This window comes from Bactrocera neohumeralis, chromosome 2 (assembly GCF_024586455.1).
Source record: "Bactrocera neohumeralis isolate Rockhampton chromosome 2, APGP_CSIRO_Bneo_wtdbg2-racon-allhic-juicebox.fasta_v2, whole genome shotgun sequence".
Taxonomy (NCBI): Eukaryota; Metazoa; Arthropoda; class Insecta; order Diptera; family Tephritidae; genus Bactrocera; species Bactrocera neohumeralis.
Window position 1 is genome coordinate 63,721,994 of NC_065919.1, and position 1,070,847 is coordinate 64,792,840.

At 35.8% G+C, this 1,070,847-nt stretch overlaps 47 protein-coding genes, 1 long non-coding RNA gene and 1 pseudogene across 80 annotated transcripts; 27 read left to right on the plus strand and 22 right to left on the minus strand.

Annotated features, from left to right (window-relative positions):
- Positions 1-234,512: 234,512 nt before the first annotated feature.
- On the minus strand, positions 234,513-437,887 carry LOC126760495 (exosome complex component RRP46). 3 transcript variants are annotated; one of them, XM_050476163.1, is made up of 4 exons: positions 437,643-437,887; positions 437,348-437,583; positions 436,875-437,295; positions 234,513-234,667 (listed from the first exon to the last, which is right to left on the minus strand). In XM_050476163.1, the coding sequence occupies exons 1-3, from the start codon at positions 437,776-437,778 to the stop codon at positions 436,900-436,902; spliced, it is 768 nt and encodes a 255-aa protein (XP_050332120.1). In that variant the 5' UTR covers positions 437,779-437,887; the 3' UTR covers positions 234,513-234,667; positions 436,875-436,899. The 3 variants fall into 3 exon arrangements, with proteins under 3 accessions (XP_050332120.1, XP_050332129.1, XP_050332110.1); XM_050476172.1 differs by lacking the exon at positions 234,513-234,667 and adding an exon at positions 312,797-313,355; XM_050476153.1 differs by lacking the exon at positions 234,513-234,667 and having other exon boundaries at positions 436,859-437,295.
- LOC126760446 (probable cytochrome P450 12e1, mitochondrial) lies at positions 288,965-291,793 on the plus strand. The gene is made up of 6 exons (XM_050476085.1): positions 288,965-289,176; positions 289,261-289,360; positions 289,876-290,122; positions 290,194-290,310; positions 290,383-290,833; positions 290,899-291,793. Exons 1-6 carry the CDS (start codon positions 289,081-289,083, stop codon positions 291,484-291,486), a joined length of 1,599 nt encoding a protein of 532 aa, XP_050332042.1. The 5' UTR covers positions 288,965-289,080; the 3' UTR covers positions 291,487-291,793.
- On the plus strand, positions 293,875-296,324 carry LOC126760382 (probable cytochrome P450 12e1, mitochondrial). 2 transcript variants are annotated; one of them, XM_050475985.1, is made up of 7 exons: positions 293,875-293,957; positions 294,024-294,135; positions 294,251-294,356; positions 294,491-294,737; positions 294,804-294,920; positions 294,981-295,431; positions 295,500-296,324. In XM_050475985.1, the coding sequence occupies exons 2-7, from the start codon at positions 294,037-294,039 to the stop codon at positions 296,079-296,081; spliced, it is 1,602 nt and encodes a 533-aa protein (XP_050331942.1). In that variant the 5' UTR covers positions 293,875-293,957; positions 294,024-294,036; the 3' UTR covers positions 296,082-296,324. The 2 variants fall into 2 exon arrangements, with proteins under 2 accessions (XP_050331942.1, XP_050331934.1); XM_050475977.1 differs by having other exon boundaries at positions 293,891-294,135.
- Positions 298,768-301,234, plus strand: LOC126760406 (probable cytochrome P450 12e1, mitochondrial). Its single transcript, XM_050476008.1, has 6 exons — positions 298,768-299,000; positions 299,169-299,274; positions 299,466-299,712; positions 299,774-299,890; positions 299,957-300,407; positions 300,476-301,234. Exons 1-6 carry the CDS (start codon positions 298,902-298,904, stop codon positions 301,055-301,057), a joined length of 1,602 nt encoding a protein of 533 aa, XP_050331965.1. The 5' UTR covers positions 298,768-298,901; the 3' UTR covers positions 301,058-301,234.
- Positions 303,866-318,984, plus strand: LOC126760412 (probable cytochrome P450 12e1, mitochondrial). Of its 7 annotated transcripts, none has more exons than XM_050476048.1 (7): positions 303,878-304,229; positions 304,311-304,410; positions 307,955-308,201; positions 311,150-311,266; positions 311,338-311,788; positions 311,855-312,095; positions 318,460-318,984. In XM_050476048.1, exons 1-7 carry the CDS (start codon positions 304,134-304,136, stop codon positions 318,804-318,806), a joined length of 1,599 nt encoding a protein of 532 aa, XP_050332005.1. In that variant the 5' UTR covers positions 303,878-304,133; the 3' UTR covers positions 318,807-318,984. The 7 variants fall into 7 exon arrangements, with proteins under 7 accessions (XP_050332022.1, XP_050332032.1, XP_050332013.1 ...); XM_050476041.1 differs by having other exon boundaries at positions 303,879-304,229; positions 311,855-312,127; positions 318,492-318,984; XM_050476030.1 differs by lacking the exons at positions 303,878-304,229; positions 307,955-308,201; positions 311,150-311,266; positions 311,338-311,788; positions 311,855-312,095 and adding exons at positions 314,434-314,806; positions 314,888-314,987; positions 317,197-317,443; positions 317,515-317,631; positions 317,702-318,152 and having other exon boundaries at positions 304,313-304,410; positions 318,219-318,984.
- LOC126760311 (cytochrome P450 CYP12A2-like) lies at positions 323,339-326,636 on the plus strand. 3 transcript variants are annotated; one of them, XM_050475868.1, is made up of 7 exons: positions 323,339-323,575; positions 324,498-324,603; positions 324,667-324,738; positions 324,801-325,047; positions 325,109-325,225; positions 325,288-325,738; positions 325,795-326,636. In XM_050475868.1, the coding sequence occupies exons 1-7, from the start codon at positions 323,477-323,479 to the stop codon at positions 326,374-326,376; spliced, it is 1,674 nt and encodes a 557-aa protein (XP_050331825.1). In that variant the 5' UTR covers positions 323,339-323,476; the 3' UTR covers positions 326,377-326,636. The 3 variants fall into 3 exon arrangements, with proteins under 3 accessions (XP_050331825.1, XP_050331833.1, XP_050331841.1); XM_050475876.1 differs by lacking the exon at positions 324,667-324,738 and having other exon boundaries at positions 323,340-323,575; XM_050475884.1 differs by lacking the exons at positions 324,498-324,603; positions 324,667-324,738 and having other exon boundaries at positions 323,481-323,575.
- LOC126760397 (probable cytochrome P450 12e1, mitochondrial) lies at positions 329,180-334,438 on the plus strand. The gene is made up of 6 exons (XM_050475997.1): positions 329,180-329,430; positions 331,002-331,107; positions 332,733-332,979; positions 333,044-333,160; positions 333,234-333,684; positions 333,746-334,438. The coding sequence occupies exons 1-6, from the start codon at positions 329,332-329,334 to the stop codon at positions 334,325-334,327; spliced, it is 1,602 nt and encodes a 533-aa protein (XP_050331954.1). The 5' UTR covers positions 329,180-329,331; the 3' UTR covers positions 334,328-334,438.
- Positions 392,833-394,660, plus strand: LOC126760552 (metallothionein-4-like). The gene is made up of 2 exons (XM_050476263.1): positions 392,833-392,904; positions 394,456-394,660. Exons 1-2 carry the CDS (start codon positions 392,880-392,882, stop codon positions 394,557-394,559), a joined length of 129 nt encoding a protein of 42 aa, XP_050332220.1. The 5' UTR covers positions 392,833-392,879; the 3' UTR covers positions 394,560-394,660.
- On the plus strand, positions 434,981-436,869 carry LOC126760307 (CDK5RAP1-like protein). The gene has a single exon (XM_050475854.1). The coding sequence runs from the start codon at positions 435,073-435,075 to the stop codon at positions 436,831-436,833; it is 1,761 nt and encodes a 586-aa protein (XP_050331811.1). The 5' UTR covers positions 434,981-435,072; the 3' UTR covers positions 436,834-436,869.
- Positions 437,888-438,306: 419 nt separating the features above from the next.
- LOC126760507 (coiled-coil domain-containing protein 32) lies at positions 438,307-439,221 on the plus strand. The gene is made up of 2 exons (XM_050476185.1): positions 438,307-438,724; positions 438,821-439,221. Exons 1-2 carry the CDS (start codon positions 438,463-438,465, stop codon positions 439,120-439,122), a joined length of 564 nt encoding a protein of 187 aa, XP_050332142.1. The 5' UTR covers positions 438,307-438,462; the 3' UTR covers positions 439,123-439,221.
- On the plus strand, positions 439,143-439,617 carry LOC126760537 (uncharacterized). The gene is made up of 2 exons (XM_050476246.1): positions 439,143-439,286; positions 439,344-439,617. The coding sequence occupies exons 1-2, from the start codon at positions 439,143-439,145 to the stop codon at positions 439,542-439,544; spliced, it is 345 nt and encodes a 114-aa protein (XP_050332203.1). The 3' UTR covers positions 439,545-439,617.
- Positions 439,618-439,773: 156 nt separating this feature from the next.
- LOC126760474 (translation initiation factor eIF-2B subunit alpha) lies at positions 439,774-441,054 on the minus strand. Its single transcript, XM_050476121.1, has 5 exons — positions 440,931-441,054; positions 440,772-440,876; positions 440,346-440,709; positions 440,020-440,290; positions 439,774-439,964 (listed from the first exon to the last, which is right to left on the minus strand). The coding sequence occupies exons 1-5, from the start codon at positions 440,965-440,967 to the stop codon at positions 439,818-439,820; spliced, it is 924 nt and encodes a 307-aa protein (XP_050332078.1). The 5' UTR covers positions 440,968-441,054; the 3' UTR covers positions 439,774-439,817.
- Positions 441,055-441,661: 607 nt separating this feature from the next.
- Positions 441,662-443,179, plus strand: LOC126760463 (BTB/POZ domain-containing protein KCTD9). The gene is made up of 3 exons (XM_050476110.1): positions 441,662-441,718; positions 441,785-442,384; positions 442,467-443,179. Exons 1-3 carry the CDS (start codon positions 441,704-441,706, stop codon positions 442,911-442,913), a joined length of 1,062 nt encoding a protein of 353 aa, XP_050332067.1. The 5' UTR covers positions 441,662-441,703; the 3' UTR covers positions 442,914-443,179.
- Positions 443,180-443,617: 438 nt separating this feature from the next.
- LOC126760327 (methenyltetrahydrofolate synthase domain-containing protein) lies at positions 443,618-450,762 on the plus strand. The gene is made up of 8 exons (XM_050475897.1): positions 443,618-444,284; positions 446,097-446,270; positions 446,348-446,548; positions 446,665-446,840; positions 447,071-447,412; positions 447,473-447,553; positions 448,225-448,450; positions 449,561-450,762. The coding sequence occupies exons 1-8, from the start codon at positions 444,197-444,199 to the stop codon at positions 449,887-449,889; spliced, it is 1,617 nt and encodes a 538-aa protein (XP_050331854.1). The 5' UTR covers positions 443,618-444,196; the 3' UTR covers positions 449,890-450,762.
- Positions 450,763-465,628: 14,866 nt separating this feature from the next.
- On the minus strand, positions 465,629-691,351 carry LOC126760336 (serine/threonine-protein kinase 32A). 9 transcript variants are annotated; one of them, XR_007667194.1, is made up of 14 exons: positions 690,482-691,351; positions 666,005-666,046; positions 617,968-618,009; positions 550,748-550,800; positions 480,622-481,294; positions 479,492-479,547; positions 477,050-477,215; positions 474,783-474,853; positions 474,271-474,359; positions 474,144-474,181; positions 468,402-468,527; positions 468,161-468,342; positions 467,203-468,097; positions 465,629-467,140 (listed from the first exon to the last, which is right to left on the minus strand). XR_007667194.1 is itself a non-coding variant. In XM_050475919.1 (14 exons), exons 6-14 carry the CDS (start codon positions 480,674-480,676, stop codon positions 467,267-467,269), a joined length of 1,614 nt encoding a protein of 537 aa, XP_050331876.1. In that variant the 5' UTR covers positions 480,677-481,294; positions 500,448-500,500; positions 550,748-550,800; positions 617,968-618,009; positions 666,005-666,046; positions 690,482-691,351; the 3' UTR covers positions 465,629-467,266. The 9 variants fall into 9 exon arrangements, 7 of the variants coding, with proteins under 7 accessions (XP_050331876.1, XP_050331885.1, XP_050331866.1 ...); XR_007667193.1 differs by having other exon boundaries at positions 465,629-466,805; positions 466,868-468,097; XM_050475919.1 differs by adding an exon at positions 500,448-500,500 and having other exon boundaries at positions 465,629-468,097.
- On the plus strand, positions 487,465-488,191 carry LOC126760531 (sarcocystatin-A-like). The gene is made up of 3 exons (XM_050476233.1): positions 487,465-487,572; positions 487,663-487,775; positions 487,928-488,191. Exons 1-3 carry the CDS (start codon positions 487,504-487,506, stop codon positions 488,118-488,120), a joined length of 375 nt encoding a protein of 124 aa, XP_050332190.1. The 5' UTR covers positions 487,465-487,503; the 3' UTR covers positions 488,121-488,191.
- On the plus strand, positions 644,315-645,341 carry LOC126762387 (zinc finger BED domain-containing protein 6-like; annotated as a pseudogene).
- Positions 691,352-695,730: 4,379 nt separating the features above from the next.
- Positions 695,731-703,809, minus strand: LOC126760293 (uncharacterized). The gene is made up of 8 exons (XM_050475829.1): positions 703,349-703,809; positions 701,445-701,558; positions 701,222-701,384; positions 700,281-701,147; positions 698,441-700,220; positions 697,753-697,879; positions 697,528-697,673; positions 695,731-697,463 (listed from the first exon to the last, which is right to left on the minus strand). Exons 2-8 carry the CDS (start codon positions 701,534-701,536, stop codon positions 697,309-697,311), a joined length of 3,330 nt encoding a protein of 1,109 aa, XP_050331786.1. The 5' UTR covers positions 701,537-701,558; positions 703,349-703,809; the 3' UTR covers positions 695,731-697,308.
- A 722-nt stretch (positions 703,810-704,531) lies between these two features.
- LOC126760482 (deoxynucleoside kinase) lies at positions 704,532-706,377 on the plus strand. Of its 2 annotated transcripts, none has more exons than XM_050476135.1 (6): positions 704,532-704,655; positions 705,182-705,396; positions 705,454-705,587; positions 705,649-705,767; positions 705,835-705,986; positions 706,054-706,377. In XM_050476135.1, the coding sequence occupies exons 1-6, from the start codon at positions 704,637-704,639 to the stop codon at positions 706,195-706,197; spliced, it is 783 nt and encodes a 260-aa protein (XP_050332092.1). In that variant the 5' UTR covers positions 704,532-704,636; the 3' UTR covers positions 706,198-706,377. The 2 variants fall into 2 exon arrangements, with proteins under 2 accessions (XP_050332092.1, XP_050332101.1); XM_050476144.1 differs by lacking the exon at positions 704,532-704,655 and adding an exon at positions 704,682-704,837 and having other exon boundaries at positions 704,921-705,396.
- A 352-nt stretch (positions 706,378-706,729) lies between these two features.
- On the minus strand, positions 706,730-707,434 carry LOC126760523 (U1 small nuclear ribonucleoprotein C). The gene has a single exon (XM_050476221.1). The coding sequence runs from the start codon at positions 707,275-707,277 to the stop codon at positions 706,843-706,845; it is 435 nt and encodes a 144-aa protein (XP_050332178.1). The 5' UTR covers positions 707,278-707,434; the 3' UTR covers positions 706,730-706,842.
- Positions 707,435-707,869: 435 nt separating this feature from the next.
- On the plus strand, positions 707,870-708,743 carry LOC126760549 (cytochrome c oxidase subunit 7A, mitochondrial). Its single transcript, XM_050476255.1, has 3 exons — positions 707,870-708,015; positions 708,198-708,561; positions 708,618-708,743. Exons 1-2 carry the CDS (start codon positions 707,983-707,985, stop codon positions 708,444-708,446), a joined length of 282 nt encoding a protein of 93 aa, XP_050332212.1. The 5' UTR covers positions 707,870-707,982; the 3' UTR covers positions 708,447-708,561; positions 708,618-708,743.
- An 800-nt stretch (positions 708,744-709,543) lies between these two features.
- On the minus strand, positions 709,544-712,930 carry LOC126760302 (probable Dol-P-Man:Man(7)GlcNAc(2)-PP-Dol alpha-1,6-mannosyltransferase). Its single transcript, XM_050475839.1, has 8 exons — positions 712,350-712,930; positions 712,157-712,289; positions 711,920-712,093; positions 711,686-711,839; positions 711,454-711,598; positions 711,110-711,336; positions 710,793-711,038; positions 709,544-710,720 (listed from the first exon to the last, which is right to left on the minus strand). The coding sequence occupies exons 1-8, from the start codon at positions 712,473-712,475 to the stop codon at positions 709,694-709,696; spliced, it is 2,232 nt and encodes a 743-aa protein (XP_050331796.1). The 5' UTR covers positions 712,476-712,930; the 3' UTR covers positions 709,544-709,693.
- A 20,698-nt stretch (positions 712,931-733,628) lies between these two features.
- On the plus strand, positions 733,629-777,100 carry LOC126760453 (paired box pox-meso protein). Its single transcript, XM_050476098.1, has 2 exons — positions 733,629-734,772; positions 775,399-777,100. The coding sequence occupies exons 1-2, from the start codon at positions 734,763-734,765 to the stop codon at positions 776,487-776,489; spliced, it is 1,101 nt and encodes a 366-aa protein (XP_050332055.1). The 5' UTR covers positions 733,629-734,762; the 3' UTR covers positions 776,490-777,100.
- Positions 768,596-770,748, minus strand: LOC126760512 (uncharacterized). 2 transcript variants are annotated; one of them, XM_050476209.1, is made up of 4 exons: positions 770,215-770,748; positions 770,052-770,142; positions 769,856-769,990; positions 768,596-768,858 (listed from the first exon to the last, which is right to left on the minus strand). In XM_050476209.1, the coding sequence occupies exons 1-4, from the start codon at positions 770,368-770,370 to the stop codon at positions 768,779-768,781; spliced, it is 462 nt and encodes a 153-aa protein (XP_050332166.1). In that variant the 5' UTR covers positions 770,371-770,748; the 3' UTR covers positions 768,596-768,778. The 2 variants fall into 2 exon arrangements, with proteins under 2 accessions (XP_050332166.1, XP_050332157.1); XM_050476200.1 differs by having other exon boundaries at positions 768,596-768,873; positions 770,215-770,747.
- A 2,356-nt stretch (positions 777,101-779,456) lies between the features above and the next one.
- LOC126761792 (high affinity copper uptake protein 1) lies at positions 779,457-791,176 on the minus strand. 2 transcript variants are annotated; one of them, XM_050478199.1, is made up of 2 exons: positions 790,844-791,175; positions 779,457-781,462 (listed from the first exon to the last, which is right to left on the minus strand). In XM_050478199.1, the coding sequence occupies exons 1-2, from the start codon at positions 790,910-790,912 to the stop codon at positions 780,998-781,000; spliced, it is 534 nt and encodes a 177-aa protein (XP_050334156.1). In that variant the 5' UTR covers positions 790,913-791,175; the 3' UTR covers positions 779,457-780,997. The 2 variants fall into 2 exon arrangements, with proteins under 2 accessions (XP_050334156.1, XP_050334146.1); XM_050478189.1 differs by lacking the exon at positions 779,457-781,462 and adding an exon at positions 786,596-787,228 and having other exon boundaries at positions 790,844-791,176.
- A 3,655-nt stretch (positions 791,177-794,831) lies between these two features.
- Positions 794,832-796,929, plus strand: LOC126751244 (4-hydroxybenzoate polyprenyltransferase, mitochondrial). Of its 2 annotated transcripts, XM_050461352.1 has the most exons (5): positions 794,832-794,979; positions 795,035-795,205; positions 795,272-795,725; positions 795,791-796,488; positions 796,551-796,929. In XM_050461352.1, the coding sequence occupies exons 3-5, from the start codon at positions 795,299-795,301 to the stop codon at positions 796,773-796,775; spliced, it is 1,350 nt and encodes a 449-aa protein (XP_050317309.1). In that variant the 5' UTR covers positions 794,832-794,979; positions 795,035-795,205; positions 795,272-795,298; the 3' UTR covers positions 796,776-796,929. The 2 variants fall into 2 exon arrangements, with proteins under 2 accessions (XP_050317309.1, XP_050317298.1); XM_050461341.1 differs by having other exon boundaries at positions 794,832-795,205.
- Positions 796,930-797,049: 120 nt separating this feature from the next.
- On the minus strand, positions 797,050-798,720 carry LOC126751249 (eukaryotic initiation factor 4A-III). Its single transcript, XM_050461364.1, has 3 exons — positions 798,446-798,720; positions 797,817-798,375; positions 797,050-797,745 (listed from the first exon to the last, which is right to left on the minus strand). The coding sequence occupies exons 1-3, from the start codon at positions 798,585-798,587 to the stop codon at positions 797,238-797,240; spliced, it is 1,209 nt and encodes a 402-aa protein (XP_050317321.1). The 5' UTR covers positions 798,588-798,720; the 3' UTR covers positions 797,050-797,237.
- A 552-nt stretch (positions 798,721-799,272) lies between these two features.
- On the minus strand, positions 799,273-803,384 carry LOC126751257 (protein HEXIM1). Its single transcript, XM_050461376.1, has 3 exons — positions 803,159-803,384; positions 801,092-801,772; positions 799,273-801,029 (listed from the first exon to the last, which is right to left on the minus strand). Exons 1-3 carry the CDS (start codon positions 803,178-803,180, stop codon positions 800,461-800,463), a joined length of 1,272 nt encoding a protein of 423 aa, XP_050317333.1. The 5' UTR covers positions 803,181-803,384; the 3' UTR covers positions 799,273-800,460.
- Positions 803,385-804,452: 1,068 nt separating this feature from the next.
- On the minus strand, positions 804,453-811,212 carry LOC126755154 (cyclin-G-associated kinase). Its single transcript, XM_050467533.1, has 12 exons — positions 810,827-811,212; positions 810,157-810,393; positions 809,965-810,095; positions 809,777-809,902; positions 809,485-809,710; positions 808,319-809,426; positions 807,875-808,257; positions 807,489-807,812; positions 807,182-807,432; positions 806,562-807,122; positions 806,330-806,491; positions 804,453-806,248 (listed from the first exon to the last, which is right to left on the minus strand). Exons 1-12 carry the CDS (start codon positions 811,014-811,016, stop codon positions 806,138-806,140), a joined length of 3,810 nt encoding a protein of 1,269 aa, XP_050323490.1. The 5' UTR covers positions 811,017-811,212; the 3' UTR covers positions 804,453-806,137.
- A 293-nt stretch (positions 811,213-811,505) lies between these two features.
- On the plus strand, positions 811,506-813,333 carry LOC126759869 (twinfilin). Its single transcript, XM_050475049.1, has 4 exons — positions 811,506-811,622; positions 811,685-811,762; positions 811,832-812,607; positions 812,662-813,333. Exons 1-4 carry the CDS (start codon positions 811,598-811,600, stop codon positions 812,812-812,814), a joined length of 1,032 nt encoding a protein of 343 aa, XP_050331006.1. The 5' UTR covers positions 811,506-811,597; the 3' UTR covers positions 812,815-813,333.
- LOC126759876 (RPII140-upstream gene protein) lies at positions 813,261-814,546 on the minus strand. Its single transcript, XM_050475056.1, has 5 exons — positions 814,272-814,546; positions 814,040-814,205; positions 813,888-813,976; positions 813,556-813,826; positions 813,261-813,486 (listed from the first exon to the last, which is right to left on the minus strand). Exons 1-5 carry the CDS (start codon positions 814,451-814,453, stop codon positions 813,394-813,396), a joined length of 801 nt encoding a protein of 266 aa, XP_050331013.1. The 5' UTR covers positions 814,454-814,546; the 3' UTR covers positions 813,261-813,393.
- Positions 814,547-814,763: 217 nt separating this feature from the next.
- On the minus strand, positions 814,764-815,530 carry LOC126754018 (60S ribosome subunit biogenesis protein NIP7 homolog). Its single transcript, XM_050465861.1, has 2 exons — positions 815,367-815,530; positions 814,764-815,308 (listed from the first exon to the last, which is right to left on the minus strand). The coding sequence occupies exons 1-2, from the start codon at positions 815,420-815,422 to the stop codon at positions 814,822-814,824; spliced, it is 543 nt and encodes a 180-aa protein (XP_050321818.1). The 5' UTR covers positions 815,423-815,530; the 3' UTR covers positions 814,764-814,821.
- Positions 815,531-816,893: 1,363 nt separating this feature from the next.
- On the minus strand, positions 816,894-877,828 carry LOC126756720 (sodium-independent sulfate anion transporter). Of its 2 annotated transcripts, none has more exons than XM_050469991.1 (7): positions 877,782-877,828; positions 825,420-825,913; positions 819,835-820,082; positions 819,305-819,718; positions 818,866-819,223; positions 818,480-818,782; positions 816,894-818,412 (listed from the first exon to the last, which is right to left on the minus strand). In XM_050469991.1, the coding sequence occupies exons 2-7, from the start codon at positions 825,550-825,552 to the stop codon at positions 817,910-817,912; spliced, it is 1,959 nt and encodes a 652-aa protein (XP_050325948.1). In that variant the 5' UTR covers positions 825,553-825,913; positions 877,782-877,828; the 3' UTR covers positions 816,894-817,909. The 2 variants fall into 2 exon arrangements, with proteins under 2 accessions (XP_050325948.1, XP_050325938.1); XM_050469981.1 differs by lacking the exon at positions 877,782-877,828 and adding an exon at positions 828,839-829,254.
- A 14,411-nt stretch (positions 877,829-892,239) lies between these two features.
- Positions 892,240-892,882, minus strand: LOC126756862 (general odorant-binding protein 99a-like). Its single transcript, XM_050470303.1, has 2 exons — positions 892,766-892,882; positions 892,240-892,705 (listed from the first exon to the last, which is right to left on the minus strand). Exons 1-2 carry the CDS (start codon positions 892,802-892,804, stop codon positions 892,295-892,297), a joined length of 450 nt encoding a protein of 149 aa, XP_050326260.1. The 5' UTR covers positions 892,805-892,882; the 3' UTR covers positions 892,240-892,294.
- A 16,174-nt stretch (positions 892,883-909,056) lies between these two features.
- On the plus strand, positions 909,057-914,990 carry LOC126756801 (tetraspanin-13). 2 transcript variants are annotated; one of them, XM_050470198.1, is made up of 4 exons: positions 909,057-909,281; positions 909,440-909,607; positions 910,167-910,496; positions 912,703-914,990. In XM_050470198.1, the coding sequence occupies exons 1-4, from the start codon at positions 909,222-909,224 to the stop codon at positions 912,796-912,798; spliced, it is 654 nt and encodes a 217-aa protein (XP_050326155.1). In that variant the 5' UTR covers positions 909,057-909,221; the 3' UTR covers positions 912,799-914,990. The 2 variants fall into 2 exon arrangements, with proteins under 2 accessions (XP_050326155.1, XP_050326163.1); XM_050470206.1 differs by lacking the exon at positions 912,703-914,990 and adding an exon at positions 910,596-910,810.
- An 11,864-nt stretch (positions 914,991-926,854) lies between these two features.
- LOC126756769 (uridine phosphorylase 1-like) lies at positions 926,855-976,941 on the plus strand. 3 transcript variants are annotated; one of them, XM_050470121.1, is made up of 8 exons: positions 926,855-927,012; positions 927,302-927,475; positions 944,692-944,782; positions 969,578-969,701; positions 974,216-974,563; positions 974,631-974,769; positions 974,842-975,035; positions 976,136-976,941. In XM_050470121.1, exons 3-8 carry the CDS (start codon positions 944,730-944,732, stop codon positions 976,310-976,312), a joined length of 1,035 nt encoding a protein of 344 aa, XP_050326078.1. In that variant the 5' UTR covers positions 926,855-927,012; positions 927,302-927,475; positions 944,692-944,729; the 3' UTR covers positions 976,313-976,941. The 3 variants fall into 3 exon arrangements, with proteins under 3 accessions (XP_050326078.1, XP_050326067.1, XP_050326056.1); XM_050470110.1 differs by having other exon boundaries at positions 926,855-927,475; XM_050470099.1 differs by lacking the exons at positions 926,855-927,012; positions 927,302-927,475; positions 944,692-944,782 and adding an exon at positions 960,912-961,276.
- A 10,203-nt stretch (positions 976,942-987,144) lies between these two features.
- LOC126756743 (probable cytochrome P450 304a1) lies at positions 987,145-991,917 on the plus strand. Its single transcript, XM_050470020.1, has 5 exons — positions 987,145-987,342; positions 987,466-987,717; positions 990,423-991,291; positions 991,347-991,491; positions 991,548-991,917. Exons 1-5 carry the CDS (start codon positions 987,249-987,251, stop codon positions 991,730-991,732), a joined length of 1,545 nt encoding a protein of 514 aa, XP_050325977.1. The 5' UTR covers positions 987,145-987,248; the 3' UTR covers positions 991,733-991,917.
- A 1,238-nt stretch (positions 991,918-993,155) lies between these two features.
- LOC126756750 (probable cytochrome P450 304a1) lies at positions 993,156-1,000,997 on the plus strand. Of its 5 annotated transcripts, none has more exons than XM_050470040.1 (7): positions 993,156-993,978; positions 994,040-995,431; positions 997,359-997,870; positions 997,947-998,198; positions 999,571-1,000,439; positions 1,000,509-1,000,653; positions 1,000,721-1,000,997. In XM_050470040.1, the coding sequence occupies exons 3-7, from the start codon at positions 997,777-997,779 to the stop codon at positions 1,000,903-1,000,905; spliced, it is 1,545 nt and encodes a 514-aa protein (XP_050325997.1). In that variant the 5' UTR covers positions 993,156-993,978; positions 994,040-995,431; positions 997,359-997,776; the 3' UTR covers positions 1,000,906-1,000,997. The 5 variants fall into 5 exon arrangements, with proteins under 5 accessions (XP_050325997.1, XP_050326014.1, XP_050325988.1 ...); XM_050470057.1 differs by having other exon boundaries at positions 995,237-995,431; XM_050470031.1 differs by having other exon boundaries at positions 993,156-995,431.
- A 137-nt stretch (positions 1,000,998-1,001,134) lies between these two features.
- On the plus strand, positions 1,001,135-1,002,771 carry LOC126756768 (endonuclease III-like protein 1). The gene is made up of 4 exons (XM_050470082.1): positions 1,001,135-1,001,429; positions 1,001,495-1,001,887; positions 1,001,950-1,002,120; positions 1,002,179-1,002,771. Exons 1-4 carry the CDS (start codon positions 1,001,346-1,001,348, stop codon positions 1,002,638-1,002,640), a joined length of 1,110 nt encoding a protein of 369 aa, XP_050326039.1. The 5' UTR covers positions 1,001,135-1,001,345; the 3' UTR covers positions 1,002,641-1,002,771.
- Positions 1,002,772-1,003,049: 278 nt separating this feature from the next.
- LOC126756781 (mitotic checkpoint protein BUB3) lies at positions 1,003,050-1,004,391 on the minus strand. Its single transcript, XM_050470163.1, has 2 exons — positions 1,004,095-1,004,391; positions 1,003,050-1,004,033 (listed from the first exon to the last, which is right to left on the minus strand). Exons 1-2 carry the CDS (start codon positions 1,004,284-1,004,286, stop codon positions 1,003,245-1,003,247), a joined length of 981 nt encoding a protein of 326 aa, XP_050326120.1. The 5' UTR covers positions 1,004,287-1,004,391; the 3' UTR covers positions 1,003,050-1,003,244.
- Positions 1,004,392-1,006,479: 2,088 nt separating this feature from the next.
- Positions 1,006,480-1,021,476, minus strand: LOC126756789 (lysoplasmalogenase-like protein TMEM86A). Of its 2 annotated transcripts, none has more exons than XM_050470175.1 (5): positions 1,020,943-1,021,476; positions 1,009,579-1,009,745; positions 1,009,317-1,009,507; positions 1,008,777-1,008,994; positions 1,006,480-1,007,103 (listed from the first exon to the last, which is right to left on the minus strand). In XM_050470175.1, the coding sequence occupies exons 1-5, from the start codon at positions 1,020,988-1,020,990 to the stop codon at positions 1,006,966-1,006,968; spliced, it is 762 nt and encodes a 253-aa protein (XP_050326132.1). In that variant the 5' UTR covers positions 1,020,991-1,021,476; the 3' UTR covers positions 1,006,480-1,006,965. The 2 variants fall into 2 exon arrangements, with proteins under 2 accessions (XP_050326132.1, XP_050326141.1); XM_050470184.1 differs by having other exon boundaries at positions 1,020,970-1,021,439.
- Positions 1,021,477-1,024,309: 2,833 nt separating this feature from the next.
- LOC126756711 (head-specific guanylate cyclase) lies at positions 1,024,310-1,035,403 on the plus strand. The gene is made up of 9 exons (XM_050469968.1): positions 1,024,310-1,024,453; positions 1,026,280-1,026,617; positions 1,028,484-1,028,557; positions 1,028,633-1,028,873; positions 1,029,443-1,029,827; positions 1,029,907-1,030,091; positions 1,032,061-1,032,676; positions 1,034,683-1,034,851; positions 1,034,918-1,035,403. The coding sequence occupies exons 2-9, from the start codon at positions 1,026,453-1,026,455 to the stop codon at positions 1,035,111-1,035,113; spliced, it is 2,031 nt and encodes a 676-aa protein (XP_050325925.1). The 5' UTR covers positions 1,024,310-1,024,453; positions 1,026,280-1,026,452; the 3' UTR covers positions 1,035,114-1,035,403.
- On the minus strand, positions 1,035,402-1,040,685 carry LOC126756892 (uncharacterized). The gene is made up of 5 exons (XM_050470388.1): positions 1,040,605-1,040,685; positions 1,037,740-1,038,161; positions 1,037,450-1,037,659; positions 1,037,236-1,037,385; positions 1,035,402-1,035,684 (listed from the first exon to the last, which is right to left on the minus strand). Exons 2-5 carry the CDS (start codon positions 1,038,118-1,038,120, stop codon positions 1,035,466-1,035,468), a joined length of 960 nt encoding a protein of 319 aa, XP_050326345.1. The 5' UTR covers positions 1,038,121-1,038,161; positions 1,040,605-1,040,685; the 3' UTR covers positions 1,035,402-1,035,465.
- On the plus strand, positions 1,037,985-1,038,652 carry LOC126756908 (uncharacterized). Its single transcript, XR_007666652.1, has 2 exons — positions 1,037,985-1,038,071; positions 1,038,206-1,038,652. It is a non-coding gene; the product is annotated as an uncharacterized LOC126756908 (long non-coding RNA).
- Positions 1,040,686-1,046,157: 5,472 nt separating the features above from the next.
- On the plus strand, positions 1,046,158-1,046,802 carry LOC126756876 (general odorant-binding protein 99a-like). Its single transcript, XM_050470363.1, has 2 exons — positions 1,046,158-1,046,254; positions 1,046,327-1,046,802. Exons 1-2 carry the CDS (start codon positions 1,046,210-1,046,212, stop codon positions 1,046,711-1,046,713), a joined length of 432 nt encoding a protein of 143 aa, XP_050326320.1. The 5' UTR covers positions 1,046,158-1,046,209; the 3' UTR covers positions 1,046,714-1,046,802.
- Positions 1,046,803-1,050,810: 4,008 nt separating this feature from the next.
- LOC126756872 (general odorant-binding protein 99a-like) lies at positions 1,050,811-1,051,437 on the minus strand. The gene is made up of 2 exons (XM_050470349.1): positions 1,051,328-1,051,437; positions 1,050,811-1,051,267 (listed from the first exon to the last, which is right to left on the minus strand). The coding sequence occupies exons 1-2, from the start codon at positions 1,051,364-1,051,366 to the stop codon at positions 1,050,866-1,050,868; spliced, it is 441 nt and encodes a 146-aa protein (XP_050326306.1). The 5' UTR covers positions 1,051,367-1,051,437; the 3' UTR covers positions 1,050,811-1,050,865.
- Positions 1,051,438-1,054,966: 3,529 nt separating this feature from the next.
- LOC126756883 (general odorant-binding protein 99a-like) lies at positions 1,054,967-1,055,974 on the minus strand. The gene is made up of 2 exons (XM_050470377.1): positions 1,055,855-1,055,974; positions 1,054,967-1,055,467 (listed from the first exon to the last, which is right to left on the minus strand). The coding sequence occupies exons 1-2, from the start codon at positions 1,055,891-1,055,893 to the stop codon at positions 1,055,084-1,055,086; spliced, it is 423 nt and encodes a 140-aa protein (XP_050326334.1). The 5' UTR covers positions 1,055,894-1,055,974; the 3' UTR covers positions 1,054,967-1,055,083.
- A 2,592-nt stretch (positions 1,055,975-1,058,566) lies between these two features.
- LOC126756867 (general odorant-binding protein 99a-like) lies at positions 1,058,567-1,059,197 on the minus strand. The gene is made up of 2 exons (XM_050470319.1): positions 1,059,097-1,059,197; positions 1,058,567-1,059,032 (listed from the first exon to the last, which is right to left on the minus strand). The coding sequence occupies exons 1-2, from the start codon at positions 1,059,133-1,059,135 to the stop codon at positions 1,058,622-1,058,624; spliced, it is 450 nt and encodes a 149-aa protein (XP_050326276.1). The 5' UTR covers positions 1,059,136-1,059,197; the 3' UTR covers positions 1,058,567-1,058,621.
- A 3,710-nt stretch (positions 1,059,198-1,062,907) lies between these two features.
- On the minus strand, positions 1,062,908-1,063,706 carry LOC126756869 (general odorant-binding protein 99a-like). Its single transcript, XM_050470335.1, has 2 exons — positions 1,063,474-1,063,706; positions 1,062,908-1,063,373 (listed from the first exon to the last, which is right to left on the minus strand). Exons 1-2 carry the CDS (start codon positions 1,063,510-1,063,512, stop codon positions 1,062,963-1,062,965), a joined length of 450 nt encoding a protein of 149 aa, XP_050326292.1. The 5' UTR covers positions 1,063,513-1,063,706; the 3' UTR covers positions 1,062,908-1,062,962.
- Positions 1,063,707-1,070,847: the final 7,141 nt, after the last annotated feature.

Consider the following 1,070,847-nt stretch of genomic DNA (forward strand, 5'->3'; position numbering starts at 1 on the left):
ATGATTTATTTTCGAAACAGTTTTAACTTTTAATTTTTATTTTTATTTTTATAAGTTTGGAATAATTATTTATTTAGCGAAAAAAAATAATTAAAAATTATTTTTCAATTTGCTCTTATCTTTACAGCGCTTGAGTTCTTTAAGCGATTGTGTGTCCAAACCAAAAGCTGCAGCAGATCGTAACTAAAACTCTACACTGTAACACTAAAAGCCCAAAAATATTGAAATTCACAAAATTGCAGATAACAAAAAGCGTTTAAGTACTTAAAACAAATTGTAAATAGTAAATATTGAAAAAAATGATCGAATTTCCTATGAAAATACAACACATTTGTTTACACACAACTTACGAACAGTTTTAAGCTGCAATAATTATATAATTTTCATAACTTAAAAAAAAATGATTGAAAACAATACAAAAGCATAAGCTCAGTTTAATGATTTATTTGAGAATTGCGGCAATAGTTGTTTGATTTATACATTAAAGCCTACATTAAAGCCACTTCCCATATAAAAGCGAGTTTCTAAATTTTTTAAAGCTTTTTTAGAGCTTTTCCACAAGCTTTCACAATACAAGATACCGCATATATGTTTCTAATTTTTATTTTTCTTATAAAATAGCACTTATAATTTTTGCAGATCTTTTTAAGAGCTTTTTCATAAGCTTTCACAACAATAGTTACTGGTTATACTTTTAAACAAATTTTAAGAACTTTTTCACAAGGTTTCACAACAGTAGATTTTGCATATATTTGTCGAGCTTTTTGAGAGCTTTTTCCTAAACTTTGACAGCCAGAGTTACTGCAAATAATTTTCTAAATTTCTACTAGCACTACAATGCTTTCTTCCCAAACTCTTGCAAAAATTACCGCAACAACTCTCCACTTATACCGTTACATACACTATACATATATCGCACACACATGCAGTCAAAGTTCAAATTTGAGCGTATTACGCAGAAAGTTGTTGATCTCCTTAATAAATGCGACTTAAAAGCAAGTACACGGTGTAACAGCATACAAATATGCATACATATAAAATAAAATATATGGTAACTGAGCAAACAAAAAGCACTTGAATGCATGCAACATAAAATAAAACAATGAAAATATTTAAACAAATTGTGGCAATATCAGTTAATTTAAATAGTAAAAATATACATACATAATAAATGACTAAAAAATAAAAACAAAAAAAAATAATAATACAAATAACTACAAGCATATGTATAAATAGCTACTAATTCTAAAGTACATAGTAACATACAAACATACATACACATACACACTATTGAAACGATGATATTATTTTAAAAGCTTGAAATACGGCAAACAAATGCAAAGCGCAAAAAAGGCAAAGAAAATATGCAAAAAAAAAAAACACACGCAAAAAATATAAATACATATAAACTAAATTTAGCAGCAAATTTCAGAGCACACGAATTTGCAAAAACAAAAATGTGAAAATAAACTTTGTAAAAATTCATAAACAAATGCGTAAATTATTATGTAATTAGAAATAAACCAACTTTATATGTTTGAAAGAAACACAGCAGAGATAGCAACATGCAAAGCAAGGCATTCGCAAAACCATGCAGAAAACAAAAACAACACTTAACTGCGCATGCGTTGTAAGTTAAACACGCCCACTTTGCAGCTACAAGAAAAGGAGCGCTACACATATACACACACACGCAAACTAGAGGCGAATTTTACAAACATTGCTTTTGTTTTTGTCAGTGTAAACGCAAGTGTTACAGCCTGTGTAATTGTGCGCAAGCCAAACAACAAGCACGAAATTCAAATATTACAGCAACAAAGCATAAGCAAACTAATTAAGTCACGTTAAGTAAAAGGAAATTAAATTAATATATGAATGGATTTGTAAAAAAGCAACAACTGTATTTGTATGTAGAATAAAAAATTGTGTGAAAAGTTTAATATATACATATACATATGTATATAGATATTTATAGGCACTACTGACCTATAAAATGAGTATAAATTTAAATGAATTTTTTTGTTTGAAATATAATTAAGTTGCAAAAAGTGAGTCAGAAGCGTGAAAAACAGAACAAATTTAAAGTTAAATGCAAAAGGAAGTGAGCAAAGTAAGATATTAAAAAAAAGTATACAAATAATGCCTTGCACAGCTACACACAGAGAAGCACAAGCTGCGGAGTTAAACAAAAATGCAAAAAAAAATATTGGCAAATATGTAAAAAACAATAATAGTTTGTGAATTTCTGATTTCTTATTTAATTTTTTTTATAAAACTTAACAAATTTTTGGATTTTAAAAAATTATTTTTTATAACTGAGTTTTTTATTAAATTTTTTTTTTCAAATCTGAGTTCAAAGTAAGTTTTTTATAAAACACAAAAAAATATTGGCAACTGTGTAAAAAAACTAATAATTTTTGAATTTTTAATTTTTTTTGAAATTACTAAATTAATACCTATTTTTTTCAAAACTGGGTTTTTTACGAAAAAATTTTATCTACTATGTAAAAAAATAATAATTTCTGAATTTCTGATTTCTTATTTAATTTTTTTTATAAAATTTAACAAAATTTGTTTGACTAAAATTCAACAAAATTGATTTTTTGCAAAAATTGATTTTAAAAAACTAATTCTTTTTATTATAATAATGTTACTATGTTTATTTTCAGTTTTTTTTTAATTGAATTTAAAATTTTTTTTATTTTTTTTTTTTTCAAATTTAAAATTTTTTTCAAAATTTTTTTTGCTCAAAGTTTTTTTTTACATTTTTTTTGAAGTTGTGCTTAACAAAAATCGAATTTTTCATAAAAGATATAAAAGTTTGCAAAAAAATTGTTAAAATTTTTAATTTTAACAAAAAAGAGACATTCTAGTGTAGCTTCTTATTTGTTGATGTTTTCTTTACAATCTCACAATGCAACAAGGCAAAGCATTCTTAAGCGCAAGCGTTAAGTTAAATGAGCGAAAAATGTTATGTACTATAAAATAATATGTATTTAAAGGGAACAAAAGAAATTTTAGTTTTATCTTATATTTAGTTAATGTTAAAGCTTAATTTTAGTTATAGTTGAATTCGCTTATGATTGCTTACAACAATAACAAAAAAAGCAACAAAACAACCCTTGAATTTCAAGTATGTGAGTAAAACAAAATAACTGGTGTTTGTTTAATCATTTGAGAGAGAAGGAAAGAAAGAGAGAAAGAGTATCCACAATCTTGCTTTATAATGTTTAATATAACACTTATGTATGTAAATTAAATTAAATTTTAGCTTTTAGTTTAAGCACAATAAGTTTGTTTGCGTAATGTACCAAGCCACTACTTTATGTTAATCCTTGTCCTTGCCTCCCGACGCCTTCCACATGCAACCCTAGAAGCCCCAAATATTGGCAGCTCAAGTTGTAAGCGCAGCTCAAAACGTATGCGTTTTTCTAATGTAAAAATATGCTTCTGAAAAAATTTAATTTTATTATGTTTAGTTAAAAAAACTAATTTGCATTATATTTCTTTCAAAACACGCAAAAAAAAAACAATAACGAATTTTTCTTTAAGTGTTGAGTTGTGTTAAGGCTTAAACTCGTTTGCACTTGTAAAAAATTGTTTATATACACATACACACACATACATATACATATATATAAACTTACATGAATATGTATTTGAGTAATGTTTTTGCAATTGTTTTAATTGCTTTAATTTAATTACTATTATTACTTCGATTGTAATGATTACTGTCCCTTCTCTTTGTATGTAGTATTGTTTGTTTTACTTTATAGCAAGAAAAATATAATAATTTTAAAAAAGAATATTAAGTGAATACATGCGAAAAACCTATATACATAAATATATAATTTTAATTAATTTACTTATAATTATTTTACTATTAATTATTATTATTATTATATTATTAAAACAATTATTATAATAAAGAAATGAAGGATTTTAAAGAAAATTGAATGAAACACAAACACTTTTGGTTTTTTATTTATTTTACACGCTGGATTATTTGATTATAATGGATTTTGTTGTTGTATTTCGCTTTGCTTAAAGTTTAACAATTATAAAGTATTTTTTTTCTTAATATTTTGGTTGATTTTTGCTGTGATTTTCAACTTCGACAGTTTGTTTTTTAGAAATCGGTGGGCCTCTATGGGGTTGTTATTTAAGATTGTGTCGAAAATTTGAAATCAGTATTATGAATCAGTTCTATTTTAGCATTATGAAATTTGAAAAAATTCAGTTTCGAATTGCCATGGAATAGATAGATAGAAAGAAAATAAAAATAACTGAGGTTTTGCAGTGCAACTTATGAGCTATTGTGCCCTCTCCTTTATAGCACGTGATCACAAAGGTTCAGCACTCTGAATAATTCCACGAGGTTGTAGGGCGCGACTGAGGTGATGTGATACCTGTCTACGTAGATAGATCCTAGGGCCTTGAGCATGCTTGTACAAATTGCTGGGCAATCTAGAATCAGTTGTTCTAGAGTCTCCTGTTCCATGTCGCAAAACCGGCAGTTTGTGCAAGGCACTATGTCCATGTTGGACAAGTGTTTCATTGAGTCTGCAGTGCCCTGTATAGAGTGCTTCAAGAAAACGGAATTTGCCTCGGGGGAGATTGATCACATCTCTAAACCTTGCTAGGTTGTAATCTCCTAGTAGTAATTTAGCGCGGCTCATTCCTGTTGTCTGCTGCCAGTGCCGTTCTCTTTCCACTCTCTCCACCGCGCGGAGTAACTCAGTTTAGGTGTGAGGCCCTGCGGCAATGCCTGGTTCTGGCCCCATCATCTTGGAAGCAGCCGCGGAGCGGGCTAGTTCGTCGGCCAGCTCATTGCCGGCTATCCCTTTATGCCCCGGCAGCCAGATCTGGTGTGCGCGGTTGCAAACTGATAGGTAACCACTAGTCTTCCTATACACTGATCCAATAATAGCGATTTGACTTCAAAAAACTGAGATCGCTCTTTGTGCAGCTTGACTATCGCTGAGTATAGCGATATGCTGGTTGCAATAGTTTTTTGGAGATTGATACGACTAAGAACATAAAACGTTACTTTGTCTCCTCGCCTACAAAAACCGGTTTGGGTGGCAAAAATTGCCCTGTTATGAACATAGTATAATCAAAAACGTTCGACGCTTAAAATATGGTTGGATAACTTTAGACGCCAAACAATAGTTTTTTGTTCTCAGTTAGATTTCTCTTAAAGCATTGGCAAGCACCTTTATTTAGCTGCTGAATTCCTCCAATTCTGGGTTGTTATTATAACCCAACGATCAAGTGTGCAGGAATGAGAAATAAAATCATGACATATGCGACGGAATGCGTCGTTAAGCTTAAAATTTTATCTACAAGATTTTAACAGTAAAGGTCTAAACTGCCTCGAAAAGCAAACCGGAATACTAAATTTAACTTCAGAGGGGAGAAAAGAACTGCTAACTGTTCCCTTCAGGATTTTACTGAGAATATCACACCAAACATTTCTTTACGACTCCTAACTCCTAAGAAATAAGATAGATTTATAAGTTTTAAATGATTAGTGTATGGAGGAAGACGTAACCTAGAATTCCATCAGAAATTTCCTAATTTGAAAAGTAAAAATTGTCTTTGGACCGACGCTAACCTGTCAGTATGAATTTGGTAACTAGGGTCCCATACAACAGTATGAAATAATTTCTAAAAATTGCTTTCAAAGGAATTTCAAATTAATTAGCAAGGAAGAATACTTTTAAATTCAAGTATTGGCTGGATTCTGTTATATTCCTGGAGAAGAATACGACATTTTAATTTTTCACCCTCTTTGCCTAGATTACTTTTAATTAGTTAGTTAAGTGATTAAATTTTTATATTCTTATTTTACCTCACTCCTCTCTCTATCTTTCTCCGCTTATCAATTCTAATAAATATCAATCATGAATCACTAATTCAGTCGTTCTTTACAGTGAGTTATTTATATTTCTTATATTCACTCGTTCTCATTCTATTAAAATCTTATTAAGTGTTGTTGTACATTGTTCACTTCCTGATCTGATCAACTAGCATAGCATAGAGTATACTTAAGCCGTTATATTTATTGAACTTTTCTTTTCTACTTTAGTACTAGCGCTAGCAATTTATTGAAAGCTTTCCAAGCTGCTCGAACTGAACTTTATGTAAACTTAAAGATGGAAGTGCGTTAAAACACTGCTATTGATATTGAAACTGAATGAAAACGATATACGTAAATTGAATGAAATTATAGCTATTTAAAATATAATTAAATAAATTAGTAATTACACAGATGTGACATGTTTTTTCTAAGCTTAAATCGTGTGTACCTTTTTATATATACATACATTGCATACATTGAAAACGTACTTAGACGAAGTAGCAGATGCAAAAAAAAACGCTGTTAATAAAAATTTAAGGGCAAGCAAAGTTTATTTAATTATGCTAAACTGATATTTCGCACTTACAAGTATTTTATTATACTAAAAAATAAAAAAGTATATATACATATATCTATGCAATATATGCAGAGGAAATAGGCACAGAGCTTTCACACACCCACGCATACATATGTATGACTATAGATGTTACTTATGTACATATGTACGTATTGCTAATACTATATTGTATATTGTAAAAAAGAATTATTTATTTTTAAAATATGTGTAATTTGGCTTTTGTTTATGTGTTTTCAACATGTTAGAGCAAAATGCTTTGGAAATATTTTTGCTACACACACACGTATGTATGTATACTCCAAAGCAAATTAAACGTGAAAATTTCGAATTTTGAACTTCAGCAAGAAGTGTGATTTCTGTTGAATATACAATCTCAAACATTTTTGGCTAATGAATTATTATATATTATATATTTAAAAACAAAAAAGGCATACAATCAAGCAAATGTATACGACTTTCTATGGAAACAAAAATATTTGAAAATATTATACGATTATTCAATTTATTTATAATTAAAATAAGTACCAAGTATGTAAATTGCACGAACAAATACGCGTTAGAATCTAACATTAATGTACTTTTAATATTTCAAATTCTACACCACTCCCATACGATTTACCCAATACCATATATACATATATATGTATATATACTATATATATATATATACATATATTTAGTGTAATAATGTGGCAGCAACAGCTGCTGCATGCAAAGCAGCGGCAACTCAGTTGTAAGTGTAATTAAGTCATGCATACATACATACAGACATATTGTAAAATGTTAGCAAAACATAATTAAATGAAATTGAAATTGAAATAACAAAAAATCGCCTTAAAATTATGTATACGAAATGATGAAGGTAATGATTTATAAATACGAAATTATTGAAAACAAAATATACAGTTTTTAAAGTAAGCAGTATACGAAAGCATAGCGATTGAATTGAAGTTTCCAAAACCAAGTGAAAATTTTCATATTTTACTGTTGATTAAAATTTGTGCGAAGTTGAGTTGCTGCTCTCACTGAATTTTCATAATGCTGCGTTTACATTTAGTAACAACTTATTAGGAATAATATTGCGCGAATGCTGAAATATTTCATGTGAAGAATCGAGCGTAAAATATAAAATATAGCATATAAAGTAAAGCACGTCTGCAAATTGCTAAGGCCTTATTTTTCAGTGTTGCTGTGCTAAATGTAAACATGTACTTATTTAGTTGACGAAAAGTGTTGTGTATTTTAAAAAGCTAAATAATGGATATAATAAGGTAATTTATTATTAATTATTATTTTTGTAGACATTTTCGAAATAAATTTGTACACGGCCAGAAGTTCGAATATTCTTCATACATATGTATATTTCGGAAGATCTTATTAATTTTCCTTCCATTTTTAACTGTTTTCTACAGCGAATAATGATGAAAAATTAAAGTTAGTAAGAAAACTTTCTTGAAGCTATCGTTTTGATGTTATGTTAGACAAAATGTTTAAATTTCTTTCAATTTTAATTTATGTTAAAATTAAATTGACAGATACTGTGTAATGCATTATGTATACTATATCGCTGTAATCAGTATTGTTCTTTTGCTTTTTTAATACCAAAAATCTCCGTGAAAGTATGAACTTGACATTAAACTGTTAAACTTACTGTCACTTTTAACCCATGTAAGACTTTTTATGCTAAAATTAAATCGTTAGATACTGTGAAATATATTATATAGCATGTATATAATAAAATATACTATATAGTATGTATATAAGATATAGCTATATTTATTATTGATCTTTCGCTTTTCTTCAACCAAAAATCTCCTTTAAAAAATGAGCTTGACATTATGTCATACAAACTGTTAAACTTTCTATCAATTTTAACATTACATATGTGCGCTTCAGTTGAACTGTTAATTAACAGAAAACGTTAAAAGTGATCGATGGTTTCGTAAGACAGCATGCAATTTGCAATATTTTTCGATGGTTTTGTACGAGAGTAAGCAATTTGCAATTTCTCGCATTTAGAATAAAAAGTTTAAACAATATAAGCACAAGCACACAACTTTAAAAATATTTTTCAATTCAGTGTCGCATACAAAGTTTAAAAAACTGGTCGAAATTTAAAAGCTTTCAAGTTAATGCTATATTTATACTCTTCCAACATGTTGCTACAGAGTATAATAGCTATTTCACATAATTTTGTTTCAAAAATTTCGTTGTTTCAATATTTTACAATAAAAAAGAATGTGAAATAGAAAATAAAATGTAATAAGAAAACATAGAAAATTAAGTTAATGTAAAGCAAATGAAAAACTAAGTTCTTAGAAAAGCTAAATAGTTTAAAAAACTATTTGAAAAATATAAAATGATTAATATACATGAAAAAAGTTGAGCGGTTGAGACAAAATTTGACTGAAAGCTGGCAAAGCGATATCAACTATGTATAGCAAAATATGAGTGTGCTTGAAAAAAAAAAAACAAATAATAATGCTAAAACACATTAATTAAAATAAATTGCGAAAATTAGACAGCATAAAATGAAAGCTACCGATTAAACTTTCACAAAAAAAAACACATTAAAGCTTTCGCATACGCATCCATAACACTGCAGTTAGGTACCATTCAAGTTAAGTGTAAATAGCGGAAGGAATAGAAAATAAATGCTTAGAAGTGTCAGACGAAGAAAGCTGCAAATATTGAAATGAAAACTTGTAAAATAAATAATACATGAGAGAAAGCATAGCGAGAAAATTGCTTTACTAGCGAGTCACAACAAAGCAACAAAAAGGAGAAATGTTTATAGCTATTAACTAATAAAACAAAAAAAATTGAAGTGAAAGCTCTTTAAAGAGCTTTCGCCTGATTAATCTATTATATGTGTATTGTAAATTTGAGAAATTATTTTATAAATATACTTATTATTATATGTTTAAATGTAAGTAAAGCAACAATATAAATATAAATAAAATTATTAACTAGCAAACAGTGTAAAAGCAGAGCAACCAATGCTTCAGTGTAAAGAAAAAACTGCAAAAAATACAAAAAATGCAATGGAAAATGTATAACTCAAAAACCACTAAAGTAACGTATAAACAAAATACCGAACATTTTCAATTGTAATAAGTAATGGAATTATAATAATGAAAAGAAATTATAATTAATAACTGAAACCAAAAATAAATGCAAGAAAATTAAAGTAATGAAAATTTAAAACACTGTTTTTTTTCTTTGACAAATGCCACCAAACTGCTAACTTAATTATCAGCAGAAACTTTCCTCAACTCAGCTCGGAATGTAATGTTCGATTGGCATCGCGTTACGCTGAACCGCGCGCCATGTTCAAGTTACCCATTGTCAGGCGCTGTTATATAACCCTCCATAAGATGAAGCAACGGAAAAGCTTTTATCCTCCGTTATCCTCATGCTCACTAGAAGTTGTCTCCTTACTTCTACGCTCCTGCAACTCGTTTCCCATGCCGTTCTTTACTTTGTACGTTGAATGTTATTTCTTGGTTCGTTCGCTCCCTGTCTGTTCGTCGTTTCAATTTGTTTGACAATCATTAATCACTCGATGTGCGACAACTTCTGCACGGTTGAATGCTATCAGCAGACGACGCGTCGGTTGATGGTCTGCCATTACCGTTCACCAGCACCTCCACCCTTTGTGACCCGATTCGTTTCGTGTGCTTTGTTTATGTGGTTCTGTTATTTGGCACAAGTTTTCTCCCGCTCCAGAAACGCAGTTTTGTTTACACTGTTTTAGGTTTTTACTTATTTATGAGAACTTTGAATTCATAGCCCGAATTCGGTACGAGCATTCGTTAGAAGCTATACATATATTTGGAGATCTATTGTATATTCGTAGCGCTTATTCTATTTAGAAAATGGTTTATTTCCATTTAAGTTGGACAATTTTCAGTTAAGGGTGCATCAAATAGCAGCAATGTGCCTTGCTATTAAGAGTATGGTTATCCAGGACTAGAAATACTAACAGTATAGAAGCTCCTTTGTCAGTTGCACCCGAACTTAGCCCTTTCTTACTTTTTTATATATGTACATACAGGTTAGGTTAGGTTGGGTTAGATGGCTGATCATAGATCGCACGTGGACTAGGTGTAGTCCTTTGAGAAGCCATTGAAAATATAACTCCCGTGTTCGGATACATATGTTTAATATAAATACGAAAATGGCAGCCAACAAGTTTTCTTTTTAAATATTAACATTTACTGATTATGATATGAGAGAATCAAGTGAAGAAGAAAGACTTAATGTTTCGTAATGTTCCGAAAAGATTTAAACTGCGGCGGTTTTATCACCAATCATTGCGATAATAATATTTAATATATTTTCAGAATATCAGAATATCCCCGAAATTTGCTTCGAAATGCGCGTTTTCTTTCCTGGGACCTTTGCAATTTGAAGGCAGGAAGAGATCGCTGGGTATCTAATCCGCAGAAGAATGTATTGAGTGCGGCCCTTTAATGCCTTTTGAGAGTAGCGTATCCAGTTGAACCACGTTTTATGGTCATCCGTTATCATTTATGGATGTTTCGTCCGTAACAATCATTTTTGAAAGATCTTCAGGTTTATCTTTTCCAGCTGATACAGAATTCTGAAAACCACTTATGAATGGCTACCTACCAGAGTTCGGATAAGCTTCTAAGGGGTGTTTTTTGGAGTGATTCATTAGCCATTGATAAGATCAAAATCCTATAAAAATCACTGTTTGTGGCTTCTATGAATAGGAGGAATGACTTGTCATTATTTCTTTAAAAATAAATCGGTTTAATAAAGTGTTTGTGACCATGCCTGTTACTGATGTCGATCTTCAATAAAATAAAAAGATTATTTTTTATTACAATATAAAGGGTATATATTTGGTATGGGGTAGTTATATATATTGCATTTCTGTTTTTCAATACTTAATGAATATAATAATAAAATGAATATTAAATCCACAAATACACTACATGATAGTTATAAAAAAAGTGATCAGTCCTAAAAAGCAAATTGAAAATTGGAACTCTCTCTTCATCATATACTTAAGTTTCTCAAAATAATGTCAAAACCATTTCAACCGACTCACTGATTGAGTAAAGCACCACCCGCCTTATAAACCCAAATATATGTACATAAACATCAATGACGCCAACAGATAAAGTCGAAAAAATATAAATTTAAAACTCCAAAAAAATTTGTAAGTTTTGGAAATGAAAAAATGTCAAAAGTATCCGCGTCACATTTACAATATTTGACACCCCATATTATGGGATTTTGACGCGTTTTACGCTTATGCCGCTTTTCTCTTGAGCCGATGCGCCGCTACTCACGTGCATAGCGGATGTGGCGGGTTTTGTAATACGGGTACGGCATTGTTGCATGCTGCACGTTGCACATATGCGCCGGATTAAACTATTATAAAATTGTAATATTTATGAAAGCGCGTGGCTTTATTTCTGCCAAACCCTCCACATGGGTACCCTGCAAGCACATGCAACAAATACACGTAAAAATACAAAAGCGGTAGAAAGTGTTGCATAGTCACGACCAAAGGGTGCGAGCAAGAATACATAGGAGCAACAATAGTAGGCAGGTGTCTATGGCGACATTACATAACTACAAATATATGTATGTACATATGGGCACAATATATAAAAGGCGGCGTTGAATCGACTTTGTGACAATGTGGCGCATGTAGCAAGTGTGTGTGTGTGTGTGTCGACATGTGGGGGTGCGCTAAACTCTTGCCTGTGTTGGGCGTATGTGAAATTTCATATTCATATGTAAAATAGCGTTAACGCCTGGATGGTACCAATAATCAACAGCAACAACAACACTAACAGCGCACACGAGAGTTAGTGCACATATGAGTACAGCAGAAGAAGAAGAGCAGCATTACCGCTATGTTTAACAACAATAACGAGCGCATTATGAGCTTCAAAATGGGCAATGAAAATAAATTAAAATTTCTTTCTTCCATGTTTATGCTCGTTTATAGGCATAAAGCGGGTTCCGCGCATTTTTTGTACCCCGGTCTTTCCCCGCCACCACCGTAGTGAATTTCACGGACAAAACAATGGACCAAATGCAGACACCTAAATGCCCGTCAGGGAGGCAACGCTCTAAAATAACTTTTTTTTTCATTTTAAGCGCAACATTGAAGGTGCGCTATCAGGAGGCCGACTGGGGGTTGAAACTCTCACTTTTGCATTTTCACAAGCACACTGATTTATACATCAACAAACACATATTTATATACATGAACGTATGTACATATGTATGTAGCAAGGCAAAACCCTCAACGACGAGATGTTAATGGGGATTAGTAGCCATTGTGTGGTTTCTTACGGTTCGGCCTTTCACCCACCCCAGCGCCGTTGGCCTACGGCGTTTGTTTGTTGTGTTTTTTGAACGCTTTTGTCGAAATTTTGGAAATTTGCATAAATTGACAGCTGAAAAGTGGACTGAAATTGTGCATAATGGCTTGTAATGCGGTAAACAGATCGTAAACGTAATTGTTATTGGGTAGTAAAACTTTTCCAAGTCGAGTGGCGGAGTGAAAATATGTATATGTATGTGCATATACTCTTAAGTTGGCGAGTGAAATGTCTATTATTGTACATTAAATACATATAAGCATGTATGTGTGTGTATATCTATATACTATTTTAGTTGGACACAGTTGACATCGCAGACTTCAAGTTTTTAATTTATTTATCCTAAACAAATGTAATATTAGCAAACTAAATAAGTGAACAGTTAAATTGAATGTTTGCGCAGGATACAGTAGTATAGGACTGAGTGATAATAACAGTATTTTTTGAAAGCAATATGTTGCTCATACCAAAATTTAACCATAACTGTATTGGTTAGCATGACTATAAACCGATATATATTTATATGTATATATTTTTTAATGATGAAAAGCTTTAAATTTTAAGATCACCAGACAATTTGTATACAAAATAATTTTGATTGAAGTATTATGGAATCAAACATATAAATATTGGCAAAACTTCTTTTCCAGCGATAGCCGCCATTATATACAATATTTCTAGCCACGTCGATTTAAAAAACGGTTTCGAGATATTTCGCGGCACAAACCAGTGCAAATCTAGTTACTTACTCATACTTATATGGAATTTGAACCAGCCGAACGTTTAAAACACTTATTGGTAATAATTCAAATCTGCTCTGAGGAAACATAAAAAGGGATTAGATCCAAAAGTAAAGAGTCATGACATTTTTTATCGATAAATTTTGATTTATGAGTTAGCCCTACACAGCAAATTTGGTTGTTGTAGCTTAAATGGTTCAGGAGATATCTACATTAAACTTGTTAGAGGGCGGGGCCACGTACACTTTTTCAAAATATTTTGTTCGCAGGTGCCCCTTGCTACTGCGATCTTCTCTACTACTGCTTATACCTTAATTTAGTGTTTAGTTATGGCATTTTATGGCATGAATCTATGAACTCGAAAGGAACCTACATACCAAGTTTCATCAAGATATCCAAACTTTTACTCAAGTTACCCGGACGCACGGACGGACAGACAGCAGAACCGGATGTCAACTTTTCCCGTCATCCTGATCATTTATATCTATCTCCCTTTATTTTTGGTGATAGAAAGCAGAGCTACAAACCGAACAGATTTTTTAATCGAACCGCCTCTTTTTACCGAACCACCAACCAAACCATTTTTATTTTAAAACGTGAAAACCACTCAAAAAAATGGTTAGGCTTGTTTCAAAACGAAAATCTGCAATGAAGTGTTTAAGTTAAATAATACACGACGTGCTTAAGGGGGTATTCTACTCTAGAATTTTGAAAAATTCGATTTTTTTTCATATATTTAAAGTTTAGACCCTTAAGAACATATCCTCCAAAGAATTTTTAAAAATTAAAATTATTTTAAGAGCTACACTTACTTTAGTGACGCAGTACGTAGCCCGGTTCGGACGTATCGAATTTTTTAAACGTGTTTTTCTCGAAACTACTTTTTTCCGCACGGTACCGGCATTTTTCAAGCTCTATGCAACCGATTTACTTGAAATTTTGTGTGAACCTTCTGTAAGTAGTCCTTTATCGTGCCTATAAGCATCGTGTCAAAATTTTTGTTTTTAATATTTTAAAAAAATTCAGGAATTTAAAAAAAGCGTAAAAAATGATTTTTATTCACAGGCAGTCGCCATTTTTCAAAAAAAAAATTTTCGTGTTCTTTGAGGTAGGGACTATAACAGCATCCTTACTGATTAGTTTTTGCAGATCACCAGGAGAGTCAGGATCAATGTCACCAGATGCGCCATTATTTTTTTTACGCCTGTCTCTGCCCCCTCCCCCTTAAATTATTTTAATTTTTAATATTTTTTTTTTAATTTTTTTCCGTACTCTTAAGATCTCAATAAAAACACCATAAAAAAATGGATAGTAAAAATATTAATTGCCTATTTTTTACGACACTTTAAAAATTACCTGAAATTCATGCTTCTAGAGTAGAATACCCCCTTAAAAATATGAAAAGGTGCAACGAACTCTCTTGATTTTGTGAAGAAAATTGATAAAACTCACAGCAAAATGAAATCCGTATGAGATATACGACAGCATTAACATAGTTCAGCGAATTAAAAGATCGCGGCTATGCTGGCTAGGTCATGCCGAACGAATGGATGAAAATAACCCAGCTCTGAGAGTACTCGACACAGTACCCGTCGGGGGAAGCAGAGGAAGGGGAAGACCTATACTCTGTTGGGAAGATCAGGTGGAGAAGGACCTGGCTTCGTTTGGAATCTCCAATTGCCGCCACATTGCGAAAAGAAGAAATGACTGGGCCGCTGTTGTTATCTCAGCTATAACCATAACCGCGTAAGCGGTGTCTGCGCCAGTAAAGATGAAGAAGAAGAAGAAGCAAAATTTCGATTGAACATTCGTCAGATCGGATTGGGCAACTATATCATATCTCTCGTACATCGATTATTCAGATAATTTAAACTTCGCCTTAAAAATCGATGGCTCGAAATGGGTTTTAGACCAGCGTTCTTCGATTAATAATAATCGTAGCATTGCTATTCGAATAGTTGATCTACTGCGAGTGTTTGAATAAATGAAAATTGTTTGAAATCCAAGCAGCTTTTAATTTCTACCGGATACTAATGACAATTTGATTTCGTGATTTCTACGAGACCATCTATCAAAGAGCCAATGTATTGATTTGTGTTCCCTCGGTTGGCCTTATGCTATCCATAATGGTCCGTGAGGATGATTCTGGTTTAATTTGTATACGAATTTTATACTTAATTTAATGTGAATTTGTGTCTTTATAGTCAATACAATGATTTTTTTTCTCTCTGGTGGACTTTATACTGCATATATCAAATATTATATGAATGATGTTGAGAGAATAGAATTATGGTAGACTAATACTTTTGAAATTTTAATGTGATATTTTAACAAATTTCTTGGTAATGGGATAAGTAAGTGAAGGTCGAAAAATTCTCACTTGTTCATAAAGAGTACACCACTCAATTTATGTAATAAATAGCGAAGCTTCGCAGCAATCAAATCCCATTTAAAGGTTAAGTTCATTCCAGTGAAAATAATGGAAAGAGAACGGTTGATTAAAAAGGAAAATATGATATATCAATAAACATTAAACATTTATTCATTTTGAAATAATTATTCAAGCATTACATATAAGCATTACTTAATTTACCAATTTGCAATGCAACAGAGTGAACTCATTTTAAACTGAAAGCAAATGTATTGTTACATTTACTCTTCGCTTGCCACATGACTGCAGAACAGCTGGCGCTCAATGAGTACTCAATGAATATTAAAATTAAAATAAATTAAAGGCAGACGCGTGAAGATGACCACAAATGGAAAACATATAACGATTGCTAAAGGTCACGAAAGGATAATTGGCGTGCAGGGCAACGAGCCAAGAGTTGGCCATTGAAATGACAGGCTTGGCAGCGGATATTTTTATAATATAAGTACATATATTCAGTATAGCGTGCAAGATCGAAAATAATTATGGCAGCATAATTGAGGAATTTACGATCTGAATTTGAAAACAACATGCTAACATACAAGCCTGTACAGCGGTGTGTTAGTGTGTGAATTTATGAGCCCCTATGTTCAAAGGTGGTCAGCGCGACAGCGTGCGAATGCCGCTTCCGTTTCCGTGTGGTCAATACACACGCGTGTATATTGATACATTTTTCTTAACAGTTTTCTGTGGTGTGAATACTTGTACACGAAAACTAATTTTGAACACTTTAACAGCATTTGCTCGTGTCTCACACATATGCTATCACACCAACAGCTGTTTTACTCGAAAAGAATTCACAAGAATCGGCTAATGATGACATGCGGCATGCATGGCTTGCTGAACGCTTCACACCTATACATATCTACGAACGTAGAAAATGTAGTGTTAAACTGCAATAATAACTTCGAGACATACCCTGCACTTATTAACACTAATTAGCCAAGGTGTTGGTGCACTAATGGTTTTTTAATCATTCGCTAAGTGTTCGAGGTTTTTATAATAACTAACGACAGTACTTGTGGGGTATACACATACAAACGTATGTATATAGGTATGTGTGCTCACTGCTCATATATAATGCATTGATGTTTTATGCATTAGTGTGAGTATTCTGATTTCCACACCTGACTAACTGAGCCATAATATAAGTTGAAATATATATTATATAAAAGGAATTGAGGTTGGATCGTAGAATCATTTAGGCTAATCCTCTAAAGCAGTTCATGACAAACATACGATACAAAGTCAGATAATGTCTGGATAATCAAGATTATTATTTATAAATCTGTTGTTGCAAATTTAATAAAGACATATAAAATACCTTCGAGCCAGCGATGAGAACTCTCACTCAAATGTGAATTTGACCAAACTTGATAAAACGATCAGATTGGTGGCCCATTGAAAAAAAGTACAACTTAAATCAAAATCAACTTCATGTGTAACAAAATTGACGTATTTTTTTTGCGCAATTTTTGGTGTATGTATTACTCATGATTTTACTATGGTCAGTAGATATAATGATCCAAAGAGCGATGCTGGCGGTAGCGTAGCTACCAGTAGGGCCACCCATGCCGGTAAGGTCGATGGTGAATATCGAAGCTAAAAGCAATCCACAACGTATCAGCGAAATATTCAGATAATATCCTATCCTTTCGTTTAGCGAGGTCCAGATACTTGTAGACATAGACGTTTTTATTTGATTGAAGGTTTTTATTGATTGTGTACATCATCTTTTCGGTCTCTCGCCGCCGCATTCCTATCTTTTTGATTATTCATCCCGGTACCTGCCACAAATCTCGCGAATTGGATGCTTGCCGTTCAGCAACATTTATTTTAATGGCGGTGCTCAGCCTTTTTATGCGATTGAGGTTAGAACTTCGTTGACTTAAAACTACTTCTTTGTGGCCTTGCTGTTAAGTTCGAAATCTTCATTCTGTTGTTATATCCATATCTCTAATACTTTGCTATATACCATTTGACCCATTACGCCTTCGACCAATTTGTGAAAGAATATTTCAACTCATGGGTTTGGTGGCGCTATGCTTTACAGTGTTTGTTCTAAATCTGGGATTCCGTATTAGAGGGGTGCCAGACAAAGTTCCTAGTATCCGAATTACCAAACATATCCATTTTGTATTCGTCTGACCACCGTACGTTATGCAATTTAGCCACGAACCAGGAGACATGCTTTGGTGCCAATTGTGTAAGTAGAATCTACTCGGACTGATTCCAACAACATTTTTGATATTCGTGTGAAATTTGATCGCTATTTGTCAATTATTGTGTGCTTGACAGCTGTTTACGACGAGAAAAGTTTGTTTGGGAATTTTTACCATAAAAAAATGAACAGCAAGTTTGCTTAGAAATTTGTGTTTCGAATGAAATCGCAGACACGGAATCGTTGGAGATGTTGTAGAGGTAAATACTTTGGAGAAACCAGCTTACTCCTTGAATCGCACAAGACATTCAGCGAATGCCGTGAAGTCAACATTAATGACAATAACATCGAAAAAGTTAAAGAAACAGTGCTTGAAAGTCGGCGGGTTGGCATCATTTGTGGATTTGCTGAATACATTTTGGTGAATGTTTTAGGTATAAGCGGTTGTATGTTTGCCAATTAAGATCAATTTTGATGATGCGTATTATATAATTTCTACTTACTTTTGTAATTTTGTGAATACTATATATTTTAGTGAAAAGTCAAATTAAAGCTATCAGAGACCTCGCAATAAATTGTTCCGTTTCTTAATTCCAGTAAGGTATGTTAGCTACGCGCAACATTCTAAACATTTATGCGGATGGCTCGAAAATGGAGTTGTTGCTGCAATGTATTTCAGAGTTAAGCTTAAGGCAGCCTTTTAAGTTGCCGGACTACTGCAGTATATTTCAGCTGAGGTCTTTGTTATTGTTATAAGCAAAAAAAAAAAAAAAAAAAAAAAAAAAAAAAAAAAAACTGCTTTTTTGCCAAAATGTTACAACTAAGCGAAAAAACATCAAGATAAGGAAAAAATTTAAAAGGTCATAAAAAAACTGACACATACGAACGCCAAACCCTGATATACTGACCTAGTACCATCTCCTGACTTGGAATTTCTCACCCCCCAGACAATAATCCCAAAAATGTTCCACAGCTATATAGACCTATAGTAATCCGATTTGAACAATTTTTTGTATTGTTTGAACAATTTCTTCAACAAGAAAAAACGTTAACTTCCGGTTGCAGTTAACCGATCTGAACCGGAGATTAAAGCTAGAAAAAATAATCTTCATATATCTTGTCATTTTTCCATACAAGAACTTGATTCCGATCGTTCAGTTTGTATGGCAGCTATATGCTATAGTAATCCGATTTGAACAATTTTTTCGTAGATTACATTATTGCCTTAGAAAATAATCTGTATCAAATTCAGTGAATATATCTTGTCAAATGGGAAAGTTTTCCATACAAGAACTTGATTCCGATCCTTCAGTTTGTATGGCAGCTATATGTTATAGTGGTCCGATATCAGCAGTTCCGACCAATGAGCAGTTTCTTGAAGAGAAAATGACGTTTGCAAAATTTCAAAACGATATCTTAAAAACTGAGGGACTAGTTCCTGTATATACAGACAGACAGACGGATAGACAGACAGGCAGACGGACATGGCTAAATCGACTCAGCTCAACATACTGATCATTTATATATATACATATATACTTTATAGGGACTCTGACGCTTCCTTCTGGGTGTTACAAAAAAAAAATGTATGTACATATTTGTTCTCCTCCTGTATTGTAGACAACTGCAGTAAACCCGCATTCAAAGCGTATTAAATAAATATTTTAAATTAAAATTACAAACACACACATACACACTAAAGCCGCACATTCCAAAAATTGCTAGCACAACAATTTAAAATTACAACGGCACATATTAGTTCATACCCAAATACCATACACGAGAGTAGAAGAGAAATGTGGCAGCAATGCAGGCCGTCTGCTATGTGTCTGCTGGCATCTGGCGGCGGCGTTGACGGTTGTTAGTGTTACTTTCAATTGAACTTAATTAAATTTGTAAGTGAATCGTCGCAAAGTATGTCTCGATAGAGCAGCTTGTATTGAGTGCTGAGTCCCGGGAATCGGGAAGCGGGATTGGCACTTCCTCCAAACCGCTAATGAAAGAGGAAATTCTGTTTTACAGACACACATACAAACACATATAAGCAATATACAATAGTTGCAGCATTGAATACCGTTTGACGCCTCCGTTACTGTGTCAGTTTTCAACAAATTGTAGCTGTAAATTTAAATTGTGATTTGATTTCACTGCGTTGCACACTAAGTCATATGTTTCACGGCAACAAACACACGAGCATATGACATGTATTTGCAACAACAACATGGAATGCAAGCAATAGCTTTATAGATCCATATGCCTATATACATATACATATATTTGTTATTTTCAGTATATGTACATACATATGTGACGTGCAACACAACAACACAGCTGTGTTCATCTGTCGTGCAACTCGCCACAAATGCGCGGCCTTCGCTCGAAATTGTCGTCAGCAAACAATATTGAAAATTGTTGTAAATTTGCTTTTGTCATTGTTGGTTGCTTGCGTTGTTGTTGTTGTTAGCGACACGCCCGCGCTTTATTTTGTCGTCGTTAGTGCCACATTGCCATTGTTCTTACACACATGCGCACATACATATATTTGCATATATTTTGTTGCTTTTACTGTTGCTGCTGCTGCTGCACAACTAATCAAATTTTTGCTTTGTTTTCATCGTCCCACAACTCACTCACATATTTATTTCTGTACTTCTGCGCCGCTTGTTGTTGTTGTGTTCTTGTCTGCATTGACAATTTACATAATTTAGCGCTTTCTTTCTGCAAGCGCGAAGCGTGTCCGCTCTTTTATTTTTCTGTTGACAATTCCTTTCCAATTTCAATTGCAACTCACACTTCATTTAGCTCGCCTGCGGTTGCGCCGAGTGTTGCCACCCTGTCTGGCTGCCCACTACAGTTCATTGCTGTGTTGGTATTGCATTACAAATTCTTCCACAATTACTTAAGTATATTTACATAGCGTCCACACATAGATACATACATGCATACAAACACATTAACTATTGTGGCATTGGCTTAGCGACTTGCCGCATTTTCGTCATTGTTTGTTAATGATGCAGCCTACGCGGTTGGTGGCTGTCTTTGTGCGCCAGCAATATGATTATCGCCAATTATGCAAAATGCAATTTCGCCGTCGGGTGATTCGTCTAATTTAATGCCTTCACTTATTCGGTTTCAATTGAGTATCGCATTTCATTATCAACTGGAGTGCTAAATGTGATTTTGTGGACGGAGTTCGGAAGAGACGACTAAACTCTAGAATCGTAGTCCGAAGAAATATTATATACTTGTATTCAAACTCAGTGCCCTTCATAAATTCAAACTTTATATAATACAATAATTTTCAATAAGAGTGATATTATTCATTAAAAAAAACACACACATTAATTGTAAAGGATATACAAATGTTTGTAATTTAGTGTGAATTACAATCGATGCAATTAAGTTCAGAATTTAACATCATTTAAATGGTCTCCACGACTTATTTTGCAGCAACGAAATCGATAAGCTCAAAAAACTTTTTCCTCTAAGTCAAGTCTGGAATAGCATATTCAATATTGACTAAGCGTGTGAAGAGTCAGGTTTATTGCTAAAGACAAATGACATCAAATAACCCCACAAGAAGTAGTCTAATGGTGTTAAATTACAACTTCATAGAGGTCTTTCAATGTCTCAATTGCTTGAAATAATAGAATCTACAAACTTTTCTCGCATTAATTCAGTTGTTGCACGTGCTGTGTGGCATGTAGCGCCGTCTTGTTGGAACCAGATTTCGTCAAGATCAACTTCTTCCAATTGCGGCTACAAACAAAAAGTTGGTTGTCATCAAACTATACCACTCTCCATTGACAGTGACGGTGTCACCAGCTTCATTACGAAAGAAGTGTGGACCAATGATACAACCAGACCAAAAACTAAAAATCGACAGTTTGGTTCATTTACCGCATCACTCAGATGAAAGTGAGTGTCATCAGAGAAGATGATTAAAAAAAATTGTTGTCGTTTTTAAGTTGTTCCAAGACAAAATCAGCAAATTCACGACGTTTACGGTGGAACATTGGCTTCATTTCTTGAGTGAGAATAATTTAAAGTGTATGCAAGGCCAAATCCTTAAAAAGCTGGCCGGTTGTTGTTTGAGACGAATCCTTAAAAAGCTGGCAGGTTGTTGTTTGCGACAGTCCCATTTCGTAACAAAAAATAACAACGTAAAGATTACCTACCAGTTGTATGCCCACAAAATGACAACTAGATTTTATTAGAAGCTGTTTTGAGTTGAAATTTATCCAGAATTTTTCCATTGTCTTTGGAAGAGGTTGTTAGCTCTTGTCGAAAGCTCTGATCGACTTCAGATTCTGCGATAAATAATACTAAATATATGATAACAGAATAATCATCACTTCATCTGGGTTGGGACAACTGGTATTTACAAAATGTTCTTTCAAAGTAAGAGATATTTATGAACAAATTTCAATTATTTTGGTCAACCAGGCAGTGTTACAACTTTTCGAAGCATTTTTTGAAGTACAATTTGACTCTGCTTCATAGTCTTTATGTAACGATAGAAAAGATACGCCTCAAACCCGAAGCAATTCTAACAACAATTTCCTGAATTTTCACTAGTTTTCATTGTCTTTGTTTGTTCAAATTTGTACAAAGTAATTAGTAAACGAAAGCGACTAATAGAAGGCTTCAAGACTTAAGCATACTCTGGTAGAACTGGTAGGTTATCTCGTGACACACGACCGCAGGTTGTGGCTGACAGATCGAGAAGACTGCAGGGAACGTCTAGAGCAGGACACCAGGAAAACAATGGAACATCTCTTGTGCATTTGTTCCGCATTGGCAAGACCAAGACTACCTAGATCGCAGAGTCTGTTAGAATTCATGTCAAGCGCAAGGAACCTATCTTGTCTAATAAAAAAAAAATTCACAAACTGGAACTTGATTTCACTAGGTCAGCTTATATAGCGGCTCTAGCTTAATAGTAGTCCAACCTTATCAATGTTTTCAGAAGTTCTAGTGTTGTCAAGGGTTATATTCAATGCCAAATTTAATGAGGATATCTTTCGTTTATATGAAAAGGTTTTCAAAGGCTGTTTCAGCTATATGCTATGAAGGTCTGTATATTCTAAAGTGACCCGATATCAGCAGTTTCGACAAATAAGCAGTTTCTGAGAGACTCGTTCGCTTATATACAGACGGATATGGAAAAAAACGACTCAGCTCGTCACACGGATGATTTATAAATACATGTATGTATATATACTTAATAGAGTATTTGACGTTAACATCTGGAAGTTACAAATTTTGTGGAAAATTTAATGTAACCTGTTCAAATTACGTAGAGGTACTTTTTCAATAGCCGTTTTTTGACAGATCACGCGTGAGTCGTGTCAAGCTGTCATGTTATTTTTGTTCAGTATTGTTTGGCATTTCATCATGGAAAGACTTACGCCTGAACAACGTTTACAAATCGTTCAACTTTATTCTGAAATTTTAAGTGCTGTAGAGAATGTGTTTCGCACGCTTCGTTCAACTTATGGTCAACATAATCGACCAACTGAGCATACAACTATTTGCCTCACCATTACCCATCTTGAGATCCAGCATTTATTATTTAATAACATTCGACGAAATATATCACGTCCAACACGCAGTGAAGAAAATATAGAAATCGTAGCTGAGAGTATACACAAAGAACGTGGAGAGTCGATTCGGCGAAGTCCACAGCAATTCGGACTGACGTAAGGAACGTCTAGTTTTGAAATTGAAAGCGTACATAATACAGATTGTGCAAGAACTGAAGTAGTTCTATGGGCTCTTGAAAAGTTCCATGAAGATCCGACCTTTTTTTGGCACAATTGGTATGTAAACAAGCAAAAGCATTTTGGACGAAAGTCTACCTGAAGAGATTCAAGAGTTGGCATTTCATTCAGAAAAAACTGTTTTTGGTTTGTGAGCCAGTGGAATCATCGATTCATATTTCTTCAAAAATGATGCCGGTGAGAACGTAACCGTCAATGGTGACCGTTACCACGCCATTATAACCGACTATTTGATGCCTGAAATTAAAGCTCGTGATCTGGGCGACATTTAATTTCAACAAGTCAGCGCCACTTATCACACATCACATCATTCCATAAATTTATTGAAAGAACACTTCGGTGAGCAAATAAATTCACGTTTTATCGCATCGCTAGACTTTTTCCTGTGTGGTGTCACACGCCAGTTACCAGTCGAAATGCTCGAGCGAATCGTCGAAAATTGGACTCAACAAATGGACCATCTGAGACCATCGGAACCACGGCCAACATTTGAAAGAGATAATCTCAAAAAAATAAATCTCAGCTCCTCAAAAGCTTTTCAAAAAGAATATTTTGAAATAAAAAATATTTGAAGAGATTATATCACTTCATTACATGCCTATGCCATCCACGAGAAATGTACACACCGCAATTCACATGGAATTATCTCGCACTCGGCACTCAGACCCTCACTTAACTCTCGAAACAACAGCCGCAAATATGCATTCAACTTAGTTGGTTCGTGCGACTAGTCGCCGGCATTGACTCATTCATCAATTCCACAATTTACTCGTTCCAGCAACAACACCAGTGGCGATACTTCGAGGCCGATTGCCGCTGCCTGGTGTAAGGTCCGGCGCGCGACAATTGCTCTTGTCATTGTATGATCATTGATGTGACTGTTATTCATTTCAGTATAGTACGTTGCTGTTGTCGTTGTTTGCGCCACCACCGCCGCCATCGGCATGTTGCTACATTTATGGATTTACATAATTGAATTTGTTATATTGTCACATTTCAAATGCAGATTTCTTCACGTTAAACTTCCATAAGTTGACTGCGATTCGCAATTGCTGTTATTTTTGTTGTTGTTCCCTGAAACAATTGATAGATCCGGTCGAATGTGATATGTACGCAGTCGACTAGTCCACCGCCACCAGCATTCGATGTCTGTTTATGCCGCTCGCAGCATCCGCACACCCTCATACTCCCCTCCACCACACCGCACCACCCACATTAGAGGCAGTGGCTGTCATCGTATTTCGCTTAGTTATAATTTAGTTGTTGCACTTACACAGTTGTTCAAAAGCACTTTGTATGGTACACGAGTGCGTGGTTGCATGCCCCATGGCCTGGTGCCCCACTGTGCCGTTCACTGTCACAATCGTCGGTGGCAATTTGTCAATAAAAATGTGGAAGTGCAGTGAAGTGGAAATTTGTGTTGCGCTGATTTGATGGACACTGATTGAAGTATTATTGAAATAACTAAAATAATCAGCTTCACAAACGAGTGCGTGCATTTGGAAGTGCCCGCTTGTGGTTGCGCTTTGAGTGCAACACTTAACCAATATACATATGTATGTATGTATACGTATAAGGTTCATACTTAGGCATGACTATAAATATGACACTTGTAATTGCATAAATAAGTGAGTGATTTTATACCGTTAATTATATATATGGACTTTCAACCAAACATTCCGTCTTATCTCTGAGATCAAGAGGTTCAACTTCAGACACCACATAGTCGGTTGTCATGGCTCCACGGTCTCCGTGTACACTCTCAGCAACGATTAGGTTGACCATAGGTTGAGCGTAGCGCCCGAAACACATTATTTATAAAACGTGAGTTTTCGTAATAAAGTGGAACGATTTCTAAACGTTCTTTGATCTGGACTGGTTTAACTGAAATCCGAATCGACAACTTTTTTCTTCTAAGTTGATACAACATTTTGAAGTTTGATCTGCATATATCAATTAGTCAGCGTTTGATACTTGTTTGTTTACGACACACGAAGTTTATTTGCCGGTTTTTACGATTCATCAAAGTTGAACAACGGTTTTGCTTAAAATTTAATATTTCCAATCGAATAACGGCTGCGGAACCGTTGAAGGTGTTGCATAATTGTTTTGAAAAATCTTCTTTATAACGAACACAAATATTTGAGTGGCACAAGCACTCTGTGAAGGTCGTGAAGTTATCGAAATCTTGCTTATGATGAGTCATCCATACACTTATATTAATGGCGATAACAGAAAAAGAGTCAAAAGTCAAGCAAAGAAAGTAATCGAAGAAGCTAAAGAAATAGTCTTTGATAATACTCGTGTTGATATCTGCGAAAAAGCAGAGGTTCTCCAAATCTCTTATGAATCGACATCGAATGTCTTAAGACTGCTTATATCAATCGCAGCCAATGGCCTCCTGAAAAAGTGAAAAAGTATTCGCACTAAACTTTGATGCCACTGAGTCAATCTGGACGAAGCATGGGAACGGTTCTTGCGCTTGATCGAGTTTAAACACTCGTCCATGAGGCATATACAAAGCAAGTGGTTCGAAAATGTTTAGTCTATAGAGAGAGTAGTTGATGACTAAAGAGTTGATTAATTTCGGTAAGGGTGCGCACCGAACAATAGGCGAGAAGTGCATTAGTGAAGATCAGGCTTGCTATGAGATTATATGCACTTCTTCTTACTTCTCAGTATGATACGGCAAAAGCTGAGAAAAGAAGTTAGCTAGGTTAGCAAGGTTTGGTGTTGGAAAAGATACCCACGCATCGTAGCTTAATATTTAGTTACTCATACAATGGACGTATTTTTCCATCTTCGCGATAGAACAAAAATACACCCAGTGTCTGGTAAATATAAAAATGTGTAAATAAAATGTGTGATAGTTTGTAAATAATCATACGAATTAGTCTTAGTTAATACAAACACTTTAAAATAATATAAAGTTTGGAAATTTTTGGTATCGAATTACTAATTGGATTGGATATTGCGCGCTAATTACCCTAGATGTGTTCAACTCCGCAAAGTGGGCAAATATAATCAAAGCTCTATATGTAGTACCCAAAGCCAGTATCTCGTAAATATTATAATAAGCTGTTTTGAAAATAGGAGATTGTTATTCGTCACGACGAGGGCACACAGAGTTCCACTATCTCGAGTAAAGTACCGCAAGCCGCGGTTTTAGGCCGTCTACTATCGAACTTGATGTACGACGGGGTATTTTTATCTTGGAGTGTTAAGAATACATTAACCAAAAAACGTGAAAACAATCGCTTATGCAGATGACATCATAGTGGTAGCAATGGCTAAACAATTAGATGGCTTCCTGCTCAGTGATAGCATAAATGATCAACTCATGGTGTGCTACCATAAGTTTAGAGATGGCTGAGCAGAAAACTGAAGGAAGTCTTGCTCATAAGTCCAAGGAAGGTGGAAGAAAGGGTATCACTCACCTTAAGGGAATGAGAAATTATTTCACAGCCCTGCATAAAAGCATAAGCTAAACAAATAAAAAGTACTTTCGGAAAGATATCAAGCGACGCTGCTGAAGTTCTAGCTAGTATGCCGCCCATTGACATCCAGGGACAAGAATTGGTGCAATTAGACCAGCTACCAGAGTCGTCTGTAGGCGCAAAAGAAGAGGAAAGAACTAAAAGCATCACACTGTGGCCTTAAACAACTCACGTACTAATACCAGTAAATCTATTGGTGGATAGATAAACAACATGGAGACCTAGACTTCCATCTAACCCAAATATTGAGTGGACATGGATGGTTGTGAAGCTATCTGTTCCGATTTCATCACGACCTTAATCCGTGCTGTCCGAGATATACAGAGTGCATAGAAGACTCTGAGCACGTATTTTTTCAATCCCTCATTTTTCAAATGTAAGGGAAATGTTATAAACTTCATTTGGCAGTAGTTTTTCGGTGATAAATTTGACAGCACTCATGTGTCAGTTCTCTGGTAAATGGAAAGCTGTCAGCGAAGCGTCAGCTTTATTTATGACAAAACAAAGATATGGACAGTATATTAGGCTTCAGTCACTCCGTATGATAGATGAGACTTTGAAGTCTTTTTCTCTCCCACGAAATAATAACTAGTTAATCCGGTGGTTCCGTGGAAAATATATAATGCTTCCTCCTACTATAAAAAAATACTAGATTTGTAACTTGAGAATCAGCTCATAATTTACATATTTTTTATGCATTTAAAGATTCATAAAATTTTTTTTAATATACTATATGCATATTTTCAAACGCTCGCACTTCCGCTGGCGCAGCTTGACGCTGTGAAGGACACTTCAACGTGCAATGGACTGTCGTCGACTTGCGGCGGTACTTGTGGGTCGTTGCCAGCTGGTTGAGTGTCGCACCGAAGGCAAAAAGTAAAGCACACGCACAAAAATCAACGTAATGCAATAAGAATACATTAGCAAAATCGCATCACTGCGCTCGGCGTTGCAGTGGTGGTGTGGGCGTGGTGTGGTGAAACATTAATGCAAATAGTTGCAAAGAAATTGCGATGCAAATTCAATTAAAGAGAGTCGGAACGAAGTGCTGCAATAATATGAAAATATGTAAATTTTTCAACTCCTACACCGTAAATAATGCAATTTTGCTGCCTTCTCAAGTCGCAACGTAGACACGTCGTAGAGAAGAATTGCTGAAATTGAATTTGTGGCAAATAAGAAGTATTATTTTCAATTCGCATTTAAAAGCAGCGCCGCAATACACAAATCAGCAATTAAAATATTGCATTGTTGAATGGAGTCGATGCCAGATATTGCGAATATCATTTGCAGACAGTTATATTCTGCCAAAAATCCTTAAACACGCATGACAAACGCAAGCGGCAAGCAGCGGGCTCGAGTGCGGGTGCGGACGTGGTGGTTGAGTGAAATAAAGGAGTTGAGATATTGACAGCATGAAGCACTGAACAACTGCAGTGCAATTACGGTTTGTTGCGCTCGGCGGGTGGTGGTTGGTGGCAATCGACAGGTTTTTGTTGCCGACAATTGTATAGCATCATTTTATTTTCAAAATTTATGAGCTATAAATTTCAATGCTTTTTACTGCATTAAAATTTCAATAGTTTTGTTCAAGAAATTGCCAGTCTGTAGTATTGCCAACAGATATACAAACACAAGAAATCAAAAACAAAAATATATAAACTTAACAAAACCGAATTTTATTCGCATACTCACATGACAATTAGACGAGCTAGCATGCTGGATATGCTCAAGAAATGTGGCATATCCTTGTGCGAGCAACCTTTTATACATACATGAATATATTATACATATGTATATGAATGTGCACATATATATAAATATATGTATGTCTGTATATACCCAAATTGTTAAGTAAATGGTATTCGCATTCGTGTTTAAGTTAGAAATACTGAAGTCCGTGCGAAGATTGTCATGCTTTTCACAAAGAAAACACTTCGAAACATTTGAAATATCCACACATTCACCTATTTATACATATGTGCGTATATATTTACAAGTAAAACACAAAGAAATATGCGAGATACACAAGACACCATTTGAGGTAGATCTAAGTTCTGTTATACACTCAAAATATCTATTTAATACTAAGCTGTGCTTCATATTTTAAATTTGGTAAAGTTGAGAATTTCATTCGAAATGCCTTTTTGAATTCAATAAATTGCAATTTTATATTTAATTCAACAAAAAATAGTAAGATTAGTTAATTCAGCTTTACGACTAAAATTATAAATTACAAATATAACTTTTTAACTTTTTGAAATATTTCCAATTTCCCCAATAACTAAGAAGAGGTATCTATAAGAGTCTGATATAACTTAAGAACTGTAATCACTAGGATCTGCTTTGTAATTTAGGATGTATGTAAAGTTTTCTTAAACCCTTCATGGCTCCTTCGAGAATCGATTATTCGTTCATTGATCTAAAAAGGATATTAATATTTACGGAGGCACTTTTCACCAATAAGACCCTTCACATATACGAAAGATTTCTTACAAGCACTTTATTTCGATCGTATAGTTTGTATGACAGCTATATGCTATAGTGGTCGGACCATTGTCGGTTCCGACAAATGTGCAGCTGAATGATTCAATTGACTTAGATCAACTTGCTGACTATTTATGTATACATATTTTAGGGTATTCGACGTTTCCTTCTGGGTGTTGATAAATTTACCTGTAACCCTGTACAGGGCATAATGATTTGGCATACGTGTCACCCGCGGCTGCTTCTAATAATTATAGCCGTGGGAGCACTTTTTGTCGTAATTGGAGCCGTATATCAGCAATAATACTCCGAACATTCTCTTTCAAGGCATCAATCGTCTCTCTATTATCTTCGTAGACAACATTCGTTGTGTTTTTACATGAGTTCCTGCCGACGACCTTACCACACTTTGCTTAAATGTTCATAGATCAAAACAATGCGTTGATCAGCGCCCCAAATAAACAAGAATTTTGCAAGATCCAATTGGTCAGGTGGAAGGAGCACATTTCCTACCTTGGTCGGATTTGAGTTCGAACTAAAACCTTTTCTGTGCTGTGCGTTCGGCACCCGGCCTCAGTTCGATACCACACTGAACTGAATTTAAATCTACCTGCCTTTAGGTTAAAACCACATCCATCAAGAATCTCCCCAAAAGGCCGAACCCACTGAGCAGATTGGAGCAAACTCCAAAGCTAACTGCTCCCTGTGGTAGCAGTTTTAAGTCTCCGGTAATATCTTGTACTTTTCGATACTCTATTACCAGTTGAGCACCGATCAAACTAAATGACGGGTGACATTTGTTGCTTGAACTTCAAATGTCTTTTCTTTAGAAAGAATTTCATTCAAAGTCTATAATATTAGTTCAAGCTGCAAATTCTATCTCCTGCCCGCTGGGGGAAATCTGCGCAGACAACTGACTCCACAAAAAAATGGCCAGCGTTGTTAAATCACACGATCTTGGAGTCCACTCCACAAACCCACGATGCGAGATAATGCGCTGACTAAAAGTTCCTCCAACAAATTGATTATTCGGTTCTTATTGGAATCAAAAGTCGACCACATCAACATCCTCCAATTCTAGCGCGAAGAGGTCATTAATTATAGTTATAGTTGGCGTATTCCGTTGACAGTAACATTATGGCTGGTTTGATGTTAAAAAAATATGGACCAATGTTTTCCCTCTGCCCATAGAGCACACCATATCATAACTTTTTGAAGATGTAGCGGAGTAAAGTGGATGGCCATAGCTCTAATTGCACAGCAGTTACGTCTTCGGGGCGCACTGTACGTCGTCTCCATTGCGATTTATTGCGTAAGTGGAAAAATCGAATCAAGTCAATTTTGATACTCTTTTCTGATATGGTTTCACTGAAGGCGTTCTGCATTGACCGGAGCAAATGGTAGTCAAAAGTGACAAGGTTTGGGCTATAAGTTTGATGAGGCAAAACTTCCCCGCTACGATTTTTCAAATACCGGTCTTGCATCATGAGGCTGAGCATTGTGATGATGGACAATTATTGCCTCGTGTCTAGTCGCAATTTCTGGCATTTTTCGGCAATTACTTCCTTCAGTTTGATGAGATGTTGTTAGTAACGTTTCCCCCTTAGGGTTTCCCCGGTTTGAGAGGCTTCTGATGCCACCTAATAGAGTGATTTTTTTGTTTTTGGTGTATTCAGCTTGGCCGTTAATTTGGTTGGACCAGGTTCCGCATATGATTTAGGTTTTAGGGTTGCCATTTTCATCACCAGTCACAATCCGTAGTTTTGTGACTCCCAAAGCAGAGCTTCTTGAAGCGTTCTTGTTTTTCAAGCATCATCATTGGAGGATATTTTCCGTAGGATCATGTAAGTATTTCGTATTCAGAAAAACACTGAAAAAAATAATATTAATTGAAAACTTTTTAATATACGTTTCAAGAGGTGAAATTTTATTTTCGAGATTTTTATGTACATATCATGCATTCTATTCTCGTGCTTACTTTACAACATTTTCCAAATAAAATAACAATATCGCCTTAATATAACCAGTCGACAGTCGGGTCTACATAACCAGAAAGGAGCGGGACAGTCAACTTGACAGAATTCGGAAAATAAAATAACATAGATTTAATAAGCAGCCTTAAGCATCCTAACGAACTTAGTCCCCCATTTTCATAGTTTTTATTTAGCTTCATTAAATTATCAAACGAATCGACCCATCTTAGTATATGATTGTTTGGTCTGAGAGTATCATACTCACACAATTGTATGATCTGAAAGTACACTTCTGTTTTTGCTTTTACAACATGCCTTAAGATTTTCTCACTATATGCATTTGTAGACGACATTGGTTACTAATGTTATTTCTTTATTGCGCTTGTTCCCTCGAGTTGCATTTTACCATTCTCGTTGTGTGTATATAAATAGGTATATACGACTTGTATGTGTCGTCTTTCAATTGTCTCTGCTGGCAACCAGCAATGCTAAACAATTTCTACTGTAATGGTTTCTTACTTAACTTTGCCCTAATGAAATTGCGAAACAGGGATCGTTCGATAAGACTTAGTCGCTTTGCTAGCAAATATGAACGGCCTTAAGCATTTCCTTGTTTCGATTACCTAGTTGTTAAAGTCACAAAGACCGCCAGTCAAGCTTTAGCGATATGGTTTTTAAAAGTTTACACGTATGAATAGTTTTTCCATGACCCATCGAACTTTTCTTTTTCTTTTGTTATTTTTGCAGTTGATATTTGTTTCGTATTACCATTGTCGATGACATCATCAAAGTCAATAGCAGCAACAACATAGTTCATACACAATATAGATAAAACATATTATACATACAAGCTTCCCATATCATTCTTTTAAGTAATAAAGTGAACTATACTTTCAGGATTTCAGCGCCCGAACTCGCAAAGTTGCTTCCATCTGAGAAAAAATGTGCTAGCAAAAGAAGCATAAATGACATATAGTACTTGTGTTATCATTATTGAACTGAAGTGCATTTATACTGAGCTTTCTTTGAAATTACCTTCGTTGCAATCTTTGAATATGTGCTTATATAACAATGGGCAAATATAGTAAATTATTACGATTTCGAAATAGCGGTAAACCCATATGAGGATAAAATATAAGTAGTTTAAGAATGGCTTGAGTTGAGAATATTTAGACGTGTGTTGGAAAACTATTGCCCATATGAATACAGGATATGGTTTTGGAAGACTGTCGATTGACTGAGAGAGATTTAGTAGAGGCTCTACACATCTCATTAGGCAGAGTGCGCTATACAAGTATTTTAAGTGAAAATTTGGGTTTTAGAGAGCTGTGTGCACAATGGAACAAAAACACATTCGAATGCGACTTTCTCAGCAATATTTGGAGCGTTTTAAATAGGATAAATTGGATTTTGTGCGTCGATACATCACTATGGATGAGACTTGGGTCTATCACCATGATCCTGAATCAAAACAAGAGGCTAAAGAGGGGTGTGAACCTGGTTGTTTGGCTTCGAAACGAGTTCGTTTCCAGAAATCGGCATCAGTTTATTGGGATGCGAGAGAAATTTTTTACTTGCAAACTGGTAAAACAATCACAATTAATTCTGAATACTATTGCAACTTTTCGGACCAGTTGAAGGAAAAAAATCGTGAAAAAAGACACGTTTTGCAAAATAAAAAAAATCCTTTTTCATCATCATCAATGTGCCGTGTCACAAGAGCATTTTGACAATGGCTAAAATCTATGAATTAAAGTTCGAATTGTTGGAGCATCCACCGTATTCACCAGATTTGACCCCCAGCGACTTCCATTTGTTTCCAGAACTCAAAACATGACATGAGGTCATAACGTTTGTTGAAACGTATTTTGCAGACCTTCCGGATTCTCACTTCAGGGATGGGATCCACAGATTGGAGGATCGTTGGAGCAAGTGTATTAATGTTTAGGGAGATTATACTGAATAATAAAGTGTATTTTGAATCATAAAATTTTGTATTCTTATCAAACGACAAGACTTATTGAACAACATGGCAATTGACAACTTGGTTGAGCCGGTGGTACGAAAAAAGTTTGAGAAAAGACACGAAAGTGACTACTATCAAACATCACAATTCAAAAAATTGTCAATTGAAGAATAGATTGTGCAGCGCGTATCCTCAGCGATATTTAGAAATTTTGGGACTAAATTTAAATCGAGTAACGGTTAAATTACCTCAGATTACACTGCCCCTCCCCTTCCGCTTCCCGATTTCAGATCGCCTTTAAAGTATTCTTTCTTTGATTTTTATACTCTCGCAACAAAGTTGCTAAGGAGAGTGTTATAGTTTAGTTCACATAACGGTTGTTTGTAAGTCCTAAAACTAAAAGAGTCAGATATAGGGTTATATATATCAAAGTGATCAGGGTGACGAGTAGAGTTGAAATACGGATGTCTGTCTGTCCGTCCGTCTGTCCGTCCGTCCGTGCAAGCTGTAACTTGAGTAAAAATTTAGATATCATGATGAAACTTGGTACACGTATTCCTTGGCTCCATAAGAAGGTTGAGTTCGAAGATGGGCGAAATCGGCCCACTGCCACGCCCACAAAATGGCGAAAACCGAAAACCTATAACTGTCATAACTAAGCCATAAATAAAGATATTAAAGTGAAATTGGCACAAAGGATCGCATTAGGGAGGGGAATATTTAGACGTAATTTTTTTGGAAAAGTAAGCGTGGCCCCGTCCCTACTAAGTTTTTGTACATATCGGAAACTACTATATGTATTCGTTTTCTTTGAGCATTTCATATACAGTTCAAAAATGGAAGAAATCGGATAATAACCACGCCCACCTCCTTTACAAAGGTTATGTTGAAAATCACTAAAAGTGCGTTAACCGACCAACAAAAAACGTCAGAAACACTAAATTTTACGGAAGAAATGGCAGAAGGAAGCTGCATCCAGGCTTTTTTCAAAAATTGAAAAGGGGTGTGGCGTCGCCTACTTATGGACCAAAAACCATATCTCAGGAACTACCCTACCGATTTCAATGAAATTCGGTATATAATATTTTCTTAACACCCTGATGACATGTACGAAATATGGGTGAAATCGGTTTACAACCACGCCTTCTTCCAATATAACGCTATTTTGAATTCCATCTGATGCCTTCGCTGTATAATGTATACATTAGGAACCAATGATGATAGCGGAATAAAACTTTACACAAATACGGTATCTGAAAAATATGTAAATGACAGATAATGAAATCTCGATTATCACTTTATCATGCGAGAGTATAAAATGTTCGGTGACACCCGAACTTAGCCCTTTCTTACTTGTTGATATTTGTCTTTAGCATCATCTTTCTATTATTTTTTTTTGCTCTCAAAAATTATCTACCCCGGTCTGTTATACCACAAATATCGGTCCAAATACAAGCTATATTAGCAAAATTATGTTTATTTCATATATAGCTCTGCAAAAATCAAAAGAAAATTTTAGTTACGTAACTTGCTTCACATTCAAATTATATTAGCGTTTGTCAGACACAAGCAAAAAAAATCAAAAAGACGCCATACAACATAATTCTCGCTTATAACGACCCAACAGCAGTTTAATTTATAAACTCATCAACATTTACATGCACACAAACACATATACATACATACCGTACATAAAAATTTCAAACATCAAAGAAATATGTCTGCATGCATAAATGTGCATAAGTGAGAGATCATAAAAACGACAAAACGTTGGAAATGGGTCAGGTGGAATTGGAACTTGCGATTGCGGTGATGTGTTCTTTATAAATTTATATGTGGCACACGCACACACACTCACACATCAATCGATGTTGTGTGCGCTGGTGTGACAATCTAATTGCGGAATGCAGTCGATACGAAAGTGCAAAATCATGTCAACAGCAATTTTCCATTGGCAGTCACACATCCAAACATGCGTGTATGTATGCGCATGTGTGCTCGCTGCATTAACACAATGCAATGAAATATGGTAAAATATATGTATTTATGCGCATATATGCAGTTTGCTGCAATGTCATGCACCCACTTAGCCACAAATGGGTACTCACCTCAGTTCGGTCATTTTTCTGGACTAAAATGTTTTCGTTATTTGGAGTGTGACATAAAAGGTCGTGACAATCATGAAAAATCTGATATTGTCAGCGAGTTAAGTTGAACAGTGTTCGTTTTTATGCTACTTTATTTATTAACATTTGTTTATGTTTTATTCTTGCATTAGAAGCATGAGCTAATAATCAGTAGAAAATTACAAATTGGCTTTATGTTGTGTTAGGTTATTAAAACCTTATCCATGTGATAATAACCTGAAAGAGAAAGTGTTATTCTCTCCATCTTTAAAGATCAGGGGTTCCGGTGCTTTGCAATAACTTTTTGGGGAATTTTTTTCCAGATTAGCATCAATGTTTCCCTTGGAAGCATTATCAGAATATTATTAAGTTACCATATACTCGAACACATCTAAGAATTTAAAAGGTCGATCCTAACCAGAATCTCACTTGAACAGCTTAGAACAGCGATCCCTTGGGGTAAATCTAGCACATGCAACATCAACAAAAAGTGTGGTAGTACATAAGGTAAAATGAAACTAATTTTTCTCAAAAATTAATAAAATGTTATATCAATAAATTAATGAACTAGAATGCCCGCATCCTATATTCGCCACAGGTTCCGGTTTTCTCTACACGGCCCTGGCCATTAATATTCTTTAGAGCCTAAATTTCCATAATACCGATGCAAGCTCATAAAGTGTATTGAAATGACAGAAGTAACTCATCCGTTTACTATGAAATCGAAATTTCATCAAATAAATTACAGAAAAGCTAATATGTAATGTTTTTTATTAAGAACCTAAAAAATATTAACTGAAACAATATTTTGAATGGCATCCGATTACCTGACTTAACAAAAAGTAAATATGATTGATGTACGTTTCTTACAGCCAAAGCCAAATTAACAAGTACTACACTATAACTAGTAAGAAGCACAAGCCCAACTAAGCACCCAAATTCCTCGATTCAAAACCACAAACAAATTTTGTTTCAAAGTGGATACTGTTTATAACGGTTCAAAATATCGGTAATACAAGAAAACAAGTAAGGAAGACCTTAGCTCGGGTGTAACCGAACATTTCATACTCTTGCAATTTTCCAGCATGAAAGCTAGGGGAATACCTTTAGGTACATATGGCTTGTAAGTTATATGGGGTTTAGGGCAAGTTTTCACCCGATTTTATATATTTTAGGCACAAAGGTGCCTATTCATAGAGATAACTGCCATGTTGGTCGATATATGCGGTATAAAGTCAACTGGAAGTTAAAAAATCTTTCTGTTAGATATATGGGTACTAAAGATATTATGTATCGATTCAACCCATTTTTATAGTACAGATGTGCTATTATTAGAAAAGATATTATCTCCAAATTTCTATAAAATATCTCACAGGTTATCCGATTTTTTCCATAAATAGTGCACAATGAGACCTTTAATCCACATATCAGCTTTTGGGGACTTGAATAGTTATGTTCCGATTTGGATACTTTTTGGTCATAAGGTGGCCTGCTTTAAACGCACTATTTATCCAGATACATTCTTGCATACCGGAAAGTGAAGGAATCAACAGGAATTTAAAACTGTGTTATATGAAAAGTAGGCGTGGTTGTAGTCCGACTTTGTCAAGGTAACATTATACACCAAATTTGGTGGATATCGGTCGAGTAGGTTCAGTGATATGACTTTTCACTGAGAACATTGAAAACTTTTTACAGAAAATACCGTTAAATCTGTTAGATATATCATTGAAATTCAGTGAAAATGCAAAAAATAGGGTTCATACTTTCTCTAGCACCCACCAACCCATTATTAAGTTTTTTTAACTTCCGATTTCACTATGAAGTTCACACAATATTGTGTTGTTTTGGTCATTCAGACCGAACCTGTTAATCTGGTAAGTCGTTAGTTGATGCTTCGTTAAAACACTTAGTTATGAATATACTTTTTGCTCTACTTCATTAGTGGATGTATACTTTGTTCCAAAACAGCTGATTAATTTTTTTTCAAATACTTACTTTTGAAAAATTTGTCGAAACTATTTTGTAGTAGACAGCAAATGCATTTTTTCGCAATGAATCAAGTTAACTGTCGAGGTAGCAACGCATACCAAACAGCTGAGTGATATCGCTAAATACAAATTAACAAAGCCCTATAGCAATTTTCGTTTTTTTAGCAGGCTTTAAGCCGCATACATATGTCGGCCAGGCGTGCATTATCTTCCTAAAATTGTGTTGCCACATGTTTCGACTATACTTGACCAGACCTTACCCTAGCAAAAATACACCCGATATAATGATTTCCAAATTTCTAGCTGACTGCTAACCGTTTCTGTTGGTCAATATATATCACAATATACATATGTACTATATCTTAATGTTTTCTTAAAATATGTGGCTTAGCATTGAATAAGAAAAAACTGGTCTAGGCCATGGTTTAAGCTTCATAACATAATACATTTAGTAATTTGCGTTTCAGTGGTCTATTTTTTCTAACATACCCTAATGTAATGTCCCTTTGGTTTAATCTATTTCTCATATATCTCATGTTCGTTAACTAGGTTGATTTTGATATAACATTCTGGATATGAAGCAAACAATAATAATGAGTAAGTCTATGATCTATAATTCCATTTGATTTCATACCAAAGATGATTGGAATCCTTTCGCCCTTTCGCTGAATAATGAATATTGAATTCTTTCTCAACATTCCTTGCAAGTTACAACAGTATAAAAGTTGCTGCTTCTCTGCAGAGTTATTATTTAAATATACCACGCAAGTTCCGGTTTAATCAGATATAAATTGAAGGTATTTGAGTATTTTTCAATATTTATATTAAGTTAATTTTACTTACTTTAAGGTGTTTTCAGTTTTAAATAATTTATGTTTTGAAACACAGTTATATTCTAGTAGAAATGAAGCACATTCTGAAAATGTTAAAAAAAAATGTTTGCATATTAACCAAATATAATAATGACGAACTTAAATCAAAACAAGCTTCGCGAGAGCTGTCAGCCGCAGCTAAGTCTGCATTTGATGAGCGCATTGTGCGAACACCGCCCGCCAACGTTGGACGAAACAATTGACAATGCGAGAGCGCAACAGGACATTTAGCGAGCACGCTTATGATAAGCTGAGGGCAGAATGCTGCACTGGTGTAGTAGAGTCTTTAATAAACAACGTAAATACTTAAAAAAAGAAAAAAAAAATATATATATATATGTAGGTATATAAATATGTTTACATGGAACAGCATGAAATAAGCGCAGAGAACGTGGGTTGGGAACAGATCCAGCACAGCGTTGAAGGAAGGCGAATTTTAACCCACAGAAATCACAAAGCCACAGAAAATGGAAGCTGGAGATGTATCATAATTGTCAAAACGAAAATGTTTATATATTAATACATACATATACATACATATATATATATAAGTAAATAACGATAATTGAAGCAGCTTTAAAGCACGTGGTAATGTTGTTGTGAGTGTAACTCCACAGGCGGAGGCGCTCAAGTAGCGCAAAATAAATTGCTATTGGAAGGTGCTTGAACAACGTCATCGAAGGAAATGAAATAGACGAAATTTCTAATTATAATTATAATATTTATAAATACAAGGATGAATGTAAGTATGTGTGTGTGTGAGCACTGTCGAGCGAGCGCAGGATATGCACACATGCTTGTATGTGTCCTTGGGGCGTCATTTAATTGCTTCCATCAGCAATTGGCTCATTTCAAAAACCTATTAAACCATTTTTGTTCGACAATTTTTCGCTCAGACACAGACACACACACACACTCAGGCACGCACGCACGAGCATTTAAAATACAATACAAGCATAAAATGAATACTTAAGTGCGATGGGAAATGAATGTTCGTATTGATATCGTTGCAAGTAGCAGAAAGTGAAAGCACAAACAATTATTACGGTACATATACGCGTATGTGTGTGAGTATACTTGTATGTTGCCTGTGGCACAGACATTGTGGCACTACGGACAATGCTAATTGTTGTGCGTGCAAATGACGCACTTCAATTAATTGAAATTCGTTTACTTCATTTGAGCCAAACCAATATCCGCCTACTCTTTCCTCCAAATCACACATCCACCAAGGGTCTGGAAGAGCAAGGAACACACACACACGCACACACTCAGAACATGGCAGACGCTCCGACTAACATGCATTTTTAATTGAGTTCTACCAACAAAGTTGCTTAATAGTGTTTCTAGGAGAGTAACAGTAACAACGGCAATAAAAAGAGAATCATTTGCCTGCTTCAACTTCATTTCACTTTGGTCGAAAACTCCTTGCAGTCGTCATTTATGCAACAGTTTAACAGTTTTTACGATCGAGGCCGGAAATGCGCAGCTGCAGCCCCCAAAGACACAGCTGTAGATGAAAGATGAAGTTGCATGCCGGAGTGTTTAAGTTTCAAGTTGCAGCTTCAAAGTAAAAAATAATTACAATTTGAAACTTCAGAACTCACACCTATTAAATCTTCCAGGCTGCGCGTTTAAATCTTAATAAATCTCGGCACAGTCTCCACCGCCAGCAAAGACGTCCCAAAGCAAATGCGTGGCAGAAGCTTTGTGGCTACTCGCTTACTTTGGTTATCTTTAGATATTTAACGATTTACTGTGTGTGTTAAAAGTATGAAGTTGTTGATGCGAGATTTTATAGATTTTTCAGTTTGCTGTTTAGAAATTAAAAATATTTTGTAATTTTTAGGCAATCTCGCTGCAGTTTTGCGAAATATGAAAGAAATTTTAAATATCTTCAGGGTCGAGAATAGTCCGTTAAGTATTTGGTTCAAAATCCAAGAAACGAAATATTTTAACAAATGACCATTTCTTTTCAAGGTAGTCTCCTTTTAGCTCCATACATATGACACCACGGTCTTTAGCTCGTCTGGAATATTGGAGTTATGGAGATCAGCAAAGTATTGGAGGCTAACATTTTTATTCGAAAAATTTTCTGCATTATTTTGCATATGACTTTTCCGGTTTGTACAAAAAAAAAAAGATTACCAAAATGTTCCAAATTTAAGGAGCAATAGTTCGTAGCCTGCTTATAAAAATGTGGCTGTGGAGACATCCGAAGTGTGATATGATGCGTTTTTATGGGCGAAGGGCATTTATTATTTATATTATTATTATTATTTAGTAGATCCTTGTGAATGTTATGCCTTTTTGCAGGTAATCGATGTAGAACATACCTTGTGCATTTCAAAAGACAGTGGCCATCCCCTTCCGGGGCATTAGGGTAGCTTTCGCTTCCAACGGTTTGCTGGGTGATGTCCACTGTTTTGAATGTTCCTTGGTATTTTGCCCTCTAACACCTATGAGATCTTTTAAAATATGTACTATCACTGATATACGGCGCTCCTTCTATTGGTCGCCTTAATTTTTATCTGATAATAATTTTTTATATCTTTGGTTAAGCAGTATAACCATTACAAATGATATAACGACTATAAAGAGCTTTATTATTGATATAACGTTACAATTTTTCAGGATCTAGAGATACCGAGTGATAACCCTACTATTTTTTCCATAAGAATTTGAACCAGAATGCCCTTAAATCGTAATCCTTAGTACTTTTGCAGTGATCGTCACCAAAGGAGGGACTTTCATCCAATGCTGCTGTGTTCTTGACATTTCCTGATTAGCGTGACCTTCTACACATGACTCCATCCTCCAACAACTGACCAGATATTCACCATGCGAAACTATTAAAAAGGACCGGTGAAAAGAGAATCGATACACATCAACTCTTCGTCGATTTGAAAGCTGCTTTTGACAGCACGAAAAAGAGTATCCCCACAAAATTAATACGGCTGTGTAAGCTAAAAAATCGTCAATATCGGGAAGGACCTCTCCGAGCCGTTCGGTACCAAATGAGGTTTCGGACAAGGCGACTACTTTAATGTCCTGCTGGAAAAAATAATTCAAGATTTCCTCAGGTTGCACAAAGAAGCGAAGCAATTGAGAAGTAAAGTCCTCTCTCAACGAACAAGGACCAAACTGTACAAGTCACTTATTATTCCCGTTCTGTTATATGGTGCAGAGGGATGGATGGTGAGTAACAACATCTGATGAGTCGACGTTACGAGTTTTCGAGAGAAAGGTTTTGCGGAAGATTTATTGGACACAGTACCCGCCGTGGAAAGCATAGAACAATAAAGAAAAGAAACATTTGAAACCAAATACATATACTTTTAATCTCAGATAAATGGAAATGGTAAAAAACTTATTCACAGTGCGCAACCCATTTTGTATTGACCTACAACTTAAAAGACTCGACACTTCACGTAAAGTTTCGAGACGGTTACACTAAATATGTATGTATGTCCAACAAGTTTGCACACTTTGAAAGATATTCGACCAAAAATAGTACAATAATTTACCGTTTGAAACACTCAGAACATTAATTTGGTCGCTCTGTTAATATCAGGTGTACGGTCTTAAGGCTATCGTCAAAGAAACCCCAGACCTCTGGGGTCTTAATCTTATTGATTAGCACTTCTATAAAAATATATTTAATCTTTTTAAACCACATTGTCTGTTTTTTATTTAAGCACACTGTAAATATATAGTAAGTCAGTGTAAAACAGTTGTGACTATTAAAAAGTTTACAATAAAGAATGCAAATACTACAGAGCCAATGGAAGGCTTTTTAGCTTTTGCCGCCTGAAAAGCAATTGTAGTCCTAAACGAAGTCACTGCTTCTCAACAGTGCCGTCTCAGCTTTTGCGCCGATGTTAGGTTTATTTGGCTTCCACCAGTTTCCAACCATCAATTGCATTCATTGTGTGCCGCTTTTGTTTGTGGGGGACGTGCCCAAGTTAATTGAGTGCCTGAGTCTTTGCGCCAAATGGCATCGTCTGCCTTTTACAATTTGTCTGTCCATTTTTGCGACGCGAGTCACATGTGTATTCCAAGCTGTTGTTGTTGTTGCATAACATTCAACACCTTTGGCGCACAATCGCCAACTGCAGGCGAAGTGATGTACGTTAGCGGTGCTGGCCATAGATGAAATGCACAAATTTTATGGTGGATTTTATGACCAATGGACAGTGGCTATTTGGACAAAGGAGGCCCTTTTTTATTTCAGAGTGGAGCTGGGTATATACTACATTAAAAGTTGTTATTGCGGCACAAAAAGATGAAGGCTCTAAAAATAATTCCAACAGGAAAATAGTAGTATTTTAGGTCAGTTTGGATTCCATGATATACTTATAACTGAGTGTACCTGTGTGTGCACGTTATATCGGTTACCGGTTATATACAAGTATAGGCACATTTCGACAATGTATTCAGGACAAACGAATTTTACAGAAATTAAAAGCTTAGTTTAATTTTATCAAAATATTTGTAATAAGTCTTGGAAATATTTTTGATCTAGTATGGCTTTCAAAAGCAAAATCTTCCAAAATTTTAGACTTATGCAATTTAATTAGTGGTTAGTATTTTGAAGCTAGGTGGAACTAGAAAAATTTAATATATACTTTTCGTTTTAAAGCTAAAACCATCCAGTAAAGATTCGGATATCTCAAAAACTGACGAAGAATTTATTTAATGTACATATCTCCTAACGCACTTAGGCTACAATAGTCAAATTCGATCAGGTCATTCTTACCGACACTGTAAAAATATATCAATAACTAAATATGACAGAAAATTTTTCACCAGAGATGGTATGAGATGGCTTAATAGGTGCCGGTGTAAGAACTGGACGATGAGCGTGGCACCGCCCACTTGTAGGTGAAATCACACAATTTTAATTAACATAACAGTATAAGGCTTTGCACGAATATTGCTTTTGAAGTATAACCAAAAATTATCCGAATTCAACTAAAACTGTTCAAGACGCTAATCGCCGAATAGGTGGACCCCAGTATCTATAGTCGACTTTAACCCGAAAATATCGGTCAATGTATGGGATATATATGTACAATTTAAATTCGGAGAGAATCCTTTCCTGATAGTAGTATATCTATGTATCAAAAAGGGGCTGAATCTGATGAATACCGCCCTGAGTCCCTATATACCAGAGGCGGATCCAGAAATAGTTTTTTTTTTCTAGAGGAAATAAACATTTGCTTAAAACAGTAAGATTATTATATTAAATATAGTAGCTTTTATAGAGTTCAATATCATTTTGGACAAATTTAAAATCGACCTTCTATTTTTCAAATCTTACTAAATTGAAAAAAAAAACACATTGTAATTCAGAGACGTGCGGTTGGCATACTTTACTGCAATATTGTACATTGCACTGTAGTCAGTTCGGGTATTGAATAAAAAAATTTCACACAACAAAACGATATGAGCCAAGTTTTGAGAATCTTTCGAGAGCTTCATCTGCAGTGACTTCAATGTCATTATGCGTGTGTAGCAATGTCAGACCGTTCAATCTATCTTGAAGCATGTTCGTCATCGGCCAGGTTTTCATGCGGCGAATTGTCGAAAACGAGCGTTCAGAGCTCGCAGTTTTTCAACGTTTCCAATGCAGTAGTTGGTAACTTGTTGTCTTTTCTTTTTTGCTTCTGCCCCCAATGGCACTGCCAGTGATCAAGTTCACCTTTGAGCTTCACGACGAGCACGACGTTATCTTTATCCAAAAGGCCTTTGAGTCTATCTATCAAGCAGTCAATAAGAGTTTCCATTTATTTGGTTTTCAAAGAACATATGCATGTACTTTTCCTGGAAGCAGCAAACTAAGTTGAAATCCATCCATTACTTGTTTAGAAAAGCGCGTCTTCTAGTTTCCGCTAATTGTTTCCAACAGCGGAATATACTCTGAGATCCTATAGTATTGTTGGCAAGTTCTCACGCAGAAATTTTCGCGTTTTATTTGTCGGCCTCAGATTCTCGGTTTTTCTTCCTCAAATTTCAGTTCTGCCGCCATTTTTTTCGTGTCTGAATAAATGGAACGAAAATATTCTTCGCTTTTTCTTTTCGATTTCGGAAGCAGCGCATCTTCCATATTTGATGCCTTTGCCAGAGCGATCAATTCATTCTGAAGAATCACGCTGAGTGAATGAGTTAGTGATATAAAAGCACATAGGCAAAAAATCCTAATTGTAAGTCAAATTTGCCGTAAAAGTCAGCAAAATAGCAAATTTTTCAATTTTCAATTACAAATTAAGTGCTTTAGCGCTGAATTAGGAAGGAATTGGTCTATGCTTGGTCTAAACCTCATATGATTTCATAATATTAAGAACTTCGATCTTCTGGATGACGTTTTCCACATTAACTCAATATGTTAAATTTAGCCCCTTCGGTCAAGTTAATATCACATACATTTGAAGAGCGTTTTAATATAATTTTAGCTGACGCCAACTAGGATTTGGGCTTATTACGCTTGAACATCTGCTTCGAATCATCAACGCGTCGTTTTTTCTGGTCAGTTAATGTCTTTGGAGTCCTGCTATCTCGAGTAATTTCACTTTTCTTTCAAAATTATATTGTGGACTTTTTTTAAGGGTCTGTCGGTAACTAGCATAGCAATCATTGATGGTAAATTTTCTGGGGCAGCGGCGAGAAACTCGTCATCAAACCAAATATATATTTAAATATTCTCTCAAAAAATTGCTAAAATTAAAATAAAACTAACGAGTATGCCATCCTCATACTTGTATATATACATATGCATAATGAAAGCTGTAAGTAAGTGAGAATTTGAATCGTGCAAAATTCCTGTGTATGTATGCATAAATGTACTTTATACATTTGTAGATTGTAAATACGTAGGAACTTTTTTCACTTTCCCGGTAGCTTAATGAATTTCTCTCGACTGAGGTTGACTTGCAATTAATTGTGACCACAGACGAGTTATTAATTAACACAACTGCATGTCAAGTTAGGTAAAAGCCAAAGCAGAAATATGCCGAGCGAAAATACGAAATTATAGCGAGGAGAAAGAAACAATTGAACAAAAGAGTGGTGTGCATTTTGTTGTTATTCATTAAATTTTAATTTTTTTTATAGTGGAACATTTTAATGAATGATTTTTATACCCGGTGGTAATATTTAGCTTTGGTATTACAACTTCTTTCGCTTGATGTTTTATCAAAAATGCATTGGTTTGCTGGGGTTAACAAAACTTCTTGAGTATAATAAGGTATCTTTAGCAAATGAATTTCAATCAAAGGCGATAAAAATTGAACAAGTCAGCGAACTGAAAAATATTTTGGAATAACCATGAAGATAGTCTTATGCTTTCTTCTTCTAGTCTTTTATTTTTATAATAATTGAGTTAATTCTCCAAACTAAAGAACCTAACGGTGTAATATCACATGTTATTGGTGTGACCATCGACCGGCCCAAGACGTGAAATTATCTGCTCGCCGAAGTGTGCTATCAACAAATCAATTGGTTGATGCGATATGTAGAAAGTGGCGCCATCTTGTTGAAGCCAAATGTCGCCGAGATCATGAGCTTCAATTTCGGGCATCAAATAGTTGGTTATGATGGCGCAATGAAGTTGGCCATTGACGATTACGTTGTCCTCGGCATAATTTTTGAAGAAATATGGACCGGCGATTCTACCACGATTAAGTTTGTCACGAAATTTGTAACATCCAGAAGGAAGAGACGGAGACCCTATAAAGTATACGAGTATATATAAATGATCAGTATGTTGAGCTGAGTCGATTTAGCCATGTCCGTCTGTCTATCTCTCTGTCTGTCCATCTGTCTGTATATATACGAATTAGTCCCTCAGTTTTTAAGATATCGTTTTAAAATTATGCAAATGTCATTTTCTCTTCAAGAAGCTGCCGATATCAGACCACTATAACATATAGCCGCCATATAAGCTGAACGATCGGAATCAAGTTCTTGTAAGGACAACTTTCACATTTGACAATGTATCTTCACGAAATTTGGTATAGATTATTTTCTAAGGCAAAAATGTAATCTCCGAATAAATTGTTTAGATCGGTTAACTATAGCGTATAGCTGTCATACAAACGAACGATCGGAATCAAGGGCTTGTATGGAAAACTTTGCTTCATTGCATGCTGCAGGGATATACTCAGTCGAATATTATCCAATAATCACATAAGTCACGCGTGATCTGTCAAAACTTCTATCTGGATCAGTCGTTTGCTTCCTTAACTCTTCCTTAAACTTATTGTTTTTTACAAACAGAATTGGCCACCAGTAAATATTCTGCCATTGGAGATATGAGTACCTTTAGAGAACGAAAGAAAATTATTTCACGGTTTGGATGTCTCCTCAAGAAATCCAGTACTGAACGATTTAAAATTATAATAAAACCACACATTCAAACATTTTGTGAAAGTCTATTTTCCATACTGTTCCATTTCACACCCGTTTTTTTCTCGACGCCGTGCGAATTCAGCAGTCACCTTATATTTTTTACGCTGCCGCACTTGTATGTCTGTATGTAGTTGTTTCTAGTGCTATTATTCGCTTGTCAGGAAATTTTCGCATCATTCCGCCGCCAGTGTTGCGCGACGGTATTGTTGTTATTCACTTCATGTGTGTGTAAGGATTGTTGCCACCATGTCGCAATGTCGCATGCGATTGTGGCTAATTGCGCATTTTGCCAAAACCATTTGCCATTCAGTTATTAATAGAATTTCGCAAACAATTAACACAGCAAGTCGGTGCCGCTCACGGTGGAGGAATGAAGAAATCAGCATAAGAAATAAATGTTCCTGTGCGAGACATGAAAAAATGAAAAATTATAACACGCGCCATAAGTGCATACATATACATACATATGTACATATATGTTTGTGGTATGTGGTTGCATGCAATGCGAATGTGGATTTCAATGAATGGGTACACCGCTTTGCACTTTGTCTTCAAACCGTACTAAATGTTAAATACAATAATGAAATCACTTCAACAACAACAACGCAATGCGACATTATTCAACTGCCACTTGGCAACGAGGCAGAAAATATTAATATTTAAAATGTTTTAGTATGAATTTTGCTATAGATGCAGTTGTTGCCGGGAAATTGTGTTGTAATAGATAAGCCTGTTAAAGGCCAATTGCCTTTCAGTCCTGAAGGTAAGGAATAGGTACATAGATACCAACCTCTCCTCGAAACCTAGTCCACGTTTGGTCTACTTTTATGTCAATGCATACTTATCATCTGAACAAAGCGGGCGCAAGCTGGATTTTCGGCAACCATCTAAACTTTACAAGAGCTCTCTCGATTTTCCTATAATACAAGTATATTATATTTGTTTCTGCTACTCCTGAAAGCTCGTGAACGATTTACGGGGTCGGTTTTCATAATGTCGGCTTATGCGTTCTATAATTGTGTATGTTAAGATAGATGATTCATTACATCCGACGTACATCAGGACACGTAACTGCAGGTTGAAGGGTATACCGCACATGTACTTGATGGACAGAACCTCGTTAGCGATAACAGGTATCATAAAGCCTTTGCAGACAGTGGATGAGGTAGTCATTTGTAAAGGAGAACATATATGTTCACTTCACAACCCACTTTGATCTCCAACAATAACTTTCATTTAAAACATGCAGCTAAATCAGGCAAATAAGGTGGTTTGGAACGATATTGGTTGAGAATTTGGCGAAAAATCACGAAGAAGTGCGAAAACCAACAGTATACCTATAATTCCGGCCTCATTTTACGAATAGCTTCAGCCAAATGAGACATAATACTCAAATAGTATTTCTTGTTGACAGTTGGAAGGAATTCGGAGTGCACGACACCTCGATATTTGAAGAAAACTATCAACAAAACCTTGGTTTGATCTGATTTGACGTGTTTTTTTCGACTTCGGTTTTTTTTGTCACGCTTCATGAGATCCTGGTATATGGAAAGCATTATTTCACAGTTAAAGTGACCCTGCTTTTCGAAAAAATTTAGTGATTTTGGTAGCAATCATGCTTTCTTTTTTTTAGGCCCAAATGATTTTTCAAAATGGTTCTCACAGATCCTTCCGATATTCCAACGATGCTAGTAAGATCTCTGATTATTAATTGTCGATTGTCAAATACCAATTCCTTTATTTTATTGACGTCTTAATCATCAGTTGATGTTGATTTTTGTCCTGGACATGGTTCGTCGTCAACACGTTCTCTCTTTGAATAACTTGTACCAATTAAAAACATTTGCTCGTGACCAACAATTATCAGCGAAGGCCTTTTCCAACGTTCTGAACGTTTCGGCACCTGACGAAACGGTTTTCACCCGAAATTTAGACAAAAACGTTTTACTATTTTTTCGAGCGGCTTCAGTTCTTGCACAAGCTGTATTACGAAACGGTTTTCACCCGAAATTTAAACAAAAACGTTTTACTATTTTTTCGAGCGGCTTCAGTTCTTGCACAAGTTGTGTTTTGTACGCTTCCATTTTAAGATCAAGACGTAAACTGCGTTAAGTCGTTCCATATGCCAGTTCGAGTTGCTGCGAATGATGCCGAATCGACTGTACACGGTCTTCGTGTACCCTCTCAGCTACGGCTATTTTCATCATTGCTTATTGGAAGTGGTCTATTCGGTGTTCTGTCGAATATTATTCAATAATGAATGCTGGTTCTGAAGATAGGTGATGATGTCACGACTAGTACGCTCGATTATGTTGATGATAAGTTGAGCGAAGTGCGTGAAACAAAATCTTTACACAGCGCGAAGATTCGTAATAAAGTTGAATGGTTTTAAACATTTTTCAGAGGTAAGTCTTTCGTTGATGAAATGCTAAACAATAATGAACAAAAATAGCATGACAGCTTGACAAGACTCACTCGTAATCTATCAAAAAACAGGTTATTGAAAAAAGTACCTCTACTTGTATCACCCGTTACAATGGGTACGTTAAAAGAGGATGCATACAGATTATGCTGAACTCGGGATATGGTATTGAAGCCTTGGAATTCTGTTAGTGAATATTTTAATATTGGACGTAGCGTGCTATGCGTTACGAGAACCGAACCATTATTTTAGTAATAAAATTGTACAATTTGCGAACGTTGTTCTGGATTAAGGATGGAGTCATGTGTAGAAGTTCACGCAAGTGAGGAAAGTTCTCTGATCGCCATTCACTTGGGAGTGGCCAGAAACGATTCTTTTACACATGGCTCAAGCAGCTCACTACTTCCGGTCTTTGACCAAGTATCCTCTAGGTAGCCTAAGAACATCCGTTCGAAGGCGAGCTAATGTGAGAAGGCGAAACATCCCCTACATAGAGTTGTGCGCTGGATTTGGGACCCGCCCCAATGAAAGGAAGCAACAAGCCTCGGATGAGAGACCCCCTTTTGCTGTTGTTAACTCGGCTATAATCGCGTAAGCGGTGTCTACGCCAATTAAGAAGAAGAAGAAGTTCTGGATTAAGTCTGTTTCATGTTTATGAAATGACAAAGCAAGCGTTTATGCATCGCTGAATCAGAAAACAGTTTTTAAAAAGACCAACTCTAGAAAAGTATTGCTTCTTTGAAAATCACAAATCTCAAATAATATCCTTTATATTCACTAAAGTTCTGCTTCACATGTAGCATGAGATGACGAAGAATTCCGCTTGGGCAGCTTAAACGCCAGTCTTTGTAGTGCCTTTGTACCGCCAATAATCGAAAAAGCACATTAAGACTATGACAGTTGAAGAGAAAGTGCCCTTACACGTTGCTTTCTCTCTGTTTAGAATCCTTAATGTACCCGAGCTCCCTGGGTCTAATAGCAATCTAATGTTCTGTGAGCAAACGAAGTAGGAACAAAATTTATTTCAGTGTTTTATTCAATACAATCAGAAACAAGCATTGGACACAAGTTTTTCTCGACTGATAATCATCAAGACTATAAAAGTTTGATCTACATTAATGAAGCAGCGTAGCTATAAAGTGAACTCTGGTTTCGAATTTGCTTACCTACTAACGTAAGCTATATAATTGATTAACATATCTACACATTCCCATAAAATTTATATGAAGGATTAAGGCCACCACGAAAACAAGTGAGCTCAAAAGTTGTCAGGACATATGCAGAAAAGTATTTCAAATGTATAGTATATTTATGAAACCAAATGTATATTTACTTAAGACAAAAGATGAATTGTGTTGCCGATAAGATATCAATAAGAGAATTCACAAATTATCTTTGCCTTTTTATGCCAATAAATTACGAAGCCTACTACGAACACACACACATACACCCATGCAGGCAACGAATTAATGCAGTTGAGCCGCTGGAATCACGACTTATGGGATCTCTGGCGGATTCAATGCGCGCGAATACTTCATCTTTCAGCAATACGGATAAAAATTGAAATATTTGCATAAGTAAAATTTATTGTCAGCGATTTTGTGTGCGTTCAATTAGATTAGAGCGGATAATACGACCACAGAGTGGTGTGTCCGCCCGCCGCAAATATCCATTTGAAATGGCGAACGTGACAATTGCGAAAATTACAATTCCGCTGACACGAATATTCCCATTTGCCCTTTTTTGATTGGGGAAATGTGCGGGAAGTTTTGGGTGGCGGGGGGCAAGTTGGGTGCCGAGCGTTGGAGGTGGCTTCAAATTAAGGCAATGAGATGATACATTTTAAATTGTATTGCGAACGAAAAAGTCATTTTGTGTACATGTGTTGTGTGTGTGTTTGTATGTTTGTGGGTGCGAAAATGCTTCGAAGAATGTCGAAAAAGACGCTTGCTAAGGCGCCACGCTTTTATTTATTAAAATTAAACAGTTACACTAACAATGCGCAGCAAAAAATGTTGCTTATAAACCAATATTTGCGTTCGCCACCCCACTTCGTCATGCCATCGCCATTGTCTGCTGATGTGTCTACAGTTTATAAAATCCATTAAAATTTCGTTTTTCTCAACGCACAAATTCTTCGTCGCTTTCCTTATTTGCAACGCAGCCAACACGCTTCTTGCGCTCCTTACATTCTTGTTTGTCGTCCTCTGTATACACACACACAGATACGCAAACAACCAACAACAAAAACAACAACATGCTCATATAAGTAGAACGCTAAATAATAAGGAAAAGCGACGAAATCCAGAACAATAGCTGACGCTGTAGCTGCTGGAGCAACAACATGCGCGCATACGCGTATGAATAACAAACACAACAACGATATTGAAAATAAAATCGCAAATTCGCATCTTCTCGCTGAAATAGAATAGAAGAATAAAGTATAAAAATTGTATAAATTGAAGTCCTTTCGGACCATATATCACTTTGCTTGACAGAGCAATTCCCTTATCGTTGTTGAGAAATCCTTTCGACCGTAGTTATCCTTCCCCCCACCCTTTTGCCAAAAGCCAAAAAAAAAACTGAGAAAATGAAGCAGAAAAGCAACAGCAATGCGGGAAAGTTGCTTTCACCGTTGATGTGGCTAAAGAGGCGGAGTTCTAAGCCCCAAACCGGCATTTGGATAAGTAATGAAATGAAACGAATGAACGAAGTAACAAAACTTAAATTGTGGTTATAAAGGACGAACGGTGCGGCAGCAACGGCTGCAGAAGGTGGTAATGGAAGTTGCAAGGATAATAAGCAACAAACTTCGCCACATTTTACTTCGAGTTATTTCAACAACATATTTGCATCCTTTATTTATAAAGCATTTAGTTCACCAAGGAAAATGCTTAGGTTGCAAAAAAAGTTTTGCAAAATATGTTATTTATAAATTAGTTTTTTATACCCTTAACAGTTGAGTTTGCTACGAAGTTCAAACTCCCAGAAGGACTCGTTGGAGATCCTATAAAGTATTACTTACGTACATATATAAGTGACCAGTGCGACGAGCTGAGTTGATTTAGCCAAGACGGTCTGCCGGTCTCTATATATACGCGAAAAAGTGTCTCAATTTTTGAAGATTATCTTTTACAAATGTTGGCCGTGGCTACGTCTCAGATGATCCATCTTTTTGAGCCGGAGTTTTGATGACTCGTTCAAGCATTTCGACTGGTAACTGGCAAATGACACGCGTGATGTTTCACTTTTGAATTTACATAGAAAAAGGAAAAAGTCTAACGGTGAAAAGTCAAGTGAAACTTAAAGCAATTTCCTCCTATGAGATCAAATCGCTAATGGTGCAGGAGTGTAGAGAACGGCTGAATAGCAAAGCGTAACATAACCAAATGCACCTAATCTGGGTGCCCTGTCACAGAGGTAGAGCCGGGAATGAACTGGCTGATGTGCTCGACCGCTTCGCAGCATCCACTAACATGGTAGGACCTGGACCACAAAGGAGCTGCTCCGCAAAGAAGACGGAGTATGCAGAGAGTGGTATTGGCAACAACATCAGGGTATGCGCCATGCCAAGTTGCTAATGGGGGGTTACAACGTCTGCAGGTTTGAACATAAAATCAACCTTCCTTTTGACAAATTCAGATTTCTTGTCGCACTCTACACTGGCCTGTGCCAGCTGAAGAAACACTTATAGAACATGGGCTCAGCTTCTTGCGCAAATTGTCGGTTCTGCGACTGGGAATCTGAAATACCAGAATACCTGCTAATTGACTGCATAATCACTCTGTAGACGCATGTTGAATGCCCTTGGATCCAAGTTGCCAAATAGGGATCGCATCTTCGATAGCACCCAGCAGTTAATTGGACTTTATTAATATGCTGGGGATAGGTGAGTCTTTGTGATATAGGAAAGAACACAGTAGACCTAAGGTCTCGGTGCATTCCTCGTCTATCTATCTAATCTAATCTAATAGCACATAGCAACCCTCCAAAATTACCGATCAAAATCCGTTGCATGTAAAACGTTGCTCGGTTACTTTCTCCGATTTAGTGCTACATAGAGTTGCCATATAAAGTACGCAGGTAAATAATAATCATAGCCTTGAAGTAATGTTTCTTTTATAATTTCCCTAACTTTTTATAATTGAGTATTTTAAAATATTAAAAATGCCGCTTCTTTCTTTTATCACCTACTAGTTATGATCCCATGGACAGATCCTCTAATGAATTTTTCTATGTCAACCCGATGCATAGTATTCCGTAATGATACAACAATTTTTTCCAGAGTTAAGTTTTCACAAATTTCTGTAAGAGAATGCGGTATTATTTCGTGAACCAAAGATTTTCGGAAATATCTTGATAAAGCAAAGATAAATAACTGAACGTTCCAAAAGGTTTATGATTTGGTTGAGAACATTTTTTTATATTAGAAGTACATTCGGTTGTTTAACATTTTCTACGGATTAATTACCGTATCGTAGATAACGTAGGATTCAATTATGCCGCCATTTCAATTAATCTTCACCGTTGACAAAGTACAGGGTGGGCCAAAAGAAACCAAGGGGTGTAAAAGTTTAATAACTTTTTCGTTTATTAATTTTTTTTATTGAAATTAAATGGAGAGCGGTATCGGTTTATGATAGAAAATTTTTTACGCGCTGCTCTTGAAAACAGACCTGGTATGTGGTTTCAGCAGGACGGAGCTACTGCCCATACAGCCCGAGACAAAATGGCACTTTTAAGTCAAATTTTTGGAGGGCGAATAATTTCCAGAAATTCGGAAACTATTTGGCCAGCGCGATCGCCAGATTTGACAGCACCCTACTATTTTCTTTGGGGTTATTTGAAGGAGTGAGTGTATGTGAACAAGCCAGAGACAATCCTTGAACTCAAGGCAAACATTGGTGCAGAAATTCGAACGCTACAGCCACAAGTTTTGAAAGATGTTATGGACAATGCTCTAAAAAGAGACATCATTTTTCATACTTAGTGTAAAAAAATTTCCCTTTTGTATATTATATAATCTGAAAGAAAAAATAAAAAAAATTAATAAACGAAAAAGTTATTAAACTTTTACACCCCTTGGTTTCTTTTGGCCCACCCTGTAAAACCACTACTACGACCATATTTTGTATGAAATTTGCATACAGGTGGCCGCAATCACTATTTTTGAAATATAGTTCAATAATGAACACACGTTGTCTTATCGTATAATGATCCATATATACTAAACTTGAACTGTCAGCTGTCAATTTGTTGTTATTTTTAAGGTTGTCAATACTTTAATACATAAATGGTGGCAAATTTAAATCTTACGTTATTTTTACATAGTACAGGGTGTATTTAATTCCAATCTTACATTAATTTTCAGACACTTTTTCAGTTTTCACTGATTTCAATCTGAATGCACTTTATATATATTACGTAAGTAAACACCAAAAAGATGTTTTTGGGTTACCGTAAATTTAATTTGACACTCTATATTGACGCCCTACAGATATAACGGGTTATTCAAGTAGAGATACTTTTTTCAATAGCCTTTTTTTGACGGATCACTCGTGAATCGTGCCACGCTGTCAAGTTATTTGTGTTCATTATTGTTTGGCATTTCAATACGGAAAGACGTACGCCTGAACAACATTTAAACGGTAGAGAGTCGATTCTTCCCTTTTTATACAAAAATTTCAAAATATGGCGAATTTTTTCATTATTTTCACTCATTTTTGAACAGCTGTAACTTTTTTCCAACTTCCGCGAATTTAATTTTTTTTTTTCGGTTAAATGAAGCTCACCGTTCCAACACTATATGGTATGACACAATGTCATTGGTAGCACTGGAGATATACGACTTGTCTATTGATAAAATATGAAAATACTTTTTCGACTGTCAATATTTTCGAAATAATTGTTTAGTTACCCGCGCTGAAAACATTAAGATCCTTAACCAAGAAGAGTAAACACAGCTTTATTCCATAAAAAGCTCCTTACTTATTTGTTCTGTATAAATGAGCTCGACAAGTAGTCCCACTTAACACAGAAGAAAAGTGGAATAAATGAATAATTTCATTTCGAATTCACACACTTCTTCAATTCCACCAAATCATATTCTAACTTATCTGCACCCATTGAATTATGCAAATTTCCATTTTCCATTGGCAATTCATGTTTTTGCGCATATTTACATACATAAAATTGATAATCGAATTTAACGGGAAAAAGGAAGAAATGGTCTGAGGGGGGGACGAAAACGAGAAAATCTGTTATTCACTTGTTAAACAATAAACGAGCTTGTTAGACAAATCAAATCAATAAGACGCCAACAATTCGATTTTCAGCACCTTTCTTGGCAAAAACAAAAACACAAAAAGAAAACGGAAAGACACCGAGGATAAGCGAGGTGGAGCGACAAGTCAATGTCTCAAAGTGAATGAAAAAGCACCTTTTGACAAGCACTGCATCGATACCCGCCTTCTCGCTTGAGCTAAGACATGCTCGGATTCTGGCCATGAGAACGCTTCATATGTATGTGTAAGTGTGTGTGTGTGTAGTTGTGTGAGTGCGGTTAAAACCTTAACGACCATAAAGTGGCGGTGGTTTTCACCTTTGCGTGGGCGTAAAGCAACGCTTGTAAGTGGGTGCGCCTGGCAGCTTGTCAAAGCCAAGCAAGAAAGCATTTCCATTTGCTTGCTTTTTGTCTTATTTTAATAATGGAGGCGTTGTTTCTTGCTTGGCACTTTCTTCACAGCAAATGGAATAGTAAAAAAAAAAATGGTGAAACAAATGTCGAAAAAGAAAAACACTTTTAATGGCATAATTTTAAAAGCAAATTCAGTAATATTTTTTTCATCCCAAATCGAAGCCATTCTATTTTGCCTTTATAATGTAATCCCTTTGCTTGTTTTTAATTTCGAAAATCTCATCAACATGAAATTCATATTACCTACGCCTTATCCATCGCGTCGTCGTCAAAAGCGCATTATCCCTGCCCCGGCGTCTGCCACGAGACGCATAATGCTGGTATCATTCATATCGCCAGCGATTTGGTAATATCTTGGCAGCCAGCCGCAGCAAGTGCGCGCTTTCTTCTTGCACCTTAATGGCATATTGCCTGCTATCTGCGGCCAAGAACGGATATTTTTTTAATGGGAAAAGTGCTTGGAATGTTGCAAATGTCACCATTGGGAGTAGTTAGCATTTGACTTGCAAAGATTTTTTTCCACTTCGTACCCCTTTCGGCGCATTTGTGGTATTATGCGGCTTTGCTGCCAGACTATAACCGACAGTAATTCCATTTCTCCCATTGTTATTTGGATTGAGTTGGAGTCCGCATTGGACGCACATACACGGAGTTGGGGAAGTTTATTAAAAATCCACAAAAGTTGAAGAAATGCTCTTTTGAAAGGGTTGATTTCTTTTGCGACAATAAGGAATGGAGATTGGCCGCTGGTTTGATTTTACTTCTCAAATTACTGTTGTAGCTGTTATTTAACTTTATGTCCTCAAAAGTTCATATGGCATAAAATATTTGCTTATTTATTCACCTGTGACTTAAAATCATCAAAATTTAGTATTAAGGGGTGAAATCTTCTTGTAAGCAAGGTTGAAAATAATGCATCAAAAAATAATTACATTAACATTTTAATTAAATAAATTTTATTATTTTATAACCCCAAATTCGGGATTAAGAAATAGAAAAGAGATATTTTAATCGCCATCAATCGAAAATTAGTAAAACAACATAGTAAGCTCCTCCAAATTCCTATTGGCATTCGATAGAAGAGACTATGGGAACAAGATCAGAATACTAATTGGTTTTGTAGAGACACCCGCCTACAGAACGGGGCTGTCAGATCGAGAAGAGTGCAGGAAATGGCTAGAGCAAGGGGCCAGGAAAAAAATGGATAATCTCTTGTACACTTGGGGCCCCCGCGGTATGATACACTGTAGGAGGTATCGATAGTGAGGCCGAAGAGTATGTTAAAATTAAAAGCGTAGGCATCAAAGGATGACTACTCCTAGCAACTGAACTCCATCTGGTATCGGAAAGGACCAAAACTGGACTATGCGTGGCTTATTGGCCTACCAGATTAACCTACCCTAACCTAACCTAAACTCCACAATAAGATACAAGGCTGCTATTTAGTATAACGAACTGCTTTCGGAAGGAATATCTATATTTGAAAATTTGTTTAAAAGTGGGTGTATTCGAAGCATACCTTTCAGACTCTTCTTCTTAATTGGCTTAGACACCGCTTACCGAGTTAACAACAGCGCGCCAGTCGTTTCTTCTTTTCGCTATGTGGCGCCAATTTGATATTCCAAGCGTAGCCAGGTCCTTCTCCACCTGGTCCTTCCAACGGAGTGGAGGTTTTCCTCTTCCTCTGCTTCTCCCGGCGGGTACTGCGTCGAATACTTTCAAATCTGTAGTGTTTTCGTCTATCCATCGTTTATGCTGGTTCCCAAATATACGAAACTATCTACAACTTCAAAGTTATGACTAACAAAACTGCCGTGGGAGCTAATACGCGAGTGCGACGACTGTTTGTTTGATGACAGGAGATATTTCGTCTTGCCCTCGTTCACTACCAGACCCATTTGCTTTGCTTCCTTTCAGACTCACCATGTGAAAATGTCCGATTATTAACAAGGAGTTCGCTTGAAGTTATGAATTTCCTACGAAACCTACGGATTCGTTGAAAATGCTGCAGAAGTGTTTTGAAGAATCTACTTTATTGCAAACACAAGTATTTGAGTGGCACAAAGCATTCAGTGAACTTCGGGAAGTCATCGAAAATCATGTAGGGACGATGCAGGGAGCTCTGTTAATTCAGTTAATTATGATACCATTGAAAAAGTTCAAGAAACAGTGCTTCAAAATAGTTGTATTACCATCAGAGAAATTGCAGTGGACCGCATTATTTCTTGGCCATCTCGACTCAACACATTTTGTTTAATGCTTTGGGTATGAAGCGTGTCAATGCTAGACTTGTACCAAAAGATCTGCATCTTTTCTAAAAACGAATTCGACTAGATGTTGCAAAAGGGATGCTTGATAACGGAGCTGAGGATCCTACATTCAGATTTTTTTTCGATTTTGCATTAATAGACAAAGTATATAAACACACAGTTTAGCTAAGTCGCATCCGCACAGCTGTTATCGGAAATAAGTTTGAAAGAGAAACTTTTCAGAACAGATTGTAAATATAAGCCTGAACATCTAAATGTTGAGAGAGGCTAAATTGTTGATGCTAGATACGAACTATCTAATAAAGCGAACTTACATTTAATATTAATTGCTTCAAGCAGTGGCAATTAATTTTCTTGTTAAGTATTACAAGTGTTGTTGTTTTTCTTATATTACAGAAAAAGAAGAAGTACATCAGATTGCGGCAGCAATAAATTAATTTATAATGTGTCCAACCTTTGGTACTGATGTTGCCACTTCTTTCCCCACTTTAGGACTCTTAAAGATGCAATGACTTAATATTCTTTCGCCATTTCGTTCGCTTTTATTTCTGCATAATCACATTTTTAGTGTCATTATTCGCATTTCACGTTGCACACGAGTGTTTATTAAAATATTTCACTTGACATAATTGGAATTTATTATTCGCGTGCAAAAGCTGTCTGCCAACATGGCGATATCACTTTAACATGGGCTAACGTGGGGTAAGTTGTTGCTGCTAATTAAAGTCATTTCAGACGTCAAATTATGTAGTTGGCCACTTATTTCTGTTGCCTATATTAAATGCTTTATAACTGTATTGTAGCTTTGGTGCGAGAACAATGAAGTTTCTAAGTATACAAGTAGATTGGACTTTGTCTCTTTTAGAAAGTTAAAGATTTGTCTGTTCGGTTTACTTAATAAATCAAATTTATTTTCAGAGCTTTCTGAAGACCAACTCAAATACTTTCAAAGAACAGCTGTGGAAATTTGAGAAATACCTAACTACCTACCTCAACCAATTGAGTATTTCATATTATATTAGCACTTCGTGACCAAACTCAAGCTCTGAGGACCCTATTTGAAAGTAAATTGCTCATTGTTTTAAAATGTTCTTCGGAGATTTTAATGATATGATTAGTTCTGCCATAAGTTTCGTTACAAGTTTAGGTTGTGATAAAAATAAGACCATATTAAATTTTTTAGAAAAATTTCCTTTATCTATTGTTGTAAGTATTGAATGAAAAGTGAAAAAAATTTTATTGGAAATGGTAAAATTTTTACACTAGACCCCAACCCACGCACACTTTCTATTGGTTTTGACGACTCTGCTGGAATCAAAGTGTATTGAGACTCTCCAAATTTTTGTGACGTATTCGACAGGCCATGATCACTAACTATTATTACAAACTGTGCTCCATTGGTTTCCAATCAGACAGGTCATGAATCACGTTTCAACTAAATTATTACAAACTGTGTTACCCAAATCTCCGTCATTGGTTTCCAATCAGAACGAGACGAAATATCTGATGTCATCGTTACGAATTTTCGTGAGGAAAGTTCTGCGGAAGATTTATGGTACTTTGCGCATTGACAACTGCGAATGTCGCATTCGAAGGAACGATGAGCTGTATGAGTTATAGGAGGACATTAATATAGTTCAGCGAATTAAGAGACAGCTGCTACGATGGCTAGGTCATGTCGTCCGAATGGATGAAAACACTCCACCTCTAGTACTCGACGCAGTACCCACCGGAGAAGCGGAGGAAGATGAAAACCTTCACTCTGTTAGAAATTCCAGGTGGAGAAGGACCTGGTTACACATGGAATCTGCATTTGGCGGCTAACAACGAGGCTGGAAATTTTTTCATCTATTAAAAGGATAATTTCATGATTGCTGACCACCTACCATCGAAGAAGTCGCTTGCATCTCTTGAGCACAATTTGCATCAAGCATGTTGTCAGAAGATTACCAGATGTTATGAAGATCATTTGATATGTTGATATGTTCCTTGACATATTTTTCTGGTTTGTAAGGGGATTTCTCCGAATGCGTTCGCGAACGTTTTTCAAAGACTGATTTGGTTCGATCCACTAGAAAACAAACACCTCTCCTTCTAAAACGACCAATAAAGCGGTAAAAACATTCTCGATGTATGAAGTTTTTGGAAATATCATAAATTTCAGTTGCGTTTTTTCCACGATTATGTAAAGCAATCACCCAAATGGTTTCTCTTAATCTTAAGTTTTCAATTGCTCATACGTTCCTACCAAGCTGTAAAGTGAAGTTATGATCCCACACAAGCAATGCCTAGAAGTTATATAGTCATCCCTTGGTCATTTGCTTTCTTGAACTACATAAGTTAAGACAAATTGTTAGAATTGTGAAACGGAGTGATTCATTCCGAAATATAATTTATTTTAAATAATCTTCCGATATGACTTGAATGTTAGATCAAAACTCGAATATTTAAGACAGATAATGACGATGGTCTTTATTTTTCAGAATCGGACCAAGTTGCCAACATTTTAAAGCAGTATTAGACATATGAAAACTATTTGAAAATAGGCAGTTACACGCGTAGGCATACCTCATCTGCGCTACCTCGATTAGTTCGCACGAATATTATTATGACGTTCGGATCACACATTCAAAACGGGGACTTGCCACACACTCACCCACCAGCGCAACACGCAGTGAACCGTCAATAAGGACATGTTATCCTGCAAGCTAAATTAAACCTAAGCCCTGCTAAATGGCGGCAAGCTTTCGACAACAGCTGGGCTGTGCGGAGCTCGTGGCGCGATCCGAGTGTCTGCTCACAGCGACGGTTGCACTGCATCTTATCAGCAGTCAAAGATCTTTTAATGTGTCGTTGTTTTGAGCGACGCCTGCGGGCCTCCGGAGATGGAGATGGAAAAATGTAAAGGCGAAATTTCACTGGTGATGAGCACACCGAGCGGCAGGGTGATTACAGGGCACCGGTGTGCCGAGCTAGAATGTGTTGTGACTACTAGTTGCGACAATTTAATCCCTCAAACTGCTTACTTACTTGCCGTCAGTTACAACGATGCCGCTATATATGCATATGAGTGTGTGTATTCGTCGGAAAGTGCGCCCGCCCAACCGCCTGTGAATTGCATAATTTTACAATTTTCCATTTGATGCTCGTTTTGTGCCCTCTTTGATGGCTTTGTTGCTATTGTCATTGCTGATTTTCATTTTGTTCGCTGTTGTTGTTGTTGTACTTTTATAATGTGGCACTTGTGTGCTGTTGTTGTTGCTGCCGCCACCGCCGCCGCTTTGTGTCTATTGTGTGACTGCCGCTCGCCGGCGAGATTCTTGTCTAATCAACTGTCATTTGCTTGACGTACCCCAGAGAGTTGCAGTGTTGCCACTTTTGTTAATGTTGTATGCATACGAGAAAGTGTTTGTTTTGCTACTCGTTTCTGCTAGTGCAGCTTGCTTTCGTTGTTGCCACCACAGAGTGTAGGCTGCAAGGCGGTTCTGCTGCTTTCGGTGGGTGGGCGCTAAGTTCGCCGAGTATTTTTTCCATTACTTGGTCTGCCTAAGTGGGTGGAGTGCCGGCTTTTTATGCGCTCGGGGATAAAAGTTAAACAACAGAAGTACCCATAACGAAACAACAACGATAACAATAACAACAACAAACAGGTTACGTGTGTAAAAATGCCTTAACTGAAATGTTGTTTTCAGTGAATTTGATGACTTTTATGTGTGTTTTGATGTGCCATAGACGAGATCAACATTTAAGATGACAGCTTAAATGACAGCCAGCAATGGTACTTCGGCTATTGTTATTTTTGTTTGTTAACCGCTTTATGTGCGCTTTGTTGTTCCTGCCATTGCGTGCGTTCTGTGCACTTAAGTGTCAATTGTGTGCGGACGCAGTTTATTCAACTGTGGAATTGTTTCTAATTAGGGTCATCAAATTTGCTGCTGGAAATTGTTATGATATTTTCTAAATCCGCAGATAAGGCGCGCTTACGTTTTTTATGCTGTCCTTGCAGAAGCAATGATTCAGGTTGAGCCAATTGTATGGAGTTTCTATAATTTTGCATATGTAAAGTCAAGAAATTTAAGGATAGACATTGAAACAACTTTGTTTTAGTGTAAAATTCAATTATGGAAAAGAATCAAATGTTTTTAGTGAATTATTAAATGTTACAGCAAAAAAAAAAAAAAACACTTAAGTAAGGCCACTTCCGGAGTACTTTAGGGTCCTAAAAAGTGTTATAATATTGAAAAAATTTGTTTTCCTACATGATTTTCTGCACTGCTGAAGCATTTGAGACAGATAGCTTGATCACGGAAATGTTTATACGCGTTCTTCTCGAAGCTGCATTTTTCAAATCGGAAGATGAGGGTACTTGGATAATGGCAAGCACTCGAAGTTTTAACTTTTACAATTTTATACGAGATCGCAAAAAACAAATAATAAAAACAACAGTAAAGTTAAAAGCAGTCGTTCCAAGAAAATAGGTTGTCAATTAAGGACTTATATTCATTTATTTCAGGAGTTGCTAGAACTACCGTCGCTCATCTCAAAAGTTAATTTTAAAACTTTCTTAAATGTCCCTATATTTTCCAAAAATTTAAATATTGAAACTTTTTATGGGAAAGGGCTAATTTCGGATGACAACGAATATTTCATACCCTCTGCGGGAAGTAAGGAAGTGCTAAATACGGGTGTAACCATACTACTATTACTATTATTAGGAAAGCATTTTTTACAAATTTTAATTATAACGGTTGATCTAAGTAAAGGTTCTACTTTAAATAAGTTTTTTTGACAGATCAGGCGTGAGTCGTGTCAAGCTGTCATGTTATTTTTATTTAGCATTGTTTGGCAATTCATCATGGAACGCCTTCATCATACGCCTGAGCAACATTTACAAATCGTTCAACTTTATTACGAAAATTCACCTAAAAATGTGTTTCGCGCGTAAGAGAGAGTGGATCCGAAGACAGTGGAGAGTCGATTCGGCACCGTTCTCAGCAACTCCGACAGACGTATGGAACGACTTGGCGCATTTTACATGGAGATCTTAAACTGAAATCATAAAAAATACTGCTTGAGCAAGAACTGAAGCTGCTCGACTTCCGCAGCGATATTACCTCGCTCTATGGACTCTTGCAAAGTTCCAAGATGATCCGACGATTTCGAGCCAAAATTTGTTCAACGATGAGACCCATTTCTGGCTCAATGGGTACGAAAAGAAGCAAAATTGCTGCATTTAGGAGGGAGAGCAATCTGATGAGATTAAGGGGCTACCATTTCAAACAGACCAATGTTTTGGTGGGGTTTGTAGGCCGATGGAATCATTGGTCCATATTTCTTCAAAAATGATGCGGGTGAGAACGTAGCCGTCAATGGCGACCGGTATCGCATCATGATAACCGATTATTTGATGCCTGAAATCTTGCGAGATTTCGGCTGCATGCGGTTTTAATAAGATTTATTTAAACACTTCGATGAGCAGATAACTTCTCGTTTTGAGCCGGCCGATTGGCAACCAAGATCGTATAGTATCACACCTTTAGACTTTCTTCTGAGGGGTAAATAAAGTCTAAAGTTTTTATGTTTTTTTTTTTCTTTAAAAAAATAGAGAACCTCGAAATGGATCCCCCTTTAGTTTTCGACGGGTTCGGGTTGGTCAAGTGATCTTGAGCGAATTGCTGAGCGAATTGAATATTTTACATTAAGCGGCTTCGGAGATACATATGTACATTAAAGGACTTAGAGGGCGGTGCCAAGAACATTTTATAAAATGTTTTAGCCCGCAAGTGTCACTGCTACTGTGATGCCCTGTGAGCTCTATATATTAATTTAGTGCTAAGGTACTTTCTAAGAGTTTTGTTTTAAGGCGGTTTGTGGGCGTGACAATAGTCCGATTACGTCCATCTACGAACTGGTCCACACTTTGTTGCTGAGCAGCACATATACAACTTCATTACGATATCTAAATTTTTACTCAAGTTATCGCTTGCACAGACGGACAAACGGACAGACAGACATTCCCTCGAATTTTATCACCTTAATCAATTATTTATGTAACTCGATTATTTTAGGTTATAAGGTATAAGTACAAACAATCGTTAGATGAACAAAGCTATTACAATCTGTAGCAACATTTTGGAAAAGTTTTAAATTTAAATCCGCTTGTCGAATAATTTAAGAGAAATAAATAAGAAGCGAACTACAATAGTTTTCGAAGAAATTGAGTAAAATTAATATTTTACCAGGAACTGACCCTACCAAATGAAGGAAGGTGCTCAAATGCCAACGCGAATAAATTCAAAATCAAGTCAAAATGATAGATATTCCACATATTCCCTACCTCACTGGATTTTTGATATGAAATTCCACATCGGACAGTTTCACTTGCATTAAAACTCATGAACTCTTTGCATACAACAACTCGACAACTTAATTCGGTATCACATTCACCCGAATGATTTACGAGCGCGCGATGTTAATAATAGAAAACGACACCTTTGCAGCGTCTGCAGACGAAACAGAAGAACAAGTACCTCACATGCACAACTGTCGGCTAGACAGTGGATTAACGCGTCCTTTGGCACCGCGAAGAACAATATGCGACTGAAAGATGTCGTCGACAAGGCACAAAAATGCGACGCGTGGGCGTAACGCTGAGCAAACTAATGCCGTGCAAGGTGACAGTGGGCGGCTGTCTAAGTTGCCGGAAAACCGAAATACAATCAAAATGCCAAAAAAAAAAATGTTTAAGAAGAAAAGCTGAAAGCACTTTTTAATATAATGGGACAACTAACAAGTTGGTGGCAATCAGAAAGTGTGGAAGCATGCGAACACCAGCGACACCGCCACCGCCGCTGCTGACATGACAGTCTCGCGTTTATGTTAATCACCTGCGTGAAAGCAAGAGATGAGAAATGTTGACAATGACAAATATACAAGCGCACGTAAATTCAGCCGAAAATGCCAAGTTGCAAGTCGGCTAAGTGTGGCCAGCGGCGAATGGGCAGATAGACGTTTAGGCGGCCAGCTCAGGCGCAGGCAATCGAGCTACTTTGTAGGTGCATTATAAGCGCAATAAACAGTAAAAGTAACAACAAGCAACAACAACGACATTTGCAAATCGAGTGCCAGTTTGTTGTGGTTGCTTTTTCGGAGTTATTCGCTGGTAATGGCGTTGGCGAGTTCAATGAAAATGCACCGAATGCGAAAGGCCTAAATTTAGAAACGCACATTGCACTGCCGACCGCCACTAAGGCCAACACGCAAAGGAAAGTCGCTGTCGCTGCCGCTGCCCTGTGAGCACTTGTGTACTGGAGCACATGCGCCCCGTTAATGCCACTATCGCGGGCAGGCATGGAAAACTCATTACCGCTCGCTTGCAATTGATGATAAATTTCCATTTCTTATGCGACGCCAGCAAATTTTCGCATTCGTGCCGAGAGTGTTGCACACATTAATCTTAGCGCATGCAACCAACCAGAGCCATTGCCGTTGCACGGTAGAGGAGGGTGGTGGGTGTGCGCGTGGTGGTGCACGCATAAAGCAAGATTATTAAAAGTGCGAAAAGTTAAAAGTGTCCCTCGGTATTTACAACACACTCACGCACACATGCGCACATATATGCAAACGAGTGTATTTGGCTTTGGGCTGTAGGCTTGTTTGTTGGTGGCATGCAGCATGTAAGGGCGCTTTGCAGAAATGCATCGCGTTAATTACAGACGACGAAATGTTGTTAGTAAGAGGCCAAAAAGGCGCATTCCCAACAACATATATAAGTGTGTTTACTTACTTTGCAACATGCATATATGTATGTGTGTTTGTGTGTGTGCTTATGTGTAGCCGCACATTCATTATCGCACGCACACTCATACGCCATGCGGACCCGGCGGGGAGTAGGTATCGTTTATCGAGTGCCGGGCGCTGCATGGAATTTTCGCATTTAGTGCATTTCATTAAGGAGCTAAAGCGAAGTGCATGCGGAGCTGGGGAAGCGGTGGTATGCAATTTCGCTATGTAAATGAGAGAGTGATAAAATACTGAAACACTCGTAGGAGGATAATGCACGACTTGGCACAGTGGGTGCTGAAGTAAACGACAAGAGTAATTGTATTAGAATATGATTTTAACTCAAATAAAAAAAATACTTTCCCAAGTGCATTTTTTATAGCATTAAAAAGTACATACAGATCTTTTCCCTGATTTCGATCGATTAGTTTGTATGACAGCAAGATGCTATTGTGATCCGATCCGAACAATTTCTTCGGAGACTGTACCGTTGTCTTTATCAACAATCTGTGCCAAATTGTGTCCTGAAAATAGCTTGTCAATCTGAAAAACTTTCCATACAAGCACTTGGTTCCTATCTCACAGCTTGTATGGCAGCTATATGCTACAGTTAAGGCTGGAATCGGCGTTTCCAACAGAAGAGCAGCTTTCTTGAGAAAATGATGTATCACAGCGATGGCTCAAAATCTGAGTGACTCGAATAATGCCCTGTAACCGTTGTCTTTCTTCTAACACTCGAAGTAGATCACCCCTTGTAAATATCAGAAATTTTTGGCCTTCACCTTTCCATCAAACCAGTTCTTTGTCTGGTCGACGGTCAAACTTTTTCAGATTGCGCTTAAGCAAAGTCAAACACTTAAACGTCACTCAACCCATAGGCAGCGTTCAAATACCCACTAGTTTTCGATGGCACCATAAATCGGCGTTACTAATGAGAGATTTTTCACTTTTATTGCGTTTTCATCCGAAATTCTCTGAAATCGACGTACGACCACGTTGAACTCTATCATCGGGCGATGAGGACAAACACTTACCGGACCAGACTCGTATTATATAAAGCGCCCCAAAGAATATTTTACTTTTATGGACAGCAGAAAGTCACTTCAATCATATCCAGTCCAGACTATAAAGGAGGAGGAACTTAAGTTTACCGCATTCAAAATTTCTTGGGGCCCTCTAGTCGACTTTATTCGATAAAAAGTGTCTGTGGGACCAAATTCCATTAGGGGAGTTGAAAAACTCTTGAAACTTCCAAGAAAATCCGAAGTTTTCGATATTTTGTTTAGCGATGAGGCCCATTTCTGGCTCAATGGGCATGTAAATTGCAGTATTTGGGACGAAATAACAACGATTTAGTGTGGTTTTTGGGCCGGTGGGATCGTCGATTCATATTTCTTCAAAAATCTTGACGGAAGAACTTAACTGTCAATGGGGACCATTATCGTGCCATGATAACCGACTATTTGATGCCTGAAATTGAAGCTCGAGATATTGGTGTCATTTCAGTTCTCAGTTCTCGAAAATTGCACTTAACCAATGGACCATCTGGGAAGTAGTGGCGTTCAACATTTTAAAGAGATAATCTAAAAAAAAAAATGTATGACAAAAAATGTTATTTGAATGACAATAAACATTTTAAATTTGGAAATTTTGTTGTTTTTTTTTTTCTTAAAAAAAAGATAGGGAACCACAAAATGGATCACCCTTTACAAATTTGATATCAATATTTAAATGCGCGCCTTTTATCTTGTTCTTATTTGTGTATTTTTGCTTTTCTGAACGATTTGCAAGTTTTAGCTCCAACAGCCAACGGCAGCCAACAATCGGTTCCACAAAAGTGTGCTTCGTTGCATGTTGCATTTGTTTGTGCTTCTTTTTAGTTGATGAAAGATGCCTGCCGCCGCTATTTGGCCGTTAGCACCGTACATGGCCGTCTCGTAGCCGGTTGGTCGAAGAGCCCGCTCGCCGTCGTTGCGCCTGAACGCATGAATTTGTGTTGGCACTCATGCAACACACCCCGTAATTAGACGAAATGTCATTTTGGCGCACACGCACCGCAATGAAACGAGCGGCCATGGCGCTATGCATCGCGACATGCATTGTGGCATGCAGCAAAAAAGCCAAACAAAAAGCACACACACAGCATAATGGGAGCAGCGCACGAACAAGAAAGGCATATACCATACAATCCTATAGTGGAGGCATTCAAATTTGAATGTAACGTTGGCAAGAAGTTGTTACTGAAAATGCTCCACACAACGCATTGAAGGAAAGTAAGGGGCGTATAAATGAAGAGTGTTGCGCAGTCGCTGATACGGAGCGTACGTGAAGCAACGATAGTGTGGATAATCGCGGTAAATCGGTATATATATTTGGAGGCTTTAAACTGTCTACAAGAGGATTTTATATATTTTGTACTTCAGTTCTGTGTATCTGTGTACTTCACACGCCATTTTCGTTGCTATTTCGAACCAAAACGAATGAGGCAACATGTACGTCTATCGTGCGTTTGAAATTCCAAAATATATTCGTACTTTCGTCTCTTAGAATTCTGCAAATTACAAAAGATTTTTTTCTAAAATCTCACCATCGTATACCGGTATATTTGTAAGTACCCAGTGTTCACTGATTATTTGACCACTAAAAATTTTTGTAATACTAGAAAATAATATGTAGCTCTGAAGATGCCTACCTAGTAAGCTCATCAGTTAAGAAGTGTCTACTACGTAAAATTTTTTGCAAAAACCAACACTTCTATTGAAATCGGTAACCAGTCTCTCACAAATTTGATTTCGTTAATTTCAATCCGGTAATTTCGATGTGAAAAATGCACTGTACTTTGGAGAGCAAATAGTCAAAAATTCCACAAAAATAATATAACCCGAAAAGTTATACCATAACCTGCTGTACTGTCATTAATTGAACCATACAAAGAACACAATCAATTTGAGGCGGACAGCTTTGGATAGTAAGAGAGAAATTGTGTTCCATTAGGACAACGTCAGCCTACTCTTATCGATAGTGGTTCACTGGATAGCACCAAGTGTTCCTGAAATTTAGACCGCCCGATTAAATTTCAGAGTTTGAGATTGAGATAATCTAAATTTCATAAAGAAATCGATGGATTTTTTTGAAGAATCATTCAATGATATTTAATAGATTTGAGGTAACATTTTCTAATATAAAGTCAATACCAAATTTGGCCTGAAAAGGTACATATAAACTGTGTGCGCTAACCGAATTTATAATTTTTTTTTCCAAGATTGATAGGTCTTTTTTAGTGTTCATGAAGTTTGATTTTCATATGTCAGTTGGCGTATCTTTGTCAGTTGCTTGTTTACGATGCGAACAGTTTGCCCGATTACTTTTACTATGGAAAAAATTTAACAATTTGTTCCTCCAAAGATGTTACGGCTACGAAATCATTGAAAGTGTTACAGAAGTGTTCCAGTGAGTCTACTATATCAGGACCCCTAGTATACATATTTGAGTAACACAAAGCATTACATGATTTTCGTGAAGTTAGTGAAGTTTTCGAAAGATTGCCATTCCATCTGTTAATTGTGATGTCATTGGAAAAGAAACAATGATTAATAATCGTACCATTGTCACCAAAGAAAAAGCAAATGATCTCAGCATCCCTTATGGATCGATGCAACACATTTTGGTTAATATTTGGGCACTCAGAGTAGGCGTCGCAAAAAAAAAAATATTTTACAAAGTAGCGTCCCCATTCATCAAACACATTATTTCTGGAGCAAAACGTGAATTTATGAATATGAGGCCGAAACAATCCAACAAAAATACGAATGGCTCTCCAAAAATGAGCTAACACCAAAAAACGCTGAAGGCACTGAAGTCCATCCAAGTCGAGGCTTATTACAAATGGATGGAAAATTAAAAAGCATTGGTATGATTGTGTAGGCTCAGGAATTTATTTTCAAGGCAATAGAGATTAATATTTATAATATGATTTCAATAACAATTGAGCATATAATATATAAATGCTTATATTTTCCAATAGTGTCTAAGTGAACTTATGGATACAGTATCAGTATATTTTGGAAAATTTAAATTCTTTTAAAGAAGAAACGGAACTAATTGGAATAAACTAGTAAAAGATTTTGAGTCCCGCGACTAACTTCAGTATACAACTCTGAGCAAAAAACACTAAGACTCCTTAATTTAAATTTTGTGAGAAAACCCATTCGTCAAAGTATATTTTCTCGACAAATGGCACATCAAGATAACCGTTAATGTTTATCGCTTGTCTTTGAGAAGTACATAAAGTGCATTCGGCTGAGTCTTGGATCTATGCTTACGACCCGGCAACAGACGATCGATCGGCCAAAGGTGAGCCGAAGCCGAAAAATCTACGTCAAAGTAAGTCTAGTCTAGTAATCAAGGTTCTGTTGACAGTTTTTTTCAATTATGGATTTTCTTTCCGACCGAGAAAAATGTCAAGTAGGAATATTACGAGTATTATGCGTCAATTGTGTAAAGCTATTTGTAGACAGAAGCCGGAATTATGGGCCGACAAGTCTTGGTGTTTGAACCGCGATAATGCACCGTCACATAGTGCATTGATTCTTCGTGAGTTTTTTGCCAAATTTTCAACCAATACCATGCCGCAACCACCGCATTCGGCTGATTTAGCTCTGTGTGACTTCTGGCTATTTCGGACTCAAACGACTGCTCCAGAGAAACAGTTTTGAGTCATTTGAAGTTATTAAAGGTGAATCTCTACGCGCAGTGAAGGCTATTCCGGAAATTTACTTTAACAACTGTTTCGAGAATTGAAAACAATTGTTGGCACAAGTGTATTGAGGCTGAGGGGGACTACTTTGAGCGGTGTGACACATATTTCGGAGAATAAATTAATCATTTAAAAATTATGAATAAAGTCTCACTGCTCATTGTAGTCACATTTTTGTGGTATACCTACTATAAAAATCGACATTTGCTTTCTTGGCTTTGGCAAACTTTTTTTTGCAACTGGGCCATACAGATATATTGAATATTCTAAGCGAGCCCCATATCATTTATCCACAACCAAAGTAATTCGAAACGCACTTTTGCTCATACATACTTTATATACTTTTCAACGTATAGAATTGAACTCGGATGTCCTTTGACACTTCCGGTTTTCTTATTCACTGATTTTTATTTGCTGTTTGAGGATACGCAAATGACCCATTTGAGGGTTGTTATTACACACTACCGCAGCGAATACGCGCTCCACAAACATACATATATGTATTTTAATAAACATATGTACATATACGGATGCATACATATTTATTTGCTGCTTTGGGAACCGTTGCTTTGTTCATTGGCACATGTCAAATGGCCACATAAAAGGGATAAAGAAATTATTTTCGCATTGCAAGCGCAGTAAATACAAGTGAGCAAACCTGAAGCGTATGGAAAAAATACAATAACACTAACAAAACCTAGGCAGCGCAACGCAACTCAAGGACAACGCATGATAAGGATTTTTATGATATCACTAACTTAAATCCTTTCACCCGTTTCGATAACTTGCACACGAACACAGTCATAGCTATATTTGGTGGAATGTTTGTATGTGTGAGTTTGGTTTAAGCGTTATCCTGCAGCCATGCCTATGGCCTTTGTTTTCTGGCATCACATTTAAATGGGCGTGTGGGGAATTACACTTTTTTCTGCTTTGGTTTCAAGCGTGTAAACTCTGATGTTGTTGCTGGTTTGCTGTGCTTTGCTTTGCTTTGCCCTACTGCGGTTCGGTGTCAGCCGCAAAACGCCTTTGGCTGCTTGCACAGTTATTATTGCTCGTTTTGTTGAGTTTGAATGAATTTGAATCACAGTTGGATGCGCCATAAAGATCTGAATTAAATTGTGCTACAAGGATAATGAATTTCAGTTGGGAGAAAACAACAACAACATAATTGGAAAATTATGCACATAATTGTATTGTCAAAATTAATGATTTGTGCCGGAGCACAAGATGGAGGTAATGAAAGGGTTATACCCTTTTCGTCTTAAATACTTCTAAGAAAGTATCCCAATTTGGGTGCAGAATATATTTGGTGTCATGCCCGTGTACAGCACGTATTTTGAAATCTAAGTATGGAAAGTAGTCGCTGGAGCGGTAAAGCTAAGTCCGGTTTTATAAGTGGGATGAGTTACTAGAAGACATTTATTCGCAAACCGTTTGAGAGTAGCAGATCGATGTTGTTGTTGTTTGACAGAAAATATTAAATAAATAATTTCGAGGACTACATCATCTGTTTAAACATATTCATAACAATTTGCAACCATATGTAACCTCTCTCTCACCTTATGTTACTAATTCCAATTAATAAATTTTCGTCTGAAAAAATTTGACCCATACTGGACTCATTCAAAGAACTGCAATTGCACGAACTTTAATACAAACCTTTACGATGGCAGGAAAGGCAATTTTGACACCAATGGAAGCTATCTTTTTCGCTAGCTCTAGTGATTTTCATCAATATTCTTCGGAGCAACATAGCTGTGCGAACTTTACATCATATTCCTCTTTATAACCTCAGTTTATGGCATTTACTGCAATGAATTTACACGGTTTTCTTTCGAATAAATTTCACATTTTCCACGGATTTAATACAAACCTTTATTACCGCCTTCAAGGTAGACTACTTTGATAACTTATCCAATTTTCTATACACTTGTGTTAGGTTAATCTTTGGTGAGCCATTCGGTAGATTGTTTCGACGTGAAATTCATAAACCCACTTCTCATCACCCGAAATGATACGTTGCCAATAATTTTCTTTGTGAACTATAATCGCCGTCGTTTTTCAAAAAATCAGACTTTCCTTTGACACGCTTCATAGCCACAAAATTAACCAGAATATGTTGAATCCATCTACAAGAGATGTTCTACTATCTCTCTGATGCCATTCCGATGATTCTCAGGCACTATTTTTCAACTATTATTGACAGAAATGGACGAACGATGCAACGATCACTTGATGCAAGTTTCCGATGACTTCACCACCTTTACTCAATGCTTTGTGCTTCTCGAATACTTGTGTTCGTGATAAAATAGACTTCTGAATCTTTCTTAACGATTTCGAAGCCGTATTTCCATAGCAAGCATACATTTTCAAGCAAACTTGTTATTAATTTTATTTATGGTAAAACTCTCCAATCAAACCTTTAACGTCGTAAGCGATACGGTAAAGATATACTTAAAACGTAACAAGTTTTGATCTGGTCGCTCTATGAAATCAGACGCTATGTGTTCAAGATTTAACGTCTATTTCACCGATCTTTTTCGTTTCTTCTCTGCAAGGAACCTAGCGGTATACGCTACGAAATCCATAGCGACCATATTCACGAACCGGACAAGAGAGTACAGACTGGATCTTAATATTGCAACCGATAGTATTACAAATCCGACTGTTATCAACCCTAAAATTGTGTGTGTTACATTCCACAGAGTTTTCTTTTTCGCTCCACAAAGGACCTCGATTCTTGTCAAACTATTGAGCCACAACAAACTCTTCAAGTCGCTAGCCGGTTAGTGAAAGACAAATGATGAAGCTTCACACGAGTCAGAACACTGTTCTTCGGACAATAACAAGATGCTTTTTTAAGTCGCCCGAACACCTACACAGTAAGACTCGCAGTCTTCCAGGAAAAGGACACAATGCATTACTACCTCAGCAATTTCTACAAAGATGCTTTGTTAGTAATCATTCTTCTGGTCATCTGTTTGATATGAAGCCGCCTACGAAGAGTATCAAGAGATCATTACTTGATTAAGTCAACGATTTACCGACCAGACCACGGACGCAACTGACCTCTGAACGCCACTCACAGATGATATATTAAAAATTTCATGGACTCCTACCCATTGAATGGATCCAAACCACCATCCACTGCACACACGATTTGCATGCAGTATATCTCCGCATCGTAACTATAACCACCTCTTTGCCAGCTCTATGAAACCTACTCATCTAACACCCCTCTCTCTATGATTCGACCACACGAAAGATAACTTGCACCTTGCCGTACAAACAACGTCTGAATAACTGCTACCACAACATCAAGGTAAAAATAAGAGGTTAGAAAAATCCATATCAAACTTTGGATAAAGGGTTGGTAAGATTTCGGTTTAATCGTGAATTGGTGGTTACGATAGTCTGTAACCTGAGTATGAAGAAATATGTCTCGTTAAAATTATGGCAGGATTTAGAAATTTTAAAGATAGACGAAGAATAAATAAAACCAAAAAAAACTGCCACGATGTTTTAGGTTAGAACCCTTGGAGGCACTACTCAGAGGAACTTCGTAGAGCTTTTGTCCAATAAAACTACCCTTTGGTGTATATTGGAGATCTCGAAAATCAGACCCTTATACTGAACTCATCTTCTACCATCGCTTCACCTTGAGGAAATCACTATGCGCTACATACCACTCTTGTTGCTGAGCACAGGTGTCTTTTAAACTTTCCTCACTTGCCACAAACTTTTCACAAACTTTCTCACGCATTTCTTATTTTCAGTACAAAAAGAGCACGTGTTTGGCTGAAGGCCGCTCTAGAATTACACGACAACCGTTAATTTACTCAGTTGTTGTCGACTAAATATAGCAATTATCACACATATACTTCAAACATGCCCACCCCACACTTCCCCAACACTCCGCACCAATTATCATTTTGACATTCAAATAGTACACACCCACCCGCAACACGCGCTTCCCGTTCAAAACATGCTCACAGAGTGGTACCGCTCTTACAGCTTCATAATGATTCCACAAAATATTTTCATTGAATTCAGAGAAGAAAGGTGAAATCACACGCGCCAATAATTAAGGTCCTTCAATCAATTGCAGCAGCAAACTGAAGAAATCCGACAACGTAGTTCCATTGTTGTGGTTCCAAATCAACACTAAGGTTTTGAGCTGACCCTCGACTGATTCTTTTTGGCAACCCTTTATGAGTAAGATTGCTTCGAGTGCACGCAGATGAATTGCATACAAACCGCTCTTTGTTCCAGCTGTACCCCTTCGATAAAGACGTCATTTGAACTTCCTTGCTTGCCTTGAAGCTTCAAGCGCCGCGTGCGCGACAGCCTACAATCGCAAGCCGAAATGCTCGTGCAAGCGTGAGCATGTGTGCGTATTCGTGTGGCATTGTGCGAATACTGCGCAGCATTACCCTTTCGCAAGGATCAAATTGCATTCCTGCTTTCTGCACTTGGTGTCCTTTTGTTCGACATCCTTTGTTGTTGCTGCTGGTGGCTGGTGAGACTGCTGCTGTTGCTGCTGCCGTTGAGGCTGCTTTGTTGCCATTGCCACAGTTTGCTGTTGGTGTTGTTGCTTCTGTGGGTATTCATACTTTCGCCTTGTGGCGTTTTCCTTTGTTTATTGTTATTGTACATATGTCATTGTTGTGGTTGTTGCTGTTAGTTGCAGCATAGCTATTGTTAAGTTTATACGCCATTGTTGTTGCTCTTGTTGTTTATGTGGTTTTCATTGTGTTCACTTTTGTTGCTGACGCTCATAATGTTGGTGTTGTTGTTGGTTGTGATGCCTCTATTATTGCATTTGTGTTGCGTGGGTGTTTATGCTGTGTTGCTGCAACAGCTTGCTCACACACACACATGCAAACTTGGCTTCATGGCCCAATTAACAATCGGACAAACAACGAAATTTACACCAAAGGATGCGTAGGATACGCACCACAAACAAAGGCTTCAAGGATGCTGCAACGTATTCACTTGGTTAATTTAGATCTTATGGCGCACAAGATTCCTTCTTCACTACTTGAGGTGCCTTCAAGCATTCTACTTTTGCTATAACAACAAAACGTATAATACTGAAAAACGTGCATATACAAACTTGAATATATGCAGGGTATTACATTCAACAAACTTAAAAAAAAAAATTATAAACTCTTCCATCTTCTACAAATTTCATAAAAAATGTATGCATGCGCTGATGGTTCACTCCAAAAGTCGTATTGAATCTAACGTAAGCCTCGAAATCCAACGCAGAGTAACTCCTGCCAACAGGTTCTATGTACTTCGGACTGAGTAGGCAACTGAGAAGTAAAGTCCTCTCTCGACGAATTTAGACAAAACTCTACAAGTCACTCATCATCCCCATCCTGCTATATGGTGAAGAGGCATGGACGATGACAACATCTGATGAGTCGACGCTACGAGTTCGAGAGGAAGGTTCTTCGGAAAATTTATGATCCTTTGCGCATTAGCAATGGCGAATACCGCAGTCGAAGGAACGATGCGCAGTACGAAATATTCGAGGACATTGATATAGCTTAACGAATTAAGAAACAGCGGCTACGCTGGCTAGGTGATGTCGTCCGAATGGATGAACTCCAGCTCTGAGGGTATTCGACGCAGTAACCGCCAGAGGAGGCAAAGAAAGACCTCCACTTCGTTTGAAAGACCAGGAGGAATAGGACCTGGCTACAATTGGAATATCCAATTAGCGCCAAACCCCAAAAATTAAGAACGACTGGATCGATGTTCTAAGCTCGGCTTAGCACAGGAGATCGCAGTGGCTACGGGCACCTGTGGGCTGAAAATTGGGGAAAAATGGGCATGACTCCGCCCTCTAATGGGTTTACTGTACATATCTCCTAACCGCTAAAGAACTAGATTCGATCAGAACAAATCTATTAAGCACTCCTACCGATAATGAAAAATGGCTGAAATCGGAGAATAACCCCGTCCATTACCCATGTACCGGTACTGTTCAAAACTACTTAAAGTACGATAAATCAGTAACTAAAGACGACATAAGCATAAAACTTATGTTCGAGATGGAATGAGAGAGCTTTATGGGAGTCGGGTAAAAAGTGAACGACGGGCGTGGCCTACCTTTAGGTAAAATTACATATCGCTTATTTATATTTTTATACTCTCGCAACAATGTTGCTAAGGAGAGTATTATAGTTTTGTTCACATAACGGTTGTTTGTAAGTCCTAAAACTAAAAGATGTCCGTCCGTCCGTCCGTCTGTCCGTCCGTCCGTGCAAGCTGTAACTTGAGTAAAAATTGAGATATCGTCATGAAACTTGGTACACGTATTCCTTGGCTCCATAAGAAGTTTAAGTTCGAAGATGGGCAAAATCGGCCAACTGCCACGCAAACTTAGCCTTTCCTTACTTGTTTTTATTAGTTCGGTAAAGTCTTAAATTTTTTTTGGATTCAATTGCAAATCATTTCAACACACCAAGCAACCAATTTGTTTAAGGGGGAGATACCTTTAGAAATTTCAAAAAATTAAAAAACTTTTTTCGCTCTAATCAATTGAAAAACTATTCAAAAATTTAGTCCCGAAGTTTCATTGGTTTACTCCGAATATTTTCGAAGAAATAGGCTCTAGAACCATTGCACTTCATGCTGCGGTCTATACAACCGGAGAACTTTGAGGCTCGTTTCCTCGAAACTAACTTTTTTCATCCGGCCGTCAAAATTGCGAGCGAATTATTTAACCGATTTACTTAAACTAAAGCGTATTTTATAGACAATTTTATACTCAAGTGCGTGATATAGCACTTTTCCGAGAAAAATCTCATTTTGACAGTTGTTTAAGTATTTTAATCTCGAAAAACACAGGCAAAAATGGCACTTTTTACAAAATCATGTCCTACATCCCCGATTTTTCAAAATTCTCAAAACCCCTCTACAATGCACTTGATAAAAGCTTCCAGATTAAAAAAAAAATTACTTTTTTCGTTTCGGATAAGAAGCCTAGCCAGGAATTTTACTGTTGCAAAAATAAAATAAAATAATTTTTCTTTTGTAGGTCATTAATACCTCTTAATATATATGTAAAAAATCGGATGTGATCTGTTTTTATTCTTCCATAATAAAATTGGAAAAATACCTTTTTTAGCGGTGCTAAAGTATCCCCTTAAGTTTGTTTCAACAGACACATTTCATCAGTTGAGATATATGATTTAAAATCTATACGTGGTCGATATACTACGGATATATGCAATGCAATTTTCGAGGACTTTATTACAGAAGAGTTGTCGTTAAAACACCGGAAGAAATATGAATTGAGAGAGTATCATTAAATATTACCAGAAGCTACTCATTGAAGAAATCTCGGCTGAAAGCTAAAAATATCAAGTTCATGTACTATACTTTAGTATTTGAACTGTACACACTCGACTGTGCCTGGCTGCAGAAAGACAGAGAATCCGGGAAAACTGATTTGATCAGAAGCTATGCTTTCTTTGGACTACATGTGTACATACGTAAAGTTAAATTAATTTTTAAAACTTCACAAAAATAATAACTAAATGTCAAGCTTTTAAGTTTTAACTCTGAATTTATAAAATATTTAATTTAAATTGCTTACTTTTCTTTATCTTTATCACTTCGGCATCTTATTGAAATTGTCTCGAATGCGTAAATAAAAATGCAAGAAAGCTCTACAGCTCGTCACACAATTAAATTCGAAAGCGATAACAGTTAATACCATTTCATGGATTAGTATGTAAACAACCCAAGCGGCAAGCATAGCCAAGCGCAAATTTAATGCATCCCATACCGCACAAGCTGGAGTCAACCGCAAGCGTAGAGCACATAAATCACGACAACTGCCAAAGTCAACCCAACCTACTGACACACCTCTTTTTCAACCCCACAACCCTAAATGCGGGAAAAAATACAACTAAAATGCTCGTCTTGCCTTTCGTGTGTGTTTGCTCGTTCGGCGCGTGGAATATATCCATACTAAAATCCCTTTTTGCATGCTTATCAATTGCAAATAGAAATTCTCCCAACGCTTTGGTGTGTTTTTTCTGTTGTTTGTCCGCGTTCAAATCCTTTTAATGTATGCTGTAACATATCCTGTACACAAATTGTGCTCACGCACCCCACTGTGCGACAATGTGGAGCTAACACTACCGACATTTTACCTACAAACATTTGCCGAATGCCCTTGGCAGACTCTTGCCCACTTAAAGGGCAAGCTGTTTGCTTGGTCCAGTCAATCATAGTCAGGTCGATTGTAGGCTTCAGCGATATGGTTGCGAAAAGGGCATCACATTATAATTCAAATTACATGCGCGAAGAAGCGAGCAATCCTTTCTTACTACTATTTCTGTTTTACATATCCTGTACTACCCGACTCCACCTTATTTAGTTTAGTTGTGCACATCGCAAATAGTTGGCAGAATGGTGAAACTCAGCTTGCATTTCGATACCATTATCCTCGTGTGCTTTCAACTAGACATATATGGATATAATGATACATCTGATGTTTTTTATTGCACCGAAAATATATTATATTTAGTTGATTTTTCATAGTTTCATATAAATGATATGGGAATGAGTTTAAAGTAGTAGAAACTTTTTAAAATTTTTAATGACGGGTGATCGGGTAGAGTTCTTTTCTCATTGCCCTGTTTTGACAGATCATGCGTGAATCGTGTCAAGCTGTTTATCCATCTTGAGACCCAGGATTCATTATTGGAAAATATGCAACCGAATAAACCACGTCCGGTATGCAGTGAAGAAAATATAGCAGACGGAGCTGAGAGTGTACAAGAAGACCCTGTAAAGTCGTTTCGGTGCCGTTAGCAGCAACTCGGACTGAGGTATGGAACGACTTGAAGCATTTAACGTCGAGATCGTCGAGATTTTAAATTGAAAACGTATAAAACACAGCTTGTGCAAGAACTGAAGCCGATCGACCATCCCAAACGACATGACTTTTTGAAAAGTTCCAAAAGGATCCGACGTTTTCGATGCAAATTTTGTTCAGCGATGAGACCCATTTCTGGCTCAATAGGCATGTAAACAAGCAAAATTGCCGCATTTGGGACGAAGAGCAGCCTGAAGAGATTCAAGAACTGTCATTTCATCCAGAAAAAACAACGGTTTGGTGTGGTTTGTAAGCCAGTGCAATCGTCGATCCATATTCCTTCAAAATTGAGCAAACTTACACCGGAACAACGTTTGCAAATCGGCCAAATTTATTGCCAAAATAATGGTTCTGAATGCTACGTCCCATATTCGGACAACATAATCGCCTAGTAAAGTCAGTCATTCGATAAACTATTTATCAGTTTCACACTGTCTTGTAGTGTGTACCGAATATGCTATTGCTGCTGTGGAACAGAGTAACAAAGAGACCAGAATGAGTCCATTCGCCATCGCGCGCAGTAATTGGATATGTCCACAAAAAATTTTTGAAAATTTTGCGGAAGGATCTTAGTTGCAGGCTTATGCAATCTAACTCTGCAAGAATTGAAGCAAACAACGATCAAGCGCGTCGCACATTCGGTCCATCTTGGGATCCATATTTTCATAAGAAAAGTTTGTTGAGCAATGATGCTCCCTTCGCTTTAAAAAAGACGCATTCGGAGTGATGATGATCCACCAGCCATTATGGAGACATCCTCAAAAAGTCATTGCTTGGTGAGCTCTGTGGGCAGAAGGAATCATGGGTCCATATTTCTTCAAAATTGGGCCGGCCATAATGTTATAGTCAAAGAAAAATTATTAAGAACCTTAATTAATGACTTTTTCGTGTAAAAATGATGTTGTTGTGAGCGACCTTTGATTTCAACAAGACGCTAGGTTATGCCATACAATCAACAAAACAATAAATTTATTTATTGTATATATTTAGCCACCAAGTTCGTACGATTTAACACCGCTGGACTATTTTTGCGAGGATATGTAAAGTAGCTAAGTACATATATACACAGATAAGCCGAGATGATTGACGCCTTGGAAGAAAATATATGGTACGATATTGCTGACATTGGGCTCCAATTGCTGCAAATTTATTCGAACGAACCGGAGCGGTCACTTGCCCGAATAATTTTTTATACATAATGGCAATCCTTAAAAAATATGAGTTTTCGTTTTTCTTGAAATCCACATGTCTAAAAAAGTCACACCCTTTATATTCGCTTCTTCTTGTTATTTTCAAAACTAAACTTTTTTAATAATATAACGGATTTTTCACGCTACAAAAGTTTTTTTTTTTAATAAATCAAAAACAGTTTGTGATATCAATGAAATTCTTTATTCCTGTGAAAGTACATTCGATGCCATTATGTTTGGAACTCGATTTCTTTTGCATGGTCACCACGGGTACGCTTGCAGAAGTCCAGACGCTGAACCCAATTTTCGACGGTTTTCAAGCATAAATCGACCGATATTGCTACAGTTTCACGTTCGTTATTCGCACGAAGTTCATCAATCGTCGCTGGCTTGTTGGCATAGACCATACACTTGACGTAGTCTCACAGGAAATAGTCTAATGGCGTCAAATCGCACGATCGAGGAGGCGTATTAACTGGGCCATTGCGTAAGATAGCACGTTCACTAAACTTGGTTTTCAATAAATCGATTGTGACATTCACTGTGTAGCTTGTGGCGCCGTTCTCTTGGAACCACATATTGTCCAAGTCCATATCATGCAATTCGGGCCAAAAATATTCGGTTATCATTGAGCGGTAGCGATTCTCATTTACAATCGTGCCACTCCTGATCACCACGGAAGAAGTACCGCCCAATGACGCCACCGGCCCATAAACCGCGCCAAACTGTATTTTTTTCGGGATGCAATGGTGACTCATGGAGTACGTGTGGATTGCTGCCTAACCAATAACGCATATTTTGCTTATTGACGAAGTTATTCAGCCAGAAATGAGCCTCATCGTTGAAGATGATTTTTCGATGAAAATCCGGATCATTTTCAAGCCCAATTCGCGAACATTCTGTTGGTCAGGCGGCTTCAGTTTTTGTGTCAATTCGATGTTATAAAGATGTTGGTTGATATCTTTTCGCAAGATTCGCCACAATGATGTCACACAGATGGCAAACGCTTGAGAACGACGAGTGAGAGACTGATTTGGGCCTTCCTCAATCGATGCCGCTATAGGCAGCAATGCTTTCGACACTACGGACACTTCTTTATCTCACTAGCAAGGGAACATTTTGTGTTTTGCCTGTGGATTCGAATTTTTCCACTGAACGTTTAATTGTTGATAAGACGACTATGATGACCGTTAATTGGACGTGGCGCTCTTTAAGTTGAGCCCACCGACTCCGAATTTCGGTTGTAAATTTTAATAATTTCGACTTGTTGTTGGATCGTATATCTTTGCATGATGAAATGGCAAATCTTATTGAAGCGACATGTCGAAAGAGCGGATAAAAATATAGCGTAGTTTGCTCTACCTTTGTAGAGTCCCAGCTAGTTAAAATAATTTGTTCATAATAATAACAAATTTTGTATACTTTTGCAGTAAATACCTAAATATTATTTGCCAAATTTACCAATTTTTCATCATTTCATCACGAACATATTTTATAAAAAACACAAATTTATTTAATCCATTTTGTGAGTAATTTCATACTTTACGTAAACTGTTTCAACAAAATGAAATCTTGTTTAGATTTGTAAAAACAGCAAAATATCTCATTTTCACAACAAAAATTTCCCCACACGCACACATGCAAACAACTAAAACGTCCTGAAAGCAAATTTCTAGAATTCCAGCTGCGGCGAAAGCCAGTTGATTTGGCAAGTACTCGCTACACTTTGGCAGCCAAGCACTTCAGCTGCCGCCAATATGGAGATCCATCTTTTCATGTATTCATATAGCCAAGGGTTTGCGCTCACTTTCAAATTGAACTTACTTTTGTTGTAGTTTTCCGGATGGAATAAAATAATAATAGCGCATGCAGCGCCGGTGGCAGTGGTTTACAGTTATAATACATATTTTTTTAAGTTTTTTCGCACTACTCGCCTTTTGCACGGCGTAGCTGCCCTTTTGGTCCTTACGCGCCCGCACTGCTAGGCGTTTGGCATTTTTTGGCTAACACGGCAAACATTTCTGCCAACTTTGCCAAATATCGACACTTGAAGAAAATTTATGGCCTTTCACCCTTTTCTTGCAAGCGTACAATTTTCATTTGCTTTATGGCAACTTTTTTTGTAAATATTTCCCTTTTTGTGTTTTTTATGCTTTCTGGTTATTCTTTTTTGTGTTCCACTCGAGCGTTGCGAATGCTAAAATCCGCAAATCGCCAAAGACATCAAGTTTGCAGCCATACCATGACCCGAAACCGCAACTCGTTACTTTCGCAAACCGAAACTATTAAAAAACTTTTTACTCCGCACTTCCGATTCGTTTCGCATTTCAATTTAAAGGAGTTCCGGCGTGTTTGTGCGCAATTTTAAAGTTACACTTCCGTTCGGTTTGAGTTGTGAATCTTAGGGAAAACTGAAACTTTTTTGGCGCGAGCGAAAAAGAAAACTTTAAACGAACCACCAACAACTTATAATTTTGGTTAATAATTATGAGATGCTATTGACTTTAATATAATTGTGACTCATCTCCGTTAGTTTTAACTTAATTTCGCCTCCTTTATGCTGTTTTCGTCTGCCTTTACAGCGTCCCTACCAAAAAGCATTTCCACCATCAACGCTAATGTCTTCATCATTATCAACACATTTTATGCCAAAGGTCAGCGCTTTAATCACCAACTCTACGCCAACTGTCACACACATCCCCCGCACATCTTCGCATCTATCCACACGCCTACGATGTGGAGCTAATCAAAAACTCATCAACAGCCGTCGGCACTGCCATAGAGCGACAAATGTCAGCGTTCGAACACGTTTCAATACAGTCTTCTTACTCATTTGAAAGGAATCAGGCGGTTGACCCGTGAACTTGGGTGTGGTAATCAACGTGAAAACTATGTAGCTAACTACTCTTCTATACCTGTATTTGTCTGTCGCTTAGTGCCCTATAGTTCACCGTCTACTCACTAAATCGACAATCGATGAAAGTACTTAAGTAGTCGCGGCACCCGAAAGGTGATCTCAATCGGCGTCGACACGTCGGTATGTTGTAATTGTAATTAAATGACAGTCGGAACTTGCAAAGAGGTGAATTTCTGATTTGCATATTTTTCACATTTCATTTGCAAAATTTCCAAAGCGTTGATGGAGACCAGCTACATATGCATATATGTACATATGTTTGTACTCCGTGTAAAGTAGTTAAAGCTGGTATTTAAGATTTCTATCCGCGTCTCGTGATAAATTTTGAATAGAAACGAGAAAGTACGAGTTCCAGGATTCTCTTATTACCACTCTACTAAAAATCTATATAGTATATAGATTGCGAAAATATTTTGAAATTTAGACTGTAGTAATAAACCTTTATAAAAAAGAAGAACGAACTAATGAAAAATTTCGAGTAAATTTGTCGAATACCAAATCTCAAAAAAAACTGTATACAACAGTTTACCACCTTCTTGAAGAACGATATGCCTTTTGCTACTAATAATTAATAATCGTTACGGTAAAAATATCAATACAGATTGTTAAATAATCGACTACAATAAAAATCGATAGAACAATAATTCCGTTTTCTGCTAATACTTATTAATCGTTACGGAAAAATATCGATAAAATTTATCGATTAGGAAATAATCGACTGCAAAAAAAATCGATAAGACATCAAGGGAAAATATTGAGAAAATGTATCAACTAGAAAATAGCATCGAGCACGATAAAAATTATCTGCAAAGTACCCACTCTATAGCTTGGTTCGAGGTCTATATCTTCGATTACCAAAGAAACTAAAACTGTGATGATATGTTGCGATAATGAATGTTGTATAGTACATACTACACATATGTTTAGCGATTGTTATTCTAATTAAGTTTATATTAATAACAAGTAAAGGAAGTGCTGAGTTCGGGTATAACCGATCATTTCATACTCTTGCAAATTCCAAAGATCAAAAGCACAGGCGTACACAACGTCTTCAGCGAATCCTTTCACCCTGGGTAGGGAATCCCTTTCAACAACATTATCTTTCAGAAACCATAAATAACAAGTAAGGCAAGACTAAGTTCGAGAGCAACCGAAAATTTAATGCTCTTGTAATTTGCAAGAATCAAAGTCCGAGAAATTTCTTCAGGAAAATATGGGAGATGAGGGTAGTTTTAACCCGATTTCATTTATTACCTATTAACAAGCCACATAATAAAAAAATGTTCACTGAGTTTCATTAGGGAACATCACGTACAGTCTCCAATCATATTAAGATATTAGTTACATAGGTGGGAGATCAAGTTCTCGCCCAAGTTAATCTATTTTAAGCACAAAGTTACACTGTTATGAATTAAGCACGCTCTCTTATTTCCACTGAGAAGATCTCATATTGACTGATATATGCGGTATAATGTCACCCGGAAGTTCGAAAATCGTTCTATGTTTGATACACAGAGATATAATTTTATATGCGGTATAATGTCACCCGAAAGTTCGAAAATCGTTCTATGTTTGATACACAGAGATATAATTTTCAAGAAAAGAATGCATCTGAATTGACCATATATTCACCGATTAAATTTGGGTGGTGTCACGTATATCGTCAAGTTTTGACATCTATTTATTGTGAACCCGTGCATCTTTATTTGGTATTTAGTTATACACTAATAAGTTTTGATTTAATGACGTTTTTGGGTGTGGCAGTAGTACTTTTATTGCCAAGGAATACGTGTGCCAATTATTTAGGATATCTCAACTTCTACTCAAGTTAAGTCAATTTATAGTCTTGAATTTTATTAAATAAAAGCCCCGATTTAATGGCTGTACACTTATCTCTATTTCTAATTCCAACAACTTAATGGCTTATTATTCAGCTAAGCTTAGCTTACAACTTCTCGCTTTCACCTCAATTGTTCTTTACACGACTATCTAGAACTGTGGCACTCGAACATTCTGGCTACTACGAATTTCGCTGTTTAGTTAAATCTTGGAATTTATCGCCAATTTTTCGATTAGTTTTAGGTGATACTAAGGTGAATAAAATTATTATACCCTGTAGAAACATGTTGCAATAATATAAAAATGCATACTAATGTATTCTCGAGCATACTTTATTTTAATGAAATCAGTCCAAATCGCTCACTATCTAACCAATATAGGGAACTTCCACTTACCGCTTGACTTTATAGTACTGTGTATGAGATCAATATGTTTAATTTAGGACATATCTTCTTGTTAACAATATAGTTTACCATAATATATATGAGCAAAATTGGGATAGATCTTGGTATAGCCATTCTTTCTCTATGGTAACGATGTTCGCCCTTTGGGTTGAGTTTTTTTTGGTTTATAACCTTTTAACAATAGTACCACAAGAAATCACAATAAAACTTTGCGAGAATATTTCGATTATGATTATGTGATTCGTTTATAAAGTAGTTGGATTATTTAGTAAAAATATCAAATTTTTAAAAGTAGTTTTTAAAAATTATTTTTGACTCAGATAATAAATATTCCCAAAGGTATTTCCATATGAAACCGGCAGTAAAATATCTTTTTTAATTTACTCAACATTAATATTATGAATGACCTTCACAAAGCTATTATACCTACGCTGAAACAGGGCTTTTGTTTGCCAGAATTATTCCATTGTCTGCGCACGGTAACTACAAGTAGGTAGACACACCTACGTCATTTTCGGTGACCTTTTCCAAGAAACTGGTACAAGGCCAAGGAAGCGATTAAACTAAAGAAAATTCATACCTGGGCGCTCTTCAATCACAGGAAATTTGTATAAATACTGCAACAACGAGCAAATCTGCAACAGAACAGTTTTGAATTGACGGTGTTTTAAAGTAAAATAAAATTAATCTCGAAGTGTAAATATGGATGAGGAATTTGTGGAAAAGTTACAAATCATGGGTGAGAAGCAAAAACGATCGATAGCCTTCCTTGAACATTTGATATCTAAAATAAATGCAAAAAGAGTTTGTCTGGAAGTAATGACGGAAACTGCCAAGAAACCACAAGAGCAAGAGCCAGTTATATCCAGCAGTACACCGAAGAGAAAATATCCGGATGCCGACGAAAGCGACGAATTTCCGAATTCAACGATAAGCATATTCGAAAGTTCAGAGGGAGTAAGCAGTAGCAGTGGCCACAGTCTGCTAAATGAGTCTTGGCAAAACTCTCTATCTCCCATTGAGTATATATAGCTGAAAGCTTAATTTATGGAATGATATGTGAAACGAATTTAATTTGAAGAATAAAAATATTTGAAATAAAATGCTAAATTTGTATTTTTGTGCACTGCAAATATTAATGTGTGATCTTAAATTCAGCCTGAGATTTCAAAGATTTATACACAAGAAATGAAAAACCAAAAAGGACACATAAAAATATAAACAATCATAAGCAGTTTGTTGTCTATAAGATGAAAATTGTTTAGTTAGGTAAATTATGGAGGTAGGTGACTCGATTTTTTGGAAGGGAATCGCTTAGTGAATTAAAGAGCGTCTGAATGGTACGGTGACTTTTCTCCTTCGATCGTGACAGAAATGGTTACCACGGCGAATAGCGTTGCACCCTGAAACAGTTGAGACAGTACAAAAACATATCCAGGGTCATACCACGCATGCAATATCGGACATGAGAATGCTGTGTAAGCGAAGTATGTTTCGTTTATTCACCAGACAACAAGAGCAACCGGGTGACCATCACTAAACCTTTTCTCTTAGTCCACCGAAATAAAATTTGAGCTTTGAATTATTAAACTATTAATGAGTAAATTTAAAGAACACTGTTCCACATACAAAAGTCTCACCTGTCTATCGGATAGTAATTTTAATTTCTACCCACAAAATACAATAATATCATAATACCGTTATGCCAACTAGTAGAATCTCATTTAATAATATTTATATGCAAGCATATCTGAGAACAAGTTCATATCAGATCACAAGTATGCTCGTTGGGACCACTGATTACAATCATACTCGTTTGCTACGCTTGGATGTCCGTACAAATATTCGAATAGTGGACCAACGATGTGGGGGAGATGCAGCGCGGTGCCGAGCGGCCAGTATACGGGCAATGTAATTACATTAAATTACTGCTACAACTTTTCCGCACCTGTCTTCATAATGTAATAAAAATAATAATAAGCAACACACCTAGTCCCAACACAAGAGCATTGTAGATCCGTAGCGCTGAGCAGATGTACCGGAATATGCATATGCACAACTAAATATACACATATACTCGTATTTGTTTATAGTTGTTTGTATGTATTTGTTGCTACAACGTCGACGCAGTGTCATCAACTACAATTAAGAGCCTATGGGAAAGTTTCTAATTAAATGATTGTCATCTCTTCCACCTGACCAGTTGGTCTATGCGGCCGAATGGTCGAATGGTCAAGCTATGACCAACACTGCTCGGTAATCAGCCAACATAACCAGGCCAAGTCAGCAACAGTAAATACGATTATGCCAACGTTTTTGCAGTGTTTTGCTTTTTCTCTTGTTCTGTGTTTGTTTGCTTTGATAGCAAAGTCCAACTTTAAAAATGAGAAACTTTTGTCATTATGCTAAAACAAAAAGTTTATATGCATGTGTACAAGTACAAACGTCAGCAGTGAGGGAGAACTGCGCTGCTGGAAGCATTTCTAGGATGGAGCTACTTAGTTCACTCATTCTTTTGTGGCAGGCGTGTAAGAGTAGTTGCAGTGTGAGCGCTCTTGAGGTAATCAACAGTTGTGTGGTGCGGCAACGGAGGGTAATATCTGAAATAAGCTTGTTATAAATTTGTTCACTCATATGTCGTGCTTATTATTATTATTGTTGTAAATAAATATAGGTAACATGCAATAATAGCCAGAAATGTCACATACTTGTGACAATGAATAAAATTTTGCAAAAATAGTTGCGGGCAGTTTGCTGCCAACAATACTTGAATCAGTGTAATAACTTCTGAAAAAAATTGAACAAAAAATTGTTTTCAATTAGTTATGCTAATGCAGGCATTACTCGTATATGTTTAAAAGGTGAGTAAGAGACAGTTGCAAACATAAAAAAACTATAAGATAACAATGGCGTTTTTGGTCGTTTTATATATTAACCTCACTTGAGAATTTATTTCACACGTGCCGAACACTAGGCTATGGGAGGCAGAATTCACTTTAATTAAAAAATATATTGGGTAGTCGAAAAAAATTTTCGCATTTTGTTAATAGATGGCGTTGCAGTCGTTTATCTTCAGCGCTAACAATCGCATTGTGTCATACCATGTTTTGGAAAGATGAGATTTTAAGCTTCCTTAAAAAAATTTAATTCGGGAAAGTTGAAAAAATTTACAGATGTTCAAAATTGAGTGAAAATAATGAAGAAATTCGCCATATTTTGAAATTTTTGTATAAAAATGGGAAGAATGCCACGCAACCCACCAATGAAATTTGTGAACGCAAACCACAAAGTTCTGAAATTTCGAAAATTTACACTGATGGAATAATGTCTCTAGTAGAAAAATGGCAAAAAGTGGTCAACCAAAATTACACATATTCGTTAGTATAAGTATAAATATAAAAAAACTACCAATATTTTTGTAGCTAACGGTACCAACGATTCATACAATCAGAATAAGAAAACCACTACTCTGAAATTCCTGGAACTTAATATTTCGTAAGCAGCAGTAGACAACTGCAACCAAACAACAATAATGTATTGTAAAAGCGCCCATATATGGTTTATTTTTGCATCCAAATTTATTTACATGGTTCCGAAAGATTTTTTGTGCAATTTTAAGCTCTTGAGCAATCAAGAGTGTTTATACGATGCTTGGAACCCACGCTTTCCATTATTTCATCGACATTTTCTCTATTTGGCCTTCCACAATGTGATGCATCTTCGACATCAAAATTAACGGAACGTAATTGACAAAACCAAAATTCTGCTTGATTGACTGTTACAGTATAGATTTCGAAGTATGATATTACTAAAATAATCTATTAAAAATAATAAATTTTATTAAAAATTATTAAAAACAGTAGTATTGAAAAATTTTTTAATTTAGACTTTAAGATGTCTTCGAGCCAATTTTTCATATCGGAGTTCAGGGAATGCGTCTCCAAGTCTAAATCAAGCATTTTTAGCTTCGTTTATGAAGCTTTAATAATGTTCAAATTATACCGTGTTTTCAGAATTTCGCTCACCACTGATCGATTGTCCCTTGCCAAGATAGTTGAATTACAAAATATAGGCATGAAAATTTTGGCAGCTGTCTTTTACAGCTTACTTTTGATTGGACTTTGGAGGGAAATTACAGGTATAAAGGCAAGTTTCACGAATTGGTACTTAGTCTTGCAGAATAGCAACAAATGCTGCTTAATTTGTTGTTGTTTTAGATTGCTAATGGTTTCTCCGCGTACATAGGTTTATTCCAAGGATGCAGAACATAAAAAAGTCACCTTACATTCGATCGATCAAATAAATTTTACTACTATATAAAAAATTAAAAATCATCAATTTTTATTGCTGATCACATAGACATACCAACATTCCTTACAACACAGTTCACATGTATTCAACCAGTACTACCGGTGCTTAGTCACCCGTTTCAGCCCATAGTCATACACGTTGAAAGGGCCCCACCCATCACAGAGTAGCTCTTTAAAAACAAATGACATGATTTGACAAAATACAACAATAAATTTTACGCAGGTAAGCAGGAATCACCAACATCAACAACAATCAAGCGATCACCGCGACTAAGTACGACAATAGCAATGGCAATGGCACCACCTTAAAATTCCATTTGTTTGCTGATTTTCTGCGTTGCTGATGTGACGCAAATATCGGGAAAACCACACAACAACAACAGCGGACAAATGCATACGCAATGGCGATGCAACGGCGAAGATAAACTCGAGTGGCGCGCAAATTTAGATGTAACCCATGAACCTACCACAGACCAGTGATCAACGGCGGATGGAAAGCGCCTGCGATGCAAGCACAAAATGTGGCGAGTGGGTGGTGAGCTGAGCCATACGTGTATGCAACAACTGCTGATGATCACATGCCATAAATCGTACAAACGACATTTTACGTCACGGTGGTAATGCGGTAGGGTGTTGCCATGAGGCACAAACAAATGCGTGCGCAGCAGCTGTGGAGCCCACAGCGCTTCGGTGAGTTGAAATTGTGCGCTTATGAGCCACAACGTGATCACTAGTAACAGCAACTGCTAAATCTTTGTTTTTGCTAGTGTTGCATGAGTGCATGACCGCTTGCAGTGTTTCCTTTTTATACTCTTGCAACATGTTGTTACAGAGTATAATAGTTTTGTTCAACTAACGTTTCTATGTATCATCGAAAAATAAACCAGATAGATATATAAATGTAAGTGTTGAAATCCCTGTGAATGTCTGCCTGTCCGTCCGTCCGTGCAAGCCGTAATTTTAGTAAAAATTGAGATATCTTGAAAAAACTTGGTATGCGCATTCCTTGGCAGAAATAGGGATTCGTAGATGATAATCGGTATCCATAACTAAGTTTACCAGAAATATATAATTATATCCCCGAAATGGTATAGGGTTTTGATGGAGCCGGGGTCAAAATTGGACGGTGAGCGATCTCGAAAAATGGACGAAATCAGACTACAACCACGCCTACTTCCCATGTCTGATTCTTTCCTTTCGAGTGTACAAATCAAGAAGCAATATATATAACGGGACCTAACTTTTCACGAATAATGCTTTTAGAGTCTTCAACCTTATAACTAAAAATTGATTAAATTCAGCAAGAAATATTCAAGTCCCTAGGTACCGAATATTTGGACCCCGATACCTATAGCTGAGTTTTTACCGAAAATATTGTGGTGTCAAATTTATAATTGTAATTCGGAGAAAATTCTTTCCTGATAGTAGTATGTCTGTGTGCTACAAATGGGTTAAAGCGGGTTAATACTTCCTTTAGCCCCCATATACCGAATATAAAGATTTTCGAACTTCCGTGTGACTTTGTACCTAAATAGAATTGAGAGAGCGTGTTTTTCTTATAACGGTGCATGTTTGTGCCTAAAATGAATAAAAATTTGGGAAAACTTACCCTAGACCCGGTATAACTAACAAGCCTTATGTCTCTTAATACCATGTTCAGACCGAAAATTTAAAAGATTAGATTACATTTAAGCATTTCATAACCCAACAGTGTTCTCACTGCCGTTAGAAAGATCAAAAAACAGCTGTTATTGTCATTCAAGAATTCACATCGCTTAATATTTATCAAAAGGAAAGATTGTCATATAGTATTTTCAAATAAAAGCCGTCTTTTTTTAATATTTTCCATATAATAGAAATAATGGATGCATTTTTTCATTTGTTAAGTCGATTTTCAGGTGAAATTCGATTCATTACTTTAAAAAAATTTTTTTGTTTACATTTTTCCCCCTTCGTAGTGTCTAAATCAGCTGTGATAATGTAACAGATTTCCAGTGCTGACAAGTAGATTGCGCAAAATCAGAGTCGCACAGAGAGATTTAGCGTGGATCAGTTTGAAATCATTTCAATGAAGTGATTTGGAACTGTCATTTTTGTATGGCGAAATCTTGATAAATTTTTAAGATTAGTGGGATAATCCATTCACCAGCCGAAATCGTGTGATTAAGTGTTGGTCTGAACATGGTATAAGGTACATCCCTGGCTTTAATCCTTGCAAGTTGCGAGAGTATTAAATGTTAGGTTACACCCGAACTTAGCTCTTCCTTACTGGTTTTGTATAGTTTTGTGGCCCACTTCAGTGACTCTGCAAACGGTAGCTGATTAAATCACGATCATCAGTCAAATGAAAAGCGTCACCGGTCGCAGACCTAGACAAATGAGACGCCAAACAGCCAGTTAGCCAGCCAGATACTCCAAATGCGAATCGGCATTGGCTTGGCTTGGGGAACGCAGCGATTGTCGCCATAGATAATGCCACTGCCATGACAATTCAAGCAAAAATGACAGCGTAACATACGGCAATGCCACGAACGCACACATACACTCAAACTCACATGTATGAATGTGCTCATAAGCGGCAATCTCAGCTATCTGCTGAGCTGGTATCCACGTATGCATTGTAGGCCAGCGATCGCGTCAGCCATCGAGACATCGTCGACCCAACATTCCGCGATCGCCAGCCAGCCAGCCAGCCAGCGCGCCACGAGTAGGCATGTGCTTTGTTGGTTTTTGTGCTGGACAAGCATTTCGGTTGCACGTGCGTTTGCCACTGTGGTTCGCAATTTGCAAATCGCGCGCCCGTCTGCCGCGGCACAGTCTGCTGCCAGGTACGTGGTAGTGGCAAAAACTGTCGATATTTAATTGTTTCTCCGCTAATCGTTTGACTTAATCAGAATTTCAATTTTTCCAACGCAATTATCTGGCTGCGACTGCCAATTGTCTACTTGGTCTCTTTTCTGGCTGAAGGGTGCGTGCGCGAAATTTTGCTAATAGCTATCATTTATTTGAATAACAATCGTCGCAAGTAGTTTAAGTGATTAACCGAACCAATATAGGTGTATGGGGAAATGAAGATTTTTCGATAGGCTCAAGGCTGGTTGTCCATACATGAGTTTCTGCTCTATCTTTATAAAACTATGGTAACGCAAATTGGCGGCTCTTACTTCCAAAGAGACCGTGATGATTAAAATATATTAAAATAGAAAAGAGAATGTAACGTAGCAGGTGGAGGCCATTTTTGTTTATGAATTTGTGTCAAATTCTATCTGTGGGTTGAGTTAGGTTGCCATTTCAACATGTCACGTTTCACTTTGGTACAGCGCTTGCAAGTTGTCCAAGATTATTGCGCAAATACAAGTTTTCCGGTAGGCACTGTAATCCAAAAAGCATCTTCTTAGATGAGGCCCATTTCTGGCTTATGGCTTACTCAATAAAAAAATTGTCGCTATTGGGGTGAGCCTAGTCCCCTTGTGATTCAAGAAACGCAATTCAATCCCCAAAAACAGACCGTTTGGTGTGAATAGTGGTATGGCGACATCTTGGGTTTTTTTCCTTCAAAATGACATTACCATCAATAGAGAGCGTTACAACACGATTTTAAACGTTTTTTCCCGAAATTTAATGAAATCCATGCAGACGATCTCTACTTCCAATAAGACGGTGTGCCGCCTCATGCTAAGCAAGAACACATTGCGTGCAAAGTTTGATGAATCATTAATTTCGAGAAACTAGACTATCTTCTCTGGGGTATACTAAATCAAATGTTTACGCCAATCAATCAGCAACTCTCCAGGAATTCTAAGGCAACTTTCAGCGTATAATAGCCAAATTGTTGCAACGAGCCATCGAAAACTGGCGTTAATGGGTGGGTATATGCAAACAGAGCCGTAGTGACCATACGGCCGACATTTTATTCAAATCATAAATGGCATAAAATTATCTGCATTACAAAAAAAAATCCATCAATTTTTACCGAATTCGAATGTTTTATTTCATTTTCGTTGGGATCTATAACACATGCATATATTATATATAACTGATCAGTATGACGAGCTGAATCGATCATGGCCGACTGTCTGATTCAGTTTTATCAAAAACACAAGAATACGAGTGGTACAAAGTCTTCAAAGACGGTCGAGAAAAGGTGCTTGAAAATCGTCAGGGGAGTGTTAGAGAGATCTTAGGAGAGCTCAGAATCTCTCGCGAGCCAATTCGAATGTTTTTGGTGGATATCTTGCGTATGAAACGCGTTCTTACTCAACTCGTACCGATAAAGCTGATTTCAGGCGTTTGCGTAAGAACATCCTTCGAAACGGCCGGAATTGTGGAAGAACAATTCATGGCTTTTATACCATGATAATGCACCGTCATATCGGGCCACGAATGTGACTGAATTTTAAGCCAAAAAAAGGAGTGAGTATCATCGATTAACCACCGTATTGACCATATTTGCCTCCATGTGATTTTTTTGCTTACCAAACTGAAATGACTACTTTGTGGAACCCGCTTTTACTCGATCGAAGAATTAAAACACAATTTGGTGAAGGCCATCCCAAAAAGTGCTTCTGAAAAGGTTTTCGAGAATTGGAAAACTCGCTGGCACAAATGTATTACATCAGGTGGGGATTACTACATTAAAGGCGATAAAACAAATATTGATGAATAATTAAATGTTTTGCGTTTTATTTACAATTTCCGGGTACTTTTTTGTCACCACGTATACTATATCTGTCATACAAAATGAACGTTCGGAATCAAGTTCTTGTATGGAAAACTTTTTCATTTGAAGAGACGTCTTCAAGAAATTTGGCAACGTCTTCAATGAAATAGTTCAGATCGGATCATTATAGCATATAGCGGTCATGCCAACTGACAAGTCAAAACCAAGTTCTTTAATTTTTTTTATTTGTAAAGGGCTTGCTAAGGTTTTTGCTTTGCAGATTATAACTTTTGGAATTTTACAGAATAGAAATTATACTTAGGTTTTAAAAGTTAGGAATTTTTTCATATCAGTACTACTTACATAATGAGGATTGATACCATGCCGAAAATATACTTCAAAATTATTTACAAGCAGTAAGCCTTGCCACACACACCACGCTCCAGGAACCAAAGGACGGAAAAACCCCTTCATGGAGATGTCAAACTCATTCGCACAAGTTGATGCTTCACAATTATTGCGCTGATTTATTTACTACGCATTTGTCAGCTCATCTGTGACAAACCAACTCAAGGCAGCGGCGACGCCAAATGGGTTTCGCACCACCAATCTTAATATCAGCCAGAGCAATGCGCATAAAAGCAAGCACCATAATAACAACAACATAAGGCGTTTGTAGCTAAGCGAAGGTAACACCCGCTCGACAACAATGTACACACAAGAACTGTGGCAATAAACGCCGATGCCACACATGGCCATTGTGACATTAAAAACTTCATTCGGCAGAGCGACACAAATTACGCGCAACATATGGTGCCAATGATGTTGGCCTTTTCGTTGCCTGGGCACAATGAGGCAGTCAAAGCCTTGCGCCAACACCGTTGCCCGTCGGCACACCGCTTCACCCACTCAGCTCGGCGCTTGGCAAGCGCTAACCGGGTAACAATAAACAGCGCAAACACACACACACACTTTCGCTGTGAAGCAACCCGTTATCCTTTCACATATGAGAGCGAAATATATGCGTGCCCGTGTATGAGTGATAACGGCAACGAGTTAAGTATGTGAGCATGTGTGCCCAGAATCCTTTGCAGCAGTTGGTTCACATTTTAAAGCATTTGGTTTGGCTTTTCTCCGTCGCTTTTCCAGCTTGCAACGTTGTTATTGTTCACCACCAAATGGGTTGATGAAGGTGCAAAGGGATTTTCTGCATACAAACGAAAATACAAATATTTATGTGCGTTATGTGCTTTTGTATAATTTACCTTTCGCCGGATTGAAGTGGAACGAAAAGTTGCCGAGAAAATTGCTTGTATGAGCTTCGCTTTTTAATCTCAGGTGACGCCGCCTGGGAGTCGTAAATCAAGTTTTTGTGTGTCTTTAAGCGTTTATGCCTTTTTCGGAAACCCATAAAGCACACACACATACTCATATGTATTATATGAAATTATATGAAGGCGTCTAGAGCTTGTGCCTTTCATTCTTGTAGACTCTACAATGTGGAGTAATCACGGATATTGGAAATTGATAAGCTGATTGAGATGATAATCAAGTAGTCACTTCAACACCACGTTGTAGCACCTGTAAGGAAATTGGAATTTGATATTTGCTTTACAAATGTGAAGTGAAATATGTATATTTCATTTAAATTTTAATATTAATATAAATAATTCTAATTCGGCATAAAAATAAAATTGGAATTTAAGAGTAAAGGAAAAGTAATATTTCTCGAAAACTTATAATTTTTTCACAAACATCTGCTTCAAAACACGTGTAGTGCTCGAAGTTCTTGTATCAAAAACCAGGTCAAAAACATTTCGGGTGTAACCGAAAATTTTATACTCTCGCAATTTTCAAAGGTCAAAGATGGGCCATGCTGCCATGACAAAAATATTTTCACCGAATTTTATTACTAGACCCCACAAATGACCCACTATGTTCGGAAAAAATTAGCCATATGCACAGGATCCAAATATTTGGTTTCTAGGTCCTTGAAAAGTCCAATTTTTAGGCGTAAGATTGAATACATTGAGATATGTAGTGCTATTCGGTGCCGACATTCCTAAGAACATATGTAGCAAGTTTCTTCAAGATATATTAATATTTACACAAGTTATTGCTTACACGGACAGATTGACGGACGGAGTCACCTGAATTTCAACACGTCTTGTGGTTCTGATCATTCGGGTGATACAAACAACCGTTAGGTGAACAAATTTACATCATAAGAGAGTATAAAAGTATTTGCATTTCCATTTCATTTTCCATAAAAGTAATAATACTCAGAAGACAATATTGAACCAAAAGGTTCACCCTTCAAATTTTAGGCGACCTCGAACCTTTACAGCATGGTATACTTTATTTTATCAAGGATAAGCATAGCAGTTGGCGGACTTCGTACCCGGATTTTTAACCAGACTACGACCGTCAACTCAGCAGCTAAACATTTTCTTTTTTTACCTCTAGGTTTGTTTAGTTTAGATGGCTCAGCAATAACGGATTGGATCAGACTTACACTGTTGTGTTCAGTTCTTTGTAAAGAAAAACGAAAAACTCCTGAAGTTGGAGATTGGTTATCGGCAAAATGCCCTGGACCTAATACAAATCTGCTAAGGTATCTGTTTTTTGTCTATGTTTGCTATTTCAGCTGGATGGCTAAATGTATGAAAACCGTGTTGTTTTTGCTTGTTCCAGCATTGATTCGAGGAGGAAGTATTGAGATGTTTCTATACCGCCTTTTTTCAAAAAGCTGATGCAGCTGGCATTAGATAAGATGTCCAATCTTGCTACATGAATTCTGATCAGACAGTGTCCAGGTAGAACCCTGTAACCTTTAAAATATAAATCTTGCCGAGAGTGAAGAGCTCCCTAGACCTGTATAAGCACTAGTCACTAGACTTGATCGCACAGTCAACGAACTCATGGCTAATATCGGTGCGCTACTATCGGAGTGGATAGTCGCCGTTCTGAAAGTGACTGCCATCGCCTTCCACTTGGAAAACAATGCAGAGGTCAGGGCTCCTAAACCTGAATTTGTTGAAAAGTTCCCGACAATGTGCTCCTCAACCAAACCCTCCAAGCTTTGATCCAACCGTAAAAAGATCATCCCCCCTCTCCTCCAGCGAGTTCTCCCTTCCCATGCCTACCTCGGAGGTTTGTGAGCAGAAAAACGAGAGCCATGATCAAGTATCTTGGAATGAAATCAAAATATGGATTTCATGGTGGCCAGGCTCGCAGTCATCCAAGTACCCTGATTCTCTAAGTCTTAGGACAGCTCTTGCAGCTACAAGTATATCCACTGATACTACACACAGCCAGACGTTCAATGCGATTATAAGAGTGATTCGTAGTGCATTACAAATAATGATGAGAGCCCCCCGTTGAACACTCAGCAATTTTATAGTATTTTCCATCGTATTCCACCATACAAAAATACCTTAGAACATTAACTATTGTTTCATAGAGCAAAAGAACTACCTTTGGCAAGAGTCCACACCTTTTGCCAATGGGTTTCCACCTCTACAACAACCAAGACAACGAATTAATTTTATATGAACCAATAAGTATCGAAAATTAATTGAATCTCTGTGTGAACTGACCAGCCATCTAATTGATGGCTAACGGTCAGAACCTTCATGCATCGATTGATATCGCTTTATATCGACTGTTTCTTTTTACAGATTCAGAAATAACTGCAAACAATAACTGAACGTCCATAAATATTTCGAAGAACATCGCCCAAAAGTAGCAATATATATCAGAAAACCTAACTTAACCTTAAAGTTTTCAGATATAGGAATTTCTCGAGTCATCGCAAAATCATTAGATGGACAATTAAATATTGCTCAAGTATATTTCGTAAACATCTGTTTGTTTAAAGTTCTGATCGGAATTTTTTCGAATTGTATACAGCATGATACAGTGGCTATCCCTTGTTATTAATTTCTAACGGCAATACAAGTATAATATATATGCTGAGCAAAATTTATATAATTTTAGATATGTCGTTTATAAATAGATGACAGCTCGACGCTCAAAGCCGAATAAAAAGCGCTAATCCCACTGGAACGTCGCTTTCTTTCTCTAGTGTATTCGATGATATGGAAACGAAACGTGTGGAAACTGGCGGCTTCGAAGAGACCAAAGACCTGACACCGAATTGAGTTGGCACTGCCAGAGGCGACGACGGCCGCCGTTGTGACTTTGGATGGCATACAAATCAGTACCTATTACTGAAACCACTGTTGTTGTTGTACGTACTGCACTTGTTGTTGCCTTTATAATTATTCATATGTCTTTCTTGGTGTCTCAGGTGCGGCGTCGCAATGCGCCTTGAAAAACGAGCGCGTCCTTCACGGCGCTTAGGCCGAGATTGCGCTAAGTGGTCGAAGCCAATAAGTGTTGCAGTCATTGCTAGTTTGCTTGTTAGCCTGGTCTTTACGTGTTGTGATTGTTGTTGTCACAGTTTCTCTCCGCTGTCTACATGCAATGACAACAAGTGTGTGAACAACGAATAACCAAGCCGCGGCTACCACATGAAGACGGCAAGTTCCAATGAACGCGCTTCAAATGATTAAAATTACACGCAGTTGTTGCGGTCACATACACCGCAAGCGCAATGGCAGACGCATCGACGAAGTGGCGTTGCGATTTGCAGGCGACGATCATTAAGCGAGCGTTTTGTATAAATTATGCTAATGATCATTCAATTGATTTGTAATAAAAATCTGCAAAACGCAAAAGAAGATAAATATCCGCGAAGCACGCACATTGCGGATCTACGAAAAAAACAACAAAAAACAAATCAAAAGCAAACAACCAAAACAACCTGTCGCACAGTTGCCAAAACGCTACGGCGGCGGATCGCTGCGCGCGCTCAACGCTTTGGCGTTCCATTTAGCCAAGCGCTAACCAATTGATGGCAGTGACTTGTCGCCGACCGTTGATTACACTGCTAATGCCGCTGCAGACATGTTCGTGTTGTCCATTGTATGTGGTCAAGGCGTTCGTGTAGCTGTTTGCCGTTTTCGAACATATTGACGCCGTCGCATTTGCACGCCTTGCTCATCGTTTGCGCTTTGCATTTTTTATATCGATTATTTTCGTGTTTTTTGTGGCTTGTTGCAAGTCGCCTTCTGCGCCGCCACATATATGAGGCATTGGAGTGTTGCGGCTTCCATGGTTGCCTGGCGGCGCTCTTGCGCAGCGTTCAATGTATTTACAAGCGCGATATTGCATGCTTATTCAAATTAACCAGCAGCCAAACCAGTGTCACCAAACATGATGAAAATCAAGTAGGAAGAAGTAGCCATCGCCAATGTTGCTCAAGCCGCAGGCTGTTTTGCGTTCTGCCGTCGCGCTGATTGCCACATTTGCATAGCCGCGGTGATGGCGATAATGAAAGGCAATTGTCCCTGGCATATGTATGTGTCGTGCATTTGCTTGTAGTCGCCAGCGCGCAAAGGATGCACGCAGCCACGCATTGGAATGCGAGATATGTAAGCGTACGCACTTTGAAGATGTGCAAATTCGCCAAAGTAAAAATAAAAATGTTTCCAAAAACCAATCTGCTCTTGCTCCAAAACACGCTAATTAAAAGCTGTGGCTCTTTAATGTACATACTATAACATCAAGTTCACAGCGGCACTTTGGCTTTTGCTAGAACCACCTCGTAACTTAGTTTTATAATAAATGAAAGCTAGTAATATTTACCTGCCTTACTAAATATGTATACTTTGTTGTTCTGATTTCTTAGCAACCCTGGTTCCTATCGGCAAAAAACTTGGACAATCGATTTTCATGTGCTTCCCTTGAGACGAATCAACAAAAATAAACAGAAACAAGTATCGTAGTAATCACTTGGCGCACGATGCGAAATATAAGGTGGGCGCATGAGAACTTCGCAACCAAGTACCCGAGGTCTCTGGTTAGTAACTATCGATGTATGTGGCCTGATGTTGTCCTGATGGAACTCAATTCCCTTCCTAGCGAGCGATCGCTTTCTTCTCATTGTCGAATTCTTAACAGTACAGGTCCAAATTAATAGTGCAATTAATAGAAGCAGCTGATTATAAGTGACCCTTAATCCTGGCTTGGACATCGTTTGCGCCGGCTCAGTGCAATTTGATCGTTGTTGCAATACGTTCTCGTAAGTGACCGCCTTATCATAACCAGTCCGCTTCAGAAATGAATCCCTTTGGTTGCGATTTTGCGGCGGTTCGCAAAAGGAAATTGGGAGCATGAGGTTTTCTCCTGTGGAAGCTCTACATTCATTTTATTTTTATGTTCAGACTTATTTAAATTGTTCCAAAGCTTCTTTGTGCAATATTTAACTCCCGAAAGACCGAATCAATGCCTATTTGGGAGCCACTCTGGATATCGATATTTTCGATAATTGATCTTCCAGAGCGTGGTACAACTTTAACAACAAAACTACTGGAATGGAGTCAACGAAACCGACAATATCAGGACCAGGAATACAATTTCATCCGATGGCTACGTTTACGCCTTTATCCAAGAAAAACTCTAAAATGGTTTGAGAAGTCTATTTAGTACGAAATCTTGTCTCTCTAAAGTTATACCTGCAGCACTTCAACATCGAGAGAAACATACAACTTAAGAGACATATTTTTATTGGACCTCTTACTTAGAATGTTAAACGGATTATAGTAATCTTTTAATCTTCGGATACCATTTTTATACTCTTGAAACAAGAAGTAACGGGTGATCCAAGTAGAGGTGGAGAGAGTAGTGCCAAGCTAGCATGTTCTATTTGTTCAGTATTGTTTGGCATTTCATCATGGAAAGACTTACGGTTAACAACGTGTACAAATCGGTCAGCTTTCTGTAAAGAATGTGGCTTGTGCGCTTTTCTCAATTTAGGGTCAATATAATCGGCTTACTGAGCGTACTATTCGCAACACCATCACCCATCTTGAGACCCAGCATTCATTATTGGATAATATTCGACCGAATAGACCACGTCCAGCATGCAGTCAAGAAAAAAAGCCGTAGCTGAAAGAGTACACGAAGGCCGTGCACAAAAGCCGTGCAGAATCGATTCGTTTGCAGCAGCTCGGACTGATATATGGAACGACTCTTGAAAAGTTCCAAGAGGATCCGACAATTTCGAGCTAAATTTTGTTTAGCGATGATGTTCATTTTTGGCTCAATTCAAAGCTGCCATTTAATCCAGAAAAAATAACGGTGGGAACGTAACCTTCAATGTTGACCGTTATTGCATCATGATTACCGACTATTGGATGCGTGAAATTGAAGCTCGTGATGTCGGCGACATTTGGTTTCAACAAGACGGCGCCACTTCCCACACATCACATCAATCAATGGATTTATTGAGACAACATTTCGATGAACATGTAATTTCACGTTTTGAGCCGGTTGATTGGCCACCAAGATTGTGTGATATCACACCATTAAAATTTTTCCGGTAAGGATATGGTAAGTCGAAAGTCTATGCAGACTATCCCGATTCGATTTCAGCCTTGAAGCAAAATATCACGCGTGTGATTCGCCAGATATCAGTCGAAATGCTTGTACGACTCATTGAAAATTGGACTCACCGGATGGAACATCTGAGACGTAGCCGCAGCCAACATTTGAAAGAGATAATCTTCAAAAAATAAATGAGAAAGAATGTTCTTTCGAATGATAATAAACATTCTTCATTAAATTTGAAGTTTCGGTGTGTTGATGTACATATACTCGTACAGGGACTCGATTTTTTATTATTTATTCACAAACAATTAACAAATATATGGACTAAAGTCAGCCGTGTATTCCAAAATCCTAATATTAGTTACATACTCTAAGTAGGCTCTGATGGTCATCACGAGGATTTTTCCAAGTGCTATGATGACAGGAAAGTTCGTTGGCATAAGTGTGTTGCAGCGAAAGGGAATTTCTCTGAAGGAAATGAAATGGACAACATCACATTGATCTGACCACTTGTAGCACATCAGGAAAATAATTAGTACGAATTTCAATTATATATCTCACATATTGACCGTCATTTTCGGTAAAAAGTCAACTGGAAGCATTGTCTTCACATATTGAGTAATAAAGGGGCTTGAGGAGTTTCGGTTCGATTTACGCAATTTGAGTATATTTTAGTAGTTTATTTAACTTTCTTCGCCTTTCAGCTTTTGGTCCAATAACGTGTTGTTACTACTTAAGCAATCGTACAAAAAAACTAAATTTTTTTAGTCATGCCCGTCTGTCTCTATATAAGCGAGTTAGTCTCTTAGGTTTTGATATATCGACCTGAAATTTCGCACGCGTTCTTTTCTCTTCACTTTGTCAGAACCTCCAATATCGGACAATACAATTGGTATACAAACTAATCGATCGAATTCAAGTCATTGTATGGACAACTTTTTTATTTGACAAGGTATCTTCATGAAATGTAACCCAGATTATAATCTGAGGCAGCGGTAAAATTTTTGAAGAAATAGTTCAAATCGGAGCACTATAGCATATAGCTGTCATACAAACTAGATCACAATCAAGAAAAGGATATTTTTATACACTCTAATGCTTTAAAAAAATATATCTTTGAAGGGTATTATAGCTTCGGTGCAGCTGAAGTTAACTGTTTTCCTGCTTTTGCCAAGACTTAGCGATTTCCAGATGAATTTCAGGTAAAAGTTTGCCTCAGCGTACTTAACTGCACTGGAGAATTTCTTAGTATTGATTCAAAAGTTTTCATTCAAAAACGTAACGGTGTATTTTGGCGACTTAATTAAACCCGTTATACGCCCACACGACATGAATGTGTCTGCAATATGCAACATATGCGAAGGTGTGTCGTTGATTGAGTCCACATGTTCAAACCACACACATACACATATACATATAATTGACAAGGTTGATTCATGTGTGAGTGAGTGCGTGTGGGTTGGTGTGCATATGCAAAAATGAAAACATGCCTAATTTGGCGTAATTGCAATTTGATTTATTACAATCTAAGAAATTTGACTGTTGGTGTGCAGGCTGTGCCACATATGCCGCTGCTACTACGACTGAGGCCGCAACAAATCTCCCACACTGCCCCCAAAGCACGCCATGCCACCATCTTGGCACAACTTTATCACCCTTTCACCAAACCGATTTCCAACAATGCAACACAGTAGCAACACACTGCTCGAGATCGGGTTGTTGTTGTTGTTGCATGTGTATTCACAATTGTTGTTGTTGTTGCCAAAAGCAGCCAGCTACAACTTCGTAGGTAAAGTTGCAGCTGCTAGAGTCAGGAGTATGAGCGCCAGTTCACGGTTAAATGGGAAGGGGGAGGGATGCGGAAGGGTAAAGCGCAAATGGCGTAAATTAGAGAAAGCGAATATTGAGTTGCGGCTACGGCTGCGGCTGCGGCGATTGTGGCTATGGCTGCCTTTGCAACGCAACGTCACAGGGTGGGGCATGTAGCGCATAATATTACTTGCAATTTGCTTGCGACAACGTGTGGGTGTACTTGAGCGCATTTCTCACGTGTGTGTGTGAGTGTGTGGCAACAAGAAGGAACTAACTAATATGCAACATATGGTGTGAGGCGGGTGTTTGACAGAAAGGAAATTGCAACACATACAACAACGAGCACCAAATAATCCAAAGCAACAATAACAACAAATGCAAGTGTAGCAGCAGCAGCAGCTCTGGTAACCAAAACAGCTGGTTGGCTGCAAATGTCTTAATGAGTAATTTGTCAGTTGCACGCGGTTTCACTTACAACGGTGCATACGTAGGAGCAACACAGCAACACATTCACATGAAGAATGCAGCACCGACATGTAGAGACGCTCACATTCCAGCCGTTCACTATTTTTGGTTTATGAATTTGCAGTTCTCTGCAACGGCAAATCATTTGGGGGCATGTTGCAAACTCCTACACACCTACAAACACAGCCAGCAAACTTAGCTGTGACACACGGGGTGCCATTTACAAAGGCGAGAATTTCCTCGAAAGTGTCTCTTTTTTCCACTCTTCTCTTATCTGAGTATGTTTTGGCGTCTGTTGCTGCTGTCTCTGTACAAGACAGTGTTGACAATTTTGACATTAACAGATTGATGATACTCGGGTTCCCTGATACTCAAATGACTCGCTTATTTTTGTTGTTAATTCTGCATCTAGCTGCTTACTTATGTGGCGTATGCACTTACATGCGATAATGTGATCTGTACGAATGGGTGTGTGCTTGCTTCTTGTTGCTGAGTGGCAATAAATTAGTGGATACCAAGTGAAGTTAACGAAACACTCGGCGCAACTTCGCATTTTGTCGTTGTCACACCAGGTTGATAATTATGGCAGCACGATGTGAGCACCGCTAAATTTTTATTTCAAAGTGGAAGTAGTGAGATTCCTCAAGCATTAGGGGGAGTTAATAGGATAAGTCTCTTTACGATCGTTAATAAAAAAGTATTATACCGCTTGCTGGTTTCTTTAAATTTTTTTATCTGCGAAGCTTTAAAGAAGCTGGACAGTAATTTCGTTTTTGCTGCAACCAATTTTCTTTTCAGTTTGAAAATATTGACAGCTCATGCACTTCAAAGATCTACAATCTTGTATATCTTTCCATCTTACCGCACTGCGAGATCCTAAAGTATTTTTGAGCAGAACTCATTATAGGAAAGATAGAAACAAAGAATGACTTACGACTTACCGTGAGCAAAAATAGTATGACTTTGTTCATAATTTTAAAATTCTTAATTTATTCTTCAATTTCTATGTCGTGTCCCTCAAAGTAATCGCCCTAGACGCTAATACACTTGTGCTAAGGTTTTTTTTCACTACTCGAAACAGCTACTTAAATCTATTTCCAGAATAGCCTTCAATGCGCGTAGCGATTCGCGTTCAATGTCTTCAGTTGACATTGACTTTCACAGCTTTCACGGAGTGGTCGTTTGAGTTGGGTGAATACGGTGTTTGCGGCATAATATTGGTAGAAAATTTGGCGAAAAGCTGATGAAGAATCAATGCAGTATGCGACGGTGCATTATCGTGATTCAAAAACCAAAAGTTGTAGGCCCATAAGTCCCTCCTCCTCCTCCTGCCTGTAGAGTTCCTTGTTGACCGTTTGACAGGTCGGAAGGAATTCGGAGTGCACCACACCTCGATAATCGAAGAAAACTGCCAACATAACCTTCATATTTGACCTGCTTTGACGTGGTTTTTTCGGCTTCGGTTCACCTCTGCCACGATATTCGACCGATTAATCGTCTGTTTCCAGGTCGTAAGCCCCTTCTTCACGACTTACCGCCAGTAATAATATGTTTCATGGCATACAAGCGTGTGCTAAACACGTAGAAACAAAAATAGAAATATTAGTACTATATAAAGTAACCGTAATATAATACAGAAATTTTCCATTTTCTTACAAACATTAGTAACTGGAACAATAAGGAAACAGCGGGAAAAGCAATGCAGCCGTGTACAAATTTGAACATATAATTGGGATTTTTTAACTATGTGATAACCAATCTTTAATTCATTCACTCAGCGTGATTCTTCAGAAAGAATTTATTGATCCGGCGAAGGGATCAAATATGATAGATACGCTGATTGTAACGTTCCGAAATCGAAAACAAAAGGCGAGGAATATTTTCGTTCCATTTATTCAGACACGAAAAAATGGCGGCAGAACTGAAAGTTGACGAAGAAAAACCAAGAATCTGCGGCCGACAAATAAAACGCGAAAATTTCTGCGTGAGAACTTGCCAAGAACACTATAGGATCTCAGTGTATATTTCTCTGTAGGATACAATTAGCAAAAATTTGAAGACTCATTTTTCTAAAGAAGTATTGGATGGATTTCAACTGCGTTTGCTGCTTCCAGAAAAAGTATATGCTTTGAAAACCAAAGAAATGGAAAATTTTATTGACTGCTTGATAGAAAGATTCAACGGCCTTTTGGTTTATGACAACGTCGTGCGACGTTTGAAGCTCAACGGTGAACTTGATCACTAGCAGTGCCATTGAGGGCAGAAGCAAAAAAACAAAATACAACAAGTTACCGACTACTACATTGGATACGTTGAAGAACTGCGATTTTCTGTACACTTCCTTTCTGAGAGCTGTATGGATAAAATTAAGTGTATTATGCTTATTAACAAAATTTTTTTATATGCAAAACTTCTAAAAACAACGTGTTTTCTGACTCTACTTTACTTTTTACAAATCCCCAGAAAATTGAATGGTAGACTCTATTCCGTATTCTCTAACATAGCCATTCGTTACTTTTATGATTTTATTTAGATTTTTTATATAAATTTTGTATATTAACCAAATAAACTTGACAGAAAATATTTAACAGGTCATGTTGTTTATTTGAATACAAAAAAATCATATTTTTCACCACCGAAACAAAAGAAGCAGTAGTTTAGAAACCTATTTCAGTTCGTAAGACATCTGTCAAAAATCACATCATTATAAAGAAATCTGCACAATATGATTTATGTACTATATATGCGCACACATCCCAAGGGATCGATATAATTGGCACAGCGGAGCAGCAAAAATGAGGAATTTCACAAACATTGCCCTATTAGCTTCGTTGAGTTTGAATATGGTGGGGATGAAGACGTTCGAAAATGCGCAAAATGGCAATTAAAGGCACACAAACACATATAGACAACAAAAAAATCGCAATTACAAGCGAAAATTATCATATTTACCCCTCTAGAGGGCCCAACGACTAGCCACTCTAAAGGATTTGTAATTGCGAACTGAAAGGGTCAAGATCTGCCACTAGGATGGGTTTATGAGGAGTGAACCGCGGGAAATTCGATGAAAGCCAAGGTCCAAACTGAGGTTAGTTCTGCGAAGGAGATAGATGACCGTACGGATTTGCCATAATTATTGGCAAAAGTCAAAGCCAACGATAATGGAAACTCAGCAACATAAAATACACAACAACAATAATTTCATGCTAAAAGCCATAAAGGGTTGTTTGTTGTTCTAAATGAGTTGTAAGCGCTGCTGGCGGCGGTGGTGATTTGGTTGGCTGCTTGCCGCATGAGAGGGGGGTGCAAAGCGGCAAGTGTGACTGTTACAACTGTTTATGTTGTTTCAGCTTCCGTTTGACTGCCAACACTTGCTGTTTCGCGTTTTGTGCTCGTTGTTATTGTTGCAAAATGCCGTTAGCACCCCTGGTGTGTATGCCACGGAAGAATCTTCCGCTATTGTGTATTAACATAATACTAAAGAATTATGAATTTTCTTTATTGTCAAATTACAATTTTGTTGAAAGACAGACAACAATAAGGGGTAACAAAATGCCTGCCTTTCTCTTTCCATCCGCTCTGGTATTGAAATTGTTATGGCATTAGCTGGAACATCCGCTTCGCTGCATGAGCGCGCGCCTATCGTTTCTTCGGCCGACTCGAGTCTTCTAACGGGGGTTGGGCTATCATTGTTTACCACTTTTCGGAAGAGCGACACTAATCAGCTCAAAATTAAAATTACATGTAAGTGCTTTTATTAAGCAACATTAACAACAATAACAGTAGTTCCGCTTGCGTTTTGAAATACACTTGCCGCTATTTCAGCACAGGAGGTTTTCACATTTTGTTGAGAAGTAATCGCTGTATATTCGTCCTGAGCAGGAATTTGGTTATTGAAATATACCAGACCGAATTACACTATCGTTAAAGTCGTGGTTCAGTGAAAAAAGTTACCTGTAGGAAAAATTCTGAAAAGGCTGCTATTGTTTGAAAAATACCATATGACATCGTTTGAAAAACTTTGTTCTTTCGTTAAAAACTAAAACATTTTTTCGAGAGGAATATTTATAAGAAAATGTTATCGATAAAACACATTATGTATTGTTTATTGAAAACTACATACGGAACGGGTACGTTATCTCTTAATGGTTCTAAAACTGATATTAAAAACACGGGACTGGAGAATTTTCCTAGGATGATAATACGTTCTACGGTCATCTATTATAAGGACCCACGACAATATTTTCTATACAATTTTTCTTTCACCCTTAATATCCCACCAATGATGAAAAATGAGACAAACTTTCTTACCAAAAGATTTACACGGAGGTTTGCCTTTACCTTCTAAAAACCCAACATTCTAAAAAAAAAACATTTTTAATGTTAGACAGAATCGAAAAAATGTATTAAAATCGTCTTGAATGCTGTTTAAGGAGTGTCAGTTTCTGAAAGAAATCTGAAAATACTTTGGAAGTAGACATAGAAAATATGCAAATAAATTCAGAACAATGGAAATTTTTACAGATCCGTTATAGACATAATTCATCAAATCTCCTCCATATATTTTTTTGGACAATTGATTCAGTTCAAATCGATTTTAGTAGATTGGCGTAGACAACGCTTACGCGATTATAGTCGAGTTTACAACACCGCGCCAGTCGTTCTTCCTTTTCGCTAGTCGGCGCCAATTGGAAGTTCCTAGTGTAGCTGGTCCTACTCCAACAGGTCTTTCCAACGAAGTGGATGTCTTTCTCTTCCTCTGCTTTCCTCAGCGGGTACTGCGTCGAATATTTTGAGCTGGAGCGTTTTCATCCATTCGGACGACATGACCTAGCCAGCGTAGCCGCTATCTCTTACTTCGTTAAACTATGTAAATGTCGTCGTATATCTCGTACAGCTCATCGTTCCATCGACTGTGAAATTCGCCTTTGCTAATGTGCGTCTTTTCCTCGTTATTTTATTTATCATCAAAAATTCGCGTATATGCGTTGCGGAACAAAACGTCAAAAAAACCAATAATCATATTTTTCGTCTTTTCCTCGTTATTTTATCGATCATACTTAAGCTTTGGAAATTCTAAAAAAAAACAAAGTGGAAAAATTTAATATCTATGCCCGCAGGAATGTTTAATTATATTTCATTATTTTTTGAATTTCTTTATTTATTATTTATAATATTACAAAGCGAAAGATCGGAATCAAGTTCTTCTAAGGAGCTTTTTGCATATGTGAAAGATATTATAAGGTATCTGTAGAACCGAAGTTTACCCCTTTTCTTTTTTTTTAATTTCTTTAACCTTAAAGGAAAAATTAAAATTCAGACCTTTTTCTATGTAATTAAAAATTTTCATGTAATAAAAATTTTATGAAAATTCCATTCGGCCCTTAAAAAGCCGAATATCTGAAAGTATTAATGATAGCGATTGGACCTTTTTGGCAGTAAATAAAATTTCCTCGAAGTTTGTCAGTTACATTTTTTCAATAGCTCTGGTCGTTTACGAGATATGTATATAAAGAAAAATGCGAATTTCGTGGAAAAATCAGGTTTATAGCCTCGTACTACCTCGCCTATGTGAGTTTGGACATTGTCGCAATGAGCACTTTTGTAGAGTGTTCAATTCTGAGAAATATGTGTCCAAAGTCAAAGCGATGCCATAAAATGCCTCTGAGCTATAGAAATTTAAAGATAAAAAATCACGATTGTCGTGTACATATTTTCAATGGAAAATTTTTACATGCCTTGGTCCAGTCCTTAATGTTAATATTAAGGGCTCAAATTTTCAGAAAAATTTTTACCTCTAATATCAGTTCTGTTTTGACATGTGTGTAGTAAACACATGCGAAATACACGTAAATAAAAATGGTATGCTACACTGCGTGTAAACAACCGATATGCTGAAATGCATTTCGCAAGGCGCCTAATCTCCCTGTTTTTGCGATTTGTCCTGACCAGCAAGATCGCCTGATTTGACCGCTCCAGACTTCTTTTTGTGGGGCTTTTTGAAGTCGCGGGCTTATGTCAACAAGCCTCAGACTCTTCCAGCTCTTAAAGACAATATCCGTCAAGAATGTGAGGACCTATCGCCGAAAGTTCTGACCAAAGTTATGGAAAATGCCATAAAAAGGGCTCAAATGACAATCACCGGTGGCGGCGGCCATTTACATGATATCATATTCTCGACTTGATGTTAAAAAATTTAAAAGACCAAGTAAAAATAATCCACAAGCTGAATCAAAGTTTCTCATGTTTTAAAAAAGTTTTTTTTTCATTTTCCTGTTATATAAAAAAACATCAACATATATACATATATAAATGACTTTGTTCACGTTTGTGACTGAGAAAAGTTAGGGAATATCATATATAAATGACAGGGTGGTTGAAACGGTTGACTGTCTGTCCGTCCGTGCAGTAGCCAGAGGCATCTTTGGGAAAAACAATTTTGAAAAAGTAGGCGTGGCCCCGCCCTCTAATAAGTTTAATGTATATATCACGAATATAATAAGAACTCCTACCAATTCTGTGAAAATGGACGAAATCCGATGAAAACCCCGCTCACTCCCCATATAATGGTACTGTTAAAACCTACTAAAAGTGCGATCAATCACTTAATACGCTAAAGACATTAAATTTTACCAACGTGTTGATATGAGAGAGCTTTATGAGAGCCGGTGTGAAAATTGGACGATGGGCCGCCTTGTATGTACATATCTCAAACAGGTGTTGAATCGGACCAATACTTCCCTTAGCCTCCATATACTTAAAATAATGATTTTCGAACTTCCGGGTGACTTTGTACCGCATACATCGGCCAATATGTGAGTTATCTCAATGAAAATAAGAGAGCGTGTTTTGCACATAACAGTGTATCTTGCCCCCATATAACTAATATCATGATTTTCGAACATCGGGCCATCTTTACTCCATATGATTGGTTTTACACCTAAGAGTATTTCCCCGGCTTTGATTTTTTTCAAGTTGCAAGAGTATGAAATGTTCGGTTGCACCCGAACATAGCTCTTCCTTACTTGTTTTTTTATAATTTTGCTCATTTTAATTTGCAATCAGTTTTTTACTCTCAAATTCCAACAGGGAACATCTGCTTTTGCTTAATTTCAGCTATGTAATGCAGATAAAATTGTGTTTTAATTTTAAAGAAAACTTTTAATTAAAACTTAAGATTTCTTGAGATGAGCGGTACATACCACAACAACACCAAATGGGTGCAGGCACAACCCAACAACAACTATAAGAAACAATCACACAAATGTCCCTTTCAAGGCAATACCAAAAGCTGCGCGGCATTAGTGTGCTGGTAATTTTATGTTAGTATAAATTGTTTTCTTCGAACCCTTTCTGCTGGTACATCAACAAAAAAACGGTGGTTGTAAAACTGCGTCAACGCACGGCGGTAACGGTAAGAAAAGGGCCAACGCTTACGACGGTGAGTGCGGCTAATTTTTAATCAGTTCAAAATGCATAATTTTATGTGAAGTTATGGCAAATAAAATGGCTTACTTTAATGGATAAGGCGGTGAAAATGGCCGAAAATGTAATTTAGCAAATTGGTTAAATTATAATGCAGCTGTGGGGGGTGGAGCAAAGGCTCGAGTGCGCAACAAAAGCGAGTAAACAATTGCTGCCGCAAGCCACATAATATAAAATAGCACACACACCAACACACAAAACACGCATACAAGCGCGCAGTCACTGCCAGACCACGGCCGTAGCGTGCAGGGAATAAGCACTAGCAGCGGTTTGGAATGTAAAAGTTTCATTAAATAAACGTTAATTGACATGTGGAAAATGGCAAACAGGCCAACTGTAATATTTAAAAGCAAATAAAACTGACAAACGAAATTTTCAATTGCATCACTTGCTCGCTACCAAAGCGCACACATGTCAATTCGCTGGCATTAAAACAATTACAAAATACCGTTGCCAACCGGCGGGCATCATGCATATTGCATTCCCAGCAGTATTCACTGGGCCGCCATGGCGTATGCGCAACCCCAGCGCAGACCCAAACACCATATACCCTTACAATTCCTACACTGGCGTGTGTATGTGTGGGATGGTGAGTGTGTAGTAGAAGTTAAAAATGTCCGCTTATCAAATTATAAATTTAAAACTCGCTGCTAATTAGGCAGCAAACAAATTCCATACATTATTGCTGTCGGTTTTGTGCGCCGCGAAGAGTGACGCGCTGCGCTGTTATTGCGAGCGCATGGAGCGGGCGGCCGGCGCGCGGACGGTTTGCGCGGCAAAAGTGGTTGTTAATGTGACGGCTTTTTATTATTCACCGCAATGCGCGCACAACTATTGCACTTTAGTTTTGTATTAATTTTATTGTTGTTCGCCATGCAAGCGCTATGAAATTATTTCACTGCTGTCGCTTTCGTATTTCTGTATTTGTGTGAGTGTGTGTGTGTTATATTTATTTTTATTTTTCTTAGTTTTCCACAGCAGCAGCGGTGGTTCTCGTTCGAATGTCAATTTGGCAGGCATGACAATTTCGTTGAATTATGCATTTAGTGCAATGCTTTTGGCATCATTACCGACACCAGCGCCGTGATCGCAGGCTCCTAGCCCTCACAGTGTGATTAACTTTATATTATATAATATATACAAAGTGTGTGTATTTAGGAACGTCAGTCGGTTTATAGAGTTGAGTTGGTGTATGATGCACGCATTAATTAAATATTTTCGCTTATTTTTTGGTTTACTTAGCTAGTATTTTATGGCATTGCAACACAAAAGTCACATCAACAAAATGATATATTCTATAAACAATAATTTTTAAATAACCGATAACTCCATCACTTATCTCGCTCTTTACTGTTAATTCGCTGAACAATGTCAATGTCGTCGTTTATCTCATACAGCTCATCGTTCCATCGAATGCGGTATTCGCCGTTGCTAATGCGCAAAGTACCATAAATCTTGCGCAGAACCTTTATCTCGAAAACTCCTGACGTCGACTCATCACATATTGTCACCGTCCATGCCTCTGCATCACATAGCAGAACGGGAATATTGAGTGACTTATAGAGTTTGGTTGGTGGCTACTCAGTCCGAAGTAACACCTGTTGGCAAGAGATATTGTGCGTTGGATTTCAAGGCTGATGTTGCGTGACGTTGTTTATTCCAAGATAGACGAAATTTTCTACGACTTCGACATTGTGACTGTCAACTGTGACGTGGGATTCTAATCGCGAATGCGACGACTGTTTGTTTGATGACAGGAGACATATCGTCTTGCCCTCGTTCACTACCAGACCCATCTGCTTCGCGCATGGTGAATATCTGGTCAGTTACATGCTACAGTAAACTAATGAAACGCTTCTTGAAGAGAAGCACGTGTACCAGATTTTGGATCGATATCTCAAAAACTATATACAGACAGACGAATATAGGGATATGGCTAAATCGACACGGCTCATCAGGCTGACCATTTGCAGTATAATAAATGTGATATGAGAAATGTTGTCATATGTTTTCGTTTGCGAAAGCTGTGTGCAAAGAGGGTGAGGAGAGTGCTTCAAATCTGTGCTGGAGAAAATTAAAGTCTCTCCTTGACAGTAACTACCAAATTTGGCCATTTGAACTGCGTGCTCAAACTGAGTCGATAAACATTTCTTTCCTGAATTGTTTCAATTTTATATGCTCGTGTGAAGTGTGATCTCTATTTGTCAATGTCTGACAATTTTTTCATAATAAAGAAATTTAGGAACAAGATATTTTGAAATTTTGTGTTTATTATGACATCATGAAAACAGTATTTTCAAGACGTGTTGGCATCAGAGATATAGCAGAGATTTAAAAGTCGATTTTGGTTAATGTTAAGAAGCTGTAAGCTGAGAACTCTACTTTCAAGAGTATAGCAAATTGGATCAAACGTTGGCATGTTTGTATTGATTCATACGCTTATTTTGAAAGCGATTTTTATAAAAATGCGTGAAAATTAATTTATTTTGTCAGCCCGAGCCAAATTTGATCAGATGGTATGTTTAAGGGGTTATAAACAGTTAGGTGGCCGATAAAAGGGGAATTTTCCAGAATTTTTACTGAGAAAACTTTTGAAATTCTTAATCCAAAAATTTGTACACATATTATGGTATATTTTAACTGTATTTAAAGGCTTAGTATTGGTGTGAATATTTATTTGGTAAGGAACTACATCTAAACTTCGGGGACTCTTCTCAAAAAAGACGTTTTGCGTTGACTAGAATTTCACTGAGCTGAAAAATCTGAAATTAAAGAAACCTAACAGATTTCGTTAAATTAATATCAAATCTACTAACTAATCGGTGGAGTAAGCAAAATATTTTTTTTTTACAAAATGGCGGTTTCTAAGAAAAAAATCTATTTTGACCGATATTTCGGCCTTAAATTATTTAAAAAAGTACTTAATATAAGTATTACTAAAAAATATATTTAAGAAGCTTATATTGGTCACTGACTTTGAAAACACCATTTTGAGAAAAACCCGATTAAAGTTTGGCCTTGTACTTCCAAGTACTCTGACACGCTTTTACAAATTTGCGTGTAACTTCGAAAATATTTACAGGAACGATACAAAGCTTTCTGTGTGTATTCTTAAATATTTTTATATTAAAAATATAAAATTTAAAATATCGATTTTTTGAAAATTTTAACTGTATATAGTATAACCCCTTAAAGGGTTACGTGGGTTTTGACGGCCGAAAAATTACCACCCTCATTAGTTGTTTCTTTTTCTCTTTTAATAAATGAATTCATTAATTTCCATATTTGAGCATATCATAGAAAAAAATTTTTATAATATTTTCGAATCCGTCCAAAAACGTCTCCTCTCGGTGGTCAGCATAATAAACGAAGGATTAAATTAAAATCAAAAAATCTAATTTTATCGGTTAGTAGATGAGTATAAATCGTGATTAATCGAAGAATTTGGATAAAAATTAGTTTTGACAAAGTTGCAATCAAAACAGTATGATTTTAGGTATATTTCTTAGCCTTCAAAAAGTTAGTTGTAATCGAAAAAAACCTTTGATTAATCATGAGGTCATGCTATTTAAAAGAACTGTGAAAAATTTCAATAAAATAGCTTCACTAGTTTCTGAGAAATCATGATCAGCGACTTTGAGAACGATGTTTCTAGAAAACACGAACAATGATTGAAGTAGATGACTGGTATATCCTCTTACACTTTCACTACTAGAAATATTATAGTATCAAACAAATATTATTTTGTAATTTCAAAACCCACGAACTGCTCTATATTCGTTTAAAACGATATAAACTTTTCAGCCATATCAGATTGGCTGCAAATTGCAAATAATTTGCAACATTGAGCGAAATTTTGTTAACTTCAATCACAATTCTTTACTGAGAGCCAAACGTAAGGGATCTTTATTTTTGGAATATTCTTAAAATACATTTACTTCGGAACCTTCTTGCTCTGTGCCAAAAGCGAAAGTCCATGCGCCAAAGATAAGTTGTCAAATAACATTCAATAATATTCAACGATTAATTAATAATGAAATTCATTACCGGAAAATCCTCTGCATAAATTCTGCAATTGCAGGGGTTAGCATTGATAATGATGTACCGTTAGTTGACAAAGTGACAAGTGAATTCACTCGATAATTTGTATTAACTCACATAACGTTTTATAAGCCTGTAACTGTACAATATAAAATGCATTCGGCACATGCCGTTATTCCGCTTCCGTCTCTATGCCAGCAAAAATAAATATTTTATTTAATTTAATTCCCCAACTTTGGTATATTGTGACGCCATTATGTGACATCAAAACTCTACCAATACACGCTACGGCGAAGTGGCGCGGTGGAGTGGCGAGTGTGCGCCACCATTGACTGGCGGACATGAGCTTCCATTTAAATGGCTTCGTTTCCGTTTGTCATAATTTGCTGCTGTCGGCGTATTTTTTCCCCTCGGAAAATGTCGCTCCCCATATGCACATTTGTTGTTGCTGTTGTGCTGTTGCTGCTGACTGTCATAATTTGCGCTGATGCATTATTATTTTATTTTAATACGCGACTATATTGTATTTTGTATTTTCCGTTATTCTTTAGTTTTTGCTGTTAATACGAATATTTGCTGACTGCCGCGGGCTTTTGTTGTTTTTGTCACTGTCTGCATTTATTATTATTTATTTAATAATTGTTGTGTGTAAAAATGCATTTTCAGCCAAATTAGTCGTCAAATATGGTAGTCAGTGGAGTTGCGGTCGCAGGGATCACGCTATGGCTGGCTGTGCCCTTGGGCATTTTCGAATTGGAAATAAATAAAATATGTATGCATATGATATTGTAATATTGGTTTTCATTACAATAATTGTATTAAATTAATTGGTTGGTGGTCATACATGTTTGATGGATTTCCGTTGAAGCCGAAAGGAGGTTGTTAAGCTTTGGAGCTTTTGAATTATTAATACCCTTACTTTTTCATGAATACTATAGATCATAACATTAAAAAACTGATTACATTTCTTTGCCAAACTTTAAACAAATGTCACGTGATTTTTGAAATTGTAATGTGGCTATAATAGGCTTAAGTTCTACAATTATATCACAAATTTATATTTGTGTAAATTTCTTATATACTTAGAGGTTTCGACATCTTTGAAAGTAATTTAGAAAATTGCGTAGTCTTGTTTTATACGAAAATGGAGTTATGTCATAGATCGTTTGAATAATATATACAGTGAATCCTAAAGTTTGACGTCAACTATTAAAAGTTGCACGTTTGCTTTTAAGGAGCGCCTGTGGGCCGATATAGAACCCTTTGAGAAAAATTAAGTGGTCTTAAGGTCGCAAGAGCAAATAGCCTGCCAGTTGAGTATTTTCTCGCCAAATTTTTCTATTTCAATTGTTTACACGGTCTGTTCGACAGTACCATCTTTTGGGTTCGTATAGAATTGGGAACCTGGTAATATTCTTGAATCCGTTTTTACATATGTTTCATCGTCCATTATAATGCACTCAACAGAATATTTTTGCAAACGATTGTACAATTTCCGTACCCTTGTTTTCCCTATTTTTAGTCGTCGTTTACTTTTTCTGAGAATATTTTGTTTTTTATAAGTTTTTAATTATGTCTTTGTTTCTTTGCTAGTTTTAGCTAATTTCGCCAAATCGCGCACAGACATTGGTTTGTTTTGGTTTTTTAAGGCCAACACCTTTGCTTCAAGATTTGAATCACTAGAGTCTTTTTTTCGTCCACTTTTTGATAAATCTTGAAGAGAACAGGTTTCCTTAAACTTTAATATAATATTTTTCACACCATTTGCGCTGACTTTGAACCGTTTTTCTGGCTTTCAAATGATCAAATGGCCACTTTATGAGAAATATTGAAATGAAAGCGTGCAGTTTCTTTTCGATACAGTCCTTATTAGTAAGAGAAATCTGTCGGCGTAAGTCGGTCAGTATTTAACGATGGATAGGTATAATCCAAAAGTGTCTCTGTGCTGGATCCACTGGTATACTTTATAGACCAAGGAATAGTCAAAACAGGCGACTGCACCCAACTTACTTCGACAAAGACGAAGACTGTCTTATTGGCCAGAAAGGTGCTGAACAGCATTTCCTAATATGCACAAAGTATAACTGTCAATGTGTTTTACGTGGGTATCTGCCTGCGAAGGCACAAATCCACGGTGCTATCTATTGCTAGTAGCACATAGATCAAATTAATGCGTTGATCAGCGCCCCAAAGTGTAAGTGCATGCACGACACTACACTCTCGAAGACACCACGGTATGAGTGCCGCCCCACACACATACACTTTGGTTCCAATTTTTGAAAACCAAAGAAGACACCTAGTCGTTTACTTCTTCTGAGAATATTTTGTTTTTACAAGCCCTTTTTTAGGTTTAAACCACAGCCACCACTTTGGCCAAGACCCAATGAGCAGACTGAAGCGAACTTCAGGGGCGGCTGCTCAAATCGTGGTACAGACATTGGTTTGTTTTGGTTTTTTGCCAACACCTTTGCTTCAAGATTTGAATCACTAGGGCCTTTTTTTCGTATACTTTTTGATAAATCTTGTTGAAAACAGGTTTCCTTAAACTTTATTATAATATTTTTCACACAATTTACCCTTGATTTAAACTGTTTTTGTTATATAATGATCAAATGGCCACTTCAATGAATTGATAGTATTTCAATATAGTCCTTATTAGTAAGAGAAATCTGTCGGCGTAATCGTCGATCAGTGTTTATCGATGGATAAGTACAATCCAAAAGAGTATCTCTGCTGGATCCACTGGTATACTCCATAGACCAAGGAATAGTCGAAAAAGGCGACTGCATCCGTGAACTTACTTCGACAAAGACTAAGACTGTCTTATTGGCCAGAAAGGTGCTGAACAGCATTTTCTAATATGCACAAAGTATGGTCTGCTTTAACTTTCTGGAAAATGGAAAAATACGTACTCGTTTGGTGAAGAAGAAGAGCTTTTCTTCTACCGGCTCAGTCATCCGCCGTCGGCACTGCTAAACTGATCGAATTAAAATACGAACTGCTGCTCGATCCACGGTATTTTGCAAAATCGGTCTCCAAATAGATTATATTGTTTGTATGAGCTAACGAAGATAGTTAGTTTTTTCCTAAACTTAAAATTTTATTTTATGGACTAAGTACTTACTAAATCCTTTCAAATGGCGAAGCTTGATTATAGTGTTTGAGTGATGTATTCACTGTATTTCTTCGAAATATAAGATGTCATGACATGGTTCGATGGATAGATTTAGCCCTAGCATTTTTGTCCGTATTATGATAAAGTTGCGAAATCTCAAGCGTAGTGTCTAGATTCTGTAGTCTGAAGAAAAAACATTAACTTCGGCTGCACAAAAAATATAATTTGCCTAGGTGCATTTCTTATAGCATAAAAAGGTATAAAAAGATTTTTATCTGAATTGCGACAGTCCTGTTTATATGGCAGTTACATATATACTATAATGATCTGATCTGAAATATTTATTGGAGATTATTGCGTGTTCTTGGACAAAAATCCATGCCAAATTTCTTGAAAATATTTTGTTGTACATAAAAACGTTTTCCTTACAGGGATTTGATTTTAAACGGTTAGTATATTATATGTGGAATGTATAAGCTATAGTCGTCCGATATCGGTGGTTCTGACAAATGAAGTTCTGGAAGGGGAAAGCATGCATGCAAAATAACAGATTGATATCTCAAGAACGAGAGCCTAGTTTGGGTATATACACATCGATGAATAGACGGATGGATGGCCCTATACTATATACCCTGTTCAGAATAAACTGATAAAATTAATACCATCTAATACCATCTTACTAACATTCACTAAGCCATAAACGAATACGTAGGTATTTAAGAAAGTCCTGGATAATTTTGGGAAGCTCGTTGGGTTGTCAAGTGGTTTCAGGCCTTAACGGATATTGTACTTCAATTATTATTGCCGTACTGAGAATGATGTTTTAAATCGTGCTTTCAACTGTTGCAGCAAATAATAATATCAATCTTCAAACTCTATGCATATCACAAGAAAGTCTCTGGTGATCCAAGTAGACCAAAAGCCAACTACTCAACCGATCTTCCTGAAATTCTTAAAGACTTGGACGAAGGACGATTACAACTGTTTGAAAAAAAATTAGCTATAAAAGTGTCTGCCAAAAATCGAATCTTCATGTGTTTCCAAAAGGCTGAATTTCAATGCACATAAAAATTATAAAATAAATGTAGTGTGCATGCAACTTTAATATGCAAGATGCTGGCGAAAAATATATATTTAAAAGTAATTTCAAACGGTATTGCGGTTCACCAACTCCGTAAAAAAATTATTTTCCATTTGACAAGTTTCACGTTGCATGAATTCTTACATCGGATTAAATTTTGTGTACAAAGCTTAGCTCAACAAATGCCAGCATTAAGCAATAAGCAATTTCCTGATTATCTAAATGTAATACATTTGTATCTATGCGGAATATACTATGTATATGCTCTGCTCGCTCAACATCTGCAGCCCAAGTTGGTGTTGCACAAGCGAAGCGTTGATAAGCAAACGTAACAAATGCCGCAAACCCCTTTTTTGCTATTTGATTCATTTTTGCTTTTATTCGAACACATAGAAATACTTTAATGCAATTCAAACAATTTCCATTTGTCCAGAAGTCATTAATCATTCGCACGCCGCTACACAAGAGTGCAGAGCATAAGAGCATGCACAAAAGTATAAAGGACACCACACGCACACAAACGCACTTATACTCCACACATACATACATATGTATATGTAGCGATGTCAAAGTGTCAATGTGGCAAGGGAGGCAGGCCGGCAGGCCGGCATGGAAGGGATGGCGCAGAAAAGTCTTGGCAAATATTGTTAATGAAATGAAGTAGAAGCAAGGGGTAGCAAGTGGCAAACTATGTCATTTACTCATTTCGAATGCTATCTCAACCAAATGCTCTAAGGACTTTTTTCAGTGTGAAAAGAAAAATGAAATGTTTAAAATACACTTCGGTTAATGAAGTTATTACATTGAAGTGCTGAATAGAAAGTTATCGACCGAAATGTTGCCAGAGTGCCCAATGTTGAATACAAATGAAGGTAACTTGTTAAGGAAAATCTTACTTATTAAGATTATTTGTTATTGAAATTTCACAATGAACATTAGAAACACGTGAAGTTGCGCTAAATTTAATTTCAATAATTTTTATACAATCAAAAAAAGACTATAAAATAAAGAAGACTAAAAATCACACTGGAAACCAGTTCATCAAACCATTCACACAATTTACTGTTCAAAAACTGATTAAGAAGCTGTCATACCTAACTAAAACCCACGACTTTCACAGTTATGCAGAGCATGGGTTAAATATGCCGCAGCAGAATTTTGTCACTCGCATTAGAACTATCCGAGCGTACAAAGGAAATTGGTTCACCTTGTCGCTTGACTGCTTCCAAATGGCCACGAACTGTACATCGCTCTATCAGTCGCGTTGTGAGGTGAGTTGGCGGCGCACACGAAGGGTGTTGCATTAAATGTTGTCGAAACTAATTCCAAGCGGAAATGAACAAAAACAATGATCCATGGGAGTCGGCGTTAAAGGATCAAATGGTCTGTTTGTAAGAAGTTTTTGTTTTTGTGGTTGCCATTTTCACGCTTACTTTTTGATGATACCATATTTGATTGCATTCGCTGATAGCTGATTAACAAATGATGTACACCCAAATGCTCACACTTCGGTGAATGTATTGAATTTTTTGTTAATTTATTCAAAATATACTGTTATTGAAAAACAGTGTGGAGTTTTCATGAGTAGAACATTGTGTAAGTAAATAAAAGAAGTACATACAATATTTAAACCTTCTTTTTCTTTTTTATCTTTTTCATATTATTTTATATATTATAAGATACGAAACCAATTTTTAGCCACACTCCATATCGAAAAACATGTATTACTCATTGCGCTAGCAAAGTTTATTGTGTACTTTCTTACACATTTTCAGTGGTATCCACATACAAAATATAAAACAAAAATGGTAAGAAACAAGTTAGATAGGGCTTAGGTCGGGTGCAACCGAACATTTTATAATCTTGCAACTAGCAAGAATCAAAATCAGCAAAATACTTTAAGATGTAAAACCAATCATATGGAGTAAAGTTGGCCGGATGTTCGAAAATCATGATATTAGTTATATGGGGGCTAAGCCAAGTTTTTGCTCAAATTTAACTATTTTTGGCACATAGATACACTGTTATGAGTAAAACACGCTCTCTTATTTTCATTGGGATAACTCAAATATTGGCCGATATATGCGGTACAAATTCACCCCGAAATTCAAAACTTTTTATAGTAAATAAAGGGAGGCTTGGGGAAGTATCAGTCTGTTTCAACCCATTTTTGACATACAGACATACCATTATAAAAGAAGGATTTATCCCTAAATTTCAGTTATATATATCACACATTGACCGACATTTTCGATCAAAAGTCAACTATAGGTAGCGGGGTTTAAATATTCGATACCTATGGCCTTGAACAGTTTTTATTGGATTTCAACAATTTTTGGTCATAAAGTGGCATACACTAAAGACATTAACCCGTTATATTAATTGCTTCTTGACTTGTATACTGGTAACTGGTGGAATCAAGTGGAATTTAAAATTGTAGAATGCCACAGAATGTCGGGTCCCGAGATATGGGATTTCACCAAAAAGTGGGCGGTGCCACGCCCATCGTCCAATTTTCACATCGACTCCCATAACGCTTTCTCATACCATCTCGGTGATAAAATTTAATATCTCCGGTGTATTTAGTTGTTGCTTTATTACGCTTTTTGTAGTTTTTAACAGTACCGTTATATAGGGAGTACGCAGAGTTATCCTCGGATTTCATCCATTTTCACACTGTCGGTAGTTTAAGTGATACTATGTGTACATTAAACTTGTTAGAGGGTGGGGCCACGCCCACTTTTTGAAAAAAAGTTGCCTACAGGTACCCCTTGGTACTGCAATTCTCTGTACCACGGCTTTATATCTTAATTTATTGCTTAGTTATGACACTTTATATGTTTTCGTTTAATGGCGATTTGTGGGCGTGGCAGTGATCCGATTACGCCCATCTACGAGCTCGAAATTTTTTTTACTAAGAAACCCACATCCCAAGTTTCATCGAGATATCTCAAATTTACTCAAGTTACAGTTTGCACGGACGGACGGACGGACAGACAGGCGGCCATCCGGATTTTAACTTTTCTCGTCATCCTGATCATTTATATACATATAAATGAAACCCTATATGTATCTCGATTACTTTTAGGTGATACGCACAAGCGTTACGTGAACAAAACTAACTAAAAAAACTCTGGATCAACTGGTTGCAAGAGTATAAATATGGTGGGCTTCCAAATGATAAAACATAGAATAGAATAGGGAGAGATCACGCGAAAACCAACATAACCCAGTTCAGGCTTAGGTTTGAGCAGCTGTGCTGGTTCCTAAAGACAATATCCCTCCCCAGTCTAAAGAATTACCTACTCATATATAACTTTGGCAGATCTAATCTTATGGAATTCACATCCGGGGCGGCTCTGCTGATGCAAATGTTAACGTTATTCAAGTCTTTCAATATAAAGTTCTTCACACCATAGTGGGAACATCTTTTTAAATCGTTTCGACGTTATACTCTAGATAACTAAGTCGATCTTGTAACCACTTTGGAATCATCACTCTTGGCGACAAGTGGGACTTTAGCCGGAGCATACAAGTGAGATCAGTTTATAAAAGTTGACGGTTGCTTTTATCATTGTTTGGTTGCTTGTCTTAATTTTGTGGTTCATTGTGTACAATTTGATTCCAGGAAGTTCAAGAAAAAATATCTCAGAAGGATATTTTTCTGGTAGTGGCGAACGGTGGTAAGGTGGTTTATGGATGAATTATATTGATGAACAATCTCTACCCAATTTTGAAAAGACAGACAATGTATGTATGTATGTTCTATTGTATAGATTTCTTCCCTCAGCGGGCAAGGTTAGAGTTTGCCCGCGGTAAGGTATGCCTGTTGTAAGAGGCGACTAAAATCTATATTCACTATGTCTGAATTTTGGGCTTGCCTTGAAATTTCAGCATAGTCTAGGTATGTCAGATGATATTTCAGAGACGTTTGAAGTTCAAGCGACAAATGTCACCAGTCATTGGGCGGTTGGGTGCTCAACTGGTAGTAGGTTTGGCCCTTTTTGGAGACTCACGGTGGCGTCGATTTAAACCTACAGGCACGTAGGGTTGAAAAATTGAATCCAGTGTGGAGTCGGGTGCCGGACCCACAGCACGGCATAGATTTTAGATCGGCCTCGAACCCGACCAAGTTGGAAAAGGTGCCCCTTCCAGCTACACCAATTGAAACCAAAATTACGTGCAAAAAGCATTTAGTAATTGGGGCGCTGATCAACGCATTGTATTGATCTATGTGCTTTTTAAAGCACCGACTCCGGCAGGTACTCACTTAAACCCAAACGATTGTTGTATAGATTTCTATAAAATCTTTGTCGTTTTTCTCTCTAAAATAATACTTTCAGAATCCAATTATGATGAATACTATCATAATGCACACTCTTTTTGTTATATACAAGTAGAGTTTTGAGGAAGTTGACTTATGTTTGGCTAAGTAGATTGATTGCTATATAATGAAGTTGTTGAAACTCAGAGCTGAACTCTGCCTAAAATGATATCGGTGACCACTTTAACCTCTGAACCATCGCAGTTGGCGGAGAGGAATATGGGTTTGTTACATAACCAATTTTAAACTTTTCATTGATCTCTCTACTAACTCTATATGAGACGTTATTTGTACAAATATTGAAATATTTAAATCAGAATATAATAAAAAAAGTAAGTATCCAGTATGCTCAACATGCACTTTCTTCTTGAACAATGAAATGGATATAAATTAGTTTGGTTGTAAATAAAACAATTAAACCCAAATGGCTTTTAAATATATTTATGCATTATCCAAACTCAAAAGCCTTACGCTCATGCATATCTATTGGAATTCATTTAAGTGACTACTCCTGTAAGTGACACCCTTAATCAACGATTGGCTGAGCAAAAACAAAACTAATTCGAAAACGAAAACAAGCAAGTGGCAATCGATGGAGTGTGGCATTCGGCAGCCACTGAGGCATTCCAAACGAAATCAGTGAGGCATTCAAGTGCGAACGGAAGTTGTACGCAAATTGTGGAACAAAGAAAACTTTCCACCACACACACCAACCCACGCACATACATATAATACATACACACACGCGCAATTAGATACGAGGTACTTTTTGGTCATTTGGCTGCTTCCCATCAACTCGAGCAAATATTTAGAAGAATTCTTCTGCTGAAACTTCTTCAGCAAGTAACAACGTAAGAAAATCGTTAAACAAAAAGCAAGTGGCAAGAAGCGGGAGAGGGTAATGAGAAGATGAAGTGTGATATGCGGGAAAAGTTCGCTGAATCTGAACCGAAGCCGCCGGAGCCGTCACACCAGGAAAACAGACAAGTGACAGGAAATCAGCGATTAAGGATAAGAATTTTGCTACTCGTCTTTGGCAGCGCATTTGTGCGCGTGAATGAGCGCACAAACTATCCGAATGTTTGCTAATAATTCGAGTGTAGCTTTCCGTTTAGTTTATGGGCGCTCCATCTTGTGGGGCGGACAGTCGGGCGACTGGCTGCGGACACGCGGATGATAGTGTAATTTGAGAATTAATTGCTTTTCAAAGCGAAAAGCGTGCACCAAAAAAGCAATTGCTTTTACAGCAATTGTTGTTTTTATAATTTTTCTTATTTACTTCTTGTGTTTGTTGTTGTTTTACGGTCTGCCTTCAACTGCATTAACACAATGATTAAAGTTTGTATGGTTTGGTAACCGTAAATTGCTGTAATTCACATGAAGGATTTTTTATTTATTTATTTGCTTTGCTTTTTCGTCGTGTTGCTGCAACATTTTACCAATATGCTGCTGTTCATGGCAGTAATTGCCATTTTGCGAAGCGATCGAAATAATATGATTGCGTAGAAAATAAATAAAATCACATATTGGAGTAGGCGCCCATCGTACAGCTTACATCGCCAGCAGGAAAGTAGCTTCATTGTTGTTGTTGTTGTTTTCTTTTTACTTGCATTTCCTGCAGCAATTATGTTCAACAACATTTTTATTTTCATGCTTCTTAATCCGCCATAGTCGCTGATCGCAGTCAAATTACATTTTCTCGTTCTCGCACAGTGGGCATTTCCGGCAAGTTTATGTTTTATATTACATATACATACGCTAAACTTAACGATATACTTACTTATATAGTGTATTGTATACGAGCACCAAGCGCAGATAAGGAAATCTCTTTTGATGTTGGGTTATCAGTTTATTTTATACCAGTATGTGTATATTATATTATGCAATCGATAACTTGAGTAAAAATTGAGATTATTAATGCTACAAACGCCACTAAAGGAAAACCTATTAACCGCTAAAGCCACATAAACCACACTTACTGACAAGAAGTCCCTCTAGCACTTTTTCAATGGGTAAAATCAGATAATAACCACGCCCCCTTCCATATAACGGTTTTGTTGAAAACTACTAAACTTCACAATCAAGATGGAGTGGAAGGATTTATTGGTTTGAGTGTTAAAATTGGACATTGTGCATAGAATCCTTATGTGAAAACCTATACCTCAAGAACTACTTGACCAATTTTAACCAAATTTGGTGAGTGAGGTTGTCCAAAGATTTATATTATATAGTGAGAAAATGACAAATGAGCATCGGATGACAACCATACATACTTCCTATATAACAAAATGTGAGTTCCGGAATTAAAATTCGGGGGAATATTTTTGGGATGGCAACAAGCCCTTGTACCAAACAGTGGAAAATCGGTTCAAAACTTTTCTTAGCCCCCTATACCTAATAGAAATATTTTCGAAATCCATCGATTGATAGACATTTTCTCCACCAAAGCATTCGCTTACCACTCTTACCACGAGTAATCGTTCAATGAAGAGTTGAAAATTTCCCAGATCGCAAGAAAAATCATAACTTTCATAAAGTTAATTGAAAGAAAAATAAATAAAAACATCCAACAGTTTAGAAAATGATGTATATACTATGGAAGATGTAAAAGAATAATATAAATGATATAATATATCTCAAGTTCGATTATCAGCCATTTTATCATCGTTAAGCGGTTTTGTTATATATATGGTAATTAATTCTAATGACAGCAGTCTTTTCCAGTAGAAACTATCAGCTGATTTTCAAAATGATTACGCTTAGTCTTTTCAAGCTTTCCTAAGTTAGAACAGTTTAGAAAATGATGTGACGAATTACTAGAAGATCTTCTAAGACAGCTCTCAGACCAATATTAATATTAGCATTTTCCTTATTAATATACTAAAGCCCATGCAGTGGCTTATTTCAAGTATATACTATATATTGTCATATAATTTCATAATGATTCTAAACTGTAATTCATCAATTTTCTATTTTTCGGATGTGAAGGCCCACGTGATTTAACCTATATTAAGCAGATAACGGCATCTAACAAACTATCTTCTTTCGCTTTTTTTGTTTGGGTAAGTAAAGACCGAGTTCTAAAAAATCTGTTTCTCAAAAAATATCATTCAAAATTAGAAATTTTCATCGAAAGAATAAATATAAGCAATTAGTCATTAAAACTCAATTGTTCGCTATAACTTGATCAGAGAAACTTTCTTAGAGTAATAAGAGATGTGAGATTAACATACAAGTAGATATAAAATAAAGACTACGCTCATTATAGGCAGTTGAGGGTATAAGATAATCTCTTTAAAAATTCGCAGAGGTGGAATTTATTTTTCTCACTTTGAAAAGGAGTCTCCAACTGTTTTGCGAATTCTGGAAGCCTGTATTTACTGGTATTTAATATTTTATAAGCCATTCTACTCTAATAATCTTTTTGAGATCCGTTCATATGAGATCTTATTCATTTATCTTCAAAGTTTGGACTTATACTTTTTCTGCATTGATTTGAAATTGTTTCCACATCTTTTTTTCCCAAGAAGCTTATCATTTCTTGGAAGTGCTGATATCTAACTGTCATACAAACTGAGTGATCTGAATCAAGACTTTTTTTAAAAATTTTTTTCATTTGATGAGGTATTTTCAAAATATTTGGCATGGCTTTTTATTGTATGGAATCATTTTCGGTTTTTTGTGAAGGGTATTATAACTTCGATGCAAACAAACTGAAAATTTATTCTTATTTTAGAGTAATAAAATAAATGAGATTCACATAAAAGCCTCTCGAACAAGCGATATACTATATTCCTTCAAAAATTTCCATTGGAGATGATATTTGCTTACATCGCCTTCAAAAAAGTCGATGGAACCCACATTTATTTTAAAAATATCTCTTAACAATTGTATGATAATTTTATTTTATTTTATAATAATTAATTTTATTATATAATAAATGAAAATAACTATAAAATCTTCTTATTGTTCCACCGTACCAAAAAAAGCTTGCCTCCACGCGCTAAACTGCAACAAAAATATTATAAACGAGAAAAGCAAAACTCGAGCAGCAATACTACTTTAATAACAACGAAAACAACAACAACACATAATTGCAAGGAAATGCGCCAACGGCAGCCCCCAACGAAAGTTGCAACAAGCCTAACAAAAATAATAACAAGTTGCACTACACAAATCGGTTTAGCTGCGCTCAATGCCTCAGTTGTGCCAAGCACCAATTGCCATTTGGCAGCCAGCACACAACTGCGCATGCGTTGCATCCTCCTGTGCTGGCGAGCACAGCCATTGCACGCTGCCAGCCACCATCATTGCATCATTCGTGCAACTGCCAATTTCGTTGCGTCCACATCAAATGTATTTAATATCAGCATTGCTGTTATTTTCTTTTACGCTGTTGTTGTTGCTATTGGTATGTTGCTGGCGTAGCGATGATCCTGCCGCCCGTTGAACTCAATTCTTGCGCCGCCGCATGGCCGGCCAAGAAATCTGCAACCTATGATCAACTCATCGCTCTGCTCCGTTTCAGCTGCATCGTATGCACCAATTGCCGTAATGTGGTTGTTATATTATTATTGTTGTTGTTGTTTTGATATTACCACTTATGTGCGGCATGCACAGCGTGCGCATGCGCATGGGTGTGTGTGCGCGCAAATTGTTATGGCCGCAAAACATTGATTGTAGTGTTGCGCGTTGATGTTGATGATGATTTCTTGCCACGCCTCAAATGATTCGAAACTCATTTTTTCACATGAATTGCATTTTAAATTGAAAATATTTGCCGTTTCCATTACATTCACGTTTCTCATATTTTGCCATTTTGACCTTACATACCAGTAAGCTTACCTATATACATGTACGTGTATATGTACGTGTATGTGTGAGTGTGTGGCTTTGTAGCGGTGTAAGTTACTAAATTGACCGAAATTACACATTCATGTTGGCAGATTATCTGCTGGGCTTATAAAAGATACGTTAACATTACCGTTTTATCTCCAATGAGGTTCGAAATTTATGATCCAATGAAATGAAAGGTTGAAAAAGCCTTAGGTTTATATGGTATATACATGCAATATAATATATATAATCAAGTAGCTATATTAATTACATAAGCCTCCGAAATATAAGAACTGCGCGCCTGGATAGACACCTTTTTGTTAAACCTTGTACGCTCCAACTGTCATCACGAACTACAAGAGTTGTCTCAGTAAAGTAGTGTTTTCTTTCTGACAACAGCTCTCTTTCAAGCAACGAAATAAAGCATACAAGGTGCGTCCCAAAGTAAACAGCGCCCTCTGGTGGCGCCATCTATGTCTCGACTGATGCGTTAGAATCTGCTATCTCAATCAATTGTCCAATGCGAATTTCATGACATTTCATTGATTGCAAGTGAAGTTATTGCGTTTTAAGTGTCAGCATATTTGTGTTCTCAGTGCGGAAATGAGCTTCGAACAAAGAACCAAGATTAAATTTTGTTTTAAAATTGGTAAAACTTTTACTAAAACATTTCAATTGATTAAATAAGTTTATGGCGATGATTGGTGTGGTTTCAACGTTTTCAAAGGTCGTGAGGACATAAATGACGATCAACATATGGGCCAATCAAAATCCGTGATCACCGAAAATTCCATCGAAACAGTTCCTCAATTCATCAAAAATTAGCCGGAATCATCATTGGAATCATGGAAATGGGATTGAGCATCTCCAAAACATCGATTTATCGTATTTTGACCGAGCATTTGGGCTTACGAAAAGTGTGTGCACGGTTTGTTCCGCACAAATTGACTGACGACCAAAAACTGCTCAGAACCCAACATTCGAAGCAAGATTATTTGACCAAAAATCACATTTTAACCATTAACCACTCCCCGTATTCACCCGATATGGCACCGTGCGTTTTCTTCATTTTCGGGAAAATGCATTTGCCCATGAAAGGAAAGCGTCATGCAGACGTAGTGGCCATTCAAAAGACTTGCACAGGCATACTGGCGACCATACCGGTCAACGACTAAACAAAAGCTGTATTGAAGCAGAAGGAGATTATTTTGAATAAAATAAATTGATTTTGCCGAAAAAACATTTTTTCTGTTTTTTTTAAGTCCTTTTTACTTTGGAAATCACCTTGTATATTAAATTATGCCCTTTTGGTAGTGTTAATATTCAAACTGACCGATTGATACCCGATTTCTAAAGGTCTTCAATTATAGAGACTGTAAATACTTACCTGCATCTCCTGGAAAACAATCATACATTAAACATACAACGCATCATATGACAGTAGAAGGGTATGGAAGAGAACACGTAATCTCGTCCCAACAAACGCAGGCTTTAAGTGATGAGTCACCATTGACTTTTCTCCTGAGGAACAACATTACCAAAATCGTAAACTTCGAAACCAAAAACGTAAGCTTCACAATGAAGTATAAAGTTATCCGCGGCAGTAAGGGCAAAGGTAAAGCTAAGGCTAAGGTGCAGTACCACCTAACAAATTTCCATACCTATGAAACGTTTGCCGAGTATTTACCAAAACGAAGTTAAGTCGTTATCTAGCGACAAATATCCAACTCAACGATTGAAATGAAAGTTCATGTTTAACATGGCTGTAGCTTTTTGTACAAGCTGACGATATTTCAACATGGAGCCGAAAACTCCCAAGCATCTAATTCTAAACTTCACAGCAGCCTGTAAACGTGAGATCAGGGCCCTTTGATCTGTATATCAGAAAAAGACTCACATCTCCTCAGCAGCACCTAGCAGGAGACTGGAATTTTTCAATGTACTGGGCCTATGCGATTCGTTGTGACAAAAGCCTCTGCGAGCCGCAACTTTTTTCTATCCTTCGATACTATACGGTTCAAATTTATCTCCAATTTTATTAAGACATGTATCAATTCTTATACTATTCTAAAATTAAGTTGTTTTTCAGGTATTATGACTTATTTAACTTTTGAGTTGTTTGTTGTTTTTGTTTAAAAAATAAAAGTTTTCAAAGTGCTAACAGCGTTTGGCCAACTCTTAAAATTAAAATAAAAACTTGGACGGATGTGATAAGGAAGAAAAGATAGATTAGCACAAAGTCTTACTTCATAAATTAGATCTTACATGGCCTTAACTAGATGTTCATTCGTCCTTGTAACCTAATTTTGTAAGTTCCTTAATAAAAGTGAAAGCATTTAAGGTGTCTACTAGTTGTAAGCCTGTAAACAAGACATATTTATGACCAACATGAGGTAACATCTCACACACATATATTTCAAATACCAAAAGTGGACATGTGTGCGCTTCGTGCGTGTGTGATGAGCGTTAGAGTGCGCGCGTGTGAAACCGCCTAAATATAGGCAATCAGTCGGCATTTTTAGCAAAACTCCTCTTCTACCTTTCCTCTACCCTTTGCATATCATATTGTTTGCATATCAAAAATAATTCGCACGCAGGCAAATTGTAAATTGCTTATGCGTGTTTTATCATTAAAAGGATTTGCCACCATCACTCAATTTTAGCACTTTCCCATTATTTTGCCCACCACCTCCTCATTGTCGGTGTGCCATAATTCCCAAACCCTTCTTTTTCCGCCACATATGCGTGTATGTTGCTTGATTTTTGCCATTTCTATGCAAAATAGCAACTAGACTCGCAATTCTCCTGGGAGCACACACGATAAAAAGGCACTTTTTCCACTCACACCAAAATCCTTTTTTCCTACGCTTAGTTATTTTTCGTTTTTTCTTCGCTTGTGAAAATTTATGAAAAGCTAGAGATTTCCATTTCTGCTCATCCAGAGTTGTTGATTTAATTTTTTTTGTCGCGTCTTTTGCTATTTGTTTATCTTACTTCATCATATTTATTGCTTTACTCCTTCGTACGCACACTGAAACTTGAAACCAAAAATAATCAAAATTTTTGGAAGATTTTGCAGACACTGAGAGAAATTCGAAAGCATGAAAAATTATCATTTTTTTTGTATAATGGTTTTTAGGTTTGTTCTTCAGCCATACCAGATGGAGTTCACTTTCAAGGTCCATGAGGAGTAATCATCCTTTAGGATGCCTGCACTTGACGCAAATTTTAACAGACTCATTGGTTCACTATCGATACTTCTTCAAGTGTATCATGCCGTAGAAACTGGATATGCTTACAACGTAGTTTTGCTAACGTGGGACAAATGCAAAAGAGAAGCTTCATTGTTTCCCTGATGCCCGGCTGCCCCATTCTGCGGGCATGTGTTCCCACCACCATGTTTCTACAGTGCCTTTTAACGAGTGCGAATAGCATTTGTCATGTGTGACTATTGCAGTTTTGCATCCAGGTAGCTCATTCCATCGTGTTTTGATTTTCTTTATCATGCCTGCCTAGATCGTCGTGTAGACAATGCATGTGTTTCAAAATTTTGATTCGTTTTCGGGTGTTTGCTGTACACCATTCTTGGCAATCTCGTCCACTATTTCATTGCCCTCGATGTCTTTGAGACCTGGCACTCAGTAGAAGAGAATTTGCTTGCTTCCGGCAACACCTTCTGGCGGCTTTCGCAATAGCATAAATCTCAGCTTGAAATATACTGCTGTAATGCGGATTCTTAAAAGACTGCCTTATGCTTAACTCTGGACAGTATATCCCCTCATCAATTCCATCCTCCGTTTTCGAATCATCCATATAAATGTTTAGAGTGTTGCGAGCAGCTAACATACCTTTACGCCAACCATCTCTTTCTATGTTTACTTTGAACCTTTTTTCCCAGTTGAAAAGTGGGATCGTGTAGTCGGTGCTTGCCAAACCGCCACTACCCACCGAGCTATGCCCGAAGGTTCTTTATGTAAATTTTCCTGCAGCCAGTAATCGACCCGCCGATTTTGCCTCGGCGTTTTCAGCAAAGAGGTCTATAGGTGGCAGGTTTGGTAGGTCAAGCCCCCGTTAAAGCTATTCTTAAAGCTCCCGTTATGCACAGCGCAGCGAGCCTCTGAAGCCTTAATTTCCGTACGCATGTCAACCATACTACTGCATCGTAGAGTGCTTGAGAGAGGGAAAGAATGAGTTAAAATTTTCACAGCGATATTCAATGTGTTATCAGTTTCATAGTGATAAGAAAACGCTGTGGTCGATTTTCTTGAGGCTAAGATGCCGAGCCAATGCCTCAAAGCCTTGAACTTCTAATTTTTAATAACAAATATATTTGATTTTTCTCAGTGTAAAATTTTCTTAGCAAATATTTTTTATTCACACTATACTTATATTCCTTTGCATCTCTTAAAACGCAACTTGCACTCAACACGCAAAATTCACACACTTATCATTTTTATGCGCTCGCATACTCACGCAAATTCTTAAGCCATTTTCATTTCCATTTCATTACATTTGCCACTATATCATTTCAACATAGAATTTTGTTAAATAAATATGGCGATAGCGATATACAACTGCATAAATATTAAGAACGCAACATATCCCTGGAGATATATATAAGTCATAACGCGAAAAAATCGCGAAATGTACAAAAAGTTTTGGTGAAATTCGCATGGAGGCATATTAATCGCATGTGTGCGTGAATCTCTCCAACGCCGTACGAGTGAGTGCTACTAAAAAAAGACAAACTCACAGACAAATTTCGCGAACACATGTTCTTTATTATTCATAAACGAATCAGGTTTCTAAGCTTTGGAAGGCTTGTGGGAAAATAGAACAAATGTGGTCTGAGGGAATTCCTTAAAGTCTTAAAATACATTAAAATGTTTTGAGACGGAGGTGAGGGAAATCAACTACACTTTAGTGGCGAAAAACCGCTTCTGTAACCAATTTCATCCAAATCGCGATCTGATTTTTGTCTTTACTCCGTGTAGAAGCGGCGGAAGTTTCAGCGAATTAAAAAAAAGTTTTGAGTTTTAAAAGGGAAATCATGTGTTGAAATCAAAGCTGTTGAACCACATGCAAGTGGTTCCGTCCCAAAAGGGTTATCATGGAGGATAACGTGATAAAAGTGCATCTCAAAAGACCGTGTGATCACATTCAGAAGGAAATATTGGTGTTGAAAAAGCTGTCATGCGTATGCTCCCGCCTTTGCTTTCTCTGGATGACAAGCGCAGACATAAGCGAAGCAATCCAACTTACGACGGTCGATGATATACATATGTGGGTACATTATACAACTGATGCACACCACAGACCAAGGAAGCAGTGGACTAGCTTTTTCTGAAATTTACAAGGTGAGATCCACATTATAATCTGAAGAAGCATAATAGGGTCTCAGAGCTCCACTATATCAAAGATTATTACGACTTGCAGAAAAACAATCTCCTTTTAAGAACAATAATATTTAATATTGTGTTGGTTCACACCTCCAAATGCGAAGCGGTCGTTTGAGCTTTCTGAGCAGCCAGAAGTCATACGGAGCTAAATCAGGGGAATACGGTGGCTTCGGTACGATATTGGTTGAAAATTTGGCGAAAAACCCACAGAAAGAGTGCGACAGTGCTTTATCGTGGTGCAAAAACCAAAATATTCGGCCCATAATTCCGGCCTCTTTTTACGAATAGCTTCGCGCAAATGACTCTACACTCAAATAGTATTTAGTATTTGAGAGTTTGGCTGGTCGAAAGGAATTTTAAGTGCACCACATCTCGATAATCGAAGAAAACAGTCAACATCACCTTAATGTTTGACTTGCTTTGACGTGTTTTTTTCGGCTGCGGCTCACTTTCCCAAAATATTAGGCTGATTGATCGTCTTTTTCCGGATCGTAAGCATAGATCCAATACTTATCGCCAGTAATAATACGTTTCATGACATTCTGGTAATCGGAAAGCATTATTTCACAGACGCTAACGCGACGCTGTGTTTCGAAAAATTGAATAATTTTGGAACCAATCGTGCTTATACTTGCCCTTAGGCCCAAATAATCATTCAAGAGAGTTTTCACTGATCCTTCCGATATTCCAACGATGTCAGTTTAATCGTCGATTCTCAATCACTAATTTCTATATTTTATTCTCATGTTGATAATAATCATTTTTAGAAAATACCGTTATATTACTAATAGACGTGAGCACCATTTTTATAATTTTCATATACCTTTAAATGAATTGTCGTGTTTATCATCTACGATCAACTAACAAACCATTGCGACAACAAACAACAAACAACCGCGTGGATATACATATGTGAAGCTACAACGCCAACTGTCAGATAGACCAAAAGATATGTCAAATAATTTTAAAATAGTACGAATCTAAACCCATTTCATGTTTATTTCGAGGCTGGAGAAAATGGCAAAGCAAGAGCACAATCAAGTATATGTGCGTATTTAACCAAAGAGTGCTATGTATATATACATAGTACATATATACATAGTTATATATAATACAAAACACAATTGAAATGACTGAAGTGTTACAATTTCAGTTGCACTAACCAGGTCCATACTATAGCACCATCGCTGAGGATAGTGGCAACATTTGCATTTTCGTCCATACATGCCACAAATATGTGCGGCAAGTAAGTACAACGGCGACGGTGCTGAACTTAGCGCATGTTTCGTGGTACGCAACAAGGCGTTAACGGACATACACTCAAGCAAATCTGCATGCTAACATTTGTTGGAGCCGTGTATGGTATGTTTCTCGAATGCCTCATTGTGACAATGTTGCATGTTCGTTCGTTGACAAATGAAGGCGCAGACTTCCATATTTTGGCGCTTGCTTTCGTCATGCAGCGCCACCTCCATCCTGGTATACGAGTACGTCGCATATTCTACGATATCGCCTTCCGTCTTTGTTTGACGCGTTGCTGCGTCTCTGTCACTTCTTCCACTACAACCAATGCCCATATCGGCGGTAAAGCTCTTGTTTGGGCTGTCCGTATATGCAGTTGAGCGTTATCGTGCCTGCAATGCATTTGTGAGCACTTGTAGCGAGCGTACATGGTGGACTTTCGTGTCATTTGGAGTAACCAAAATGTGTTATATTTGTTGCATGCATTTTCTCCGGCGATCCCTGCCATCAACATCCGCTCATTCACTTGAATTTCATGTCACTGTCCATTGCATCAAAATGCCATCGGGTCACTCATAAACTATAATTATCACAGTGTTCATCTCCGGTGGGTAAAGCGTGTACCTTTCGGTTCCAATATATTTCCTCACATTTACATGCAATAGAAAATTGTTTTATTCGCAATGATACTGTTATTTTGCAAAATATTATTGTAAAAGGGGGTTAGAATACAAATATTTTATTATATAATATATATTCATTTAATCAGATATACTTGTATGTAAATATTAGTCAAATTGTGCTTAATAGTTTAGGATGATCTAACCCATCTGATCCAAAGATCGGATCCTTTATAAAGTCATAAAAATAGAATTACTGTATTTAATCTTATAAGTCAGTAAACCATTGTGGTTAAAACTAATTTTGTTTAATTTCTATTCGCAATAGTTCAGCTCCAGATCCCAGTGTTGAGATTTATCCAGCTCGTTTTCATCCATACAGCTTCTACAGCCTGCGTCCGGTAAGATTTTCACTCTTGCAGCATGAACGACAATTGGGATATGGCCTTGTAGAACCACCAAACCTAGGAAGGGTAAAAAGTTCAATGGAACTCTAACGATCCAGCTTAGGCCAAAAGAAGCTTGCGACATGGTATGAGCCAATGGTAGCCCAGCGCTGGCCAAGTTCCCACGAAGCCCAGCTTTCCTGTAGTAGAACACACTTTAGGTTCCCTTTCTACTGAGAGCGGAGTTAAAGTATCTTCCCTTGTCAGCTCACCAGCTTTACATTTGCGTGGCATTCCGCTGCAGCCTACCCCCTATAGGTTAGGAATTATTTAACCAGCCCTGAACGCATGGTTAGTGAGCTCAAGGCTAGTATCGAATGGATAGTGACGTCTCTGAAGACTCCATTACTCAGCAGTATATTTACCGCTACCTTCATTCCTGCAAACTCGGTCTGATAAATACTGCAATAGCTAGGAAATCTGAAGTGAAGTTGATTGAGGATTCCTCCTACAACGGCTTCCACCCACAACTCCCGCGCAGGTTTGTGGGCAGAGAAAAAGCAGCCAGAGTTTGGTTTGGCGACTCCATGATCCAAAGGATCTGATATAAAGTCCTCGTGTAAACCTAGTCCAAGTCGATAAAGCCACAAGATGTCTGACCGTAAGAGTTGCGAAATATTTAAGTCTTCATCACAAAAAGGCTGAACAATCAAAAAGGAAGCGGTATAAAGTGCTTTGTTTTTTCCACATTACCCTCCTCCATACAACTTTGACAACTTGAGTCTGAACCCCTACGATTGTGGAAAGATGAATTTTGCTAAAAGTAACTAATCCAGTAGATCTCTTGCGTTCTACTGTAGGTCAAAAGAATCCTGCAGTCCGTTTCAACGACTATGTAACCGGAACGGACCCGAATTTTTTATCCGGTCAAGTACTGTCAGCTCGGCAGAACTCTGCCGATATAATAACAACAACAACATGATCTGGCAGTTGCATGAGAGCGGATCGTCGATCAGCACCTACGAAGCGCATGCGAGGACCAATGAGGTCCATTGTTAAAACGTATAATGCCAATGTGGATCCATCTCGATTCCAAACCAATGAGAACGGGCCAAGAATACCTCCTCTGTCTAGCTCATCGGCTTTGCAGTTCTGCCTGTAAAAAACTACAGTAATTCGATAGCCAAAAGCTAAGATTGACGAAGAGTTCCTAACAGAAAGTTTTCCCTTCAACCTTTCCTCCTAGCTTCGGCCTAGCAGTGAAAAAGCTTGCTGCGCCTCTTCTCCAGGATTCACCACATCCACATATGCCTTGTCGGTATGCGAGCAGTGAAGAAGCCATGCTCACCTTTTCGAATGTTGTAAATATTTGGTAGATGGTCGGCTGGTTTTAGTCTCCACCTTCCACTCTGTGTTAAAAGTAATATTTTTCTGACTTACTTCTCCAGTTTTAGTTTAGGATACAGTCCATCTGTTTGGGTCCTAAGCTTTGCGTTAGAAAATTACACGATTTATGTACCGTTCAGGGAGTCTAGAATAACTATGTTAAAAGGTAGTTTGACGACTGTATTTTCCCACTTGACCTGGTACTCATATCTTTGCTATATTCATTTACATTCCACAACCTTTCCTCTTTCTTGACATCGAGTAGAAGGAAGTTGCAGTTCTACATATTCGTAACGCAGAAGAAATCAAATTAGTGACTATTCTCGGTGTCGCATAAGCAATTACGCGTATATTTTATTAATATGATAATATTTGTACAAAGCACCGTTAGCCTCTGTTATATTTAATACAATGCAATATATATTATTTTGAGTTATGTCTTTCTTATAACTCATACTTCCTCAGTAAAGCAACCCCTTACATTATGTTCACATTATACCGATACCGTTATACGTATAGCATTCCATATTTGTATGTAAAAATACTTAGATATGCGTGCTCAGCGCTGCGGCTCAAAAGTCACTAAAGACCTCTTTTGTCTAAGTGTCTAAGTCGCCTACGCAACAGCCAACATGGAATGCCAAACTTCGCTCGCGTCTCATTGTAATAGTCTACGCTACACATGAGGGTTAACAGTCCATGTTTTGGCCAGTCCCTTTGCAGGCTTTTAATTTTCGCAATGCAAACATGAAAGGGCGATAAGCGACAAAGGCCACACAGGCGCTGAACATGAAGACCTCGCAAGGAGCACACACACAAAGTGCTGGTCACCCAAATTGGACATATTGAAATGAGTGCAAATGTCGGGATGACCAAGCCAAAGTAGTGGACGGAACGAATGTGGACGACGACGACGAAGAAGAAGAAGACTAAGCAGTAGTGAAAAAGCGGCTTTGTTTTTAGCGCTGCAGTTGCTGAGGGTCAACAACGAAAATGGCTGCGCACAGTGCATGTTGTGGCAACTAAACATGGCAACCGCTGACGCCTCAAGTTGTAATAACTTTGCCCCCATTTGGCTTGTGTTGTGCTGTGGCACTTTTTTCGGCTGTGGCATTCTTCTGCGCTTACGCTAATGCACGCTGAGCGTGTGTGCAATGAATTCGGATGTGTGTGTGTGTGTCTTTCGTTGTGCGTGTTTCGGCATTTGGCTGATTGCATTTGCATTTGCATGCGATAAGTTCGATGCTTCCTGTTGGCACAATTGTCCGCTTGTAGTGCTCAGCTGCGTTCTCCGACAAACAGCCACGTACATACGCCATACATAGCGGTGGTTGTGTGCGCATGTGCAGCAATTACAGCAATAATACGCATGTGTGCACTTAAGATTAGGCTGCTATGTTTCGTGTGGCACCAAATTCAAATCAAAAACTTTGACGTCACCAACGTCATTGCAGCCACAGACCTCGTTGTTGTTGTTGTTGTTGTTAAACTTGTAAGCATTTAGCGGTTTTTCTTCAACTGCTCGGTTGCAACAACAATTAAGCTCTATTCCGTTGTGTTCCATTTCCAACAAAGGAAACACTCCCCAGTGTGGCCGACGCCATCAAAGGAGCCATGCAAATGTCCGTTATACGAAAGAGTGCGAACGCAGCGAACTTCTGCTTGCCCCGTAAGTGTAAGTGAAATGCCGCAAGTTGTTGTTGTAGTGGCCAAAAATATGGCCGCATGCGAGCAGGCTGCCACAATTCGCAATTCTCAATTGTTGCGTGCCACATAGTCATCACAAAGTTCATCCTCAGCTCTGTCTTTGTTGTTGTTGTTTTGTGCAGTTATTTGCTGTTGTTGTCACAATCGCCAAATCGTATTTGTTTGCCAGCGACATCATTGCACAGGCCACACATGACCATAAGCGTTTTCTTTTACTTATTGGATTTCTTGTTGTTGTTTTTGTTCTGATGTGTAGCTGTTATTCGGCTAAGTTGGCGCGTTCATGTCATGGCGGCGCATAAATGGCGATTTGGTGCTGATGCTTTTCCTTTGCTTACCTTCTATGTGTCGGCCCTTTGTTTCTAACGGTTTACGTGATTTCGCAAACATTTCGAGTTACAGAGTTATCGTTTAATGTTATTTGGTCTGCGCTTTGTTGAGCTTACGCTAAATTTGAGCTCATAGGCAATATCTTATGCTATTCTAATAATAACACAGTAAGAGGAAGTCTCAAGAAGCTGTAGTTCCTTTATCTAGCCTTTCTATGTAGGAGCTTAAAATAAGGAACAGACCACGCCTGCTTTCACTTGAGTAACAATATTTCACAAACCACATATCCAATTAGAAATTTGTTTGCTACATACTCGGAGGTGTTCTTCTTCTCAGAACTTGTTAGTACCTACACTCGGCATACAATCAATTCTAACTTATATACTAACAAAAAGATTTTAATGGGTTTTTACAAATCATATGTCCAACATGAGATAAAAGGCCATAAAATTGGTTTATAATAAAGATAAGGATATGTACCAGGTGTACTGGTATGAAATGAGCGTTTTTTTGTGAAAATGAAATACTAATTCTGGAAATATAAAATAAAATGTATTCAAAGTATTGATTATTGCTTTTTATACATTTTGTCCATCATTCTGGCGAATTGGGGGTATTCAGACACCCTAGTTTCGACTTCTGCATCGAAAGGAATCGTAGTGCATCTCAGCCAATGTGTATCACAGCAATGAAAAAATGGTAAACTGAAGGTGCCAAATCTGATGAATACAGCGAGTCGGATGACAGCTCCCAGCCAAGTACTTTGATTGTATCCTGAATTTACATATTTGCCTGAATTCACTTCTTTCTCTTTAGCGATTAGTATTAACAGTTTCAACAGGTTTTAGAATTTCATGAAATACCACTCTCTTCTGTTCTCACCAGTATTGCCTTCTTACCGAATCGATCTGTTTTCGTAGTTGATGTTGACGGCTGTTCAGGAATAACCCATAATTTTTTTCTAAATCCTAATTTTAAAATAAATCCAGTTTTCATCGCAAGTGACAATTCGATGCAAAACTGATTTTCTTTCAAATTTCACAAATGTTTTTTCAGTTTTCCATTTGTCTTTTATTCAATTCAAGTGACACCAATTTTATACACTTTTGGATCTTTTCCATAGCTTACAAACGAACCGAAATTGTTTGCTGCATATGCTTTTGACTCAAAGTATCATCTTCACCCAATATTGCTTGTATTCATTTTTCAGACTTCACTTCATTTCTGAGATCAAAAATATTATCTCTGAATTAGAAACCATATTTTGTTTGTTCTGTAGCTGGAGTTAGTACTTTTCTTCAAATAGCAAAAATATGGTTGCAAATCATCAGTAGTCGGCACAAAACGACATTTTCAGTACTGGATAGTCGCTTCCTTATCCAGTCTTGAAAACTGAAACCAATCGGTTTTAAGACCAATGATATCAATATTATCGGCGTGCGCCAACAACTGTACACTCTAATAGAAGATTGCACCTTTTCCACAAGTACTTGTATTTAGATTTTGGAGTTATTTTCTCCAAATACAGTTGAACAGCCGTATTAGAAATCTCTTTGATCGAACGGCTTGGGAGGCCAATTTAGACGGAGATTTTAGTATTTCCCAACACCAGTTTCCTTTTCGTGCTGCCGAAGGCGGTCTTAAAATCGACGAAGAGGGGTGTCTGTAGATATTTCCTTCCTGGGTCTCTTCCAAGATTTGGCGCACAGTGAAAATGTGATCGATAGTAGCTTTTTCAGGTCTAAAGCCACACTAATAAGGTCCAATCAGTTTGTTGACAGTGGGTTTTAATATTTCACACAATACGCTCGATAGAACCTTATATGCGATATTAAGCAGGCTTATCCCATGGTAATCGACGCAGTTTATGGTGTCACCCTAAACATAGAGAACACCTCCAATCGTCGTGCATGCTTTCGTCCAACAATATCTTGCAGAAAAGCTGATGCACGCATCTTGTCAATTCGTCGTCGCCGTATTTGAATAGCTCGGCCGGCAATCCATTTAATTAAAGGATTGTGTCAAGTCTTAAATAGCATCAATGCAATATTTAATCCACCGGTACCAATTTCGTCTGAGTGCCAAGAATCACATGTACCAAGCACTATAACATTCTCAATTTAACTGTTGACTGGACAGACGGATGGCTGGATAAACCGAGTAAAACGCTTGGATTGTTCAACAGCAATTTGAAACCAGAAAGCTTTTAGTGAACTGCTGTATTTAAGTACCTGATTTCCGTTATGAATTTTTGTCCGAAATTTTATCCATTTATTCTAAATTGCAAGTAAATATTTCCTTGATATAAATATCTAGTATTGAAGCTGATGTTCACTCCTTGCAAGTCTCAAAGTGATCACTTTTTCAGTTAACCTTTTCAATTCCGACAAAGCCATTCATAATTTTTGATTCATTTTAATAAAATCCTAGTTTTGTAACACATGAGAAAGCTTTTTTTTCGAAGGTGAAAAAACTTTATCTTCTATTTGGTTTTTTATGGGAAAAAAGAAATTACATAAAAACTTAAACATCTTTTTTAAATAAAAAAACTAAATTTTTTTTTGAATATTTTATGTATGTAGGTGGTTTTATTTTTAATTTCGTTTTGGACAATCATTCCGAAAATCGAACTTTAGTTTACGGAATTTTATTTCTTAAGTCTGGAAAATTTATTTTTCAAAAGTATAAAGCAAACCGTTATTTTTACACACATACACTTGCACTCAAATACTTACAACACACCGTATGTCACTTAGTAGATGCAAAATACTGTTTACGAGTATATGCTTGATTTTGTGATTGTTTGTGCGAATTTTCCAAAAAATTATGACAGCTGCAAGCGTTTCCACATAATCTCTCTTTTGCCACAAAGAATGCTTGCTTTGCATGGCGATAGCTACCGCTGGTTATTCGTCGTCGCTTCGTTTAGATGCTGTTTGTCAACGTTTTGTGCTTGAGAGGATATCACGACCACGAGAGCACGTCATGCCAAGTTGTAGATAAAAGCCACAGCTTAACCCGCTTCCATTCTCCAGCCTGCACACAGCTGAAAGATGCAAACCGAAAACAAGCAACAAAGCCTCCCATCCCAACCCGCATCCTACAAACCGAAGGACAGCAAGCAATAGAGAAGTGGCGCTGGCATTTTTGCTGCATTGTTTTATGCTGGTGTTTGCTGAGTAGCTTTGCACTTCCGCTTCCGGCTGCCATTGCACTAACGCACATGCACAAATACAAGGAAATGCAGAAAATTTCGAATGAAACTGAATATTGTTGGTAAACACGAGCAGCAACAGCAACAGCCACAGCAGCAGGCTGCATGCATTTTCTGCTTTACTTTCCCAAATGTGCAGCTGTTTACTCCTTGCGTTGTAGTTGTTGTTGCCACTGTACGGTGTGGCACTCACAAATGTCACATCTCCCGCCAGCAGCCAACAGTCAACGATCGGCAATGTGTGTTTGTGCGTGTGTGTGCGTTTGTGTGGCAAAAGAAATCCGTAGACAGTGCGGTCGTAAGCTCATCCTTGTTCTGTAACCGCAAAAGTATAATAGCAACGACAACAAGCTTGCTAATACCCATATATGCGCAGTGTATGGCTGCTGTGTAGTGGTAAGGAAATGTGCAAAAGGATGTGCCAACCACGGGTTTTTCTAAAATGTCGTTTAGTTAACTGTGTGATTGTTGTTGTTTCTATTAATGCTTCTGAATTTGCTGTTGTACTGTGGCTTAGAACAGCAGCGCCAGTGCCGACAGCAGCAACATAGAGGCAGCAGCTGTATTTGATTGCTGAGGATTTTCGCAAAATTATTTTTGCAACCACAAATAAAATGTTGAAAGAATCGTTTCAGACTTTCTCATTCTGTAAATGATTGTTCTTTCAATTTTTGGTTTTGTGCTTTTTAATAGTTCAATTGTGGAAATCACCTAGAACTTTAATATAATAAAACTAAAAGCTTAAATGCCGGTTCCGCATTCAAACTAATGCTGAAGCCTTTGAAAGTGGTAAAAAAGAAGCAAATTTATAGAATTTCATCTTACTATGATCTTTTTTTGTTTTCAAAAATTATCTACCCGAGTCTAGTTGCAGAAGCAGTTGAAAGAACTGGAGACATAATTGATGTGCTTACTCGAGTACTCAGCTATCTTAAGAAAAAAAGAAGGAAACTAATGGAGCGCGGCTTAACTTTATCCAGCTTGGACAAGGAGACAATTATTAATCGAAATTATTTTTTTCAGTATAATATATACTTATACTTTACTTTGATTTATATTACTGATTAGACAAAGAATTATTATTGTAGTAGTTGTCTCCTATATTGAATTCAACTGAGTACACCAGAAGAGTAAGACAGAAGAAAAGGCCAAACACAATGAACAGAGAAGTGGCAAATTAATGAGGACTTAAATCTTTTCTTCCACATATATAAATATAAGAAAAGTATGGAAATAAAGAGAGGGCAGATAACTATATTGAATAATAAAATCACAAATATAAAAAAATGTTAGCTTACGAACTCTTCAGCCCAGGTGTAAACACATGTATTCTTTTTAAACTCTTGCAACATGACTGTCTGTCCGTCCGTCTGCCTATGCAAGCAATAACTTTAGTAAAACTAAAAATATCTGGATGAATTGGTAAACGTTTTGCTTGTAACCATAAAAAGCTGGCTATTTTGGTTGTAGATGCGAGCAGTCGGACCACTACTACTCCAACAAGATGCATTCAATCGAAAACTTATAAATTGCCACAACTAAGCTGCAAATTAATAAACAAAACTGTTGTTTGATACAACGAGTTGCACTTAGGAGGGGAACTTGTAGTTTTAAAATTGTAAAAATGTTAACGTGGCTCCACTCCATAGAAATTTAAGGTTTAATATATATATTTCTCGAACCATTCAAGCTATTTCATCCAAATTTGCACAGGTTTAATCCTTTTGAAGTTTCTTACGACAGTATGAAAATGAATGAAATCGGATAATAACCCCACGCACTCCTCATATAACAATTTTTTCAAAACTAATACAAAACGATACATGAGTAATCAGGATGGTACAAGAGGACCATATAGGAGCCCTTGTTAAAATTCACAATGGACCGCCCATCTTTAGTTGAATTCACTTATTTCAAAACTTACCCGAAGAATTTAAACCAAATTCGGCACAGAAAAAATATCTGGCATTCCCACATCAAGTTGTTAAAATGGTTGAATTCAAAATAAACCAAAACTACTTCTCATATAAAAAAAGAATTAGTTTCATCTGATTCTCGAAATATACAAATAAAGCACGAGGTACATATCTTTAAGGTAAGCTGTTTCGAGGCTTGAAATAGTCAAAACTGGATCAAAACTATTCAAGCCCCCGATACGAAATGTGGGGACCACAGTGCCTATTGGCTTTCAATTTGTAAGATATGTTATTAAAGTTCATCGAGATATATGTATAAGGTGCATTCCAAAGTAAAATTTTTGATTCTAGCGCCCCCTGATTCAGCTATTTTTATCGGTTGTCCAGTGAGAATTTCATTACATTTCGTATATGGGAAGTGAAGTTATTGCGTTTTAAGTGTCAGTATGTTTGTGTTATCGGTGCGAAAATGAGCTTCGAACAAAGAGCCAACATTAAATTTTGTTTTAAAATTGGTAAAACATTCCTATTGATGAAACAAATTTATGGCATTTTCAAAGTGGTCGTGAGGACATAAATGACGATCAACATGTGGGCCAATCAAAATCCGTCATCACCGGAAATTCCATCGAAACTGTGCGTGAATTCATCAAAAATCAGCCGAAAACAACATTGAAATTCATGGAAACAAAAGGTCATGGATTTAATTTGGAATTTAAACATTTCCAAATTGACTGACATCAAAATTTACCCAACATTCGAAGGACGATTTTTGACCAAAAATCACATTTTAACCATTAAGCGTATTGACCTGAAAAGTGTGTGCGTTTACCCATGAAAGGAAAGCGTTATGCAGACGTAGAGGCCATTCAAAAGGCGTGCACCGGCATACTGGCGGCCAACGAGCTAAAACACTCGTTCGACATGCTTTTGGACCGTTCAAAAAGCTGTATTGAAGCAGAAGGAGACTATTTTGAATAAAATAAATTGATTTTGCCGAAAAAACCATTTGTTCTGTTTTTTTAAGTCCTGTTTACTTTGGAACATACCTTGTAGTATTACCTGATGTCAAAAATGGGTTGAATCTGATAAATATTCGCTTAGACCCCATACACCTTATAACGACTTTTGAATTTCGGACGATAAGCCGAGATGTCTTAATAAAATTGAAAGAGCGTATTTTTCTAACAACAATGTATCTCCCCTTCTAAAATGGATAAAATCGGGTGAAAACTTTCCTTAGACCAAATATAACTAACATCAGAATTTTCAAATATTCGGTTGGCTTTATTCCTTACATATTGATGTTGGCATGTGAAGTACCGCAACGTAACTGAAAAAGCATTTTTTTCTGTTAGTGAGTAAGTTGCCTTTTATATTTCGAGATTTGGCAACCCCAGTGTTGCAATCTCACAACTCACAACTTTATTTCAAACTTCAAGATTTTGGATGTTTTGACATCCGAGCGCTATATGTGTTGCACACGGTAACTTAAAATATTCATCTCGGCCAAAAATGGAATTAAATCGCGAACATTTTCGTGCGATTATTTCGATGAACTAAACTAAATTTTTGCTGATGAAGCTCCATCCAGACCCAGTATTTATCAATGCAATCGAGGTCGTACATCACCCCAGACGGACTTCGTAAAGGTCGTCCAATATCAGTTGTTGTTCCGCAAGCTGTGCGCAAACTGATATTGTAATGTTCAGTAACAAGCGCTTGTCAATAGGTAGAGTGAAATGTTAAAAATACGAGATTCAAAACACGGCTATAACTTAGAGATAGGGTATTAATCGTCGACGCTTATGCCATAAGCCCGAAAGTATACAGCAGTCGACTGATGAGCCGAATCCAACAAAAGTTGTTCACGCACTAAGCACTCCAAGCGAAGGGTTGCCTGTTTTTTTTTTTTTTTGGAAAACTGGATATGTCACAACCAAATCACTACAGAACCATTTTTTGTCAGTCGTCTTTGAAGAAATCAGGAAATTCTACCGCTGAAGACAGATCACTCTTCCCCACGACAAGTCGACTGAAACAACTGCAATTTTGAGCAGTCAAAATATCGATTTTATGAATCATCCACAGTATGGTTCTGACTTTAAACTGAACGACCCACACGTAAAAGATTAACTAATAGATCAACATTTTTAGACACCTGAAGAGGCGGTTCATGGGACAGACAGCATGTTTTGAAGAAACCTGAATCAGAGTAGCAAAAATGCTTTGATAATATAAACGCAGGCAAAGGTGTGTAATATAGATCTTAAATGGAAATATTTTTAAAAACAATAATGTGATTTTCGATGATTTGAAATTATTTTTGTTTTCTAATGCCGAAATATGAATGCCAGCCCTCGTAATTTTAGTAATGTCAAAAATAGATCAAATCGGATCAATATTTTCTCTAGCTTCCATATACCTACTAAAAGGTTTTGAAACTTTGGGTCGGCTTTATTATATGAGCTAAAATATATGTACTATATATACAATATATAGGTCTATAAGTAAGATATCTTAGTAAATGTTTGATGACACTCAAATTTCGTTTGTTTCTATAAATATTTTTCTATTTACTTTAATTAATTAATCAAATTTTTTTTTTATCCAAGCCATCTCGTGAGTAATAAAGTAATAAAACTCCCAAAATGGTAACAGTTTTTTACCAACAAATATCAGAGGCACAAAAATATAAAAGCTGCAAAACACCAACAAATATACGGATACGACATGATAACTTCAAGACATATAGTAATGAAAATAAAACTCAAAATCTTTAACGCGACTTATAAATGCCTGCAATAAAAGCAACAACTGTTGAAAGGAAAACAAAAACAAAGAACCCGAAAGCAGGTTTTTGGCGAGTAAACTGGACGATTTGGATTTTAGGCAGAGTATGCGCATTCATTTCGTTTTTATTGCTGCAACTAAAGAACAGTACAAGTACACATGGCGCAGACGATGCCAAATAATCAACAAAATACACTGAGCTCGCGAATTTAGTTGCTTTCTTCATAATATTACCTTTTTTACCAATTGAAGCAGCGAAAGCAAGTGGCAACTGACCGCTGCAATCAGTTGAGTTGTTGGTTGGTCAATGGTGGCTGGTTGGCGCGTAGGCACCATCATTTTGGAAAATCTACCTTGAAGCTAATTATAGTAATTACTTCACGAATCGCAATGTGCAAGTGGAAGGTGGAAGAAGGACGTTGCTGTTGTTTTTGGCTGTATGTGGAATTGCGTAAAGCGTAGACGAGAGAAGAAATGATAGTGTGAACAGCAATATTTGTGGAAGCAAGGAAAAATAAATAAAATTTTTAGTTCAAGAACAGCCACCACTTGTTGGCAGGCTGGCTGTCGATGTTGACGTGCGACCGCCTAAATAATCAACAGTTGAAGATACTACAATAGTAAGGGAGAAGTGTGGAAAAAAATAAACAGCGAAAGTAAGAGCAGCACCGACGATTGGTACTGCTATTGAAATGTTTTCAACTAAGTCATACTTATTAGCTGCAAATTTGAAGTGGAGCACAAAGTAACAACGCACAACATTGTCGAATGTGGCAAGCGCGGGGTGTGCGCACACTCGGCGGCAGCTGTCGGTAGTCAAGCGTGGCCGCTATGCGCGCACATCCCGCAGGCGGTTGGTGCAACAAGCGCATGCAAGAACAACGGTTAGCCCTTTGTGCCGCTCCTCGGGTTCGTTGCCTAAGTCTTTTATTTTGCCAGACGCGCTCATTTCTGCCAACGCTTATCGCTTAATGCGAGCATAAACGAGCACATGGCCGCCGATTTGTTGTTGTAGAACCTAATTTTTATTTTTATTTTCGGTGGAATTTCGCTCTTAGCCCTTTTCGCGATTGGATTTTGCTTAGCGCTTGATTAGTTTCCGACATACTTGTAAAGCAAGCGCACTGTGCCCATGCGGTTGGCTGTGTGTGAGTGTTGGTGTATGTTACGGCGCTGGTAGAATTTCCGCATCGTCTGCATTAAATGCCCAACTGCCGCAACGACACTGTGCTTGTGCCACTCGCTATCTTTGTTATTATTTTGCATTTTTGCCTTATTTTTTGAACATTTTTCGCTTTTGTTTTTATTTTTGTCCGCATTGAAACTAATTTTCTTGCACACGAAACAATTTAGATCGCGAGCCCTGCGACCCGCGTTCACTTGCTAACCACTTGGTGGTGCCTACACTGTTTCGTCTTATCCTATAGCCTACTATTTGGCTGTTGTGCGAATACTCTTACTATACTTGCACTTACTCCGGCCTCGTAGGCCGGCGCATTGTCGGGCTAGACGCGACGCCCTTGTTGGCCCACGTCGTTTCTGTGCCGTATTTTCTCAAACACTTTTCTTGTTTTCATTGCAGTCACTGGGGGCGCTTGCTGGCGATTTGTTTGCATGCTAGTACCGTGGTTATGCTGCTTGAGTTGAGTTGTTGTTGTTGCTATGTTGTTATTTTGAAAATTGTGTGTGCATGTGGAAAATTGCTGGCGAACTTTGTACATTTCAAATTTGCAGTTTAACATCACGATGTAATTTTTGTGATTACTGCTGTTCGTAGTGTTTATTTCTTTGTGTATCATGGTGTGCGTTGTATTGCTGAACTTAGAACGTTTTCTATATTTAAATGTAGTGTTTCGGTGTTAACTTGCGCTCTAAACATTTTTGCATATATTTACTTCCAAATCGCTTTTTCGGAAATTCCATTTCTGCAAATGTTCTTCAAAATTAAAATATGCTTTGAAAAAAATATTTATTCTACAATTGTAAAATTTAACTGAATTACTTAAAAACATTAAACAAAAAGTTTGAATTTAAAAAGTATGCCCTGGTAAAAGGAAACCGGAATAATCTTTGATCAAATAAGGAGACAAATTGCAATACGCAAACTACAGGCCAATTACACTGCTAAATATAGGATAAACACTATCATTTAATATGAATGTGAACCAAATTTTAAGTGACTAACAGCAGGATCACCAACTGGAGAAGGCACCACCGATCTGATTGTTATAATTAGACAAATTTTTGAAAAAAATCAAGAAAATAATATCATGGCATATTATAGTGCCGGGTTATCCAATAACGACGATATGATTTTTAAGTGTCGTTTCACCCATTTGTAATATGTCATGAGCTGTAATTTGTTTTGTATTCGGTAAATCCATCATGTAAAGATATACGCAAGAACGTTTAAAGTTACTCAATTTTACTATCAAAATAATCGTTCTTCAATTGCAATTGTTCGTGCGCTTTTTCCCATTAATAGTCGTAATAATCATCCACCTGTGCTAGGTATTCGTCGAATTACTGTACATTTCGACCGTACACATTCTTTACATAATGTACACATGCCAAAGAGACAAAGAACCTCCCGAAGTAATGAAAATATTGCTGTCGTTCAGGCATGTGTTGCTGAAGACCGCAATTTGTCGATTCCAATACGATCTCAAGAATTGGGACTATCTCACCAGAACCTGGAGAATTTTGAGAAAGGATTTGGTCTTGCATTCATATAAAGTTGATCTTCCTCAAGAATTGAAGCTACCATCGTATATTTGCTGATTTTGCTGTGAAACAACTATAAAATGATAATGATTTATTTGTGAAAATCATCTTCTTCGAAGAGGTTCGCTTTCATCTGAGTGGTGCGGTAAATAAACGAAACTGTTGATCCTGGTACGAAGAAAATTCATTGTCGGTCCTTACTTCTTTCGAATTGAGGCTTGTGACACCATTACGGTCAGTGGAGAGCGGTATAGATCGGTGATAACCAACTTTTTGTGGCCGCAATTGGAAGCAGTTGATCCTGACAACATGTGGTTCCAACGCAGCTTCTGCAACAACCGAATTATTTCGAGAAACGTTGAGAAATTCGTTTATAAAAATAAATTTATTATTTTTCTATTAGACGGCTATAGCAATCTATACATATATCGCCTTGAGTAACTCTATATGCTGCTACAAAAATAAGCTTTCGTACTAAAAAGGCTATTCAATATTGTTTCAGTGCCTTTCAAAAAGAAACACCAGCAATAAGAAAATATGCTTTATTTTACAGTTTTTCTTCGATAAAGGCTAATATTGTGAATAGTGATTCTGATATTGTTCCATTAATTTTTGTTCCCATAATTTTTTTGTCAAATGTGAAATCGAAAATATCAATAAAACCAATAAGGAAGTACTGAGTTCGAATGCAACCGAACATTTTATACTCTTGCAACTTATCAGAATGAAAGGCAGGGAAATACTTTATGGTGTAAAACGTCAATCTGTGGATCAAAATCCAAGCAATTTTATATATAAACATACTATATATAACTCCTTTACCAACATACACACAAAGTTGGTCAGAAAAACGAAAGCGAGAACGGTACAAGAACGGAAATGGTCGCGTCTGATCATCATCGATCGTGATCGAATCACTGTGAGCCAGTGCAAACGGTGGCCAAGCCAGAGTTGTTGGTCAGAAACGTTTTCTATGTGTTTGGTGCGATTAACAGGGAATCTGTTAAACAAGTATTGAAAAGACAACAATTCGTAGTCCGTTGAGTTAGTTAGCACCAAAGGCGAAGAGCCCAGGATCGTAAAAGAGCTGTTCCGGTCGGAAAGACAAAACTATGAAATAAAATGACTTTGAATGACCAATGTTCTTGTATCTTTGAATAGAACAGTGAACTATATGTGTAAAGAGGTTGATCACAATGGACCGATTCACTGGGTTACACAGGAAAAATAATAAAATTACATATATGCATTGGGCTTCGAATTGTTCCGGATCTGGTCCCAGTGGCTCGTTTCTAGCTAAAGAAAATAAAAAAAATAAATTTAACGTCCAATTTTGAAGCGTATACGTTTTTTATAAAAAAATTGGTGTAAAAATGTTGTTAGTTCATCATATCGAATCATCTTCGGTGAGACCCACTAAATGACGAATATTAAAGCCGAGTTTTTTAAAAAAGCATTTTAGTCCGGCCTTACTTCTATATATCACTATTTTAAAACTTTTTATCAGACAGATCTTAAACCAATAACAATACATCTGATGATATAATTTTACAGGATGAGAAATAAGGTAAGGCGAAAAGTATACATATATTGGAATACAGAAAAAAATTTCCGTGAAGCTGAACACTAAAAGGTCTTTATAATTAACTGGTATTAACTAACATTTTTGCACTAGTTGAAGATGGGAGATGGTTGAAAATGAGATGGTCAAAAGCTGCATCCACAAAAGAGAATAACAATATATTTAGGACCGCTTCTATGTACCCTTGTATTGGTTGCAAATCAGTCTATACACTCAGGACGAAGCATTCCGATCGAGTTTGAAATAAGTATGATTTTCATTCACTCTTGCCACTCAGTTTAAAAGATCATGGCAGCTGCAGTACAATGTCGACTTCATACTTCCTACATTGCAACTCCTGAAATTCGAAACGCGCTTAAATTGTCTCATTTCAGATGCTAATATGCTGGCGAACAGGCGAGCCACGTCAAGTCAAGCTGACACAGCCGCCTCCTAGATGGACACATGAGTACAGCAAGTGGAGCTGCCACCAAAGTATATGGTATTATGCTGATACAACTACATTTTCACGCACACACACCCACAATGACACCCACACACACTCACTCACCGGCTCATTCGCTGCATACAGCCGTCGTTACGCTTGTCACTGCTGCCAGCTGCCATCGGCGAACTGCCGCGCTGCAAGCTGATGATGCGCGGCAGAATATTTTTTTCCTAGCTTGCCACAAATAAAATAAATATTGAAAGCGACAAACTTACTGTAACTGTACTCAAATGAACCAAAGTTTGGTGAAGTGTGTGCCACAGAAAAAAAGAGACGCGTGAAAATAATTCGTAAGCTCGGATGCTGGAAAGTGCAAACACAAAATTCAAATTTTGCCACAGACACTTGCTCACTCACACATGTATATGTATGTATGTCTGTAGGTGTAGGTGTGTAGCGGAGACTATTATTTCGACGCCATAAATTACATTCGTAGGCGTTGGCAGGTGTCGCCAGTGCTGTCTAAAATCGCGATAAATCTTCATACGAAATAAATTCGCATAGAAATTGCTTCACTGAATTTCACCAAAACCGGAAGGAAGGAAGACAAAACGATGAGTGTGCCGCTGCAGCGGCTGCTGGTTGCCGGAGCAAACTCAAATTGACTGCGTGGCGTGGCACATGTGTCTGCTCGGCTAATGTGGAGAGTACTTACTTATGAATTGCGCCTGGAGTTTATGCATATTTAATTATATTTACACACACATACGTAGGTATATGCAGTCGTAGAAAATAAAAGTATTAATGTTTCATGGATTTTGTGCTTAATTGAGTGATGTTCCATATGTTGGTTGCGATTTCACTGCACCCACTGGCATATACATACATATGTAATTATGCAGCCAGTCACGGACCCCTGGTGGTATAAAGATTAAATAAATACCTTCTTGCATAAACATTATCGTTTAAGTGTATCGTGTAAAAATGTACGCCTCTTGACTAATTGGGCAGCATGTTAAAGACACGCATCTAATTATGAGTAACATTGGGGGGTGTGGAACTCCATTACAGTTATTAGCGTACATCTTCCTAGGGCGAAATGTATATAGTGAGGAATGGTGTGCAACTTAGCGAGACTTCTTTTAAAGTCAAAGAAAAATATTGGAATATTTCTTAAAAAAAAACCAAAATTACAAAAATAGGGTATTTCCTTCTTGAAGCAGAATCTGAATTTTATATTTTCATATTCCATTCAATCATATAGAATTACATCCAATAAACTTTAATGATTCTGTATAGTATCAGCCGCCTTTAACTGTGAAAACCATAACACCAATTACCTCGAAGGATGAAGCCTTCTATGGAAGTTCACACAATTGAGGAAAGTTCATTGATTGTCATTCACTTGAGAGTGTCCAGAAAAAATTCTTTTACATAAGGCTCAAGCAGTTTACGACTTCTGGTCCTAGACCAAGTATCCTCTGGGTAACCAAAGAATATCCGTTTGAAGGCGAGCTATAGTGAGAAGGCGAAACATCCCCTACACAGGATTGTGCGCTGGGTTTGGAGCCCGCCACGTAAAAAACGCCATCAATGAAAAGGAAAACAGACGATCAGTCGGCCGAATATCGTGACAAAGGTAAGCCGAAGCCGAAAAATCCTCATCAAAGCAAATCAAAAATCGATTATCGAGGTGTGGTGCATTGCGAATTCTTTCCGACCAGCCAAACTGTCAACAGGAACTACTAAAAAAAAAAACCCGAATTATGGGCCGAGAACTCTTGGTTCTTAAACCGTTGCGTTCTGCATTGATTCTTCGTGAGTTTTTCGCCAAATTTTCAACCAATATCGTGCGGCTCCGTGTGAATTCTGTCTATTCATCAAACTCAAACGGCCTTTCGGAGAAACCGTTTTGAGTGAATTGAAGACATCAAACGTGAACCGCTACGTGCATTAAGGGGGAAGGATTTTTTTGGGAAGGAAAGAAATAAGTGATTAAAGCAAAATTTCTTGGACTTATAGTTATGTATTTAAACATGATACACAAATTTTTTGGATACGAAATCTTAGATATTCTGCCTTTGGGAAGCATTTGCCCGATGCATCTCGCATGTGTATTTTTCGGACGGCGGGCAGGATGCAGGTCGCAATTTCTAACGGAAACAAAAATTGTGTATTTTTTTTTTATCTTCGTTAAACTAAAAAGCAAAAAAAAAGTGTAATATTTTAGAAATTTTTAAAAATTAAAAAAATGGTTTTGACCAAAAAAATTTTAATGTTGTTTAAAAATCTGCTTGACTTTTCTTAGTTTTTTTATTTGGATTGCCAAGATGAAAACTTTTAGTTTTGGTGGCAATTAAGAAAAGTCTTAAAAATAAGTTTTGGGCAATTAACGAGACTATTTTTTCCTTTACTTCGAAAATATTTGAGGGGACGAGAGTGACTTTAAAATGCCGAGGATTAGTTGAGCAAAGTCTTTGAGGCTACGAGTATTTTTTTAGCAAAGTCTTACTATTTTTTGCTTATAGTAGTACTATATCCTATCCAGGTGCGTTTATATTCGAAGCTTGTCGGTGTGGGAAGACTCAGAATTCAGTACAACTCATTATGTTAGTTTGAGGTATTTTCATTAGGATTGTTTTAAGCGATAACCAAACAGTATTTCTCCTTAGGACAATAAATTGTCAGTGGTCGTCAAGGCTCTATTCACTTCAGAGAACTACATGTATTGCGTCTTCATTTGCTAAGTTTCTTCTATTGTATTCTTTCAATTTAAGTTAGACAGAACAAAGTGAAAAAACCCAATTCGATATTAATTCACTGCATTGTTCTGAATAATTATAATCCGATATTTTTATTTAATAATTCGAAGGCAGGCGCTTACATATGTACAAGTATTTTCAATTATTTCATTATTACAGTTAAGAGAGAAAATGTATTAAGCGGACTTAAGCTAAACGGCACTTAAAGAGAATATAATATTTGTAAATGTACATTTAGACTTGCGAATATACTTTTTGCTCAAAAATCCAGTAGTAGCAACTAATGAAAGAGCAACAAAGAACAAATGACAATTCACCGATGAATGGTTTGAAAATGGAAATTAAATTGAAACTGCATTTAAGAATTCAAAAATGGTTAAGAGCTGTCGCTGGACTGGTTGGCTGCTTTGTTGGTTATAACAACAAAGTACGGTAACACAGTTGCAGGCAACAAATATGCCGTCGCTACCAAAGTGCCAATTATAAATGCCGGCCCGGCTAACTCCCAGCCGCTGGGCAAACGCTTAGTAAGCCGCTGCTTCTGGTTGCACCGTTTCGTTAATGTTGGCAACACACAGCAAGGCGCCCAACACATGCCTTCGATACGCAATTGCAATGTTGCTCGCTCTTGATTAGTCTTTTATTCATACTATAAGGCTATTGTTGGTGTTATTCTTCCAACGTAATTATCGTGTCGATTCTCTATAGGTGCAACTTTGCTAGCTAGTCTTTTGCAAGTATTTTGCAAAAGCAAGTTTTCACTACTCACTACCTAATATAAAAATTGTATATAATTCACACTTACTTTTAATACCCGGTTGCCATGCAAAGGCTGTGCTTGTATTACAAGAATGATCATTTTATTATATTTTTTCTTTAATTATTTCTTGCGCATATTTTTTCCACTCGTCGACCACAATCAGATCGCAACTGTGAATCTAACGCAATTTTACTATTTATTTATACATTTTCTAATTTATAATATAATAAACATTTATATACTTGTATATCTGTACTTCTGCATAAATTAAACAATTATAAATGCGCTTATTTGCCGATATTTATGTGCGTTAGTAACGCAGATCACTCTGGCTAATTATTAGATCTAATGTTTGTGTTACAGCACCTCGGTCTAACTTCCCGTTACACATGTTAAAGTGGGAAAAGAAATGAGAATACTAGTAGGCCAGGCTTAGATTACAAGTGGTTACCGTAATTTTGCGATATATATTCCATTACGTGTGCGTAATGCCGATTACAGCTAATTACCTAACAAGCGCTATGAAAATAAAATAAAATAAATACATAAGTAGTTGGTTTATATAGCATTGTGCTTTGTGCTATATAATGCCACGCTGAATTACGCATAATTGCTACCCAAGACTTAAGTATCCAGAAGGAGTTTATAATTAATTAAATTTAATTTTATATGAGAGATAATCACAGTGGGTGGAGCTGGCATAAATATATTAGCAACAGTATTGCTACATTTTTCCACACTACTCATAGTTTAATTGATTCTAATATAATCACAGTGGGTGGAGCTGGCATAAATATATTAGCAACAGTATTGCTACATTTTTCCACACTACTCATAGTTTAATTGATTCTCTCTAGATATTATCTGTTATTTAAACCAAACCTGCTTATAGCGAACAAATATTTGTATTAAGCTTTCCGCTTTAATAACTCCATTATCGCCCCTGCTTCTTTGCGAGGTTTCCTTTAAGGTCGGGTAAAAAAACACATAAAGAAGATAAGAAAGTTCTCTTATTCTAGAGAAAATAATTCGAGCTTTAGAAGTTAATCGAGCAAGTACAATCTTCTATAAGAGTGTACAGCTGGTGGCGTATGCCGATGATATGATCTTTAGAAATTGTTTTTACTGATCCTTCTAATATTGCTACGATGCCATCGTGAATTCTCAACCACCAATTTCTTTATTTTATTGACGTGTTGATCATCGGTTGATGTTGATGGCTGTCCTGGACCTGGTTCGTCGTCAACGTGTTCTCGACCCTCTTTGAATGATTTGTACCAATAAAAAACAATTTCTCGCGATAAACAATTATCACGGAAGGCCTTTGCTAATGTTTTGAACGTTTCGGTAACAAAAATTTAATGGAATTTCTTTGTTGAATAATTTCACTCATTGTAAAATTCGCCGAATGCACTTTATGTACTTTAGAAAGATAAGCATATACTAAACACTAATGACTATTTTGATGTCACATTTGGCACAGGTGTCACTGACAGTCATACCAACATAGAAAAGTAATATTTCGACGAATGGAAATTTAAATTAAAGAGTTTTATTATTTTTACCCACTGTAGTATTGGAATGTCATAACGTTTGTAATACCCAGAGGGAAACATCGGAGTACCTCAGTTTTCGAAAATTTGTCGAAACCTCTGATATCGGACAACTACATAATATACAATGACACACAAACTGATCGAATGGAATCAATTTGTTGTATAGAAAACTTTTTTGTTTGACAAGATATCTTTTTCATAGAGCTGCCATATAAAATGTCTGATCAAAATCATGTTCTTATATGGAAACATTTTAATGTGTATTAGGTATTATAGCTTCGGTGCAGTCGAAGTTAATGGTTTTTCTTCTTTCTGCTATATCTTTCTTTCGGTGCACATTCAAACCTGTGGTGAGAAGCGCTCCTCTCGGATTTACTTCCCAGAGCAGGACACCTTTCCATTAATATGTGCATTTAGGTACATTCCCTGACGTTAGATAGGCTACTGCAATATTATCACTATTTCATGCACTTCTTACGTCATAATATTCGAGATATTTTAATCGCAGTAAGTAAACATGCTAACCAAAAATTAAAGACTGTGATACCCGACCCTTCGGTTGCTTTTATAACCTATATATCAGTTAGTAAGAAAAGTTGTCAATTATATTTTATAACATTATTTCACGACATACTCATTCTTCAGTAACAAATTTTAAAATATTTGTCGGGGACTATAGTACTATAATTAACCGACTATATTTTGAAAAACTCTTAAAGTTAGATCTTTTTTTGGAGAAGAAATTTCATTTTAATGAAATTTAGAGTTCTATAATAAAAATCTTTTCCATCATAACTACATATTGAATGTAATTCTAACGCTCGTACAAAATAGTAAAGTTCAATCAGTGTAGTAATCTCGTGATCTTGTGCAAAATAACCGTCGCACGCGATCAAAAGCAACAGAAAGTATCAACCTGCTTTATTACCAAAGAATTTATTGAGACAAATGAAACATTTAATGATCAGAGCAAAGCGAAGCGCCGTCAGCAAATGAGAGCGCAGAGCAGAAAAACAAACGGAATCAAATTGTCGTAAGAAAAAATGTCACAAAGCGATCAAGAAAGGCACAAAGAGTCAACATGCAGCCGAGCCGGAGCAGTCGTGGCTTTGTTTTGAAATTAAAAAACGAGTGAACAGGCGGACTGGAGTGGCAGCAGCGGTTGGGCTACAAGGCCAGAGCCCGGCGGCAAGCAGGAAGTTCTAAATGAGCTTAAGCACCTACAAGCGTATCAAATGAAGTAGGGAAGTTGACGTATTCCAAGTATTATATCAATTTTTATTGCCAGCATATATTTCATCTTATTGAGTCGTTTAATAAATTACATTAAAACAAGTTAAAATGTTGCCGACGATCGTAAGCAATTACCGTGTTCTTGATATTCTCGTTTATTTTTTCTGTCTCTTTTCCGTTTATAGACGCATTCGAGTAAAGGTTTTGCGCTCGCTTCTCGTAATTGACGAACAAGTGTATTTACTTACAATTGTTATTGTTGTTATTTTTTCACCAAACCACATGCTTGGGAACAGTTTGCGTTGATAAGCTCTAAAACCTTCGCGATTTCGTATGAGCATAGGTGAATACATCTGTAAGTATGTAATTCCGTTCGTACGCGTATTAGAGATCAAAGGTATTGAACCGCTATGTGGCGACAGTAAGCTGCGACATTTGACGGATTTGTTTGGAAGTTATTATGTTGCTGTTGTCATTGCATTGTCAACTTTTTTCGAAGATCTCAATGTTGGCAATATTTAGAAATGTTGAGGCAATGTCTTTAGACGTGATTTCGTTATATTCTGAAGGCACATATTTTTCCATCAGATTAGAGCAGAGTCCAAGTTTATATTTTTTTACAAGTCAGGAATGTTTACAAGTACTTCTAAAATATTATGATCTGGACTCATAATTCAATAAATACATATTGTGACAAAAAAGTACCCGGTAATTGTAAATAAAATGCCAAATATTTAATTATTCATCAATATTTATTATTTCGCCTTCAAAGTAATCCCCACCAGTTGTAATGTACTTATTCCAACGATTCTTCCAGTCCTTTTTGGGATGGCCTTCAACTTCTTCCTCGAATTTGGTTTTATCTCTTCATTCGACTGAAAAAGGGTTCCACGGAGCGGCAATTTCTGTTTGGGAAACAAGAAAAAATCACACGGAGCCAAATCTGGCGAATACGGTGGTTAATTGATGGTGTTCATTGCGAATGGACTTGGTTTTGTAAGTTTTTCAGAGTGCTTTGCAAAAAGCTTTATGTTAACACATTGAAAACACGAGTGAAAGCTCTAAGAAACAGTGAAAGAGTGAAAGTTCTAATGATTTAGAGTCGGTTTGTTTGGGCAAGTTTTTCGGAGTACTTTGCCATAAGCTTTACACTAACACAATAAAAAAATTAGTGAAAGCTAGAAACAGTGAAAGCTCAAAGCAATATTATTATTATTATTACTGCTAAGCTATTATTAAATCTTGACATGTTGCTACCCTCAACTCAACTATGAAGCACTACCTTTCCCACACCAGCATTTACAACTAATATTGTAAAGTGGGCAAATTTAAATTTAACTAATTCCGTAGTGCGAAACCTCAGAAAATTAAGGATCATCATTTCTGCTCATGGATAATTGCATTTAATTTGCTAACCATGCCCTGCGGTCAGAACGTGCAAATGACTAAAACAATGTACATATGTAAGAATGTTTAGCGCTTTTTGTTATTGTTGCAATTGCAGTAATCATTTCGGTTTTGGTAATTTGCTAGTGGGGAACAGAGCCATCGTCATGGCTCATCTAGCGATTCCGTCGACGCTTGCGCGCAACAAATTTCGTCGTTGCATTTTTATACGGTGGCTGGCTCCGAGCGAGGCGAGGCGAACCTTCAAATGTGTTGCATTACACGATCAGCGACATTCTGCAGCAATTTCAGCTCAACAACATCAACAACAACAGCAGCAGCAACAGCGAAGACTACTACTTAACAACAAAGCGTGAATAACATTTTGATATTAGCTCAGCTCCTTTGCAACAACACTTTTCCATCTTTTTGTTTTGCTCCTGATTGCAAAAATGCTCTGCGGCTCTTTAAGGCGTGTTCGTTTTTATTTTTTTCCTACCTCGACTGCTGCTGCTGCTGTGGTTACCTTGTGCTACTATGTGTACGTCGTGCCTTTGACGCCTGGGCCCTCCGCCCAACCACAATCGCTGCAAATATCAAAACCATTACCTCCACTACCTCGAGAGCCCAAGCGCGGGCACTTCTTGTTGCCATAACGCTCCTGCACCTTAAGCAGCACCTCTGCACTGCGGCGTTTCGGTCAGAATGGTGGCATTGGCGTGGTGCAGTGGTTGTGGCGTTTCAGTAATTGAACTGACATCGCTAATGGGTGCACAGGGCATCGTCAGACAACAACGACATTTACGGCCTTTGAAGCCTTTGAGCTCCTTTTGCCTCCTAACTCCGCTGTATGGTGTTCCCTCTGCTGGTTGTTTTACTTTTTCCTTGCACTTTGCTTACTATTTGTATTTTGTTACATTGCCGTTGCTTGTTTTTGTTGCACTTAGGTTTGTTGCCAGTTGTTGTACTGGCATCAGTTAAGCGTTTTTACTAATTTGAGTTGAAATGGCAATTGACATGGTCGTGACAGTGATGTGAACGGTTATCGACAAATGTCGATGGAAATATTAGTAATTTTATTGTAATTAAATTGAAGTATTGCACAAAGCGTATTTGGCAGGTAAATTGCTGTGCGATTATGCGCTCTGCTTGCTTAGAGTGAAAAATGATTTGAAAAATAATAACCGTAATGCTATTAAAGTCTTCAAATTGAAAGCGCATAAATAATAACCAAAAATCTTGGCTCACTTGAATGTGGCACAATAGAAGCGTCTGAGAGTAGAGCTATGTGGAAGGCAGCTATGTGCTGAGTGGTCCGATCTGAACAATATGTTTGGAGAATGTAGCGATACTTTGACAATAAAAAATAAAATAATAAAAAAGTTATTCTTACAAAAACTTGGGTTTAATCGTTCGGTTTGGAAGATCTCTCTTCGGAAATTGAAGCGATGCTTATAATCGATAATAATAATATGTACCAAATTTTGGGGGCAAGCCATGTCAAATTAAAAAAAAACCGATACAAGGACTTGAGTTTGATAGGGCAGGGTGCCAGGGTTTTATAATTTTCTGATAATACATTTTTGGAAAAGTTCTCCTTCACTGTCCAACTTTCGCTAGATTAAGGTTGAAGCACCTCGATAGTCGCACTCTCTGCGATCCCGGCGATTCGGCAGGAATAGATATCAGCCAGCTCAATCAATTTAGGCGCTTTTTAGATATACGACGGTCCTTTTGATCTATGCTTAGTAGTTCGGCGCATTGCAACAGACAAGCAATGGAAATGGAATTGTTCGTGTTCGTGTTTACCTAACCTGGCCTAAGCTACCGGTATCATTATTTGGCGTCGTCTTGTTTCAGATCAGATCAGAAACAATATTATACATTTTTGACTGAAAATAACTTAGTCATAGAAAACTCTCTGTGTGGGCATGGTGATAGTTAGAACAACGAATGTGCTCGTTAGCTCGGCTCCAAATGGTTTCTTCGATTCGAGATTCATGAATGGACAACGGAAGCAAGGTCACCCCCACAGCCAATGGACTTAGTGCATATGAACTTGTCTGCACTTAGGATGTATAAGTGGCGTGACCACCTATACAAGGTTCTTCCGGAAAGTAATAGGACTGAAACGATTTAAAAGAAGTTATTAAACCAATAGCCTCCTTCTGCGCTCCCAAGCTTTAAAGGCGCAACGGAAGACATTCTCCGGAATAGCCTTGAGAGTCGCTGTGCATACTGCTTGGATCCCCTTTTAGAAGTATTTTCAGGCAAGGAAACAAAAAACAGCACGGGGGCCACATCTGGGCTGTAGGCCGACTGCGGAAGCGTTGGGACTCCGACCTTGATTAGGTAGCTGTTCACAAGAAAGGCGGTGTGAGCCGAGGCGTTGTCGTGGTGAAACTTCCAATCGGCTGCGATGTCTTGACGGAGCTGATTGACCCTTCCTTTGAGTCTATTGAGGATTTCCACATAAAACTTGGCGTTGCCGGTTTGTCTAAATTCATGGTGGACGATGCCTTTGATATCAAAAAAGACAATGAGCAATTTTCACTTTGGATTTACTCATTTGATCTCCCAGCACGGTCTTCATCAGCGACCTCTTCCCGGCCTTCCAAAAAGGCCTGGTGCCACCGAAACACACCAGATCAAACCACGGTTTCAGTGCCAAAGAAGAAGATGTCTTTTTCACCTTGGCAGTCAGTTCGCATTTTCCTATTTATTTGTAGTTTAACTGATCGTTGTCTAATTGCCGTCCAAGCGATTAGCTAAAAAATCTTACATACAAGATGCAAAATGTTGAAGTTGTTTGCAGGAATATTCTCTTGAATGCTCTACCTTTGCGACATCGATATCGAAAACTCTAAACTTTCACCTCCAGCTATCCTTGTGAACTATAGCACATTAAATTTCCAGTTCAAGGCACTTTATCGATTATTTTATCCATCCAAGAAATTTCTTTAGTTGCCTTCAACAATTTGAGTGTGACTTGGTGTCAGTCATACAATATAACATATCATAACTTAACCTACATATCGAACTGGAGCAGTAATTTCTCAAACAAATCAATTTATTTGCATTGTCGCTTATAGCTACGGCACCTGCCTAGCAGAAGCTTAGCGCATACAAAGCACTAAAAGTCTTAATTTCAAAAGAAACAATGTTTATGCAAATTGATAATAACTGATCGACTCATAAATTCAAACATGAACTCGAAAATTCCAATCGCAAGCGAAACCAGCATACATACTAGTAACTAATCAATACTAACTCTAAATGCAGAATTTTCTTCTAAACAGTACCGATCAGTTCCAGCCAGCACACACGCAATGCCAAGCCCAAAGAAATGCCTCTTTCGCCGTCGTACGCCGCTACTTCACTCAATCATTTGGTTGCACTGTTAGTCAGTGATTCCAAACCGCTGATTGTCCGTCTGTGCCACAAACGCACATTTGTATTGCGTATGCGCCTTTATGTTGTGCTATGTTGTGCTATGTTGTTTCCGTTTAATGGCACTCGTAAATCATCTAATTCCGAAACAGAAGTGATCCAATTGCAGCCTAAACATCTGTACGCATATTATTGCTACATGATCATATGCAGTCGCAGCCGCAGCCACAGCCACAGCTACAGCCGTTGCTTGCAGCCAACCAGTCAGACCGCCGATCTACTGATCGCGCCGCTCCAACTTGTTGTTGTAAATTTTTTCTGCACTCCTTAACCGCCCCAGCAGTTGTATGCTCGGCAGTAACATTTGTTCCTGTTACCAATATGCCGCTCTACCTCCTCCCCACCATTCTACTTGTCGATACGTGTGCTTTTTGTGTGGAGGCAATGTCGCATTGCGGCGAGTGATCATTTTTATGATCGATCAGTCTATTAAATTACAAGACTCTTTCAGGAAAAAATAGCGTGCGACAAGAAAATGAACAACGAATGGAAAAACAATTACACAGCATACAGAAATAGGAGCAACAACTAGTACATGCGCGAAACAACGACAATAACAACAATAGCAAGGCATTTCCTTTATGTGCTCTAGGCGCGATCTGTTTATAAGAATCCTAACTGCGAACGCCGGCAATGCGTTGGCCATGTTGTTGGTGGTTGGTTGCATGTCGTTGTGCCTGGTCGGACTCATTCGTTTTGCTGCAGATTCCAATGTGATTTGTAATGACATTTATTTGGTCTATGCGGCATTGAAAAGGCGTGCTCTGTGCAGTCAGCGCCGGTGGCTGCGTCACTTTTGTGGCATTGATTGTTTCTGCGCTCAAACAGTAGCCGCTGGGGCTAACTCGCAATCGTTGCGTGTCGACTATGTCTAAATCGAAAATATGAATAGTTTTTGCTTGTTCTAATTGCTGATCGTAAAAGTTATTATTGAACCAGTTATTACAGATTAGTGGCAAATAACTGACGAAGGTGTGGATCATCGTAAGACTATTGAGCTTCAAACATGCAATATTTTGCAAAAGTGGACCTATACTATAAGCTTTAATTTTCTTCCTTTATCTGTTTGCTTTGGAAAATGGTTCAAAATTTTATATCTTAGCTAGCTAGCAGGACTGAAGGTTTATATTATGATTGTTGCATAGCTTCTTGTGTAGAGTATTCCAAGATGTCGACTTTATTTAAATTAATTTTGGTATTAACACTTTTTGTATTTGTGATATCTTTCTTTTTATGTGCCGATAACGTCCTCACCAAGTTTATAGTTTGTAAGATCTCTTTTAGGTGCATTTTTCTGAGAGATACTATCTGTTTCAAGATCCTTTTATATCTTCTTAGATGGAAGATAGTGAAATAAGGAAAGTGACTCGTTCTGGAGATCATATTATTAAAACGATGTAAGTGCCGAGTATCAAAATCATACCTTTTTGGATTCGAATGCCTAATTGAAGTTTGTGTAGTTAATTTATTGATCCTTTTGGCAGGAAGAATCTTAAAAATATATACCTATACTAATACCAAAGGTTAAGTAACTGAGCTATTCAAGCGTGGTGGTGAGATGTATGGTTGAAAAAGTATACCATTCAATTAAAATTTATAAAACCCTAGGAAATCGACTAAACCAGATTAGATTAGATAATACTGGCCAGGGGGCACGCCATACACAGAACCACTGATCCTTGAGAATGCAAGATGGAGGCTCAGTTAAATTTGAGATGAAATATTCATCATAAAGAACATAAGATGTCAGTAGGTTGTAATCTGTCATTAGGCCAAATAAAGACCTTTCGAGACCGTGTGAGTAAAAAGAACATCTGCTTTACTTCGAGGTTTTTGCACATGATCTTAGCGATTCGGCATATCCTTAAGTCAATGCATCTCACACTAATCCTGCTTTTAGCTCTTTGGAAAACTTTATTATGCATCGTTTTTGAAACATACGTATTTGTACTTATCTTTCTGTACTGATTCGGAAGCCAGGCGGATGGCACTTTTAGCAATCTTAACAGCCTTTTCGTTTTCCAGAGTTCTTTTGTGGCCTGTATATATGCAGCTACTTTCCAGCAGCCACTATTTCTGCAGCTTCCCTATTTCTAAGGACAATCTCTGATATAATACGATGTGAAATTATTGCCTTAATTGCCGCCAGGTCGGAAGTGTATTTTGAGCTTCTTTATGTTGTTACTCGCGGTGTTAGCTATCTCAGACGCTTTCATGACCGCAAATACTTCAACCATGAAGATATTGTAATATTTCGGAAGCTCGAAGAATCGCTTCTGATTCAGCTCTGAGAAATAGATCCCGGTGGCCAAAACATTAACTATTTTTGATACGCATGTGTATTTATGATATTGTAAGTTCTGTCAGCAAGTCCCATGCTCCAATGCCATCCACCCTCTTTTAGTCTGACTTTTCTCTCCCAAATAAATCGGGAAGGGTTTGTTGTCTATTTTATCCAATAATCATCTACTTATCGTGCTAAGCCTGAAAATCCTTAAGAAGAATTCACCTAACGCCGCCAATTTTGCAGTTGATTTTGCTTCTAAGCTTTCCATTGAAATGTCGATTGGTTGGTTCGAGTTCAGCCGTTGGAATGGTTCTTGGAGCGCCATTTGTGCAGAGAACAGCGAGTCGCTGTGTCCGCTGTTTCCACCACACCAAGGCATCGTAAAGCGACATAAACCATACGTAAACTTTCGAAGGAAATTCTGCGTAAAATATACCAACTCTTACGCATCAGTAACGAAAATCGAAACGATAAGGTTTGCGAACTACATATATAACGATATAAAAATAGTTCCAGGAACCAAAACACATTTTTACACTCGCTAGGAATCTTGTTCGAATAGTTACGAATCCTTTAATAGTGAAATTATTTAATTCTAAAGTAGGCTTCCAAACCAAAGCTGAAATCTTAATCTTAATGTTAATGCATTATTGGCCGACTATTAAGCCAAATGGAAATAAACTTTCACTTTTCAAAAACGAGTGTTATTGTAACCTACTCGAAAATGGAAGCCCAATCCAAAGGAGAAAAAATGTCTCCGAACTTTCGGCTAACAAAACCAAGCTTTCGAAAGTTTTCTAATGTGATTGGTTTCGGTTTACATTTCCTGAGTAACACAAATATTCAAGCAAGTTAAAAGTTTTAATAAATAAATATCTATAGTGTTGATTTTTCAAGAGATTTTTGCTGTCAACAATGTCATAGAAGATTTCTACACTCTCGAGCAGTCGCACTTAATTCACTCAAAATGAAAAATTGTGTTAGCAAAATGCGAGCGTGTGTTCGGAAATTTATGCAAATACGAGCATATGCGCATTTTACTTTGTACATAGTCACACATACACATATACACGCATGCACGCACATACATACATATATACGCATATAAGCCGAGAAATATAGGGATTTGTGGAGATGAGAAGTAAGTAGGTTTAAAAATTGCTGTCACTTAAGTGCTGATATGAGTTTATTCTATAGTTACATGAGTACAACTATGCATAGCGGTAATGTGTGTGTATGTGTGTAGCGGAAAATATTCATAGTGTGTGCATCGGCAACTGCTAGAGTGCCTTGCCACCTACACAAAACTTATTTTTACCACATTTACTTGCAGTTAACTTACAAAATTCACAAATAGCAGAATGGAGAGCACGTTTAAGCACTGCGAAAAATGGTTTAGTGAAATTTGTTTTTATTTAATTTAATTTTTTTACTATTTTTTATTTATTTATTTATTTTTATTTTTTTTGTTTTATTTTATGTTGTTTTATTTATCTTTTAAGCAAAATTTGCGTACTATGAATATGTAATAAGCTAATGAGTACTATGAAATATATGCTTTTGTTTTAAATTTTCAAAAATATTAAAATAAATTTTTGAAATTGATAATTACGTTTTTTTCCATTTTTCCACATTTTTTTCAAAAACGTTTACTAAATTTTTTAATTTATTTTATTTTAATAATTTTTTTTTTTTTATTTAATGATTTAAGTTTGAAATTAATATTTTGGTTTATTTTTTCATTTTTCAAAACTATATTTTTAATTTTTTTATATATTTGTAAAAATCTATATAAATTTTAAAGAAATATATTTAATTGACATTTTAATTTATTTTTATATTTATTTATAATCCGTTTAAGAAATAAGGACATTATATATTTATTTTAATTTTTTTTTAACATATTATAAATGTATATTTTAATATATTATATTTTTTTTAATTTTAAGCTAAATAAGTTTCCCAAAAATAAATATTATTTTTAATTATTTGTCACTTTCATTAATTTTGTTATATTATCAATAATAAAAAAATAATTTCATTTTCTTATAAATTATTTCTCACAGTGCATTTAATAACGCTTTCCACCAGCTCCCCCATCCACCCACATGCACTTGCAGACGACTTTTGCTTGCATACGATAAAAATGTTGATTACGTTGACATTCTGGCTAAAAGAGACATTTATTTGACTTTACTTTTTGGACGCGTCTGCGGCTTTAGCAGATGAAGTGGAGGATGAAGTCATGTTAAAAATGCACATATTTTGAGTGCAGTTAGGTGACGCGTACTTAGGAATACGGAAGAAGCCAACACGAGTGTACATACATATATGCTAGTTGAGTAAATAATGCATTTGCCAGTGATAAAGTGTGGCATAAAAGTGGCAAAGTTTTAATATGTTTCTAGAAACTTATTCCTCATAGCAAAATTACAATTTTTATGCAACGTACACAACTATTTTTAACTAACAATAAATACTTTTTACACAAAATTTTATTTTATCTGATGAGTGACTATATTTTGAAGGATTTTTAAATCTGATTAGCATATAATATTTTAAATTTCATGGGAAATCAGCCATCTGAGGCAACTATTTTCTTAATTGATTGCTGTTTGTGATGCCTTTAGAGACAACTTTAAAAAAAAAACACGATCTACCAAAGTAAAGTGAAAAATGGAAACTACAAAATGAGGCATTGCACATATCTGAAGTTTTAATTCAGCCTAAATATAGAAACTTTTATGTCTGTCCACCATCAACACTATCTCAAGCTACCTTCATACATTTTTATACCCTGTATTGCTAAAGCTTATTCTTCAAAACCTGAGATGTCCTTCTAAGGTCCATTGCTTTAAACAACACTGGAAGTAGCTGAATGCTCTATGCAGCTTGGGAAAATTGTATTACTGGCTGTCCTCGAGGGTGACAACTAGTCTGGCCTTACATTTCTTTATATTCCTACTTCTATGAGCACAAAATAGTAAGAAATAATTTTAAAATTTTTAATTTATACGAGGGGTTATTAATGTAAATTTCCGGAATAGCCCTCAATGCGCCCAGCGATTCACGGTTAATGTCGTCAATTGTCTCAAAACAGTTTTCACGGATTAGTCGTTTGAGTTTGATCAATAGCCAGAAGTAACATAAACCTAAATCAGGCGAATACGGTTGTTGCGGCACGATATTGCTTGCACATTTGGCGGAAAACTCACGAAGAATCAATGCAATATGCAACGGTAATTTTGGCCGGTCGGAAGTAATTCGGACTGCACCACACCTCGATAATCGAAGACAACTGCCAACATAACTTTGATTTTTGACATGCTTTGACGTGGTTTTTCGGCTTCAGCTCACCTTTGCCACGTTATTCGGCCGAGTGTTGGTCTGTTTCCGGGTCGTCAGCATAGATGCAATATTTATCTTCAGTAATAATACGTTTCATGACATCCTGGTAGTCGGAAAGCATTGTTTCTCAGACGTTATCGCGACGCTGTTTTTTGACAAAATTTAGTAATTTTGGAACCAATCTTTCACTTTTCTTAGGCACAACAGATCATTCAAAATGATTTTCACTGATTCTTCCGATTCTTAAGCAGCAATTCCTTTATTTTATTGACGTGTTGATCGTGAATAAAATTTTAATAAAAAAGTCTTACTGTTTTTTTCCCACCTCTTAGTGGGTATTCAAATGAGTCTAGTAAGACTAAGTTTTTGAAAAGAAGACTCATTTAAAGCAGTAATTCATTACTTTTAAGTTATACTCGTATGGGTAATTTTGGCAATTTAAGTAAATGTAGCGCTTTAAGTAATACTTTTATATGAAATAATGCAGTTATTTTTCAACACATCCCCACTGTATGAGTTCATACTGCTTTCTTCTCCACATATAATCGCCAATTAAATTTCTCAATTTATTCATTTTTTCATCGAGTAGCAGTGCTTTCAGCGACTGGCAAGTGCATTTCGGCATTGTCGTGGTTCCAGTTGCTGCCAGTGATAAATGTTCACTTAAGTAGTATTTAGTGTAATTTCAGCTTGCAACTTGCTCGCCAGCTACTCCTTACTGCTCATATAGGTATGAATGTAAACATATATATACACGTATTTAAGTATACATACATTTATCAGTATATACACACATATTTTATACGAAAACACTTTATTTTTTCCTTACTCTTGTTGCATTCGAAACACACACACCAACAGTTAAAGGAACTACTGTATTATTGCTCCGGATCTGTAGTAATTCTGCTTACCTGATTGGCCGAATTGCAATCGACTTAGCGACCAATTATTTATGACATCCAATTACAATTTAATTTCGTTAAATCTCTCATTTATAATGGAAGGAGTTCATAGCTTAAGTAGAAGGCAGTGGAGACCGCTGTTGCAATGTTGTTAGTCGGGTTGACTCGTATCCTATGGGACGCAGGTTCGAAATTTCTGTTCTTCGAATTCTAAATTTATAGAAAATATAGGCTAAGAAAATCGAAATTTTCAAATACAAATTTATTAAGACTACAGAATTGAATTTTAACAAAATATCTTGAATTTGAAAGACGCCATTAAAGATAATCTCTGAAATGTTTGTTGTGAGAGCAAAGGCAACCCCTAGGTTCAGAAAATATTTACACATGAAAGATTATTTCTAAACAGATTGTCGCGCATTATACACTGGGTCATCGACAGCTTTTCGTCGCCCTTCAGCATTTTTTAAGCCAGCTAAAAGGGCGTTGAGTAAAACCAGCAAGTAAGAGTATGGTACCATAACTGCTGCCTTGCGGTTATGTTCTGGTATAAGACGGCACTGCCGACATTTATAACTAGAGATGTGCTCATGGGTTGAATAAAATCGTTCCACAAAAAAATCTATCCATTTGATAGAATGTTAATGTTGAATTGCAAAACTTATCATTCAATTATTTTCAAGTTATTGGACTCGAAGGTGTGTAAAGGCTTAATAATCATTGACGCAAGTTTGCCTTTATATATTCAAAAGTCAAGTGCTGGTTTGCCAATTTCATTATACATACTTATACCAGCATATACAATATACCTAGCTCAGAAGCGATCGAAAATGCAGTAATGCCAGTAAGCATAGCGAAAAATTGATCTCCCCAAACGATGTCGATGGAGCGGATGAGATCCATTGCCCGACCATGTAGAAGTTCGAATAGCAATTACTCGTCTGAAGAACAAAAGCGACGGGGCCAATGGATTGCCGGCCGAGCTATTCAAAGACAGCGGCGAAAAACTGAGCAGGATGCATTAGCTTCTTTGTAATATGTCGGACGAAAGCATTGGAATATAATTGTGCTCTGTGAAAACCGTGGGATAAGCCTTCTCAACATCGCATAAAAGGTTCTATAAAGCGTATTGTGTGAAATACCGAAATGCACCGTCAACAAACTGATTGGGCTTTATCGGTGTGGCTTTAGGACTGAAAAAGCAACAGGTATTCACCAAGCATGATTTCAAAGTTTATTTTGCAGCACGCAGAAGAGCTGCCTTTGTGCCGCTATGCCTGGGAAGGACTTCTTCGAGCCGTTTGATACCAACCGAGGTTCCATACAGGGGAACGGGAAGATCTCCACTTCGTTGGAAAGACTAGGTGAAAGTGATCATTGAAAATAAGGAAAAATATCAAATAAATTAAATTCAAAACAAGAAATAATTTGGTTGCAACGGAAGCTATAATACTCTTCACAAATAAAAAAGGTTCCATAGGAGAACTCGATATTGTGATTCGAAAAATTTTTTGTAGTCAATTTTGTGTATCAACTAACTATGTGTTGTTTAGTGATTCGAAAATTTTTGTGTACAAAATTGCATATCGGTATCTCAAAAACTGAGGGACTTGTACGGGTATATACTGACATGTCTAAATCGAATTAACTCATCACGCTGATCGTATAGACATATTTATAGGGTTTGCGATGTTTACTAAGTTCTGTTTGTAACACTAAAAATCAAATAGAAGCGAACTTAGTATATCTGTTCTGGATGTAAAAATAAGTTCTGGGCCACTTTATGACAAAGCATGAAGCATGGTTACGTTGTTGCCCACCTGAGTTCAAATGGCGGTTCAATGAATGAGTGTAGTCCTATAAAAGTCGTTCAAGCGACATTTAGCCTTTATCTTAAGGAATTCATATAGAGTTATTTTCAACGATTGCTTTGAACATTTCAGAAGAACCAATAAAAGATATTATTGGATCGCTTCATTCTATGAGCTCTTGAAAAGCTCCAAGAAGATCGTAAGTATTCGAAACAAACTTTGTTCAGTGCTGTGGCCAATTTCTGGCTCAATAGGTATGTAAACGAACAAAATTGCCGCATTTGAAACGAAAAGCAACCTGAAGAGACTCAAGAGCTGCCATTTCATCCTGAAAAAACGATTTGGTGCGGTTGTGGGCCGGTGGAATAATCTGTCCACATTTCTTCAATGTGATTGATGCCGATGAGAACGTAACCGTCAAAGGCGACCAATATTGCGCCATGAAAACCGTCTATTTAATGCCTGAAATTGAAGTCCGATCTCGGCGAAATTTCAACAAGTCAGCGCCACTTATCACACATCACATCAATCAATGGACTTATTGAGAGAACACTTCGCTGAGCAGTTTCACGTTTTTGGCCGGTCGATTGGCCACCAAGATCGTGTAACATCACACAGTTACACTTTTTCCTATAGAGATATGTAAGTCGAAAGTCTATGCGGACAAACCCACTTCGATTCTGGCTTTGGAATAAAACATCACGTGTCATTCCCAGTTACCAGTCGAAATGCTCGAACGAATTATTGAAAATAGAACTCAACGGATGGACCATCGAGACGTAGCCGTGGTCAACATTTGAAAGAGATAATCTTCAAAAAATAAATATCAAAAAATGTGTTTTGGAATGTAATTCAACACTCACCATTAAATTTGAAATTTCTGTGTTTTTTTCTTTAAAAAGTAGGGTGCCACGAAATTAATCACCAATAATATATGAAATTAAATATATTTAATACATATTTTCAAACTTAATGTACGATAAATACAAATTTAAATTCATTTGTGAAAAAATGTTCTGCTCTTCTAAAATACTTTTATTTATAAAAAATTTACTAGTTTATCTGGCTCGTCATCACACGCAACGGCGCCATAAATTCCTTAGCCGCTTATCCCTTTATACAAATCGTCGGCGGGTTGCTTTGAACAATTCCCCAACCGTTGATTGTTATAACCTATGGCTAAAAAATAGTAATTAAGCCAACAACCAGTCTCAAGGCAAATATCTACCATTTTCCTATCGGCAACTGACGGCGCAGCGAAAACCCACGCGGAAAAAGCGCGGCTTGGCAACTAGTGGAACCCGGCAGCCTACGGAACCGAGTGCATGTACGAACACTACTTCTCGTGATCGCAATCGATATACAACAACTAATGATCTAATAAAATCGCTTACAACAGCGGCGAACAGAACTTGCAACGCACACAGAAATACCGAAAAGAAATCATATGTGCGCTTGTAAATAAAGAAAATGAGCGCATAACGAGAGAAATAAGAAAAAAACATTTGGTGAAGGAAGCGGTGCAGCTATGCGAGCAACATCCTTTTTGCGCTTGCAACAAGTTCAAAGTCACAATCGGAAAATCTCGCACTACGCTGCCACAAGTGGCATAAATGTGCGAGTGAGCGCAAGCAAATACATAGAGAAGCTACACAATAAATATGGCAAACTACAAATAATAAAAAATGCAATCTAGTTGTTTTTTTCGTTTTTTGTTGTAGCTGTCGTTGCAATTGTTGGTTAGTTCGGTATATAGACGATTTATCAGCGATCTCATATCATGTACTTTCGACATTACAATTGCGGTAAATGCTTCTAGTTTTTAGTTTCAACGCGTTCGCCGCGCAGCTGCTACTGCCACCGCCGCAGCGGGAGCGGCAGTGCAACATGCAACAGTGGCAGCAGCAGCAGCCGCCACAATTGAACTGCGGTGGTGTGTAGCAAGAGTAGCAGTGCAGCACGTCTGACTCTTAAAGCTTTATCAATAGGCAGTGATCGTTGTCGGAGAAATCACAATAACAATAATAACAACAACCACAACAACAGTAAGCGTACCGGCAGCAGCATTGTCGCAGCACAACAACAGCGGTGGCATAAGCAGTAGCAGCCGCAAACAACTTGCAACCGTTTCGCGATCGCGCCGTAGACGCGTCTGCTGGTCTGCGTCGCAAGCTGCCGTGGAAGCTGCGCCACAATCACAATCGCGCTTTCGTTTCATACAATAACAACAACAACAATTGTAGTGGCAAGCAACAATGACAGCGGCGCAAATGTCGAAAATGTTGCTACTCTTCCTGTTTGTTTGTGCAGTGGCATTGGCGTTGTTGTTGTTGCTGTTGCAGCAATTGCCGTTGATCTGCATATTGGCAATATTTACCGTGATTTCACCATATCGCGCGTTTCGTGTTTGCTCACTTCTTGGCCGCTACTCTTTGTGCATATTTTCGCTGCCTTTGGAAGCCAGCAATTTGACTGCACAGATTTGTATGTAACGATTGCGGTGCAGCAAATTTGTTATTGTTGTGTCGCAATACAACAAAGTTGCATTGAATGCACCGAATACGCATTTGCGATCGTTCATTTTGATTTCATTCATTGCGTTTCCCATTGCTGTTGGGGCTTGGTGGCCATCTTTCCGCCAGCATCTCGCATTTTCTTCATTATTATTAATGCAACACTGGCAACAAGTGCCATTTGTAATGCGGCAATTTGCGTATTGTAGCTCGAAATATTCACGTTGTAATGTCGCGTTGATTGGAATCCGGAATTACTCTCTCTTTGCTTGCTATAAGATCGGCGAATTTGTAAATTGTCAGCGTGTTCTCTTGTAATTTCAAATATGTGACTACAACGAATCGCCAATTTGATCCTGCTACGGCGTATCGAATGTCTTATGTAATAACTGACATTATGAGATATTAAATAATAAACTCTATATATTTTATTTTTATTTATATGAAGGCATTACGAACAGATGGTGCGCAAAAAATACGCAAGATGGTATGTTATATGAGATTGCATAGCACCACTGCCATGATTGGGTATTGGTTTCTTAGCGCTGACGTCAGTATAGCCAGTCAACACCACTCTCGGTTACAATTCACCATCCATATAGGACTTTAAAGCATGTAGCTGTCGTACAAACTGATCGACCTTAATCCAGATCTTGTAAGTAAAACTTTTCTTGTCAAAAAGATATCAAAAGGAGAAGTTGTTCCCTAGAGCGATCTGGCAACCAGTTTGTTTACAGGAACTGCTTAAGTCGGTACACCTAAGCAGTGCGTTGCGATTTTACAATGGATCGAAATATCGAACCGAGAATTTGTCTCAAATTTTGTAGTTCTAAGCAAATTTCGTGTGCGGAGTCGTTGCGAGTGCAAAAGCACAAGCCTACGTGTGTTACAGGGTCTTCAAAGGTGGTCGAGAGTTCACTGAAGATATGGCTCGTTCTGTGCGACCTTCGACCTCTAAGTGAAGTATATGGTGCTTAAAAATCGTCAGGCAAGAAAACTCGACATCTCTTGCGAGTCCGTTCGAATAATTTTGTTTGGTGTTTTGGGTATGAAACGCGTGCTTGCTCGGCTCGACCCGATAATTTTTTTTTTCAATTTTTGGATTCCACATTCCCGGAGAGCATTATAACTGCCGATGAGACAATCGTCAACAATTATCGAAATGGAACCCGTTTTCAGTCGATCGAAGAGAAAAATCAAATTCGCTAAGGAGCCGAAGGCGATCCCAAGAAGTGCTTATGTAAAGTGTTTCTAGGACCGGAAAAATCTATCTATCTATTACTTTGAAGGCGACAAAATAAATGTTAATAAATAGCTAAAAATATTGCCCTTTATTGACAATTTCCGGGTACTTTGTCACAATGTATTACATAAGATTGCTCAGAAACAAACTGTTTTCACATTCAAAAAATGTGCGCATTTTACTACTTCTCACACCATTTTTCAGCTACTCTGATGGCAATTCTTATAATGTCACTTCTTCTTCTTAATTGGCGTAGACACCGCTTACGCGATTATAGCCGAGTTAACAATAGCGCGCCAGTCGTTTCTTCTTTTCGCTACGTGACGCCAATTGGATATTCCAAGCGAAGTCAGGTCCTTCTCCACCTGGTCCTTCCAACGGAGTGGAGGTCTTCCTCTTCCTCTGCTTCCCCCGGCGGGTACTGCGTCGAATACTTTCAGAGCTGGAGTGTTTCCATCCATTCGGACAACATGACCTAGCCAGCGTAGCCGCTGTCTTTTAATTCGCTGAACTATGTCAATGTCGTCATATATCTCGTACAGCTCATCGTTCCATCGAATGCGATATTCGCCGTGGTCAACGCGCAAAGGACCATAAATCTTTCGCAGAACTTTTCTCTCGAAAACTCGCAACGTCGACTCATCAGTTGTTGACATCGTCCAAGCCTCTGCACCATATAGCAGGACGGGAATTATGAGTGACTTATAGAGTTTGGTTTTTGTTTGTCGAGAGAGGACTTTGCTTCTCAGTTGCCTACTCAGTCCGAAGTAGGACCTGTTGGCAAGAGTTATCCTGCGTTGGATTTCTAGGCTGACGTTGTTGGTGGTGTTTACGCTGGTTTCAAGATAGACGAAATTATCTACGACTTCAAAGTTATGACTGTCAACAGTGACGTGAGTTCCAAGTCGCGAGTGCGACGACTGTTTGTTTGATGACAGGAGATATTTCGTTTTGCCCTCGTTCACTGCCAGACCCATTTGTTGTTAATGTCACTTACGCATCAATATTTATTATTAACAGAAGTAAAAGTAATAAGAATTAAACAAGAAATTTGAGTTTAAAATATATTATAGTTTTTTTACTGTTTTTGTGCTGGCATTTCATATCACCTCAGGTACAAGAACTAAACTTCTTTGTAGATATTAGTTTCAGTATTATGTAGTTAAAAAATGAAAAGAAGACCGCATAACATTTCTCGTTTCTCTATCTTCATAGTTTTCAATGAACATCCCAAAATTGACGAGTATATTTTTGTTGGAACCCATGCCACTTCAGTGTACCATTAGAGCAAAATCCTGTCCCCACTATAACACCTTCACTTGATGACGCTACTTTGAATTGAATTATCATCATAGAAAACTAAAATTTTACCTTGTAGAGGAAAGCCACATGTTTTGGAGTTGAAGTTAACAGCAATCTATGAAGAGGAATCAACGGGGAATCCTTAAAGCATGGAACTATCATCAACATAATTTGAAAAATCAAAACTCAACATATTCAATTTTTTTCGAAAAAAATAACAATTTTATTGTTTCTTATATGAAATAAAATATTTTATTGAGGTATAATTTTTTTTTAATTGCGAGTTTTTCATGTCTCTGACTATACCTAGCCCCTTAATGAAATGGACTTTGCTTTGAATTGCTTAAAGTTAAAGATAATTTATCAAAACGGGCGTCTCGCTTTAGCAGGAGTAGTTAGATTTTATCGCTTGGTGGCACCAAATTTACGGCCAAATATCTTTGCTGAATTTGGGCTTTATTTAGTTCAAAAGGTTTAGGTTTTATTAAAATTCCCATATATCAATAAAACTTCTTTTAGAAATATTTGCGACAGTGAAAAGGCTTACCATGCCTTGCTGTAAGATAACCTTGATAAACTTTAGGCTTTCGAGCTTTCTAAGTGAAAAATAAAGCCTTAGATATGTAAGTAAATGAAATTATAATATATATATGATACAGCGGCGCAGATTGTTAATTTGCGAATATGAAAAGGAATTACAGTATTTCGAAAAACACCTAATAATTGCAATAACTCACCTCAGACACCTTTAGTGTCAGTCCTAAGCATAGGCAACTCCATTGCGGTTATGAAGCAGGCACCTCAGTTCGACGAATTCAACTAAAAATTCAAATTTCATCTAACATTACCTAACCGACCGTCTGGAATTGATAAATTTGATTGACAAGCTAAAGCTGCAGCCAATAGCTGCCAGCAATTACATTCACAAACAGTCGATGTGGTATTAATGCCCTTGTATATTAGCAATGAACTCACTGGGAGGCCTTAGAATTGTGATCAGGCATAAACGCTGCATGCCGTTAGATGCAAGTGGCAGTGTTAACTAATGCAATATCGAACACACCCACTGCAATATCATAAGCAAAGTGTCTTTGGGCAATGTCACAGGCACAAGAGTCGAAGCAACTTGCGGTTACTTAATGAGTGCCACAGGACATTGCACGCATCTAATGAGGTATAGTTAGTGTTCCGTTGTCAAATTGGTTGACAGGAACAAGAGGCCTACTAATATATAAGCAGTGCGTTGCGATTTTTACAATGGATCGAAATATCGAACCGAGAATTTGTCTCAAACAGATATTGTTGTAGATTAATAGAAATAATAAAATAAAGAAATTCAGTCCAGGATTTAAAAAACAAAGAAAGCTGGTAAGCAGCAAATTAAAAACCATTCATACAGAGGTCGGGTCTATGGTACATGTCTCCTGTTACCATTCGCTTCAGAAATATTCCGATTTTATTTAATTTCAGCAAAGACTCGCAGATGTTAATTCGGTCCATTAAATTTTTCACAGACAATTCATGTGGTACCCAAACATCGAGCTTCTTTTTGTAGCCAGCCTTTTTTAAATGGTTATTGATTACTATTTGATGACTTTCTCAACGATAGGTCGACCAGAGTGAGGTGCATCTTTCACATCGAAATGTCCAGAACGGAAGCAAGCGAACTATTGTTGTGCTACACGAACTGATACAGCATCGTCTCCATATACTTCATAAATTTCATTGATGACATGCATTCTCCCTTTTTTATACAAAAATTTCAAAATATAGCGAATTTCTTCATTATTTGCATCCTTTTTTGTACAGCTGTGACTTTTTTCAACTTCCCCGAGTTCTGAAACAATGGAGATATACGACTGCAACGGCATCTATTGACAAAATATGCAAAAACTTGTTCGACTTTCCAATATAAGATGGCATTAACTGGATAGTTGCCTAGACGTATACGTCCTATAACACTTTTAACTAACTAATTTTTACGGTTTATCATGCGTTTAACTATCCGTTATTTATTAATGATTAAATCCAATCGCATGGCTTCGCACTTTCCAAGTCTGCTTTAAATGTCTATAAGATTTTTATACATTTAATAATTAAAATTTGCTTTGTGTATTAATTTTGCTTGCTGAAAATGTATTCACTTGGTAGCATAATCATTTGCTTCAATTTTGTATGAGTATGTTTTTGATGGCTAAATTACACAACTAAACAATGAAAGTTCAAGTGCACGTGCCATACGCTTCGATATATGTACATTCGTCTCTGTAATTGCGAAGATTTTCTTTCCGTATGATTCGTTCGGAGCTAGGACTGTGCAGGAAAAACACCATGCAAGAAATTCGAGTTTTGCTTTAGAAAATATTAATTCGAAAGACATCTAAGTGAGAGGTTAAAGTTGAATAAGAATTGAATATGAGTTAAATAATTTAAATATGTCAGCTTTTAGCAGCCTCAAACCTCAAATAATTCGATTATCTATTTGATCAAATTTGAACCGAATGGGAGCATTAAACTAAACTATCAATTGGTGTGTGTTTCTTTACGACGCGAACTCTGCAATAGTGGTTTAGAGGCTTTATGCCGAAGACATGTAGTTATGTGGTACAAAGCATTCAGTGAAGGCCGTAAAGTCAGCAAAATCATCGGTTAATGAAGATAACATCGAAAACGTCCAAGAAACAGTGCTTGAAAATCTTATAGGTAGAATAAAAAAAGTCCAGGCCTTTTCAACCAACTCATAAGATGTCTCTGCATCATATAGCAGGACGGGGATGATGAATGACTTGTAGAATTTGGTTTTTGTTCGTCGAGGGAAGACTTTACTTCTCATTTGCCCACTCAATCCGAAGTAGCATCTGTCGGTAAGAGTTATACTACATTGGATTTCGATACCATTGTTGTTTGTATTAATACTGGTTCCAAGATAAGAAATTATCTACGACTTCGAAGTTATGATTGTCAACAGTGACGTAGAAGGCAAGACGAGAGTGCGACGACTGTTTGGTTGATGACAGGAGATATTTCGTTTTGCCCTTGTTCTCTATCTGACCCATCTGCTTCGCTTTCTTATCCATCCGGGAGAAAGCAGAACTAACGACACGGGTGTTGAGGCCAATGATATCAATATCATCAGCGTACGCCAGCAGCTCTACACTTTTATAGAAGATGGTACCTTCTCTATTTAGTTCTGCAGTATCGAACGACCCGCATGTGTCGCTCCTGATCCGGATAGAGCTTTTGGTATTGCTCATCGACGAAGAGGTGGTGCATGTCAATTCCCTTTTCACGGATCTTTTCCAAGATTTGGCGCATGGTAAATATCTGGTCAGTTGTTGATTTTCCAGGTCTAAAGCCACACTGATAAGAACCAATCAGTTTGTTGACGGTGGGCTTTAATCTTTCATACAGTACGCTCGATAGCACCTTATATGCGATGTTAAGGAGACTTATCCCACGTTAGTTGACGCAGATTGTGGGGTCTCCCTTTTTGTGCATTGGGCAGAGCACACATAACTTCCAATCGTCTTGCTTGTTGTCATCCGACCATATTCTACAAAGAAGTTGATACACGCTCCTTATCTATGCCGCCGTATATGAATAGCTCGGCCGGTAATCTCTCGGCCATTTTCCGCAATTTTATTGCTGGATAAAATGCTCAAATATTTCAATGGACTTCTTTCATAAGGCAATTATGTCAATAGTGAACTTTTATTTTAATTATTACTTAGTAGATACCAATAAAAATAAATAATGTTATAACTAGTTGGTAATAGATTTTTAAGAAGAAGTTAATTATTTTCTAAATATTTGAGCATTTTGTGCAGCGAAAATATTTCAAAAAATTTCCTACCGGCCTCTCAGTTTACAACTTTGCTTGTTTAATTACATTACTGGTTACAAAAATTGAATCAGTCTGGCATTTTGCATACTCTGCTCATCTGCTCTGTTGCAAGCGAATACTATTAATTAAATTTAATTCAAGAAAACTATACAATATTTCCAATCTGCCATATATATATGTATATGTATATATATATTTATATAAATATAGATATGTATGTATATATAAATATTTATATATTTTTGCATAAATGTAAATGCACTGAAAATTATATCGAGTAGCATAAAGACATCTGCTTTTATATTAAATTTTAAGCCTTAAGGCAACACAAGGACATAATCGTAAATACTCGCACTTATAAAGTGCTTAAAATGATACTCGTGGTTTCATGCTTACATTTCGCGCACTTAATAAAGCCAATTATTAAGTTAACTGACAGTTACATTGGCCGTTTCTTTCGCCATTTAATAAATAAATAGTCGCGGGTATATAAAAATAAAATATAACACGTAAGGAAGAGCTAAGTTTTGGTATCATGCAACATTTTATACGCTCGCAACTTGCAAGGATTAAAGCCAGGGATTAAGGCTTGTTAGTTATGTGGTGGCAAGATCAAGTTTTTGACCTATTCTATCCTTTTTAGGCACCAGTTGCACTGTTATGAGTAAAACAAACTTTTTTATTTTCATTGGTCGATATATGCGGTATAAAGTCACTTTTTGTCCAGTGCGATTTTGACAAATTATCAACTGTCTGTGCATCATTTTGTACACCTTGTTCGCCAAAGTGCCCCACTTGTATTAACAGAGAGAAAGACAGACGCTAAGCGCTCAAAAGCTGATTCTTGTACTATATTCACTTCGTTTCTGAGCACTCGCAACTTTCCACATGTCCTTGTTCTTTAACTACACTTCTTAATAAAGTTTTATTTTTCATAAACGTTAATCGTGTTGTTGTTTCGTGCCTTTTTATGCGCTTATTCGTTTCACCTTTATCGCTTTGGTTCGTTGATAACCTTATCATTAATTGACAATTGTTGTTCAACGGAAGAGAGCAGCAACATCGCTGCAACCGCCGCCGGTACAAGGCATTTACATAATTCATGATAAACAATGCCGCGCAAAACAGTAATTTTAAAATAATATCGTTAATTCAATGACAGCTTTTACCGCTTATGGCACGAGCATTGGTAGACAGTGGCCTTGAAATGTCCGCACAATGGAGCATGGCAAGTGAGAAAATTTAACAAAGTTATTTTATTATAAAAGTTTTTTAATATGAATTCATATTCCTGAATTTATATCTGCATTTTTAATGGTGACACTAAACCTAATATCAAATTCAGGACAGAGAGAGAGAGAGAGATAGAGCGGCGAAGTTTTAAGAGAAATTCTTAGGAAGTAGCGTAAACTCTCGCATTTTTCGAGATACATATGTCGAATGACTTTCGGATGTTCTTTGGATGGCTTTGCCGCAAATAGAATACCAAAACGACTAATAACTAAAATTTGCCTGAATTTCTACCTAGTACGACTTCACATGATAACTGTAAAATAGGAGAGACTTAAAATTGTATTTGTCGTATTTCAAAATACCACACAATTAATGCAACAATGAAGTATCTACTTATAATATGATTAATAAATATGTATATAGGTATAAATACCTGTTGCGGTCTTGCCACACTTGCCGCTGTGCTCGTCAACAAGGTTGCACTACCCATCCTAAGGGGTGCGATTACATGAAAACCACACACGCACCGTTATTTCTTCGAGGTTAAACGGGAAGAATGTTAATACGATAATTTAACCAGAATTTGTGGTTACAATCCGACATTGACTGGATCCGGAACCTAATTGAACAGGTGGCAATCACAATGGAGTCGCATAGGACCTACGGTATGCGTAAAACTGTACATACATATGCAGGTTATGTAGACCGCTGTAGTACCTGCTCAGCATGAACAAGCCGAGCATGCAACTGCACATCGGTAAACAGTGGGGAGCAATAAATGAATTTGCGTGCCGACGCTGAACGGATGAACGGATGATCGCCCAGTGCTGGCGGTGGTCAATGTGCAATGGTCGGTGAGAGGCAGAGAAGTGACCACGAAGCGACAGCCGTGCGACAGCCTGTTAATTTGTGAGAATCGTACAAAAGACAATTTAAAATTTATTTGGAGTTGATTGCGTTTGCTTCGTGTGGACTTTGCGGTTTTTACATCATAAGAGCTGGAAATTTAAGCCACATTCGGGTACATCCAAGTGGAAATATCCACAGCCCTGTCGGCGGTACAAAGGCAACCAATATTGAAAAGGAATATTTGAGCTCTGAAGTCGATTGAGTAAGAAATATGCTTATACGAGTATACTAATATATTCTCCCTTAGGAAGTTAATTTGGCTATGATTATGTCTATTATATTGCTCTTTCTAGACTTTGTGTACAGCTGGCATTCACTTTCCTAATTATGGTGTTTATTCGACGACATGTCGGTTAAGTTGTTTCTTTTTACTGTTGTAAGAATGTAATTACCATGATACATACACATTTTCACACATTATGTGAAATAGAAGCTAGTTTTAAAAGCGTCTAAAAGGAAAAAACAAGACATAAGCCTGCATACTACACGGAAACCCCGAGAAATCCACACTATGGATGGCTGCTTATAATCAATAACTAAATATATTGCTCTAATTTTGTAGAGAACCTTAGTAACTTTAACCAATAATATATTCATTATTGAACAATCCTGTAACTTCCTACTCCACTTTTGTTCACACAGTATCTTTTCCGATTCTTCTTCTTAATTGGCGTAGACACCGCTTACGCGATTATAGCCGAGTTAACAACAGCGCGCTAGTCGTTTCTTCTTTTCGCTATGTGGCGCCAATTGGATATTCCAAGCGAAGCCAGGTCCTTCTCCAATTGGTCCTTCCAACGGAGTGGAGGTTTTCCTCTTCCTCTGCTTCCCCGGCGGGTACTGCGTCGAATACTTTCAGAGCTGGAGTGTTTTCGTCCATCCGGACAACATGACCTAGCCAGCGTAGCCGCTGTCTTTTAATTCGCTGAACTATGTCAATGTCATCGTATATCTCGTACAGCTCATCGTTCCATCGAATGCGATATTCGCCGTGGCCAATGCGCAAAGGACCATAAATCTTTCGCAGAACCTTTCTCTCGAAAACTCGTAACGTCGACTCATCGGTTGCTGTCATCGTCTAAGCCTCTGCACCATATAGCAGGACGGGAATTATGAGCGACTTATAGAGTTTGGTTTTTGTTTGTCGAGAGAGGACTTTGCTTCTCAATTGCCTACTCAGTCCGAAGTAGCACCTGTTGGCAAGAGCAATCATGCGTTGGATTTCCAGGCTGACATTGTTGGTGGTGTTAATATTGGTTCCTAAATAGACGAAATTATCTACAACTTCAAAGTTATGACTGTCAACAGTGACGTGAGTGCCAAGTCGCGAGTGCGACGACTGTTTGTTTGATGACAGGAGATATTTCGTTTTGCCCTCGTTCACTGCCAGACCCATTTTCTGTGCTTCCTTGTCCAGCCTGGAGAAAGCAGAACTAACGGCGCGGGTGTTGAGGCCGATGATATCAATATCATCGGCATACGCCAGCAGCTGTACACTCTTATAGAAGATGGTACCTTCTCTATTTAGTTCTGCAGCTCGAACTATTTTCTCCAGAAGCAGGTTGAAAAAGTCGCACGATAGGGAGTCGCCTTGTCTGAAACCTCGTTTGGTATCGAACGGCTCGGAGAGGTCCTTCCCGATCCTGACGGAGCTTTTCGTGTTGCTCAACGTCAGTTTACACAGCCGTATTAGTTTTGCGGGGATACCAAATTCAGACATCGCGGCATAAAGGCAGTTCCTTTTTGTGCTGTTTACTCATATTAAAAATTAGAATTATCCGAATTTGGTGAAATATGCATTGTTTTGTTCGATAACTTGTTGGCATTTAAAGGTAATGCCATAGATTTCTATGAATCCTCGTCCCTATCGCAAAATACTGTGTCGGTTTCAGAAATTTCTGTTGAAGCTGATTTTTTGCCAACAAAATCATTCGTCATAGATACGGATATAAGGAGATAATAATCACTTGGTGCCAGTTGCAAGCTATAAAATGGATGCAGAAAAACATCCCAACCAAGATTCTGAAGATTCTGCCGCTTCACTATCGATAGGTGTAGGCCATCAGGTGCTGTCCTGATGGTATAAAAATTCATGTCATATTGGCGGATTCTGGGCGATTACAGAATAAACATTTTGACCATAAGGTAGCAACTTATAGAAAATGGTTCGCTGTCAACACCATTAAACACACAGCAAAACTTCCCTGACAGTGAATCCTAGCTTGGCCACCGCTTGTGCCGGCACAACCGTTTTCACTTGACGCTTTCGTAGGTTACCCACTCTTCCTCAGCATTCATTATCCGCTTCAGAAATGGATTGGCTTTGATTCGCAAATGGTAGTTCGGTTCATGAAGTTTTTTGCGTTAACATATGTGACCTCATGCATTGAGCTTCTTTTCCTATCCAGCTTTATTAAAATGGACGAAACGGTTTTTTGTGCCAGCTCTTGGAACTCCAGAGTGCGGTGCATTTAAACAGCAAAAATAGCGGAACGGATTGACGCATGATACACTACTTGATTGTAAATCGTCAAGAGTATGTGTATAATATGATAGTTCGTTAAACAATAAGGATAAAACAAGGAGGATCGGCTCAAAATTCACAAGGACCTTCCTGGATATATTTGTTAAGTAATGATCGAAGGCATATGATATTTCAAAGCCACACTAAAGTGAAAGTTTTTTAAAACAAACTTTCTTTTATGAAGCTGGCATTTTGTCAAAAATCTAAATTTAGACAAATAGTTATCTGTAATTAAATTTGTACAAGTGTATGCATTGCAATAATATTTTTAATTTCCTTTTTGTATTTCAAGCAATTTTAAGTAGAGGTCCTCTAGGAGATCGGTTACGGGATCAAAGGAATCCAAAACTTTGAAAAAATAATCAATGAACATTAATGTACATTCAATTCTGTGAATACATATTTGATGCTGTTGAAACTTGTCAAGACCAAAGCCAGGGAAATCCCTTAAGTGCAAAAGGACAATTAAATGATCGGAATCCAGGCAATATTATATATACACATACTATATATAACTCATGCACTGATACCACCATATTTGGCATACGGTATTTTAGAGTAACAAAAATAGTTATACTGTGTGGTACAATATGGGAACTGGGGTAATTCGTAAACCAATTTTACATATTTTTGATACTAAACTAGAGTATATCCAATATTATACATACTACGTTCAGTTAGTTTTCACGATAGTTTGCAGATATTATATAAGATATATAGGAGATAGTATTGACCTGATTTTATTAATTCTTTCCAATACTTCATGCAATTAAAGGGCCACAGACTACTAAAATGGTGATAAGGTTGCTCAAAGTTCCTCACATACAATCACCACTCATATGCAGTAAAGCCGGGTGTTCGAAAATTCTGAAACTAGTTATTTGGGGGCTAGGTCAAGTTTTCGCTTAATTATATACATTTTATGTACAAAGATACTCTAACACGCTCTCTTAATTTTATTGAGCTAACTAACATATTGGCTTATTGCGATCACCTGGAAATTCGAAAATCTTTATATAAGGTATATTAGGGCTAAAAGAAGTATTGATCTTATTAATCCCGCTTTCGACACACAGACATACTACTTTCAGGAAAGGATTCTCTCTGAATTTCAATTATATAGCCTATATATTGACCTATATTTTCTCTCAAAAGTCAACTATAAGTACTGTGCCGCATATTTGCTATCAAAGGGTTTGAAATGATTTGGTTTATTTGGATAATTGTTGGTCATAAGGTTACATATTTCAAGGACACTTTTCGTGCAAAGTCTTAACTCAGCAAGAATAAAAAAAGAATTTAAAATTCTGTTATATGGGAAATAGGGGTGGTTGTTGGCTGATTTCGCTCATTTTCACATTATGAACATTAAAATATATTCACCAACAGAATTCAATTGAAATCAGTCCCAAGATATGTGATTTTACCTTTTAGTAGTTTTTAATAGTAGCGTTATATGGGAAGTGAGCGCAGTTATTATCCAATTTCATTCATTTTCACACTGTAATGTTTCTAATAGGATTTATCTTGATGGAATTTGGTTATATTAGCTTGAACGATGTGAGAGGAATGTATATTAAACTTATTAGAATGCGGGGTTAAGCCCACTTTTTCAAAATGTTTAGCCGATGTGCCAGTTTCATATCTTAATTTAGTGCTTAGTTATGGCACTTTATATGGGTTCTCCTTTAATGGCGTTTTGTGGGCGTGGTAGGGGTCTACGAGCTCGTCCTTACTTTTTTGTCAAAGAACATATTTAACAAGATCCATATATATCACAATTTTTACTCAAGTTACAGCTTGCGCGGATGAACAGACGGACAGTCACTCGGATTTCAATTCATCTCATCCTACTGCTCATTTATATATACATAAATAACCTTATATCTTACTCGACTAGTTTTAGATGATAAGTACAACCATTAGGTGAACAAAACTATTATACTCTGTAGCAACATGTTGCAAGAGTATAAAAATTGTGGTTTCTCTGACTTGCAGGTGAATATCACCCTTGAAAGAAGGGAATGGAAATTCCGTACACCGTTTATGTGTTAGAATGTGTTCTACTTTTAACAGTAGACCCTTCTCGGTTATGATCCAAGAACTTGAAGGATAGCTTTGAATGAAAACTAAAAATAAAACCAGCTTCTGAGAGTAAACAGATCAACAGATCTCGTATAGATTTTTGAACCACTTCTGTCTAAGTCTTTCGGCTCTTTTATACTAAGTTCGGATTTCTATAACTCACGGTTTAAGCTTTTTAACTGCCTTTCTTTAACTGCCAGACGAGTTAAAATCAATCACTTTTTTGGAATTTATCTAAATTGAAACGCTTTTCTATAAAATTGTGTCTCGTACGATAGAAAGTATATCAAGAAAGTGTCGGGAATTTATAAATAAAACGAAAATTTTTCAATCATCATCCAAATTTATTTTATCGCCTTCAAAGTAACATCCATTTGAAGCGATCGTCAAAACATTTTTTTATAGGCACTTTCCTGGTTGTCCTTCAGCTCTCGCGTCGAATTTGTTTTGATGTCTTCAATTGAGTCGAAGCGTGTTCCCCGAAGTGGATATTTCAATGTGGATAATAAGAAGTCACAGGGGGCCATATCAGGTGAATACGGTGCTTGCTCAATGATATTTGTTGGGTGTTTGGCCAAAATTTAACATAAATACGTTAACAAATTTTGTAAAATTCGACAAACACTACTGAGATCGACTGACATAAACAGCTGCTGTAAACACTGGTTGATAGATCGCGCTAATTTTTGGCATCATAATTAAGGACAGTTGTACCAACCTAGGAAAAAAAATGTACCTGGCTTTCATATAAGCGGGTGATGAGAGGGGGAAATGAAGAATTCCCTATACTTGCTTGACAGGGGATGTATTCTTAATTATTTGTAGTATTTTTAGCTAATAGCTGTTTCTTTAATTTCTCTGTTCAACAATTCTTATTTTGTTTAAGGGATTACAAATGATCATCTAGATCCCTTAAAATCCATTCTAACCTCAAACAAAACATAATCACTTTACCTATACAACTTCAAGTAAAAATGCATAAAATAGTTATAAGAAAGAGAAATACGAACTGCCGCATCGAACAAAAAGTTTCGTGTAAGAAAAAAGACAAACTCGTGGCCGCCCTTGATTGGGGGTCACAACAATTTCAACGAATGACATTTCATATGTCAAATTTTGGCAGATGAAAGAAATACTAATGCGCCGTTACAATTTTGCTGGCATTGCGTGAATGCGTTGATGTTTTGTGGTTAACTGACATGTGGAATAAGAGCATTTGCTCTGCATTTATATTTGTAACGGTTATATTTTTATTTTCTTTCACCGCTTCTAGTTCTTCAGTTGTAATTAAATGTGTCTGCAATAACAGAAATCGACTAAACAAAATATACTAGTAGCAATTGCTGCAGCACGCACCTGACAAGCGTATTTTAAGCTGTCAGTGCCACTTGCTGCGTGTGTTGCATGCCACCCAGAAGTGGATTTTGATGTAAGATTGGATTACAAAAGCAAAAATAAAAGACATTTGCGTTTGATACCCGTAATTACTTTAGCTAATATTCATATGTGCATTGCGTTTACGAATTAAAATAGTTGCTGCCTCCGCTCCCTCCGTAACAAATAACCCCCTCATCACGCGCGCCATTTTGTTAGTGGCACAAAGTAATTGCTGCTGACTTGCACCAATCGAATGTATAATGGTTGCACAAGTGGCATTGACGCAAGTAGTATTTACAACAATTTTGTAACGAAATCACGGCACAAATTATTGCAACAATAGAAACACACTCGCAAACACACACACACACACATAATGGTGGCAGATAATTTGAATTTCAACAGCGAACGCAATGAAATGCGAACGTGTGCAATACACCGCTGATGCACGCACCACGTACAACAACAACGACAACTAAGTGTATAACAGTAACAACAACAATGTGAAAGCAACAGCCAGTAGCTGGCAGCTGTTCGCTGCTAGCTGGCAGCGGAGCGCAATTTGCCACCGCTTGCATTTGCAATTTGCGCATTGCTCTGCTTTTTTGACATGTTGACAGGTGATTTTTCTGACAATTTAACTCGTATCAATGTAAATCAGTTTCAAAATTATTGTGCCAACGCAATGCATTTGTGATTTGTGAATGCTTGTTGTGTTATTACCGCTGTTGCAGTAGTTGTTGTTGTTGTTATTATTGTTATTGTTTTATTATTGCCACAAATTGTTACCGTTCGCTGGCTCAGCTGTTGCTGTCGTTTGCTATTTGGTTGGCTGGTTGGCTCGCTGCTGCCTGCTGCTCGGTTGACCGGCTGCTGTAATGCCGAACGCTCGCAACCAATAGCTGGCTTATGGGTATAGCCGTTGTTTTTGTTTTTCTTATTGTTGTTGCAATGGCAGCGCTTACAAAGGCATTTCAGCGATGCGCAAAAGTCGCGTGCAGCAAATTGCTTGAGGAAGAAGTCAAATGAAAATTGATTTGCCGTAATTGCATTCTACCAATACACACACACGCCTACATGCATATATATATACATAGACACACACACAAATACAAACTTACATGCACAATTATGAATTGGCACAAACCGACATTTGTATGCGAAAGCAATTGAAATTGCGCTCGAGGTACTCACAGGCTTATTATCTGTACGTAAACGCGCATGTATGTGTGTGTGTGTGTGCACAAGTGCTTGTGGAAGTAAATCCAGCTGCAATTACTTTGCATAATGAACTATTTTGACGCAATTACACCAACAAACGGGCTAATTGAATTCATTAATTATATAAAAAATATTTCAACCTCCGTTTGTGATTGAAAGGAATTTTATATAAATATTTTTTAAATTGCACCACACACACGCAACTGTGTGTATATTCACGAAAAGGGAATACTAGACAACGAACACACTATTTTTTGGATTTACGAACAAACGAATTGAAACCCAAACAACATAGATATTATTAGCCACCATTAAATAAGCGGTTTTCAAGAAAAAATAAACACATGTGGATAGCCCCCATTTCGAGGTTCTTCACTTTTTAAAGAAAAAACAAAGAAACTTCACAATTAAATTCGCGGTGTCGTCCGTTGAGTCCACTTTTTGATTACTCGTTCGAGCATATCGAGTGGTAACTGGCGAATGTTGATGTGATGTTCGTTCCGAGGCCTGAATCGAAGCAGAATTGCCCGCCTAGACTTTAGATTTTACATATCCTCACAGGAAAAAGTCGAACGGTGTGATATCACATGATCTTGGTGAGCAATCGACCGGCACAAAACATGAAATTATCTGCTCACCGAATTGTTCTCTGAATAAATCCATTGATTGATGAGATGTGTAGGAAGTGGCGCCGTCTTGTTAAAACAAAATGTCGCCGAAATCACGAGCTTCAATTTCAGGCATCCCGTCTGAAGAACAACCAAGCGGCGGAGACGGATGGGTTTTCGGCCGATCTATTCAAACAGCGCGGCGAAGAATTGATAAGGATAATACATCAGGTTCTTTGTAAAATATGATTGAACGAAAGCATGCCCAAATATTGGAATTTAAGTGTACTCTGCCCAATCACAAACAGGGGGACCCCGCCCCCATCTGTGCCTACAACCGTGGGATAAGCCTCCTAAGCTTCGCGTATAAGGTTCTATCGTGCGTATTGTGTGAAAGATTAAAGCCCACCGTCAACAAACTGATTGGACCTTATCAGTGTGGCTTTAGACCTGGCAAATCAATAACTGACCAGATATTCACCATGCGCCAAATCTTGGAAAAGACCCGTGAAAGGAGAATCGACACACACCACCTCTTCGTTGATTTCAAAGTAGCTGCCTTTATGCCGCGATGTCTGAATTTGGTATCCCCGCAAAACTAATACAACGAAGTTGTAGATAATTTCGTCTATCTTGGAACCAGTATAAACACCACCAACAATGTCAGCCTGGAAATCCAATGCAGAATAACTCTTGCTAAAAGGTGCTACTTCGGACTGAGTAGGCAATTGAGAAGTAACGTCCTCCCTCGACGAGCCAATTCTATAAGTCACTCATTATTCCAATTATGCTAAATATTGTAGAGCCTTGGACGATGACAGCAACCGATGAGTCGACGTTACGAGTTTTCGAGAGAAAGGTTCTGCGAAAGATTTATGGTCCTTTGCGCATTGGCCACGGCGAATATCGCATTCGATGAAACGATGAGCTGTACGAGATATACGACGACATTGACATAGTTCAGCGAATTAAAAGACAGCGGCTACGCTGGCTGGGTGATGTTGTCCGGATGGACGAAAACACTCCAGCTCTGAAAGTATTCGACGCCGTACCCACCGGGGGAAGCAGAGGAAGACGAAGACCTCCACTCTGTTGGAAAGACCAGGTGGAGAAGGACCTGGCTTCGCTTGGAATATCCAATTGGCGCCAAGTAGCGAAAAGAAGACACGACTGGCGCGCTGTTGTTAACCCGGCTATAATCGCGTAAGCGGTTTCTATGCCAATTAAGAATACTGCAGCGTCTTTCAAGCGGAGGTGGCTGCCACAAAGGTAGCAGTAGATCTACTGCCCCGAAACGCAGCCTCCTTCAGAGTGATAAATATCCACTCCGATAGTAGTTCAGCAATATTAGCATTGCTGACTGTGCCCTCAAGGCTTGTGATGTTTAGATTTCTTGTTTCTAACATCAAATCAGCAAACATGCGTTAACTACCAACATCTAAGCAGTTGTAAGGTCATTCTAAACCATGGTAAATTAAAAGAGGTCTAGAGAAGTCCTCGCTCTCCGCAAAGTCCACTGTTCAATGGTTGTAGGAGATCTAACTGAACACTGTCCAACTGGGATTGAGTAAGATTGATTACCGGATGCCAGCTGCATTAGCTATTTGGAAGAAGGTGAGATTCCAGAAATAGGCAAAGCCACCTTGGTAAAACTATTTTTAGACATCCAAGTGAAATAGCGGAAATGGAAACATAACACCTAAGCAGATTTGTGAATGGTTCAGGGTGTTGTTGCCGATAGATGGCTGAATCCAATTACAGGAGCTATTTGTACGGCTTCATAAAGGACTGTACACAACAGTATAAGGATGATCCTCGCCGTGCTGAGGGATCAGAAATCTTATCTAAACTAATCCGACCACATGCCGATTATTTGTAAAAGAATTTATAGCGCTCTCTAATAATTTGGCGACAGTCGTCGTAATCACATGACGTTTTAATCACGGACAATACAACTATCAAATACATTAGCTAATGTTGAACTATATTTTCTTAATTTGTGGCATTTTAATGGAAATTGTCCTCTTCAGTAAAATACAAGCACACTTTTTATCCGATCAAAGTTGAAGGGCGGCTTGACCGTCGGCAATGCCAAATCAAATTTTATTAACTACTCTTCAGTAGCTTTTAACCGCCTTTGCCTCCCTGCCCCCAGCTACTAATACAGCAGCCACAAAGCAACTGAGCACGCTAAGAGACAAACTGGAAAAAAACTGAGCTTGTGACGTTGTGGCATTAGCCGCTATCGCAATGCATTTACTGCAACGCTGTTGCACGCGCGCAAATTTCTCAACTTGTAGTAAGTAGTAAACAACAAAAGAGACAGACAGCTAGTGGCATAAACAATTTAGTAGCAGCAACAACAAATTGCTGCTCAAAGGAGGCACACATCTCATGTCACCACGCTATCTCCCGCGCGCCGCAAAGCAGCTGACCGCGCGCGCGGATTAATTAATTATGCACTTTAGTAATTTATTAATATCAAAAGTTGACAAGGTGGAAATTTATGGATTTTATGTGGTTGCCTTTGAGTGGCGCGCTGGAGAGGGCAAAGAAAGCGCTCGTACGCGGCGCCATGCCACAGCGCTGCATATACGAACACATACATACTGGCATGTGTGCTTAGGCGCCGGAGGGCGCACTTATTGAGATGCTGCAACGTGGTAATTTTGCGCTAAAGCACAAGCTGACAGCGGCAGATGCGGAGGTACGTCGAAACGACAACAGCAACAACGCGCGCAAAGAAGCGCGCTAAGAAGCGCTTGCAGTGAATTGGCTAATCGGTCGACTGACAAATGCACAGCACAGTAGCGCGGCGCGGCGCAGCAAATGCATTCACACGCTCGACTTGATCGCAAAGACGATCAAAGACGCCTGAGTTGGTAGGTTAGTTGGGTACAAAATGTTCTCATTTTTTGCTCGCGCATGGAGAATGCGCTTTGATTGTGGCATGGCATATACATATATATACGTTGCACGCGTTGATAATTAAATTTGCAGTTCCAGCAGAAATGTTTAATTATCAATTGCCTTTCCCTATGCAACGAACTCTCTCACATATCTACGAGTATTTCATAAGGCATTCACACGCACACATTATATTATTTTACACACATACTCACACACATAAGTCTCCTAACAATATAATTAAAGCGTAAAGCGAAATGACCGCCTATCGCTGAGTCTGTTGCCGTCGGTCTAAAGACATTTTAATTATACAAGTGGCAGCAACAACAACGACATTTTGAGGTGATAAAATACTCAATAATTACAAAAGTGTGCAATTTGGTAGCGTCACTACCACAACACAGTTGACAGACAATGTGACATCGTAGCCGCCACTGTGCCAAAAAGCTGCTGAGTCGTGCCGCCACTTGGCTTTCGCAAGTTTATCATCATAATTTAATTGACAAGATTTATGGCAAATGCAATTAGAGTGTTGGCTTGCAACAAACGGACGACAGCAAGTGTTGAACCATGCCATGTGTAACTGTATAGGGGTTCAGAGCTAATAAGCGGTCTTGCTTGTGTGTAGTAAATAAAATGCATATTGAAAGAAAAAAATAAGAGTTTTACTTGCTGCAATTATCCTTTGTTATAATAAACGGTAGTAGGGCTTGAAGTACTAATATATATTTCAAGCGCATTCATTGCAGTATTATTCTAGCAAAAGTAGCGAGACAAAATGGGATATACATATGACAGTTTCAAATTCTAATAATCGTTGAGGTAAAACTAAGAAGTTATGAATTAGAAAAAAGAAAATTAATTAAAACAAGAAAAAACGTTAACTTCGGTTGCACCGAAGCTAAATACCCTTCACAGGTGCATTTCTGTTAGTAACTATGTGTTCAGTTTGTATGGAAGCTATATGCTATAATCAACCGATCTGAACATTTCTTCGGAGATTACATTGTTGCTTTAGAAAATAATCTGTGCCAAATTTGGTGAAGATACATTGTCAAATGTGAAAGTTTTCCATACAAGCATTTGATTCCGATCGTTCAGTTTATATGGCAGCTATATGTTATAGTGGTCCGATATCGGCCGTTCCGACAAATGAGCAGCTTCTTGAAGAGAAAATGACGTTTGCAAAATTTCAAAACGATATCTTAAAAACTGAGGGACTAGTTCGTAGATATACAGACAGACGGACGGCAGAGAGACGGACATGGCTAAATCAACTCAGCTCGACATACTGATTATTTATATATATATACTTTATAGGGTCTCCGACGATTCCTTCTGGGTGTTACAAACTTCGTGACAAACTTACCCTGTTCAGGGTATAAAAATGTAATGTAGTAGTTCATAGATTGAAAAAAAATCGAAAATAAATTCCAGAAATTATTTTAATTTGTACTATTTAATATTTGTAGTAACTGTAAAAAGTTGGCATTTAGCATCGCAGATTTCTGTATTTTAAAATCTCAGAATCTGATGAGGACGAGCAGGCGAGAGAGATATTTTCCAATAGCCTTTTTTGACAGATCACGCATGGATAACGTTAAGCTGTCCTGTAAATTTCGTTCCTTACAATAATTTTCGTTCAGTACTGTTTGGCATTTCATTATGGAAAGACTTTCGACTGAACAATGTTTACAAATTATTCACCTTTATTACGAAAATTCATGTTCTGTAAAGAATGTGTTTCGCGCGCTTCGCTCAACTAATTGTCAACATAGTTGGCCCGCTGAGCGTATTATTCGCAACAACATCACCCATCTTGAGACCCAACATTCATTGTTACATAATATTAAAACGGATAGACCACGTCCAGCACGCAGTGAAGAAAAGTCGATTCGTCGCCGTTCGCAGCAGATTGACGTATGGAAAGACTAGGCTCCTTTTACGTCGAGATCTTAAATTGAAAACGTACAAAATACAGAGCTAGAGCTGAAGCCGTTCAACCTTCCCAAGCGACATCGCTTCGCTCTATGGGCTCTTGAAAAGTTCCAAGAAGGTCTGATATTTTCGAGCCAAATTTCGTTCAGCGATGAGGCCCATTTCTGGCTCAATGGGTTTGTAAACAATCAAAATTGTCGCAGTTAGAACGAAGAGCAACTTGAAGAGATTCAAGAGCTGCCATTTCATCCAAAAAATAAATATGCCTGGTGAGGTTTATGTTCCGGTGGAATCATCGGTCTACATTTTTCAAATATGATGCCGTTGAGAACGTAACTGGCAATGGGGATCGTTATCGAGCCATGATAACCGACTATTGGATACCTGAAATTGAAGCTGTTGACTTCCGCGACATTTGGTTTCAGCAAAACGGCGCCACTTCCAGCAGATCGCATAAATCATTGGATTTATTGAGAGAACATTTCAGTGAGCAGATAATTTCACGCTTTGGACTGGTCGATTGGTCACCGTTAAACTTTTTCCTGTAGGGATATGCAAAGTCTGTTATTGTTATTTCGAATGATAATAGACTTTGCCCATGAAATTTGAAGTTTCTGTGTTTTTTCTTTAAAAAAGTGGGGAACCTCGATCTCACTTTAGATAAGTATGATACTTAATTACCACACCTAATATTTCTAAATGCCTTCTTCACTATTTCCAACCATCAAACTTGTACTAGCAACTCATGGCCCCAACAAGAATACCTGAGAATATATGGTCCACTAATTCCTTATCAACTTTTTAACGAATTCGCAGATCAAACATTTTTCCATATACGTATTACTTAATTAATTTTCAGTACACACAATTTGAGTAGTCCCAATCCATGCTCAAAAGATATAATTGGCAGTTCCGATGCACTAAAATCTATTATTTATGCAGTCATTGGCACTCCACTTGCCTTGGTACCGTTTCTCCATAGCAGAAATGCCTTGGTGGTACCGTTCCCCATGTTTGTCACTTACGGCCCTAAATTTTCGAAAAATCCAGCTGGGATTTCAGAAAGTGAATTTTAAGGGACATTTGCAACCCATTTTTTATAGGCAGTAAGTAGTTCAGTCACAAGATCTTTGTAATTGTCAGCTTTCACATTTTCAAGAAAATGTTCAACAACGCTTTTGAAGGCACTCCAGGCTCGTATTTCAGTTTCATTGAGCATTTCCTCAAATGTTTTATTTTTCATTTGCGGACCCACAATTATGCCCTCCTTAATTTTTGCTTCACTGACTCTTGGCAATTTTTGTTTCAGATACAAGAACCATCTTCCATTTCTGGGTTCTTCTTCATTAAACCTAATTTACCCATAGGTGGTTCTCGGAGTATACATGTGAATTTGCTGAGTAGTCAGAAGTTACACGAAGGTAAATCAGGCGAATGCGGTGGTTGCGGCACAATATTACTTAAAAAGGTGGAGAAACGATCACGAATAACCGATGCAGTATGAGATGGTGCATTATCACACTTCTTTGTTCAATACAGTTAAATTCAGGCATAGTAAAAATCGAAGAACTCACTTTTATAGCCTCACAAAACGACGCGTATCTCAAATACTAATGCATATTTTTAGGAAAAATTTGGCATAGATGTCACTAACAGTAAAAAGAGAAGTTACCGATTCGAAAACACGCGAAGTATAAATTAAAATTTCACCTTTTCACCTTTCAATTTGATCACAGTAGTATTCTAAAATCTAAAGCCGGAGGTTACAGAATATCTGTAGGTGATAGAAAAGTTCTGTTTTCAAATTCGACTTCAGGGTATCAAACTACATTAGAAGCACCTAAGAATTTTCATGTCACAAATTATGTATCTACCAGTGTAGTTATTTAAATATTAGACTCGTATAATGTTGTAGTGAACTAAATATTATATATTAACCAAAATCAATATTTCTTCTGCAGAAGTTGTATTTATCTTTACTACATATAGGGATTAGATAGTTATTAATACAACAGGACCCATTAAATGTTTGCTTATGTTTCAACCCATGAGTGATTCCGAAAATTTGTGTAAACAATTGACAGCTATGAAATCGGTGAAAATGTTGCAGAAGTGTTTTTGGGAGTCTACTTTATGTTACGAATACAAGCATTTGAGTGCCGCAAAGCATTCGGTGAAGGTCGAAAAGTTAGAAAACTTCGAGTTGCAACTTAAGATAACATCGAAAAAGTTAAAGAAACAGTGCTTTAAAATTGTCATGTAGGCGTTAAGGACTTAAATCTTTTATGAATCGACGAGACAATAAAAGTGGGAACTTTTTTATTAGCATATGACGTGGGTTTATTAGCATATGACGTCAAAACTGTTCAAGAATATAGCGCTTAGCGCTCCAAAAATGAGACGGAAACGAAAAAATCGATGAAGCCATGGGTAGAAGTGGACGATGGAGCTCACGACTCCCGGTCTTAAGCCAAGTTTCCGCTGTGTAGTCAAAAAATATCCGTTTAAAGGTGAGCTGAAGTGAGAAGGGGAAACTTCCTCAGGATTGTGTGCCGGGTTTGCGAGTCGCCACGTAAAAATCACCACCAATGAAAAGATGAAAACAGCCTCGGATGAAAAACCGCCCTTTTGATGACGAACACTGCAAATGTATTAAGGAATACGATTTAAGAGCATGCACCTGGAATGCCTCAAAATCCAATGCAGAATAACTGTCATGGCTTTTTTTTTTAATAAATGCTAAGCATAGTGATACCGAAAATATCAAAAGGGACAAAATAAAGATATTAACGATATATTTAAGTTATGAAAAATCTGTTTTCTGAAATGCTATAAAATTTTTCTCTCGAGTTCCATCCACTTATATCAAATATGTGCAATATCTTCGGCATACATATAAATGTATTTAATTGTTATCTATCGCAAACGGCATGAATAAACTTTAAAAATTTTCTTCTTGCCCTCGTAAATGGTAAAAATTGAAAAAGGCCAGCGATTTCAGTTGTTGATAATACGAAAGCAAACAATTAAATTCATTATGTGACACACAAAAGGCGGCAATGATAAATTGCTGAAAGTCGACGACAACAACAACAAACCGCAGGCATACATACGCAAGCGAAGTCAGACAACGCAAAGCTTGAGAATATTAAAACTATAATTTTTTTTTTAATTTTTCATTGTTGTTGCTGTTGCCTGGGTAAAAGGAAATTAAAAAGCCAAAGATAACAAGCAGCCAACAACAACACCGCCTCTAACATTTGCAGCATCTCCAATAACTTTCTTTTGCATTTTTACAATGTGGCCGCGTAGTGAAAGGAAAACCTCGAGCGGAAAACGCAGACAACGTCAACAACAGGAACAACAGCAACAACAAAGCAAAGATGCGCATAATTAAAAAGTCGCATACGCACAATCTGCAAGCGAACACTCGCCTGCGCGCTCAACGCTTGTGGAATTCTTTAAACGGCAGGCATCCTTCAACGCCAGCGCGCCGCGTGGAAAATAATTTTATGCAAAATAAAAATTTACTTAATCACAAATTACGCCAGATTCTTTCTGCGGCCATAAATCATTGTGTGTGAAGCGACGCGAGTGCGCACGCATTAAGAACGCATCAACTCGGCCGCACGCACGCACAAACGAATGTATAGCTCATATGCGAGTATGCGTGGTAGTAAGTGTGTATGGAGATGTGAGTCCGTGCGTAAGCGGTGCACTGCATCGTGAATATAATATCCTTTCAGCACATAACCCAACCCAGCAGCTAAAGTGGCAACATAACCCAGCGTAACAGTGAGAGCGTAGTGAGAACAGACTAAGGGTGATCCCATAGAATATGATGAAACAGTTAGTGCTGTGAAACCATGTTTAAAATATTTTTACTATACTCATGGATCTAACGGGTGATCCAAGTAAAGGTACTTTTTTCGAGCAAGATTTTGTTCAGCATTGAGGCCCTATTCTGGCTCAATGCGTATGTAAACAAGAAAAATTTAGGCATTTGGGAGGTAGAGCAACCTGATAAGAATCAAGAGCTGCCATTTCATCCAGAAAAAACACGTTTTGGTGTGGTTTGTGGGCCTATTGAATCTTTCGTTCGTATTTCTTCAAAAATGATGCCGGTGGGAACGTAACCGTCAATGGCGACCGTTAATGCGCTACGATACCCGACTATTTCATTTCTGAGATTAAAGGTCGTGATCTCGGCGACATTTATTACAACATGTCAGCGCCAATTCCTCATATCGCATCAATCAAAGGATTTATTGAGAGAACACTTCGGTGAGCAGACAATTTCACGTTTTTGGTCAGAAAATTGGACTCAACGGATCTGAGACGTAGCCGCGCCGAACATTTAAATGAGATAATCCTCAAAAACTAAATGTGAAAGAGTTTCAACTCATTCAAAGTCTATAATATCTTTTCAAGCTGAGTATTATAGTATTATTTCTGACAAAGACTATGCTAAAATGTCTATGCAAGCCAAAAATACAGACATGGTATATTTAGATTTTAGTCACCTCTTACGACAGGCATACCTTACCACGGGCAAATTCTACCCGCTGCCCCCTGGGGGAAGACCTTAATTAGAACAGATAGGAAATGGTTAAAAAAAGACTTTCGAAATATATAAATATATTTTGAACTCTGAGGTAAAGATACCTCAAACGCCAAGCAGTATATCTACTAAGCCTTAACCAATCGTCTTCAGACCACATATGAGACCAATTGGGCGCATGGTTGTTTACGAATTTGTGCAAAACTACAGTGCAACGCTTGGTTTTTTTTATTGCTTAAGATTATTACGCAAACTCCGATCTCCGATAGCTAGCAGTGAATCCAATACGAATCAGCCGGTTCATCGTTGTTATTGTTGTAGCGGCAGAATTCTGCCAAGTTGACCGTCCTTAATCGGATAAAAAACTCTGGTCCGTTCTAGTTACGTAGACCCGACTGTCGTGGAAACGTAGCCGGTTCAACGTCGTTGTACATTAAATGGAAATTATTAAAATAAAACCTACTCTCGAAATATTTAAATATATTTTGAACTTTGTCGGTTTATATGATCCGCAAAATTGCCGGTTCAACGTCATTCTGCACAGTTGGATCCTTCTTCGATGACAACACGGCGAATTTGTGCTTAGATTTGGCTCTGCATTTATATAAGATCGTGTTGGCACAAGAACTGAAGCCGCCAGATGATTTCCATCTAAAAATCATCTTCTCTGATGAGGCTTATTTCTAGCTTAATGGGTTCGTCAGCAAACAAAATTGAAATGAGTCAAATCCTAGTGCGGTTCAGAAAACACAATTGCATCCCCAAAAATTTACCCTTTGGTGCAGATTAAGTTATGGCGGTATCATAGAGCGAGCATTATTTCACAATGAAATCTTTTATTAGAATTTTTTATTGTTACAAACCTACGCTATTAACAAAGAAATTCTGAAATTTTGAAAAAAAAAACTAACTCGGCCATTGCGACGCCATTCCCGGTGACCCCTCGGAAAATATATGCGCCCGCGTTGGCATGATAACTCCTTACAGCATCATCTATAGTGAAAAAATATGTGTTTTAGTTATAACCTTAATTTAGAACTTGGACGAAGGAAAATAAACTGAAAAGTGGATTTTTGGCAGACATTTTTACAAAAAAAATTAAAATTTCAGTAAAAATTGTGCGATATTTTTTTTTCAAATGTTTGTGCTCGAAGAAAATGCCATCGTGTCCAAGTCTTTAAGATTTGTATCTCAAAGACTTGTGTAAAAATTCATAAAGATCGGTTTAGTAGTTCTCGATGTTTGTGTTTAAACGCGTTTTTCTCTGAGTAGAATTTTGAGAATTTTTCGTCTGCAGGTCAATGAGTAAGGGCAATATTTTCTAAGGGAAATTATTTTTAGTGTAGAGAAGGTCAGTATCACTGCAGCAGTGGAGCATATTTTTAAGGACGTTGGAGATCTAAAAATTGTATTTTTTGCAACATTATAAAAATTATTTTTCTAGGGATCCTCTCCACTTGGTGTTATGTTTTTTCACTTATCGTTAGAAAACCACGAGTTTATTACATTTGAACGCCTGCAAACACAGCTCCGAATCAACAGGTCCAAAATTATTTTGTGGACTTTTTTGATGGGTTCATCGGTAAGGAACTCTTTTGAGTGTCCACAGCGTTTACCGTCTTCTGTGCTCATTTCACCGTCTAAGCTTACCAATCCTTGATGCTTAATTTTCCTGTGGTAGTGTCCGAATACTCATCATCACGCCAAGTTTTTGCCACAACCGTATTTTTTCCTTTCAAATAGCAATATTTTATCGACATGCGAAAATCCTTTTTATCCATTTTTATCACAAAAACAAAAGTAGCATCACTCAAAATTATGTAATTCACAAACCATTGATCCGACGGTTGTCACATTTGTACACGCCCCTTTAAAGGTTAGAGTTAACTAAAAATCATATCGATTTAGTTCTAGTAACGGTATATATCTGGCCAGGGGCTTTTCAATTGACCTTTTAAAGCTACAAAGCTACATTTTCTACTGGGCAACCAATTTAATGCCAACAAATCTTGTATTGTATTTTGATAAAACAAAATTAAAAAGTAACAAAAAAATTACTAAAAGCAAATGAAAGCAGGACAAAAACGAAATGTATGCGAAAAAACTGGGTGAGCGCTACCGAATCAGGCACAAAACAACACACACACACATCCTGCCACATTCGTATAATCCTGATTTATTACCATCCTGCACTGATTGCACAAGATTACGCTACAAATAGATCCTTCACTCAAACACACAAAAGCCGCACAGCCAAGCGAACCTGAACGAAATATATATATATACATATATGTATTTGTAGATATTATATATATGGCATGCGTATGCATATAGCAGATTAGGGGCACCAGCAAAAGTGGCGAACGGCCGCAGAGCAACAACAATAGCAACAATTATGAGAAACAGCTACGAAAAACCGCCGGTGAGCGTGTAAGCGAGGAGGCGAGCTAAAAAGTCGAATTCTAATCAAATAATACCAGCAGCAGCAACAACAACAACAGCGGCTAAAGCCTGCGCGGCCTGAAGTTAGAGACGGCAACGCCAGCTCTAGCAGGGTTTGGCCGTCTTTGCATTCGTTTTGTGGCACGAAAGCGGCACATTTTGTATGTAGATTACGTCGCCCGATTAGTTTACACAGTTGCGATTTTCCGAAGCAACAAAAAATACATAAATACAAATGAATCACAAATAAAGAAAACACACAAGCAAAAAGTGCACAACAAACACAAACAAAAGGTAGCGAAATAACAAACCAAATTAAGTGTAACAAAAACAAGGTAGAGAGCAACCGAAAAGCGAGGAGATTTGAATTCGGAGATTGCTTCCGGTTTCGGCAGCGTGTCCTGAAAGCGTTCACCGAAATGCAATGCTTAGATAGCGTATAGATCGTGCGTTTGCACCGCGTGTAGTAAGCGCAAAGCAAAAACAACAAAAAAGTCTTTCTACTGGTATATGGAAGCAACAAAAAGATAATGACACAATCGCAGCCAGTGGCTGGCAGGTGGAGATGTGTGGGGTGGGGGCTTATATCATTGTGAGTGCGATAAGCGCACAGAAATCATTAATTATCCTTGTTGCTTTGCCTTTTGTGCTTTGTATTAGCAGAGACAGTGGCAACGCCTTCACTTTATAGTCGTCTGCACTTTTTGTCAACGTACCGTTTGTTTTGCTATAACTGTATATGTGTGTGTGTGTGCGTGTGCGTCTATTTTCTTATTTCCTGCGCTGATTGCTGTCTCGCAGTTCGTTAAAAAGCATAAAACACCAAAATAACAACAACAAAAACGTTTTCTTTTCCATTTTTTAAGTTTTTTTGCCTTTTATTTCGATAAGGTCACTTCGTTAGATTTCGATTACAAGAAATTAGAAACTTCCAAGTCAATGCGCACTGCACGGATCCAATGACTTGCCTGAGCGCCTTTTTACTCCGTATCCGTCTTAGCTTCAGCTTCGTTTTGGGCAGCGTGGCGTAAACTTTGATTTGTTTCAAAATTTAATGAACTTTATTCAAGCGCATAAGAGTGTCCGTCCCATTTTAATTTCCAATCCGACTCTCGTTTTCTTTTTGCTCACTTATTTGCTCGCCAGGCATTTCCTTTGACAGTTTGCCTTTCGGTTTTTTGATACCAGAGCAGCACGGCTACTATGGGTTTCTTTAGATAACGAAACTTTTGAATTCTTCTAGATAAAGAAGAGAGATACAATTTTTTCAGTTGCAGGCAATGGGAGGATGGAGTCATGCGTAAAAGTACAAGTGGGGAAAGTTCTCTGAGCGCATTCACTTGCGAGTGGCCAGAAAAGATTCTTCTACATATGACTCAAGCAGCTCACGACTTCCGGTCTTAGACCAAATATCGTCTGGGTAGCCAAAGTACATCCGTTTGAAGACGAGCTAAAGTGAGAAGGGGAACAATCCCTCCCCCACAATGAAAAGGAAACAACAATCTCGGGTCGGAGACCCCCATTTCATGACGACCACGGCTGAGCCTTGAAATCCAACGCAAAATTCCTTTTGCCAAAAGGTGCTACTTCGGACTAAGTAAGCAATTGAGAAGTAAAGTCCTTTCTCAATGAACAAATAACAAATTTCATAAGTCACTCATTATTTCCGACCCACTATATGTTGCAGAGGCTTGGACGATGACAACATCAGATGAGTCGACGTTACGAGTTTTGGAAAGTAAGGTTCTGCGAAAGATTTATGGTCCCTTGCGCGTTGACCACGACGAATATCGCATTCGATGGAATGATGAGTTGTACGTCTTTAACTACGACGACATTGACATAGTTCAGCGAATTAAAAGACAGCGGCTATGCTGGCTAGGGCATGTTGTTCGAATGGATGAAATCACTCCAGCTCTGAAAGTATTCGACGCAGTACCCGCCGGGAGAAGCAAAGGAAGAGGAAGACATCCACTCCGTTGAAAAAATGAGGTGGAGAAGGACTTGGCTGCACTTGCTATCTTAAATTGGCGCCACCTTGTGAAAAGAAGAAACGCAAAGATTGTCTTTGGAGACGCACTCACATTTTTATTTATTTTTTATTTTTATTATTTTTTGCGGATTTTGATCGGTACTATCACAAAAAACCAGATTTGATGATGAGACAAAAGAGAAGGTATAAGCCGATCCCAAATGGGATCATAATGATGAATCAAATACTAATATCAGTTAGTTTCTTTGGTCATTTTTCGAAGCTAGTTAAGTTTTAGATAATCTGACTAAGATTCAGGGCACCTTGCGTATGAAGAATTTCTAGGAACTAATCAGAACACAAAAGCATAATTGGATCCCGCCTAACCAAATCTTCTGCCATTCAATTGTTTTTATGATTTCTCTTAGAAAATCAAATTATATTACTACTGTGATCCACGTGTTGCTGATTTTAGCCAAAAAAGCGAAAAAAACGCGAATTCGAGAAATTTTCTCGAATCATTCTGAACAACTTTGCCTAAAAGACTCTAGGTTTAAAACCGGTTTCGAGTCAGCCAGTTTTAAGGCGAAGTTTTTAGGGATTACAAAATTTCCTTCGTCGGTTTTCGAGATATGCCAATAAAATTTAAAAGGTAGGTGCATTTCAATATTCTATTGAACAAATGTTGGGATCGGCCAGATCAGGCAATAAAACCGATATTCAGATTTTTCGCTTCGCATTAAAAATCGCTCGATCGATACTAGCTTATTTTTTTAGTATAAAAATCGACCCGCTCTAATGTACATACCAAATTAAAACAAGAGGTATTCGTATCCTACTGAGATTCTTGATTGAAGGTTTTTCATACAAGAGAAAAATCAAAATATTATTATATAACAGTTAGTTGTTCTTTACGATGGTCTTCAGTTGGCTTCTGTGTAGTAAATACCCCAGGTTCCGGTTCACCTGAAATAAGAGAGAACAAAAGCGAAGAGAGTCAAATGGAAGGAGAAATCAGCAAAGGTGAGAAAGATTTCGATCGCAAAAGCCCTCATTTGATTATTTTTTCAAAAATTAATTGCATTCCGCCCGTACTTGGAACAAACTGAGATACTTTGCCATTCAATTTCAGGATATTTTCACCATAAACTTTTATCCGTTACTTTACTTTTTGTTTCACAATTTTTAAATTCAATATTCCTTGCAGCTCTCACAAAGGCGTATCGGCCAGAGCAAATTTTGTAGTTATTGTTTTACGAAAATTCATATACCAATACTTATATAGATTAAGAAACTGAACGCGGTTCATTTGTGTTTTGTGTTGCGCTCTTTTTCATTTATATTTCGCTAATGCCATTAAAAGCATCTTCGGATATTTTAATTTTTTTTTTTTTGTATATTTCAATTATTTTTTTTTTTTTGTATTTATTTTGGGTCGCATGCCATCGGTCGCTCTTATCTTTGTCGCTATTTCCGTTCGGTTTCTTTTCTTTTTGCTCACTCTCTGATTACACTCGTGCCACCTAATTTAAAGTAGACATTTTTGCTTGAATGATTCTTCGGTTTAGCTACAGTATCATTTAAAATGTTTACAAGATTAATGATATTTTCGCTTTTGCATTTTTTCTGTAATATTTAGATAAGGTTAATTAGAAAATTAATGAATCTTTCAGCGCCCGAAGGAATACAAATACATTGTGAAATTGTATAAAATGCAAAAATAAAGCATTTTAAAATGGGGCATTGGTAGAAAATCTGAGAGTGAACACCGGCCGTGGAGTGTCGATTCGGCTTCGTTCGCAGCAACTCAACTGACTGACTTCGCGCATTTTACGTCGAGATCTTAAATTGAAAACGTACAAAATACAGCTTCCGTAAGAACTGAAGCCGCTCAACCTTCCCAGCGACGCCGCTTAGCTCTTAGACCCTTGAAAAGTTCCAAAAATATCCGACGTTTACAAGCCAAATTTTGTTCAACGATGAGGCCAATTTCTGGGTAAATTGGTATGTAACCAAAAGTTCCGCATTTGAGACGAAGAGCAATTTAAAGAAATTTAAGAGCTGCCATTTCATTCAGAGAAAATAACGGTTTGTGGACAGGTGGAATCATCGATTCATATTTCTTTATAAATAATGCGGTTGAGAACGTAACCGTCATATGATAGTTTCTACAAGACAGCGCCACTGCCCACGTATCGCATGAATCAATGGATTAATTGATAGAACACTTCTTGAGCAGATAATTTCACATTTTGAGTCGGTCGATTGGCCACCAAGATCGTGTGATATCACACCGTTACACTATTTCCTGTGAGGATATGTAAAGTCTAAAGTTTATGCGCACAATTCCCCTTCGACCAGTGGCGTAGCTAGAAGGGGCGAAGGGGGCCGTCGCCCCGGGCGCAACGTCTTGGGTGGGGGGGGGCGGCCAACCGATCTTCGCTGTTTTTTAATATTCAGAAAAATACTTCAACAAATTTTTTTACAAAATTTATTATAAAAGGTAAAGAGTTGTACACTCACAATGTAATTATCTGAATTACAATGAAAAATATTAATTTTTACTCGAATACTCTTCAGGCTTTGAATTTGTCTTATATCTTTTGGCTTATATCTTTCTTAAAAATAGTGATAGAACTTAAAAATGCACTTTTCTAGCTTTGTCTAGCAACGTGTCACTCTCACAGTTACCCTATGCTTTGAATGTAACAAACACTTTTATTTCTTTCTCCAAATTTTCAAAAATGGTATTTAAAAACTCCAATTCGGGCAAAAGTTCCTGCAAATTGTGTCAAAAGTGTAAAAGATATTGGGCGAAAATGGATTTTTTCTATGGCTTTTAATAAGATGTCTTCTAACTTTACTATCAATTTCCTCAAAAACCGTATTGTGAGAATTTTGTAACTTCAGAATTTGGGTGACTTCTAGTTCCTAAATTTTATATACTTAATATCGAAGATATGTTGTAAAAATTCACTTTAGTTCGAACCACCTCATGAAACTTGTAGGTAGGTAGATAAAGGGGGGCGGCAGAACATCCTTGTCCCCGGGAGCCCGGAGTTGAAGCTACGCCACTGCCTTCGACTCACTCTTTGAAGCAAACATCACGCGTGTCAATTGCTGCTTACCAGTCGAAATGCTCGAATGAGTCTTCGGAATGTGGACCATTCAATGGGAAAAATCAGTACACCGTATCGGAGTTCATTCGTTTACCATTTACTATATTTGCAATAAATAAGTCAAGTAATGTCATATCCATAGAAACAGGAAACGAAAATAGATTCTGTAATGATCTGAACTTGGAAGACATTAAAAGATATGACCGAAAATTTTCACTGACTAAACTTGATTCATATTTCCGATTTGAAACTCCAAGTATCCATAATGAAACATATTAAACTCTTGAGGCGAGAACATCCTCACTCTTATGACAAATTGCTGGTGCGTCTTACTCTATAATCAATCACTCCGTAGACTTAGCATTACTCTCTAAGGATCTTTATAAGCAATAAAGGGAGAAAACTGCAGTTGAAGCAAAAACTTGGCTTGCAGATGAGTTGCCGGAAACTGCCCCATGAAAATCAACCATCAAGGATTGATATACTAAGTTTAAACGTGTATAAACACCGAAGACAGTAAACGCGTGAATGGCTAAAAGAAGTTGTTACCGATGAATGACATCAAAGCGTGGAAAAACGCAATAGACGACTGGAAAGATTATGAGTCTATACTTTGGGATGCGTATGAAATATTTCTTATTGACTACCTTGAAAAAGGAATGACCACAAACAAAAGGACAAAATCGACAAAAAGTGGCCGCAATTGAAGAAGATGAAAGTGCTATTTCTGCGAGACAATGAACCGTGTCACAAGCTTGGAATTGCTTCCACATACCCCGTATTCTTCAGATCTGGCCTCATGCGGCTATCTACTGTTCTTAGATTTAAAAAAAATGTTCGCTGGGAGGAAATTTTTGTCGAATGAAAAGGTGTTGGCCGAAACTGAGACATATTTTGAATCAAATGATAAATCGTACTAGAAAAATGGTATCGACAAGTTGGAGGGTCGCTATAATCAGTGTATCACTCTGGAAACGAACTTTGTTGAATGAAAAAATTAATTTTGCCAATGTGTTTTATTACGGAGGGACGGGACTTTTCAATTGACCTATTAACTTATAATACCTGCTTTCCCGCAACATTATTCCTAATTTATAATTCTTTTTGAAGGAATAAAATATAAATGGGTATCCTTAAAATGCATAAGTGTTGTTCATTTAATTTTTCCACTTTTATATAACAAAAAAATATATTTCAGTCTATCCACTTCTGAAAAGTTAATACGTTGGATAATAAATAAGGCGTTTGGAATCTTTTTTTCGTCATTTATTAAATATTTATATCGAAGTTTTTCAGGAAAATTGTTAATGTTGATGCTATAGAGTATGTAGCATCACCTAAACAACAGATACATAAGAAGTAAGGAAGGGGCTCAGCTCGGGGGTAATCAAACATCCTATATTCTCGCAACTTTCAAAGATCACAGCCGGAGGCATACGAGGTTTGTCCGGAAAGTAATAGGCCTGATTTTCTTCCGCCGCGACTATACTTCGCACCGTGCGCGCACCGATTGGATTCAGTATAGGGCGTACCTAGGTAACGAACCCGCGGCTGGTCAGTTGTCTCCAACCACCTGAGAGCCAGGACATACATTTTTGCGCGACGTGTTTATGTGAGTGGAGCAAGCCGAAAATGCAGCGTTCGTTAGAGCAGAGGTACGCGATAAAATTCTGTGTGAAACTCGGTAAATCTGCAATAGAGACGTTTGATACAAGCAAGCAAGCTTACCCAGTTGTTGGCTTAGCAAGAAATAGTGTGTTTCGGTGGCACCAGGTCTTTTTGGAGGGCTGTGAAGAGGTCGCTAATGAATACCGTGCTGGGAGAGACAAGTCAAGAGACACAAACGAAGGGTCAATCGGATCTAACGGTCCCCACGGACTTTTGTTGTTTCCCTGCCTGAAAAGGCCGATAAAAGCTAAGCATTTTGAGACGAGAGAGAGGATCCAAGCAGCTTTCACCTCCACACTCAAGGCTATTCCGGAGAATGCGTTCCGTGACGCCTTCAATGCTTGGAAATCGTGCTGGCAGTACGACATCGATGCAGAAGGATCCTATTTTGAAGTTTTTAAAGAATTGTAACGATTGGTTCAATAACTTTTTTTTAAATCGACTCAGTCTTATTACTTTCCGGACAAACCCTATATCTATCTCGAATAATTTTAGCCTGAAGGCGAGTGATAGATGTTAATGAAAAAATGCTTCAGAATTCGATGTAGTTCAGATTTATAATAAAAAAAATTGGAAAGTTCGAAAATTTCTTGGGAAGTTATTAAAATCAATTCTCATAACATAACAATTATATTGGAATACATTACACTATGACGCGGTGCAGTATTATTTTATTAAATAATGGCTCTAAATTTTTCATTTAAGTATGTGGGATAACATATTTTTAAATCCGTCGAGCGTCTGGTAAACATTAAACACAACCGCAACGGAACTAACCAGGAAATGATTGCACGAATAGTAATTTCGTCTTATCTTTCATGAAGACGTGAGATGATCAGTATTCAACGGCGCTACTGCTGGAGCAACAAATCGAGAGGCTCGATTTTTTCCAGATTGAGATGCATGGATGCTGCCTCCGCCGGCGGTTTGTTGCTTGATTTGATGTGCTTGTCACGTGCATTTAGCTGTGTGTGTGTTATGGATGTATGGATATATGTATGAGGAGATGTATTCAGCGTGAAAGCTTCTAAATGCCGATGGCGTGCCAAAGCCACCCACAGTCATATGGTAAACTTTAAAGCGGCAAAAAGAACAATCATCCAGCTACCAGTGCGGTCGGGCGCCGGGGACTATAAGTACACGTTTGTTGTTTTTGTTCATCCACAGCGAGGGCGTGCAAAAACCGCAAACACTAATAATTTTACTTAACTTCTTCTCTTAACGCTGTCTATATGTAATAGCACGAGAATGTGTGTGTGTGTGTGTAGGTGGGTGCTCATGGCCACACATGTATTTATTTTAGTTGGTATTTCGTTGGTGTAGCCACGTTGATGTGCGTCGGATTTCAATTTGGCAAAACAAAATGGTTTAGCGCACAGCTCAGCTGCTCCACTAAAGCAACAACAACAACGTATAGAAACAGCGGGCCACCACAGAAAGCACCGAAAGTGCTCCGCTCTTAATGCCGTACTGGTTGCACTTCAATTTCTGCAGACCCCCCTCCGAACACTCAGCTTCCGCACAGCAGCGCTCACTTTAATCTCGTTGATTTTACAAAAACAAAAAAGAATATATTATAAAAAAAATGTAAATAGATAAACAACGCGCTGCGGCAAGTGGGGCAACAGCGCAGCTGAAGAGCAACGGCAATAACGGCACACCTACTGGCTGAGTACGTGCATTTCCGACACCTCCCCGCCAAAAACAAATGCACACATAAAGCCGCCTTTGGTTCTGCACACGCTTTATATCCTTGGCTCCTGCCAATGAGCACCACTCTGGCATTTCAAGTGGCATCTCAAGAATTGTGACGCGCTCGAGCAGCGCCAGCCAATTTTTTCACATGAATTTCCATTTGTGACTATTCCATTTTGTGCTTATTTTGTTGTTGTTATTGCACTTTGGCTTCAGGTGCGAATTCGTTGTAGTGCTTTGCTCTCGTTTGTATTTTTCGCGGCGGAACTCTTTTCGTATGCATGAAATGTACACAGCAAAATTTGTTGTTGTCATAGCATGTTGTATCGCTGAAGTTGTTTGTTGCTATTGGTTACCTGCTGCGGTGCTAAAGTTGAAAACGGAATATCATGCGTGAACATAACAGTACTCGTAGGTTTTCAATTTTTATGCTGCAAAAAAGTAGCGATTAATAGGTTTTTGGGAAAGGGGTGAGTGGCGTATATTTGTGTATGTATGTATATGTTCTACACATAGATAGCAAGCTTAACAAACTGGTCTGTCAAAAAACTAATTCAGATATTGTAAAATTTTAAGTTCTTACCAACTTGACCCTCTCCGCCGCCATTACCTTCAGTTTGAGGAGGTTTTCTGTAAGGAGTTCGCTGTAAAACTTAACTTTATGTTACCGGACAACAATATTGGTTTTCAGGGAGAGTTGGCTACTAGTAGGGTAACGGTAGAGGTACTGTTTCGAAGTGAAGCCTCTTTTAGTGACAGTACAGGGACAATACTAGCGCTGAGCTCGCTAACTCTGCGTTCAAAGCGCAGCAAGCTACTTCATCATTAGACTCGTTTAAGAACCCAGTCATAGTGGAAGTGCTAATAACTGAAAAGCTGACGAGCTAGCAAGAGCAAGCACTCTTGCCCCGCTCACATCGAAATGGGAACAAGTTGGATCTTCATTGTCGTTTTGCTTTCTAGCATTATCCCAATGGATCTCGCGCTTAGCAAGTTTTGGTCGACAACCCGCTTCTATGCAACCATGAGAACATTTTGCTCTAAAAAGGAACTGAAGAGATCTGCAGAATTTCTTACTCCGAGCAAAGTTCATCTTGCCGCAAGCGTTGGAGTTTCTACTGAACATTGTTCAATATTGTCGAAGTTTTCAAAGTTATATAAAAGATGGGGAGATGAAAACATCCAAGAACTTGTTCCTCCATTATTCAGTCTTTGAAAGACTAAGGTTGAAACATCTCGGCAGTCTTACATTGGCAAACCAAAAATATAGCCGAAACTGACATTAGCAGCCTCAATACATTAGTGATAGCTTAGTCGATTTGTGAGGATCTTATGATCAATTACTAGGGAGGTTTAAGTACCAAAACGGATCGACGTTCTAAGCTGTCCAAGTGAAGTCCCTCTAAGGTGCGATCTCTTATTGTAACTCCACTTATTCTACCAGTTTATGATATTTCGTAAACATTGGATATACTATATTGGAAAAACTTAGAATAAATAAACTTCTTAAAGTGGATCATCATATATTGACGTGATAAGATGATTCCACACCGCCTTCTTCTACTCTCAGACACTCCTTGACTACTTTTGAGCGCACAGTCGGCGAGCTTAAACCAGTATAACCACTCGGATGTCAGAGTAAATGTACACCTCTTTAAAAAAATTTCAATCTTGATGACAGAAAACTCCAATTGGGAGACGCTGCAGTGGTATGGTAGCTGGAGTTGATGGAGAGTTCTCGATAAAATACCACCTTTCTATCCGCGATCTAAACTCGATCCATCTGTGAAAAAGCTCACTGCAACTCTTCTTCAACGGATTCGCCCCGCCCACAAATCCCTAATAAGTTTGAGAGTAGAGAGGGGATCGCTTGGAGAAGGTTTCGCAGTGCTGTGATCTACAGAGTTTGTCGGGAAAGTAATAGGACTGAGTCGATTTATAATAAAAAAATTTAACCAACCGTGGTGCAACTTCCAATCGGCTGCGATGTCTTGTCGGACCCGCTTGACCCTTCGTTTGAGTCTCTCGAGAACTTCCACGTAAAACTTGGCGTTGACAGTTTGTCCAGGAGGAACAAATTCATGGTGGACGATGCCCGTAATGTCAAAAAAGACAATAAACATCGTTTTCACTTTGGATTTGTCATTCATCAGCGACCTCTTCCCGGCTCTCCAAAAAACCCGCTACCACCGAAACACACCACTTCTTGCTAAAGCAACATCTGGGTAAGCCTGCTTGATCATATCAAACGTCTCTGTCGCAAATTAACCGAGTTTCACAGAGCATTTTCGGCTTGCACCATTCACAGAAACACGCCGCTCGTTCGTTAGCTAGGAACGCCTTCTACCGAATCCAGTCGACTGCGCGCACATACAGTCGGGGCAGTTTTTAAAAGCACTCTCCAGTAGTATCACTTATAAAAATATTCTATTATATTCTACTATATTGCAATGCTTATAAGAGCCTACAAAATAACATGAATTACACATTTCTTCTGAATTAAAGAAAACCCCAATTTATGTCGACAAAATAAAGAATTTATCCAATATTTTTCTTTTAATGGTTCTTTTGTAATATTTACGTCCATGTTTGTTTCATTCTCATTGTGAGTTGTTTTTAAGGAGTTTGTTTTTAGTATTATTTCTTTGGTTTTCAAGTCTTTTTTAGCGGACTTTAATTAGCGTCTATTCGTTCTTCAATAATTTCCACTATGCCTGGAATGCTTAGTCTGACGCCGCACGTCCTCACGTCCATTTATTAATCCTGGTAATTGATTCAGCGCTGGCGCCTAGCTTTTTCTAGTTCGTTTTTTCTGGCCAAGGCAATTATCTTTTCATTGCCAACAATGACTAAATTTGGTTAACACCGCATGCCTGTAAAAGGGGTTATAACTACTTAGTGGCGCATTTAAGTAGCTAAGTACTTGCATACGGGTAGTGTGATTGATGACTGCCTAGAGTGGAGTAATTATACTTAAGATACAATATAATATATAAGTGGGGATATTTAAAAATATATACTCGACAGAGGTATACTAAAAACAGAAAAAAATATACTTGAAGGGGTACTAGCCATGTGTGTTTATACAAAGTTAAGAAATATGTATCAAAGATGGAGGGAAACGACATAAAAATCTGCAATTATGCCACCAAACAAAAAACAAATCGATGAACGGCATAAGGAACTTGTTTGTAAATCATGAAATATTAGTTACTTTGAATAAAAAATACATATGTTTTTCACTCACAATATTTAAAGGCAACTAAGAGTTTGAACAGGATCAGCTCATTTACACATTCTTATCAGAATCTGGTAAGAAATGTATCCACTGGTTCCGCACTTGTATAAAAAATGAAAGAACTGATAAGCTTCTTTCTCAATTTAACGCTGTGTTAAAGGTGTTGGCAAAACAAGTATACCAGTTCTTCTCCGTTCTAACGGATGATCCAAGTAGAGGTACTCTTTTCAATAGCTTGTTTTAGACAAATGACTCACTGTTTGGCATTTCATCATAGAAAGACTTACGAACTCACGTTCTGCATAGAATGTGTTTCGGGCCCTTCGCTCAACTTATTGTCAACATAATTGACCTACTGAACGTCCTATTCGCAGCAACATCCCCCATCTTGAGACCCACCATTCAATATAGGATAATATTCAACTGTATAGACCACGTCCAGCACGCCGTGAAGAATATACTATATAGCGGCCGTAGCTGAGAGTGTACACGAAGACCGTGGAGAGTCGATTCGGCGCCGTTCGTAGCAACTCGAACTGATGTATGGGCCAACTTAGTGCATTTTACGTCGAGATTTTAAATAGAAAAATTTTTAAAAGAAAATAGGCTCTTTAAAAGTTCCAAGATGATCAGACGTTTTCGAGCCAAACTTTGTTCAGCGATAAGGCTCGTTTCGGGCTCGACGGGTATGTAAAAAAGCAAAATTGCTGCATTTGAGACGAAAAGCAACTTGAAGGGATTCAAGAACTACGATTTCATCCAGAAAAAATAATGGTTTGGTGTAATTCGTGGGCTGGTGGAATCATCGGTCCATAATTCTTTAAAAATGATGCCGGTGATAACGTAACGTGGATTTCTTTCGGATGATAGTAAACTATAATTTTGAGATTTCTCTGTTTTTTCTTTAAAATTTTTTATAATAATCAGTTTACTCCATATCTCGGCATACTAATATAGTTATAGAAAATTTTCTAAAACGACCTATAGAGGTAACAAGGCAAATATTTTTTACTGCTTACAATTTATTATCATTAAAAAAATAGAAAAAACTCTGTATATATTATCACTAAATGTATGCAATTCCAGAGAGCTGAGCGTATATACTCACTATCATATTTTGCAAAGATTTTGCAATGTGTCAAATAATTTGGAGCCGGCGGCCATTAGCAAATGCGATAAAATAAATGAAAATGGTAATGTAAAATAGAAATAGAAATATAAATATAAACGTGAGTCATGATACTACCAAATGTGTAATCTAAACTGCCAATGTCAAAATTTGTCATGGCAGAATGCAAGCGAACAAGCAAATATAGAAAGTATCGTAGTATCTGCAAATAAATGCAGAAGCTGTCAGGAGTAGAGGAAGCGCAAGCATAAGTATAAGTGAGGGCATACAAACACATACATATGTATATATAACTGTACACAAGCAAATATCGATTCGCAAATATGACAAAATTATAATTGCTTTTAGACAAATTTTCGGTCGAATTTCTAGGGGAGACGAGCAAATAAAGGAAGGAGGGTGGCACTACGACTGAGAAATGGATGGACGGCGAAGTGGACATTACAAGTTGAGCTGGTCAGAGATAATGCTGATGGTGCAGTAATGAGGATTGGAGAACATATAGTTACTTGCTTACATACTTCTGTAAATATATCATTATTTATTTATGTGAGTAAGAATATCAGCCGCCAATCGGGCTATAAACGACGCAGGGAGGACCAATGTAACTGAATGTGTATGGGGGTGTGTGTGTAGCGTACGTATTGCTCGATAATAATATTAACAGAAAATAATTGCAATGTTGAAGTTGCATTTCAGCCAACACAACTACAAAAACAAATACACAAGTACATATGCACACATACATAGGACTCATACTCAACATACACGCTTGCCACACTCAAGTGCGCAAATCAACGAAATCGTGCGTTGGTAATTAAGCTAAAATCAGTTTCAGACATAAATGACAACAACAACAACAAATAAGCATTTTCGAATATTGGCAGCACCGTCGGCAATGCAAACATATTGGTGCACAGCAACGCAGTGTTGCATTAGAATTGCCGAATAATTGTGATTTCAAGCGCAACAACAACACCAATCGAGAGGCTGGTGCATTGAACTGCAATTCATTGCATTTTGCATGCAACACACATGTAATAAAACATTTGAAAATTCCTCTTTCGCACACAATTCACCTGCAACGGCATATTTTGCAATGGCCGTGCTCCGACAATTGGCGAATGGATTTGGAAATGAAAATGCATTTTAATGTAATAACTGACGTGATATTCCTTCGAGATAAATGTTGCAAAATTAGTTGACTTTTTAATGAGTTTGCACACAACTGTGAGTGTGTGTGTGTGTGCATGTGTGTGCTTTTGCTAATTCATAAATAGACAACTGATTTGGAAGCAAATAAAACGGTATTATGTTAGAGGAATTATTTAAGGATTATTACAACAAAAACAGTTAGTTACTGAACAATAATAGTATATAATTAAAATATATTTGCTTCCAGATTGTTTGATTTATTTTTCAAGGTCTCGACTTATTGCTTCTATTTCTAATATTAAAGAAAAAAATGCTTAGGAAAATACTTTCGTCCGATTTTTTTACGAAAGGCTGCAACTTGCCCGGAAAATTCAGCAAAAATCACTGTATTTGTACATTGGGCTGAAGAAATCTATTTCAGCTGTTTTTGGCATCAAATTACAAAATGTCTTGGATGATACTTTCATTTAACTTGGTTAAAATATCGCACTTTCCGATCCATATATAAATAAAATGACAATCGGAAGATTGAAAATCTGATTGGAATTGATTAAACAAGCCACACTATTTCTAGTTTATTCTTTGAATGCCTACTAAATCCATAAAGACGACTTACAAGTTTGACGATATTTCCGAATAAAGTCAATCATACACACAGAGTGTCTCATAAGTTGGTTGCCTTTTATATTTCGAGATTTGGCAACACTAGGTTGTAACCTGGAAACTCACGGTTTTATCGTGTAGCTAAACATTTTTGATATTACATAACATACGCCCGAGTATTTGCGTTGTTTACAGTAACTTGAAGTATTCATATCGGCAAAAAAATGAAATTAATTCGCGAACATTTTCGCGCAATTATTTTTTTGGATTTAATCATCAAGATGCAAGATGAACTTAATTTAATGTTGTAAAAAATTTCACCGCCTCTCTCTTCCAGCGTGTCTTTCTCTCTCATTCCTGCCTAAAAGGTATGTGAGCAGAGAAGCTGCTGCCAGAGCTAGGCTCGAGGACATGGTAATCCAAGTATTTTGAAATGAAATCAAAGTATGCAGGCATTTCAAAGAGAACCACACATATTGATGAAAGCCGCCCGCTGAATCTCCGACAATATTTTCGCGAATGTGGTATTTTCTAGTGCTTTACACCATACAAAAATTTCTTAGAACTTTATAAAGTTCCCACCTGTTACCAATTGCTACTCTGCAACAGTATATAGCAGTCGATGCCTTTCAGAGGCTTTTCTCGATGTTGGATTTCCTTGAGAACTTCCTGTCCGAGACACGTTCATCCCAGTTGATGACAATTGCACATCCGAGATTTTGTGATTACTAGGAATTATGAGGAGGGCATTTTCAGCAGCCCAGTTACTAACGATGCTAAGGTACCACTGACTTAGGTTATATATCATAGGCACTTGAGCTAAGTGTTTATCCGATATCCCCAGGAAAAGGGATTCATCAGTAAGTAAATAAGTACAACCATCAAGATTACTATTCACTGAACTCCAGACAAATATGTACTTTTATTTATTTCGCATATTTCTGCTTTATAGTGCTTTTTGCGCACCCACTGGACCAACAATGTCACCTTTCAATCCTCGCTACTTACATGTGTACGCCTTAGATCGATGCCGACACAACAATAATAACAATAGCTATAAGCGCGTGCAACAACAGCAACAATATGTCAAGAGACAAAGAAAAATAAAATAAAATACTTTTGTGACGAAGGCTTTTATTATCGCAATTGCAGAGTCTACGAGTTCTCGTGGCGATGGAGCGACGGCAGTGTGTCATTGAGTGAATTAAATGTGCATCAGGCAGGCCATCAGTTTGTGATGCGATATTGACAATAATGCCGCGAATAATATGACGAAATGTAGAACATTCACTTTGACAACTGCATCTGTGAATGCGATGATGTGACAAAGGACGCTCGGAGCCCCAATATGAGCGGGAGGCGAAGGCTGAATGTGGCACAGAAACAATGTGAGCGATGCGTAGCCAACAAAGGCGTTGAATTGTGTTGCAGCAAAGAATGCGGTGTGCAACGTTTGGGAATAGAAATTGAGGTAAGTGGTAGGTGAATTGGAGTTTTACAAGGCGCAGGCGTATGTCGTAAGAGTACACATAAAATACACGAAGGATAAAGTTATTTGTAGTAAAGAAGTAAAAAGTAATATGATTATCAAAATCGAGAAAAGAATTTTGAATATGACTCAGAATTGCTTTTCATAGGCTAGACACATGTATATACTTGTATGTATGTATATGCGAAGAGAATTTCAATTTCCAAAGTTTATGAAATTGATTGCTATTTTTGAAATCAAATTTTCTCTCAGTGTAATATTAATATGATGCCACTTTTTATTAGCACAACTGCTTTAGCAACGAATTAAATTAAATGACAGCAAATGCAGCAAAATATTCAATTCAATTGCTATCCATTTTTACAATAGATTTAAAACACAGTTACAAAAACCTTGAAAAAACTTTACTTGTGCCGAAGCTATAATACTCTTCACAAATACAATGCTTCTTAATAATTTCCTCTTTCATGACATAAATTCCACCTAAGCAATTTACGCCAGATTCTCAACGGCGTTTTTAGTTAGTTTCCCAATTGAAGATTGCAAGTGTAGCTTGCCCTGGCGGGTACTGCGTCGAATACTCTCAGAGTATGAATGTTCTCATATATTCGGCCGACATGACTTAGTCAGCGTAGCCGCTTCTCTTAATTCCAAAACTGTCAATGTCGTCGTATATCTTGTACAGCTCCTCGTTCCATCGACGTCAGTATTCGCCGTTGTCAATGCGCAAAGGACAAAAATCTTCGGCAGCACCTTTCTCTCGAAAACTCGTAAAGCCGACTCATCAAATGCTGTCATCGTCCATGCCTCTGCACTACATAGCAGGAAGGGGATGATGAGTGACTTGTAGATTTTGATCTTTGTTCGCCGAGAATGGACTTTACTTCTCTATTGTCTACTCAGCCCGAAGTAGTAGTACCTGTTGGCAAGAGTTATTCTGCGTTGGATTTCGAGGCAGACGTTATTGTTAATGCTGGTTCCAAGATATACGAAATTGTCTATAACTTCGATGTTATGACTGTCTACAATGATGATGTCATCTTATATAAGATGGTATCTTCTCTATTCAGCTTCTATTCATATTCAGCTCTGCTCGAATTATTTTCTCCAGGAGTAGATTGAAGAAGTCACACGATAGGGAGTCGCCTTTTCTGAAACCTTTACTTTACAAACAATATTTTCACATTTCGACAAGAAGTCGTTCACCAATTTTAAGCTCTCGGTAAAGCAGCTCGTGTTGTGTTCTACCAGCAAAATAAAAAGGTATCGCCGAAGTTTGAGAAAATGTTACTTTCTCGACTCGCGTGGTTAAAATATTAGGGATAATCAGACAGTAATGCTGACAAAACAGAAAAGATAAACGGGGTGACATGCGAGTATATAAGGTTAACCAATCTACTAAGTCTAACTTTCTTAATTTATAACATTCTATGACTTACGTGAAAAACAAAATAATATTTTTTAAACTTTAACCTTAATGTTTTGCTAACCAATTTTTAGAGCAGCTGAGATCTCGAGAAAATTTTAAATATTACATCCACGAAATCATGGAGTTGTACTTTTTACGAAACGATCCAAAATGTCAATTTTGGGTTCAACCCAGATTTTCAAAAGGTATCCAAATCCTGATTACTTTTTATCCCTTGAACTACCCGTTAAAAAAATCCAAATTCTTTCTTCAATCTGGCTACAACTATCAACAACAACAACGGTGTTCCATCATCATCTAACTACCGCAACAGAAGCGGCCGACGCTAAGACAAGTCGAGTTGGCGACTACTTAAGAAGCTGCAAAACCGAATGAAACATAAAAATTTACGACAAAAATTGTCAAGAAACACATGCTCCACATTTTTGTCGGACATTTATTGGAGTTAAGTTCTGTGCGATCCATAAATAAAACATAATCCGCTGTTGATCGTTAAACGATCGTGGCATGCCACTCATCAACAACAACAGCAATTGCGGCTACTGCAACAACAAAGCGGCAGCGAGCACCCCAAAAACGGTAGAAGCGCCAAATGAAGCATACAACGCCGAACATTTGCAGGTACTAAATGGGGCAAATGGGGCAAATGTGGAGTGTAGGAAGCAGGAACAAAAAAAAAAACGCCAAACACAAAAGCAACAACAATCAAAAGATGAAGAGCAAGCAACTGATGCAGTGGTCCGAGCTTTCAAGTGGTGCACAGATATGAGTGCAATGAGTTGCAGACGCATGCGCGCTACTGATCGAATAAGACGGATGAGCACTGACCGACCGGACCGACGACGGCATGAAGGAGAGAAATGTGTGGCGATGCGCGCTCGCTTTGCACGGTTGCACGAATTGAGTTTGTAATTTTTGCGTTGCACGATTAAACTTGTGTAAACCTGATGGATACGTGAAATTTATTTAATCTGTTGCAGTGGCAATGTGAATGCGTTGTGGTGGCGGTGCGCACAAAGCAAATGCGACTGAAGTGTGTGGAAGTGCATTTCTATGTATAAATTTATATTATATGTATATACTTATACTGAAATACATATATACAATCTTATTTATCGGTATAATAAGTGCCTGCGCCTTCGACTTGCCAGCTTGATCAGGCTGTGAGGGTCGTTAATCGGCCACTAATATATTATTGCATATCTACAGAAGTATATGAATATATACATATATATACCTATAAATGTACAAACATATACACATACTAATGAAGCATGCTCATTGTCGATTATTGCAGGTTGTTGACTTTGTTTGAAAAACAAAAGGCAAAACTGATTGACTCACTTGCTGACGGACTGCAAACAATGCAATTGGTCAATAAAAATTGCATTTCAATTGTGACATACGAAAAAAGACGCAAGTCACGACCATTGACAATTTTCATAATGGCGACGCTGCAAATGCGGAAGAAATTCGTCAATATTTGCTTAAAACTCCAATGATTTGCACGACTCTTAGTCGCCATTTGGAATATTTTTATTAGTTATCTATTTGCGAAGAAAAACGTAACAGAAACCACAATTTTAAAGCAAGATTTAAGTTTTGGTTATAAAATGGTTATATATTGGTTATGTCTGACAACGGGAACTGAAAATTTTATGCTACGTAAACTGTAATAAGATGTAGTGAATCGTTAACAATAAAAACTCAATTTCGATTTTTTCGGTTACGCGTAGATTTGCATTTTAGGTGACGATATGTAGCATAAGACCAATTAAAAATTTATTTATGAAGGTTTTTGGATCGATTCGCCACTCTATACATATATATTGTATGGTGTCAAAGTTACTCACATTTGAGTAGAACTCTTTTGAGCTACTCCTAACCTAAATATTATAAACGGATATTAGCACACTACATTCTCTACAAATCTCCAACTGCCCTGGCACATCGAAACACGAAACACCCCTGCACTTATTCTACTACAGCTAGCAGTTACTAACGACGGTCAAGTAAACATTACACATCCATCACAGGACGTAGTAATATAAAAAAATGACCTGGTCTACGAAAAGGGGGCTTAGGTGTCAAAAAAAAGGAGAACAATTAATGAGATAACGAGAAACTGACGATTATTTTTAACAGCTTTTCCCAGAAAGCTATATTTCGCACGTTAGCCCCCTTTTCGTACACCAGGTCACATATATATGAGAGCAACAATATCTTTAGTAAACCCAATCGCCGCCAAAGAATTGGTTCTATCATAATTTACGGCTACTCTATGTCATTTGAGCAGCGCTGGGCCACCACCGGTACATGCGCTGTCGCAAAAGGTTGTAGGCCCAAGATCAGTCACAAGAGATCTAGTGATCTTTTGACCTCAGTAAGGCAAATCTCTCCCTAGTTGTGGGGCTTTTGACAGCCCAGTTCTCTATTGGGGTCCATGCTGTCAGGTTGGGGATCTTACCAGACGCCATCTGCAGAAGCTGTATGGAACAAGATGAGGTGGAAACAATTCAACACTGCCTTGTTGACTATGTCGCGTTTAGGAGGTCAAGACTTAAACACTTAGGAGCGCATACCTGCAAACATCACACCGAACTGGTGAGAGTGGAAATTAAGCGCCTGTCTACTAAGCATTTTGCTAATTTATAAGTTCGGTCACACCAGTTCTTCTTTTCTATCGATTGATATGCGATATTTGATAAGCCATCTATCCTAACCTAACCTAACCTAAGTTACGGAAAATGATCGAATTTTTGGCCGTTGTCTTAATCAACTCATAGACTTAATTCTTCAGTGGCGATAACAGAAAAATGTCTCAGCGAGTTTTGTTTGTTTTTTATCATTGGAAGGCATATCCTTCAACATCTCCATTCGACTTAAAAGAAAATAGCAGGTTCCCACTTAAAAAGCTAAGCATACTGTAATTCTCAAAACTCTTAGAAATGGATCAGTAGACCCTTAAAGATCTACAAAAGACTTTGAGTCTACCAAAAATTTATTAAGGCAGCTAATAGTCATCGGCCTTTTACCAGGTTTGTTAAAGTAAAGATTGAGAAGAAATCGGCCCAGTCTCCGAAACGATATGTAACCTCACCGCATGTGAGCCCATTGTACAGTGTCGAATCAGAACTCATTAGCGACAAAATGAACTTGCTAAGAGCAATCGTTCCACATTGTGACAGGACGATCTTGACCAGCGTTTGCCAAGCTCTCGGCAGGTCCATATAGATTCAACATACAAACAAAAGCGATAAAAGAGGATGGAGTACTGCCTCATTACCAATCGGATGAAATAGGTATAAGGATGCCATTTCTGCCATGCTTTGTGGTTTCGACCGATTCTGCTGTGACTCGGCACACAAAACGAACTATGTTAAATAGCTCCAAGCCCAATATGGTTTTGCTGAGAATATTTCGCTTACGAGAAATATACCCTCATATATTTTTATTGGCCAAGCCTAATTTCCACTTAATTAATCCTTAGTTTTATTCAGCATTTTTAGTAAATTTGTATGCAGAATTTTATTTTTCATTCTCATAATAACCACGATTTAGTATAGAAAGTTATTGAGAAACCCTTACATAAATACTTAAATAAAACATTGAAAATCAAGCGACTAAATAAACACAAAAAGTAACAGAACTTTTGGTTCATATAACATTTTTCACCCTAAAACGTATCCATACTTTAAATATAAAAGCAACATCAACCAAATACGCCCTAAAATATGTGTCTAATACTCAACACTCAAACACCAAAAAATATCGAACCATATTTCCACCAGCAACTTTTGCACCCGGTTATTTACATAAGTATGCAAGACTGCTCCTTTGACGTTAAGTAAATTATTTTTAATATGTTTATGACAAAGTACTGCTGCACATATGAACTCGACACTGTAATTATGTAATTTTCGCATTTAACTGATTTAATTACTGTAATGGGATTTACTTGCTATCCCCTTTTGCAGCAGCATTGACGCAGTCGCTTAAAATTGCTGGTACATAGCTGTGTGTGTGTGTGTGTGTGTGTGCCGTAGTGGCTCGCTTTGGGAGATAATATGTAATAAAACATTTAATATGATGGATTTTATTGCCGAAAGGGTTGTTCTTTGTGCTGCACGTTGTTGTTGTTGTTCTTACTGCTTTCCCATTAATATATGTAGCTACTGTAATTAAGACATCGTCAGTTTGTCGTAAGCGTCTCGTTGGCTATCTTTAATGAACAGTAAAGATTGCTAGTGACGTTCCTTTGGAACTGCAATGGACGGATCACTTGTTTTTGTATTTAAAGTTATATTTTTTAATTACGGTAAATTTTTTTCACTATATAATTGTACAATTCGTAGATGATTCTAACAATCGCATGGAAGACGACCTTTCTGCTCTTGTGGTATAAGTATGACAGTACTATTATTAATTATATTATTATATTAATTTGCTATGATTGCATTGAAATTTGTGTCAGTTTGGCTTAGAGTTTCATCTGTTCGAATGTCCACCAAGTACATATTATTATATATTGCATTAAGAGACTCAAAAACGATGTTGCTTTTAGTGACTTAGTACGTCAAATGGTTGAGCCCCGATCAAAATTGTCTACAAAATGTAAATATGACTAATTTTTCAAAACCTAAAAGAGGTATCAAATACAATATCATTCTAATATAGCTTTATTAGTACATATAAAATTTAATGTTATGGTCAAAAATTATCTTTATTAGAAACATACGAGTTTGTCATTATATGTTAAAAATGACTCAGAACTCCTGCCGAATCTCGATCGTGATATAATAATTATAATGGCACAACAAACTGAGTATAAATCAAGTGAAAGCTGTCAAAAGGTCCAGAGTTGCCTAGGCGGGGCCTCAACACCCGCGCCGTTAGTTCTGCTTTCTCCAGACTGGACAAATGGATCTGGCAGTGAACGAGGGCAAGACGAAATATCTCCTGTCATCAAACAAAAAGTCGTCGCACTCGCGACTTGGCTCTCACGTCACTGTTGACAGTCATAACTTTGAAGTTGTAGATAATTTCGTCTATTTAGGAACCAGTATAAACACCAAGAACTATGTCAGCCTGGAAATCCAACGAGATATGATATGAGATATACGACGACATTGACATAGTTCAGTGAATTAAAAGACAGCGGCTATGCTGGCTAGGTCATGTTGTCCGAATGGACGAAAACATTCCAGCTCTGAAAGTATTCGACGCAGTACTCGCCGGGGGAAGCAGAGGAAGAGGAAGACCTCCACTCCGTTGAAGGATCAGGTGGAGAAGGACCTGGCGTCGCTTGGAATATCCAATTTGTTAACTCGGCTCGCGCTGTTGTTAACTCGGCTATAAGAAGAATTGAAAAGCACACGTTTAAAAATACACCCGTTATATTCTTCGGAAAAATTCAGCTGTAAGAACTTGACATCAGGGCATCTAAACGTTCACTCTTAGAAGTATGCTAACAATTACATAGACTGTCTTTTATATTTCGGGATTCGGAAAACCCTAGTATCGCAGTCTGTTTTGTTCTTTTCATTGGAGGTATTTTTTTACGTGACGGGTCCCAAAGCTAGCGCACAACCCAGGGAAAGGATGGTTCGCCTTCTCACTTTAGCTCGACTTCAAACTGATGTTATTTGGCTACCCAGAGGATTCTTGGTCTAAGACCGGAAGTCGAGAGTTGCTTGAGCCGTATGTAAAATAATCGTTTTTGGCCACTCCCAAGTGAATGGCACTAAGACAGCTTTCTTCACTTAAGTGAACCTCTACAAATAGCACCATTCTCCCATTCTACAAGTCACTCATCATCCCCGTCCGTGCTAAATGGTAACCAAGGACGATGACAACATCTGATGAGTCGGCAATACGAGTTTTCGAAAGAAAAGTTCTACGGAAAATTTATGGACCTTTGCACATTGGCAACGGCGAATATCGCATTCGATGGAACGATGAGCTGTACGAGATATACGATGACATTGACATAGTTCAGCGAATTAATCCCATTCAATCGTTTACATAACGAATGTAGCTCAGGATATTCAATGCTTTAAAATAATTACTTTTAAAAGATTTTTTTATAATTAAGCCTCATATGACAAATCTCCACTCCCCTTTCAACTAATAAAATTTTTTCCACTCACATTACTTTTCATAAACGATGTAATAATTAATATAATTGCAAATCTCTTACTTTAGCATGTTACAGATTATTCAGATATTTAATTGAAATTCCAAAAGCTAAAAGTATCGACATATGTTGCACTCACTAACTACTTCCTTCTAGAATTGGATCAAAGTAATTAATCAAAAATCAACCAGAACTAATGCCTAAGTCCCAGTTGTACAACAATACATCACAACAGCTAATTTATAATAATTCCTTGAAGGAAATGTTGTGCCCAGTTGTCATTTCATCAAAATACAACAAACAAATTGTGTTGCAGTCACCGCAACGAAAGCAGAAACAGCAAACCAAATAAAGAAATCACACAATTTTCATTGCCACCAACTGACAGCATTCATTTATAATACACTCATATTTGCCGCTTCTTGCGAAATCATCGAATTCGTGTTGCAACAACCAACAACAATTTCCGTAATCACTTTCCACCACCCAAACGAAGGCATAAAATAAAATCATCCAACAACTTCGAGACATATGAGTACTTGGCACCATTTCTGCAAGCTGTCGATGCCATTATAACTTAATTTCTCATAAAATCACCTTGTGACATTCGGTAGCAACAACAATTTGCCGCTCACTGTCAGCCACCAACGGTCCCGGCGTCTGCTTTATAACTCATTTATGCTGTTCTTATGGAAAAGCCAGCCCTTGCTATCGACCTTGCTGCTATTATGAATTATATTTACGCAGTTGTTGTTGTTATGTATGTATATGTGCACCACCAGCCAGAAGGTTGCAATCACTTTGACCCCACCATTATTTCAGCTGCCGGTTTGCTCGTGAGTGTGAAATGATTGGCGTGCTTGTTGCCAAATGTTGCAAATGTCGCTGCCCTTTTGATTTGCTCGAATTTTCATATTCTTTTAAGCACCGGCTGAGTGAGTTATTGGTGAGTTCGCAACCGTTTGTCTCCGCAAAGTGTATATTTGGGAAAATTGGCGCCATATTGTGCTCAACAAATCGAAATTCATGCAACGAACATTGTCTGCGGAGGGTTCATAAAAACCTAGATACCGGAAGTTATTGTGGAGATTAAGAACAGAAATTTGCAGAGAACTTATATAAATTGCAGGGTAATAATATATGTGATCTGCTCAAAAATGGAGCTAAAGCTTGGTTAAGATGTTACAAAAGTTGTTAGATAGCCTTAGAAATCATTATGTAGTTTATTTCAGTTAAATACTAATTCTCAACTCCATTTAAAAAAAAGTAAAATTCTACATTTCCCGATGTATAACCTAATTAAGTTAAGTTTGGCGCTGAAATGTATGCTACATAAACGAACGACATTGTGAATAGAATCACACTACTTTTTCTGATCATACTTTTTTTGGTGATTTAAGCAAATCTAACACCCGTTCTCAAATATTTTACTAATCACAATACGTCATGAAATAATCATAAGTAGTAAATAAAATCTTATGCTATCTCAAGAGCTTCTTACCCATTTGGTGGAAAGCATATTTGGGAATTATTTATTTATATCCTTTTATGGTTCGAGAGTTCCTACTTCTTTTTTAAGAAAAATCACATAAACTTTAAATTTAGTGGCAAATGTTTATTATCATTCGAAAGAACATTCTTTGGAATTGATTTTTTGAAGATTATCTTTTTCAAATGTCGACCGCGGCTACGTCCGTTGAGTAAAAGTTTCGCTGACACGTTTGAGCATTTCGACTGGTAACTGCTTTTGTCTGGTAACTGGTGAATGACACCCGTGATCGCCTGAATCGAAGCAGGATTGTAAGCATAGACTTTACACTTTATATATTCCCACAAGAAAAACTCTAACGGTTTAATATCACACGATCTTGGTGGCCAATCGACCGGCTCAAAACGTGAAATTACATGCTCACTGAAGTGTTCTCTCAATAAATCCATTGATTGATGCGATGTGTGGGAAGTGGCGCCGTCTTGTTAAATCCAAATATCACTGAGAATGCGAGCTTCACTTTCAGGCATCAAATAGTCGGTTATCATGGCGCGATTGTGGTAGCCATAGACGGTTACGTTCTTACCAACTTCATTTTCATTCCACCGTGTCACAAACCATACCAAACAGGCAGCTCTTTAATCTCTTCAGGTGTCCGTTCGTCCCGAATGTGGCAATTTCGCGTTTTTACATATCTATTGAGCCAGAAATAGGCCTCATCGCTGAACAAAATTTGTCTCGGAAAAGTTGGATCTTCTTGGAACTTTTCAAAAGCCCATAAAGCGAAACGATGTCGCTTGAGAAGATCGAGCGGCTTCAGTTCTTATATAAACTGTATTTTGTACGCATTCAGATTGAGATCCCGACGTAAAATACGCCAAAACGTTTCATACGTCAGTCCGAGTTGCTCCGAACGGCGCCGAATCGACTCTGCACGGTCATTGGATATTTGATGTGATCTATTCGGTCGAATCTTATCCAATAATGAATGCTGAGTCTCAAGATGGGTGATGATGTCAAATAATACGTTCAGTAAGCCGATTATGTTGATCATACATTGAGCGAACGTGAATTTTCGTAATATGTTGAACGATATGTAAACGTTGTTCGTGCGTAAGTCTTGCCATGATGAAATGCCAAACAATACTGAACAGAAGTAAGATGACAGCTTGATACGACTCACGCGTGGTTTGTAAAAAAAAGGCTACTGAATAGAGTACCCAATGAAGATAAACAGTGGACCTGAAAAATAAGAAGATTAATTTTTAAACGTACATATGTATAATTATTAGAATGCTTCAAAAAACAATTTTTGATTTTTTTTTCAACTCTTACCCCTTCAAATGTTAGTGATTGTTAAACAAAAAATCCTCCCTCAAGCCAAGCGCTGTAGCTTAACTCTAAGGGGTCGCTTTATTTTTTTTTAGGTTCCCATACATTTAACATAGGAATTTTCGTTTTTTCATTCAAACTAAAATTTCATCAACTAATTTTCGTTTCTCAGAAATAACCATCACATATTCATAAAGGTGGCTTTTCAAACTTTAAAAATTTTTGCGACAAAGTTTGTTATCTCAACGAGGCCAGTAAACCAGCGCCCGCTAAGCTTACGTGAGCCGTCAATAGTAAAATTCTTATCACTAAAGAGAGTTAAAGTATCGCCTAAACAGCTTAGAGCTCTTGGCTAGGAAGTTCATAGCCAATTTCACTGTCTTGGTAAGGGAGCGAATAATTCTATAATTGTTTCCTTTTTGAGTTAGAGGATCCCCCCTAGAAAATCGTCTTCCACCCTAGAACAACTTTTGCATTACTTCAGGGTGGCGTTCCTTTTTTTTCATTCAGATATTTATATCTGCGCACCTGTGTATTCCTATTCTTAGTAGACAACGCTTACGCGGTTATAGCCGGTATAGCCGGTGCGGTAACATCGCGCCAGTTGTTTCTTCTTTCCGCTATTTGGCGCTGATTCGAGTTACCAAGTGAAACTAGGTTCTTCACCACCTGATCTCTCCTCCTCTGCTTCCACCAGTGGATACTGAATCGAGAACCTTCAAAGCTGGAGTGTTCTCTTCCATCCAGACAACATGACCTAGCCAGCACAGATGCTGTCTTTTGATCCTCTGTCGTCGTATATCATGTACAGCTCATCGTTCCATCGATTGCAATACTCACCGTTGCCAATGCGCAAAGGAGCACAAATCTTCCGCAAACCTTTCTCTCGAACACTCCTAAGGCTGTCTCATCAGATGAAGTATTACCTTTTATTCCGCCAGTTTGTTCTGCTCTCCAGCCGGATGCTGATTAAATTGTCCGCCTTTATTGAGACAGCCATCGCCAACATTCAAAGAATGATTGTTCAGCGTCGTTATCTGTTATATATGGGCCTTAGACTTGTTCCATTCTGTAAAGGTCTTTATGAAATATACGTGACCGTATAGTTGCTGTATTATGTAGAAATTTACTTCTCCAAATTTTCGACTTGTTTATAACCTCGTTTGCGTATGCAAATTCCTCCTGCTACTGGTTTAATGAGAGAAAGTCTAGCAAACTTCTTATCGTCAGCTAGCTTCGTCAGTCTCTAGTTATAAAAACTCTGACAGTTGAAGTTGGCTGAAGGTGGACATATAGCATTATATCAGCTCTTCGATTCTAACTAAACCGCTTTTGCGAAACTGGGACTGAAAACGTTGGTGAAAATTAATAAACAAAACGAACTAAACTATTACATAATACACTAGCATAAACTTGGAAAATTAATCTTATAAAAGTAACATTATTTTCTTTTTTCAGCAACTACATATGTCTCCCTCTCTCTCCTTAATATTATAACGCGACATTCACTGCAAAACGTACCGCTTTGCTTAACGGTATAATAATTTTTATATTTACTATATAGCGGTATGGGTGTGTGCATTCATTTTCCAAATGAGTTACTAACAAAGGAGTTTTACAAAATACAAAATTGCCTTGTTGCTTTTGTCTGGTATAAACCCGAAAGTATAAGGAGTCGCAGTGCCAGCGCATCATTACGATGCTTTTATGCAATAAATGTTGTCACACACAAAATGTTATTGCGACATGTGACCTTCACATACCCTACAGCGGAAAAACTTAAAAAGCGACATGGGGCAACAACAACAATACGTTCAACGGATGGCACAACAGCGCGACAAATAGCGAGAAACAGAAACGAAGTTGTTGTTTTTTCCAACTTTTTCAACTTTTGGTATTTCATTTTATTTTTTGATATTTTTTTTATTTTTGACTTGCTGCTCGATTGTCATTGTGCTGATGTGACTTTTTCACTTCCGTTGAGCGCGCTGATGTATTTCCGTTTCCTTTGTAAGTTTGGCGTATACAATACTAAAGCGTACAATAACAGTAAAGAACGCCGAAAGACGCTAAAGAATGCACGCACTCATAAAGATTTGTGACTCTGGCGAAGCGTTTGTAGTTTTTCATTTTGCTGTTTATTTTTTTTTTTTATCCTTTCTTTTGCTGAAAACTTTCATTGCCTCAAGTCACTTGCAGATATGCGCACACACTCTCACACATACACACACACACTTTTTATGAGCGTCGGCATGTGACTGTGCGATTGTATCTGTTCCAGTTGATGACGCAAAGTGAGTGACGAAATGTAACAAGGATAATAACAATACAGCAAGAGATTTTCCGCTATGTTGATTTGCTGTCATCCTTCCTTCACGCACATATGAACAAATAGTTGCGTTTCCGTTTTTTATTTGTGTGTGCAAATTTTTCAACTCGCCGCCAGTGAGTGTATGAGAGTGTTTGGTTGTGTGGCTGTATGTTGTCTCGTCGCACTTCACGTCTCTCATTTGTTTTTGTTTGCGCTGCTGCTTTTATTATTATTACGCTCTTATATGCTTTGTTGTTGCTATTGTTGTTGTTTTCGCTGCGCATTTTCCCTTTGTAATTTTTTTCGCAAACAATTTCCTTTTTATGTTATTTTAATTTTATGTTATTGTTATGATACAATGAAATAAAATTAAATTGACACCGACGCCAGGCGTGCACAGCACTAACAGCCACACGCACCCACACACACACACACATTAGCGCATGTGTAGCACTCGCACCTTCACATAAATAGGCATTCACATAAACACTCTTATGGCAATAGAGATACACCGATACTGTGTAACAGTCTGACTGTGATACATAAAAATGATACGCACAGATAGATAAAGTAAATGGCAGTTGGTTTTGACATTTTTACTGTCGGTGTGGTATTTGATATTTGACGGCGGTGCGTCGTTAGGGTGAGTCGGCTTTGAGTGGGTGAAATGGTGCTTGGTGCCATTTTGGTTTACTATCTGGTGCTTAGCTTTAATGTGCGAGTCTTTTGAGTGAAATCTTCGGTTAAATTTAGTAACTAATTTAATGCACAGAAAATAAAGAAAGCGGGGTTAGGGGACCTTTACTGCTTCAATGGAGAGAATTGTGATGACTATTTGTACGATAATCCTCAAACGGTAATATTTATTTGTGTATTTGTGACCCCATCTTCTTGACTATGCTTGAAGGCTGCATTAAAAAGTAAAGATTTAATGCCATATCGATAAATTCAGTCATGGTAATTCATCTTTTTTTGTAAACATTTTATTTTCAGTTCAATATCAGATTTCGAAAGAAAATTGTCCAGTTTTGGAACCCACATTCTACAAATGAAGAATTATCTTTTTTACTTGTGATTCAGTTTTTCGAAAAAACTTGCTTATTCCAATAATCAACTGAGTGTTGTATCACCGTATTTTTGGAATTAATTTTTTCGTCTATAGCGAAGAAACAGAAAAAAACGTTAACTTACGTTAAGAAGAAGAAGAAAATATAGCAGCCGTAGCTGAGAGTATACACGAAGACCGTGGAGAGTCGATGCGGCGCTATTCGCTACCACTCGGACTGATGTATGGAACGACTTGGCGCATTTTACGTCGAGATCTTAAATTGAAAGCGTACAAAATACAGCTTATGCAAGTACTAAAGCCCTCGACATTCCCAAGCGACGTCGCTTCGCTCTATGGGCTCTTAAAAAGTTCCAAGAAGATGCAAAGTTTTCGAGTCAAATTTTCAAATTCCTCGTTTTGGTCCGGTCGATTGGCCGCCAAGATCGTGTGATATCACACTATTAGACTTTTTCCTGTGGAGATATACAGCTGTTGATAGCTAATTAGAAACGCTCCTTTTTTGTAAGGTGCTGATAAGTTTAATGATAAAATGTTTTGATATACCGTTATTTATATTCCTAAAAGTCTTGCATTGTTCGTGGTACTCTATTTACCACTACAGAGAGAGCGAACTCTTTTGTAGTTGTGAAGTTGAAGTTCTGTTATTTTTTTCCCAAATAGTAAATACGTTACGATATATGTATAAGGTGAATTAAGTGCGACAACAGTTGTTTAAAGAAATAAAATTCCTCAAGAGGTTAATTTTTATTAATAATATTATTGATTTCTGATAAGGGTGTGTTTCAAAGTTATGATTTAAAATATATTAAAATGTATTAATTAAGTTTTTTAATGAGGAAACGCTGCAGCTGTACACCTATCCTTCGCAGCTACATTTTTGACCTTCGCCGATCTGGAAAGATGGGAAAAGAAACTTTGAATAATGTTAAACGCTCAAAAAAATTTTGATTGTCCTTAAGCATATACAGAATTTTAAAACTATTTCCAATGTTGCACGCAAAGAAAAAACCCGAAAAACTGCAACAGAAATAAGCCGCAGAATTTACATTATCTCGCGAAGAGACCCAAAAAAATAGTTCCACTGACATTCTACATGAAATTCAAGGCGAATACAATGTCCAAATATCCAAGAGAACAAATGCTCGGCGTTTGGTCGAATCTGGACTTCACGGCAGGGCAGCACGCAAGAACCCACTTCTGACTAAAATTCGTAGAAATGACGCGTTGACTTTGCCAACTCTTATTGGTCTAAGACAACAAATCAACGGAGGTATATCGTTTGGAACGATGTAACAAAAATTAATCGCTTAGGTTCTGATGGTCGAAGGTATGTTCGCCGTCCAATAATTCAAGAATTTTATCTTCGCTATGTTCCACGCGTAGTTGAGTATGGTGGAGGATCAATCATGGTGTGAAGATGTTTTTTCTGGAATGGTGTAGGTTCACTCCATAAGATTTATGGAATTGTAAACATGGAGAAATACGCCGAGATCCTAAAAAATATCATTTTGCAATGGGCGGAGGAAAATTTGCCTGTTATAAGGAAGATAACAATTCAAAGCATACGTCTAAGTTGACACAAAAGTTTTTTAATGAAAATTCTATCAATGTTTTGGAGTCGTCCAGCACAGACGTAAACCCTATAGCACATCTCTGGGCGATGTTAAAAGAGCCATATGCACTAAAAATATCCCAAATATGGATGTTCTTTTTGATGAAATTAGAACGTGCCATCGGTGCGCTATCAGGGTCTTATACCGTAAATTCGGAATCGATGTAAAGCAATATTAAAGTAAAAGATTTAAGCAACAAAATAGTTTTTGTAATATCATTATTTTTTGTTGACAAAATATTTTCGTTTCTATAAGTAATTAGTTGTCGCACTCAAATCGTTGATTCCACATGTTTTTGTTTCAACAATTTTTTCGGAGAATGCATGCAGAACTTCGAGAAAACATTTCGTCAAATACAAAAATTTTCCTTATAACGCTTAACTTTAATCGATCAGGTTGTTGTTTATATGAGCAAGTTTTTTAGGAATAAACAAACTTCGTGGCAAACTTAATACATCTTGTTCAGAGTCTAATAATGAAAATCGTAGAATCTAGTGAGAAAACGGCAAACTTTATTCGATTTGGGTTCTGTCAGGACAACGCTAGGCCACACACATCAATGTTGACTCGCCAAAAGTTCCGAGTGCTTGGTTGTGATCTTATACAACCACCTTAAAGTTTGGAAAATATCATGTAAATCAATAAAATAACACTTAATTCGAAGTTGTGGATTTTAAATCTTAATCATTTTAGCTGTTTTTTATTAAACTTTTATGTTCATCTTGGATATTATAATTTCAATAGATCATGAAAGATATGTGATCCTTAGGACTTCTTCAAACGCTTGACGAAATTTCATCATTCTAACGTTCTGAAACATTTCTATCATTGAGGTTTGAGGTTTAAATGTTTTATTATTATTACGGTTGGCGGTCATGACGCTTCATAACATTAGTAATCTTATGAAGTGCCTATATACAACTTTGAAAATATCCTTCCTTGGCGTAAGGATTTCCAACAAAATTAACTTAAGAACCTAGTTCACAACATGGCAATAACAATAACATCAAATCTCTTCTCGAAAATAGGTATTATTTTTACAGAAATTCAAGATAACAGAATCAAATGTTAATATCAAAATCAAGGGTAAAGTTCCAGGTTGTTGATTTCCAAAGCGATCTAATCGATGCCGTATATAGCAATAATAGTCAAAACCAGCCATACCGGTACTCTTGGCCTAGAATGATCTTTTTTTAGAGCTAGGGTGAAAATATAATGAGCTAACGTAGTTGGGATTGATATACAATAAATGTCATACAATTCTCACTGGACAATCGATAAAGATAGCAGATTCTAACGCACCAGTCGACATATAGATGGCGCCACCACGAGCGAACCGAAAACAAAATAATTGATATAAAAACCTTGAAATATGAATGAAGCTATGTATGTCCGTTATTTTTTGGTACGTTACAAAATTTCGAGAATGATTCTTCCAATCTTCACAAAAATTCTCAATGCCTTTCAAGGGTTTGATTAAATTGAACAAAGGATGATCACACGGAAAATGTTTAAACAGCCAATGCAAGGACTTTAATTGGTAAAGACAGGTTTGGATAAAGGAAAGAATGGCAGTAACAACAACAATGAAAACACTCGTACACAAATCGAGTAAGCAACACAAACAATGTTCGCAGAAGTCCAATTACTCATTTTCATTTACTTTCCCCACCATTACCGATTGTTAATCGCCTTTACCCGTTTAGGATGGTGGTCCTTTAGGCGAACGGTACTTTCAGCTCAGCTTATTTAGTGTGCGTGCGTTCGCATGCGATTCGCCTGAGGACTTCTTTGCATATCAAACATCAGCAGTCGCCAGTCGCTGCATGCGGCTATCAAACGAAAAACCCAGCTTAGCCGTTCAACGCCAGCGTCAGCTACAGCGCTAAAGAGCCATTGGATAGGATAAGTTAAGGCCAACGTCCTTAAGTGTGACTTTGTTGACTGGTTGACTAGTACTCATGTAAGGATGGTCGGCGGTTATGTGCTCGCATGCCCGAAGCCCGCTTTTGCCGTGTGATTGTGAAGCGTGCTGAGAAGGCTAAACAAAATGATTAATTGCTGTGTGTTTTGATCGCATGACGCTCACTGGCTTTCGGTTGCTATGTATGCCAATGTTTATTTTTTCTCATGCTAAGTGGTAGATATGGTATGAGGTAATGCCATATCGGTGGATATGAATAGAAGTTGCACCTTTGCTTTCTGTGTATGAAGGCGATAGATAGGAGATATGTAAGCCCCATCAAAGTATTTTCTGATCTCCAATAATCCATATATTGTAGCATATAGTTGAATATTTATCATTAATCTGGCTTCATAGTAAAATGAATAAGAGCCCCAAATTTCACAATACTTCGTAAACAAAAAGCTTACAACAAATTGATCAGAACTGTATTTGGAGTAATTTAATCGAAAAAAACATGAATTTTACTTCGACGCAATATCAAGAGTCAACCAAGTGAGATCATACAATGTGACTTTTATGTAGCGTTGTTGGATCCTTTGAAAAATTAAATCGGGAAAATATGGCTCGATCGAAGACGAAAAACGTGTTGTCATCAAAACAATAGGAAAATTACTAGGTCTTGGCTTTGGCTTTCACATCCGACTATATTCTACAAAGAAGCTTATGCATGCTCCTTATCAATACTACGCCGCCGTATTTGAAGTGCTCGGCCGGCAATTGATTGGCCCCTTCCGCAACAAAATTTGCTTCAATAAAAGACTAATCATACCAAAAAAATTGCATTTCTCGATTTAATTGGTCCATTGTTGTATATAGTGAGGAAACTACATTTCTACAGAGAGAATCGCGTTTAATTAACGAGAAACCATATTTTATCAATAAAGATAGTTTCCGTAATATATATTTCCAATATAAAACGAATAATAATTCTCAATCCCGATCAATAATGTTTCCAAATCAATGGTAAAGAAAATAATGTAGAATGAAATGCATGATTTTGGAATGTAAAAATTCTATATGTACTACTGTGATCAAATTGAAAGGTGAATTTTTCGCGTGTTCACATTGAGAGATGAATTTTGTCCATTTCATCGCCTTTAAATTAATCCCCTCCTGCTTAAATGCACTACTGCCAACTAACTTTCCAGTCATCATAGCACTTGGAAAAATCCTCCGTCGTGATGGCCATCAGAACCTTCTTCGATTCAGCTTTTATATCCTCAATTGAGTGAAAACAGTGTCCAACACAAAAGTAAATGAATCGAATGTGGTGGTTGCGGCACGATATTAGTTGAAAATGTGGCGAAATTATCACGAATAACCAATGCAGTATGAGATGGTGCATTATCGCACTTCTTTGTTCAATAAATTCAGACATAGTAGAAATTGAAGAATTCACTTTTAGAGCCTCACAAAACACATATCTCCAATACTTATAAATATGTTGACTTGAAATTTAGCATAGATGTCACTAACAGTACTACCAATTTACGAAAAAAAAATTTACCGATTCGAAAATCACGCGAAATACAAACTAAAAATTTACCTTTCAATTTGATCACAATGTTTTCAACTTTACAAAGCTATTTAAACTATTTTGAATTTTCTTTTAGGTATCAAAATTAATCCTGGGTGCCAGGATTGGGCTAAACAAGAACCCAGACATATGCGATTTGCTACACCCATAGTTTGTACCAAACCAAAGGGTCGTGTAAGTGATTGTGAAATTCTTTGACTCCAACAAAAGGCATTACAACCAAATACAAACACACTACACAATATCCAAACTTGTCTTGGGCCAACAGAAGATTGAATCAATGGTGGATTCGCATTAACCTCAGAGTGACAGGAAACTTTGTAAAAGCTTTTCCTAGGGATGGCAGTGGATTCGCATATCATAAATACCGCTAAAGAATAAACGCTTTAAAGAGAAACTGAAAAATTAGGAAAAACTCGTCTGAAAATGTTTTGAGAACGTTGTACAATATAATAAATGAAATTATAATGTCATAAAAAGTTTTGGAGTGTAATGTGTCATTAAAAATACATATGGTGAACTCTTGTCTATATTTCTCTCCAGAAGCGCCATCTACAGAAATGGAGCGCAGGAATGCAGATTATTGTTGGTGATCTTAAACAGATCTTCCAGAAGCCCAATATTCATGAACATAATTGTTTTGCTATATTAAGCAATAGTTTCTCCAAATGTAGCTGTTGTTTGTACTTTTTATGAAAATAAATATTTTGATATCACAAAACAAACCTGACGTGTCAGTTTTTTTCATTGAAATATTATGGTTTAGTGGTCCCAGTATATTTAAAATTTGACATGAGTTTTCTTGTCGACAAAAAAAGGTGAAATTTTGTTAACCAGTGATATTTAATATAGCAATTATTTTAAAAAACTCTGCACCTTCATATACATATGATTACCCTTCAAGTTTGCATGTAACATATGTGAGTCTGTGTGCGTGATTCATTTAGTCATAATAGGTCTGCTTATTTTAGAGTGGACACTTTTATCCTATTAAATCCTCTAATGAGAAGGGTTAAAATTACGTCCACGCAAATGTACGCACCACCGACTGAGTAAATGGCTATAATCGTAGGCGAATCATTTCGCAAAAGGAAAATGAGAGAAAGAGTTGAAGGCCAAATTCACCGCATCGAACGAGAGACGAAAACTGAACAAAATACAGCGAAATACGAAGCTGAACAGGACATTGTGGATCATGCGATAAAAAAGGACATCAGCGCACACACACAACCAATAACAACAACCTGAGTTACTTAGTATATACTTTGTGCACACATGCATATTCATATATATGTATACTAAATATATGTATTCACTAAGCGGCAAGTCTGACTACACAGAGCGGCAGAATTTGGGTCGGATGAAACAAAGTTCCTGAAGGAGGGAGAGAGTAGCTATTGGTGGCAGATTTTTGTGAAGAATATGCTAGGTTGTGGAAATTAGTGCTTATAATTTGGAACTTTTGCCTTTTTTCGAGCATTTTCGGTTTACTTTATTTTGTTTTTTCATTTTTTTCCTGCAAAGGATTAGAGTAGTGTACACTGACCAGAAGTGATGGGATAAAAGGATAATGCGGGCAGGCTTTGGACAAACTTGAATAACGAAAACACAAAAAATGTGTTTAACATTAAAGTGAATAGTTTAAAGGAAAATAATTATTAGAGTTTGCTTAATTCATAGGTTCAGCGTTTTGCGGCCACCGCAGGTGGAGTTATTTGATCTAAAACCTATTATTATATTTGTTAAATAACAAATAACTTGTGCTTCACATTTTAACATAAAAAAGGACATAAGATGCGAATCCTTAGGGGAAGAACTGCTTCAGTCCAGCATGTAGAAGACCGAGTGCTGTGTCTATCCACTCACATGATCAAATCAGATACTGTTTTGGAAACTATATTTATAACTATAAGGTGTATTGTAATTTGGATAAACTGGCATGTCTGCAACATAACACCAAAAATCCGAAAAAATTACTTATAATCGAAGTAATAAAAAATATGTAATCATCATTTAGAGAAACAATTAGTTACCTCTACTTCCTGGATCATAGAAGGAACCCTTGCCATCTCAAACTAGGCGGATAGTCACGGCCTAAGTACCAATCCGGAATCAGAAATATGTTTTGAAAAGAAGCGCAATTTATTCGCCCCCTTTTAAGGGTTATATATATTGAACTTTTAAACTCTTATAAGTAAATATCATGGAGTTATCCAAAATAAGAAAAAACAATTGGAGCAGGGTTTCCAAAACCTTTCAAATCTGCAACTCCTACAGAATAGCCATTGTCCCAAAGTAGGATTTACGACCCCATCCGTCTCATACTAACATATGGTGTGGTGGGTGGCATTATCGAAAGAGTTAATCTCTCGGAACAGATGCAACGAGCATGCTAGCTGTGGATTACGAGCGCTATAGAAACAACATCAACAAACGCTTTGGAGCTTGTCTTCGATATCCGGCCAATACATATTCAAATAAAGTTAGATGCCGAAAAGCCTCAACTTCTACCATTATCAAAATGGAATTAGTAATATTGTAGGGTTACTCACACCGTTAAGATGGTGATTAGACGCTGGATTATTATCTTTAATGTCCAGTCTTTATCCGGATGAAATGGTATATATTATTACAGCTCTCAATGCTACAACTTAAGAAACATTGTACAGCTGGCGTTAAAAATAGGTATTTTACCACATCCAGTGAGTTGCTGGATATGACTAAATTTGGTTACCACCCAGTATCCAAAATTAATTACGTAGGTTGCTATATATATTTCTGGCATAATAATGTAAATAGGCATATTTATCAACGAAAATGGTTTTTTGTTTGTTTTTTTTTTTTTTTATTTTTTTTTTTATTTTTTTTTTTTGTCGATTGCTGTTTTGTTTCGGGCTCATACGCATAGATCCATGATTCGTCACCTGTGTCTTTTGAAGCACCGCGATCGTATTTTTTCAGCATTTCTTTACACCAATCCACACGAGCCTTTTTTTTTGAGCGATTGTCAAATTGTGCGGGATCCAACGAGAACAAACCTTTTTTACGGCCAGGTGTTCATGCAATATCGAATATATGCTGGTGGGAGAAATGCATAGGCATGCCTCTATCTGAAGGTATGTTACATGACGGTCTTGCAATATCAGTTTTCTGGCACAACGGCTGTTTTTGGACGACCTTCACGGAATTCGTCTTTGAGCGAGCGTCGGCCCCGATTGAATTCGTTGTACTAGTTTTTCACAGTGTTATAGGAAGGTGCTTCATAGCCATACAAAGATTTTAGTTCATCGATGCACTCTTGTCGTGATAATCCACGTCGAAAGTTGTGAAAAATGATCGCACGAAAATGTTCACGAGTTAATTCCATTTTTTGGCCGAGATGAATTTTTTAATTTCCTGTAAATAAAACAATTCAGGATTAAATGACAAAACGTTCTGAGTGATGTTATGCTAAAAAATGTCAAACTTTCCAATGGAAATGTCAGGTTGCAGCTGGCAACACTTAGTGTTGCCCTAGGCCAGAATATATATAGCAGCCCTCGTATATTGTGAGAAAAATACGAAATTACCGCTAATGCTATATCTTACATCAAAATTTATAACAAAGTAATTGCCTCAGATAAAACTAAGTTTTATGTTAGAAAGGTACAATCTCGATATTCCCATCATGACTAGATAACTAGATTTACAAATTCGACTTCATTGGTCCAGTAAAAAAGAGCGTTTATCCGCATTTTTTTGCTTTGCCTAGGACAGCTTTAGAATCCAGCTGCTCTTGAGCAAATTTCATGAAGGTCTCAAGTACAGGTCATTCTTGAATATAGGATTTTTCGGGTTCTTAGTAATAAATACTCAATTTAATATGCTCAACACATCACTGAAAAATATGTTTTTTCGTGGATATAATATTGGTTTACTTAGTAGTAGTACTGTAGCTGATGGATCGCAGGCCAGCCTTTTTGGTGGAAAAATAGTGATCAGACCTTAGCAAATCACATATAAAATATAGATATTTCCACAGCAGCATACACCGGTGGCAACTAAACGCTTGTGCCATACAGAAGACTCTGACATCAGTATTTCCTCAGCTGGCAATTAGCAGTGAATCTCCACCTATGCCTGCCGCATAATTCAAGAATTCTCATTTCACATAAGCTCCCAGCATACAACAACACATATGCATTTATGAAATTGTGCACAGTGGTATGAGTAACTGAATACGTATGTAGTCGTGTAAATACACTCGTGTGCCACCAGACAAATCGCAGAGAAAAATACGCAATTTAAATGCATAACACACATAGGACATGCCTAATGCCAATAATAGAAAAGGAAAATCCTATCACAAATCCTGTCAACCATGCTGGGGCATAAGCTTAGCGGCGGGGTAACGAAGCAGATACACATGCTTGCATGTATATGATGAAAAGGTGAAACGAAATGCAGGAAGCACAACGAAGCAGAGGCAAATAGCCAAGTAGAAACCCCACAGAAGGATATGGAAAATAATATACAAACTCATATGAACTTTCAGTTATTTTATATTTCCCTTTTTGGATTTTTTTCACTTGCTTTTTCGTATGATTCAATGCACCTTTCCACCGCTCCGAGCAAAGCCATGGCTCTAGCGACAACGGTATTGGCAAGTTGGAGACATTTTGTAGCAGATTAAGTTCCATTCGCACATGGATGCTGGGCTGAAATATGAGAAATGAAATCGCACACACACACGTATATACGTATATATAGATTTATATATTGGAGTGTGTGTGTTTGCACACTGACAGCGATATCAACATATACGCACACATGTTCGCATAATTGGAACATCCTGTGCGTGAACTTAATATATGAAGCGGATATGAGTTAGCACGGGGCGCGCAAAGTGACACACCCAGCTGGGAATTGTGCACCAAATATATGAAGAAATTTAGTGACAAAATCAAGTCTTTAAATTAAGTGTGGAAAGTAAGTCTAGAAATTAAGTAACTACTACAGCAAAAAACAGATATACCCTCAACAGTTCAATAAAAGTAATTCGACCTCTATAAATGGTTTATAAAATTAAAAACTCTTTTCCACGGAAATTATCTGCTTGAAAAAGTCCAAACATCGCACTGTTTGATCTTCTTTGTACAACTAGCAACTGATCTACTTAGTTTCATCGCGATATTTTGGTCAAAACTCAAGATGTCTATCTAAGAGTGAAGCAGATAAATGGAAGTATTGAAGCTTGGCAAAGATATTGCAAAAATTTATTAGTTTTCGTTAGTAAATCCTTTCAATTGGCAAAAAAAAGTTTGCCTTACAAGAACTTGATTTTGGTCGATCAGTTTGTATGACAGCTATATGCTAAAATGACCTGATCTGAAAAAGTTCGGAGTTTGCACAGTTACCTTGTGCCATAATCCCTAAAGACACCTTGTCAAACAAAAAGATTGTCTATACAAGAACTTGAATTTGCTCGTTCATATACTTGTACATATCCATATCCGCGATTTCAACAAATGAACAGCTTCTGAAAGAAAAAAAAGGAGTTTGAGAGCGATATCTCAAAAGCTACAGCGCCTCAACTGTATATGTCTGTATATATAGGCAGACGAAGAATGAAGTGCCTTTTTTCTTCAGAAGGCTCATCAAGAGATCATTTTAAGAACGTTTTTCATTAAAATTACTTAAAATCATTCAATTAGAGCTAAGGCTATAGTCACATTTTTGGTTATCATGCATAAGATGGACTTTACTTAAGGGGTTACATGGGTTTCGTCGGGTAAAAAACAGCCTTTTTCAAAACTTTTTCTCACATAAAAATTGAATTTTTTATTAGATTTTTTTATTGTTAGAAACGTACGCTATTAACACATTTTTTTGGAAATTCGACGCCAATTCCGGTGACTCCTCGAAAAAAGATGCAAAGTGGTCAGGATAACTCCTTACAAGATCATCTAAAATGAACAAAAATATGAGTTTTAGTTAAAACCTTAACTTAGGATTTGGACGAAAGAAAAACAATACTAAAAATTGTTTTTTTTGGCAGAAGGTTTTACAAAAAAATTAAAATTTCAGTGATTTTTTTTTCAAATAGTTGTAATCGAAAAAAAATCCTTCGTCCAAGTCTTTATGAATTGTATCTCAAAGGCCTTTGTAAAATTTCATGAAGATGGGTTGAGTAGTTCTCAAGAAATCTTGCCGACCAACTTCAAAAACACAGTTTCGAGAAAAAGGCGTTTAAAGACAGCGCACTTAGCTAGCGCCTAGCTAGCCTCGAGCGCACAAGTTCTCAAGGCTGTATCTCCGAAACTATTACTCGGATCAACTTGAAAATTTAGGTCAATATGCTAGGTGTTGTAGAATTTAATAAGATAACAAAAAATAATAAAGTTTTTGAAGCCCGAACACCCATGTAACCCCTTAATCCAATCGACCATTAATTTAATTGACCCGTTTCCCTGAGAGAATTATCACACTTCTTGCAGTTCTAAAACGTGCCGTTAAATGATAGTTGGGCGTTTTCTTGGCCGACTTTGTATTATTGGATACATGAGAATAGTAGTATATCGAGTTATATGTATGAGATAACATTAAAATTTTTTAAAGAGACAGAAAATAAATATTGTCATTATTTTCTATATTTTCCACTTATTTCACGGCAGATTTGATAAAATAATAATGGATACTACTACCAATAAATTAACTAAAACATAACTAGCAATTGTTAATAATACGACACTAGTTCGTCTGACTCCTCGTACCGACAGGGTAGCTGCGAGTATCGTATTTGCACGCAACGAAGCAGTCTTTTAGGGGCAAGCTTCCAGCAAATCGCTGAACGTGTAGGCGCTTATGTGCGTGTATATGTGTGTCTTACTCATGGGCAAAATTATTATATTTCCATACTTCTTTTTTATTTTCTGTCACACATAGCTTATGATTTCTGAAATATAGCATTAAGGGCAGCATTATTGGCGCGACGGAGATGCCCAACTGCGGTATGGTATGGAAGCATAAGAAAACAGCGAATGCTACACGTTTGCCTGCGAAGTAAGGGACAATATTCCAGTGATGCTGTTGTTATTAAAAATGTGTAATATGCTACTTTTTATTGTGGCACCGTGTGGGTGTATGTGTCGCTGGATATTAATAAATTCCTTTAAATGTGTGACGCTTGGATTCCGTTATATGTGTTGGTCTTCAGCTCGATTTGCTTCCTTTTTTAGTGTTATCTTGCTTCAGGTTTTGCTGTGTCTATATTTTGCTTATTATCGTGCACGTTGGTGTTTTTGTAGTTTTTTATTGTACTTAATAATCTAATTTCGCAGAAATGAGGTGAGAGGATTTCTAGTAAGATTCGTTTCATTCGTTACATTCTAATTACTATTTACAAGCTTATAATTGAGATTTAGCATTTATAGATCAGTAAATATTTTATACTACCGAATTTTCCAATAGGAATTATAAAATTTCTAAGTGTCATTTCGGCCATTTTTCATATATTTATTGAACAGGGTATATTAAGTTTGTCACGAAGTTTGTAACACACAGAAGGAATCGTCGTCTCTTCAAGAAGCTGCTCATTTGTCGAAACGGCCGATATCGGACCATTATAGCTGCCATACAAACTGAACGGTCGGAATCAAGTTCTTGTATGGACAACTTTCACATTTGACAATTTATCTTCACCAAATTTGGCACAGATTATTTTCTAAAGCAACAATGTAATCTCCGAAGAAATGGGTCAGATCGGTTAACTATAGCATATAGCTTCCATACAAACTGAACACATAGTTACTAACAGAAATGCATCTGTGAAGGGTATTTAGCTTCGGTGCAACCGAAGTTAACGTTTTTTCTTGTTTTTTATTGTATTCAGTAATGTTTACAATTTTATTATGAACAGATATACACAAGAAGAATATTTACAAATTATGCAAAATTAAAAATTATCACGATTATTTATCGTTCTGAAATTGCAATTTTTCGTGCGCTTTTGCCATTTTAAATCCAAAATATTTGTCCACCTGTGCCTGCTATTTGTCGACTTATTGCGAATTTCGACCGTACATTTTCTTTACATAATGTTCAAATGCCAATAAGACAAAGAACCTCTCTAGGTAATGAAAATATTGCTGCCGTTCAGGCAAGTATTGCTGAAGACCGCAATTTGTCGATTCCAAGACGTTCTCAAGAAATGGGACTGTCTCAAAACACAATCTGACGGACTTTGAGAAAGGATTTGGTCTTTCATCCGTATAAAATTGTTCTCACTTAGGAACTGAAGCCATTGAACTAGCGTAAACGTTGTGGATTTGCTGATTTTGCATTGGAACAACATTAAAACGATAAAAATTTTTTTTAAGAAAATCATCTTCTCCGATGAGCCCTACTTTCATTTGAGTGGTGCGGTAAATAAACAAAACTGTCGATTCTGGTGCGAAAAAATATACACATTATTCATGACCATTACATTTACCTCAAATGACAGTTTGCTGAGATTTTTGGTCTAGTGGAATCATCGATCCTTACTTCTTTCGAAATGAAGCTGGTGACAACGTAACTGTCTGTGGAGAGCAGTGTAGAGCGATGATAACCAACTTTTTATGCTCGTAATTGGAAGAAGATCTCGTCAAAATCTGGTACCAACAAAACGGGGCAATGTGCCACGCAGCACGCGCAACAACCGAGCTAATGCGAGAAAAGTTTGGAGATTCGATTATTCAAAAAAGAGTGACTTTGAGTGGCCTCCGATACTTCTCATTAAATATCGATATCGGGATGTAAAGATTCCATGTAGCTCATGTATGTGAACAGAATGTCAATAAGCTTAAAGTGAAAAAAAAATAGAAGTATATCACCAAAGAGCCAACACGATTATAACACAACCTTTGAATCCGGTCGATAGTAACATAAAGAATCAAGTAGTATTGTTCTACGTAGTACCCTAAATAAAATAGTGTAGTAGCTTCTAATTATTTCTTTACGGCTCGAAGAAACCTAGGCGTAAATAAATGAGAAGTTTCCTTCCACAATTTGTTAATCCCGTGTATGTTAAAACTAAAACCCTTCCAAGAGTTCCATCGTTTAAAACAAGCTATAGAAACTTCCTCGCAAGTAGAACAGATGCTTGAGTCCCTCTTCTTCTCTACTTTCATTGAAACCATCCGTTTACGCGTAAATTGTTTTAATAATGCGCTCAAGCACACATTCTGGATAATCACACTGTGGCTATAGATGACTTAGTTTCACTGTGGATGCCATTGCCAGAAATTCTCAGCTTATTTGTTGTATGAACGTGAGCAGAAATAAATGGTGTTAGACATGTGGTTTTGAAGAAGAAACAAAACGCATTTAATTTATTGTTAAAGCCAAGAATTTAGCTTTGTTAAAAAGAAAAAATTATTGTTTTTAAAAAATATGGTCCAGCGGTCTTAAATCCCACGATATTCAAGATCGGCCACGCGTTCGGCATCAATTCCTGAACGAGTTGGGTTTTGTAAGCCCACAAATCAAGATCATTCTGCAACTTTTTCCATAAAATAGCAGGGCACAGCTCCAATTGTTGCCCGCGGTGGCGGATGGACTCATTTGAGTCTTCTTCGATACTCCGCGCCACAGCAGCGTCTTCGGTGTGCACGACGGTACGGAGCTTCTGTGGATGCACGTTATCCACTAGAGCAAACATGGCCGAACCCGTTCTATGGTTTGCAAACGTTGTTCTGAAATAATTGTATTAATTTTGAAACGGCAAACCAAACTGAAGACAAATCTAGTAAAAGCAAATCGACGCCGAAAAAAGTATTGCCTCATTAAAAACTACACACCTAAAAAATATCCTTTAAATTAAGAAAACCAAGTATGAAACACTTTGAATCATCTTGAGACCCCGCATTCATTATTGGATAATATTCAATCGAACAGACCACAAAAATATAGCAGCCGTGGCTAAGAATGTACACGAAGACCGTTAAGATTCGGCGCCGTTTGCAGTCGTTCCATACGACTTGGCGCATTTTACGTCAAGTTATTAAATTGAAAGCCTACAATATACAGCTTGTGCAAGAACTGAAGGCGCTCGACCTGCCCAAACGACTTAGCTTCGCACTATAGGCTCTTGAAAAGTTCCAAGAAGAGCCGACGTCTTCGGGCCAAATTTCGGTCAGCGATGAGGCTGAAGAGCAAGCTGCAAAGATACAATAGTTGTCATATCATCCAGTAAAAACAACGATTTGGTGTGGTTTAAGGGACGATTGAGCGACCATATTTCTCCAAACATGATGCCGGTGAGAATGTGACCGTCCATGGCGACCATTTTCACGCCATGATAACGAACCATTTGATGCCTGAAATTAAAGCTAGTGATCTCATCGACATTTGGTTACAATAAGACGGCGGCACTTAACACACATCACATCAATCAATGATTTTATTGAGAGAACTCTTGGGTGCGCAGATAATTGCATATTTTGTGCCGGTCGATTGGTCACCGAGATCATGAGATATCACACCGTTAGACCTTTTCCTGTAGGGATTTGTAAAGTCTAAGGTCTATGCCGACAATCCCGCTTCGATTCAAAAGGTCTTGGAGCAAAAGGTCACGCGTTTCATTCGCCAGCTACCAGTCGAAATGCTCGAACGAGTCATCGAAAATTGGATTCAATATATGGACTATCTGAGACGTAACCGCGACCAACATTTGAAAGAGATAATGTTCAAAAACTTACCATAAAGTTCTTTCGAATGATAATAAACATTTCTCTGTTTCTTCTTTAAAAAAATAGTAGGGCGAAATGGAGCACACTTTATATAAACTTGAAGCATTCTTTATGCGAAGGGGCACAAGAAGGGCAACTGGAAATGCTCTATTTCTTTGAACCAAATCTGTTTAAATGGATCGTTTTCTGAGCCTATCGCTAAACGACTTCGAAAGACCAAAATGCTGAAGTCAGGTAACAAAGTTTACCATGAACGTTATTCAGTTAAGTTTAAAGCAGTTATAATTCAAGCAGGACAAAAATGTTACTTCGGTTGCACCTAAACTATTATACCCTACACAATTAAAATGTCGTCAAGGTATTCCAATAAAAAATTGTTCATAAAAGGTCTTGGTCTATAGTGGTATGATTTCGGTGTTTTGACGAGAAAATGATGTGTGTAAAATTTCAGATCGATATCTCAAAAACTGGGGGACTAATTCGCGTATATAAGTACATATAAACAGACGGTTGGGCGGACATGGCTAAATCGACTCAATTCAGCAATTTTATCATTTATTTATGTAATTTACAAGGTGTCCGACGCTACCATACGGTATGAATCGAGTATACTTATTAGGCCATAAAAATATACCAGAGTTCCAAAGTTATTCTTCTACATTTACCGAAGAGCACTTTAATTTGGCTTAATTTACCTTTGAGATAGAAGTTTTTCAATTTTAAATAGTATACACAACGCGAAACCAAAATTGGTAGGCAGGTAAATGGATACATATACACATGTACATATATATGTACAAATATATTTCTCTCATAGATTATTTGAATCACTTTATTCCAAGCACTGATCCAATGATTCATGATGTGGTAATGTTTCGAGATAAAAACAGTAAAACATTATTTCAGTAAACGCGAATCGACTATTTATGTGTGTGCATATATACAAACATATATGATGCATATATTTACATTTGTATACATAGTATACTACATTATTTTTTGAATGTGTGGCAAGCTTGTACCTACTCGCATTTTGCATAAAACACATTACATTAAACCCTTACGAATTAATGATATTCACAATTTTTTACAAAAACACAAACATTGAGAAAAATCACAAAAACAAAACAACAAATATATGCATATATGTGATTACACACATTCATAAAATGGTGATATCGGTGCATTCAAAGCATTTTATCACACAGCGCTTTCGATAAATGCCATTTGTCAAGTCGGTGTACACAAGCGGAGCCAGCAATAATCATGCCAACAACAACAGCAAAGATCATGCGAAGCATTTCGAAAAAATATGAACATCAAAGTAAATAGCGCCATGAATGGATACGCGCCACATAACGGTGACTGTAAAAAGGCTATGCTAGAACGCGCCCACTGCTGTCTGCTTTTGTTTTTGCTGAAACAGCGTGATATCCTTTACCGTTATAATGGGATTATGCGCGATTAACGCATTGACATGCAACGGTGTGCAATTGAATTTATTGTTGAGGTTCATTTGGTGTGAAAAAGTTAGCGCAAAAGCAAAACAAAGTCCAAACGTAAAAAAAGCTACAACAACAATTAAATTATTTCATATACAGCTAGAATGGCAAAACCAAATGCACGTTGCAATCAGCAACTATCACAAAAATGCAACTGTGTGGAAGCAAAAAGAAAGGTTAAAGCTAGTGGAAAGTGGAAAGCTAAACAATGGCTAATAGTGGAAGATACCCCCACGCACAGGATCAGCCATGCATATGTTGCTGAAATTTTGGACATTTTCCATAAAACCATGTAAGTGTACTTTGACAATGAAGAATCACAGTTCGCAAGCAATAAATTGAAAGAAGAAAATAACAGTATTTTAACCATCAAAATCGGGCTATCGAAAATCACATAAGAATGACATCTATCGCAGTAAAAAGTTGAACCTATGTGGTTTATTGAAAGGTGATCCATTTCGAGGCTTCCTACTTTTTTAAAGAAAACATATAGAAACTTCAAATTTAATAGGAAATGTTTATTATCATTCGAAGAACATTATTTGACATTTAGATTATTTCTAACAAATGTTGGCTGCGTCTACGTCTCAGATGGTCCATCCGTTGAGTTCAATTATTTCGACTGGGAACTGACGAATGACACGCGTGATGTTTTCCTCCAAGGCCTGAATCGAAGCGGTATTGTCCGTATAGACTTTAGACTTTACAAATCCCTACAGGGAAAAAGTCCAACAGTGTGATATCACACGATCTTGGTGGCCAAAACGTGAAATTATCTGCTCTCCGAAATCTTGTCTCAATAAATCCATTGATTGGTGTGATGTGTGGGAAGTGGCGCCGTCTTGTAGAAACCAAATGTCGCCAAGATCACGAGCTTCAATTTCAGACATCGGTCTATCGGTTCTAGTCGGTTATCATGGCGCCATAACGGCCACCATTGACGGTTACGTTCTCTTCGGCATCATTGCTTGTTTTCATACCCATAGAGCCAGAAAGGAACCACAACGCTGAACAAAATTTGTCTCGAAAACATCAGATGTTCTTAGAACTTTTCAAGAGGTCATAGAATGAAGCGATATCGCTTAGGAAAGTCGAGTGGCTTCGGTTCTTGCACAGTCTGTATTTTGTACACTTTCAATTTAAGATCTCGACGTAAAATGTGCCAAATCGGTATATATGTCAGTCCGAGTTGCTGCGAATGACGCCGAATCGACAACACTGAACAAAAATAACATGACAGCTTAATAAGACTGACACATAATCAGTTAAAAAAGGCTATTGATAAAAGTACCTCGGGTTTTATGGATCTAGAGTACATATGTAAAAGTTAGGATGTTGAGAACAGAATTTGTTCAGCTTTCGCCCACAATCGGTAACACCATCAATAAAGACAGTACATATGAAATTCTGTAACGGTTGGAGTTCAAAAAACTTTGTACCGGAGATCAGACTAGACTATAGAGAGCAAACAATTTAACTATTTTCACTGATGGTAACACACGTTTTTATGTAAACCTTTGATTACAATTGTTTGTTCCTTGGTACCAGAATAAATAAATAGTTTTAAGGGAAAGACTGAACTTTGACTCCTTTGTATCAGGCCATAATAAACACCAATCACGACATTTAGTTAGTTATTTTAGGCTAAAGGTTGAGGTTAAGAAAACTACTTATATTAGAGAAGTCAAAAGATTTGCATTAGATTCAGAATTCCATAAAAAAAACAACACAGTGTAAAAAAAATAAAGATACACATTGACTTCGACTCTTCTGTTTGAAATTGTTTCTATTGCATCATGCAACAAATCTTCATCCTTTTTAATTTTAACGTGGACTGACAACAAAAGTTTCACGTATTTTAATTCAAATCTTTATTATCGCCTTCAAAATGAACTCATTTTAACAAAATCAAGCATGCTAACGCTTTCCGGTTGTCATTAGCAAGATTTTTGTACGACATCGGCTTCATATTCATAAATCCACAGCTCATCAGCAGTAATTATGCGTATGATGAGCGTAGAGTGCTCAGGTATATTGTCAACTTAAGTCGTCTGGTAGGAGTTTTTTGGTGGGAGTCTAGTAACGTCACGATTTAAACCCAAAACGTTAACCAAAATATATGGGGTGGATCCATAAGTATTAAGGTCCTTGGTATTATTGGGCAAAAACTCAAAATAAACGATCTCTTTGAAATCCCACCAAACAATTTTAAGAAATTTTTTACAAACAAGCCTAACTATCAGCTGTTCAAACATATAACGGTAAAGCGATTGCAAACAAGTTCAATAAGATCAGCTGTTGTCATCAAACGAAATTATTTAGTGAAAGAACCGATAGCACGCTTAGTAATCTCAGCTTTGCAGTGACAATCCTCCTCCTCATTGGGGTAAGCAATGATCCACAATATAAGTATCACCAGGCGGTCACACTTTCTTTTGATATTTTTTAAAGTTTTTTTTCACCCTAGCTGCCAGACTTCTTTAGGTTGGGAGCCGTGGAAGATATTATGCTTCAACAGTTCACTTTACCACTTTTCTGATTTTGAAACCTCAACTCCCCCGTTCTCTAAACGTTTTCTCTGTTTCTTCTTCCCTTAAATCAGTCTTATTGTACGCCCAGAGTTGGTGTTGTTCCAACACCTGAAGGCTTCTCTCATATCCATTGCTTTAAGTAGCTTTTGAAGGAGTTTTTGAAGGAGTTTATGAAGAACTGATCGGTCCTTCTATATCTATATGAGCGGGCAAATTAAGCTTCTCCTAAAAATCTATTGGTAACCCATTCATATAAAAGGAGGTGTTAAAGGAGTAGTCAGATATGAAAAATCGCAAAAAAACTTTATTATCATTCGAAAGAACATTATTTGACATTTAGATTATTTCTAACAAATGTTGGCCGCGTCTATGTCTCAGATGGTTCATCCATTGAGTTCAATTATTTCGACTGGTAACTGGCGAATGACACGCGTGATGTTTTCCTCCAAGGCCTGAATCGAAGCGGTATTGTCCGTATAGACTTTAGACTTTACAAATCAAAACAAGTCCAAACAAAATGAAAAATCGCAAAAAAAAACTTTACAATTGGTGTTCGGCGGTTTCAGGTATATCTAAAAAAAGTCAAGGGTATATATGAGCATGTCTACATTTGATTAAGAATCTTATTAGTTATGAAAATGACATTGAGCATTCAGGCCTTCCACAGTTTACCAACCTGAAAAATCTATTAATAACCCAAATTCAAATATAAAAGGAGGTGTTAATCTTCAGTCTTCTTTGATGATTTTACGTTTTTTTCCAGGACGAGCCAGTTTTTTACATAATTTTTTTAAAAGATATTTTAATGGGTCAAATTTATGCTCAAATGTGATCGCCTTGATAAAATTGAACTTTATTTTATCATTCGAAGGAACATTTATTTAACATTTAGATTATTTCTAACAAATGTTAGCCGCGTCTACGTCTCAGATGGTTCATTTTCCATTGAGATTCTTTTCAAGCATTATTTCGACTAGTAACGTTTTCCTGCAAAAAGATGTTGGATCCAACAAATGAAGGCGTGATGTTCGATTTATTCATTTCCTCCAAGTAAATTGAATAAAACAAGCCTAACTATCATGGCTGTTCTAACGGGAAAGCTTGAGACGTTTATTGATTCCGTATCAGACTTAGGGAACCGATAGTATGCTCCAATAAGAAATCTTTTGGTGACAAATGGAGCAAAAATCAGAAAAAAGCAAATGAAATGTGACATAAGTATCAGCTGGTCACACTTACTTTTGGAATTTTTTAGACTACATACCTTCCAAACCTGCCAAATATGATATCACATGGGCTCTTTGCGAGTGTCCAAAAAAAGGGCCAGAAATGAAAATCATCAAAAAAACTTTACAAAATATTTTCATAGTTATAAATCTCAAGGAAGGCTCCCCGTTATTTAACTTTTTTCTACAATTTATAAAACGTAAAATAACGGTTAAAAAGTTTCTTGTCTCCAAGCTATTGACGTCAGGAAAAACCAGTATATTTCATCAAAATGTTGTTATTTGTCTTTCAAAGGCTTTCATTCGGAAGAGACTGGGGATGTCCGCTATACAGGTTTGATGCGCTGGACCAATTGTAGCAAAAAGTAAACGCCAAACGAATGGTTTGCACTATTTTCAATATGTCGATATCATCGCAAATTATGTTATCTACACTAAAAACTATTAAAATGAACAAAAAAAAACTTTAATTGAGGACAGGCCCTATGGTCCTTCTGCTAAAAGAATTCTAAAAAACATCAATCCAGCAGAAGATATCATCTCTTTGTGCAGCCTCAAGATTTCAAAACATGTTTACATTTGTATGCTTTACCAACCTCTTCATAATGTTATGAGAAATGACATTGAGCATAAGAGGACACTGACATCATAGGTCTTAAAAACAGAGCCGTCAGTGCAGCCTTTACCAACCTAAAAAAAGCGAAAAGGGTTGACTTTAATACTTAAAGGTCACACACGAAGATTCCCCACGCGGTCCGCATGAGCGAAGAGTATTGAATAAGGTGGAACCACGGACTGTATGAGCGATACGCCGACATTAATATACTGAAGCATAGACGAAAAGCTCCTTAAATTCAAGACCCACATGTGAACTACAGCACCAAGTGGACCAAGGGACTTCGCAAAGGACAGAAGCAACTGACAAAGTTTTGAGCCAAGTGCCAGAGAAGCAGATTGAGAAGATATAAAAAATATATTTCATTGAAGTGGTTAGTATTCATTTGATTTATCACGGTATAAAAATTATTCTACTCATAAATACATATTAAATAAAATAAAAAAAAAATAAAAATCTACAAGCCAATTAGCATTAAACACCTCTTTGCTTTTATTTCATACATACATACAAACACATATGTTTACATACATAAAAAGTTATCCGCTTGTACGAGTACCAGATATTTAAAGCAATGCAAATTGTCGAAAACCAAAGCACACCACCGACTTCAACTGTTTACAAACATTAACACCAGTGCAACTCAGCGGTAATGACACAACAGCAGTAGCCACCACCAAATGACTACCAGCAACACCAACAACCATTAGCACAGCTGCTGGCCGCGCTGCTGCAACAAAATCAAATGAAACCAAGTGCGGTCCGACTGGATGTGATGCTGGAGGCAATCGCCTACATTGACTTTGCCAATTGAGCGTAAGTGTAAATGTAATCAACAACAACAACAGTTATAATACCAACAACAAGTGCAAAGTAAATCAGTAAAAGAGGGTAAAATTTGTATGCCGTTCCCACCAGGGATGCGGCGACAACAGCAGCAGCACAACAGTAGCCAACGCTTAACAGACGCTTGTCGGTCGGTTGTTGATTGTTATCGCAATATAAACGCAGACACCACCGCCGATATGTTTCCTTTTTTTGTTTGCTACAACAACAGTGATGCCACCACTACAACAAGCATTTCTGTTGCTGATTAAGTCGTAATTAGATTTAAGGATATGCCACCAGCGGTGCACACCAACCAAGAGCGACGCTATGATGGATTTCTTTTGCGACGCACGGACACACGGACGCTGCGCTGCGGATCCCTTCGGTAGGGTGGGGGTAAAGCGTAGCTCTGGCGGGCAAATGCACAACGCTGCGCGCTTGCCAGCGCGTTCTACTGGGAGGGTTGTGTTCAGTTGTACTCTGATTACATAATAGTGTTTACCCCTATGGATTGCTCAATATGCTGCAGCCCCCCACCGCACGAGGCTCAAGGCCGACTTTCGCTTATCACTGCGAGCGCAAAGAAATTTAATCAGCGTAATGGCGTGTTTTCCATGCGCCAGACTTTCGACCATCCTGCAACGGTGCGGGCGTAAGACGACACCCTACGTGAGGTTTGTGGTTGTTGTTGTAGGTATTGTTGTACCACTGTTGCAATAATCAACGCTGATGTCGTCAAACATTTACCTATTAGTGCGACGAAGCCTTAACTCATACATTTGTAGAGAGACACACGCACTCACACATGTAAGTATGAGACTTCCAGCTCCTGCTTATTCTTATTTCTTTACTTCGAGCGGCTTAGGCTCGCACCGTATCGCTGGATTTATTGCAATCATTAATCTTATTTCGTTGTGCTTCCGCTGAGCGGCATTGAACTAAGCGCTACTCGCACAAGACAGTGCGAACCCCTTGTGAGTCAAAGCGTGCGCTCAGGTATACTCTGCAACGCTCTGTGTAAGCGCCTGTGGTGCGTTCTACGCGTTTGGCGCTTAGTTTCATGTTGTGCACTTATTAAATTCCTGCCATTGCATACTAATATCGCCACGATTGCACAATTCTCCTTTGATTTTATTAATTTATTAAGTTTTTGTTCTTGGTATAGTTTTTCTTACCCTTATCGCTATATGCTGACATACTTAGGTATGTACTTGGTTGTGGCACATCGCAATTTGGCAAATCTTTCCCTACCAGCAGTTAATCGTAGCGGGATTACACACTTAATACATGGAACACACACACATGTATGTTTTGCGCAAAAAATTAATTTGATTGTCTTTTTGACAGCAAACAGAGATTTTTTGCTAACACAGACTGACAATATATCCTTACATGTATGTACATATATATATAGTTTAATGGCGTCAGATCTCCCTGTTTCCCTATCGGTAATTATGGTATTTCTGGAGAATATGAATATTGTCATTTTTCCCAGCCTCTGCAATCAACTGTTAGATAGCATGTGTGTTCGCGAAGACATCATTAATCACCAGCAACCTGGAAGCTTGGTACAGCTTCGTATTTCATAAGTAAAATCAAATCCACGCCAATATTTTGCTCGTGAGAAATAGTTCATCATTCAGATTCGTGGAAGTGCAAGATATTGAGTATCTATAGCCGCTTTTTAATTTCGTAATTAATATTAACGGGTATAATGGGGTATAGTTATGCTTCTGGGTAAGCAGTTACAGTTGTAGGACTATACCCAATCCCTACTCTTGCGTCCTGGCCGCACACCCTGGAAATGTGAGCAACTCTTGTGTAAGATGCGACAGCAAACCCGTGTAGAGTCTGGAGTCATGACTAAAAGAGAGAAAGCTTCACCGGGGCCACTCCAACATATTCGGTGTAAAAGTCTCTATACTACTAGTCTAGCGAAGTTATGCGTTGGGTCCGGCCCCTAAATTGGAATGGAAGCTGGTTGATGCTCTAGTAAGTGTAAAACTGACATCACCGCCGTCCAAGAAATGATATGGATGAAGACGAGTAGGTCATTGTAACATTTAATACAGCGGCCATATAAAGGAGCGCAAATTCGGTGTGGGATTCATGGTGGGAGAAACACTCCCCAAAGATGCCTTTTGTGAGCGGCTTTTTACGAATAGCTTCGCGCAAACGACGCATAATACTCAAAATGGTATTCCTTGTTTACTTTTGCCCGATCTTAAGTAATTCGTAGTGCACTACACCTAGATAATCGAAGAAAAATTGACCTGCTTGGACATGTTTTTGGGCTTCGGCTCACCTTTGCCTGTATATTCGGCCGATTGATCATCTGTTTCTGGCTCGTAAGTATAGATCCAAGACTCATCGCCAGTAATAAGTTTCAAGACATCCTGATAGTCGGAAAGTATTATTTCACAGAAGTTAACGTGACGCTGTTTTTCGAAAAAATTGAGTGATTTTGTAACCAATCGTGCTTTCTTTTTTCTTAGGCCCAGATGATATTTCAAAATGGTTTTCACTGATCCTTCCGCTAATCTAACGGTGCCAGTAAGATCTCTTACTGTTAATCGGTGATTCTCAAGCACCAATTCCTTTATTCTTTTGACGGGCGTCCTGAACATGGTTCGTCGTCAACGCGTTCTCGACCCTCTTTAAATAATTTCTATCAAACAAAAATACATTTTCTCTCGACAAACAATTATCACCGAAGGCCATTTCCAATGTTCTGAACCTTTCGACATCAGAAATTTGATTCCTCACTCAAAATTCAATGGAACTTCTTTGTCAAATCATTTTACTCATCGTAAATCGCCGAATATACTAAACACTAATTATTTTTTGATGTAACATTTGGCGCAGATGTCACTGACAGTCATATAAACCCAGAAGAAATATATTTCGACGATGGGTTTTCGCGCGAAATTTAAATTAAAAAGTCTTACTATTTTTTGCCCGCAGTAGTATAAATAATTGAAATTTTTGTTTCTGAGTCGGCGTGTTATTAATATTAGCAAATTATAAATAATTTGGTTATTCATCATAGATCACATATAAATTCTTGTATTTTAATCGGCATTTTCACCTTTTCAACAATCACCTTGATGAGTTTCTAAACATTTTTGGTAAACAAGTAAATAACTTAATACGGTTCTAAAAAACCCGATGACTTTTGTTTTGAAAGAAACATATATTTTCGAAAAGTAAAATTGTAAGACATTACACGAGCATAACCGGTTGCATTACCGGTTGCAGAACCTGCATACACCTTTATAGAGCAATTCAAGTGATTTCATAAAGGCACGCGGTAACACATAGTCTCTTCACCTTTGAACGACCGATTAAATGGTAATTACAAAAACAAAAAGCGCCAAGCTTTAATATAAACACTGCTTTTAGTTGCGCAACTCTTGTGACCTGCTACAATTACATTAAACACGAAATCAATGTGCATAATCGCAATCCAACGTGCGGCCAAAGCTGCACGGCAGCAAAAACATTTCATTTTGATAATTTACAATTTGGAAAAATGCCAAAGTTAATGCGAAATTCATGATTACAAAAGCGTATCATGACGTGTGCACGCATGCAGTGTTGGAAACACGCGTCGCGAATACACACGCAAACCAGCGCACGCACACACACACGCACATATGCAGATTTGTATGCATGTGAGGCGCGCAAATGTGCGAATACACAGATAGATATTCAAAGGCAGGCGAGCAGTTACAAGCAGTCGAAGAGCAAAGAGAGAACGAACAAACGAATAAACAGACAGCGGGAATGAAAGACAGCAGGACAGGAGCGTAGACAAGCAGACAGCCGCATGGACGGAGAGGCCGACGGGCGCACAGATAAACAGCCAGCAAACCTACAGTGGGGTTAGGGGAAGGTAGCGGGAGCAATCCCATTTACTGGTATAAATTTGGGTGAGTGTGTATGTGTGTGTGTGTAATTACCGTTTTATATCATTTCAAGCGCATCCACCTGTCTCTGCCGTGCTCACCGCTCTCCACCATCACTGCCACACAGCTGACGTACAAATTGGCAGCGCTTTGCATTGCGTAGTTGTCGATTAAAAACATTTTATTATAAACATGACTTCACAGCGATTTTCCACAATTTACAAGACAAATACATGAAGCGCAAAACAATGCAACTATGTAAGTGCAAAATGAACAAATAACAAATGATAATTAAAAAAAATTATATTTACTTCTCGTGCATTACGAAGGGCGTTCGAAAGTATTTTGTATCATGACCAATATTTTACACAGAGATCCTGGCTAAGAAATTCTGATAGAGTCAAACATCGAGGAAAGAGTGAAGGAGGCATCGGTCGCCCTCAGTTGAAGCCAGAAGGAGTTGAGCGGCCCTTATCAGCATTTTTGGTGCACCAAGAACAACACCAACAATGACACTCAAAGCTATTGTACAACTTGCACCCGTGGACATAGCTGGTAGGTATTTTACGGCGAAGGCTGCTATTAGACTTAGGTAAGCTGGGTATAAGCAGACCCCGAGCAAAAACACAGTGAAATTTACTACAACTTCGGTTGCATTCCTGAAGCCTTCCGGCTCCATCACTATTCACACACTAGCATGGAATATATGGCTTCGAAATTAAAAGGGAGGGTAGGAGGAAGAGTCTTCTACCGGGAGCTCTCCAATTACCTTAGTTTTAGGCTACCAGACCACTTTCAAGCGGAAGAGGCTGCCACCAAGGTACTGCTCCGAAGTGGAACCTCATTCAGCGAGGCTAGTCAAGTAGTACATGACCTCATTAGCAACAGCTTCCAGCTACAAGCTTCAGTCGGTGAGCTTGCTAGGGAGGGCACCTCTACCCCAATTTCATCCGTTTGGAAGCGAGTCAGTTTTCCAATGTCTTCTTGCGTCCTAGCGCTGGACCTATGGACCTCCAGTATTGACAGGCGCTGGCAAGCAGCCAGAATTTGTGCGACTTCGGGATCCTTCTGGGTAGCACAAAGAACAACTATCTGTCCAAGTGAGATCCATCGATTTTTGATCAACTCAACACGACCTAACCAAGAATATCCATATTATCAATAACCCCATGCGGCAATTGTTCTAGGTTTTGAAACAACTAATGTTATCGATCTACCCTCCAAAATCGAAATATTAAACTTCGAAGTTAGCATAGATAAAATTAGTATGGTAGGCTAATGAGCCACGCATAAATCAGAGCTTGGCCTTAACAATGCCGAATGGAGCGCCATCACGTAGTTCATGAGAAGTAATTATCCTTCACCTTACCAGCGTTTGGCACGAATTTCAATATGTTCTGTGACCTCACTAACGACACCTCTTCGAGTGTCTCATACACCCAAATGTTTGAAACGTTGCCATGGTAAACGAGGCAAGTGTACAAGAGATGCTCCACTGTTTCTCCAATGCCTTGTTCTCGACAATTCGCAATTCGGATAAAATTCTGCAGATGTATGTCATCACCAGACTGTGATTTCAATAATGATCCTATGATTTCTTCTATCAAGAGTAAGCAAGAACTTTGTATATGATCTACCGTTTCGCACATGACACCCAGTAGAAGGTCGCTTGCTGCTGTCCAGCTTTGAAAGACGTGGTTATTGCCATGGTTGCTGCTTGGCTGTCTAAGAAGATGTTAACTCTGGAGTTGCAAGGTGCATTGGAATGTAGCTCCACGGCTTTCCCAATAGCGAAAGCCTCTACTTGAAATGTACTACAGTATTCCGGCGGCTTAAAAAGCTGACTGTCAGTATATTCCCGCACCAACTCCGTCCTCCATTTCCAATCTGTCCGTTCTCCATTTCCCATCTGTGTAAGTGCTTAATCTCTTTCGCGTAGGTGCCGTACCCACAGTTACCATACGTAAATTCTCCTACCACCAGTACCCACATACATACCACCGCTCCTTTTTCCTTTTATTTCAAGGATAATGTCAGATGATGTATGTTTTACCCTTAAATTTATATGACAGTTAATCCACATATGAGATCAAAGTCGGATCTTCGAAAAATAATAAATATCTGTTCCATTTCAAAATTACTGGCCCGACTTTGAAACCTTGTAGCTTTTGTTATATAAGCTTGACTGGAAAATGTTTCACTTTATTGCCCATATTTTTAACTAAAACGTTATTTTGAAGAAACAAATTTCGATTTAGGAGGTTAATTTCGAAAAGTGGATAAATTACATTTTTACTTATAACTCATTGATGACTCAATTTCTCGAAAAAAATTGGTTTGGTCCAATATCCAGAAGAGCGCAGTTCAGTGTAATCTAAAATTGTAAAGATGATTTCTTGTGAATAGTTTTTCTATGGCTAATGACTGGATTTGCTAATAATATATTTTTTTTTAATTGTTAGATTGGGTTAACGCCGTTTTAGGCAGGAAGGGATTTTCACGGCTTTCCTATGTGAACAGTACTTTTTGGAGGACATTCTAAATGAACTTAAAAGCGCTCGTTACCATCGATCCTTAAGCCCAGTAATATTGTCTATTTTCTTGTTCAAGGTAGTCGATGACATGGAAATCCCAAAACTGACTAAACTTTTCAGTTTAACTCAACCGTTTAGCGGACTATCAATTGAACTCACATATGTACTGATGCATGCATGTTTCATCCACGATCTCAAATCACCCCAGAAACTTTTTCTTATTGTATTAATATATAAAGTGAAGTAGTGTTGATCAAAAAGTCAATAGTTGCTAGTTTGGTGTTTCAACTCAACAGAAGTTGCAAAATGTATCAGAAACGTTACGGAAAAATTCCTATACATTGAAGGAATTAGCAGGGAAGCTAACATATACACAACTCTCAACCCTTAAGGTCTTTGGGTAATAACAAGAAGACTGATCAGACGTGCATAAAAGTATTGTTTAGAATGTCAATTAGGCCTAAATAAACTCATAGAAACTTTAATAGAAATATTTGGTAGCGCAGTTGGGTAATTAAACGTTTATTTAACCGCTAGGTGGCTTGCAGGGTACATTTCCCTCCACTGTATGAAGACATGCTTCCGAGATGGAAACCTCTTTGGTATATAAAGTATAGTGCAATCTAAAAAACCTCTTTGCAATACAAATATATAGCGCTGCCTAAAATTGCTTGCCATTTAATTTTAATCAATAACAATAAATTAGAGCAATTTTCAATAATTCCACTTAACCCAGCTGTCAACAATTCAACTTTTCTCAAGCACTTTAAAAGCGTGCTTTTCCCGCCCTTGTGTTTAGTCAATATAATAGCCATGAGTTTTATTCTCGATTTTTTTTAAATAATTTTTTGCTTGCATTATGAGTCAAATGAAATCGCTTAGAAAAGTTCATGTCAAAAGTTAATTGTGTGCAACTCAAAAACCTGCCAACAAAGCCAAATCGGTACGTGCCAAGTTAAATTCCAATTGACCTCAGCACGCACATTTGCAGCTTAATCGCCTTAAAGTAGACTTTGTGCGCCTTCAATTGAGTCGCCTAGCACTCTAGAACTATTGCATTGCAAATAACTAAATCTAATATACTCTAATATAGAATGTGTAATAATAATCCATAATTGCGCGAGCTATATTATGCACGAAGTCAGCGCAATGCGACAGTAATTTCGTATTAACGGCGCGCACAACCCTTTGCCTCGACCACAGCGCTCCGGCGAAACACTTTCGAGACATGCAAGTCGCAGCTACACCTTGTGGCATTCATAAATATTTCTATTCGTATGCACTTTTTGTTGCTTTTGTTATTTCGATATTATTATTTTTATTTCTATTTATGTATATTATCGCGTATTGCTCACTCGAAAGGTTAGAATTGTTGGAAATTGAGCAAAATTGCTTGCAGCTCACAATTTTTCCACAATTGTTGCACGCTTTGGTGCAGCCACGTTCGGAATTGGTTCGATCGCATTAGGCACGGTTGTGGCAACTAGGGTGCAGCAGCTGTCAGAATTCACATGTCACTTAAAGACAGCACGTACGTGTCTATATGCAATGGCACGCCAGCACCACAAGGTAGTGGGTTCGTTTTTGGTGCACCAGAGATAGCGCTGGAATAACTAACTTGCACCACTTTCACCTAGATATGACTACAATGCGGTAGTCATGCATGAGAAATGCATGCTCATTGCTTTTTGAAGACTGTAAGAAGACTCTGAATGATAGGTAACATACCGTTGGCTACGGTATTCTAAGGCGAAAGTCTACTAACGGGTTTTTCAGTAGGGACGCTACAAAAGTAAACCGATGGGGACAGCATATGTTTTTCTCACTCATTTGACAGTTCTCTTCAGTAAGGTTTGCCATTTCATCATGGAAAGATATACGATCCAACAACGAGTGGAAATTATTAAAATTTACAACCGAAATTCGGAGCTAGTGGCCTCAACTTTAAGAGCGCTACGTCGAATTTATGGTCCTCATAATCGTCCTGTCAGATCGACAATTGAGCGTCTAGTGGAAAAATTTTAATGCACAGAAAGTCCCCGTAGCGTCGAGAATATTGCTGCCGCTAGTGCATCAATTGAGGAAGACCCAAATCAGTCACTCACACGTCGTTCTCAAGCGTTGGGCATCTCTGTGACGTCGTTGTGGCGAATTTTGCGAAAAGATCTTGGCCTACATTCTAACTAAATCAAAATAACTCAAGAACTGCAGCCGCTTGACTACCAGAATCGTCGTATGTTCCCTGAATTGGGCTGAGCAACAACTTGAAAATGATCCAGATTTTCATCGAAAAATCATCTTCAGCGATGAGGCTCATTCCTGGCTTATTGGCTTTGTCAATAAGCAAAATAATAACGCACGGTTCACCAACAATCCACATGTATTCCATGAGTCAACACTGCATCGAAAAAAAATTACGGTTTGGTGCAGTTTATGGGCTGGCGGCGTCATTGGCCGTACTGCTTCCGTGATGACCAAGACCGGCACGTTGCTGTGTATGGGAATGGCTATCGCTCAATGATAACCAAATTGAATGATATGAACTTCGACAATATGTGGTTCTAACAGGACGACGCCACAAGCCACAAGCCGCTCAGCGAATGTCACAATCGATTTATTGAAAACCAAGTTTGGTGAATATGTTATCTCACGAAATGGCCCAGTCAATTAGCCTCCTCGGTCGTTTGATTTGATCCCGATAGACTATTTCCTGTGGGTCTACGCCAAGTCAATGGCCTCTGCCAATGAGCCAGTGACGATTGATGAAGCTCGTACAAATATCAAACGTGAAATTGCAGAAATATCGGCTGATTCACATTTTTCGCACCCGAGCACATTATTACCACATAAGGATGGACCGATATTTTTGGAATAATAGGTGACTTGTAGAGTTTGGTCTTTGCTTGTCGAGAGATGACTTTACTTTTTTTACCTGTTGGCAAGAGTAATTCTGGCTTGGATTCCCAAACTGATATTGTTGTTGGTGTTGATAGTGGTTCCAAGATAGATGAAGTTATCTACGACTTCAAAGTTATGACTGTCAACAGGGACGTGTGGGTTTAGTCGCGAATGCGACGACTGTTTGTTTGATGACGGGAGATATTTCGTCTTGCCTTCGTTCACAAACAGACCCATATGCTTCGTTTCCTTGCCCAGTATGGAGAAAGCCAAACTAAGGGCGCGGTTGTTGATATCATTGGCGTACGCCAGCAGCTGTACACTCTTATAGAAGATTGTACCGTTTCCATATAGCTCTGCAGATCGTATTATTTTCTCTAGCAATTGATTGAAGAAGTCAGACTCCTTATCTGAAACCTCGATTGGTATGAAACGGCTCGGTGAGGTCCTTCTGGACTCTGACAGAGTCTGGTGTTGCTCAACGTATTAGCTTTGCGAGGGTACAAAGTTCAGGTAAAGCGGCATAGAGGCAGTTCATTTTCGCGCTGTCGAAGAGATGGAGTATGTCGTTCTTCCACGGTAATTGGCGCAGATTGTGGACTCCCCTATTTTGTGGATTAGGCAGAAGACACTTCCAATCGTCTGACATGCTCTGATACATAGCCGACAATCCATCGGACTCCGCCACTTTGCAGTTCTTTTGACGGGTAATTGCTATTCGAACTTATTCATGGTGAGGTAATGGAATCTCTGCTCCATTGTCATCCATTGTGTAATGGGGTTCATCATCTCCAATGTTACCCTTTCACTGCCGTTCAGTAGACTGGAAAAGGGTTCATTTCATAACTTCCGTATGCTGAGAATATCACTCACTATATCTCTGTTTGGAACCTACGAGAGTTTGCTCCAATCTTGAAACCTTCCGGTAGTCGCCGTATCTCTTCGTAGAATTTTCGAGCATTATTCCTGTCGGCCAACTTATCAACCTCTTTATTTGTTTTTCTGCATATGCATCTCGCTTCCTTATTCAACTTTTGGTATCTATCTCATCTCACTCGTGTTGTGGTCGATTTCATTGAGAGGTAGTTTTTTCTCTGCATATGCGTCATCGCACCAACTGTTCTTTCTTCAACTTTTGGTATAATCTTTCTCATCCCGCACCATGCTGATTCTCTTCGACGTTGTCTGTTGTGAAATCGAGTTGAGTTTGTTTACAGGCGTGCTTTTCTGTACAGAGGCGTGCGTCCCTTCACAAATACAAAATATTTCTTACACAAAAATATTTTAAGAAAAGTGATTAAAGGTCTAACTGAGGGTTTTGAGTAATAAAATAGAAAATATCTTTCTTGAATAATCTGTATAGAGCGAAATGAGTAACGGTAAATAGTATATTGGTTTTGTTCTGAAGATTATGTGACACACATGTTTGTTAAAATTTTATGTTCACTCTCTTAAAACTGATTAACAGTTAGAAAGCACAATATTCTCACATGTCTCCTTCCAAATATGTCTTATTTTCCGTTGTAATAAATACGACCTCATTAATATGTTGACAAATTAGGTCAGTTATCATTCAGAAGGGCCATAAAAAACGTTTGACATTGCTTCTGCTTTTGTTTACATTATCGACAAATAAGGTAAACGCCCCTCAATGACTGGCCAAAGGCTGAAAATAATGTGTATCTAAGTCAACAGGAAATGGCTTGCAAAATACGACTATAGTTAGCCACAAAATCGGACCAATAAATTGGTAGAAAGGAACTCAGCTTTTTTTACTCGTTGGTATAACTGTATCTCAGTACGTGTAAGCACAATCTAATTATTGCTAGTTCTCGCCTCTTGTACGCGTATGAGCAGTTTTAGCTTTTTGCTCCAAATTTTCGCAGAGCTTTTTCGTTTTCTCTGTAATGCGTACTAGGCGGGACGGGCTGTGCCCACACATTAAGCGTTCGAGCCGCATGACCCCCATGTACAAAGTGCCGCCGATAATGACGTCAACGCAGCAGAAGCATATTTCATTATGTTCGGGTGTATATAACTATATTTAGTCCGCACGCTGTGAAAATGTTAGATGACGTCAATTATTTCACCGCCAATGCCATTGACGCCACCAGCGACACCGTTAGTTTTCTCAGCTCACTCCACCGCCACAACAACGGCATCAGAGAATTGATGATTTTGCTGTTTACAAGTTGCTGATTTCGCTCAGATACTTTATGTGCGTTTTTTCCCCCCTCAACAATTTTTTCCTAACGCGAACGCATTGTTGTAGTCGATTGTTTGGCCATTTGCTTGATTGTTGAACTGCTTTCCGCTGGCTCAGCAATATTTGCCGCGTTGCAATAGCCAACAACGGCGATGAGCGCCCGCAGCAGCATCAGCAATTTGTGGGCATCATTTGCCGAGTGACAAATTTGAAGTGAAATGAGTTAATAATTCAACACACATACCATACTGTGTACATATGTATATATTTATATGTGTGCATGTCTGCGTTGCGTGATGACTATTTCAGCCGCTCAAGCTCTCACGTTTCCGAACATTTTCAACCATTTCACAATTGTATGTAATCATATTTCCACGGTTTGAGGCTTTGTATGTCTGTATGTGTAAAATATTATATAGGTATATGTACATCCACATATTCACCTTCACATGTATGGTGCTGATCTGCGCCCTGCTAGCTACTTTCGTTTCGTCTTTTTTTCTGCGATTTTTATTTAAATTTCTCTCTTTTGATGTTCCGATATGCAAATTTTGCTCATATGAAAACTCATACGTGTGAATTATGAGCTATGTATGTGAGGAGAAAGCGTTGAAATGCTCATGAGTTTTTTCCTTTTTTATCGTGCTTTTTTTCTTCCTTCATATTGCCCGCAATTTCGCATTTCATTTCATTGCTATCAGTTTGTGAATGCATATAATTTAAATGGATACTGCAGTGGAGATGCGCTTGCGTAAGCATAAGCGGTTACTAAGACACCCTATAAGGGGTAAAGTCCAAAGATATTGCCAGAAAATGCTTCAGCTCAGTTCAGATCTTTCTTGAAAAGTGAGGTATTATACCCAAGTGCCCGCACTTTAGCCATCATTAAGCCAATACTGAGTTCCCCTTAGAGTAGGAAAGTTGATTTATCCGAGAGGCTGAGTTCATAATGAAAGAGAACTTTTTTCACCGACGTGAACAAGTCCATAGAGAGGAAAAATATTGTAAAAGAAGTTCAAACGAAAAGGCTAAAAGGCGATATATTCATAAAACTGAAAGAAAGTTGCTTTCTAGATATACAATATATACAAGTATTATTTCATTTAATTTATTTAATTAGAAATATCGAAAAAACTATTTGGAAATTGTTTTATGCTGTCCATACAGCGGGGATTATTAAAAAGTTTTTTTTGTCATACTATAGTTTATTGTGAGATATAAGTAGAAGTCATCCAAAGAAATACTTCCGACTTATGATATAGTAACGATTAACTCGTTATCAAAAGAGATACAGCTTTTAACGAAGTGTGGGTATACACTACTTATGTACGTCAAAACCGATAGCGCTTTGACCTTGTAAATATTTACAGCTTTCTTGCTACTCTATCTCTTATTCACTTTTAGGACTGTGTTTCGTGGCGATCTGTTCTTAGAAGATGGAAGAAAAATTCTTTGTCTCTAAAATTATTAAATGATACAAAAAACCGGGTATGTACCTGTAGTGCAATTACAATCATATTGAATTAATCACTGCTACTTAGGCGAACTAGATCCATCCCATATATCATTTTCCTTGAGCTTGAAGAGCATGATTTCTATCCCCCAAGACGACATTTTTTTCAAAACCGGTTCTTGGCAGGCAATCGAAATCCTTCGACCATATTTCTGCTATGAAAAACTTAATAGCGCCGAAAGCAAGAGAGAACGCTATCTCTAGAAAGTTCGATCGTAAATTTTCTCAAGATCTTTTATAAAATATATACTTTCTTAGTAACCTCATCAACCCTTATTGAATTTCGGCCTTCCAGATAATGCCTTTTAGGCGCCTCTGTTACTTGCCTGCCTTCTCTAAACTCGTACATCAAGTTTCGTCACTGCTACTTGGTTATTTCACAGAAGATACGGTCTATGGTGCCTCTCTGTCTTTTACCACCAACTCTGTCTTCATGACCAACTTTTCGCTAAAGCGTCATTTTTCATTCTCACAACATTACTCGTCGTTTGTCCGGTTATGATAGTCGTCATCATCAATTAAAGACCCAAAAATTTTACGAAGGGCTCTTCCCTCGAAATCTCTAAACGTCAGGCCATTCTTTTTGGCCAAGTCCGAAAGTATGTTATTCATTTTCTTTAAGAGGGTTCTACATCCTAAACATCAGCAATTCGCAATTGTTATCCCACGCTGAATCTTCAGGCTGACGCCATTTTGCGGTGAATAGCGGTGCCAAAATAAACGAAGTTCTTGATTGCTTCGAAAATAAAGTCTCCAGCTACTAGCTCATTCCCTTTAACATTCTTGTTGGTAACCAATACATATTTCATTTTGCTCTCATTAACAGCTTAGCCCATTGGCAGATCTCAGCATGTAGCGCACAAAGAAGTCGCATACGAACGACAAAAGCGCCTCTGCTGGCATTTTTATTTGCTGTCACATATTCTTCTGAACCTTTTTTCCAACACTCATACGCCACGTCGCTTGCCTCATGCAGCAATCTCAATTGCTCATAAGGAATGCATGCAACTGAAAAGAAACGAAAAACATGCATAAAAGACGAAAACGACAACGCGGAACGTAAATAAAAGTAGCTCTTTTGGAATTTTCACACCAATTCCTCATAACACGAAATACGGAAGTGTGGCAGGGTAAAGCAAAAAATAAAAACAAATAGTTGCAGGAAATGCTGTCACTCTGAAGGACCTTCAACGTTTCCTTACCAACTCGACGTGCCGAAATATGTGGCATAAGAAATGATGAAAAATATGCGACAAGGCTCCAAAGCGTGCGCGATGAGCTGCGAGCAAATGTAAAACTGACTGTCAAGCGCACGGATGAAAGCGTGTATATGATTACCTCCGTCGGTGTGTGCGTGTGTTGCTGGCTGCTGCTGCTGCTGGTAGCCCAATTTAAATATGCTGGCGCATATATCATTCCAGTTGACAGGACAATTCTCTTATCTCGAAAAACGCAACAGCCAAAGCCGCAACAACAACAACGACAGAAGCGATGGCGATGAGTTTTCGACCAGTGGGCCAAAGTTTCGCATGAAGCAACTACCGCAGCGAAATTTTGTTCAGATTAATTTAAAAAAAAATTAAAAGAGACTTAAATGTGGTGAAATTCCGTGGCGCTGGCTTTTTTAATCACTCTGGCAACGCGAATGCATATAGAATGAGTGCATGGATATTACAAGTAGTAAATGTACTAATATATGTGTTTTCAGACGTCTTCGCTCAAAATTCATCCGTAGATTTGACAAAAAAAGCACACACGTTCGTATGACCTCGTAGTTGCTCAATAATGAGACCTTCAATAAGATTTGTATGCATCTTAAATAAATATTTGAATAAAATTGTTGGTTATGGACAGGTAAAATTATATAATTTCGAAACAAAATGTTTCTCCTAATCGAAGCAGTATCTCTGCAGGCAATCTCAAACTCTATACTTTTGAGATCGATCAGTAGTACGGATTCACTAGCCAAATAGCACCAATTTTTATCTAAAAAATTCCATAAAAGTCAAAGAGGTCTGATCCCATCTTCCTTTATAAGTAAGATACATGTTATTTATAAAATTTGGCTTCCAAATAATGTTGACCTTTATAATTTTATCTTTAATATCTGCCTCGTGGTTCAGAACCGAAAAAGGAAATGACAATTGTCATATTTGAAAAGATATGGTTGAAAACTATATAAATAATTTGCAAACTGAGCAAAAAGTGGCAGCCAGCCAGCTGATGAGATCAGATTCAATGTTTTCAATGAGTCCGCTAAGAAAATTTTAAAATTATCGGCAATGGCCACTAGTAGCTGGGCTTCGCCTATGCCTCAAGTGTTTTCGTATAGTGATGGCAAAAAAAAGAGAAAAGTCACCTAAACGATATTTGGTATCTCTCAATATTCGTTGTTAGACTTCTTTAAAGAACCATCACCAAATGCTGCCGCCGTTCTACAACACAAATTTACATAAGTATATAAGCCATTGGATATGACAATGGACCCATTAACAGCGGCTAGTGCAGGAAAGTATTACGACTGAAAAGTGTATCTGATATCAGTTTGAGGTTTTCAAACTATTCTTTTTATAAATCAAACGATTTATGTCGAATTTATATATGAGGATATGATCCCACCTCCGAATGTATAGGCTCATAGTAATAACTCTAGGCTTAAACAAATCAAACGGGAAACAAGTAAGGAAGAGATTAAGACGAAGGAAATACTGTCAGGTGTTGGCAAACCTTTAATTTAAACTAGGGAGCTACTGTCCTAATTTCATCTATTTCTGGCTAAAAAATACACTAATATAAGAAAAAGATTTTTTATGAATTTCTTTAATATTTCTTACACATAAATACAGGTTATGGGAAGTATTGATCTGGTTCAACCTATTTTCATACAATTCCAATAATAACGGGTGATCCAAGTAGAGGTACTTTTTTCAATACCCTTTTTTTGATAGATCACGCGTGAGTCGTGTCAAGCTGTCATATTATTTTTGTTCAGCATTGTTTGGCATTTCATCATGGAAGGACTTACGCCTCAAGAACGTTCACACATCGTTCATCTTTATTACAAAAATTCATCTTCTGTAAAGACTGTATTTCACGCGCTTCGCTCAACTTGGTCAATATAGTAATCGGCCTAAGGTGCGTACTATTCGCAACACCACTATCCACCTTGAGACTCAGCATTATTTATTGGATAATATTCGACCGAATAGACTACGTCCAGCACACAGTGAAGAAAATATAGCAGCCAAAGCTAAGAGTGTACACGAAGACCGTGGAGAGTCGATTCGGCGCCGTTCGCGGAAACTCGGACTGACGTATAGAACGACTTCGTGCATTTTACGTCGAGATCTTAAATTGAAAGCGTGCAAAATACAGCTTGTGCAAGAACTAAAGTCTCTCGACCTTCCCGAGTGACATCGCTTCGATCTATGGGGTCTTGAAAAGTTCCAAGAAGATTCGACGTTTTCGAGAAAAATTTTGTTCAGCGATGAGGCCCATTTCTGGGGCTCAATGGGTACTTAAAAAGCCAAAAATGGTCGCATTTGAGACGAAAAGCAACCTGAAGAGACACAAGAGCTGCCATTTCATCCGTGAAAAAACGGTGTGGTGTGGTTTGTGGGCCGGTGGAATCATCGATCAATATTTCTTCAAAAATAATGCCGGTGAGAACCATTTAAGACTAAGCCGAGGCCAACATTTGAAAGAGATAATATTCATAAAATAAATGCCAAAAAGTATTCTTTCGAATAACAATAAATATTCTTCATTAAATTTGAAGTTTCTGCCTTTTTTCTTAAAAAAAAAGTGAAAAAGCTCGAAATGGATCAACCTTTATCGCTTACAATTTTTAACATAAGCCTTCGTTTCTGTCTCAAGTTCACTTATTCTGTCAGCGAAAATTCACGACGATTATTTTAATACTTCACACCCCTCCAATTGATTTCCATATGGACTGCATTGCTAAATGAAAATTAAATTTCTACTACAACAAATGATTTCCAATGCAAATATCTACTTCAACTACCGCATAGCATTTTACATTTCCTGCCACATCCGACGACCCCTTGCGCTCCTTACACTTTACGCTCTTCTAGGCCACTCAACACTTGTTTATGCCATTGAGTTTTAGCAATTGAATTGATTAAAACGCAATTCGATTAGCAACGCTTTGATATAATAAATTAAATTTATTTACCAGCTTCTCATCAGCCACACACACACATGCAGACGCATACATATGTATATGTATGCAGCCTATGCGCAGCTATGCTATTAACACCACATAAGCGGCTGTGGAAGTAAAAACAACATTGGCACTCTGATCGCCGGGCTGCTCAAACGACACTACCCACAAAGGCAACGCGGTGATATCCCTTTGCACCTCACACACAAACACACCCACCCGTGAGTACTGTGAGGCTGTCCTGCGGTGCGACGGCCCGCTGCCTTGACGTGGCACAAATGCGGAAGGTTACGCAATTGCAGAATTGCTGATGGGGGAATTTCTTGAAGCGTTGAAAAATGAAAAACGCGGAATCAATTTCCGCAAAATGGAAATAATATCAACGCCAGAGTGAAGCTTAGCGCTGTGCGCTGCGGTGTGATGTCATGGCTGTGTGTGAGGTGGAGGGTGCAATATTTGTACCAACAGGCCGGTGCGCGTGCAGCAAGGGCAAGAAGGCAGCCGCGATTGAGGCTGGGTCACCGCGGTGCCTTTTTACCCGCAACCTTTGTTTACATTTTTCCTATTTCGATGCCTGTTTTATTCATTGTTGTTGGTACTTTAAATATCTTTTTTCGTATACACACATACATACCTACATACATGTATGTTGTGTTTTTTGCATGCGTAATTCATTTTGTAGCGTACGCGCCTTTGCTTAAAATAACAAAATTACGCGCTGCCAGTGAAGCGCTCAAAGTCGCGGGTGTTGGGCGGCATACATACAAATGTGTGTGTTTGTTTGTGTTTGTAGCGGGAGACGAACATTCTTTCCTGCATTTTGTTTTGTTTCTTATTCCGTTTTTTTGTTGCTTCATTTTTTTTTTTAATTTTTCGTGTTTGTTTGGCAGTGACAACCATTAATCATGTCCTGTCACTGAAATGTATGCATGAGAGGGCGATGGGCGCACACACACACGTACCCACTAAGCATATACACATATACATACATACATTGATTATACGTATATTCGTTGAGCGCACCCAGTTGAGCACCCACGTCACCTCCCACTGTGGCACGGCAAGTGACACGCGCCGCGACCCAAAAAGAAAGTGTCGCGGCTGTGTCTTAAGCAATGTTTGCATGGTGAAAATGCAATTTTCCCCACTTTTTTTTAAAGAAGTAATGAATTTTTAAATGCACGCCAGTGGGTTGTGGTGTGATCTGCCAATCCAGAGGCATGTGGATCTACGCTTACAGTCAGAGAAAAGGCTACCAGAAAATTATGTTACAGTGTGGGGTTTTATGTTTGGAAAGCCGCCATAGACTATACTACAGGGTTTGTCCGGAAAGTAATAAGACTGATTTTCTTCCGCAGCGACTGTGCTTCGGAGCATGCATGCACCAACTGGATTCGATAGAGGGCGTTCCTAGCTAACGAACGAGCGGCTGGTCAATTGTCTCCGAGCACCTGAAGAGTCAGGACAAACATTTTCGCGCGACGTGTTTCTGTGAATGGTGCAAGCCGAAAGTGCAGCGTTCGTTAGAGCGCGATTAAACTCTGTGTGAAACTCAGTAAATCTGTGACAGAGACGTTTGATATGATCAAGCAGGCTTACCCAGATGTTGTTTTAGTAAGAAGTGGTGTGTTTAAGTGGCACCAGGCCTTTTTGGAAGGCCGGGAAGAGGTCGCTTATGAATGAGTAAATCCAAAGTGAAAACGACGCTCATTGTCTTTTTTGACACCAAAGGCATCGTCCACCATGAATTTGTTCCTCCTGGACAAACTATCAACGCCAAGTTTTACGTGAAAGTCCTCAAGAGACTCAAACGAATTGTCAATCGGGTCCGACAAGACATCGCAGCCGATTGAAAGTTGCACCACGACAACGCGCCGGCTCACACCGCCTTTCTTGTGAACAGCTACCTAACCAAGGCCGGCATCCAACGCTTCCGCAACCGCCCTACAGCCCTGATGTGGCTTTCCTGGACTTTTTGTTGGTTCCTTGCCTGAAAAGGAAGATGACCTCGGCTCTCATGGCAATTCCGCAGAATAACTTCCGTGACTCCTTCAATGCTTGGAAATCGTGCTAGCAGCGCTGCATCGTCATAGAAGGAGCCTATTTTGAAAGTTTTTAAAGAATTGTAACAATTGGTTGAATAAATTTTTTTAAATCGACTCAATCATATAATATAATGATTTCAATTTTTCTAAGAAACCTTATGCTGAAGTTTATGAGTCATAAATAGTAATATATATGTATACAAGTATATAAACTTGTTTGGATTCCGATTCTCTGGTTAACGTTATACACCTTAAGGCTTCCCTGTTCGGTTGCACCCGAACTTAACCTTTCCTTACTTGTTTGATATAACTTCATTTGAGTTCCATACATGCGACTGTACAACTATTGCATTCGACTAACATACATCTTAAGACCCGAACACTTTTTGTTATGGTGTGGAGAATTAACTTTAAAATCTCAGTTTCGTGATTTCATGTTACTAATTGAAATGTAGTATTCAGACTATTGTGTTTTTTCTCTGAGGAACCAATATAAATCTTACGTTCAACATAAATATTGTGTAAATCATGTGAGACTGCTATAAGGTTAGGCTAAACAAGAACCCAGACATATGCCATTTGCTATACCAATGGTTTTGACCGAACCAATGGATCACGCAAGTGATTGTTATTTTCATTTGACTCAAACAAAACGAGTTACAAGCAAGCCCAAACACACTACCCCGTATACAAACAGTCTTCGGCAAACATGAATCTGGATTCCACTCCGGAACTCGTTCTAAATCAGCACCAAGAGGCAAAAATTAAAGAGGGAATTATTTTTGGTTCACAAATACGGTAACTGATTTTTCTTTTTTTTCCAGAAATTTGGATGCTGTGGGTGACGAACAAAGCGAGAGGTTCCATCAGGACATTTCCTTAAAGGAGAAGCGCTATCAACGGAAATGACCCTAGTATATTCAAAATTTGACATGAATTTTCATTTGACAAAAAAATTAAAAATTTTGTTTCCTTATTAGGAAAGACAAGGAAGGAAGCTAGTATTATGCCGAATATGGTTATATTGGTAAATATGTAATAGGTCAAAGTCCGGAAAAATTTCAACCGTTTTTGGGTTAAATTAAATTGTGATAATGAACCGATTGAAGGACGGAAATTCCCATACTTAGTGTGAGAGTTAGGAGATAATATCATCTCACACACCTCATTTTTTAATTATGGTGTCATTATGCAGAGAGTTATTAAACTTTAAATAATGATATGGCAGAATATTCTCAAACAATATCAGATACATACCTTTTTTTAAAGCAGAGACAAGGAAGGAAGCTAACTGGTATATAGAGAAAATGGTTATTTATTCAAAAGGTAAATATAATATATTTATATTATAATTCTCGTTTTGCTTTGCGCTTCAAAGATAGAAAGCTTGAGAGATAGTTAGATGTAATACCTTGAGTACCCCGCTCACTACTTTCCATGTTGCCCTCAGGACAGTTAGGAACACACAATCGCAATCTACTTCTAAATCACCGAAATTCTTATTCGTGTCATTTCTAATATGGCAGCTTCATGACATGTACAATGGGCGTTGCAACAACAGGCCTACACGCCCACCAAAACATCTCAAGCTGTGCGGTCTTGTTGCTGCAGTCCACTAAAGTCCGATTGCCAAACTCTTTTGAAATGACATTTTGGGAAACACCTTCCTCGAGCATAGTAGCAGCAGCAAGTGACACGTGACAAGAGAAGTCATTTACGAGTACTCCTCTACATGCACATATGTGAATGTGAAGGTGAGTGCGTATGTATGTCCGTGCACATGTGCCTTGTGGGTGTAGCGGTGAGGCAACAACACTAATGACATTATGCTGATGAGCCGCTTCGACAAGCAAGTCTCATTATCCTAGCAAGACATTCACTACGAAATGGCGTACACGCCGTACCGGCCTTACGGGTCAGACCTTGTAGAGTAGGTGGCAATTGCGTTGCCCTTGCAACTTTGCATAATGCACGCACGCAACGCCAGTGACAGCCGCAATGTTCGACAATATGAGTGGTAATAGCTGTCGGCCTGTGTAGCGTTACCTAAGTTCCATGTTTCAGCTTTGGAAATTCGCTCAACTCTAGCCAGGCGAAAACACAGCACACACAGTTGAGAAGCTAATAATGCTGCCTGCCACAGACACTGGCTAACGACCGCAACTACAATTGCTTTGCTGCTAAATAAGATGTTGGCAATTTGGTAATTTCATTGAAGCCGCCTTTGATATTCGTAGCGCACTCCGTTGACACTTAATTTGGTTACGTGTTGGTGCCACCTACAAGAAACGCAACCGAATTTCGATTGTCGTTGCTACGCCGCAATTCGCCAATACAAAGCCGAACGCAATACAAAGTGCGCCCAGTGTGAGCCTTCTTTGTGACTGACATTGTGACACTGCTGACATCGGTACGAGTATAGCAATCAAGTGCACGTATCGTGGCTTATTCAGAAGTAGCTGGGAACTAATGTCATAAATATGTGGCATATGAGTGGATTTTGAGGTAAACCAATATTTGTGAGCTTATAAATTAAAAAAAAAAAAAACAAACCCATTGAAGGATATATGTTTCTAGCGTAAATAAGTCCTAAACACTCTCCTCAAACTATGAAAAAGCGCAGGACGTCCTGTTTTCTCCTCAGAATTTTGTAATTTGTGTACCCTGAATCGAGTATATTAAGTTTGCCACGAAGTTTGTAACGCCCAGAAGAAAACATCGGAGACTTTATAAAGTACACAGACAAGTAAAGATGAGCTGGTTCGATTTAGGCAAGCCTGCCTACCTGTCTGTACATACGCCAACTAATAAATTAGTCTATGATGTGTGGATCTGAAATTTTGTTTATGTTCTTTTCTTCCCAAAAAGATACTCGTTCGTTGCCAATGTCATGGACCATAAAACTGCCGCAAAACCTTTCTTTCGAATATTGCTAAGGCCGACTCATGATATGATGTAATTTTCCATGCCTCCGCACCATATAGCAGGACGGGTATAATAAGGGACTTATACAGTTCGGTCTTTGTTTGTCGAGAGAGAACTTTACTTTTCGCTTTCATACTCAGTCAAAAGTAGCACCTGTTGGCAAAAGTAATTCTGCGTTGGAATTCAAGGCTGATATTTTTGTTGGTATTGATACTGGTTCCAAGATAGGCGAAATTATCTACAATTTTAAAGTTATAAATGTCAACAGTGACGCGGGAGCCAAGTCGCGAATGCAATGACTGTTTGTTTGATGACATAAGATATTTCGTCTTGTCCTCGTTCACAACTCGATCCACACGTTTCACTTCCTTATCCAATCTACAGAAAGCAGAACTAACGGCGAAGTTGTTGAGGCCAATGATATCAATATTTTCGGCGTACGCCATCAGCTGTACACTCTTATAACGTACCTGCAGATCATATTATTTTCTCCAGCAGTAGATTGAAGAAGTCACAAGATAGGCGGTCTCCTTCTTCCCTCTGTATCGAACGACTCGGAGAGGTCCTTTCCGATCTTGAAGAAGCTTTTGGTGTTGCTCAAAGTTAGCTTTGCGGGGATACCTTGTTCAGATATAGGATACAGAAAATGTCTAAAGCCGGAAAATGGGCTCACACCATTGCTAAGAGTGCGGAGGAATGCTTATTAAAAACCATAAAGTGGTCAAATCCCAATCACCTCAATCAGACTACTTAATATAAATAGGAATTGGTCTCTATCTACTTGAACCAAAAACTTTAGCTGATCCATGATGTTCGATAGGAAGAGTAGAGTTAACCGTCTTACTTTTATTAAAGTTGAAGTACTTTAGCCTTCCGTTGGATTTATTCAATATTCGAATTAACAGCCTTAGCTGATTAGCTTATGGTCTCAGTACCTTTCGTCGATAGATAGGTCTAATTCGCTTCAAAAGCTGGTACAAGGAAATTTAATTATTCTTGGATTGGTCCTTTTAAATATTATGATTCTATGTGTTTTGCCTCCGCTTTGTCGGAGAGAGGGAAAACCGGAAAAATGTTTTGGGGTGATTCCAATTCAAAGCTTGTTAACCACTAAGCCAAAGTATAACAAGTTTGGTGGAGAAAAGGACGTTTGCAAAACTTGAAAGCGATATCTCAAAAACTGAAAAACTAAAAAGCTAAAATGACTAATTCCGCTTTTCTTGCCCCACTGATCATTTAGATATATGTACATATAATTTATATGGTCGCCGACGTTTCTTTCCGGGTGGCCCAAACTTCGTGTCAAACTGAATTTACCCTGCTCTCTTACAGTTCAAGTACAGTACACAGCAAAATAGATTTATAAAAAGTACTAATACCTTAAAGTCTCGATTTAATAAGTTTTCATAAAATTTAAATTTCAAACTTTTTCAACTGAGTGCAAGAGAATCAATTGAAATATCGGGTGATTTTTTAAGAGCTTGATAACTTTTTTTAAAAAAAAAACGCATAAAATTTGCAAAATCTCATCGGTTCTTTATTTGAAACGTTAGATTGGTTCATGACATTTACTTTTTGAAGATAATTTCATTTAAATGTTGACCGCGGCTGCGCCTTAGGTGGTCCATTCGGAAAGTCCAATTTAGGGCAACTTTTTCGAGCATTTCGGCCGGAATAGCCCGAATTTCTTCGGAAATGCTGTCTTCCAAAGCTGGAATAGTTGCTGGCTTATTTCTGTAGACTTTAGACTTGACGTAGCCCCACAAAAAATAGTCTAAAGGCGTTAAATCGCATGATCTTGGTGGCCAACTTACGGGTCCATTTCTTGAGATGAATTGTTCTCCGAAGTTTTCCCTCAAAATGGCCATAGAATCGCGAGCTGTGTGGCATGTAGCGCCATCTTGTTGAAACCACATGAGTCAACATTTAAATGAAATTATCTTCAAAAAGTAAATGTCATGAACCAATCTAACGTTTCAAATAAAGAACCGATGAGATTTTGCAAATTTTATGCGTTTTTTTTTTTTTAAAAAGTTATCAAGCTCTTAAAAAATCACCCGATATATCACTAATAATTCGGTTGGCTGCGCCGGTCACCTGTATGCCAAATGCGAACAGAGGAAAGCGGGTCGGCATCATTAGTGCAGCGCCACAGAAATTTTGATGTGAAACCGTTAGTCACAACACATCGGTATCGGTTTCGGTATCTGTGAACATTTCAAACCAAATAATGAATTCCATTTATTGTGTTTGTCTGCCGGCACGACGCTTCTTTCACAACGAATTCTAGCAATTCTATTTGCTGCACTTCCTCTAAGTTTTCTACTTGTTACTTCCTTGCCGGTTGCTATCGCATTCATTCATTTATGCAATGAATTTCCGTTGCATACAAACTGTCTTTCACCTTCAATGTGGCCCCATCTTCACATACCACCGCTAGGCCCTTCTCACCATCTCTAAGTGCTAGAGTCGTCAAAATGTCGTTTTGCTCTGTGCCAGTTCGTATCGCTACGCTCTGATTTTCTACAAATCTACTTACTGCTCGTTTGCTTATATTTAACAACAAAACTTCGTCTTCTAGTACCACTATTACTGCATCTTCCGTTCACTGTTCTCTTTGCCTCTTACCTCAGTGCGCTTCATAAAGGAGACATTTCTTGCACTTTTGTGCCAATTTAAATGGCGCAAATTGAAGCAGCGCCGAGGCGAACATACAGAGATAGATACATAGATGGAAATAGCAAGGTACTGCTCGGTAAAATTGACAATTCAGTTCAGTTCGAAGCCGTTCACGTGGAAATGGAAAAGTTTTAATAATGCAACAAGCAGCAAAATAAAATACAGGACATACCAAGAGCAGGACATGCGATAAGACAAGCAAGGCAAGGCGAGCAAACATCAAATCAGCCAAAGAAAATAAAATTAAACTGAGAAAATGCAATTGCACAAGGACATACCTGATAAATTCTAATGCAAGAAAATACATAAAATAGTTCTGCCAATAAGAGTGGAAAATGAATTATTTATAGAACGATGGACTCGTTTGCCTTTTCCAAATGATTGGCCATTTGTAAAGCATACTACAAAAATTGGTCAAATTATCAAACGTTTTAGTTTAATACAGCGCCTCAATTCCAAATACTGTCCTCAGCTTTAAGGGGCTATATACAGTTAGAAGGCCAAAAAACCGAATTTTCCAAAACTTTTCTGAGAAAACTTTTAAATGTATTGATTCAGAAATTTGTAGACTTATTATGATATCTTATGACAGTATTTTAAGACTTAGTATTAGTAAAAATATTTATTTGGAAAGGAATTACCGCTCATTGCCCGGAGCTCCTCTCAAAACCGACATTTTGCGGTGACCACGATGTATCTGGTCTGGATGCTCTGATATTAAAAACCCAAACAGATTTCGTTAAAATAATGTTAAATGTAGAAAATAATCTAACGAATAAGCAACATGAAATTTTTTGACAAAATGGCGGTTTCTCAAAAAAAATCGATTTATGACCAAAATTGCGGTCTAAAATTCTTTATAAAAAATGCTGTGCGATGAGAAAAAATCTTCCTTCAATTACTAAAAAAATATATTTAAGAAGTTCGTATTAAAATTTGAGACTAATCGGTTTAGTCGCTTTCGAGTAATGTTGGTCACCGACTTTGAAAACACTATTTTGAGAAAAACTCATTTAAAGTTTGGAATGCACTTCCAACCACTCTGAAACGCCTTTTCAAATTTGCGTGTAACTTCGAAAGCATTTACCGGTATTCTTAAATACAATATGTACATTCAGAAAATAAATTTAAAAGATCAATTTTTTGGAAATTCTAACTGAACATAATCCCTTAAAGTCATATTGTGTGTACATATGCATATGTATATATAAAACCAATTAACACTACAGCTACTACCAAACTGCTTGGTAGATCGTGCTATTGTACACGATCAGTTGAGGTGTTGCCTACTTTTAGGCATATGTGTGTTGCCCGTTCTCTGGTTGCACTGTAATGTCGTAATAATCTATTTAATGTCGTAATTGAAACAAAGAACGTATATCTGGTAATTATATTTAAAAACTTTCTTCGGTCAAGTTACCGCTGTGGCTGGCTTGAATGAATTCCAGAATAACGGCCCAAATTTCGACCACTTTTTGCAGCAATTGGGGCCGTACGTTAGCAATAATGGACCGAATATTCTCTTCTTAGGTGTGTGTTGCACCAGAGAAGGTGAAGACATGCCTCGTTCTTGACGAATTTGGACCTCTTCAATGAAAATATTAAAAAAGTGAAGGATGTGGTGCTCGAAAATCATACGGCAAGTGTTAGAGAGCTGGAAAGACAGTGCAACATCTCTCTCAAGTCCGTTCGAATTATTTTGGTGGATATTTTGGGTATGAAACGCTTTCTCGCTCACTCGTCCCCATAAAGCTGACTTATTTTCAAATATAGTAAGATTTTAAACGAATTTAAAACCAAAAACGATTTGGCTCCGTGTGATTTTTTCTTGTTTTAGAAACTGTTGTTCAGTCAATCGAAGCGATAAAACAAAATTCGATGAAGGAGAGAACGTGACCGCCATCAAAAAAGTGCTAATAAAAAGTGTTTCGAGGACTGGAAAATTCGTGAACATAAGTGTATATATTGAAGAATAATTAAATATCATACGTTTTATTTACAATTTCCGGGTACTTTTTTGTCACAATGTAAGAGAAAGATTGCAAACTTAATGTCTAAATATTGGGTTATATTAAGACTAACATTGTAATAGGTAATACCTCTCCATCACCAAAAGCTTTAACGTTCGAAACCATTGCAGTGTTACCTCGAGCACATTTGGCTATCATCATCGTAGTAGCTATACTCACTCTTGAGTAGTACAAAAGGGAAAACTAGCCCACCACCATCAGGTTTTCGTGATCCTCGTGCAATGAGGCTAAAATATTGATATTCTCAAAGTTGCCTGGAGGAAGAAAGTGAAAACTTCTCAACACTTCCTCTTTGAATGACCAACTGTCGATGGTATTAAGTTAAATGGTTATTAACTGCCTCAACAAATTTGTTGTGGGGACTTCGATGATAAGTGAGGGTCGTTTGAAACGAAGTGAAGTTATTGCGTTTTAAGTATCAGTATGTTTGTGTTATCGGTGCGAAAATAAACTTCAAACAAAAAGCCAACATTAAATTTTGTTTTAAGATTAGTAAAACTTTTACCAAAACCTCTCAATTGATGAAACAACTTTATGATTTATGACAACGATGATTGCCTATCCCGTAGCAGAGTGCACGAGTGGTTTCAACGTTTTCAAAGTGGTCGTGAAGACATAAATGACGATCAACATGTGGGCCAATCAAAATCCGTGATCACCGGAAATTCCATCGAAACTGTGCGTGAATTTATCAAAAATCGGCAGAAATCATTGAAACTCATCGAAATGGAATTGAATTTTGACCGAACATTTGGGCTTACGAAAGGTGTGTGCACGGTTTGTTCCGCTCAAATTGACTGACGACCGAAAATTGCTCAGAATCCAACATTTAAAATTTTAACCATTGACCACTCCCCGTTTTCACCTTATATGGCACCGTGCGACTTCTTCCTTTTCGAAAAAATGCATTTGCCCAAGAAAGGAAGGCGATATGCAGACGTAGAGGCCATTCAAAAGGCTTGCACCGGCATACTGGTGGCCATACCGGCCAACGAGCTAAAACACTCGTTCGACCGTGCAAACAGACGTATTGAAGCAGAAGAAGACTATTTTGAAAAAAAATAAATTGATTTTGCCGAAAAAACCATTTGTTCTGTTTTTTTTTAAGTCCTGTTTACTTTCGAACGCAACTTGTATGTATATAAAACTAAAGGACAAGAGTATTTGAGATATTAAATTTTACGCACGTTTTATTCTCCGAAATTCGGCATGTATTATTATCCAAACCAACGGCATAATGTCTGAAGACATTTCTTAGATGGAACCACTGTAACATCAAGCTTACATACAAACCGAACGTTCAAACTAAAGCTTCTGTATGGAAAGTGTTTTTATTTCAGAAGATCGGAGTACTATAAACCTACCATAGAAACTCAGCTATCAAAATCAAGTTCGTATAAGGAAAGCTTGAGTCGGTGAAGAGGACTTTACATATCTTCAGTTCACCTGAAATTTACGCTTTTCCTTGTTTTTTTTAGTTTTCAAATAAAATGCCTTTTCAAAAAATTTACGAACCCACCATTTTTTCTGATTCTTAAGTGCATAAAACCCCTTAAGTCGTCTGATTTTCTCTTGGAATCAAGAAGGCGTTTATCGAGATTTTACTTTGGCTTCATCTAAGACTAGTGAAAACTTTAAGTGACAACTCACAGCAATTTTATTAGAGTTCAAAAGGAAATTTGTTTAAAAAAGAGCCTTAAAAAGCGATTACTAGAAATCTTTAAAACAAAATTAATTTATATTATCAAAAAACCACTTGAATTTAACCTAACTTTCAACCAAGCAACTTAGCTTCTTTGATCATAAGCTTTTACGATTTCTTTGAACTATAATAACCGCATAAGTGAGAATAAAATGCACCCAATGGTCATTGCTTGGCAACAGTCGAAAGTATGTTAAAAATTTATTAACTTAATCGTTAAACTTTTGTGTGTGCAATTTTCTTTTATTTTTCTTTACTAAACACTTATGTTTGTATACAGTTTCAGAGCCAACTTCGGTATGCCGCACATTGTTTACCTTTTATGGTTGCAGCTACGCTCATTGTTAACCTCAATCCAGCGCCAAGATGGTTCATGTTGTACGTCTGTCAATGACACTTTCCGCTTTCGCACTTCAAAACCGACTGACTGACACTACAATACGCTGTGCATCATTGAAAATAAAATAATAATAGAAAATACCGGCAGCCAGTCAAGTGAGGGGCGCACAAATAAGCAAGCAACAAAGCCAAACAAAATTGACAATAACAGCAGCAAGAAAATTACTTGAGTGACACTTGAAATGAAAATTATCCCTGCAACAAGGACACGTACGAGCGAAAATCACCGAGCAGACGCATACTAAATGCCACAACATTCCTGGCTGCTGGCTAAAAGTAATGCGAACAAAAACATTAACCACAACAAACACACACAGACGAATAAGCAAAAAATCTAAGCACAAAAATAACAAACAATTTTCTTATGCACTCACGTGTGGCAGCAATTCACGAACTCACAAACAACTCGAGAGTTGTGTGCGAACACGCAGCGCACACAATGCCCGTGGAGTGCCACTTCAGCGGCCACCCTCCACGACATTCATCAACGCCCGCTTTTCGACTGGGTGGATATGTGTAGCTTTATCCCAGCCGATGCTTGTTGGTACATATGCATGTGTGTGTGTGTGTTTGGGGAAAAGCACATCCTTGTGTTTATTTTGACTGCACACAAATTTTGTTATTCGTCTGTTGACACTAAATCGCATGTTAAGTGTAATTTTTACCTCAATCAAAGCACTCGCTTTTGGTATTTCGAGTGGAATCCTTTACACTGCTATTATTTGCTACACACATACACACATATACTCATACACGTGTTATCGTGGATTAAAGCGCACATGTATTAATACTTGATGAGAAATACATACATTCTGAACATTTGGGCATATCGTTCGACTTTAATAGATGTGGTCAACAAAAAATGATACACGAGCATTAAGTATATAAAAATATCTATCTATTTCAGTGTAAGCCAAATAATACTAAGCAACGCAAAAGAGACGACTTTCTAGAACCTAGGAGCTAAATATTTTAAAGACTCTTAACCATATACGTCCATAATTTTGCGATTTTGTGAGAAGAGTCTAAGAAGAGGTTCATTAATAGCACTTGCCATTAGAAGGAGTGTTTTATATCTTTATATCTGACGTACGTATGGCTTCTTCTTCAAACAAAACTTGACATCTTAGTGGTGGTGGAATCTTTTAGCCGGACCTTTCTCGGAACTAAGAGCACAAGATAATGGAGTAGCAGTCTAGCTATAATGTCAAGTGATTAAACGAAGAATAACTCGTAGGTAGGTGGGTAATAGTGTGTTCAAATCATTTGGTGTCCTCAATGAAACTTCTTATAAATACCTGTAGACATTAAATTTGTTGATGCCTGATGGATTCCAAGAGTTCAGACAGTGCTGGACCCTCACAGAGGAAATGTAAAACCATTTCCTCGAACCCTTATAGCTTGCAACTGCGGCAAATATTGTTATAAGGCATTCATATTTTTAACAAATGTTCACGAATTGGCCAATGTCCCGTTAAGGTGGCTAAAAGTCTACATACATATATAGTACTTTACCTGTACCTATTTAATAAGTCTTTAGTTCTTGCCTCGCTTATAGATTTCCATCCGTTCTGATCTATTTGTTCAAATTGTGTATTGATATCACTCTTCGCCTCGAATTCATCTAAAGACTCTCCTAGCTTGACCAACTCTTGTGCTTCTTAGTTGCCGAAAATGTTCCTGTGGCCGGGATGCCAGATTATTGATAAATGGAGTTTACCTGCCGTGAAGCTTAAAGCCTTCCTTCGTTGAAAACGCCGACAATGCCGCCTTACTCTCTCCGTATATGGTAAATTTTTGTATCTTCCTGTAGTTATTCAGCAAAAAGGCCTACTTTAGGGCCAGTAATTCTTCCTGGAAGCTGGGTTTGGTAGACAGATAGAGAGCGAGACATCAAGATCCCCGGAGTTACCCGCGTCTCTATGTTGAACTGGTTCAAATATTCTTTGGCATGAAATTCATATGGCGTTAAGTTCATAAATCTAACACCTGTTTTTTGCTAACATTATTTCTTAATATGATATCTATGTATACTAACACTTGCTGTATATTAGACACTACAAAATCGAATTATTCTATAAAATTTTTAGGATATTTTTGGAGTATAGAGATTTATTTCTCTGTCCTACTACCTCGATGCACTTACCCCTGTGATGGTCTGACTTCATTCAGGAGGATTGCATAATGGCTCGCAAGTCAGGGTGACGAGACCTTATTGTCGTAATCGGCACCACTGCCACAACCACAAAACGCCATTAAGCGAAAACCTACAAAGTGCCATAACCAAGCACTAAATTACAAGGGAACGTAGTGTGTGCCAAAACTTTGGAAAAAATGAGAATGGCTCCGCCCGCTAATTGGTTTAATATATGTCTGTACATATCTCCTAAACCACTTAAGCTACAAAAACCAAATTCGCCCCTAAATTCCCAAAGCGACGCTCTAAAAAGTAATGAAATCGGAAAGTAACCCCGCCCACTCCCCATACAACGGTACTAACGTGGGATCTAAGTAAAGGTAATTTTTTCAACAGCTTTTTTTGACAGATCTAGCAGCAAACTCGAACTTACGTATTGAACGACTTGGTGCATTTTGCATCAAGATCTTAAATTTAATGCGTACAAAATACAGCTTGTGAAGAACTGAAGCCGCTCGAGTTTCCCAAGCTATATCGCTTCGCTCTATGGGCTCTAGAAAAGTTCCACGGAGATCCGCCTTTTTCGAGCTAAATTTTGTTTAGCGATCAGAACCATTTCTGGGTATATAAACAAGCAAAGTTGCCGCATTTAGGACGAAGGGCAACCTGAAGAGATTCAAGAGCTGTAATTTCATCCAAACAACGGTTTGGTGTGGTTTATGGGCCGGTGGCATCCTCGGTTCATATTTCTTCATGATGCCGGTGAGAACGTAACCATCAATGGCGACCCTTATCGCGACATGATAACCGACTATGCGTTGCCTGAAATTTGAGCTCATAATCTCGGCGACAATTGGCTTTAACAAGACGGCGACGGAGAGAACACTTTGGTGAGCAGATAGTTTCACGTTTTTGGGTCGATCGATTGAGATCATCTTCAAAAAATAAATGCCTAAAATATTCTTTCGAATGATAATAAACATTTCGCAATAAATTTCAATTCTCTTGTTTGTTTTTTCTTAAAAAAAAAGCAAGGAACCTCGAAATGGATCACCCTTTATAATTTTAGCTAACACGAGCTAAAATATAGTAATAAAACTAAGTTTGATTATTTCGCAACTAAGTATTTTAATATAACGTTTTTCCAGCACCTGAAGGAGTATCACGAGTTTTGATTCCTGCATGTTGCAAGAGTATAAAATGCTCGGATATACCCGAACTTAGCTCTTTCTTACTTGTTTACCCTTAGAAACTTTCCTTCCACTTCCCCACCTCAAATCGCTATAAATTATTTTCCTTTCATTTTTCATTTGACAGTTTTTTTCTAGGCTGCCTCTTATCATTCTAAAATTCCTTAGGACAGCGGTTTTTAAATGGTGCAAAAACTAAGCGTAATCTCTATTTCTATCATTGTTGATAGACAGAATACAATGTGTGGGATTTTATATGTGCGCAGACTGATCGTGAGCAACTGCCGACAGTTTATTCATTGTGCCAAAGTTTGTAGAGGGGCGCAGACGTCCACGATCACTTTCTATTTTATTGCTCATCTAAAATTCGAACTTTCACATTTTAGTTACAATTGACAAAGTAAATTAATAAATAATCAAAGGCAAAGATGTTATCGAGGCATTTAAAGCAAATTGATCACATCGGTTCGCGGCATTTGCGCGTTTCAAGGGTACGGACTTTTGCCGTGCAAGTAGAGTCTAAGGTAGGAGTTATTAAATGCATAATATTTTCACATACATATTTTAAATTTTTTAAATAATACATTGTGTTACAACTAAATTTTTAGCAAAACAATGCGAGTGATGTGGACTTAGAGAAGGCGCGGCCGTATTCAGAAGTGCCTGGGCCAGGTAAACTCGAACTAATACGGTTATTCATGCCAGGAGGTAAGCGATTATCATTACTTAATCTCCACGTTGTAAATATATATTATTTTAAAGTTTCACTTGCTTATTTGTCTAATATCAATTGACACTCAATATTATTGATTTCATTCAAATTTGAAAATCTAGCGAACTAGGTTCCATTCGGTTTACTTATTTTGTAATATCGGACAATGTATTCGTATTATCACATTCGCGGATTTTACATGGCGATAAAAAGCTAGCTGGTCTCTGTAACACGTACTCAATTCGTGACGTCTCCCTTTCAGTTAAGTTGTAAGTTCATAGGCATTTCAATAACCACAGCTTTCTGCCATCTTACGATCCAAATTGAACCAAATGTTTTATAGAATAATTCAAAATGGTCCCTTTTCTTAATATGTCTAACCACGGCAATTTTAATTTTGAGCCCCACTAGTTTATTGGACATTAGTTTTGGTTACATGAGACATTAGTTTGTAAGGATTTCGAAGCAGCATAAATTACACCTGTAATGACACTTCATCATTTGATTTCAGGTTTATTAGCCAAGAAACCATTTTTTGATGCCTTTCGTGAAATGGGCAAGACTTATGGAGAGCTTTTTCGGTTTCCCGGCATATTTGGCAAACCCGAAGTTATAATCGATTTGAATCCCTCGGATTATTCGGTTATTTTTCGTAATGAAGGACCATTGCCTTATCGACGCGTTTTCGACACCTTCGTCTATCATCGTGAAAAACATCGTCCCGAATTCTTTCAGGGCGTCGACGGTATTATATCCACGTGAGTATCGCATCGCACACATATGTATGTATATGGGGCTCTCATATATTCTTTTTAATATTTTACACCAGCTCTGGCGAAAAATGGGCGAAAATGCGTACGGCTGTGAATCCAATACTCATGCAACCGAAAAATGCCAAGCTGTACTTGAATACGCTATTGGATATTAATAACGAATTCCTAGAAAGGTAAATCGAACAAGTGTACGAAGTGAAAATTTTCAATAAGCTTAATTTTATTCATTTGTGCTCTTCTGGTAGAATACGGCACATACGCGATCCCAGTACAATGGAAGTGCCCGACGAATTCCACGACGATATCAATCGACTTTCTTTTGAGGGCATCGCAGGCATTGCGCTGAATACACGACTCGGTTTAATACAAAAAAATCGTGATACTGTCGAAGGTAAAGAGATCATGAAGAGCATACGCAATTTCTTTTTACTCTTCGAAGAGCTAGAGGTTAAACCTTCCATATGGAAGTATGTGAAAACACCAAAATTCTATGATATGATGAAGACTCTAGACTCGATGACGGACATCTGCAATAAGTACATTAACGAAGCGCTAATGCGCATTGAACACGATAGCGAGGGCAACCTTACATCGGCGCTGGGCAAAGAGAAGAGCGTGTTGGAGAAATTAGTGCGCGTGGATAAGAAATTTGCCGTAGTAATGGCGCTGGATATGATGATAGCTGGTATTGATACGGTAAGTGTGAGTCTTCAAATGTGAAAGGGTTTCCTATAACTTCGATACTTTTATTGCACCCGTAGACCGCCTCCACCTTGACAGGTATATTGTTATGCATTGCGAAGAATCCTGATAAACAACAAAAGCTATTTGTAGAACTTAAGCAAATATTGCCAGAAAAAGATTCGCAGCTGACAACTCAAAATATGCAAAATCTGCCTTACCTGCGCGCCTGCATCAAAGAGGGCATACGCCGCTATCCTCTCTTCCCGGGTACGATGCGTCGTTTGCCCAACGATGTAGTGTTAAGCGGATATCGTATACCTGCCGGTACTGACATCTGCATCGGCGCTAATATGGTGATGCATGATGAACGTTATACGTCGCAGCCGGATAAATTCATGCCGGAGCGTTGGTTGCGTAACGATCGATCTGCCCAAGCTCTGGAGGCGCAAATTACGAATCCATTTTTGTATGTACCCTTCGGCTTTGGTCCACGCAGTTGTATGGGCAAGCGTATTGTCAATTTGGAGTTGGAAGTCACTTTGGCGTGTTTGGTGCGTAATTTCCAAATTGAATTTAATTATCCAACCGAAAATGCATTCGCAATGAAGTTCATCAGCGTGCCGCAAATACCGCTCAAGTTCAAATTCATCGACAGAGGAGCGTAGTCTTGGACAGGAGAAACAATGAGAATTGAATATAGTTAACATATTTTTTCAGGCACCATATTAAGCTCACAATGTGATACGAGTACGTTTGTCAAATTTAATTTTACTTTCTTTATATACATGCCTGTGAAGTACAGCATCTATTGATTCCAAAACCTCAGAATATAACGCGCTTCCCCACAGAAAAGAAATAATCGATTTGAATAATTTTTTTCAGTGTAATACAAATATAGTTCAAAATTTGTAAAAAAATTAAGATAAAAGAATTTTTACAATAAAAGCATCACACTACAAAATCTTAGGAAAATTTTGTTTTGTAATCAATAAATTTAAAAACTGACGTGGAAACTCATTGTGGTGGAGAGGGTGAGAATGGCCAGTTGTACTCTCTACACATATAAGAAGATGCTAGGGTCAACATGGGGTCCTATCCTTAAGCATTGGTGTTACACAGCGGTAGTCAAGACAATCTTGTGTTATAGTGCTTTGGAGTGATGGACCGCTGCCAGTAAAATATGCTACAGAAAATTTTTGGAGCGAATACCACGGCTGGCTTCTCTAAATATAACGGGAGCACTAAGAAGTATTTGAAAGGTTACTCAACCTGCCACCAATTCACATTGCAGTGGAAAGCTCCACAGTGAAATCAGGGTCACGATTGGCGGCGCTAGGTGAATTTTTCACAAGAACCTTCGGAAATAGCTCGATAGGCAGGATAAAATAGACCACATATCTTCATGCTTTATCTGGAAGAGAAGTTTTCAAGTCACGCTGGTGGAGTCGGTGGATGGACGGACGGATTACTGATGTAAGAGCTTCACAGTTTACGGGACTTGATGAAGTTACAGAATTAGATATCAAGTATCTATTAAACTTCGCAAAAAGCGTGGACTTCCAAGTGAAAGTGGTTGCTTTAAGAATATTTCCGTTGGTCTACTAGCAATATAGTGATTATTGAGATTTGATTCGAAACTGTTGTTAAAGTCAATTTCCGGAATAGCCGTCAACGCGCATAGCGGTTCACGTTTTAAGTCTTCAAAACGGTGTCCTTTACGTGGTCGTTTCAGTTTTTCTGAATGACCAAAAGTTACACAAATCTAAGCTAAATCAGTCCAATATGGTGGTTGCGTCACAATATTGGTTGAAAATTGGGCGAAAAACTCACGAAGAATCAATGCAGTATGCGACGGTGCATTATCGTGGTGCTAAAACCAAGAGTTGTGGGCCCATAATTCCGTCCTCTTTTCACGAAAAACTTAGCGGAAACAACGCATAACACTAAAATACTATTCTTGCTGACAGTTTGGCCTATCGGAAGGAATTCGGAATACACCACACCTAATCGAAGAAAGCAGTCAACATAACCTTCATTTCTGAATTGTTTTTGCGTGGGTTTTTCAGCTTCAACTCACCTATGACATGATATTCGGCCGATTGATTGTCTGTTTCCGGGTCGTAAGTATAGGTCTAAGACTCATCGCCAGTAATAATACGTTTCATGACATACTGGTAATCGGAAAGCATTGTTTTACCGAAGCTAACTCGACACTGTTTTTCGAAAAAAATTTGGTGATTTTGGAACTTTGATTCTTCCAATATTCCAATGCTGCGTGTAAGAACTCGGACTGTTAACCGTCGATCCTCAATAACCGATTCCTTTATTTTATTGATGTGTTGATTATCAGTAGATGTTGATGCTCGTCCTTGTTCGTCGTCAACGCGTGCTCGACCCTCTTTGAATAATTTGTGCCAATCAAAAACACTTGCTTGCGTCGAACAGTTATCACCGAAGGCTTTTCCAGTATTTTCGGCACCGAAAATTTGATTTCGCACAAAAAATTTAATGGAACTTCTTTGTGAAATAATTTCACTCATCATAAAAATCACCGAATGCCTCTTATGTACTTCAGGAAGACAAGCGTATACTAAACATTAATCATTATTTTGATGTGATATTTGGCACAGATGTCACTGACAGTTATACCAACCTACAAAAAATATGTTTTGGGTGAAATTTATATTAAAAGTTCTTACTATGTAAATGACTTACTTATGTAAATGATTTTGACTTTTGACACAATTGAGATTTACACTGTCGTATTTTTTAAGTAGGGTCAAATTTTAGAAAATCGATTCAGTAGTTTTGAAAGTTACCCCGCACAATCAACGTGACACCTAATATTTATAGATATGCATGTAAATTTAATTATTCTCTGCAAGCGGCGCCAATAAGTTCAAGCAGTATGGTGTAGGGTATTAAAGAGTGAAATTCATCGAATTCGAATTTAATCGATTTAATAATAAGAAAAAGCTCCAAACTAAACTTTCATAATGCAAGGCACGACGCAATGCGCATATTAAACTTCTATGCTGATTAGAATATGCACACCATTGAATAGCAAATTGGCGAATCAGTAAGCTTGCAAGTGCAGTAGCGATCGGTGCTACAGCTGTCTAGGAAAACGGGTTCGGTAGTTTCTATACATTACATATCAAATTTTTTAATTATTATTTGAAGTTTGATTAATTATTAACAGCAAAACACTTAAAATGTTATCGCGTCATCTGATCAAATACAATGCAATTGTCGGGTATACGTTGAGGTCAACGGCTTTAAGGGGGTATGCAACAGCTTTGGAACATACGCAGGTACAATTCGTTATTACATTGTTTTTACAACCACACTATAATTAATATTATCAGTAGTAGTTTAAAATAGTAAACAAGTTTATTAAGTATCTAATTATTTAAAATGACTTTGCAGATAAATGAGACAGCGTCTGCTACGAACGAATGGGAAAATGCACGTCCATATTCAGAGATGCCGGGACCGAGCAAGTTTGAAATGATTCGTGAATTTTTACCAGGAGGTTAGAAAGTGGACTTTATTTTGCTGTATTGGCAAGCAGGCCGAATTATTCCGTATCATTTAACCAAACTAAAAAATTAAATCTCGAATATTGTTTTTTTCACAAAACAATGCCTTCATTTATCATATTTTCAGGCGCGTTTTATAAGAAAACATTTATTGAAGGAATGACCAATATGACAAAAAAATATGGCAATGTCTATCGATTTCCCCCCATGTTTGGCAAACCAGAAATGGTTTTGGATCTTAATCCAAACGATTATCCAATAATATTTCGAAATGAGGGCATTTGGCCAGAACGGCGTTCTTTCGAAGCCTTCATTTATCATCGTAAGGTGCACAGAGAGGATTTCTTTCAAGGCGTCAGTGGACTATTGACAACGTAAATACTCTGCAAATAATGATTAAAAAGATGACTAACTTTACTTGTATATAAATATTTTTCTAGAACTGGCGAAGAATGGGCAAAAATACGTACCGCCGTTAATCCCGTTCTAATGCAACCCAAAAATGCCAAACTCTACTTAAACACTTTACTCGAAGTCAATGACGAATTTCTCGAAAGGTTAATACAATATTTGTTATATTTTTTAACATCTTTAAGCCATAACCAAGTTTATTTTAGAATACGTCACATACGCGATCCTTTGACACTCGAAGTTCCCGATGACTTTCTTGATGATATTAATCGTCTCACCTTAGAGGGTGTGGTGGGCATCGCACTAAATACCCGTTTAGGAATGATACATAAAAATCGGGATAATCCAGATAGTAAACTATTTTTGAAAGAAATTCGAAATTTTTTTGAATTAACCGAAGAGGTAGAAATCAAGCCATCCATTTGGAAGATAATCAAAACACCGAAGTTCCGTCAACTGATGAAAACATTGGATTCGCTTACAGCGTTGTGCAATAAATATATTGATGAGGCGCTAAAGCGAATTGATTTGGATAGTGAGGGTAAATTCACCTCAGAGGAAAATAAGGAAAAGAGTGTTTTGGAGAAGCTATTGAAAATTGATCGCAGAATCGCTGTGGTTATGGCCTTAGATATGATGATGGCTGGCGTCGACACAGTAAGTTCAGCATAAATCTATCATGTGATTAAGAAAATATTTCAAATATTATACTCTCGTTATCACAGACAAGTTCCACCTTAACGGGCATATTATTTTGCATCGCCAAAAATCCGGACAAACAACAGAAACTATTCGAGGAACTCAAAAGCATTCTACCAAATAAGGACTCTCGCTTAACTATAGAGAATATGAACAATCTTCCCTATCTGCGCGCCTGCATTAAAGAGGGCATGCGCTATCATCCCATTATTGCCGGCACTATGCGTCGCCTGCCGAACGATGTTGTGCTGAGTGGATATCGCATACCGGCCGGTACTGATGTTTCGGTTAGCTCCAATTTGCTGTTGCGTAATGAGAAGTTTGTGGTAGAGCCAAATAAATATATTCCAGAGCGTTGGCTACGTAATGACACAGAGGGTAACAAATATCAACTCAATAACCCTTTTCTATTTCTTCCATTCGGCTTCGGTCCACGTAGTTGCGTGGGCAAACGAATTGTGGACCTGGAATTGGAGGTGACTTTGGCACGTTTGGTGCGCAATTTCATGATAGAATTCAATTATTCAACGGACAATGCGTTCGTACCGAAAATGGTATTCATACCAGCTATACCACTTAAATTCCGATTCGAAGAAAGAAAAGAGTGAAGAAACGGGTATTAACTGATAAAACAATTATAGGCTCACAGGTTTATAAAAGTATAAAATGTTTATAAGTGGCAACAAAGAAAATTAGGTGCTGGGAATTATTGGCCGATAAGAGTTCTCAAGATATAAATAAAATATATACCATAAATGTATAGTGCTTATATACTTGTATATTTGTGGGTTCACAAAATAGATTAAAAATATGCAAGCAAAAAAGAAAACAATGAAAACTTTATTGTTCAAGGTAGAGTTTAAGTTCTTTGGAATTGAAAAAAGAAAATGGTGGTATGTATTGGAAAATTTACGTCTGCTTCTTTAAAGAAGATGACAAGAATGGAGACCTAACCATCGTTATCGTTGGCGAACGTCAAATCCACAAGGTGATCGCAGCTGCTACCGCTCACTTTATTCCGGCTGGAAGAATCGTGGAACTCTGCCCAATTTCCCAGCCGAAATAGTTGTTTTAGCTAATGAGCGCGACACCTTACGCCATGCTGATCCCTGTGATCCCCGAATAAGGGATCTCACTTTGGAGATTCGACAAATGGTAAAGCAACATATACGGAAAAAATAGATAGAACATCTGCCTCTCCCCCGACGTGAGTAAGCTTTGGACTATTGTCCAGGATTTGTGTAATCCGAAGAGACATGATGACCGAGTTGAAATATTCTCGGACCCAAAGAAGTGCACGAGCTATTTTAGGCGGCAATTTATACTGCACCTCTCGATAGACAAAGCCAAACGATGTGTTACCCGAAGGCTGCGCAAAATGCCAAAAGACTGCTCACCACCCGTGAGAGTCCATTGGCCCAAGTGGAATTAACATGCTGATGCTAAAATCTATGCTCGACGGGAATAAGCTACTTCAAAAGGTCCTCAAGCTGTCGCTGACCACTCATCAAATACCCGATGTGTGGAAAATCGGAAGAGTGGTCCCACTACTGAAACCTGGGAAACCCGGCAACAAAGTGGAGTCCTATCCTCCAATAGCTCTCTTCTTTCCAATAGTTAAGACACTTTAGGCCTTTCCCCCTTGCCGCCCCTCATGCACCACCTGAGTCTAGCATACCACCAGCATCGTCCACCCCTCTGCACCATATAGCAGGACGTGGATGGTGAGTGAATGAGAAAATGCTCTTTGTTCGTCGAGAAAATACTTTACTTCTCAATTGCCTACCCAATCGGAAGTAACATCGGTTGGCAAGAGTTATTCAGCGTTAGATTTCGAGACTGGCGTTGTTGTTGGTGTTAATGCTGGTTCCAAGATCAACGAAATGATCTACGTCTTCGAAGGTATCACTGTCAACAGTGACGTTGGAGCCAGGTCGCTTATGCGACAACTGTTTGCTTGATGTCAGGAGATACGTAACAGTAAATTTTTCTTGAGATAGTGTGGCCATCGGACGGTATGTATATTACAATAAGGGTATTATATTAAGGAAATTCTCTTAAGAAATATTTGTATTTCCTCCAATAGCTCTCTTCTTTCCAATAGTTAAGACACTTTAGGCCTTTCCCCCTTGCCGCCCCTCATGCACCACCTGATTCTAGCATACCACCAGCATGGATACCGAAAACTGCACAGAACCAACACAGCACTTAGCGTTATAAACACCCAGATAGTTCATGGCTTCAATCAAAAATCACCCCGAGAGAAGACGATCCTCGTAGCGTTGGACTTGTCAAAAGCCTTTGACACAATCAATCATACAACGCTACTTGAAAACATCGAAAAATCAACGCTCCCTCCAGTATTGAAGAGGTGTACCATGAACTGAACTATCTGAGCGGTCGACAATCATCCTTTTTGTTTCGTAGTTTCGAATTGTTGTTATATTAGTATAAATCTAAAGAAGGTTTAAGTTTGAAAAATAAGTTTTTTTTGGATTTAACTTTCCGAAGTTGGTCTTTTTGTCAGGTTTTACTTCATTTATACCCAGTTTAGTTTGTCATTTCGTAATTAACATAGTTACTCCGAAACAAGATGGCCACCGATCCAGATTTTCGCAAGAAAATTTTTTTAATATACAAAATTGTCGTATTTGGAATGATGATAAACCACAAGCCATTGTTGAAAAGCCTTTACATCTTCAAATAGTCACTATTTAACGTGTTCTTGGAACATACGGAATCATTGATTCACATTTCTTCAAAATTAAGGACAAACTTAATGTTACATAGAGCCATGATTAATGACTTTTTCTTACCTCAATTGAAGAATGTTGATGTGGACGACCTTTCGTTCTACCAAGACGGCGCTTTATGCGATACACCTAACGAAACCATAAATTTAGTGAATGAATCTTTTGGTGAAAGTTGAATTGTCTAGCAACATTTTTATACTCTAGAAGCATCTTGCTACAGAATATAACAGTTTTGTTCATCTAACGAGTTAGATATAGGGATCAGAATGATGGGACGAAATAAAATTCGAGTGACTGTTTGTCTGTATGGCAAGTGATAACTTGAGTATAAATCGAGATAATCGTAATGAAACTTGGTACACGTGTGGCTTGACAAAACGAGTGAACGAGTTCGTAGAAGGGCGTAACTCTCAAGCCCTACAAGCTAACTACACAAATTCAAATAATGTTATTAATAACAAAAAGCTCTGATAAGAGCTTTCACAATGCATGGCGGAACGCAGTGCATGCTGATTAGAATATGCTCACTGCTAAATAGTGAATCGCCGCGACAGTAAGCTTGCAAGAGCTGTAGTGATCACTATATTTCTCTCTGCAAGCAAGTTTGGAAGTGTGTTTAATGCTGTTTGCGTATAAAACTATTTAAGTTTGATTAATAGCATCAAAGCACTTAAAATGCTTTCAAGATTGCTAAATAGATACAATGCACTAGTCAGGCGTTCATTAAAATTAACAGCGTTTAGGGGATTTGCAGCGTCTATAGAGCCAACGCAGGTAGATAATGATTATTATTTTATTAGTATTAAGTGTTTATAGAGAAAGTATTGTATTATAGAACTTTTATTTCAAATAAAATGTTGAAAAAATTATAAAATCAGCAACAATTTGACTTTGTTTGTTCGCAATTTATAGATTCTTCATTCAATACATTTTAATTTATAGGAAAATCAAGGAACTTCTACTTCGAACAATTGGGAAAATGCGCGGCCATATTCAGAATTACCAGGGCCAAGCAAATATGAAATTATTCGTGGATTTTTGCCAGGAGGTAGGAAATTATATTTATATGACAACTAATGCTTAATTTTCTAATTTTGCAAATGCCTTTCTCGATAACTTAATCCACCCAAGTATTTTTTTAGTACAAAAGTTTAACGAAATTCGATATATTTTATTTGCAAACAATGTACTATATGTAAATACATATATATTAACAGCACATTTCCCCTCTATTTTCAGGAGTGTTTCATAAAAAAACATTTATTGAAGGCATTTCAAGTCTGACACTAAAATATGGCGATGTCTATCGTTTTCCCGCCATGTTTGGCAAACCAGAATCAGTTATGAATCTTAATCCAAATGATTATCCAATAATATTTCGAAATGAGGGCATTTGGCCAGAACGACGTACTTTCGAATCCTTAGTTTATCATCGTAGAGTGCACAGAGCGGATTTCTTTCAAGGCGTGGATGGACTTTTGACCACGTATATTTATTGCAAATTTAATTTCTTGATACACGTAACCAATTTTTGAAAACAATTCTAGAACTGGCGAAGAATGGGGGAAAATACGTACCGCCGTTAATCCGGTTCTAATGCAACCTAAAAATGCCAGACTCTACTTAAACACGTTACTGGAAGTCAGCGATGAATTTCTCGAAAGGTTAAACCAATATTTAATTGTTTTTTTTTTTAAGAAAAGATTAATCTCAGTCTGAATTTGTTTTAGAATACGTCACATACGCGATCCTTTGACACTCGAAGTTCCCGATGACTTTCATGATGATATTAATCGCCTCACTTTAGAGAGCGTGGTGAGTATAGCGCTGAATACCCGTTTAGGAATGATACATAAAAATCGAGATAGTGCGGAAAGTAAAACACTTTTGAAAGAAATACGCAATTTTTTCGTATTATCGGAAGAGGTAGAAGTCAAACCATCTATTTGGAAGATTATCAAAACACCGAAGTTCCATCAACTGATGAAAACATTGGATACGCTTGTAGTTTTGTGCAACAAATATATCGATGAGGCACTAAAACAAATTAATTTGGATAGTGAGGGTAAATTCACCTCAGAGGTGGGTAAGGAAAAGAGTGTTTTAGAGAAACTATTGAAAATTGATCGCAAAATTGCTGTGGTTATGGCCTTAGATATGATGATGGGCGGCGTCGACACAGTAAGTTCCCCACAATTCAATCATGTGATTAAGAAAATATTTCAAGTATTATACTCTCGTTATCACAGACAAGTTCCACCTTAACGGGCATATTATTTTGCATCGCCAAAAATCCGGACAAACAACAGAAACTATTCGAGGAACTCAAAAGCATTCTACCAAATAAGGACTCTCGCTTAACTATAGAGAATATGCAAAATCTTCCCTATCTGCGTGCATGCATTAAGGAAGGTATGCGCTATCATCCCATTATTGTTGGTACTATGCGTCGCCTGCCGAACGATGTTGTGCTGAGTGGATATCGCATACCGGCCGGTACTGATGTTTCGGTTAGCTCCAATTTGCTGTTGCGTAATGAGAAGTTTGTGGTAGAGCCAAATAAATATATTCCAGAGCGTTGGCTGCGTAACGACACAGAGGGTAACAAATATCAACTCAATAACCCTTTTCTATTCCTTCCATTCGGCTTCGGTCCACGTAGTTGCGTGGGCAAACGAATTGTGGACCTGGAATTGGAGGTGACCGTGGCACGTTTGGTGCGCAATTTCATGATAGAATTCAATTATTCTACGGATAACGCTTTCATACAGAAGCTCGTTTTCATACCTGGGATACCACTGAAGTTCAGATTCAAAGAAAGAAAGGAGTGAAGACCGGTGAATAATTTAATCCTACATTCATAAAATGATAATATTATAAATAAATGACTCTATTAGTAGAATAGTTTTGTTAGTGCTAACAAAGTGAATTAGGTGCTTAGAGTGATAAGTGTTCCCAACTTGTAGAACATATATATATTTTAATAAAATAGTAATGGGTTCCAAATACATATATTTTGAATTTCAACAAATATTTATAGAAAAAAAGTAACTCGTGAAATATGTTCAATAGCAAGTAATATTCTCTTGACATATATGTACATATATTTACTATAAATATACTATATATATAAGAGGCTTGAAAAATTATGGCGGTCCGGAAGGCTTCGTTGTGCCTTTTAGTACCGATTTTCATATTAAATAAATTGCTTTTGATATTTATTATTTAGTGAGTTGTCGCTCTTTTAGTAGTTCTGGCTCTCAGCAATAATATATGTATATCTCTTATTGGTTATTTATATGTATATACATATAATATGAAAATCAGCACTAAAAAGCACAACTAAGCCTTCCGAACCGCCATAACTTTTCAAGCCGCTTTTGATACCGAATGTGTGAATATCAATGCCTTTTTTATACCGAAAACATCGGTCAATTTATGGAAAATATTAATATCAATCAGAGAGCCTCTTTTCCTGCTAATAATGAATTCTATGTCAGAAATGTGTAACATCAGGTCAATATGAGACTTATACCTAGTAGTAAAGAAGTCCACTTCATTTCCACTTGACTTTTAACCGTCTATATCGCTCAAAATGTGAGTGATCTTAACAAAATTCATGGAACCTCTTCCCATGGTAACCGACTGTTTTTAATTAAAGCGCATATTATTTGGTAATAGTAACTCGAGATGCCAAAAATGGATGGGATCAATACTACTCATAACTCACCATAAAGTGATTTCATCGATTTTAAGTTAAATTCAAACAGTTTGCTTAGGTCAATATGCAATATAGTCATCTTGCTGCGGGAGCGTGATCTTTTAAAATAGAATATTTGGTTACAGCCGAACTTAGTCCTTCCTTACTTGTTAAATCCTCAAAAGGGTTCCACGAAGTTTAAACACCGACAAGGAAACGATGAAGACCCTATAATAAAAACATACATATGTAAATAAATGAGACGAGTCTATTATACATGCCCGTCTATCCATCTGTTTGTATAGACGCGACCTAGTCCCTCAGTTTTTGAGAAGTCCATCTGAAAATTTGCACACGTCGTTTTCTTCCCAAGAAGCTGGTCATTTGTTGGCGCCAATATAGTATATTATATAACCGCCATACAAACTGAACGATCGGAATGAAGTTCTTGTATGGAAAACGTTTTAATTTGGCGAGATATATTCAAGATTCTGGCATGGGCTACTGTCTAATACATCGATGCAAAGTTGCCATTTAAACTGGCAAAATCTAGTCCTTGTAAGGAATCTTTTGTATTTTGGAAGGGTAACATAGCTTTGGTGCAACGGTAGTTAACTGGTTTTCTTTCACTCGCGGTCAAAACAGAACGACAACTCCGATTCGTTTTTAACAGTAGTCATCTAGTGTACGAGAATTCACTTTTTCTTCTCATTTGCAGACAGCGCTTACGCTGTATAACAGCGCAATTGGAAAATCCAAGATTGGAGGTCTTCCTCTTCCTATGCTTCCACCGGCGAGTACTACATCGAATACTCTCAATACAAGTATATAATACCCATAAATCGACTCATCAGCTGTTGTCATCGTCCACCCCTCTGCACCATATAGCAGGACGTGGATGATGAGTGAATGAGAAAATGCTCTTTGTTCGTCGAGAAAATACTTTACTTCTCAATTGCCTACCCAATCGGAAGTAACATCGGTTGGCAAGAGTTATTCAGCGTTAGATTTCGAGACTGGCGTTGTTGTTGGTGTTAATGCTGGTTCCAAGATCAACGAAATGATCTACGTCTTCGAAGTTATCACTGTCAACAGTGACGTTGGAGCCAGGTCGCTTATGCGACAACTGTTTGCTTGATGTCAGGAGATACGTAATAGTAAATTTTTCTTGAGATAGTGTGGCCATCGGACGGTATGTATATTACAATAAGGGTATTATATTAAGGAAATTCTCTTAAGAAATATTTGTACCGAACACATTTTTTTCGAAACTCATGCCGCAATTTTTTTAATAATTTTAATATAAAACAAGTAAGGAAGGGCTAAGTCCGGCTGTAGCCGAACATTATATACCCTTGTAATTTACAAGGATTAAGCCCTCAGCTGCATATGGCTTGTTAGTGATATGGGGTCTAGAGCGAGTTTTTACCCGTCATCAAGATATCTAAATTTTTCTGCAAGTTACAGCTTTCACGGATGGACGGACGAACGGACAAGCAGTCAGTCAAATGTACAAACCGTTAGGTGAATAAACCAATTATACTATGTGGCTTCATGTTGCAAGAATATAAAAAATATTCATAAATTTTGACAAGATCCATTCTCTTCGAGTTTATGCGCAACCAACCAGTTTAGAGCATAAGTGTGCCGTCTGAAAGTTAAGCCAACAACAACGAACACGTTAAGAGCAAAAAAGCTCACCAGACGCCCTTCTCTCTCAAAAGCTCGCTCATCACAATTATTTCTTTTTTCTCTTTTACGAAACATAAAGTGTTTTGTTTACAAACAAATGAGGAGATAAAAACAAAAACATTAACAACAAAGCTTAACAGTATCTGTATGTACATACATATGTATATGAATATGAAAAGCTTGTTTTGAAACTAAATGTTTCACTAATCTATTTCGCATATGCTGACATACTATATAGACTCGCGTAGGCTAGAAAGTGAACAAAAGCAGCGCAGACATTAGCAGACACATATTGGCAATGTTTATTAAATATTCCACACAGAATTTTATAAATGCGCAGACTGATCGCGAGCGACTACCAAGAGCTTATTCATTGTGCCAAAGTTTGTGGAGCGGTGAACACATCCATATTAGTTGACGACTTCTACTTGTATTCTTCTAAATTTCGAACTTTGGCATTTTCGTTGTGCGTGGCATAATAAATTAATGAATCGAAGCAGTAATCAACGGCAAACATGTTATCGAGGCATTTAAAGCAAAGTCATCACATCGGTTGGCGTCATTTGCGCGTTTCAAGGGTACGAACTTTTTCAGCGCAAGTAGAGTCTAAGGTGGGTGTGATTAAATGCATAATGTTTTCACTTTAATTTTTATTTTCAAAGATTATTTATTGTTCTATATTTTAATTTTAGCAAAACAATGCAAGTGATGTGGACTTGGAGAACGCACGACCGTACTCAGAAGTGCCTGGGCCAAGCAAATTCGAGTTGATACGTTTATTTATGCCTGGAGGTAAGTGATAACACCGGTCAACAATTTTTTAATTTAAATTTTAGTTTCTCCTATGACAAAAATAAGGAAAAAAAATTTTTCCCGTTAAAGTTTGCTTTCGTAGAAATTAGAGTAATTTTTCGATTTTTAAGCAGAAATTACTGATTTTTATATTTTTTCTACAATTTCGCTATAGATTATTATTAGAAATTTTTTTTTTTAGATACAAGAGCCGTTTTTATTCAAGATGTGTGGTAAACAATAATATATAAATGTACAATAACAAGAAGTTACTGTCTAAAAGTGAATATTTTTTGTATTTCTTTTATGCTCATATGAGCTCTCTCGTATTAAACCCCAATATCATTTTGATTACTGACTTTTAGGTTAAAATAGGCTTCATAGGCTTCGCAAAGTTTCAAATGTGTTGATAAAGCAAATTTTTTACTTCTAACTTTAATAAATTCACCGCAAATAAAACAGAATGAATCAACATCATTTTTACACTGACTTGATGCCATTTTATATCTGCAATGCCGCTGTAACTAAACTAGTATAATCAAAAAACATTTTTATTATTTTTATTAAGTTTTACTATTAAAATAACTTACAAAAAAGTAAAAAAAAAATTTAAAAGTGCACACTTTTACTTTTTCTTTTATGTTCATAGGTACATAAAGCAAACTTTATACGAAAAAAAGGTATTTTCTTATCGTTTTTGTTCATAATTAATCAGAAAACTTTAGGACAAAGAACGAATAAAATAAACTTTAGGACAAAGAACGTTAATTTTTCAATCAACTTAAATGCCAAAGGTTAATTGATATTTATTAGTATTAATTTCGGACAGAGGCTTATTTACGCCTGTGATTAAGGGGTTACATGAGTTTCCTAGGGTAAAAAACAGCCTTTTTCAACAATTTTTTCTCATATAAAAAATTAAATATTTCACCAAGATTTTTTGAAGTTATGCTTCTTATGCGAGTTCGGAAAAGGTTGCGTTTAATGTTTAACGCTTACATATTTACGCTAGCTTGTCGGCGAAGATGTTCGAGCAGGAAGAGAAGCGGTGAAAAATCGTTTGCATTTTTCAACAGCTTTTTCATACCAGCAAAAATTAAATATTTTATCAGCGCTTCGAAATTGACTCTTTTTGCCATGCGAAAGATGCGTGTATGTTATTCACATGTACATACATATATACATAAAATTATTTTCTTGTACCATGTGTACAGCGTCCATGTATCATACATGATACATATGATACATATATGTATATGATATATATATACAAATAAATTTAAAAAAAAATTACATATGTACATATATGGAAATGATAACGAATACGCATATTTCATGAAGGTCATCAATTTTCTTTGAAGAAATGAAGCTCATTTGGCACATCTTCACTTTGTAATATAGTCGAAATAAATATAAATAATATATGAAATATTAATTTATTTAAAAATTAAAGAGAAATAAAATTTAAATTATTGAAGTGAAACTTCTTAGGCGACTTCGGAAAAGGTTGCGTTAAACGTTTAACGCTTCAGTGGAGGGAGAATAGCGTTGGACCAGAGAACATAAAGCATAGAGAAGGTGCAAATTGAATTCTGTATGATGTTGTATGTGAATTTAAGAAAGTGTTGGTCACTCCACCATATTTTTATCCTTTCCCTCTCGCTAGTTTTCTTTCATACAACATGATATGCATTTCTTGGAATATCACTAAGAAGTTTAACTTCTTCCGCGCGTAGGGACTCCACGTACCAGTTTTTTATTGTTATAAGCATACATATGTACATAAGCATACAAATTCTGAAATCCTTTGGAAAAAAAAATATTTTAAACTTGGCCATTATGACGCCATTTCCGGTGACCCCTCGGAAAATAGATGCACCCGCGTTGGCAGGATAACTCCTTACAGTATCATCTAAAGTGAAAAAATAGCTAGTTAAAACCTTAAACCTTAAAACTTAGACGAAGGAAAATAAACTGATAATTGGATTTTTGGCTGACATTTTTACAAGACAATTTAAATTTCAGCTAAAATTTCGCGACAGTTTTTCTCTCAAATAGTTGTAATCGAAAAAATACATTCTTGCTCGAAGTCTTTAAGAATTGTAACTCAAAGATCTGTGTAAAATGTCACGAAGATCGGTTGAGCAGTTCTCGAAGAATCTTGTTAACCGACTTCAAAAACACAGTTTCGAGAAAAACACTTTTAAAGACGGCGCACTTAGCTTTGCTGATCTTAAGCTATGAAAAAGAATCTATTTTTTCAAACCCGCAAACCTACGTGGGTAGGTGAGAAAGGTTTTTCGATTTGAATTTTTAATATTTTTAATTTTCAATTAATGATTGTTGATAACAGAAAAGTAGATAGAAAGTTATACCGGATGATTTTTAAGACGTGTGGTGTTCGGTAAATGTGTCAATACTTTTTTGGTTGCTTAGTTGGTTTCTGGAGTTGGTCTTCTTACCAGCTATTATTTGATTTGTACTCAGTTTGGATTGCATTTTCATAATTTATCTCCAAAATTATGGTTCGGTTCGCGCAACGCATTGCGTACTGTGTTCAATAGTCGACATAAACGTCCAGTAGAGTAGGTTAATCGAGCGACTTAGATATGCCTTATAACACCGAAGACGCTATTGCTTTTGTAGAGCAGAGTATCAAAGAAGACCGAAATGACTTCATCCGCCATTACTCGCAACTACTGGATCTAAGCTGATCCATTTTTTTGGATGATTTTACAGAAAAATCTTGGTTGGGGACTTACAAAATCCAACTCGTGAAAGAATTGAAGGTGGATTGAGGTGGGCACCGACCCCGATTTTCATTAGAAAATTTTGTTCAGCGATCAAACACAATTTTATTTGAATGGGTACGTTGATATTCCAACTTTTCGTTTTCGGAATGATGATAAGCCACAAACAATTGGTAAGACGCCGTTATGTCCTCAAAAAGTCTGTATATGTAGTACTCTATTGGCAGAGGGAATCATTTGGTCCATAATTCTTCAAAAAGGAAGGCGGTCGTAATGTTGCAGTCAATGGCGAACGCAATAAAACCACGATTATTGACTTTTTTTGTACCTGAAATTGAGAATATTGATGTGGACGACTTTTAGTGAGCGCGCTTTATCATGCGTGGTGAATCTGTGGCGTGGTCTCCAAGAACATACGATTTAATACCGCTACAAAATTTATTGGTGCGGTTATGTCAAGTCTTTTATTTACACAGATAATCCCTAGACGATTGATACCTTGGAAGAGAATATTGGGCGCGTTATTGCTGACATACGGCCTCAATTTTTGTCATGGTGGTGCAAAGTTATGTACCGATTTATTCGTTGAAGCTAAATTTATATACTTTAAATTGAAAGAATCATATGGAATTAAAAATTGTGACGAGGAAGTTACCCGCTTTCACCAATTTTTACACTGTTATGTTCGTTAGTTTGACATTTGACATATTAATGATTGACTCAAGCATTAATTTTCAAAAATATCGAAACGACATATAGTACTTCTTATATGATTCTTAATCACTTCGTTTCAGGTTTATTTTCCAAAAAACCATTTTTTACTGCCATTCGGGAAATGGAAAAGACATATGGACAGATTTTTCGGTTTCCCGGCATATTTGACAAACCTGAAGTTGTAATTAATTTAAACCCCTCGGATTATTCGAATATTTTTCGTAATGAAGGATTATGGCCCGATCGCCGCATTTTCGAAACTAACCTTTATCATCGTGAAAAACATCGGCCCGAATTGTTTAAGGGAGTCGAGGGTATTGTATCCACGTGAGTATCCTAACCCGTACACATATAGATATCGTATTATGATATATTCTTCTTCTTCTTAATTGGCGTAGACACCGATTACGCGATTATAGCAGCGTTAACACCAGCGCGCCAGTCGTTTCTTCTTTTCGCTACGTGGCGCCAATTGGCTATTCCAAGCGAAGCCAGGTCCTTCTCCACTTGGGCCTTCCTACGGAGTGGAGGTCTTCCTCTTCCTCTGCTTCCCCCGGCGGGTATTGCGTCGAATACTTTCAGAGCTGGAGTGTTTTCATCCATCCGGACAACATGACCTAGCCAGCGTAGCCGCTGTCTTTTAATTCGCTGAACTATGTCAATGTCGTCGTATATCTCGTACAGCTCATCGTTCCATCGAATGCGATATTCGCCGTGGCCAATGCGCAAAGGACCATAAATCTTTCGCAGAATTTTTCTCTCGAAAACTCGTAACATCGACTCATCGGTTACTGTCATCGCCCAAGCCTCTGCACCATATAGCAGGACGGGAATTATGAGCGTCTTACAGAGTTTAGCTTTTGTTCGTCGAGAGAGGACTTTACTTTTCAATTGCCTACTCAGTCCGAAGTAGCACCTGTTGGCAAGAGCAATCCTGCGTTGGATTTCCAGGCTGACATTGTTGGTGGTGTTTACGCTGGTTCCAGATAGACGAAATTATCTACAACTTCAAAGTTATGACTGTCAACAGTTACGTGAGAGCCAAGTCGCGAGTGCGACGACTGTTTGTTTGATGACAGGAGATATTTCGTTTTGCCCTCGTTCACTGCCAGACCCATTTTCTGTGCTTCCTTGTCCAGTTTGGAGAAATCAGAACTAACGGCGATGATATAATATCATCGGCATACGCCAACAGCTGTACACTCTTGTAGAAGATGGTACCTTCTCTATTTAGTTCTGCGGCTCGAACTATTTTCTCCAGAAGCAGGTTGAAAAAGTCGCACGATAGGGAGTCGCCTTGTCTGAAACCTCCTTTGGTATCGAACGGCTCGGTGAGGTCCTTCCCGATTCTGACGGAGCTTTTGGTGTTACTCAACGTCAGTTTACACAGCCGTATTAGTTTTGCGGGGATACCAAATTCAGACATCGCGGCATAAAGGCAGGTCCTTTTCGTGCTGTCGAAAGCAGCTTTAAAATCGACAAAGAGGTGGTGTGTGTCGATTCTTCTTTCACGGGTCTTTTCCAAGATTTGGCACATGGTGAATATCTGGTCGGTTATTGATTTTCCAGCTTAAAGCCACACAGATAAGGTCCGAATAGTTTGTTGGCTTTAGTCTTTCACACAGTAGCCTCGATAGAACCTTATATGCGATGTTAAGGAGGCTTATCCCACGGTAGTTGGCGCAGATTGTGGGATCAACTTTCTTATGGATTGGGCATAGCACACTTAAATTCCAATCGTTGGGCATGCTTTCGTCCGACCATATTTTACAAAGAAGCTGATGCATGCACCTTATCAGTTCTTCGCCGCCGTGTTTGAAAAGCTCGGCCGGCAGTCCATCGGCTCCCGCCGCTTCGAACTTCTTCATGGTCGGAGAATGGAACGTCTGCTCCATCGTCATCGATTGGGTTCGCCTTCTCCTGGCGTTGTGCGTTCACTGCCATTCAGCAGGCTAGAGAAGTGTTCCCTCCATAATTTAAGTATGCTCTGGGCATCGGTCACTAGATCACCTTTGGGGGTTCTACAAGAGTATGCTCAGGTCTTGAAACCTTCTGTAAGCCGCCGCATTTTTTCGTAGAATTTTCGAGCATTACCCCTGTCGGCCAGCTTATCAAGCTCTTCGTACTCACGCATTTCGGCCTCTTTCTTCTTTTGTCTACAAATGCGTCTCGCTTCCCTCTTCAACTCTCGGTATCTATCCCATCCCGCACGTGTAGTGGTCGATCGTAACGTTGCGAGGTAGGCAGCCTGTTTTCTCTCCGCTGCGACACGGCACTCCTCGTCGTACCAGCTGTTCTTTTGCACTTTCCGAAAACCAATCGAAAACCAATGGTTTCGGTTGCAGCTGTACGTAAGGAGTTTGAAATGCCGTCCCACAGTTCCCTTATACCGAGTTGTTGACGAGTGCTCTCAGAGAGCAGGAGTGCAAGCCGAGTAGAAAATCGTTCGGCTGTCTGTTGTGATTGCAGCTTCTCGACGTCGAACCTTTTTTGACATCGTGGCGGGGGCAGCTCTCATAAGTGCGCTCCAAGCACTCATAAAAGCATCTTTGGTCACATCGTCCTTCTCTTCCGTCGGGGCATGGGCGCAAATCAGCGATATGTTGAAGAACCTCGCTTTGATGCGGATTGTGGCTAGACGTTCATTCACCGGAGTGAATGATAGTACTCGGCGACGGAGTCTCTCTCCCACCACGAATCCAACACCAAACTTGCGCTTCTTTATATGGCCACTGTAGTAAATGTCACAAGGACCTATTCGTCTCTGTCCTTGTCCCGTCCATCGCATTTCTTGGACGGCGGTGATGTCAGCCTTTGTTTTTACGAGGACATCAACCAGCTGGGCAGCGGCACCTTCCCAATTAAGGAACCGGACATTCCAGGTGCATGCCCTTAATTCGTAGTCCTTATTTTGTTTGCCATGGTCGTCATCAAAAGGGGGGTCTCTCATCCAAGGCTGGTTATAGCTATTCACTGGGGGTGTTTTTTTACGTGGCGGGTCCCAAACCCAGCGCACAACCCTATGTGGGGGATATTTCGCCTTCTCACTTTAGCTCGCCTTCGAACGGATGTTCTTAGGCTACCCAGAGGATACTTGGCCAAAGACCGGCAGTAGTGAGCTGCTTGAGCCATGTGTAAAAGAATCGTTTCTGGCCACTCCAAAGTGAATAGCGATCAGAGAACTTTCCTCACTAGCGTGAACTTCTACACATGACTCCATCCTCCTCTATGATACATTATCTCTTTGATATATTATACTTAATATTTTATAACAGATCTGGTGAAAAATGGGCGAAAATGCGTTCGGCTGTGAATCCGATACTCATGCAACCGAAAAATGCCAAGCTGTATTTGAATACGCTATTGGATATTAATGATGAGTTCCTAGAAAGGTAAGACGAACATATGAACTAATTCAAATTTCACGAAGACTATATTTTGATCACTTGCACTCTGCTGGTAGAATACGGCACATACGCGATCCCAGCACCTTGGAAGTTCCCGGTGGTTTCCTCGATGATATTAATCGCCTCGCTTTTGAGGGAATAGCAGGCATTGCGCTGAATACACGACTCGGTTTAATACACAAAAATCGTGATACGGCCGAGTGTGAAACGATCATGAAGTGCGTACGCAATTTCTTTTTACTCTTCGAAGAGCTAGAGATGAAACCTTCCATGTGGAAATATGTGAAAACACCGAAATTTTATGATATGATGAAGACTCTGGACACAATGACGGACATCTGCAATAAGTACATTAACGAAGCGCTAACGCGCATTGAGCACGACAGTGAGGGCAACCTCACATCGGAGCTGGGCAATGAAAAGAGCGTGTTGGAGAAATTAGTGCGCGTGGATAAGAAATTTGCCGTAGTAATGGCGCTGGATATGATGATAGCTGGTATTGACACGGTAAGTGAGCGCATTTAAATACGGAGGGTTTTTGAATAAAATTAATATTTCTCACTGCACACACAGACTAGCTCCACTTTGACAGGTCTACTGTTATGCATTGCCAAGAATCCTGATAAACAACAGAAGCTATTTGAGGAAATTCAGCAAATACTGCCGGAAAAGGAATCGCAGCTGACGACTCAAAATATGCAAAATCTGCCTTACCTGCGTGCCTGCATCAAAGAAGGCATACGCTGTTATCCCATATTTCCGGGTACGGTGCGTCGTTTGCCCAACGATGTAGTGCTGAGCGGCTATCGTATACCTGCCGGTATCGACATCTCCGTCAGCGCCAACCTGTTGATGCATGATGAACGCTACGTGCCACAGCCGGATAAATTCATACCGGAACGTTGGCTGCGTAACGATCAATCCGCCCAAACTTTGGAGGGGCAAATTACCAATCCATTTTTGTATGTACCCTTCGGCTTTGGTCCACGTAGTTGCGTGGGCAAGCGTATCGTCAATTTGGAGCTAGAAATCACTTTGGCACGTTTGGTGCGGAATTTCCAAATTGAGTTTAACTATCCGACCGAAAATGCATTCGCTGTGAAGTTCGTGAGCGTGCCGCAAATACCGCTCAAATTCAAGTTCATCGAGAGAGGAGCGTAGTATTGGACATGAAAATTAGTGAGAACTAGTTACAAATCGCATATATTATATGTTATTATTAAAATAAAAAAAATACTGAACAAAGAATCATAAAAATATTCTTATTTCTAATCAGATATTGAAAACAGTTAAATCTAGTAGAAATATAATTTCGTAACCATCAATATTTTTATATACATATGTAAATATAAAAATTTTAAAAATTTATGTATTATATTTCGGAATTTAAAAAGAGTTCAAAATAAAATAGACCAAATAAAGAACAATTGGTTGGAATTCAAGAAACAAGTTCGCGAATATAAAAGGCGATCAATTTCGCGGTTTCCTACTTTTTTATAGAAAAAACACAGAAACTTAAAACATAATAGGGAATGTTTATTATCATTCGAAAGAACATTCTTTTGCATTTTAAAGATTATCTCATTCAAATGTTAACTGCAGCTATGTCTCAGATGATCCATCCGTTGAGTTCAATTTTCGATGCCACGTTCGAACATTTCGACTGGTAACTTTCGAATGACACGCGTGATGTTTTGCTCCAAGTCCTATATCGAAGCATGATTGTCTGCATAGGCTTTAGACTTTACAAATTCCCACAGGAAAACATCTGACGGTGTGATATCACACCGCATGGTGACCAATCGACCGGCCCAAAACGTGAAGTTATCTGCACACTGAGGTTTTCTATCAATAAATCCATTGATTGGTGCAATGTGTGGGAAGTGGCTCCGTCTTATTGAAATCAAATGTCGCCGAAATCACGTGCTCCAATTTCAAGCATCAAATAGTCGGTTATCATGATGCGATAACGGTCGCCATTGACGGTTACGTTCTTACCGGCATCATTTGTGGTCATTTGAAAACTCGATTGTTTTGATTAGTACAAATGGGATAATCGTATGAGCCAATAAAACTGAAAAAGAAATCATAAAAGGTATGTCACTGAACAATGGTCGATTTTTTCACCAGTTGTTTGTTTTTTATTTTCTAAGTTTTTAACAATAAATATTATTTTTCGAAAAATCTGGTTTCCAAAATGTTAAAGGAAATAGTAATTAAAGCAATCTTTCAAAACTCATTACTTACGCTCTAAAAGTTTTTGTTAAAATAAAAGTATAAAAATATCACTTTGTACTCTCTATTGGCGCTTACAGAAGTGGAAGAAGTATCTCACACAGGGCAGTTCAATTCATTTCTAATTATGTTACTAATAAGAAAAAGCTCTGCTCAGAGCTTTCACAATTAATGGCATAAGACAATTTGTATTGCATTTTTGTGTCTGATTAGAATATGCTCACTATAAAATAATGAATCGTCGAAACAGTAAGCTTACAAGAGCGGTAGTTCCGGATTAAGGCAACGGAAGTACCCTCAGCTACATATGGCTTGTTAGTGACATGGGGTCTAGAGCAAGTTTTTGGCCGTCATCAAGATATCTTAATTTTTCCGCAAGTTACAGCTTTCACGTATGGACGGACGAACGGACAGACAGTCAGTCATCCGCATTTCAATTCGTCTGATCAGTTTTGTATACATAATCCCATATCTATCTCGCTTAGTTTTAGGTATATATACAGACCGTTAGGTGAATAAATCAATTATACTCTGTAGCTACATGTTGCAAGAATATAAAAAATATTCATAAATTTTGACAAGATCCATTCTCTTCGAGTTTATGCGCAACCAACCAGTTTAGTGCATAAGTGTGCCGTCTGAAAGTTAAGCCAACAACAACGAACACGTTAAGAGCAAAAAGGCTCACCAGACGCCGTTCTCTCTCAAAAGCTCGCTCATCGCAATTATTTCTTATTTCTCTTGTACGACACATAAAGTGTTTTGTTTACAAACAAATGAGGAGATAAAAACAAAAACATTAACAACAAAGATTAACAGTATCTGTATGTACATACATATGTATATGAATGGCAAAAGCTCGTTTTGCAACTAAATATTTCACTTATCTATTTCGCATATGCTGACATACTACATAGACTCGCGTAGGCTAGAAAGTGAACAAAAGCAGCGCAGACATTAGCAGACACATATTGGCAATGTTTATTAAATATTCCACACAGAATTTTATAAATGCGCAGACTGATCGCGAGCGACTACCAAGAGCTTATTCATTGTGCCAAAGTTTGTGGAGCGGTGAACACATCCATATTAGTGGACGACTTCTACTTGTATTCTTCTAAATTTCGAACTTTGGCATTTTCGTTGTGCGTGGCATAATAAATTAATGAATCGAAGCAGTAATCAACGGCAAACATGTTATCGAGGCATTTAAAGCAAATTGATCACATCGGTTGGCGTCATTTGCGCGTTTCAAGGGTACGAACTTTTGCAGCGCAAGTAGAGTCTAAGGTAGGTGTGATTAAATGCATAATGTTTTCACTTTAATTTTTATTTTCAAAGATTATTTATTGTTCTATATTTTATTTTTAGCAAAACAATGCAAGTGATGTGGACTTGGAGAACGCACGGCCGTACTCAGAAGTGCCTGGGCCAAGCAAATTCGAGTTGATACGTTTATTTATGCCTGGAGGTAAGTGATAATCATTATGCCTACAGGCATACTGTTTTTAGGTGTATTTATGTGATATCACTTGGCACTCCAGACTGTTGATTTCATTCAATTTTTAAATGCCGAAAGGTTGATTGATATATAGTATATTAGTTTTAATTTCGGACAGAGGCTTATTTACGCCTGTGATTCATTGTGAGATCCTTAAGTATACATGAGTTTCCTAAGGTAAAAAACAGCCTTTTTCAACAATTTTTTCTCACATAAAAAATTTAATATTTTATCAAAATTTTTTTATTGTTATAAGCATAATAATGTATATTAATAAAGAAATCCTGAAATCTTTGGAAAAAAAATTTTATACTCGGCCATTGCGAGACAATTTCCGGTGACCCCTCGGAAAAAAGATGCGCCCGCGTTGGCAGGATAACTCCTAATAAGATCATCTAAAGTGAAAAAATACGTGTTTTTGGTAACACCTTAAGCCTTAAAACTTGGACGAAAAAAAACTGAAAATTGGATTTTTGGCTGACAGTTTTGCAAAAAATTTAAATTTCAGCGAAAATTTCTCTCAAATAGCTGTAATCGAAAATATACATTCTTGCTCGATGTCTTTAAGAATTGTATCTCAAAGATCTATATAAAATGTCACGAAGATCGGTTGAGCAGTTCTGGAAGAATCTTGTTAACCGACTTCAAAAACACAGTTTCGAGAAAAACACTTTTAAAGATGGCGCACTTAGCCTTACTGGTCTTAAGCGCAGAAGTTCTCAATTCTGTATCTCCGAAACTATGGCTCGGATCAACTTGAAAAGTTAGGACCACATTCTAGAAGTGTTGTAGAATATAATAAGACTACAAAAAACCTATTTTTTCAAACCCGTAAACCTACGCGGGTAGGGGAGAAAGGTTTTTCGATTTGAATTTTTAATATTTTTAATTTTCAATTAATGATTGCTGATAACAGCAAAGTAGATAGAAAGTTATACCGGATGAGTTTTAAGACGTGTGATATTCGATAAATGTGACAACACTTTTTTGGTTGGTTAGTTGGTTTTTGGAGTTGGTCTTTTTACCAGCTATTATTTGATTTGTACTCAGTTTAGATTACATTTTCATAATTTATTACCAAAATAATGATTCGGTTCGTGCAACGCATTGCGTACTGTGTTAAATATTCGGTCGCCATAAACGTCCAGTAGAGTAGGTTATTCGAGCGACTATTAATCAGTTTCACACCACGTTTACCCTAGTGGTGCGCATCCTTAGATATGCCTTATAACACCGTTGTAGCGCAGAGTATCAAAGAAGACCGAAATGACTTCATCCGCCATTACTCGCAACTACTGGATCTAAGCTGATCCATTTTTTTGGAAGATTTTACAGAAAAATCGTGGTTGGGGACTTACGAAATCCAACTCGTGAAAGAATTGAAACCGAACGACCATAAACGTTCGCACGTTCGGTGGATAGACCTGAAACGAGGTGGTCACCGACCCCGATTTTCATTAGAAAATTTTGTTCAGCGATCAAACATAATTCTATTTGAATTGGTACGTTGATATTCCAACTTTTCGTTTTCGGAATGATGATAAGCCACAAACAATTGGTAAGACGCCGTTATGTCCTCAAAAAGTCTGTGTATGTAGTACTCTATTGGCAGAGGGAATCATTTGGTCCTTAATTCTTCAAAAAGGAAGGCGGTCGTAACGTTGCAGTCAATGGCAAACGCAATAAAACCACGATTATTAACTTTTTTTGTACCTGAAATAGAGAATATTGATGTGGACGACTTTTAGTGAGCGCGCTTTATTATGCGTGGTGAATCTGTGGCGTGGTCTCCAAGAACATACGATTTAATACCGCTACAAAATTTCTTGGTGCGGTTATGTCAAGTCTTTTATTTACACAGATAATCCCTAGACGATTGATACCTTGGAAGAGAATATTGGGCGCGTTATTGCTGACATACGGCCTCAATTTTTGTCATGGTGGTGCAAAGTTATATACCGATTTATTCATTGAAGCTAAATTTATATACTTTAAATTGAAAGAATCACATGGAATTAAAAATTGTGACGAGGAGGTTGCCCGCTTTCACCAATTTTTACACTGTTATGTTCGTTAGTTTGACATTTGACATATTAATGATTGACTCAAGCATTAATTTTCAAAAATATCGAAACGACATATAGTACTTCTTATATGATTCTTAATCACTTCGTTTCAGGTTTATTTTCTAAAAAACCATTTTTTACTGCCATTCGGGAAATGGAAAAGACATATGGACAGATTTTTCGGTTTCCCGGCATATTTGACAAACCCGAATTTGTAATCAACTTAAACCCCTCCGATTATTCCATTATTTTTCGTAATGAAGGATTATGGCCCGATCGCCGCGTTTTCGAAACTACAGTTTATCATCGTCAAAACCATCGGCCCGAATTGTTTCAGGGGGTCGAGGGTATTATATCCACGTGAGTATCACATCGCACACATATGTATGTATATGGGGCTTTCATATAATCTTTTTAATATTTTACACCAGCTCTGGCGAAAAATGGGCGAAAATGCGTACGGCTGTGAATCCGATACTCATGCAACCGAAAAATGCCAAGCTGTACTTGAATACGCTATTGGATATTAATGATGAGTTCCTAGAAAGGTAAGACGAACATATGAACTAATTCAAATTCACAAAGACTATATTTTGATCACTTGCACTCTGCTGGTAGAATACGGCACATACGCGATCCCAGCACCTTGGAAGTGCCCGGTGGTTTCCTCGATGATATTAATCGCCTCGCTTTTGAGGGCATAGCAGGCATTGCGCTGAATACACGACTCGGTTTAATACACAAAAATCGTGATACGGCCGAGTGTGAAACGATCATGAAGTGCGTACGCAATTTCTTTGTACTCTCCGAAGAGCTAGAGATTAAACCTTCCATATGGAAATATGTGAAAACACCGAAATTTTATGAAATGATGAAGACTCTGGACACAATGACGGACATCTGCAATAAGTACATTAACGAAGCGCTGATGCGCATTGAGCACGACAGTGAGGGCAACCTCACATCGGAGCTGGGCAAAGAGAAGAGCGTGTTGGAGAAATTAGTGCGCGTGGATAAGAAATTCGCCGTGGTAATGGCGTTGGATATGATGTTAGCTGGTATTGATACGGTAAGTGAGCGCATTTAAATACGGAGGGTTTTTGAATAAAATTAATATTTCTCACTGCACACACAGACCAGCTCCACTTTGACCGGCCTATTGCTATGCATTGCCAAGAATCCTGATAAACAACAGAAGCTATTTGAGGAAATTCAGCAAATACTGCCGGAAAAGGAATCGCAGCTGACGACTCAAAATATGCAAAATCTGCCTTACCTGCGTGCCTGCATCAAAGAAGGCATACGCTGCTATCCCATATTACCGGGTACGGTGCGTCGTTTGCCCAACGATGTAGTGCTGAGCGGCTATCGTATACCTGCGGGTACCGACATCTCCATCGGCGCCAACCTGTTGATGCATGATGAACGCTATGTGCCACAGCCGGATAAATTCATACCGGAACGTTGGCTGCGTAACGATCAATCCTCCCAAACTTTGGAGGGGCAAATTACCAATCCATTTTTGTATGTACCCTTCGGCTTTGGTCCACGTAGTTGCGTGGGCAAGCGTGTAGTCAATTTGGAGCTAGAAATCACTTTGGCACGTTTGGTGCGAAATTTCCAAATTGAATTTAATTATCCGACCGAAAATGCATTCGCTATGAAGTTCATGAGCGTGCCGCAAATACCGCTCAAATTCAAGTTCATCGAGAGAGGGACGTAGTGTTAGACATAAAATTCGTGAGATCTAGTTATAAGTTCCATATGTATATGTGTGTTATTATAACATATTAAGCCCTGATAAACATTACTTCACCTGATAAACATTACTTAACAAAGGTTCAAGTATACCTATTTGAATTCACCAAAATTTTGATATAAATATAAAATCTTAAAAAATATGTGTTCTTTCGAAATTAAACAAAGTTCTAAATACAATAGACCAAATGGATGTAACCCAACAAATAACTTCGGGTAATCCATTTCGAAGAAAAAACACAGAAACTTCAAGTTCAACGGGGAATGGCTTTTATCGTTCGAAATAACATTTTTTCACACTTATTGTTTTAAGATTATCTCTTTCAAAAGTTGGCCGCGGCTAAGTTTCAGATGGTCCTTCCGTTGAGTCCAATTTTCGATGAGTCGTTCGAGAATTTTAACTGGTAACTGGCGAATGACACGCGTGATGTTTTGCTGCAAGGCCTGAATAGAAACAGGATTGTTCACATAGACTTTATATTTTACATATCCCTACAGGAAACCGTACGGCTTAGTGTAAAATCATACGATATTGGTGGCCAATCGACCGGCTGAAAGCGTGAAATTATCTGCTCACCGAAGTGTTTTCTCAATAAATACATTGATTAATGCGATGTGTGGGAAGTGGCTCCGTGTTATTAAAATCAAATGTCGCCGAGATGACGAGCTTCAATTTCAGGCATCAAAAAGTTTGTGAACATGGCTCGATGACGGCCGCCATTGACGGTTACGTTCTCACCGGCATCATTTTTGAAGAAATATGGAGCGATGATTCTACAGGCCCACAAACCACATCAAACCGTTGTTTTTCCTGTATGAAATGACAGCGGATGTCGCTCGAATTCGATCTGTCAAAAAATCTATTGAAAAAAGTACCTCTACTTGGATCACCCTATGTTAAAGTGTCACAATAGGCATATAAACACCAGAAATGTTTTGAAAATTCCAGTGTGTTACTTTCGAGAAGTAAATAGTAAGTAAGTGACTATTTTCGGTTGGAACCAAATATAATATATCAATGATCGCTATGATTAAAAGAAAAGCCTATTTTTCTGGAGCTGCCACCTGTAAATAAGTATTTAATTATTTATAAAATATGATATAAATGAATTATTGTCATACAAGCATCAGAACAAGGCAAAATTCGTTTAAATGCACCTATTCGAATTTATTTTAGAAGCGTTGCCACCTGAAAAAAATGAAAAAAACATCATTATAAATTGCAAAACTTATAGCCTTGTGCGAAATTTTGTTCTCTACAAATATGCCGTGTCTAATTTTTTGATTAAATTAAGCGGTTGCGAGAAATTCATCGTCAAACATCAATGCTTATCAAATAAAAAACAAAAACAAAAAAGAGAACAATATGCAATTTTTGCAGAGTAGTTAATTTTCTACAAGGCTTTGAGCTTTGCAATTTGAAATTATTGGCCTTAGACAGTAAAATTTTCTAGCGTTAATATCTTTTCTTCGGCTTGACCATAAGAGCCCATTTTGCAAAGCATTCAATTTACCACAAAACTTTTGAAACGAGATATTTTTTCAAATAGTTGGAAGCGAGATATCAATTTTTCAATCTGATAAGAAAAAAATTTAAAACTTTAAGCGGAGGACCTTCCCGTTAAAATTAAGAGCTCACACTTGGGGAGGCTTAATTAGAGGAGTCTATCAACATATTTTTCAATATACGAAACAAAACAAATACATTCCGATTTTAACCCACCCTAATGGGCATTCAATGAAGAAAAACATCTCGGAAATATTTAATTAAAGTGTTTGATAAACTTAAGATGTAATTCTAGTCTAGAGGATCGAGTTTTGAGCGATTTTGGCAAGGGAAAAAAGTAATATATATGTTTACAGTTAATTTTTTAACATTTGTGGTCTTTTGCAAACTAAGAAAGTGTTCGATTGTTTTGATTAGTACAAATGGGATACTCGTATGAGCCAACAAAACTAAAACAGAAATCATAAAAGGTATGTCAGTAAAAAATGGTAGATTTTTTCAACAGTTGTTTTTTTATTTTCTAAGTTTTTAACAATAAATATTATTTTTCGAAAAATCTGGTTTCCAAAGCATTAAAAGAATTAGTAATTAAAGCAATCTTCCAAAATTCATTTATTATGCTCTAAAAGCTTTTTGTTAAAATAAAAGTATAAAAATATCACTTTGTACTCTCTATTGGCGCTTACAGAAGTGGAAGAAGTATCTCACACAGGGCAGTTCAATTCATTTCTAATTATGTTACTAATAAGAACAAGTAAGGAAGGGCTAAGTTCGGGTGTCACCGAACATTTTATACTCTCGCATGAAAAAGTGATAATCGAGATTTCATTATCCGTCATTTACATATTTTTTTATTTTGCTGTAAAATTAATTAGATTAGATCAATTTGTGTACTTTGAGTATTGAATTGTATTTTCATTTCCTAATAATAATAATAATACCCAACGATTACCCTCCTCCCGCCCAACCGACGCGAGGGGCGCAATCCGCGAACGAGCGGAATTAGCCGAGTCACAAAAGGCAAGAGAGTTTTAAGCGTTGCGATCTTAAGCTGCTCAGCTACAGAAACAAAAATTTCAACAGCCGAAATTAAGAATTAGATTAAAGTTTATAATTTTTAAATGTTACTTGTTAAGAGTAGATAAAATAATTTTTTTAATGGTAAAGAGTGAGTCTGTTAGATCAAATGTGCTGGAATGAAAATTAAAATCATGACATATACGGCGGAATGGTTCGTTTAACTCAAAATTTGTTCTAGAAAATTTTAAAAGTAAGGGTCTAAACTGCCTGGTAGGGCGAACGGGAACGTTAAAATTAATATCAGATAAGAGAGATGGGCTACAGACTGACCCATTCATGAGTTTTACAATAAATATTATATCAAGCATCTCCCTACGACTAGCGAGTGTCGGGAGATTTATAAGTTTTAAACGGTTAATGTAAGGGGGAAGATTTAAACTGGAATCCCAATGCAAATGATTTAAGGCACAAATTACAAAATGTTTTTGAACGGACTCTAACTTATCCGAATGGACTTGGTAACTAGGGTTCCAAACCACAGAAGCATACTCCAATATAGGCCTCACCAGAGATGTAAAAAGAATTTTTGTGGTAAGCGGATCTCTAAATTCTTTAGACCAACGTTTAACAAAACTAAGAGCGCCTTTAGCTTTAAAAACCGTGGAGGATACGTGAAGATTAAAATTGAGTTTGGGGTCCATAGTTACTCCCAGATCAACAAAACTGCATACTTGCTCCAACCTAAAGTTTTGTATTGCGTATGAGGTAGGGTCTACAGCTCTACGTGAAAAGCACATCGTTTTACATTTTTTAAGGTTCAATGGCATGTCATTTCTATCACACTAAGAAACTAGGTTGTTTAAGTCTGTTTGCAACTGACATCTTTCGCTGTTTGAAGTATATGTTTTAAAAAGTTTTACATCGTCAGCATATAATAAAACTTTTGAAAACGTAACAACAGATGATATGTCGTTAATAAATAACAATGTATATATTATACAGAGAAGGCATCAGATGGAATTCAAAATAGCGTTATATTGGAAGAAGGCGTGGTTGTTAACCGATTTCACCCATATACCCGTACATGTCATCAGAGTGTTAAGAAAATATTATATACCGAATTTCATTGAAATCGGTCTAGTAGTTCCTGAGATATGGTTTTTGGTCCATAAGTGGGCGACGCCACGCCCATTTTCAATTTAAAAAAAAAGCCTGGGTGCAGCTTCTTTCTGCCATAAAATTTAATGTTTCTGACGTTTTTTGTTAGTCGGTTAACGCACTTTTAGTGATTTTCAACATAACCTTTGTATGGGAGGTGGGCTTGGTTATTATCCGATTTCTTCCATTTTTAAACTGTATATGGAAATGCCTGAGGCAAACTACTGTATAGAGTTTGGTTGACATAGCTACAGTAGTTTCCGAGATATGTACAAAAAACTTAGTAGGAGGCGGGGCCGCGCCCACTTTCCAAAAAAATTACGTCCAAATATGCCCCTCCCTAATGCGATCCTTTGTGCTAAATTTCACTTTAATATCTTTATTTATAACTTAGTTATGACACTTTATAGGTTTTCGGTTTTCGCCGTTTTGTGGGCGTGGCAGTTGGCCGATTTTGCCCATCTTCGAACTTAACCTTTTTATGGAGCCAAGAAATACGCGTACCAAGTTTCATCATGATATCTCAATTTTTACTCAAGTTACAGGTTGCACGGATGGACGGACGGACAGACAGACATCCGGATTTCAACTCTACTCGTCACCCTGATCTCTTTGGTATATATAGCCCTATATCTGACTCTTTTAGTTTTAGCACTTACAAACAACCGTTGTGTGAACAAAACTATAATACTCTCTTTGGCAACTTTGTTGCGAGAGTATAAAAAGCTCTGCTCAGAGCTTTCACAATGAATGGCATAAGACAATTTGTATTGAATTTTTGTGTCTGATTAGAATATGCTCACTATAAAATAATGAATCGTCGAAACAGTAAGCTTACAAGAGCGGTAGTGATCAGTAGTATATCTCTATTGAACAAGTTTTAAAATATTCTTAATGCTGTGTGCACACTAAATGGTTTTAATTTACTTGATGTAATCAAACCACTCAAAATGTTATCGCGCTTATTAATTAAGTGGGATGCAATAGTAGAGCGTTCGTTGAGTTCAGCGGCTTTAAGGGGATATGCAACAGCTGTGCAGCAAAAGCAGGTAAAAAATAAGTATTATTTTATTGCTAATAAAGCTGCTATTAAAGGCGTCACTGGTGTTTCTGGGTTTTAGAATTTTGAATTCAACTAAAACAGGAAATTCAGAGATAATGCTAAGAAGTAAGGAAGGGTTAACTTTGGGTTAACCGAATATTTTATACTCACGCAACTTGCAAGGATCAAAGCCAGCGAAACAATTATACATACATAGGTGTTGACAAAACTTTATATTAAACTAGCTTGAACGATTTGGTAGTTCGAAAATATGTATATTCGTTATAAGAGGGCTAATTCAAGTATTTACTTATTATCAAAGAAACATTTTCCCTGAGATACAGGTATTTTCGACAAAAAGGAGCATACGCTTACAGTTCCTATATTTAGCGTCTGGGTTCATGAAAAGCTAAAGGCCGATTTATACAGTTTACGGTCGTAAGATGAAATAACTTGAACCAGAATTGCCTCTCATCGCTGTAGATAATTTGAAAGTAGGATAGAAATCATAACGCAATTACGAGTATATAAGGTTGTGTCGTGAGTATAAAAACAACAATAAGTAACATGTGTTTTTTACTCGTATTCTCAAAATCTGCTGTTGTGCTGTCTTTCTATGAATCAAAAATAGATTTTTCAAATAGTGCAGTAGTAGTTTTTGATGAATAACTGAATATGAACAGATTTAAGAAAAACACCGAATCATTAAACTGTAAACAAGAAAAGCTGAAGAAACAGAGTAATTTGGAATAACGATTAAACTATATTTTCATAAGAAGAAACGTAAGAATCTTAAGTAAGTTAATAGATAAATAAATAAGTTTATAGCACGAAATATGAATTTTGGAAAAAAATATTCAAAAATTCTTATGCCAAACCTTAAACAAGACCAAATATTTTTCATATATTTAATTGATTTTAATTTATAGGAAACCCAAGGTACTTTTACTACCAATAATTGGGAAAATGCGCGTCCATATTCTGAGTTACCAGGGCCAAGCAAATATGAAATGCTTCGTGGAATTTTACCAGGAGGTAGGAAAGATATGATATGATATGAAAAACAAAAATTTAGTTTCTAAAATTTCATATTCTCAGCCTCACAGTTGTTCAACCAAACTATTTTGGTACGATTTTTTCCAATACAAATTTTAAAACCAATACCGAAATGTATTAGGTACACTAGGTTTTTTTCTCAAATTATCGAAATATCTGTTCTCTCTCTATTTAAGGTGTGTTCCATAAGAAAACATTTATTGAAATAATTAGAACCATGACACACATATATGGCGATATCTATCGATTTCCTTCCGTGTTCGGCAGACCAGAAATGGTTATGAATTTTAATCCAAATGATTATCCAATAATATTTCGAAACGAGGGTATTTGGCCAGAACGTCGTACTTTCGGAACTTTATATTATCATCGTAAGGTGCACAGAAAGGATTTTTTTCAAGACGTTGAAGGACTATTGACCACGTAAATTTATTATTAAAAAAAATACCTGACACGTCTAAATGCTTTCCAAATATATTTGTAGAAGAGGCGAAGAATGGGGAAAAATACGTACCGCCGTTAATCCAGTGCTAATGCAACCCAAAAATGCCAGACTCTATTTAAATACGTTACTGGAAGTCAATGACGAATTTCTCGAAAGGTTATTACAATATTTATCATATCTTTTAAGAAAAGATTAATCTCACACTGAATTTCTTTTAGAATACGTCACATACGCGATCCTTTGACACTCGAAGTGCCCGATGACTTTATTGATGATATTAATCGTCTCACCTTAGAGGGCGTGGTGAGCATTGCCCTCAATACCCGTTTAGGCATGATACATAAAAATCGTGATAGTCCTGAAAGTAAAACACTTTTGAAAGAAATACGCAATTTTTTCGCCTTGTCGGAAGAGATAGAACTCAAGATATCCATTTGGAAGATAATCAAAACACCGACGTTTCATAAACTGATGAAAACATTGGATACGCTAATAGTACTGTGCAATAAATATATTGATGAGGCGCTAAAACGAATAGATTCGGATAGTGAGGGTAAATTCACCTCAGAGGTGGGCAAGGAGAAGAGTGTTTTAGAGAAACTATTGAAAATTGATCGCAAAATCGCTGTTGTTATGGCAATGGATATGATGATGGCTGGCGTCGATACGGTAAGTACATTTCAAATCGAGCTTAAAAGTAATATAATGCTGTATTATAATCACAGACAAGCTCCACTTTAACGGGCATATTATTTTGCATCGCCAAAAATCCAGAGAAACAACAGAAACTATTCGAGGAACTCAAAAGTATTTTACCAAATAAGGACTCGCGTTTGACAATTGAGAATATGACAAACCTTCCATATCTACGCGCTTGTATTAAGGAAGGCATGCGCTATCATCCCATTATTATTGGCACAAATCGTCAGCTGCCGAATGAAGTTGTGCTGAGTGGATATCGCATACCGGCCGGTATTGATATTTCGGTTGCTTCCAATTTGCTATTGCGCAATGAGAAATTTGTGGAAGAGCCAAATAAATATATACCAGAGCGTTGGCTGCGTAATGACAACGAGGGTAAAAAATATCAACTCAATAACCCATTTCTATTTCTTCCCTTCGGCTTCGGTCCACGCAGTTGTGTGGGCAAGCGCATTGTGGATCTTGAATTAGAGGTTACGTTGGCGCGATTGGTGCGCAATTTCATGATTGAATTCAATTATTCAACGGAAAATGCTTTTACCCAGAAGTTAATTTTCCTACCAGCTATACCATTGAAATTCAGATTCGCTGAAAGAAAGGAGTGAAGATACGATGATTGATTGGATCGTATAAGTAAAGAAAAGTCATTTATAAACTCGTTTTATGAAGCGTTTCACTAAGTTTCTATGAGTGGAATATGTTTGTATTAGCAAAGATAATTAGAGCTCAATATGTAAAATATATGTATATGCCAATAAAATATATTTATAAATTATAAACTATTATAACAAGAAAACACGTTAACATCGATTTCACAGAAATTATAATACATTTCACAAATAAAAAGGATTCCTTACAAGATCTATATTCCGAATATTCAGTTTGACAGCTATATGCTATAGTCATCAGATATGAACAATTTCTTATGTAATAAGCCATGCCAAATTTTGTGAAAACCTCTCCAAAATGAAATACTTCATTCCGATCGTCCACTTTTGCGAAAGCTATATGCTATAGTGGTTCAATATCGGTGGTTCCGACAAGTGAATCGCTTCTTGGATGGAAAAGGATGAAAGCAAAATTCAAAAACAGAGGAACTATTTTTTCCGAAACACAATATCGCGCTAGTCTAATATATATTTAAGACATTGTTTTCTCTTAGTTTTTTTTTAAGATTTAGGATTCTCAGTTATCTCTTAAATCAAGATATAATATTGTTGGAGGATTTTCTTTTAGTTGGTCAAAAATTTCCATTATACACAAATTTCCTCGAGCTACTTTGTCATATTTTCTTAAAAAAAAGTAAATGAATGATCAGAATGACGACGAGTTGAAATCCGGGTGACTCTGTCTGTCCGTCCGGCCGTGTTAGGTATACATAATAATTGAAATTCAAAGAGGAGGAAATAAATAAAATTGAGCTACAACTTGACCTAGCCACCATATGACTCTTATCAGGATTTTCGAATATCCGGGTGACTTTGCTCCATATGATTGATGATTGTATGTGAGGTGACTTAATGAATAAAATCGGATCGATACTACCCCAACTTTCATATACTACATATGTGACCTGGTCTACGAAAAGGGGGCTTAGGTGTCAAAAAAAAGGAGAACAATTAATGAGATAACGAGAAACTGACGATTATTTTTAACAGCTTTTCCCAGAAAACTAGTTTTCGCACGTTAGCCGCCTTTTCGTTGACCAGGTCACATATAATGATTTTCGTTTTTCTAACAAATCGTATGCCGAATATCAACATAAGTCAGTGTATAAATAATATATAGTATAAGTATCGATAAAATTGCATTGATTCCGATTCTATGGTTGACGTGTTACACCTTAAGGTATTTCCCTGCCTTTGATTCCTGTAAGTTGCAAGAGTATAAAATGTTCAGCTGCACCCGAATTTAGGACTTCCTTGCTTCTTTAACTATTTTTTCTTTCAAGATACCAAAAGCTTCTGCACTTAAAATGCTATACCTCTCAAACCAATTATAATTTGAAGGTCAGGTCTAACCACAACAAGAATACATTCAGCTTTGGTGGCTCGTTGACTAAGCTCTACATCTGTCTGGTACATACATACATACATATACATACGTATAGTATGTATTTATATAAATGCATGCGGTATACAAATGCACACATTGCACTGATAACAAATTGTACATACAAAATACAGACGTCATGGACGTTAATATCACTTCGGTGGAAGATAAGAAATTTATTAATTTAATATTTCATATTTATTTCAATTAATTGTATATTGAAAATATTAAAACTGCGGTGCTGTGTACTAACCCCCTAGAACCGTACTGTATTTGATAGAAATACTTTCGTCACCACAAGTCAGAGTTCACTTTACGTATACATTACATGCGAACTGGTTACTTATTTCCATTATGTAGCAGTGATATCTGTATACCCTAACAAAGAAAGAAACATCGCAGACTTTTTTAAATATATGCATAAATGATTAGCGCCATAAACGATGTCGATTTAACCTTGCCCGTCTGTCTGTATATACACGACTTAGTCACTCGGTTTTTGAGATATCAATCTGAAAGCTTGTAAACATTGCTTATACCCAAAGAAGCTAATCATTGGTCAGACCACCCATATTGGACCACCATAAGATACAGATGCTATACAAACTGGACGATCAGAATTAAGTGGCTTGGAAAACCTGTTTTATTTGATAAGATATATTCACGAAACTAGGCATGGATTATAGCCTAAGGCTATGGTGTAGCCTCCGAAGAAAGGGTTCAGATCAGATCACTACAGCATATAATTTAGGTTAGGTTAATCTGTTTGACCTCCCATATAAGTCACCGATATACCAGTTTTGGTTCAGATGGAGTTCAGTTGATAGCTCCAGGGAAGTAGTCATCTTTTAATATGGCTGCGCTTGACGCAAATTTTAACAGACTCTGCGCCATCACTTTCCATACTTACTCCAGGGGCGTGTATCTAGACAGAGACCAATTTTTTTGACAACGGTAAAATTATGAATGTACTAACTTATCTTAGTTAATATTGACATAAAAGTAGATATAGCGGAACTTAAGCGTAGTGTTTTATGCAACCAACTTGCCACGAGACAAATTGTATATGATAATTTAATTAGATACTTAGTAACGCAATGTATGATATTTCACGAGATCTCTCACTTAAGATTCACTTGAGACCATAATATACAATATACAGTTACTTACATCCCCTTGACGAACTGAGATGGGTTTTTTATTTGTTGTTTGCTGTGATGTTTGATAACGCTGCAATTTCTACTAATCACATTTCTCAGCGACAGAAAATTTGTTGTTGAAAAGCGCAATCGTAAATCAGAAAGTTGAGCGTTTTATTGATATTAATAAATAACAACTAACAGACGCGATCGTTTATGCGAAACACTTTAGTTAGTTTGCAAACGCGGTGATGTGCAGTTCTATTTCTCTACATGCGAATTAGTGTACATCGGAATTAAGTTTGAGTGATAAAAAACTAAAAAAAAAAATTAAATAAGAAATTACAAAACGTTCCTCTTCTTCCTAAAATGTTATCTCGTTGCTTAATACAATATAATGAAGCGTTTGGACATTCCTTGGGCGCAACGTTCATGAGGAGATACGCAACAGCATTACCACAACAGCAGGTGGTTTGAGTTCCAATTACGCATTTGAGTTTATAATTTTAAGAAGAGAACAATCATACAAACATAATATAATTTAATTTGTTTTCTAAATAATAAAAAATTCATGTATTTGGTCTGTTGTACCACATATCTAATCACAAGTGTTAAGATAGTGTAAAAATTTATGTTAACTGTGCTATGAATTCGTTTAAGGGAAAAAAGGATATCATGTACGACGGTTGCCTTTTATAATGCGGGATAAGAGAATAAAAAGAAATAGTAATCATCGAAAATCGTTTTATTGTTTTTCAAACTATTTTTCATTAAGATCTATATACTGTTGCATGCATTTGAACCAATTTTCGAAACACTCTTGCCACTCTGTTAGAGGCATCTTCAAAACATGCCTTTTGAAAGCATCAACCGCCTCTTCAGGTGTCGTAAAGCATTGACCTCTTAGTTTATTTTTTATTTTCGGGATTAAAAAGAAGTCATTCGATCTCTAGTCAAGACTTTACGGTGGCTCAAAAGTGCAGTTGTTTCAGTCGATATGGGATCGCATTGTCGTGATGAAGAGTGATCCGCCATCTGCGATTGGTTTTTCGATTTCTTAAACTTGTTATAGTTTTTCCAAAAACACAGGCAACCAGTTGCTTGGAAGTGCTTCGTGCGCGAACAACTTTTGTTGAATTCGACTGTTCTTCCAAATTAGGACCAATACGCGTAAATCCACGATTCGTAATCTTTCACGATGCCATAGACGTGTTTCGAAACACCACTAATGTATTTTTTTTAACATTTCTCTCGACCAATTGTCACGAACCATTTTTTCAGGGATTGACAAATTGTATAAGAATAAAAAAAAAATTTTGCAATTAAATGCTCATGCAATATGAAATAATTTAATGTTTTTAGTATGCTGATCCCACTAATGCCTATGGTTGTCTCAATCTCAGAATAAGTCACATGACGATCTTGCAATGTTAGCTTAAGCACAGCATCAACCGTATCCGGAACGACAACTGATTTTGGACGACCTTCACGAAATTTCACGACAAAAACGTACCATCGGTAAACACTGGTCATTGAAAATTGAGTTAAGTTCATCGATGCACGGTTGCTGAGATAATCCAGGTCGAAAATTGTAAAAAAATAATTTTGTAATTTTTGGCAGAGATGAATATTTCAAGTTACTGTAAACATACTGTAAAAATAACACTCATATGTTAAAACGTTCTGAGTACGTAGGACATCAAAAATGTCGAAATTTATGATAAAGTTGTGAGTTGCAAGACCAATCTCGAAATATAAAAGGTAACCTACATATTATGGTATCAAGACATGATATCAAGTCAATGTGATCTCTGAGATTTTCATATTCTGCATATATACGAAATATTATCACTAACAAAATATGAAAAGAGAAATTCATAAAGAATTTATAGATCTTCAAGTGGTTCATTCCTTTTCAGAAGAAGGAAGGAACAGAAATAAAATGCAAACACTTTGGTTTATGGATTCAATAGAATTTATTCATTAAACTTATACTACTAATACTAATAGTAAAGTATAAAAAAATTTTAAAATTGCAGTTCAGTGAAAGAGTATCTGCACCAGTCCACTTGGAAAATGCGCGCCCATTTAACGAGTTACCCGGACCAAGTAGATATGAAATTGTTCGTGGATTTATGTTGGGAGGTAAATACATATGATTCACGATTCGAAATAAAATGTAAAATAAGCTTAGCTTAGTAATATATTAAAAAAATAATCAAATAAGTTTCTTGAAGTACAGGAACTTGAAGTACGAATACAACAAATCTTGACGAACAAATTTTCACAATTAGACTAACTTATTCTTATATATATAATATATATATTTAAAGAGCGGACCTTGAATTAATTATCAGAGGTCACGAAAGGTTTTGAAATTAATGAGTCTAACCGTGCGATTCTGTACTGTGATACAGTCTCAAGTCTCTAAATTTGAAATTTTAAGTTAGAGACAATTTTTGAGACTTGAGACGATTTTGCTATTCTGTAAGTGAAAGTTACAAAATCTATTATATTTCATTATTCAGAGATGTTTTTATGTAAAATTGATTTATTTTTAACCTTTTCGTGTTTGAGTTGCTTACAAAATATAAAAAAACGAGAATTCGTTAATATCTATGATGATCTCTACTCGTATTCAGTATATTCAAAATGGCAGACAATAGTTCTTTTTAGTTTTGTGACCTGCTAACTATCAGGTCTCAAATTTGAGGCAATATTTTGAGACTTACGCTAGAGACAGTTTAGTGAATAGTAACCAATCACAAATTGAGACTTTATCTCAAAATGCCTCAAATAGAGACTAGAGACTGGTTACAGAATCCCGCTATAAATGCTCTATACCGAAACACCAATTCCAACTGTACTTAAGGGTAAGGTTTGACAACTTTTTTTTCCTTTTTTTTATTTTTTTCTTTCTGAACCATCAACATCTCAAGAATATTGTGTTAAAATTTTAGGTCATTCGGAGAAAAACTAAGAAGTTACAGCAGGTTGAATAAGACCTCACCTGCGCTGGGTGTACAAAATTTGAATCGATTTTCCCAAATATGTCATTTTTAAAGTCGGTGACCAGTCTACAGAAAAAACTACTGCATCGATCGTTTTGAAATTTTGTATAAATGTTCTACATATACATATAAAGCTCTCGAATGACGTCGAGTTTTTCCAAAAAAATTTGAATTTTAAGTTCAATAACAAATAGGACGTTATTTTTTCCAAAATCGTCATTTTGGCTCACGAAATTGGTTTTGGCAAAAATTGAAAAATTGAAAAATTGGCCAAAAAAAAAAACTCGACGTCAATTGAAAGATAAACTAATAAATTAAAGAAAGCATTTTGATTTTTTGATTTCAGATAATCCAGTGATGCTGTAGGCTGGTCACCGTACAACAACTTTTTTCGAAGTGCCTGCAGAGATTCGCCGATAAATCCGTTATTCCTCGAAAAATTTTGCGATAAAATTTTAAGTATCCTTCAAATGTTGTACTTTCATATAATAATAAGTAAAATAAACCTACAGCATTAATTTTTTCTCAAAAATTCACGAAAAAGTGTCTTTTTTCGACGAAACAAATCTTACCGTGATGATGTGCTTTTAAGCACGGTAAGATTATGCCGTCAACGACAACTCACGTAACACACAACGTCTGTCGTTGTACTTAAGTTTTTATTGACTGACTGGTTTATAATGATAAGCTCGGACTGTGGACAAATTGAAAATTTACTCTACTTATTCTTCTAAATATTATATAATTATCGATCCACAGGTGAATTTTACAAAAAAACATTTACGGAATCAGTAATACAACTCTCAGAAAAGTATGGCACACTTTTTCATTTTCCCGCTTTGTTTGGCAAACCCGAAATGGTACTTGCACTCAACCCAGCCGACTACCCTATAATATTTCGGAATGAGGGTGTATGGCCCGATCGACGCCCACTCGACTCTTTTGCATATCATCGGGAAGTGCATCGGCCAGATATTTTTCAAGGCATACACGGACTTATGACAACGTAATTAAAATTTCTAGAAAACTAAGAGCAAATATTAATCGTGTACTATATATATTCATTACAGAACTGGCGAAGATTGGGCGAAAATACGGACTGCGACTAATCCAGTTTTAATGCAACCTAGGAATGCGCGACTATATCTGAACACAATACTTGAGATCAATGACGAATTTCTGGAAAGGTTGTATTAAATAGTATGCAATAATTAATGAGATTTCAGGCTTACATATTACCTTTCTTGTACATATTTACAGAATCCGCCACATACGCGATCCGGTAACAAACGAGATGCCCGATGACTTTCACGATGATCTTAATCGTCTAACGCTTGAAGGTATTGTCGGTGTTGCACTAAACACCCGTTTGGGTATGATACATAAGAATCGAGACTCTCCAGAATGTAAACAACTGTTGCAATCGATACGGGACTTTTTTGACCTCTCCGAAGATTTAGAAGTGAAACCTTCAATTTGGAAAATTGTGAAAACACCGAAGTTCTACAAATTAATGAAAACTTTGGATTTGCTCGCAGATTTGTGCAACAAGTATATTGATGAGGCGCTAAAACAAATTGAAATGGATAGTGATGGAAAATTCACCTCCGAGGTGGGTAAGGAAAATAGTGTTTTGGAGAAGCTTTTGCGCATCGATCGTCGCATCGCCGTGGTTATGGCTCTAGATATGATGATGGCTGGTGTTGATACAGTAAGTTTATCTCAATTCAGTCGTGTGGTTATCAAAGTAATTTGCTACATTCCAATCACAGACAAGTTCCACCTTAACGGGCATATTATTTTGCCTCGCCAAAAATCCGGATAAACAGCAAAAATTGTTCGAGGAACTCAAGAGTATTTTGCCAAATAAGGACTCCCGTTTGACTATAGAGAATATGCAAAATCTTCCTTATCTGCGCGCCTGCATTAAGGAAGGTATACGCTATCATCCTATAATTTTAGGTACATTGCGTAGCTTGCCCACCGATGTCGTATTGAGCGGTTATCGTATTCCTGCCGGTATTGATATCATGATCAGCTCGAACTTGTTGTTGCGCAATGAAAAATTCGTGAAGGAACCAAACAAATTCATACCGGAACGTTGGCTACGCAATGACACCAAAGGCAGGAAATATCACATCGACAACCCGTTCGTGTATTTACCGTTCGGCTTTGGTCCACGTAGCTGTGTGGGTAAACGTATTGTAGACCTGGAACTAGAGATCACTTTGGCGCGTTTGATACGTAATTTTGTGACTGAATTTAATTATTCAACGGAAAATGCTTTCATACCGAAACTTATAAGCCAGCCGTGTATTCCATTGAAGTTTAAATTCGAGGAGAGAAATGAGTAAAGGTTAATATCTAGCATATTGAAATGTGACACAAATATATTTAGTTATTGTTTTAAGTTATGTACTAATATAAAAATTAAACACAAATATAGGAAGTTGTATGAATATATAGTTTATTTCTTCTAATTTGTGTTGACTTATTATCAGTAAAGAACTGAACAATCCATATATTTGGTAATTTTTGTTAAAGTAGATGAAGAAACCTGAACCCTTTAAATTGTTCAGTTCCTATCGGCTGAAGGAAAGCATAATAATCGGATCAGCATAGGGCAACACAAGCATCTTATTAGTAGCACAATTCATAACAAATCTTAATTGATTTGAAGATTATTAATATATTTATTTGCAACGATTCTTTCTTCTACTTACTTTATTATTCTTGGGGTAGACATCTTCTCGATTCAGCTCTGCGGCTCGAATTATTTTCTTCAGCAGTAGACTGGAGAAGTCGCACGATAGGGAGTCGCTTTGTCTGAAACCTCGTTTGGTATCGAACGGCTAGGAGAGCCTAAAACCTGTTGTGCGTTAAACTCACACTGATAAGGTTCAATCAGTTTGTTGACAGTTGGCTTTAATCTTTCATACAATACGCTCGATAGAGTCTGATATGCGATGTTGAGGAGGCTTAACCCATTGCAGTTGGCTCAGATTGTGGGCTCTCAATTTTTGTGGAATAGGCAGAGCACTTTAAATTCCAAACGTCGAATATGCTTTCATCGAATATGATGCATGCTCCTTATCCGTCCTTTGCCGCCGTATTTGAATAGCTCGGCCAGCAATCCATTGGTCCTCTTTTCCTTTGTTTTTCTTCAGCCATAGCTATAGGGTACCCGTAGCTTCGAAAATGAAACAGCATCGTTTCATTACTTATTATAATATTATTTTTTTTATATCAGCAAATCCTACCGGCCATAAAATAATATGTATTTTATTTATTTACGAGTAAAGCATACGTTATCGCTAATAATCGCAATACAACAGCTGCTGTCGGGCACTTCAACTCTTCACTGACCTTAAACTTCGAAAACACTTGTAGCGCCACACAAGTGCTCACTTACTACATATACTATATATACGACTGATTAAATTATTTGCGGCACTTATTATTATTAATTATTTAATTAATATTTTACGCCACAACTAATTGATAAGTTTACAAATTTATTTTAAACGTTGATTAACAGTAAATCGCAATCGCAGCGTATAGGGTTTCAGTCAGTTGTCGACTTGCAGCCAGCGGTGTTTTGAAGCATTTGCTCGGAATAAGTGATAGGAATTACAAATAAGAATATATACATACTACTTACATCAGAATAGCGATCGTTCACATCGGCAGTTCACTTTTAACAAAAGTTTCCGTGTTCTGTCTGATTGGTATATTATCAAATGTATGAATCGATCAGAAGTTTAAGCATTCATTAATCCCACCTTTCATAAACATTTTTAGTGTGTCTCTTGCATCTGGGGCCTTTATTGATGACTAAAGAACTGATGCTACTTCAAATTACAAATTAATATCGCTAATTATAGAGTTATCTTATAGCTACCCACTATTCTAAAGGCGACTTAACGATATCTAATACCGTAGTTGTGGACTTATACCCTTGTACTTGTACTGGCTCTCTCTCAATTTTATAATAAGTTAACTCGAAATTCGAAGAACTTTATACTAGGTATATGGGGACTAAGGGAAGTATTGACAGAATCAACCAGTTTTTAACAAACAGACATACTGAAAAGAATTCTCTCCAAAATTCAACTATATATCTCACACTATTGACTATTATTTTCGGTAAAAAGTTAATTGTAATCACTGTGTCCACATATTCAGTTCCTAGGGGCTTAAACAGTTGTGGATCAATTTGGACATTTTTCGGTCATATGGGAAATCGGCTTCACACTGCAACAAAATTGCGCCAAAGAAATACTATGTACCAAATTTAGTTGAAACCGGTCCAGCAGGTCCCGAGATATAAGATTTTATCTAAACCGCTCATTGTCCAATTTTCACCCCGGCTCCTTCAAAGCCTTCACAAACCACCTGAAATATTCAGCTTTTCTCTATCTCTGAGAACTTCACAGAATTATATTTCGCTGGGAAATTGAATGAATCTTATATCTTTAGCTATTGGCGATATTTCGTTAATAATCTTTGCCTCAAAAATGAGAATATTGACTCTATAAATATATTCGTGAGGTTTGCATAACAATAGAAACATTCATATGCGAAACCAAGGACAAGGAACCAAATCAACGGCAAAACATACGCTTCTAAAACCGGGTGAAACTATTTATGGTAAACGTTATTAACAACAACTCATCAAATTGAAGCCATCAATTGGCGTAAAACCTCCTGCAATTCTCGACTATGCACCAGGCAATAATTTTCCATCATAACAGCGCTAGGCTTCATCTTGTAAGACCAAATAAACTATTTGAAAAACTGTGATTATGAAATTTCGCCTCCTCCGCCTTAGAGCCTAGACCTTGCTCCCTCCGACTACCACTTGCTTCGGTCTATGCATTTCGCTCTCACTGGAATTCATTTAGATCAGATCCTGATATCAAAAATTGTCCTGCTTAGGCAAAGCCGACGAAATTCTTTTGAAATGAAATCTAGAAAAATTAGAAAACGTTATACTCGTAGCTTCAGATGGAAAATAATCTTAATAATATTATTGCAATTGTTTTTGAAAATATGCCACAAAGGACTTTTATATACAAGGCGCGTTCCAAAGTAAAGAGGACTTAAAAAAAACAGAACAAAAGGTTTTTTCGGCAAAATCAATTTATTTTATTCAAAATAGTCTCCTTCTGCTCTGTCTCAATACAGCTTTTTGCACGGTCCAAAAGCATGTCGAACGAGTGTTTTAGCTAGTTGGCCGGTATGGCCGCCAGTATGCCTTTTGAATGGCCTCTACGTCTGCATAACGCTTTCCTTTCATGGGCAAATGCATTTTTCCGAAAAAGAAGAAGTCGCACGGTGCCATATCAGGTGAATACGGGGAGTGGTTAATGGTTAAAATGTGATTTTTGGTCAAATAATCGGTCACAAGCGTCGATCGATGAGAGCAATTTTTGGTCGTCAGTCAATTTGTGCGAAACAAACCGTGCACACACCTTTCGTAAGCCAAAATGTTCGGTCAAAATGCGATAAATCGATGTTTTAGAGATGTTCAATTCCATTTCCATGAATTTCAATGATGATTTCGGCTGATTTTTGATGAATTCAAGCACAGTTTCAATGGAATTTCCGGTGATCACGGATTTTGATTGGCCCACATGTTGATCGTTAATTATGTCTTCACGACCACTTTGAAAATGTTGAAACCACTCATACACTCTGCTACGGGATAGGAAATCATCGCCATAAACCAGTCGACATATAGATGGCGCAATCAGGGGGCGCTAGATTCATAAAGTCCTGTTTTCTTTGGAAAGCACCTTGTATATCGAACTCATGTTTGCAAACCCCCTAGCTGTAGTTGTTATTACTACGCCTTTCAAAGCTTTCGAATCTTAAACAAATTCTAAAATTACGCATGAACATATTTTCCTCTTTTAGCAAAAAGTCTCCAGAAACAAGAATTCTACCACGCACATTAAATTAGACCACAAATTTACGAATTACGGTAAAATCGATTTTCAGTCATCATAAAATGTTGACCTCGACTTTCAGCTGTCATTTGCTGTAACTGACCTAAGGCAACTCAATAAAGTATTGTATGTAAACAAAGCATCAGCAACAACCACAACAACAGCAACTGCATACAAAATAAGAAACACTAACAATAAACATAAACATAAATGCTCGCATAAAAAATGTAAACGAAGGCGGCACAAAAATAAAATATCAGCATGACACTTCAACTTCCGGCTGAGTGACGTTTGAATACATGTGAGTGCGGGTGGCGGGTGTCAAGGTGGGATTGGGCGCTAAACCGAAAACGGTGAGAGTGAAAAGTTGAGCGCAAATCTGACGGCTTGGCAAATTATTCTTACACACTCCCATGTATGTGTGTATGTGTGTGTGCGTGTGAGTTAGTTATGGAGCGCTCAGCCTAAACAAATTCAATTTGACAGCTGACAGTGCTGCAACAACAGCAAACACTCCATCAATACGACCGCCAGCACACAGAGAAGCAACAGCCGACAGTAGTGACAGCAACAGCGACACAATGACGAAAAATAATAAACTTTTACGACTTTTTTACGACACGCAGACACGTGTTCGAGACGGAAGTGGCAGCCGCAATACTAACCTAGGCACTTCCACTGCCACCTACATACCATGCATACATACTTACATCCTTACTTTGAGTGAGTTTGCCAATACATGCCGGTTGCAACATGACACTGCTAAAAATCTCAAGAATGCAACCATAAATTTAATGAAGCCAAATGAAAGTCGAAAAAGCCCAAAATCCAGCAACACAGTAACCACCCTCTATTCTGGAGAAGAGAAGCATATGCGGAGATGCTACTGTCTCACTCACACTTACAGCGGCCGACAAATTGTGGGTATGCTTGAATGAAAAATGGTAATAGCAACAAAAGGGAGCTGTCAGTTGCACACAACGCGCGCGCAAAACGTGTACACCCCCAACAGTTGGAGTGGCGCAAATCAGACTTTAGTCGTGGTGATAAAAATTAAATAAAAATGAAAAGTTCAAGGACAACAATATTTTATGTTTAAGTGAATTTTGTAAATAACAGTATACTAGCATACCATTAGGGTAGATATAGTTGTGTAGAAGTCTGTCCCAATATATTTTACATAGAAAAACGAAATTTTGAATCTTATGTCATGTCCAAGAAATCCAAAGATTCATGTATTTCTATTTCTATACTATATAATAAGCCAGACATATTTACGAGTAACAGAAACGCCCTGTACTTAATTAAAAAATGTGCTCGCCTCCTTTGTAGAATTTAGCATCCTTTTAGTAAACTTTTTTCATAGCACACATCCACAAGCTACCACAAGTTTTCACCGCTATCCAATACACATCGGTCGAATCGTACTGTATGACACACCATACTAATTAATGGCGTCAACAGCAAGTTTGGCCAGATTTTTTAGTTTTTAGTCCTTAAATCTAGGCAATTTTTAGCATACGTATAGATTTTCTATGCTCAAATAATATGTAGTCAAATCACTATTAGCTCTAACTGTTGATTTCTAGCTAAATTTTAATCAGATTTTAGTGTTTAGGTAATAAATAATATTGCTAAAAATCAAGAAACACGAAATTAAGTGATCTTTCAATGTATCTCGAATAGAAGATAAACAAAGAATACACAATTAAGTCTGGAACCTGATGTCGGGATCATGCTCATTACTTCTCTAACCAAAACAATGAAGAAAACAGCGAAGGATATTCAGAGCAAAGGAATAATCTTAAATCGAAGACAATGATATTTCCGCTCTATTGCTGAACTTTTAGGACGTAAGAGCCATTCTGAAGAGAGTGTTGTAAAGTTACACTGTTACGGAACAAATTGGCTTTAAATATTAGAAGTATACAATTAACCAGAGAGAGTATCAGAAAGCACTCATTATCTATTTGTCGGTTTTATGTCACTTTTCTCATGGAAAAGATATTAACAAAAACGTATACGTTTCTGTTGGCAACCAAAAAGTAAAATTCGTTGACCATGAACACAAGTAAAAGTAAATAAATAATATTACATCGTGACCGTTCGCTTGATGTACCTTTATGAATCTATGCTGTTTTTTGGACTTTGATGACTAAATGTGATTAAACAAGCAGAATAAAGTAGTTATGATGGTTAATGCCAACGATAGATATAAATCCTAGAAAAGACCAGAATATACCTGAATATAACAGCCGATGTGGTATTTTTATACCCAGAACAGGATGTATTCAGTATGCCCTGCAGTTTCTAACAACCAGAAGAAAACGTCGACACCCAAAACTAAATATACATTGTGACAAAAAGTGCGGAAATTGTAAATAAAACGCAAAATATTTAATTATTCATCAATATTTATTTTGTCGCCTTCAAAGTAATTCTCATCAAATGTAATACACTTATGCCAACGATTTTACCAGACCTCGAAACATATATCGTAACCACTATTTAGGATGGCCTTCAGCTCATTCAGCGAATTTTATTTTATCTCTCCGATCGACTGAAAAGGGGTTCCACGGAACGGTAATTTCAGTTTGAGCAACAAGAGAATATTGCAGGGGGTTAAATCTGGGAAGCGCGGTGATTGATCCATGGTACTAATTGCACTTTTGGGCTTAAGTTCGCTCAGAATCGTGTCTCGATGCGATAATGCATTATCATCATGTAAAATCTATGCAATGTTCTTCCACAATTGCGGCCATTTTCGATGGATGTTCTCACGGTGTACGAAACCACGAATATCGAAAAAAACCAAGAGCTTGCCTGGATTTTTGAGCGGAATGGTGTGCTTTTTATGGTTTCGGCTTCTTTATTTATCTGCATTCCGATGATTATTGACTTGTTTGCAAGTAAAACTCATAAACCCATGTCTCGTCGGCGACCTGTTTACGATACCCTTTTTGAAAAAAAAATTAGCCTTATCGGAACGAGTCGAGCAAGAACACGTTTCATACCAGAAGTATCCACCAAAAGCATTCAAACGGACTCGAGAGAAATATCGAGCTCTCTTGTCATCTCTCTAACACTTGCCTGACGATTTTCAAGCACGATATTCTTCCCTTTTATAATATTTTCATCAGTTGAAGAGGTCGAAGGTCGTCCAAAACGATGCGTGTCTTCAACGATCATCTTTGAAGGATTTGTACCACTCCTAGGCAAACATGATTTAAAAAAGTTTGTCTGTAAAACATTAAAGTCAGCGAATATATATATATTATAAATACACACATCAATACAAACAAGCAATAACGGTCCAAATCACCAAATCTTACCAACTCTCTATGCATTATCTCTGTCAGGTAGCCACCCTTAATCGCTTAGCATTACGCCGCTACAAAACTACACCAATCCACATTTATCCTTTTTATGGCTTATGATTGAATGTGATATGTACATGCATACTTATATGTATAAGAAAACACCCTAAAGCACCGTTTCATTATTATACTCTCGCAATTTTTTGCTTCTGCAAACGACAAACAACAGGCAACCGTTTGAAGCCGAGCCGCATGTGCAGCAGACGCTTTGGCCTCCCAGACAAATGATGTTGTTGCTTTTATTGCATGGGCTATTTTTACTGCTGTCGCCGCCAACACTATACATACCAACACACACATGCATAGGAACGGAAATATTTCACCACCGAAACTACGTCATGACAGCGCGCATTGTCATAGCTGTCAGTGGGGAGCTGTAGCGGCAGTATCACCTGCTTTTCACACACGACTTATGAGCCGACCACCAAAGAGAAAGAGAGCGTTTTTTGTATGTGTGTGAAATAAAGCTGAACGCTGTGCTATGCTGTACTATGCCATGCTGTTGTATGTATAGGAGTGTATAGGTGTGAGCGCGTGGAAGTGGGTGTAAGGCGGTCCTGCGTGTGAGCAAATATGCGTTAGTTTAGTGTGGAGTAAAAGCAATTCATCATAGAAAATGGCGGCATAAACACTCAGCGTGACAAGAAGAGTGTATAAGTGTATATGTTTTCTGTGTGTATCTCCGCAGTGACGACGGAAGATGAAGCACAACAATTTGCTCATCACTTAAAATGGGGTTAACAGCTTTTGAAAGCGCAGCTGTATTTACATAGCTTTTAATTTGGCGCTCATTTAAATTTTTACAAATTCATATATGTATATTGGCTTCAGCTTTTGATAATTCCTACATTTGTAGTGTTTTAAAAATTAAATTGTCTACTTTACGGCGCTAAGCCTTTTCACTCCTTTCTCGATCAGAAATGCTTCCTTTATTAGGCTTTTTCCATTCAACTTTATTATCGAGGCTAGGAAGTATACCAAGATCCTTTGCTACAAACCACAAACCCTACTGTATTTCCAGATATAAAAGAAGACCTACAATTGTTGGAAATATTTAGTGATTAGCAAACTACACATGCAGCGGACAACTCAGAAATCAATAAGGTTCACTTCAGAATTCATGACAATCCCATTTACTTGATATTTTCTTTAAGCTCGAAATGTTATACCGACTTCATTATGTTGTCATCCAGAGGAAATTAGTCGTAGTGAGAGTTCTTTATCAAAAAGGGGAGACATTTAGACGCGAAGAACATAGATTTAGCAATTTTTTCAGAACCATACATATTTCGGTATCCATCTCGCAGCATCTGTTAAGCGGAGGTGCTAGATCCTGAGATGAGTTCTAATAGCCAAATTACTTTTGACTAAAACAACGACGCGTTGATGAATCGGAGCAGTGTTTGGAAATGATCAAGCGAAATAAAACCGAGCTTTTTGTGCCTAAAAACGGCCGCATTTGAAGAAAAAGAATGTACTCTTTCACCAAGTCAATTCGCCGTGTCACAAGACAGTAAAAACGATGGTGAAAATCCAGGAATAGCACTTACATATTTTCCAGATCAGGCACCCAGCGAATCAGATCGCAAAGGAATGCCCGCTGAGAAAAATTTTCGACGAATGGAGAGATGATCGCCGAAATCTACTATCGCCTATTTTAAAGTAAAACACAATTCGTACTAACAAAATGCTATCGAAAAGTTGGAGAGTCGCGATATTATCAGTGTATCACCCTTGAATGAAACTATGATGAATAAAAAAACGAATTTTGCTAAAAAAAAATTGCTTAACTATTACTATTAGCTAGTATAGAATTTCCTTTAACTATGGTTGGAGCGTAAAGTCAAATTAAAGCATTAAGTCGTTCTGAATTTATGCGAGTTTTGATCGACTATTGCACATGAGAGAGTATAAGAGTTTTTCAACCAGGATTCGCTACCGTATAAGGGTAAGAATACGAAGTTTAATGCTGGCTGAGATCGATTTAGAGGACCAGGTGGTATTTAAGTGAACAAATACACCACACGCTTTGTTTATGTGGCAATGTCTTCAGTAGAAACTTCCGTGATGATAATTTTGCTCACAAGAATTTTGTTTTGTTTTATAATGATTCGTACAGGTTCGGTGTCATTTTTGCTAGAGATCAATTCGTTCGATCGTTGTACCGACGCTAATTTATAGGCCAAGCAGGGCAGCACAGGAGAACAAAATCATTCACTTTACCAGTTCTTCGAGAAAGTTCCAAGGCACTCTGTTCTTGCTCATTAACATCTTGTTCAAATCAACTAACATAATGAGAAAAGGTAACAAAAGGCAGCCCTGCAGTACGCAAGTTTTCGGATAACTTAGATTTGTGTCGGATAAATCAAGTTCTGGTTCATAGACAAAGACAGCAACGCTACTTTCGAACCGAGGAAATCTGGACTAATCACATATTTTTCTCGAAGTACTGAGTTACTGGAAGTAATAAACATATAAAGACTCCAGTAATTTAATAAATTATTTTCCCCATATAAACCGCACAATGTTTCTCCACACGAGGCCACCACTAAAATACTTTATACCAGTTTTCAACTACTTTTCGAAATTCTCTCAGTTAATTCCAATAAAAGTATTCATGCGAAATAAACACATATACATCAGATCCACAAAGCTAATCAGTGACCTCGACAGCTCAATTGTCAAGAATACCGATGAAACGAGTATCTAAACATTTTGCAATATGCTAGAAACACAAACACACACATACTTTACACATGCCATGACAATATGCTCAAAAATACACCAACACAAAGCCGAAATTGTGACGGACACTTAGCAAGAGCCACACGCCGACGCTTATCAATTTGGCTGTCAAAAAGGACATTCACCCGAATAAGAGTGAAAAGGGTCGAACATATGCACACATATACAATACATGCACACAAGTGTACTTGAATGTCATGTTTGATAGAGTTCATGTCTGCGCTGATGAGAGGCGGAAGACTCAAGCCCATTTCGGAAATTTAGCTGTGACGCGGCATTTCATTGTTGGCTAAAATAGCGCACAAACGCACCCACACACACACACAAACTAATGAAAATGCCGCCAGCGCATAAATATTTATCAATATACTGAGTTTGCTTGTGTTACACCCCCTTCCCTTGTTTGCGTTGTATCGACTTTGGTGTGACCCATTTTCGAAGCCTCTGAGCGTTTGTTGTGAAATTGGCTTAACCGGTCGCTTGTGCAGCCTGTCAATCGATAGTTTGTTGTTGCAGTTGTAGTTGTTTTTGTGTTTTGTTTTTGATTTTAGCGACAACTTTTAAATTTGCCAGCTTTTAACGGTGCAACTATGCGGCTTTGCTTTTAAATCCTTTTATAACGCCCATCATAGCGGCTTTGTTGTAGGCACCTTTTGTGTAGCCTCTCATCGGCTTTTTGAGCTGTAAATGTATTAGCTTGTTATGTTGTTTATGCTATGTTTTCGGTATTTCCGTGGCAAGCGGAAAAAATAACGAACAAAATGTGTTGGCATCGAAGGAATTGCGAAAATTGACGTAAACAAGCGGTCAATAAATCTTATTTCGTGGTGTATGAAATGCTATTTGTTCATATCGACTTAAAAATAAATATTTTTAAACAGGGCTTTAATTTATCTTTCCTTATTTGCTAAATTAAATTTTATTTAGTTGGAATTTTTTCAAAATAGAGAAAGTGGTTATTCAATCAATACTTGAGTTAACGGCACAGATGGAAAACTGTGTGTTTGCTATATAGGGAAAGCACGTGGAAATGAATCTCACCCATTTTTTAACTTTGTTCGATAATACAGATTCAATTTTTTTACTAATTCCCACATATTTTGTAAAAATTTTAGTTTTCTAGTACTTAAAAAATTACAGGCAGAACTGAGCTTCCTTTATATGGGAGATTTGACTTTTCTTAAAATATGCCTCCGCTTTATTCTGAATACATATAACTATGTATGTATTTAAACTTCTCTATACAGCAGGGTATAAACTTAAAATGAGCCGAGAAAATATACTTAAATCTGATTATGAAATGATAGATATCCATAGCGTATGAGTAATATTTACTCGTTTATATTTTACGTGAAAATTTTTGTATAATATTCGATTGTTTATTATTTGAAAAATTACCATAATTAAGGGATCATCTCAGTGTGACCCTCCAAAAATCATGGATTTTTGCGATTTTTTTAGCAGAAAGATTTCAAAAGAAAAATCTTCCATAGCGCGATAGAGAATGACGTTTAAAATGTTCACTCCAAATTGGTACTAGATATCTTCAAAACTCTTCCTTTAAGAATGGAAACCGTGTTTAAAAACAACAATCTGAGAAAAAACGTTTATAGATTATCTCGCCTCGTTCCCCTCTGTATATCCTTTCTACAAGAAACGCTGTAGTGACCGTAATAATTAAAATTTCGATTTCAAAATATGAGAGATTGATTTTTTGAACATTTCACAATGAGACGATCCCTTAAGTTTAAATAAGGAAGTTGTGCGGAGAATTTGGGCGAAATCTTTCAAATACATATTTTTTGATATAAAGTTACTTATTGTTCTTTATTGGCGTAGACACGCGGGTACTGCCTCGAATTCTTTGGAGCTGGAGTGTTTTGATCCATTTGGACGACATGGCCTAGCCAGCGTAGTCGCTGTCTCTTAACTCGCTGAACTATGTCAATGCCGTTGTATAGCTCATACAGCTCATCGACTGCGATATTCGCCGTTGCCAATGCGAAAGGACCACAAATCTTCCACAGAACCCTTCACTCGAAAATTCGTAACGTTGACTCATCAGAAGTTATCATAGTCCATGTCTCTGCACCATATGGCAGGACGGAGATGACGAGTGACTTGCAGAATTTGCTCTGTTTTCGACGAGAGAGGACTTTACTTCTCAAGTGCTTACTCAACCCGAAGTACGGATAGCATACTTGTATATTGAGAAGAGTTATTCTGATTTGGATTGGTTTGTAGTTGGTCCTTATCTAGTCTGGAGAAAGCAGAACTAACGTCGCGGTTGCTAAAGCTAATGATATCAATATCAAATGCGTACGCTCTTGTATACTCTTGTAGAAGATTGTACCTTTTCTATTAAGCTCTGCAGTTCTAATTATTTGCTCCAGTAGATTGAAAAAGTTGCACGATAAGGAGTCGCTTTGTCTGTACCCTCGTTTGGTATCAAACGGCTCGAAAAGGTCTTTCCCGATGGAGCTTTTGGCACTTGTCGACGTCAGTTTACACAGTCGAATTAGTTTTGCGACGATAAAGGCAGCTCCTTTTCGTGCTGTCAAAAGCAACTTTAAAATCCACAAAGCGGTTGTGAGTGTCGATTCTCTTTTCACGGTTCTTTTCCAAAATTTGGTGCATGGTGAATATCTGGACAGTTTTTGATTTGATAAGGTCCATTTAGTTTGTTGATGGTCGGATTAATCTTTCACACAGTACGCTTGATTGAAAGATATATGCGATGATGAGGGGGCTTATCCCACGGTAGTTGGCGCAGATTGTGGGGTCTCTTTTTATGGCAGAGCGCACTTAAATTCAAATCGCATGCTCCTTATCACTTTTACACCGCTGTTTTCGAATAGCTCTGCCCACGACGCTTTGTTGTTCTTCAGGCGAGTAATTGCTATCGTCTGCTCCATCGTCATCGATTCACTATCTCCAGATGTTATGCTTTCACTGCTTGATCGATCTATTGATGGCTTTTCGATCCGGAGACATAGCTTGATGAATTTTCCTATGCTGAAATCTAGTATACCGATAACCATATTTCGGGCCTCGGTGAAGTCAATCAGTATTAACCTATTGTGCCAAAGATACCTTCTTTGCCCAACCTGGCGTTAATATCGCCAAGCACGATTTTGACCTGGTGATGGTGCCAGCTCTCATAAGTGCGCTCCAAGCGCTAATGGAAGACATCTTTAGTCACATCGTCCTTCTCTTACGTGGGAGCGTGGGTACAAATGAGCGATATGTTGAAGAACTTCGCTTTCATCCACTGGGGTGGATTGTGGCTCGGTGAGGGAGTCTCTCTTCCATCACGAATCCCGCACCGAATTTGCGCTCCTTTATATAGCCACTGTAGTAAATGCCACAAGGACCCTCTAGCCTCAATCCATGTGCCGTCCATCGCATTTCTTGAACGGCGGTGATGTTAGCCTTTACTCTCACGAGAACATCAACCAGCTGGGCAGCAGCACCTTCTCAATTAAGGATCGGACATTCGAGGTGCATGCCTATAATTCGTAATCCTTAATACATTTGCAGTGGTTGTCATCAAAAGGAGGTCTCTTATGCGAGGCTGTTTTGGGGTTGGTCTGCTTTTTACGTGAAGAGTTCCAAACACAGCGTCAAAGATAAATTTATTGGAAACTGTTTAGTTACTCTCTCGCTTGTCAGCTGGCAGCGGACTCTGATCTTTTTTCTAATCTGGCAACAAAACACAATCAGGGACCAGGGGGATGCCAGAAGAATATCGCTAAAACGAACTGCCAAAAATAGTGCGTTGTTGAAAAAATTATTTACAATAATATAGTCCTACTGGAAAACCGACCATACCTCAATGGTAATGTGGAAATTGCAAAATACTCAAAAGTTATTTATAAAATGGCAAATCTAATATTTTTCAGCAGTGGCATCATTGGCAAATGTTATAAAAAATTGGAGTTTTGACAGTTCTCTCTCGAATCAAAAAGTTTCATATCAATTTATCTATGACAGCGTACAACCCTGGCCACTCCCAAGTGAATGGCACTCAGAGAACTTTCCTCACTTGCGTGAACTTCCACACAAGACTTCATCCTATATAAGTTCAGGGTATAAAAACTATACAGATAGTTTGAAATTTCAAAATACGGCAGGGAAATTGTTCATTTATGCCCCAAATAGAATGGCGCTTCATTTGATGGGTTAAGAAAATAATAATAAATATTAATTTTTTTATTTAAAATTTCGTCGGCTTGAAGAGTCCAATTTCTTTTTTTATTACGTTAATTTACTTTCCACTGAAATGCGATACAATTTTCAATTGTATTCCCCGCTTGCTTTGCCTGTAGCAGCCGCTAAAGATACACGTGCTATTATGAGATTAGCGATTTTCGTCGCTTTTCGTAAATTCTTGGCGAAAAACTATATTGAAACGATGCCACAGCCTCCACATTCAGCAGTCATAGCTCCGTGCGGCTTTTTCCTGCATATTTCCGAACATATAAAGAACCTTACAGGGTCGTCGTTTTACAAGATAGATGAACATCGCTGAAAGAACTAAAGTAAATATTTGTTCTCGAAAAACGAAAAATCCTATATTTTTAGTAATCATTGAATGGTTTTTATGAGACTTTTATACAGTTGGTCTGAATTTTTGCTTGAAATCAGTTTTTCAATGTAGCATATTGAGTGCCTTATAAATATAATTGACCATATTATTAAAGTTACATGTTTTAAATTTATATTATATAAGTATATAGTAGAAATACCCATGCATAATATTATCTTCAGTGTTTAATCAAATGAAAACGAAAACGCCTTGGCAAAGCTTGAATTTACATACATAGAATATACATATATACACGCAATTTGTTTAAAAGTATCAACAACGCTCAACTAAACCTATGCAAATTCACATATGTACAAGTATAATAAGCACCGGAGAATTATATTATATAATGTATAATATGCAAACACTGTCAGGTACGGAGCCAACATCGGCATGTGCATATACATACATACATACATATGTATGTATGTACTATATTTAGTTATGTTTATGACAGCGTCATGGTGCTTGAAAGTGAAATGAGGACACGACTGTCATGCGGTCGATATGAAGACGCCATATTGACTACTACATTTTGAGTAAAAAGCCACTTTGGCCATTCACGCAGAAAAAGCAATTCAGACGCACACATACATAGACACACACACATTCATACGCAAGCATAACAAGCCAAAATAAGCCCTCAGAAAAACACCATTATGACCACACCCACTAACACGCATTTACGGTCGCAGCATCAGACAGGAAGCACAACAGAAAATGTAAACAATACCAAGCAATGTATGTGTGTGTGTGTGTATGCGTGTCTGTGCATATGTTTGCTGTTCTCCATACAAAGCAGACAAGTAGAACAAACATTTAGTTGAGCCAAGATTGAACCCGCACACTTTCAATGGCAATGCAATTTACTTTATGGACTTATCTCTTAAAAACAGCAATTTCACTAACATTTAAGCATAATTTTATTACATCACTCTTGTCATGCATGTGTGGCTGTGTGCGCGCTAAATGGACCGTTTACATGAAGGATCATTATGTTTTTGTTGGTGTACTTTATTAAGTACCTAAATCTGTATAAACGCAGATATTATTTTAGTGGTTGCTTAAGCGTATGTTAAAGTTATTCTTTTCAGCTGATAACTATCTGAAGTTCCCTTAATTTTTGTATGTGGAATCAAATTTCTAATGGCGAAACGATCAGAATGATGGAAAAGTCCATCGGTGATAACTGTTTGTCGCGAGAAAGTGTTTTTGATTGGTACGATTTATTTTAACAGGGTAGTGAACGTGTTGATGACGGACCACATCCGGGACGGCCTTCAACATCCATTGATGATCAACAGGTTAATAAAACAAAGAAATCGGTGTTTGAGAATCGACGATTAACACTCAGAGATCTTACTGACATCATTCGAATATCAGAAGGATCAGTTAAAACCATTTTGGTTCCGATTGGTTCCAAAACCCCTCTATTTTTCCGAAAAACAGCGTCAAGTTAACGTCTGTGAAACAATGCATTACGACTATCAGAATGTCATGAAACCTATTATTACTGGCGAGAGTCTTGGATCTATGCTTATGATCCGGAAACAGACGATCAACCGGCCGAATATCTTGGCAAAGGTGAGCCGAAGCTGAATAGAACCACGCAAAAGCAGTTGAAGACATTAAACGTGAACTGTTTCGAGGATTGGGAAAAACGTTGGCACAAGTGTATTGGGGTCAAGAGGAATTGCTTTGAAGGGAACGACTTGGAAGAATAAATTAAGAAATTTAAAGTTATGAACAAAGTCTTAATATTTTTTGCTCATAGTTATACATATTTGTACATATGTAAGTATGTTAAGACCATGAATAATGTTTCTTGGACAATAATGGGTATCTTAAGCCAGACAAAGCCATTTGAACGACAAGTCGAAGTATATCTCGTAAAGCCACTGATCCATTGCCTGCGGTATACCGGATTCCCCGTTGCCAATGAACATGGGACCATACATTTTCCGCAAAACATATCTCTCGAAAACTAGTCACGCAAATTCATCAGATGTTGTAATCGTCCATGTCTTCACACTATATAGCAAGAAGAAATGATGAAGGACTTGTAAAGTTTAATCTTTGTCGTCGATAGAGAACTTTACTTTTAATAGCCTACTAAGTCCAAAGTAACACCTATTGGAAAGAGTAATTCTGTGTTAGATTTCACTGACTGACATTCTTCGACTTCAAAGTTGTGACTTCAACAGTGATGTGTGAGCTATCGCGAATGTGATGACTCTTTATTGATGGCGGGAGATACTTCGTCTTGTACTCGTTCACTATCGGCTTCGCTTCTTTATCCAGTCTGGAAACCTGCAGGGATGCCTAATTCCGAAGCTGCAATCAGATTTCAGCGATCCCTTAAACCTAATATATTGAAGGTAGCCTCCTCCATTTTAGCCGTAATGACGACAAGTAACTGAAAACAAACCCATCTCTTTCCATACCACAAAACAATACGAATAACACCGGTTTAACCAAAAAACCTAAATATATTGAATGACTGCAGACTAGGCCCCATACCCTTATACATATTATGTATAGAAGCGTCATAATTCCGAAGAAATTCAGGACGCAAAATGAATAACCAACCTCGTAGAACATTCTACAATCTTGCAGAAAAATATAGAAAATCATATTATCCTTCCGTCGAGTTTCTCTACTAATAATTTCGTTTCTTAAATTTTCCGAAATTCACCAGGAGCTCTCTCCGTCCGTATTGTGTCAACGCTCTTCCAAGTATTTACGAATTGTGCACCTGCTAACCGACAAACACTTGGCTGTAATTCTATAATTTCTATACAAACTACAAAACATAATCGTTCGCCACATTCAATCTCGCCTTTGTTGCAAATTGTTACCGTTGCAAGGTATTTGTGTGGCGTTCGCAATTGCAACGTGGCCAGACGATTTTTATGGCCGCCAGAGAAACCACAAAATGGCAAGTTTCATTTTATGCAGCCAAATACATTCTTGCAAAGAAAATTGTTTCTTTATTGCGTTGTTATTGTTACTGCTGATGTTGTTGTTGTGATTATACCTTTGCTACTGCTGTGGATATCCTTTGGACATTATTTTGTTGCTTTGCCATTAAATTAAATATTCTTAGACATTCTGGTTGTTGGATGGGTTGTTCGCTTATGCAGCTGCGGTTGAAGTGTGGCAGACGGTTGCCAGATTGCGCTAAGTTTGAAGACTTAAAGAAATCTTAGAAAATGAGAGAGAGGGTAGGGATAATGGAATTTGCACTATAAGAAGTGAATTTACGTTGTTTTATTTAAAAATTTTTCTAAAAAATTACTCAATGTTTGTAAAGCGATCTAATGCATGATACATACTTGTCTAATCAATGTCAAAGTGCTGTCAAAGAGTCGTTTTGCATGCGCAATCTTTCATTGCCACAATCAATAAAGCGACAGCAGCAATAGCGGCGCTTTTCAAAATCCGAAAAGAGAAAAGTCGAAATAATATTGTAATAAAAGGGAAATATTTTACAACATCGTCAACGATGCAATAAAATCGCTCATTAAACATAACCTCAAAAGCACATGCCACACAAATCTGAAATAAAAATAACCGCAAAACAAAAGCAACACGAAATACAAATAAAAAGCGAAAATTGCAAATTGCGAAATGCGAAATGCTAACAGCGAAATACATAATGCTCCAATGGGTAAAAAGGTAAAATGTGAACTGCAGTAATATTTGTAATCACATTCAGCCGCAGAGGTCGTAATAATCAAATCGTAAAAATAAACAAATCCATTTTCGCGGTTCACTGAGCAGACAAAAACAAAATCGACATTTCGCCAATGCCAAGCCGAACGCAAACGCAGCACAGCAGAGCAGCATTCACCCAGCTGAATGGCTATATTACACACCTTTCTGCTTATTTTGTTTCTTTTTTTCGCGCATTTTGCGTGGGTGGCAGAAGCCTGGCGAAAGGATCCGCTTCCACCGAATGCAACCAGATGAAACATTGCTCGTGTGGTGGCAAAGGATCTGCGAGCAAGTGTCGGTATCATCATCAAAGGCGTCATCAACAGCAGTAATAATAGTAAAATTCAGATACCGGCAGAAAAATCACATTAAAATCAGTGTGTGAGGTAGACAAAAATTCGAATGGGTCCATAAAACAATCAGAAATTTTTATGAATGCAAACGAGCAGCATTGATTTGATGATCAGCTAAAGTGCATTCATTCCTGTTGGATTTGAAGTTGTGGCCATATAGTTTCTTGACGGCAACGACAGGATTAAGTGGCTTAGTGTATTTGAATTGTTAACGAGTTCAAATCGCAGATGAGTTGAAAATCAAAAATAAGATTATTCGCTTTAATTATTTTGACCAGGAAAATAGAACAGCCGAGTACGTTCTCATGATGGACGGGTTTACGTAAGCGGAACGGATCCAAATATTTAATCGGGCAAGGAACGAGCAGAAAACTTGATTTTCTCTACTAATTAACTTAACAACTGAATCGAACTGAAATGCTACACACATTTTTTACGAGGTGAAAACTGCTAAGTTTCAAACTTTATTGGTTCCTTTCAACCAATTTCTAGAATCTGACAAAACTTCATTATTACCTCTGAGATTTAAAATCAATAACCACATTTTTACTATTTTTATAGGAAATGGAGAGAAATTAATATTTACCAAATGTGGGTCAATAGTAAATTTATATTGAACTTTTGGAATAATCATCTGGACTAGTGTTCCATGAACACAAGCTTTGGGTGAGTGACCGCTTTTAGAACTGCAATGGAAAATGTCGACGAGAACTCGATATATAAATTTCAAAGCTCAATCTATAAATGTAGTAAATAGGTTTTTGCGTACTAAACTGAAGTGATTAATTTATATTTTATAACCAGTTTGCTACAGAGTATTAAAGTTTTGCTCACATAACCGTTGTAAGTATCATCTAAAACTAAACGAGATAGATATAGGGTTATATATATACATACATATATATATTAAATGATCAGGAAAGTTGAAATTCGGTTAACTGTCTGTCTGTCTGTTCGTTCATCCGACCGTGCACGCTGTAACTGTAAAAATTGAGATATTTCAATGAAACTTGGTGTATGGGTTCCTAGTATGAAAAAGTTCGTAGAGGGCCGTAATCGGACTTCTGCCACGCCCACAAATAGCAATTAACCGAAAACATATAAAGTGTCATAACTAACCACTAAAAACAGTTATACTGCTGTAATTTAATACAGAGGATCGCAGTGGCTAGTGGCACCTGTGGGCAGAATTTTTCGAAAAAGTGGGCGTGGGCACAAACAAGTTTAATGTACATATGTATCTCGTAAGCCACCTAAGCTACAACAACCAAATTTGCTAAGTACAAATCTTATAGGAACTTCTATCGACAGTGTGAAAATGTATGAAATCGGATGATGATCCCGCTCACTCCCAATAAAACAGTACTGTTAAGAACTACTAACAGCGCGATAAATCAACAACTGAATACTCCAGAGACATTATATTTTACAACCAAGATGGTATAAAAAAGCTCTACCGAAAACGGTTTGAAAATTGGACAATTTGTGTGGCACCGTCCACTTTTTGGTGAAATCTCATATCTCGGGACCCGACCAACCGTTTTCGAAAATTTAGTGCGTAGCATTCTTCTTACATTCTTATGTCACATTGTGAAAATGCGCAAAATCGAACAAGAACCTATTTTCCTTATAGCTTAATTTTAAATTCCACTTGATTCGTTCAGTTTCCAGTACACAAATCAAGAAGCAATTAATATGACAGGATAAAACTTTACACGAATAATACCTTTATTGTATGCCACTTTAAGATCAAAAATTGTTTGAATCCAATGAAAAACTGTTCAAGGCCCTAGATACCGAATATTTTGACAACGGTACATATACTTAGTTGGTCAATGTGTGATATATATAACTAAAATTATGTAATATTTGAGTTATTCCAATGAAAATAAAAGAACTTGTTTTATTCATACAGTGTATCTTTGTGCTTAAAATAGATTTCAGTGAACACTTGGCCCTTATATAACTAATATCAAGATTTTAGAACGTGCGGGTGACTTTACTCTATGTATATGATTGGTTTTGCAGCTTAAAATATTTCCCTGGCTTTGATTCTTGCAAGGGTTTCCCCCAGAACTTAACCCTTCCTTACTCATCTTGATCTTGTGTTTATAGTCTTAGCTGCTGCTCAACACTTTTTACTTTCTGCACTATCTATCCAGAAAAACTCAAAACATTGAAAGACGACGGTGTCTACATTACCCAACCGGAAGAAAATGTCTAAAGAACTTTTATTGCGCGTGCAGTGAACACTTTTTCAAGTTTTAAAGTCGCCAAAGATCGATTAACAGTAATGGTTGGTGCGAATGCAGCTGGAGATTGTATATTGAAACCTCTCTTCGTTTATCGCTCAGAACAACCAAAAGCCTTAAAACGTATATCCAAAGCGGGTTTGTCTGTCATTTGGAAGTCTAATGTGAAAGTGTGGATGATAGCTTCTCTTTATTATGACTGGTTTGGTCATAATTTTATTTCTGCAGTTGAACGTTACTGCCAATTAAAATAAATTCCATTTTAAGTGTTGCTACTAATTGGCAATGCACTAGGTCATCCTCCCACAACTGTAATTAATTTCGATCCACGAGTGGAAGTTGTACTTTTGTCAACGAACACTACCAGCTTGTTTCAACCAATTGAGGTGTCATTAAAACATTTAAAGCTACTACACAAGACGATCATTTGTACATCTACATGAAGTTATGAGACAAAGATTTAGAATGAGTTTTCACAAAAAACCTTTGAATGGTGTCTGAAAAGACTGTGTTCATTTTTCATTTTTTACTGAAACCCAAGAAGAATCAGTTTCAGATCCTGAACAAATCGATAGTATAATTAAAGAAATAGTCGATATCGACAAAGAAATGCGGAAGAATGAGCAAGACATTGAACAAACTGATTTTGATAGACCCAGTTGAATCGGTAAATCAAATGACAATTGCAGACTTAGCAAAAAGTCTCAATTCAACTGAAGAGTTTACAAATTTTCGAAAAAATATATTCTATACAAAATGGGGAATAAAAAAATTACTGGATGCTAAGAGTAAATTATGCGTGAGAAGAAGAAAAACTTAACTCCTTAGGCAAAATTGGTAAAATATATGAAGCCTTCGAAATTGAAATAACCTCGCTTGAGTTTAGATTACTCATTAGAGTGTAATTTTTTTTTTATCTTACACTTTATTAAACTTTTTTCTTAATTAATGGGTATATATTTATTCAGCATTAGCTCAAAACTTATAAATAATCCTAAAGCGTATAGCTAAATTTACAAAAAAAAGTATGCTACTTGCAAGAATATGCTTATACTATATATTAAATTGCCATCAATATGTGGCATTTTACTCAGCGCTTACAGCTATCTTCATGTAGTTGTCCTTATACACCAACGTGAAACAACTTTAAAGCGTGTGCCACTCGAGAGCCATAAACTTAATTGAAACGGTTAATTACATAAGCACTCAGAGGTGACTAAATATTTTGTAATCAAATCACTTAAATATGCACATTAAGTGACATCAACAACAACAATAACAACAACCACAACTGATAGACATAAATTCACAACTGGTTCGAGAGGAGTTCACACAGATGGAATGTGTTTATAATTTTATTAACACGCTCATTACCGCACTTCTTCAACGAAATGAGTGACTTGGCTGGTAACCATTACACTTTTACGACCAGTCAACACACACATATGTGTCTATGGTGTGTCTGCTTGTGTGGCCCACCGCCCACAGAATGACCTCTTAAACAACTTTCATGCGATTATATTTCGGTTCACAAGTGAGATATATCCTTTTGTCATTTGACGCATTAAATGAAAATAAACTGCAGCTTAAAATGTTTACGACTCTTGATGAGCTGCTGATGCTGTCGATGCGCATGTTGAAGCCAAACCCCACCACCACCACCGGCAACAGCAGCCCACCATCAAACAAACGGGTGACGACACGAACCGTTGCTGCGGCATAGACTTCTATAAAAATGTATTATTTTGTGAGCACTGCGCGTCCATCTGTTTTGTTTTTGCTGTTTTGTGTGTGTGTGTGTGTGTGTGGTGTGTTGTACAGTTAGTTTGTGTAAACAAAAGCCAGCAGCGCAAACACGCCAAGTCGGCAGACAGCAGACAGCAGGCGAACCAACTTTTTATAGTATTTTTATGTGTTTTTTATGTTTCATTCTAACCTCAATTTAATTGTTTATCCGGTGACAATCATTTTATTACACAAACACAACAACAACAACACACACAAACATCCACAAGCGTATGTTTGGCAAATGACGAGCGAATTTTACGATCCAAAGGAGCAAAGTCCGGTTGCTCGACTCCACAACGTCTCTGGTCATGCGGCTGACTCGAGCGCACCACTCAGTTTGAAGTGCCACTGTTAGCACTCGCCTAACTGGTGCTCTGGTTGTCAAAGTTGATGTCGATTTGGTTTGGTAAGGTTTGGTTTGGTGTGCGTGTGTCACGCGTTTTGTGTCAGCTGTCAAATTGACAGTTGTAAAAATTGACACATCCACATCCGGCGTGAGTAGCACACTACAACCGCCTTCAACACTAACAGCAACACCAACACCAACTAAACTACCGACCTACAATAACTAAGCGGCGCATCCTCCAATAACAATAATAATAAAAACACAAAACAACAACGAATTACAGTTTATAGTCCCGCTGCGTGGCATAGCCGCACTTCCCGACTTTTACAATGCCACCACCAACACCTCGGTGAACATTTCACCGAAAAGTTCGTGGGGAAGTTGTAAAAATCTGGCTAAGTGTGTGCGAAAAACTACTAAAGCTCTTCATTTGCTCTTCCGGTGCAAATTTACGAGCGTAGCGCTGTGGCAGCAGCTCAGAGCGATTGCCCTTCATTTTACGATTATGATGACGCTGATGATGCTGCTGATGGTGTCGCTGATGACGATGGCAATAGTTGTGTTGCGGCGTTAGCCCTATTATTACTAAAGCGAGTTGTCGTGGCTGTCGCTCATGTTGTTGTTGTTGTTGTGTTGTCTGTTTACGATGATGCTTGATGTTGGTTGTTTCAGGTTTTATGCCGCAGTGGATTTGCGCGCTCTTGTTGATAATGTCGACAGTGATGCGAATTTTAGTGCTGTTGCATGCTTGCGGAAAATTGATGCGCTTGGATTTCGCCTGCTCTTTTCATGGGGTTTTTAATTTATTATAATAGATTTTTTACGATTGGTTTATTGATATGCCATTCGGCGGCTGTGGTGTGCTTGAGTTGCTTGATGGCAGCATCGCGATTGAATTATGAAGTATTTACCAGAGATTTCGCTTGAGATGACGGCATTAATTTTATGGTAATGGGTGCGATTTGTAGATTTCGATAATGCAGAGGTGGTATGAAATTGTCGTTGAAGGATTTGCGCTGATGCGCTGATGTGGAAATGTAGGAAATCCTGCTTGCTGATGAAATCATAAAGACATGCTGTAATGCTTTGAAATGAATGGAATTATTTATAGCAGTATTGAACATTTAATTCATTTTAATATAAACTCAGTGATTATTCAGTTATGTGAACTGATTTAAAAAGAAATTAAATATAAGTTCATCGGTGAGAGACATCAAATAAAATATGTAATTCTTCTTTACTGGCGTAGTTACCGCTTACGCGGTTACAAAAGCGCACCAGTCGTTCTTCCTTTTTGCTGTTTGGACCTAATTAGAGATTCCAAGTGTAGCCTGGTCATTCTTCACCTGGTATTTTCAATGGAGTGGAGGTCTCCCTTTTCCTCTGCTTCCCCCGGCGGGTACTGCGTCGAATACTTTCACAGCTGGTGTGTTTTCGTCCATTCGGCCGACATGACCTAGCCAGGGTAGCCGCTGTCTCTTGATTCGCTAAACTATGTCGATGTCGTCACATAACTCATACAGCTCATCGTTCTATCGAATGCGGTATTCGCCGTGACCAATGCGCAAAGGACTATAAAGCAGAACCCTTCTCTCGAAAACGTGTCATCAGATGTTGTCATCGTCAATGCCTCTGCACCATATATCAGCATGGGAATAATGAGTGACTTATAGAATTTGGTCTTTGTTGGATTTCGAAGCTGACATTATTGCTGGTGTTGATACTGGTTCCAAGATTGACGAAATTATTTACGGCTTCGAAGTTATGATTATCACCATTGACGTGAGAGCCCAGTCGCGAGTGCGACGACTGTTTCTTTGATGAAAGAACCATGATGACCCATTCGCTTCGCAACCTTATCCATTCTGGCAAAACTGACGACGCGAATGTTAAGGCCAAAGATAACAATATCATCGGCATACGCCAGCAGCTTTACACTCTTATACAAGTTTTTACCTGCTCGATTAAGTTCTGCAGTTCGAATCATTTTCTCCAGCAGTAGATTGAAGAAGTCGCACGAAAGGGAATCGCCTTGTCTGAAACCTCGTTTGGTATCGAACGGCTCGAAGAGGTCCTTCCCGATCCTGACGGAGCTTTTAGTATTGTTCAACGTCAGTTTACACAGCCGCATTAGTTTTGCGGGGATACCAAATTCAGACATTGCGGCATAAAGGCAACTCATTTTCGTGCTGTCAAAAACCATCGACGAAGAGGTGGTGTGTGTCCATCCTCTTTTAACTAATAAGTTCTAATCAGTTTGTTAACGGTGTGCTTTAGTCTTTCATACAGTACGCTCGATAGAACCTTACATGCGATGTTGAAGAGGCTTATCCCACGGTAGTTGTCGCAGCTTGTGGGGCCTTTCTTTTCGTGGATTGATATTAGGAAATATGTATACCAATTTTATATTATACTACAAGTATATTGACCAACAATTTAGCCTGTTTATGCGATATAAACTCTATTTAATCTAACTTCGCCCCTCGAATTCTCAAGCTTTGAAAATTGTTTTTTGCATGCTAATCTTCAACAAATTCCATCAAGAAAATTCTTAGCCATACAACAACATAAAAACGGCACGAAGTTCCAAGTGGATTTCCATCAACATTAAACAGGGAAAACACACCGAAAACTATGCGGATTATGTAATATTTAAGCCTAAACGTATATCACATAGAAGAGTAAACAACAAGAAGGAGAAATCAGTACAAAAATGTTCCCTTAGTATTTGCAAAATATTTCCGAAAGCCAATATTGAATTCATGAAAATATGTGCGCATCGCCGTATGGTAAAAACAAGTTAGCACGAAACTATGGACAGAATCGTTGCCTACATTTTGGGGTCTAAGTAGTTATGATGGAAATTCCAATGCGTAGAGAATTCTGTGTCATACTTAAGCATCGAGAGAGAGCTGGAGGGAAACATAGAGGACTTAATGCCTTAATCCTAACAATAGCAGGGTATGGGAAAGCTGAAAATACCGTAAACTCAGCTCGTAACGAAATTGACGCCAATTAAGCGCCTAAATGCATGCGAGACCATTTGCGGCTGCGAAGACACGAATCTAATTTCAATACCGCAAATGATGAAACTCTGCGAAAAACGAACTTCTCCCACTAATGCCAGCCATAGGCGAAAATCACTTCACCGTTTCGTGGCATAACGTCAATTTTAATAGACCGCGAAATGAGTAGAGAACGAATGGACAGACGGAAATAAAATGCAAATTCTTACGTCACAATTACCGCTGCGAGCCAATTAAAGTTTTTGTATCTTGACAGAAGAGCATAAAATTATAAGCTAACGGTTATTAAACAGTAAAAAGTGAATGTACGAAAGGATTAACAACAAAAAATTCAAAGCCTTAAACAAAAATCTCAGCGCTGACTTGTCTTCTACTCACTTAGGAGCACTTGCTTACTCTTCCTTTGTGTCGTTTGCTTATTAACCAATCAGCTTATTACCTGTTTGTTCTGTTCGTGTCATAAAATGTTTGCAGAATATGAGATAAAATGTCCGCCGTGGGCAATTCCAATGAAAAATGAGTTAATTAAGATGAAGATCTGCCAAGTAAGTGGAGTGAAGTGCGGTTGTTTGTGTTGTTGCACAGCAAATACGAACATTACGAAGGCATTGAATGTGCACGGCGAATGGAAAGCGAAACTTTGCGCAAATACACGAAAGGATTATGCAGCCAATCGGCCCACCACCACCACCATCACCTTCACCAAACACACACACCGCATTCCAAATTTGTCTTAAAAGCGTTCACTTTCATTGCTGCGAATACGCGGCTGGGCATTATTTGCTTATGATTTTAATGCTGGTATTTAAGTTACGCGCCAAAGTTTTAACGCAAGGATTTCGATTCTGACACGCCGATAAAGTTACACGCTTACGCTACAGCACGCTTACGCAGATGCAGCGGTGTGGTGTATTGAGTAGAAAGTTGGGTATGGAGCTTAACTTTTATTAAATCAAGTTAATAACTTTTCTGGCGGTAATAAAACTGTCACAAAGATAACATTAAGAAATTCTAAGCAGCTACAAAGCTGCATATTTATGTCTGTTCGGTAACCTGGTCAATCTGGCGCTCAAGTTCTACCGCCTTTCAGTTGTTTGGCAATCAAGTAGTCCTTTTCGTCCAGCATGGTACCAGTGGTAGCGACTGCTTCTCTCATTGCGCAGAATGTAGGAACATTTGTTGGTGGGGAAAATGTAATTAAAATTTAAATTACCTTTAATGCAAGATTTGTATTTATTTGGGGCAAACAGTTAGTGAGATAAACGTTTATTTTTCTTATTCTGCTGGCAGTTAAGCTTTTCAAATGAGTTAAACAGCAAATGCGAATCGCTGAGTAAGTAGTAAAGATCAGATGGGAAAACAACTAGATTCTTAGTTTTCTATGAAACACTGTTAGTCTAACATATCTTCCGTTAAATAGTTAATTGAGTTCGTGGGTAACCGAACATTTCATACTTCTGCAAACAGCGAGTATTAAAGCCGTGGTAATACCTTCACGTACATAAGACTTCTTCGTTATAGCGAGTCTAGGGCTAGTTTTCACCCGATTTTATCTATTTTCGACACAAAGATGAACCTTTATTAGAAAAACACGATCCCTCAATTTTATTAAAATAACTCACATATTTGCCGATATATTCGGCATAGAGTAAACTGGAAGTTCGAAAATCTTCCAATAAGGTATATGTGAGCTAAAGAAAATACAGCATCATTAAAAAAGATTCTCTCCAAATTTCCATAATATACGTATATCCCATATTGACCGCTATTATCGATATCTGGAATATGAAAAAATGAAATGAAATGATTGTCGCAGATTGTGGGGCCTTCCTTTTCGTGGATTGATATTAGGAAATATGTATACCAATTTTATATTATACTACAAGTATACTGACCAACAATTTAGCCTGTTTATGCGATATAAACTCTATTTAATCTAACTTCGCCCCTCGAATTCTCAAGCTTTGAAAATTGTTTTTTGCATGCTAATCTTCAACAAATTCCATCAAGAAAATTCTTAGCCATACAACAACATAAAAACGGCACGAAATTCCAAATGGATTTCCATCAACATTAACCAGGGAAAACGCACCGAAAACTATGCGGATTATGTAATATTTAAGCCTAAACGTATATCACATAGAAGAGTAAACAACAAGAAGGAGAAATCAGTACAGAAATGTTCCCTTAGTATTTGCAAAATATTTCCGAAAGCCAACATTGAATTCATGAAATTATGTGCGCATCGCCGTATGGTAAAAACAAGTTAGCACGAAACTATGGACAGAATCGTTGCCTACATTTTGGGGTCTAAGTAGTTATGATGGAAATTCCAATGCGTAGAAAATTCTGTGTCATACTTAAGCATAGAGAGAGAGCTGGAGGGAAACATAGAGGACTCAATGTCTAAATCCTAACAATAGCAGGGTATGGGTAAGCTGAAAATACTTGTCTTGCAAACGGGGTATACCAATGTTGGGAACACGCAACTCAGCTCGAGCTGAGGATGATGGAAACACTATCCAGTAAACTGCTATATATTTTGGTAAACCCTTTCCTTCAGAAGAGATAAAAATTATTTTTTGAAATCTGAATTCTTTTTCTTAAGCCAAAAGAAATTCAAATTATATGGAAAAAGAAAATATGGTCTCAAACCGGTCGGGTATATTGTGTGCACCATCAAATCTGAAAATTGGTTAAGATCACACAAGTAATTTAGCTACAACAAAACTATAAGGACCTATAACCAAATCCAGGTTTCAAGTCTTGAAGAATATTTCTTGTTAAAAAAGAGGCTAAAATACATCCTCGGACATTCCTTCATTATACTCATATAGAGTTTCGTTTCACACAAGAGTAACACTCGTACTTTTTGCGACATTTCAACATTCAAACAATAAAACGTATGTATGCAGATACACAAATACCAAAATATTTGGCACATACATACTAGTATGTAATATACACCCACTAGCTCAGTGGCATCCATTCGTTACAGTTTTGTCGTTTCCGTTGCTTCATTACATTTCATTTCCGCACTTTCTGTTGCTTTAACCTTTCACCCTCAATATGTACCCACTTTCTTTATCTGACTTCTCCTTCTTCTTCTTCTTCCTACACTTTGTAGCGCCTATCTTCGGCAATTTTCAACTGAGTGCCGACCCCTGCGACTGCTTATGTAGCATATCAGCCTGCATCTGTCTGTCCGTCTCTCTGTCTGTCGGTAATTTTTTCGTGTTTCCTAGAAGTGTGTATGGATGTACGTATAGACCGAGGCATGTGTAAATGTTTTCAAGTCATTAATCACACGATTTCATGAATACATCAACCACCAACAACCATTCATCGACACCAACATTGCGACCAAGTGGCAAATGTAAAAGCTACAACTAGATTCGCATACAATTCGCAACGGCTCGAGATAACGCAGGAACCACATATAAGAGCAACGACAGTCGTTTCAGAAAATTACTACAAAAAAATTAAACAACAAAATGACACAAAATCTTATTTTCCGCATTTCTCTGCCCGTTTGTCGTTTTTTTCAGTCTCTTACGTAATTTTTACCCTTGCTCCGTGTTTCTTGTTCTTGTTGCTGGAAAAAAACCAAACTGTCAAATGTCAGCACCGAAGAGTACGAGACATCGCAATAATGATGCTGAAATCGACAGTTATACTCTTCATGTTGTCAGACATACGGAGGACGATAGCGCATATGAAGCTGGCAAGGAATGTAGTGAGACTTAAATAAAAAAAAACTGTGCGTTAATTCGAGTTTGCGTTGTAATTGCATAGTGTCAGCAGAATGCGAGGGAAGGAATTCAGCCAGACTCCTCGTTGGCCAAAGTCTTTTCAAAGAAAACATCCTTAAAAAACTTGGAAAGTGACATACAATACGGTTCTGCATAATTCGAATACTATAAAAAGAGGAATGCAGGAGTCTCTATTTGAAACGGCGGACCAGCACCTGAATTAAAATGTTAAGACTGAACACTCTAATAGAACAAAGCTTGCTGAGCTTAACAAAACGTATTTGAAAATTGTGTTTGGAACATCGTTTTATTATAAAATTTGGGGAACATTTTTCATATTGTTGCTGAGTAAAGGTGGAGTGAAGATAATTCATAAAAAACTGTTGGAATTGGCTGCCATGACATGTTCTGGAATTGTACTTTGACTTATTCGATTACTCGAAGAAATCGCCGATGATTCAACTAAGAAAAGCAGAACACGTGAAAGGCCTTAATCATGATATGCAAAACTAAGCTACTACTTAAATACCGTAGAGCCATTGGATTTGAAGAAAAACGCCGTTTCCGGATACGCCGAACCCAGACTTCACAGCAGGACAGAGCTTATCGAGTACATATTCTTGACTAGTCTTTTTTTTGGGATTGTTTGCGATAAAACAAGGAATTGCTTTTTACTATAGAAAAATATTTAGTCGAAAGAACTCAGGTTAGTATAACGAATTCTAAGTTGCGCTAAATTCCACTGCATCCTTTAATCAACATTGGGTGATTTTGCATTTCTTAGCCCTCCACCTCGCTTCGCCATGATAGCTTATTCTCAAACGATGTATGAGTTAACACTTTAAAAGGTGACTAATTTCGAAGTTCTCTACTTTTTAAAAGAAAAACACAGAAACTTCTAATTTAATAAGGAATCATCCAAAAGAACATTCTGTGTTTTTTATTTTTTGAAGATTAACTCTTTCAAATAATGGCCCGGGTACGACTCACATGGTCCATCCGCTGAGTCTAATTTTCAATGACTCGTTCGAGAATTTCGACTGGTAACTGGCGAATGACAAGCGTGATCTTTTGCTCCAAAGCCTGAATCAATGCGGGTTTGCCCGCATAGACTTTAGATTTTACTTATCCCCATAAGAAAAAGTTTAAAAGTGTGATATAACCAATCATGGTGGTCAATCGATCGACCCATAAACCACACCATGAAATGACAGCTCTTGAATCTCTTTAGGTTGCTCTTCGTCCCAAATACGGCAATTTTGCTTGTTTACATACCCATTGAGCCAGAAATGGGCTTCATCGCTGAACTATATTTGGCTCGTAAACGTCGGATCTTCTTGGAACTTTTCAAGAGCCCATAGAGCGAAGAGATGTCACTTGAGAAGGTCGAGCGGCTTCAGATCTTGCACAAGCTGTATTTTGTACGCTTTCAGTTTAAGATCTCGACGTAAAATGCGCCAAGTCGTTGCATACGTCAGTCCGAGTTGCTGCGAACAGCGCCGAACCGACTCTCCACGGTCTTCGTGTACACTCTTAATTATGGCCGCTATATATTATTCACTGCGTGCTGGATGTTGTCTTAACGCGTGATCTGTCAAAAAAGGCTATTGAAACCTGAACACTGTATAACTAAGTTTGTCACAAACAACCAGAAGGAAACCTCGGTGACCACACAAAATAGTCATATTAGTTATCCGGTTGACAAGCTGATTTAACCGCGTCCGCCTGTCTATCCGTCTGCATATTCGCGAGATTCGCTAGTCCTTCAGTTTCAGAGATATCGATCTGAAATTGGGCAAACATTGTTTTTTCCAAGAAGCTAGTCATTCGTTGAAACCGACGTTGTGGTAAATGATCAAAATCTAATTCTTGTATAAATAAGTTCTTCATTTGAAGACATCTTGTCACGGTAACCGGTATAGACTTTTATCCCAGGCAACGGTAAGATCTCAGAAAATTTTTTCAGATCGGACTACTACAGCATATCGCTGTTATACATACATATTAATGGATCAAAGTAAACAAAGCCTTGCAATGAAAACTTTTAATTGGTGAAGGGAATTCTAGCTTTACGTTTTTTATTATTTTAATTTTATTCTGGATGCTATCTGATAAAAACATCGATACTTTTAATGTATAACAAACTTTTTCAAATCCAGTGCGGGATAGTCAAGCAACGCATCGAACCTGGTTGCGATCTTGAATAGCTCTGTAAGCTTATAAAATAATTCGAGTTCTGTACCGAATCCATTCAAGCCTATTTAGCTGGAAGGAACCATGTGTTTTACATCGCCAAAAAATCACAGTATCGTGATTTGACTTTTACAGTAGTGTTTTCGATTACTTAGACGAAAGATAGACGCAGTTGTGACCCGGTTTCAACCCAGTGATATCCGCCTTTCATAGTTCGCAATAAAATTTGTGATTGCTACATAATACATAATTTTTTATATTCTTTTTTTTGAGATAATCTTAAGAAAACTAAAGGACAAGTAATTATACCATCGACGTTCTGATATCTCTCGGTAATTTCACCAGAAAATTCCTCAAATATTCAACACAGAAAGAGGTTGTGTTACGAATAAATTTGAGAAATTATCATGACCTTCATGTTGAAAACATTTAACATTTTATAAGCCAACCTTAAAGAATATTCACTGTTAACGTCTGACGCTACAACTGGTACGCTTCTTGTATGCTCCACCATTTACATGGATTACGAAATTTAGTCTGCCAAAAACAACGCAATAATCGCTTTGCACAACAAAAATTTCTTCGAAACAAAAGCCAAATCAAGCTCAATTTGCTATAAAGGAATCACAACTCTATCCTCACACTTGCTCACCGTATCCCACCACTTTTTCTGTTGTCATACCAGCACATGTGTCCGTCCACTCATATCTCGGAAAATAAATCGCAACTGATGCTTTCTAATTCCGTTTATTCTGCGGCATTCAACATTCTGTCAAGCGGGCACAGCCCACATTATGCGATTTTTGGTCTTTTCGACTTTTGTTTATAACCCGGCGGCTACATTGTTGCTATTGTGTTTTTGTATTTTATATTTCGTATATGTGCTGGCATACAAGAATCAAGTCTGCTGTAAATTACGCCTCATTCAACGCTATCGTTTCGCATTGTAGTTGGGCAAAACCCTTCAGTCACTTGCTTGCGAAAGACTTCATCATCTTTCACCCTCAACAAGCAACCCGGTCGCCAAATATTCCGTCTGTCATTTGTGTTGCTCGAATGAGGGATTGCTATCTGCGTGTTATTCATTTGCCACATTGCCCGAAGAGGCATAGCAAAGCACGAAATCCACGAAAAGTAGATAGTATTAGACAGACAGAAATGAGCGCGCGCACTTACACACATACGTAATACTCATATAAGTAGTGACTTGTACCCTGGGCCTTACTCTTACCACCCCGCGCCCAACACTTGCGCTGTAATGTGGTGTTTTTCTAAATTTCAATTCGTCGCCTGCATTAAACGACCGCCAGTGTTGTCGCTCTCAACAACATCAACGACATTCTTGTTTCATTAGATTGGATGTTGGTCCTTGGTGTTGCCGGCATAGTCGACTTTTAGGCGTAGCGGCGGCTAAATGAGTGGAACTCTTTAGATAAGAAGTTACATTTATGTCAGCCGGCTGTGGACTAATACGAAATAATGCTGTTGTTGTTGTTGTTCTTGTGCGACTGCTTATGATTATTCAGTTGTTGTTGTAATTGTTGTTTTTGTTGGCATGTTTGCACGCGTTATTTGACATTAGATTATTTTCATGACAAATTACTTCGAATTATTCAAACAAACAAAGTCGCACACACACAGCCACGTTTATGAATGCATGCAGTATGGTATTTACATGCAGTTGGCATATATATGTGTGTATGTATGTATATTAAAAGTCTTTCATGCGGATAGCAGCCCACTACCCGCATTAGTGCCAACTAAAAGCACACTTAGAAGCCAAAAGCTCGCAAATTTCTTAGAAAGGCAAGCCGTGCGTACCCTTATAAATACATTATATATAGAAAATTACAGTAAAGAAAGTGTTTTCTTGCGCACATCACAATTTCAAGCCAAGATTTTTGCATTTTACTGCTCATTCAATACGCTTTTGCATCATTTACATGTTTTAATGCGTTTACACACACACAGACATAAATATTTACATTTTTATGCAGTCAACGGCAGAAACTTTCGTCAGCTTTCGACTTAATTAAACATTAATTTCAACTTTTGCCACTACGGCGTGCGCTACTTACTGCCGCCAACAGCACGCTGTTTGCCACCTGCTTGAGTTCCTGAATACGAGGACCATTCGATAGGCACCTAACCTAACTATCGCTAAAGATATTTAGTAGCATATTCGTATGAGGCTTTCAGTTTCAAAAGTGAAAAATAGTAATAGCGGTCAATGATTCGATTCGCGTATTTGAAAAGAAAGAGGAAAGAAAGGCGGACATTGAAGTCAAATTTAGTTCAACGAGTTTGAATATGTGCAGCACATAGCTTTTCAATGAACCATCATCGGCTACCACAGAAAACTCCAAGACAAAGTTTCAAGATTTCGTATTAACCTCCAAGGATTCTTCTTCTGCAGTGTTTTCATCTTTACGGACGACATGAGCTAGCCAGCTTAGCCGTTGTCTTTCGGTAGAGGGCGTTCCTAGCTAACGAACGAGCGGTTGGTCAGTTGTCTCCGAGCACCTGGAGAGTCAGGACAAACATTTTCGCGCGACGTGTTTCTGTGAGTGGTGCAAACCGAAAATGCAGCGTTCGTTGGAGCAGAGGCAAGCGATTAAATTCTGTGTGAAACTCGGTAAATCTGCGACAGAGACTTTGATATGATCAAGCAGGCTTACCCAGATGTTGTTTTAGCAAGAAGTGGTGTGTTTCAGTGGCACCAGGCTTTTTGGTGGGCCGGGAAGAGGTCGCTGATGAAGACCGGAAGAATGAGCAAATTCAAAGTGAAAACACTGCTCATTGCCTTTTTTGATATCAAAGGCATCGTCCACCATTAATTTGTTCCTCCTGAACAAACCGTCAACACCAAGTTTTACGTGGAAATCCTGAAGAGACTCAAACGAATTGTCAATCGGGTCCAAGAAGACATAGCAGCCGATTGGAAGTTGCACCACGACAACGCGCCGGCTCACACCGCCTTTCTTGTGAGCAGCTACCTAACCAAGGCCGGCATCCCAACGCTTCCGCAGTTGCCCTACATCCCATACGTAGCCCCCTTATTTCCTTATCTGAAAAGACCGATGAAAGGCAAGCAAGGGGATGCAAGCAGCATGCACTTTGGCTCTCAAGGCTGTTCCGCAGAAGGAGCCTATTTTGAAAGTTTTTAAAGAATTGTAACGATTGGTTCAATACATTTCTTTAAATCGACATAGTCCTATTACTTTCCTGACAAACCCTGTATATATCGTCCAGCATATCATTCCATCGAACTCGATATTCGTCATTACCATTGCGCAAATGACCATAAATACCTCTAAGTATTACGTGGATCATATTTTGAATAAAATAGTTCACATTAAAAAGCAGTCAGGTTGACGCTTTTGCTACCGTCAGATATCAACATCAACAGTGAGACCACTTCTTAACAGTATTTGATGCTGTTTAAACGCAATCAAAGGGAACTTCTGCATACTTTCATAAATGACGATTAAACATGTATACATCAAAAATCAAAGAACCGTCGAAGCACTGCGGTTTAGACAATGAACCCGCTCCGAAAAAGTTGAAGGCTGCTATATTGACTAAAAATTGGTTGAGATTAGCAAGGTATAGTCTACGTCAATTACTTAAAGATGGGCAAATCGGTCAAAGGACTTAACTATTCAATTGAGAATTGCAGAAAAATTATTCCATTTGAAAAAAAAGGGTATTTCTATTATTACAAGGTACCGACTTCGTCATCGGCACGGCTAATTAGGTCAAATTAGGCTACGAACTACTACCACATGCACCGTGTTCTACAAATACGGCACTAGCTACGAATAGCTGCCCTTGGCATCGTATTCGATCGATTTGACTGCTTATTCCATAGAATTTTTGTTTCTAAAGTTTACATACTCACACAGTGAATAGAATTTACTCCAAAACACGTATTTTTTAACGGGTTAAAAAGGTGTTGCCGACACTGGGTCAAGTTTATTAAACTAAAAGGCGTCTATTTCACATAATAAATCGTTCTTCTTTCAGCTGTTAAGTGCTTATCAAACCACCTTTGTAGCTGCACACTTTCGATGAGCGCATTTTTCTATTTCTTAATTATGCGCGCGAAACTTGTCGGCAACTTTTGTGTTTAACCCGTAAAAGTCATATGTGAAATGAACAAAAAACATCAACAACAACCAAACTCATGTATGCTTTTATGAGTATTACTCACGGTGCTCCCGTTACTATTTTGACTGTTTTACAGCAAGTTTGTTACTCTCAGTTTTGTTGTTTTCATAAGCAAAAGTTTCGAAGATTTTATTTCTGTTTTCTTTGTTGTACTTTTTTTTAGTTCGACTAGCTGTCTACAAGTTTTGGATTTCACAATAAGAGCAGTGAAGGCAAACTCGTATTTTGGTGCAAATATATTGGATACACCGGTGTATGAATATTTATTCCCAGCACTGTTGCAGACACAGATGAGTTTCGAACTTCACGAAACCGCCAAACAAACGCGTGCTGACGTTTTTATGCTGCAATAGTTATACTATGTTATGTAAGTCATATGTATGCAACACTATGCCTTACACATATCAAAAGTAAATTGAAAAACTTTCCTTCATATTTTCACGGTTTTACAGGGTGCTGTTTAGTTATGAAGTTTCAGATATTAGTTTAAATATATTTCCACGATGCAGCTTTTAAGAGACGTGATGTATAAGATGTATTTTAGTTATTAGGAAAGATTCAAATAATATTTTAATACTCCTGCAACATGTTGCTACAGCATAGTATAGTATATATGTGTTCCGTGGCAAAAAAGGTGGGCATAACCAGCCGACACGTTATTAAACTAAAACTTATAAAGCGCCATAATTAAGCTATTAATTAAGATTAATGGTGATTCATTTCGAGGTTCCCTACCTTTTTGAAAAAAAAACACAGAAGCTTACAACTTAACGGGGACTGTTTGTTTTCATTCGTAGTCTTAGATGGTACGTTAAGTTCAATTTTCGATGACTCGTTCGAGCATTTCAACTGGTAACTAGCGGGATTGGCTGCAAGACTTTAGACTTTACATATCCCCACAGGAAAAAGTCTAACGGTCTACCACACAATCGTGATGGCCAATCGACCGGCCCAAACGTGAAAGTATCTGCCCATCGAATTGTTCTTTCAATAAATCCATTTTTTGCCGTGATGTGTGGGAATTGGTCTTGTTAAAACCAAATCAAATAGTCGGTTATTTTTGGTGTTGCAGTAGCGGCAAAATTTTGCTGAGAGGACAGTCCTTGGCCGGATAAAAATCCGTGTCAGTTCCGTTTATGTAGACCCGACTGTCGTGAGAACGATAACGGTCGCCATTGACTGTTACGTCTCTCATATTCGAAGAAATATTATAATAATAAGAACGAATCGTCGGAGACCCTAAAGTATATATGTATATAAATTATCAGTATGTTGAGCTGAGTCGATTTAGCCATGTCCGTCTATCTGTCTGTATATGTATAAACGAACTAGTATAGAACTAAGATACCGTTTTGAAATTTTGTAAACGTCATTTTCTCTTCAAGAAGCTGCTCATTTCTCGGAACTGTCGATATCGGACCACTATAACATATATGTATCTTCACGAAATTTGGTATGAGTTATTTTTCATAGAAATAATGTTATTTTGGAAGAAATTGTTCAGATCGGCTCACTATAGCATATAGCTGCCATACAAACCGAACGATCGGAATCAAGGGCTTGTATGGAAAATTTTCGTATTTGACGTGATATCTTCACGAAATTTGACATGGAATACTGCTTAAGGTAACATAATCTCCGACAAAATTGTTCAGATCGGATTACAATAGCACATAGCTTCCATACAAACTGGACACATAGTTACTAAAATAAATGCACCTGTGAGGGGTATATTAGCTTCGGTGCAGCCGAAGTTAACGTTTTTTCTTATTTTCTTGATGAAACGGCAGCCCTTGAATCTCTTCAGGTTGCTCTTCGTCCCAAATGCGGGAATTTTGCTTGTTTACATACTCATTGAGCCAGAATGGGCTTCATTGCTGAACTATATTTGGCTCGAAGTCGTCGGATCTTCTTGGAACCTTTCCAGAGCCCATTGAAAGAAACGATATCGCTTGGGAAGGTCGAACGACTTCAGATCTTGCACAAGCTGTATTCTGTATGATTTCAATTTAAGATCTCGACGTGAAATGCGCCAAGTCGCCATATGTCAGTCCGAGTTGCTGCAAACGGCGCCGAATCGACTCTCCACGGTCTTTGTGAACATTTTCAGCTAAGGTTGCTATATTTTCTTCTCTGCGTGCTGGACATGATCTATTAAAGCTGGATTTCAAGATGGGTGATGGTGTTGCGAATAGTATTGCTACGTACCGAACTTGGTTAAAATCCGTAGAGCAGATCCTGAGGCATGTGACTTTACCTAAAAGTGGGCGTTCAATTTTCTTCATGCCATCTCCGTCGTAAACCTGAATGTGTTAGGCGTATTGATTTATCGCGCTTTTAGTAGTTTTTAACAGTACCGTTATATGGAGTGTGGATGGGGTTATGATCCGATTTCATCAATTTTCACACTTTCGGTGATAGTTCTTATAAGAATTACTATTACAATTACTATTGTAGCTTTGGTGGCACAGGAGATATGCACATTAAGTATACTAGAGGGCGTGGTCACGCCCATTTTTTAATATTTTCAATACACTGCTGCCCTTTGCTACTGTGTACCAAGATTAACCAAGATATCTTAATTTTTGTTCAAATTGCTGCTTGCACGCATAGACAACTTTCAACTCCTCTCGTCATGCTGATCGTCTATATATTATATGCCCAACCACATATATATCTCGCTTAGTTTTAGGTGATACATACATCGGTTAGCTGAACAAAACTGTTATATATATGTATATATATATATATATAACGTAAAAAAGGAATGATATAGTCATTCAAATCCACAAGCAAATATGCGATATACTCCAACTGTGTTAATTCCGGACAGGTGAAGCGAGGAAATGCAAACTAAAAATGCATAATTTCAAAATTTTCGCACAAACTAGTTTCATTTCCGCGTACAACAATGAAAACTCAAGCAACAAAATAAATATACGAAATAACTGAAATATGTAAAAAAAAACAACTTTGAACATACACATTGTTGTTGTGTAGTACAATTTAATGCGGCAACTTTATGGCAAAACAAAATGTATAGAATTTTCTAAAATTTGTGCCGAAACTTTTGCCGCTGCAGGTAACTGTCAAAATTGATTTTACTTAGCACATTTACACTCGCCTCTCGGAGTGCACGCCTGTTACGGCTGATATTAATACCGAAATTGTGAATGTTGCTTTCATGTCGACTATGTTATGTTATGTATGCTATGTACTCACACAGTTAGTTAGCGCCGCTGAACTTTCTCGCGTGCGCATAAACAAGAAAAACTTTTTGGCCTACGCTGCTTTAGCCGAAAATTCACAGGTGGCAGCGCTTTCGTATGGTTTGTATTATTATACCGTTACCGCACAGGCCAACCCCCCAGAAAAGTGGCATGAACTGTACGACACCAACTAGCTTGGCTTATGCAACTTTGCCTAATTAAAAATCACAAACCGTTAGTGACAGCATTCATTGCAGACGCTCCGTACCGCCGCTGATGCGAAGGGGTGGTTAGTGGAATTGAGCCAACGTTGCGGCTAAATTTCAATTTTTATTTCAATTATAATTTTTCAGCTGCGCAGCGTAAAAAAACTTAATGGATTTCTTCTCGCTCTCTAAGAAAGGGTTATATGGACTCGAACTCGGAAGTTGGCTGGCATTGGTGCATGTTACTGTAAAATTTTGTAAGTAAGCTGCACAACTTTCTTGTAGAAGTCAATCAAATACTTTTTTTCAGCATGGCAAGTTTCAGCTACAGCGAACTTTGCCGTCATTCCTTTCGGCGCTCGTAGAACTGTCATAATTTTTGGTTCTTCAAAAATTCGTTGGATGGAAATTTCGTTCGCAGTTTGTAACAGTCATCTTATTCTCTATTTTCTTATTGTTTTTGTTTTCTTTTGTTGGATGCGCATTGAGCTGTTATGCTGCATTTGGTTTATTAAGAAGTTTTCGCCGAAAAAGCCAATTAAGTTGTCAGTCAAAGAGTTGTGAAAATTTTAATTTTTCTAATTATCGCTAGATTTTTTTTTTTAACCGAAAGCAACATGTTGCAGAGCGCGATAGCGCGATTGTGTTTATGGCAGCTTACTAGAGCATTCAAGTTATTGATATATGTACACTATATTTATAAAGAAGAAACGAGTGTCGTTTACATCCATCTCTAACGGTTCACCTATCTTCCATCATCCCACCAAAAAAATAACACCGACGTATTTATGGTTCTGAATTATTTGAGCATAACTTAACTCTATTTATCTCAATTACTTAATACTCTTGCGTTGTAATTTATTTGAAAAAAGTGAAATTTGTCTAAGAAAGTAATTTTCTTACATATACCTGTATTATATGAAACGTAAAGAGTTGAAGCTTCTTCACTAATACGAGTATACAAGTTGCGTTCCAACGTAAACTTACGACAGAACTTTTTTAATCTAGCGCCCCCTGATTGCGCCATCTATATGTCGACTGGTGCGTTAGAATCTGCTATCTTTATCGATTGTCCAGTGAGAATTTCATGAATCATGATTTCATCGATTGAAAGCAAAGTTATTGCGTTTTAAGTGTCAGTATGTTTGTATTATCGGTGCGAAAATGAGCTTCGAACAAAGAGCCAACATTAGATTTTGTTTTAAAATTGGTAAAACTTTTATCGAAACGTTTCAATTGATGAAACATGTTTATGGCGATGATTGCCCATCCCGTAGCAGAGTGGTCGTGAAGACATAAATGACGATCAACATGTGGGCCAATCAAAATCCGTGATCGCCGGAAATTCCATCGAAACTGTGCGTGAATTCATCAAAAATCACCCGAAATTATCATTGATTTTCATGGAAGTGGAGTTGAACATCTCCAAAACATCGATTTATCGCATTTTGACCGAAAATTTGGTCTTACGAAAGGTGCGTGCACGGTTTGTTCCGCACAAATTGATTGACGACCAAAAATTGCTCAGAATCCAACATTCGAAGGACATCATTAAAGAGGTCAAAAAGGACAAAACTTCCTTTACAATATTGTGACGAAACGTGGAAACGCCAGAGAATGGAAGGCACCGGACGAGCCGAAACCCAAAAAATCGCGCATGGAGAAGTCAAAAGTGAACACAATGCTGATTTGTTTCTATGATTCCAAGGATATTGTCAACAAAGAACTTGTTGCACCCGGCCAAAACGTTAATGCGGTAATCTACCATGGAGTTTTGAAGCCTTTGGTGCACCGTATTCGACGTGTTGCACAATAATGCTCCGTCTCATCGATCGACGCTTGTAACCGATTACTTTACCAAAAATCACATTTTAACCATTAACCACTCCCCGTATTTACCTGATATGCCACCGTGCGACTTCTTCCTTTTCGGAAAAATTCGGAAAAATGCATTTGTCCATGAAAGGAAAGCGTTATGCAGACGTAGAGACCATTCAAAAGGCTTGCACCGGCATACTGGCGGCCATACCGGCCAACGAGATAAAACACTCGTTCGACATGCTTTTGAACCGTGCAAAAAGCTGTATTGAAGCAGAAGGAGACTACGAGTTTTGAATAAAATAAATTGATTTTGCCAAAAAAACCATTTGTTCTGTTTTTTTAAGTCCTGTTTACTTTGGTACACGCCTCGTATCAGTTTAAAACTCAGTTTTTTTTCAATTTTTATTCTATTTTCAACCTTAAGTCATTGTAGAAACAACATCTAATTTGTTAAATTTTTCTTCTTCCAAATTTTACTATGCGTAAATATGTTTTAAAATATCCTTAAAATTTTAAAATAATAGATGAAAAAATATTTTTTTAAATTCCCAAAAATCGACGTTTTTATGCTCTTACATTAGGATAATAAAGCGTGATCCATTTCGAGGTTCCCTACTTTTACCTCACATTTAATATTTATTATCATTCGAAAAAACACCCTTTGATATCTATTTTTGAAAATTATCTCTTTCAAATGTTGGCCGCAGCTACGTCTCAGATTGTCACGATTTGGTGGCCAATTGACCGGTCCAAAATATGAAACTATCTGCTCACCGGCATTCTTTTTCACGACTGGGACCGATGATTCCACCGGCCAACAAACCACAACAAAGCACTGCGTGCAGGACGTGGTATTCTGTCGAATATTATGCAATAATGAATGCTATGTTGCGTATAGTATGCCGATTATGTTGACCATAAATTGGACGAAGCTCGCGAAACACATTCTGTAAGAACTTCAATTTTTATAATAAAGTTAAACAATGAGAAAACGTTATTCCGTCGGAAGTCTTTTCATGATGAGATTCCAAATAATACTGAACAAAAATAACATGACTGCTTGACACGACACTCTGTCAAAAAAGGCTTTGAAAAGCGTACATCTACTTTGAGCACCCGTTAAATTTTGGCACGAAAGTAGATTCAGAACAAACTAAAACTGCCAAAGCAAATTTTCGATACTTTTACATATTTATTCACAATGTGAGGTTATTTTATATTTTATTCTCAATTTTGATTTTCCAACACATTAAACGAATTTGATTTGAGCATCAAAATTACTAATTGGTAAATAAATACATTTTATCACAAACAGCCATGTTTAATTCAAACTTGCAACTTGTTCATTTCTTTCTCACAATCTGCGTTTAATTCAAGGTAAAACGTTGTAAAATTTGTGTACAATTCACCATCTTTTCATGAGAATTCTTTGAATGTGTTCTGTTTCCATTCTCATATATTGATCCAATAACAAGCTATTATACAGAGTTATATCACACAGATTTTTAATAAATAAATACAATATTCAATACATTTATTTTTAACTGAAACTAACTCTTAACACTGAAATAACTAAAAATAATTAAAACAAAAAATTTGATAACGGAACTTTTTTGAACTTAGTTTGAATGGACGTCCATCAGTTTTTGCTAGCGCAACATGTCTTTCTGGTGCTAACAGTACAGCAACGGTTGCCACTATGCGCGCAAATCTGGCAACACTTGACGCAGCTTTTGCAAATGTTGCATTTCGAAGCTGAAAAATTTTATGAATTTGTATAAAACTGTCAGATATTTTGTATTAAAAACAGTAGACTTAGTTTCAAGGCATATTTTTAGCAAGTATTTAAAAATCACTTACCGTTAATACACTGCTGGCAGACCATTTTGTACTTAAATATTTTTCTTGCGTTACTATTTTATTTTTGTATTTTTTAATCAAACTTTCTTGAATGACTGCGATGTCCGCTAATACTACAGAACTGTTTTATACAACAGGTGCGCGCACCAATTGACTTAATATTGCTAATCCAAATTGGGAATGTTGCTGGAATGTCGTGCGCAAATTAATTGCGATATTGGGTGTCATATCAATTGATTAGTACTTGAATACGCATTTTGCGCTCAGCACTGTGGTATTCCTGCAGCGATAGCAAAGCACGTTCTCTCTTATCAGCTGGGAATAAATATTTAGACATTCGCACTTTCTTTTATCTATCGTGGATCATTAAAGAAATAATCAAACATTTTTCAATGTAAACACCTCCAATAAAATCTGTAATATCTGGTATATATGTACATATGGTACATGGTATATATAATATACATACATATGTACATATGTTGTTTTCTGTTTTTGTTAAAGGGCATTAGGATTTATCGGTATATCAATCACTCCATTGATATTTATTAATTATAGAATTTTAATAAAAAAAAACTTCAAAATGGATTACAAAGGGTGATCGATTTCGAGGTTCCTACTTTTTTGATGAAAAACTACAGCAACTTCAAATTTAATGGGGAATATTTATTATCATTCGAAAGAACATTCTTTGGCATTTATTTTTGGCCGCGGCCACCTCTCAGATGGTCAATTCATCAATATAACCATTGATGGATGCGATGTGAGGGAAGTGGCTCGGTCTAGTTGAAACCAAATGTGGGCGAGATTACGAGCTTCAATTTCAGGTATCAAATTATCGGCTATCATGGCGCCATAACGGTTCGCCATTGTCGTCTATTTTCTCATCGGCATCATTTTTGAAGAAATATGGATCGAGGATTCCAATTTAAAGCGCTTTCGCGTGTTACATTCCATTACATAATGCTCTGAATATCTTCGTTTCTCTTTCTCAAAGAATAAAAATTACAAATATGTGGCAAATGTAATTGGAAAATTACAGTTGTACGAGTACAAGTAATGGACGTCATTCCTCTGCTTTACCATTCGCAGCACAATTTTTGCGTCAGCCTCAATGTTCGCCTGGTCTCTTCCTTTAAAACGACAAATACGGAGAAAAATACACAATTTATACCACCTCTTCTGCTCTGACAAACCATAGTCTGCACTCGTGGCCCCACGCAACGCGTTTTCATTCGTGTAAATCAGTAGACACTGGCGCAAGTTGTTAGACCTGCACAAGCGTACATACATGCAGTTACAAAGTTTGGAAGCAACGCTGTGCGAAAGAGAATTTAGCGAGCAGTGTCATGCCGTGCTGCCTGCCATGCCACCACCAAGAATGCAGCGCGCAGCGGCAATTTTATTTCGCATTAAGAGATTAAAATCGAAATTAAAAATTTAAATTAAACGTTTGCGCGCAAAATCATTTCAATCCTCGAAAATGTATGCTGTGTGGGGGCGCCAATGGCAGCTGCCGACTGGCTGAAGCGACGCTGGTCATGGTGTAAATTACACGACATTCCTGATATGGGAAAATGCCTTTTTATCCACTTTTTAAATGGTATATGAATAGTTTGAGCGGAAGTAATGGTTAATTAAAGTATAACGGTGGGAAATGTTTTTGTATTTACGAGAGTGTTTTTGGATGAAGAGGTTTAAAAGTCAGTAAGGAAAAGACCATGCAAGGAGGAAATAAGATTGCAACCTGATCAAACAGTAATATGTACATAAGGCGTCATGATAAAACAAATAAAACAGATAGATACGAATATATGTGATTGAGTCGAATTGTGAAGAGAGCAACGAGATTACTTTCGCTCAATACCTATTTAAGCTTCTTATGTCTAGTGAAATAAATTCACCCGATTTGACAGCTATTATGTAGTCAGTAAATAGAACACTATACAAAATAGTTGATTTATTATTATATATGATATATTATCATTGAATATCTCCAGGAAAAGCAGTATTCCGATCTTCGTATTAATATCAAAAAAATTATAGCAAAAACTTCAAAAAGTTTAATACATATCTCGTTTGTTTCCCTTGGACTACTTTCCTAAAAAGCACTCCGCAAACTTATCTAACCTAATACGTTTAGAGATCTTCCACTTTAGTAAATATTTATAAAGACAGTATTCTATAGATTTGGAAAAGTACTTAAAAAAAAACCTAATACATGTCCACAGTCAGCCCTGAGATCCAAAGGCAGAATCACTCTTGCCAATAGCTGCTACTTTGGGCTGAGTAGGCAATTAAAAAGTAAAGTTCTCTCTCGACGAACAAAAGCCAAACTCTACAAGTTCCTCGTCATTCCCGTCCTGCTATATTATGCAGAGGCATAGATAATTGGAAATGGAAATGACATCATAGGTCGGCCTTAGGAGTGTTCAAGAAAAATGTTTTGTGGAAGATTTGTGGTCATTTGCGCATTGGCAACGGCGAATATCGCAAACGGTGGAACGATTAGCTGTATGAGACATACGGTGATATTGACATAGTTCAGCGAATCAAGAGACAGCGGCTGAGCTGGCTATGTCATATCGTCCAGATGGAAGAGAACTCTTTAGCTTTGAAGGTTTTCGATTCAGTACCCGCCGGTGGAAGCCGAGAAAGACTTCTGTTTAAAGATTGTGAAGAAGGACTTGGCTGTACCAGTGTAGGTACCAATATCTTGAATTGGCGCCAAATAGCGAAAAGAAGAAACGACTGATGCGCTACTGTAAACTCGACTATAACCGCGTAAGCGCTGTCTACGCTAGTAGAGAAGAACGATGCATGTCCACTGGTTACTACCTAACTTAATCTATCTGTAACTATCGAGCAAATGCATAGATCTGTAGAAAAACTAAATGATTTCTCAATGAACATAATATTATCTTTCAAGACTCTATATTAAATTTACTAAAACTGACCTTATCTAAGAAAACTGACTTTATCAGAAAATGTAAAAGACTTAGTATATATGTATTTTGATCAGGATGGCATTTACTTTCTTCAGTGAACTCCTTTTCATGGCTTCTATGGTCTTTTTGTCCAAAGAAGACTTTTGAGTTTCGAAAAGAGCACACGTTACAGAGCTTCTCGGATGAAACCAGTATCACCACTGCACGTTGATATTTTTATTTGTGATTTCGATAAACACTTTGCAAGATTCAAGATATTGAATTCGAAGGATAAAAATTCAAAAATAAATTATTTTCGTCGACACTTTTGGGTTAATGTTTTGGATATAAAGGCGGGCAATACAAGACTTGTACCAAAATCGTTGACAAAAACGACATAGACTAATGGCTACCTCTACAATGCTTGACGATGAAGAAGAAGACTCTACATCCGTTCAACCGCATCATTATTGGTGACGGCCCCAGCCGCGGCTTTTAACAAGTGAATGGAAAACTGGATTAAGCGGTGTTTTTTTTGGACTTTTGAATGAAGAATTATTGTTAGTACGGGTCAAATTTCTTAGACATATATAACAAAGAAAAACCCGTGAGCTTCAAGTTATAGGGTTGACAGACGGCAGCGTTAATCCGGATTAACTTGCTTTGCAATGTTTATCTTCCATCCATTTTCATTGAAAATATTAAAAAATTATTTCGAAAACTATTACGAGAGTTTCAAACTCGCATAGCTGCCGTCTGTCACCGCCAAATTTGGATCTGATTAAGTGCACAGTTAATCCGGATTAACGCTGCCGTCTGTCAAGGCTATTATTCTTGAAGAAATTTAAAATTTAAAATAGAAATATAGCAGAAATCTCAACTGAGTCTTTAAATTATATATTACTAGTCAGGTTGTCTACTAAATATAATTATAATTATAGACAAAATAAAGTGTAGTTCTCGAGTAGATCAGCTAAGCAGCATTGCTAATTGGAAACTCAGATCGTTTACCCAATAATCTTTTAGAAAGAAAAAATAGTTATTTTTGCCTAATGTAACACATACTCAAATAATTGACGCACTCACAGCTATATCACCTTTTCACTTGGAAATTTGGTGCATTTTAATTATGATGACACCGCCCATTGTTGTTATTTTCGGTGTAACTAATATAAGCTCAATTCGTGTATTTTTTCTAGCGTTAGTTGTTGCGTAAAATTGTGATTTTTTTGGTATTTTTTCATTCACCAAAGATTTAACATTAATTTTACAAAAACTAAATACACCTACATACATACATATGTTCATATATAAGTATACATATATACCTTACATTGTTTTGAAATGAATTTTTTGTTTAAATTTGAATTTCAAAACGCTTCCATTGTCCTGCAGTCGAGCTTTTGTTTGGCTTTTAACAACAAAACAACACAAAATAACAGAAAACGCTAGACAAAACAATTGGCGCATGAGCAGATGCATGCGGGAGGTGTCCACTGAAGTAGCGGTAATCGTATCATACTAGTATCAGTATCAGTCCCATCCTGTTCAACACCCTGTACATGGCTATTGTGAACGGTAGCCGGAACGAATTGTGCGGACGACTAACGGATGGATGGACTGGCAGGCTACATCTGCTTATTTTTGCTCGCTTCCATATTGTTTCACGTTTTGCTCGGTTTTGTTTTGTTTTCCATTGGATAAATTTGTTGTATTTGTTATGGCGTCTATTGTTCGTTATTATCGTATACTATTTGTACTACATAAATATAATACATATACACATACTTATACTACAAATATATACAGTATGTCCATTGCTTTGTTTTGCTGTTGCTGTTTAATTAAACGCAGACTATTTTTGAAAGAGTTTTTCTCCTCTTATTTTGAAGAATTGTTTTGTTGTTATTATATCGTTCTGTTTTGAATATTCCACTTTCAAACATACGTATATATGTATTAATAGGTGTACACAATATGGTATGCACCTGAAAAAATATATTTTTCATTTATTTATTTGACTGAGATGAATGATTTAACAATTCTAGAAAAGCAAGAAAAAACGTTAACTTCTTTTGCATCAAAGCAAAAAATCCATTGGTTGATGCGATGTGTGGGAAGTGGTGCCGTCTTGTTGAAGCCAAATGTCGCAAAGATCACGAGCTTCAATTTCAGACATTAAATGGTCGGTTATCATGGCGCGATGACGAACGTTATGATTACATTATCACCGACATCATTTTTGAAGAAATATATATCGATGATTCCAACGAATCACAAACCATAACAAAACGTTGTTTTTATCTGGATGAAAGAGTAGCTATTGAATCGCTTCAGATTGCTGTTCGTTCCAAATGCTGCATTTTTGCTTGTTTACATACCCATTGAGCCAGAAATGGGCCTCAGCGCTGAACAAAATTTGGCTCAAAAATGTCGGATCTTCTTGGAACATTTCAAGGGGCCTCTTACGAAGTTCGAGCGGCTTCAGTTCTTGCACAAGCTGTATTGTGTATGCATTCAATTTAAGATCTCGACGTAATATGTATTTCTGACTATATCCTAATTCCTTAAGTCATCGCGTTATATAAGAGTGAATGGATTACGCTATCTGGCGTTAGAAAAATAAGATTTCGTGCTAAAAAATTTTCTCAGACAGTAATATAATGGAAATCTCATATAAGCGCTGTTTCAATTTCCCAGTAGATATACATTTTACTAAATACCTTTCGAACCTATTGAAATAAGACTGGATACAACAAGAAGCTCGATGTATGGGTGTCAAAGGAGTCAACACAAGCCAGGATCAACTGTCCGAAAGAGTTTGTTATGTGTTACTGTGTGCTCCTCGTTTAGAATCAAACTTTTAATTCTTAATTACTCTCAACAATTGGACCGTCTGATCTAAGCAATCATCCGGAAGTAGCTAACAGGAGCGAAATGTCTGGACAATGTCTGGTCACACACATCGACAGTGACTCGCTAGAAGCTCCAGGCACTTGGTTGGTATGTTTATATGCATCCACCTTTCTGGTGACAGCACTGTTAGGAAGTTTTTCAATATATAAAAATCTTGAATCATTTACTTTCCAACATTACAACGAATTCTCTCCGTGTATTCGTATGTCTAGGCATTTGAATTTATTTTATATTTTGATCTACAATACCCACACACAGATTAGCAGACATATAAACTAACACAAATGCAACGGTAGCGGCATGGCTCATGCATGGCTATTGTTTCGAGTTAACGCACAGATTAGGGTTTTCATTATAGGCGCTCACAACAGCTTTTGTATGCCATTTTACTCATTTTCATATAAAAGCAACACACACAAACAACATACATACAAACATTATGTAGCATTTAAAATGGGAAACCAGAGAAAATAGTTGCAAAACAGTACGGCAATATCGGCATACATACCTATATATGTACGTTATAATAAAAGTGTTGTACTCTTATTGTTTATTATTGTTGTTGTATACTGTTTGTTCGCAACAAAAATTGTTTAAGTAGCTTAAGGCGGGTAGCAAGTTAATCATAGTCATAATATACTAAGCAAGTGGACTAATGGAGCTTTAAATGGAAATAGTTTGACTGAGCCTTAAAGTTACGTATACGCAGCGGCAGCAATGAACCGAATGGGTTCGATATTAATATTGCGTATACGCCGTGGAAGTGAAGCAAGGTTTTGACGCTTAAAGTTAGCTGGCTGAAGAGCTGAGGTAACGGTAACAAATTAGTTCAGCACTAATATGGCATGAAAGATATTAAATTTATTCGAAAAATAAATAAAATACAAACATAAACGGAAAAGGCTTTATCGGGCATCATCAGTTTAAGGAATTTAATGTATTGAATACACTGAATTTAAAGTTAGCTACTTCTGAACTATATGTATTAGGTAGTTTCCAACATAATCTTTTAGGTGGTGGGTGTTATTATTATCCGTTTTCACCCATTCAGAGGTATTTCTTGCAAGCAAGTTGGGTTAATATAGCCTTAGTGGTTTTTGAGATATTTACATCGGCCTTTGTAGTGGCCGAGACCACGTCCACTTTGTTAAAATGTTTTAAACTTAAGATGCGCTTGCAACCTTAGGCTCTCTGCACTGAATTTCAGCTTAGTTATAGTCTTTTATAGCGTAACAGCTGGTCTAATCCCGCCAATCTGCAATACCAACCTCCCCTGAGTGCCAAGGTATACGAGTACCAAGTTTCATCATAATATCTCAATTGTAATTCAACTCGTCGCGCTATCCTGATCAATTATACATTCGTTCGGTTTCGTTTTTTGGTAAGCGTCATAGAGTTTTATTCGAATTAAAGATCGTGGGAGTCGCTTTCATTAAATTCCGGGAAAAGGGCCCAACGATGTCACCATACCACACTCCGCACCAAACGATTAATTTCTAGAGATGCGACTGCGTTTCCCGAACCACACGATGATTTGACTCACCCCAATAGTGACAATTTCGTTTAAACCAATATGACCGCCACAATGTTTAAGTCACGTCATCCTTATTGGTAAACACTGAATGTACCACTACATAAATATATATGTATATATAACCGGAATAGTGGTCCCACTACTGAAACCTGGGAAACCCGCCAACAAAATTATCATTCTATAACTTCCTCTCCCCTGTAATGAAGACACTTGAGGCCTTGCTACTCCCGACCTTCACGCACCACCTGAGCCTAGCAAACCACCAGCATGGCTTCCGAAAAGTGCACAGCACTTAGCGTCATAAACGCCCAGATACTCGTAGTTCATGGCTTCTCACACCCCTGTGAGAGGAGGATCCTCCTAGTGTTGGACTTGTGAAACGCCTTTGACACAGTCAACCATACAACGCTACTTGAGGACATCGAAAAATTCAAGCTCCTTCCAGGGCTGAAGAGGAGGACTATGAACTACCTGAGCGGTCGACAATCAACCGTACTGTTTCGAGGTAAAATCTCTAAATTGAGAAGAATTAAACTGGAAGTTCCGCTGAATGGTTTCCTCTGTCCGTTGCTGTTTAACTTCTACATCCATCACGAAAATCCCTCAACCACCAGAGGAAATTTCTATCGCCTCATACGCTGATGATTGCACGATAATTACATCGACTGTGACACCCGAATTATTGCCAAAGTACAGAGCCACAACAAAATCTTCAAGGCGCTGGCCAGACTACGCCGCACCAATATGGTCGCATGGATACAGTGAAACGCAGACGAGGAAGCTACAGACATGTCAGAACACTGTACTATTAGGGGATGCCTCTTGATGTCACCTAAGGAACTTCTGCGCAGTGAGATCCGCATCCTTCCAGCAACTTTCGTAGAAATCTTATTCTTCATCAGAACCGCTTTCTGGGAGCACCAAGATGTCCTTCCTCAACTACGGCGACGAAATAATACATCACACCGTCCCGTCTTCGCAACAAACTTCAGATATGCACTCAGTGCCATTCACACTGGAGTCATAAACACCTTCACCGTCTCCCTCTCAGTGAATTGCGTACTTGGAGTCAAACCACCACACATTACAGACGAAGAGCTCGAGTTGCCGCGAGAAACGAGAGTTGACCCTCGCGCAGCTTCGTTCTAGATACTGTAGCATGTTAAACTTCTAATTATCCTGAATAGAAGTAGACATATCAAACATATGTCCAGCATGCAACGAGTTCCCGAATGACTCTAACCAACTCTTTGCATGCCCAGCTAACCTGTGATTCGACTCCGCCGAAACAGCACGTTTCCTGGACCTATCGTTGGATGACCTCGATGATAACTTATCTAAATCTTACCACCCTAACGGAGTAACCCTCTATCTATCTCGATTACTTTTAAGTTATAAAAACAGCCGTTTTGAAGAGTTTGAAAAATGCTGAAGTTTTAATTTTTCTTCCAAAGACTTTTGAGCCTTCGTTTTATCAATAGACAGTCTCGTACTCAACTTAATGTTGTGATGCCTTCAAAGGAAAGGCACCGCTATAGATCTGTGCGACCAGGCACCAGGTGCTAATGCAAAGTTGGCACTTAAATAATGGATGTAATACTAGGATGATTGCTATTAAATACTAATCGGACGTGCCTTATATTTTGCTATATACAATTGTCGTTAATACTCTTATGTGCATTTGTATCCATAATAGTGAGAGAGATAATAATTCGTTCAAACTCCGTTCAATAATCCTAACGCATTTATAACTTTTTTGCTGATATTTTAAACTTGACTGCAGTTTCTAATTTCCGGCCAAATAAATGAACTTTCGTTATTGGCAACTTTCACTTTTGCACAACTTGCATGTGCAGCATGTGCACACACACACAAGCAAGCATGTTTTTGCTTTTAACTTTATAACTGTAGTGTTGTTGGTTCCAAAAAGCGCCATTTTCACTGGCAGCAGACACACAATTTCCACAGCGTTTTAGGAGCAGCGGCACACACACACACACTCATACACAAACAAAAAGGCACCCAGTGCGCACAAGTAACGGAAATTGTAATTGTGCCACCATAGAAGTGGCCGCCCACCGCAAACTACCTATTATGTTGGCATAATGTGCAGCCAAATGGCTTAGTGCCCAAATGAAAATTGGTAGTTTTGAGGCGTTCGCGTTTAGCCCATAAAAGCCGGCGGCCAACGACCAGAAAAGAAGTAAGGCAGTCAACAGTGGCTTGGTGGTAAGCAGACGAAAACATAAAATTTATGCACTGTTTATGCGTTTTTCAATGTGGAGTATGTATGTATGCGCTGCCATTTCAATGCTCCACATCGTATGTACCGTGGCAGAGAGGGAGGACCATGTCCTACGCGCCAGTATGCATAAGCATGAGCCACGAATAGCGCGGCATTCCAGGCTGGTTAGTTGAAGTGTGGTAATTTCGCTCATAAACATTTTGTTGTTGCCGCCGCTGCGATTTGCGTTACCACCAATACCATTGTTGTTATTATTATGAAGGTAGTTTGCATGCACACACACACAAGTACATACAAACACCGTTCAGTATATGTATGAATTTGCACACGCTCGCGTTAACGACACTATTGAGAGCAATTCCCGTTATAGTAGTCGTCGCCGCAAGGAAATGCGCAAAAAAGAATTGAAAAGTGCGTGTGTACAACGGCGCGTCAACAACGCATACCCACGTACACATACATACATATGCAGGAACAACGCTTTACTCCGCACGGGCAACTTTTCCTTTTGATATCCGTTCACAACTTTCAAAGTTCCGCTATATGTTGAACGGTATGTGCGTTTTACCGTTATTATGTGCGATGTTTGGGGAATTTCTTGAGCAGAAATTGAAATTGAAATTGTCGCGGAAATAAAAATTTGCATATTTTAAGTAGCATTGATTTTCGCGCGTGACTTTCCGCTCGCTCAGCGCGCCGGCGATTGGCTGTCAACAGGGGAGCTCCAACTTCGGCCCACCGACAATTTCGCGCCAACGAGCATGTAATTATTTTCCAATGTATAGCAATGCCGGGACACTCAACACGGCGGCGCTGGCATAAGGCAGCCATTTAAATTATTTTCTATGAGTTGTGAACGTTGTGGGAACACTTCGGGGAGCAGCGAAGCATTTAACAAGCAAATTATAATGCCACACGGAGGGATGTGAGTTTTTTGATATTTGTAGACTTTAATTTTGCTATTTTAGGAGTAAAAAAATGTTATCTAGAAATGTAAATTGAGGTCAGGTTGATTGAGCACTTTAGTCTCGGTCCAAGCTTAAGTTACAATGAAGAACAACGCTTGTAAAATACAAAGGCGACAGGCAAAGAAAAACCAAGCCTTTGACATGGTAAAGATTCCCAAATAATTTAGCATTTCGGAACCAGGACTAAAGCTGTATGTAGCTTTCATTTCTCGGTAAAGACACTAACTGAACCAACACCGTTAGCGGTATACATACTTTTTGAAGGATGAAGCCTAGAAATATTGTTTTCCAAAAAGTTTATCCTTCAGATACGTATGCAGTTTATATGTGTTTTCCGAATAGGACACAATGACAAAGCTTTTATAAAAACGAGTAAAGTTTTTAAAAAGTTACACCGCTCACTGTACAAGACAGTTTAAATGTGGAAATATGGAGAGTATTTTGGGAAGTTTAAGTCCACGAGATGAAGCTATTGTCGAATTTATTTTTTATTCAAATTATTAATAATATAGCTCATATTCATAGACATAAGATATATACAAAATGACGATTTTTGCAAAAGATTTTTCAATAGTAGTTTATTTCTTAAAGAAATTAATTTAAAAAAATGACGGACGACATATTGCCAAGGTTGTGGAGGTTAACTACTGGCAGGCCTCAGGTTAAGACGACTTCCAATTTCGTAGTCGCCTCTGAGCGCACTATCTAATAAGGTGGTGCATTCACACTCGCCTTGGCCTCATTACTAAGCATCCAGGGAACCATGAAAAGCAACTTCCTTTCCGGTAAGTGGATATCGGAAAATGAAATAGATAAAAATAAAAAGGACTTAGGGACAAGTAGATCGGAATCCCCTCTACGAAAAAAGACAGTGACTCGGTCGGATGGCCTTTACTTATAATGACGGAATCGCGTTCGGGTAAAGTTAATGTGAATGCCCGTGTTATCAGCGAAAGAGGAGCTGAGGTAGTGGGAGTTGGCAAGAACCTACCAACTGGTAGTGAAAGTAGGGTTACGGAGCGAAAAGTAATCACCTGCACTATTATAGGAACCTCTTCTAGAATCTGAATTGCTAAGGGTATCGAGTAAAAACGCGAACCTCAGCGTAAAAGCTCAAATCGGATCGTCGCTTAGCAACTGAAATATTGTAACGCTACGGTCGTAAGAATACTAGACAGAAATCTGAACAGCATGTCAGCACACTTAAATGGGGCAAGAGAGCGGCGAAGATGAAAACAGAACGGAATCTGGTGGAAGCGCTAAACTTGCAGGTTCCATTGAACTTATGGGTGTTGGATCGCAGCAAGGAGGATTGAACCATCTCCCGTAATGAGTGAAATGGGTAGCGACGGCTATGTCTTTCTACAGTTTTCATGAAGATGGTCAGAGGAAATCCCATGCCACCTCCCGGCCTGTATCGTTACTTCAGGAAAACTTTGTGAAAGAGGCAGTTTACTTTAAACCGTCTACGAGTATACTTCATTTATACCAAACACGCACGAGAGCCGACGCTTTTTTATGTCACTTCTTTTTTATTTAACGAGTGCAAATTGTGATTCCAGGGTTTTATAATATTAATTTGTATTTAATCATCTTTTATGTATAGGGTTTAATAAGTATTTGCTTTTTACAGTTTGGTACGAAACAAAACGGTATTTTCCGCATTTCCTCACTTTGTACCACAATGTGGTTCATGCTGATGCGCATGATTCTGACCATGATGATGTCCATGCTCTTTGTCCACTTCGCCATGCTCCTGCTTGTTGTGGCATTTGCACCCCTTGTCGCAATTGCACTTATCGCCGCACCCCTGCAGGTAACATTGGCGGTTATTGAATAAGGGTATTTGAAGATGTAAGCTTAGTTCTTTATTAGAAAAAATAATTAGCTCGATTAAGTGACTTCTAATTTAAAAAAAATACTTACCTTTCCCACAACTAGCACACAGCATGTTTTTGTACTTTCTAAATATATTTCTTACAAATTGAATAGAGCGCTTTCCAACGTTCCTTCTGATGCTGCTGAAGTTGATATTTCAACTTTGAAACATCTGCCAAGCAAAATCTCATTTATACCACATCTGTCTTCTTTGTCTCATGCGTTATCTGTTTTGTCTTTACAGTTGATCTTCTTTATTCTGATTGTGAGAGATGAGTCAACCTCTCTGGGTGAAGTGTGCAACGGATTTGTTGGTTGTTGCAAATCTTATTTAAGTTTTTATACATGAATGCTACATGTTTCGGGCAGCACATTTGAGTTTTGTATATCTTTTGAATTTATTTTTAAAAAATGCATGTCGAACAAGTGTTTCAGCTCGTTGGCCGGTATGGTCGCCAGTACGCCGATACAAGCCTTTTGAATGGCCTCTGCGTCTGCATAACGCTTTCCTTTCATGGGCAAATGCATTTTTCCGAAAAGGAAGAAGTCGCACGGTGCCATATCAGGTGAATACGGGGAGTGGTTAATGGTTAAAATGTGATTTTTGGTAAAATAATCGTCCTTCGAATGTTGGATTCTGAGCAATTTTTGGTCGTCAGTCAATTTGTGCGGAACAAACCGTGCACGCACCTTTCGTAAGACCAAATTTTCGGTCAAAATGCGATAAATCGGTGTTTTGGAGATGTTCAACTCCATTTCCATGAAGTTCAATGATGATTTCGGGTGATTTTTGATAAATTCACGCACAGTTTCGATGGAATTTCCAGTGATCACGAATCACTCTGCTACGGGATAGGCAATCATCGCCATAAACTTGTCTCATCAATTGAAGCGTTTCGGTAAAAGTTTTACCAATTTTAAAACATAATTTAATTTTGGCTCTTTGTTCGAAACTTATTTTCGCACCGATAACACAAACATACTGACACTTAAAACGCAATAACTTCACTTCCAATCAATGAAATGTAATGAAATTCTCACTGGACAATCGATAAAGATAGCAGATTCTAACGCACCAGTCAACATATAGATGGCGCCACCAGGAGGCGCTAGTTTCAAAAAATCCTGTTTACTTCGGAACGCACCTTGTACTTACATACGATACATATAAATGAAGGGGATCTTAAGAAAAGTTTAATTCCCGGCGACTATATGTACGTCACACGTTTCGTACGTTGAAACTTAGAGCACATGTTCCTTGGCATCATAATAAGTTCAGCCAAAGCATCGACCATAAAAGACCATTAAACGAAAACCTTTAAAATTCCATAACTGAGAACTAATTTGCGATACAAAGATGTAATTTAGTACAACGAATCGCATTAAGGAAAAGCACCTGTGGTATGAAAATCTTTCAAAAATGAGCATGGCCAATTCCTAATAGGTAACATATGTATATTTATATATTCCAAACCATTCAAACTAGTATAGCTTGCGAATTTTCACTGGTCACATTTCGACCGTTCTTATGAATGCTTCAAAGACATAACAGTTCACATTCGTTTTGATAAAAAAAAAGGGCTTTGTAGGAGTCGATGTTAAATTTACACGTTGGACGTGGAACCGCTCATATTTAGGTGAAACCCGTAGACTCGGAATCTACTTTAGCGATTTCAACCAAATTTGCAAATAATATTACCCTGACGGTCATAAAGCACAGTGCGGATACAGAAAGAACTTTTACTTTACCTTTATTTAGTTCTCAAACTGTAATACTTGTATTTCATTTTATTTATGAAATAAAATACAGTAATTTATGTAAATCGATGCTGACACTTCTCAAAAATATTTATTAAGTAAACCTTGTAGCAATACCATTTATCATAACATATAAATAGTATCATAAATAAAATATCATCAATGGCTGTAAAACTTCTCAAAAGGCAAGCAAGTGACATGATAAAAATTTTTAAATTTTTAATTTTTGCAATTTCCGATCATAGATGAGATCGGGCTTCCAAACAAAATTTTGTTTGTTGCATAGTGTGATGAAAATAAACTCAATCTCAGAGAGGCGCTAGTAAAAAATAATTTAGTCACATAATTTTATTTATCCCTCATAACGGTAGAATATCTACCGCTATATCATCGAAACGTCAGATGTTATCGCTCTTCAACGATATCAAGTGCTATCTTATACTAACTGTTTATTTGCCTTATCAACGTTATCAGTGAATGCAAAAGTACCAACAACCACACGGCACCACAGCAACTGTAAACAATTTTCATTTAGCATAAAATACAATTTGAGCACAACAAATTCTTATCACCGGCAATTAGCGGAGTGCAAAAATAAATAATAACAGTTAAATATACTCTAGCTTTGTTATTATAATATTGGAGTATTCGCCGAAGCGTTGTCGGTGCACACGGCGAAATGAGCCAGCTAAGCAAATAAGCGCTAAAGGGCTCGCCTGATAATCGAATTGTAAATGTAACAGTAAAGTGCAAAAAAGTATAACGCTTGTGTGGAGAATGCAAAAATATTGCGCACTGCACGCTCCCAAGTGGCGTTGCTCACATACATAAGTGCCAATACTTACATTCGTTTTTATATATTTACACACGACGCATTTTTAAATGCAACGCTTATAAAAAGACCGATCGTTTGTAATCGAAAATATATTCGTTTTTATATATTTACACACGACGCATTTTTAAATGCAACGCTTATAACAAAGACTTAATCGTTTGTAATCGGAAATATAGTTTTGATGCTAAAAAATATTTTATTTGTAAAACAATTGTACAATTTTATTGTTCAATATATATTCAATACTTTATTATCAGTATAATTGTCGGATTTTACACTTTCTTTTTAATATTATTGATTAAGTTTATTGGGCAATATTTATTCATATACTTTTTTTTTGCAATATTATTGTTCATTATTTATTGAATGTTTTATTTTCAGTATAGAATTCTAAACTTTCTTTTCAATATTATTGTTCAAGTTTATTGCGCAATATTTATTGATGTATATTTTTTTACATATATTTTTAAAGACAATTATACTGTATAAAAATGGGTTGTCCAGCGTGTTGTAAAGGTATGTGGAGCAAACAAAAGTGAATATATTTATCTTAGATCTTTAGTGTGCTTAATACCACGCAAGTACTTAATATTGACAATTCGAATTAAAAATTTGTGGATAAAATTTGAAAATTAAAATGGCACTAGTTTTACCAATGCTCAGAAATATTTTATTTGCAATACAATTGTACAATTTTATTGTTCAATATTTATTGAATGTTTTATTTTCAGTATAGTTGTAGAATTTTACACTTTCTTTTCAATATTATTGATTAAGTTTATTGGGCAATATTTATTCATATACTTTTTTTTGCAATATTATTGTACAATTTTATTGTTCAATATTTATTGAATGTTTTATTTTCAGTATAGTTGTAGAATTCTAAACTTTCTTTTCAATACTAATGTTCAAGTTTATTGCGCAATATTTATTGATACATATTTTTTGCAATTGTATTGCTTAATTTATATGGTAAACATAGAGGATAATGGAAACACTACTAGAATTCTACTCGCAAAAATATATACTTTTTTTAGAAACATGCCGAATACTCATTATCATCTAAATTAGGTACAAGATCTCTAAAGTAGTTAGAAGTATTCAGAAATCCAAAACTCGACGTTGATCAGTATTCTAAGATAAATAATAGAAATAAAATATTAAGCGAATTTAATTTCTATTATCTACCCATATTTTTACGGTACTTGAATAAACGAAAACATCACTAAGAGGAGCTGATTCGATTTGAGAGCTAAGGAGTGCCTACGTTTTAGAGATATCAGAATCAAACTTGGTACACATGAATAATTTATAGTAACTGGATCAATGAGGCACTATAACGATATGGAACAAGATTTTACGCAGAAATGAAGCAATTACCAAGTGAAGTGTAATAAGCATGAACCTTTTTACCAAAATTACCTTTAGTACCAAAATTTATCATTTCATTGATCAATATTATTGATGTTAAATTCAAGGCTGTTAAATATAAAAAATATTTTGAAAGCCTTAATTTGGTCTATCATATCATCGAAATTCTAACGGATATTTAATCATTATTCAGGTTTAACGGATTTTTATTGTGAGATTTCAACTCAACTCTGGATGTGCTTTGTTAGTCGATTTTATCAACGTGTTTTGCAAGCAGCAGCAAAATAATCAGGCTTAAGCGTGTTATAAATTCGATTTGCTTTTTTATTTTATTTATTTATTGTTCAATATTATTTGACGTCTAATAATTATATTAGATATTTAAGATTTAACTTAGCGCTATTAACTATACAAAATTTTTTGAGTTTAGAGCTACACAATTTTATATTTATTGATCAATAATATTGAAGTTTTAACTTTAAACTGTTGCTTTTCTTAAATATTTTGTATTCTAAATTTTCACTATATTGCGCAATTTCATTTTTATTGATCAATATTATTGACAATACTGTGCAATATATTGCATTTTAGGAGTTAATTTTATACGATGAGGACATTTACTTTAAGTAATTGTTTAAAAAATTAATTTATAATAGTTTTTCATAATAAAAATCTAATTTTTCTTTCTTTCACCAGATTGCAAATGCACTGCAGCTAAGTGCGGAGATGGCTGCCCCTGCGATCAGCAATGCAAATGCAATTGCAAGAGCGGTGCCAAGGACAACTGCTGCAAGAAATAAATTCGTTGGACTAGCGAACTTTGAAAATAAATGTCAGCCGCTAATGGAAAATTGAATAATTGAGCTCCAAAACGGAGATGAATAAAGCAAAAACAAAAACATTTTGGAGTTTATAGTTTTCTTAGTACACTTAAAATAAACATATGCCAATTTCAAATTATATGCACAGCTATAGCCGGTTATGTAACCCAAAAAGGAAGTAAAGAAATTTCCGCTTTTCCAAACCGAGAGCAGCGAGCATATTGAAAGAATCAGATACAGACTTCAAGTGAATATGCGCTTTTGCAAATTTATTTACAAGTGCATGCTTATGCGCTTTAACAATTTATAGACCTGTAAATTTATTTAGATTGCTTTACTGCAAACACTCCCAACGTCACTACAATGCAAAGCGCCACAAATGCAGTTGATGTGATAGACGCACTCACTATTGCAGCGCTGTGGAGATGAGCTGGTGCAATTGTACGAGAGCGTCTTTGTCGCCAGTGCTGACGACAGAATTTCTTACAAACACACACGCCTGCCTGTTAGTCACTATGGTACAGTGCCTCGCCAGCCTGCCTGAGCATAATAAAAATTGTCCATTGATTTATTTACGAGCTCAACGCCTGCGAAGTGTCCTTTGCAAGGAAGCTTTTGCAACGCTTTTATTTATTCATTTTAATATTTCCATCTTCGCTTCGTAAGCTTTGGATCGCCTGCGAACGGCAGTCCAACAGTCGGCATATGTGTCTTTAAATAGAGTCCTTGCATCCCCATACATTCGCTGCAAGCTGGCGTAGTCGTTCCTGCCTCTGTTTATGCCATTTATGTTACTATCTTTCGGTTGTTTGGCCTTTGCCGTTCTTCTATTGCCACTTGCCTCGTCACATACACTCAAGCTTGCATTTGCGTACAATCAAGCCGCATCACATAGTGCCTTCCTTTTGCATCACTCACTTACCATTAGCCTCTGTTTGCCCCTGTAACCCCACACAGCGACATCTGCTGTTTGTGCTCAATCTAAAGCATTTGGTGTCTGTCAACTTCTTTTTCCTTTCGCTTCAGAGTTTTAAATGAAAATTTCATTTGAATATTTATGAAGGCTTATAGTGGCAGGGTGCAGCAACTCTTTTCTCGAGGCAGTTCGGGCAATGCAAAGGACATCAAGTGGTTTGCAAATTGAAAAAGTGCGGTTAAAGTGTATAACACACTTAAATGACTTAAGAAAATGTGGTTTTGAAAAATTGAAAGTAACCGTTATATAGGAATACCAGTAATATTTACGGTTAAACGATATACGCTAAATCTAAAGAAACAAATCTTGGGAGCTGCACTAAAGAACTTTAAGGAACACACCTAGTTGACAGCCTAAAAAAGGTGATTTTTAGGAACTTCAAAAAAACACTGATGTATCAGTTATTTTAAAGGGCCTGCAGTCACGCCATACATAGAGTTCTTAGCCCTTAATAATGACATATGGAAGCTCTGACTGCCTTGCACTTTCCACATGTGATGCCAGTAGGTTGTGACTTGTGATGAAGTCAACAACTATCTTGCCGTCTTTTCGAGATCGGGTGAGTAGAAAGCTTACGTTTCTCCTTCTGCTTCCTTCTAAATGATCTAGGCGATCCTGCATGTCCTGAAAATACTCCAACTCGGCCTGGTCTCTCTGTCAGCCCTGTCGATAATTTCATTTTATATAATTTTTAGTTGCTTCCATCTTTCCTGTAATATTTCGGTAGACAGACGAATGGCACTTTGGGCAATCTTATCAGCTATTTTTTTTTCGGAATTTCTTTGTGGCCTACAACCCAACATTATATACATTCGCTTTCCACCAGTCTCTAGATCTTCTGCCTACCTGCTTCTAAGGACACTTTCTCACGTAATGCGATGTGAAATTAATGCCGTAATTGCTATCGACGCATATATTTATCCTCTTTATGTTGTCTCCTATCTCAGCCACTGATCGGAAGAATTTTCACCTGGAAGATACTACAGTGTTCCGTATGGTTGAGGGACGCTTGAGATCCAGTTCAGAGCGATAGATTCCTGCCTCCATTAGCTAATTTTGATTCGTTTGTATAGATGTTGTAAGTGTCGCTGGCGAGTCGATTTCTCCTGCGCTACCCACCTACTTTTATTGTGACCTGGATCCTCCATTTCCATATAAAGCGTCAGGGTATTCGGTCTATTTTAACCATCAACCTTTTGCTTATTTAGCTAAGTCCGAAAGTCCTTGTGAAGAATTAACCTAAAGCCGCCAATCTTGCAGCTGATTTTGCTGTAGAGCTTTCTACAGGTTGTGTAACCTTTCTAACGGGTAATCCAAGTTGAAGTACTTTTTCAAGAGCCTTTTTTTGGCAGATAACGCGTGAGTCGCGTCAAGTTGTCATGCTATTTTTGTTCGGTATTGTTTGGCATTTCATCATGAAGAGACTTACGCCCGAACAACGTTTACAAATCATTCAACTTTTCAACAAGACAGCGCCACTTCTCACACATCGCATCAATCAATGGTTTTAATGAGAGAACACTTCGGTGAGTAGATAATTTCACGTTTTGAGTCGGTCGATTGGCCACCAAAATCGTTAGATATTACACCGTTAGACTTTTTCTTGTGTGGATATGTAAAGTCTAAAGTCTATGCGGTCAATACCGCTTCGGTTCAGGCCTTGGAAAAATGCTCGAACGAGTCATCGAAAAAGGACTCAACGGATGAACCATCTGTAACGAAGCCGCGGCCAACATTTGAAAAAGGTAATCTGCAAGAAATAAATGCCAAAAAATGTTCTTTGGAATTATAATAAACATTCTCCATCTCTGTTTTTCTTTAAAAAAAAGTATAACCCCGAAAATCCCAAAAAATGTTCTTTGGGATTATAATAAAGTCTTAGTTCTAAATCTAGTGATGATTTATTAAAATATGTTTTATAAATATTTATATAAAGTAAAATATTTTAAAGTTTACAAATCTTTAAATTCTATCCAGCTTTTTTGTGAAGAAAGCAAAACAACAACAAGGCCTGGAAGCATCGAAATTCGTAGAACAATGGTGTGGGTACAATGCAACAGAAATGTGAACAGCGAGTAATTTTCATTGTCACGTGGCAGTAATTACCGGTGTAGATGGCACACATCCAAAGTGACTCGCCTCCGCGCACACACACCTACGCAAACATAATTCATATGTATGTAAGTGCAAAAGCGCACAAATGCAAAATGTGAAACATGGAAAAACAGAAGCACAGCGTGAGTGCGCCAAATGCGCCCCTATGTCCGCCCAGGTAGAGTTTGCACTGTCAATGAACAGCTATAGATGTTGTACATACATACTAACTATATGTAAGTACAATGGTACGTAGCTGTTCGGATCGGTTGACTATGCTGTCGGGCACAATTTCAGTTCATTGATTTTTAACGCGTCGCCATAATTCACGCAAAGTGCCACCCATAGTTATAGTGACGGTAAACGTTGTTTTGGTTTAAGAATGATAGTTTGAAAATGTTCGGGACAGCCAGGGACGATTCCTCTAAGTAGCGCACCCAGCGCTTTCAATAGTTGTGTTCAATGAAGCAATGGATCTTAGATGAACACCTTGGGTCTTGGAATATTTGCAACACAGGTTATACCACAAAATTACTTTGGGTTAGTATTGATGGAGGACAGAACAGAATGCAGAGTATGCGCAGATAATGATGAGACTCTGTAACGTTTCCTATGTGAATATCCAGCCTTCAGCCGGTTGAGATGAGATATCTTCCACTGCTCCCTATGCTTCAACTAAAGAGACATTGGGCAACTTGGATGGAAAAAACAGGTATTTTACAGAATAAGACTGTATTGTATGATAACGGTTAATTGGCTACCATTAGGGAGCACAAAGGGAAAAATTTTGGTCTAATTTCCGGAGGCGCTTTTACACGTTCCTTTTCGACCGACCAATCAACCAACCGGATGATTTGAGTATAGTACATAATTTAATTTTCAATAGAAACATTTTTCACAGCCAACTGCACACTTAAACGCTTAACCGTTTGTTTACATTTTTTTGGTGCTCTATCGAAAATGGAAGATCGCAAACACCATTTTCGGCGTATTTTCCTGTGTTACTATTAAAAGGGTAAAAATGTAGTTCAAGCAAGGAGAAAATTATGTCCTATATTCACCGGACATCAATGCCAAAATTGATTTGCATAATTGCGTGCCAGCTATTTCGACTTTTAGGATGCACCACGTCCTGAAAGGAATCCTGAAGCCGTTGTTATCAAAAACTGGTTGCCTGTTATACCACGATTAATTCTGAAGTATATTGCGATCAGCTGGACCAATTGTGGGATGTGCTGCTACCCCCAAAATATTCGCAAAACTTGGCACCTTCGGGCTATTACTTGTTCCGGTCTCTGCAAAAATTTTAAATGGAAGATCCTTCACCTAAAATCAGGACTTCAAAAACCACTTGGACCAGTTTTTGCCTGCAATGATCGAACATTTTAAGGGCGTGAAATCAGTTTTTTGTACCAAAGATGACAGAAGCTTTTAGATCAAAATTTAAGGTATATAATTTCATAAAAAAATAATTTTCAAGTTGCACTAAAAAAACGAAATTACTTAGTGAACGACCCAATATTTTTATACCCTGAACAGGGTATATTAAGTTTGTTGCGAAGTTCGTAACACCCAGAAGGAAGCGTGGGAGACCATATAATGTATATATATATAAATGATCAGTGTGTTGAGCTGAGTCGATTTAGCCATGTCCGTCCGTCTGCCTGTCTGTATATATACGAACTAGTCCCTCAGTTTTTAAGATATCGTTCTGAAATTTTGCAAACGTCATTTTCTTTTCAAGAAGCCGCTCATTTGTTGGAACTGCCGATATCCGAACTGCCGACTATAACATATAGCTCGATCGGTATCAAGTTATTGTATGGAAAACTTTCACATTTGACAACGTATTTTCACAAAAGTTGGCACAGGTTATTTTCTAAGGCAACAATATAAGCTGCCATACAAACCGAATTATCGGAATCAAAGGCTTGTATAGAAAACTTTCGCATTTGACGTAGAATCTTCACGAAATTCGGTATGAGTTATTGTTCATAGAAATAATGTAATATCGGAAGAAATTGTTCAGATCGGCTTACTATAGCATATAGCTGCCATACAAACTGAACACATAATTACTAAAAGAAATGCACCTGTGAATGGTATATTAGCTTCGGTGCAACCGAAGTTAACATTTTTTCTTGTTTTTAAATTGAATTTTTACTCACAAGTGCCCTGAATTATATGGTCGATACTGTGCAAAGCGCCTTTTATACTAGAACCAATGCACATATGCAGGCATTCAATAAGGCTTACTTCTGTGTATGTAAGGCGCGCTAATGCATAGGCGCACGAATGCGCAATGCCGCTAGTATGTGGCATGCAACAACATCAACACTTATTGACCATTACGGTTGTTGCTATTTTGGTTTTTGTTATATCATGAAAGTGTGACATAGCTGATTTGTTGTTTTACAAATGTCTGTCGGCCCATAGAGCACACAACTGCATACATATGTATATACATATGTGCGGTGTTGCATGCAACGCGCAATGAGTTTGTTTGCATGTAACGCCAGCAAGTCGAACTGTCATTATAAAATGTGCTCTGCATCCTACGACAGACGCTTAACAATCTAGTTATTGTTATTTTTGCTTTTGTTGTAATTGCTTTTGTTACCACCTTAACATTTTCAGATAATAATTGTATAGATGTTGTGCGCCTCGCGCTTACGTGCGCATAGCTACGCTGTCAACGCTGGCGGAAGCCGCAGGAAGGCGGACATCCGTTCGACAGCGGGTGGCAATGATACAATAGCAACAACAATAACTAACCAACAACAACAACAACAGCAACAATTACCAACAAAATTTTATCGCGACAATGCAATCGCACAATAACATCTCCCTCGACTCGTCCCGCTCAGCGCACCAACGCCGCCACAGTCACCAACTTCACCACAAAGCTGCCGATATTCAAATTGTGGCCTGCTAGCCGCGCACAAGCTTATGTGTGTGTTTGCATACATGCATGTATGTATGTGAATAGGTGTGTATAGCGGGTATATTGAGTTGAGGTGAAAGGACTTCACTTTCGCGCCACAATCGAATTGCGGTTACCAATGCCCGCATTTGCGCATAATACGCACAATTGCACGCGCATACAACAATACATTAAATTTTGTTGTTCTTGTCTGTGCGTTCGCGTTGGTTCACGCCGTGGCAGTACGTTAAGTGACAAAATTGTTATTTTCACTTGCGGCCAATAGCGGACATATGAATATTTACTCGCGCAAATGTCACATAAAAAAATTTGCATACACCTTTACTTGTACGAGGGCTGTCCGATAAGTACTTAGCCGGCTACTGTGAAAAATTCAGCAGAATAGGACGCATAATTTTGTTTTGACAGAGTGTGCAAGCAAGCGTGTCTGCGGGGCTTAGAAAAATGGAAAAAATGGTATGTAGATTTGTGACCGGATTTTTGTAATTTGACGGGAAATATCGCAATGAAAACAAAATACGTTTCGAGAATGAGTACAAAGTAGCCAAGTTTCCTGAAAACTGTTACCTCAGAGCACAACGTATGGAAGGTCTGCGATCTCTTATTGGCAGACCGCCGGTTGAAGGTACAAGAGGTAGCTGAGATAATAGGCATTTCAAAGAAACGGGTTATACGCTGTCCTATCGGTCAGAAAGGTGACGGCCACCGTTTTCTGGGACTCACAAGTTATAATCTGTGATACTAAACATCGACCTCCTCTAAAAGACCAATACAATCACTGGGTTCTACAGTGCAGAATTTTGGTCGGATTCAACGCCGAATGGAAGAAAAATGTATACATTCTCCCAACCAAATTGTTCGAATCGGACTACTACTGATATACCAAAATCTCAAACGTGAAAAAGTGTCTCACCGACATGAAGTTTAACTGAGATTAAAGATTATCCTGTGGCTCGACTTCTGATCCTTTGCAAATTGGTTACAGCAAATATCGATGGAACGATGTTCAGCGAATTAAAAGACAGCGGCTAGGTCATGTCGTCCGAATGGACGAAAACATTCCAGCTCTGAAAGTAAGTAAGTCGACGAAGAACTCGCCAGGGGAAGCAGAGGAATAGGAAGACCTCCATTCCATTGGAAAGACCAGGTGGCGAAAGATCTGGCTTCGCTTGACTATACGCCAATAAATAGGAAGAAGAGGTTATTGTGGTTTATTTTGCTGACCATGAGACAACGTATTTTACAGACGAGTTAAAAAACTAAGGCATCGATTATTATAGTGTATAGAGCTAGAAGTAGAAGCAAATCATTTTTTCCAATATTTTCGTTATAATTTTTTAAGCTAAGTACTTATCGGACCGTCCTAGTCCATACTCATGCATACTACCAAATATTTCGAAATGAATGAATATATGCACGTGAAAAAATATTTGATTTAATGCATTTTTGATTATACATTACCGGCAGTGGTGGGAGTAGACCACGGGCATTGCGCTCCAGACAGGAAACACATTTTTCCGAGTGGAATATTTATTTAAAATAAATAAGCGTGAAATTCAACAAATTTCAATTGCTGGAATTTACATGCGAGTCCGCAATATTTTGAACATGTAAACACAGCTTTAAAGTGTGCACTTAGTTCTTTGACATTTCTCTCTCAGCACTCACTTATCCTTTCGAGCTATGCGTCATTCTTTTGTGTCGTTCAGTTTCTTTATTTTCCCTTCATTTCGTACGTAGTGTCACTGACAAGCGGGTTTCTGCATTTGATGGATGATTGAATGGATGAATGAGTAAACTTTTTAACCTTCAATAATGTTACCGGAATAATACAAAGTCATTCGTTGGCCTTGTATCCCGCAGAGTGCTTGACGGTGTGTATTGATTATCCGTTTGCCGTGAATTAAATAAAATACATAATTTGCCAGATAGTTATGGGCAGTGTTTAAATTCACGTTGCCATAAATAATTATTAAATTCCATGTTTTTACAGCAAATAGTAAAATCTAAACTTTTGCTCAAATCTAAAATGTTAGAAAATTTATCTTTGTTAAAAAGAAAGCTTTTAATCGAAATCGTAAACTTTATACGAGAGTTGATATTTTCTCCAGCTTAACTAAGAGGAATAGAAATTAATTGAGGTTTTGCACCGCGACCTATGGTCTATTGTGCCCGCTCCTCTATCACATATGATCACAAAGGCCCAGCACTTTGAAAAGTTCTAGGAACTTTCTGGGCACAATGAAGATGATGTGATCCCCATCCACATAGATGGATCCTAGGGCTTTGAGCCTGCTTCTACAAGCTGCTGGACAATCTCGGATCAGGAATTGTGGAGTTTCCAGTTCCATGTCGCAAAACCGACAGCCTGCAAAAGAGGCCTTGTGCGTGTTGGACAGGTTTCTTGAGCCTGCAGTGCCCAATATAGAGCGCGGCAAGGAAACGAAATTTGTCTCGGAGGAGGTTGATCATTTCTTTAAACCTTGTTAGGTTGTAACCTCCTAGTCGCAGCTTATTATGGTGTATTCCTCTTGTCCGTTGCCTGTACCTTTCCGTACCCACTCTCCGCAATGCATTTTTCTGGCCCCATCATCCGTAGAACGGGCAAGTTCAATGGCCATCTCGCTGCCGGCTATCCCTTTATACCCCGGCACACAGATCAGGTGTACGCGGTTGCAAACTTTTTGCGGTCCTATATACTTCTCCACTAATAGCGACTTGACCTCATAGACTGAGCGTTGAAGATAATTTTTTGCACACTGAATTATAGCAAAGACTTCTGCTTGAAAGATGCTCGAAAAACATCCAATTGGTATGAACAGATTGGTGAGGGATCCCGCAATGCCTGCTCCAATGCCGTCCGGTGTTTTGAAGCCGTCAGTGTAACACTGGATGGTGCTGCCCTCAGTAATAGGTCGAGTGTGGAAATCCTCCACTCCGCCTTGCTACGAGAGTAACTTTAAACTTCTTTGTGAAGTTTACCCCTCTGTTTGATCACTAGATGGAGCGGTGTGAGTTCCCGCATGACTTCAAGTGCACATTGCCCTTGAAGCGCAGACGCAAGCAAGTTTAGACTATCGCTCCGAGGAAATGCTCTGCGATCTTCCGCCACGATAAAAATAAGACATCGTACACTTTACAAAGATAATTCTTTTTAAATAAATCGATTTTACTTCCCATAGAACGTCTGAATACTCAAACAGCTCCAGGGAAATTACTTAGATCTATTCACACAATTTTTAAGCGATTGGATTGGATTGATAGGATAGCCATCGGAGAGCGCATTATTCCTTGCACTAGTTTTGTGATATTTCCATAAGTCTTATCAACTACTTACCTTTCTTCTGCGAGAATATATTATAGTGTCCGAACGAATTGGGTGAACAAACTCGGTAAAAATGACCGAAAGAGTCGGAAATCAATTCTACTACTGAAAATCTCTAAATAATAATTTGAGAGAAACGAAAATGTTTGAAAAATTATAAAAAAAAAGAATAATTAATCTTAAATAACGAAAAAAGAAACAAATTCAAAACGAAAAAAAAGCATTTCCAAAGAATCGCTTATTCTTTTCTTCGCCTAAATCGTATTATGTGGTATATTAAAGCATTTGTGTTATTAATAGGTATTATTGAAAAATCATAATAGGGTAACTGGTTATTTAATTAGGAACTCGAGTGGGCCTAAATAGCCAGTTCTTCTTTGAGACAAATTTTTTAAACACTTGGACCAAGGACTTCTAATGCTTAAAACTGCTGAAATGTGGTAACACCCTCAGAAACAAGTTCAGAAATGAAAATTTCGATGTTAAAATAGATCGTTAAGTACAAAAATTACGCTGCGAGTATGGGCAAGACTAATTTTAACTGAAATTAACAAATGACATGTTCATGGTTACTTTTCTATAGATAAAAGTTGAAAAAAAACAGTCATGCTTACTTCTCACAGAACGCTCTTTTGAATTCAATCAGCACAAAATAAGGTATCAAATACCTCTGTGACAGTCTTAAGTTTTCTTACGCGGATGGGTTTCCGTTAGTTCGTCTGACTTAAAATTACGCTGTTCCTTAAAGACTTAAATTATTTTCTTAAATCGAAAGGTTTCGTATTCTGTCATTTGTACATAAAAATTATAAAAACCTCTCTAAGATGTGACAACGGGCTTTAATTGAGCTTTAAGGAGCTCGTTTAATGAAAATTTCAGCAATATTTACAATCTCCATTCACAACTTGACAGAAGTCCACTTATGGCCTATTACATTAGCAATTCGTATTACCGCAATACGCATTTTAGAAACCTAAAATAACTGCTTATTTATGAGAATTGCAATACAACACACCGCAAGGGGTCACAATGTAATGGCAGCAAAGTGTACCTAACCCGCTTCCCCGACAAAATGCCAACGCACTAAGGAGAGGTCACAATTAGAAATTAAAGGTTAAAATTACCAACTACAAGACCATAAACTTATGAAAATACACACATGAGTAAAGCGACTGCACACATGCACACAAATTTGTGAAAGGCAAAGTTGATTACCAAAGGAGATGAGCCAAGGATTGTAGGATTGTGGAGAGCGGGTGCATATGAAATAGCCATAGATGAAGCAAACTGGGAAGAGGAAATTTCTTAATGCTAGTGTTAGTGTAGGTATTCGTACATATCCTTAGTATTTGTGAATGTTCGCTTATGCGCTTACGGTGTAACACGAAAATGGCTGGTATGTGGGCGGTCGATTCGAATATGTTGCTAGTTTGCTGGACCACTTACAACATTTGCTAACGGGTATTTCGGATAAGTATGTGTTATGCATGTTGTTGCCTGTGTGATATGCAAGTGGCATACGAAATGAGCCCACAAGGTGTCGTAAAGCAATCAACAAACGAGCCAAAGATTGCTATTGCGGTTACATTTCGCATATATAATTATGGGTTAAGGCGCTCTCAAGTTGACTAGATAATGGTACCGTGCACGCCCATTTCGTGCTGGACTACAACTACACACTTGCAACACGCACACATGGTACTTATGTTTATAGGTATGTCTGAGCATCACATTAACGAATCAAAGTAGTTCGAGCTCGAGTCAATTTCGACAACTTTCGGCATCAAATAGCCGAAAAAATTGTTTGACCAAGCTAAAAGTGGAAAAGAAAGAGCGTAGCATGCGCCAAATGGTAATTAAGTGCTAAATAAACAACAACAATTAGACGAGTAAATAAAAAATTCAAGAAAAAAAAAGAATTTACGCCACAGAATGTCATTCAACGCCAAGCACACAGGGTTATCTGCTACACTTGCTCAACAACTATGGGTGTATACGTGGTTCCATCACCTCTTCTTCGCTTTTACGATACATCTAAGCTGTCTGTAGCTGCATCAGACATTGGTTCCAATGGTAAACAAGCATTTTACTCATCTTTACTACTTGCTACAGCGGTACATATGAATACATATCGTCCATATAGTCACTCCAACCACTCAACAGGACATAATGTTAGACCATGATAAATGAATTGAGGCTGCTTAATTACTCCCCAAACTGTCGTATAGGCATTTTCAATGTTATGTGCCACTGGACCGCACTCAACCGTTGCAAAGTGAATCGAAGTCTGTTGAGCTACGAACTTTTGTACACATATGTATGTATATATGTAGCAAGATGCTATTTCATATACTTACATACATATGTACATAACTACTTCTGCTTGTAATGGTCTACAACATGCCAAAAACCAGCTACTCGGGCCGGTCTCTTGTGACTTCGCATTGTCCCGTTGCACCTTAATATTGGTTGCGCATTACCGCCTTTGTAAAGACCAAAAGCTTTTCACTAGCATTTCTTGTATCGGTCAGTTGTATTTGTTTCCCATAGCATATAGTATTAAGGTAGTGACGTGGTATTTACAAGGCACTAACAATAAATACACGTACAAAACATGTTCTTATGTATAATTAACGAAATATACAAGTAAGTAAATAAGTTTTAAAATACTTAACCACATCCGCTTTAGGATGTCTTCTTTTCTACATTGTATTTCACATTTCCAAAAAAAGCAAAGTACTGAAATAATTGTAAATCATTCGCCATAGACTTCTTCTTCTCTATTAGCGTAGACACCGCTTACGCGGTCATAACCGAGTTGAAAAAGATGTTATTCCTTTTCGCTGTTTGGCGCCAATTGGAGATTCCAAGTTTAGCCAGGAGATCTTCCGCTTCCTCTGCTTCCCCTGGCGGGAACTGCGTCGAATACTCTAAGAGGCGGAGTGTTCTCTTCCATCCGAACAACATGGCCTAGCCAGCATAGCCGCTGTCTCTTTTTCGCTGAACTATGTCAATGTAGTCATATATCTGGTACAGCTCATCGTTCCCTCAACTGTGGTATTCGCCGTGGCCAATGCGCAAAGGACCATAAATCCTACGCAGAATCTTTCTCTCGAAAACTCCTAAGGCCGGCTCATCAAATGACAGAGACAATAAGTGACTTGTAGAATTTGGTATTTGTGTGAGAGAGGACTTTACTTCTCGATTGCCTACTCAGTCCGAAGCAGCCCCTGTTGGCAAGAGTTATTCTGCGTTAGATTTCGAAGCTCACGTTGTTGTTGGTGTTAATGCTGGTTCCAAGATAGACGAAGTTATTTACGACTTCGAAGTTATAGCTCTCAACTGTGACGTGGGAGCCAAATAGCAAGTGTGATGACTGTTTGTTTAATGACAAGAGATATTACGTCTTGCCCTCATTCACTACCAGACCCATTTGCTCCGCTTCCTTGTCCAGTCGGGAGAAAGCAGAACTAGCGGTACGGTTGTTGGGGCTAATGATATCAATATCATCGGCGTACGCCAGCAGTTGTACACTCTTATAGAAGATTGTATTTCTCTATTAAGACCTACAACTCGAATTATTGGAAATCGACGAAAAGGTGGTGTGTGTCGCACTACTTTTCACAGGCCATTTTTCAAGATTTGTCATACACTGATAAGGTCGAATCAGTTTGTTGACGGTGGACTTTAATCTGTCACACAGTTCGCTCGATAGAATCTTAGCTATAGACAAGAACAGATAATAATCCCTTTTTGCAAGGGCCGGTCTAGAATGTGAATTCCTAAGAACTTCCCAACCAAGGTCATTGAACTTCTGGCGAGTCACTATCGACGTACTTACTTGGCCTTGTTCTAATGCTAAATAATTCCACTCCTATTGGCCAAATTTGCATCTGATCAACTGCTTCCTTCAGATGATTCAATTGTTGATAGCACACGTCTGTAATAGTTATGTGTTTAGTGGAATTATCAGGATAGCACAATTTTCATGGGCGTCAATTCTGACTTGAAGGCGTTTCGACAACTACCTTGTAGCCTTATTTAATTGATTTCAAACGGTTTATTGTGCAATGGTTAGCTCCTGGGTAATCGAAACTGTATTTATATTATGGTCGAACACTGCAAATTTTTATTATTTTAAAGTACGGACCGATGATTCCATCAGATTAAGAACCACATGTTAAATTATGTGAGTGTAATGATTGTTCATGAATACTTTGTGGATTTCCTTCGCATCAGAATCGACAGTTTTGTTTATTTACCGTACCACTCAGATGAAAGTGAGCCTCAACGGAGTAGATAATTTTCTTAAAAAATCGTTTGCTTTTTCAAGTTGTTCCAAAGAAATATCAGCAAATTCACGACGTTTACGGTGATCCAATGGCTTCAGTACTTGAGTGAGAACCAATTCATAAGGATACAAGCCCAAATCCTTTCCCATACTCCTCCAAGTTGTGGTTTGAAGCAGTCCCAATTCATGAGTACGTCTTGGAATCGACAAACTGCGGTCTTTAGCAATACTTGCCTGCATTACTTTCATTACTTACAGCGGTTTTTTGTTTTATTGTCCCTTGACTATTATGTAAAGAAAATGTACGCTCGAAGTTTTCAACAATTCGACGAATAGCGAGCACAGATGGACAAAAATTTACGATTATTTTGATAATAATATTGAACAATTTGGAAACGTTGTTCTGGCGCATATCTTCCCATGATGAAATGTAAATAGTACTGAATACAATGAATGAAAATTATGAAAAAAGATCATGGCATGTTAAAAACTGCCGAAACGACACTTAGAAATCAGCCCTATTGGATGCCTCAAATACCCATAAACAGACCTAGCGCATCAATCGAAAATTTTTCCTTCAGACTTGTTGAGTAGTGTTATTGAACAAATCACGTAATTACTAAATATTGCCATTATGGACTCTCTTTTAAAGGAGCGGAATACAGTGATAGTCACGTTTATCTGACATATCGTAGTTTTTTATACCCTGAACTGAAAAAAATTTCAGCTACTCTATAAAATATGCATTCAAATGATAAGCAGTTACGAGCTGAGTCGCTTTAACAATGTCCTACTATCCGTCTATCTGTATACAAGCAATTCAGTCCCCCAGTTTTGAGATATTGATCTGAAATTGTGCACACGTTCTTTTCTTCTCAAGAACCTACTCATTTGTTGGAACCACCGATACAGGACCATTTTAGCATATAGCTGCCACATGCAAGTCGATAGATTCAAATACAGATCCTACAACTTCGGTGACCCCAGAACTTATCCTCGTATCTCCATATAAACAATTGGCATTGCTTAAATAAGTGGAAATTAGCCAACTACCGTAACTTTTGGCTGACAGTCATAAGAAAGATAAAATAAAGACTATTCTAATATTGAACTTTGCTTCCGCAGCCTAAACTAATTTTTACGCTTTTCCTAATTATGTGCTACGCCGATAGCAACAGATATTGAATAAGCGAACTAAACTACCAAAGCAATTCCAATAATTAGCAATTGCTACACGAAAAGATAAGCCGAGTAATTCCCAAGTAACTTTCCGATTTTCGAAAGGCCAATGCAATTTATGGCAGAACCACCTTAAGTTCCTCTCTATCAGCTATTAATACAAACTTTTGTAAAACTTTTGGCTCAGTTGTAAATAAGCTACGTTAGAGTTCCCACCAAAAAGACGATATTACAGTCGAACTCATTTTGCGTTCATTTACTTTACTTTACTTTGCCTTACATTACAAAAGCCTTTTTTGTGCAAAAACCTTTATCATGGTTCATCATAACAGCGTCAGTGATGTCGGCGACAAATGTAAACACAAAACAATTTGATTTTCATACAGAGAGAAGGAGACGTTTAGAGGAATTTATCGTCAGTGAAAGTATGCAGCGGCTCTCTAGCCAGAAGGGAACGGCAGTGTAGTAAATGCGCTGCAAGGGGCCTCAGCTGTTTTGTCACATCTTGAGCTTATTAAACTAAAATCCTCGCAGGCTGCAGTTTTAAATTGCGCTACAACAACAAAAGCAACCCAATGGAATACAAAAAATGGGTGCGCATTGTAACAGTACAAGGAGATGGTTTGGGGGAAATGCATACATACAGAGGTATGTTTATGAGTATATACATATGTTTGTGTCGCGAAGGGCGGAATTATTTTGAAGCTAGAACTGAGCTTTTATTAATACAATTTATAAGATTTATACCCTTCACGCAAGTCCGAATCACATATGTATTGTATGGAATCAATTGATATAGTGATGAGTGTTTTTGTTAAACTGGTTTCAACGGTCTTAGATTTGAAATTTCTCTACTATTTATGTTCGAACTAAAGTATCTTATCAAAAAAATTGCTTAAGAAATCAAGAACGAAGTAACGTAGCTATGCCACCTCCTTCGATTGTGCCAACATATTCGACATATGTCAATTGTTTGTTCGATTGGCCTTTCTTCACACTTCACGTTTCCAATTAACTTTTGAACTATCTAAAAATATCTAAAAAAATATGCAAGAATATTTTAATGGAAGTTTTTATTATAAAAATTGAATAGGCCTGAAGCGTTTACCTGACAAGAAAGGTTCGTGTGTGAATCATCTAAAACTAAGCTAACTGCCTTTAACGAAAAAAACCGAGATTTTAAAATCGCATTTAAAGATAAACTGATGGAGTTGATTGAGCTCAGCGACCACAATTTAGAAAGCTGCAACTCAAAAACTATTTCAGACATCGATTTAAAATTTTTGTATGCTATTTTTTTTTAAGATCTAACCTCTTCAAATCTTTGTTTCAGGTTTTGAAAAAAAAGGAAAAGTTATCCCTATGGATTTCATAAACTCTAATTGGTAATGAAATGGATGATATATAGAAAATTAATCTATATTAATATATATCGATCCTATATCTTGCATATTTATGAATAATGATCAAATTCAGATTCAGTATTATACTGCATATTGCACATTTTCTCAAAATACTGTATTTAAAAAAAATATACAAATTATTAACAGAAGAAAACAAATTTTTGATTTGTGAAAATCTTCAGCCAGTTAGGTCGTTTGATAAACCTCGTTTAATCTGTATAACAGCTGATAGATAAAAGCAATCTACTAAAGAAAAGGTCAACAGGAAAACTCAAAGAATATTGGCCTATAATGTTGAAATAACCGGTCAAGAATTTCGGATATGACTTTTAAAATCTTCTATTAATAGTTAGTAGACCAATTCAGATTCATAATATTCATAAAATTTTTGAGTCATGAAGGGTATGCTCTGCCTTATTTACACATACATACACATAGTTATTTATTTACTTTTATTTTTTATTTCTCACAATCTTTTTTGCAGCTACTGTGCCCTAAATGTATGCGCTGCTTATAAGAATGTCCTTGCCACGGTGTATACACAACTGAGGTTTTGGTCGTTCGCATAATTGAATGTCTCAGGTGTTTGTTAGACTTAGCTTAAGCCTTTCGCTGGATTTTCCAACATACCCTCACTCACACTTTACTCGTGGAGACAATTTTATTTGCACTTTTCTTCTGCTTTGTTGCTAGTAATGACTTAATGTAGGGGGGAAGAGGTTTGCATTACAGAATTCACTTCTTAGCTTTATGAGTCATTGTCTGGTTGATTGCCATGCTTCGTAATAAATACAAAAAATATATTTTCTTTGAATAGATGTACGCCTTTAAAGTGTATAAATGCATTGTAATAAACTTTGACTTCGCTTTAATTGCTGAATACAAACGGAAAAGTTATGTAACTACCACACGTGCATAAATTCAGTTTTGAGGTTAAGTTAAATCAACATTTTTTGTACACATTCAATTGCTTATTCATTCATTCACTTAGCTGCTTGCTGGTTTGTTATTTCAAGCATTTCGCTTCAAATGTGTTGTTCTACAAGCCAACACAAATAAATCTTTTCTACTTTGTTGCTTAAGCAAATTTCACATTGCCAACATCCTGCAGCAAAAGGATGCTGCTGACATGCCACTTGTTCATATTAACTGGAACGCAATAGGTTTTGCCAGCGTGAAATAAAATAGCGTCGAATAGTGGCAATAGTGGGCGGGGAAAGGGGTGGAGGGCAGAGTAATACAATTCACTGGAGCATCAAATTTTTCTCACTCCGACTAAAGAGCAAAAAAGCACGCACTAAGAAGAAGAAGAAGTAGCGCTGCAAGCATTCTTCGCAAGTCTGCAACAGGGATGACGAGCGCTCTTTGGTAGTATGTAGGTAACGGTTCACGCAACATCGTGAAGGGCACTACTGGCACAGCATACATTATCCTCGTATGTAATTTATCAAAAAGGTTTTAATTGCAAAATTCCCGCGCATGTAAAAAGAATCTTCTAATTACTACCCGAGAAATTCTCTAATTAAATTCAAGAAGCTACCAACGCTGCGGCGAAATTAACACACAAGCAAACCCTCTCGCATTTTCATGAGCGTAAACGAACGCGTGAGTGGCACAGTGGATTACAAAGCTATCGGTTATTATTAAAATTAAAAATATGAATTAAGGTTATGTCGATTGACAACAATTTTTAAGCTCGTCAACTTACAATAAAATATTATTAAAAGGCTATTTTATATCTAAAGGAAAAAAATAATTAGTTTTTAGTGGTAATTTTAGAAGAAAATATAACAGCCATAGGTGAAAGTGTACACGAAGAACGTGGAGTGTCGATTCGGTGCCGTTCGCAGCAACTCGGACTGACGTATGGAATGACTTGGCACATTTTACGTAAAGATCTTCAATTGAAAGCGTACAAAACACAGCTTGAGCAAGAATTGAAGCCGTTCGACCTACCCAAGCGTCAACGCTTCCTTCTATGAAAAATTCCAAGAAGATCCGACGTTTTCCTTCTGGCTCAATGGGTATATACTAGTAAACAAGCAAAATTGCCGCTTTTGGGACGAAGAGCAATCTGAAGAGATTCAAAAGCTGCTATTTCAACCAGAAAAATAACGGTTTGTGTGGTTTGTAGACCGGGGAAACCATCGGGTTATATTTCATCAAAAATGCCGCACCATAATAACCGACTAATTGATGCCTGAAATTGAAGTTCGTGATCTCGACGACATTTGGTTTCAACAAGATGGCATCACTTCGCACACTTCGCATCAATCAATGAATTTATTGAGATAACACTTCGGTGAGCAGAAAATCCTGAATCCTGGAATCCAACGCAGGATAACTCTTGCCAACAGGTGGTACTTCGGATTAAGTAGACAATTGAGAAGTAAAGTCCTCTCTCGACGTACAAAATCCAAACTCTATAAGTCACTTATAACTCTCGTCCTGCCATATGGTGCAGAGGCTTGGACGATTTGACGTTGCGAGTTTTTGAGAGAAAAGTTCTGCGAAAGATTTATGGTCCTTTGCGCGTTCGCCACGGCGAATATCGCATTCGATGGAACGATGAGCTGTACGAGATATATGACGACATTGACATAGTTCAGCGAATTAAAAGATAGCGGCTACGCTGGCTAGGTCATGTTGTCCGAATGAACGAAAACACTCCAGTTCTGAAAGTATTCGACGCAGTACCACCGGGAGAAGCAGAGGAAGAGGAAGACCTCCACTCCGTTGGATGGACCAGGTGGTGAGGGACCTGGCTTCGCTTGGAATATCCAATTGGCGCCACGTAGCGAAAAGAAGAAACGACTGTTGTTCACTCGACTCGACTCGGTGACTACGCCAATAAAGAAGAACAAGAAGATATAATAAACTTTTTGAACTATTTGGACTTCTCTAAGAGTCTAGCGAAACCACAGAAAATTATTCTGTTTGGTTTTTCCCTAAAAAATTTTAGTAACCTTAGTCTAATACTAAAATTTGATACTGGGAAAAGCTTTGCAACTTAGATTAACAATTTTCAGTGCCTTAGTTAAACACAGTAATACATATTTTTAGTCATCCATTCTCCAGTGGATGTATTGTTTGGAAATATTGTTGGAAATTTTTAAAGTACATTAGAACCCAAATTGAATTCTAATTTGACAAAACCTTAAATGTTTATTGAGACTTTTTTTAGCGCAAATATTTTGTAATAAATATAATTGTATTGTACCCACTGTGCTTCCCCACTCATTAAGTTACCGAAATTAAACACGGATTTGGCAACTTTGGGTCACATGGAAAATTTCGCTAGTTAGTATTGAAATAAAAGTACCGTATACATTACGAATGGCTATATGATGCAAAGCTATCTACATACTACACATATGTAACAATAAAATATATCGGTACACAGGTTTATATATATACTTACGGCAGAGTAAATATATACGAGTATTACGCATTTTTCTACACAAAGTAAGAAGGCGTTGGTTTTTCGCAAGTGAGCCTATAAATCTTAGCTGTGACTTTCAGCCACACTTCCTACAACTCTTCACTTTGCCATTTACCCAAGCAAACAAATTTGTTTTGGTATTTTGTGTCCTTTAGCGTGAAATGCACACGCATGAAATACCTAACAATTTATTGGTTAAATATCAAACGAATGCGGTAAATGCGGACAGAAGTTTCGAAGAGAGCAAGCTGGGGACTGGGTGGGGGCATCAAACCACTATTTCAACATCTTGGTTGTGTCAAGTGGCAAGAGCACTCCCGCATACTGATTATAGCTAAAGCCCTTTCAAGCGTCGGCTGGCATATGTTAAACAGCTTGGCAGCACTATATTTTTGCTGGGTGACGAAAATTTAATTAACGTTAACATTTAAATTTTGCCATAAATCGCATTAGCAGGATTTCAATTTGACTGCACTTTCTTCAGCTAGGAAGGAATGCGGCGAACCAACCAGATCCTGGCTCCAATAATCACACCTACTGCTACATAAACAATTTATACTATCTTAAGCTGAAATATATGGTATGTACATATAAGTATGTTTGTATGAAAGCACAATCGAAGAGTTATTACTTTTGTATGGTCACACTCGTTGCCACCCAATTAATCCGACATTCTGCAAGATGAACACGCTCGTTAGTCAACTGCAAAATGGCTCCTTATACGCCATTCTTTATACCACCATTTACCGATTTCCAATCGCCTTTGCCCCCATTCCACCAGCTCTCTCTCTCTCTCATTCATAAATTTGTTCTCGTGGCAATTCGTATTGACAGCATTTGTACTGGCGCTCGCACTTTATGGTTTCTGCATCTTCAAAATTGACAGCGTACGTGATTTCGTAAAGTTTTTACGTAAATTGCTAACGACTAACGAACGACAATGTGTCTCCGTTGTCTCGCTAAAATGATTACATAGGGCCAACCAATGAACAATGCTGATTTATATGCTTTTGATAGACACACTAGGATAAGACGAAGATGGGCAATTTTGCTGAGGTCAGCTACGTGTGGCTGCAATTGTTGGGTCTTGAGAATTGAATCAGAGCTCGTATACTTTAAAGTAGAAAAAGAGGTGTTATGTAAAAGTAGGCAAGAAAACGATTCTTAATTAATAGAAACTGTAAACATTTAAACGGATAGAAGACGGATGTGGCAAAATCTACTCAGCTCATCATGCTGATCATTTCTACACATAATATATGTATATTTATAGGGTCTCCGACGTTACCTTCTGGCTATTATAACTTAGGTTAATCAAACGGACAAAACTTCAAAACAAATGCACAATCAGATATTAAGTGATCCTAAAATGAACATTCAACAGCTATCAATTAATGATTCGGAAGCGAATTTTAACTTCTGAAGTTGTTTTCGAAGCAGTTGGTTCTGAAACACTAAACTTGAAGCCCAATCGTCACTCAGTCGACGATAAAATCTTTGTACACTCTAAATTACAAATTGGAAACGGAGAACATAAGGACAAGGCTTTCCTGCATTTCTTATTGGATAATTAATGTCCCGTCAATTTCCGTAGAGGTAGGTATATTAGGAATAAACGTTCACTTTGGCTGCACCGCAACTATAATACCCTTCACATGTAAATTTCTTATTCTATTAAAGGGTATAGAAAGATCTTTAACTCTATTTTGATCGGCCAGTTTGTATGGCAGCAATATGGCATAGTGGTCTTTCGACACAAAGACTGTATTTTGATCGTTCAGTTCTTACGGCAGCTTTTTGCTATTATAGTCCGATATTTTCGGTTCCGTCAAATGAGTAGCTTCTTCTGGAGAAAAGGACATGTGCAAAATTACAGATTAACATTTCAAAATCTGAGTGACTAGTTTGCGTATATCACGCTGATCATGGAACCAAAACTCGTAAATAGTAGATTATACATAAATAAATCTCCATAAAAGTTAGAATTTTGTTACAAAACCTTTAAATGCGAATACGGCAGTGCACCTTTACGGCATAGATTCTACTAAAGCTTTACAGACTGAATTCGGTATTGAATACCACACCTCTTGGACGTTTATCCATAGTTCCTCCTTATTTTGTTCTTTAAATGTCTAAAAGTCTATTTTTGGTAAATTTATTAATGATATTCGTTTTAAGCCCTTCGTCCATTCCTTTAAACAGAATTTTTTTCAATTTGCAAAATTAAATTTGTAAAATAAGTGAGAGGTGTATGAAACCTACCTTTCATTAGACCTTCGTACAGGTTGGCGCACGAATAGCGCTACAAAAACAACCGTGATAACTTTTTTTCTGTGTGAGTTCGACTTATTTTTTTTTATTTAGCAGGTTATTAAGTATTTAAATTTTTTAAAAATTAATACTTGAAATACGGAAAAGGGGGTTGGGATAGTGCAGCGGTACCATACTTTGCAGTCTGTCATTTCCGCCCGAAGGGAATTCAGACCCGAGATTTTTATGTTCGTGTTCAAGAAATAATCGCGGCTGTTTCATCGTCATTTCAGGCAAATCCAAGAGATAATTAATCATAACTTAAACCTGATTCCGTACAAAGTTCAAATAACAAGCTGGTTAAATGATCTAGATTTACCTATTCGCCTGGAATTTCGCCAAAAAATTATTGAAATGGCCGAAGGCGGCAATAACTTTTGATCTAAATGGAAATGTCAACAAGTAAAATTGGAGTATATGAAGAGAATCAAATCCAGAAATAATTTTCCAGACGAAACTTCACACAGTTGGCACTTCACTCAGTATGATTCCAGCAAGATGTAGTAACTGCACATACATATGTATAGCCAGACCGGTTACTGTGATGCTCCAACGAAAATCGAAAACAAATTTATAACAAGAAACTGCACTTTCCGGTGGCCCCCAAGGTCACCTGACCTGGCTGCACCAGACTTTCTTTCATGGGGTTATGTCAAGCAAGAAGGGTACAAAACAAAACCCAGAAATCTAACTGAACTGAAGCAGTCCATTAAATTGATAATTGAGGCAATCCCGACTTCAACACTTCAGGCTGCAATGAAGAGTTTTTTAATTAATTATATAAAATAAAATACAATTTTCTATACAATAAAAAAAATAAATGTAATGCAGTGATTGAAAAAAGGTTATTAAAAATTGTGTTTGTAAATGGTGATCCAATTCGAGGTTCCCCACTTAAAAAAAAAACAAAGAAAATTGTATGGGGAATGTTTATTGAATGTTCTTTGGAATAATAATAAACATTTGTTACTTGCAGATTATCTCTTTCAAATGTTGTCCGCCGCTACGTCTCATATAGTCCATCCATTGCGTCCAATTTTCGATGACTCAGTCGAGCATTTCGATTGGTAACTGGCGAATGACACGCGTGATGTTTTGCTACAAGGCCTGAATCGAAGAGAAATTGTCAGCTTAGACCTTAGACTTTACATATCCCCACAGTAAAGAGTCTAAAGGTGTGATATCACACGATCTTGGTGGCCAATCGATCGGCACAAAATGTGCAATTTTCTCCTCGCCGAAGTGTTCTCTCAACGAATCCATTGACTGATGCGATGTGTGGGAAGTGGCGCTATCTTGTTGAAATCAAATGTCGCCGCCGAAATCACGAGCTTCAAGTTCAGACATCAAATAGTCGGTTATCATGGCGCGACAACTATCGGCATTGACGGTTACGTTCTCACCGGCATCATTTTGGAATAAATATATACCGTTGTTTTTTTCTGTATAAAATGGCAGCTCTTGAATCTCTTCTGGTTGCTCTTCGTTCCAAATGCAGTAATTTTACTTGTTAACATACCTGTTGAGCCAGAAATGATGCCTATTGAACAAATTTGACACGAAAACGTCGGATCTTTTTGGAACTTTTTAAGAAACTGTATTTTGTATGCTTTCAATTTAAGATCTCGACGTAAAATGCGACAATTCATTTCACACGTCAGTCCGAATTGCTGTAAACGACACCGAATCAACTCTCCACGGTCACGGTCCATGTACATTCTCAGCTACGCTGTTTATTTTCTTCAATGTGTGTGCGTGGTCTATTCGGTCGAATATTATCTAATAATGAATGTTGTTTCTCAAGATGGGTGTTGCGAACGGTACGTTCAGTAGGCCGATTAGTTGAGCGAAGCGCGCGATCCACATTCTTTGCAGATCGTGAATTTTCGTAATAAAGTTGAACGATTTCTAAACGTTGTTCAAGCGTAAGTCTTTCCACGATGATATACCAAACAATACTAAACAAAAATAATATGACAGCTTGACAAGTCTCACGCGTAATCTGTCAAAAAAAGGCTATTAAAAAAGTACCTGTGCTTGGATCACCCGTTATCATGATTTGTGCGCCACTCTGTATAAAATTCTCAATAATTCAGCAAAAGTTTACACATTTGTTTAAGAATACAAAAGTTAAAACTAGGTTTAAGCCTACTTTAATATTTTATAATCATTGATTTTAAATTATTCTCAAATATTTTAATGCTTAGTTAAATGTTATTAAATTCGAAATTGCTATGCCGCATAAATTTTCATTAAAATATTTCGACGAATAGTCGCTTTTGAAGTTAAAGTTTACATTTGCCGCTTTCCAATTAAAGCGATTTTCGTACACAGCAAACCCACACCGCCGCCACTCTTGCAATCATACGCACACCTTTTGCATCTTGGCATGACCGAAAAATTCTAATTGAAACATTCATCTTAATTTTCACCTTTTTGCCTAATTAATTCACCTAAATATAAGTAAATGAATATAAACGCTCCACGAAAAATCTGTCACCAAACAATATTGACCAACACAAACAAATACCAACACCATACAATACTTGCAACGACGCACACACACACCCATACAAAGGCAAGATGCAGGTTAACGAGAATTAATGGCTCTTAGTGGCACATTTAAGACAAGAAAATTGCCTACAACGGCTACTATTGCGGCTTTGGATTTGGGTGAGGAAGATTGCTACTTGCATACATTAAGGCGCACATACTTTACAATGCTCAACTTTATTAGCACCCGAATGCTGCGGACCTTTGCACCTTGGTGACATTAAGTCACTTGCTTAGAAATAATAAAATAAATAAAATAAAACTACTTAAGGCTTAGGCCAGGGCGGCGCCATATATCTCAGAGTGTGCAGAGAAGGTGAGTTGTTAGTGTGAGAGTTAAATGACAAGTCGAAGCATAAAATTGCCACTAAGCGTAGTGACACAATACAGCAGCGAAAGAGAGTGGGGGTGGCAGCGCCAGTGTTGTCAGCACCCTTGCCGCGTCCTGAGCTCACACCCACCCGCCACGTACGCAGCCAATTTAATAGGAAAACAACGCAATTTTCGGTCGTGAAATTAATTTATGCCTGCAATTACGCCACGTCGTCAATAAAACACATTCATCTCGCCAGCGTTCACCCAGCGTCAACAGAGCGACGCGTCCGAAGGCAAAGGCCACAAGCATAGGGATTGCCTTGCCGCCTGTGCTGCGGGTTTAGAGTGTGACGCTGAGAGAAGGTTGGGGCAGGGTGTCGCGCCAGTTTGCCGAAATTGCCAGCGAGTGCCCGCTGCTTTGCCAAGTTAATTGGCTTCCTCAGTGACTGCATGTGTACGCGCGCGATTGGAAATTAAAATTTTCTTACACTTAACAGCAACGCATACCCACACACACACACGTAGAAGGTGGCCCTAGAATTTCACTTGGCAAAACGCAAATTTCCATAATTTTCCGATATCTATGCAAGCGGTGAAATTGAGCCATAATTAGCGTCGAAAAGCAAACGATGTTAGAAAACCTTTACCCAACCGCCTTGCACCTTCCTCTCCGACCTTCTCTCCCCACCCCTTAGCTTCATACCGCAGTCTGCATGGCGAGCAATTCATCGTGTTTGCGAAATGGCAAGTCGAATGTGTATTGGCAACAACACCAAAGTGTGGAATGAAGAAAGAGGAAGAGCAGGAGTTGTGGGCATATGCATACGCTGGGAGTGGGGTGAGGTAGCAGTGCGCATATGAGACGTATGCGAGTGCCCATTAAGCATCGCGCGCCATTCACGCCAACATCATCGATGCTTTTCGAGACTAATTGGCAGCGCTTTTCGGTTTACTTCCCCAGCGTATTTCCTTGCCTTTATGCATTATTTTTTTTCTTTCTGACTCCCTAGAAGCGGACTGTATACAAGGGCTGTCCGATAAGTACTTGAATGTGTATATAGTGAATGTTTTCTTTGATAGAGGATCGAGTTTCAGAGGAGTCACACAACCAATAACAGTGTTTTCATCCGGCGAACACGCTCCAAATAAGGCGAAGACAGAGCCAATCGGCCGAAGAGAAGATGACCACCGTTTTCTGGGACTCACAAGACGTGATCTACATTGACTCCCTGAGAAAGGACAAGTCGGTCACAGGACTTTACTATTGCGAATTTTTGGGCAAATCGGTCCATTGAGTTGTAAAAAAAATTGTCCCGGTGAGGAAAAAGATGCCTGTCAGTCACAAAGACGCACGAGCTAATGACTCCACCGTAGACTTGATCGAATAAGGCAAATTGGTTATCGTTTCCATGGAGGCCTATATTTCAGACGTTCAGAAACAAAATTTTTCAGACAGGTCAAAGAAATCGGCATCGCCGGTTCAAGGGTATCGAGCTAAAAGGCGACTATGCTGAGGAATAAAACGGCGTTTTCCAAAATTTTTGTTTTTCTCTTGTAAGCTAAGCACTTATCGAACTACCCTCATAGTATGTGTGTTTGTCTGCGCTTACGTGTCCTGCCACCTTTCGCATATACTATATAAAAGGCAATAAAATTTTTGCGCACCAATTAAAAACGCTCGGCAGTCGCAAAAGGCAGACACATCGTTATAACAATGAGGCTGTATGCAACTATTGTAAATATTTATACATACATACACATATGTATGTACATAAGTGTATAAGACTATCGCTACTTACCTTTAACAGCAACTCGTATGTTTTTATGGTTTATTGAGTTTCATGAGTATGCCATGCAGTCCTGCTCTGCGTCGGCAATTTACGCCACATTCTCTATTGACCACAATAATTGTCGATTCTTTCCTGTGTTCTGGTGTATCTTATATTTTTTCCAATCGTTCATTTAAAAAGAACTCCTGTAAGTGTGTTGTGTATAGACATGTTTGCTTGTAGGAGGTAACTGCGACTTTTAGTGGCAGCTCAGACTTGCTTTTACCGTTTTACCGGTTTTAACTGTTAATAACGTCCTTTGGCACCAATAAAACCAATCATAATTATGAAGGTAAGAATACAGCAGCGGAAAGCTAAAGGCATACAGTGTTTTTGGTGTGGTTCAGTTTTCGAAAGCTTTATAATTTTAAGAAAACAAATTTTAATATTTAAAATTCAATTTAAATGATAAGAACCATTAGAATCAATTTCATGTTATAATTAAGATGAGAATCCCGTGAGGCAGTATCTACCATTTACGTCATAGAGACATCAATAAAGGAATCAAAAAAGTTCAAAATGTTTCTTTAATTATTCGAAGAGACCCTTAATAAATACTTAAAGCGTGTAAATTAAGTCCTTTTAACATAATTTAAGGCGAATGAAATAGAGATTAAGGCTGGACATCGATAAAACGTGCATTAGGAGTATGAATAAATTTTTCTCGCCCTAAAATTTTTTTAGAAAATAAAGGAATGTTGTAATTATCAGTCTAATCTAAATATGACACGCGGTGTGCCGTTCATATTCCGAGATTCGAGAACAAAACAAGTATTATACTCTCGCAACAATGTTGCTAAGGAGAGTATTATAGTTTTGTTCACATAACGGTTGTTTGTAAGTCCTAAAACTAAAAGAGTCAGATATAGGGTTATATATACCAAAGTGATCAGGGTGACGAGTAGAGTCGAAATCCGGATGTCTGTCTGTCCGTCCGTCCGTCTGTCCGTCCGTCTGTCCGTCCGTCTGTCCGTCTGTCCGTGCAAGCTGTAACTTGAGTAAAAATTGAGATATCATGATGAAACTTGGTACACGTATTCCTTGGCTCCATAAGAAGGTTAAGTTCGAATATGGGCAAAATCGGCCCACTGCCACGCCCACAAAATGGCGGAAACCGAAAACCTATAAAGTGTCATAACTAAGCCATAAATAAAGATATTAAAGTGAAATTTGGCGCAAAGGATCGCATTAAGGAGGGGCATATTTGGACGTAATTTTTTTGGAAAAGTGGGCGTGGTCCCGCCACCTACTAAGTTTTTTGTACATATCTTGGAAACTACTATAGCTATGTCAACCAAAGCCTACAGAGTCGTTTTCTTCAGGCATTTCCATATACAGTTCAAAAATGGAAGAAATCGGATAATAACCACGCCCACCTCCCATACAAAGGTTATGTTCAAAATCACTAAAAGTGCGTTAACCGACTAACAAAAAACGTCTGAAACACTAAATTTTATGGAAGAAATGGCAGAAGAAAGCTGCACCCAGGCTTTTTTTAAAAATTGAAAATGGGCGTGGCCTCGCCCACTTATGGACCAAAAACCATATCTCAGGAACTACTAGACCGATTTCAATGAAATTCGGTATATAATATTTTCTTAACACCCTGATGACACGTACGAAATATGGGTGAAATCGGTTCACAACCACGCCTTCTTCCAATATAACGCTATTTCGAATTCCATCTGATGCCTTCTCTGTATAATATATACATTAGGAACCAATGATGATAGCGGAATAAAACTTTACACAAATACGGTATTTGAAAAATATATAAATGACGTATAATGAAATCTCGATTATCACTTTATCATGCGAGAGTATAAAATGTTCGGTGACACCCGAACTTAGCCCTTACTTACTTGTTTTAATCAAAATTCGCTTTAATGTTTATTCTCAATTTAGATTTATATTCTTTAACATGCGTTTGAACCAACTTTCGAAACACTTTTGCTACTCTGATTGAGGTATCTCCAAAACAAACATTCTGAAAGCATCAAATGCCTTTTCAAGTGTCGAAAAACGTTGACATCTTAATTTAATTTGTAGTCTACAAAATAAAAAGAAGTCATATGGTGCCAGGACAGGACTATACGGTGAATGACTCATCAACTCGATGTTTTGAGTGCTCAAAACTGCAATTGTTTCAGTCAATGTATGAGAGTTTGCATTGTCGTGGTGAAGAGTTATCCGTTTTCGGCAGTTGGTTTTTCTGATTTCTCGAAAGACAACTGGCAAGCAAATGGTTGTGTAGCACTCAGAATTTACTGTGCTGCATTGATCCAGTGGTATGGTTGCGACATGTTGAGTTTTTCTAAAAAACAGGGAATCATTTGCTTGGAATTGATTCGTGCGCGAACGAGTTTTGTTGGATTGGGATCATCTTGAAACACTCCTACAGCCGACTGCTGTTTACTTTCGGGCTCATATGTACATGTACATAAATCCACGTTCAGTTTCTCCACCCACAAACACGGTCGTTTACAACGAATTGACCGCTTGAACGTGTGGAACGAATTCATGATAGGGTAATGATAGAAAACGAAGAGCATCAACTTGATTTTTGACCGACTTTGACGTGGTTATAACGGTTTCGCCTCATATTTGGAGCTTATTGGACAGTTTCGACATCGAATTCATGAATATTATTTAGCTACGTAGTCTTTAGCGACCGCTGTACGAAGTAATTGTGCAAAAAATTCAGGCCTTTTGTTACGAGTCTAACATTGACACATTTTCATACCCAAAACATAAACCAAGATGTGTTGTCTCGATCTATAAGAGTTGTTGAGATTATCTGCTATCTCTCTAATGCCAACACGACGACTCTCAAGCAATGTTTGTTTAATTTTTTGTTCTTAACGTCATTAACAGAAGTGGATGATCCCATGAAGAACTTTTGGTTGACTTCACGACCTTCACTGAATGCTTTGTGCTTTTCAAATAAATGTGTGCGTAATAAACTGCATTCCACAAAACTCTTCTGCAACATTTTCAAGTATCCCATACACCATATTCAATTGGAAATACAAAAATTCTAGAAAATAAATAAATGCCAACGTTTTTTCCAATTCTCGAAACAGTTGTTAAAGTAAATTTCCGGAATAACCTCCAATACGCGTAGCGATTCACTTTTATTGTCTTCAATTGTCTAAAAATGGCTTCCCCGGAGCATCGTCTGAGTTTGCTGAATAGCCAGAAGTCACGCGCAGCTAAATTAGGCGAATACGGTGGTTGAGGTACGATATTAGTTGAAATATTGGCGAAAAACTCACGAAGAATCAATGCAGCATGCGAAGGTGTATTATCGTGGTGAAAAAAAACCAAGAGTTATCGGTCTTGTGGGCCGATATCTGGCCTCTTTTTACGAAGGGCTCGATAACCGAAGAAAACTGTCAACATAACCTTGATTTTTGATATATTTTGTGGTGTCTTTTTTTGGTTTCGGCTTATCTTTTCCACGATATTCGACCAGTTGACTGCCTGTTTCCGGATCGCAAGGATAGATCCAAGACTCAAGAACTGTAATAATACGTTTCCTGACCACCTGATAGTCAGAAAGCATTGTTTCGCAGACCTTAACTCAACTCTGCTTTTTGAAAAAAATGAGTAATGAGTAATTACTCGTCCTTTCACTTTTCTTAAAACAAATGATCTTTCAAAATGGTTTTTACTGATCCTTCCAATGTTCCAACGATGAGAGTAAGATCTGTGACTGTTAATCATCGATTCTCAAGCACAAATTGCTATATTTTGCTTACGTATTGATCATCAGTTGATGTTGATGGCCGTCCTGGATATCGTCAACGCGTTCTCGACCCTCTTTGAATAATTTGTACCTACCAAAAACACTTGCTCGCGACAAACAACTACCACCGAATGCCTCTTCCAACAATCTGAAAGTTTTGGCACCAGATATTTCTCTCTTACTATTTTTTGCCTACAGCAGTATTAGTGAAAAAACGTTTCCATGGCTAATCCTCGGTAGCGATAAAGCGTTCAAGTCAGTCAACTTTAGCGCTTAAAACTTTAAACTTGTTTTTCTCGATATTTCAATTTCCGAATCCGCAAAAAATATTGTTATTGATTCTATGTTGAAGACCTTTTGAATTTGTTGGCCGACCGAATCGTGATAAATGCATTATTCAAGCCGTTTCCTCGAAGGGGTAAATCCGATAGAACTTCATTCTTATGCCTTAACTTCATTGGGCTATAACGGAATAATAGTGATTTTGAGAGTAGTCAACTCTTGTGGTTCAGTGCATAAATTTCCCATTGATTCCTCTAACGTTTGATATCAATTCCAAATATCCTGTCGTGTTAGCTTGACGCGGCTACCGACACAAATGCGAATATGCGAATATCTTATACTATCAAAACACACTTTTTATGACACAAATACGCAAAATTTTATTCGAAACTCCAAATTATTTTTAGGGTTAAACATGCAACCTATTTCCGAAATTATATAGAAAGTGGAGTTCAAAATCATGTCCAAAATTTCAAATATTCTATTTCACTTAGTTTCTACGACAAGAATCTGAAGCGAAATTTTAGAAACACCTATATCGATACATCCCATACTTATGTATGTATCGCCTATTTGGGCTTATAAAAATAGTAATTTACATGATCCGAGTATCACAAGGGAGATTATTATCATTTTATATTTATCGTTATTGCCACAGATTATCCACGGAACTCTAATTCGTAAGCATTTGCGGCGTATCATGTACACACACCCATACAGACATATGCAGTATACATTCCACTAAATGTTGTACACGCCCTCTTTAGCAATTCTAAGTGGCATAATCTCCTGCAATTCTCTTTTTCACTGTCTTTCTCTATCAAATTTATCCCCATATATGCATAACGTGTATGTAGTGTTGGTGTGTATGTGTCCCTGGTCGACTGCATACGCTTGACCGTTGATGTCACCGTAGCAAATTATAATTGCCTTTTTATCTCTAATATGCCTGCGTATTGTCGCAACTATTTTATTTAGTATTTTATTACATTGTCCAAATGTTTATATTTTCATTTATCGTTTGCTGCCTTGCCCCAAACTCCTTGTACCTGCCTTATTACAAATGCGAATATGAAATTGCGACATTTGTGGCCGTTCGAAAGTGGACATAATCCATTTCTGTATGACCATAAGGATCTAAGAGCATCTTAAGCGTTAAATTGGATGCTTCCTGGCGGTTAGTTTGTGCCTCTTTTAATAAACATAACAAATTTAAATGAACGAGGGATTGAAAGTAACTGGAACATAAAGTATAAACTATAATACTACCGAATGTACTCATACATACACATCTGCTTAGTAATATAATTTTTTTTTCAAGGTACAATGGGAAAAAGTTGGAAAATCCACACCTAGCTTCTATATGATAGATATACTTGAACGCAAACTTTGCTCACAGTAACATTCAGCTCTTTACTGAACTATCCTTGTCACAAAGCACTGCTGAAAGTCAAAAACTCTGAAGTGCCTGCTTTTATGCTTGAATTATGAAGACAGCATTTAGATAACACTTTTAAGACTAAAGTAGCATTAATAATCGGATCAAATAGGTGAATGTATTTAAGCTTTAAATATATTCATTGTGACAAAAAATTAAATAAGTAAATAAAACGCCAAGTATATAATTATTAATCAATATTTATTTTGTCGCTTTCAAAGTAATCCCCACCAGATGTAATACATTTATGCCAACGATTTTTTCAGTCCTCGGAACCCTTTTCATAAGCACTTTTCAGATGGCTTTCAGCGAATTTTTTTTTTTATATCTTTGACCGACTGAAAACCGGTTCAATTCTGATGATTGTCGACTTGATTGCATGTCAAGCTCATTAACCCATGCCTCATCAGTTATAATGCTCTCCATGAATGTGGAATCGGAATTCGCACGATCAAGCATGTCCAAATAGACCTGTTTACGATACCCTTTTTGAAAAAATTCAGCTTTATAGGGACGAGTCGAGCAAGAACGCGTTTCATACCCAAAATATCCCACAAAATCATTCGAAAGGACTGACGAGAGATGTCAAGCTCTGTTGCCATCTCCCTAATACTAGCTTGACGACTTTCAAGAACCATATCCTTTACTTTTTTAATATTTACATCAGTTGAAGAGGTCGAATTTCGTCCCGGCCGAAGCATTTCTTCAACGATCTCTCGACCATCTTTTAAGGCTTTGTACCACTCTCAGCCTTGTATTTTTGAATCACCGTAAGCCTTCTTCAACATTCGCAATGATTCCGCACACGAAATTTGGTTAGAAATACAAAAATTTAGACAAATTCATTATTCGATACTTTTATCCATTGTATAAGTCGCAACGCACTACTGAAGTGTACCGACTTAAACAGCTGCTAAATTCTGCTACTATAACCTTAAATATAGCATTTTGATTTCTGCGTACCAAACGAAAACGAAAATAATCTTTATTGATGATCGAACGAAGAAATAGCTTTTATCTGAATTGAGGCTTTGGCAGCTATTGATGGCTTTAAAAAAGATTATTTTCACACTAATGAATTTTGATGTGAAAGACGACCTACTATAGCATCATCGTAAAATTGAGGAAAACGATGTAGACTACAAGAAGACAGACCTATAAAGGAAACATTTTTTTTTAGTTTAAAAGGTAAGCCAGCTTATGGTTTTCCAAAATCGAAATTTTATTCGCTTAAAGTATACTTTAGAACAATACAAACATTATTCAATTCATAGAATACTGGAAACAAAAAAAGTCGAAGCATTCGAAACGTAAACATTTGATTCGAGAAGCGATGGTGATCAAGAAATATCGAACGTTTTTAATTGAAAACTTAACTGCAGTTTCACAGTGACATTGTCTTAAACTACGAATGATTTATTTTGTTATTGTTGCATATTTTATACTCTAAAAAAAATATATATGAATGGAGAAAACACTCCAGCTCTGAAAGTATTCGACGCAGTACCCGCCGGGGGAAGCAGAGGAAGGGAAAGACCTCCACTCCGTTGGAAAGAGCAGGTGGAGAAGGACCTGGCTGCACTTGGAATCTCCAACCGGCGCCAAACAGCGAGAAAGAGAAACGATAGAGGCGTTGTTGTGAACTCGGCTATAACCGCGTAAGCGGTGTCTACGTCAATAAAGAGGACGAAAAATGTCCAGAATATGGCGAACTGAGTTGAATTAGCCAGAATACACGTTTTGTAATCCCTCAGTTTTTAGGATATCAATCTGACATTTGGCACGCGTCCTTTTTACGCAGAAGCTCCCCATTTGTCTGAACTACCGATATCGGACCACTATAGGATATAGCTGCCATACAAACAGATCGTTCAATATGAAGCCCTTATATGGAAAACTTTTTTGCTGGACAAAATATATACCCAAAATTGGTTTTTTGATTATTGTCCAAGACACTGCAGCATTCTTCAAATATATTGATCAAATCGGACAACTATAGGATATAACTGGCACATAAACTGTCCTATCAAAATCAAGTCCTTAAATTGAAAACTTGTTTATACTCCTACTAAAGAATGTAATAGATTTGTTCATTTATAATAATCCAGTTAGATTATTATTATTGATTATAAATATACAGTAGAGGCCCGCTAATCCGGATCAATTAAAACCGGCCCCTATCCGGAATATAAGGAAATCCGGATTACCAAAGACATATCAGAACTATGTATTATGAAAAAATATTTATAAATTTCAGTTTGTTTATTGTAACAAATAATACACATGCTCCAAAAAAACAAAAAAAAACTTAAACCAATAAAGCATAAAAGCGAATGTAGTGAATAATAAACATGTGATCCGAATTAGAGAATACGGATAGAGAAAGTCGGTCCGGATTACAAGGGACATAATAGAAATTTTGAGTTTTTTAACCCTGTCCGGATTACAGTGGAATCCGGATTAGGCCATGTCCGGATTAGCGGGCATCTACTGTATGTATATTGTACAAAAATGATGGGAATGATGAGAGGAGTTGCATTGCGAGTGACTGTCTGTTCGTCCGTCTATGCAAGTGCTAACTTAAGATATCTTAATGAAACTTGGTACACATTTTCCTTGGAAAAAAAGTGAGGACGAGTTCATAGAGAGCATAATGGAACCACTGCCACACCTACAAAGCGCCATTAATCGCAAAGATAACAGTTTTCTTGTAAAATTTTGAAAATCCTGTTTTTTTTTTTATTTTCACCGTCTTGAAAAAGGTATTTTCAAAGATTGAACCAGTAATCATCCTTTATCGAAATGCAAATACATATTGAAAATTTTTATACACTTTCACGTTCGAACAAACTTGTCGAGCTTTTTTCGGTTTTGGTGAGCAAGGACGCTTCCAATGAGATGTTTGCCCTAAATATCAACTCATATAGGTAAACTCATATTTCGTCACCTTTTATAACACGTTTCAATAATTATGCACCGTCATTGGCCTCATTTAGTGATTCCTGAGCAACATTCAACAATTTTGTAACAAATTTAAACAAGCAAAAAACGAAGAAAAGCAATCGCGTTAAAGTGAGAAATTGCTAACGTTAAAAATTGAAATAGCGTAAAAAGTCAAGTGTTTGATACCCAAAACATTAAAAAAAATCATGGAATGAGTCAATTGATATGCCAACATCTTCAAAAAAAATGACGTTTGGGCTCTCAAATACCGCCTTTCGACTCGGATTTGCCCTACTTTTTTTGTTCAGGTCTATTTGTGAGAGAATTTTGCATCACCGTCCGTAAATCTAATGTAATATATTACAATTGAATTTTTCTATGGAAAATTATGAAGTTAAATGTACGAAACATTATAGTAATAACAAAATTGTTTATTAGTGGTAACACTGCTTGCCACAAGAATACAAGTACTTGTGGAAATCTCTGACCAAATACAAATATACATATATTGTAAATACCGTATATCTGTGGTAGATAGCTCTACCTCTCCACTGTCGTTTCGACAAGGACATGTTACTGGCACAAGCTTACATTTTACATAACAACTGGAGGCTTTAAAAAAATATAATAATTATGCAGTGCTGAAGGTAGGAGATGCTCAGTCAGTAGACTACAATGCGGTTGTGATAACAAAATTGACAAGTCCATTGCACGTTGACCAGCTGCATACACTCACACTTACCGAAGTACAACTATATAACAGTTAATTGTACCATAATGTTTACAATGATTGTCCATGTTGTGGTCATATTACAGTTACGATAAAGTTCAGGTGCTGACAATTTTGTAATATAATTTTGGTCTAATAAATCTTTTTAAAACCAAAAGCTAACGATGTGACTTCCCGGACACTTATGTAAGCACGTTGCTCATTTTACAAGTCAGTAGGTCGAGAAAATGTGAGCTCAACATGTTGGCAGTAGCCTCAAACATTGCATAACTTGAGGCGTTGTGGCTAATGTTAAGCCTGTTTAATATGACAATGCAGTCGAGTTGAAAACGAGTACTTAGTTGCTAATCTACTGCAGCCAATGGATGTGTTTTTGTGGTTTGCAGCAGTGCAAGGTAAATATTTATGCTTAAGTAGATAGTGTTATTGGAATCACATCACATCAGGATATTTCTGATATTGAAAAACGCCTCGCACAAATTCATAAGTTATTCAAAGTTATAGAATGACAACATGGCACTCTTTCCTTGCCAGAAATATTGATCCGATTATAAGCATTTTTAGTAACTAGGGTCTTACCGCGTCAAAGGCCTCTGGCACGGCGAACTGTTGTGTTCTCCAAATAAAAAATAAACAAGTAGGCTCTCCTAGCTGGGCTGATGGTCCTAAGAACCAGATGAGCAGATTGCAGGAGCGAGGCGTAAGTTCAGCTTCCTGGACGCTCTTTCGCCGGATGAACTAGCACTCTTTGAGAAGCACGCGCGGGTAGATGTCCCCTCCTGTAGTGAGACTCCGAAGAAGACGTCCAGTTCTAATAGGCTAAAGGAGAGCCACAGGCGGTCGGAGTACAACGCTCCGTTTCAAACCCCCCTCCGGTGGTGTCCGGTCAGCACAAATATTCGGAGACTTTAAAAGGCAATTACCCTGCGGAGGCCTTAGGATCAAAGGAGCTTTTAGTATTATAGGATAATATCGTAGATGAGATATTAAAGGGGTGTGGATACACCGGGTCATTCCATGCTGTCATTGTCAGGTCGCTCCGAAACTGTATGGTTGGAAAAGCCCAGTGCTATGCGCGAAGAGGGGTGAAGAGATACCGCACATTGGTATTTCTTCCCAGAAGCGCAGGAAGACGCTACAAGTTGGCACTGGGTTTGATCAGGAACGAAAACGATGGCATCAGTACTCAGCTTGCAGGGTAGTCGGGAGTATCGTTGAGAACGCTGGATGGAGACTCAACATCACCTTTGATAATAAGTCCTACAAATTCATCCAATAGCAGGGACTCCGGCTGAACTACTGATACAGAGCGGTGGTTATGCGGCCCTGAAAGCTTAAAGCGTCAGAACAGCCATGAACAGCAGATTTTAATGGGCGAGGAACCTACTCATTGCGGCATCAACACAGTCGAGCAGGTTGCTGCTGCCGCTGTCGTTGAAGAAGAGATGATTGAATCTCCTGCTACCCTCCACACAGGAGCTCCTGGACGGGCTGAAGGAATTGGGTGGTGAGAATAGTGGGTATGAAGACCTGTAGCTCATAAAACCAATCCTGTACCTCCAGCGACCGCATAAAAGTTGCCCATCCAACCTCGGCTGTTATCGCGAGGAGGTTCCAATCGAATAACCTGGGTATCCTAAGTAAGGTAAGGGGTCTCAAGTCAAGGAAAAGCAAAGCAATTTGGGATCTCTCTAGCGAGAGACCTCGTTCTTAGGTAGTGATTAGAAAAGGTTTAGATTTCTTCTGCATTTCAGAGTATCTAACGCAGTATCCAGTGGCGATGCAAGTAAAGGACAAGGAAGGTTCTGACTTCGCCCTTGCATCAGCCTACCTTCCAGGGGAAACAGCCGCAGCACAGTTGTTCATAAATATTTTAATTATAATTCTAATTTTTCTGATGAGATTCAACACGATGTAACTCACAATATTATTATTTCATAAACTTTTTTAAAAAATACAAAACAATAAATATAATATTATGTTTTTATTGTTGGAAATAAAAAATATTACGAAATTGAGTCTTAAATTCTTTGCACAAGCTTTTTTATTAAAAGAAGAAGAGCAACAACAAAGACACGAATGGACCACTGACAACAGAAACCATTAAATGTGTTCCGAGTTCGAACTACATGCACCCAACTACACATATGAAAGCACATAAATATCTCTTACCACAAATCAAGCAATGTAGGTAGGGATGCTTGTGGACGCGTGTGTGTTAAATAAGCAAAAAACCATAACCAAATATATTTCCGTCTTCCTTTGTGCTTCGCTTTTTAATAACATCCTGCGCTTTGTCACTCGCTTGCAATGAAAATGTGTGCGTTCGTTACGGATTTTCCCAAATTTAACCGAAACATTCCCAAGATCCGGGCTTTTCTTTTCAAGGCTCAACGCAGAAGGACAATGATATTGAACCCTATACAGGCATTCAACCAGCAGACCAACAGCAGCATGCAGCACGCTCGGATGCCTATACAGCCCAACAAAGTTTCGTGTGACACCCAAAAAGTTGTGTAAGAAATTTGATACTTTTCCACGCACAAAGAGAAGGATCACTGGAATTACTTATGTTGTTTGGTTGTGTGGTTTATTGGATTTCCCTCAACTGATGTGCATTGAATGCTTTCGGGTGTGATAATTGCTTTCATATTTATGTGCGCCTTGAGAAAAAGGCAACATCAATCCTTTAGGATTATACACAATGTCAAACACATAACATAAGAACATGGTACGTATGTATATATTAGTTATGTTGTTTCATTTATTGTATATTCAAAAATTCATTTTCGTAGGCTAACAAAATAACCTAAATTTAATATTCGAATGCATATTTTACAAGTTTACACGGTTTTTCCAAAACCAAACTTTTTAAATTTGCTTGAGTGATTACTCGGAGACAAATGATCCGATCACTGCATTCATAAAATCATAAAATTTTCTGCATGTTCCAACGTATATTTGTGCAGCCCTTAACCTGCAAGTTTTTTGATCTGATCAAAAATTCATTTTATTAACGGGAGATCCAAGTAGAGGTACTTTTTCAATAGCCTTGTTTTGGCAGATCATGCGCGAGTCGTGTCAAGCTGTCATGTTACTGTTGTTCAGTATTGTTTGGCATTTCATCATGGAAAGCAGGGAATTTCTGATGGAAAGACTTACGCCTGAATAACATTTACAAATCGCTCAACTTTAGTACGAAAATTCACGTTCTGCAAAGAATGTGGATCGCATGTTTAGCTCAACTTATGGTCAAAATAATCGGCCTACTGAGCTTACTATTTGCAACACCATCACCCATCTTGAACTCCAGCATTCATTATTGGATGATATTCGACCGAATAGACCACGTCCAGCACGCATTAAAAAAATATAGCTACGGCTGCTATGATATTGTACGCGAAGACCGTGGAGAGATGATTCGGCAACAACTGGGACAGACATATGGACGACTTGGCGAAATTTACGTCGAAATCTTAATTTGAAAGCATACAAAATACAACTTGTGCAAGAACTGAAGCCGCTCGATCTTCCCAAGAGACATGGCTTCGCTCTAGGGGTCTTGAAATGTTCCAAGAAGATCCGACGTTTTCGATCCAAGTTTTGTTCAGCGATGGATCAATAGATATGTAAACAAGCAAAATTGCCGCATTGGGGATGAAGAGCAACCGGTGAGAACGTAACAGTGAATGGCAACCGTTATCGCGAAATGATAACCGACTATATGATGGCTGAAATTGAAGCTCGTGATATCGACGACATTTAATTTCAACAAGACGGCGAAACTTCCCACACATCGCATCAATCAATGGATTTATTGAGAGATCACTTCGGTGAGAAGACATTTTCACGTTTTGGGCCGGACGATTGGCCATCAAGATCGTGGGATATCACACCGTTAGACTTTTCCCTGTGGGGATAATCCCGTTTCGATTTCGGCCTAGAAGCAAAATATCACACATATAGCATTAAAATTCCGACTATCAACAACCATAAGATTTAAGGTGTTACACACGACGCCTGCACTCATTCGCTCCAGAGATAAGACAAAACATGTTGTTGGCAACTTACAGGACAACTGGCCGCCCAGTCATTAAGTAGGCAGCAGGCGCCTGGATGTAGTGCATATTGTAGCAGGTTAAATTCCTTCAGAATCGACATACAAAACACATGTCCTGCATACAATTAGTCCTTTCAGAACTCTATCCATCTTTTTTCATTCCCAATAAATCCCTCTCATATAACAGCCTTCTCCCTTCGGTCCGACCACTTCGAAACAACACATTTTCAAGGCCTCCCGTTAAATGATTTCGATGCCAACTAACTTGAGCTTTATCACCCCAACGAGGTCTAGATAACCGATACAATGTGTGACTGTTCCGCTGATATGTGCTTTCCTAACATAACCTCACAGTGGTTTCAACTACAATTAATAGTGACTCAAAAGTTGGGACAGTCACTGAAAAACTAACACAGTACAAATAAGTTTCAAATACAAAAAAAATTCTTCTAATAGTAAGCACCCTGTAACAGATTGAATTATGCCACAATTGTGAATGGACCATAAGAACAAAATTGTTTACATACGAAACAGCTGAGTCCCTCTCAAGTCAGCTGGGCAACTACAATATCCACCAGTACTACATAATTGGCTATGAACTCAAAAATATTAATAAGTTAAATAATAATAATGAAAGCTCAGTGGGTAAGTCGTCAAATAAAAGCATTACCAGCAATCACTCTACTACGTAACGCAAGATTGTTACAACAAAGCACGTTATTTCAAAAGCTGAGTACGGAAGCAGGTAACGCCGTTAAGCCGCTAAACACACGCAAGACATTTCTAGCAAAAGTAACAACAGGACCAGGGCTGCAGGAATTTTTCAATGTCAAGCGAGTGCCCACACATATCGAAGATGATAAAAACGAGGAATTTCATGTGCCTTACTTAATACCGGAAAACTATAGCGGTCAAGGGCGCAAAGTATTTTTTGAAGTATACGGTTGTCAAATGAACACCAATGATACCGAAGTGGTATGGGCCGTTCTACAGCAAAACGGATACAAGCGTTGCCAGGAGGCGCAACAGGCTGATGTTATTATTTTAGTGACTTGCGCTATACGTGATGGAGCGGAACAGAAAATATGGAATCGCCTAAAACACTTACATGCCATGAAGGAGCGACGTTCGCCACGTGCTGGGCCCTTGCAAATTACTGTTTTAGGATGCATGGCTGAACGTCTTAAAGAACGTTTACTTGAACGTGAGAAATGTGTTGATGTAATTGCTGGACCGGATAGCTACAAAGATCTTCCACGCCTATTGGCGGTGTCGCGACATTATCAACAGTCTGCCATTAATGTGCTGCTCTCACTGGACGAGACATATGCCGATGTGATGCCTGTACGCTTGAATGCCGAATCGCCTACTGCCTTCGTTTCGATAATGCGTGGATGTGACAATATGTGTTCTTACTGTATTGTTCCGTTCACACGTGGCCGTGAACGTTCACGCCCAATAGATTCAATAGTACAAGAAGTCCAAACTTTGCGAGATAGTGGCGTTAAAGAAGTCACATTGCTGGGTCAAAATGTAAATAGCTATCGTGATATTAGCACAACTACTGATAACAAACCGGAATTGGCAAATAAAAAAATAGCACCTGGTTTCAGTACGGTATATAAGCCTAAAATTGGAGGAATGCGCTTTGATGAATTATTGAGCCAAGTGGCTGAAGCAGCGCCTGAAATGCGAATACGTTTCACCTCGCCACATCCCAAAGACTTTTCCGAAGATGTGTTACGGGTCATACGTGACTATCCGAATGTCTGCAAAAATTTACATCTACCTGCCCAGTCGGGTAACGACGCTGTATTGGAACGTATGCGACGTGGTTACACAAGAAATGCATATCTGAAGTTAGTGGATACAATTCGCACAATCCTGCCAAATGTTGGACTCTCCAGCGATTTTATTTGTGGATTTTGCGGAGAAACTGAGGAGGAATTCAAAGATACATTAACACTTATGAAACAAGTTCGCTACAATGTAGCTTTTCTGTTCGCATATAGTATGCGTGAACGAACGACTGCACATCGACGTTACAAAGATGATGTTCCAACTGCCGTTAAAACAGAACGATTACAACGAATGGTTCAGGTGTTTCGTCAAGAAGCTACCGATTTGCACACATTTTTCGTTGGACGTGAAGAGCTGATACTTATTGAGGGGAAGAGTAAGAGATCAGACGAATGCTGGTTCGGGCGGAATGATGCTAACATCAAAGTCATAGTGCCCAGCATGATGCTCGCTGACGATAAAGGAATCAAGAGAGAAATCACCATCGGAGATTTTGTTGTAACTAAAGTTAACGATTCCAATTCTCAAGTGCTTAAGGGCACACCACTTTATATTAGCTCCATTGGACAGTTTCATTCAAAGAGTTTTTAACATAAATAAAGTTATCAAGTGTTGATATGTTTTAAATTTACCTTTTTTATTTGTGATTTAGTTTTCCTATATATCCATTTGTTCTGATTTTACTACCGACTCCGCTTCTGTATTGCGTGCCTTACTATCAGCGGTCAACAATGATTTGTTATGGAAATTCGAAATGATTCGCCGGTAAAAATTAAATATTATCTGACTTGCTGCACGACTCATGCATTCTGCATCATTAAATTGACCCATACGAAAACGTCCACGTGTGTGAACTGTTACTAAATTCCTATCCAAACTATCGAAAACAAATACAAAACTAGCTCGCTTTCCTATCGCTTCACAATGGTCAGGATCCAGTACCACCTTGTCGTCTTTGTCTACTATGCAATGTACCGCAGCGATAGTGAATTTCATCGGCACACCACCAATCAGCAACGCCAAGCAAGCACCATTAATTGCACAAGCTTCAATCTAAAATTTTATATATGTAATAATAAAATTAGTTATTGACCATTTTTCTTACACCACATCGATCATCCAATTCCTGTATTTGTATAGAAATAGTTGTCCGTGGATGAAGCATAGTTAGTAAAGCTGACTCACATGTATCACGTATAACGGTCTCCGTCAACTTATCCTCTATTGTTGGAATGCCTGCTTTTGGCCGGTAGATACACTCAACATGCGCCTTTTCTATGTTAAGGTTCTGAGATTTTACTTCAACTGGACCAAGCATCGAAGTAAGTACACAGGTTCCTCCTTTATTAAAAGTATTTTCAAGATATATTTAGTTTGTAAAGTTACGACGTTAAACAAACCTTGCGTGAACAAAGCAGAACCGTCAGAACGAGTCAAAGGATTGAGTTCGCAATTTATTTGACGCAACTTCAGATCCTGCAGCCCGACATTACTTCCTTGTGTATCCATTGTTATAGTGTCTGACGGTGTAACCATTTTTAGATTTATTTAAATATAAATTTTAATTTAAACAATGAATAGGAAAACTAGAAAATATGTAAATATTTTGTAGCGGTACTGCACGAGTCATGTGCTTCTTCTTTCTTTCTAGAACGTTCAAAATCATTGCGGAGGTATTCTGGTTTTTAAATAAAATATACTTTATTTTTTATACATTATCGATCACAACTTATAAATTATAATTTATTCATTTAATTTTCTAATCTATGAAAATGAACCGAACTGGGTGTTATATACATTTTAGGAATCACTACTCCTTAGCATTTCTCTTCTTCAGAAAGTAGTAGTTTTCTGTTGCTGCAATAGAAAATATAAATTATCTATAACTACCATAAAATTAATTTAAAGTTATTATTGCTATATGTAAATATAGAAATATATACATTTTATTAAAGTAATTAATATTCTGCAGCAGTATTTTTTAATGATATAGCGTGATAAATTCTTTGAGCACCACCTACTCACAATTACCGTGAATGGTTTTCTGAAAAGAATAAGAAATTGCGAATCAATTTGAAGTGAATTTGTAAAACAGTTTACCATTTGTTTATCATTGAATGTTTTCATTAAAAATTGAGCAAACTGAAAATGCGATCTACACAACAAATAATTTAGTTTTGTTGTAATCTTTAGTGTCAATTAAAGTGTTTTGGCAAGAAAATGACAGATCCTTGGCTAGTTCAAAACTCAGGCCAACAGAATAATTCGGTTGAGAACGGTACAAGGGAAAACGGTGTGCATCAACAGCAAGGCGAGGAAAAGCTTGAACAAGCGCCTTTGGAATTTGAGGACAATTTCGCACCTACTCCAGCAAAAAACCAGAGCGATAAACCGTCAACTTCAACAAAGATTGACGGAATCAATAGACCTGAACATTGCCTTGAACCTTTGCCCGATTCTGACAATTACTTACGTGGACTCGGTATGTTAAAACAATAAAAAAAGAAAGCGGTATTTTTAACGTAAAATTTTCAACGAATTTGGTTTTTTTAATTTGTTTTGTTTTTGTTCATTATAGAAAGAAAATTGCAAAAAATAAAAAAAGGTGCTAATTTAGTGGAAGCCCTAACTGAAAAGCGTAACGACTGTCTTCGTCACCTACTGAATAGTAGTGACGCCGATAACAACAATGAAGTGTTAGCCTTAGATCAACCTTTGAACAACATTGAATTCTATAGACATCTTCAACCAGTGCAGGCTTTATCTGTTGGTGAACTGGTCCATATTGTCAAACACGATCAGTTACAGCAGGATCCAGCCCAAAATACGTCCGACCAGAATCAAGAATTGGATGAAGAAGACAAAAAGGAAATAAAATAGTATTAGAAAGTTATTTGAAAATGAATACACAATTCGGCGAAGTTTTTCTCTTTCTAACCGATTTGGCTTGGAAAAGCAGAATAACTATACCGATGCTAGTGACAACAGTCTTTCTCATTATGGATATACGTTTGCAAATAGAAATCAACATACAAACCGGGCAGGTGGTGCACCAATTAATTGTTTGAAATATAAATAAGTATCATCAAATGTATTTTCAGGCTGCTGCAGATTTAGATGATCTTGATGATGATTATGATGACGATGATGACGACGATGATGATTCAGAAGATTATACTAGTGATGGCTCGAGTGATGAAGACGAGAATGCAAATATGTTTATGGAATTTGCACATGAGCACAATCAGCAGGATAATAATAGCACTGCTAATCGCTGGAGACGTTCCTTAGGGTTGAGTTAATTTTTGTTTTTGTAATGAATGTGTAAAATTTACTATATTTATCGATATTAAATTTCATTATATACAAAAATAATACATACCTTTAACTTTATCTTCATAAATATATTATTAAATAATATGCTTATGAAATAAAATGTCTTACAATTATGTTGCTTAAAATCCACAATTATTATAACTAATAAAATTTAAATAATCAAAATATGTTCGAAATGTAATCATACACTAATCATTATTATTTTACTCTTTATATTTCTTTAATAAAAATTGCTATAATTACATGTAAAGCTTAATTAATTCGTCACTAACAGCCGATGGAGTAAGAATACCCAAATCAGTAAACAACAATGTTATATAAGCTGGTGGTGTATAATCCACTTGAGGATGCACTTTAGATACATCCACCAAATGCTTACGGGAATACTGAAACATTAAAAAATAAAATAGTAATGTTAATATGTTATATGTATGTACATACTTTATATTCATCGGGTAAATCGCGCTGGTTTAGAGGATAGAGTCGTGTGAACTTGAAGCTTTCCGCCAAAACATAGAAAGGCTTCTTCATCTCACGCGCGCACAAGCCCATGGTAAAAGTACCGATTCGATTTACTATGCCACCACTTTCAACTACAGCTTCGGCTCCGACCATAACAAAATCCACCGATTCCATAACATATCCTGTAGCCGAATCCAAAATTAACGTGCTACTTATTCCAGCTTTTTCAAGATCGGACACCATTTGAGCACTGAAAAATGGTAATCGATATTAACTAGTATTTTTTCACAGTATAAAATACCTACCCTGAATTATCTGGACCACCTTGTGTTACATAAACATGAAATTCTTTATTTTTTGCTGCACTAATGAGCGCCTTTAACACAACACGCGAACGCGAATGGGTCAACACACGGCAGCCATCGTTGACAAATTTCTTAGCCTGTTGGGCGATAACATTACGCGAGTTTAAAAGCTTTGTTAGAAAGATTTTGCCACGGTGCAACATAATTTGTCGACATTCTTCCATATGCTTATCATCCAAACTGAGCGTAATGAAACGACAAAATAGCTCACCACCAGACACTACAGCTGCTATGGATAAATCTGTGTTGCGCATTGCTGCCACCGCATCACGCATTGTGGTGTGTAAAATGTGTATGGTATCAACTAAAATAATATATATATTCCTAGTCTTTGCGAAAAATAGCTTAGTAATTTAGTATACTTACATTGTTTTTTCTCAAGAATCATTAGCAGAGTTTTGATTGCGGCTATTCCGGAGGAAAGATCTCTATCCTGCTCCAGCAGTTTAAGAAAATAATTGCGCACGTCCGCTATAAATAAAAATGTTTCCATATGTTTTGATAAGTAATCATTTATAAACTCACCTGCATCATCGATGTTTTGATCACCAGTTGATGGCATTTTTTAATTGAATTTCAAAATAATAGACAAGAAATAAAAATGTAATTCATATGATAGGTTTCACACAATTTCATTCACAGATTTCATTGACGTTGCGATTAGATATCGTAATTTCTTAAAGTGCAATTAGTCACGTCTGTGGGACATATCGATAATTGTATACGAACACAAGAGTTTCGGTTGGAATTGTGAGTTGTGCCTTAAGAAACTCATACAAATTTTGATAGAAATCTCTGGTAGCGCTATTGGGTAATTAACTGATGATTTAACCAATTGGTGACTTACAGGTCACACCACATACAACAATATCTAACTTGCCGTTATTAATGTCTTTGATTTCTGTATATAGAAGATACATATATGTAGATTATTTTCAGTTAAGTCGTTAAGATATTATAATACATATTAAATACAGTAATATTAAACTTACGGTTGTTAAAGTATTTGATCTCAGCATGAAGAAGAGATATGTAAAGTGCTATCAGTTAATTCGTTAAGATGTTAATATTAATACAAATTGTACATATTGTGTGATATAAACTTTCAAAATGAACAAAAAAACGAGTTGAAAAGAAATTCATGCAAAATATGAAAGAAGTCAATTTTAATAAAAGTGAATTAAAAGATTTGTGGTTTTTACGTTAGAACTAATCACACCGTTTTACGTGATTACGAATATCAAAACAGAGAACGTGTATTACGTTCTCTGATCAAAACATCAAAGAAAAGAAGGCAAATGTCAAACCTGAAGGTAAATAAATTATCAAGATATATTTTTTATTTGTTCATATATTTTAGTTTATTTTTATTTTTGTAGGCGAAAATGGAGCGTACAACAATTGATAGTTATATATCTGGAAAAAGTACTCATTCTCCAGTAAAGTCCGAACAATCGAAAAATGCTAAACTAGATTCATCTGATGTATCTGTTGAAAGCAACAAAATGTTTCCTTCGTCAAAATGGGTAAAATTGAATGTTGGAGGAAAGGTGTATGTAACTACTTTGTGTACGTTAGTTAGCAAGGAGCCAGATAGTATGCTGGCACGTATGTTCTCCCAAGATGGAATGTTACCTAGTGAACAAGATGAACAAGGTGCCTATCTTATTGATCGTAGCCCTCATTACTTTGAACCAATTATCAACTACTTGCGGCATGGGCAACTTATTGTGGACGCTAACGTGAGTCTTGAGGGTATTTTGGAGGAAGCTAGATTCTTCGGCATATACTCACTTATTAGTCAGTTAGAGCCACAACTTTTACAAATTAATAGATCAATCGACGATATACCGCTTACTCGTCGGGACGTTATCAAAGCTTTGATACAAACACCCCATGCTAGTGAGCTACGTTTTCAAGGTGTTAATCTTGCTGGTGCTGACTTGCGTAAGCTTGATTTTCGCAACATAAATTTTAAGGTGAGTAACTAATTTTATTATTTTTTTTTTTTTGATAAACTTACATTTGTATAGCCAATTATACACATCTGTATACTTTCAGTATGCTTGCATGCAAAGGTGTAATTTATCGCATGCCAATTTGACATATTGCTGCCTGGAGCGCACCGACTTAGCCTATGCGAACTTGGAATGCTCGCAATTGGTATCAGTTAAGGGTTTGTGTGCCAATATGGAAGGTGCTAATTTGCGTGGATGTAATTTTGAGGATCCGACCGGTGTACGTACTAATCTAGAGGGGGTTAATTTAAAAGGTGCCTGCTTGGAGAGTAGTAATATGGCTGGAATAAATTTGCGAGTAGCTAATTTAAAAGATGCCAACATGAAGAATTGTAATTTACGGTCTGCAGTACTCGCCGGCGCAGATTTGGAACGTTGCAATTTGTCTGGCAGTGATTTGCAAGAAGCCAACTTACGAGGTGCTAACTTAAAAGACGCAGAATTGACCCTCATGGTTACACCTCTACATATGGCACAAGCCATTCGATGAGGGGTAGCTACATTGAATGTTACTATTCCCTACCTTAAATTTCCTGTGATTTGAAACGCTATCGATTTCCTGCTTGTGCTTAATTTTTGGTGTTACGAGAGAAACGTACATACACCTCTATGTATTTATTGCGGTTAAGTTAAGGGTCGTAACAGTGATAGTCTATAATAATATAGAAAATAAGACTTTCCAATTTTAATCTAGGGCGTTTTTATATATAAAAACGTATTTATATGAATAAATGAGTAGATCGGAGTTAACATAAAGTTTGTGTACATTTCTTTAGACTGACGTAAGAACAAAGGTCATAAACGTTTGTAACTAGCTCTACTTGATAGATATATATTAATATTTAACTTTCACTGTTTTTTATGATAAATATTTTTAAAATTTAAAAAATATAAAGCAATTTCAAATTAAAATGATGCCATACATCATAAAGTGATTAGAGCACCATCATTTCAACAATTCGATTTATTTACATCTGACCAACCCTGTAGTACGAAATGGTATAAATTGGCTGCACTTTGTTTACATATTAGCTCTTTCTTTCTAACACAAGCTATTAAGTATCGTATTGTATCAGCAGGTATCAGAGTTATATTGCTTTCGCATTCGCACTTGTGTTGATTTTACCACATTAATGAGGGGAGATTCTATTAAGAACTCTCCCATTTGGTATTTGGAAAAAAAATTGGTGAAAATCGTCACAGTTTCGTTCCAGCTCTGCATCGCACAGACAAGAAATTCTATTTCTGCAGCTGACGTGATATCTCTGTCAACCCCCCCCAAAAAACAAATTTTCTCTCGTTGAAAAGAAGAAAGTAAAGCAGCTAAAAAGTCGCACGACGAGATTGTGTGCTAACAATTTTCGCGTTCATAATATTTTGGCGAATTTAAATAGTCGAAAAAATTTTATTTTACCAACTCCATAGTCGGTGAAATTAGAAAAAAAATTGAAAGAAAATCCAAAGCAGCAACTAGCTTCCTCTGGAGTACAGCAGCGGAAAAGGGACGTAGGTAGAAAACTCTCGTACAGGTACAAGTACAGTGCGCCTAGTACCGCTGGTGGGAAGAGCACAACAACAAAATAGTATCGAACGGGACGAGTGCCGCTACGTACGATAGGAAAGAGGCGAAAAAACGTGGTTTTTTGGTTCGATAGCAGCCCAGCAGAAAATTGTCAAATTATAGCAAAAGAAAAATTATTGAGTGAATTACGCGCTTTATAGTGACACTAGTGAAGAAGAATAAAAGGTGCAATCTTCGCGATACCGCTAAAAATGGAAAACCAAAACAATACCGCTGTTGCAGACGCAGCTAACGCTGCGGAAAATGGTTCAAACGCTACTCCGGAAGTGTCTTCTACAAGTAAGTAGTTGAATAAAGTATATTTTTTTATTTTAAACTATATGCTAAACATATAACAATTTCGATACATGTATAATGCGTTTTATTGTGAAAATTAAAATTCACAAATATTTTTTGTTATACGGTTCATCGAATGCATTTACATCTGTCGCAACAAATATTACGCGGTAAATTTTGTTTCTTGCATTCTAGGAAGAGTTGCTTAAATCAGTTTAAGTACTCGAAGTTTAAAAGGTTCATAAAGAATAGCTTGAGCTAACAGCATTTATTGCTCTAGAAAATTATTATTTTTTCCTTCTATTACATTGAAACATATACACCAATGTATACTTTGTTAAAAAATTGTTTCACATTATGATTTCACAAAAACATGCAATTTTACCTAGAACTATTGTAGTACTTTGTGTAAATGCTTCTAGGATTTTGTACATAACTACACTTTTAAGCGCGAAATTTAAGTGTTTTTAAATACTAACATTTAAATCGCTTCTTGTTCCTAATACTTTCCAAATTTGTTCCAACACTTTCTTTCTATGTATAAAAGAGTAAACTCCTCTTTTTTCATATTCGTTTTACCACCTTTTCGTATATCATCATCGCTGTCCATATGCAATCTTTCACGCGATCGGCGAGTTTCAAAATAGGCAAAAACAAAAGCACGAAAAAATATAGCATTGCGATTTCTATCAATATACACACACCGTTCTTTATGAATCATATTTGACAGCTTTTATTTTCAAGGGGGGAAAGTGATGTTAGGAAGCTTTGTGGATTTACCATCATTTTGTTGCTCATTTCTCTACTAATTTAGTTACGGTTTCTTAACGCTACCTATGTACATACATATATACAAGAATGTACACTTGTAAATGCTTCAATTAAACAAATACCGTAATTTGGTAAAGGTCATATTTTTTTTTAAGTAATCAATGTTTTTGTAATTTTTGTGTCTATACACAAACGTTATTTAAATTCCGAAATGCTTAAGTTTTTGTTATATTAAGGGTTTTAGCCTATGTGGATAAGAACGATTAGTTAGTTCTCCGATAGAACCACTGTGCACAGTACAGGTCAGTCATAATTGGTGTAGCATTTAGTATGGATTGTTGATGATTCGTATGATTTGCTCATCGTTTATGAATGCCAACAACATTGCGCCGTTTTTTCATTTTCTTTTTCGCTAGCTGTCATTAACAATTCCAAATAGGAATGAGCACGCGCATATATACACGTATATTGTTAACGCTATGTATATGGTCTCATTTAAAAATTACATATTTATTAAATTTCCTTTTTTGATCTATTTTCGTTGATTTGTAGAATTGCAGGGAATGTTTGATGAAATACTATTTCTTGGGCGTGTATAAGCAATAACTCATCCCCATTACCACTTTTTGCATTTTGTATAGTTCATAAAAAGTGAACCCCGAAATATATTTTTTATTTTAAACGGTAACTTTTTGCTACAAGTAACTTTTATGCAAAACTGGTTTATGACATAATTTTCATTATAGGTACGATTAATAATAAGAGACATTTTTTTTTCCTACAATAAATTTGTATATAGATTTGTTACGTGTGTTTATGAAAATGAAGGTGAGGCAAAGAAGATGCGAACAGGCTGACTGCTCGCCACGTCCAACATTGCGATGACATAGTTAATTTTACAATCGTTATAAATATGTTTAGCATTGAAATTCTTTGAAATATAATTTAATATAATATATTTTTTTCATAACGCTACTATTCAAGTATATAATTACATTTATTATGTATTTGTGGACATTTATTTATTTTTATTAAACTTTTTAGCTAATGTACCCGCTGAGCCAACTAAACGATCACTACGTGTTCAAACCTGGAAGAAAATTCAGGATAACAAGTGCGGCGTCGGTTTCAATGCTATTTTCAATCGCATACCTGGTTTTGTAGACAGCGACAAAGCCGCCAAACTTCTATCAGAAACCGAAGAGTTCAAAAAAGCTCGTAAGAAAATATAATTAACTTCTCTACACTTCTATTCATATATTAACAATAAATTTATTTGTATGTTATGTGTATAGAAAACATCAAGGTTAATATCGATCGCGCTTTGCATTCGGTTAAATTGGAAACTCTGCTTGCTGGAAAAAACTTGTATTTACCAGGAACGCGTGACTCCAAAGCTATATATTTAAAAGTTGATGTGCCTGCTGACGCCACAGATGACCAGAAAAAGGAAATTCTAAATGTACAAGATGTTCAGCAACATCGCACAGAAATAAGTAAGTTCAAAAGTTCATAAAACCGTTTTTAAAGCATTTGGTTTGAATAACCTTTGTCAATGGCGTATAATTCCTATATAGTTCGTTACATTAATACTATTTGTTTTCCCTTACAGCTTTAGAAAACAAAGTTAAGTTGGATATGGTAGTCATTGGTTCGGTGGTAGTATCACGAGATGGTTACCGCATCGGACGCGGTAACGGTTTCGCCGATCAGGATATTGGCTTGCTTACCGAAATTGGTTCAATTACGCCTGACACAGTAATCGCTACAATGGTACATGACCTGCAGGTATGGCAAAAAGCAAAGAATACCATGCATGTACATATGTATATTTGTATGTATGCGTATCTCTAAATAGAACTAAGCAAATATAAATATTTAGACATTAATGACCTCAAGTTCATCGCTACAATAATAGTCGTTGCTATTTAATTGATAAGCTATGCGTGCAAATGCTCTATGAATTTGCATCAAATAATTCCAATGACTTTTAATATATTACGAACATTTCCTTATAGGTTGTTGATAGCCTGCCAAAAGAGCTATTTCAAAAATACGATACTCCTGTTGATTTGATTGTAACACCCACAGAGGTTATACATGTCAGCAAACGGTTGCCACGACCAACTGGCATATTTTGGGAATTGCTTTCGGAACGCCGTCTTAAGATTGTACCTGTTCTCCAGGTGCTTAAGGAAAGCCAAGAGAAGGACGGTAAAGTAATTGCGCTGAAAGAAGTGGATACCGACATTGAACAAAATCCAAATGCACGCAGTCGTCGCCGTGGACCGGTTCGTCGGCGTTTCGGACGTCGCAACCAACGTCGCGCTATATCTCAAACCGATACCGAACAACAAGGTGTAAGTACAAAACTAAAAGAAATATTTAACGTTTTTATATCATTTTATTTTTCGCAATAGCAAAATGCCGTCTCAAATGCTGCTGGGCGTAATCCTCGCAGAGCCCGCCGTTTCCCCAACCGAAGACGGCGTCCAACAAAGGTAAATAGTTTACATTTATAAGTTTGTAACACACAGAATTGAACTTCGTGGACCCTATAAAATATATATCGGTATAACGAGCTGAGACTTTTTAGATATGCCGGTCTGTCTGTCTGTCCGCCTGTCCATGTATATGCGAACAAGCCCCTCGGATTTTAAGATATTGATCGGAATATTTGTACATATTACTTTCTTCTCAAGAACTTACTTGTTTGTCGGAACCAAGATATCGGACCTTTATAGCGAATAGTTTTCATACAAATTGAAGGATCAAAAACCAACCCTTGTATGTTAATTTTTTTATTTGAAAAGTTATCTTCACGATGTGCGGCATGAATTATTGTCTAGATAGATAGATAGGTAGATATTGTTAGTGAGGTATTGCACCGCGACCCAGGGTCTATTGTGCCCTCTCCTATATCACATATATTCACCAAGTTCCAGCAGCCTGAAGTCTGCTGGGCGCTACTGAGGTGACGTGATCCCTGTCAATGTATATGGAACCCAGGGCCTAAAGCCTTCTTCTGCAAATTGCTGTACATTATTGCCTAAGGCAATGGGAAAAATGTTCAAATATAGCCATACAAGCTCACAGATCAAGATAAAAATTATTTATGCTATGCACATGGGATTTTTTCTTGTTTCTAATATTTTTGTTTTTATTCTTTTAGTCCGAAGGCGATCAATCAGGTGTTGAAGGCAAAAGCCAGGAACGCAAGGGAGCCGGCGGTGATCGCAAACAGCAACAGCAACAACGGCAGCAGCGTGTGCGTAAGAATCGACTTGCCCGCGATTTCTGCATTAAACTTTCGAATATTACGCGAGATGTGCGCGTAAAGGATTTGAAGTCCGAGTTACGTAAGCGCGAATGTAACCCACTCTATATCTCATGGAAAGGTAAATATAATGGCTTATATTGCTATATACAGCTGCAGTCACATAATTAGCAATGCTGCTTTTTACATCTTATTACTTGTCGACTTATGACAAGTTGACTAGAATAATTTAAACTTTTGCAGGATAATTAACCGACATTTCACTGTTTTTTAAATAATAATTGAATTTTATTCTGAACAACACTTTCCACTATTTTAAATTTAGCAAAACCTTTCAGTCACATAATTAACAACGCTTTATATAGAAATATACATATTTTCTCAGTATAGAAATATACTGGTGCTAATTCATGTGACACCCAATTTTTGTCATCCTTTCATGACATAGCACCTCATATCATATCTTTAACGAATATGTAATCCCATCGTTGCGCTTATTTAAAAATAATGACTCTCGTACTTTCATCACAGGATTTGTTTCTGCTGAAACTTACTTAAATTAGTTGTAAATGTAGATAAAAAAGTATTAGAACATTGCGTTGCCAATTACGTGACCGACTGCAATGTAAGCGTACTTTAGGAAAACACACGAGGTTTGTAAATAAAAAGATAAGATAAATAGATGAGGATTGCACCGCGACATTAGGTCCATTTTGCCCTCTCCTAAATCACAAAGACCTTCCTAGCCTCAGCATGTTGATAAATTCCATTATACTGCTAGGTGCTAGTGAGGCGATGTTATTCCAATTTGGAAACATTGATCCCAGGGCCTTTATCCTGCGTCTGTAGACTGCTCTGTAGTCAATTAGCAAGTGTTCTGGAGTTTGAGGCTCCCAATCGCAGAACCGGCAATTTGTAGAACAAGCTAGGCCCATATTATTTAAGTGCTTCTTCAGCTTGCGGTGGCCAGTGTAGAATGTGACAAGTAGCCTGAGTTTTTTTTTTTTTTTTTGTAAACAGATGTTTTTGAAAAAAATTTGACAAGTAACGGGGAAGCATTTTAAAATTTAAATTAAGTGAAAAGCGTTGCCAGGTTAAAAAATATTGGTGGTAGGATAAAAACATTTCTTTGGTGCATGTCTTTGTTAATTAGTTGACCCTAACTGTAGTTGTTTACGCACTCACGCGTACATGGTTTACGACGAAAACTAATAATAAAATCATTTAATAGGTCAATTTGGCAAGTGCTACTTGCATTTTGGCAATCGCAATGGCACACCGAGCACTGAGGACGAAATTGAAAAGGTGCTCAAGTCGTTGAATGACTTGTCATTGACAGTGACTACCGGTGGAGGTGCTGGTGCTGGTAATGCCAGTGGCGCTGAAGGAGACGCTGCGCAACCACAACAGACAAAAACCGTCGCAGTCAATGTGGAGTTGCTCAAGTTTGATGAGAAGAAAGCTGAAGGTGGTAGCGGTGCTACTGAAAATGGTGACGTTGCTGCAGGCGGTGATGCTGGCGCTGCTCGCATCGAGTCCGTCGATACCACCACCGTATAGTATGAGCTACGGGCTGTTTTGAAACGGCTGTACTTTTGGTTGGGACATTTGGAATCGTGCGTTCAACGAGAGAAAATTGTTTAACATTCATTTACTCCTCCGTCAACACCCGCCCCTACATATACATACATATATTTGCCTTCCCCGTTCAGTAATATATTATGCAACTACTACGCACGTTTCTTATTTTTTCCGAATGTCAGATTAGTTTTATTTTTAATATTTCAAAATATTCTTACTTATAACAAATAAAACAATTAAAGATTTTTGTTCTTTGCCATTGCGGGGTATTATGATAGCCAAGTTCTGAACAAAATATTTGTTTGGTATTTTTTACCATCCCCGTCGGTTTAATTTCGATTGTAATATATTAATTTTTTTAATTTCTTGTATTGCGTAGATAAAAAATACTCTTAACAATTATTAGCTTGCGCGCACTTTTTAACTTATTTGTAAACTGAATTTACGAAGATAACTAGCAAATATAAAAAAAAGAAATGAAAATAAAAATAAAAAAAAAAACAAGTAAAAATACATAAAAACGAAAAATAAGGGAAAATAATAAAAAAATATATATTTAGTTATATATAAAGAAGTAAAAGCGAAAATAACGAGAATTAATTCTCAACGCAATTTCCAAATGTCCTGTTCCAATTTGAAACGCGGTTATTTAAATTGCTCTAGCAGCATGAGCCGCCGCACACATTTTTAATGAAATGAAAAACTAAAAAAAAATTATAAAAATGTTTGCGAAACAAACAACAAACATATATTGAACTAACAATTGAAACATTTAGAAGAAACTTGTGCGTTTATTTTAATTAATTTAAAATATTTTCCCATTTTGGTGAGACTTTTATTTCTTTCGTTTTCCTCTTAACATATTATAAATCAAGAATACACATTTACTTTTCTTTTTTATACAAGAACATTAAATAAAATATTAAACTTGTGAAACAATGAATTGAAATATATAAACGAAAATGAAACGAAACAAAAATTGTTTTATTTCTTGAACTTTTACCTTTTATAGGCAAGACAGGAAAAGCCGAACCTTTAATATTATTCACAAATAAAAAAGTTTTCCAAACAAAAATGATTTTGATTGATCATTCTGTATGACAGCTGGCAGCTATACAATTCGCACGACAGCTGGTTCTATCTTACCGGTATTGACGCGGATTTAATCCGGCCATGTGCTGTTCTTTCGGAGATCCAACCCCCTTTGAATTCGTGAGTTTTAGATTAAGTTTGCCATCATTGGAGCAACTTCTTGCAGCAGGATTGCTCCGTATTCTAACTCGTGCTGACATTGAGTCCAATAGGGTACCGGAGGTATTTTTCCGCTGTGTCTAGGCTAAAAAGCTCTATCCAAACTCCAGCTCGGTTAGGTGTAATGCATGGAAGGGATGGAGCCATCTTAAGATCTGCTCAGACCTTAGGACAAACTGAGAGTGGATCACGAGTTACGTGGCCCCATGTTGTAATCGCACTACTGCAACATTAGCTTCTACGGCTGTGCAACCTGAAGTCTAGCAAACCATCAGCGTGGCTTCTGCAAAGTGCACAGCATCACACAGCAACGCTAGTTGAGGTCATCGAACCAAATTGAGAAGAATTAAACAGGGGTTCCGCAGGGTGGTGTACTCTCTCCATTGCTGTTTAATTTTACATCACCTCGTATCGTGATGATAGCACAATAATGAAGTCGGGCAATGGAATCCTTGACATGTAGTCAAAAGTAAGCGGCTATCCGACCATTCTCTCTTCTTCGTTGCAAGGAGCCTAACACTCACAGTTAAGGAGCACAATGACCTTCTCTCAAAGCAATTTGTTTTCGTAGACATCAAACCGGAACCGCCTCCTAGGAACATCAAGTAGGCTTTCCTTAACTACGTCGACGACATAAAACAATACACTGATTAGACTTCGGACGCAACAAACCTCAGACTAACCGCACTAACCGCCATTCACAGTGGAGCCATAAACACCTTAACCGACTCGCTCTCAGTGAATGGCATACCTGGAGTCAAACCACCAACCACGAAGAGCTCGAGTTGCCACAATAATCGAGATCTTTGCGCATCTTTGTTCTGGATACTGTAGCAGGTTAAACTTCCGCTTATCCAGAATCGACCACGACATACCAAATATATATATGTATGTCCAACATGTAACGAGTCCCCGCATGGCTATAACCACAACATTGCATGCCCAGCAAACCCTAAACATCTGACACCTCTCCCCCCTGACCCCGTCGAAACAGCACGTTTAATGGGCCTACCGTTGGATGACCTCGATGACAACTCATCTGAACGTTACCACCCTAACAGGGATCAGATAACCGATAGAACCACAACAACAACAGCTATATGCAATAGTGGTTCGATGTGAACAATTTGTTCGGATATTGTAGTTTTACTTCCAAATTCCGTGAAGGTACCTTGTCAATTTAAAACTTATTCATATAGGGGCTTCAATTTGATTATTCAATTTGAAAGGCAGCTTTATTTTACAGTAGTAGTAGAAAAAAGTACAAAATCAGATCAAAAATTGAGAGACTTATTCGCGTATATGGTACATAGATAGGCAAATAGATAAGGCTAATCGACTCAGCTCATCATGGTGGTCATTTATCTACTATGTATATCTACTTTATAGGGCCTCCGACGTTTCCTCTTGGATGTTACAAACTTTGTGGCGAACTTTTTAATACACCCTGTTCAAGACATACCCAGGTATTTATTATCGAACGGGTCCACACCTTTATTCGTTTGGTCTATTTCAGATTATACTTTATCCTCCCAATGTTTACTCAAGGTGCCCTAAGTGTAGTTACGTCATCTTAAATAAAGTAACGGCATCTATGAATAAAGTTAGCTTACAAATTACCGACCCAAACATGATTAGATCGGCGACTTCACGCATCTAATACCCCTTTCAATGTGATCGTTTCTTGGGTCTTTCGTTGACTTCAGCGACAAATGGAGATTATAATATATTTTTTAATAAGGCTCCTATTCAAATATACTATATGTAAGTATATTTGTGGATATATATTTATTTTTATTAAACTAAATATATTAATGACCTCAAGTTCATCGCTACAATAATAGTCGTTGCTATTTAATTGATAAGCTATGCGTGCAAATGCTCTATGCATTTGCATCAAATATTTCCAATGACTTTTAATATATTACGAACATTTGCTTATAGGTTGTTGATAGCCTGCCAAAAGAGCTATTTCAAAAATACGATACTCCTGTTGATTTGATTGTAACACCCACAGAGGTTATACATGTCAGCAGACGGTTGCAACGACCAACTGGCATATTTTGGGAATTGCTTTCGGAACGCCGTCTTAAGATTGTACCTGTTCTCCAGGTTCTTAAGGAAAGCCAAGAGAAGGACGGTAAAGTAATTGCGCTGAAAGAAGTGGATACCGACATTGAACAAAATCCAAATGCACGTAGACGTCGCCGTGGACCGGCTAGTCGACGCTACAGACGTCGCAACCAACGTCGCGCTATTTCTCAAACCGATACTGAACAACAAGGTGTAAGTACAAAACTACCAGCTACTTTGTATAAGAAATATTTTATTTTTTTACAATATTATTTTATTTTTATCAATAACAAGACCAACAACAAACGCGTAATCCTTGCAGAGTCCGCCGCTTCCTCAATCGAAGACGGCGTACAGCAAATATAAATAGTTTATATTTATATGCTGAAGAGGGTATATTAAGTTTGCCCCGAAGTTTGTGACATCCGTATATATACATACAAGTATAATCAGTTGACGAATTGAGTCGATTTAGCCATGTCTGTCTGTCTGTTTGTATATACGCGAATCAGTCCTTCAGTTTGTGAACTCTAATATTATGATTATACTCTCGCAACAATGTTGCTAAGCTTTTGTTCACATAACGGTTGTTTGTAAGTCCTAAAACTAAAAGAGTCAGATATAGGGTTATATATACCAAAGTGATCAGGGTGACGAGTAGAGTCGAAATCCGGATGTCTGTCTGTCCGTCCGTCCGTCCGTCCGTCCGTGCAAGCTGTAACTTGAGTAAAAATTGAGATATCATGATGAAACTTGGTACACGTATTCCTTGGCTCCATAAGAAGGTGGATCGAAGATGGGCAAAATCGGCCCACTGCCACGCCCACAAAATGGCGGAAACCGAAAACCTATAAAGTGTCATAACTAAGCCATAAACAAAGATATTAAAGCGAAATTTGGCACAAAGGATCGCATTAGGGAGGGTCATATTTGGACGTAATTTTTTTGTACATATCTCAGAAACTACTATAGCTATGTCAATCAAACTCTACAGAGTCATTTTCTTCAGGCATTTCCATATACAGTTCAAAATCGGAAGAATTCGGATAATAACCACGCCCACCTCCCATACAAAGGTAATGTTGAAAATCACTAAAAGTGCGTTAACCGACTAACAAAAAACGTCAGAAACACTAAATTTTACGGAAGAAATTGCAGCAGGAAGCTGCATCCAGGCTTTTTTTAAAATTTAAAATGGCGTGGCCTCGCCCACTTATGGACCAAAAACCATATCTCAGGAACTACTAGACCGATTTCAATGAAATTCGGTATATAATATTTTCTTAACACCCTGATGACATTACGAAATATAGGTGAAATCGGTTCACAACCACGCCTTCTTCCAATATAACGCTATTTTAAATTCCATCTGATGCCTTCTCTGTATAATATATACATACATTAGAAACCAATGATGAAGCGGAATAAAACTTTACAAAAATACGGTATTTGAAAAAAAATGTAAATGACGTATAATGAAATGATTAAAATGTTTGACACCCGAACTTAGCCCTTCCTTACTTGTTATTTCTTTTAGTTGGAAGGCATCAAAGTGTTGCTATTAGAAATGGCTGATGCGTAACCACAACAGACAAAAACCGTTGCATTCAATGTGGATTTGCCTACGTTTGATGAGAAGAAAGCTGAAGTTTGTAGCGGTGCTATTAGAAATGGTGATGCTGCTGAAGGTGGTGATGCTTACGCTGCTCGCATCGAGTCCGTCGATACCAGCGCCGTATACTTAATATGAGCTATGGGCTGATTTGAAATGGCTGCGCCGCCGCACACATTTTTAATGAAATGAAAAATAAAAAAAAAATTATAAAAATGTTTGTGAAACAAACAACAAACATACTATTGAATGAAGAAATGAGCATTTAGAAGAAACTTGCGCGTTTATATTAATTAATTTAGAATATTTCCGATTTTGCTTAACATATTATAAAACAAGAATACACATTTACTTTTCTTTTTTTATACAAGAACATTAATTAAATATTAAACCTGTGAAACAATGAATTGAAATATATAAACGAAAATGAAATGTTTTATTTTTCTAAAGCTGCTCTTTTTATAGGGAAAACAAGAAAAGTTCTCTCTTGTCCTGTTACACCGAAACTATGATACCCTTCTCAAAGAATAAAGTTTTCTGTAACTTGATTTCGATCGGTTATTGTATTTGTAGTGGGCTGTTTCGACAGAGTCGGATCAAAAGGGCTGAAGATTGGGATTGGTGTTAAATACGTGGCAATGGATGAAACATGGCTCCGACATTTCACTCCGAAGCCCAATTGACAGTCATCGAAGTGGACTGCACACGATGAACCCACTCCAAAGCGTGGGAAAACGCAACAGTCGTCTGGCAAGGTTATGTCGGCTGGCAAGGTTATGTCGTCTGTATTTTGGGATGCACATGAAATAGTTTTTATTGGTTACCTTGCGAAAGTAAGAATTTCGACTATTACATAGCGTTATTGGATCGTTTAAGGGACGCAGTCCTCGAAAACGGCCACGTTTGAAGAATGAGAAAGTGCTGTTTCACCAAGACAATACACCGTGTCACAAGTCAGTGAAAACGATGGCGAAAATCTAGGAATTGGGCTTCGTATTACTTCCACATCCATCGTATTTTCCATATCTTTAAAGGTTGCTCGGTAGGAAGAAATTTTCGTTGAATGAAGAGGTGATTACCGAAACTGAGGCCTATTTTGAAGCAAATGACAAATCGTTTTACAAAAATTTGGAGTGTATCACCCTTGAACGGAACTGTGTTGAATAAAGAAAAGGAATTTTCCTAAAATAAAATATAATGGGTTGGCAAAAAAGTCTTGCGGTATTTTTATTGAATTTTTTTTTTATTGAAATTGAAATGAATTTTTGATGCCTCATGACCACCTCTACACCAGAACGAAAACGTTGAAACCATCGTTGTGCGGTGGAATTGGAAACTATATCGGGTCCATAAGCTGCACAAATTTTATTGGCGGATTGAGATGCATTTTTGCCTTTATCGTAGTAGTACTGTAAAATATGCCGAATTTCTCTTTATTTTGCTCCATGTTTGCGACACAATATAACGTGTTAGCGCGTGAAATTAGCTTTCCAAAAGGGTATAGCATGACCCGATGCGACGAATACAACTAGAACTACGCGCTTTCAGCGCCAACTAGCGAAAATACCGCAAGACTTTTTGCGGTTTATTTTACCACGGTAGACTGGGGACTTTTAAATTGACCTGTTACATAGAAACAGGATACAATTTCTTTGGTTCGTGGTTCTGAATGGTAACATTTGTCTACCAGGACTGCAACAACTGCAACAAGTAGGTGTCAGCCTTGGAGCAAGACCTCAGAAGGTTGTAACGTTACTTGGTTCGAGCGGCATAAAACTACAATTCTAGTAAAAAGCTACAAAAGTATCATATAAAATTTGATATCAATCATATTTTAAATTATATTGACTACAATTTTAACGTAGGAATTGGAATAACAGGTCTTTACTGTGGCAGGTATTTTTGCTTAGGTGGTTGGTACCTTAAAGATAATGAACGCGGACATCCCCTAATTGTGATCGATTATTTTGATTATTTTGTGTTAAATAATTTTGGCTCATGAACTTTCCGAGTCTGCATTATTGCAAAATATATTAGGGCGAAAATCGTTATATATTGTTCATAGATAATACAACGAAATATCCTAAATTTAGAACCTTTATAGGTCTCTTTTTTTCTATAAATTTAATGATATATACCGATTTTTATAGGTCATTCATTCTTTGAAGTTTAAATTCTGTTTATTATCAGAAATGGTTTACAGGGTTTGTATTCAACCAATCGTTACAATTTTTTAAAAACTTTCAAAATAGACTTCTTCTGCGTCGATGCAGCGCTGCCAGCCGAGGTGCGTGCTGCTTCGATCCCCTCTGTCGTCTGCCGGGATTCCGGCCTTGGTTAGGTAGCTATTCACAAGAATGGCGGTGTGAACTGAGACGTTGTCGTGGTGCAACTGGGTTGTCTTGCTGGGATGTCTTGTCCGTCCCGATTGACCCTTTGTTTATAGGACTTTCACGTAAAACTTGGCATTGACGGTTGTACAGGAGGAACAAATTCATGGTCGGAGCAATCTTCCAGCACGGTCTTCATCTTGCGACCTCTTCCCAGCCTTCACACTGAAAACACGACTTCTTGTTAAAGCCTGGGTGTCGATCATATGCTTGAATTTAATCGCGTAACTCTCTCGAATGTTGCATTTCGGCTTGCACCACTCACAAAAACACGTCGTGCGAATATGCTTGTCCAGACTCTCCAGGTGCTCGGAGGCAACTGACCAGCCGCTCGTTCGTTAGCTAGGAACGCCCTCTATCGAATCCAGTCGATGCGCGCACACTCCGAAGTGCAGTCGGGGCGAAAGAAAATCAGTCCTTTACTTTCCGGACAAACCCTGTATAATTCAGGTTTGTTTTTAAATATCTGAAGGAAACCGATCGAGTCAAGTAGCAAGTAACTTTAGGTATGAGGAGAACCTTTTGTAAAATAAATACTTACGGCGGATTTTTGTAAAATCCAGGATATCGGTATTCCACACTGAGGGGTCATAGTCGTTTAAGCTAAATAACATATAAGTATCAGCCTTTTTCCTATATTTTAAATATGGAAACGTCCGAATGATTTTATTTATACTGATTTTTAATAAACCATTAGCATGGAATGTTATCTCTCTTGAGGTCCTTGCTCACAAAATTTTAGAAGGAAACATGCTTTGTCTGGCTAGAGAAGCGGCGGCCACTAAGCCAAGATAGTCGAAATCATTTCTTTCACTAGTGCAAGTACCATATACCATACACCGATAGCTAGGTAACACTGTTGGATCAAACTCGAAGAACGTGCAATAGAGGTCTTAAAAGATATGGCACAAGTTAAAGTCCTAGCACAAGCAGTTACGCTTGAAATTAGAGACCTAGACGAGGCAACGACAGCCGCGGAAGTATGTATGTCCATAACTGAGAAATTTCCTGATGAAGACACTATATAACGTAGTGCTATCAAATCCATGCGACGACTTAAAGACGAAACACAAATTGCCCTTATTAGTCTCCCTTTGGCAATGTCAGCAAAACCCCTCGACGCAAATAAGGTAGGAAGAGAATTGGGTTAATTGTAGCATCCGGGAACTTACAAGACCTGTGCGATGTTTCAAATAATTTGAGTTTGGCCATATATAGCACAACAGTAAAAGCAGCAGAGATTGCACGGGCTCTTGCTATCGATGTGTAGAAAAGGGGCATGTCGCAAAAGGATGCAGTAAGTAGCAATTATGTCTCTTATGACAATAAGGGACGAATCAACACCCGACTGGTAGCTTTAGCTGCCCGGATTCTAAAAAGGCTGCTGGAAAACCACTGCTCGGCAGCGCAGACAGATGTATTATTACTAAGTGAACCGTAAAAGACTCCAAAAAATTAGAATAACTGGATCGATAACAAAAACTTAAAATCTGCGATATGGACTTTTAGCTGTATTCTATTTGAAAAAACTCAACATATTAAAGAAAAAGTCTTCGTGTATGCAAAAATAAAGGGCATACATTTCTATAATTACTACGCCGCTCAAAGCTTATCTCTTACAGAATTCCAGGATATGGATCCACAAGAGGACGTCCGGAATCAGATAAAACATAATACAAAATCACTAGTAACGGTAGCCGACGCAGCGATGCCACGAAGACGGAGGAAACAAAGCTCCACTGTACTGGTGGTCTGAGAAATTCGCTCAACTGAGAACTGAATGTCTCAAGTTTTGACGTAGAGAACAACGAGCTAGACGAAGAGATGACTTCGTGGAACTCTCTATAAACATTTGGTGAAAAAGTATTTGAAACAATCATTTGTTAGCATCTAAAAAAATATTCGGAAGAAGATTTCGGCTCCTGTCACCAAAATAGCTGAAAAGGCATTTAAAGGGAATAGAAGGCGTTGGGGTGACAAACAATACTGTGTAGTCATTACCCTGGACATTAAGAACTCCTTCAACTCAGCGAACTGGACAACAACGAGCTGGGCGAAGAGGTGACTTCGAGGAAGTCCTTATAAACATTTGGTAAAAAAACATTTAAAACAATCGTTTGTAAGCGGCACGAAAAATACACGGAAGAAGATTCCGGCTGCACATTCCATTGGAAGAGAATATAAGGCGTTAGGGTGACAAACAATACTGTGTAGTCAAAACCCTGGACATTAAAAACTCCTTCAACTCAGCGAACTGGACAACAACGAGCTGGGCGAAGAGGTGACTTCGAGGAAGTCCTTATAAACATTTGGTAAAAAAACATTTAAAACAATCGTTTGTAAGCGGCACGAAAACTACACGGAAGAAGATTCCGGCTGCACATTCCATTGGAAGAGAATATAAGGCGTTAGGGTGACAAACAATACTGTGTAGTCAAAACCCTAGACATTAAAAACTCCTTCAACTCAGCGAACTGGACAACAACGAGCTGGGCGAAGAGGTGACTTCGAGGAAGTCCTTATAAACATTTGGTAAAAAAACATTTAAAACAATCGTTTGTAAGCGGCACGAAAAATACACGGAAGAAGATTCCGGCTGCACATTCCATTGGAAGGGAATAGAAGGCGTTAGGGTGACAAACAATACTGTGTAGTCAAAACCCTGGACAGTAAAAACTCCTTCAACTCAGCGAACTGGACTTTAATTATTATAGCTCTGACAGAGTTAAAGGTTCCTACTATCTAACTCGAATTGTGGCAAGCTATTTCAAAAACAGAGTACTAGCATACGACCCAGAATTTGGACCTGAGAGGTACAAAGTTACAGGCGGTGTTCCGCAAAGGTCAGTTCTCGGCCCAGTACTCTGGAACGTAATGTACAATGATATTCTGAGAGTCGCGGATGTGTTAAGGATAGGTGGATGATATTGCGAGGCGAGGAACAAGTGTAACGAAAGATTTAGTAATGTTAAAAATGGGTCGAGACTGCTGGCTTATAACTAGCTGCTCACAAATCGGAAGTGGTATTGATGAGTAATCATAAAAGAGTGGAAACAGTTGAGATTTGTGTGAATGGGTATATTGTAAAATCGAGCCCACATCTCAAATATCTGTCTGTGTCGGCAATTGCTAGAATAATGCCCAATACGAGGTCCCAGACTATTCGTGAGAATGCTGCTGACAAGTGTCAGTAGTTTGATTATTCTATACGTGGTGCCAATTTGGTTATCTGCTACTAGACATAGCTCGTACATGAGAGGAGTTTCTTCGGTACATGTACTGTCGTCATTAAGAGCCTGCTGCCCATTCAGAATAGTATCGGATGATGCAATCAATGTTATATCAGGAAGATTCCCCAACGGCTGCTGGGCTGTCCACGTAGATCCAACCTAGGGCATTTAACCTGCTTTTGCAAATTGCTGGGCAATCCAGAATCAGGTGTTCCGGAGTTTCTTGTTCCATGTCGCAGAACCGGCAGTTTGCGCAAGATTTGGACAAGTGCTTCCTGAGCCTGCTGTGCCTTGTCTAGAACGCGACAAGTGCATTATGTGATTGTTAAGTTTTTGAAAAATTTCTTTTCCAAGGTTAATTTTATGTAGTGTGTTGAATTGACAATATCGAAATTAGAATTGATTGATTTTTTCGCGTTTTCTTTGTTTGAGGTTGATTTATTGCAACTTTTAACGAAAATTTAATTCACAACGTTATTTTATTTTGCTGATTTAGAAATGTTTAGGTAAATTTTAAGTGCATTGTTTAATAGGTAAATTTTTTACAATTTTTTTCTAAGTTTAATAAGTTGGTTCAAGTGGCATCAACAGCATTTCAATTCGAGAGACAATTTCTTCGAGGGTTTTGACGACATCCCTTTCAACTGAAAATTGATCCTTTGAATAATAACTGCAATCTATTGAAGGTTGAATGCGATCAATTGAGGGATCAACGCGATAAATTGAGTCAAAATGTTGAATTTCTTCAGAAGAAGGTGCTGTTTACGAAATTGCTGATTCCTATGCTGATAACTTTCCGATAAAAGTTTCGCAGAATGCATAAACTACCGACGGCGTTTTCTTTAGTGTTAAATAGCACTGTCGGTACGTTTAGATGCCGTAAAGCATAACTTGGTTCGAGAACGCAAAATACTCTTGCCGCAAATCTTTTAGCTGAAGTTTTGCTACGCATCACATTGGTCACAGGAGGAGCCTCGGAAAAATAATACATTTAGGAAATCTATTTTATCTAGCGCTACCATATGTACCTGGTAACACTGCTGCCGCGAAGCTGTAGTATTGTACCAAGTGGACCATCAGGAGGCGGCAGATAAAATTAAATAAAATACTATACGAAAGTTAATTTCAAAAAGAAAATTTAACAAAGGTGAGATTAAAAATAAAGACATAGTTCATATTATTTGCAGATAATTACTTGTATATATTTTTCTTATTTCAGGCAGGAGGGTCGAAGGTCACTGGGTGTTGGGGATAGTGCATCGACGACCTGCGGTTGGAGGTATGTATAAATAATGTCAGGTCTGCTGAGGTGCTCACACCCCTGATAAAAAAATATGTTGCGCCAGGCACAATCACTTGTACTGGTTGCTGGAAGGCGTATAATTATTTACCGATTCAGAGGTACTCGAATGAGCATCGAAGTGTAAACCGCAGTAATCTTGATAGTCCTCTTGAAGGCCTTTAGTTTTTTTGCTTCTTTGCACCATTAAAATCACAATGAGTTATCAAAACTTCAATAAAATTCTTCTCGATCAGCTGTTTTTCTGATTATCTGTGAAAACTCAGGAGAAAGTACTCTCATTAAAATAAACTGTTAAAGTACGGTCTTATTTTTCCCTACTACGCTGATTATTCATATATGTAGTTTTCAGTCTATGACAGTTTATAAAGGATTTAAGAATACAAATAATTAATGATATCTTCTTCAAAGATTTCTTCAAGACCGAAGACAAAATTTTAATGGCAAAGTTATGACTGTGTTATAATCTCTACTTTTTCCTTACTTCATTTTTAATTTCGCCTGCCAAATCAGGCTATCGTTATAACTTCCTTGGCCTAGGGGCGCACGCTGAATCCATTTACGGCGTTTTTGTTGTTGTCCGTCGGATTATCATAATCGATGCATGCTTTACTTAATTAAGAAACTGCGTAAAGTCTCCACATATGCATAGGAGCTCGGAGTGTATATTGTTATTAGTGAAAATTTATCGTAAGTTGCTTCTATTTCGCATAAAAATGTCCCTAAAAGTAGGCTTATATTTTATATTTTCATTTTATTGTATTACTCATTTGAACTCTTATGAAATTCAATTTCGCAAATTATAATGATAAATTATAATAGAATTTGCTTTTTTGAATCCCGTTTCTTAAATCGGCACCCGTGCTGGAGGCAATAGCGCCGACGTTGCCAAGACCAGTGGAGACCTGGTCGGTGGTAGTAAGGAGCAAGGCTCTTGCCGCCTCATCTAGGGTGGTGCCAAAGAAGGTCGTTAAAGAAGTGGGACATTCTCTTAGCGTGCGTATGCACGCATTGAAGCCCATGAAAAGTGGCGGTGTGGTCAACCGTACCCCTTCAATCAAGGAGAGGGAGAAAGTGATCAATAACACAAAGTTTGGCGAAGCAGGTCTGAGTGTGACCGTTAACCGAAACATGGGGCAGAGGATCGTTGTGCAGGGTGTGCATAATGAGATTCCGCACAAGGAATTTATGGAGGAACTCTTCCAGCTCAACATTAAGGAGCGTTGTCCTGAGGCTAAAAAAGCCGACACCAAGATGGTAAGACGCCCCTGGAAGGAGGGGGGTGATGGTAGGACGAACGTAGTCCTGGAAGGAGCGGACAAATTGATGTCCCCCCTTTTAGAGGCAGGAAGGGTCTAAGTTAAGTGGTTCTCCTTCCGAGTGCGTCCGGATAGGACTTCGATCACCTGGTTGTGGATTGTCGGCCCAGGTTCGATGTCTGTCGGAGGTGAGGCCAAGAGGGTCACAAAGCTGCCGGTTGCCGCAATGCCCCGCATTGTCACAACTGCCACTTTAAGGGTAAGCTGGCTGGACAAATCGGGGGTTGTATGATTGAGGGTGGGTGCGGTGTTGCCTTACTCCAGTAGCTTTACGCCACCAATGGTGTCGTTAGGGGTCTCCCTGGCAGTTTTAGGGTCTTTACGGATCTTGGGGTTAACGTCGCAATAGTTGTGAATAATCCGAACTAGGATTGTGTAGTTTTGGACTCTTCACAGCTGGGTGTTTGCGTTTCTATAGAAGGGGAGTTCGGTAAAGTGGTTGTCGCTAGATTGTGCTGCAAATCCAGCGAACCCCTAGAGCCATGTGTTAGGGAAGCGGTATTTCTAATACCGATGGGCCGAGGGGTGCGAGTGACATAGATGTAATACCATGCATCAAGCGGCAAGCTGAGCATTTGATTTTGGGTGGGAGGTTATAGGAGGAATGTCAGGCGTTTGAGGCGAAAATTTCAACGTGCTAAACGGTCCAATTGTGATAGGTTGTCTCAGATTAGGTATGATCTTAGTATTGAGATGAAAGAATACAAAGATATGTATCCAAGGGTCAAAGAGTAACAATGGAAAAGATGTATAAGGCGAAATAAAGAAGATCCCTGGGGCCAAGTATATAAGATCTGTAGGGGTCGTAGAAGTGAGGATATAACCTATCTTTGCGTTGGTGACACGGTGTTATCAACATGGAGTGAATGTGAAAGTGTTCTATTGGGTGCGTCCTTCCCCAGGTCGGAAGCACGGGCACCTCAAACAAAAGAGGTGCGTTACACACATTACATTAGATGATGGGGAGTTAGTTAGGTCTAAACGGTCCCCAGGCATTGATGGTTTGAACGGAGAGATATGGAAAAGCTTATGGAAGTTCATTCAAGAAATCCTGGAGGCCATTTATGAAAAGTGGATGTTTGATTTGTAAGATCAAACATTCAACTCAAAAAGAATCTTTAAGTTCTAACCGCTGGTGGAAGAAAAATAAAGACCTGAGAATTATTCATTCTAATTTTTATTTTGTATTTTCATTGCTTATATACTATTTTAAGAATTTTATCTTATATGTGTATGTTGGTATGTATTGTAGCATATTGTTTATGCTACATGATAATAGGTTGTTTTCAAGTACAATTCAACCTATATGTGTGTGTGTGAGGGGTACTTTCCACGTGAGTGGAAAAATGCTAGGGTTCCAGTACAGGGAAAAGAGTTATGGTGGTACGACTTCAGGAGCTAACGCTTGGCATGTGGTCGGATAGTCAGCACGACTTCAGGAAAGGACGCAGAGTAGAGGATGCCTGGATATACATATGGCCAGAATAGTGTTAGGGAGAATATCAACAAATATATCAAGGGGACATTTGACTATCTAATCTGGGATCGGCTGATTGAATGATTGGAGGAACTTGGCTGTCCTTTCCGGACAGGAAGATCTCTATCGTTGAAATGAGTAGGAGTGCTGAGATCGGATCTGTAGTCCATATATAAGAAACCTCAAGATAGACTCTCTGCTGGGACAGCTGGAACCGCTCTGTAAATGTTTTGCATATAAGCTGGTGACCTTCTTCTTTTAGTTGAAGGTCATTTACGGAGGGAAATAGAATGGGTGGGTGGTAAGTTTTTAGAAATTGTTTACAACTGGGGCGTTGGTGTGAATGTTTACATATCAATGGATAAAACGATAACGATGCTGCTGAGAGGTAAACTGTCGCCGGTTCGTCCATCAATCGTCCGGGTGAAAGGGGTCAATATCAGGTATGTAAAGCAGATCAAATGTCTAGGGCTGACCATGAGTGAAAGAATGAGCTTCACTTCACACTTGGCAAATGTGAAGGAGTGAATACAGGCAACCGTGGGCAAAATGCGATGCATTTTGAGGAGGTCGTGCTGTTTGCACTATATATCGTGGCTTATTTGTGGCCTGTGTCACTTATGGACGTTGTTTACAGTGGCGTGGGAGGGAGTGCGATGACTGATTGTTTGATGACAGGTGATGTTTCGTTCATTCACTACAGCCTGAAGAAATGCTAGTATACCGGCACTCCCGATCGCGAGCTTCTCCAACTACAAGTATTTTCTTACCAAATTTAAACCCTCTTTGTTTTCTATTTAAGTTTTAGCTATTACACAGCTTTTCACTTGCTTTAGTTTTTAAAAGTTGCCATTTTTATCCGGATTCTCAAACAGATCTTTGCGACCAAACAAATATCTTTCTCAGTGCTGCCAGTCTGTTTGAGCAGTTGGTATAAGGTGCTCCATTGGCTACTCTGCATCGCTTGGCTAATCGAAGACTGCTTGTGTTATATTGTAGTATATACTTACTTACATACATCAATCTTACAGATCATTGACTATTTTATTCCATGTGATAACACCGCTTTAATTTTCTCATCTGTCTTCATTTTCCGTTATTATTTATTGTTATTTCTTAACTACATATCTGTTTCCATATCGAAAAAATATTTATAACTAAGTTAGTGGTGGGCTTAAAATTACATTCTTTGGTTTCTTGTCTAAAAGTTAATTGATTTTCAAGTCACTATGAAAGTTACTTAATTTAGGTATTTAAATACTATTAAATCTATTCTAAATGTCTTTTAAATCGTTAAAAATCTATTTTACGTTATGTACATCTTATATATATATAAATAAAATATATTACAGCTGCTGAGAGTTAAATTAAAAATAACTTTAGACATTTTCTTCGACTTAAATAAAAGTTAATATTCTTTTATTTATTATACTATTATCTATAATGGAATGTTAATTAAGGGTTTATTCCTCAAATGCTTATTTATGATTTTTTTAGTTATAAAAAAAGTTTTCAACATGTTTTAATTTTTTCTGGATAGTGAAATCTTTTTTATTATAAAATATTTCTCTGTTTAAAATTGAAATCTTAAAGCTGTGGTTTAATTGCTCTCCACTTGTGTGCTGAGATTTTAATAATTTTCAATTCGCTTGTAATCACGGTTGCAAATAATGCATTTAATGCACTTTAAAAATGACATTTAATTTTTTTTACTTCCTTATCCCAAAATTCTTAATCAAAAATCAATAAAGTTTATAATTAAAATTTAAAAAAGAAGTGGTTTTTGCATATTTAGTTATTGTTTTTAATTAAATTCCGCACTTATACATTTAAAGTAATTATATTTTATCAGTTCCTAATTTTGATTCCTATTTTGCAATTAAAAATTAAATTATATATTTTTAATCCCAAACATTTTTTAAAAATATTACATTTTACAATTTTAATTCCAATTAAAAAAAAAATATATTATATTTGGTTTCCTTTTATGTAATGTATATATAATTATGTTTTTAATTTTTCAATATTTCTTAGGTTCGTATTTTCATCGCAGCTATTTTTCACACCATTAAAATCATAATGCAGTATCAAAATTTCAATGATTTTATTCTCCTCAGGAAAAAGTACTCTCATTAAAATAAACTGTTAATGGGCGCGCTCAGTATCCATATAGTTTTCAGTCTATAACAGTTTATAAAGGATTTAAGAACACAAAGAATTATTGATGTTTCTTTCGAAGATTTCTTCAATACTGAAGATAAAATTTTAATGGCAAAGGTTATAAATTATGACTTCAAATTTTCACCTTTTCCTATATTCCACTAATAATTTCACCTGCCAAATCAGACTATCGCTATGACCTCCTTGGCCGAGGGTCGCACGCTGAACCCGTTTAAGGTGTTTTATTGTTGTCCGTCAGATTATCAAGATCTAGGAAGGTTTTTTAACCGAAGCAACTAGGACTGCTAGAGTTTTTTCACATTTATTGTAATTTCAACATATGCATAGGAGCTGAGAGGGTACATGGTTATTAGTGAAATTTAACAAAAGCGCCTTCCATTTCGCATAAAAATTGTGCCTAAAAGTAGACTTCCATTTTATATTTTCAAATACTTCATTCGGTGAACTTAATTATCGTACATATAATCATGTTTTTTCATTTATTTCCTGTATAACCTAGTTATGATTAGCCGCTACAGTTCGTCTACACCACATTCGCATTTGCTGTTGCGTCAGCTTTTCTTGTCATCACTGGCGTTCGTAACGTAATGGCGTTTGATGTCGACGGTGAAGGTGTACGATCGATAAATTCAATAATTTCGCCATCCTTTATGTTCGATGAAAGTTGAATTTTGGTCTGCGGCGGCGTTGTTATTCCCATTATTGGGCTGTGATGTTGGCATTTCGTACAAAGCGGTGGCAACGCTGTAGCTCCACTCAGAATGGTTGTACTCGTATTTGGTGTGGAAAGCGTGTGACTACTTAATGCATTTATTGTTGTAGTAATGGGCACGTATGAATTGGGTTTTGCGGCCAACGCGTGGCTAGCTGTAACATTTCCATTCGTCGCCGTCGTAGTCACACCAACAATCTCGTCGTTATCACCATCACCACTAAAATGCATCGTCGTTGGCTTCTCTTGGATTGGCGCTAAACTAGTCACGATTGAATTCGCCATAGCGTGTTCGAGTTCGCGCTGCCAATCGTTTTCTTTCTTTTCCATAGCCTTTCGTTTCAGTTCTTTATATCGATTGTAAACTATAAACTCCTTGATGAGAATCGTTTCGGGATCGCTGTCACGTTGTGCCGATCGCTGTTTGGCTAAACGCTTCTTTTTCTTATGCAGCGGTCGTGTTTCGACAATCATTTCTTCCAGTTCTAAACAAGGATCACAATTAAGGTGATCCTCAGGTGGCTTGAATGGTGGTTTAGTTGTTTTCTCGAGTATACTTTTGAAGTCCGTGTGTCGTAGAAGTGGTGTTTGTTGTATCTCCTGCTGAGAGCTAATACGTGCGCCGGGATGTACACAGAGCAGCTGTAAAACAACAAAATATGCGTGTGTATTATTATTAATTTTTACACAAATGTAATATCCTACCTTTGTCAGCAAATCGATGAAATTATGACTCCAATAACGTGGATAGTGCACCGGTGCTGTTAATATATTTTTTACCTCCGCCAATCCCGTATGCGAATGCACGATAAAAGGTCGCACATTGGCACGCATCTCATATGCAACTACACCGAGAGACCACCAGTCGACCGGAAAACTGTAACCCGCTGAAATTGTTTTTTTTTTAATATTACTTAAACCAATCAATGTACCGAGTGGGGCTTACCTATTTCCTCTAATGCACACATGAATACCTCTGGCGCCATATACGGTTTGGTTCCAGACATGCTGCATGCAAGTCCGTCCTTTTGCAGTCTTGTAGCTATATTAAAATCAGTCAAATGTGCGTGTCCTACAATTTAGAAATAGAAAAAAAGAGACACAGCATGATGTTATTAATATTAAGAATTAAGGCACATACATAAGTAATATTCTAAAAACAAAGTCGAAACAGATTCGAGTTAACTGAAGCTCAGTTATTAATTTTTGTTTTCCAAAAGTTGTGAAACTGCATTGATATTCATTCTATAGTGCCTCTTATGTTTAGTCATATTTTGGATTATGTAATTTCCCTTCTAACTTAATCATATAAGATTTTGTGAGACAGAATTCGAACAACTATAATTCTTGTAGTCAGGTGATAGCTATTATTATCTATATACATACATATGTATACTTTTTGGATCCCTCTTTAGAGAGTCTGATAACTCGATATAGGAAATACCTCATATATTATTTGCCTTGTTAATACTTTCGACTTTCCCAAGCTAGCATCTTCTGCATGGACTGAATTCTTGGGCTTAATTCTTAATTTGAGGGTTTGGGAACGGTTTTATTAAGTGTTTTACTCAAGATGGAGACTATGTCGGAGAATAAGGCCATTCCATCTCATCAAATTTGATTCGGACTTCTCCATTTAAACAGCACGTCGGTTGTCGTGATCTATAATTATTTCTACGACTAGTACTGGCCTCATGCGAAGCGTCCATCCACCTTTGTTAATTACGATAACATGGAAAAAGTTAAATAAACAGTGCCTGAATGTCGTTGTGTTTGTATTAGAGAGAGAGAGCAAGGGATCTCTATATCTGTGCTGTGTATGAAGCGTGCCATTTAATTTTTCAAAAAGGATGTTGGGGTGAGGTCGGAAAAGAGACAAAGTAACTATGACAAACTAACTGCCCGAGTTCGGGTAAAATTATAATATATAGTGGTTTCATTTCAAAAAATGTTCTTCCAAAGGGGTTACAGTCCATATAGTATAAGCTATCACTCCCCCTTTTGTTCTGCGTCTTTATTTCGTGCTGCAAATTGAAAGATCTCTAAGGTTTAAATCACTTTGTATAGTTAGCGGATTCTTTGAAAAGTCTTGTCATAATAAAATTTCCTCAAATGTTTGACATCTCTTGGTCGGACAAAAACTAGAGCCCGTTGTCGTTACCAAGGATATTGGACAAATCGCTATTTGGATAGAGAAACATTTAGATAAATTCTGCATTGAATTAGACAAGAGTTATGTTATCTTCTAGCTAAAGATAATAGAATCAGAAGCGCAACCTTCTCTCACATGAATCAAAGCTTCAAAATGAAGACAATCTTATAAATACTAATGATGGTAAAAATAGTTTAGTGAATAAACTGATTATTTGAAAATGTATTAGATAGACGATATTTCGTTCTGGATATTTACAAAAAATTTTCCGACTACGGTCACTTTGTAGGTGGCTTTGGGAATTAAATTAAATTAACACAGCATTTTGTTCGTACCTCAGCATGGCATGCGTGATATAAATTAAGTATTTAAAAGAAAAAAAAATTAAATGTGACATCTCACAGCGAATTGAAAACAATTAATGGAGCTGGACAGGGATCAAATTTTCAATAGCGTAAATATGCAATTCACACACATGAGTGGCAACGTAGCATTGCATTTTCACATGTGCTTTTTATTAGTGTTTTGGGAGACCAAATATTTGGGTTGCAAACGTTAAACGAGTGTATATTGTATGTGTATATGTTGGTGTGTCAATATGACCTCAGCACATGGAATGTACACAGATTGAAATGAATTTTATGTTTACCGCTGGGCACATATTGATTGGCAGTTTTCCGAGAAATTCGAGTGAAACACATACGCATCATCATTCCTATTCAAATGAAATTCGCTAGAAAGCTTTATTGTTGTTTTCAAATGTATATTTTTCTATCAGGAAGTGGCATCTAAAGGGTGATCCAAGCAGAGGTACTTCTTTTTCAGTATTGTTTGGCATTTCATCTTGGAAAGACTTACGCCTGAACAACTTTTACAAATCGTTCAACTTTATTACGAAAATTCACGTTCTGTAAAGAATGGTTTCACGCGCTTCGCTTAACTTATCGGCACCATAGTCGGCCTACTGAGCATACTATTCGTAACACCATTACCCATCTTGAGAAGCAGCATTCATTATTGGATAATATTCGATTGAATAGACCACGTTCAGCACGCAGTGAAAAAAATATAGCAGCCAAAGAGTGCACACGAAGACCTTGGAGAGTCGGTTCGGCGCCGTTCGCAGCGATTCGTCCTGACGTATGGAACCCCTTAGCGCATTTTACGTCGAGATCTTAAATTGAAAGCACACAAAATACAGCTTGTGCAAGAACTGAAGGCGCTCGACCTTCCTAAACGACATTGATGCACTTTGTAGGCTCTTGAAAAGTTCCAAGAAAATGCGACGTTTTCGAGCACATTTCTGGCTCAATGGGTATGTAAACAAGCAAAATTACCGCATTTGAGACGCAGAGCAATCTGAAGAAATTCAAGAGCTGTCATTTTATATAGAAAAAACAACGGTCTTACCGGTGGAATCATCGGTTCATATTTCTTCAAAAATGATGCCGGTGGGAACGTAACCGTCAATGGCGACCCTTATCGCGTCATGATAACCGACTATTTGATGCCTGAAATTGAAGTCGGCGACTTTTGGTTTCAACAAGACGGGACAACTTCTCGATTGGCCACAAAGATCATGTGAAATCATACCGTTAGACTTTTCCTAAAGGGAAATGTAAAGTCTAAAGTTTATGCAGACAAACCCATCTCGTTTCAGACCTTGGAGCAAACCATCACGCGTGTCAGTCGTCAGTTACCAGTCGAAAGGTTCGAAGGAGTCATAGAAAATTGGTGAGTAATGTGTCGAAGTTCACGCAATTCCTTACTTCTATGAGCGCCATTCATTTGGGAGTGGCCAGAAATATTCTTTTACTTATGGCTGAAACAGCTAACGACTTCTGGTCTTACACCAAGAATACTTTGGCTAGCCAAAAACCGATTGAAGGCAAGCTAAAGTGAGATGGTGAAACATCACTCCCAAGGATTGTGTGTTGGGTTTTTGACGTAAAAGACAAAATATACTGAAAGAAATGTTATCGAAAGGTTTTGTGATCGATGTATGAATAACTAAATCAATGTTAAATAACTAAATTTTACTTTGCTTAAAAATGTATTGTCTTCTTTGTATGTTAAAGATCAAATGAAAGGTAACAATAATTTTGCTTTTTATAGAACCAATTATGGCGTAAATAGTACTTATAATTGTATTGAACCATTCTGCTACAAGTAAATAATAAATATTTTAAATTGAACCGTCCCTCCTCTATCAGTCCCATATTTATCTACTACAAGAGTTCAAAGGCCTTTAGCTCAACAGTTAATGTAAACTTTTCTGAATGAAAGCATAGCTTTACTATTCGACATAATCTCCATCTTGACTATTGAATTTGAGGTAACAGTCCACCAATATGTTCATACCGGTTCGATAGTATGAAGCTTCGAGGTTCTTAAAAAAGTGGTTTTTTTAAAGAAATATTTTTTCAGCATGCAAATTTTTGTGTTTCGGAAAGAGGAAATAATCGCTGGGGAATAAACCTGATGAATACGTTGGGTTAGGAACTGGTTCATACCGTAATTCCGTCATTAAATGGTCGGTTGCCTTGGTGAAATATTTGTAGTATATCGGTACTTTATGATGAAATTCAGCAAATTAGTACCAGATGTCAAGACTGCTGAAAAGCCATTATCAAAAAATTTTGTAAACAAAATAGCAGAGGCTTGACTTTGAGACCAGTAACTTGAGAACGGTTGAATGAAATTTGTCATTGTTGTCAGTCTGGAAACCCATGTCAATTATTTTTGCAAGTATTAATACTACATCTAAATTTCATTTTCTAAGTTCTATCGTTAATATTTCAAAATTTTATGAAATTTCATTCAACCGCTCTCAAGTTACTCGTATCAATTAAATATTTTAAATTCAAACCGTGCCTTTACGTTGGATCCTCTTTAAGTGCAAAAACTGAAACTTCAGGGGACGTTTGTAAAAAAATCAAAAATTGGTAAATATCGGAGCCCGTTTATATATACCAGTATATACATTAAATATGTACATACATGAGAGACCCTACAATCTGCGCTAACTACCGTGGGATAAGCCACCTTAACACCGAATATAAGGTTCTATCAAACATATTGTGTGAAAAGTTTGGCTTTGCACCTGGAAAACCAACAGCTGACCAGATATTCATCATGCGCCAAATCTTGGAAAAGACCAGTGAAAAGAGAGTCGACACGCACCACCTTTTCGTCGATATCAAAAGTGCTTTTGACGGTACGAAAAGGAGCTGCCTTTATGTCGCGATGTCTGAATTTGGTATCACCGTAAAACTAATGTGGCTGTATAAACTGGCGTTTAGTCTAATCAAAACTCTCCATCTTACGACTTCTTCAATCCACTGCTGGAGAAAATAATTCGAGCTGCTTAATCGATCAGGTACAATCTTCTATAAGAGTCTACACTGTACAGCTGCTGGCGTAGGCCGATGATGTTGATATCATTGGCCTCAACACCATCTGCTTTATCCAGAATGGATAAGGAAGGAAAACAAATGGGTCTGGTAGTCAACGAGGGCAAGACGAAATATCTCCTGTCATCAAACAAACAGTTGTCGCACTCGCAACTTGGCCCTCACGTCACTGTTGACAACGTCTGATTGTGTTTAACGTGAGATCCTGCTGTCGACAGCTTAACTCAACGGTGCTCAAAAGCACAACGGATCAATACAATGCGTCAATCAGCGCCCTGAAAATTGGGTAAGCATTTTCAGTACCAATTGGCAGTCTGGCATGGACACACTAACAACCTTGGTAAGGTTCGAGGCCCATCTAAAACCTCTGCCGTACTTTGGGCCCGGCACCCGGTTGCAATGCAATTCCACATTCGACTGACAAAGTCAGTTCTTCCCGCGATTTGGGTTTTAACCACAGCCACCACGAATCTCGACAAAGGGCCAAACCCAATGAGCACACTGGAGTTACCTCCAGGGGCTACTGCTCCCCGTGGTACCAGATTAAAGTCTTTGGTATGACCTTGTAGCCGAAGCTACGTCCAGTTGAGCTTCCATACAGCTCTGGACTGGTGGCCAGGATCTTAGTCGCCTCTTACGACAGACATGCCTTACCGCGGGTATATTCGGTTTCCCCTCGAACCCGGAGGGGTCCTCCCGTAGCCGCAGGGGGACGTCACTGTTGACAGTCATAACTTTGAAGTCGTAGATAATTTCATTTATCTTGGAACCAGTGCAAACACCTCCAACAATGTCAGCCTGGAAATCCAACGCAGGATAAATCTTACCAATAGGTGCTACTTCGGACTGAGTAGGCAATTGAGAAGTAAAGTTCTCTCTCGACATACAAAAACCAAACTCTACAAGTCACTCATCATCCCTGTCCAACTATATGGTGTAGAGGCATGGACGATGACGATATCTGATGAGGCGGTGTTACGAGTTTTGGAGAGAAATGTTCTGCGAAAGATTTAAGGTCCTTTGTGCGGCACGCTGTGATAACTTAGCTATAACCTCGTAAGCGTTGTCAACGCAAGTAAAGAAGATATACACACAAATATTAAAGATAATTTGATACACTTACCAGCACCATCCAAAAGAATGTTATCTGGCTTGATATCCCTGTTGAAGATATAGAAAATACAAAGTATAGAGACTTATTAGTGCATACACATAGTGTTTTTATAATGAAATGGACTCATTTCACGCACCTATGCACCACTCTTTGCTTCTGCAAGTATTCTAAAGCACTTCCCAACTCACACACTAATAAGGCAACACTTTTTTCGCTGAATTCCACCTGAAAAAATATTAATAAATTCAAGAATATTGTGCCGTTAACATATACATATGCAAAAAAAGGATCTCTACATACATACATATATACATACTTAGAGCTTAGGCAAATATTTGTTGAGACGGTGTCGGTATGTTAATAGTGTCGGTATCCATTATAGTAATCGTATATAAAAGTGTGTGTATGTACTAGGTATCTATGAATATACACATGACTATCAAATCATAACTTCAGTGTGTTGAAGGTGCTCTTTAGCCATATATGATATAGTAAGGATATGAGTGTGTATGCACTTGAGTGTTTGCTACTTTAAAATAAATATATCATGTACAACTTATATGTATGTATCATATTCCCATACATATATATATATATATAAATATATTAATACGTGTATATGTACATATTATAAATAATTGCACTCACCCGATTCTGTAGATGATACCTTAAATCACCGCCAGTCAGCAAATCACACACCATAAATAAATCCTCCTCATCTGGGTTGACCGAAGTAGCAAATGGCAAAAGTGAAAATATTTACATACATATATGTACATTCGTAGGTATATATGATTATATGTATATTAGAAAATTATAACAGAACTGAAAGCTAACCAATATTTACGAATATATGATTCACAAGGTGTATGCGCCTTTAATCAAGGTTGAATATATTCACAGTTATGCATTGAATGAGAGAAATTATGGAAACTTTTTACATAGTAGAATAAGTGCATATGTACATACATACGAGGGTTAATCGATATGTACATAACCCAAAACTCAGCCGATAGGACAATATTCGCCTTCTTCAAAGCAGGTTTACCGAGTGAGTCCACTGTTTCTACAGCATTCTAGTGTTTAGCAGTTGATCCATATTTTGCCGAGGGATTGAAACAGCGTTCAACACTGCTGTAAAGTGGTCTCATCTGTGCATTTGCTTCCAAAAAAGAGTATCGAATCACCTTAACACGCAGTCTAAGGTAGTTAGGTAGAGTGCCTGTCTGACGACGCACCTAGGCTTTTAGAACACCCATTGCGAAACCACCGCTCACTTTATTGGCTGCTCTCTGCTTCTGATAAAGTTCTTTAGTACACAAAATTTATCTATGCGACCTCCGAAAGAAAGTCAAGAACTTATACAAAGCTTTGCACTCGTCAAAGATGTTTTATAGACTACTCTTCTTCTACTCGTACCTCCTGTCAGCTTCTGTTACTGTTAACGCTCCGACTAGATTTGTTATATCATTCCTTTTGATTTTTAATAATCGGCATGTGAGACCCATATTTCGTTCATGCCACGTTTGCTTGCTGATTGCGCAAGTTAAGAGTTCACTCCTAATATGTTTGCCGATTAAATATCTACGCATAAAAGTAGCCAAAGGCTTATAAATTCCCCATTTTCCGGAGTCTAATTGTAGAGTGGTACCTGTTCTGCCTAGTTTACCTGCTTCACAGTTACCTGTGATATAACTATGTCCTGGAGCCAATTTTAGGTTCGTAGTGAAATAGGACTTTAGTTTCAAAATAGATAAAGAAGTTATTTGACTATTTTTGATGAAATCCTAATAGATTCTAGTTATTTCAGAGCCACAGATAGCCAGTATATATAAATATAAGCCTTGTCGTGAGCACACTCCTTGTCAGAGCAGGAAGGCTTTCTTCAATTTCTGTGATTTACATTTTACTGTAGACGGAAATCGATTTTGGTATCAATTTTTGAACAGACCCTACCCTCCACTCGATTACCAAGTTTGGATCTTTCCATAAAGATACTTATCTGTGTGAACCTGTCCACCTCTTCCCTTTGTGGAAGGAAGGCACAATACACACAATATTTGTGGAACTAATTTTAGTTACATTCTATAGGATTACGAAAATCCGTGATATTGGATAAAAACTGGAACTTATTTAGTGTCTTAGAATGTCACTTATTACAGTGGATTAATAGAGAAGATTCCTTCAGTGTCAAAGCTGACTTCGCTACCGGTTGCTTACAGAACAAATTTGTTGCTAGTAAATGTAAAATAACGTTTAGTGCTTGATTTGTGCTAAGAGCTCCACTGATATACTCTATATATGTATATATCAACTGCTCTTTGTAAGCTTTTCATACGCCGCGTAATTTCTTTCCATTATTGGCCACCATACCAATATACCTTACAACATCGGTGTAGAGCCAATGAGTTACCCTAGGCATTAATACCCATTTTGATCCCTCCATGCTTTCACAGGAATAAATTTCTGTTGCTGTTTGAAAAATACTAGTTCTGCTTTGCTATCATTTACCATACGTTTGTCCGAACGATACGACCCATCGAATTTTGTCGCGGTCTAAACAAAACTACGAATACGATTTGGTTGAAATTTAGGTAGTAATTGTCTACGAGAATATTCCATCTGATAGTGGATTTTCCTTGAGATAGTAAAGCTATCGGCGCAAGTAATAAAGGAACCATCCTCGTGCTTATGCTTAGACCGAATAGAAATGGTAAAATTATGGTAATTTTTTATATGCATATACATATGTACATATGTTGGCGATGCGTGAAATGCTTGAAAATGAAGGACATACATATTTACTATATGCATGAAAAAGTTGATGACCACTTGTGAAATATACTCGCACATACTGAAAAGTTTACCTGCACTCTAGCTTTTAAACATACTCTCATTCACACGTACGAACTTACCTTGAAATGAAAACCACAGATTCACCAGAAATGGGTGTTCTAGCGAGGCAAGCAATTCCACTTCTTTGATAACACCACCCAGGGCACCACGCGACTCGCACGCCGACCGACTGACATATTTCATGGCATAGAGTATGCCACTATCACGTTTCTGTACGATGCACACCTGTGCGTTTGATTGGTTGGCCGGGAGATGCATATCAAAGCGAGTTGAAAAGTGGAATAAAAGAAAAAACAGAAACCGACATAAGTGAAAAATAATCTTTTGCGGTTGTGTGGAAAATTATGACGAAGACACCAGTTGTGTTAACATTGATAAAGCACATAAACCCACTTTGTTAGCTTGTTAACTAACGGTTCAGAGTGGGTGTCGTTTTAGTTAATCTATATAGAAACCAATTCTTTAAAGTAAAGTATAAAACTAGTTTTTGAAGAAAAGAACCTGTAGGGTAACGGTATCCTGTTTTTTTGAGTAAAATTAAAAATTTCGCGTTCTTAGCTCTTTAATACAGAGAGTTATAAAGCAATTTAATATTTGTACAATTATAGTCTGATCTAATCAGCTATAATAATTCCATGAACTATTACAACTAATAACCACTTGCGTCTCCGGTCTTGATCCCCTCAAATAGACTGACCGAAAGCACAGTGATAATACTGATTTAGAACTTGCTGACTATGTGTTCAAAACTACATTATTTGCATTCTGCTTCTTTATTGGCGTAGATACCGCTTATAGCCGAGTTTACAACAGCGCGCCAGTCGTTCCTGTGTTTTGCTGTTTGGCGCCAATTGGAGATTCCAAGTCTATCTCCACCTGGCCTTTCCAATGAAGTGAAGGTCTTCCTCTTCCTCTGCTCCCCCCGGCGGTTGCTGTGGGGAATACTTTCAGAGCTGGATTGTTTTCATACATTCGGACGACATGACCTAGCCAGCGTAGCCGCTGTCTCTTAATTGGCTGAAATAGGTCAATGTCATCATATAACCAGTAGTGCAGCTCATCGTTCCATCGAATGCGGTATTCGCCGTGGGCAATACGCAAAGGACCATACATTTTGCGCAGAACATTACGCTCGAAAACTCGTAACCTCGATTCATCGGATGTTGTCATTGTCCATGTATCTGCACCATATAGTAGGACGGAAATAATGAGTGACTTATAGAATTGGTTCGTCGAGAGAGGATTTTACTTCTCAACTGCCTACTCAGTCCGAAGTAGCACCTGTTGGCAAGAGTTATTCTGCTATGGATTTCGAGGCTGACATTGTTGTTGGCGTTAATACTAGTTCCACGATAGACAAAATTATCTACGACTTCGAAGTTGTGACTGTCAACTGTGACGTGGGAGCTAAGTCGCGAATGCGACTGATTGTTTGATCTACAGGAGATTTGTTTTTTTTTCTACCAGATCCAGTTTCTCATCCATTCGAACTAACGACGCGGATGTTGAGGCAAATTATGCTCCAGCAGCTCTTATAGATTGAAGATTATTTGCTCCAGCAGTAGATTGAAGAAGTCACAACATGGGGAGTCGCCTTGTCTGAAACCACGTTTGGTATCGAACGTCTCGGAGAGGTCATTCCCGATCCTGACGGAGCTTTTGATATTGCTCAACGTCAGTTTACACAGCACAGCAGTTTACACAGCCCGGATACCAAATTTAGACATCGCGACAAAAAGGAAACTCATTTTCCTGCTCTCGAAGGCGGTTTAAAAATCAACGAAGAGGTGGTGCGTGTTGATCCTCTTTTCACGGCTTATTTCATATCGGTACACTTGGTACAATAATTTATCTGGAAAAAGTATTTTTCGACTTTTTTGGGTAAAATTTAACTTTTTAAAACGCCGCTATTTTGTCAGTTTTCGATTATTTTCGACTGTAGGTCATTGTACGGACAATGTCTTATAGTGAAATTGTTTTTTTGATTTTACTTACGAAAAAGGCCAGAATCATTGCAACTGTGGAGAATCATATTTTTTAGTGCCCTACGATATCCGGTGTAACTCTAAAAATATTTTTTTTTTTCAAAGATTTTTCTAAATTCTAATAATATGTATAAATATATCCTTACAATTCAAAAACAATTTTTTTAATCGTTTTTGTTAGTCATACTAGGTGTGCTCTTTAAATAGTTCAATTAGTTGAGACAATTAGGAACGTATCTAATTAAGCTATTATCATTAGTATCTGATAATCTAAAAAATATTTTTGTGAAATATAAATAGTACTTAATTTTTGGGGACTTATGCCTCAATCTATCGTCAATTAAATAGTAAATGAGATAATTAGTGAGCTAATTATACAAAAACCTGAAGTTTTCCTAACATCTCAATTGTGGTCTCTTTAGAAAAAAGAAACAAAAAAAAAAAAATATAATACATTTGTATTTAAATTACTATTTTTTTACGTGACGTAATATATAATACTTGTATTTGACTTACCTTGCCAAAGCTCCCTTTACCAATCGCCCGCAATATTTGAAAATGGTCAAAATTGACTATATGTACAAGCAAATGCCGCCACCATTCATGTAAAATAAAATTGAAAAAATCATTTTTTAAAAACTGAGGTGAGAATGCTGGAAATGTGCTTAGATGTGCTTATTTAGGTAATTGAAGTAAATAGTAATACTGATTACAATGGGGCAAGTTGAACAACTCATCAAAAAGAAACGGGGAATTAAAAAGATTAGACACGAGAAAATAGTGTTCCATCATGACAACGGACGTACTCTCTAGAATACAGTTCTCATCAGAACACTTTATCGAAATCGGCTTGATACAATTCTTTTGGAATAGAATCCACAAACAGCCAGAAAAATTAATGAAATGATTACTACTATGAGCAAAAAATGGTAAGACTTTGTTCATAATTAAAAAATGTTTAATTTGTTCTTCAAAATCTATGTCGTCTCCCTTGTCCCTAATGCACTTGCGCCAACATCAATTTCCGGAATAGAGCCTTCAATGGCCGTAGCGATTCGCTTTAATTTTTTCAGTTGACTCAAAACAGTGTACTTGGAGTGGTCGTTTGACCACATGAGCATGGTTTTACTTGATTTTTCGGAACGTAGAGAGACTTTTACTTTACAGGAGAGCATTCGCTTCACTTCCTTCATTTCTACTTGTTCCTCGTATTTTGGCTGTTCATAAAAAGTAGTACTTTTTTAAACTACCTATTGGGATGTAAGAGTAGGTATGAATCTGTAGAAAAAAAGGTGTTGCCAGAAATTTTAAAATATCTCTATATATTCAGTTAATAATTATTTCTAACATGTTTAGGTTTAGAAAATTTGCTAATTGAGTTAAAGTGCTACCTGAAGTCCTCAAGCTTTATGTGTGTGATTGACTTTATATGCTAGGAATAGCCCGTGCTATTAAATTTTGTGTATATTTATTCCAATTTTTAAGTGTGCCAACGATCGTTACAATACTTAGAATGTTTTACAAATAAGATTGAAATTATAGTATAATGCCTCTCAAATTAACCATAGCATAAAGCACATAATGAGAAATTATGAACATATTCACTGAAAAATAATCAATTTCCTTCATAAACACGCCAGACTTACCATCTTCATCGCTGAGAAGACTTGCATCCGATCTGCTCGACGAATTCGCTCCCATGTTGAATATGTATATGTGTGGTATATGTTGGTGTAGTAATTTCGTGTTGATTTAAATAAGCGTCGTAAATTTTCCTGCGCTTTACGTTCAATTATTATATTTGTTATATGGAGTTGATTACAATCAATTTGTTAACTAATGCTGACGAAGCGTAATGTGCTACGAGTACATGATTAATGTGTTCGCAAAAAATATGAGTACTTATGGGTATATCCTTTTCAGAGAAAAATTCCGCCTTTCATTCTCAACGGCTGCTCACTGTCAATATGACTATAAGCGAGAACATTAAGGTGAAGTATGTACCGATTACCAACAGAGTTTCGCACTCTACGTTAAATGTTCGCTGTACCTTCAGTGTCAGAACTATGAACGCTTGTCTTGATTGATGAGTGCGATTAAGCATTGACGCTGCTTCTGGTGATTGAAATATCTTAATTTTTCCGGTGTCTCTTTTTGCTGTCTCCAGATGTATGTATGCTTTATATACGTATACACATATGTTTGTATGTTTTTAGTTGGTTTCCGTTTTGACACTTAGTTTTTTAAAACACATTAGCTTGCTATACATATTCCATGTCTCAAAACAGGATATTCCGCATCATATAGCTGAAGTCGCAACTGTAAATACATAAGAAAATAAAGATAAAGATGTAAATATAAAGCGCAGCTTAGCAGTAATGGTGATTGAAATGTCTGTGATGGCATTACTGCTTGGGAAAAGTTCTACATATGCATAAAGTTATCATTAAGTTTAGATTTATTTAAAATCAAATTTGAATCTGACTGGTGAATGTAAACCAAATATAGTTTTCCTATATTGGTACGAGCTCTTTTATGTAGATTCGATTTTTATATCCATGTGCCTATTAGTGTGTGTTTTTGGCAGGTGGTCTTTTTCAACGAGAAAATTTCCATTTGGAGCATGGCTACGGAATCATTGATAATATTGCAGAAATGTTTTGGGAGTCTACTTTATCATCAAAACAGGTATTTGAACAGCACAAAGCATTCAGTGAAGATCGTGAAGTCATCGAAAACTTGCCACTTCTATTAATGACGAGAAATTGAATTATTGCTGATATTCTTTTTTGCAGCCAACTTTTGCACTTAACTTGAAAAGCGTTTGTTTGTAAACAAAATCTTAAATTTTTTGGAATAGCTTTTCTTTGGTGCCTTATCGATGATGGAAGATCGAAAATAGCATTTTCGGCAAATTCTACCGCTTTGCTATCTTCTTCTTCTTTACTGGCGTAGACACCAGCGTAACCGCTGTCTTTTAATTCGCTGAACTATGTGAATGTAGTCGTATATATCGTACAGCTCATCGTTCCATCGAGTGCGATATTCGCCGTGGCCAACGTGCAAAGGACCATAATTCTTTCGCAGAACCTTTCTCTCGAAAACTCGCAACGTCGACTCATCAGATGTTGTTGCCTCTGTACCATATAGCAGGATGGGAATAATGAGTGATTATAGATTTTCGAAGATTGACATATGTGTTCTTAATGTTTTTACAAAACAAAATTTGCTTCGTCGTATAAACGACTGTGATTTGCTTATCAACCATCAAAAAAATGATTAATTTTTGAAGCATATTGTTACTAGCGCCGAAAAGTGCGCTGTTTTTAAGAATGAGAAGCTCAAGATCTAAAGAGGATGAACCAGATCAAATCACTTCGAAGGTCGGTAGTCACAAAAATGTTATGTTGTTTGAATTTCAGGGGATCGTTTATTTTGAGTTTTTGCCCGACAATATCACGATTAATTTTGAACTGTACTGTAATCAGCTGAACTAATTGAAAGATGCACTCAAATAGAAGAGTCTAAAATTGATTAAAAGGAAATGAGTAGTGTTCCATCGCTTAATGAGAGACCACATACAAAGTTGATGACTCGTTAAAAGCTTTTGTAGCTTGATTGGGATGTACTATCACACCCAACATATTCTCCATACCTTCGAGCTATTACTTGTTCCTGTGTCCGCAAAATTTTTTAGATGGAACGACCTTCACTATCTGGACTTCAAAAACTACTTGGACCAGTGTTTTGCTTGCAAAGTTTAAAAATTAATTAGTGTGAAATCAATATCCTACCCAAAAGATGGTAAAGGCATTAGTTCAAAATAGGGAATATATATTTTTATATATTTTTAGTAAACATTTATTTGCCCAGCATTAAGCTACCAAGTATAAAATAAACAAAATGCTAACAATCGAATAAACCTACAAGAAGAAATGCTTTAATTTTACTTATTTACACAAATACATTTAACATCTGGACCTTCAACAATTCGAAAGATTCCAACTGAGATAAGTGTTTTCATTGTCCTTTGGACGAATTAAGATAATTGAATCATTGTGGTTCCAATGGAATTGTGCAGACAAAATAAATTTGTTGAATTACAAAATCTACTTACTTGACTCTGATACTCGTATATTTTTTAGGGTATTTGAAAACTGCGAAGTGATATTTCAGAACTAAAGTGATGATGTGAAGGCTATTGCGTAGCAATGTTGAAAACTTTAATCGTTGGCAGCCAACAATTTGCGGTCAATCGGCTTTGTAGAAGCTTCAAATTACTACTATTCTCCCTTTCTTTATGGTAACGTGTGTCACTACAAGCACTTGTAATATATAAATTTATTTGGGCATCACGAAAGAAAAAAAAAAAACACCACAAAATAGCTTAAAATAATCCTGCGGGGCTTGTACTAATAAGTGAAATTACATTCACAGTTGTTTGTACTACTATGAACGAAAAATAGTAAGACTTTATACATAATCTAAAAATTGTTAATTAATTCTTCAACATCTATGTCGTCCCCCTTGGCCCCAATACACTTGTGCCAAAGTTTTTTCCAATTTCCCGAATAGTTTTCAATGCGCATAGCGACTCACGTTTAATGTCTTCAATTGACTTCAAACGGTTTCCCCGGAGCGGTCGTTTGAGTTTGCTGAATAGCCAGAAGTTACACGAAGCTAAATCAGGCTCACCGATATTGAAAATTTGACAAAAACTCACTCAAAGAGTTAATGCAGAAAGACGGTGCATCTTAGTGGTGCAAAAACCAGAGTTAACGGCTCATAATTCCGTTCTCTTTTTACGAACAGCTTTCTGCAAACGACGCATAACCCTCTAATAGTATTTTTTGTTGACAGTTTGCCGGTCGGAAGGAAATCGGAGTGCACCACACCTCGCAAATCGAGGAAAACTGTCAACATAGCCTTGATTTTTGCCCTGCTTTGACGTAGTTTTATCGGATTTGGCTCATCTTTGTCAAGATATTCGGCCGATTGATCGTCTGTTTTTGGATCGTAAGCATAGATCGAAGACTCAACGCTTCCTGGCATTGTGGTGTCGAAAGGCATTGTTTCACAGACGTTAACGCGACGATGTTTTTCGAAAAAAAATTAGTGGTTTTGGAACCAATTGCGCATTCACTTTTCTTAGGTTCGAATGATGTTTCAAAATAAGTTTCACTGCTCTTTCCGCTATTCCAACGATGCCAGTGAGATCTTTGATTGTTAATCATCGATCCTCATGCACCAATTCCTTTATTTTGTTGATGTGTTGATCATCAATTGACGTTGATGCTCGTCTTGTACGTAGTTCGTCGCCAACGCGTTTACGACCCTTTTTGAATAATTTGTACAAATCAAAAACACTCCTAATAAAGAATTATCACCGAAGGCCTTTCCAACATTCTTCTATGTACATACATAATACAGCAGTAATTCATTGCGTTATTAACAAAAATATTAATATTTTCGTTGCAGTTTCGTTTTTGTAAACTAGACGGCATTGGGCTACCAATAATAGGAAATTTTTTGTACATATTCTTATCGGCTGCAACGCCAAGATAATTACATTAGCGCTGTGTAACTATAAAAATATCTTTCCCATAATAAACAACCGTTAAATTTCTGCAATTTGTTCTTAATAAAAGTAACATTAAAGCATGCGCGTCATAACATTTGTAAACATGTAAGCCATCAATGATATAAACATTATTTACTCAAAATTCTTATAAATAAAGAAAAAAAGCAAAAGTTGAATGCCTTAAAGCGGTAAGCAGTGGTGTGTTGCTTGCCTGAAACTGGCTTTAGCAATACAAAGTTGTGAAATTTTTCATTCTGATGTTGAAGTGTACCCAAAACGCTCAAAGTTATGATATATGATAATTTGATTGTTTTCTTTAGGACAAATAATGCGCCTTTTACAAGTTTCTAAGTATGTGCCGGAAATTAAATGGTTCCTGTGCAAAATGGTCAGCTCAACAAAAAGCTTGATAGGACGGAGGGATGAAAATTCTAATATGTTGAAGTTAAGAGTTGCCAGAAACATTGCTGGAAACATTGCACAAGAAAGAGAAGTGAGAAGAATTTCATTTATATTTTTTTTAAGTTGTTTAGCATATACCAGGACAAATATTGCTCAGAAATTTCCATTTGTCCTTCGTTATTAAATATACATCAATCAACGTCAATAAAATAAGAATAACTTTTAACCTGCAGCAGATAAAAAATAAGTATTTCCCCAGGTAGCAAATAAACCAAAGTTTCATATTTTTTCTTTTCTCAAGAAAATCTAACCAAATTGAAAGCACTCTACATATACAAGTAGTATGTGTTTGAGCACGTATTAAAAAAACTTTGAAATGCCCAAAAGAATTTCCAAGTTTTGTTAGTGTACAATAAGGGACTTATGCCTATACCTAAGTAAACACAATTTATTAAGAACATATACACAAGTTGTAGTGTCAAAAGCGTCATACTTACCGTCGACAAGCCAAACAAACTTGAGCTCAGTTTTAAACAAGAATGACGTCTGAACACACTGTCAAACTGAGTTCGTGAATTCGTGACAGGCGCAAATGAAATTTTGTAAATATGTCAGCTATGCGTTCACGTTATGCATATCTACATACATAATAGTATACACACTTACATACATACATTACATTATATATGTATATCTATATACAATATATAGTTTATATATAGGGAACACTTAACCCCCAAAGGAAAAATATTTTAAAACAACCTTAGTGGAAAATTGTGAAGAGTGAAATGGCAAAGCGTTCTGCGCAACAATTAAAATTTTGAAGGAATTGGAAAAAATTTTTATCTCAACTAATATGATAAGTTTGACGCCTTCGCAAACTACTGATGTAGTAAAAAGAAAATAAGTATAACTTACAAAGACATTTTAAATGGAAAAATCAAAGAGACCTTCTTTGTAATGTCAACAATTTGTATTCTTGCTTTGGATGTAAAGACAGTAAAAAAATTATATTTATAAAAATGCGAAAAATTTATATGCTTTTGGAACCGTTAAAATAAAAAAGTAAGATCTTTTTTTGTTTTTTAAGATAAAACTGACACTTCGGTGGATGGCAGCGAAAAAATCAACAAGGGAAATAACGTATACTATATATACATACGGGTTTATAAGAAGTTTCCATCCGATCCATATTTACGTTGGACTTTTTCATCTCAGGTTTTTCCAGCCAGCCCAAAAATATCAATATTGTCTTTTGAATAACAAACGGCAGTTCTAACGGAAGCACTTTCTTCAGTTGTCATATGGCAACTAAAGCAAACCTACAAAGTAAATATACCACAAGCGTTCATAGATAGCATTTTTGCTAACAACACACCTGTGCACACAATAATTCAAAGCTGGCTTATCAGGCAACCATACATTCATATACAAGAGTATATTCATAATATCTTAAATTTACTAGAACCAAAAATAATATTATGTACAATTATATAATATACCCGCTGAAAACTTTTTCGAGGTACAAACTATTACTTCATATGTGGAAATAATAATCTTTAATGTATTAAATCGGACATTTTTTTAATTGTCTTAATTAAGGCTTCAGCAATTCGAATATCTTCCATAATTATAAAATTATAATCTGCTTTAGACCTTTAGTCCTTGTAAAGGGTGTTTTTTAGACGTGATTTGCCATTTCGTGATGAACAGGCTTACTTAGGAACAACATTCGGTGAATGGACCCGAAACGTGATGACCATCAATCCCGATTTTGACAAGAAAATTTTGGAAACAACAATCTTTACATTCTAAATGTTTTATTTTCTATTAAACATTTTCTGGAAGATTTGGGAAAACATATAAAGTGGACCTGAAGGTTTATTACCTTTAATTGCACTTATAATATGGATACAGCAGTAGCAGTTAAAGTTATTTATTTACAATTAAAGTTTTGAAGCTTTTGCTAAAACAGCGAAGAGTCAACGAGTCCTTTAGCTCTTTAATCCACTTGTCATATTTTTGAACCGAAAGTTTTTTTAGTAGGCGATATGATAATTAAAATATTTAATCATTCAAAAGGTAGAACTTAAATTACTCAAAAAAATTATATTTGAGAAATACACAAATATTATCAAACCAACATCCTTTCGAATTATTTCAAGTGGTGCCCAAGATACTGAGTACAATCCAGATCAAAGACTAACTTAAATATTTCTTATCAACTGAAAAGTTATGTCCATTCACACCTGTTTATTGTTTCTTAAGTCAAAAAATTAAATCAACACGACAGCAGTTATACTCATTTACTAGTATTCTACTATCCATATTAGGAATAACTTTTTTATCTGTAATCAAAAATTTTGAAATTTCGAGTTCTGCCACTTTTGTGTTTAAATACATACATATATCAGCTTTTAATTCCGAGCGTTATATGGTTTTAAGTACCAACTTTACTATAAAATACAACCAATGCTTCGAGTAAAACACATTTGCAATATTTTCTTCGCCTAAACACGACGTGTATTTGCGATAGTAATTAGAAATGGTGACTCTGAAGTTTGCTCTTTTAACTGTTTGTGCTGTATGCGCATTCCTTTCACTACCGAATGAGGTAAAATTGAAAAACAGTTGTTTTTGAGAGTAAAATTATACATTTATATCGTCACATTTTTTTTTATTTTTTTATTTTCAATTAATTTAGTCCTTAGCTTTTGGTGAAGCTACTACGCTCAGTGGTGACGAATTGACAGCTGCTGTAGGTACTCTTGAGCTGGCTTTAAGTAAATTGAGTACTGGAGATGGTCCCAGTTATAAGTAAGTTCCCCAAACGCTTCTAAAATAAATCAAATTTCATTGTTTTTGTTTTCAATTAAATGGTATACAAATCATTTATTATATCTCTAATTGAAAATCATTTACAAAAAAAGCTTTTCTTCTTTGTGCTTAATATTTAAACTGAAAACTAGGATTTCAAAGGTGAACTCAGCCAGCAAGCAAGTAGTGGCCGGCATTTCGTACAGGTATAATGTGGATCTCACTGATGAAGATAAGAATGTTAAGAATTGCAATGTTCAAATCTGGTCGCGACAGTGGTTGAAAAACGGCAATCAAGTTACAGTCGTTTGCAGTGGTGCAAATGCGGTTAAGTTTAATTATTAAAACTGGCAAATATACTAGAGCTTTAATAAATTACCAAATAAAACCGATATCTCACTTGAAGAAATCTCAAATATGTGTTTGTATCAAGATTCGTTTACATACTTTATAAGTTAGTGCTGTGTTACTGTCAGCAAAAACATATTATTCTGATGGAAAAACTATAAACTAAGCACTGAAACAAAATATACTTGTAGAAGTGTAATTTGGCACAGAGGATTGCAGTAGCAAGGAGCGCTTGTGGGCTGATAATCACATATCCTAGGACCTGCTCTACCGATTGCTACCGGTGCAACACATTCCTCTAAGATTCTTATTTCCCTGTGCGAAATCGGACTGCTACCTTGTCTGTGGGTAGTAGGAACACAATTTTAAATTCCACTTGATTCGTTTATTTTTCAGTATACAAATGAATAGCAATAATACAATAATCCCTTTAGAGTATTCCACTTTATGACCAAAAATTGTTAGAACCCAATAAAAACTGTTCAAGCCCCTAGGTTTGTATCCCAGTACCTATAGCTGACCGCAAATATTGGTCAATGTATGAGATATAAAACTGAAATTTAGGAGTAATCTTTTCTTAACAATGGTATGTCTGTGTGTCAGGAATGGGTTGAATCTTGTTAATTCTTCCCTTAGCTCCTATGTACCTTACTTAAGGATTTTCGAACTTGCAGGTAAACTTATTATGAAGATTTTCGAACTTCGAGGTGACTTTGTACTGCACATATCGGCCAATATGTGAGTTATCCCAATGAAAATAAGAGAGCGTGTTTTTCTCATAACAGTGTGTCTTTTTGCCTAAAATAGATAAATTTGAGCGAAAACTTGGCCTAGCCCCTCTATAACTAATATCAGGATTTTCGAACATTCGGCTGACTTTACTCTATATGATTGGTTTTACACCTGAAAGTATTTCACCGGCTTTGATTTATGCTAGTTACAAGCGTATAAAATGTTTGTTTGCACCCGAACTTAGCCCTTCCTTACTTACTGTATACGTCTGTATACTGATATATATATATAGAGGTATACCTAAAGTGAAGCTGATGAACCTTCATAATTTTATTAGCGCCTGTCACGAATTCACGAACTCAGTTTGTTGTTTATTCAGCTTGTCGACGGTAAGTATCACGCTTTTGAACCCACAATTTGTGTATATTTTCTTAATAATTTACTTACATAGATATAGGTACAAGTCAAAACTTGGAATTTTCTTTTGGGCATTTCAAAGTTTCTACAATGCAAGTTCAATCTGTGCTATATGTAGAGTGCTTAAAATTTGGTTAGCTTTTCTTGAGAAAAGAAAATATATGAAATTTTAGTTTATTTGTTACCTAGGGAAATACTTATTTTTTATCCGCTGCAGGTTATAAGTTATTCTTATTTTATTGACGTTGACTGATGCATATTTAATAAGAAAGGACTACTAAACATTTCTGCGCAACATTTTTATTCTTATACTATACTAAACAATCGCATATACATATATATTCTACACATAACTTAAAAAAAATATAAATTAAATTCTTCTCACTTCTCTTTCTTGTGCAATGTTTCCAGCAATGTTTCTGGCAACTCTTAACTTCAACAGATTAGAATTTTCATCCCTCCGTCCTATCAAACTTTTCGCTGAGCTGACCATTTTGCACAGGAACCATTTAATTTCCGGCACATACTTAGGAACTTGTAAAAGGCGCATTATTTGCCCTAAAGAAAACAATCAAATTATCATATATCATAACTTTGAGCGTTTTGGGTACACTTCAACATCAGAATGAAAAATTTCACAACTTTGTATTGCTAAAGCCAGTTTCAGGCAAGCAACACACCACTGCTTACCGCTTTAAGGCATTCAACTTTTGCCTTTTTTCTGTATTTATAAGAATTTTGAGTAAATAATGTTTATATCATTGATGGCTTACATGTTTACAAATGTTATGACGCGCATGCTTTAATGTTACTTTTATTAAGAACAATTGCAGAAATTTAACGGTTGTTTATTATGGGAAAGATATTTTTATAGTTACACAGCGCTTATGTAATTATCTTGGCGTTGCAGCCGATAAGAATATGTACAAAAAAATTTCCCATTATTGGTAGACCAATGCTGTCTAGTTTACAAAAACGAAACTGCAACGAAAATATTAATATTTTTGTTAATAACGCAATAACGCAATGAACTTCTACTGTGTGTTATTGCTTAGTCGAAAATAAATCTAAACGTAAACGGTCGACAAACATCCATAATATTATATTTGTTGGGAAAAAATAGTAAGACTTTTTAATTTAAATTTCGCGCAAAAAACCCAGTCGTCGAAATATTTTTTTTTCTAGGTTTGTGCGACTGTCAGTGACACCTATCTCATACGTATCATCAAAATAATTATTAGTCTTTAGTATATGCATGTCTTTCTGTGGTACATAAAGTGCATTCGATTTTTACAACGAGTGAAATTATTCAACAAAAAAGTTCCATTAAATTTTGTGTGCGGAATTTATGATGCCGAAACGTTTAGAATGTTGAAAAGGCCTTCGGTAATAATTTTTTGTCGCGAGCAAGTGTTTTTTGATTAGTACAAATTATTCAAAAAGGGTCGAACGCGTTGACGAAGAACTACGTCCAGGACGGCCATCAACATCAATTAGTGATCAAAACGTCAACGAAATAAAGGAAGAGGTACTTGAGAATCGATGATTAACAATCAGTCTCACTGGCATCGTTGGAATATCGGAAGGAACAGTAAAACTCATTTTGAAAGATCATTCGAGCCTAAGAAAAGTAAATGAGCGGTTGGTTCCAAAATCACTAATTTTTTTTTCGAAAAACAGCGTCGCTTTAACGTCTGTGAAACATTGCCTTCTGAATACCACGATGTCATGAAACGTTGAGTCGTGGATCTATGCTTACGATCCGGAAAAAGACAATCAATCGGCCGAATATCGTGGAGAAAGTGAGCTGAAGCCGAAAAAAACACGTCAAAGCAGGTCAAAAATGTAAATTGTATTATCGAATTGTTCACATTTTCACTGCGAATATCTATTGATGCGCGTCGTTTGCGCGTTCATTCGCAAGAGCGACCGAATTCCTTCGGACAACTTGAAGATATAAATCAATGTGGGTTTTAACCCATAAATGCAATCCACATAAACTTACAAAATTTTATACGAAATAAAATCTACATCAACGATGACAAGAGAGCCAGAGAGTTTTGAAGTAGTCGCGAAGTAAGCAAGACGCTCGACGAAAAGACGTGATCAACAATTCTATTAACTTTTCTTTAAATCTTTAATCTAAATTGTAAATCATTTTTAAATAACTTTTACTCTTAATTAAAACTTTGTAAAATCTAAAACTATTCGTTTACTTATTGATTAAACGGATTATACAAGCGTGAGTAAAAGCCCTACAATAATGCAAATTTCTGTAAGAGTAAACGATTGGATATTTTAAATTTTCCAATACTAAGTAGAGATATTGAAGCTGGCAAATAGGTTTAACAATTCCAACCTTTATTTTTAGTGATTTCGATTAAATTCCAGTGTTTTCAAAGTAAGTTGTGTATATTTTTCCAACCAAACTATCGGTTGTGTTGTTGCATTAACCATAAGCAAACAATGTTGCTGCTGGCAACAAATACACAAAACCGAATTGAAAGCACGGAATTGTAACTTTTATAGCAAAGTAAAAAGTTTTTCAATTCCATTTTCAACTCAGAACTATTTCCACTTATATGACTGCCTGCAATATAAAAGTTATGTACGTTACTGTAAAATATTTTGCTTATCTCTAAGCCTTTCACGTTTGTTGCGTGCACACAAAGTCTACAATATTGACTGTTTATGCAGAAGTTTTTCAACAACGTCGATAAAACTATTGCCAAAATATTTCACATACACTTAAATGTTGATTTTGTGTAGGCTTTTGGATGTTTACTTTACTCGTGCTCATTCACCGTAACCTCAAAACACTCATTGTGGTGAAATATATTACTGTCACTTTCGGCGTACAAATAGGCGATTTCTCAGAATGTAAAAAAGTTGTAAATAGTTACATACATGCAAACACGCATGAAATTGGGCATAAAAAGTGAATTTACACTCAACCCTATTTGGCGTGACATAGCTACGTTAAAAGGTAGGTAAATGGGGGTAAGGGAATTATTGGCTCGATTCAACCCATTTTCCACATACAAACATACCATTGCCAGAGCAGGATTATCCCTTAATTTCATTTATATATGTATCTCACTCATTGTCCAATATTTTCGATCAAAAGTCAACTATGGTATCGAGGGGCTTGATCATTTCTGAGGCTTGAATATTTCTGGTTGGATTTTTGATCATACTTGTAAGATGGCTTACACTAAAGGCATTATTCGTGCGAAGTTTTATCCTGTTATTGTAATTGATTCTTAATGTGCCTACTGGAAAGTTAAAAAGTCAAGTGGAATTTAAAATTGTGCTATATGGGCAGTAGGCGTCGCTGGCAGTGGTCCGATTACGCCCATCAACGAAATCGTAATTTATTTTGTACTAAGGAACCCACATACAAAGTTTCAACTTTTATCGTAAATCTGAACATTTAAATATATGTATTTAAGCCTTCATTATCTATCTCGATTAGTTTTAGGTGATACGTATAACCGTTAGGTGAACAAAACTATGTATTATACTCTGTAGCAACATGTTGCAAGAGTATAAAAATATGTGAATCATATGTTGGCCCTTCTGAGCAACCTATTTCCTAAGCCTAAAAGCAAAATGTATTCATGCTTACACATTGCCTACTTAAGTGCATTTACTCTTACTTTTACTGACATCGACAACATCCGCACTTAAGCCACCACTTATTGAACATGTAGGAGTAATTCCACCACAGTAACTTTTGCTGTTTCCTGCTGTCATTTTTGACTCAAATGGGTGTTGCACTTCAGCAACTTTATGTATATATATACGTATATACTATATACTACATATATATTCTCAGAAATCACATAATACTATATATAAGTGCCTACTTATTTGTGTATGTTTACTACACACACTACTACTTATAGTAACTGTACTATTATCTACTTTCATATATAAGTATATTCTTCAAAAATATCGCCTGCGTTGACTATGGCTTACGATATAATGCAATGCTTGTATATATGTACGTATAACAGTTCATATTATATATCACGTATACGTCATGGTGGCACATCTGATAAATGTTGAAAATTGCTAATTATATTCTAAGCTGCACTGATCATTAGAAATATTAATTAACTATTAATCATAATTAGATAATCACTAAGTTCTAATTACAGATTATTACATCAACTAGAATGGAACGGTTAGAATAATAAACTAATCGTTGAAACTCATATTTTGGCTACTTTTATTTAGTTTTTATTGTTTATAATGATAATCTATATAACAAAAATCTTTTTGTAAAGTGCCTGCTTTAGCAATTTTACAAAATTAATTAAATTAGTCCAACCTTCTTTTTCAATTTTGTCAATAATGAAGCAGACTTTGAAGAGACTTCGTGCGATTTATTGCATTTATCAGCAGCAAATATTCTAATTCTGCCTTGGCTTGGATATGTAATAAAAATGAAGATATGTGTTCAAATATCATTGAACATGCTTATTTCTATGCAAAGCCGAAATTCTACTAAATATAAATATCTATTTATATATTAATAAACATACATACATATGTATGTATTGACATAAACATAGCCATGCATTTACATGCAATGCGCATTCAATAAAAATAAAAATGTATGCAGACACATGACATAAATTTAGAGAAGAGATAAGTTTATCACACACACACACATATGTATCAAAAACAACCCCATGTCCAGCACCCATTTTAAATATATTTGCAATACATTAAAATAACACATACAGATATATTTAGTTATTTAAGATAGCTTTTTAAAATTTGTTATAATTCAAGAAAACTCAGCCCTTCCAAATTTTTCAGATTTGTCAAAAAACAATCTTTGAAAAGATTTGTTTTTTAATTTATTTTATTTCCCCACCAGTAAGGTAAAAGAAAATTTAAAAATAAAAATTTCAAATAAATAGTGTATAGTATCACTTATTGATGTTCAGTATGAATGATTTACATTTATTTTTTTTTATAAATTTAAATAAAAACCTTTATTAAAATATGCCACCACCCATTTTAATATATATTTACTATATTTTTTTAAGAAAAAAAAATTATTTGTGTTTGATATGTTTACTTTTATTTATATTAAGGCTTTTGTCATTATTAAAGACATAAGAAAACTCAGCCTCTGTAATTTTTTTATGCCTTTGACAATGAAAACAGTTAATAGTGCAACTTTGTTTGTCGGCAATTTGGTATAATTAGCTCAGTTCCATTTTTACTATGTCTGAATTTATTGAAGAAAGAATAAGTTATTCGTGATCATTTCGCCACATTTTCAACTAATATCGTGCCGCAACCACCGCATTCGCCTGATTTACCATCGTGTAACTTCTGGCTATTCAGCAAATTCACATGACCACTCCGAGCAGTGGCCAGTACGTCAGGCACTCACTCCGGGACAAAAAAACGTTACCAGTGAACCTCTAGTTGATCCCAAAAAGGTATTACTACCACCTTTGCATATTAAATTGAGTTTAATGAAGAATTTTGGCAGACAATGGACAGAAATGGAAGAGGGTTCTTGTATCTGATGCAAAAATTAAGGAGGGCATATTTGTGGGTCCGCAAATAAGAGAACTAATGAAAGATGAAACATTTGAGGAAATGCTCAATGAAATTGAAATACGAGCCTGGAGTGCCTTTAAAAACGTTGTTAAAAATTTTCTTGGAATGTGAAAGTTGACAATTACAAAGATCTTGTCACTGAACTATTTACTGCCTATAAAAAAATGGTTGCAACATGTCCCTAAAAATTCACTTTCTGGACTCCCGTCTGAATTTTCCCCGAAAATTAAAGTGTAATTAAGAGTAAGCGACGAACATGAGGAACGGTTCCACCAAGTCATTTCTGCTATGGAGAAACGATGCCAAGGAAAGTGGAGTGCCAGTTTGCTTGCCGATTTCTCCTGGACATTGTTAAGGGATACTTCAAAATTAAAATATCGTCGAAAAACATCGACAGTAACAATTTAAGGTACTCTTTGGTTAATAAAATAATACAACAATAATATATCTATCGCTTTTTTTTAAACAAACATGTATATAATTTAAATTTTACCATAAAATTGGAACTTTGATGTGTGTCTGATAGATGTGAGAATATTATTTTCTATTAAACCGGTATAATAATAGTATAAATGTAGTATAATATTCAATGAACACAATCTTTCTTTATTTGCAAAGAATGTATGCCATTAATTTCAGCAACGACAAGTTAAGATTCAATTTGGATTTTGATAATAAAACTGATGATTTTGGATTTTTCCTCATTATGTAAATATAACCTAACGTAGAATGAATAGAACAAGACGGTTCGTGCACGCAAGAAGATCTATAGTGGAGGAAACAGCTGTCTATAACTTAACGCGTAGCAACAACCTCCAAAAATTAGCTCTAATTAAACCTATACGGCCCCCTTATTAGACCATTAACGTTTTGTACTCATGTGTTGCCCACATTTGCGGTATGAACACATAATAATAATGTGTGTAGTATCTACCTGTTTGGCGACATCAGAACATCTTATTATATTTTAGATTATTGCGTATTCAATACAGACATCTACCTACGAATATGCGAGTACATGAATATATTTGAGTATGTATGCTATATACGAGTGTGCTGAGTTCGTCAGGGTCTCACTAGTCAAGTGTGCATGCATGTAGTGTCACACATGCACACAACCGTAATTAGTTTTGGTAGACCTTATTAAGTGCGTTGAACATCTTCAACTATCTTGTCAAGCACTTGTGTGTTGGGAAATTCTACCCTTGACTTTTTTAGCATTCTGCGCGAGTAACTTGGTTAATTAATTTGGTTATAAAGTTTCCTTAAATATAATTATAACTCTCTTGTTTAGTGTTTTTGAAGTTGAGTTATTTTATTTTAGTGTTTAAATTGAAGAATCTTTATTTGCGCCACATCATACCTATTTCTTGACTGTAAAATTTTAAATTTGATATCTGTTCAAGTCTTACAGACCATCATGTTTAATTAGTAGGGGACTCTATTTAATATTAATGGGATACAATTTTTATAGCAATCGTAACATTTTTTATTATGTGTGTATACGTTTCCGTATGTGTATGAGTATGGTGGTACGAAAAAATGGTGGGATTAAGTCAACTTAAAAGGTAAAGAGCAAAGAAATAAAATTTCATAAACATTAATGATATGTGAGTGTTATAGCAATTACGTGTTAAGCTTAGACAAAGGACATAATTAATATCATTATGTTAATTTTTTTGGGGTATAAAACGAAAAAAGTTAGACACATTCTGAGAAGAAGAAATTTCACATAATATGTAAAATAATTTTGGTATGAGAAAGGAAACCAAAACCACTTAGTTACAAGTTCGGTATGTGAATGATTTCATACCAGTAGATTTACAAGTATCAACTCCCATCTGGCTGATATTAAGTGTTTTGCTCTTTAATGGACAGGGTGTACGTATCACCTAAAACTAAGCGAGAGAGATATAGGATTAGAAATATATAAATGATCAGGATGACGAGAAAAGCTGAAATCCGATTGACTGACTGTCTGCCCGTCCGTCCGTTCTCTAGTACAAAAAAAATTACGAGTTCGTAGATGGACGTAATCGGACCACTGCCATGCCCACGCCATTAATCGAAAACCTATTAAGGGCCATAACTAAGCAGCAAATTAAGATATAAAACTCTAATTGCACAGGGGATCACGGTAGTAAAAGGCATCTGAGGAAAAAAATTTTAAAAAGTGGGTGTGGCACCTTTTATAAGTTTAATGTACATATCTCCTAAACTACTAAAATTACAACAACCAAATTCACACAGCATAATTATTATATCCTATAAACACTGCGAAAATGGATGAAATCGGATGTTAACTCCACTCACTCCCCATATAACGGTACTATTAAAAACTACGTAAAACGCGATAAGTCAATACCTGATCACGCCAGAGACGTTAAATTTTTCCTCCGAGACTGTAATAGAAGCCTTTATGGGTATCGGTGTGAAAATTAGATGATGGGCGTGGCGACGTCCACTTTTTGGTAAAATTCTCCTATCTCGGGACTCGATTGACCGATTTCGACAAATATTAGTTCATGGCACTCTTTTCATATTTCTACAACACAGTACGAAAATGGACGAAACCAGATAAGAGACATTTTACATATTGCCCAATTTTATTCTCTAACTTTTCAGTACGCAAATCAAGAAGCAATTTGTATAATGAGATAAAACTCTGCATGAATAATTCCTTCAAAGTTTGCCACCTTATGACCAAGCCTTTAGATATCGAATAAGTGGACCCCAGTATCTATAGTTGACTTTTCACCGAATATATCGGTCACTGTGTGAGATATAAAATTGAAATTTAGACGGAAACCTTTACTGGCAATAGTATTTCTGTATATAAAAAAATAGGTTGAATCGGGTCAATACTTCTTGGAGTTCCTACTTACATAATATAAGTAATTTTGAACTTCCAGGTGACAATGTCGTGGATATACATATCAATCAATCTTTGAGTTATCTCAATGAAATTTTCGGAAAGTATTTTACTTATAACAATATATTGCGGTGCCTAAAATAGATAAATTTGGGTGAAAATTTGACCTACCCCTCATATAACTATTACCAGGATTTTCGAACATCCGGCTGACTTTATGAAACCCAGAGTATGTTATTAGTATGTGGATTGAAAATAGTTAATCTTTAATTAAGGTAAAATAAAATCGGGTTGATACTAGCCCAACTCATATACTACATACGTATAATGATTTTCGATTTTCTGACAAATCGAATGCCGAATTTGTCGGTCAGTGTGTGAGTTATATAGAGTATTTATAATATTACCTAGATTCCGATCCTCTGGTTGCCGTTTTGCATCTTAAGGTATTTACCTGGCGTAGATTATTGCAACATCCTATCATCGACTCGGACCATTATCTTGTTGCAGCCAAGATTCGCACCCGCCTCTGTGCAGCAAAAAGCACACGTCAACAAACACAAGGAAGGTTCGACGTCGAGAAGCTGCAATCACAACAGAAAGCCGAACGATTTTCTACTCGGCTTGCACTCCTGCTCTCTGAGAGCACTCGTCAACAACTCGGTATAAGGGAACTGTGGGACGGCATTTCAAACTCCTTACGTACAGCTGCTTCCGAAACCATTGGTCTTCGGAAAATGTAAAAGAGCTGGTTCGACGAGGAGTGCCGTGTCGCAGCGGAGAGAAAACAGGCTGCCTACCTCGCAACGTAACGATCGACCACAACACGTGCGGGATGGGATAGATACCGAGAGTTGAAGAGGGAAGCGGGACGCATTTGCCGACAGAAAAAGAAAGAGGCCGAAATGCGTGAGTATGAAGAGCTTGATAAGCTGGCCGACAGGAGTAACGCTCGAAAATTCTACGAAAAAATGCGGCGGCTTACACAAGGTTTCAAAACCGAAGCATACTCTTGTAGAACCCCCAAAGGCGATCTAGTCACCGATTCCCAGAGCATAGTTAAATTATGGAGGGAACACTTCTCCAGCCTGCTGTATGGCAGTGAACGCACAACGCCAGGAGAAGGCGAATCCGATTCCCCAATCGATGACGATGGAGCAGACGTTCCATTGCCCGACCATGAAAAAGTTCGAATAGCTCGCCTGAAGAACAACAAAGCGGCAGGGGCCGACGGATTGCCGGCCGAGCTATTCAAACACGGCGGCGAAGAACTGATAAGGAGCATGCATCAGCTTCTTTGTAAAATATGGTCGGACGAAAGCATGCCCAACGATTGGAATTTAAGTGTGCTATGCCCAATCCATAAAAAAGGAGACCCCACAATCTGCGCCAACTACCGTGGGATTAGCCTCCTCAACATCGCATATAAGGTTCTATCAAGCGTATTGTGTGAAAGATTAAAGCCCACCGTCAACAAACTGATTGGACCTTATCAGTGTGGCTTCAGACCTCGAAAATCACCAACCGACCAGATATTCACCATGCGCCAAATCTTGGAAAAGACCCGTGAAAGGAGAATCGACACACACCACCTCTTCGTCGATTTCAAAGCTGCTTTCGACAGCAGGAAAAGGAGCTACCTTTATGCCGCAATGTCTGAATTTGGTATCCCCGCAAAACTAATACGGCTATGTAAACTGACGTTGAGCAACACCAAAAGCTCCGTCAGGATCGGGAAGAACCTCTCCGAGCCGATCGATACCAAACGAGGTTTCAGACGAGGCGACTCCCTATCGTGCGACTTCTTCAATATGCTGCTGGAGAAAATAATTGGAGCTGCAGAACTAAATCGAGCAGGTACAATCTTTTATAAGAGTATAAAGTTGCTGGCGTATGTCGATGATATAGATGTTGTCCGGATGGACGAAAACTCTCCAGCACTGAAAGTATTCGACGCATTACCCGCCGGGGGAAGCAGAGGAAGAGGAATACCTCCACTCCGTTGGAAGGACCAGGTGGAGAAGGACCTGGCTACGCTTGGAATATCCAATTGGCGCCACGTAGCGAAAAGAAGAAACGACTGGCGTGCTGTTGTTAACTCGGCTATAATCGCGTAAGCGGTGTCTACGCCAATTAAGAAGAAGAACAAGAAGATTATTGCAAATTTCATAACGGTACATATATACTTATGTATCTGCTGCAAGCGTTGAGTTTAAACCGCTTAAATATTAATGAGTTTCCAAAGGTATGAAATTCGTTGGAAAATTGAGATACTTTATGAATATTTTCCACACATGCATTTGGCTTTTTACTGTTGCGTAAGTTACCCCAATAAATATGATTATTTGTTGTTGAGTTAAAATATTATTATCATAATTATTTAAATTACTAATATAACGGAATTATGGTTTGTACATATATAAAAGTTTGCGTATATTGCGAAGTAATTTCCATACTAGAGTGTAGAGCGCTATGAATTCAATTCAATGCAAACTATTCCCATTAACCATATATAGTATATATATACTTGTATATACACATATATAATATATATAAATATTTACGTTGTATTTAACATTGATAACGGTTTTTATGTACTCATAGCTCTATATGAAATTATGAACTCAACATTACTAATTAAACTTTGTTGAAAATATTATAACAGAGAAATTACATATGTAGGTTTCATTTAAAGTCAATTATGCTTAACTCACTTTCTTCTAATTTATGCTAATATCTGACTTTATTCCGATTTTGACTCTGATATCTGTAAATAGAAAATTAGTAAGGAGGATGTTTATGCGATAAATTTGTACAAAATAATTAATTATAGTTTTATGTTAATAAATTTAAGAACTTAAATAATTAACTTTTCTCATCCAGTTAGTCCTGCCCTTAAGCCAAATGTATGTATTAAATTGATGATATTATATATTAATGAGTGTGAAGAGGTATGAAATTCTTTTTAAAATTGGATACTTCATGTGTATATTTCACACAGTATATAGTAACAACATTACATCAATATCCAGTTCTCTAATGCAGAAGATATGTACATCGGTTTCTGTCGATTATAGCTTGTTACGTGTTCATTGTGAGTTTTAGATAGCCATTGTGATGTAACACTTGTTAAAATTCTTAGCACTTACTGATTTTATATCCCATACCCGCAGAAGATTATAAAATTAGTATGCGGTAACACGATAACGAGAGCGAGCGAAGAAAATATACACAAACAATTATACAAAGACAAACTCGTCTTCATGCTTTGTATCTCTAATATGCTGTTTAGACTTCGATGACAAAAACGAAATTGACATTATATTTTTTGCCTCTGACCTTCTGCTGTTCATTCTCTACTTCTGTCTTTTTTAATTTCCGTTGTTAGCGATGCAGACTTTGATGGGACTTCGTGCGTTTTATTGAATTTAAAAGCAAAGAAAACTTGCCTCAAATGAATATTACAAGGTGCGTTTCAAAGTAAACAGGACTTAAAAAAAACAGAACAAATGGTTTTTTGGGCAAAATCAATTTATTTTATTCAAAATAGTCTCCTTCTGCTTCAATACAGCTTTTGCACGGTCCAAAAGCATGTCGAACGAGTGTTTTAGCTCGTTGGCTGGTATGGCCGCCAGTATGCCGGTGCAAGCCTTTTGAATGGCCTTTCATGGGCAAATGCATTGCGTCGATCGATAAGAGGGCGCATTATCATGCAACAAACGCCAACTTTCACCTTCGCGATAATTGGGCCGAACACGTCGAGTACGGCGCACCAAAAGCTTCAAAACTCTAGGGTAGAATACCGCATTAACGTTTTGGCCGGTGGAACAAATTCTTTGTGAACAATACCCTTGGAATCATAAAAACAAATCAGCATTGTCTTCACTTTTGACTTCTCCATGCGCGATTTTTTGGTTACGGTCCGTCCGGTGCCTTCCATTCAGCACTCTGGCATTTCGTTTCGGGATTATATTGGAAACACCACGTTTCGTCACCAGTCACAATATTGTAAAGGAAATTTTTACCCTTTTTCACCACTTTAATGATGTCCTTCGAATGTTGGATTCTGAGCAATTTTGGTCGTCACGGAACAAAGCGTGCACACACCTTTTATAAGCCCAAGTGTTCGGTCAGAATGCGATAAATCGATGTTTTGGAGACGTTCAATTACATTTCCATGAATTTCGATGATGATTTTGGTTGATTTTTGATAAATTCACGCACAGTTTCGATGGAATTTCCAGTGATCACAGATTTTGATTGGCCCATATGTTGATCGTCATTTATCACAACCACTTCGAAAACGTCGAAACCACTTCTGCAATCATATTAATAAACTTGAATCATCAATTGAAACGTTTCGGTAAAAGTTTTACCAATTTTAAAACAAAATTTAATGTTGGCTCTCTGTTCGAAGCTCATTTTCGCACCGATAACATAAACATACTGACACTTAAAACGCAATAACTTCACTTCCAATCCATGAAATATCATGAAATTCTCACTGGACAATCGATAGCAAATTATAACGCACCAGTCGACATATAGATGACGCCACCAGGGGGCGCTAGATTCAAAAAGTCCTGTTTTCTTTGGAAATCACCTTGTAGAAGGAAAAATCACTTCACGGGTATAATTTACAATTTATACAGAGAACATAGAAATTGCTAAACAAAACACAAATTATCATAATGACTTTGTAATTTGTTCGAAAAATGCGAAATTGTCAAAGATATTTTTGGTATCACTGCTAAAGTCCTTACCAAAGTCCAGCCGGCGATGGTTTATTACTTTTTTGTTCTTTATTTGCGTCTGTTTTGTTAATCTTCTTGACAAAAATATATTTCCATCCTATTACACAAACTTTAACAATAACAGAGGTTAACAGTACTATTTGTCTGTCATTTGGTTTCATTTTTCTATTCTGAGAGATTTTACAAGCGAAGCTCATAAGTGGATTTACGTTTTAACAGACTTGACATAATACACTTTTTGTACTTATTATATCTAAAATTTCGGAAAAAATTAAACATCATATTATATACTGATATGATAATGAACTTCAATCTTACTGGCATCAAATGCCTTGCCTTTTACCAGTCAAGTAAAATAACTGAGTGTTTACATAGAAGACTGTTGCAACGACCTCTTCAAATGTCGATAGTTATTTCTTCACCCCACACAATAAGCGCTCGTAAAAGGTCGTATTGTCAACACAGAAAGTTGTGAAAAACGTCCATACAGAGAATTTAAAATTTTGACTCATGTTGATAATCACTCATGTTGATAATTTGTACGGTATAATAAAGAATAAATTTATGGCATTGTAAATATCTCAATAAATTGTCTCTATATGTTCAGCGTTCATATTAATATAGTTAATGAAGAAAATAACTATAGTAAAAAAGAATATTAACTAAATAATAATTAATTATAACTGATGCTTGTAAATTTCACAGTAATTTTTACAAATTCTGTTAAATTATTGAAAGTGGCAACCGATAACCGGCTTACTATAAGTCATGCAGATGGGTAATTTTGAATTTAATAATTTATTACCAGCACAATTTAAAGCGTAACTTGTGCTAATTACTGATTGTCATTAAAGTGAAAAGACTGAAAGACACAAAATACCTGGAAATGTAGATATTATACACTAATACTATAATTTTTCTGATCTAAGGTTGAACGATACCGGAAAATAGTTTAAATAAAGTAGGAGAATAAAATTATCAATATTTTTGAATAAATAGCTGGAAATGTAATAAAGATTACTAAAGTGCGTAATACTCTATAAGTTTTATATATAATTCTTCTAATGTTTTGAGCCAATTCTTATTTTTGAAGTCAGAATGTGGAGAAAGCAAATCAACGGTCGAAAACTCTGAAACTTGATGCATTATCGGAAATTTATTATAAATTGATGACTATAAACATCGTTTGAGATAATAAAAGGTGGAAAAGTTAAATGTATAAAGAGATCTTATAAGTCTTAGTACGATCACTTTAAAATTTAAGGGAAAACCTGTCCCATCGTTTTGTCAATGGTTCTGCTTTGTGGGACATTCACAAAAGTATAAATTTATTTATTTTATTTATTTATTTATAATAATTCATACAACAAAAAGAGTTTTATTATATAAATACATAAACGCAGCACTGGCTAAGAGGCCTTCAGCCGTCTTGTAATTATAACTAGGTGAAAAATTCTAATTGCTAAGGGTTAGTAAAGATGTAAGTTGCTTAAATATATTTTAACAAATCGTTGGTTTTTAAGAATCTATATACAATCATCACGTTTTTATCTGAAGGTTCACTTAGTAGTTTTATGAGATCAATGTTGCCAGAGTTGTGGGCTGTTGGGTGAAGCATCGGACAGAGTGTGAGTAAGTGTTTGATAGAAGCGGTGTCATCGCAAAGAGGGCAAATGTATGGGCTTTTACCAGATAGTAAGTGGGCGTGTGTTATGATAGTGTGTCCAATCCTTAATCGAGTATATGTCTTCATTGCGCTAGTTGGAACTGTTGACGAGTAGATTATACGATTTCTGGCTGGGTTTATGACCGCGTAGTGATGTTTAAATGTTTTCCATTCGCTTGCGTTTTTTTGATGCCTTTTGTGCTTAATAAGGTTAAGAATGTCTTGCTTGGATGAGACGTAGTATGTTTAAGTATAAATTTAAATGAAGACTGACCTCAGAAAAATTTAGGACTCGAAGCCCTCCCCACTGTATTCACCACTAATCTCTTCACCAGAGTTGACAACAGACGTACATGTTCCTTTAATTCTGTTTAAAGTATTTTGTTTAAAGAAAGTTGAAAAGAAATAAACCAAGTCTTGTATATGAAACTCTTTCGACTGTTCTAGGCAAGGTGAACAATATACTATGTATTTGTGGAAAGTAAAAGATGCATCAATCAAACTTTTCAACAGAGCGGAATGGTCGTTACGGAACCTTTGAAGTAAAGAAGAAAACTAAGATACGTTTAAAGCATATTTTTTTTAATAAGATTTTCATTTATAGATCTTTAAAACATTTACTACACATATAACTTTTATTATTTCACATTTTTTTTTTCGGGTGAGCAGAGCCCAAATTTAGCATGCTAATTATTATAATGCAACCTACCTCTGTGTGTGCCATACGTTTTAAGAGAGGTAGCTTAACAAAAAATTCAATATCTTTGGAATGGTATGAATAAACAAATTTTTTTTTCAGATTATTAAAGATGAATATTTTGCGCGCTGTGTCACATACTTTTCAGTTTTTTTTTAGCGTGAAGAACACATTAAAAATTTCAAATTTTAATAAAATATTATGCTTAATACTACTATTTAAACAAATTGACCGTGAAAAAATATTTATAATATAGCACGGACATTTTTCTTTGGGTTCACAAAATTTCATCGATTTATCTTCAGTAGTTTATGAGAAAATAATTTTACAATTTCACCATTTTACCAATTTTTTCTAAATTTCAACCTTCAATAACTTTAACAAAAAATGAATTTTGACGAAATATTTATATCACGGGGTATGCGTCTGGTCCCCTTCCTAATGAACTGCTAATTTTCAAAATCGGAGATTTTTCGAAATTTTCATGGACCACTTGACGTGGTTTGACCCAATTAAAAATAAAGCAAGATGACAACTGCTTTTATTAAAGAAGCGAATGTTACCAAGTTCAATTTATATTGAACCCTGTGAAGCTTAAAACCGAAATATAAAAATGTTTTATTTGCTAGTCTCGAGTAATCAGTTTGTATAAATATTAACATTTTACCATACCATACCCCAACTAGTAAGGTTCAAATAAACGCTGCAATACACAACGACCATCTCTCTTCTCCCTTATTACATTACATGTACGAATGCTTACAAAAATTTATTTTATTGCATTTGCGATGTGCTCAAGTAGGCACTAAAAGAGCGTGCAGCTGTGCACAATCTCCAAACACTCTGCTTTCCTTTACCACAAAGCTACAACAACATCTACACACAATTGCACTCGAGTGCGTTTCGCAAAGGCAATAACCACAAAACTACAAAAATACGTACACAATGTTGTACGTGGAAAACTTTGTAACGGCAAGTGTTCACATAGAGCAAAACAACATTTACAAATACACCAGCTAAGAGTGTGCATATTTACTCAATATTAGCTTAAGCCTGAATTGGAAATTTAAACATAAAAACCATTTGCCTATATTATTTTATCTTTCAAGGAACCAAGGCAATGAAATTGAAAAGGCGTCTCAGAGATACACTCTGAGTGCTTTTTAAATTTTAAACCCGTGTTTCTCAAAATGGTGTCTCGAAAGTCGGTGACCAACATTACTCGAAAACGACTAAACCGATTAGTCTCAATTTTTAACATGAACTTCTTAATTATTTTTTTAGTAATTAATCGAAGACCTTTTATCTATTATCTTATTCTTTCCTTATTATGATCAAACTTCACAAGAAAAAAGCATAAAAAACACACCACATGAGGTGAAAAGCACTTTGCTGTGACCTAAATTGGCTGTTTTATAAAAAGAAATTAAATGGGCAGAGAAGAAAAATAAGTAATTTTGCAAATTTGGTGTATATATAATAATTTAATTTATTTTAAGGATTTCAAAATGTGAAATAATAGTTTAGGTGCAACTGCTGCATTACAACATACTTGTATTATTAAAACCTAAATATCTTTTTATTCGCACATGTATTAAATACATACATACATATTTACAAATAAAATCTTTTCCGCATTATTTAAACATACATATCTATATGTCTTTTTATTCATACTTAGAAGGAAGTAAAATGTACAAAGTTAACTTACATATTTTTTGTAATAGACAAATATTTATATTTATAAAAGATAACGCTTTTGGAAGAATAGTTCCTCCATTCTATTTCAATAAAATAATTGCAAACTTCTTTAAAAATATTGAAATCAACAAAACAAACACATCCGATTTTGCATTGTGAGGTTCGCTTTCAGACATCACAAAAACCTCACAATAGTGCAAATATTTTATGAATAGTCCATCAGTTCAATAGTTCTCTAACATGGATTCCAATTGTCTGGTGATAATCCATGCACTTCGCTAAATTGACCACTGCACATTCACATCTCTCGAGTGACTGTTGTTGTTAGTTTGTGATTTTTTGCCACACATTGTTTTGTGTGTTTCCTGTTAACATGCTGTGCACAGTCGCCATTTATCCCTAATCTTAGGAAATGACAATATATCATTTATCTTCTGACAGCTTTCCTTTGGTAATTTACTCATATGTTCATTCGGGTATATTTGTGTACATCATTGCTATAAAGACATTATATTTCTGTGAAATACTGGAAAAAATTTGTTCTTATTCCAAAAGCGAATGATGATATTTTAAAGCTCTATGGTATCTCTAACAATTCTATAAAAACAATTTTCTTCTAACAGTATTTCTCCTAGGTAGTAAGCGGGATGTTTTGAAAGTGGTGATTCATTGTTATAAAGACAGCCCTTCCACCAAGAAAAAAGGAAAGAAACAAATTTCTCTTTTTTCTTAATAATTTATTGTGTTTACATTATTATTAATAATTGTGTATATTCGAATTGGCATTGAGTTGGCACAATGAGAAAGCATTTCGGGGGTTAATAAAGCGCATGTACTATCTAAAATGGCTAGAATTATGGGCCGTCAACTCTTAGGGTTTGTACTACAATAATGAACGTTCGCATACTGCATTGATTCTTTAGAAGTTTTTCCTGGCTATTCAGCAAAATTAAACGACCGCTCCGGGGAAACCGTTTTGATTGACTTTAACATAGAAGGCCTTTAATTTAAATATTGCACATGTTTTTGACATTTCTCTCTTTCCCTCTCTCTCTGTTTACTTAAATGTATCCTTATTTTATCAAAAAACAACTGACAAACAAACATGTCATTTGATTTCATGATTTCTGATTTTTGTAGTGTAAAATGGAAATAAAGATTTATAAATAAACGAGAGCAAATTTTACCCTAACCATTCACAATTTCTTGAATTGTGGGCACAAATATATCCAAAATCGAAATTATATCTAGGGCAACAAAACCACTGTAACCGGTGTAATGTATTCTAAAATTAGATTAATTGAACTGAGCAAAACTTGACTAGAATATCATACTACATGAAAATTGAAAAATGGAAAATTTTCGAATATTTGGCTCGCCCTGCATGCAGTCCGACTTTTATGTTTGTGATGGATGCGGCAAAATATTTTGCTTTTGACAAAAGGAAACTACACACCCTCACCTAAATCACATATATGTAAGTACACTGGTGGCGATTCCTATAAACTCACTGAGAACTTAAATAAAAACAGCGATATTACCTTTATAGTAATTTCATTAAAAGACAATTTGGTATTCAGTTTCACAGCATCAGTATAAATGTTATTATTTTGAAAGATAAGCAAAGTACTACAGATGGATTTGAGTTTTCGACGTGTTTACATGTTGCAGTTCTTCTAAATTCAATTAGAAAAGTGGATGTTGAAATTTTTTGTCGTGAAAATACTGTAACGTGTAACCTTGATTCAAGAAATTATCTCAGCCAATATGATGATGAATATGGGGAAGATTTTTGTCAGCTGAGGAAAAGGGACAAATAAAGGGTATCGGAGGCTTGTCTTGAGTCCTGGCCTTCTACAGGAAAATTGTCGAAAAATTTTTGTCAGCTGAGGAAAGGGACAAATAAAGGGTCTCGGAGGCTTGTCTTGAGTCCTGGCGTTCTACAGGAAAATTGTCGAAAAATTGATAAACTTTGTCGAAAACCATATTCAGTGGAGCGCTTTGTGACACTTAAAGCAATCTTTGACTATAAGATTAAGTCGCTACTGGTATAGGAGTCTAGAGAACGACTGAATAGCCGAGCGGAACTTAAACAAGTGCACCTCATCTGCGTGTTCAGTCACAAAGGAATAGCCGGGATGAACTGACTGATAAGCCCGTACCTACCGCAGAGTGCACTAACATGATAGAGCCTGAACCATTCATCGCGCTGGGACACCACCATAAAGAACCATAAAGGAGCTGCTCCGCAAGGAAAAAACTAAAAGACATGCGCTATGCCTAGTTGCTAATGGGGGGGGGATTACAACCTCAGAAGGTTTAAATACGTAATCATTCTATCTTGCGAAAAATTCGGACTACTTGTCGCATTCTACACTGAGAACTGCAAGCTGAAAAAGCACTTATATAACACAGGCCTAGCTTCTTGCGTAAATTGCCGGTTCGGCGACAGGGAGCCTGAAACAACAGAACACCTGCTAATTAACTGCAGACGCAGGTTGAGAGTCCTTGGATCAATGTTTCCAAATAGGGATCACATCGCTTCGCTAGCACCCAGCAGTATATTAAAAACGGTTTAATTTTGATGAATCGGATGAATTTAAATACTATTAGCCTGATAAACGAGTTAATAAAGAAGTTTCAATGACCAAAACGGTACCAGGTGGCAAAAGACTTTTTTAGACTAAAACATTTTCCATTTTCCGCTCGTATCCCCGACTTAAATCTTATTGAAAATTTCTGAGGTATTCTATCAAGAGGATTTTGAAAGGGACAATTTAATACAAAAGTTAACCTAGTAGTCGCGATTGAAAAAGCTGGACCGCTATACTGACAAAAACTTACAAAAAGCCTAGTTGTTTCAGTACCGAAAATATTAAGTCAAGTTTTAAAACAAAAGAGAAAATAGAAATATGTATTTCTAACAAGAAGTTGGGAGTTCAGTCGCAATTTATTTCTTAAAAAAATGTTCAGTTTATGTAACTGAGTTTATGTGAATTAATAGCTCAAACACAGTAAAATTATTATAACTCACTTTTAACTACAGATTATTTGCTTTGTTCTCCTTTTTTTTAAATTCTATTAATAACAGATATTGATGAGTAATATTGATTTTGCCTTATAAAAACTAAGAAAAAATAGGTGTGTTTATAGGAATTGCCACCAGTGTATATATATATATATATATATATATATGTATATAGTATGTACTGCATGTATGTGTGTGAGGTTTGAACGGATACAGAGCAGCCACTCAAAAGCGCCACGTGCCAGGCATGAAATAATGAAAACAGCTAACTGCTTCAATGGTAAAAAGGGTGAATGGAGAGATGTCGGTGCGCTGACGGAGGCGGTGTCAGTGAAAGTTCAGAAAGTGTGGGATGAAAATCCTTTAGCTGCTATTGAGAGTTAGTTGTTTGACTGTTTGGTGAGAGGAGGTAATTTTAAAATGCGGCGTTCGGTATTCCATGTAAAACACAGCCACACAAGCTTTTAATCTGGCAGAAAAGTCAATTAAATAATGGTGTTAAGGTATCGAGTCAGAAATTAAATTTGTATTCAATATTGTACTCGAAGATATTAGAAAGAGTAATTAAATTAAAAAAAAAATTATATTCTCGTTAATAAGTGTAAAAATATATGTACTATTTTATTATTAGTATGTGTATGCTTTATTAGTAAATTTTATAAAAAAACATAGAATGAAAGGATTTATGGTACCCCGCTGAGCTAAAATTTACTAAAAAATTATTATAATTTACTAGAATGTACGTATATATGAGAGTGTCCGTTATTTCCAAAATCTTTTTTGGAAAAAATAAAAATGATATATTTGAAAATTCCTTAGTAAAAACTGCTTTCATTTTTAGTGCAAAAACTTTCATATCTACAGTCGCACATGTGCTCTCCACGTACATATATTCTACTTAAATTCGCCTTTTCTTACATGCACTGAAATCGTCACCGTCCGAACTTAATGCACTAATTGGACGTGTAACCGAGTATATCCAGTTCGGAAATTTCTTTTATTTCCAGCTGTCATTTATGCTTGAAAAGGAGCACTACGGACGATAATTTGTAGCCCAGACTCTACTTACTCACCTACTTAAGAGTGCAGAAATGGTGATACCATAAGTCTACGCCTTAACATGTTTGTGTTTATGGAATTAATAAAATGTGTTTACAGTCTACTATCTTCCTTACTACATAGGTATGTGCTTTTTATGTATGTGTGCAAGATGTTCAAAAATCTCACTTGCTTCGGCTAACTTTTGCGATGTAACACAATGCGAGTAAATAATAATTCATTATGATGTCACGTATACGTCATGGTGGCCCACATAATAAATGTTGGAAATGACAATTATGTCAGTTACTACGTTGCAACCTGGGTGGCCATTAATTATTTCATGTTAATCTCTTCCTGTGGTATTTACAGGAAGAAAATGTCAAAAGATAATATATATATATATGTATATGTATATTCGTGTCTTTATTACAAGTAAATATATATATTGTATTGGAATATATGAGTTTGCATTAAATCGTATTCAAATTAAATGAATAAATTGTTGTTTCAACGCCTGTCACTAGACATACAAGCATATAACTTTCAAAACAGGAAAACATAAATCTACAGAGATTTCACAGTTTGAAAACTCAATCTGAGGAACACTTTTAGCGCTGGTACTAAAATGTGTATTCAGAAAATCTTCAAAAGGCTTATTTGAACTTCATTAGTGCCTGTGTAGTTGACAGGCATAACTGTTTTGAGGTAAAGAAGCTTAAATATGGGTTCAATAGCATTATATTCTATTCAGTATTCTTTCTAGCAGTCGTCAGGTGAGCAATAATATCAATTACTTGAGTTGAGTTGAAAATAAGTAATGAGCAACGGCTTTAGATATTCGTCCCATCGCTTTATCAACAAAAATTATATTTCGAAAGTTTGAAAAATGTTAATTTTTATTAATTGTATAATTATTTTCACCAAAAATACAAGTTTTTATTAAAAAGTTGACTATTTTTAGGCAATGGACATAAAACAAATGTAATATACCTACATACTAGAATAGAATCAATACCAGAAATCGATCGTTGATCAAATAATATTTATTATATTTGGTTTTTAGTATTTTCTGCACACTTCTATTTCTGTGCAATCGTTTTAACTTTCAACGACAGCAGTTAATGTTGCCAACTTTCTGCCTGCCATTTGGTTTTGTTGAAGCAGAAAACGGAAGTTACGAATTTCAGTGTCAGAAACTTTTTACTTTATTGACAAGTAACTTATCATATGTATATGTACATATGTAGAAATATATTAAATTCATTCATGTTTTGAAACAACCACATAAAAACTAAATTTGTTATATCTTGACATTTCCAGTTGTATACACACATATAATTTCCGGACTCTTCTTATACTAATCTGAAAATCTAAGCAATAAAGTTGTTAGCTTTAAGGCCAAATTATCACCATAAACTACTTAAATACAAATCGCGTAAAGAAGAAACTTAAACATTTGAGTGCAGAGAAGCATAATCAAAAACAGCTCATAACTGAACGTAACTTTTTAAGTAAATATTGGCAAACAGTCCTAATGTTTATTTTTTCTTCACAATTTTCCATTTCCACTTTACATTTTGTTTAATGGTGTAATGTGAATTGTGCAAATTGAAATAATTTATCTAACTTTGTAATGTGACTTTTTTGAAAAATTCAAGAAACGACCATTTTTAGCCTAGACTTTATCATTTCATCTCTCTCACACGGCCAATTAAACAGTGTTTATTAAAAAAATACATACGATTGTTAAGTGTGTTCTTAAATTAAATTGTATCTGGTCATAAAAGCTATTTCAAAGTGAGCTATTTATTAAAAACCAGTTTCGAAAAAGGAAAATATTATAATACAAAATCTCTTGTATTATTGTAATGCTCTGAAAAGAGTTTACTCAAATTAGGAAATTACCTTGCCTTTAATCTAGTTAGAAAAATATGGGTATTTGTAATATAGTTATTAAATTATGATAAGACGAGTAGCTGTAACCGAATTCAATATTTTATTTCAAGCTTTTCGTTTCTATTGAATTTAATGAACATCTGAGGAAACGTTAGAGTACATATTGTGACAAAAAGGTACCCGGAAATAGTAAATAAACGCAAAATATTGAATTATTCATCATTATTTATTTTGTTGCCCTCAAAGTAATTCCCACCAAATGTCATACACTTCTTCCAAAAATTTCCCAGTTCTCGAAACAAGAATTAAAATAGTATATAATCTATAAAAATGGAGCGACGAAACGGCAGTACCATGTATTTACCGTCATTGAATGCCCGGTGAAATATTTGTTGGGCCGGTGCTGTGGTTGTATGGTTTTCAACAAAGGCATTCGCACGTAATAGCATCACACATACTACATATATGTATGTGTCTCTCTGTCATTATTCAGTAACATTACAATGTCTAATTCAATTCTAGACTCTTACGAACTAATGACTTGTATTACACATATCTGCTTATACGTATGTATGGTATATAAAAGTATTTAGAATTTGTCAGTGGTTCTGTGATGATACACCATGAACACATGCAACCGCAAACTATTTTAGTAGAATATCATCTCAAGTACTCTTGTATTGGAGAAGGTCGCCCTTGAATTTTTCAGCAGTCTGTGAATAACTTGATCAATTAAAGTATTTTTAAGTAATTTTAGTTATAATGCTTTCGAATATTAATTATAGAATTCTGTTCTTCATTCTGAAGACTGAGTGTTTATACTATAATATTTAGAGCTTCAAAGGAAGGAATGTTTCATTAGATTTTTTCTTAATTATAATAATTTTTAAAATGTATTGAGAGTGTTTTTCTTTCACCTTGGGAGAAAAGAAGGTATAACATCTGATTCTTATTTGAATAGTTTCTTGAACTGCGAACTTTTATAGTTACTCAATTTATCTAAAATATTTAGTAAATCCCTTGTGTGATTAAACAATTGCATTTTTTATATAAATCGCACGTCTTGTTAAAAAAAGTCTCTGTCTGAGAATATTAAAGTTTGGCGACTCACACACTTGGGGGTGGCCCAGGGTTTCTTATGACCACCTTTATGAAACCTGAGAAGATAGCCGCCGCCACTTTCTTCCACTCCACGCAGGAAATCGCACCATCCTCCCTACTGCGGTCGAACACGCCTAGCTCTATTGAGCCAGCGTTTTTGGCGATTTCGCTAAAGGTTGGCGCAGCGCCTGTTCGCGGTCTTTTTCCACGGGAGGCTTCTCCCTCATGAGACCTATGTAGCTTAATCGCTGAAACCTGCCCAGCAAAGGCCGTAAAGGCCGCATGTCATTTAGTGTTACCCAAGTTGCACCAACTTGAAGGCGACCTGCACTACCGCCCCTTGAGAAAGCATGTTGAAAACATTGGTATCCTCAACAATTTTCATGAGAAACAGTTCCACGTCTTAAGAAATGCGTTGACTGTAAAAGAACACAGTAAACAGAACATGACAAGCGCTCACAAAGCTTGAATTCAGGTGCACAAAAGTAAGTCATCAAAATATACGGAGAAGTTGAAATGTTAGCTGAAGTTGAATGTATGGATGGAATAGTAAAGGCTTTGTAAGAAAACGGATGTTTCTCTTTATTTCATATAATTGCGGATAAAGAGGATAAATGAAGAAAAATAAAACAAAATAGAACAGCAAAGGCCTTAATTTCTGCACTTTTATTAAAAAAAAAATAGCCCATGAATAAATTATCAAAGCCACCATAAACTAATAAGTCGAATCACTATTTGCTCTAGCTGGTGATCGCCTTTATGCCATATATATATACATATATTGGTGCAAGTGTAAAATGACAAACAAAATGACTGTGCTGTGATTAGACGGTAAAAGTGGAAGACTCGGTTCGGAAATGAAACATACAACAACATCAGGCGGCAATGAAGTGTTATAAAGAGTGCATATTAGCTGAACCAAGTTTAAGCTCTTCGGTTAGGAAGCTTTTCCAGACAGACGGACAGGCGTACGGATAGACAATCTACCGGATTTTAACTCGTCTTATCATCCATACCAGCAATACGGTGAAGAGTATAAAAACTTGTAAACATTAAAAGCGAAATAATACGGCTGGTAAGAGTTATTTCAACCGGTTCGATTGTGCAATGAATCCTTATTTGCATATTTATGATATATCGGGTGATTTTTAAGAGCTTGATAACTTTTTTTTTTTAAAAAAACGCATAAAATTTGCAAAATCTCATCGGTTCCTTATCAAAGGTCCACCGTCCTTTGAGAGGTCCACGCCGTCCTGAGGGAGGCTCCTGACAACTTTTAGATCAGCTGTTTTCCTCAACCTGGATGACAATGATATCATACTGATATTTCAGCAGCATCGGTTCATCTTGGGAAGGCCTTGATTCTTCCATTTTTATAAACAAAGTTTGTTAGTATCGAATGATAGTTGACTGCTATTCATCAATGCTAAAATCAATATGAATTTGGGAAAATGACAGTCCAATGATTCCACTGAAGGTACAAAGCAACCAGCTTCAAAATACTCTCTCAGAAACAGACGCAATATTCTCTGCTGTACGCACTGTACGCATTCGTGTGGTTGGTTTAATGTCCAATAAAGAAAACTGAGTGGGAAACTTGGTCAGAATCGCATTAATTGTTTGCTGACAGATACTTAGCTGGGACCATAAATCGGGTAAGAGATATACATTTCGAACCGAACACTGATTTTGGTAATAAAATTCAATGATTTGCAAGCGTTGCTCGTTAGTAAGTCTATTCATGATGAAATGTCAAAGCATACTGAGCATCTTTCTCTTTGACATTTGTCTGAAATCCCACGTGATTCTAGGAATACTAATGCATGAAAATCCTAACCTCAAAAAATCACCCGATATAACTTAGCTTTTCTTTTCTGTTTTTTTGTTTTAGATGGAAAGGTTTTCATGCCGTCTGTCTATCTGGATATCCAGTATCCACTCTGTGGGTCCACCGTCCTTTGAGTGAGGCTCTGAACGCTGCTGTTAAGCTTTTGACTCTCTCTTCTCTTTTGGTTCCTATAGACGGTTCTGACAACTTTTATATCAGCTCGTATTCGTCAACCTGGATGACAATGGACATCATACTGGCTCTGATGACTCTTTGTGACGACAGCTTGTGCATTGTGCTTATTTGTCTAGCATTTGCTTTAATGCTTGGCGCCTGGATCCATATTAAAGCTGCATCTAGTACGACCGATCTCATTACATTTGCTATTAAAAATCGCCATCTGGAACGCACGCAGCGTTTATTTGTCATCATTATTGATAAGGCATTTAGGATTTTATTTGCAGTGTATTCCAGGTGATCCTTAAATTTGAGCCTTGAGTCTATTAGTTACTTACACAGATACTTTAGTTGTGACTCCCCAATGGTAAGAGATATAATTTGCTTCACTTTTCTAGTCCTTATAAGTAAAACGTCTGTCTTTTGCTCAGCTAGTTCTAATCTCATTGACGAAAACCATTGGCGCAGACCCTTTATGCATTAATTGTATTTGCTCCGGAAAAAACAAATGTAAAAAAAAATATTTATAGAAGTAATGTCATAACTGTCACAAATATCAAGTTATTTATATTGAGTACATTGATAACAATTTCACAAAATTTCGGTACAGAAATGACATAAACAATCGTACAAGAAAGCCTCTAGCTAATTAAAATGAGTAGTATGACGGTTCAATACACTAAATTCAGCGGTCAGCCGGCAGTCATTTGCTGGCTCACTGCGCTTTACACAAATGAAAACATAATCACCAAATAAGTCTTTTATATATTTTTTATTGCTGTTCAGATTCAGTCATATCAAGTTTTATTGTAGCATAAATGCCCGGTATTTGTAATGAATGCGAATATTATGGTAGCACACGGCGTATGAGTAATTACTGACCACTGAATAGTTGCGGACGCTTTTATGCTTATTTATAAATGTTAGCAGAGTTAATATTCTGTTGTGAGTTTTATTGTAACCTAACATGTTAAATATAAAATTATTCAGGGTGAGTGTTTTTTTCTTAAGCTAATGTGCTGAAGGTCCTCTTAGGAGGGCAGAGCTCTATCCTTGTTTTACTATTTTCGTAGTAAAATTGGGTAAATCATAATTTCACATTAACAACTACGAAGTAAAAGATATCTGGGAAATAAAAAACTTCTCAATTGATGATCAAATTTCTCGAAATAAAGATACTTGCGCCATCGTATGCTTTCATCGATATTTTCCTTTAATTGGAGATGGAATCTTTTGGGTTCTACGAAATATTGCGTACGCTTTGCTGCCAGCGATTCGGTTTTTCATATTAAAATTAATGACTGAATTTCCTAATTAAACGCATGAATGGGTATATAATAATAACACAATATTAAAGGAAATTTCAGCGAAGCAAATAAAAAATAGTTTAAGTAAATTCGAGTCAAATATAAAAATAAAAAATATTCACATTTTATTCAGGTATTATTGGATAAAGCATTCATACCCTTAAATGTGCTTTGGATAAGATGAATTTATTTTTCATAGCACGGCAATGTGATTTATAAATATACTTATTCTACTTGAAAGAAAATAATCTAAGAAAAATCTCTAAAGTGAAATTAATCAATTTATACATGCCTCTTTATTTAATCAAAAATTAACTCATAATGTTGTCTTCAACAAGGATATAATTATTCAAAATCTTGTTCTGCAGTCAACACAGTCAGTCAATAAATAGATTTTTGATTATTTCCTACCTACAAAAGTATTTTTTATCTTCTTCTCTAGTTCTCTGAGAAAGAATTTGTTGTATACTAATAAATGAAGGTTAAGGTCCATAAAATAAATAAATTAATTAAGTGATAGGTATTTTTTTTAAGTACTACCAATTTCCTTAAATTTTATTTATGCCCAAATGAATTTATTTGAAATACTCATTTTTCTTATGTAAACACTAATGTCATTCACCACCATCAGTGCTGGTTGCATCTGCTCCTCCAAATCTTCAACCACAAGATTTAGATTTTCGCTGTTCTTATCTCTCCCGACTGTTAATTTGTGTGCTGTTAGCATTTCAGAAATTTTTTTCAAAATCATATTGTTTTTACTTATATACCAACTCACATATATGTATAAAATTTTTATTTAGAGATAATACATATTAAGACTTTCTTGAATGAAGGTTATCATACAAGGATTTAGAACTTCTTAAAACACATGGCCAACCTTTATTGTACAATTATTATCGAAATAATTTCTTTTACATCAAGTCATTCGATTTGTTGGAGCACAAATAAAAAACACAAAGGTATTTTATTTTTGTCTCAAAAGTAGGTCAGATTATAGAAGTAGCTGAGCTCGCGTTCAATTTAACAAGTAGTTCAGGATAGAGGATTGTCGATGTTTAAGAGGCTTGACAAATACGTTAAATCAGACAAAACTACTGAGGTCCAAATATATGGTGTTTAGGTTGAAATGTTAGTGGTCGATGTCGACAATTTATGTGCACAAGTTTAAATACTTTAAGGGGTCTACTTGCCCAAAGTAAGCTAGAAATGAAAGAGTAAAGAAATGGCATTTAAAGTTTTATAAGGAAATCAGGCATTACTGTTTTCCCATTTTGATGGTTAAAATCTCAGTTCTTTAAATATGAAAATTTTTCCGTCTTTAAAGAGAAAATCCACATTCCTATTGCCACTATAGGGATGCTTACGCAGCCATATTAAAACTTCATGTACCAACCACGAAACAATGCCAACAAGTAAGTACTAAATGCTCTCGGCCAACTAACGGAAGCCTATTAAAACTTCTTCTATTACTTTAAATTTATTAAAACTTACTTACTTTAGTAATGAGCTCAGAAATGAAATATGAAATGACCATTATACTGTTGTAACTTGAAAACGCAGCTTGTAAAAGCAAACGTATATAAATTTTTACAGTTTAAAAGGTTGAAATAGGTTTTGCACCTGCTTAACTTCACTTTTATCTTATTTTACATGCCACTTTATTTAATCAATAATCAAATATTGAATTTCTGGCGACTGTAAAGCAGAGCGAGTAAATAATAATTCATTCTGATGTTACGTATACGTCATGGAGTGTCAAAGTGAATAATAATTATGTACCGTACCTCACCATTATTTTGTGTTCTGTGCGCTGCTTACAGCGAGTATATATCAAATATAATGAAGTGTGATGACTTGAGGAAATTTAATCAAAACCAAGAAAATTTTCTGCATACAAAACTAATATGATAAATTGCTGGTGTTCAGCAACAAAGTTTGCCCTCTCTACACGTGTAATATAATACCAAACTAGAAAAAAAAGTGGATGAATATAAATAATTAAGAACTGTCAGAATAAATCATCACACATTTCCTGGAACTTTTAACTTGAGAATATATTAAACTTATAAATGCTTAATTCCTACACGTGTTTATTTCAATTTAACACGAGACATATAAAATAGAGAACGAGCACATGTTAAATAATAAAAAATGTTGAGGGCAATGTTTTGGAGTTTATTAGCTGGTATATTTCATCAACTCGGCTATAATCGCGTAAGCGGTGTCTACGCCAGTAAAGAAGAGGAAAAAGATATTTAATCAACATGACATCTTATGATGAAGAGCCTATGGTGGAGAGGTGAGTCTAACAGAACTCCCAATAGGTCTTATTCGGAATAAAATATGCACTACAAAATCGTTCAGTAGTTGGTATGTTTGGTCTTCATACTTTCGTACATGTTTCTGCCTTGTGTTGTGCTTGTTTGTCTAAACAAAGATGGATATTTAATCCCAAACACAAATAGGTTAAATACGCATGAAAAGCTGCCACATGATGTCTGGCGCCTAAAATACGAGCCCAAACGGCTGCATCGCTTATTTACTGTTATCAACACATAATATAAACTGATGATCCTGTGATGTAAAGGGTTGACTTTTAACAAAGGCATTCGCACGTAATAACAGCACGGCTATTCCTCTTTCTCTCTATGATTATACAATAATATTAGAATGTCTAATTAAATTCTGGATTACTACAAACTAATGACATGTATTATATATGTGTATTTACTTGTACATATACGAGCAGATACGTATATATGTTATATGCAAGTGAGTTGAGTTCGTCATTGTTTCTTCGTTGATATATGTGTGAATGTACCGTAACGCTCACATGCAACCGCAATCTGCTTTAGTAGACTTTATTAAGTGCTTTGAGCATCTTGAAATACCATGTCAAGTATTTGTTTGGTGGAGAAGTTTACACTTGACATTTCAGCACTCTGCTCGAGTAACTTAGTTAATTATTTTAGCCACAAAATCTATTGAAATAATTATGTTTCTAAATTCAGGCTTCTCGTGATGAATTATTGTGTTTTGCTGTTTATTTGAAGTCTAAGTGTATTTACTGTAATATTCAGGACTTCACAGTTGGAATATATAATTAGTAATATAGTTGTATTTGTATTTAATATCTATCAGATGATTATTGAAACTTTGTTGAGATGGAAAGAAGTTTAGGGAGTAAAAAAGGTATAAGACCATCATATTTGGAAAGTTCAATTAAATTGCGAAACTGTTAAATTACTAATTTTATCTGAACTATCCAGTAAGCCCGTTCAGTGATAAAACTATAAGTTTGTGCTCTATTATACTTGCATGTACATATACCTAAGGTATATACAAGTATATTATATATTCGGTAAGGAGATATGTACATTAAACTTGCTAGAGGGAGGGGCCAAGCCCACTTTTTCAAAGATTTTTGCCCACAGGTGCCTCTTTCTATTGGGATCCTCTATACCAAATTACAGCTGTATATCTTAATTTAGTGCTTAGTTATGGAACTTTATATGGTTTCGGTTAGTGGCGATTTGTGGGCGTGACGCTCATCTACGAACTCGTAATTTTTGTAAAAACATAAGCATCTATTTATTTATTAATTTTTTTTAGTAACATTTTCGTTAAGTAATACCACTTTTAAAATTCTCTCTCAGAGAACTGAAGGAGATCAAACACACAGGTATGCAAAAAACGAAAATCTATTTCCGGAGAACAAAAATTATTCTACCTGATGCGATTATATAAATGAAAGCAGTGAGAATGCATTAAAAATGTTTTTTTTTTTTCCTCACAACATGTTTTAATTCATCTCTATATATAAGCACAATTTATGCCTGAAGTTTTTCTGCCAAATGGAATTTTCTGATAAATTTTATTAAAATATAAATACCATTTCCGAAGAAAGGAGAAATCGCAGTGGTTTACTTGAAATCTGGAGATAAATATAATATATAGTAAATAAAAAAATAAAAATAAATAAACTAAATACTGAAAAGTTTAAAAATAGTGTAATAGTGTAACTAATATTGCCACTTAATCTCGAAAAGTGTGGATTTCCAAATTTTGTGGCATTTTGCATGTAAAATGATTAGCAACGAACTGACCGTAAATTTTACAAATTGACCAATACAAATTGGTTATACAAATAAATTTCGATAATTATTCACGCCTTCGACGCAAAAAGCACTTGCCGCAAGTGTCCCTGTTGATAAGCTTAATCAGTGATATTGATGCTTCGATAAAGAACCAATTTAATTCGCAAAATTTTGTAGAGCTTCTGTCACTTTCGCAATTCATTGGATTTATTTGAGTAAATTGCTGCTTAACTTTTATGAATGAAGCACCGCCAGCTGCTTTTCATCAAATATCAAGATAATCAAATTGACAAAGTGCGCCAAAAGTGACAAATATTTAGTCTTATATTTTGTGCTTATTTACTGAAACTGATAAATGACAAGTTGCGAATTCAAAAGCGAGTAATTACTTAAAATAAATTGACTGATATTTTTTATGATTCTTGCTGTGGGAAAGCAGTTGAAGGGGAGTGACTTTTGTTATAAAAACTTTAAGTTGCATTATATAATATTTAAATTGAAAAAAGGTAGACTTTAAAGTGCTTCGATAATATCACGTTCTCTAAAAAATAAAGTAATATTAGTAATAACACTAATTGAACAACGAATATGAAATCTTTCAAGTAATTAAATAAATCACATTTTTGAAAGTAATTATTAAAATTATTCTTCTTAATAAGAATTCCAATTATCAACCTCGGATGTAATCGAAAATTTTATACACATGAAACATGCAAGGATCAGACTTTACTCCACATGATTGATGATGATTGTATATGAGGTACTTTGTGAAATTCAGGAAACATTTATTATACGAGGGCTGCTATGTATATTTTTGCCTAATAACTGTTGCATATGGTATTGGCAATCTGACAAAATTTCTATTGATAAAAGTGACATTTTTCGCTTATAACATCACATAATTTCAGAACGTTTTGTCATTTTCCGTCTTTGATCTTCTGAAGTTGGAAAATTATAAAAGATTCATCTACCTTCGAACGCAAAAAGCAAATGAAATAACTTTTATTTTTCTAATTTTTAAATGCAATATTACAACCTTCGACATGGATTATCACGACAAGATTAGCAAACGATGAACTAAAATCTTTGTCATGGCTAAAAATCATTGGATTTTCGGGACCAATATCAAATAATTTTTAAACATCGTGCGATCATTTTTGACCTTCAAAAATGGATTTCAGTTTCAATCGTGGTTCCGACGCTCGCTCTACAAAAGAAAGTTTCCCAAACATGATGTTTTGATAATGTAAGACCGTCATGTAACATACCTTCCTACATACATTTTTCTACATTCGATTGAACACCTCGTAAAAAAGGTTTTATGTCAGATAGAAAAATTTATATCTGTCAAGAAAAGGCCCTTGTAGGTTGGTCACCTACTTGAAACAAAACATATCGACAAAAAAAAAAAGAAAAAAAAAACATTTTCGTTGATAATATATTTTTTTTAAATAAATATATATGTAATAACCTACGTAAAAATACAAAAAAGGTCATCTCATATAATGATTTTTTTTCAGCACCTGAAAAATCGATTCGGTCCAAGAGTATAAAAAGTTTTTACCGAAGCAATTTTAAGGTTTTTCTTTTGGTTTGATTTTTTAATTTTTAAATGCAATATTACAATCAAAGAAGACAAAGTTACTGTCGGACCAATATCACTAGATCATTTTTTAAATATATATATTTATATATATATAATATATGTATATACCGTTTCAGATCATATGAACACAACTCACAACCGCACAGCAGGCAATCAACTTCCATTCATCCATGCTAATCACTATGAAAGACAATTAATCGCGTTATGTCACGGCATTTTTTGACTCTTTAATTGGTGAAATCTAAATGAGGTTCTTGCGTACATCCATTGAGGGTTCAAGGTTTTGTAGCATTTGTGCATTTGCTTGTGAGCAAGTAAAACGAAAATTTTGCATGCGAATGAGTTTTCGAAAAAAGGCTAGCTTAGCAGAACTTGATTAAAAGCGCTGATTGGAGTAATTTAAAATGTCTCGATTGTAAAATTTCGTTTTTTACTTTTGCTTTACTTTATGCCTTTTTCATTTTTGAGTAATTTTTGGGAGATTGATTTTTTTCTAATAATTTCAAATGTAGCAATAGTAAAAGTCAGCAAAGATTTAATAAATATAAATACGTTCAAATTACATTTTTTGTTAGCTTTGTTGTAAACAGCTGTTGGATCGCAGTCCTGCGTATAACTTACATATATGTATATCTATGCAACTCTGAATTAGTATTTAACATGAATACGCGTTAACATTTGTAGTTTTTTTTCCCGGTGTTTTCCTTCCAAATAGTCCTCGAGTCATTGACAACGGGATTTTTTTAAGCCAAATTAAGCCAATGTCAAATCTTTATTTAGAAATACCTAACGCGAGTTGACGACACAATTTATGTTGTTTCCATTTATAAAAAATAATCGATTCAATTAGTTGACGGTACAATGCGTACAGCGTCAATCTTTTGAGGGTTGTTCGTACAAAGGGCACCAAAGGCGAGGTGTATATCCATAGTATTGTTACCCACGGCGTATGAGTAATTACTAAACACTGATTAGTTGCCTATGCTTTTACTTGTTCATGTGTGTTCATAGATGTACATATATATAGAACGCAAGCCATGTAATTTGTAAGAACATTGCTGGTTAATAGCATAGTTGGGACTTTTTATTTCCGTCACAAAAATACTTATGAAATTATGCATGTTTTTTATTTGGACCCTTTCATAAAAAAGTCAACGTAATGTTAAATCTCACATGTGAAACACACTCGTGGCTACGGGAAACCTTACCACTATACTTTCTTAAACTTTTTTCGGCCTTTCTCGTTCGTTTGGGATTTTTTCATTTTGGCTTTCTTATGTTTTTAGTAATTACTAACAAATATGAAGCTTCACACTTCCTAAATCAGCAGGTTAAACATAGTCAAGAGCGCCGAACTCATTTCTGTAAGAGCGTATATTTGATATGCGGCGCCGTTTGGCTGAGTGGAGTGAACTTTTGTCTTAACTTGCTTGGCGCCAAGATTTTACGACCAACATTCTAATCCGTTTGCTCATTTCTAAACGTTAGTGCTTCCGTTTTACTATTTGTTTTTGGGTGACAATTTGTTTGCCAAGTACTTTAAGCTTTTACCTACAGGTCTCATCATTATTCCGTCAATCATTAGCTCAACTTTCCTCAAATTAATGGAAACCTTGCATATTCTTTTGGGGACTTAAAAATTTTAAATTTGGGAGTTCAATAAATTCTTCATGCACGAAAAACAGGAAAATGCTATGGGCTTTAAATTATTCATGACTTTTATATACTGATTGGTGCATTTTAAATTAGAAAAGAAGTATGGGTATGAAAATACCAAATAATGGCTGAAAAAAAACAATTAAATTGTCATAAATCAAATAATTTCCATTTTTTACATCACTTCAACGTCTGAAATTTACTCAGCGTTACTATTTCTAAAGTCAATAGACTCAACACACAACTGCATATTGTTTTAAGGCATTATTATCTCTCTACTATACTTTTTAAAGACCGAGTAAATTGATTTATTTACACCGAAGGTACATATATAATATAAATTCAATCCTACGAATACAATTTCTCACTAAGAACTATTTAACTGCGATCATGTTCCCAATGAAATAGCTTTGTTTATCCTAAAGGAAATATTTTCAATTTTAGTAAAACAGTGTTAATACTTTTTCCCAAATTTATCCTAAAGGAAATATTTTAGCTCAAAATTTTGAGTAAAACAGTGTTAATACTTTTTCGAATAGATGCTTTTTGTTGTGCGTGACAGTGCAAGATATGCTGTGTATTGTTTTTTGGTATATATCCTAATACAAAAAGCTCTTATATGTTAGGTCAAAGAACATATTGTGTACGAAAATACAGCATGAGTAACTTTCGATTTGCGAGCAAATCTTTTTGTTGTGCGTGTTCGCAAAATCAATTTTGTTAAATAAACCTGCAATGTAATTTCGTATAAAATAGCTAGGCTATGGGTGATTAGTACTATGAAAAAATTATAATAAACGAAAGCATGATTTAAGCATAGCATTGTAAGAGTTTTCGATAAATACTATAAAATATGAAATATTCTCTTAACTAATGGTTGCAAATAAATATCAAGAAACCCCATCATTTATCCACGCCCACAAAACGCCATTAACCAAAAACCTATAAAGTCCCATAACAGGCAATAAATTAAGTTATAAAACTGTTATTCGGCATAAAGGATTGCAGTAGCAAGGGGACCTGCGGACTAAAAGCTTTAACCAATCGCTCAAACTACTAAAGCTACAACAATCAAGCCTAGAGCAAGTACTATGAGAACTTCTACCAATACCACTTTCCATATAACGGTGATGTTAAAAACCACTAAGAGCGCGTTAAATTAATAACAATTTTACACTTAGGATGATACAAGAGGATTTTATGATGCCGTGGTCAAAATTTAACGATATCTTTTAGGTAAAATCACATATCGGTCGACTTACTTCAATCTATCTTGGTAGATAACATTCTTCTGACAGTCAATCTGATACAATCTGAAAATTTTCGAAATTAGGCCACAACACCTACTTCCAATAAAAAATATACTTTTAAATTTCATTTGATGCCAGTATACTACAATTAAAAAGCAATGAATATAACGAGATAAAAGTTTTCAAGAATAGCGCCGATGAATTATGCCGCCTTAACTAAAAGTTTTCCAAATCGCACCAAAATTTTTCAAACTCTTAGATATCAAATATGTGAACCTCAGTGTCTGTTGATTTTTGATCGAAAATATGTGAGATATGCAATTGAAATTTGGAGAGAATATTTTCCTAATATTAGTATGATTGAGTGTCAAAAATGGCTCCAATCCGGTCAATACGTCCCTTAGCACTCATATACCATACTTAAAGATTTTCGTACTTCCGGGTGACTTTATACGGCATCTTTGTGTCTAAAATGGGTAAAATCGTGTGAAAACTTGCCCTAAATAACTTATCAACAAACCTCACTTACCTGGAGGTATTACTCCGTCTTTAACCCTTGCAAGTTGCAACAGTATGAAATATTCGCTTATACCCAAACTTGCCATTCTTTACATGTACTTGTTGAATTTTAGTTTAAAGAAATAAGTAGCATTTTTAAACTTTATTTTCATCTCACTAGTTTGCGATACTAACTGTTTTTATTAAGAAGATTAAAATTAAAAAATTAAATTTAATGAAACGAAATGCATATATACTATAATATACTTGTATATATTAGCGCGCTTAAAAAAATTTTGTAATTTTTTTTTCAACTCTTACCCCCCTCAAATGTTAGTGATTGACAAAAAAGAAATCCTCCCTTAAGCCAGGCGCTGTAGCTTAACTCTAAGGTGTCGATATCTAACTCTAATTCCAATTTGGAAAAGTGGAAAAGTATAAATGCGCGTATTTTTATCTTACCTTGTTCTACTTGTATTTACATATATAAAAGCTTTTGTCGTTTTATTCTTTTGTTCTCAAATCTCGTATTCTTTTATCATTATCAAAGTCATTGGAAAGCCCAGCCGTCGATGGTCGGTTAAATAATTGTATATACATACATATGTCTGGAATGTAGATATTCCCTACATACTCCTATTTCTTTCGTATTGTTTTAACTTTAAAAGACAGCAGTTAATACTGCAACTTTCTGTCTGGCATTTGGTTTCATAAGAGCATAAAACGAATATTAAGGGTTTCGGTGTCAGAAACTTTTTACTTTATTGGCAAGGATCTTATATATATGTGTATATGTGTAGGCATTACGAAAATAACTGAGTTTTTCAGACATGTTGTTTAAAAGAACTAAACAAACATTAAATTTGTTCTCGAGCAGTTATATGTACACACAATTCTCGTATTCTCTCTCTACTAAGCTGAAAAGTAAACAAAAAAGTTGGGTCTTATCACCAGAATAGGAAGGTAAATATTTGAGTGCCAAGAAACATAATGAAAGGTAGCTCGAAATATAAGTTTATTGTTAAAGAAAACTTCTGGCAAACGATTTAAACATTTTCCTTTGTAATTAGGGAAATTACAATAAATTTCTGCTTTGTTGAGCCGTTTTGCAGATTGGAAATTGTTTTCAATACCATTTTTATAATATGTTTGCCTTAAAATCAGCCTAAATTCTGCGATTGCCTCTTACCACTCTCTTGAGGTCAGAAAACAAGAAACAGTTGTTGAGAGCCAGATCTGGAGAATACGGAGGATGCGGAAAAAAATCCAAGCCCAATTCATAAACTTTTGACATCGTATTTATTTATATATGACACGATGAGTTGTCTGGGTGAACCTCAACAATGTATAAAATACATATATTGAACCATTTATGTATATCAATTCATCAAAATGGAAATGTTCAGTTTTTTATAGATACTAAATTAAAATATATTTACAATTTTTATGCGAACTCCGATTATATTACTTTTTTAACGCAAGAATTCTTGTAAAAAATATACATTTCAGCACAAAATATTTAGTGTGGATAGTGATACTTCAACTCGACATAATGGAAACAGGCGAGTTGTTGTTTGTTCCCTTCACGAGTATGAAATTGGAAAAAGGAAATGTGATATGAGATTCCATCTGCACACATATTCTTCAATTTTTTTATATATATACATATATATAAATGAATTGCTGTTCGTTAGTCTCGCTAAAACTCGAGAACGGCTGAGGTCTAGGGAAGGTTTAAAAAGCCGAAAAAATCCAATAACTGCCGGGAAACCCTAAAAACAGCCCTTTTCCATTTCCCATACAAACGTTTGCTAAATAAAATGTAGAGTCAATTTGAACTTCATTCAATAAAGTTCACATTAAGTTATAACCACTCACTGTCGTCTAAGCAATTTAGGTGTGTTCCTAACGTCAAAGAGTCAATTTGCAATTTATTACCGCAGCACAAAGTTCAAATTCAGTCATATCTATCAAAGAAACTGAACAAAAGTGAATCGCGAACGCGACAAAATTGCATAGTCACAAAATGTAATAAATCATTAGTAGTACTGATTTTCAATCAATTTGGTTGGCTTCGCGAAACTTAATTTTAGCTAAATGGCCATGATCTTACAGGTATGCAAATTAATTGTTTGGGATGAATGCACAATGGCCCATAAGAGGTCACTGAAGGCACTGGACAGAACTTTGAAAGGTCTTCGTGACAACCGAAATATTTTTGGTGGGCCAATGATTCTGTTGTCAGGTGATTTTCGTTAGACTCTTTCAGTTATTCCCCGAACAACTGTTGCTGATGAGCTAAATGCTTGCCTAAAATCATCGAATTTGTTTCAGTACGTAAAGATACTCCAATTAACAACTAACAGGCGAGTATTTTTGCTACATGATGAAACTGCAAATGTGTTTGCGAAGCAGTTGTTAGACATTGGAAATAATAAAGTTGCAATGGACACCTCGACCAGATTCATCACATTACCCACAGATTTCTGTCACATCACAGATTCAAAAGAGGAGCAGGCTGTATAACTGTTTTTCCAGATATAGCGCAAAAGTTCAATAACCATAATTGGCTGGGTGAACGAGCAATATTGGCAGCGAAAAATAAAGATGTCCAGGATCTCAATGCGACCATTCAGAATTTTCTTCCAGGATAGTTGGTTTCTTTCAAATCAGCCGACACCGTCAACTATCCCACGGAGTTTTTAAATTCACTGCAATTACCTGGATTACCACCTCACAATTTGCAGTTAAAAGTAGGATCAGTTGTCATCATGTTGCGTAACATTAATCAAACTCAACAATGCAATGGAACAAGACTGGCTGTGATAAAGCTGATGAATAACGTCATTGAGGCAACAATCATAAAAGGAAAATACAAAGGAGAGGATGTCTTGATCCCGCGAATACCGTTGATTCCAACGGATTTACCATTCGATTTTAACCGCTTACAATTTCCAGTACGTCTGGTCTTTGCGATGACAAAAAATAAATCGCAAGGACAGTCTTTAGAAGTTTGCGGAATCAACTTGGAGTTTCCTTGTTTCGCGCATGGACATTTATACGTCGCGTGTTCGCGAGTCGGAAAACCATTTTCTTTGTTTATTTACACCACAAAACAAAACAAAAAATATAGTTTATGAGAAAGCTTTAAATTGATTACCAAACTGTATCATAACAGTGTGTGTCTGTTAATATCAAATTTAAACCTTATAAATAGTCAGTATTTCAGGAAAACTCTGTTTTTTTAAGTAAGCAACATGATCTGTCGAAAATAACAATAAAACCTCATGCTTCATTAAAAAATGCTTTTTTATTCAATACGTTTCGTTTGTTTTAAAATTAATTTATACACAAGTTTAGGTCTTTTATTTATCGATTGAAGCAGTACGTAGTCTGCCGGGTCAGCTAGTTATTAATACATTTATCCGGAAATATTAAACCTGTACATGAAGTGTTACAAATGTTTATTTTAACTTGACATGCAACTAATGGAATCTGGAATGGACATAAGTATGTATGTTAAACAAAAAATGAATGTTGCGAGAAATGTTTTTTAGTTTATTTGCTGTGAGTCTTCAATATAAAAAAGCTGCCAGGGAGTAGTTAAACTGTGCAAAACTTTCAATTGCTGGTATTCCGAATAAAGGACGTAGCACAGTATGGTGCCCGTAGGGTATTCAAATTGGTTGACATAATAGATTTTTAAGAAGCTTACTGTAATTGTTATTATTAACAGTTTTAACGTGTGCTCACATGGCAGCGTCATTTACATACATGTTTATTGGCGTTAAACCCGTGCTGGAATATTTGATGGGCCATTGATGAGGTAGGATGATTTTCAACGAAGATATTCGCACGTAATAACACATCTTTACCTTTAAGTAACATTACAATGTTTAATTAAATTTTAGATTATAATGATCTAATTGCATTTAAGCAATGTATGTGTGTAAAGTTTAACAGCGTTTCTGTAATGATCAGTATGAATCTACACACACAAGCGTAATATCATTTAGTAGACTCTATTAAGTGTGTGGAAAAACTTAAAAAAAGAACTTGTGAATTTCTCATGGTTAGATAAGGTTGACCTTGACAATTTTAGCAGGCCATTCGAATAATTTGGTTAATTAATTCAGCTACAAAGACAATTTATGCTAAAAGTATTATTTCTTGTTTCTTTAAGAAAATGAAATAATTTAGGCAGAATAGAAGATAGAAGAGCTTGTTATATTATTTTTATAGTTGCTTCAAGTGAGTAGTTGTTCAATAATTCAATTTATCCGAACCGTTCAATATTAACTTTAAGCATTAAAACAATAAGTTAGAATGTCACTTTTTATATAAATCGAACGTCTCGCACCACTGACGAACTTTGTCATAGATAATAAAAGCTTATATGATAATAATATACTCATGTTTTGAATCAATTCGCAAGGGATTTAAAATTCCTTAAAATGCTTTTTGGGTATTTATATACAAAAAAGTACACTCACATATTCACACGAAGGAAGAGAGTTCACAAGCGTAACTTTGTTTGTTTACGACAAATGCCATACTCACACACTCATTACCTACACTTAAGAATCAAAATCGAAATTAGCTTGTAAATCGATTTTTACATTCTATTAACGCTTTAATATCACTAAATATCTGAGATGCATATAAATCCTAAAGTTTTGGTTAAAAGAAGTTTTAAAATTAATATTCTTGCATCAAATAGTCTGTGGTTAGATACGTGTATGTGTATTAGTATTGACATTGAGGTGTCAAGTTTAAGTCAGCATAAAAGGCAGCCAGCAAACAATTAAATATTCGAAAGCTGTGCATATAATTCATTTAACAACTAAGACGAAACTATTCTCGAGAGACACTATTGATATTATGACACTCATTAATTTCTCTATTTTCTTTCAAAATTTGAAAAGTTATACACATTCTGAATAATTAAGAAGTAATACGAGTAAAATTTGAATTTAAATTTAAAAATATTCTGAATAATTAAAAAGTAATAAAAATAAAGTATATTTAAAGTTAACAAGATAATCAACAACAAGTTATTAGCAAACGCATTCAAAAAGGGTACATATACTAGTAGGAACATCATGTTTGCTGATATCGATTATTTTCCTCTATGATACTTGAATGTGGACACTTGTGCATATACGAACACATGTTCATCTGAGTGCTCACACAAAAGTGTGTGAAAACGGCAACTTTAAATAACGTTAAGCCGCAAATGACAAGGTGTTGCACCCATAAAACACTGGATTGTTGAAAATATTTTCACTCTCAACCACCACCATGAAACGCAGGTGTTCATCTTGCGCAATGTGATGACTGAAAAGGGATACAGTGAAGTGCTTACAAGTGTACAAGATTACAAGTGAAACAAGAATTCAGGTGCAGGAAAGTAAGTCATGAAAAACACTCTTATGGAGAATTTAAACTTTTAACTTAAGTTGATGAAGACGAAAAATTAAAAATTTCTTTAAATTATTTTCTATAAATTATCGCTTTAGTTTACATGTGGTTGCAATTTTCTAACGTTCGAATTATTATGAATAAGCGAAATTGTAAAGAAACTCGGAATATCGGAATATCGTAAAGCTCAAACTCCCTATGACCTAAATTTATATTTTTAAAATCAAGAATTTCTTATTTCAGACGCGAAATTATAAATATTGGTCATATACTTGAATAGCTACATCAATGTCGTATTATTTAGTTATACGTTGATCGATCGGTGTGCTTCCGAAAACTTATTAAAGCGTTTAAAATTTCGTTATTTGCAAAATTGTCGACGGATGTCTTTGTTTCTGCCTTCAACGAACTGGCAACGAGATGCAATGCTGCCTTACTTACTATGGAATAGTACATATTTCTGACAACGTTTTATATTTAAAAGTTGAAACACAAAAGCAGGTGCTCGAAACGATATTGCGTTGCTTCTTCTTGTCAACTGTAAGCTGAAGAATATAAATGACGTGGAAAAGAAAAACACAGGTGAGCACATTAATCAAACCACACAACACAGCAAAAACGACGAGTATCTTCCCACATGTTTATATTACAACTAGCATATACGGATGTCTTTATTATTGTTCATATAATTACCGTAGAAAACTCATACTTATTATCATCATCAACATATTTGAACCTATTGCTGAAATGGTTTTAGGAAGAATCTCAATATTCAGTGTTCTACTTTTTCTCTGCTTGACGTTTTGCTGACCCTTTGCTTTATTTAAGATGACCATATTGCTGAGGCTATATAACTAGAAATTGTTATACACGTAAGTGAATTTAAGTGTTGAACTACTAGACCAGGTGGTATAGATGCGCACGAGTATCACAAGTGGGTCGTACCCAGATGTAATGAAGAAAGATCACCTCTATCCATTTATTCAATTATTACTATAATAAATTACTTTGCATTTGTTATGGATTCACGCAAGTATTACCATGAGAGTGCACTTGTATATTTGCGCTTCTGCCAAACACTCTTCCCTCACTACAAAAATATAACAATATCTTCGCACACTTGAACTCAGGTGCGCTGCATGAAAGTCAAAACACAAAGTTACACAAATACTTATGGATATTTTTGCTCTACATGACGTTTCTTATAACTTCTCTGATGGCAAGAGTACTACTGACGTTATTTTGTATTCACATACACCGATTTTTGTAAAAAATATTCAAAAGTAGGAAAAATAGATCAATATGAGGAGACGAGTTGATCTCCAGATGATTGTCCGTTCGTCCATTCGAGCAAGCTGTAACTTGTGTAAAACATAAGATATCGTTATAAAGTGCACATTTTCTTTGGCATCACAAAAAGCTTGGTTTCGTATTTAAACCACTGCCACGGCCACAAAGCGCCACTAATTGTAAACCAATAAGCAGCAAATAACTTTAATGTGCACATCTCCTGTATGACCCAAACTTGTACAGAACAAATCTTCTCTTTTTACGAAAGTCTGAAAATGGGTGAAATAGATTGATAACGCCGGCCACTCTCCATATAACGGTTTTGTTAAAAAGTACTGAAAGTACGATAAATCAATAACTAAATGCGTCAATGTCATTAGGTTTTACATCAAAAATGGTAAATAAGTGCTTTTCGGTACATAACATTGTTTCAACATAACTTTGCTACAGTGAGAAAATGGAAGAAATTGAGCTAATTCCCTCATAGCACAATTTTAAATTCTATATAATTTTTACACTTTCCAGTATATAGTACGAACTAAGCACCAATGAATGTATCATCACAAAGCTTTGCACAAAAAGCGTCATGTTAGGTATCTTAATGAAACCTAGAAAATATCGAATGGTTTTATATATATTTATATCCCATTATCCTGATTAGACAATAGTGCGATTGATAAATGAATTAAATTGTGAAAAGCTCAAACCACGCAATGACAACCAATCACCCATAAATACCCATATTCATACTGCTTAACTGCTATTAATTAATTCACCACCAGTTGTTTTTCATCAAATATCAAGATAATCATATAATCATACACAATTATTTTGTGGTTTTACGTGTGAATCTGGAAGATACGACACTTTTCTTATTGATGACAATATGTTTCAATTATTTCATTCTCACTAATCATCGTCAGCAGTGGATACTTGCATATAGAAATATACACACACATATACATATATATATATAAGCAATAAGCAAGCAATTTTCTAATGAAATTCGCAACTCAATCACACCCGAACAACAAAAAGTTAAGTTTCATCCTTACTAATCGCCATTGTATGTATGTGATTAACCCTGTCATGTCACACCATTTTCCGGCTGTTTGACTACCGACATCCAAATGAATTATTCAAATAGGATTACTGTTTATAAGACAGGCATTTAATGGTATTTTGTAACGGTGATTTATTCTCTGTTAGTGTGTAATACGACCATTTATACATCTTAATGAATTTTATAATTGTTTGTCTATATTAGATAGATAGATATTTAAATGTTTAAGAATAAGTTAATATATATACAAACGGAACTTATTTGCTTTGTTTAAATGCGAAAATTTTACGTATATTATTTTGTGTATATAGATATGCCAGCATATTTCTATTACTTGTGTGCAGTTTTATATTTGTTAATTGGTTCCGATCAGACAAACAAGAAAGTAAAAACACTTTTAATTATTCCACATTCATCCATATTTCTTCAAAAATTATGCCGGCGAGAACGTAACCGTCAATGGCGACCGTTATCGTGCTATCATAACCGACGGTTTCATGCCTGAAAATGAAGCTAGTGATCTCGGCAACATTGGTTTTAACAATATGACATCACTTTCTACACATCGCATAAATCAACGGCTTTGTTGAGAGAACACTTCGGAGAGCAGATAATTTCACGTTTTGGGCGAATCAACGCCACCAAGATCGTGTGATATCACACATACATACATACGTTTTTCTGTGGGTATACTCTATGTAAGGTCTAAAGTCTATGTGGAGAATCCCGCTTCGATTCAGGCCTTGGAGCAAAGCATCATGCGTGTCATTCGCTAGTCGCCAGTCGAAATGCTCGAACGAGTTATCGAAAATTGGACTTAATGGATGGACCATCTCAGACGTAGCCCCGGCCAACATTTGAAAAAAATAATCTGGAAAAATGAATACCAAAAAATGTTCTTTTGAATTTTAAAAAAGATTTCTCCTTAAATTTGAAGTTTCTCTGTTTTCTCTTTAAACAAGAAGTGGACCTCTTTATTTTAAGACAAACCAATCATTCTCATAGGTTAAATCTACATCCATATTTGCATATGTGTTAGCTTATATATTATATGTTTTTCTACTAAAAACTTCTTCATATCAAAAGCACACTTAAAGTTTAAAATTTGTCTGTTTTGAAGACCGCTGAATGTTCAAGAAAAAAAGCCTTTCAGAATGTATCACAAAATTGGATTAAACCTCAATATCAAGGTGTAAATGCAGTTAAACATATGTCATAAAAGAATATTAAATAAATATAATATATACGCGAATTTGTGGTTGCTTGATAAGTCAGATTAAATTTTTGTTAACAAAGGCTAACATAACAAAGCTACATTGATAGTTGTACACCTATCATACCGATATTGGTAAACCCTTACATTGTATTTACGACAATCTGGAGAAGAGCATGGCAAGGAAGAATAAAACGCGTTGGAATGATCTATCGGGATGCATAACTGTAAAAGTCATATGCAAAGCGGTCGATCAAAAATACACAGAGTTCACGCTCATTGTTAAAACACGCTGGAAGATGTATCGTTAATGAGGCCAAAAAGCCAACTGAAATTCACTTCTAACGCTGGCTTCCTAATTGACGACTACTTTTAATGAACTAAGTACAAGCACTCCACATTGCATCGCTAAGGACCAAAACTGGTGCATGCAAGGCTCACCGGCCTACCAGAATAACCTAACCCTACCTACTATGTATGTATGAATGTTTTGTGGTAAAATTATTTATAAGTTTGCTTAATAATAATTACAATATCGCTGCTTGTAGGACGCGTCGAAAAACTTTTGTATTAACAAAGTGAAATATTAATATGTGTCGAATAGAAACCACTTATTAACAAACACATGTACATATATTTATTTGTATGTAGAAGGTGCGCTTGAAACTTTCTCTATATCAGTAGTTTGTCTAATCAAGTCATCAAGTTTATCAAACTAATTGGAGGATTTCTTTAGTTGTGGGGTGAATGTGTTACGTCGTGTAAAGCTTTGACGATTAAAAAGTTTGACGACCATCATCTAATGCCATTTTAGTCTATTGGCAGCTTATCTGAACTAAGTTTGGTACACAAACTCAATTTGCACTAAAAGATTTGTTTCAATTCATTCTTAGCTATCAAATTATCTTATAAATAAAAGGGATGCCGCAGAATTTATCAGAATATGCTATGAGTTTTCCGAATGGCAGAAAATATCAGTTCTGCTTTACTGAAAACAAGAAACATCGCTCCACACAAATGGAGCAAAAGCGGCTAACCATATCCTAATTTCCTTTCAAAATATGTTATTACTTACTACATTAGTTTCTGTTTACTGTCGGCATTTTCTTAGTTTAAGTGAAATTTTAGGTATATCATATAACAAAATTAGTTCAAGCATACGCACTGGTATCCACTTGTTTGAAATTTTCACTATTAATGCATTAGAGAAATACAAGTAGAAATATATTAATACCCCAAATATATATATTTTTTTAATGGATAGCAATAAAATCTCTTTACAGTTGCCATCAGGGATACTCACAGACATTTTATATATGCAAGTAGATAGGTACGTTTCAAATGAAGGCGAACAAGTGAGCCTGAAGCACAGATTCACAAACTCAGTTTGGTTGTGTGTTCAGCCGTCATTCTTGTTTAGAAGTGAGTCCAAGTGTGCTTAGCTTGTCTACAGTAAGAGCCATATTTTTGAACACTTATCTTCTACATATGTTCTTGGAAAATTGTGTTGACTTATATAAATATTTATGCATTTTAATGTACACGTTTGTATGTATAACAGCAATATATGAATAAATCGTTTTTTTTTAATAAATCCTTCAGCTGCGCTTTCGGCCATTTATCCGTAAGAATAGTTGAGCACTTTTGGGTTTTTAATATGAAATAACAAACATTTTGAATTTTGTGTAGATTCTCTGAAGAAAAGAAAACAAAATCAACTTCGGTATGTTTTCTGCGCTGGCCTTTGATTACTTCTTATTTGCTTCACGTTATAAATTATTCATGTTTTGTTGATGTCGGTTGATACAAATTAAAATAGGAAGTGGCAAAGCAAACTCCTTTGCAATACCTTTTGTTGGAATATATCAAAAAAGCTACATGTACTATGGACATGTTTCTTAAAGATATGTACAGTTCAAATTCTGGGGAAAAGTTCCTTGCAAGACTTTCTAGGAAATCAGTCCGATCAAATATTTTTTTGAGCCTGTCATTCTGTACAGGAACTTTTTAATTTCCGGCAGATTGTTGTTAAACTGAAAAAGGGACATAGCTTGGTCAAGAGAAAACAATTAAACATTACAACCGTTTTGGATGCACTTGAATTTCATTATAAAAAAATCGACAACTTTGTACCCATAAAGTCAGTAAACTCAATTCACAATTGTTTATTGCTTTAAGTGATCAAAACTTTTGCCTTTTTTGTTTCCAAAAAATTGAGTTTATATAATATTTTTTACCTTTAAGTTAATACATATTCACATATGTTGTCACGCGCAAGCATGCGGCTTGCAAATTTGCTAATGGCTGGTTACAACCTCACGAGGTTTACAAGTGTAACCAACCTTCCGAGGGATATATCCGAACACCTGTTAATAGACTGCTCATCAGTCTGTAGACGCAGGATAAAGGCCCTTAGATCTGTGCATCCAAATAAGGATCACCTCGCCTCAATAATACCTAAAAGGATACTGGAGTTTATCAATGTGCTGGGTCTATGTGATTCGTTGTGACTGAATAAATTAACTCTAACTATCTAAGGTTTATTTCGAAATATCAAATGAATTATTTGAGTTTTACGAAATGATTATAAGAGATTGAGAAACAAAGGGCGACAATCAAAAGCTCCCACACATCAGCATCAAGATTTAAGGCTATTAAAAATACCTCCATATGATTCTGCTGTATCTATGTGTATGAACTTTCTACTTTATATACTTTTTTTGCAAAATCTGTTGTATTTATGAGCCAACATGAAGAGTATTAAAATCTTTTATGATTTTTCAAGCAACTGGTGGTTTTAGTTGCGACAACAAAAGCAGACTAAATTGCTGCCGGCAATAAAAACAAAAAAACGGTTGGTAAACATCCAATTGTAATTTCTCTAGCAAATAACTTGGAAGTTATGTAATAGGAAAAATAAACTATTTCCACTTTTCCTACTGCTTGCATACATTATTTATTAGTTATATACATTGCAGTAAAGTATTTTTTACTTACAGCTAAGAGTTCTATGAGTTATGCGCCCACAATGTCTACCATACAATATTTGCGGTGGAGGAAATATCATTGCAATTTGTCAACGAGGACGATAAGAATTTCACCAAAGTATTTTAAATATGTCTAGAGTTGAGTGTGTGGAATTCTTGTCTTTTCCATGCACTCATACACATTCACCCACAACTAAAATAACAAATACCACATTGTGCTGAAATATATTAAAGCCATTTTCGGTGTGCAAATAGGTGATTCATAACAATGTGGAAACTTTGAAAACACCCACACGCATGCAAACGCACATGTTGTATCAGTTGTAGTTATAAATTTGTATGTACAAGTATATGAAAATGCACAACAATGGCGATGATAAGTGAATGCAATGCAATTGGCTGTGTTTTGTTGATATTATAAAAGCCTAGAAATATTGGAATATTCAATTTGTGCATAGCTGCTTTGGAGTTCTGGTCATAAGCAAAATGAAAGGGAATGCCAGAAGTTCGTTCAGATTAGAAACATTTCAAAAGAGAAAAATAATTTTACACATTTTCTAAAGCTGTACAAAGAGCATATGAATATTGGTTAAAAAGTTCCTAAACAAACATATAAAAAGTATCTTCTTTATACTTGTGTTTGCTATACATGTAAAATTACTTATTATACAAACAATAAACATGCCTATATGTATGTATTTATCTAAGTGATATATTTAACTTTGATAACGAAAATCCTTATTCACCTACCCTCACGTATACTCCTTTTATATATTTATTTATTTATTTATAAAATGCATTTTCGTTGATATACATACATATGTTTGCTTAAAATGACTGTATATAGATTTATCTACTGAAGAAAAATGGTGAAAGAGAACATATGAGTAGTTAATACGGATGTACACAAACACGTTGGCAACATATGTATTAAAAGTAGCCATTCAAACAATTTTGCTTTCATAGCACCGGTTTTTCAATCACAGGTGTCTTTTGTGCTTATTGAAGGCTTCTATGATGTAAAATTTGATATGATTAAGGTTTATCTTCTGGTCGAGAATAATTTGCGTAGATCATGTGAAAATATATAAAGGTTGAAATACCAAGGAATGGCAAAAAATAGTAATTACATACATATATGCGGTTACCTAAATTAACCAGGTTGTTTACGGCTGCTGCTTAAATCGATACACCTCAGTAGTCGTTCCAATTTTACATTGAATAAAAATATCGATGAATTTGTCTAAAACTTTGCATATCTAACCAAGTTTCGTGTGCGGAATCGTTTGAGAATGATGGAGAAGGCTCACAGTGATTCAGTTCTATCAACAATACAAGCATACGAGTGGTATAAAACCTTCAAAGACAGACGAGATGTCGTTGAAGACAAGCCTCGTTCTAGACGACCGACGATCTTCGAACTCTTCAACTGATGAAAATATTAAAAACATAAAGGTACAAGTGTTAGAGAGATAGCAAGAGAGCCGGTCCTTTCCAGTGATTTTCATATATATTTTGGGTATGAAATGTATTCTTGCTCGACTCGTTCCGATAAAGCTGATTTTTTTTTTCAAAAAGAGTACCGTAAACAGGAAAAGAGCTCATGAAAAGTGTTTCGGAGACTGGAAAAATCGTTGGCCTAAGTGTATAACATCTGGTGGGGATTAATTTGAAGGTGACAAAATAAATATTGAAGAATAAATAAATACTTTACGTTTTATTTACAATTCCTGGGTACTCTTTTATAACAATTTATATTCGAAGGTTTGAAATCATAACCATATTTGAACTTTCAAGGCAGTTCCAATGTATTGTATCCCCTTAATATCAATTCCGCGAAATGGCATTTTCAGGAAAGTTCACATAATTTCATCATTTAGAGTATTGTTTATGGAGGCTTCGAATATCAAGTTCTCTTGAAAGTAAAATGAATGTTGAATGCAAATAAATCTAACCAACAAAAAATGAAGGCTTTGGATTTTTTATCATTTTTTTAAGAGGATAACTTTTTTAAAAAAAAAAGCATAAAATTTCACATAATTCATCATTTGTAAAATGTTCCAGAACAAGAAATGGACCCGTAAGTTGGCCACCAAGATCATGCGATTTAACGCCTTTAGACTATTTTTTTTATGGAGTCTACAGAAATAAGCCAGCAACTATTCCAGCTTTCTTCAAGGCTAATTTTATATTTTTGAAAGTAAAATTAATGAATGAATGTAAATAAATCTAACCAACAAAAAATGAAGGCTTTGGATTTTGTTATATATTTCTTTACTTACAATTATTTTTCCAGTTTTCCTTTTAGTAGAAGAAATTAAGCGATAATTTACACAAACATTTTTTTTTCCGCATTCTCTCCGCTTTCTCATAAATCTTTTATTGCACCACCCATAAGTTCAGCTAAAGTTAATATTTCAAAAGCTCGGTATGACCGTACGACCCCTTTTTATGACTTACTTTTCTCCACCTGACTTCATGTTTTACGACCTTTTGTTATCTCTCGCTGCCTTTTGTCTGTTTTCAGTCGACGCATTCTGGAGTAAGGTGGAGTAAAGGAACAACAGCATTTCATGAGAATTGTTAAGAGTGAAAATATTTTCAACAATCTATTGACTGGTAGGGACAGCCATTTGTCATGTGTGGCTTATCGGCATTTGAAGGTGTCGTTTTCACACACTTTTAGATACACATTCCGACGTAGACATATTCATGTATGTATGTATTACCATGCGTGTATTCAAGTGTCATAAAGCAAAAACTTACAGTTTTATCAATTAAGGGGCTTCCTGTATAGTTCAGATAAAATTAGTAATTTTACAGTTCCGCAATTAAACGCAACTTTCCAAATAAGATGGTCTTCTACCTTTTTTCCCCCTAAACTTTTTTGCATTATCAACAAAGTTTCAATAACCATCTGATAGATGTTAAATACAAATACAACTATATTACTAATTAAATATTCCAAATTTGAAGTCCTCTATATATAACAGTACACTTAGACTTCAATGCAAACAGCAAAACACAATAATTCATCACGAGAAGCCTGAATTTAGAAGCATTATTATTTCAATAGATTTTGTGGCTAAATTAATTAGCCAAGTTACTCGCGCAGACTGCTGAAATGTCAAGTGTAGCCTTCTACAACAAACGTGTACTTGACATGGTATTTCAAGATGCTCAAAGCACTTAATAAAGTCTACTAAAGCAGATTGCGGTTGCATGTATGCAAAATGGTACATTCATGTATATATCAGCGAAGAAACAATGACGAACACAACACACTTGCACATACCTATATACGTATCTACTCGTATATTAGTAGATATGTATAAACATACTATACATGCATATATACATACATATACATATCATTAGTTCGTAATAATCTAGAATTTATTTAGACATTCTAATGTTGCTAGATAATGACTGAGATAGAGACTGCATATGTGTGCTGTTATTACGTTCGAATGCCTTTGCTGTAAACCAACCCGTTATATGAGTGGACCATCGAATATTTCAGTGTGCTTTCCATGAAAGTAAATAAAGGAAGCAGGCATTTGTGCTCGTATTTGAGGCGCCAAACATTAGGTAGCAGCTTTTATCCACATTTGACCTATTTGTGTTTAGGATTAAATATCCATTTTTGTTGAGATAAACAAGCACAGCATAGGGCATGAATATATGGGGTATTCCATACCAACCCGACCCCTTTAGATTTTGCTGAAACTTATGCATCCTTTTCTACTCTTTGAAAAACATTTTTGAGAATTTTTTCAAAATTTTTTGTCCAAATTCAAAAGTGTTATGAATTTTTCAAAAAAATGGCGTTTTATTTTTCAAATAGTCATAACTTTTGTAGAAATTGACTTTTGGGGACCTTTTTTTTAAATTTTTGCTTTTGAATGAACTTTTCGAAAATATACACGAAAAAAATTTAACACGATCAATTATATAATATAATCGGTTTTTTAAGTAAAATCGTCATTTTTTTTTGTAAGTTCGCCATTTTGTTTTATTTTTTTTTTTCCTCGAAAAAACTTCAATTAATTTGACAACTATTCCTGCTAAAGTGGGCCAATTTTTAATTTTTTTATTTTTTTTGAAAATTTTTTAAATAAATTTTTTGGAAGTTCGTTCCATTTTTTTTCCTCAAAAAAATTTCAATTAATTTGACAACTATCTCTGCTAATTCCGGAGTGGGCCGATTTTTTTTATATTTTTTTATTGTTTTCAGTTTTGAAAATTTACAATTTTTTTCAAAAGTGGTCGATTTGGTATGGAATACCCCATATACAGATGTATAAAGACCCAACCTACCTATTACTGAACCCATTTGCAGTGCGTATTTTATTCCGAATAAGACCTATTGGGAGTTCTGTTAGACTCACTTCTCCACCATAGGCTCTTCATCATAAGATGTCTTGTTGATGAAATATATTTTTCTTCTTCTTTACTGGCGTAGACACCGCTTACGCGATTATAGCCGAGTTGATGCAATATACCAGCAAATAAACTCCAAAACATTGCTTTCAACATTTTTTATTAATATATTTAACATGTGCTCTTTCTATATTTCATATGTCTCGTGTTAAATTGAAATAAACACGTGTAGGAATTAAGCATTTATAAGTTTAATATATTCACAAGTTAAAAGTTCCAGGAAATGTGTTATGATTTATTCTGACAGTTCTTAATTACATTCATCCACTTTTTTTACCTAGTTTGGTATTACACGCGTAGAGAGAGCAAAATTTGTTGCTGAACACCAGCAATTTATCATATTATTTTTGTATACAGAAAACTTTCTTAGTTTTGATGAAATTTCCTTAAGTCATCACACTTCATTATATTTGATAAATTCACGGTGCAAGCAGCGCACAGGTATTAGCACAGAATAATTAATGGTGCTTGAAGGTATGGTACATAATTATTATTCACTTTGTACCACCATAACGTATACGTAACATCAAAATGAATTATTATTTACTCGCTCTGCTTTACGTCGCCAGAAATTCACTTTCTTTTAACAAATGAACAGGCATGTAATACTTAGTAGATAAAAGTGAAATAAAGCAGGTACAAAACCTATTGCATTCGATTCCACATCTACATTCATATGTGGTTTGTATTTATGTGTGCCTACACATATGTATACTCTTAAGTGGGCGAGTAAGTATAGAAGTTGGTAACTAAGCCGATGAAATCTGTTATGCATCTATTTTAGTCATAGATTACAGCAGGAAACAATAGAGATTTCAAAGCTGGAAATTCACATACACGCTCAATTAGTGTAGAGTTAAGTGCGGACTTCAGGCGATGTCAGTGAGTGTAGGAGTAAATACACTAAGTAGGCCATATACATAAATACATAAATGTGTGAGCGATGGACATTAAGTATGAAAGCATTAAATTTAAGTACAAAGGAAAGTGCCTCCCACATTTTACCTTTTCCGACCCGAGCAGTACATTTTGCAGAAGTTCTTTTCGATTGTTGATATATATTTTAAAGGCAAGGACAAAATGTGTAGTTAGGCAATTTCGATTGTAGAAATTACTGAAAATGAGGCAAACAATTAAAAAATTAAATAAATCATACAAATGTCTCTCGGCTAATTTTATGTTTAGTTAAACCCTTTTAAACTATCAACACTTATACACCTTAGTTTTGATAAGCTTCGTTTTCAAGTTACAACAGTATAATGGTCATTTATATTTCATTTCTGAGTTCACAATTAAAGCATTCAGTACATAGTAAATTCTAGGTGACTTCCTTCAGTAGGCCGAGAGAATTTCGCAGTTAGTTGTAGGCATAGTTTCTTGGTTGGCATATGACGTTTTAATATGGCTGCGCAACACCGGCCAAATTCAAAGACCGAACTGAAAAAATTACTTAATAAGGCGATGACACCGCATTTCTATCAAACACTTACTCACACTCGTTGTTTCAATCCAAGCAGTTATAACTCACCAACAGGTGACTCAACTACTATATTAAACCTTTTAATTAAATATTTATTAATTTATCATATCAAAAAAATAAAGAAAAAATTACTCGAAAAAAATTAGAATACGAAATGAAGATTCTTATTTAAATATAAAAGAAAAATTAGTTTCATAGTTTCCTTATAACAAATAGTAAAAAATTAAAATTATTTCCTCACAAAACTACTCATTTATTGAGTATTATATACTATTCGGGATATATATTTTTAGAAAGGTATAATAAATTACAAAAATAAAAAAACCTTTTTTGTTTCAACCGAATACCTTGAAAACCTCGTTGTTTCAATGCCTGCCCGAGTCCAAGCAGTTATAGCCACCAAAGGTGACTCAACTACATATTAAACCTTTTAATTAAATATTTATTAATTTATCATATCAAACATGTAAAAAAAATTTATCAAAACGTTTGCGATCTTATATAAAAAAATTAGCCAAAATAAAGATTCTGTTTTAAATATAAGTGAAAAATTAGTTTTGTTTCTTTATAACAAATAGTAAGAATTTACTTTTGAGATAATAATTTTATTGAGTATTATATCCTATTCGGTATATATTTTAATTTTTAGAAAGGTTTGATAAGTCAAATCGCGGTAATTGCAAAAATACTGCAAAAAAGAGGTGGTAAGGTTTGCGTGGCCATGAGTGTATTAATTAGTGAATAAATAACACCTTTTGTTTCATACATTTTATGACCTAATGACAGATAATTTTAAGCTTTCATAATACGCATAACCAAGAGCCTTGCTTTTTTACGCCAAAATGCAAGACGAGTAAATTTAAGCAAAATTGTCTTCCCTTACGGCAAATTTTGAACGAAGGTCATTCACTCATACTTACACATACATATAGTGCGTACATGTGTGTTTCATTGTGCGCACATTGTTTCAATGTACATATGCTCGCATTTCTTTCGTAGACATGTAAAATAACCACCTGGCATTTATCATAAATTACGTTATTGCTGTGGAGAAATGCTAGATCTTATCGAAATTGACGATAGAAGATAGTGGAATTCCTATTTATAGAAGCTTGGTACATCCCGAAAACAATATATATCAAAAATGATAATAATGTAAATACTTTTTATACTCTAACTAGATGTTGGTGCAGAGTATAATAGTTTTATTTATCTAACGGTTGCTTGTATCAACCAAAACTAATCTTTAAATGATCAGGATAACGAGATGAGTTGAAATCCGGTAGACTGTCGACATTTTCCCTAACGTTATGGGACAACTGCCACGCCCACAAAACTTAAATAAACGAAAACTTATACAGTATCATACTTAAACTAATATAGTGAGCTAAATATTCTTTAAGAATGGACCCATTAATACTTAACTTTACATACTTTCCAAACCGCTGAAGTTGCTCAATCAATTTTGCAGGGAAAAAGTTTTTTCCACTACTTTATGCACTACAGATGATTACCACGCCCACTATAAGGGTTATGTTGAAAAATACTAAAAGTGCGATAGCCTACATAACCATAATCATTAAATTTCACAGTCGTGATAGTAGGGAAAAGCATCATATACACCCAACTCTGTTTTTACACGGTAGATATGTACGTTCCTCAGAAATCCGTGTAAAAAAATGCGTTTCTTATAGTAAAATGGGGGATACGTTCCATGTCAACCGAAAACCGTGTAAGATGAAATAATGAACTATATTTACTTCGAAAAACAGTGTAAAACAAGTTGAAAACTGTAAAATTTCAGATATTCATACGAATTGTATGTTCATAAGGCATTTTATTGAGCATTAAAACTTAATATACATACATAATTGATACAGGTGAAAAATTGGTAGAGCATGCAAAAAACAAAAGAAATCTGTTAATCCAGAACTAAGAACAGAAAATTTAGAATAGAAATAAGGGAAAAATATTTACATAGCTACATAATTATGCGTCGCTACTTGATAACAAGCGCAGTTGTTTGCGACGAACTGGACTAAAGTCGGTATCATCGCTGGAGATATCCATTTCAGCAATGTAAATATCATGTGACAAAATGTGCAAAATAAGAGTTATCGAATAAGATTTCCCAGTTACTACTATGTATGTATATATGTTCATTTCAGCTATGGTGCTAAGTGTTGTAAAAACAAACATAATTACAAGACAGTGATTTTGAAACCGTACTAGATTAAACATTTTTTCTCAACCGTGTAACTTCAAATCCGTGTAAAAAGAAACCGTGTAAAAAAAGAGTTGGGTGTATCTCAAATTTGGTATATGAAGTTACCAAACCATTCCCACGTACACTGTGAAAATGGGCAAAATGGGACAATAGCCCATGACTTCCATATCAAACTTTAAATTCCATCTGCCCTTTCACTTCTAGTTAATTTACTTTACACAAATAGTCCCCTTAAATTTTGTGCACATAAATTGTTGCCATCGAGCTATAACTTTTGAATCAAGACATCAAATACTCAGACCTTAGTGCACTTGGCTGATTTTGTACCGAACGTATTATTCAAGTCTCTGCGGTTATGCTCGAACTTAGCCCTTCCTTACTTGTTTCATTTTAACTTAGTATGCCCGTTAAATTGATTTACCAAAATTGTGCACAAATGATAATTAACTAACCGAATACAAATGCTTCTCTTCCCGCGGTTTAAATATTTACGATCCCCTGTCATGAAATAACTGCTAAAGTGAACATAAGTTCAGCGAAATGATGGCGGAAGGCAAATATACTGTATATGTTCCAGAAAGCATTTCAATGCATCAAGTTCTACTTATATTATTTAATCTATTTTTGAGACAAATAAGTATTTTTATTGTATTTGACAAGTGATCTAACAACTGAATGAAGTAAAACAAGGAATAATCTCCAAAATGTATTGTTTTGCTGCTGTGACCTAAATTATGCGAAAAAAATCCACCATGTGTTTTTAAGAAGTCCCTGGTCTTCCTATAATAACGTTTACTCCATTAACATTCAAGAAAGTTTTATTATATAATATCATTTAATAAAAATGTATATATTATATTATTTTATTTATTTAAATATTATTTAAAAATTGGAGTTGGTATACAAGTAGAGAGATTATGAATTTGAAAACGATTCTGAAATGATAGGTTTATACAAATTTAGTAATATATTCAAAAACTCACATTTTGTAATTTTCAAGTGGCAGGTAGCGCATTAGGTTTTCGCTCAAGAAAAGTACCTGCTTCCAGGTAGATAAGCTGGTTTTAGCTGAAATGTGTATATTATTTAACCCTGCAGTAGGTATATACATATGTATATGTAAACACAAAAGAATACGAATACCCCCGAAAACATGCGACAGCCGCAGGATTTGGTATAAATTCGGCGCGTAAGTAAAAAATTTGTCAGAAAGACTTCAGCAGCGCAACGACGAGTTTCAAAATTTGTTAAACACTCCTTCCACAAAGATGCCTAGCAACAGGAAAACACTTAAGAAAAAATTAAAAATGTTAGCAGTAAAACAAAATAAATCTCTGAAGTTTATGAAATCATTACACGCAAAAATTGTTAGGAACAAATTGCAAGAAAAACAAGCAGCCAAAGATGCTTTGGAGAAAGAGGAAGCGGTCATTTCTAGCAGCACACAAATTAACAGTCATAACGGGAATGATGAAGATAACGAAAATCTTCTTCATGACGTTGAAGAGTTGGATGACCAGATGCAACCAGTAGTGGTGCTGTTGGTGGATGAAACGAGTGTTTCCATAAGAAAAACGGTTAATTCATATACCTTCATTTAGGTTTAAATAAAAATGAAATAAATGGTTATTATTTAAAATGATTACACAGCAATATGTTTATTTAGTTATTTTTTGGAACTTCCTTTTCATTAAATGATAGCAAACTTGAAATTCTCTCTCATGGAACTAGAGAAAGAAAATTACAAATAATTTTGTAGGTATGAAATAATCGAAAATCTATTTCTGGACTATGAGAGTTAATCTACCTTGAGAGAGTGTACAAATGAACAGTTTTGTTCTTTGCATCTCTAAAAACTACCTTTGAGGTCTAAAAAAAATTACACATATGGAAGACTGTTAAAACTATTTAGGTAGGTAAGAGTGAGTAAAAGGGTTGTATACAACATCCAGCTCCTTATCCCTTTCTAGCAATTTTATGATTCTAAGTTCGGGTGTAACAGAATATTTTATACTCTTGCAATTTCAAAGATCAAAACCATATACAAGTATGTGGGTACATTTTCAGGTGGCAATTTTATGTGCTTAAAAATTGTTGCGAAAGAACTTAATGAATTACAATCATATTTGGTATCACCTCACCATACTGATCTTTTGTATATACATAACTCGATACAAGCATCGAGTAGTTGTAGGTGTTAGATGAACAAAATATAATGCGCAACATGTTACGAGACTATAAAAAAATTTGATAAAACATAGACTTGGTATAATGATAAATAATAAGAGATATATGAGTCAAATCTTCGTGTGGTTCAGGAAACACAATTGCATCCCAACAATTGACCATCTTTTTTTGAAATGAGGCAATAAATGCCGTTACCATCAATAGCAAGCATTATAACATCGTGTTGATCGATTTTTTTCCAACGAAATTGGATGAAATTGACGAGGACGATCTCTTTTTCAAACAAAACGGCACTGCCTCATGTTTCACGTCTAAACAACTCGTTAATCCAGAAATGACCCAGGCAATTAGCCGGCAAGATCATGCGATTTACCGCCTCTTTCACATATTATTTTCTCTGGTGGTATGTTAAATCAAAGGTTTACGCTAATCAACCAGCAACACTCGAGGAACTCGAAGGTAAAATTCAGGGAATGCGTCATGGAAAATTAGCGTAAACGGTTAGAGATATGCAAACGGAGTCATGGAAAAAAGAAAGCTGCAGTGCTTATAAATTACTAATATTCCAATAGAAGCTCGGCTGTCTACATAGATATAGCTAGAAGTAGCAGAAATTAGTAACCCATATTTATTTGTTAAGGAATTTTTACGAAATAGAGATAATCGTATTAAAAATAAAATAGCAACATATATTTGAAATATAATTTCTTTATATATAATTAATTTTTTTATTATAGAAAACGTTGAAGTTTGGTAGCCTACAGAACTTTAATAATGATCCTAAAAGAAATATATATAAAATTATTTCAGATAGTAAAATTATATTTAATATTTAACAATTTAGCAATATTTTTTTTTACAACTAATAAATTGTGTTTATTAACGTAAAAATATTTGGAAAATAGACATAGATGGCGTCACTAGAAACAAATCCATATGATGATTAATTATCCCTAACCTTCAGAATGCGCGTGCATAAATTCGACAACTGCGGGTCATTAGATTGTGGATTATATCATTTTGAGTGAAACAACTTTTGTTATTGTGAAAAAATCGAAATCGAAAAAAATCGGAATTTTGCGTATTAACAAAATATTGCTTTTTGATAGGAATAAATATGATTGAAGCGAAAACTTGGCTTGATGACGAGTATTCGGAACACTGCCCCAGGAAAATCAAACATCAAAGATTAGAATGCCAAATTTAGAAGTGGTGAAATGAACGCCGATGACGTTGAACGCAGTGGACGTCCAAAAGATGTTGTTACCGACGAAAACACCAAAAAAGTCCAGAAAAAACGTAAAGCGAAGTTATTAGAGATAGTAGTAGCAGCTAATCTAAAAACATCAATTGCACTTGTACATCATATCATTTGCGAATATTTGGGCACAAGAAAGCTCTGTGAAAATTAAGAGCCGCGGGAGCTCACTTTTGATAAAAAATAACGAGTTGATGATTCGAAGCAGTGATTGCAGATGTTCAAGCATTATAAGCCCGACTTTTTGCGTCATTATATGACAATGGATGAAACTTGAATTTATCGCTTTACTCCGAAGTCCGATCGACCGTCATAAGAGTGGACTGCATACGACGAATCTGCCCTAAAGCAACTTTTGACAATTTAGGATAATTTTTTCGCAGAAATATTCTGTATTTTGAGAAAAAAAATAGAATATTTAACTAGCTATTTAACAAACTAATTAGAGAGTTTAATTATGCATCAGAGTTCATCGCATTATATCGGTATATTAGTAATATCTTTTGATTGTCGTTGTCTGGTGACATTCTATTTTTTTCCAACTTATGTGAACTAATTCCATATTTTTGGAAATGTCTATTCTGATACAAAATTATCTCATTTGGCAATTTCTGTTACCAATCTGATTGTTCAATAATCTTTGTGAATGGTAGAATTTTCAATTTTGAATAATTATTGGCAATAGTTCTGCTGCAAGTGTTGAACTTAAGCCGCTTAAATATTAATAATTTTCAATACGTATGCAATTCCATGGAAAGTTCTAATACGAGTACTTTATGTGTATATTCCACACAAGTCTTCGGCACTCGATTCGTGTGTGAGTTATTCCAATAAATATGAAAATATGTTCTTGAGTTAAATTATTATTATTATTTTTAATATAACGAAATCAATATTTGCATTTGCTTACTATGTTTGTGTGTGGCGAAATAATTACATTTTCATATTTGAGAGTGCACTATATTCCAATGCAATTATTATATATACTTACGTTAACAGTGGTAACTGGCAACTATTTTTGAATTTTGAATTCTGGCTCAAAAAATTGGTCATTGCCATATAAACTTTGTGACGAGTATTAGAATGGAAAAAAATTACTTAGGAACCATGCAAATTAAATCGTACAATATTCAACTCACTTTTTCCTTATTTATCCTAATATTTGCATTTATTCCAATGTTGATACTGACATCTGAAAATAGAAAATTAGTAAGCATTAAATAGGCTTGTAAAATAAATATATTCAAAATAATAAATTATTGTTTTATTTTATTACGTTAAATTACTTAAATAATTAAATTTTCAAATCCAATAAATCCTGCACTTAAGCCAAATATTTGTATAAAATTGAAGAACACAAATATATTTAAGTTTTTATCACTGTGGTATATATTGAAAATGCCAAATAGTTGTGGAAGAATAATAAATCAATTTATTAAAATAAATCTTTAGAAACAAAGTTGAAGAGATGGTAGTCAAAATATGAAAATCATTCACATACTTTCATATAAAGAAAGAAGTAAGGAAGGGCTAAGTTCGGGTGTCACCGAACATTTTATACTCTCGCACGATAAAGTGATAATCAAGATTTCATTATCCGTCATTTACATATTTTTCAAATACCGTATTTGTGTAAAGTTTTATTCCTCTATCATCATTGGTTCCTAATATACATACATATTATGCAGAGAAGTCATCAGATGGAATTCAAAATAGCGTTATATTGGAAGAAGGCGTGGTTGTGAACCGATTTCACCCATATTTCGTACATGTCATCAGGGTGTTAATAATTAAAATATTACATACATAATTTCATTGAAATCGGTTGAGTAGTATATTTAATATGGTTATATTAGGTCCAAATATTGTGGGCGACGCCATAAATCAATTTATTAAAATAAATTTTTAAACAAAAGCCTGGGTGCAACTTGAAAATTCTGCATATATTTCTTCCGTAAAATTTTGTGTTTCTGACGTTTTCTGTTAGTCCGTTAACGCACTTTTAGTGATTTTCAACATAACCTTTGTACGGTTGAGGAAAATTATCCGACATTTTTTCATTTTGAACTGTATTTTAGTGCCTGATAGAATATATTACGACTCTGTAAGTTTGGTTGACATAATCTGAATTGTTTTATTTCCGAGATACGATGTCCCTCTCTGGAATTGCTCCAAAAATGCGATTCTTTTTGCCAAATTTCACTTTAATATCTTTATTTATGGCTTAGTTATGACACTTTATAGGTTTTCGGTTTCCGGCATTTTGTGGGCGTGGCAGTTGGCCGATTTTGCCCATCTTCGAACTTAACCTTCTTATAGGTCATCCAAAAATACGTGTACCAAGTTTCATCATGATATCTACGTCCACGAAATAGATTTTAAGACCGTTTATCATAGAAATTACAGCTTGCACGGACGGACGGACGGACAGACAGACGATATGTTTGATATCGACTCTAAAAAAGGATATATTGAATGACTTTGGTATATATAACCCTATATCGGGAAAAAAAACTCTTTTGGTTTTAGGACTTACAAACAACCGTTATGTGAACGTTTATAAATCTCAAGAGTGACAATCATTGTTGCAAATGAGTATAAAAATAAACAAATTACTTAAAAATGTGGCTGGAAGGCTTTGCTCGTTATATACTATGTTTAACTCGTTGGCTGCCAGTGTATCACCGGTGGTCACGACAAAAAACTACCCCCCGGTGCCGATGTATCACCGGCCCAAAACGCAATATGTACTTTTTTGCTTGGCACCTGGGAGTAGGGAATTGTGTAAAATCATGTTTTAGACATTTAAATTAAACACACATAAGACTAGACAATTTTATAACCAATAAATTTATATATTAAGTTAACCAGTTCTTAGCGTTAAATTTAAAATTTAAGCAAGCAATATAACAAGACACTTGTTTTAGCCTATCTGCTTTAGCACCTCGTGATTCAAAGGACCTTTGGCTGCTAATGCGTGTGAGTATTTTTTATTATAGAGTATGGCTAGGCGTATACGCAACATAACCATACTCAGTTTTATAATCCACCAGATATGTACAATGCTTTGTGCTGATTAGAGTTTGTCACGTCTTAATTGCGAATTTTCGATAGCTATGATATGACATTTATTAAAATTCTTATCACTTACTGATTTTAGTTCCCATTTCGATTGCAGATTATAATATTAGTATGCGGTAACACGATAATGATAACGAGCAAGCGAAGAAAATATAAACAAACAACTATATAAAAACAAACTAGTCATTATACATTATATCCCCAATATGCTTTATAGACTTCACTGGCAAGAACGAAATTACCATTTTATTTTTTGTCATTCACTTTCTTTTGTTAATTCTCTACTTCTGTCTGTCTGTTTTTCAATTTCCGTTGTTAGCGATGCAGACTTGATGGGACTTCGTGCGTTTTATTGAATTTATAAGCCGAACCAACTTAGTACGGTCTTACCTCAAATGGGTATTAGAAGTGGAAACCTATTCTTCTTTAATTTCCAATTTGAACAGAAAAATAGAAATAACAAAACAAAACACAAATTGGCATAATGAGTTTGTAATTTGTTTGAATGTTGCGAGTTTTTCAAAGCTGTTTTTAATCAATGTCAAAGTCTTTACAAAGTCCGGCTGGCAATGGGTGTTATTTTTTTATTTGTGTCTGTTTTGTTAATCTTCCCGCCGGAAATTTATTTCTATCCTCTTGTAATAACTTTTACAATGACAGCGGTTAACAGTACTGTTTGTCTGCCATTTGATTTTATTGGAAGTAGGTTTCTTTTACTGAGCAATACCATATCAATGTGTATGTTTATATGACATCAAAAAGTAAGATTTCAGCAACCACAAAGCCTGATGATTTTTTAAGTAAATCCATTATTTTGACGTGAGTATTTTTTACTGAAAAATCATTTATTTTTGTACCGCGTTTTTCAATATGAATGACATGATTTCTAAGTGTTATTTCGGCCATTTTGAATATGTCGCGATCCGCTATTCTTTTTTATTTTATTCAGCAATATTTACAATTTCATCTGGGAAAGATACACGTAAGAACAGCATAACTTTTATATTAAAAATAATCATTCTCTAAAAAAATGTCTGGCGTATTTTTTTTATATAATGTTTAAGTGTCAGTAAGATGAAGAAACGCTTGAAGTAATGAAAATATTGCTGCCGTTCAGGCAAGTATTGCTGAAGATCGCAATTTGTCGATTCCAAGACCATAACCTTGCGGAGTTTGAGAAAGCATTTGAGCCTGCCCGCAGAAAATTGTTTTCATTCAAGAACTGAAGCCATCGGACCACCGTAAACGTTGTGAATTTGCTGACTTTTTCTTGAAAGAAAATCTACAAATTATGAACCACCATTACATTCACCTAAATTGACAGTTTGGTGTGATTTTTATTCTGGTGGAATCCTCGGTCCATACTTCTTTCGAAATGAAGCTGGTGATACTTTTACTGTCAGCGGAAAGTGGTATGGGTCGATGATAAACAACTTTTTATGGTCGCAACTGGCAGAAGTTAATCTTGACAACATCTGGTTTCAACAAGACGGAGCTAAGTTCCTGCAAAAGAATTCGTAGATGCCATTTGAATGATGTTATATTCAAGGCTTAATTGTTTCGATTGTATTTCACATCAAATAAAAAAATACGAATTTCCTTAGCAATTAGTGTATTTGTGTTTTGAAAATAAATCATATAATTCTTATTGGAAAACCCTGTACAGGATAAAGATAAAAACTCTAAAATCTTGGATACAAAATATTTGGGATTATATGATAAAATATAAAAAGTGTTGATACGAGGAATATAGATGATTTACTACAGCTTTGCCATATAACTGTTTTTACAGAAATCGTAGTTTTGAAGCAAATTTTAACACATAAAAATTCAGCGCGCTTCTCTTCTTCCTCTTGCCGATCTCAATTTGCCCATACACCATTTTTATACTCTCGCAACAATGTTGCTAACGAGAGTATTATAGTTTTGTTCACATAACGGTTGTTTGTAAGTCCTAAAACTAAAAGAGTCAGATATAGGGTTATATATACCAAAGTGATCAGGGTGACGAGTAGAGTCGAAATCCGGATGTCTGTCTGTCCGTCCGTCCGTCTGTCCGTCCGTCTGTCCGTCCGTCCGTGCAAGCTGTAACTTGAGTAAAAATTGAGATATCATGATGAAACTTGGTACACGTATTCCTTGGCTCCATAAGAAGGTTAAGTTCGAAGATGGGCAAAATCGGCCTACTGCCACGCCCACAAAATGGCGGAAACCAAAACCTATAAAGTGTCATAACTAAGCCATAAATAAAGATATTAAAGTGAAATTTGGCACAAAGGATCGCATTAGGGAGGGACATATTTGGAGTAATTTTTTTGGAAAAGTGGGCGCGGCCCCGCCCCCTACTAAGTTTTTTGTACATATCTCGGAAAGTGCTATAGCTATGTCAACCAAACTCTACAGAGTCGTTTTCTTCAGGCATTTCCATATACAGTTCATAAATGGAAGAAATCGGATAATAACCACGCCCACCTCCCATACAAAGGTTATGTTCAAAATCACTAAAAGTGCGTTAACCGACTAACAAAAAACGTCAGAAACACTAAACTTTACGGAAGAAATGACAGAAAAAGCTGCACCCAGGCTTTTTTTAAAAATTGAAAATGGGCGTGGAGTCGCCCACTTATGGACCAAGAACCATATCTCAGGAGCTACTAGACCGATTTCAATGAAATTCGGTATATAATGTTTTCTTAACACCCTGATGACATGTACGAAATATGGCTGAAATCGGTTCACAACCACGCCTTCTTCCAATATAAAGCTATTTTGAATTCCATCTGATGCCTTCTTTGTATAATACGAGTATAAACATTAGGAACCAATGATGATAGCGGAATAAAACTTTACAAAAATATGGTATTTGAAAAATATGTAAATGACGTATTATGAAATCTCGATTATCACTTTGCCATGCGAGAGTATAAAATGTTCGGTGACACCCGAACTTAGCCCTTCCTTACTTGTTTTCTTTTATGGTTGCTACTTTTGTCATTTACTATATTTCCAATGGGTTTCCTCCTATAACAACTCTTTCGCTCGAGAAATTTATCTACCCTTATCTTAATTGACTGTGCAATTTCAAAAAAACGAAATAATTTTATAATTTTTAAATTTTATTGGCGATAAAGCCATGCAATTATCTGAGGGCCACAACAACAACTTCAAATTTGTAGCTTTGTCATCATCATTTTACCAACGGTAATACAGAATATTGCTGTCTTCGTAGTAATAAGTGCAGTAGCCACAACCAACTCGAATACATAATCTACAGCTTTTCGTCTGTACTGTGCTTAAATGAGAAAAATTTAATGTGCAAATATGCATATATCAATGAAGTATTCGCTACAAACTGAAGTGACAAAAATTTTATTTATTATTGCTAAAATAAGCAATAATTGCTTGACCTTCGCTTTTATTGGATTCATAAAACAAACTTTAACATCGCGCATATATAACCACATTATTGTGAAGAATTCATAAAAATTTCCAAACAAGAAAATTTTCTATTTAAAAGATCCTAAATTAGAAAATATTTACGTGCGCTCTCAAAGTGATTATTTTAATGGAAAACCTTTTAATGCAAACCATAAAAATATTCCAGAGCTATTATAAATATTACAAGTTAACAACTCGATATCTACTGAATTGTTAGCATGTACGTTCATTACTATCGCAAAGAATATTTATGATTGAAAGCGAATAATGACAGCTGCAGTTAGTACTTGGAAAACAAAGAATAGATGTATTCGAACTAAATTACAACAATGCAATGCAAACAAATGCATACAAAAAATTTCCAAATTAGCAGTCATTGGAGCACAATTTTTCCACCAGATATTGCGCCGCTCGTAATGTTCACAGTGCGTTAAGTGAAGGGTTTGAATTGTTGAGGGTTAAGTTACCTGGCCTTTATATGCTTAATATTGGGTTTTTGAAAAAGTGTTTTCGTATTTTGTCAATAGATTTTATGGCAGTCGTATATCTTCAGTGCTACCTATCACATTCTATGATACCATATAGAGTTGGAAAGGTGAGATTTTAAGCTTCATTTAACCAAAAAATTCGCGGAAGTTGAAAAAAAAAATTACAGCTGTTCAAAAACTAGTCAAAATTATGAAGAAATTCGCTATATTTTGAAATTTTTGTATAACAAAGGGAAGAATGCCACACAAGCCACCAATGATTGAAATTGTTAAGTTAACGGAGACGATGTTGTATCAGTTCGTGTAGCACAACAATGGTTCGCTCGCTTCCGTTCTGGAAATTTCGAAATTTGGATTTACACTGATAATGGGTTGTCAAAAAAGTCTTTTTATTGATTTTTTTTTATTGAAATTGAAATGAATTTTTGATGACTCATGCCCAGCTCTTAACCGATGCTACGGCTGCTACTATGCCGGTCTCTTTCGACCAATTCAGCGATTTTATCGCAATTTTCGACGACAGGCCTTCCGGAGCGTGGCGCATCTTCGACCACCTCTACACCAGAACGAAAACGTTGAAACCATCGTTGTGCGGTGGAAATGGTCCATAAACTGCACAAATTTTATTGGCGGCTTGAGATGCATTTTTGCCTTTATCGTAGTAGTACTGTAAAATATGCCGTATTTTCTCTTTATTTTGCTCCATGTTTGCGACGCTATAACTCACGAATGACTTAAAAGAAACGACTATCAATCAAACACTTGTTAGCGCGTGAAATGAGCTTTCCAAAAAGGTATAGCATGACATGACCGATGCGACGAATAAAACTAGAACTACGCGCTTTCAGCGCCAACTAGCGAAAATTGCGCAAGACTTTTTTGGCAACCCAATATATTTGTTCATTTATTTATTATTACAAATAAAAAAATAAAATAAGTTTAAGCTTGATTAGAAATACGAAAAGACTTTTTCGACTACCCAATATTAAACATACCATATATGATAAGCCCGTAGTTTCCGAAACTTCTATATAGTAGTTAATTCTTCCTTTCGCATAATGAAGTCACTAACAAAATTGTTTTTGTACATATATAGCTCTGGAAAGGTACTTACTTCTTGGTAGATAAGTTGTTAATGGTTCTCGGAGAAATGTGTATATTATTTAACCTTGACAAAAGAATACGATTATCGCTGAAAACATTCGACAGCCGCAGGATATGGTATGATTTAAATTTGTCAGAAAGACTTCAGTAACGCACCGCTGAGTTTCAAAATTTGTTAAACGCTCCTTGCACACAAAAATGTCTAGATGTCGATCTGAACAATTTCTTCCGATATTTCGTTATTTCTATAAACAATAACTCATACAGGATACAGGAAGTATCCCATGCAAGCATTTGATTCCGATTCAGTTTGTATGGCAGCTATATGTTATAGTATAGTAGTGAGCAGCTTCTTGAAGAGAAAATGACGTTTACAAAATTTCAAAACGATATCTTAAAAACTGACGGACTAGTTCGTATATATACAGACAGACAGACGGACAGACAGAGAGACGGATATGGCTAAATCGACTCAGCTCAACATACTGATCATTTATATATGTATATACTTTATAGGGTCTCCGGCGCTTCCTTCTGGGTGTTACAAACTTCTTGACAAACTTAATATACCCTGTTCAGGGTATAGAAAGCAGCCAAAGAAACTTTGAAGAAAGAGGAAGCGGTCATTTCTAGCAGCAGATGATGAGAGTAGCGAAAATCTAAATGATGCGGTCGAAGAGTTGGATTACCAGATGCGACCAGTAGTGGTGTTGTTGGTGGACGAAACGAGTGTTTCCATAAGAAAAACGGTTATTTAATATACCTTCATATAGGTTTAAATAAAAATTAAATAAATGGTTATTATTTAAAATGATTACAGAGCAACATGAAATTCTCTCTCAGAGAACAAGAGTAGAAAATAAAAATAATTTTGCAGATAAGAAATAATCGACAATCTATTTCTGGACTACAAGAATTAATCTTATTGAAGAGAACAAGGAGTACAAAAGAACAGTTTTGTTCTTTGCATCTCTAGAAACTACCTTTGAAGTTTGAAAAAAAAATACACATTTTGACTTTCTTCTGTTAAAAGTATTAAGGTAAGAGTGAGTAAAAGGATTGTATACAACATCCACAAGCTCCTTATCCCTGTTCTGCAAAATTATAATATTCTCCACTCACATTTGCACACCATTATGTACATAAAAAGTTATTGCTAAGGCCTTCCCCTTAACAATTTCCGATGATTAAAGCCGAAGTTGTAATCAAAATTTATAAATAACGAATTCTAAGTTCGGATGTAACAGAATATTTTATACTCTTGCGATTTTCAAAGATCTAAACCATATATGTGGGTATATTTTCAGGTGTTGCAAAATTATGTACTTAAACACCGTTATTTTTGTGTCAAGTATGGGTTGAATCGGGTCAATTCTTCGCTGAGCCCTCATAAACTATAAAGTTTTTAGAATTTTCAGGTGATGGTTGACTAATAACACAATGTCTTTTTGCCTAAAATATTTAAAATTGTGATTCTACATATGTAAATATATATGTATACCTTAATAAAACCCTGGGAACACGTTTTTAGTTTGTGGTTTGCCGAATATATTGATCAATGTTTAAGTTGTAGTATATACCTATAAAATTGCTTAGAATCTGATCCTCTGGTTGACGTTTTTCATCTTAAGGAATATATTTCCTGCTTTGAGTTGAAAGAGTATAAAATGTTCAATAGAATAGCGATTTTTTTGGTTTTAACGCTTTGTAATTTTGTTTGAAGGAATTTATTTTTCCTTTCATTTTGCCTTGCAAGTTTTAAGAAATATTGTCAGTAATAGAATCAATTTCGTATACTCAATATAACAAAACATATATTTTATATATGTGTAGATGGCTGTCTTTAAGTTTGCTACCAAACACAAGCAATAACTTCGTTATATTAGTAATCTAAATAATTACGATAATAACACTTTAACTCAATAACAAATAATCATATTTATTGGGGTAACTTACGCCAAAGTGCAAAGCCAAATACATGTGTGGAAAATACGCACAAGATATCTCAATTTTCCAACGAATTTCATACTTTGGAAATTCATTTATATTTAAGCGGCTTAAACTCAACGCCTGCCGCGGAATGATTGCCAATAATTATTCATGCCAATGAGAGTACATTCAGATGTAAGTAAGTCTATATATATCAGCTCATAGCATTTAAAATGCATACATTATTTCTGTATCTGTGTTGGTAAAAATAACACAGTCTTATACAACTTTATCGTTCATACGTTGTAGAATACAGGAAGTTGTTTCGCGGCATATGAACATTATTTCAATCCAAAAGGTTTTGTACTTTTACATATGTACATACAAATATATACATGTACCGGTATGAAGTGAGAATTATTGTGAAAGAGCCACCATTTTTTTCTGTTTGGTTGGCACGACATCTGTCCAACATATTCAATAACCTTACAGTCATTGAACAAACAACGTCAAATTATACCCTGAACAGGGTATATTAAGTTTGTCACGAAGTTTGTAACACCCAGAAGGAAGCGTTGGAGACCCTATAAAGTATATATATAAATGATCAGTATGTTGAGCTGAGTCGATTTAGCCATGTCTGTCTGTCTCTCCGTCCGCCCGTCCGTCTGTCTGTCTGTATATATACGAACTAGTAACTCAGTTTTAAAGATATCGTTTTGAAATTTTGTAAACGTCATTTTCTCTTCAAGAAGCTGCTCATTTGTCGGAACGGCCGATATCGGACCACTATAACATATAGCTGTCATACAAACTGAACGATCGGAATCAAGTTCTTGTATGGAAAACTTTTGCATTTGACAAGATCTATTCACGAAATTTGGTATGCATTATTTTCTAAAGCAACAATGTAATCTCCGAAGAAATTGTTCAGATCGGCTCACTATAGCATATAGCTGCCATACAAACTGAATGATCGGAATCAAGGGCTTGTATGGAAAACTTTCGCATTTGACGTGGTATCTTCACGAAATTTGGCATGGATTACTGCTTAAAATAACAATATAATCTCCACAAAAACTGTTCAGATCGGATTACTATAGCAAATAGCTTCCCTATACCTGGACACATAGTTACTGAAAGAAATACACCTGTGAAGGGTATATTAGCTTCGGTGCAGCCGAAGTTAACGTTTTTGTTTGTTTTTTCATTGTAAATGTAAAATCTTATACCGAAGTGCTGCAGAGTCGCATAGAATGCTTGTCGAGGCATATGATGATCATGCTCTATCAGAAATAACATACAACAGACGGTTTCAACGGTTGAGCGGTTATGATTTTGTGGGAGAAATGAGGAACGTGGTACCAGAAAAGTTTGAAGTTGCCGAATATTGGATGAAGATGATCCTCTGAGTAAAAAAAAAAATGGTAGACATGTTTAATGTTGTACAACAAACAGTTTCAGGCCGTTAAAAATATATGGGAAAGATCTAAAAGTGTGGAAAATGTTGAATTGAATGAACCAAAAAAAAAATTTGGAAAATGTTGCTTCAAAGATACGAAATAAATTAGTTTTGCATCGAATTGTCCCTGGCCATGAAAGTTGATTTTTTTTTAATTTTAAACTGAAGAAATCGTGGGTTACCCCGGGACCACCATCAAAAACGACTGCAAAGCAGATCGATTCGGTAAGAAGGCAATGCTTTGTGTTTGGTAACATCAGAAGGGTGTGGTATATCATTAGCGTCTATAACCTGGTGAAACTATTAATACTAATCACTACAGACAAAAAGTGATCAATTTAATGACCAAAATGGTCAGTGCATCGGCAATGCAGTATGCGACCGTACATTATCATGGTACAAAAACGAAAAGCTGCCTATAATTCCGGCCTTGTTTTACGAATAGCTTCGCGCAAACGACGAATAGCACTCAATTAGTAGTCCTTGTTGACAGTTTGGCCGGACGAAAGGAATTCGGAGTGCACCACACTTCGATAATCGAAGACAACTGTCCAAATAACCTTGATTTTTGACTTGCTTTGACGTGGTTTTTTGGCTTCAAATCACCTCTGCCACGATATTCGCTTGTTTTCAGGTCGTAAACATAGATCCAAAACTCATCGTCTGTAATATTAAATATCACGATATCCTAGTAGTAGAAAAGTGTTGTTTGACAGAAGTTAACCCGACGCTGTTATTTGAAAAAACTTATGGATTTTCTAACCAATCGTGCTTTCATTTTTCTTAAACCTAAATGATCTTTCAAAATGGTTTTACTGATCTTTCCGATATTCCAACGACGCCAGTAGGATATATGACTGTTCAGCGTCGATTCTCAAACACTAATTCTTTTATCTAATTTTTCGTGTTGATCATCAGTTGACATTTGCTCGCGACAAACAATTTTCAACGAAGGGGTTTTCCACCTTTTCTGAACATTTCGTCAAAAATTTGATTCCGCACACAAAATTTAGTGGAACTCATCTGTTGAATATATTCACTCATCGCAGAAATCGCCGAATGCACTTTATGAACTTCACAAAGACAAACATATACTAAGTCACTTTGATGTGACTTTCGGCACAGCTGTCAGGGATGGTCGTACCAGCCTAGAAAGAAAATGGGTTTCGCGTGAAATTTTTGATTAAAAAGTCTTACTATTTTTTGTTGTGTTGTTTTTAGTAGCCTTTCCATTTAATTCATGCATTTCGGTTGTAAACTTGGGTTATAAACTTAATTTCACTTGATGTGCTTATGTACAATAATAATACCAACAATATACCCAAATATACACGATATTTTAACCAGTAACAACGCGATTTGTAGACACAATTTTTTGAGATACTATACAAACATTAACAAACAACAACAAATGTTGGGTCAGCATTTTAAATACTGCGTATGAACTTTTTTTCATAACTTACTGTTCCACACAAGAATTCAAGTTTTGCGAGCGCTCTTTATGACCTTAACTGTGTCCTCTTTTAGTCAGCGCATGCCAACAGATTTGGATTGATGAAAGAACTGTTAATGCAGCTGACTGAGGGTGAAAATTTGTTCGCCAATATATTGGTTTGTAAGGGCAACATCTTGACTTATGTGTCTTTTCCACTTTTAAAGGGGTTATTGTCACACACTTCCGTGTAAACATTCAGTTGCATACTCCTTTTTACACATGCATATACTCAAGCATTAAAGAGCAAAACACATAATATCAGTCAGATGGGAGTTGATACTTGTAAATCTACTGATATGAAATCATTCTCATACCGAACTTGTAACTAAGTGGTTTTGGTTTCCTTCCTCATACCAAGATTATTTTACATATTATGTGAAATTTTAACTTATCAGAATGTGTATATCTTTTCAAGTCTAATCCAACAAAGTAACAACAACAAGTATAATGATATCAGATGTCTTTTGTCAAAGTTTACCACTTACTTGTTACACTACTGATACACTATTAATGTTTATGAATGAATCCCACCATTTTTTTTCTTAATACTCATACACATATGGAAACGTATACACACATAAGAAAAAATGTTCAGATTGCTATAAAAATTTTATCCTATTAATATTAAATAGAATCTTCTACTAATTAAACATGGTAGTCTGTAAGACTTGAACAGGTATTAAATTTAAAATTTTACAATCAAGAAAAAGGTATGATGTGGCGCAAATTAGGATTCTTCAATTTAAACAATAAAATAAAAAGGCTCAACTTCAAAAACACTAAACAAGAGAGTTATAATTATATTTAAGGAAACTTTATAACTAAATTAATTAACCAAGTTACTCGCGCAGACTGCTGAAAAAGTCAAGGGTAGAATTTCCCAACACTCAAGTGCTTGACAAGATATTTGAAGATGTTCAACGCACTTAATAAGGTCTACCAAAACTAATTACGGTTGTGTGTATGCACACTTGACCTAACGAACTCAGCACACTCGTATATAGCATATATGTACATACATAACCTTGTACTCGCATATTCGTAGGTGGATATCTGTAATGAATACGTAATAATCTGAAATGTAATAAGATATTGTGACGCCGCCAAACAAGATAGTAACTACACACATAATTATTATGTGGTAATACCGCAATTGGGGGCCACCTCGTGAGTAGAACACGTTAATGGTCTAATAAGGACAGCCGTATAGGTTTAATGTCAGTAAATTGTTGGATGTTGTTGCTACGCGTTAAGCTATAAACAGCAGCTTTCTTCCACTATTGACCTATTTGTGTACATGAACTGTCCTGTTTATGTACCAAAAGACAACGTAAGGCTGAATGTATAGTATGTACAATGTGTATTGGAGCGCAGACTAGCTAAAGTGGAACTGAGTTTAGGCACTGACTACATAAATATAATAATGTATTTTTATATTCCTGTACTAGATTAATGTTTTGTTCTCTTTGGCTTCGTTTACGATCCATAATTTTTAAAAATAATCAATTATATAAAATAAATATTATAAAAAAATAAATGTAATTCATTCATACTCAACATCCTATTTATACATACATATACAGTGTATATTATACAAATATATACTTCTACGTGAAAAAAGAAAAAGTTTCTGACACTGACATTCATTCTCTGCTTTAATAAGACCAAACTCCCGATAAACAAAGTTGCACTCTTAACTGTCAACTGTTTCATTGTCAAAGTCATAAAAAACCCCAGAGGCTGAGTTTTCTTATGTCTTTAGTAATGACAAAAGCCTTAACATAAATAAAAGTAAACATATCAAATACAAATAATTTTTTTCTGAAAAAAATATAGTAAATATATATTAAACTGGGTGGTGGCATATCTTAATTTTTGCTACATATTTAAGCTAAGGCAAGATTCGAATATTTCCTGCTGATAAATGCAATAAATCGCATGAAGTGTCTTCAAAGTCTGCTTCATTATTGACAAAATTGAAAAAGAATGTAGTAGTGAATTAACAAAAAAATCAACAGCACGAAATAAAATTTAAAAGGCATTGGAATGTAAAAAGAATATTCAAAACGTCGAGAAAATTCAGTTGGTTGACATGCTTGCATTACATTAACACTGCTTTAGTATTAAATTTGCCATTTATTCCTGAATATACGTGCCTCTGTTTATCTCTAATCTGCTAACTTTTTTCTTAGCCGTTTTAACGTAAACATAATACGTATATATACTTTTAATAATTAACCATCGGGTTGAGGTAAAAAGAAACGGCGATATACGAAATTTAATAAGAGCTACAATGGCTATCAATTTCATGTTACGTATACGCCCCGTTGGACTAATTTTGTAAAATAGCTAAAGCAGACACTTTACAAAAAGATTTTTGTTAAATAGATTCTCCTTATAAACAATACGAACTAAATAAAAATATCCGAAATATGAATTTCAATGATTAGTTTATTATTCTAACCCATTCATATCTTTTTGATTCACTTCCTGAGTCATCAAAATTACTCTAACATTACATGAAATAAAATATTCATAATAATATTTGCCATTTCCGTCAACTGCACTGATCGCACTAATTCTTTTAATTATTCCAGCACTAGGAAATGCTCTTTACAAGAAAATTTTAAACATTTCAAATAACAAAAAAGAAAAAAGTGATTAATCTAAAGGGTTAAAATTACATAAGTTTTGAAGCTAAGAATGAAAATTCTCATCAGCAAAAGATAAAATTACGAACAATATTTTTGCCCGGTTAACATTTACTTGTATGCTCAAATCTACTTCATTGAAATTTATCTTCTGTAATTAGAACTTAGGGATTATCTAATTAATTAATATTATTAATGCTCAGTGCACCTTAGAATATAACTAGCAATTTTCAACTTTTATTAGATGTGCCATCATGCTGTATGTTCGCGATGTACATATAATTATTAACTGTTATTTATAAGCAATATATCGTAAATATTAGTGGACTAATGGTGATATTTTTGAAGTATATACCTACATAGAAAGTTGATAATAGTGCAGTTACTTGTAATCACATAAAGCTTGATCGCTGTGAATATGTTGTATTCTGAATATATGTATATATATATATATATTAGGTTGCTTCAAAAAAAATGTTTGAATTTTTTTTCAGCTCTTAGCCGCGGGTTTTAAAGTTTGAATAGCCAACTTTATGAATATGTGATGGCTATTTCTGAGAAACGAAAATTAGCTGGTGAAATTTTAGTTTGAATGAAAAAACGAAAATTCCCATGTAAAATGTATGGGAACCTAAAAAAAAAATAGCGACCCCTTAGAGTTAAGCTACAGCGCCTGGCTTGAGGGAGGATTTTTTGCTTGTCAATCACTAACATTTGAGGGGGTAAGAGCTGAAAAAAATTCGAAGAAAATTTTTTGAAGCACCCTAATATACATTTGGGAACGTCAATCCTGGCTTTGCGACCATTTGTTGAGCTTCACCACGTTGGGACCATGATCTTTTTCGCACATTACGAGCTAATAACTGTTTTAATTTTTTATAATATGGTACTTATCAAATACTTCCGTACTAACCAAACCAACTGAATACTAAAATACCGAAAGAAAAACTCAAAAGTTTTTATCGGGAAAAAATTCTATACGCTTCAAATAGCGGGGTCAATGAAAAATTATAAAAAAAAACTGTTCAATTTGCTTGACGATTTTCATCATTGATTCAAACAGTTTTTGCGTTCAAAGTAAGCTTTTTATCAATTACAAATAAATGAAAATGACAACCGTTTGCATTAAAGAAACGAATTAGGAAGCTCTCAGTGGGGACATGAATTGAACTGAACATTATCATAGATTAAACCGCGGGTTGTTTTCAGGCGCTTTAAAATAGAAATCTAAAAATATTTTATTTGCTAGTTACGAGTAATCAATTTGTCTAAATATTAACATTTTGAACTTACCATACTCCAACTAGCAAGGTTCGAATAAACGTACGACTCTACTAGCTGCAATACACAACGACCTTCTCTCTTCTCCTTTATCCCATTACATGCGCGAATGCTTACACAAATTTATTTTATTGCATTTGCGTTGTGCTCAAGTAGGCATTAAGAGAGCGTGCAGCTGTGCACAACCTCCAAACACTCTGCCTTCTTTTACCACAAAGTTACAACAACATCTACACGCGATTGCACTCGAGTGCGTTTCGCAAAGGCAATAACCACAAAATTACAAAAATACTTTTGTAAACAGCGTTCCGTGTTGAAAACTTTGTAACGACAAGTATCCATATACGTAGTAAAAATACATTTGCACATACACCGATCGGAAGTGTGTATATTTACTCAATAACAAAAAAACTAAACACATCGTATTGCTTAAAAATTTTCAACTAAGTTAATATTTTATTGAGTTAATACTAAGATTTCATAAAAATACATTAAATTTATTAAATAAATTGTTGAAAAAGGTTCCACTTAACCCTTTTCTATAACTGAGATCATAGTCATGATCAAATATGTGACTGCAGATTTTCGCTAACAAAAAAATACAACAAATATTTTCGAAGGCTGCGTTGATGTCATAAGTACTAATATTTATTATTTGATTAAGATTATAATTATATCTTATAATATTCACATGAAATAAAATATTCGAAAGATGGCGTTGAAGGCGACATACTATCTCTCAAAATCTGTTTACCATACGCTAATGCTATTCATTCACAAAAAAAATAAACGTAATGAATGCATGGGTAGAGGGACAATAATATTTATTCACTATATCTACATATATATGTATATATGTAGTTTATCTCCTTAAGCTTGTATGTAAAGAATTCATGGAATGTGAAGAAGATTTTATCTTCTAAATATCATTGGTATTCACCGTTTTATGTATACACGGAATTCAAAGATATCACCTGCTTCACGAATGTTACGCAATGCGAGTAAATAATAATTCATTAAGAAGTCACGTATACGTCATGGTGGCCAGCATAATGAATGTTGGAAACGACTATTAGTTCTTTCACTGCAGTCTGGTTGGCCATTAATTATGTTATGTTAATCTTCCTTTGATATTTACAGGATGCTAACTTCAATAGGGCGTATATATAACTAAAGACACGTAATTGCATAAACGATTATACAGCGTCTACCAATAGGGAAGACGTGACGACGTTGCGGCCATGTTTGTTTACGGACTTGTGTCAAATTTCGTTATTTGTTCAGTGGAGTTTCTGATTTCATCGTGTGACTTTAGTATAATGCTTGAAAATTGTTCAACATTGTTATGCAAATGAGTGTTCCCCGGTGGCTACTGCTTTTTTTCATTGAAAATCATTTTCTCAGTTGAGTTCCGTTTCTAGCTTAATGGCTTTGTTAACAAACAAAATTGTCGCCATTCGGGTTTGTAAAATCCTCATGTGGTTCAAGAAACACAATTGCATTGCTAAAAATTTACTGTTTGGTGTGGATTGTGGTACGGCGGAATCATGGGGACTTATTTCTTTCGAAATAATGCAGAAAAAGGCGTTACCGTCAAAGCTAGCGTTTAACACGATGTTGACCTTTCCCTCCTTGAATTTTATGAAATTGGCATGGACGATATCTATTACCAATAAAAGAGTGCGCTACCTCATATCTCACGTCTAACCATGGACGCATTGTGGGCAATGTTTGGCAACTAATTAATTTCCAGAAATGGCCGCAAAATAACGCGATATATTATTTCTGAATTATTTTCTGTGGGCGCATGTTAAGTTAAATCAAAGGCTTACGCCAATCAACCAGCAATGCTTGAGGCCTTGTTCACTCCCCGTATAACGGTACTCTTAAAAACTGCTTAAAGCGCGATAAATTAAAAACTAAATATGGCAAAATTCTTAAATTTTTCCCGGAAGATGGCATGATAGATTTTTAATGAAGGCGGTATCAAAAGTATCAATAGGCGTGGCAGTGCCCATTTTTTAGTAAAATTACATATTTTGATCTCAACCAAATCTGATATGTGACATTCCTCTGAAATGTTACCGTGTAAAATATGGAGAAATCGGGTTACAGGCACGTCTACTTTTCATACAACACAATTTATAATTCCAATTGAAAACTTCACTTCCCAGTGTAAAAATATAAAATGAAATAATATATATATAAATAATATATATATATATAATATAAATTTCGGAGGAATAGTAGTTTGAGATGTGCATCCTTATGACTAAAAGGTGCCGGAATCGAACTAAAACTGCTCAAGCTCCTAGGCACTGAATATGTGGACCCGGTGCTTGTAGTTGACCGAAAATATCGGCAAATGATGATAAGTAGATATAAAATAAAATAAACAAAAGTAACTCAAGATAAATGAAATAAATAGAAAAGGTAGCACCACTCTTATATTTATTGCTCGCTATTTGCTATTCGTTGTCTCTTCCTTTTAATCTCTTATGTAATTATTAGTTGTAATATATGTACATATTTTTTGAGCGCTATTTGCAACCAAAAATATTTTAATTTTTCGGCATTTAGCGTTTACGGTATAGGCAAAGTGGCGGACATTTAACAAGAACGACGACAAATATTACTCAAAAATATTCTAAATACCTCACAGCCATCAAATGACTGTGTTTAAAATTTTTAGCAATTTTAATTCGTCGTGCACTTTCACCCTAACGAAACAGAACGCATTGTGTTAAATTAAATTTGACGCACTTGCACTTGCAATTGTTACGATTGTGTGTGAGTAAGTGCGTATATAGACAAATCTGTTGCACCAGTAGAAGTATATGAAAATACTTACATATAATCCTTATACTTGTAAGGTATTTTTACAAAAAAAAATCAATTAATTGAACATATGGTACAATACATATCAACACAAAAATAATGAAACTTGAAATTCAATTTAATGTCCAAAGCTAGATCAAATGTTCAACGATTTTTGTATTTGACGACTAATTATATACTCACACACATACACAACATAAATCAAATTTATAATTACATTAAGAGCCTTATTGGATTTACACGTTCTATTTAAGCTTTACGATCCTTCAAAGACCTAATTTGCCATTATTTGGGACAATTAGATTTAAAACTTTGGTAAATCATCACTCAAATTAATACTCGTTAACTAAGGTGTATTTGCAGATTTTCCCATATGAAGACAGTATATTAAATAGAATTTATATGTAAAACTCAAACAGCAAACAAATGCAACAAATTTTACGACTTTAACTTAGCAAGTGATGGTTAAGCGGTGTCCAAAGGCATCATTGACCTTATGACTCATGACACTTGTTGTTATTTTTTGCCTTGTTGTAAAACAACAAACAAAGTGCAAAACACTATTAATGTAAACCAATTTCAGAATGCACAAAATAAGTGAAATCAGTAAAGTTGTAAACATTTGAATAACTCATATGAATAACTCACTTCATTTTTCCAAGCAATACATATTTTTCTCGTGTTTTCATAAAAGTGTATAACAACGCCATTTTAAAATTTCGATAAGCCGCATGTTGGCAAGGTGCTGCATCCATAAACCACCATGTCGAAAACATTTTCGTTCTTAACCACCTCAACGAACGGTAGTTATTTTTCCCTCCCTTTCTTTCTGAATGCGTTGAGAGAAAAAATTGACAGCAACCGCAACGTAAAGTACTCGTAAAATTTTAATTCATGTCCAGAATGGTAAGTTATAAAGAGAAGTGCATAAAAAGAATTTAAAATATTAGCTTCAATCAGAAAAATGCGATCAAAGTAGACAAAATCGATTTAAATTCCTTTTGATCCTATCAGCTTCCAATATACAAGCCAAGAAGAAGTTAATATAACGGTATAAAACTTTGCACGAATAATGTCTTTGAAGTATGCCACCTTACAACCAAAAATTGTATAAATGGAACCAAAACCGTGCAAGCCCCTCGGTACGAAATATGTGGACCCCAGAGCCCATAGTTAACTATATAAAGATTTTCGAACCTCCGAGTGACTTTATACCGCATATATCGGCCAATATGTGAGTTATCTCAATGAAAATGAGAGAGTATACTTTACTAATAACGGTACATTTTTGTGCTTAGAATAAATTAAATCTGTTGAAAACTCGCCCTAGACCCAATGCAAGTATAACAAACGGGCCTTATGTACCTGCCCTGGCTTTAAACCTTGAATGTTGCACGAGTATGAAATGTTCGGTTATACTCAAACTTAGCCTTTTCTTATTTATTCTTTTATATGTATAAACACACTCAGCACATTTAAACGAGAGATAGCAAAATATTAAATTTTCTTGCAAAACTTGTGTGTTTCAACTTTTAAACTTATTCCTCCAGTACTGATCCCTAAAGTAATACCGGTAATGTGTTCGTATGTGTCCCGCTGTAATGAGAAACTATCACTCCTTCCTCCTGTCATTCAATGAAATACTTTACGGTTTAAACAAATTTAATTACGTTGCATTTGTCATGGGTTCAAGTAGAGATTAAGCAAGCGAGCAGTGGAGTGCAGGCTCAAACGGCTCTACCTTTGCTTACCACAAAGTTATAATATCCTCCACTCAAAATTGTACTTGAGTGCGCTTAACGAAGGTCATAGTGTACAACTTTGTAACGGTAAGAGCACTTGTACCATTTATACATTTAAACATATTTTGACCTTTAGCAAAATCAGTGAGCTGTGCTTGCAAAGTAACAAAATAGTGTATTTGTTTTACTTTAATTTTACGTAGGTTTATTTTATATTTTGGGATTTGGCAACCCTAGTGCTGTAATCTGAAAACTTCCAACTTTATCGTTGACATATTATGTGGAATACATGCTCAGAAAGTTTTGACATTTTGACACACTTACGTTGTTTGCAGTAACTCAAAATATTCATCTGGGCCAAAAAATGGAATTCCATTCCGAACAATTTCTCGCGATTTTTATACATTCTCTTGCAAAGTATAATAGTCTTGTTCACCTAACGGTTGTTTGTATAACCAAAAACTAATCGAGATAGACATAGGTTCATAAACATTTTCACAAAAAATGCCTTTGAAACAAAACTGTTAAACTTCTATATACCGAATATGTGGCCCCAGAGCCTATAGATGAGATTTTAGCGCATATACCGGTCAAATTGTAAGACATATAATAGAAATTCACAGAGAAACCTTTCCTGATAGAAGTATGTATGTGTGTCACAAATGAGTTGAAACGGGCCAATACTTCCTTTGGCCTCCATATACTTAATACATATACAGATCTTCGAACTGCCGTGTGACTTCATACCGCATATATCGGCCAATATGTGAGTTATCTTAATCAAATTAACAGAGCGTGTTTTTCTAATAACGGTGAATATTTGTGCTTGGAATGAATAAACGATCCCTAGACCGCATATAACTAACAAGCCTTATTTACCTGAAGATACTTTCCTGGCTTTGATCCTTGCAAGTTACATGAAATGTTCAGTTATACCCGAACTTAGCCCTTTCTTACTTGTTACTCTTTCCTTTTCTGCATCAAATAGGATATTAAACGGTTAAATTTCAGATTATGTAAATCGTTTCAAAATCAACGATCTGCAAATTCAAATAACAAATTCGATGCGACATAAATGAATTTTAATAGTGTCGAGGTTACAAACAAGCGGTGGATAATAATCATCATCAGCGACAGTTATTTGCTTTCACAAATACAAACACACATATCGTATAGCTTCGCATGAATCCGAATTATGCAAATTGCGCTGGCACAGTTTGCAAGCATTTAAGTTCCATTCATCCATGCTAATCACTATGGAAAGCGATTAATCTCGCAATCGTCGCGCCATTTTCTGACTCTTTAACAAACGACATATGAAAGAAATTATTATGCTAAAGAGATTTCATATTATTATTCGGATTTAGATATATCAACCATTTTTTTCATACATAAATATCTATTATTTAAGTACCACAAATATATAACTTAGGTAGAATAAGTAGCTACTAAAAGAGTGAGTAACCGTATTGAGGTACATATTTTGTATAGCTTTAATTCCCACACCGAAAAAATATAAAAATATGAAACTAGAACACTTAATCTCTCCCTTTAAATCGAAAGAGATAGAAGGTGGCGCAAAAACTACCTTCCGATATTTTTTGGAAATTGAAAAACGTTTTTAAAAAATTATAAACTTTGATTCTGCTTGTGGATTATTTTTATTCGGTCTTTTAAATTTTTTTACATCAAGTCGAGAATATGATATTATGTAAATGGCCGCCGCCACAGTTGATTGTCATTTGAGCCCTTTTTATGGCATTTTCCATCACTTTGGCCAGAACTTCCGGCGATAGGTTCTCACATTCTTGACGGATATTGTCTTTAAGACTTGCAAGAGTCTGAGGCTTGTTGACATAAACTCGCGACTTCAAAAAGCCTCAACAAAAAGAAGTCTGAGCAGTGTAGGCGATCTTTGTTTCGCCAAAACGGGAGATTAACGCCCGGGAAATATTTCGCACATCGGTTTACTACACACCATTGTACGTGTACAGAATGTGTTTACAACACAAATTAGAGGTCAATTGCAAAATTTATAGCATCTTCTGATCATCTTCTGACATTTGCGCCACTCTGTACAAAGAAAACGAAAAATTACTGCCTTCCATCAGTTATTTCTCTTTTATAAGATTACTTGAGGTTAACTATGAAGAACGTAATGCGCTGATATCTCAGTTGTTAGAGCACCGTTGGATATCTACAACATATTTTATAAACATTTTATCATGAGTTTTGCATTTCAATGCTTTCAGTGTTTATATACATCCCATCCACTTGACCACAAATATGTAATTGTCAGCGTGTAGTGCAATAAAATCACAATGCACCACTTATTGCCTGATAGCTTTTATCACCATAACGTTGAGGCTGTTTTGAAAAGATTGGACAATTTAATGCGAGAATAAGTAAAATTAAAGCAAAAATCATAAAATGGGGGAAAAAACGGAACAACGTATTGCATGCTTAACTCTATTGCTTGCATACTTACATATGTACATATATTCACTACTTAAGTGCATTTGCTCGTACATTCACTGGTATTGTTTGCGTTCGCCCCAAGGTATGTACATAAATCTTCGCTAATTGAACGTGTAGCCGCGTATTTCCAGTTCAGAAATTTCTGTTGTTTCTTGTTATCATTCGTGATTAAGATTTGTGTACACCAGACTTCGTTGGCTTAGCTACCAGCTTCTATAATAGCTTCTATATACTTAATGAAGCAGTGGCAGCAAGGAATATTAAGTAACAGAAATATAATCCAGAAATTTTCCATTTTATTTCAGAAACAAAAAATACTGTCTCTATTGAATAAATAGAATAGAATAGAATACATAGCGCTAAGATACCACTGAAGTTACAAATTGTAGCATCGTATGCAGATTAGATTGTCAATAAATCCAATTAGATCTGTAACTGACAGTAATAAATTTGAAACGACGCGGCTTGATAGAGAACCTGAAATAGATGTTTCAATCAGATCCATCTGTGATCTACAGTACTTGTCCAATAAATTGCGAAAAAAAATAATGCAGAGTTCTAGCAGAGACAAAATATTGAATATGATACGATACAAAAATATAATAATTTAAGTTTAATATATAGCATATAAAATAAAAAATAAAATATTGACAGCGAAAACAATTTTTGTACAATAGAGAATTACACTGACATTTCTGACGGGGTTTTTACTGTGACAACTTATTTCGAAGAAACAACAAAAAGTACCTGGAAAAATAAGGAAACAGCGGAAAAGCAACGATACTCATTGCAGCCGTGTGCAAATTCGAACTTATTATAGGGATTGTTTGCCTATGTGATATTCTATCTTTAAGTCATTCACTCAGCGTGATTCTTCAGAAAGAATCGATCAATCTGACTAGGGCATCAAATATGATACATACGCTGCTTGTAGCGTTTCGAAATCGAATACAAAAAGCTGAAGAACATTTTCAATCCTTTTATTCAGACACCAAAAAAATGGCGGCAGAACTGAAAATTTTCGAAGAAAAACTAAGAATCTGTGGGCGACAAACAAAAAGGGAAATTTTCTGGGCGAGAATTTGCGAAGAATACTACAGGGTCTCAGTGTACATTCCTTTGTTGGATACAATCGGCAAGGATTTAAAGACGCGCTTTTCTAGAGAAGCATTGGATAGATTTCAACTGAGTTTACTGCTTCCAGAAAGCGTACGTGCTTTGAAAACCAAAGAAATGGAAAATCTAATTAACTGCTTGATAGTTAGATTCAACGACCTTTTAAATAATGACAACGTCGTGCGACGTTTGAAGCTCACAGGTGAATTTGATCACTGGCAGTGCCATTGGGGACAGAAGCAAAAGTCAAAAGACAACAAGTTACCGACTACTGCATTGGAAACGCTGAAGAACTGCGATGTAGACCTATACCCCATAACTCATAGTTTTCTCCGCATATTCTGCACACTTCCTGTGACGAATCCAAGCTCTGAACGTTTTTTTCGACACTTCACCGCAGAAAACGTTGTTGCTTCAAGATAGATTGATGGGCCTGGCGTTGAAGTCTCTTCCTTACTTGTTTTGCATTAAATTTAATGTTTTATTTAGCAAATTTAGATTTATTATTTTTCTCCAGCAAAATCATTTGCTATACCCAAAGAACCAGTAGAAATGATTTCATACCATATCTGGACTACAAGATAGATGTAGAAGAAACAAGCTTGTGTAGCTCTTGACTTCTACTCTATCGATGTGTGCGCCCGATTGTTTTGAAATATAGCTTATTTTCTATTTGCTGGTTTTTTGTTCTTGACACGTACTCAAACTGTAACAACAACTGAATGAAGCAATCAAAAAACTATCTGCGAAATTTTTTTCTTTGTAAGTGTTATCAGGGAAACTGGACAAAAGCCAATTTAAGCACTGCATCGAGCAATAAATATTTTGAAAATATCTTAAAGAAGACTGTCAAAACTTCTTGAATTATTGCTTAGATTAGGAGAGGGTGTCGAAACCACGCTACACTTAAACTAAGCAGGGACAGTTTAAAATGAGGTAAAGCATACATTTCGTAACTGCATTTCCCAAATGCTTGAATATGTAATTAAAGCTTTGCAAGCCTCGGCAGCAGAAGTAGTCCAACTGTTGCATTCTTAATTGATGTAACTCCGCAAAGGTATTTATTTTAAATTAGAAAGGTAATTATGAAATAATATGCACCTAGATAAAGTTATAAGCATACCAATTATATAAATATAAAGTAATAATGCTACTAAAGCGCACAGTGTACATAAATGTTCTTGGTTGCTCATAGCGTTATAATTAACTGGTTAAAAATATTAAATATTTAAATAGTAATTAACCAAATTAACTAAGCCTTCACTGATTACTTGGTATAAAATAAGTAAGCTTAGTAATAGTTATGCACTGAGTACCTGTTTTATGCTAACATACAAATATTGAAGGGCGCAAATAATTGTTGCAATACAATATGTAGTATATGTGTTTGGATTATGTTAGCTATAATAAAGTTTAGATATTAAAATTATGTAAGGGAATATGTAATTGCCTGATAGGTCAGCTTAAATTATTCTGAGCAAATTTGTGTGGTCAGATATACAAATGGACAAATGCAATATTTAAATGCATTGCATATACTATATAAATGATTGTATTAAATTTAATAATTATCTTTTGCCACGTAAATAACAATATTGTCTGTCACCTCGAAATGCTTTTATAAATATACACATGCACATATACGTATATACTTATGTAGATGGTGAGCTTGTAACATACAATCACTATATATCAGTAGTTTGACCAACCGAGTCATCAAATCTGACAGCGTAATTGGAGAATTGGCTTTGGTTGATTGTCCCTAAGCTTTAGGAAATAATAACTATAATTACCATATTCTATTGACACTTTAGTGCATTGGCATCTAATCTGAACTAATTTTGAACCAACTCGATTTTCACTAAAATATTAATTTCAATGCATTCTTTGCTATCGAATTATCTTATAAATAAACGAGAAGCCGCAAAAGTTATCAGAATATGGGCTTATTTATTGGCTACAAATATCAATTCTTCATTTAGTGAACTACATTTATAAAGTAAACAGTTCAATACACACAACATCAAACTTCACAATTTAAGCATTAGGTTTATATCGTATATATAGTATTTTATATAAGGATATATATACTTTATGAATGACACTAGAAAAATCATATAAATTAAACAGTAGCAATTAGTATACTTGGATTTCCATTATTTCTCTCGAAATTTAATTTTTTGTGGATTAATACGTTATATTTAAATCAGTGTGTGTTTACTGTCGGCGTTTTCCGAGTTTAAGTGACATAGGTCATGTAACAAATTTAGTTCACGTACACACGCTGTGAATTAAGCTCATATTTTTTACTTATTATATATTAGAGAAATACAACTACTCTGATTAAATTGAAAGGTGAATTTTTAATTTATACTTCGCATGTTTTTCGAATCGGCAAATTTTTTTTTTGCAAGTTGGTAGTACTATTAGTCTCATCTATGCTAAATTTCACGTCAATTTACGTTTATTAGTATTTGAGATAAGCATCGTTTTGTGAGGCTCTAAAAGTGAATTCTTCGATTTTTACTATGTCTGAATTTATTGAACAACAAGTAAGGAAGGGCTAAGTTCGCGTGTCACCGAACATTTTATACTCTCGCATGGTAAAGTGATAATCGAGATTTCATAATACGTCATTTACATATTTTTCAAATACCGTATTTTTGTAAAGTTTTATTCCGCTATCATCATTGGTTCCTAATGTACTATATGTATTATACAGAGAAGGCATCAGATGGAATTCAAAATAGCTTTATATTGGAAGAAGGCGTGGTTGTTAACCGATTTCACCCATATTTCGTACATGTCATCAGGGTGTTAAGAAAATACTATATACCGAATTTCATTGAAATCGGTCTAGTACCTCCTGAGATATGGTTTTTGGTCCATAAGTGGGCGACGCCAAGCCCATTTTCAATTTTTAAAAAAGGTTTGGATGCAGCTTTCTTCTGCCATTTCTCCCGTAAAATTTAGTGTTTCTGACGTTTTTGGTTAGTCTGTTACGCACTTTTAGTGATTTTGAACATAACCTTTGTATGGGAGGTGGGCGTGGTTATTATCCGATTTCTTCCATTTTTGATCTGTATGTGGAAATGCCTGAAGAAAACGACTTTGTAGACTTTGGTTGACATAGCTATAGTAGTTGCCGAGATATGTACAAAAAACTTAGTAGGTGGCGGGGCCACGCCCACTTTTCCAAAAAAATTACGTCCAGATATGCCCCTCCCTAATGCGATCCTTTGTGCCAAATTTCACTTTAATATCTTTATTTATGGCTTAGTTATGACACTTTATAGGTTTTCGGTTTCCGCCATTTTGTGGGCGTGGCAGTGGACCGATTTTGCCCATCTTCGAACTTAACCTTCTTATGGAGCCAAGGATACGTGTACCAAGTTTCATCATGATATCTCAATTTTTACTCAAGTTACAGCTTGCACGGACGGACGGACGGACAGACGGACAGACAGACATCCGGATTTCGACTCTACTCGTCACCCTGATCACTTTGGTATATATAACCCTATATCTGACTCTTTTAGTTTTAGGACTTACAAACAACCGTTATGTGAACAAAACTATAATACTCTCCTTAGCAACATTGTTGCGAGAGTATAAAAAAGTGCGATAATGCACCATCTTACTTTGTATTGGTTATTCGTGGTCATTTCGCCACATTTTCAACTAATACCGTGTCGCAACCACCGCATTCGCCTGATTTACGAGTACCTTCGCGTAACTTCTGGCTATTCAGCAAATTCACATGACCACTTCGAGAACACCGTTTGGACCCAATTGAGGATATAGCCAAATATATATCCATATATAACAAAGACTGACATTTTGTAATGTTGAAGTGGCAAGTAACGTATTAAGCTTTATATTATACCGAGTATGATTTTCTAGAAATTTCCGAAACTCTTATACTTGAAGTTAATGTCGTCTAATGAATCGGCTTTACCAAAATGTTTTTGTACCTGGCTCCAGAAAAGGACCTGCTTCCAGGTAGATAAGCTATTTATGGTTCTCTCACATTTCGTGTATGTTATTTGACCTTGTAGCGTAAGAATACGAAAATCGCTGTAAACATTCAACAGCCGTAGGTTGTTGGTATAAATTCGGCGGAAAAAGAAAAATTTCGCCAGAAACACTTTAGCAACGCACCGACGAGTTACAAAATTGGGTTTTCGCACCTTACACAAAAATGTCTAGCAACATGAAAACACTTATGAGAAAATTAAAAACTTTAGCTGAAAAACAAAATAAGTCTTTGGAATTCATGAAAGCATTGCACCAAAGAATTCTAATCCACAAAATACTCGAAAACATTGCAGCCATAGAAGCTTTGAATAAAGAAGCAGTGGTTAATTCCAGCAGCACACAAATTAATATTCAAAGCGGGAATGAACGAACTCGTTGAAAAGTTGGAGGCAAACTGTGGTGTATGACGAAGGTTTCCATAATCAGTAGCTGTATTTTATATAAATATATTTTATAATATAATTTATATTTTATATAAATACAGCTACGAATATGTAAAAAAATGGATAGATAAAATTAATCCTAAAACTGTATTGATTTATTTATGTCCTAAAGAAAATAAAATAGAGTGCGAAAGTGATAAAATACACAATACTTTCTTTCGCGGAAACACCAACTGCATATATACTGAAAGGGGAACAAAAAACAGTAAAGTCACTTAAGAGTGTGTGGCAACCCCAAATGCAACTCTGCAAAAAGCATAGATATGGCAACACAAAAACTGGATAAGCTGTCAGTTTGACGAACCGCCATTTTTCCTTCTTCTTGGCGCATCATCCCGACTGCTAGCACGCTCATCATTTTCGCTCTCCATTTCATTTTCAATCATCAACTTTGTATCAGTATTTTATATATTTTAATAAATCTAAAATTATTGTGGACATCCCATAAGTGTTTTATATATTTATATATAATATATGTAATTCCGTACTTTCTTTTTGCTGTTTGGCGCCAATTGCAGATTCCAAGTGTAGTGTAGCCAGGTCCTTCTCCATCTGAGCTCTACAACATATTTAAAAGATGATTATTGAAACAGAAACATCATTAAAATGATATCACTTCAAAAGGAAAAATAAAAATACATAAAACCAAAGTAGCTGTAATGAAGTAACGGGAACTATGTTTAATTGTTTGAATTTATATTTTGGATCTTTGATTGAAGCACAAAAGGACTAGACAATACCACAATCAAATTACTAAGTTATTGTTTGCGGTAATTACAGGGAATATGATAAACATATTCTTACAAAGTAGATCTTACAACGACACTCAAATTAGTGTGACTGGGCGTATAAGCAACCCCACAACTTTGATGCGATTTTAAAGCTCCAACAGCAAGAAAGGTGATTTCATTTTTATCTTTTTGCCATTACCTTGTTTTGTTAATGCTCCGTTCGTGTTTTTGTCAATATTCGTCATTAATAATGCAGACTTGTATGCGTTTAACAGCTAAAATAACCCAATCTGACTTAGCTTAAAAGGGCATAGATTAATGTATAAACTTTTTGCAAAGTGGAAATGTCTACGCATATTTTATATCTTTCTCTTTTACTTTTATTATACTTAATCTTTAGGCATTTTTAATATCTGGATTGACTTGAAAGTTTATTCAGATCATTTTTTTCATTATCAACGTTATAAGGAAGCACATCCGCGATGGTGCTTTAGATCTTTTAGTTTTATCTGTTTTGTAAATATTCTCGAAGCCCTTTTTTCCTATCCGATGGCCTAACTTACACAATGAAAGAAGTTACACTTACACAATTAGTTTTTTAGTTTTTTTGGAATAGCAAATATGTATATTACACAGAAATTTCAGTGTCAGAAGTTTTCTTTTATTGCTCAATAAAAGTTCCTATACTCGTATGTAAACAGACTTTAAGTTATTTTTTTATATTTATTCTGTTAAATAAATAAACAAATATGGACCACTTTGGTCTATCACTTTTTGCCATTTTTCCGTTAGAAACATTATTCCATGAGTGTAAATCGAAATTTCCAGAACGAAAGCGAGCGAACCATTGTTGTGCTACACTAACTGATACAGCATCGTGGCATTCCACCCTTTTTTATACAAAAAATTCAAAATACATATAGAGAATTTCTTCATTCGTTTCACTCATTTTTGAACTCATTTTAACTTTTTTTTTCAACTTCCCCGAATTTAATTTTTAAATGAAGCTTAAAATCGCACCTTTTCAACGCTATATGGTATGATACAAAGTGATTTGGTAGCACTGGAGATATATGACTGCAACCACATCTATTGACAAAATTCGAAAATACTTTTTCGACTATCCAATATACATAATACACATGAAAGTGCACCCAGTTCCTTCTCCACCTGATTTCTTCAACGAAATAGAGGTCTTCCTTTTCCTCTGCTTTCAACGATGGGTACTGAATTGAAAACTTTCAAAGTGTGTGGAGTGATCTCTTCTCTTCGGATGACCTCACCCTCGTAACCGCTGTCTCTCGATTTGCTGAACTATGTCAATATCGCCGTATAACTTCTACAGCGCTTCATTCCATCGACTTGCGTATTCGCCGTTACCATAAGCCTTCCGCAAAACTTTTCTCCCGAACACTCCTAAGGCCGACTCGTCAGAAATTGTCATTGTTCATGCCTCCGCACTATATAGCAGGGTCGGAATGATGAGGGACTTATAGAGTTTGGCCTTTATAGCACCTGTTGGTTGCGTTGGACTTCAAGGCTGGCAACAGTGACGTCTGAGCCTAGTCGCGAGTGCGACGGCTTTATGTTTGATGACAGGCGATATTTCGCTTTGTCCTCGTAAACAATCTGACTCATAAGCTTCGCTTCCATATCCAATCTGAAGAAAACAGAACTAACGGAGTGGTTATTCAGGCCAATTGTATTAAATCATCGGCGTACGCCAGCAGTTGTACACTCTTATAGAAGATTGTGCCTACTCTATTTAGCTCTGCAGCCTGTATATTTCCTCCAGCAATAGGCTATTTCATTTTTCAGTATATAGTTCAAACATCAATAAAGTTATTAGAGCACAACTTTGCCCAAATAGTTACACATTCAGCCACTACACTCTCAACGCTTCCAACAACAATTAACCCAGTATTTCAGACAATAAATACAGGACATTAAAATGGTAACATACGTACAAACCAAAGTGATGGCACACTTACGTACATACTTACGCACAATAGAATCTGACACCTAAAATGCAAACACCAAATCGCTATTGACCTTTTAAACCAAAACGATTTCAAAGAAATCCGAACTGAAATTAATTGAACACATCAAAGAAATCAAATTACGATTATTCTATTTGATGCCTCGCCGGTGAATTCAAAGTGATCAAATTATAATCGCAACAAGTGTAAAAGACTGAAACGAACATTTCACAAGCTCCGTTCATTGTGAAGACTTTAAAAGCTTACTACAGATCTAGGAATCAGGAATCCAAGAATCAGGACAGGAACCCAGTATAACGAGCTACACTTCATAAGTATTCTCGTATAAAAAAATAAGCTTTATTATATTTCCTTTGCAGCTCTTATAAAATAAATAACCACGATTTGCAAAAAGAAGAGAAGAAACCCCACCTGATCTTTTTATATCAAATGACAAAAGAAAATATATTTTGCAACCCAAAAGCTATTATATATGGCTTCTTTTTATCGAACATATCGGCCAGTTCTAATGTTAAAATATATTTTTGAAAACAAATTACCTTTTTGCGGAAAATACATAGGTAAAATCGGGTCAATATTTTCGAACTTTCGATTTACTATACATATACATACACCACATATTATGTAAGCAAAGTTAATCAAATTTCGAACGAATGTCTTTCTTCTATTAGTGTATATTCCTACTTGTGATTGTAAATAATGGATATACCCGAACTGATACCTTTCCTACTTGTTGGTTTTTATATCAACTTTCAACTTTTGAAAATACTCACAAATACTTGCACAATATTATATGTGCGTATGTCTGCGCGAAGATGCCACATGGAAGTAACTGAAGAGTTGCATTGCATACATGCTTAAATTAATATATTTATATTACATTTATAATGCGTTCAAGCAACAATTCAGTGAGCGTGAATTTATTCAAAACCAAATGCTTTCACAAATTTCTATAATTGCACTTGAGGGCATTTCATGAAGGTTTTCAGCCATTCAAAAAATAGAGTCAATTCAAATAGAGTTATATATATGTGTAAGTCATTAACTTTATATCGGTAAAAGTACTTTTGAATGCAGTACATATGCAAAACGTGATTATGAGTTGCAGCCTTCAACTCAAACTAAAAGTTATTCATATTACCACACTTTATATATATTTTTCTAAAGCTAATTTAAGGCGTTCAAAAGCCAGCTTCAGATCTGCGCTAAAATTCCGACAAATGAGCAGCTCCTTGGGTGGAGTTTCAGAATAATAACACAAAAACTCAATGGTCATGTAAATATAGACAGACAGACAGACGGCGATGGCTGAATCGTCTCAGCTTGTTACGTTGTGTATATATGTCTCCAACATTTCCTCATAGAGATGTGCCAAATTGTATATCCTCTTAAGGGTTTATATTATATATTTATATCTCCTACTTGTATATCAAGTATATATATATACATAGATATAAACAAGGCTAGCTGCTTCCGAAAATTCAATTCATGTCACGTAAATAAATCATCTTTAGGTTAATATATTATATTTATTATATTATTAATTGTACATTAAAATTATTTTTGTGAATGTTAAAATGTTTTAAAATGGTAACGTAAAGAATTTTCTCAGCTAATCTTTTTGGTCTTTTTTATTTATGTTTCTGGATTTTTCGGTTCCATTTCGCAAAACCGTCAGTTTGCGCAAGCGCCCATGCGCACGTTGGTCAAATGTTTCTTGAGCCTGCAGTGCCCAGTACAGAAAGCAATAAGGCGACGGAATTTGTCTCGGGGAAAATTGATCATATCTCTAAACTTTGCTAAGTTGTAATCTCCCAATAGTAACGTGGCGTGGTGCATACCTGTTGCCTGCTCCCCACTCTCTCCTCCATGCGAAGCAACTCCTTTATGGTGTGAGACCTCATCGCAATACATGGTTCTGGCCCCAGCATCCTGGAAGACGCCGCAGAGCGGACTAGTTCCTCGTCCAGCTCATTGCTCATTGAGCAGCGCCATACACCACCATTCAACACCATTCGGTTGAGAGAAGCCGAATATGCCTTGCGGCTTAAGCTCCTGCATCACCAGAAGGTGCCTGCCATTCACAGAGGAACAAAAGCACAAGAAGAAAACCAAAATTTATTTGTTTACTTAATTACCGTTCCGTCTTTCAGAAATTCAAGTGGCTCAAATTGAATTAAGTGATTTCGCTCTAAGTTAGTTGATATGTTTAAGCCATTGTGGTTTCTCGGGAATTATTTATACAATCAAATTTATGTAAGTCAAGTAAACATGCTTGACGCTTTACAGCAATATTTTGTTAGTGCGGTATCAAAATTGTAAAGTCAAACTTTGTGATTTAAATTTATTGTTGCGAACTGCGATGACTCTAGCGACAAAGCTGAAAACTTAAATCATCAGCAGCAAATTGTAAAATTGATTACCGTTTCTCCTGTTCCTTTGCATACTCCCCAGCTGCTGAAAGAAAACCATTTGGTTAGCATGATATAACTCTATTGCTCTGACATCACTGGTTACATTTGTATGATTAAGCGAAGTAAATTAGTAACTTGTATTTAGGTTAAATGGAAATTCCCTCAGCATCTCACACAACAATTGAGGTTAAATATGACCACTAGACTACGTAAGGTAAACCAAATTTAAATAAAGTACTCTTCAGAGGAAGTCCTGATAAAAGAAAACAAGTATTTATATATATATAAAAATTAACAAACCATGTTAATGTCTTGTCTTAGTGATTTGCTTTTTTTACTACCAAAATATCGTGTTTTATATTAGTCACCTGTAATTTCAACTATTCATATAGCTTCTGTAATGGTTAATAAAGAGTTGAAAACTAAAATAGCTGACAATTAAGTTCTTTAAGACTTGTTTATCGGAGAATAAAGGATTACTTTTAGATAATGAGAGTGAATAGTAGGGATATGTGCCTTAAAAAAATATTTTCTGAAAATATTATATTAAATCTAAAAAAAGGTATTAGCGGCTTAAGTCGGTACACCTCAGTACAGCGCTGCGATTTCGTAAAGCATTTAAAGACGGTCGAGAGATCGTTGAAGACTTGCCTCGTTCTCAACGATCTTCGACCTCTGCAACTAATGAAAATATTAAAAAAGTGAAAGACATGGTGCTTGATTTTCAGTCAGGCAAGTGTTAGAGAGATGCCAAGAAAACTCGATATCTCTCGCGTGTCCGTTCGGATGATTTTGGTGGATATTTTGGGTATGAAGCGCGTACCTGCTCGACCCGACAGATCGTCAATAAGGAATTCTATTTAGCAATATTAAGGTGTTTGCGTGAGAAGATCCGTTGAAAACGGCCAGAATCATGGAAGAACAATTCATGGACTTTACACAATGATTTGCCATTGAAACTCAAAAAATGTAAGGCGATGTGCTTTACTCGTAGACCTATACACCCCTTTTCTTATGTAATAAAAGATTATAACTAGAACAAATTTTCAACTTTAATAATTTGGAAGTTACTTTAAGCCTTAAGCATTAATTTTTTCAGTTTCATTATACATTGGTCTAAAGAATTTAGAAATCCGTTTGTTAGTAAAACTTTTGCAACTTTGGTTAGACCTATATTGGAATATGACCCTGCTGTATAGAACCCGAGTTACCAAATCCATTCTGACAAGTTAAGGCCGGTTCAAAACAATTCTCACTTTTCGCCATAGCGAACTTCCGATGCGATTCTAGGCTAAGTCTACCTACAAACAAAAGTCGTTTAAAACTTATAAATCTACCAGTACTTACTAGTCGTTGGGAACTGCTTGGCATTATATCCCTAGTAAAAGTCCTGAATGAAACAGCTTATAGTTATTTCTGAAGTGAAATTTAATATACCGGTTCGCTTTTCGAGGCAATTTAGACCCTTACAGTTAATAACTTGTAGGTCACAGTTTGAACTAAAAGCACCATTCCATCGAATATGTCCTGACTTTCATTCTCATTCCTGCACATTCGATTTGTCTGACTCACTTTTTGAAATTAAATTAAATATGTTATGTCATGTTGTTGGAATTTTTGTTTCTGTAGTTGAGCAGTTTTAAATCTCGAGGCTTAAAAAACTCTCTTCACTTTCATAACTTGGCTTTTTCTGCACGTAAGCGGATGCGCTCTTTACGTCGGTTGGGTAGTTGGAGGGTAATCGTTGGGTTATTATTATTATAACTACATTCATATATTTGCACTCATATATACATATATATAATTATATATCTTATAAATATTGAAAAATATACGAATATAAGACTATGTATATATGAATCTCCCAATAAGAGCATCGAATTACAATATTTTTTGTACAAGTATCTATATTTTTTATGCGGCGACAGTTGGCTGAGGGGAATGGACTTTTACTTGATTCGCTTGACTTCAAAATCTTACGGCAAACCTTTTTGAGCCACGTTAGCGGTTTCGCTAATTCTTAATGATTGTGTCACAATTTGTTTTGCATAAATTGGGTTTTCTTTTACACTAAGGTTTTGCCATTTGCCTTTCAGTTTCACTTTCGGCAAATTAACGGCGACATTTTTATACTCTTTTGAACACTTTAGAGTTTTGAATTTAGAAATCCAAATAAATTCTTCGTGCGTGAAGAGCTCCTCACTGTATAGAACAATATTGTTTTGGAAAATGTTTGCTTTTTACTTGCTACGCGTTTTAAATTACACACGTATTCATATTTTGTCGATTCTAGCTGATGCATATTAAATTAGGAAATTTAATAGAAATTTTTAAACCCTATACTTTTCTGAGAGAGTTCATTAATATTTTATGCTTATCCGTATTAAATAAAAAACATTTATTACATTATTATCATAATTTTGCATAAATTTGCTAGCAAGTTGTCAACTTCAATATGTCAACATTCGGCGTTCTCCTTAGGAAATTCTTACTTCCGTTGTTAAAAGAAATTCCCGGCCTAGCCTAGTCTTCAATTGACTCACGATATTGGTTGAAAATTCAACGAAAAACTCACGAAGATTCAATGCAATAACCCATAATTCCGGCCTCTTTATATATTTTTGCAACCTGTTCCTACAAAGTATTATAGTTTTGTTCACCTAACGTTTGAAAGTATCACCTAAAACAAAGCGAATTAGAAATAGGGTTTCCAAGACATACAGGTCTTAAAAAAACAGAACAAATGATTTTTTTTAGTCTCCTTCTGCTTCAATACAACTTTTTGTCGATATAACTCTTTGGTGGGTATGGCATTAACGTTTTGGCCGGTTGGAACAAATTCTTTGTGGACAATACCCTTGGAATTGACTTCTTCATGCGCGATTTTTCGGCTCGTCATATTGGAAACATAAGATTTCGTCACCAGTCACAATACTGTTAAAAGATTTAATTCCTTTTTTGTCTTTCGTCGAGTGAGAAATATTTCATTCTAATTTTATTGTTAATTTTTCTTTGCTTATATACAAATTTTTAAAACTATCTTATCTAATTAAATATACATATGTATGTGTATGTATGTTACAGCACACCACATGGGGTTGTTTTCAACCATACAATGCCATACATGTGTGCGTGTGTGGTCATACAATTTATGTTGTATGGTTTGGGCTGTTTTCAAGTGCACAAGTGCATTTGTAATTGGATGTTTATATAACATATCTTGAGTACATCGTATTACATTTAAAAACGCGCCTCATGTATGTATGTACATATGTATATGTGCTGCATATATATGCATGTATATTTATGGGTTTATTTATGTATGTATTAATATATAAATAGATATTTATATTTAGTATAATTTCGGCTTTGCATATAAATAAGCATGTTCAATGATATTTGAACAACTGTAAAATAAGTTTTTGTCCTTTTTGACCTCTTTAATGATTTTCGTCATTTATGTCCTCACGACCACTTTGAAAACATTTTGAAACCACTCGTGCAATCTGCTATTGGATAGGCAATCATCGCCATAAACTTGTTTCATCAATTGAAATGTTTCGGTAAAAGTTTTACCAATTTTAAAACAAAATTTAGTGTTGGCTCTTTGTTCGAAGCTTATTTTCGCACCGATAACACAAACATACTGACGCTTAAAACGCAATAACTTCACTTCCTATCGATGAAATGTCATGAAATTCTCACAGATCCTAACGCTACCAGGGGGCGCTAGATTCAAAAAGTTTACTTTGGAACGCACCTTGTATATATATAAATGATCAGGATGACGAGAAAAGTTGAAATCCGGTTGACTTTATGTCTGTCCGACAGTCCGTGGGTGCTGTAACTTGAGTAAAAATTGAGGTACATATGTCGATGAAACTTAGTATGTGGGTTCTTTAGTACAAAAAAAATTTCAAGTTCATAGATGGGCGTAATTGGACCACTGCCACGCCAACACATCACCATTAACCGAAAACTTATAAAGTGCCATAACAAAGCACTAAATTAAGATATAAAACTTTTTTTTGGCACAGGGGATCGTAGTCGCAAGCGGCACCTGTGCGCCTAAAATTCTGAAAACGTTGGCGGGATCCCTCTCTCTAATATGTTTAAAGTCTATATCTCCTAAACCACTAATGCTACAATGACCTAATTTGCTAAGCTCGAATAAAGAACTCCTAGCGATGGTTTGAAAATGGATGAAATCGGATGGAAACCCCGTTCCTTCCCGGTACTGTTCAAAACTGCTAAAAGCGCGATAAATCACTACCAAATACGCCAGAGACGTAAAAAATTACCGCCGAGATGGTATGACAGGCTAAACTTGAGCGATGGGCGCGGCACCGCCCAATTTTTGGTGAAATCCCATATCTTGGAACCTGAGTTGTGAAAATGAGCAAAGTCGGACAACAACCACGCCTTTTCATATTACACAATTTTAAATTCCACTTTCGGTTGCTTTGATCCTTTCGATATTCCAACGATGCCAGTAAGATCTCTGATCTTCGTCGAAGCTCAAACACAAATTTCTTTATTTTTTGACGTTTTGATCATCAGTAGATGTTGTTGAACGTGGTTCGTCGTCAACGCGTTCTCGACCCTTTTTGAATAATTTCTACCAATAAAAACACTTGCTCGCGACAAATGATTATCACCATTGGCGTTTTTCAGCATTCTAAATGTTTCCGTAGCAGAAATTTGATTTCACATGATATGGAGCGACAGTAAAGCACAGTCTTTAAAAAATTTGTATTTCAAAGGTAATTTAATGCATTCCTTCCGAAAGCATAAAATATAAAGTCCATTCTTTAAACACAATTTCTAACCAAGAACTCTTGTAGTAGCGTTTCTGCGCCCATTTAATCGACAGTCTTTATCTAAAAGAAATTTTTTCTGCAATTATACTAACACGGTGATAAAAGCTTTACCAAAATATGTTAAATGGGTCTGTAGGTCTATGTCTAGGTATTCTATTCAGCCATGCACATTCACCATAACCTCTAATAACCCATTGTGGTGAAACTAGATATTTGCACACAGGTATACCATATTTTGTATAAAGAAAAAAATTAGCTTACATTTCGTTGAAGTTGCCGGGCAGGTATCGAGGAAATGTATAACTGTGAATCAATTGGTCCGCAGATACACGCAATTTGATGTAAATTTACGCCATTTAAGATGTGAGCATGTGTCAATAATTGTGTGTCATATTCGAAGTCTTATAAATGTCCTTTCTTTTTACAAGTCGCTTTTCCATGGGTATAAAGGAAAAAATACGTCCAATGTTCCCGCAGGATTAAAGAATTTGCATTGTGAACGGCTTCTGGTTGCTCTTCACCCCAAATGCGTGATCGTTAAATAGCCATTCAGAAATAGCCTCATCGCTGAACAAAATTTGTCGATAAAATTTTATTTACGAAATGTTTCAAAAGGACTGCGTATATCTTTATCGGTCAACATTTGAAATTATCTTCAAAAAATTGAACCAATAACGTTTCAAATTCGGAAATGTTTTTCAAATTTTATGCGTTTTTTTTTTAAAGTTAAAGTGATTATTTCTGTTGTTTGTAGTTTACACTTGTGTGTGTGTAAGTATGAGTACATTTCGCTCATGCAAATCTTGCCGTGAGCAAAGGCAACTTCGCTTCAATTAACCTGCAAATGTAATTTAGCGTAAAATAGCTAGGCTCTGGGTGATTAGTATTTTAAAGGAACTTTTTCCGATATGGCTAGGCAAATTATTTTATTATATTAAATATAGCTTCAATTGCCGATCTACTGTCGGTACATATTAATTAATTAAAAAAATTTAATGTAAACGAATGAAATAAATTCGGTAATTAAGCAAAATATTATATGATGCCTCAAATACCTAAAATGTTTCTAATCAAATTTGAGCTCCTTGAATATGTATGTATATTAGAGTGATTCAAAAAAAAAATTTTGTTTTGTTTCGTTTGGTACTCAGAAAAATAGGTCCCTAGACACCTCTAAGAAAGCCTCTCCAAACATGAGTTTTGAATTGTAACGGGAGGTTCCTACCATAGTTTTCTATTTTTAAAGATATCTGGTTTACCCAAAAAACACCAAACTTTTAGATTTTGTAGGAAATTATCATTCAAACGTTTGATTTTTTCGTAAAAATCATGTATTAACAGTTAAATTTTTTATTTTTATGAATTTTATATTTCTGAATTTTAAAACTCAATGAAAAAAAAATATTATGAATAAGGTTTTTGGAGAGGCTTTCTTAGAGGTGTCTAGGAACCTATTTTTCCGAGTACCAAACGAAAAAAAAAATGTTTTTTTTTTAATCACTCTATTGTATGTATATGACATTTTTGTTATTTAAAAACGAATTCTTATTAAACCTTTTACTTTTAAAAGACATTTACTTTTACAATTTTTAAGAAATATAAAAATTAAAATTATAAATAATAGTCTGTAATTTTTGCATACCCTGTAAAATAATTATGAGATACTTTTTATGCAAAATTTAATTCATTTGTCAAATTTCCATGAAAATATTTAAAATTTTCAAAGGCAGACCTTAAAAATGTTATTGGCTTGATCTAAAATCGACTAGAGTCGCACACTTAGAATAGTCAGTTTTGTCATAGAGTTATTCAATTTGAACAAAGCAAAGGCAATCAAACTATTGTGTATGTAAGTAGTATAAACTTTCCCTAGTTTGTATTTATACATCTCCAGTAATCACATACCGTCCAAGTCTTCACCATTCGCTAGCGCTCATATGGCAAATAGCTAATAAGATTCTATGAAACTTTGGTTTTTGCTTATAAACTGCTCTTGGAACAGTTGCCAACACTTTGTTAATGGATTTTATGACGTGATAAAGAACCGCTATACAAATGCTACCATTCAATATATAGTATATTACAAACCCTACGTTCCCACCATTGCTCACTGCAAGTCTACCATGTAAAGTACTGATGCAACTCGTTAAACTTGATTTTAGCCATAGTGTTTATTTGGCTTCTTGATCCAGTAAGATGATCAAAATACTTAGAATAGTGCGTTTACTGGTGTGTGTAATAATATAAAGACATATGTTCCTTACATAGGTATGTATGTGTTATGGATATGAACGGATGCCGCACAGCCATTTTAAACCGCCACGTGCCAAACATGAAATAATTCCTATACCTGACTGTTAAATTAACGAGCTGCCTGACTACTGACGAAGGTCAATTTAAAGAATTTTACTATCAGTTCAGAAAATGTGCATTTAATCCCTTAGCTCTTATTGGAAATTGCTGGTGTGGTGCTTTTGTGAGAGAATGTAATTTTTAAGCGCAATGCTTGGTATTCTTATAAGTTCAACACAAGCCAGACAAGCTTTTAATCAAAAATTAAAAAGGGCTGTGTATTGAGTTATTTACTTATGAACTCAAAAATTAAATATTAAATTGATGTTGTGCTCTTAGCTTTGAAAAGCCGGCTTGTATGAGCATGTATGTAAGTATAAATGTTGACGGCTTTAAAGGCTTCAACCGTATGGATGGTTAACCTTTATATAGTATATGTTAACGAGTTATTTTATTTTTGTATTGATTGACTCGTTGTGAGTAATTTTCACACATGAATGCTTAATATAAAAACGAGTCATTTTGTACCGTTCTATATAATACATCTGTATATTTTGTCGATTGAGAACTCACCTAATAGATTAATTTGATCTTCAATAACTTCTGAAAAATAATTTGACTGTTTTGAAAATTTTACAAAATTTAATGCGAGAAAAGATAAAATTAAAGTAAAAATCGGCAGTTGGGAAAAGAAAGAGAACAGCATATTTCATCCTCAGCTGTAATGCTTGCATACTTAATTACCTTTACACACATACATGTGCATGTAATTGTATATTGCCCACTTACATAAGTGCATTTACTCGCACATTCATTAACATTGCTTGAGTCCGCACCTATGGCAAGTCTGCACTAATTTAACGTGCAGCCGAATATTTCTAGTTCGGAAATGTCTGTTGTTTTCTGCTTTCATTTGTGATTAAAATGTGTGTACAACAGATTTCGTCGGTTTAGCTACCAGCTTCTATAATAGTATACTTAATCAACCACTTAAGACTATACATGCAAGTACACATAAATACGAACTTCATACTATGCACATGTACATTAGTTTTTACGGAATCGAATGAAAATATATATATATATCCGCTTTACTTTGCTTTTATCAACTTTAATTTGCATGTCTATCGAAAAAAATTATCACTTAAATTCACTGTTGGCGGCGATGTAAAGCAGCGTGGGATATAATAACCATAATGATATTACGTATACGGCATGGTGGCCAATATAATGTATAACATGTACAAAGTGAATATCAATTATGTACCAGACAGCCCAAACCATTAATTATATCGTGTTAATCCCTCTGCGCTGCTTACAAGAGGAAATACCACAAATAATGAAGCATGATTACATAACTGAAATAGTTGAATTTTATACATGCAAATTTAATTTCCTTTAAGTTTCAAGAATTTTTAACGATCGTGCCTTCCTTAAGTGATATCACCGTGAATAGAAGTCTAACGCAAATTCACAGATTCTCAGACAAATATAATAGTAATTATATTTATGTTTTTTTTTATACATGCGGTATTATTTACATATATTTTATAACAAATATTGATACTAAAAAGTGAATTCATAAAGCAATTCAAAGACTAAAGTGTATTTAGTGGTGGTGGTTGGGAAGTTGAATAGAATAACTAGTTGAAAATAAAACGGTAACAATTATTTATCACTAACTGCCTTATTTATTGGAGTAAATGGACCACTGCCACGCCCACAAAACCCATTAACCGGAAACTTATAAAATCTCATAACTAAAGTATCAGTATCAAAGTATCACATATTTTCTTGACCCAAATTCGCGTGAAAATGGAGGAAATCTGATTATTACCCCATCCACTCGCAATGCTTCAGATACATTAAATTTCACCACCGAGATGGTATGATAGAGCTTTAATGGAGCCGGGGTCAAAATTGCACGATAGCCGTGGCACTGTCCACTTTAAGATGCAAACGCATATCTCGACACCTACTCGACCGATTTCAATGGAATTTGGTTCGTATAATTCTCACGTTACAGTGTGAAAATGGGTGAAATCGGAAAACCAACAAGCCTACTTCTGATATCACACAATTTTATTTTCCAATTCTCTGTCCAGTATGCAGATCGACTCAGTTACTTTGCACGAATGAGGCTTTTGAGGTATGCCACCTTGTGACTAAAAATTGTTCAAATTAGTTGTAACTTTCGTTTTAATAAGCTATTTTTATTTAGATTTATATTATTTGCTTGACGAAAAAAATTTTTGAGGGGCAGTCGAGTTTTTTCAATCGTTTGAATGTGGGCTGCTATTTTTCCTTAAGAGGAGAAATTCTTCTTTAACAAATTAATAAAAATTGTCAACTGGACGTAAGCCAGTTTTGAATGATGAAAAACTTATTATGATATGCAAATGAATCGCTTACGTTTCAGTTGGCTGGAAAAAACCAGGCACAAGGTAAGTTTTCCGCCCTCAAGCAATGTGCTGGAAAGTATTGACTTTATGGATTCATTAAAGATCCTGAATGCAAAGGAAAACACCAGGTTTTTGCGATAACATGTGGGGCAAAAAGAAAATACTATCATTTTAGCTAGGTTACCGTGCACAAATAATTTATTTATTTATAATAATTCATATAACAAAAAAGAGTTTTATTATATAAATACATAAACGCAGCACTGGCTACGAAGCCTTCAGCCGCCTTGTAATTATAACTAGGTGAAAAATTCTATTTCACAAATAAATTAAAAGAGATTCCTATATAAAAATACTTCCCATAAAACTAAGCGCAAAGTTAAAAAAGCGGCTTAAAACGAAGAAAACGAACCGTAAAAACCAATTTTCTTCTAATGCAAAAGAACTTCTTAACACACTCCGGCGGTGAAAATTTTTTTCCAGATCTTTCTCCAAACCAAGAAACGGAATGTCATTATTGTGGATCTAGTGAACAAAAATACAGTTAATTGCAATTATGGAGGCAATGCTGTCAATATCTTTTTGCTTACGAAAAGCGTCTACCTAAAAACTTGTCATCTTTATTTGCAGTCCTTTCTCTGAATAGATTTAAAAGCAATATTTTCCATATATTATTTATATTTATAGGTTTTTTTTAATACTTAAGCCACGAATGTTAATGTTTCATATTTATTGTGAAATTAATAAATCAATAGACTAACAAATTAGACTATTATTTTACTTCCCTAAATCTTTTCTGGTACTAAAATAGAATGGTTACCCGAATTTCAAGATCCACATCACCCGTCAGCTTTTTAATGATCAACTTTCACACATATCTGACTTTTTCTCTTCCATCAGACTAAAACGTTAAATGTAAATCTTTTTTGGAAGAAAATTAAAAGATAATTGAATTACATGTGTGATTTAAAAAAATATATTACTTGTTTCTATTAACATTAATGTGGCATAAGTAGAAGTGGGAGTAAAATGGTGACTACAATACCCCATCTTACTCTATTTATTGAAAGAATATTTAGAGATAATCTGCTATTTCGTATAGCGATAAATAATTGCATAAGCTTGCTTTGGACGTGATGATCTTTATCTTCAGTATTATATATTGACATTGAAAGCAGGAAACTGTTGAAGTGTGTTAGCCTACTGAACACTTACAACGGTCTTTAAATAAAAAATAAATGTATATAAAAGTTTTAATTTAAATATTTTTTTAAAATGATATTTAGTATTTATTATTTCAAATATATTTTTATTTCAAAACTAATTAATTCCGTTTATTAATCTAAAAATTTAAAAAATTATCAATATTATTTAGTTCATCAGTTTTTGTTCAAAGCTTAAAATTTCATATTTCGAATTTTAACTTATTCATTTACTTTCCCTGCCTGTTGAAATATTTGCATACGAAAAAGTACAATAAGCAAATAACCTAATTCTACTTCTCAAATCAAATAGAGCAAACTGAATTGAGAGATTTCATTGTATTCCAAGTGAATTGTGATAATTGAATATCAGTAGCCGTAGCAAATTTATTGAATTATAAAATAAATTGGCTCAACTGTTGCATCCATACATTTTGTTTGTGTGATGTCAAACTTGTAAAGTAAAATTCTGGGATTTAAGAATTTTAGAATTATTCAGTAACTTGACGATTATGATAAGCTAGCAAAGCTGAAAACTTTAATCGGAGCATTAACCGTTTGCGGTAAATCAAAATTGTATGAGCAGTAAATTACTGTTAATACTTAATTATTAAATCCATATCAATTCACTTTGTTATACCGAAACCAAAAATAAAGCAAGAATTTTAAATAGTTTAATTTGTCCTGAAAGTCATCGCACAGTTGTAGTTTTTTAATTTTCATTAATAGAACGCACATATGTTTATAAACTGCTGTCACTTAGTTTTATATCTCAAAATTGTGATGTGGATTATATAATAGCTAATTACCAAGCGGCAGACCAATTTTAATAAAAAACTTAACAACAAAATGATAAATGTTTTAGAAAATATTTTCCTATATAGCATTTTTCCACTGATTGCCTTAGATTGAATTACTTGGTTTCCATGACAAAATGCGTTTGCTTTGTCGCCATCAATTATGAATTTGTGATTGCACAAATTAATTAGGCATTGTAATTAAACGAGTGAACGCGCAAATTATAAGGGGAGCAAAGAAATTGAGCTAATATATAATGTATATGTTTGAAGAGGCATTCTTAACACTAGTAAATATGTATGGCTATATTTTATTGACAATATTACTTCTTTGCCTTATAAATGTACTTTAAGTAATACTGTTTAATATTGGTGGTAAGTCTACCTTGCCTTTTCTTCATACATATAATTATAATATCGGATATTTTCTATGTATAAGGTCTTATGCATCAACATATTCAGCTGCTTACGTGCGTCGGATTAGAATCGTTTATAGACGCGCGCGTGCTATACATGCAACTTATATTCTTGTAAGTGAAAGTTTGTGTTTAGGCCCATTTACATGTATAACGTCGATTGTGTATGAAGTCTAGCTAGTGCCTTATATAATCTAAATTAGTTTGGCCAAACTTAATTAAGCTTATCAAACTAATTGGAGAGTTTGTGTTTATAAGTGCGTACCATTGTATCTTTCAAATAATATTATCTTTTAATTATCAACGTCTGGTGACATTCTATTTTATTGTCAGCTTAAATGAACCAAGCTTTACTTTCCATATCTTTAGATACATTAATTCTGATAATTTAAAAAATGGGAAAGAAAATGAAATGACAGAAAATGCAATTTTGTTGTGAAATGTTTAAAGTAAGCTGAGTAAAATGTTCAGCACTAATCAGTGCAAATTTTAAATAAAAAAAGAAAAAAACAAAAACGTAATCAGTTTTTGTGTCCAAGGAATTTATGTGACACAACGGTTTTGAGCCAGAACTGTAATAACATTCATTTCTAGTTGTCTTCAATATTATTATTATTTCATATAAATAATATAATAGATCTACACAGGCCTTAAACTAGCTAATAAGCATACTTTTTACATACTGGGAACAAAACAATATTTCTTTTCATAACAAAGGTAACGCTTAAAATTGTTAGGTGTAAGGTTCTTTTACTTTGTATATAATAGTTTTTCTACCTTTTCTTGCTTTTGTTATATTCGCCACTGATATGGTTATTGTAGAAATATTTGTAAGCAACTTGGTGCACACATTTTATTGTGTGCAAAGTGTGGTTGTTCACGATACAAATTCCCTTAAAGCAGTTGTATACTTATTTCCTCATTATTTTTTAATTCCCTTTCAACAATTTAATTGTTTTGGAAAACACTTTTTTCTCTTCTCTGTTTAATGTGTGAGTATTTAATATTGAAATGGTTGAATGGTCTTGCTGTAAATAGAGGTCACGTATACGCAGTGGTAACACATACATTTTTTGACCATTTCCAAAAGACTTGTTGTACTCTTGCAACCTGTTATTTAATTGAGGAATGCACCGCGACCTTAGGTCTATTGTGCTTGCAACCTGTTGCTACAGAGTATTATAGTTTTGTTCATCTAGCGGTTGTATCTATCACCCAAAACTAATCGAGATAGATAAAGGGTTATGTATATATAAGTGATTAGGATGACGAGAAAATTTGAAATCCGGGCGACTGTCTTGTCTGTCCGTCCATCCGTGCAATCTGTAACTTGAGTAAAAACTGAGTGTTGATATAACTTGGTATGCAGGTTTCTACGTACAAAAAAAAAACAAAAAAAAATACGAGTACGAGTTTGTAGATCGGACCAATGTCACGCCCACAAACCGTCATTAACCGAAAACACATAAAGTGCCATAACTAAGCACTTAATTGAGTTATAAAACTGTATTTCAGCACAAAGGATCGAAATAGTGGGCAAAACATTTAGAAATAGTGGACATGGCCACGCCCTCTAATATGTTTAATGTACATTGCTCCGAAACCACTTCTGATACAAAAACCAAATTCGCCTGTCGCAAATATTATAAAAACTTCTACAGACAGTGTGAAAATTGATGATATTGGAAGATAAGCCCGCTCACTCTCCATATAACAGTACTGTTCAAAACTACTAATAGCGCTAAAAAACAATAAATAATTACGCCAGAGAAATTAAATTTTAAATCCGGGAAGGCGCAAGAAAATTCGGCGATGGACGTGCCACCGCCCACTTTTTGGTGAAATAACATATTTCGGGAACCGACAAATTTGGACAAAATTTTGTACATGGCATGCTTCTTATATTCCTAACTGACAGTGTGAAAATGGATGAAATCGGACACAAACCCAGGGAACATTTGTTTTAGTATGTGGCGTGATAATATCTAGTTAATAAATAAAATTGGGTCGATACTACCCCAATTCCCATATATAAAATTGCCTAATTTTCGATCCTCTGGTTGACGTTATTCATCTGTTTTATTCTGGAAAGTTGCAAAAGTAGAAAAAGTTCGGTTGCACCCGAACTTAGCCCTTTCTAACTTGTTTACATTGTATATAACCAATTTTTTCACAGCTTTTTATTCTTATTCTAAAGGGTCAAGTTTAACGAAATTTTATTACCTCATTGCAACCAAATCTAGAATATTTGACTTACAAAACAAGCTTCTTTGAAAAAGACGCAGATGCTTGAGTAACGACTAACTAGTTGTACATTAGTTACGGTAATTTTTAATCAAATAACTTTGTATAATTTGTAATAATAATAGGTAGACATTTTGTCGCCCGACCTTCATAACGATTGCCATCTGGGATATTAAGCTACATGTTTATCGCTTTTCAAATATTTAGACGTGTGACAAAATAGAAGTATAGCTCAGAAAAATTTGTAAATAAATATAATACGAACATTTTACATTTGTTTTTCAATATGCGGCGACAGTTGGCTGAGTGGAATGAACTTCTTTCTTAACTTGTTTGATGCCAAAATTTTACGTCCAATTTTTCATATTCTTTCGCCCTTTCTAAGCGTAAGTGCTTCCATTCTGTTCTGTATGAATGAGTTACAGGTATTGCTTCCTTCAACATCGTTTTCAGCACATTTTAGCAGACGCTTGAACATTTTTTGGCATTTGAAATTTTAGTACGGAGTGACCAAATAAATACTGCGTACATAAACAGTCTTCCACTTTGTGTAAATTTTGTTGATACTGGTTGTTGAATATTAAATTAGAAAATTTTACCCTCTAAATTATTGTAGCATTTCTGAGAATGGTTATGAATATATTTTGTATATTACTGAATGTTTAATGATTTCTATGCGTACATATTTAGATTTATTATTTCGCTGATATTTTTATTATATATATATTATTTTTAATGCTTACAGCCAATAACGGATTTCTAAAAAGCAAAGATTAAGAAATCTAACAATCTATCTATTAAATCTAATAAAAACAGTAGTCGCAAAAGCAAACTGTCACACTTTCTAGCCTTGCCAGCTTTAAACCTATGGTGTACCTTAAAACGAAATGTGAACAATAGAAATAATAAAATTAATGAAGTATTATTGCTACTAACTCCCAGCAATACTGCAAAGATAAACTTCTCCAAACACAAGGTATCCATCGATTAGGCTTCAATAGTAATCTTCTTATTTCATAAAAGTTACAAGCGTTGCAACAAAAATATAGTTCAAAATAAAGTTTCCGCATGAAAAGAGCTTTAACTTGTATGGACCAGATGGTTTTAAGGGATACTGGCACTGGCATCCACGTCCACGAAAAAATTAGGACTGCACTCTTGTTTTAGCCGAATGAGCAGCTATAGTTATTCTCCGAAGCGGTTTAGTTGCCTTCTTGACCTCAAGCAATAGAGAAATTGGATATTTGAACAGGACAATTTAATAATGGTAAAAAACTTATAGCCGCCATAACCAAGGAAAAAGAACAATTTGACTTTAATTTGAGAAAAAATAGTATAATTTTCTGCATTTCACTTATGTATTTTTATAAAATATTTACTATGGCTTAATCTATGGGAACTTAAGCTAAAACAAGTAAGAAAGGGCTAAGTTTTTGTGCAACCGAACATTTTATACTCTTGCAACTTATAAAAATCAAAGCCGGGGAAATACTTTAAGGTGTAAAACCATATCATACAGAGTAAAGTCAGCCGGATGTTCGAAAATACTGATATTAGTTATATAGGGGCTAGGTCAAGTTTCGCACAAAGGTACAATCTTATGAGTAAAACACGCTCTCTTATTTTCAATAGCATAATTCCCATATTGGCCTATATATGCGGTACAAAGTCACCACGTAGTTCGATAATCTTTTTATTAAGTATATGGGGGCTAAGGGAAGTATTGGTCCGACTCAACTCATTTTTGACTTACAGGAAAACCGTTATAAGAAAAGCATTATCCCTTAATCTCCGTTATATGTATATATCACACTTCGACCAACATTTTTGATCAAAAGTCAATTATAGGCACCGCTGTCTAAATATTCGGTACCTAGGGGCTTTAACAATTTTTATTGGATTTAAACTATTATTGATCAAAAGATGGCACACACTAAAGACATTATTCGTGCAAAGTTGTATTCCGTTATATTAATTGCTTCTTGATTTGTGTACTGGAAACTGAACGAAGCAAGTAGAATTTAAAATTGTGCTATATAGGAGGTAGGCGTATATTATATAACTGCCAAGTAAATGTGTGAAAATAAAAATCACCATATGACAGTAAGATCTTGGATTCAGTATTGATGAGAAAATAGGAAAAATATGAAAATAAAAATGACAATTTTAAAAGAAATAAAACCAAAATAAAAAAATAGGAAAAATATGAAAATCACTGACAACTTTTAAAAGAAATAAAACTAAAATAAAATTACTAAAAGACTAAATTGCTGCTGCTATGAAGGAATGGATTTTCCAGAACGATAACATGAATTTAATTGTTGAAAATCATATTTAGGACACATAGATTAAACAACATAAAACTAGATATTTTTATAACCTATAAATGTTCATTAAAAAGTGTAACTAGGCGTATACGCAACATTATTATAATACACTAAATATGTATGTAAATCGGTTACTGGTTAGAGTTTGTCACTTGTTCATTGCGATTTTCGATAGGCATTGTGGTGTCGCTAACTGATTTTAGACCGCATACCGCTAGCAGATTATAATATTAGTATGCGAGGAAAATATAAACAAACAACTATACAAAAACCAACCGCTGTGTATTCCCAGTATGCTTTCTAGACAGCAATGGCTAGAAAGAAATTGACATTTTATTTTTTGCTTTTGATTTTCTTTTGTTAATCTTTTCATCTTCTTTTATCAATTTCCGTCGTTAACGATGCAGACTTTGATGGGAATTCGTGCATTTTACTGCATTTATAAACAGATAGAAACTTAATCCAGGCTTACCTCAAAGGGGGAATAGAAGGGTAAGTTCGGCTTTCAATTCATATAGAAAAGTTATAAATTTATTTAACGTAATTTAAAAAACAAGTAGCAAAGAAATAACATCACGAAAACTTTTTTTGGCACTACTTTAGCAAGTAATGGATATCTTTAGTCAAAGGACACCATTAATAGTAATCATTACATTTCTTTGTTTGGTACACTTTTTAAAACTTTAGAAGCTATGCGCATTTCGAAATATTTAAACTTCGTAGGTGTAACAAAATTTTGAATTTTAGAATTTTAGACAAAATACCTGTAGCTATATGTAATGTACGCGAATATTTTCGTTCTTATGAGTACATCTACAATCAACGTCAATCTTACTGACATCAAATATTTTGCTTTACTGAACTTGAATGTAGCCATGAACATATGTCCTAATTATTGATACAAGTGTAAAATTAAGAGTTTACATTGAAGTGTCTGGGATTGATCGTTCTTAGTATCTAAACACAACAAGGTGCTGCAACCAAAACCACCAACTGGTTGGAAACATATAAATATTATATATACATATATTAAACTATATTGGTTAAATTTGCGAAAAAAGAGTAATAATAAGAGTAAAAGAGTAATAAGAGAAAATAGTAACTAAAAAAATAAATATTAAGGGGTCAGTAAGGTAATCTGGCCTGTTTTTTGACTATTTTTATACTCTCCAACAATGTTGCCGCTATTATAGTTTTGTTCACATAACGGTTGTTTGTAAGTCCTAAAACTAAAAGAGTCAGATTAGGGTTATATATACCAAAGTGATCTTCTGATTTCAGTCGAAATCCGGATGTCTGTCTGTCCGTCCGTCCGTCTGTCCGTCCGTGCAAGCTGTAACTTGAGTAAAAATTGAGATATCATGATGAAACTTGGTACACGTATTTCTTGGCTCCATAAAATGGCGGAAACCGAAAACTTATAAAGTGTCAGAACTAAGCCATAAATAAAGATATTAAAGTGAAATTTGGCACAAAGGATCGCATTAGGGAGGGGCATATTTGGAAGTAATTTTTTTGGAAAAGTGGGCGTGGCCCCGCCCCCTACTAAGTTGTTTGTACATATCTCGGAAACTGTTATAGCTATGTCAACCAAACTCTACAGAGTCGTTTTCTTCAGGTATTTCCATATACAGTTCAAAAATGGAAGAAATCGGATAATACGCCCACCTCCCATACAAAGGTTATGTTGAAACTCACTAAAGGTGCGTTAACCGACTAACAAAAAACGTCAGGAACACTAAATTTTACGGAAGAAGTGGCAGAAGGAAGCTGCACCCAGGCTTTTTTTAAAAATTGAAAATGGGCGTGGCGCCGCCCACTTATGGACCAAAACCATATCTCAGGAGCTACTAAACCGATTTCAATGAAATTCGGTATATAATATTTTCTTAACACCCTGATGACATGTACGAAATATGGGTGAAATCGGTTCACAATCACGCCTTCTTCCAATATAAAGCTATTTTGAATTCCATCTGATGCCTTCTTTGTATAATACGAGTATATACATTAGGAACCAATGATGATAGCGGAATAAAACTTTACAAAAATACGGTATTTGAAAAACATGTAAATGACGGATAATGAAATCTCGATTATCACTTTATCATGCGAGAGTATAAAATGTTCGGTGACACCCGAACTTAGCCCTTCCTTACTTGTTTTCATAGAAATTTATATTCTACATACAATAGAACTTTTTTCACTTCTCATGAGGTATATCGTGGAGTGTATAAACAATTTTTTTCGGAATTTTTTGATGACATCTGTCGGAGAAATGACTGGGTGAATGAGATGCGTTTTACGATTTCTCATGTTTGGATCATCTGAAACACAAATACCCAATTTATTCTTAAAAAGTACATGAATGGTTATCTTCCTACTAGAATCATGAAAAAATGTTGGTGTTGCGCTCCGAGCGTCGAGCGGTATTATTATTTCTGGTCCTTTTTTGAAACCTTCCAATGGTAAAGTGGGTTTCTACATTATTTCTAAGGGTTTAAAGGAACAGAAAATGCAAAAAAAAGAGTTTTTGAAAAAAGATTACCCTACTGACCCTTTAACAGAAGAATGGTTATAGAAATGTTCATGTGAAATACACGTAAATAAACAATGATACGCTACACTGCTCTAGAACGCGGGTTATTGGTGACTATTTATTTGACCAATAATCGGTCGGTGACTTTGCCACAAAGTGAGTTTCGTCGCAGATTTCCTGGCCGTTCGACGCCTACTGATGAAACACTACTGGCACAATACGAGATGCTATCAGGCGTGGCAGACCCCGGAGTAGCCGTTCTGCAGAGAATATTGCTGCTGTTGCCGAGGATGTCATGGAAGCGCCGTCGACATCGACCAGACGACGTGCCACGCAAATGGGTATTATATATGTCGACGTTGTTCACAGCGAATTTTGTTACAAGATTTGAAGATATTTCCATACAAAGTCCAGACGGTGCATCAGCTGTTAGATGCTGACCGCCAATCGCGTCAAACATGCGTCAAGCCTTTCTTAATCACCACCAAGAGGAAGATGATTTTTCATCAAAAATAATCATGAGTGATGAGACCCATTTCCTTCTTTGCAGGTACGCAAATAAGCAAAATTTGCGCTTCTGGGGCACCGCTTGTAACCAACGAAGAGCCATAACACCCGCTCAAAGTCACTGTATGGTGTGCTGTTTTCGCTGGAGGAGTCATCGGACCTTTTTTCTTCGAAGACGTCGCGAGCCAAACGGTTACTGTGAGTGGTGAGCGCTACAGAGCAATAATCAACGAGTTCTTTTTGCCGCAACTTGATGAATTGGGATTGGAAAACATGTGGTTCCAACAGGACGGTGCGATGGCACACACTGCACGTGCCACAACCGATAAGCTGAAGGATTCATTTCCTGGGCACCTAATCTCCCGTTTTAGCAATTTGCACTGGTAAGCAAGATCGCCTGATTTAATCGCTCAGACTTCTTTTGTGGGTGGGGCTTTTTGAAGTCTTGCAGCTCTTAAAGAATATCCGTCAAGAATGTTAGAACCTATCGCCGGAAGTTCTGGCCAAAGTGATGGAAAATGCCACAAATAGGGCTCAAATGACAATGAACTGTGGTGGCGGCCATTTACTTAATATCATATTCTCGACTTGATGTAAAAAAATTTAAAGGCCAAATAAAAATAATCCACAAGCAGAACCAAAGTTTTTCATTTTTTAAATAGGTTTTTCATTTACCAAAAAACCTCGGAAGGTTATTTTTGCGCCACCTTGTATAACAGGACAACAGAAAACAAACATAAGTTCGTCAGCAGAAGATTTGGGCAAACTCGAAACGAAAAGCTTCCCAATTATCGTAATTACCACTACCACATATATATGTCATGCAAATCCATTTTCTTCTCCTGACGCAGCAGTGATTTCACAAACGCAATATAATGTGACTTTAAGAAGAGGGCGAAATTTGCTGTAGCAGAAATTTTACAAAAATGCCTATACGAGTAAGGATGTATATAAAAACATAATTACAGTAGGTTGATGGAGGATGCTCCAAGCAGAGGTGCTTTTTTCAGTAGCCTTTTTTTGCCAGATCACGCGTGATTCGTGTCAAGCTGTCATGTTATTTTTGTTCATTATTGTTTGGCATTTGGATTGAAGCCGCTTGACCTTCTCAAGCGACAACCCTTCGCTCCATAAGCTCTTGTAAATTTCCAAGAAAATCCAATGGTTTGAAGCCAAATTTTGTTCAGCGATGATACACATTTCTGGCTCAATGGGTATGTAAACAAACAAAATTGCCGCATCTGAGGCGAAAAGCATTCTGAAAAGTTTCAAGAGCTGCCATTTTTTTTCAGAAAAAATAACGGTTTATTGTGACTTGAGGCCCGCTGGAGCATCGGTCCATAGTTCTTCCAAAATGATGCCGGTGAGAACGTAGCCGAAAATGGCAACCGTTATCGCGCCATGATAACCGATTATTGAATACCTTAAATTGAAGCTCGTGATCTCGGCGACATTTTTTTGTTCACGGCGCCACTTCCCACACATCGCATAATTCATTAAATGTGTTGAGAGAACACCTCGGTGAGCACAGAATTTTCCGATTTCGGCCGGTCAATTGGCCACCGAAACCGTGTGATATCACACCGTTAGACTTTTTCCTGTGGGGATGTGTAAAGTCGAATTTCGAAGCTCGAATGAGTCATCGAAAATTGGACTAACATTTGAAAGAGATAATCTTCGAAACAAATAAATACCAAAGAATGTTCTTTCGAATGATTTTGAACATTCACTAATAAATTTGAAATTTCTGCTTTTTCTTTAAAAAAAAGTAGAGAATCTCGAAATGGTATACATGAATACTTGAAGCGAGTAAATGTATTGCAACTTAAACTAAAATATTTTATTTCATAATGGTATCGTGGTCTTGTATAGCAGCATATACATTTATAAACAGAATAAATATTCCAACCTGACACATACATTGTGTTATACCTTTTTGCCTACTCGGTATATATCTATGTATGTAATACTTTTGAAAATTCGGCGTCTGATAACTTTTTTACTAAGTAATTTTGAAGATTGAATGATGCGCCAATAATTTCTTTTACTTTGTCTAATTCTATGCTTATCGATTACCTCTTTATTAGTCAAAAGAACTGAATACACACCGAAGTACCCAAAAATCGCATGAAGAAAAAGTTTAACGCAGAGAAAAAACAGAAAAAATAATTAATTTGATAGCACACAAAGGCAGAGTCAAAATAAGATTAAAAACTGGCCCATTTGCTTTAAGGTGCTTGTTAAAGCATTAATTCAAACTCTTCCTTTCGTCAGTGAAATTGAGCCTTTTAGCAATTACAAATACAGCAATATGGCAACTTTGGGATACTGTTTGAATTACAGAAACGAAACAGAAAATTTCAGTGGGAATGATGAAGGATTTCTCAGGGAATTCACACACATTTATATGGGACATATGAGGAAAAATTTAATATAGCTAAAATAAATAAGCTGACTCGTTGCTGTTGATTCTTATATTGCTCTTCTATGTGATCATCATTTTAGTAAGAAAATAATGGGATGAACAAAAATATGCTTATATGCTAAAACTTCAGACTATTACGTGACATTCACAACGTCAAATTAAATTATACAAATTTTACTAGAGTGAAATTTCTTTAACTCATATTGGCACTTAACTTTTAAAAATGTGGATTTCAAAATTTTCTGATATTTTCCACGATATAATATGATTAGCAACCAACTGCCCGAAAATCTGACAAATTGACTAATACAAATTAGTTAAGTGGATATTTGGTCATGCAAATTAGTTTCACAAACGCTTGCCGCAAGTCAACCCATACTGATGTGTCTCTGCTGATAAGCTTAATCAGTGATATTGATGCTTCGAATAACAAGCAATTATTTTGCAAAATTTTGCAGAGCTCCTGTCAGATTCGCAGTTCATTACATTTATTTGTGTAAATTGCTGCTTAACTTCTATGAATGAAGCACCATCAGCTGCTTTTCATCAAATATCAAGATAGTCAAAATGAGAAAGTGCGCCAAACGTGACATAAAGCAGGAAAACCGTGCATTCACATAAATACTTAGTGTTATATTTTGTGCTTATTTACGGAAACTGTTAAACGACAAGTTGCGAATTAAAAAGCGAGTAATGACTTAAAATAAATTGACTGACAATTTTTATGACCGTTGCCGTAGTATGGCATTAGAAGATGAGTCATGTTTTTCTCATAAAAAATTAAAGTGATATTTCACTGTATTTGAGTTTAAACAAGATAAACACTTTAAGTGTTTGGATAATATCGCGTCCTCTCAAAAATAAAGCGTTTTTATTAATAGTGGTAAAATAAATAAACTATATTTATGAAAGTAAGAGAAATTTTAATGCAATTAGTTTACGTAATAAAGCACATTCTTTCAACATAACCTTTTTAAATAAAATTTAAGAAGTAAGAAATGGCAGCGGCTACGCTGGCTAGGTCATGTTGTCCGAATGGACGAAAACACTACAGCTCTGAAAGTATTCGACGCAGTGCCCGCCGGGGGAAGCAAAGGAAGAGGAAGACCTCCACTCCGTTGGAAGAACCAAGTGGAGAAGGGCCTAGCTACGCTTGGAATATCCAATTGGGGCCACGTAGCGAAAAGAAGAAACGACTGGCGCGCTGTTGTTAACGCGGCTATAATCGCGTAAGCGGTGTCTACGCCAATTAAGAAGAAGAAGAAGAAATGGCTAAATTCAGGTATGACCAAATATATTAGACTCTTGCAACTTGCAGGTCAAAGACGGGAAAGTTCATATTAAAATATGTTGCGAGAGAATACAATACGGTATAAGGCCACCGGAAGTTTTAGATTTAGAGATACACCTTTAGGAGAAAACCACGCTCACTTAATTTAATGTCTCTTTAGTCACATTAGAGCTATTACTATCAGTACTAAGTAGAATGAACGGAAATATAATTTTGATTAATTATGAGTTGGCGGTAAATAAAATATGAAATACACACACACACAAGAAAATTTAGTTTGAATGATTTATATCTTTTTATTGCAACCGAGAATGTTCGCTAAAAAAATAAAAATAGATATGCGAATAAATGAAATAAATTCGTATAGAGTGGGAATTATTGAAGTAAATATATTGTATGGTAAGTGTCAACTCAATACCTAAAATGTATCTAATGCATGCCAAACTCCTTAAATATATATATTTTTTTCTGCGCTTTAACGCAAAATCTTTGTTCAATCGTTTGGGTTTAAGGATATTTAAAATGAAATAAGCATTCAAATTAGAAATGGTGCATTGTTTATTGATCTTTTGCTGATTATTTTTGAAATATTTCGTACTGTACTTACTGCATAGCATTAAATTAAAATTTGATTTTATTGACATTATTTTTATGTAAAACCGAGTTTATTAGTCAAATTTCCAGTTCACCAAATACAATTTTTCAGTGCCAGACCTTAGACCTAAAATCGACTAAAACCGCATATTACGTATACGCCCCCGCGTATCCATAGAACTGCGAATATTCCCATAAAGTCATTTAATTTGTGCAAACGTAAATGCAATTAAACTATTGTGTTTAGTTTATACTTTTCCTTGTGCTCATGCTTACTCCTGTTCACAAATATTTACCAAACCGTCACTTTGTTCGTACTCTTTCGCCAAAAAGCTAATAATATTTTTGGGAACTTTCTGCTTATAAACTTTGTACTTTTTGAATAGCTTACAGCACTTTGTTAAAGGATTTGATGTCGTCATGAAGAACCGCTATTCGTACACTACTGTTAATGAGTACTGATTCAACTCGTTAAATTTGACTTAAACTAAAGTGTTTATTTGGCTTCTTGACCCAGTAAAATAATCAAAATACTTGGAACAGCGCATTAATTGCTATGTGTATAAATACACATGTCCAAACGCACGTATGTATGTGCAATGAATCTGAACGCGCCACGTGCCAAACATGAAATGCCAATAACATACTCCTAAATTCGCAGAAAGCGTAAATAACGAGCTGCTTGACTACTGACGGAGGCCAATTAATAGAATTTTGTTTTCGTTTTGTACGAAGTACAGAAAATGTGCATTTAATCCCTTAGCACGTATTGAAAGTTGACTGTGTGTTGCTTTTGTGAAAGGATGTAATTTTTAAGTGCAATGCCTGGTAATAAGTTCAGCTGCACAAGCAGGTAATCAGAAATAAAATTCCAATCGAAAAATGCTCTGTATTGAGTTATTTAATTGGAAACAAAATTATTGTTGTACTCTTTGCTTTGAAAAAGTGGCTTGTGTGAGTAAATTAAATATGTGTTGACACATTTGATGCTTTTAACCGATACTTAATCTGTACATTGGGTAGTCGAAAAAGTCTTTTTGTATTTCTAATCAAACTTCTATTTATTTTTCTCCCTTGAGATTCATTAAATTATAAACGATCGTGCCTTCCGCAGTCAAATGAAATCACCGGGATTAGAAGTCCAAAACAAACGCATGAAGACGAAGAATAATTTTTTTTATATACATATATTTATTTGCAATCTATCAATTGACAATCAGCAAATTTTTTAAATACATTAATAGTGACAGGATTGATTGTTATCCATTGAGACTAATCAATATATTCTTAAATTATTTTATTTGCTTAAAAACTACTTAAAATCTTTATGTAAGATCCAAAATGTGAGTTCGTTTTAAGCGTCTAACATCCATCCTGTTGTCTAGTAAATTTATTGCCAATTAGTTTTCATGATTAGCCAATCTACCTATATACTTTCTACCTAAATGATTTCGTCTTTAACAAAAGGTATATTTAAGTCTTTGTGGATTTCGAAGTTGCTCACATACCAAGGAGCACTGACAATGCTTCTTAAAGTTTTCGATTAATATCTTTGGAGGATTTCAATGTTGGATATACTCGCCGTATCCCATAACTGCATTGCATACGTCCATACTGGCTTAAGGATTGACTTGTAAAGTCATACTTTATTTTCAAGGCTAAGTTGTGATCGCTTACCTAAAAGCCAGTACATTTTTTTAGTTTTAAATTTGAGCTGCTTTGTTTTTTCTTTAATGTGTATCTTCCAAGTGAGTCGTCTGTCCAAATAAAGACCAAGGTATTTCACAGTTTCACTTTCAGGTATTATGGAGCCATTTAATGTTACGGGGGGACATTTCTCAGTCCTTAACGTAAAAGTTATTTGAATGGATTTCAGTGTATTTACTTCTATCTTCCAATTCTTTTGCCAATTTTTGACAATATTAAGTTGTTCTTGTAAGTGAAGTGAGGCATCACTAGGATTAAAACTGGTGGCAATAAATGCCACATCATCGGCATAAGTTGCCACCTCTAAGCCATTAGCGACCGGTAGGTCAGCTGTAAATATTGTATATAACACGGGGCCCAAGACGCTCCCTTGAGGAACTCCAGCGTCAATCGAATACAGCTCAGAAAATGCATCTTTTTCCTGGAGATAGAACGTACGATTGCTTAAAAATGATTTTATAAGTAGGTAGTAAGGCGCTGGAAATTTCTTTATTTCTTTATTTTGTAAAGTAACCCTGGGTGCCATACTGCTCATTGGAGTTCCATGCCCCCTTCTAAACCCAAACTGGTGTTCAGGTAATATGTTTTGGTCCTCTGAAACATGTAACATTCTCTTTAAAAGTATATTTTCAAATATCTGAAGAAGGGCATTTCCCCGTTTTATTGGGTTTTGGAATCATTATTATTTCAGCGCATTTCATAAGCAAGTAGTCTGATACATTTTTGGAGCAGGTGTCTAAAGGTAAGACCATCAATTTTATCAAAACCAGGTGATTTTTTAAGTTTAATTTTCTTTATCTCAGTCGTTACTTCCTTGATAGAAATTCTTCGAAGAGGCAGGCTCATCTGGCAAGGCGATTCTAGGAAGTTTTGTCACTCAGTAGTGTTTTCATTATCTAGAATTACGTTTGCTCTAAAAACTGAATTGTAAATGGTAAGCAAAAGCTTCGGCTTTCTCTTGATTATCTCTGCACCTGTGACCATAACTATTTTCTATAATATTAAATTTTTTAGGGGAAGGTTAATAGATCATATGAAATAATATATGATCCATTTAATGAAAGAACAAGTAGATGTAAAAACAAAGTAATGAATTTTCATTAAAAGAATATTAAATAACATAAAAAACATTGTAGCTATAAATTTTACAGAAATGTTTACAATCGCAAATTATATTTACAATTATAAGTAAATTCATATTTTTGACATTTCGGTTAAAGAACAAGCACCAGAAAAATTATAGTCTTCCACAATAAAACAAATGATGTATTGAAATGTCTGCCTTAGACCTTTATAACATCACACAAATAATAAGTACAAGATTAATATTATGGATTTTTAGGGCATAGTCTGTCTGGGCGTATACGTAATTTGAAATCAATACCCTGTGTTGTAGTACTCGTTAAATATATACCATTTTATTAATTTCAAATATGCTTTACACTGCTATGGAAAAAAATACAATTGGATTGAATAGTTGTCATAGCTTCTATTTTCCCCTATACTTGTGTTTTTCTAATTTTCGTCAGTACGAATTCGTACTTTGATTATTATATCAGCTATAATCTATACTTTTCATTAATCTACTTCTGAAATATACTCGTTCTATAGATATTTTGGAAGACAGCAATGTAGATAAAAAAAATTTTATGGTACCTACTTCTTCTTTTAAATTCACCGATAAAGAATGGAGTTCTATAACAATTTTAATGTTGGAGACAAACAAAATTAGGTTTTTTTGATATATAGTTTAATTTGGAAAAGGCAATATCATTTCTTCTGCAGTTCTTTTGCTGTCTTGGTAGCAATAAGAGCTTTAACTATAAGCGGTTTTAATATTTATTTGAAAACTTTTAGTTTCCATTTAACTTAATTATAACTTTTTCATTGCTTTTATAGTGTTTTTAGTACTCTCTTTGAAATTCATCCACAAAAAAATTATAAATTCTGTTACATATTGATATTAATCCACAAAAAGTTACATGTCCAAAAAAAATTTACAGCAGTGTAAATTAACCCTCGCGTTTGCTCCGCTCAGTAAATAAACCTCAACAATGTGTAAATATATATTCAGCCATTTATATCAATTCATCAAAATGCAATTATTTGTAGTATAATATTTTTTATAGGTGTTGAAATAACTATGTAGTTACTACTTTTATGCGAACTCCGGTGATATTACTTTTTTGTCAGACAGTAAAAAAAAAACAATAAATTGCAACACCGATTATTTAATGGGCATTGTGCTGCTTAACATATGTTCGACATAATTGAAACAGGCAAGTTGTGGTTTGCCACTTTTACGTGTATGAAATTGAACAAAGGAAAGTGAAAGAAGGTACTTATGGTATATACCATGAAAATCTATCTGAACACATATTCTTCCATTTTAACCCTGTGAATACATAACATATTTATCCGGAAATATTAAAGCTGTACATGAACTTTTACACATGTTTATTTTAATTTGACATGCAACTAGTGAACTCTGGAATAGACACATGTTAAACAAAACATAAATGTTGAGTATAATGGTTTGGGGTTTATTTGCTGTGAATTTGAATAGAAAATCATCTGAAAAGCCATCGAGCAGGAGTGATTTTCTACAGAACTTTTAGTTGGTTGTACTCCGAATAAAAGTCCAAGTCAACGTAGGTGCCCGTTGGGTATTCAGATTTGTTGGCATAATAAGTGTTTAAGAAGCTTAATGTGATATTATAATATAAAATAATTTTTAAACTTGAAACTACTGTTATACTAGCAGAGAAAGGTAGTCACTCAATAAATGCACTAAATTCATTTGCTCGTGCCATGGGCAAGGGGGGTTTAAAACCATAAGGTGGTGCAAAAGAATGATTAGGCTATTCAGATGAATTAACATGCAAATAGATCAAGTACGGATGAAAACTGCTAATTGACATCTGGGCTTTACACACGTGCCTCTAACAACCGCTCAAATTGCAGCATATTTACTGTCGTTAAATCCACCCTGAAATATCTGATGGGCCATAGATGAGGTAGGATGATTTTAAACAAAGGCATTCGCACGCAATAACGCATTTTTCCCTTTGTTATTATTTGGTAACATTAGAACGCCTAATTAAATTCTATATTATTACCAACTTATGGAATTTATGACATGAATGTGTGTAGAAAACTCTACAACCTGTGTAATGATATCAATATGAATCCATATACGCAAGCTAAATATGATTTGAAAGTCTTTATTAAGTGGAAAATGTTGAAATGTTCGAAGTAATAAGAATCAAAGAAGGTTGATCTCGACATTTTCGGCAATCCGCGCAAGTAATTTGGTTCATGAAATCAGCTACAAATTCAAAGAATAGTGTTGTAAGAATATGACATAGTTTAAGGAGAATAGAAAATAGAAGTGCTTGTCATCGTATTCGGATAGTTGCTTCAATTGCGAAGCTGTTCAATAACTAAATTTATCTAAAACGTTCAATAATAAGTGAAAATGGCACATTTTATATAAATCGAACGTCTTGCTCCACTGAAGGACTTTCCCATAGAATACTAAAGCTTATTTCTAGAATAATGTACTGAAGTTTCCACTCAATTCGCAAGGCACTTAAAATTTCTTTAAAAGGCCATAATGAAGAGAGATCACAAGCATAACCTTTTTGTGTACGAAAAGCAGCCGGCAAACAATTCAATATTCGTAAACTTTTTAAACAATTCATTCAACAACTAAGACGAAACTGTTTTCAAGGGGCACTATTGATATTATGTCACTTAGTAACTTCTCCATTTTCTCTCAAAATTTGAGAAGTTATTCATATTCTAAATAATTGTGAAGTAATGAAAGTAAAATATATGTGAAATTTACGACGAGATAATCAAAAAATTTATAAGTTAATACATTCAAAAAGATGCATACACAAGTAGGAACTTCAATTGCTGATACCGTATATTTTCCCTATGTTATTTGAATGTGGGCATGTGCGCATTTATGACTATATGTTCATCTGAAACCTTACACAAAAGTGTGTCGAAACGAAAACTTCAAATCACCCATAAACCACTAGATTGTTGAAAACATTTTGACTCTCAGCCATCACCATCAAACGCAGGTGTTCATCTTGCGCAATGTCTTGACTGAAAAGAGACACTGCGAAACATAACAAGTGGAACAAGTATAGAACAAGTAATAAGTCAGGTGCAGAAAAATAAGTCTTCAAAAGGGATCATACGGAGAATTTAAACGTTTAACTTAAGTTGATGAAGATGAAAAATTAAAAGTTTCATTAAATTATTTTCTATAAATTATCACTTTAGTTTATATGTGGTTGAAATTTTCAAGCTTTCGAATTTCTATGAATATGCAAAATTGCAAAGAAACTCGGAATATCATAAAGTCCAAGCTCTTTATATTTAATTTTGAATTTTTTTATTTTTTATTTCAAACGCAAAATTATCAAAATTGGTCATATACTGCACAGTCAAAACACAAATGCTTTAATGTGCATTGCATTAATGTGCACTGAGTTTTTTTTTTGTATTCAAAAGTTACAATTTTATATTCAAAAGTTAAACACAAATGCAGATGCTCCAAATGAGATTATGTTGCTTGTTTTTGGTAACTGTAATGAAGTATATAAATGATGTGGAAAGCAGCCGGCAGCGGTGAGCGCATTAATCAAACTACAGAACACACCATTAGTTCCCTGAGTAAGCACTGAGTAAGCAGCCACATTGTTGAGGTTATATAACTAAAAAATGGTTATTCACGTAAGTTAATTTAAGTGTTGAACAACTTGAAATACTCTAATGAAGAAAGATGACCTCTTCCTATTGTTATTGCATTGCCTTGGTACTAAAATAAATTAATTGCATTTGTTAGGGATTCACGCAAGTATTATCATGAGAGTGCACTTGTTTACTTGCGCCACTGCCAAACATTATTTTCTCACTACAAAAATATAACAACATCCATGCACAATTGTACTCATGTGCGTTTCGTGAAGGTCAAACCACAAAGCTACAAAATACTTAATATAAATACACATATACATATGTATGTGAGTAAACACAGTTTGGCACCATTGGAACCCAACTCATGTTCATGCCAACACGATAATAATAATTTAAATTCCATCACTATACTATGCGATTAGTCGCTTCTTGTCACAACAACATTTAAATGAAATATTCAAATGAGGTTATTGTGTATATTACATATGTATGTGTATAGGCATTTGAAAGCATAAAATATTCATTTTCACATGAGCAGTTGTGCACATTAATGAGTTCTCAAGTCATTATACTCTTGCAACATGTTGTTACCGAGTAAAACAGTTTTATTCACCTAACGGTTGTGTGTATCACCTAGAAATAATCGCGAGAGATATAGAATTGTACATATAAATGAACAGGATGGCAAGACGAGTTGAAATCCGGACAAATCAGAGAGTCTGCCGTCCGCTGCTCAAGCCGTAACTGGAGTAAAAACTAAGATATCTTTATGAAACTTGATACACATGTTCCTTGGAATCATAAAATGTTTGGTACTGTAGATGGACGTAATCGGAGCACTGCCACGACCAAAAATTTCCATTAATCGAAAACTCGCCATACTCGGTAGCTGCATGTTGCAAGATTACAGAAATGTTATCATAAAAGCATGGCTTATATGCAAATCCTAAGAGATAAAGTCATTTGTCTTAATCTACCCTTGCTGTTATCGCATGCCAAGGCATAAGCAAGAGGAAAAAGATTTTCTCTTTTGACGTGTGCTACACACGCTTGCTGATTATTATACAGTCTATATCGTATACGAATATTAGCTCCATTATAAGCGCATTACATTTAACTTTTGTAACTATAATCCTTAATCCTCTGCTTACCAACACATACCCAATTGTAACTTATATATGAATATATAAATGACGTATGTATATACAGATTTTTATGTGGAAGGAGATGTGTTAAACCTGAACATACGAGCACTTAATCACATTCTTATACACATAGCACGTTAACAGCGAAAGTATTAAAGAGATTTCCTAGCAATTCAAACAGCTTTACTCACATAGCAACTTATCTTTTTTCAGAAATTTCACAGAGGTGAGTTAGTGTTTTCAGTTGAAATAATAAATGCGAGACTTTAGAAAGTAAAATGAAAGGAAGTGGCTGATAGCACTTCAGTAAAAGATATTAAAAATTCAATATGTTTAAGGTATATTTTATGATTGCTCCAAGATAATTTGCATAAAATTCGAGTATAGGAAAGAAAATAAGGCTGAAATGTGAATGCATAAAATAATGAGATTTAGGCATTAATAGTAAATCATAAATCAAAACGTGAGGCTATTTAAATATCTATGTTTCTTTGAAATCTAAAATTTCATGCTTTTTGCATTTAAAACAATGACAGTCGTCTCTATGAAGATCTCAGAGATTCCAAACTAACAATTAATTTCATGTTCCGTATTTTTTGCATTTGACAAAACAATGACATTCTCGTCTCAATGAAGATCTCTGAAACCGCTCGACCGATTTTCGTGAATCTTAGCGTGCATACTAGGGTAACAACAGTTTCACTAAATGTTAAGAGAAATTGTTCCAAAAAGTAACATTTTTCTATACAATTTTTTTTTCAATTTTTTGTTTGTTTTGTTTTTCAATATTTTTATTTGTCAAATATTTGAATCATTCAATTTTTTGGTCGCATGTGCTATATACATATATATAAGAAAGTTGTGTTATATATATGAATCGATTTAACTGAAAATTGGTGGAAGGTACTTTATAGCAGTTTAAATGTCAAAATTTAATTCAACTCATAATTCAAGATTATCTTTCAAATCAGAAAAATGCTATATCTTATTAACGAATAGTTATAATGCAACTAATAAAAATCGTATAGATGGTAGTTAGTATTATCTATGTATCCGGTCGGTCCTCTAGTATATACATATATAAAACACTTATGGCAGTTTAAATGCGCTTAATTCAAGACTTTAAGGCAAAATGTTACAGTGTTGCCGGTCGGAAGGAGTTCCGGGTGCATCACAACTCGTTAATCGAAGAAAACTGTCAACTAACATTGATTTTTTACCTGCTTTGGCGTGGTTTTTTCTACTTCGGTTTACCTTTCCCACTATTTTCGGCCGATTGATCATCTGTTTCCGGATTGTAAGCATAAATCCAAAGCTCGTCGCCAGTTATAATACGTTTCATGACAACCTGGTAATCAGAAAGCATTGTTTCATAGACGTTAAGCGACGCTGATTTTCGCAAATAATGAGTGATTTTGGAACAAATCATGCTTTCACTTAGAGCCAAATTATCTTTCGAAATTGTTTTCACTGATCTTCCAACGATAATATTCCAACGATGCCAGTAAGATCTCTGACTGTTAACCGTCGATTCTCAAGCACCAATTCACCTATTTGATTGAGGGCTGTCGTGGACGTGGTTCGTCGACAACACATTCTCGACACTCTTTAAAAAATTTGTACCAATTAAAAACACTTGCTCGTGACAAACAAGTATCACCAAAGGTCTTTTCCATCATTCTGAACGTTTCGGCAACAGAAATTTGATTTTGCACGCGAATGCACTTTATATACTTCACTAATGTTTTTTTTCGTGTGACATTTGGCACATATTTTCACGTCAAATATGGCGTTCAGTGTATGACTTCGACTCCTCTGCATGACGTTTTTCACTAAGCTAAGCTTTTATCCAGGCAAGTTGCAAAAGTATAAAATGTTCGGTTACACCCAAACTTTCTTATTTATTATAGGTTCTTATAACCAGTAGCACATATACATATGTATATGTACCTTTCTATTCTAACAAAAGTTGCCCGTACATAGACTTAAGCTTCAAAAGTACACAATACAGCAGTGAGACCATTAAAAAGAAAGCAATTGTATATAAACTTATACATATTTATAATGATCTTTAATTTTCTATTTATTTAATAATTATACTTGCGTGATAAAATATAATTTGTTAAAACAACGAGTTTACATTTATTTTAAACAATTTTTTATTACTAACATTGATTACATATAAATTATTTCATGGTAAGCTCACCTTTTTAAATATCCGTTTTTACTCCAATTTTAAGAAAAATATCTGAAAACGGAAAAGAGTAATTTAATTAATTGTTGTTTTATTTAAGCCTTGAACTTATATGTATATATATCTTGCACGAAACGAAATTTTCAACTATAATAAATAAAAGAAATGTTAAGGATTAAAAACTCAATTTTACTATTTAAATTGATATATATATATGTATATGTCATTAAGAATAAAACTACAAAAAAGCTACAAATATATACAATCAATACATGTGTATTGAGTTAGTTAGTTCTTTGATTTTACAACACATATCAAAAGGTACCCTTTATACCATTAATCTTGCGTGTGATTAATTTTTACCACACCGTGTGACTAGGCGTATAAGTAAATCCATATCCGTTTTACATGTTGTATCAGCGTTTGAAAAACTACGCTACTCTCGTAGCATTTCATTTTACTCTTGCTACCGCTCTCACTTTGTCGGGAGCCACAGCATAGCCTTCGCATAACAATGTAAAGTATGTGCTCTACTCTGCTCCGAGTTTTGTTAGGTAAAAAACTATAGCTGGAGCGGGAGCAAAAAATTAAATTCTGCGCTATGCTCTGGCGTAGCGGTAGCAAAAAATTGGGAGCGATAGCACAGCAGAGCTAATGAAAATTTTCATGTGCTACAGCTCCCGCATGTGTTTGTTGTTTTTTTTCTTTTTTTGCTATTTTCTGTCATAATATTTGAATTAATTGAATAATTCAAACAAAAAAATGTTATGCAAATCATTTTGGCACTTGTTGCGTCAAGTGACTTTATAAATCTTATAAATCTAAAATCAAATATTTTAAGAAATATATTAATAAAGTGAATTAGATAATAATTGAATAAATTATAATTTTTTTTATTATGTAAAATATTTACCATTTTTATATTACCAAAAACATCATCTATTCCAAATGTATTACAATACAGAATTACTACGAATTTTCGAAATTAATTTTAACTACATATACTTTCCCCCTTTTTATATACATTAGGGTGTTTTTTTTTTTTTTGAACTATTAATCTTTTTCAGTCCCGTCACGAAATTTCCATGGAAATCTAAACCAAAAAAAAAAATTCCTGAAAATTTTAGCAGTTCCTAAATATTAACATTAAGAACAGGACCATATTATGCCATAAAAGGCAGTAAAAATTGTCCATAGAAAATACACTACAATCCTGATTATTATCTTTAAATTCCCACAGATCAGAGGTATTTTATGGCATCGCTTTGACTTTAAGTCTGCAGTATTAATTAGTTAAAAATTGCAATAAAATATTCGTTTCACTATAATCTTAGCCATCGAATTATATTGTAAATAAACGAGAAGCCGCAAAAATGTTCAGACTTTGTATGAGTCTTTTGAATGGTGCAAAATGTCAGTTCTGCTTTAAGTGACCTGTATTTATAAAGTGAACTGATCAATATACTCAACAATAGTTAATACTTAATAAATTAAGCGTTAAATATGTGTGGTTTATAGAAAGATATAAATAATACGCATGAATGATGTAAAAAAAAATTCTGGCCACACATATTGAGCAAAACCATTAGTGTTTACTTGGCTTTTCGTTACGAGCACATAGGTATTAATATCCTTTCAATATTTAAGTTGTGGTATGTTATTACTATGTTATATCTAAATCAGTTTTTGTTTACTGTCGGCGTTTACTGAAATTTTCAATATTTATTTATTAGAGAAACAAAACTTTTATTTGGGAAATAAAAATAGCAATCTATGAAAACCCCAAACAGTTTTTTAAATGGATGGCAATATAATCTCTTCACAATTTACATTAGGGATATTTGCAAACATTTTACACATATGTATGTAGGTATGTTTAAAATGAAGGCGAAAATGTAAGCCTGGAACTGACACATCTCAAATATTTGACTTGCGCTTGTCATGAACTCAGTTTGGTTGTATGTTGGCACATCATTCTTATTTAGAACTGAGCCCAAGTGTGTTTAGCTTTTCTACGGGAAGTGCCAGGTTTTTGAACACGTATCTTATACACCAGTTGGTACAAAACTGTGCTGCCTTCAACATATACATAAATAATTTAATTTACAATTGTATCTTATAATTTCTGCGCTTCTTCGCTCTCGGAAAGTTTTTAGAACTGTTAGTCTTTTCAGCATTTTTAATATGAAATTTCAAATATTTTTAAGATGTAAATTATTTAGCGTAAAGAAGCAAGAGTAATTTCGGTATAACTGTTACATCGAAATTTGTAACTTTTAGTTCGCTAGTAGTTATATATTATTCATATTTTATTGACATTGATTGCTACTTACTAAATTAGGAAGAATACAGGAACTTACTGAGCGATATTATTCATTAGAATATTTGATACAATTCATATGCATATTACAAGTATTATACACATACCTTTTAAAAATTATACCTCGAATCATTATGCAAAGTTCCTGGTAACTTTTAAGAAAAGACTTTCCATCAACTCCCATTTCGTTGAGCCAGTCATTATGCACAAGAACTATTTGATTTCCGGCACATTGTTGTGAAGTTGGAAAAGGTAAAAGAAAACAATCCAATTATAATAGTATAACCTCAAGCATTTTGGATTCCCTTCAACAGTAAAGTGCCTAAAGCCAGGCAGCAACACACAACTGCTTATTGCTTTACGACATCAAACTATCACTTTTTGTTTTGCTTTAAGAAAATATATATTTACATATGTTATCAAGGCCAAGTTTTCGCAGTAGCAAATGCAGGAATTTAAAGCAACTGTTTATGCTGGAAAATATATGTTTACAGATGCCTAGCACTTATTTTCTGCCCGTTAGTTTTGTCATTGCATCTCTTTAGAACTTTAAATAATAATTATGCAAATGCTGAAACGACGCAATGCACTACTGGTGAATTTGTTTTTCTAGCAGCATACCAGATAAAATAGAAAAATATTGCCGTCGAATGTCAAACTTAACTAATCAGTTGACAGCCTTCCGTATATAAGTAGCGTTCCTTTTATATTTCAGTATTTGGCGACCCTAGTGTTACAATCTGGCAATTCACAACTTTATCGTAAAGGTCGACATTTTTGATGTTATAGATGCTCAGAACGTTTTAACATACGAGGACTATTTGTGTTGTCTACAGTAACTTAAAATATTCATTTAGAGCAAAAAATGGCTCGTATATGTCAATGTGACTATAAGATTTCAAAAGTAATACATACAGCCGACGTATAATTGTTCGCGTACGAAGCATTCCCAAGCAAAAGGTGGCCTATTTTTTGAAAAAAAACTGAATATATCGCAACCATACTACCAGAAGAACGTAGAACAGTTAATATTGAGTGGTACACAACCATTTGTCTTTCAAGAAATCACGAAAACCAGTCACGGACGGATCACTATTCAGCACGAAAATCTGAGTTCTCAAACATCGACAAAAAAAATTGAATTTTTGAGCACTCAAGACATCTCTGTGAGAAATTACCCACCGTATAGTCGTGGCTTGACCAAGTAACTTCTTTTTATTCCCGTATGTAAAAAATAAACTAAGAGGTCACCGTTTTACAATCAATCAAACAGAGTAGTAAAAGGACTTCGGCAATTGGTTCAAACGCATACAAAAGCATATATGTAGATCTTAATGGAAAATATTTTGAAAAACAAATGAGTTTCAAAAAGTCGTGTGAAATTTGCCATTATAATTGAGACTCTGTTGCAAACATCTAAACATATGTTACCGAGATGCAATATTCTTATTCTAACTAGAATTAATTAGTTCTAGTTTGTAGTAATCACAATGGATATAATTAAGGCTTCTGAAACAGTGGATGTTACAACAACACTCAAATTAGTGTGACTGGACGTATAGGCAACATGAAATCGATAGGCATAGTTATGTAGCAGTCATCAAAACTCTTATCTATTGTTTTATTTTTCCCTCATCCCGATGGTACATTACTAAGAGCATATATAATATCTTCGTTAACACCGTTAAAGATAAAAGCAAATATAAACAATGGCAATTTAAAAAATAGATAGTTATGTTATGACAATGGAGTTTAAGTGAAACAGTGGGATCAAATTAGTGTGACTGGACTTCATGAAATTTGTTATGTAGCGATCAAAACTTTATCTATTGTTTTATTTTTTCCTCACGATGGACAAGAGCATATATAAAACCGTTAAAGATTAATATAAACAATCATTTAAATTTTTTCACTTTTTACGATCTTTACACTCAAGTTGATTTAAATTTCATTTTTTGCAATTTACTTTTTGTTTCTGTCATTTTCAATTTTCATCACGAACGAGTTTATTTAGATCTTTAATTTTTTGTCCGTATCAAAGTTATCAGAAGGTGCATCCGCGATTGTGTTTTATAATTTTTATTTTTATCTGTTTTGTAAATTTTCTCGATGGACTTTTATGTCTATCCAATTGGTATTTTTTCAATAGCGCTATTTTGGCAGGTCACGCGTGAGTCGTGTCAAGCTGTTATGTTACTTTTGTTCTGTATTGTTTGGCACTTCAACAGGGAAAGACTTACTACTGAGCGTACTATACGCAACACCATCACCCACCTTGAGTGTACAAAAAGACGTGAAGAATCGATTTGAAAGCGTACAAAATACAGCTTGTGCAAGAACTGAAGCCACTCAAGTTAAGAGGCTCTTGAGAAGTTCCAAGAAGATCCTAAGTTTTCGAGCCAAATATTATTCAGCAATGAGATCCGTTTTTGGCTTAATGGGTATGTAAACAAACAAAATTGGCGCATTTGAGACGACAACGTGATGAGATTCAAGAGCTGTCATTTCATCCAAAATAAAAAAAAACAACGGTTTTGGTGTGGATTGTGGGCCATTGGAATAATCGGTGCATATTTTCATATTTTATTTCTTCGAAAATATTGCCGGTGAGAACGTAAACGTCAATAGCTTCCGTTATATACATATGTATATGTACAGTACTAACGGTGATGAAACCATGGAATTTGTGTGCGAAATTCATTATTTTATTTGATCCTGAAATCGTGAAAATACATACTGTCTAACATCTTTATAACCTGAAAATGAACCTTAATGTACTTCATGAATAATATATTCAGAGTTCCATTTTGTCTGCCGTGGACCGATGGTCTCGAATTAATTTTTATCTTCTGGCAAACATTTTAGCCACTTAAAAATATTTAGCAACGTGTTAAAAATATTTTTTTTTTTAATTTGCTCAGATTGGGTGCTCATCAGTTACCACCGCATTAACTTAAACAACTGACTACTAACCCAAATACCAAAAAGGCAAAGTAAATGTGCAACAAAAACGAAAAAATGTGTATAATCCCCAAGTAGACGATACAATAGAAGCTTAGAAATTTGTTTGACGGTGCTTATCACGCCGCACCAATTTAAACTTTTCATTGTATTGAATGTAAACCTTTTGGCAATTACAATTACAACAACCTGAAAACTTACGAAAATTTCTCAAATACCTTGTGACGCAAAGTACCTGGAAACTGTAAATAAAACGCAAAATATTTAATTATTCATCAATATTTATTTTGTCGCCTTTGGGATGGTCCTCAGCTCTATAGCGAACTTTCTTTTATCTCTTCGGTTCTTCATTGATTTTTGAGCGACTTTGGCATGGTTTTTTGGTTTCGGCTCGTTTCTTCCCCTCCTTTCCGTCTTATCGGCAGTGTGGTCGGAATTCACACTGTCAAGCATGTCCAAAGGGACCTGTTTACGGTACTCTCTTTGAAAAAAATTCAGCTTTATCAGGACGAGTCAAGCAAAATATCATCAATATCATTCAAACAGACTCGCGAGAGATATCGAGCTCTTTTGCAATCTCTCTAACACGACGATTTTCAAACACCATATCTTTACTTTATTAATATTTTCATCAGTTGAAAAGTTCGTAGGTCGTTCAGAACGAGACATGTTTTCGACCATCTTTGAAGGTTTTGTACCACTCGTTTGTTTGCGTTTTCGATAGAACTGAATCACCTTAAGCCCTTTCCAACATTCGCAACGATTCTGCACACGAAATTTGGTTAGAAACACAAAATTTTAATTTATACAGGATTTTTTGAATCTAGCGCCCCCTGGTAGCGCCATCTATATGTCGACTGGTGCGTTAGAATCTGCTATCTCTATCGATTGTCCAGTGAGAATTTCATGACATTTCATTGATTGGAAGTGAAGTTATTGCGTTTTAAGTGTCAGTAGGTTTGTGTTATCGGTGCGAAAATGAGCTTGGAATAAAGTTGTTTTAAAATTGGTAAAACTTTTACCGAAACGTTTCAGCTGATGAAACAAGTTTATGACGATGATTGACTATTCAGTAGCAGAGTGCACGAGTGATTTCAAAGTTTTCAAAGTTTCAAATGACGATCAACATGTGGTCCAATCAAAATCCGTGATCACCGGAAATTCCATCGAAACTGTGCGTGAATTCATCAAAAATCAGCCGAAATCATCATTGAAATTCATGGAAATGGAATTGAACATCTCAAAAACATCGATTTATCGCATTTTGACCAAACATTTGGGCTTACGAAAGGTGTGTACACGGTTTGTTCTGCACAAATTGACTGACGACCAAAAATTACTCAGAATTCAACATTCGATGGACGATTATTTGACCAAAAATCACATTTTAACCATTAACCACTCACCGTATTCACCTAAAATGGCATCGTGCGACTTCTTCCTTTTCGGAAAAATGCATTTGCTCATGAAAGGAAAGCGTTATGTAGACGTAGAGGCCATTCAAAAGGCTTGGACCGGCATACTGACGGCCATACCGGCCAACGAGCTAAAACACTCGTTCGACATGCTTTTGGACTGCCTATTTTTTTTTTGAAGTCCTGCTTACTTTGGAACGCACCTTGTAGTTTAACAGTAAATCGTATCTAAGACAAAAAAGCACCCGGAATTGGTAATCAAATTCCCAGGGTAAACTATATTTCAAAAAAGTATATTGAACAGTGCATTAGTTGATATGTGTAATAATATATATATTTAAGAATGTATAGTATGTGCGGTTGGTCTGAACAGATGTTGCATAGCCATATCAAAGCGCCACATACAAACATGAAAGAACGTCAATAAATGAATGATAAACACGTAAAGAGGGTAAACAACGAACTGCTTGCCTACTGACAGAGGCCAACTCTTAAAACAACTCTTAACAATGTCAGCCTCGAAATCCAACGCAAAATAACTCTTGCCAACAGGTGTTACTTCGGACTAAGTAGGCAACTGAGAAGGAAAGTTCTCGCTCGACGAACAAAAACCAAACTCTATGAGTCGACGTTACAAGTTTTCGCGAAGAAGGTTCTGTGGAAGATCCATGGTCCTTTGCGCGTTGGCAACGAGGAGTATCGCATTCATTGGAAAGATGAGCTGTAGTAGTAGTAGACGACATTGACGTCGTTCAGCGAATTAAGAGACAGCGGCTACTATGGCTAGGTCATGTCGTCTGAATGAACGAAAACACTCCAACTCTGAAAATATTCGACGCAGTATCCACCGGGTGAAGGAGAGGAAGAGGGAGACCTCTGTTGTATCCATACTATCTATAAATCTATAGAAACGAATTTGAAGAAATTTCAAATACACGTTGAAAATATGTTTACGGCCTGATGTGTATGTGTTCTGTGGTTATAATAATTACGTAATAGACCTAGATCTTTAAAGATTTAAATGCAAGCTTTGCGACCTTTTACTATCAGTTGTTTAATCTATCTCTCCATTTCACCAATCAACCGCGGATAGTTGCCAGCTTTTCATATTGTATTTATACTAAAACTGAATTACTTAAATTGTCGGAAAACTGTGTAAATTACAATAAACAATTCAACATGACATAAATACTTTTAATTGCAAAAAATAGACTTGGCGGAATTAAATCATCATCAGCAGCAAATAATTTGTATATTCAAACACACATATAAGTATGCAAGCAAACACAGTTTAGCCCCACAGGAACCCAACTCACGCTTAAGCTAACACGGCAATAATTTAAATTCCATTCGCGCTAACAACCCTGGTATGCGCTTAATCCCTTCTTGACACAACATTTGCAGGCTCTTTGACGAACGACAACTGAATGAAATATTCAAATGAGATTAATTGAATGGCATTTGAAAGCATAAAATATTCACGAGCAGCTTTCCATATAAGTGAAATTATTTATTGCGCTTCTGAACATTTAACTTTTTTAACTAGCTGGCTTAAATTTCTATTTTTATCAAAACGCTCTGATTAAACGAATAAAAAAATTTGACAGAACTTAATTAATAACGTTGTATTTTGAAGCATAATAGTAATATTGGTGACAGTTATTTTAACCGTTTCGATTGTAAAAATAAATTAATAAATCGCTATTTACATATTTATAAAATATATTTTTCTTTCTAAATTTTTTGTCACTTGATGTTTAAAGGGATCAGTTTTCTGATAAAACAAGCATAAACGTACAGTTTATACTCTTGCAAACTTACAAGAATCAAAGCCAAGAAAATACCTTAAGCTGCAACTTTTCTTAGTTAATGCAGGTTTAGTAGATTCAATGAATTAAATTTTTGCTTTTTATTTACCATTTCCTATTGGCATCATTTTATTGCACTCATAATTTTAGAAAACATAAAAATATTTTTTGCTCCTACTGAATTTCCACTTCTTGCTTCTTGAAATCGGTGCGGCTTCGGTTGGCATGTCCGCATGGTCCATATATCTATAAAGTACGGAGATCAGGTCTCCTACTTTTGCAAGTCATCTATTCCTTTCAGTTAGTTCAGTAGTTTTGTTAAAGCACTTTATTGTTTGGTCAAAAATAATAGTGAATAATTATATGCTAGTACGTGTATCTTTGTGAATAAAGCATTTTTTATAATAAAATAAATGTAAATAAATATTTATAGAAGTAATATCACTACTGCCACACAAATCTTATTATGATTATAAAGTATATCTCCAACTAATTTACAATCAAAATGCCGGCATAGAAGGTATATAAACAAACTTACACGAAAGCTCTAAAGTATTTCACAATCCAAAGCATTCAGTGGTCGACGTTTGAGATTTGATGACAAATTCGAAACACTATAACCAAATCAATCTTTCAGGTCTACTTTATTGCTGCTAAAGTTGAGATCTCACAAGCTTTATAAAGTTTTATTGGGCTATTATCAGTGATTTCAATATGTATAAGCGGACAGTTTGGTTGCACATATTCGATAAGAGAGGGCGTTGCTACTAGCACAACTTTTTTTTGTTTTGTTGGTACACTCTTCATATGAAAGTATGTGAAGTTTCTTTTCAAACTGTTAATTTATTCTTTGTTTACAAGCCACTTAGTGTCGCCGTGTCACAGTATTTTTTTTAATGTAAAAAATTTAATATCGTGCAGTGATAAAACTCCTATTTTAGGTAGGTCTAGCACCAAAAGAAATTCACGAACGAATATTAAAAGTATTTAATGATTATTCACCTACAATTAGAATAGTAGAAAGATGGGTCGCTAAATTTAAACGTGGTCGTACAAGCTTTGAAGACGATGTACGAGAAGGACGTCCAAAAAGCGCATGAACACCAGAAATCATAGCCAAAATACAGGATATGGTTTTAGAAGATTGTCGATTGACTGAGAAAGATTTAGTAGAGGCTTTAGTATTAGGCAGTGTGAGCCATATTTTAAGTGAAATTTTTGGTTTTATAAAGCTGTGTGCACAATGGGTGCGCTAACAATAGAACAAAACTGAATCAAAGCAAGAGGCTAAAGAGTGGTGTGAACTTGGTTGTTCGGCTTCGTAACGAGTTCGCGTCCGGAAATCGGCCAAGTAGGTTATGGCATCAGTTTCTTGGGATGCGAGAGTAATTTTGTTTGTGGATTACTTGCAAACTGGTAGAGCAATTAATTCTGAATATTATTGCAACCTTTTGGACCAGTTGAAGGAAAAAATTCGTTTAAAAAGACCCTGTTTGCAGAGAAAAAAAATCTTTTTTCATCAGGACAATGCACCGTGTCACAAGAGCATTTTGACAATGGCTTAAATCTATGAAATAAAGTTCGAATTGTTGGAGCATTCGCCAGATTCATCAGGTTTGGCCCCCAACGACTTCCATTTGTTTGCAGAACTCAAAAATGTATGCGTGGCAAGCGTTTTTCATCAAATATAGCGGTCATAACGGCTGTTGAAGCGTATTTTGCACACCTCCTGGATTCTCACTTCAGGAATGGGATTCACAGATTGGAGGATCATTAAAGCAAGTGTATTAATGTTCAGGGAGATTACACTGAATAACAAAGTGTATTTTGAATCATAAACTTGTGTTTATCTCATCAAACGACAAAACTTATTCAACAACGTGGTATGCCATGTTTTTGAAAAAAGACAGCAATGGAAAGTCTGATAAAAAAAACTTCTTGAATAAAATCAAGGATTCGCATTTATAATATAATTTTTAGAAATTTATATACATATATACATACATACATGAATAGTTTTCATAAATTTGCCGCATTTGAATTATTTCAGATGACTGGGTTAAAACTGTATTCTGCCACCTATAATATCAACATTGTCCTTTTCTATCTGAAAATACCAATATAACAACAAAGTCAGTTATTACAGTGCGTCGGAGAAAAAGCCTTTATATACAGACGCATGTGCATATGTATTAGCTTATTAGGCATATGTTGATTTGTCATTTATTGCCCGAAAAGATTATTTCAATATGTTGGTCAAACAATATTTGTTTTCAATATGTACTACTATATATCATTATTTCTGCAAATAGGGTTAGTTGTTCATTCCAATTGACATTATTGTAGTAAAATTAAAAATTAGATTATTATCGAATATGACATATGCTTCCAGTAATCTCTGTCTATATGATCAAAACAGACAATGAGATTTGATTATTTTTCGGATATTTTTAAGTTTAAACGCAAAGACAGTGTAGGTCTAAAGACACACTGGTAGGATTATATTAGATGTATTTTAACCTCTCATACATTTTCAGTAAGATTAAAAATCAAAAGTTATTGAAGCAGACTTTAGAGGCAATCTTCTCCTTAGCTTCTTTAAACCTTTTATTTATTAAAGTCTATGAACAATGAATCTTACAGACTAAAGAAAAACTAGGATGCAAATTAGAATTCTAAAATAATTAAATTACAATAACATGAGTAGATAACTTAAACTAAAAAACATAATTGAGGGTGTTAATGAAGGAAACCCTAGAGTGAGAAAAATCAAGTAGAACTTTCTCGGAAATCGAGTTAAACTCCCGCATAGCCCTCTTGAGGGGAGCATATTCAGCAAAATTAGTACTTTCCTTTTTGTAATAAAATGGCAAACTGGATCTAGAGACAACGCTGGGGAATATTGAATAGTTTTATTAGGGACAGTCAATTTTCCGTTAATTATATTGTAGACAAATGAAAGTGAGAGAACGGACCTTCGATTTTCCAGTGATTTAAGATGTAAAAGCAATAAACGCAATGTATACGATGGTGTTGGGTCAACAAACTTTAAGGAGCGGAGAGCATATTTAAGAAAGATCTTTTGAACCCGCTCGATTCTGTTAATTGACGATATGCAATATGGTTCCAAATAAGGACTGCCAAAATGGACAGCACAAAACATGTATACAGTAATTTTAACGTGTTCGGAAAAATTTGTAGAATATCGACGGACAAAGCCAAGTACAGAAAAAGATTTTGAACATAGTTGATGTGATTACTGAAAGAAAATCTGTGGTCAAAGATTACCCCAAGATCTTTGATTTCAGTAACGCATTTTCAGGAGAGATTAGAAACACTGAATAACAAAGTGATTTTGAATATAAACTGTGAGTTTATCTCATCAAAGTTTCGATTTCAGGCAACCAATTATGAAAAGTATCAATATCACATTGAAGTTTGAGTACATCTTGTGTGTTATTGATTAATGCAAAAATTTTAAGTCATCTGCATATAACAGAAAGTTGGCTTGAATAAAAGCAACAGGAGATTCATTTATAATATAGTACAAAGAAATTTATATACATATATACATTCCTTGAATGGTTTTCATAAATTTGCATTTGAATGAATCAGATGACACTCCATCGAAAGTGTATTCTGCATCGTCTATTATGCAGATATGATCTAATCCACTTCAAGAATCGAGTGAAAATACCAATGATAATTTTTAACAAATATTGTGTGATACTTTATTAAGGCTTTAGAGAAATCTTTATATACAATCTACTGAAAACCAGCAGAGAATGCAGTGCAAATCGCTAAAAACTGCTAAGTTTAGCGCCCAGGGACAAACCCATGTTGATTTGTGATTTTACTGCCGAAAATAATTATTTTTAACAGAACACTCAAAAATTTTCGAAATAGTAGAAAGTTTAGAAATAGGCCTGTAATTGGAGACATCATTCTTTCTACCATCTTTATGAATAGGGGTAATGCGTGTCAATTTCCAGTCAGAAATAAATTCCAATTGACGAGAAAATTAAAAATTGAAGATAATTATCGAATAGGACATATAAGCTTCCAGTACATTTTCTAAATGATCAAAACAGTCCAAATGAGATTTGATTACTTTTCAGAAATAGCCTTGGCAATATCGTCCTTGAAAGACACAGTGAGCCAAAATTTATGGATGGGAAGTTATCAGCTGAAAAAGTGGAACTAGTACCAGGATCATCTTGACACATAGTTCGATTTGAAAAATTCAGCGAACAAATTGGAGATTTTAACCGGAGTGCATACGACTTATCAGTAAGATTAAAAATCAAAGTTATTGAACAGCTCTTTTAGATTTTACAAAGTTCCAAAAGAACTTAGGGTTCGAATTAATTGTAGTCGAATTATATGGTATATATATATTCTACTTAGGTTTTGCTACAATGGAATTGAGCTACAGAGTTCTTGACTACACAACCATCGTTGACAAAGCTTGCCAACATTTTTATTTTTTAATGAATTCATTTTCTTACTTTTGTAGTAGTCACTACATATGCACGTAGTCTCTGTGGCAGAGTTTCTTTTTACGTTGGTGCACATATTTTATGCTGCAGAAAAACAATAACAACTTGCTTTTCCATTATAAATAAATTATGATTTAACAAAAGTATTATTGTATAGTTGTGTTTCTATTATTTCTTAATTTCTTTTACATTACGTCTTTTGTGAAAAATGTTTTGCCATTTCATTATCCGCTTTTCTTTTAACATATTATTTTTCCCAAAGTGTTTTTAATTTACATTTGTTTCCTGCTAACGTCTTTTGAATTTAAATGTTGTTGAACTAAGTAAAGCTTTGTATTAAACTGCGGTTACGTATACGCCTTGTTGTTCCATTTATTTTGAATATGAACACATACAAAAGTTGGCTGAACCTTTTAGTTGGAACGCAGTTGTACCCAATCATAACTCATTTATATATTTTCAGAGAAATCATGAAATATTCTAAATAAACACAGAAAAAGTATGAAAGCAAAACCTAAGTTAAGTATAATGCAGTGCAATTTTACTTCAATGCACATAATATTCATAAATGACACTGGAGTCTCCTTTGAGTGACAAACATTTTTCAATTACGGAAAATATTTCAGCAAGATGTAAAAGCTTCGTTGAAAAAAGACTCAAAGAAGAATTATATAATTTTGCAAACAAGCAAATCTTAGGAAATTGCAAATATCCAATACATCGTGTTGTGTAATTTAAAATATTTATTCAAAGTAAATGAAAATATATTTTGTTAAGTTATTATGTTTTTTATGTCATATCTCTATTTTTCAAATAATTTTTTATGAAATCTGCCGCGCGGTATTTGTGGACTATATTCCTATAATGATACCAAATCCTTTATGTTTAATTTTGCTACCTAATTAAAGTGAGGGAGATAATTTAAAAATTTAACTTTAACTCATGTAAATTGTGGTACTTTTTTGCGCATATATACAACTAATTGCTGTCATAAATATTATTTATAAAATAAACTATACTCCCTCTTAAAAAATTCTGCCTGAGATGCACCATTTTCCGACACAGACATGTGTTTTAGTACATTATATACATATTATATTAGGTAGTCGAAAAAGTCCTTTCGTATTTTGTCAATAGATGTCGTTGCAATCGTATATATCTAGTGCTACCAATCACATTGTAACATTGGTGCTTCATTTAACCAAAAAAAATATTAAATTCGTGGAAGTTGAAAAAAAGTTAGATACATACACCAACATTTTCATGACTTTAGAATGCATCATATACTTATAGTCTTCAAAATACCTAAAAATTAATAAAATTATAAAACTTAGTTTTATTTCTTGACCAATTTCATACTACTTTTTTTAGAAGAATTTTGAATGCCATTCTGCTCCACCACTTACCCTTACGTCGCTTAAAATTCGCCGCATTATCTTTCAAGGAGAAAAATTTTCCTTTGGCGCTAACTATTATCGGTAGTGTCGCACGCTACGCTTAACTTAAAAGACTTTGTTTGATAATGAGAAAACTCTTGTCTTAAAAACAAATAAAAGCAAATTTATTTTTTGAGAAAAAACAGACAATCCATGCCTTAAACAACATGTCAGAGAGACGAAATTTAGACATCAGCTGAGAACAAAAAATATATAAATGGATGTGTGTGAATGTGAAAAAGCCAATTTGTTAAGAAAGAGAAATTGATCTATTTTATTTATATGTACCTCTTTAAACTTTATATGATGATATGTTAATTATACACAAAAAATGATTACCTCTTCAGTGATGTTTATAATGCTCGTTAAACTGGAAAAATTATGTCCCAATAAAATGCACAATGGGAGAGTAGAGTAGATTTCAACATGTACTCACTCCAAGAAGAAAAATTTACATACACAGACTATTCATCTTTCTAAAAAATTGTCAGCCACTAGTCTAATCTTATAATGAAGCTTCATTTCCTTGTAATAATGAGAAAATGATTCTTGTTATGCCCGTTGTCTACGTTGTTCGCGTACACAGTAAGCCTTTGTTCTGCTAATTCCAAGGCACTGAATTCGCTTTCGCTGTTCTTGCATTTTGAAATCATTCCTCTCGATGAGCTTTGTACCTGCGTCTGATGTATCAAATTTAGCAGATTAAATATATATATATATATATATATATATATATATATATAATGGCGACATATACATATGTAGTATATATATACTGACAAAAAATATTGGTATTCATTTGTACTAATGAAACTTTGTTTCATCCCATGGCAAAGCATAAGTAAGCGTATAAAAATGTCTCTTTTTTGATGCCAGCTACAGACGCTTGCTGAATATTATACAATCTATCTCGTGTATACATATATGCATATTCGCTACATTGTAAGCGCATTATGTTTATCTTCTGTAACGGTAATCCTTATTCACCTCCTCACCAGCACATAATATACATATATTCTTACATATACTTATGTATATAAATATATAAATAAAATATTTACAATATACAGACTTTTTTTTTGAAAGGAGATGTGCTAAACCAAATCTATGGTACGTAAGCACCTACTAGTACACCTAGCAACATGTCTTGATTCTGAAATTTCAAAGAAGTGCGTTCCACCTTTCAATTGAAATAATAAATGTGAGACTCTAGGAAGTGAAGTGAAAAGAAGTGGGTGATAGGGTCCGACATTCGAAGTGTAACCAAATTCAGACCATTCGCGCAGCTGTCGCACTGGAACCAGCTGTTTATAAATTTGCTGAATGACAGTTCGGAGTATTGTTCACAAGTGTACAGAAGCGTTTTGCCAAAAGTGAACGCAAAAAAAGTGATCAGCGATGGAATTCAAACGTAATAGTGTGATTGCTTTATATTTAGCAGGAAAATCACAGCCAGCAATTTTTCGCGAGCTGAAACACCTTAATGTGAACAAAGTTTTTGCTTATCACACCGTCACTCGTTACAATGATACTGGTAGCATCACAAAACGCCGTGGAGGTGGTCATCAAAAGACTGCAACGTTCCGTGAGATGGTTCGGAAAGTGAAGAAGCAACTTGAGCGAAATCCACGACGATATGCTATACAATTGACTAAAGAACTCAAAATATCCGACCGCAGCATCCGACGCATATTGAAAAATGAGCTCAAGGTCAAGACTTACAAGTTCCAAAAGGCCCATGATCTCACACCGAAGCAACAACAAGTAAGACTTGAGAGAGCGAAGCAGTTGCTTCGCTTGGCCGAAAGCGGTCAAATTCCGAACATTGTGTTTTCTGACGAAAAACTTTTTCCAATTGAGAAATTCGTAAACTCTCAAACCGATAGGGTTTACTTGACCGACCCTTCATACGAAAATCTAAGTCATCGGTTGGCCACCAGGAGGCAGCACCCGCCACAAATAATGGTTTGGGCCGCTGTCACCGCAGATGGGCGCTCTCCAATTGTTTTCATCGAGCCTGGTGTCAAAGTAAATGCGACATATTATAGGGAAAGTGTTCTGGAGGCTGCTTTGAAGACGTGGACAAACAAACATTTCGGTCGCAAGCCATGGACTTTTCAACAAGACTCAACACCGTCTCACAAAGCGCGAGAGAACCAAAATGGCTGAAAAACAGTGTTCCGAACTTCATTACGACCACACAATGGCTCTCGAATTCACCAGATGCGAATCCAATGGATTATTCTCTCTGGGCCATTTTGGAGAGCAAGGTCCGAAGTAAAAAGTACACCAGTCTCGAGATGCTGAAGAAAGCCATTGTCCATGAGTGGGCCAAAATACCGGCTAAGTCACATTCGGGCAGCTTGCGATTCGTTTTTTGACCGTCTCAAGGCCATAGTTAAGGCAAGAGGTGGTCATATGGAGCAAAAGTGAATTGATTCTGAATTTATGATTATTTTTACACATTTTTTACTTTAAAATAAATAAAAATAATTTTCCAAACCGAATTTATGGCTTTTTTAATTGGTTACACTTCGAGTGCATACAAATAAGCATACTTGAGCGCAAAATTTTGCTAGTACGAAATACATTCATTCGTAATTATCATGATTACTATTTATATACCCACCAGTTATGCCTACGACTTTTCAATTGAATATCTTTGATTGGCGTATCAGCATATTAACAAACGCAATGTAATCTGACCGTCTGAAGTGTGCAAATGTTCTGACTAGACACGATTGGTACAATGTAATGAACTCCGACATGAATACGTACTTTCACATTTATTAACTGAACCATAAACCCATTGCAAAGATGAACCACTTGAACTCAATGTAATATTGAGTTCATCAACCGGACAACGTAATAACAGCTCAAAAAGGATTTTACTGTTTGTAGGCATGTGCACGATATGAATACTAAATATGTGTGAGTGCTGTAAATATGGTAGTGAAACCACTGAACTTCAGTGCCCGTGTGTTTTGGAAAATCTATACATTTTTATACTTGGCGGCGCCCTCTACTAAATTTAATGTAAAGTACATATATCCAAAACCACTAAAGCTACAACAATTAAAATTACATAGCTCAGATATTATAAGAACTCCTACAAACAGTGCAAAAATGAATGAAATCGGATGATAAGCCCGCTCACTCCCCATATAACGGTACTATTAAAAATACTAAAAGCCCAATAAATCAATAACTAAAGACATTAAATTTTACCTTCAAGTTGGTATGTATAAGAGGGCTATATGGGAGCCGGTGTGAAAATTGTACGATGGACGTGGCATCGCCTACTTTTTGGCGAAATCTCATTTCTCGGGATCTGACCACCCAGTTTCGGCAAAAATCTAATATTCCTACATCTTCTTCTTCTTAATCGGCGTAGACACCGCTTACGCGATTATAGCCGAGTTAACAACAGCGCGCCAGTCGTTTCTTCTTTTCGCTACGAGGCGCCAATTGGATATTCCAAGCGAAGCCAGGTCCTTCTCCACTTGGTCCTTCCAACGCAGTGGAGGTCTCCTCTTCCTCTGCTTCCCCCGGCGGGTGTGCGTCGAATACTTTCAGAGCTGGAGTGTTTTCATCCATTAGGACTACATAACCTAGCCAGCGTAGCCGCTGTCTTTTAATTCGCTGAACTATGTCAATGTCGTCGTATATCTCGTACAGCTCATCGTTCCATCGAATGCGATATTCGCCGTGGCCAATGCGCAAAGGACTATAAATCTTTCGCAGAATTTTTCTCTCGAAAACTCGTAACGTCGACTCATCGGTTGCTGTCATCGCCTATATCACAGTTCGAAAAAGGACGAAATCGGACACAACCACGCCTTCCTCCTATATAACATATTTTAAATTCACTACGGGATGAAACTTCGCTCATATGATATCCTTAATGTATGCCACCTTACCACCAAAAATTGTTAAAATTAACAAACACTGTGCAAGACCTTAGGTACCGAGTACTTGAACACCAGTGCCTATATGACTTTTGATCGAAAATATCGGTCAATGTATGAGATATATAATTGAAATTCAGGCATAATTCTTCTCTGACAATGGTATGTGTGAATGTCAAAAATGGGTTAAATCGGGTCAATACGTCTCTTAGCCCCCATATATCAAATATAAATATTTTCGAACTTCCGGGGTTCACATATATCGGCCAATATTTAGTTAACTCAATGAAAATGAAAAAGCGTGTTTTACTCATAACAGTGTATCTTAGTGCCGAAAATAGATAAATTTCAGCGAAAACTTGACCTAGCCCCTACATAACTAATATCAGAATTTTCGAACATCCGGCTGAATTTGGTTTTTTAGTATTTGGCATGTAAATAATATGTGGCATGATTGTTTAAATTGGGTCGATACTATCCAAACTTCCATATACCACGTTTAATAACACAAGTCTACAAATAAAAAGCGAAAAAATGCAACTGTCTTGGCTATGCGTGCATCGTTATCTTTTAAGGTTCCTAAGTTTGAATTAGAAGGTAAAAAAAAAACATCACGTACAGTTTTCCAGTTACATCAAAAAAAGTCTCTTTGAAGAAATATTTGAAAAATGCCCTGTTGACTAATATACTGATAAAATTTAAAAATAAAAAAAAGTTTTTACTTTATGTAAGACGTTTATTATATCGTGTAATAATTAAATACATATAACTATTGAACCTGTTTTGTAGATTTCCTTTTTGCAAATGGCGATTTTTTCTTGTATTCTCTATTACTTTCTCTCATTAGGAACCAACAATAATCCCCCATCATTGCAGGATCCCAGCGCCTTGATATCTCTGTTCCATTGTTAAAATATCTTGGTGGAACCTCTCTCCCTGTTCATCACTGACGGAACCCAAATTTTGTGGAAAAAACTCAAATGTGAATGTAAAAAATTAATTTCTAGTGACATTCTGCAATCCATTCTTTTTGATGAGTCTATGAATAAACACCACTCTTCTGGATTATGTTGATAGCCTAACTTCTCCATAACACTTGCAGGATCAGTACAAAAGCAAATTTTATCTCGTAATGTAAAGAAAGAGGCAAACTCTTCATTACGGTATCTAAACGCGGTGACCTTTGTACCTTTGGCCAGTAAATTCCACTGCAGTAACCTTGACGCTAAAAGTTCTGCTTGTTGTTTAGATAAGTTAAGGTCAAGCACTAAATCATTAAGTTCAGGCTGCTCGATCATCTTCGGAAATCTGATACACAGGAGACTCTTTGCTTCTTTTACGGGATATAATATTCTCTTCTATAGCATCATCAACAGCACAACGTCCAAGTTCTGTATCTAAATCCTGTGGCAATGGTGAAACGGGAATTGGTAAATTTTCGCCATGAGGAACGGGTCGTTTAGCTGAAGATATGTCGGGATATTGAATTTTGTGCTTATTTTTTTTTCCAAAAACGCAAAAGCAAAAAAATTAAAATCCACATACGTTTGTCATACAAAAATAGCAATCGGTAGCATGGTTTGTCGGCTCACACCAGATCATCGGAATAGCAAAGGGCATTGATGATCTATTTCCATTAAGCCAGTGGCTTAAGTTTGACATACAAGTCTGGCAACAAATATGAGGAGTCCAATTCCGATCTTGATTCACTATAGGAAAACCAAAATACTTGAGATATGCTAATTCAGTCACTTTAGTTATTAATCTGGCATGAGATTTAGGTGTATACAAGCCACAAACATAACAAAATGAATCAGTCGATGTATTACAACCACGTTTTCGTACTTTAGACATTTTAATCAAAAATCTCACTTTCCACGCCTATCGCAATAAATATACAACTACCTTCAAGTTTTAAATTGATAAACAAGAAAGAATACAGATAAGACATACGAGAAATGTCATAAATACTCTCGACTAACAAATAACTGAAAGTATAAATGGATTTGGCGCAAGTAGAACAAAAAATTTACTTAATACTACGTAAAAAAAATAATTTTTAAATTCTTAAAAATCTTACGTGATACGGAATTTTTAAATATGAATTGATTATTAGTACACCTAATTTAATATAAAAACGCCAATAGCCAATCAGTTGCATATTGCCTGTAGACTAGTGTAATTTTCATTTTCCTAACAAACCAATTATAAATATTTCGGTCAGTGTATTAGTTATATGGGTATATGTATACATATATCGATCCTCTGATTGCCGTTTTGCATCTAAGTTCCCTGACCTTGATTCCTGCAAGTTGCAAGAGTATAAAATGTTCGGTTGCACCCGAACTTAGCCCTTCCTTGCTTGTTAATAATTAATTGCATACACAAAGTTTTTAAATTCAATTTACATAAAATTTATGAATAAACTTTTAGCAAATAAAATAATCATGCTCTATTAAATTTACAATCATTTATAATATTTATGTTTTCTGCAGCAAATAAAATGCAACTTGCTCAAACTTCAGTTTATGTAAATCGTTGGAAAATGAACGTTCAGTCGATTCAAATGACCAATTAAGCACGAAATAATAATTCTCAATTAAAACAACACCCGATGGCGAAATTACTTTCGCACCAACTTAATAATAACAATCAGCAGCAGCTATGTATTTGCATACGAAAATATGTATGTGTGCGAGTAAATATTTTCCAGCGAAATTCACAACCCATGCTCACGCCCACACAGCAAGCAATTAAGTTCCATTCATCCATGCTAATCGCTATGAAAAGCGATTAATCTCGCCATGTCACGCCATTTTCTGTCACTTTAACTGACGACATCCAAATGAAATATTCAAATGAGATTGATGTCTACATATGTACATAAGCATTTAAAATCACTTTGTAACAGTTATTTATTTGATTGTGTTTATTTGAACAATTTGACACGAATTGTGCTGTTATTCTTCAAAATTAATTTTTTTCCAAATTGGGATGTTTGAGCGCTTAAGAATAAATTACTTTTAATTACTTTCAAAAAAGTCAAAATTGATGTTATGAAGTGAAAATACGTAGCATAATAACATCGCTTTTCGTAGTTAATTTCTATGAGAACAATGATTAAGTAAAATAGTACTACCTTTCTTTTCTTATATAACAATAATGAAAAGTTAGCGAACAGCCAATGTCTCAGATGGCCCATCCGTTGAGTGTAATTTTCGATGGCTTGTTCTAGCATTTCGACCGATAACTGGCGAATGAGACGCGTGACCTTTTGCTCCAAGGCCTGAATCAAGGCGGGATTATACGCATGGACTTTAGACTTTGCATATCCCCACAGAAAGAAGTCTAACGGTGTGATATCACATAATTTTGTTCACCAATCGTCTGGACCAAAACGTGAAATTATCTGCTTACCGAAGTGTTCTCTCCAAAATCCTCTAAATCCATTAATTGATGCGATGTGTGGGAGTGGCGCGGTCTTGTTGAAAACAAATAAAACCGATAATTCCACCGGCTCACCAACCTCACCAAGCCGTTGTTTTTCTGTACGAAATGACAGCTCTGAAATCTCTTCTAGTTGCTTTTCGTCCCAAATGTGGCTTTGTTCCAATGCCCATTGAGCCAGAAATTGGTCTCATCGCAAAACAAAATTTGGCTCGAAAACTAAAACTTCTAAAACTCTAACATAAATTATGAATTAAAGAACTCTTCAGAATTATCTTTAATTTACAGTTTTATACTCATTCTCAGAAGAGGTCTTTGTTCTACTCGAATAACTGACGCAAGAATAAATAATCAGCAAGAAAGCCACTAACTGATTAAACTGTTTCACAGTCCAACGGATTCAATTGCAAGCCGTCAGTCGTTCGAGAGTTGACTACGCATTAGACAAATTAGATATACAACGAAGCAATTACCCTTTCAAGCTTGCTCAGTTTCTGTTAAAATTGTGACTTATCAAGCTTTATTATAGCACAAGCAATGTAATGAGGACAGTGTGGTTGCACAGGGCGTATGAGTACCATAATTAGTAGCCAGTCATTATAAGTGTGTACTTGTACATATAATCAAATCAATGTAATTTCAGAATTATTTATGCTTTTTCCTTAAACAAAACATATTTGCGAAAAATCAGCTCTATGGGGATACGAGAACAGCCGAATTCTTTAAAGAGTTAAATGTATGTGAATTATTACTGGAAGAGTAAGTGTCCTCATATTTGGATATGATGATCAAGTATATTCGGGTTTAGAGAACTGTAAGTTAACAGCACTGTTTGGATTGAAATGAGATAAGTACGAGTAGGGCAAAGGCCAAATTGGACACCAAACTAAATGAACAATCCACAGCATAATAAATATTTTAATTAAAATATGGTAGTGCCAGCTAGCGCAGATTTAGCTAGTCATCACGTATGCAGATTCGAATGCGAATGACTTCAATTGACGTAGAACTCCATTGCCAAAAGTCGATTTTTCAGTTTTGAAAGTAGAAAAAGTCACAGCGGATTAATCTGATGAATGCAGTGACTGAGCGATAACTCTCGTTTCACGTTTGGCCAAAAAGTCAGTGATAATCTTGCTAGAATGTGACGGCGCATAAAGTTTTTTTTTTGGTACGAGTCTATCATTTTGCACGTTTTGACCCAAAACGTTTACCAAAATGTGTTGAGTCAACCTGTTAGAGATGACTTCAAAGTTTAGTATGCTATCTCTCTGATGCCAACATGATGATCTTTAAGAACGGTTTTCTTTAACTTTTTTGATGTTATGGTCATTAACAGAGAAGGGTGGGCGACTTAAACGTTGGCTACATTCAGGATACAAATTGACAGACAAACACCATTTTCGTTTGCAAAGAACTGCAAACAAACACACTAAGTGATATTAGGTTGTCAAATATCTCCCTTTTTGTCTTCTGAATTTCGCGGATATGTACAAAGCGCTACAGAGCTTATATCTGGCATTACTATACATCTTTGAGAGGTCTTGACATATCCCACAAAACGACGATATGCATGATTAGTTTGGATATTGCGTTCAACAGTTATAGACCTGTAAACATGGAGTTCACTAACGCTGAAATTCGCGCTATTTTAAAGTTTTCCTTCGTTAAAGGCAAAACCGCTAGAGAAACGTTTCGTGAGATTAATGGTATTTTGGGGGATGGCTCCATCACTTCGAACTGCGGAGGAATGGCTTCGACGATTCAGAGCGGGTGAAAACGACACCTTGGATAAGCCAGCCCGCGGAAGACCCGTGACGACGAATACCGCTCAAATAATGGAAAACATCGAGTTAGACCGGCATGTGGCATCTCGTGACATTGCCCAGAAGATGGGAGTTAGTCACCAAACTATTTTAAACCATCTGCAGAAGGCTGGATACACAAAACAGCTTGATGTTTGGGTGCCGCATGATTTGACGCAAAAACGCCTTCTGGACTGAATCAACGCATATCGCAGGCTGAAACGGAACGAACTCGACACATTTTTGAAGCGGATGGTGACTGGCGACGAAAAATGGATCAGTTACGGCAATATCAATCGAAAACGGTCGTGGTCGAAGCCCGACGAATCATCCCAAACAATGGCCAAACCGGCATTGACGGCCAGAAGGTTTTACTGTGTGTCTGGTGGGATTGGAAGCGAAACATCCACTATGAGCTGCTCCCATATTGCCAGACGCTTAATTCTACCTTCTACAGCGAACAACTGGATCGCTTGAAGCAGGCGATCGACCAGAAACGTCCAGAATTGGCCAACAGGAAGGGTGTAGTGTTCCACCAGGACAAAGCCAGACCACACACTTCGTTGATGATTCGTCAGAAGCTACTCGGATGGGAGGTTTTATCGCTTTCACCATATAGCCCGGACATAGCGCCAAGTGATTACCACCTGTTCCTGTCCATAGCGAACGCCCTTGTTGGTATAAAGTTTAACTCAAAAGAGGCAAAAGAGGAGGAAGGGGTTTCTTTCCTTTTTTCTTTCTATTTTTATGAAGTTGCCGTCTAGATGACCACAGATTATTGAACGAAACGGCGCATATTTAAACTAAATCCGATCACTGTAACACTTTTTATAAAGCATTGAATTAGGAGCAAGAAAGCTCATGGGAGATATTTGGCAACCTTATATATGGAATTAAAATGAAATTTCACACGAACAAAAAAAAATTATCAATTCAGATTTGAAACTTATGCTGCTCACAACACATATAAATTATAATTAGCATAAACTACGGAAACAAATTGGTTATGCAATAATATTAAAAAATTACTTGAAACCAATAACAAAATGCATATTATCTAATACTTAATCTATCTAAACGTAAATTTATTTTCCACTAAAAACATTCTCTACTTAAATGTTCTTAATTGCTCATAACTGCGCCGCATTATGATTAACTGCTTGCAAGCAAATTAAATATTAAAATAGCGTATACTTATAACCTACGTTCTCAGTAGTTAGTATATGTATTACAGTTACATACATGCTAATACAAGTGCGCTCAAATAATTGTTGAACTAAATGTGAATGTGTTTGGATATGTTAAATATACTTTAGAAATTGTAAATGAACGAGTATTTGTGAATATGTGGCTGCTAGATAAGCCAGATTATAAATATCTCAGACAAACGTGTGCAATTAGCCAAAGAGCTGCACTTATACAATATTATTGTATACATATTTAGAGGACAAGCAACAATATAGTGTAAGTTTGTAAGTCTCATAAAGCTTTTAAGAATAATAACTTTGATGACCATCATCTATTGAAATTTTTTATTAGTAACTTGTTTAAGCTAACTTTATTAAACTCGATTTGCACTTAAATATTCGTTTCAATACATTCCTAAACCATATAAACATACAAACCAAAAACATATCTCTCCACACAAATTAAGCAAAAGCATTAATATCCTTTCAAAATTTAAGTTGTGGTGTATTATTACATTTTATTTAAATCAGTTTGCGTTTACTGTCAGCTAAGCTTGTCGAAAAAATATCGATACATCAATGTGTCGATATAATTCTTTCCATGTGTCGATATTTTTGAGCGATATTTATTGTTTCGATATATCGAGGTATTACAAGTATTGAAAAGGTACAAAAATCGATATTTTTATCATCAAAAAATTCTAAATCTTTTTTTATACTAACATTTTTTAACTTTTTTTTTGTTTATAGTCGACTCGATTTCCAGCTTTTGAATTTAGTACTAAATTTGGCTTTTTATTTGGCAACTTTGTCTGTCAAGTGTAAATGTCATTTCAGTGTCAGTGTCAACTGTCGTCTGTCAGTGTCAGTCTGTTATCCGTCCCGCGTATTATAACCTCAACGCGAGCGCGAGCGTATTTCTGTTTTTTTCTTATTGTAGTTCTCAAACAATGTAACTAAGTAATTCAATCAATAATCAATTCACGTATGTAAACAAAATAGTTCGAGCATTCCAGTCATGTCTAGTGTTGTATGGACCTTTCTCAAAAAAAAAAAAATAGACGGAGAAAACGTTTCATGTAATGTGTATAGAAAAACATATAAAACCACTGGCAATACGACGAATTCATTTACATATCTAAAAAATAAGCATGACCAAGCGTTTTTGCAACTTAAAAATAAAAACGCAAGGTTAAGTGAAGCGAATATTACACAAAGAGCCAGTTCACACGTTTCGTTTACTAATTAGACTAGTACCATTACTAACAAACCTACTGAGATAGAAAATAACCTCATGGAATTGTCTGAATCTGCGATTTACGATGATGCTGGTGTAAGTATTTTATTTGTGTAAGTTTGTAGCTTTTGAATCTAAATATTTGTTCTTGTTCATAACCAATAACCAGTCAACTAATAATGTGTAATTACATTTTAGTGTTTTCACTTAACCTTAATACTATTTATGACGAAAACTGTAATGAAATATATACAAAATGTTCAATATTTTTTTCTGACTGATTCCTCCAAAGATAGCCAGAGTAAAGACTTGCGGAAACAGACTACACTCATAGATATGTTTGAAAGAAGTTCAAGCTATGAAGGTATTTTTTATTGATATCAGGTTACTGTATTGTTTACATTTAAGTTCATAAGTATGTTCTAATTTTATTATTTTTCTCAATTTAGAGGGTCATAAAACAAGCCAAATAAATCAAGCTTTGGTCTACATGATTTGCAAAGACAACATGCCTCTATCTTGTGTGGAAAAATCAGAATTGAAAAGATTGATGAGCGTCATTTGTCCACGCTATAAGGTTCCATCACGAACTACAGTAAGCGTACTATAATATAAAATAATTATCTTATCCTTTTTATTTTTAAATGTTATTTTACTATTCATTTCTCATTACAGATAACTGGCTTAATGAAACAACGATATGCCACTACCAAAGCCATTGTAAAACAAAAACTAAGTGAGATAAATAATATTGCTTCAACAAGTGATATATTAACTCTCACGAACTCGACACGAAGTTTCATCGTAGTAACAGCGCATTTTATTAACACAGCAAATAACTGCACTCCTGAATCTGGAACATGAAATGGTGACATTGACAGCACGAAGAATCTATCAGGTAAGTAAAATATAAAATAAATGCATCAAATTAAAAAAAATAATAGTAAGTTATAAAAAATTTCATAAAGTGGACTAATATTGGTCTTCTTTCCTGCAGGCACACACAGCTGATTATATAAAAGAATGCTTTGAAAATATTACCGACGAGTTTTCAATAGAAAAGGATTGCATCTTATCAATTACCACTGAAGGTGGTGCTAACATGGTTGCTGCAGTGAAGAAATTTTTGGAAGATGGTAAAAGAATTCCTTGCATGGCACATTTGTTGAATGTAATAGTGGATGGCGCAACAAGAGATAATGCACCAGTTCTTCAAATTGCCAATCGTGTCAAAGCCATTGTAACATATTTTAAGCAATCTGTGAACGCAATGGATGAGCAGAACAAGAGGGACATAAGAAAAGGAGAGAGAAGTATTAATACTTATACAATCAGTAAGCACAAGGTGGAATTCTTGTCTTGATATGTTGGAAATATTCAATACATTATTAGCTATTGTGGTTAAGATTTTGGCAACCAGGCGGAACGCACCTGATATGATAACTTCTTCAGAGTTTGGTGTCATACGAGATCTGATAATGTACTGTTGCTTACCCCATTTAAGCAAGCTACTGAAGAAATTAGCAGCGATCAGTACGTGACTTCAAGTTTGGTAATTCCCATTGCAAACTTACTTTAGAAGTATTGCTGTTCAGAAGAGTTTGCTAAACTTAGTTATTGCCAAACTAGAACCACTAAAGCGACATTTACATCTGGCCAAAGCAACAATTTTAGACCCACGCTTTAAGCGTATTCATTTTAGTTCAGCGCTAGCTGTTTCCACTGCAATAACCGCATTCAAAAGAAATACGTTTAGAACATAGACGTAGAGGACAACTTTCGCCTGAACTCAGACCCACTCCCACTACCATAATTTCAAATTCAGAAAATTCTTCGCCGTCGTTGTGGTCCGGACATAAAAAAATTATGATAGATATTGCTGCAGCTTCAGCAAACTCTTTACTTTCAACTTCAACCCGTGATGGTATGCCTAGCGAACTAAAGCAATATCTAGATCAGCCTATAATAGCCAGAAAAGAGAATCCTACATAATTCTGGTTTGATTGTTGTCGTTTGACCACAGTCCTTTCCGACATAGCTCTAAAGTATTTGATATCGCCTGCGTCCTCGGTTTCCTCAGAGAGAGTGGCATCTGCTGTGAATCTCGCAGTACCCGTAAATCGCACCCGCACGTAAATCAAAGAGTTTTTAAATATTGGTTTAATTAATGAATAATTAATATTTTAATTGTTGTTCTTGATTTATTAAAAATTATGTCTTTTGATTAGTATTTATCTAGAGATGTAAGATGATTAAAGTAGATTAGGCCAAATATATATTTTTTTTTCATATCATACCGATATATCGACATTTTTAAATAAAAATATCAATATATATATTCAAAAATTACCGATACAATATATATCGATACTTTATTCCATTTTCGACATCACTACTGTCAGCGTTTTTTGAATTTAAGTGCAATATCTAATTTAACAAAATGAGTTCACGTATACGCACTGGTGTCCATTTGTTTGAAAATTTTCAATATTCACAAAACATTTATACACGCAAGTATACACATATGTATGTAGGTATGTTTAAAATGAAGGCGAAAAAGTGATCCAGGAGCTGACGCATCTCAAATATTTGACTTGCGCTTGTCACGTACTCAGGTTGGCTGTGTGTTGAGAAACCATTCTTGTTTAGAACTGAGCCCAAGTGTGTTTAGTTTCTCTACGGTAAATGCCACGTTTTTGAACACGTATCTTTTACAGAAGTTGGTGCAAAACTGTGCTGACTTCAACGTATACACATACTATATGTATAAGAATTTTAATGTTCACGTATATAAATATGTAATATGTGAATAAGTCGTGTTTTTCACAATTTCCATTCTTCCAGCTTCGCTCTCGGCAAGCTTAAGAATTGGTGACCTTTTCAGGATTTTTAATACGAAATTACAAATATTTTTGAGATGTAAATTTTAAAAAGAAACAAAAACCAATTTGAAACAAGTTGTAATCACATCACAAGTATTATACACATACCTTTGAAAATTATACATTACTTGAAATTATTGTGCAAAGTTAATGGTAACTTTGTACATAAAATAGACTTTCCATCAACTTCGTCCTACAAGTTGAGGCAGTCATTATGCATCAAAACTATTTAATTTTCTCACATTATTGTGAAGTTGAAAAGGGTCATTACTTGGTAAAAGAAAACAATCAAAATATTATACTATATAACATAACAATACTTGTTTTGGAATCACTTCGGCATCAGTATAAAAAATTCACAACTTTAGTATGCCTGAAGCCAGTAGCAAGCAAGACAATGCTTTTCTTTGTTTACTATATCAAACTTTTCACTTTTGTTTTGTTTACAAGAACTTTGAGCAAACAGTGTTTATAGCTTTGAGCCGATACATATTTACATATGTTGCCAAAGGCAGGCTTTTAAATACTTTTCGCATGGACGAATGCAGGAAATTAAAACAGCTGTTTATGATGGAAAAAAATGTGTTTATCGGTGCATAGCACAGCTCTCTAGAATCTGCATAAATGAAACTAATCAATAATTTGATTTACACAACTACGACAGGTCGTCTGTAAAATATATCTGAAATGAAAGTACTAAAATAACACAATGCGTCACTGTCGCATTTGTTTTTGTAGCAGCATACCACATAAAATAGAAAACGTTGACTTCGAATACCAAACTTAATTAATCGTAATCGGTCCACAGCCTTCCGTACATTAAAGCAACAAGTAAGGAAGGGCTAAGTTCGGGTGTCACCGAACATTTTATACTCTCGCATGATAAAGTGATAATCGAGATTTCATTATCCGTTATTTACATATTTTTATACTCTAACAAAGTTGCTAAGGAGAGTATTATAGTTTTGTTCACATAACGGTTGTTTGTAAGTCCTAAAACTAAAAGATTCAGATAAAGGGTTATATATACCAAAGTGATCAGGGTGACGAGTAGAGTTGAAATCCGGATGTCTGTCTGTCCGTCCGTCCGTCTGTCCGTGCAAGCTGTAACTTGAGTAAAAATTGAGATATCATGATGAAACTTGGTACACGTATTCCTTGGCTCCATAAGAAGGTTAAGTTCGAAGATGGGCAAAATCGGCCCACTGCCACGCCCACAAAATGGCGGAAACCGAAAACCTATAAAGTGTCATAACTAAGCCATAAATAAAGATATATTAGTGAAATTTGGCACAAAGGATCGCATTAGGGAGTGGCATATTTGGACGTAATTTTTTTGGAAAAGTGGGAGTGGCCCCGCCCCCTACTAAGTTTTTTTGTACATATCTCGAAAACTACTATAGCTATGTCAACCAAACTCTACAGAGTCGTTTCCTTCAGGCATTTCCATATACAGTTCAAAAATGGAAGAAATCGGATAATAACCACACCCACCTCCCATACAAAGGTTATGTTGAAAATCACTAAAAGTGCGTTAACCGACTAACAAAAAACGTCAGAAACACTAAATTTTACGGAAGAAATGGCAGAAGGAAGCTGCACCCAGGTTTTTTTTAATTTGAAAATGGGCGTAGCGTCGCCCACTTATGGACCAAAAACCATATCTCAGGAACTACTAGACCGATTTCAATGAAATTCGGTATATAATATTTTCTTAACACCCTGATGACATGTACGAAATATGGGTGAAATCGGTTCACAACCACGCCTTCTTCCAATATAACGCTATTTTGAATTCCATCTGATGCCTTCTCTGTATAATATATACATTAGGAAATAAAAATACAATTCAATACTCAAAGTACACAAATTGATCTAATCTAATTAATTTTACAGCAAAATAAAAAAATATGTAAATTATTATCACTTTATCATGCGAGAGTACAAAATGTTCGGTGACACCCGAACTTAACCCTCTTACTTGTTTTCTTTTAACATTATTATTGTTTTTATCTCTTCATTTTAATGTTTATAATTGTATATTTAAAATGGTAGAATGGCGTTTCAGTCTATGAAGGTCACTTAAACGGACTGGCGCTTAATTTATAATAATTTTCTTCATCGCAAATACATTAAGAGAATTAGAATTATATAACAAAGTAAAGCGTAATTATTTTGCACATTGATTTTACATGTATATGTATAACGATCACTAATTATTTCTTTGAGAGGCAACGATCTTTCAATTATCAAAATATAAAAATATTCCAGTATGCGCTCAAGCTTCCGTGAAAGAAAAATCAAAGATATATTGCTTACGAAAAGTTTAGTAATCAATTACCTTTTTGTAAAATCCAATAGATATTCATAAATAAATACCGCTTTGATACAAGTAGACATTTTGTCGGTCATCGTTTTCACAATTTCCACCTGGGATATTAAAAACATGTAACCAACGCCTTACACCATCTAAACATACTTACCGTATGGGCGCCAAACTCATTCACGTTCTAGACAGATGGCTAAGTGGAATGAACTTTTGCCATAGCTTCCTCTTCTCCACGATTTTATCACCAAACTTCTTATCCTTTTGCTCATTTCTAAGCACTAACGCTTTCGTTTTATTATTTGTGGTTCACAATTCGTTTTAGACAAACACTGCCTCCTTTGCCCTGAGGTATTTTTATTCCCTTCTTCAACATTGTTTTCGGCAAATTGGAGTAGACACTTGAATATGTTTTTTGGGCATATTTGAATATGGAGTGACCAAATAAATTATTCGTGCATAAAGTGCTCCTCAATTCTGTGTAGATTGACGTTAGCTCGGGCAATGTTTACATTGTTCGTTATAGAATTCGGTTGATATTCGTTGATGAATGTTAAATTAGAAAAGGATAGATTATATATATATAGATAGGGAATCGAATGAAATACGTATTTTATCTGATTAACTTCACTTTTATCTGCCTTTAAGCCTTGCTCAAAAAAATAGTGAATTGTTGGCGACGTAAAGCAGAATAAATAATAATTCATTATGTTACGCATACGTCATGGTGGCCAACACACATTATAGTGAATATTAATTATGTACCATACCTCACGGACCAAGAAATTTAATTCAAATTAAGAACAGTTTCCACATGAAAAACATATTATAAGAAATTGCTGGAGCTCAGCAACAAAGTTTGCCCTCTTTCTCAAACGAAGGAAATTTGCATATAATTAAGAACTGCCAGAATCCATTATCACACATTTTTCGACATTTTTAACTTTTAAACATATTAAACTTTTACATGCTTATGTATTACGCGTGTTTATTACATTTTAACGCGCGACTTATAACACACGGTTTAAAAAACAAAAACAATATTGAAAAAAATGTTTGCAGTTAATTGCTGATATTGCTGAAGAGCATATGGTGGAGAAGTGTGTCTAAATAGATAATATTCCTAAAAACAGACGCAATGCAAATGCTTTAAGTAATTCGTAGGTTTGAATGTCATACATTTGTATTTATATACGTCCTCTAAACAAGAGTGGATAAGATCAAATGCAAACTCATGTGATGGCAGTATTACATACTTGTATATCAACTTATATACGAGAAGATTGTATATATGATATATGCAAGTGTGTTGAGTTCATCAGTGTTTCTTTGCTGATATATGGGTAAGTCACACATAAAACCACAGACTTTACGATATGTTTTTGAGATCTTGAAATATTGTTCGTACATACTCGTTGGTTGGAAAGGGTGTAGAAATTTCACCCGTCGGGTAAATTCGTTGATTAACTAACCAAAATCTCAATTTACATAATAAAACTCTTATTTGGAAAGTTGCATCCTGCCGAACCGATTTCACCTAATTCTTCTTCTTACATTCCTATGTCACATTGCCAAACTGGGTGAAATTGCACCATGCCGACTTCACATATAACAAAATTTCATATTCCATTTCTTTCCAGTACGCAAATCAAGAAACAGTTGATACAACGGGATAAAGCTTTGCACAAATAAAGTAAGTGCTGATAATAATCTCTGTGTTAGATTGCCCCCACATACCTAATAAACAGATTTTCGAACTTCCGGGTGACTTTGTATCACATATATCGACCAATATCTCAGTTCTCTCAATGAAAATGAGCTAGGGTATTTTTCTCATAACAGTGTATCTTTGTGCCTAAAATAAATAAATTTGAGCGAAAAATTTATTTACCCCCATTTTACTAATATCAAGATTTTCAAACATCCGGCTGACTTTATATAATTTGTTTTTTAGTATGTAACATGTTAATAGTATGTGGTATTGGGAAAAATAAATAAAAACTGGTCGATAGTACCCCATCTCCCATATACTACTTAAAAATTGTAAGGAGAAATTATGTGATCCAAGTATTTTAGAATTATTCGCGACCTGCTGATTTTGCTTACTGTAACGTAGCAAACCTGAAAATATTCATATAAGTTGTACTTTCACATAATAAGTGCTAGCAAAACTACAAACTTAGGTAACGTCCCAAAAGCGTATTTTTAATTGAAAGCAATGGTATATAAATGTCACTCGTTTTTGTATATCTTGCGACGGGGATTATATATAATAACAATTATTAAAAATATTTTAATAAAATTTTGGCGGCAAAAGAATATACGTTGTAGTAATTACTATCGTGTATAGTAACTGGATACTGAATGCCTTAGATTGAATTATTTTATTTCCATGGAATAATGCGTTTGTTTGGCAATAGCAATTATATTTTTATTTTCAAAGAAATTAAATTGGAGTTGTAATTAAACGATCGCGACGCGCAATTTATAACGAGATCAAAGGGAAATTAACTAATAATTAACAAACTTCGTTAAGGTATTCTCCGAAAAAATTATCATATTTCCGACTAAGATATCAAAAGACATGTTTAAAGTGTTTCAAAAGTTTGACAAATGTTCTTGTTGCAAAATAGAAAAACGAAAAACGAAGAAAGTAGAAAGTAGAAACATTTGTATACATAAGAAATGAACACTCAAGATATCGCCGAACTAATTTATGTACGAACTTGTTTAAATTTTACTAGCTATAGAAATTTGTTAATTTTGTTGGTCGCATATTAAATTGGGAAATGATGCAGGATTTTTTGAACCATCTTAATTGTTGTAGTATTTCTGAGAAAATTAATAAATATATTATACATGATCGCATGCAAATTGAAAAATATTATTAATAAACGGAAAGATTTTTTCATAAAATTTTTAGAGTTTTGCGCACTTTCTTCTTCTTCTTTACTGGCGCAGAAACCCCTTACGTGGTTATAGCCAAGTTAACAACAGCGCGCCCGTCGTTTCTTCTTTTCGCAAGGTAGCGCCAATTGGAGATTCCAAGCAAAGCCAGGTCCTTCTCCACCTGGTCCTTCCAACGGAGTGGAGGTCTTCCTCTTCCTCTGCTTCCCCTGGCGGGTACTGCGTCAAATACTTTCAGAGCTGGAGTGTTTTAGTCCATTCGGACGACATGACCTAGCCAGCGTAGCCGCTGTCTTTTAATTCGATGAACTATGCCAATGTCGTCGTATATCTCATACAGCTTATCGTTCCATCGAATGCGATATACACCGTGGCCAATGCGCAAAGGACCCTAAATCTTTCGCAGAACTTTTCTCTCGAAAACACGCAACGTCGACTCATTAGATGTTGTCATCGTCCTTGCCTCTGTACCATATAGCAGAACGGGAATAATGAGTGAGTTATAGAGTTTTGTATTCTTTATTATATTTCTAGATATTTATTCAGAAATATTAATACTTATAGTCTCCTGCTTTATTAAAACTATTTTCCAGTATCGTTCAACCTTAGAGAAGAAAAGAATCGTATATATCAGACAAATTATAGGATCGGTGCATAATATTTACATTTTCGTGTGTTCCAGTGTTTTCATACTATTTTCATTCGGTATTAAGTAAAAGTTACTCTTAAAATTGTGCTGGTAATAAATTATTAAATTCAAAAGTGCCCATCTGCATGAGTTACAGTAAGCCGGTTATCGATTATCACTTTCAATATTGTAACAGAATTTGTAAAAATTACTGTGAAATTTACCAGAATTAATTATTATTTAGTTAATATTCTTTTTACTATAGCTATTTTGTACATTAACTATTTTCATATGAACGCGAAACGTATAGAGACAATTTATTGAGATATTTAATATGCAGTAATTTTAAATATTTTTAATACAATTGACAATGTGACCTTCGACGAGCGCTTGTTGTTTTTCGTTAACCGTGTTCTTTTCCAGAAAACGCTTCACCCAAGCGGAGTAGTTAAGAAATAACTATCTTTCTTTGAAGTGATTGAGAGTAAAAATTTTGTAAACAAGCTGGTGGTTTTGAGTCTAGCAACTTATCATGTGAAGTTTTTTGACATTTGAAGAGGTCGTTGTCCCACACTTCTATGTAAACACTCAGTTGTATACATACTTATATTACTCAAAATTTAAAAAGCAAGGCATTTGATGACAGTAAGATTGAAGTTGATTGTAGATGTACTGGTATGAAAATATTCGATATTTTTCCCGAAATATTTGATATTGCAAGTAGATGTAGTGTAGTTATACCAAGTCTGCTAAAGTGTAAATCCACTTACAAATTTTGTTGGGAAAATTTTCTCCGACAAAAATAAAACCAAAAGACAGAAAAATTGTACTGTTAACCACTGCTAATGTGTAAAGTGTAATAGGATGGACAAATTACAAAGTCATTATGATAATTTCTGTTTTGTCTGTCTATTTCCACTTTTCTGTTTAAATTGGAAATTAAGCCAGTGAAGTGGATCTGTCCCTTCAATACTCATTTGAGATAAGCCTGTGTAAGTTTTCTCTGCTTATAAATGTGCATCCTTAACAACGAAAATTGAAAAAGACAGAAATAGAGAATTAGCAAAGAAAGTCACAGACAAAAAATAAAATGCCAATTTCTTTCTAGCCATTGAAGCATATTAAAGATACATGAAGTCTAGTTTGTCTTTTTATAGTTGTTTGTGTATATTTTCTTCGGTTGCCCACTCTCCTTAGCGTGTTACCTCATACTAATATTATAACCTCTACCGGTATGGGATATAAAATCAGTAAATGCTAAGAATTTTAATAAGTGTTATATAACAATTGTTATCGAAAATCGCCATCAACACGTGACAAATTGTAATCGGCGTAAACCGATATACATACATATCTGTTGGATTATAGAACTGGATATCGGTGTGATGTTGCGTATACGCCTAGGCGCACAGTATAACCAGTAGACAAAAAAGTGGTCGCGGTGCCACCCCTTAATAATTGTTATGTAGATATCGCTTAAGTGGTTTTTAAGCTACAACAACAAAATTCGTCCAGCGCAAGTATTGGGTAGTCGAAAAAGTCTTTCTTATTTTATCAATAGCAATATTTTATCGTTGCAGTTGTGCATATATCTCCAGTGCTACGAATCACATTGTGTCATACCATATAGTGTAGGAAAGGTGAGATTCTAGGCTTTATTCAACCAAAAAAAATTAAATCCGGGAAGGTTGAAAAAAAGTCACAGTTGTTCAAAAATGAGTGAGAATAATGAAGAAATTCGCTATATTTTGAAAGTTTTGTATAAAAAGGAGAAAAATGCCACGCAAGCCACCAATGAAATTTGTGGTGTTTACTGAGACGATGCTGTATTAGTGTAGCACAACAATGGCTCGCTCGCTTCCGTTCTGGAAATTTCGATTTATACTGACGAAAGTTTTACACTGATGGAATAATGGCAAAAAGTGGTCGACTAAAATGGTATATATTTGTGTATTTATTTGTTAGTATAAATATAAAAAAATAAGTTGAAGTTTGATTTGAAATACGAAAAGAGTTTTTCGACTACCCATATATATAACCTTATATCTATCTCGCTTAGTTTTGGGTGATACATACAATCGTTAGGTTGAAAGAGTATAGTAAATGCAATCCTTTGAACTCAAGGCCGCATACATAGTTCTATATGCAACCCTGGCATACGTCTTATGTACATGCATGCTTTCGTGTGTATCCATACGACCACAAATTCTACAATGTTGCCAAAATAGTTAAAATATGTCTGCAACTATAAGTGGCCATCATGTTCTATTCACAGTTGGACATTCTCCTCAGCTATACAGAAAGCTTTGCATTAAATTATATTTTAGTCAGTTTCACCTTACAAATACTATTGGATTGTTATTGCATGTGAATGTAAGAGGTGCGAGTATGTAGGTATGTATGTATCTAAGTATGAGTGAATGACATTCATTCAAAATTCACCGTAAGCAAAGGCAATTTTCGTTAAATTAGCTTGTAATGCATTTTGGCGTGAAATAGCTAGGTTGCTACTTATTATGAAAGCCTAAAATTAGCTGTATTTTAATTTTAAATCATAAAATTTATGAAATGAAGGGTGTGGTTAAAAAATGAATGTGTTTTTGTATGATAAATAGTCGGTGCTTTAATAGTAGTGGCCTTACGCATAACTTGTATTGTAGTATCTTAAACACCTTAACTTCATCGATCTCAATTCCTATTGACTGCTCGTGAGTCTTTCTACCATTATGCACTTACCCGTAGTAGCCATTTCAACTTGTTAATCTTTTAGATTTCGTCTTTATCTTTAATGTAAAATTTATTCAGTCTTTGACTATAAAATGTAGTATATCAACAATTTAAGAAGTGAGCTAATCGTATGATCTAATGCAAAAGAACTCCTGCAAAATGTATTGATCTTTACAGCAAAGGTAAAAATTTGTAAATGAGAGAAGTACTTTCTTTTATACTTATCATAAATGCTTACATACTCAAATCGTACACACATTTATGTATTCATGTATACTGTCTACTTAGTGTATTAACACTTACATTCACCAACATCGCCTTCAGTCCGCACTTAACTCTGTACTAATTGAACGTGTATGAGCGTTTTCAGCTTAGAAATCTCTATAGTTTCATGCTGTAATTTATGGCCAAAATGGATGTACATCAGATTTCATCGGCTTAGCTATCAACTTCTATAATAGAATATTTACTCGTCCACTTAAGCGTATATGTGTAGGCGCACATAAATACGAACTACATATATATGTAGATAGGGAATCGAATGAAATACGTATTTTATCTGATTAACTTCACTTTTATCTGCCTTTAAGCCTTGCTCAAAAAAATAGTGAATTGTTGGCGACGTAAAGCAGAATATATAATAATTCATTATTATGTTACGTATACGTCATGGTGGCCAATATAATTTGTAAAAGGTGAATATTAACTATGTACCACACCTCACTCACCATTAATTATTTTGTGTTAATCCTTGTGCGCTGTTTGCAAGGAGTAAATATCAAATATAATGAAGTGTGATGGCATAAAGAAATTTAATTAAAATTAAAAACATTTTCCATATGAAAAAATAATATAAGAAATTGCTGGTGTTAAGCAACAAAGTTTGTTCTCTTTACGTGTGTAATAACAAACGAGGAAAAAAGGCATGAATGTAATTAAGAACTGTCAGAATACATCATTTCACATTTCCTGACATTTTTAGCTTGTGAATATAATAAACGTATACATGCCTGATTGCTACACGTGTTTATTTCAATCTAATACGAGATATATAAAATATAGAACGAGCACATGCTAAATAACAAAAAATGTCGAGAGTATTGTTTTGGAGTTTATTTGTTGAAATATTTCATCAACATGACATGGATTTTATGATGAAAAGCCTATGGTGGAGAAGTGAGTCAAAACAGAACTCCCAATAAATAAATAAATAAATACGCACTGCAAATGCGTTCAGTAATTGGTCACACATCTGTATATGATTATGCCTTGTGTTGTGCTTGGTTATCTGAACAAAACTGGATATTTAATCCAACGCACAAATAAGTCAAATTCGGATGAAAGCTGCTACCTGATGTCTAGCATCTCAAATTCGAGCATAAAGGCCTGCTTCCTTTATTTACTGTCATGAAAAAGACACTGAAACATTTCATGGTCCACTCATTCGAAGGGCTGGTTCACAGCAAAGGCTTTCGCACGTAATAACAGCATACATATGCAAACTGTCATTGTTCAGTAACATTAGAATATCTAATTAAATTCTAGATTATTATAAGCTAATGACATGAATTACATATATCTATACATATACGAGTAGATACGTATATACTTGTATGTTATGTGCAAGTGTGTTGAGTTCTTCAGCATTTCTTTGCTTATATATACCTATGTGAATGTACCGTAACGCTCACATGCAACCGCAATCTGATTTAGTAGACTTTATTAAGTGCTTTGAGCATCTTGAAATACCATGTCAAGTACTTGTTTGTTGGAGAATGTTACACTTGACATTTCAGCAGTCTGCGCGAGTAACTTGGTTAATTAATTTAACCAAAATATAATATTAATTTGTATAATAAGGCCTCTAACTTCAGACTTTCCATGAGATACTATTTTGTTTGCAATGAAGTCTGAGTGTATTTACTGTAATATTCAGGACTTCAAAGTTAGAATATTTTATTAGTAGAGCTTTGTATTTTTGTATTTAATACCTATCATATTATTATTGAAACTTACAAGAGAATGTGGAAAAGTTTAGTGAGAAAAGAAGATAGAAGAGCTGCTCATCATATTTGAGAAGTTGCTATAAATTGCGGAACTATTAAATTACTCATTTTATCTGAACTACTCAGTAAGCCCCTTCAGTGATAAAACTGTAAGTTTTTGCTCCATGATACTTGAAAATACGCATGTATATACAAGTATGTATGAATATGTCTACAACGGAATGTGGAAGTAAATACGCGAATACGACAGCTTCAAATGTCGATAAACCACACATGACAAGCTGCTGCCTTTATAAGTTACCAGATTGTTGAAAACATTTTCACTCTCAACAATTTTCATGAAGCGCCGTTGTTCCTTTAGTCCACCTTTTTCCGGAATGCGTAAACTGAAAATGGACAACGACAGCGAAGGATAACAAAAGGTCGTAAAATTTGAAGTCAGGTGCAGAAAAGAAAGTCATCAAAACGGGTCAAACGGGTAGTACACGGAGCGTTGAAAATATTTACTTAAGTTTTGCTTATGTGTGGCACAATAAAAGTTTTATGAGAAAGCAGAAGGAAAGCGGAAAACAAAATGCTTATATAAATTATCTCTTAATTTCTTATATTAGTGAGCAAACTTGAGAAATAATAATAATAAAATATAAAATAAGTAAGGAAGGGCTAGGTTCTGGTGCAACTGAACATTTTATACTTTTGCAACTTACAAGAATCAAAGCCAAGGAAATACTTTGAGTTGTAAAACAAATCATATAGAGTAAAGTCAGCCGGATGTTCGAAAAGCCTGATATTAGTTATATGGGGTTAAGTCAGGTTTTCGCTCAAATTTATCTATTTTAGGCACAAAGATAATTGTTATGTTATGAGTAAAACACACTAGCTAATTTTCATTGAGATAGCTCACATATGTATCGGCCGATATACGCGATACAAAGTCCCTCGGAAGTTCGATCATCTTATATTAGGAATAAGGGGGCCAAGGGAAGTATTCTATTCAACCCATTTTTGACATGCAGACATACCACAGAAAAGTATTATCCGTGAATTTCAATTACATATCTCAGACATTTACCGATATTTTCGAACCAAAGGCAACCATAAGTACTGGGGTCCAAATATTCGGTTGGGGCTTGACAGTTTTTTTTTGGATTTGAACAATTTTTGGCCATAAGATGGCATACACTAAAGTCATTATTCGTGCAAAGTTTAATTCCATTATATTAATTGCTTCTTGTTTTGTGTGCTTTCATCAACTGAAGCGTTTGGTAAAAATTTTATAATTTTTACTAAACAACAAAATTTTCAATGTTGGCTCTTTCTTCGACCTTAACTCATTTTCGACCAATAACACAAACATACTGACACTTAAACGCAATAAAACCTGAAAGTCTACTGCATAATCCTTATAATGGAATGTAAATGAATCAAGTAGAATTTAAAAATGTGCTATATGGGAAGAAGGCGTAGTTATTGTCCGATTCCGCTCATTTTCTTAACGTAACATAGAAAAATGAAAAGAGTGTCACGTACCAAAATTTTGGTCAGGACAGCTTACGCGGAGGAACGGGCGGACGGACAGACAGGAAGTATATGAGCATTTTCGAACTTCCACATGACTTTAACCGCTTATACCGGCCAATATTTGAGGTATCTAAATAAAATTAATAGGGTGTGTTTTACTCATAACGGTATGCATTTGTGCTTAAAATTGATAAAATTGGGCGAAAACCTGACCTAGCCCCTATATAAATAATGCCATGATTTTCGAACACCCTGCTGACTCTACTCCATATGATTGGTTATTGTATGTGAGGAAAATTTAGGAAACCCTTGGAGCATTTTATTAGCCAGTGGCTTTTTAACTGCATGCAGAAATAGATAAAACTATCTTCTATACACCGATGTATATAAGATCTTCAAACTTTCGTCAAAATTAGCAAAACATATATAGTTTAATGCCAAAAATATGTGAAATAACATATAATTATTTTCGTTATTACTTGGATTACCGATCCTCTGGTTGACGTTTTGCACCTTAAAGTATTTCCATAACTTCGGTCCTGGCAAGTTGGAAGAGTGTGAAATGTTTGGTTACACCCTAACTTATTTCTTATTTTTTTATTTATTTTTTTGTATATAAAAACATGTCTACATACACATATGTACATATGTACTTTATAGCAATCAAAGCAAAAATAAATACTTTTTTCTTTGAGAGTGTAATTCTCCATCCACAACCCTTTTACCACCAAAATGTCTGTACAGCAATGACATAAACAATCTTATAAGAAAGCCGCCGATTAAAGTGTTTCACAGTCTAACGCATTACGCGGCCATTCGTTTGTCATATGACGGTTGACTGCGCATTAGACAAATTAGATATAAAACAACTCAATTACTCTTACATGTCTATCTGCTAGCCGTTAAATTGAGATTTATTTTGTTTTATTGTAGTATAAGCGCCCGGTTACACGCGGCGTATGAGTGACTACTGACAACTGATTAATTGCTAATGCTTGTATGCTTATTTACCAATTGTGGCAGAGTTAATATAATGTTGTAACTTTTGTTAATACGTCACATGCAAATTTAAAATCATTTATAATAAGCTTGTGTTTTTTATGAAGAAAGACACTTTACATATATTAGCATGACCATCCATATAAGAAGCTAATAAATTGGGCAATGTAATACTAGTATTTGTAAATGTAATTCAGTAATTTAAATGACATTTTTTTTTATTCGCCGCAAACTAAATGACTGAAAGGAAATTATTTGGTTTCCACAAAGGAATTCGCTTGCTTTGACAAAGCAATTATGGTTTTATATTCAAACTAATTAATTTAGCGTTGTAATTAAGCGCGTGAATACGTAACAGGATCAAAAGGAATTTAGCCAGGCTCTTAAATGTACAATAATTTATGCAAAATGGAGTTTAAGCATAAAATTAATTTTTATAATGAGCAAATAGGGAAATATTCAATTTTTATTAAATATAAGACATTCATCTCTTAAATAAGCTTTGCATACTATGAATTTATTCTTCACGTTTCATTTGTGGAAACAACGATAGTGATGATGCTGGTGTTGCTGAAGGCGAGGAGTATTGTAATGAGAGACACACCGTTATTGATGATTATTAAATAAAACCTTTTTGGATTTTGGCGCGACGTAAATACCTTGTGAACGGTCAATAATATGAAAGCTTAGAAATAAACGGAAAGATGATTGCATACCTGAATTCGAGTTTCAGATTATAAGTTTTGTGAAAGAAATTGACCCTAAGTACGTTAGAATAGATAATATGTATTCATTCTGTATATCACCAAGATATTTACCAAAAGCGTGACATGATTTCTTAAAAAAACTAATTGTTAAAGAAATTCAAATGTTCTTAATTCCATGTGAAGCACAACCAATATAATTTAGTTCTGAATATAACACCCTTAAAATGGTCGTGGGGGCCAACTAAACGATGAACCCAATTTTCGTGTCATAAATAGCACGTTCAATATTGACTTCAAAAGTGAGTCTGGTTTAAAGCTAATGACCCCACAATAAGTAGTCTAATCATGTAGTAAAAACTTCTTAAAGACTATTCAATGTCACAGTTTCTTGAAATAATCGAATCTCCAAACTTTTCTCGCAATAATTCGGTTGTTGCACGTGCTGTGTGGCACCTATCCCCATCTTGTTGTAAACAGATGTTTTCAAGATCAACTTCTTCCAATTGCGGCTATAAAAAATTGGTTATCATCGATATATACCGCTCTCCATTGACAATAAAGGTGTCACCAGCTTCATTTCGAAAGAAGTACATACCTACGACTCCACCAGACCAAAAATCACACCAAACTTCAATTTAGGTGAATATAATGGTTGTTCATGAATAATTTGTGAATATACTTGTCACCAGAATCGACAGTTTTGTTTATTTACCACACCACTCCGGTAAAAGTGGGCTTCAACGGAGAAGATTATTTTCTTAAAGCAATATTATTGTTTTCAATCCGCAAATTCACGACCTTTACGGTGGTTCAATGGCTTCAGTTCTTGAGTAAGAACAATTTTATACGAATCCTTACTGAAAATCCACCGGGTTGTGGTCTTGGAATCGGCAAATTGCGGTCTTTAGCAATACTTGCCTGAACGGTAGCAAAATTGTTATTACTACGATCGGCTCTTCGTCTTAATAACGCTTGAACATTATGTAAAAACTTTACGACGAATAGCGAGCACAGCTGGAAGATTTTTACGATCATAAAATGGCAAAAGCGCAGCAAAATTTGTAATTGAAGTACGATTATTTTTTTTAATAGATAATTCATTGTAAGTTTTTCTATATGAACATAAGTATATATACATACTAGATGAGTATATAAAATATTCTTGAAAATAATATTACCATATAAATTCTAAGAAATTTTGTAATTTTTCGTGTTGATTTGGATTTGAGTTATCGCATATCAAAGCATAAATAAGCGTATGCCTCTCCTGACGCTAACTACACACGCTTGCTGAATATTGCACAATCTATCTCATATATTGTATGTATATAGTATTACCTCCATTGTAAGAGCATTATGTTTAACTTTTGTAACGATAATCCTTATTCACCTGCTCACCAGCATACGCCTACTTATATAAATATACATAAATAAAGTGCTTACACTTATATGGATTTATCTGCCAGCGGAGATGTGTTAAGCCAAAACACACGAGTACCTAAGTACACACAGACATGTTAACGGCGAAAGTATTAAAAGGATTTGTTAGCAATTGAAATAGCTTTACTCGCCTAGCAACACACACATATCATCATTCAGAAAAATCGCAGATGTGCGTTTATGCTTTCAGCTAAGGGTAAATTTTAGAAACTCAGAGAAGTGAAGTAAGAGGAGTGAAACGTTGAAGGCAAGCAGTGGAAAGTCTTACAAATTTAATATGATTTAGTTACGTTTTATGTTAGCTACGTAAATAATTTGCATTTAAATCGAGTTTGCTGAATGAATACAAAATTTTAAATGCGAATAAATAAAATAAATACGCCAAAGAATGAAAATTGTGCAAATAAATAAATGATAAATGGTAATTCACCATGCAAAGGCTATCTAACTATAGTTATTTTTTCGTGATTTTTTAAACGACTAATACTAAATATTCCATTAATTACATATTTTTGTTGACTTAAGTCATTCTAAAACGGAACGAAGTGTACCATCAAAATATTTAAACCCGATCTGTAAAACCTGCGTATCCCGGGGAACGTAAAAGGCTCATACTAAGCAAATAATCAAATGTTTTTGCTTATAACATCGAAAAGGTATTCAATACGAAAATTCCGCCACCGCAATAATTTTTTCTTCAGAAGGATATACCATAAAGACTTTATTAGCAAAAGAGTTTTACTAAAAAATATTTTCGGCTTTAAAGTGTTCTTTTGTGCTATGGTTGCGAAAAATCTAAATCAACAATGTTTGTACAAATTGATAAAGTGCTTTCATGTCTTTAATAATATAGTATATCACCAATTATCTCTTCAATTCTAAAAGAAAATATAAGAAGATTATATGTTGGGGGAAAGCATATAGCATGTTACGTATACGCACCAGCGAACCATAGAACATTCAATATTTTATTCAATCGTTTAATATGGGCAATAACATAACCAATTACCAATGATATTGTCCAATTTTGTATCGTTCGCCTTCAAGTGTTGCACAAATGAAGATTTTATAAACAGTGTTAGTGTCACTCATGGCATACGTATACGAATATATGTACATAGATATATGCATATATATTAGTTGCGATAACTTTTATTGAAGTTTACATGAGCTAATTTCGATGCTTGAAGGCAAAATATTTGTATACAAAATAAACAGCATTTTGTCCATAAAGTTTAACAGTTTTTCCATATAGAAACTAGGGCAGGCCAGGACAGGATTGCAAATACTGCTTTAAAGAATGATGGACTTTAAAATTAGATTTTTTTTTTAAATTTGTAATCCCGGGATACCAGGCTGAAAACAAAAAAAGGGTAGTATAAATCGTATATATAATTTTTATTCCAAAATTTTTGAATTTAAAAATTCGAAAATTAGTCAGTCAATCCTAGTTCGTATTATAAGACTTTTGTTGTCGGACGGGGATATTTTGAATAAATGCTGTGATTATTTTGCGTATTACCCTTAAATATGCGGTGTTGCTGTGAGCCAAGACGAGCTCATGGAGCTTCGTCGTGAGCACCCACAATTAAAAGATTCACTTATATATACATACATATATTGCCGCCTTTAGAACATATACTCGTACTCATATAAGCATTGACACTAACAGCGTTCGCATCTAAGTCTGCGCTAATGGAACGTGAATAAGTAGTTCTCGTTAGCTGCTTTTTATCGTTTCCTGCTGCTATTTGAAAATAAAATGAGAGAATTGAGAATCCAACGGATGTCAGTTTACTGATAAGCTTCTGGTTCATTTCCTCAGCCACTTTAGCGTACAGTGAGAGCGCGTTAAATATTTTATCTACTTTGCTTTACTTTTTTCATTTGTTTGAATATATGCAATTAACTTATATATATATATATATATATATATATATACATGTATGTATATTGTTCACAAATGACGCCAGACCACATTCATGTTTGTGATTTAACAAACTTCAATAAAGCCACATAACATAGAGTATTTATAACCACTAGTATATATATTGTGATAAAAGAGTAACCGGATATTGTAAATGAAACACAAAATATTTAATTATTTATCAATATTTATTTTGTTTGTTTTATTTATACTTAAGCCAGCGATTTTTCCAGTCGTCGTAACATTTTTCATAAGCGATAGTCTTGGATGGCCTGCAGCTTCTTCAGCGAATTTTCTTTTATCTCTTTGATAGATTGAAAATGGGTTGCAAACGATGCATCGATGTTTTGAAAATCGATGTTTTTGTCAGCCATGATGAAATTAAAAAAAAGTAAGAACGCGATGAAATTCATGTTTTTATATGTTAGAGAGATTTGTCCAGTTAGCCCCTATTTTAAGTGAAGTACTGCTCACTCGCCCAGAAGCACCCTCTATGGTTAATGCCTCCGACCTGAACAAAATTAAATTAAATTGTGACCAGGGAGGTTTCGGCTGATACCGTTAGCAAGGTTATACCTTTAGTAAGCTGTTTAACTGAAGCACTGACAAAAATTTCAGCTCAAGACGCTATTGTCGGAAGCTAAAAAGTGAACTGCAAAAGAACATAAATAAGAGATTTGACAAACTTGAATTTAATTCAGTTCTGGCGTTGGCTACTGTATTGGATCCGAGATTTAAATTTCTGCATTTTAAAGATGCACTGGCTAAAAACAAAACAGTTTTGTATTTAAATAATTTCATAAAAGATACAAATAATGGCGTTAGTACGTCGGAATCTTTGGATGAGTGTGCAACAGAAAACCCGTTTGATATTTGGAGCCATCATAAACAGTTGGCCCACCAAAATATGAAATGTAAGTTTTCCAATTTATCTGCTATTACAACAACGGAAGTTGAAGTGCAAATGTATCTTGGATCAGCTGTTGCTTCAATCAAACAGAATCCTACAGAAATGTGGGATGATATGAAAAATGGATTTCCTGAATTGTATAAACAAGCTTCCAAATATTTATCCATTGTGGCCACTCAGTCCCTAGTGAACGACTGTTTTCTAAAGCTGGAGCAACGATCACACAGCAAAGAAATGCCTTGACAGGGAAAAGACTTTCCAAATTGTTATTTTTAAATTCTGTTTTAAATAAATAATTTGTTGTTTGTTCAAAAACTATTTATATCTTTTATTTATTGAGAAAAGGTTTTAATAGGTAGCTAAAATATATATATATCAATTAAAGGCGTAGCTTTTTATGCTCACTAATAAAATACGTTAGAAAAGTTCAAAATCCATCGATGTTTCGATACATCGATGATTCAATGGCCGATGTTTTCGATTTCGATGTTGTTTTAAGAAACATCGATACATCGAACCATCGATGTTTTATTTCACGATGTTTGCATCCCTAAAATTGGGTTTGGGGAACAAAAAAAATCACACGTAGCCAAATATGGTGAAAATGTTAGTTGGACATTGGTATTCAAAGTATTTAAATTCAGTCACAAATGTATTATTTTTGAAAAAAAATCAGTCGAGCAAGAAGGCGTTTCATACCCAAAATATACACCAAAATTATTCGAACGGACTAGCAAGAGATGTCGAGCTCTCTTACCATTTCGCTATCACTTGCTTGATGATTTTCAAGCGCAATATCAGTCACGTTTTTAATATTTTACCAATTAAAAAAGACGAAAGTCATCCAGAGCGAGGCGTGTCTTACACCGTCTTTGAAGGCTGTGTACCTTCAATTGTAAATTAACATAATTTTCTATTCTTGCAGCAGTTGTAATAGTGTAAAACTCAGCGTTCAAAAATTCGAGATCCCTACTTACTTGTTAAAAACAATTAAACTTGTTAGTTAACAATTAAAGAACATTTAAAATATGTCATTTCAAACTCACCTTTTCTAATATCCACTTTTATTCCAATTTTCACACAAATATCTGAAAACGGAAAACATTAATTTAATTAAATATTCAAGTGTACTTATCAAAAAAATGCAATCCTTAAGCTGAATTTATGAATTAAATTGTAGAATTGTTAATATTTTTAAACAAAATATGTATACATTTTTCTTAAAATGGTGTAGAAAAATGCTCGCATATAATTGTGATAAAATATATATAAATATATAAATAAAATAAAATAGTATAAAGAAATCACTTTCTTAAATAGAATTGTTCTGAAGAAGAAAGCAGTCAAACCAGATACACAATTTGGCAAACTACGTTCATAAAAGCAATATATTCGTGCATATACATATATATATTGAATTACTTAGTTCTTTAATTTTGCAATGTGAGTCAAATATCCCATATATGTTAATAATCATGCGTATGACACTTTGATCACACTGTGTGTCTATTCGTATACGTAACATACAGGGTGCGTTCCAAAGTACACAGGACTTTAAAAAAAAGACAGAACAAATGGGTTTTTCGACAAAGTCAATTTATTTTATGTAAAATAGTCTCCTTCTGCTTCAATACAGCTTTTTTGCTCGTTCCAAAAGCAATTCGAACGAGTTCTTTAGCTCGTTGGCCGCTATGGCCGCCAGTATGCCGGTTCAAGCCTTTTGATTAGCCTCTACGTCTGCATAACGCTTTCCTTTCATGGGCAAAACCATTTCTCCGAAAAGGAAGAAGTCGCACAGTGCCATGAATGAAATGGTTAATAGCTAAAAGGTGATTTTGGGAAAAAAAATCGGTCACAAGCTTCGATCGATGAGACGGCGCATTGTCGTGCAACAAACGCCAACTTTCATCTTCGCTATATTCGGACTGAACACATCGAATACAATGCACCAAACGCTTCAAAACTGCAAGGCAGAATACCGCATTAACGTTTTGGCCGGGTGGAACAAATTCTTTGTGGACAATCTCCTTAGAATCATAAAAACAAATCAGCATTGTCTTCTCTTTTGACTTCTCCGTGCGCGATTTTTTGGGTTTCGGCTCGTTCGGTGCCTTCCATTCAGCACTCTGGCGTTTTGTTTTGGAATCATATTGGAAACACCACGTTTCATCACCAGTCACAATATTGTAAAAGAAGTTTTTGTCATTTTTGACTTCTTTAATGATGTCCTTCGAATGTTGGATTCTGAGCAATTTTTGGTCGTCAGTTAATTTGTGCGGAACAAACCGTGCAAAAACAAAAAACACATCTTTCGTAAGCCCAAATGTTCGGTCAAAATGCTATAAATCGATGTTTTGGAGATGTTCAATTCCATTTCCATGAATTTCAATGATGATTTCGACTGATTTTTGATGAATACTTTTCTTTTGATTGGCTCACTTATTCATCGTCATTTATGTCCTCACGACCTCTTTGAAAACGTTGAAATCACTCGTGCACTCTGCTACTGGATAGGCAATCATCGCCATAAACTTGTTTCATCAATTGAAACGTTTCGGTAAAAGTTTTACCAAATTACAAAATTTAATGTTGGCTCTTTGTTCGAAGCTCATTTTCGCACAAACATATTTAACACAAACATACTGGCACTTAAAACGCAATAACTTCACTTCCAATATATGAAATGTCATAAAATTCGCACTGGACTATCGATAAAGATAGCAGATTCTAACGCATCAGTCGATTAGATTTTCGGCATAATCAAAGTCAAGTCGAAATTAAGTTTTATATTTTACACTTTGATCATGTTTATTTAAACATGTGGCTTATAACATGAGCAGTGAGTAGTTACTAAGTAAAAGAATTCTGAGTAACTTATAAATATTATGTGAGTGATTAATTTTATTTAAAAACTGCATTTATCCATTCTTCAATCAAATGAAATATATTTCTTACTATTATAATGCAAAACCATTATAGATTTCGGATATTAATCAAGACCAAGATCAATTGACGCTTGCAGTATATAACACCTTGAAATATTTCACACCCTTTCATCATCAGTGAAATACTTGCACTACAATTTTATAACGACCAAACGAATGGTTTGAATGATACCACTCAGAACTTGCTATTCATCGTTTTTCCACTGATATGGTCGCGACATATGCCAACCGTGTGCTTGGAAGTGCGAATAACTTTGTTGTATTCGGCTCATCTAGTAACATCCATAAAGTCGACTGCTGTTTACTTTCAGGCTCATACGCATAAATCCACGATCATCATATGACGATGTCATAGGCGTGTTTCAAAGCACCGCCATCATAAATGCCAATCGACATGTATATTTTGAGCGATATGGAACCAATGAAAATTCCTTTTTGTAATAGTCGGAACAACACTAATTTTGGACGCCCTGAAATTCATATTGTAGTGATCTACGATAGATGAGTCGACATTACGAGTTTTCGAGAGAATGGTTCTGCGAAAGATTTTTGGTCCTTGGTGCATTCGCAACGGCGAATATCGCATTCGATGGAATGGTGTGCTGTATGAGATATGCGACGACATTGACATAGTTCAGCGAATTAAAAGACAGCGGCTACGCTGGCTAGGTCATGTCATCCGAATGGACTAAAACACTCCTGCTCTGAAAGTATTCGACGCAGTACTCGCCAAAGGAAGCAGAGGACGAGGAAGACCTCCACTCCGTTGGAAATACTAGGGGGAGAAGGACCTTTCTTCGATTGGAATCTCCGATTAGCGCCACACTGCGAAAAGAAGAAACCACTGGCAAGCTGTTGTAAACTCGGCTATAACCGCATAAGCGATCTACATACGACCTCAATTAACATCACCATACTAGTATTTGATAGAGCTTCATGACACAAATAAAAACAAGAAAAAACGTTAACTTCAGCTGCACCGAAGCTAATATACCCTTCACTGGTGCATTTCTTTTAGTAACTATGTGTTCAGATTGTATGGAAGCTATATGCTATAGTAATCCGATCTGAACAATTATGTCAAATTTCGTGAAGATACCACGTCAAATGTGAAAGTTTTCTATACAAGCCCTTGATTCCGATCGTTCGGTTTGTATGGCAACTATATGCTATAGTGAGCCGATCTGAACAATTTTTTTTTTATATTACATTACTTCTATGAATAATAACTCATACCAAATTTCGTGAAGAAATATCGTCAAATGAGGAGGTTTCGTATGTCAAAACGTTCTGAGTATGTATAAAATCAAAAATCTCAAACTGTACGATAAAGTTGTGAGCTGCAAGATTGCAACACTACGTTTTCCAAATCCCAAAATATAAGAGGCAACCTACGTAACTGTAATATTAATCTAGCACAAGTTTTCATACGTTTTGTATACTGTCTATAGATTGGCGCCTCAAATCCGCGCCCGCCTGCCATCAGCGTGTGAAACTTTACGGCGCACTGAAACGCCTGATGTTCTATTAATATGTTTGTGTAATACTAACTTTTGCTTCTGTTAAAGATATTAACATTTAATGTAAAAATATATCTTTATTTCTCGCTCTGTAATTACTTGGCGTAATTATATTTTAACATAGATTATGACAAAGTAATGACATTCAGAGAACACAAGCTTACATTCTTTAGAGTTTTTCTGCATATGCTCGCACTTACACCTACTACATATACACCATCACATCTACCAGTAATTAATTTATTTAAGACTTTATTAAGTACGTCAAACATCTTGAAATATCACGTCAAGCACTTTGATGTTAGAGACCGTTTCACTTGACTTCTTCAGCAATCTACACAAGTAACTTGGTTAAATTGTTTTGGTCTAAAGTGTAATTACATAATAACGTTATTGTCTTAAGACTTTAGAAAACAAATTATGGCCCATTCTGATTATACAGAAGTTTGTACATATTTAATCACAATTGCATGTATTATAAAAGTGAGTTACGAGGAATATTTGTCCAGGCTATCTTGACACGCTCCCACAGCTCATCTACATTTTTTGGGGGGATAATCGTGCTGGCACGGAGTTCGCTTCACAAAAGCCCACAAATTCTCAATTGAATTGAGATGCGAACTTTGTGCTGACCATTTCAAAAAGCTAAACTGTCCATTTTCAAGCCACTGCCAAACTATTTTAATAATTTAATCTAATTTGAAATACGATTTCCTCTATTGGGTATGCGCACTTGTCAACAAACTTAAGCAAGTTTGCAAAATATTAAGATAATCTTCCTTTTTCAATATTCCGTCTATTTTATGTAATGGACCGACTTAAACCAAGTGAAACATGCCCCCACCATAACACCATCGCCGCCGTGTTTCATGGTTTCTTTAACTTTATGTTGTTGGAGCTGCTCATTAGGCTGATGCCGATACAAAACTGTAATATGACTTACCATCAGAAAGGAAACGATCGTGCAGTAATACTTTCTTTTGGACAACTCAGGTTTCTTTTGCTTAGCAGATGCGATTAATGCAAAATTTTTCAAAGTTCTTCTCTGGTTGGTCCATTCACTGATTGGCTTGTTATTGGCTTGAGTGGCCTCCTTAGAGATTAATTTGAAGATCTGGTCAGTTGTTTTCCATGAAATAGCCGTTCCATGTAATTTGGAGAGAAATATCGTTCCATAAGACACTCAATATCCTTGGTCGACCGCCAGAATTGCCTAAAGACTCCAAATTATTCTTTTTTGGCATTGAAATGACTGTTGTTTTACTAACACCGGTTAATTTTGCAATTTCTCTGGTTGTTTTCTCAGTTTCAGATAACACAATGATACTGTTTTCCAATGACTGAGAAATTTTCATAATTTTTGCTTAATACAATTTTTATACCAAATGTTACAATAAAATTGGAAATGTACGAACTGTACTATTTAGTAAGATACTAAAAATTGCCAAGTTAAGCTACTCCTAATTAAAAACTGATTGTCTTTATCGGAAGACTAACGGTAAATCAAAATTTAAGTGTACTAAGATTAGAGTGCACCACTGTTCCTAATGCTTTGTATTACACTACATTTAAAGAAATAAATAGAGTTTTAAAATTAAAAACTTCAAACAAATTGGGTTATTACAATTTTTATTTTTTTACAACATCTTATGTAAAAATTTGACAACTTTCCGACCGGTATCGCTCAACAGTATAAATGAGAACAGAAACACATAGCGAATAACCCAACTTGAAAATAAATTTAAAGCCCAAAGCCCTTAGACCAACTGTTTAACGATTTTCGTAATTGACGACAAAATACATACCCACAAAAATACATAACATGTCCTGAAGGATCAATGTCAATATGAAACAAATCTTCTTAGTGGATTTTCACGTTCTCAAAAGGCCTATGTTACCATTATTTGGGACAATAAAAACTAGAACTTTGGGAAATAATACTTTGAATCAATACTAGAGCAATGCAGTGCTTTTGCAGAGCTTCACGTGTGTATGAGTGTTAGTATTGACAACGAAGTGATAAGCTGTAATAGACTTTTTGCATGAAAGACAAACAAGTAACGGTTAACTGTTGCCAAGGACACCAACGCTACTTGTAGTTTTGTAATTTTGTTGCAGAGCTGAAGAAGCTATGAGAGAAAATATAATAGATGTGAAATAATTGTGGAATGTACAAAATATACACATTACACAATATACGAAACCACTTAAATTGTAAATATTTATAGAGGAGTACCTGAGTATATAAGTGTCAACTTAACTTTTACAAAAGTCAAATATTTTGCTGAGTGCTTTCATGGAAGCGTATGACAACGACATTATAAATGTCGATAAGCCACATGTTGGCAAAGTGCTACAACCCATAAGCCATTACCTTGTTGGAAACAAGGAAAACTCTCAGCCACTTTAGTGAAAAATAGTTGTTTCTTTACTTCCACTTTGTGGCCTGCGTTGACTGAAAATGAACACAAACAAAGAAACATTAGCATTTCCCTTAAAAACGTGGATCAAAAAAGGGATGAGTATGGAGCATACCTTTGTGATAACTTAAGTTGCACTTGTGACTCGTAAAACAAAGACTTTTCGCAATATTTGATTAAAGACTTTAATAGTAGGAGTAGCTCTTCAGTAAATTATCTTTCTGTTACTTATATTTTCGGACCATCAAAAATGAATGGAGAAGAAGAATTAAGTATAAAAAAAAAATATTTTAAAAACGAGCGATAACTCATCTTGTTATATTTACATACGATGCGCTTATTCCGCAGTTTACTTTAGAATATACATGTGACGTAGTTATGAAAGTATCAAAGACAGATATTTCCAATATAAAAAGAGATATATCTAGGCCAGATATATTAGTCAAAAAGTTGGATATATTAGTGAATGAAGTCAGTATTTTTTCCTTGAATCACTTTAGACCTTCCCCATAATCATAATATTTCTAATTTAATAATTTCCTCGGCTCTTTATATACTATATATTATGCGATGTTTCAATAAATCCTCAAATTTCATGCCCAAAAAAGGGCAAACAGATATATCTACATCCAGTAACTCGGATGTCTTCAACAAGAAGAGTTTCGATTTTGTTCTTCTGTTTGAACTATTTCGCATTCACAAAAGGTGCAAACAGTAACGTCTGTGCTGAAAGTGAAAAATAAAGAGGAAAGCAACAGTCAAGGGGTGAACACATTGATCAAACTACACAACGCACTGCGCCATAAAACAAATGTCAATAAAGCAAAGGCAGTGTCCATGTTATTCTCCATTAGAGTGCGCATTTAGTATGATCTCACATGAAGTGACCAGGTCCATATCTGGTCTTATGCCGCCAGATCTAACGGCCTCAGAGCTAAGTAGAGTCGATCAAAAATCTAAAGCTATGAATAGGCACCTAACGGATGCGGCAGAAAAAGGAAAATTATCATAAAGAACGTACCAGCCCGAATTGAGAGACAACACGGGGAGATTTTCATCTGATGCAATTCTTGACGGGCCATGAATTTTCCTCCCTCTACAGATTCGCCCACTGTGACGATACCAAATGTTCATTCTGCAGCATTGCCGATGAAGTATGTCATTTTTTCCTGCTCGAGATATATATTGGAAAGAATTACCATGGAACGAATAACAAACTAAGGGATGACGCCCGACAACATTAGAAGTCACATGCTGCAAACAAAGCTAGTATGGGCGGAAATGAAAGAGTAGGCCGCAATAGTGATCCAAGAACTCGGGATAAAAGGGCGGCGGAGAAGCTTAAGACCAGCTGAATAGTCCCGCAGGGAGTTTGTGAAGAGACACTACAAATTTCGAGTTCTGCTTGTGTGCATCAAATAGAAAGCATGGCGAAACGAAGAGGGCTAATAACCGCAATGCAGTGGGTTACCTGTATTTTAAATATATCAGATCAACTGATTTTACTCAGAAAATAACCGCGTACAATTTTTGAAAATTCGGTGCGTTCCAAAGCAGAAAAAGGACTTAAAGCAAACGGGGAGATTTTTTTCGCAACAATTTATTTTTTCGCCCAAACAGTCTCATTCTGGCCGATGAAGTATGTCATTTTTCTTGCGAGATATATATTGGAAAGCATGGAACAGTCTAGTATGCCGGTGGGCCGCATCTATGAACCGGGATCTTTTGAATAGCCTCTACGTCTGCAGACGCTTTGCTTTCATGGGCAAATGCATTTTTCCGAAAAGGAAGAAGTCGCACGGTGCCATATCAGGTGAATACGTTAAGTGGTTAATGGTTAAAATGGGTTTTTGGTCAAATAATCATCCTTCGAATGTTGGATTCTGAGCAATTTTTGGTCGTCATTCAATTTATGCGGAACAAACTGTGTACACACCTTTCGTAAGCCCAAATGTTCGGTCAAAATGCGGTAAATCGATGTTTTGGAAATGCTCAATTCCATTTCTATGAATTTCAATGATGATTTTGGCTGATTTTTGATAAATTCACGCACAGTTTCGATGGAATTTCCAGTGATCACGGATTTTGATTAGCCCACATGTTGATCGTCATTTATGTCCTCACGACCACTTTGAAAACTTTGAAACCACTCGTGCACTCTGCTATGGGATAGGCAATCATCGCCATAAACTTGTTTCATCAATTGAAACGTTTCGATAAAAGTTTTACCAATTTTAAAACAAAATTTAATGTTGGCTCTTTGTTCGAAGCTCATTTTTGCACCGATAACACAAACATACTGACACTTAAAACGCAATAACTTCACTTCCAATCAATGAAATGTCATGAAATTCTCACTGGACAATCGATAAAGATAGCAGATTCTAACGCAGCCGTCGGCATATAGATGGCGCTTCCAGGGGACGCTAGATTCAAAACTTTGAAACGCAACTTGTATATATATGTATATATATATATATATATATATATATATATAATGTATATATAGTATCTATGTGTGCTTTGCTGTTCAATAAAAAAATAAATGTAATGCATTGAAAAAAAACGATATTAAGGGTTTCTTTTGTAGCACGATTCGTGCGCCACCCTGTATATATTTTGTGTGTTCTGTGAAGTTTCCTTCTGGATGTTAAAATCTTCGTGACAAACTGATTATATCCTGTGCAGGATATAAAAATGTTTAGAGAGAACAAATTACGTTTTTACTTTGTTGTTTTAAGCAGGACGTAGGAAAATTTTCATTAACATTTTGGCATATTCAACATCATGTTAATACACACATATACTCGTATATAATTTTACGTGTCAATAAAGAAAAAGTTTCTGACACTGTCATTCGTTTTCTGCTTTAGTAAAACCAAATTGCCGACAAGAAAAGTTTCACACTTAACCGCTTTCATTGTCAAAGTCATATAACACTCCAGAGGCTGAGTTTTAATGTGTTTAAAAATGATAAAAGCCTTAGTATAAATAATAGTAAAAAGTATTAAAATAATTGCTTCTTATAATTGCTGCTATAAGTGTAATGAACGCCCGAAGTATCTTTAAAGTCTGCATCGCTTTGGAAAAAATTGAAAAAATGAAGCAGAGAACTAACAAAAAGGCAATGGCAAGAAATAAAATTTAAATGGCATTGGAATGTAGAAAACATATTCAAAATGCGAAGAACATCGATTGGTTTACTTGTTTGCAGTGTACATCATTATTAAATTTGTCATTTATTCCTGAATATACGCGCCTCTGTTTATCTCTAATCTGGGAACTTCTTTCTCTTAGCCATTTTAACGTAAATATAATACGTACATATATATACTTTCAATAATGCACCAACGGGTTGAGGTAAAAATAAAAGGCGATATACGAATTTTAATAAGAGCTACAATACAATGGCTATCGATTTCATGTTACGTATACGCCCGGTCAGACTAATTTAGTTAATTTTGTAAAATTGATAAGGCAGCAACTTTATAAAAAGATGTTTGTTATATACATAGATTGTCATTATAAAAAATTACATCTAAGTACATTTATATTGGCCATCATTTTGCGAATATTACCCGTTCCTTTCTATTTGTTTCGCTTCCTGGACACACTGGTCATCAACATTTCTCTAACTTTGCACGAAATAATATATTCATGATAATATTTGTCATTTCTGTCAACTGTACTGAGATCTTTAATTGAAAGCGTACAATATACAGTTTGTGCAATAACTAAAGCCACTCGACTTTATATGGGCTTTTGAAATGTTCTAAGAAAACGCGATATTTTCAAGCTAAATTTTGTTCAACAATGAGGCCTATTTCTGGCTCAAGGGTATGTAAACAAGAAAAATTGCCGCATTTGGGAAGAAGAGCAACCTGAAGAGATTCAAGAGCTGTCATTTCATCCTGAAAAAATAACGGTTTGGTGAGGTTTGTGGGCCGATTGAATCATCGGTCCATATATCTTCAAAAATGATGACAATGAGAAAGTAACCGTCAGTGGCGGCCGTAATCACACCATAATTACCGACTATTTAATGCCTGGAATTGAAATTGAATCGTGATCTCGGCGACGTTTGGTTTCAACAAGACGGTGCCACTTCCCACGCATCGCATCGATCAATGAATTTATTAAGAAAACTCTGCGGTGAACAGATAATTTTACATTATGGGCCAGTCAATTGGCCACCAAGATCGTGTGATACAACTACACACCATTAGATCATTGCGGGCAATCCCGCTTCGATTCAGGCCTTGGAGCAAAATATATGCCGAGATAGGTATTCTAAGCGATCGTTCTTGAGCTTGATCTTGAACACAATATTCCGATTCTGATATCGTGCTCTCATAGTACACTCAAATGAATGTATAACCATGCCTATATCTTCCTATGCTTTATGCTGTTAATTAGTGCACTAAATTTACTTGTTATCAAATGCTTAAATACCTTAGCAGCCAGCAAGTTTATTACTCACTAACTTAAGAGAACTGCATAGTATGCTTAAAATTTAATTTTAATTTCATATAATTGAGTGTTCATCGTCAATGGCCTCCATATCAGTCTAACTAGTTGACAAGAAACTCAAATCCCGAGAAAACGCAATTAATTTGTGAAAGAACAACGAAAAAAATTGAGAAGAAAAAGCTTTAGTCAATTTCAAGCAACTGAGTGATTAGAAGCCTAGAAAAAACTGGCCAACTTTCTTGTCATGGCAAATTAATTAAACATTTTTTATTACGTTCATCAAAGCAGACGTTTTAGTAATTACGTACAGAAGGAAACTTCTTAATTATATTCATAATGTTGCTGAGAAAAATCCGATTATAAGAGGGGAAAAAAGTACCCTTTGCAAATCAATTTAGCGCAAAATGCATACCCTTGCTTTCCTTCTGTACTCGAAATTCACTCGAACACAATTCTTATGTCTGTGTAAGACTAAGTATGAAGCGTTTTAACACATTCCTAATATTATATATTTCGATGTTATTGATAATTTCAACATTATCTGAAATAGAAAGTACATATAGTATATATAATACTATTTATGAATATAAATAATTTCAGTACGGTATTGATATCCATCGCATAAGGGGAAGCAAATTGAACTAGGGAATGTCTTAGCCCATTATAAATTATTACAGGGCATGCTTAAGGTTGTGAATTTTAACAGAGAAAAATTAATCTATCGCCAAGTTAAATAAAATTTGTAATTATTTTTTCCAGTGATCTTTACACGTTTGTTAGATAAAGTTGTTTCCGCAATACATGTACGTGCGCTGTACGTGAAAACCAGTCAGCCTTCCCTTCTGCTATTACATTGCATGCATTTATGCTTAAGCAAATTTATTTCTGTTGCATTTGCATTGAGTTTTAGCAAGCATTAAGAGAGCGTCCAGCTGCGTGCAACCTCACTGCCTTCCTTTACCAGAAAGTTATAATATCAAAATTGCACTCGAGTGCGTTTCGTGAAGGTCAAACCACAAACTAACAAAAACACGTATACACAACGGTGCGTGAAAAGCTTTGTAACGGTAAGTGCACTTGTAGCATTAATATATTTATCCAAAATTAAACTTTGAACAAAGTCTTCTCAGTGAGCTGCTTTAAATTATATTTGAAGCTTTAAAAATTGCAGAGAGATTAGAAATTAAGCTTACTGCTTAATAAATATTATTTTTGAAGGCTGTATTATTTTATAAAATATCTGCTTTCAAAAAGGGACAAAAATTAAATTTTCAATAAAAAAATAAATTATTTAAGTTCATTAATATTAGTACTACCGTCAACCACTGAAGAGCAAATATGTACGTGCTTGTGCAAACAGCATTTACATAAATCAACAGAAACTTTAAATTATTTTTAAAATTAAATCGTAAATTATGAATAAACAAATTTATAATGAACCATACAAAGTTACAATGAATATATTTACTTTAATTTTTATAATTACTATTACTAAGGCAAATATGTTATAACATAGCTCTCTCAAATTTTGATTATGTAAATGGGCTCTGTCGATTAGAACGACCAATTCAGCAAAAAATAATAACTGCACTGTCTAACAAAATCTTTACTTTTTTGTCACATGAAAACTCATATCAAATTTTGAACGAACCACTAAACAATAATATCTGTATGGAACATGAAATCTTTTATATATAGTACAAGTTTCAAAACCTTTATAAATTTTAATTATAAACTAGGATTAGATACCCTATTATTTAAAATGTAATTTCAATCACTGGAATGTGACATCCAAACATATATTTTCTTAAAACGTACAAACGTCAGCTACATTTACTTAAAGCAATTATTGTTTAATATAGAAATAAATATAGTTTAACATAACTAAAGAACTTGCTTTTAAAGCACTTCAAACTAAAAAGTGTATTTCTTAATGTAAAATGACAGTAACACGGACCAAAAAAGGCTTATGTGTATTAATGTGATGAAAGTAGTTTACCAAATATAGAAAAATATGGCTCAGATCATCCCAATATACACAAAAGTAGAAGTATTTTGCGATCAATATTAATGCTATTTTGTATTAAAAAATATATTTTACTTTTACGATTAAAGTGCTTTAAAAGTTTTTTTTTTAGGCTTTTAAGCCAAATAGTTATTTAGCCGCACGTGGTGTTTCACTTTCTTTAAGAGTGTATTGGAGTACACTTCTTATTTAAATGACGGATAGATAGCTGGGAAACTTTTTATTGTATCTTTTTTGCAGTGCCTATCAAGCTGTTGATTCTTTTGCCATTCATTTTCAGTGCCACTAATGAAGTTGCAAACATACAGGTGAAGCTATTAAAAGAGTTACAAAAATATTTATTATTTTGATGAATATTTAACTACTGGAAGATCTTGTTTCTGCGCTCGTAAAGCAAAAGTCCTGATAGAGCATCTCGCCTTGTTCGTCGCACACCCAAATTCGCCGGAAAGAAATCTAAATGAGGCCCTAATATATGTCAGAGCATATGTATTACACCCCAAAGGTTTATACGGCATTATAATTTTATTTATAAATTAATTTATGAAGACTTTGTAATTTTCCGATTTATATTAGGTTTCCTAAAAAGTTTCGGACAACGGTCATAAAACGTTTCCTGCCGAGTTTTTCATGATCATTCAGTTTTTCTTCAAAACCTTATCTGACAATTACCGTATTTGTGAACCTACAAATATTCCCTCTTTCATTTTTACCTCCCTGAGTTTGAGTAATTTCTCTTGCAGATATACAAATCCACTGTCATCTCTAGGCTTAACTCTTACTCTTTTTCTCTTACTTTTATTATCAATCCGAGCCTTAGGTCCAATGTGTCTATTGGCCGAAGAAAAGTTTTTATAATGGGTAGCGTGTTTGGTAGAACCAAGTCTAATGTCTTCTGTTTGATCAAATAAAAATAACAATCACTTATGTGATCCTTTGGTTGAAATCATTGGTTTAGCAAATGGCGTATATCTGGGTTCCTTTTAGCCCAACATAATGCCAGCCGCACAAACGTTACACAACATTTATGTGTTTCCTTACAGGAAATGTAAAATATTCTAAATAGGACTCTTCAGTTAATGATGAGCAATGAAATTAAAAAGTTAATTCTTCACATACTCGTTCATAATAGAAATGTCGGGATCGTTAGAACACTTTCGTGACATGTTTACGATTTAACAAACGTATATTTTATGAAGAAGAAGAATAATAGTTATACAGTCGTATAAATTATTAAAAAAAATATGTAGCAGTCACAAACAACAGGACGTGCTTGAAACAAAATTATTACATATATACTAGCTGACCCCGCAGCCATTGTCCTGCGTGAAATTATGTGTGTTTGAAATGAAAAGAAAAGTCAATTTTTTATTTCATTTTTGTTTTTTTTTCTGTTCCGGTGTACAGAAAAGATGGTTTTCCAACTCGTGAGCACGCCACGGCCGTGTGAAAAACATAGCATTTCCAAATTTATGCCTCACACTATGCGACTATCTTTAGGACCTGTTGATTGTCATCTCAAATGCAATTTTCACTGGAAACGAAATACGTTTGAACTGAAATGGGAAATCGTTAGAACTCAAAGGAATTCGTAGAATCAAGCATTCTGCCCCTTGTATTCGATAGGTGCGTCACAATCAGTCGGGTTCCATTACACAGTTTCGGCGCATGAAGATTGCGAAACATAATAACGACAGATCCAACTTTGAGACGCAAATGATGCGGTGGCATACCAAGCCTGTCCAAAGAATTTAGAAATACCACTGATTAATTCACGGAGTCGGCTTCATTTTCAAGATGATCGATCGATTTGTATGAGCGCAAGTCTAACGGAATTTGACTTTGAATCTTCCAGTTTAAGTCAACAATATCGGTATTTTTAGCAGCTAACATTGCGCGTGCACTTAAGGAATTGTAGTTACGATAATTTGGCCAATGTCCGAACATTTGTGATGAATTCATCTTTCGTGAATTGATAAAGGGGAAATGGAATTGATATCGAACAACCGGAAGTATCATCCGAAATTGTACCATTTCCAATTTTTAGCGAAGGTGATGTAAAATGTCTTCGGCAGTGTCATTTTTGTTCGTATCCCATAATTGACGCGGATTTGAAGGCTGATACATATGTATGTCGAAATGATTATCGCGAAAAGTGTGCGAAGTTCATTTTCATTCCAGTGATTAACGTGTTCCAGCAATTGTAATTGCTGGCTTACTTCTCCAAAACTTGCACACACCGTACCATTCACAGTAAGCAATGACTCAAATAAAGTTGAACCGCTTACATTAATCAATAGCAATCGAAGGTAGAAGCAATCATCGTTTTTCGGGTGGATTGTGTAAATTCGTCCTAATGCATTAGTTGAGAACACATCTGGATGTCAATCTACTGGTTAGCCTTGCTTTCTGCTATTTCCTCGATGATGCATTCCATGTATAATATCAGGGTATTTCCGAATAGAGCAATGTTCTCGCAAATGGATCACTGACGAAAGTTGTGAAAAAACTCGTCAATGTCAATTTTGTTGCTGGCGGTGTTTCCACTGGCTGTACTGTATTCTTTGGGTTGAAATACACTCGCGTCTCGCAGTTAAGTTTTGAATGTGAATTAGACAATAATGGTGAATAAGTACGATCCATCTGTTACCAACTTCGATATTAACTCTTGTAAGTTGATTGTTCTGTTATCTGGTGAGCGACGCCGATAGAGTTGATATCCATCATTGCCAGTTTGTGTTTCCGAAAGAAAAGCACGTGGATAGTGTTTCATGCATTTATTGTCAGACATACAAACCGAAAAAATGAACCATATTGCTTTCCACCACTTCGTATAATACTGGATCTTTCTCTACATCAGGAATTTCCGCAGAAATGATTTCATAAATTTGATCAGGTGTAACCACCATCAAAAGAAGAATGCGGAAAACCTCTTTTTTGCCACCCAACAAAGTACATCTAGCACCACATATACGTTGCTTCAAAATAAAGTCAATCAAACATCCTAACTGTTGTTTGAAAAGTCATGCTGTGACATCGTGACGATCGCTTGCTGATTGACCGCGATCCATAATTCCGCGCGTAAGTCATCGCATTTTGGGAGTACTTCTTGATGGCAAAAATAACGCCGACCAATATTAGAGCGACCTCTTCGTGGCTTTGTAACAAAGTTCAATCTGCAATTGACCTCTTTGTGTGAAACACACGGAAAGTTTTCACTGAATAATTTTCAATAATTTTCTTTTGAATAGCCGAAATAAAAAAAGCAAGGGACCGAAATTGAACGATTGAAATAATTTACAAATCAAAAAATTTAAAACAAAACAAACAAAAATTAAAAAAAAATTTGTACTTTTTGGAATTATCCAATTTTCCGACTTTTCTTCATGAAAAGTATATTATATGGTATTTTTATTTCCAAACCTTCCTTGATCCACAACGAACAACCTCTGTAAATTTCATCAAGATTGGGTCAGCCGTTCTCTCAGCGTTACTAACAAACAAACATTCATTCGTTTGTATGGGAAAAAGAAAAGGACTGTTTTTAGGGGTTTTCCGGCAATTATTCGAATTTTTCTCTCCGTAAAAACCATCCTTGAACCTCAACGAACATTTAAAAAAAATTATCAAATTTGGTTCAGTCGTATGAAAGTTATGAGCGTACATACAGTTTGGCGATTCATTTTTATTTATATACATAGACACAGATTGTTAATGAAGGTGCACAAACATAAACAAAAACAAGCAAGGAAGGACTAAGTTCGGGTGTCACCGAGCATTTTATACTCTCGCATGATAAAGTGATAATCGAGATTTCATTCTCCGTCATTTACATATTTTCAAATACCGTATTTTTGTAAAGTTTTATTCCGCTATCATCATTGGTTCCTAATGTACTATACATATATTATACAGAGAAGGCATCAGATGGAATTCAAAATAGTGTTATATTGGAAGAAGGCGTGGTTGTAAACCGATTTCATCTATATTTCGTACATGTCGTCAGGGTGTTAAGAAAATATTATATACCGAATTTCATTGAAATCGGTTGAGTAGTTCCTGAGATATGGTTTTTGGTCCATAGGTGGGCGAGGCCACGCCCATTTTCAATTTTTAAAAAATGCCTGGGTGCAGCTTCCTTCTGCAATTTCTTCCGTAAAATTTAGTGTTTCTGACGTTTTTTGTTAGTCCGTTAACGCACTTTTAGTGATTTTCAACATAACCTTTGTATGGGAGGTGGGCGTGGTTATTATCCGATTTCTTCCATTTTTAAACTGTATATGGAAATACCTGAAGAAAACGACTCTGTAAAGTTTGGTTAACATAGCTATAGTAGTTTCCGAGATATGTACAAAAAACTTAGTAGGGGGCGGGGCCACGCCCACTTTTCCAAAAAAATTGCGTCCAAATATGCCCCTCTTTAATGCGATCCTTTGCGCCAAATTTCACTTTAATATCTTTATTTATGGCTTAGTTATGACACTTTATAGGTTTTCGGTTTCCGCCATTTTGTGGGCGTGGCAGTGGGCCGATTTTGCCCATCTTCGAACTCAACCTTCTTATGGAGCCAAGGAATACGTGTACCAAGTTTCATCATGATATCTCAATTTTTACTCAAGTTACAGCTTGCACGGACAGACGGACGGACGGACAGACAGACATCCGGATTTCGACTCTACTCGTCACCCTGATCACTTTGGTATATATAACCCTATATCTGACTCTTTTAGTTTTAGGACTTACAAACAACCGTTATGTGAACGAAACTATAATACTCTCCTTAGCAACATTGTTGCGAGAGTATAAAAAACATCACAAACTTCGTGTGGCAGAAACTGTGTTTACCAGTTTAACCCTTAGTTACAGCAACGCGTGGGCGCGAAATTATATTAACGCCAACCGAATAATCACCGTCAGCAGCAGTTATATGCAAGTACACATACGTATGCATGTATGCAACAAACACAATTTAAGTTCCATTCATCCATGCTAATCACCGTGGCAAGCGATTACCTCCACCATGACATGCCATTTTCTGACTCTTTCACTGACGACATCCAAATGAAATATTCAAATGAGGTACTATTTGTGTACATAGACAGGCGTTTAATGGCATTTTGTAACGGTGCAACACCATCAATTATGCATGTTAATGAGTTTTAAAATTATTATTCGGAATTTAAACTTTTCTGTCTATTTTGCATACATAGATAGCAAGTAGTTAAGAGTTTAAGAATAAATTATATTTCTGTGTTCAAACTGAACTTGTTTTAGCATTGTACTTTGGTTATGAAAACAAGATTTAAATGAAATTTACATATAAAAACTGAAAAAAGCTTGGACATAAAAATGACGTTGATGGCAGCAATATTAAACAATTCAGTTGCATAACTGAATAATTATATTTTTTTTACATCTCTATAATTTATAAGATTTACTTTCTATTTTTTTTATTAACAAAAATAAGTCCCAAAAAAATTAACTGAAATTTGTATATTTAGTAAAAACTACCCTTGGTATATTTCTCAATTTTCATGAGTTATCATTTTTCGTTGAAATATTAAATAATTATTTTAAGATTCAGATTTCTTTCTTGAAATCTGTATTGAATTCTTCAAATATAAAGCATTCGTCAGTACAATTCGCGAGAAAATTAATGACGAAGACGTGGATAGTTAAGCTGTATAAAAACCCAACAAATCCATGATATTATCTATGGATTCTTAGGATTGATATGATGAATGTCTGTATATCCGTTCGTTCGACCGAGCAAGCTATAACTTGAGTAAAAAGTAAGATATCTTGTTGAAACTTTGTACACTTGTTCCATGGTAAAAAGTAAGGCGGAGTTCGTAGAACACTGCCACAACCACAGAACGCCACTAACCGAAAACCTATAAGTGCCATAACTAAGCACTAAAATATGATAGATAGCTGTAATTTGGCGCAGACGATTGCAGAAGCAAGGGTCACCTGTGGTCAAAAAGTTTGCAAAGTGGGGGTGTCCTTGCGTTAAAATTGTACTATGACCGGGGCACCGCCCACTCTCAGGTGGAATCCCATAACTAGGAACCCGCCCTACCAATTTCAAATGAACTTATTTCGTAGGAATTCTTCTCACATTCGTATATCACAATGCGAAAATGGGCGAAATCGGACTACAACCACGCCTAATTCCCATATAGCACAAATTTAAATTCCTTTTAATTATTTTACTTTCAAGTACACAAATCAAGAATCAATTAATATAAAGGAGTAAAACTTTGCGCGAATAGTACCTTTATAGTATTACACCTTATGACCAAAAATTTTCCAAAACCAACCAAAACTGTTCAAGCACCTAAGTAACCGAATATGCTACCCCAGTACCTATAGTTGACTTTTGACAGAAAATATCGGTCAATATGTGAAATACGTAATTGAAATTCAAAGGAAGTTTTTTTGTTAATAGTATGTCTTTGTATCAAAGTTAATTGAATCGAATCAATACTTCCTTTAACCTCCCCATCCTAATATAAAGATTTTCGAATTTCCGCGTGAGTTTGTACTGCACATAAAGGCCAATATTTGAGATATCTTAATAAAATTGAAAGCGTGTTTTTTACTCATAACACTGTATCTTTGTGCTGAAAATGGAAGCGAAATCTTGACCTACCCCCATTTAAACATTATCAGGATTTTCGAATACCCGGTTGACTTTACTCTATATAATTTGTGATTGAATGTGAGGAACCTTAATGAAACCTTGTCCTTCTAATTACATGTAGTACTGGTAAAAAATTGATTGGGTAAATACCTAATTTAACATTTTTACACTTTCGTCAAAATTAACTGAACGTATAATATTGGCTATACTATAGTTTGAAGCCAAAAATATGTGAAATTCCACGAATTACCCAAATACCCTCATAGTAATACATATATTTATTTTCTTTACCCTAACAAATCTTGTGCCAAATATGGCGGTCAGAGTATAAGTTGTATATGATAAAATTTCTTGGATTTCGATCCTCTGGTTGATGTTTCTTACCTTAAGGAATTTTCCTGGCAAGTTGCAAGAGTATGAAATGTTCTGTTTCACCCGAACATAGAACTTCCTTACTTGTGGGGAATAAGAAATGACATACGGAGACTTGTCTAGCGAATGTGGAAGCTAGGGTATCGTTACAGTATTGTTTTGGTCAAAGGCTGACGAACAAGCAACGAAGTAAGAGCTTTTAAAAAACGAGAATCGTTAGGCTCATAAAAAACACTTCTAACCTTAGCGGCTGCTACAAACAAAGTAAGCAATGGATACAGCTGAAAAGAGTATCGTACTTCTGAGGCATGAGCAAAAAATAGTAAGACTTTGTTCATAAATATAAAATTTATTCTTCAAAACCTATGTCGTTCCCCTCAAAGCAGTCTTCCTTGGACCCAATACACTTGTGCCAACATTTTTTCAAATCCTCGAAACAGTTGTTAAAGTCAATTTCCGGAATAGCCTTCAATGCGCTTAGCAATACACGTTTTATGTCTATAATTTACTCAAAACAGTTTGGCCGGAGCGGTCGAATCAGGCGAATACGGTAGTTGCGGCACGATATTGGTTGAAAGTTTGACGAAAAGCTCGATATTGGTTGACAGTTTGGCCGGCCGGTAGAAATCGGAATACACCATACCTCGATAATCGAAGAGAACTGTCAACATAACCTTGATTTTGACCTGCTTTGACGTGGTTTTTTGTCTACGGCTTATCTCCGCCACGATTTTCGGTCGATTGATCGTGTGTTTCCGGATCGCAAGCATATATCCAAGACTCATCGTCCGTAATAATGAGTTTCATGAAATTCTGGTAGTCGGAAAACATTGTTTCATAGACGTTAACGCGACGCTTTTTTTTTGAAAAAGTTTAATGGTTTTGGAACCAATCGTGCTTTCACTTTTCTTAGGCCCAATTAACGTTTTTCTTTTGCGCCATACCATACCATAGATACGCCAGCATGTCACTGCCTTTATGTATTTTTTATATTGCTTAAGTAAATTGAATTTATTTATTCCAATCAGACAATTTCTTCCAATCAGATAATCAGACAAAAACAATTTTAAAGCCCCACTGAGTTTATGCTGATCCCGCTTTCAATGGTTTTTTGTTCAGCATCTGTCACTGCGGGCTGAAATCCATGCTCTTCACTCAATTGACCACTGCACACTTACGCGTACAGAATGTGAGCGTGTGGCTGGTTTTTGTTGTTTTCTCTTTTGTTGTTTTCTTTCTTAATATATCACGAAGCATTGCCTGGTTGTTGTGCACAATTGCCATTCACTCCTGTTCTTTGAAAAATATTTGCGTCACTTATCGCCAGATAGTTTTCATTACCTTACTTGTATATTCATTGTTTGGATTTTTTAAGTATGTTTTAAAATATTGTTAGTCAAACATACTTTTCTAAGTTATAACTAATTAACCTAAATACATAAATTTTCTATATAAAGAACTCAGTAGAAGCTCTAAAACAGTAACTTAAAGTATGTATTTAGAAAGCTCAGCTGAGTTGTCTTTAATCCACGATATTTTTACTCATTATGTCGCCTTTTTATAATCAGCACAGGAATGACATAAACAAGCAGACAAAAAGAATGGCAAACAAAACAAACAGCACAAAAGCCACCAACTGATTAAAGTGTTTCGCGGTTCAACGCAATCTAAGGTTAACCGTTAGTCGCTTAATCATTGCCTGTGTAGTAGACAAATTAGATGTACAGCGCACCAATTACTCTTCCAGATTTGCTTTATTGCCGTTAAAATTGAGATTTATCAAGCTTTATTATAGCACAAATAGTGATAGCAGACAAGTGTGGTTACACAGGGCGTATGAGTAATTACTGACCACTGATTAGTGGCGTAATAAATTCGTATATACAAACTTATATCTGTACATTGAAACCAAGCAATTTGTTTGTAAATTGTGGCAAGATTAAAATTAAGGATTAATCACATATAAAGGGCAAATTTAAATCGCGCCTTTACCATTAGTCATTAGTAGTTTGTATGAAAGGCCTAAGTGTGAACGCAGATCCCCACAAAAAAAATTAAATTAAATAATGCAAGAAACAACGTAAAGTAAAATAAAAAGCAGTTAATAAGAAATAAAACACAAAATATATGGTTCTCTGCACATATATAAGTTAAAATATTATCAAAGTGAGCTGAGCAGCTTTTCCTTCATTTGTTCGTATACCCGTACTACTTACTTACGTACATTATTTTTCGAAGCGCACAGGTGGAGGGTGTTCGCTTTACCTAGTATTTCTAATTAGCATAAACTTGAGAACGTAAAATGCTTATGCAATCATGTTGAAACAAATCTAAAACGAGTGACACGCTAAAATACATTTAATAATGCCTGTAGGTTGAGAAAGTATATTTCCATATAAAAATCAATGTAAAAATAGGTATTTATTTTAGAAATTCCTTTTGTGTGTTTAATTTAAAAGATATAAAAAACTGTATTAGGTTTCATACATTATATACTAAAAGAATGAACATTTGCAGATTTTTACATTAGCGTCCTCGAAAATAAAATCGAAACTCCATATTCATTAGACATAATAAGAAGCTGTAAAGGAAAAGCTAAAGCTTTCTTGTCTTTTGTTGCTGGAATGTATAAAAAGTGTATATGCTTACTCTTGAGATTTTTTTTTTACTTATTCAAGAAGAACGTAATCTTATCCGCTTATTTGCTATAGCAACTGTATGTATGCGCTGGTGAAAATTCTATTTGACACCACGAATGCGGCACCAACATGCTTATCGACATTTTGTGCCCTAATTTTATTGATTGACTCTTATGAAACGATTGAACGCGATTATCTACATGCATATGTACATAAGTATGTACATATAAGCGGGTACATATTGACATTGCATATATAATGTATATAGTGGAGTTAGTAATAATTTTAAAGAAATTAAAACTGAGTCCCAAATGTAATCGAAAGAAAATGGAGATTTTGCAAGGAAATTTAATAAAGAAGCTTAACGTGCATGATAAATCTACTGAAACTAGATCATTCCAAATGAAATTTATTTATAGGTTCGCAAGACTGATAAAGATTAAGGGGTTATATACAGTTAGAATTGGGTCAAAACACGTCAAGTGGTTCATGAAAATTTCGAAAAATCTCCGATTTTGAAAATTGGCAGTTCATTGGGAAGGGGACCAGACGCGTACCCCGTGTTATAAATATTTCGTCAAAATCTTTTTTTTTTTTGTTAAAGTTATAGAAGTTTTAAATTTAAAGCATGATAAAATTTTAAAATTATTTTCTCATAAACTACTGGAGATAAATCGATGAAATTTTGTAAAGTCAAAGAAAAATGTTCGTGCTATATTACAAATATTTTTTAAGGTCCTTTTGTTTAAATAATAATATTTTACATAATTTTTTTTGTTAAACAATTGAAATTTTTGAAATTTTGTTCATTCATACCATAAAAAAAAATTTGAAATTCACAAGTATGTGAAAAGCATCGGAAAATATTCACCTTTAAAAAACTGTAAAAAAAATTTTGTTCATTCATACCATTCCAAAGATATTGAATTTATTGCCCCCCTACCGCTCTTAAAACGTATGGCACATCGAATTTTTAAGAATACACACAGAAAATTTTATTCCGGCAAATTTGAAAAGGCGTTTGAAAGTGCGTGGAAATATAAGGCCGAAGCAACAGCGGGTTTTTCTCAAAATGGTGTTTTCAAAGTCGGTGACCAACAATACTCGAAAATGGCTAAGCCGATTCGTCTCAAATCTTAACACGAACTTCTTAAGTAAAATTTTCAGTAATTAAACGAAGTTTTTTTCTCACCGATAAATATTGTAATTTTTTATAAACAATTTAAGGCCGAAATTTTGGTCAAAAATCTTTTTTTTTTTTGAGAAACCGCCATTTTAACAAAAAATTTTATTCTGCTTATGCCTTTGATTTTCTTTACTGGATTTGACATTAGTTTAACGAAATCTGTTTGGTTTTTTTATTTCAGAGTAATTAATTCAGAGATATAATGGTCACCGCAAAATCTCTTTTTTGAGAGGAGCTCCCGGATATTAGCTGTAGTTCCTTTCCACATAAATATTTTTACTAATACCAAGTCTTAAAATATAGTTAAAAGATGCCATAATATGTGTAGTAGTTTTTCGATCAATAAATTTAAAAGTTTTCCCAGAAATAGTTCTGGAAAATTCGCTTTTTTCGGCCTTTTAACTGAATATAACCCCTTAAAAAGTAAACCTTTAACCTTAGAAAAATGTTATTTTAGTATAAAATATGGCGTTCTACAAAAAAGTTGTAAGGCTTTTTTGCACAAAAATATTCGTTTAAATGTTATAGCCAGTTAAAATTATACACCCAATGTACTAGTACCGCACACCATGTCGTATGAGCAACGAATAATTTAAAAGGCACTTGTAGGAATGCTCAGCACATTTGATGTACAGCCTCAGCTACGTATAACTCTTAAATGAATTAAAATATATTTTGTATAGAGCTTTGTATTAAAATATCATAATTTAAAAATTTCGGGTTTATTTTCTTTGGAGTTAAGAAATGTAATACAAAATATGAAAAAGTTCGATGTTATTATACATATCGTCACTTAAAATGCAAAATAACTTAACGGCACTTTTTATAAGTTTACAAGTGAAGGAAAAGGGATATAATAATCAATTATATTGAAACAAATTGCATGTTTTGGTTATAAAATGGTTATATATTGGTTATATTGGTCAGCGGAAGCTGAAAAGTTTATGATACACATATGCAATATGATGTAGTGAATCGAAAGTAATAAAAAACTCAATATCGAATTTTTTGATGATACGTTATTTTGCATTTTATGTGACGATATGTACATACATGGAAAAAAGAAGAAGAAGAAAGTTTAAATTGAAAATAAGGAGCTTGTTAACGCTTGGTTCTTAAGACAAAAATTGACACTTCAGTGAGCGTTTGTAAAAAAATAACTTGTAAAATAACGCAGACCGTAATAAAGGTACATACATATATATATATAATATTTCTATATATAATAACTATACATAGTTGCCACGTAAAATATCGTGCTTATAATTGTTATTGCTATTATGTTGCAAGTATATTTACATTTTTAGTTATTTCTTTTTTATTGTTATTGCCGTCAGGCGCCAGGATGCAGTCACGCAAAGTCCAAGCTTATCTAGCATGAACAGTGTAGTAATTTATTTATGAACTACGTACATGGGTATTTGTTACGTCCATAAATACATGTGTTGCTCCAATTATCTAGATTCTAGAAACATGTAACTGCATAACTATTCAGATACATATATGTGCCTTAATAGAAGCGCATCCGACTTCATACAGTACGTTCACTACACGTAAAAACAAAGCACAACACTTTAATTCCTTTATTACAGCACTTTGCTATAGTCATAAATATGTTTGTATGTATATATTTATGCACATAGAGAAACTTGGAATGTATGTTTTCCTTTTAGACACACACGTTACTCTCAAAACGACTTTATAGATAAATGCCTATGTACTATATAATACATTACATATGTATATTTTTTAATAGAGCACAACAATAATGCGAGTACATAATTACATATCTATATATAACTCTTTATATGTATATATCATTATGATTTCACTGCTTTCAACACTTTAATACTTTATCATTTTCTTCTGTGAACTTTTATACTTTTTTATACATACACACTTTTCACACGTTTTATATCGATTTATGTATGTAATATATGTATATATGTATATATCTACAACACTTTTATCGCCATATTTACGGTATATTTAACGACCAATCACCATTCACTGCACTCCACAAGTTATACCGGCTATTTTCACAAAGCAATGTAAATAAACGCACACATACGTACATACGCGTATTGCATAGGCAATGTTACCATATGTAAGTAAATATCATACGATGAATGTTAAAACCGCGCGCCGTTCGCACACCGCACTCGTCGAATGTTTACAACGGAATGACTTCAACGCCACAGCAGGAAAGTAACGTTATCCTCTATGACACCACTCGCCAAGGATTTCCTCAAAAGAGATTATGGAGTTTACTTTGCTCTCTCAATTGGTAAATTTTGGCCATATTTACCCTTTTAACCTCTCCAGAAGATGTATTTTTTAGTTCAATTTGAATTTGTATTGTATTGTTGTACTAAAAATTTCAAGACTTCAACAGTCACTCTTTGAATCGGTTGTACTTTTTAAATTTGATGTTTCGTATTTCAATGCTTTATATACGTACATACAAACATATAAACAATAAACACATTAGTGAGGATATTTTTAAATATCCCAGAAAAACAATTAAGGCTGTTTTGTGCTTGGGCGGGACCGAACATTAAATACTGTCGAAAGCCATACGAGGTAAAATATGTAAATTATGGCGGTAGAAAAAGTTGTGTACCGAGATTCCATAAAATATATATTTTTTTATCCCACTTATTGTACGGTATATTCGGCGCTGGCTACACATGTCAGGAGTGCCATATTTGCTAACAAACAAAACAAACCAATTCAGAATATCGTACTATTTTTTTTTTAATTTAGCTAGGAATGATGACAATGTTATCGACCACCTTTATGTCAACGTTGCCTATTCGTTTCTAAAATTAATAATTTCATCTACTACTTCCTTTCAGCAAAAAACTTGACCAAATATTTTTAGGATATCATATAGAGCTGCCAGCTCTTAGCAACGTATAAATTCAGTTCCGGTAAAGCCGCATAAGCCTGACAATTGTATGAGCCGTATGTAAAGAGTCTTCGCATGATACTATTCACATCTACAGGTGGTCTAACACTCATCACTCTATGGTGCGACATCGTCGACGTCTAAGCCCCACGTTAAATTACGTTTATAACTATTACTACACTGAGTACCTTTCACCAAACGAGTGTGGTAACCATTAGAATAGACTCACTGTTATTGGATTTTACTCTTGTTTGTCACAAGTATTTGTCAAACTATTAGTTCATTCTAAACAGCTGAAGATGTAGCCCAAGCTATTTAACAAACATTTGAAATTCCCTTGTACTCCTCGCCATATGTTTTTTACACCCTGAACAAGGTTAAAATTTCCACGAAATTTTGTATCACCCAAAAAGACACTATGGAAACCCAATAAAGTGTATATATAAATGACCAAGTGTGTCAATGGCTCGACTCTGCTAATTAAACATAACAACCTATCCTACATAATGGGTTGTCAAAAAAGTCTTGCGGTATTTTTATTGAATTTATTTTTTTTTATTGAAATAGAAATGAATTTTTGATGACTCATGCCCAGCTCTTGACCGATGCTACGGCTGCTACTATGCCGGTCTCTTTCGACCAATTCAGCGATTTTATCGCAATTTTCGACGACAGGTCTTCCGGAGCGTGGCGCATCTTCGACCACCTCTACACCAGAACGAAAACGTTGAAACCATTGTTGTGCGGTAGAAATGGAAACTGTATCGGGTCCATGAACTGTACAAATTTTATTAGCGGCGTGAGATGCATTTTTGCCTTTATCGTAGTAGTACTGTAAAATATGCCGTAATTTCTCTTTATTTTGCTCCATGTTTGCGACGCTATAACTCACGAATGACTTAAAGAAACGACAATCAATCAAACCGGTGTTAGCGCGTGAAATGAGCTTTCCAAAAAGGTATAGCATGACCCGATGCGACGAATAAAACTAGAACTACGCGCTTTCAACGCCAACCAGTGAAATTACCGCAAGACTTTTTTGACAACCTAATATATTGTAATTTACCACGTTAACCTGATAATTTTTATATATGAGCACATGACAATATACTTCGATTATTTCGAAATATTACGAGCAACCATTAGGTGCCCAAAACTTTACGCAGCATTTTGCCTGTGTATAAAAAACTCAGCAACGATAACAATTATTCGATCAGCTGTTATAGTATACTAATAAAGTTTTATACAAGTTGATAATGCGCATGTAACCACTCTCGCCGCTCCAATTCCATGCACTCTCTCGCAAACCGTTGCTCTCTTTACTACACAGCAATTGTGAAAAAAAAAACAAAAACTCACGCCAAACAGTATTCATTGACTAAACGGCAGAATATTCGCATTTGGAAATTACGCACGTGTGTAAGTCTATATTTACATTAGGGTGTCCGTTATTTTCCAAATTGATTTGTTTTTTTTGTTTTTGTTTCTCAGTTTAAACCATGTCATTTACTTTTCAATGCATTTAACATGGGATTTTTTGTACTTTAAAAGTAATATCAAATGTACTAACATACAGTACACCATGCCGTATGAGCAACAAAGAATTTCTAAGGCACTTGTATGAATGTTTAGTACTTGTTACATATTGTCACCTAAAATGCGAAGAAACGCATCATTAAAGAATAAAAATTGTGTTTTTTATTGCTTACGATTCACTGCATCATATTATATATGTATGTATGTAGCATAAAATTTTCAGCTACCGCTGTCAGATATAACCAATATATAACCATTTTATACCCAAAACTCAAATATTGTTTCAATATGAGTGGTTTCTAATATACCCTTTTTCCTTCGCCTGTAAACTTTGGATATATTATTTTACAGTTTTGGTGACGTTATAACTTTTAAAGATATATTTCAATGAAAAATTAATTAGACCTGTTTTGCAGAACAAAAATTTTGTATTATAAGATATTTTTTTAGATTTACTTGCTTAAGAAAGTCATCCAATAAGATGGACTCAAAAAATCGATTTTTTATATTTTTCAAAAATTGCTTTCGTGACATGTCTATAATACGTTAGTAAAGCGATTTTTAAAATCCGAATTCGTAAAATAGTAGTAAATATAGTTAAAAAGTTCAAACTTACAGCAGTTAGGAAAAGGAGCTTTTCAGCTGTTGTTTAAACGAACTTGAAACTTTAAAAGCGTTTTTCTGAAAGCTATGTTTTTCAAACTTTCCTCCATCGTAACTCAAAAACGACTTGACCAAAATACTTGAAATTTATAGAGAATATTAAAATCATGTACTCAGCACCATGAATAATTATTAATCAAAAATTTCTGAAATTTCGTTTATTTTTTAAACAAAAAAAACGCAAAATTAACAACTTTTTTTCAAATGATTACCAAAAGTCTAATTTCAGATACTTATATTCATTTGATAATAGTCCATTCCGTGCATTTGGGCTTACACATTAAAACGCCGCCAATTTTTTCCGAAATCATGCGGAAAGTACGAGCCTATTTTTTCAGGTCAAGGGTGTTCTACACAATATTTTTAACTTAAAATTAAATTTACACTGTCGAATTATATGTTAATATATAATAATAAAAGATCTATCTATTTACTGGTCGTGGAAAAAATTCTAAGGGATCCCTAAAAGTCTGTCAGATGGTAAGACCCTCTTAAAGCAAAATAACAAAAAATTCAATATTATCTACATGGGAAAAGAAACGCGAGTTAGACTTGGTTTAAGGGGTTAGGGGTAGTCAGAGGCACGAAAAAATGAGAATTTTCAATATTTTTTTTTTGCTATTAAATCGTGTTATTTTACAAAAGTAGTAATATGGCATTATTATAGAATGTGTTGACTTGAAGTCACAAAAATTTCAAAAAAAAAAAAAAATTTAATTTCCAAAGTTATAGTTGTTTGTGTTGACAACTGTTGTTCCAAAAAAAAGGTACTTGCGGTGACAACCATAAGTCCTTGGAGATTCATCTAAAATCAATCGGACAAAAAAATTAGTTTTATAAATAGATAAGCTCGGGCCTGATCGAAGGATTTTTTTTTTTTCAAAAATTAACAAAATGGCGACCTCAGGAAGTTTTGGGAAAAAATCAACAGTTAATTGGTCTTAAAAAATCGAAATTAAAAAAAAAAAAATCCTTCGATCAGGTACGAGTTTATTATGTATTTTAAAAGCTGTATAAGTTTCATTAAAATCTACTGAGCGGTTTCCGAGTTACAGTTGTCACCAGTTCAAAAAACATAGTTTTGAGAAAACGCGTTTAAAGTTCCACACTAGCGCTTTGAAATGCCCGAGCTCTCTTTGTTATTTGTCGAATAACTCAAAAGCTAATTATCGGATCAACGTGAAATTTCAGAGAATATTTTTAAGATATTACACTTAACGAAAATGCAAAAAAAAAAAATAATTTTTTGAAAATTCTGACTACCCCTAACCCATTAAACTGTTTGTTTAAGTGGGACAATGTTTTTTAGAAAAGGTCAACTAGGGAAATAGCGAACACGCTAATATAAGGAATAAAAAACACAATTATCTAGTTTTTATTTTTTTCTCACAAGTAATTCTTTGTAGTTTATTTAGCAAAAAAATACAAAGCAAACGGATTAACTTAAAGATAAGAAATTTTAATTAAAAAAAAAAAACATAACCAATCAGTTAGTATATATGTATGTATAAGTATATGTGTGGTTGTTGATATTCAATTTAAGGCAACAAATTTGTTTCATGAAATAGCCGCTGCTTAAATTAAAGAAATATAAACTATTTATGTATGTATGTATGTATGTGTAAAACACTGTGTACAACCACTTTTGGCATACTAAGAATATATGTATGTTTGTATGTATGTAGTTAACACATCAAGTTGCAGCAGTATAACAAAATACTTATTTTCTATAGCTTCTACAAATATATACTTTCCCTAGATCAAATACAAAAAAGTATATATTTCTTTAAGCAATAACATTATTTTAAATATACATAGTTACAGTAAATCAATTGGAGGCGAACACAGCTTGCTTTTGCGCAATTCTTTTAATATTTCTTTCTAAGCTGTTTGTTGTTATTTTTGCGGGAAGTCATAATTGTTGTTGACACGTGACCGCCCGCACTAAGTATTTGTCTAATGAAATTAAAATGTATTTACTTACAATTAAATAGAATACAAACAGGTAGATAGAAATTGTTTTAAAGAAATTTAAAGAGTGCATATTTTTTGTTTACAACTAATATCAGGGTTATATATCAACAGTTTAATTTCTCTTCGTTTCATGACATACATTTGTACGTTTGTGTAAATAGTTTGAGTGTTGACTATTTTGTTGGTTATTTACTTTTGTTTTTATTTTTGTTTTGTTTTTGCATTTATTTAGTTGGTTTTATTTGTTTGTTTTTGTTCACGTTTACAAATGTACAAAATTTACAAATAAATAAGTATTCTGTAATTGTAACGGTAAAAACTCACACTTTTTTATATCTGTATATATGTCAGCTTTAACTATGGTCTTCTGCATATGCGTTAAATTCATTATGTTGTCTATTCATACATATACAATAGCTATGTAACTTATTGTTTATTACGGTTTTTTTCTCTCATTTCGTATATTTTAAGTAGTTCAACTTATTTGCAATAAATGACTGTGGCTTCTATTATCACATTGCTTATTAGCCAACAATGCACGCTGAGAAATGGCCTTTATGCCACAAACGTTTGCTGTTTATGCGCCAACATAATTTGATCTTAAGTTTAGCAATATTCAAAACTTTATACATTCAGTTCAATAATAATGTGTGCAGTGCTTGTTTACACTACTTTTCTTCACATGTCATTGCAGCTAATAGGTAATCATCAGTACTATGCTGAATTATATATTATTCAAGCACGGATATTTCCAATTATATTATTATGCATTTAGCAATTCATAAAAAAAATATACGTTATACAAACTAAACTTAATTTAAAAAAGTATATTTAATAGAAAAATAAAAAAGATAGGATCCTGTGTTGCATACTTACATATGTATAACGGTATTTAAATTTGGAATTGTTATAGCATACAACAAATTATGTATATATAAACGTAAATACGAAAACAACTACATACGCCACACAATTGCGTAAGTCAGCATTTTATACATAGCAGTTGACCACAACTGATTGCGTTTGCTTGCCATTGCCGACGTCATGCTTTGTGGGCATTCGCCCCACCACTTCCTTTATTAGCGCTCATTTTCGCTTTAACTTTCTGCAATAGCGCCTCAAAGGAATCCTCCTCTTTGGGTGGCGCTTCCACTTTCGGAAATACAATCGAATGATATGTATTAATGCCGGCGTTATCTGTTAAATTACATGAAGCGTTAAAGCAAAATTCTTAAAAAACATTGAAGTAGCAACAATTTACCTAAATCAGCGTATGAAGAGCGGCAAAAGGCGCGCCTGCCGCCGAAACTAATGTCGTACATGTTGATTGTGGAATCACGTGCACTGCTGTCTATAACGGTGAACGCGTCTTGTGAACGCTCGTATGTTACAAAACCGTATTTCATGCTGCAAAAAATTATGTGGTTAATTGAAAAGTATTTATTTCGAAGTTCGAGTTGACAATTTAGCAGCTAGAATTACTTACCCCGTGTCTTTGTAGTGTATCGAAATTTGCTTGATAGTGCCATAAGGTAAGAATTTGCGACGCAGCATCTCCTTGGTGGTTTCCTCTTCAATACGCCCCACATAAACTATGCGGCGCTCTTCAACAGCTGCAGCAATGAGAATATAACATAAATTAATTTACATATATAGAAGAAAAAGTTAAATAAAACGAGAAATAAATTTTACTTCGGCAGCACCGGAGCTACAATACCATTTACAGTTTCATTTCTTAAAGCATAACAGGTTATAAAGATATCTTAATCTTGATAGTTCAGTTGGTATTGCAACCATATGCTATAACCGTTCCATGAAACCAATATGTTCGAATGTTATAGCACTGTCTTGGTTACTGTCAAATACAAAATTTCCCATAAAAGAACTTAATTATGATCATACAGTTTTTATGGCAGCTATATGCTTTAGTGGTACGATATCGTTGGTTCCAACAAACGAGCAGTTTCTTAGTGAGAAAAGGATGTGTGACAATTTTCAGAACGATGTCTCAAAAACTGAGGGGCCAGTTCCCATATATACAGACAGACAGACGACAGACGGGCATGGCTAAATAGACTCAGCTCAGTCACACTGATTACACTCAGACACATATAGTAAGCAAACTTCTTGGCAAACTTAAAATACCCTGTTCAGGGTAAAAAAAAAATAGTTACCTGGTTGTGAGACATTATTACCGGGGAAATTCTTGTTTCCACCCGGCTTTCTAAAGCGACTGCTGGCAACTGAAATTGAACGCGAGCGTGAACGTGATCTGGAATATGAGCGCCGATAATATGGGCTGCGACTGCGGCTGCGATTTCGACTGCGATCAGACCTATCTGACGAAGATTGTGATGAGGATGCCGATGAATTGCGTGCATACTTTTTTGTACGCTTCTTGTAGCTGGTACGCGGCTGGCGTTGTGTATTGCGCGACATACGTCCCGACTCAGAATAGGAAGAACTTATGGAACTACGATGCCGACGACTACTTCGCGACGAATAACCACCGGCAATGTCAGACTGACGTGTATTGACGCTACGTTCCGTTGACGATGCAAAACTTTCCATCGAACGACTACGCGACCGATTAATTGAACTACGACTGCGATTACGATGGCGATTATACGAGCGATCGCACGAAGCATCACTATCGGTATCTTCTCCGATGGCTTTGCCACCGCTATGCTTACGATAACTTCGTTCAGCACGCGGCTTGCGCGGTATTGGCGGCAGACACGTAAAACCTGGTTGCGGATCTGTCTGTATGCCCATAGTGACCATGCGCGGTCGTATTCTATCCTTGCGCAAATGCATAATAACCTTATCTTCGCCATGTTGTTCGGCTTCTTTCTGTGTTTTCTGGGAAACCGGTGTTGTGACACCATTCGTCAAATTGGACTTTTCCGGTCCCACAACCTTTTGTACAACAACATCCTGTATGCTGGCAATCAAAGAGCTACTAGAAGGCAGCCCATTATGCATGCTATACAGCAATGCAGATGATTTCAAAAGTGAGCGCTCGCAAGTATTAATTGGTAGCATGTTCAGCGGTGGTATACTGATATCAGTGTTATTGCCAGCAGATACAATAATCACTTCCTCATAGTCGGGGTGTAGTTTTGAGCCCGTAGAAGTTTGATTATGCCGGTCTTTGCCGCCACAGTAGGTGTCCTTAACAATGTCCTTGAGTGGTGGTAATTTTGTGACACGCGGTACTTTTGCCGATATTGTGGAATCTATAATTTTCAATTGCTGTGCTCGTTTCAATTCTTGCATGCGTAATACCTTATTTTTAGCCTCGGTTATAGGATCAATAGGTTGTTTTTGATTATTCTGATTTCTAAGTGTTTTCACGACGGTGGTTACTTCCTGACTATGTTTCACTTGTATGCTCGATGCACTGGAGGCATTAGCAGCATCAGTATCAATTGACATCAAATTGCTTTCTGTCTGGCGAGATATATTTTTGTCTCCACGTCGTCGCTTATATTCTTCTAAATTCAATTTACGTTTGACTGCCAACTTGGTACGTTCTACAGCTTCTACTTTTGCACTTTCTTTGGGCATGACTTGCTTTTCTTGTACAATAGGCTTCATCACCTTTGGTTTTTCCACAATTGTTTCTGTAGTTTTATTATCTTCTGGTTTGCTATCATTTGCTGAGAAAGTTTGTGAAAGCAAAGCCAAGTTTTTGCCACCTTGCCCCACACCCACACGGCAGGTGAGTGAACCAGCCTTGGACGAATTGCCTGTTGTGGCCTCTGACCCTTTCTTAGCAGCGGACTTGCCTACGCTCTGTTTTGAAGTTGACTTATTTTTAATTGCGCCAGATTTGCCTTTAAGAATGTCACATTGACGCTTGTTTGGCACTATTGTGAAGTTGCGTGTATTTGGCGGATTATTTGAAGCTTGACTTGGAGCAATTATTGTGGTAGTTGGTCGAGCTTTTGTCTAAAAAATTGTAATTTTGATTAGTAAATATCAAAAAAAAAATATTACTGAAGCATTTACCTCTTTTGGTACATTTTCCTGTTTTTTTGTGATTTTTGGACTCCAGGACGGATCCTTCTTTACATTATCCTCATATGTGATATCATTTAAACCATTCTCTTCAGTTGCAACAGCACTTCCAGGAGTCATTTTCCACAAAGATTTATCCATATCTACATCTACAGTCTCAATATCGACAATGACATCCGATTCCGCATCGGAATCTGAGTCGATATTAGTTTTTACAGGTATTGCTGCTAAGCGTTTTGTTGGCTCAGCTGTATTAGTTTGTGTTACATTATTAATAATTTGTGTATTCACTTTTGGTACAGTTAATGTTAAATCGTCATTGGTTATAAATTCCGCTAAATCGAAATTATTAACATCTACATCGGAGCCAATAGTGTTCGTGCTCATGGTACGATTTTTATTGCCCGCTGCAATATCTTCTAAGGGCAACTGAAACCCTGAGTCTAAATCTATGCCATCAGCAGCTAATAGACCTACACTTAAGTCTGGAATTTCATCTACACCTAATAGTAGTGCGTCAGGTTTCTTGTCCTCGTTTATATCAGCAAGCTGATTATTTATCACGTCTCTCGCAACGTCTTCCTCATCTGAACTATCATCATAGTCGCTTGTATGTGATTCATAGTCACCAATCGATGAACTGTCAGTGCGCGTACGAAAGGTAGCTTCACTGTATTGACTTTGATTGTCTTCGAAATCTGCATAATTCAAAATGAGATTTTTGTCTTCATTGCTTGACAAATCATTATTGTCGTTTGAATCCTCTGAATCCGAGTCTAATGAATTTGGATCCACAGTAATGATTTCGATACCGCCGTCTGCGGGCAATTGATGCTGCGCAAAATCATCATAAATCAGCTGAAAGTTCGCACACAACAAATTTATACAATATAACTTAGTCCCTGTTTTGATTTTGTTGTCTGTGCACCTACCAATTCTTTATTTTGGAAATTCGTAGCTACATCTATTTTATTTGCTATCCGAAAATTGTCTTCTGTTGCGAGCATAGCGTTATTGTAAATGTCGGCATCGTGCTCAGCATCTGCAGGTATGGGCAAAATGCCATTCAATGTCTCCGTAAGTTGTCCCATTGTGCTGAATAAAATCAAGTTAAATTAGTTTATATATTTACAATATATATTTTTTTATACTTACTCGCTTTCACTCGACCAAAAATCTGTATTAAGTTGTGTGTAACTGCCGTCGAACGGATCATCGTGAAACACGTTCAAAAGCCGTGAATCCATTTTGTGGCAAATTGTAATTGAACTGAAACAACAATATATAATTAATATTTAAACATTCATGTATTTACATATTTTTAGATTTAATTTTATACATTGGAACGTGGGATCACAAACAGGTCGATATTTATTTTATTAAAAAATTGTTATCTTGACCTGGGAATTATTTTATTTCAAAAGATCACGAACAATAAAATAAATCTTAACATACGTATGTACATATATAGTGTGGGAAAAAATAGGTGTAAAAATTGTGCCTGTGCCTCTCGTAACTAATTTCCATACATACATACATAATTTATACGGTAACGCTTATTTCTTTCAAATTTTTTAATATTTTTCATTTTACAATACAACAAACCATCCATCTTTTTAGAAAAAAAATTGTGTTTTTCCTTCAAAGTGTTCCCTAGAAGTTAAACAATAAACAATCTCATTTAATCGCTGTAATATTTGTATCTATAAATTTATTTTAATCAATATTGTTTTTAAATATTTCTCCATCTTCTCTTCTAAATTCGCACAGCAAACATATTTCTATTTCCGCATAACTATATTAGTCATGAATAAATACATACATATGTATGTATGTGCCTAATAACAGAAAACACGTGTTTGTCAATCGTTATCGAGATAGTAAACATGAAATTAAACCTTAAACAACACATGGCAGAAATGTTTGTTGCAGTCTAAATAAAAACAAATACCTTTAATTTCATGTGGCAGAAATTACATTAGACTCTAAAATTCTTGTGTTCATGTGTTAAGCATTCATTTCATTATTTATAATATAAAATGCTGGTTTTAGTGCTCATGACGATTGCTGTAGTAAAATTTACGAAGGTGTTAAATTCTGTTACCCTACACCCTACTTTTCTTCCGACTTCTTGAAATCAAATAGTCAATGACATTATGAGTTAAGCCAGAAAAAGAAAACAAATATATGCCACAAACATACATATGCATAGTTCAATAGTATTAAATGGAATGCGAGCACATAAGTTTGTGAATGCAAGCGTGGCAATACCTACTACAGGTAATATAATCATGGGTGTTATATAGGTAGGTAGAAACATATGCGCATTTGTATGTTTATAATCGTTCATCACTGAAAGTTTGAGTTTGACTGCTTTGTTAGCATGGTACCGGTGAATGTTCGAACCAACCATGTGCTTTTGGCGGAGGCAATAAACCAGCTGTTCGTTCGCTTGAATTTGTTTGTAGTAAAAACTTAGCACATAGTTTGCGTGTTTTTATTGACATAAGCAAGTGGATATATCCCAGATAATAGTTAGTTAATTTTATATACATTTTGCATTTAATGTCTTTAAAAGATATCACACAAAGATACGTTTTAACTATAGCTCTATAGCGAGATTTTATACGTTTTTATTATAGCAATAAGCGTTGACACGTTGCATGATTTTCTATGTGATGGAGTTTCAAAATTTGTTGTAAAGTGTATGTTTGTACAAGCATATATTTGAAAAACAATTTTTGTTTTAAGAAAACAATTAAAAAATAGTAAAAATTTGTGTAGATAAAAAAATACAATTAAAATTTTCAAAATAATGCCCACTACATGTTATTTTATTATTTCAATGCATTTATTTGCTTGAAACAGAAAATATCTTTTTTAAATAACGTTTATTAATATTGAAAAATTAGAATAATTGTTTAATAACAGTATATCCACTATTTTTCTTTATTTTTTCTCGAAATAGAAATCACTTTAATGCCGTTACTCTTGCAGCCTCCCCCATCTTTAACATTGGTATCATTCCAAATGTGCTTTTGCTATTCTTTTAAACGTACCTCTATTTAAAACTCCGTTATGTTGTACTTTATTCTTAATATTTTCTTTTTTAGAACTATTAGTTTGGTTTACAAACTTTCTTATATTTAAAATATATCATGCGATAGATATCAATTCAACAACGTGCTCGTCAGTGCTTTTGCTTTAGTGCTTAGCTTCCGCGCCCGCTTTTACGATTTTAACCTCACAATGCTTTTACATACCGGCGAGATATTAAAATTTCTGTTACTGAATTCACTATTTTAGATTTTCTATTCACTTATTTGCTGCAATATATTTATTTTCAATGGTTTTATCAATTTGCTACAATCTGGATGAAATACACGGCTATTAAACGAGCAAATTCTTCACGTGGCCGCGCGACAGCAACGGTGGTTAATTCACTTGTATTTGGATCTTTCAAACAAGGCGTTTTTGACAGTTGTTTCACTTATCTTCACGCTGCACACAAACATAAATGCGCAAGGGAGACATATACGAATGTATTTACACAATTATCCGTAGAATCTCCTGTGCTAAACTGAGGGGCAATGCCTGTCCATGTGTTTGTGTATAGAAAATCGCGAAATTGCACAATTAAACGAAATGTCAAAATTGTTTGATGTAAGCACGTGGAAAAAAAGTGTTGACAAGTCAAAAAATGCGGTGTTTCATGTGCATTATACTGACTGGTGGTATGAACAGAGAGCGCAATTTTTGATATTCGTTCTCTGGGTATTACATTTCAGTACCCAGTTTGTTCATAAGTAAACAATTTTTTATAAACAAAATGTTTCTACTTAAGAGAAGTTGTCAACTTTAATTATAAAGTGTACGTGTTTAATGACATCCTAAGGAAGCTGTAAAAGTGGTTAAGTATCCAAGCAATGTTTAATAAAAATTCGAATCTGCCTACCTAATTTTGATAAAGAAATGGGTCCACAGTTACCCGGTTTTTTAAGTTTTTTCAATTAATTAAACTTTAACTCAAAGTCTTACTTTCAAAAGGAGCCAAGACAAAGTATTCATGTTCATTTAATATTTGTAAAATATGTGAACCACCAAGTGAAGGAATATATTTAAAAACTTTTTCTATAGTTTACCCAGGGAACGTATATAATGAAATCTCTCGGTACACCATGTATAAATGCTTACAAATTACACATTTCTTCCGCAAACTAAACAGCTGTTCGGTGCATTTCTATTGGTTTGTTATTATTGTAATAACAACTTATACCTTTTGCAAAATATGGATTTGTTTTAAAGAAAACAAAAATTTGTTAAATTGCGTAAATAAGAATGTAAAAAATGGAGCGTTTAATTTTAAGTAAGTTGATATTCAGCAGTGTTAAGTTGAAATTATTTAGGAATATCACTAAGTTAAAATAATGTTGGAGCAAAGGCCGACAAAAGACACTGCAAATCTACTAGTAACAAATTGGCGACAAATTCAAATTATTAATGGATCGTTGAAATCACAAGTGTATATGCGTACACAACAGCTGTTAGGTAAACATGTTCAGACATGTTATTGTAGAATTGCCAGAAAAGTTGTTAACTTTATGCTCTTTTGCATGTGTATGTGCCAATAGGTATTCAGAGAACTCTCACGTCAGCCGAAAGTGCGCCCAAATGCGTATTTGAAAGATACATTTGGCGCGTTTTTACAAGTCTTATTTGTGAAGCAGTTGTGAAGTGTGCTAGATTGGATGCAAATCGAAGTGGATTAGTTGTGAAAATTTCACCGTGACATTTAAAAAAAATTAACAAATTAAAAATCTTTATATTCCCTGTTGAAATACTGCACTGAAATAATATTTAGCATCTAGCAAAATATATTACTATTGTTGTAGAACGTTTACTAGGCACTATGACATCACTCAAGCCAATTAATGCTGCAGTTCCTAAATACGGAGTTGGCACACAGCCCTTCACCGTCCTTATCGAAGGCAATATTGGCAGTGGAAAGACTACATTCATCAAACATTTTCAAAAGTTTGAAGACAAAATATGTGCAATGACGGAGCCGGTGGAAAAGTGGCGTAATTTTAAGGGATACAATTTATTGGTTAGTAAATTCCTACTTGACTTGTGTGCGCAATGAAATATCTAAACGTTATTTTAGGAACTGATGTATATTGATCCGGACCGTTGGGCAATGCCGTTTCAATCATATGTGATGCTGACAATGTTGGAGCGACATACAAAACCTACAGACAAACCAATTAAGATCCTCGAACGCTCTTTATACAGTGCAAAGTAAGTTGACATATAAATTAATAAATTTGATTTGTGCTGAGACAATTGATATATATTAAAGGTACTGCTTCGTTGAGAATTTACACAAATGTGGCCTTATACATAATGGCATGTATGAAATATTGAAAGAATGGTATAGTTATGTCGAAGACATTACACACATACAAGCTGATTTAATAGGTAATGATTAGCTTATTATACATTTCTAAAAAAGATCTCGTTAACTCAAGCATTTGTATTTTTACAGTTTATTTGCGTACAACGCCTGAGGTGGTTTATGAACGTATACGGAAACGGGCTCGTTCCGAAGAGGCATGCGTGCCACTTGAATACATCAAGCAGTTGCACGAGCTTCACGAAGACTGGTTGATTCGAAAAAAAGTTGGATGTAATATTAAAGTAAATATAAACATTGTTTTAATGAATTTATTAGAAAAAACTTTATTTTAAATGCATTTCCTTTTAGGTTTTAGAAATTGAGGCCGATTTAGATCTCTCCGAAATCGATCGAGAGTACAAACGATCTGAAAATGTTATCACAGCGTCAATACAACAACAAAGGCCAGCAGTGACGGCATCTCCCAGTAAGCGCTCAGATTTTTTGGGTTAGTTCAATTAACAAGCATTTTAGCTAAATTTCTCAGCATCACTAGATACATTTTCTTCATACATTTTAAAGTTTCAAACACATATTATAATTTTAATCGTAAATGTATTAATACTATTATAGACATGTAAGAATGATGTGCATTTTAAGATAAAATATATATTTGACTAGTATAAATAACAAGTGCAAAAATCTTTGTTTGCCTCAACGAAAGTAATAGGGGTTTTCTTTGTGTAGAAACTTGTAGAATGTTGCTACGTTGACAGTCCATGACCGGGCAAAATCTTTGTCCGTCCTAATTTGGTGTCCTGGGGACGTTCTCATAATGATAGCCAGATCTTGGTATCCGAAACACGATTCTCTCAGAAGCATACCTCAAAAATATGTGAATAATGTTTTCGGCGACTCCAACAACTTACTACGATATCCGGAAACTACTACTCAGCTTTATATCACCTTTCACTTTGATTTGTTTGTCAAATAGACATAATTTTGTTGATATAAAGCAAATGATATCATAAAAATATTTTAATCATTACAGTTGAAATTAAATTAGATTCTTTATTTTGAAAAGTATAATGTTTAGACAAATTTTTATAAAGTTTCTTTTATATTACTCTTTTATCTTCTTTTGCTTAAAGTAGTTTGTTATTTATTTGGCGGAGGGCCATTCATCATAGGTGGTCGAACACCTAAAGCTCCCAAGGGCGGTGGCGGTCCCATCATTGGCCCCATCGGTCCCATAATTGGCGGGGGTCGCATACCCATCATTGGTGGTGGCATAGCTCCATGTGGACCCATCATCATGGGCGGCATGCCTGGTGCACCCGGCATTAGGCCTGGACGCGGAGGTGGTGCCATGTTTGGAGGCGGTAACGCAACGCCCGGATTTTGTGTAATCTTACCAGCTTTAAAAGCAGCTGTGGTAGCATCGATCAAATGTTGCGCCTGCTCTTCCATCCATTTCTGATAGTAGAATTTAACGTTGTCTCTATGCTTTCGTCCAGTGCAATGTGTTTTTCGCACAGATGGAGAATCGTGTGTTAAATATGTGTCACAATAATCGCAATAATATTTCGGCATCTTTTTTCCTTTTATTTCATAGAAATCGTAAACCCTTCCTCAATACTTCAATTTATATTTTATTTACAAAACTATACAGAAATATCGTGAAAAAACTACTGAAGAAAACAAATCTTTGCTGGCTGTCAAAATAGTCATGTTGTACGCAAATGAATTCAAAGCTGAATGACAGGGTTGCATTTTACATTGCATTGGTGTAACCTTGTTACCTGTTCACACCAAGTTGTAACGACTACTAAATATGTGCACGGTTTACTTATTTTTATGTATTTGTATATATGGTTAAGTTGGAAGTGATATTTATCTATTCGAATCTATGTATATAATTTTATTATTTATAAATATAAATTTTGTCACTCAAAAAATTAGAATTTCTTGTATTTTGTAATAAAGCAATTTATATATGATTACCATATTAGAAGTATACAAAAGATTTTGGCATTTGTTTTATAGTTTCGTAGTACGTTCTATAAATCTGCTATTCCGGTTTTTTATTTTTATATTAACTTTTAAAGAACACCCTGCGTTTGCAAAATGCAGAGCAACCCTGTGTCCAGTATTCCCTTGGCATGTCCAGTTTCCAGTCATTCCACTAATGTCAAAATTCTGTCATAATTGTGAAAATTCTTATTGCTCACAAATTATCTGTCGAAAGTATCGAAAAGTTTCTAGCTTTGAGGCTTTTTTAATTAATTAACACAAAATATGAGTTCTATCAAAATGCTTAACTTATCCAGAGTAAGTCAAATTGTTGCTATTCTTTTGTTACAATTAAAATTCTTTTGTTTAAAGTGATTGTTGCATGTGCATTTTGTCGACATTACGTAATGTTATTACATTAAATTTGTGATAGTTGTTTTGGAAATATGAAATAATTTTTAATTGGAAATATAATCATAACATTTTTTTTTTAATTTTAGACTGTGGTTCGTACTCTTACCACATCTGCTCCACGCCGTGCCGCAGCAAAGAGTGAAGTAGAGAAAGGCTACTTCGAACTGAAGAAGGTGCAGGAGCATTTCCAAAAGCATGATGGCAAACCAGTGTTCCTTAAGGGATCATTTGTCGATCAACTTTTGTACCGTTTAACCGTGGCTCTGAGTTTGGCCGGTATTGGTGGTATGGCGAAGCTGTTCTACGATTTGAGCGTTCCAAAAAGCCAAGATTAAATGCTTAACAGAAATGGCTACCTATGCATCTGTAATTAATGTTTTAAATTAAGCTTTCAAAGTATAAAAACATATGACTAACTTGGATGTATTTGTGTATGTTTCCTGTTTTGTGGTAAGTGTAATTAATTCCTATACAACAGAGCTGTTTATATAATATGTGTTTTACAGTTGCAGAGCGGTGGAGTAGTGCAATTCCTATTGTCTTAACTACCCATAAATGTTTTATGTTAAAAGCTAAACATTCACGTAAATGCATTTAAAACATGGAAATATATATAATACAAAAGATACAAACATTTTTAATTTAAATAAGAAATATGTATGGTAGGTACGGTAGGTATGGTGTTATTACAACTCATAGATCAAGATACTTATTTTTGATACCCCTTTATGCTATAAGAAATGAAGTGTACTATAAATTCGATGCAGCAGGTTTTTTTGGTTTCATCATTGCCTTTAAATCGGTGTTCAAATATATATATTAGTTTTTATTTTAAACTTTAAACTTCACCACACATCTTAGCCTATTATCCTGACAAAATTAGTTTCGGATACTTAACTACTTTTGGAAAACCACTTTGGATTGCAGCGTATACTTTTGTCAACCGTTAGGTATTAAAATTATATTGTAAGATGGGCATTGAAATTAAGGTCACATTTCTAAACATTTCAAATAAATTATTGTTTTCGTGTCGCCGTAACTTCTTTATATAAAGAATAAACCTCTGGAAAAGTATGTTCAGATTGATAAATGTAAGCAGATGTATAAAACGTATATATTTTAATATTCAATGCATTTGAATCGATTGTATGTTATTATAGCCTTCATTGTACCGTTGCAACGGCCGCAACTTATTACAGTTGGCGGCAAGATTTTCCAGTGGTCCAGGCAAAGTGACTAGTGGCTCTTCTTGTGGTCCAAGTCCGGGTCCATCCAAGAAGCCGAATCCTGGTTTAGAAAAAATTAAACAAATGCAAAAACTTTTCCAAAAGGACGATGGTAAACCGATACATCTGAAGGGTGGCAGCCGAGACCTAATGCTATATCGTGTCACATGGGGACTGGCGTTACTTGGATTGCTGTTGCAAATTCATATGTTCGCAATATATATAATTTATTGACATTTGTAATTTTTTTTTGGTAAACATTAACTTATTTTACATAAATATAAAAATGAGAAAGCGAACACTCATTATGCTAGCAAACAACTCTCCTTAATTTAAAACAAAAATGTTACACTTTTTCAATTACTGTGCGCTGACTTATCATCAGCGTCCAGTTTATCGATAACCTGCTTTAGACAGTCTTTGGTAGAAATATGATCCAGATCGCAAATGCGCGTCAGATCCATTGTCGCGATCTGTTCGATCATCTCCTTAATGCGTTCTTGCTTTATAATGGACTTAACTGTTTGGCGCGCTGCAGTGGCGGGACGTTTATCAACCTTTTCGGCGGAGCTTTCAACGTGGCGTCCCTTCGCACGATAATGCTGTTCGATTAATTGGCGTATCTTTTGTTTTGTTGCCAAAGTTTTGCGATTCACCTTGCCCAGCGCCAGATTATGCAGCTCATGGAAGTTTATATCTTTTGTTTGCTGCTCGGAAGTTTCCTCTGATTGTATGTCAGTGTCGGACTTCTGGGCCGATGTTTCTACAGCTTCGTGCACTTTGATAGGTTTTTCAGCGCTAGGAGGTTGCATTTCTGACTTTTGAATTTCAATTGGTTCTTCGAATGTTTCATCATCTACAACTTCTAATGTCCAGTCCTCTACATAACCGTCCTCCAGCGAAGCCTTTGCATCTATTTTATCGTTCAGTGTGGTTTTGTCTTCTTCTACGAATTGTTGTGGGTCTTCTATAGTTTCATCTAGGGCCTTTTCTATGCTGTGCAAGTCTTTTGGCATTTCAGTGTCTTTTATATCTTCTACAACTTCGTTAAGAATCATTTCCACGGTTTCGATTTCGTTTGACTTTTTACTTTTCTTTTTCGCTTTTTTCTCGCCTTTCGTCTTTATTTTAGTTTCGACATCAACAGCAGGTTTTATTCTCTTTAATATAGCTAAACATGGTTTGGTTTTAATACGAATTGGCACTAATGAGCTATATTGTATGCCAATATTATTGAAGCAATCGACAAACTCTACAATTTCAAATTCTTTCTGCAGTGTGGACCAAAGTTGCACATTGTTTTTATTCTTTGCTTCCACCAGGAGATGTGTGTAATAACGCGTCTGCTCAGCATCATAAGTTATCGATTCGTTTTTACAATAGCTGAAAAAGCAAAATAATTACATAGTGTGTATATTAAATATAATTTTGTATTAAGAATTTTTTTCAACTTACTGCCAGTCATCGCGGACTTGTAAAAATCTTGAGACTCCACTTTGTGCCGCTAAATTTGCTATATGCACGGATACATTAGGCGTTTGTGCTTCCAGACGATGCAGACGAGTTAATGCCACACCACCTGGATAGTTGGTACTCGATACAACCAAAAGGAATACCGTTATAAGTATATTAATTAATAAATGCGCACCAGCACCAAGTGCCAGTATTTGGTGCCACACAGATTTCCCGCTATTTAGCCAGCTATAAAAATTAAATACAAGTGTATATGAATTATTTAAACTACAAAATTGACTGTATAATAGTTTACGTACAATCGGCAACAGGCACAAGCAGCCGCCAAATTCAGCACAGGGAACACGTAAACAATAAAGCGTAACTCTTTGTGCGGCAGTATTGAGTAGATAAGCACAAATGCCAAGGCCGCAAGCACTAGTGGACGTATACGCCGTTCCAAACAAACACCTATTGGCACCAGAACAACTGAAGCGCCGAGTGCGCGTGGAAATGCTGAATAGAAATACCATAAGAACGGAGAAGTCTGCAATTCAAAGAAATAAGTCAAGGAAAAACCAAATAATAACGGAACATGGATTTTAGAAGATTATGAATGCGTTGCAAAACGAACTATCAAATAAAATTAAATTTCAAAGGATACACCCCAATCGGAGCTTTTATTCAATATAGTGTTGTACCACAGCACTTCACCCTCCGGCCACAAGAGACGGCGCCAGAAAAACGAGTCCAAAACAATTGTTGTGACCAAAATAGCTAAACCTGCGGGTAATGCTATTTTTAGTACGCTGTAAATGTATTAACACATATTTTTTAAACATAAACGTTTTGGTTGCATTGTACATAACGATTTGTAGTGTGTTTGTAGAGCTTACCTGGATATAGTAACTTTGCGAAAAATCACATCATATGCTAGCAGAAGGCCTAAGAATATTAAAAGTTCTGAACGAAATATCAATATTGCGATGCCAGAACATATAATGAAGGGTTTCGTTTGACCTTCTAACCAAAAGGCCAGAGCATACAACACTAAGAAAGAGACACAAAACGTTTTTAATTACGTATTTCTAAAATAAAGTAATGTGTAATCGAACGTAGTGACACCTTACCTACAGGCAATGCTATAACATTAGGCAATGGTCGACTCATATAGAATATGAAATGAAACTGGGTCAATGTGATGATAGTAAACCAGAGGCGCACGTCAGTGCCGAACTGTTTGCTTATCACACGACGGAAATTGTGCCACGAAGCAGTTACCACAGCGGTTAACACTAAACGAACTGCAGCAAATTAAAATTTAAATTAGACAACTTTTAATGTGCACTTATTTTATAAATATTTACCAACATACTGCGCCCAAAATTTATTCATGCTGAGTGTTTCAAACAGTATCACAAACGGTGTGGACAATATGGAGATCACAAGCGGTCCGAGAAAGGTGCGCGGTACCACACCGGGGAAATCATGATGATCATACTGTGAGAAGTCGAAATGTATTGCAAATTGCTATTACTTAATTTAAATAACACAACAAACCTGCGTAAAGTTTTGTCTCAAATAAAGTATATCATGCATAGCTTGTAAATTAAAACTCTCCTCCACTTTGGTGAATGGTGTGTAGAACAGATGCGCCGCAGCCGTCAGGAACAACAACGAATCCATGTTAGTCGGTGATGTTTCCAATTAAAGAGATATGAAGTAAAGGCTTAAAGGCAAATTTATTTGTTTAAATAGCAATACGCCAGAAGCGTGGTTAACGGTGCACGTATTGATGATCAATTAACTGAATTACATAATGGCATATTATCCACAATTCGATTCCCGAATTTTCCACAATGCTATCTTCATAGAAAATTTACAATAGCATATCTTTGCTGATACGCTCTACCGTGTGCACCTGTGCACAACTTTGACTCCAGGAAACTTTCTGAACACTTTGTTTTTTATTTCTCCTCCTATTTGTTAATCTATTGTTTCCTTGACTTTTACACTAATACGCTGGCGATTAAGAATCACGCCGATGTGGTGTTTATTGCCATTTTTCCAATATACGGCCTTTATTATTCTAAATTTAGTTTTTGTCAATTCCACGTAGCTGACGGTGTGTTGTATGTTGTGCATCATTTTGTTGTTGCCGCTATGAAACAGCTGTTTAACAGTGGGCGTAGAGTTGCCGCTCTCCAAGTATGCGAAATAACGTCGGTACGTAAAGATGAAAGTAACTTCCTGAATCGGAAACGGAAGAATAACGCAGATAAACAACGGTATATGAACCTTTTAATAGAGGAAAGGAAATACATATATATCCTCCATATAGATAAAAGTATGTACTTGGATATGTGTATTCAAATATTTATGTGTGTGTTGTCATAAATATGAATATAATCAAAACTAACTTAAAAATATACATACATACATATTAAGTAGTTATGAAAGCAAGAATAAACAATTAAAATTTTAGGAATCTTTATATTGTTTAAAAATATTCTAATAGACACATTTTTTAATGCATAACATCTCTATTATTATGAAATCTATTGGAAAAAAAGATAAAATAACAAATATAAAGAGAAAAATAGTTTACGGGGGTTTTGGAGTAGATAAGAGGAAAGGGCGGAGGTGGTTGAATTTTCAAGGATAAAAACGGTTTTTCTTGATTTCTGGCCAAACTACGAGTTCTATGGATATAAGTTATATAGTAAAGCTGTAGGTAATGAAAAATTGACGCCCGTAAATTATTCTTGCCAGCATTTTTGTTTGGGTTGGAGTACACAAAATTCGTTTTTTAAATTTTTTACTATTTTCAAATGGTTCTGCACTCGCCTTTATGTATTTTGACTGAATTTAAACGGCCTACAGCTAGATTATATAGGTATGTATATATACCTACACAATGTATGTATGTATGAACATACATATGTATGTATGTACATATGTATGTATACATATGTATAAATACATACGTATATAATACAACATATAAAGTTATTTTCTAGGTACATATGTACATACATATGTACATATACATATATGCAAATTTAATTTTACAATGACGCTGTGCAAGAATTAGTTCCGTTTTCAAAATTCGCTACTTCGGGAAAATAGGTAAAAAATTGTTGTTCAGCGAAAACGCAGCAGAATTGAGCAACAACATTTGATGGTCTTTTATGTTTTCTTACGAAAATTATACTAAACGTTTGGCCTCAGTATGTGAGAGGGTATTTCCCCTTTACTGAATATACCCTTTGGCTTTGATTTTCTAGCTGCTTTACTTTTACTGCGTGTGCATGTAAGTATGTGTGCACAGGACCGAAGTGTTAATGGCGAAGTTGTAGTGTATTTTATTGCTTAGCGCGCACATTTCGTATTTAAATGTTGCGTAACGGTGTAAGAGCGAAAATGGCTTTAAAAGAATATGTCTGCAAATATGAAAACACGAAAGGACAGATACTTATATAGAGGTACAAATACTTACAAATTTATATATCTACTCATATTTATGTATACATTTATGTATAGATATCCATATATGTATAAATCTACAAACTTTGTGCATTATTTTATATATGTATGTATGATAGGAAGAAATTGCAACCTTGACAATAATAAGAAAACGCCGAAGGTTTTTTGCCTTTGCCTAATTTTAGACCGCACACGAAATCTGAACGTAAATGATAAACTCAAACGCTTGGATTAATTCATATCAACTGCATTCTGAATTATTTTCAATATCGAGGCTTACTATGTTCAATCTAAATTTAGAACTAATTTACAATTTTTACTTCAACGCCCAGTGAAAAATCCTCTTCGTAAATCATAAAAATCATATTTTAGCCGTTATGGTTGAGTACATAGTTGGGAAATTCGACAGAAACAAAATGGCGGACTTTATTATCATATGTATCAGCGATACATTTTATTACGAGCGATGGCATGTGCTGTCATATGTATATGACTATCGACTTCGACTTATGGGAGGCGCCAGGTTGCTACTGTAAGAAAACTTAATTTATACACTGTGTACCCGGAACTTGTAAATAGAACTCAAAATATTTAATTATTCATCAATTCTTATTTTGTTGCTTTCAAGGTAGTCTCCATCAGATATAATACACTTATGCTAACGGATTTTCCGGTCCGCAAAACAATTTTCATAAGCAGCTTCCTTCAGCAAATTTGGTGTTATCTCTTTTATCGACTGAAAACCGATTCCGCAGAGCGGCAATTTCAGTTTGGGGAACAAGAGAAAATAACGCGGAGGCAAATCTGGTTAATATGGTGGTTGATCGAAGGTATTCATTGCGATTTTGGCTTTAAATTCGGCCACAATCATGGCTCGATGCGATGGTACATTATCATCGAGTAAAATCCTTGAACGGCCTTTCCACAACTCCGGCCGTTTTCGAGGGATGTTTTCACATAAACGCCTTAATACAACCAAAAAGTACTCCTTATTGACCGTTTGTCCCTTCGGAACAAATTCATGATGCACCAAACCACGAATATCGAAAAAAACAGTAGGATCGTAATTCTCACTATCAAGCATGTCCAAAGAGACCTGTTGCGGTACTATTTTTGAAAAAAAAAAAAACAAGAAAAAACGTTAACTTCGGTTGCACCGAAGCTAAATACCCTTCACAGGTGCATTTCTGTTAGTAACTATGTGTTCAGTTTGTATGGAAGCTTTATGCTATAGTTAACCGATCTAAACAATTTCTTCGGAGATTACATTGTAGCCTTAGAAAATAATCTTTACCAAATTTCGTGAATTTATCTTGTCAAATGTGAAAGTTTTCCATACAAGAACTTGATTCCGATCGTTCAGTTTGTATGGCAGCTATATGTTATAGTGGACCGATATCGGCCGTTCCGACAAATGAGCAGCTTCTTGAAGAGAAAATTTCAAAAGGATATCTTAAAAACTGAGGGACTAGTTCGTATATATACAGACAGACGGAAAGACAGACGGACATGGCTAAATCGACTCAGCTCGACATACTGATCATTTATATATGTATATACTTTATAGGGTCTCCGACGGTTCCTTCTGGGTGTTACAAACTTCGTGACAAACTTAATATACCCTGTTCAGGGTATAAAAATCAACTTTATCGGGATGAGTTTGGGTTTCTTACCCAAAATATCCACCAAAAGAATTCGACCGGCCTCTCGAGAGTTGTGGAGCTCTCTTGCCATCTCTCTTACATTTGCCTGACGATTTTCAAGCACCATATCCTTCACTTTTTTAATATTTTCATCAGTTGAAGAGGTCGAAGGTCGTCCAGAACGAGGCATATCTTGAACGATCTATCGACCGTCTTTGAAGGTTTTGTACTACTCGGCTTGTGTTTTTGATAAAACTGAATCACCGTAAGCCGTTTCCAACATTCTCAACGATTTGGTTAGAAATACAAAATTTGAGACAAACTCTTTGTTCGATATAATTAAGGACAGTCCTACCAACTTAGCAAAATATATTTTTTTGAAATATCATTTGGCCGGGGAATTTAATTACAATTTCCGGGTACTTTTATGTCACATTGTATGAACATATGTATATCATATCATCAAATTTGAAATCGGCGCGTTTTTTAGATTGGGTCAACCGAGCTTTATGTTCGTGTGAAGTTTTAAGTCCGTTGTTAAATAGGGAATTTGGTTAATGCTTGGGTATGAAGCGTGTTAATGCTATATTCGTAGCAAAAGACTGAACCTTTGATAGAAGAGATATTTATGAATATGACATCGAAACTGTCGAACAATCTTGCGAATGACTCACAAAAGTTAGCCAAAATCGAAAAAACCAAAATTCGCTGAACGCACTGAAGGCCATGCCAGCCGAGGCTTATGACAACCTATTCAGGTTATAACCTCAAAATATTATTTTTGTTTGCCGCAGTTCAAGTCGTTTAAGTAAATTGTATCTCAAAGGCCTGTGCAAAATTTCATGAAGATCGATTGAGTCGTTCTCAAAAAAACTTTGCCAACAGACTTCAAAAACACAGTTTCGAGAAAAACGCGTTTAAAAACAGCGCACTTAGCCTAGCTAGCCTCGACCGCCCAAGTTATCAAGTCTGTATTTCAGAACCTATTACTCGGATCAACTTAGGATAATATTCTATGAGTGTTTTTGAATTTAAAAAGACAATAAAAAAATTGATTTTTTGAAACCCGTAAACCCATGTAGCTCTTAATCAGTTCTTGCAACCCCTTTTAATGAAACGTTCCTCCACTGGAATCAGCAAATTATCTTTCAAGTCCTAGAATATTGCTTCAAGTCGACAAATACCTCATATTTTCTTAATTTTAAATAATGTGGCAACAATAATTTGTTATCTTCCGCAACGGAATCATAAAAGGCTTACCGCAAATATTCTTATATCTAATAGTTCCACATGACTTAGCACCGTCAAATTGTGCATTATAATTCATAAACCATAGAAGAAGGGAATAACAAAGCACGTGCCGCAAGGAGACTGGCAACATTCTAACTAAAAATAAATTTAATAACCAATCGAAATTAATTTTAAAAATTAACTTTACTAGATATACATACATACGTCCATACAAAGCAGAGACCTATCTATGTATGTATGTGACAAATTGCGTCACAAGGTAAAGGGCGGTGATTGGGTGTCTTAGAATGGCTAGTTGGTGGCAGAAAGAATTGTGTTTCATTAAATTGTATTTATAGTAAGCAATTTTATGCATCTAAAACGCGTCTATCATCGAATATCACGATGCGGAAAAAGCGTTGAACGCTCGAATCCAACAACCGCAGCCAATTTTCGGCGAGTTCAACGGGCTGACTGCCAGGCAAATGGCACGGGTTCCATGTATGGCGGTGTGTCGAATCTTCGCATCTACAGTAACTTTGAATATTACATATGTATATGTAGAAAACTTATCTGTATTTATAATCGTATGTGTGCGACGTCTGATCGGAGCAGCTTGTGCTTTCACCATAGAGTTTCCGTATCTAACGGTTATGATGCACTTAAGCTGCTATTTCTTCCTGCTTGATTCGCCTATAATTTTATTTGATTTCACCTTTTCGAACACACACACATACATTCACATATACAGCTATGTATTTGCTGCCAAAGAAAACACCGCAATGGGTAATGTGAAATATTGCCGAGCAACAGGCAATGCCGCCGTATCCCGCTTCTGTGGTCCATGCTTTCGTATGGCGGGCTTTTGTCGATCTTCATCGCGCCACACTATCGGGCCCAACATATGCAGCCACAAATCAGAATTCCGTCGAAGCGTTCATTCATTCAAGTGTATCGAGCGTGAAGCCCCGTACTGAGTGGCTTTTGGCCGCCATCCTCTAGCTGCTGCTGCTGTTGTATTACCGTTGCAACGGGCAGAGCGCTGCCACGTCACAACAGCATGCCACATTGACGCAACGCCGCGCGCCTTCACAAGCAAACACACTTTCCCCAAGGCGGATGTTATTGAAGGTGATATTGTTGGTGGCCGCTGAGCTTGCCGCCTGCAGTCGATTGTGGTGGCTGCAATATGCGCTCGCTCTCGATCTGTGCGGCTGGCGTTGCTCCGCACTTCAGCCATGGCTGCCGCCGTTTAGGACGGTTTCAGCAGTTTCATGCCCTTTCGGTGGAAATTCTTTAATTGCACATGAGATTTGCAATTGTTTTCATTAGGAATTATTTTTGTGAAATATTTTATGTGCAAAAAGTAATTAAAATGTCTGCACAACTACAACTCGCTGATTTTCTACATTCTACGCAATCTGCACAAGAATAAAAGCATTTCAAAAAAATATTTGTATCACTGTATATGTATAAGTATAATCACTATTTTTATGGTACATAACATGACATAACATGATGAGATTCGAGATGTAGCCAGGTCCTTCTCCACCTGGTCTTTCCAAGGGAGTGGAAGTCTTCCTCATCCTCTGCTTCTTCCGGCGGGTACTGCGTCGAAAATTTTCAGAGCTGTAGTGTTTTCCTCCATTCGGACGACATGACCTAGCCATTGTAGGCGCTGTCTCTTAATCCGCTGAACTTTGGCAATGTCGTCGTATATCTCCTACAGCTCGTCCTTCCATTGAATGCGATACTCGCCGTACCCAATGCGCAAAGCACTGTCCACTAATCAGATGTTGTCATCGTTATTGAGATCGGGCCACTATAGTCATATAAATGATGCCATTATAAGTAACTATTTTTTTTCGAGTTTAAACCGCACAATTTATGTAGAATATAGACATTGGAGCTATGTGTCAACCGTTTTCAATTCTCCACTTTTCGCTATGTACGTAGCCTTTCCGATGAGTGCGAAACGAAAATTTTGGAAAAAATTCGATTTACTTTTTAATATAGTCTCCTTTTAGCTCGAAACATTTGACTCAACTTTTTCAACACATCTGAAAAATTCAATTTCTGTATGTCTGCAAAGTATAGTATGTCTCCGTGACGGTGATTATCTCCTGATTTCAATCCAATTTCCAGGTGGAGAGTGACTTTTGAAACAAAAAGGATGGATTCAAATCTGTGACCATTTAGTCTTCCCGAGGTGGTCATTGTAGATAACACCTTTTGAAGCCCGATAGATTTACCGCCAAAGTACACTGCTTCGACAGTTCCTTGGTGTTTGGTGAGGATTGCCAAAAAAAAACAAATATGTACAAATTTTACAGCTGTGGAACTTGAAACTTGTGCTAGTTTAGAAAAAATCAAGAGGTGAAAAGATATTTGTTAAGTTGGAAGGAAGAAAAATGAGAATCTAGGTCGATGAAGGCAGTGTATGAGGTTCCGACAAAAACATCAACAAAGTCCCCAAAATAATTTCCAATACCCATAAACTGAAGTTGTTCGAAAGAGCTGAGATAATCCAAAGATTTCAAAGAATGTATTGCATATAATGTGAATGAATATTTGGGTATGTGAAAGCTCCGTGCAAAGTGTTTTTCGCGCAAGCTCACAATCCAACGAAAATAACAAAGAATTGTTGATCTGAGGAGTGTTCGACGTTAATTTTGACTCTTTGTTGGATCGTATATCTTTCCATGATGAAATGGCAAATTTTACTAAAGAGAAATACATTTTTTCTGTGTGCCAAAAATGGGTTGAATAAGGTCAATATGTCCTTTAGTCCCCATATACCCAAGGTAAAGTATTTCCCATGGAAAAATATTTAATAACCAGAAATGCAATCAAAGCTACGGAATCATTGGAAGTGTTTGGCAATTGTCTATCTTACTACAAAAAAATATTTGAGTAACACGCAGCATTCCATGAAAGCCGTGAAGTTATCAAAACCTTGTCTCATGAGCGTTTTTCCATCCACCTCTGTTAATAACGATAACATCGAAAAAGTTAAAGAAACAGTGCTTCGAAATCGGCCTGTTGACATTAGAGAGATAGCAGAGGCTTACAACATCTCTTATGCATCGACTCAGCACATTTTGGTTAATGTTTGTGGTTGACAACTTTGCTTAGAACTCAACATTCATCAAAAGCATCATTATTTACGACGAGACGTGGGTTTATGTTGATGTCGTTGGCATGCTTGTATTGGTTCAAGTGGCTATTTCTAAGGTACTAAAAGTATGTATTAAAATACGTTACAAAGTCGGGGTCAGTTTTGATGACCAAGGTAAAACTTTAAAAAATGCAAGAAAATTATAGTGCTTCACAAACAAAAAGTACATTTTTTTTTATTTAAATAAAATATATAGGATCTTCAATTACTATATTTAAAAAAATTAAATCTTGTTTCTGATGTACATAAATATATAGAATATGTTTTCTAGAGAAAGGTTCTGCGAAAGATTTATGGTCCTTTGCGCATTGGCAAATATACCATATAAGTCTATAGATGTGTAATTTTAAAACAAGAAGGTCAAATATCATTCTGAAAACATCCTTTTGGAAACGAGTTATGGATTTACATATACAGGTATTAAATGTATTTCTAACTCCCGCCTACTCTTTCAAAATATTTGTGAATGAGAGTGTTTCGTGAATGGTGGAGGTTAGCTCCACTTCCACCGCAGCAAATTCGACAGCCAATCGCCGATCAATGTTTATTTTATTTATTTAATAAAATTTACATATTTGTGTATGAAATATTTTTGAAGATGTTGTGCTTGGAAAACCCCCAAAAGGCTGGGTATTATACCTTCACTCGCTTTGCTGCAACCCAAAACCGGTTTAATAATACCCTGTTGCTGTTGTTGAATTGAATTCAAGTTGCGATACAAGTATTTGCTTTCTGGGTGGTCCGGCCGGTGCCATTAGTAAAAATCTGAGTTATTTGAACTTCAATTAGTTGAACAACAAAATGTGTTTACTTATTTGTTTTTAATTATTACAATCGACAGTTCAGCAGGTGTCACCGCCAAGCATGTATACACGCACGCCATACAGTAGCTGCGGTTGCTGGGTCGGTGGCGATGGCTAAAGCGCGGGCAACGGTAAGAAAAACATTGGCTAGAAATGTTTCGGCAATGCATTTACGCCTAAATGTGTTTGGTTGAAGGTTATACATGTTGTTGTAGTTGCTTACATGTGTATTGTGGTGCTTATGTTGTTGTTTTTGTTAGCATTTCAGTTTACGATGGCGGTCTTCTCTGTTTCAAGTTAGGAAAATTAACACTGCTAAGTTAATTTAACCGAATTACAAAAATATTTTTGGATTTATAGAAGCAATTTAGCGAAACACTTAGGTTGCTGAAATTTTTAGCAGCTATTTTAACGAAATGTGATGGTAAATAAATCTGAATAGAGTCTGGATGTGTGGTACATATTAATATAAAAAGTAGAAAGATTAAAATGCTAATTTACTTATCACCATTTAAAAGTATCAAAAAATTAACTCAAACATTTCATAATAAATAAATTTAAAATAATATTATTTATACGCTACCAACATATTGCAACAGAGATTGTAATAGCTTTGTTCACATAAGAGTTGTTTGGAACAACTAAAACTAGTCGAAATAGATAGATATTGAATATAGTGTTATATGTATACATATGTACGTATGTATGTGCGTATGATGAGGACGACGAAAGGTTGAAAATCGCATTACTGTCTGTCGGCTTAATAGATAACTTGACTTATTAACTTAGTACACAAGTTACTTAGCAATATTACGAGGTTGGTATTGCGAATGGACGGAACCGGACAATTGTCACACCCTCAAAATGCCTTTAATCAAAATCTATGAAGTGCTATAACTGCTACTATAAGCACAAAATAGTAGTAGATTTTGTTCATAATTTTGAAAATCTTCATTTATTCTTCAAAATCTATGTCGTCCCCCTCAAGGTATTCCCTCTTGGCCCTAATAAACTTGTGGCAAGATTTTTTTGACTCAAAACGTTTTCCCCGGAGCGTTCGTTTGAGTTTGCTGAATAGCCAGAAGTCACACGGAGCTAAATCAAACGAATATGGTTGTTGCGGCACGATGTTAGTTGAAAATGTGTCTAAAAACTCACGAAGAACAATGCAGTATGCGACGGTGCGTTATCGTCGATAATCGAAGAAAACTGTCAACGTATCCTTGATTTTTGACCTGCTTTGATGGGGTTTTTTCGGCTTCGGCTCAACTTTGCCACGATATTCGGTCGTCTGTTTTCGGGACGTAAGCATGAATCCAACACACATCGAGAGTCTAATACGTTTCATGACATCCTGGTAGTCGGGGCGTTCACGCAACGCTGTTGCTTCGAAAAAATCTAGCGATTTTGAAACCAATCGGGGTTTCACTCTTGTTAGGACCGAATGATCTTTCAAAATGGTTTTCACTGTTCATTTCGCTATTCTAACGATGCCAATAAGATCTCTGACTGTTAGTCATCGATTCTCAAGCACCAATTCCTTTATTTTATTGACGTTTTCATTCTCAGTTGATGTTCATTGCTGTCCTGGACCTGGTTCATCGTCAACGCGTTCTCGACCATCTTTGAATAATTTGTACCAATCAAAAGCACTTGCTCGCGACAAACAATTATCACCAATATACTGAACGTTTCGGCACCACAAAATTGATTCCGCAAACAAAATTTAGTCGAACTTCTTTGTTGAATAATTTCATTCATCGCAAAAACCGCCGAATGCCCTTTATTTACTTCAGAAAGACAAGCGTATACTAAACATTAAAGATTATTTTGACATAACAGTAATACTAATCTAGAAAAAGCATATTTTGACGAATGGGAGATCGGCCGAAATTTAAATTGATAAGTGCTGCTATTTTTTGCTCACAGTAGTAAGACCCAAATAAAGATACAAAACTGTAAGTTGGAATCAGTGTGGAGAAAGGCATTTGCGGTTTAAAAGTTTTTAAAAAGTTGGAGTGGTTCACTTTTTAGTGGGTTTATTGTGTATATATCTCAGAAAACTTGCTGAGAAAAAGTCTGTTTGGCTTCTCTTTATACACTGCGATAATGGGTGAAAGCTACTAGAAGTGCGATAACTCAATAAATAAATGAGTCAGAAACATTTATATTTACACTCGAGGAACTACAAGAACAATTTCTACCAAATTTCATTTCGACATTCTTATATTATATTGTAAAAAAGAATTCTTCCACTTTACAGTGTACATACATATATATTTAAAAACTGTGGTGTGATTTTGTACTTACTAATGAAATTCAAAGAGAATCTTGTCCTAATAGCAATGTGGCCTTGAGTAAAAAATGTGGAAAATCGGTTCGGTCTAACTTCCGGTTCACCGGCAAATATGTGAGATATCTCAAAGAAATTTAGAGAGTTCCGTTTTCTGGTAATAATATGTCTAGATATCAAAAATAAACTAAACCGTCAATAATACTCCTACCCTTAATATACCAAATAACAGAATTTCCAACTTTCAATTAGTTTTTATACTGGATAAATTGGTCAATGTGTAAGATATTTAGCAATAATAAGTATAAAGCCGAAAATGTGTGAAATCTTTCGACCTGGCGCCAATCCTTTTATGTTGGTCAAAAGGTGTTAATGAAAACAAATTCTTTAATTTCAATTTAAATCGTGCCTAAATCATTTTATTTATCCCATATATTTAGAAAGGGATTTTTTTATCTTTTGTATTAACATATTTGCTTTTTTTATAATTAGGTAAAAGAAATTTTAATTTCTATACTTTTCGCAACAAATAATACGATTTAATCTGCGGTTGATAATGCTTTCACAGTTCGCCACTTTTCTCTAGACGACTTTTTGTCCAAACTAAGCGATCTAACTTAGTTCAATCTGTAATAAGTTTCGTGGTTACTAACGAGTGAGTAAATTTATCTCATAACTAGAGGTACTTTCTTTCAATAGTCTTTTTTTGGACAGATTCATTAGCTGAGAATGTACACGAAGACCGTGGAGAGTCGATTTGGCGCCGTTCGCAGCAACGTATGGACGTATGGAACGACAAGGCGCATTTTATCGTTGAATGCATAGATTTCGCCGTTGGTATTAATTCTTCTTTGGCGTAGACACCACTTACTCGTTTATAGCCGGTATTACTACCAATCGCAAAACTATTGGTCCATTTTTTATTCCGCTAGTCTTAAAGTAGATATTTTGAATACTAATAGAGATACATGTATTGATGAAGCTAAGTATGCTTATGAAGTAATCAACCTATTGAAAAATCTTGATCTCGAACGATCGCCTGTTTTGTAATTTTGCACTTACAATTTTTATAAATTATGCGATACAATGTTTGCGAATTTTATCCTTATTTTCTTGTTTTAATAGAAATTTTCCAGATATAAATTTCATAATAATATTTTTTTAAATTACCTCTTTTTTATTTATAGATCTTATCAGCATATAAAGCGTAAATTAGACGATTATACCACGAATTAAAAATATAATTCGACAACTTAGTCTGCTGGAGTTAGAATTAAGCAACTCAACCAATGCTAATTATACAAATATTGATGTGTATAGCGCTATATACGGTACATTAATACCACTATATAAACTTATGTATGTATAAAAAATTCTTGACATTGAAGGATACGAATCATTTCCATGGCAGCAACTTCGTACACGTTTTGATTTTGTAGCGTCAACAGATTTTATTATTTTCAAAATAAATAAAGAAGAGTGAGAGCATAATCTCAGGCGGCACATAAAAGTCCCCAGAAACTTTACAGAGATTAAAATTTATGAACCATATCGCCCCAATTTCCTCTCCCTACACCGCCGTCGCAGATGGAATAAATTTATGAAATGCGATCGAGACACTTCCTTCTGTTGGGTTGCGCGACTTGCTCCTTAAAATAACATAACCAGCAAATAACGGAGCGTTGGTCACCAAAGTCAGTGGCAACGATAAAATCACAACCGGAGCAGATTTGCTTTCAAAAACACCGAAATGTTTTCATTACCAAAACTGATGTTGTTTTTGTAGTTTCCATCTTTTTCTCTGTTTTGTGCGTGGAATTGAAACGCACATGGCGTTGACATAAATTCTTAGCGGCATTTGTTGTTTTTGGTAATGTTCAATTGCGGGTTTGACACATTGCTATGCATACAATTATCTGCATTGCTCCCAAACGGTGCAAGCCACGAGAACTGCATACAAACGTATGTACATACATGTATGTACGCATATATCATGGGTTTATGTGACACTGTTGTGTAATATGGTTCAGGTGCGGCAGAAGAGTCACTGCATACAAAGGCGCGCCACTTACAAGTGTTAGTTTACAACTAACTATAACTCATTGTCTAACTTCCATTGACAACTTGGCCGCTCAAGTGGACACTCCACGCCTGACACACTAATCATGCAATGATCTACAACTTTATTACTGAGTCGCATGCACTTATGTATATGTTCTTGCATATGGCACATTTACAGCTTCATATTCGAGTGCCGTTATACAACTGTTAGTAAGTAGGACGTTTTCCTGCGAGCGTAGACAATTTGACGCTTCCGTACAAGTAGGCAGTGACAGGCAGCACCCCGCAGCGATCAGCCGTGACTTACATTCTATGTCTTGTTGGCACTTGAACGGTGTGAGACTACAAACTGCATATATTCATTTGGATAAAAATAGTAAAAATTTATATAACTATTAGTGTATGTATGTATACATATGTACATATATGGTATGTAGGTCATATTCATATGCAGATAAGGTGAAAAAAAGACAAATAATAAAATTGTATCTACATACATGTGTACATATGTATGTAGATATCTGCAAGTATTACATGTGTTGTTACGCAACTATGTATGTGTACGTGAGCATATTTTTGGAGGCTGTCCGCTTGACACTGGTAGTATGTGTCGATTTTCTTGCCTCAGTTCTTTTGATATTTGACTCGCGTCTTTACCGCACATCTTTTCTTTGGATAATACGATACTTACATTCATACATATGTATATGTTTATATATGTATATTAATGGACCCTTTTGAGTTTAAAATATACGGCCTTAAATACATACAAATGTATATGTACATTTATATGGCGACACATGTACAAATAGCATCCGCTGTAATTGTCTGAATTTGCATGATTTCTGTTTATTTATGTTCTGTCTCAGCACAATAAAAATTATATTAATTTGCCATGCTTGTCTTTTGTCACTCATGTGCATTTCATCGGTGACTTCAAAGCTTGAGAATTGTTAACCAATTTGTTTTCACTACTCAACTTTTTGTAAAAGGAATATATTTTCTTTTCAGCCAATTATTTTGTAACGAAACACCCTTTGTTGGGCTTATATTAAAAAATAAATAAAAGAAGAAAATATCACCAAAAGGAATATTGGGAAAGAAAAAGCTTTCGACGCGATATGTGTCTCATTTGCACACTCAGGAGCTTCTGAGACGTTTCATGACCATCAACAAGAGATGAAGACGCTTATTATAAATATTTAATTGGCTTCACGAGCGAACCTGCTCTGCAGAAGACGAATACTGCCTTATCGGAGGATGACGACCTCGGCTTTCTAGGATTCACAATTTCTGAGCTATATATGTATGTAGTTTAGAGTTGTAAGAGTGAAAACGTTTCCGTGCTCTACTATGGCGACTTAATGAGCTGATTTGCTGAAAAACAGTCGAATTTGGCGAAGAAGAAAGTGTCCGTCCTCCATGACATCGCTGACTCAGTTTGGTCGAATTACGATACAAATCCACCGTATTCCCCTTTTTCGTTTTCAAACTTAAAAAGGCACTCTACTTTACTGATATGCAAGAAAGGTATTTTTCAGATGGGTTAAAGGAATTTGAAGCATCTCTGAATCAAGTGTATCGAGTTTAGGGTACATCTATTGCAAAATATTTGAAAAGTTTTTGCATATTTCGATAGTCTATATCTTTGGAAATATAATTTTTGAAATATTTTTTGCGTTATAGGCTTCTAAAGTGTAGTTCAATCAATTTTACTTTGCATGCTCTGTTTTTTTAATCATGTTTTTACCATAGTTTATTCTATGGACATTAGGTTTCAACCACGCAGAAGGCTGGAATCATAGCAGCAGTGCGCCGTCGGAGGTCGTGTGTAAATTGAAAACTATTTAATTTTTGTCTTTAAAAATTTTGTTGCGTCCTAAAAGTTATTAGAGGACCCGTCGCGTACATATTTATCAAACTATCCTTTTTTTTATTATTTCTCGATATTTTTCAATATATCAGACAATATATCAGATTCAGTTCGAAACAGAATTTTTTTCTCGTAAATTATTTTTTTGAAAAGTTTGTAGTTATGGTCTGATTTAACTTTAACGATGGTAAGTCATGGGTGCTTGATATCGTTTTGGGTACTTTAGGAATTCCTAAACACTTCTCAACAGAATTCTGGCCAGCGAAGCTAACGACGAGAAGGTAATAAAACGAGGAAATACTCTGCTCTCTGATATATTTGTCGAAATCGCTCATTTTTTCGACGAACAAATATGAAAAGGATTCGGGTAAACTTCATTTATTACCGGAATAGTACCTATGGACAAAAATTAATCCCATCTTTATAAATACAAACCGAACAGTAAGAACTGGCGATAGCCGGAGAATCGTAAATCGAATCAGTATAGAGTATTAGTTCACTATGCTCTCTTTTTAATAGAATCGAAATCTTGACTATTCGAAATGCCTTGTAAATAAAATAGTAAGGAGTTTTCCTTTCACTCCTGAGATTTGTTAAATGGTACTACCCTTCATAATGAACTGCTCCACTTTTCATTTCTAGACGTGTGAAACGGCTAAAGATAAAAACTGAAATTTGGACAATATCCATTAGGTTTACACGTGGTGCGGCTAAAAATTTTGTCGGAAGCTCTTTGCCGAAGCTGTATGGAGGAAGGGGAAATGGTGCCAACTTTTAAATTTTTCAATTTTCTATTTCTCAGACTGCGATAGATTGAAATATCTCAGTAGACAGAGCTTCGACGAACCTAGCGAAGTGGCTGGAATTGAATTTAACAGCATTAAAAATGAATGATACGTAAGATCAAAACGTTTATCGGTGATTTATGAGGATCTGGCGATCCAATTTTAGAAGTCAGTGTGTGGCACAAAGGATGCATATTTGTTACTTCTACGCCCTAAAATATGGAATTTTAATGTGTCAATGATTTATAAATTCCATATTATTGCATTGTTAAATGAATATTAAATAAATAAATTAAAATAATAATTTAACAAATAAAAACAATTTAAAAATAGATGTTCCGCCTTATAGCTTCCACCATAACTAAGAGGTTACATGGGTTCCGTCGAGTAAAAAACGAGTAAATACTTACCTTAACTTTTTGTTATTCCAAAGATTCACATTTTACATAGATTTTGTGAAATTTTCAAACGAAAATCTTTAAAACCCGGCAATTGTGACAGTTTCTCGGAAAAAAGATGCCTCCGTTTTGAGCAGATCTTCTTAAAGCATCATTCGAAGTAAAAATAAAAAAATACGTATTTTAATTAAGACCACAAACAAGGCATTTCGCGAAGAAAAACCAAAAAAGTGAAAATTATACTTTTGGCAGACGTTTTTACAAAAAATTGCAAATTTTATTGACGTTTCGAGAAAAAAAGTTTTTAGTGAGTACAGGGTTTGTCCGGAAAGTAATAGGACTGATTTTCTTCCACCGCGACTGTACTTCGGAGCGTGCGGGCACCGGTTGGATTCGGTAGAAGGCGTTCATAGCTAACGAACGAGCGGCTTGTCTCCGAGCACCTGGAAAGCCAGGACAACCATTTTCGCGCGACGTGTTTCTGTGAGTGTTGCAGGCCGTAAATGAAGGGTCAATCGGGTCCGACAAGACATCGCAGCCGATTGGAAGTTGCACCACGACAACGCCCCGGCTTACACCGCCTTTCTTGTGAACAGCTACCTAACCAAGGCCGGCATCACACGGCTTCTACAGCCGCCCTACAGCACAGATGTGGCTACTCCGGACGTTTTTGTTTGTTGAAAAGGCCGATGAAAGGCAAGCATTTTGAGACGACAGAGGGGATCCAAGCAGAATGCACCTCGGCTCTCAAGGCTATTCCGGAAAATGCCTTCCGTAACCCCTTCAATGCTTGGAAATCGCTGGCAGCGCTGCATCGACGCAAAAGGAACCTATTTTGAAAGTTTTTAAAGAATTGTAACGATTGGTTCAATAATTTTTTTTAAATCGACTCAATCCTGCTACTTTCCGGACAAACCCTGTAATAATCAAACTCAAGCACGCAACTTTTCAAAGCGGTACCTCCAAAAGTATTACTCGAGTCAACTTATTGTAGAGATGTTATAGAATTAAACAAGAAAATAAAAAAAACGATTTTTTTAAGCCGTGAAACGCATGTAAATCCTTAAATGGGAATTTCTAGCGGCGTCATTCGGATTATTGTATTGCTTATTATTATGTGTGGAAACATATAATTTTTACATTAAAATTAATTGTACACATATAAATATTCATTGCGTACATATTTATTTATAGCTTACAAAATTATACAATCAAATCATTAAACTTTGATCGGATCAGCACGCAGAGTGACAGGATCTCAAGTACGAGGAATGTGTGTGTGTACATATGTATGTGTGTACTTTATTTCATTTTTGCATTCGTAATTAATACTAACCAACCAAGACGCAACGGCTCAACGCAATTGGAAATGCAGCAAAGCAGAGCATGTAACTGAGGAAAACTGCAGCGAAGAGACTCTAACTAGGAATAGAGCTATTTATATGCATATATAAATATGTGGTATACATATATACAAATATGTTTACATATGGGTTTAATGAATACTTTTAAATGGTTAAATTAGTTTTCGAGCTTTTAGGGCACTGACTAATAAAATTCAATTCTAATTAAATCCATTTACATACTATTTCAATATCTGAAAAAAAAATTTACACACATCAGGATATAAATATGGAATTAAAATAGTACACGTAAACATACATACATATGTACATGCATATATACATGCACATGAGCGTTTTAAAGTACAATGATATCAGCATACATACATACCTCCATATAAATCCATATATAGTATTATGTATGTACATATAGTATATTTTCATACATACCTGAATGAGTTGGATCTGCTCCGCCTACAATGTCACTCGACGCGACGCGAGCGCAATGACGCTAAAAAGTCATGACATCGCGCACTCGGCGTAACGCTGCGGATACGCTTACTTGCTTCAGATTGGCCATTCAAGCATTAACTCCGCCCGGTTGCGTATTGTTAGCCATTCAAAGCAGTCAAACAGCCGCGACGACCAGTTACACAAACACAATGCTCTTTTTAACACACACAAGCAAACACACGCACATACATATATGCCCCCACACACACAACACATGCATATCCAATGCGATCGCAAGGTGACTAACACATATAGAAAGGCTCAGCCATATACAGATACACCGTGGATACATATCTAAATGCGAGACGAGGCGATCGATGCTTAAAGGCAGAGTGAAAATAATTTTGCTTGTCTACAAAATTGTTGTAGCTTTATGCTGGTGTGTTGAGAAAAATATTGAATGGGTTTCTTTTTAAATATTCACGGCCGTTTCCACAAAGAGGCGCTTTTATAAAAATTTATTATGAATAAATGTTATTCGGAAAAATTATGAATCATATGAAGCCCAAGAAAGTGAGCGTGTTTTTAATGATTAAATGGATTTTTCTCATCATTCATGCTCCACATTTGCCTGAGGTAACACCATATGATTGTTTTTTATTTCCAAAACAGATAAATGACATAAAAGGAGCATTTTATAATGATATCCCATCCATTCATGTAGCAGTAACTGAAGAATATTCCTATTAATTTCATAAAAATATACGTATTGTATCTAAAGGAACTTATTTTCCATAAGGTTCAGGTCTTTATAGGCCACGGCCAATTGGTTTATTTTATTTTTTCACAAATTATTAAAGTTATAAGAACTGATCGAAGGGGAAAAATTTTTTTCGTATTTCATGGTACACGTTATATACATAGGTTGTCTGCATCTAAATCGGTAAAAGATGAGACAGTAGATTGATGAAATTACCAATATCAGCTTATTTCAAATCTATACTCTTTATATTATTATTCATTATTATCTGATCAAATATAACTCGGACTTACTAAAAAATAACTTATATTTTCAAGTATTTTAAGACAAATATTTTTATATTTATTATCGAAATAAACAAATACAAAAATGTCAACGCTTAATCCATTTTCCCACACACTTGTTGTAAGCCCCTGTGATGACTGTGGCTTTTCATCGTCTTTTTTGTAGGGTTATATGTTAGAGCGTTGTATAGTTTTTGACGTCCAATAATCGGTTGATGAAGGTACGACCCTTATCTACGTTGTCAAGCATTTCTCTAGCAACCTATACTCCATATCGTTTTTCAACAGATTCTGGTCTTTCGGTACAAATCTAGCTTTAATACGCTTCATATCCAAATTTTAAACAAAATGTGTTGAATCTATCCATAACAAGTAAGATAGGGCTAAGTTCGGGTATAACCGAACATTTTATATACTTGCAACTTGCCAGCAAAATATCTTAAGATATATTATAAAACGACAATTTTATATATGACCGACAAATTCGGCATTGGATTTGTTAGAAAATCGAAAATGATTACACGTAGTATATGAGAGTTGGGGTAGTATCGATCCGATTTTATTTGTTAACTATTAGATATGATGTCACACACTAAAAAATGCCCTGGTTTTCATTAAGGTACTCACATACAATCACTAATCATATGGAGCAAAGTAAGCCGGATGTTCAAGAGTCCTGATAAGAGTTATATGGTGAAGTTTTCACCCAATTTTATCTATTTTTGGCACAAAGATACAATGTTATAATCATAACTCAAATATTAGGCGATATATCCAGCATAAAATCACATGGAAGTTCGAAAATCTTTATTCAATCCGTTTCTGATACACAGAAATGGTATCGTCAGGAAAGATTTCTGTCTGAATGACTGTCTGACACATTGACTTATTTATATTTGCGGTCAAAAGTCAACTATAGATACTGGGTTCCACATAGTACCTAGGGGCTTGGACAGTTTTGTTTCAATTTGAACGATTTTTCGGTATGTTGACTCCCGAAATATGTGATTTTACCAAAAAGTGAGCGGTGCCACGCCCATCGTCCAATTTTCACACCAGCTCCCATAAAGCCTTTTCATACCATCTCGGAGGTAAAATTTAAGGTCTATGACGTAATTAATTATTGATTTGTTGCGCTTTTAGAAATTTTGCGCTTAGTGAGCTGGGTTATTTTTCGATTTCATCCATTTTCATATTGTCGGTAGAACTTTTTATAACATTTTCGCTCACAAATTGGTTCACCCGGATTTCAACTTTTCTTGTCTTTCTGATCGATTAGTTTTAGGAGATACGTAAAACCATTAGGTGAACAAAACTATAATACTCTGGAGCAACAGGTGGCAACAGTATAAAAGGTTGTAGGATCCTCTGCTACCCATTTGATACAAAGACAAAGATTTAGCCTAGTCTTCGTCTTCTTTGGTACAAGTTCGCCTGGTGATGTCCACTTTTTCGACTGGTCCTTGGTCTCTGGTGTGCACCTGGAGACCCACGATTGGTAGATCATATGAAATGACGCAGAAACTCCTCCGAATTCAATTGTACTTGTTCGAGAATTTTTATCCAACTCTTAATACTCTCTCCATTCTGTGGAAACACCGTTAAAAACTACTGAGGCTAAGTGAGGATTGCATATTTATCAGCGATTAATGGAATGAAAAAAAGTAGGTTAACCGGTTCTGTTTTTGCACTTTTGGACTGGCCGGTAAAATGGCTTTTATCGAGGAAACCAAGGCAACGCGCTTTAAAAACATTCAGAAATTAAAAACACAATTGTAAAAACAACAAAAAATAATTTTTCTTTGGATTTTCTGTTACAAAAAATTATTAGCAAAAAAAAATTCTTTCTCCTATCACCTTTGAATCCGCCCCTGTGTTTCTTATATGATGTACTTCATCTTTTTTCTATGCATTTGCGCACACACGAATGCATTGCAGCGCCATTAGCGCTCACCAACACAAAAGTCGCCCTATAGGCGCAAGATATGTACGTATCCGAGTGTGTATACCGTCGCTGTCTTCAAGAATAGATCGGCGTAAATGAATAACCAAACAGAATCAACACAAATACACAAGCAATTGAAATGCAACAACAAAATACAACAGCAAAACCAACAATAACAATATGGTATTTTTGTTTCTTCTCACTTTCATACACACGATGCCAGACATGGCCGAAACGATCACTCTTGGTGGATGCTGTTGATCGTTGCGCTAAATGTGGTATTAGTTGAAACGAGCGCGGCGGCTGACGAACAACACGTTGGGGCACACATTCGTCGTATGCGTAGTCGAGTAAGAAAAAGTGGCAGAACGTGTCGCGTCGCTTCGCATCAGATCGCATCAATTATATTGATCGTAACGTGGTACATCGCATCGCAGAGCAACGCATCGAATCGAATCGAAACAGATCAGAGCTCAACATTGTCGTACGTACTAACAATATACTTACAAACATATATACTCATACAAAGATTGAACTTCAAATATTGAGTGCTTGAAAAAGAAAATAAACACTAAAGTGCGGGAAAAATAAAAAAAATTGTGGGTGTTAAAATTTGTTTTTGCATTTCGCCACCTTTTTCGCACGATTTTCAAACATTTGAGGTGTTTGTTTATGTGTGTGTGCGTTTTTGTTCTTTTTTATGCATTTCACTTCATAGAAACTTTGTTTGAGCTTTGCTCGAACGTTATGTGATTGTGAAGGGCTTTTAACATTTGGCATACGCGCTTAAATGCCAACGGTGACAACAACACGGATAATAGACATACATATTTGAAAGAAATATTTTACGTGGACTCCGCGCCGATAGTAGAACTGTTCTTTTTTTGGCTGTATAACGATTTGAACCATAAAAAAGATAATACAACATTGTGGCATTGCTATGATAAGCGCACCTTAAGCTTATTGTCAAACATAAGCTACACCGATCTATAGTATGACCCTAGAGCCAAGCAATCAATAAGCGTGAGTTTGGCTATCAAGCTTGTTAGTACCTCTGTCTCTAACGAAAACCGAAATTAGTGCAAAATATTTGAATAAACAAAAAGTGAAGTGCAAGCTAAACTTCTTAACAGAAAAAAATACTATGGAAAAGTGCTAATAAAATTTATTACTGCCAAGCGAAGTATATTAATAGGCAGTGGCTTGGAAACTAACGCAACGAAGAAGCAGAAAGTGATTTTTTAAGTCCATATTTGTATATGTACTTAAGTGCATACATATTTACATTAAGAAATTGAACGCAACTACAACAAAAATAACAATTTACACCGGTAAAAGCTACAAAATTTTGCGCTTGGAATTCCCCGAAGCGGCTTAAAGAAAATTCCATAATTTTTTAGTGACATAGGCAAGCGCAAAACTCTTAATTGGCTCACATATGGATCCAGGTAAGATTAACAGAAAACGACCATATACATAAAATACACTGAATTAAATTATATATATGTATATATTATATATTTGAATTTATATGAAAGCATAAGACGATAGAAGTAAAAGTAAGTTTTTTTAGCATCAAAGCCATTATTAGCACTGCAAATATGAGATTTTGTAAATATAGACAATTTGATTGGTTGACTGGCTGAAAAGAAAGGTCCCACGATCACTTGACTGCAAGCTGAGTCACAGCTAAGCAACTTAGCGACTCACTGCATTTGATAAACTTTTATTTGATAATATTTTGGGAGAAAAAATTATTCTTGTAAGCCGTCGGCATTTTAAGTTCGCTTGGATGTTTCTATTTTTCTATAAAAGAATACAACCGTAATTTATTCCAATCTTATTCATATTCTTGATCAAAAAGCAGATTTATATATAAATATGTCTCAATATATACACACATATACTATATATTTATTATGTCTTCATTAGCTCACCAATTAGTATATCATAAAATTAAACAAGTTTATAAGTTATAGTGTTGTAGAGCTTCTTAGTGGTTTTAGATTGTTTTTATTGAAGTTTTGTTTACATGCCGTGTTCATATTTACACAATTTTTCCACTCTCCACTTAACGGCAAAACAGTTTAGACAAAAAGTTTAAACAAAAATTAAGCATAATGTCACACAAGCAAAACGAACTAAAAATTCTTTTTTAAAGAGTGATCCATTTCGAGGTTCCCTATTTTTTTGAAGAAAAAACACAGAAACTTCAAATTTAATGGCGAATGTTCATTATCCTTCGAAAGAACATTATTTGGCATTTATTTTTTTGAATTATCTCTTTCAAATGTTAGCCGCGGCTGCGTCTCAGATGCTCCATCAGTTTTTCGATGACTACTTCAAGCATTTCGACTGGTAACTGGCGAATGACACTCGTGATGTTTTGCTCCAAGGCCTGAATCGAAGCGGGATTGTCCGCATAGACTTTAGGCTTTATATATATCCACAGAAAAAGTCTAACGGTGTGATATCACATGATCTTGGTGCCCAATTGACCGACTTAAAAAGTGAAATTATCTGCTCCCCGAAGTGTTCATTCTATACATCCATTGATTGTTACGATGTGTGGGAAGTGGCGCCGTTTTGCTGAAACCAAATGTCGCCGAGCTCACGAGTTTTATTTCAGGCATCAAATGGTCGGTTATCATGGAGCAATCACGGTCGCCATTGACGGTCACCTTCTCACCAGCATCATTTTTGAAGAAATATCGAACGATTGTTCCACCGGCTACAAACCACACCAAATTGTTTATTTTTTCTAAATGAAATGGCAGCTGTTTAATCTTTTCCGGTTGCTTTTCGTCCCGACGGCGACAATTTTGCTTGTTTACGTACGCAAAGAGCCAGAAAAGGTCCTCATCGCTGAACAAAATTTGGCTCGAAAACGTCGGATCTTCTTGGAACTTTTCAAGAGCCCATAAAGCGAAGTGATGTCGTTTGTAAAACTAATTCAGACGAAAGTTTTTACATGATGAAATGCCAAACAATACTGAACAAAAATGACATGCCAGCTTGACAGGACTCACACGGGATCTGTCAAAAAAGACTAGAAAACTTTTGAAAAAAGTATCTCTACTTCAATCACCCGTTATAACTAAAATAATTTTAAAAACAATACAAAAGGATTCCATCTTTAAGGAGAGTTCAGCATTCTCTGATTATATGCTCCTGAGAGTTGTTGGACGTTGTTGGGATCACGGAAAAAATAAAAAAAAATCTATCGTTTATCAAAGTTCTATCTATCTATCTATCAAAGTTCCCAAGTTATTGGTGTCAATGTGATGCAACCTCTGCTATTTTTGCTACAATGGAAAAAAGAGAAATTCATATTTTGCAAAAGGTACTATTTTCTGACAAAAAAAAAAATCCATTGAAGCAAAGCTATGACTTAATAAACGTTACGGCTAATCTGCTCGGTATATACAATGGTCAAGTTCTCGAAGGGCCATATCAAACACGAGGTTTTACAAATGAAAAGGCTTAACGTGCGATTGAGTGGTTTTGAACATTGGTCAAAAAGGCAAACATTCAAACGGCAACCTCTATCTGATCACAAGCAGTAAAGACAAGTATTCTCGTCGATTTATGACAATGGATGAAGAATGAGTACATCACTAAATTTCTGAAACTAGCGTCATCAAACATTTCTTCCAAAAGCCGTTGCGTTCTGGTAGGCAATAGTATACTTGTACATCGAGCTTACTGAGATATGCCACGAAAAAGCTTTTCAATAGACCTACGTATGTAAAGTAGCTCAGAGTTGATTTATTACATCTATGTAAGTACGCTTACTCATCAGATAACATTGAGGCACACGCCTTGAATTCAATGACAGGCTGTGGCAACCTGGTATCAAAGGCGCTATATTATAGCTATTTCTATATATATGAAGAAAAGGCTGAAAGTACGGTCGGCGTACTTACTTTATTTTTTTTATAATAAAAATTTTTTATTTAAATTACTAATTCATAATTTAGAATAAATAAAATAGTCGTTAACTTATTTTGCGGTTTCTTGACATGTGCCAAATTAGCAAAACAGCAAGAAAACTACAAATTTATTAACATGAGAGCTAATATACATATTTTATTTATGTACGTGTGCACATTTACCAAAAAGTCTCTACCTATTTATAGACATAACTACTACAAGCCAAAGTATAGCGTAAAGTGCGTGGCGGTGAGTCGCTCTCAAAATCGAACACATTTGTTAAATGAAAATTAATAAGTAAATAAACATTCAACAAAAATGTTGTCAAATAAATCCGTAAATTTTAGACCACCAAATCAGTAGCCATATATACATACATACGTATGTACCTACCAAAGAGTCGGCACAACAGCCTTTACAGTAAACAAACGATGATAGAGCCAAGAGAAGAGCTAAAGTAGCAAGGCATTTTCAAAATCAATGAAACTACTCGCACCAAACACACATACATACACAAATTTACGATTCAGCAAGTCAAACAAACATCAAACATTACAACGATCATTAGTTAAATTAGGAAGTCAGTCAACGATCGGTAAGCCATCGAACGTCTGCCTCACAACTAGACCAACAACACTACTGGTACCACCAGACACCACTCTTGACCCGTACCGTGTACCGTGTGTATGTATGTGTTTACATATCGAAGTGTTGTTGTTGTTAGTGACCAACGATCACAGTCAATGGTGGCAAACAGCTACCGACTGGCGGGCGATCATGCGCAACTACAAACGACACGTTGCATCGAAAATCGTCGGCAAACATATAGTATAGCATAAGTCATATAAGAGCAGAGTACGTTTGGAAAGGTACAGCGAACATACATATGACTCCAATAAAAGATATTATGCATATATACCGTCGACTATGTTTACTTTGTACTTGGCAATCCAGCAACACGGTAGCTCTCTAGCCGTGAATGATGGAATGATCAACACCGGCGAGTGTAACCCTGTGCCTTTGCGCTTATGTTTGTGTGTGCAGGTATGGTTGGGGAGCTATTGATGTGCCCGAACACAGGTTGAAATCTCGATTTAGCAGCGGGAGGCTTTGAAGAATTGAGATTTCAGCGCTAAAGTGTTTATATTGTTTGTCGTGCGTTCCTCAAGTTGTTGGTAAAACACTTCAGTGCTAGCTCATTTTCTCTCTTTAAGTTACATACATGTGCAGACACAAAGCACTGTACCTACCGACATCTATAAAAAAAAGTATTTTATAAGTGTCGAAATCTTATAGTACAAGAGCTAATTAAAATCATGAAGTTATATGGTTAATAGCTTAGAAGGAAGTTCTAAATATTGACTTCAGATTACCTCAGCTGATGACGAGAAACATGCATACATACTTACATATTATCAGATTTCTGTAGAGAGATGATGAGTTCAATGAGTTAATCCAACGCAGGACAACTCTTGGCAACAGGTGCTGCTTCGGACTGAGTAGGCAATTGAAAAGTAAAGTCCTCTCTCAGCAAACAAAAACCAAACTCTATAAGTCGCTCATAATTACCGTCCTGCTATATGGTGCTGAGGCCTGGACGATGATAACAACCGATGAGTCGATGTTGTGAGTATTCTAGAGAAAGGTTCTGCGAAAGATTTATGGTCCTTTGCGCATTGGCCACGGCGAATATCGTATTCGATGGAACGATAAGCTGTACGAGATATACGACGACATTGACATAGTTCAGCGAATTAAAAGACAGCGGCCACGCTGGCTAGGTCATGTTGTCCGAATGGACGAAAACACTCCAGCTCTAAAAGTATTCAACGCATTACCCGCCGGGGGAAGCAGAGGAAGAGGAAGACCTCCACACCGTTGGAAGGACCAAGTGAAGAAGGACCTGGCTTCGCTTGGAAAATCCAATTGGCGCCACGTAGCGAAAAGAAGAAACGACTGGCGCGCTGTTGTTAACTCGGCTGTAATCGCGTAAGCAGTGTCTACGCCAGTAATAAAGAAGAAGAAGATGATGAGTTTAAAGCTTCCATTTGGTTCGTCCAAGCGTCAAAAGTTATGTACATACATACATATATGTATAGGGTATGTTTCGTATAGGATTTACAGCAACTAATTGTTAGGTACTCTTAAGATGTATTGACTAAATTGTCGTACCGCCATTGAAAGGAGTCAATCGTTTGAGGTATATTGATTTACAAAATAAAATTTACCACCAACCCGAATGCATAATTTCTTTATCGACGGCATTAAGTCACTTTGTATAAGATGGCTGCTAGGCCGCATTGACATCGAAAAGAAACGAGCTGTAAAAAAATAGAATTGAAACGTTTAGGAGCTCTGCTATCTATAAAGTTTCACGGGAGCTTGACCAACGCTGATCTACCATTAGTTTTTGCTCTGACGCAAGATAATTTTGGCCCAAAATGAATCGGAAAAGGGGTAGTGAATTCTTCGTCCTCAGTAGAGTTAGTTTTTATTTGGTTGTAGGGGTTATAACTGGTGGCCCTATCGGTGTTTAAGTTTAAAAATCTTACTGAACGACAGTTGTCGAAGCTTTTTGGAAGAATACGAGGTAGAAACATATTAGCACTTCCTTCTTGGTTGTTCCGCCTTTGAAAGATCAAATCTTAATCGCCTGGATGCTCATACTTTCAGACAACCCGCTGAGCTCAATTGGTTAAAAAGCGTTTTCTTGATTCCATCGGATTGTAGGAGTTTTACTTTCTGACTTCACCATATACTATAATAGTCCAAGTATGATCGCCACCTTTTGTAAAAGCCATAACCTAACGTAACGCAAGTTATAAAATGAACTAAAGATATACAATCATTTATTTTTCCTTGGCGTTCAACTACTCATACGCATTTAAGAAATCGATAGTGATAGAATGATTAACTCTTAGGTCTATCAACAAAATCACACGTGTTTTATATACATATGTACATACATACATATGTACATATGTGTGCATTTACGAAATCATATTTCCATTTGACGCCGAACCTCCGGTCGCCACTGGCAATTCGTCGTCACATTTCCGAGACGCCACCTAATTGGCTTGCTCAGACCAACTTGATACCACAACTACGACAATATTTTAAACTTCCTTTCGTGAAACATTGAGCGTCGCGACAAATATCAAGCTCAGCTTGTTATTCGACATTTATTGAATGCAATTGCATTAAATATATTTTTTGCATACACATATACATATGTATGTATAAATTGTACATATGGGTACGTAAGAACATATTATTTTCAGATTTAACTTTTGAGACCTTTGACGTCTCCGTAATCAACTCCACCGTAATACAAACTTACATACATATTCATACGTGCGCACATACATACATATGTATGTATACATGCCGGTGTCGCTATGCGTTCATGGCGATCGTTGACAAGTCTGGTGGGCTTAGAGTCGGGTCTTGCATGTACCGCTGGTACCGTACAGCTGTGCCGGTTGGCATCCATGTTTGCAAGTATGCTTTTCCATTAAGGCGTGTACACAATGACGAGACTATACAAGTGTTTACCTAGTCTTGTTGTTGCGGTTGACTCTCCTGTAACTTTTGTATGTATGTGTGTGTGCAGCTACTGGTATTCCTGCAACCAAGTTAATAATGAATATAAACTGCATATACTATATATATGTGTATACATACATTACATTATATATACACATTATACATATGTATGTGTGTGTTTATGGTTGTGTCGTCGAATGCTTAATTTTTGTGTTGATCCCTTTACGCATTTGTTTTATTGCTCATTTACGATCTCAGCATTTCTTTGCTTAGGACCAAAGTGTGATTAGCTACCGAAGTAGTGATATTGACTGCCGTTGCTGGCTGTTAGTCACGCACTTCTGAAAGCATTCATATAGTATGTATGAACAAGTGCATGTGTACATACCATCCACTTTAATCCTCCGGAACTTGGGTGACCGATTCTGCAACAGACCGAGCAAAGCAATGACTTGTCGACGCAAGGGAGTCGCATTACTGCCGTTGTAAAGCACATAACGAACTGAGCATTACGCTATTAGTATGTCCATAAAAATGTTTATATGTACACAGACTTACATACATATGGATATATATTTGTCCATTTGCATCACATACACGTGTAGAGATTTAAAGAAATTATGAAAAGAGTAGTAAAGTCAAAAAGTAAATTAATATAAATATGTATATACATGTATGTATTTACTTCAAGTAAGGCGATATGAAGCATATTTAACAATTTTCATAGTTCATTTTTATAAAATTTGTGTGTCAACTTAATTCGGTAGAAACAAATTGTACTCCAACCTTAGTATAGTGACTAAATGTGTGCAAAAATTTAACGGTGTTTTTCAAAATTATTAGAAATAATTTCTATTTATCACTTAATATCAAATTTACTATGATTGCATATATAGTATGTGTATGTATGCACATAGATGGCTATCATACGTCTAATCCGCTACGTCGAACATGATGATTTTGGACCATCTCGTAAATTTATAATGGATTTATGGGGATATTTTGAAACTAGGTATTAATAACTAAATCCAACGCAGAATAACTCTTACCAACAGGTGCTACATACTTCGAACTGAGTAGACAATTTAGATGTAAAACCCTCTCTCGATGAACAAAAACCAAACTCTATAAGTCCCGTCTGCTATATGATGCTGGGGAATGGACGATTACAACATCTGATGAGTTGACGTTACGATTTTTCCAGAGAAAGGTTCTGCGAAAGATTTATGGTGCTTTGCGCGTTGGTCACGGCGAATATGGCATTCAATGGAACGATGAGCGGTATGAGATATACGACGACATTGACATACAAGGTGCGTTCCAAAGTAAACAGGACTTAAAAAAAAAAGACAGAACAAATGGTTTTTTTCGGCAAAATCAATTTATTTTATGCAAAATAGTCTCCTTCTGCTTCAATACAGCTTTTTGCACGGTCCAAAAGTATGTCGAACGAGTGTTTTAGCTCGTTGGCCTGCATGGCCGCCAGTATGCCCGTGCAAGCTTTTTGAATGGCCTCTACGTCTGCATAACGCTTTCCTTTCATGGGCAAATGCATTTTTCCGAAAAGGTAGAAGTCGCACGGTGCCATATCAGGTGAATGCGGGGAGTGGTTGATGGTTAAAATGTGATTTTTGGTCAATTAGTCGGTCACAAGCGTCGATCCGTCTCATCGGATTTTGAGCAATTTTTGGTCGTCAGTCAATTTGTGCACACACCTTTCGTAAGCCCAAATGTTCGGTCAAAATGTGATAAATCGATGTTTTGGAGATGTTCAATTCCATTTCCATGAATTTAAATGATGATTTCGGCTGATTTTTGATGAATTCATGCACAGTTTCGATGGAATTTCCGGTGATCACGGATTTTGATTGGCCCTCATGTTGATCATCAATGTCATGAAATTATCACTGGACAATTGATAAAGATAGCACATTCTAACGCACCAGTCGAAATATAGATGGCCCCCCCGGTGGCGCTATATTCAAAATCCTGTTTACTTTGGAACTAACCTTGTAGTTCAGCGAATTAAAAGACAGCGGCTACGCTGGCTAGGTCATGTCGTCCGAATGGACGAAAATACTCTAGCTCTGAAAGTATTCGACGCAGTACCCACCGGAGGAAGCAGAGGAAGAGGAAGACCTTCACGCCGTTGGATAGACCAGGTGGAGAAGGACCTGGCTTCGCTTGGAATGTCCAATCGCTCCACATTGCAAGAAGAAAAAACGACTGGCGCGCTGTTCTTAACTCGGCCATAACCGCGTAAGCGGTGTCTACTCCAGTAAAGAAGTAGAAGGTTTAATGATGTTGTTTTTTTGCATAATATAAAATAGAGTGAAGGAAACGGGTGCATACTTTCCTCCAGTCGTCACATGCCGAATATACCGATTTAAAGCCCTCAACTTAATTCTATCCCTATATGTTTTAGTAAAATTAAGAGGATATGTTACTGTAAGCATAATCTGTTTGAGTATCAAAACAGAATGCAATCAGTACATGTCTAAGAAAGACTCATATAAAGAGTTTACCGACACTTCATAAATCGAATATCATACGTGCTGATCCGTAATGCTGTTTCTACATATTGACTATATAATTGTCGAGCATTACTCATGTTTCACAGTCCATTCGAGCTCTAATTGTAATTAATGATGCAAGCTTAATACATGAAGGGAAGCTATGAAGCTGTTGATTGACGTTGAGTCGTGTCAAGGCACTGCTTGTAGATCACCGTGCCCGAAGTTCGTTGGGTAAGGTGTTAGATAACCGGCAGCGTACTCTATGACATTCGTTTAAAGTCTCGTTATATAGTTAGTACACCTTAACATAGAATAAATAGGCTTCGTTGAGTAATTTTTGTTGAGGAAAAATAAAGGAACTCATCTCATTGTCCGTAGAGTAATTTTTTTTTACATGGAACTTATTGAATACGCCTCTTAAACAATTCTTCATTCCATGAAGGTCAATGACTGCGACCAATGACGTTAGTCATTAGCTTCTGTGCAAATCCGATAAGTTAGCAAGAGTTGGCCACGAACCCTGCTCGTATCGCAATGAGAATGAGTTGGACATATGTTGTCATCTTGTGTTCCAGCACTGGACCTATAGACCTCGCCTGCGCTTAGCATGCTCCTGTGCGACTGCGAGATCCTTTGGTCGCAAGAGATTTTCTGAACTATTTGCAAAGTTCATTTTACCGCAATCGGAAGAGTTCTTACTGGACAATGTCCAATAGTTATTCTTGTAAATTAATGCTAAGGCTAAAATATTGTCCGACGCAAGTTCTCAAGTTCTTTTTGAAGGAGAAAGACGAAGTGGAAAAACCTGGCACATTTTTCTCTATTGTCTAGCCTTTGCATGACTGAGGTTTAAACATCTCGGCAGTCTTCGAAGTCTCAACATAAGTATTTGTGATCGTCTCGAATCTAGGTACCACAACCTACCGGCCACTATCTAACGGCGTTAAAAGCTGTCCAGGTAAAATTTCTATTACGATCCACCATTTATCTAACATATTGCTAGAGTTTAGTTGTCATTGAGGAATTACTTATGATTACAAACCATCGTAATCCACTTTTAGGAGAAAAAAAGCATATTTCCCTCCCAAAGTGCTTAACGGAATTATTCCGTCGCGACAAATGAATTTGGAGGTGTTCACACTCCCGGCAAAGATACCTTTAATCTGAAGTTTAATAGCTCCTAAAAACTATGACCACATCAGACCCAGTCCATTCATATTCTTTTCAAACGATATTCAACGATGTCACATGAAGCTAAATGCTCACATTCGCCTAAAAGTAAATTTTATGAATGCGTTTATCCACCAAGAAATAATTTCGAAATAAATGCACATTTAAGTCCAATGCAATTATAATTTGTTTTAAAACCTGATATCTGCTACCACACAAAATCTCCACACATACGAAGTCATGTTCGTATGCCACTTGATGACACTCTAGAAGTCTAGAAGAGTGTAAGAGCTACTTACAGCTACATCCGCATCAATCTTCGTGTAACACCAGGGAGCACCAACTCCTGTGTGACCACATCATGTCAAACCACAGACGGACAGACAAACAAGCGAAGGAATTCCCCATGGGATATGCGACGCAGACATTAACTATGACAAGTGCAAGCGAACTCTGGGCTAGTGGGATCGTCAGTCGCACTTACAAACAACAACACAACTTGAATATAGTACTAGTACATACTTACATATGTGTATTTGTATGTTTGCATTTTAATGTACTCAAGTTTGTTGCAACATGCGCATTAACAAAAATTTAACGAGATTCTAATAGGCATACATTTGTATAAAAATCATACTAAGCCATGGCACGCGTTCCAGCTACTAAGTATGATCACATGATCACATGATCACTTAGTACACGCACTATTGGCGACGACGGTAATTTATGGGAAAGCATACGTCAATTGGAAACCGCAGGCATCTGGTGGAGGTCGTAGCAGTAGTGATTTAGGGTTAGTGTTCAATATTTGAACTTTGACTATCAAGCAGAGGGTTGAAGTTCAATCGTTGCTTAGGGAACGGGGGACCGGAACTACCAGTAAGGTTGTGGGGCTAGCCGAGAATCAATCGCTGGCGCACTCGCTCATCTGTCGCACACATGTCTATGCGCTTGTAGAGCGCCTAACCGTTTCGATACACTAAAATATCTACAAACTTATGTATTGTAGATTATATGTATATGCCCCTCTGCAACGGGAGACTTATAGGCGAATACATCTGTGCACTCGTATGCTCAATTCAAACGAACATGTCAACAATTTATGTTTCGCTGTCAACATTATTGTTCAACTATATGCTAAATCTTCTAATTCTTTATGCCTCAATGTTTTTATTATTATTGTTCTTGTTGTTATGATAAATAATAGTCTTCGTTGAACGATCGTCTTGGCGTTCCGCTGCATTGAACGCAATTGGTCGAATTTCTTTGAAAATTCTATTGTGCAGACGCATTGCGGTCTCGTTCGGCATTCGGCGTTATTTCGCTCTAAGTTAGTCGCTGCTATGTGTTGGCTTCGTTTGTTCTATGGGCGTGCATAGTGTGTGTCGCACATAGCGCTTGTTGCCCTTAGTGGGTGCTTCAGATTCTTGAGATGTTTAATTGATGTTACCGCAAAATATTTCGAATCGCCCCGTTTTCAGGGACATTACTTGTATATACTTAGACACAGAGGGGTGTTAGTAGTACACATCACTCTTGGTGTCGGGATCTCAGCGTTTGTGTGTAAATAAATTATTTTTGTTGTTGGTGATGGTTGTGTTGGCTGGTGGTTGCGGTAATTTATGAAGTCATTAATTTCTGTTGACAGACAAAGATGTTGACGTTGAAGGAATCTATTCATTATAAATATTTAGAGTAAATTGTATTATAATTTACTAGATTTGTTAAACACTATATAAAAAGTTTGATGTCAAAATAAAATATTTAATTATTTTTTATTATTAAATTGTAAAAATAGGTAATATAATTTGACGGATTCAAGCAATATAATTATGTTTAATTGGTAGTAACACCTTTGTTAAATGCTTGGCTGAGCGTTGATGTTTCTACTTTGGCGTGTGCGTTGACGTTTTGTGACAAATGAAGGAACATAAACGTTTTAATCTGACTCCGAATGGCTAATAGATCTTTTAAGAAATATTTGTGACAGAGAAACCTGTTGATATTAATCGAATATTGATTCTGTGTGGTGGTTGTGGTGGTTGTGGTGCTTTTTTGCTGTTGTTATTATAATTAATATCTATACATCAGCTTAGAAGAAAACAATAAAAAATGCTAACTTCGGCTTTAACGAAGCTATAATATCTTTTACATGGTAAGCAATTATATGTAAAACTAAATCTGGTGGGTAGCCAACCAATGATTTGCGTCCAACGCAAAATTTTCTGCTAATTCTCTATAGCCACGTTTTTTTCAATACAAACGAAGACGAATTAAGCCTACTAGGAACAGAAAAATTATTTTCTTGACTTTGATCGGTCAGTTTGTAAGGCAGCTATATGTTATATTGGTTCGATCTGAACAATATGTTCGAAGATTGTGCCATTTCCTGGATAATAATCTATGCCAGTTTCGGCAATATAATGTGTCAAACAAAAAAGCTTTGCAGAGAAGATGCAAACCGATATCTCAAAATCCTTGATGAATTTGGTTCGCATAAAGACTTAAACTAACTACAACCCGTCCCATTGGGCATTTTTTACAACTTAAGCGCCAAAATTTTAGAAAGAGGAGCTCAACCACACAGCATAACTTTCGGTTCCTTCTCCTCGCAGCTCCAACCTCGGTGCAAAAATCACCCGTTATATAAGAATAATATCAAATTACGCTTTCTTAGTTTCGCCGAAGGTTAAGAACTGTTAGTTAAAAATATATATGGAAAAAGTTCTATTAGATATAAAGCTTCGAATCATTTAACTTTCTTATATTAAGTTGTCAAATGTCTCCCTTCCGCTTTTTTGCTCTTTATTCAATGCTTTATAAAAAGTGTTACAGTAATCGGATTTAGTTCAAATATGCGCGGTTTCGTTCGATAATCTGTTTCCACCTAGACGGCAACTTCATAATACCCCCCTCGTAGAAGTCCTCTTTCTTATTTGTGAAGAACTCGGACAGCCACTTTTCACAAGCCTCTTTTGGGTTCAACTTTACACCAACAAGAGCGTTCGCCATGGACAGGAACAGGTGGTAATCACTTGGCACTATGTCCGGGCTATATGGTGGATGCGATAAAATCTTCCATCCGAGCTCCTGTAGCTTTTGACGAGTCATCAACGAAGTGTGTGGTCTGGCGTTGTCCTGGTAGAACACTACACCCTTCCTGTTGGCCAATTCTGGACCCTTCTGGTCGATCGCCTGCTTCAAGCGGTCCAGTTATTCGAAGTGATGGTAGAATTAAGCGTTTGGCCATATGGGAGCAGTTCATAGTGGATAATTTGATTCCATTCCCACCAAACACACAGCAAAACCTTCCTGGCCGTCAATCCCGGTTTGGCCACTGTTTGGGACGATTCACCGGCCTTCGGCCACGACCGTTTTTGCTTGATATTGTCGAATGTGTTCAATTTTTCGTCGCCATTCCTTCGCAGTTCCAAGTGATAGAGTACCATCCCCCAAAACACCATTTATCTCACGGAACGTTTCTCTAGCGGATTTGCTTTTAACGAAGGAAAACTTTAAAATAGCGCGAATTTTGGCGTTAGTGAACTCCATGTTTACACGTCTATAACTGTTGAACGCAATATCCAAACTAATCATGCATAGCGTCGTTTTGTAGGTTATGTCAAGACCTTTCAAAGATGTATAGTATTGCCAGATACGAGCTCTGTAGCGTTTTATACATAGCCGCGAAATTCAAAAGACAAAAAGGCGGAAGGGAGATACATATTTGACAACCTAATATTACCTATTGAATATTGAATACTAACAACAGAAATCTGTAAAAGCATAAGTTTGTAGTATATACAATGATGGAGGTTGTTTTTTAACTCAGTAATGGTTGTCGTCTCAGTTCAATATTTCCAATTTATTTATAAATTTGTTATCATGACCCGTAGAACATTATCGGTACCCTGAAACCTTAAGCATTGTTCAAAAGTAAATGAACTTTTAAATACATGAGACATATGAACATACACATGTATATACATGCATGAACGAACGAGAGATTGAATGAAGAAGAATAAGCAACGCAATAATGTGCGAAATATTAGCACAAAAAGCAATAACGTCATTGATAAAGTGTGCAACGTATTTTCCAAATTCGTTTCGATAGGAGGCTTACTGTAGATCGCAATAAAAGTGAGATTAATGATACATTTTCTTTAAAATTTTGTTGATTTTTCAAAATACGAAATTCATTTTTTACCATTCTAAACAAAAATAGCAGAGGTAGCATCAGCTTTAGACATTTAACATCAGAAATATTGGATAAAATGTCAAGAAATATTCTAGTTAAGGTCAATTTCTATTGTCAAACAGTAGAGATTTTCTGTTTGAAGCACGAATTTTCGGTCCGACCACAAACTTTTCTGCTTTGCTAATATACAAATATTCCATAGCTCAAAATATTTGCATTTTTTCTATTTTTTATTTTAACTTGTATGACACGATTTTTCTTAACGAATTTAATGTATGGCCTTAATTTAATTACAAAACAAGAAAAATCGTCAAATTTGGTTGCTTCGAACCTTGAATCTTCTTTCCGAATTAAAACGTTTCCATACAAGCATGTGGTTTTTATCGATAAGTTATATATCACTTAAAAGCTATAGTGGTCCGATATCGTCAGTTTCGACGAATGAGTAGTTTCTTGGGTACTAAAGGATGCCTGTAAAATTTCAGATCGATATCTCAACAACTGAGGGACTATTTCTCGTATATACAGACAAACGAACAGGCAGACATGCCTTGTGGATTTTTTACAATATTTATAAACTTCGAGGCCTTTTCTTAAGTCGAAATAAATATTCCTCTTCAGTAATGAGTAATAATTGTGATCAAGAGGAATCAATTATTATTAATAAATTAATTGCTGCCATCTTAATATGTGTTTAGTAATTATTGAATTTTATGCAAATTTGTCACAAAAGAAAATAATACAAGATTAAAAGTTTCTTCTGATCGTAAAACTAGCCAAAATGTCTACGTTAAATTATAAAGTTCGGCCTAAATCTGTCCATGTTGATGAAAATGCACATCGAGATTGCCTGTGTGGGCTTCGATTTTGATAAAGATTTACTACAGCGCCTTTTAATCATAAGCACGTCATACTAGGGACTTGATTTTAATGCTGAAAAATAAGTCATACGGTAAATAATTGCATAGGACGTTTGCTTGATGCATATATATTTATATTACATTTATATTTATATGTGAAAGCATGTAAAGGGTGTGCCGAAATTAATGCGAAATTGGGATTAAATAGAAAACAAAGCTTTCAGTTTTCCGATTGTAATTTTTTTATTGATTCATAAAGTTTATAGTTAAGGTTATTTGTGAAGTAAAACATGGAACAAATGGCCTTCATACACATACGCACTCGTTTGTCGAAATTTACATTACTATTCTGCACAAATGTGGCTGAATTTCCTTGATGTAACATTGAATCCCCTACTTTAAAGCTCGCGTGTTTGTGGGCTTGTTGCAATAGACCTGTGATTTTAAATAAACCCATAAATAGATATCTTATGATGTTAAAACACAAGATGTAGGGGGCCAATTCCGATCGCAAAAACGAGAAAATACACGACTTGGATATATTTCCTGCAGTAATTGAAGTGTTTCCCGATTTGTGTGACATGTGTCACTGCCCTGTCCCTGCATACGCTGTAGAGAGCTTCTTGTAATGTGCAATTATTGTCTACGACGCCGAATTGTGGTTGCTGGATTGTTACCGACATTCTCACGCACTAATTCGATAATTTCATTTTAACGACTTGTTTTTGGTCGACCAGTGTGTTTGGCGTCTCCAGTTTCCTGAAAGTTTTCAATTAATCTCTTCACAGTTGACGAAGTTAAACCACTATTTCGACCATTTTTTGAATGAAGTTTTCCCACAGTGGCCGCCAAGCTTTCATTATTTTTGATATATTATTCCAACATGTTGTTATATCGTTCCAACGCTCCATTTTTACTAAGCCTCAACTGTCAGCTACCGATTTGTTGTTTTTTTTTTTTGGTTGTCAACATTTTACTGCAAAAATGACAATCTAAATTTTGCGTACATTTTGGGATACCCTGTATATAAGCTTCAATACATATTCGTGCGGAAATATATCAGCCATGTATTTGACTGTCTGCATCGACGTACGCTGAAGTGCACTGACTCTGATAACACTTGAGTTTGAACTTTTGCTTTTGATTTCTGATAGGCGCATCTCCGATCTGGTGTATAAGTCTCAGCGCGGGCTTGTCAATGGCAAATCTCTTGCACAGCGCTTGCAAGAACGCATTACAATTAGCTACCGTTATATATATATATACATAAATATAAACACATAAAAAATAATATATGTATATATTGTGCTTATGTTGGGTTCAAGTAGCAATGAACTCATTTCTCTCATTGAAAACTGTAAATCGAAATAAATACGTTTAAATTTTTTTGCATAAACTTGCGATTTTCACGCAAAACATTAATTTTTTGCTTTTCAAGCAGCCAGGAACTACTCAGGCATAGCAAACATATTCACATACACATATTTATGTATAAAAAAGAAAAAAATACATTTAATGCTTATTTGTATGCAGGCATAGCAAAATGTCCGCCCCCTTTTCGCGAAATGTCACATTCACCTATCAATCACTGGCAGCAGGTTTCTTTGGGCGGCGGCTCCCTGCGGCTTTTAGGCGGCTTCTTCAGCTGCTGGCAGCGTCACACTTTCCGTTTATAATTTAGTGCGCTTTTATAATTAATTAAAAATAGTATATAAGGAATATGCATTCATAAGTGTATGCATATATAAGTGTGTGTGTGCGTTGGGTATGCAGTTTTGAAATTTTGTGTCGTGACGAAAGAAATTAAATTCGAAGATAGGCGCAGAAAATCCGTAGACGCTGCCGGTAAAAACGCCATTTCATGCCAAATTTATATTTCAATTTGTGTTTGCTGATCCCAGAAAAACTAAAAATACTCACACACACATATCCACGTTTATCTACACAAACACACAGTCCAACTCATGTATGTTTTTGTATTTTTTTCAAATTTCTTTTCAAGCTTTGTTGGCAAAAAGAAAACATTTAATTGAAGAAAAAACTCAAATTTATTTGCCAGCAAATAAGTTACCAAAATGGTACCTGCGCGAAATAAATAATTTTTTCATTCTTTATTCCTTTTTCACTTTGACTTTTCTACTTTGCTCACACTCGCTAAGAATTTTCGCTCCGCCATAAACCGAAATGAGTCAATCTAATTGGGCTAAATGCTTATAGATTTGATTAAAACGAAATATGAAAAATTTAATTATATGCTACATTAAAATTATGGCGTGGAACGTGTTAATTAAAAGAGCACGAACCATATTTTTTCTGTGTGTTCGCAGTTGAATGGAAAAAATCAATGTTTTTATTAAATGAATGAAATTGGTGAATGTTGTTTATGCATTGTTTTATTGTTTGCGAAAGTGTCTATGAAAAATCTAGAAAATGCTATACTCCAATATGATAAAGTTATGTAATGCAATAAAAACTAGTTTAGTCATGAATTAATAGAGTGATATAAAGCTGATGAAGCGATCTATGTGAAATTTAGGCTTTAAAAATCTTACATGTGTCTATAAATTAGCACTAATTAGTAACCAGGAGATTTGAAATGTACGTATGTTTAAATCACAAACAGTTTCCTTTGTCGACAAATTATTGTCAGTTGTTTCTACTTTGAAACGGATACACTAGAGAATTTCGTAAAATCGATTATTTTGCAAATACATCGTGTAAAAAATACCCGGATATTGTAAATAAAACGCAAAATATGTATTTAATTATTAAAAATATTTAGGCGCCTTCAAAGCAGTCTCTCAGCTCCTTCAGCGAATTTTTTTTATAACTTTGATCGACTGAAAACTGGTTCCACGGAGCAGCAATTTCAGTTTGGGGAATAAGAAAGAATCACACGAACCAAATCTGGTAAATACGGTGGTTAATCGATGGTATTCATTACCCTTTAAATTCTAAATTCGTGTACAATCGTGGCTCGATGCAATGGTGCATTATCATCATGTAAAATCCATGAATTGTTCTTCCACAATTCCAGTCGACCTATATTCTCACGCAAACGCCTCCATACTCCTTATTGACGCCATGATGCGCCAAACCACGAATATCGAAAAAGCCAATGAGCACCACTTTAATGTTTGATCGGCTTTGGATTGGTTTTTTCTTGGTTTCGGTTCGTTTTTTTCCCTTCATTCCGATGATTGCTGACTTGTTGCATGTCAAACTCATAAACCCATATCTCATCGGCAGTTATAATGCTTTCCATGACTGTGGGGTCGGAATTCGCACGATCAAACATGTCCAAAGAAACCTGTTTACAGTATTCTTTTTGAAAAAAAATCGACTTTATTGGAAGGAGTCGAACAAGAACGCGTCTCATACCCAAAATATCCACCAAAATCATTCGAACGGGCTCACGAGAGATGCCAAGCTCTCTTGACATCTCTCTAACGCTTGCCTGACGATTTTCAAGCACCATATCTTTCACTTTTTTAATATTTTCATCAGTTAAAGAGGTCGAAGTCGTCCAGAACGAGACATGTATTCGATATTTATATCCATTATAAAAATCGCAACGCACTACCGAGTAGTACCGATTTAAGCAGATGCTGTAAACAAACTAGTCGAAAGATCGCGCTAATATTTAGCTTAGTAATATAAGACAGTTCTACCAACTTAGCCAAATACATTTTTTTGAACTATCATATACCCGGGAAATTTAATTATAATATATTTACATATATATTTCAGAAAATTATTCGATAATTTGAATTTCTTCCGGAGAATAGAGATATGAGCGTATTTGTTAGAATTTTTTAGTTGACGTTGTCGTAAGTGACCCACTGTTCATCATGTCCGTGAGTTTTTCTGCGTTAACTCATTTGAAACGTATACCTTGTACTTTGTTTTGTATCCGGCCATATTTAAATGGTTCAATGTTTTTTTCTGAGTTATTTAACTCTTATACATATATCGAAGTAATAGTCGGTATCAAAGATTTCCTTTATTTTATCGCTATAATCGAGTTTTGGTCTTCTAGAACTTGTTGCATCTTTGGCATCAAAATTACCGAATTGGATTCGACATAAGCAATATTGCCCGTGATTGGCATCAGGATCATAAAAATAATTCCCATTTTTAGACGCCTGCCTGGATTTTTTGCTTTTATCGAAAACTATAAAATATGGTGTATTCCCTCTAAGCTGGTGTCTTTCTTTGATGCGTGCTCAAAATATACTGAGTGTGAAAATCACAAAACTGTTTGAAAAGTATTTATGATTTGAAATCTTATCTTTCTACCGCCATATACTTATGCAATGCGAAATGCAAATTACCAAAGCCATCTATTGTACAAATAACGGATTTCCTCTACTAGATCGATAGATAACACCTTTTGATAATTTGGTTTAAATTTCTATTTTTTTATTTCATCGAAACTTTTTAGCAACAATGAAAACCTTAACCTAAATAAGTTCATGTATTACCTCATTTTTATAATATTTTTAATATATTATAAAAATAATGACATAACATTAATATGTATAAATAGAACATAAATAAGGCTTGCCCTTGAATTAATAGTAAACCGCTGAAGTTGAAATCAGCTTGGTTTCCAATGTATTAAAGTTTCTCAAAACTATCTTAACATCACTATTCACAATTGGTGATGGCTTTGTGGGAAATCTCACTGCTACAAAATTATGAATGTGTACTTACTTTTATTTTGTATATACATACATAAGTATATATACACCATAAAAAGCCTAATTAAAAACGAAATTATGAACTATAAATTCTGGGAAATTGGCAAAGACAAGAAGACCCATTGTTCTAACTAAATTGCCGTCTACAAAATGATAATATACAATTTAACTTGCCTGAATTGTATGTGCATGTATATGTATGAGTGTATATGATGGACACTATCAATATAAATGGACGTGGCAAATGCTCACACATAGTTGTAGTGTAGTGTATGAGTAACACAAAAAACACACAAATTTCCATATGCACATTAGGGTAAGTATCTTTTAAGTGGAAGAATATTGATCGCAGAAATTTTTAAGTAAAGTTTGACCTGGGTAGCGAATTGATGTAGCAAATGTTTGATATAATGTAGCCACCAAAAGTTCATTAGAATAAAATGATGGTTTTAGAAGCTTTATGGTCAGTTACACCATCCTGTTGGAACCATTTCTTCTTGTGATTGTTATATTTGTGTGAGAAATAATAATTTGTCTTTAGCGCATACCACTGACGGTACTAATAGTGTTTTCTTCGAACAAGCTACCTTTGAAAGTTCTTTTCTGGATATTGTAGCTTATGGCAATTTTAGCTAAAAGTTTGTATTTATGTATATTTATTTTGTATTCAACAGCTTATTTTAAGTGTGTTGTTGATCATAGCTTCGCGCTCAAATTTTTCTCGATAGATTGCAAAAATAGATAGATTGATTTCAGCATAAAAATCTCGAAACTAACAAAAAATGTTTAACTCAATGTTTAAAGCTCAGTTATTAATAGACAAATGCGTTTTTGAATATTTGAAAATTTCAAAAAGCGCATTTTTTTGATATTTTTTTCAGGCGTAAAAATACGAGTACTGTAAGAAAATAAATCCAAAAAAGCTTGTGTCTAAACATAACGAGATGTTTCGTGAATCAATAAGAATTTTCAGGTTTCTGATAGTTTATATTTATATTTATAGTTTCTTCAGAATCGTTCTTTAAAAAATACTAAAAACCAAAATGCTTTCGAACAAATCCTTTAAAAGGCATTAACTATTTAATTATGACTACGTTAGAAAAATGCAAAAAAAAAAATATTAGGAAAAATATTTTACCGTAATATCACTAAAAATTTAGTTTTTATCCGATTCGACATTTTCAACTCGCAACAGTGTTATGTTATTGAGCTGCCTTCTAATAAAGAGTAAAAATCTGCACACCCAAATGTTTGCAAATATAAGTGTACTTAATACATATGTACATCTGTATATATATATGTACATACATACATATCTGTAGTCCAAATGATTCTTGGAAAAATCTCTTTGAGCTAAAATGCCGAAAGTGATAAACATTTATTATGGTATGTTGTATATACATAAATATATATGCATATGTATGTGTATGTACCATTCTAAAAATATGCATATTTATGTAAATTGGCGCTAATGAAATGTTGATACATACATTTTACGTGGAAAAGTTTGCCTTTGCGCCCAAAAGCATGCAATAATACATACACACACAAAATTAGCTTGGAAATTAAATTAAGAGCTTACGCGCGCTTAAAAATGCAGACTATATAAATATATAGAAATATGCGTACATATACAATATATATACAATATATACTTGCATATATATATGTATATACATTCCTGCAAGTTCATTCAAATGGCTGCAACTATCTGGTAGCTTCAAAAGTCATTAATTTCCTCACTTACATATATGCCTTAGATCGTAGATGTATGGGTACATGTGTGTAGGAGTGCGGTCATAAAAATGATTATTTTGTGACAATTTTTGCTAAGCGCAAAGTGAACTACAGCTGACATAATTGAAGTCTCGTTGATGCGTATAAATCTGATTATAAAGCCCATTAACGATCGCAAACTGACTAGAACCGATTTAAAATAAACATTTTTAAACAAATTTTATTGTTAATAGCAACAAAGTGATAATTATTTTTTAAATATTCTTACTTACGACTTTGAGTGGAATATTTGTATGTATGTATACTATATTATATTGCGGAAAATATAGTATACAGGCTGTGAGTTTGCCGTCGGTAAATTAACTTGTCAGAAAACATGCATAGTTTTCCGATATTTATCGCACATATGCATATATGTATATGCTAGGCAATATATATTATATGCATTATTTATTTTTAGGTTTATTTTGTTTTTGTTATAAAAATATATTATTTTTTCATAAAATATCGAACTATCGTTTATTTGCTCCGACAAGCGGTTACTGTGTAGATGTTATCTGATTCGAAATTTGAATCTGTCTGTCGAGGAGCGATAACTAGTGCAAAATCTATCTTTATGAGATGACAATTCGAATCTCCCACCTGTCAACTGACTCAATGTACTTGGTCACTACTTCATTGCTTGCGGTCCATATGTAATTAATGTCTTCTCTGAGCATCGAACATCGATTAGTATTTACTGTACATGTTAATTCTATCTGCAGTTTCCACATCAAAATATTTTAAATATAATTTACTTATTTGTATTTTCTAAAATGTACCTATATAAAGGAATTGCAATCGCAACTAACAAAATGTCTACTTACGAACGTACGATGCTTATACTATATACTTACAACTTATTTAGTTACCTACATGAGGACACACCAATGTGTGCGTATATACATATGTATATACATATGTGGTGCCTACTAATGTTTATGTTTTTCAAAGCTCAAATGTCAAATTTGTTAATTATCTCATTTAATGCACAATTTAATTCAACAAATTAATAGTGATAACAGTAATATTTTCAACTTAATAATCTATTAAAATTATTATTTACGAACGTTTTGTTTAATTATAACAATAATAACTTATGTGCTAGCTATTTAGAACAAGTACGGAAGTGCTAAAGTCGGGTGAAACTGAACTTCTTATATCCTACCAATATGCATGGAATGAAACTACTAAATGGGTTGGAAAAATATTTGATTCGTCATGGGCTCACTTAGTTTCATTACTATATCATATTTTGCTTCGTCTCTCAGATATTTGTATTAAAATAAACCTCAAATGAGTTAAATGTGATATAAATTAAACCGAAGTAGATACATAAATTATTTATATTTGGGTATATGAGTAAAAAGTTAATCAGAAAATTGAAAATAATTAAATTAGGGATTTGAGGTTTAGACCAAGGTCAAGAGCTATTGCATTCAGACTCATCGACAAAGCAGGTTACGTATTGTATAAAATTAACCAGAGGTCCGAAAAACTTTATACTTGCTATATGGTGGCTATTAGAATTTTAAATTTTTTTTTTAGAACAGGATATGCTATTCTAGGAAAAGGCGTAGTCCAAGCTTCATTATTATATCTCACTGATTCGCTAAAATTCAACCACTAGGCACAGGTCCCCATATTATGTGTCTGGAGGTTTAATAAATTATAGTCCGATTTCGGCCATTTTTGATGTGAGGACACAATTTGTGCAAAAATTTATTCCGATAACTCCCTTGCTGTATGTTTTATATACCGTAAACTGAAATAATCGGACGGAAGTTATAATTTTATTTTTTGACGAGTTGGCGTGGTTCTACTCTGATTACGTTTATTTTTATACTGTTTCTGCATTCCTTTGCTAAATTTGGTTGAAAATACTGATATATAGGATTTCATCTAAAGGTAGGCAGTGCCAGTCCCATTAATCAATTTTTTGTTTCGGATCCTATAAAGCTCTTTCGTACCATCTTGTTTGGGAAATTTCTTACATATTTATTCAGGGAGTTATCGCGCTTTTATCAGTTTTTAACATAACCATTATCCAAATAATCCATTACTCAACAAGAAATATGTTATTATTCGATTTCAAGCATTTTCATACCGTTGTTATAGTTTCAGATTCAATTCCAGATTTTCAACACGCTCTTTATCTTCAACACTAACTTCCTCTTGATTTGAACAAAATATCGGCCAAACGACTACTACGGCTTTGTTTGCGTATCTCCACCCATTTACGTTCAGTTTTCGCTTTCTAGACTGCTTTTTTGTATCTTTTCATGATATCTTTGTATGGTTGCCAGATTTTGGTTCTAAACTAATTTACGCAAATTTTCGATTAACCGGTGCAGCATTTCGGCTGGAATTTCGGCTATAGTGCACTGAATGTTGTCTTCAACGCCCGAGGTGCTGGTTAATTGGCGAAAATCTTTATTTAACATAACCCCTAAGAAAATAATCTCGAAATAATTGTCGAAATTAACGAGTCGTCAAACTTTGCACATAATGTATCCATACATATTTAGGCGTGAATCATGAGGCGGCGCATCGTCTTGTTGGAAATACACAGAAAAAGTAGGTCAACATCGTGCTAAGACGGTCGCTATTGTTGGTAACGGGATTTCCTGCCTCATATCGAATGATATAAGGTGATGCCACCATACCACAATCCGAACGAAACGATAAATTTTTGGTGATGCAATTAGGTTTCCTGAACCATACGAGCATTTGACTCACATCAAAAGCGACATTTTTAGGCATTTTTCACGGAGCCATTAAGCCAAAAATGGACCTCATTTGAGAAGATGTTAAATATTTTGCCACGGCAATAAATACGTTAAAAAAAGCCTTGGTTTCGTGGATTTCAAAAAACTACTGAAATCGCCCACTGTTATCGCACATTAATATTGGCAGCACGCGAATCTAGGTAATAACACAAAGAAAATGGCGAAGTAAACAAGCAATTGCGATAGTATTGGTGTTTATTGCGCTATCTAACAAGCAAAGATAAATAATGTTTCTGAAGCTTTTGTATTTGCTCGCACCATATTTGTTTATAAGTACAATCACATTTACCTACCTGTGTAAGTATATGTACATACATACATTTATATACAATACCACAAACTGAGATTGTTTAAAATATTTGCATACATTGGACAACCTTTAGATAAATATAAATATGTATGTATACTATGCGGGACTACTTGTTTAAGATAACAAACGCTAAGCCAATACAGGTCAAGCAAAGCACTCATACACAGTTAAAGAAATCACCTTCTTTGCTGAATTGAGCAGGTAGAGTTAAATAGTCGCAATGTAAAATATCAAATATCAAATGACTTATAAACATTCAAATGCAATGTTGATAAGTTAACAAAGAATAAGTGGGCATCGCCATTAAAATTAATATTCTATATATTTACAAAATTAAACCAATGAAACGTGTGTTATTTCAAATATACATACATATTTAAAGGAATGTTAGAGGGAGAAATAGAGATTCGCATTGCAAATACGTTGCAGAATGAATACATGACTTCAACTTCCTTCCAATATGATTCAACGAAAAATTAAGAAAAACATATTTTGCATAGAAGATTAGTATATTCAAACGAACGAGAAAAAATATTTTCTTCCGATTTCCGAATCGATTATTAAAATATATAAAAATTGCACACAAGCATAAACTGCCCGTAGCATCGTCTCGAATGTGGCAGTGCAGTACAGGGCTAAGAAAAACTCACCAAACTAATACTCATCGAATACATGTTACCTAACATTAAAAATTAGTGTACGCACGTCTCGAAATACTCGTGCTCTCCTGATCTTTTTTCAAGTACTAAAAAACATCAATTTTCAAGCAATGTTGAAGACGTCCATTCATAGTTTATTGTATTTGTCATTGATTAGCAGCCAAATAATCGTAATCACTTGGAATCGAATCTGGAGCAACATTGTTAGATCATCTTAAGCTTTTTCTCTACGGTAGCACATAAAAAATAAATTTTGAAAATATCAGGGATCTGCAGATTTTTTATGGAATATTGCTTGATGGAAACTATGACAAACCGTTATTGTTGTCATCAGATTCGGATTAGCTTACGGAAAAGCGAAAAAAGCATCAAAGCCGTTGGGAAGAAAGTTTGATTTGATGTAAAAGTATATATGTATGTATATGTATGATGTACTTGTATAGTAGTAATGTAGGCAAAAAACTGTTTTCTCTTAATATCTATTAATGTAACCATACTATATATTAGGATGTTAAAAGTCCCACCTTAAGTTGAAAAGAAAGTTTTTTGCAAATGTTTACATTCTTTCATTAAAGAACGTCTCCAAATCATAAAATATCTTATTTCTCGTAGGACTTATCGAATTTTTGTGGCGTCATGAACACTACCTGTTCATAAAATTTAATGCTTCCTTATTATACCCTGAACGGGGTATATTAAGTTTGTCGGTGACCCTGTAAAGTGTATATATAAATGATCAATATGTTGAGCTGAGTCGATTTAGCCATGACCGTCTGTCTGTCTGTCTGTCCGTCTGTACGAACTAGTCCCTCAGTTTTTGAGATATCGTTTTGAAATTTTGCTAACGTCATTTTCTCTTCAAGAAGCTGCTCATTTGTCGGAACTGCCGATATCGGACCACTATAACATATAGCTGCCATATAAACTGAACGATCAGAATCAAGTTCTTGTATGGAAAACTTTCTCATTTGACAAAGTGTCTTCACGAAATTTTGTATGACTTCGAAGAAATTGTTCAGATCGGCTCACTATAGCATATAGTTACCATACAAACCGAACGATCGGAATCAAGGGCTTGTATGGAAAGCTTTTGCATTTGACAATGTATCTTCACAAAAGTTGACACCGGTTATTTTCTAAGATAATAATGTAAAATACGAAGAAATTGTTCAGATCGACTTACTATAGCATATAGCTTCCATACAAACTGAACACATAGTTACTAAAAGAAATGCACCTGTGAAGGGTATATTAGCTTCGGTGCAGCCGAAGTTAACGTTTTTTCTGGTTTTATCTATTATCATCATATCTGATTCGGCTGCGACTGGTTGTACCTAAATTAATAATTTCACTACGATTCGAATTTTTTTGGTTTTTCTAATCTTTAACGCTAATAAAAGTCATAAATTGTAGAACATAATAAAATTTTTGATTCTTAAATACTTTTAACTGTGCTGAATGAAAAAAAATCTATGAATTTCTCAAATAAAAACAACATTAGTCATAAACAAGTAAGGAATGGCTAAATTCGGGGGCAACCGAACATTTTATATTCTTGCAACTTGCAATAATCAAAGCCAAAAAACGTCAATAGTGGATCAGAATCCAAGCAAATATATATACTGACGAAATTCCCTAATATACAAGTATATAGATATGTAATTATTAAAGCCTCAAGCAAAACTACATACTAGCCCTTATTGTAGTATGGTACATAGATAATAAAAACGAATCGCTCCATTGTTGATCTTCTCGTAGGTGCAAATATGCCACCGACGAAGCATGCAGCCACAACCAAGTACTACTAGTATACTTTACCCATAGTCTATATGTTCTTGTGTAGATATGTATTTGTTCTTCATTGAACACTAATAGAATGAAATTGCCGAGAGCGCTGGTGGTCGTAGCCGAGACTGTTAGTAAAGTACGGAAGCCACTTTGAACCGAGTGCAAGTCAGTCTATGCAAAGAGACACGAAGGCGGGTTTATATTTACTTTAAGTAGCCGCGATTGTTTGCATTGAAAATGTTTAACGGACTACCGGAATGATGTCGAGTTCCACAAATACAACTGCAGCAGTAGTAATGGATTTGTTTGCGCAAGCAACGCGAAGCCTTTAAAAGGGTTATACCAATAAATGCAGACACCTATCTATCTATACCTACTTATTTGTATATTTATGCTTGTGTGTAGGTATGAAAGAGTGGATGAACTGTTAACAGGATTAAGTATTCTCTTGAAGATTCTTGAATGAAATATGCATACTACCAAATTGTGGGATTAAAATACTCCAAATAAAATGCTCCAAATAATGGCATTAAGTACCCTCTCAAAAAATTTTTGATTTACTACATTTATGAAGTACTTACATAAATAAGTTTTCAACCCACAAACTTTAATTTGTGTATATAATTTACCTGATTATTGCATATATTTTTAAGGACTTCCTCGCAAATATTTATGGAATAGATTTGCTACCGAATAGCAGCCGATTTGTGCATAAATATTTATTTACGAATTTACAAATGAGCTGCAGAAGTGCACCTAAACAAATTTGTGGAACGGATGCCGCCGCAGGGGTAGCTACCAAATGCCTCTTGGACACATTTACATACATGTATATTATGTTGTTCTGACTTTTTTTTGTAGAAATAAGATTTACAAATTTTCTACAAATGGCCTATGAAACACATATTTGATTTATAATTTGAAATTAAAGACTCTTCTGCAAATACAATCACTTCCTGTGGTGCAGGCTTTAAAATTGGCAAATACATACATACATACATACATATGCCTGCAAATCGTTGTTTCATAGCAAAATCTATAACAATTTTTATATTATATAACTTCGATTCTAGTGTAGAGCAGACATATGGCATTACTTATGACTACAATTTAGTTTTATTCGACCTGTGTGGTTTAAAAAAACACCAGATAATAGGAAAATACCCTTAATACACTTCGCTAGTGCACTTCTTACAGCATTAAAGGGGAATAAAACAAGAAAAAACGTTAACTTCGGATGCACCGAAGCTAAATACCCATCACAGGTGTATTTATGTTAGTAACTATGTTTTCAGTATTCATGAAAGCTACATATATGCTATAGTAATCCGATCTGAACAATGTTCTCGGATATTATATTGTTACCTTAAGGGGCTATACCAGTGTGACGCATGAAAAATTAGGCGATTTCGTGAATTTTTAAAAGAAAGTACTAGATTGAATGTTTCGACGTTCTATGGACGTAATAAAGTATATTTTTAGCTATATTAAAATTTTTTTTTTTTACAAAAATATTGAAAAATAACAGAGTTATGTGCTGTCTGCGGAAGTGCCGAAAAAAAGTGCCTCAACTGCTGGCACGATTCCGGTCGAATGAGTAGCTGAATCAAAAAAATTCAAAATGTTTATTAAACTTAAATATATTTTCTATACAATGAACTACGATCTTTCAAAAATATCAAAAATTAAGAAAATGGCGTAATTTTGAAAAAAAAATCGTTTTTTTACGAAAAAAATGGTGGTTTTTTTAATGCCAAATTGACAATTTTCAACCAATCAAAAAGATCGTAGTCTATTGTATAGCAAATGTATTCAACTATATCCAGTTTTAATTTGAAATCGATCGGTCGATTTCTCGTTGAGTTATGATGTCAGCAATTTTGAAAAGTGTCGTTTCGAGAAAAACGCGTTTAAAGTTTCACTTACATATATATGTTTGCACCTCTGAGCGGTCGCTATTTAGAACGCTGCCATTCAAAAACTATTGAAGATACGACCTCGCCGATTTCACAGAATATTTTTGAATATATAAACTATCGAAAAAGCAAAAAAAAAAAAATTTTTTTTTGAAAGTGTCACACTGGTATAGCCCCTTAAGCAGTTATCCATGCCAAATTTCGTGAAGATACCACGTCAAATGCAAAAGTTTTCCATACAAGAACTTGATTCCGATCATTCAGTTTGTATGGCAGCTATATGCTATAGTTAACCGATCTGAACAATTTCTTCGGAGATTACATTGTTGCCTAAGAAAATAATCTATACCAAATTTCGTGAATATATCTTGTTAAATGTGAAAGTTTTCCATATAAGAACTTGATTCCGATCGTTCAGTTTGTATGCAGCTATATGTTATAGTGGTCCGATATTGGCAGTTCCGACAAATGAGCAGCTTCTTGAAGAGAAAATGACGTCTGCCAAAACGATATCTTAAAAACTGAGGGACTAGTTCGTATATATACAGACAGACGGGCAGACAGACGCACATGGCTAAATCGACTCAGCTCAACATATTGATCATTTATATATATACTTTATAGGGTCCCCGACGCTTCCTTCTGGGTGTAACAAACTTCGTGACAAACTTAATATACCCTGTTCAAGGTATAAATATCTTTCTCTGGATTTTGATCGGTTTGTATGGCGCTGTAAGCTATAGCCTATAGCATTCGGAATAATAGTGAGATATCGACGATTCCGAAAAGTATCGGGAACAAAATTATAAGGCAATTCACAATCTGGTGCAATTGGTCTTGCATATTTGCAATTGCAAATTTGCTGTACATTTTGTTAGTGTAAAAGCAACAAGATGCCTCGCTCATTTGCAATTGCAAATATACAAGACGATTTGCACCAGATTGTGAATTGCCCTTATGTAAAATTTGAAATCGATCAAACATCAAACATTTAGGGATTAGTTCGCGTACAAACAAATGTCCAGTCGAAGCAGTTCGTTACGCTCACCGTCGTTACTTCTTTTCAATTTATTATATTAAAAAATACTCGAATATTAAAAGTATTTGATTAGCCAGGCCTTGGAGAGTATCATCGAACAATCAAGTGACAGGATATGAATTGACTGGCTCAATCAGATGGGGACGTAGTAACAAGAAGTTATTACACTTACTCTATGGTGTGAAATTGAACTCGATAACTTTGTTGTTGCTTTCTCATGTACATTTTGTTATAAGACGGCAAAGATTATATCCGAAGGTAATATATAAAGGATTTATACTCACAGTATATTGGCGCCATTAACGTACAGTCAAAATGGACTTGTAATTTTGCTTTGATCGCATGTAGAAGCGGTCATGTCCGCAGATTTCAGAAAAATTTAAAAGGAACAATAGATCGCTGATTCGACTTTTATTTTTGAAGGAAAATCAAGCAGCGACATCCTTCCATGGTGACTGTCGAAAATCAATTTGTCGCGTGTTCGGGCGGTTTTTGTTGAGGCACTGCCAAATGCCCTGAAAACGTTTATTACGGAGCATAACGTGACAAAAGTCAACAATATTGTATTGGTATAAAAACGATTAAATTTTGTGCGAGTTACTGAGGCAGTAGGAATCTCAAAAGACTAGGTGGTTATATTCTTAATGAAAGGTTTGCTCTCGCACCGCTGTAAATGCCGCGTTTGCTCACTCCGTATAACAAGCGCATCCATGAAAATGAAAAACTGCTGCCCCGTTCACCATATTCTCAGATTTAAGCCCGTGTGATTTTTTTTATTTTGCTTTCAATCTTGAAAATTGTTTTTCCGAACAGAAATTTAAGTCTACTTTGTAGAGAGATGAAGTGCAGAAAGAAAATCTAAAACGCCGCTTTTTCTCAAATATTCGCATAGCATTGCATGCCGAGGAATGATCGTCGTCGGTTAACCCCTTTATAATATTTTCTAAATTTTTCCGGCTCCGAAACTTAAAACATTTAAAATTTGGCTACTTTTTAGGCGCAGTAATATTATGTATAATGTATAAACACCTATAATTAATATACTTGTATGTACTTCTATAGTATTGTTAAACGGTCCACAAAAGGCATTCGAGCGGCGAAATCAAATAAAGGCTAATTTATTGACATTTTACAAAAGAGTCAAACAAGCACTGAAACGAATCAAAATGTTCGCAAGAATGTTCTTAACAAATTTTACAAATTGTTGCTGTTGTAAAGCGTGCGTGCCAAGCATGTTTCACTTGCCTTGAAAAATGAAAAGAATAAGTAAGTATTGTATTTGCATTACTACAGAGGCGAATCGATTATTGGTGAAACTTTGAAAACGAATACGTACTACTGTGGGCAAAAAATAGTAAGATTTTTAAATATTCCATTCGTCGAAATATTTTTTTTCTAGATTGGTATGACTGTCAGTGACACAGATAAAAGCCACATCAAAATAATCACTAGTGATTAGTATATGTTAATCGTACTGAAGTATATAAAGTGCATTCGGCGATTTATTCGATGAGTAAAATTATTCAAGAACGAAGTTCCATTAAATGTTATGTACGGAATCAAATGTCTGATGCCGGAACGTGTAGAATGTTGGAATAGGCCTTCGGTGGTAATTCTTTATCGCGAGCAAGTGTTTTTGATTGGTTGAAATCATTTAAAGAGGGTCGAGAACGCGTTGACAACGAACCGTGAACATCTGTGAAACAATGATTTCCGACTACCAGGATGTCATGAAACGCATTATTACTGGCGATGAGTCTTGGATCTATGCTTGCGATGAGCGGAAGCAAAAAAAACCTCGTCAAAGCAGGTCAAAATCCAGGTTATATTGACAGTTTTCTTCGATTACTGAGGTTTAACGCAATCCGAATTCCTTCCGGCCGACCAACTGTCAACAAGGAACGCTATTTGAGTGTTCTGCGTCGTAAGAATCGTTAAGAATTATAAAATTACGAACAAAGTCTTACTATTTTTTGCTCACTGTAATATGCTTGGTCATTTACATAGAAAAAATACATATACATATATCACATATATTATATAAAAATATTTGCATTTTTGGTACCGACATATCGAATTCCGTTAGATTATACGGTAATATTATTATAACTATAACAAACATGAATTGTCTATCAATGAACTTCAGAGTAGATATTCACAAATTGCAAATATTTTTTTTACAAAAAAACATGATATTATGCTCAACGCTGTAAGCAATGAATGTGTGACATATCTAAAAATATGTACATACATACAAGTATGTATATGTATATATTTGCACACCCATGTTTATTCGAACCACTTGGGCAGACGCGGCTCTAGTACTGCGTTACCAGACTGTAGTGAATGGCGAAAAGTGTCACAAACGTGTATGGCTTTGCTGCGTTCATTCCAAAAACCGCTTCTGTGTGGTGCTCTCTCACAATTCGAAAATAATTAACGATCGAAAGATTACAAATGTCAAACAGAATGTCAACTTGTGTTTTCCTGTTGCTGCTTGCAGTCGCTTTACTTTTCGTGCGACGTCACTTAAATGTACAACACATTTGCCCGTCTTCATTTTGCAAGTCGGCAAATATCTGTCGACGAATGTCATGAATGAAATACCCTACATATTTTTGCTATTTACCCCACACTTGTAAAACTATTTAAAGTACATAAGTACTATTTAAAGTAATAAAGTATTAATGAAACATAGATTTGTTCATCTAAACCATTACAACTAACTAATCTGAAATATAACGAGTGGCTACTTCCGGTTAAAGCATCATGGTAAAGATCACGACCCCATACCACATACATATATTATCAAGCAAAAATTCCATTTTGTGAGAAAAATTTTCATGCATCTCGGTGCATTATCGAACAATCGAGAACACTCCACCTCTGGACTTTTTCCTTTGGAAAACGCAAAGCCTTCGTCGGAAAGAATTTTTGATCTCTGGGGTAACAAAAATATGTGAAATTAATAGGTCAAGCTGTATCACGGTATGTAAGAAATTCTATCGAAAAGCAATGGTTTCCTTGTAGAATCCAAGCGATCATAACAGAAAATCTTGTGGTACTTGTTTTGCATACATCAGGCACAATTGTATTTTTACACGTTAAGTGTTAATTTTCATATATGAACTAAGAGGATTTCAGTTTCCAGCGTAGCGACAACACAATTTTTCTTATTTCTTCAGCAGAAAAATGTGTTTGAATAGTCGAACCACCGTGTTGTCAAGATGTTTTGCATTAATGCATCATTCTTTGGGGGATCTTTGCTTTTAGCGCCACTTAATTAAGTAATACTTGGGAGTAATCTCTTAAAGTATAATTATATTTTTAAGTTCAAAAACTTATAAAATGCATATAGAGAAAGCAAAAATGAAATTATATTCCAAACAAATCTAATTTTCAAGACGAAATAAGACGCATATAATTTGATGTTATGGCCAAAAATTTAGCTTTATTATAAAGATAAGACGTTGCCATTATGTTTTTAATGATTTTGAACAAATGCGGCGGCAAGCTCGCATATGTACATTCCAACCGAGTGGCCCAATTTTCAACCACTTTTTGCAACTGTATCTTATCTGCATAGACAAGTGAATGCACATAATCCCACAAATATAATTCAGCGGGTTAAATCTCATGATTTTGCTGGCCACACCACAGGACGATAACACGAGCTAATGGGCTCACCTAAAGCATCCTTAAATAAATTGATTGTTTTGTTGGCTATATATCAACATCCTCCAATTCAGGCACGAAAAGTCATTAATCATGGGTCTATAGCATTCCTTATTGACGGTAACATAATGAACGGCTTCAGTTTTTATGAAATATGGACCAATGATTGCCTCTAAGAACACACCAAATTGTGACTTTTTGAGGACCGAACGGCGTCTCAACAATGGCTTGTGGACAATGCAACAATTTTCCAAAAAATTCAAAACACATTCTGAAACTTATTTAAAATGCGTAAAATGCTTCAGCCGACATTTTTCGGTTTATAACAAAAAACACCCCACAAAAAGGAGAGGCAATCATAAGAAAACTTTGTTGTATAATTTTTACCTCATCCTCTTATTATATTAAAAATGTATAACATATGTATATGAAAATAGGTAAGCATATGTCTATATAAAGGTGCATATTTCACATATGTAATGGTGGTATTTTTCAGTTTTTATTTGATTTCTTAACATCGACCCATATTATTAATGTTGATATTTTTTAATTTTTATGTGAATTTCCAAAAATTCTTCAACGCATCTCTGAAATCATGGGTGATTCTCCAGATTTTTTATTATTATTGTCTGATGACTCTGATGGCATTGCAACGTCTGAGGAGCGAGGAGCTATAGTTTAGAAAGAAATTAACATTTTGTTTCGAAATTATTTATTGTACTTTTGCAATGATTTTATGTTAATCTAGTTCCATATACAGTGAAAATTACCCATTACGGACAGTCCTTATAGCCGGCCACCTCCCATAACCGGACAAATTTCATGAACACAGCATTTTCATTAATATTTCATTCAAAAGTAATTCCTATAAGCGGACATGACTAGCTATCAACGATCTGACACGGACACTATTGTGATAATATTTCTTTCAAACTATTTTAGATAAACGGACAAGATTTTATAGAACGTGTAAGGCAAATTATGTACAATTTGTAGTTCCCATTTTTTTCATTCATAGGTGGAGTTCTGCGACAGTTTTTTTATTAATTATACGCAAAAGGATCCCGGCAAACAAATTGACTTGCACTGGCCGCGTCTATGAGATAATTGCCATATATTCACTCCTGTCTGACATTTACTTCCATTTATTAATTTCGTAAAAATTTAGTTCTGAATAGCAGCTTCTGACTCTAGAATGCATTTTGAACACACGTTTTTGTCACGCCCAGTATGTGGACAGCTCCCTTAGCCGGTTAAAAACACTGCGACGGTGGGTGTCCGCTTATGAGGAATTTCACTGTATATATTTTGCGTTAAGGTTTATAAATTTAAATAGTCAGATACGCATATATAATATAATAAATATGCATACATAAACAAAAAATTATTTTCAGTTATTTGGAATAGTATTTTTTTGTTTTAATATTTAATTATTAAAGATTTATTTGATTATGATAATATTTTTTAAATTATTTGATTATAAAATTTTTAAGTTTATTAATTTTTTTTTATATTAAATTACAACATTTTGAAATTTATTGTTATTATTGTTTTAATTTTTTTAATAAGTTATCAAAACGATATGTATGTAGGTATGTTTAAAATACCAGGTCTTTTAACCACGTGATTTTGCTTATAGCAATTTATACTAACCCCCTCCGTTGGTCGCATTATTACCGTTCGGTACAACTCCAGCCGGCATATTATCTGGTACCTTTGATGGTACGGTAGATGGCATTCTCTCATTATTTGACTGGTTAATAAGAATCGTACAATTTCGACAAATTACTGTAAAATAAAAAAAAATAATACTAATTACACAAAAAACTGTGCTTAAATAAATTTTCACAGTATTTCTCATCCTCTTCGGAATCAGATTCCTCGCCATAATCGAAGTGCTCATAGAGTCCATACAGCAGATAATCTAAAAAACCGCGTTTCTATAATTACAAGAACATCACCAAAGTCAAATATTTTCTAATCTAATCTCTCTAAACAGTATTTTCACTTACGGTTCTCTCCAATTTGCCATCAGCGATCGCGGCGATATTGGAAATTTTGATTTTGTCCTTCAACGCTTCATCAGACTTTGGTGCTGCTTCTGCCCGTCTCCTCATTACGGCACCAGTGCAAATCAGCAGGAATAGAATTTTATAAAATCCACACATTATGCGCACAATTGCACAACCAGACTTCACTTAACAACTGTGGGTATCGCAATGACTATGAGGCTTGTGAGCCGTTGCTATGATACGAGTACTTAGGCATTGGGCTGCGTCAACTCCAAAGCTTATATAGGAATTTTGAATATCGAAATCTACATTTTTTTTGTAAACATTAACGTTTGAAAATGTGTAGCTTAGACTAAACTTCTATGCTGCACTTGTATGTATGTAAGTCTGTGCGTATGTTCACAGAAATAGGTTTTGGGTTTTATTACTTTAGGTTGATAATTTATGTCGTCAAATAAATATGCTTCTATGTGCCTAAGCATGATTACAAGTAGGTTTTGTAAGTTTGCTACATTGTTGCCGTGCAGTTGCAAGCAATATTCGCTTGTCGTAGTTGTTGTTACACTTACCAAGTGTTTTAATGCGCGAGTATTTAGTGCAACTGCTGAAAAAGTTTCGTTTTTTAGCAAATTCTAACAGAACAAAAGGGAGTTAAAGCAATGTCTCAATGTTGCATATGTATTTATATGTAAGAATATACATATGCATATGTGTGTGTGGACAACCGACTGCAATGCTATTATTTATGCAGCTGCACGCACAAAAATAGGCACAGTGACATTGATAGCATTAAAATTGTGTAAAAAAATAAAATTCCAAATAAAAACAAGAAAAAACGTTAACTTCGGCGGCACCAAAGCTAATATACCCTTCACAGGTGCATTTCTTTTAGTAACTAAGTGTTCCGTTTGTATGGAAGCTATATGCTATAGTAATCCGATATGAACAATTTTTCGGAGATTACATTGTTGTCTTAGAAAATAATCTATACCAAATTTGGTGAAGATACATTGTCAAATGTGAAAGTTTTCCATACAAGAACTTGATTCCGATCGTTCAGTTTATATGGCAGCTATATGTTATAGTAGTACGATATCGGTCGTTCCGACAAATGAGCAGCTTCTTGAAGAGAAAATGACGTTCGCAAAATTTCAAAAGGATATCTTAAAAACTGAGGGACTAGTTCGTATAAATACAGACGGACGGACATAATTAAATCGACTCAGCTCAACATACTGATCATTTATATATACATATATTTTATAGCGTCTCCGGCGCTTCTTTCTGGGTGTTACAAACATCGTGACAAACTTAATATACCCTGTTCAGGGTATAAAAATTTAAATTGTTGGATATCAGATAGTTGCAGGCTTAAATGCGCAAACCTTTATTCGTTCCCTATATGTGTGTTGTTCAAGCGTTGTTGAGCAAAATGCGTTCAAAGTTTTATTTCCTGATACATACTGACTCAAAATACTTCAACACTACATCGGATTGGGCACGAGAACATTTTTTTCGCTGTTCTATTAAATGAATAACATTTTTTGAATGCTAAAGCTTACTTTAAGCCAAGAAACTTTAAGGTTTTCGTAAAACAATAAATAAAAAGAGGAGCATGCAAAATTAGTAAATATATAATATTATTTATTATTTTGCTAAAAGCATATAGTCATGCTTGAAAGTAATTCTAATTTGGTTAAAATAAAACATTTACGATTATAACATCAATCGTAAAATCAATTAATATCCAGCAATTATTACAATTCAACACACTGTTCGCCTCATTTATCAATGAACATTCGTAGATATGTACAAAAACTATTATATTTTATAAGCAAATTAGGTAGAAATATTTCAACAGCAATAACTATTCAATATAGGGATTTCCCGAATTAAGTTTTACAATAAATAACAAGCCAATAAGAAAGGGTTAAAACCATAAATTTATTATTTTTATTTAAACATTTCCAAAATTAGTATTATGTGACGTTGATAATTTTTCAAAAAATATCACCACTAATAAAACTAAAATTTATGCAAATTGCCTACGCCTGCACACATCTACAAATATGTATAGAATATGTCTATACTTCTACGTGTTTACACACGTACAAAAGTGCAAAATCAATTGTGCAAATAGACGTCGGATAATCCAGAACAGTGGCACATGAATTGGCTATTTTCACATTAGTCACGGTTCATAGCCAACTATTGTGGTCATTACAGTATTGATGAATACAGTAGCACAAACAATCGTCCGTCACTCGTAAAAGTCACAATCAATAGCAACGACATTGGAGCTTATGTGTGCATATATGTGTATGTATATGTTATGCACAAATGGGTGTAATAATGTTTTGTATTTACTCGCACTCAACTTCATTCAAAGTTTTCGTTTTTGTGTAACTTGAGCTCCTTCCAGCGTATTACAACTTTAATTGTTTGCCAACTCACTTTCAATATGAGAAGTATTGTACTTTGCGCTGGAACCATTGTGTTCACAGTGCAACAAGTGTTCGTCTTGAGACCGGAGATTTTAGTTTTCTAGGGAATCGCTTCAGCTGGAGCACAAAGCACTTGCATGTAAATACTTGTAAGAAAGCTTGAGATATAAAAATTTAGCTCGGATGAATTTTGCACTACCTTTCATAAATAGTAATATCAGTTTAATATTAAGCTAATTATCATACCTAAAGTACTCAAATGCAAGACCCATATCGGATGAGATATCAAAAAGAGGCGACATAAGCAGGAAACGGATGGCAAAGCAAAAATCGTGTCACTCAAGAGATTTGCTGTACCCATTGTTGTTATATTTGAAATATAGATAATTATGTAATAGATATATTAAAATTTTAGCAACTGAAAGCAAATAAAGATTTACTATTTTGTATTATACTGTACAGTAAAACATTTTCGGAAACTGCGAATGTAAAAATTTTAGCCGATTCGTTTTGTTTTGACCGAGTGTAGAAAGAAATATGTCTGCGAATTTTAAAAAATAACAAAACGAGTCGTGTTTTTGAAATGAAAAGCAGTTAAATCAAAGAGTGGTTGGATGATGTTTACCGTGACTATTCTTATTCAATGGAAACCATCAAAAACTCGTTGTACAAGTTTTAACGTCGTCACCCGTCGGTTTTTGATAAACCATACCTGGATTCCACGAGAATACAACCACGGAGGATAACGTAACAAAAGTCCACGATATCAAATTGTTTGACTGAAAGTGTGCGAGATAGCTGAATCCACTCAAAAAACCGCAAGGGTATAAGAACTCTGTCGACTGGATGGTTGAAATGCTTGCTCACTCCGGGCAACGTACACTACCATGAGGTAACTTCACAGCACTATTTGATGGTGTTTAAAGTTAATTCGAAGAAGTTTCTGGGTCGTTTTGTCAGTATCGACGAAACGTAGATCACCCAGAATACCTAAGAACAGTCAAAACAGCGGACCACGCCCTACTACGAAGTAGGTAAAATCGGCCTCAAAGGCGGTGGCCAACGTTTGCTAGTATTCAGCTCGGTGCGATCTAGCTGTCGATTATCTAAAGAAAGGTAAAATGATCACAGGGCTCTACCATGACAAATTATTCGTCTTACTCGATGCTGAAATGCAGAAAAACGCCCCCATTTTGTCATAGTGAAAATGAGTCTTTCAACTTGATAACGCGCCGGCCCAAATAAGTTTGGTAGAAGTAGGCTATCAAAAGCTTTCCTATTCTCCAGATTTTGTTAATTGACTGCAATGCACTTATTTATGAGTGAAAATAATAAAAATGGCTCTTCCACCATGAGAGATTGCCGGCATACGCTCCCGCTTCGCCATGGCCACAGCATTGGTAGAATTAGGCTATAAATTTATTTGTAGATTTAGATAACTCACCGTATTCTCCAGATTTGAGTCCGTGTTATTATTATTATTTTTTATTGTTTCCAATCTTGAAAAAGTCGCTTACAGTAAAGAAATTTTAGCCGACTGAGAAACTTATCGTCGCGATGAATTTTTCAGACAGGTTAAAGAACTTGAGGCATCGGTGGTTATGTTGAAAATCACTACGTTTATTGGTTGCACTCAAGCTTTTTTTTAAAAATTGAAGAGTGGGCACTTATGGACCAAAAACCATGTCTCAGGAACTCCTCCACCGATTTCAACGAAATTCGGTATATAATATTTTCTTAACACCCTGATGACATGTACGAAATATGGGTGAAATCGGTTGCCTTCTTCCAATATAACGTTTGTTCAGAGTTTATATACCGACATAAAAGATCGTGCACACAAACTTGGCATTATTTAAGGAAACATTGCTCTTATGAGTGGCTTACTTTTGGCTAGTTATAACTAAATTCACGTCATCATAAAATAATATTATATAGTATGTACATATATAATGTAAAATCCCTGCATTCCTGATCAATATACCATAAAAAATATTAAAGTTAATATTTTCCGAGGGAACATTCAGAAAGCAAACACACTTACTTTAAAACTTGCTTTTCACACCAAGTCTTACATATACCCATGTTAGTATGTAGACATGTGCATTGTGCTAACTTATTCAATGTACTGTATAGTATGTGCGTCTTTTCTGCTGAGCAAAAAATTAAGCGCTGTTAGTAGAAAAGGAAAATAAATTTCTAATACGAAGAAAAAAGTTTTCTGAACATCTGTTCGCTGCAGCTTACTACTAAGCCCTATGTATGGTTGAATGTACACTCACAAATAGTGTGTTTTGAAGTGGCCAACAATACTTGAAAATGCAAACAAACATGCTCCACAAAAGCAACGCGTGCCTCCATGGCAAAGTCAATCTATTATCGGCCAATTTACACACATCCGCAATTCTCGGAACTAAGCCCTGCAAAAAGACTGCCGCCTGCCGCCGGCCGCCTGCCTTTCGAGCAGAAGTCGAACTAATTATCCCACAACTGCAAAGCGGTGCAAATAACCATAAATGCATATTTCTAATGAACAACAACATGAACTACGAACAAGTAATCTAAATAAAAATAGAAAACAACAAAACACAGAATCGCCGCCTTATCCATCTGCATCACACACTTTCACTCACTACTTCCCGATGCATATGTTTTCCTATATTTGTTTGTATGTATATAATAAATACATTTGTTCGCAAAATACTTAAGAATTTTGTTTTCCTCTTTTTTGCCATTGCAGAAAATCAGTGCCCGCAATACGGCGAAGTGAATCAGCTTGGCGGCGTATTTGTGAACGGACGCCCACTGCCGAATGCGACGCGCATGCGCATTGTGGAGTTAGCACGCCTCGGCATACGACCCTGCGACATTTCCCGCCAGTTGCGTGTTAGTCATGGCTGTGTTTCCAAGATATTGGCGCGCTACCACGAGACCGGTTCCATTCTCCCGGGCGCTATAGGCGGCTCGAAACCGCGCGTCACCACTCCGAAAGTAGTGAACTACATACGCGAACTGAAGCAGCGCGATCCTGGTATTTTCGCTTGGGAAATTCGTGATCGCCTGCTGACTGAAGGCATCTGTGATAAGACGAATGTGCCGAGCGTTAGTTCCATATCGCGCATACTTCGCAATAAGCTTGGCGCTATTGGGCATCATCATCACAACTCAGCGGTCGCCGCGGCAGCAGCCGCTAATGGCACAAATTCTTCACCACATCATCACGCGCATCCGCATGCACATCCGCACGGTCATCATCACGCATCAGCGCACAGCACAGGTGTCTCCACCGTGGCCACAGTGGCGCATCATCAACATGCCGCCGCCGCTGCTGCAGTGCATGCGCACCCCCATCTCTACAATTCCATTTATCAGCCATACAGCGCGTACAGCATGAAAACGGCGGTATCCTGTGGCAGCCCCTCGCCCCCTCAGGCCACACAAACCAGTCATCAGTTGCGCACCGCGGCGGCTGCAGCTGCTGCAGCGCACTGCTGGCCCTCATCGCATTCTGTGAGCGACATTTTGGCGCATCATCAAGCGGTTGCGCTGCGCGCCAGTTGTCAGGTGGGCAACACAATGGGCGCGCTGCCCACGGGACTGCCGATGACTGCTTCACCGGTGGGTGGCGCTATGGGCACGGGCGCGCAACAACTTATGGGCGCTGAAGATTGCGACGGCATGGCGAACAGCGCGGCGGCAGCTACACAAGTCGCTGTGGCAGCGGCTGCGGCGTCGCAGCAGCCCTATAACTACTATATGTATTTCCAAAACACTGGTATGCATCATCATCATCACGGTGGCATGATGGCGGCAGGTGCAACAGGGTTATGAGAATTGCATTATGGCGATGGTAGAATAAGCAGGAAACAGATGTAGGAGAAGCGTCTTTAGCAGTGTTAAAATTTGATATGCTAGCTGATTAAAAGTAATTACATATGTATTAATCTATAAGCATATATATAATTTAGAAGGAGATTAACAAATAAATCATCAATAAATTTTTATTTTAGCTTTTAGATTTTTATATATTATTTTTAATAGTGTGGATTTGTATAACGTACTTGTAATCATGCATATATGTAAGTGTATGGGTGATATGCCAAACATAATTTAATTAGCGATTTATAAATAAAAAACTTAAAACCGAAAATATCAAAACATCCAATAAGCAGTTGGTTCCAGGTTTATTTAACACTCACTCGTCACAATTTTTAATCAAACTAAAATTTACGCCTAAAAGTATGCTACGCGCAGTTTCATTCATTTTTGCAAACTCTCCATGCATAATTATATATGTATGTATGTAAGTGCAAATATGTGTATGATATAACCTGACATAGCTGCTTCAAATATAACTCTCTATATTTTTATTTGGATTATCAGTGTTTTACAAATATTTAATTTTACAGAAAATCATAACCGAATATGAACACTTGGTGTACATTGGGAAAAAATTCGTTCATTTGAAATATCTTTTTATGAAATGTATCTAATTATAATTTATAATTTACAAAAATAAACCATAAAATAATAGTATATATTATGCATGCATATTAAGCTTACTCACACATACACACGCATGTTTCTTTTATTATAATTTAATTTATGTATACGACTATTTATTAAAGTATTTCAAATAAAAGTAATTTTTATAGGCAATATTTTAAAGAACAAAGTAAATGAGTATTCCAAATAAAATATAAAATATAGAGATTAAAATTAGTTCGAAATTTGCTTAAATGATTTTTTTTTTTCAAACATTTTTCACGCGACTTTTAAATATTTCCTTTAAATTATTCAAATTAAATATTTTTTTTTTGTTTCATATAGTGCCTTTTGTAAATTAATTAAGATTAATTGTTTCATATAAATAACGGTACATGTAAATATATAAACGTATATACTATATCTAGAAAAAACATGCCATAAATGAATTAAGCAATTATAAATATATTTATTCGAATACTCTAAATTAAATTGTAAACCAGTGAATTTTTAAGAAAATGTAATTTGGTTGTTTGCCACACACTTATAAATATTTTAAGATAATTTTTTTTATTTTTAAATAAAACAATTATAAAGCATTTTGCATTTATTATTTATTTTTTGATAATTTAACCGCAGCACTATAGTTTACATTATAATTTTTGGTTTATCTATAACTTGATCTGACAGGTCAGTTTGAAGGATCTGAATAATTGCCTTGGACTATAATACATGCTGAATTTCGTAAATATGTCTTATCAACTAAACAATTTTTCCACACAAAGAAATTACTTTGATCGTTCATATAACAGCTATATGATATAGTGTCCCGATACCGACAGTTCCGACAAATGAACTAAGTGAAAAATTTTATATCGATACCTCAGAAACTGAGCAACTATTTACATATATATATTTTATAGGGTCTTCCTTTCATCAACCTCAACACCCGCGCCGTTAGTTCTGCTTTCTCTAGACTGAACAAAGAAGCAAAGCAAATGGGTCTGGCAGTGAACGAGTGCAAAACGAAATATCACCTGTCGTCAAATAAACAGTCGTCGCACTCGCGACTTAGCTCTCACGACACTGTTGACAGTCATAACTTTGAAGTCGTAGATAATTTCGTCTATCTTGGAACCAGCGTAAACACCATCAACAATGTCAGCCAGGAAATCCAACGCAGGATAACTCTTTCCAACAGGTGCTAATTCGGACTGAGTAGGCAATTGAGAAGTAAAGGCCTCTCTCAACGAACAAAAACCAAACTCTATCCGTATAAGTCCCGTCTGCTATATGGTGCAGAGGCTTGGAAGATGACAACAACTGATGAGTCGACGTTGCGAGTTTTCGAGAGAAAGGTTCTGCGAAAGATTTATGGTGCTTTGCACGTTGGCCACGGCGAATATCGCATTCGATGGAACGATGAGCTGTATGACATAGTTCAGCGAATTAAAAGACAGCGGCTACCCTGGCTAGGTCTAGTTGTCGAAGGGACGAAAATACTCCCGCTCTGAAAATATTCGACGCAGTATCCGCCGGGGGAAGCAGAGGAAGAGGAAGACCTTCACTCTGTTGGAAGGACTAAGTGGTGAAGTACTTGGCTTCGCTTGGAATATTCAATTGGCGCCACGTAGCGAAAAGAAGAAACGACTGGCGCGCTGTTGGTAACTCGGTTATAATCGCGTCAGCAGTGTGTACGTCAATAAAGAAGAAGAAGGGTCTTCCTTCTTCTGAAGTGTTTCATAATTAAAACACCCTATTCAGATTACTAAACAATACTAGTAGATAATTATTTATTTATTTTATGGGAAATGCAAACAGTAATTTTTATTACAGTGAAGTCTGGATATATGGAAACCGATATAGAAGTGCTAAGGCCATTGCGAAAAAGTTATTTGGAACTCTCTAAATCACTTAACATTTGTATACGGTATTTATACAAATACGGTACATTATTATTACAATTTCGAATATGTCGATATAAGGAAGTGAAACTTGTAAGACAAAGGAACGGAATGACGTCAAATGAATATAAAAATCCGCGAAAAGTAAAAAAAGAAATTAGCAACACAATGTAAAAGACATTTTACTAAGTCTTGTTAGAATTATTTTTTTGATCACTTTTTTGTGATTTGTTCTCAATACAAATATTTTCGAAATTCAGTTAAATATAGAAGTAATAATGTACTAATAAGCAGTTTATTATATATTATATACATTTCGTTGCCTAAAATGCAAAACAACGTATCATCAAAAAATCGAAATTCAGTTTTTTATTGCTTACGATTACATATCGTCACCTAAAATTCACCTAAAATGCAAAATAACGTAACAACATTTTCGGAAATTTGCAGTGGCATGAATGAAACACGAAATAAAATGGAACATGAATGAATATTGGTTAAAACCGGTTTATATCAGAGAGCAGAACCTGAAAATATTGGACATATGTAATATAATGAATGCAATTTGAAGTAGTGAATCATAATCAATAAGACACTCAATTTCGAATATTTGCATTTCAGGTGACGATATGTAATCGTAAGCAATAAAAAACTGAATTTCGTTTTTTTTTTTTTGATGATACGTTGTTTTGCATTTTAGGCAACGAAATGTATAATACTATGAAAATATCTAGACAATATGTACATATGTAGATGCTCCATGAACTACCTGCAGTTATTTAAAGTCCAGCCTTAGAATATTATAATGATAGTTCGAACACAAATTTCATATATTTTACCGTTGTCTTCTGATTCATTTTGGAGGTTTTGCTCTGAGGCACGTTAGTTAACAATGTTTAGACTCAAAAGCCTCTACATAACGATGAAGCCAATTTTTTACCTTTACAAATTCGCAAAGTATTCATTGACTTAAGACTATCCTCTCGGCCTAACTTTTTACAACATAAGGAATCTTATCTCGCAAATAACATACCAAATTTTCATTTCCAACTCACACGTTACACATTTTTGATGTAATTCAAACAACAAATGTTTGACAATTAAAAAGATTATTTCATGCGGCGAATACTTTAACATTATGCCGATTGATGTGCAGAGCAAAAAGTTGCGAAATGTTGCTTTTTACATTCAGGTTGACTCAAATATTTCATTTTAAGAAAGGGCTAAGATGTCCGTCGAACTGACCCCACGCCAACTATTAACTTTCTCAATTGTAATATGACAATTTTCTTATTATTTAACCGTTAAAAATGCTTACTTGAATATGGCGGTATAAATGAAATGAATATCTTAGAAAGCATAATAGATAAATTTACAACATATTGATGATAAGAGTTCGGTTAGCTATATGCAAATTAATTAGTTTTTTTAGACGATCTCTGGCTCTTTATTTCTAATCCATAATTGAAATTAAAACATAAAAAATTTATATAAATATTAAATTTTTTTTAAAACTTTACATTATCGTACATATACTTTAAAACACATAACATTTGTCCAATAATTTTAACTAAGGTAACAAAATTCCCTAAGTAGACAGAATTTTAACATGCTCAATTTATGTTATTTTACATAAGATCGACTATAAAATATAACAGGGCAAGTACAGTAGCAAATCGATTGTCATAAAAACATAACAGTTCTAGACTTAGAAATTATTTGTTTTAAATACAAATGAATATATTTAAATTCGTACAACTAAAATTTAGGTATAAAATATGCGCTTAAATAAAAATCCTTTTCTAAATCTAAATCAGCTTATATGATAACATTAATCGCAAAAGTTATTAATTTCAAACAGTCTACTTAGTCAGTTTTTGAAATGCATTACTTTTCAACATAACAATTTTTATTCAAAATGAAAACAACCAAACATAAATTGCACCAGCTTTATGTGCAACATTCAGTGCCGATACCTTGTTGCCTTATCCAACCAAAGCAGAAGTAGCCGAAACCCAAGCCCAATATCATGGACAAGCACAGCCAATAATTGAAGTTCATGAAGACCAACATCAGCAGGTAGGAAATGATAATCTGCACGACATTTAGCAGCGATTGGATGATGTGGTGTATGGAAAAAAGATGATCTCTATTAGTTTTGACTCGAATCTCTGGCAACGGAGTAGGCGCATGTGTGCAACCCGGGGGATGGGCAGCACGTCTCGCTTCAACCTCCAACGCCATACTTTCTGCCGCTTTTTGTGCCGCATATTTATGTAATTGTTGACGCCCGAATTTCAGTGCTTCGTAAAGAAAGGCGATAAAAAACCAAGCGACACAAGAGAGACCAAACTCTGTCACAGTACTGGCAACCCAACCGCGCCATAATATTCGCTCGCAATGACCACCGTGGAACTGCAATGAAAGTAAAAACCGAAAAAATTAATAATAAATAATAAAAGTGCACATAATATGTTCGTTTAAAGAATATTAAGCTTAAGACTCGTATAACGCATGCTAAGATTAATATGGTTTCTAATTGTTGTTTGTGCAGACCATAACAGAGAAGGTATAATCTTCTAGAAGAGTGTACAGCTGTTGGCATACGCCGATGATATTGATATCTTTGCTCTCAACAACCTCGCCGTTAGTTCTGCTTCCTCCAGACTGGATAAGGAAGGAAGGCAAATGGGTCTGGCAGTGAACGAGTGCAAGACGAAATATCTCCTGTCATCAAACAAACAGTGGTCGCACTCGCGACTTGGTTCTCACGTCACTGTTGACAGTCATAGCTTTGAATTCTTGGAACCAACAATAATTCTAAAAATATCAGCCTTGAAATCCAATTCAGAATCACTCTTGACAACTGGTGCTAGTTTGGACTGAGTAGACAATTGGGAAATAACTTACTCTCTCAACGAACAAAGATCAAACTCAACAAGTCCCTCATCATTCCCGTCCTGCTATATGTTGCAGAGACAGGGACAATGACGCCATCTGATGAGTCAGCCTTGGGAGTGTTTGAGAGATGGAAGCGCAAGATGTATGGTCGTTTGCGCATTGGCAACGGCGAGTATCGCAGTCGATGGAACGATGAGATATACGGCGACATTGACTTAGTTCAGTGAATCGCAGACAGTGGCTGCGCTGGTTATGTCAGCTTGTCCGGATGGAAGAGAATACTACAGCTTTGCAGGTTTTCGATTTAGTACCCACGGGTGGAAGCAGATGAAAGAGGAAGACCTCCGCTTCATGGAGAGATCAGGTGGAATTGACGCCAAATAGCAAAAGAAGGAAACGAGTGACGCGCTGCTGTTAACTCAGCGATAGATATGCGATTTCATCCTGAATGTCCGTCTCTTCTTCAAGCAAATAAAAATTGCATACTAATCCACAATTCCTTGACATTCAATCTAGGCATAAAAAAAATGGGATCGTCATTTGATATATGAGGGTTTGTTTAAAAAACTCATAAACAATCGATCTAAAAAGCGCAAATGTCACAAAGTGATCCCACACATACTCTAAACATTATACGTGTATAGTGTCAAATTATCAAATTTTTCGAAAGTGGGCGTAGCTTCTATTGATTATTTGGGCTTATCTTATAAACTATTGATTAGCTTTATCTTAGTCACACTCAACGAGAGATATGTAAATCACCAGTTCATGCAAAATGGGGTAATTTCCACGCCCACAGTGTAGTTAAAAACTACAAACAGTTTATTTTTTCCCAAGAGGATATACATATGTGAATGAATAAATCACTTCTTTTCTGATGTCGCACACTGGATGACGCTTTGCACTCATATGACCTTCTGAAAATAAACTAAGAGTTTTACACAGGCAAATTTTGGACACAGCTCTCAGTAAAATGAAAAAATGGCAAAATTTAATATGCTTGTGAAGAAGAAATTTTAACAAATTAAATACACAAAGGGTAGTTATTTAAAAAAATACCGGTATAATTTGGATGAACCTAGAAGAAGATTGAAACTATTAATACAAACAATCAGCTGTTCAAAATTGAATATAAACTCCTGTTTTTGAATATTTTTCTCTTATCGAGTAAATATGTAGTGGACATTTTCCAAAAAGATGTTACTGTAATGAACAACTTTTGAGAGTGGTTGGCCTGTTCTCCAATTAATGGTACATAGGTATGTACATACATACATATGTAAATATATTTAAACATTTGTTCAACAATAGACTACTTAGTCCACTATCATCTGAATTCGAATCACAAAATTGTAAAAGCTCTTGGCTCCCTTCCTAATACTTGTAGTATGTATGATATTTGATTATGGAACTACATATGTACATTACATTAAAACCAGTTATTTCATATGAAAGAGCTTTCAATACAAAGTAATTACCATTTAATGGTTTTGCTTTTATTTTTTTTTTAATATTTTTTTCTTTTACATATCTTTGATTTAAATTATTTACGATGAAAACAATTAGTTAAAATCATAGTTGTGTGCCTGTCAATTACTTCACGAAATTACTCACACTTGACAATCTGACTTCCATTGCAAATCAAAATATTTGCCGCTGACACCACAGTGTACACACAAGAGTTAATTAATTGCTAATGGACACATGTGTAACTTAATAATTATTTAATGAGATAGGTAGCAAAAGTACAAAAGATAACAGCGCTACATGAAATTTGTTTGCAAGTATGTATGGTATGCTTGTCTTTTGTTTCGGTTTTTATCTATATTAGGGGGGATCGACTTGTTTGTGGTGAAAAAAATTCATAAAATATCTATATCTCTTCGCAAAAAAAAATAAAAGAAATAACTTATTAAAAAAGATCTTTATTATCGGTCACTTTGGTCAGTGGTGAACAATTTCTTCGGACATTTACTGTGAACTTGGAAAATAGTTTATGCCGATCTCGTGAAGACCATTTGTCAAATAAAAAAGTTTCCCATACAAGCACCAGATTTCGAACATTCGGTTTGTATGGCAGTTATATGATATAGTCGGTCGAGATCGGTTCCAATGTATGAGCTTAATCAGGACGAAGGGGTGTGTGATGAAATCGATATCAGACAATCAGACATTTAATTTACAATATATTTTATAGGACCTCTGACGATTCCTTCTGTGCGTTACAAACTTCGTAGCAAACTTAATACACCGTGTGTAGTGTAAAAATTATTCAATAAAGTCAAGTGCTTATAGATACTAATAACGGACAAATTTTGTATCAGCAATATTTCCTTCTTTAAATTAGGCCAAATATGTTAAATAATTTTTCAATGAAATTATTAAATAACTCGGGTGATTTTAAATACTCAATAGCAAAAATAATTCATCACAGGTTCTTGAATATTCATACTGTCTTTGTTTGTATTTTAGATAACAGCTTGAAACCACAAAAAACACTTGTTGGTATTTTTGGAAAATTAGTCAAAAAAACAAATGAAATATATAAACAATGAGACAAAAGTGCCAATATATACATAGATATGTACATACAGAGTTATGTACATACAAAGTTATGTATATATAAAATAGAAATAAATAAAAGAAAGTGTGCAAAAGAGTTTAGTTTTCAATTGTTCACCTGAGAGAAACAAGGGCAATTGGTTAAGTTTGCAAAACAATTGTACTTAAGCTTGTATTAAGAATAAGAGTTCAGCTGACTCTCATAAAAATTGTTGTGTACTTAAATACTTTTTTGTACTACTGATAATAATTTTGCTAATAGAGAGACCTAGCACTTGCTCCACTTTTTCATGTTAAACGATAAATTACAGTTATATTACAGTTATTTCCGATTTTGCCGAGAGGAATCATGTTAGTATAATACGAAGTTTGAACTTGAAATTGCAGATCACAACCAGAAATGCTTTAAGCAACGACTTTCACTTTAATTAAGGATAGATTTATAAGTTGGTTGTTTTATTAATTTGGCAATGTTTTATTAATTGATTTCTAGTTAGAAACTTTAATTTATTATAATGAAAATCATATGTATTTTTTATAAGCGCTTTCTCATATTTAAAAAATTTTTGAGTTCATGCAAAGTTAAGATTTTGCTAAACTATAAAACAATAAATATGGTTCCATTTAATTGCAAATTTCCCAAGCACATTTTTTGAACGTCAGGAAGTTTTAATTTCATTAATATCATTTTTATCGGAATATAAAATTCTAAAGTCACGCTTAAAAGTTTCAAAGATCAGTCTGAACCCCGACCAGGTCACTAAAATGAGTTCCACGGGTCGGAATATAATTCCATCTCTACTCCCAAATACAATTTTTATGAAAAAAATGACAGTATCTCGATTTTGCTATAGATAAAAGCAAATATGCTTGCATTAAGCTAAAAGATAGAATTAATCCATGGCATATATGGAAAGTACTATATAGTGATATTTTTACGCTGAACTGGATATATTAAGTTTACCACGAAGTTCATAACACCCAGGAAATGTCGGAGACCCTATAAAGTACATTTATGTATAACTGATTAACGAACAAGCTGAGTTGATTTGGCCGCGTCCGTATGTCTGTCTATCTGTATATATGCGAACTAGTTCCTCAGATTTTGAGATATCGATTGAAAATTTTGCACGTGTTCTTTTCTCCCCAAGGACCTGAACAGTTGTCGGAACCGCTGATGTCGGAACTCTAAAGCTTATAGCTGTCATACAAACTAATCAATTAAAGGTTTTTTTTTTGTTTTTTTTTTCTGATATTTACAATAATTTATCTCATGTACTTGTAAGTTAAAGTTGTTTAAAGATATTTTAGATAAAAAGATTAAATGGCAAAAGATAAGCTTTTTAGCCTTTCATTACTGACTTAAGACTAATAAATTATTTGTTATAGAAGCGATAAAAAGAATTATTTGCGCTCTTTTTTTAAGAATATAAGGGTTAGCTTAATTATACTGTATTTCGAAAAGTTGAGACCTAAGCTTTACAAATATTAGAGCGGGTCGATTTACAAGGAGCCAAAAAAATGAAAAATGGTTTCAAAAAGACTATAAGTCTAAAAACGATTTCAAGCTAGCGATTTTTTAGGTGAAGTCGTATATTTCGGAATTATAAAATTTCGTTCATAGGTGCATTTTAATATTACATTGATCACTTGTCGAAATCCAGATCGAACAACTATATCACATATCTCCCATACAACCGATTATTCAGATATTATATTCTCCAGCAGTCTACCTATAATTTTAAATAAAGCTAAGAGCGCGTAATTTTGCAGAACTATTCTCTATTACATATTTAACAACGACAGTGAAATTTAAAAAAATCGGATTATAAAAAAAGATCGACCAATTGTAACAAATATATGCCTCAAATAATAAAAAAGCGTTTTAAACTTCTCAGTTTCATAGAAGTTAGTAGACTACTATATTACATTATCCACTTTATTCATTCTTATCTATTCTATTATATTCTACACTGTTTTAGGAAATAAAAAAACATTTTGAAATTTCAAAAATTCATTCAAATTTGTGATATAATTCAATGTAAAAATATATATGTACATATATACAAAAATATTTTAGAAATATTATATACAATATTTAAAATCGTGCTTTTAATCTAATTATGTACAAAAAAATCCTCTTTACAAACTATATAGATATTTTTTTGTGATCACTCACACTTAATTACAATTATACAGAGCATTTTCTAAAAAGCTTACTGAATAAATGTTTATCATTTAATGACAACATTCGTTATCATAAGCATCGTGTTGAGACCAACCGAAAATGAAGTAACCGAAACCTAAACCTGCAACAACTGATAGACATAACCAGTAGTTATAATTCATGAATACCAACATCAACAAATAAGAGAGAGCGACTTGTACGAAAAAGAGAAGTGACGTAATGATGTGTGTCGATGTCATTGCATACTGGATATAATTTATTTTTGTCACTCGTATGTCGGCTAAAGCTTCTCTGGAATTACGACCAATCGATCCAGAGGCGCTACTAGCGATTTGTTTTGACTCCAATTCCAAATTGATGCGTTCAGCTTCTTTGCGGACAGCACGTCGGATAAGTTGTTGACGCAAAAATTTTAACGCCTCATATAGAAACCCCATCACTACAAATGCCAAGCAAGAGAATATGAATTCTACGTATGTACTGGCCACCCAACTGCTCCAAAGTATACGCTCACAATGTCCGCCATGGAACTAAGAAGTTTAGATAAGAGAAATATTGTGGAAATTAGTGTTTTTGAAGTGACTAAAAACTCTTCCTACATATTTAATATACTAACTAGTTTGTGGAAATGTTAGTATGCACAACATAAAGGAAATGGGCGAGACAGGATGTTGAGAATGACCAATATATTGGTAATAAACATTTAGTATTTATTTTGGAAAAATATACCAAATATCATATTCAGCTTGAATCCAATAAAATTTAGACCCTTAACCTCTTTTCCGACACCAGTTTATTGTTACTCGCACGTACGTAGTAATAGATAGATACTAATTGCTGATAAAAAACCGTTTAAATCTCTTCAACCGAAATATAACTAAAAGTCTAAACAAATTTTACATTTATGCACTGATTTTTCACAAATTGCCCTGGATCACTTAAGATCCAGAATTATTTAAATTTATGCTACATTTAATCTATGTGAGCCAGTAGAGATTTAGTATATACATACATAATTAGGAGCCAAGGTTTGTTTGCCCTACAGAATTATAAAATTCTCCGAAACCGATTTACCCAAAGTTAGATTGCAACCACAACACCCTACTATGATTCATCTGTTTAAAGACTAACTTCAATTAACATATATATATATTATACTCCATACTTTCCTTAACAGTAATCAATGATTTGCCCTCAACCACGATTAAATGATCATTAATTCGGAAATTTGAAAAAAGGTTAATATATAGTCCGATAAATAGAGAAAATATGTTGTAACTAATTAGTTTTCCAGATATAGTGTAATATACATATTTTTAACTGAATATAATATGGCGGAGTCACGATTATATGTAAACTTATTGAGATGAAAATGAATGGCTTTGATAAATTGAGGTTTGCACAGCAACCAGTGGCCTATTGTCCTTCGCCAATTCACGTTGTTTCCAGCAGTCTAATAAATTCAAGAATTGTACTTTTTGTGTAAGGGCTTGAGACGCTAAGCACTTCTTGATAGGGATTACGAGTTCGACGATGTTTTTTATTCTTGGGAGTACTACCCAATCAACAATAAAGTACTCTGAAATGTTTGTCTCCCTGTCTTAGAAGCGACAATAGTTTGAGGAGATTAGGTGTATATTGTGCATACGTCTCTTAAATATACAATGGTGTGTGTGTATACTGCTGAGCTTAGTCCATAGAGATGTTTATTAATTACGTGAATATTTTAAGGTTATTTCTTCACAGTGATAGTTATGATTGGGGCACACTAGTGAATAATTTGTAGCCACTACCTGCCTACAGGTATATCCGCCCTTCTTACTTTACCGAATTCCTCGTTTATGGTATAGGGATCCACTGCGAAGCATAGTTTTGGCTCTATTTGGTTAATTTTCATTGGTAAACGAGCTGGGTTGTCTGCTAGCTAATTTTAGGGTATTCCTATTTTTTTTGTTGAATGTATTTTGTTTTATCCCCGCAATAATTTTCTATCCTGCAGAATAAGTATTTCAGTTTCTTCTAGAAATTCGTGTTCTACTATAATTGGTATTCATTATTCATCGTCCTTATTTATATTCAAAAGAATTAGATCCGTTAAAAAATAGCCAATAGCCATTAGTTGTAATTATATTTTTGTTTTACAAAAATGTCTCTTAACTTTGTGGTCTTAATTGTTAGAATAAGACAAATAAGTTATATGAATATAAGAAGGTAAAGCCATATTGTAACCGTTTTTACAAATCGATCTCCTATAATCTAGCAATATTTCGTAACCGGGCAATATGTTAAAGCTACTTCAAACCCTTGTCAAAACAGTGAATAATATAAATTATTTGAAAAATTAAAATAAATTCTCGACCATTCGAATTTCATGATTAAAAATGAGCAGCTCGTTAACTTCACTACACAGTTATCGCAATTGAGTTGTTTAAAGTGAAATATATATTTTTTAATATGTGAATTACTTTAATATATAATATCTGAAAAACAGTAATTCATCTTAATAATATAATTAGTTAAATTAGTTTCAAATTATTTTTCAATTACACTTAAATATACGGAAACTGTAAGCCTACCAATGGAAAAAATATATCTATGTATTTTAAAATATTGATTTTGATAAATTAAAAGGAACTTAATACAATTTAAAATTGGTATCTCAACTAATTTTTGAGCTACAGGTTTCTAAACTGTAGTCGTTTGGTACAATCAACTCATTGTATTGTATAATTAAACGAGTTTTCTACAAATAACAAATTTTGAATTTGCTACTGTGTTTACACGGAGATAAATGTTCTGATCATTATCACTATTTTTCTACATTTTCTGTACATAGTTCCCCATACAATGACCAACCAGTTTTTTAATCAGATCAAAAATCGAATTTTAACAGTTCAAAAACGACCAAAATTTTGGTTAAAATTCAATTTTTTCCAAAAATGCCGCCATTTTATTAATTTTTTATGACTAGTATAATTATTACTAGTTATGTTATACATATGTATATGAAATATGTCTGTATATGTATAGGTTTTTAACTTTGAGTTCTAGCTGTGACTACTCACATTTGCTTAATTGCATATACTTGCATATTGCATTTTTTTTTAAACAAATATTTGTTGTGCTTCAGCAAAATATTCTATTATAATTGCAACTTAACATTGTTTACTATCATAAAAAATTATGGGCTCAAAACACTGCATTTTTATAGTTTTAAATGTACTTAGTTTATTAAATTTAAGCCCACATTTACTTGGAAACTCTAAACCATGAAGTTATTAGTTAACTTAACTTATAACTTAGCTAATTGGTTTCCTTGAAAATTTTCACCGTTCTAAGCACACATTCATATTATTTATTTTTTTTTTTTAATTTTCGTGCCGCTGCATATCTAAAAAGCTAATTTATGAGCTCAAACACATAAATTTTGCACTGAGGGAATGCAACCAAACCGCCAAATGCATTTCAGACATAAAAAAGCTTCCGAAACTTTTTCAGGTAGCTTAAAACCGGTCGGGCCCCATAATTTGTCAAGCGTTTGCCAATTATCCGTTTCTGTTCCATTGCGGTTTCTTGCATGAAAGTGAAGGTTTGATTTCATTGATGAATTCTAAATTTTCGAAAATTGATTTTGTTAATTATAACTTTTCAAAATGCGCAATCGAAGGCAAAAGTAATTTACGCATTCCCTATTTTTCTTGTAATATGACCTTAAGCGGGGTGTGTGTTTATACATACATACATAATATATAGTCACTTGATGTATAATATCTACCATAATATATGCACATATTTACCTTAGTTAATTCTTAGCTTATTACATTGAATGATTTCTCTTTCGCTAATATTCTCAATAATATATACAAATGAGCTTACGTACCTTGTTGTGAGAGTGTATAAACTGTTGAAATTAGCGATTTGTTTAAATAAAGAGACAAACTTTGATTTTGATAACCAAAATGCGAAGAAGAGATAATTTGTACAGTCTAAAAGTAAGCGTACTCAAACCAACTAAAAGCTCAGCTTTAACCGCCCTAGCATACATACATACATTTAACTTAGCATAGATGTTTATATATTTTTTTCTAAGATATACATACATACAAATATTCATGCTTCTAATTCGTATTAACTTAGAGACTTACCACCATGATCATTGGACAAGAAGCTGTCGTCGTCGTGCTATCATTACCGTGCGTATGACCCATATCCATTTTGATAAAATTTGTTGTAATTTAAATGTTTTTGTTATGATTAATATTATTTGGTTGACTAGGAAGTTATCGCGGTTCAACTTTGCAGAGGGAGAGCACGTAATCAAAGCTACGGAATTAATTACGCGAAGCGTCGTCGCTATAAGCACCGCAGTCACAACTGTGGTCACTAATCTTCGTCGATCGTTCACCGGACGATTTGTCTGTAAGCTAGCTAGGCGCACACACGGAATGAGAGTAAGACCTGTACTGGTTTGCTATATAGCTAGTTTGGGCTTTTTTAAGGAAAAAAATTTCTACAACAAATCCCAGCGAGTGAGGCGAGAATAAATATTTACGCCCATAGATAAGAGATACTAGCATAACAATAACAATAGTCATTGTTGTTGTGGTTGGGAGTCGGTTCGGTATGAATTTTGCAGAGCAAAAGAGTACAAAAAGAGACGACAAGCCGATCGTTTTGCGCTATTGTTGTAATTGCATTTAAACACTTACACATACACACATACATACATGTGCAGGGCAATATGAGCGCGAAAAAAATGTTATATTTGATAGACAATGTTACAAATGGAGAGATAATGCCTTCTGTTGAAAGGTCATTTCACGATAAGACTGATAAGCGGTTGCATTACAAGATAAATGCACTACCAAATTTAGGTAAAATTATTATTAGTAAATAAATTAAAAGTTCCAACTTTTTGGAAGCTAAGATATAACAAGTAAGGAAGGGCTAAGTTCGGGTGCAACCGAACATTTTATACTCTTGCAAATTGCAGGAATCAAAGCAAGGGAAAACCCGTAAGGTGTAAAATAAAACGTTAACCAGAGGATCGGAGCCCAGCAATTTTATATATACATATACTAAATACATATAAATCAATATATGTAGTATAATTTTATCTTTTTCCCCAATGAAACGTACTATTATCATGTCACATACTATAAAAATGTTCCCTGAGATTCATCAAGGTCCCTCACATATAGTCACTCGTCATATGGAGTAAATTCAGTCGCATGTTCGAAAATTCTGATATTAGTTATATGGGGGCTAGATCAAGTTTTCGCCCAATTCTATCTGTTTTAGGAATAAAGGTACACTGTTATAAGTAAAATACGCTCTGTAATTTTTATCATTAGATATCTCCAATATTGGACGATATATATGTACATATATGCAGTAAAAAGTCACCTGGAAGTTCGAAAATCTTTATATTAGTTATAAGAGGGTTCAGGGAAGTGTTGACCTAATTCAACTCATATTTGATACACAGAGTTACTATTGCCAGGAAAGCATTCTCTCTGAATTTCAAGAGTATATCCCGTACATTGACCGATATTTTCTGTCAAAAGTCAACTATAGATATTGGAGTTCAGATTTCCGGAATTTGGTTGGATTTGGAAAATTTTTGGTAATCTACAGGCTCGTGCAAAGTTTTATCCTGTTATATTGATTGCTTTTTGAGTTGTGTACTGGAAAATGAAAGAATCAAATGGGATTAAAATTGTGCTATATGGGAAGTAGGCGTGGTCGATTTCGCCCATTTTCGCAATGTGACAAGAGAATGTAAGAAAAACGGTGCGTAGCAAATTTAGTCGAAAAAGGTCGGTCGGGCTTCGAGATATGTGATTTTACCAAAAAGTGGACGAAGCACGACCACTGTCAAATTTTCACTTTCTCTTACCATCTCTGGTGTAAAATTTAATGTCTGTGGCGTATTTAGTTACTGATTTATTGCGCTTTTAGTAGTTTTTAACAGTACCGTTATATATTTGTCCATTTTGGCACTGTCGGTTCGCGGTTTAGGAGATATGTACTTAAAACTTATTAGATAGCGAGGCCACGCCTACTTTTTAAACATTTTTCCACACCGATTTTTCTTGTCCCCCGTGACAAATTAGAGTTTGATATCTAAATTGTTTAGTTATGGCACTTTATAAGTTTTCGGTTAATGAAGGTTTTGTGGGCGTGTTCAGTGGTCCGATTCTACAATTTATTTTTTTTTTTTACTAAGGAACCAAGAAATCTCATTTTTTACTCAAGTTACAGCTTGCGTGGATGGACGGACATACAGGCAGTCATTAGCTTTATATATTTATATATACATACATAATCCTATATCTATCTCGATTAGTTTTAGAAGATACGTGCAGTCATTAGGCGAACAAAACTATTATCTCTGTAGCAACGTGTCGCAAGAGTATAATTATTTTAGTATATTACTTAAATTAATTATTAAAATCAATTATTGATAATAAAATGTATTATTTTAAATTAAAAATAAGTTATACTCTTTTTGCATTCACCTGTTCGTTCCTTAAAAAAATAAAACCCAAAGTTCTTCAAGTAATCCATCGCCTATACCGCTATAAACTCATTAATCAAACTTATTTCCATTAACTGTTAAGCATATATATTATATTTATTAGGTTGATTATAAATAAAAAAGTAAAAAAGCAAATATTCGAAGTAACATTCCATTATTTATATAGGCAATAACGTGCATACATTTGTTGTTGTGAACAATTCTTCACTCCGTGTACACGTTAGTCTTACGACTTTTGCGCCGACAATGAATGTCTCAATGGATTTGATAACGGCACTTGCAATACTCATAGTAGTGGACTGGCCAATTAGGTGGACGTGTGCAAAACCGTTGGTAGCACAAAAAAATTGGTAACGGGTGCAAAGAGGTTCATTTTCAAGAAGTTAACTTCTTTTCGCTTGGGGAAGTGTGCAAAATGTGGTAAAGCTTACGTCGTGAACCGTTTGATTAGGTTTGTGGATCGGGTTATCTGCATGAATTCTTAAAAGTTCTAATAAGGTCTATACTTTTCCATAATTATTATAACTGCTATAGTTGTCAACTTGTTGAAAGAAACGAACTTGCAATAAATATCAAAACAAGTAACGGTCTCAATCTGATAGAGACTCATTGTAGTTTAACACTCTTATGTTTTCTGTGAAAATGAATAAAATACTTTGTTGAAATGAAGATCTTCGAAAGTTAAAATTATGTAAATTAATGGAGTGGAACGAATGTGGAATGATAGAAAATGTTGATCTATTTATGTTTGGATGGCTAATGTTGATAATTGACATATTTGAAACGGTCATCGCTTTAAGATAATCTAATCAGAATACCTTAATAGTTTCCATGGCATTCGAGCTCATGTCAGCGGGCCGTATCCGGCCGTTATCTATGTCCGGAAAAGGACTGTCATTTCGACAACATCCTTTGTATATTTAAGAAACGTTATGTGTGGTTGCAACAATAACAACATGCCAAGGTTTTATTACATGCAACCAATCGTCTTCCTGTCTCGCGTTTTGGTTAAGTTTCTAGTTCTTATGAAAGGAATGCCCAGAATACTTGGTTTAATATTTAGAAGTAATTAAACCTCATATTTTATAATTTATCTTAAACATGCAATTATCCAGCGACATCTCGTTCGCTTTTGTTTTTCAGTAACGTCTCTTATCACAGCTGATTTAGACACTACAAAGGGAATAAAATGTAAACAAACAAATTTTTTTTAAAGCAATGAATCTAATTTCATTTGAAAATCGACTTAACAAATGAAAAAATGCATCCATTATTTCTATTATATGGAAAATATAAAAAAAACGTATTTTTATTTCAAAATACTATATGACAATCTTTTCTTGTGATAAATATTAAGCGATGTGAATTCTTGAATGACAATAACAGCTGTTTTTTGATCTTTCTAACGGCAGTGAGAACAATGTTGGGTTATGAAATGCTTCAATATAATCTAATCTTTTAATTTTCGGTCTGAATATGGTATAACGGACAAAATGCTTAGAATAATTAGACGACTATAGAATTAAATACATTTTTATATCCGTAAAAGTTGGCAACACCTGCACTACCCCTAAGAAATGTGATTAGGCAAAGTGTCAAAAGCATGCTAGCGGTCGTATGTTTTTGTATTTTATTTTTACATTAGAATGTGGTTGAATAAAATAAATCAAATTTATATTTCGAAAAGATCTCATACAAACCAACGACAGCGAAAAGTCTAACTGTGATTCAAAAGTTGGAGTAATTTCACGTAACAATATGCTATAATCAAAAATAAATGCAAGTGATTTTCAAGGTTACGAAACAAATGCCGAAGTCAACTGAAGCAGTGGAAGAGAGCGTTTGCAAGCGATTATAATCAAGTTTTAACATTACTAAAGCTATATAAAGTACAAAACATAAAAAAAAGCAGAAAGAAGATAGGGGTCAAGTTGCATTTTTACCAAATCTTGCCATTCTCTGAGAGGTTATTTAATCATATTCAAATAACTTTTATAATGCAAACCGGAAATAATCTCTTAAATATTTGCAGTTCTAATACCCGCCTCAACAAGTCAGCATGTCAGTGCTACGTAATATACAATCTATCCAAAAATGTGTAAGATTTCAAACAGTTATCTACACTGCACCACAAATGTGCTTGGATGAAAGGAGAAACACTATATATATCAAAAAATTGCACACTGGTGTTATGGGTTGCAGCCATTTCACGAAGGCGCCTTCACAACTCTTTGCCCATACTCATTGTAACCGTAATTTATACTTCAAATTAGAAAAACAAATTTCAAGAGCTGCTCTATACGCGACCACAAAGAGGTATTCAAGTAATAAAGACAAGAAGAAAATGCCCAATATATCCGCAGCACAAGGAATCTCCTCCAGCTATGCGCCTGAGGCTAAAGTTAGTAAATCATACGAGTTAAAGAAAAGCATAAAGGAAGCTGTTTCGCCATATTGCCGCTTAATGCGTTTGGATCGGCCTATAGGTGTGTAACACTTCTTTTTTGTATATGTGAATATAAATGCAAAGCCATTCAATGTTATTACGCAGGAACATATTTGTTATTCTGGCCCTGTGCGTGGAGTATTGCGCTCAGCGCAAATGCCGGTTGTTGGCCGGATTGGAAAATGTTGGGCCTCTTTGCTACAGGCGCACTGATAATGCGCGGTGCTGGTTGTACCATAAATGATCTATGGGACAAAGATATTGACGCAAAGGTGGAACGTACACGCACGCGACCATTAGCTTCCGGTGAAGTAACGCAATTTGATGCTATTGTATTTTTATCGGCTCAGTTGAGTTTGGGCCTGTTAGTATTACTTCAGCTAAACTGGCAATCAATAGTATTAGGCGCAAGTTCATTGGGATTAGTCATAACATATCCGCTAATGAAACGTGTAACGTACTGGCCTCAACTAGTGCTTGGCATGGCTTTCAATTGGGGCGCTCTTTTAGGTTGGTGTGCGACTCAAGGCGTAGTCAACTGGGAAGCTTGTTTACCATTGTATCTATCCGGTATTTGTTGGACAATTGTATATGATACTATATACGCACATCAAGACAAATTCGACGACATCCAAATTGGCGTGAAATCAACTGCTTTACGATTTGGAAATAACACCAAAATATGGCTATCTGGATTTACAGCAGCTATGCTCTCAGGACTATCACTTGCTGGTGTAGCTACGGAACAAACAGTTGCATACTACGCAGCAGTGGGTGTGGTGGGCGCTCACTTAGTACAACAGGTAACCTCACAGCTGTTCGCTGTATGCACACATTCTAACAATAAATTGTTTTTTTTTTTTAGATATATTCGCTAAACATTGATAATCCAACAGACTGTGCGAAGAAGTTCTTCTCGAATCACCAGGTTGGATTAATTTTATTCCTTGGCATTGTTTTGGGCACCCTTTTAAAACCGAAAGAGAAAATGGATAATGGACCTTTACCTGTAGGAAACAATACCTTTCCACAAATGCAACCTGCAAACAGCCTTGTAAATATACCCGCTAAACCGGAGGTTTTAACGTAAAAGTTCGTTCAACAATTTCTGAAGTAAACAGACCAAGCCTATTGATGAGTACAACTATATTAGGCTTTTCGGTAAACCAAAGGATAATATATTTTAACATAATTTAATTTAATGTAAATAGATGCTTAATAAATACGGAGTATTAACATTAGAACCTCTTTCGGATTTGAATAAATAATAGAATTTGATTTACGCTTTACTGTAATTTACACAAACTTGTGAATTAAAACAAAAATGCCATTAACCCCTCTGTACAAAAAATTTACTGCAGATCTGTGTTTTGAATTTATTTTATTCAAATCTTTGTTAACTGCATATATAATGAATATGTAAGTTATATGTTTATTAAAAAGTTAAATTAATTTATTTCCAAAAGTTGATTTGTTCTCAACTAAATACTAAATTACTAAGGTTTTGTCTGACTTTCACGTATCATTTGAGAATTAAATCTACAATTTTCAATTATATTAAATCGGCCACATTCATAGGCATTTCATCAATTTGTGTGGAATAGTATTGTTCAATATCACGTAGAATACGTATATCGTCGGATTTAACGAAATTAATTGCAACACCCTTCCGTCCAAAACGACCGGAACGTCCAATACGATGAATGTACAACTCACGATTATTTGGTAGATCATAATTAATAACCAATGAAACTTGTTGTACATCAATGCCACGCGCCCACACATCGGTTGTAATCAGCACACGCGATTGGCCGGCGCGGAACTCTTTCATGATTTCATCACGTTCTTTCTGGGGCATATCACCGTGCATCGAGCTTACTGTGAAATTTGCTTCACGCATTTTTTCTGTTAGCCAGTCAACCTTACGTTTTGTATTGCAGAAAATTACGGCTTGTGTGATTGTTAAGGTATCATAGAGATCGCAAAGTGTATCGAACTTCCATTCCTCCCGTTCGACAGCAACGAAAAACTGCTTAATGCCTTCCAGGGTCAATTCATCACTATAATATACAATAAGAAAGAATTATTATAATCCAATTTATGAAAATAAATCTTATAATATTTAACTCACCGTTTGACAAGGATACGTATTGGATCTGTCATGAATTTTGAAGTCATTTCGAGTATTTCGTGCGGTAATGTAGCGGATATGAGTACAACTTGTGTTGCTGGTGGCAGATAACGATAAACATCGTAAATTTGTTCTTTGAAGCCTTTGTTTAACATTTCATCCGCTTCATCGAGGACCAGCATTTTAATTGCTCTGGTCCTTAACACTCGTCGCTTAATCATATCAAACACGCGTCCAGGTGTTCCACTTACAATATGTTGACCGTAATCTAATTTGCGTATATCTTCACCCAAGTTAGTACCACCAATGCATACATGGCATTGCACGTTCATAAAATCGCCTAAAGCAAGTATGACCTTTTGGATTTGAACTGCTAACTCGCGAGTAGGTGATAAACACAGCACCTGTGTTTCACGCAATGTAGTGTCCAAACTTTGTAGAATGGAGATTGAAAATGTTGCAGTTTTGCCCGTACCAGATTGAGCTTGTGCTATGACATCCCGACCTTTTACAATAGGCTTTATACTACGCTGTTGTATGGCAGAAGGTTTTTCAAATCCTAAATTTTTCGAAAAAAAATTAATCTAAATTAGTTGTTTATCTCATAACTTTCTCCACATGCTAATTACCGTAAGCATAGATACCGCGCAGCAACTCCTCCTTGAGGTTCATAGCATTGAAAGTTGGCACTACCTCTACATCTTCGCTGGTCTCAAACTCCACATTTGATAAATCTTCTGCTGGTACATTTTTCCGTGTTATCTTATCCATATTGTAAGAATATTTTGGTTATTAGTGGAGCCAAAAATATAAAATATTTACTAAATGCAAAAATTTTCTCCCAAATCGAAATGTAAAAAATGCGGACGATGTTTGCTTTTTGACGTTTTCCTTCTTTATGACATGTCGTTCAATTTCGTATTCGTTTATAAACATTTCTCACACAGGGTTGCTTTTGATTATAGTGAAAGCACCGTAAACCGAAAACAACAGATTTCATGTTATCGATATCCTGCTGATATCGAATTCAGGGACAATCGAATAATTATTTAATAAAAGGTGGAAAACAAAGAGCAGGTAGTAAACAACATGGTCATGTCCTTAAGCCACATTAATGTATAATGGAGTTATTATGTTATTATCTGGAAAGCTAACCTTTGAAATTAAAAGCATAAATAAATCATTTACTTTTAAAACCCCCTAATGAAGACTTTCTGATGAACGTAAAAAGAATGTAGCCTTTTAAAATTAATTTGTTTTTTTTTTTTCAAAAAATATGTTTCTACAAACTATATTTGTATGTAAGTATTTGTGTAATATTAACGTAAAATATTAATGTATATATGGGAATTACAAATTTTTGCTATATTATGTATATACAAAGTTGTCTTTATAAACTAATCCTTAAAAAGAAAACAATCTTTTCAAACATCTGTTTTTAAAGTACACAATATAGTTACAATTGAGAGCGGTTTATCGTGTATTGCAACACGTTTTTATTTACATACATGTACACATCTCAACTAATCACCACATGCACAATTCTGTATATCAAATACAAAAGTATAAGTCTTCTCTTAATACATTTTTTTAAATTATTAGGTTTTTGGTTTTTGAGAAATTTAATTCAATAATAATAAATTAATATATTAGATAATGTCCAACATATACTAATTATATTTTTGTCTTTTTATTTTTCCATTTTTATATGCCAAAAAGGTTGATTTTTTCCAATTTTTTTATTAAAAGTTACACACACACACGAAAATATCACAAGTTTGGTATTTTTATATGTACTATGTATATATTTATGTTTACCAAAAATGTTCGAGCATTGCGACTAGTAACTAATAAATAAATGTATGCATTAAAACAATTTGTACAAAAAGTTTGTACGTTTCCAAATTTTGCTTTTGGGTTGTGTACAATTTATTTTCGTTAATGTCTACAAAATATTAATAAATTTACCAATGCAAGTTCACATCTTAGCATTATTTTAGTTTATGTAAATGTATGTATACATGAGGCGAAGAAAATTCGTAATTTAAATAATAAATGCACTTTCTAAAACTAAAAATGCATAAATGTGATTGAAAATATGTTATAACACCAGCGAGCTTTTTAACATAAAGAACCAAATAAAAATAAGTCAAAAATAGTAATCATACTTTGTTGTTTTTGTTTTTTTGTGAGACCTTGAATAATTGTTCCACTTATCTAAAATACCTTATAATTGTATTATAGCAATACGTACAATAAAATCAATTATAATTGAAACGAAATGAAATTGTTAGCTTTTAATTAAAATGTTTTAGGCTTTCCATATTACATATATTAATATTTAAGTCTCCGGCCAAAATTTAAATGGTTTTAATAATCGTATACACAAAATTTAATAGCACAATAAAATGTAATGTAAAATTCTCTTAGAACAATTATTTAAGGCTCATTAACATGATCAACACTATTTATTAAATGTAGATATTTTTAAGTTAGACACAATTTGGTTCACTTTATGTTTGAAAGCTTCATTAACACCAAAAAAATGACTGCGTATAGTTGTCATGTTTTAGATTTTTAGCAAAATGGTACGGTAAACAATGTGAAAAATATTTTACAAATACTTATATTCACGATATTGTGTTCAATTTTGTTCGCCGCTTTCGTTTGCTTCTACATTTTTGTTATATTGAGGGACTTCTAAAGGAACTGCTACATTCTCCAAAGATTGTGCGGTTTCTACACTGTCTAAAATAGGTGAAAATGATGGGAAGTCATCCTCCATTTCTGCATCAACAACAATGCTTCTATCGTTTGCATTTGATTGGGGTCCTTCACAATTAAAATTTATCAAAGCTCGTTGAGACTTATTTTCGGCATTTGCGTCAATAACATTAGCACCATTCACTATATTATCTCCTTCATCACTTTCCATTTGATCATTTTCATTAGAAGCTCGATAATCACTTAAGGAACTACGTGAAGAACAGCTACGTCTAACTCGTCTTTGTCGTATGTTATTATTACGTTGGAGTCCTGCACTTCTATTAGATGAAGACGAAGAAGAGGAAGAGCTAGAACTATCACTTTCACTATCAACACTAGATGAGTCCATGGGCGTAGGTTGACAGGCAGCTCCCGTGGGTGGTGCGGCAGAGGGAGGCGAAGCGGCAACAGCCATTGCAGCTGAGCGCATTAATTGACACCGTAAATCTAAAATTAAATAATTATGTGATTAAGTTGGCTTTTTAAGGAAAGTTACTTTAAGCGCTTACTATAATTTTCACGTGATAGTTCTCGTACTTTTTCCTCCAAAATCCGTATCTTCGACATAAATTCTGAACTAATACGTTGTGCATTTAATTGTTGTTGTCGTCCTTGGTCTGATGAGTATCGATCCTCAATTTGCAGACATTCCTCTATAAGTTGTTGTTTAGTCAAATTTTCCAATCGTTCAACACGAGCTTTTTCATAGACATTAGCAAACTCCTTTGTTAGAAATTCTTCCTCGTCTTCTGGCAATGAGAAGAAGTAGTTATCTTCTGAATCGACAGAAAAACTTGAATCACGTGTACGGCCAGAGGGTGTTAGCAGCGAACTAGGCACTTCCGCCAAATGCTCTTCCATAAGAAATTTATTCGTATTATATGGCACCAGTGATCGTGACCGCAGGATTTTGGGACGTGCTCCATTCCTGTTGTTCATACCACCGCCACATCCATTGAAATTTGGTCGCGGTACCTGAAATTTCCAATTTTTGTATGGCTTGTTGGCATTTTTTGGCTTTGGCTTGCCACGCCGGTGTTTGCGTTTTGTCTTTTGTGGTTGATTTTGTGGTTGTTTCTGTTCCGAAACATGATTGCTGGGAGAAGTAGCGTTTGCATTTACGCCCAATGTATTCACATCGACAATTTCCAAGTTTACTGAATTTTTTTGATTCTCTTGCGCAAAGTTATCTAAATATGAAAAAATTATTAATTATTAGTTGAAATTCTTCAATCAAATTTACTAATAAACTATATTTCATGATAACTAGACGGGTATTTTGATACACTAACAGCAAAGTTCACTGTATGAAGAATTGGAGGGAAGTTTTTATTTTTAAGGCACTTTAGTCTAATGTAAGATTTGTATGTATATGCAAGTATGTGTGTACATATGCATACGTACATATGGATATGTTAGGATCTAAATTGTAAGGAAACCGAACATTTGCTGGAAGAGAATTAGTGTAAAAATGGAAACTAAATTTAATGTACTGCAATACATTTATAATACGTTTATATTGAGCTTTTGTATAAACCCTGAACTCATAGAAAATGTTAATAATGTTTTTATAAAAAAATATGATTTGTTTTTGATTTTCCGTACAAGTCAGAATTAATATATATATTTATAAAGTTTTTATAATTTGATAAATGTAAAATTGCTTCAGCAATTTCCTATATCTCTACATACATATATACATATGTACATATGTACATACATACATATATCTCTATATAATTTCAAATTATCTTCGAATTTTCAACAAAAATTAAAAACAAAAACACAGGCATTAAAGGTTATAGAAGGACATTTATCCTGATTTTGACCAGTGCGTTTGTAAGGCAACGTTTGGGGATTATAGATTGTCAAATAAGTAAGTTTTCTATACAAAGATCTGAATTGGACTGACAGCTTATTGGGGAAAAAAAACTTTAAAAACTTAGTGGCACATTTAATATATGTACCTTGTTCAGGGTATAAAAAGAAGTGGACATGTAAAGAACCCGCTGAAATGGCAGTGAGTATTATTTTTAATATTCCTTATAAAATATTTTCTTTTAATTATTTATGTGACAAATAAACACAAGCGAAGCCTTATTAGAAAATTCATGCCTAATTGTAATTACCAGCAAAGATGTGCGCTATAAAGTAAGAGTTAATCTTCTACTTAAACAAAGATTAAAAACATAATTCATATATACCACTTAATATTTAAGCATATTTTATGTCATAAGTTCGATACAGAAATCGGAACAAACTCATAACCGGATGTCATTAAGTAAAAAACACCACCAAAATAATTGGAAAGCAATATATTTATTATTTCTTTTAAATCACTTTTAAAGCACACATTTTTCAATTAGATACGTTTTAAAAAATTGAGCACGAAACCCTTGTCTAAAAAGTAAAATACCTGCGCGACCACACGCTAGCAATACCACAAAACTACACCATCAGCCATCCAAACGACAAAAGCAGTAAAGTGAAATAGAAAAAAATTAAATAGTCGTCTTCCGTCGTTTGATTAAGTGCAGGAGTGGCTTTGTGCGTTTGTGTCACAAATTTATTTTTACCTTTATTAACGAGACTTTCCATTTTTAGATTTGTCCAAAAAACAATTACAACATTTATTAATCACTTTCCACTTTATAAATATTCGAAATTTACTCTTTTCCTTTATCAAAAATACACGATATATCCGCTATAGTAGTTCTTAACGATTTGAGTCCTATCGCCATTTTCTCAATAATAAAACCTGCCTTGAAGAAGAACACTCCAAGACTACTAAACTGTTTTCCTGTTACTTGTAATATGCAACGGAGCAATGAAAGTGTAGTATTTGCGAATTTAACAAATCGTACCCCATGGTGTCGCAATTAGTTGCAAGAGGTTTGTTTAGTCTTAAATCTTCAGCTGAAAATTAAATCGGGTATATGCGAAGCTTGAACTTATATTATGCACTTTTACAAAGTTTAATATTATAACAATTACCAAATTATAACGAAAATTTATGTTAAATTTTGATCTATGCATATGCCTAAACGCATAAATAGTACGTATCACACTTTCAAATACATCTCTGTAAACTGCAAAGCTACAAAAGGTGGTGAACTTGGATAAAAGACACTGAACATAGCAATGACAATATTGGCAAATAATATGTTTGTTTACAAAATGTTATGCCCTACACGAATATTTTCATTAATCAACCAACAGTTGTATATACAATTATATGTAAGTATATTCGATTAAGTCCGATTGAACTTAAAAATCGAATTTATTACTTTGAGCAAAGGGAACATAAACTTATGTATTTAATTGTCGAATATTATAAATTAGAAAATAATAATGTAATAATGTGTGAAACATTTATTCATCAGAAATACCTTGAAATTTTCTCTATGTAATCGGATCATATCCGGATTTATATTTGTGGATGCTATTTACCGATCAATGCAGGGTTACAGCGCCAAAACAATAGCCCTTCATCTCCGGCTCAATTCCGATATCACTGAACGGCGGTCTATTTGAAACGTTTTTTTTCAAAAATAAGAGATTTTGAGGAGTTTTGCGAAGTTGCGAGTCTGAGGCGAATATAAATATTAAGGTTGCAGAAGAATAGTTCCATAAAGGGAGTTGGGTGAAGTGCATCCAGACTACATCCAACCAAGGGTTAGCCCATTTAGGTCTCTAAATAGGCAACATTTATTATATTGGTTGTCTTCTTGTGACATTGTCCTGGTCCTGATCGGTATGATATAGGTTGAAGCACAATTGCTGTATTCTAACGGTCACTTCGAACATATTTGGGAAATTTTGATTTATTTTATAGTTTAAAGGTGCATAATAAAATATCAAATACATATATACGTTTTTGTCAGTTTTTATTTTATTTTATACATTTTTCATTTAATACAACTCCACAAAAATATGTAATATGTATGTAGCGAGTTAATATGATTGCATTTGCCATTTACTACTTATAAATGTCCAATTTCGTCACACCTATGCTAAATATCATACATACATAAATATGGGTGTCTGAGCATTGTGAGCAGTCACCATATATAATACATATGTTCAATAAAATTTACATACATACATATCGTATATTATGTAATATATTTGAACTTGTTCCTTGTAAATAATTGGATACGTTTTCATCTCTTCCATTTTTATATGCAGATTTTATGTAAATATAAGTAATAGTAAAAATATAGGAAAATCCTTACTATAAGGTATGTTGCTATAATAAGAGGCTACGAATTGCACTCGGACAAAAGATACAACGTTTGCATTTTTATTTAAATATGCAATTAGTTTGGAATGGTGCACTTAGATTTCTTGATTGCATTAAGTTTAAAATATATATAAAGCGCTAGCCTATTTATATATTTGTATTTAATACTTATTTTATTTAAAAAAAATTTTGTAATGTATATTTCATATTATCAAATCAATTGTACGGAAGAAAAAAACTTAAATTTAATTACTAATATACATACGTACAACTAGCAATAACTTATGGTTGTACACATTTCTAAATTTTTTTTTTTTGGCTCGGTAATTCGACCACATCACGAATTCAGCTAGTATAAATTAATCTCGTCGCCATGAATACAGGGAGTTTACATTTTATAAATGAAGGCGAACTAAAAGATCACGCGAAATCGCTTACAAGCTTTTGTCTCGCTGCTTAACGGTATAATTGCGCACAAAGTAAGTTCAAAGAAGTAATCCAGTCAATTTTTTTCTTGTTAACACTTTTAACTGTTATCTATCTGATGTATCAGAAGCATTTGATATTTAAAGCAAACTCAATACTATTTCATAAGTATTAACATATATCACTTAGATGTTTAAAATGAAAATTATTAATTTGAAAGAAAAAATAAAGTTGTGTAATATTATTATTATTTTTTTAAAATAATTAGTCCTTTTCAATACGTTACTCAATGTTTATATAAATTTTATCATTTTTAAGGTTATACATTTTTTCCAACAGATATGGTAAACTGAGTTCTCACTCACACTTGCGGAATATTCTTAACTGTAAGCAGTTTGACAAATAGAAAATTATATTTTAAATACCAATTTTTTTGTGTCCAAATCACAATTTGCATAAAAATGAGTTTTTTAACTTTTCGATAAAATAAGTTTTTGAGTAGATCGACGGTTTGATTTTAAATCGATTGTGAAATAAATAATTTCATAATAATAGTAACTATTTAAGGCATTTTCTTAGTAGAGAAATTAAGTAAATTGTTCAGACCATTTGTAAAAATAAACATTGGCTATTAGTTTTTAGAATTCTTGTTGCAAAAAATATGTATATGAATACAATTGGTTTAAAGGTATTACTCGAAACTTATAGTTAAAGATTTTTAATCAATTATATATGCATAAATGCATGTATACCAGTCATTTAAAAACTAGTTTAAGGAAATTTATACTCAAGAGTAAATTAAATTTCTTTATATTAGCTATTTGTATGCACTTAAGAATTGATTCGCTTTCCGAGCAGATTACTTTGTGTATTTGCATTATGCATTTTACGTGTTGAATATGTTTTGCTGTGTGGCATCGTTCTCAAAATCAGTCCAAGCGTTGTTCAGCTCCATAAATATTAGTTTAGCTATACTCTCGTATTCAGTGCCATTATGCTATAATTTATGATAAAAATGAAATAAACGTATAAGGGCGTTAAACGAATACCAATGTGTTGTTAGTGTTAATTAGCTCACCTTATCTGGGTGTACTGCAAGGCAGGCGCGTCTATAAGACTTTTTTACATCGGCTGGCGTAATGAGTGTCGACATCTCACATTTAGTCCATTTTGCGTCTGTCCAAAGCACCGTGTGCATGGAACACAAGAGCGCACGTATGTTACTCTTCTTGCCTTCGGTCTACAAAACATATTTTATCAATTAATAAAAACTTCGTGCATGTAAAAGAAATTTGTGTGCACACACATACCCATTCCATAATTTTAACTTTTTCCGGATCCATTTCCTTTATAAGATCTTCCTTACGCATTTCGTTAATGGAGCGAGGTCCTTGATTTGTTTTGCTACCGAACTTGTAACCTTGTTCACCCAGTATGTCAGCGAAGATGTCGGCGTTTTTAGCTTGTGGTCCTGTGTTTTGTGCGGGTTTCGAAGTATCGAAGTTCGAGCGACTATAATCTGGTCGGTTCGATTGCACATTTGCACCAGCCGAAGCTGCAGTCGGTTGGGGTGACGGGCGGTTCGAGTTTTGACCCGAAGGCGTTGAAAATATTGAGCCACTTGTAAACGACACACCAAAATTACCAACGCCACTAGGAGATTTCATGTGATTCGGCGAGGCCGTTGTTGGCTGTGATGTTTGTGGTGTTCTAACGTTGTTTGTGTTGTGTGTGGGGCTAGAGAATTGTGTGGTATAAGGGCTGGTTCCGATTGGTGTAGCACCTGTTGATTTACTGCCTAGTGTGTGCGGATTGAAGTTGATGTTGAGACCAGAGGCCAGATTGGCAATGTCAGCGAATGGATCTTTTGACTAAAAAATATTTAATTAGTAATTTTTTGGTAAAGTTAGCAATTTTTGTTTACACTAACGTTTTGTGGTGATGGCTCCTTGCTGCTGTTTGTATTGAACGTTGGTACTGAGCCGAAGAAAGTGCCCGTTGCCGGAGTTGGAGTTACTTTAGGCCTGGATGTACTTGCACCAGCTGTTGCGTCAGTATCAGCGAGTGTGGGCTGAGCTCCACCAAAGCTATTGAATTCTACGCTGATTTTTGGGGCTGTCGAGGCAACCGAACCGAAAATATCATCCAAATCGGCGCTTGAAGTGGGCTGCACATTGTTTTCTATAAACATGTACTTTAATAAACATCGGTAAAGCGAAAATTATCAAATTGCTTACCTAAAATGTCCGGTATGGGTGCCGACCCAATACCAGATGAATTGTCATCCCCAAATGCGCCAAGTAAGTCAAAACTAGCATCGCTCGTTGGCATTGCTGTTGCTTGTGGATCTTGCACTGGCAGCTGCGGTTGCGGCTGATTCAGATTAAGCAAATCTATTGGGGGCGATGTTTCTGGCTGGGTACGTTGTGCATACTCATGTCGTATTTCAGTAACATCCGGCAAAATAGGCGGTGTATTGGGACGTAAAGGCTTTTGTACAGCATGTGTCGTAAGTTGGGGTTTTGTCGGCGCCGTTTGTTGATTGGAAGTTGGTTTCGTTACTACATGGGATGGTTAAAAATAATTATTGCTACTTTCTAAAAAATTTTGTGTGAAAAATTACCAAAATTATCCACCATTTCTTCGAACTCCAACTGTGAACTGAAGAGATGTTGTGCGTTGCGTTTGGGCTTGGCTGGTAACCAAGGGGGATTTCTACTTGGCGGGCATTCGTTGTCCGTGAAAGTTATTGAAAGTGAAACAGAGAAATCTGGTGGCACCTGATCGATATCAGGTAAGTCGTCCAAATCGTTCGATGTAAATGTGATCAATGTTTCTTGTTCCGGTATAAATCCAGTGTTTATTTGAAATTGACATATCTTTAAACTTTGTGGACGCACCATACCCTTAAGCGCATTGCGTGCATGATAAAGCACAACTATTAGATCACCGCAAACAGTTAGATTAATGGGCAGTGTTATCTTGCCAGGTCCCGACAAATATAACCTTAAAATATTTTTTTTCATGATTGGTAAATTGTAAAAAAAAATGTCACAATTATCCTCACCTCATCTTTTCATAGTCCTGCAAAGTGCTTAACAGCAGTCGATCATTGCAGTAGACTTCTATGTAAATGCGACAACCATCTCTTGCTTTTGTCATACGCGGCACTGGCTGGCAGCTCAACGAAACCAAGTTGATACTTTTGTAGTGTGGTAATAGTGGTGTTGGGCGCAAAATATCACCGAAATAATATAAGTAACGAAACTCGGATGCTCTCAGATTAATTGGATGTCGCTTTACCGCAAAGACTTGGACTGCATCTTCGGGCTCATTAATTAAGTTCGCATACATAAGCAGCGCCGCAGCTATTGTTGCGGCAGAACAACCGCCAGAGTCGCTCGTTTGTACAATGACTATGGATTTAGCGTCGGCTTTTAGGAAACCGTACATGTCTTCGACAACCGAGTATATGCCTTGCAAACTAGGAGAATGCGCTTGAGGGCAAGCATATATTGAACCGACTTCGACAGTGCGCACTGGCGGTGGTAAACGCGGACAGTTGCTGGGGCCAAAGTTGTAAATGCTCACTTTTTGCGGGGGAAACCGACTTTCAATGGATAATCGCACATCTTCGATATTGTTAGTTTTGTAAGCTGATTCGAAGCCTTCCGATGGACAAGGCATCACCAAAACACGTGAAGTTATGTAACTGATGTCTAAATCAGTACGAGCTATGGTTTGTTGCATTGTTTGCATGACCTTTGATGATGTGTCCTTGAGGTTTTTCAGAAAACTACCAGCACCACCACGCAATGATGAGAATAAACTAGTATTAGATGTACTGGCATTGCCCGCTGTATGTGTGGTTGCGGAATTATTCGCTGATTGCGTTTGTGGCAGTTTATCTGTAGGTTCATCCATATAGAAACTAGATTTACTAGTACCCTCAATAACTTTAGCTGTATTTGCTGGTGGTCGTGTGACACTGCCCCCACTAATATTCGCAGGGTTTGTGCCATTTATAGGACTTCTTGGCTGTGGGGACTCTATGGGTTTTCCTTGCAATTCAAGTGCACCTTTGAGCGACCAATTTTTCGTTTCTGAAATAGCAGCCAAACGTTCTAGCACCATCGATATATTAAAGCGATGCGCTGGATTTACATTAAGACAGCCTAATGAAAAAGAAAATTTTAAATTTTTCATAAATGCAAATAGTATGTTGTTTAGAACCTTTTATAACATCATGAAAACATTGAAAACGAGAATCTGTGGGCAGAATATAATTTCCATTTACAATACGCAATTTGGCGGAATCTTCAAAAGGATGTTTTTGAAAGCATAAAGCATATAGAATGCAGCCCAAAGCCCAAATATCAACCTTAATTCCAATTTCATAATTGGACCAGGTGTCTAGCATTTCGGGTGCGCGATACATTGGTGTCGTAACTGAGCTCAACTATAATTTAAAATTCCAATACATTTGTTGCGACTATACAAAATAAATAACGAAGCATTAGTATACCTGATCCTCAAGTAAATTACGTTGTTTGGCTCCCCACTCAATTGTGGGTGCAAATGTCTCCTTAGTAGCTGAACCAAAATCGCATAGTTTTAGTTGTTTATCATTGCTGATAAGGAAGTTTTCAATCTGTAAAATATAGATATAAAATTAGCATAACCTGAAAACATTTAATTAAATACAATAAGCACCTTAATATCCCGATGACTTATTGGTGGTGTCTGAGTGTGCATATGAGCCACAGCACGTGAGGCCTGATAAAAAATGCGCAAAACCAAAGCTGGATCAAATGATACATTTAGGCAGTCAATTAGTGAACCCCCTAAATTTTTATGAAGAAAAGTTTTTATGTTTTTTCAGACTATTTAAATTTAAATTGTTACCATTGCAAAGCTCCGTTAGAAGTAAATATTCTGCCCGTTGTTGAGGTCCTGTCGTTTTATCAATAAATGTTGCTCCAACAAATGCCACAATATTTGGGTGGCCAGAAAGTTGTTTATGCGTGTTAATTTCATTAATGATGGCATTGCAAGCTTGCTTATCAGTTCCTATGAGACGCTTGAGGGCGTATTCTTTACCAGACTGCACATCTTGTGCGACATATACAAAGGCAAATCCGCCTACAAGTAAGAACCGCAAGTGTAAAAAAGGAAAAAAAAATGTATATATTAAAAATGTACTGCGAATTTTGATAACAATTGTATGTATGTACTTATGTAGATAACAATAGTACATATGTATACACATACATCATATAGGATAGTTCAATATTTTTTCAAAGAAATGGCCTTTGATAAAACAGTGACATTATACAGATGTGCAAGTTTGTTGTAATAGTGCAGCATATGCTTACGTACAAATTTATGGAATTTGAATTTCCGTTTGAAATTAACTTGTTTTTAATAAACGGATTGGTTTTTTATAAGCGTACATCTAGTAAAACATTTTTGTTATTGATTTTTCATTCTTATTAGAATAATTGAAAGCGTGAGTAGGTGGTAATAGCTATCAGTTTTTTAAAATATTTCAAACTGGGAATAATGCAATTCCTACCTTCTGCAATAACGCGCTTTACGCGAAGCTTATATCCTGCCACTTCAACAATTTGCCCACAAAACTCGTTTGTCGTTATATTTGCTGCTGGAGCACCACTGCCAGAGATACTATTCACAGTATCTCCAATAACGTTGGCATTTGGGGCTGTATTAAAATAGCCCATTGCCGATTTAAAGAATTCACTCATTTTATACTATCTGAACTTTTTGTTCAAATAGACAATAATACAAAGGATCACCTTTAGCTTAGCACTCTTTATTTACACTTTCGTATTTGTTTTCTTTTTTTACGAATTAGTCAGAAATTTTGATTTTTTTAATATATGTATGTGTTTTCTAAGCAGAACAACGAAAATTACGCCATGACAGCACAGCAACAACAAAAACATCAAATCAAATTCATTTACCGTTGCCACTGAACTGAATATTTAATACGAGCAGCTGTGAACTAGTGCTGCCAAATCCAAGGTTTATTGTATACACTTTTCTTATAAGAAATTTTAGATAAATAAATTTTTTAACAAAGAAAATATGAATGTTTTTTTCTTATTTTATGTTATATATATGATTAGTTTGTTTTCAAAAAGCGCAGTTTATCAAATTATTTCTTAAATATGTACAACAAAAAAGTTACACTTTCACTATTTGAAATAGAATGTAAGCAAAGGTGCAGCACTGATAGCAGTAAACATTTTTGTTGGTGTGTTGGAGTGAGTAATTTATATTCAGATATTTGCCGAAAATTGAAAAATAAGCCAAAAATAGAAAAATGTCGCATCAAACTGGAATAAAAGGTATATGTAATATATTTTCAGTTCGAAAAAATAATCATGTATAATTAAAAAAATAATTCTAGCTAACGAAAAACTCACCAAAGTTTTCGCGAAGAGCAAAAATGGAAAGCTACGTGTGATAAAGGTATCAATAGAAAATGGTAAGTTTTTTGTGATAAATAAGAGGAAAGGGTGTGGAGTGGTATTAATTGATAATAATATGATTGCAGAGGAGTTGAATTGCACTGCTACAGTAGATGTGAAGAAAGACTGGGAAAGAGACTATGACAAATTGATAGGTCCATTAATAGAAGAAAATGTACCATGTTATATTCTCTACCGTTTGGATAGTAAAACATCGTTGGGATATGCATGGCTTCTGCTGAGCTGGGTACCAGATACCGCCACAATACGACAAAAGATGGTTTACGCATCTACAAAAGCGACACTTAAAAATGAATTCGGTTCAGCTCATATCACCGAGGAAATACATGCGACATCAATAGAAGAGACCACCTTTGAAGGATATGTAAGACATAAACAAGACTTCGCGGCACCAGCGCCATTAACAACGCGCGAAGAAGAGCTTGTAGAATTACGCAAAACTGAAATCAACACCGATATTAATACCGACACGCGACACCAAACTTTAGGTGGTGTTGCCTGCCCACTGACTGACGCCACTGTGCTAGCTATAAAGGATTTGCTTCGCGGTTCATATGACTATCTACAATTTCGAATCGATCTTGAAGAGGAACGTATACATGTCTCCAAAGCAGCTGTGGTGTCGTTGATTGATTTGCCTCGTCAAATTCCTGACGAAAATGCACGTTATCATTTATATCTCTTTAAACATACTCATGAAGGTGACTATCAAGAGGCATTTATTTTCATTTATTCTATGCCAGGGTACACATGTTCGGTACGTGAACGTATGATGTATTCCAGCTGTAAAGCTCCCTTTTTGGATACTCTGAATGCCCTTGGAGTGACTGTGGTGAAAAAGGTAAGCAATTTTCAAATATTTACTAAAGTATGTTAATATTTATTTTTTATACAGTTAGAAATTGATAGCGGCGCAGAATTGACTGAGGAGTTTCTGCTCGAGGAACTTCATCCTAGAAAACTTGCCAGCAGACCCGCGTTTGCAAAACCTAAAGGCCCACCGAACCGCGGTGCAAAACGTTTGACTCGTCCACAAGAACAATCTTAAAGACAGTCACTTCACAAAGTACTAAGCTGCATGTTCATGTCGCAGCAATATGACTAATGCTTTCCTTATTCTTCCATCTCATGATAAACTCGCATTGAATTAGGATTCAGAAACTGGACTTTAAGCATTTTCAAATTAATACAATAATAAATATGAAATATGGAGAGATTACACATATTCATATGTGTGCAATATTAATATTTCAATATTTCAATGTGCGGTATCTTATGCATACATACTAATACATATATGTATTCTCATGTATTACTGCTTTCTAATGATAAGAAATTGTCTTTACATTACTTTTCAAACAATTCATATCGTGATTTTCAATTGCATTAAAATTACATCGATTAAAAGTTTTGTCGTTGAAATAAAATACTTAGTATATAAAATAGTTAAATGGTAAATGATCATGTTTATCTAACAATTAGTAATACACAATGTTGTCTTCAATGTAGCTGTATTTGATCGTCTAAATTGCAATATATGTAAAATATACATACATATGTACATCAACTTAAATTTGTTTCTACTTAAATTCACAGAACATACGCTTATTTTGTTTCGATGTATTTCTTACTTAATGGGATCCAGAGTTATTTTATCGCCTACTTTTACGTCGTGCTCTTTAAAAATTCCGGGTTTTTGGTAAGCATCATCTTCTTGTTTCTGAATAAGCAAAAAGTTGGCATGTAATCAAAAACTTTTCTTCAAAATTAATTACATATAACAAATTACCTTCATTGCTTCGTGCACCATATTTTCCCGTTCTAGCCGCCATTTATATTGCCAGTAACGAATTTCTTCCATAGAAGTACCGGATGCATAGAGAAGTGCCAATGATGCGGCACCGGCAATACTTCCCAACACACCACCAATAATGCCTCCAGCGGCCATTCCTCGGAGCCCCAAATTTATTTTATATAAACTGCCAGTTACAAAGCCAGCTCCAATATATTCAAATATGGAAGACTTCCCTCGATAAACCGAAACACAGGTTATTATTCCGCTATAAAATCAAAATATATGTTTACAAGTTACATACTCCTACAATACAGTTTATTGCTTACAAGTATGAAGTTGTGAATAGACCAACACGCCATCCCCATTTAAAGCCACCTCTCGCGAAGCTCATGGTTACTTCATCTTGTAATTTACGCTGTATGAATTCATATTCGGCAAAATATATGTATGTTTGAGAAATATAAGTTTTCTAACTAACCTTCGCGTCGAGATGTGACTTAAATGCGGTTGCTTGATTGCTTTCCATGAAGTTCAAATAGGCTGCTCTCGATTGTATAACACCGCCGTAGATAGCTCCGAATAGAAAACCAACAAAACCTGCCTGATAAATAGAGTTCAACTCGGAAGAGATACTGCCGAATTCACTGCGGAGAAAAAAACAACAATAATTCTTCCACGGCACACGTATTAATTTTAATTCATAAACTTACTCAACTTGAAACATATCCTTAAGTCGATCCAAACCACTTTCATTTAGATCAGGCTTGCTTTGTAGATATGCCTTGTATGTTTTTGTGTCTTTGGAAACTATGTCATTCTGTGTTGGATCGCCCGGTAAACTTGGCAGAATACCAGCTAAGAGTATTCTTCTGCCATTTCTAATAAAATTCATAATTTTTGAAACACAACTATTATGATACTAAATACCGGATAACTTTTTAGGGACTATTAATTTTAATGCACAGCTGTTTAACAGCTGATTGATAGGATTACACAACAACAAAACACACGTGCAGTATTAATGCGAGTGTTGCATTTCTTCATATATTTTTCCCTTGTATGCTTGCTTTAGATTAAATCGTTGAAATATTTTCAGTGTAATTTAAAGTATTCACACAAATCTAAATTTAAATATTAACGAAAACTATATTATATTACACCTTTTTTGACTTCTTCGCCAGTATAATACAAAGATAGACAAATTTTTACTTTTTTGGTTTTTAATTCTTCTAAATTACACACATATATACACATTTAAAACTAAAATAGCGTATCCTCCGATCTTATGTACTCGCCAATGTCTGACTGATGGAAGCAAACGGTGGTCATTGGATCTGCAGTCTTACATTCCGTTGTGGAACGTGCCAACACACCGAAGCCTAAAGGTAAATCATTCATAGAATATACCACAACACCTTGGTATTGACCGGCATTCTCCGTTATACGTCCTAGACCAGATTTTGGTATGTGATTGCCATATAGATACTGTTGCTCAAATGAGGGTTTCACCCACACTTTATATTGAGCGTAAGGTGCCAAATAGTACAACGCCGTTATATGAAACTTCAGTTTATTTGTTTTAGAAAACTTTCCAAAGCATGTGCCAACACAGACAAGTTTTTCGGGACCAAAGCACTCAGACAGTTTTAATATACGTTCAGATACATAATAAACGCGATCTCTGTGCTCTCGGAAGCAATACGTACCATCCGGGCGGTCAATCAGTTGCTTTACATTGGTGCCAATGCTAGAAATTGAAGGAATAATTTTTTTATTGTTTTACTATGCTATTCGTATCTACTCACTATTTCGACAACTTTTCAAAAAGTATCTTGGCACGTTCGTCACTTAATCTCTTCATTATGAATAAGAAATGTAAATTACTTAAATAAAAGGTTAAACTAGGTATTTAATCTACAAAAATTGTGCCGACCAAAATGTGAAGTTGTTTTGACACACGTGCACTTTGTTTATGTACAGTACGCATAAAAACTTGTATGTTGTGTTGCCACTCGTTGGAATTAACTCGGAAACAGTAAATACATATTTTACTATATATAAAATTTATTTAACTAGCTAAAGCTTATATTAAAATTACAATTTTTAAACTTCAATTTACAAATTAAAATGCTTATAAAGTTAAACTAATGAAATCATTATTATGATTTTCTTTTTTATAAGTAAGTTCAGTTATTTCTCTACAAATTCGAAAAGCAGAGTTGCTGCGGTTGCACTAACATTGACGCTATATCCGGCCATGACAACCATTCGACGTTTTTTCTCTTATGGGGTTTCAATTTTCATTTATATACTCGTATTTTCTATTTTTGCATTGCAGTAAAAGCAATGTTTCAAGTCTATGTACATATATGTATATAAAGTATTTCTAATTAGTAATATCAAAGCGTCATTATATTTAGAACTTTTTTCGTATTTTTATACTCTAAACAGGGTATATTAGTTTGTCACAAAGTTTGTAATAGATAGAAGGAAACATCGGAGACCCTATCAAATATACAATATATATATGTATATATAAATGATCATGGTGATGAGCTGTCTTATCCGTTTGTATGTTCCTCTGCCTGTATATAGCGAACTTGTCTCACAGTTTTTACATCTCGATCTGAAATTTTGGGCAATTCCTGTTTTCAACGGCATCGGCTGATTTCGGGCCGCAATAGTATATAGATAGCGAGAAACTGGTCGATCAAAATCAAGCCCTTGTATTGGAAACATTTTTATTTGATAGCATATCTTTTCCAAATTTGGCATGGATTATTATTCAAGTCAGCAGTACAATCTCCGAATAAAATGTTCGAATTAAAATGTTCGAATTTAATTATTAAAGCATATTAAAGCATACATATATCTGTCAAACAAACTGACTGATCAAACTCAACTGCTTGTATTCAAAACCTGTTTCTTTGACAAGATATTAGTTCGGATTATTATTCAAGGCAGCGCTAAAATATCCGTATATATTATACAGATCGGACCACTATAGCGTATAGCTCCCATACAAACTGACCGCTCAAAACCAAGTTCTTTTTTTTGTGAATAAAATTTAAAATTGTGGTTGGAACAGCATAAACTAACTCCAAATTAGGTTTGATAGCTCTTGCACCAATACATACATATGTACACTTATAGGTATTGACAATGGGCTTTGATGTAGCAAAAGAACGAAAGTCATTTTAACATACATATGTATGTATGTACTTGATTGCAAGATCGCTGTCTGCCTTAAATAACATAGTACCAAATCAAATCCAAATCTAGAACATATATAAAAACATGATTTACAAGTCATAAATAAAAAACATCTGCCATTTCTGAGGACACAACTTTTCTGCTTTATTGCACAGCTACTTAATAAATATTTAAGTCATAATTATCACTATATTTTTAAATATTTACGATTATTTGCTTAACTTAGTAACTATAGATATGTAAAAATTAGTTTTAAATGGTAAGACTCACTAGCATTTTAGGACTTTTATATACATACATACTCTTTAAGCGAAATACGTGTTTGTTGTTTGTGTAAATTATGTAATTACTTCACAACGCATACTCTTTTGAATGCTGCGTAAGTTATATAACAACTGCTCACCGCTTATTATGTATAATTTAAGTTTTACGATTTTAAGTTTAACAAATAAGTTTTAGTGTTTAACATTTTCGGCGAACTTCAAAATGTTTCGCATTTACAACTACAAATGTACATAGCACTCTTGGCGTTTCTTTCGTATTGTACTTTACATTTCATTTTGACAATTCCACGTTTAGTGCACTACTTTGCATTTCATAAAATAAATATGGTTTTAAAGAAATTTTTACGCTAAATGAGGTCTAAGGCACTTTCATCATTTTTCATCATTTAAATTAGTTTACAAATATTTACATTATACAATATATAAATCATTATGTAAAAGCGTACACCATTTTGATAGTTTTGTTAATTTTTGGTGATCAATACTAAAATAATACTCCATTGTTCGGTTTCACAATATGCTAACAAAATTAAAACCGTTATGCAACTATACATACATACTAAATATGTATTATATGCGTCAGCGTATGTGTGATTTTAATGTGTAAACATATCTAAAATTAGGGACGTATTTCAAATAGCGAACTTGCATACTTTACAAATAATTAACTAGTCAAATCCAACAAGTAATATTTATAAAACTAAAGCAAACGCGAATAGTTAACAGTTTTAACCAACCATTTTCTGGTGTGGGTCTCCAAGACTCAGCACGATCACATTTCAGCCAACAATAGCATAACGGTAATTTATGCTTAATTGCCGTCATAACTGGACACCAGTGAACTGGTGTCACTACACCGTTATCGTTTTCTTTTGCTCATAATTACGATCCTTCAATAATTGATCCAGCTGCTCCTCCTGATAGTAGACGACGAATTCCGCCGGCGATAGCGTTTCGAATAACGCGCAAATACTGGGTTTCAGATTGTAGAAGAACAAGAGCTGAGCACGCGCTGCGAAGTCGTTCAGCAGCGACTCTATAACAGTGGCCGCAGTAAAGTCCGCACCGTAAATATGTGAGGCATCAATGACGACGGGCACATTCTGTCGCATCGAGTGCTTTGTCACCAGATTGCGTACATAATCCACCGAGGGGAACATTAAGCAACGATCGGGCGTGATCATCAGATACTCATTGCCCGCCGATGTGGTGAGAATTTCGGTGGTGATTTTGGGACGCGCCGCGTGGTACAAAATGAAGATAACATTTAAGCCGACACCGATTAGTATGCCGATTTCCAACGGCAAAACCAAGCAAGCAACGAATGTGCCGAGGCCGGGTAGCAGATCACTCTCTAAAATGCAAGTTAAATTAATTATTAGACAAGTTAATTTAATGGGGTACAAGTGTGCGGAACTCACTCTTTGCGCGCCACATTGGTTTGATTACGCGTACTTCCACCATAAACATAACGGCAGCAATAATGATCGCCGCCAGCGTTGATTTCGGTATGAAGAAGAAGTAGGGTGTGAAGAAGATCAAAGCAAGTATGACCAAAGAGCTCGAATAGATATTGCTTAGTGGGGTTCGGACGCCACTTGCATTGTTGACAGCGCCACGACTCAGTGCGCCGGTGGATGGGAAGCTCTGCACGAACGAGTTTGCGATGTTTGCAACACCAATAGCGATGAGCTCCTGTGAGGCGTCAACCGGTTTGCCGTTGCCTGTTGGTAGAAAATTATTTGATTAAATTAAGAAAATATTTTTCTATAGAAAATTTTGAACTTTGCTAAGTTAAAAGACTTACCAAAAGCTTTGGCTATAGAGACAGTTTCCATCAAAGATATGAGCGGCAAGACAATGAGACCAGAACCAAGATTTTTCACCATGTCTATGAAGCCTTCTTCATGCCCAGAGGCTGTTTCATTGGCCGACATATGGAATGGTGGGGGTTGTACGGCAGGCATGCCCTCTGGAATGTAGCCAATAACACGGAACGGTATATTGCCATCCTCGCTATGTAAAATATAGCCCAAAATGCCACAGGCAATCACCAGTATGGCATTGCGCGAGGTGCCAATGAGCCAAATGATTTTGTTGAGCACATTCTGTGTCTTCGAGCGGAGTGTGGGTTCTTTGGGACCGAGCTTAAATGATGACAGCAGCTGTTAGCAAAAAAAAAAAGAAGACAATAATAATATTAAACAGATTTGAATTAAATAAATAATTTATTTATTTTAATTTACCCGCATCATCAGCAGCACCACAATGCAGGTGAGACCCAAAACCGTATCCGAGGCGCGTGTCTCTTTGATATTTTCGTAAATATGCGTTAAAATTTCCAGGAATGTCGTACCGGGCGCCGGTATACCCAATATGTCTTTAATTTGCGATGCAACGATGATCAGTGAAACGGCCGATGTGAAACCGGATGAGACTGGACCGGAAACGAAGTCCAGCAGAAAACCCAAGCCGAAAATGCCCATAAACAATTCCACAATGCCACAAAGCAGACTGAGTAACACCGCTAATTGCCATGAACCTTTGGCGGTTTGGAAGGTCAGCAACGCCACAATGGCGGAGGGACCCACGGGCACATCCTTGCAGTTGCCGAGGAAAATGTAAATGAAACAGCCTAAGAAGGAACCATATAAACCGTACTGCAAAGAGAAAATATTAAAAATTTATATTTAACAAAAATAATGTAAAAAAGATTAGTTCCGTTTATTACTTTTACAAGTAATAACATATAATTTAATTTAAATTTTCAACTTACCGCTGCAGGCAGCCCGGCTACACCAGCATACGCTAGCGCTTGTGGTATAACGGTTAGACCGACAGTGAGTCCGGCAACCACATCACCCACAGCATCGTCTTTGGAATATTTCGGTAACCAATTGAGTATGGGCAGGCGTTTGTAGAGCGTCTTGCGGTTGAAGGTGCGCCTGGTGCGATCCTGCACCCATGCTTTGGCGCAGTCCACTGTCTTAATAGGTGGAATCATCTTTTTGCCGTCTGCGGTTACTGCAAGAGAGAGACAGAGAGAGAAAAATATGAGAGATTAGGGATGCTGCTATAAAATACTAAAGAGTTGAAATGAAGAGTCATAAATAAAAAATGTTTCCAAAAAATAACTTGATTTCGATCGGTCATTTTGTATGAAAGCATTTGTGATATAGTGGTCCGATCTGAACAATTTGTTCGAAGATTACTTTGATTGTTCAGTATATAAACTGGACTAGTTCGCCTATACATATAAAAAAAGACAGACGTGAATGGCTTAAGCAACTCAGCTGATACATATGATACATATACATATTTTATATGGTTTTCGACGTTACCTTCGGGGTGTTACAAACATCTTGACAAACTTATTAGACTATTTTATTAAGTCATAAAAATATCGTGGAACAAGAGGAATCTATGACTTAAAATTGTTAACTTATAAACTACCAGATTAAACGGTATTAATTTAATGACTAAATCTGCACTTCTTTTAATTAATTCTTAAAGGGTTACATGGGTTTACGGGTTTCAAAAAATCGATTTATTTTATTGTCTTATTAAATTCTACAACACCTCTAGAATATTTTCCTAAATTTTCAAGTGGAACCAAGTAATAGTTTCGGAGAAACAGCCCTGAAAGTTTGTGGGCTCGAGGCTAGTTAGGCTAAGTGCGCCGTTCTTAAATGCGTTTTTCTCGAAACTGTGTATTTGAAGTCGGTTGGTAAGATTTCCCGAGAAGTACTCAACCGGTCTTCATGAAATTTTACATAGGTCTTTGAGATACAATTCCTTAAACTTGGACGAAAGATTTTTTTTTCGATTACAACTATTTGAAAAAAAACGTCGCAAAATTTTCACTGAAATTTGCATTCCTTTGAAAAAAAATTCAATTTTAATTTTTTTCTTCGTTCAAGTTCTAAGTTAAGGTTTTAACTAAACCACGAATTTTTTTCAACTTTAGACGATCCTGTAAGGATCCGTGAGGTCACCGGAAATGGCGTCGCAATGGCCGAGTTTAAAATATTTTTTTCCAAAAATTTCAGATTTTTTTTTTAATTGTGTATGCTTGTAACAAAAAAAAATTCTAATAAAATATTTCATTTTTTATATGAGAAAAGCTGTTTTTTACCCGAGGAAACCCATGTAACCCCTTAACTTCTTTGATTTCGCCAAGAGATAGCTCAAGCATCAACAAATACAACTATCAAAAAAACTTGGAACACATATCCGATGTCTGGAAATTTTCCTCTAAAGAACCTTAAAGCTGAAATTTGTCAATCTTAGCTGTTAAGTTGAATGAAATTCTTAAAGTTCATATCGGATGATTTTTTTAAATAATAAATATGTATATGGTTGCACTCGACTCGGTCAGAGCTTTTCGATAACTGCAATTGGATAAATCGAATGATTTTGACCTCCAATTAGCGCTCCAAATATTTATTTCGCAAACAATAAACACGATTTTAGGTTTAATTCGACAATACATAGCAAAAATATGTATGTATATTTATACTGGCGTAAGTCCATTGTACTTTCAAAAGGTTGTCTGTGAAAATAACTCATGTGCAGCGCTGCGGAAAAGCATTTATCGAGCTCAAACAAAAAGTGTGCGAAAAAGCACTCGCTCCACAGTTCATGAGTCATTTTAACGCACTACAGCGTACTAACTGCAATTTGATTGTTATTATTATTTTTGTATTTTTCACTAACTATACACAATTTTCATTGCCAAGGGTGCACACTACATACAGTTACTGAGTTAATGCTCAGTTTTCAACGTAATTATAATGATCATTCCAATGTATTTTGTAGTGGTGTGCAACAATTTTCCCGCGCCTTGTAATCGTGTGGGTGTGCTGAGCTTGTAGGCAGCTAATAATTTATTATATGACGTATTGTATTTGATAGCAATTAAGTGATTTTCGGACTAAGTAGAAAACTCACTTCATTTTATTGGATTGTCTATCAACTAACAATTAAGGATTTCCTATTATTAAAGTGCATTACTTGCTCGATTGCACACTTTTCCTTGAATTGTTTTTGTGGGGAATGAAAATGAAGTTACATGCATCAATAAGGTAAAAAGGTTTCCGCAATAAAATGCGCGGCAAATTCTGTGATTGATTAGGAGAGCTGAGTACGAAGCTGTCAATTAATAAGGGGTTATAGGCAAATAGGGTGGAGTTTGTGTGAGCGGAATTTCGCGGGCGAATATGAAAAAAATACTTTTCTTTGGGTCAGTGATCCATTACGAAAGTCTTTCTCAAACCTCCATAAATATTTCTAACAGAAAAGTATATCTTATATAAATCTGATGAAGATATCTATGTAAATGCGTTTTATTACCGCTGCACAACGATAAAATAATTTATAAACGATGTTTGCTTAAGCGGTTGCGGATTGATCTTTCACACACGATTGTGTTGGCTTGTTGATACCTACGCGCAAATATAAAGTTAGCTATTTATGCACTAATTTGGTATTTCAATATTTACGTATGCATATTTATTGTATTTATTGTAGGACTTAACGCCTGCCAATGACAATTGCACGCTAACTCTCAGTATAAATAATTTTTTGTTGGATCAGTGGCGGAGACAAGTTCAATAGCGCAGCGAATTGTCGCTGTCCGCCTTTCGATTAATAGCGTTGGCGTGCGAACCGGTGTGGAATTTGATTTTTTACTCAAACTGTAAAGTGGGGGAAATAATAAAAATGAAAAATATTGTGGTAACGTAATATGCGACGTACTTTTGTCAATTTCTCAATATTTTCACATTCGTGAAAGCGGTGTATTGTAATAAGGAACATGTGGGTGTTTATAGAAAAATTGCTATAGATTTGTATATAGACTTTTTTGTATCTTTTTATATACAAATATACATTAGGGATGTTTTTTTGTATTGTAAATTTAGAACTAAGTTAAAATGAGAAGAATTTTTGATATTTATACTCATGCAACATGTTGCTATAGTTTTGTTCGTATTAAAGCTGTTTGGTTATTATATCTTGAATCGTTTAGAAGCTATGTATATTAAAATTATTAGATGGCGGGGTCACATCCATTTTTCCAACAATTTTAGTCCACTGGTTCCTTTTGCAATTGCGATAGCTTTTGTCAAATCACAGTTTTATATGGGGGCATGGCAGTGATCCGATCCAACTTGTTTTCACTTTTTTTCAAGGAACATCTCTACCTACATAGTTTCATCTGCCCGCCTACGACGGACAGACGGTCGGATGGACAGACCGACAGTCATTCAGAATTTAGTTCGACTCGTCATCTTCATCATTTATTTATAATATTACAAGAAATAGTTAGGTGCGTAGGAGCCGTAGTAACAAAATATGGCACAACCCTAATGTTTAATCTTACTAATTTTGTATGCGTGTAATTAGGGAAAGCAGTTAAAATATTTGCAATTTGACACATAAATTCGCGTGCTGCAGAATTGTGTCTATGCTGACATATAAGCAAACATACTTAAGTTGACATAAGCGTGCAAATGTGTAAGTGTCAATTTGCATGACAGCTGAATTCGAATCGAAACCACAATCCGTACTTATTATATTCAATATTTACCTTTGCCACTTCCAACGTAGAGATCGTTCAACAGGCTTTTGACAGTGATTTCGAATACAAATACACACAAGCATATATGTATGTATAACATCATATATGTATATGTACATTTGCTGCCATATTTGTGCATGCCTTTTATTAAATAAGGTGAATGACACATTTATTTATGTCTAAACATTGTTTTTGTTTTATAATTCTCCTATTGTTGTCTAAAACAAACGCTAAGCCTGATTTCTTGCTATTCGAATGAGTTTGTTCTTGCTTGTTTAGAAGTAATTTCTTGCAGTAAAATTAATTTGTGATAAAAATGCATGACATTTTTGTTATGAATGTTATATATGTTTATATATCGTCACCTAAAATGCAAAATAACGTAACATAATTTTTCATACGTTTACAGGCGAAGGAAAAAAGTTAAAAGAAACCACTCATATTGAAACAAAATTTCAGTTTTCGTTATAAAATGGTTATTCTTTGGTTATCATTTGGCTATGAAATGGTTACATATCGGTTATTATACCTGAAAGCGATTTTAAATTTCTTTTATGATACGTTTTTTGCATTTAAGGTGACGATATATATTTATTTTAAAAAACAAGACATATTTAAATAACATTTCTTATATATATATATAGCGATGAAATAATTTTGAATTCTGCAACGATCGGTTTGTTGCCTTCCAATTGCAGAATGAATGATGGAGACATTATAAACGAGATGCCGAATTGTCATAGTAATTATAAACAAACATTTCACCTCCTTTGCCTCACTTTCTTACAAACTAACGTCATTTTCTTTTAAAGGCACTTCAAAAAAATAAAGGAGCTAAATTGCCAGAATCTTGTTCTTGCAGAAGCAGAAAAGAGTAATAACGTTGCCTTAATTTAAAAACTTCAATTACATACATATATACACACCATATAAAATATGAGTATTGAAAATTTGTTAAGGCTATGGTTATATTGGTTCTTAAATTACAAAGTTATAATTTACATCTCTTCTTCTTCTTCTTTATTAGCGTAGACACCGCCTACGTGGTTATAGCCGAGTCATCTCTATATTATTTATATTGGTCTGGGAATAATAGCCAGTATAGATAGCTTAGACATAGTACATACATTGTGGAGATATTTGATTCACTAAGCTATCGCATCGGCGACCACACGGATTTCGTTGTTTAATCTAATTATGTATGTATGTATGTATGTATATGTACCAACGAGTGTAAAAATAAAAAAAAATCAACAATACTCAATAATCATACAAATAACTAATTAATTATACGGCGCGTTCTTAATAACGGTAATTCCCGCCATTCGAAATGAAAGATTAGACGACAAAAATGAGAAAAAATTAAACATAGACATATTTTTCGAAATAATTATATATAAATTAGTTGGAATATTCTTCAGCTACGTTAACTCTCATCGACGAGTTAATCAGAAATCGTTAAAAATGTGTAGCGTGTTGCAACTCGCTGGCGTTAGAAAACACGCTGATGCCTGACGAGCCAATCTAAGGACTACAGTACAGAAATTTAATTTGTTCAGGAATCACTGAATAATTACCTCGACTACTTTAGTTTAAATGACGAATTCAAAGTAACTTTCCAGCATTTATTTAAAATCATAAGCACTTAAATTTTTTAGGTTAAGCTTTGATTTTGTTGATTTTTTACACTTATACACAGTTACTGATAAAAAAAAATATTGATAACACTGTACACTTTCAAACAAATAGAAACACAGGCACTTTAGCATTAGTCTACTTACATATAAACTCGTTTGATCCTTGCGATCCGCCACTACCACCGTTCTGTTCCGTACCGTTCGTTGTAATGCTGATCGAAGAACACTTGAAACCATCGTTCACATACACGTGATCCAATGCGGGATTTGTCTTCATTGTGTATGCGCACTTGTCACTTCTGCAAACGACTACCTGTCACTTGTCACTTCTTCTATTCTTTTATGTGTGTGTGTGTGTTCAGCTGACGTTGTGAAAGTATTTGTTCGTTGGCGTAGAATCCGCGCGCAGACGCACACACAGCCACTAATGTCTGCTTAATGTGTGTGTTGTCACTTTTGTTTGTGTGCAGTTTTTTGTTTTTGCAATTCCCGTGCTGCTCGTATTTCGTCGTAATCAGATTGCAGGCGAAAATATTTGTGCAGATTTTTTTATATTAAATATTTGTTGTTTGTGTTTGTAAAAAGTTGTTGTGTTTTGGTGTTCTTTCCTCCTTTTGCGTTTTTAGTTTGGAATTTTGCTGCAATGGATGAAATATGAGATTTGATTAATGACGACGTTTCCGTTTTGTGCTTTTGTTTTTTTTAATACATTCTTGAGTTATTATTTTTATGTTTTTGCATTCGAACATTTTGCGTATTAAGTGAATTATTTTCAAAACGTAAATAGAGTAGTGATATACATATGTGTAGTATATGAATAAATACATATAAGTACATACGTATGTACATGGTTGAATGCAGAACTTCAAGTTATCGTGATATGCATTTACGTATGTATGTATATGTATAGTATGTACATACATAGATACCACAGTATTCGCGTCAATAAGTAAAGGAAGACAAAGTGAGCTTAAGCTAAGTTAGCTGTTTTGATTTCTAAATTAAAGTATTTGGGTTTCCTTCATTTTTATCGAACTTTAAGCTAAAGAGAGCCTTAAGTCAAACCATCTCATAATTTCACATTATCTTAAGTCGACTTATGCCTTTTTTACATATTGCCACAGCTACATATATCGGTATTATGGCATTTGTTTTTGTTCACAATTTTGCTCGTATTACATTTGCTTTACTTACATTGCATAATATTGCATTTGTATGTATTTTAAAACGTCATAATACTGCATTTGTTTGTATTTTAAAACCTTTGCATTGCTGTATTCGTAATAAGAGTTACTTAATTATGATAAATACACATTTTTGTGTATAAAGTTGGGCAAAAAATCTGATATACAAATTTTTATAAGAAAAATGACAGCCGGGCGAGTGCCTAAATTTAGGATGTCTGTATATTTCTGGGCCAGCGCACGACAATCGGAATCAATTAAGTTAATTTATTTTATTGAATTATTGCTTAAAGAAATTTGCCTTAATATATGTTCTTACATACATATGTATGTACAAAAATAACTACCCGTATATTCGTGTTTTTGCTAACAAATATCGCACGCGATTCCTTGTTTAACCGCTCACATAAATATAGTAGTATATTATATTGAAAGCTATTGGTAATTAAATGCATTTATATAAGAATATTGAAATTTAGATTTAGGGTTACATAGTTTATAGCTATTAACTTTTAGAAAAATAAATGAATTATTGTGGCTTTGTAAAAGAATAGAGTATAGTCGGGTATAATGGGAATATGTACATATATATGTAGGTATTTTGGAAATTTGAAGCTGATGTTGGCCTCCATCAAGCGAATCATGGCTGTGAGTTTGAATTTGTAAAAATTGAAAATAAAATTTGATTTTTGTCTAATCAAAGAAAATCAGCTAAAATCGGATTTAATATGAAATAATTTCTCAAACAAACGCCTCGCAAGCATTTAAGAAAAATATTTTATGTATGGTATATAAACACGCTAAGTGAGCCGAAGTCAAGTAAGTAGAAAAATATATTTTTATAAAAATCAGGATTTTGATTTTTAGAAATATTGAAGAATAAGTGTTTGTCATTAGTATTTCAAGAATGAATTCTTTTTCATAAAAAAAAATTTATTATGAAAATGTGTTTATAAATCATTTTAATATATCGTCACCTAAAATTCAAAATAACGTATGTATGTATGTAACATCACTTTTATTAAATTTACAGGCAATGAAAAAACTATATAATTGAAACAAGATTTGAGTTTTGGTTATAAAATGACTATATATTGGTTATATCTGATATGATGTAGTGAATTGTAAGCAATAAAAAGTGCAATTTAGATTTTTTTGAGGATACGTTATTTTGCATTTTAGTTGACGATACGTATGTTTCACTTTGCATGATGTACATATGTATATTTATAATTACGGCGCTTAATGATTACCCAAAGTCGGGCACGATATTATAGTAAATGGTCGCGAAGGAGCGCAATATTGTATATAAGAAAAATGCAGATCGTCTCATAACTAGTACATACGAAATGGACTCTCATAGCTGATCTCGAAGGAGATTTAAACACTGTTTATAAAAGTTGCTTCCAAAAAACACCTAACATACTGTAAATGACATTTTTCCATTCCAATTTGCCAATTTAAAATAATATTAAACACTTTGAAATAGCTGCATGTTGTTTATTTCAACATACTTCCTTGAAGCGCGCCTTGCCACATTGAAATTAAGAAAAGAAGGATTTTATTTTTTATGTAGCACGACTCAAAATATAATATTTAGTTTCGATATCAATTAAAAAGTCACGCAATGTCGCGAAATCTTCACTGAAATTTTTCCTTCGTACAAGCTCTAAGTTAAAGTTTTAACTAAACCACACATTTTTTCACTTTATATGATCTCGTAAAGAGTTATTCTGCCAACACGGGTACATTTTTTTTTCGAGTCGTCACCGGAAATGGCGCCGCAATGGCCGAGTTTAAAATATTTCTTTTTTCAAAAATTTCATCATTTTTTTATTAGTTGTGTATGTTGGTAACAATAAAAATTCGAATAAAATAATAAATTTTTAATATGAAGAAACCGCTTAAATATTTTTGAAATTTTTAAAATTGTTGATGAAAAAAAAAATCATTAAAATGGAATTTATAACAATTACTAAATCACAAAGCAAAAGTCAAAGCAACTAATATCGAAAAGGCAAACTAATATTATATATGTATGTATGTATGTATATAAAATGAGATTTCGGACATACTGAAAATTATGTTTTAGTAGAGCGATATGGATATTTAAATAATTTTTTACGTTTTAAATGGTTTGTTTTTTATTTAAATTATATTACTTTGCTTTTTTCTGGCAGGTGCGCAAAGCTTGCTTTTTTAATTTTTTATTAATGTCAGTAAACCATTACACTGTCCTTTTTAAATATCGAAAAAGCAACGACAATTCTTAATACGTTTAAGAAATACAAATTTCTTTTACCCAAATCGTTACATATGTATGTATGTATGTATATACATGCATACTCACATATGCATATATTATTTTGGAATGCTTACATTTTTTGCTTGATTACGAGCTAACGCCACAATTCAAAACAATCGGAGAATGCATGCAAATTTCAATAGGGTTTTGCTTTATTCACTAGTTTACGAGCACAAATTTGTTGGCGTTTTTCGCCAAAACACCGACTTTGCCGCACTTCACTTATAAAAGGCGATTTAAACGCTCATAGCACCCAACCTGAGCCGCTATTACGTATGTTTGTGACCGCTTAAAGTGCTTCAGCGACCGTTTAACACTATAACTGTTTGACTTTATAAACGCTGCAACGGTTTTATTGTCAATTGAATTTAATCATTTATTTATGCTGGCACACACGAGTTTTTCTTTCTTTTTTCCGTATATGCATATAGCTTTACTAAGTTTGACTTTTAAATAGTTATCTCGTCACGACGATGTTTCAAACTAAACTGTTTTCGAACTTGGCTCAAACGGTGTCTTTATAAAAATCAAAGCGCTTATTTGCTTCGTCGACGTCGAATCGCTTTCGGTTGCTTGTCGTTGATCGGCAGTCAGCGCAGCTAAGCAGAGTCGACAGTGGATCGATCGTTCGGCTTTTCTGTGCTCTTACTGACATTTCTATGTATTTACTCTCATTTTTTTGATGGCTTTGCATTTTGTTTTGCTTTGAAAGCTCGCACATATCTACGATCGTGTATGTTGTTTGCTTATTTCGACTTTGTGTTTAGTATGTTTGCTCAACTGTTGTTGTTGCTTTATTCTTAACGAATTGTGTTTGTATGAGATAGGTTCTTTTTTTCGAAATTCACGCTATTCATGCCGCAGACACTGCGTCGCATCAAGTGAGTTTTTCATTTTCAAAAATTCCACTGCGCTCAATTCACGCCGCTGATATATTTACATACGCGTATGCATTGTGTTGCCTGCGCTCTTTCGCCTTCATTGTAGATCCAACGCGTGCGTTAGTCGCTTGCTGGTAGTTTCCGCTCGCATTGTTTGTGTCTTCCCGGCTGTCAAACTGCCTGCGAACCGCCTCTAACCGGTTGCCATTTCACCGCACAAATGCTCTCTGTTTACGTTTTTCTAAGGCTCCATTCGTCTGTCTGTCTTTTATGTTATCGTTTTTTAGACAATTTTATCTTTCGTAAATTTTGAAGAGCAAGCATTAGCATAAGCTTGTGCACCAAATGTCTACGGGCCATATATTTTGGTCGCCATCTACCTGCTTATCGGTCACAGTAGGCGTTCGCCAATGCCGCAAGGTAGTCACCATGTGCTGACGGTGATGTTGGCATTCTAGCATAATGCCTTGTCGCCGTAGAAGGCGACTGTGAAGGCGACAGCATTCGTGAAGTTACCAGCAAGGGTACGACGACAAATGCGAGTGTGTGCGAATTTCGCGGCGAGTTTGTTGTCGAAATCTTTTGTTTGTTCAACTGATTTGGCATTGAAATTGCTACTCGCTGTTAATTGTCCGTTTAGGGCGTTAAATCCTTGGAAACGTATTGTAAAATGTATGACTCTTGAGAAACAATACATGATGAGTTTACATAATAAATAAAAATATATTTTGAATTACGAAAAAAAATAAAAATAAGCATTTCTAAATAAATAAATATAATTTCGTACATACAATATTGTAATATTGAATTTATGATGCGGCGGCTAATGGAAGGTTTCAAGACCGGAGCATACTCTTGTAGAACCCTCAGATGCGATTTAGTGACTAATGCCCAGGGCATACTAAAGTTATCGAAGACAATTCTCCAGTTTGCTGAATGACAGTGAAAACATAACACAATGAGTACGTGAACCCGAATCTCTAATCGATGATGATGCCCGACTATGAAAAACAACAAACCAGCTGGGCCGATGGATTACCGGCCGAGCTATTCAAATACATCGCCGAAAAACTCATAAGGAGCATGTATCAGCTTCTTTGTAGAATATGGTTTAACGAAAGCATGCTCGACGGTTGGAATTTGAGTGTGCTTTGCTCAATCCACAAAAAGGGAGACCCCACAATCTGCGCCAACTGCCGAGGGATAAGTCTCCTCAACATAGCATATAAGGTTCTATCAAGCGTATTGTGCGAAAGATTAAAGCCCACAAACTGATTAGACCTCATCAGTGTTGCTTTAGGCTTGGAAAATCAACAACTGATCAGATATTAGATACATATATTATGCGCCAAATCATTGAAAAGACGCGTGAAAAGAGGATCGATACACATCACTCCTGTCTTTATGCCTCTATGTATGAATTTGGTATGTCCGCAAAACTAATTCGGCTGTGTAAACTGACGTTGAACATTACCAAAAGCTCCGTCAGGATTAGAAAGGACCTGTCCGAGCATATCGATACCGCACGAGGTTTCAAACAAGACGACCCCTATTCTGCGACTTCTTAAATCTACTCTTGGAGAAAATAATTCGATCTGCAGAGCTGAATCGAGAATGGTACAACCTTTTATAAGAATGTTCAGTTGCTGGCGTACGTCATCGACCTCAACATCTGCGCTGTTAGTTCTGCCTTCTCTAGACTGGATAAGAAAACGAAACAAATGGATCTGGGAGTGAATCAGGGCAAGACGAAATATCTCCTGCCACCAAACAACAAACGGCGCACTCGCGATTTGGCTCCTACGTCACTGTTGACAGTCATAACTTCGAAGTCGTAGATAATTTCGTCTATCTTGGAACCAGTAGTAACAGCAACAAAGATGTCAACCTCGCAGAATAACTCTTGCCAACAAGAGCTACTTCAACAAGCACCAAACACTATAAGTTTCTCATTATTCCCATCCTGCTATATGGTGCATAGGCATGGACGATGACAATATCTGATGAGTCGACGTTACGTGTTTCGAGAGAAAGGTTCTGCGGAAGATTTATGATCCTTTGCTTATTGGAAACGGCGAATATCGCATACTGTTCTCTGCAATTTTGTTCAAAATGCTTAAAAAGCTCCCTTTTGATTGTTCCTAGCGGGCATAGTATTGGATCCGATTCTGACTCATCTAAAGAGGCTCTTAGCATGGAGTATGCAGGTTGAGTTTGGTACTCCCGTCTCCACTCCGCAGTCCATATTGGACCCATGGGTGTAGATAGAGGTATTATCCTTCTTCCCTACTGTACCTCTTCTCCATTTACGTATAGAGGAAATCCTCACCTCTTAACAGTACGTAAGAAAGTTGTTGTCTTATGTGAATTATTATTACTATATGTATCTTCATTTATGTCAGCGTTCTCTCTCTCTTTTTCAACACTTTTACATATTTGTGTTGTGATAAGAGGCATTTTTGTATCGGTGTTTTCAAAATATCATAGTTTTATTCTTAAGTAACATTTTAAAAACTTTAAGAGACCCATTTAGAATTAGCTATTAGAAAAAAGGTCTTTCTGTCGTTTTCGAGCTTTGTGTAGAAAAAATGGCTTTCAAAACTTTACGATTTTTTGGCAGAACTCTCAACAAAACTGTCTCCCCTCTGGAACGAAATTCTCACTAAGCCTCTGAATATTCTGTATGAATACACATAGAATATCAACAGATGGATATATTATCGTATTTTTATATAATTTTAAAATTATAGTGCTTACAAAATTAATTCGTTCATTTCACGTTAATTGCATAACCGGGAGTCAATTTAATTTTTTATTATAGTTTTTGATAATAGTAATAGCGGAATAACACGCTTTTACAAGGCTTGTGACTGGAATTTTTAGTCTCTTGTGTTTTATTAAATTTCTATACGTTTTACGAGATCTTTGTTAGTTTATTCAGGTTCATCCCCATAATGCTATAATTGTCGATTATCTCTCGGTTGCTGAAATTCTCTTTTTAGACCTAAGTTAAGGTACTTAACAAAAATGTGAGCTGATTTTCTACTATTAACCACTTCTAATTTATTTTTCTTATTTTATGATTTTTTGTTTTTTTTTTTCGCTTTAATTTTGTGCTTTCTCATTAAAGTTATTATCCAAGACTTTTATGCCTCCAGCTATTATTTTTAGTTTCATCAACCATTGTCTACGCATGGCGTTTATTCTTTTCAAGAAAAAAGTTGATATGGGAATTTTTTCAAGTAGTTTTTTGCTTGAGGCGTTTGGAATGGAAATTGTGGTTAGATCTGGTTTGCGATGTTATATTTTTATACACATTCCTAACTACATATGTACGTATATGTATATTAATATGTTTACACATGTATACATATGATTATGCTGTATATTAAAATGTAGATTCCGACACAGGTATCACTTTCACATTGTGATGTTTTGGGCATGGATTGTTTTAATGTAGAAACAAAAAAAATTGTTGTAAAATTATATGGTAACCCCCCACTACACTTCACTGTATATTAGTAGAAACTTCATGAGGTAAATTAGAATAGAAATAGCGTTCAAAATTCATCTGAATTCAAAGCTGTTCTTTTGTGTAAAAACCCCAATGGCCAAAGAGAAAACCAATCAATGGCGACAATGACCTACTACGTTTATTTCCAATTATGCACTTGTGCATGTATTTGTGTATGTTGATATGTGTGCGTGGTCGCTGCTTGACATTTTCGTTGAATTTTGATTTTATTGTAGAAAAATCCCCTACAAGATTAACACACTAGGTGTTCAGGTCATGTGATGCAAGTCAAATGCGTGAGGCTGCGTTATACACAAATAAGGCTACTATTGAAAATACTTATAAAATATATTGACAAATTCAAAACTCTCAATGTTAAATTATACGTCAATAATACGTATGGTAATTAAAAACAAGTAAGGAAGGGCAACGTTCGGGTGACGCTTGGAATATATGTAAATGTGCGTTAACTTTTGTCATTACTACCGTACGAAAGCATGTCTCCAAGCACTACTAAACGACATATTCGGCATAAAGTCTTCTAGTGTAACAAAAATCATTATACGTATGTAACGGGTGTTCCAAATAGAGATACCTTTTTCAATAGCTTTTGTTTGACAGATCACGCGTGTCAAGCTGTCATGTTAGTTTTGTTCAGTATTATTTGACATTTCATCATGGAAAGACTTACACCTGAACAACGTTAATAATTGTTCAACTTCGTTAAATAAAAAATGTGTTTCGCGCGCTTTGCACAAATCATGGTCATCATAATCGGCCTACTGAGTACTATTCGCAGCACCATCAGTCCTCTTGAGACCCGGCATTCATTTTTTGATAATATTCACCCGATATAGTAGCCGTAACTAAGAGTGTACACGAAGACCGTGGAGAGTCGACTCGCAGCAACTTGAACTGACAGCTTGCGCAAGGATTTCGACAGAGAGCAACCCGAGAGATTCCAGAGGCGCCTATTCATACAGAAAAAAACAAACGGTTTGGTATGGTTTGTGGATCGATGGAGTCATCGGTCCATATTTCTTCAAGAATTATGCCGGTGAGAACGTAACCGTCAATGACGACAAGATAACCGACTATTTGATGCCTTATATTGAAGCTCGTAATCTCGGCAACATTTGGTTTGAACAAGACGGTACCACTTCCCAACTTCCCATTTATCGCATAAATCAATGGATGCATTGAGATAACACTTCGGTGAGCAGATAATTTCACATTTTAGGCCGGTCAATTGACCACCAAGATCGTGTGATATTACACCGTTAAACTTTTTCCTGTGTGGATATGTAACGTCTAAAGTCTATGTGGACAAATTCCTTAAAAAAGGGACCCTCGAAATGGTTCACTCTTTATATACTATGCGGTAGTTGGCGTAACTAGTAAACAAATTTCCACATATTTTCGGAATTAAGCTGTATTATATCTAAATCAGTTGAATTTCCTTAACGCGAATCACTACAATCCACAAAAAAAAATTTCGAGTTAGAGAGATCTCGAGTTATAGAATGATATCTGTATGAAATATCAGATAATATGATGCAACAATTAGCTTGATGTTGATAAGATATTTTCTGGTTTACACCTATAGGTGGGCGTGTCCATGTCCATTGTCAAGGTTTTATACCAGCTCCTATAAAGCCCTTCCGTATCATATAGGATGTAAAATTTAATGATTCATGACACAGTTTTCAACATAACCGTTTTGTGGACTGGACGTGGTTATCATATGATTTTACCGTTTTTCAAAGCTTATACAAAATTTTTTGGCATTATCACCAATTCCAAGCTTTTCGAACCCTGGTATAAATTTGGACATTTTATATCATTTACGAAAAAGTTCCGAGTTAATAATCTATGACCGGAGAATAGACCCGGGTCTGTTTCTATCCAATGGAAAGGGGGAATAATAAGTCCAATTGCCATAAGATGGTTTTACACTTCACCTGTCATTTTTAGAGAAAAACAAATTTTTCATATGTAAGATAGGAAACTACAGTCTTTGAGAGACACATTACTAAGATGAGATGAGAGAAGAGAATAAGATGCGATAATGTTGAGGAACTATGGAGATATTCAGTGTACTTTTTTAAACGCGCATAGAGTTCTGGTGAGTACCCTATTTAAAAGGCTGCTATAAAGAATTCAGATACTGGTAAGGAAACACCAGACGATACTTCTGGTTTAAAAGTTCCATGCTTTAACCGGGCACATTTAAGGGTAAAATTTTGAAAATTAATTTTTTATGGTTTGCTTAGTTTAAATATTAAAATATTAATTAGTTCTTTCAAATACGTCGTCATTTGCCAATTTTTGATTTCGGTCGTAGGCAATGTCCTTAATTTTTTTAGGTTGCATCCGCAGAGAAAGCGGAAATCGCGTGTAACACAAAAATATAAAATATTTTCCTTCTTACTTTTTTAATACGTTTCAAAATTTCAATTATTGAGATAAGTCGTTTTCAAGCGCTTATTATCAACAACTTATCGTGTCATCAGACAAACGTGTAACTTAAACGTGCTATTGATTGCGATTGGCAGTTATTTATTGTTTTACAAAATGCCTACTAATATACTAATTAATTTAAAATTAGTTTAAGGTTCGTTGAAGTCTGTTAATTATAGCAGTTTACATTTATTTTAATAAATATTCAATATACATATACATATGTATGTATGTATGTATATGTAAGTCTATGGGCTGGTATGCCTAGGATGGAATGTTGTTTTTAATTTAGAAATGTGTGTCAGAAAATGAGCAGAACAAGCTCAAAAAGAGAGGCAATAATAGTAGGCTTGTAACGTATAACTTTGTAATTGAGTTGGCAAAATCACGTGACGGACATTTATGTAAACAAACTGCTTGTATGTGTATGTATTGAAGCTATCAACGCGACTCCTAGTAGTATGTGTGTGTATGTTGGCGATCGTTTAAAGCGATCATAAATTGATTGTTTATTTTTAAATTTATGCGAGGCATTGTGTTACAAACATACACACACATGCGTACATACGAATATAATTCACGAGGCATGTGAGTGCGGTGTCATTAGCGATTCGAGTGGACACTTTACATGCGAAAGCCAACAATTTTCTGTGTGTGTGTGTGTTTTGTATGTATGTACGTAAGTTGTGAGAAAATTGGCTTTCCTTATATTTACTTGCCGTTTAGTCGTAAATATCAGCGGTGTATTGAACTTTGAAAAGTAAAAACAAAACATATGTAAATATACACTATAATGATTCATAACTGACCGATTTATGTATTATATGTATGGCATGTACATGCATGTATGTATGTCTGTCTGCTTAATAAGCTTTATATTACATACTACTTGAAGTTAATTTTTGCTTTATGTTCATAAATTCTTAAATGAGTGAAAACACAACAACACATAGACAAAACAAAAGCGTCGGTGATAGGCAGTGATAGGCCACAGCAAACAGCAAACCTGTTGGTTGCCACTTAATTGAAAAGTTGTAAATAGAATTGAAAAGCAGTCGAACTTAATTGAAGATCAATTGGGAGGAGGACGAAAAGCATACACATATGCACAAACATATTTGTATTAGAATGACAGAGAGACGTGGGGAAAACTGGATAATAAATCAATAATAAGAAATTGATTGCACTTAATAGAAAGGTGATTGTGGTGCTAGTGAACATTGATACATATGTGCATACAAACACATTCTAGGTGCAATGCGAATATTGATTTTCATAAATTGATTATATAATCTTGTTTTCCTAATAAGTAAGAAAGACTAAGCAGTCATTTATGGGATGTGAACTTTGCCTTTGCTTGAGGGAAACCGGTATGTTTGAAAAGAATAGGTTTAGAATTGACAATTGAGAAAATTAATTGTCAATATTTGGAATTAAGCCTGTGTTTATATAAAATGTTACATTTTCAGCCAATTTAATGAAAGGGAAGTGTTAAGTTAGGTTAGATGGCTGATCGCATGTGGACTGCAATGTGTAACCCTTTGTGATGCCATAGAAAAGAAGAACTCTTATAAATTAGCAAAACGCTTGTAGCCAATACAAATAATTTCCATTCCGGCCAGCTCGGTGCGATGTATGAAGAAGGAAGTGTTGAGCTGCTTCCATCTCTTCTTCTTCCATATAGCATCTGCAGATGGCGTCTGGTAGGATTCCTAGCCTTATTGATCACTAGATCTTTTGCGTTCGAACTTGCGACAGCGCATGTACCGATGGTGGCCCAGCTGGTCAAGCTTCCGCGAAGCCCTGGTATTTAGCAGTAGAATATAAGAGGATACTGGAGTACCGATGCGCTCCCATTTTGTCGATAGCGGTTCTAGGGTGCCTTTTCTTGCTTGCTCATCAGCTTTACAGTTTCTTGCGTTTTCGCTGTGACCTGGCAGCCAAAACACTGGGCGCCAGCCCTGAACGCAATGTTAATGAGTTCAAGGTTTGTATGGCTGCTCTGCTATCTTAGTGGATGGTCACTCCTTTGAATGATGCTGCACTCCGAAGCAGTAAATCTACTGTTACCTTAATGATTGCAGCCTCGGCTTGGAAGACACTGCAATAGTAGGGAAGTCTAAAACTGAAGTTGATAGTGAGTTACCGACAGTAAACTCCTCCACCAACGTTGCCCCAAGCTTTAAACCATCAGTGAAGAAGCCCACTTCTCCTCTCCTTGAATACCTCGCAATCAGGGAGGACGATTGTAGCGAGTTGTTGGAGAAAAAAATCAGTAAAACAATGTTACAAAGTTCCGGATTCTTCTGAGAGCTTCAGGCTCGAGAGAAATGGTCTTGATCTCCCTACTCTCTGCTTCACTGTAGCTTCTATATTTTAATGACAAAAATTTGCCAAGCTCTTCAATTGAATTACCTCACATTCCATATACTACATATATTTTTATATATCCAAAGGCTAAGGCATGGATTTGGCGATAAACGAAACTATGCGAAAGTTTTTCTATATTAGAATAGTGGGATACTCCAAAATATGAAATGATGCACCTTATGCGCCTCAAATGTCTTAGAACTGCAAGGTTTTGCTCTGGAGAGTTCTGATAGAAGGCCAGAAAGATTTCATTCTGGATACAACAAGCTTAATTGGCTTTGACCTTCACTTCTCCTCACTATTCCATTTTGAAACTAGTATTTTTAATTTCCGTCTGAACGATCGATGTACTATTATGTATGTATGTACTTACAACTTATGTACATAAGTCATCTACGATTTACCATTTCCCAGCTGCTTTTTCGTAAAAAAATTTACACCAATAATAATATTATATAACAAAATAAACGAGTACTATCTACATATATCTATCTCTTAGATTTAAACCAACCCATTTAATTTATACCAATTGCTTTTTCGCTCCGCCAGCCTTCAAGGTTCGGCGAACTGTAGTCAGCTAGGATTATTCAGTTTACTAAATCCTTGGTCACACTCCTCCTTTCTCCTACCATAACTTTCAAGTCTCAGCGTTTAATAAATAAATATATACTCACATATAAATAATATTTTCAGTTATGCCAGCAGTGCAATGACTCCAAAGGTTGGTATTCATAAATAATAACAAATTAATCAGATTTTGGCCAGGGCATGCGGAAATGTCGAAAAAAACGGATACTTTGTACATACACATGCGTGTGTATGTATTTGTAAAGCGAGCGCATGTGACATCACGTGAAAATATCAACGTTTGGAATGCTAAATTAATGTATGCACACCCATATCGGCCGCCTGCAATACATATGTATTTTTCATATCACGTCTAATTTGTCACAGCATTAAATTCATGTCAACTTTGTGTGCAAAACACTTACTTTATGTGGTATATTAATTTTATTTTCATCATCACTAACGGTATGCTTGTGTAATATTAATATTGCATGCAATACTGTTTTGTTTTTGTATTCCTATTATAAATAATCGTAAAGACATAAATTGTTTAGGATTTACAGAAGTTATAGTAGAATTGTGTAATTAATTAAATTAAAATTATACCAAGAATTAAAAACTGGTATAAAAAGTACCATCTATGTCACACACTGACGTTTACTTTTATGCGTAATGCAAAAATAAATACCTCTGACTGTCTTATGTAAAGGTGATAAATGGAGGCGGCGTTATTTTATAGATAATTGGTTTCTTTGTAGTAAAAATTAAGTAAATTATATAAAATATATTCCTATAATGACAGTGTTCTGTAATGCACTAACATTTCTGAGAAACAAATACTTTAGATCTACCCGATATATTGAATAGATCGTAACGATTACTTCAAAAAATAATTTTTCGTGTGTGGTTTCCGAATACACCGTGTTTTCCAATAATAAATTATTTTAAGGGGTTATATACAGTTAGAATTTTCAAAAAATCGTTCCTTATTTTATTTTCTTAATGTACGTATACGGAGAATGGTCAAGTTGGAGGATGGAGTCATATGGGGAAAGTTCTCTGATCGCTATTCACTTGGGAGTGGCCAGAAACGATTCTTTTACATATGTCTTAAGCAGCTCACGACTTCCGGTCTTTGACCAAGTATCCTCTGGGTAGCCTAAGAACATCCGTTTGAAGGCGAGCTGAAGTGAGAAGGCAAAACATCCCCAACACAAGGTTGTGCGCTGGGTTTGGGACTCGCTACGTAAAAAACGCCCCCAATACAAAATTACCAACTACCTCGGATGAGAGAGGTTTCAGACAAGGCGACTCTCTTCCGTGTGACTTCTTCAACCTACTTCTGGAGAAAATAATTCGAGTTGCAGAACTAAACTGAGAAGGTACAAACTTCTATAAGAGTGTACAACAGTTGGTGTATGCCGATGAAATCGATATCATTGGCCTTAATAACCGCACCGTTAGTTCTGTCGTCGCACATCGAAGTTGTAGATAATCAACGTCAGCTTCGAAATTCATAGTAAGATATCTCTTGCCAACAGGTGCTACTTCGGACTAAGTAGGCAATTGAGAAGAAAAGTCCTCTCTCGACAAACAAAAACCAAACTCTTTAAGTCACTCATTATTCCCGTTCTGGTATACAATGTACGTTCCATATTAAACAGAACTTTTTGTATCTAGCGCCCCCTGGTGGCGCCATCTATATGTCGGCTGATGCGTTAGAATCTGCTATCTTTATCGATTGTCCAGTGAGAATTTCATGACATTTCATAGATTGGAAGTGAAGTTATTGCTTTTTAAGTGTCAATATGTTTGTGTTATCGGTGCGAAAATGAGCTTCGAACAAAGAGCCAACAATAAATTTTGTTTTAAAATTGGTAAAACTTTTACCGAAACGTTTCAATTCATGAAACAAATGTATGGCGATGATGGCCTATCCCGTAGCAGAGTGCATGAGTGGTTTCAACGTTTTCAAAGTGAGGACATAAATGACGATCAACATGTGGGCCAATCAAAATCCGTAATCACCGGGAATTCCATCGAAACTGCGCGTGAATTCATCAAAATTCAGCCAAAATCATCATTGAAATTCATGGAAATGGAATTGAACATCTCCAAAACATCAATTTATCGCATTTTGACCAAACATTTGGGCTCACGAAAAGTGTGTGCACGGTTTGTTCCGCACAAATTGACTGACGACCAAAAATTGCTGTCATTGATCGACGCTTGTGACCAATTATTTGATCAAAAATCACATTTTAACCACCACTCCTCTTATTCACTTGATATGGCACCGTGCGGCTTCTTTCTTTTCGGAAAATTGCATTTGCTCATGAAAGGAAAGCGTTATGCAGACATAGAGGCTATTCAAAAGGATTGCACCGGCATACTGGCGGCCATACCGGCCAACGAGCTAAAACACTCGTTCGACATGCAGCGGCATGGACGATGACAACATCGGATAATTCGACGTTGCGAGTTTTCGAGAAAAAAGTTCTGCGAAAGATTTATGGTCCCTTGAGGCTATTCGAAAGAGGATTGCACCGGCATACTGGCGGCCATACCGGCCAACGAGCTAACACACTCGTTCGACATGCAGCGGCATGGACGATGACAACATCGGATAATTCGACGTTGCGAGTTTTCGAGAAAAAAGTTCTGCGAAAGATTTATGGTCCCTTGCGCGTTGGCCACGGCGAATATAGCATGCGATGGAACGATGAGCTGTGAGAGATATATTACGACATTTACATAGTTCAGCGAATTAAAAGACAGCGGCTACGCTGGCTAGATCATATCGTCCGAATGGATGAAAACACTCCACCTCTGAAAGTATACGACGCAGTACCCGCCGGGGGGAGCAGAGGAAGAGGAAGACCTCCACTCCTTCGGAAGGACCTAGCTTCGCTTGGAATCTCCAATTGGCGCCACCTTGCGATTAGAAGAAACGACTGGCTGTTGTTACCTCGGCTATAACCGCGAAAGGGGTTTCTACGCCAGTAAAGAAGAAGAAGTCGTATATTTATTAATACACATAGAAAATTTAATATCGTTCTCGTGAATATTTTCGAAGTTACACGTAACTTTGAAAAGGCGTTTCAGACTGCTTAAAAGTACAAGGCCAAATTTTGAATGCGTTTTTCTCAAAATGGTGCTTTCAAAGTCGGTGACCAACATTACTCGAAAACGGCTAAAGCGATATCTCGGGATCTACTAGACCAATTTCAACCAAATTTGGTTTATAAGATTATTCTGACGACAATTGTAAATTCCATATGATTCTTTCACTAATTAACATATTCGGAAGAAAATTTGCGCACATCCTTAATGTGTTCATCTCTAGTCTAAAAATTTTTAAAATCGAAACATAGCTGTTCCATCCCCCAGGTACCGAATATGTGGACCCCAGTGCATATGGCTGACTTTTTACCGAACATTTCCGTCAAAATGCGAGATATATTATTGAAACTGAATCTGATCACGCTTAGCCCCCCATATACCGAATACAAAATTTTCGATTTTTCAGTTGACTTTCTACCACATATGTATGTCGGCGAATGTGTTAATTATTCTAATGAAATTGAGAGAGCGCGGTATTCAAATATCTACAAGTATATGTATATAGGTATCTTTCACCCAAAAACTTGAGTTAGCCGCCCCATATAACTAACATTCAGGATTTTGAATCATCCGGCTGATACATATTTATAAAATTGCTTGAAAATGGGTTTTCAAACATATCTGAGTACATCCATTACTCTGACTCCAATAGTATATCCTATAAATTGATTTTCGACTTTACACCGTTTATGTTGGTCAAAATGTGTGATACTTTTCTTTAAGTTATGAAGTCATATTAATAGTTTTGCACTCAAAATAAATATGGCGGTTCTGCCAAATTAGAAGCTTCTTGGCGAGAAAAGGGCGTGTGCAAATCAGAGAACTGAGTTCGCCTATACTAAAGTATACAAACAGACGGATAGACGGATATTAATCAATATAGCTCGCAATGCTCATCATTTATATATACTACAAGTATATACATACAAGGTCTGTCGCAAAAGAACCAGAACTTTTTAAATATAACTGTTTCTGGTGGCGCCACCTATTGGTGGGTATATGAAATAAAAAGTTTGATCTCTTGTTGACATTTCGTAAAAATTTTAAGATAATTGGATAACTACAATCGATGTTATCGATCAAAAAGTGACAGCAGCTTTTGATCATCGGTCGTAAAATGCATTTTAAACAAAGAGCAAATATTAAATTTTGTTTTAAACTTGGGAAAACGTTTACTGAAACATTTCAAATGATGAAAAAAGTTTATGGTGATCAGTGCCTATCTCGTAGTAATGTGCATGAGTGGTTTAAGCGGTTCGAAAAAGGTCGTGAGGACTTCTGTGACGATCAGAAGTTGGTCGTCTTCAGAAGTCAAAAATAAAGACAATGCTGATTTGTTTTTACGATTCCGAGGGTATTGTACACCGAGAGTTCGTCCCACCTGGCCAAACGATTAATGCTGTGTTTTACCTTGGTGTTAAGAAGCGTCTTTTGTCACGCATTCGTCGTGCTCGACCACAATACCGTGAGGCAGGGTCCTGGCGCCTGTTGCACGATAATGCGCCGTGTCATCGGTCGACACTTGTCACTGATTTTTTGACAAAAAACTCCATATTAACCATTAATCACTCACCCTACTCGCCTGATCTGGCACTCTGTGAATTTTACCTATTTGGAAAACTTCATTTGCCCATGAAAGGACACGGGTTTCAGGACATTTCAGCTATCCGAAAGGCAACGACCGATATTCTCAAGAGCATTCCGAAAAATGACCTTAAACACTCATTTGAAATGCTAATTGACCGGGCTAAACGCTGTATCGAAGTACAAGGAAACTACTTTGAATAAAAAAATATAACTTTTGAAAAATATTAATTTTTTGTTGTTTTTTTTAACAGTCCTGTTTCTTTTGCGACAGTCCTTGTATATGTTTTATAGGATTTCCGAAGTTTCATTCTGTATGTTACAATATTCGTGGCAAACCCTGTTTAGGGTATAAAAATAAATGGGAAAAACGATAAACACCGCTATTAATTGTAGAGGCTTTTAAATATTTAATTACTTAAATAAGTAAATATTTAAATACTGGTTTTAATAATTAAATTTGATATATAAATACGTATGTGTAAAAAACGCTCGTAAAATTTGTGGAAAATGTTCAGCAATTCAAAAGCAATTAAATGGAAATTCTATTTATCCATATGTGAGGTTAGTTATTGTTCAAGTTACACATATAATTTCACCATGAATGGTGTGACGATTCCTTTGAAACGTTTACGTTTGTTAATTGTGGTGGGTGCTTAGTTTTATAATGAAAGAGAAAACCCGAATTATGTGGAAAATTACACATAACAAAAAAAAAAGAAATAAAAAAATAAAATGGTCACCATATGTACATTATTAGAAGTATGCGTAGAACAGATTTTTAGAAATGATCTTGAAATATTTCGAATGTATATTTCGATCGAATATAGAAATTATGATATAATTATAATATTGAAGATATATACTAGGTAAATTCATGGTGATGAAATACTATTAATCTCCAATTGGTCAAAGCTAGTTGACAACGGAGGTCAGATTAAGGAGTTCGGCCGTAGGGAAGTAGCTCGTAATATATGATTAGCGATATGGTCGGCAGAGACCTCCAGATAGATCCATGAGACCTTTAAGCAGTATTTGAATGGCCAATAGGGTCAACGAAATTTAATTATTTACGCTTCTTAAACAAAGTACTCAACAAAGCATAATTAGACTAAGCCTTGATTGTTGAGAACATTTTACCTATTTTACATGATTTGTTGCTGAAGTGCGACCTACCAACCAAATAGAGGAATATCGAAAGCCAATAAGGATATAAAAATTCTAAATTGAACAATGTTTTACATTTTAGTGCCAATTTATATATATATATATTTCTATATATATTTACACGTATATTGAAATCTGCGATCATTGCGGTTTACTTGCGTCATATGCAAATGAAAGCGCGCTACTTGTCATTCTCGCCAATATGCATTGACGCGCATGCGCAGTCGCGGAAACATCTTACACATTGATTAGTTTTATATATATATACTATATATGTATATATGTATAGTTCGCCCACTAGCAGTCATTCATTAATGCCTGTAATGAAAATCTTAATGTATGTGGGTACGTATAGATAGAATCCAGTAAAATTTATCCAGATTCGAATATTAATTATTTTTAATTAAGCTCTTTTAAATGTTAAGCACACTCCAATGAATTTTCTCGCCAATAAATGCATTTGACGCGTGTTGCGGCTTTAGATTCAAACCGGAAACATCTTACACATTATTGGTTTGTATGACATATAAATAGTCTACGAAATTTCGATCGGTTTGTTAATTGTTGTATATATCTAGTTTTTAAAAAAATCGATTTTTTTTATATTTTCAAAATTTAACTATTCAAGAATATATATACAAGAAGCTTTTTCAAAATTCAAATTATTTTCGGAGATATAGGCATTTTTCTGACCCGGAATCCAAACTGTTTCGGCCGGTACTAATCGAACAAAAGTCTTTACGCGAAACTTTAAACGCGTTTTTCTCAAAACTGACTTTTAGAACCATAAAATTTCTCAGATTCGAATATTAATTTTTATTTTTATTTATGCTTGTTTAAATGTTGGAAAGCACCATCCCCAATTTGAATTTTTTAAAAAAAGGCCTAGAAAAAGTTTGCATAAATCGATTATTTAACCACTTTTAAGTGTTGCGACATTTTTAGATTAAAATTTTTTTTTTTTGGCGGCAAGCTAGGAGTTGAAGTTACGTCAGCTCATAATTTTTGAAACTTTTTACTTGGTTTTTCTGTGGCTTCTAAAATTAACAAATAACTAATAAAAAAAAAGGATGTAAAAAGAGAGCCTTTTTTTACGACATTTTAAAAAAGAAAATCGACTGAATACTTAATGTATGTATATTGTGGAAAATGGGTATTTTTTAGTAAAATGCAGTTCAGCTGACAACTTGTGGTGTTTCTTGTGTTTTTATGATTGTTTCAAAATAAATTGCACCAAAGTGCTTTCGAGATGAGCCATTTCTAATCCAAAAACGATCGAAAATGGTGTTTTCACGCCATCAGATACGCAATCAGAGATTCTCAGTGTTTAAAGCTGACTTTATACAATCAATATCGCACAACTTCTAAGCTATTTTAATGATGAAAATTTATATATGTAACTAGAACAAAAATTTATGAAATATTCGTTTGGATCCGAACTCAGATGTTCCTTACTTGTTTTATTCAAAAAACTACTTGATCTTAAGCGAAACAAAAATGAAGAGAGCTCTCATAAATAATACCAATGAACGATCAAAGAATGTAATATGTTGTATAATATAATGTCAAGAAAAAACGGTAATTTCGGTTTCACTGAAGCCATAATATTCTTCACATATAAAAAGGTTTCCATACAAGAACTTGTTTTTTTGATATTGGGGTCCGATAGAGGGGGTTCCGACAAATGAGCAGCATCTTAAAGAGAAAGAACGGGTTCAAAATTGCAGATCGATATCTCAAAAACTGAGGGAGTACTTCGAGTATATACTGACAAGCGGAATCGACTTAACTCGACCACTTTTAGATGCAATTTAAAGGGTCTCCGCCTTTTCACGTATTATTAAGTTTTAGGACTAAGAGTGAAACAATAATATATGTAAATAATTAATTGGATTTTAGGTGTCCATTGGTTCACACCATTACTAATAGTTTTTTATGTTTGCTGGGTACATTATACATAGGTGCGAATATTCATTATACCCAATGAAGTGGTGTATCTGGTTAGGTGAGCATGCTTCATCGCTTCAACGTCACAGCTCATTATGAATGCGGTTTGAGTTAACTATTTTTTATACATAAATATTTACACGTATGTTATGTTTGTATGTATCTCGCCATCAGCAGAACACAAGCTGTGTATTTTTTTCCAGACAGGTTTAAATTAGTTGCGGTTTCTCGTTAAACATACAAAAAAAGAACACAAGCACCTCAAAGCTTTATTCAATGAGAAAAAACCAGCAACGTCATCGACGAGTTTGGAGAACAGCGGCGCTATAAATTCGCGGAATATTTAAGCGTGCCGCCGCCGGTAAGAGACACGCGCATGGCACATGCTTAAGCAAAAAAAAAAAATACTAAATCATTTGAATCGATTTTTTACATGACAGTTGTATGTATGTTTTTTGAGTTTTTATACATACATTCATACATATTTGACTGTATGTATGTAAGTATGTATGCTTGTGGGCGTGTTAACGCTTTAATTGGGCTTACGCGCACTCGCATATAATTATTGCTAGCGAAGCATTTGCCTCTTCGCATGTTATGTATACACGTGTTCATACATACATACATATACATATGTGGGTATGTTTGTACATAAGTATGTATGTATGTATGTACATATGTGCACAGCCATAAGCGTACCCGTGATATTTGCACGTCTATCGACACATCACGCTCCTCCAATTACAATTTCACGCCACAATCGTTTGTGTTCATTTAATTTGATTAGCGTCAATACATAAATATAACGGTTTTTGTAAATAAAAAATTCGCAAATATAAATTGTCAAGAGATGCTGTTAGTTCATAAGATAAGCTCGGAAGCGTGTTCGATTCGCACTTAATTCGCCGCAACTCGATTGTGGGGGCAATCGATCAACCTAATTGATGTTCAATTGAGATTACGTACACGCAGTGGTGCGCCGGCTCGACTTACGCAGTACAGCGCAGCTTATGCAAAAGAATGTGTAAAGTGAAATTGCTTTCCAGTGTGTATTCTTCCACAAGTGGCTACTCATTTTAAACCAACAATTGTATGTCTGTATATATACCATACATAATATATCAATAGTTATTATAACATTGCTAATAATTGTGCTAGCATTCATGAGATCGAGACTCATTGTTTACTAAATAATGATCGTCGCGCTTATTGTTTGTAGTGATAACTCAATTACGTTTCCTTACTTTGAATTTTTGCAACTTTGCTAATAATTTATTCATTGTCACAAAACCGTTACACAGCCAGCTGTTTGAGTTTAACTGTTTCATGCTTAAAATACTAACAATTTAACTAGTTTTCTACATTTTAAGCACTGACTAGGTGTTTTTTCAAAATTATTTCAGCACATTTAAATTAAAAGCGCGTAATTATTGCCTTAGGCACGTACTTATTGTGCAATATTTCACATTTTAATAAGCATGAATATTTCAAAAATATTACTTAATTTATAAGTCTCAACAAATAACTGTAATTTCAGAAAAACGTTTAGCCGTTTTAACAAATGTTTATATAAGGACATAATTAAATAATTTACAAGTTTGTATACAAAGTTCTTAGAAAGTAATTTAAAAGTACATTTAAAATATAACCTAATTTTTTCGAGTTTTCTATATTGTCGCAAACAATTGTGATTATAGCAGCTTATTCCTAAAACGGGATAAATTATATCTGAGCTGGGTAATTTATAGTACGTGTTTAAAAATATATTTATGACAAAATTATACTGTGAAGTATATATTATAATAACACTAGCCCTAGTTAGTTTAATTACATACTACTATTATTCTCTGGTTGACGTTCTACAAACGTGTATTAAAGTTTTCCCTGGCTTTGATTTTTGCATGTTGCAAGAGTATAAGCTGTTCGGTTGCACCCGTACTTAGACCTTAGTCCTTACTAGTTACGAATAGCTTCGCGCAAATGACTCATAATACTCAAATAGTATTCCTTGTTGACAGTTTGGCCGGTCGGAAGGAATTCGGAGTGCCGCACATCTCGATAATCAAAGAAAACTGTCAACATAACTTTGATTTTTGACCTGCTTTGACGTGGTTTTTTCGGATTCCAGTCATCTTTGCCACGATATTCGGCCGATATCGTCTATTTCCGGGTCGTAAGCATAGATCCAAGGCTCATCGCCAGTAAGAATACGTTTCATGACATACTGTTTCACGTTAACTCGAGGCTGTTTTTTTATAATTCAGTAATTTTGGAACCAATCATGATTTCACTTTTCTTAGACCCATATTATCTTTCAAAATGGCTTTCACTGTACTCGTGGTATCACCTGTCTTATGCATTGGTGTTACACAGCGGTAGCAATCCGGTGCTTTGGTATGGTCGACCATATATCATACTATTGGAGCGAATACAACGGTTCGCCACTCTCTGCATAACGGGAGCATTTAGAACCACTTCAACGGCCGCACTTAAAAGGTTACTCAACCTCCCATCAACTGAAATTGCACTCTTAAGCTCCGCAGCAAAATCAGCTGCATGATTGGCGGCGCCACGTGAATTTCACATTAACTTTCGAACATAGCTCGACACACAGGAAGTCGGTAGATAAAATAAGCCACTTACCCTTACGATTTATCTGAGAGAGAAGGTTTCAAGTCACACTAAATGATACTGAATGGGCACGCGATCCACCAGCGGAACTCTTTAACATATACACGGAAGCATCAAAAATGGCTGATGGAGTGGGTCTCAGTTGATCCTTCAATCTGCCGCAAAGTGTAGTATCGCAGGAAATGACATAAAGAATTGTTGCATACGTCGATAGCCAGGCGGCAATAATCTCACTTCGCATTGTGTCAGAGAATGTGCCTAGACGCAGGGAGGCAGAAGATATAATGACTATCGGAAAGCGTCTGCATATAGACTCGATTCCAATGAAATTGCTAAAGGTGCCATCCGTTTGATTACCAAAACAGTTAAGGAAATACGCAAATCTTCAAAAACGATACACAACGAAATTTCAGAAAGCGTTGGCAGACGGATCCAAGTGAGATGGAATGCCTTAGGGACATGTATGATCGCCAAGATCGCCAAGATCATGTGCGAGAGCGGAAGGAAAACACGTATGCTTTCTACCCACATGGTCTCGAAAAGACCGCAGGATATACTTTGTTCAATTTCGGCTTTAGAATTCGGCTTAGATATCAAGACTATTCAAGGGACTAGATGAAGTATCAGAAATCGTTGTCGTCCTGCACGACGTAAACTTCGGCTCGTATTAATAATCCCAATCCGGTCAAATATAATGGACCTGTAGATCTATGTATGACGTTACAGCCAACATAACATAAAATTTCTGTGGGGCTTTGTTCTCTGATCACAAACTGTACTCCAATGGACTTAAGTCTTGACTATCAGACCGCCAATAATCTGCAGCGATGAAACCAAAGGCATTGTGATTTTTGTCGTATGACCCAGTGCTATGTCCTTTTCTACATAAGTTAAGATGTGTAACGCCTTTATAGGAAATTCCCCACCAATCACATCAGCTAGATGACGACTACGTTTTTTCGTCTTTAGAAGTTTTTGCATAGATTTTGTCGTTTTGCTTATTAAAAACTTCTTCAATAGTGAACATATTTTGATCTGTAAAAAGAGTAGCCGTTGACCATTTGCCGCTAAAAAAAAACCGCAAGTCTTGAGTCTTGACATTGATCTATTAGATATATTCATCAATGACAAAATTTATTTTCCTAAGGGGATTTTTGCGAATGCGTTTGTGAACACTTTTTGTGGCTGAATTGGTTCGAAACATTTCTCCCATAGACGTTGGTCTCAAAACATTAGGTTATTGAAATCTTCTAAATTTCATTAACGCTTTTTTCGCACTTATCTAATAATACAGTCACCTTAATACAATTTTCTTTAGCTCTCCACTCCATTGATAATAATTAAAAGCAAACATATTAAATACGGACACAATTTATTTGAGTGCAACAACGTATTCAATGAAGGTCGCGAAATCACCTCTGTTAAAGACAGTGGCACCGGTTATGTTAAAGGAATAGTGTTTAAAAATCATTGGGTTGGCGTAGACTCAACACATTTCGATTAATGTTTTAGATATAAAGAATGTCAGTGCTAGACAGATACCAAAGGACTTGAATAACTTTCAAAATCGACTTAGAGGTCGCAAAAGCGATGCTTACGATGTAACTGAGAACCCTAGATTCATAAAACGCATCATTACTGGTGATGACATCGAAGTTGTCCAATAATCTGGCGAATTGGGCGTCAAAATTGAGCCGAAATCGAAAAATCCAAAATTAGCTAAAGGCATTGAAAGCCAGCCCATGGAAAATTGCATAATGCGTTGGCATGCTTGTATTACCTAAGGTGACTGTTTAATGGGAATAATATTTTTTTAATTATAGGGAAAATGTAGTTTTATTGACAGTCTGGGTTGTAAGTATTTGATTAAATGGTAAATATGTTTTCACAAAGTTCTCAGTTTACTTATTTTCAAATACCGTGACTTTGAGAGGAAAACAAATTTAAAGAGAAAAATATACTCGAATGGTGGGCATGCGCACATATTAACTATTTAAATGGAGAGTTCAAAAGAATATTGTAAGAACGCCAAACTACAAAAGAATTGAAAGGGGAAGAACACAAATTATTGCTGCAAATTCAGAGGTTACGAAATTACTTGAAGTAGTAAAGGGTGTTTTCACAGCGAACGACAACGAAATTCAAATAAACTAACCATAATATCGTCAAGTAAAGTTATATTTGCCTATTCTAAAATATTGAATGTTGGAGGGAGGAAATCTTGCGAAAATTGAACTTGCCAGTTTCACACTTAATGAAAATATATGGGTAATTTATGGTCAATATAATCAGCTTACTGAGCTTACCATTCGCAACATTATCATCCATACTGAGACCCATCATTCATTATTGGATAATATTCGACCGAATAGATCACGTCCAGCACCCAGTGAAGAAAATATAGCAGCCGTAGCTGAGAAGATACACGAAGACCGTGGAGAGTCGATTCGGCGCCGTTGCAGCAACTCGAACTGACGTATAGAACGACTTGCCGCATTTTACGCCGAGATCTTAAATTGAAACAAAATGCAGCTTGTGCAAGAACCGAAGCAGCTAGACCTTCCCAAGCGATATCGCTCTATGGCATATTGAGCTGCCATTTCATCCAGAGAAAAAAAAAACGGTTTGGTGTGCCGATTGGACACCAAAATCGTGTGAAATCACACCGTTATGTAAAGTTTAAAGTTTATGTGGACGATCCCGATTCAGGCCTTGGAGCAAAACATCACGCGTGTCATGCGCCAGTTACCAATCGAAATGCTCGAATAAGTCATCGAAAATTGGACTCAACGGATGGACTATGGGAAACGAAACCGCAGCCAACATTTGAAAGAGATAATCTTCAAAATATAAATGGCAACGGATGTTTCTTCGAATAATAGTAAAAAATATTTCCCAATAAATTTGAAGTTTCTGTTTTCTTTAAAAAATTAGGGAACATCGCAATGGAGAACGCTTAAAATCTTCAATGAAACCCCGACTGAAATTAGTTATAAGTTTTTATACCAAAAAATAGTTACTTTGATCTGAGGTTGAATTGCTTTAGCTTCAAGGCAACTGAGTCGAGTTATAAACCATAAAAGGGGCACAAAGCTTCATAAACCTGGAAAAATTACTACTTTTGTGAGGGTGAACAATAAAATACATTATATACATATGCTACTATTCACCGGTATTCTAGTCTAAAAAATATAAGTGATTAAATTATCAATCACTGGAGTGTGGGCTCAACATTGTATACCTAAGCACTCGTACAATGTAATGAGTTATTTCATAACCTAACATAATTCCTCGTCTGCATACCGATATAAATGCTAGAACGCAGTTAAATAATAAGAATGCAGAATGGTTTACATAATTACGTTAATATACTTACTAGCACATGTTTTTAATTAAAACATGTTGCGATCTAACTACTTGATACATAAATTAATATAAAATGGATTTGAATGAGAAAATATTTTCCTGCATATATGTAAATTATTAAATCAAACAAATAAAATACGCACTTCTAATACACAGAGCATTCAAAGATTGGTTGCGACCGCGTCGGATTTTCGCACCTGGGGCATGTTAAAGTTGGAGTCTGCATTAAGATTTGATTATGATACGATTTAAATAAAGAAAGTGCCATGGAAAAGAACATTTTGTGGTGTGGAGAGAGTGGATAAAATGAAACGTGTCGGAACTGCGCTATCTTCATTCTACTAGACGATATGTAAAATTTTTCCTAGGCTAAGGTATATAGAGATGGAATGGACATTAATAGTCTCAACAGATTTGTGACGGCCCAGACATGATATTTAAAAAAATTATAATTATTATTCGGACGAATAAAAAATGAGAAACATGAACAAAGAAAATATATATGAAATATGAAAAACATAAAAAATAAAAAAGTTTGAAGTTCTGGTAGGCTAAGTAATTTTTTATTTTTTTTTAGTGCTTAATATTATATCAAAATAACAGCATAGGTTAGGTTAGGTTAGCTTAGGAATGTTTTCGGCGGTGAACAAATCTCCAACGCAATTCGGTGGGGTAAAGAAGAACAGTTCACTACACTAGATATTGAGCAAGGGATTACAATGAATCATATTGAGTCTCCGACATTCCTTCAACCAATTCTCAAATGTGAAGGTTTTGTAAAATGTAGTTTTTAAGACGCTGACACATTACTTAATTAATTAAATGAACAAGGGAGACCGAAGTTCGGGTGTAACCGAACATTTCAAACAAGCAACTTGCTAGTACCAAAGCCAGGGAAATACGTTCAGGGGCAAAACGTCAACTATAGGATAGATATACATAAGGTTTGTTAGCAATTTTATAATATAGTAATAATTCAGTTGGGGTAATTGTGGATCAATTTCATAAATTAACGAATATTATACGTTCAACTAAGATGAAAATGTTTGAAAATCTTGTTTTTTTTTAGTATAACAGCTCTGAGAGTATTCGACGCAGTACCCGCCATGGGAAGAGAGGAAGAGAAATACCTCCACTTCGCTGGAAAGACCAGGTGGAAAAGTGCCTGGCTACTTGAAATCTGTAATTGGTGCCAAAAAGCGAAAATAAAGAAGAAGAAGAATTAAATTTTTTGATGTTTGGGGGCTGAGGACATTATTGATCACACTCAACCCACTTTTGACATACAAGTACAGGTAAACTATTGTCAGAAAAATATTCTCTTTGAATTTCTTTAGTATATCTCACATATTCACCGATATTTTCACAATAGGAACTGGATCCACATTTTCGATTTGTGGAGGCTTGAATATTTGTAGTCCGACTTTGACATAGATTTTCACCTATGTATATGCCACGCCTATCTTGTAAATTTTGCAGCGGCTTCTATAAAGCCGTCTCGCCATTTGTTAATAGATTTACAGTATTTTTAGTAGCTTTTAACAAAACCGTTTTATGAAGTGGGCGGGGTTTTAATCCGAATTGACCCATTTTTATAGGCTGGGGATGGATGCCAAAAATATTTGCCCTCAGCGAATTCGACAATCATTTATATATACCTACCCTACATCTATCTCGATTAGTTTTAGGTGAATAAAACTATTATACTCTGCAACAATATGTTGCCAGAGTAAAAAAGTAAGCATTGGGTATAAAAAATTATTCGCCTTAAATATGAATCGATAGAAGTGCAGGTTGTTTGGATTTTTCTTTGTTTTGCTATGGTTTTTCTAAAGAAATTACTACAGAAATCACGTGAACGTTTTACGTCATTATTTCACCGTTCATATTGAGTAATTGCCGTTGGTAGTAATTAATGCGGAGTGTTTGGTTCAGCTTTAGTGACTGGTTTCTATTTCACTACGGTAATTAACTTTGATCTTTTGTTAGTAAATAGTATTATGCTGTCATTACTTTTCTAAACAATTCAAAGTTAATCTCTTTTTATACCCTGAATAAGGGTTTTTTATTACTTTATATTATTATTCATAGATGGTATGAAAATTCTATAAAGCTTTACTTAAAAATCCGAATATCTCGTGAAGTATTAATGATGGCGATTTTCACCTCAAACCTTTTTTGTAGCAAATTAAATTTCCTATAAGTTTGTCATGTACACTTTTTCTATAGCTTTGTCATTTACGAGATATATACAAAAACATGCGACTTTCGTGGAAAAATCAGGTTTAGAGCCCCGTACTACCTCGCGGGTGTGAGTTACGATTTTGTCGCCATGGGCACTTTTGTAGAGTGTTCAATTCTGAGGAATATGTGTCTAAAGTCAAAGCGATGCCATAAAATGCCTCTGAGCTATAGAAGTTTAACGATTAAAAATCACGACTGTCGTGTATTTTCAATGGAAAATTTTTTTTTTAGGCTAAAATTTTCAGCGAAATTTCATGATGGGATTGAAAAAAATTAATAGTTAAAAAAAAAACACCCTAATGTATATATACAATTTTTACATATGTATATAAATGTTCAGCATAATGCTGAATCAATTTAGCCATGTGCGTTTATAAGTCTGTTTTTCAGATACTGATCTGAAATTTGCTCATTTGGGAAGCTTTTTCATTTGAGGAGATATTTTAACAAAATTCTGCATGAACAACTATGTAATCCCTGAAGAAATTGTTTCGATCGGATCGCTCTAGCATCCAAATAAACTGCTCGTTCTTCTTGTAAGGGATATTTTGCATTTGTAAAGGGTATTATAGCTCCGGTGCAACCGTGTTTAACGTGTTTCTTGTCTTGTTAATATTTAAATATCTGGATAAAGAACCTTGAAAATTCTCACTTACTGACATATTGGCATACTTATTAGAAATCCTTTCGTTGTAATTAAATTGATTTATTTTTTCTTAAAAATAATTACTAAAAACACAAAAACTACTCTAATTATACCAGTTATTACATAGTGCGCTACAAAAGTAAATTATTATTTATGTACTACAAATAATATTTATTAATGTCTTAACAAATTAGCTCTTAAATGTGTATATATATGAGTATGCTATACTTTGACACAGTGAGTGAGTGTGAAAAACGCATTTGCAATTTAAAATAAAACGACAATATTTCGCTTTTATTAATATACAAGTATTACATCATGAAGCTTTAACGCCAAATACCTGTCGGGTCACGGATGTTGTAAAGCGAACGTATATAAAAAGAAACAAAACATTCTTTTCTAAATCAAAATAAATTACCTAGAAAATTTAACGCTTTTTATGACAACTTTTATTGCTTTTCAATTAGTGCGCACTTTCCCATATTTTATTTTAACCCTAACCGGCTCGTGTTCCATTAAATATTCAGCGCTTGATCGGTTATTTATCGCCCGGGTTTGCACTGCCATCCGCCATAAGTTGCCAGCTGTCAATTTAAAGTCGAGTACAATCGTTGAATTATGTAATTGAATATTTATTTACAATCTGCTCAAAGTCCAATAAATCGATTGACTAATTTCTCTACTTCGGGGAGTACAGGTAGTCGTCATAAAATCTAGCCAGTGAATGGGTAAGTAGTCGGTTATAAAAACTATAAATTAGAAACGTGCGCTGGAATATTTTACGCTTGTATACATTAGCAGCCGCGGTACCAGTGTGATCTTTCGCTAATATGTTATTTGCATAGGACGTCATGTTTTCAAATTGCATGCATTTTTGTAAACATTTGTAACGATTCAAATGCAGCTTTCACTATTTGCATATTGAAATTCAAAATGCTAATTATTTGCACAAACATGTACATATGTATATATGTGTGTAGCTTTAGCATTACTGTTTACAAATTATAAACAGGTTTTATGGTTAAAAGTGTTTTCATGTTCTTTATCTATTTTGGGGTAGTCGAGAAAGTCTTTTCGTATTTCTAATCAAACTTCAACTTATTTTTATTTATTATGAACTTTAATGAATTTTGGTAGAACACTTTTTGCCATTTTTCCGCTAGAGACATTATTACATCAGTGTAAAACTGTCTCTCGGCGAAAAACTGCGACAAGTAATTTTCTTAGACTTTTTTTGAAGCCAACTTTACTCTATTATGGGAGTTCTGCATTGACCGAAACAAACGGTTGTCCGATGGTGCAAAGTCAGAGCTATATGGTGACGGCATAAAAACATTCCAGCCAAGCTCTCCCAGTGAGTCAGCAAAGATGTGTGTGATCTAGTGTTGTCCTGATGGAAGACGAAGCCCTTTCTGTTGATCAGTTGTGGTTGTTTTTTTTCGATTGCTTGCTTCATTCTCATCAATTGTTGACAGTAAAATGTAAAATCAATCGTTCGACCAGGCTGGAGCAACTAATAGGGAATGATTCCTTTCCAATCCCACTAAACACTCATCATAACCTTTCGAGGCGTCAATACTGGCCCCGCGACCATTTTTTGAGTTTGACCATGCTTGAACCATGATCTTTTTTGCACATTACTGTCGTATTTGATCCACTTTTCGTCTCCTTTTACCATTTGCTTCAGAAATGGTTCGATTTCATTTCGTTCTAGCAAGTAAGCGCAGATGTTGATTCGGTTCATTAAATGATTCAAAGACAATTCATGTGGTACCCGAACAGAGAGCTTCTTTTTGTAGCCAGCCTTTTCTAAATGGCTCAAAACCGCTTGATGATGAATGTTAAGTTCCTTAGCGATGGCATGGCTGTTTATGTGACAATAACAATAATAGGCGGCTTAATTCTGCTTTTAATTTCCTTAAAACTAGTCTTTATGTGAGCGAGTATATAAAGTTTCCATTTTGACATGGGTTCTCTAAGAACATTAGTAATCGGTTATAGCATTAGGGGTAGTCAGAAACAAAAAAAATTGCTTAATTTTTGCATTTTCTTAAAGTAAAATGTCTTAGAAATATTCTCTGAAGTAAATTCGACAAATATGTATCTTTCCAGTTATTTGTAAATTACGAGTTACTACGAGTTGTGCAAAACTTTCAAAAACGTTCGAGAAGTCGTTGAAGGCATGCCTCGTTCTGGACGACTTTCGACCTCTTCAACTGATGAAAATATTAAAAAAAGTGAAGGATATGGTGCTTGAAAATCGCCACGCAATCGCCGGAGCTCTCGAGAGTCCGTTCGAATTAATTTGGTGGATATTTTGGGTATAAAAGGCGTTCTTGCTCGAATCGTCGTGATAAAGCTAAGCTCTATTTTCAAAAAGAGTACCGTTAACAGGTCTCTTTGTACATGCTTGATCGTGCACATTCCGATCCCACATTTATGGAGAGCATTATAACTGCCGAAGAGACATGGTTTTATGAGTTTGACATGCAAACAAGTCAAGAATAATCGGAACCAGGCTAAAGCCGTTCAAAAATCAAGCTGATGCTAATTTTTTTCAATATTCGTGGTTTGAAGAATTATGAATTTGTTCCGGAGGACGGTCAATAAGAAGTTATTTTTGGCCGTATTGAGGCGTTTGCGTGAGAACATCCGAAACTAGCTGGAATTGTGGAAGAACAATTCATGGAATTTACAGAATGATAATGCACCATCGCATCGAGCCAAGATTGTGACCGAATTTAAAGCCAAAAATGCGTTGAATATCATCGATCAATCACCGTATTTACCAGATTTGCAACCGTGTAATTTTTTCTTGTTCTTGGATTTACTTGAAGGTGACAAAATAAATATTGAGGAATAATCAAATATTTGCATCTTCTTATAATCTCGCAACATGTTGCAACAGAGATTACAATAGGTTACTTCACTTAACGGTTGTTTTTATCACCTAAAAATAATGAGTTAGATATAGGGTTGTATATGTAGATACATATGTATGTATAAATGATCAATTTGACGAGACGAGTTGAAATCCGGGTGACTGTCTGTCTTCCCATTCCTTTGCCCATTTTCTGTGTATTCGTCTGTCCGTCTCCCCATGCAAGCGAAAAAATCTAGATATCTTATGTTTCTTAGCACCCAAGTGGCTTGATATTGCAGTTGTGCGGAATCGGTCTATTGCCTAAATATTAGTTATAAACATTACTACTTAACCACAGGTATAAGAGCATTGTTTACTTTATAAACTTCAGTTTTTCTGTGTTGTTTTTGGTAAGTGAAGGCATTTTTGTTTGGTCAAGTAGATACATTATGACTCAGTAGCTCAAAATTTACATTTAGACCGAGCAAAATAGAGACAAAAACTCGTAGCTATTGGTCTGCAAATATGCATAATTGGCAAATTCCAAATCGATGAAATGGCATATTTTGCTTTGGTTCTTTTCTTAGGTTAAGGGAATGTACTTTTCCTGCAATATGTTGCTAAACATACATACATACATATATACAAGCATACATTAAATATATGAATGGAATAAAGCAGGTGTTGACACTTTCTGGTGTGTGTAAGTATTCATAAGCCTATCACAATAACGGTTTAGAAATCATATCAACGATATTTGCTATTACTTCTTGGCATCTGGATTTCTAGGCACGACTTTTTCACGTGAAATGTAGCTAGATATTTTAGATGAAGGGTTGTTCCATAACATTTTAGTAAACAAATATTTGCTAGCAAATTGTTTCTATTAATTTTCTTCTAACACCTGTGCTCATTTACTGAGCGCTTTTATTCATATAATTGTCATGTATTCTCATTTGTAATGAGTTCAATGGATACTTTATGGGGATTTTATAATGTTATGTAAATTTTGTTATTTTATAGGAGGCTTAACTTTGTCAACTAGTGACAGTTACAATATACCATATTTAGTATGTATATGTATACAAGTCACGAATGACCATGGACTCAAGATTAAATTTGGAGTAGTCGATTTTTTTATGTTCGTTTAAAGGTACAGGGGACCAAATTTAGTGGTTGTGCGATGACTATCGTTTCATGTTTGTCCAAAAAGTCAGTCACAATCATGCTAGAATGTGAAAGCGCATTCAGGTCTTTTGGTACGAGTTTAGCATTAAGAGGCTTCATAACCAAAAAATTAACCAAAATGTGTTGAGTCCATAAGAGATGTTGAGATGCATTCCGGGAATATCATAAAATTAGAGAAAACAAGTTTCAGCTAAGCCTCATGCTCGATAATAAAATCTCGTTCAACTGGCGCTATTTTGGTTTATGCTTTCCTGAGTAGTCTCTTAGCTTCTACCTAAATTCTAAGGTTATTTAAAGGAGCATATTAAGTACCTGGCCGACAGGGGTAATGTTCGAAAAACTCTACGAAAAGATGCAGCGTTTAGCAGAATATTTCAAGAGCAGTGCAGACTTTTGTATAACCCCCAGAGGTGATCTAGTGATTGAGTTTTTGCCGCAGTATCCGGCACAGGAAGCAGAGGAAGAGAAAGACCTCCACTCCGTTGGAAAGGTCAGGCTACACATAGAATCTTCAATTGGCGTCAAACAGCGAAAAGGAAGAACGACTGGCGCGCTGTTGTAAACTCAGCTTTAAACGCGTAAAAGTGGTGTCTACGCCAATAAAGAAGAAGAAGGTATTATTACTGGTTATAAATTGGCCATATTATTGGGGATATTTGATTCGGATTATTATTTGTCACGAAAATTAATTTTATTTTATTTTTTAACAGACCTAGCCAATTTTAATATAATGTACTCGAAATTTATACATAAGACTATAGTACTTCAAGAATAGAGAAGACGAAATAATACTGTGTAGAAACACTGTTCAATGTATTTTTAATGTTAACGGGTTTTCCCACAATTCGCTGTCATCATCAATAATTCCCGAAAATCCAAAATATTTGCTTAATAACCCAAAACTGCGTCATCAAATTTATAAAGCTGTCCGTGTACATATTTACATAGAGACAAATATCGCAAGATTTCTTTTTCTTTCCTTAAATACTAAAACTTTGTTGGCGTAATATGTGCAAATATTTTGGCTTTAAAACACACACTCAAGTTAATAAATATGTCTACAAATAACAACATATTTTGTTTAGCTTTGTCTGCATTGTTCAGACATTATTTTTGGTTTTATTTGAACAGATTCAAGTTTGTTGAATTTTTTACTGTTATAAGGTTTATTCAACCTGTTTTATTAAGAAATTTCATTTTTATCGAGATTTTTATGGTAAAATATAACTATTTAATGAATGAAAGATGAAATTAACATATTCATTCAAAAATCCATTTGGATAACTTGAACTATCAGAATTTAGCATAAATATGCAAATATATTTGGTTAAACCTAATTAACACAAAAATTGTACTACACACTTTCAATTTTTATTAGAAAAAATCCCCTAAGAAATAAAAATAAGTATATTTGGAGAATACGTAAGAAAGAATCATGAGAGTTGAATACCATTCTCACTAGGGGTTGTAGTGAAAGGAAATAACATTTTTGATTTGGATTTTGCTTAATTAGCTCGTAATTGAAACTGTTTGAAAAAAAAATTTAATTATTTAATAGAGGCATGCACTTTTTTCTTAACCGTAAAAGAATGTCTGCAACTTTTAGAGGAGCGTTTAAAAATATTGATTTCATAATATCTGAAACTCTTGCCAACAGGTGGTATTTCGGGCTGAGTAGGCAATTGAGAATTGCTCTCTTGACGAACAAAGGCAAAATTCTATAAGTCACACTCATTATTCCCGTCCTGCCTTATGGTGCAGAGGCATGGACGATGGCAGCTCTGAGAGTGTTCGACGAAGTACCCACGGGGGGAATCAGAGTGAGAGAAGACCTCCACTCCGTTGGAGAGATCAGGTGGAGATGGACCTGGCTGCACTTGGTATCTCGAATTGGCGCCAAATTGTGAAAAACGGTGACTACGCCAGTAAAGAAGAAGTAAGCTCAAGTTGGGCAGATTTTGATCAAGCAAAACAAAAAAATTTAGTGAAGTCGATGTCAAATCGTGTTTTTCCAATAAATGTCGTTGAAGTCGTATATCTCCAGTGCTACCAAGCACATTGAGTCACACCATATAGTGTTAGAAAAGTGAGATTCTAAACTTCATTTAGTCAAAAAAATTAAAACTCGGGGAATCGAAGAAAAAAGTTACAGCTGTTCAAAAATATCTGCAAATAATGAAGAAATTCACTATATTTTGAATTTTTTGTATAAAAAGGGAAGAATGCAAGCCACCAATGAAATTTGCGAAGTTTACGAAGACGATGTTGTATCAGTTCGTGTAGCACAACAATGATTCGCTCACTTCCGTTCTGGAATTTCAAAATTTTGACTTACATGGATAAAAGTTTTACACTGATGGAATAATGTATGTAGTGAAAAAATGGCTAAAAGTGGTCGATCAAAATGGTATTATACATATTTGATTATTTATTTATTAGTATGAATATAAAAAAAAAAGTTAAAATTTGGTTTGAAATACGAAAAGACTTTTTCGACTACACCCCAATATTAAAAGTTAAGTTGGTGCGTATTCGATCTATTTTTGTCGTATTATTAAACAGAATTTAATTAAATATAACAACAACAACGAGATAGGTTTTGTACTAAATACAAATTTACAATATTTTACCAAGCAATATGACATAGAATATGTTTTAAGTAATCCACTGATAAAAACGGGAGAGGGAAGCTAAATTAAAACTGAGGCTGCGTTTAAACGAGTCTGTGGCATTGTATTAGTAATTTAGTAATTAATAAATAAAATCGTGGAATCTATTATAATACAGCGTATATTCGGTTGATATCCCCAATGTTAGAGTCAAACCGTTTCCAGGCTTTCAACGAAGCTTTATTTGATTTTTAATTTCACTGTTCTTATTACATAGAATTTAGTGAGTAACAACCTTCGTATTATTATGGCCATTTTTGCTAACGATGCGTTGCAAATTATGCTAACATCGCGTACTACATCTAATTATTTCATTACTACATACAATTGCTACTTATAAAAATTTACAATTTGTAATTATATTTATAATTTGAGTGAATGCACTCTATCGAACTACCTACATACATACAAATATTCATACAATATAAATTATTCACCTTTTTCAAACCAATTAGTGTGGCACCTAAATACTCGCAATTTACTGTGCACGCGCAAGCGATTGCCAATTCATGAGGAATGAAATTAGAATTCGCACAATGGAAAAATTAAATGCAGAATGCTATTCGAAAAACACCAATTTTCATTGCCAATTAAACGCAAAAACCTGGCAACGTCCATGCGGTGCCGACAATCGCATGAGTTAATGGGTGCGATTTTTTCATTTGTTTTTGGTTTAACCGACATTCTCCTCAGCGGCAAATGTGTGTGTAGGTACATATGTTTGTGGGCTGTTAACTACTGCTGTACTTATAAAAAATATCAGTTTCGTTTAATTGTTCAAAATTACAACAACGAAACGCACTTAAGCAGTACGGGAAATATTTGTTGCAAATACACACACATATTTACATATAAACAAATGGGTTCAATAATAATTTTTTTTATCGAACATAAAACATATACCGGAGCAATTCAATTTGTTTTGAAACAAAAATTCTTACATTAAATTTTCGATTAAATCAACAGCTCATTTCTGGTTAACTGATAACAGCAAACAAAAGCAATTCAATGTAATTTAATTTATTGATTGAAGGTTCATTAAGTTCGACAAACCGTAGAGCCGCTGAAAGTTTTACGAAGTTCGATAAACCACTGTCGAACTTATAAAGGGTCGGTGACTGTACGAATTGCTATAACTTTATGTAAAGATTTCCTTCAAAAGTCATTTTTTTTCAGTACTAAAAAGTTTAAATAGGATATGTAGTATATTTTGAATAGCGTACAGGGTTTATTCGGAAAGTAATAGGACTAAGTCGATATAAAAAAATTTATTAAACCAAGCCTTTAAAAACTTTCCAAATAAGCTCCTTTTGCGTTGATGCACCGCTGCCATCGCGATTTCCAAGCATTCGAGGCGTCACGGAAGTTATTCTCCGGAATAGCTTTGAGAGGCGAGGTACATGCTGCTTTGCCTCTTTGTCTCAAAGATGCATGACTCGTCACCTGGGATTACGTTATTCAAAAATTGGCGGTCACTTTCACACATGTTAAAATTTTCTTGGCACACTTCCACTCGCCGCAATTTCTGGTCGTCGGTGAGCACTTTTGATACCATCTACGCGCACACCTTGCGAATGTTCAAGTGCTCCGTCACAATATCATGAACCACGGATTTTGATAAATTTAACAACTGGGTAATTAAACGAATACTTAGTCGATGGTCTGAGTTCAATACTTTGCGCACACGAGTCGAAGTCGCAGGCCTCCCAGCACGGTCTTCAGCAGCGACCTCTTCCCGGCCCTCTAAAAAGGCCTGGTGCCACCGAAACACACCACTTCTTGAACGCTGCATTTTCGGCTTGCTTGCTTGTTTTTCTTGTTATTCGGCCGATTGATCGTCTAATAAACATCACTGAAGGCCTTTTACAACATTCTGAACGTTTCGGCACCAGAAATTTGATTTCGTACACAACATTTATTGCAGCTTCTTTGTTGAATAGTTTCACGCATCGTAAAAATCGACGAATGCACTTTATGTACTAAGGAAAATATAAGCGTATACTAAACACTAATGATTATTTTGATGCGATATTTGGTAAAAATGATGAAATTTAAATTAAAAAGTCTTACTATTTTTTATGTGTATTATTATACCCTGAACAGGGTATATTAAGTTTGTCACGAAGTTTGTAACACCCAGAAGGAATCGTCGGAGACCCTATAAAGTATATATATAAATGATCAGTATGTCGAGCTGAGCCGATTTAGCCATGTCCGTCTGTCTGTCCGTCTATCCGTCTGTCTGTCTGTCTGTATATCTACGAACTAGTCCCTCAGTTTTTAAGATATCGTTTTGAAATTTTGCAAACGTCATTTTCTCTTCAAGAAGCTGCTCATTTGTCGGAACGGCCGATATCGGACCATTATAACATATAGCTGCCATACAAACTGAACGATCGGAATCAAATTCTTGTAATGAAACCTTTCACATTTGCCAATGTATCTTCACCAAATTTGGTATAGATTATTTTCAAAGGCAACAATGTAATCTCCGAAGAAATTGGTAAGATCGGTTAACTATAGCATATAGCTGCCATACAAACTGAACGATCGGAATCAAGTTCTTGTATGGACAACTTTCACATTTGACAAGATATATTCACGAAATTTGGTATATATTATTTCCTAAAGCAACAATGTAATCTCCGAAGAAATTGATCAGATCGGTTGATATATAGCATATAGCTTCCATACAAACTGAACACATAGTTACTAACAGAAATGCACCTGTGGAGGGTATTTAGCTTCGGTTAAAATCGGTTAACGTTTTTTCTTGTTTTTTCTTATTTATACTCTGAGCAGGGTATATTAAGTTTGCCGCGACATTGTTATACATACAAGGACCATCGGAGACCCTACAAAATATAAATATATATATTATAGAGGGTCAAAAAGCACATTTTTTCGCTTGGTACTCTGAAAATTTGGTTGATAGACACCTGTAAGAAAGGCTATCCAAATACTTATGAGCTCTTAAATGAAAAATATTTCATTTTGTGGATTTGGTAGAAAACTGAACGCTCTTCTAAAACGTTTAAAGATATTAACGGTTAAAGTTTGATTATTTTATTTTATTTTTAATTATTTGTAATATTGTTTTTAAATAACATTTCAAAATTGATATTAATTTTGTGTTTGTAACGATTTTGGTGTTCTTGCAACATTGTACCATCGGATCATATGTGACCCGAACGTTTACTTTAATGCTTTGTCTCATTTAAATAATTGTGATCGTGTTAAAGTAGACTCCACAAAACTCTCCCGAAATTCAAAATTTCAAAATTATTAGATAAACTTTTCGCGTTGGTAATAAACATCTATCAGATACAGTATACTTGATGTATGGAGATCCAAATTTACACAGATATAAAAAGGTTATATCAAACTAAGAAATAAATTTTCATTATTTTAGGTTTGAGCAAATTTGATTAGATTGTATGGTACAACAGACCTGGAATTATAACAGCAATTCCCCACTACACTGATATGAGTTGCTGGATTTAATGAGAGTGAAATGAAGTCAGCGTGATAAAAAAATGTTTAAGTTGAAAAACACCTCGGTTTGAGTCAGTTGAAAGGAATGTGAAAACTTGCTGATGCTCTATTTTAAACAAAAGCTTGCGCTCTTATGTTAAATAATGCAAATATTGATTCACTTTTTTAATGACAGTGATGAATTTGTTTATTTTGTTGAACGCATTCATTTTGCGCTTAAATTGCAAAGCATTGTCATGACTCTTATTATTGCATGGCGCTACAATATAGGGAAATATTTTTATTGTAAATAAGATAATTTTTTGCATGACCTTGATCAAAGTCACTATCCAATTTAAATTACACGAGTTGCGATTATTTTGAGATGTATCTGTTGTTGTTGCCGCGCTGGCAAGGGAACGCTTTTTTTTAGCGCAAATACCACAAATTAGAAATAAACAATTAGAAAGCGTTTGACTGTAACTAATTTAATTTATTCGCAATTTGGTTAGTTTTTAATTTGTTATGGAACAAATGGAAGAGATTATTCATCATGGAAATACTAAACACCGGTATAGAATGAAAGAATAGGTAAAAAATCAATTATATCTAAGTTTCTAAACGCCCTCAAAAGATATTTTCTCAGCTAGTATAGTCGCTTGGGTACAATAGAATTTTTGTATTGATAAGTTAGTAATATATGTATAGTCATCTGAAATGTAAAATAACGTAACATCACTTTTCACAATGTTGCATAATATGAAAAACGATATACAAAAGTAAGAGAGGGCTATGTTTGGGTGTTATCGAACATTTCATACTCTACAACTATACAACTTGCAAGAATGTCATCTCAAAAATATTTTCAGCGAATTTCAATATTAGGCCTCACAGATTGACCGACCTGTTCAGTAAGAAAACTATATACACTGGGGTCCAAATTTTCGGTGTCTGGGTGATTGAAAAATTTCGATCTCGACAATTAGGTAATATAGGAAGTAGGCGTGGTTGCCATCGAATTTCGCAGTCTTTAATAGGAATGTTTGGGTAACCCCACACACCAAATTTGATTGATATCGGTGAAGTATACGTAGTTCCAGTGATATAGGATTTTGTCTAAAGGTGGATGGTGCCAGTGCCCGTATCCAATTTTTGCATCTACTCCCATAAAGTTTTTCCCTTCCATTTACTGCATGAAGTGAATTATTTACCCTTGGCACCCTGTACCGAAAAACAGTATTACTCGTATCTTAATTGAGTGCTTAGTGATGGCAGTTTGTATGTTACAAAAAAAAACTACTCGTATTGAAACAAAATTTAAAATTTGTATATTGCACTTTTAGATATCATGTAATTCCTCCCTCTTCCTGGCGTATCATCATGTTTCCTGCTTCTCCGCCTCTACATTTTTCTACAGCATTAAATTTCTTACAATATTTGTATGAGCTAACAATATTTTTTTTTATTGAGTTTTGTCGATCATTCAGTTACCTAGAAAATTTATGAAACGAAATATTTTTTTAAGTACCATAGTTGAAAGGGAGATACAAATTTTTCTATCTGATAATAAGAAAAACTATAAAACCGTCAGGCGGACGACCTGCACGTTACAATTAAGAGGTCATACTTGGAGAGACTTTCTTAGAGGTGTCTAAGAACCTATTTTTCAGAGCAGAAAACGGAACAGATAATAGTTTCTCTGGCCTACCCTAATGTATACCATATATTTGCATTAAAATGGGTCAAATAACTTTTAATTTTTGTTTCTTAGGTACCGTAAAAATAACGTTCGAAATGACGAAAAAAATTAGGTAGAATTTGAACTCTTAACATAAATATTACAGGTGCATTATGATTTTTTATTTTCCATATAAATAACTCAGCAGTTTTTTCTTTTTTGTCTGAACCCACAAGAAAGGTCTGACAGCTACTTATGTTAACTCGTTCATAAGTTATTAGGGTTCATAGTCTAACCTTAAATTGTAAAAGATGGTTTTTAATAATTCGTTAGAAGCATTTTCTTGTCAATCTTGTATATTATATAATCAAGCACACAGAAAATTTAAGAAAAACAATTTTATGGGTAAAATTTTGAACTCAGCAAACAAAAGATATGTTAAATTTTTTTCTTGAAATAACTTTTTTTAGAGGTTGTACATTTGACATTTATTAGGTTATTAAATTTAAGAAATAATAATAAATTAATTTGTTTTTCTCCTTCACAACTTTTTGCTGCAAAAGCAAAGAATTTACTCCAACACCTGACAATTAGCCACTTCATTTGTTTCTCAGAACAACAGCAGACTATCGTGCCGCAGTTTTGCAATGAATAATGAAGGCCATCCATGTAATCATCTAACTTCTTTGTAATTTTATTTTGAAATCACTTTCGTGTTAAAAATACAATGCGACTTATTTTTATTTAAGCTTTTTCCAACACGAGATCAACATTATTGCATGCATAATCATTTAAATCAATTTCTACTTATTTTTGCGTTTTCCTCTGGTCTTATTTGAAAACATTATTTGATTATATAAAAAAGTTGCAGGCAAAACAAAGATAAACAACACTCACGTTTATTCTACGGACAATTAATTCTACTACGAGTTAATTGTGGCTGCGCATAATTGCCTTAAATATAAATTATCAATATGCATGAGTTATTTATTATGTTACCTGCCCCTATAACTGATAATAATTCGACTTACTCGTATGAGATTGCATGTTTCTAATTTTGATCATTCAATTATATGCATAAAAATCACATGTGGGTTTGCAAAAATGGGTAAATTTTCTACCGTCACTTGTGAAAAATGTGTCAAGCCACCTGACCTACTATATCAGGCCCTGCAAATGTAGAGATATTCGAGTGTAATAATAGAAAGTAGCTTTCTCTTCGACAGATTTGTGGCCGCTATTATCCGGCAAATAAAGGGCGCTGCAGTTTAAAAATTAATTGAGTGTTAATTATGGTATATTGCGTATATCAATTCTGTAATATTGAAAATTCTATATGTATATTAATTTTCACTGCCGGCGCGCCTCTAACGTCATGTGTAACTTTTTCGTCTGCTTGTGTTTTGTACACCGAACTAATCGCCTGATTGCCACATGCAAACTCAGTTGTCTATTGCTCTATATATGCCCATAAATCTATGTACTTTGTAGGTTTTTAATCACAATTTGAAATGTAAATAAGTGCACCAATTAAAAATGGAAATGATATCGCGGAAATGGTAGTAAATATTTATAGGTATAAATAAGTAAACAGAAACTGTAAGTTAGATTTCTAATTAGAAATGCTAAGTGAAATTGAATGCAGTAAAAAATGTGAACTCCACACAGTCAATGTTGACAAGTGAATTTTAGTTCTTTCAATATATTATTTTTAATTTGATTAGCGGCTACATTTACCCCTTTATTTTTAAGCGAAATTCAAGTTATCACTTCTTCGGAATTTATTGAAGTTGGTTGCAGACTTGCTTGATAACAACTCGATTATATCCTTGCATCTTCTAAATAAAATTTTAAAAATTATTAGGATATTTTGAAACTTTTGTGCAAAGTGTTAAAAGTTTATACCCGTAAGTTATTCAACATTTTACTAAATTAAAAATTTAACACAGATTTTTTCAAGATTGTTTTTTGAATAGGCATTTTGTTTAATTAATAAAAAATAAAACTGAGTTTGTACAGAATTTAATATATTTTAATAATCGGTGATTCATTTTGAAACATTTTGGATTTGCTTGATCCCGTAGCAGATCCCTAGGAGGACCTTCGAAAACAGTGTCTGGTGGTGAAGAAGATTTTCGATTTAAAATCGTCTCAAATTCAAAAACAAAAAAAAAGATATTTACAATGAATTAATACAAATAATAATGATGGAAGGACAAGTTAAAATTGTGATTTCCAAAAAAGGCGTTTTTTTTTTTAAAAAATTATACAACAGAGTGGTTTAAAAGATCGAAATTATTATTAAAACTCCTCTGCCTTCGAACATTTTCTCACAAATACATCATTGAAGAAAGGAAGGGAAAAAATTTTAAGCCGATCAGTCAGCTTTTTCGAAGAAATTTTCTTACTAACGTTTTGAGAGCTGATTACGCTAAGTTAAAAAAATTCTTATACCTCCGGAACTATGCATCGTATCAACTTTTCCAAAAATATTTTGAAGCTTATGACATTTAATATATAAGCAAAGAAAATCGATTTTTTTTAATTCACAAATGGATGGATCCACTTCATAAGGAAGAGATAAAGGATTCATCTTCATACAGAGTCCGGCACTCGAAGTGCCAATTAAAAAAGCCATAAATTTGGTTTGGAAAATTATTTTTATGTATTTTAAAGTACAAAATGTGTGAAAATAATCATAAATTCAGGACCAATTCACTTTTGCTCGAGATAACCACCTTTTGCCTTAACTATGCCCTTGAGACGGTCAAAAAACGAATCGCAAGCTGCCCGAAAGTGACTTGCCGGTATTTTGGCCCACTCACGTACAATGAATTTCTTCAGCATCTCGAGACTGGGGAATTTTTACTTCGAACCTTGCTCTCCAAAATGGCCCAGAGAAACTTTTCCATTGGATTTGCATCTGGTGAATTCGAGAGCCATTGTGTGGTCGTAATGAAGTTCGGAACGTGGTTTTTCAGCCATTCTTGATTCATTCGCGCTTTGAGACGGTGCTGAGTCTTGTTGAAACGTCCATGTTTTGCGACCGAAATGTTTGTTTGCCCACGGCTTCAAAGCAGCTTGCAGAACACTTTCCCTTATAATACGTCGCATTTATTTTGACGTCAGGCTCGATGAAAACAATTGGAGAGCGCCCATCTGCGGTGACAGCGGCCCAAACCATTATTTGTGGCGGGTGCTGCCTCCTGGTGGCCAACCGATGACTTAGATTCGCGTATGAACGGTCGGTCAAGTAAACCCTATCGTTTTGAGAGTATATGAATTGCTCAATTGGAAAAATTGTTTCGTCAGAAAACACAATGTTCGGATTTTGACCGCTTTCGGCCAAGCGAAGCAACTGCTTCGCTCTCTCAGGTCCTACTTGTTGCTGCTTCGGTGTGAGATCATGGGCCTTTTGGAACTTGTAAGGCTTGACCTTGAGCTCATTTTTCAATATGCGTCGGATGCTGTGGTCGGATATTTTCAGTTCTTTAGCCATTTGATTGGCACTTCGTCGTGGATTTCGCTCAAGTCGCTTCTTCACTTTCCAAACCATCTAACATGACGTTGCAGTCTTTTGATGACCACCTCCATGGCGTTTTGTGATGCTACCAGTATCAATGTAACAAGTGATGGTGCGATAAACAAAAACTTTATTCACATTAAGGTGTTTGAGCTCACGAACAATTGCTGGCTGTGATTTTCCAGCTAAATATGAAGCAATCACACTATTACGTTTGAATTCCATCGCTTATCACTTTTTTTTGCGTTCACTTTTGGCAAAACGCGTTTGCACACTTGTGAACAATACTCCGAACTGTCATTCAGCAGATTTATAAACAGCTGATTCCTGTGCGACAGCTGCGCGAACAGTCTGAAGTTGGTTACACTTCGTGTGCGAACTAACTTTATTCTGAATATTAGCGATTAAATCTGTTTTGAAGCAAACTCTAACGGGCAAAAAAAAAATTTCTAACAATAACGAAAAATACTACTTAGGAAGCTCTGACAATTTGATGTCAAAATATACCAAGTGTATTGATGTTATGTTGAACTTAATTTAAAAATTATAATAAAATGAATTTCGAATTGGTTTTCCACAACATTTAGAACATTAATGTCTGTTTTTTTCTGTCAGAAATATTATTTTGATAACGCAAATTCCCTTACCTGCAAGCTTTACCCAATCCATTACAGTGTATTCTTTCATTGCCCTTATATCACTTGCATTAATTAGCTTTGATCAGTATGTAAATACTTAAAAATATATTATATTTAATTGCAAAAGTGCCGCTAATTTAAAACGATCCGCTGCGTAATTATTGTAAAACATCAAAAATATCATGTAAATATATGTAATTACATGTCAATAAATAAAGTATTTGTCACACAATTAAATTAATTTTGTCTCAGTTTTCATATATATGTACGTAATTAAAACAGACATTTAAAATATAACTTCAGGCTTTTCAATAACAGTGATATTTTCACACATACAAAATGAATAATTGTATGGTTTTGTTGAAAACGGAGGCACACAGGCGACGTACCGCAAGGGGCCGCACTTAGACCAGCGTTGTGCCAGCGTTAGGCCTATTGTGCCATGATTATATACAAGTACCTACTTATATACAAGCTGTTGTAATTAAAAAAAAGTATTTGTAGTTTAATATTCAGTATATGCATTTTGTATCTGTGTGCACGTTTTAATCCACGTTTTTAACAGCACCGGAATCGAAAGAATAAATAAAACCTCTGAAATGTATTACATATGTATTTTAAACTAAAGAGATCATCAAACTGATTTTTTTTTTTAATTTTATGTCCTGTGATTTTTTTTAAATATTTTGCTAGAAAAAATTGTCTAATCAGCAGAACTCCAACGTTCTCAAATAAGATATAATATGATATCAGATCTTGACAAAGTTAACTTTTGTTTAAAAAGTCGGGAAAGAGGGAGAACAAAGACAAAGCGAAATACAGGAGGTGTTTCAAAGTAAACAGGACTTTTTGAATTTAGCGCCCCTGGTGTCGCCATCTATATGTCGACTGATGTGTGTGCACGGTTGATTTTTTGATCAAAAATCACATTTTAACCATTAACCACTCCCCGTATTCATCTGATATGGCACCGTGCGACTTCTTCCTTTTCGAAAAAATGCATTTGCCCATGAAAGGAAAGCATTATGCAGACGTAGAGGCCATTCAAGAGCCATACTGGCCAACGAGCTAAAACACTCGTTCGACATGCTTTTGGGACCGTGCAAAAAGCTGTATTGAAGCAGAAGGAGACTATTTTGAATAAAATAAATTGATTTTGCCGAAAAAACCATTTGTTCTGTTTTTTTTAAGTCCTGTTTACTTTGGAACGCACCTTGTAAATTATATACTTTCGAAGAATCGTATTTATCAATTAATGGAACTTGGTTTAGTTATGTTACTAGTCCCCCCTATGTATACTCATAAATTTTTATTAGTCTCTTATGAATCTTTCACATAATTATATAAAAGAAAATCGCAGCATATTCTGAATAACATATACCCAGCGAGTATAAGTCAGACTTTGTCTTTTCTGCGTTAATCTTAAAGGAATGCTTTTAGGTGAAGTTATATCCAGAAACCCTACAATATATAGATGTATAAATACAATCAGCTTTAGGAGCAGAGTCTGTTTATCCACGTCCGTCTGAGTAAATTTTGTATATGTTACTTTCTCCCCTAGATCATTAATCGGAACCGCTGATATCAGACCATATAAACTGATCGATCAAACTCAAGTTACTGTTTAGAAAACTGTTTTATTTGACAAAGTATATTTCAATTCCATGGCATGAATTATTATTCAAGGCAGCGCTTCAATTGTGTTCAAATTGGAACCATACATACTTGTATTTAATCTGGCAGCTCAAGCTCAAGTTCTTATATGGAAGCTAAGATAAGATACTTGGAACGGAATATTTAAACGGAATATTTTCCAAGGCAACTCTACAATCTTTGAGCCAATTGCTTAGATCGGATCACTATAGCATATAGAGGTCAAAAATTAACCTCAATTATGGGCACCAAGTGGCTCTTATCGAAACTATATTTTGACTCATTTTCTATATACTAATTTTATCAGAATTTTCAAAGCAAAACGGCTAAGTTTTGAGAGTGTAGACTGAAATGAAAGACCACACAACAATCAAGCCATAGAGAAAGCTACCGTCTACCGGTTATGAAAATGAAGTACTAATTTTGACTGGGAAAGGACAAAAAAAATTATTCATAATTACACATACATACATATTTTAGCCACCTTTCTGTCAATTTGTGGAAACTTTTCCCAAAGGAAATGTGCGTATTTTGAAGCAAACCAATCAGACACCCAATATTCGACTTGCGCGTGGGAATCGAAGTGCTGCTCAGCCAATGCGTATTCCATCGATGAAAATAAATGGTAATCGGAAGGGGTCCAAGTCTGGTGAATACGGCGGGTGGAGTAGCAGATCCCAGCCAAGTATACTGAACCAATTTTACTTTGCCGTGTCTTATGACCCATTCTGGTAATTTTTCAATCAATTCATAGTTCAAATTAATCATTTGTTGTCTGTGGCGATTAGTATTAACAGTTTCACTAGCTTTTAGAGGCTCATGGCATACCACACCTTTCTGATCCCACCAAACACAGAGTATTACCTTCTTACCGAACAGTTTTTGCAGTCGATATTGATGATTATACAGGATTAACTCATGATTTTCTCCTTTTAGTATTCTTAAAATAAATCAATTTCTCATCGTCTGTGACTTTTCTTCAAATGGAAACAGAAAATTAAAGCCTTCCGCAAACCATCAGTTTTCGGTACAAAATTTGACATTTTCAACATAATGAATGTTGTTCAATGACTGCAAGGTTCATTGAATATGTTTCACAGATGTCATGCCAGCCAAACAGAAAAAAATTTAAAGATCGTTCACAATAAATGTTCCTTACCAACACATTTGTATCCTAACGTTCACTTCATATGGGTACACGGTAGTTGCTGCCTCTTCATAGCCGCTGATATGACAAAATATTGTTGATGTAGGTGACAATTGTTCAGAAGCAAGGCGGACGTAAAAAAATTAACTATCATTTAAAGAACAATTAAGATTATTTCATTTGGCATGAAAAAGTAAATCCAGTGATTCTACAAGGAGCGTTCCAAAGTAAACAGGATTTAAAAAAAAAACAGAACAAATGATTTTTTCGGCAAAATCAATTATCAATCAAAATAGTCTCCTTCTGCTTCAATACAGCTTTTTGCATGGTCGAAAAGCATGTCAAACGAGTGTTGTAGCTCGTTGGCCGGTATGGCCGCCAGTATGCCGGTGCAAGCCTTTTGAATGGCCTCTATGTCTGCATAACGCTTTCCATTCATCAGCAAATGCATTTTTCCGAAAAGGAAGAAGTCGCACGATGCCATATCAGGTGAATACGGGGAGTGGTTAATGGTTAAAATGTGATTTTTGGTCAAATAATCGGTCACAAGCGTCGATCGATGAGAGCAATTTTTGGTCGTCAGTCAATTTGTGCGGAACAAACCGTGTACACACCTTTCGTGAGCCCAAATGTTCGGTCAAAATGCGATAAATCGATGTTTTGGAGATGTTGAATTCCATTTCCATTAATTTCAATTATGAATTTCATTTTTGATGAATGATTTCGATGGAATTTCCTGATCACTTTTGATCGATTTATTCACGACCACTAAGAAAACGTTGAAAAAAGATAGGCAATCATCGTCTTAAACTTGCTTCATCAATTGAAACGTTTCGGTAAAAGTTTTACCATCATATCTTTGAAATGTTATGCAATAAATTATCTATGAAATGTCATGGACTGGATAATCGATAAAGATAGCAGATTCTGACGGACCGGTCCTGTTTACTTTGGAAAGCTCCTTGTATAGTAGTTTCTATGAGATTTATTTATACCAATTCAATTCAAACCAACATTTCAGCCATGTTTAACTTCGCATAGTGTTCACTTCTATGTGCGCCTATTGCTTATGAATTTCTTTCGCTTAAAAATCGCACACCATTTCAAAAGAATCGAAAATCGGGGCAATCACTTTTTATATGCCACTAAGCACCTGATCCTCAAATCATTTGTACATATAAACCTAATAGACGTTCAACGTTCGCAGATTTTCAATGTCGCCTGACGTTGTTAGCATTTCAATTTAGCAAAATATTGGCTAAAAGGTTGATTATTCGTAGCAAGTACTATGAAAGTGTTTATAGTATGTATGTTTGTATGGAGATATTTAGGCATATAAGTAGGCAGCACGATGTCATGCAATTTGATTGTCATTTCAACATGGGCCGTTTACAAGAAAATGTCACGTGCTAAATTGCAACTAAAACGTGCAAACATTGCAAATCCAAAAATACAGTGAAAAATAAAACTATTTTGCGGAAGGTCTATAGAAAAATATTAAATATACCCTTGACAACAATCCAACTAATGTTAAATATGACAATTACATCTCTAGAATGTTTTCTTAATTTTCAATTTGAGCCTAGTGAGAGGTTTGAAGGTATAGTCTTGAAAAGTTTCGAACTCGAGGTCAGCTATGTACATATACAAGTATATATGTTAACTTAAAACTTTAAAAGCGTTGTTTTCGAAAATGTGACTTCATGATTTATCGCGAGCTACTCAATCGATCTTAATGTGTTAAACACACGATTTTTGTTGTTCAATTACAACTATTGAAGAAAAAAAGATCGAAAAATTTTCGCTAAAATTTGAATATTTTCACTTTTCTTTCCCTCATCCAATACCTAGTTTATGGTCATATTTTTATACTCTTGCAACATGTTGCTTCAGAGTATAATAGTTTTATTCACCTGACGGTTCTATGTATCCCCATAAACTCAGCGAGATAGATATACTTATGGGGTTATATATGTATATTCAAATGATCAGGATGACGAAACGAGTTGAAATCTGATTGTCTGTCCACGTAAGCAGTAACTTGTGTAAAAATTAGGATATCTTGATGAAACTTGGTATACATGTTCCTTGGCTAAAAATCTTGCAGATGGCCGTTATCGGACCACTGCCACACCTACAAAACGACATTAACGGAAAATCTATAAAGTGCCTTAACTAAGCACTAAAATAAGATATATAACTTTAATTTGGCAAAGGGGACCACAGTAGCTATAGACACCTGTGATCTACAAAATTTTGAAAAAGTACGCGTGGCCCCGCCCTCTAATAAGTTTAATGTACATATATCCTAGGCCGCAAAAGATAAAATAACCAAATTCGTTTAAGACAACTTTTATAAGAATTTTTGCCGAAGTGTGAAAAAGAATGAAATCGAATGTTAACTCCGCCCACAAGCATAATCAATAACTAAATACTCCCCGAGAATGGTAAGAAGAGTTTTAAACGAGCTGGTGTAAAAATCGGACGATGGGTGTGGCACCACTAAATTTTAGATAAAATCACATATCTCAGGATCTGCTCGTCCGATTTCATACGTTACATTCTTCTAACAATCTTGTGTCACAGCGTGAGAATTACGCTTACTTCCCATATAACACAATTTTAAATTCCATTTGATTCCTTCTCTTTCTAGTATATGAATCAAGACGCAGTTAATATCACGAGCTAAAACATTGCGTGAATAGTGCCTCTGAAGTATTCCACCATATTTTCTGAATTTATGCAAATCGGGCCGAAACTGCTCAAGCCCTTAGTTACCGAATATGTTGACCCTAGTATTTATATTTGACTTTTAACCGAATATTTCGGTCAATATGTGAGGTATATAATTGAAATGCAGAGAGAACCCTTTTCATATAATATATGTCTATGTGTCAAAATTAGGTTGAATCGAAGCAATATTTTCTTTAGCTTCCATATACTAACACAACAATTTTCGAATTTCCAGGTTACTTTATACCGCATATATCGCTCAATATGTGAGTTCTTTCAAGGAAAATGAGAGGGTGTATGTTACCCATAACAGTATATGTTTGTACATAAAATAGATGAAATTGGCTGAAAACTTGACCTTGCTCCCATATAACTAATATCGGGATTTTCGAATATCCGGCTGACTTTACTACATATGATGGGTGATTGTAGGTGAGGAACCTTGATGAACCTCAGGGAACATTTTTTTAGTATGTGGTTTATTAATAATATGCAGTATTGTTGAAAATAGATAAAATCGAGTCTATACTATCCACCAATTCCCATATACTACATATGCATAATAATATTCGCTTCTCTAATAAATCTAATGCCGAATTTGTCTATCTGTTTATGAGTTCTATAGAGTAAAAATTTCATATCGGCATACTATAAATTAAACAGAAAGCATGTTCTTGTAATCGTCTATTTAGCTTCAACTTAAACAACTGCAAATTTTCAAAAAAAATATACAAATCGTATGCCTTATCTCTTAAAATAATTTGTAAGTGTTATCAAAAGTTTTATACCATATTTAAGGGGAAAAGTCTTCATTAGAAAAGCGAATATAAAAATATTGATTTCCCTTAAAACTTAGCAGATTAAAATCAATTTACAGTAAATTCAAAACTATAAGTGGAAAATAGTAACAAAAAAACTGAAAAAATGGTATACAAGTATATAGCAACTTACCTTAATTAAATTTTTGGTTAGTATCCCAGAGTCCATTCAACCATTCTCGCTGATGGTATTTTCTGTAATTGAAAACATTGTTTAAGAAAACTTGTATTGATTAAAAAAATGTTTAAATATCCAATTTATTGTCCTATACCTATTATATGGTATACAAATAAATAGTATTATTTCGAAATGTTATTAAAAGAACTTTCCTAGAGGAATAACTGTCAAACCAAATATGTATGCCACATACTATATCCGTTCAAGTGTTTTCTTGAATGGTACTTTTGAAAAATTCAAAGATCAAAAAACGATGAAATCACACGGTAAATAAATAAGTAAAAGTTGATCCAAGTAGAGGTAATTTTTTCAATACTGTTATGACATTAAAATTTTTTCATTATTCTTTAGCATTTCATCATGGAAGGACTTACATCTGAACAACTCGGGCTGACGTATGACTTGGCGCATTTTATATCGAGATCTTAAATTGAAAGCTCTTGAAAACTTTCAAGAAGATCCAACGTTTTCAAGCCAATTTTCGTTCAGCAAAGAGGCCCATTTATGGCTCCATGGGTAATGAAACAAACAAAATTGCCACATTTAGGACGAAAAGTAACGTGAAGAGATTCAAGATAGAAGAAATATGCCGGTGAGAACGTTACAATGGCGACCATTAAAGCGCGATGACAACCACTATTTGATGCCGGAAATTGAAGATCTCGGCGACATATGGCTTTGAGAAGACGGCGAGACTTCCCACACATCGCATCAATCAATGAATTTATTGAGAGAACACTTCGCTGAGCAGATAATTTCATGTTTTTGGGCCAGTCGATTGGCGACCAAAATCGTCTGATATCACACCGTTAGACTTTTTCCGTTGCGAATATGTAAAGTCTAAAGTTTATGCGGACAATTCCGCTTCGATTCAGTGCTTGAAGCAAAACATCACATGTGTCATTTGCCAGTTACGAGTCGAAATGGTTAAACGAATTAAAAGGTCAACATTTGAAAGAGATAATCTGCAAATAATAAATAACAAAGAATGATCTTTCGATTGATAATAAACATTCCCCATTAAATTTGAAGTTTCTGTGTTTTTGCATTTTAAAAGAAATGACATTTAGTGGTGTTCGCTTGACGAAGGCAATATTATTCCATTTTGTAGTAAAACTGAAATTAAATGCAACGTTTCAGTTAATAATGGGTATTAGAGGCAAGTGATTGCAATGTCAATATCAATCAACTGAGTGCTAAATAATTACCCGAATGCAACTACTCATACGACATAAAATGGTCCTGCCATTTCGCCGCCTAAGTCATTTGATTTAATTCCGTTAAACTGCCTTCAGAGGGTTCGTCAAAACAATGGTGTATGATGATTAATTAACATTTACTGACCATTTCGAAATCAAAGCTTCATCGACAGAATAGTCTTCAGTAGAATTTATGGACTAAATGGTTAAACAGCTAGAAATAACGTTTGGAGGTTCTCGAGTACGTGAAGCATGGCTACAGTTGCCTCGGATATGCAGACTGAGAGTGTGAAACTATTGGAGGTATAGTAAATACTCAATTTATTCACATATTTCGACTTTATACTTGCATACCTGTATATAAATAGTAACTTAAAATCCCGCTATATAATTCCGTATACAATACAAATAAATTGCATCGGCTCCCAAGCCAGAGCAGAAATAATAGTTCAAAAAAAAGGAATGAAATTAAAATCGCTTACTTTGCATACTGATTTGTAAAGGCGAAACTTCGCATTTGTTAGAAATTCTTAATGAATTTTTGTATTTTAAGGACTTCCGCTAGGGAAATATTGACTTTACAGAGTGAAGTGGAAATTTGTTTATGAATTTCCATTTCACTGATGATACTATTATGTTCTGAAGGATGAAGTTCAATGATCGCTAGCACATATAAATTAACTTTATACTGTAATAAAAAGCTAACTGCTAATTTATTAGTACCGTTAAGAGCAGTTAGTCCATCGTTGTGGAAACAAATGCAATGCAATTAAATAGTCGCTTTGTATGGTTTTAAATTTATGCATATGCTTAGACGAGGGCAGTTTGATAAGTCTATGAAGATTTTAATTTTTTTTTTCGGTTTGAAAATATTATACCAAATTTATTGTAGTCAAATTTTGATCCCGTGTATATATTTATATATCAAGCTTAAAATATGGTGGATATCAATGACTCTCAGGTGGAAGCATCTCTGTAGTCATATCACGAGGCAGTCAAACATGGAGACATGTCAACTGAAAAGTCTCCCAGCTTACCATAGTAAAAAACATTTTTTTAGCAAAATTAGTTTTTTTAATTCAAAATAGTTTAAGGGTAATGTACTGATTATACTGACCGTCCAACTTTTTGATAATTTTTTTGTAGTATGATTTGTCCTTTGCTTCAAAATAGGCCTCAGTTATGGCGATCCCCTCTTCATGCGACGAATGTGTCTTCCCAGCTAACATTCTTTTGAAATCTGAGAACAGTAAATAGTCCCTTGGGGCCAGATTTGGAGAATACGGTTGCTGCGGAAGCAATTCGAAACTCAATTCATGGATGCTATCGTTTTCGCTGACTTGTAACACGGTGCATTGGCTTGGTGAAACAGAAATTTATTTTACTTTAAATACGGCTTTATTTCAGCAAATTTCGTCCTTCAAGGTAGTCAATAAAAAAGATTTCATGCACATCCCAAAATACAGCCGACTGTTCCGTTTTTCCACGCTTTGGAGCGGGTGTGTAGTCTACTCGGAAAACTGACGATTGGATCGCGGAGTGAAATGTTGTTTTTGGATGTTTTTGTCGGCAACAAAATCTTTTGGGCCTTGGGGCTCATTTATCCACGTCAAATTTTAGCATACCAAAGAAAGAAAGCATAGTGAGAGTACTGTTAGGGTTGCCATTTTAACGTTACCTTAGCTAACCCTATAAAATTTACACAATTTGTTCCACTATTATACACTATTTATCCCTAAAAAATTTTTTTTTTTTTGAAAGCAAAATTTATTTTAGTATAATTCCTTAATTTTAAACTATTTATTTTTTTATTCAGCTATATCCACGAAAAGTCTGTAGACTAAAAAAAATAACTCAGAAATACGTCTAGGAACAGGAGGAAAGGCGTCCATATCCGAAGACCAGATCCGGAGACTACAAACGGACGCGAAATTCTAACAAGTTTTGCCATAGATTTCGCTAAGGACAGTGGCGTAGCTAGGGGAGGGGCGAAGGGGGCCGTTGCCCCGGGCGCAACGTCTTGGGGGCGGCAAAAAGACTTTCGCTGTTTTTTAATATTCAGAAAAATACTTCAACAAATTTTAAAGATAAAGAGTTGTACACTCACAATGTAATAATCTAAATAACAATGAAAAATATTAATTTTTACTCGAATACTCTTCAGTCTATGAATTTATCTTATATCTTTTGGCTTATATCTTTCTTAAAAATAGTAGGCAAAATAGGCAAAAATTCCTGCAAATTGGGCAAAAGTGTACAAGATATAGGGCGAAAATGGGTTTTTTCTGTGGCTTTTAATAAGATGTCTTTTAAATTTACTATCAATTTCCTCAAAAACCGTATTGTGAGAATTTTGGAACTTCAGAATTTGCGTGGCCTCTAGTTCCTAAATTTTATATACTTAATATCGAAGATATTTTGTAAAAATTCACTTTTGTTCGAACCACCTCATGAAACTTGTAGGCAGGTAGACCGGGTAAACCGGGCGCCCGAAGTTGTAGCTACGCCACTGGTTAAGGAAGAATGCTTTCCAAGTTGATTTATAATTTATAGACTAATTGCATTCTTGTTTTGATTTTCTTAATCTGCCTCTGTACACTTTTATAGAATTTGGTGCATGAAACTTAGATAAAATTTGCATAATACAAATTAATGTGGTTATGTTAGACTTCGAATTCCTATCAACAACGATAAATGTTGAGCTCATCGAACCGCCCTCGTATATAAATTTGCATAGGTATTTAAGTGAGATGGAAATAATGTCGCTCAACCGAATTCATTCATATCTTCATTTGGCTTTGCAAATGATATACAACGAGCTTTGCCTTTGGAGGCGTTAAGACGCCACAACAATGCACACATATATTTATTTGAAATATGTTTATAAATTTCGCACGATGAAACTTGTATCGATGACAAGTTACATACATATATGCATATGTGTGTGCATATATTAAAAATTGTACAAGGTGCGTCAATAAATAAGGCACCCTACACAAAAATGTTGCAATTAATTGTTTAGTAAGCGAGTGACAATCGACAGCCCAACTCGGATAAAATTTGTCTAGGTCAAATGTTCCGAATGGATGAAATCACTCCAGCTCTGAGAGTATTCGACTTAGTACCCGCCGGGAAAAACAGGTGGAGAAGGACCTGGCGACACTTGTAATCTCCAATTGGCGCAAAACAACGAAAAGGAAGAACAACTGACTGGTTGTTGTAAGCTCGGCTATAACCGCGTAAGCGGTGTCTACGACAATGAAGAAAAAGAAAGAACGGGGAAGAAAATATTTTTCCACTATTCCAACAATTGAATCATATTGTTAGGGGACTTAGTGTATTTTAAGCCAAAAAAAATAAAGTCTTTTAGAAAACACCACCAAAATTTAGTAAAGGGAATTGTGCAAAAAAAAAAGAAATTAGCTCCAAAAAATAAAAATTTCGACTGATCAGTTTTATGATTAATGCAAACACAATTTTGATTTAACACCCACACACCACCACTATTTATACCATATTATATGCGTAGTCCCTCCTAACTAGCTCGATATTGTCTACACCACTGAATGTAGCGTGCATGATTTGTACATATATTAACTGACATATTTACATATCTACATACATATATGCATTTGATCACATGATGGTCGAAATTGCATAATTTGAAAGTCACATGATAACTTTATAAGCCGTCGAGCGCGTGATTCCTGATTAGACAACCAACGAAACAGAAAAAAAAACAAAAAATGTTAAGAAAAAATCGAAAACAACTATGGTCGAGAAAATAAAAACACACATATGTATGTATCTATTCATTAACTTAACCCAATGGTTTTGAACAAGTTTAAACGCCAGCGTTTTTCAAACAGCAAATGTCGCAGCCTAGCTTTCAGTTGATCTTCATTGGCGTTGTGCCCAAATCGGGCTGTGGCCGTACACGAGTGCTGACCACTCGTCACCCCACCACGGAACAGGCAAAACGCGTGGCGCTAACGCAGGCAACAGAAATCATCAACACCGGTTGTGGCACCGCAAGCGCCCACGGCACTTACAAACACACCGTTGTAATTACAAGTTGCTTGTCATTTAGCATGCGCCACGTGATCTCTGCAGCATTGATCGATGGGGTTTTTACAAGAAAGCAAAATCGAAATAGCGCTCTCAGCTTAACGCTCCGAAAAACTAACAACGTTTTGCGGTATGTAACGGCATATTGACAAAACAGCCAGCTTACATTTCTCCACTTTGCAGCGCTGGCGAAATTTTATCATTTATCTAGAGGTTGTTAAAGTTTGGGTATGTATGATGGTATGTTTGAGAAATACGGTTAGGTATAGCAACGCTAATTTCGAAAAAGTGATGCGAACTCGTTAAAATCGACACTTTTATGTCAAGGCGTTAAATGTAAACAAGTAATTATTAGCGAGTGTCGAGAAAAAGGCAAACGCTTATCTTAAATCATCATAGCACAAAAGGGCTATAAATTAGCTACGACAGCATTACATTGCAATTATTAGAAAGTTTAGTAGCTCACCATGCTGAAGGTAGTAATTAATTTCGACCCGTACTATTTTCTAAATAAAGAAATGAGGTCAAATATTAAAAGCATTTTAAGCTTTACTTGTAGATTCACATATATACATATATAACTATTAAAGTGGTAGACAACCCTCTAGTACTTCAAAGTGTTGTTTGAGAAATGCTGAATTCTAAAAGAACTAAAATATATGTATGTAGTAGGCACAATCGCACTGGTTTCTTCACCAAATAACATACTGCTAAGAAGCTTAAAGTGCAAAGGCACTCTTAGTATGATGATGGCAAAGTTTTGTAGTCTCGCTTTGGTCTTTCGGTTCACTACTGTATGGCTGACACTTAGCCAAACATGGCGAGTTTTCCTAACTATTAAAATCTACACGGTCGCAGGTAAAAACTCTCAAGACCCCTGAACTTTCTCTGGTAGTGTACATACATATGTTGGGGTGACTAAAAACCAATTGATTTTTTTCGCTTGGTACTCTAAAAAATTGGTTCACCTCAAAAGAAAGTGTCGGCAAGAATAAACGCTTAATTATAACGCCTTGCAGTTTTCTATTATGAGATCGCTGAAAACTGCACAGCCAAATCGGAACGACTACTGGCTACAGGAATATTTACATGTAGAACCTTTGGGCATAGCTTGGTGGGTAATGGCGGTTGGTTGGGAAAGTGCCGATTACATGACACCACTTTTCAACTGGGAAAGAGGGTTCAAAGTAAACATAGAAAAATATGGCTGGGGAGTAAAGGTTTGTTATCTACGCGGAACGCTCTAAACATCTATACTGATGGCTTAAAAATAGACGATGGAGTTGGTGCGCAAATATACTGACCATAGTTAGGCATAAGGCAACCTTTCAAGTTGCCGGACCACTGCAGTATATTTCAAGCTGAGGTCTTTACTATTGCGAAAGCAGCGGAGCAGGCAATTCCAGGGTCAACAACTACGTAGACAGACAAGCAGCAAACAAGGCAGTAACCTTGCATCGCGTATCGGCCAGAAGTGTCTTGGGAGACAAGGTAGGAGTGGAAATTGTTGCCAAAAGTAAGCAACTTAACTTCTACTGGGTGCCAGGCCACAAAGGCATCGAGGGTAATGAAATAGATGAGGCGATAGTTCAGCGTAGCAGCAAAATTTCTAAAATTTGCCATATTAATAGTTCAAAAAAAAAAAAACACTCTAATGTATATAAAAAGGGGGAAAGTATAGTACATAGTTAAAATTAACGAAAATTCATAGTAATTGAGTATTAGGTAATACATTTGGAATAGATGATGTTTTTGGTAAATATTTTACATAATGAAAAAAAATAATTTATTCCTAATTCACTTTATTAATATATTTCTTAAAATATTTGATTTTAGATTTATAAAGGCAATTGACGCAACAAGTGCCAAAATGTTGTCAGAGATAACATTGTTTTGTTTGAATTATTCAATTAATTCAAACATTATGCCAGAAAATAGCAAGAAAAAAAAACAACAAACACATTCGGGAAGCTGATGAAAATTTTCATTTGCTCTGCTGTGCTACCGCTCCCAATTTTTTGCTACTGTTTGCCAGAATAGACCAAGCTCCAGCTATAGTTTTCTACCTAACAAAACTCGGAGAGAGGACTTTACATTGTTATGCTGACAAAGTGAGAGCGGTAGCAAGAGTAAAATGAAATGCTACGAGAGTAGCGTAGTTTTTCAAACGCTGCAGCTAACATCCGAAAACGTGATAAACATTGGGAAACCCATGCATTGTCTATATGACGATCCCGACAAAAGATGAAAACGACTGGCGCGCTGTTGTTAACTCGGCTATAAGCGTTAACTGTGTCTTACAAGCCACTCCATCTGGTATCGCAAAGAACCAAACTCTTCTTTTCAGAGTACTAAATGCTTTTTTATCCACCCTAGTGTATGTTCTATTCAGTCACTATTCAAATCCATGCCAAAAGCCAGCTATCCAAACTTATTGTTAGCTGATGAATTCTACCTCATTCTTGCTTAATTAACCTAGAAATGTTAAGTCAATTCTGAAAGGCTGATACATTTTTATGAAATGTACCCCGAATTCAGCTGGGTCAGGTTCACCATTGCGTATGAGTGCCATAATAATAATGATTGTCGGAGCAGGACTATTTAGCGGAAGACCCATCAATTCGATATTTTAGTCGATCACAACTGACTTTATACATCGCATACATCGCGTTTTATGTATTAACCAAGTAATATTTTTTTGTATTTAAAGTAATTTGGGATATGTAATACAGTATTTTTGAAAAATTTAAAGAAAGGAGGTGACAGTCCGAATCCCTTCCAAAAAACATTGCTTTAGACTACCGCTCACCTGAGAGATTTTTATATAATTTTGCCTGCACTGAAACTCAACGACAACATCAGAGAGTATGGTTGTTGTCTGTGCCCTTCAAAGTCTTAATTGTGCAATTTTGAAATCACTTTCATTAATTTTTTTTAATTACATTGCCATTGTAACTAGTTAACATAAAATAAACTAACAAACGATTTGGTTTGCTTATTGTATAAAACCATAAATTAAAGCTGCTCTGGGTATAAATTGCAGAGAGTCTGGCTACTGTATAAGGTGTGCTTAAGCCTTTCTTTCTTTTAAATTTGATGGACAAGAGTCCTGGCTTCAGCGTTCACGTGGTCAGAAAGTCTTTCCATATGAGACGTTGCATATTTGTTGATTGATGCTGCAACTGAGCCAATTCCGAGATTGCGTTCAAGATCGTGACTCTCTGATCGTGAATCGCTGTATTTGTACAAAGTGCTAGGGCTTGAGCAGCCCCAAAGTTGTATCACATAAGTCCAAACTGGTCTGAACACCTGCTTGTAACCCAAAATTTTGTTATATGTGGATAGGGAGATTTTCTACACAATAGCTAATAGATGTTTATGAATTTTATTTCTAATTCTTCTTTTTCCTTTTTGACACGTGCACTCCATCTAAGTTTTGTGTCCAGGGTCATGCCTAACGATTTCGCAGTATTGTGAAGCATATATAGGCATAGGATGTGTCTAAACACACTAACCTGTTTTAGTAGAAAAATACTTTTTTTATATTCTATTAAGTGTCGGTTACCCTATAAAGTATATATATAAGTGATCAGTATGTCGAGCTGAGTCGATTTAGCCATGTCCGTCTGTTTGTCTGTCCGTCTGTCCGTCCGTCTGTCTGTATATATACGAACTAGTCCCTCAGTTTTTCAGATAAAATTTTGCCTACGTTTTTTCTTGAAGCTGCTCATTTGTCGGAAAATCGGACCACTGCTTCCATATAAACTGAACGATCGGAATCAAGTTCTTGTATGGAAACCTTTCACATTTGCCAATGTTTCTTCACCAAATTTGGTATAGATTATTTTCTAAGGCAACAATGCAATCTCCGAAGAAATTGGTCAGATCGGTTAACTATAGCATATAGCTACCATACAAACTGAACGATCGGAATCAAGTTCTTGTATGGAAAATTTTCACATTTGACAAGATATATTTACGAAATTTGGTATAAATTATTTTCTAAGGCACCAATGTAATCTGTGAAGGGTATATTAGCTTCGGTGCAGCCGAAGTTAACGTTTCTTCTTGTTTCTGAATTATTTTGAAAAGACATTCCATTATCACCGATAACCACTGATTATCACCGATAATCAGCGATTATTAAAATTAATATATCATCACCGAATTTCATAAGACAGTAAAAAAACCGAAAATCGGTGATTCATTTTGAAACATTTTTAATTCCCTTCATCCAGTGGCCGATTTCCAGGACGTGCCTGGCGATGCCAGAGAGTATAATAGTTTTGTTCACCTAACGGTTTTTTGTAAGACCTAAAACTAATGGAATTACATATAGAGCTTTATATATATCCTGATCATTTAGGATGAAGACGAGTTCAAGTCTGGGTGATTGTCCGGCCGCCCGTCCGCCCATCCGCCAGTGCATCTGTGTTAGCTGTAACTTGACAAAGACATATCAATTAGTGAATGCGTCAAAAATATAAAACTTTACATTCGAGATCATAGGAGGTGCTCATGGCCCACTTTTAGTTTAAAAGACATATCGACAAATAGCATTGTCCTATTTTCTTATATTGCAGCGCGAAAGTGACCGAAATCGAACCACGCCTACTTTCACCTACCAGTATTAAAATTAAACACAAATTAATATATAGGGATAAAACTTTCCATCGGGTCAAAACTGTTCAAGCCCCCAGGTACCGAGTTCCTATTGCGAACTTGGTATCAAAAATATATATAATAAATATATATATATATATATATATGTATATAGATAATTTAGATATACTATATATTAGAAACTCACAGAGAATCCTTATCTGATAATGACAGGTCCAGCAGCCAAAAATTGGTTGAATCGGACCTTAGACCACATATATCTAATACAAAAATTTACTACATACATACATCCATATATTGGCCAATATGCGAGTTATGTTAATGAAATCGAGTGAGCGTGTTTTTCTAATAACGGCGCGTCTTTGCGCTTAAGGGGGTATTCTGATCTAGAAATTTAAACAAATCGAATTTTTTTTTTATATTTTCAAAGTTTAAACAAATCGATTTATTTTCGGAGATATTTTTTTTTTTTTCAAAGTTTAAGCTTTAAATAGTTTCGGAAGAAACAGCAGGTTCTACTTGACCGATTTACTTGAAATTTTTACAGAGTCTTCTTTATAGGCTTGTCTTGTGCAGAAAAAGTGATCAAAAAAAACTTATTTTTCAGAGGCATTTTGGAAAAAAACTACATACTAATATATAGTAAATATTAATAAAACGAAGCCCACTTCGTCAGCTCATAAGTAACTACTAAAATTAACCTTCAATATAGATTAACTTTAATATACTAGACCAGTACCCCTTTAAAATATATCGGGTAAAAACTTGACCTTGCCCCCATATAATTAATAAAATACCTATTTATTTCGAACAATGGATTTTTTTCCTTACTTTTTTTTTATTGTCTTATTAAATTCTACAACACCTCTAGAATAAGTCCTAAATTTTCAAGTTGATCCGAGCCATAGTTTCGAAGAAACAGCCTTGAGAACTTGTGCGCTAGAGGCTGGACTACATACTAATATATAGTAAATATTAATAAAACTAAGTGAGTACAATACCTTCGGTATAGATTAATAATATACCTAAAATATATATGTACCTATTTTTTCGAACAATGGATTTCCTTACTTGTTGTTTTTTTTTCTTTTGTTTTTTGTCTTTTTTTTCTAAACTGGCACACAATGGTAAGTTTCACTTATAAAAATTCTCGGGTTGAAGCTTTTATGTCACCTAATTGCAAGTAGAATAATTTCTGGTCTAGAATTGTATTGCTCTTTGGCTGAACATGCTAGAAGTGAAGTTTTTTCCCTAATCGTCCTTTAATTGCTGTTTACTTGTAGTTTGAATATACAAAAACTTACCATGCTCTGATGTGCCAGCATTAATTAATGAGACAAAAAATGCCAAATCACCACAAAACAAGCACATTTTAGCATTTTAAAGTTAGCAAACTACTTCATACAGACGTTTATATCTTAACTTTTTTATGAAGGTAATACGATTATAACACCTCGCATTAATATTTAATTCTTCATTCTTTTTTTTTTGCTGATGCTTAGCAAATTGGCTTCATTTTGCAAAATAATACGAAAAGCACGATCTCATAATTGCTGACAGCCGCGCTGATTGTCATTTATAAGTCATTGTCAAGGCTGAAATTTCTTCGGTCATGTAATGCTGTCGTCGCTTAATAGATATGCTTGTTGAAGCCAGTGTTATATTGACATTTGAATGCATGTGTAAATGTATGTGTAGTTGCTCAGATGAAGCATAATTATTTCTTTACTAATTCGTGAGTGTCGAGCGCATCGCACCAGCGGTGCTTACTACTAATTGCGCGCAATTTAAAAGCTTCAAAGGAAAATAAAAATATATTAGCTTATGCATGTGGGTATGTACATGTATACATACTATATATGTATGCGTAAGATTCAAAGCGTATGTGTGGAGGAAATTTATAATATAAGAAACATCCATTGACTATAATATGTACATACATATGTACATTTTCTGGATCTTTAGCCCAGTTGTGCTGCATATGTACTTATACTTACATGTAGGTATAACTTGTATATACATACATATTTCAAAATAAAACCGATTTGGTTCAAACTAGAAATTTGGAGTTCAAAGCGGTACTTGCCGCTGATCATTTGCTCGCCGCGGTGGAAGAAGAAACGCTCTGCCTATAGCTTGTAAGCGCCAGACACAGGTGAGCTAATCAACTTTGAAGCAGCCACTTCTTATATAAATATATATGTACACATGTATATATCATCTTTGTTTGCACATTATTGTAGATTATTTTTATGGAATGCGTACAAGAACTAATAATGATAAATGAAACTGAGGCTGGATTGCTTCTGCGCTGTGCATTTGATAGCAAAGAGTATGCTTATGTTTAATTAAGGACGTCGCACATACACATATGTACATATAATATCTACTCTACATATTTATATACTTAAATGCTATAAATGTTATTACTCTGATAACAGATTTAACATGTGATTGTTGAGGCATGGTGTGGCTTTTTAAATCACTTTTTGCTTTTGACAACACAACATTTGAAGAACTCAGGATAACTTACAAACAGAGCAAGAAAAACATTAACTTCGGGCGCTATAATACCCTTCAAAGGCATTTCCTATAGTGTGATCCCTACTTTTTTAAAGAAAAAACACAGAAACATATTCGAAAGAACATTCTTTGGCATTTATTTTTTTGAAGATTATCTCTTTCAAATATTGGTCGCGGCTACGTCTCAGTTGGTCCATCCGTTGAGTCCAATTTTCGATGACTCGTTCGGACATTTCGATTGGTAACTGGCGAATGACACGCGTGATGTTTTGCTCCAAGGCCTGAGTCGAAACGGGATTTTCCGCATATACTTTAGATTTTACATATCCCCACCGGAAAAAGTCTAACAGTGCGATTCCACACGAACTATTTGGCCAACTGACCGGCGAAAAACGTGAAATTATCTGCTCACCGAAAAGTTCTCTCATAAAACCATTGATTGTGCGATGTGTCTTGTTCAAACTAAATGTCGCCGAGCTCACGAACTTCAATTTCAGGTATCAAATAGTCGGTTATCATGGCGCGAAACTGTCGCCATTGGCGATTACGCTCTCACCGACATAATTTTTTAAGAAATATGGGCCGATAATTTCACCAGCCCAGAAACCACATCAAACTGTTGTTTTTACTGGATGAAATGGCAACTCTTGAATCCCTTTAGGTTGAACTTCATCCCAATTGTGGCAATTTTGCTTGTTTGCATACCCATTGCGCCAGAAATGGGCCTCATTCACTTTTGAAAAACAATAAAGCGATTTTCTATTTTTAAAATTTGTTTTTGTTCTCGAATCCCGAAATATAAAAGGCAAATGAGATACATGTGATACCAACTTAACCAAAGCTGCCGAGAAAAAGTCAACCAGTTAAACTGAAATCATTATATTCAGGATATATGACATAGACCATGGTCTAGGCCAATCTCATTCACATTCGGCACCAAACTACATTATGTTTAGGAAATTTTTTCACCTAATTTCATTGAAAATCATTTATACTCGTATATATACCAACATAGGCAGCCTAAATATTACCTTAAAGTTGGCAATCATTATATTGGGTGTATTTGGGTCAGGAGAATGCCGGCCAAACTCGAAAACTTTGCTAGTCAACCAACATCTTTTCTATTATATTGTGGTCTGGGGAGAAGTCGGCCACTACATTTAATTGGTGTTTTCTTTTTCAGCAACAGACTTAAAACTCTGGGCAGTGTGAATCGATGCTTTATCGTATCGTGCAGTTTTCCCAAAAAAATCGAAATGGGAAAAAACCAGTTTCATTTAGGTTTTTTACGGGCTTGTATTCATATTAGCATTCTTGTGCAGGTTGCACATACGACATTAGAAGACGACTCCCCACACCGTTTAAATTCTCACTTGACTGCGCAGCGCCAATCAGATTTTTCGGCTTTGTGCTCCGAGTGTGAGAAAGTTATCGTGTTTTTTCGAGCATAGTAAATTTCAATATTCTCAAATATAGGGCCTTTCTAATAGCATACAAACATGGTCTCAAATTTCCTAAAGTAATGCCAAATGTTAATGCAATAAGCCTTGACCTTCTCATTACCCAAACGCTGACATTAAATCGTTAATGATATTTAAATGAAATTAAGTGGGTATGTTTTCTTAAATTAATACAAATAATATACATATGTGCACCTGCATATGGTTCAGTATTTTATGATTAAACTACTAACAGGTTCATGTTTACTTTCTAACGAATTCAACCAAGTATCAAGATCTCTTTCTGCACCCTCTCCACGTTGGAGTAGAATGAGATAATGCCACAATTCTCATACCCGCATATTTGATAACTGAATCGTTTATCAATATAGAGTGATAATGTCTATATTGTACAGCTTCACTTTATCGAATAAGATTCCATTAATACATCTTGCATTGCCTTGTCACATGATCCAATGTATAATTTTCGGAAGTATGTCTCATAAATGAAAACCATACTTTTTTGCACAAATTTAAATAAAATAAAACATAACCACACAATTATAATACTTAATAAAATATACTTTATTGTTCAACGAAGGGCAGTTCTAGTAATTTAAAGTTTATTGGCTTCTTCCTTGAAATTTTGAATGTAAGTTTTCACACGTTCACCGAGTTTGCTGGCCATCACACACTTGTGAATACGATAGGCCCATACATCAGCGCTGCTACCCTCAACGTTCTTGTCCACGCAACCCTCAGCGACGGCAACGATCTCAGCCTCATCCAAATCCACATTGCATTGTTTGGCAACACGATCGATATGATAGCCCTCATGTTCGGTGAAGAAACCCACTCTCTTAGCGGTACAAAGCATGTACTTGCGAATGGGCTCTTCATCGGGATATTCGAAGCTCGAAAATGTTTGCAGTTGGTCCTTGGTAAGTGGAAAATCCTTGAGGCATTCCTGGACGATAACTTCAAGCTCTGCAACATTTTTCGGCATCCATTCATCTTCAGCGTATGTCTAAAATAGAGATTATATAAGATATAGTAATGGTGTAAAATATTGGTGTGATGTACGTACCAGTGCAACGACTGCAAGGATCACAATGAATAATTTCATTTTGGAATTTGGCTTGATTGACTTACTCCGCTGGACTCAGAGCACAACTAATGAATGGGACTATTGCAATCCCATATTTATACATCCAACTCGGTTGGTGAGCGGAGAAATGCATTGACTCAATTTCATATTTTTTTGCTGTTTGATAGTTCGTTTGATCGATTTAGTCTCATTACATGACTTACATATTTACGTATATGTATTTAGCGATCTTCTTAACTTAAGCTTGCTTCGATTATTTTTTGATTTATTGACTCAAATTTATGAACTACTACATACAGAAATATTTGCAATAATGCATTTGCTTATCTCCTTGATACTCTCCAAAAACTGATTTGAGCATCGGTTATTGATAGTACATGCATATATTAAATACGAGTGTAATTCGGGTCAAAAGTGCACCTGATAATTTTTTAGTATCAAATTTTATATTTCTAATCAAATTTCGTTTGCGGAATCGTTGTGAATGTTGGAAAAGGCTTATGGTGATTCAGTTTTATCAAAAACACAAACCTACGAGTTGTACAAATCCTTCAAAGACGGTCGAGAGATCGTTGAAGACTTGCCTCGTTTTCGACCTCTTCAAGTGATGAAAATTTTAAAAGATTGAAGGATATGGTGCTTGAAACTCGTTAGGCAAGTGTTAGAGAGATGGCAAGAGAGCTCGACATCTTACCCGAGTCCGTTCGAATAATTTTGGTGGATATTTTTCGTACAAAACACGTTCTTGCTCAACTCGTCTCGATAAAGCTGAGCTTTCTTTTCAAAAAGAGTACCGGAAACAGGTCTCTTTGGACATGCTTGATCGTGCGAATTCCGATCCCATATTCATGGAGAGCATTGTAACTGCTCATGCGACATGGGTTTATGAGTTTGATATGCAAAGAAGTTAGCAATTAACGGAATGGAGAAAACAAAGCGAGCCGAAACCAAAAAAAAAAAAACAACGCCAAGGCCGCTCAAAAATTAAGGTGATGCTCTTTGTTATTTTCGATATTTGTGGTTAGGTGCATCATGAATTTGTTCCGGAGGTACAGACGGTCAATAAAGAGTCATATTTGGCCGTATTGACGCGTTTGCGTGAGAACACTTCATGAATTTTATGCGATGATAATGCACCATAGAATCGAGCCACGATTCCGACCGAATTTAATGCCAATCACCAGATTTGGCACCGTGTGATTTTTATTTGTTCCCTAACTGAAATTGCCGCTCCACGAAACCCGCTTTCAGTCGATCGAAGAGATAAGCGATGTCGCTTGGGGAGGTCGAGCGGCTTCAGTTTTTGCACAAGCTGTTTTTGTAAGCTTTCAATTTAAGATTTTGACGTAAAATGCGCCAAGTCGTTTCATGCGTCAGTCCGAGTTGCTGCAAACAGCGCCGAATTGACTCTCCACGGTCTTCATGCTCACTCTCAGCTACGGCTGTTTTTCTTTACTTTTTCTTTCCAATAATGAATGCTAGGTCTCAAGATGGGTGATGGTTTTTCAAATAGTACGCTCAGTAGGCCGATTATGTTGACCATAAGTTAGCGAAGCGCTCGAAATACATTCTTTACAGAACGTGAATTTTCGTAATAAAAATAACGATTTGTAAACATTGTTCAGACGCAGGTCTTTCGACGATGAAATGCCAAACAATACTAAACAAAAATAACATGACAGCTTGACGAGACTCACGCGTGATCTGTCAAATAAAAGGCTTTTGAAAAAAGTTTATATGGCAAATATACGCTCTAGTAGTCTGTACAATAACTTCGCTGATTGTATCATCCCCTTGGACAGTAATTCTTTCTAAACTTCATGAGGATAATTTGTCACATAAAAAAGTGTTACATACGAGGAATTGATTTTAAGCTATCAGTTTGTATGACAGCTATATGCTATAGCTCCTATATCGACGGTTCCAACAAATGAGCAGTCTTTTGAGGCGGAAATTGTGTGCAAAATTTCAGAACGATATCTCTATTAAAGGACTAGTTCGAGTATAGACAGACAGACAAACTTAGTAGCAAACTTAACATACCTTGTTCAGGGTATAAAAATCTTTCATACACATACACGTGTACATGAAGCTGACGTTTACTTGTTGTTTACTTCCATGCTTATGATTTGCGTAAGGTCAGGTATTTGTTGCCGTGCGTGGCAACATTTTCCCCAAAATAAACAGAATTTAACTGAAATGAATAACAAAGTTGTAAAAATGTATGATAAGCGCAAACAAATTTTTTTTACGCAATTGTTGTTGTTTTTTGGAAGATGCAAATATTATGAACCCAAAAAACTGTGCGCGTTATCGCCTCGCAAATGAAACGAACCAGGCAGAGTCTTTCGTCACGTGTTAACAGCTGCTAAACAATGATTTTTGTGTACCAGAGTATTACGAGTAACATTGGCATACATATGCTTAATAACTTATAATCCCTATTTTATTGTGAGAAATTAAGTATAGACAAAAATGTTTCATTGCGAGTAATAAAACTATAATTTCTGCAAATTTGAATAAGGAGGTAAAGGTACTTTGCACGGAGGTGATACTGAGTAAATGGTGAACTTAAGCAAAATACTCATTCTGTCATTTCTGTCAATGTCGTCGTATATCTCATACAGCGGATCGTTCCATCGACTGCGTTATTCGCCGCTAATGCGCAAAGGACCATAAATTCTCCGTAGAACCTTTATTCCGAAAACTCTAATCGCCGACTTACCAAATGTTGTCATCGGCTATGCCTCTGCCCCATATAGCAGGTCGGGGAGGATGAGTGACTTGCAGAATTTAGTCTTTGTTCGTCGAGAGAGGACTTTACTTCTCAATTGCCCACTCAGTTCGAAGTATGTAGCCCTCTTTTAGCAAGAGTTATTCTCCGTTGAATTTTGAGGATGGCGTTGTTGTTTGTGTTAATGCTGGTTCCAAGATAGACAAAACTAACTGAGAAATTTGGCCGTAAGTCGTTAAATTTACATTTCTATATCTTTCTATATCACCGGGCCGATCCGAATTAATATCCAGCAAAGAGCTGCCAACTCGTCAACAGTTTCTAAGGAACTTTAGCCGCAACAACAACAATAACCGATTCAAAATTGTCATTTTAAATGAGTATATGGCAAGTAATCTTTCTGTTGTTGTAGGCATGAGGGAGGTCTCAACAAATAACTTAATTTAAGTCAGAAGAAAGTGTCATCATCATCGCTGAGGAGCCAATATTAATAACGAACAGAACAGCGGCTGCTTATATACAGGATTAAAAGGCACAAGGACAATCCAGGTAACAAAATAACTGATGGGGTAAGCCAAATGTGTCATCCGTCTGTTGCCAACACATGTAAAGAAAGTAGTAAATCGCCAAAACGATACATAATGAAATTTCCAAAAGGGCTGACAGCCGGTTTATGGTGGGGTGGAATGCCTTAAGGACAGATAAAATCGCCTATATCATGTGGCAAGGCCCCGAAAAAAACGCGCTAACTTTCTACTGACACGGTCTCGAAAAGGCTACAGAAAGGTTGTTGGCTTAATGACAGGTTAAAACTTTCTAGCATCATATACGAACCGGATAGGTATAAGTAACGACGATTCATGCAGAAAGTGCAGGGAAGTAGGCATGGGAGACGCTGGAAACCTCCTCTGCCTCTGTCTAGCGCTATCTAAAACTCATCTTGGTTATCGAGGAGTTTCGCAGTTCAAGGAACTAAATTTAATATCAAAACTAGATAACAAGTCTCTCTTAAAGTTCGAAAAAAGTGTTGACGTTATTTTTGTCTTCTTGACTTCAGCTCGAATTAAAGTGCACCTCCATCAGACATTACTAAGGTCTATGTATGGTGTGGTAGTCGACCAGTAAAACCTAACATTACCTTATAAATGACGGTGAACTTGGTGTATACAATAAGATCCCTATTGTTTGACCGGACGATTCAAGAAGATAGATAGGTCAAGGTTTTGCTAAATTTTTCATTCATTTACTCTGTGACAGTGTATAACAAATTCATACTAAAAGACTTTACGGTCAAGAGACTTACAATGCTTTCAAGTTATATAAGCAAGTAAATTGGAATTGGAACTAAAATGCTTCGCCACCTCGATAACGACCATACCCATTGCTGTGTGATTTTTAGCATAATATGTAGAACACGTAATTTATATCATGTCAGGAACTACCTTACTCTACTTCCCTGTTCCCAAAACCTATAAAAGAACAAATATTTTAGACTATTCAGAACATAAAACCTCATCACTGTCAGATATTTAAAGCTGTACATTCAACGATTGAAGGCAGTGGACTAAGGTTCAAAGATATCAGTGATGGCTTTAAAAACCATAGATTTAGCAGACGTCCTTGCCTTTCACAAGTTCGATATTAAGGGGTCAATAGGGCAATTAAAAAAAAAAAAAATTTCATTTTCTATTCACTTATACCCTTAGAATTATTGCATAAACCCACTTTACCATTGGAAGGTTTCGATAAAGGCCCAAAAATAATAATACCGCTCGACATTCGGAGCGCTCGGAGTGCGCTTTAAACGCGTTTTTCTCAAAACTTTTTTAAACTGGCGGACATGATTGGTCGAACTACTCAACCGATTTTCTTAATTGTTTTAAAATGTCCAAAAAACGCCTGGCTATCGTCCCTACTAGATTCATAATTTTTTATTATTTATTGACAATGTTATGACAAAATTTAAGCAAAAAAACATGGGGAAAAATAAAAAAAACGTTAATTCCTTTTTTATTTACCAACATTTTTTCATGATTCTAGTAGAGACGATAACCATTCACGTACTTTTTAAGAATAAATTGGATTTTGTGTTTTAAATGATCCAAACAAAAGAAATCGTGTCCGCCAGTGAAAAAACGCATCTCATTCACCAAGCATAAAATGTATAAAATTGTTTGCTTTAAAAAATCTTTTAACATTATAAAAACAACAAATTCTCAACTGATAATCATACACATGCTTACGACAATGATAATCACGAGCAAACGCAAAAAAATATCCGTTAAGGTAATGAAGATAATATCTTGATAGGTAACTGCTCATCTGGGTATGTTTAAAATTTACATAATAAGTTGCTAAGTAAATATTTTCGGTATTTCTTTCTTTTGTGTATCTAAGTATGAACTTTTTTGTTGCAAAACCAAGAAAAGCTACATACATACGAGTATGTGCATATAGATGCAAGATATACATAAACAAAGTTATAATAACTAACCACAAAAATAATATAGCAATTTATATTATCTCTGCTCATTACGTTTTATGTTATGGCCTCTACACACGCTCATATCTAACCCTATACGTGTATGGTAAATAACAGTAACAGCATCTGTAGGTGCGATGTAAAATATGCAGCTTGAAAATTGAATTCTCTCACGTTTGTTGACTGAAGTTTAGAGCCAACAAAATGTATATACATTGTGACAAAAAAACAAATTCCGATCACATATTCTTGGAGAACGTTATAACTGCCGATGAGATATGGGTTTATGAGTTTGACAAATTTCGGGACGGAACCCTAAGACTGGAAAGATCGTTGGCATAATTGTATTACATCGGGGGGTGACTACTTTGAAGGCGTTCAAGGCGGTACAAAATTTAACATTTTCAGTACAAGGAAAAGGTTACTGAATATGTCTTACAGATGTGATGCCAACCAAACAGAATAGAAATTACGGCTCGTTCACAACAAATGTTCCCTACCAACACAACGGTACGTCTAGATAGCGCCACTACCACAGCAGAAATGTACTGTAATGGATTTTAGATCGAAATCGAAGAAAGTGGAATATCAAACGGCGTATTGATTATGCAGTGGAATTAAAGAGCGCTTGATGAAGCACACCCAGGTTTCCCGTAAACGACTACCATGGAGGAAAACGTGACAAAATTCCACAATATCACGTTGGCCCACCGGCGATTGAAGGTGAATGAGATAGATGAGACAGTGGGCATCCCAAAAAATGACATCTGTCATATACTATATGAAATATTGGACTATGGAAATCAATGGGTGCCGCGCCAAAAAGTGCAACCTTGAGACCACATCACAAATAGTCTTCTAGTACACCGACCCTAAAGACGATGACCACCGTGTTCTGCACTTGACAAGGTGTTATCTACTTCAAATACCAGGATATGGGTAAAATGGTCACAGTTATCTACTGTGTCGAATTGTAGAAAAATTTGCCCTATTTTGTGAAGAAAAAAGTGCGCTTCCATCATGACAGCCGGTGCCTAACAACTGGCCATGCTCAATTTGATCTAATTAGGTTACGAACTACTGCCCCATTCAACTCAGATTTCCCTTCAATTCGTTTAAAAAATCGGCCTAAGCGTTTGTATCTCCATTTATATTTTTTATAACAAATACAAAAGAAGACTATAGACCACTGCTAATTGACTCAAATACGCCTGAATTGGAAGCGATAACGAGTATGAGTATGTCGCATTTGCCTCCTAAAAACTAAAAATAAAATTTAACCAGCACTTTAATACGAATACAGTTATGACTAACTCGGAGAACTAAAATTACAGCATTTGGTGTTAATTTCTTTATAAAGGACTTAAAAATACGTAAATAAAAAAAGTCTGGCTGTTTGGGCGAATTTCATTGAAACATTAGCTCTTAACCATTATAATGGTATAAATAATTATTTATCTAGTGATTAGCACAAACAATTAGCGAGCAGTCTACTGATCCCCTAAAAACCTAAATAGCAGAGTTCAAAATAAATCTTTCCATTATTGCATGGCGCCTTGAGTCACCGGTGGATGGGTTTATTCTACGAAAATGGCAACAGTCGATGAGGAAGTGCTATATATCACTTACTTGGCGTTTATATCATTGAATATGCACAGTTGTTTTTAACTAAAAATTTTTAGCAAATAAATAGCTGATATTTTGTTGCTTTTGCGTAAATCCCATTCAGATGTTAAATGCTGCGCTAATTCCTTGTGTCAATGAACATATACATATGTATGCTTTACACACATAAACACCTGTATGAATGAGTGTGCAAAATATAATTCTCAAGCGGGTGAATTTTGATGTGCAAATTTAATGCAAATTTTCATGTGGGTGTGATTTAACAATGCCTTAAGTCAATATTGTTAACTCCAAGTTTGATAACAGTAAACATTTAACACATACATACATATTTACAAGTATATAGCTATACTAAAATTTTCCTTCTTTGGCTAGAAGTTATTAGAGAACATTTAAATATTATTTATTGATTTCAGTGGCTATATTTGAAAGCGTGTGCTATTTGTTTCGATAGTTGCTCATTTAAGAGTTTCTTTTTTAGTTTTGACTATTGCCTTCATGGTTATGTTAGAGTGCCAACTACGGGTTGATAATGAACTCTCTGTGGCTTTGTGAAATATTTTATTAATTTCGTAATCCTCTGTGTATGCAGTTCTATTTGCACAACTCAATAGATTTCAGCCCCCGGTTGCTTGAATCATTGATTGATTGATTAATCTTTACCTTCACTGCAATTATTATGCTATTCCTTTGCTTCCCCGGCGGGTACTACGTCGAATACTTTCATAGCTGAAGTGTTTTTATCCATTCGGACGACATGGCCTAGCCGTCTGCAGAACCATTTTCTCGAAAATTCGTAGCGCCGACTTATTAGATGTTGACATAGTTCATGCGCCTGCACCATATAGCCATATACCCCGAGGATGATGAGTGACTTGTAGAATGTGCTCTATGTTAATCGAGAGAGAACTTTACTTCTCATTTGTCTTCTCAGTCTGAAGTAGCATCTGTTGGCAAGAGTTATTCTACCTTGGATATCGGGTTGATTATGTTGTTGGTGTTAATACTGGTTCCAAGATAGACGAAATTATCTACGACTTCGATGTTATGACTGTCAACAGTGACATGGGAGCCAAGTCGCGTGTGAGACGACTGTTTGTTTGATGAGAGGAGATATTTCGTCTTGCCTTCGCCCACTGCCAGACCCATCTGTTTCCCTTCTTTAACCCGTTTGGAGAAAGCAGAACTAACGGCGCGAGTGTTGAGGCCAATGATATCAATATCATCGACATACGCCAGCAGCTGTACACTCTTATAAAAGATTGTACTTGCTCGATTAAGTTCTGCAGCTCGAATTATTTTCTCCAGCAGTAGATTGAAGAAGTTGCACGAAAGGGAGCCGCCTTGTCTGAAACCTCGTTTGGTATCGAACGGCTCGGAGAGGTCCTTCCCGATCCTGACAGAGCTTTTGGTATTGGTCAACTTCAGTTTACACAGCCATATTAGTTTTCGGGCGATACCAAATTCAGACATCGCGGCATAAAAGCAGCTCCTTTTCGTGCTGTCAAAAGCAGCTTTGAAATCGACGAAAAGGTACTTTGAGTCGATTATCGTCTTACGCGTTTTACATAATATCACTCACAAGTATTTGGGTATGAGAAAGCTCTGGACCCTTTGTGTAATTTTTGACCAAAAAAAGAGGAGTTGGTGATTCGGAGCAGTGTTTGGAGATATCCTAGCGTAATAAATCCGAGTACATTGTTAGACTGTGGCATAGTTTTCATCGACTACCTTGAAAAGGGAAGGACTAACAACAGCAACTATTACATAGCGTTATTGGACCGTTTGAAAAGAGAAAGTGCTGTTTCACCAAGCTAATGTACGGTGTCACAAGTCAATGAAAACGATAGCAAAAATCCGTGAATTGGTCTTCGGATTGCTATCGCATCCGACGCATTCTCCAGATCTGGCCCCCGCCGACTATTTACTTTTCTCAGAAGAAAATTTCGTTGTTTGAAGAGACGATCGCTGAAACTGAGGCCTATTTTGAAGCAAAGGAATAAACGTACTACAAAAATGGTATTGAAAAGTTGGACGATCACAATAATCAGTACGTCGCTCTTGAAGGAAACTATGTTCAATGAAAAAAAGGAATTTTGCATAAAAACTGTGTTTTATTTGGTAGGCTGGATACTTTTCAATTGACTTGTTATGTTGGCGTAAAATTAAACCGTTAGTTGGCAATAGTCAATTTACCCAAGATAAGGTTTATTCGATTCGTTACTTTCTACAACACACGGCTGTGAATAAATTTTTTCGAGAAATTAAGTTATAATTAAAAAAAATAGTTCCTGCATTTATCAAAGTTAGTTAAGCGGAAAAGATGAGGTGTTTGTTAACTCTGAAAAATCATGGGAATCACGTCGTGTTGCTATTCAAGAGATAGTGTCTTAGAAGCCCTTAAGATCTGATATGGAACAGAATTTTAAGCAAAATGAACATTGAGTGGAAAACACACCTTATATCACTCTAATGAAATGGACATAGCAACAGTGAAAGTTCAGGCACCATTTGCGCCAATTTTGAATTTTTGTTTATAAAAACTAGGATATTTTGGGGAACCGTGTGCTATATGTAAGGCCACATGTCATATATACTAAATCTATATACTATACAAACATGTGTTTAATATACATATGTATTAAAATACTTCGCAACACAATACCGAAATGCAATTTGTTAAAACAAACGAAAAAAAGCAAAACCATATTTTTCCATTTATTTGCATTGTCTTTATCGCTTGTGGAATATGCGTAAATGAGTTGAGCAATTATTTTATTAAATTGTTGGAAATTTTTGCGCAATCACTAACTAAGCGTGACAAAAATATCACAACCATGTACAGTTATGCGGAATCAAATAATTACGAGCAAAATTGTATACAAAACTGCAAAAAGGTTCTCTGTAAAAGTTCTTGCTTCCAACACTAACATATTTATGGCTAGTATATGAGTTTTTACGGTATTTAATGTTAGTTATCTGAAAAATATAGTTGATGATAATGTCATGTTCAAACAGGTCAATTAGCTGAGGGAATTCTTATGTAAACAATGAGTGTTTGAAAGTGGTCTAAAAAGTGTTATAATTTTCTTCGTAAATAAAATATTGAACTTAATTATGACCAATGGATCATACATGTTGCCGTTTTGATTATACTAGAAGAAAAGACGGATGATTTTGTAAATATTTTCAAATTGAAATGTTACTCGTATTATCCACTTGCAAGTCGGAAAAACGCATTTTTTATTTAATAAATAAATGAAAAAAGAACGTTTACAGAATTTTATGTACAGGGTTTGTCCAGAAAGTAATAGGATCAAACGTTACAATTTTAAAACTTTTAAAATAGGCTTTCTTAGGTGGATCCCCTCTGTGGTCTCAAAATGCTTGCCTTTAATCGGTTTTTTCAGGCAAGAAAACAAAAAAGTCCGGGGCCAATGAGCAACATTTTCACTTTAGATTTGCTCATTCATCAGCGACCTCTTCCCGGCCCTCCAAAACGACCTGGTGCCACCGAAACACACCACTTCTTGCTAAAGCAACATCTGGGTAAGCCTGCTTCATCATATCAAACGTCTCTGTCGCAGACTTACCGAGCTTCACACAGAGTTCAATCGCGTACCTCTGCTCTAATGAACGCTGAATTTTCGGCTTGCGCCACTCACAGAAACATGTCGGGCGAAAATGTTTGTCCTGACTCTCCAGGTGCTCGGAGACAAATAGCCAGCCGTTTGTTAGCTAGGAACGCCCTCTGCCGAGTCTAGTTGGTGCGCTCACGCTCTGAAGTACAGTCGCGGAAAAAGAAAATCAGTCCCATTACTTTCCGGACAAATATTGTACTTTAAAAAAAAAGAAGTTTGAAGTTACAATACAAAAAATATTTTATTATTCATCAATATTTATTTTGTCGCCTTCAAAGTGATCTCCACCAGCAGTAATACACTTATGCCAACGATTTTTCCAGTCCTCAAAATACATTTTATAAGCACTTTTTGGGATGACCTACATCTCCTTCAGTGAATTTTTTTTATCTCTTCGATCGACATGAAAACGGGTTCCACGGAGTGGCAATTTCAGTTTGAGGAACCAGAAAAAATCACGGAGCCAAATCTGGTGAATACGGTGAATGATCGATGGTATTCATTGCTTTCTGGCCTTAAGTTCGGTCACAATCGTACTCTTTTTAAAAAAATTTCAACTTTATCGGAACGAGTCAAGCAAGAAGGCATTTAATTGCCAAATTATCCACCAAAATCATTCGAACGAACTCGCGAGAGATGTTGAGCTCTGTTGCCATCTCTCTAACACTTGCCTGACGATTTTCAAGCACCATATTATTTACTTTACTAATATTTCCATCAGTTGAAGAGGACGATGGTCGTGCAGTCGAGGCATGTCTTCAACGATCTCTCGATCGTTTTTACAGGTTTGTAGCACTCGTAGGCTTATGTTTTTGATAAAACTTAATCACCGTAAGCCCTTTCCAACATTCGCAATGATTCCGCAAATGAAATTTGGTTAGAAATACAAAATTTGAGACAAATTCTTTGTTCGATCCATTGTAAAAATCGCAACGCACTACTGTGGTGTACCGATTTAAGCAGCTGCTGTAAATATTTTGGTTGACAGATCGTGCTCATATTTGGCATAGTAATTAGGGACGGTCCTACCAACTTAGCGAAATACATAGTTTTGAAATATCATATCCCCGATGAATTTAATTACAATGGCCGGGAATTTTTTGTCCCAATGTATAATACGCAAATACGCTCATATCTCTGCAACTATTTGTCGGATCAACTTCAAATTTTCAGAAAATATTTTTTAAATATACTTATGTATCTACATTCAATGTGCAAATATAAAATTGACTTTTTGAAATTCACAAGTGGGTAACCCCTTAAGCTCAATATTGGTATCCAAGTCCACTCATTTCATATTCATATCAGCATTTTTATTTTGGGCTTAACTCTAATTATTTATAATAATATTTTTAATAAGTAAAAGTCTTTGGATCTTATTATAAAGTAAAATATCTAACTAGCGCTGAAATAATTTTCTAAAAAAAAAAATAATTAAATATTTATGAAATATGACAATAACGTTTATTTATATATTTTATTAATTTAGATCAGTGAAGAAGCTTTGGAAAAAGGTAAAAAGTGAAAAAATTGCGTAGAACATTGAAACCTATTGGAAAAGACGATAAAATAACAAAAAAGAAAGGATAGATAATTCGCGACCTATTTGAGGTCGCGAAAACGTCTTCGAGGAGGTTTGAATTTTTAAGATTTAAAAACGGGTTTTCTCGATTTCCGGCAACTCTATGAGTCCCATAGAAAAAGTTTTATAGCAAAGCTGTAGGTATTGAAAAGGTCTATAACTTTTGTATACAAACTTTTCACATGTAACCTCAAAATGTATGTGAAAGATTATAATATTTTAGTGATAACAAAGTTTTTGGACTTTTATCTTTATCTCCTCAAATCACTCATAAATTACTTTATCTTCCTTTTCCAAAGATTTTCATCCACTTGCATCTTCATATATACATATGTATATATGTACTTATGTATACATATATACATTTTTATATGTGTAACATAGAGATATTTACATATATACTCATATCTAAGTAAGTAAATTTGTTCAACAATTAAAAATATACAAATGTGAAATCATAACTGAAATTATTTATTATTATTGCTTACTGTTTTTGCATTTCTATTTGTAGGCATTGCAACTGAATTGCACCGTTTCGCATCACTGCACGCTTTGGAATGCTACAATTGTACAGGTGTGACGTCACAGCAGCGCCAACGGGTGTTAAGCAATAATAACAGACACCACTCGCCCGTATAAATATTTGTTTGTATAAAGCAAAGAGAGCACAAACTTAAAAGAAAATCATAAGTGAGTTGGAAAAATTCGCTTCACTGCTTTTCTTTGCACATTCCCACACTTTAGGGTGTGCACTCACGATTATTTCAATTTGTTATGTTTTAATTATATTCGCTTCCGTTTGACAGCCATAGAGATTTTATATACATATACATATGTTTATTTTTAAAATTTCAAGTGCTTATGTACATACATATGTCCATACATACTTGCAAAGTTGCAGACGTCTGTGTGCATGTGTATATTATAAGCAAGCTCACGCTAGGGTGCCGCAAAATGTTTGCAGTTTAACTAAGCGACGCTTCGGATTTGGGAATGTCGGACTAATAACACAGCATATGCTTACTAACTTTACTTTAACTAAAAACCACTGAGATCAAAGCTTAGTTTAAGGTAAATTCAAGTCGACGAATTATATATATATAGATCCGGAAGAAGTTTTTTGAAAAATAAAAGTATAAAATGATCCAAGGTGCTTTTTACAGTAGCTTTTTTTGACAGATCACGTATGATTCCTGACAAGCTGTCATGTGGAGAGTCTATTCGGCGGCATTTGCACAAACTCGTTTTATGTTGAGATCTTAAATTGAAATCCATTAAAATTCTATGGGCTCTTGAAAAGCTCCAAGACGATCTAAGGTTTTCGAGGAAAATTTTGTTCAGCGGTGAGTCCCATATCTGGCTCAATGAGTATATAGACAAATTGACACATTTGGGACGAAGAGCAACCTGAGGACTATTTGATGCCTGAAATTGAAGCTTGTGATCTCGGCACAAGACAAGACGCCGCCACTTTTCACGCATCGCATCAATCAATGGATTTATTAAGAGAACACATCTGTGACGGATGGATCATCTGAGACGTAGGCGTGGCCAACATTTCAAAGAGATTTAATTTTGAAGTTTTTGTGTTTTTTCTTTAAAAAAAAAATAGGAAACCTTGGATTGGATTACCCTATATAACTGATCAGCGTGACAAGTGAGTCGACGCCTGTATAAAGCAAAGTCGCGAATACGCGATGTTTTAGATGTCGCTATGAAAATTTGCACACGTCTTTTTCTGTCAAAGAAGCTGCTGATTTGTTGGAACCGTCGATATCTGGCCACTATAGCACATATGTAACTGCCATACAAACTGATCAAGCAAGACATCGTTCAAAATTAAATTCTTATATGGACATTTTATTATTTAACTTTATTTAACAAGATATCTTCACGAAATTCGGAAAATATTATCGCCCAAGGCAACGCTAGAAACTACAAATAAATTGTTAGGATAGAACCACTATAGCATTTAGCACCATACAAACTGGTCGACTGATAAGTTGTGATCGTATTTGGGACATAAAAAGGTTAGTTTAGCCAAAATTTCGTGAAAAGTAATATATATTTTTTTAAATATAAAAATTAAAATTGAAAACAAAAATCAAGAAAAGTAAGAAATGCATCTATGAAGGATATTTAACGGTACTTAACGGTTTTTCTTGTTTTTAACCAAATTTTAACATTTTCGTTTATTTTTAAGCTCAAGTCCACAACTCATCAACATACCTTCGTATTTGCTTTTCTTGTGTGTTGAATTAGTTCAATTTTGCTGAAAACAACAGCTTTCTTTGTTGCGAATTTTTAATTAGTATTAATTATATAAAAATTCACTAACTAACTAGCTTTACGCATACATGTACATATCTACATAAATATGTAAATGTGGGTATGCTGTCTATGTAAGCAATGACTATAAGGTTTATTGTTTTTGTTACTTTTGTTTAGTGATTTAATTTTGCTATTGTTTTTTATTTAGTATATGGGTCGCTTTGGTTTTAGCCACGTTTTCACACTTCGTTTTGGGGTTTTGGTCAAAGTGGACCGCTTAAGGTGAATACAAAATTGCCAATTTTCAAACGCAACCACCTGTCTACTTTAAATATTATATACTAAGTTAAATGTTAACAGCTGTATAATCTACTCACTTTGCTTGATCGCCAATACTAACACAAAGGTCGACGTTTTAGCAGACACTGCTTGAAAAATTTACACACACACTCAAAGAAATAAAAAACAAATTATTATATATACTTGTATAATTGTATATATTTATATTTATTTTATTTCTTTTCTCATATAATTTATCAAAAATTGTATTCACAGAAATCGTTCACTTGCAAAAACTGGCAAAAAGTTCACCGCAAACAATAAACAGACAGAAACTGACTAATAATCCGCTAACGCCGCTCAATTAGCACGAGTGTAAATACCGTAAGCTGCTGCTGTTTGTTAGCTAAGAGTGGCTCTTTGGCTTTCATTTTTCCCTTCCATTTCACGAAGATCGCCACAAGTGTTTGCTGCGTGTGGCATTTGATTATATATATTTATACATGTATGTGTGTGTGTGTAGGTTTGTGTTTGATTGTTACAGAGCAAAGCTTTAATGCAAAGTCAAGCGCAAGCGATAATTACTCGCATGATATTGTCAACAGCTCTGATAGGTGAACGCATTTTGCGAATATCTATTGGTTACTGCGAAGATATGTTCAGCAAAAGTACGCATGAGAAATGAGGTGTGCTTTTAGGCGCGTATTGCGGAAGTTAAATATTAGTGGAGGAGTTGCTTGCTTATAAATTACTGTCATTTATTATTCTAATGAGAATTATGTTTTTATGTAGAAATAATAAATTAATTCCGCTTTCGTTACTTTTATAGTCCATTAGTCGATATTTTGTGGTTATTAGGCAATTAAGTTCAAGTTGAAAGCTATTAGGCCAGCACAGAAGCTTTTGAAAATGGTAAAAAATGGAAAAAAATAGTGGTAGGTAGTATAAAGCCTACCAAATTAAAAAAAAAATAATTTTTCAAAGTAAGAATTTTCGATTGACAAGTAGGGTTTTCTTCCAATATTAGGTTAAAAGGAACAAAATAAATATTTTACATCAAAAAAAGTTACGGTTATATTTGGTACATAAAAACGTTAGTTTATCCAGAATTTCATTAAAGAAAATACTTTTCTTTTGTATTTTACTTTTTTTGTATAGGACCCATTAGGCAAAACTATGCCAAAAATCGAGATAAGCCGCTGTGAGTGCTAAAAATTCAAACTCTCTCCTCCCCTTCCTATTGCCATATATTTTTTTAGTGGTATGGAAGAAATAACAGTGAATATTTTGAGAATTGTAAATAAGCATAACAAAATTAATTACAATTTCCAATAAATTTTATATTTTGAAAAAAGTTCTTTTCCAAAAGCGTTTTTTAATTTTTAATTTAAAGATTAATAGATAAATGCACTTTCAAATGACTGATCTAATTTTCTTTATATAAACTAAATTTTAAATTGTGGATTTGTATATTATATCATTTCCAATACACCTTTAAAACACCACAGTCAGAGCACTTCAAATATAACATGCTCTTATCAAAACTGTTTTATTTCCATACATTCTCACATTCATACCTTTGCCTACCAACGGCAACCCTGCTTAACAGATGTATATGAAATGAAACAATTGGATTGGAACACTAAGAAAATTTGGAAAATGCAAAGCAAATGTATAACAAAAGCAAAATCAAGTAAAGAGCAGCTGGTATACGATTTATAGTTAAGTTAGCGCATAAAGTTTAAAAAAAATAATAAAAAAAGTTAAAGTGACTTTTTTTTAATAAGTGTAAGTAATTATATATAGCAGCTGGTGTTAAAATGTGTGGAGGTTTTACTTGTTCGAAGAATGCGCTAATTGCGCTGAATATTTTGTATGTGGTAAGTACATACTGAGGACTTTTCTTTGGCCTTCTGTCACAATGGGGCAATACCCTCAGGGTCGTGATTTTGTGCATGCACGGAAGTGCCCAAGAGAATCCTTAAAAGAGTTATTGATTTTACAATATTCTCCTGTATGAAAATGATTATGTTTACAGATGGTGGGATTCCTGTTGATTGGCGTTGGAGTCTATGCGCGTGCAGCTTCCATTGTCACAAATCTACCAATTGTGGGTGGTATTTTAGCCTGTGGCGTGATACTGATATTAATATCAATTCTCGGACTGGTCGGTGCAGTGAAGCATCATCAAGTCATGCTATTTTTCGTATCCTTTTAAAAAAATATCAGTAAAGATATCGTAAATGTTTTAAAAGAGGTTTAAGAAAGTGCTCGTGTTAAATATAACTGTGATAATAAGATTAGTTATATTTATATAAAGAGATAATGAAGAGTGCAAGATTTGTTTATCTCCAATTAAAAGCACCTAATTTTTTAAGTGATAATTTATAGTATTTAAAAGCAAAGTAATTAAAGTACTTTGTGTGAATAAAATAAACAAACTGGTGGTGCCTCTTAAAATTTATACACAAAAATGAATTTACATTCATAATTAAATACATATTCAGTATGTTTCCGACTGCGATAATGATATCATTGGTTGTTGTAAAAAAGGCTATCGCTTCGATTGACCTTATGTACACAGACATATTTAATTTAAATTCAAATATTGAAGCTCATATTTATTTGCCTTAACGCAATTTAATTAAGGCAATTAAGTTGTTAATACGAAAGCTCATGTGTTGCGAAAGTGAATTCATTGACTAAATAATGCCAAACACTTTATTCTTGTTTTCCTTAACTTGAAATCGTTTTAAAATGCACAGTACATGATCATTCTCTTCATGCTCTTCCTCATTCAATTCTCCATTGCCAGCTCTTGCTTGGCTGTCAATTCGGAGCAGCAAAAAGAGTTCGCTGAGGAGGGTTGGAATAATGTACCAGATTCGATGCGCATGCAAGTTCAGGATACATTTACTTGCTGTGGCTTTAATTCGACACACACAGGCACATCATGCGAAGCAGTCACCAAGAAATGTTGTCCAGATTATGTGGACAATTGCGCTTGCCCACCATGTCTACCCGCTTTGGAGGATAAGATCAGTTATGCATTTAAATTGTGCGGCGGTTTGGGTATTTTCTTCAGTTTCACTGAGGTAAGCATGCATTTCCTTTTATTTTCATCAAAATTATTTGTTTGATTGTACATTAACGAATGCATATTAATTCTTTTATTTGGACATGCAAACATGCAGTTCATTGGTGTATGGCTAACAGTCCGTTATCGCAATCAGAAAGATCCACGCGGTTTGCCGAGTGCATTTCTATAAAATGCCTTGTGCTGCAAGCAATTAAACAACTAATAATACATATTTAAACAATATATATATCATACTAATACGTATTCATACATGAATCATCCATACTACATTCCTTAACCTATTTAAAAAACAAAAAAAAAAACAAGAAACCGTACCAACGTCATAGGTTTTCATGCATTTATATAATTAACATACCTACATACAATCATAACTGTTTACGAAACTGATTCATATACATATATGTACATATAGTTATAAATATATATATAAAGTGAAACTACACACATAATATGAAACATATTTAACGATAACTTACGCATTTCAAACATAACACAAATGTTTGCCGCAATTTTGGCGTCTTTTTTAATAACTGCAAAAGTAATATCATAAAACTGCGATTTGATCACTTAAGCCAGGTATCAAATGTATATTTATTGTACCGCCGTTGCCGCTGATCTCAGTAGTACCGTTATTGGATTGGGCATGCAATTAATAACACCACCTTAGTATACACACAAATTTACAATATATATGCACTTTAACAGCAGTTTCAAGTGGATTATACAGCTGACTTTTCTCCACCATCATCAATATTATACATACCTATATGAGTGTTGTACTTAAATACTAGGGTGAGCAATCGTTGTACTACTTTTAAAATTTTAGTATGTTCTTTGGTCTTTAGTTCATAATTTTTTAATAATATGGTCAATTTCCTTTTCGGTTTCTATGCTTTTCTATTGCACTTTGTTATTGTAAATTGTTTAGCACGCAGCCTTTTCACTTTCTGTTGAGTAATTGTTATTGTATTATTTTAATACATTTAAAAAACTGTAATTATTTTCTTCTGTGGTAGTTATTGATATTAAATATTTAAAACTGTTTGGCGCTATAAAAATTATTGGTTTAAAATTTATTCACCGTTAATGTAAAATTTTCTTGAAAAGAGAATATAACGGTAACCTGTCCCTTAAGGGGTTATATACAGTTAGAAGCCCGAATCAAGCGAATTTTTCAGAATTTCGTTAAAATAATGTTAAATCTAGTAATTAGTCGGAGAAACAAGTAAAATAAATTTTTTTGACAAAATGGCTATTTCTAAAAAAATCGATGTTCGACCAAAATATCTGACTTAAATTGTTTATATTAATTACTAAAAAATATATTTAAGACGCTTGTGTCAAAATTTGAGACTAATCGGTTAAGCCGTTTTCTAGTAATGTTGGTAACTGAATTTGAAGACACCATTTTGAGAAAACGCGCACTTTCACTTCGACTGCATCGAAGCTAAAATACTCTTCGCAGATGCATATCTTACAGCATAAAGGGTTATTAAAAGATATTTATCTAAATTTTGATCGGTCAGTTTGTATAGCAGTTATATGACATTCTGGTCCGATCTGAACCATTTGTTTTTTAAGCAGACTGTAGCGTAAATTTCGTGAAGATGTCTCGTTAAATAAAGTTTTCTATACAAATACTTTATTTTGACCTCAGAGTTTGTATGGCAGCTATATGTATGTCATAGTGGCCGGATATCGGCTCTTCCGAGATAGAAGCAGCTTCCTTGTAAAAAAAGAAAGTGGAAAATTTCAAAAACTGAGAGAGTAGTTCGCTTATATACAGACAGGCAGACGGACAGACAATCGGAAATTACTAAATCAACTCAGCTTATCTAGCTGATATGTACTTTATAAGGTCACCGTGATTTCCTTGTGGGTGTTATAAACTTAATGGTAAACTAAATATACCCTGTTCATAAAAAAAATTTTAGGTTATGTAGCTTATGGCTTCTTATGATTGATACATCAGCCTTTCCTTAACATACAGATAATTTGCATACTAAAATTACTTTCGTGGAAATTACTGTAAATATTTATATTTCAATTTCGCAGCACCCTGGCACCTTTCACATACATAATTTTTTATTTATTTTAATTTAAATTAAATTTCTGCTTTATTCTTACGTTGATTATATAGCTGTAAATGTAAACAGTACTATTTGAATTATATTTTTATACACATTGCATTTATGTTCCAGGTACTGGCAGTCTTCTTGGCGCGTCGCTATCGCAATCAACATGATCCACACTATCCAGAAGCGCGCGCAATTTTCCCACACAATTACCAGTATTAGAAAAATATCATGAAACCAGTTTGAAAAGAAAGCAGTTAGCGCAAAATATTTACCTAAATTACGTTTTAAGTTTGCGCGGACGAGTATATTTTGGCTTGGAACCGATTTAGAGGAAACGAACAAATTACAAAACACATACATACACTAATTTAAATGTTCATATATATTAGGTTGTCAAAAAGTCTTGCGGTATGGTTTCAACGTTTTCGTTCTGGTGTAGAGGTGGTCGAAGATGCGCCACGCTCCGGAAGGCCTGTCGTCGAAAATTGCGATAAAATCGCTGAATTGGTCGAAAGAGACCGGCATAGTACCAGCCGTAGCATCGGTCAAGAGCTGGACATGAGTAATCAAAAATTCATTTCAATTTCAATAAAAAAAAAAATTAATAAAAATACCGCAAGACTTTTTTGACAACCCATTATGTATGTATATTTTTCGAACATTTTTTTAGTCACAATTTATTAATTTGCTTTTGAAAATTTCCAATTCTTTTCTATGTACACTTATTTTGGTTGTAATTTTTGTGTTCAATTTTCGCTTGCATTCACTTAGTCAAATTATGTTTAAATTAAGTTTATATAAACTACATTTGATTCTTTAATATTCTAGTGATTTTTAATAACTAATGCAAATTGTCTTTACTTTTGTTTACAATTTGTTTAATTTAGTTAATTCTTTGAGATTATTATTTTTTAAATAAAGTATATAATTTAAATAGCATAGCTGTAATTTTGTGTATAGGTTGTTAAGAACAAAAATAATACACATAATATATACCTTATGTACATGTGCTATCTATGTTTGCTCAATAGCTCTATTTTAAAATACGTGTATATGATATCCAGGGTTGCAAATAATGCATTAAAAAATAATGGAATTAACATTTGAATTCAATAATTTTGTAATTCCGAAAATATAATTTTAAAAATCATTTAAAAATTTTTAATCCAAAATACCAGCTCAAAAACGTTGTGTGTAATGGCAAATACTGGATTTAAAAAAAAAAAAACAGAAACATACCAAATACGGGATTAACAAATAAAAAAATAATCACAAAATCAAAATTAAAAATAAATGTTTATTAAAATTAAAAAAAAAAAATTAAGCACAAAAATATAATTAAAAAAATGCTTAGTATAATTAAAAAAATTTAATTTCAGATACGGGATTAAAAAATATATAAAAAAAACTAACTACAAAACCCAAATTAAAAGTAATTGTTCAATAAAATTTTACAAAAACTGCAATCTCAAATACGGAATTAAAAATAAAAAAAATTTCGTCCCAAAACCAAATTATTTCTTTTTTAAAAATTTATTTTTAATTTGGTTTAGACTTCAAAAGATTGAATTTAAAAATTTATTTATATTTTATTAATTTCTATTTTAATTTTGATTTTGGGCTAAAAAATTAAATTTTAAATATATTATATTAAATTAAAATACAAAGTGTAATCCCCCACATCTTTGGTTGTAAGTTAAATTTTAATTTTTTAATTCCGATTTGGGATTAAAATAAAATTAAAAATTAAATTTTAGTTTTTTGATTTCGATTTTGAGAATAAAAACCATAAACCAAGATGTTTGGTATTAAAAATTGAAAATTGATTTTTTTTTAATTTAGTAGTTAAAAAATTGTAAAAATATAAAATTTTTAAACCATAATTTTTTGCATGAAACAATTCGCAACCCTGCTGGTATGTAGATTTCTATTGTAAATGCTCCTTAAATTTTTAACGACTATCCGGCACTGAAGGCAATCAAGTAAAAAAGCGTAGACATTATCGAGAAAATATTACAAAAATAATGTCGTAAGGCGCTCACATCAAATCCAATAATTAACATATTTATGAAACACTCTAAATTAATACGAATCCTACCGCAGCAGCTTCCTTGCAAACAGGTGCTTTATTGAGGTATACAGACTCCGTTTTCCGGTTAAAAATCTTTGCTAATTTCTATAAATTTCCACAAATCATTCATTACACATTCACCTTTACACTCGAAATGCATTGTAACAGCAAATGCACACACATACATACATACAAATTTATTAACAAAATTCTTAATATTGTATGGGCATTTGCAAATAACATACTTATACATACATATACGATGAAGTACGATAATATTCTCTGTATTCTGTGCTGTGATTGAAATAAATATGATCTTTAAACTGTACACCAAACTAAATTTAAATTTATACTTTATATAAACACATACATACATATATAATAAGGCTATAATGGAAACCGAGTGCAAGTCATTTGATGCCGTTGATGCAATTTGCTGAAAACTGGCAACATAAATACAAACGAACGTGTTTAGTGGGTGAAAAATATGCAAATACTTTCTATTATGCAAATGATTTATGGGAGAAATATATGCACGCCAATATATAATATATACAAATTTCTCGTGTGTGTGCGCATCATCCTGCGCCCTGCATGAATAAGTTCAGCTCATATTGCTCGCTTATTTTGCATTTCATTATTCATGTCAACTAAAACGCTTCTCAAGCAGCTAAGCAATAACAACTGTGTGGTAGTCAGTTGTCTAGTGAGATGATGGCAAGCACTGACAGTGCACTGTCGTCATTGTTGTTGGGTTATTGCCATTATTTATATTGTTGTACGCAACTTGTCTGCGTCAAATAAATTTATACAAAACAAGTGCATACGAGAATGTACATATGTACATATGTATATGCATATGTATATGCGTGTCCACGTAAGGACAAAGATGCTGACGCTAATTCAAGGCGTTTTTTAGTGGCAGATTTAGAAGACTGTCAACAACATTTTGTGCTAGAGACATGGCTAGATCAAGCCAAAAGGCTTTTACAGGGTTTGTCCGGAAAGTAACAGTCGGACAAGTTTAAAATTTAGATTGAGAGCCGAGAGTGATTGCTGCTTGAATCCCCTCTGTCGTCTCAAAAGGTCTCTTTCAAAAATTGGAGATCACTTTCACACATGTTAAAATTTTCTTGGCACACTTCCCTCGCCGCGTTTTCTGGTCGTCAGTGAGCACTTTTGGTGCCATTTTCGCGCACACCTTGCGCATGTTCAAGTTCTCCGTCACAATGTCATGAACCACAGATTTTGATACATTTAACATCTGGGCAATTAAACGAATACTTAGTCGACGGTCTGAGTTCAAAACTTTGCGCACGCGAGTCACATTGTCGGTGTTTGTCTAAGTCGCAGGTCTCCCAGAACGGTTTTCATCAGCGACCTCTACCCGGCCCTCCAAAAGGGACTAGTGCCACCAAAACATACCACTTCTTCCTAAAGGCACATCTAGGTAAGCCTGCTTGATCATATCAAAAGTCTCTGTCACAGATTTATTGAGTGTCGTAGGAATGGTGTGAACTAACGGGTGATCCAAGTAGAGGTACTTTTTTCAATATAGCCTTTTTTTGACAGATCACGCGTGAGTTGTGTCAAGCTGTCATGTTATTTTTGTTAAGTATTGTTTGGCATTTCACCATGGAACGACTTACGCCTGAACAAGGTTTTCAACTTTATGTCGTTCACCTTCTGTAAAGAATGTGTTACGCGCGCTTCGCTCAACTTATATCAACATAATCGGCCTACTGAGCGTATTATTTGTAAAACCATCACCCATCTTGAGACCCAGCATTCATTATTGGATAATATTCGACCGGAGAGACCACTTTCAGCACGCAGTAAAGAAAATATAGCAGCGGTAGCTGAGAATGTACTTGAAGATCGTGGAGAGTCGATTCGGCACCGTTCGCAGTAACTCGGACTGACGTATGAAACCACTTCGCACATTTTACATCGACATCTTAAATTGAAAGCGTACAAAATATAGCTTGTGCAAGTACTGAAGTCGCTCGATCTTCCCAAAGAAGATCGCTTCGCTCTATGGGCTCTTGAAAAAATCCAAGAAGATCCGACTATCTGATCCGTTCCGATCCGAAGCCAACATTTGAAAGAAATAATCTTCAATAAATAAATGCCAAAGAACGTTCTTTCATATGATAATAAACATTTCCCATTAATTTGAAGTTTTTGTGTTTTTCTTTGTGTGTGTGATCCATTTATTTCATTGATATATAAATTAAGGACATTTGTAGAAATTAAATTGGTGTTCCGCTCCACCCAAGGATTTTAAATCACTGATTACAAGGTTAAAAACAAAGAACAAACAAAAACTAAAGATATAGAAAATTATCCGAAATAATATTTTTGCTCTCTTTTTATCCGATAACCTGGCTAGATTTCCCAGACAATCAGCTGTGATGAATATTATCGTTACTGAGGCTGTTGACTTGGGAACTTAAGCGTTATTTAGAATATAAATAAATAGTGGTCCAATCTGAGCAATAGCTTAAGAGATTACTTCGTTGCCTTGGACAATAACTATGTGAAATTCAATATAATAAAAAAATGCTTTCCATACAAGGACTTGATTTTGATCGGATAATGAATTTTGTTCATACCTCAATATATCAAAAACAAATTGTAACGGGTTTGTTTCTCGCTAAAATATTTTACACTCAGAATTGAGCATTGAGTGAAGTGCTCAAAGTGCGCTCTAAAAGCTTTTCGTTTACGCCGAATCGGCTCATCATATGTTAATATGTATGCAGCCACGTAACTAATGATGCCTTATATATTAAATATATACAGTTATCTCAACGTTGTTGTTATGCAATGCAATATATTTCTTTCCTGCGGCTCACGTGCCCCCTTTTTGTCGTCTATGGCAACGACAGTGGTAAAAGTTTTGACGCTTTTGACCGATTATCTGTTTGGCCGTCTGGCTTTTGTTGTGTACACATACATATGCTTATATTATATAATAGTATAATAGATATTAAGTGCAATATACATAGTATACATTTTGGTACTATAGAACATTAAATTTATATGTATTCATTTATATTATATATATACATATATACAAGTCTATACATATATCTGTCGTTTTATATCTCATGAGAGTATTGCATTCAAATTTTAGTTATCAATTTCCTCATTGTTCTGTAAATAATACATGTTTTATGTATGAATGAGTGACAGTTAGAAAAGTGGGCGTGGTAGTTGCGCCTGCTTACTTAAGCTTAACGGAGAACGTTTTGTTGTATTTTGGTATAGTATTTATGCACTTAGCCAAACCGGTCGAAAATCCTTCTGCATTTCGTACAGCTTGGCAAGCAACAACCCAATTCTCTTCCTTCGCTGTGCCAGTGCGCTTCCCACACGCTTCTCTCACGCTTTCCCTCACCCTTTCTATTTTTTCTATTTCTCTCTTCCGCCCACTTTCTCACTGGTTTTCGACGATTTCGTGTCACTAAAGTGCCGGAATGCAATGCTTATCTTCAACGGAATTTCCGGTCTATGACGTGCTTGAAGGGATTCTTACGAAACTAATGCCCTTACAATTTTAGTATACTGAAAGTTTGTATACACATATTATAGAGTGTGTACTCACACATTGTCCTGCAATTTCTTAGACATTATTTACACATTTTATGGCGAAAAAATAAGTATTGTTCATTTGACAATGGTAAGGGGCTAGGACGGTATATATGTAGTATGATTTTCAAAAAATCGATTTTGTTGACTATAAACACAATTTCATCAAATAAAGAAAGTTTTCCATACAAGAACCTGATTTTGATCGGTCAGTTTGTATGGTAGCTATATGCTAAAGTGGCGGTTTCGACAAAAAGCAGCTTTTTGTAGAGAAGAGGACATATGCGAAATTTCAGATCTATATCTCAAAAACTGAGATACCAGTTCGCCTGTGTACAGAAAGGTGAACAGACAGAGGGGCATGGCTAAATCAATTCAGCTTCGACAGTTATCCGAATTATCCGACGTTGCCTTCTGTGTCTTACAAGCTTCGTGTTAAGGAGTTACATAGGTATCCTCGGCTAAAAAACAGTATTTTTTCAACAATCCTTTTCTGATATAAAAAATGAAATATCTTATTGCAACTTTTTATTTTTACAAACACACATTATTAACAAAAAAATTCTGAAATTTTTGGAAAAAAAAAATATTTTAAACTCGACCATTGCGAGCCATTCTCGTGACCCCTCGGAAAAAAGATGTACGGAGGCAGGATAACTCCTTACAGGATTATCTAAAGTTAAAAATACGGGTTTAGTTAAAACCTTAACTCAGAACTTGGACGAAGGAGAAAAACTTAAAATTGGATTTTTGGCAGACATTTTTACAAAATAATGAAAATTTCTGTGAAAATTTCGCAATATTTTTTTTTCAAATAGTTGTAATTGAAAAAAATCCTTCGTCCAAGTCTTTAAGAATTATATCGCAAAGACCTGTACGAAATTCCATGAACATCGGTTAAGTAGTTCTCGAGAAATCTAGCCAAGCGACTTCAAAAACACAGTTTTGAGAAGAAGGCGTTTAAAGACGGCATACTTAGCCTAGCTAGCTTCGACCTCGCAAGTTCTCAAAATTGTATCTCCGAAACTATTATTTGGATCAACTTGAAATTTAGGACATTATTCTAAAGTTGTTGTAGAATTTAATAAGACAAAAAAAAATTGAATTTTTTGAAATCGCTAAACCCATGTATAACCCCTTAAAATTAATATACTCTTTCTAATTTTTATACCCTAAAGATATTTTTAGTAAAGTCTGAGTGCCTTTCCTTTTCCCTCACTTCCGGAATAAATGAGGGTTTAACGATTTTGTTTTTTTTTCAGCTACAAGATTTATTACGCATTCTGCGTTCTTTGCAAATTTCTTTATACCCACTTCTTATGCCAAACCCCTTTAAACTTTCCTTTGTTGATCATTTTATCTGCTCGCTTTTCCCATGTTTTTCTTGGCGCTGCCGACAACATCAGCTGTCGCTGGCAATTTAAATAATTCTCGAATTGCCTGTTTGTGTGGCACCAGTTGCCAGCTGTGCGTGTGGGCCGACTACATTACTAACAACAACAATAATCACAATAATCAGGCGGCTGCCTGCCGCCTCAAACGTGCTGCTAATGGCAACTCGGTTCCTCTTACAGTCGACGAGGGAGATTGCCGGGAGTTCTGCGACCCACTTTCGATTATTTTCTTGCCATCCAACAAGTGAATCAACACAGTCTTATATCTTATAAACGAGTATGCCGTTATGATTGACGTGCGGCGCTACAGGCGAAGCGCACTTGTTTGTTGTTAGTGTCACTCACTCTCAACTTAGCGTACAAGGACATCAACGGGTATACAATTTAGAGTTATTAAGAACAGTTATTGTGTTGTGCGATAGTTGGCAGCATTTTAAATTGAATTACATAACAATATTTCTAAATTGCCGCTGTTAGGGATTTGAATTTCAACTGAAAGTGAGTAGAAGTGCGGCGGTTCGCCTTAATTGCTACGCATATTTTAGAATATCGAATTCGCACCAATCTCAGCGTTGAGATTTCTAAAGGTCACATAGGTCATAGGCTTTGAAAAATATGAGTATATGTCTGTTCATATGTATATAAAAAAGAAAACTTGCGTGAGATGTGTGAAAGCCTATCTGCGATGAGAGCAACTATTCTTACACACACTTACGCTTATTTACATATACACATTTGTATAGTACATGCTATACATATGTGTAGTTTTGTACACGAATGCTGTTGATTCGCTTCTCCGCTTTGGCAAGTTGCTCAAAAAGTAGGCATTATAGGCGCAACAAGCTTGACAACCACTTACACTTACGCTAGTCTGCTATAACTAATTTTAAATGGATTTCCTAGCTCACGCATATTTTTTTTCTGAAAATATTTATAAAGAATACAAGTATATGTATGTATGTGCTAAAAAGGCTCTACCTGAAAAATTAGATTAGAGAAAAGATTAAGAAAACGATCAATGCCGAAATTCCGTGAAGATAACTTGTCACTTAAAAAATATTTCCATACAAGAACTTGATTCTGATCGTTCAGTTTTTTTGGTTGCTGTAGATTATAGTGGCCTGATACTGCCGGTTCCGACAATTGAACAGTTGTTGGAAAGAAAAGAGCGTACGGATAATTTTGGATCGATATCTCAAAAACTGAGGGACTAGTTCGCGAAAACGAGACAGATATACGGTCCGACGGCTATTGCTAAATCTATTCAGCTTGAATCACTGATAATTTGTGCATTTATTTTAGTGGTCTCCACCGTTTCCTTCAGGAACACTTCGTGGCAAGCTTAATAAACTCTGTTCAGGATATAAAAATATCCAACAAAATACTTTAGTAATATCCAAAAATTGCTATGGAATTAGCCCCGCCAATGACCAAAAAGAAGTCTAACGGAGTCTAATCACATGACTTAGGTGGCCAACTAAGAGTCAGAGTCTTAGAATCTGAGGATTGAAATAATTCGGTCAATAAAAATCACCAAAATAAAGTGATGGTTTAGCGCGCTGTATGGCTTGTTCATCACTTTTCAGGAATCATTTAATATCTAGGCGATCGATATTGCCATAGAAATCCAAGAAGTTCACTTCTCTACAGCGGTTACCATTGGTGATAACTTCGGCCTCATCTCCAGTTTCACTAGGCAAAACAGTATACTGATGCAGCAACTTTTTCGAAATAAGAGTTAGACAGGAGATAATACCTGGAAATTGTTACTTTAGGTCAAAAACGAGACTTATCGCTGATATTTTGGATTTTCTGTAAGCTTCTTGCATAGAGCCGAAATTTCAACGGTTTTAAAAGTGTTTCCATGACATATAGGTATATTTTAGCATTTTATTTTTTCGCATGGGTTTACTTTAATAAATATGGTGCGAACGATCTCTCTAGAAAACTCTATATTTATAAAAAAAACTCTATAATACTATGTGCAAGAGTCTTCTTCCTAATCTAAGCTTAATATCTATAAATAAAGTATATATTCCGAGAACTTTTGAAGAAGCAGAAGAAGTTCAACTATTTTTTCTTAGAAATCGCAGCTTCATGGTTAGTGGTCTTAAAGGGTTACATGGGTTTCAAAAAATTTAATTTTCTATTATCTTATTAGGTAAGGAATAGGTTAGGTTAGAATATTGTTCTAAATTTTCAATTTCATCCGAGTAATAGTTTCGGAGATACAGCCTTGACAACTTGTGTACTAGCTAGGCTAAATGCGCTGTCTTTAAACGCGTTTTTTTCGAAACTGTGTTTTTGAAAGTCTTTGAGATACAATTCTTTAAGATTTGGACGAAGGATTTTTTTCGATTACAACTATTTGAAAAAAAAAATGTCGAGGAATTTTCACTCAAATTTTAATTTTTTTGTAAAAATGTCTGCCAAAAATCCAATTTTCAGTTTTTTTCCCTTCGTCCAAGTTCTAAGTTAGGGTTTAACTAAAACGCGCATTTTTTTCACTTTAGATGATGCTATAAGAAGTTATCCGCGCATCTTTTTTCCGAAGAGTCACCGGGAATGGCGTCGCAATGGCCCAGTTTAAAATATTTTTTTTTTCAAGAATTTCAGAATTTCTTTGTTAATAGTGTATGTTTGTAACAATAAAAAGTTCTTATAAAATATTTCATTTTTTATTTGAGAAAAAAACTGTTGAAAAGAGGATTGTTTTACCCGACGAAACCCATGTAGCCCCTTAAATGCAGTAAGTAATGCACAGAAAATTAGAGCTTTCATGCGACTTTTCCCTTTAATATATCTCCTGAAATATCTGAAAACTTCAATAAAATATATCAACTTTACTTTATTTATTATCAAAATAATTTCAATTTAAATATTACTGAAAATGTAAATAAATGCGTATACACACGTGCCTACTTATATTGGCATGTACATATGTTTGTTCGTAAATCATTCCTAAACCATACCGGTCCACATACATATGCATTTGTATAAGTTTGACATTCGAATTTGTCATATTAATCTGGTGGATGTGTGTGCGTGTACCTCTTTTGGGCACCCACACATTCACGCCTTGGCGTATGAGTGACCTCAGCCGACTGCATTACGAAAATTAGTTGCTCATACGCAATGGTGTGAAAAGCTCTGCTGATTTATTGATTTGTGTATGCATTATTTACATACTTATAAACACAAATCTATTGAAACACAGAAGCGTTTACACATATTTATGAATCCATTTAGGTGTTTATAGATAAGTTTACCTCCAAAGTAGTTAAAGTGACTAAGAGTTGAGGTTATGCTAATTACATATATTTTCTATATATTTATTAGCAATTAGTCAAATCGATAACTAATAAGATGAATACCCTCACTTTCGACTTCGGAACGGCAAATGGGTTCCGAATGACTGCTAATATTGGCAGTAAGAAGGGTATTTTATTGAGATTGGTGGTATTTATGGCAAAGAAGTCAACGAGGTTTATGGTCTAAGTTAATATTACGCCTTCTATTCATTTGCGCTAATTGAGTTGTTACTATTCAAGTCATAATATTTGTACTACATATGTATGTAAGCATGTTCATGGGTATACATGTGCGTAAATCAGTGTCTTTCACTAGGCAATTATGTTTTATATACAGCTGCAAATGTGCATGCTCTAGAAGCTTTCAAGGTCAGTTGATGTGAGCCAAATTTTCTGTAACTACAGGGTTTAGCACTCGACCAATTAAAAAAACCACAAATTCGGTTTGGAAAATTATTTTTATTTACTATTTTAAAGTACAAAATGTGCGAAAATAATCATAAATTCAGGACCAATTCAATTTTGCTTGATATGACCACTTTTTGCTTTAACTATGGCTTTGAGACGGTCAAAAACCGAATCGCAAGCTGCCCGAATGTGACTTGCCGGTATTTTGGCCCACTCACGGACAATGGCTTTCTTCAGCATCTCGAGACTGGTGTATTTTTTACTTCGAACCTTGCTCTCCAAAATGGCCCAGAGAGAATAATCCATTGGATTCGCATCTGGTGAATTCGAGAGCCATTGTGTGGTCGTAATGAAGTTCGGAACGTTGTTTTTCAGCCATTCTTGGTTCACTCGCGCTTTGTGAGACGGTGCTGAGTCTTGTTGAAAGGTCCATGGTTTCCGACCGAAATGTTTGTTTGCCCACGGCTTCAAAGCAGCCTCCAGAACACACTCCCGCATTTACTTTGACGCCAGGCTCGATGAAAACAATTGGAGAGCGCCCATCTGCGGTGACAGCGGCCCAAACCATTATTTGTGGCGGATGCTACCTCCTGGTGGCCAGCCGAGTAAACCCTGTCGTTTTGAGAGTTTACGAATTGCTCAATTGGAAAATTTTTTTCGTCAGAAAACACAATGTTCGGAATTTGACCGCTTTCGGCCAAGCGAAGCAACTGCTTCGCTCTTTCAAGTCTTACTTGTTGCTGCTTCGGTGTGAGATCATGGGCCTTTTGGAACTTGTAAGGCTTGACCTTGAGCTCATTTTTCAATATGCATCGGATGCTGCGGTCGGATATTTTCAGTTCTTTAGCCATTTGATTGGCACTTCGTCGTGGATTTCGCTTCTCCACTTTCCGAACCATCTCACACCGACGTTGCAGTCTTTTGATGACCACCTCCATGGCATTTTGTGATGCTACCAGTATCAATGTAACGAGTGATGGTGCGATAAATAAAAGCTTTATTCACATTAAGATGTTTGTGCTCACGAACAATTGCTGGCTGTGATTTTCCAGCTAAATATAAAGCAATCACACTATTACGTTTGAATTCCATCGCTGATCACTTTTTTTGCGCTCACTTTTGGCAAAACGATTTTGTACACTTGTGAACAATACTCCGAACTGTCATTCAGCAAATTTATAAACAGCTGATTCCAGTCAGACAGCCGCGCGAACGGTTGGTTACACTTCGAGTGCTGGAGGTGCCTTTCACATCAAAATAATCATTAGTGTTTATTATACGCTTTTCTTTTTGAACTACATGAAGTGCATTCGGCAATTTTTACGGTGCGTGAAATTATTCAAAAAAGAAGTTCCATTAAATTTTGTGTGCGGAATCCAATTTCTGGTGCTGAAGCGTTCAGAATGTCTTCGGTGATAATTGTTTGTCGCCAGCAAGTGTATTTGATTGGTACAAATTATTCAAAGAGGGTCCGAAAACGCGTTTAGGACGGCCATCAACATCAACTGATGATCACACGATAATAAAATAAAGAAACTGATACTTGAGAATCGACGATTAACAGTCAGAGATCTTTCTGGCATCGTTGGATAAGTGAAAACAATTTTGGAGGATCATTTTTCGATCCAGAAACAAACGATCAATCGGCCGAATATCAATAAAATACAAGTGAAGAAATGGCAAAAGTGCGCCAAAGCCAGAAAAACTACGTCAAAGCAGGTCAAAAGTCAAGGTTATTGACATTTTTCCTCGATTATTGAGGTGTGTTGTATTCCGAATTCCTTACCACCGGCCAAACTGTCAACAAGGAATTCTATTTGAATGTTATGCGTCGTTTGCGCAAATTTATTCGTAAAGAGAGGTCGGAATTATGGGCCGACAACTCTTGGTTTTTACCCCACGATAATTCACCGTCACATACTGCATTGATTCTTTCTTCCTTTTCACCGAAACCACCGTATTTACCTGTTTTAGACTTCTAACTACTCAGTAAACTCAAATGACCGCTCCGGTCAGACCGTTTTGAGTCAATTGAAGACATTCAACGTGAATCGCCACGTGCATTGAAGACTATTCCGGAATTTGAATGAACTTCTGAGATAAGTTTGCTTTGCTTAAAGCCTTACTCATATACATATAGAGTAATATTATAATATATAAATTATTATTTTTCGTTGATTGAGATATCTATTTCGAAAGTCTTGACATAACAGTTTTTTATGCTAAAAGTAAATCGTATACATATTTTAGAATACAAAAGACGGAAGGTATAATGTGAACCCACAAAGGGTACATACACATATACATACATATATGTAAATAAATGTTGCGCATACGCCGAAGTGAGCAATCCATGTTGATATGCCACCGCCAGACATTCCTACGTGTGTACACAGAAATGTCTCTATATATTTGGCTGCGTGCATTTGATGTTTAACTGCAAGTGTTAGCAGGGCTTACAACAAGAGCAACAAATAAAATACAAGTGAAGAAATGAGCATTCCAATACTTGCAAGAGAGTGGTGTGTGTGTGTGAGCAACTGTGCTTAAAAAATAAAATAAATCGCTTTAGTGCTTACTTAAAATGTAGAGATATACTTACATACAGTTATAATTTTATAAGCTTAAAGGTGCACGCACTCATACATTAATCAACATTTGGTTCGCAGCTTTGTGACATTTGTTGATATGACCCCGACCAACGTCACACCAACAGCCGCTGCAAGCGCACTCCATTCAACGTCATTGCTAACAAAGAACTTGTGTGAATATAGCTATATACAAATATTTCGTTTATATATGTACATATTGTGGTATATAAAAATCACAAAGCGTTAGGAACGTCACTCTGAGAGTGCGTCTGTGTGAGTGTTGTTGCTGCAGGATACCATGCGCACAACTCAGCGCTTTGTTGTTGTTGGTGACTGCGCTCACAATCACTCTATATTGAGTGAAAGTGTTGTGAGGAGAAAAGCTTTCTCTCTGACTTAATTGGCGTGTGAGTGCTAGTGCGCTCTTCATTTAATGCTCCGCTATTGAGTCATTTGCCGCTACGGCGTTAAACATTAAAGTAAATTACAATTTTTTTCTCATTTTCATTATCTTCGCTTTCCATTGAAGCCAATCGAGCGCCGTCAAAGTCAAACGAGTAAAGGTATGAATCAGCGACCGAAAAAAATTTACTTTTATTTCGGTTTACCTCATATATGTATGTATGTATATAAGTATATATTCTGGCATTTTTCGGCAAACCTTGGCAGTTTGCTTTGTTGTTGTTGTAAACTTATGCCGTAATTATCTGACGTATTGTTTGGTGTTGAGGAAGTTGTGCGCAGCTTTCGCCAGCTGTGAGTGAAATGTCGCATGAGCGCTTCTGGCCAAGCACCACATAAGAGCTTAGCTGTTTATTTACATTGTTACTGAGCCACTCAGATGTGTCGAACATGGAGTTGTACATACACATAGCATATACAGTTAGTTTGGCCATAAAACAGCAAAATCAGTTAGCTTTGTACATTTCGGGGTGTTGGTTGTAATTGTGTGTTCGCATCGCCGCATTGGAGTAATATTTTAGGTGCACGATATTGGCCAGTTGCAGTGACAGATTATTGCTAACACAAATTGACAGCGTGCATGCCACGAGAATTATACAACGGTAGCTTAGTTGAAGTAGCAAAAAAAAAGAATCTAACGAAAAAATAATTAATGAAATTCAATTTAATTGAAAAAAAAAACAAAAAATATTTTAAAAAATTAAAAAAAAAGTATCAAAAAAAATTTCAAAAAAATATTATCTAAAAAAAATTCAAAAAAAGTTATTAAAAAAATTATTGAAAAGGTTATAGAAAAACTTTCGAAAAAGTTATCGAAAAAAATTTATCGCAAAAGAAATTATTTTAACCCAAAAAAAGCCTCTCATTAAAAAGCAATTATCGTTAATTTAGTGAGCGTCATAAATCAAAGCTGTTCATACATATCTACTGTAGATAAAATTTGAATTTTCTAAGAAATTTACTAAATTTCGGCATAAAAGTAAAAGTGTAAACGTTGCTGGACGCCAACTTGGTAGCCAACGGGAAAACAGCTCTTAACCATAACTGCCATAAATTCAAAATTCAGTAAGTAGATAAGCTACCTATTTACATATGTATATATAAGTAGAAACTGACATATATGCATATATCACATAAAATGCAAAACAACGTATCCTCAAAAAAAAATATTATTAATTGAAAGTCGTTGTCAAATATAATAACCAATAAATAACCGTTTTATAACCAAAACTCATATTTTGTTTCAATATGAGTGAATGATAACCAATATATAACTATTTTAAGATGTATAACCATTTTACAATCAAAACTTAAATGTTGCTTCAAGATGAGTGAATGATAACCAATATATAAGCATTTTATAACCAAAACTCACATATTTTTTTCAATATTAGTGGTTTATCCTTCGCCTGTAAACTTATGAAAAGTGATGTTACGTTATTTTGTACTTTAGGTGACGATAAATATGTATAAAAATGTATGTACATATGTATATAAAAACATGTAGATATTTGCACATATGTATGTACATATATTAAGTAAATATGGGCGCAATTGGGGAACCTAACTTAAATTTATGCTTCAATTTGGCAAACAACAAGCAAAGGTCACACAAATATTTACATATCTACCTATGCAGGTACAAATTACTAATTAACTATTTCTTGTTATAATATTTAAGCATATTTTGCTTAAAGCCAACATAGAAAATTAAAAAGTCTAGTTTGTTTGATTTTAAAATTTTTTTGTTTGCATGAGTAACAATGCTATACTATATACATATGTATGTACGTAGAATAAGTATGTAACCTCTCTCAACCTCATTACTCATTGCTGTCCACAGCACACCCACACTACTAAAGCAAGTAACAATTTCTTTGAAAATTTTTACGAAAAAATAATTATTCTTGAAAATGCTAAAACAAAAAGCGCCGCACCAAAAGCGACAAGTGTATGCCGAAGAAAGCGCCCAAAATATGAGCATTCGCAGACCAACAGACACAACAGAAAAATCAATAGCAAAAACTTGCCTTAAGCGTTAGGCGGGACGGGGGAGGGGTACGGCTGCCAAGACATGCATTGAACAGTTATTCATATTCATATTCTATGGAAATATATTACATGACAGCGTATTGCTTTAAGATTCTGATGTTGAAATGCCAATGAGGCACATTTATTACTCCTTACTGTCATTATTTATGTATAACGGTTATATAACTACATAAATGATAGACAAGTGAGTCGGCTGCAGACTGTTGAAATAGTTGACGATAAATGTTTACTGATTACATATATACAGATACAGTTTTATATCAATTTTATTACATGCACGTTTTATATAACTGTATGTATCTAAATATATAAAGATTTATTGATACATAAAAACTAAATAAACCATATGAGAACACATGCTATTATCATCATAAGAAAGATTTGTCGTGATTATGATTCATGAAGGTCGTTATATAGGTACATACATACTACATATTTTGTGGGACTTACTTTACATTTCATTGCATTGCATATATGTACATACTTAAATTACATTTCATTGTAATGGGTATTGTAATTTCATATCAAAAAGCATTTTAAAAATATTGAAATTTGAGCTAGCTGTGTACAGGGCACGGCTGCCTGTTTTCCATTCAACTTTGGGAAATAAATATTAGAATGCTTTCTTACTACCCTTAAATAAGTAACTACATGAAACAAGTAAGGAAGAGCTATGTTCGGGTATAATGGAAGATTATATACTCTTGCAACTTGCAAGGATTAAAGCCAGGGAAGTACGAAGTATAAAGTCACCGGAAAGTTCGAATATCTTTATATTAGGTATATGGGGGCTAAGGAAAGTATTGACTCTCTTCAATATATTTTTGACTGATATACATACTACTATTAGGAAAGGATTCTCTCTAAATTTCGATTATATATCTCACACACTGAGCGATAATTTCGGTAAAAAGTCAACTATAAGCACTGGGTCCACATATTGAGTGCCTAGGGGCTTGAACAGTTTTGGTTCGATTCAGGTAAATTTTAGTCATAACGTGGCACACCTCAAAGGCACTATTCTTGCAAAGTTTTATTCTGACCTACAGGTGTCTCTTGCTACTGCGACCCCCGTGCCAAATAAGGTTCCATATCACAATTTATTGCTTAGTTGTAGCACTTTTTATGTTTTGTGGGCGTAGTAGTGTTCCGATTACGCTCATCTATGAACTGAATTTTTTTTTGCTAAGAAACGTGCATACCAAATTTCAGCCAGACAACTTGATATTTAATCAAGCTATAGCTTGCAAGGACGGATGCTGTATAAATCTTTGAAACGTATTAGGTTACCAGGACAGCGATAGTCGTTTCAAAGGAAGAAGCTATCCTTAAAAATCGGGGAAACATTTTCTTTTAATTACTTGTGACCTTGAACACTGAAGTTAACAAGAGACGCAATTTTACAGAAGGAGACTATAAACGAGAGCTTTTAGGTTAATCAAATTCTCTTACAACTTTTACCAAAGCTGCAAAGTTTTTCTTTGCCTTCGAACAAAAGTTTCCATACAAGAACTTGATTTTGATCGGCCAGTTTGTATGACAACTATATGCTATAATGGTCCGATCTGAACAATTTCTTCAAATATTACCTATATGTATATCGTTGCTTTTGATAATAATGAAGACATTTTCTCAAATAAAAAAGTTCCCCATCAAAAACTTGATGCCGATCATTCAGTTTGTAGAAAAGGGCGTTTACAAAATGTCAGATCGATATCTAAAAAATTGAGGGACAAGTTCTCGTTTATACAAACAGACAGACAGAAACACATAGGTCTTCAAAGCTTCTTCTTACTGGAAAACTTAATATACCCCGTTTAAGCTATAAATACCGTGCAACATAAATGAAGACAAAGTTTTTTTTTAATATCTTCCTTATTTTTAGGCTTTTGTATAAGTATTTCCACATATAATCTTAACAGAGTTATCTTGAGAAAAACCTCTTCAATCAGGTAGGTTATGTTACACACTGATTTCAAGTCCGATAATCCAATTTGGATAATAACAGTTATGCTTTGATGATTGTAACATTAGCACACCTTTATATGTCAACAGTATGTCTTGGGTCCAGCTTAGATGATTTATTTTAATACCAAAAATATGAAAGTGCTTTCATCTAGAACAGGTCAAACGAAAAATTAAATCATTTTAATTCACAATTTTCTATGCAGCTTCTATAATTGGTACCAGTATATGTTTTCCTTCTTATACAATGGAAGAAAATTTGACAGTCCGATTTTTTTTGAGTAGAGAGAGTTATATTTTGTTGAGCCGAACCTAAGTAGTTCACGAGTCTTTCTGAGATTCACCAAGGTCAGAAGCACTTTGCAACAAACTAAGCTCACAGAGGCAAGACAAGTCAAGGGAACTATAAGTATTATATTCTAAATGAGCCCAACGTATCTCCAAACGTATCAGTTATCCATCGCTACAATAGTAACAAAATGATTTCTAGTAATTAGTTCTATATTTTTGGTCAAGGTTACTAAAATCCTTTGTTTGAATGAAGTGTCAAAGCCACCCCCAATTCAAAGTCAATTCTACTTAGAGAACACTTTGAAGCCTTTAAAAACATATCGCACTACGAAAAAATATAATAACGTAGACAATTCAAAAACTTTAACTTCAAAAGCTTTGAACTTTGCACGTTAACTTTCCGCATTTTCGTGCATTTTTATTAACATTTAGTACAGCAAGGCAAATAAAAGTACGCTTAAGTACTACAATTTAAATATAATTGCATATTCATACACACACGCACACTCGCATACATATGCATTCATGTATACGTCATTATGTAGACGGTTGCCACTTGAAAGAGCGCAAGTGTTGTTAACTGCCGCTAAGTTTCGGCGAAGGCAAAGTTCATTTTTCATACTTTCGGTAGTTGAATTACTTTTTCAAGGGCACTTTCAGACAACAGTATGTGCACAGTGGTTGGTAAATGCAAATATCTGGAACTATGGCAACTCTATGATAAATAAAAAACAAGTTAATACCTTTGAAAATGAAATAAAAGCATGAAAGGAAACCAAAAAACGAAATTTATATTCTGCAGACAACAAAATGTAATACATACTAGTACATACCCATTACATATGTACAATCAAGCTACAACAAATTCCATTTCGATAGTCATAGGTTGCACTTTTTATTGACTTCGAGCAGTTGGGAACCTAATTTTCATTAAAGCAAGTCTAATTAAAGATAATTATGCACACTTAAAATCATTTGTGGTGTGTCCATTTAATTACCGTTATTCAAATTTCGGAAAACTGCTTCCAGTTAGTTAATTGCTGTACATTGCACATGTTGACAACGGTGGTCGGTACCAGATAATAAATACTGTTTGTTCGAGCATTTTCTGTTATTTCAAAGAATGATTGTGAACATTTCCAGGGGGTTCACATAGAGAATGATGTCATCCCATGTTTAAACGGATATTTACAAACAATATATATCTGAATTTCAATTATATATATACTCGTATATATATACATATATGTATATGTGGTACTTAATAGGTCTTTTTGCGTTTTTTGTTTCAAAATTTTAACGTTCTTTAATAAAAAACATGTACATACTCGTATATATGTGCATAAAGTATTGCTCACCTGAAGCTGGAATATTTTTTCATGTTTCTGGCAAAGTGTGGAAAGAATCAAATACATTTTTTATTCCCTGTTCTGATGTGAACCTTATTAAGGATGTTAGTGAGGACCAGAATAAAGAGTAAAACTTCCTGACCGCTGTTTTCCAAATCGTTTCTAACCGGTCTGCAGCACGAGGTCGAGCGTTATCAAGATTGAAATTGTTTTCCACGTATCTAGTCACAAAATTCCGTGCATGGGCCATCGCTCGCTACAGTTTTTTGAGCTGTTATCGGTAACGTTTCCCATTATTAGTTTCACCAGGTGTTCATAATCAGCATTCCTTTTTGATCCTCTAAAAACGGAGCATTATTTTGTCGGCAGGGATATTCGGCCTTGCCGTTGATTTGGTTGGTTGACCAGGTTTCACATATGACTTTAGCGTTTTGTGTTGTCGAAATGGTTCGATTTTTTATCGTCAGTTACAATCTGATGCAAACGCGACTCCTTTTTGCGTTCAAGCAGCATTTCTTACATGCAAAAACGCTTTTCAATGCCTTTTGGCTTCAATTCATATCCAGTTTCTTAGCTTTTGAATGTATTCGGCTGCTTTTAAAAATTTGGAAATGGTTTGTGATTCACAACAATCTTCTTCGAAATTTTTTCATATTCTATGTCGCTTATAACCGCGTGAGCGGTATCTACGCCAGTAAAGAAGAAGAAGAAGTCAAAATCACGACTTTTAAATAGTGTAAACAACAACACGTTTGCTCAGATATCATAGATAATGTTCACCATAAACTATCACCAAAATTCGATGACTTTCAGCTGAGGCTTTAATGAAAAAATTACACCAGTTCCTAGGAAGCCCTCCTTACCAGGGAGGTACCTCCCGGTCGAGGGTAAAATTTAATGTATCTGGATGTATTTGAAATTTATCACACTTTTTATAGTTTTTAACAGTACTGTTATAGGGGGAGTGGGCGGGATTATCATTCGATTTCATCCATTTTCACACTGTCAGAAGGAGTTCCCATACTATTAGGGCTAAATACAGCAAATAAGTACTTTTAGTGGTTTAAGAGACTTACCTACGTGTATGATAAATACATATGTAGGTACATACATACATAGTATGCACCACTCCTGTTCTCATGCTATACCCCAAAACCTGAATTTCGTCTAAACATCAATGCCAAATTGCAAAATAGTTTAGGCGAAAAATGGTCCATTTCATACTTTTTTCTGTAAAGCTTACATGAACAAAGCATAACACTAATATAAAACCCCCGGTTGTACATAGAAGTTTTGAATAGATATGTTGCTAATATTACCATCTCTAACAGAGACTTTACTACCGCATAATGAAATAGGATTAACGTCTCCGCGTTTAGTCACGCAAGCGAACCTCAATGACCTGGTTTGTGATGCAAAAACGACAAACGAAAAGAAAGCCGAAATAATTGGTTTTCGTTTGTAAAACTTGATGAATGTAACAGTTTATATTGAACAGCTGAGCGTAAAGCCGCTTGCAGACTTCAATATAACGAATAAGCATTTTGTTAGAGAGCTTTACTATAATTACATACTATATATTATATAATGAAAATATTGGTTTCAAATGTTTAAGCCACTCGTCTATCTGAAAACTGTGAAAATAATATGACTACACTGGATCTTATAAAATGTAGTCGACACACTACTTGCTAATATTGAAAAATGATTTCAAATACATTAAAGTGTTTTTGTGCATATGAGAAGTAGGTGTATCTCCAAACACAAACTGGCTGGCTTTCCATATAATTTTTCCCCTAGATCAGTTCCGACCAACATTGTCCACATACTTTAGCCGGTATTCAGTAAAACAATTAGCGTCCTATACATATCGAGCTTCGATTTCCGATCGTGAATTATAGCACGTAATTTCCAAAAAAGGCAGGCACGTAAGTTAGTTGTCTAATTAGACTTAATCCCCAAAACACTGCTGTTTTTTTTTTTTTTGAAAACCTCAAGTTTTGGTATTTGAATAAAATGATGCGGAGGATGAATGATGCTCCAGGCGAAGCGCCAATTAAAAGGTTAGTGAGCTTAGTTCCGTACAGGCGGTATGATTATCGAAGAGAGAATCTATTAGATGTCGAAAAAAGGCCGATACAGACGAAAACATCAAAAACTCGAAACATAAGACGAAATAAAGTTGATAAATTTATAAGTCAAAATTTTAATATAGTGGAATCTATTCGAATTATTGTCAACAGTAGCATCTGGGGTCCACACGGTATGATACACTGAATGAGTTATCGATAGTGAGGCTGCCGAGTTTGTTAAAACTCGCGTCAAGTGCAGGCATCTTAACAGATGACTACTTTTTTTGGGCCTAGGAACTGAACTCCATCTGATATCGCAAAGGACAAAAACTGATGCTTGCATGGCTTATTGGCCTACCGGTTTAATTTGACCTAACCTAATGTCGACAGGAATTTCGCTGCATCCAAAGTGTGAAAAGACGTAACAATGTACTGGCAAAGTTGTGGCTTCGTAGAATTCAAATGAAATAATATATTATATGAATATTTAAAATGGTGTAGCAATGGTACTGTGATCGACAGTACCAGCAGCGAAATTTATATATTCCCCCATGTATCAAAGAGTGAAAGAGGAACTGGACAAACTTCTTCTGCAGCAATCCATACATAGAAAGTTGCTTCTAATAAAATTACTAAAATTCAGTCTTTCAGGCCGAAATTGTTGGAATAATAGAGGGTGCAATAGAAGGTGCTGGGTGGGTTTCTTTTCGAACTAGTAAGTCCATTAACTTCCTAGTGGATATAGACAATAAAGACAATGCACATCGCCAACACGAATTGTCACTACGTCAGATTATGTATGGAGGGAATAATTAGACTTTTAGTGGAAAACTCGGTGAATATCATCTGGGTATCCAGTTAGATAGTAGCAGCAGGAATTGAAATTCCTTAATATTCCCTAGACAATGCAGCTTTTTTAAAACAATCATATCAAGAACACAGTGCATGCTACAAATGTACTTTGGGATAATATTGATAACGAGCAGACTAAAAATCTGCTACATACATGTAAAGGAGAATCTGTCTCTAAAATACCGCCTTCAGCTCTTGGTAGAGGAGAATCGGCAGAATGCAGAGCATGTGCGGTGGACGATGAGACGCTGGATCAATACCACTTTGAATGGTCAACATTCAGTCGATTGAGACAGGATATTTTGTCACTTAAAAGGTATTGTGAAGTTTGTATGCCAAAAATGAGATTTTTTCATATCCACTGAACCGCTGAAAAATGCATAATTTCTTACGAATTGGGAGCACCATGACCCTAATGATGGCTGAAGAGCAGCCGCCTGCATCTTTAAAAGCAATAAAAAACATTAACAGTGAATCTTATTAATGCTCATATATAATATTTAGTGGCGGAATACCGATTCCATGTGTAGGAGGAAATTGTTTTTTCATCAAAATTATGTATTTTGCTTCAAATCAATAAAGACGATGACAAAATTGCATGATTCGGGTTTCGATGCGGATTCTAGGTAATTTTCTCTGTCTTGAAGCTTGAATAAAATGATTGCTGGAGAGGTAATAATAGATAATGAGGCTTACTATATTTTGAATCAAAAGATAAATTGCATTATAAATATTGTAACGAAAAGTTTAAATCTCCATAATCGGTGAGTCAGCCTTGATGGTAAATATATTGATAATGAAAACGAAAAATCGCCGAAGAGCTAAATTTTTCTTAAAAACGAAGTACCAAAGAGTTACTGTTCCATTAACTAAATTTTATATTCTAAAGGATCCAATGTAATAGTTGTCTGCATTTTTTCAACGAAACACATGTGGTGTGGGCAATTTTAGTCAGAGAATCATTCGGTCCATTCTTTTTACAAGTGGAATGATTGATTTAATCTTGAAACACTAACAAAACATTTTAAACCCTCCTTTTAGAATATACAAGTCTGGCTACTCTGCACAAAGTTTTGTTGCATTATAATAACAGACAGTTGTAAATAACGGCATTTATATTTACTCCCACATTTGTTTCCGCAATTGTCCTTTGGCAACGAGATCTAACAATATCATTTATTTACCTATTAAGTTTCACTTTATTGTCACGTGAAATTTATTGAACATATTTGGTCTTTAACGCCCGCAAAATAATATAAAAAATAAATAAATACTTTATGCAATAAAACAGTTTTTTTATCTCATGAGACAAAGTTATTTCAGCATGATTTGTTGCATTTGCGAACTCCAGTGACGCACACATTTCATGTCGCTGGCATTTATTGTAAGACTCACTAATCGCAGAGGTCTTTGCAAACATTTCACCACTGAGCCCTGCTCTATTGTCTCACTTTTTGCACACAAAAACCTTGAACTCTAATATTGTGCAGAACAGGGGAAAAAGTGAAAGCTTAAATGCTTTGCGGGAAATTAGTTCCCCCAGTCAACACATATTATATACATAAAAACATATATGTATATGTGTGTGTAAGGTATGTCGCCCATCTTTTATTCACACGAATATGCCTTGTTTGCGGACGTGCTTAATCTAATATTTTACTACCAAAAAAATGCGGAAAAACAAAAAGCCAGAAGTGTACTAGAAAAATGGCAGAGCAAACAATGAAAAACACGACAACATACGAGTCACTACTCACAGGTGATACAGTTGAGATAGTGTGCAAAACCCATCTTTACTTAAGTTGAAAAAGAAAAACGAAATACAAATTAAGTTTTCGCCAAATTTTTGGTGCAGACAAAGTGGTGATGGATGAGAGTTGTGTAACATACCCAAAAGCAAATATTCATGATTCTGCTGACGTTTGCGTTCGTCAATTCGCTGTCAACGGCAGTGCCCTGGCTGTCTACCGTTAGTAAACTGGCAACGTAACCACACACCTTTGGAAGCCACATATCTACGCATGTATGTATGTGCATATTAGCCTATTGATAGGGTGAGCCTAAATCATTACGAGTTCGGGTGATTGCTTTCTCTCTCTCTCTCTCGGTGAACATCCTAACAGAAACACAGTGGCGTATCTGCAAAGAACGAAATAATCTCTTTAGACTTAAGTTTCTTTTGAGAGGCCTAGTAGCCATATCCAACCGCTGGTGTTTCGAAACTACCGTTAGTTTGACAAGTCCTTTTCTCTCCAAGAAACTGCCCATTTATCGGACCACTATGGCATTTGTATAGCTGCCATGTAACTAAACACCCAAAATGAAGTCCTTGTTTGGAAATTTTTTTTATTTGACGAGATACTATTATGTTCTCGAAAATTTACATGGATAATTATTCAAGGTAACGTGACGATCTCCGAATTAATTGTTCAGATCGGGATTGTATATCATATAGCTGACATACAAACTGACTGATGAAAATCAGGTTTCTGTATGGAAAATTTTTTTATTTGTGAAGCGATTAACAGCTTCGTTGCAACCGAAGTTAACGTTTTTTTCTTATTTTTATTCTTATTTTTTCAAATCCAACATTAATACTCTCTCACTTAACAAGCGAGAGTAAAATAATGGATACCTTTGTAGAGTATTTGATAGTGATACTATATTAAATTAAAGTTATCGATACACTCGATTGTTTTCCATCACTAGAACATACCACCATAAATGTCATTTCGATCGACAGAACTTTTTTACTTCATGAAATTTAAGATAAGGGCGTAAGCTTGGATATGACCTCAATTTTCACCTTCAAACCAGTGCTCAGCAAGTCAACTAATCCCACTTTTTTACCAGATGGTCCTACTTGAGAACTCTGTTAAAGCGAGTGATCTTTCTTACTCAGAGAATTAAGCCTTTTTATATACGATTTTTCAATAGGGCACTACAAAAGTAGACCGAGGGGACAGCAAAAGACCCCTCCCCATATTTTTTCCCGCTCTTTTGACATTTCTCTTCAGTAAGGTTTGCCATTTCATCATGGAAAGATATACGATCCAACAACGAGTCAAAATTATTAAAATTTATTATCGAAAGTCGGAGTCAGTGGCCTTAACTTTTAGAGCGTGTTTTTCAATAAGAGCGCTACAAAAGTGTTTTATTAATAAAACAAAAACTATATTCCTGTGAAAGTACATTCGAGGCCATTTCGTACGGAACTCGATTGGTCATCATGAGCACTACTATAGAGGGAAATAATTGCACGGACCATCTTGCATACACATACCTATACAACAAAAATGCGTAACTGTGCTGGTGTCGGCAATTCGACTTTTATAAAATTTCAACTTGAACAATTAACGGCCGCTCTTGGCAGGACAAAAGGTGAGAAGTCAGCATGAAGGACACGTGCACCTCCAAATCTAATTACGCCCAAAACAAAAAGCATTAACCACTTCTCTTCGCACAATGTGACCCCTGCAACACGCTGCACAGGTTGTAGCCGTAACAATTGGCTAAAATGTGAATACTTTGACGCCTTTGTGCGCACCTGAATGTACATATGTGTAAGCACAGATGCTTTCGCTTGTGTTGGTGAGTGCGCGATTTTGTCGAGTTGCTACCACAACATCTGTAAAAGGAAGTGCGTTGGTTGCATGTAGTGGTTTGGTGGTCGGTGGAGCTTGGCAGCTCACTATCGTAAACGTCTGCTATTAAACAGACTGAAAAGTTTTAGCAGCAATGCTGTCAAAATTTTGCTGCAGTGTTGCGTAACTTTTTTATTACATGCCACAAAAACATACACAGTAATCATAAAAGAATATACATATATATGCTGCTCAGAATGTTTGCATTTAATATTCAAATGTGTTTCATTAGGGTGGGTCGCGTAAGCTACTGATTGTTTATAATACTTCAAAAATTTAAAATTCTCTCAGTTCGTCTGTATATATTTTTAATATTGTAGCGACAATTTTTCTTGAATAAATGTTATTAAAATTATCTGTAAAGATTTTGTATCGTTTCGAAAGAAATATAAGCCTCATAGATGTTTTTTGTGAAATATTCGACTAGGGTACTGCAAGATTAAGACTTTGGCTAGATAAGTACTTAGGTTCAGCGTCGTATGATGCCAATAGCGCAAGATGGCGCACTATGGTGTACTGAATACAGCCGATTTCGAATTTTAATTTTGTGGTGGCCTCCTGTGAAAGCTGATGTGTCCGCGTATCAAAGAAAAATGGTAAAAAGGAACATCGGTCTGAGCTCTTCACCTTCGAAGACGAAGACCCAAACGATGAAATTTCAAAAACCGTGTGGGCCGTAGAGAGGCGGGGAATGTAGTAAATTTTTGTAGAAAAAAAACTAGAACACATTGTTCCAAGGTACCGGGCTCCACCGAAAACTGGCCTGGAAAGTATTGCTCCCGATCTTCCCCAATATACTTCACTAAGTGTTGGTCATATCCTACATCAAATATTGGGCATATGAAACTGTCAGCGTGTTGGGCGTCACTTTGCTCACTCACTGGAAAACCAGCTCTTAATTCTAATTGCGGATAAACGATGGTACTTCACCATCGAAGATGAAGACCCACACGATAGTGTTGCAAAATGGGCAGTCAGTGTCAGGTAGGAATTTGTTCTCGATCTCCCCCTTATATTCTTTACTGCATGGGTCAGGTCCTAAATGAAATATTGGTCATGAGAAACTGTCAGCGAGATTGGTGCCACCTTTGTTCATTATGAAAAACCAGCGCATCCATGAGACCTTGTCGTAGCAGTGCTCTGACGCTCTTTAACAACCTGAACGCGAAGGAGTTGCTGCGTCGTTTTGTGACCATCCACGAAATATGATTATCCCATTTAAAGAAAAAGTCTTTTCCATTAAGACAGTCCATCAGTTTACACCTTCGTCATCCCACAGCTAATTTGTTCGCACAACTCTAATCACTACTGCCCCATCCACCGTGTTCTCCGGATTTGGTCACGTGCGACTTCTTTTCGTTTCCAATCATGAAAAAGTCACTCGCCGTGTATAAATTTTAGTCGAGGCTACCACGGAGACCTATTTTGTAACCTCACAGGAAACGTATTTTTCAGACGGATGAATAAAGTTGGTAGCATCGCTAAGTAAAATGTATCGAGTTAAAGGCAATGTTGGAATTTTTTCAAAATTTTCGTTCTTCTTTCGTTGGCTAAGTAGTTATTGGATCGCCTTCGTTTGACGTTCATACTAATTTTACTAAGGGCCTCCGAGATAACCTTTTAAGCCTAAGGAACAAATAGAGAGGCACTACTTGGAACAGTAATCATTATTATGAAACTGTTAGGTAGGAAAGTAGCAAATCAATTTAGTTAATAAAGTGGTATACTTTCTCCCCATATAGGTTTTAAAGGTGTCGTAATCGAATAATAATTGCTAAAAGCGCACATGAGTTTTAACTCATTAAAGGAGGTCTTAAAGTGAGATTTCGATTGTATTAACGACTATAAAACCCGTGTGCTAGTTTTTCCGCTCGGGTACTAAGGAGAGTTGGTTTCAATAATAAACCATAGCTGGGTGTGCTGGTCTAATGTGCATTCCTAACATTAGAGTCGGTCGATTTAGGGTACGTAGATATTAAATTTCATTCGGTTTTGTCAAAAACTGACGAACAAATTTTTATACACCCTAAAAGCTAAAGTTCGACTTAAAATTCGCTAGCTTGAAATCAAGTTTAGACCTATAGTTTCTTAAGCTATGTTGCTCAAAATTTTCCATACAACATTTTCTGCATATGCGATTTTATCGAAAAAATCGACCCGCTCTAATATATATACCCAAAAAGGCATTATTAGCTATGAAATTGTATAATCATTTTGTGCAGCAAGTTTGCGAACGTTTTGGATTCGCTGAAACCATCAAATTTTCAGTTTCTTTGTAATTTTATTTTAGTGGTGTTCATAAAGTTGTGGTTTACCACGCGATTTCAATTATAACACCGTCTGGTAACGACACGTTTATAGAGATTGATAGAAAGTTATGAAAATAAAATTATGTCATTATGTAGAGGGATAATGCGGAATAAATATTTGCTTGCTGTATACTGGCAATTAGCGACGGTTTGCAATTTATACAAATTAAAAAGTTTCGTTTCATTTCTGTGGTTTCCCTTTGAATAACAAATGAAAAACTCATAAGTTGAATTCAACAAATATTTACAACTTAGTGCTTTTGTGAGAGTGATGGAGGTGGATTTGCTATGGAGTTTGGAGTATAAATAATATTTTTTCCGACTATTGGCATCTTAAACCAGTTTCGAACCAGCGATTTTTATGGCGAAGTGTTTTAGGGATTATAAAAGTTTTTCATTAGGTTTTGAGATATTCAATTGAAATTTGGATGGGTGCATATTGATATCCGATTGATAATTAATCGAAATCGGTCAGATCGGACAACTATATCACTTATCTCTCAAACAATCGATTATTCGGAATTTTTAAACTTAGCCTTTTTTCCACTTTAGGCACATACACTGTTATCAGTAAAACACGCCCTTTCATTTTCATTGAGAAAACTCACATATTAGCCAATTTAGTCGGGATAAAGTCACCCGGAAATTCGAAAATCTTTAAATTAGGTTTAGGGCGGCTAAAGGAAGTATTGACCCGATTCAACCAATTACACACTATTGTCAGCAAAGGAGTATATCCGAATTTCAATTATCAATGTGTGAGAAATGATCGATGTTTACATTGGAATGTCACAGACAAAATTTAGCCGAAATCAGTCGGACGGGTCCCAAGATATGTGATTTCGCCTAAAAGTGGGCGGTAGTATGCGCATCATCCAATTTTTACTCTGGATCCCCTAACGCCCTCTCATACCTCTCATACACATGTCTCTGGCATATTTAGTCATTGATTTATCGCACTCTTGGTAGTTTTTAACAGTACCGTTATATGGGTTATCTTCCGATTTCATTCATGGTTACAGTGTCGATTGGGGTGCTATAGGAATTTGTTGTCAGCGAATTTATTTGTTGCCTAAGTGGTTTAGGAGATACATTTGTATATACAAGTAAAGTCAAAAAAATAATTTTTTCCCGCAAGTGCCCCTCGCTATTGCGATCTTCAGTTCTATATCGTAATTTAGTGCTTAGTTATGAACGTTTATACGGCTTTTCCGGCTTATTTTTTTGCCAAGGGATATGTGTACCAAGTTTCATCAAGATGATATCTTAATTTTTACTCAAGGGGAGACAGACATCCACTCGGATTTCAAATCATCTCGTCCTCCTGATCATTTATACATGCATATATAACCCTATATCTATATCGATTAGTTTTAGGTTATAGAGACAACCGTTAGGTGCACAAAGCTATCATAATCTGTAGCAACAGGTTGCAATAGTATAAAAATTGACCCGCTCTAGTATTTATAGATAGACGGAAATGGCTAAATCGACACAGCTCGTTATGCTGATTACTCTGGTCCACAATGGTTTTGTTGCCCTAAATATAAGAACGATTTTGGATATATTATATTTGTTCTCAAAATTCATGACATCATATCAGTTTCTCGTTTATTTTTAAATCCTTATTTTTATTATCCATTTTCTAGGTAATAATCTCTTTTAAGGAATCAACAGCAATCTGCCATCGTTGTATGACGATCTCAACAACCTCAATACCATTCTTCCATCACTTCCCGCTTCTGGTTGAACCGCTCTAGCTGTTCCGCACTATTATCGCCAAAATTATCTTAAAATGTATCCAGATAAATACGGAGATAGTCTAACTTTTTACTCTAATTTGGAGTCAGTTCTGGAGTCTGACAGTTGGTCTGGTTGCTTCGGGAATTTTCAACTATTAACATAAACCTTTTACAAGCTTTAATTTATGTTAGTTATAAACTTGATATATTCTGTATATTTTATTAATTGCGTTATTGGAGGACTATCAAATATTCCACCGTTCAACTTTTTCATACTTGAAAATTACTTTTCAAACGTTTCGTTCTGGTGTTACAAACTTCGTGGCAAACTTAATACTTTTCTTCAATATAAAATTTTGCTGAACACTGAGTGAATATACGCGTCTTAAATATACCCGTCTATAGGCTATAAAAGTACCTTTTTTAATTGCCTCAATTACCTCGACGCTGTGCTTTCGATTTCAGTTAATGGCTGTTTAATGTTCATGGCATGTGATGCGAACAGCTGTGACCAAATGAAATATTAATGTTTGAATATATAAGCTCACAGCATAGTTACCAACACGTGCATAAATTACATTCTGGATAAATTTTATCGTTTAATTGCGTATAATCAATTTATTTAATTGGTAATATATAAATACGGATTATAAGCAGCCATAGGAAGCTTATGTGATTTTGTGAATATTTCGACAAAATAAAATACTAGCGTTAGAGATTAAATATCATTTCGAAATTAAATTTTAAGACATTAAAAATAACTGCTAAAAGAGAAAAACTATTGATGTTCATACAATAATTTTCGAAATTGATTTAAGGGTGTATGTGTATGTTTTTTGAAAATTTAGATCTTTATCTGCCGATAAGGTTTTTTAAAATTGAAGTGGCTTTTAAAGTTCTACCTATTTTAGTGTCGTTGACACTACGCCGGTTTAGGTTTAACTTAAAGCTTTAAGCGCGATTTTCTCGAAACTGTTTTTTTCAAAAGGATACCCACGTTTTGTCAGGTTCTATTTATTGGAAATTTTAAAAAAGTTTTCTCTATAGACTTGTCTATGTCCGGAGCTAGTCAAATAAACAAATTTAAAATATTACTATTTTTAAAAAATCCGAAACATTAAATAAAAATTGGTGAAATTAATGTCTTTTCTTCATGCAGTCGTCATTTCGTGAAATTTTTTCCAGCTTTTCCAACATGGGTACCATTGAGTTATTTTATTTATTTTAAAAATTTGCAAACGATTTACATTCTGACAAAAAAGTACCCGAAAATTGTAATTTAAATTTCCCGGGTACATGATATGCCTCGTTCTGGACGACCAAGGATATGGTGCTTAAAAATGGTCAAGAAAGTGCTATAGAGATGGCAAAAGAGCCCCACATCTCTCGCGAGGCCGTTCGAATAATTGTGGTAAATATTTTGGGTACAAAATGCGTTTTGCACGACTCGTCCCGATACAGCAGATTTTTTTTCAAACAGGGTACCGCAAACAGGTCTCTTTGAACATGCGTGATCGTGCAAATTCCAATCCCACATTCATGAAGAGCACCACAACTGCTGTTGAGGCATGAATTTATGAGTTTGACATGCAAACAAGTCAACAATCATCGAATTGGAACCCGTTTTCAATCAAACGAAGAGATAAAACAAAATTCCTTGAATGAACTGAAGGCCATCCCAAAAGTGCTTATGAAAATTGTTTCGAGGACTGGAAAAATCATTGGCATGAGAATATTACATCTGTCGGGGATCACCTTGAAGGCGACGAAATAAATGTCAGTTATTTCATTGATTCTGTTCTATAAAAAATCGGTGGCAACGCTTGCCAAGGCACATACTTTCCTGTCAATTTACTTTTATGGCACTTTAAAATTTCAAATATATGGCAACCTTATTTTTTTTTTTGTAATAAACTACTGTTACTATACTATTCTTAAAAATTATTCAACTTATGATAATAAACGCAAAAATTTAACTAATTTCTCACTTTTAATCTAATTGCAGAAATATTTAAGTTCGAGGATTTGCCGATAAGGCCCAAGATGTCTCTTTTCGGCGGCAACAGTCACTCCATTTCCGAGGAAGAGATCGATGAGTGAGTCCATATTACGCTTAACATATGTATATTTCTTAAAAAACAGCTATGAAAAGTTTTTTTGGTAGTCGAATTGGCATGTGCAAGAGCAAAATTATTTAGCGATAGGGTTACCACTTTATGAATGATCTTTTTTATTATTACTATGAAACTTTTTTCATATTATACATACCTGCATACTTCGAACACAAATAAACATACATACATCAATACTTAATTGCAAATATGCTGCGGAAACAGGTAATGGATTCATGCATTTAATTATATGTTATAATTATTTTTAGTTATTTTTTCAAGTAATCAATATGCAACTCTTTTGGTGCCTAAGAGCTTTTTATGTCAGAAATAAGTTCATAATTTTAGTTAGTTACTAACTATTTGACCCAAGAGCTTATTATTTGTAGAAAAACTGTAGCGCCATCTTGATATGGTTTAAAATTATGTATAAAAGTGTGCGTAATCATGCAAAATATTTTTTTTAGAATTGTTCATATTTGTTGCTGTTTTGCGCTCTATTTTTATTTCAATATCTGTTCTTTTATTAAGTACATTTTTAGTTGCCAATGACCTTTAGAATTACCATGACTTTGCAGAGTATCATTTTTATAATAGTTTAATTTAGAGCTATGTTATGTAAGTAGATAACAAATTGTGTTCAAAAACTAAACATTTAACAATCAATTTACAAACAAAATGCAATCACGCTGTCAAGAAATCCAATACTTTTATAACATATATACAATATCCTACACCGAACATTGAAATCAGATACTGGAAAAAGTGAACAATACCAAATTGAATTGCAAATTAAGAAAACTTAAGAGGAAATGATAGAAATTATGCTACAGGTGGCAACACAGAACCGGCACAGTGCAAATTATTAAATTGAATAGCATAAATTTAGGCGCGCATACAGGAGGATGACATCGCGTCGCCTATAAATGCCCTTCACATAAACTAACCTTCATAGATCGCTGATTTCCCTCGTCAACATATCCGCCCGCATAATTGCGGTAATGCTATCAGAGCAACACAGCCAGGCTGCTGCACCATTTACCCACTACACAAGTAGTCTCAGACACATCCTGATAAATATTGTCATGTTGGCATACGCATTTCTTTTGTGTTTGTTTGGCGCAGTCAATAGGGATGCTTAACAGTGTGTAAACCTGTCAAGTACTCAGTCAATTGTTAAATTGAGTTCCGATCGAAAACAGAAAACAAAAGCGCACACGCTATATATACACACACGTGTGTACGCTCTCGGACGTTCACACATATGAGCTAATACTTGCACATTGAATGCGCTCTTCACGCTTTTTTCCTAGCATAATTTTCAGTTCTAGCTCGTGGTACAACAAGCATAGAATAATGAGATTTGCCCACAGTATACTGCAGTGTGAGAAAATAATATGTTGGCATAACAACTTCTTAAGAAAAATTGTAGTCCAATTTTTTTGTTAATTAATAATAATATAAATCTATAAATTTATAATAATTAAGAAAAGAAATTGAAATTTGCTGTAAATGAAATCCTCCAATAATCTACACATTGGATAGTCGAAAAAGTATTTTCGTATTTCGTCAATAGATGTTGCAGTCATATATCTCCAGTGCTACCAAACACATTGTGTCATACCATATAGTATTGGAAAAGTGAAATTTAAGCTTTATTTAAAATTAAATTCGCGGATGTTGAAAAAAAGTTACAGCTGTTCAAAAATCAGTGAAAATAATGAAGAAATTTACTATATTTTGGAATTTTTGTATAAAAAAGGAAGCCACCAATGAAATTTGTGAAGTTTATGAAGACGATGCAGTATCAGTTCGTGTAGCACAACAATTTCATCAATAGAATAATGGCTCTTGCAAAAGTCATATATCTATTTGTTTATTTATTTTTCATTATAAGTATAAAATAAAATAAGTTGAAATTTTATTAAAAATACGAAAAGAACACATATAAAAGAAAGTCATACCACAGAAGTATTGGAAAGGTGTAAAGATTTTAAGCTTCATTTAACCTAAAATAAATTTGGAGCGATTGAAAAAAGTTACAGCTGTTCAAAAATGACAAATTGGAAAGGAAAATAGAAACATTTCAGATTAAAACTTCAATACGATATCGAGATGAAAAAATACAACACTGTTAAGGTATCCAATTTATTTTTTTTTAAATAATCACAATAAGGAGGGTTTCTGTGTTTTAATTTTGATCAAAGCAGTGATCGCCGCTTACGTTCTCACAGTAATCTCTTGAATCTCTTCATGTTGCTCCTCCTCCCAAATATGGCAATTCTGCTTGTTTATATACCCATTGAACCAGAAATGGGCCTCTTGGCTGAACAAAATTTGACTCCAAAACGTTGAATCTTCTTGGAACTTTTCAAGAGCCTATAGAGCGAAGCGATGTCGCTGGAGAAGGTCGAGCGAATTCAGTTCTTGCACAAGCTGTATTTTGTACGCTTTCAATTTAAGATCTCGACGCATTCTACGCCAAGTCGTTCTATACGCCATACGAAAATTTTCAAATTTTCGGATACCGAATATGAGAAGTTCCGAGCCTATAGCTGGCTTCCAACTGAAATTACCAATGAATTTTTAAGATAGCTTGATAAAATTTAGTGAACATTCTTTCCTGTTGACCATGTAGACTGGTGCTAAAACTAAAATCGGAGAGTTCTCATATATCTAATATATATTTCCGGTAGTCTGGTTGACTTTATACCACATAATAGAACTGTAATCGGAAATTGTAAATACAAAAGGCAAAATATTTAAATATTCATCAATATTTACTTTGTCGCATTTAAAGTAATTCCACCAGATGTAATACACTTGTAGGCATAAGTTTTTAGTCCTCGAAAAACTTTTCATAAGCTTTTTTGTGTGATGGCTTTCAACTCCTTCAGTGAATTTGGTTTTATCTCTTCGATCGACTGAAAACGGGTTACATTCCGATCATTATTGATTTGTTTGCATGTCAAACTCATAAATTCATGTCTCATTAGCAGTTGTGATGCTCCCCATGATCGTGGGATCGGATTCGCACGATCGACATGTCCAAAGAGACCTGTTTTTGGTACTCTTTTGAAAAAAATTCAGTTTTATCGGGATCTCTTGCCATCCCTCGAACACTTGCTTTTTAAGCGCCGTATCTTTTACTTTTTTTTTTTTAATATTTTCATCAGTTGAAGAGCTCGAAGGTCGTCCAGAACGAGGCAAGTCTTCAACGATCTCTGTCCGTCTTTGAAGGCTTTGCACCACTATTAGATATTTTTATTCATTGTAAAAATCGCAACGCACTACTGATGTGTACCGACTTAATCAACTGCTGTAAACAAACTGGTTGACAGATCGCGCTCATATTTGGCATAATAATTAAGGACAGTCCTACGAACTTAGCAAAACACATAGTTTTGAAATATCAATATAATTTTAATTTCCGGCTACTTTTTCACAATTTATATCGGACACAACGTAAGTTGAGTGCACTCATTATTTTAGAGTTCAGACTAAGACTAGGTCATAGTCATGTGAGAAATCCCATATTCTGAATGTAATGATTTTCGTTGTAATTCTAGTGGACTTAATCGATTATATCGCTCAATTTGTTAATTGTACTAATAAAAATGTGTAAGAATATTTTCTATATAGGTAATTTGGTGCAATGCCAAGAAAATCGGATCAGATCCTGTACCTCATAATGTAATGATATGTGAGGTATTTTTTGGCAATAAAGAACAAATTATTTTAGCATAATGTGGTTTCGTGGTAAATATTAATGGAACATACTTGTATGAACAAATTTTTTATAACCTATATAGAGCTCAATATAGTAATAAAATTCTTACCAAATGGAAAAAAGAAAAAGAGGGTTCTTAAATTCATTTCGTATACTACTTTTTGTAACACATGATTATTTTTTGAATGCACTGTATACATGTATACTTATTTATGCACAAGTTTTATGCATGACGAGGTGTTCTTCACATTGCTTTTATAAAGCCGGCCTCTGTTGAGTAAATGAGTGCATGAACCTATTTCTATCGAGGACTTCTAAATATGTAAGTAGGTATGTTTGCAGGTATATTTCTTATGAAGATGTCTATTTACACAATTTCCTCCTTATACTTTTAATACACTTAACATATTTACATTTGCGTATGTTTGTGCGTGCCTTAGTTGATGCATACCTATATAGGCTTGAATAAATAAGTACGTAAGTAAGTAGGCTTTATACATATGTGTTTCAAGAATGCAGATGTGCACATGCTGCGGCCTTTTTATGGCAGGGCAAATATTGACCTGCTAAGGTGAGATGCACACAGAAACTGTACACATTGCAATTTAATACTTTATATTGCCAGTGACGTTCATTACAACAAAATTATTAAAATACAGTGTTGATAGTATAAATCTGTATGAAACGGATCAAAACAAAATAAAATTTTAAATACATTTTCAGTATTTTCATCAGTGGTTGGCAACTCTATTATATAATATATCTAAATTGAAGACTTCTCCATGAGTTTTTCGGAACAGTTTTAATCGTCTTAGATTTTGTAATATTTTCTATAGGTGGTGCCAATATCGAAAATTATACATATATTTCTTAAAAACTTGCCGGACGGGTTGCTTATAAGCGTTGATCCATCTTTTCTTAAGTGGGTGGCAACTCTATTCCAAAATATATTTAATATTAAATATATAATTTGATGACTTCTTCAATAGTTCCACGAAAGACTTTTTAAATGTGTTACATTTTGTACACGCTTTGTAATATTTTCTAAGAATGGTAACAATATTCAAAATTTTTTTTAAATTGAGGAAAATTAAACATTTCTGAAAAACTTGTCCGACGATCGGTTTAAATATTAATTTTTTTCATCGGCGCGTGGCAACTCTATCTCAAAATACACATTTTGTAATATTTCCAGTCGATTTTTTTTATTTCATTAGGGGCAACTCTATTCCAATACATATATAATGGTATACTCAAACATGCTCTTCAATATTACTGTTTTATACATACATATGTGCATTATAGTTGACTTCCCTATTTAAGATATCTGAAAATTAAAGCTCTCCGCAGCATCTTCCGTTTAAAACAGCTTTCAACTAATTTGTCCAAAATGGCTATTAGGAATTGATATGCCCAAGCTTAAAAACTATAGAAAAGACGTAGAAAAGTGGTTTACTAAGAAAATGTAAGGTTTATAGGTATCTTTATTCTGGCTTCCTATTATACATACATACATACATATGTACATCACTTATTCATTATGTTCGTCCCCCAGTACCTATGAAGGCAACATAAAACCACTACGTAAAAGCTTTTAATAAGAGAAAGCATCAATCGACATTTCATGAAGAGTCATATGATTAATATCTAATTAAACGAATTACATTTCTTCTCTCTGTTGCTTGTCGTTTCATTTTTCTTATCTTCTTTTAAACTCATTGAAGCATGAAAGCTTTTGCATTTGGTTCTAGGAAGAAATGCGAAATTAAGTTTACTTTAATTAGGGCAATTAGTCTCTGTAAAGAGTATGATTGAAGATTTTTCTTCATTATTACATATTGAGTGTTAGGGGTATTTCGCAGAACAATAAAAGTGAAAATGTTCTGCTCTGAAAATAGGTGAGACACTATGATAAAGGAAAATATTAAGATTTAATTATGATTTGGGTTTAAGGGTTCATGTGAATTTGTTACATACTGGTTTTTAAGCGGTATAGTTTTTAAAATAAGAATATATTTTCATGATCAAAAAATTGCCTTTATTAGTTCGAAAATTTCTTGACATTTAGTATTTGAAGTCAATTGGATAATAACAAAGACGATCATGTTGATCTAATTTTGCACTTCTTTGAACTATTAACCTACAACTAAGTTACTTCATAAAACCATTCAGAAATTATTGCGAAACGAATGTTTATTTCTACGAACATTGTCCCCGTGGACCATTGGTATATGGTAATTTCCCAAGAGTAATTATATATGCCGGGTTTTCCAAGAGAGATGATATGATTTGTACGTATCGCTCTTCGGCCATTTTCAATATGTCATGAGCTGTGCTCGCTTTCCTCGATTTGGTAAAAATTTCGAGGAAACATTTTAACTATATGGTAGTCTTTTCGTATTTCTAATCAAATTTTAACTTATTTTATTTATATTTATAATAAAAAATATATAAACAAATATGTATGTACCATTTTGGCCGACCACTTTTTGCCATTTTTCCGACAGGGACATTATTCCATTATTATAAAACTTTCATCAGTGTAAATCGAAATTTGTTGAGCTACATGAACTGTTAACTGATCTCCGTAAATTTCACGATTTATACAAAAATTTCAATTAATGGCGAATTTCTTCATTATTTTTTTGGTAGCACTGGAGATATACGACTGCAACTGTCAATGGAGTGCGTTATAGATCGATGATAACCAAACTTGTATAGGCACAATTAGAAGAAGTTGATCCTGACAAAATCTGTTTCCAGCAAGACGGGGCTATGTGCCGCACAGTACGTGCAATAACGAGAAAAGTTTGGAGATTTGATTATGTATTTCAAGAAAATATGCCATTCAATGGCCTCCAAGAAGTTGTGATTTAACGTCATTAGACTGCTTATTGTTGGGTTATTTGAAGTCTTTGGTTTTTAGCAATAAACCAGCATTAGAAGTCAATATGGAACGTGATATTCATGACATACGACTTGATTTAGTGGAACAGGTTCTCGAAAATTGGGTTCATTGAATCCGCTACTGCAAAAGAAGTCGTGAATTATGATATATTCAGAACTTAATTGTATTGATTCTACTTCACATAAAAGAAAAAATTGAATTTCCTTAACAATTAGTGTGTTTTTTTAAGATCTAATATCACTATAGGATTGGAAACCCCTGTATATAAAGCATGCACTTCTGAAATTATTTGCTTTCAGCTTTGTTTATTTAAATTCATGCAAACTTGTTTATTTACACGAAAGCTTTCGTTATCAAATGGGTTTGTTTTTGAGATTCTACTCAAATAAAATTCAGCATAATAATTAATTTAATATAATATACAATACATATAAGCCCCGTTAAACATCCGTAGGGAATTCCCATTTAGTGGATTGCACATCAACTATCTACTTCTACTTATGTCCATATAAACATTTGCTGCTACTCAAATACAGACATCAGTATAATATAAACAGTCATTTATTTTAATTTATAAGGTCCATTAAAGATCCGTTGGAAAAAGGGGAATTCCCGTTTAGTGGAGTGCACATGAACTTATCTACTTTTGCTTATGTACATATGTCCATTTATATATTATTTTTTTCATGACAAGCCTTCAGGTCTCCTAAAATTTCATAACCCCAGCTTATATCAAAATAAAACCTTTATGATGTTAATGACAAACGAAAGATAAAGCAAGAATAAATACACACACATGAATATGTATGAAATTATGACCTATATACGTACATACCTTTGCATATGTAAATATCATACCGCACTCATAGATTATGTACTTTACTTGGAAAATCCTGCGGTGCGCCACGAGGACACTGACGTTTTTTCATTTGCATATTTTAATTGATTCCTCTTCATTTTGTTGCTTTATATCTTCATCCTCAGCTGCGTTGAATGATTTTATGAATAAAATTATGGAACTGGGAAATAAGACAAATATTGCTTGATGAATTTTCATTGTTGAACTTGGTAATACATACACACATACATATACAATCGGGAATGTTAATGTTTCCGATTTTTACGATTCGGTGGTTTTCGTTACTTGGAACGGAATTGTAGGGAATAACAGTAATATGTCATTACTTGTCCTCAACTCAATATTCTTTCCTTTCTTCCCCGTTAACTAAGTCTTAGAAACTAAATTTTAGAAATGCAACAATTTTTTATACTCCACCGATATAAATCTACATTATTATACACAAAAGATATATTTTTTATAATTGTCTTAAAGTGGCGACTGCTGAATTCATTAACAAGGTCAATTCAGATTAAAATTCCATTAACTACACGTTTACAAAAATAAACAAGCTGGTTGGATAACCCTATAGAAGATATAAGTGCGCTAATAAATAACGAAATATCTGGCTAAACATGGAGAAGAAGGGTCATTTGGATGGTGAGAGTTTAAAATGGTTAAAGTGACGAAGCTATTGTAAGATAACCTCACTTCGGGACTAAAGCATAAAAACAGAAATTAATCATCGAAAATCGCTTTATTACTTTTAAAAATATTATCAATTATTATCTTAAGAGCTATACACTTTGGCATGCGTTTGAACCAATTAACGAAGCAATTTTACCACTCTGATTGAGGTATAATATCTCCAAAACATGTGTTCTGAACGCATCAACCGCCTCTTGAGGGCCAAAAGCATTGACATTTCAGTGTTTTCTTTTACGAACGGGAATAAAAAGAAGTCATTTGGTTCTAAGTCCGGCCTGTACACTCATCAAACTGATGGTTTGAATGCTGAAAATTGCAGTTGTTTCAGTCGATGTGTCAGAGCATCGCATCGTTTTACAGATTTCTTGAAGAACAACTGGCAAACAAATGGTTGTATATCACTCAGAATTTACTGTTCTGCGTTGTTCCGATTGTATGGTTGCGACATGTTTAGTTTTTTCCAAATAAAAAATAGGTAACCGTTTGCTTGGAAGTGCTTCGTACGCGAACAGCTTTGGTTGGATTCGGCTCATTTTTAAACATCCATACAATCGACTGCTTTTACTTTCGTATTCATATACGTAAATCCACCTGTCACGATGTCATAGGCGTGTTTCAAAGCACCGTTTTCGTGATTTATTAACAAATCTCCCGACCAATCGACACGAGCTGTTTTTTAAGCGATTGACAAATTGTATGGGATCCAAAGTGAAAAAATTTTTTTATAGTCAAATATTCACGCGATATTTAATGTATGCTAGTCAAATTAATGTTTATAGTTGCCTGTATCTCGTGATAGGTCACATGACGAGCTTGCGCATATTATTAGTAGTTTCCAGATCAAAAACTGATTTTTCACAACCTTCACGAAATTCGTCTTGGAGTGATCCACGAACTCGATTTTATTTACCATATCATTGCTAAACACTGGTCCTTGATGGTGCTTCATCGCAAAAATTTTATTGCGCCCTTGATGAATTAATCCACGTCGAGCGTTTTTACAAATAATGGTGCGAAAATTTACCTGATTTAACTCCATTTTTTTACTGAGATGAATATTTTAAGTAACTGTAAGCAATACAGATAGCGTTAATATGTCAAAATGTTCTGAATGTGTTCTTCTTCTTCTTTATTGGCATAGACACCCCTTATGCGGTTATAGCCGAATTCTGAGTATGTGTACAATCAAAAATGTCAAACTTTACGATAGAGAGTAGAAATTTTCTTTTGATTCTTGCATTAGATCCAACCAGATCAAATGTATAGCTCAAATGCAGTAGTTATCGAATTACGAACCATCTTATGGGCGGACCCTGTAGAAACAACTCGTTTAACGTTGAAAACATCCCACCAAACTAGCGAGAGTGGAAATTAAACGCCTGTGCAAATTTGTATTGGCTACTAAGCGTTTTGCTAATTTATTAGTTTGAACACAAGAGTTCTTGCTTTCTATGGCTTCACAGAGGACTACATATAGAACGTGCCGCTAGAACAGCAATCTAACCTAACCTAACGTTGAACATAACTCATAATTTTCTCCGCAACAAACCAATCTAAAACTCGTTATATGTTAAAAGATATCACCTCAATTTAAAACTTTTGTCTTAGAGATCTAACCTTAACTAGAATACTGTCATCGGATCTTTTAAAATGAAACACTCTGTCCAGAAAAGTCACAAGAGACCGTAACGTCAGTAGCCATCACGAAAATCTGTGAATATTTTGTGGGTGACTGCAAAATAAAATTTAGTTCTTAAATTAACATCATTGGCATCTCAAAAGAACCCGTGCATCTTACCAATCATAACTTTTTGCAAAAAAAAAAGCTTGTTCAACCGCAATATAAACGAATATCTACGGCGACTAGTGCAAATGGTACATGACTGGTGACAATGATACATGAAGCCACCTGATTTCAATCGGCAGTGATGGTGGTTGTCCAATGAAATTCGTACCGAAAACATAATAGTCGCCTGATAAGGTTTTCAGAAGTATGCATTTATTGGGACTCTACTGTAATATTTTCTTAACTCGAATATGTTCACTTTCATCGAGTCAAAGTCAAATTCTTCAGATCAAGCACTGTACATATGTATATGTAGTACCTATATTTTCTTCATTTGAAGCAAGGTAGAGACAGAGCAAGTACGACACTATACAACTTACTACTGGGTAGTCAGTAATTGAACATGCCTTCATTAATAAGTGAAATAAGCATACAGTTATAATTGAATATTGAGAGAAAATTATGAAGCTTTCAAATTAATTGAGTAGCGCTCGGACCTTCATACAAAATGACATCTAAGACTGAGCGCAAGTTAATTTATATGAGTGAATTGACAATGGGCATGTGCAACAGATATGTATATTTACATCTAAACTTGTAACAGGTCTACAGAGAAACGAGCGCTATTGAAAGGAATACGTACTTGAAAGGAAGAGCAATTTAATCAATTTCGAAGCAAAATCCGGTAGTTTAAAGAGCTCATAATTAATTTATGTTGATGAAATTTCAACTTCAGTTCGGAATAAAAGAGAGGGGAGGGGATATAATTCAATGAAATAACTTTGTGAGATTTGCAATGTTAAATTCGCCAACTGTTTACACGAAAAAGAGCAAAACCAAAAACTAGTTATGATGCATAGTGAATCAGAATCTAACCAGTTTTGAACTAGCGTATTTCCCTGCCGGGCAGTTGCATTGCAATTGTGCGCAACAGTAAATGGGTGTACTTAATAAAAAACTACGTCACTATGACGTTTGCAGAAATGTAAGAAAATTGAATCGTGCTGATTTAATCAGTGTTTTCTTCATTTGCAATATCAGGGATGTTTGTCGGGCAACTGTGCGACTCAATTAATCATATTGTTTCGGTATATGCATAAATGTTATGAATGAAGGAATGTATGCAACCGCACGTGTATTCATTATTACATAAGATCTATGACATTAACCAATTGAAAGTGCATATCCTCGACTATTCAAGTAGAGTGTAAAGACAATGCGATCTTTAGACGTTATGTAAGACATTGACATTCATAAGATATTGGTGTAATGAATTGAAATCTTCATAATACATACCTACAGATGGATGTTTGTAATTGAAAGTATAACTGTGTAAAAGTAATGACTTTTCTTAATCAAAATTATTTACTTTTTCTAATTTACACATACATCTTCATCGTATCAAGTTGACTAATGATTTCTAAGAAATTTTTCTTGTTTAAAGTTGATATTTAATATTGCGCCAAAGCACGTATTAGCAGCCACGGATGAATAAGAATCCGTGTATCAATGTATTTATGTTCATAAGTAAAAGAGCATTAAGTCGATTTACAGTTTCTATATGACATATAATGTCAGCTAATATGTATGCATTTATGAGCAATTTAGATTACGACAAAAAAATACGTCAACTTCGGCTGCAATCTTCACAAGTGCATTTCTTTTAGCATAAAAGAGCAAAAGATCTTTGTCCTGATTTTCATCCGTCAGTTTGTATGGCAGCTATAAGCTACGGAAATCCGATCTGAACAATACGTTCGGAGATTGTAGCGTTACCCAGCACAAAAACTAATGCCATTTTTGAGGAAAATATCAAATAAAAAAGTTTTCCGTACAAGAACTTGATTGGGATCTTTGTTCCATCGCCAATACACTGCAAGAAGACAGATTGAAATCCTAAAGAGAATAATTTTATAATTAGAATATTGTGTGAAACTTTATCAAAACCTTTAGAGAAATCTGTATAAATCTATTCAAAATCCAGCGGAGAAGGCAGGCATGCAATAATCACCAAAAACAGCCAAATTTGACACAGTACATCATAAACAAACCCATTAATGATTTATTTAACTGCAAAAAATAACTTATTTTGAACAGAACTATCAGAAGTTTTTGAAACCATCTTACTCTTAATGAAACGAAACGATCCTTAACTTAATTTTTTCTGCAAACCAATTAAATTTCTTCTCTGAAATTTATATATCACAAATCAGAGCGTCAAAAACGAGTTACATTATAAAATACTTATATTAGGTTGAAATTTACTAGGCAAATTAATTCCTCGTTGTGATAGTAAATCGCTGGTGATAAATTTTTTAAAAAAGAGAAAGCTTCGGTGAATAGGTAACTTCGAAAATAAAATCAAACATTGACTGAATCAGAGTAAAATCGAAAGTAAAATTCTTTTAGAGATTGTCAACTGATTATTGGTCGTCGTCAAAAAGAGGGTCTCTCATCCGAGGCTGTTTTGGTTTTTTTTTCATTTGGGGTGTTTTTTTACGTGGCCGGTCCCAAGCCCAGCGCACGATCCTGATGGGAAATGTTTTGCCTTCTCACTTTAGCTCGCCTTCAAACCGATGTTTTTGACTACCGAGAGGATACTTGGTCTAAGACCGGAAGACGTGCGCTGCATGAGCCATGTGTACAAGAATCGTTTCTGGCCACTCCTAAGTGAATGGCGCTCAAAGTACTTTCTTCACTTGCGTGAACTATCTATTGATTTTATCTATTTATTTTCGACTAGTATGTTATGGAACTGATATATTTATATTTTTAATGTATGTATGCTTGAACGAAATCTGTCAAAGCGAAAATTAGTCAATCGACAGCAAGTAAAAATATCAATTATTTGCATGAGAAAAAGATCGTTGACTGATTAGTTGGGTTCTGTTTCATACTAGTTGTAAACTAGTCAATAAGTAGTTGATTAATGACAAGTTTTATACTTCAGCGTACAAAATATGATAAATGAAACAAAAAACGTAAACAATGCATTATGAAAACATTTCTTCGGTACTTTATCCACTCTTCAAGTTTGATGAAAGAGCTGACTCATGTATTTTAACAGTAAAAATAATGTATGAGCACCGATACGTACACATTATGTATAATACATACATACATATACATAAGTATATTGTGTATATATGGAAGAGACGTGCAAAATACGGTATATGTGTATATATTTACGTTAATTCCAATAAAAATGTTTATATACATCTAAAGTATATATATAAAAAAAATGTGTGTACCTTTTTGATTTCTTGCCTATATATATTTACTTATGTACAAGTGCATATATGCAAGTAAACCAAAGCAATTTGAGAAACTTTTTCACAAACCATCATATATAGTATAAGTACATATGTATGTATGTGAGTTGCTAGCAGAGTCGAGCCCCTCTGTTTGATATTCACAGGTTTCGTGTTACCTGCTAATAACAAGCAGAGAGCGAGAGATTATGTACTTTTGAAATCAAATAACGTTTAGCTTTTATCTGTTATACCCTCTAAGAAAGATTTTGTTATTTATTATTTAAATTATATATTATTAAATTTATATTAATATATTTTTGTACATACTTTTTTTAAAAACTAATATTTGGGAATGTATTTTTCGACTAAAATATTCCTACGGGCAGGCACGAAATTGATTTTGTAATACAAAAACAAAAAATTACTTCAGTATTGTATAAAAAAGATTTATTATAGTATATAAGATTGAAAAGTGAACTTAGTAAAGTGGCATAAAGTTCCTTCCAGGCTAAACCGACGACTTAATGCCAAATATTGCCACAAAGTTCAATATGGCAAAAAATTGTGTGCTATAATGTGGTAATCAAACATAATTAAATATAAAACCACTTCTAAATATTAAGTGTGTGTAGTTCTTAGGCTCGAAAATGCTCTCCATTAAGATTAAAACCAGTAGCGGTCAAATTGACAGACTCAAAGAGACTTGATTGCGAAAAGAGATAAAATATTGAGCATATATATGTATATGTATGTAACTACACACTACTACATACATATTAACATGTATATTCGGCCTCCTTTTAGAAGAAATAATAAGTTCTATATTGCAAGTTAACTGGTTTTCTTGTGGAATGCCGAAATAAAACCAGTTGGTGGCTAATAATTTCAGAATAAATGTTAATTATATAATTTGCGCAAAAAAATATGCAAGCATATACATATGTACATACTTGTACATACATATGTATGTATGTAGCTAGGCTTCAATCAACAGGGACGTAAATGAACGCGTAAAAAATACATCGAAAATAAATGAAAGAAACAAGAAAAAATAGAATAAAAATATATTTAACTTGATTTTAATTGGCCAGATTGTGATAGTATATTCTATAGTAATCCGATTTGAACAATTTCTTTGGAATTTATACAGTTTCCTTGGATAATAGTCCAAGTCAAACTCCTTGAGAAATAATTCATTCCAAATTTTGATTGATCAGATATCTCGTCAAACTGAAAAAAATTTTACCGTTTATTCTGAAGATATCCCTATAGTAATCCGATATCGTTTCGGATATAATTGTGTCGACTTGAGAATTAATTCATTCAAATTTCGTGAAGATAGAAAAAAATGTTATCTGACCAATCTGATATCGGTGGTTCCGAATATCTTTTGGAGAGAAAAGACGAGCGAAATTTCAGCTCTTTATATCAAAAACTAAGAGATTAGTCTGCGTATGTACAGACAGACTAGCCTTTGACAAACAGCGGAGTTCAAGCATGACGAGGGGGGAAGTGGTGAATCAACTACAACTGATTGAACCATGGCTTTATGTCTCTAGCACCAAAGTAATTTTCCATTTATAAACAGCTGGGAACATTTCCAACAATGTCGGCCTAACTTAAAAAACGTTTTTCGAAAAATCGAGATATTTTTTCTGAAAAACAAAAAAACAAAAATGTTTTGAAAACTTTTGGCTATTAAACAATGGTTTGCGAGAAAAACTGGTTTAATTATACTGGGATTATAATGATTTTCTGCCGTGTACATGGGTCAAAACCCCCCTTTGTGCACTGTACGTACATATATAATTAATACAAAAGAGATCACGAAAAAGCGGTGAGAAAAGAAAATAAATCAGCTTAAGAAGCATAATTCTAGAATCGTGTTCTCAACTATAAAGGCTGGTGCAAGGAATTTCTTCTGGCTTGAGTAATTTTTTTCATACAACCCCTAAAATACAAATTAGAAGTAGTTAAGTAACAATACAGCTGTTTTCATGTGGATAGAGAACAGAAAATCTGCACAGCTGTTTGCCGGCTCAAAGTAATTGCGATTATTCAACTACTCATACAACCATACAGCTGTGCGAACAAATACTAACAAAGGTAATCAAAACCGATGGTCGTAAAACGATAATTTGTTCGAGAAGAACCAGTTCTTGACTGGTTGCCATTTGAGTAGTTAGAATTGGACTATTCAAAATAATGAAAATCTGCAAAGCAAAAAACCCCGATTGGATTACTTTATTGAGTTTAAGGAGATTAATTAAAAAATTAACAAAAAAAAAAAACAACCTAGAAAAACTCTATAGAAATTTCGAACAACTCTAACCAACTTCACACAAAATTCTTTACAACCTTTCCTATCGTAAGGCATTTCTCTTAACTTCTTTATTTTGGTGTGATTTTCTAACCTAGAAATATATATAGATATGTATTAACAGACAAATTCCTGTCAGTATTTTGAAGATTCTCCGCGAAATTTTAATTCAGTGTATTGTGCGTTTCGTACTAGCTTACAAACTTACAGGCTAAATATGATAAATCGGCTTAACCTACGGCCAGTTCTTGTGTGGAATGCTCTTCACGAAATGATATTCTAATATTATATGACAGATACAGCCATTGATAGGGTTATAATGACGGACCAATACCGGTTACGGTGCGGAATACATGATGACAAAACCAGGGTGACTTTTATTGTATATTGCAGAGAGGCGACTACAGTGGTGATGCGGTGGAACCAAATACAAACCTCTTCTCACTGTCTGCGTATGTATATAACAAACACATGATTGATTTCTTTTTGGCTCTTTTGTAGACCCACCGCATTGTTGATCTATGTGCAATGCACACATATACGTTTTAATAAAAAAGTTTTACCGTGGCGAAAACTAATCAGTCGAGTTTGAGCGTTTGAAGCGTTTAAGTCGCTTATAGTATAGTGTTGCTTTCGGTAGTAATCGTGTACCTAGTTTGTGTTTTATATTTGATTTGGAAAATATTTCAAAAATTTATATTCTGTACAAAGTGTCCTGTTGCTTAAAATTATATCCTGAAAAGTGATTTAAAAAAAATAATAGTTTTGTAAAAAAAAAACAATAATTTTGTAAAAACAATTGAAAGAGACTGTGAAATATTGAAAAAAATGCCACCGACTGGTCTAATTGCTGTAAACAGCGAGGATTGTGAGCGCTGCAATGAAGACTACGAGGAGGAGTATGAATTTCACGCTAGTGTTTGTGTTTGGACCAGGTAGAATTATGTATTTGGTAGATGTATGTGTATGTTAGATAATTATAAAAAGAAACTGAAAACTGGTGGCCGTTCTTATTTTGCGCAAATTATACCAGTTGTTGTCGAATTGAAATTGATGGCGTATGCAAAATGAAAAATATGATTTTTTTTTAATTTTTGGCAGCTTGTTGTAGGTAGGTGTCGATATGTAACATAACTAAGGATATTATGTATGTAGTTATGTGTTTAAGTAAACAGACTCGAAGTTTATTTGCTTAAGCTTGCCTTTAAATGCTAGCCAGCATCAGCGTCAGCGAGGTGATGAAAAGCTCAAAATATTTTAGTGCTTTTAGAGAAAGAAACAAATTCCAAAAAATAATATACTTGAAAATATTTTTTTGAAATGAAGTTTTGACAAAACCATTGACCTCAATTAGGTGGGAATATACTATTTTGTTCCTAAACTTTATCATATGCAGCGAAAAAAACTTTACGGTGATTATTTGATTTAGCAAAAATTAAAATATTGGGTAGTCGAAAAAGTATTTTCGTATTGTCGTATATCTCAAGTGCTACCAATCACATTGTGTCATACCATATAGTGTTGGGAATGTTAGATTTTAAGCTTCACTTGACCAAAAAAAAAATTGAACTCTGGGAAATCGAAAAAAATTACAGCTGTTCAAAAATGAGTGAAAATAATGAGGGAATTCGCTATATTTTGAAATTTTTGTACAAAAAAGGGAAGAATGCCACGCAAGCCACCAATGAAATTTGTGAAGTTTACGGAGACATTGCTGTATCAGTTCGTGTAGCATAACAATGGTTCGCTCGCTTTCGTTCTGGAAGTTTCGAAATTTCGATTTATGTACACTGATGGAATAATGTCTTTAGCGGAAAAATTGCAAAAAGTGATCGACCAAAACGCTATATATTTGTTTATTTATTATTATAAATATAAAAAAAACTATGTTGAAGTTTGATTAGAAATACGAAAAGACTTTTTCGACTACTAAATATAATTTTATAATCCTGAACAACATTCCATTATGAAATATCAATAATCATGAGATAATTCGATTAATTGAATGACAGGTTTATTTAATTAATTATGATCTAATTGGATTAAATTGCTTTTTAGACAATATTTTATTGAATTTTCAGTAAAAATATTCTGTTTTGTAGTTAAAGCAGACTTAAAGTCTATATTCAGATATGTTATGCTATATAATTTTCATTATTTCAACATATGTTTATAACGGGTTTTTCAATAAGAGCACTACAAAAGTTTTTTTTAAATAAAACAAAAATGGTTTGGGACATCAATGAAATTCTTTACCGTAAAAGTACATTCGATTCCATTATGTATGGAACTCGATTTCTTTTACATGACCACCACGGGCACACTTGTGAACGCTTGAGACGCTGAACCCAATATTCGACGGTTTTCAACCATTAATCGGCCGATACTGTTGCAATTTCACTCTCGATATTCGGACGAAGTTTATCAATCGTCGCTGACTTGTTGGTATTCACAGTAACGTGTTGGTCTTGATCTTGATCTTCACGCATATTTTGCTTATTGACGAAGACATTACGCCAGAAATAAGTCTCATCGCTGAAGTTGTTTTTTCGATGAAAATCGGATCATTTTCAAGTTGTTGCTCAGCCTAATTCACGAACATACGACGATTCTGGTGATCAAGCGGCTTTAGTTCTTGCGTCAATTTGATCATGTAAGGATGTAGGCCAAGATCTTTTCGCAAAATTCGCCACAACGACGTCACAAAGTCGCTTGAGATTGTAGTGTGAGAGACTGATTTGGGTCTTCCTCAATTGATGCGCTAGGGGCAGCAATATTCTTGACACTACGGGTACTTCTTTGTCCCACTGGCACGGGAACATTTGTTACTGTGCCTGTGAATTCAAATTTTTCTACTAAACGCTCAACTGTTGATCTGACTGAAGAATATGACCACCATAAATTGGACGTAGCGCTCTTAAAGTTGAGGCCACTGACTCCGAATTGTGGTAGTCAATTTTAATAATTTCGACTGGTTGTTGGATCGTATATCTTTCCATTATAAATAGCAAACCTTACTGAAGAAAAATGTCAAAAGAGCGGGCAAAAATATAGCGTATACTTTTGTAGCGTCCCTATTGAAAACCTATATATATGTGGCAGCAATCCCAAGTTTTAAATCTCGATTATATTTCGCTACTTTGAAGATAGTTGAGTTGTAAGTTGTGATTTGGTGGAATGAAATATTACTTAACACTGAGGATATTTCGGTCAGACAGTTGACATTTTTCTTAACGAAATGTCTATTAAAATAAAGATATCTTCTCACAATTTATAACCGATTATTATCTAAGGCAGTGTCTATATTCTTTGCAGAAATTATTCAAATACAAATGATCACTATAACATATAATTGCCAAAAAAACTGAACGATCTCGAATTTTGGCATGAGTATTGTATTATATAAGGCAGTGGTGTAATCTCCTAGGAAATTGTTCTGAACCGATCACTGCAGCAAATAACTACCATGCAAACTAAAAGACAGAAATCAAGTTGTTGTAAGGCATATTTTGAATTTGTGACGGGTAATATAGCTTCGGTTCAACCAAAGTTAACGTTTTTTCATGTTTATTTTTTAGCAATTTTAAATATGTAGTCCGCCAATAAAATGGGTGCATGAAATTTGCCCCGTATACTAGTTTTCGACCTTTTACTATGTATAAATAAACCTATACTTTATATAAAATTATTTTATTAGAACATGTCAAAGTAACGCTCCGTTCCCACCGATAGTAATTATTGCCAAAGGTTAATTACTAGATAAAACTGCTATCATTGGGTGTATATTTGGCTGACCTTATTTAACTTAATAAACTCATTTGTGTCACGGTGTCTAGCAGGTATTTTGCTGCTAAGAAAATATTAATTCTTTTAAGAGTAGTCCGCCTTAGTAGTGAAAAATGTAATATGAAATCTTAATTTCTATTACAAATGTATTGTTGAAACTTATAGAACTATTTACGGTATATGATTTTCTGAGATATATTTAGTTATAGTATATAGTAATTTTTTCAAATTGTTGATTAAGCAGTAAAAAAAATATCTGAATATTTCGCAGAAATATAAACTTAGCTGTCAAACTACTAAACTTACAATTTAGTGCAAGCTATAGTTATGAGTATAATTATTCAGAAATTAGTTGGTTATTCTGATAATTATTGTCAATCAGCAGCTATATTCGACCTCCTTTAGCAATATTGCCGCTGATAAATTTATCAAGATATCCACTCTTGCCCGTAAAGAGAGCAAATCACAGTTGCTTGCTGTAGAAAATAAGTGATTTTTGTTGTAACATGAGTAATATTTGCCAATAAGTCACCGGAATTCCCCTCTTTTAGTTTTTCAGTAGCTTGTTTATTTTGAAAAAAGTAATTTCGAGGCATCTTATTACTCGAAATTCGTGGAATTGATGCTGGTCGCTCCTGATTAAAGTTTATCAGTTTATTTAAGAACAGATGTTGCCTTAAATGCCCGTTATTTATGTAAACACTCTTTAACAGAGATGTAGTTGGAAAAAACTGAAGAATTTGTAAATAAGAAATTTGCAGAATTTCATCCGATTATTGTAATGCAAAACTATAACGAGAATTTTGTAATTATATTTATCTTTGCTATGCTCTATTTTATAAGGCGAAAACCAAAATCGATCAGTGACCTAAATCTATTTCCTAAATCTATCCTCCATTTGCTAACCTAAGTCTGGTAGGCCAACGAGCAACGCGTAGACCAGTTTTGGTCCTTTGCGATACCAGATGAAGCTCTGTTACTAGGTCCATGAGGAATAGACATCTTTTAGAATGCCTGTGCTTGGCGCAAATTTCAACATACTTTGTGGCCTCACTATCGATATCTCTTCCAGTTCATCATACCGTGAGAACCCCAGATGCTTACAGCGTAGTCTTGCCAATGCGATACACAAGAAATACTCTATTGTTTCCCTGGTGCCATGCTCTAAACATTTCCAGCAGTTTTCTCGATCTGTCGGTACCATTCTGCGGACGTGTGTCGCCACCAGACAGTGACCAGTTAGTATTTCGATCATTTTCCTACAGTCTCTTCAATTGAGTGCCAATAGGAATTTTGTGCAAGTACACACTACCGTTTTACACATGACTTCTGCAGTTTTTTACCCAGGTAGCTTCTTCCATTGGGTTTTGATTTTCTTTACCATGCTTCTGTCCAGATCGTCGTATAGACAATGTATGAGTTGATCACGTTTTCAGGTGTTAGCCAAACACCATTCATACCTTTTGACCTGGCACCAAGTGATTTTGCTTGCTTTTGGCAACACTTTCCACTGCAGCCCTGCTTCCCAAGGCACTTCTGACCGATATGCGGTAGGAGATTACGGTCTCGACTGCTGCTTGGCTGTCTACGTAGATGTTGACTCTGGAATTGCTTGCAGGTGCATTAGATGCCAGTTCAACGGCTTTCGCTTGAAATATACTGCACTGCTCCGGCGACTTAAAAGGCTGCCTTATGCCTAACTGTGGACAGTATATCTCCGCTCCAGCTCCGTCCTCCATTTTCTAGCCATTTGTAAAAATGTTTAGAGTGTTGCGCGTAGCTAACATACCTTGTTCTATGTTTACTTGGAACTTTCTTTCCCAGTTGGAAAGTGGGATCACGTAGTCGGTGTTTGTTATTATCCATTATCCGAGCTATGTTCGAAGGTATCTAAAGACCCATTATCATTTACATAACTGCATAATTACTTAATTATCATAAAGCGAAAAAACTGTTACGGATGTGACGTTCAGTACCGTTATTCATACGCGCATAAAAAATCGCAAGTTTACTGTTATCGAATGTATGACCTGTTTGCTGTCCCGCGTCATCATTCCGCATTTCTGGTACATATATGTACATACTTATGTATGGGTTTTTTATCGCGTTGCCATTAAATAAAAAAACGTTCTTATCTTTTAAGTGAAAATATTCGCTTTTTAGCACACTTATGTCAGCAAGCAATCGCTAAGGGGGGTGTGTCGCCCTAATTAACTGATAAGTAATTGAAATGCCAAGGGCAATTAATAAAATTAACATTAACATTTAAGAGCGTAGGTGGCGTTTAAAAGCGTGATTAATATGATTTGATATCTAAATACAATAATACTGAGAATGCTAACAAGTGCATGTTTTTGACTTGTTGTTCAAATTTGGTATCAATTTCTAGCCTCTATATGAAACAGTGAGAGCATAGCAATTGAGAGATTTAAGCATTTCCTTAAATTTTTGTTTTTTTACGACCCTAATGTTCATATAAGTGTATTTATGTATGCACAAATTTCTAACATTTCCGTTTGCACTTTCGTTTTTATCAATTTCGAATTGTTTATTGCCTCGAGCAATAGTTGCCGCTTTTGGAAGTTTTCGTATGTCATAAATTTTGCTGCTTCAATGACATTGCTGATGTTTGCCGCCGATTATTGAATGAGTTTGAATGTGAATGAGTGTTTTGAAATACTACACATTATCAATGACAAGTTTGTGAAATAAAAATGAACTGTTGTTCGAGCAATAAATATTTGTTTATAGTGTATATAGTATTTACATATTTTTATTTGTATATACACACATATGTATATATGTACATATCGTCACCTAAAATGGAAAATAACGTAACAACATTTTCGAAAATTTACAGTGGCGTGAATGAAACACGAAATAAAATGGAACAAGAGTGAAAAAAATTTTTAATATTGTTTAAAACTGGTTCATATATGAGCGCAGAACCTGAAAATGTTGGACATATGTAATATTATGCATGTAATTTGAAGTAGTGAATCGTAATCAATAGGATACTCAATTTCGATTTTTTTGATGATACGTTATTTTGCATTTTAGGTGACGATATATACTGTATGTCTTATCAGCTGTTTCCTGTTTGATTTCACACAACATTTTTGCAAAAATATTTTCGTTTTGATTAAACAACTGTTCAATAATAATTTTATAATAAATTTTGTTAGTTGAGCTCTACAAATAAACATATATGTAAATATTATGAAAATTCTATAGTTTAAATGTACACGTAAATAAATATTAAATGAGAATTGCGTAACAACTACGTATTTAGTAATGTAAAGTCTTCTGTAACACACAAATGAGATCTGAGATGATTAATATCATACACTATGGCAAAAAAATTAAACCCGTAAATGATATTTAAAAAAATAATAATAATTTTGCTAATTGTCCAAATATGAATTAAATTTCCTTCAGTAGGAATATCCCAATGGATAAAAATATTCAGCAAGGATTTATTTCTAACCAAACTTCGTGTGCGGAATAGTCGCGAATATTGAAAAGGCGCACGGTGATCTACTTTTATCAAAAACGCAAGCCTACGAGTGGTATAAAGCCTTCAAAGACGGTCGAGAGATCGTTGAAACATGCCTCGTTCTGGTCGAGCTTCGACCTCTTCAACTGACGAAAATATTAAAAAAGTGAAAGATGTGGTGCTTGAAAAAAGTCAAGCACGTGTTAGAAAGATGGCAAGAGACTCGTCTTCTCTCATAAGTCCGTTCGAATGATTTTGGTGGATATTTTTGATATTAAACGCTCGTACCGATGAAGCTATTCCGCTTTTTTCAAAATGAAGACCTTAAACAGGTCTCTTTGGACATGCTTGATCGTCCGAATTCCGATCACATATTCATGGAGAGCACTATAAATACCGAAAAGACAAGGTTTTATGAGTTTGACATGCAAACAAGTCAACAATCATCGGAATGAAGAGAAAAACGAGCCGAAAGCAAAAAAACCACGCCAAAGCCGCTCAAAAATCAAGGAAATGGTCATTTTTTTTTCAATATTCGTGGTTTGGTGCGTCATGAAATTGTTCCGGAGGGACAGACGGTCAATAAGGAGGTCTATTTGATCGTATTGTGGCGTTTGCGTGAGAACTTCCGACGAAAACGGCCAGAATTAAGGAAGAACAATTCATGGAGTTTACACAATAATAATGCGCCATCGCATCGAGTCTCGATTGTGACCGAATATAAACCCAAAAACGCAATGAATACCATCGATCAACCGCCTTATTCACCAGATTTGGCTTCGTGTGATTTTTTCTTGTTTCCCAAACTGAAATTGCCGCTCTAAGGAACCCGTTTTCAGTCCATCAGATAGATCCCAAAAATTGCTTATGAAAAGTGTTTCGAGGACTGCAAGAACCGTTGGTGTAAGTGTATTACATTTGGTGGGGATTAGTGTGAAGGCGACATAAAACTATTGATGAATAATTACAATTTGAAATTTTGAAAAGAATTTATTTCTATTTTTGCATATTTCGATAGTCTGCACCCTTAAAAATCCCACACTCAAATTTCAAATGAATATCTCAAATACCTTTTCAGTTACAGGTTTGTAATGTTCATCCGCTGAGTTCACACAGTTTATCATTAAATTGTTTTGGCAGACAAAAAACTACCAAAATTTTGAGTACAAGCCAATCTTTTTAAACGCTGTCATTTTGTTAATTTTTTCGTCACTGTTGTACAGACAATATCTTCTAGAAACAGGTTTTATAGGTTTCTTTCATGGAGGAGTTTGTAATCGCTGCAGCAGTAGAGGACCTTTTGTTGAACGCGTGTATAAATGAATAAATTTCATAAAATATTTTTATAAAACAAAAAAATTAATTTACCCTTAAAATATTAAAAGAATTTATTTAATCGTTTTTTTTAGTTTCACAAAATCTCCTTTTTTGTACTGTCAGAGTAGGCGCGCCTCCTAAATAAGTTTTAAACCTTTTGTTTGGTATGTTTCCTAACTTTTAATGCTCTAATTCCCTTTAAATAGTAGTTTTAAAATATTTCAAATAAGTCATATTTAACAAGCTGTAAGACACGAACTTAGAAGAAAGGTCCTTGCACCCTTTGAAATCAATTTAAATTTTAAGTACGGAATGTAAATGATTTTACTTTTCTTATAATATTGGTATTGGCAGAGCCACTTAATAGCTGATTTATCAGCATTTTTAATTTTTTTGCTTTTAGTTAAATTGCTGCACTATTAATTTTTAATGTAAACCCTTTTCTAATTAATAGATATACCATATAACATTATTATAAATAGTATACTTTATTGCTTTGAGTGTTCTTAAATAAGCTTGATACCAAGTACTGACAGGTATTAACATTTCAATGTGGCCTGGTTTTCTACTAACACACCTATATAGAGAAAATAGTTTCAAAACTTTTATAACTTTCTTTATTCTTTTATTCGCTTAGATATTCCGATGGCACCGTAAAGCTGCGTAATTCGAACATCGAACTGATGGATCAAGATATTCTCTACCATCTTGCTCTGGGCAGTGAAAGTCATGATTTGCACGAAATGTTCGGTGATGTTAAAGTAAGTAAGGAGATTTTCATAAAAAATAATATTATTATATGTGACCTGGTCTACGAAAAGGGGGCTAACGTGCGAAAACTAGTTTTCTGGGAAAAGCTGTTAAAAATAATCGTCAGTTTCTCGTTATCTCATTAATTGTTCTCCTTTTTTTGACACCTAAGCCCCCTTTTCGTAGACCAGGTCACATATATATATATAATACTCTTGCTAACGTTTAAAACTTAAATTTATAGCGGACTCTATAGGGAACCCTATCAATTGACATTTCTTCATACTTTAATTAATTTGAAGTGCACCTGCTCGCTATGCATAAACTTTGATCTTGTCTACAAAAATTTAGCACCAAATTCACGGAATTGAGTTCAATGCAAGGGATTATTAGGCCTTCTCATGATAATGGCATAACCGCGAACTATTCTAAATTTCTTTAATTATGTCAAACTATTTTATTTATACCAGTTGTCTTTTCGAATCGCAACCCTTTTTGAATCCGATAAATATTATCTAACGACCAAACAGTTTTCTACTTGTATTAATTTATGGATTAAACAGAAAGAGAGGTTGAAGAACACATTCAAAACAGAGTTAAACAGATTAAACCAAGGTAACCTTGAACTTCTTAATGACTTTTACACTTTTTGTAATGCTGTACCTTGGGAGAGCAGCCAGTTGTACATATTTCACCACTTAAGTCCTTCATGCGCTGGGAAGAGACTACGTTACCTCTACCAAACCCTTCTGCTGACATTTGGAGTGTGTGTTTGGCTATCTGACCGATTACTTGGTGAAGCGGTATGACATCCAGCATGACTTCAAGTGTCGCCGACAGACATGTGCACCGACCTTGTGCGCCGACACGCAGATGCAGGCGAGTCGTTGTAGTTTCGATAATTGAAGTACTACCGAAGACTGCGATGCTTTCGAAGTCTCAAGCCACATTGACAATCTTTGGCTACTATGTCTAGCAGAAGATATTTCTTTAGTTGAATTTGAAAGCGTACACCCACTTTCTACATAATGCGATTTGAAGTCCCAACAGCTTATTTGACTTCGCATTATCTCATTGGAAAAATTAAAATTTTATTTGTTTCCGTATATATATCCTTTTGTTTCTATAGATTATATCGGTCAACATATCAGATATTTAATAAAATTAGCATATATTTTGAGTCGCATATTTACAGTAATACTATATAACAGCATTTCTTGTTTGCAAATATGTAAATTAAAAGTCAAGTAACACATTTTCCTAGAAGCTTGTTAAGCAGGTCATGGATTTTGAACACCCCTCATTAACATTAAAACTAATCACAATGTTGTTCTATAAATTTGCTACACTATAAATATATAATTAATAAATATGCAAGTATAATTATAGTAAACAAATATGTGAATATATAACAATATTAAATGAACTTGAAAATGCCGCTCAGAGTTATTCTACCGGATCTTTGAGGTGCCATGTAAATTGTGTGAATTTTGCTTGAAATCGAATCAACTAATGTTTGAAATAATTAATTCGCCTTTTATTAAACTAAAACGTAATTGATGTGATAAGCTATCATTTAAATTAAATCCCGCTAATCTCGGCGCTAATATTCACTTACATACACACGCGCATACATATGTACATCTGGGCGTACAATTGGGAATTAACATACAATGACTGTGTCACAATTTATACACAAATTAAAATGATTGCCGCTGATACATATGTGTATTTATAGTAGATATGTATATTTTGGTATTAGAGGTCAAAGATGAACAAACATGCCACGAGAAAGAAATATATTGCACTCACATACATATGTATATATAATAAGAGATATTTTATTAAATATGTACAGTAGATGGCATTAGTAGACATTAGCAAAGTCAGGCTTTCAAAAATAGAATTTTTCTAGAAATGCAAAATCTACCAACAAGCTTCATTAATAAATAACGCCAAAAGCCATAATATTTGAATACTTGTATATATTTGTATTAAAAACCACAAAATTCCGCTGTACTGCCTCACCTTCAACTTGACCACTTTCACACTTGGCTCAAATATGCATAAATTGGCTTCGGCTATTTCGGGCAAGAACAAGTTTCAAATCCTGCAGTTGTGTATAAATTGTTTGCTAAGTGTAAATTTAAAGTTTGTACATATGTGTGTACCAACAACTCATTACTCAACGAATCAAAGCAAATAGCTGATGTGAGTAATCGGTTGGAAATTGTGCAATCAAAAGAGCGAATAACCATTTTGGCGCCTAAACGTATGCTTCAATTTATAATTCATTTAATAAACATGTATGATACTACAGTGCACTCCCGCTAATATGAACACTGTGTATGTTGAATTAGGTTAGGCTATTCAAAAGCAATTTCGTTATTTCTTTCCAAATCTTCAATTGCTACAGTCAAAGCAAACTTTAAGTACTTAGGCTAGTGTGTTAGGCAGTAGAAAAGCAGTAGATATTTGTTGTTGTAACGGTTACCGATCATCTAAGTGTATGGTCCAGAAAAGAGCTGTAGGTAAGAACCATATTTTGTATAAAATTATAGATTGTTAATGAAACAACTTATTCCGACAGGGTTGTACCATAAGAGAGGGACGGGTCGTTATATTAGTGGACTTAACTAGAGATTTTTTGCGTTATAGATTCGGATTTTAGTACCAGATAATCATTCTTCTTCTTCCGAGTTTACAACAGTGCGCCAGTCGTGTTTCCTTCGCACTATTTGGCGCCAATTTGAAATTAAAAGTGCAGCCAGGTCCTTCTCTAGCTGGTATTTTCAACGGAGTGGAGCTCTTACTCTGCTTCTTCCGGCGGGTACTGCGTCGAATACTTTCAGAGCTGGAGTATTTTCATCCATTCGAAGAACATGACCTAGCCAGCATAGCCGCTCTTTCCTTATTCGCTGATCTATGTCAATGATGACGTTATCCCGTACAGCTCAGCGTTCCATCGTTTTCTCTAGAAAACTCGCAAGGCCTACTCATCAGATGTTGTCATTGCCCATGCCGCTGCATCTTATAGCAGGACGGAGATGATGAGTGACTTGTAGAATTACCCCTCTCGGCCAACTTGAGAAGCTCTTCGTACTCACGCATTTCGGCCTCTCTTATTTTTTGCCTGCAAATGCATCTCGTTTCCATCTTCAACTCTCGGTATGATTTCATCCTGTAAGTTTGTTTTCTCTTCACTGAGACATAACATCGTATCAGATGTTCTTTTGCCTTTTCCGTAAGCCAATGGTTTCTTTTGTAGCTGTACATAAGGATATTGAAATGCCGTCCCACTGTTCCCTTATACCGAGTTCCTGATGAGTGCTCTCTGTTGTGATTGCAGCTTCTCGACGTCGACGCAACAAAATAGTGCTTCGAGTCAATGCTAGGCCTTCGGAGCGTACGCACGTCTAAAACACTGAAGACGTGTCTTCCTTCTGTCACAGCATGACCGACCTGGTTGGTGGCTTTCGATCCGGAGACAGCCCAGATGAATTTTCCTATGCTCGAATCTAGTACTACAGATAACCATAATCATACACAGTAAGCAAATAGGACAGACTGAAGGAAATGGAAAGATTAATTGATGTCAAGATCGTGATAGTAATAGACAGCTTCCTTTGAAAGCTGTGTATAAGGTCGGATATCATTCGAGTGTTTTAGGAAATACTTTTGAATATTCTTGGGAGATGAACCGCAGGCGTAATTTGCGTAATATTAGACCTTAATGTTGTGTTATCAATTTGATGGTCTACTGACAGCTTTTTCATTCAAGTTCCATAGAAAGAAAGGGAGATAAAGCTACTTAATCAATATAAAGTCTATTACCAGGCAATTGCCTTCTAATCAACAACATTTCTCTGACGCTTTCGCCGAGTACAGCTAGATGAGGATCTAAGTTTTCATTTAGCTCTGTTATATTGATCGTATTTAGAGTATATGGTATAGGTACAAACCATCAAAAGTTCGAATAAATAACCCACGGATTTTTGTACTCCTTCGGCAATTTGCCGAGGCGATGAAAAGGGGTTACCGTGAGTTGTTGCGGGTCGATTTTTTATATAAAATTGAATATGGGAAATATTCTACGAATTATTCTAAACAGCTTTGCTCAAGAGACTATCGGTCTAAAACCGGTTTCAAGTCAGCGACTTTTATGGCAAAGTTTAAAAAATGTGAAAAATCGTTATTTTGGAGATATGTTATCTATATAGTTGTCGTATCTGGTTGATTCCAACAAATGATCAATATAATATCAAAATTCATCTAGTTATATGTGACCTGGTCTACGAAAAGGGAGCTAACGTGCGAAAACTAGTTTTCTGGGAAAAGCTGTTAAAAATAATCGTCAGTTTCTCGTTATCTCATTAATTGTTCTCCTTTTTTTGACACCTAAGCCCCCTTTCCGTAGACCAGGTCACATATATTAAATTTCATTCGGATATCTCAAAAACTGACGAACACATTTGAATAATCTCTAAAAAAAAAATGTAAAAATTGTCTTCTAATTTTCTTTCAGTTTGTTTGCATGGGCGGAACACCAAAGCGTATGGAAAACTTTGCACATTTCATTATGGGCGAAATTGGTTATAAATTACCCGCCGGTACAAAATTGGAAGACATCAGCGCCTATTCATATCGCTACTCAATGTACAAAGTAGGTCCAGTGCTTTGTGTTAGTCACGGCATGGGAACACCCTCTGTCAGCATATTGTTGCACGAATTGATCAAACTCATGTATCACGCCAAGTGTCAAGACCCCATATTTATACGTATTGGCACTTGTGGTGGTGTTGGAGTTGAGGGGGGTACTGTTATCATCACCGAAGAAGCGCTCGATAGCCACATGCGGAATGCGCACGAATTTGTAAGTAAAAATCCCCTTGAAAATTACTTAAAATAACTTTTGCTTACAAAAATTGACTTGCTTCCAGACAATTTTGGGCAAAACTGTTTTGCGACCTGCCAAATTGGATAAGAAACTGGCACGTGAGCTGAAAGCGCTTGCCAGTGAGGATGATCCTTATGACACGATTATCGGCAAAACTCTCTGTACAAATGACTTCTATGAAGGTATGAAGAATTAATTAATTGTATTACTTATATTATGAATCGGAATTATTATTTTTTTCCTTGCTTTTGCAGGTCAAGGTCGTTTGGATGGCGCATTCTGCGAATTCACCGAAACCGATAAAATGGAATATTTGGAGATGTTGAGCAGCAAAGGTGTGGTCAACATCGAAATGGAGAGTACCATTTTCGCTGCACTTACATATCATGCTGGCATTAAAGCGGCAGTCGTATGCGTTGCGCTATTAAATCGTCTAAATGGTGATCAGGTGAGTTGCATCGAAATTACAGAGGGATGAAAGTACTTCATGAGCCATTAATTTCTGGTTCGGTGTTCTTCACTTCATGAAGGAGAAGTCATAAACTAACGAAATACTATATCAAACTAATTATGGAGTTGTGATAATCATCGGTTTTTATTAAGTCAAATTCAATGAAAAAAATCGCTTATGTCAAATTCAATGGCGACAAAACTCTCATGTCAAACACAATGAAAATCTGCAAAACTGACAACAGCACAATATACAATGTCATTTTATATTCAGGTTTTCACTAGACTGTTGAAAATTTTTGTCATAATTATGCAATTTTAGGTTTGACTAGAAGTGTCATTGATTTTGACATTGTGCAAAATCGCCATCCCGTCTATATTCAAAGATAAAAAGATTTTTTACAAAATTAGTTTTGTATCTTTTTTTGCCGTTTGCTACATAGGGAACACTTGGCATTAGATAAAAAATGAACTTTGGAGTAAGCAATATGCAATATCTCAAAAACGGAGAGAGTAGTTCGCCTATATACAGAGAGACGGGCATTGTTAAATCGACTCAGCTCGTCACGTTGATCATTATCGGCGTTTCCTTTTGGGTCAACAGTCATGAAGTGAATGGGACTCAGCTCTGCTTTAGAGGTCTAATCGGAGACTAAATTCTGGTGCCACAGGGGGCAGTAAACCTTTGAAGATCACTCAAATCTGTTTATTTCGGTCCGTTGTTGGAAAAGCATCATGATTGCTGTGGTTTAAGCAAAGAAAAAAGGAAAATAGCAGAGCTTGTGTCAGTGCAATTTGGAGTCACATTCTGGCCGGGTGCCAAATCCGAGCAAGGAGGAATTATATTAATTTCCTCCAAATTGATACCAAATATTGCTTGCATTGTTTGCGGCGCTGATCAGGGCGTTGTTTTTGATCCGCTGTGCTTTTGAGCACCCTGTGGTTAGGTTGAAACACGATAGGTACTTACGTAACATACACACGACGTTGTTTACTTTTGAGTGTTACAAACTTCGTGTCAAACTATATACTATATAACTGTATATACGCTGTTCAAGCTATAATGAACTAAATTCCAATGAATCCATTTATTTTCAGGTAAACGCACCCAAAGAGGTAATGCACGAATGGCAGAATCGGCCGCAAACGCTCATTTCCCGTTACATATGCAAAACGTTGGCGCAGAAAGGGCAACTGAAGTCACTCTCCCGAGGCTCAATAAAGTCGCCACGACGCTTCAAGCTGGTGCAACAAGAGTCACAGGCGCATGAATAAGCGCCACAAGTGTTTTATAACTAAATATATATAAACGAATATAAATACTTACATACCTACATACATACTACATATATTGACGAAGATCATTTGTTGCCAGTTAACTTGCCAGTCACAATGGGTGGTAGAGCGCAACATACGCATTAGATACTATATACCACACATACCCACATATAAACATACACAATATTAAGATTGAAACAAAATACAATTAATTGCATATAGATGTATTTATAAATATGTTAACAAGTAAATTTAATAATAACAAAAACAAAATGTTAAAAGACACTCCATACGAAACATTCCAAATACAAAAAAAAGAAAATGAAGCGTTAAAAGACCAAAAACTAATTGTTAGCCAGTGTTGCACATGCAATTTTTTTTAAGAATATAATATACAATGAAGCACAGCAATTTATTATAGAAAAATCAATTTGCTGAAACGTTTAAAATATCGGTATTTATATATATGTGTAGCGGTTTGTTTAATACACGCTTTATTGTGGAAGGAAAATTTAATTTTACTTTGTATTTATGCTTATTTAAGTGTTTAAGTTATTTAATTACGAAATTATTTTTTAAGTTTTCGAGTTTTTAAGCAAATAAATAAAATTTCTAAAGAAAAGCAAGCAACGAAAATTTTGCATTAATTCAAATGAAGCGATTGAGACACCTAAATACCGTTACGAAAATAGTAAATGGTCAGTTTATGTACTACGTGCATTTGGGAACAAAATATGTGTATCACCTTTAGTAGGCGTGGCAACTGCAGATGCATTTGAGGGGCACACCTGGTGTTCTATTAAAAATATATTTAAAAATTTTTCATCTTTCGATAGATTACAACTTTAAAAATTACATATTATAAATATATAATATCTCAAATATTTCTTGAGTTAAAGCCTTTAAAAATGTAACCACTCATTTAAACCAGCTTAGTCAGTCAGCTTAAGGGGTAATATGGAGTTAGAAGGCCTTAAAAATGAATTTTTCAGAATTTTTTCTTAGAAAACTTTTAATATTATGAATCCAGAAATTTGTAAACATATTTATGTATGGTATGTTTTAACTGTATTTGAAGACTTGGTATTAGTAAAAATATTTGTTTGGAAAGGAACTACAGCGGATTTCTGGGAGCTACTCTCAAAATAGACGTTTTGCGGTGATCACTATAACTCTGAACTCAAAAAAAATATTGGTTTTCGACCAAAATTTCGGGCTTAAATTGTTTATAAATAAATATATATGTCGATGAGAAATCTTATTAAAAAATATATTTAACAAATTCGTGTTAAAATTTGAGAGTAATCGGCTTAGCAGTTTTCGACTTTCACCGACTTTGAAAACAACATTTTGAGAAAAACGCGATTAAAGTTTGGAATATACTTCCAAACACTTTTCAAATTTGCATGTACCTTCGAAAATATTCACCGGAACGATATGAAATTTTTTGTGTGTATTTTTAAGTATAATACATATACATATGTATATTAAGAAAATAAAATTAAAAAAAAAATTGATTTTTTGAAAATTCTAACTGTATTTAACCTCTTAATGCAAGTTTTACTCGGATCAATATTTTTTGAATTTGCTGCAGTGATTACTCGAAGACAAATGATCCGATTACTATATTGTATAATTCTCCATCAGTTTTGTGATCTGATCAAAAATCAAAATTTTTGCACGTCAAAAATTATCAAAATTTTGGATGAAATTTAATTTTTTTTGACATTTTCCGGTGGTAGATCATTGTATAGACAGTATTTTCTAGTAAGAATTTTTTTCAGATTTCATCTAAGAAAATCCCCAAAATCAACTTTTTTAAGCTGTCATACAGGGTGTGCCCCTTAGTTACGTTTCAAATTAATCGTGTATGCTTGCGTGTCTCGCATAATAATTAAAAAAATAAAAAAAATAATATACCTATCTATATTTACATAGTTGCACTAAGTCTTTGTTTTTGTAAGCGAGTGGCAAAAAATGCACAACTCGGTTAAAATTTCTCTGGAAGTGTTTAGCAACGGTTTATCAGCTGTTGGTATGTGATTATTAGCTGCACTTGCATAAAATTTTCACAGTATTTATTTATTTTCATTACTATAGCCGTGTTCGATTCGCCACAACACTGCTGACGTTGTTGAGCACTGCTCATATGACACATAATTTTTATATAAGCAATAAAATATCAAGTAGACAGCTCCCACGATAGTCGGGAACGGATTTTTATCCGGCCAAGAACTGTCAACCTGGCACCATGCCTCGAAATTACTTCAGGTAGCTTAGGAGTTTTTTCTGTCGCTACAACAACAACAACCAAAGGGCATTTTATACTTGAGAGTGACACCTCATCTCAATGGCAAGTTCCTTGCTATTCTAATTGATTTATGCGATTGTTTTTCCGTTTCTCCCGCTCAAAGGTTTCTTTATTTATACTTTCAAGGCGGCGAGTTCGCATAATTTTTATCATTCTTGCAGAAATCAAAAAAATTGTCGATTTTTTGTTGTTATTCTAAACATACTTTTTTATTTTAGCGAGTATTCTTTTGCCGCTGGCTTGCAACTATGAGAGCTCGATATTATTATAATTTATATATTTATTATTATTATTGTTAATAATATTAATTGATATGTAAATGTTTAAATGAAAGGCAAGCCAAATTAATAGTTTGCAAGTATATATTTATATACACAGATTATGTAAATATTTGCAAGTTAAAATTGCAACAAAAATATATATTTTTATTTTAAAATTTATTTTATTATATTTATATTAATACTTGTTTAATAAAAAAATGTTATTTTTCATTTATTCAAACGAATTTTCAAGAAAGAAAAACATAAAAAACTTGTGTGCTTTTTCTATGCACGTCACTGTAAAATAGCCTAAATGAAAGCAATTCAAATTATGCACAGTTCATATAAAGTTCTAAAATATTTACAATTATTATACAAATTTGAACATTTACAAGAAATAATTATGTAATTGCAAAACAAAAACAATAGATTAAAGCGTAAACAAATAATAGCATTAAACACAAATAATTATATTTATAAAAAAATTAAATAAATAAATGGAATTGCAAATAATGTTAAGTTTTTAAATGAACTTATCGCTTTTGAACACCCACACATAAGCCTCACTATTTGTACATATGTACTTATGCATACATATGCATTATATGTATGTGTAATTGATTAATTGTATTGTATTTGTTAGTTGTACTATTTCATTGTGAATTTAAACGTTGCTAATCTTATTAAACCAAATTTCTCTCAAGTTATCTTATTCGTATTATCTAATTGGTCGATATGCACTGTTGAAAATACATAATATAAATACTAACTTAAATACATGCATATGTTTATCACAACACTACTAAATATTATATACTATATAATTAATATAATTAATATTGACGAGGAAAAATAAAACGGAAATTCCATAAATAGATTAACCGAAAGTTATTGAATTCTTATTTACAAAATTTAGTTCGAAATAAAAAAATCTAACTGCCGTATATTCTCTTTATGTAGCATCTAGCGACTTATTTTGTCCTCCGTTCCCACAACAGTCAGGTCTCCGTAAGCGGAATGGACCCGGATTTTTATCCTGCCAGTGGCTATCAACTCGGCAGATTTCTACCGCTACAACAACAACTCATTTTGTCCTCAGACAAATGTACACTCGAAAAATATTTAACAACAATGTAGACAAAATTAAAAAGTCTGGCGCTTATTTTGAAGCAAAACACGATTTTTTCCTTAAAGTGGTATCGAAAAGTTGGAAAATGGCTATAATCATTATATGTGACCTGGTCTACGGAAAAGGGGGCTTAGGTGTCAAAAATAGTTAATGAGATAACGAGAAATGACGAAACGAGTTGTTCATTTTAACAGCTGTTTCCCAGAAAACTAGTTTTCGCAAGTTACCTCCCTTTTCGTAGACCACGTCACATACATATATGTATACAGATATACTATATTGGTCAAACCTGAAGTTTCGAAGTCATTCATTCAACGAAATCCGCTCTGCGCGCTCACATTTGCGAATAAAAGTTGTTATAATATGCATACTACCACAAAATATAGTAAGACTTTGTTCATAATTTTAAAATTCTTAATTTATTCTGCAAAATGTATGTCGTCCCCTCAAAGTAATTCCCCTTTGGCCCCAATACACTTGTGCCAACGTTTTTTCCAATCCTCGAAACAGTTGTTAAAGTCAATTTCCAGAAGAGCCTTCAATGCGCGTAGTGATTCGCATTAATGTCTTCAGTTGACTTAAAACGGTTTCCCCGGAGCGGTCGTTTGAGTTTGCTGAACAGCCAAAAATCGCACGAAACTAAATCAGGTGAACTTGGTGATTGCGGCACGATATTGGTTGAAAATGCGGCGAAAAACTCACGAAGAATCAATACAGTATGCGACGGTGCATTATCGTGATGCAAAAACCAAGGTTTGTCGGTCCATAATTCCTGCCTCTTTTCACGAATAACTTCGCATAACAATAATATTCGCTGTTAAGAGTTTGGCCGGTCAGAAAGAATTCGGAGTGCACCAGACTTCGATAATACCAGAAAATTTTTAACTTAACCTTGATTTTTGACCTGCTTTGACGTGGTTTTCCGGTTCTGCCCACCTTTGCCACGATTTCGCACGATTGATCGTCTGCTTCCGGGTCGTAAGCTTATTTCCAAGACCATTTAAAAGATCATTTGGGCCTAGGAAAAGTGAAAGCATGATTGGTTCTAAAATCACTGAATTTGTTCGATGATATCATGAGACGTATTATTACTTCATCGCCAGTAGTGGGTTTAGAACAAATCGTGCTCTCACTTTCCTTAGTCCCACAAATGATTTTTCAAAATGGTTTTCACTAATCCTTCCGATATTTCAACGATGCCAGTAAGATCTCTGACTGTTAATCGTCGATTCTCAAGCACCAATTCCTTTATTTTATTAACGTGTCAATCATCAGTGGACGTTGATGCCCGTCCTGGCCGTGGTTCATCGGAAAGAGTGAGATCGTTGGGTTATAATTATTGGGTTGATCACTAAGTAAATTCGCTTAATGAAAAGAGCTGATCTTATTGAATTTTTCGCAGCCAACTTCACACTTTTGGAATAATTTTTGTCTGATGTCCTATAGAAAATGGGAGATCGAAAACCGCAATTTCGGTATGCTTTACAGTTTTACTATCAAATGGGTTAAAATGCAGTTGAAGCGAAGCGAAAATTAGGTGATTTGTACAGAGAAGATATGTTGATCGTTTCCTTCTGACAATTTCCATCTTGAGGATGCATCACGTCCGGGAAGGACTCTTGAAGTCGATGTGGATCAAATAAAGTTGTTGGTCGATACAAAATGTAGAATAACAACTCGAGATTGCTGACAGATTAAATTTGTCCAACACGACTGACTGACTGTGATTTGTTTATCAAACGTCAAAAAAGTGACCCATTTTTAAAGCGCATTATTTCTGGCGACATAAAGTGGGTTGTTTAGAGGAATGTAAAGCGCTAAAAATCATGGTCTAAAAAGGATGAACCAGCTCAAACCACTTCGAAGGCCGATAGTAACCAAAAAGGTTATATTCTATGTTCGGTCGGATTTTGAAGGGATCGTTTAATTTGAGCTCTTGGCGGACAATACCACGATTAATTCTGAAGTGTATTGTGATCAGATGCACAAATTGAGCGATGCCCACAAAGAGAAGAGACCTGTGTTGATCAATAGAAGAGATGTAGTGTTCCACCAGGATAATGCGAAACCTCATACAATTTTGATCACTCCCGAGTGCCTTTTCAACGTGATTGGCATGTGCTAATACACCTACCATATTCTCCAGACTTATCAATTCGGACTATTACTTGTTCCAGTCTCTGCAAAACTTTTTGAGTGACACAATTTTCACTTCAAATCAGGACGTCAAAAACCGGTTGAACCAGTTTTTCGTCTGCAGGGATCAAAAAGTTAATGAGCGTGAAATCAATTTCTTGTCCGAAAGATGGCAAAAGGTATTGGATCAAAATGGCGAATATATAATTTCATAAAATGTTATACACAATAGAAAATCATGTATAAAATTCACTAAAAAAAACAACGAAATTACTTGGTGAACGTATTATTGGAATGTACGTATACACTTTGAATACAAAAGCGCACACATTTTATCTATAACCTTGACTTGGTCTTAATGACGAATCATGGCGACGGCCGAATAAACTTGAAAACCACAAACTTCTGGTAAAAGGGGGTATTTTAGTATAAATGTTTATCGCTCATTGGTGCGTCTTTCTTCTTTTAGGGGTATTATATATGCATTAAACATTCTAATTTTAAATTCGCTAGCAGTGATAAGAGAATCTGTGATAAAATATATTTAGTGTCAAAAATTGCACTTAAAAGTACATTAAACTTTATTTTTATTGTAAGGCACATATGAAAGTGCACACGAATATGTACTATGTACAAATATATGTATATGTATGTATACATATAATCAAATTATTTCTACACTTTTTGAAGGGATTTTGACAGATGAGTAAGAACGAGAACGATGGCTTTTTATTTATAAATTAGCTTAGCATTATCAGAATCATTAACATTTAACATTACTTAAACATTTTTTTGCTACTTTAAAAAGTCTCAAAAAATTAGAAGGGAAATCCCATTACAGTTTGATCTCCAGAGACAATGTCCAGCTAATTTAAGTGCACCAAGTAAGAAAAAGACTATCGGACGCGATTATCGGGTTAGATCCCCAATACTGTCAACCGGAAGAAGAAGCATCTAGCAGAGATGTGAGGGTGATTATTTATGGTATATACCATTTACTAAATACAATAAATAGAAGTTACGCACTTGCTCGCCACTACGCCTTCAATTGCTTAACAGTTTTCAGCAAAAGAAACATCGTATTGAAAAAAAAAGTTCAAATAAATGGGTTTTGGTATAAAAAGATACAAATCTGCAGAACAACTTTTCCTTTCGGGTATTAGTTTAATAAGCAAAAACTCGGGTTTAAATAAAAATATTAATAAATCTTCAGAATATTGCTAAAAAAATTTTTAAAATTTCTATAACCCAAGAATTGTAAAATTGTTTGGAAATATAATGTGTTAAGTCCCTACAGTCAGTTCAACAAAAATGCCGAGCTGGAACCTTTTAAATTGTTGTTACTTGCAATTGTGTTACTCGGACCTGAAAGCTTTCGACCGAAGACAGACTCGTTTTTTATACTCTCGCAACAAAGTTGCTAAGGAGAGTATTATAGTTTTGTTCACATAACGGTTGTTTGTAAGTCCTAAAACTAAAAGAGTCAGATATAGGGTTATATATACCAAACTGATCAGGGTGACGAGTAAAGTTGAAATCCGGATGTCTGTCTGTCCGTCCGTCTGTCCGTTCGTCCGTCCGTGCAAGCTGTAACTTGAGTAAAAATTGAGTTATCATGATGAAACTACACGTATTTCTTGGCTCCATGAGAAAGTTAAGTTCGAAGATGGGCAAAATCGGCCCACTGCACGCCCACAAAATGGCGGAAACCGAAAACCTATAAAGTGTCATAACTAAGCCATAAATAAAGATATTAAAGTGAAATTTGGCAGAAAGGATCGCATTAGAGAGGAGCATATTTGGACGTAATTTTTTTGGAAAAGTGGGCGTGGCCCCGCCCCCTACTAAGTTTTTTGTACATATCTCGGAAACTACTATAGCTATGTCAACCAACCTCTATAGAGTCGTTTTTTACAGGCATTTCCATGTACGGATCATAAATGGAAGAAATCGGATAATAACCACGCCCACCTCCAATACAAAGGTTATGTTGAAAATCACTAAAAGTCCGTTAACCGACTAACAAAAAACGTCAGAAACACTAAATTTTACGGAAGAAATGGCAGAAGGAAGCTACACCCAGGCTTTTTTTAAAAATTGAAAATGGGCGTGGCGTCGCCCACTTATGGACCAAAAACCATATCTCAGGAACTACTTAACCGATTTCAATGAAATTCGGTATATGATATTTTCTTAACACCCTGATGACATGTACGAAATATGGGTGAAATCGGTTCACAACCACGCCTTCTTCCAATATAACGCTATTTTGAATTCCATATGATGCCTTCTCTTTACATTATATACATTAGGAACCAATGATGATAGCGGAATAAAAGTTTACACAAATACGGTATTTGAAAAATATATAAATGACGGATAATGAAATCTTGATTATTACTTTATCATGCGAGAGTATAAAATGTTCGGTGACACCCGAACTTAGCTCTTCCTTACTTGTTTTAAATATGTTTTAAATATATTTTTATAAATGTTCTCGTGATTTTGTAACTATTACGAAGCTTTCAATCATTTGTCAGTTACCGGTTAAACAAGAAGTTAGAAAATGTTTTATTTTAATTGGATCATTGCATAACTGACACTTAACGCCCAGCAAGAAACTTGTAAATTATTTTGAAATGAAATCCTTCTCATATTAAAGAATCACCACAAATTTCTAAATCTATTTAATCCTAGGTCTAGAAAAATGCATCTTAATTGACTAATCACAACAAACGCTCTCACAGGCAATACAATAATAAATATAATATATAAATTCGATTACTAACTGCTAATTCGTTGATTTACATAAATATTAGTAACAACATAATTAGCACAATTTATGAAAAGCCAGATTAGAATCAATTAAATACACATATGTAAATACACACTGTAGGCAAAAATTAGTAAGACTATTTAATTTAAATTTCACGGGAAAACCCAATGGTCGAAATATTTTTTTTTTTTAATTGTTATGACTGCCAGTGACATCTGTGCGAAATGTCACATCAAAGTAATCATTAGTGTTTAGTATACGCTTGTCTTTCTGAAATACAACGAAGAAGTTCGGCCTTCGGTGATAACTGTTTATCGTCAGCAAGTGTTTTTGATTGGTACAAATTATTCAAAGAGGGTCGAGAAGGCGTGGTCGACGAACCACGTTCAGGACCATCAACATCTACTTATGATCAACACATCAATAAAATAAAGAAATTGTTACTTAAGAATCGACGATTAACACTCAGAGATCTTACTGGCATCATTGGAATATCGGAAATATACATAAGTGAAAATCATTTTGAAAGATCATATGGGCCTAAGAAAAATGAAAACACGATTGGTTCCCAATTCTTGGATCTATGCTTGCGATCTGGAAACAGACGATTAATCGGCCGAATATCGTGACAAAGTTGAAACCTAAAAAACTCCGTCAAAGGAGGTCAAAAATCAAGGTTATGATGACAGTTTTCTTCGATTATTAAGGTGTGGTGCACTACGAATTCCTTCCGACCGGCCAAACTGTCAACAAGAAATATCATTTTAATGTATAATGCGTCGTTTGCCCAAAGCTATTTTTAACAAGAGGTCTGACTCGAAATGGACTTTAACAACTGTTTCGAGGATTGGAAAAAACGTAGCCACAAGTGTATTGGGGCCAAGATGGATTACTTTCAAAAAGTCCAGTTTGCTTATATATATACTTTACAGGACTCTTTCACGTTTTCTTCGTGGCAAACTTAAAACCCCGGTTCTGCGTATAAACATACTCATATTCTCTCTCATATTCTAATAAAGATTCCTATTGGGTGTTTTCCGTATTAACAAAATGTGCATTAGTACTTTCGCCGATATTTTTTTTCTCTGAATTATTTAATAAATGCATCACTCAAGGCACAAAAATAATTTCCTTACGCGAACTTCCTGACAGGCGGTAGTGTAATATGTCTATAAGTATGAATGTACATACATTCGAATACTAATATTATTAAATGTTATCAATTTGCGTTTTAGTTATTCAATATTATAATTAAACTGTGTGTCAAGTAATTGTTGTTTTAAACGGTAGCTACTACGAATCTGTGTCATTATGTGTACATATATGTATACAGACATGCTCGGATATAATAAACATATTCAGATTTTAAGGTGTATATGTACTAGATGTCATATAAGGCTTTGTGTCACATTTGGGTACTTAATTGATATATAGGGTAGGACTTTTGACACCGTCATAGCAATAATATTCTACAATTGATATGCGAGCAAGGTTGTAAAATATGGGTCAGTAACCACAAGTTTTGTTGTTTTGGATGAATTTGAGTGTAATTTAGATAACATTAGATTTCAGGTTAATTTTTCTTCGTATTTTAATTGTCGAAACGCAAATAATTTTTACAGTAATTTTGCGCCTATGATGTTAGAGGTTATTTTCTACAAGTTTTTGGGTTGCTAAAATGGAAAATGAAATTAAAAATTCTCTAACACTCAGTAATTTTTGTGTTTTAGTCAAGGGATGTAGGAGTCAAATCAACACCATTTACTAAAATCACAAAATTAGCTGCATAATGGCAAATGTTCGAACTCAAATTCAGGATACTTCAAATATCCCTCAGCACATCGGTCGCAAATTCTTCCTTTATATCTATTGAGCAGTGTAATATTAATTAATCATTAAAAGCTAACATTAATTTCTACAATCTGCTTAACCGTAGGTCAAGAGAAATTCATCTAATTTGACTATGATTGACTGTTGTAAACATTGCCAAACATTCACAATTGCAATGCAATAATAAAATTAATAAACGTTTCCGATTGCAAAATGCTAATCTGTTAAATTGTTTTGCCATCAATCAGAAGTGGAAGTGCCAACACAATTAGCACACTCTGTGACAAGCTAGATTAGATTCAATTAAATATTCGCAATTATATGCATTTAAAAATATATGTAAATAATATCAATTTCGCTTAATCTTTGCGCATTTGGCGCTGATTTGGCGAACAAAAGCACATACGCGCCGTTAATTGCAGCTCAGTCGGTTATTGCCGTTGTCGCACATCATTTCGCCAATGCAAAGTTGTATCTAAGAAATTTTGAAAATGTTAACTGAAATTTTGTTGTGCATTTGCGCTGTGGTTTGCCTATATTTATCTTATCGCTATGCGGTCGGGCGTCCTGAAGGATTTCCGCCGGGTGAGTATGCCCATGTGTATGTGTGCGTGTGTTAATTTGTTTTTCTACCGTTATTTAATTACAATTTTAATTTCGAATTTTTCGTTATATGTTGGAAATTGAATTTGTGTCATGCCGTTGCAGGTCCCCCACGCATACCATTCTTCGGCAGCTATTTATTCATGATGCTGGCGAATGCCAAATATTTGCACAAAGGTGTGTTGAAATTTAGTAAATGGTATAAATCCGACATTGTGGGCTTTCATGTCGGCCCATTTCCAGTGGTGGCGGTGCATAATGTGGAGGGAGTGCGTGAAGTTTTGAATCGAACGGAGTTCGATGGACGTCCTCAAGTGTATTTGGGTGAAATACGTACACCGTGTAAAAAAATTTTGGGTAAGTTTATCGCTGCAAAATACCAAAGAATACCTCTGTTGCAATGACTATGTACTAAAGTAGATTTATAAAGCAAGCGGATGTTTTTACAAGTTCACAACTCGTGCTGAAAAGTGTCAATTCCGAAATTTAGTATGCTGTTATTTAAACAGACTGTAGGGTAACCTTATAAACCCTGTCCCTTTAAAGTCGTGAGAATTTAAGAATGCAACTGTTAATTTAAGGAGAAATTTGGTTGGGTCTAACAAATCTCAAAATCTTTGAATACACAGGTAGGTAGGTAGGTAGGTAGGAGTGTAGCCCTGTTGTCTTTCGGGCTTAATTAGCACTGGCTGTGCCATTTTGACGCACTATTCGTAGACCGTTTATATCTGCTATCACGTTTCACCTTCTCTTTCAAACCATTTTGAGGTTTAGATGAAGCTACTTATGTCCGATATGCTTTTAGTAGAAATTCATACAAGGTTTGGTGTTTTATGGATTCTAAGTGTTCTGTGCCGGATCTGTGATAGAGTTGGGCATTCACAGAGAAAGTGGAAAATTGTTTCCTTGTTCCCTGCCTCGGCAGATGTTGTTGTAGGGCATACACATTTTGGACGCATGTTCTCCAAATGGCCAGTGCTCTGTTATGATAGCTGTACTCTGTAGATACTTTTCCTAGACCTATTTAATAAGTCGTTACTTCTTTTCTTGCCATATGTTGGCCATAATTGTTTAGTTATACTTGTAATACATTTTGTTATTTTTTTCCATCTGTTATTTGCAACTTGTTGAAATGGTCTATTGATCTCTCTTTTGATCGATCATAGCGGGCTTGGTATTAGCTCCGTCTCGAATTCGTTAAGGAAAGCTCCTGCCTTTGCCAACTCGTCTGGTTTTTCGTTGCCGAAAATGTTCCTGTGGCCGGGAACCCAGATCAAGTCTAGGTGGAGCTTGTCTTTTATTGAGCTCAGTGCTTTCTTGCAATTGTGGACTATACACGAACTTGTCGGGGCCAGGAGCGCCGCCTGGCTATCTGCAAATATTGCTGCTTTACATATAGTCTTGTGGTTTCCAATAGAGCTTCGCAGGCCTTTTCTATGCACAGTACTTCCGCTTGGAAGATGCTAGCCGAGTTCGGTAGACGGATATGCAATTCATTGGCTATTTGGTGGATTTAGAAATTTTGTTGGTGACTTCTGGGCCAAAACTTCTCCATTATCTTCAACAGCTGTGTTGAAGTTTGTAGTAATATGTGGAGCAATTAAAACAGGCACTTGACTCACCTACGCATAATTACTGACACACTTTTGCAAAAATCACTCAATAACCGATTCAATGATGATTTAATCCATTTTTTTTTTTTTTTCAAAAATAATATTAGGTCGATCACCAAGTAATTTCGTTTGTCAGCTGATCTTGAATTTTTCGCAGCCAACTTCACAATTAATCGCTTGACTGTTATATTTTTGAACAGTTGATATTATAAGGCTTGTTTGTAAACATATTCCTTAAACTTTTTGGTATAATTTTTGTCAAAGATTGAAAACCGCATTTTCGGCATATTTTAAAGTTTTACTATCAAAAGGTTCAAAAAGCAGGAGAAGATGTGTTGACCGAACGCCAATGCCAAAATTGGAAAATTTCGTTCCGGCAATTTCCATTTTGAAGATGCACTACGTCCTGAAAGGACTTTTGAAGCCGTTGTGGATAAAATAAAGTCGTTGATCGATGTAAAATTGCTTCGTCGCATTAACGACTGTGATTTGCTTATCAAACGTCAAAAAAGTAATCCATTTTTGAAGCGCATTGCTTCTGGTGACGCGAGATGGGTTGTTTACAGGAATGTAAAGTGCTAGCAATCTTGGTCTAAACAGAATGAACCTGCTGAAACTACATCGAAGGTCGATAGTCATCCAAAAAGGTTAAGTTCTCTGTTTGGTGGGTTTCAAAGCCATCGTTTATTTTGAGCTTTTGCCCGACAATACCATGTTTAATTCTGAAGTCTTTTGTGCTCAGATGGGCAAATTAAGTGATACATTCAAAGAGAAGAAGCCAGAGGTGATCAATAGTAAAGGTGAGGTTTCGCATTATCCTCATACAATTTTGATCGCACGCCAAAAGCCTTTGCAACTTGATTGGCATATCTACCACACCCACCATATTCTCCAGCTTTGTCACTTTCGGACTATTACTTGTTCCGGTCTCTGTAAATTTTTTTTGTAAGGGAGAACCTTCAACTCACCTTAATCAGGGTGTCAAGAAAAACTTGGGCCGGTTTTTTTGCCTGCAAGGATCAAAAATGTTATGAGCGTAGCATCAATCTCCTCCCCGAAAGATGACAAAAGGAATCGAATCAAAATGGCGAATATATAATTACATAAATAAGCGGTATTATTTAATGAACAATGAAAAATAAATGATATTACTTAGTGAACAACATAATAGCTTTGAAATGTTGCAGTTTGTAACCGAGGGCTTCAAAAGTATAAATTATTAAATAAAATCGAAAATTCGCACAATCTTCGACTAATTTCGTCGTGGGTAAATATACCGAGTTTTCAATTTGCATACAATTTTTTGGGATTTATGACATTTTGGAAGTATCTCGACTTCTGCGCCATCTTTCGAATTATATCATTTTATTTAATACTACAGTATTTTATCACATTAGTACACAAGACTCAGCTGAGCATAAGTGATTTCCATTTTGTTTCATTTTACAGGCATTTTCTTCCGTGAAGGGCCCGTCTGGAAGGAACAACGTCGCTTCATATTGCGTTATCTACGTGACTACGGCTTCGGTCGCCGTTTCGGCGAATTGGAATCGATCATGCAAGAGGAGATCACCGATCTGTTGGATCTCATACGTAACGGGCCACAGTATCCGCATGAATATGAACTCTCCAAAGTAGGAGGTCATCGCATTTCTATACCAAATATACTTAGTCCATTCGTGGCCAACTCATTTTTTCACATTGTTATGAATGAGCGCGTCCCACGCGCTGAACAAGCGGAATTACTGCAGTTGGTCAAGATGGGTATGCAGTTCCAGCGTCGTGCTGACGATTATGGCAAAATGCTAAGTATAATGCCATGGATACGTCATGTCTTTCCGAAGGCCAGCTCATACGAAGCACTCATGGAATCGAACGTATTTATTTACGGTTATTTTGAAAAAATCGTCGACTATCACATACGCACTTACGATGAGTGTAGTGAACGCAATTTCATTGATTTATATATTAAACAAATGAAGCAGGAACACGCGAATGGGCATACAGATTGCTACTATCGTGAACAGTTCATTTTGAGTTTGGCCGATTTTTCCTTCCCCTCATTCACAGCAGTCGGCGCACAATTGGGCTTCCTCATACAATATTTCCTAATGTATCCGGAAGTGTTGAAGCGCGTACAAGCGGAAATCGATGCGGTGGTGGGTAGTGGACGTTTGCCCACGTTGGAAGATCGCCAAAATTTACACTATACGGAGGCGACTTTGCGCGAGGGTATGCGTATTGAGACTTTGGTGCCATCCGATTTGCCGCACAAAGCTTTGGTGGACACTGAGCTTATGGGCTATAAGATACCAAAGGTAAATATTTACTTGGTGATTTAAATAGTATAGTTGAACTTCATTTTTATTTTAGGATACTATTGTGATACCTGGTCTCTACGCTTTTCACTCGGATCCACGTCTGTGGGGTGACCCGGAGAGCTTTAGGCCAGAACGTTTTTTGGACGATAATGGCAAATTGAGCTTGAAGAAAGATATTACATTGCCGTTTAGTGCGGGTGAGTTGAAATTCTATAATAATAACTATTGAGAGGTTGTCATGACTTTAATTTAGGCAAGCGCCTCTGTGCTGGCGAAACTTTCGCTCGAAATATAATGTTTTTAATGACGACGGCGCTGTGTCAAAATTTCAACTTTGTTTTGGCACCCGGCGACAAATTGCCTGATATGTCAAAAAATTTGAATGGACTTTCTACAACACCTTTGGATTTCTGGGTGCAAGTGGAGGAAAGAAAGTGACGTATGGTTTCTGTTATTCTTACTTACATTTGTAAATATGTTGATTAGTACGAAAAGAAAAGGCTGACTGATAGCATTATGAAAGGTTTTACACATATTCGTAGAGCGTGTTATATATAATAATCATAAATATGCTTATGCTCAAAAATTATAAAATTTATGAAATAAACTTAATATTAGAGGAACTTTGTTCGAATATGTCCATTTACTATTGAATAATTCCTAACTCCAATTGGTCTTACATTAAATTTGGTTGAGGCATTTTGCATAAAATGTAAAATTGTTTGATGTAAGAAGTCTTTTTCAAGTAGGAACTGGGTCCAATGAAGAAGTGATCCCACACAAGTACCTACATTGGCTTGAATCTTGAAAGGATATCGTGTTTTCAACATTTGCGAAACAAAACTTATTTTCTTGTTTGATATAACTTAATAAATTTAAGATACGGACATCCCAATAAGTGTTTAACTTTACCTTGCGATGACGCCAATATCGCAAGTGAAATTTACTAACAAAGGGTAATGCATTTCGAAGTTCCTTACTTAAAACAAAAACACAGAAACTTCAAATTTAATGGGAAATTATCATTCGAAAGAGCATTCTTTGGCATTTATTTTTTGAAGATTATCTCTTTCAAATGATGGTCGCGGCTACGTCTCAGATGGTCCATCCGTTGAGTCCACTTTTCGATGACTCGTTGGAGCATTTCGACTGGTGACTAGCGAATGACGCGCGTGGTGTTTTCCTTCAACTTACTACACTTTAGACTTTACATATTCCCACAGAAAAAAGTCTAACGGGGATATCACATACCTTGGTGGCCACTCGACCGGCCCAAAACGTGAAATCATCTGCTCACCGAAGTGTTCTCTCAATTAATCCATTGATTGTTGCGAGGTGTGGGAAGTGGCGCCGTTTTGTTGAAACCAAATGTCGCCGAGATAACGAGCTTCAATGTCGGCCATCAAATAGTCGGTTATCATGGCGCGATAACGGTCGACATTGACGGTTTGTTCTCACCGGCATCATTTTTGAAGAAATATGGATCATATTCATTGAACCAGTATTAGGCCGGCCTCATAGTTGAACAAAATTTTGCTCGAAAACGTCGGATCTTCATGGAAATTTTCAAGAGTCCATAGAACCCATAGCGAACCGATGTCGCTTGGGAAGGTCGAGCGGCTTAAGTTCTTGTAGAAGCTGTATTTATTATTGTTTCTTATTAAGACCTCGACGTAAAATGCGCCAAGTCGTTCTATACATAAGTCCGAGTTGCTACGAATCGACTGTCCACGGTCTTCGTGTACACTACCCGCCACGGCTGCTATATTTCCTTTACTGCGTGCTGGACGTGGCCTATTCGGTCCAATTTTATCCAATAATGAAGGATGGGTCTCGAACAAAAATAAGATGACAGCTTGACACTACACGCGCGTGATGTGTCAAAAAAGGTTATTAAAAATAGTATCTGTACTTGGATGAGCCGTTATGTATTCGTATTCTTTTAGACGGCTACAGTCGGCCGAACCGGACTCATTGTTGTATTTTGACCGCGTGTAGAAATGAGGAAAGCGTGGGATTGAAAAAATTTAAAATAATTTGTGGACTTCACTTGCCGATTCTGCTGTGAAGATAGTGACCGTTCTTTCGTATAGACCACCGTTTTCTAAGAACGTTCCACTAACTATATTTAGGAAATAACGTTATTTTTGACGTATGATTTTCTATGAGACTTACTTTTTTCGAAGCTGGTCTTTTTGACAGCTGCTTCTTGATTTATACTCAGTTTGGCTTACCGTTTCATAGTGAATAGACTTATTTCGAAATAACATTTGCAAATCGAGTAAATTTATTGTCAAAATAATGCTTCGGTCCTCTGTCTCCAATATTTGGTCGACATTATCGTCTAGCAGAATCGGTTACGCACGAAGTTTACTCTAATGGAAAGCCGCCAGACAATACGCACCGAAGATGCTGTTGCTGCTGTGAAGCACTGCACCGGAGAAGACGCGAATGAATCCATCCGCCATCGCGCGCTAAAGTTGTAGCCCATTCACTTTATGAAAGCATTTGTGGAAGGATTTCGATTTGTGAACTTACAAAATCAAACTAATGCAAGAATTGAAGTCGAACTACAAGCAAGCGCGTCTCACTTACGGTGAATGGGTCCAATACGAGATGGCCACAAATCCCGACCATCACAGGACAGTTTTGATCAACGATGAAGCTCACTTTTGGTTGCTTTGGTACGTTAATAAACAAAATTGTCGCATTTGGAGTGATGATAATCCACAAGCCATTATACAGACGCCGTTACATCTTCAAAAAGTCACAGTTTGGTGTGCTCTACTATAAGTAGAGGGAATCATTGGTCTACCATGCTATATCGCTTCAAAACGCTAAGAGTCGTGATTCATGAGTTCATCGTCCTTGAGAATGTTAATGTATAGGTTGGTTGGTTCCAACTAAAAGTCAAAAGTAGTCGACAATTGGGCCACTCGGCTGGAATTGCCCGAAATTATTTTAAAAAAATGGCAAACCCTTATCTTGAGAACAAAGCTCAATTCTTGGCCGTAACATTAAATGATATGGCTTTTATTTCTACTTGATAACCACATGTCTAAAACAACAACAATCTTCATTTTCACATATCACTCGATATTTTTTTGGCGTAAAGGCCTGCCTATACCAACTACAATTCATTAGTATTTTAAACAGTGTCAATGTACCTGACTTTCTTTTGTGTACCTTTTCCATGACTTATTACAACATACAAAATTTGGCACGTGTTCTTTTTTATTTCATCAACTTAAAAAATGTTTTGCTGCTTGTTAGAAGTCTGGCAGATTATCGCAGGGTCATTAGCAGCAACAATGGCGCTTTCAAAGAAATTATATATGCGAAGAAATGATATATAAAATATTCTTGGCATGCTATTTGAAATATAGTATAGTATACCGTCAGGCATGTGGCAATGCATATACATACATACATTTAATATGCATGCATATGTATATAGCAGATGTACAGAAGTCGATATGTATGTAGGTATGCAATTAAATTCATACAAAAGTGGGTGAATGCGCTGTGTCGCTGCCAATTTCTCGCGTTCGTTAACTCATTTAAATGCTGGCATTGCCAATTATAATGATATTTTAATAGGTGAAAGATTATTATCAAATATAACACCCCTGCAGGAAAATTATGTACTAGCAATATGAACATCCAGAACATAACGGCGAATTATTGAAAATGTTAAAAAAAAATGTATGGGAAAGACTTAAAATTCGTAATTGATCAAGATGTTTAGAAAAAAATAACGGGAATTTTCGAAATAAATAGTTATTCTTTCGTCTACTTTAATGTTTCCACCTTCAAAATAGTTCGCATTCGATATTATCCACTTATGTCAGAACATATTCCAATAGCCTTCTCAAAATTTATGGGATATAAGAGATTATCCAAGTAGAGGTACTTTTTTCAATAGCTTTTTTTTGACGGTAGAGTTGATTCGACGCTGTTCGCAGCAACTCGGATTGACGTACGGAACGTCTTCGCGCATTTTACGGCGAGATCTTAAATTGAAAACGTACAAAATACAGCTTGTGCAAGGAGTGAAGCCGCTCGATCTCCCCAAGCGACATCGATTCGCTCTATGGGCTTTATGGACAGCGATTATGGCCATTTCTGGCTCAAAAGGTTTGTAAACGAGTAAAATCGTCGCATTTGTGACGAAGAAAAAACTAAAGATATTCAAGAGCTACCATTTTCTCCAGAAAAAGCAACGGTTTGGTGTGGTTTGTGGGTTGGTGGAATCATTGGCCCTTATTTCTTCAAAAATGATGCCGGTGAGAACGTAACCGTCAATGGTGACCGTTATCGAGCCTTGATAACCGACCATTTGATGCCAGAAATTGAAGCTCGTGATCTCGGCGGCATTTGGTTTCACAAGACAGCGTTACTTCCCACACATCACATCAATCAAAGAATTTGTCGAAAGAACAGCAGATAATTTAGCCGCAATCAATATTTGAAAGAGATTATCTTCAAAAAATAGATGCCAAAGTATGTTCTTTCGAATGAGAATAAACATTTCCCAATAAATTTGAAGCTTCTGTGTTCTTTCTTTTAAAAAGTAAGGAACCTCGAAATGGATCACCCTTTATAAATAAACAAGTAAAAGGTTATCTACCTTGTTTTCTTAAAATTTATGAAAAAAAAAATAATAATTTGATACTTGAAATGAAGTCCTTCCGCTCTTTATAGTAGTGAAATATATGTATATTCCATATATTATAGTACAATGCATACAAGTTTAAATTAAATTCACATAATTTACTCTGTGAAAATAAGCACATACATACATACTAATATATACTAATTACGTACTTAAGTGTGAATGACCAGAGAGATCATACTTCTTAAAGAAGCTTAAGGCGTTATCACTTTCGCGCGTGGCTATAAATGCAGCTACAGGTATCTATAACCTCATAATGGCAAAATCGAAATGAAAGCAAATGAAAGCTATGCTTGTGGCTTACAATAAAACGCAACTGAATTTTAGAATAGAGTTGAGCTTATTCATGAAGATAACACTGATGGTGAAGATAAGAATGAATGATAGTTCAAATAATTCGTCAATTTACGTAAATAAATAGAAAAAAAGAAAAAAGGATGCTTAACCACCCACACGCCGTTGAAATTAAAGAAAAATGTCTTTAAAAATAAATTTTTTTTAATTTTTTTTTTGGAAGAACCAATTTTGACGCCGTACAACATTAATACATGTAAGCTTGACCGAAAATTTAAATTAAATTTAAATACTTTATTTTAAAAGATTTAATGCAGAGTTCGTACATCACAAAAGTAAAAAAAAACATTGCACCGAAGCTAAATACCCTTCACAGGTGCATTTCTGTTAGTAACTATGTGTTCAGTTTGTATGACTGCTATATGCTATAGTCAACCGATCTGAACATTTTCTTTGGAGATTTCATTGTTGCTTTAGAAAATAATATATACCAAATTTCGTGAATATATCTTGTCAAATATTGAAAGGTCTCCATACAAGAACTTGATTCCGATCGTTCAGTTTGTATGGCCGCTATATGCTATAGTCAACCGATCTGATCAATTTCTTCGAAGATTACATTGTTGCTTTAGAAAATAATATATACCAAATTTCGTGAATATATCTTGTCAAATGTGAAAGTTGTCCATACAAGAACTTGATTCCGATCGTTCAGTTTGTATGGCAGCTATATGCTATAGTCAACCGATCTGATCAATTTCTTCGGAGATTACATTGTTGCTTTAGGAAATAATATATACCAAATTTCGTGAATATATCTTGTCAAATGTGAAAGTTTTCTATACAAGCATTTGATTCCGATCGTTCAGTTTGTATGGCAGCTATATGTTATAGTGGTCAGATATCGGCCGTTCCGACAAATGAGCAGCTTCTTGAAGAGAAAATGACGTTTGCAAAATTTCAAAACGATATCTTAAAAACTGAGGGACTAGTTCGTATATATATAGACAGACAGACGGACGGACAGACAGACGGACATGGCTAAATCGACTCAGCTCGACATACTGATCATTTATATACATATATACTTTATAGGGTCTCCGACGATTCCTTCTGTGTGTTACAAACTTCGTGACAAACTTAATATACACTGTTCAGGGTATAACAAATGCTAAATGAGTTTCTCGCCTTTCTTGGCTGAATAATTGCCAAGAGGACAACACGTGTCATTTCAAGACAAGCAATAAATGCAGAGGAAACATATTTATGTTATTTATATACAGTCATATATTGTATAGAGGCCTATCGGTTCATGGAATATATGGAAGTGAACTCTGCAGAAAAGAGCAGGATTGCGTCACGATCAGATTATTGTGCGCAGTCCGACTGCACTGGAAGCGCTGGCGCACAAAAACAAAGTGTCAACAAGTAGAGCAATTCAGTTGATCTTCATCATTCATTGCTTTGATTCGACGTGTTAATGTCATACAAATCGCGAAGTAACATTTAGGAAATGTTAACGGAAATACTTTTATGCATTTGTACTGTGTTCTCTCTTTACTTATCCTATCGCTATGCTGTTGGCCGTCCCGAAGGATTTCCGCCGGGTTAGTTTTTTCTTAAATTTAATTTACTTTTTGGAAATGAATGTGAAGTTTTTTTGTGCTGATGCCACCCTTTAAGGTCCGCCGCGCATACCGCTCTTTGGCAGTTATTTATTCATGATGCTGGCTAATAAGAAATACTTGCATAAAGGTGTTTTGAAGTTCACCAAGTGGTACAAGTCTGATATCGTGGGTTTTCATGTCGGCAGCTTTCCTGTTGTGGCCGTGCATAATTACGAGGGCGTCAGGGAAGTTTTGAATAGGAGAGAATTTGATGGACGTCCAGAAATATTTTTAGCAGCGATGCGTGCACCGAAGGATGAATTGTTGGGTGAGTAGGGAACGAATTATGCAAATAAATATTGGTATCGCCAAAGATAATAAAAAAATGTTTAATATTTAATAATTTTTTCATATAACAATATAAGAAAATGAAACCTTTGAAAAAATTAATTACAACTTTCATGAATGTCATTGAAAACGACAGTTATGCAGTTTTTATTTTGACAAGGAAAGTGTGACACTATTTAACATTGTGAAATTGAATTTAAATTTGTGAAATATTTGTTATTTTTTAGTTACTTTTTCAATGTTTTTTGTATTATTACTAAACATTTTATTGCAAAATTCTTGTTAATTTTCTATATATTTCATCTACATATATTATTAATATAAATACTTTCTGTATTATTATTAAATATTTTTTTACTACAAAATTTTATATTTTTGTTACTTTATCTATATTTTTCATCTATGTATTATATATTATTAAACTTTTATAACAATATTTTATATTTTTAGCAAATTTTTATTATATTCACTTTTTTCAAATTTTAAATTTAACTTTTATGACAATTTTTTTGCTATTTTTCCAATAATATTTTTAAATTTTTTAAGTATAACATTTTTTTATTTTTAACAAATTTATTTATTTATAACTTTTTTTTTAATTTACAGTTTCTTTGCATGATTATAGATCAAATTTTGCTTATTTAATATTTTTTATTGCAAATATTTTTTTACGATTAAAATATTTTTATATTATTCGCCAAAATGTTTGTAATATTTATTTTAAAATTGCAATAAATTTGATCAGGTGCCTTATATATAGCCTTACTGTCGTTAACTATACAAATTTCAACTATACATGAGTCTAAAGTGCATCTCTGCTAAAAATAATGTCAATGGAATGATTGATGGTGACATACGAAAAGATAGGGAGCAGGAATAAACACAACAGAAATTAAACTTTTTAAATTAAATATAAATACACATACATATATATGTATGTAGATGTACATATGTTACATATGTATACATAGCCATATATATTTTAAAATATGTATGTTTACATTCACATACGTCGCTAATCACTACAAACCAATTTTAAAATACTTCTATTATTTACATTTAAATATATAAGTATTCAAATGTTTGTATTTTTTGCATATATGTATGTACATGTAGGTGTATATAATATTTCCATACGCAAATTAGTAGATTTGTGGTGCTTAAATTGCAACATACGGACGGACTTCTTTTACGGACCGCATAAATAACCGATAATAAATAGGTAATTAACTCGAATTATGCAATCAGTAGAGAAACAAAGGAAATATTTCAGCATATTATTTATGGCAGTAGCTAGTAGATTAGTAATAGGTCAATACACTTACATAATTTTATATTCCTTTTTTTTGTAGGCATCTTCTTCCGTGATGGTCCAGTATGGAAAGAACAGCGCCGTTTCATTTTACGCTATCTTCGTGATTTCGGTTTTGGTCGACGCTACGCTGAACTTGAATCAGTCATTCAAGAGGAGATAACTGATCTTTTAGATCTTATTCGAAATGGTCCACGTTATACACATGAACGAGAAATATCAAAGCCCGGCGGCTATAGAGTTTGTGTGCCAAATCTATTTAGCCCGTTTACATACAACTCTTTCTTTCACATCATGATGAATGAGCGACGGCCACGTTCAGAGCAGGGCGAGGTATTGCATTTGATTAAAATGGGTATGCAATTTCAGCGCAACGGTGATGATTATGGAAAAATGCTATCTGTAATACCATGGATTCGCTATGTATTTCCCAAATGGAGTGCCTATGATGTTTTGACGGAGGCGAATACATTTCTTTATGAGTATTTCGAAAAAATTGTAGATGAACATATTGCCACATATGATGAGTGTAGTGAGCGAAATTTTCTCGATTTATATATTAAACAAATGAAGCTCGAGCATGCGGAGCAGCAAGTGGATGTTTATTATCGCACTCAATTCATAATGGGTTTGATAGATTTTGCTTTCCCTGCGTTTACAGCGCTTGGCGTACAAATGACATTTTTGCTACAACACCTTCTTCTTCAACCGGAAGTGATGAAACGTATACAAACGGAAATAGATGAGGTTGTAGGTAGAGGGCGTTTGCCCACACTTGAGGATAGAAAGAATTTACACTTTACAGAAGCTGCTGTTCGTGAGGGCTTGAGAATTGAGACGTTAGTGCCATCAGATGTACCACACAAAGCATTGGTGGACACGGAGCTAATGGGCTACAAGATACCAAAGGTATTTGAAGCATTTTACATTCTATTTCAATAAATTATTTAGTGAATTTCTTACATAAACTTTATTTAGGATACCATTGTTGTACCTAGCTTGTATGCTTTCCATGCTGATGAACGCACCTGGGGTGATCCACAAACATTTAGACCGGATCGCTTTCTGGATGAAAACGGAAAGCTCTCGCTGAAGAAGGATGTGTCACTTCCTTTCGGCGCTGGTAAGGATCGGCAATTGTTGCTTTTACATTTAATTTTTATAAATGTAACTATTTCACTCTTTTATAGGAAAACGTCTTTGCGCGGGAGAAACATTTGCACGAAATATGCTATTTCTTTTGACTGCATCACTTTGTCAAAATTTCAATTTTACTTTAGGTCCGGAGGACTCGTTGCCAGATTTATCGAAAAATTTTAACGGTTTAATTACAACTCCCTATGATTTCTGGTTGCAATTAGAAGAAAGAAACTGATTTTTAATTTTCTTTTCTATGAATATTTTTGTGTTTATGTAAAATGATGAAAGTAATAATAATAAACGAAAATACATAAATACAACGGAAAATTGTTTAGCAGACTTTAATAAAAAGCTTCCGGTGTGTCAATACCCAATTTTTCTTTCCTTCTATCAGTTTAAGGGTGACAAAAAACATTTTAGAGTAATGAAACGAGTTGTGGTGGAAGCTAATAAGCAACAGCAATCGATTCTAGAGTATTCCTGCGAAGAATATATTTGTGTAATAAATTGTTTTAAATCTTTGTGAACTCACCTAATGGTAAAAAGAAGAATAAATGCACAGCAAGTGCCGATATAATCGTATCTTGCATTATCACTGTGACTGATAAACGTCCTCAATTGACCGGGAAAACAATTCGCTATTTTCGCATTAATGAAAACTGAAAATTTTCTGCAATGAGTGCAAAAGGTGTAACAACAAAAGCACTAGCAAAGAAATTGTCTGAAAAGAGCCGAGTTGTTCAAGCTGTTAAAGTTCAGGTGAGTATCTGTTTTGTGATTTTAGTTTTACATTTTGCGAATAACGGACTATTTGTTGGCTAAAGGACATAGAAGATGCTGTAAAATCACCATATTTCTCACCCGTTCAAACCCGACAACAACGTAAAAACACCAAGAGCCAACCAAAAAGATCGGAAGCGCTAGTCAAATCGGAAAAATCAACTTCCACCTCAGCGAACAGTAAACCCATTAAAGTAAATGCTTTAACTAATAACAATGAACTTCAAAGCGTTAATATTAAGGAAGATGTCAATGAAAGAAAAGATATACATTTGGATTCGAACGAAGCAAATACTAAAACGGAAAGTCAGGACAAATGGGAACCGCAAAATTGGCGCCTTATTTTGGAAAATATTAGAGCTATGCGTGCTGACGCTGCAGCACCAGTAGACACAATGGGATGTCACAAATGTTCCGATAATGAGGCAGATGAAAAGGTATATTTACATAAATTTAGCATCACCATTTTGTGTTAAAACGAAATATTTTATTTGAATAGACTCAACGCTTCCAAAAGCTTGTTGCTCTTATGCTTTCAAGTCAAACGAAAGATGAAATTACTTACGAAGCAATGCAGCGGCTTAAAAGTAGTGGTTTAACACCTCAAGCTATTATAGAAATAGAAACAGGAAAACTTGAAGAACTATTAAAACCAGTTTCATTCTATAAAGTAAAAAATTATTTAACTGAAATTAATTTGTAGAATATTAATTAATTTTTCATTCAAGAACAAAGCCAAATACTTGCAACTAGCCTCGAGAATGCTTGTAGAGAAATACGACAGTGACATTCCTGGCACTAGTAAAGAGCTCCAAACTTTACCCGGTGTAGGACCAAAAATGGCCCATATATGCATGGCAACGGCATGGAATCAAGTAACCGGTATTGGAGTTGACGTGCATGTACATCGTATAGTAAATCGACTTAGGTGGTTACCTAAACCCACAAAAGAACCTGAGCAGACTCGTGTGGAACTGGAGTCGTGGCTTCCACGAGACATGTGGCAAGATGTAAATCATTTGCTAGTTGGCTTTGGTCAAACAGTTTGTAAAGCTGTGCGGCCGCATTGTTCGGAATGCTTAAATCGTGAGATATGTCCAGCATCAACATATAAAAGTACAACTAAGACAAAAATTAAATCGGAATCAGCAAATATTGCGGCAAAAATATCAAAATTAGAGAATCCGTAAATGTTTAATAAAAAGTGCCATAGAATGGAAAGTAAGCTTAAAACAGATATATTGTTTGATTGTTGGGGAAAAATACCACTATTTACTGTATTATTAGATTAGTAAAACATTTACATATTACATTGAACTTATATTATTTGTTTTTTTTTTTTTTCAAATACATGAGCGTTTGCATCGAATGAAAATTGAATTTCAACAATTTGCTGGTGAAGGTACTATAAATATATACATTTTTCTGAGTAAACTAAACATTTTGAGGTTATACAATAAACTAAAATGATACATATCCTATTACAACATAAAAATGAGACTTCGCTTCTTAAAGATAGAGAAGTAAATGAGATTTTAAAATCTCCTAATTTTACAAATAACATACATCAATAATTTAAATTTAATAGAAATGAAACAATTTTATTTATGTTAGTCGGCGTTACTCCAAAGCCAAACATATATTTTCAAATAAAAATGCGACGTGTGTATAAATATTACAGCACATTCAAACAAATGGACAAGAATTAGAGCATTCTCGATTATATATAGAATTGTAAATGTCCATTGAAATTTCGTAAAATTATCTTATAACAAGACGTGTATCTATTATACTTTATTTCTGCTTAGTTTCTTGATCAGTTACATAACGCACATAAATAACAGGATTTGGCACATTGGCAGGTGGTTCCTCAAACTCATCCATATATGAACAGGCAATAGCTAATGTGCTGCCGTCATGACTGAAGTTTAGCGATGAGATAGAGGTGTCATATTGATGGAATTGACACAGACGCTTTTTGTTAAAACCATCCCATATGTTCACCAAACTATCTGAGCCGCCCGTCGCAAAGGTATTATAAACGTTGTGGAAACTAATTGCATTTACTGGATAAATATGTTCAATGCTATCCTCTTTGTTCCGGTGACACTTAAAAGCAAACTTTCGCTTTTGTACTTCTGGATCAGGATCCAAATACTCTACAGCAACGCGTCCTTCAATTGAAGACATCACATACCCCTCTTTATTTGGAAACAATCGAATGCAACGTGTTTGATATTTGAGCGATGATTCACGTTTCATCATATATTCTTCCATTTTTCGCAGATCCCAAATAAGAACTTTGCGATCGGACGTGGCCACAACGATTTTCTCATCATTCACAGACATTGAATACACTTTGCCGTTGCTCTGTTCGAAGGTGCCAACGCAACGTTTCTCCCGCATATCCCACAATTTAATTGTTTTATCCCAACTACCAGTCAATATGCCATTTACAGATTCAGCATATTCAACACAGCTTACAGCATCATCATGCGTACCAACTATGTTTTCGGTATGCGTATTCACATCGTACAAACGTAATTGTTTATCCAGCGAACCACTTACGACATGCACTATGTCCTAAAATTATAAGTTACATAAATATTTGTTGGTATCTGAAATTAGCACACTAATTATTTACCATGAATGCAACATCCATTACGGGCATATCCTCCACGAACTTCTGGCGCATGGCATTGTTGACGACATCGTAAAACCTGACCGTGCCGTCCCAGGCAGATGCGATAAGATATTGGTTAGTTTTTGGACCAAATTTGACCGCAGATATAGCATCCTCGGGCGGGTTGTTTAATTTTACTTCTGTTGGGCGCATGTCCTTTATTTGCTCGTTTCAGCCAGTATATTTTTTTCTAAATTTCCGCACTCTTACAACTAGCGTCCAAATATCGGCGTTCTTGTTCTTCTTCTGACGGCAATTCACCATAAGCAGCAAACAGTTGATTTTCAAACTATTCTATCAGGGTTGCTGGGCAATAAAATAATTTGATGCTGCCATATTACTGAAGTAAATAGAAATCAGAGCTATTGAGAAATGTTACGAAATAAAGATATTGAGGAATTATTAGGTTAGATATATCGTATCAACGTGACAAGCGCTTGTCACACCTTATATTATATTATTGTGACTTTTGGATTGTGATACACATTGATGAAATGCGATTGAATGCCACACGTTCAATTTTTATTGCGCTAGAATTTTTCGTAGGAAATAGGGTTTTTTGAAAGAAATATAAAAAAAAGATTTTGCTTTATTAATTATTCGTTCGTTTTTTAATAAAATATCCAAGAAAACGGAAGAAAAGTGTTTGGCTTTAAAAAAAAATTCAAAAAATTGACTAGAACATTTTAGTATGAATCGAACTATTTTAAATTTTTAACCATTTTAGCTCAACCATCAATATTTATCGCGCGATCTACAATCTGGAACCTTAATTTCAAATTATAAAATATTTTGTGATTTGGATCACGATGCATCAATATTGCATACCAAATATTCAATAACTATCGTGATCCTGGATTGTGTTCAATATTTTTTGAAAGTGGGCGATGCCTAAAGGAGGCGGAATTTTGTTGTAGCCTTTTGGCGCAATGGCAGCTTGAAAAATCCTACGGGTTGGGCTGGAGCCAATGTAAATCGGGATCAAGTGGATGTTGTTCCAACGATATCAAACTTAACCTGAAACTTACTGATCCAAACAGACTTAGATCGCAGAAATTACACCCCTTGGTCGGATAAAATCCGGGTAAATTCCAGTAACGTAGAAGCGGCTGTCTGCTAAACTGCTAAACATATTATTTTTGTTGTTGCAGCGGGTACCTAGTTAGGATGGTAAGGATTAGCTAAGTTGCCGTCGACGTCATCCACCGGTATGCCCAAGAAACGTGCTGTTTTGACGGGGTAAAGGATTAGCTGAGTTGTCGTCGACCTCATCCAACGGTTCGATGGGGTCGGACCAAAGGGAGAGGGGTGTCAGATGAGTAGAGCTAGTGGGGCATGCAAAAAGGTGGTCAGTGTCATGCGGACTCAGGACATATATTGGATATGTCGAAGTCTATCCTGGATAATTATGAGTTTAACCTGCTATACTATCCAGAACAAAGCTGCGCAAGGATCACTCTTGTTTCTCGTGGCAACCGGAGCTCTTCGTCTGCAATGGGTGGGGGTTTAACTCCAAGTACGCCAGGAATCGGTGAAGGTGTTGGTGGCTCCATTGTGAATAGCGGTTAGTGCTTATCGGAAGTTAGTTGAGTCTGGAGTCTGGTCGGCGTATTGTTTGATATCGCCGATGTAGTTGAGGAATGACCTCTTGATGCTTGTTGGAGGCGGTTTCGCACCAAGCAGGTGACTGCAGAGCAAGATACAGCAAGAGGCATCCTGTCGTAGTCCGTATTCGGACAAGTCCGGAGCTCCCTTTTAGATCGGTGCACTTGACTCAGCGATGCTCAAACTTTTTAGTCCTTTTAAAAAAATCGTTTTCTTGCAATTTAGCAATCCGTGGTGGCGATAATCAAATTTCCGTATGCCGAATGAATTATCAATTCGAAAAGAAAACAGTCACACAACGCCAAAGCGAGAATATACGGCGGACAGCAATTTAGCAGTGGTCCAAGCTGTTGGACCGTTTTCTTCTCGATTCGGAATCGAATCAGTCCAGTAATACCGTCCTTTTGACAGTGTCTCCCAGTCCAGGTCCAGGAAGTCATCGCTGCACAACTCTTTTCATGCCTATGGAGTAGTGCCACAGGTATTCGTGCGAAAAGCTATGAACCTTATGACGTTTAGTTGGTGCGCACAGCAAGCACTCTATCTAGCGGAAAGACATGGAGGTCTTCCTTTGATTGGAAAGATCTGACTTTTTACTTTGGCAAACTCTTTTACTTTGTACGAATTAGTAGTTTTTCTATTCTGGAATCAAGTTCCTTCAGAAGGAAACCAAGTAAATATAATAAATTGAGCTTTAGTGGCTCTACGGTACTGATAAAGGGTTAATTCTACGAACTCGGATAAATTTACAATAAGATGTTCCTTTATTTCTTGGAAAAAACAACACCAAAATCTAAAAACTACAGTTAATTTAACCAACTATTATTTATAAATAAATTGACACATTTATAATACCTAGACTAACAAGATTAAATAAGTAAATACATATGTATATAAGTATATAACATGTATGTGTATACTATGTATAAATACTTGTCGATAGTAAACAGTTGAATGCATGTTTATATGTATCATATATGTATGTACTTCCGAAATGCATGTGTGTATGTGTTTGTAGTATATGCTAAAGTAACTCGTTTTCCGCACGAAAATCTCCAGACATTAAAGGTACAATGGAAGTTTTTAGGGCATGTTAGTTCGTTTCGTATTTGTTGTTTTGTTGGTGGTGACTGTTCGGCGTAGGCAACGCAGTTTTACTTATGACAATGTTATTGCTTCGCAACTTGAGCGACACTTTTAATGGAGCGTAAATTGCTCGGTAACTGATCAGTCTTTTGTTTTGACGCGTTGACCTTTATGCGCCGGTTCGCTATTCCCCATATGCCTCCAAGGTCCTGGGCTGTCGTTGGCAGTGCTGAATGCAATGGCGAATTGAGCAGTGTAATACGTGGACATAATGATGATCTGTGAAAAGAATAAACCATAATGAGCTGAATATGAAAGTAGTATTTCGATAAGTTGCGGAATAGATAGTTCGATAGTTTTTAGAATAACAATTTTTATGTATTTTAATGCGACCAACGTTTTCTAAACCGCAATGATGATGAAATTGCTTTATAGTATTTAAAAGTCAAATAAATAATTTGACTAAAACGCAAAATCCTTCGACCTCCATCGTTTCTCAAATATAATGGGTCATCCAAGTAGAGATACTTTAAAAATTTTTTTTTTTTTATTTAGTATTGTTTGGCATCCTGGAAGGACTCACGTCTGAACAAAGTTTACAAATCGTACAACTTTATTACGAAAATTAGCGTTCTGTATAGAATGTGTTTCGTGCGCATCCCTTAACTGTTCGGCCTAATCGGCCAACTGAGCGTACTATTCGCAGCACCATCACCCCTCATGAGACCCAGCATTCATTATTGGATAATATTCGACCGAATATACCAAATCTAGCATGCAGTGAAGAAAATATAGCAGCCGTAGCTGACAGTGTACAGGAAGACTGTGGAGGTCGATTCAGCGTCGTTCGCATCAACTTGGACTGACGTATGGAACGACTTGGCACATTTTACTTCGAGATCTTAAATTGAACGCGTACAGAATACAGCTGGTGCAAAAACTGAAGCCGTTCGACCTTCCCAAAGGAACTTCGCTTAGCGCAATGGGCTCTTGAAAAGTTCCAAGAAGATCTGACGTTGTTCAGCCAAATTTTACCGATGTTTTTGAGGCAAATTTTGTTAGCGATGAGACACATTTCTGGCTCATTGGGAAGGTAAACAAGCAAAATTGCCGCATTTGGGACGAAGACCGACCTGAAGAGTTTCAAGACCTGCCATTTCATTCAGAAAAAACAACGTTATTTGTGGGGCGTCCACATTTTTTCAAAACTGATGCCGGTGAGAACGTAGCCGTCAATGGTGAGCGTTATCGCGCCATCATAACCGACTATTTGATGCCTGAAATTGAAGCTCGTGATCTCGGCGACATTTGGTTTCAACACGACGGTGCCACACCCCTCATATCGCAACAATCAATGCATTTATTGAGGGAAAACTTCGGTGAGCAAATAATTTCACGTTTTGGACCGGTCGATTGGCCACCAAGATCGCGGGATATCACTTCGTTAGATTTTTTTCTGTGAGGATATGTAAAGTCTAAAGTCTATGCGGACAATTTTGCTTCGCTTCAGGCCTTGGAGCAAAACATTACACGTGTCATTCGCCAGTTACCAGTCGAAATGCTCAAACGAGTCATCGAAAATTGGACTCAACGGATAGACCATCTGTGACGTAGCCACGATCAACATTTGAAAGAGGTAATATTAAAAAAATAAATGCCAATGTATGTTCTTTCGAATGATAATAAATATTTCCCATTAAATTTGTAGTTTCGGTGTTTTTTCTTTAAAAAAAGTAGGGAACTTCGAAATGGATCACTTTATAGAATACCCCACATTTACTTTCCCAGTTCAGTGTATACAAATTCCAGAATATTCGAACGATTCCATCAATCTATATGCCCTAACGAATTAGAAATCGCCTTATCCACGGAAAGTATCCTCTCGAGAAGAGACGAATCAAACTCTAATTCGGGAATTTAAATGTAATAAATGTCCAATAATTTTTACTTACTCTTGAATACGGCACTGGTGTCAAGAACATATGAATGCCAATAACCGAATCGGATAGGAGAAACAGTACTGTACCCACAGCACAGAAGTTATTTATGAAGCTGGAGTTTTGAAGAGCGCGAGCAAGGGCACGCCAACAAGTGGTCGCTAAAAGGGCAGTATAAATTGGAACGCCAATAGCAAGCACACCGTCCAGACGGGTGAAAGCCAACGAAATAGCTGAAATATTTAGAAGTATAGTAGTTAATATTGTAAAAATGTTAAAAATTATTAATTTATAGAATGATTTTTTTTTTTAATCCAAAGTGCGGCTGTACTATTCGCAGATCTTCGATCTTCACGAACTCAGTTTCCATAACTTAGTTCCATCTACATCTAGCGTTAATTTTTTTACTATGTTAAGTCAGTAGTAGTTAGGAGCTCACATATAAATATTTAGACGTATGCAAGATATATCGACGGATTGCTCTTTCGAGGTTACCAATTGTTGTTGGAGAGCCTTTCCTTCAAACTTTCATTTGTTATTATCTACCTAACTTACCCAAAGCACCGCAAATGTACAACGCCACACCGATTGGCAGTCTCAAAGGCTTCCAACCAAACGCTGATATGTACCAGATATGACCGATAGCAAATGCGCCCATGCCTTCCAGGAAGAGATTAATATTGAGCAACGCATCGCCAGCGCATGAGCAAATTAAGCCGAGCAGTATGCGCTGAGAGTACTTATAACTACGTAAAGTAAGTGTAGAAAACGAAATTAGTGGCGATTTTAAAGCGAAGAAAATGGCGAATTGACTTACGCGGACGTAAAGGCGAATCCTTTGGCCACAACATACAAAATTAACATCACAATCGGCAGACATTTTAGAACTGTTGTCCAGAGTTCACCGTGTGGATCTTGTACGAAGGCAAAGTAAACAAAAACTGCATTGAAGAATGGCATCAATTTCAACGTTTGCGTTCTTAGCTGAAATTAGAAGACGAAAAAAATTGTAAGAAAGCATGATATATAACTACATATCAGTTTTAGATATTTGTTTGTTATTGTAAATGGATTGACAGAAGAGTAGAACTTGTTAAAACGGCACAGGTGTTACTGTTATTTTTATAAAGTCTTAAAAATCAGACCAAAAAACCATGATCTCGATTACGGAATAATCTCTTCCTAACAATGATATGATTGTATGTCAAAAATCGGTTGAATCGGTTCAATACTTTCCTTAGCCAGCATATACTTATTACAAAGCTTTTCGAACTTCCAGGTGGCTTTTTACCGCTAATATCGTTCAATTGTGAGTTATCTTACTGAAAATTAGAGAGGGTATTTTACTTAGAACAGTGTATCCTTTGTTAAAATGGATGAAATACACTATCCACTAATATCAGGATTTTCGAACATCCGGCTGACTTTACTCCATATGATAGGCATTTATATTTAGTATGTGGGATGTGTAGTATTCAAAAATAGATAAAATTCGGTTACATTCGAACCTAGCCCTTCTTTACTTGTTTCTATTGTTTTCTTCCTTAACTGTCACTTTATTATGCGCCCGAAATTTCTTGTTCTTTTGAAAGAAAGAGATCAGAGACAATTCCTCCCAGGCCCGGTGTTCTGCAATTATTGTACAAATTACTTGATGATTTGCAGCTTTTATGTGGCATGCAATATAGAATGAAACCCGCAAAATAGTGCCGGAGGATTTGGAAGATACTTGTACTGCTGAAGAGATTGATTTCACAAGCAAAACTTTCTGTGTTAGAATGGACTTGATCATAGCGGGAATCACGAACAGGTTTTTTTGGCTTTGGAAACAGAAGAAGTGCGACTGCTGCTCTCAAATTCGCTAAATACCATCCTATTAACGAAATATCAACTGAGATGATCTACTTAAAAAGCCTGTATAGTGCCAAATTTGCTCACAGTTCTACAACTTGTATTTATGTCTCCATTTAATTTGTTGAATGCCGTCACTTTGAAAAATTTGGGTACACAGTTCCCGCTTACCTGTATTACTTTAGTAATATTTGGACGTTGTCATTCTCAGTTGCCAGTGTTTTGTCAAGAATAAAGAACTATCATCGTTCTTCTAAAAGCCAAGCTCGAATCTGAACTAGTGAGAAAATTAGACTTCGGAGAAATCATCAACATCAACGATTAACAGTCAGAGATCTTACTGGAAGGATCAGTGAAACCCATTTTGAAATATAATTTGGACGTAAGAGAACTAAGAGAAGTGAAATCACGATTGGTTCTAAAATCACTTAATTTTTTCGAAAAACAGCGTCGCGTTAACTTAACAATGCTTTCCAAACTGTCAGGAAACATATTATTACTAGCGACGAGTCTTGGATCCATGCTTACGACCCGGAAGCAAACGATCAATCGGCCGAATGTCATGGCAAAAGTGCGCCGAACTCGAAAAACCCCGTCAGAACAGGTCAAAAATCAAGGATATGTTGACAGTTTTCTTCGATTATCGAGGTGTGATGTACTCGGAATTCCTTCGGACCGGCCAAACTGTTAACAGGGCATACTACTTGAGTGTTATGCGTCGTTTGTGCGAAGCTATTCGTAAAAAGAGGCCGACAACTCTTGGATTTTCTGCCATGACAACGCAGCGTAGCATACTAACAAATTTCCAACCAATATCGTGCCGCAATCACCGTATTCGACTGATTTAGCACCGTGTGATTTCTGGCCAATCAGCAAACTCAAACGACCGCTCCGGGGAATCCCTTTTAAGTCAATTAGACCGGAAATGGACTTTAATAACAGTTTCGAAGATTAAAAAAGACTTTGACATAATTGTATTGGGAGGGGGGATTACCTTGAGGGGTCGACATAGATTTTGAATAATAAATTAAGAATTTTAAAATTATGAACAAAGTCTTACTATTTTTTGCTCATACTTGTATATAAATATTTTGTATTGAAAATTTGCGGATTATTGAGAAACTGTTTTCTAAACGTTTAAGAAGTAAAAATATTCTTGTGGACTTAAAAATGTCAATAAACTTTCTCTTAAAACAAAATTTTATTTTAGAGTTTTTCAAAGAAGCCTTAAAAGCGAAAAAACAATCCTATATATGAAAGGCTTTTAAGTATCCAAGAGACATAGATCACTATTTCTATAAAAGATAGAACATCATAACTTCAGTTATCATTGTAAAAATGTAATCTTTTCAACTTTACTGTTCCGCACTAAACGCGTTAAGATATATGTATGTATGTATAAAGTACAACATCTAAATATGAATGGTATGTAGTATGTACATATGTATATATACAAGCACATATGTGTATCTAAAGATGTAACAACAATTTCACTGAACAATTTATCCACTGGCATGGACGCTTAACGTGAAGCTAAAAAACACAAAGGGCTGCCAACGACTTAATGACAGTCCAGAGCGCTGCGAACGCAAATCAAACTGACGAATTGAAATGGGAAAATGCAAAAACGCGCGCACTCACCTGTCACTCAATTCACTGATAATTTATCATGAATGTGCATATAAATGCAAAGTAATTGTATCAATTGTTTGTGCAATTGTCAAACGAAATACAAAAAATAACGAATCTAGAATGAGTTCTGTGGAATGCATTGGCTTGTGACGGCGCGAAGGCGGAATAGCCCGCGATCGCTGAAGCGTGTAAATGTGCATGTTAGAGAGGTTTGGCGCTTCACTGCTTGCTTTGTTCGAGCTCGGCTCTCTTGTAGAAAAAATAAATGTGAAAGCAACAACAAAATTTGATCTCAACATGGGAGCTTACGGGGATATTTCATTCAAATAGTATAATTGTTTCTATTCCATCTCCATTTCATAAAGCTTGTCTATGATTTGATTTACGCCACATGTTCGATTCGCCACTCTTCAAAATTGAATGACAACAAGAAAGGATATTAACTTCGAATGTACCGAATCCTTAATGCTCATCACATGTGCATTTTTTATAACAAAAAAATCAGTTTGGATGACACTATAAGCTTCGATAGTTCGATCTAAACGATTTATTCGGGGATTTTAACAATGCTTTGGCAATTTTTTTGAAGAACCTCCTTAAATGAAAAGGTATCCACAGAAGCACTTGATTTCAATGATTCAGTTTTTATAGTTGTCCGATGTCGGTGGATCCAACAAATAGGCAGATTCTTGGTGAGAGAAGGACGTGTGCGAAATTTCAGATCAATATCTTAAAAACTGAAAAACTAGTTCACGGATTTAAAGACGGTCAGACCGGCGGATAGGGAGGCGGGCATGGCTAAAATGACTCAGCCCGTCACGCTGATTATATATGTATGTATGGTATGGTATACATTTTGTGAGGTTTCCACCGTTTCATACTGAGTTTCCCCCAGCGGGTAAGGTAGCGGACAATTTGCTCGCGGTAAAGTATCCCTGTCGCAAGAGGCGGCTAAAATCCAATATCCACTATGTCTGTTTTTTGGCTTGCTTTGAAATTTCAACATAACTTTGTCCTAAATAGTGCTATAATACTCAGCTTGAACTGATATTAAAGACTTTGACTGACAAATGTCACGTGTCATTGAGTTTGATGGGTGATCAACTGGTAGTAACAAAAGCTACAAGGTCAGACTGGAGACTTAAATCTGATACCACGGGGAGCAGTTAGGCCTTGGAGTTCGCTCCAATCTGCTCATTGGGTTTGGTCTTTTGGGGAGATTCTTGATGGCTGTGGTTTAAGCCTAAAGGCAGGTAGAATTGAAAATTCAGTTCAGTTCAGTGTGCGGCCGGGTGCCGGACCCATAGCACGGCAGAGATTTTAAGTCGGCCTCGAACCCGACTAAGGTGGAAAAGGTGTCTCGGTGTCCCTTTCACCTGACCAATTGTGTTTCTCTTCAGTGTTAGAAATATCGTAACAAACTTAATATATCATTTTCAGGGTATAAAGATATCAATTCCTAAAGATGGAAAACAAATCCTTAAGTCAACTAGCGTCAATAAAAATAGTCACGATCAACTTCCGATATAACAAATTGTCATGACTTTTTGATCGAAAGAATTATTTAGCTGATCTGCTATTTTCGTTGTAGACCTGATTTTACAGACAAAGACTTCATTTGTTTTCGTAGTACCAAGAACAAATTACAGCATTTTAGAATTCTGAAGAACTATTTGATGCGTTTTTAGTGGTTACCTCAATCGGACTGGGTAAAAAAATGTACTATCTTGTAGTACATTTCCATAGACGGCTACTTATTGCGGTATTGATCGCGTCTGAAAAGTGATGTATCCGCGGATTTTAAAAAGCAAAAGGAACAATATGGGAGACTCGATTTTTATTTTTTGGAAGGGAAATGAGAAAGTCAAGTAAAAGAGCGCTTGGATCCTGTAACAATACTTTTTCTCCTCTGATGGCGACCATCAAAAATTGGTCTATCGAAATTCAACATGGTCGTAAGCCGGTTTTGATGAGAAAACGACGATTTCTGAAGAAGTTGAAGGCAGTCCTATCAGCTGAAAGGATGGTAGCCACCGGTTTCTACTATTTACAGGCTATGATCTATATCGACTACCTGTAGAAGGGCAAAACGGTTACTCGATTCTACTATACTGAATTATGGGTCCGATTCAGAAAAATCAATAAACCTCAGCGAAAAATAAAGTACTTTTCGCTATAATAAATAATGCTGTCCTCGCGACCGCCGGATTATCTAAGAAGATCACATTTTTCTAAAATTTTCGATATTTGCAAAATTTTCGCCGCCATGATGTTTAGCCGTCCTCATAACGATATATGGTCATATATAAATATATTGAAATGATATTTATATTCAAATAACCTGAGCTCCTCAACTAGAATATTTGTTCATGTAAAAAAGCTAACGGTCCAAAAACCCTTTTCAGTACTTTTAAAATGGGCGTTACTGTTGTTCTAAAAATATCTAGATTTATGTAGTACATACATAGTAGATAGTAGATATGTATGTATGTGTATACCTACAAATTCAAAAATATATTTATTGATTATTAATTTTAAATAATTATCGAAAATATACAAACATACAAGTATGTACATCATGCAAGCTATAAATTCTTATATATACATATGTATATATACATACTTGCGTATATATGTATATTATCAAAAAAGTCTAAAATTCTGTGCATCTCTTTGACCAACTTTTACTTTCATCTGCTCTCATTCGCTGGAGCAAATAAAAGCTTTATCTCAGCGCAGCATTGAAAATGTTCTCCATAATCTTGATACAATGCACAGCCGAAACAATAACAAACGCCCTTACTCTCAGGTAAACGAGGTTAGGGAGAACACTGTGATACAGGCATAAAAGCAAATGTGTGCATTGAGCAAATATGAGGAAAAAAAAACAGAAAACGGAAAATCTGTAACGACAAGGTCAAGGACATGAAAAACGCAAGTGGTTGAAACATGTGGGCCTATAGTTGGCAGGAACACAAATATGACAGTGTGAATGTGAGTAAATATTTATGTGTACACATTGCATAACTCTGACAGCAAGTAAAGTGAAACCAATGAAAACTGTAACTTTTTTAGAAAATAATGTTTTGAAATAAATACATTTAGTATAATCCGGAAAATTGTATAACTATTTTTTATTAATTCAAAAATAATTGAACAAAATCATATTGGCTTTCCGAAATTGTAAGAATCAAATTCGAGTGACATATTTCCAGGTTAAAAATGACCAATATATGTATTATAATTTCATTATTAAACAAAATTATGAACGAATCGGCATCATGTATTTTTCTCTAGGTCATGTGATCACTTATATCTGGAATATTTACTTTCAAAGCAACTTTATTCACAGAAATCCCTGTATTCATCGTAGTATAAGTACTGAAGGAAAGTATGGGCGCGGGCTAAACGAAATATCATAGATTTTTAGAAATACTCAGAACAGAATATATTAAGGTTGCCACGAAGTTTGTAACAAGCAGGAAACGACGGAGACCCTATAAAGTATATCATACATATGTACATGTATATTAGGGTGTTTCAAAAAAAAAAAAAAAAAATTTTCATTTGGTACCCGGAAAAATAGGCTCCTAGACACCTCTAAGAAAGCCTCTCCAAGCATGAGTTCTTAATTGTAACGGGAAGGTCTACATACAGTTTTCTATTTTTTCATATCAGTAGAAAAACTGTTTATATTATATCTCGCTTCCAACTACTTGAAAAAATTTTGTTCCTTAGATTTATGAATATCAAAAAAAGACTATGATTTTTTCGTAAACCCAACCGTTTAAAAGATATTAACAGTTAAAGTTTGATTATTTTTGGGAAAATTTTTTATTTCTTATGAATTTTATAACTCAATGAAAAAAACTTATTATGAATGATGAAACTCATAGGTTTTTGGAGAGGCTTTCTTAGAGGGGTCTAGGAACCTATTTTTCAGAGTACCAAACGAAAAAAATTTTTTTTTTTTGAATCACCCTAATGTACATATATAATGGGTGATGCAAGTAAAGGCACTTTTTTCAATAGTCTTGTTTTTGACAGATCACGCGTCAGTCGTGTCAAGCTGTCATGTTATATTTGTTCAGTATTGTTTGGCGTTTCATCATGGACAGACTTACCATTGAACAACGTTTACAAATCGTTCAACTTTTATGAAAATTCATGTTCTGTGAAGTAGTATTTGCAACACGATCACCTAACTTGGTTTATTATTGGATAATATTCGACAGAATAGCCCACGTCCAGCACCCAGTGAAGAAAATATAGCAGCCGTAGCTGAGAGTGTACACAAAGACCATGGAGAGTTGATTCGACGCCGTTCGCAGCAACTCGGACTGACGTATGGAACAACTTCCCGCATTTTGCGCCGAGATCTTAAATTGAAAGCGTACAAAAAACAGCCTGTGTAAGAACTGAAGCCGCTCGACTTTCCCAAACGACATCGCTTCACTCTGTGGGCTCTTAAAAAGTTCCAAGAACATCTGACGTTTTCGAGCCAAATTTTGTTCAGCCATGAGACCCATTTCTGGCGCATGGGTATGTAAACAAGCAAAATTGACCACTTTGGATGAAGAACAACCTGAAGAGATTCAACAGCTGTCATTACATCCAGAAAAAATAACGGTTTGAGGGCCAGTGGAATCATCGATACATATTTTTTCAAAAATGATGTCGGCGAGAACGTAACCGTCAATGGCGACCGTTATCGCGCCATATAACCGATGATTTGATGACTGAAAAAGAAGCTTGTGATCTCGGCGACATTTGGTTTCAACAAGACGACGCAATTTCCCACTCATCGCATCAATCAATTGATTAATTGAGAGAACATTTCTGTGCGCGGATAATTTCACGTTTTGGACCGGTCGATTGGCCACTAAGATCGAATACACTTTTTCCTGCGGGAACATGTAAAGTCTATAGTCTATGCGGATAATCCTGCTTCGATTCAGGCTTTGGCGCAAAACATTACACGTGTCATTCGCCAGTTACCAGTCGAAATGCTCGAACGAGTCATCGAAAATTGAACTCAACGTACAGACCATCTGAGTAGTAGCCGCGACCACCACTTGAAAGATATAATCTTCAAAAAATAAATGCCAAAGAATGTTCTCTCGAACGATAATAAACATTCCCCATTCAATTTGAAGTTTCTGTGTTTGTTTTTATAAGTAGGGAACGTGGAAATGTATCACTCGTTAAATGATCAGTGTGACGAACAGAGCTGATTTAGCCATATCCATCTGTTTGTCTGTATATACGCCAACTAGTCCCTTAGGTCTGGAATTTTACACACGTACTTTTCTCCTTTGACAAAACGGATATTTCGAAGGTTCAATACGTGATTACGGCTTTTTCATATTTCTTTCAGCAAGACATCCCAATTCACAATCGAGTTATGCACGGACCACAGATCTACCGTTCTTTCATAGCGAAGAACGTTAACACCGATAATAGGACACTGATTTTAACCTTAAACGCACTGAGCATGCGCTTGATAGTAGTTAAGGATGCTTGTCTCATTACTAATTTTATCAAACTACTGCCAAATGGGATTAGTAGCGATGACTGGCCACAGCGTAAACTAAAGTATCTGTAAGGAAGGGCGCTCTCATCTTGCTAAGAAAAGCGTTCCCAAAATGCTTCAGGTTCGAGTTAAATCGTTGGAATTCCCATAAACATGTAATCCTTAACTAGAATGATTAAATTTTAACTGGGCACTGTTCGGCGAGGTGATCTATCTTAAACCGCATTCAACCGTTGATGAATGATGCAATGAAGATCCTTTGTCGGGCTTATATCAATTTTTTTAAATTTTTCGCATCACAAAAGACTTTTCTTTAGTTGTCTTCGAATCTTACAGATCTCGAGTAAAAATTTTACATCATCATTCCAATAATTTTATATATGTACATATGTACGTATATAACCCAATATATCTGTCTTTCATTGGTTTATGACTATGTAACTATAATTATGATTGAAAATTTCATCATAAAAACATAAATTAATTTTCGTACAATGACTGCGTCCATTTAACGGTTAACTAAAATTGAAATAATCCCACAAAAATCATAACCAAGCTAAATTTTGCTTGTTGGACATAAATGCTTATGAATGTACATATGTATGTATTTACAATACATTTTATGAGAATTACTCGAAATTATTACAATAAATTGACGAATAATAGCTTGCTCCCAACAAGCAAGCTCAATCGTTTGAGAAATGTGTGTGCACTATTTGGGGTTGTGGGAAGATGACATCGCGCATTCTTTGTAAGGATTTATGCAATCTACGCACGAAAGTGGCGCTAAAAAGCGAAAGCGCCAAATAAAACAATAAATTAGCAAAATTGCTTGAGGTTCCGGTGTGCTTGACTTGACTCATTTGCATAACAATGCGAGGAAGTGCGTTCACTGAAGTGGTATTTGCTCAGATATTCTTTCGAGTTGAGCATGTAACCAAAGATTATCGTTTTATTAAATCGAGGCATCCATCAAATAAAATAATTGCGTATGCGCTGTGATAAACATCTGGAAGGTAGATACCAGTGGACTACTAGCTCTCATGTAAGGTTTGTAGTTCGTTGAATGGAAGCATTGCAGGGGATTAGTATGCTAAAGGTGTGTCGGAAATAAAATTTGTGATTGTAAATTGGCAAGTTCGTTTATAAGTCCTTTTTAAAGGTGTAAAGTCTGACTTTATATTTCCCATGTTAAGCGCAGAAAATTCGTTTGGGTCACTAGTCCTACTTGAAATGACTTGAGAAGTGGCAAAGTAGATAAGGAATGATGAGTTTTTTCCTTCATTATCCTGAATCCCTACAGACGGGTCCAATATGGAGAGCGAAGTAGGCGCAATGGAATTGCCAAACAACTAAATATTACTAACTCTTGCCTTTGTCCATTTTTACCGGTACCTTCTTAGTGAAAGTATTAAACATTAAAACTTTAAGAAGGTCGAATTAGTCAAGTAGACAAAAACATCTGATACAGTCACTGTGATGTATATTTTTTCAAATATAATTAATTAAATTAAAAGCTGAATAAAATGAATTTTTCAACCATAAAATTGGCACAGTTAAAGTACAGTAAAAATTCATCAGAAAAGAAATAAAAATATTTTTATAACAACTAGTTTGCATTAGAATATTTCGAGATATCGATTATTTTTCAATATATTATATATATTTTTTATCGAATTAATAGAAGTCTGCAAAGTATAAAAAAAAATATTAAAAATACCAGTTTTATTAGAATATTTTATATTATCGATATATTTTCAACAACTAAAAACTATCGATTATTTCCTATAAAATTATCGAAAACCTCCAAAAAATAAAATTAGTTAAACAGCAACTAGTTTGAATTAAAGTATTTTGATATATCGATTATTTTTCAACGAATACAAAATATCGATTATTTTCTATCGAATTAATAAAAAAACTTCAAAAAATTAAAAATATAAAAATCAACCCGTTTTAATTATAATATTTCAAATTATCTATTTATTTTTAACAATTACAAATTATCGATTATTTTCTATCGAATTAACAAAACAAAAAAAAAGTCCCGATCTTTTTATACCTTCGACAATTAAATCCACACTGGAATATGTCGGAGACCCTATAAAGTATATGTATGTATATATATACATACATGTCCAAATCCGTCTAACTGTCTGCATACTTAATATACGCGAACTTGATCCTCAGCTTTTTAGAAATCGATCTAAGATTTTACACACGACCTTTTCTGCTCAAGAAGCCACTCATTTGTTGAAGCCGCTGATATCATACCACTATACATACAGATGATATAGCTGCCATACCAACTGACTAATCCAAATCAAGTTCTTATATGAAAAACTATTTAGTTTGACAATATACATATCTCCACTTAAAATATATTCTCCGAAAAAACTGTTTCGATCGGAGTAGTTTATCTTCAAACTTCCATATTAACTCACCGATAAAAATCAAGAAAGAAAGTTTATACCCTTATATGCCATAAGAAATGCACCTGGGAAAGCTATTATAGCTTCGGTGCATCGGAAGTTAACGTGTTTTCTTATTGAATCATGATCATTCTGCTACCTGAGTAAAAGTGTACTGTGTACCAGGACACATACATATGTATGTATATGTAATAGGATGAGTGCTCTTCTTGAGCTTTGAACGACGGTTTTCGATATTTCTGACGTCCAGTTTAACATTGATCAACTTTCAAACTCTCCGGTCTGCTAATAGTAAATTGTTAGCGCTTATTCAATGCCAAAATACACCTTCAAGTTCTTGTCTCTGGTAATATTTGTATGTCACCTACTACTACTTAATTATGGAAAGGCCATGTGAGTAACACTCAAAAATACTAATAACGACGTTAAATAGAATAATTAATAGACTCTGGAAATTAGTTTTATCAGCGGTTGGCACTGAATGTAACTCTGCAACCTCATTTAAAAATAAGGACTAACGGAAAATTTCTCTTTGTATTATGACACAGGCTATGTATGGTACACGCGTATGTGCTTATGTGTTCTAGGTGATTAAAGCCCGAGTCCAAGTACTGCAAGTGCAATTGCACGCTTTATAAGTGAACATATGTGCATATCACATTAGCTATGTGACGGCTTATGTGCCAATGCCAGTAATGTATGTATGTACATGTATGTGCATGTTGGTGCATACCTGCACATGTGGCGGATGAAAACTTACAAGATGCATTATATCAGCCATGACGCCTTTTCGGCTAGCAATTACTTCGATAAGCTGTGTGTTGGGTAGCACCCGCGCCCCCTCTTTACAGGTGAGGTGTTGCGCAAGTTTTAAGCGTTTTGTTTACAAGCGTTTTGGTTTTCACGACTACTCATTTGCGCTGCTTTTGTACAAAACTTCTTTTCCTTTGTTTACTCAAGTGCTGGCACAATTTTGTTGTTTTTTTGTTAGGTGGGTGATATTTTTTATATTATTTATACTTCATTTGTTTTGATTTCAACCGTTTTCGCACTTTGTACATTAATGAAACTCTACACAAAATCAGCGCGTCGTGTGAATATCCGTGAATAAAGAAAGCAAGCAAACGCACATAAATATACCGAAAAAAATAATTTATTTACACAAACGTCCAGCCGCCCCGCCAACGTGCGTCGTCTTGCTGTATCCAATTAAAACTGAAACGTGCGAAAGGCAATTGAGTGTCTCCAAGCTCGCCGAAACAGATGAGCGCCGTGCGGTGCAATATGCTCAACGACGCCGAAAAACGTCGTCAGTGCCAATGATGATACCGATGTCGAAATCAGAGCGGCGACGATGATAAGCGACCGACCGACCGCAGTGCAAATTGCAAAGCAAATTTAACTGACATTGCACTTCATTGCGTTGGTTTACAGCTGGGATTTTGAGCTTATCTACTCGCATATGTACATACATACATAGTATGTATATACGTTGCGTATTGTGTTTACGAATTTCTGTGTATAGGGTGCGCCACATGTAAGTTCAAATCATAGAACAGGTGATTTTGAGACTTTACCAGAGAAATTTTAAATTGTAGAGAAAATTTGGACAACAAAGTGTTTTATAAATTCCAGAATTTTTTAAAATTATTTTCACTAAAAATTAGACAAAAACTAGTGAACACTATTGTTTAAAAAAATTATATTTCTTCAGTTGCTCTGTATATATGTACATATGTACATATGTATGTACATATTTAAGCAGTTGAAAATATGTTTCGAGGTCTTTTAAGGATAAAGACATTCTAGAGCCCTCAAAACAAGAATAATTTTGACAATTTGACGGCAAAATGTCAAAATGACGGCCACTGTACCAATTTTCGAAATCAAAATTTTTTATAAGAAGTTCTTATGATATAACTTGGCTTTGACTTCTACTTGTCTGATTTTGGAATTTCGTTTTTGGTTGAAAAAGTATTGAAATATGGTTTCCTGTTTTATAGGGTATTATGGCTATGTCTTTTAATATGTCGGTAGAAAGAACGATACAGATTTAAAAAAAAATAAAAAGTTTAAATAACAATTTGTCTAAAATAAAATATTTCGAATTATCGATAACTCTTAAACAATCATGAAATATCGATTATTTTATATCGATTAAATTAAAATCTCAAAATAGCAACTATTTTAATTAACATTGCAAAATTTTCGATTATTTTTCAACAACCACAAAATATCGATTACTTTATATCGATTAAATTAAAATCTTTAAATTAAAATAAAAAATAAAAATATCGATTATTCTCCATCGATTTAATTAAAATATTTAAAGAGCAACTAATTTCAATGAAAACAGTAAAATAAATCTGATTATTTTTCAAAGCCACATAATATCGATTATGTTGTATCGAGTTAATAAAATTTTTTAAATTGTAATGTTTAAAATTATCTATTATTTTCCAACTATTACAAACTATCGATTATTTTTAATCGATTAAATTGAAATAGTTAAACAGGAACTAGTTTTAATTAAAGTATCAAAATTAAATAAAATTATTTTTCAACAAGCACAAAATATCGATTATTTTTTATCGAATTAACAAAAATTTCCAAAATATACAAATACTTAAAGATCAACTAGTTTGTATTAGAATATTTAAAATTATCGATTATTTTCCAACTATTACAAACTATCGATTTATTTCTATCAACAATAAATAAAAATGTTCCATTAGCAACTAGAATTAGTTATAATTTTAAGCATTATCGTTTTAAGATTTAAAGCAATTTTTTCTCAAATAACGAAATTGTAAAAACCAAAAATAACCTAAAAAATGTGCAATAACTTCTTAAAATTTCATGAAACTTGCCTTTGAACCACCCTTTATACGTTTATGGATATATGAAATTGCATTCGGAAATATTTCCACTCGGCTGCTAAGTGAAAGCTTTTGACAGCTGTTACTGCTCTCCGATGCTCTGTTTTGTTTACACACAATCGATAGGTGGGTGGTGTGTCGGGAAAGCTGCACGAAATCACTTGCATCGGCACGAAGCTCTGCTTCTTTGTTTTTTATCAATATTGCACACACACAGTTTGCTGCGTTGATATGCAACAGGTTGTTATGATTTGTTACGCTTATCGTTAAGTGGACTGAGAGCGAAAGAACAGATAAGTAATTTATTGTTGTTGTTGTTGCATATTCGCATTTATTTATGTTGGCGATGACAGTCGAAAGCCTGTTGGTTTCCTATCGTTGCGCTGCGTTGTCGATTATAGTGTGTGTGATTAATGTTTGGAACATTTTTATAAGTATCACTTGTTATGAATTGTAGTATTTGATATTATATACTTAAAAATATTTGAAAAGGAGTGCTAATAGTGTATAAATTTTCAGCATATCTTTGTTTTGTATATGTTATATAAACTTTTGAACTGGAATTTATAGATAATACTTTACTTAGTAGTTGCTGTTCTACTAAAATGATCTTACGACCAGTGCAAGATGGTTGATTGTGAAATAGTTGCATACATTTAGGCAGTCACTTAAATTAATTTCCTGTATTCTTTCTAGCAAAGCGGATATGCTACGCTAATTAGATATTACTATTATAGTTAGAGATGGTTGGTATAGTTGCGCGAGTTCGTCTCGCGTTAATAGACGGCATGCTGGCTTGGACTGCGCTTGATATCGTGCGAAAAGCTGTTATTACTCGGATTGCAGAAAGCATATGCAGTGCTTTTATTGGTCTTGCAGGTTGAAGTTAACTTTTTTAAGCAGCTGTAAGAGTATGCATTTAAAACTTATTGGAATTTTTTTTAATATATTTCCGATATTCATTGTTTTTTGTGGCAATAAAAATCAATGTCGATCATTTCGCGATATGTGGACTCTCAATGGTCTGCTATCGATTAAGAAAGTCAACATCTTCTAAAGTAAATTACAAAAATTAAAAGACAAGTAAATCTCATGAGCGAACAAAATAACGAGAGAATAAGGACCTGTGCGCCGAAGCAAATTTTAAGTTCACATAAAGCTTTCAAATGCGTGCTTTAAAGCTCCAGACAGTAACAGGATACGAATAGGAGTTGGCCAGCGTTTCAGTAGCAGTTACTCCTTCGTCAAATAAACAGCAAGTTGTCGGTGAGCGCATACCTAGTATAACGCCACCATTACCAACGGGTGCGGATGCAGCACCGAATTGCCTTCATATAAAAAGTGCAAGAAACTGCTGCATTTTCGGTAAGCGGCTTTCGAAAATAAATTTTTTGAAAATTTTCTCGTTGTATTGCTAAAAATTTATACCAAATTCTCGGTTACAAGACTTCGAGCGAAAATGTGTATTCGTTGCAAGTTTTCATTTTGAGATACAGAAAGTGAATCGGCTTAGCGGCCGATTTGTGTTATGGCCCGAGGTCAAGAGAGGCACGACAGAAATAGTTTGGGTGTGTAGAACAATGGCAAATTCATATAAATTATGAAATGTGTGCACTTTATTGTGTGTAAATGGAAAGTGTTCAGTAATTTCTGAATTATGGGCTATTTCCATAAAGGATGTTGAGGTTATTTAGCTGATCAATTGAGCTTTATTGTGTTCGAGAAATTTTGTAGCAAAGAAAATTGCAAGGCGTGGAATAAATGTGCTAAGCATTTGAACTGTGAACCAAAAATGTTACGTTTTAAGTATAAAAATATTTTATGCGTATTTGTTTGTGAATTATACGTAGGGTTTCTCATCCCTTCAGCTTATGAAATTGCCGTTATAAATGTGCTGTGAACTATCTTTCTTGTTTACTGACAAGTTTTGTGAATTTTTCCGAAACATTCTGGAACAATAATTGGCAAATAACAATATCTAAAACATGTTTGAAGTCGCTTCCGTAGGCTTGATGCATTTTCCTACTGTTTCCAATTATTCCAAATATTGTATATGTACAAGTATATTTAAAGGAGCGAAAGTGGAAAATATAAATTTACTCGAAATAAGTTTCAATCTGAACTACCAGTTTTATAGCCTGAACAGAGAATTTCAAGTTGCACCTAGGTACCGTATATTTAGACCCCCGCACGTATGGTTGACTTTTGGTCGAAAATTCTTATATAACTAATATCAGGATTTTCGAACATCAGGCTGATTCTAATCTACATATATGATTGGTTTCGCTGGCTTTGATTCTTGCATCAGTTGCACCCGAACTTAGTCCTTCCTTACTTGTTATTAGATAATTTTTTTGGTTATGGACCATAGCAAAGATAGTTAAATAATACAGGATTGAATGGTAATCGGAGGAAAATATTCTCAAAAAAATATCTTAATACCTTCAATATAGCTTTACTACTATAAAATATTGATGACATCGAAAAGCTTGCATTGTTCTGTAAAAATAGAGAAAAAAGCATTCCTAAATACGGTAAAATATTATTTAGATATTATTCTGATTGTAACTACATTTATGGCTGTCAAATCAAATTCAGTTCACCTTTCACTCTATAAAATCGAATAAGTTGCTTTAAACCGCTATCCATGTTGTAATGCAGGCGTGAATGTCGGTGGGTGTGTATATATGTATGCTATATACTATGAACCTATTCAGTCTCAATTGTCCCTGTGTCGTGCCAATGAGGAAAAGCCTTCAGTTGTTTGCAGGTCAAATAGATACTTTTACTGTTTTTTATTTGTTGCAGCTGGCAGAAGCAAAGAAAAATGTCATAAATTACAACAACTGAAACAGTAATAATCACATTTTGTCACTGGAAAATGACCTAAGTGCACATTGAACTTGGTGAGCCGACAACTTAGCCACACTTTAGTCACATAAGCCCATCCACTATGACAAATTGATTGTGAGGCTTTCAAAGTGTCGCAAAGCCGCTGTGGCCTGACTTACCGCCCGCCGTTTGCCTTCGCCGTGGCCTTACAATGTGTACCGTCATTTATTGTTTTTGCACTTTTACTTTCTGTGTGTTTGTCTTTGTTTGCGCTTTTCCGCTTTGCTTTCCCTTTCCAAATGAGCGGCAATAGACACTAACATAATATGTGTGTGTACAATTTTCATTTTGCCTTTCAGTGTCAAGTCGTTGCAGCCTTACAACGGCTCACTTGTGTGCGGTTAGTCATAACACTTGGCAGCGTACGGCGTGGCGTATACGCAACACAACAAACCTACAGACATAATTGGCGCGCAAACTTGAAGCCTACAGCAGCGCAGTACGCACCTATTTCCATTGTAGGACATTGAAAATGGCTTGCCCCTTTTTTCGTCGCAGCGACTCGTTGGCGCGTCAGCCATCGGTTTGTGCGGAAACGAGCAACAACACTTGGCAATTGGAGGATGAAGAGCAGTCGGGCGATGCGTTGACACTGACACATTTGCAAATGGCCATACAGCTGCTCACAGCGCCATCGGTAAGTGAACACATAAACACACCATACAATACTATATAGAATTCGAAAGTTTACTTTGTAATTACGATAAGTTCCGATATTTATTAACCAATAATTATTGCAATAGTATAAAAGTTACTTTGGGTCGTCAACGTTTATGTGCTTAATTGGTATTACTAGGGTATATTAAAACTTTTTACTCCTACTCCTTCGCCGCCTTACTCCTTCTCCAATCATCATAAACTCTCGTAAAAGCACGTTGGTTCAAAGAGTTCAAAAAGAGAGCTGAAAGAGTCTTTGGTTATAGTTACGAGGTTAGATATGTCAAACAAGTGAATTCATGCTTAAGATCTGTTGACTGGTTCCTATAGACGAGAAAATAAGTTTTGAAATTATTAGAATCGATTCCAAGTTTTAACTTATTGAGATAGTAACGTTAGCGAATGGAGACGCTAAAACATTATCGGACCGCGTCTAACATATATTTTAACTAAACTGGCGGACTCATAACACACACGTTAATTTTGTTTTACTGAAAATATGAGATGTATGCCCAGAGCATAATGTAATTATGGAGGAAACCCTTACCCGTCTGAAGAACAACAAAGCAGTCGGCGCCGACGGATTGCCGGCCGAGCTATTTAAATACGGCGGCAAAGAACTGGTAAAAAGCATGCATCAGCTTCTTTTTAGAATATGGTCGGACAAAAACATGTCCGACGATTGGAATATAAGTATGATCTGCCCAATCCACAAAAAAGGGGACCTCACAATCTGCGCCAAATAACGTGGGATAAGCCTCCTCAACATCGCGTATAAAGTTCTATCGAGCGTACTGTGTGAAAGATTAAAATCCACCGTCAGCAAACTGCTTGGACTTTATAAATGTGGCTTTGGGCCTGGAAAATCAACAACTGACGAGATATTCACCATACGCCAAACCTTGGAAAAAACCCGTGAAAAGCAGGTCGATACACACCAACTCTTGGTGGTTTTAAAAGCTGCTTTTGACAAGGCGATGTCTGAATTTGGTATCCCCGCAAAACTAATACGGCTATGTAAACTGACGTTGAGCAATACCAGAAAGCTCCGTCAGGATCGGGAAAGACCTCTCTTTGTCGTTCGATACCAAATGAAGTTTCAGACAAGGCGAGTCCCTATCGCGTGACTTTTTCAATCTACCGCTGGAGAAAATGATTCGAGATGCAGAGCTTAATCAAGCAAGTATAATCTTCTACAAGAGTGTACAGAAGCGAAGTAAATGGATCTGGTTGTGAACGGGGGCGAGACGAAATATCTCCTGTCATAAATCAAACAGTCGTCGCGTTCGCGACTTCGCATCTACGTAACTGTTATAATAACTTCGGAGTCGTTGATAATTTCGTCTATCTTGGAACCAGTATTAACAGCAACAACGATGACAGCCTCGAAATCCAACTATGGTGCAGAAGCATGGATGATGACAACATCTGATGAGACAGCCTTCGGATTTTTCGAGAGAAAAGTTCTGCGGAAGATTTATGGTCTTTTGCGCATTGGCAACGTCGAACGATGAGCTGTACGAGATATACGACGACATTGACATATGTAAGTAGACCTCCACTCCGTCGGAAAGACCAGTTGGAGAAGGACCTGGCTGCACTTAGAATCTCCAATTGGCGCCAAACATCAAAAAGGAAGAACGGCTGGCGCGCGGTCGTAAAGAAGATGAAGATATGTAGAAATATCAAAATTCACCTCCTGGTATCTAGTCTGTTACTATAAGTAATTTGCAAAACTATTATACTCTGTAGCAACATGTTGGAAGATTTGAAAAAGTAGATATTGTACTGTGAAGCTACAGTTCAAATTTTCAGTGGTCTAATCTCTTAAATACTTTTCTTGCAGAATTCTGATTTGAATACCGCTGTTACGTCGCTTATTGCCAAGTACAGTCAAAGTTGGCCGAAGATTTCCAAATTGTTAGTATAAGCAAAACATAAGTAACGGTACATTTGTGCTAGTCACAGCAATCTACCACGCTTTCTACTTTTCAGACGCATTGATTTGGACACACTGAAAAGTGTACCCAACTATGATTACTTGGCCGATATACAGGATATACTGCTGGAGATGGACGAATCGAGTGCTAGCGAAATTCTAGTGTTGCTCGGCGAGGAATTGATCACTTCGTGTTGCACTGGTATTATCGAGCGCGCCTTTCGTTGCCTCGGCACTGATCTGCAAGAGTTCCTTGGCTCACTAGATGGCGTTTATGATGTGCTAAAGCTGCAGGAGGTAAGAGGAATTCATTTTCATTTGCTAGTATATCATTCAAGGACTTGAAGGTTCCTTAAAAATATTTTCTGTTTGTGTAGAATTCAAAAACTCGTAAAACTATACGATACCATGGGTAAATCCCTCTACAGACAAGGTTGAATGCAAAAATAGTGGCAGACGGCGGATTAATCGATTTTTATCTTGAAATGATTTCTTTCAGCCATTTTAATTATATTTTAATCTCACATACCAGAGTTAATATACTGAACAATATTCTTCTGAACTCGAACTAGGGCCAACTGCCAAAGTGAATCTAACCAAACTCACGATGGTGATTTATTTCTTCCGAAGTTGACGTCAAGACAACACATTCTAGTCTTTCCAAATATCTTTTCCGCTAGGAACTAGGAAAAAAAATTTTTAGCAAGAGTTTGCTACATGCAAAGGTCAGCGACCAACCTGTCCCAACTTGCAAATTGGTTTCTTAAAAACATTTATTATCAACAAGACATCAATATACTTACCGGTTTTTTCTCTGTGGCACACGCAAAATATTAATTTATTAATTACCCACATAACTCTTTCAGGAAGACGTCACCGACACCGGTTTCGTGTGCGCAGGCGATGGTGAGCTAATATTCACCTCTGAACGTCCTGTAATCGCTTGGCTGCTACTCGGCTCATTGAAGGCTCTAACCCGAATGCTATACAATGTGCAGGTCAATATTAAAATAGAACCGGTCGAAGGTGATTCGCGTCGCTATCGCTATTTATTTTCGTTGGTCAAGGAGTACACTGGTTCAACGGTACCGTTGCAGCGCAGTAGCGTCGAGATGGTTAAACCAACAGTTTTGCCAGCGCAGCGGAATAACTCGAGCAAAGCTGCCGATTTGGCGATGAATTCGAACACCTTTTGCAAGGCATTCCCCTGGCATTTCATTATGAATGAGAAACTGGAATTGCTGCAAATGGGTAAGTCCTCACTTGTAACCATGATCTATGTATAAATATATATATATATAGGAGTTTACTTATACTTTGTTATTTCTAGGTCGCGGTTTCAGTAAACTATACAAGCCACATATAACCGAACACGGTTGTCAGGCGACCACTTACTTTGACTTTAAACGACCCAAAGGTTTGACCATGAAATTCCGCGATATCGCTCGTCGTACATACACACCATTTTTGATTGCTTTAAAGAGTCCACCAAACATCAGTGAGTTTCCGGCGAAGGTGAGTTAAAAAAACCATTTGAAAATATACATTTTGAAATAAAACGAAGGGTTGTTCGGTAAAAACGTTCGGTTATTTGTGAAGCTGTCATCCGCAATGTCATTAAGTGAGAGGAAAAGAACATTTCCTAAGATTTGCCATTACAACTGAAAAAAACCAGGTCCAGACTCATGCATGCCTTCCCTAAAATTTGCCATTACAACTGGAAAAAATCTATTGCATCGAACATAAAATGCTGGTATTTCGAAAATACAAATCTTGGTATTTATATAACCAATTAAAATAGAGAATTTTCGCTACCATGAATATAGGGAATTCCAACGGTCTTGTTGATCGCCTTATTCACTGATATCTTGGACAAAAGCACTAACATTTTAAGCAGCCTAAACGGAATCGTGAATTGAAAATTGTTGAACCGGTCATAAATGGTAGATATACTTGTAGCTGGTCGATCTGAACGATATATTCCTAGATGGTAACATTGGTCTGGTCTCCATGACAAATTTCGTGTCATTTCGTGTCGTGTTTCAAATAAAAAAATGGCTTTCCTTGATTTGGATCGGTTAGTTTGTATGGCATAGTGGTCCGAGCTAAATCATTTATTCGGCTATTGCAGAGATATTTTTAACAATAATCTTGGCCAAATCTCTTATCGAATGGAAAATTTTACCTTATAAGAAATTGATTTTGAACGACCAATTTGTATGACAGTTATACTTCTTCTTCTTTATTGGTGTACATAACTGGAGCTTCCAAGTGTATCCAGGTTCTTCTCCGCCTGGTCTTTCTCTGCTTCCCTTGTGGGAACTGCGTCGAACACTCTCAGAGCTGAAGTGTTTTCATGCATTCGGACGACATGACTTAGCCACCGAAGTCGCTGTCTCTTAATTCGCTGAACTATGTCAATGTCGTCGTTTATCTCGGACAGCTCATCGTTCTGTCGAACATTCATTACTCCGACTCAAGACAGACATGTTGTCATCGTCCATGCCTCTGCACCATATAGCAGGACGGGGACTTTTGAACGACTTGTAGAGTGTGACCTTTGTTCGTCGAGATGGAACTTTAGTTCTCAATTATCTACTCCGTTCAAAGCCGCACCTGTTGGCAAGAGTTATTCTGCGTTCGATTTCGATGATGGCGTTTTTGTTGATGTTAATGCTAGTACCAAGAGACGACTTCGAAGTTATAACTGCCAACAGTGACGTAGGAGCCAAGTCGAGAGTGCGATGACAGAAGATATTCCGTCTTGTCCTCGTTTACTACCAGACGCATTTGCCTCGGTTGTTTATCCAGTCTGGAGTAAACAGAACCAACGGCTGTTGAGGCCAATGATATCAATATTTCTCAGCGTCAGTTTACACAGTCGTGTTAGTTTTGAGGGGGTAAGACAGCTTTGCGCTGAGCCGAAAAAGACGCTTGGAAGAAAAAAACGTGTGCAAAATTTCAGATTGATATATCAAAGATTGAGGGACTATTTCGCGAGTATAAAATTCGAATGACGTGCATGATGCCTATTCAGCACCCCACGCTGATTATTGACTGTCTGACTACGCACCTAGGCCTTTGGGAGACCCATTGTGATACCACCGTGAATAAATTCCCTCACACTACTGTCTCCTCTTTGAAGAAACTCCTTGCTTCCGATGAACTTCGAGAGATTTCGATCTTTTTCAATGAGAGTTTTCTTATAACCTATCAATTGTGTCTTACGTTTTATGATTTATATATTGATGTTTTAGTTATATTTTTGAAGTAAAATATAAAGGTCTAAAACCTCAGCCAGATTTAAAGTAAACTGCAAGCCTCGTATTAATTACTGAGTTACAATACTTTAAGTAACAATAATAATAATTTGGATTGTATGGTATAGAATAAAGCATCATATTTTTTTCAACATATTATTTCGAGCATAATACTTTTAATAATTTTCAATAATGTACGAGTAATATTATTTTCACTATTCGAGGGTTTGGAAATCAAAGGACAAATGGTACATTGCCCTGAATCCAATTCGTTACTCTTCATGGGGTCACCATTTCTCGATGGTTTGGATGGTCTCACTTGTAATGGACTCTTCATATCGGATATTCCACTACACGATGCTACACGCGAAGTTATTTTGGTAGGCGAACAAGCACGTGCTCAGGATGGTTTGCGTCGTCGCATGGACAAATTGAAAAGCTCAATCGAAGAGGCCAATGCCGCCGTGGCTAAAGAGCGTAAAAAGAATGTCAGTCTATTGCATCTAATATTTCCAGCTGAGATAGCAGAACGCTTATGGTTGGGTGCCAGTATCGATGCCAAAACCTATCCGGATGTAACAATACTGTTCAGTGACATTGTTGGTTTTACCAGTATTTGTTCGCGTGCTACACCCTTCATGGTCATCAGTATGCTAGAGAGTTTGTATAAAGATTTCGATGAGTTCTGTGATCTCTTCGACGTGTACAAAGTGGAGACAATTGGCGATGCTTATTGCGTGGCTAGTGGTTTGCACCGAGCTTCGATCTATGATGCTCACAAGGTAGCATGGATGGCATTGAAGATGATCGTTGCTTGTGCCAAGCACATAACCCATGATGGTGAGTAAAAAATAATTATTAACTAATGTGGTTTGCTTTTTATTATTTTTAATGGCAAAATTATTCATATATGCAGCTGTTTGGAGACATCTTAAGTTTTTAGGTGTTCTCAGACCTTAGCTATAATCGTATTATAATACCTTCATCTTTAGAATGTGATTCAAATAACTCAGAAAGAACTTAGTTTGCATTTAAAATTGTTCTGTCTAACACCAATTGGGCAGAAGGCTCAATAGTCGTCGACCAACGCCTGCTAAGCGCTCGCGAGGTCCACTCTGATGGAGTGGGGTAGAGGTGCACCGTTATGCTAGCTCATCGGCTGTACAGTTTCCAGCGATTCTTCTGTTACCAGACACCCTAAACGAGTTTGATGATGATCGTATTTCAGGAGAGAACAGAAACCCCTCGACTAATTTTGAGTATTGAGTAAGAGTGAATGCTCACCACGCTGAAAGAGGCAACACTCCGGAGCAGTAAGTCCACTATCTTAAGAGCGGCTACTTCTGCCTGGAAAATACTATAGTACAGTGAAAGTAAAGCTAAGCTCGAGGGCGAGCTTCTTACAAAAGACTCTTCTCCAGCCTTCCCTTCAAGCTTCGAACCATCCGTGGAAAGGCACATTGCGCCTCTTCTCCAGAAACTTCTCCCAGTTCACATAACCTTTGTGTTTATGTGAGCGCAGAAACAGGCGCCAGGAATAACCTCCACAACGCAGCGGTCCAAGATTTCAGGGATGCAATTGAATAAATAGATTTTCAGGGAACTCTGTTTGCAATCCTTTATATACTTATTACATCTTCTCTGAGACTTAGAGCGGTCTTCACAACAATGCCCTGCCGGAAATATCCACAACTGCTTTGTGGAGAATGGCATTATGCGACATTGTTGGTGATGACGAAGTTGCGTTCAATATTCATATCGAGTGTAGCCTTTTCGACACCATCCACAAGACGAATACGTTAGAAACATTATTGGCTTGACTATGGTTTCGCAGTGCCAAAACGCCACCTTTGGTAACAGTCCCCAACTTTTCCCTATAGTTCCTCTATAGCAATATAAGGTAACCGATGCCTTCTTTACTCTCTCCGCAATATTTGGCCTCCCTGAAAGCTATCTATCAAGGATAAGTCCCAAGTATTTTACCTTATCATCAAGTTGAAGGCGCGAAAGTGTGAAAAAGGGGAGAGGGACCTCAGGGATTTTGTACTTCATGGTAAATAAAACTATTTCAGTTTTACTAGACTTGACACTTCTATTCGCTCAGTTGGATACGCTGAGCTACTCTTAGGTTACTCGTAGCCGGTACATACTTGTAAAATTTTTCCTTTTATCATATCAGCAACGTCGGAAGGGGAGGCTGTCACTTGAAAACCTCGTTCTTGGATTCTTTATTAGGACATTGACCACCTGGAGCTAGAGTAATATTCATTCAATTGTTCGCAGCCAGTTCAGCTTAGTAAGCAGTGTAGAGACCGCCATTTCGGAAAGCATTCATCGACTTCGACGATTTCTTTGATCTTTCCGGTCATTATTATCCATTGTATCCATTGACATGTCATTCATGTCCCGCCAATGTTCTTAAAGAATTGAACTTTCAATGCCAATATAAGTATATGTTCCTTATACGGCAATTTACTCACATTTTGGTCCTGTTCTACTAAAATTTTAATAAACAAGCTTAGTGAACCCAAAAACTTTATTTTAGAATAGATCATCTGTATCTCTGTTTATGTATTGAATTTACGCCCCCAAAGAATGACTCCATCTTGCTATATTTTCTAGTAATATAAAAAAAGCATTCGGATCACTTATCCGAATTCCGTATCATCCGAAAACGATTGGAGATTTCCAAACCTAAAATCCGGCGTTTTTGCTTTGTAGCATGGCCAACAAGATGAAAATGCTATTTGATGGTAGTGAAAGTTCTTTTTCCAAATTTGAATCACAAACTATCGACAACCGTCCCTGTACCGCGACTTTTCTTTTCATAAAGTTTGTATTTTCAGATCAAGAAATCCAGATGCGCATTGGTCTGCACACCGGCACAGTGTTGGCTGGAGTCGTTGGTCGCAAAATGCCGCGTTATTGCCTTTTCGGGCATAATGTCACCATAGCCAATAAGTTTGAGTCCGGTAGCGAGGCTTGCAAAATAAACGTCAGCCCAACAACGAAGGAGTAAGTTTTAATTTATATAAACCACTCATAAGAAATACCTAAAAGCTTTCTACTTTATACTCGTAGCTGGCTGGTCAAATATCCTGGTTTCGAGTTTGACTTGAAAGCACGAGATCCTTCCTGCTTGCCCAAAGAGTTTCCGGATACAAGTGGCGACAAGACATGCTACTTCCTTGAAGGTTATCGTCATCCAACACTAAGCGCGCATTCGCCCCTAGTGGAGCACATCAGCGAGGCGCTGAAGTCCATTTCGGAGCAATAAAGAAAAAAAGGAAACAGTCAAAAAGAAACAATATTTACGATAAAGAATGATATTATATCCAATAAAAAAGCAAAGTTGACGAATAAGGACGATTGAGGCATGCCACATAACTAAGTGTCGACACAATGCCGCACCCTGTAAGCAAAAGCCGAAACTTTCAATGTTATATTTATTGTTGTTTGCTCATAAATATCGCCGATAAAGCACAATCCATTTTGAGCTGTTAAAGGAACAAATCAAAAACTCAATAAAGCATAAGTGGCCAAAGCCCAAATAACAAGTACCATATAGAGGATGCGATATTTTATTTTGAAGGCTATTAGTTTCTGCAACCGTTATTTTACTATTTTATTTAATAATCACATATTACTTGATTCCAATATTGGAGGACAAATGAGTAATCGTCAGGTATATTCTTCGTCAGACAAGTTGTCATCTGTTGTGCCATCTCCTCGCTATTTTTACCCTGGAGGAAATAGGCATTAGCAAGATGTGCGCAGTTCCTTATAACCCGCCCGTTGTGTGCCGTTAAACGAGCCGATCCTGCAAAGCTGTGTATAATTTCCGACGCCTAAAATAATGAAAGCAAAGGAAAGACACTATTAAACCCTTTCAACATACATATATTACAATAAAGTCTAGTCAATTAACGGTTATGAGTTCGTAACACTTTAAAATAGTCGAGGTATATAGCGATTTATTTGTAACTAAACGATCGGAGTGATGATAGTTAATGATTTTGGAATGTCTGTCAACCCGTCTGTCTGGCTGTGTGAACCACAACTCGAGTTGGCATATTTTGATGTAATTCCTTAAGAGAACATTTCGGTAATTGCTTTACCTTACCTCGTGTGGTAGATTGGACGGTTATTGGACGACTACTGTCATAATTTCAGCCGAATTGGACTCGTTTTGTTTTGATAGCACGTATCCGCGAATTCTAAGAAAATGGAAAGAGTTCTTAGAAAAGAAACTGCGAAGCGAAATCAAGAGACGCTTGGGTGCTGTAAACGGCGACACCTTTTCTTGTATGGCGACCATAAAAATTTGGTTTAACGAATTTTCATGGAAGATAACGTGACGGAATTCCATGTTATATTTTCTGAACGCTAACTTAATTGGCGAAATAGATGAGACAGTAGGCAGCATCGCTAAATACCACATGGGTGTCGCGTTTGCTCCCAACGGACAACAAGCGGACATGTCAGACCTCTTTACAGAAAAGTATAAAATTTAAGCACAATCCGAAGATGATTCTACATCAAGTCTCGCCGTCGAGGAAAACTGAATCCACTGATACATATCAGAGACCAATTAGTAGTCGACCTAGTGGACTTCCGCCCGGTGGATATGCTTCAAGAAAGCGAAGGATCGGCCGAAAAGTTGAGAGACGCCATTTAATGGAATTCTTGTGTTCTACAACTGAAGAGATCCTATGTTCAATGCGAATCGAGGTCGAATTGCAAAAAAACTACGATCCTACTTGGTGAGGAAATATTACAAAGGCAATGCACCCCGCTCTCACTCCAACCAAATTTGTAGTATTTAAACTCATTCCAAAGAAGATTAAACAAAGAGTCTCGCCCGGCGAGAAAAACTGGATCCACTGAAACACAACAGAGACCAAGAAATAGTCGACTCAGCGGACTACCGGCCGCTCCCAAGAAGGCCGATCTTTCATCAGCCGAAAAGGTGAGAGCCACCATTTTATGGAATTCGTATGATCTACATCTGAAGAGCGCCTATGTCCAATGCGAATCAAGGTCGAATTGTAAAAGCAACGTTCCAACTTGGCGAAGAAATAATATAAAGGCAATGCCACTCGCTCTCGACCCCACTAAATTTGTAGAATTAAGCTACGAACTGCAGACCTATGTATCGTATTCTCCAGATTTGAGCCAAAAGAGACAGCCACGGAAGCTTTCTTTATTGATCTCCAGAAAACTTATTTTTCTGTCGGGTTAAATATATTGAAACATCGCTGGATCAAATGTATCAAGCCATTTCATTAGTTAAATACTTATCGCATAGCCCTCGTGTACAGTTTTAAAATTGTTTTCGCCAATTCTGTTCTCCAATCTATATTATGTAGGCTTGTATTTTATAAAACGGAAAAACTTACATCAATTCGTCCATAACTGTCAATGTAGTGTAACTGTGAATATATACAAAGCGCAAATACTGGTGATTTCATGTCCACAGTATCTTCCTTTAACACAGCGGAACAAAATCGATATGGTTCAACACCAGGTTCCCGATATAGAGGTAAGGGCTAAGAATCATACATAAAGAAAAATATACAAACTTAAATAATAAAGGTGAAACTCATCGCCTACTTCTTCAAATGGCAACTGCTCCAATCGCACGTCGTAGTAAAATAAGGAATTGAAACCCAATTCACAATCTTGACGGAGCTTCATCCACATTTCGTAATATGGCTCACATTTCCCATTCATTTCGCCTGTCTTATACAATGCATCTAAGCAATTCGTGGACAAGTTTTGATGCCCACGTAAATTCCATAACATCGCGAGCAAACGGTCAGACTACAAGAGTACGAAGATAAAATAAGAATAATTAAATGAGTTACCAAGCCAAGAGTCTACATATGTACATACATACTTACATCCCAACCCAACGTGTCAAGCCGTATGAGTCCCACGCGACGCAGAAAACATTTTACATAGCAATGTGTGTCGTGTGCCTCCGCTTCGTTACTGAAAATTTGCACTCCCCAATTGACATTCGCTCTTGGCAGATCGCGGCTGCAGCGATGCTTTGCATAACGTACAACCTCTGGCATTAGGCCCGGAAAGACGCTCGGATCTTCAACGTCACTGAATACTTCACTTTCAGCTTCCTTCGATATATTAGCATTCACATAATCCACTTGTATGCCGCTCAGAGCTGTGCTGTTGGAGTTCTCAGTGTTCGTGTAGAACGCCAAAGCGGAATTGGGTAGGTGTAAAAAAATATCCGAAAGGCAAAAGAAAATTAACGCGTTCATTTAAGCGACTGAAGATAGAAGTGGAGATTTCACTTTTGTGTCTGTTAAAATTGGAAAACTTCAGAATATTTTTTTTATATTTCAGAGTTGACGTATGTACATACATATGTATGGGGCCTGAAAAACTACCTTTTTCTTAAGTGAGCTTGTAGAAACTGTTTCTGATAAAAGCTATGTGTTTCATAGTTCATAATTCGTTGGACAAATGGATCGTAAATTTTGGTGTTAATAAAAAAAGATATATGAAAGAGAGGAATGAAAATCAGTCAGCTAGAAATACTATGACTCCAATAATTTCGTGTGAATGGAATAATTTTCATCGAATATCTCGAAAAACGGAAAGTCACTTTACTCCGCTGGAAAGAGTTCTATCGACAATGAGGGAGTAACTTCAAGACTAAGAGGTATTTTGAAATGAAAAATAAAAAAAACGGTCTCAAAAAGTTGGATGACCGTTATAAACGCTTTATCGCTTCTAATAGCAACTATAAGGAAAAATAAAACCGAGTTTTACGAATACAATTTCTTTGAACCGATTCGTCTTACTGCAATATAGCACCAGATGTATCGTATAGTAAGTTTCTCAAATTCTTGGAGCCATGTACAGTTGCGTGCAACTAATTATTTTCTCTTCGATTTTGAAACTTCGCCATACTTACAAGAAAAGTAAGGATATATTTAAACCAATAGTTGCAGATTAGCTCATCTTGAAAAACAGTTCAATAGAAACTTCTTTTTCGTCTCTTCTACTGGCGTATACACTGCACGCTAGTCGTTTCTTTTTTTCGCTATTGGGCACCAATTCGAAATAACATGCCAGCAGCCAGATCCTTCTCCATCTGATCATTCAGCGGCTGCTGAATCGAAAACCTTCAAAGCTGGAGTGTTCTCTCCTTATTCGCTTAACTATGTCAATGTTCCCGTATATCAAATGTGGGGTCTTTCGTACAAGGCGGTTGTTTCTTTTTCATTGGGAGTGGCTTTTACGTATCAGGTCTCAAGCCCAGCGCACTACCTGCTAGGTAGTATAAAGCTTTATAGGCATTTTAATAGCGAGCCGCTTGTTTCAAGAACGGCGAAGCTGCAATTAGACTTCAGCGAAACCTTAAACCGAATATGTCGTACTGGCTACAACTGTACTGCTTACCCAAAAGCATAACTATACCCCATTGCAATATCTTGTAACAAAATCATTTCTATCGATTACCTCTTGACATCTGCGTTGCTTTGATCCCACTAATCTTTGCCATATTTCTTATGGAATCGCTTCTCACTATTTTTTCGATATTTCGTACAATTTGTCAAAAATTTTATTTATTGCTGTACCTTTTTTCAGGTGAGGTTATTGATTTGCTTAAGGTTTGGACTGCAAGAAAAACAGTCAAAAGCGAAACCATTGCCATATTTCGGATCATTATTGTTCTGGTACATGTTTCGTCAGAAAACAATTCCTTTTTTCCATTCAATTGTTGTTGTTGTCCAGTGGCGGTATTTTTAGTGAACTTCAATCGAGTTTTCGATCCGAAAATAGCGACTTTTTCTGGGAAATCACTTCACATAGTCCTACTTCTCTCAATCGCTTTCTATGTCTGGTGAGGTTTTCTTTTTTTGGTTCCTTAGCCCAAAATTCGAAGATCTAATATTTACGGAGCGCGTCATTGTTAATTAGTTGCACGCAAGTGTAGTACCAGAGACCACCTCACTACGCCAAATAGCAAATTTCTCAATGTTATATCGAACTATGAAACATTCTACGAACAAGAATCAGTACGATGAATCAATCAGAAATGTATCACTACCAAGTATAAAATGATCTAGTTAAAATAGAGAATTATTTAGGTTAGGTTCCGCGGAAGACTTATGGTCCTTTGCGGTTTGGCAACGGCCAATATCGCATTCGATGGAACGATGAGCTGTACGAGTTATACGACGATATTGCCTTAGTTCAGCGAATTAAGAGACAACGACTGCGTTGGCTAGGTCATGTCGTCCGTATGAATGAAAACACTCCAGCTCTGAAAGTGACCTATGCAATACCCTCCGGAGGAAGCAGAGGAAGAAGAAGACCTTCACTCTATTGGAGAGATCAGATGGAGAAGGACCTGGCTGCACTTGGTATCTCGAACTGGCGCCAAATTGCTAAAAAAAAGAAACGACTGGCGCGCTGTTCTTAACTCTGCTATAACCGCGTAAGTGGTGTCTACGCCATTAAAGACGAAGAAGATTTAGGTTATTGATTGTAACGGTACCATAATTTAGCCATTATGGAAGTTAATGGTCGTGTTTGCTTATATATCATATTTTTATACAAAGGAGTAACACGTTCCTTTGTAATACGCAGTTTTCTTTATGTGAAACTCAATGGCGGCCGAGGCCGTTATTTTTATAGTAATTTGTGTCAATTCTCGAGTCAAACTGGAACCTCGTGAATATACAAGTACTATAGATTCAATTTGTGTTTGAGTAAAAAAGTGGACGGTTTACTTGAGAGCTGGGCTGGGCTTATTTTTGGCTCCGCAAATGAATTAACGTAACTCTTTTTTTTACCGATTTTTAAATAACAATACGAATAATTTCTGAATTTATTAGAACACTTTGAATGTATTAGTTCTTGAAATGATTTTTTTCCTAAACAGAATTTTTCGCAAAATAATGATTTCACAGTCACAGCTAACTTATAACTGAAACTTTAGTATGAATTTTAGAATTGTCTCTGCATTTCATAAAAAATATATTTTAAGATAACAAAGATAACAATAACATGTAGTTTACTGTCAACAAAACAAAATGTGTTTTATGTTTATATTTTTGAAGGGAGCACTGTGCGTAATGAATAAACACAAGCGTTGAGTAATTAGAACTTGTTTCAAGTCAGACATAAAAACATGGCATTAAATAACCGGTTATTCAATAATACCAACTCGTAAGATAGAGCTTAATTCAAACGCAGTTGAAGATTAGATGACCAAATTGTACGAACCTAAGAAAAGTGGACGTAAGTATACCATCGTATAAAGAATGGTGTCCAAACAAGCGGAACCAGTATATTCGAAACATTAGAACTTATATCGCAATAATCGTTTTTAAAATAGGTAGGTCTACTTATGTCTCAGATGGCCTATCCGTTGAGTCCAATTTTCGATGACTCGTCTGAGCATTTCGAGTGCTAACTGACGAATGAAATGCGTGATGTTTTGTTCCAGGGTCTGAATCGAAACGGAATTGTACGCTAGACTTTAGACTTAACATATTCTCACCGGATAAAGTCTAACGGTATGAGATCTTACGATCTTGGTATCAATCGACCGGCCCAAACGTGATTATCTGCTCACCGAAGTCTTCTCTCAATAAATCCATTGATTGATGCGAAATAGGGAAAGTGGCGCCGTCTTGTTGACACCAAATGTCACCGCAATCACGAGCTTCAATGTCAGGCACCAAATAGTCGGTTATAATGGCGGGATAACGGGCGCCATGACAGTTATGTTCTCACCGGTATTAATTTTGATGAAATATGAACCGATGATTCCATCTAACCAGACCAAACCGTTGCGGCAATTTCGTTTGTTCATATACCCATTGAGCCAGAAATTCTTGGAATTTTTCAAGAGATCATTGAGCGAAGCAATGTCGCTTGGGAAGGTTTTCGTACGCTTTCAATTTAAGATCTCGACGTAAAATGTGAAAAGTCGCTTTATACGTCAGTCCAAGTTGGTGCGAACGCCGCCGAATCGACTCTCCACGGTCTTCATGTACACTCTCAGCTACGGCTGCAATTTTTTTATATTATTATATCCAATAAAGAATGCATTGTCTCAAGATGGATGATGGTATTGCGAATAGTAAGCTAAGTAGGTTCAATCACATTAGCTTTCTCAGTCGAATTAATCTACTGCGGCATGAGGTATGTATGTATAGAAAAGTGGTATAATCGAAAAAAAGTTTGAAGAAAAATGCAAAAAACACACACAGGACACCTTTCATACAGGGTTCTACTGTAACTGCGATGAGTAGCCTTTGGAATTCCAAGACATTATTCACCGCAAAAGATTTAGTGAAGGAGTTCCTTTTTTTCTTAGGTCCTTATCATTATGTCACAACATTAGGTTGCAGCGACGTACACTTTGGATTGGTTGACGGCATATTTTATCGACACTGATAACAGATGACACCAATTTCATGGTGGGAAAGTGGGTGAATAATGAGGAAGGAATAGTGCTAGGTGGAAGCTGTTGGCCTGATCTCATGAGAAACTTAGATTTTTTAAGGTCTCATGAGAAATTTAGAATTTTAATGTCATTCAAAGTTCATTCAGTGACTGTGCGGTGGCTGAAATTATAACTGAACTGTCGAACAGAACTCAAATATGAGTTCAGATATGCTATAGACAGCACATGATACGTTTATGGTTGATTTTAGGCTTCTATCGCAGGAAGTACAGCCCTTGACGGAATTGAATTCGAGCCGAGTACATGAAGTACTAAATTCTAAATTCGGTGTAATAAGTTAAATTATTTAAGATTTAAGACTTCCATGAATCTTATAATTTTTTCGAACAGGGAATTCTTGTTTTATCACTCATTATTAATTGATAATAATTAAGTCATTAGTGAGCAATTTATTAAACGTCATCCGAACTCAGTGATTACTTAGAAATGTATATATGTATAATGTAAACACATAAACGACAGAGAACATTGATAACATTCTATTTTGTTTCTTAGGTTTTTTTTTTGTTTTTTGCAAAAATATATATTTATTGTAGTTATAATTCAGGCATAGGTGGTAAAGGTGTAATAATTATAAAGCGAACAGCAGTTTAATCTCTGTTTGATAATCACTATTTTGCTTCAACATCGCAAACCAACAGAAACAGTTATTTCTGAAAAATTTTCCTAGTCTCATAATGATTAGTATATAAAAACGAAAAAATATTTATATACATATGTTGCTACAATTTATTTTAATATTTGTTATTATTTACTTTAACTCACCTCAGTAACTTGACTGTTGCTCCAGCTGATAATATTTACAGGGTCGTTGAAAAAGATGTATATTCCTTTACGCAGAAAAGAAAGCACAAAATTCCTCTGTGGAGGTTCCCTTCGATAAATGGGGCGCAACACTCTCTCAAGGACCGCACCAAGTACTTTGGGACAGTCTTATATAGAAAATTGCTGTGGAAGCCGTACGGATATCCACTTACCAGAAGCCAATGGAAAGAGTACAGAGGCTCGCTTCTCTGTGCATAACAGGAGATTGAAGAAGTGGTACTAAACCTGCCACCTAAAGATCTCTTCGCTGAAAACTACCTAGCAGCATCGTCGGTACGACTACTGGCAGTAAACAAATTTACATATAGAACCTTCGGGCATAGCTCGGTGGGTAATGGCATTTGGGCAAACACGGACTACATGGTCCCACTTTTCAACTGGGAAAGAACGTTCAAAGTAAACATAGAAAAATATGACTGGCGTAATGGTATGTTAGCTACGCGCAACTCTCTAAACTTCTATACGAATGGTTCAAAAATGGACGATGGTAGGCATAAGGCAACCTTTTAAGTTGCCGGACAACTGCAGTATATTTTTTTTTTTTTTTCAAAATTTTATTTTATTTATTGAATCTGCTTTTTCTTAAAGCCTAACAATAAGTTATAAAATCTTAAATCTAATTAAAAACTAGACAGGCTCAAGCAAGTGATTGAGCTGTTTTGGTGATACGTTGCTCCTTAGTACGCTGGCATATCTCTTCTTTTAAGTCGTGTTTGATCGCAGGAATGTACCAAAGCATTAGCCAGAGGGTTTGGGTGATCTCGGAGTTTAGATATATATTTAATTCTGCTGTCTTCTACTTCTTTCTTTACCATAGGGATACCAAGGTCTTTATGGATATTTTCGTTACGCATGTACCATGGTGAACACGTGATTGTTCTAAGCATTTTTGATTGAAACCTTTGTAATATATCAATATTGGTTGCACAGGTCGTACCCCACAGTTGAATGCCATACATCCAAATCGGCTTTATGACCGCATTATACAAAAGCACTTTGTTGTCTAGGCTAAGTTTTGAGTTTTTATTTAAAAGCCAATTTAAATTTGCAGCTCTAATCTTCATACATGTTATTTTACTAGAGATGTGTTTTCTCCACGTGAGCCTTCTATCTAGGTGAATACCAAGATATGTTACTTCGTTCGCTTGGGGTACTAATATATTGTTTATTTTTACTGCCGGGCACATCTTTGGTCTTAGCGAAAATGTAATATGCTTACACTTCTGTTCATTCACGTTTATACGCCAGTTCGCTAGCCACTCTTCGACAGAACTTAAATTCTTCGCTAATATTCGTGATGCTAAAATGTGGCATTTGTTACGGCTCACTATAGCTGTGTCATCCGCAAAAGTTGAAGTTAATACATTATTAGCTGTTGGAAGATCTGCTGTATATATGATGTATAGTGTTGGGCCTAACACACTGCCCTGGGGTACACCAGCCCTTATCTGTCGTTCATCAGATATGAAGTCTCCCACTTTTACCACAAATCGTCTATTTTTTAAATAAGACTCCAATGTTTTATACAGTTCTAAAGGTAGAATTTTTTTAATCTTGTATAAAAGACCTTCGTGCCACACCTTATCAAACGCCTGAGCTACATCTAAAAATATTGCTGAACAGTACTCCCTGTGCTCAAATGCTTTCCTTATCTCGTTAGTAATTCTATTTACTTGCTCTATTATGCCATGTTTCGCACGAAAACCGAATTGATGCATGGGTATTGTATAATTTTCATGGAGGAAAGGAGTTATCTTTGATAGTAATACTTTTTCAAATACTATACAAACTAAGGTCTTTGCTGTTGCGAAAGCCGCAGGGCTGGCCTCTAATGCACCTGCAGCCACTTCATAGATGGAGAAGACTGCAGAAAATGTCTAGAGCAGGAAAATTAAATAATAAGTCCCTAATAATTTTGAGAAATATTGGCAAGATGACAGCCCTTGGACGAATAGTTCTAGTTCTAGTTCTGCTCCGAGTTTGATGGATAGAAGACAGCCTGTTCTTGATTTATTACATAGGGAGGGTAGGACAGTACAATTGACTTTAGATGTGAATTGAGTGTAAGCAACAATATCGAAAACGCAAATTTGATCCAAGTTATATTGGACATACTTAGCTGAGAGCTACTGTTGCAAGCGAAAAATTGTACGAGATGCGGTAAAATTATTTTTTACTGAGTTTTTCATTATCTTCTTCCTGTATCTCGGGCGGTGTAACGGGAGTTTCGACATGAATATTTACATAGAGCTCGTAAATGAACCGAAGAAGGCTGGCGCCCACTTTGCCTTTACCTCAACAAATAAGTTGAATCTGGGGATCGGGCTGGACGGTCAATGCAATTTTTTTTAGCAATCAAACCCTTTTTCTAGCATTTGTGGTCAGATATTATGAGCCAATAATCTATCTACATATATGTATGAGTTTCCATCGACTGGTATTTCCTTCTGAAAAAATATGGGGGTTTTGGTCATTTGTCTATTTAATGGCGTTTCATGGATCTGAAATCTATTTTTGTTTGCCCAAAATGAAAATTTTGATTATTGGTATCATCAAAACCGATTTCTGGTTAACAAAAAATGCATATATTTTATACAGCGATATAAATGAAGATGTACCCTATATAATAACTCAAATGGGGTTACCAAGTCAACATTACATCAGATTGAATTATCCCGTGAACCTTGCAAATGTAAACAATAGTTCGCTGGAATCGATAATAAATATATGCATACATACATACGAGTCTATATGTATGTATACCTACATGTACATATATATATTTTTTTTCCCATAGTCCCTAGGTGGAACATATGGCCTTTAAATATAAATATGCTTGAATATAATATATAGTGCCCCAACAAAATCTCTTATCAGTTCACCGGTTAAATAAATTAAAAATTTATTGATGACCTACGAAGGTAATTAATACTAAAGGGCCAAATATAGTTATCAGCCTGCAGCAGTATAAATAGGAGGCTACATGAAGGAATTCGGTAGTTCACTAAGTGAAGTTGTCAAACGAGAAAATCAAAATGAAATACTTTATGTGCATTGTGATCCTTGCAGTGATTGCTCTGGTAAGTACATTCACATAATAACAGCTTCAAATATCCTTAAGGGATAATAAATTGCGAAATTTCCTTCATTAGGTACAAGCCGATCACTGGAGTCCAAAGACCGTCGATGACATTAAAAATATTCGCGAAGAATGTATGAAAGAAGTGCCATCCACTGATGAAGAATTCGAAAAGAGGAAGGAGAATGACTATCCCGACGTAGAGTCCGTACGGAAATATATGCTTTGCACTAGCAAAGCATGGGGCCTCTACAAAGAGGGTAAGGGTTTTAATGCCGACCGTGTTGCCGAGCAATTCAAAGACGATATGCCGGAAGACGAGATCAAAGCCATTATTCATGATTGTGATGAAAAGACCAAAGAGGATACCGATGATGAGAGATGCTACCATATTTTGAAGTGTGCCTGCTCAACCAAGCTCGGTGATCATATTAAAGATCTCATTAAGCGATCAGAGTAAGCACTGGAGGTGTACTGAATAAACTGTAGATTATCACTATTATAGTTTGTGATGAATAAATTAATAAAGCAATTTTGGTAAGTGAGCAATGACATTTTTTTATGATTCTTTGGTATTGTTTAGGTCTTTTAGAGCTCCCACTCGTTATCGCTTAGTATTCCCAGATACTTTATTTGAGTAAAAAGGGTATTCTCGCAGCATAATTAGTTAAAACCCACAAAGATGCTGTAAATAATAATTAGAGTCTCATGAATTAGTCTGTACGAATTGACTAAATGAAAATCTTTTTTTTTTTTGTTTCCAATGGAACTACGGCCACGGACGGGATCATCGATTAGGGAGACATATTAAAGTTTCATAAAGCATTTAGTGAAGGTCCTGAAGTCATCGAAAACTTGTCTCTTGCTATTTAGTCGTCCACCAACTTTCACTAAGAACGATAATATCGAAAAAGTTAAAAAACAGTGCTTGAAAGTCATAGTGTTGGCATGAGAGAGAGAGAGAGCATCTAAACATCTCTTATGAATCGACTCAACACATTTTGGTTAATATTTCGGTTATAAAATGTGTCAATTCTAAATTCATACCAAAAGCTTTGAATCTTATGCGAAAACGACGTCTTGTAGAGACCGAAAGAGAGATGCTTGACAATATAGCTGAGGACCTTAGATTCATCAAACGCATCATTACTGATGACGTGACCCGGGCTTATGAATATGACGTCAAAACTGTCCAACGAATATTGCTATAAAAACGAGCCGAAATTCAAATGAGTCAAATCATACAAATTTGTGTCATCATAAATTAAAGTGCTGTTAGTTAGGTACCGATAGATGCTGTGAACAAAGTTTCATAACTTAGTTCCACCTAGTGTTCGTTTCTTCACTGTGTTAGGTGTTCAGTGGCAACTGATCGAGCTACCTTGGTAGAGCCATGATTGAGGTATCACCATAACATTTATTCTGAACGAATCAATCGCCTCTTCAAGTGTTCAAAAACGTTGACCTCTTAGTTTATTTTTTACGAACGGGAACAAAAAGAAATCATTCGATGCCAAATCAGGACTATGCGGTGGATAACTTATCAAATCGATGTTTTGGGTGCTATGCAGTTCTTTCAGTCGTTTTGTAAAAGCCTGCATTGTCATAATGAAGAGTGATCCGTCTTCGGCTGTTGGTTTGTCTGCTATGTTAGTCCAACTAATGTCCATAGTTGTCTCAATCTCACGGTAGGTCACATGACGATCCTGCAGTATTAGCTTGTAATCAGAATCAATAGTTTTCGGAACAAAAACTGATTTTGGACGACCTTCACGAAATTCATCTCGAACTGATCTCCGACCTCGTTTGGATTCACCATAGGATCAATAAACAATGACGCTTTGTCGTCAAAAATGGAATTAAGTTCAACTATGCACACTTTATGAGTTTATCCAAAATGAAAATGTTCGAAATTTAATTAAATTTTTGGATCGAGAAGAATATTTTAAGTTACTGTAAACAACACAAATAGGGCTCGTATGTCAAAACATATTGAGTATCAAATATCAAACTTTACGTAAACATTGAGTTTCCAGATTGTAATATTAGTATTGCCAAATCCTGAAATATAAAAGGCAACCTACGCACTAGATATGACCGATAGCAAATGCGGCCATGCCTTCTAAGTATTATTTTAAAAGTAAAACAAATTTACGCAAATTCGTTGAAAATAACTCTTCGACTTTTAGTTCTTGTAAAGATGAGATGAACGTTTTAATACGATCGTGACTTCGCCGTCGCTAAATTTCATTCTTTTGATTTTATTGTGAGATTTCCAGTAAAATTTGCCTAGAACTTTCGTATACCAAAATTTTTATGAGCAATATGTACAACGTTGTAAGAACAGCTCATTAAATCGCTGGGTTTTGTCCAACGCAAATTCCAGTGTTACAGTTATGGCGGAATGAAATGGTGATAGTGACTACACATCGAAGTATAATAATAGATTTACATTCACATCTGATTGAAAACGCTAAAGAAAATCTGAGACTTGAGTTAATAGAGAGTTTGTGGCAAGCTCCACTTTGGGGTTCGATGGATCGGCAATAGAGCTGCTTGCCCCATTAAACGTACATCACGGGTATGAAGCAGAGTTGAAGCCACCATGAGCTTGGATATGATTCGTGAATCTGATAGCCTTAACAAATTGTTTCAAAAATTAATACAAACTACAACAAAAACTATTAATTGTCACAAAGATTATAAAAAAACGGGAAATTAAGTCAGTAAGAAATATAAACAGCCAATTTACCAGATAAAGATTCAAGAGGAAAATATAACTATTATTAATTCTAATAAAAACTGCTTAACCGTTATTATTTTAACATTATTATTCCACAGCAGAACTGCCTAAGCACAAAATACTACTTAAAGGTAAATAGTATTTGCGTAATTTATAAGTAATATGTAGTACAATGTCGTTAACGACTTAATGTCAGTGCGGAGCGCGCAAACTTACCAATTTGAAGGGGAAATGCAAAAACGTGCGAGTCACCTGTCACTCGTTAAGCTGATAATTAATTTATCGTTAATGTCTAAATAAATGCAAAGCAATTGTTGATTGATGTTGTATCAATTGTTGGTGCTGTGGTCAAACAAATTGCAAATTATGAACCCAGAATAATTTGTGCGGATCGGTGAAGCGTGTAAATGTGCGTGTTCGATTCGTCGCTACACGACATTTATTTGCACACCAGATAGATAGCAGGGGATCTCAATATCTCTTGCGGACATATATACTTCTGATATTCGTATACTGTCTCATACGAAAATAGGGGAAATCATCATATTGACAATACCTTAAAGACTTACTTTGGGAGCATGTTAATAATAAGTAGTATTGGCAAATAAAGATAAAATCAGTTAAATACTACCACCAACGCCCATATACTAAATATAATGATTTTCGTTTTTATACTCTCGCAACAAAGTTGCTAAGGAGAGTATTATAGTTTTGTTCACATAACGGTTGTTTATAAGTCCTAAAACTAAAAGAGTCAGATATAGGGTTATATATACCAAAATGATCAGGGCGACGAGTAGAGTCGAAATCCGGATGTCTGTCTGTCCGTCCGTCCGTCTGTCCGTCCGTGCAAGCTGTAACTTGAGTAAAAATTGAGATATCATGATGAAACTTGGTACACGTATTCCTTGGCTCCATAAGAAGGTTAAGTTCGAAGATGAGCAAAATCGGAAAAATCGGTCCACTGCCACGCCCACAAAATGGCGGAAACCGAAAACCTATAAAGTGTCATAACTAAGCCATAAATAATGATATTAAAGTGAAATTTGGCACAAAGAATCGCATTAGGGAGGGGCATATTTTGACGCAATTGTTTTGGAAAAGTGGGCGTGGCCCCGCCCCCTACTAAGTTTTTTGTACATATCTCGGAAACTACTATAGCTATGTCAACCAAAGTCTACAAAGTCGTTTTCTTCAGGCATTTCCATATACAGTTCAAAAATGGAAGAAATCGGATAATAACCACGCCCACCTCCCATACAAAGGTTATGTTCAAAATCACTAAAAGTGCGTTAACCGACTAACAAAAAACGTCAGAAACACTAAATTTTACGGAAGAAGTGGCAGAAGGAAGCTGCACCCAGCCTTTTTTTAAAAATTGAAAATGGGCGTGGCGCCGCCCACTTATGGACCAAGAACCATATCTCAGGAGCTACTAGACCGATTTCAATGAAATTCGGTATATAATATTTTCTTAACACCCTGATGACATGTACGAAATATGGGTGAAATCGGTTTATAACCACGCCTTCTTCCAATATAACGCTATTTTGAATTCCATCTGATGCCTTCTCTGTATAATACGAGTATAAACATTAGGAACCAATGATGATAGCGGAATAAAACTTTACAAAAATACGGTATTTGAAAAATATGTAAATGACGTATAATGAAATCTCGATTATCACTTTACCATGCGAGAGTATAAAATGTTCGGTGACACCCGAACTTAGCCCTTCCTTACTTGTTCTAAGTAGTTTTATTCCAAAACAGGTCTATGGATAAATTAAAACTAAATTAGCACAACCACAACATTAAAATACTTAATAAAATAGACTTTATTGTTCAACGAATGACAATACTAATAATTTATTGCTTATATGATTCATCTCTGCTTTTAGCCTTCACACGATCACCGATCTTGCTGGCCATAACACACTTGCGACAACGATAGACCCACACATCGTCGCTGCTACCTTCAATGTTTTTATCCACGCAACCCTCAACAATGGCAAGGGCCTCAGCCTCATCCAAATCCATTTTAAATTGCTTAACAACACGATCGACATTATAGCCCTCACCCTCGCGAAAGATACCAAATTTCTTTACGGTACAAAGTAAGTACTTGCGTACGGGCTCTTCATCGGGATATTCGAAGTTCTTCATTTTTTGGATGTATTCCTCGCTGAGTGGGAAATCCTTAAGGCATTCCTGGCGGATAGCCTTGATTTGGGCAACATTTTTCGGCATCCATTCATCTTCAGCGTATGCCTAAAAGAGGGATTATATAATGTATAGTAACGGTGTTATTTATTTGTGTGATGTACATACCAGTGCAACGTGTGCAAGGATCACAATGAAGAATTTCATTTTGCCTTTGTATTCGTTTGACTTCTCTCGCTGGACTTAGAGCACAACTGAAGTATGGAACTATTGAAGCCCCATATTTATACCACATTCAGTTCGATTGTATTTGTTTCATACTTTGTTTGCTGCTTGATTGCTTTACTCTCAATAATGACACACAACCGTTAGGTGAACAAATTTATTAAACTGCCCGCAACTTTATGCGAGGGTGTCATAAGTAAGGAAGCAGTGAGTTCGGGTGGAACCGAAAATTTTCTACACTCACCATTTACTAAGTTATATTATAGGTCGTAGATTCACTTATGAATAGGTAATCGCCGAAAATTTTATATTCTTGCAACTTGGAAGAATCAAAGCCAGGGAAATACTTTAAGGTGTAAAACCAATGACATTGATCGATATATTCGATCAAAAGTCAACTGTAGGTACTGGGATCGGAATATTCGATACCTAGAGTCTTGAACAGTTTTTGTTGTATCTGATAATTTTTTGACCATAATGTGGCATACACTAAAGACGTTATTCGTGCAAAGTTTAATCGCGTTATATTAATTGCTTCTTGGCTTGTGTTCTGGAAAGTAAAGAAATTTAAAATTGTGCTATACGGAAAGTAAGCGTGGTTGTTGTCATAGAAATGTGTTGTCGACATAGAAATGTGAAAAAAATAACATACACCAAATTTTCGAAATCGGTCAGTCGGATCCCGAGATATGGGATTTCACCAAAAAGTAGGCGGTGCCACGCCCATCGTCCAATTTTTACCCTGGTCCCTATAAAGCTCTGTCATACCACCCCGTTGACGCATTTAATTATTGATTTGTCGCGCTTTTAGTTGTTGTGAACAGTACCGTTATATGGTGAGTGAACGGGGTTTTCATCCGATTTCGTCCATATTCACACTATAGGTAGGAGTTCGTGTAATAGTCGTGCTGAGTGAATTTGGTTATTGTAGCTTTAGTGGTTTCGGAGGTATATATATTAAACTTATTAGAGGGCAGGGCCACACCCACTTTTTCAAAATTTTATTTTTCCACATTTTCCATATTTTATATGTTAATTTGTTGCTTCATTATGGCACTTTATACGTTTTCGGTTAATGGCGATTTGTGGGCGTGGCAGTCGTCCGATTACGCCCATCTCGAACTTTTTTTGTACCAGGAAACCTGCATAGCAAGTTTCATGAAGATATCTCAATTTTTACTCAAGTTACAGCTTGCACGGACGGACGAACGCACGGACAGACAGACAGTCAACCAGATTTCAAATTTAAACGTCACCCTGATCATTTATATATATAAAAATAACCCTATATCTAACTCGATTAGTTTTAGGTGATACGTACAACCGTTAGGTGAACAAAACTATAATACTCTGTAGCAACTGGTTGCAAGAGTATAAAAATAATCGAGATAGACATATAGTTAAATACAGGGGCGGATCCAGAAATAGCTTTTTGGAGGCTGGCGAGCGGTTGAAATAAACATGTACTTGAAACATGAATAATATGATATTAAATATCTTTATACAGTTTAATATCATGGTGGAAAAATTGACCTTCTAATATCTTATGTTGGCCAAGTTTTGAGAATCTTTCGAGAACTTCTTCTACAGTGACTTCAATTTCATGGTGCGTGTGCAGGCCCATCAATCTATCTTGAATGAAGTGATCAAGTTCACCTTTGAGATTCAAACGTCGCACGATGTTGTCATTATCCAAAAGATATTTGAATCTATTTATCAAGCAGTCAATAAGATTTTCCATTTCTTTGGTATTCAAAGCTTCAAAACATACTTTTTCAGGAAGCAACAAACTCAGTTGAAATCCATCCAATACTTCTCTAGAAAAGCTCGTCTTCAAATTTTCGCCGATTGTATCCAACAGAAGAATAGACTGAGACCCTGTAGTATTATTCGCTAGTTCTTGGTTTTTCTTCACCAACTTTCCGTTCTGCCTCTATTTTTTCGTGTCCGAATAAATGGATCGAAAATGAACCTCAGATTTTTGTCTTCGATTTCGGAACATTACAAGCAGCGTATATATTATATTTGATGCCTTTGCCAGAACGATCGATACTTTCTGAGTGATTGAGTTATAATTATATACAATTATGAATTCATATTTTCAGACGGCGATGATGAGTTTCGTTGCTTTTTCTGCTGTTCCTTATTTTTCTAGTTACTAATTTTTGTCAGAGCTTTGACGATCAACAATAATTTGCGGCAAATTGGATAACTTCGTTCGTTGAACCCATAATGTTTGAAATGGATAAGTTGTTTCATTTTCTGAATGCGGTCGGTTTGAGTTACATGTTATGTATATATGTATACGTCTCTTATGGTATTGCATACCATCTCGATTAATCGTATCGTTACATATTTGAAACTACTGCTGCTCTTTTCTTATTTCGTTGACCGATATCTGACAGCACACGCATCTGTTCCAATAGATGTGCATAATTTCAAATTAAGATTCATTTCTTCAAGAATCATTCGCCCAAGGGCAACTGCAGTGAGAGATAACTCTTCGTCAGTTTGGGTGTGTTCGCTAACAGTGGTAGTTTGAAATGAACCCCGTTTCCCCCCTCTGAATCCGCTATTGGTTACATATATATACATATATATGTATATATAATTGATCACAATGACAAATCTGAGTATCGATTTACACGCTTTTGGAAGGTGAAGAAAAACCCAAAGGAATCCATACTTTCAAACTCTCATTAAATTTGCGAAGAAAATATCCAAAAGAACTACTAATGGGAATTTAGATGGATCCAATGTAGGTACCCTGTCAATCACAGAACCCTTTATACCGATTATTCATGTTGGACAGACAATCTAAACACACAGCGTTATGCAATAAAAAATCCTTACCTAAACAACACAAAGTAAATGCGAAATTTAATTAACACAAAGTAGTTATTAATTATTAAAATCGAACATATAATTCAAAAATTACTCATAATTACTCGAGGCAATAGGACCTCATCCAACATACGATCCCATGCCAAAGCCCGTAGCATCACTTCAGTATCATAAAACGAAGCAATGTCTCGACACACGAGTAATGATTACTACCACACGATCCGAGCAACCATTCCGAGCAGAGTATACAAGCAGGAATTTATGTACCACCTGCAATCAGAAGAACACTCTTACACCGTTATTCAAGGCTATTCCCAGCCAACGAATCACAGAAGTACTACCCAAATGGTTGGAACTTTGGTGATTTAGTGCTGCTTGACCGTCAATTTAACAGCAAGAATTAATGTTGGAGCTTGAAATAGATTCTACCCACCCATCATCAGAAGCGGGTTGCTTAACCCAGACAATTTCAGAAAAGAAGAAGAGCGCAAAATACAGCATCTTCCTGGACATTAACTGGTCCATATAATAGTCAACAATCCTCAGTATACTCTCACTTTTGATCACTCAAACTGAATTTTATCAATTAGAACACCCCACTGAGCTAAATTTATTTCGGAGATACTGCAAGGCGGTCGGGATGTTTAAGGCAAAAAATAAACACAACGAATAAGACAATGAAGAAACATTATTTACACATACCCACACAAATATAGGCAAATAAGTCAACACTACCCATAATATACCACAATATTGAATTTTATAATGTTCACACTAAAACTAATTGTCTTTATTTAAAACAAAATTGGACCCATTCGTCGTGTAGTTATTTATTTTTTTGGTTCCCCACCGCTCTTAAGAAAGTAAAGCCTTCACACGATCACCGATCTTGCTGGCCACCACACACTCGTGACCACGATAGGCCCATACATCGGCACTGCTGCCTTCTAAGTTTTTATCCAAGCAACCCTTAACAATGGCAAGGGCCTCAGCCTCATCCAAATCCATTTTAAATTGCTTGGTAACACGATCGGCATTATAGCCCTCACGCTCGCAGAAGACACCCAATTTCTTTACGGTACAAAGCAAGATCTTACGTGCGGGCTCTTCATCGGTATATTCGAAGTTATTAATTTTTTGGATGTATTCCTCGCTAAGTGGGAATTCCTTAAGGCATTCTTGGCGGATAACATTAAGCTCTGCCATAGTTTTCGGCATCCATTCATCTTCAGCGTAAGTCTAAAAGAGAGATTACATAAAATAAAAAATAACGGTGTATTTCAGTTTGTATGTATGTATGGGGTGTACGTATGGATGGGATGTACGTTAGAGCGGGCCGATTTTTATCTATAAAAACGTGTAGACAATTTAAAAAATCTACATGAACGATTGTATGCGAGATATGTGACATAGTTGTCCGATTTGAATGATCTACGACAAATGATCAATAGAATATCAAAATGCCCAAAAACTGGCGACCAAAGTTTTATGATCCTTTAAAAACCGCCGGTTTTAGACCCATATTCTCTTAGACGAAGTTGTTTAGAATGAACTGTAGAACATTTCCCGCATACGCGATTTTTTTGTTTTTGTTTTTGTTTTTGGTTCTTTGTAAATCAACCGTACCCGTGAAACAACTGCAAGAATCACAAGGAAGAATTTCATTTTGGATTTCCCTTTTTGTATTCGAATGACAATTCGCGTTGGACTTAGTGCACAACTGATTTGATGGAATGTATTGGCATTTCAAATTTATACATTCAGCTCGGCTGATGAGTGAGCAAATGCACATTTAATTATTTTTTACTTTGTTTGCTTGGTTTAACGCTCATTAATGACGCGTAACCGTTAGATGAACAAAATTACTATGCGCCCCGCAACTTAATTCGAGGGTGTTACAAGTAAGGAAGGGGTAAATTCGGGTGTACCGAACATTTTATGCTTAGGCAACTTGGAGGGATCAAATTAGGGGAAATACCTTCAGTGTTGGGAAGTACTTTACATTAAAAAGTGTTGCGAAATAATTAAAAAATCATTATTTGAAGAAATTGTCACTAGATTACAATCCAATTTGGTCTGTTATTAAGTTATATTATAGGTCGCAGACTCACTTAGTTTTATTACAATATATTACTTCGCGTCGGCTAAATACGCTAATACCTGCACGGACACACAAGCAAACAGTCACCCGGATTTCAAATCGTTTCGTCAAACTGATCATTTATATGTATATATAAAACCATATCTATCTCGCTCAGTTTTAGATGATACAAACAACCGTTAGGTAAACAAAACTATTATACTCTGTAGCAACATGTTGCAAGAGTATAAAAATGTTGCGAAAGAATTCAGTATTAAATATTCAACGAAAGGCTAAAATGATTGCAATAAAATTTGGTATATTATTAACTTATATTATAGTAATTGCAAATTAACACATGTTCAAGTGTGCTCACTGATGCGTATTATTCGGTCAGCTTATTTTCGATGTGTCACATTGTGCCGCGAAGTAAGAGAAATAAGTGTCCAGTATAAGAAACGTTTAGGAGCAGCCTTTCTAACCAATCATCTTAAATATTAAAACTGTGGGTGTAACCGAATACTTACATATTTTACATTCTTCCAAATTAGAGCAATTAAAAAATGTTGCGAAGGAATTCAAGTTGCTTTATTTTACAAAATCGTGAATAAATTACAGTTAAATGTATCTACTTATTAACTTACGACAAAAATACTAAGACTTTGTTCATAATAAATTCTTAATTTATTCTTCGAAATCTATATCGTCGCCTTCAAAGTAATCCCCCTTCGTCCAAACACACTTGTGTCAAAGCGGTTGCCAATCTTCGAAGCAGTTGTTAGAGTCAATTTCCGGAATAGCGTTCAATTTGCATCACGTTTAATGTCTTCAATAGACTCTAAACGGTTTCCTCAAGTTGTGTTGTTTGAGTTTGCTGAATAGCCAGAAGTCACACGGCACTACATCAGTAGAACACGGTGGTTACAGCACGATATTGGTTAAAAATTTGGCGGAAAACTAAAGAAGAATCAATACCGTATGCGACGGTGCATCGTTTCACATTAACGCGACGCTGTTTTTCGAAAATATTGAGTGAACTTGGAACTAATCGTTCTTTTACTTTTCTTAGGCCCAAATGGTGTTTAAAAATGATTTTCACTGATCTTTTCATTATTCCAAAGATGCCAGAAAGGCTCCTGACTGTTAATCGCCGATTCTCAAGCACCATTCCTTTATATTATTGACGTGTTGATCATCAGTAGATGTTGCTCGTGACAAACAATTATCACCGAAAGCCTTTTCCAACATTCTGAACGTTTCGGCATCAAAAATTAGACTTCATACACAAAATATAATGGAACTTCTTAATTGAATAATTTCACTCATCGTAAAAATCGCCGAGTGCACTTTATGTACTTTAGAAAGACAAGAGGTACTAAACACTTGAGATTATTTTGATGTAACGTTTGGCACAGATGAACCTGAGGGTCATACCAACCTAGAAAAATAAATATGTCGACGAATGGATTTTCGCGCGAAATTTAAATCAAAAAGTGTTACTATTTTTTGCTCACAGTAGCTAGACTAGACAACAGTTGGGTGAACAAAACTATTACATACATATGTATATAATTAATATGAATCCATTCGTTCTTTGACGTGAATTATCGTGTTTCTCGGAGCATAGTTCGTTGGTGGTTTTTTCTTTAGTTTTAATATTCCTAAATATAGAGCCTTCCTTATCACTTTTTGAACAGTCATAAGTTCATTTTAGCACCAGTATTTGCCCGGATCTTAACGGTCGATGCATGAGAGTTTTATGATTTTCTTTATTTGCTTCATTTCAACCATAATCCGAATTATTACGAAAGAAATTGTATATGCGTAACTTTTTAACTTCTGCCGACTTATATATGTATATATGTATGTATGTACTTATATAATATGGTGTTGTAAATCGTAATCGTGCTTCTGCATATGTTCGGTATTTCATGGTTAAACTACTAACAGGTTCATGTTTACTCTCTAACGAATTTCGCCGAGTATCAAGACACGTTTCGCCACCCTTTTGAAACGAATTCGGAATAAGATAACCTTCTGCATTGGAATCGATCGATATATTTGATAATTGAATCGCATATGAATAAGGAGTGATAATGTCTATATTATAAAGCTTCGCTTTTCCGAACAAGATTTAATTAATATATTTTACTTTGCCTTGTCACAAGATCCAATGCAAAGTTTTCGGAAGTATGTCTGATAAATGAAAGCTATATTTTTGTGCACAAATTTAAATAAAATAAAACTTAACCACACAATTACAATACTTAATAAAATATACTTTATTGTTCAACGAAGGGCAGTTCTAGTAATTTAATGTTTTTTGGCTTCTTCCTTGAGATTTTGAATGTAAGCTTTCACACGTTCACCGAGCTTGCTGGTCATCACACACTTATGAATACGATAGGCCCATACATCAGCGCTGCTACCCTCGACGTTCTTGTCTGCGCAACCCTCAGCGATGGCAGCGACCTCAGCCTCATCCAAATCCATTTTGCATTGTTTGGCAACACGATCGATATGATAGCCCTCATGTTCGGTGAAGATACCCGCTGCCTTAGTGAGACAAAGCAAGTACTTGCGTATGGGCTCTTCATCGGGATATTCGAAGCTCGAAATTTTTTGCTGTTGTTCCTTGCTAAGTGGGAAATCTTTGACGCATTCTTGGCGGATAACTCTAACTTCTGCATCATTTTTCGGCATCCATTCATCTTCAGCGTATGCCTGCAACGGAGATTACATAAGATATAGTAACGGTGTAATTTATTTGCGTAATGTACGTACGTACCAGTGCAACGACTGCAAGGATCACAATGAAGAACTTCATTTTGGATTTTGGCTTGATTGGTTTTCCCCGCGGGACTCAGAGCACAACTGATGTTTAGAACTATTGCAATCCCATATTTATACCTCCAACTCGGTTGGTGTATTTAGCAATCTTTTTAACTTAAGCTTGTTGTGATTAATTTTTTTTTGTTTTTGTGCTTAAATTTATGTACCACAACATACATACATACTTACGTACTCACAAGACCTTATCTCATTAATAGCTTCCAAACACTGACTTGAGCATCGGTTATTGGTAGTACATGTGTATATTAAACAAGGGTGAGTAAATTGCTTTTCTAGCTAATTCGGGTCAAAAGTGTACCTGATAACTTTCTTGTATCAAATTTTGTACTTCTAACCTAATTTCGTTGTGCATACATCTGCTGGGATTACTTTGAAGAAGGCGACAAAATAAAAATTGATGAGTAATTAAACATTTTGCTCTTTATTTGTAATTTTCAGGTATCACAATGTATGTGTTATTAACTCAACACAGTCTAACAACTTCTGCTTTCTCTAGTAGTGAACGGGGGCCAGACGAAATATTTCCTGTCATCAAACAAACAGTCGTCGCACTTGCGACTTGGCTCTCACGTCACTGTTGACAATCATAACTCCGAAATCGTAGATAGTTCCGTCTATCGTGGAACCCATATCAACACCAACAGCAATGTCAGCCTCGAAATCCAACAAAGAATAACTCTTGCCCACAAGTGCTACTTCTTACTGAGTAAGCAACTGAGAAGTAAAGTCCTCTCTCGACGAACAAAGCCATGACTGTATAAGTCACTTATTATTTCCGTCCAGCTATATGGTGCAGAGGCATGGACGACGACATCTGATGAGTCGACGTTACGAGTTTTCGAGAGAAAGGTTTATGATCCTTTCCGCTTTGGCAATGGCGAGTATCGCATTCGATGGAACGATGAGTTTTACGAGATATAGGACTACATTAACTTATGTAGTTCAGCGAATTAAAAGACAGAGGCTCCGCTGGCTAGGTCATATCGTCTGAATGGATAAAAGCAAAGTGGTGTCTGACCGTTTTTAAACATAAATATACTCGTAAATAAGGAGAGTGCGGCAATTCATATTCCGATATTGGAAAATCTTATTGAATCCATGTGCGATATGAATATTGAGAGCTATTCTCTTGCAAATGTATGAATTTTATCGAGAAATTTATATGTTAAAAGAACAACAAAGTTGCCCAACCAAAAAGCTGGAGACATTAATTCAATTTATTGAAAATAAATCTATGTGGATATTATTTATTCGACAGAAAAATATGCTTGGAATTGGGATAATACTTTTTATTGGTATTAGCATAAAACGCAAATCTTGATTACAAATGAAAAGTTCAAAGATACTTACATATGTACATATGTGGAAAAAAAGTATTCTGCTGAAAACCTTCTGACCCCAATTCTGTGAAATGCACTTTCGCCTCATATCAGAACACTTTTATTGATGGTAATCTATTAACAGTTCTTAGAAGAAATTCATTGCTGATGGCTTAGCTCACGTGAATATATACTTGTAGTTCCAAGGAAGACAATCCATCGGCTCGAAACATCGCTTATCAAACAAACAGATTGGTGAATAAATTTATAATTTATGAGTTTTTTTTTAGACATCAATAATTGCTAACTGTATAAATATATTTGTCGATATAAAAGAACAGAGACATTTTTTTTTTTTTTTTTTTTTTTTTTAAACAGCTGCCAAACTCACTAATTGACATATGGAGATCCAACTTTAATTAAAAGGCTGTACCAATCTGGAAAAATTTTTATATATATTGATTCGGTTTTTGTGCGCAGTTTCTATGGACCAGTCCGGTTTAGTTGTGATCACATGGTATTTTTCGAAACTAAACATAAAACAAGTAAGACGCAACCGAACATTTTATATTCTAGAAACTTGCAAGAATCAAAGACAAGGAAATGCTTTAAGGTGTAAAACGTCAACCAGGCGATCAGAGTCCCAGCTATTTTATATATACATATACTATATATGTATAACCCATGCACTGTCCGACATATTCGATAAAAGGATTAAAACAAAAACGGTTAGGATAGGTTTGGGATATCAATAAAGTTTTTTATTCTTGTGAAAGTACATTTGATGCCATTATGTATGGAAGTCGATTTCTTTGGCCACCACGGGCACGTTTGTAGAAGTCCACACGCTGAACCTAATTTTCGTCGGTTTTCAAGCATAAATCGATCGATACTTTTGTAATTTCACGTTTGATATTCGTACGAAGTTCATCAATCATCGCTGGCTTGTTGGCATAGACCATAGACTTGACGTAGCCTCACAGGAAATAGTCTAACGGCGTCAAATCGTATGACCGAGGCGGCCAATTGACTGGGCCTTTTTGTGAGATAACACTTTCAACAAACTTGGTTTTCAATTAATCGATTGTGGCAATCGCTGTGTGGCTTGTGGCGCCCTCCTGTTGGAAACAGATTTTATCCAAGTCCATATCATCCAAATCGGGCCAAAAATATTCGGTTGTCATTTAGCGGTAGCGATTCCATTCACACTAACGTGGCGGTCTTGATCATCATGGAAGAAGTACGGTCCAATGACGCCGCCAGCTCATAAACCACACCAAACCTTAATTGGATTACTGCCTGACCAATAACGCAGTTTTTGCTTATTGACAAAGTCATTCCGCTATCGCCGAAGATGATTTTTCCATGAAAATCCGGATAACTTTCAAGTTGTTGCTCAACCTAATGCACGAACAATTCAAGTTCAATTTGATGTTGTAAGATCTTGAGATATAGTCATAGGTCTTTTCGCAAAAATCACCACAACGGCGTCAAAGAGATGCTCAACGCTTGTGAACGACGTGTGAGAGACTGATTTGGATCTTCCTTAATTGATGCGGTAGCGGTAGCAATATTCTCGACACTACGGGCATTTCTTTGTCTCATTGGCACGGGAACATTTATTGTTATGCCTGTGGATGCACGATTATGACGACCAAAAATTGGACGTAGCGCTCTTAAAGTTGAGGCCACTGACTCCGAATTATGGTATTTAATTTTAATAATTTCGATTTCATGATGAAATGGCAAACCTTACTGAAGAGAAAAGTCAAAATAGCGGGAAAAAATAGGCTGACGGAAGTGTGAGAGTGTGTGTTTTGAGAATACGTAAATGTACACTTTAGGCGCCGATAATGATACATATGATCATGATTTTCTTTATTCAGCAGATTTTATACCGCATATGTTCAGTATGTGAGCTATATTCTCCATTAATTTCAAAAATTTTAAAATTTCCTGAAGTAATGCCAAAAGTTAGACCTTCTCATTACCCAAACCCTGGCAATAAATCGTTTATGATATTTAAATGAAATTCAGTGTATATGTTTTCTTAAATTAATACAAATAATATATGTGCTTCTGCATACGGCTCGGTATTTCGTGGTTAAACTATTATCAGGTTCATGTTTACTCTCTAACGAATTCTGCCGACTATCAAGGCACGTTTCTTCACCCTTTAGAAAAGAATTCGGAATAAAGTGAGATACTGCATTGCAATGGAATGATATATTTGATAGCTGAATTACCTATCAATGAGTGGTGATAATGTCTGTACTATACAGCTTCGCTTTTTCGAACAAGATTTCCTTAATATTTCTTACTTTACTTTGTCACATGATCCAATGTAAAAATATCGGAAGGGTGTCTCATAAATGAAAACCATACTTTTTTGCACAAATTTAAATAAAATAAAACTTAACCACACAATTACAATACTTAATAATATCTACTTTATTGTTCAACGAAGGGCAGTTCTAGTAATTTAATGTTTTTTGGCTTCTTCCTTGAGATTTTGAATATAAGCCTTCAAACGTTCACCGATCTTGCTGGCTATCACACACTTGTAACCACGATAGGCCCACACATCAACGCTGCTACCCTCGACGTTCTTGTCCGCGCAACCCTCAGCGATGGCAACGATCTCAGCCTCATCCAAATCTATTTTAAATTGTTTGGCAACTCGATCGGCATGATAGCCCTCATGTTCGCTGAAGAAGCCCACTCTCTTAGCGGTACAAAGCATGTACTTTCGAATGGGCTCTTCATCGGGATATTGGTAGGTCGCATATTTCTGGAGTTGTTCATTGCTAAGTGGGAAATCTTTGAGGCATTCCTTGACGATAACGGCTAGTTCGGCTTCGGTTTTCGGCACCCATTCATCTTTAGCGTATGCCTAAAAGATATACATATTATATAGCGAAAGTAACGGTGTATATGTATTTTATATACTTATGTATGTATAGTATATGTATGTATGTATGGAGTGTACGTACCAGTGCAATGACTGCAAGGATCACAATGAAGAATTTCATTTTGGATATTGATTTGATTGGCTTTCCCCGTTGGACTCAGAGCACAACTGATGAATAGAATTATTGCAATCCCATATTTATACCTCCAACTCGGTTGATGTGTTTAGCGATCTTCTTAACTTAAGCTTTTTTTGATTATTTTTTAATTTATTCACTTAAATTTATGTACGGATACTACTACATACATACATACGCACTCACAAGACCTTATCTCATTAATAGCTTCCAAAAACTGACTTGAGCTTCGGTTATTAGTATAGTAAATGCGCACGTATATTAATTACGGGTGAGTAAATTGCTTTTCTAGCTAATTCGGGTCAAAAGTGTATCTCATAACTTTCTTGCATCAAATTTTGTATTTCTATCCAAATTTCGTTTGAGGAATCGTTTATGAAAACACAAACCTACGAATGGTACAAATCCTTCAAAGACGGTCTAGAGAGTCTGAAGACATGCCTCGTTTTCGACCTCTTCAACTGATGAAAATAAAAAGATTGAATGATATGGTGCTTGAAAATCGTCTGCCAAGTGTTAGTGAGTTCAAGTACAAGTCTGTTCGTTTGATTTTGGTGGATATTTTGGTTTTTGCTGGACTCGTCTCATCTCTGGACATGCTTAATATTGCGAATTCCGATCCACATTCATGGAGAGCATTATAACTGCCCATGAGACATGGGTTGATGAGTTTGACATGCAAACAAGTCAACAATCATCGAGGAATGGGGGGAATAAACGAGCCGAAACACAGGCCAAAACTTCTCAAATATCAAGGGACATTATTTTTTCGATATTCGTGGTTTGGTGCATAATGAATTTGTTCCGGATATACAGGCGGTTATTAAGGAGTTCTATTTGGCCGTATTGAGGCGTTTCTGCGAGTACAGCCGTCGAAAGCGGCCGGAATTCATGGATTTTACACAATGATAATGTACCATCGCATCGAGCCACAATTGTGACCAAGTTAAAGCCATCGGTCAACCACCCTATTCACCAGATATGGCACTGTGTGTTTTTTCCTTTTTCCCAAACTGAAATTTCCGCTCCTTGGAACCCGTTTTCACTCGATCGAAGAGGTAAAACAAATTTCGCTGAAGGAGCTGAAGGCTATTCCAAACAGCGATCTTATGAAAAGTGTTTCGAGGACTGGAAAAATGGAGTTATATCTATTACATCTGGTGCGGATTAATTTGAAGATGACAAACAAAATATTGAAGAATAATTGAATATTTTGCGCTTCAGTTACAAATTCCGGGTATCACAAAGTATGTGATATTAACTCAACCTAGCCTCTTTTTAATATATTGGGTACAAAAGGAGGAAGAAATAACCAACTATTGAAACGGAAATCGTTATTGTAGGGATAAGGGGTCTAGACTACGGTCTACTATTTAATTCATATTCAGCGCTAAACCACATTATGTTTACGAAAGTGTATTCACTTAATTTCATTGAAATCTCACAGACTGACTGACATTTTCAGTAAAAAAAACAGCAGCCATTGGTTGATAGACACCTCTAATATACTTGTTAGTTATCTAAGCACGAGCTCTAAATTGGAACGTGAAGATTCTTATTAAGATATCTAAATTTTTCTCAACTTACATTATGCATGGACAGACAGACGGATGGTCCCCGGGAGTTCAACTTGTCTCGTGATTCTAGTCGTGTACAAATAGAAAGGGACTGAACTGATCATAAGAACTCAAAAAATTAAAAACTCCTTTTTCATTGAGTGTGTATTTCAGGAATTTGTGCATTCACATCCATATGCACTAAAAGGAATATTTATACACTAGCAAATCTAATAATAAAATTCAAAAACTTAAAATTATTTATTTCAATAAGTCTTTAAAAGGCTCTAAGAACGATCTTTTTTTTTCTTTTTTAAGTAATTTAGAGTTTTTCGATTTTTTGCCCACAGTAACTAGTTTAGTTTTAGGTGATACAAACAACAGTTAGATAAACAAAACGATTATACAACTCATATGAATCCATTCGTTGTTCGACCAAATCGTGAATGGATTACAATCACTTTTGCAATCATATTAACTTATATATGGCTTTATTTAGTTTATTACTAGTTATACCCTGAACAGGCTATGTGTAGGTTGCTTTTTATATTTCGGAATTGGGCAACGCTAGTGTTGTAATCCGGCAACTCGCAACTTTATCGTAAATATGACTCCCTCATCTCTGCCGAGTACCCTTGCGAAAAGTTACGATATCTGAATCGTGAATCTTCTCTATGATATACTTACGTTCTCTGGTTTGACTTTTTGATGTTATACAGTCAGAGGGGGAAATGGGGGACATTTCGCCCCCCACCCCAGGGGCTAAGTGGCTTATTAATAATTTTATTACTCTGAAAAAATATGAAGTAATAAATATGTTATCCAGAAATTTGCCATTTTATTTCGCAAACAATAAAAAATAAAAGACTATCTCCTATTTATATATTATATGGATGAAATCGGAGGATAACCCCGCTCACTCCCCATATAACGGTACTGTTCAGAACTACTAAAAGCGCGATAAATCAGTAACTAAATACGCCAGAGACATTAAATACGATGTCCACAATACCACCGAGATGTTATGAGAGAGCTTTAGAGAGCCGCAGAATAACTCTTGTCAACAGGTGCTACTTTGGACTGAGTAGGCAATTCCTCTCTCGACGAACAAAAAGCAGGATATCAATGAAATTCTTTATTCCAGTGAAAGTACATTCGATACCATTATGTAACTCGACGCTGAACCCAAATTTCGACCGTTTTTAAACATAAATCTACTTGTAAATAAGGAGAGTGTGGCAATTCATATTTCGATATTGGAAAATCTTATTGAATCCATCTTCGATATGGAGATTTTATTAGATAGCCACTGTGCCACTATGTCTCGGTGCACTTGGTTTGAGAGCTGTTCTCTTGAAAATGTTTGAATTTTATCGAGTAATTTAATTGTTAAAAGAACAAAGAAGTAGCCCAACAAAGAACAGGTGGATATCTATTTAAGAGGCATTGATTCAATTTATTGAAAATAAATATATGTGGTTATTATTTATTCGACAGAAAAATCTACTTAAGATTGGGATAATACTACTTATTAGTATAAGCATAAAACGCAAATTTCGATTAAAAATGAAAAGTTCAAAAATTCTTATGTGGAAAAAAAGTATTTTACCGGAAATCTTTTGACCACAATTACTCTGAAAATACACTCTCGCCTCATAGTGGCAGTTCACAGCAGCGAAGTCTTATCAGAGCGCTTTTATTCATGGTAATTATTTAATAGTTCTTAGAAGAAATTCATTGCTGATGGCTTAGCTCACGTGATTATATAGTTCCAAGAAAGACAGTCCATCAGTTCGAAACGGCTTATCAAACAAACAGATTGTTAAAGAAATTCATAATTTATGAGTTTTGTCTTGAGACATCAATAATTGCGAACTGTTTATACATACATATATAAATATGTTTGTCGATATAGTAGAGCAGACACATCTGTGTTTGTTTATTTGACCTTACGGCAAAAGCGTCTTGGGTGCTTATATCTATAATAAACCACCAAAAAATAATGCGTCAGAATAAAATATACATATGAACTGACAGTACTTGCTTTCAATCATATTTGATAAATTTAAAAATAAAACAAGTAAGGAAGGGCTAAGTTCGGGTGTCACCGTACATTTTATACTCTCGCATGATAAAGTGATAATCGGGATTTCATTATCCATCATTTACATATTTTTAAAATACCGTATTTGTGTCAAGTTTTATTCCGCTATCATCATTGGTTCCTAATGTTTATACTCGTATTATACAAAGAAGGCATCAGATGGAATTCAAAATAGCGTTACATTGGAAGAAGGCGTGGTTGTGAACCGATTTCACCCATATTTCGTACATGTCATCAGGCTGTTAAGAAAATATTATATACCGAATTTCATTGAAATCGGTTGAGTAGTTCCTGAGATATGGTTTTTGGTCCATAAGTGGGGGACGCCACGCCCATTTTCAATTTAAAAAAAAAGCCTGGATGCAGCTTCCTTCTGCCATTTTTTCCGTGAAATTTAGTGTTTCTGACGTTTTTGGTTAGTCGGTTAACGCACTTTTAGTGATTTTCAACATAACCTTTGTATGGGAGGTGGGCGTGGTTATTATCCGATTTCTTCCATTTTTGAACTGTATATATGGAAGGAAATGCCTGAAGGAAACGACTCTATAGAGTTTGGTTGACATATCTATAGTAGTTTCCGAGATATGTACAAAAAACTTAGTAGGGGGCGGGGCCACTCCCACTTTTCCAAAAAAATTACGTCCAAATATGCCCCTCCCTAATGCTATCCTTTGTGACATTTGTGATTTGTGAATTTCACTTTAATATCTTTATTTATGGCTTAGTTATGACACTTTATAGGTTTTCGGTTTTCGCCATTTTGTGGGCGTGGCAGTGGGTTGATTTTTCCCATCTTCGAACTTAACTTTTTATGGAGCCAAGAAATACGTGTCTCAAGTTTCATCATGATATCTCAATTTTTACTCAAGTTACAGCTTGCACGGACGGACGGACGGACGGACGGACAGACAGACATCCGGATTTCAACTCTACTCACCCTGATCACTTTGGTATATATAACCCTATATCTGCTCTTTTAGTTTTAGGACTTACAAACAACCGTTATGTGAACAAAACTATAATACTCTCCTTAGCAACTTTGTTGCGAGAGTATAAAAAACGTCAACATGTAAAAATGCAATGAGAATTATTACACACGGTCATTGTTCCGCAGTTAGATTGTTGCACAGTACCGACGTCATATCCATGAACCTACACCTAGTCACCAGTAATGATGCATTTGGTGAATCTAGAGTACTCTAAGAGCCTTTCTTTTGTGGCCTCTTCTTGACGGCGTTTTGCAAAAGATTTTTGGTACGATTCTAGCATACCCAAAACATTAACCAAAATGTGTTGAGTTGATCCAAAAGAGATATTGAGATCCGCTGTTATTGCCAAAATGATGATTTTCAAGCACTATTTCTTTAACGTTTTTCATGTTATCGTCATTAACAGAGATGGTCGTACGACCAGGTAAGATTTCGCTGACTTCGCGACCATCATTGAATGCTTTGTGCTACTCAAGTACTCGTATTCGCGAAAAAGTAGACTCTCCAAAACTTCAATGCAGCATTTTCAATGATGCGGGAGCCATGATTTCATTAGAAACCCAAATCTGGAAAAAAAATTGTTGATTCGGTTTGTACGCACAGTTTCTATGGACTAGTCCGGTTTAGATTTGATCACATGGTATTTTTCGAAACTAAGTATAAAACAACTTGCAAGAATCAAAGCCTGGGAAATGCCTTAAGTATATGATATAAGTATATATTGACCGATATATGCGGTACAAAGTCACTCGGAAGTTCGATTATCTTAATATTAGGTATATGGGGGCTAAGGGAAGTTTTGGTCCGATTCAACCCATTTTTAACATACAGATATGCAATTGTCAGAGAAGTACTATCCCTGAATTTCAGTTATATAAATATAACACACATTGACCGATACTTTCGATCAAAAGTCAACTATAGCTACTGGGGTCCAAATATTCAGTACTAAGGGGAATGAACAGCTTTTGTTGGATTTGAAGAAGTTTTGGTCATAAGGTGGCATACACTAAAGACATTATTCGTGCAAAGTTTAATCCCGTTATATTAATTCCTTCTTGATTTGTGTGCTGGAAAGTAAAAGAATCAAGTGGAATTTAAAATTCTGATATATGGGAAGTAGTAGTTATAGATACAATGTCTGTCGCAAAAGAAACAGGACTGTTAAAAAAACAACAAAAAATTAACATTTTTCAAAAGTTATATGTTTTTATTCAAAGTAGTTTCCTTGTGCTTCGATACAGCGTTTAGCCCGGTCATTTAGCCTTTCAAATGAGTGTTTAAGGTCATTTTTCGGAATGCTCTTGAGAATATCGGTCGTCGCCTTTTGGATAGCTGAAATGTCCTGAAACCAGTGTCCTTTCATGGGCAAATGAAGTTTTCCAAATAGGTAAAAATGACAGGGTGCCAGATCAGGTGATTAGGGTGAGTGATTATTGGTTAATAAGGAGTTTTTTGTCGAAAAATCAGTGACAAGCGTCGACCGATGACACGGCGCATTATCGTGCAACAGGCGCCAGGACCCTGCCTCACGGTATTGTGGTCGAGCACGACGAATGCGTGACAAAAGACGCTTTATAACACCAAGGTAAAACACAGCATTAATCGTTTGGCCAGGTGGGACGAACTCTCGGTGTACAATACCCTCGGAATCGTAAAAACAAATCAGCATTATCTTTATTTTTGACTTCTGAAGACGACCGACTTCTGATCGTCACAGAGGTCCTCACGACCTTTTTGGAATCGCTTAAACCACTCATGCACATTACTACGAGATAGGCACTGATCACCATAAACTTTTTTCATCATTTGAAATGTTTCAGTAAACGTTTTCCCAAGTTTAAAACAAAATTTAATATTTGCTCTTTGTTCAAAATGCATTTTACGACCGATGATCAAAAGCCGCTGTCACTTTTTGATCGATAACATCGATTGTAGTTATCCAATTGTCTTAAAATTTTTACGAAATGTCAACATTAAACTTATCTTTAGGGAGACCGTAACCCCCCCACATTTTTCAAAATTTTTTTCTAGCAAGTGCCCCTTGCTACTGTGATCTCCTGCTCCAAAAAAGAGTTTTACATCTTAATTAAGTGCTTAGTTATGGCACTTTACATGTTTTCGGTTAATGGCGATTTGTGGGTGTGGCAATGGTTCGATTACGCCCACCTAAGAACTCGTAATTTTTTTTTTCTACTATGAAACCTGCATACTAAGTTCTACCAAGATATCTCAATTATTGCTCAAGTTACAGCTTGCACGGACGGAATGACAGACAGACAGACAGTCAACCGGATTTCAACTTTTCTCGTCATTCTGATCATATATGTACACTAGGCATCAAATGAAAGTATAAATTTCACAGACGTTATTTCAATGCAGTTTTATTAAAATAAAAAACTAATAATTCATACATTAATATTACATTTATGTACATAAGTATTTAAGTAACAAATTATATATTAAAAAAAAATTTTCCGGAAAGAAAGGAAAAAATTTTGTTCCACTTTAAAAAAGGGACTCTTAAATAAAAGTGGTCAAATGAAAGTATAAATTCTGAAAAAAATACGAAACGTTTGGTTTAAAAGTAAATTTAGTAATTAATATTGCCTTTTTTATTCTGAGTTACTGCAGGAAGACGTTTTGGCATGCCTCGAACCAAATTTTCCAA

What these genes read in the sequence shown, in the direction of transcription:
- LOC126760446 (XM_050476085.1), top strand. Translation starts at nt 289,081, where the DNA reads ATGTTATCGAGGCATTTAAAGCAAATTGATCACATCGGTTCGCGGCAT. An exon ending in CCGTGCAAGTAGAGTCTAAG is followed by an intron (nt 289,177 to 289,260) that starts GTAGGAGTTATT and finishes CTAAATTTTTAG; the next exon opens with CAAAACAATGCGAGTGATGT. An exon ending in GTCGACGGTATTATATCCAC is followed by an intron (nt 290,123 to 290,193) that starts GTGAGTATCGCA and finishes ATTTTACACCAG; the next exon opens with CTCTGGCGAAAAATGGGCGA.
- LOC126760382 (XM_050475985.1), top strand. Translation starts at nt 294,037, where the DNA reads ATGTTATCGCGTCATCTGATCAAATACAATGCAATTGTCGGGTATACG. An exon ending in TCGTGAATTTTTACCAGGAG is followed by an intron (nt 294,357 to 294,490) that starts GTTAGAAAGTGG and finishes TCATATTTTCAG; the next exon opens with GCGCGTTTTATAAGAAAACA. An exon ending in AATGACGAATTTCTCGAAAG is followed by an intron (nt 294,921 to 294,980) that starts GTTAATACAATA and finishes AGTTTATTTTAG; the next exon opens with AATACGTCACATACGCGATC.
- LOC126760406 (XM_050476008.1), top strand. Translation starts at nt 298,902, where the DNA reads ATGCTTTCAAGATTGCTAAATAGATACAATGCACTAGTCAGGCGTTCA. An exon ending in TCGTGGATTTTTGCCAGGAG is followed by an intron (nt 299,275 to 299,465) that starts GTAGGAAATTAT and finishes CTCTATTTTCAG; the next exon opens with GAGTGTTTCATAAAAAAACA. An exon ending in AGCGATGAATTTCTCGAAAG is followed by an intron (nt 299,891 to 299,956) that starts GTTAAACCAATA and finishes AATTTGTTTTAG; the next exon opens with AATACGTCACATACGCGATC.
- LOC126760412 (XM_050476065.1), top strand. Translation starts at nt 304,134, where the DNA reads ATGTTATCGAGGCATTTAAAGCAAAGTCATCACATCGGTTGGCGTCAT. An exon ending in GTCGAGGGTATTATATCCAC is followed by an intron (nt 317,444 to 317,514) that starts GTGAGTATCACA and finishes ATTTTACACCAG; the next exon opens with CTCTGGCGAAAAATGGGCGA. An exon ending in AATGATGAGTTCCTAGAAAG is followed by an intron (nt 317,632 to 317,701) that starts GTAAGACGAACA and finishes CTCTGCTGGTAG; the next exon opens with AATACGGCACATACGCGATC.
- LOC126760311 (XM_050475868.1), top strand. Translation starts at nt 323,477, where the DNA reads ATGTTATCGCGCTTATTAATTAAGTGGGATGCAATAGTAGAGCGTTCG. An exon ending in GTTGAAGGACTATTGACCAC is followed by an intron (nt 325,048 to 325,108) that starts GTAAATTTATTA and finishes ATATATTTGTAG; the next exon opens with AAGAGGCGAAGAATGGGGAA. An exon ending in TGATGGCTGGCGTCGATACG is followed by an intron (nt 325,739 to 325,794) that starts GTAAGTACATTT and finishes TTATAATCACAG; the next exon opens with ACAAGCTCCACTTTAACGGG.
- LOC126760397 (XM_050475997.1), top strand. Translation starts at nt 329,332, where the DNA reads ATGTTATCTCGTTGCTTAATACAATATAATGAAGCGTTTGGACATTCC. An exon ending in ATACACGGACTTATGACAAC is followed by an intron (nt 332,980 to 333,043) that starts GTAATTAAAATT and finishes TATTCATTACAG; the next exon opens with AACTGGCGAAGATTGGGCGA. An exon ending in TGATGGCTGGTGTTGATACA is followed by an intron (nt 333,685 to 333,745) that starts GTAAGTTTATCT and finishes TTCCAATCACAG; the next exon opens with ACAAGTTCCACCTTAACGGG.
- LOC126760552 (XM_050476263.1), top strand. Translation starts at nt 392,880, where the DNA reads ATGGGTTGTCCAGCGTGTTGTAAAG. An exon ending in TTGTCCAGCGTGTTGTAAAG is followed by an intron (nt 392,905 to 394,455) that starts GTATGTGGAGCA and finishes TTCTTTCACCAG; the next exon opens with ATTGCAAATGCACTGCAGCT.
- LOC126760307 (XM_050475854.1), top strand. Translation starts at nt 435,073, where the DNA reads ATGAAAGCTCAGTGGGTAAGTCGTCAAATAAAAGCATTACCAGCAATC.
- LOC126760495 (XM_050476163.1), bottom strand. Translation starts at nt 437,778, where the DNA reads ATGGTTACACCGTCAGACACTATAACAATGGATACACAAGGAAGTAAT. An exon ending in TTCTGCTTTGTTCACGCAAG is followed by an intron (nt 437,584 to 437,642) that starts GTTTGTTTAACG and finishes CTTTTAATAAAG; the next exon opens with GAGGAACCTGTGTACTTACT. An exon ending in AATTGGATGATCGATGTGGT is followed by an intron (nt 437,296 to 437,347) that starts GTAAGAAAAATG and finishes ATAAAATTTTAG; the next exon opens with ATTGAAGCTTGTGCAATTAA.
- LOC126760507 (XM_050476185.1), top strand. Translation starts at nt 438,463, where the DNA reads ATGACAGATCCTTGGCTAGTTCAAAACTCAGGCCAACAGAATAATTCG. An exon ending in CAATTACTTACGTGGACTCG is followed by an intron (nt 438,725 to 438,820) that starts GTATGTTAAAAC and finishes TGTTCATTATAG; the next exon opens with AAAGAAAATTGCAAAAAATA.
- LOC126760537 (XM_050476246.1), top strand. Translation starts at nt 439,143, where the DNA reads ATGAATACACAATTCGGCGAAGTTTTTCTCTTTCTAACCGATTTGGCT. An exon ending in TCAACATACAAACCGGGCAG is followed by an intron (nt 439,287 to 439,343) that starts GTGGTGCACCAA and finishes ATGTATTTTCAG; the next exon opens with GCTGCTGCAGATTTAGATGA.
- LOC126760474 (XM_050476121.1), bottom strand. Translation starts at nt 440,967, where the DNA reads ATGCCATCAACTGGTGATCAAAACATCGATGATGCAG. An exon ending in GATTCTTGAGAAAAAACAAT is followed by an intron (nt 440,710 to 440,771) that starts GTAAGTATACTA and finishes ATATTATTTTAG; the next exon opens with TTGATACCATACACATTTTA. An exon ending in GGTGGTCCAGATAATTCAGG is followed by an intron (nt 440,291 to 440,345) that starts GTAGGTATTTTA and finishes ACCATTTTTCAG; the next exon opens with TGCTCAAATGGTGTCCGATC.
- LOC126760463 (XM_050476110.1), top strand. An exon ending in TTCGCAACATAAATTTTAAG is followed by an intron (nt 442,385 to 442,466) that starts GTGAGTAACTAA and finishes GTATACTTTCAG; the next exon opens with TATGCTTGCATGCAAAGGTG.
- LOC126760327 (XM_050475897.1), top strand. Translation starts at nt 444,197, where the DNA reads ATGGAAAACCAAAACAATACCGCTGTTGCAGACGCAGCTAACGCTGCG. An exon ending in TCCGGAAGTGTCTTCTACAA is followed by an intron (nt 444,285 to 446,096) that starts GTAAGTAGTTGA and finishes TAAACTTTTTAG; the next exon opens with CTAATGTACCCGCTGAGCCA. An exon ending in CAATGGTACATGACCTGCAG is followed by an intron (nt 446,841 to 447,070) that starts GTATGGCAAAAA and finishes ATTTCCTTATAG; the next exon opens with GTTGTTGATAGCCTGCCAAA.
- LOC126760336 (XM_050475928.1), bottom strand. Translation starts at nt 480,676, where the DNA reads ATGGGAGCGAATTCGTCGAGCAGATCGGATGCAAGTCTTCTCAGCGAT. An exon ending in GTAAAGGGAGCTTTGGCAAG is followed by an intron (nt 477,216 to 479,491) that starts GTAAGTCAAATA and finishes TCAAACGCACAG; the next exon opens with GTGTGCATCGTACAGAAACG. An exon ending in TCATCGATTTGCTGACAAAG is followed by an intron (nt 468,098 to 468,160) that starts GTAGGATATTAC and finishes GTTGTTTTACAG; the next exon opens with CTGCTCTGTGTACATCCCGG.
- LOC126760531 (XM_050476233.1), top strand. Translation starts at nt 487,504, where the DNA reads ATGGTGACTCTGAAGTTTGCTCTTTTAACTGTTTGTGCTGTATGCGCA. An exon ending in TCCTTTCACTACCGAATGAG is followed by an intron (nt 487,573 to 487,662) that starts GTAAAATTGAAA and finishes CAATTAATTTAG; the next exon opens with TCCTTAGCTTTTGGTGAAGC. An exon ending in GGAGATGGTCCCAGTTATAA is followed by an intron (nt 487,776 to 487,927) that starts GTAAGTTCCCCA and finishes ACTGAAAACTAG; the next exon opens with GATTTCAAAGGTGAACTCAG.
- LOC126760293 (XM_050475829.1), bottom strand. Translation starts at nt 701,536, where the DNA reads ATGGATTCACGGCTTTTGAACGTGTTTCACGATGATCCGTTCGACGGC. An exon ending in TAATAATGTCTCACAACCAG is followed by an intron (nt 697,880 to 698,440) that starts GTAACTATTTTT and finishes TCATTGCTGCAG; the next exon opens with CTGTTGAAGAGCGCCGCATA. An exon ending in ATACACTACAAAGACACGGG is followed by an intron (nt 697,674 to 697,752) that starts GTAAGTAATTCT and finishes AATTTTTTGCAG; the next exon opens with CATGAAATACGGTTTTGTAA.
- LOC126760482 (XM_050476135.1), top strand. An exon ending in TTAAGGGATACAATTTATTG is followed by an intron (nt 705,397 to 705,453) that starts GTTAGTAAATTC and finishes ACGTTATTTTAG; the next exon opens with GAACTGATGTATATTGATCC. An exon ending in CGCTCTTTATACAGTGCAAA is followed by an intron (nt 705,588 to 705,648) that starts GTAAGTTGACAT and finishes TATATATTAAAG; the next exon opens with GTACTGCTTCGTTGAGAATT.
- LOC126760523 (XM_050476221.1), bottom strand. Translation starts at nt 707,277, where the DNA reads ATGCCGAAATATTATTGCGATTATTGTGACACATATTTAACACACGAT.
- LOC126760549 (XM_050476255.1), top strand. Translation starts at nt 707,983, where the DNA reads ATGAGTTCTATCAAAATGCTTAACTTATCCAGA. An exon ending in AAATGCTTAACTTATCCAGA is followed by an intron (nt 708,016 to 708,197) that starts GTAAGTCAAATT and finishes TTTTAATTTTAG; the next exon opens with ACTGTGGTTCGTACTCTTAC.
- LOC126760302 (XM_050475839.1), bottom strand. Translation starts at nt 712,475, where the DNA reads ATGGATTCGTTGTTGTTCCTGACGGCTGCGGCGCATCTGTTCTACACA. An exon ending in TGTTATAGCATTGCCTGTAG is followed by an intron (nt 711,840 to 711,919) that starts GTAAGGTGTCAC and finishes TCTCTTTCTTAG; the next exon opens with TGTTGTATGCTCTGGCCTTT. An exon ending in GCTTGTGCCTGTTGCCGATT is followed by an intron (nt 711,039 to 711,109) that starts GTACGTAAACTA and finishes TAATTTTTATAG; the next exon opens with CTGGCTAAATAGCGGGAAAT.
- LOC126760512 (XM_050476200.1), bottom strand. Translation starts at nt 770,370, where the DNA reads ATGTGTGGATTTTATAAAATTCTATTCCTGCTGATTTGCACTGGTGCC. An exon ending in CGAAGAGGATGAGAAATACT is followed by an intron (nt 769,991 to 770,051) that starts GTGAAAATTTAT and finishes TTTATTTTACAG; the next exon opens with TAATTTGTCGAAATTGTACG. An exon ending in TAATGCGACCAACGGAGGGG is followed by an intron (nt 768,874 to 769,855) that starts GTTAGTATAAAT and finishes TCTAAACTATAG; the next exon opens with CTCCTCGCTCCTCAGACGTT.
- LOC126761792 (XM_050478189.1), bottom strand. Translation starts at nt 790,912, where the DNA reads ATGGATATGGGTCATACGCACGGTAATGATAGCACGACGACGACAGCT. An exon ending in CTTGTCCAATGATCATGGTG is followed by an intron (nt 787,229 to 790,843) that starts GTAAGTCTCTAA and finishes TAAACTTCTTAG; the next exon opens with TTCCATGGCGGACATTGTGA.
- LOC126751244 (XM_050461341.1), top strand. Translation starts at nt 795,299, where the DNA reads ATGTCAGTGCTACGTAATATACAATCTATCCAAAAATGTGTAAGATTT. An exon ending in GCGTTTGGATCGGCCTATAG is followed by an intron (nt 795,726 to 795,790) that starts GTGTGTAACACT and finishes GTTATTACGCAG; the next exon opens with GAACATATTTGTTATTCTGG. An exon ending in GCGCTCACTTAGTACAACAG is followed by an intron (nt 796,489 to 796,550) that starts GTAACCTCACAG and finishes TTTTTTTTTTAG; the next exon opens with ATATATTCGCTAAACATTGA.
- LOC126751249 (XM_050461364.1), bottom strand. Translation starts at nt 798,587, where the DNA reads ATGGATAAGATAACACGGAAAAATGTACCAGCAGAAGATTTATCAAAT. An exon ending in GCGCGGTATCTATGCTTACG is followed by an intron (nt 798,376 to 798,445) that starts GTAATTAGCATG and finishes CGAAAAATTTAG; the next exon opens with GATTTGAAAAACCTTCTGCC. An exon ending in ATACGTATCCTTGTCAAACG is followed by an intron (nt 797,746 to 797,816) that starts GTGAGTTAAATA and finishes TGTATATTATAG; the next exon opens with TGATGAATTGACCCTGGAAG.
- LOC126751257 (XM_050461376.1), bottom strand. Translation starts at nt 803,180, where the DNA reads ATGGAAAGTCTCGTTAATAAAG. An exon ending in GGAAAGTCTCGTTAATAAAG is followed by an intron (nt 801,773 to 803,158) that starts GTAAAAATAAAT and finishes TTTCATATTTAG; the next exon opens with ATAACTTTGCGCAAGAGAAT. An exon ending in ACTATCACGTGAAAATTATA is followed by an intron (nt 801,030 to 801,091) that starts GTAAGCGCTTAA and finishes ATTTAATTTTAG; the next exon opens with ATTTACGGTGTCAATTAATG.
- LOC126755154 (XM_050467533.1), bottom strand. Translation starts at nt 811,016, where the DNA reads ATGAGTGAATTCTTTAAATCGGCAATGGGCTATTTTAATACAGCCCCA. An exon ending in AGGAGCCATCACCACAAAAC is followed by an intron (nt 807,123 to 807,181) that starts GTTAGTGTAAAC and finishes AATATTTTTTAG; the next exon opens with TCAAAAGATCCATTCGCTGA. An exon ending in AAGTTAAAATTATGGAATGG is followed by an intron (nt 806,492 to 806,561) that starts GTATGTGTGTGC and finishes TATGTTTTGTAG; the next exon opens with ACCGAAGGCAAGAAGAGTAA.
- LOC126759869 (XM_050475049.1), top strand. Translation starts at nt 811,598, where the DNA reads ATGTCGCATCAAACTGGAATAAAAG. An exon ending in GCATCAAACTGGAATAAAAG is followed by an intron (nt 811,623 to 811,684) that starts GTATATGTAATA and finishes AAATAATTCTAG; the next exon opens with CTAACGAAAAACTCACCAAA. An exon ending in GAGTGACTGTGGTGAAAAAG is followed by an intron (nt 812,608 to 812,661) that starts GTAAGCAATTTT and finishes TTTTTTATACAG; the next exon opens with TTAGAAATTGATAGCGGCGC.
- LOC126759876 (XM_050475056.1), bottom strand. Translation starts at nt 814,453, where the DNA reads ATGAATTTTATTAGAAATGGCAGAAGAATACTCTTAGCTGGTATTCTG. An exon ending in AAGGATATGTTTCAAGTTGA is followed by an intron (nt 814,206 to 814,271) that starts GTAAGTTTATGA and finishes TTTTCTCCGCAG; the next exon opens with TGAATTCGGCAGTATCTCTT. An exon ending in TGGTGCACGAAGCAATGAAG is followed by an intron (nt 813,487 to 813,555) that starts GTAATTTGTTAT and finishes TTGCTTATTCAG; the next exon opens with AAACAAGAAGATGATGCTTA.
- LOC126754018 (XM_050465861.1), bottom strand. Translation starts at nt 815,422, where the DNA reads ATGAAGAGATTAAGTGACGAACGTGCCAAGATACTTTTTGAAAAGTTG. An exon ending in TTTGAAAAGTTGTCGAAATA is followed by an intron (nt 815,309 to 815,366) that starts GTGAGTAGATAC and finishes TTCAATTTCTAG; the next exon opens with CATTGGCACCAATGTAAAGC.
- LOC126756720 (XM_050469991.1), bottom strand. Translation starts at nt 825,552, where the DNA reads ATGAAGACAAATCCCGCATTGGATCACGTGTATGTGAACGATGGTTTC. An exon ending in CTCTATAGCCAAAGCTTTTG is followed by an intron (nt 818,783 to 818,865) that starts GTAAGTCTTTTA and finishes TTCTACCAACAG; the next exon opens with GCAACGGCAAACCGGTTGAC. An exon ending in ACCAATGTGGCGCGCAAAGA is followed by an intron (nt 818,413 to 818,479) that starts GTGAGTTCCGCA and finishes CTTGCATTTTAG; the next exon opens with AGAGTGATCTGCTACCCGGC.
- LOC126756862 (XM_050470303.1), bottom strand. Translation starts at nt 892,804, where the DNA reads ATGAAATTATTCATTGTGATCCTTGCAGTCGTTGCACTG. An exon ending in TCCTTGCAGTCGTTGCACTG is followed by an intron (nt 892,706 to 892,765) that starts GTACGTACATCA and finishes TCTCTATTTTAG; the next exon opens with ACATACGCTGAAGATGAATG.
- LOC126756801 (XM_050470198.1), top strand. Translation starts at nt 909,222, where the DNA reads ATGTGTGGAGGTTTTACTTGTTCGAAGAATGCGCTAATTGCGCTGAAT. An exon ending in CGCTGAATATTTTGTATGTG is followed by an intron (nt 909,282 to 909,439) that starts GTAAGTACATAC and finishes TTATGTTTACAG; the next exon opens with ATGGTGGGATTCCTGTTGAT. An exon ending in TTTTCTTCAGTTTCACTGAG is followed by an intron (nt 910,497 to 912,702) that starts GTAAGCATGCAT and finishes TTTATGTTCCAG; the next exon opens with GTACTGGCAGTCTTCTTGGC.
- LOC126756769 (XM_050470099.1), top strand. Translation starts at nt 961,170, where the DNA reads ATGCCACCGACTGGTCTAATTGCTGTAAACAGCGAGGATTGTGAGCGC. An exon ending in AGTGTTTGTGTTTGGACCAG is followed by an intron (nt 961,277 to 969,577) that starts GTAGAATTATGT and finishes TTATTCGCTTAG; the next exon opens with ATATTCCGATGGCACCGTAA. An exon ending in TACAAATGACTTCTATGAAG is followed by an intron (nt 974,770 to 974,841) that starts GTATGAAGAATT and finishes TTGCTTTTGCAG; the next exon opens with GTCAAGGTCGTTTGGATGGC.
- LOC126756743 (XM_050470020.1), top strand. Translation starts at nt 987,249, where the DNA reads ATGTTAACTGAAATTTTGTTGTGCATTTGCGCTGTGGTTTGCCTATAT. An exon ending in ACCGTGTAAAAAAATTTTGG is followed by an intron (nt 987,718 to 990,422) that starts GTAAGTTTATCG and finishes TTCATTTTACAG; the next exon opens with GCATTTTCTTCCGTGAAGGG. An exon ending in TGGGCTATAAGATACCAAAG is followed by an intron (nt 991,292 to 991,346) that starts GTAAATATTTAC and finishes TTTTTATTTTAG; the next exon opens with GATACTATTGTGATACCTGG.
- LOC126756750 (XM_050470031.1), top strand. Translation starts at nt 997,777, where the DNA reads ATGTTAACGGAAATACTTTTATGCATTTGTACTGTGTTCTCTCTTTAC. An exon ending in TCCCGAAGGATTTCCGCCGG is followed by an intron (nt 997,871 to 997,946) that starts GTTAGTTTTTTC and finishes CCACCCTTTAAG; the next exon opens with GTCCGCCGCGCATACCGCTC. An exon ending in ACCGAAGGATGAATTGTTGG is followed by an intron (nt 998,199 to 999,570) that starts GTGAGTAGGGAA and finishes TTTTTTTTGTAG; the next exon opens with GCATCTTCTTCCGTGATGGT.
- LOC126756768 (XM_050470082.1), top strand. Translation starts at nt 1,001,346, where the DNA reads ATGAGTGCAAAAGGTGTAACAACAAAAGCACTAGCAAAGAAATTGTCT. An exon ending in ATAATGAGGCAGATGAAAAG is followed by an intron (nt 1,001,888 to 1,001,949) that starts GTATATTTACAT and finishes TTATTTGAATAG; the next exon opens with ACTCAACGCTTCCAAAAGCT. An exon ending in AACCAGTTTCATTCTATAAA is followed by an intron (nt 1,002,121 to 1,002,178) that starts GTAAAAAATTAT and finishes TTTTCATTCAAG; the next exon opens with AACAAAGCCAAATACTTGCA.
- LOC126756781 (XM_050470163.1), bottom strand. Translation starts at nt 1,004,286, where the DNA reads ATGCGCCCAACAGAAGTAAAATTAAACAACCCGCCCGAGGATGCTATA. An exon ending in TAATGGATGTTGCATTCATG is followed by an intron (nt 1,004,034 to 1,004,094) that starts GTAAATAATTAG and finishes TTATAATTTTAG; the next exon opens with GACATAGTGCATGTCGTAAG.
- LOC126756789 (XM_050470175.1), bottom strand. Translation starts at nt 1,020,990, where the DNA reads ATGGCTGATATAATGCATCTTGTAAGTTTTCATCCGCCACATGTGCAG. An exon ending in GTACATTTGCGGTGCTTTGG is followed by an intron (nt 1,008,995 to 1,009,316) that starts GTAAGTTAGGTA and finishes TAAATATTTCAG; the next exon opens with CTATTTCGTTGGCTTTCACC. An exon ending in CACCAGTGCCGTATTCAAGA is followed by an intron (nt 1,007,104 to 1,008,776) that starts GTAAGTAAAAAT and finishes TTCTTTTCACAG; the next exon opens with ATCATCATTATGTCCACGTA.
- LOC126756711 (XM_050469968.1), top strand. Translation starts at nt 1,026,453, where the DNA reads ATGGCTTGCCCCTTTTTTCGTCGCAGCGACTCGTTGGCGCGTCAGCCA. An exon ending in ATGTGCTAAAGCTGCAGGAG is followed by an intron (nt 1,028,874 to 1,029,442) that starts GTAAGAGGAATT and finishes TAACTCTTTCAG; the next exon opens with GAAGACGTCACCGACACCGG. An exon ending in CAAGCACATAACCCATGATG is followed by an intron (nt 1,032,677 to 1,034,682) that starts GTGAGTAAAAAA and finishes TTGTATTTTCAG; the next exon opens with ATCAAGAAATCCAGATGCGC.
- LOC126756892 (XM_050470388.1), bottom strand. Translation starts at nt 1,038,120, where the DNA reads ATGAACGCGTTAATTTTCTTTTGCCTTTCGGATATTTTTTTACACCTA. An exon ending in TTGACACGTTGGGTTGGGAT is followed by an intron (nt 1,037,660 to 1,037,739) that starts GTAAGTATGTAT and finishes GTACTCTTGTAG; the next exon opens with TCTGACCGTTTGCTCGCGAT. An exon ending in AGCAGTTGCCATTTGAAGAA is followed by an intron (nt 1,037,386 to 1,037,449) that starts GTAGGCGATGAG and finishes TATGATTCTTAG; the next exon opens with CCCTTACCTCTATATCGGGA.
- LOC126756876 (XM_050470363.1), top strand. Translation starts at nt 1,046,210, where the DNA reads ATGAAATACTTTATGTGCATTGTGATCCTTGCAGTGATTGCTCTG. An exon ending in TCCTTGCAGTGATTGCTCTG is followed by an intron (nt 1,046,255 to 1,046,326) that starts GTAAGTACATTC and finishes TTCCTTCATTAG; the next exon opens with GTACAAGCCGATCACTGGAG.
- LOC126756872 (XM_050470349.1), bottom strand. Translation starts at nt 1,051,366, where the DNA reads ATGAAATTCTTCATTGTGATCCTTGCACACGTTGCACTG. An exon ending in TCCTTGCACACGTTGCACTG is followed by an intron (nt 1,051,268 to 1,051,327) that starts GTATGTACATCA and finishes TCCCTCTTTTAG; the next exon opens with GCATACGCTGAAGATGAATG.
- LOC126756883 (XM_050470377.1), bottom strand. Translation starts at nt 1,055,893, where the DNA reads ATGAAATTCTTCCTTGTGATTCTTGCAGTTGTTTCACGG. An exon ending in TTCTTGCAGTTGTTTCACGG is followed by an intron (nt 1,055,468 to 1,055,854) that starts GTACGGTTGATT and finishes TCTCTCTTTTAG; the next exon opens with ACTTACGCTGAAGATGAATG.
- LOC126756867 (XM_050470319.1), bottom strand. Translation starts at nt 1,059,135, where the DNA reads ATGAAGTTCTTCATTGTGATCCTTGCAGTCGTTGCACTG. An exon ending in TCCTTGCAGTCGTTGCACTG is followed by an intron (nt 1,059,033 to 1,059,096) that starts GTACGTACGTAC and finishes TCTCCGTTGCAG; the next exon opens with GCATACGCTGAAGATGAATG.
- LOC126756869 (XM_050470335.1), bottom strand. Translation starts at nt 1,063,512, where the DNA reads ATGAAATTCTTCATTGTGATCCTTGCAGTCATTGCACTG. An exon ending in TCCTTGCAGTCATTGCACTG is followed by an intron (nt 1,063,374 to 1,063,473) that starts GTACGTACACTC and finishes TATATCTTTTAG; the next exon opens with GCATACGCTAAAGATGAATG.